Genomic DNA, 1,153,433 nt, shown 5'->3' with positions numbered 1-1,153,433 from the left:
TTGTGTCTTTTTGATGAGAATTTCAAATTCTTGGAAGAAACAGTGTGGCTGTCTAGTTAGGGCAAAATCACATAATAGACACTAGGCTCCCAGAAGCCCCATTATTGGCTGGAGTCAAGTGGGAATTTTCTGCAGAGGAAAATCTACATGGACAACCCCACAGGAGACTGCTACAAATTTCCTCATGACTTTAAATTTTATTTATTTATTTATTAAATCATAGCTGTGTACATTAATGCAATCATGAGGCACCATACACTGGTTTTATATACCATTTGACATATTTTCATCACACTGGTTAACATAGCCTTCCGGGCATTTTCTTAGTTATTGTGTTGAGACATTTATATTCTACATTTAGTAAGTTTCACATGTACCCTTGTAAGTTGCACCATAGGTGTGGTCCCACCAATCACCCTCCCTCCGCCCATACTCCTCCCTCCCCTCTCTTCCCTCTCCCCCTTCCCCATATTCTTAGGTTATAATTGGTTATATTCTTAGGTTAGCTTTCATATGAAAGCCATAAATTAGTTTCATAGTAGGGCTGAGTACATTGGATACTTTTTCTTCCATTCTTGAGATACTTTACTAAGAAGAATATGTTCCAGCTCCATCCATGTAAACATGAAAGAGGTAAAGTCTCCATCTTTCTTTAAGGCTGCAAAATATTCCATGGTGTACATATACCACAATTTATTAATCAATTTGTGGATCAATGGGCACTTGGGCTTTTTCCATGACTTAGCAATTGTGAATTGGACTGCAACAAACATTCTGGTACAAGTATCTTTGTTATGATGTGATTTTTGGTCTTCTGGGTATATACCTAGCGGAGGAATTGTAGGATTGAATGGCAGGTCTATTTTTAGATCTCTAAGTGTTCTCCAGACATCTTTCCAAAAGGAATGTATTAGTGTGCATTCCCACCAGCAGTGCAGAAGTGTTCCCTTTAGTCCACATCCATGCCAACATCTCTGGTCTTGGGATTTTGTGATATGGGTTAATCTTACTGGAGTTAGATGACACCTCAAAGTAGTTTTGGTTTGCATTTCTCTGATGATTAAGGATGATGAGCAGTTTTTCATATGTCTGTAGGCCATGTGCCTGTCTTCTTCAGAGAAGTTTCTCTTCAAGTCCCTTGCCCAGCCTGAGATGGGATCATTTGTTCTTTTTTCGCTAATACATTTGAGTTCTCTGTGGATTCTGGTTATTAAACCTTTGTCAGAGACATAACCTGCAAATAGCTTTTCCTATTCTGAGTGCTGTCTGCTTGCTTTACTTACTGTGCTCTTGGCTGTGCAGAAGCTTTTTAGTTTGATCAGGTCCCAGTAGTGTATTTTCGATGCTGCTTCAATTGCCCAGGGGGTTCTCCTCATAAAATATTTGCCCAGGCCAATTTCTTCAAGAGTTTTCCCTGCACTTCTAATATTTTTATAGTTTCATGTCTTAAGTTTAAATATTTAATCCAGTGAGAGTCTATCTTAGTTGATGGTGAAAGGTGTGGGTCCAGTGTCAGTCTTCTACAGGTCGCCAGTCAGTTCACCCACCACCATTTGTTAAATAGGGAATCTTTTCCGCACTGAATGTTTTTCATTGGCTTGTCAAAGATCAAATAATGGTAAGTAGCTGGGCTCATCTCTTGGTTCTCTATTCTGTTCCATACATCTATCTCTCTATTTTTGTGCCAGTACCATGGGGTTTTGATCACTATTGATTTATGGTGTAGTCTGAGGTCTGGTAGCATGATTCCTCCTGCTTTGTTATTATTTCTGAGTAATGTCTTGGCTATTCAAGGTTTTTTCTGATTCCATATAAAATAAAGTATTATTTTTTCAATATCTTTAAAGCATGACAGTGGAACTTTAATAGGGATTGCATTAAAATTGTATATTGCTTTGGGTAGTATGGACATTTTAACAATGTTGATACTTCCCAGCCATGAGCATGGTATGTTTTTCCATTTGTTAAAACTTTCAGCTATTCTTTTCTTAGAGTTTCATAGTTCTCTTTATAGAGATCTTTCATGTCTTTTGTTAGATAAACTCCCAAATATTTCATCTTCTTCAGCACTACTGTGAATGGAATAGAGTTCATGACTGTTTTTTCAGCTTGACTATTGTTGGTATATATAAAGGCTACCGATTTATGGATGTTGATTTTGTAACCTGAGACGCTGCTGTATACTTGGATCACTTCTAAGAGTTTTGTAGTAGAATCTTTGGTGTTTTCCAGATATACAATCATATCTTCTGCGAAGAGCAAAAGTTTGATCTGTTCTGACCCTGTATGGATACACTTGATCGCCTTTTCTTCCCTAATTGCGATGGCTAAAACTTCCATTACAATGTTAAAGAGCAGTGGAAACAATGGGTAACCTTTCCTGGTTCCTGATCTGAGTGGAAATGATTTCAATTTAAGTCCATTCAGTAGGATATTGGCTGTGGGTTTGCTGTAGATGGCCTCTGTCAGTTTAAGAAATGTCCCTTCTATACTCATTTTCTTAAGTGTTCTGATCATGAAGGGATGCTGGATATGATCCAAAGCTTTTTCTGCATCAATTGAGAGAATCATATGGTTTTTGCTTTTTAATTTGTTTATGTGTTGAACTATATTTATAGATTTATGTATATTGAACCAACCTTGAGACCCTAGGATAAAACCGACTTGGTAATGATGTATAATTTGTTTGATGTGTTGCTGGATTCTGTTTGTTAGGATCTTATTGAATATTTTGCATCAATATTCATTAGTGATATTGTTCTATAATTTTCTTTTCTTGTTGGGTCTTTTACTGGTTTGGGGATCATGGTGATTTTGCATCATACAATGTGTTGGGTAGTATTCCTTCTTTATCTGTATTTTGGAACAGGTTGAATAATATAGGTACTAGTTCCTCTTTAAAGGTTTGGTAGAATTCTGACGTGAAGGCATCCGGTCCTGGGCTTTTCTTTTTAGGGAGGTTTTGTATGGTTGATGCTATTTCAGAACTTGATATGGGCCTGTTCAACATTTCCACTTGGTTCTGGCTAAGTCTTGGAAGGTGATGTGCCTGCAAGTATTGGTCAGTTTCTTTCACATTTTCATATTTCTGAGAATAAAGTTTCTTGTAATATTCATTAAGGATTTTTTTGAATTTCTGAGGAGTCTGTTGTTATTTCATCTTTATCATTTCTGACTGATGAAATTAGAGATTTTACTCTTTTTTTTTTTCCTGGTTAGGTTAGCCAAAGGTTTATCTATGCTATTGACCTTTTCAAAAAAATCAACTTTTAGATTTATTGATCTGTTGTATAATCCTTTTGTTTTCAATTTCATTTAATTCTGCTCTAATTTTGGTTATTTCTTTTCTTCTACTGGGTTTGGGGTTGGAATTCTTTCTTTTCCAGTTGCTTGAGATGTCCCATTAAGTTGTTAACATCCTCTCTTTCCGTTCTCTTAAGAGAGGTTTGCAGTGCTATAAATTTCCCTCTTAGGACTGCCTTTGCAGTATCCCAGAGGTTCTGATAATTCATGTCTTCATTGTCATTTTGTTCCAAAAATTCGGTAATTTCCTTCTTAATCTCTCTTTTTTTTTTTTTTTTTGTAGAGACAGAGTCTCACTTTATGGCCCTTGGTAGAGTGCCATGGCCTCACACAGCTCACAGCAACCTCCAACTCCTGGGCTTACGCGATTCTCTTGCCTCAGCCTCCCGAGTATCTGGGACTACAGGCGCCTGCCACAACACCTGGCTGTTCCTTCTTAATCTCATCTATGACCCAGTTATCATTCAGCATACAGTTATTTAACTTCCATGTTTTTGTATGAATATGCAGATTCCTGTTGTTTCTGACTTCAACTTTTATTCCATGGTGGTCCAAGAAGATGCAAGGAATAACTTTTATTCCTTAATATTATTGAGGTTAGACTTGTGACCTAAGATGTGATCGATTTTGGAGTATGTTCCATGGGCTGATGAGAAGAATGTATATTCAGTTTTGTTGGGATGAAATGTTCTGTACATGTCTGTTAAATCTAAGTGTTGGATGGTTAGGTTTCAAACTAAAATTTCTTTGCTCAGCTTCATATTGGAGAATCTATCCAACACTGCCAAAGGAGTGTTAAAATCTCCATCATAAATGAAACTCACTTTAGCTGGATACAGGATCATGGGTTGAAAGTTATTTTGTTTTAGGAGATTAAAAGCTGATGACCACCATCTTCTGGGTTGAAAGTTTTCAGCAGAGAGATTTGCATTCGTTCTAATATTCTTCCGTTTGTAGGTTATGGTTTTCTTACGTCTGGCTGCTTTCAGAATTTTCTCCTTCATATTAACTTTATTGAAGTTAATTATGATATGCCTGGGGGATGTCTTATTCAGGTTGAGCTGTGCTGGGGTTCTGAAACAGTCTGCTGTATGAATTTCAGAATATCTTGGCATGTCTGGAAAATTCTCTTTCATAATTTTATGGGGAAGAGACTCTGTGCCTTGCAAAGCCACATCATCGCTTTCAGGCATTCCTGTGAGGCAGATATTAGCTTTCTTTGAATTATCCCAGAGCTCCCTCAGAGAATGATCCGTTTTTGCTCTCTATTTCTCTTCCTCTCTGAGAGTTTGGGAACATTCAAAAGCTTTGTCTTCAATGTCAGAAATTTTTTCTTCTGTTTGTTCCACTCTGTTACTGAAGCATTCTACTGTATTTTTCAGATCTTTCAGGGCCATAAATTCATGCCTCAATGTGTCAAAATCTTTAGTGATCTTGTCTTTAAATTCATTGAATTCTTGAGACAACTTTTGAATTGCTCGTAGAATTTCTAATTCCAACTTTTCCTCTATTCTATTAATCTTGTTTGCAATCCAAATTCTGGATTTGATTTCTGACATCTTGGCCATGTGTTTATCAATGGGATCTTCAGTTATGTCTGCCATATCTTACCTTGGGGGGGTTGATCTACTATGGTTATTCATATTACTGGAGTTTTCCAGCAGATTCTGCCCCATGATTATTTACACCCTTTGACTAGATGAGCAGATAAAGAGAAGTTGGGTTGGGGACTCTAGGAGTAGTGATTATCCAGCCCTTTGCCCAAAAGCTGGGACTGGTGTCTGTACTTTGGAGCTTTGCCAAGGACCCATACATTGCTACGGCCTGAGAAACTGGGGACCCGCTCCTGATGTTTCCCTCTCAGCTGACCATCCTCTCCTTACTTCTGTGCCACAGAATCAGCACTGACCAGCAGCAGTCCATGCCCTTTCCACAACTCTTGAGACAATACCCAAGATCCGGACTCCTGGGGGACAGGCCTTCAGACCTCAGAGTGAAAGTGGAGGCAAATGCTGGGAGTTCAGAGTTGCAGGTAGAGAATATATACAGTTTTATACAGTTTTATGCCTGGCAGGAGAGCACCATGGCACCCTAGTAGGGGAAGTAGGTTCAGTTTTTAGAGGGTCTCTCCCATGGGATATAATGGGAGGACTTTTGAACTCTGCTTGCTTGTTTGTATGGAGTACTCCGAGCTGTTCTCATGGGGGAGGGGACTCCTGTCCACTTGGTGATGGATTTCGTATCTTTCGTTTATATCCTTGGGGTTTCAGCTCACCTCAGCAGGGTTGATGTGTGTTATTCAACCTTCTCTCTCAGCACAGCTCTAATCTACCAGGTTACTTGCTATGTTTCTGTCCTTTAACTCTCCTTCTGGATGGGAGCCTCTGTGGAAAGCTGGCTTCAGTCAGCCATCTTGTTTACACCCCTGACTTTGAATTTTAAAAAGAGGTCCCTCATGGAAAAGAGGGAAATGACTCCAAAATGACTCACCATGAGTAACATTAGAATAGTGAGAGGTTTTGCAGCTACACCTCATTTTAGCACCCTCTAATTCATGCTATATTGTTGACTTGAATAACCCTGGGCCTGTCAGAGAATGTGATTGTCCCTTTAAAATGCTTCACAGTAGTCAATCAATAAGCTTTGTTGAGCGTCTGCTGTGTCCTAGTCAGTGCTGGGCTTCTTCACAAATTGTTTCAGATTTATCCTACATCTCATGAAAATTCTTACACAGAATGCTGTTTTGTAAAGAATTAAAATGAAATTAAGTGCCCTACTCATGACAATGATATCTGTTGTTATTCTGTTCCAGAAGGTACCTAAGACCATATTATGACAAAACAAAGACGTAACCTTATATTAGTGTTCAGAACCTTGGCCTAACACATGAATAGTATGTTTGCCAGAATAACCTGCTAGTCCTTTTTAAGGCCTATTGGGAAGCTTATACCAATCAGCAATTTCTCTGGAAGCTTTCTTATTTGTGTGATGGGCATGTGGGAGTGGAGATACTAATTCAGAAAGAGAAATCAGGCAAGATCCCACTGAGAACGTGACCTTTCATCTGAGATTCAAATGGCAGAAAGGTGCAAGTGTGGAAGATTTTGGAGAAGACATTTCTAGGAACAGTCACTGTAAGGGCCTGAGAGTAGGAATCAGATCCTTTGTTAGAAGAAGGGAAGGTGGTCAGAGGGGTTTGTGGTGTAATAAAGGAGCAGAGCACTGAGAGGTAAATTTTGGAGATGGCCAATGGCCAGGTCATGAAATAGGGAATGTTAAACACTCACTGAAGACCCAGGCAAGTGTAATATTAACATAGTAAACACAAGTTACATGACTAAATTTGAAGAATCAGGATAGTTTCTTTATACCTGAGTTGAAAGTGATGGACCAGCCAACAGACATCCATTCAATTGAAACACAAAACAGGTTTATAGAATTATGTCCCTGGCTTCCAGGAAGGTTTCACAAACCAAACAATTGGGGGTAAAAAGCCTTGTGTAGAAGCTCAGCAGGGGCATATGTCTGTCTACAATCTGCTGACCATGGGTGAGTTTGATTTCATTTGGTCTTCTGCAGGAATTAAAAAAAAAAAATACTAAAAATGCTGATAAATTAGAAGGCTCATAGACCAACAAAAACTAACATATTAAATCATGAAAGATGAAGAGCTAAGATATCTGAAATAAAACCAATTTTCTCTGAACAGAAATCAATGAAGATTCGGAAGAACTTGGTATCACAAAAAAAAAAAGCTCAAAATCTGGGGGAGAGATCTTAATTCAGTTGCGTTTGAACATTGGCACAAAGTTGCTGTGATATCACCACCAAATGTAATTTACACAATGGAGTGGTAAAGACTATTAATGTGTTCACTTTACACATGCTTTGCAGGAACATAACAAGTAAAATTACTTAGAGGGCAAACACTTTTAGTTCATTATGGGCATAAAAGTTATTATAAGTAACCCTTAGAAAGCATAGACTTAAAAATTTATTTTATGATGATGATTATTTTATATTTCTACCAATAGCAATGGCTTAACAGTATATAATATAGATAAGTGTTCTAGTACCTAAAGTTTATCAAGCTTTTAAGACTTTCTCATAGTTACTCAAGGCAAGTAATACCAGCAAGTGTATATTTGCCAAGGACTTTGATTGAATCTGGTCTTAAGTTGTTCATGAGGTCTTCAGTAAGCTAGTTTCTATATCTGACTCATTACAACCTTTCAGGTTTAATTTTCACCATAGTAGCACCTTCTTGATGACACAAAGTAGAATATAAAAGTGGTGGGGAGCGGAGCATGATGGCGGACAGGACAGACGTGTAGCCCACCTCTCCCAAGCCACCAGGTGAGAGGAAAGGCGGTCTGGACCTTCCCTGTGTGTGGATTTTTGGAGTGGACAGACAGCTGGAGACGCCCAGTGAACTGGCGGTTTGCTATATATGAGAGGTAATTTAAAATCACAGACTCTGTTGTAGAGATTCTTCCCTGCTCGGCCATGCCGGCCAGCAGGCCCCTCCCCTACGGAGGTCAGCAGCTTGTAAATGCTGACAAAATCCAATTGACAAGTAATTAATCCTGAACTGAGGGAGGCATTCAAAAGGAGAGCCACTCAAAACCACAGGGAGCTGGGCAAACTGTTGGACAATTGAAGGGAAGGGATCCTGCCCGGGAAACAGACATTTTGAACTACCCAAAAGGGCGGGCACCTTCCCCCCAGGTGTTGGAGGGGGCTGGCGGTTCAGGCTGCGCAGCGAACTGGCGAATGCCCATCCAAAACTCTGAACCATAAAACTCAGAATAAATCCCCTGAGCGCTCCAACCACGGCTTGAAGCCTAGGACCCGGCTTTGGCTTCTGGAGCCGTGAAGCTACTGAAGCCGCAGACCAGCTTTGGCTGCTGAAGCCCCGGGAACCAGCTACCAGAGATACCGCGCGAACTCAACACCACTCCCCTTATGGCCGATTGCAGTCTCCAGTTTGCGGGGGAACCTGGGAACAGAGTGGAGGGACTTAGGAAGCGTGGACACCTGCACTGAGTGGGAAGGCCGTTCGCAAGTGCTGTCCGGAAAGGAACAGCTGAGGTTGCACAATTCTTAGGCGACAAACTTTTACAGAAACTCCAAAATGGCGATCGGCCATGGAAGGTGGTTACCATGGTAACGGTAAAAACTGTAAACCAGGTATAAGTCTCGAAACCACTCACAGCGCCACCTGGTGTCCAGAAAGTATATTGCAGTATGAATATATTCCTACGAAAGTTGATCCCTACAGCAGACATATAGATATTTATAGGTATATTTCTACCACAAGAATATTTTTGCAGTTGGTGCCTTTTTTTTTGTTTTTTGTTTTCATGGGTTTTTGTTTCATTTTGTTTTGTTTTGCTGTTGTTTTCTTTTTGTCTGATTTTTCCTCACCATTTTCTTAGAGGAGATTTCGATAATTTTTTATTATTACATTTTATATAGATATATATTTTTATTTCTATGTCTTCTAATTTTAATTTCTTCTTTCTTTTCACTTAACATTCCTTCTAACACCACTTTTCTCTCTCTTTTTTTTCCTTTCTTTCAATTATTTTACGATTATCACTATTTTTATTGCAGTTGTTCTTATATTGCTCTTGTCGTGGCTATTGCTTATATGTTTATGTGTTTCCATCTGTCTCTGTATCTATGGGCCCATGTGCCCGGTAACCTTTGTATCTGTTTATTTGTTCATTTGGTCTCAATGAGCTTGGTGTTACGACCTGCAACCCTGAGCTCCTAACACCCCCCTCCACTCTCACTCCGTGATTTGGAGACCTGCCCCCTCAGGAGTCCAGATTCTTGGGTGAACTCTCAAGAGGCGTAGACAGGACCAGGACTGCAGCTGGCCAGTGCTGACTCTGAAGCAAAGGAGCGAGAATACAACGGTCAGCTGAGAGGGAATTACACTAGAGCGGTGGTGCCCCAAGGTGCAGAGCAACAGCCGTCTTCAGCAATAACAAGGCCCACCCCCAGATAGCCCATAGCCTCTCCTCTTGTCTTCCTGGGCAACCAGATGAGGCCAAGCATCTCCTCAGATGGCAACCACCATGGAACAGACCTGGGACTGAAACACAGGCCCCGTGAGTAAAGGGTTTTCCTGAGACGGTATTGACCTGGGTGGAACACGGGGACTAGAAAACACACCCACAGAGCCGGGAAACCATTGGAGTTGGGCTGATCCAGAGAACTGCTCTACTGAGCCTAAGACACACCTGGCCCTTAGGGGATCACCAGCCTATAGACAAAGGAGGCCAAGAGGCTACAGCCAACAACTGATCGTGCTGCGAATACAAACCCGCAGGACTAAAGACAGGGCCTGAGACACAGGTTCTGGGAACTCAAATCAGCCTCTCCTCTGCAGAGGAATCTGGCAAGGTCAGAAACAAACTCCCACAGGGTTTTCCCCTTCACCCAGTAACATAAAATAAGGGTGGGGCTAGAACTGAGTGAACACCTCCAGCCTCCATCAAGTGCCCGAGGTTGACAGTCCACACCACTCCCTGCTGGATAAAGACAGAGAATAGCAGCCTAGTTGAGCAGACATAGACTACCCTGTGACTTAGGCAGGTGCAAACCCCTGGAGTATCTGCTTACTGCAGACAACTGACTGGGTCACAGCCCTGTGGGGCTAGCAGCGACTGGGTATGACAGAGCTGCAAGGTAGGGAAGGAGGCATCAATCTTCCTAGACTGATCTATTTACTGGTGGCTCTTCCTGACTCCATGCAGAACTGGAGAAAGCCATTTTACAGCAGTCACCAGACCCCTGTTATCCAGTTCCCAGGGACCTCTTGAACTCTCCCACCCGAAGCAGCTGCTGACTGAGACAATTGACTTGGACCTTTTGAACTGAGTCACTCACCTGGGGACTATCCAGATGGTGCCCTGGGTGTGTGGTTGTAGGAAGGTTTGATTTTCCTTTTCCATTTGTTGCCTGTGGTGGGTGGGGTGACTTAATTGCTGGCATTTCTCCACAGCTGAGACTTCAACTCAGAGTAACTGTTTCACTAGGGTCACATAGAAACCAGCTGAAAACAAGTCAGAACCACTTAGCCCCTCTACACCAAACAGGGCCCCAGTTTCTCAGGCCACAGCACTGTACGGGTCCTCGACAAAACACCAGAGGAAAATCAAAGGGAGTAAAACAATCATGGGGCGGAATCAGTGGAAAAACTCTGGTAACATGAATAACCAGAATAGATCAACCCCCCCAAGGAAAGATATGGCAGATGTAATTGAAGATCCCATTCACAAACAACTGGCTGAGATGTCAGAAATCGAATTCAGAATTTGGATGGCAAACAAGATTAACAAAATGGAATTAGGAATTCGTGGAGAAATTCAAAAGCTGTCTCAAGAATTTAATGAATTTAAAGACAAAACCACAAAAGACTTAGACACACTGAAACAAGAATTTGCAGCCCTCAAAGATAAGAAAAATACAGTAGAATCCCTTAGCAACAGAATGGACCAAGCAGAAGAAAGGATCTCCGACATCGAAGATAAAGCCTTTGAATGCTCCCAAACTCTCAAAGAGGAAGAGAAATGGAGAGCAAAAATGGATCACTCACTCAGAGAGCTCTGGGATAACTCGAAGAAGGCAAATATCCATCTCATAGGAATTCCTGAAACAGATGAAGTGGCCTCACTGGGCGCAGAGGCCCTTCTGCATGAAATTATGAAAGAGAATTTTCCAGACATGCCTAGAGAACCTGAAATTCAGATAGCAGATAGCTTCAGAACCCCAGAACGACTCAACCCCAATAAGACATCCCCCAGGCATATCATAATTAACTTCACTAAAGTTAATATGAAAGAGAAAATTCTCAAAGCGGCCAGGTGAAAGAAATCTATTACCTTCAAAGGGAAGAACATTGGAATGACTGCAGATCTCTCTGCTGAAACTTTTCAAGCCACAAGAGGGTGGTCATCAACGTTTAATCTCCTCAAGCAAAATAACTTTCAACCCTGGATCTTGTACCCAGCTAAACTAAGTTTCATTTATGACGGGGAAATTAAATACTTTAATGACGTACATATACTAAAGAAATTTGCCATAACCAAACCAGCTCTTCAGGATATTCTCAGACCTATCCTCCATAATAACCAACCCAATCTTCTACTACAAAAGTAAACTCACTCAGAAACTTCTGATCAAACTCCAACTTCCACAATGGCAAAAGGATTAAAAATGCCCACTGGACTTTCAAAAAACTCAATACCCCAAATTTCACAAAACTTATCAATACTCTCCATTAATGTGAATGGCTTAAACTGCCCTCTAAAGAGACATAGGTTAGCTGACTGGATACAAAAACTCAGGCCAGACATTTGTTGCATACAAGAGTCACATCTTAACTTAAAAGACAAATACAGACTCAGGGTGAAAGGATGGTCATCCATATTTCAGGCAAATGGTAACCAGAAAAAAGCAGGAGTTGCAGTTTTATTTGCGGACACAATAGGCTTTCAACCAACAAAATTAAGGAAGGACAAAAATGGTCACTTCATATTTGTTAAGGGTAAGACTCAATATGATGAGATTTCAATTATTAATATCTATGCACCCAACCAGAATGCACTTCAATTTATAAGAGAAACTCTAACAGACATGAGCAACTTGATTTCCTCCAACTTTATAATAGTGGGAGATTTTAACACTTCTTTGGCAGTGATGGATCGATCCTCCAACAAAAAGTTGAGTAAAGAAATTCTAGATTTAAATCTAACCATCCAGCATTTAGATTTAGCAGACATCTACAGAACATTTCATCCCAACAAAACTGAATACACATACTTCTCATCAGCCCATGGAACTTACTCCAGAATCGATCTCATCTTAGGTCACAAGTCTAACGTCAGCAAATTTAAAGGAATAGAAATTATTCCATGTATCTTCTCAGACCATCATGGAATAAAACTTGAGATGAGTAACAACAGGAATCTGCATACACATACAAAAACATGGAAGTTAAATAACCTTATGCTGAATGATAGCTAGGTCAGAGATGAGATCAAGAAGGAAATTGCCAAATTTCTGGAACAAAACCACAATGAAGACACAAACTATCAGAACCTCTGGGACACCGCAAAGGCAGTTCTAAGAGGGAAATTTATAGCACTGCACGCCTTCCTCAGGAGAACGGGAAGAGAGGAAGTAAGCAACTTAATGGGACATCTCAAGAGACTGGAAATGGAAGAACACTCCAACCCCAAATCCAGTAAAAGAAGAGAAATAACCAAAATCAGAGCAGAACTAAATGAAATTGAAAACAAAAGAATAATACAACAGATCAATAAATAAAAAAGCTGGTTTTTTGAAAAGGTCAACAAAATAGATAAACCTTTGGCCAACCTAATCAGGAAAAAAAGAGTAAAATCTCTAATCTCATCAATCAGAAATAACAAAGATGAAATAACAACAGACTCCTCAGAAATCCAAAAAATCCTTAATGAATATTACAAGAAACTTTACTCTCAGAAATACGAAAACCTGAAGGAAATCGACCGTTACTTGGAAGCATGTCACCTTCCAAGACTTAATCAAAAACAAGTGGAAATGTTGAACAGGCCCATATCAAGTTCAGAAATATCATCAACCATACAAAATCTCCCCAAAAAGAAAAGCCCGGGACCAGATGGTTTCACATCAGAATTCTACCAAACCTTCAAAGAGGAATTAGTTCCTATACTACTCAACCTGTTCCAAAAGGTAGAAAAAGAAGGAAGACTACCCAACATGTTCTATGAAGCAAACATCACCCTGATTCCCGAACCAGGAAAAAACCCAACAAGAAAAGAAAATTATAGACCAATATCACTAATGAATATAGATGCAAAAATATTCAACAAGATTCTAACAAACAGAATCCAGCAACATATCAAACAAATCATACATCATGACCAAGTTGGTTTTATCCCAGGGTCTCAAGGCTAGTTCAATATACGTAAATCTACAAATGTAATCCAGCACATAAACAAATTGAAAAACAAAGACCATATGATTCTCTCAATCAATGCAGAAAAAGCTTTTGATAACATCCAACATCCCTTCATGATCAGAACACTTAAGAAAATTGGTAAAGAAGGGACATTTCTTAAACTGATAGAGGCCATCTACAGCAAACCCACAGCCAATATCATATTTAATGGAGTTAAATTGGAATCATTTCCACTTAGATCTGGAACCAGACAAGGCTGCCCATTGTCTCCATTGCTCTTTAACATTGTAGTGGAAGTTTTAGCCACCGCAATTAGGGAAGAAAAGGCGATCAAGGGTAGCCACATAGGGTCAGAAGAGATCAAACTTTCGCTCTTCGCAGATGATATGATTGTATATCTGGAAAATACTAGGGACTCTACTACAAAACTCTTAGAAGTGATTAAGGAATACAGCAGTGTCTCGGGTTACATAATCAACATTCATAAATCGGTAGCCTTTATATATACCAACAATAGTCAAGTTGAAAAAACAATTAAGGACTCTATCCTATTCACAGTAGTGCCAAAGAAGATGAAATACTTGGGAATTTATCTAACAAAGGACATGAAAGATCTATATAAAGAGAACTATGAAACTCTAAGAAAAGAGATAGCTGAGAATGTTAACAAATGGAAAAATATACCATGCTCATGGTTGGGAAGAATCAACATTGTTAAAATGTCCATACTACCCAAAGCAATATAGAATTTCAACGCAATCCCCATTAAAGCTCCACTGTCATACTTTAAAGATCTTGAAAAAATAATACTTCATTTTATATGGAATCAGAAAAAACCTCGAATAGCCAAGACATTACTCAAAAATAAAAACAAAGCAGGAGAAATCACGCTACCAGACCTCAGACTATACTACAAATCGATAGTGATCAAAACAGCATGGTACTGGCACAAAAACAGAGAAGTAGATGTCTGGAACAGAATAGAGAACAAAGAGATGAATCCAGCTACTTACCGTTATTTAATCTTTGACAAGCCAATTAAAAACATTCAGTGGGGAAAAGATTCCCTATTTAACAAATGGTGCAGGGTGAACTGGCTGGCAACCTGTAGAAGACTGAAACTGGACCCACACCTCTCACCATTAACCAAGATAGACTCTCACTGGATTAAAGATTTAAACCTAAGACATGAAACTATAAAAATACTAGAAGAGAGTGTAGGGAAAACCCTTGAAGAAACTGGATTCGGCGAGTTTTTTATGAGAAGGACCCCCCCCCCCCCGGGCAATTGAAGCTGCTTCAAAAATACACTATTGGGACTTGATCAAACTGAAAAGCTTCTGCACAGCCAAGATCACAGTAAGTAAAGCAAGCAAACAGCCCTCAGAATGGGAGAAGATATTTGCAGGTTATGTCTCCGACAAAGGTTTAATAATCAGAATCCACAGAGAACTCAAACGCATTAGCAAGAAAAGAACAAGGGATCCCATTGCATGCTGGGCAAGGGACTTGAAGAGAAACTTCTCTGAAGAAGACAGGTGCATGGCCTTCAGACATATGAAAAAATGCTCATCATCTTTAATCATCAGAGAAATGCAAATCAAAACTACTTTGAGATATCATCTAACTCCAGTGAGACTAGCCTATATCACAAAATCCCAAGACCAGAGATGTTGGCGTGGATGTGGAGAAAAGGGAACACTTTTGCACTGCTGGTGGGAATGCAAATTAATACATTCCTTTTGGAAAGAGATATGGAGAACACTTAGAGATCTAAAAATAGATCTGCCATTCAATCCTGTAATCCCTCTACTGGGCATATACCCAGAAGACCAAAAATCACACCATAACAAAGATATTTGTATCAGAATATTTATTGCAGCCCAATTCATAATTGCTAAGTCATGGAAAAAGCCCAAGTGCCCATCGATCCTTGAATGGATTAATAAATGGTGGTATATGTACACCATGGAATATTATGCAGCCTTAAAGAAAGATGGAGACTTTACCTCTTTCACGTTTACATGGATGGAGCTAGAACATATTCTTCTTAGTAAAGTGTCTCAAGAATGGAAGAAAAATTACCCAATGTACTCACCCTTATTATGAAACTAATGTAGGACCTTCACATGAAAGCTATAACCCAGTTACAACCTAAGAATAGGGAGAAAGGGGAAAGGGAGGGGAGGGAGGGGGGAGGGAAGGGGAAGGAGGGGGATTAATGGGATTACACCTGCTGTGCATCTTACAAGGGTATATATGAATCCTAATAAATGTGGAATGTAAAAGTCTTAGCAAAATAACTAAGAAAATGCTACAAAAGCTATGTTAACTAATGTGATGAAAATGTGTCAAATGATCTATGAACCAAGTGTATGGTGCCCCATGATCATACTAATGTACACAGCTATGGTTTAATAAAAATAAAAAAAAAAAAGAATATAAAAGTGGTGAAGGCCGTGACTGCAGATTTGAGGTAAGGGTACAGGAAGAAGTGTGGCCTTCATTTTGCACACTACATTAGCTCTTTTATTTTAGAGAAATAAACAGAGATAAAAAACATATACCACTATACCTAACTTAAACCTGGCTAAGGGTATATAATATGTGATTTAATTGATTAGTAGCAATTATCATTCTGTTTCTAGTGAGAATATTTTCACTATATCTGCTTTGCTTTAAAATATCTTGAAAGTTTCAAAATAAAATAGACAAAAAACTCCTGTCTGTTGACAGGCAAGTGGTAAGTATGACTTACTTCAGTTCTGCTTTTCTAATTAAATTTCTTTACAGCTTACTGGTCTCCAGCCAGGCTCCTCTTCCCTAGCTGGTGTAGCATAAGGGGCCCACTTTTTATGTTACAATATAAGACAGCCTTGCTGATCTTACAGCAGGTTAACTTGATCTTTTCAACTTGAAGGGATAAGCCCAGTCTCATGATTTCTGGGTCCCAAAGGCAAGGTAAGGATGAAAGATTCTTTTTTGCAGTATGGTCCTAAATATAAATATCTGGTTTAATGTTTTTAAAAAAATGGCTTATAGCTGTGTGCAGCGGCTAATACCTGTAATCCTAGCATTCGGGGAGGATGAGTCTGGAGGATCTCTTGATCTCAGGAGTTCAAGACCAGCCTGAGCAAGAGAGAAGACCCATTGCTACTAAAAATAGAAAAATTAGCTGGGCCTTGTTTTGTGTACCTATAGTTCCACTACTCAGTAGACTGGGACAGGAGGATAGGTTGAGCCCAAGACCTTGAGGTTGTTCTGAGCTAGCTGAGGCCACAGCGCTCTATCCTAGGCAACAGAATAAGATGTTGTCTCAAAACAAAAAATTGGTTTATTGACCATACCTTGATTTTTGAAAATACATGGATTTTAGTGTTTTTATTTTGACACCATGGCCATTAAAGTAGAAGTATTCAGGTTGAGGATCCCACCTGAGAGATGAATTATGGTTAAAATAATTGTTCAAGTAGAGCAAAATTTGAAGCCCATATGTTTTGAATTTTCTACTTTCTGCTAAAGGAAGATTCTGCCAGGAATACCATATAAGATAGCTGGGGAAAGGAAGGCTGAACAATTACTTTCTGGTAACTAATTCACGTCCTATCTAAGTGCTGTCATCTTCTTTGACAAATAAAAGCAAGTTTTCTTTACTTTCTTTGGACACCAGAGAAATTTGATGCCCCAAATATTGAATTTTAAATATAATCTCAATTTTATTTGATAAAACTTCAAACAAATGAAAGTAATACCTATATATGTCAATTCAAATGTATACCTATTAAAAAAACAAGTGATTTATGCACACTTATACCCATATAAGTACTATTGGGGGATGAAATGAAGTGATTCCAATGGTTTTAGTTTTCTTCTTTGGAAAGAGCATCAATTATTTAAGTATAGAGTACAGCCCTTCAGGGAACAATGTAATCTGTAAGTGGTGGCTATTATTTTCAATTATATCTAGTAATTCGTCAAATATTTACTTCACTTAGGACTTACTGATAATTTTTATAATCTCTAGGGATTTATGTCTGATTTTTGATCACTTTTTCTTTTAATATTTGTTTTATTCAAATATAATTCAAATTTAAAGAGCTATTTAATAATCTTTAAATATGCATTTTAAAGTGCTCTTTGCTAGTTTGAATGTCTTTGTGTGTATGTTTGTGAAATTGTACCTAAATAGCCACAACACAAGAATAAAAACTCTAAAACTGGCTAAAATATATGAAGTATTCAATTCAAACCTATGTAAATTACCTTAGGTTCAATTATGATTATTCCCGCTGTTTTTATCATCTGCTGCTACAATAGTTTATCATTTCTACATAGTATTAAAATGTAAATGAACCAAAAGAGGAAACACATCTGTGGACTCTCAGTTAATAAATCTACATTCAAGAAATAAGCTAAGTCATAATAATTAATTAAATTTCACTGCCCATATATGCTTGTAATTGTATATTTAGTGTGCATTTGCATAATCACATAATGCTATATATATGATTCATGCTTTGCTGAGCATAATTTGAATGCACAATTACCAATTCAGAACCAGAGTTGCTTATAAAGATATCATGGAGACATTTTGCTTTTTTCAGGAAATGACGTATAGGAAGTAAATAAGTAAAAATATTTTTAGAAGTCTGATGCACTGTCCATTGTACACAGAACCAGGTAGAAAAAATATTTTTAAAATGTAAGTTACATATTTTTAAAGGTTAGCAGAGTATTCAATTGAAAATACAATTCAAATTATAGAGAAGTCCTGGCTTTGCTCTTTGAAATTCTGTGTTTAAAAGTCCACTGGTCTTTCCCTCTTGACAGTAGTATATGTTATAGCTTTTGACCAGGGAAAAGTTTACTCTTTTGAAGAGGAGTTATGAACAGAAGTGTTCGGAGCCATGTTGTATGTATAGGGTCCCTCATTCATAATAATTTTTTATTGAAACACATTCTAGTTATTTTAATATAGCAATCTTTTTTTTTTAAATAGAGCGTATACAAATGTTTTAGGACTATATCTTAAGGCAAAATTTTGCATTCTGGCCTTAGATACCATATATATGCAATAGTTAGATACCATATATATGCAACTTAACAGTGTTTTACTGATAGTGACAAGGTACAATTTTCCAGACAGCAGGGCTCTAGACAAAATATATTTTGGGCTCTGTCCACCTCTACCTCCTCAGAACCTAGTCCTCTCCAGCTATCCTCTGATTAGCTGACCAAAACAAGTCACAGCAATTTGTGAATGCCAAAGACCTCACTCTCTCAGATATATTGAAAAAGAAACTTGTAATCCAAGTAACTTTGGAACCAATCTGTTGAAACCAGTCCCTTACATTGTGACCTGTTCTGGATCACCAGACCCTCAAGTTCAAGTTTAAACTCCTCAGTGCCTTTAGCATAGCTTGCCAGATCCTTCAACCTTTGATCACTTTTGCTTTCCTTATCTTTAACCATTTATCCTTCTATTACTTAAGAGTTTAATAACCAAGAAACTCCAAGTGAACACAAGTTGAGCACTGCATTTTTTTTTTAAATGAGAAGAATGGCATCAGGACTAGACTATTTTAGTCTCACAATTATATTACTAATTTAATATTTAGATATTACCTTTAAGAATGAATATATTTGCATCAACATTTAAATATTAACCCCTGTATGGAAAATACATCTTCCCCTGAAAAAGAAAAACTTTTCAAGAATTTAAGGAAAATCTGAAAATAGAACAAAATCTACAAAAAGATGAAAATACTTTGTTGTCATGGAAACAAAAGAAAGACATCAAAAAGCATTTTAAACATATTTTGAACAGGCCTGATGGAGAAAAACTAAAAAACCTCTGTAACTCAAGACAATTTCAAATAAGTTAAAATGCTATGCTGTAACAGTGAATTTAGTAATTACTTATTTTGAACATAAAAAGTCTACCGTTTTGACTAATATGACATGTTTTTCCCTGTCTTTGTTAAATGTTGAATCCTCACTTTCTTCCTAAGTTTCCTTGTCAGCAGAGGCAACACTATTTTTTTCCTGTCTAGCCTTCTTTCTTTTTTAAACTTTTATTTTGAAATAATTTCAGACTTACAAAAAAATCTGCAAAAAGAATACAGAATTCTGCATTCCCTTTGCCCAGCTTCCTAGTCAAAAATGCTTCTGATCATACCACATGAGTGGACTCAGGGAATGACTTAGTTCAGCATAAAGTTATCTTGCACAATAGTATATCAGACAAAGGAAATCATTCCCCAGCAGAAATGAGCCAATAGGCTACAGAATCTGCTAGGCATACATGTACCTTCTCATCTAGAAAAAATTGGCCTCACAGAACTATGGAATGACCTGCTGAAAATCCAATAAGGTTCCAGCTGCAGGTAACACGCTGTGAGCTGGTGATGCTGTATTACGGAATGCTGTACATGCTTTGAATGGGCAGCTGACTTGTAATGTGAGGCCCTTCCTCCCATAGCTAAGTCTGTGGGATAGGGTGGAAGGAGGAGTGGCTTCTCTTACTGTTATATCTAAAGACTCCACAACTTCAGTCTCTGACTACTTTTGCTTTCATTCCCACAAACTTGGGTTTAGCTGTCTCAGAGGACTTTGTTACTACTAAGGAAAAATGCTTCTTCTGAGGGTGTGTGGGGTGGAATAAATACGGATTATTGAACTGAATTATAGTAATGATTATCACCTGGATATCTGGTGTCACCGAATCAAAATACAGAGAAAGAGGGTACTAACCTGGCTGGGATAACTGGTTCCAACTGACAAGGAGCCCCTCTTGCACATGGAGATGGAAACTGGAGGATTCACCGGGGCACTTAGTACATCCATGAGAAATAGAAAAAGTCACAAGAGATTAGAACAATACAGTAAAGGTGGGGCCACTATAGGCTTAGCCTCTTCAAAGTACGTCACTTTGTGGTAGGTTATTCTAACCAGGTAAAGAATCTCTACTGCCAAGGTCCTGGCTAAGGGTGAGGGGGACATAAAATGGATGGTGGGAAAAGGATGCGTTAAATAGTAACTGTTACTCATGATCAGTTACTAGAAGGCAGACCAGAAAGGATATGCCATTTTATATACACATGAATAGAAGGCCTGTATATATTGAGAAAGGTAAAAAGCAGCCTCTGATATCTGGTAACTGGTCTGATGCTCAGAGCTAGGCTGTGCTATCGTGCTGTTGGACATGAACAATCTCATGGAACATAAACATCAGACAAGGTCACTCTGAGACCATAATAAAGTGAGATCAAAGCAAGGTCACTGAGCAAGTGACAAATTACCAAACATTGCTTTCTCCTAGGTAGTATGAGTGACTGCTGCTTTGGTTTCATATCTGTCCTCATTCTAGTAGACTGCCCTCTATGTAGACAAGCTTTACTGAGATACATAGTCAAAGATTTGCCCCTGCCTGCTAACGCATCCCATCACTGGTGACCCCCTGTTTCCTCACAGCCTCCTCATATCACCCAACTTGAGCCCAGGTCTTATCCTATAACAAGTTTTTTCTAATACCTTGTTATGCTAATGGTGTGTTCTCTATGGTGTGTGTTATCCCTCTCTGCCATAGCACAAACCTGACTTGTCCACCTTTTTCCATTGGAGGATATTGACAGTATTAATCACTCATTATTCTTTTCTCCATTTCCCTTCTTCTATTTCACATATGGAATGGTATGTTTAATTTTACAATTTAGTTTTAAGGTTATGAAATACTCTGGTAGGATTTTGACTGAGCTAAGTGAGAAATCAGCCATAGCACATTCTGTCCATATTTGAAGGTGAGAGTTGAGGATAACTTAGTTTGTATGGAGGATGGTTTCATCCTAATAGGCAGATACAAGCAGTTTTTTCTGTGTGAGACTTAAATACATTAGCAGGTGTGTCCAACCTGTGGCTCATGGACCGCATGTGGATTATTCAAGGCCTCTTTGCTTATCTGTGGTGTTAGGTATTGTGAAAATTATGCATAAAACTTTTTCTTTGCTAATGAGCTTTCATTAGTGTTTATTATTAATATTAAATCATAGCTATGTACATTAATGGGATCATGGGGTACTATACACATGTTTTATAGACCATTTGACGTATTTTCATCACACTGGTTAACATAGCCTTCCTGGCATTTTCTTATTGTGTTAATCCATTTATATTCTACATTTACTAAGTTTCACATGTACCCTTGTAAGATGCACCATAGGTGTAATCCCACCAATCACCCTCCCCCCGCCCATCCTGCTCCCTCCCTGCCCTCCCTCTCCCTCTTCCCCATATTCTTAGGTTATAGCTTTCACATGAGAGCCATAAATTAGTTTCATAGTAGGGCTGAGTACATTGAATAATTTTTCCTCCGTTCTTGAGATACTTTACTAAGAAAAATATGTTCCAGCTCCATTCATGTAAACATGAAAGAGGTAAAGTCTCCATTTTCTTTAAGACTGCATAATATTCCATGATGTACATATATCACAATTTATTAATCCATTCGTGGACTGATGGGCACTTGGGTTTTTCCCATGGACTTAGCAATTATGAATTGGGCTGTAATAAACATTCTGGTACAAATATCTTTGTTATAATGTGATTTTTGGTCTTCTGGGTTTATATCTAGTAGAGGAATTATAGTATGGAATGGCAGATCTATTTTTAGAATCTAAGTGTTCTCCAAACATCTTTCCAAAATGAATGTATTATTTTGCATTCCCACCAGCAGTATACAAGTGTTCCCTTTAGTCTACATCCATGCCAACATCTCTAGTCTTGGGATTTTGTGATATGGGCTAATCATACTGGAGTTAGATGATATCTCAAAGTAGTTTTGATTTGCATTTCTCTGATGATTAAGGATGATGAGCAGTTTTTCATATGTCTATAGGCCATGCGCCTGTCTTCTTCAGAGAAGTTTCTCTTCAAATCCCTTGCCCAGACTCTGATGGTATCACTTGTTCTTCTCTTGCTAATATGTTTGAGTTCTCTGTGGATTCTGGTTATTAAAGCTTTGTTGGAGACATAACCTTCAAATATCTTCTCCCATTCTGAGGGCTGTCTGCTTGCTTTACTTACTGTGTTCTTGGCTGTGCAGAAGCTTTTTAGTTTGATCAGGTCCCAGTAGTGTATTTTTGAAGCTGCTTCAATTGCCCGAGGGGTCCTCCTCATAAAATACTCGCCTAGACCGATTTCTTCAAGAGTTTTCCCCGCACTCTCCTAGTATTTTTATAGTTTCATGTCTTAAGTTTAAATCTTTAATCCAGTGACAATCTATCTTAGTTAATGGTGAAAGGTGTGGGTCTAGTTTCAGTCTTCTACAGGTTGCCAGCCAGTTCACCCAGCAGCATTTGTTAAATAGGGAATCTTTTCCCCGCTGAATGTTTTTAATTGGCTTGTCAAAGATTAAATAATGGTAAGTAGCTGAATTCATCTCTTGGTTCTCTATTCTGTTCCGTACATGTACCTCTCTGTTTTTGTGCCAGTGCCATGCTGTTTTGATCACTATTGATTTATAGTATAGTCTGAGGTCTGGTAGCATGATTCCTGCTGTTTTTATTTCTGAGTAATGTTTTGGCTATTTGAGGTTTTTCCTGATTGCATATAAAAAAAGTATTATTTTTTCAAGATCTTTAAAGTATTAACCTTTTCAAAACAAGTTTTTGATTTATTGATCTGTTGTATAATTCTTTTGTTTTCAATTTCATTTAATTCTGCTCTAATTTTGGTTATTTCTTTTCATCTACTGGGTTTCGGGTTGGAATATTCTTCCTTTTCCAGTTCCTTCCAGTCCCCTTAAGTTGTTGACTTCCTCTCTTTCTGTTCTCTTGAGGAAGGCTTTCAGTGCTATAAATTTTCCTCTTAGGACTGCATTTGCGGTATTCCAGAGGTTCTGATAATTCGTGTCTTCATTGTTGTTTTTTTCCAAGAATTTGGCAATTTCTTTCTTAATCTCATCTATGACTCAGCTATCATTCAGCATAAGGTTATTTAACTTCCATGTTTTTGTATGAGTATGCAGATTCCTGTTGTTACTCAGTTCAACTTTTATTCCATGGTGGTCCGAGAAGATGCAAGGAATAATTTTTATTCCTTTAAATTTACTGAGGTTAGACTTGTGACCTAGGATGTGATCGATTTTGAAGTATGTTCTGTGAGCTGATGAGATGTATGTGTATTCAGTTTTGTTGCGATGAAATGTTCTGTAGATGTCTGCTAAATCCAAATGTTGGATGGTTAGGTTTAAATCTAAAATTTCTTTGCTCAGCTTCTTATTGGAGGATCTATCCAACACTGCCAAAGGAGTGTTGAAATCTCCAACTATTATGGAGCTGGAGGAAATCAAGTTGCTCATGTCTGTTAGAGTTTCTCTTATAAATTGAGGCACATTCTGGTTGGGTGCATAAATATTAATAATTGAAATCTCATCATATTGAGTATTACCCTTAACAAAATATGAAGTGACCATTCTTGTCCTTCCTTACTTTTGTTGGTTTAAAGCCTATTGTATCTACAAATAAAATTGCAACACCTGCTTTTTCCTGTTTACCATTTGTGTGAAATATGGATGACCATCCTTTCACCCTGAGTCTATATTTATCTTTTAAGGTAAGATGAGATTCTTGTATGCAGCAAATATCTGGCCTGAGTTTTTGTACCCAGTCAGCCAACCTGTGCCTTTTTAGTGGACAGTTTAAGCCGTTCACATTAATGGAGAATAAAGATAAGTCTGGTAAAATTTTGGGTATCGAGTTTTTCAAAAGTCCAGTGGACATTTTTAATCCTTTCGCCACTGTGGAAGTTGGAGTTCGATCAAAAGTTTCTGAATAAGTTTACTTTTGTGGTAGAGGATTGTGCTGGTCATTATGGAGGAAAGGTCTGAGAATATCCTGAAGAGCTGGTTTGGTTATGGCAAATTTCTTCAATATGAATGTCATTAAAGTATTTAACTTCTCCATCATAAATGAAACTCATTTTAGCTGGATACCAGATCCAGGGTTGAAAGTTACTTTGTTTCAGGAGATTAAAGTCGATGACCCCCTTCTTCTGGCTTGAAAAGTTTCAGCAGAGAGATCTGCAGTCATTCTAATATTCTTCCCTTTGTAGGTAATGGTTTTTTTTTTTTTTTTTTACGTCTGGCTGCTTTCGGAATTTTCTCCTTCACATTAAATTTAGCGAAGTTATTTATGATGTGCCTGGCGGATGCTTATTCAGGTTGAGTCATGCTTGAGTTCTGTAACTGTCTGCTATATGAATTTCAGAATCTCTTGGCATGTCTGGAAAATTCTCTTTAATAATTTCATGGAGAAGGGCCTCTGTGCCTTGCGAAATCACTTCATCACTTTCAGGGATTCCTATGAGGTGGATATTAGCCTTCTTTCCATTATCCCAGAGCTCTCTGAGAGAATGATCAGTTTTTGCTCTCCATTTCTCTTCCTCTTTGAGTTTGGGAGCATTCAAAAGCTTTGTCTTCAATGTCGGAAATCCTTCTACTTGCTCTAGTCTGTTGCTGAGGGATTCTACTGTATTTTTCATATCTTTGAGGACTGCAAATCCCTGCTTCAATTTGTGAAAATCTTTCATGCTTTTGTCTTTAAATTCGTTGAATTCGTGAGACAACTTTTGAATTTCTCCTCAAATTTCTATTTCCAACTTTTGAATTGCTTCTTGAATTTCTATTTTTAACTTTTCCTCCATTCTAATAATCTTGTTTTCAATCCAAATTCTTTTCTTTTTTTTTTTTTGAATCATAGCTGTGTACATTGATATGATCATGGGGCATCATTCACTAGCTTCACAGACTGTTTACCAAGTTTCACGTATAACCTTGTAAGATGCACCACTGGTGTAATCCCACCAATCCCCTTCCCTCTACCCACCTCCCCCCTCCATCCCTTCCCTTTCCCCCTTCCCCCTATTCTTAGCTTGTAACTGGGTTATAGCTTTCATGTGAAAACCCTAAATTAGTCTCATAGTAGGGCTGAGTACATTGGGTACTTTCTCTACCATTCTTGAGATACTTTACTAAGAAGAATATGTTCCAGCTCCATCCATGTAAACATGAAAGAGGTAAAGTCTCCATCTTTCTTTAAGGCTGCATAATATTCCATGGTGTACATATACCACAATTTATTAATCCATTCGTGGATCGATGGGCACCTGGGCTTCTTCCATGACTTAGCAATTATGAATTGGGCTGCAATAAACATTCTGGTACAGATATCTTTGTTATGATGTGATTTTTGGTCTTCTGGGTATATGCCGTATAGAGGAATTACAGGATTGAATGGCAGATCTATTTTTAGATCTCTAAGTGTTCTCCATATATCTTTCCAAAAGGAATGTATTAATTTGCATTCCCACCAGCAGTGCAAAAGTGTTCCCTTTTCTCCACATCCATGCCAACATCCCTGGTCTTGGGATTTTGTGATATAGGCCAGTCTCACTGGAGTTAGATGATATCTCAAAGTAGTTTTGATTTGCATTTCTCTGATGATTAAAGATGATGAGCATTTTTTCATATGTCCGAAGTCCGCACGCCTGTCTTCTTCAGAGAAGTTTCTCTTCAAATCCCTTGCCCAGCCTGTGATAGGATCCCTTGTTCTATTCTTGCTAATGCGTTTGAGTTCTCTGTGGATTCTGGTTATTAAACCTTTGTCAGAGACATAACCTGCAAATATCTTCTCCCATTCTGAGGGCTGTTTGCTTGCTTTACTTACCGTGTTCTTGGCTGTGCAGAAGCTTTTTAGCTTGATCAAGTCCCAGTAGTGTATTTTTGGAGCTGCTTCAATTGCCCAGGGGGTCCTCCTCATAAAATACTCGCCCATCCCGATTTCTTCAAGGGTTTTCCCTGCACTCTCCTCTAATATTTTTATAGTTTCATGTCTTAAGTTTAAATCTTTGATCCAGTGAGAGTCTATCTTAGTTAATGGTGAAAGGTGTGGGTCCAGTTTCAGTCTTCTACAGGTTGCCAGCCAGTTCACCCAGCACCATTTGTTAAATAGGGAATCTTTTCCCCACTGAATGTTTTTAATTGGCTTGTCAAAGATTAAATAATGGTAAGTAGCTGGATTCATCTCTTGATTCTCTATTCTATCCAGACATCTACCTCTCTGTTTTTGTGCCAATACCATGCTGTTTTGATCACTATTGATTTGTAGTATAGTCTGAGGTCTGGTAGAGTGATTCCTCCTGCTTTGTTTTTATTTCTGAGTAATGTCTTGGCTATTCGAGGTTTTTTCTGATTCCATATAAAATGAAGTATTGTTTTTTCAAGATCTTTAAAGTATGACATGGAGTTTTAATAGGGATTGCATTGAAATTATATATTGCTTTGGGTAGTATAGACATTTTAACTATGTTGATTCTTCCCAGCCATGAGCATGGTCTGTTTTTCCATTTGTTAATATTTTCAGCTATTTCTTTTCTTAGAGTTTCATAGTTCTCTTTATAGAGATCTTTCACGTCCTTTGTTAGATAAATTCCCAAATATTTCATCTTCTTTGGCACTACTGTGAATGGGATAGAGTCCTTAACTGTTTTTTCAACTTGACTGTTGTTGGTATATATAAAGGCTACCGATTTATGAATGTTGATTTTGTAACCTGAGATGCTGCTGTATTCCTTGATCACTTCTAAGAGTTTTGTAGTAGAGTCCCTAGTGTTTTCTAGATACACTATCATATCATCCGCGAAGAGTGAAAGTTTGATCTCTTCTGACCCCATATGGATACCTTGATCGCCTTTTCTTCCCTAATTGCGGTGGCTAAAACTTCCATTACAATGTTAAAAAGCAATGGAGACAATGGGCAGCCTTGTCTGGTTCCTGATCTGAGTGGAAGTTATTCCAATTTAACTCCATTCAATGTAATATTGGCTGTGGGTTTGCTGTAGATGGCCTTGATCAGTTTAAGAAATGTCCCTTCTATACCGATATTCTTAAGTGTTCTGATCATGAAGGAAAGCTGGATATTATCAAAAGCTTTTTCTGCATTGATTGAGAGAATCATATGGTCTTGGTTTTTTAATTTGTTTATGTGCTGGATTACATTTATAGATTTACATATATTGAACCAGCCTTGAGATCCTGGGATAAAACCGACTTGGTCATGATGTACAATTTGTTTGATGTGTTGCTGGATTCTGTTTGTTAGGATCTTGTTGAATATTTTTGCATCTATATTCATTAGTGATATCGGTCTATAATTTTCTTTTCTTGTTGGGTCTTTCCCTGGTTTGGGGATCAGGATGATGTTTGCTTCATAGAACGTGTTGGGTAGTCTTCCTTCTTTTTCTACCTTTTGGAACAGGTTAAGTAATATAGGTACTAATTCCTCTTTAAAGGTTTGGTAGAATTCAGATGTGAAACCATCTGGTCCTGGGCTTTTCTTTTTAGGGAGGTTTTGTATGGTTGATTCTATTTCCAAACTTGATATGGGCCTGTTCAACATTTCCACTTGATTCTGGCGAAGTTTTGGAAGGTGACGTGCTTCCATGTATTGGTCAATTTCCTTCAGATTTTCATATTTCTGAGAATAAAGTTTCTTGTAATATTCATTAAGGATTTTTTGGATTTCTGATGAGTCTGTTGGTATTTCGTCTTTGTTGTTTCTGATTGATGAGATTAGAGATTTTACTCTTTTTCCTGATTAGGTTGGCCAAAGGTTTATCTATTTTATTGACCTTTTCGAAAAACCAGCTTTTTGATTTATTGATCTGTTGTATTATTCTTTTGTTTTCAATTTCATTTAGTTCTCTAATTTTGGTTATTTCTTTTCTTCTACTGGGTTTGGGGTTGGAATATTCTTCCTTTTCCAGTTGCTTGAGATGTCCCATTAAGTTGTTAACTTCCTCTCTTTCTGTTCTCTTGAGGAAGGCTTGCAGTGCTATAAATTTCCCTCTTAGAACTGCCTTTCGGTGTCCCAGAGATTCTGATAGTTCGTGTCTTCATTGTTGTTTTGTTCCAAAAAATTGGCGATTTCTTTCTTAATCTCATCTCTGACCCAGCTATCATTTAGCATAAGGTTATTTAACTTCCATGTTTTTGTATGAGTATGCAGATTCCTGTTGTTATTCAGCTCAAGTTTTATTCCATGGTGGTCCGAGAAGATGCATGGAATAATTTCTATTCTTTTAAATTTACTGAGGTTAGACTTGTGACCTATGATGTGATCGATTTTGGAGTAAGTTCCATGGGCTGATGAGAAGTATGTGTATTCAGTTTTGTTGCGATGAAATGTTCTGTAGATGTCTGCTAAATCCAAATGTTGGATGGTTAGGTTTTAATCTAAGATTTCTTTGCTCAGCTTCTTGTTGGAGTCAATCCAAGTTCTGAATTTGGTTTCTGACATCTCAGCCAGCTGTTTATGAATGGGATCTTCAGTTACATCTACCATATCTTTCCTTGGGGCGGGGTGGGGCGTTGATCTACTCTGGTTATTCATGTTACCTGAGTTTTTTTTCACTGATTCTGCCTCATGATTATTTTATACCATTTGAATTTTCCCCTAGAGCTTTGCCGAGGACCCATACACTGCTATGACCTGAGAAACTGGGGATCTGTTTGGTGTGGTGGGGCTTAGTGGCTCTGTATTGTTTTTACCTGCTCTCTGTCTGACCCTAGTGAATCAGTTACTCTCGGTTGAATTCTCAGCTGTGAAGAAATACCAGCAATTAAGTCACCCCGCCCCCACAGGCAACTATTGGAAAAGGAAAATCAAACCTTCCTACAACCACACACCTAGGGCACCACTTGGATAGTCCTCAGGCGATCGGCTCAGTTCAAAAGGTCCAAATCAATTCTCGTAGTCAACACCTATCTCAGGTGGGAGTGTGTAAAAAAATCTCTGGCAAGTAGATGGCATGGGTCTGCTGACAACTCAAATATGACTTGCTCCAGTGCTCTGTGAGGTCAGGTGGACCCACCCAGCAAATGATTAGTCTGGGAATGTTGATGCCTCCTTCCCTTCTTGTACCTCTGTCACACCCATTCACTGATAACCCCGCAGGGCTGTGACCCAGTTGCCTCCAATGAGCAGATACTCCAGGGGTTTGCACCTGCCTGAATCACAAGAAAATCTGTGTCTCCTCAGCCAGGCAGCTGCTCTCTGCCTCTATTGGCAGGGGGAGGTGAGGCCTGACAACCTTGGTTGCTTGATGGAGGCTGGGGCTGTTCACTCCGCTCCAGCCCCACTCCTGATTGATGTTACTGACAGCACAGAACAACTTTGCAGGAATTTCTTTCTGTCCCTGCGAAATTCCCCTGCAGAAGAGAAGCTGTTTTGAGTTCACAGAACCTGTACCTTAGGCCCTGCCTTTGCTGTTGCTGGTTTGTGTTCGCAGCACAGTTAGTTGTCAGTTCTAGCCTCCTGTCCTCCTTTGTCTGGGTTGATGATCCCCTGAGGGCTGGGTGCATCTTAGACTCAGTAAAGCCATCCTTGGGTCAGCCCGGCTCTTGGAGTCAGCCGGCACTACCTGTGCGTTTTCTTGTCTCCACACCCTACCCAGGCTGGTACCACCTCAGGCAAACCCTTTACTCACAGGGCCTACATTTCCATCCCAGATCTGTTCTGCTGGTGTTTGCCAACTGAGAAGATGCCACCCTCCTCTGGTTGCCCAGGGAGAGAGGGGGTGTGACTCCACAATATCTAGGGGTGAGCCCTATTGTTGCCAAAAACAGTGCTCTGTGCCTCAGGGCATTGCTGCTCTAGTGTGGTTCCCTCTCAGCCAACTGTCCTCTCCTCACTCCTGTGCTGCAGAATCAGCACTGACCAGCTGCAGTGCAGGCCCTGTCCACACCCCTCGAGAAATCACCCAAGAATCTGGACTCCTGCGGGACAGGCCTCCAGACCTCAGAGTGAGAGTGGAGGGAAGTGCTGGGATCTCAGAATTGCAGGTTGAGAATATATACAGTTTTACACAGTTTTTTGCCTTGCAGGAGAGTGCCATGGTACCCTAGTAGGGGAAGTAGGTCCAGTTTTTAGAGGTTCTCTCCCGTGGAGTATAATGGGAGGACTTTTGAACTCTTCTTGTTTGTTTATGGGGCACTGTGAGCTGTTCTCATGGGGGAGGGGACTCCTGTCTGCTTGGGATGGATTTTGTACCTTTTGTTTTTATCCTTGGGGTTGCAGCTCACCTTAGCAGGGTTGATGTGCGTTCTTCAACCTTCTCTCTTGGCTCAGCTCTAATCTACCAGATTACTTGCTAAATTTCTGTTCTTTAACTCTCCTTCTGGATGGGAGCCTCTGTCAGCCATCTTGTCTCCACCCCCGTATTTGTGTTTTTAATGCAGGGCCTAAGATCACTCTTTTTCTTCTCATGTGTGACAGGAAAAAAAAAAAAGGCTGGACACCCCTAATAGAAGGTAAAGATCAATCTGAAGATCCAACAGGATAAACTGTGCTAACATTGCCTAGTTGCTCTTAGATCTAATCCCCTTATTCCCCCTACTTAGCTCCACTTCTCAGGGGGCTTCATATGCCCAACCACATTTCCCAGGTTTCCTTTCTCAGTGGCTTTCAATTATGTTTGGCCAAGGAGGCCATACCAAGGTAGGGCCTGGCAAGCAGAAATTGGGGAGTGGTGCTTCTGTGGTGTTTAAGACAGTGGCTACATCTCAGGTGTGGTTTCTGTATCCAGTCAGAAAGCCCCTGCTACCATAGTCCCTTCCTTTTGCAAAGCACATGTGGATACCTTTGCTAAGTGTGTGTGGAAGTCTTTGCTCTTTGCCTTTGGTGACATCATCTGCTCCATTTGTTCACCTGCCTTAAAAATGTTAGCAAATTCCTGCTGTTTTTATTTTCCATTTGTTTTAACTTCCCTTGTTTTCTGATGTTTCAACATTTCTTTAAATAGTTATACCTATTAAATTTCCTCTATTGAGATACCTGGATTGAGTAATTTTTAAAAAATTATTTCATATTAATATGAGGATACAAACATTTCAATGCTTGCATTTGTTAGGTAGAGTCCCTCTTGTAGTTGTGTCCCACACTCAAAAGGTGTGCCATATACACATATTTTGTACATTAAGTGAGAGCACACCCATCCTTCTCTTTCCTACCCTTTCCCCCCTCTCTCATTTCCCCTCCCCTCTCCCATTCTCCCCTCATTTCCCCTCTCTCCCATTTGAATTGAATTGAGTTTTTCTCTTATTTGGTGTTTATTAGATTGTCTACTGGTTTTATATTAGTATTCAGTACATTGGATATTTGATTTTCCATTCTTGTGATACTTTACTAAGAAGAATGTATTTTAATTCCATCAAGGTTAATACAAAAGATGTAAAGTCTCCATCTTTTTTATGGCTGAATAGTAGTCCATGGCATACGTATACCACAGTTTGTTAATACATTCCTGGGTTGAGGGTCATTTAGGTTGTTTAACACATCTTGGCAATTATAAATTGAACTGCAATAAACAATACAGTGCAAATGTCTTTATGATAAAGTATTTTTTTTTTTTTGTCTTCTGGATAGAAACCTAATAATGCGTGATTAGGGATTGCATTATCAAATGGGAGGTCAAAGTAGAGTTTTTTTGAGAATTTTACATACTTCTTTCCAAAGAGGCTGTATTAGTTTGCAGTTTCACCAACAGTATTAAAGTGTTCTCCTCTCTCCACATTCACGCCAACCTCTGTAGCTTTGGGACTTTGTGATGTAGGCTACTCTCACTGGGGTTAGGTAATATCTCAGGGTAGTTTTGATTTGCAGTTCTCTGATGATTATAGACGGTGAGTATTTTTTAATGCTTGTTAGCTATTCATCTGTCTTCCTTAGAGAAAATTCTGTTCATGTTTCTTGTCTAGTGATAGATAGAATTGTTTGGTCTTTTGTTGTTGATTAATTTGAGTTCTCTATACATCCTAGTTAGATGTATTTGTCAGATTCATAACATGGAAATATTGTTTCCCATTCTGAAGGTTGTCTATTTGCTTTAACTGTTGTATCCTAAGCTGTGCAGAAGCTTTTCAGTTTATGTCCCATTTGTTTACTTTTGTTGTTGTAATTGCCACCGAAGTCTTCTTCATAAAATCTTCCCTTGGACTGACATCCTCAACAGTTTTTCCCATGCTCATTTTAAGGATTTTTATTAAATTAAATTTTTTATCCATCTTGAGTCAATTTTTATAAGTGGTAAAAATTTCAGTCTTTTACATGTGGTTATCTAGTACTCCCTACATCATTTATTGAATAGGAATTCTTTTTCCCAATGTATGCATTTGTTGGGTTTATCAAAGGTCAACTGGCTAAAAGGGACTTGTTTCATCTCTTTATTTTCTATTCTGTTCCACATGACTATGTCTCTATTTTTGTGCTAATACCATGCTGTTTTCATCACTGTAGTCATATACAACAAAGAACTATTTTTTCCAAGTTATTCAGAGTATGATGTTAGTATTTTAATGGAGATTGCAATGAATATGTAGATTGCTTTGCGTAGTATAGACATTTTCACAATGTTGATTCTTCTCAGGCAAGAGCATAGTGTCTTCTTCCACTTGTTAATGTCTTCTATTTCTTTTTCTCAGGGTTTTATAATTCTCTTCCTAGAGGTCCTTCACCTCTTTTGTAAGGTATATTCTTAGGTATTTCTTTTTCTTTCTTTCTTTTTTTTTTTTTTTGGAGCTACTGTGAAGGGAATTGTGTCTTTGACTAGCTTCTCAACTTGGCTGTTATTAGCATATACAAAGGCTACTGATTTCTGAACCTTGATTTTATACCCTGAGATGTTACCATATTTCTTAGATCATTTCTAGGAATATTGAGGTTGAGTCTTTGGGGTTTTGTAAGTATAAATCATATCATTGGCAAAGAGCAAGAGTTTGACCTCCTCTGCCCCTATTTGGATGCCCTTTATGTCCTTCTTTTGCCTGATTGCATTGGCTAGAATGTCCAGAATTATGTTGAATAGTAGTGGCAATAGAGCACATTCTTGTCTGGTTTCAGTTCTAAATGGAAAAACTTTCAATTTCACTCCATTCAGTATGTTATTAGCTGTCAATTTGTCATAGATGGCTTCAATCAGTTTATGAAATGTGCCACCTATGCCTATTTTCTTAAGTATTCTTGTTAGAAAAGGATGTGATGAATTTTAAAAAATGCTTTTTCTGCATCTGTTGAGAGGATCATAAGATTTTTTTTTTGCTTCTATTAATTTAGTAAATTACATTTATAGATTTGTGTATGTTAAACCAGACTTGTATCCCTGGGATGAAGCCTACTTGATTGTGATGTATAATTTTTTTAATATGTAGCTGTAATCTATTGGCTAAGTTTTTATTGAGTATTTTTACATCAATATTCATTAGCGAAAATGGTCTGTAGTTTTCCTCTTTTGTTGGGTTCTTTCCTGGTTTTGTTATCAGGGTAATTTTACTTCATAGAATGAGTTGGGGAAGTTTCCTTCCTTCTCAATGTTTTAGAATAGGTTCAACAGTATAGGTATAACCTCTTCTTTGAAGGTTTGATAGAATTCTGGTGTGAAGCTAGGTTCAGGTTTTTTTGGGGGTGCGGGGGAAGATTTTTTATTGTTTTTTTCAATTTTAGTGCTTGATATTAATCAGGTGGTCTATTGACATTAGTTCAGGTGGTCTATTTCTTCCTGTTTAAGTGTAAGTAGAGGGTGTGATTCCAGGTATTGGTCCATTTCTTCCTCCACATTGTCATTTTTCTAGGCATAGTTTCTTGTAGTAGTCAAAGATAATCTCTTGTGTCTCTGTGGTGTCAGTTGTTATTTCCCCTTTTTAGTTTATGATTGAGGTTATCAGAGATTTTAATCTTTTTTTTCTAGTTAGTCTGGCCAAAGGTTTATCAATTTTATTTATATTTTGAAGAACCAACATTTTGATTCATTAATTTTCTGAATGAATTATTTTTTGTTTTCAATTTTATTTATTTCTGATTCAATTTTGGTTATTTCTCGTCTTTTGCTAGGTTTGAGATTATTTTTCTTCCTTTTCAATTTCCTTAAGATGATTCATTAGGTTGTTGATGTGCTCTCTTTCTGTTTTTTCAATGTAGGCATCAAATGCGATAAATTTCCCTCTTAAGACTGCTTTTGCAGTATCCAATAAGTTTTGGTAACTTGTAGCTTGATTGTTTTTTATTTGAAGAATTTGACAATTTCCTCCTTTATTTCTTCCTCAACCTGTTATTCAGCATAAGGTTGTTTAATTTCCATGCCTTTGCGTGGGGATGAAAATTTTTGTTGAAGTTGACTTCCACCCTTATTGCCTTATGGTCTGAGAAGATAAAAGGTATAATTTCAATTCTTTGAATTTTTTGAGGTTTGATTTGTATCCTAAGATATGCTATATTTTGGAGACTGTTCCTTAGGCTGACAAGAGGAATGTATATTCCTTACCTTTGGATGGTGTATTCTGTATATATCTATTTGTCCCATTTGTTCTAGGGTTGCATTTAAGTGCCTTGTATCTTTGTTTAGTTTCTGTTCACAGGATATAACCAGTTCTGTCAGAGGATTGTTAAATTCCCCAGCTATTTTGGTGTTGTAGGGTATCATATTGGCCAGACCAATCAAGGACTGTTTCCTAAATCTGGGAGCATTTAAGTTGGGTGCATACATGTTTAGAATCGAAATGTCCCTTTGTTCTATTGTTCCCTTGACTAGTATCAAGTGACCATCTTTGTCTTTCTTAATTTTAGTTGTTTTCAATCCACTGTATTTGAAAATAAGATTTCAAATCTGTATTCCAATTTCTTTTTTTTTTCTTTTTAGAACTTTTTTTTTTATTGTTGGTGATTCATTGAGGGTACAATAAGCCAGGTTACACTGATTGCATTTGTTAGGTAAAGTCCCTCTTGCAATCATGTTTTGCCCCCAGAAGGTGTTACACACATCAAGGCCCCACCCCTCTCCCTTCTTCTATTTGCCTGAGATACTGTTTCCCAGTCCTTCACCCTGAGTCTTTTTTTATACTTCAAGGTATGTGTGTTTCTTGGAGACAGCATATATATGGCTTGTGCTTTTCTATTCAATCACCAAGCCTGTGCCTATTGAGTGGGGGAATTCAACATTAACATTTATTGAGAGAATTGATAAGTGTGGAAGAGTTGTATTCATCTTATTTTGTGAAATTCTATTGTTTAGTTTTATCCTTTGCACCATTGTGGAAACTAGGTTTTATCCTCCTCAGCTCCAGACCTCCTCAATTCTAGACCTCCTCATTGGTCCCTAAGTCTCCTGCTTCACTGTCACCCCAGAGTGATGTTTCTGGGTAGTTTCCACCAGCAAGAGGTGGCTGGAGTGCTCTCTCCCCTGTCTCACTATGAGTGACTGGCAAGGAGATATCTCTACTCTATCATCTTACTCTACCTTTTCTGCTCTGAGTATTTTTTTTTCTCATTTTCCTGGACTGATTCACTCATTATGCCCAATTTATAGATACTTTTAAAACATATTTATAGAAAATAAGGTATTAAATTTATCACTATGTATTTTGGCAAAATCACATTTTCCAAAATGTGACAGTTTAATTCTAAGACATTTAAAATGAGTTTTGATAAGCAGATTCTATGGAATCACTAACTATAAAAATTAAATGCAAAATCATCTTTTCTGCCACATTCTTGCTTATTTTTTCATAGTTATATGCAAGTTCATCAAAGTTAGTCAATATGTGGACCAAGTAGGTGAAGAAAAATCTTAACAGTCATTTCCTATTTGTTTGGGGTTGTAAAATAGACATGGCAAGACTGAAATAGAAGGCTAAAGTGAAACATAAATCTCAATACTTCTGAGAACAACAGAAACTGGTTGAAGGACAAGATCTTTTCCTCCTTATGATGCAAATCTGTCTCAGCTTTAGCAGGAGTTATGCACAAATCCAGCAGGAGGAGAGGATCTTAATATTTTATTCTATCATTGCATACCTGTGTGGATATATCTTATCAAGGTTAAATCATGGCCTCAAGGTTCTTTTAAGATCAGAATTAAATACATTCCAAACTGCAGAAATGTCTGTAGGAGATCTCTGGAATCTTTGCAAATTGTCTCTTATCTAAGATGAAATAAAATCTAAGTGTAGGAACAAACAATTAACAGACAACTTGTTATTTCTAAACTTTGGGTATAATTTATTGATGAAGTTGTGTTGATTTAGCTATTTGTGAATATTTTTGAATGGAGACTTAAGGTATAGCCATTGTTTCTTTAATCAATGCCTAAATACTGAAGAAATAACTCACTTCAGTCTAAGAGTGTCATTGCAAGACATTCTGCTTTGGTTCAGTAGAAGTAAAATGCAAAATTCTACTTATTCTGTTCTAAGTAAGAGCTTGATGTTCTCAAAAAGCTCAGGGAAGAGTTCTCACTCAAACTTTGGAGCTCAGGGGAATTTTTTTTTCTCTCTTGGTTTTCACTATATATTCAGCAAATGGGTCACTTGTGTCCAGAAAGAATTAATGTATCTCTTTACCCAAATTAACTCTAGTAGTGACTTAGAACTCTGAAAAATTCATCTCAGTGTCTTTAAAGAGCCATTAGTAAGTCAAATGAAAGCAGTTGCCAAGAAGAAAATAGAAATATATGCAATTTATTTAAGTGTTAAATATGTTTATTAGATGAGTCTCTTTGCCATGGTGGATTTAAAAATTTTTCAGCAAATAAACATTTAAACCAGGTTCTTTGTGTGTCCTCTTTGCACACTCTGAGTATAAGTCCTTTTATAAACTATGTTTTCTCTTCTTTAGGAGAGTTTCTTCTATTCTTTTTATGTTACTTACGAGGCAGGAAACTAGATTGAATCACAGAGAGAACACTGCTATCTCAAGGAACCAGTCCTAAGCATGAAGTACAGAAGGGTACCATTGTGTATACATGCGCAAATCTAGGGCTTGAAGCATATCAAACCACATGTAATTTTGGAATTTTAATAAAAATGAAAAATGTAACCTGGTAATGTGTTTTGATGCACACCAGTTTTCCCACCTCTGCACCATTTCCTCTCTTCTCTGTAAATCTATATGTTATAAACATTGGAATACATAGTTGAAATCTTTCCTTAGAGTTTTCTGACAACAGTTTAACCTACAGATTCCCCTTGCTTTGAATTCTTATTATTTTTATTATCCGTATCACTCTGAAGTAAAGTATGCATGTTAGGTATTTGATCAAATTCAGTCAGTATTAGCTGAATGAATAAATCAGAAATTTAATCTTTTTTGCCTTGCATTTGCTTGAAACTCACATCATTTGTGTTATTTATGCTTTTTTCTGCTTAAAGCTTATTTCCCTTTTCAGACTATAAACTCACTGAAGGCAGAGATTAGGTTTTATATCACATGGATATTAAGGCTTCTTGCCACTTTCAGAGTATGTGTAGAGCTACTTATTGATTATTGATGACCCCTATCATTACTTTTTTAATCATGATACATCAAGTCTTAGTTTCCCTGGGGTCCTCTAGGATTACTCAGTGCTGCTCTCTGGGGTTAGTGCTCCATCAGGTAGCAAGTGATTCAGTGCCCAGGAGCCTGGCTGATTACCTTGTTAATTTTCCATGAAAAAGCCTCACTATTTAGCATTGATTTGCTCTATATTTACTAAGACATAATGTTGCTCCTTGGAGATTGGTGGGTTATCATTTACCATTATATTATCATTTTGAAGGATATAGTATGTTAGAACTTCCATTTTTGGTAAAAATGTTTTGTTTCAATATGATTTTTTACCCCATACAACAGAGTTTATGAGTGATTTAAAGCAGACTCACAACCTTTATCTGAAGAAGCATTTTTTTTTCTCTTTTTGCATCTGCCCTTAGAAATTATGAAAGTTCAGAAATGGAAATAGGTTGTGCAATTTGCTTAAACACTGCTGCCAGGCTTGCTGCTGCAGATTTATAGAAGTATAAAGAAATAAAGGTGATTTAATGTTTCAGAAAGAGCTTCTTTGTTAAAGGGCTCAGTATTGATAAAGGCCTTTTCATATGGAACAACAGGGCCTGCTGAGTTTCTATTTTAACTTTGAAGGGAACAAAAGCAAGAAAACATTCTTTAAAGGTCCACTTGAATCTAGTCAATCAAGCGGATATTTATGGAGTGCCTCCTGTATGCTCCTGTGCTAGGTCCTGGGATAAAACTAAATCCCACACAAGCTTTGCTTGTAAGAAGTATGGGTAGTTTGAGGCAGAAGCATAAGAAGGTGGGCATCTAGTAGAGGCATCATCATGCACAAATAGCAGGAGATGCCCAGTGGCATTAATATGTAAATGGTGTGGTGTGCTTGGAGATGCTGTAAGCTGTTCAGAACTGCTGGAGCACAAAATGTGAGAAAGGCATTGCAGGGGATAAGATTGGAAAGCAAGTCTGTCCACCTACCTTAGGATAGATTTTGCATGTGATGCTGGAGGATTTGGAATTTCTTTGCTAGAGGATTTGAATCCAGTGAAGTGTTAGAAGCAGTAAAGAAACACAATCAGATTATCATTTTAGAAATTTCACCTGTTGCCATGAAATTTGTAAAGGGACATAAATAAAGGTAAAGAACTCTTTAAGAAACTCTACAGAATTTTGTGTAGGAAAGGGTATACCCACTGCACCTCCATTTTTAGAAAATTAGGAATTGCATATTGTGTTTTGGTGACATTCTTCTCCTTGAGGAGAATTTATACTTTCTCAGGAGGAAGATAAATTTAATTTTATGTTAATGGGAACCTTTCTTTATTCCACATATATCAACTATTATTTTGGTATTCATTTACTATGATATGAAATTAACTTGTAAGAACAACTTAAATTCATATAGAATATAAGCTATGATAAAATTAAAATGTTGTAATTAAATTGGCTACTGAACATTTCTTCTTGTGTATATAACTATAGAAATCTATCCCAGGACTATTTCTTCTTCTTCTTAGACTCAAAAAAATTTTTAAAATAAGTAGACTATGCCTCATTTAGAATTATAGATTATCAAGCATTCAGAAAATGTTACAAAATAATTGTCTTTTGTGAATGGTAGATCTGTGCATGACATTTTAGTACTTATACAAACTATGAAATCTGTTGTATATAATAACACCAAAGATACTATACCCATTAGGATGCTCACAGGTGGTTCATAATGTATTGTAGTCCAGAGATGATTTTAGCTTTCTAATGCAAGTTAATTAAAATTAGGAAGAAAATAGTTTCATTTTTATTTATTTTTTTAATTTTTTAAAAATTTTACACATACATGTGTTTATAGGTTTACATTTTTTTGCCTTCACAAAATTAAAAAGGTTTAAATTTTAATAACATTAACAATGTTTAAAATAAGAAAATAGTTTCTCACCTGTCATATACATTTTTAGTACATTTTAAAAATGTAAGTAGCCTAGGTAATCATTTAGAAATTTTTATGCTTATTTCAGTGCCTCTTATAAAATAATTAATGGAATGAAATTTTATTAAATGGTATCAACTTACCAGAATATAAATGCCACTCAGTTCCACCCATTTTGATGAAAAAATATTTGTCAGTAAAGCAGGGCACAACTGATGGGTTTCCATGACTTTCTATTTTGTTTCATGTCTTTCTATTTTTTTTTTCTTTTTGAGACAGAATCCCATCCTCTGTCCTGAGCAGAGTGTAATGGTGTCATAGCTCACTGCCAGCTCCACCTCGGGCTGTGGGTATCCTGGTGCCTCAGCCTCCAGAAGCTGCTGGGATTACAGGTGCTTGCCAAAGCGAGAGGCTGCGTTTTTCATTTTCTTATGAGTCGGGGTCTCACTCTCACTCAGGTAAGTCTCAAACTCCTGAGCTCAAGCAATTCTCCCTCCTCAGCCTCTCACAGTGCTGGGATTACAGGGGTGAGCCACTGTGCCGGCTGATGTCTTTCTATTTTTTTTTTTCCTTTTATTAAGTCATATACACATAGATCATGAATACATTTATGCATTAGTGGGGTATAATGTGTTACTTTTTATACAATTTGGAGTGCTTACATTAAACTAATGAATATAGCTTTTGTCTCATTTACTTGATTATTGTGTTAATACATTTATGTTCTATACTTGATAGATTTGACTTGTACCCTTGCAATATGCTCTATAGGTGTGGTCCCACCATTTACCCTCTCTCTATCAAATCTCTCACCTCCCTTCCCTTCCCACTCCATTTCTCTCCTTCATTGGACTATAGTGTGATCTATCTTTCATAAGAAAGTGTGAGTAAATATAAATTGGTTTCATAAAAGTACTGAGTGCATTGGATACTTTTTCTTCCATTCTTAAGATACTTTATTAAAAAGAATATGTTCCAGGTCCATCCATGTAAACACAAAAAAGGTAAAGTCTCCATCTTTTTTAAAGGCTGCATAATATTCCATAGCATACATGTACTACAATTTATTAATCCATTCATTGGTTGATGGGCACTTGGACTTCTATGACTTGGCAATTATGAATTGAGCTGCAATGAATAATCTGGTGCAAATATCTTTGTTGCTAAGTGATTTTTGGTCTTTTGGATATATTCCTAGTAGAGGAATTGCAGGAACAAATGGCAGGTCTATTTTTAGATCCCAAGTGTTCTCCAAACTTCTTTCCAAAAGGAGAGTATTAGCTTGCATTCCCACCAGCAGTGCAGAAGTGTTCTCTTTTCTCCACATCAACACCAACATCTGTAACTTTGGGATTTTGTTATGTGGGAAACTCTTACTGGAGTTAGATGATATCTAAAAGTGGGTTTGACTTGCATTTCTCTGATGATTAAAGATTATGAGCAGGGCAGTGCCTGTGGCTCAAAGGAGTAGAGTGCTGGCTCCATATACTGGAGGTGGCGGGTTCAAACCTAGCCCTGGCCAAAAAAAAAATTATGAGCATTTTTTCATGTGGCTGTAGACCAGTGGTTCTCAACCTTCCCAATGCTGTGGCCCTTTAATACAGTTCCTGTGGGTCATGACCTACAGGTTGAGAACCACTGCTGTAGACCATGTGCCTGTCTTTCTTCAGAGAAGCTTCTGTTCAAGTCTCTTGCTCACAATGAAATGGGATCACTTGTTCTTTTCTTATTGGTAAGTTTGAGTTCTCTGTGGATTCTGGTTATCAGACCTTTGTCAGAAACATAACCTGCAAATATCCTCTCCCATTCTGAGAGCTGTCTACTTGCTTTACTTACTGTGTTCTTGGCAGTGCAGAAGCTTTTTAGTTTGATCAGATCTTAGTAATGTATTTTTGGTATTGCTTCAATTGCCTGGGGGGTCCTCCTCATAAAGTTTTCTCCCAGGCCAATTTCTTCAAGTGTTTCCCATGCACTCTCTCCAAAAATCTTTATAGTTTTATGTCTTAAGTTTCATGTCTTTTATCCAGTGAGAGTAAATTTTTGTTAGAGGTGAAAGATGTGGGTCCAATTTCCAGTCTTCTACAAGTCTCCAGATAATTCACCCAGCACCATTTGTTAAATAGGGAGTATTTCCCTCCAATTATATTTTTGATAGCCTTATCAAAGATCAAATAACGATAAGTGTCTGGATCCATCTCTTGGTTCTCAGTTCTGTTCCATACATCTACCTCTCTATTTCTGTACCAGTACCATGCTGTTTTGATCACTATAGATTTATAGTATAGTCTGCAGTCTGGTAGCATGATTCCACCTGATTTGTTTTTATATCTGAGTAATGTCTTGGCTGTTTGAGGTTTTTTTCTGTTTCCATATAAAATGAAGTACTAGTTTTTCCAGATCTTTAAAGTATGACAGAGGTACTTTAATAGGGATTGCATTAAATCTGTAGATTGCTTGCATAGTATGGACATTTTAACAATGTTGATTCTTCCCATCCATGAGCATGTATATTTTTCCATTTGTTAACATCTTCAGCTATTTCTTTTCTCAGAGTTTCATAGTTCTGTTTATGGAGATCTTTCACATCCTTTGTCAGGTACACTCCCAGATATTTCATTTCCTTTGGCACTACTATAAAAGGAATAGAGTCCTTGACTGTTTTTTCAGCTTGACTATTGTTGGTATATATGAATGCTACTGATTTGTGAGTATTGATTTTGTCGCCTGAGATGCTGCTGTATTCCTTGATCACCTCTAAGAGTTTTGTAGTTGAGTCCCTTGAGTTTTCCAGGTATACAATCTTATCATCTGCAAAAAGTGAAAGTTTGATCTCCTCTGACCCTACATATATACCTTTGAACGCCTTCTCTTCCCTGATTGCAATAGCTAAGACTTCCATTACAATATTAAAAAGCAGTGGAGACAGTGGGCAAACTTGCCTGTTTCCTGATCTGAGTGGAAATGTCAATTTTACTCCATTTAATTTAATATTGGCTGTGGGTTTGCTATAGATGGCCTCTATCAGTTTAATAAATGTCCTTCTATACTTATTTTCTTAAGTGTTCTGATCATGAAAGGATGCTGGATATTATCAAAAGCTTTTTTCTAGATTGATTAAGAGAATCATATGTCTTTGTTTTTTATTTTGTTTATGTGCTGAATTATATTTATAGATTTATGTATAATGAACCAGCCTTGAGACACTAGGATAAAACCCATTTGATCATGGTGTATCATTTGTTCGATGTGTTGATGGATTCTGTTTGCTAGGATCTTATTGAATATTTTTGCATCAATATTCATTAGAGATATTGGTCTATAATTTTCTTTTCTCATTGAGTCTTTTCCTGATTTGGGGATCTGGGTAATATTTGCTTCATAGATTGTGTTGGGAAGTATTCCTTCTTTTTCTGTGTTTTGAAAAAGGTTAAGTAATATAGTACTACTTCCTCTTTAAAAGTTTGATAGAATTCTGATGTGAAGCCATTTGGTTCTGGACTTTTCTTTTTGGGGGAGATTTTGTATAGTTGATGTTATTTCATAACTTGATATAGGCCTGTTCAACATTTCCACTTATTCTTGGCTAAGTCTAGGAAGGTGGTGTGCTCCCAAGTATTAGTCTGTTTCCTTCAGATTTTTATCTTTATGAGAATAGAGATTTTTATAGTATTCATTAAGGATTTTTTGAATTTCTGAGGAGTCTGTGGTTATCTCATCTCTGAAATTTCTAATTGATGAAATTAGAGATTTTACTCTTTTATTTCTGGTTAGGTTAGCCAAAGGTTTATCTATTTTATTGACCTTTTCAAAAAACCAACTTTTTGATTCATTTATCTGTTGTATAATTCTTTTGTTTTCAATTTCATTTAATTCTCCTCTAACTTTGGTTCTTTTCTTCTGCTGATTTTGTGATTGGAATGTTCTTTTTCCAGTTGCTTGAGATGTCCCATTAAGTGGTTGACTTCCTCTCTTTCCATTGTCTTGAGAAAGGCTTGCAATGCTATAACTCTCTTAGGACTGCCTTTGACGTATGCTACAGGTTCTGATTGTTTGTGTCTTCGTTATCATTTTTTCCCCAAAATTTGGTAATTTCTTTCTTAATCTCATCTATGACCCAGCTATCATTCAGCATAGAATCATTTAGTTTCCATGTCTTTGTGTGAGTTTGCAGATTCCTATTGTTACTGAGTTCAACTTTTATTCCATGATGGTCCAAGAAGATACAAGGAATAATTCCTATTCTTTTAAATTTGCTGAGGTTACATTTGTGACCTAAGATGTGATCAATTTTGGAGGATGTTCCATGGGCTGATGAGAAGAAAGTGTATTCAGTTTTGTTAGGATGAAATGTTCTATAGATGTCTGTTAAATCCATTGTTGAATGGTTAAGTTTAAGTCTAAAATTTCTTTCCTTAGTTTGTTATTGGAGGATCTATCCAACACTTCCAAAAGGGGCGTTAAAATCTCCAACTATTATGGTGCTGGAGGAAGTCAAGTTGCTCATGTCATTTATAGTCTCTCTTATTAATTGAGGAGCATTCTGGTTGGGTGCATTAATGTTAATAATTGAAATCTCATCATATTGAGTGTTACCCTTAACAAATATGAAGTGACCATCCTTATCTTTCCTTACTTTTGTTGGTTTAAAGCCTATTGTATCTGCAAATAGAATCGCAACAACCCGCTGTTTTCTGATTTCCATTTCCCTGAATTATAGATGACCCTTCCTTCTTCCTGAGTCTATATTTATCTTTTAAGGTAAGATGAGATTCTTATATGCAGCAGATATCTGGCCTGAGTTTTTTATCCAGTCAGCCAACCTGTGACTATTTAGAGGACAATTTAAGCCGTTCATGGTAATTGAGAGTATTGATAAGCCTGGTAGAATTTTGGGTGTCGAGTTTTTTGACAGTCCAGTGCACATTTTTTTTTTTTTTTTTTTTTATTGTTGGGGATTCATTGAGGGTACAATAAGCCAGTTACACTGATTGCAATTGTTAGGTAAAGTCCCTCTTGCAATCATGTTTTGCCCCCATAAAGTGTGACACACACTAAGGCCCCACCCCCCCTCCCTCCATCCCTCTTTCTGCTCCCCCCCCATAACCTTAATTGTCCTCATATCAAGATTGAGTACATAGGATTCATGCTTCTCCATTCTTGTGATGCTTTACTAAGAATAATGTCTTCCACTTCCATCCAGGTTAATACGAAGGATGTAAAGTCTCCATTTTTTTTAATGGCTGAATAGTATTCCATGGTATACATATACCACAGCTTGTTAATCCATTCCTGGGTTGGTGGGCATTTAGGCTCTTTCCACATTTTGGCGATTGTAAATTGAGCTGCAATAAACAGTCTAGTACAAGTGTCCTTATGATAAAAGGATTTTTTTCCAGTGCACATTTTTAATCCTTTTACCACTGTGGAAGTTGGGATTTGATCAAAATTTCTGAGTGAGTTTACTTTGGTGGCAAAGCATTGTTCTGGCTATTGTGGAGGATGGGTCTGAGAATATCCTGAAGTGCTGGTTTAGTTATGGCAAATTTCTCCAACATGTGAATGTCATTAAAGTATTTAATTTCTCTATCATAAGTGGAACTCAGTTTAGCTGGATACAGAATCCTGGGTTGAAAATTGTTTTATGTTAGGAGGTTGAAGGTAGATGACTATCCTCTTTTGGCTTGGAAAGTTTCAGCAGTCATTCTAATATTCTTCCTCTTGCAGGTTATGATTATCTTACATCTGGCTGCTTGCAGTATTTTCTCCTTCATATTAACTTTGGTGAAGTTAATTATAATGTGTCTGGGAGATGCTTTATTTGGATTGGGTCATGTTGGGGTTCTGAAACTGTCTGTTATCTAAATTTCAGAATCTCTTGCCAGGTTTGGGAAGTTCTCCTTGATCATCTATTGTAGCAGAGCATCTGGGCCTTTGGGAGCAACCTCATCACCTTCAGGGATTCCTATAACACGAATGTTTGCTTTTTTGAATTATCCCATAGCTCTCTGAGAGAATGATCCAGTTTTACTCTCCACTTCTCTTCCTCTTTGAGCATTTTGGAGCATTCAGAAGCTTTGTCTTCAATATCAGAATCCTTTCTTCTGCCTGCTCCATTCTGTTACTGAGGGATTCTACCATATTTCTCATATCTTGGAGGGCTGCAAATTCTTTTCTCAACATGTCAAAATCTTTGGTGAGTTTGTCTTTAAATTCATTGAATTCTTGAGGCAATTTTTGAATTATTCCTAGAATTTCTAATTCCAACTTTACTTCCATTCTGTTAATCTTATTTGCCATCCAGATTCTAAACTCGATTTCTGACATCTCAGACATTTGTTTATGAATGGGATCCTCTGGTGTGTCCGATTTTTTTGTTTCTTGGGGGAGTTGATCTGCTCTGATTATTCATGTTGCCAGATTTTTCCGACTGATTCTACCCCATGATTGTATTTCCCCTTTTGGCTAGATGAGCAGGTAAGGTGAAATTGGATTTGGGGCTCCTGGTGTTGTTATTACCCAGCCCTTTGCCAAAGAGCTGAGACTGGTAACTGCAGTTTTTCCCCTACAGCTTTGCAAAGGACTCATGCAGTACTACAGCCTGAAACTCTGGGGATCTGCTTGGTGTGGTGGGGCTAGGTGGCTCTGTCTTGTATTCAGCTGATCTCTGCCCAATCCTAGTGAATCAGTGACTCTGGTTTTAAGTCTCAGCTGTGGAGAAATACAAGCAACTAACACATCCTGCCCACCATGGGCAACAGCTGGAAGAGGAAAATCAAACCTTCCCACTACAACAGAACCAGGGTGCCACCTGGAGGGTTCTTGAGTGATTTGCCCAGGTCAAGAGTTCTAAATCAATTGTCCCAGTCAGCACCAACTCTCTAGTAGGAGAATTCAAAAGATCTCCAGCAAGTAGACAGCAGGGGTCTATTGGCAGCTCAAGTGTGGCTCACCCCAGTATTCTGTGGAGTCAGAAAGGCCCACCCAGTAGAAGAGTTGGACCGGGGAGCTGATGCCCCTTTCCCCACCTTGCACCTCCGTCACTGCCAGTATCTGGTAACACCAGTCTCTGGTAACCCCACTACCAGTCTCTGTGGCCCAGTTCTGTCCAATAAGCAAATGTGCCAGGGCTTTGCACCTGGAACAGTCAAAGGGAAGTCAATGCCTCCTTGGCTGGACCACCACCTTCTGGCAACCAGCCAGCAGGGGAAGCTGAAGCCTTCCTGCCTCAGGTACTCAATGGCAACAGGGGAATGTTCCACCTGAGCTGTCCAAACATGAGGATAACAAAACAGCAAATGTTTTTGTCCCTTAACCACCACATCTTTTCCTCAGCCAATCTGCAGCTCTGGTATGTCTATAGGGCAAGTCTGACAGTCCTCAGAATTGGAGAGGTGTCTCTCCAAAATTAGAGCTTGGAGGGATTGCTCTACTATCACTGAAGCTTCATGGGAGGTGTCTCTGCATGGCTTGAGGTGGCTCCCATGGCTCCAGCATGGTGACAGCAGCCGTCAGGACACACGAGTTGTGTGCAGTGGTTGCGGTGGGGCAGTGCAGGTCATGCATGGCTTGTAAGCCTCTGCCTGCTACTGATTTGCACATTTGCAGAGCAAAGCCCGACAGCCTCCTTTCTTTGTCTGTCTGTACTACTATTGGGCTCACTGTTACAGCACAATTTCACTATCACAGCCCTTGCAATGCACGGTTCTAGCAATAAAATGCAGACACTCTGGTCTCTGGTCTCTGTTAGGCTTCTGGGCCACCAGGTGAGGGGGGAAAGGTGGACTGGGAATTTAAGATGGTGGGGAAAATATTTGTTCCCCTTTTATGCCTGACAAGAGAATGCCCAGGCTTACAGTAGGATCTCCCTGGAGAAGTAGTCCCTGCTTCCAGCAACTCTATCCCTTGGGGTTAGACAAGATGTCCTCAGTTCACCACTTATAGAGATCCCACAGTGAGTCAAAAAACAAAAAAACCAAACTACTCTCTTGGGAGAGGGGACAGACACTGTTTTTCTTTGGGATGAGTTTTGTATCTGTAATTTGCTTCCTTAGAGTCACACCTTGCCTCAGCTGAGGTGACGTTTAGTTATCCCTCTTCTCTTTCAGCTCAGCTCCCCATCTTCAGCTTTACTGGGTACTTCCTGGTCATTATCCTTCCTTCTGGATGGGAGCTTCTGTGAAAAGCTGGCTCCAGTCGTCCATCTTCCTGAAATGACATGTCTTTCTATTTTAAAACTCATCAAGGACTTATCTGAGTATTGTGGGCAGTTTTTAAACCCGTGATGACATGAGAAAATAAATGTAGTAATTAATAGCAAATACTTCCACAAGACTTAAACTCTGTGACTGGCACATGTCAAGTCTTTACCAGTATTAACTCATTTGAATCCACTGGTATGTCATCCCAGAAGTTATGTTCTTGTGCATAGGGTTCACGTCCTAGTAGTTTTCAATGCCCATAATAGAGTCAAGGAAAGGCTCGGTAATAATACCAAGGAATAATTCCAAAGACTCTTCAACTCTGCAGGTATTTGTGGTTCTTCCAGGGAGGAAAATTGAATCCCACCCATTCACCCCACTCTACCACTACTACCAACTGCTAAGTGATGCAGAAGGGTTTATATACTAGGCCTCCCAGGACTCCAGCTCTCTAGGTTACCCTTTTTGCCCAGTGATTGATCTTCATTGTTCCCAAACACTCTACTAGGCATGCTGGGCCCTGAGGGTCTTTCAGCATGAAATATGCCCTTCAGAAATCAATTCTACCCTTAGCTCAGACTTAAACCAGCAACATCAGTCTATGGTCTGATTATTTTAGGTCTCTCATAACCATATCTTGCTATCAGACTGTAGTAAGGATTATCTAATAAACTCTAAAAAATTTGCATGGTTTCAATTTTTAGAGAGTAGGAAATTGGGCCTTAATACTTTCTATTCTAAAAGATCGTTGGGTCCCACCAGTTGATCTTATTTTGCCTATTAATAATTTCTAAGTATAAGAATGACAGTTGGTAGCATCCCTCAAAGACACCCTAATTCAGAACAGTAGGTATGTTTTCACTATATTTGTATAAATATATGAACTCCTTAAGTTAACATTCCCAGGATAAAGAACAAAACTTTTGTTATTGAAAACAATCAAAACAAACAAACAAACAACAACAAAAAAAATCAAAACAAACTATGTTGCACAATGTTACTTCAACTCAAATGAAACCACAGGCAAAAATAAACCAAACCAAACATTTTATATTACATCAAGTTATATACTTATATATGAATTTCTTGGGTTATCCATCTTTTTGCCTTAAAGATATTCTATGTCCTCCTGAGCTGGATTTGAACTTCAAAGTCCAAAGTTCCAATTAGAACAAATGATTTCCCTTGTAAATGATACTTTGCCCCATACTACTTAGGAATTAGGAGCAAGCCTTCTTTAAAACCTCCTTAAGCCCTGATATACCCCCATTCTCATTTCTCTTTTTATAGAGAAAGATAGCAGTAATAGAGAGGGAGAAAGAAGGCAAGATGTATGAGTGTGTGTATGTGTTTTTCTTAATCCTTGACTCAGAATGCAGAAGCCACAAAGATTATAGAGCAATTCTGAGAGGTAAGGAGGCAATTTTCAAGGTAAAAGTGTTGCACGAAGTGATTTCATTTACATTAGTTTGTTAAAGTAAAGGTTTCTATATCCCTAAAAAGGCATCATTTGACACATGAAATGAAAGCTAGGGGTCTAGATTTTTAGATTCAGCTGTTCAAGCAGCCTCAGATCAAGATTCCTATTTTTCCCTCTCTCTGACTTAAGGACCCATCTGATTAGGTTCTCAGAATTCTGGGCACTTCTCTCTCTCCCTCTCTCCTAAGCTCATTTTCCCCTTAACTTATTATTAAATATAATTTATCTCACATTTATCAACTTTGAATATTTTATCTAATGCCTTTTTCTCAAATTGTGAGCAGTTTAGAAAGGGAAATTTATACTACAGAGAAAGTATAAATGTGTAGTATGTGTGTTTTGACTTATTATAAATACTTTCCTACTATAAATTTTCTCTATCTCTCTCTCATACACACCCTCAAACACACGCACATACACAACTATCTATCAACCCTCAAATAACGTCTCTAAAACATATCTGAACTGGATATGGAGTCATTAAAATAATTGTGGTGAGAATCTCCTGCTAGCTGAGAGTTTCCTTTGAAGAGAAGGGAGAGCCGAAGGGAACAGATGTACACACAGGCGTCACTCCATGAGGATGCTGTAAGAGTGTGAGTCTGTAACACTTCTCTCGGCAGCATTGACATGGAGGGAGAAAGATGACAACAGCAGGTTTTATTTTTCCCAGGTGCTATTTACCTCTTAATACCATTGTCCTGAATCTTTTCCTAATAAACTTTCCTTTAAATGCCTTCATAGTTATTCTCACCATAAAAATCACCTATTTTACCCACAAAGAAATTCACTTTGCAGAAAAATAAACAAGGATAAAAGGTGCTTTTTGGCTATTTATTGACCACTTCAGGAACTTTCCTAATCCCTGGGGATATGGAATTTAACAAGTTCAGGAATTTACATTTGTGGAGTAGAAGAAGGGATCAACCTTAACAAAGTACTTAAACAATTAAGTACAGTTATCAAAACCACTTATGAAAGAGAAATTTGGATCCATGAGAACAACCAAAAGCAAGGAGTGGGAAAGGCTATCACTGAAGAAGTGATAGTTAATCTTAAATCTGAAGTATAAAATAGGCAGATGAAGAATACTGTGGAGTGGGGTTTCTAGCCTAGGAAATGGGGCTTAGAATTTGGGAAAAGCTAAAACTGTCAGACGAAACACAATGCAAAAGAGAGAGTGGTAAGAAATCAAGCTGGCATCAAGTAGGCGTTCAGAGGCCAGGTGGAGGGGGCGTCATAGGTCATGTATAGGGCTTTATCCTAAATGTAATGGGATACTAATGAAGTTTTAAGGAGAGTGACATGATCAGACTTGCTTTTTGTCTTTACTCTGCAGAATGGATTGGCCAAGAATAAATGCCAGATGCCACTATAGTTAGGAGACTGTTTCTGTCGTGTGGGTGAACGATAATGCTGTCCTTACAGGATGGTAATGAAGTCTAATGGAGAGTCTTTCTCTTACTATTTCCTAATTTCATCCATTCAAGAGACTATTTCATGGCATCAAATTTGAAATATCATGTAGGATTTTTAGCTCAGAAAGAAAGAGCAGATAGATTTCATTGCTATTCTTTAAGGAATTGAGAGGAGACAAGTGGAAAAGAGACTTATTTGGGGGTAGGTTACATAGCTATTTCAACGTTGCTGGAAGATCTTCAGATGAATATAATCATTCCTAAGATATGTTTAAAGTTATAATTTTCTGTGAAGGAAAGTTGATTAGGAATATATTTCTATCAGACCTCATGTTTATTACTTTCACATCACATTTTAATCATTAGTTATTTAGCTGCTTGATAACTGGTAACTTTTAACTTAAAGCAAATTATTATAATTCTGACATCTCAGGTATAAGTGAATAGACATTGTGATTCTGTAGCTCAGTCCATTACTATGGAAAGCTGTTTGCCCCGTGAAGTAATACAAGTCTTATGAGCAGGCAATTTTGAAGCTCATTGCATGGAGTAAAGGATTTTTAAAGGTATTTAGACTTACACCTGAGACTTTAGAAAATTCTATCTCAAGAAGATCAGACAAACCTAGGTATTTTGTAATGATGAGGATTTTTTTTAATACAGTTGTTCACTACATAATGATGTTTTAAATTATAACAGACCAAAGATACAACTCTGGTTCATACCCTCTTTTCCCGAAAATAAGACATCCTCTGAAAATAAAACCTACTTACAGGAAAGATAAGATGTCCCCTGAAAATAAGACCTAGCGCATCTTTGGGAGCACACCTTAAAATAAGACACTGTCTTATTTTTGGGGAAACGGGGTAGATTATAATACCGTATTTTGGTTACATCTTTTTTATGTTTGGCTATTAGATACCCAAATACTTAGCATTGTGTTGCAGTTGTCTACAGTATTCAGTATTAATATATGACATATTATATAGGTTTATAGCCTACCCCGTTTTCCCGAAAATAAGACATCCTCCAAAAATAACACCTACTTACAGGAAAGATAAGACATCCCCTGAAAATAAGACCTAGCGTATCTTTGGGAGCACACCTTAAAATAAGACACTGTCTTATTTTCGGGGAAACAGAGTAGGAGCAATATGCTCTCCCATGTAGCCTAGGTGTACAGAAGGCTATGCCATCTAGGTTCGTGTAAGTACACTACTGATGTTTGCTCAAAGAGGAAATCACCTACTGATATGATTCAAAGTTAGCTCTTAAGGACCTTTCCCCCTCCTTAAGAGGATAGCACATCCATATGCATGTATATGGCTGTATCTTCACCCACCCAAATGAGAAGGAAAAAAAAGAAGAGGATATATTTTTAAAAGTATTTTCTGATGACAAATGTTCCACATTACTAACTGATTCTTCAAAATTTGTTTTATTTCTTCCTTTAATTTCTTTTACAGTTATATCTAGAGACTTTCTTGGAATCAGGTTCCTTTTCTTTTTGTCAAGCATATGTCATAGTTTTTCTTGTTTACTTCTCATTGTTTTGAGTAAAAGGCCCATATCATCTGGTTACCCATGTTTAGTGATGTCAAGATAGAGCAGATGGTGTGACCGCCATCCAGTGCCTCTCATCCTTTCTTTGAATCATTTTAACATCTACTGATGACTAGTGACTAGATCCAGGACTTCAATTGCAAATTGTTAATTTTCTAATTCTCGCTTCCTTTCTTCATTTATATCCACAAAGAAATTACCCTCAATAATAATTTGTTTACTATAAAAGATAGTTTATGCAGGGCAAGTCTGATTCTTTCCTTTTATCTGTCACTTTTTATGATGATGGATGGTACCTGAACAATCTCTAATGGTGGCCAAAGAGTTTTTCTACTTTTCTAATTTCATCACGAATGAATGTATTTTCATGCTTGAGGTTGTTGATAATCTAATTGCTAATCTTTGGCGTCAGTAGGAGTTGGTTTCTGTGTCCCTTTCATATAACCTCATTTATAGTGGATGTCTTCCTTCCTTTCTGGCACAAAGAAAAATGATCCTATTTGCATGCATTTCTTATCCTAGAAGTAGAAGTTGCTATTTTTCCTTATAGCCCTGGTACCATATAGAGGAAATTTGTATCAAATTTTAAACATTTTGTTAGACATTAATAGGACTTAAAAAGTTTTAGTTCTATAAATATTTCAGAATTAGCACCTTTGCCTATAAAACTTTCTTAATTTTTGAAAATTTTGTAAAGATATAGTTTAAGAATATTTCTAAAGTTCTTTCATATTGTCATGTTGTTTTCAAAAGGTTACACCAATTTATTCTTCTACACAGAATATTTATAAGCAAAGTTATCTTACATTTTCTACTTGCTATTATCCTTAACAAATTAAAAGGCAAAAGAAGGAAAGGAAATCTTATTTTACTTTGCCTTTCTTTAATCATTAATGGGAATGAACTTTTTTCTTTTGTAATTTCGGAGCTAGTTGAGCTAATTGTTCTCCTTGGCTCACGAAATAGTCATATTATGCATACATACAAGACTCTGCTATTTCTCTGTTTATCTATCCATCATCCATTTATCTCTTATCTATATTTATCCATCAATCATATATGTACTTATGTATCTATTTTCATGCATTTCCATACTTTACTTTCATTGTCCTAGTGTCGTATGTAATAATTTTATTTGTATATGTATTTTATGTTAATAACACTGCTAGGTATCATATTCTATTTCTTATTTTATAGGAAAACATTATGTATAAGATCTATCCATGTTATTTGTAGAGCAAATCTTTCACTCTAACTACTGCAAAATCCTCAATGGCATGCTACGTTTGGGAGGGTGCCTTCTCTTTTCCACCAATCATACTAAAGGATGACCTTGAACATATTCCCAGATAGACTTTTGTGAAAATTTCTTTGCAGTTCTGAATGTGTGGCTACAACTAAATAGGTATCATATTTCTTTCTATAAGCAATACAACAGTGTTTCTATATGCCCACATTCGCATCAACACTTGGTGTTCTGATTTGCTAATGTAAAACATATTGTCTCTTTGCTTTAATTTATACTCTTTGAAATATCAATGATTTTTAGCATCTTATAATACATTTGATAGTTTCATGTGTTCATGTGTGCATTTTTAATTGCCTGTTCATCTCTGTTGTGTATTTTATCTATTGGTCTTTTTTTTTTTTTTTTTTTTTTTTTCTATTGGTCTTTTTTAATATCATTATTATGTTTTCTAATTCTCTGGCTCTATCACAATCAATTTAGGGGTTATTGTTTATATATTCTCTTTTATTGTTCTTTGATCTTAGATTTAAAAACATAGCAATCACCCTTTGACCCTTTTTAATTCAAAGTCTTTTATTTAAAGTTCGGTTACTCTTTGGACTTTAATACATTTAAATGCTTATTTTAGGTTTTAATTTTTCAAATAAATTCAGTCAGTGTATGTTATGGTCAGATTCATATGTGGAAGTCCTCATCCCTCAAAGTGATGGTACTGGAAGATGGAGCCTTCTGGAGGCGGTGAGGTCATGGAGATGAGGCTCTCATGAATGGGATTATTACATGTATAAGACAGGCAGGAGAGACCTCTCACCTCTTTTACTACATGGGGCTGGTTGAAGAAGGTTGCCTGTTGCCTGACCGGAGATGGGAGAGAACAGTTGCTGTGCGCGGGTGCAAGCTCGCTCCTGTAATTATTAAACGTAAACAAGAAACAGACAACTACACAGCGTAACATGGCGTGTAGCAAAGGATCTTTATTCTTGACCACCTTACGCACACTTAATCTATGATCTCTAACTCTTTCTATCTAAAATTAACTTGTGGGGAGACATCAAGTCTACAAATCAGCACAATCTTTTCTGCTTTTACATTCTTTTCAGACATGCATCAACTCTTGAGCAAGGTATCTAAATACAAATTACAGAGAACTCTTGGGGAAGAAGGGGAAATAAAATCCCTCAAGCACACACTTAGTTTGCCTCATAATGGAGTAATGACTTTGTTTCTCCATAGGGCAGAGACCTTTAGGCTCCAAAGACAATATGTTTTAACACCTGTCAACCTCGGACCATATCTCCAGGGGAGAGATTGTTAACGGAAGTATGAAAACAGAGAAACTGTTCCTGACTTTTACCTCGGAACAAACAGGCTCTGTGTATGCCTCAGGGGAAGCCCAGCTCTCGTTTTGCCTCTGTGTTAGCAAAAGCCATTTTTAACCCATTACAGACTTGCCTTGTGTGGCTTATGTGGGACAGTTTAACCCACAGTTGCCTATGAAGAAGTCAACTCTCATCAGATGCTGAATCTGCTGGTGACTGGAGACTGCCTTTCCTACACCCCAGAACTGTGAGAAATATATTTCTGCTCTTCATAAGCCACCCCATCTGTAATGCTTTGTCACAGCAGCCGGAATAGACTCAGCCAACATATTTTATTCAGTTTTTATAAAATTCACTGAGCTATTTCTACTTCTAATTTTGACCTGTGAATTCATTGTCTCTTGGTGAATGAACCCCATCATCTGGTACTGTGAGATGCACAAGGGTTGAAGCTGGCTTCCTGTGTTTGCTAGTCTGGTAAATTAAGGAAAGTGGAAAGGATAAACCCAGTCATGATTACCCCTGTTTTCCTCCAAGGCACTGAATATATCATCTCTGTTTTGCATCCTGTAAAGCTTTAGGGAGAAGTAGCTTTAGGAGGATGTCTCCCTAGTTTGTAACCCACTAGTCCTGGGTGATTAGATTCGGGGGAAGCTGCTTAATGTGCACCTGCTTATGTAGAACACACATCCCAGCAGGGCTGTATCAATCTTCTGATAATTCTTTGGAACATCTGCACTGGCAATATGAATGGTTACGACTGGTTTTTACGGTGAAGGCATGGAGAAATGCTTGTCCCAAACACACAGAGGAGAGGCCAGAGCAATATTTACAGAATTTTACTCTATCATATCTTCTCTCTGCTCTCCCAGATGTTCTCTGTCCCAGGCTTCAGAGAAAGGCCTCCTTCAACATAGCACTTCACTTGGCTTTAGAATCCCAATGGAAAGGTTTGTTTCTGTAATACATTTCCCCCTCCCATTTGTATGGTTATTCCAGGGTTAATTTCACATAGGAAGCCAGAAGCCCCATGTTAAGTTGCCATATGGGCAGGAACCAGAAGTTCCTTCTATGTGGAGTAAATATTTTTTTCTCAAGCTGATGTCCTGTTTCATAAGGCATATGTTCACTCTTTTGCCCACTTATTCTCTAGGGTCTTTGTTTTTAAAATTGATTTATATAAATCATTACCTATTATAGATATTGTCACATTTTCCTGTCATTTTAATGCAAACATTTTAATGCAAATAATAAAAGTAGAATATTTTTCTCTGTTTTGCTTATCTTTTGTATATTGCTAATGAATAAAAGAACATACTTTCAATGTAGGTAATTATATCTATGAGTTCCTTTGTAATGTCTTCTATTAATGTTAATCTCCACAGGTAAGAGGAGATCATGGGTAGGAAACATTTAAATAACTCACATATATAGCGTATATAGATATGTTTTTCACTTTATGTTAATATGTCTTTATATACAGTCCTGATATATATATATATATATATATGTAGAGAGAGAGAGAGAGAGAGAGAGAGAGAGAAAGTATATCAATCAATGACTAGTAATAGATAATTTCTAAGAATGAATTGAGGTTTATAAAATTTTTTCAAAAAGCTAAAAATAAATCTTTTAAGGCATACGTTGGAATATGGAAAATTCAATATTCAGGGACTGGGAGCCAAGAGTCTATGTCTTTAATGCATTTGAAACTTTCTAATAGATGAATTTACATACTATTTTTTTTTTTTTGCTGCTTGGTTTAGTTTATTTCTTTTTATTATTATTATTATTATTCTTATTATTATTTTTTTTTTATTGTTGGGGATTCATTGAGGGTACAATAAGCCAGTTACACTGATTACAATTATTAGGTAAAGTCCCTCTTGCAATCATGTCTTGCCCCCATAAAGTGTGACACACACTAAGGCCCCACCCCCTCCCTCCATCCCTCTTTCTGCTTCCCCCCCCATAACCTTAATTGTCATTAATTGTCCTCATATCAAGATTGAGTACATAGGATTCATGCTTCTCCATTCTTGTGATGCTTTACTAAGAGTAATGTCTTCCACTTCCATCCAGGTTAATACGAAGGATGTAAAGTCTCCATTTTTTTTAATGGCTGAATAGTATTCCATGGTATACATATACCACAGCTTGTTAATCCATTCCTGGGTTGGTGGGCATTTAGGCTCTTTCCACATTTTGGCGATTGTAAATTGAGCTGCAATAAACAGTCTAGTACAAGTGTCCTCATGATAAAAGGATTTTTTTCCTTCTGGGTAGATGCCCAGTAATGGGATTGCAGGATCGAATGGGAGGTCTAGGTTGAGTGCTTTGAGGTTTCTCCATACTTCCTTCCAGAAGGGTTGTAGTAGTTTGCAGTCCCACCAGCAGTGTAAAAGTGTTCCCTTCTCTCCACATCCACGCCAGCATCTGCAGTTTTGAGATTTTGTGATGTGGGCCATTCTCACTGGGGTTAGATGATATCTCAGGGATGTTTTGATTTGCATTTCTCTAATATATAGAGATGATGAACATTTTTTGATGTGTTTGTTAGCCATTTGTCTGTCGTCTTTAGAGAAAGTTCTATTCATGTCTCTTGCCCATTGATATAAGGGATTGTTGGCTTTTTTCATGTGGATTAATTTGAGTTCTCTATAGATCCTGGTTATCAAGCTTTTGTCTTATTGAAAATATGCAAATATCCTTTCCCATTGTGTGGGTTGTCTCTTTGCTTTGGTTATTGTCTCTTTAGCTGTACAGAAGCTTTTCAGTTTAATGAAGTCCCATTTGTTTATTTTTGTTGTTGTTGCAATTGCCATGGCAGTCTTCTTCATGAAGTCTTCCCCCAGGCCAATATCTTCCAGGGTTTTTCCTATGCTTTCTTGGAGGATTTTTATTGTTTCATGCCTTAAATTTAAGTCCTTTATCCATCTTAAGTCAATTTTTGTGAGTGGGGAAAGGTGTGGGTCCAGTTTCAGTCTTTTACATGTAGACATCCAGTTCTCCCAACACCATTTATTGAATAGGGAGTCTTTCCCCCAAGGTAAGTTCTTGTTTGGTTTATCGAAGATTAGGTGGTTGTAAGATGTTAGTTTCATTTCTTGGTGTTCAATTCGATTCCAAGTGTCTATGTCTCTGTTTTTGTGCCAGTACCATGCTGTCTTGAGCACTATGGCTTTGTAGTACAGACTAAAATCTGGTATGCTGATGCCCCCAGCTTTATTTTTGTTACTAAGAACTGCCTTAGCTATACGGGGTTTTTTCCGGTTCCATACAAAACGCAGAATCATTTTTTCCAAATCTTGAAAGTACGATGTAGGTACTTTGATAGGAATGGCATTGAATAGGTAGATTACTTTGGGAAGTATAGACATTTTAACAATGTTGATTCTTCCCATCCATGAGCATGGTATGTTCTTCCATTTGTTAATATCCTCTGCTATTTCCTTTCTGAGCAGTTCATAGTTTTCTTTATAGAGGTCCTTCACCTCCTTCGTTAGGTATATTCCTAGGTATTTCATTTTCTTTGAAACTATGGTGAAGGGAGTTGTGTCCTTAATTAGCTTCTCATCTTGACTGTTATTGGTGTATTCAAAGGCCACTGTATTTTTTGATGACTTCTAGGAGTCTTGTGGTTGAGTCCTTGGGGTTCTCTAAGTATAAGATCATGTCGTCAGCAAAGAGGGAGAGTTTGACCTCCTCTGCTCCCATTTGGATTCCCTTTATTTCCTTGTCTTGCCTAATTGTATTGGCTAGAACTTCCAGCACTATGTTGAATAGTAAAGGTGACAGAGGACAACCTTGTCTGGTTCCCGTTCTAAGAGGAAAAGCTTTCAGTTTTACTCCATTCAGTAAAATATTGGCTGTGGGTTTGTCATAAACAGCTTCAATCAGTTTAAGAAATGTGCCACCTACGCCTATACTCTTCAGTGTTCTAATTAGAAAAGGATGCTGGATTTTATCAAATGCTTTTTCTGCATCTATTGAGAGGATCATGTGATCTTTATTTTTGCCTCTGTTAATATGGTGGATAATGTTTATGGACTTGTGTATGTTAAACCAGCCTTGCATCCCTGGGATGAAGCCTACTTGATCATGATGAATGACTTTTTTGATGATAAGCTGTAATCTATTGGCTAGGATTTTGTTGAGAATTTTTCCATCTATATTCATGAGTGAGATTGGTCTGAAATTCTCCTTTTTGTTTGGGTCTTTTCCTGGTTTTGGTATCAGGGTGATGTTTGCTTCATAGAATGTGTTGGGGAAGATTCCTTCTTCCTCATTTTTTTGGAATAATTTCTGCAGTACAGGAATAAGCTCTTCCTTGAAGGTTTGATAGAATTCTGGAGTGAAGCCATCTGGACCAGGGCATTTTTTAGTTGGAAGCTTTTTTATTGTTTCTTTGATCTCAGTGCTTGAAATTGGTCTGTTCAGGAGCTCTATTTCTTCCTGGCTAAGTCTAGGGAGAGGGTGTGATTCCAAATATTGATCCATTTCTTTCACATTGTCAAATTTCTGGGCATAGAGTTTCTGGTAGTATTCAGAGATGATCTTTTGTATCTCTGTGGGATCAGTTGTTATTTCCCCTTTATCGTTTCTGATTGAGGTTACTAGAGATTTTACTTTTCTATTTCTAGTTAGTCTGGCCAATGGTTTATCTATTTTATTTATTTTTTCAAAAAACCAACTCCTTGTTTCATTAATTTTCTGAATGATTCTTTTGTTTTCAATTTCATTGATCTCTGCTTTGATTTTGGATATTTCTTTTCTTCTACTGAGTTTAGGCTTAGATTGTTCTTCTTTTTCCAATTCCATAAGATCTCTTGTGAGATTGTTGATGTGCTCTCTTTCTGTTTTTCGAATGTAGGCATCTAATGCGATGAATTTTCCTCTCAAAACTGCTTTTGCAGTATCCCACAGGTTTTGGTAGCTTGTGTCTTCATTGTTGTTATGCTCAAGGAAGTTAATGATTTCCTGTTTTATTTCTTCCTTCACCCATCTGTTATTCAACAGAAGATTGTTTAATTTCCATGCCTTTGGGTGGGGTCGAGCATTTTTGTTAGAGTTGAGTTCCACCTTTAGTGCCTTATGGTCTGAAAAGATACAAGGTAAAATTTCAATTCTTTTGATTCTGTTGATATTTGTTTTGTGTCCCAGGATATGATCAATTTTGGAGAATGTTCCGTGGGGTGATGAGAAGAATGTATATTCTTTGTCTTTGGGGTGGAGTGTTCTATATGCGTCTATCAAGCATAGTTATTCTAGGGTCTCATTTAAATCTCTTATATCTTTGTTTAATTTCTGTTTAGAGGATCTGTCCAGCTCTGTAAGAGGTGTGTTAAAGTCCCATGTTATGATGGTATTATCAGATATCAGATTGCTCAGACTGAGTAAGGTCTGCTTCAAGAATCTGGGAGCATTTAAATTGGGTGCATAAATATTTAGAATCGAAATGTCTTCTTGTTGTAGTTTTTCCTTGACCAATATAAAGTGACCATCTTTGTCTTTTTTGACTTTAGTTGCTTTAAATCCACATGTATCTGAAAATAAGATTGCAACTCCTCTTTTCTTCTGAATTCCATTTGCCTGAAAAATTGTCTTCCAAACCTTGACTCGGAGCTTTAATTTGTCTTTTGAAGGCAGGTGTGTTTCTTGCAGACAGCAAATGGATGGCTTGTGTTTTTTAATCCAGTCAGCCAATCTATGTCTCTTCAGTGGAGAATTCAAGCCATTAACATTTATGGAGATAATTGATAAGTGTGGTAGTATTCTATTCGTCTTATTTTGTGAGAGTCCATTGCTTAGTTTTATCTTTTGCATCAGTGTGGAGGTTAGGTTCTGTCCTTTGATTTCTGAGTTCTTACTTTGCTGCTGATCCATTGTGGTGGTCAGTGTGCAGAACAGGTTGAAGTATTTCCTGTAGAGCCGGTCTTGTTGTGGCGAATTTCCTCAATGTTTGTATATCCGTAAATGATTTGATTTCTCTATCAATTTTGAAGCTTAGCTTAGCAGGGTACAGAATTCTGGGCTGAAAATTGTTTTGTTTAAGTAGGTTAAAGATAGATGACCATTGTCTTCTTGCTTGGAAAGTTTCATTAGAGAAGTCTGCGGTCACTCTGATGGATTTGCCCCTGTAGGTCAACTGGCGCTTACTCCTGGCAGCTTGCAGAATCTTTTCTTTTGTCTTGACTTTGGACAGGTTCATCACAATGTGTCTTGGAGAAGCTCGGTTAGAGTTGAGGCGACCTGGGGTCCGATATCCCTCTGAAAGCAGTGTGTCAGAATCTTTGGTGATATTTGGGAAATTTTCTTTTATAACATTCTCTAGTATGGCTTCCATTCCTCTGGGGCATTCTTCTTCCCCTTCTGGAATTCCTATAACTCGTATGTTGGAATGCTTCATAAAGTCCCATAATTCTGACAGTGAACGTTCTGCTTTCTCTTTCTTCTTTTCTGCCTCTTTTACTATCTGAGTTACCTCAGAAACTTTGTCTTCTACCTCTGAAATTCTTTCTTCTGCATGGTCTAACCTGTTGCTGATACTTTCCATTGCATCTTTAAGTTCCCTGATTGACTGTTTCATTTCCTTCAGCTCTGCTATATCCTTTTTATATTCTTCATATCGTTCATCTCTGATTTGATTCTGTTTTTGGATTTCCTTTTGGTTATTTTCCACTTTATTAGCAGTTTCCTTCATTGTTTCCATCATTTCTTTCATTGTTTTCAACACGTGTATTCTAAATTCCCTTTCTGTCATTCCTAACATTTCTGTATAGGTGGAATCCTCTGCAGTAGCTACCTCATGGTCCCTTGGCGGGGTTGTTCTGGACTGGTTCTTCATGTTGCCCGGAGTTTTCTGCTGATTCTTCCTCATGAGTGATTTCTTTTATCTGTTTCCTTGCCCTAATTTTCCTTTCACTTCCTCTTGCTCTTTAAGTTCTTGTGCCTGTGGAAGTTGTGGGCGGGTTTAGATGGATTGAACACACGTGACCACTTGCCGGTTTTCCACTGTTTTAGTCCTCCTCTTGGGGTCCAGAAGTCTCTCGCTGACTCCCTGTATCCTCATAGGAGTGATGCTAGGCAGTTCCCACCAGCCCGAGATGCCTGGAGTCCTATCTCCCCAGACTCACGGTGCCTAGATGCAAGGAAGATGTTACTCGGCTGCCATCTTGCTCCGCCTCCCGAATTTACATACTATTTAGTCTCTTTTAGCCTCAGTAAAAATAATTGTTACATGATTATGATAATATAGTTGAAAGTACATGGTTTTAACATTTCAAACATTTTGAATTTAACAAAAACTTTATATGTCAATAGGAATAATAATAATAGTAACAATAAAGGAAATGACTACTTGCACACGATTATGTGTTCATTTGCTAAAGAAATAGAAAAAACCTCCAAAATGATCTGACTTCCCTAATGTGAGAAAATGATGGAATAATATCTAAATGGCTTCAATAAGTCCATAGTTAGTTATTGTATTAAAATCTCTCCACTTTCTTTTTCATTGCAATATCCAGGATTGATGAATTTTATACACAGATTACTCCCATGAATACCCATTAACATCGATTAAACTCCTTGATTGTTAAAAACGTATGTCAAAGGTCAAAATTATTGTGTTGATTGAAATATAAGTTCAGCTGCAGGTAACTGACACTCAAAAATCAGTGGTCAAATTGAAAAAGCTCTTTTTTGTAGATATGTAGCAGTTTGGCAGAGATGTCCCATATGGTGGTTTTGCTTCATGCTAACTTTCAGAGACTCATACTGCTTCCATCTTGACCCTTGGGTGAGGTGCTGCCAGCATCTGAGTCCCATATGGCTCACAACCATGATTATATTCTAAGCAGTAAGATGAGAGAAGGCAAAGAAGAAGAGTAATACCTTTCCCTTCAAGGATATAAATGAGAAATTATACAAACTACTTCCTCTTATGTTTCTGTTAAGCCTAAGGCAGACCATAGCTGAAGGTCAATTGTTGCTACAAGTAAAAGGAGGAATTTAGTATTTATTCTGCCAAGTCAAAAGCTGAACTTTATGTTTTACTACTGAGAATGAGGCAGAGGATGACACTGAGGAGACTATTAGCAGCTCCTGCACATTTGTTCTTTGTGTATTAGATTGCCTTCTTACTCAAACCCAAGTTCTCATCTTTTTCTTTTATTTGTAATTGGGCTGTGTTGTTTAAACCTTAACAAATTATATATTTGTAAACTGGACATAAATCATGGAAAATTAAAAATATTCATTAAGATTTAGAAAATTCAAGGTGGTCACAAATGGCATTTGGTCAAATGCTGTTCCAAGTATGTCTCTGAGGATATTTCTGGGTGAAACTAACAGAATTGATAAAGACTGATTAAAGAATATTGCCTTCTCTAATGTGAGTGGGATTGATTTAATAGTCCATTGAAGGTCTAAATAGAGAAAAAAACTGACCCTCCTGAAAGTCAGAGGAAATTTCCTCCTGCCTGACTGGCTTGAGCTGGCACATTGGTTTTCTTCGAAGTGTAGTTCTAAGCTACCTTTGAATTAGGACTAGACCACAGGCTCTCTGGATTCTCAGGCCTTTCGACCTGGATGAGACTGCACGACTGGCTCTTCTGTGTCTCCAGCTTAATGACCGCAGATCGTAGAACTCATCAGCTTCCACACTCATGGGACCTAATTCCTTATAGTAAATTACTTTTTGCATGTATATCTCATTGGTTCTATTTCTGGGGAGAATTCTGGCTAATACATGTATGGATGATCTCTAATACCTGTTTTGAAAAATGAAGATAACCTCATTGTTGGCATCACTGGTCTATTCCTGTAAACTGGTTTAGCTTCTCAGAATGAATATTACTTCATTTCTCCATGTTTCTGTTGGAGAAATATACTGCTCATTGAGTTTTACTGTGTAACACACCCATATCTCACTCCTTTGAGCTGTTTCTCAAAGCTCAGATTTTCATAATGAACAAGTCATTAGTATAAAATTAGATATCAAATATAATGTCCCTTAATCTCCTGTCATTTTATGACATTTTACTTAACTGCCTTTCACTTTTACTGCCTTTAGGCTGTTTTTATCTGATTTAATCTCATCTCAGAAGAAACCCTTCACCTGGAATCTGGCCAGGTGCACAGCTTGGGCTGCAAGTCTTTTTTATCTTTCCAGGAAGCTGCCAGCTAGCATGTCTTAGTTTGCATTTCTGGAGACCATTAGTAGAAATGTGGGCCTCTGTGCTCATGAAGAAGTTGAGGAGGCATAGAATATAAGTCAGTGCTGTAATTATAAGAAAAAAATATACCAGCATCTTATTTAGCTTCAGTATTTTTTATGGAAATGCTCCCAGATTTTAAATTGTATACTAGTTGCTTAATGTTTAGTTGATAATTAAACATTTTTCTGTAAAAAAACAGGTGTTCCTCTTATTGAAATATAACAAGGTAAAACAAATCTTTTGTTTAATTACAGGACTTGGTTAACTTTTTCCCCCCAAATCCTAAAATTGAGGCTTTACATTTCTACCTTTTATGCCTTGGGTATCTGAAAAATAAGTATAAATAAATATTTAATAAAAAATCATGTAAAATGTTCAGAGATATAGGCAAGTGTACATCAGCAAAGAAAACGAAGATTTGAAGGAGTAATTCAGATATTTAAAGCAAAATGCCCCTTTTTATTCAAGTATTACTTTTAGATTGTTCCTGCTCTTAAGGGCTATTCCAGCCCCCTTTTGAATTTTGGTAATAGATTCATATCTACACCTGCTTTGCTAGTATGACATGAATACAGAGGCAATTTCATTATGAATTGTCCTTATAATACATAGGCGTTTTTACAAGTACATGTTTGTATGTTTATTTAGAAAAGTTCTTTTTTGGGGAGGGGGGGAACTAGGGCCAAGTATAGAACAATACTTGAACAGAATAATAGGATAGTGTTTATCACCAAAAAGAAATTTAAAATTAGAATTAAGAGCACAGTAATTGAACACTTAAATCCAAAGTTGAAAAGCTTCACAGTTAATCTATGTTTAGCTGTAAAGGTATGTGAATTACAGGTTTGTTTTTATAAAAAGCTAAAAGACATTTGAGACTATACAATACCAAAAATTAAAATTCTGTTTTCAATTCTAAAGATTAAATTATGATACACTTAATGGAAATTTAAAGAATATTATTGTCAATGGGATATGAATTTTCTATCTTTCCAGAATGCTGTTTGCCATTTTCTTAATGAATTACTTATATTTATTCTTTTTAATATCATCTTTTTAACTCATTAAAAAGGACAAATTCTCTCTATATTCTTTTCATAAACTTAGTGCTCTGAAAGGCAATGAGAGTGGTGGCCAGTTTTTTCCTGACTTTTTTTTTCCTTTTGAAAAATGTGACTTTGGCAAGTTATTAAACTGCTCTGTGGCTCAGGTCCTCAGTTCTAGAATGAGGATAGAAATAGTATCTACTTAACAGGGTTGTTGTGTGGATTCAAATAACTAATACAAGTCCTGGAAAAAGGTAGTGCTCCCCAAATGTTAGGTATTATTTGAGGTCAGACAATTAAGTTTGCAAACTCATCCTAGAAAAAGTCCTACATATCTCATTGCTGAATATCACTGTCGTCACCACCATTGCCAATACCTACCCCACCCTTCAAAGCACTTTTTCTAGGACAAGTTTGTGAACTTAATGTCAGATCTTGTATGACAACAACTCTGATGGCCATTCCAGAAAAATAATTGCAAAATTGCTTTGAAGGGTACTTAGCTTCCCAAGGGGAGTACTTCAAGGGTAAGCATAGTGATATTTAGCAATGAGGTAGACAGCACTTTTTCTAGGATGGCTTTTCTAGGATGAACTTAATTGTCCAACCTTGTACTTTTATCTCTGAATTTTTTTTGTTGTTGTTGGGGATTCATTGAGGGTACAATAAGCCAGGTTACATTGATTGCATTTGTTAGGTAAAGTCCCTCTTGCAATCATGTCTTGCCCCCAGAAGGTGTGGCACACACCAAGGCCCCACCCCTCTCCCTCCTTCCCTCTCTCTGCTTTTCTTCCCCCTCCCACCCCCCATTAACCTGGATGGAAGTGGAAGACATTATTCTTAGTAAAGCATCACAAGAATGGAGAAGCATGAATCCTATGTACTCAATTTTGATATGAGGACAATTAATGACAATTTATCTCTGAATTTTTAAAAGGAGACTGAGTACTTCTAAAAATATGTATACTGTACACTGAAGAGGACCTTTTAGTTGGAAAGTGAATGCTGATATCTCAGATTGAAAAAACTAGAAAATGAAGAAATCAATGACATTGTCAGCACAGATCCAGGCTTGAGATAGTACAACACTGGACACTTTACTCGTTGCACTGATTCAGTGAATCTGATGAAGCAGAGACACATGTGTTTGCGGTGAAAGAAAGAGAGGAGGATCTGTAGAATCTGGATAAATGTCCTCTTGGGGTAAGCAGTTCTGGAAAAGTTCTTCAAATAGACATACCTTTTAGGTCAGAATAAAGTTACCATTCTGGTTGTCAAAGTAGTTATGATTATTTCTCCTCTTTGATGCCAATCAACCAAATTTCCCTTCATTTGCGGATTATATCAAGAGATCAACATTGTTATTAAGCAGAATCCAATGGGGTCTTAGGTTCAGAATGATCTTTCTTCCAATGAGCGGATCACTATCAAATTTCTCCTGGCTGGAGCATATGAAAGACATGGAATTACACTACATAACTTATTTGTATGTCACTTGGCTGGTCTCTTGCATTTAATCAGATATTCTATTCATTAGATAATTAACAGCTTACCAAAGTGTTGCCAAGATTTTAAAGATGTTTTCCAATAATACAAAATACATCAACAAGTTAGAATTTTGTTTTTTAGTTCTTCTTTTCTCTCCATATTAATAACCACTGATTGACAGACCAGGGTCTTCTTTGGGAAGCTCCCTTTGGCACCCTCCACTGTCTCTCATGCCTCTTTGCACTTTTTAAAATTATAGCATATATTGTATTATAACCATAATTTTAGTTTTCTACGTCCCCAACTAGATTTTAAGTAGGTAAAGATTTATTGGTTTTTGTCTCTAAATATTTAGTATGTGGTAAATAAGTAGCGACTCATAAATATTTGATGAATCACTGGGCAAATGTCTATAACTTCCCATGTCTCTGTGTCCATTAGATTTAAACCCAGGAATTCACCAGGGACAAAAAGAGGACATAATGTTTCTGCAAAGCACACAGCATGGACAAAGAGAAAAGAGAGTGAAGAGTGTGCTGTATTTTAGAAATTGTAAAGGGTTAAATAGGGGCACAGCACTGTGTGGCCCAGTACTCACTGAAGAACTGCTGTTCTTTCTTAAATAGATTGCTCAAACATTATCTTTTTGGAGAAGACTTCTCAGACCTTTTCTTCTTTCTTGTACCCAAAGAGTAGAATTTGTACTTCTAAACCTTTCTGTCGTTACTTCACATTGTACACATTTTCATTTTATCACTTGAAATATTTTGTTACAAGTGTTTATTTGACTACCTTCTCTGCTTCAAATAACAGCAATATAGAGAAGAGAGATTGGAATTTGCTGCCAGGTAGATCTTAGTTTAAATAGTGACTTTGTTACTTGTAACTGGGTAATTAATTGACAATAAAAATTCACTTGGTTTTCTTGAACCTTAGTCTCTTTATCAGCAAAATGGGAAAAATAGCACCAACTTCAACAGAGTTGTTGTGAGCACATATAATAGGTGCATAATAGATGCACAATAAATTATATTTCCCTTTCTCTTTTGCCTTCTCTAAAGATAGGAATCATGCTTTGTTAATTTATTCCTAGCTATTAGTACATTCCACCCAAACTAGGAAATGTTTAATAGGAGCTTGTTGAACGAACAGTCTGAGTTTATTTAAAAGTTTGATGTAAGTGTATGAAAATGTGTGTGTGCATAGAAATAGATATTCAGGAAACATCTATTTGCCACCAAGAGCTACCTATAATCATTCTAAATTTAGTATATCAGGCTCACTGCTACCGTAATTTTCATATAGTCTAATCTGCTTTGCTATCCTTAGTAAAGCGTCAAGCTAGCCTGAATTCAGTTGTGGACAATTCCGCACATTCCACTTGCTGAAATTACTCTTAATGGAATATCTGGGGGAATAATCAGGCATAACATAGCCCATCCTTCCAAACAGGCACAAATCATTTATCAGTCTACCAAAGTTTATAATCTCATTTCTCTGAAGAGGTGCACAGACAGTTAAATAAATTGAATTAGTGTTGCTTGTTACTGGCCTATTATAAATCATTGAGTGAGTACGTGTTATTAGCAGGGTTGCTTTAATATGTCTTCTTTGCATTCTTGAGCATAGCTGCTGATTAAACATTGCTTCCGGGAGGCTCAGTTTTGCCTTTTTGTAACACATATACATGAGTACCTTATGCCATTTCTGTGCATATTAATCATTCAGTAAGGCGGGAGAATGTACAAGACAAGGTCCATGGATGACTCAGTCCCTTTCTATGTTTCATTTTGAGCTGAGATTTGGAGTTCACTGGATTTGCTTTTGCTCCCTTTCTCTTCTTCTCCTACTCTTCTTTGCATACCTTCACTTTTTTTATTGGTTCAGTAGCTGGGGCAATAAGATAATCCACAAAACTGCATGCCTACATCAAGAATGTGACCGAGGGGCCGGGCGCAGTGGCTCACACCTCTACTTCCAGTACTCTGGGAAGCCAAGGTGGGTGGATTGTCCGAACTCAGGAGTCCAAGACCAGCCTGAGCAAGAGTAAGACCCTATCTCTACTGAAAATAGAAAAACCTACTGGGCATGGTAGCACATGGCTGTAGTCCCAGCTACCTGGGCAGCTGAGGGAAGAGGATCACTTGAACTCAGGAGTTTGAAGTTGCTATGAGTTCTGATGATGCCACTGCACTTTACCAGGGTGACAGAGTAAGACCCTGTCTCAAAAACAAACAAAAAACCCCACTAGATTGTTTTCATACCTAAGAAAACCTGCAATGTTTCCCAAAATCATCTAATTTATTTATTTCCTTCCTTCCTTCCTCTTTCTTTTTCCCTTCCCTTACATTTCCCTTCCCTTCCCCTTCCCTTCCCCTTCCTTTTTTCTCTCTCTCTCTTTCCCTCTCCCTCCCTCCCTTCCTTCCTTTCTTTTTTTAGACAGTCTCACTTTTATCACCCTCCATAGAGTGCTGTGACATTATAGCTCACAACAACCTCGAACTTGTGGGTTCAAGCAATTCTGTTGCCTCAGTCTCCCAAGTAGCCGAGATTACTGGCACCAGCCTAAATGCTCAGCTATTTTTTTTTTTTTTTAGAGACGGAGTCTCACACTTGTGCAGGCTCGCCTTAAATTTGTGAGCTCAGGCAATCCACCTGCCTTGGCCTCCCAGACTGTGAAGATTACAGGTGTGAGCCACTGCATCCGGCCCCAAATCATCTGCTTTCTAGTAAAAAAAAAAAAAAAAAAAAAAACAAAAAAACAAAACCAGAGTGTGATTGAGACAGATAAACTTTTTATCTTGGAAATCCCATTTGGGTTGATTACTACATGGTAGCAGATTTGGTTCCTCCTAATACTCATTTGGAGAGTTTAATTACTTACTTGTAAAGGTTCATGTGCATTAGTGAAAGAAAGTAGGGATATAAGGTAATATAGTTATGAGAGAGTTAGTCTTATACTAGACAATTTATCTGATTTGCTGACTGAGCTGTCAATATTAGATTATTATTTGGGGGATGTATAACTTGATTGAATTTTCTAGCTCTGTCTGTGCAGTTAAATTAATAGTAGTAGGTTTTAGTGCATAAAACTGTTGAGTTAATTCCTAGCTGAACTTTGTTTTATGCCATTTGATGTTATTCATAACTTTTTAAATATATGTAGAATGATTTTATGTACATAGATAACTGATCAAATTAAGACATTTATACTTTAAAAAAGATTCTTGGTGACTATTCAATATTTTAAAATTTATTATCCACAAATATAATCTTTGCATTTGGTTTCTTATATTTATCTTATACCAAATTCTCTTCTGCCACTAAAATGCAGCCATTAAGGGTTACATGTTCTATGATTTCTCCTTATCATCTAGGATAGCTCAGTATATTTTTGATGTTCTTCTGTATGCAATAATTAATAAATTCACAGAAGCAAATTTATGTGTTAAAATAATTTCTCTTGGTTTTCAGTAAAGCTATCGTGTATTAAGAAACAGTTAAGTGCTTAAATATGTTCATGTATTTCAAGGATGAGGTATTTTTCTGGGCACCTTGCCCTTCCCAGTTTGGAAGAAAGGCTTCACTTCAGTTGAGCTTCTCAAAGTTGATAGCCTGGCATTCTGCCTCTGGCACTGAACTTGGTGCAGCATTTTAAAAGAAAGATGAAAAACATCAACATTCTGTGTTTATACTTCGCCAATTGTTGTACATGAGAAAAAAATCCCTTTTTGATGTTCCACAGTTAAGCAGTGCATACAGTGGCATTTACTTTTCACTTATCAACAAAATGTAATTGAAATGCCACCATCATGTACATAGGAATTCGTCTCAATATCTTTGATAAAGTTCTAAATGTGCTAATGCCATTATACTTTTTAAAAGTAAATACCAAATTAAATTAAAATACATTACATAAAATGGATACTTCCTTATGATATAGAGAAATTATATTAGATCTCTTTATATATTTTATGTTATAAACAATGACTTTGACCAAAGGGAACCACATGATCTATTTAACATTATTCAATGTTTTTATTTTTATTGTTTTTGAGACAGAGTCTCACTTTGTCACCCTCAGTAGAATGCCATGGCATCACGGCTTATAACAACCCCAAACTCCTGGGTTCCAGTGATCCTCTTGCCTCAGCCTCCCAAGTAGCTGAGACTACAGGTGCCCGCCACAACACCCAGCTAATTTTTAGAGATGGGGTCTTGCTTTGGCTCAGGCTGGTCTCAAACCTCTGAGCTCAGGCAATCCACCTACCTTGGCCTCCCAATTACTGGGATTACAGGTGTGAGCCACCTTCCTGGCCTTCAAACTTATTTTAAAGAAGTAGCATTCTTCTTGCCAGAGTTAAAGTAATGTATAAGTGCAAAGAATAGAAAAGATGACTTTTCTCCCTGTCATAGACTGAGCTACATTGCCCTCACATTTCTTGTATTCAATTTCTACTTCTCAGTATTTCTGAATGTGGCTGTTTTTAGAAATAGGGCCTTTAAAGAGATAATTAAGGTTCAATGAGGTGATATGGGCAGGCCTCAATTTAATATGCATGGTATTCTTTTTTTTTTTTTTTTTGCCGTTGCAGTTTCTGGCTGGGGCTGGGTTTGAACCCACCACCTCTGGCATTTGGGGCCGGTGTCCTGTTCCTTTGAGCCACAGGCACTGCCCATGCATGGTGTTCTTATAGGAAGAAGAAGTATTGGGGATATGTGCACAGAGGAAAGGCCACATCTCTGTGAGGACAGCAAGAAAGCTGCTATCTGACAGCCAAGTGGAGAAACCCCTTTTATTACTATACGTATCATTTGTTCTTCTCCAGTTAGATTCTCCTTCAAGCAAAACCTGATGACATCTTGATTTTGTACTTTTAGCCTTTAGAATTGTGAAAAAATAAGTTTCTATTGTTTAAGCCACCGACTTGTGGTAGTCTGTCACAGCGGCCCTAGCACAAAGTCATCCCTTTTATTTCTTTAATCATTCCTCTTGGAAGATGAGACAATGGGGAAGAAAGGAAAGAGGAGAAAAAGAGAGGAGAGAAAAGAAGAGAGAAGGTGGAAAAAGAGCAGGAAAGGAGGAAACAGGAGAGAGGAGGAGAAGGCCAAAGAGGAGAAGAAAGAGAAATAAAGAGGAAAACAGAAGAAGAAAACATGATGGGATGAGGCCCGGCGTGGTGGCTCACACCTGTTATCCTTGCACTCTGGGAGGCTGAGGCGGGTGGATTGCTTGAACTTTCAAGTTCAAGACCAGCCTGAGCAAGAGTGAGATCCTGTCTCTACTAAAAATAGAAAAAAAAAACTAGCTGGGTGTTGTGGTGCACCTCTGTAGTCTCAGTTACATGGGAGGCTGATGCAAGAGGATCCCTTGAGTCCAAGAGTTTGAGGTTGTTGTGAGCTATGACACCTTGGCACTCAACCAAGGGTGATTGAGACTCCATCTCAAAAAAAAAAAAAAAAGAAAAGAAAGAAAGAAAGAGAAAACATGATGGGATGATGCCTAGAAGGAATGAGGAAAAATACTCTGTGTCATAGGAAAAGATTGAAAATATCTAGAAAAAAAGAGCAGGAAAGGAGGAAATAGGAAAGAGGAGGAGAAGGCCAGGTGAAAGAGATAAACATCGGAAGTGAACCTCCAGGAAAAAAAGGAAAAAAATCACAATAGCAATAGAATATTTAATATGCTCAGAACCTATGCTAAACCTTGTACATACATTAACTCATACAATCCTAACAAAAGTCTTATAAAAGCTATTATCATTGGCCCTATTAGTATTATTTTATAGATGAGGAAACTGGGACTTATTGAAATTAATACTTTTTCTAAGGTTGCATATACTATATAGGCAAAAGAGAGATGAGGTTTGAGCTCAATCTGTTGGAGACATATGCTTCTAAACTCTTCTGTTAATGGAGTCAAACTCTCAGAAAAGAATTGTGGTTCTCACATTTTCAATCTCAAGCCCTGAGCTGGCCTTTAAAGTCTACATAATTGGCAGAATTCAATCTAGTAAATATTCCTTCAATACCTGAATGGAAATAGAGATAACACTTTTGCTCGATAGAGAATCTAATTAGAGTAGAACTAATGAGAAATAGACTAATACAAGAATATTGAAGATAGACAAAAAAAGAATGTCATAATTTCCCTGCATGGTGGTGATTGAAGCTTGCTGGTGAGAACAGTAGAATGAGTTGCCATTTTAGCTTAGCTCCATAAATATTTTTATTTTTAAAAACATTACTTTATATCTTGGATGTCATATTTAGGTGTAGAAACAAATACTGATTAAGCCAGCCTTGAAGCTGTTATAGAGACCTTACACTTAAGCAATACATTAACATCACTATTACTTTACTTTTAAAATTTTTTTACATTTCGTTTTGGAATTTCAGTCAATACAAAGAGCACAGGTGTTTTTTTGTTATATTGATGAATTCCATGGTGGTGAAGTCAGGGCTTTTCGTGACTGTCGCTCACTTTCTCAACCTCCTCTCTTCTGAGTCTCCCAAGTCTCTCATACCACCCTTTATGACTCTATACCCACCATTTAGCTCCCACTTGTGAGTATATGCAGTATTTGTTTTTCTATTCTTGGATACTTAGGATAATGGCTTCCAGTTTCATTCAAGGTGCTGAAAAATACATTATTTTATTCTTTTTATGGCTAAGGAGTATTGCATGGTATGTATATATCTATAGATAGACACACACATGCGTATATGCCACATTTTCTTTATCTACTCATCAGTTGATGGACACTTTAAGTTGATTCTGTATCTTTGCAATTGTGAATTGTGCTGTGATAAACATACAAGTGCATGTGTCTTTTTAATATAGTGACTTCTTTTCTTTTGGGTAGATACCCAGTATTGGGATTGCTGAATTGAAGAGTAGGTCTACTTTTAGTTCTTTGCAGAATCTTCATACTGTTTTCCATAGAGGTTGTACTAATTTACAGTCTCACCAACAGTGTGTAAGCATACTCGTTTCACAACATCCACCTGACAAAAGCATTTGGACTTTTTAATAATCGTTATTCTGACAGGGATAAGGTGATATCTCATTGTGATTTTAATTTGCATTTCCCTGATGACTTGTGGTTTTGAGGATTTTTTCATATGTGTAGCAGCCATTTGTCTATCTCCTTTTGAAAAATGTCTGTTTATATGTTTTACCTACTTTTTGATGGGAATATTTGTTTTTTTATCTTGCCCATTTGCTTGAGTTCCTATGGATTCTATATATTAGTTGTTTGTTAGATACATAGTTTGTGAATATGTTAAGTGATTCTGTAGGTTGTCTATTTACTCTGTTCCCTATATCTTTGGCTGTGCAATTTTTAGTTTAATTAAGTTTATTTTTTTTAATCTTTATTGTATTTGCATTTGGGATCTTAGTCATAAACTCTTTGCTTAAGCCAATGTCCAGGAGAGTTTTTCCCTTTTTCTTCTGGAATTTTTGTGGTTTTAAGTCTTACATTTAAGTCTCTAATCCATTTTGAGTTTATTTCTGTGTATGGTGAGAGACAGGACTCCAGTTTCATTCTCCTGCAAGTGGTTAGTTATCCAATTATCCCAGCAACATTTATTGAATAGGGCATCTTTTTCCCAGTGCATATTTTTGTCTGTTTTGTCAAAGATCTGTTGATAAGGATTTGCTTTTATTCATAGGTTCTCTATCCTGTTCCATGCTGTCTTGATTGCTATTGCTTTGAAGTATAATTTGAAGCCAGGTAATATGATGCCTCCAGATTTGTCCTTTTTGTGTAGAATTGCTTTGGTTATTGGGGCAGGCTCTTTTATGATTCCCCACTCAATATGATGATATTGGCTATGGCTTGCATGGCTTTCAATATTTTAAGGTATGTTCTTTCTATTCCTAGTTTGTTAAGAGTTTGTATCATGGTTTTTTGTTTTTTCTTCATCTCCCTCAGGGATACCTATGATTCTTATGTTTGGGTATTTTACCTAATTCCATATTTCTTTGAGACTTTCTTCATTTCTCTTGATTATTTATTTCTTTATTCTTGACTACCTGAACTAACTCAAAAAGCTTGTCTTTAAGCTCTGAAATTATTTCTTCTGCTTTGTCTAGTGTAGTATTAAAACTTTCCACTGCATTTCAAAACTTTTAATTGCCCTTACATTTCTAGAACTTCTTTTTTTTCCCTTGAAGTTTTTTTTATTAAATCTTTTGTACATAAATCATAAATACATTTATGCCATTTTCAATGTGTTTATTATTTGTACAAATTGGAGTGCTTACATCATACTAATCAACATAGCTTTCACCTCATTTACCCAATTATAACATTAGGACATTTGTGTTCTACATATGATAGATCCAACTTGTACTTGCAATGTGCTCCATAGGTGTGGTCCCCCTACTATCCCCTACTATCCCTCCCATCCCCTCCCTCCCCTTTCCTCCTTCATCTTAGGCTAAAATTGTGTTTCATTTTTCATATGCAAGTGTGAGTTATTATGAATTGGTTTCACAGTAGTACTGAGTACATTGAATACTTTCTTTCCATTCCTGAGATACTTTACTAAGAAGAATATTTTCCAGCTCCATCCATGTAAACATAAAAGAGGTAAAGTCTCCATTTTTTTATTGCTGCATAATATTCCATGCTATATATATACCACAATTTATTAATCCATTCATGGGTTGATGGGCACTTGGGTTTCTTCCATGACTTGGCTATTATGAATTGAGCTGCAGTGAACAATCTGGTGCAAATATCTTTATTGCCAAATGATTTTTGGTCCTTTGGATATACACCTAGAAGAGGAATTACAGGATCAAATGGCAGGTCTACATTTAGATCCCTGAGTGTAGAACTTCTATTTTTTGAAAATATCTATCTCTTTCATGAAAACTTCACTCATATCTTGAATTTTTTTGTTTGTTTTCTTCATGTTCATTTTCAACTGTTTCATAAATCCCACTGAAATTGCTTATGGTCTCTATTTTGAATTCCATATTTGACACTTCAAAAATTTCCTTTTGGTTAGAGTCCACTGCTGGAGAGCTAGTGTGAACCTTGGGGAGGATATTGAAATAGCTCCTTTTCATACTGCCTGAGTTCTTATGCTGGTTCTCTCTCATCTGGAACCTCTTCTCTTAGCTCAAAATAGATAGATTTGCGGTTCATCTGTTCTATGATAGAATTATGCTACTTTGTGTAGAGAGGAAGAGGTATCCTGTCTTTTAGCTTGTGCAGGTAGGTAGTCACTGCTGTGTTGCTGGCAATTTGATGCTGTTGGACCTCAGACCCTGGGAGAGCATTCCGGTTCCAGCTATTATGGACTGGGTAATGTAATCCCCAGTTACCTGGCTCCTGGAAGGTGTTCTTGAGTTCTTCCCTTTGAGGGGAAGACCAACACTGACCTGGAAAACTTGCCCTCAAGCCTGCCTTGGTTCAGGGACAGGCTTTGAGAGTTAGAGGTGGGATGATCTGCTTGAGAAGAATGCTCATGTAGAAGAAGGGTAGATGCACAACCCACACAACTGGAGGAGTGAGCCTCTTGTTATGAGACAGGCAAAGGCAGGTGATTGTGGGAGGCAGAAGCTGCTCACACCTGCCTAGGTTTCCATCTCCCATCCTGGCCCAGCTGTAGCAGAGGTGTGGAGGCAGCCCAGTCCACTGTGTACAGGACTACCAGACTGGCTGTGGGCGTGGCTGAAATTCTCCAGTGGGGAAGGTATAGTTTACCAGGGATTTACTGTGGATGCAGCCACTGGCAGTAGACTCTTCCCCAAAGAGATAGGCAGCTCTGGGAGAGAGGACTGCTAGTCTCACCCTTTCTCAGGGGAGGCAGCAGCTTTTGTCCTGGGGGCACATGAAATCACTTGCCGTTGTTTTTTAGAGGGAGTGAGCCCCAAGTTCAGTAGAAGCCTAGGTGTGGTAGTCATCCTGTAAGAGGTGGGACAGCCACCCCTGAGTGTCCTGGTTTGATGATTCCCTGTGGAACAACTGCTAGTCCTGGGCAGAAATAGCCTTTCAGCTACAACTGCCTTGGCAGCAATGGGTGGAGAGGGGGAGATGAAGAGAGGGCCCTGAATGGTGGGGAGCTTGTAACCCGATCTCCTTTGCCCTAAGGAGCCCTGTGACGTGCTACACTCTCCTTTCAGCTGAAAGTACCTGCTTTGAATGCCCAACCTCCAGGAGACCTGAGCTCCCTCAGAACCTGCCAGTTCCCCAAGGCTGCTATGGTATGAGTGGGCGCTGGGGGCATTGGCTATAGACCTAGTAATATAGACATAGGGATTGACATTCATGGGTTGGGACCACTCCTATCTGTGAAGTGAGGGAAGTGAGCCAGATCCTCTTTGCAAAACCCAGGCACAATGAATAGAGTACAATTGGGGTGTACCCCTCATAAGGCTAGATTTGGTTGCCCCACAATTTACCCAGGCCACAAATTTGTGCTTGGGAGCAGAGGTGACTATGTCTATACCATCAGGTGGTCTGAGAAGAGGTGGTTCCAATCTTCATGTCCCTTCCTGGTCTCTGCTCTTGTTTCTGCACTGAGGTGGGGACACAGTCCTACCCGAGGGACTCCTCTCTGTGCTCACTCATGTCTCCACTGGGAGGAGTGCAGACAACTGTGGATGATGAACTGGAGGCTCTCTGGTACAGCAGAGGGCACGTTTCACCTTTTTCTGTCCTAAAAGGCCTTTGTGGCACGTCCCAAGCTCCTAGAGGCAACCCACCCTGTAGGCCAGAACTCCAGGAACACTTCTACCATCTTGTTTCTTCCTGTTCCTTTGTGTGTGTCACAGTCTAAGCAGGTGGTGGGGGATGTTCATGTGGGACCCAATGAGAGGGAGACTGCAAGGCTGTGACTTCCCCTGCAGGATAGAGGCACCTAGCATGTGTTTAGGCAATATGGCATGTGTCATCTCATCTTGGGCCTGTGGTGGGGGAAGCAGCCCTGTGAGGCCTGCACTTGGTGCTGTGCTCCCAAGAAGCCCTTGGTTCGTCTGTAGTCGAACTGTATTCATCAGGGTAAAGGGTTCTCTGACAGATGACACTGCCACACATGGGAGGGGAGGAAAAGGAGACACACTCCCCTACCTTTTCCATTCAGTTCTGAGTCCTGTGGGGGTCAGTCTCTGCCAAAATCATTATCCTTCTTGTTCTCCTCTGCAACTTCCTCCTGTGGGCTTTCCAGTAAGCACAGGTTCTGGCACCTTTCCCTTAGTATTGCGCCTGGGCTATGCTTTTTCACCTGCAACTTTTTCTTTCTTTTGGGATGTTCTAGCAACTGATGTCTTTAGTTGGCCATCTTGCCCCAGAGAAACGGTTATTTTGTAGAACAGTTATTTTATTTCCAATAAATATTAGGCCTTCTCTGAACTTACTCAGCATAACCTTTTTTAGAAATGATATTAATGCCGATATAAAAAAAAAATCACGTAACAAGGACCTCTTTTGCCTGCAGATATGATTACCTTTCAGCAGTTTCCAAAAGCCTCACATGATTTTTCATTACTCTCTCCTCCTCCTCTTCCTTTTATCACCAGGGTGAAAAGGACCTCCTCATCCCTTCTTAATGATTTCTAGTCTGACTTATTCCCCTATGGCTATCTGGAGTAACATTACCTTTTCTCATTCTTTCTTTGATTGGTTTCTGCTCAACACAAGACCTTTTTTTGAAATATTGTGCTCCTAGATTCTATATTGCTGAACTTTCTTCTTTTCCCCCATTTTTCTCTGGAAAGTTTGGCTCTTAAACTCTTCCATGAGCTCCCTATCCATTTGCTCTTTATTGATGAGACCTTTCCAGCTCTTTTTCCTCAAGGCTTTCAGGGGAGTTGGATTTTCACCTCTTTAAGGTTCACTTGCAATGTTTATCTGTCACCTACTCTCTTAAGTTTAAAATCTTTCTTAAACTTCACTCTTTTATTTCTAAATTTCCCCCCTGCTCCTTAAAAACACACTAACATCTAAAAGAAAACATGTCTCAAATAATATTTTGAGGACATCCCATTTCCATTTTTTTTACGTCACTTCTTTCCCAGTTTGAACCTTTGACACTGCTTTGAGTCCCCCTCCTCCACTTCCACCTGGTGATATCAAGTGGCTAGTTCTGCTTGTAGATTCCACTCTGAGGTCTCTTATCCCATTAGGAAATCAGACTTTAGAGCCAGAATTCTGGGGTTTGAATCCTGGCTTCTCCAAAGAAATTCTGTGGTCTTAGTTACCTCTTTATCTCTTTCCAATTATATTCTCTATTCTGTAAAGTAGGATAATAACCATGTATACCTGCTGGGTCATTATGCTGACTAAATGCACTGACATCTGAAAGTATTCCAAACGATGCCTAGTCCAGTAATCACTATGTGTATTAGTTTGCACATTCTCATCATCACCATCTATAATCTTTCCATTTTCGTGGCCATCTTGCTTCAGTTTCTTCTATTAATTCTATAATGTATTTCTAAATTAACATTCCACATGTGGAACTTTTATCATTATAGTCCCCCACAGAAAAATATTCACTGATTCAGCTATTACTAATTTGCATTGTCAGCCAAATTGCTAAACCTCTCTGATTTTTCTTTCCTAATTTCTACCACAGGGGTAAGCCTGAATACTCCCAGGAAAAAGATTGATTCTGTACTTTTGATTCCTCCTTGCCTATATAGAGCAATACATATCTCTAAGCATTCAATTCAGCTATCTCCCTGCTTCGACATTATCTCCTCCTCCCCCTCCCCCTTCTCCGCCTCCTCCTGGTTTGTTGTAATTAACCAGTAAGAATGAGATCCAGAATTTGGTATTCTCTGAAAATATCCAGTGCTGTCCTACCCCCATGAATGTAATTATGACATTCTTTCTGCCTGAAATGTCCCTCTTTTTTGTTTACTTAGCAAAATTCTGTCCTTTTTTTCCTATGTTCAGTTCTGTACCAATGTTTTCTTTAATTCTCCCTCACAAATAAATCTCCACAAACAAATAAGATTACGTTCTCCTCTGTAATCCCACAATGAATAGTTTGTATTATATAATTGTTTACCTGTCTCTCCTCCTTTAAATGTAATTCTTTGTGAGTAGAGACCACTTGTATTAACTATTGCATTTCCTGTCCTCAAACCCAGCATACACACTACGCTTTGCCCATAGTCTCTGCTCCATGGATATTTATCAAATGAATATGTGGGGCATCTCATGTCTATAGCACTTTACATGGCTTGGCAGAAACTTGTTAAAAATATACAGGTCATACAAGTAGGAGTGATGTATAAGGACCTTATAGTATAATAGGGATCTGCCCTAAAGGTAGCCACAGGGAGCTCCACATTGTTGCATAACCCCATTGAAGGTCCTAGGCCGTACATGGTGACCCCTCTTTCAATGGCAGTGATTTGTGATCCCATTTTGATTTAGCCGTATCAGATGATTCTATATCCTCCCGCACTCAGCTGTTGGGCTAGAGTCTTTCCACCTCCATGAGAATAAGTACTATCTAAAATAATATTATATAGGAAAGTATTAAAATGTGAGCTTTTTATTCATTTTGGTATTCCTAAAGCCTGACAATAGTGGGCTCTCAATATGTGTTTGGTGAAGGAGCTATAACAGCATGCATTTTGGGATAAGTCTCGTGATAGGCCTGCGTGAAGCTTGTGTCCCATGGCTGAACATGTCCATGCTGAGGCAGGGCACATGGAGGCGGTGGAGTCAGGGTCAGTTAGAGGACAAACTGCACAGTCTCTCTGAATAAATAATGCCAAGCTCATTAACTCTAAACTCTTTTTGATTATTTAAAGGCTTTCTAAAATATGTACATTTACACAAGTGTACAGGATTTTTTTTCTGATCACCTGATTCCAGGGACATTTTAAGATATTGGGGTTAAAATAGTGCTGTCCTTTGATTTAACCTCCATGCATTATTTAGAGGATTCTGGTGTTATTTGTAATCTAATGCCATCTGTTCTGTGACAGTTAATTCTTCCCTATTCTAAAGCAAAATCTCCATGCACGGATACAGTCACTGGATTATCCAGGATTAGCATTCCACATATTATTCCAACTTCTCTAGTTTATGGACCACAATGTACTAGCTCACAGGGTAATTGCCATTCCTCTACTTGGTGGAGAAAGAACCCTAGTAAAATAATTTAAATAATTTGGACAAGTTTGTACAGCAAACTAAGAGCAAAGTAAGAGCAAAGACAGAAATAGATGTTGAACAATGATACAGCTTCTACACATTCATATTTGCTTTAGCGTACTTGAACATCTCTTTAGGCAACGAGTAACTTTATTCCTGCTACTGAATTTGACAAAAATAAAACAAGGCTGAAGTTTTGGCCTATGAAGTTATGTCTCAGTCACATGAGAGATCCTATGTCTTAGTCTCATGCCGGGTTGTATTATTACATTTAAATTGTTTAAAAATAATGAAATGAACCCCTCTGTTAAATTTGTTAGGGCATGTGATTGGAGACGTGGGTTTCCCAATGAAATTTAGTAAGTATAGTTGGCATATAAACCTGTGCTGTCCTCAAGGCCAAAAGCATTAACATGAGAGGAAGTTCAAAATTCATCAGGCTTCTAAAGATCTTTGGTCAATTCATTATGTAAGCAATGCTTCTCACTACTTTGCATGTGTTATTTTTGGTTATCCAACCAGTAGTGGGAAGAAAGCACTTAATAAACAATCTTTTTTTCTTGGATACTTCAAATACTATTCATCCAAGTATAGAGAACCTCTTTACCAAACATTTCTGAATCCTATATGTTTTAAATATTTATCAAATGTGTCTTTGCATATAACTTCTCTAAAGAAATCATAGCTATTTTAGATTTTATTGATAGGAAGTTCTCTGGTTATGTACATATTCTATATGAAAAGCTGGTCTCCAACCTGGAGTTCCCAGAGTTTTATGCTACAACCTTAATCTTTTAATAAGTGCCTTGAGACCTGGAACTCTTCCAAAGAATCTGGTTTACATTTTTGCATCTAAAAGGCCCCATGTACAAAACTAGTAACTTAAATATAGAGACCAACAATGTTGTCTTAAAGTTTTTACTATAAGTAGCTCCCAAACTAGTACATTTGTGAGTTCAGCAGAGAAACACACCTATCAATAAAAATATACAACACAAGAATGTGGTAAAGTCCACATGGCAGCCCACAAATCTTACGATATTGTCAAAGCCGTGGTACTCAAATAAAATAGCTGGATGTTTATTCCAACTAGCCCAACACTCATTTAGTGTATTGATGCTACTGCTGAAAGATCATAGGGCATGCTAACTATTAAGTACTGTGGATGTCTGGTAAGTTTGTCTGATCATGTCTCATTATCTTCCAGAGCCCCTTATACTCTTTCTTAAATGCTGGTCCCTGTTTTATCACTTTTGGCTGATCTCATTCCAATATAAATTTTTCTCCATGGCTGTATTATCATTCTCATTACTTTAGTTAGATGGTTTCCTCCCCCTTTTTCCATATATCCTTTCCCTATATTCAAAATACCACTGAAAGATTACTCCCTTTCGACAACCAACTCTCAAAGTAACTTTGTAAACTCAGAGCTCAGATCGCATGAAATTCTCCCAGATTCAGCTGTGTGGAACCTTTTTAGAGGTGAATTCCTTCACCAGTTATGCATTGAATACATAAAATATGTGGCAACTTTGCTCAATTCTATGGGGTAAGTAAATATTCAAAGATCTTTACTTTCTAAACATTGCCTTGAGGAGTTGTGGTAAATATTAGAAAAGAAGGTAAGAAATGTGTGTTTAGCTGGAAAGGTGAAGAAAGGAACCATCAGTATAGTGTTTTCATTAGTAGCTTACACGCAAAGACCTACTATAGCTGAAGACAACCAGAATTACAAGAATCAAGGCATAAAATGAAGTCCTTTTCCATTAAATAAATACTGAATTTAGTGTTCACAAAGGATTGGGGAGTTTCTAAAAATTTTTGTTCTGAATCTCATAATTTAAATTTACAATGTACTTTATCCTATACCAACAAATGAATAACATGGGGGAAAGGAATTTATGGAAATTAAAAAAAAACTGAATAGAAAAATATTGCAACTAGAAAAATGTGGTGAACATTATCTTTTCTCACACTTTCAAAGGTGCAAATGATCCCTGGAGTTATAAGATTGTTGTTTCCAGCCTCTAAAATGCAAAAGAAATAAGAAATTTAAACAACTGGAAGATGGAACTGGGTATTAGTAAATTAAAAAAAATAATTAAACATTATTTTTAGAAAAGGGCAATAAAGATAAGGTTTTTTTGTTTTGTTTTGTTTTTGAAACACAGTCTCACTCTGTCACCCTGGATAGAGTGCCATGGCATCATACTTCACAGCGCCTTAAACTCCTGGGCTCAGGTGATCCTCTTGCCTCAGCCTCCCAAGTAACTGGGACTACAGGTATCTGTTACAATGCCTAACAATTTTTCTATTTCTTTCTTTTTTTTTTTTTTTTTAAGTAGTGAGAGGGTCTCATTCTTGCTCAGGCTGGTCTTGAACTCCTGAGTTCAAGGGATCCTCCCTCCCAGGGATCCCAGAGTGCTGGGATTATAGGCATGAGCCACCATTCCCAGAGAAGGTGAGGTGATATTTAAGTTCATCCCTGGCATTTTAAGAGTGTTTTTATTTCTTCTACCTCATTTCTATAAATTCTATAAAGATAAGGAAAATAAAATAATAATTTATATTTGATTTTCCTTCCCAAACTCAGGAGCATTAAAATCTTTCTAATAACAAAAGTTTGCTTATTTGTTAATGTGTTACTAATACATTATTGGCATTTATACTACGATATGGGCAGTAGCTTCAAGGCAAGTTCAGTCATCTTTCTTTCTGGCACATTAAAGTGAAAAGGAACTAGAGAGGTTACTCAGAGTTGTTAAACATTTCAAAAAGATAATTTACTATATTTACTTAATTTTTAAGCCTGCCCATTTTATCTGTAGGAAGAATAGATCATAAAACTGACTAGTAAGAATAGTATTATCATCTAGTGAGTTTTTTTTTTAACAGAATTATATTAATATCAGAGAAACTTCCTTCATGCTTGAACCCTGGATTTGTCAGTTTTTTAGAGAAATGAAGCGTTTTCATTGTTAAAACAATCAGGGTAAGTTACTATTTAACCCTAAAAGGATAGTTACACACGATTCTTTCAGATTAGTGGATCTAACCATAAGAAATTGCTATGTTTGCCTATTTTGACTTAAAAATAGCAATATGTATGGTGCAACCTATTAGCCAGCATTTATTGTGTATTTACACTGCCAGATTCTTTTTTAAGCATGCTACATGTATTAGTCCTCTTATTTACAATTTTTCTTTAAGGTGGGTGTCATTACTGTTTCCCATTTCACAGAGGAGAAAACTGAGGCATGGAAAGGTTAAGCAACTTGCCCAATGTTAGTAGTGATTAGAAAGAAGGAAAGGGCATGGTGTGTATTTTTATTGTATCTATAAAGAAAATGTTTGAACAAATAAATGAATGGAGAGACTTTTGGGATGATTTTAGAAAGGTTAGTCTTATTTTACATTCTAAGTCTATAGGGAATGAAAAAATAATTTTCTTTCCACACTTCTGAGTTCTCAGCTATGACACCTATAACAACAGAAAAAATAATAAGAAAAAAACAGAAGTTTATGAACATGTATATTTCATGTGTTCATGGGAGATACCCATGAAATGAGTAATTCTCAAAGGGGTGGCCTAGAATTACAGTTTATATAGCATCATTAAAAGTGGACGATAAATTTTTAGAGAAATGACATGACAAAGGAAAAGGAGGACATTGAGTCTCTAATGGTGGCAATTTGTGGGAAGGCAAATATTGGGCCACTATGGAAAATAAAGTCTGGTTCACAAAGTAGAATCCTTTGGTGCCTTCTCCAGACTTATAAGTGTCTAAACTTGCATTTGTTGATTAGCTCGCCCTTCTTGATGGAGAATGAAGGAAGGACATTTTTGTAAATTTATGTCCTACTTTTAGGCAAATGGGGCAAAGGCGGAGAGTTTTTCTTGTATTTCTTCTCAATTATCTCCAGCTCAAAATAATCCTTATGCCAGTGGGGCATATTTTGGGGTGGCACATTCTGCTACCCTCCCCACCTGAAAGGTGGATCTCTCTACATCACAATTTTCCTCCTTATAACAGGAGTAATAGTATTCCTACCTCATATGTGTTAAGTAGGAGAGTCATCTCCCACCCTTTGATTTCTTTCTGTATTAGTCTTGTTTTATGTAGGCAAGCCATATTCTCGTATATCAGCACCATTAGCAATCAAGGTAGTATCTGGATCTTTCATCCGTCTTATCATTTGTTTTGTTTCTCAATTGATTTGTAACTTAGGCATGAAAAAGGGTTTTGTTTCCCCCTTCAAATTCCTGACAGGGTTGCTAAGAAGGTTATGTAAGAAAAATGCTTATAGAAAGTTTATATCATAGATCTTGGTAAATATTAAAAATTTACATATTTACTGCTATTATTTTAATCTAATCCCTCTAGCAAACTAATACTTTGAATGTCCTTAAGATCTTTAAATTGCATATTGCTATTAGAGTAAGTAAAAGTCATAAAACTGCATATAAAAAACTCTACAATTCAGATCTTTTGCTTTTTCTGAATTGGAGTGATAGTTATTAGACTAAGAGATAGTGAGATTTGACTATACCATATTTTATCTAATCTAGAATGCCATTGATAATAGCATACACATTTATTTTATATGCCATTAAAAAAGAAAAATACTTCTAATTAATTCTAAGATGCTATGCATTAAAGATACATCATAATTTTAGGAGGGTTAAATATGCAAAAATGTCTTAGAATTGATGAAATATAGTAATAAAATCAGTGAGTCTGATTTTCCCCTTCACCCATGAGTTGGGATAGCTTGAGATTAAACCAGAGAGGCAGAAAGTAAGACCATCCATATTTCTGAGCTATATTAATGACTTCCCAGACTCTCTTGGCAGTATGAATAGGGTTCTGCTTCAAATGGGCCAAATCTGGGAAATTACTATGGAATGCATTCCACAAATGTGTTCCTGGAGCAGAGACATGAACTATGTCCTGAAAACAAAATCAGTATTAAGTTACAGAATTTAAATCCACATGCAAATTCTGATGTCTTTCTGAGGCAGTAGCAAATCCTTTTTGTTTTCAGCCTTTGAAACATGTACTCATAGGTGTGTATGAGCAATAGTTTACTGAACTGTCACAGAATATATAGTTTATAAAAACTACTTATTAAGGCAAAGCTAAAAGATGAAAAGAGATTCTGCATAGCACCTTAATTATATCAATATTTCTTTTGATTTGGGTAATGCTCATAAGAATGAAAGATTTGGAGAAACCAAAGTGAATATACACACTTTATGAGAAACATCACACAATAATGTTTACTCTTTTAGTAATGTACTTCCACTTTTACTTTTCAAACCCATTAAAAACAGAAAGAGTGAATATAAATTCTCTAAGCCAGTGGTTCTCAACCTATGGGTAACTGTATTAAAAGGCCCACGGCATTAGGAAGTTTGAGAACCACTGCTCTAAGTGGAGTTACTTTTTTTCTTCAAGTACTGTTTCTTTTTCTTTTAATGGTACTCTACTGCCATGTGGCCACGTTTATTCAGGTGTCTCATTGATTCATGTGCTCACTGTCCTTGTTACACAGGTGCTATTGTAAAATATGAGTTTTTGGAGTGAGGCTCTTGATTTGAAATAGCCGACTATAAAACTTAACTATTGGATTAACAAGTCAGTGCTCCATAGTGAGAAATCAACACAAGGTTGGGTTTTAGTCTGTTTATCACTTGAGAGGGGGAAGTGATTTAGCATTTGCATAGTTCTTTGGTTTGTCTGGAAGGATTTATGCACTTTACTAACATTGCGCTGGCAGCAGCTAGATCTTACAGTCTTGTGCCAGATCCATTTTATGTCCTTTAAATATTTCTTGTGCTACTGTCTGATGAGGCTCACCCAAGTGGGCAGTAAATAAATACGTACTTGCAGCAATCCACTAGTACTTTAATTTTTCCCAAATTTACATGCTTTAAGGTCAAGACCAAGTTGTAGGATATTTTCTGCTTCTTTATGCAACATACTACATCAGGATGTTTATGACAGTACAATATCAAGAAATCATTTTCAAGGAGTGGGACAGATTTCAAAAGGATTCCTTCTTGTGGATACATTTACGTTTGGGGTTATAAAAAAATTGTTCTTTCTTGTGAGCGCTAATGTGGAGAGTGTAAACTTGGCCAATATTATGCCATCTCTTGAGCAGTAATATGAATCAAGTACAGATTGGAAACCTAACTCATTTGTTCTCTCTTTTGATCTTTCAGAAACCCTAATCTTCAGCGTATCTTCCCCATGAGAAGAATATAACAATAATAGTGATTTTTGTTTCATTTTGTTTTTGTTGCCTCTCCTCTACAAACTTATTTCATTAATTATGAGTCGCCAACAAACCATTTGGCATGGGTCAAGACTTGAATTATAAATGAGAATTGTAGGCTTAAACTCAGATACTCATGGCTTAAATTTGTGAGAGAAAGGATTTATCAGCTGTACTGCTATTTCTAAAGCATATCTCTCACCTACTTATTCTGAGCTAAGGATTGCAGAGAGAGTGTTCAGGGGGTTTAGGGGTGTTAAAGTTGATGGTAATCTTATTGGATATCTGCTAAAGGTCAAATTACACAAGGGTTCACCCACTAATTCCTCCTAATTCAGAGATCTAAGCTTTCACTTTATCACCCATAACTTACTAATGTGCTGTGGGGAGTCATGGAGCTAAAGCAAGACCTCCCAAGTTTGCTGCTAATTTATTTCTTTGACTAAACACTTCTTTTACATGAAAGGAAAACTGATTTGAAACAAATGTGTTTTTCTGGTTGCTTTATTAGAAAAATAAATATCTGGACCCCATGCATAAATTCTTTGTAACTACTCTCCCATCCCCTGGAAAAAAAATACACACATAGAAGGTAATTAAGTCATGAACAGGCTCAGTTTAAATCCAAACAAATTATCATTTGGAGTAATAAGAAAATACTCTCAGCCATGAGTCCAGCATACTTGAATCATTTCATGTCCTTTAAAAAGATAGGACCTCTCAGAAACATGTAAATTTCTCCCAGAAGGAATCATTTTAGATCCTTTTAAAGAACATTTGTTTTGAAGTCATTCAAATGTGAATTTGAATCTTTGTCACTTGCTGTGTGAATTTAGGCATATTCCTTCCTATCTCTGAGCTTCCATTTCTTCTTTTATAAAATAGGCATAATTGTGTCACCTTGGAGAGTTGCCATGAGGAAGAAGTCAGAGTATACTAATCACTTACTGTAGTTCCTGGAACATAATGAGTCTCCTGGCAATTTTCTTATGCCTGGATGCCCTCAGGAGGCATTCAAGGTCCTGAGGGTTTCCTGGCTGAAGAAATGTTCACGTGAGGTAGATAGCTGTATTATACCCTGGAGTCCAAAACTTTCTCCCCATTCTCCACTTACCTTTTGGTTTCATTGGAATCTCTTTTTGATCAGTCCTATTTAGCTTTGTGGACTTGATGATCCCATCTGTACAGGAGAACCTTGGTTATCTTCAGCCCCTGCCTTTCTCTGGAGTTCTAGGCTGCTATTTTTAGTCGTCTGTGGTTTTCTCACTTTTGATGTCCTGTCAGCTAAAAGCACTGTGATGAAATGATAACTTTTCCTCCCAAATCTATGCCACTTTCTCCTTGTTTTCTCAATCAGTTTAACAAACTATCCCTGAAAACTGAGGGTTGTATTTGATTCTTCTCTCTACCCCTGTCTTTCACAGGCCATCGGCCACAAAGTCTCATGGAAATTGCCATCAAAATTCTCTCACCTCTACTCCATCCTCAATCCCCTCTGCCCTCCTTTGCAGATTTAGTCACCTTCTACCAGGCATCCTCAAACTTTTTAAACAGGGGGCCAATTCACTGTCCCTCAGACCATTGGAGGGCCGGACTATAGTTTAAAAAAAAACAAACTATGAACAAATTCCTATGTACACTGCACATACCTTATTCTGAAGTAAAAAAACAAAACGGGAACAAATACAGTCACACCGCCTCATGTGGCCCGCGGGCCGCAGTTTGAAGACCCTGCCTTCTACTATAACTATGGAGTTAGCCTTTTCCCTTATTCCCCTGACCCTCATCTCTTCCTCTTTCAATTCATTTTTCATTCATCTATGAGAATTATTACATTCTCAAGACGGTTGGGTCCCTTCTGAGAAGTTTCAATAGCTGATTACTACTCTTATACCAAATTCTGAAGCATTAATATGGTCTTAGTATTTATGTTCCAGTTTTTCCCAGATCTACCTTTCTATTTTAAATAGGATTTCTTGAACTAAAATACAAAAATTTTCAAACATACGGGCTAGTACAAAGATTATATAACAGAAGCCAATAAGCTGGCTACTTAGAATTATCATGGGTTGGTGTTTTCCATATTTGATTCATATTTTTGTTATAGTTGCATATTTAAAATAAAACCTAAATTCCTACCTTCTCATCTCCTTCTGTTCTGTCCATATTATCTGTCAACCTTAATTTCTCCTTCCTTTCTCATATCTTACACTCTTGGGATGGTGAGGGAAAAAGGAATAATATTCAGAGGTGAGCAAAGATCCTGAAAAGGTATCTCAGGAGGTGATCTGAGAAGACCTGGCTTCTCTCAGGGGAGAAAAACAAAACAAAACACCCCCTATGCTATTTAGTTATTCCATTACAAGATAGAATTACTATCTTGTGAAGAGTAGGAAAGATAAATTGATTTCTAATCATGGCACGACACAAGAAAAGAACTTAACCTCTACAAAATTTAGTTTATTTATAGAATGAGTATTTCAGGGACTACCTCAAGAATTGTTGTGAGGTTGACGTTGAGATAATATACTTGAAGTGTCTGGGTCAGAGCCCAGCATCTAGAATGTGCTCAATAAATTGTACCAGTGAATGCTATGAACATGTCAATTGAGGAAGTGCAGTGGGGGAATCATAAATTTTTGACAGATGATACGGTACTGTTCTTTCTTTGCAGGAGCACTGCATTATGGATGTGTGGGTATCATAATTGTGGTCTGGGGATTTTTAGGTGAATGTTACAGAATATGGGATGTTTGGATATTGTTTGAACTTGAAAGCTGGCAAATACTAAGACTACCCTCTCCTTAAGCCTGGTCCCCTCTGCCAGCCTCTGTGTCACCACAGGGGTTAAAGTACATTACCCTATCTTAAAGTATTCATTGGTAATTGCCCCCAGAGACACTATAATGCAGCTGCTTCATTATAAGTTTTGATTTGCCACTTGCTTGGAAAGTAATCTATGTCTCCCATTTCATACAGTTTAATTTTTTCACTTGGGCTAGGAAATGGTTAAATGGATTTCTCACTCATATCTTTGACTAGAATTATGTTTAAGTGATTTCCTGAAATAAGATATCAATGTTACATCTGCTACAGGAGAAAAAAAGAGCCCGTATGTGTATGAATGATTATAATCCTTGCCCAGGGCAGAACTTCTCCAGCTTTCCAGAAAAGGCCATAAATCCATGTGAAATCCCTGACTGCTGCATTTTACATCTAGGACTCAGAGTTATCGAAAGGTATGTAAAATTGTGAGCAGGCAGAAAGTGGGCTGACTGTACAGCTGGAAAGCTCTTATGCATTGCTTATTCCAGGCTGTTCATCTTGTGCTCATGATGTCTGGCACTGTAACACGCGCAGATGATGACAGGCACTAAATAACTTGTGTGTGGCTGAAACATTTGTCCTCTTAAGAAATCTCTCATCTTTTAACTACTGGGTTAAAACTTTTCATGGCTGACATAATGCCTTATTTAGAATGGGAATTAGGGACAATTCTTTTCTTGTTCTGATATTGAAGCTAACTCCTGTACGAAGGATGATAGAACTTTCAGGGTAAAACATTTTTTTATTTTTACATGAAAACCCGGCCTTTAGCTTTTAAAAGATAAACTAATATAAATGTTTCTCTGGACTGAGGAAGTTTTCAAAAATGTTTTGACAAGGCTAATTCCCAAATAATATTATACTAACTCTGAAAAGTTAGATGGAAGATAGCTAGGGAAAGGACAGAAAATAGTAGCTTGAGTCTTCACATTTACCTATAATTCAGAGCAATTTAGATAGAAGAAATATATTTTAATCATTAAAATATGTTAATGAATGAAAAAATTCAGTTTTTTTTGGAACAACTGTAACTGAGGGTCTATGCCCATAATATATAGAGGATTAAACATACTTACTACAACAGCCACCAATATCATAACTCATCTGAGGAATTACTGAGAACAAGACATTCTCCTGGCAAGCCTGGAAATCTCTTGTGACTTGGAAGGCCAGCCACCAAGTAACTCAGTAATACTGGAGGACCAAAGTTCAATACTGCAGTAGTAAGGCTGATGTTAAACATTAAACATTTTATGGCAGTTCCTTGAAGGATTAGTGAAGAAAAATTGCATGTAGTATTTTTGGAGATCATTTCCCTTGCCACCCTTGAAGATCATTTCCTTAAGCATTTATTCTCTTACCACCCTTGAAGATCATTTCCTTGAGTACAGCTCCTGTGTGTCTTTGCTTAGTAATCTTTCCATCCATTATATATCTTCTCAATAAAAGGACTCTGTGAGAAGTGCTCAGTGCAATCCTACACCTATGGTAAGCCTCACCTTTTGCAGTGTGTACTGTCAATCTGTGTCTTGTGTGATCATTTATGTGGTCGCAACAATAATAATTGGGTTAGAACACATGGATTGAATTAACCACTGCTTGCTCTAAAGGGAGAAAAAGTAGAATGCAGTGAGAAATGCAAAAAGTTCAAAATTTCCAACTAGAAATAGTGAATTGGCTAATAATGTATTGAGTTGACTCTTTTGGTATTAATATCTATATTTCTTCCTTTTTTAAAAATTAAATCATAGCTGTGTACATTAATGCAATCATGGGGTACAATGTGCTGGTTTTATGTACAATTTGAAATATTTTCATCAAACTGGTTAACATAGCCTTCACGGCATTTTCTTAGTTATTGTGTTCAGACATTAATATTCTGCATTTAGTAAGTTTCATCTGTACCCTTCTAAGATGCACCGTAGGTGTAGTTCCACCAATTACTCTCCCTCCACCCATCCTCCCTGCTCCCCTCCCCTCCCTTTCCCCCTTCCCCATATTCTTGTGCTACAATTGGGTTATAGCTTTTATATGAAAGCTATAAATTAGTTTCATAGTAGGGCTGACTACATTGGATACTTTTTCTTCCATTCTTGAGATACTTTGCTAAGACGAATATGTTCCAGCTCCATTCATGTAAACATGAAAGAGGTAAAGTCTAACATCTATATTTCTAACTGACATGCTTTCATTGCTATTTTATTGTTGTCAAAAATTTAGACATTATGTAATGACTTTCTGACACACTTTCCAATTCCTCTAGTTTCCCAATATATTTCTATTGTCATTTTGATTACATTAATATTCATATTAACTTTATTCACACTATGCAAATCATTTAGAATGGAGTCATATGATAAACTATGATTACTATTTCTTTCTTGCTCAATTGGAGTTAATACAGTCTTTCTGCTTGGTTTTATTCTTTTATTTCAAAAATGTTAAAGGCTTTGAATGAATATTTTTTGTTACTTGAATGAGTTGTATCATGCTGAAGTCAACACTTTTAGTGTCCTCATCTCCAGAATAAGTGCACTATACCTGATAGGAAGATTTTTATTCCTCACACCCCTAACATCCTTACCCCTCCTAAGTTTTCAATGTCCCTACCATTTTATAGGAGTTTATATCCTTGTTTAGCTCTAATTATTGAGTTGAGAACAAGTGTGATTTGTTTTCCATTTCTGAGATACCTCACTTAGAATAATGATCTCCACTTCTACCCATGTTGCTGCGAAAGACATTATTTCATTCCTTATTATGGCTGAATAGTACTGTACAGGGTGGTTTTCATTTTCATTTCCCAGATGATTAACTTTTTGATATGCTATTGGATTTGGTTTGCCAGTATTTTTTTTTTTTTGAGGATCTTTCCATCTATATTCATGAGAGGTATTGGTCTGTAGTTTTGTTTTTTTGTTTGTTTTGTTTTTTTTTAATGTCCTTTCCTGGCTTTGGTATCAGGGTGATACCGACTTCATAGCATGAGTTAGGGAAGAAGATTCCCTTCTCATTGTTATGAAACAGTGTCAGTAGGACACTGTAGTGCTCTTTAGCATGTCTGCTAGCATTTTCTTTTAATCCATCTGTTTTGCAACATTTTGGGGGGAGATTTTTTAGGTTGGTACAAAAGTAATTTCAGTTTTGGACCGTGAATTTTAAATTATTATAACTAGGCTGAAACACATCTATATTAATCAAAATTACATTAACAAATTTGTTAGTATTTTTTTTTTTTCTGTAGCTTAACAAATCCATGCTTTGAAAGTTGGCAAACTCTTGGAAAGCATTTTCTGTATCCTGCTGGTTGAGGAAGTGTTTTTCCTGCAAAAGTTGTCAAGATACTTGAAGAAACTGCAGTTGGTTGGTGAGAGGTGAGAAGTTCAAAGCCCAATTCATTCATATGATGGATGAGTCAGAAGTTCATAGCCCAATTCATTCAACTTTTGAAGCATTGATTGCATGATATGTGGTCGACTATTGTGGAGAAGAATTGGGCCCTTTCTTCTGACCAATGCTGGTTGTAGGCATGGGAATTTTTTGGTGTATCTAATGGATTTGCTGAGCGAACTTCTCAGATGTCATGAGATGTCAAGATTTAGAAAGCTGTAGTGGGTCAGACCATCAGCAGACCACCAAACATTGACCATGACCAAATTTTCTTGGTGCAAGTTTGGCTTTGGGAAGTGCTTTAGAGGTTCCTGTTGGTCCAATAACTGGGCTGATCCTTGCCAATTATCATATGAAATCCACTTTTCATTGTATGTCACAATCTGATTAAGAAGTGGTTCCTAGTTGTTGCATAGAATAAGAAGATGGCACTTGGAAAGGACCATTACTGTAATTTTTTGTCAGTTCATGAGACACCTACTTATTGAGCTTTTTTACCTTTCCAATTTGCTTCAAGTGCCATATGTCTATAGTATGGTCAATGTTGAGTTCTTTAGCAAATTCTTTTTTGTCAGAAGATCAGCTTTGGCAGTTGCTATCAATTGGTCATTGTCAACTTCTACTAGCCAGCCACTCTGCTCATCTTCAATGCTCTTCTCTCCTTTGCTAAACTTCTTGAACCCCACTGCACTGTACTTTCATTAGCAGTTTCTGGGCCAAATGTGTTGTTGATGTTGTGAATTGTCTCCATTGCTTTACAACTCATTTTGAACTCTAGTAAGAAAATAGCTTGAATTTGCTTTTTGTATAACTTCATTTCCATAGTCCAAAATAAAGTAAACAGCAAGTAGTAAGCCATTAGCAAATAGAACATAAAGTGAGTAATGGCATTAAAATGATGTATAATATAACCATATTTATTTAATAATGTATTCCAGTATCAAACAGCAAATTTTAACAATGCAAAAACCATAATTACTTTTGCACCAACCTGACACTATTTTCAATCTTGCTACTCAGCATTGATCTGTTCAGAATTTCTATTTCTTCGTGTTTCAAGTTTGGGAGGTCTTTTGTTACCCAAAGTGTATCCATTTCCTCTAGATTTTCTAGTTTGTGTGCATAGAGCTTTTCATGGTAGTCATGGGTGGTCTTTTGTATTTCTGTAATATAAGTTGTAATGTCTTCTTCTTCATTTATGATCAATCGTATTTGAGTCCTTTTTCTTCTATTTCTAGTTAATCTACATAATGATCTACCAATTTTATTTACCTTTTCAAAGAGCCACAGTTTTGTTTCATTGATATTTTGGGGGATATTTTGGTTTCCATTTTGTTTGGTTATGTTCTGAGCTTTGTTGTATCTTTTCTTCTGCTAGCTTTGAGTTTGGTTTGTGTTTCTTTTTCTAATTCCTGAGGTGTGACATCAGGCTATTAATTTATGATTTTTCTACCTTTTTTATACAAACATTTATGGCTATGAACTTCCCTCTTAGCATTGCTTTTCTGTGTCTCATAGATTTAGGAGTCCTGTGTTATCTTTGTTGTTCAGTTTGAAAAATGTTTTGATTTCCATCTTAATTTTGGCATAGAACCAAGCCTTGTTCAGTAGCAGGTTGTTTAATTTACATGAATTTGTGTAGATTTGAGAGTTCCTATTGGAAATTATTTTTGGTTTTATTCCACTGTGATCTAAGAAGTTACATTGTATGATTTTGATTTTTCTGAATTTGCTGAGTCTTGTTTTGTGCCCTAATGTTGATTTCTTTTGGAAGATGTCTCACATGCTGATAAGTAAAATGTATATTCTGTAGTTTGGTTTCTAAGTGTCTTTTAGGCCCATTTGTCTTATAGCCTCAGTTAAATCCAGTGTTTCTTTGTTGATTTTCTGTCTCAGTGTTCTGTACAGATCTATCAGTGGCGTGTAGAAGTCCTTGGGTATAATTATGTGTTCGTCTATTTCTTTGCTTAGATGTAGTAGAATTTGTTTTATGAGTCTGAGTGCTTCTATGTTAGATACATGTATATTTAGGATATTTATATCTTTTTCTGAATTGCTCCGCTTACCATTATATAATGAACACCTTTGTCTTTTTTTAAACCATTGTTAATTTAAAGTCTATTTTATCTGATATGAGAAAGCTATTCCTTGATTTTTGTTTCCATTTAAATGGAGTATTTTTTCCATTCCTTTACCTTGGGTCTAAAGAATCTTTGCAAATTTAGATGGGTTTCTTGGAGACAGCATATATGTGAGTTATGTTTTTTCATCCATTCAGCCAATCTATATGTGTTAAGTGGTACATTAAAACCATTTATATTGTATATTATTCTGTTCATCATGTTGAATGATACCTAGTTGCTTTGCTTTTTTCCCCTTGTGTTATCACTTTATAAGAGCTGTGTGCTTTAACTCCCCACTGAAACGGAGAGGCAGTAGCAATGTAGCTGATTCCCAGGTAGATTCAGTACTCTGTCTGTGATCTCAAAATGGTACCCAGCACCTTGTTGCAGTGGACAGTCTTTCCCACAGCTCAGAGAATAATTTCTGGGGGAAGTGGGTTCTCTCCTTTGTCCCTTTATCACATGTGGGAGCCTTCTCTGTGTAACTCCAGAGTGAGTCACCTTTCTTCCCTTTCCTTCACTTTGGGTGCATCTGCAACTTCTCTGTTGATTTCTAGTGTTCTCTCTCAGATGATTGATCCCAAAGTGAATATCCACTTGCCACTTTCAATCTTGTCTGTAAGAGTGGTAGGTAAGGGTTGCTTCTACTCTGCCATGTGCCAATTTCTGTCTGTTTTTGCTTGTTTTAAAAGATATCTATCACTGATACAACCTCAATTATTCTGTGGTATTAATGACTATATTGTATTCCTCGATTTTTGAAAGAATATATTTAACAATTCAATCTCAGATTCTCTGTCAGATATCTAAATCTCTTTTCAAGATGTTCATTCAATATTTTATCAATATTGACTGATGATGTCTTTTTCAAAGGCTCCTGACCTGCCTCTACCTAAACTGCCTGCCTTCTGTACAGTTTAATTTTTGAGACCTATCATATGTGAAAATAATAGGGATTCATACTGACATGTGGTTACTAATTTGATTGGAAGAAGAATACTGGGTTGGACAGCATTTTCTCTTATGGTATTGAAAGCTTTGGTGTTTTATATTCAAGTATCTAGAGATTTGTGGAGAAGTCTTATGACATATAATTTTTGAGACATTTTAAGCCCCCCTTTTCTCATCTGCAGGCTTGAGGTTTTTTACCTTTGTTCCAAGTGTAATAATATGTTTTTGTCTTATTTGATCAAATAATCCTTTTACTCAGTTCATTCCTTCTAGTAGGAAAACTGATCTTTTCAATTTCTTAAATTATTTCTTTAATAATTTTCTCTTCTGTATGTTTTCTATTTTTGTAACTATTTTTTGTTAAGATATTATACTTCCTATGTTGTTTTTTATTCCAGTTTTTCCTCTTCTAGCTTAGATTAGTCTTTTTCTATATTTTCAACTTCATCTTCTAGCCCTCTCTAATGGAGCTTAAAATTTCTGCTGTTATATATATTTTAAATGCCCCAGCACTCATATTTTTGTTCACTGAATGTTTCTTCTTTATAATATTTTGTTCTTGCTCATGAATGCAGCATCCCCCCCCATATGAAGATATTCATGATAGGTTTTTTGAAGATTCCCTCTTCTCACAGTCTTTATTAACTCATACTGCTTATTTCAGCAGGTGGTTTTTGTTATTAGTATTAAATCATAGCTGTGTACATTAATGCAATCATGGGGCACCATACACTGGTTTTATATAATATTTGACATATTTTCATCACACTGGTTAACACAGCATTCCTGGCATTTTCTTAGTTATTATGTTAAGACATTTATATTCTACATTTACTAAGTTTCACATGTACCCTTGTTTGATGCACCATAGGTGTAATCCCACCAATCACGCTCCCTCCGCCTATCCTCTCTCCCTCACTCTTCCATCCCCTCCCTCTCACCTTCCCCATATTCTTAGGAAATAACTGGGTTATAGCTTTCATATGAAAACCATAACATAGTTTCATAGTGGGGCTGGGTACATTGGGTACTTTTTCTTCCATTCCTGAGATACTTTACTAAGAAGAATATGTTCCAACTCCATCCACGTAAACATGAAAGAGGTAAAGTCTCCATCTTTTTTAAGGCTGCATAATATTCCATGGTGTACATATACCACAATTTATTAATTCATTCGTGGGTCGATGGGCACTTGGGATTTTTCCATGACTTAGCAATTATGAATTGGGCTGCAATAAACTTTCTGGTACAAAGATCTTTGTTATAATGTGATTTTTGTTCTTCTGGGTATATACCTAGTAGAGGAATTATAGGATTGAATGGCAGATCTATTTTTAGATCTCTAAGTGTTCTCCATACATATTTCCAAAAGGAATGTATTAATTTGCATTCCTACTAGCAGTGTAGAAGTGTTCCCTTTTCTCCACATCCGTGCCAACATCTCTGGTCTTGGGATATTGTGATATGGGCTAATCTTACGGAGTTAGATGATATCTCAAAGTAGTTTTGATTTGCATTTCTCTAATGATTAAGGATGATGAGCATTTTTTCATATGTCTGTAGGCCATGCACCTGTCTTCTTCAGAGAAGTTTCTCTTCAAGTCCCTTGCCCATCCTGCGATGGGATCACTTGTTCTTTTCTTGCTTATACATTTGAGTTCTCTGTGGATTCTGGTTATTAAACCTTTGTCGGAGACATAACCTGCAAATATCTTCTCCTATTTTGAGGGTTGTCTGCTTGCTTTACTTACTGTGTTCTTGGTTGTGCAGAAGATTTTTAGTTTGATCAGGTCCCAGTAGTGTATTTTTGAAGCTGCTTCAATTGCCTGGGGGGTCCTTCTTATAAAATATTTGCCTAGACCGATTTCTTTAAGAGTTTTCCCTGCACTCTCTTCTAGTATTCTGATAGTTTCGGTCTTAAATTTAAATCTTTGATCCAGTGAGAGTCTATCTTAGTTAATGGTGAAAGGTGTGGGTCTAGTTTCAGTCTTCTACAGGTTGCCAGCCAGTTCACCCAGCACCATTTGTTAAATAGGAAATCTTTTCCTCACTGAATGTTTTTAATTGACTTCTCGAAGATCAAATAATGGTAAGTAGCTGGGTTCATTTCTTAGTTCTCTATTCTGTTCCACACATCTACTTCTCTCTTTTCATGCCAGTTCCATGCTGTTTGATCACTATTGATTTATAGTATAGTCTGAGTTCTGGTAGCGTGATTCCTCCTGCTTTGTTTTTATTTCTGAGTAATGTCTTAGCTATTCGAGGTTTTTCCTGAGTCCATATAAAACAAAGTATTATTTTTTCAATATCGTTAAAGTATGACAGTGGAGCTTTAATCGGGATTTCATTAAAATTGTATATTCCTTGGGTAATATGGACATTTTAAAAATGTTGATACTTCCCAGCCATGAGCATGGTATGTTTTTCTATTTATTAACATTTTCAGCTATTTCTTTTCTTAGAGTTTCATAGTTCTCTTTATAGAGATCTTATATGTCCTTTGTAACCTTAGACGCTGCTGTATTTCTTGATCACTTCTAAGGGTTTTGTAGTAGAATCCCTGGTGTTTTCCAGATATACAATCATATCATCTGAAAAGAGTGAAAGTTTGATCTCTTCTGACCCTATATGGATACCCTTGATTGCCTTTTCCTCCCTAATTGCGATGGCTAAAACTTCCATTACAATGTTAAAGAGCAATGGAGACAATGGGCAACCTTGTCTGGTCCCTGATGTGAGTGGAAATGATTTCAATTTAACTCCATTCATTAGGATATTGGCTGTGTGTCTGCTGTAGGTGGCCTCTATCAGTTTAAGAAATGTCCCTTCTATACTCATTTTCTTAAGTGTTCCTATCATGATGAGATGCTGGATATTGTCGAAAGCTTTTTCTGCATCACGTGAGAGAATCATATGTTCTTTGTTTTTTAATTTGTTTATGTGCTGAATTATATTTATAAATTTACGTATATTGAACCAGTCTTGAGACCCTGGGATAAAACCCACTTGGTCATGATGTATAATTTGTTTGATGTGTTGCTGGATTCTGTTTGTTAGGATCTTGCTGAATATTTTTGCATCTATATTCATTAGTGATATTGGTCTATAATTTTCTTTTCTTGTTGGGTCTTTTCCTGATTTGGGGATCAGGGTGATGTTTGCTTTATAGAACGTGTTGGGTAATCTTCCTTCTGTTTCTATATTTTGGAACAGGTTGAGTAATATAGGTACTAGTTCCTCTTTTTTTTTTTTTTTTTGTGGCTTTTGGCCGGGGCTAGGTTTGAACCTGCCACCTCCAGCATATGGGACCGGCGCCCTACTCCTTGAGCCACAGGCGCCGCGCAGTACTAGTTCCTCTTTAAAGGTTTGGTAGAATTCTGACGTGAAGCCATCTGGTCCCAGGTTTTTTTTTTTAGGGAGATTTCGTATGGTTGATGCTATTTCAGGACTTGATATAGGCCTGTTCAACATTTCCACTTGATTCTGGCTAAGTCTTGGAAGGTGACATGCTTTGAAGTGTTCGTCAATTTCGTTCAGATTTTCATATTTCTGAGAGTAAGGTTTCTTGTAATATTCATTAAGGATTTTTTGAATTTCTTAGGAGTCTGTTGTTATTTCGGCCTTGGCATTTGTGATTGATGAGATTAGAGATTTTACTCTTTTGTTCCTGGTTAGTTAGCCAAAGGTTTATCTATGTTATTGACCTTTTCAAAGAACCAACTTTTTGATTTATTGATCTGTTGTATAATCCTTTTGTTTTGAATTTCATATAATTCTGCTCTAATTTTGGTTATTTCTTTTCTTCTACTGGGTTTGGGGTTGGAATGTTCTTCCTTTTCCAGTTGCTTGAGATGTCCCATTAAGTTGTTAATTTCCTCTCTTTCCATTCTTTTAAGAGAGGCTTGCAGTGCTATAAATTTCCCTCTTAGGACTGCCTTTGCAGTATCCCAGAGTCTCTGATAATTTGTGTCTTCATTGTCATTTTGTTCCAAAAATTTGGCAATTTCCTTCTTAATCTCATCTATGACCCAGCTATCATTCAGTAAAGTTATTTAACTTCCATGTTTTTGTATGAGTATGCAGATTTCTGTTGTTACTGAGTACAACTTTTATTCCACGGTTGTCTGAGAAGATCCAAGGAATAATTTCTATTCCTTCAAATTACTGAGGTTAGACTTGTGACCTAAGATGTGATCAATTTTGGAGTAAGTTCCGTGGGTTGATGAGAAGTATGTGTATTCAGTTTTGTTGGGATGAAATGTTCTGTAGATGTCTGCTAAAGCCAAATGTTGGATGGTTAAGTTTAAAACTAAAATTTCTTTGCTCAGCTTCTTATTGAAGGATCGATCCAACACTGCCAAAGGAGTATTAAAATCTCCAACTACTATGGAGCTGGAGGAAATCAAGTTGCTCATGTCTGTTAGAGTTTCTCTTATAAATTGAGGCACATTCTGGTTGGGTGCATAAATATTAATAATTGAACTGTCATCATATTGATTATTACACTTAAGAAATATGAAATGACCATTCTTATCCTTCCTTACTTTTATTGGTTTACAGCCTATTGTATCTGCAAATAGAATTGCAACACCTGCTTTTTTCTGATTACCATTTGCCTGAAATACAGACAACCATCCTTTCACCCTGAGTGTACATTTATCTTTTAAGGTAAGATGTGATTTTTCTATGCAGCAAATATCTGGCTTGAGTTTTTTTATCCAGTCAGCCAAACTGTGCCTCTTTAGTGGACAGTTTATGCCATTCACATTAATGGAGAATATAGATATGTCCGGTAAAATTTTGGGTATCAAGTTTTTCGAAAGTCCAGTGGAAATTTTTAATCCTTTTGCCACTGTGGAAGTTGGAGTTTGATCAAAAGTTTCTGAGTGTGTTTACTTTTGTGGGTGAGGATTGGGCTGGTCATTATGGAGGATAGGTCTGAGAATATCCTGAAGAGCTGGTTTGGTTATGGCAAATTTTTTCAACATGTGGATGTCATTAAAGTATTTAATTTCTCCATCATAAATGAAACTCAGTTTAGCTGGTTATAGGATCTGGGGTTCAAAGTTATTTTGTTTTAGGCGATTAAAAGTCGATGACCACCCGCTTCTGGCTTGAAAAAATTTCAGCAGAGAGATCTGCAGTCATTCTAATATTCTTCCCTTTGTAGGTAATGGTTTTCTTATGTCTGGCTGCTTTCAGAATTTTCTCCATATTAACTTTAGTGAAGTTAATTATGATGTGCCTGGGGGATGTCTTATTCGGGTTGAGTCATGCTGGGGTTCTGAAATTGCTATATGAATTTCAGAATCTCTTGGCACGTCTGCAAAATTCTCTTTCATAATTTTATGGAGAAGGGCCTCTGTGCCTTGCAAAGACACCTCATTGCTGTAAGGGATTCCAATGGGGTGGATATTAGCCTTCTTCGAATAATCCCAGAGTGCTCTGAGAAAATGATCCATTTTTGCTCTCCATTTCTCTTCCTCTTTGAGAGTTTTGGAACATTCAAAAGCTTTGTTTTCAATGTTAGAAATTCTTTCTTCTGCTTGGTTCACTCTGTTACTGAGGGATTCTACTGTAATTTTCAGATCTTTGAGAACTGCAAATTCTTGCTTCAATGTGTCAAAATATTTGGTGATTTTGTCTTTCAATTCATTGATTCTTGAGACAACTTTTGAATTTCTCCTTGAATTTCTAATTCTAACTTTTCAATTGCTCCTCAAATTTCTAATTCCAAATTTTCCTCCATTAATCTTGTTTGCAATCTAAATTCTGAATTTGATTTCTGACACCTCGGCCATCTGTTTATAAATGGGATCTTCAGTTACATCTGCCATATCTTTCCTTGGGGGGTTGATCTACTCTGGTTATTCATGTTACCAGAGTTTTCTCGCTGATTCTGCTCCGTGTTTATTTTACACTGTTTGACTTTTCCCCTGGAGCTTTGCCAAGGACTCGTACAGTGCTATGGCCTGAGAAACTGGGGACCTGTTTGATGTTGTGGGGCTAAGTGGCTCTGTCTTGTTTTCAGCTGGTCTCTGTCTGACCCTAGTGAATTAGTTACTCTGGTTTGAAGTCTCAGCTGTGGAGAAATACCAGCAATAAAGTCACACACACACCCCTGCCCCAGCAACAATTGGAAAAGGAAAATCAAACCTTCCTCCAACCACACACCCAGGGCACCACTTGGATAGTCTTCGGGCGATTGGCTCAGTTCAAAAGATCCAAATCAATTGTCTCAGTCAGCACCTGTCTCAGGTGAGAGAGTTTAAAAAGTCTCTGGCAACTAGATGGCAGGGGTCTGATGACAACTCAAATATGACTTGCTCCAGTGTTCCGTAAGGTCAGGAGGACCCACCCAGCAAATAGATTAGTGTGGGAAGGTTGATGCCTCCTTCCCCACCTTGCACTTCTGTCACACCCAGTCACTGATAACCCCGCAGGGCTGTGACCCAGTTGCCTCCAATGAGCTGAAACTCCAGATGTTTGTAGCTGCCTGAATCTGAAATCTATTTCTCCTCAGCCAGGCCACTGCTCTCTGCCTCTATCCAGCAGGGGGAGGTGAGGTCTGATAACCTCGGGTGCTTGTTGGAGTCTGGGGCTGTTCACTCAGTTCCAGCCCCGCTCCTGATTGATGTTACTGACAGAACAGAACAACTTTGCGGAATTTGTTTCTGTGCCGGCTGAATTCCCCTGCAGAAGAGAAGCTGTTTTGAGTTCACAGAACCTGCACCTCAGGCCCTGTCTTTGCTGCTTCGGGTTTATATTCTCAGCACAGTTAGCTGTCAGTTCTAGCCTCCTGCCCTCCTTTGTCTAGGCTGATGATACCCTGAGGGCTGGGTGTGTCTTAGGCTCAGTAAAGCGGTCCTCTGGGTCAGCCCCGTCCTGGGAGTTAGTTAGCACTGTGCGTGCGTTTTCTAGTCCCCGTGCTCCACCCAGGCTGGTACCGCCTCAGGCAAACCCTTTACTCACGGGGCCTGCGTTTCTGTTTCTGCGTTTCTGTTCTGCGGTGGTTGCCACCTGAGAAGATGCCTAGCCTCCTCTGGTTGCCCAGAGAGACAGGGGGTGTGACTCCAGAATATCCATGGGTGAGCCCTATTGTTGCCAAAAACAGGTGCTGCTCTGCACCTTGGAGCACTGCCACTCTGGTGTGGTTCCCTCTCAGCCCACCATCCTTTCCTCACTCCCCTGCCTCAGAATCAGCACTGACCAGCTGCAGTCTAGGCCCTGTTCACACTCTTCGAGAAATCACCCAAGAATCTGGACTCTTGGGGGACAGGCCTCCAGACCTCAGAGTGGAGTGGAAGAGAGTGCTGGGAGCTCAGACTTGCAGGTCGAGAATATATATAGTTTTACACAGTTTTATGCCTGGCAGGAGAGTACCATGGCACCCTAGTCGGGGAAGAAGGTCCAGTTTTTAGAGGGTCTCTGCCGTGGAGTTTTATGGGAGGACTTTTGAACTCTGCTCGTTTGTTTATGGGGTAGTGCAAGCTGTTCTTTTGGGGGAGGAGACTCCTGTCCACTTGGTGATGGATTTTGTACCTTTTGTTTGTATCCTTGGGGTCACAGCTCGCCTCAGCAGAGTTGATGTGCGTTCTTCAACTTTCTCTCTTGGCTAAGCTCTAATCCGCCAGGTTACTTGCTAAATTTCTGTCCTTTAACTCTCATTCTGGAAGGGAGCTTCCTGTTGGAGGAGTCCTAGGTTGAAAGAAGCAAGTTGCTACAGCAGCTGTATTCCCTCCTAGAGAAACTTCCCAAGAAAGGGAAGTTTGATCCTTGTTTTTCACATTAGAAACTTTCATCAGTATTAGATAATGGTTGGCTACCTTTTCATGTTTTAAAATGGAGCATTAAAAATGTATTGGTAGCTATGTTCTTATAGATGGGGCTTGGGAATCATGGAGTTCCCTATAGGGTTATTTGGGATTTGATATTTACTCAACAAGTTTTTGATAGTGGTATATTTGGATCTCTTATCTAGAATTTGTTGGATTCTCCAATGATCTTCTAAACCTTTCATGAAAGTTTCTTTAAAATATGAGAAGATAGTTGGGATTCTAAATAATAATTCCTGTTTTTACTCTAAAGTGATAAAATCTTTTAAGTGAGACTGTAGTTTACACAAATCCCTGGTCTTTTGTAAGGATTGAGGCAGGGTAGTCACCTAGATTCATGGATTGGGGGTATGGGGTCTGGATGTCCAAATCATTCTTTAACAAATTTTCTAGCCATTCCTCCAATTTTTGGTCATGTTTGCCTGCACTATCAGAGCCATTTCAAAATTCTGCTGTGTAAACACGTTTTTCCCCCTGATTTTTCAACTGTCTGTTTTAAGATTCAGTTTTCTCAGTTTTACTAAATCAGTAATTACTTCTCTATAAAATTTGTTTTTGGCTTCCAAATATGACTATTGTGGTGTTCTGCTTTTTTTTTTTTTTTTTTGTACTCATGGGTTTACATGAATTAGGAAATCAATTTGGTGGAGTTTCATGAGCTCATACACATTTTTAATCAACTGTCTTTGGTAGTATGACACTTTTAAAATAAACAATTTTAGGCAACAATTATAGTTCTAATTTGTAGAATCTCCCTCTATATGCTTGATAGAGACAATTTATTTTCTCTCCATTTTGTCCATGTTGTCTTTTACAAATGAAAAGATAAAAAACAACCAAATCTGATATAATACTTCCTGAACAGTGTGCAGATCCATGAGCCAAGCATCTTCTTTATTTTTAAAATAAATTACCCAGTCTCAGATATTTCCTTTACAGGAGTGCAAAATGAATTAATACATGTTGTAAGAAATGGAAGGAACTAAATTTTAAATGAAAAGTTTTTATTAACTTGAAATCTTTACCCTAACTTTATCATTTGAAATATCATGTATATAAATTCTTTTGAAAAACATTTACTGAAAAAACTGGAACTTACTAGGCAAGCCATGGCAACCTTGTAAGAAGAAGTGGGCATAGGTGCTGCAGCGATATTCTGCAGTTGTATTTCCTGGTGGTGCTCATGTTGTTTGAATCTACTAGAAAAACTTAATGCAGTTGATAATGCTTAATGCTGTTAACACAGGGGACTTCTCTCCCACACCCCCACCTGCACAAACTAAAATGAGAAAGCGCAGAGAGTGTGTCTGGGGGGAAGAGTGAAAGTTAATGTAACCTACTCTGTGATTATGTTACTAAACTTATTTATCATAAGAAAGGCAAAAGTTGAAGTGATTTAAACTTTACACAGTTGAATGTTAAGGAATAACTGAGGAAAATTATTCAAGATAACTTGAAAAACATGAAATAAAGTACTAGATTTCATTATGCATCTTACCTCTTTTTGACCTCACAAAATGATGAATTTGATTAACCAAGTCATATACATATATTTATATGATTTAATTTTTAATGTTTTTGAACCAAACATCTCCCAACTTTATTTCACTCTTATTTTTCATGTTTATGTATGACAAAGATGACTTGTAATTACTTCCCTGTGAATGGAACTATAGAATATATGCTATTTCACATACTTTTGCATTTCAAAAATGATTCGGCAGAACTTTTCCACTTGAAAACTCCATTGAATGTTGCAATTAATCCTAAAGTTTTATGTTAAAAATAATCAGAGGCAGTCTTCCTGATTTCAAATTCAAGTGCAAGCTAAAGTAAGGATCTTTTCAAGTAAGCTGAGTTTTAGTAAAAGTGTTTCACAGGAGTTTAATTATAGGTAGATTATTTCTTCCATTTTATTTTTCCTTTTCCTTCTAGTCTAGAAGAGGCCACACAGATTTTGAACACAATATTAATTATACACAAAGGAGTTCAAGAGAGGTCAAATAGGATGAAGTTTACAAAATTGGAGGGAGAAAATTCTCCTAGAAAATATTCAACACATTTCAAAATCCTTTCTATATAGCTGAAGTAAATTAAACTGTGTAATTAGAGATACTATCCTAATAAGAGTATAAAAATGAAATGTTACAGAGTCAGAGATTATATGAAGAATCAGGTAAAAAGGAATCAAATAGCAGGGTATGGACTTCTGATAAAGTTTGCCTACAATGAGGCAGTGCCTGTGGCTCAAAGGAGTAGAACGCTGGCCCCATATGCTGGAGGTGGTGGGTTCAAACACAGCCCCGGCCAAAAACTGCAAAAAAAAAAAAAAAAGTTTGTTTACAATGAAGTTAATTATCAATAAAGTAGTAGCATCATGTTCATGTGTTTATATCCATGTTCACAAATTTCTTAAGTATTAGCCTGCTCTTTTCTCAAGTATCAGCTCTTAGATTTTGCAGATGTAGCATGAAGGCTATCACTCTGACCATCTCTGTGGCAGAAACCGACTCTGCTGAGGAAAATTGGGCATTTCTCAGTGGTGGCAGAGATGGTCTGCAGTTTTCATCCTTGAATAGAACAATGAGCAACTAAAGCTTGTGTAGTAATGTGACTTTGAGAAGTTAGACATTTTTCCTATGGATGAATTCAGATCTTTTCAGCCTCACTTAACCACTTGACCACTTTTTCCCGAGTCTCTTCCTCAACCTTTTCTTTGCTTTTAACGGTTGCAGTTAAGGTATATCAGCACATGCGCACTATTAAAGTGCTGTGTGAAGGTAGCTAAGGAGTAAAATGGGCATGCTAGAAAGAGTGAAATGCCATTTAGTTTTTTTCAAGCTTATCAAAAATAGAGGACATGGAAAGCTACAGATCATTTGCTGTCTGAAGTAGGAGACAAGGGGTTAGCTGCTGGAAATTGGAAAATAAACCCACTTTAAGCATTGGTACATCATGAAGCCATTCATATATTTAAGTCCTAGCTCCTAATACCTGAGAATGTGACCTTATTTGGAAATAAGAACAATGCAGATATAATTAGTTTGGATGAGGTCATACTAAAGTATGGTGGGCCTCCTAATCCAATCTGCCTTGAGTCCTTATAAAAAGGGGAAATTTGGACACACACACACACATACACACACACACAGGGAGAATACCATGTGAATATTGGGGTTATGCTGCCATAAGCGAAGGAACCCTCAGAAGCTAGGAGAGAGGCCTGGGCTAGATCCTTCCCTAGTATCTCTAGAGGAAGCATGGCCCTGTCAACATCTTGAGAATTTCTGGATTCCAGAAGTATGAGACAATACATTTTTATTAGGTATACAATACAGTTTGTATTACTTTGTTATGGCAACCTTAGCAACATTCACCTTGCTGGAGTTGGTGTGGGGTTGAGGAGAAGTCTGGCATGCATTATATGTAACAGTTACCTACATTAGGTCCACAGAAGATTAGATGCCATATAGCTACATAATTTGTTGATGTCACTTTCCTTGCCAGTTTGTTAAAGTGTTTCTTCCACTAAGATCCAAGCATTTACCAAAAAAAAAAAACTGATCCAACAAAAAAGTGAACTCAATACTCATATTTTCCCTTTTTTTAAATTTTCATGAAATACTACAGGTGTTTTAGAGGGTGGGGTTTGTGTAAAAAGAAATCTTCTCTGTATTTGAATCCTGCCTGTTATCCTGTCTTATTTTTAAATACTCTCTTGATATCTCAAAAGGATTAAGATGGGAGCTTATTGTACAGATGTAGACCCTAAAACATCCAGCCACCTGATTTTTGAATGCTCAGCATCTTCTCTTCTTTATTTTGCTAATGGCATGCCAGTTGTCCCAAGGAAGTGATTTCTTCCAATTCCTACTTGGTATTGGTGGGAAAGTCAGTGGAGGAGCCACATCTTCTTTTCTGGCCAGAGTTTGTTCACATCACTGGAACTAAACAAATCTACTTATTTCTTGTGAAAATTCCACCTTGTCTTAAGGACAGAAAACATTTGCAATCAATTCATCCTGGTGCCATGGCCTTAAGAAACTGTCCTTTTGAGGCCAGAAGAGCCTCAAAACTACCTGTTTCTGTCTCAAGATGTTAACTTCTTAGGTTACTTCTGTGAGATATTCACTGTCTTTCCAATGGATTTAATTATCTTACACTAATAAGGGTTGTTTTCTATTGCTTTCAATCAAAGATCCTTAACTGATTCACCCTACCATTACTTTGAAATTTTTTAGTGTTCTGACACTGGTATTTCTGGGGATGTTACTAGTAGGAAGGCATTTAAATTCTTACTTGATAATTATGTTGTTTTAATTTTTGAAAAAAATTTTTTCAAAGCATCTAAGTAAAGTACATTAGCAGTTGAGCCTGGATCAATAGTGGCAACATTTTTTTACTGGAACACAATAATCACGGAAACTATTCAGGTTTTAACTTTTGTGTATGAGGATCTTTTTTAAAAAAATGTAAGTGGCGTCTCAATAATTTACATTGTTTTTCAGTTCCTTTGTACACTGTCATGGAAGAATAAGATTAAAACTAGAGAAAATATTTTTAGTTCCTTGAAAATAGAAATTTCTGGTAGAAAAGGTCATTATTGGTAACCTACATAGCACAATATATATGATATTTAATTAATGTTTCTGAAAATACTTTCTATTGTTCAAGAAAAAGTTTGTTTAGGTATTATTTGTCACAGTTAATGAGAGAAAGAAAAAGCAGAACATAGCAAATAATGTCTGTCTCTGTTGCTAGAAAAGAAAGAAAGCCTTGAAGGATTTTGCACCTTCAACTGAATGCTCTAGTCTAGAGATGATAAATTATCTAGGAACAGAATCCTACCTAAGTGTTCAGGAAGTGCAATTCAACTATAAGAACAAATGAGAGACAGAAATATTTTGCCAATGACAGTAATGGCTATTGTATTATTTCATAGATGAAAGTCCTTTATAAAATATAAAGTAATATTATACTATTTTTTTCTATAAAACCCCTCTTCCTTCCATTATACTAGATTCAGCAACAAAAATGTAAATTTTGAGGTTATAGAAAAAAACCAGAGAAGTCTATATTAGTTCCTAATTCACATAATACTGACCTTAATAATTGTAAATATTTAATGTATTTCTCGTTATCTAGTAATGTGCATGCTACTAAAAATGCATGCTACTTTGATAGAAATATATAATTCTAAGATGTCTAATGACTCTAAATTCACTACAGATAGATTAGTTAGTAACCAAATTAATTTCCAAATGAACAAAATCTATGTACTTTTTCTAAACAAGGAGACAATTTAAAAATCCTAAGGTAACTGATATGTATAAACAATTACAAAAAAATTTTAGACTTTTTTTGCTAATTAAAATTAAAATTAAAGATAAACTTAAAAATTGTCACCAAGGAAAACTAAAACTAAACAGTACTTTAATATTATTATAGACTATATTATTTTGATATATATGTCTTACATTTTCTATCTGTTCTAAAATTACATACAGAGGCATGTATGCAAATACACATACCCATATGTATGTATCCAAATGTATGTGGATAAATAGATACACTTTAATTATTTTGTCCTTTAAAGTTGATGGAAAAAATGCTCTACATTTATAGTCAGAAATTCTGATAATGAATTCCAGTTCTGTTACTTACTACTTTTCTAGTAGTGGACTAATGAATGCAATCTTGAAAATGTCCCTTAATTTCTCTGAGATAAAGTTTTCTTATCTATTAAATATGGAAACCAATGACTGTTTGCCTTCTTGTATCAGATGAATTGGGTAGGTTATGCCTTGCTAACACATGACTTACAAATCTCAGGGGCTTTAAGAGGCCCTCTCTCTCTTTTTAATCAATTACCTAAGCAATGTATCAATCAAGATTGCTAGAGAGGGTGGGAGTGGTGCTTGTCTTAGTTTGCAAGGGATACATGTCTACAGAGCATATTGAATAATACCTGTCTCTGTTGCTAGAAAAGATTTTACATCATCAACTGAGTGCTATAGTCTGGAGATGATAAATATGAAAAAAAATGTTTTTCCATGTGGTCAGAATTATTAGGTATCTTTTAAATACATTTTTAAGTTGCTTAAAAATAAAAACAGGGCTCTGCTTCAAATAAAGAAGTAAATCTCTGTTCTTAGAAATTCATGTATTACCTTAGCAGTACTTAGTTTAAAAAGAGGTACGTTTTAAAATTCTGCATCCCCTCTGTATGTTTTTAAGAATTGGTCTTGAGTTCTTACAAAAGAAATGTATTGCTCTTTCTAAATCATTTCAGCTGAAAGAGAAAGCAGTAGATAATAAAACCTGAGAATGGTATATTCTAGAAAAATTAAGAGATAGGGAAATGGCTTTGGTCAGTAGCATTTATTTCACTTCAGTGAATATCTATTATAAGTAAGCTATCAAAGTGTTTACTAACTAGTGGAGGAGACTGACACAAAAATGATCCACAAGTTGGAATGGAAATAAGTGTAATTAAAAAAAATCATGGAGGTACAGAGGAAGAAATGATATTCTGACTGGGGACCAGAAAATGCTTCACAGGGCTCTAATATAAGCTGGGCCTAGAATAATGAATCGGGTTTCCAAAGCAGGAGGAAGGGAAGTGTATGTAAGGCAAGGCTGGGGAAAGAGCGTTTCAGATTGAAGTCAAAATAGTAGGAAAAATACAGTGACAAGATTACATAGGGCCTATTTGAACAAAATGTCAACTAGTCTAGCATGACAGGAATATTGAGTTTGTGTGTGGATGTGTGTGCATGCACTCATGTGAGCTGGAATAGGTGATGCGTACAGTGGTGTGAACTACTGCTAGACATTGGAGAACCCTGAATACCACGCAAAGATGTGCAGATTTTACCCTCTAAAAGAGGTGCCCCAAAAGTTTGTCAAGCTGAGAATGACATGTGTAAACTGGTGCTTGAAGAATATATTTAGCTCTTGAAGTTGAGTAAAGAATGATTGTTATTAGATCCTGTGGAAGAAAGCCCTGCTAGGAGGTCCAGGAGTAAGAACTTGAGAAATGAAACCAGGGCAGTGAGGATGGAGAGAGACTGATGTGGAATATTGTTGAAGTAGACTTGAGTGGAGTTGACAACTGCCTACCTATGGTATGGAAGCAAGAATCTACAAAAGTGTCTTCCATAAAAAAATGGTCTCTACTTTTGCTCTCATGACTACTTTTAATCTTCAAAGTGGCTTTGGCATTTAAGAGAATCATGGAATCTATTATAACCAAATCAATTACAAATTTTTTATGGTTAGTAGGTGGAGTAAGATGACTTCTAGTAATTGTCTCTCTGCACAAGTATCAAATTCAACAATATTCATGTAAGAAAGTACCAAGAGAAGAACCAAAAATCAAGTGACCATAGTACCTGGTTTTGACATTTTATCAAGGAGAGAGGCACGGAAGAAGGCAATCTTGCACTGCCTATGCCTTCCCTCCCCCACCCTTAGGAGTGACATGCCAGCTTGCCAAATGGGGAGAGAATCTGTGTGCCTATGGAAGAGAGAATAAAGTGATTGCGAGACTTTTCATTGGAACTCAGGGTTATCCTGTCACAGAGAAACGTGGCACAGGGAAGAAAGCTGCCAGCCTCCATGGAGGGAACATTTAGAAAACTCCAGCCAGAGGGAAATCCTCCTGCCTGAAACTTGTGGTCTGGCTAGATCCACCACCAGTTAATAAAAAGTGGCCTGGGGCCTGGAATAAATGCATAAGTCAGGCAGAGCCCAAAGGCTGCAGTTCTTGGGCAGTTCCTGTGGTTGGCTCACTAAGAGCCTGTGGACTTTGAGTGCATGAGACCCAGTGAAACACCAGTAGAGGTGGCCAAGCCAATTTCTCTGTCACCATACCTCCTACTCTATACATTTCATCTCAGGGAGAGTCTTCTTCTCTTTGGGGAAAGGAAAGGGAAGAGTTCAGAGGACTTTGTTTTGTAACTGGGTACCAGCTCAGTCACACTAAAATAAAGTACCAAGAAGATTCTGATTCTAGGCTTTAGTCTTGGGAGGGTACTTCTAGACCCACCATGAGTCAGAAAGAAACCCATTGTCCTAAAGTGAAGGAACCAGTCTTGGCAGCATTCACCACATGCTGGTGGTGACTAAAGAACACTTAGACTTTGAATAAACATTAGGCAGCCCTTCTCAACCTGTGGGTTGTGACCCCTTTGGGGGTTGAATGATCCTTTCACAGGGGTCACCTAAGACCATCCTGTATATCAGATATTTACATTATGATTCATAACAGTAGCAAAACTACAGTTATGAAGTAGCAACAAAAATAATTTTATGGTTGGGAGTCACCACAACATGAGGAACTGTCTTAAAGGGTTGCAGCATTAGGAAGGTTGAGGACCACTGTGAGGTATCCAGGCAGTAGTCACCATGAGCTTTGGGCAAGACTTCAGGTGTTGCCTGGCACAATCCCAGTGGATGTGGCCATAAGAAAGTACACACATTACTCCTCCTCCAACTACAGCTGCACAGCAAGAAGTAAGGGAAGAGAGTGAGAAAATTTTCATAGTAATTCAGGGAATTCCCCTTGTAGCTTACCCATGTCCACTGCAGCAGCGCCACTAGGAGTCTGTAAGAGTCACAACGTTACTGGACTTTAGGCATCTCCAGTGCTGATATGGCTGAAGAGACCAAAGACAAGATCACAACTCTCAATTCTCTTTGAATAATAAGGAAAGCTTTTCAAGGAGGAGGGGTTCAACAAGCCCAGACTGCAAATATTAGAATAAATATCTAAATCTTCAATATGCAGATATCAATAAACATCCACAAACATGAAGAATATCCAGGAAATTGTGACCTCACCAAACAAACGAAATAAGGTACGAGTGATCAATTCCAGAGGGTGGAGATATGCAAACTTTCAGACAAAGAATTCAAAATATCTCTTTTAAAGAAGGTCAGTGATCCTCAAGACAGTGTGGAGAAGAAACTCGGAAACCTGTCACATAAAAGTAACAGAGAAATTGGAATAATAATAAAAATTAAGACAAAATTCTTGAGCTGAAAAATTCAATCCATAATCTGAGAAAAGTATCAGAGTTTCTCAACAGCAAAATTGATCAGAGGAAAGAATTAGTAAATTTGAAGACAGTCTATTTGAAAATATATAGTTAGAAGAGAAAAAAGAATGAAGCATGTCTACAAGATTTAGAAAAATAGCTCCAAAAGGGCAAATCTAAGAGTTATTGGCCTTAAAGAGGAGGTAAAGAAAGAGATTAAGATATAAAGTTTATTCAAAGTAATAATAACAGAGAACTTTGCAACTTTAGAGAAATATTAATATTCAGGTTCAAGAAAGTCATGGAATAGCAATTAGGTACATCCCAGAAAGACTACCTCAAGGCATTTAATAATCAAGCTCCCAAGGTAATGGATAAAGAGAAGGTCCAAAGGTAAGTAAGAAAAAAGCAAAGCAAAATAAAACAAAACAAAACCCCAAACAAACAAAAACCATATATAGGAGCTCCGATACATCTAGCGGCAGATTTCTCAATATAAACCTTTTAGGCCAGGACAGAGTGGCACGACATATTCGAAACTGAAAGAAAATAACCCTGACCCTAGAATATTATATCCTGAAAAACTGTAAGAAGAAGAAATGAAGGTAAATATCTATTAGGTCCATTTTTGTAAATATGGACAGGTCTGTCCATTGAAGAACTCCTTTAGCATGTCTTATAGGCCAGGTCTGGTGAAATCAAATATACGCTGAGGGATTTCATCACCACCAGACCAGTCCTATAAGAAATGCTAAATGGAGTTCTTCAATTTGAAAGAAAAGGATATTAATAAACAAGAAGATATCATCTGAAGGTATACAACTCCACTGGTAACAGTAAGCATACAAATAGAGAATACTCTGTTGCTGTAATTATGGTGTATAAGCCACTTAAATCTTGAGCAGGAAGACTGAGAGATAAACTTATCAAAAATAATAACTATAACAATTTTTTTGAGAGATCAATAATATAAAAACAGAAACAACAACAAGTTTAAAAGTGTGGAGGGATAGAGCCAAGGAGTAGGATTTCTGTTATATTCCTCTGTGATTGTTTATTTGTAAGTGGAGTTATATTTTCATATGTTTAAGATATTTTGTTATAATTTTTTTCAAACCTCATGATAACTTCAAATCAAAAAATGTAAAATAGCTTTAAAAAACAGGAAATTAAAACACACTACCAGAGAAAGTCACTTTTACCAAAGAAGACAGGGAGGGAAGAGGATCACAAAACAACCAGAAATAAAAAACAACATGGCAGTAAGTTCTTAACTGTCAATAATGACATTGACAGTGAACAGACTAAATTTTCTTTTTTTTTTGTGGTTTTTGGCCGGGGCTGGGTTTGAAGCCACCACCTCCGGCATATGGGGCCGGTGCCCTACTCCTTGAGCCACAGGTGCCGCCCCAGACTAAATTTTCTAATCAAAAGTCATAAGTGTCTGATTAAAAAAAAAAAGACCTAGCTACATATTGTCTGTAAAAAACTCACTTCTCCTATAAAGACACAAATAGACTGAAGATAAAAGGATGGAAAAAGATATTCTATGCAAATGGAAATCAAAAGAAAGCAGGAATAGCTAACCTTCACTCAGATAACATAGATTTCAAGACAAAAACTGTGCAAAAATATAAAGAGAGTCATTATATAATGATATGTGGTTCAATTCTGAAAGAGGCTATAACAATTCTAAATAAACATGCAGCCCAATCTTGGAGCACCCAGATATAAAAAGCAAGTATTATCAGAGCTAAGTAGAAAGATAGAATCTAATACCATAATCACTGGAGACTTCAAAACTCCACTGACAGCACTGAACAGATAATCCAAACAGAAAATCAACAAACATTGAACTTACTCTGCACTATAGACAAAAATGGACCTAATAGATATTTACAGACTATTTCATTCAACAGCTGCAGAACACACATTTTCAGCTTAGTTCATGGATCATTGTCAAGGATAGAACATGAGTCAGGCCATAAAACAAGTCTTAAGAAATTAAAAAAAATTGAAGTCGTATCAAGTATTTTTTCTTACCTCAATTTTCTTACCTCAATGAAATAAAACTAGAAGTCAATGATAAGAGGAACATTGTAAACTATACAAACACGTGGAAATTAAACAATATGCTTCTGAATAATGAGTGGGTCAATAGAGACTAAGAAGGAAAAGTAAAAATTTGTCAAAACAAATGAAAATGAAAACACAATGTATCAAAACATATGGGATACAATAAAAACGTATTAAGAGGAAAGTTTATAGCAATAAGTGCCTACATCAAAAAAAGAAAAGCTTCAAATAAACAACCTAATACATCTTTAAAAATGAGAAAAACAAGAGAAAACAAAACCTCAAATTAGTAGAAGAAATAATAAAGATAAGAGCAAATAAATAAATTTGAAACAAAAATACAAATGACCAATGAAATGAAAATTGATTTTTTTGAAAAGACAGACAAAATTAACAAAGCTTTAGTCAGACTAACTAATTAGACAAGAAAGAAGAACCAAATTAAAAAAAAAAGATAGATGAAAAAGGAGACAATACAAATAATACTAGAGAAAGCCAAAAAATTAGAGACTACTATGAGCTACTACATGCCAATGATGTTGGAAATCTTTGAAGAAATGGACAAATTCCAAGGCACATATAACCTACCAAAAGTCAAGATAGAAGTTCAAAATCTGAATAAGCCAATAGAAATAATGAGATAGAAGCAGTAAAAAAAAATTCTTCCATGCAAGAAAAGCCCAGAACCTGAAGGCTTCACTGCTGAATTCTACCAAGCATGCACAGAAGAACTTATACCAATCCCACTTAAAACTATTCTGAATAATCATGGAGAAGGGAACACTCTCAAACACTTTCTACCGTGCCTAAATCACTCTAATACAAAAACCAAAGATATAAAAAAAAACAAAACAAAACTATAGGCCAATATCTCTGATGAACATAGATGCAGAAATCCCCAGCAAAATACTAGCAAACTGAATTCAACAACACATTAAAAAGTTTATTCATCATGATTAACTGGGATTCCTCCAAGAGATGCAAGAATAGTTCAGCATATTCAAATTAATCCATGAGATACAGGATGTCCCCAAGTTACAAACATCTGACTTACAAAAACTCATATTTAGGAATGGAGGCTATTATAGGTATTAGGTTAAATGTACCAACTTAAATGCCAAATTCAACTTAAGAGCAAACCTATAGAACCTACCTCATTCATAACCCATGAACTCCCTCTACAGGGAATGGACAAAAACCATATGATCATTTCAATTGATGCTGAAAAAGCATTTGATAAAATTCAATATCCCTTCATGATAAAAAACTTTGAAAAAACTGAATATAGTAGGACCATACCTGAAGACAGGCTATACTTGTGATCCTCTTCCCTCCATGTCTTCTTTGGTAAAAGTGACTTTCTCTGGTAGTGTGTTTTAATTTTCTGTTTTTTAAAGCTATTTTATATTTTTTGATTTGACGTTATCACGAGGTTTGCAAAAAAAATTATAACAAAATATCTTAAACATATGAAAATATAACTCCACTTACAAATAAACAGTCACAGAGAAATATAACAGAAATCCTACTCTTTGGCTCTATCCCTCCCACTTTTAAACTTTTTGTTGTTTCTGTTTATGTTTTTATATTAGTGATCTCTCAAAAAAATTGTTGTAGTTATTATTTTTGAAAAGTTTATCTTTCAGTCTTCTACTCAAGATTTAAGTGGCTTATACGCCATAATTGCAGCAACAGAGTATTCTCTATTTGTATACTTACTGTTACCAGTTAATAAAAAGTTCATAACCCAGGACTTGTCGGTTATGAAATATATTTGTCAAATTAACAAACATCTGACTTACAAAACATTTAAGTTTTTAATCCATTTTAATTTGTTTCACTGGGTCTCATGCACTCAAAGTCCACAGGCTCTTAGTGACATAATGTTGTTAATATTAATGCTCAATATCATTAATCATCAGAGAAATGCTAATCAAAACTACAATGAAATATCATCTCACCCCAATTAAAATGGCTTTTGTCCAAAGACAGGCTATACTTAATGCTGGCAAGAATATAGTGAAAGGGGAACCCTTGTACACTGTTGGTGGGTATGTAAATTAGTGCAACCACTATGGAGAACACCATAGCGATTCCTCAGAAAACTGAAAATAGAATTATAGTATGACTTAGAAATCCCACTGCTACATATATATTCCAAAGAAGGGAAATCAATATATTGAAAAGATATCTGCACTCTCATGCTTATTGCAACATTATTCGTAATAGCTAAGATTTGGAATCAATCTAAATGATTATAAATGAATAAATAGATAAATTATGGTACATTTACACTATGGAATATTATATAGTCATTTCAATGAATGAAATCCTGCTGTTTGAAACAACATGGATGGAAATGGAGAATATTATGTTCAGTGAAATAAGTCAAATACAAAGAGATACATATTGCATGTTCTCACTCATACATGGCAACTATACATTAGAATAATTGGTCTTATGGAGACAGAGGGTACAATGATGGTTACCAAAGATTGGGCAGGGTAGTGGGAAAGAAAATGACGTGAGTGCTAGTGAGTGCAAAAACATAGTTAGATACAAGATATAATAATTTAGTTTGTGAACTAACCCAGAAAGGTACTACTTCACAAGTTGAAATTTCCAATTTAACACTGCTTTTAACCACCATCCATTCAATTCCTGATGCCACCTTCAGTTTAGAGGTCATCCTATTATATTCAGGTACCCCTTACTACCCCTCCAGCCACTTCACTTTTTAATTCAGCTCTTGCAGGTTCCTGGTGTCTACATTTATGTTAGAGACATGGGTCACTTACTTGGCTCTGGGAGAGATGGACATGTGATCAGAATAGAGAAACATCTCTCAACTTCAGCACTACTAATATTTTAGACCAGATAGTTCTTTGTTGTGAGGAGCTATCCTTTACATTGTACAATATTTAGTATTATCAGCATTCTATACCCATTAGATTTGAGAAGAAACCCAATTCTCTGATTGTTACAACAAAAAACATATCCAGATATTGCCAAGTGTTACCTAGGGAGTGAAATCACCTATAGTTGAAAGCCAGTGGAACAGAGCAAGCCAAATGAATTTAGGTTTTATTTGTGAAGAAAAGCTTTGTTTTGTATGTTATGTAAGCAGGTAGAAATTTGGTTATTGGGAGTGATTTCACTGTTGAGGTTTTGCATTCATGAGCTAAGCCCTGACTTAATTTGTGATTTGGGAGTCATTTGTATATAGTTGCACCCTGGAAGTGTTCATCCTAAAAGTGAGTAGTGAGAAGGGCTGAGGAGAAATCATTGTGAAAAACCTTGGTTTCAGGAGTGGACAGTTGAAATTAGTGACTTTAATGGACCCAGAAGGATTTGGTGGGATGATCATCAAAGGATAGAGTGGTTCTTTTTTTTTAAACAGAGCCTCAAGCTGTCGCCCTGGGTAGAGTGTCATGGTATCACAGCTCACAGCAATCTCCAACTCCTGGGCTTAAGCGATTCTCTTGCCTCAGCTTCCCAAGTAGCTGGGAGTACAGGCGCCTGCTACAACACCCGACTATTTTTTGATTGTATTTGTCATTGTCGTTTGGCAGGCCCAGGCTGGATTTGAACCTGCCAGCTCTGGTGTATGTGGCTGGCACCTTAGCCACTTGGGCTATAGGTGCTGAGCTGGGATAGAGTGTTTCAAAAAGGAGAGGCTGGCAAAGAGTGTTAAGAGCTGTGAAGAATAATGGCATGAAGCCTATGTTGAACAGTTTGATGAGAATATTTCAGATTGTGTATAAAACCCGCACATTGTACCCCTTGATTGCACTAATGTACACAGCTATGATTTAACAATAAAAATAAATACAATAAAAAAAAAAGCTGTGGAAAATGAAGGAATATCTCTGTTCTGGGCCACTGGGGTGCTCCAAGGGCACACAGATGATCTTAACCTGTCCTTGGTCCCTATTGGACTTGCAGAGGGCCCAGTATTGGGTCTGGCACATATGCCAAAGCTATAAATAATTTTAAGGTAATTGATCATCCTTTACATTTACAAGAAAATTATCAGACATCAAGAAGTTATTTCTTTAACAATAAAGCTTCTCAACTTTTGTGATTTTTTTAGAACAGATTGTGAAGTCTGTTGTGTAATAGTGCTATCTGATATGTAATTTCCTGGGGTGGAATTGTTGACTGAAACTAATTTGTCTGTTCACAAGTTAGGATCAGAAGATTTGTAACATCTTAGACTTTGAAAGGTAACAGATAAACTAAAGTGGAACAACATACTAAGGATGATAATGGTTAATGAGCTAAACAAAAAGACTTGAAGGAGCAGGAACGATAACAATATGGGTTATGGATGGATTAGATCAATAGTTCTCAAATATTTTGGTCTCAAGTCCCTTTTACACTCTTAAAAGTTAGGAGGACTCCAAAGACCTTTAGATCATGTACACAATATCAGTCTATATTTATTATTTGTTAGCTGAAGCTGAGGAAATTAAATATATATTTATGTGTTCATTAATTTAAAGATAATAAACCCATTGCTTGTTGACATAAATAACATGATTTTATTAAAAATAACTGTAGTTTTCAAAACAAAAATTAGAGTGGCGGCATTGTTTTACATTTTAAAATTTCTCTTTAATTGCCTGGCTAATAGAAGGGAGCTAAATTCTCACATTACTTTCTACACTCAGTTTGTTATAATATGACACATTATGTAGTCTCTGGAAACTTCCATTGAATATCTGAGAGAGAGTAAAAATTGCACATAATATCTTAGTATTACTTCAAAAATAGTTTTCACTTTTCAGACCCTTATACAGGGTCATGATGATCCCAAGACTCACTGTGAGAACTGCTGTTTTCAATGATAGTTCTAAGGTTTAGAAGGGCTAATATTAATTTTAGCAGAGGCGACAAGTTTTGGAAACATAACTTTAAGAAATAGGATAGGAAATAGAGATAGGAAAAAAATTCTCCACAAATTGGACTTTAAATATGTTTAGGGCATGGCAAGAGCCAGTTAAAACTCATATTTCTTACTAAATTCTGGTAAATTTCAGTTGACTTCTAAAATGCCTAACATTTAATATAGAAGGAATAAGTTTATTTCCCTTTCAATAAAGTTCAGCCTTGAATGTGACAAAAGTAGTTTTTCTGGAATGAATATTTGGGGTGTAAAATTTTATGTTTCTTAAATAATAAACATAAAGGGGATTAAACATAGTCATTAACATTTGCATTTGCAGCATTAATTTTGCTAGGTAAACAATATACAGAACAGGAAATGTTTGGTTGGAAAAAAGCCAATGCTCAATTGTTACTTTAGTATATCATGAATTATACAGCATGGACCTAGTATTTTCAAGAAGGTCATGACAATTCAGTCGAACTCATGTGCGATAAAAATTTCTAAATAGATGTAAAGACCTATTAGGCGTCTATCTATATTATATCATGTATTTTTATATATCTCCATCACTCTGCATATTCCTTATTCAGCTCTTAGGAGAAAATAATATATTGATTAAAAACAAGAGTTGTGAAAACAAATTGCTGGGGTTCAAATTTTAAATTGCCATCATCCCTGTGACCTTTGACTCAGTTTCTTTATCTGTAAAATTAAAGTTGTTTTGATATCAATTTCAAGTGGTTCTTACAGGGATTTGAAAAGGATATAATTAGAGGTAATGCTTGTAACATAGTTCCTAGAACAGAATAAGTACCCTTTATCCATTATCTTCTAAAGCTATGGTTAAGAATTGCTGTACAGAAGTAGCTGGTAGATATAGGTTTTAAAAAAAAAACATATTTAGGCATGTAAAACACTCTTAAAGATGCATCTCTGAAAAGCAGAATTTATTTGTATCATGCACTAAGAAATTATCTTCAAAATTCTTAATCTATAAACGAGTCACTTGCTTGGAAAGGCTAAATGAAAGTCATGAAATAGACTACTACAAAAGGTCAGTTCAGAATATTGTTCTAGATTTGAAAATTATTTTATTTCAAAATTCATCTTATTATAGCTTAAAATTTCTCAAATTGCAGCTGGTTAATGAGTCTAGAGTACCTGAGTAACATACAGGGTTAATTTTGCTTTGTGTGATAACCCACAGCAATAAGACCTTACCTGTTCTGTGCCAGCAACACTGTAATCTCTGGGATGGCAAAATTTATAACATACAGTGAGCTTAGCATCTTGTACAGTGTTTCACCAAAGCAGGATATTTTGACCTTGATGTTTTAACCCTAGGGCATTTGACTATGCAACTTCTATTGTGATGATGTAGTCAATATCAAATAAAATTAGCACTGAACAGAAAGTAATTGGTAGTACACTGTTGGTGTAGAAATTCCAGACATATAGTAGGCATTCAATAAATAGTTATTGTTGTGTATGTAATTTATTGGGTAACAAGTCATGACATTTTTAATGATCCCTTTAAATCGACAAAGAAAAATAATGATATTTATTGCCTCTTTAGAATAAAATGGCCACTTGGAGTTAAAGAGGTAAAGTTGCATATGAACAAACATTGTTTTGTACACCTTGACTAGAATCACTGTCCCTGATGCAGCATCTTCCCTCTTTATACTGCAGTTTCCTTTATTGCCTTAAACTTTTTATTCACACATGACATATCTAGTGTCCCTCTTGTGAATAAAAGAAGTTTCTTATTTCCTTTTAATTTCACATTTTAAAGATAATTACTTCATTATTTATGAACTTATATTATAAAATAGGTTATTTTAGTGCTCAGCCAATAGAATATAAGTATTTCATGCCTAGTTCACAATTGGTGTTCTCTTGGCACATTGTTATCATTGTCCATGGCTGGAAATAAACAATGCTATGTGCAATTCCAATTTGCAAATATAAATACCTACTTAATCTTTCCCTTAGCTCCACAAAGATAAATGCATTCAATTTTTACACTATCGTATTCTGATTCAGGGCAGAAGTTTAGAGATATAGATAATGTTATAAATGATTTAACTAGATTAGAAGGTCTCATGAGTTAGTGTCAAATTTTAGAGAAGTTATATTTAGTAAACATTAATTGACCATGAAGAAAACTATAAAGATAGGTTTCTGTGGCTTTAGTCACTCTTTATTCAAACCTCAAAGTGTTCAAAATTATGGCATGAACTGAGCACAAATATTCCATTTATCAGCAACTTAGCTATTTTTCTGATAAAAATAGCTAACAAATTAAGACTAAGCTAAGACATATAATATAAGAACATTATAATTATTTTATGACAGGATAAATTATTTCACATTGATATCACATTTCACTAGCACAGCCAGGGAAGCATACAACTTAAGAAGTTTATATGGTCCTGGTAGGTAGAAGGAGGGAAGTACACAGTTAGTAGGCCAGCATGAAGGCCCATTTCCTTCACATCTACAAAAACACTCTGAAGCAAAGTAGCAAAGCAGGATGCAGTTAGAGAAGCTCATTTGTAGGTGAATTTAGAACTTACTAGATTCATATTTTTGTATAAAAGTGAATAAAATAAGCTAAAAGAGTGAGTTTGTGAGAAGGTATCATTTCTTTTGATTTTCATGTAGCCAGATGGATTAACAACAGCAACAACTTACGGATGTAATATTTTCTATTCTCTCAAGTTGAAATGAGAAAGAGGAATCCATTACCTCTTATTAGTGATCAGGTATGGATTAGGTATAAATCACACAGGTAAAATAAATAACAATATAAATGGTAAGTCAGAGCTACTTGTTTTGTGCTTTTTTATTTTATTTTATTTTATTTTTTTGGTATGTTTAAAGCATTCAAGTTATGTCTCCAGTTACTATCTTTTGGTAAAACTTGTGTGTTCCAGACCTAAAATTAGCTTGAAAATACAGAAATTTACTTATTGTATTCTCATTACATTTCAGTTTGTCAGAGGTTTTATAAGTGGATCATAACAAAACTTAATTTTTAGTGTTGGGGACACTGCTCACTGAGACATCTGCTCCACCCACATGGCGTTTGCTTTCAGAATAGAAAAACAGGTTCTAATCTTCTTGACAACCTGCTACAAGATGTTATGAAATTCAATTTCCAGCCTTGGTGGTTCACATTCAAAAGTGGCTATGTTTTTATAAAACCTGGGGAAGCCCCTAGTATTCTAGGAATTTTTTTTAAGCCTCCATAAGAAGAACATACCCAGAGTCAAAGAAGAAGAAGGAATCACACAAGAGGATGAGTCAGCAAAAAATCACTGCCATCAAGAAGTATCAGATCAGATTATTTCCAACAAGGGATGACAGTGTAGCCACCTCAGAAGATACTGACTACAAAGAAATTAAGGAAATGACTGAAAGGGAATTCAGATTATAAATGGTAAAAACAATGAAGAATTGATGAAAAAGTGGAAAATCTGGGGTGGTGTCTGTGGCTCAAAGGGGTAGGGTGCCGGTCCCATATGCTGGAGGTGGTGGGTTCAAACCCAGACCTGACCAAAAACTGCAAAAATAAATAAATAAAAGAAAATAAATAAATAAAAGAAAATAATAAATAAATAAATAAAAGTGGAAAACCTGTAGAAGGAAATCCAAAAATTGTCCTGAGAATTTAATGCTCCTTGGACAAAGTCTCCAAGGATCTAGACACAATTATAAATGACATAAAGAAGCTAAAATAACTCTCATTCAGAGAGTTTCAAAATGTAATATAAAGTTTCAGTAACAGAATAAAGCACTGAGAAGAAAAAAAAATCTCAGAGTTCAAAGACAAGGCTCTTGAATTAACCCAGTTGTTTAAAGAGGTGCAAAAGAAGAGAGTGAAAGCAAAGCAATCTCTCTCAGAATTACAGAACTACAGAAAGTGTACTAACATGAATCACAGGTATCCCTGAAGGGAAAAGAGCATCTCAATAGCATGGAAACCTTAGTCAAAGATGTTACAGCTGAAAAATTCTCTAACATTGCTATAGATTCAGATTTTCTCCTAGTTGGTGGATGTTAAACCTTGAGCCAACTCAATTAAAACAGAGCATCTTCTAGATACATTGTATTTAACTTTGCCCAAGTCAAAATGAAAGAGAAAATTCTGCAAGCAGCCCAGCATAAGCAGCAGCTCACCTAAAAGGGCAAAAATTCTATGAGCCAGAAGAAAGTGGACTCCCATCTTCAATCTTCTCAAACAAAACAGTTGCAAACCTAGGATTCCGTACCCTGAAAATCTAAGTTTCATCTTTGATGGAGAAGTCAAATCTTTTACCAAAAAGCAAACACTGAGCAAATTTGCCACTATAAGACCAGCCCTGCAGGAAGTACTCAGACCTGAACAATAGAACAATACGCAGACCAACACAATGGACCACCAGCAAAGTAAAGACACCTGGCAGCTAGCTTCCATAATGGCTCAAGTGACAAAACAAGGCAACAGATCTCCACATTACAAGAATAACAGAACTTCAACTCTACTTATCAATCTCTCAATAAATATAAATGCTTGATTTCCCCATTGAAGTGGCATAGGCTGGCTGTTTGGATAAAATAGTACAAACCAAGTATTACCAAACACATTTAACTCCCAAAGATATATCAAAACTCAGAATGAAGAGTTGGAGAACATTTCAGGCAAATGGAAACCAAAAGAAAGTGGGCATCACAGTTCTTTTTGGAGATACAATTGGCTTTAAAACAATAAAAAGAAGGAAAGGTAAAGATGGACACTATATATTAGTCAAGGGAACAATACAACCAGAGAAAACAAACTTTTCTTGATCTGAACAGCATGATAAGCAACAACACCAGACACCTGGGAACTTCAACACACCACTGAAAGAACTGAACAGATCCTCCAAGCAGAAACTAAGTAATGAAATGGCAGACTTAAATATGATTCTAGAACAACTGGGCTTAAAAGATATCTACAGAACATTTTGCCACAATACTACTGAATATACATTCATCTCATCAGCTCATGGATCATTCTTCAAGATAGATAATATCCTAAGACACAAATAAAACCTCAACAAATTAAAGAATTAGAAGTTATATCATGTACCTTTATGGACTACAATGGAAGACATGTTAATGCCACAGAAACGCTCATCCTCACACAGAGTCTTGGACTTTGAATAGCCTTTGCTAAACAATAGCTAGGTAAAAGGGGAGATAAAGAAGGAAATTGTTCAATTCCTTGGAAAGAATAACAGTGAAACCACAAGCTATCAAAAGCTCTGGGGCACTTCAAAAGAAGTCCTCAGAGGAAAATTTATTACATTAAATGTCCTCATCCAGAAATCAGAAAGAATGCAAATGAACAATCTAATGGCTCTTCTGAAAATGCTGGAAAAGGAAGTGTTATCCAATCCCAGATTCAGCAGAAGAAAAGAAATTACCAAGATCAGATCAGAACTAAACAAAATCGAGAACGAAAGAGTCATTCAGAAGATTAATGAAACAAGAAGTTAGTTCTTTGAAAAGATAAACAAAGTTGATATACCATTAGCCAGATTAATTAGCAACAGAAAAGAAAAATCTCTAATAATTTTAATGAGAAATGAAAAAGAGGAAGTAACAACCAATACCACAATGATATAAAATATCCTTACTGAATACTACAAAAGTGTCTATACTCAGAAACTTGAAAATGTGGAGGAAATGGACAAACTAAACCTTTGAGGAGTTGACAATATGAGGGCCTTATGTTTACAATTTTATATTAATGTATCAATAAAATTACATATTTAATCTAAAGTATACAGGCTATTTGGAATATTTTCCCAAGATATTTCTGTGCCATGGTGGGCCAAGGAAGGCCCATGACAGTGAATGAGAGCTGGAGATGTGGAAAAGGACAGGGTCTGATGTTCTGAGGGACTTGATGTGAAGACTGAGAGAGAAGAAGGTGGCAGGTTGTTGGAAGATGAAACCAGCTTGGAGAGGTTTGGAATTTGTGTGTGTGTTTAATTAAGAGACAGAGTCTTACTTTGTTGCTTAGTCTACCAGGCTATGGTGCAATCATAGCTTTCTTTAACCTCAACCTCCTGGGCTCAAGCAGTTATACTGCGTAAGCCTCTGCAGTAGCTGGGACTACAGGAATGTACCACCACACATGACTAAATTTAAATATATATGTATATTTTATAGATAAGGGGTTTTCTTATATTGCTGATGCTGGTCTCAAGTGATTCTTGCTTCTGCCTCCCAAGTGCAGGATTACAGGCATGAGCCACCCACCCAGAAACTGTATTTATTTAAACTGGAAAGAGCCAAGTGTGTTTGTAGGCTGTAAAGAAGAAGCTGGGAAAAATGGATATGTGAAAATACAGAAGAGAGAGGGTCTAAAAGATGAACAAGGTCCTTGCTTCATTTGAAGTCAGGGAAGGCAGTTGGCATGAACGTCACAGGAGGTAAAGCTGGCTTGAAGAAAGACAAAGGAATTTTTCAGCTTCTGGGACTTGAGAGGAGGGAAATAAGACCCTGATGTTTGTCACTCAAAGGGCAGGAAGTTGAAGACTATTCCTCCTGACAGCTTCAATTTCTCTGTGAAATAAAAACAAGGTCATCAGCAGAGAGGAATGCTGGAGAGAGGGAGGGGGTTGGGGTAGCACTTGAGAAGGGTGAAGAGCTCTTTGTGTGGCTTTTGAGGACATGGAGAAGGAGCTGCCCATCAAGGGATAAAAGGTTTTGTGTTAGTCCCACCTGCCCAATTGTGTGGTTTTATTCTTGTACCACTCAGCAGTCTGGGTGCAGGAATTCTTTTGAAAAGGGAAAAAAGAAATATGGTTTGACAGAAATGGTGGTTCCTTATAGATAAAAACATAGAACATTGAAATCTGTATTCCTTCTTATGTACATCTTAACAGTTTTTGGTACATTTTAACTATTAAGCATAAAGACTTTAATCGGCTCATTTAAAGAGTGTCATTTAAATGCAAATCTTAGCTGAAGGAGATGTAATTAGTCCTTAGGTGACTGATGTTATCTTTCTGACCTATCTGTTTCTGAACATGTCCTGTGCTTAAAATAAGTGTCTTCTTGTCTCCCTCATTATCTTATAAATGACATACTTCTTGCTAGTTAAACTGGATAATAATTCTTCCTCCTGTTTTTACTATTTCACTATTATTTATCTTGCTTCTCTGTCACAACTCTTAGATGGCTCTGCTTTCTATGTGTGTTTTCACGACAACAAATAACAATAACAACACAGCACATTTGGGTGAATTTCATTCAGTTTAGAATCACATCTCCTTTCTCTTGCAAAATCTCACTATTTGTAAAAAGACTGGTTTAGAAGAGGAGCCAGCAAACCTGTCTTTGTACCAGTTCTAGACTGTTAGCTAGTTTTTGAATATTTGGGCCACGAGTTTAATGATACATTTTATATTTTGAAATGTCTGAAAAAAGATCAAAAGTAGAATAATATTTTATGACCTGTGAAAATTATATAAAATTCAAATTTTAGCGTCTATAAGTAAAGTTTTATTGTGACACCATACTCATTCACTTATGTACTGTCTACATCTGACTTTTTTTTCACTATGTCAGCATTGAGTGGTTGCAGTAGAGACTGGGTGGTCTGCAAAGTCTAAAATATACTATCTGGCTTATACAGAAAATTTTTGCAGGTGCTGGTTTAGAGATGGTTCCTGCATGTATCGTTCCCATATGTTTAGCCTTTATTCTCTTTCTCTTTAGTGGACTTAAGTTATATAAAGAAGCAAAGTTTTGACATTTTACATTTAATTTTTTTGACAGATTACCATGTTTGATAAATCATTTTATGGTCCAGACACTACCCATAATTTATATATTCAGTTGGTTTTTATTGTATTCCTACGAGGCTCTTTGCCAGACACTGACTATAATGTTGAGTCAGATAAAAAAGTCTACTACACTATATAGCATACTATGTTGCTTGACTCTGGAGTCAGATAGCCACAGTTCAAATTATGACCCTACTATTTCCTTGCTATGCAGCTTTAGACAAGACCCTTTGATTTTCTTATCCATAAATGCAATATTATCCATACTCAGAGTTCTCTTGTGACCCTCTGATGAGATAGTTTGTGTAGTAAAGTATCTGGCATGTAGTAAATACTCAATGTTTTTATTCTTATTAATCAATTGTGATATTTTCTATAATGGGAGAAGAGCCTGACTTAATGAAAACCATGAGAAAAGGACAGCTAGCACTCTAATTAGTACTCATAATCCTGGTAGGATATAGGAAATATGTCTCACTTTTTTGAACACTATCAGTACACTGGATTCCTAGCTCCTGCTAGGAGGGCCAGCCCTTTGGCCATATCATTTCTTTGTGCTTTGAGCCTGGCTTCATGTATGAGGTCTCAGCAGTCTTCATGGTAAAGCTTCCTAGAGCTCGATGACAATTATATGCCTGTCTCTGTGGTTGGTAGAAATCTGTTAGAAGGAGCATATCTTTGCAGGTTTAAATTCCTACCTAGTAAGAACTGTACTTTAAATTTATGGCCCACTTGCAAATGAAATCCGTAATGCCAAACAAAATGCACACTAGCCTTATTCTATTTCTCTTAACTGATAAAACACACTATAGGAAACAATTAGTATCACTTCACATGTGCTTTGAAAACTCTAATTCTTTGTTGCTACTGTGACTATCTCTGGATTTATAAGTGGTGAAATTAGACAAAAATGGAAGAGAGGAGTACAGAGGAAATTACTACTAAGGAGTAGTATCAGTGGGAAATCCACATAGGTTTCTGTCTGTTAAAAATCATGTCCAATATGTGAAAGCGTCATGGTGAGGACACTATCACTATAAATCGAGAGCCGCTGCCTTTTGCAAAATATCAAAGTAGCTGATTTAAAGGGCTGCCTAAATGCAAGGCTGATTTTGCTAGGATTATGGCAGCGTCAATTATGTGAAGACTCCGAAGATATTTTAATTAGTGGTTCTAAATCTTTCTAATAACATCATAGTCATACAGTTTACATTGAGGGAGTCTGTCTTAGCTGTTTTTGAAATTTGTTGGATTTTGACAATGGAATTGACATAGTGAAGTGCCTTCTTTTTAGAAAGAAAACTTGACTTGGAATTTTGGTATTTTATCAGCTGTGTGAACTTGGCAAGCCCTGGTTTTCCGTGATTATAAGGTAGGATAATTAGACCCATCTCACAGAGTAGTGTGTGGGGTATATGAGGAAATATAGTGAAGTTCCTGGCATGTTAAACACTACATAAATTGTAGCCATTATCATAATAGACATGATTATTATTTACCTCACAATGAAGACAAAGATATAATGATTCTGTCAGTCTGTTTTATTCAGATCATTTATCATGGAATGCTTTTTTTGTAAGCTATCAATGCAAGCCACCACTTAATTATGTATTAAAATGGTTTTTCAGTAACAATATTCCATAAGAAACTTTGCTTTTCTGACAAAAAAGGGGTTTAGCTTACAGAATAAGAAATTCCATTTAAATGAAGAAAAACAAATCCTTTTGTGCTTACATGCTATCTTGGTAGACATTTAACAGATAAATTTTTGAAGATTACAACCTGAAAAAGTAAAAGTTTGGGTTGTTAGGAGATTGGTACATTGGGTAATACCACACAAGTTAAAAAATAAACCCAAGAGAATCAGTAGTGATTTATAATAAAGTGCGTGGTTGTTGTCATTTTCTTTACTGTATAAATCATGTATTTCACAGGATAGGAATGGGAAGCTAGCTATAATAATCAAACATTTACAAAGACTCCATGGGTGATTTTAGCAATGTAATCTGTGGCAGAGGAATTTAGTACATCCATGGGAAAGAGAAGTCCACAGAATCTAAAGTCACATACTTTTCATTCAGTTTCTTTTATTCAAAACAATAGAATACAACCCTTACTAAATTAAGGAAATTAAATACATTTTAATGACAAAGACAGACAATAATACTAATAAATGTGTATTCTAAATATGTATGTGTGTTTACTTGTATATATAGTGATGAGAGCTATTCAATAAATATTACAGAAGGAGAGTATGAAGTGTATCCAGCAGGCTGACAATTTTAAATAGGGCCTGAGAAGGCTCGACTGAGCAGGTGACATTTCAGCAAAGAGTAGGAGCTAATCAGGAAACACACACAAGGAATTCTGAAGAATGGACATTTAAGGCAGTACAAATGCTGGGTCTAAAGGCCCTGTGGTTGGAGTAAACCTGGTATGTCTGATGAATGTCACGTTGGCCAGTATGTCCGGGGAATATAATTTAAGATGAAGTCAGGGAGATCATCGTAAGGGAAAATTAGATCATATAGGGCCTTGTGGGTTACCATAATGGCTCTTTTATTTTTACCAAGAGTGAAAACCATTGATCTCATAAGTGAAATAGGCTGAAATATTTTGAAAAATTACTCTGGGTGCTGTGTGGATCATAGATAGTAAGAAGCAAAAAGAGGAAACTGATTGGGTGGAGAGCATGGTGGGTGAAGAGTTAGGAGTTTTTCTATATTCCAGGTGAGATATGGGGCAGCTTGGGCTTGGGTGAGAGTAGTGGAGGTGACAGGCACAGGTTGAATTCTGGATATATTTAAAAGATAGTATAGAATTTATAGGTAGATCCCATGTGAGGTATATATTTTTCTGTTCTGAATATTTGAAAAATGGAGTTACCATTTACAGTGGGGAAGAAAAAGTAAGAACGAATTTGGGGATATGGTCAGAAGTTTAGTATTAAAATACTAATACGATGGGGCGGAGCCTGTGTCTCAAGGACTAGGGCGCTGGCCCCATATACTGGAGGTGGTGGGTGCAAACCCAGCCCCGGCCAGAAAACTAAAAAAAAAAAAAAAAACTAATATGAGATAATATGCAGTTGAGTTGGTAGTTGAATAGACGAGTCTGTATCTTCGGGAACAGGTGTGTGCTGGAGGTACCTTATTAGTGTTTTAGGCACATCAATAGTATTGAAGCAGGAAACCATCTCAGTAAGATCACTAAAGGGGGCATTGCGGATGAAGAGAAGATCTGAGAAGTGTGCCCTGGTGCACCCCAAAATTTCAGGTAGGGCACATTGGAATTAACCTGGAGACATTTAAAAAATACTGATGCTGGGTTCCCACACTGCAGATTTAATTGTGTAGGTCAGTATGTAGGCTAAGTATCAGGGTTTTACAAAAGCCCCCTGCATAGTGCGAGTGGATAGCCAAGTTGCAGAAACACCAGAGGTTGCAGAGATGAAAAGAAATTAGCAAAAATACTGCGAAAGAGCAGCCACTGAGATGGAGGAAAACCAGGAGGATGGAATGTCCTGGGATCCAAGTGAAAGAAGCCTAAAGGAAGCCAATAGTCAACTGGAAAGGAGTGATCAGCTGTGTCCAGAGTAGCTTAGTGATCAACTAAGAAGAAAACTGAGAACTGACCATTGGATTTAGAAACATAGAAGTAATCATTGACCTTAATCAAATAAATGTTGGTGTAGATTGGAGATAAAAGTCAGATGGTTTTACATTATAAAGAGAAAGGGAGATCATGAATCACAGAGAGCAAGTATAGGTAAGTCTTCAGGAGTGTTGTTACAAAGGCAAACAGAGCAGAGGGTGGTAAATGGAGGGAGGAATAGGGTCAAGGGAGTTTTTAAGAAGGAATAAATATCAGCATGTTTATATACTGATGGGAATGTTCCAATAGAAAGAGAAAAATGAATGATATGTAAGAGAGAGAAGATTCCACTGAAGCAAATTCTGTCAGTGAGTGGGATAAGATAAATATGATGCCCAAGTGGAGGGTTTGGGCTTAGATAGAACTATAGAAGTTGATTCATAGTAACAGGGAAGAAAGTAGAGATATTAACTGTGAGGTGAGTTTAATGGCCAAACTTCTTACATCTGTCTTCTGATTGCCTTTATTTTCTGAGAGAAGTAGGCAGCAAGAAATAAGAGTAGAGAGAGTATAGGAAAAGGGTTATTAAACTTTTGAGAAGAGAGCAAAAGTATAAAATGTTTGGGTAGAAGAGTGAAAGAGTGAGTGGAGTAAGTAGGTATGGTGAGATCAGTGGAGTGTGAACAGGGCCTTGTTATTTTTAATAGTTTTTCATGGCTTTATGTTTATTACTAGCTATGTTCAGTACCATCCATAGAAGCAGACTTGATAAGGTAAGTTTGAAAAAGAGATATGGGACAACAGAATTTAGAGTGTAATAAAGAAATAATTATAATGATGGATAGTTACATTTAAATTTGTCCAGGAAGGATGTGGGAACACAAGAGTATATGATACCGAAATGGTGGTAAGGTCAATATATTGAAAATCTCAAGGTGTTGATGAATTGTTAGAGTTGGGCTGGGGAGGGAGTGGCCCAGAAAGCCAGGGGACAGTTGGAGAGTGAGAGGGTTGAAATAAAGATTAGGAGGCTTAGGAAATGATCATTGTTATGAATATATTATTTAAAAAAATGACCTTTCACCATATGCTGACACAGCTAGAGGGTTCCATCTATGAACCAGGAATCAGGCCCTCATAAGACACCAAATATGACTTGACATAAGACTTCTCAGCCTTCTGAACAGTGAGAAACAAATTTTTATTGTTTATAAGCTACCCAGTTTACATATTTTGTTAATAGCAGTTCTTAACTGGGGACTTAGATAATGGAGAAATGTCATTCCAAGATGTGGGAACAATATATATAAAAAACATCCAGAAACCAACTTTAGAAGAGTGATAGATTTTAAGTTTCTGGTAAATCTAAAGAATGGTATTTAAAAGGATCCATATAGGTTCACAGTATTCACAGAAGAATTCATCAAAAAGTTAAATTATATTTCAAATGAGATTGCATTGAAATATAGAGTGATTGATGAAAGCCAAAAAACATTGCTGAGGGGAAGTAAGATGGCTGACTAGAAGCAGCTTTTGCCTGAGGCTGCCATCCAGAGGGAGAGATATTGGACATAAGTGGAGGTGCAGATGAGGATCAGATCATAGAAAAAGATAGACAAGTGCACATTATCTCTGCTTAGACAAGCCAAAGACATCAAAGTCCAGGTATGTACCCCATTGCCAAGCGGACGGGAGACCCCTCCCCCAAGCTGGAGGCCTGTTGTGGGCTCTCTGCAAGCAAACAGGGGACAAGGTACCTCACATACTACACAGAAGAGAGCTGCTAAAACCTGGGCCTTCTCCCCCAGGGAGGTCCCACCTGGGAACATAGGTATCATCCCACCCAGCATAAAAGTGAGAAAATATTTTCCTCACCATTCTGAACACACTGTGCACCCTTACTCCCTTGCTGCCTGAAGGTCTACGTCCTGCAGAGTCCAGAGTGTTTGGCAAATTCACTGAGAGGTCTGGGCACTGTGTGGGCCACTGAACAGCCATGTGGAAACAGTGACTTATGGGGAAGAAAGGGGGTGTGGGGAGAGAACAACAGGTAGAGACAGCATGGCAGGCTTGGAGGCATTGTTACCCCAGTTCTGGCTTTGGCAGGTGAACTTTCCTGACTCTCTTACCCAGCAGAGATGACCAAGTTACATCCCCATGGGTTTACCAGATGGAATGCCTATGTATTTCTACTTTCTGGATGCTTGAAACCCTTTGAATGCTTTCTCATGTGTAGTGACTATAGTACCTTGGACAATCTGATTAGAAATATTGACCTGGGCTGTCTACCCGGAATGCTCCCAGCAGTACTTGTTTTGTACAGGAAAGGAACATATTATCCTCTGCCTGTTGCCACTGGGAGTTGGAGTGCTCCCAACAACATACAGTTGTTTGTATGTCTCCCCAGTTGAGATTCCAGCCTAATACCACAGTTTACTAGGATTGGGTAGGGACAAGCTGACATCAAGACAGAGCCAGCTTGCATTTTCTCACAAAACAGTTCCTCAGAATATCTGGCTGCAGCTTTGAAAGGGACCTTGTTAAGGCTGTAGGGAAAAAGTCACAATCACAAGCCATAACACATTGGGAGATGGCTGGTTAGCTTCAGTTCCTGGGGCCTCCAATACAGTCTCAACCCACCAGTTTTAATTTTCCCATATTGTGGAAAATACATATGGGGAGGCACCAGTGAAAGAACTCTGGCAACATGAATAATCAGAGTAGACCAACCCCCCTTCCCCTATGGATGATAAATGAGATACAGCAGAAGATGCCAATCATAGAGAAATGGCTGAAATGTCAGAAATAGAATTCAGAATATGGATAGCAAATAAGATGAATAGAATGGAGGAAAATATGGAAATAGAAATCCAAAAACTAGTTCAAAAGTTGGCTCAAGAAATTAATGAATTCAAAGACAAAGTCACCAAAGATATGGATACAATGAGAAAAGATACAGCAGATTTTAAGGAAATGAAAAAGGTATTCAATGAGCTTTGAAATATAGTAGAGTCCCTCAGTAGGAGAGTTGAGCAGGCAGTCAAAAGGACCTTTCAAATTAAGGCTTTTGAATGATCTCAAGCATTCAAAAAGGCAGAAAAATGGAGAACAAGAACAGAACATTCTTTGAGAGAATTGTGGGATCATTCCAAAAGATGAAATATCTGAATTATAGGAATTCCTGAAAGAGAAGAAGATGGTCCTAAAGGCATTGATGCTCTACTCCAAGATACTATGGAGGAGAATTTCCCAAGCATGGCAAGAGAAATCCAGATAGTAGATAGTTTCAGAACTGTAGCACAACTCAATCCAAATATAGCATCTCCTAGACACATTGTAATTAACTTTGCCAAAGTTAGTATGAAGGGAAAAATCTTGCAAGCATTCAAGTATAAGAAAAGTCTTGCCTATAAAGGGAAAACTATTAGGCTGACTGCAGATCTTTCATCTGAAACTTTTTAAGTCAGAAGAGGATGGTCATTGAACTTTAATCTTCTAAAACAAAATAACTTTTAGCCCAGGATCCTATAACCAGCTAAAGTAAATTTCATTTGTGATACAGAAATCAAACACTTTTCTGATATCCATATGTTAAGGAAATTTTCCATAACTAGACCAGCTCTCCAGGAAATACTCAGACCCATTTTCAATAATGTCCAACACAGTGGTCTACCTCCAAAATAAACTCACCCAGAATTTAAACAACAAATTCTAGATTCCACAATGGTGAAATAGTTAAAATATGCACTGGAACTTTGGAAGAAAAGACAGCCAAAATACTACCATAACTATCAATCTCTCAATTAATGTGAATGACTTAAATTCTCTTCTAAAGAGGCATACAGGTTGGCTGACTGGATACAAAAACTCACATCAGGTATCTGATGTCTACAAGAGACTGATCTTAGTTCAAAGGGTAAAGCAAGACTCAGGGTGAAGGGATGATTATCTATAATACAGGCAAATGGAAATCAGGAAAAAGCAGGGGTTACAAATTTATTTGCTGATACACTTGGATTTAAATCAACAGAAATAAGGAAAGAACAAGGATAGACATTACATATTTGTCAAGGGAAACACTTGACGTGAAGAGATTTCAATAATTAACATTTATGCATCCTGTCTGAATGTTCCTCAATTTATAAAACAAATCCTAATGGACCTGAAAAATATGATAGGTTCCCGCACTATAATAATTGTAGATTTTAACCCCTTTTGGCAGTTCAAGATAGATCCTCCAAGAAGAAACTGAGCAAAGAAATAATGGATTTAAACCCAACCCTAGAACAAAAGGACTTAACAGACATTTACAGAACATTTTATCCTAGTAAAACTGAATACACCTTCTTCTCATCAGCTCATGGATCATCCTCCAAAACTGATCATATTTTATGATATGAGTCTAATCTCAACAAATTTAAAAGAATAGAAATTATTTCTTGTATCTTCTTGGAACATCATGGAATAAAAGTTGATCTTAACAGCAACAGAATTCTTCATACTCAAACAAAATAATGGAAATTAACCTTATGCTGAATGTTAGCTTGGTCAATGATTAGATTAAGAAGGAAACCATCAGATTGTTGGAACAAAATGATGATGATGACACAAACTATCAGAATCTGTGGGATACTGCAAAGGCAGTCCTAACAGTGACATTTATAGCATTAGAAGCCTTCACCAAGAAAACAAAAAGAGAGCAAGTTAACAACCTAATGGGATATCTGAAACAACTGGAAAAGGAAGAACAATCTAGACCCAAACACAGCAAAAGAAAAGAAATAACCAAAATTAGAGAAGAACAAAATGAAATTGAAAACAAAAGAATCATTTAGAAGATCAATGAAAAAAAAAAGTTGGTTCTTTGAAAAGATCAATAAAATTGAGGAACCACTGGCTAGACAAAACAGAAACAGAAAGGTAAAATCTCTAAGAATTTCAATGAAAAAACGATAAAGGGGAAATAACAACAGATACCACAGAAATTCAAAAAATACTCTATGATTACTACAAAAAACTCTATTCTCAGAAATATGAAAATCTGAGGATATAGACCAATACCTGGAAGCACACCACCTTTCTAGACTAAACCAAAAAGAATTAGAAATTTTGAATAGATCTATAACAAGCATTGGAATAGCAACAACTATACATAATCTCCCCAAAATGAAAAGTCTAGGACCAGATGGTTTCACATCAGAATTCTACCAAATTTTCAAAGAGGAACTAGTACCTATATTACCTAAACTTTTCCAAAATATAGAAAAGGGAGGAATCCTCTCCAACACATTCTATGAAGTAGATATCACCTTGATCCCCAAACCAGGAAAGGACCCAACAAAGAAAGAAAATTGATAGACCAATATAATTAATGAATATCAATGCAAAAATATCCAATAAGATCCTAGCAAATAGAATTAAAGAACACATCAAAACAATTTTACACCACAATCGGTTGGTTTTATCCCAGGGTTACAAGATTGGTCAACATACATAAATCTATAAATATAATCCACCACATAAATAAAATAAAAAACATATGATTTTGTCAATTGATGCAAAAAAGCTTTTGATAATATCCAGCATCTTTCATGATTAGAACTATTAAGAAAACAGGTTTAGATGGGACATATCTTAAACTGATAGAGGCCATATACAGCAAACTCACAGCTAATATCATATTGAATGGCATAAATTTGAAAATAGTTCCACTCTGATCTGGAATAGACAAGGTTGCCCATTGTCATTTCTGCTATTCAACATAGTACTAGAATTTTTAGTCATCACTATTAGTCAAGAGAAAGGGGATCAAGGGTTATCTTCATATGGGGTCAGGGGAGGCCAAACTCTCACTCTTCACAGATGACATGATCTTACACCTGGAAAACCCCAGCGACTCAACTACAAAGCTCTTAGAAGTGATCAAGGAATATAGCGGTGTGTTGAGATACAAAATCAATACTTACAAATCAGTAGCTTTTATATATACCAACAAAGGTCAAGCCAAAAAGATAGTTAAGAACTCTATTCCTTTTACAGTAGTTCCAAAGAAGATGAAGTACCTGGGAATTTATCTAACAAAGGACCACACCTTCTGGGGGCAAGACATGATTACAAGAGGGACTTTACCTAACAAATGCAATCAGTGTAACCTGGCTTATTGTACCCTCAATGAATCTCCAACAATAAAAAAAAAATCTATATAAAGAAAACAAAGAAATCCTGAGAAAAGAAATAGCAAAAGATGTTAAATGAAAAGGCATACCATGCTCATGGCTGGGAAGAATCAATATTATTAAAATGTCCATCTATCCGCAGCAATCTACAAATTTAATGCAATCCTATCAAAGCACCAATGTCTTACTTTAAAGAATTTGAAAAAATAGTACTTCATTTTATATGGAATCGGAAAAAACCCTGAATAGCCAATATATTACTTAGAAATAAAAACAAACCAGGAGGCATCATACTACCAGACCTGAGGTTATACTACAAATGTAAAGTGACCAAAACAGCATGGTACTGGCATAAAAATAGAGATGTAGATATATGGAATAGACTAGAGAATCTAGAGATGAACACAGCCATATATGGTCATTTGATTTTTGACAAATCTAACAAAAACATGCATTGGGGAAAAGAATCCTTATTTAACAAATGGTGTTGGAAGAACTGGCTAGCGACCTGTAGAAGACTGAAACTGTACCCACACCTCTCACCACTAACAAAAATTGATTATAACTTGATAAAAGATTTAAATTGAAGACCTGAAACATAAAAATATTAGAAGAGAGTGCAGAGAAAATGCTTGAAGATATTGGCCTGGGAAAATATTGTATGAGGACGATTCTCCAGGCAATTGAAGTAGCACCTAAAATATATTACTGGGACATGCTCAAGCTATGAAGCTGCACAGCTAAGGGCACTACCAATAAAAGCAAACAGACAGACTTCTGAATGGGAGAAGATTTTTGCTTATTATGATTCTGACAAAGGTCTGATAACTACATAGAACTGTAGAATCTACAAAGAACTCAAATTAATCAATAAGAAGAGATCACGCAACCCAAGTTCTTTGTGGGCAAGAGACTTGAATAGAAACTTCTCTGAAGATGACAATGAATGCCCAACAAACACATGAAAAAATGCTCACCATCTTTAATCATCAGAGAAATGCAAATCAAAACAACTTTGAGAATTCACCTAACTCCAATAAGATTTGCACACATCACGAAGTTGCAAAACTGTAGATGTTGGCATGGATGTAGAGAGAAGGGAACACTTCTACACTGCTGGTGAGATTGCAAACTGATACAGCCTTTTTGGTAAGAGGTATGGAGAATTCTTAAGGGACTACAAGTTGACCTAGTTAGATCCTGCAATATCCTACTATGTATCTACCCAGATGAACAAAAATCATTTTACAACAAAGATATTTGCACCAGAATGTTTATTGTAGTCCAATTCATAATTACCAAGTCATGGAAGCAATCCAAATGCTCATTAGCCAATGAATGGATTAACTAACTGTGGTATATGTATACCATGGAATACTATTCAGCCATAAAAGAAGATGGAGACTCTACATCATTTATGTTTACTTGGATGGAATTGAAAGGCATCCTTCTTAGTAAAGTATCTCAAGAATGGAAAAAAGAAGTATTCAATGTACTCATTATTATTATGAAACCAATATGAAAACACACTCTCCTACAAATTATAAAACACAAATATAGACTACCAAGGGGGAAGGGTGGGGGGAGGGGAAAGGGGAGAGGGAAAGGTAGAAGGTGTTTGGTAAGGGAACAGAGGGCATTTCATGGGATCTCAAGTAATGCACGCAATGCAAGGATATATTTCTAAACAGCTAAGAGTAAACTGTAAATGTTTTACCACAAAAAAATAAGTAAGTGAGGTGATGGCTATATTAATCAGTTCGATTTAAGCATTCTATATTGTATATCGAATCATTACATTTTACTGCATAAATGTATACACTTATGATTTAATAAAAAATTAAAACAAGCAAAAACAAAACCAAAAAAAGACAAATCACAACTACCACAAAATAATGGAGGACAAATTTATTGAAGGAATGGAAATTAAAGAAATGAAAGAATATTGAAGAAAAAACATCATGAATACTGAAATTACCAATCATTATGACATAAATAGTATTGGAGAGAGTGACAGTGGGTCAGAAGCTAAATTCTTCAATGAGGGCATGTGTTCTGGGAGTTCTGTAGAAGACTGCAGCAAGATGGGAGGGTGGGTGGTAGTTGTTAATGACATGAGATTTAAGTCAGAATGTTCTAGAAGCAGAAATGAGCAGGAAGGAAAGACACTCTTTTTCCAGACCCAGAAGTAGGAAGGTCATGGAGGAGAGACCTCATTGTAGGGAAAGCAGCAAGTTTGTAGAAGAGCAAGAGGTGAAGGGAATGCTCAGAGAAGAGTCTGGGATTTTTTGTTTCCCCATCCATGAGCATTGCTGGAATTCTTCCTGTACTTTCTGTCCTGTGTGGGATGTCTGGCTCGTCCTGTCTTTGGATTCTTGTCTGAACATCATTTCCTAGTACCTTCAGGGACTAGTATTTCAGTCATACTGTTTGCTAAATTAGGGCACTTGATATTTATATATTCTTGACTCTAAGTGTAGAGACATTTATTCCTTTTCTATACAAAGAAGAGGGACTAGATGTTCTAAGAGATAAGAGGAAAATTCTTTTTGCATCATTTATCATAGGAAAGATTACTTACTTTACTTGGGTTCTGGGACTAAATAAGATCCTTAATTTATTTCTGAAAGACTTGGGAGTTCTATTACTATGCCTATTTTATTCACTGCTGTTTCTCCGATGACAGTTGTAAATATTTATATGATGAAATCAATGTACAAACAAACAGTGGAATAAAAATATACAAATATTTATGCCTACATGCAAAAAAGACTTACTGTTATTCTCACTGGAGAGAACAGTAGTAAGGACTGCATTCAACACTGTCAATTACGCTTTCTTCCGAAACTCACCATTCCCTTGATGTCTGGGACATCCTGCACTTTGGATTATCCTACCTCTCCTCTTCTACTTCACTAATTTTTCCTCCTATGCTCATCCATTATGGGTCGAAGAAACTCAAACCTTTCTGTCTTTTCACTTTATACTTTTTTTACCAGGTGATTTTGTTTCCATGCATACTACAAATTATGTAAGTGTGATGATTCTTAAATTACAGTTCCTTTATAGACTTCTTTTCTGGGTGTAGACCCATATTTCAGACTTTAATCCTAACTCAGATGTTCTATAAAGCCTTCAAATTTACAAGTGATGTAGCTTTGTCCTCCTTTCCAGTTTTCTATGTTGAATAATCTACCAAGAGTTGTGGGGATCATTTGCAATACCTCCATTCCTGTGACTCCTTACTATTTAATCAATTATATCTGCAAAATACCTCTTGAATTGAATCTGTCCAGCTCTTTGGAAATGGTCTCCTAACAGTTTACTCAGGGTCCTTCCAATCAATCCTCAACACTGTAGCACACTCATCTTTATAAAGCACAAATCTGACAATATCTGTTCCCTGCTGAAACCCTCTCTTGATGCTATTGGAAAAAACTCTTAAATCCTTAACCTGCTTGCAAGATCTTGCATGCTCTGTTCCTACTTTCTTCACAGGCCCTTTTCATTCCACTTTCCTTCTTATTCTCAGTGATCTAGGCTCCCCGTTCCCATTGACATGTCCTTGACCAAGGTATTATCTTTTCTCCTGAGTGCCTACATCCTATACCCACACTCTTTCCTCTACCCCAATTTTTTTCCTATCCATACCTTGTCAGCTTTTATAGCTGAGCTCAAATATTTATATATTTATTAATCAAATATTTACACATTTATTTATATTTATTAATCAAATATTTACATATTTATTATATTTATTAATCAAATATTTATATATTTATTCACTGACCATCCCCTTCAACCTCTGTGCTAGCTCTGTAATGTTATAATTTGCTTTCATAGCACCTGCTACAGTCTGTACTGTGTGCCTACAAAATGTGTAAGTGTTGAAACTTGAACTCCCAAAGTGACTGTTTATGGAGAGGAATTTTAAGAGGTGATTAAAACTAAGTGATTTCATAAGGGTAGGTTTTAATCTTATAGGGATGGTAGCCTCAGACAAAGGAGAAGAGAAAGCCATCTTGAGTAGCCTCTTTCTCTGTCATGTGAGGACACAACTAGAAAATTGCCATTTACAGACAGGAGATCTCTGACCAGAACTTGACCATGCTGGAGCCCCCTGATCTTGGACTTCTCCTTAACTGTGAGAAAATAATTATTTTTGTTTAAGCCATCCAGTCTGATATTTCATTAAGGGAGCCTGAGCTGACTAATGCACACTTGTACATTTTCTTCATTAGTTACTACTATTTTTTGTAATTAATTGTTTGATATCTTTCTCCCCCATTAGTATACAAGTTCTCAAAGGGAAGGAAATATGTTTATCTTGTTATCTGCTACATGGTCACTGTCTAATAAGCCTTTTACTTCAGTGTCACAAATTAAATATTTGTTGAATTAGTGAATTTTTCAGAAATGATAAATATTTGTATATAGATTGTATACTACAGTATGGAAGTAGTTCATTAAAAAAGGGCAATATGTAGTTCACTACTTTGTGACAAATAATAAATAGCTGAGGAAAGTGAGAATTATATTAGGATTTGAGTTCATTCCTAAATCTCCTTTCCTATAAAGCTTTGACTTAGACTTTTTCATTTACTTTTTCAAAACCCACGCACAGTGTGAAGCAACATTGGAACAATGCTTGAATACCTGATTGTGATCCATTAACAGAGCATTTTTACAATTTGCTTGTAGAGTATAGATTGAGATGTTAGCTATTAACCCAACAAAAATTGTGATAATAAATATTCTTAGACTAAAGTTCATAGCATATTTTCATTTAAAAATCCAGTCAAACCACTGTTATTTTCATGTACATCACCTCAATTCATATTTTCAATATTTTTTTGTATGATGTTCTATGTTATAGATTTTCCTCCAGTGAATCCAGGTGAGATAATGGGTGATGTGGTGCCATTAAATAGTGTTTAATTCTGTCTTATATATTATACTGAATTTTGTTGAGCACATAAGTGTTTGTCATATACAAAATGATACTGAAGAAATACTGTGTTCCTGACTGCACTTGTATTAGGCATGTAAATTCACATCAAGCATCATCACGATAAGCAGCCTCTGAAAAGGCTCTCAGTGATCCCTCCCTCCTGGTATTCATTCCTGTGGGTGTGGATTGGACCTAATATCTTGTTTCTTTTTTTTTTTCCTTATAAATGAAGCACTTTTATTATCCCCATTTTATAGATGAGAAAAGAGAGGTTTAGAGACAAAATTAATCACCCAAGCTCACACATCTAGTAAATTCCATCAGAAGGATTTGAATCCAGCATTCTGACTCCAGTGATATCCTTAATCACTTCACTATTTTTGTTTGTTTGTTTTTGTCATTGTTGTTTGGCAGGCCCAGGCTGGGTTTGAACCCACCAGCCCTGGTGTATGTGGCTGGTGCCCTAGTTGCTGAGCTACAGGCACCAAGCCTTCACTATGTTTTTTTTTTTTATTTTTCTTTCTTTCTTTCCTCCCTCCCTCCTCCCTTCTTTCTTTCTTTCTTTTTTTTTATAATGAAATTATAGCTGTGTACATTAATGCAATCATGGGGCACCATACACTGGTTTTATAGACTGTTTGACACATTTTCATCACACTGGTTAACATAGCCTTCCTGGCATTTTCTTAGTTATTGTGATAAGACATTTATATTCTACATTTACTAAGTTTCACATGTACCCTTGTAAGATGCACCACAGGTGTAATCCCACCAATCACCTCCCCTCCGCCCATCCTCCTCACTACCTTCCCTCCCTCTCCCCCTTCCCCATAGTATCTTGTTTCTTTTTTTTTTTTTTTTATTGTTGGGGATTCATTGAGGGTACAATAAGCCAGGTTACACTGATTGCAATTGTTAGGTAAAGTCCCTCTTGCAATCATGTCTTGCCCCCATAAAGAGTATCTTGTTTCTTATGAGTAGAGCTCAGCAAATATATCACCTTGAGATTTGATTACGAAGCAGCACTGACTTCTACTTTGATCATGTTCCTTGCTCTCTCTTACTTTCTCTGATAGAAACCAGTGACTGTTGTGAGCTACTTTCTAGGTAGGACTTTGGGACAAGGGACTGAGAAAAGCCTCAAGTGGTTGAGGAAATGAGGCACTCTTCAATAGTCTATGAAAAAAATGAATCCTGCCAGCAACCACCAGATTGATCTTGGAAGTAGATCCTCCCTCCCCAAGTCAAGCCTTCAGATAGGACTGGAGCCAAAAGTAACACCTTGAGGGCAGATTGTGAGAGAACTTGATGTAGAAGTATCCATATTCCTGACCGACAGAAACTGTGAAATAATTGTTATTTAGTGCCACTAAGTTTTTATGCAGCAGTGGATAACCAATGTATTTATTATAACTAACCATTGTAATAACCTAGTTGACATTAACCTAGTAATTTATAGTGCATGAATCACATTCAGTTGGTATCATTTAGTAATATAACAAATATTATGAAGGCCTTTTGTGTACCAGAAACTAAAAACATAGAGATGATTAAATAAACATATCTCTTCATGGAGTTAATAGTTAGGATTTGAAGATAAAAATAAAAAATATGTTCTGGTTATTTTTTACCAAAACTCTGTAAAATAGATATTATTTCTCATCCTACTCAAATACATGCCCTACATTTTTGAATTCAAAACAAGTTCTCTTTCCTTATGTTATGGTCTTTTCTCATTATGGTATAATGAGAAAAAGTTTTCTCCCAATGAGCAAAATGTAATAATACAGAAAACTATGATTATGTTTATTTTTATGCTATTCCTTTATATTTTAAATATAATTTATGCTTTTACAATTTTCCTAGAATTTCTTATCTCTGGTCCGGTCTCTTTTAGTTATTCATTTCTTATCTTCTTTTTTTTTTTCAAAAACAAAGTGTGTTACTAATGATACATTAAATAAAAATAAGAACTAATGTTTATTAAGAAATAACTACATATAAATAATTGTTTTAGGTGCTTTACTTGAATTAACTTTGTTCCTGAACGCAATGCTCAGATATATTTCTCATGTTATTCTCATATGCAGCTGGAAATATTGAGATACAGAGTAGGTAAATAACTTGCTCATGCTCATGCAGCTGAAAACTGTCAGAGGTGTGTTTTGAACCTAAAAAGTGTGGCTCCAAAGACTGCACTCTTAGCAATTATGTTTTAACCACTCTCGAGATGAATTTAGATGGTGCATGTTTGGAGAATTTTTCAATTTAGTAGTTTGCTAATTATATATTTTTACATAACATTAAAATAAGAGGTTTAAAGCAGTAACATTTATTACATCACAATTTGGATCAGGATCTGAGTGTGGCTTTGCTGGGTTTCCAGCTTCCAGGTCCTTCCAGGCAAGAGAATTGGTAGATCTCAGTGCTGGACTAGGGAAGACCCTGCTTCTGTGTTCACTCATGTGGTTGTTATGAGTATTCAGTTCTTCCTTGGGTGTGGGATGGAGACTGTCCCTAGTTCTTTGTCATACAGGCCTCTTCAAAATGTCAGCGTATTTGTTTAAACAGTGCAAGCTGAGAAGGCAATAGAGCCCAAGACAGTAATCATGGTCTTTTGTAGCCTCGTCATTAAAGTGATATCCTATCACCTTTTGTTTTATTATTTCAAAATATTTTTGGGGAACTTTAGTTACATGGATCACTTTTGTTATGTTTGAGTAAGGGTTGTATGTATGCCCCCCTTAGGTAGGTTTTCACCTATCTTGAGCTCCCTCCTTCCCCCTGCTTGACTTCAAATGAAATTTATTTCCCTCTGTGCATGTGGCTGTTCATCTGTTACCCTGTTTCCCCGAAAATAAGACAGTGTCTTATTTTAAGGTGTGCTCCCAAAGATGCTCTAGGTTTTATTTTCAGGGGATGTCTTATCTTTCCTGTAAGTAGGTCTTATTTTTGGAGGATGTCTTATTTTCGGGGAAACAGGGTAGTTACAATTTAATGGCAAGTACATGTGTGTTTTCTGTTTTTCCATTATTTACATACTTCACTTAGGAGAATAGTCTTCAGTTTTATCAAAATTGTTGAAAAAGCCTTAATTCATCCTTCTTTACGACTGGATAGTATATATACAACATGTTTTGCTAATCCACTATGAATTGTTGGGCACTTGGGTTGATTCCACATCTTTGCAATTGTGAATTTTGCTACAATAAGCATTTGAGTCTGTTGGATAAAATGACTTATTTTCTTTGGGTAAATATCTAGCAGTGAGATTGCTAGATCAAATGATAGGTCTACATTTAGTTCTCTGAGGAACCTCCATACTGTTTTCCATAGAGGTTGTTCTAATTTTCTCTCTTACCAACAATGTATAAGCATTCCTTTCTCTTTGCAACCACTCCAGTATTAATTGTTTTGGGGCCTTTTAATAAAGTCATTTTAGCTGGGGTAAAGTGATATCTCACTGTAGTTTTAATTTGCATTTCCCCTATACTTCATGATATTAAGCATTTTTTTCATATATTTATTGGCCACCATTTGTCTTCATTTGGAAAACTTCTGTTCATACATTTTGTCCACTTTTAAATGGGCTTGATTTGTTTTTCTTGCTGATTTGCTTGAGTTCTTTGTAAATTCTGATTATTAGTCCATTATTGGATGTATAGCATGGAAATATTTTCTTCCATTCTGTGGGTTGTTGTTTTTCTCTGTTGAGTATTTCTTTAACTGTGTAGAAGCTTTTTAATTTAACCAAGTCCCATTTATTTAGCAGTTGCTTTGATTGCTGTTGGGATCTTTATAAACTCTTTGTCTAGACTTATACCTATGCGAGTTTATTCTACATTTTCTTCTAGCATCCTTATTTTTTTCATGCTTTACATTTAAATCTTTTATCCATCTTGAGTTAATTTTTGTGAGTGTGAGAGATATGGATCCAGTTTCATTCTTCTACATGTGGCTATCCAATTCTCCTAGCACCATTTATTAAAAAGGACTTCTTTTCTCCAGTGTTGTCTAGGAAAAAGACAATATTTCCCCAATATTGTTTTCTTTGTCAAAGATTAGTTGGCACTATGTGGATGGTTTTTATATGTGGGGTCTTTGTTCTATTCCATTGGTCAACACTCAATCAGGAAGAGCTGGGATTCTTAAACAGACTAATAATGAAGAAAATTGAAACAGTAATAAAAAAGCTTCCATAGGAAAAAAAAGCCCCTGATAAGATGGATTCACAACAGCATTTTACCAGACCTACAAAGAAAAGTTGGTATCCATGCTGCAGAGATTATTCCATAACATTGAGGAGAGAATCTTCCTTAATTCATTCTATGAAGTCAGTATCACCTTGATACGAAAGCCAGGAAAGGACACAACAAAAATGAATATTACCCCCAATATCCCTTATAGATGCAAAAATCTTTCTTTTTTTTTTTTTTTTTATTAAATCATAGCTCTGTACATTGATATAATCATGGGCATCATTCACTAGCTTCACAGACCGTTTACCAAGTTTCACATATACCCTTGCAAGATGCACCGCTGTTGTAATCCCACCAAACCCCTTCCCTCTACCCACCCCCCCTTCCCCCTTCTCCCTATTCTTAGGTTGTAACTGGGTTATAGCTTTCATGTGAAAACCCTAAATTAGTTTCATAGCAGGACTGAGTACATTGGGTACTTTTTCTTCCATTCTTGAGATACTTTACTAAGAAGAATATGTTCCAGCTCCATCCATGTAAACATTAAAGAGGTAAAGTCTCCATCTTTATTTAAGGCTGCATAATATTCCATGGTGTACATATACCACAATTTATTAATCCATTCGTGGATCGATGGGCACTTGGGCTTTTTCCATGACTTAGCAATTATGAATTGGGCTGCAATAAACATTCCGGTACAGATATCTTTGTTATGATGTGATTTTTGGTCTTCTGGGTATATGCCCAGTAGAGGGATTACAGGATTGAATGGCAGATCTATTTTTAGATCTCTAAGTGTTCTCCATATCTCTTTCCAAAAGGAATGTATTAATTTGTATTCCCACCAGCAGTGCAGAAGTGTTCCCTTTTCTCCACATCCACGCCAACATCTCTGGTCTTGGGATTTTGTGATATAGGCTAGTCTCACTGGAGTTAGATGGTATCTCAAAGTAGTTTTGATTTGCATTTCTCTGATGATTAAAGATGATGAACATTTTTTCATATGTCTGAAGGCTGTGCGCCTGTCTTCTGCAGAGAAGTTTCTCTTCAAGTCCCTTGCCCAGCCTGCGATGGGATCTCTTGTTATATTCTTGCTAATGCGTTTGATTTCTCTGTGGATTCTGGTTATTAAACCTTTGTCGGAGACATAACCTGCAAATATCTTCTCCCATTCTGAGGGCTGTTTGCTTGCTTTACTTACTGTGTTCTTGGCTGTGCAGAAGATTTTTAGTTTGATCAAGTCCCAGTAGTGTATTTTTGAAGCTTCAATTGCCCGGGGGGGGGGTCCTCCTCATAAAATACTCGCCCAGCCCGATTTCCTCAACGGTTTTCCCTGCACTGTCCTCTAGTATTTTTATAGTTTCATGTCTTAAGTTTAAATCTTTAATCCAGTGAGAGTCTATCTTATTTAATGGTGAAAGGTGTGGGTCCAGTTTCAGTCTTCTATAGGTCGCCAGCCAGTTCACCCAGCATCATTTGTTAAATAGGGAATCTTTTCCACACTGAATGTTTTTAATTGGCTTGTCAAAGATTAAATAATGGTAAGTAGCTGGATTCATCTCTTGGTTCTCAATTCTGTTCCAGACATCTACTTCTCTGTTTTGTGCCAATACCATGCTGTTTTGATCACTATCGATTTGTAGTGTAGTCTGAGGTCTGGTAGCATAATTCCTCCTGCTTTGTTTTTATTTCTGAGTAATGTCTTGGCTATTTGAGGTTTTTTTCTGATTCCATACAAAATGAAGTATTGTTTTTTCAAGATCTTTAAAGTATGACAGTGGAGCTTTAATAGGGATTGCATTGAAATTATATATTGCTTTGGGTAGTGTGGACATTTTAACAATGTTGATTCTTCCCAGCCATGAGCATGGTATGTTTTTCTATTTGTTGATATTTTCAGCTATTTCTTTTCTCAGAGTTTCATAGTTCTCTTTATAGAGATCTTTCACGTCCTTTGTTAGATAAATTCCCAAATATTTCATCTTCTTTGGCACAACTGTGAAAGGGATAGAGTCCTTAACTGTTTTTTCAACTTGACTATTGTTGGTATATATAAAGGCTACTTATTTTTGAATGTTGATTTTGTAACCTGAGATGCTGCTGTATTCCTTGATCACTGTAAGAGTTTTGTAGTAGAGTCCCTAGTGTTTTCCAGGTATACTGTCATATTATCGGCAAAGAGCGAAAGTTTTATCTCTTCTGACCCTATATGGATACCATTGATCACCTTTTCTTCTCTAATTGCAGTGGCTAAAACTTCCATTACAATGTTAAAAAGCAATGGAGACAATGGGCAGCCTTGTCTGGTTCCTGATCTGAGTGGAAATGATTCCAATTTAACTCCATTCAATATGATATTGGCTGTGGGTTTGCTGTAGATGGTCTCTATCAGTTTAAGAAATGTCCCTTCTATACCAATTTTCTTAAGTGTTCTGATCATGAAGGGATGCTGGATATTATCAAAAGCTTTTTCTGCATCGATTGAGAGAATCATATGGTATTTGTTTTTTAATTTGTTTATGTGCTGGATTACATTTATAAATTTACGTATATTGAACCAGCCTTGAGACCCTGGGATAAAACCGACTTGGTCATGGTGTATAATTTGTTTAATGTGTTGCTGGATTCTGTTTGTTAGGATCTTGTTGAATATTTTTGTATCTATATACATTAGTGATATCGGTCTATAATTTTCTATTCTTGTTGTGTCTTTTCCTGGTTTGGGGATCAGGATGATGTTTGCTTCACAAAACATGTTAGGTAGTCTTCCTTCTTTTTCTACCTTTTGGAACAGGTTGAGTAATATAGGTGCTAATTCCTCTTTAAAAGTTTGGTAGAATTCTGATGTGAAACCATCTTGTCCCGGGCTTTTCTTTTTAGGGAGGTTTTGTATGGTTGATGCTATTTCTGAACTTGATATGGGTCTGTTCAACATTTCTACTTGATTCTGGCTAAGTCTTGGAAGGTGATGTGCTTCCAAGTATCGGTCAATTTCCTTCAGATTTTCATATTTCTGAGAATACCGTTTCTGGTAATATTCATTAAGGATTTTTTTGATTTCTGAGGAGTCTGTTTTTATTTTGTCTTTGTCGTTTCTGATTGATGAGATTAGAGATTTTACTCTTATTTTTTTTCCTGATTAGGTTGGCCAAAGGCTTATCTATTTTATTGACCTTTTAAAAAAACCAGCTTTTTGACTTATTGATCTGTTGTATTATTCTTTCGTTTTCAATTTCATTTCATTCTGCTCTAATTTTGGCTATCTCTTTTCTTCTACTGGGTTTCGGGTTGGAATGTTCTTCCTTTTCCAGTTGCTTGAGATGTCCCATTAAGTTAAATTCCTCTCTTTCCGTTCTCTTAAGGAAGGCTTGCAGTGCTATAATTTCCCTCTTAGCACTGCCTTTGCGGTGTCTCAGAGGTTCTGATAGTTCGTGTCTTCATTGTTGTTTTGTTCCAAAAAATGGGTGATTTGTTTCTTAATCTCATCTCTCACCCAGCTATCATTCAGCATAAGGTTATTTAACTTCCATGTTTTTGTATGAGTATGCAGATTCCTACATTGTTATTAAGTTGTTGTTACTCAGCTCAAATTTTATTCCATGGTGGTCAGAGAAGATGCATGGAATAATTTCTATCCCTTTAAATTTACTATGGTTAGACTTGTGACCTAAGATGTGGTCAATTTTGGAGTAAGTTCCATGAGCTGATGGGAAGTATGTGTATTCAGTTTTGTTGGGATGAAATGTTCTGTAGATGTCTGCTAAATTCAAATGTTGGATGTTTAGATTTAAATCTAAGATTTCCTTGCTCAGGTTCTTGTTGGAGGATCGATCTAACACTGTCAAAGGAGTGTTGAAATCCCGACTACTATGGAGCTGGAGGAAATCAAGTTGCTCATGTCTGTTAGAGTTTCTCTTATAAATTGAGGTGCATTCTGGTTGGGTGCATAGATATTAATAATTGAGATCTCATCATATTGAGTATTACCCTTAACAAATATGAAGTGACCATTCTTGTCCTTCCTTCCTTTTGTTGGTTTAAAGCCTATTGTATCTGCAAATAAAATTGCAACACCTGCTTTTTTCTGATTACCATTTGCCTGAAATATGGATGACCATCCTTTCACCCTGAGTCTGCATTTGTCTTTTAATTTAAGATGTGACTCTTGTATGCAACAAATATCTAGCCTGAGTTTTTGTATCCAGTCAGCTAACCTATGCCTCTTTAGAGGACAGTTTAAGCCATTCACATTAATGGAGAATATTGATAAGTCTGGTGAAGTTTTGGGTATCGAGTTTTTCAAAAGTCCAGTGGGCATTTTTAATTGTTTTGCCAGTGTGGATATTGGAGTTTGATCCGAAGTTTCTGAGTGAGTTTACTTTTGTGGTATGGGATTGGGTTGGTCATTATGGAGGATAGGTCTGAGAATATCCTGAAGAACTGGTTTGGTTATTGCAAATTTCTTCAACATATGAATGTCATTAAAGTATTTAATTTCTCCATTGTAAATGAAACTCAGTTTAGATGGACACAAGATCTGGGGTTGAAAGTTATTTTGCTTTAGGAGATTAATAGTCGGTGACCGCCCTCTTCTTGCTTGAAAAATTTCAGCAGAGAAATCTGCAGTCATTCTAATATTCTTCCCTTTGAAGGTAATGGTTTTCTTTCTTCTGGCAGCTTTGAGGATTTTCTCGTTCATATTAACTTTAGTGAAGTTAATTATGATATGCCTGGGGGATGTCTTATTGGGGTTGAGTCATGCTGGGTTTCTGAAGCTGTCTGCTATCTGAATTTCAGAATCTCTAGGCATGTCTGGAAAATTCTCTTTCATAATTTCATGTAGAAGGGCCTCTGTACCCAGCGAGGCCACTTCATCTGTTTCTGGAACTCCAGTGATTTGGATATTCACCTTCTTCAAATTATCGCAGAGCTCTCAGAGAGAATGATCCATTTTTGCTCTCCATTTCTCTTCCTCTTGGAGAGTTTGCGAGCGTTCAAAGGCTTTATCTTCAATGTCAGAAATCCTTTCTTCTACTTGCTCCATTCTGTTGCTGAGGGATTCTACTGTATTTTTCATATCTTTGAGGTCTGTAAATTCTTGCTTCAGTGTGTCTAAGTCTTCGGTGGTTTTGTGTTTAAATTCGTTAAATTCTTGAGGCAACTTTTGAATTTCTCCTCAAATTCCTAATTCCACTGTGTTAATCTTGTCTGCAATCCAAATTCTGAATTTGATTTCTGACATCTCAGCCAGTTGTTTATGAACGGGATCTTCAATTCCATCTGCCATATCTTTCCTTGGGGGGTTGATCTATTCTGGTTATTCATGTAACAGAATTTTTTTTCTGTTTTTCCGCTGATTCTGCCCCATGGTTGTTTTACTCCCTCTGATTTTTTTCCCCTGGGGCTTTGTCGAGGGCCTGTACAGTGTTGTGGCCTGAGAAACTGGGGCCCTGTCTGGTGTGGTGGGGCTAAGTGGTTCTGTCTTGTTTTCAGCTGGTTTCTGTTCCACCCTAGTGAAACAAATACTCTGGATTGAAGTCTCAGCTGTGGAGAAATATTAGCAATTAAGTCACCCCACCCCCCACTGGCAAACAATTGGAAAAGAAAAATCAAACCTTCCTACCACCGTGCACCCAGGGCACCACCTGATTTGTCCTTAGGCGATTGGTTCAGTTCAAAAAGTCCAAATCAATTGTCTCAGTCTGCACCTGTCTCGGGTGAGAAGGTTTAAGAGGTCTCTGGGAACTGGATCACAGGGGACTGGTGACTACTCTGGTGTGGCTTGCTCCAGTGCTGCGTGGAGTCAGGAGGAGCCACCCAGCCAATAAATCAGTCTGGGAAGGTTGCTGCCTCCTTCCCCACCTTGCACCACTTCACAGCCAGTCACTGATAGCCCTGCAGTTGGCTGACCCACTTGCCTGTAGTGAATCGGTACTCCAGGAGTTTGCACCTGCCTGAATCACAAGGAAGTCTGCCAGGCTGCTGCTCTCTGACTCTCTCTAGCAGGAGGAGGTTAGGCCTGACAACCTTGGGCACTTGATGAAGGTTGGGGGGTTTTCAGTCAGGTCCAGTCTCGTCCCTGATTAATGTTACTTATAGAACAGAACAATTCTGCAGTTTCCCTGCAGAAGAGAAGCTGAATTGAGTTCCAAATCAGCTTGTCTTTGCTCTTGTATTGTCAATAGACTGACAATCCCCTGAGGGCCAGGTGCGTCTTAGGTTTAGTAAAGAGGACCTCTGGGTCAGCCCCGCCCTGGGAGTTTCCCCGGTTTGCAAGTTGGAGTTGCCTCAGGCAAATCCTATACTCAGAGTCTCTGGTTGCCCAGGGAGACAGGGGGTGTGGCTTCAGAATATTCGGTAGTGAGCTGTATTGCTAGCAAAAGAGGGCTGCTGTTTTATGGCTTAGGCAACCGCTGTTCCAGTGTAGCTCCCTTCCAGCCAACCGTCCTCTCTCTGCTCTCGTACCCCAGAGTCTGCACTGACCGGCTGCAGCCCAGCACTGTCTACACCCCTCAAGCAATCACCCAAGAGTCTGGACCCCTGGGGGACAGGCCTCCAGACTTTGGAGCGAGAGCAGAGGGCAGCGCGGGGAGCTCTGGGAGCCTGGGGTTGTGGGCAGAGAACACACACAGCTTTACACAGTTTTATGCCTGGCCGTATTGTCACCAAAAGACGGCTGTCGCACTGTACCTCAGGGAAGTGCCACTCCGGTGTGGTCCCCTCTCTGCTGACCGGGACTGGCCTCCAGACCTCAGTGTGAGTGAAGGGAACACTGGGAACTTAGAATTCCGGGTAGAGACTATATACAGTTTATATGGTTTTATGCCTGGCAGGAGGATGCCGTGGCACCCTAGTAGGGGAGGTAGGTCCAGTTTTTAGAGGGTCTCTCCTGTGGAGTGTAGTGGGAGGACCTTTGAACTCTGCCCGGTTTTTTGTGGGGCACTCTGAGCCTTTCTCATGGGGGAGGGGACTCCCGTCCGCTTGGCGATGGATTTTGTACCTTTTGTTTGTATCCTTGTGGACGCAGCTCGCCTCAGCGGGGTTGACGTGCGTTCTTCAACCTTCTCTCTTAGTGCAGCTCAAATCCACCAGGTCACTTGCTGAATTTTTGTCCTTTAACTCTCCTACTGGACGGGAGCCTCTGTGGAAAGCTGGCTTCAATCAGCCATCTTGTCTACTCCCCTCCAAAAATCTTCAATAAACTACTAGCAAACTAAATTCATCAGCACATCGAAAAATAATTTATCACGACCAAGTAGGCTTCATCCCAAGCATGCAAAGTTGTTTCAGCATAAGTATATCCATAAATTTGATTCACTACATAAACAGAAGTAAAAACAAAGACCATATGATCATCTCAATAGATACAGAAAAAGCATTTGACAAAATTCAGCACTCTTTCATGATAAAAATGCTCAACAAACTAAACAGAGAAAGAACATATCTCAAAATAATAAAAAGTCATGTATTACAAACCCATAGCCAACATCGTACTGAATGGGGAAAAGTTGAAAAAATTCCCACTAAGAACTGGACAAGAAGGCCCACTGTATCATTTTTATTCAACACAGTGCTGTAAGTCCTAACCAGAGGAATCAGGAAAAAAAAAAAAAAAAGTAAGAGTATGAGAAATCAGGCAAAAGGACGAAATTAAGCATACAAAATAGGGAAGGAAAAGGTCAAATTATTGCTTTTTGCTTATGAGATAATCTTATATGTAGAGAACCTCAAAGAGTTAAGTAAGAGACACCTAGAATTGATAAATAAACTCATCAGTCTTAGGTTACAAAATCAATATACACAAATCAGTAGCATTCTTAAATATCAATAATAGTCAAGCCAAAAGTTAAATCGTAAACTCAATGCCACTCACAATAGCCACAAAGAAAATAAAATACGTAGAAATATACTTAACGAAGGTGATGAAAGATCTCTACAAAGAGAACTATGAAACACTGGGGAAAGACATTGCAGAGGACACAAATAATTGGAAAAACATACATGTATCATGATCAGGGATTGGGAGAATGAACATTTTGAACACATCCATACTACCCAAAGTGATTTAGAGATTCAAGGCAATCCCCATCAAAAGACTAATGTCATATTTCACAGATCTAGAAAAAACAATTCCATACTTCATTTGGAACCATAAAAGAGCCTGAATAGCCAAAGAAATCTTAATCCAGAAGAACAAGTCTGGAGGCACCACATTATCAGACTTCAAACTCTACTACCAGGATACAGTGACCAAAACAGCATGGCATTGGCACAAAAATGGAGACATCCCATCACTTTTGCTGTGTTCACTCATTAGAATCAAGTCACTAGGTCCAGTCCACACTCAAGGGGAGAGAATTACAGAACAGCAGCAATAACAGGATGTAGAGATCATTGAAGGCTGTCTTTATTTATTTATTTTTTTTGTGGTACATCTCACAGACACATTTATTCATGCCATGAGTATATGCTACTTATACAAGTACACAGGGACAGTCCATGTGACACAGCTTTGCTTAGCTCTACAGGCCCATCTCTTGTGTGCTCCAAGTGAGGCTGGTTAGTGATGACCATGAGCAGGTGCAGGAGCTTTCAAAGCTTTACTTCTTTTATCAGCACTCCTGATTTTATAAACAATGACGCTCATCAACCCCATTCCGATCCAGATCTCCTGGTAAACTTCAGTATAGTAAGGTTTCATGGGGACCCACACATTTTTAATAATGCTTTGAAGCATGTCAGCGCCAAAGCAATGGCTGGGCCCAGCAGAGGTCCACAGCCAGATATTGTTAAAGGTCACCGCGTGTGCTGAAGGCTGTCTTTAAAATATGTCTACTACAAGTAGTTATATGTGACTATAGTGATATAATTTTAAGTGAAAATGTTGAATTAAAATTAAAATTTACTGTGTTGATGTAAAGAAAAGTTAATAATAGAGGCAGATATGAATATTTCAAAAAATAAGTAATATGAATTAAATACATTTGGAAAATAATGATGTATCTAAATAGATAACATTATGTGTGTTAACTATGTGTTCTTTTCTACTTTTCAATGTTGATGCTCCATTGGATGTTATGAAAAAGAGGCATAAGCTGCTAGACTGCCTGTAAGCAACTTCTAAAAAGCTTAAATCAAAAATGTTCTTTAGGTACCATCAAAAGTGACACTTGGAAACTAAGAGATGATGATCTATGTATCAAGTCTTTGTTTTTGATGAAACTCAGGAATAGGGAACTGCTATAAGAGCAATTATAGCAGTGGCAGAGTGATACAGAATGAGATTATCCTTCCTTTCTAGGCAGCTGCAAAGTTTGAACATTAATTCTCATATTATGTCTGGCCCACCCAAGGGATGTAATAATAGAATGGAATTGAAGAAAAATGTTCATGGGGAATTTTATGGAGAAATTTTGAAATAGACACTTACTGCTTTTGCCAACATTGTCACTATTATGAAAATTTCTCTGCTTTTGAGTATCATAAGGGCCAACTATCTAATTCCTCTTGCACATTCCTCAATAGCACATCATTCCATGAGAACAAATTTAAGATTATGAACTGAAATGTGAAACACTTAGTCTGAGCTGCGTAGAAAAATAATGAAAGCATCAATAAATGCTTATCATTAGTAAAATTGTAATCCATTTTCTTTCACTACAGCCTGGGACTGGTGGAGGCTCTCATAAACCCATAGACTATACTGTGGGTGTGAGGATGGCTGACTCATGGGGAATCTAGATTGAGAGCCAAGAGCCAGGAGAGCAAGATTCTGGACCTAGACCTTTTGCGCCTATATATACCATGTTTATAAATTTAGGTGAAAGGACCAAGTCATCTTTATTTTCTTATTTCATAGGTTACTCCTAACTTTCTACTTCCTCCATGAACCCACAGATTATTTGCACCAATGTGGTTTCACATAAAAACTTATTATTTTCTTACTGTGAAAGACCAGAAACAAATATCACTTTGGATAAAAGTTTTAAACAAGAGAAATTAAAAATTATTTATGTATTAAATACTCTTATTCCTTTACCAAATATTCTTGGCCAACCATATATTGCATCACTGTCATCCTGCTACGAAAACCAGAAACTGAAGGCTCCTCCTCTCATCTCAATCATGATTTATATCAATCTGTAATGGAGCTCTGCAGAGGTTGCTTCCTAAATATATTTCAAATCTCTCCCTCCTCTCCATTTTATTATAAATAAAGCAACTTTGAGCCATCATCAAATGGTTGAATTATTGCAATAGGAAATAGTTATATAACGTCTTAAGTCATATGATTTTGGGGTATCAGAAAAGAACTTGAGATTAGACATGACAAATACTCAAATGATTGTTACAGAACAAGAAGAAATGGTTAGGCCTTGGAAGCTGTCTAATTAAGCCTGTTTCTTAAAAAGGGGGGTCATGGTGTATGGCACACCTCTTGGGGGCAGCACATAATTATAAGAGGGGTATTATCTAACAAATACAATCAGTGTAACTTAATTCAGTGTACCCCCCATGAATCCCAAACAATAAAAAAAAGAAAAAGAAATGGGGATCCTAGTGGAAAAGTTTGCCAAACATTATATAGTTGCTTAGTTTTAAAACAACAGATGACTGTTCTTCTGGGTTCCAGCCCCACATGCCTGGAGGGTTTCAAGTGAGGATGAACAGGGTGACATATTAATTATTAAGCATAGGCTTTGAAATTGGGAAGCTGGGCTTGACCCTTGGTGCTGCCATTTACTAACTACATGGTCTTGGGCAATTTTCTGGCCTACTTCCTTTCCATTGTCTTATCCTCAGGTAAATTATTCCTTCTCAGCTTCTTCACAAGATTGTTTATCAAATGCCAATGGGAGGAAAGTTCCTGGCACAGTGTGTGATGCACACAAAGCATTCAGTATGTCTTAAAAGTCCACTCATTTCTCTTGTTCAATGTTCAAAACACCTAAGATAGTAGAATAATTTTTTTTTTTCAAACTCAAATGCTCAAAACATTACACTGCTTTCTAGCGTTCTACAACTGGAAAAAAAACTTAAATGATAAATCTTAATCCTACAAATGAGAAAGTGAGGTCTAAAGAAATAAGATGACATTTCCAAGGTAGTATCATTAACTGGTGTTGTGATGTGAAGAGAAGCTCTAATTTGTTCAGAGATCCCTTAGGGAGATATGCACCTATCCTCCCTAGTTCCCTCAATCAGGTTTATCAATGACTTGGCATGCACAATCACAATTTACTTTGAACTCTGCCAAAAAACTCCTTGTGCATGATGCAGATAACACACATTTTTGTAGCAGTTTGACAAAGTATAAATGACTTACAATAAACTGTAACTAGGTAATATCTCAACAAACTTGCAAATGTTATCTAGCTTTTACAGGCAGTTAAATGAGATTTCCTTCAGCCCATTTCATTTCGAAAACATTTTGATCATTTATTTTACCACATCTATACATTGAGACATAGATACAATGTAAATTGGGGACTAAACTTTAAATAATTAGCATTGATAGTTTTCCATTCTCTAAACAGATTTCATCTCAGATATTAAAACATAAATGGAAACTCATACTAAACATGGGATAAACCTTTATATAACGATATCAGCATGATAAATGGAGAACAATTACCTGTGAATCTTGGCACTATGCCTAGACCAGAGAGGACACTTTGAAAGTAGAATAATAAAATTTCTGTGAGCTCAATGCTTCTTCATAAAACAGCCATCCTAATTGGATTGATTTTTCTGAAAAGTAATAAGCCAATGAGTAAACAGCAGGGCTACTAAAATAATAACCGTACAACATACTTTTGGTTACTATTTGACTACAATTGTATCTTACTTTAAAAGGATTATCTTTCATAGCATAAATTTATTTCCCTAAGGAATTATCTAATATACACCCTTACTGTCTCAATGGGTGATTGTCTAATTTATAATCTAATCAAAAACTTATTCATTAATAATTATTCAGGAATGATAGATGTAAACCAGAACTGTTCTGGGTAAACCATGCTATATAATAATCCTATCTCTGCCATGGAAATAACTGGCATAATGCATAGGATTGACCAAATGGGAAATAGTGAAATTTACTTTTGGTGTCTTCTCATTTTCCTTTCTTTGGACTTTTCTTCTGAATCTTTCTCTTTTACTGTGCCCCAGGCTATCTTGGCTCCGCAGACTATCTACGTAGTATTTTGCATACAAATATTATTCTCTTTTTAGGTGAAAGCTGCTGGCTATTCTCCTTAATGTTCAGTTTTCAGCTATACATATATCTGGAAACTGATCCAATCTACTAATTCACATTAAATATAAATCATAAAGTAGTGCAAAGAAAAAGAACAAAAAAATCGAACAATTCCATGTTAGAGCTTCATTCCCCCACTCCCTAGCTGTGTAGCTTGGACAAGTAACATAACCACTTTGAACTGTGTTTATTTCTGTATAAATTTATGGATAATGGTATCGATTGATGTGCTTAAAGGACCACGTTCAGTTAGAATGAGGTAAATTGTGTAAAATACCCAATCTGGGGAGCTATTGACTTCAGAATCTATTCACTGTCCTAATTATGATTTAAAACCAAGGATATGACATTCTATTTCCCAAGCCAAATTATCATTTTTTTCATGTGATAATGTTCCCCCTATTCTTTTTGCCCCTTTACTTGGAGTCACTTGCAGTTGTCTATGATCTGGGGTGTAGGGAAAAGACTGTATGCTTATAATTCTTTCATTTTAAGGATTAATATTTGGCTTGACTATGATCACTATGTAGCAATGTACTTGTTTTAGGATGCTGAGGCTCACAGAAGCAGAAAAAGGTCTTCAGTACTTCCTAGCTAGATAAGCAATTGAATTATGGTGGAAAGAGGAAGAAAGTGTTATTTCCTTTCTTAAATAACTCTTTAGAATGTTTATTTGGGAACTTTCTTTTTATTTCTTCGCTCCCATTGCCCCAAAGGCAGCAAGACATTAATAAAATCATTGGTACTGTGATTTTTATTAAGTTATAGATCTCAAGGGACCATGTTATTAGAAATATGATCTTGACACCACAAACAATGACTAATTTAAAAAGTCATCTCAAGAATTAAATGAGATAATACTGATGTCAGCTATACAAGTTGTCATAGTTTTTCTTCTTCTGGCAACTCAATATTTTTTTTCATATTGTCTAAGTTTGCCTTTTAAAAGAATGATACTGGGGTATAATCTAACAAGACTTGTATAACTTAACAGAAACATTTCAGAGAGCCTGACAGAATTTGGGGAAGATACTTTTGGACACAAGTAGGGAAAATTACCTTTTTACCACCAAATCATTTATTTTCATTTTATTTTTTTTCCTGTTTAAAACTTCTTTGATTTTTAAAAGCAAAAGCAATTACAGGAAAACTAAACAATTCAGAGAGATGATGCGTGCTTACAAGTGTCTTCATGTGGGCTTTCTCCAAGTTCCCAAGGACTCTTGAGAGCTGGCAGGTCTGAGTAACCCTGGTGACTGTTCACCTTATCAAAACCTGAGCTAAAAAAAATGCATCAGCTGATGATGATAGCAGAGGTGGCAGGGCTGAGGACCCAATTCTTTTCCCAGGCTGGTAGAGTGAATAAATGCTATTCCAAAACTAAACAAGGGAGGTCAGAGACTCTTTCCAACCTTACCTGTGGCTTTTGGCCAAAGCAAGGAAGTGTCATGGAAAGTGTTGGGTGGTGACAGTGCAAAGAGGGAGTTGAGGAGGAGGGAGGAGAAAGCAGCACCCCTCGATAAAGGTGGGGGAGAGAAGATATGGGGAAAGCCCTGAATTCCTCACCGAAGGCCAATCTCAGAGGGGAGCAGAGGGGTTACAATCTATGCTTTGCCCAAGGGTGGGAGTGGAGGAGAATGGGAAGGGGATGATGGCTTGGAAGGGGCATCATTTAAGACTTAAAGAAATCAGGGTGCAGACAAAGCACCCCACACACCCAGCAGTAGTCCCACAGGCTGTGACCTGAAACCTTCATGTTTACTCTAACAAGCCCCCAAGCTAGAGGGCTGTTGTAGGGAGGGGAGGAGACAGGAGCAAGGGAAAAAGAGAAGGCAGAGACCCCAGGCCATGTAATCAGCAGCAAGGTGATTGTGTGATGTGTCTTTTCACAGTTGAGTTAGATGTGCCCCACCAGTTATGATGGGAACCAATTTAAATATACTTTCTTGATCCCAGAAGTTCAGCTACGTGGACAGTGGTTACACTTGATGGGATGATTTGTTATAGCACAACTTAATATATTTCAAATGGATTAAAAATTAGTATCATTTACAGTATCTTAAGATAAATTGCCTTTGAATGGGAGCTTCCTTTCCAGTACTTTGAGGTCTATAAGACGTATCCAGAAAATTTACTACTGTGGAAAATGAAGACTGCTTAAATCGAATGGGGGGAAGGGGGAGGGCCTGTGGTTTTCCTTTTGATTAATTGCTGTAACACTGTCCTTCAGGTGGCTGACGGAGTTTCATATTTTCTTTAGATATCATTAGGCGCTGAAGCTCTTGCAGGACAACTTTGATGCTATATGAATTCTGCCATTTTGCTAGCACTGATATGGCTCTTGGGTCCACCACTCCATTAGAACTATTAACTCCATTCATATTAATTTTTGTTACAAATCTTACAAAGGGGGGTGCTTCTGGGTATTTAGGTCCACATTCTATTTTAAGGCTGTATATTCGGTTTTCATAAATTGTTCTTGGAGGCCCAATTATCATCCCTGTCCATCTTGTAAGTGTCCTGTCTTCGTCATCTTCTAGACCCCAGCTAACTGTGCCATCTCCTACTCCTTTCTGGCCTTCTTCGAGTTCTTCCAACAGTTGGAAATTGCAAGGTACTTTTACTCCCGAGCCCGTGGTGGCTGCCATCTTGCGTAGCTGTCAAATCATTTATTATGAAAAATTTCAAACATGAAGAAAAGTTGAAAGAATTATACAGTGAGCACCCACACTATCACCATCTAGAATCTACAATTGATATATGCTGATTTGCTTAATTACACATCTATCCATCTATTTTTACCTCTGTCTATCCATCAGTCTATCTTGGTTTTTAAAAGCATTTCAAAGTGAATTGCAAACTTTAGTGTAATTCACCCTAGACACTTAAGTATGCATATAATTAACTAGAATTCTGTATTTGTTTGCTTCTACTTTTAAGGTAAATTTTACATACAACAAAATGCATACATCTTATGTGAAGCATTTTATGAGATTTAACAAATTCAAACAACTATATAGTCCAAACTCCTATCAAGATTTGAATATTACCATGACTGTTCTACCCCTCACACTCAGGAAATAATTATTATGATGATTTTCACAATTGATTAATTTGGGTTTTTCTGTAGAAATTTATATAAACAAAACATATTGTATGTTCTCTTCTGTGTCTGTTTTTTTTTTTTTTTCACTCAGGATACCGTTTCTGAGATTTATTCATGTAATTGTAAATATTAGTAGTTTAGTCTTCTTTATTCCCAATAGTACACTAATTGTCTTTTTGGAGCCCCTTAAATTATATTTCAATGACAGTTTCTTGCTCTGCTCAAGGATAAAGCTAATCTACAACATTCTTAAACAAATGGAAAGAAAATAGAGCTATAGGCAGATTTTTAACTGAGTTTCCTCATGTTAGGACCAGCTATTTGTAAGTAGTTTTCTTATTTATAGTTAGAATGAATAAGAAAGCATGTACTTATAGTTACTACAACCAGAATTTGTTTTAAGATCATGGAAATTATATATTATTTATTTGACCCCATCAAATCAATGCTAAAGCAAATACCTACATTCAAGAGCAGAAAGGAAAGAAGACACAAAAGGAAGGAAAGATCCTCTAAAAAGTTGTCTTAACCTGTGTGGCAGAATTTTCCTCTAAGCTTTCTCTTTATAAATAAAAGAAAACAAAACTAATCCTCGATTTCCCCATACCTATTGTCTTTTATTTTGTCTCCTCTCTTTAGTGAAAAAACATTTTTTTCCTTTTTTTGATTAAATCATAACTGTATATATTGAAGCATTTATGGGGTACAATATGCTGATTTTGTATACATTTTGGAATGCTTACATAAAACTTATGTACATGGTTGATGTAGTCTTTACCTCACTTACTTAATTATTGTGTTAAGACATTCATACTCTACACTTAATAGATTTGACCTGTACACTTGCAATATGCATCATAGGTGTGCTTCGATCATTTACTCTCCCTCCATCCACCCTGCCTCTCCCTTCCCCCCTCTTCTCTCCTTCATCCTGAGCTATAGTTGTGTTTTATCTTACATATGAAAGTGTGGGTGATTATATATTGGTTTCATAATAGTACTGAGTACATTGGATACTTTTTCTTCCATTCATGAGATACTTTACTAAGAAGAATATGTTTCAGGTCCATCCATGTAAACATAAAAGGTAAAGTCTCCATCTTTTTTTAAGGTTGCATAGTATTCCATGGTATACATATACCACAATTTATTAATCCATTCATGGGTCAATGGGCACTTGGGCTTCTTCTATGACTTGGCAATTATGAATTGAGCTACAATAAACAATCTGGTGCAAATATCTTTGTTGTAAAGTGATTTTTGGTCTTTTGGATATATATCTAGTGGAGGAATTGCAGGATTGAACAGCAGGTCTACTTTTAGATCTTTAAGTGTTCTCCAAATTCTTTTCCAAAAGGAGCGTATTAGCTTGCATTCCCACAAGTAGTGCAGAAGTGTTCCCTTTTCTCCACATCCACACCAATATCTGTAGTTTTGAGATTTTTGTTATGTGGGCTATTCCTACAGGAGTTAGATGATATCTAAAAGTGGGTTTGTTTGAATTTCTCTGATGGTTAAAGATGATCAGCATTTTTTCATGTGTCTCTAGACCATGTGCCTGTTTGCTGTAGAGAAGCTGCTGTTCAAGGCTCTTGTCCACAATGAAATGGAATCACATATTCTTTTCTTATTAATAAGTTTGAGTTCTCTGTGGATTCTGGTTATCAAATCTTTATCAGAAACATAACCTACAAATATCTTCTCCTATTCTGAGGGCTGTCTTTACTTACCATGTTCTTGGCTGTGCAGAAGATTTTTAGTTTGATCAGATTGCAGTAATGTATTTGTGATATTAATTCAATTGCCTAGGGGTCTTCCTCATAAATTATTCTCCCAGGCCAATTTCTTCAAGGGTTTCCCCTGTACTCTCTCCAAGTATATTTATAGTTCCATGTCTTAAGTTTAAATCTTTTAACCAGTGAGAGTCAGTTTTTGTTAGTGGTGAAAAGTGTGGGTCCAGTTTCAGTTTTCCACAAGTCGCCAGCCAATTTACCCAGCATTATTTGTTACCTAGGGACTCTTTCCCCCAATTTATGTTTTTGATAAACCTATCAAAGATCAAATGATAATAAGTGTCTAGGTTCATCTCTTGGTTCTCTATTCTGTTCCATACATCTGCTTCTTTATATTTGTGCCAGTACCATGCTGTTTTGATCACTATAGATTTATAGTGTGGTCTGAAGTCTGATAGCATGATTCCTCATGATTTGTTTTTATTTCTGAGTAATGTCTTGGATATTTGAGGTTTTTTATGAATCCATATAAAACCAAATACTATTTTTTCCAGATCTGTAAAGTATGACAGTGATGGGCCGTACCTGTGGCTCAAAGGAGTAGGCACCAGCCTCATATTCTGAAGGTGGTGGGTTCAAACCCAGCCCAGCCAAAAAACTGCAAAAAAAAAAAAAAAAAAAAGTATGACAGGGGTGCTTTAATAGGGATTGCATTAAATTTGTATATTACTTTGGGTAGTGTGAACATTTTAACAATGTTGATTCTTCCCAGCCATGAGCATGGTATGTTTTTCCATTTGTTAACATCATTAGCTATTTCTTTTCTCAGAGTTTCATAGTTCTCTTTAAAGAGATCTTTCACATCTGTTGTTAGGTAAACTGCCAAATATTTAATCTGTTTTGGCACTACTGTAAAAGGAATAGAGTCCTTGACTGTTTATTCAGATTGACTATTGTTGACATATATAAAAGCTACTGATTTATGAGTATTGATTTTGTATCCTGAGATGTTGCTGTATTCCTTGATCACTTCTAAGAGTTTTGTAGTTAAGTCCCTGGGGTTTTCTAGCTATAAAATCATATCATCTGTGAAGAGCGAAAGTTTGATCTCTTCTGACCCGATCTGGATACCCTTAATTGCCTTCTCTTGCCTGATTGTGATGGCTAAGACTTCCATTACTATGTTGAACAGCAGTGGAGACAATGGGCAACCAAGCCTGGCTCCTGATCTGAGTGGAAATGTTTTCAATTTTACTCCATTCAATATGATATTGGCTATGGGTTTGCAGTAGATAGCCTCTGTCAGTTTAAGAAATGTCCCTTCTGTACCTATTTTCATAGTGTTCTGATCATGAAAGAATGCTGGACATTATCAAAAGCTTTTTGTACATGAATTGAGAGAATTGTATGGTCTTTGTTTTTTGTTTTTGTGATGTATTATATTTATATATTTATACATATTGAACCAACCTTGAGACCCTGGGATAAAACCAACTTGGTCATGCTGTATAATTTGTTTGATGTTTTGCTGGATTCTGTTTGCTAGGATCTTAGTGAATAGTTTTGCATCTGTATTCATTAAACATATTTGTCTATAATTTTCTTTGCTTGTCGGGTCTCTTTCTGGTTTGGAGATCAGGGTGATATTTGCTTCATAGAATGTGTTGGGAAGTATTCTTTCTTTTTCAATGTTTTGGAGAAGGTTATATAATATAGATACTAGTTCCTCTTTAATGGTTTGGTAGAATTCTGATGTGAAGCCATGTGGTCACAGACTTTTCTTTTTGGGGAAATTTTGTATAGCTGATGCTATTTCTGTACTTGATATAGGTCTACTCAACATTTCCAATTCTTTCTGGTTGAGTCTAGGAAGGTGGTGTGCTTCCAAGTATTGGTCTATTTCCTTCAGATTTTCCTATTTCACAGAATGGAGTTTTTTGTAGCATACATTAAGGATTTTTTTAATTTCTGAGGTGTCTGTTGTCATTTTGCCTTTGTCATTCCTGATTGATGATATTAGAAATTTTACTTTTCTGATTCTGGTTAAGTTAGCCAAAGGTTTATCAATTTTGTTAATCTTTTCAAAAAGCCAACTTTTTAATTCATTTATTTTTTTTGAATGATTCTTTTATTTTCAATTTCATTTAATTCTCTAATTTTGGTTATTTCTTTTCTTCTGCTGGGTTTGGGGTTGGAATGTTCTTCCTTTCCAGTTGCTTGAGATGTCCCAAGCTTGACCAACTGTCCCAAGTCAAGATGTCCCAAGCTTGACTTCCACTCTTTCTGTTGTCTTAAGGAAGGCTTGCAATTGCTATAAATTTCCCTGTTCAGACTGCCTTTGCAGTATCCCACAGGTTCTGATAATTCATGTCTTCATTATCATATTGTTCCAAAAATTCGGTAATTTCCTTCTTAATCTCATTTATGACCATGCTATCATTAAGAATAAGATTATTTAGTTTCCATGTCTTTGTATGAGTCTGAAGATTCCTGTTGTTTTTGAATTCAACTTTTATTCCATGTTGGTCCGAGAAAATACAAGGAATAATTTCTATTTTTTTTAAATTTGCTGAGATTAGACTTGTGACCTAAGATGTGGTCAATTTTGGAGGATTTACCATGGGTTGATGAGAAGAATGTGTATTCAGTTTTGTTGGTATGAAATGTTCTGTAGGTGTTTGTTAAGTCCATTTGTTGTAGGGTCACGTTAATGTCTAAAATTTCTTTGCTTATTGTTGGAGAATCTATCCTACCCTGTCAAAGGAGTGTTAAAATCTCTGACTATTATGGTACAGGAAGATATCAAATTATTCATGTCTGTTAGGGTCTCCTTTATAAATTGAGGAGCATACTGGTTGGGTGCATACATGTTAATAATTGAAATCTCTTCATGTTCAGTATTTCCCTTGACAAAAATGAAATGAGCATCCTTGTCTTTTCTTACCTTTGTTGGTTTAAAACCTATTGTATCTGTAAATAACATTGTGACCCCTTATTTTTTCTGATTTTCATTTGCCTGAATTATAGATTCCCATCCCTACACTCTGAGTCTATTTTTATCCTTCAAAGTAAGATGAGATACTTCTATGCAACAGTTATCTGATCTAAGTTTATGTATTCAGTCAGCCAACCTGTTCCTCTTTAGAGGACAATTTAAACTGTTCACATTAATTGAGAGAATTGATAAGCCTGATAGTGTTTTGGGTGTCAAGTTTTTCAAAAGTCCAGTGGATGTTTTTAATCCTCTTGCCCCTGTGGAAGTTGGGTTTTGATCACAATTTTCTGAATGGGTTTACATTGGTGGCAGAGCATTATGCTGGTCATTGTGGAGGATGGGTCTAAGAATATCCTGGAGAGCTGTTTAGTTATGGCAAATATCATCAACATGTGTATGTCACTAAAGTAATTGATTTCTCCATCACAAATAAAACTCAGGCTAGCTGGATACAGGATCCTGGGCTGAAAGTTCTTTTGTTTTAGGAGATTAAAGGTCAATGACAATCCTCTTCTGGCTTGAAAAGTTTCATCTGAGAGATCTACAGTCATTCTAATATTCTTCCCCTTGTAGGTTATGATTTTCTTACATCTGGCTGCTTGCAGAATTTTCTCCTTCATATTATCTTTGGCAAAGTTAATTACAATGTGTCTGGGAGATGCTTTGTTTGGATTGAGTCATGCTGGGGTTCTGAAACTGTCTGCTATCTGAATTTCAGTATGTCTTGCCATGTTTGGGAAGTTCTCCTTGATTATATCTTGGAGTAGAGCATTTGTGCCTTTTGGAATATCTTCACTTTCAGGAATTTCTATGAGATGAATGTTTGCTCTTTTGGAGTAGTCCCATAACTCTTTCAGGGAGTGATTCATTTTTACTCTCCACTTCTCTGCCTCTTTGAGCTTTTGGGAGCATTCAAAAGCTTTGTCTTCAATGTCAGAGAGCCTTTCTCCTGCCTGCTCCATTCTGTTACTGGGGATTCTACTGTATTTTTCAGATCTTTGAGTGTTGCAAATTCTTGTCTTAATGTGCCAAAATCTTTGGAAATTTTGTCTTTAAACTCATTGAATTCTTGAGACAACTTTTGAATTACTTCTTGAATTTCTAATTCCAAATTTACTTCTGTTCTATTATTCTTATTTGCCATCCAAATTCTGAACTCAATTTCTGACATCTCAGCCATTTGTTTATGAATGGGATCTTCTGTTGTACTTTCTGTGATTCTCTGTTCTGTCATTTCTTGGGGGAGTTCATCTGCTTTAATTATTCATGTTGCCAGGGTTTTTCTGCTGATTCTGCTCCATGATTATTTTTCACCATTAGACTAGAGAAACTGGTAAGGTAAAATTGGATTGAGGGTTCCTAGAGTTGTAGTTAGCCATCCCTTTACCAAAAAGCTGGGACTGGTGACTGTGGCTTTTCTCCACAGCCTTGCAAAGATTCTGTTCAGTACTGTAGCCTGAGTCTCTGGGGACCTGCTTGGTGTGATGGGGCTAGGTGGCTCTGTCTTATATTCAGCTAGTCTCTATATATACCTAGTGTATCAGTGGCTTTGACTGAAATCTCAGCTGTGGAGAAATACAAGCAACTAAGACACCCTGCCCCCCACAAGCAACAACTGGAAGAGGAGAATCATACCCTCCCACTTCAGTGCAACCAGGGTACAACTTTGGAGGGTCCCTAGGTTATCAACTCAGTTCAAGAGTTCCAAACCAATTGTCCTGGTCAGCACAAACACAGATAAAGTGGGAAAGTTTAAAAGGTCTCCAGCAACTAGACAGCAGGGGTCCACTAGCAGCTCAAGTGTGACTCTGCTGCTCCTTGAAGTCAGAAAAGTCCACCCAGCAAGAGTCCTGGTGCCTCCTTCCCCACCTTGCACCTCCCTGGTGCCCAGTCTCTGGTAACCCTGTGGGTCTGTGTCCCAGTTTCCTCCAATGAACAAATGCTCCAGGGATTTGGACCTGCCAGAGTTAAAGGGGAGTCAATGCCTCCTTAGCCAAGCCAATACACTCAGCCACCAGCCAGCAGGGGAGCTAGAGCCTGAATAATTCAGGTGCTCAATGGAAACTGGAGAGTGTTCCACCTGAGTTTGTTGCAAGACAGAGGTTAAGAAAGCAGCAAATGTTTTTATCCCTCTGAGGCCACACCTCTGCCCTAGCTGCACTGCTCCTCTGATATGCCTGCCGGGTGAAGTGTAGCTCCCTCTGGCAATCCACAGAATTGGGGAGGTGTCTCTCCAAAATTTGACCCCAGTGGGATCACTGTACTATCACTGATGCTGCATAGCAGGTACCTCCATGTGGGTTCCGGAGCCTCTGTCTGCCACTGATTTGTACTTTCTCAGAGCCAGGCCAGACACCCTTTCCCTTGTGTCTTTCTGCACTACTACTTGTTTTACTATTTCAGTGCAGCTGCACTGCTGTGACCCATGCAATGCCCAGTCCTAGCAAAGAACTGCAGACATTCCAGTCTCTGCAGGGTTGGGCTTCTAGACTGCCAGGCAAGGTGGGTAAAGGTGGACTGGGAGTTCAAAATAGCAGGGAAAATACTCATTAAACTTTCATGTTGGGCAAGAGAATGACCAGGCTCACAACAGGGTCTCTCTGGAGAAGGAGTCCCAGCCTCCAGCGACTCTCTCCCACGGGGTGAGACAAGTGGTCTTCAGTTCACTGCTTGCTTGTGAAGATCCCATAGCAAGTCACTCTCTGGGGGAGAGGACGGACACTCATCCTCTTTGGGATGGGTTTTGTACCTGAAATTTGCTTCCTTGGAGTCATAGCTTGCCTTAGCAGGGATGATGTGAAATCTTATCTCTCAGCTCAGCTCCTGACCATCAGCTTTATTGGGTTCTTTCTGGGCATTATCTCTCTCTCTGGATGGGAGCTTCTGTTGAAAGCTGGCTCCAGTCAGCTATCTTCCTTCTCCACCATTCTTTTTCTTTCTTTCTTTTTTTTTTTTTAAATTTCCCTTATGCTGTAGATAGTTACATATGTAAACTGAAAGGAAAATAAATTACTAGAAAAATGAAATACAAAAAATAAAAAGTCTGGATTTTAATTAAACAGATATAAAATTTATCTTCCAAATAGCTATGAAAGTTTAGAAATATTTCCTGCCAGTTTCTCTGCTTATCTTATTGTGGACCAATAGTGCCAATTTACATAAAGGCAAGAGTTTTTCTAGTTTGAAGGTTAATACTTGAGTAACAAAGAGACAAATAGGAACAAATTTATTCTTTTGAATGACAAAAGAATAAATTTTCTATTTTCAACTCCTTCTATTTTCAACTCCTAAATAGTCTACTGGTCATTACTAGCTTCTTTAGTATAAGTCTATAAAGTGTTTGAGTGTAAGGGTAAATTTACATTTAACATTTTATGCCAAGCCAACATTTTTGGTAAAGGAAACCATATGTGCAATAGAACATCTGTTAACAAACTCACTGATCATGATAGAGGATCATAATCTAAAAAAATGTTTGCCCTTCACAGTAAAACTATAAAAAGTACCACAATCAATTAATTTATTCATAAACATTCACTTCTCTTACAGATCTGATTTGCTTAATTTTCCTAAATATTTGTCCATTGGTAAAAAACAAATGAACGGCTTGTCATGTTTCTTCTGCTCCCTCCCTGTCTGACTCTCCTTGTTACTGGATAAACTTTATGTGTTCCTCCTTCAGACATCAACTGCCAGTATAAACCATGCCTCTGATAAAATACCAAAGCAGTTGAGAACATTCAACCGTTTTCACTACTACATGGCAGAAATAAACCCTTTTATTGTTCTTAAAAGGCACTTATCAAAAAGATAAAGTGCAAACACTTCCAAAGCAATGCTAACTTATCTCTAATTCTGCAAAGACTTATCTTAACACCAGAAGTGTTAAAACAGACAGAAATTCCATCACTTCAAAAAGAGCCAAATTAAAAATTTAACTTTTGAGCTTAGAGTTTGGAGTATTCACACTCTCTAGTTTCACAGTGCCCAATAAAGTTTCATAACTTTTATTTCTGATAAATTCATTTTAGTAATGTTAATTATCTTTTTTTACATCTTGAATGTATGATTTATTGTATTTAACTAGCTATGTAGTAAGATTTTTCATGAAGACTGATTAGTGTATCATTAGGCCAATTGGAATAATAAGAAAGTAAAGAGTGAAAATATTAAAACTTAGCCGGGCGTTGTGGCGGGCGCCTGTAGTCCCAGCTGCTTGGGAGGCTGAGGCAAGAGAATCGCGTATGCCCAAGAGTTAGAGGTTGCTGTGAGCCGTGTGATGCCACGGCACTCTACCGGAGGGGGGTACAGTGAGACTCTGTCTCTACAAAAAAATATATATATATATTAAAACTTAAATTCTAGTTAAAAAAGTTGAGCAGTGAAATGGTGAAAGACACAGCTACTGTACTTATTATAGTTTTGTCATCCCATGTTTATGATAGTTTTGAATTATATCATAAGCATTTTATAAATAATATGCATTCTTACTTCTTCTTGAAATACAATACACAATAATTCTTTTCCAATCATTATGCCTCTCTGTTTTTTAGTGGACCAGAAAGTCATTAAATTGTGGACATTTCTGAAATTGAATGTGGTAAGAAAGAGAAGAACTGGAGCAGATATACCCAGTAAAAAGGAAAAGTAGCAGAGGAAATTACTAGAATAGGAATCCTGAGAGTGGGCGGAAACAAGATGGCTGACTGAAGCCAGCTTTCCACAGAGCCTCCCATCCACAAGGAGAGTTAAAGGAGAGAAATTTAGCAAGTAACTTGGCAGATTAGAGCTGTGCCGAGAAAAGATTGAAGAATGCACATAAACCCTGCTAAAGCGAGCTGTGACTCCAAAGATACAAACAAAAGGTACAAAGTTCATCACTAATTGGACAGGAGTTTCCTCCCCCATGAGAACAGCTCAGGGTACCCCATAAACAAATGATCAGAGTTCAAAAATCCTCCCATTATATCTCACGGGACAGACCCTCTAAAAACTGGACCTACTTCCCCTAATAGGGTGCCATGGCACTCTCCTGCCAGGCATAAAACTATATAAAACTGTATATATTCTCTACCTGCAATTATGAGCTCCCAGCACTCCCCTCAATTCTCATTCTGAGGCCTGGAAGTCTGTCCCACAGGAGTCCAGATTCTTGGGTATTATCTCGAGAGGTACGAACAGGGCACAGACTGCTGCTCGCCAGTGTTGTTACTGCGGCTCGGGAGTGAGGAGGGGATGGTTGGGTGAGAGAGAACCACACAGGAGCGGCAGTGCCCTGAGGCACAGAGCAACAGCCGTTTTTGGCAAAAATAGGGCTCACCCCTGGATATTCTGGAGTCACCCCCCCCGTCTCTCTGGGCAACCAGAGGAGGCCGAGCATCTTCTCTGGTGGCAGCCACTGGCAGAAAAGATCTGGGATGGAAATGCAGGCCCCGTGGGTTTGCCTGAGATGGTACCTGCCTGGATGAGCATGGGGACTAGAAAATGCCCAAGCAGTGCGGGCAGATTCCCAGAGCAGGGCTGACCCAGAGGACTGCTTTACTGAGCCTAAGATGCACCCAGTCCCTCAGGCGATCATCAGCCTAGACAAAGGAGGGTAGGAGGCTAGAACTGACAGCTAACCATGCTGCGAATAAAAACTACTGGGCAACAACAAAGACAGGGCCTGAGGTGCAGGTTCTGGGAACTCAAAACAGCTTCTCTTCTGCAGGGATATTTAGCCGGATAGAAACAAATTCCACAAAGTTGTTCTGTTCATTCAGTAACATCAATCAGGGGTGGGGCTGGAACTGAGTGAACAGCCCCAGCTTCCATCAAGCACCCTGAGGTTGTCAGGCCTCACCTTCCCCTGCTGGATAGTGGCAGAGAGCAGCGGTCTGGCTGAGGAGACAGAGATCTCCCTGTGATTCAGGCAGGTGCAAACCCCTGGAGTATCTGCTCATTGGAGGCAACTGGGTCACAACCCTGCAGGGTTATCAGTGACTGGGTGTGACAGAGGTGCAGGTGAGGAAGGAGGCATCAATCTTCCCAGACTAATCTATTTGCTGAGTGGGTCCTCCTGAACTCACAGAGCACTCAAGCAAGTCATATTTGAGTTGAGTTGTCAGCAGACCACTGCGATCTAGTTGCCACAGACCTTTTAAACTCTCCCACCTGAGACAGGTGCTGACTGAGACAATAGATGTGGACCTCTTGAACTGGGCCAATTGCCCAAGGATTATCCAAGTGTGGTTGGATAGTCCACACACCACCTGGGTGTGTGGTTGTAGGAAGGTTTGATTTTCCTTTTCCGATTGTTTCCTGTGGGTGAAGAGATGGGGTGACTTAATTGCTAGTTTTTCTCCATAGCTGAGACTTCAACCCAGAGTACCTGATTCATTAGGGTCAGACAGAGACCAGCTGAAAACAAGACAGAGCACTAAGCTCCACCACACAAAGCAGGTCCCCAGTTTCTCAGGCCATAGCACCGTACGGATCCTTGGAAAACCTCCAGGGGAAAAGGTACAGACACCAGTCCCAGCTTTTGGGCAAAGGGCTGGTTAATCACTACTCTTGGAGCCCTGAACCCAACTTTTTTTTATCCACTCATCTAGTCAAATGGTGTAAAATAATCATGGGACGAAATCAGCAGAAAACTCTGGTAACATGAATAACCAGAGTAGATCAACCCCCACAAGGAAAGATATGGCAGACATAACAGAAGGTCCCATTCATAAACAAATAGCCGAGATGTCAGAAATTGAGTTAAGAGTTTGGATTGCAAACAAGATTAATAGAATGGAGGAAAAGTAGGAATTGGAAATTTGAGGAGAAATTCAAAAGCTGTCTCAAGAATTCAATGAATTTAAAGACAAGATCACCAAAGATTTTGACACATTGAAGCAAGAATTTGCAACCCTTGAAGATCTGAAAAATATAGTAGAAACCCTCAGTAACAGAGTGGAACAAGCAGAAAAAAGGATTTCTGACATTGAAGACAAAGCTTTTGAACACTCCAAAATTCTCAAAGAGGAACAGAAATGGAGAGCAAAAACAGATCATTCTCTCAGAGAGCTATGGGATAATTTAAAGAAGTCTAATATCCACCTCATTGGAATCGCTGAAAGTGATGAAGTTGCCTCGCAAGGCATACAGGCACTTCTCCATGAAATTATGAAAGAGAATTTTCCAGACATGCCAAGAGATTCTGAAATTCAGATAGCAGACAGTTTCAGAACCCCAGCACGACTCAATCCCAATAAAACATCCCCCAAACATATCATAATTAACTTCACTAAATTTAATATGAAGGAGAAAATTCTCAAAGCAGCCAGATGTACGAAATCCATTACCTACAAAGGGAAGAATATTTGAATGACTGCAGATCTCTCTGCTGAAACTTTTCAAGCCAGAAGAGGGTGGTCAACGACTTTTAATCTCCTAAAACAAAATAACTTTCAACCCCAAATCCTGAGTCCAGCTAAACTGAGTTTCATTTAGGACAGAGAAATTAAATACTTTAATGACATTCATATGTTGAAGAAATTTGCCATAACCAAACCAGCTCTTCAAGATATTCTCAGATCTATCCTACATAATTACCAGCCCAATCCTCTACCACAAAAGTAAACTCACTCAGAAACTTTTGACCAAACTCCAACTTCCACACTGGTGAAAGGATTAAAAATGTCCACTGGACTTCCAAAAAACTCGATACCCAAAATTTTACCAGACTTATCAATATTCTCCATTAATGTGAATGGCTTAAACTGTCTTCTAAAGAGGCACAGGTTAGCTGACTGCATACAAAAACTCAGGCCAGATATTTGCTACATGCAAGAGTCACACCTTACCTTAAAGATAAATATAGAATTGGGGTGAAAGGATGGTCGTCCATATTTCAAGCATATGGTAATCAGAAAAAAGCAGGTGTTGCAGTTCTATTTGCAGATACAATAGGCTTTAAACCAACAAAAGTAAGAAAGGGTAAGAATGGTCACTTCATATTTGTTAAGGGTAATACTCAATATGATGACATTTCAATTATTAATATTTATGCACCCAACCAGAATGTGCCTCAATTTATAAGAGAAACTCTAACAGATATGAGCAACTGGATACCCTCCAGCTTCATAAGAGTCGGAGATTTCAACACTCCTTTGGCAGTGTTGGATTGATCATCCAATAAGAAGCTGAGCAAAGAAATTTTAGTTTTAGACCTAACCATCCAACATTTGGCTTTAGCAGACATCTACAGAACATTTCATCCCAACAAAACTGAATACACATACTATCATCAGCCCACGGAATTTACTCCAAAATTGATCACATCTTAGGTCACAAGTTTAACATCAGTAAATTTAAAGGAATAGAAATTAGTCCATGCATCTTCTCGGAACACCATGGAATAAAAGTTGAGCTGAGTAACAACAGGAATCTGCATACTCATAGAAAAACATGGAAGTTAAATAACCTTATGCTGAATGATAGCTGAGTCATAGATGAGATTAAGAAGGAAATTGCCAAATTATTGGAACAAAATGACAATGAAGACACAAATTATCAGAACCTCTGGGGTACTGCAAAGGCAGTCCTAAGAGGGAAATTTATAACACTGCAAGCCTTCCTCAAGAGAACAGAAAAATAGGAAATTAACAACTTAATGGGCATCTCTAGCAACTGGAACAGGAAGAATATTCCAACCCCAAACCCAGTAGAAGAAAAGAAATAACCAAAATTAGAGCAGAATTAAATGAAATTGAAAACAAAAGTATTATACAACAGATCAATAAATCAAAAAGTTGGTTTTTTGAAAAGATCAATAACATAGATAAAACTTTGGCTAACCTAACCAGGAAAAAAAGAGTAAAATCTCTAATTTCGCGGGCATCAACCCACGAATGGACTAGCAAATTGTGGTACATGTATACCATGGAACACTATGCAGCCTTAAAGAAAGATGGAGACTTTACCTCTTTCATGTTTACATGGATGGAGCTGGAACATATTCTTCTTAGCAAAGTATCTCAGGAATGGAAGAAAAAGTATCCAATGTACTCAGCCCTACTATGAAGCTAAATTATAGCTTTCACATGAAGACTATAACCCAACTATAGTACAAGAGTATAGGGAAAGGGCCAAGGAAGGGGAAGGGATGGGGGGAAGTTTTGGTGGAGGGAGGGAAATGGGTGGGGCCACATCTATGGTGCATCTTAGAATGGGTACAGGCGATTGCTCTAATGTACACAGCTATGATTTAACAATAAAAAAAATAATGACAAAGACAAAATAACAACAGACTCCTCAGAAATCCAAAAAATCCTTAATGAATATTACAAGAAACTGTATTCCCAGAAATATGAAAATCTGAAGAAAATTGACCAATACTTGGAAGCACGTCACCTTGCAAGACTTAGCCAGAATCAAGTGGAAATGTTGAACAAGCCTATATCAAGTTCTGAAATAGCATCAACCATATGAAATCCCCCTAAAAAGAAAAGCCTGGGACCAGATGGCTTCACATCAGAATTCTACCAAACCTGTAAAGAGGAACTAGTACCTATATTACTCAACATGTTCCAAAATGTAGAAAAAGAAGGAAGACTACTCAACACATTCTATGAAGCAAACATCACCCTGATCCTCAAACCAGGAAAAGACCCAACAAGAAAAGAAAATTATAGACCAATATCACTAATGAATATAGATGCAAAAATATTCAACAAGATTCTAACAAACAGAATCCAGCAACACATCAAACACATTATACATACATCATGACCAAGTCGGTTTTATCCCAGGGTCAAGGCTGGTTCAATATACGTAAATCTATAAATATAATTCAGCACATAAACAAATTAAAAAACAAATATAATATGATTCTCTGAATTGATGCAGAAACAGCTTTTGATAATATCCAGCATCCCTTCATGATCAGAGCACTTAAGAAAATTGGTATAGTGGAGACGTTTCTTAAACTGATAGAGGCCATCTACAGCAAACCTACAGCCATTATCCTATTGAATGGAGTTAAATTGAAATCATCTCCACTCAGATCAGGAACCAGGCAAGGTTGCCCAGTGTCATTACAGCCTTTTAACTTTATAATGGAAGTTTTAGCCATAGCAATTAGGAAAGAAAAGGCGATCAAGGGTATCCATATAGGGTCAGAAGAGATCAAACATTCACTCTTCACAGATGATATGATTGTATATCTTGAAAACACTAGGGATTTGACTACAAAACTCTTAGAAGAGATCAAGGAATACAGCAGCATCTCAGGTTACAAAATCAACATCCATAAATCTGTAGCCTTTATATATACCAACAATAGTCATGCTGAAAAAAGTCAAGGACTCTATTCCATTCACAGTAGTGCAAAAGAAGATGAAGTATTTGGGAGTTTATCTAACAAAGGACATGAAATATCTCTTTAAAGAGAACTATGTAACTCTAAGAAAAGAAATAACTGAAAATGTTAACAAATGGAAAAACATACCATGCTCATGGCTGGGAAGAATCAACATTGTTAAAATGTGCATACTACCCAAAGCAATATACAATTTTAATGCAATCCCTATTAAAGCTTCACTGTCATACTTTAAAGATCTTGAAAAAATAATATTTCATTTTATATGGAATCAGAAAAAACCTCAAATAGCCAAGACATTACTCAGAAATAAAAACAAAGCAGGAGGAATCACGCTACCAGACCTCAGAGTATACTTTAAATCGATACTGATCAATACAGCATGGTACTGGCACAAAAACAGCGAGGTAGATGTATGGAACAGAATAGAGAACCAAGAGATGAACCCAGCTACTTACCGTTATTTATCTTTGACAAGCCAATGAAAAACATTCAGTGGGGAAAATGTTCCCTATTTAACAAATGGTGCTCTGCGAACTGGCTGGTGACCTGTAGAAGACTGAAACTGGACCCACACCTTTCACCATTATCTTATTAACTAAGATAGACTCTCACTGGATTAAAGATTTAAACTGAAGACATGAAAGTATAAAAATACTAGAAAAGAGTGCAGGGAAAACTCTTGAAGAAATCAGTGTGGGCAAATATTTTATGAGGACGCCGCCCCCGGGCAATTGAAGCAGCTTCAAAAATACACTACTGGGATCTGATCAAACTAAAAAGCTTCTGCACAGCCAAGAACACAGTAAGTAAAGCAAGCAGACAGCCCTCAGAATGGGAGAAGATATTTGCACCTTATATCTCCAACAAAAGTTTAATAACTGGAATCCACAGAGAACTCAAACGTATTAGCAAGAAAAGAACAAGTGATCCCATCTCAGGGTGCTCAAGTGACATGAAGAGAAACTTCTCTGAAGAAGACAGGCCTACAGACATATGAAAAAATGCTCATCATCCTTAAGCATCAGAGAAAGGCAAATCAAAACTACTTTGAGATACCATCTAACTCCAGTGAGAGTAGCCTGTATCACAGAATTCCAAGACCAGAGATGTTGGCGTGGATGTGTAGAAAAGGGAACACTTCTATACTGCTGCTAGGAATGCAAATTAATACATTCCTTTTGGAAGGATGTTTGGAGAACTGTTAGAGATCTAAATATAGATCTGCTATTCAATCCTACAATTCCTCTACTAGGTATATACCCAGAAGATCAAAAATCACATTATAACAAAGATATTTGTACCAGAATGTTTATAGCAGCCCAATTCGTAATTGCTAAGTCATGGAAAAAGCCTAAGTGCCCATTGATCCATGAATGGATTAATAAATTGTGGTATATGTATACCATGGAATATTATGCAGCCTTAAAGAAAGATGGAGACTTTACCTCTTTCATGTTTACGTGGATGGAGCTGGAACTTATTCTTCTTAGTAAAGTATCTCAAGAATGGAAGAAAAAGTATCCAATGTACTCAGCCCTACTATGAAACTAATTTATGGCTTTCATATGAAAGCTATAACCCAGTTATAACCTAAGAATATGGGGAAGAGGGAGAGGGAGGGGAGGGGAGGGGGGGCGGAGGAAGGGTGATTTGTGGGATCACACCTTCTGTGCATCTTACAAGGGTACATGTGAAACTTACTAAATGTAGAATATACACGTCTTAACACAATAACTAAGAAAATGCCAGGAAGGCTATGTTAACCAGTGTGATGAAAATCTGTCAAACCGTATGTAAAACCAGCGTATGTTGCCCCATGATTGCATTAATGTACACAGCTATGATTTAATAATAATAAAAAAAAATAAAAAGAAGAACAGCAGGGGAGGAGAAGGGATGAAGACTAGGTAGGGCTTGGAGAGAAGGTGAACCCCCTTCCTTGAGATCAATGATGTCAGAAGTGGGACACAGTATTAAAAGCTTGTGTTTATTAAGCTTTAAAAAAAAATTAGGTTCCTGACCAGTCAGAAGTCAGCAGACACTGCAATCTTTATGGCCTCAAGTAATGATGTGTTTGTCATCATTACCTTGCATGGAGCCAAAGAATATATATATCATCATTTTATTTATTGCCTGTGTCTCCCCACCAAAATATGTCCATGAAAAGACATATTTTTATCTTTTTTATTCATAAAAAAGTACTCAATGTCTGGCACATAATAGTGTTCAATAAATATTTGTAGAACACATGAATGAATGCCTTTACTTATGAATGAGTAAGTGGGAGGTGCAAATCCCTTCCACACCAGGGACTACTTACTAGGCTACCAGCAACACTGGCAGTGAAGGGAACTAGTATGGTAGAGTTCATTATGAGAGTACGAGAGAGTACATTATGTACTCTCAAACAATGGCAGCTTACCCATTTTCAGTTAATGAGAAATATCTTTTTACTCAGTAGAGATTGTCAACAAGGACTAAAATAACCAATGGATCCACTTGACTCTATCTGCGTCTGAAGGGGAAGCTTCTAGGTAAAAATAACACTCCAGATTTTTTTATTTCTTTATTTATTTATTTTTTTTAAATAAACTCACCTTTCACTTTACCAAGATAAACTGAGTTATAAAAGAACACTGACATGTTCTTGAGAGAACACAAGGACCAGGGCACAATGCAGTTCAACATGAGTTGTTTAGCTTCATGAAATGGCTCTAAGTCTAGGACAAGCAGACAGATAGTGTACAAGGATTTGGAGTTGTAGCAAGAGCACTTGAGGAAAGAAGTGGTGATGTCAGGCAGGACCTCAGGGTTTCATATAGTTACAGAGGGCTTTTGACATTCTGTAGTAATATTCTCTGTGACAACTATTGCTGCATTCGAATTAGCAGTGAGTAATTCTGTAAGTAAAAAGGAAGTTAAAAATAAGCCTTATTTTTGGTATCCCCTGTATACCCTGTATTTGTTGGCAGTTTGGCAAAAGTTCCTTGTTTTTTCTCAGTTTCATTAATTTTTGCCTTAATTCTCCACCCTTATCAAATCTCCATTAGTTATGGCATTGTGTTAGGGATACAAGCTGGTTATTAGAAATAAGATTCTTAAAGCTGAGACTTAACCATCTGAAATCCTATCTTTTTACCTGCCCAAACCTCTAATAGCAGAACAAGATAGCATGGTACACAAAGCATAATCTAACTTGCTAGTTTCTGAATTGGGTGAAAAATACAATGGAGTCCATCCATAAATAAGATACCATATTTAGTAAGAACAAGTTAGAAAATAGGCTAAAATTAACACAATTTTTTAAGTGAGATTTCATGTTTAAAATATGAAAACCTCTGTAGGAAGAAATATGAATATCACAACTCTACCATAAGCTTATATTTTTCCTTCTGATTATTTTATGTTTAATATCAAGTACACTAGTTTAAGTCTCTGTAATAGCATATATCTCTATGTAGAATCTCTATAAACTCATCTATATTTCTTTTTTTTTTTTTTTTTTGTAGAGACAGAGTCTCACTTTATGGCCCTCAGTAGAGTGCCGTGGCCTCACACAGCTCACAGCAACCTCCAACTCCTGGGCTTAAGTGATTCTCTTGCCTCAGCCTCCCGAGCAGCTGGGACTACAGGCGCCCGCCACAATTCATCTATATTTCTAAAACTAATTTAAACCATTTTCAGAGAACACATATACACATACAGTACCAATAAGCACTACTCCTCTCTTCTGAAAAATGATAAATAGGCTCTATAAAACTAACAATTTAATTCACACACTAAATTCTCACTGTTTAGTCAGGCATATGCTGAACTAAACATTTCATCCTGGATTGTAGGTAAAATCAAAAAGAGCTACTTTAAAATTGTCTTTCCATCCAAAAACCATGTATATATTAATTTATTCAATTCTTCTGTTGCATATCTGAATGAGTTTTTGTAGTTTTCTTCATTAAGTTTCTATGTTTAACTAGATATTTTAGTATGTTTGTTTTGTTGTTTAGATGATAAACATTTTTTTCATTATATTTCCTCTTTGCTTTTATATATGGAAGGTAATTATTTTTACATAAAAGTCTTGCATCCAGTCCCTTTCCATATATGTCCCATGAAGTCTAATCCTTTTCAATGTATTCTCTTGGGATTTTTATGTAAACAATCACAATATGTGCATATGTGCAAAGTATAATAAATTTGACTTATTTCTGATGCTAAGTCACTTTTCCTTGCCTCATGATTTTTGAGTTATGAGCATGTGATTGAGCCATGGCTAATTGTGTGCTCCTATCTTGGACTTTACATCTTGTAGCAGTAAAGCAAAGAGAAAGGCCGGGGAGAGATATTATTTGCTGTGACACAGAGGAGTTGAGAGCCTAGTGGTGGTAATGATGAGTGTTTGATAGAGTTGGCAGCTTCTTAAACACATTATTCATATGAAAGGCTCTGGGCTTTCTTCCTTTCTTAATTTCATCACAAATTTAGTTCACCAATTTCCAGTTGATTCTGTGAACTCTCCAATATCCCTCTAATTAACTCCTTTTCTGTGTGAAATACTAACTGAATTTAGTTTTAGTTGTCTGTAACAAAGAATGCTGACTTGGGGTGGGGAGTAGGATAGAGGATGGACATGCAATAAGGCAAAACATTAGAAAACAATAATCAAATTTGAGGAAGCAAGAGATGTTTGGATTAGTGAAGTAGTAAGACATGGATTAGAATAACTGGTCGGGGATGATTAGACAGGACTTGATTAATGATTTTAGACTAAAGAAATACCTGGTGGGTTTTATGAGCATTTGATGATTTTTTTTTTTTATTAAAGTGTGAACTGGAAAACTAGTTTTAATAGACTGTAAAAATGTAACTTTTCTTACCTTAATTTCAGTGGAAACTGAGAATAATTTAATAGGGGTCAGAATTTATAAGGTGTCAAATACCAGTTGTGGATCCTGCAGGACTGCCTATGTCAAGCCTGGAAACATATCTCTGCCATGTTTGTAGGTTCTCGCTCCCTTGTTTTGTTTTGTTTTTGAGACGGAGTCTTACTCTGTCACCCTAGGTAGAGTGCCATGGCATTATAGCTCACAACAACTTCAAACTCTTGGGTTCAAGCAATTCTCTTTGCTCAGCCTCCTAAGTAGCTGGGATAACAGGTGCCTGCCACAATGCCTGGCTAGTTCTTTTCTGTTTTTAGTACAGATTGGGGTCTCATTTTTGCTCGGGCTGGACTCAAACTCCTGATATGAAGCATTCCACCCACCTCGGGCTCCTAGAGTGTTAGGATTACAGGCGTGGACCACCACGTCCGGTCCCCGACATCCATCTTTGAAATGTGTAGAGTTGAAGAGACTAGGAGAAGGCTTCTCTAGACACAGGTGCTAATATGTTATCTCTCTCCTTCCATGAAGGAAAGATATAGACTATGGCCTGAGAATTGTAGTCAGAGACCCTAGTAGAGGAACTTAAAAAAAATCTATTAAAGTTCTTTTTTATTTTATAATGTTAAAGGGGTACAAATATTTCTGTTACATTGATACTTTTTATAATGTTTCAGTTGGGGCTTAAGTGTGCCCATCACCAAATGTTCTTCATTGTGCCTGATAGGTAAGTCTATACCCCTCTTCCTGCGTCTTTATCCCTATGTATGTCTAGTAATTAGCTCCCAGTTAGTATATAGTACATGTGGTGTTTGTTTTTTTCATTCCTGAGATATTTCACATAGAATAATGATCTCTACTTCCATCCAAGTTGCTGTAAAAGACATTAGTTCATTCCTTTTTATGGCTAAGTAGTAGTCCATGGTATGTATGTATATTCTACATTTTGTTAATCTGCTTATGAACTGATAGGCACTTTGGTTGATTCCACATCTTTGCGATTGTGAATTGTATTGCTGTGAACATTTGAGTGCAGGTGTCTTTTTGATAAAATGGCCTCTTTTCTTTAGGTAGGTACTCAGTAGGATTGCTAGGTCAATGGCAAATCTACATTTACTTTTTAAAGGAATCTCCATTCTGTTCTTTTAATTTAATTTATTTATTCATTTATTTATTTATAGACAGAGTCTCACTCTGTCACCCTATGATTATTACAGTACCATAATCATAGTTCACAGCAACCTCATACTCTTGGGCTCAAGCAATCTTTCTGCCTCAGCCTCCCAAGTACCTGGAACTACAGGCACCTGCCATGATGCCTTGGTACTTTTTCTATTTTTAGTAGAGACGGGGTTTTGCTCTTGCTCTTGCTCAGGCTGGTCTCAAACTTCTGAGCCTAAGCAATCCACCCTCGTTTGCCTCCCATTATAGGCATGAGCCACAGTGCCCAGCCTTTATTTTTATTTTACTTTTTAAATTTCAGATTAATTTATGGGTACAAATGATTAGGTTACATTGTTTGCATTTGTTAAGTCCAAGTTGTAATTAAGCCCTTCAACAATGTTAAAATGTCCATACTACCCAAAGTAATCTACAAATATAATGCAATCCCCATGAAAGCACCAATGTCATACTTTGAAGAACTTGAAAAATAGTTCTGTGTTTCCTATGGAGCCAGATAAAACCCAAAATATCTAAAGCAATTCTAAGAAATAAAAACAAATTTGGAGTCATCACATTCCCAGGTTTTAGGTTATGCTACAAGTCTATAGTGATCAAAACAGCATTGTACTGACACAAAAATAGTTATATGTGGTGGAACAGAATCAAGAACCTAGAGATGAAATCAGCCTCATATCACCCTCTGATCTTTGATAAGCCAAAAAAGAAATCATACACTGGGTAAAAATATCCCTATTTAATAAATGGTGCTGGGAGTACTGGTTAACCACATGCAAAAGACTGAAACGGGACCTACACCTCTCACTACTTACAAAAATCGACTCACATTTAATAAAAGATTTAAATTAATAAATGCAACAATAAAAATTCTAGAAAAAGTGTGGCATACTGTTGTTTTTAAATGAGAAATGAGTTGGAATAAGGCAGTACTTGTGATTCAAAGTGGGACCCTTTATCAGTCATGTGCTACTTATCTGTGTATCTCTAATTACCTTTGCTCTCCCGTTGGCTGGTCTTCAAGGTGTCAGTCAGAATAGCCAGAACTGGTGAGGAAAGAGAAGAAGCACAGATGCCCCCACCCCTTACTGTGGGCACAATCCTGATGTATACCCTCTCTTGGGAAGCAGAGAAGGGAAAGTTTGTGTATTATATCAGACAAAATTGATACTGTCCATGATCAATAGAGCCTGGAGAATTTTGGAGACCTGCCTGAGATTTATGGCAGGTATAGTGAAGAATGTGTAGTTCATGAGCTTGTTCGAAGGGAGAACAGTAAAAAGAGTCAAGCTGTTTTTTATTTCTACCCTATTGAGTCCAGCTGTTTCAATAAAATATTTACATATTGTTGTATGAAGGAGAAAGAGTTCTATGTGAAAATACACGGAAAATAAGAAAATCAGGATATAATTACACTGAGCTGGGAATGAGTTTATAGAACCCTGAAACTGGTGATGAAAACAGAAAGAAAAGGACAGATATTGAAGAGATTTAGAAGACACACTTGTTTTTTGGAGGGAAGGAGATGATGGCTAATTGAATTGAATAAGGAGAAAGAAGATTAAAATATTATTTTGAGGTTTCAAGATGTAAGTTATAGTAGTACCATTTACAAAAACAGAGTAATCAAAAAGTTCCCATTATTAGGAAAATAAAGGAATAAAGGAGGAAAAAAGAATGGGCTTTGGGAAATGACACTAAATAATGAAAAGAGAAAAATTCAGGGCAGGAACAGATAGCATTTCAGAGAACATAGAGAAGAAGGGAAAAAGGTTACCACAGAACATGTATTATCTCCACTACTAATAAGTCATGAATTATAATACAATTCATATCTTGATGCTTGGGCAAATACTAATAGAATTATTGAGGGCTTATTATTTGCTGTGCACTATGGAAGTACACTAAATGTACCACCTCAATTCATATGGTAGCATTCTTGAGTTTGTAATACTATTATACTTATTTTATAGAAAAGGTATAGGAGACATAGTGAGTTTAAGAAACTTACTGGAGTCATTTATTTATTATTGTTTACAGCTGCTGGTACTGATGATATTCCAAAGGAGTCATCATATAGCAAAATGATCAATTTCCCAAATAAATCAACAGATAAGGAAGTAATCTCCCACATATAGAACTTCAGTGACACAATGATGACTAGCATTTTCTACCCTTATGCTCTCTGCTTGCTTATGTCAAAGGTTTCTCAATTTTTCTAATATCAGATTATCAGAATTTATTAAGTTGTTTACTTTTTATTTATTTTTATGAAATCATAACTGCATACATTGATGCCTTTATGGGGTTCAATGTACTGATTTGATATACTATGTGAAATGTTTACATTGAACTAAGTAACACATCCATCACAATTATACTCTTTTCTTAATAGTTTTGAAATGTACCATTGCATCATGCACATTAGGTGAGGTTCCCCCCAAATACCTTCCCACCTCCCACTTTCCCCTCCCTTCCCCCCTCTCTCCTCTTCCCTTCTACTTTCTGGACTATAGTTATGTTTTACCATTCATATGAATGTATAGGTGATTATTTATTTCATAGTAGTATTGAGTACATTGGATACTTTTTTTCCCATTCTTGAGATGTTTTACTAAGAAGAATATGTTCCAGCTCCATCCAAGTAAACATAAAAGATGTGAAGTCTCTATCTTTTTTAATGGCTGCATAATATTCCACGGTGTACATATACCACAATTTGTTAATCCATCATGGGCCGATGGACACTTGAAATCACTCATTTCTTCTTTTTAATAATAGTATATAGTTTGGGGATCTCAAATTCTAATTTATTGTTTTCATGCAAGTATTCTTTTCTCTTAACTTTGTTTTCCAATCTCCTTTCTATTTGCTTTGTTGAGTGTGTCCTTAGCTGTGCATAAGCTTTGTATTTTGTAACTTGTTCAGGTCCTATTTATTTATTTCTGTTTTTGCTACAAATGCCAATGGGGTCTTCATAAATTCTTTTCCAAGGCTGTTATCTCACACTTTCTTCTAGAGTTTTTATTATTTAATTTCTTAGATTTCAAACTTTTATCCAGTGTGAGTCAATTTTTGTAAGTGGTGAAAGGTGAGGGTCCAGTTTCAGTTTTTACATGTGGCTAATCAGTTCTGTAACCACTATTTATTAAATAGGGCTTCTTTCCCCTAGTGTATACAACCTTGAGAATGGGAGAAGATATTCACATATTGTGAATTTTACAAAGGGCTAATAACCAGAATCTACAAATAACTCAAGCAAATCAACAAGAAAAGAGCAAACAATCCCATTAATCATTGGGTAAAAGACAAATCTTTTGCCAAGAGGACAAATGGCCAAAAACACATGAAAAAAAATGCTCATTGTCCCTAATCATCAGAGAAATCCAAAACAAAACCACTTTGAGGCACCTAACCCCAGTGAGAACAGAACATATCACAAGGTCCCAAAGCTGCAGATGCTGGTGTAGGTATGGAGAGAGGGGAACACTTATATACTGTTGGTGGGATTGTAAACTAATATAGCCTTTTGGGAAAGAAGTATAGAGAATCCTCAAAGAATCAAAAGTAGAGTTTCCATTTGATCCCATAATCCCATTACTAGGAATTTACCCAGAAGAAAAAAAAATTCATTTTATCAAAAAGTACATTTTGCTAAGGTGTTTACAGCAGCTCAAGTCACAGTTGCAAAGGTTTGGAAACAATCCAGTACCTATCAACCCATGAATAGATTACTAAACTGTGGTATATGTCTACCATGGAATATGATTTAGCCATAAAAGATGGGGACTTTGTATTTTTTTTTAATTTATCTGGAAGGATTTGGTAAACATTCTCTAAGTATCTCAAGAATGGAAAAGCAAGCATCTTGTGTACTCAGTACTAAATTGAAACTAGAAGATAAACAACTATAAGCCCATATGACAGAAAAACACAATTAAATTCAAGAAGTAGAGAGGGGGGAAGTGGGTTTGGTAACTTCCCACCTAACAGATATAATATAATATACAGGTATATGACACATTTCCTGGGTGAAGGACTCAACTCCAATTTGGACTTTACCTTACAAATGCAAATAATGTAACCTAATTATATGTACCCTCATATTAATCCGAAATGAAAAAATAAAAGGTTTTAATTTTAGAAGTTTTAAATTTACAGAATTATTGTGAAGATAGTACAAAGAACTATAGACCTCTTGCCCACTATTTTTATCATTAACATCATACATTTATATGGTTTATTTGTCAAAATTAAGGACCAATATTGATACATTATTAGTAACTGAAATCCATTTTCAATATCTTTAGTTTTTCTCTAATATCCTTTTTTTGTTTAGGTTCCCATATAGTCAGATTTCTCATGGTTAGAGAAACAGATAAGGAAGGACGGAGGCTGGAATGATTAATGTGGTGCTGGATTAGAGTTGGAGCATTAGCATGTTCATACTATAGATATAATATATTCTAATATAGTTGCATATGTCACACAGAAAAATTTATAAGCTTCAGATATATTCCTGGCTTAGTATACACACGTGTCTTCATGCTTTATTCATTAAGAATGATTAGAAGCAGCGATACTTAAGGAGCAAAGAACACATCTAGTGTCCAAATATTGTTTTTTTATACCTTAATCCAATAAAAGAAACAAGAGATCCTTTGAGAAATGGTTGAATCTAAGACTGTGACGAAAAATAAATGCAAGATAAACCTGTAGCCAGAAAAATAAGTAATTACTCTAAAAAAATTTAGTAGTGGTAAGTCAAAGAGATACTATGCTACATTTAGTGGTCATATCTTCTTGGGTCCTCTATATTATGACAATATCTTACTGTTTTTATTATCTGACAGTTTTGAGGAGTGCTGAACAGTTGTGTTTTATAATATTTCTCAATTTTGGGTTGTCAGATATTTATCTCATTAAACTGGTGTTATGTGTTCTTGGGGGTGAGGTGGGGAAGACCACAGAGTTAAGGGGCCATTCTCATCATATCATATTATGGGTACATTTTACTGATATAAATTGTCTTCACCGATACTGACTTTGATCACCTGGCTGAGGCTATGTTCGTCAGGCCTCTCCACTGTAAAGTTACTGCTTTTTTTACCTCTTTCCATATTATATGCTCTAGAACCGTCGTTCTCAACTTTCCTAATGCTACGGCCCTTTAATACAGTTCCTGTGGGTCATGACTCACAGGTTGAGAACCGCTGCTCTGGAAGAAAGTCACTGTGTGCAGCACATGGAAACACAGTGGAGAGTTTGCCCTCCCTCCTCGAGGGTAGGGTATTTACAAACATTATTTGGAATGCTTCTGCATGCAAAATTAGCCTATTCTCTTCCATTTATTTATTCAACCAGTTGATTTTATCAGTATAGACTCATGAGTATTCATTTTATATTTTGGATTCAATAGTATTTTGTTAAAATTATTTCAGGTTTGCCATTGGGAGTTCTTTCAGTTGACTCTTGTACCTCTTTGGCTTACCACTATCATGTTTTGGAGGGAGTACTTTCTTGTTTTTCTGGCTCTGGATTTATCTCATATATTGTATATACATGCACCAGTGTAGGAGTAGTCAACATGAGGAACCAGGTCTACTGTACTGATACGTGCATGTGGTGCATGTCCAGTCCATGAAAATTAGGTGAACTTAAGGAGGTGGTCAGCTATGGAGATTTTGCCATACATATTTTTGCCATAGTCTTAGAATCAACCATTTCTTCAAGCAGTCCTGTTTTCTTTTATAGGATTAAACTACACATATTAGAAGCTAATATCTGGACCCTAGATGTGTTCCTTGCTCCTGGAGTGTCACTGCTTCTATACCCTGTTAATGAATAGCACAAGGAGGCATGTGTGTATACTAAGTTATATATATACCCATATCTGTACATTTTTCTATGTGCAACATTTATATGCATATTAGCAAAGCATGTTGATACCAATGTTTCCCACCCTAATCAAGTGACATATTAATCATTCTAGCTTCCTTCCTTGCTTACTTCCTACTCCAAAAGTAAGAAAATTCTTTACTATCCATAAACTTAATTGTTCACATTCAGGATACATGTGTAGTGATTTCAAAAATTGCTAACCTATGCCTTTAGGTGAAATACCTTTATTCACTAGAGGCAGGTTTGTCCAACCTTTTGGCTTCTTTGTGGCACATTGGAAGAAGAAGATTTGTCTTGGGCTGCCCTTTAAATATACAAACACCAATGAAAGCTGATGAGCCAAAACTAGATACATGGGGTGGCGCCTGTGGCTCAAAGGAGTAGGGCGCCGGCCTCATATGCTGGAGGTGGTGGGTTCCAACCCAGCCCCGGCCAAAAACTGCACCCCCCCACCAAAAAAAAAAAGAAAAGAAAAGATACATGAAAATTTTCATGAAATACACCATCACAGATAAGTAAAACAGTTCTCATATAATCTGCATCCAGCCTGTGGCCATGGTTGGACACCCCCCATTAGTGCTTATAAACAGTTCCTTTGCCTTCCAAGGATGCCCTACAGAATGCACGATGTTCAAAATTACTTAGGTCAGCACCTTATTCTTCCACTCCCTTCAGTGATGTTTCATACATTTGTAATAAATTTAGATTCTTTTGTCAGATTCTGAATTCCATTCTAAGATCTGCCAACCTTCTTAATAATATTTTTTAAATATTACATGCACTACAGTTTACTTTTTGTGCCATAAATTAATTAATTTATGGTATTAAAATGAACGGCTTCATTCCCTAAACATCCTCTCTCCCTCACCTATTCAACCATCCCCTGTAATCAAGAACCTCAGTTTTTGAAAAAAATCAGGACTTACAATTTGTCTTTATGTGAGTGTCTGTGTATATCACATGCACACGTATGCATGCTACTGCATGCCAGATATTTTGATAGGTCCTGGACATGCAGAAAGGACCAGGAAAGGTAGGTTTCTCTCTTCTCAAAGTTTATATCCTAGTGAAGAAAACAGACATTGTACAATTAGTTGCCTTTGTTACAAATGTCATATGTGTATATAACAGAAGTATCACATACTAAGAGTCTGTTGTGCAAAATACATGGTTTAACATATATAAAGTACATAGTATAATCTCTGACATGTAGTTTGTAGTCAAAGGATGTAAATGTCATCCACCTTCACCACTCAGGTGTTTATTTATTTATCTTAGATTTATCGAACACCTCTATATGGAAGTGGGATGTGTCTGAGAAGCCATCATGGGTTATGTTTTCCCATTTTCCTTAATACTGAGTATAGTACATTCACGTCACACAGATGCGTCCAGTATGACAGTTGTTCCAGGTTCTGTATCAGTGTTAATCTAGTATTAGGTGAAAAAGTGTGAAAAGGATATGGCAAGAAGTGGCTGGAAAGTTAGGTTGGGGGCAAATTGTGATAGCTTTCACTGCTTTATGAAGTTGTGAATTGCACGCTCTATTAGGCAGGAGGCTATTGGAATGCAAAGATGATCAAGATCCAGTTCTTGACCTTAAAATCATGAAATCATTCATGCACATAAATTATCACTCCTTGAAGCAAGTTGTGAAGGATATGGAGGGATGTGTAATGGGGGTAGTGCGGAACGTAGGATAAGTATGGAACTAGGCAGACTTACGTTTCCATACCAGAACATTGGTGTTATAGTGTGAAGTGCTTTTTAAAAGCCCAGTCCCTATGGTGTTTTTGATTGCAGAAAGTCTTGCCAAGTCTGCGGGTAGGAAAACATGTTGCACACAAGGGCAGCTTTAAACTCTTACTGGAATTTAAAAATTGGAACATTTTAACAATTGTATTCATTTTCTTGAAATATATATAAAATATATAATTTTATAGTTTTATATTAAAAATTATGAAATAATTACATCCAATTAAAACTATAGATTTTAAAAAGCATTTGCATATGTTATCTAAATTTAATAATTTCTATTATTTACTATATTTGCCCATTTAAAAAAATAACATTGAATCCTCTGGCATACTCATATCTATTCCCATTCACTCCCCTCATTCCCAGATAAAATTATATAATCATCATCTTAAATTTGATGCTCTTTATTCTTTATGTGGTTTTATACTTTTCTGTCCTTGGTATTCATCTGTATGAATATATAGAATTATACTGAAAATTATTGAAGATCTACAAATAGTACATTGTAGGTACCTTTCTACCTTATTATTGAGGTCTGTTCAAGCTGTTAGTTGTTAAATAGATGTTGATTTTATCATAATACAGCGGTTCTCAACCTGTGGGTTGCTACCCCTTTGTAACAATGAAAATACATCGCAGCATTAGGAAGGTTGAAAACCATCCATTCCACTATTGCTACGTGCGTAGGTGGTTGATACATATAGGTGGTTTCTTTTATTCCCCATTACTTTTTTTGAGACAATACTGCAATAAATCATTTTGCACACATTTTTATGTGTTGATGTCCAAGAATTTTTCTAGACATCAGCACACAGAAGTGGAATAAATAGGCTATATACAAAGAAGTGGTATTTTCTATGTTTTAGGGTATACACGTCTTCAAGTTTCCTATGTATTATCAAATTACTTTTCAAACGGGTTTACCATTCTACTGGCAGTCTATAAAATCCCTTTTGTTGGACAGCCTTGCCAAGATTTTAAGATTTTGCTAACAAAGAAGTGTGAAATGTTACTGTTAATTTGCATTTTCCCAATTATATGAATACCATTTCATGATTTTATTGACCATTTGAGTTTTATTCTGTGAGTTGCCTCTATAGGTCCTTTACCCACTGTTCTGTTGGATTATTCATCTTTTTAAAATAGTCATAAGATGTCTTCACAGATTCTGGATGGGTTTGAATCCTTTGAAATTTATACTTATTGTAAATATTGTTCTACGTTTTAAATAAAACATTGCTTGTAGTATCTTTTTGTGCAAATAATATTTTTATGTTACTATTGTATTAAAATATATTCATCTTTTACTCTGTTTCCTCTACTTTCTGTACCTCGATAAATAAATCTTTCATTCTCAGCGTCAAAAACAATTCATCAATTTACCTTAATTTTCTTTTTATTGTTTTTGGCCTACTTTTCCATTAACCACTGATTTATTTATTTTTTTTTTGTATAGCATGAGATTGAGATCTAATATTTTTTCATGTGAATAAATAATTTCTCTAAGTGCGTTTCTTGAATATTTCAGTTTCCCCCACAGATTTATAATGTCAACTCTATCATATTTTCCCATTTATATGGTCTACACTACAGTCTCTTTTTATTGCTTTTTTTTCTTTTTTTTTTTTATTAAATCATAACTGTATACATTGATATGATCATGGGGCATCATACACTCGCTTCATAAACCATTTGATACATTTTTATCACAGGGGTTAACATAGCCTTTCTGGCGTTATCTCAGTTACTGTGCCAAAACATTTACATTCTACATTTACCAAGTTTCGCAAATACCCCTGTAAGATGCACCACAGGTGTGATCCCACCGATCCCCCTCCCTCTACCCACCCCCCCTTCCCACTTCCCCCTATTGTTAAGTTGTAGCTGGGTTATAGCTTTCATGTGAGAGTCCCGAATTAGTTTCATAGTAGGGCTGTGTACATTGGGTACTTTTTCTTCCATTCTTGGGATACTTTACTAAGAAGAATATGTTCCAGCTCCATCCATGTAAACATGAAAGAGGTAAAGTCTCCATCTTTCTTTAAGGCTGCATAGTATTGCTTTTTTTTCAATCCAGGGCCAAAACCATATTGTTTTAATTGCTCTTACACTATAGCAAATCTTCATATCTAGTAGAAAAGTAACCATATTTTGTTCTATATTTTTCTTCAAAATTGTCTTCACTAGTCTTGGCATCTTTATCTTTCATTTAAATTTCAGAATCAGACCGTCAAATTTCATGCAAATTTTTGTTAGGATTTCCTGGATATATTTTCCCAAACTTATTTTATATTTTTTTCAACTTCTTGATATACTTTTTTATAATATCTATTCTTATTTCTGCAATATATCATTTTTAAATTAAATCATAGCTGTGTACATTAATGCGACCATGGGGCACCATACACTGGTTTTATAGACCATTTGACACATTTTCATCACACTGGTTAACATAGCCTTCCTGGCATTTTCTTAGTTATTGTGTTAAGACATTTATATTCTACATTTACAAGTTTCACATGTACCCTTGTAAGATGCACTGCAGGTGTAATCCACCAATCACGTGGATTGACGGGCACTTGGACTTTTTCCATGACTTAGCAATTATGAATTGGGCTGCAATAAACATTCTGGTACAAATATCTTTGTTATAATGTGATTTTTGGTCTTCTGGGTATATGCCTAGTAGAGGAATTATAGGATTGAATAGCAGATCTATGTTTTGGTCTCTAACTGTTCTCCAAACGTCTTTCCAAAAGGAATGTATTAATTTGCATTCCCACCATCAGTATAGAAGTGTTCCCTTTTCTCCATATCCACACCAACATCTCTGGTCTTAGGATTTTGTGATATGGGCTAATCTTACTGGAGTTAGATGATATCTCAAAGTAGTTTTGATTTGCATTTCCCTGATGATTAAGGATGATGAGCATTTATTGTTTTTTGTGCCTTTATTCTTGATCAATACAAAAAACTTGCCATTTCTTACATTTTCCCCCAAGAAATCACCTTCTTAATATTTTTTATTTCTATATCATGAATACAATTTTTTATTTTTTCATTTTTTCTAAAAATTGTCTTTATATATGTAGATTTCTTTTTTAGTTTCTTGAAATGAATACAAATTTCTAGTTTCTGATAGTAGCTCCTTTAATAGCTTCACTAAATACTGGAAACAATGAAGTTGTTTAAATGCTGAAGGAATACAACTGTCTGTTAACAGTTTTTAGTAAGCTAGATTAGATTTTAGAGGAGGACAAAATATATATATTATCAGATATAGAAAGGGTAATTGAATTTATAGCCACAAACTTTCAACAGGATACAATTTAGCAATACTGTGATTCAGAAACTGAATGTAATTAAATATTGGCCTTAGAACAAACTATTTTTATACTTGGCACTAATTGGGGGGGAGAATCAATGATTACTTTGAAAAATATTTAAAATTTCTCTTTCCATGTTTATAATTTTTGCTTTTTTCCCATTGATTTTGATTGCATTTTTAAAAAAGAGATGGGCTCACAGAGATGCTTACCTTATTTTGGAGCCAGCTATGTGCTTTTGGTTTGCCCTTTTTGCCTTTTATCTATTATCATTATGTATTTCGGGCACAGGGGTTTGAAAATCATGACTTTACTGTGTGCCTTGTTGATGGCACATTTTTGTATATCTTCGGTAGAATATGCCAAGCACAATTAATTTCAGCTTTTCTTCACAAGTGCTTGTGTTTGAAAACAATTATTGCATCACGTGACAATACAGTGCACAGAGGTATTCCCAAGAGATTTTTTGTTTGTTAGATAACTTCTCTCTGCACTAAATGGCCTTGGGTCAAATCGCTAAGTGGTACTTATTTACTTATTTTACTTCCTACTTATTTTTCAAATGTGTACTCTCTTCTGCATAGCTACTGTTTCTGCATAATTCAGACTATTACAAGAGATACCTATTTTGGCTTCTGTCTTCAGCTCTGCCTCCAAAACTACATCCCTGATGCTACTACAGATCTGGTCATTTTATTCCTTCCCTCTGTCAGGTAGAGGGCCAGCTCTTTACTGAGGCGCAAAGCCATCTATGGCCTGATCTCCACCCATCTCTAGTCGTCCACACCGTCTTAGTTCCCCATATATTTAATGCCCTTTATTCTGCCCGTAATTCTGGTTTGGTTTTCTTTTCCCAGCCAATCCTGTTTATCCTTCAGGAATAATCTAGGCGTCCTTCATAACCCCCCCAGACTGGGTTCAGGGCCCTGTTGTCAGTCTTGTGCACTGTAGTTGAAATAGTTATACCTGATCTAACTACTTCAAGATAAGGGTCCTGACTTACTCATCTTTAAATAAACTTTTTTATTTTGGAATAATATTTTTTCAGACAAGCTGCAAAGATAGTACAGAGAATTCCTATAAAATCACCACCTAATTTTAATTTTCTTCATGTCACTTTGCATTACAGTGGTATATTTGTCAAAATTAAACAACATTGATATGTTACTATTAACTACAAAATTTATTCAGATTTCACCAGTTTCTCCATTAATGTCTTCCTGTTTCAGAATCCAATCCAGGATCACATTGACAATTTAGTTTCCTCTATCTGTAACAATTTATCAGCTTTCCCTTCTTTTTTCTCGTTCAATCTTGTAACACAGCAACTGAGAGAACTATTGTTAAGTTAGAAAATAGACATTGAATTATGCTGGTTTGGATAGTTCTGCATTCTTGTTTTACTACTTGCTCAATTTTATTTTCCAACTGCTGCTAAAAACTTGCTGCTTTGCACTGCACACACATTAACAGGCGATTTGTCCTGGCTAGCTTTACTTCTTGACTTTATGTTAGCTACTTCTAGCTCATAGGCCTTTTCCACTTCTTCTGGGTCCACAGTAATTTCTTGCATAGCTAAGATTAAGAGGTGGCAGACATATGGTTAAAGGTTATAGAGCAGAGAAACAAAAACATTTCATATGCCGCATTCAACATAACATTGAGTGGTAAGGTGAGATTCCAGAATTCTGTGGGGCTCTAGCAATGAATGCAGTAGATTTCATGTGCACAAGATGAGAGGATCTCAGACTCCCCTCATGATTTTGTACCATCAGCTCCTTGCTGGCCAGAGAATGGAGTAGCCGTGCTAAGGAGCATCCCACCACACAGGACGGACCTCTGTCAGGAAGTACGGACTGCAACCTTGGTTAGTTACAGCAGCAGAGAAAATGTGCCCCTTGGGGTGCGTGTGGCACTTGGACCAGTGATTCACTACTGACTCTGTGGGAGCAGCATAAAGTCAGCAAGAGGAAGAACTTTGGAAACAACAGTGGGAATAGGTTTAGGCATAGATTTCTCACTCATGTAAAAGTAATCCCTGAGCCCTGTAAAGGATAATTTTGTCCATATAAACATGCTTTTAGACAAAGAATCTTTAGTTTGTCTGCTTAACTTTTATTCTCTTGATGTTTTCAACGGTGCTTAAGCCTGCCCTAAAAGCAACGAGAGAAATAATTACATGACCTAACTGGATGCAGAAAGTAATTTTATAAATTTACTAACAATATCCCAATAGACTTTTCAAATTATCCCCTTAATAACTCTTTGACAAAAATACAATTTAGATAAATCACAGTTTTGGAGGTACCTGCAGCTGAGAATTACAATAATGAAGATTATAGGGTTTTTCATGAATGTCATCCCCAAAGAGTTACAGCCAAATAATTTAGAACCTGTGGGGAGAAATAAAACTCTCGGGCTTGCATTTATATGTAATTTTATTTGTTCTGAGGCCAGCCTGACTACAGGGAAACAAAGGCTGATGCAGGGCACAGAGCTTTCACTCAAGATAAATGGTGGACTTTTGGACTATACCTGTTAGCACATTGATAGTTAAGTACACAATATACTAACAATTACATAATTACATAGCACACAAATTAAAAGTAAAATCTAAAAACCTTGGGTACCAATACCAGACACATAATTCACCACAGGCTCTGAAAGGCAATTGTTCCATCCTTTAGTCCCTGTAAATGGGAGTGGCAGCACCAGCTCATGCACTTCCTTGTGTCTTAGTGACTAATGTACAACCTTGCACAGAGGAAGCTGGTGATCAAAAGATACTTGTTGGTTAAACACATGATAGTGAATCTAACCAATGTGATTTTTATGAAACCTTCCTATGCCTTCCCAGACTCTAAGAGTTATCTAACTCTGAGATTGAATTTACCAAATCTGAGGGGGGGGGGGAAATGAGTATTCTTCATGAAACGAAGTGAAATCTTAGGGGCCAAATGAGTTTTCATTTTGGGGGGATGGAGGAATATCCTCTCAGTTGAACTAATGGTACCAAATAAGATGGTTTGTTATTTTCTATTCCCACAAAAATGATCCCAATCCAGTCTCCTATTAGCTCTCACAGGACCACTGCAAATTGCCTCTTCATTGAGGTCCTTGCCTCACGTGTGTTCTTAACCTTTAGTCTTGATTCATTAGCCCACTTTCAGCACAGCTTGGATCATTCCAGAGCCATATGAGGAAACTTTTTAACAGCTTTATTGAGGTGTAATTGATATACAACACGTACTGCATGTATTTCAAGGGTGCAATTTGGTGAATATTGACATGTATATAACTGCAAATACTTCGCTACAGTATGAGTGTGCAAATCATCCTAGAAAAAGTGCTACATACCTCACTGCAGAATATCACTATGGCCACCTTTGACTACTCCCCTTGGGAAGCTATGCACCCATGCCAGTGCCTAGTCCGCCCTTCAATTTTGGAATTCTTTTTCTGGAGGGATCATCAGAACTGTCCTCCAACAAGTTCTCACAATGAAGTTCATGAGCTCGTCCTAGAGAAAGTGGTATATAGCTCATTGCTTGAATATCACTATGGTTACCAGATGGCCACAGGAAGGTCTTTGAAGGTGACTATACTGATATTTAGCAATGAGGTGGTATGTAGCACTTTTTCTAGGATAAGTTCATGAACTTAATTGCTGGACTTCATATATGTGTAGGGAACATTACCACCATGTACAGAAGATCCCTTGTGCCCCAGTATAATCCACTCTTTTAACCCTCATCAACCCACCTCATCTTGTACATATTCCAAGGCAATCACTAATCTGCTTAGTCTGTATTTTATAGAGTTTTATGCCAATGGAATCATGCATATGAGTATGTATTTTTACTAGCCTCTTTAATCAACATAGTATTTTCAGTATTCATCCAATAGCCTATTCCTTTTTTATTGCTAAGTAGCATCCTATTCTATGACTATACCTCTGTTTATCTATTTTATCTATTGATATAAAAGTTATGGACACTTGGTATCTCTTGAGTTTTGGCTTATATTAATAAAGCTTCTCTAGATGAGACACAAGTCTTGGTATAGACATATTCTTTCTTTCCTCTTACATATATACTAGCATTGGTATAGCTAGTTCAGATGGTGTGTTTATATCAAACTATTTGTAGAAAGAAACAGTTTCCTATCTGATTTCAAAAATGGTTTTGCTAATTTTTTACTGCAATATATTTAGGGGATACAAGTGGTTATATGTTACATGGATGAATTGTTTAGTGGTAAAGCCAGGCTTTTTAGTGTACCCAACAGCCGAATAGTGTGCATTGTACCCAATAGATAATTTTTCCTCCTTTTTTTCTTCACGTTCTTCCCAGCCTCCCTTCTTCTGAGTCTCCAATGTCCATTATACCACTGGGTATGACCATGTATACCTATCATTTACATTCCCACCAGTAGTGTAAAATTCTAATAACTATGTAGTATGTCATTGTTCTAATAACTAATTGTATGGAATATACATTTATATGCTTATTTACCATCTCTATATCTTATTTTGTGGACTATTCAAATGTTTCCTCTATTTTCATGTTTTTATTTTATTTTTATTTATTTATTTATTTGCAGTTTTTGGCTGGGGCTGGGTTTGAACCTGCCACCTCTGGCACATGGGGTCAGTGCCCCACTCCTTTGAGCCACAGGTACTGCCCCTTCATGTTTTTATTTTTATTATCCTTTATCTATTCAGGATACAAGTCTTCTATTAGATATATTATTTGTAATAGCTACCTTCTGGGAGCTATTTCAATCTCCTTAACAGTGTCTTCCCAAAGGCACAATACGCAAAGTTCTGGGAATATTTTTCTAACTCCAGATCAAAAAACTTCTCCTATGTTTTTCTCTAGAAGTTTCGTGGTTTAAAGTTTCTTAAAAATAGTGGTAAAAAGCACAAAACATGAAATCTACCCTATTAACACATTTTAGAAGTGTATGTACAGTATTATTAACCACATGCCCATTGTTGTGAAGCAGATCTCTAGAACTGCTTTGTCTTGAGTGGCTGAAACTCTGTACTAATTGAGCATCAACTCTCCATCCCACCTCAGGCCTTGGAAACCCCAATTCTACTTCTATGAGTTTGATCACTTTAGACACTTCAATAAGTGGAATCATACAGTATTATTTATCTTCTGTAACTGGCTTATTTCACTGAGCATTTTATCTTCAAGTGTATTCATGTTGTCGCATTTGACAGGTTTGCCTTGTTTTTAAAGGCTAAACAGTATTTCATTGTATCTGTAATACATGCCACATTTCCTTTATTTTTTGGAGGGCATTTGTGTTATTTCCACCTCTTGGTTACATTTCAGCTGACATGTAAGGGTTCTAGTTTTTCCACATCCAAACCGACCCTTGCTTTATTCATTCATTTATTTATTTATTTCATAATGGCCAGCCTAAAAAGTTTGAGGTGATATCTCATCATAGTTTTTATTGCATTTTCCTGTTGATTAGAGGTGAGAATCTTTTATATGCCTTAACGGTCATTTTGATGTCTTCTTTCGGAAAATGCCTATTCAAATTACTTTGTCCATTTTTTGATCAGATAATTTGGTTCTTTTGCTATCAAGTTGTAGAAGTTCCTAATATGTTTGGATATTAACTGATAGAATCAAGTTACCAACCCATCTAGGAAGGATCCCTTTCCTGGGAAGCATGTCCCTCCCAGGAAATAGTGAACAGAAAAATCCAGGGCCCCCTAACGTTGTCTCACCTACCTGCCCAGATAAAGTTATGGACAGACCAATCCTGGCTGCCCTAACCTTTAAATCCCTGTCTGCCATAGCCCAGGTGTTTATTTCTCCTAGTCAGGAATCTCACCTCAGTTGTACTCTGGGTGGAATAAAAGTCACTTTGATTGCACGAATTGGATCTCTGACTTCCTTTCATCTCAGACCTTGGAATGATTTTTATCTTTGGGTCCTGAACCTTTTATTAACCACTTGCCGGATATATGATTTGCAAACATTTTCTCCCATTTCATAATTTATCTTCTTTTACTCTGTTGTTTCCTTTGATATGCTGAAGCTTTTTAATTTGATGTAGTTCCCCTGGGCTATAATTGCCTTTTTGGTCTATGTTTTTTATTTAATATTTAAGAAATCATTGCCAAGATCAATATTATGAAGCTGCTTCTTATGGTTTATTCTAGGAGTTTTGTGGTTTTAGCCTTAAATCCACTTTGAGTTGATTTTTGTGTTTGGTGTACTATAAGTGTCCAATTTAGTCATTTTGCATGTGGATATCTAATGTTCTCAGCATCATTTATTGAAGAGATTGTCTTTTCTCCAATGTATACTATTGGCACCCTTGGAAAAAATTAGTAGACCCTACATGCACAGATTTATTTTGGAATTCTATTCTGTTCTATTGGTCTATGTGTCTGTCTTTATGCCTGTCTCATACTATTTTGATTAACATAGTTTTGTAATATGTTTTGAAGTCAGAAAGTATAAGGCCTCCATCTTTATTCTTACTCAAAATTGTTATGGTTACTTGGAGTCCTTTGTAGTTGCATCTGAATTGAAAATTTTTTTTCTATTTCTGAAAAGAAATGCCATTAGGATTTTGATAGGGATTGCATTGAATGTGTAGATCACTTGGGATAGTATGGGCATCTAAACAATATTAAACCTTCTAATCCATGAAAATTATTATTATTAGTTGAGGAACAAAGTCTCACTCTGTTGCCTGGGCTGTAGCATAGCCTCAGCCTAGTTCACAGCCACCTCAAACTGGTGGGCTAAAGCAATCCTCCTCCCTCAGCCTCCCAAGTAACTGGGACTACAGGTGCCTGCTACCAAGCTCTGCTGATTTTTCTGTTTTAGGACAGATGGGGCTTTTGCTTTACTCAGGCTGGTCTTGAATTCCTGACTTTAAGCAATCCTCCTGCCTCCTCCTTCCAGAGCACTACCATTAACAGACATGAGCCACTATACCTGGAAAAATCTATTAACATTAAATATCTTTCTACTTATATGTGTATACTTTAACTTTTTTCATCAGCGATTTCTGGTTTTCAGTGTATAAGCCTTTTATCTTCTTATTTAAGTTTATTCCTAGGTGTTTTATTCTTCTTGATGCTATTGTAAATGGCTTTTTCTTTCACATTGTTTGTCGTTAGTGTATAGAAACACAATGAATTTTTGTATGTTGATTTTATATTCTTCAACCTTATTATATCATTTCCTAGTTTCGAGAGTTTCTTAGAGGAGTCTTTAGGATTTCCTGCACACAAGAGGATGCCATCTGTTAACAGAGATACTTTTACTTATTCCTTTCCATTTTGATGCCTTTTATTTCTTTTTCTTGCCTAACTGTGTGCTAGAGACTCGATTGTGTTGAATATAAATGGTGAGGTTGGGCATCCTTGCATTCATTCTGATATTATTGAAAAGTAGTAAGGTTTTCACCATTGAGTATGATGTGATCTGTAGCTTTATCATAGATGGCCTTTATTATATAGAAATAACATTCTTCTATTCCTAGTTGGCTGAATGATATACGATGAAAGGGTGTTACAGTCTGTTAAGTGCTTTTTCTGCATCTATTGAAATTCACACATGGTGTATTACTTGGTTGGTTTTCACAAGCTAAACTACCCTTCCATCCCTAGGATAAATCTTTCAATGTGGTATATGATCCTTTCAATGTGTCATTAAATTTGTTTTGCTAGTATGCTGCAGAAGATTTTTGCATGTATATTAATCAGGGTATTAGCATGTAATTTCTTTTCTTGTACTGTTTTTGCCTGACTTTGGTATCAGGGCAATGCTATCTTCATAAAATGGGCTTGAAAGTACTGTGTCTTCTTTAATTTTTTGGAAAAGCTTAAGAATGATTCTTCTTTAAATGGTTGGTATAATTTTCCAGTGAAGCCATTTGGTCTTGAAATTTTTGTTGTTGGAAGGCTTTTGATTACTGATTCAATCTCTTTAATTATTATTGGTCTATTTATATGTTTTATTTCTTCATGATTCTGCCTTGAAAGGTTGAATGTTTCTATGAACTTATCGATTTTTTTTCTAGGTTATCTTATTTGTTGGTACATAATTGTTCAAAGTAGTATCTTATAATCTGCTTCATTTCTGTGACAACAGTTGAAATGTCATCTCTTTCATTTTGGATTTTGTTAATTTGTCTTTTATTCTTAGTTAATATAGCTGTGGGTTTTTTGGTTTTATTGTTCTTTTAAAAGAAATAGCTCTTAGTTTTATTGTTCCCCCCCCCCCATAGCTTTTCTATTCCCTGTATTATTTATTTCTACTCTAATCTTTATTATTTCTCCACTTCTGCTAACTTTGGGCTGAGTTTGTTCTTCTTTTTCTAGATTCTTGAAGCATGAAGTTAGGTTTTTATTTGAAATCTTTTTTAAACATATGTATTAACTGCAATAAGCATCTTTCTTAGTACTCTGTTTGTTGCATCTCATAAATTTTGGTATGTTGTGTTTCTTTTTTTTTTTATTGTTGGGGATTTATTGAGGGTACAATAAGCCAGGTTACACTGATTGCGTTTGAGGTAAAGGTCCCTCTTGCAATCATGTCTTGCCCCCAGGAGGTGTGGCACACACCAAGGCCCCACCCCCTCCCTTCTTCCCTCTCTATGTTGTGTTTCAATTTTCATTTTTTCTCAAAATATTTATTAATTCCTCTTTGCTTCTTCTCTGCCCATTGGTTAAAGAGGCTTATTTTCATATATGAGGTTTAATTTTCATATATTTGTGAATTTTCCAGTTTTCCTTCTGTGATTAACTTCTAGTTTCATTCCATTATATTTGCAAAAAATACTTCGTGTCTTTTCAATGTTCTTAAATTTGTTAGAACTTGTTTGTAGCCTAATGTGATCTGGAGAATACGTTGTGTGTATTTGAGAAGAATGAATATTCTACTTCCATTGGATTGAATGTTCTATTTACGTCTATTAGTTCAATTTGGCTTATAATGTTCAAGTCCTTTGTTTGCTCATTGATCTTCTATCTAAATGTTCAATCCATTCTTGAAAGTGTGGTTTTGAAAACTCCCACTATTGTAGTATTACTCTCTATTTCTACCTTTGGTCTGACAACTTGATTATAAATGTTTCAGTGTGGATTTTTTGGGGGTCTCCAAAAGTCACTTTAGATTTAAGGACAAATATGATAGGATGTAAGATAGTATCTTATGCTACTGGTAGCCAAAAGAGAACAGGGTGGCCATACTTACACCAGACAATATAGACTGTTAGTCAAAAAGTGTCATAAGTAGCAAAGAAGTATATTTTATAATAAATAAAAGGGTAAACTGATCAGGAAGGCATAACAATTGTAAGAAAGAAATCAAGGGATGCCCCTACCAAAAGAAAAAAAAAAATCAATGAAACATAAAAAAAGAAGGCGGCGCCTGTGGCTCAGTCGGTAGGGCGCCGGCCCCATATGCCGAGGGTGGCGGGTTCAGGCCTGGCCCCGGCCAAACTGCAACCAAAAAATAGCCGGGCATCGTGGCGGGCGCCTGTAGTCCCAGCTGCTCGGGAGGCTGAGGCAGGAGAATCGCTTAAGCCCAGGAGTTGGAGGTTGCTGTGAGCTGCGTGAGGCCACGGCACTCTGCCGAGGGCCATAAAGTGAGACTCTGTCTCTACAAAAAAAAAAAAAAAAAACATAAAAAAAGAAAGAGAGGAAAAATAGGGAACAAAAAAGCACTACAAGATAGATAAGGAATAATTACCAAAATGGAAATAGGAAGTAATCAGTACTTCCCTATCAGTAATTATTTTATATTAAATGAATTAAACTCCATTAAAACACAGAGTGACTGAAACAAACAAAAAAGAAAAATTGAAAGAAAACAAGATCTAACTAGATGCTGTCTACATTTTAACATTTAATTTTATCGTGTTTCTTTTTTAAAATCCATTTGTTACTTGTTTTTTGTCTTGAAGTTTTGTTTTGTTGCTTTCTTCCTTCTCTTTCTGTCTGTCTTTATGTTCCATTGATTTTTTTGTGGTAAATGCTTTAATTCCTTTTTAATTATCTATTTCTATATCGACTATAAGTATTTTCTTCCTGGTTACATGGAATTTTCACAAAACATATGAGAGTTGTAACAATCTAAAGTTGATAAAACTGAACTTTAATTGAACTCTTTTACTCTCCCACCACATTTGATGTTATTGATGTTACAAATTACATACATGTATATTTTGTGTCTATTAATATATTGTTAAAATATATTGTTATATTTTTATACTGGTCTTTTAATTTATATGCCAGGTTTAAAATCGATTTATGTACTACTCCTCAGTGTTATGGTATTCTGTATCTTTTTTTCAGAGACAGGGTCTCATTCTGTTAACTAGGCTGGAGTGCAAAGCCACAATCAGAGCTCACTGCAAACTCCATCTCCTGGGCTCATGAGGTTTTCTCATTTCAGCATACCAAGAAGCTCTGACTAGAAACATGGGCCCTCATACCCAGCTAAATTTCTTTCTTTCTTTCTTTCTTTTTTCTTTTTAGGGGCAGGATCTTGCTATTTTGCCCAGACTAGTCTCAAAGTCCTGGCCTCCAGTGATCTTCCGTCTCAGACTGCTAAAGTACTGTGATTATAGGCATGATCCACCACACTCTGCCTGTATTGGTTCATATATATATATTTATATATGTATATACATATATGATACACATGTATATCTTTATAAGTAAATTTTATCCTTTTATATGTTTGTATGTTGCTATGTTATGTCCTTTCACTTCAACTTTAAAAAATCTCTTTAGCAAAAAAAAAAAAAAAATCTCTTTAGTATTTCTTGTTAGGCAAGTTCAGTAGTAATAAACTTTCTCAGGTTTTATTCATCTGGGAAAGTTATGTTTATCTCTCTTTCATTTTAGGAGGACAGTTTTACTAGATGTAATATTCTTCATTGACAGTATTAATTTTTGTTTGTTTACTTTGAGCGCTTTGAATATATCATTTCATTGTCTTCTGGTTTGCAAAATTTCCACTGAGAAATCAGCTGATAGTCTTAGTGTGGTTCCATTATATGGATAAGTCACATTTTTCTTGCTGCTTTCAAAATTCTTTTTGTGCTGTGTATAATAGCTTATGCCTATAATTTCAGAACTTTGAAAGACTGAGGTGGGAGGATTGCTGAGATCAGGAGTTTGAGACCAGCATAGGCAACATAACAAGCTTACATATTAAGAAATGAAAAAAAAAAATAAATAGCTGAGTGTGGACTACATACCTGCAGACTCAGCTACATGGTAGCCCAGAAGTATGAGGCTACAGTGAGCTATAATTGTGCCACTGCACTGCATCCTAAATGACAGTGTGAGACTCCATCTCTGAAAGCAAAATAAAAACATTCTCTTTTTGTTTTTGACATCTAACAATTTGATTATGACATGTCTCAGTGTGGACTACTTGAGTTTAATCCCAGTTAGAGTTTGTTGGATTTTTGAATCTGGCTGTTAATTTCCTTCTCCAGAATTGGTAAGGTTTTAAGCATTATTTCTTCAAATAAGCCTTCCACCCATTTTTTTCTCTCTTCTTTCTTCTTTCTGGAATTCTAATATACTTCCAACGTATGCTGGTCTATTTGATGGCCTAAAGAAAGTTCATTAGCCTTTCTTCAAACTTTTTCATTGTTTATTCTTTACTCCTCTGAGCGGCTCATTCAAGTGATCTGCCTTCAAGTTCTCTGATTCTTTTGCTTGATCAAATCAGCTTTTGACCTCCTTCAGTAAAGTTTTCAATATAGATATTATAATATTTAGCTCAACAAATTTCTTTATAGATCTTTAAAAAAATTTCTGTCTTTTTCTCTTAGTCAATATAGCCAAGGATTTGTCAGTTTTGGTGATTTTGTTTTTTTAAAATAGCTCTTGGTTTCGATTCCCCCCCATGGCTTTTCTATTCCCCATATGGTTTATTTCTGCTCTAATCTTTGTTATTTCTCTCCTTCTGATCAATTTAGGCTTAGTTCGTCTTTATCTAGTTCCTTAAAGTGCAGAGTTAGTTATATCCTGTCTCACATTCCTGACATTCGTAATTTACAGCATCTCTAATTTTTTCTTAATCAGAGTGGCCAGATAATTATCAATTTAATAATCTTTTAGAAGCACCAGATTTTGGGTTCATTGATTTATTTATTGTTTTTCACTGTACTCTTTTTCTGATTTTTTACTTTAATCTTTATTATTACCTTTCTTTTCATCACCTTGGGTTTTATTTTCTCTTCTTTTCCTGATTTTCTTTTCCAAAGCAAATATTTAGTGCTATACATGTGTTTACCTGCATCTAATAACTTGAAATTTTTTGCATTCTACACTTTTTGTGTGTTGTGTTTTAATATTATTTAGCTAAAAATTCTTTAAAATTTAACTTTAAATTTTTTGACCTATGACTTATTTAGAAATGTGTTATTTAGTTTAATGATATTTGGTGTTTCAGGTAACTTATTTTTCTGTTACTGACTCCTGACTTAATTTCTTTATAGTCCAAAACAAATTTTTATGATTTCAATCTTTTAAAATTTGGGGGAGTTGTTTTATGGCCCAGAAAACTGCTTTATTTTTGTAAATGTTCTATGTGCATATGAAATGAATGTCTATTCTATTGTGTGGGATGGAGTATCTTATAAATGTTAATTAATTCAAGTTACCTGCTAGTGATGCTACAATGTTTTGTATCTTTATTGGTTTATTCTGACAATTGTGGATTAGTCTATACATTCTATGAATTTTTACTTCATGAATTTTAATGCTCTGCTTTTGTTTAGCATTGCTATGTTTTCTTAGCAAGTTGAGCCCCTTGTAATTAGGAAACAATCATCTTTATCACTGGTAAAACCTTTTGCTCTGAAGTCTATCTCATTTGATATTAATGTAGCTATTCTAGCTTTCCATTGATTTGTGTTAGCATAACATCTTTTTCTATCTTTTTGCTCTTAACTTGTATCAGTCTTTAAAGACAGAGTGGGTTTCTTATATGTAGCATACAACTAGGTCTTACTGTTTTTATCCAACTTGACAATTTCTGAATTTTAATTGAACTGTTTAGACTACACTTGATGAGATACTTACACAGTTTAATTTTGTATTTTTTTTCTATTTTTCTTTTTCTTTTTCATCCCTCCTTTTGAAATAATTACATTTTTAATGATTTCATTAATTCTTTTTGACTTATTGCTATAACTTATTGTTTAGTTATTTTAGTGATTGCTTTACAGTTTATAATATAATATACATCTTAAATGATCATACTTTATCTTTTCAGATAGTATAAGAACTTTAAAATAGTACACTTTTGTTTTTCCCTTCTTGGGTTTTGTGGTATTGTTGCTATATATTTTACTTCTACATACATTATGAACTCCACAATGCATTGTCATTATTTTTGTTTTAAACAATTATTTTTTGATGTACTTAAATAGTAAGAAAGAATATATTTTATAGTTAGCTTGAAGTTACTTTTTCTAGTGTTGCTCCTTACTTTCTATGAATCTAGATTTCTAGCTGGTAACATTTTACTTCCACCAGTTAAGTTCCTTTAGCACTTCTTGTCATGGTGGTTTTTTTAATAAACTTTTTTAACTTTTGAATTTTGCAAAAAATATTCATATTCAAAAAATTAAAGATATTATTCTTGTTATTTTGCTTATCTTATTTTAAACAGTAAGTCTATTTTTATCCTTAATTTAGTCCTCTGTTTGTAATGTGTCATATTCCTTCCAGACTCTTCCTATCCCCTGACCCATTCCAGCTACTTTCAATTTTTCTTTATCACTGTCTTCAGTAATTCATTAATGCCATGCCTTTGCACTGTTTTTATTATTATTAGATTTTTTGTCTTTAGCATTCATTGATCTTCTTGACACTCTGAGTTTTTATATTTTTCAATACATTTGGAAAATTATCAGGTATTATTTAATCATAAAATGTTTTAAATTTCTCTACTCTTCTTCATGTATTACAAACACATGAATATTAAGCTGCTGAAGTTATCTGACAACTCATTGATATCTATTATTATATTTTTAGTGTTTTCCATCTGTCTTCTATTTTGGATTTTTTTAATGTTATATTTTCAAATTCATTAATCTTTTCTTCTTCAATATCTTCTTTTAATCTTATCCATTATATATTTCATATCAAGCATTTTAATTTTTAACTCTAGATATTTAATTTTGTTTTTTTAAAACGATTTAAATGTCATTTTAAAAAGTGTTAACTATACTTGCTTAATAGTCTCAGTATTTTATTGAATATATGGAATGCTTCAGTATTCCTATTCATTCTTGCATCTGTAGAATGCTGGGCTACAGACACAAAAGTCATATTTTCCCACTTCTTTGCATACCTTATATATATATATATATATATATATATTTTTTTTTTTTTTTTTGTAGAGACAGAGTCTCACTTTATGGCCCTCGGTAGAGTGCCCTGGCCTCACACAGCTCACAGCAACCTCCAACTCCTGGGCTTAAGCGATTCTCTTGCCTCAGCCTCCCGAGTAGCTGGGACTACAGGCGCCCACCACAACGCCCGGCTATCTTTTGGTTGCAGTTTGGCAGGGGCCAGATTTGAACCCACCACCCTCGGTATATGGGGCCGGTGCCTTACCTAATGAGCCACAGGCGTCGCCCCAGAATTTTTTTTTTTTTTTTTTTTGTAGAGACAGAGTTTCACTTTATTGCCCTTGGTAGAGGGCCGTGGCGTCACACAGCTCACAGCAACCTCCAACTCCTGGGCTTAGGCGATTCTCCTGCCTCAGCCTCCCGAGTAGCTGGGACTACAGGTGCCCACCACAACACCTGGCTATTTTTTTGTTGCAGTTTGGCCGGGGCTGGGTTTGAACCCGCCACCCTCGGTATATGGGGATGGGGCCCTGCTCACTGAGCCACAGGCGCCGCCCAGCATACCTTATATTTTTGATTGGATCTCAGACATTGCTTATTTTACCTTGTAGGTAAAATACAGAGTGATGAATATTTTGTATTCCTATAAACATTCTTGAGATTTTTCTTGGGATTCAGTTAGTTTACCTGGAGTTTGAGCCTTTGAGGTCTGAATTTTAAGTTACTTTTATGGGGTCGCTACATTATTTAGTACTAATTTTGCTCTAGTTCTGAGTTTAATTCCTTCCACTGTTTTCGCTAATGTTCTGGGAATTATTGACATTTCCACTCTGGCTAGTATAAGCAGGAACTCTTCCTGACCCTTCTTGAGATACGACTATTTTTGTATCTAATCCTCTCAAGTGACTCTTTTCTAGTCCTAAACAATTTCTTTTCTTTTCTTTTTTTTTTATTATTAAATCATAGCTGTGTACATTAATGAGATCATACAATTGTGTTTATCACTAGTTAGCTGAAGATATAATAGAGTCTTCCTGCAAATCTCTGAAGCATGCATACGTTCTTTCTCTCCCTTCTTTCTGTGATTCTCTTTTCTCCAGTACTCAATTCTGAGAATTTGAGCCACCTTGGCCTTCCTGGAATTACAGCTATCTCTGCAACTCAGAGAGACTGTCAGACTCTGCTAGAGTTTTCGCCTTGCACTGTTGCTTAGAATCTCTCTCTAGAGAGTAAAGTGACAGCCTTTATTAATCTTACTTGTTTTCTATCTCTTTGCAGCTACTCTTTTATGTTGCTGATATACCAAATCTGTAAAACTGCAGTGTCATATGTTTTGTCCATTTATTTGAGGTGAGAGGTTAAATCTAAACCTTGTTACTTTATCTTATACATAAGCAGAAATCTGCACAAGAGCTTTTAATAATCACTTTTCTCTTATAACTTCTTATATACTTTTTTATAAGAAAACATTCATACAAAAGCCCAGACAAATACAATTGCTTTAATTGGAGTGGCCATTGGGTTCCATATGCTCTATCCCTTGACACAAAATCTTTTGATAAACCCTGAGGATTTTTTATGTGATTTTTTTTAGCTCATTATTAGATCTGATTCAATAATTTGGCATGATAAAGCTAAATTCTCCATGATGTAGGTCTAGCATAGTTTCTAAATTTATTGTTCATTATTTTCCTTTCTAAATCTTGCATTTCCGCTAATAAAACTGCTCTATGTTCATCATATTTTTAGGTTTTCCCCTTTCCTGTTTCTCTATCTTTTTCATGTCATTCCTTGCACTAGAAATATACTTTTCTATTATTTTCCCATAGCAAATTTTGCAAGGCCAAATGCCAAGAGCCCTTCCTAACCAAATCTGTCCTAAAAATACTTGTTAAAAATAACTTTTGGTGTTTGAATTTCATAGTATCAATATATATATATTTTCTTATTGTACTTTATATTTTACATGATATCTTATACCCCCCTCTGAGTGAAATGATAAATCATCAGTATTTGTGTCTAACCTCTGTAATATTTGTCATGTAGATAGTAAATACTAAATATAGTTGTTGAGTGAATAAATAAAAGTAGTTACATAATTTTCTGTACTTTTTTCTGCACAATTTTATCTAACACTTACATAACACTCAATGGGTAACAGTATTTTAAGTATTTTATCTGTTTTTACTTTAACAGTTATGTGAAAGAAACTATTATTATACTGATTTTGTAAATGAGAAAGTAACTTCACCACATTTTTCTATCTTCAGGAAGTCTTACTGGGATTGGAAACAAAGCAATATGATTCCAGAGACTATGCTATTAATTATTGTACTAAGTACCTATTAGATAACAAATTTAGTACTTCATTGCTCCTAGGATTAATCATTGGTTATTTTATATATGCTTATTTTTTTTTTCTAAATATAGAATTTAAGTTCCTTGTGGACAAAATCATACCATATACTTTTAGATCCCTTTCAGTCCACTGGGGATTGGAGCATAATTAATTGAACATAGAGACATTCAATTTAAAAAGCTTATGATTGGGCAGTCATGGTGGATAATACCTATAATCCTAGCACTCTAGAAGGCCAAGGCAGGTGGATTGCTTGAGCTTAGTAGGTTGAGACTAGCCTGAGCAAGAGTGAGACCTCATCTCTACTAAAAAAAAAAAAAAAGCAAAACTAGCCAGGAGTGGTGCTGGGCACTTGTAATCCTAGCTACTTGGGAGGCTGAGACATGAAGATTTCTCAAGACCAAGAATTTGGAGTTGCTGACGCCACAGCACTCTACCTAGGGTGACAGAGTGAGACTCTGCCTCAAAAATAAATTAATTAATTAAATAAAAACTTTTGATTAATTTTTAAATCTTCCCTCAATCATATATTGGAATTTCATGCCCATTTATAAAAGCAATGAAGAGTGACTTGTAATAAAATACACAAATACAACTGCTTTTTCCAACAAAACTATAAAAGCAACGTATAGAAATAGTGTTGAAATGGCCCAGACTTCATTTCTTCTTGTTAAGAGCATGCTATTTAATTTCCTAGAAATATCTCCTGTGTATTCTATCCACACCGGAGAGATTACATCAGGTTCTAGTAGCCCTGGATCAGGTGTGAGGCCCAAACTACAGCAGTTCCATTCCACTCTGTCCTTGCTTCTGGATTACTGGTGTGGTTAGTGTTTTCAAAATCATGGAGCTATCCTTGTGTTCCTGCTTCTTACTGAGCTTTATCATCTGTGTCCCATAAATTTCTGATAATTTTTGTTTTTGCTTAAGTTAGTCAAAGTTGACCTCTAGTAAACAATCATAACTGAACCACAAGGATACAAGGATAGAAATTAGAGGGGATAATAGGGACACTGTCTTAATCTCAGAAAACCTTGCCCAGGATGTATGATATAAAAATAAATAAAAAGCCCCCTTACTTTTGAGTTTTCTAAACGTGATTGTAAAAAAGAAAACAGTGAGTTGAATAACTTTTTAAATTCTAAGTAAAGGGACCATATAAAATCATTGGGAGAGAAAATGTATTTTTTTTTCTTTTTGCTTAGAATGAGAAAAATGTAAAATGCAAGAATTTGTGTAGAGACATTGAGCACTATAATGGTAATGTCTTCAGTTGCAGTTTTATCAAACTACTGCAGAGAGTTTCTTCATAGAGCCCTTTAGTACATCAGCCCTCGTAAAAGCTGAGGACACAATGCTAAATCATAGCACTGTGAAGACATTTCTACAATTGATTGATTTTTCAATTATGGCATAAACTTGAGGAAAACATGGCATTGAGACTTCCATGTGTCAGAACTGATAGGTTTATTTCTGATGTGCACACTGCTGGGAGAGAAAAATTAGAAAAAAATAGATTTGTTGCAGGAAGACAAGGCCCAACGGAGAGAAAGAGCACCCAAACACTATGTTTATAAGAGGAAGGGCTTTATTCACCAGCTGGGAGCTTATGGTATAGAAGAATTCCAAGTGGCCGTGGTCCCTGACTGCCTTGATCTTTCCCTTTTTATTGACAGTCAAAAAAGTTCCACCCCACAGGTACCCTTCTCATTGGCCAGTTTGAATCAAGCGGGAGATGCTATTCCTGCCCCCACAGAACTACAGGATTTCACAGAACTTGGAAATTTCCAAGTTTCAAAGTTTACAAATTCTCAAGAGCTGATTCACCGTGGAGAGGACCCTGCATATGTATCCTTGTGGTCTCCTTGAGAAGACCTGTTCTCCTAGACCTCACCCTTCTCAGCTATCCTCTCTCAGATTGAGTTCTAAAATTATAGTCAAATATTAAAATTAGCTGCCTTTCCCATTTACCATAACATGGCATTTAACTTCTGTATTACTTTAAGATAACAAAGAAAAGTTTGGCACATATGGATTTATGAGAATGTTTAGAAAGAACACATCTCGGTTAAAGGGGAAAGAGTTCTTAATCTTTAAAGCCTAATTATTATCAGAAGGGAGTAAAAATCTTTACTTACCATTCTTATAACTTAATTTGTGAAATTCTCTATTTCTACTTTATATTGTTTTCAAAGGAGGTGTGATTGGGTATCTTTATATACAGTACTTTAGACAAAGCTTCTGAAATGAGATGTAAACAGAAAAGAAACTCTCATCGTAATAAGGAAGCAAAATGAGAAGTGTGCAAAAGTGATGGCAAAAATACGACAGGCTTCTACAACTGCACTCAGGAGGGAGATCAGGGCGTATATATAATTTCCTTTTTAAAAGAAATGAGGAAGGGAATAAAATGTAGGATAATCAAAATGGTTGAGACACGGCTCTTTAAAAATAGGTTTTCAATTTGTGCAGCTGTGAAGGAATAACATTATTTTCTCTAAAGGCTCATGAGGAGGCACAAGTAATGAAGCAATAGGCAAAATAAAATAGAAAATGTGAGTGAAACAAAATGGCTTGTGTTCAGGGTGCTGAAATCAACTAGCGCAATTTAATAATTATTTTGGGGAAGACAAATAGAACTAAAAAGCAAGAAATTCTTTCAAAAAATAACCCACTTTTTAACTAGAGTTATGTTGCAAATTCCACCCAAATATTTATTATTCACTGAATCTGAATAATAAAATGTCAGAGAGAAGTGATGCTGTTGCTAATAAAAAATTAAAAATGATAATGATTAGATAATTTCGATTATTTACTCCAGTTTTAAACATGTCCCATAACCATGACCATGTGTGATGGTATAGCCTGCAAAGCCTAAAATATTTACTACTTGGCCCTTACAAAACATTGTGCTCACCCTTGATCTGGCAGGTAACATTTGAATGATTGTCTTAGTTGTTCCATCTGTAAAAGAGATGGAGTAAAAGCCATTAGAAGAAATCATTGCCAAGTACTTGACAATATTGGAGTCTAATACACATTTGTCATGACAATGAGGAGCTTAGTAGTAGAAAATGCCTTTTCAAGTGGTTTTCCTGAAAGAATGTAGGTTTCTCTTATTTTATAGTTTGAGTTCCAAAGTTCAGTGTAGAGTAATAGTATTTTATTATTCTCCTTCCCAATGATCTCTAAAGGATTTATAAGCATTTACTAAGCCTCATGGCAAATATCATGCCTCTTCTAAAATACAAAAATTAGAGCAGTGAGAACTGAAACTGCTTCTTTAGGATGATGTGACAAAATGATAGAGAAATTGGGAATATAACTATTCTCCAAAGTCAATGCATTACCCTTTCGATTATTCTCCAAGACTAGTGTAAAAGACTACTAGTAAAAGCTAAAATACTTTTAGAGGTTTTTCCATTTATTTTCCTTCCCTTGTGATAGGGTTTGAAGAATACTTAACTTGGGAAGTCATCGCTATTTCAATGGCTACTATCAATAGAACCAATCTGCAAAATAAAACTTGATCAATAACTCATTCACATTCCTGGTCATCCCTGGAATGTGTGAGTACACTTAAGACCAAATAAAACAAAATATTTGTTTTAGAGAAAGTTGAAAGTATTTGAACCATAACAAAGAAGGATTTTAATAAAGCTTAGAATGTGGTAAAATTTCTCTCTTTCCATTCTGAATTATTAGGGCCCTGGGCAAAGCCAAGAAATCACCAGTGTATATTGGGTTGCTGGGCAAGGACACATGGTTTCATGATTTCCATTTCATCCTGTAGGAGTAAAGTGAGGCCACCAAATTGCTAGAATGAAAGAAGAAAAAGCATGAAGGGTTATGCCTCTCCTTGAGCCTGAAGCACACTCTCTCTCAATATCTGTAATTCTGCTCCTTTGCCAAAGAGCAGTTCAGAGGCTGAGCTCTCTATGAAGTCTTATGCTTTGAAAAGCTTTGGGAGGCTTATTATACCTTCTTCTATGCTTCCTTATAATTCTATTGAACTGCCATATTGCTAGTTCTCAAAATCTGGTTCTTGGACGGGCAGCATTACCATTACCTGGAAACTTGTTAGAAATGCCTATCCTTTCCCTTCCCCGACACTGGACCCCTGAATCAGAAACTCAGGGATGGAGTCCAGTAATCTGTTAACAAGCCCTCCAGGTGATTCTAATTTACACTAAGGCTTGAGAACTATGATAATCACAACTTGTATTTTAATTTTATTGTAGTTAGCACTGTGCAGGGATCTCTTCAAGGGCTGCAGGTGTCTTATTCATATTTTATTCTACATTCCTCATATTACTAAAAACACAGAGTCCACGGCATTTTCCACTTGATGAATATTTGCTGTTAAATAGATATCACAGTTGAATATTGTTCTCTCTTAGTATAAAATATGAGTAGGGCGCCGGCCCCATATGCCGAGGGTGGCAGGTTCAAACCCAGCCCCGGCCAAACTGCAACCAAAAAATAGCTGGCCATTGTGGCGGGCGCCTGTAGTCCCAGCTGCTCTGGAGGCTGAGGCAGGAGAATAGCGTAAGCCCAAGAGTTAGAGGTTGCTGTGAGCTGTGTGACGTCATGGCACTCTACCCAAGGGCGGTACAGACTCTGTCTCTGTAAAGACTCTGTCTCAAAAAAAAAAAAAAAATTAATTATATTTGTACAACATATACCATTTGATATTTATTATTTTTAAGGTTAGGCGACAAATATTTAAAGGCACAAATTATTTGGAAAAACTGAACTTCAGTTTTCTACCTTTGTAAAATAAAAGCAATAATATGTTATGAATTAGTCAATTTCATAAGATTCTTGTAAGAAACAAAAATAATTACCATGAAAGAGTTTTGTAAAATGTAAAGTGCTATATAAATACATATACAAAGATTTTTGTTGCTGTTACCATTATTATAAAGTTGAATTACACTGGTGCCTATTATTTGCCGATTTGTTCTCCTATGTTTATTGTTGGTGGTGCCTAGTGAGAGTAAGTTGAATAGTATTCTTGATGATATAGTCACTTTCCTTAAGAAGTAGGTTCAGAACTTTGAAACAATTTGTATGGGCTAATAAAATGCTCTTGGGACAAATGACTTCTGCTCTGACAAATGACCCTGCTTGGATTTAAATTGGTATCCATGATGTGTATGGATGAAAAAAATCATCTCAGACACTGAGAAACCAACCAGTTTAGGGTTGAAGTAAACTCCAAAATACTACAAGGGTGAAGTGTTCTGACCTGGATACAAAGGAATGAAGAGGATATAAGCTATGCCCTCTAGGATGGTATAGTAAGTGAAATATAGAAAAGCATGAGAGAAAAATGAAAATAATACTAATACTGCTGTGTAGTATATTAGTTTCCTTCTATATTATTTTCTGTATTTTACCAAGTTTATATGTTGAACATTTATTATTTTTGTCAAGAGAAAAATAATAAATGGCTATGTGCTGTGAGGCATCCAAGCTATAGAATAGCTTCTTACGGGATTGTCACTTCTTCAACCTTATATTTTCAGAGGCTAGAATAATGCCTGGAACATTGTAGGCACTCTATGATTATTTTCAGAGAGGATTAACTGGTTATTGCACACAGTAATATATGTCATATAAACATGAATATATTAAAAAGAAAATATGACTAAATGGATATTATTACTTATGATGTCATTGATGGTTTTGGTCATCTGAGTGATATGATCTCAATTACATTTTCAGGAAGATTACTTAGGATGCTGTGAAGTAACCTTTGGGGACAAAAGTAGAAAAACCTGACCACTAAGAAAGCTATGTAAGATGAAAAAATTATGGTTGGTTTAACTTAAGTAGTAGGTAAGAAGGTAATGGAGGTAAGAAGTGGCCATGGTTAGACTATATTTTGAATAATTATACAATTCTTGCTAACAGATGGGACTCATGCTATGAGGAAAAGAGAATAGTAAAAAATGACTCCTAGTTTTTTGGTGTGAGAGTACCATTTCTTGAGAAGGCACATAATCCTAGGGAGGATGTCTAAGAGAGAGAATAAATAATTTATTTTGGTTATAATAATGTAATTTGCCTGTTATATATAAAAGATGCTTGTTTAATGCAATTTTTATTTATTTATGCAAATCTATAATTCAGGAGAGAAGTCTTTGCGGTGGGTGTAGATTGTGAGTTGTCATTGAATAGATATACTTAAACCATGGAACTGAGTCATATAGCGATGGAGACAAAGATAAGAAGAGAGAGTAAAAGAAAAAGCGAATAGCTATGTTGCAGCTATAGCTATTGCAGATAGAGAGGGGTTAAATGCAGGAGCAAAGTCTTTAATGAACAAGAAAAAAGAGAGGAGGAGCCAGGGAACACGGAGAATAATTGAATTTATAGGATTAGGGACAGTATATTTTATTAGAATGGGAGAGAAAGGAGAACATTTACATACACACACAGAAAGGCCAACAGGCAGATTCGGTGATGGGAAGATTAACTGAGAGGGATGAGTGAGGAAGGGATATGGGCAGTTTGTCTAGAAAGAGCTGGAACATGCTGAGAGTCTACTTGAGATTTGTGCTTAAAAATATTAGATCAACTTAGTCAGAAGGATTGAATGCTTTTCTTCTGCCATTCTCTGATGCTCAGGCATAGATGTGGATTAAGAAGACAGCTGAATTTAATTAGAATTTACACTCCCTCAAGTGTCTATGATAAAGAAAGAACAAGAACATGGAGTAGATATGAAAAGAGTGCTTTGCAATCACAGGGAACATTCTACTTTATTGTACAATGTGAAAGTTTCTGCCATCGGCCATTAATTGTATACAGCACAATTTATAGCATATCCAAAATATCCTATCAATACATAATCATGCTTTGATATGTATTAAAACCAAAATCATCTTATTGTCCTAGGAGAACTCTTCCCACCATAAAACATGTAGAATATGCCGTGATAACTGGGCTTGCTTTTTCTGTGGCTATTTCAATAAACGTTTATGGACTGTCTTACTAGGCACTAGGGGATTTTCCTCTACAGTCAATCTAGTGATTTTTAAAGCTGCTTTATTCTTGATCTGGACAAACTATTCCTCTTCGGTGTAGAATTTGGCCATGTGCAAACACAGAAAGCATGAGAGGGAGCACTCTGAGAGGGAGCACACTGAGGAAAATGCTGCTCCTGTCTTGGGAAGGAAGACTGCCCACAGGACCCAAGAGTTTGGTAGATGGCCCTGGCTCTCAGGCTTCCCTTCTTAGCTGTGATGAGTACAGCTTCTGGGCAAGAAAGTACATCTTACTAAAGGAAATCAAGTCCTTATCAATAGCGAAGAAGACCCACATTTCCAGCAATTGACTGCATAACGTGGCTGCCACCAGACAAAATGTGCCAACTGTTATGTAATGAAATGTAATGAGCCAGCTACAAAAAATAGGTTTGAATACCACAAGGTAAGGAAAAACAGGAAGCTGAGAAGAGAAAGGGGCAAGACCATTAGAAAGTGGCACATCCAAACCTTCATTAGACTTGACTGAGGATGGAGAGGTGCTTGGTATTAATAGTATGAATTGGAATCATTTAAAGACTATTGAAATTGACTCAGCATTTATTTAGGTTCTTTTTTCCCTTCTTACATTAGCATCCCAGGATGAATAAGGGTTCTAAAGTTTTAGAAGTATCTTTCCTTTTATAACCAAAATGTAAGTCCTTTTGGTGTTTGCCTGGAGCTTTGGGAGGTATACTAACTCTTAATAGGTCACAAAGTAAGCATTTAACTAATTAGCATTACTGAGAAGGAGCAAAACAGCCATAAATACCTGTTGACTAAAAAATGGTAGGGCTGTGGGTTTTACTTCCCTCTAAAGTGACTTGGGATGTGGATAATCACAGTTGTTTGACATTTGTCCTGGACACCTATGATGGCTCTGCTGGGACAAGTCAGTCTTCTGCTTGTCAGGACAAGCTATTTCATGGCCTCAAGGTAGGAGGAAAACTCTCCACATAAAGAATGCAATAAACAGCCACGGAACTAGGGAGCTGTCCTTAAGCTCCCTCTGGCAGACCGAGTAAAGTGAATTGTAAAACCTGACTGGAAGCCACACTGTTTTGAATGTGAAGACAAGGCCCAAATGCTTTTAATTCACTCCCAGGGAGCACTCAATCCAGCTGACTGTAGCGTAAGAAATTTAATAAAGTAAAAAGCAAGTTATCTAGTCAAACCTCCTGCTGCTTTTTTTATAATATCAAAATGAAAACAGGCTTAATTTGTTGTTGTAGTTGAATTCATTACAATATCCAAACATGTTTTACCCTTTTCCCTCCTTGGGTATTATATTGCTGCTGGAAGGATGGATCAGAAGGGGTATAACTGCTAACTTGTTGAATGCAGACTCACTCTTGGCACTGAGATATCATTCTCTAAACATCATAAGTGGCAGTTTACAAAATGGTTGTTTCAAAATGGAAATACAAATGGCTAAACTGAGTTTTTTTTATTTTGTTTGTTTAATAAATAGATTTTACTAGAGAATTTTATGTGAGATCTCCTTATGAGCCCAACATAAGTAGCTGTTTATCCATGCTGTCATCATGTATGCAAAAGCTTGTATTTCTATCAGATAAATACTATATGGACAGCTTAGCTGGGGCTGTGTGGGCTTACCTAAATGGTAAGTGCCTGTCCTCTGCCCATGAGGTTGGCAAATGAGACAGGGATGCACACCAACAGCCGAGTCCTAAAGAATACAGTAGACAACAGAAGAGTGACAGATAAAGAGTTACAAGACTCCAGACTAGCAGCTTCAAGTGGTAGCTTTGCTCTATTCATGTTGTTGTATTACCTCTTTTAGAGAACTTAATTTTTCTTATATCTTACATGGTACAGATTTCTTATCTCTCATGTGCTTTATTGAAGACTGTGATGAGCTAGATTTCATTAAAAAAAAATAAGTGAAAAAGAAGAATTGGTATAGGCAGTTAGGCTGGATCATTGGGACTACACTGAAGATAATAAGCTGATAGTTGTAGAAAACATGGTTGCAATATATGTACAGAACAGGAAGTGATTTGCATATACTGTCTCTAAACTGCCCAAAAGATGAGAGGTTAGCTAAAAATGTTAAGCATAAACAGGGTGCTGATATGTTTAATGCAAATAGAAAATTGTTTGCAGTACCTAAGAACAACCATCTGTCAAGACAGGGAAGACTTTAGGTTACTGAGAAAAGGAGTAGGGTATCCTTATAGTAACCAATCACACCGTTTATTGATAGGGTGGTATCAATGGTCTTGATTTGTAATTGTTGAGGTCCAATTGAGGGAAGGCCAACCTCAAAATAGAACAGACACTGGGTACAGAAGTGTGGCATTCTGTGAGGAAAGTTCTTAACTTCTCTGCTTACTTTTCTAGGGTCCTTGGGGAGACAATTATTTGGTTTTGCTATATTGTGTGTTTGTGTTGTGAGAGGACATGTGGGTGTCTCTCCTTCAAGTCAGTAAGAATAAAAAGATTGTCTGCGACCTTCCTCTCCCTCCTTATAGCTCTCCATGTTCTGTTCTGCTGTAATTCTTCCAGTAAACAGAATTATGGCCTTTCCTTAAGTAGTCTTGAGATATAATTACCATTCATTTACCCTAAGCAGTGCTTTTGAAAGTCAAATCCAACACAGAATTTTAGGATTTGGATTCATAAAGAAAACGGTAAGCCCAGAGTTGCTTTGGTGAAGAGAATAGAATAGTGTATCTTAGCGAAGGTAAGGCACAGCCAATTTTTGGCAACCCACAGAGTACGAATGGTCCTCAACTTACCATGGTTTGACCTACAGTTTTTGGACTTTATTATGGGTTTTATCATCACCTCAACATAAGTCCTGGAGCTCCTTAGGACTTACGACAGAGTTATGGTTTCTACTGAATGAATATTGCTTTTGCACCATTATCACGTTGAAAAATCACATCAAATCATCCCCATTTGGGGACCATCTGCTGTGTTGCCAATATAAAATGCATTTTCAACTTACAATATTTTTGACTTGCAATGGGTTTATTAGAATGTAACCCCATTGTAAATCAAGGAGCATCTGTATTTTGAGTATGAAATAAAAGTAATAGCTCTAACTCATTCTCATAGCAGTGCTATCCAAGTGTAAACCATTTGCCCACTGATGGAAGGGATTGCTAGCAGATTAGCCTTAGCAGCTATAGAAAAATATTTACTCAGCAGACTAACCTCATGATAATAATACTTTATCTCTATGGAACTTTGACATTTAAATTAACCTCTCACATACATTATTTTATTATTTTGAACCATGTGGTAAATTTACATGGTAGGAAAAGTACACCTACTCTACCTCCAATGCCTAGGACAGTTCATAATCTGGATGGAATAATATTAGTCCATATGACCACAGACATCAACAACTCATTCATTATTTTTATAAATAGATATTCGTATCTATGGCACTGTACTTTGTAGGGTTAGAAAGGCCACACCCTTTTCTGGAAACCAGGGACTGACAATAGCAATTAAATCATACAGGAAGGCAGAGCAATTAGAAAGAGCTGAAATCAGAATTCAGTATTCTCACTCTTATTATGATGCTGATAAAGAAGATAGTCTCGGCTAATTATATAATATAGAGGAAGCAGGAACTTCTATGTCTATGTGGTACACACTGATCACATTCTTTTCAATTCAATATTTAACTACACATTAGCATATGATTCTTAATTTAAAATTATTATTAACTTCTCAGTCAGCATGTAGAAGTTCTTGTTTCTAACTTTAAACTATTTCATTCTAAAAGATTTTAAAAAGACCAGAGGCAGCAACAAGATTCGACTGGGCATATTTTCAGGTCAATGAAGCATTCTGTTTCAACATTTTTGGCTTGTAATCAAAAGTCTGTACCAGCATTTAAAATGTGAGAGTATTAAATGAATGGCATAGAACAGATAAGTTGTCCTCAGGTACCCTTTTTGGCATTACAATGAGTCATTTTAGAAAGAAATTTTTATATCAAAGCTTTTACAAAAGCTAGTTCAGGGAAACATTTGGTATTTACAATAACTAGTATTTCTAAAACAGAAAAGCCCACATTATATTAAAAAAAATTCTCACTTCTCAGAAATTTAAAGAGCCCCTCAGATGCTAAATGCAAAGCTATTTTAAATAAATGAAACACACTAGCAGTAAGAAAAAGCTTAGCATGGTTCTCAGTGGATAGCATTGATCTCATGCTCTGACTCTGTCATGAACTTGAATAGGAAATGATGTCGCTAAACCTCAGTTTTCTCTCTTGAAACAAAAAGAGGCTGGGTTAAAAAACATGTAAACATATTTTCAGCTTTAAAAACCTATGGTCAGGGGGCGGAGGCAAGATGGCCAACTGGAGCCAGCTTTCCACAGAGGCTCCCATCCAGGAGGAGAGTTAAGAGGACAGAGGTTTAGCAAGTAAGCCCATGGTTTGGAGCTGAGCCAAGAAAGAAGGTTGAAGAATGCACATCAACCCTGCTAAGGTGAGATGCGACCCCAAGGAAACAAACAATAGGTACAAAATCCATCCCAAGTGGAGGGGAGTCCCCTCCCTCATGAGAACGGCGCACAGTATACTCTATACAAACAAGCGAGCAGAGTTCAGATCCCCTCCTATTTTATCCCATGGGAGAGACCCTCTAAAAACCAGAACTCCTTCCCCCAAGAGGACTTACGAATGTACCATGGTACTCTCCCAACAGGCATAACTGTATAAAACTGTATATATTCTCTACCTGCAATTCTGAACTCCCAGCACTCCCCTCCATTCTCACCCCGAGGTCTGGAAGCCTATTGCCCATGGAGTCCAGATTCTTGGGCATTTTCTTGAGAGGTGTGGATAGGGCATGGTCTGTTGCTGGTCTGTGTTGATTCTGTGGCACAGGAGTAAGGAGAAGATGGTGAACTGAGGGAACCATACAGGAGAGGGAGAGGCTGTGCCCCAAGGCACAGAGCAGCAGCAGCAGCGGCAGGAACAATAGGGCTCACACCCTCTGGGGATATTTCGAAGAGACACTCCCTGCCTCTCTGGGAAACCAGAGGAAGCTGGGCATCTTCTCTGGTGGCAGCCACTAGCAGAACAGATCTGGGACAGAAACACAGGCCCCATGAGTAAAGGGTATGCCTGAGGTTGTACCTGCCTGGGCAGAGTACAGCAGGGACCTGGGTGGAGCATGGTATACTCCTAGGGTGGAGCTGAGCCATAGGAACTGCTTTAGTGAGCCTAAGAAGCACCTGGCCCTCAAGGGATCATAGCTGAGACAAAGGCAGGTGGGCAGAGGCTGAAACTGATGGCTGAGTGTAAGCTCTAACTGCACCCACCCCAACACACAGACTGCAGCTGAGATAGACACGCCAGCTCTGGGCAGTGGCAGAGACCGGGGCTGAGTCATGGTTTCTGTGAACTCAAACAGCGTCTCATCTGCAGTGGAATAGGTGGGATAGAAACAAATTCTATGAAATTGTTCTGTTCTGTCAGCAACATCAATTGGGGGAAGGGCTGGAACTGAGTGAACTGCCCCAGCCTCCATTAAGCACCCAAGGTTGTCAGACCTCAACTCCCCCAGCCAGATAGTGGCAGGAGAGTGGTGGCCTAGCCAAAGAGACGTAGATCTCCCTGTGACACAGACAGGCCCAAAATCCTAGAGCATCTGCTCACTGGGTCACAGCCCTGTGGGGTTACCAGTGACTGGGTGTGACAGTGGTGCAAGGTGGGGAAAGAGGTATCAACATTCCCAGACTAATTCATTTGCTGGGTGTGTCCTTCTGACCTCATGGAGCACCAGAGCGAGTCATACTCAAGTTGCCAGTAGACCCTTGCTATCTAGTTGCCAGAGATCTTTTGAACTCTCCCACCTGAGACCAGTGTTGACTGGGACAATTCATTTGGACCTCTTGAACTGGGCCAATCACCCGAGGACTATCCAAAGTGATACCCTGGGTGTGTGGTTGTGGGGAGGTTTGATTTTCCTTTTCCAGATGTTGCCCATGGGGGGTGGGGTGACTTAATTGTTGGTATTTCTCCACAGCTGAGACTTCAACCCCCAGGAACTGATTCACTAGGGTATGACAGAGACCAGCTGAAAACAAGACAGAGCCACTTAGCCCCACCACACCAAGTAAGTCCCCAGTGTCTCAGGCCATAGCACTATATGGGTCATTTGCAAAGCTCCAGGGGAAAAGTTCTGGACGTAAATCCCAGCTCTTGGGAAAAGGGCTGGTTAATCACTACTCTAGGAGCCCCCAACTCAACTTCAACTTATCTGCTCATCTAGCCAAATGGGGTAAAATAATCATGGGGCAGAAAAACTCTGGTAACATGAATAACCAGAGTAGATCAACTCCCCCAAGGGACGATATGGTGGACACAACTGAAGATCCCATTCATAAACAGATGGCTGAGATGTCAGAAATCGAATTCAGAATTTGTATTGCAAATAAGATTAATAGAATGGAGGCAAAGTTGGAATTAGAAATTCAAGGAGCATTTCAAAAGTTCTGTCAAAAATTCAATGAATTCAAAGACAGTCACCAAAGATTTTGACACATGGAGACAAGAATTTGCAGCCCTCAAAGATCTGAGAAATACAGTAGAATCCCTCAGTAACAGAATGGCAGAGGTGGAAGAAAGGATTTCTGACTCAGAAGATAAAGCTTTTGAATGCTCCCAAACACTCAAAGAGGAAGAGAAGTAGGGAGCAAAAACAGATCATTCACTCAGAGAGCTCTGGGATGATTCGAAGAAAACTAATATTCTCCTCAGAGGAACCCCTGAAGGCGATAAAGTGGCTTTGCAAGGACAGCGGCTCTTCTTCATGAAATTATGAAAGAGAATTTTCCAGACATGCCAAAAGATTCTGAAATTCAGATAGCAGACACTTTCAGAAACCCAGCACGACTCACCCAAATAAGACATCCCCCAGGCACATCATACTTAACTTCACTAAAGTTAATATGAAGGAGAAAATTCTGAAAGCAGCCAGATGTAAGAAAACCATAACCTACAAGAAGAAGAATATTGGAATGACTGCAGATCTCTCTGCTGAAACCTTTCCAGCTAGAAGAGGGTGGTCATCGACTTTTAATATCCTAAAACAAAATAACTTTCAACCCAGGATCCTGTATCCACCTAAACTGAGTTTCATTTATGAAGGAGTAATAAAATAGTTTAATGACATTCACATGTTGAAGTTTGCCATAACTAAGCCAGCTCTCCAGGATATTCTTAGACCTAGCCTCCATAATGACCAGCATAATCCTCTAATACAAAAGCAAACTCACTCAGAAACTTATGATCAAATTCTACCTTCCACAGTGGCAAAAGGATTAAAAATGTCCACTGGACCTTCGAAAAACTCAATACCCAAAATTCTACCAGGCTTATCAATATTTACAATTAATGTGAATGGCTTAAATTGCCCTCTAAAGAGACAAAGGTTTGCTGACTGGATACAAAAACTCAGGGCAGATATCTGCTGCATACAAGAATCTCATCTGACCTTAAAAGATAAATATAGTCTCAGGGTGAAGGTATGGTCATCTATATTTCAGGGAAATGGAAATCAGAAAAAAGCAGGTGTTGCAATTTTATTCACAGATACAATAGGCTTTAAACCAACAAAAGTAAGGAAAGAAAAGGATAGTCACTTCATATTTGTTATGGGTAATACTCAATATGATGAGATTTCAATTATTAATATTTATGTACCCAAGCAGAATGTGCATCAATTTATGAGAGACACTCTAACAGACATGAGCAACTTGATTTCCTCCCAGCACCATAATAGTCAGAGATTTTAACACTCCTTTGGCAGTGTTGAATAGATCCTCAAAAAAAGGGTGAGCAAAGGAATTTTAGACTTAATCTTAACCATTCAACATTTGGATTTAACAGACAGCTACAGAACATTTCATCCTAACAAAACTGAATACACATTCTTCTCATAAGCCAATGGAACATACTCCAAAATTGATCACATCTTAGGTCACAAGTCTAACCTCAGCAAATTTAAAAGAAGAGAAATTATTCCTTGCATCTTCTTGGACCACCATGGAATAAAATTTGAACTCAGTAACAACAGGAATCTGCATACTCATACAAAAACACAGAAACTAAATAACATTATGCTGAATAATAGGTGGGTCATAGATGAGATTAAGAAGGAAATTACCAAATTTTTGGAATAAAATGACAATGTAGGTATGAATTATCAGAACCTCTGGGATATTGCAAAGGCAGTTATAAGAGGGAAATTTATCGCACTGTAAGCCTTGCTCAAAAGAATGGAAAGAGAGGAAGTTAACAACTTCGTGGGACATCTCAAGCAACTGGAAAAGGATGAACATTCTAATCCCAAACCCAGCACAAGAAAAGAAATAACCAAAATTAGAACAGAATTAAATGAAATTGAAAACAAAAGGATTATACAACAGATCAATAAATCAAAAAGTTGGTTTTTTGAAAAGGTCAATAAAATAGATAAACCTTTGGCTAACCTAACCAGGAAAAAAAAGAGTAAAATCTCTTATTTCATCAATTAGAAATGGTTAAGATGAAATAACAACAGATTCCTCAGAAATTCAAAAAATCCTTTATGAATATTATAAGAAACTTTATTCTCAGAAATATGAAAATCTGAAGGAAATTGACTAATACTTGGAAGGACACTACCTTCCAAGTCTTAGCCAGAATGAAGTGAAAATATTGAACAGGGCTATATCAAGTTCTGAAATAGCATCAACTATACAAAATCTCCCTTAGAAGAAAAGCCCATGACCAGATGTCTTCACATCAGAATTCTACCAAACCTTTAGAGAGGAACTAGTACCTATATTAATCAATGATTTCCAAAGTTCTTAGAAGTTAAGGGATAGTACCCAATACATTCTATGAAGCAAACATCACCTTGATCCCCAAACCAGGAAAAGACCCAACAAGAAAAGAAAATTGTAGACCAATATCACTAATGAATATTGATGCAAAAATAGTCAACAAGATCCTAGCAAACTGGGGCAGGGCCTGTGGCTCAAAGGGGTAGGGCGCCAGCCCCATATGCTGGAAGTAGCAGGTTCAAACCCAGCCCTGGCCAAAAACTTCACAAAAAAAATAAAAAATCCTAGCAAACAGAATCCAGCAACACATCAAACAAATTATACACCATGACCAAGTGGGTTTTATCCCAGGACCTCAAGGTTGGTTCAATATACGTAAATCTATAAATATAATATAGCACATAAACAAATTAAAAAACAAAGACCATATGATTCTCTAAATTGACGCAGAAAAAGCTTTTGACAATATCCAGGATCCTTTCATTATCAGAACACTTACGAAAATGGGTAAAGAAGGGATATTTCTTAAACTGGTAGAGGCTATCTACAGCAAACCCACAGCCAATATCATATTGAATGGAGTTAAATTGGAATCATTTCCACTTAGATCTGGAACCAGACAAGGCTGCCCATTGTCTCCATTGCTCTTTAACATTGTAATGGAAGTTTTAGCCACTGCAATTAGGGAAGAAAAGGCGATCAAGGGTATCCACACAGGGTCAGAAGAGTCAAACTTTTAGTCTTCGCAGGTGATATAATTGTGTATCTGGAAAACGGCAGGGATTATACTACAAAACTCTTAGAAATGATCAAGAAATACAGCAGCATCTTGGGTTACAAAATAAACACAAATCGGTAGCCTTTATATATACCAACAATAGTCATGCTAAAAACAAAACAAACAAACAAACAAACAGAAAAACAGCCAAGGACTCTGTTCCATTCACAGTAGTGCCGAAGAACATGAAATATTCGAGAGTTTACCTAACGAAGGATGTGAAAGATCTCTATTAAGAGAACTATGAAACTCTAAGAAAAGAAATAGCTGAAGATGTTAATAAATGGAAAAACATACCATGCTCATGGCTGGGAAGAATTAACATTGTTAAAATGTTCATACTACCTAAAGCAATATACAATTTTAATGCAATCCCTATTAAAGCTCCACTCTCATACTTTAGAGATCTTAAAAAAATAATACTTTGTTTTATATGGAATCAGAAAAAACCTCGAATAGCCAAGACATTACTCAGAAATAAAAACAAAGCAGGAGGAATCATGCTACCAGACCTCAGACTATACTATAAATTGATAGTGATCAAACAGGATGGTACTGGCACAAAAACAGAGAGGTAGATGTATGGAACAGAATAGAGAACCAAGAGATGAACCCAGCTACTTACTCTTATTTGATCTTTGATAAGCCAATTAAAAACATTCAGTGAGGAAAAGATTCCCTATTTAACAAATGGTGCTCTGTGAACTGGCTGGCACGCTGTAGACAACTGAAACTGGACCCACACCTTTTGCAATTAACTAAGATAGACTCTCACTGGATTAAAGATTTAAACTTAAGACATGAAACTATAAAAATACTAGAAGAAAGTGTAGGGAAAACTCTTGAAGAAATCGGCCTGGGCAAATAGTTTATGAGAAAGACCCCTGGGCAATTAAAGCAACACCAAAAACACGCTACTGGGACCTGATCAAACTAAAAAGCTTTTGCACAGCCAGGAACACAGTAAGTAAATCAAGCGGACAGCCCTCAGAATGGGAGAAGATATTTGCAGGTTTTGTCTCCGACAAAGGTTTAATAACCAGAATCCACAGAGAACTAAAACATATTAGCATAAAAAGAACAAGTGATCCCTTCTCAGGGTAGTCGAGGGACTTGAAGAGAAACTTCTCTGAAGAAGATAGGTGCACGGCCTATAGACATATGAAAAAATGTTCATAATCCTTAATCATCAGAGAAATGCAAATCAAAGCTACTTTGAGATATCATGTAATTCCAGTAAGATTAGCCCACTCCACAAAATCCCAAAACCAGAGATGTTGGCATGGATATGGAGAAAAAGGAACACTTTTGCACTGCTGGTGGGAATGCAAACTAATGAATTCCTTTTGGAAAGATGTTTGGAGAACACTTTGTGATCTAAAAATAGACCTCCCATTCGATCCTTCAATTCTTCTACTAGATATATATCCATAAGAGCAGAAATTATATCAAAGATATTTGTATCAAAATTATTTATTTATTTATTTATTAAATCATAGCTGTGTACATTAGTATGATCATGGGGCACCAAACACTTGGTTCATAGACCATTTGACACATTTTCATCACACTAGTTAACATAGCTTTCGTGGCATTTTCTTAGTTATTTTGCTAAGACCTTTACATTCCACATTTACTAGGATTCACATATACCCTTGTAAGATGCACTGCAGGTGTAATCCCATTAATCCCCCTCCCTCCACTTACCTCCCCCCTCCCTCCCCTCCCTTTCCCCCTTCTCCCTATTCTTAGGTTGTAACTGGGTTATAGCTTTCATGTGAAGGTCCTACATTAGTTTCATAATAAGGGTGAGTACATTGGGTACTTTTTCTTCCATTCTTGAGATACTTTACTAAGAAGAATATGTTCTAGCTCCATCCATGTAAACATGAAAGAGGTAAATTCTCCATCTTTTTTTAAGGCTGCATAATATTCCATGGTGTACATATACCACAATTTATTAATCCATTCATGGATTGATGGGCTTTTTCCATTACTTAGCAATTATGAATAGGGCTGCAATAAATATTCTGATACAAATATCTTTGTTATGATGTGATTTTTGGTCTTCTGGGTATATGCCCAGTAGAGGGATTACAGGATTGAATGGCAGATCTATTTTTAGATCTCTAAGTGTTCTCCATATCTCTTTCCAAAAGGAATGTATTAATTTGCATTCCCACCAGCAGTGCAAAAGTGTTCCCTTTTCTCCACATCCACGCCAAGATCTCTGGTCTTGGGATTTTGTGATGTAGGCAAAATTTTTATTGCAGCTCAATTCATAATTTCTAAGTCATGGAAGAAGACTAAGTGCCCTTCGACCCATGAATGGATTAATACATTGTGGTATATGTACACCATGGAATATTATGCAACCTTAAGGAAAGATGGAGACTTTGCCTCATTCATATCTACATGGATGGAACTGGAAAATATTCTTCTTAGCAAAATATCTCAAGATTGGAAGAAAAAGTATACAATGTATTCAGCTCTACTATGAAACCAATTTATAGCTTTCATCAAAGCTATAACCGAATTATAGCCTAAGAATACAGGAAAGGGAAGAGGAGGGAAGGGGAGGGGGGAGGATAAGTAGAAGGACAGTAATTGGTGGGACCACACCTATAATACATCTTACAAGGGTACATATAAAATTTACTGAATGTAGAATATAAATGTCTTAACACAATAACTGAGAAAATGCCATGAAGGTTATATTAACCAGTTTGATCAAAACATTTCAAATTGTATATAAAACCAGCACATTGTACTCCATGATTGCATTAATGTACACAGCTATGATTTAATAAAACAACAAACAAAAAAACCCACCCTATGGTCACATAACCTCCTATATTTTAGACTATTATTTGGTGGGTCAAAACGTTAGAATTTGGTTTCCTCACCAGCTTTGGATATAGATAAGTTTGTTTTAGCATTTCTACTCAGATTTCATTGAATATTATTTCTTCTACCTTTTTACAACAGACTTCAGTCCCTTGAAAAGTTTAGCTTTATATTTCTGGGCTATCTTATGTGTGCTTGTGAAAAAATCTCAGCTTGGTGAGTGCCAGAGCCCTTTTTGATAAGTCTCTGTCATGGGCTCTCAGCACTGCCACAAGTACTGAAACTTCACTATGCTCAGCTGGTCATTTGCCATGCTGTCTAGGAAATGTTTCCTGGTGTTCCCAGCCTGTGTAGTCCCATAGGGACAAAAACTGTGCTGTTTCCTGCAGGGTCACTGCATTGAAATGAGTTTAGAAACTCCTTTCCTACTAAGGTTTTGGTCTTGGCCCACAGAGGAGAGTCAAGTCTCTCTCATTGGTGGGATTAATGTTTTAAAATAGTGCATCGACCCCCTACAACAATTCTCTTTAGTTATCCTAATAAAAAGACAAATATCTTATATGAAGAAGCCTGTTCTCAGATAAAAAGTATCTTGTTTTGGGGGGGTCATATAAACTCTCTAATTGTGCTGTCTGTTTGTTTGTTTTCAAGTCACAGTTTTCCTATATTTCCCAGGCTCATCATAAACTCCTGAGCTTAAATGATTCTCTTGCCTCAGCTTCCTGAATAGCTGGGACTACAGGCATGTACCATCATGTCTAGCTAATTAAAAACAAATTAGTAGAGATGGAGTCGCACTATGTTGCTCAGAATGAACATTGTACATTTTTTAATCATTATCTGTGTAGTATGGAATTGTCACAACAAAGTAGATACTCATGAATGCTACTTTAATTTAAAAAGAAAATGGAAGGTCCTGTAACAGTCAGGAAGGGATAGTGGAGATTTTGAGATTTACATAAGATAAGGGGTCAAATCTTGGTTCCACCACTTACTACAGTAAAGAGCAAGTTGTTTATAGTCTGAGTCTCCGTTTTCTCATCCACTTAATGGAGACAATAATGCATAATTGGTGGCTCTTCTGTGAAGCTTAGGTGAGCCGATGAGTATAAAGTGCCTAGCACAGGAAGCCTCAACAAACGTGATGTATCTTCTTCAGGGTCTCCTTTTTCACTACTTGATTTCCATTTGACTGCCACTCTCTTGGTAGACAACATCTAGAAGCTTAAAATGTCCAGTGTAATGTGACCTAAACAAAGTAAATCCACCTCTCTGTTCTTTAGTTTTATTATTGGGAAAATAAGAAAAATCTAAAATGATTCTATAATTTTTAAATGTTTTATTCACTAATTAGATGATACTACCTTTCTCTTTGTTACTTGTCAAACTCTCTTTAAAACTATTATCACACTTCATTTATTTTTGAATACATTTCTGACAGCATGAATGGAACCTACAGGGATACCACTGAAGTTTGTTAATTCAAGTAAGTGGGGTCTGAAGAAATAAATTATTTGATTGTGATTTACCACACATGTTATTTAACGAGGAAACATAAGAAGTTTCTAGGTGCTATCATTTATAATGGGAGGTGATAATTAGCTTTATTATACATCCCTGGCAACACACGATGTGTTCTTTCCTCACTTATTTCATTGTCTATATCAGGCATCCTCAAACTGTGGCCTGTGGGCCACATTAAGCGGTGTGAATTGTATTTGTTCCCATCTTGTTTTTCACTTCAAAATAAGATATGTGCAGTGTGCGTAGGAATTTGTTCATAGGTTTTTTTTTTTAAAACTATAGTCCAGCCCTCCAATGGTCTGAGGGACAATGAATTGGCCCCCTGTTTGAAAAGTTTGAGGATGCCTGGTCTATATATTCAGAAATCAACTGAGGCTAAAATAACTCATTTTCTAAATATATTGGCTGGGTTTGGTTGTGTCTGAAGAGTTTAGTTTTAGATAGTAAAAGGAGACAATAGCTTTGACCATACTAGTTAGACAGTTGTTAGTGTGAAAGGGAACCACAACTCAGTCCCCTTAGATCTGTATTTGCAGCAACACTAGTCAATGCTAAGATCCTCCACTCCATTTGAAAAATGTTGAGCAAAATTAATTCCAAAATTTTATTTCCTTATTACATGAGTAAACAATTTTGAGATACCTTATTCTTTCTCTTTTCCAAACAAAAATGTTAAATTTTTGCCTTGAATAGCTTTTTAAAAAAATTTTACTCTTCTCTTTTGAAATATACCACTCATGCCCTTATGTATTCTTCATGTTCTTCGTAGATTTGGTCTTTTAAAATAAAAATTCTCTTTAGTGTTTTCTTCTAAACTCACTGCTTTTGAATTTTTCCATTCAAAAATCAAGACCCAAGATTTCATTTAAAATCGATACTTTTCATTCTTAGTAATATCTTTTTAAATCTTTAATTATGTACACTTAGGTAAAACTATGAAACCCTAAAAGTGAGGAATTGGTAGTTTAAAACATTATCATGATTAGTGCATTAAAAGTTCAGAGTGCATACTAGTAAAAATGAATGGGATAGCAGGAGGAAACCCAACAAATCTCTCATTGCTGAGATCTCGTATGTAGGCCATACAATTGTCATTTTGTGCAGAGCAAAGGATACTGACTTCTACTTGAATATTCTTTTTTATTGTTTCTATTTTTCTACCATTAGATGGTTTCTAAGGAAAAGTGTCTGCCAGGTGGTTTCTGGTGTTATAGGTATACAGTGACAATAGAAATTATGATGGGGGCAGAGACAAGATGGATGACTGAAGCCAGCTATCCACAGAGGCTCCTGTCCAGAAGGAGAGTTAAAGGACAGAAATATAGCAAGTAACCTGGTGGTTTAGAGCTGCACCAAGAGAGAAGGTTGAGGAATGCACATCAACCAAGCTGAGGTGAGCTGTGACCCCATGGATACAAACAAAAGGTACAAAATCCATCACCAAGCAGAAGGGAGTCCCTCCCTCATAAGACCAGCTTGGAGTGCCACACAAACGAGCAGATTTCAAAGGTCCTCCCACTACACTCCACGGGAGAGACCCTCTAAAAACTGGACCTACCTCCCCTGCTAGGGTGCCATGGCATTCTCCTGCCAGGCATAAAACTGTATAAATCTGTATATATTCTCTACCTGCAATTCTGAGCTCCCAGCACTCCCCTCCACTCTCACTCTGAGGTCTGGAGGCCTGTCCCCCAGGAGTCCGAATTCGTGGGTGATTTCTTGAGGGGTGTGGAAAGGGCCTGGACTGTAGCTGGTCGGTGTTGATTCTGCAGCACAGGAGTGAGGAGAGGATGGTCGGCTGAGAGGGAACCACTCTAGAGCAGTGGTGCCCTGAGGCGCAGAGCAGCAGCTATTTTTGGCAACAATTGGGCTCAACCCCGGATATTCCGAAGTCACAACCCCTGTCTCTTTGGGCAACTGGAGGCTGGGCATCTTCTCAGGTGGCAACCACTGTGGAACAGATCTAGGATGGAAATGCAGGCCCTGTGAGTAAATGATTTGCCTGATGCGGTACCGGTTTGGGTGGAGCGCAGGGACTAGAAAATGCACGTGCAGAGCTGGGAGATTCCCAGGGCAGGGCTGAACCAGAGGACCACTTTACTGAGCCTAAGATGCACCCAGCCCTCAAGGGGTTGTCAGCCTATAGACAAAGGAAGGCAGGAGGCTAGAACTAACAACTAACTGTGCTGCAAGTAAAAACCTGCAGGAGCAAAGACAGGGCCTGAGGTACAGGCTCTGGGAACTCAAAACAGCTTCTCTTCTTCAGGGGAATTTAGTAGGGACAGAAACAAATTCCTGCAAAGTTGTTCTGTTCTGTCAGTAACATCAATCAGGGGCAGGGCTGGAACTGAGTTAACAACCCCATCCTCCATCAAGCACCCAAGGTTGTCAGGCCTCACCTCCCCCTGCTAGATAGAGGCAGAGAGCAGTGGCCTGGCTGAGCAGATATAGATTTCCTTGTGATTCAGGCAAGTGCAAACCCCCAGAGTATTTGCTCATTGGAGTCAACTGGGTCACAGCCCTGCAGGGTTATCAGTGATTGGGTGTGACAAAGGTGCAGGGTGGGAAAGGAGGCATCAACTTTCCCAGACTAATGTATTTGCTGGGTGGGTCCTCCTGACTTCACGGAGCACTGGAGCAAGTCATATTTGAGTTGTCAGCAGACTCCTGAGATGTAGTTGCCAGAGACCTTTCAAACTCTCTCACCTGAGACAGGTGCTGACTGAGATAATTGATTTGGACCTTTTGAACTGAGCCAATTGCCCCAGGACCACCAAGTGGTGCCCTGGTGTCTGGTTGTAGGAAGGTTTGATTTTCCTTTTCCAATTGTTGCCTGTGGGGGGCGGAGTGACTTAATTGCTGATATTTCTCCACAGCTGAGACTTTAACCCAGAGTAAATGTTTCACTAGGGTCGGACAGAGACCAGCTGAAAACAAGACAGAGCCACTTAGCGCCATCACACCAAACAGGCCCCCAGGTTCTCAGGCCATAGCACTGTATGGGTCCTCAACAAAACTCCAAGGGAAAAGTCAAATGGTGGAAAATAATCATGGGGCAGAATCAGTGGAAAAACTCTGGTAACACGAATAACCAGAAGATATCAACCCCCCACACCCCAAGGAAAGATATGGCAGATGTAACTAAAGATCCCATTCAGAAACAGCTGGCCAAGATGTCAGAAATTGAATTCAGAATTTGGATTGCAAGCAAGATTAATAGAATGGAGGAAAATTTGAAATTAGAAATTCAAAAGTTGTCTCAAGAATTTATTGAATTTAAAGACAAAACCACCAAATATTTTGACACACTGAAGCAAGAATTTGCAGCCCTCAAAGATCTGAAAAATACAGTAGAATCCCTCAGTAAAAGAGTGGAGCAAACAGAAGAAAGGATTTCTGACATTGAAGACAAAGCATTTGAATGCTCTCAAACTCTCAAAGAGGAAGAGAAATGGATAGCAAAAATGGATCATTCACTCAGAGAACTCAGGGATAATTTGAAGAAGGCAAATATCCACCTCATTGGAATCCCGGAAAGTGATGAAGTGACTTCGCAAGGCACAGAGGCCCTTCTCCATGAAATTATGAAAGAGAATATTCCAGACATGCCGATAGATTCTGAAATTCAGATAAACAGTTTCAGAACCCCAGCAAGACTCGACCCGCATAACACATCCCCCAGGCACATCACAATTAACTTCACTAAAGTTAATATGAAGGAGAAAATTCTGAAAGCAGCCAGACATAAGAAATCCATTACCTACAAAGGGGAGAATATAGAATGACTGCAGATCTCTGGTGAAACTTTTCAAGCCAGAAGAGGGTGGTCATTGACTTTTAATCTCCTGAAAGAAAATAACTTTCAATCAGGGATCCTGTATCCAGCTAAACTGAGTTTTATTTATGATGGAGAAATTAAATACTTTTATGACGTTCATAACTTGAAATTTGCCATAACCAAACCAGCTCTTCAGGATATTCTCAGACCTATCTTCCATAATGACAAACCCAATCCTCTACCACAAAAGTAAACTCACTCAGAAACTTTTGATCAAACTCAACTTCCACAGTGGTGAAAGGAATAAAAATGTCCTCTGGACTTTCAAAAAACTTGATACCCAAAATTTTCCAGAGTATCAATATTCTCCATTAATGTGAATGGCTTAAACTGTCCTCTAAAGAGGCACAGGTTGGCTGACTGGATACAAAAACTCAGGCCAGATAGTTGCTGCATACAAGAGTCACATCTCAACTTAAAAGATAAATATAGACTCAGGGTGAAAGGATGGTTGTCCATATTCAGGCAAATGGTAATCAGAAAAAAGCAGGTGTTCCCATTTGATTTGTAGACACATAGGCTTTAAACCAACAAAAATAAGGAAGGATAAGAATGGTCACTTCATATTTGTTAAGGGTAATACTCAATATGATGAGATTTCAATTATTAATATTTATGCACCCAACAAGAATGCACCTCAATTTATAAGAGAAACTCTAAAAGACATGAGCAACTTGATTTCCTCCAGCTCCATAATAGTTGGAGATTTCAACACTTCATTGGCAGTGTTGGATAGATCTTCCAATAAGAAGCTGAGCAAAGAAATTTTAGATTTAAACCTAAACATCCAACATTTGGACTTAGCAGACATCTACATAACATTTCATCCCAATAAAACTGAATACACATTCTTCTCATCAGCCCACAGAACATACTCCAAAATCAATCATAACTTAGGTCATAAGTCTATCCTTAGTAAATTTAAAGGAATGAAAATTATTACATTCATCTTCTCGGACAAGCATGGAATAAAAGTTGAACTCCATAACAACAGGAATCTGCATACTCATACAAAAACATGGGAGTTAAATAACCTTATGCTGAATGATAGCTGGGTCATCGATGAGATTATGAAGGAAATCGCCAAATTTCTGGAACAAAATGACAATGAAGACACAAAATATCAAAACCTCTGGGATACTTCAAAGGCACTCCTAAGAGGGAAATTTATAGCATTGCAAGCCTTCCTCAAGAGAATTGAAAGAGAAGAAGTTAAAACTTAATGGGACATCTCAAGCAACTAGAAAAGGATGAACATTCCAATCTCAAACCCAGTACAAGAAAAGAAATAACCAAAATTTGAGCAGAATTAAATGAAATTGAAAACAAAAGGATTATACAACAGATCAATAAATCAAAAGTTGGTTTTTTTAAAAGATCAATAACATAGATAAACCTTTGGCTAACCTAACCAGGAAGAAAAGAGTAAAATCTCTATTTTCATCAATCAGAAATGACAAAGATGAAATAACAGTAGATTCCTCAGAAATTCAAAAAAATTCTTAATGAATATTACAAGAAACTTTATTCTCATAAATATGAAAGTCTGAAGGAAATTGACCAATACTTGGAAGCACATCACCTTCCAAGACTTAGCCAGAGTCAAGTGGAAATACTGAACAGGCCAATATCAAGTTCTGAAATAGCATCAAACATACAAAATCTCCCTAAAAAGAAAAGCCTGGGACTAGATGACTTCACATCAGAATTGTACCAAACCTTTAAAGAGGAACTAGTACCTATGTTACTCAACCTGTTCCAAAATATAGAAAAAGAATGAATACTGCCCAACACGTTCTATGAAGCAAACATCACCCTGATCCCCAAACCAGGAAAAGACCCAACAAGAAAAGAAAGTTATAGACCGATATCACTAATGAATATAGATGCAAAAATATTCAACATGATCCTAACAAACAGAATCTAGCAACACATCAAACAAATTATACATCATGACCAAGTTGGTTTTATCCCAGGGTCTCAAGGCTGGTTCAATATACGTAAATCTATAAGTATAATTCAGCACATAAATAAAAACAAAGACCATATGATTCTCTGAATTGATGCAGAAAAAGCTTTTGATAATATCCAGCATCCCTTCATGATCAGAACACTTAAGAACATTGGTATAGAAGGGACATTTCTTAAACAGATAGAGGCCATCTACAGCAAACACACAGCCAATATCGTATTGAATGGAGTTAAATTGAAATCATTTTCACTCAGATCAGGAACCAGACAAGGCTGCCCATTGTCTCCACTGCTCTTTAACATTGTAATGGAAGTTTTAGCCATCACAATTAGGGAAGAAAAGGTGATGAAAGGTATCGATATATGGTCAGAACAGATCAAACTTTCGTTCTTCATAGATTCTATGATTGTATATCTGGAAAACACCAGGGATTCTACTACAAAGCTCTTAGAAGTGATCAAGGAATACAGCAGCATCTCAGGTTACAAAATCAACATTCAGAGAACAATCCAAGATGGCGGATGAGTAACAGCTTCCCTGCAACAGGGCACGGGTAGTCTGGGGTGATAAGACTCCAGGCATTTCTGTCTGGTGGGATCTGCCTATAACCATCCCTTTGAGGATACAGTGAGTCAGCAAGGGATTTCTGGACCCCAAGAGGTGGACAAAAACAGTGGAAAACAGGCAAGTGGTTGCATGTGTTCAATCAACCTAATCCCACTGGCAGCCGGAGTACAAGCAGCAGTGAGATTGCAAACTGGAAAGGCCTTACCTGTGAACTGTTTCGGTGTTTTTGGACTTGGCACTCAGTTGAACTGCCTTGAGCAGGAGTGTGAAGAATTTTGGGCATTGTATAGGGTCCCAGACTGAGCCACTGAGCCGGACGGAGCTAATAGTGTTCAGCTGTGGGCCGCAGGGAGCCATTGTGAGAGAATTGCCCAGGCAAGTTCTGCCCTCATGGTCGCAGAGCAAGGATTGGGCGGGAGCTAGTAACCTAGTGACTGAGCAGCCTAAAGGGAGGGACTGAGCTGCCTTACAGCCCTAACCCCCAGGGGCAGAGTGAGATGGGTTTTGGCACACTGGAGCCTTTGGTTGCTGCCCTGGGTAGAGTGCCGTGGCTTCACAGCTCACAGCAACCTCAAACTCCTGGGTATGGCACTGTCCACACCTCCATAAGAGCTGTGCCGTGACACCTGACCTGCGACCTACGCCCACCAATCCTCCGCATGCCCTGACCAGAAGCTGTGGGAGCCGCGCAACCCTGCATCCTCTTCCTATACCCTCCCTGTCCCCACACAGGCCTGCTCGTCTGGCCTGGGACTCAGGTAGCCGCGTGCCCTCCAGAGCTAGAGCCCTTCTCCTGGCCAGAGACTTCTGGAACCTTGGGATCTCTGTGCCAAAGTAACTGGGCACGAGGCACTCCCAGAACCGTGCACACCACCTCCCATCATGTTGCTGGATCCGGGTGTGTCATACTCCGGAGCCGCTTCCACAACCAGAACTCCCTGGCTGGGGCAGCCCCAGAAGAACTACACAGGGTCACTCCCTACAAAGATCAAGCAACAATATAGTGATCCCGCTGGGGTCTAATCTTGGAGAGACACCTCCCCAACTTTGTGGATGGCCAGCGGCAATGGTGAAAAAAAAATCATGAGGCAAAATCAACAGAAAAACTCTGGCAATATGAATAATTAGAGTAGATCAACTCCCCCAAGAATCAATGGGGCAGACACAGCCCAAGAACACATGCACAAACAAATAGCCGAGATGTCAGAAATTGAATTCAGAATCTGCACTTGATCTTGTCTCAAGGCTGGTTCAATATATGTAAATCTATAAATGTAATTCATCACATAAACAAACTACAAAATGAGGACCATATGATTCTTTCAATTGATGCAGAAAAAGCTTTTGATAATATCCAGCATCCCTTCATGATCAGAACACTTAAGAAAATTGGTATAGAAGGGACATTTCTTAAACTAATACAGGCCATCTACAGCAAACCCACGGTCAATATCGTATTGAATGGAGTTAAATTGAAATAATTTCCACTTAGATCAGGAACCAGGCAAAATTGTCCATTGTCTCCTCTGCTCTTTAACATTGTAATGGAAGTTTTAGCCATTGCAATTAGGGGATAAAAGGCCATCAAGGGTATCCACATATGGTCAGAAGAGATAAAACTTTAACTCTTCGCAGATGATATGATCGTATATCTGGAAAACACTAGGGATTCTACTACAAAACTTTTAGAAGTGATCAAGGAATACAGCAATGTTGCAGGCTACAAAATCAACACTCATAAATCTGTAGTCTTTATATATACCAAAAAAAAATAACCGAGCCGAAAAAATAGTCAAGGACTCTATTCCTTTCACAGTAGTGCCAAAGAAGATGAAATATTTGGGAGTACACCTAACAAAGGACGTGAAAGATCTCTACAAAGAGAACTATGAAACTTTAGGAAAAGAAATAGCTGAAGATGTTAACAAATGAAAATAGTCAAGGACTCTATTCCTTGACTATTAACTTTAAGAAAAGAAATAGCTGAAGATGTTAACAAATGAAAAAACATACCATGCTCATGGCTGAGAAGAAGCAACATTGTTAAAAAGTCTATACTACTCAAGCAATATATAATTTTAATGCAATTCCTATTAAAGCTCCATTGTCATATTTTATAGATCTCGAAAAAATAATACTTCGTTTTATATGGGATCAGAAAAAACCTCGAATAGCCAAAACATTACTCAGCAATAAAAACAAAGCTGGAGGAATCACACTACCAGACCTGAGACTGTACTATAAATCGATAGTGATCAAAACAGCATGGTACTGGCACAAAAACAGAGAAGCAGATGTCTGGAACAGAATAGAGAACCAAGAGATGAATCCAGCTACTTAGTGTTATATGATCTTTGACAAGCTAATTAAAAACATTCAGTGGAGAAAAGATTCCCTATTTAACAAATGGTGCTGGGTAAACTGGCTGGCAACCTGTAGAAGATTGAAACTGGACCCACACCTTTCACCATTAACTAAGATAGACTCTCACTGGATAAAAGATTTAAACTTAAGACATGAAACTATAAAAATACTTGAAGAAAGTGCAGGGAAATCTCTTGAAGGAATTGGCCAGGCTGAATATTTTATGAGGAGGACTCCCCAGGCAATTGAAGCAGTATCAAAAATCCACTACTGTGTCCTGATCAAACCACAAAGGTTCTGCACAGCCAAGAACATAGTGAGTAAAGCAAGCAGACAGCCCTCAGAATGGGAGAAAATATTTGCAGGTTATACCTCCAATAAAGGTTTAATAACCAGAATCCACATAGAACTCAAACATATTAGCAAGAAAAGAACAAGTGATCCTATCTCAGGGTTGGCAAGGCACTTGAAGAGAAACTTCTCTAAAGAAGACAGATGCACAATCTACAAACGTATGAAAAAAGGCTCATCATCCTTAATCATCCGAGAAATGCAAATCAAAACTACTTTGAGATATCACCTTACCCCAGTAAGAGTAGCCCACATCACAAAATCCCCAAACCAGAGATGTTGGCATGGATGTGGAGAAAAGGGCACACTTCTACACTGCTGGTGGGAATGCACACTAATACATTCCTTCTGGAAAGATGTTTGGAGAATACTTAGAGACCTAAAAATAGACCTGCCATTCGATCCTATAATTCCTTTACTTGGTTTATACCCAGAAGACCAAAAATCACAATGTAGCAAAGACATCTGTACCAGAATGTTTATTGCAGCCCAATTCATAATTGCTAAGTCATGGAAGAAGCTCAAGTGCCCATCGATCCACGAATGGACTAGCAAATTGTGATACATGTATACCATGGAATATTATGCAGCCTTAAAGAAAGATGGAGACTTTACCTCTTTCATGTTTACATGGATGGAGCTGGAACATATCCTTCTTAGCAAAGTATCTCAGGAATGGAAGAAAAAGTATCCAATGTACTCAGCCCTACTATGAAGGTAATTTATAGCTTTCACATGAAGGCTATAACCCAACTATAGCACAAGACTATGGGGAAAGGGCCAAGGAAGGGGAAGGGAGGGGGGAGTTCAGGATAAAGGGAGGGTAATGAGTGGGGCCACACCTATGGTGCATCTTAGAATGGGTACAGGTGAAACTTTTAAAGGCAGAATAGAAATGTCTACATACAATAACTAAGAAAATGCCATGAAGGCTATGTTGAACAGTTCGATGAGAATATTTCAGATTGTATATGAAACCAGCACATTGTACCCCTTGATTGCACTAATGTACACAGCTATGATTTAACAATAAAAAAAAAATCAACATTCATAAAATGGTAGCTTTTATATATACCAACAATACTCAAGCTGAAAAAAGTTAAGGACTATATTCCATTCACAGTAGTGCCAAAGAAGATGAAATATTTGGGAGTTTATCTAACAAAGGAGGCAAAAGATCTGTATAAAGAGAACTATGAAACTCTAAGAAAAGAAATAGCTGATAATGTTAACAAATGGGAAAACATACCATGCTCATGGCTGGGAAGAATCAACATTGTTAAAATGTCCATACTACCCAAAGTAATATACAGTTTTAATGCAATCCCTATTAAAGCTCCACTGTCATAATTTAAAGATCTGAAAAAATAATACTTTGTTTTATATGGAATCAGAAAAAAACTCAAATAGCCAAGACATTACTCAGAAATAAAAACAAAGCAGGAGGAATCACACTACCAGACCTCACTATACTATACTATAAATAGATAGTGATCAAAACAGCATGGTACTGGCATAAAAATGAAGAGGAAGATGTATGGAACAGAATAGAGAACCAAGAGATAAACCACTACTTACTGTTATTTTTTGATGTTTGACAAGCCACTTAAAAAAATTCAGTGGGGAAAAGATTCCCTATTTAACAAATGGTGCTGGGTGAACTGGCTGGCAACCTGTAGAAGACTGAAACTGGACCCACACCTTTTACCATTAACTAAGATAGACTCTCACTGGATAAAAGATTTAAACTTAAGACATGAAACTATAAAAATACTAGAAGAGAGAGCAGGGAAAACTCTTGAAGAAATTGGTCTGGGCGAGTATTTTATGAGGAGGACCCCTGGGGCAGTTGAAACAGTTTCAGAAATACACTACTGGGACCTGATCAAACTAAAAAGCTTCTAGATGACCAAGTACACAGTAAGTAAAGCCAGAAAACAGCCCTCAGAATGGGAGAAGATATTTGCAGGTTATGTCTTTGACAAAGGGGTGGCTCCTGTGGCTCAGTGAATAGGGCGCCGGCTGCATATGCCAAGGGTGGCAGGTTCAAACCCAGCCCTGGCCAAACTGCAACAAAAAAATAGCCAGGCAATGTGATGGGCACCTGTAGTCCCAGCTGCTTTGGAGGCTGTGGCGAGAGAATCACGTAAGCCCAAGAGTTAGAGGTTGCTGTGAGCTGTGTGATGTCATGGCACTCTGCCTGAGGGTGGTACAGTGAGACTCTGTCTCTAGAAAAAAAAAAAAAAAAAAGTGATGTCTCTGACAAAGGCTTAGTAACCAGTATCCACAGAGAACTCAAATGTATAAGCAAGAAAAGAACAAGTAATTCCATCTCAGGCTGGGTAAGGGACTTGAAGAGAAACTTCTCTGAAGAACACAGGTGTACCGCCTACAGACATATGAAAAAATGCTCATAATCCTTGATCATCAGAGAAATGCAAATCAAAACTACTTTGAGATATCATCTAACTCCAGTAAAATTAGCCCATAGCACAATATCCCAAGACCAGAGATGTTGGCACGGATGTGGAGAAAAGGGAACACTTCTACACTGCTGGTGGGAATGCAAATTAATATATTCCTTTTGGAAAGATGTTTGGAGACCCTTAGAGATCTAAAAATAAATCTGCCATTTAATCATATAATTCCTCTCCTAGGTATATACCCAGAAGACCAAAAATCACATTATAACTAAGATATTTGTACCAGAATGTTTATTGCAGCCCTATTCATAGTTGCTAAGACATAGAAAAAGCCCAAGTGACCAATGATCCACGAATGGATTAATAAATTGTGGTATATGTACAGCATGGTATATGTACAGCAGCCTTAAAGAAAGATGGAGACTTTGCCTCTTTCATGTTTACATGGATGGAGCTGGAACATATTCTTCTTAATAAAGTATCTCAAGAATGGAAGAAAAAGTATCCAATGTATTCAGCCCTACTGTGAAACTAATTTATGGCTTTCGTATGAAAGCTATAACCCAGTTATAACCTAAGAATATGGGGAAGGGGGAGAGGGAGGGGAGGGAGGGGTGAGGATGGGCAGAGGGCTGGTGATTGGTGGGATTACACTTGAGGTGCATCTTATAAGGGTGCATGTGAAAATTATTCAATGTAGAATATAAATGTCTTAACATAATAAGTAAGAAAATGCCAGGAAGGCTATTTTAACAAGTGTGATGAAAATGTGTCAAACGTTCTATGAAACCAGTGTATGGTGCTCCATGATCGCGTAAATGTACACAGCTATGATTTAATAAAGAAAAAGAAAGAAAGAAAGAAAAAAAAATTATGATAAAAATCTGTGCCAATATTCCTACAGCTGACTCCAAATATCTCTCTCACTTTGCTTATGATAGTTACTATACCCTGATTCTATATTTTCTTTTTACCATCTACATCAAAGAGATCATTGTTTAAAACGCATGTATTTCTAATTCTTTGATGAAAGTGGGAAGAATAAAAGCCATCTATAGCTTTATGTCTCTAATATAGCTACTATTAGTATTCACACTTGGGCAATGTGATTTGTGAACTTTTGTATAATTACTATTGTGATTCTTTCTCTCTTATTTTGAAAGTAAACTGCTTAACGCCCTTTGGAATATGCCCGTTGGACTTTTTAAAATTTCAGATAAGTAAGAATTAAGCTAAGTCTAAATTTCATGTGAGAATGTGAAACTGATTAATAATCATCAGAATATATAATAACAACAGTATAACAGAATTTTTTTCTCATAGAAATTATGTAAAAGAAAAAGTATATAATACATGGAATTTTAAACAAATAAAAATGTCCTGGCATTTGAGAGTCATTCAAATCCCAGAAGTTTTTAACTCTTTCAAGGAAGTATGTCGACCTATTCAAAAGGAAAGATATCCTGATCTCCAATCCAAATATCATAAATTTCCTTTCTGTGTCTTGAAACTCTAAAGAATAGTAAAATGTTAACGTTAATATAAATTTTCTTTGCTATCTTCCAAAACTTTATGACCTTTTCCATCCTTGATCTAATTATACAAAACAAACAGAAATTATATTTTGCCTCTAAGTTTACTTATTTTCTAGTATTGAGTAGAGATGGTGGGAAATCATAAATGTAAGAATTGAGAATAGAAAGTGTGTAAAAGAAACATTATATTTGCTTGACAAAAACGTCATTAAAAACCTTCTCGTTTTCTTTTAAAAGCTATGACTGGAATTTAATCACAAAAAATTTAAAAAGCAAATACCTAAAATGAGGTATATTAGATTTAGAATTACAGTGCAATTAATTTGTATTTTGGTAAGTTGATCTAGATTTTATTCCAGAATTATTTCTTGAGTGTATCACTCATGCTTTTAAGTAAATATACTTGCTCTATGTGGGGGGGTTATTATTGAATAACAATGATAAAAGCATTACTAACTGGAGCTGGGGTGAATGTTGTTCTAACAGTTATTTTCTGGTGGTGTTGGCTTCAGCACAAGCCAAGGGTGCTAAGTTCATATTGTTTATCAGAAGATCTCCCTCAGCTGAAGAAATCATCTAGGATGGTAACAGTGTCTGGTAACTGCAGAAAAAATTGTATTATTTTGTATTCTGTTTGTGATTTTCTTAGTTTGACAGAGAGAAAAGTTGATAATGGACTGTGTAAGGAATCTGTTTCTGAAATTTCCTCTTCTTTGGAAAAGAAAAAATAAATCATATTAACATTTAAATAGCAAGCATATTTTGATTCAAAATGTGCTCAGGAACTAAAGGTGATTTTATGCTGGTTCAAAAGGTGGAACAATGTTCTCATTTATTAAATATAACTCCTGAAATTATGGGAAAAGTTGTTGAATCCTTAAGTCTTAGGAGGAAATACATCAAAGAGCAATAACCATTCCGGCTGCTACTTCAGAGGTAACAATACTGGACTGAGAGACTGGCTGAGAGGCTAACTGTACTTTCACGTACAATCATGCATTTCTTAATGATTGGTGTGCATTCTGCAAAATGCATCAGTTGGAGATTATGTCTTTGGGCGAACATCTAAAGTGCATCTACACAAACCTACACACCCAGGTTAGACACAGCCTATTGCTTGTAGGCTACAAACCTGTATAGCGTGTTACTGTCTTGAATACTATAGACAATGGTAGCACAATGATAAGTATTTGCACATCTAGGCATGTTTACACATAGAAAAGGTACAATAAAAATACTATTAATGGAAGATAAAAAATTCTGCTGCAACAGAGGGTACTTACTATGGATGGAGAGTGCAGGATTGGAAGTTACTGTGTGTGAGTCACTGAATAAGTGATGAGGGAACGCGAAGGCCTAGAATGTTACTGTACACTACCGAACACTTTTTGTGCATGGTACTTATAGGCTAACTAAATTTGTAAATGTCTTTCACTCTCTTTCTTTCTTTTAGTATAGTTCCTTTAATGATTTATTTATTTATTATATTTTTACATATATGTGTGTTAATTAGGTTTCCATTTTTTTTTTTTGCCTTCACGAAATTATAAAGACTTCAAGTTTAATAACAATAACAATGTTTAAGATAAGGACTAGAAACAAAAACCTCATAAAGAACGAACGAACATAAATACATTCAGAAAAGGAATCAGACATTGCTACTTTGAAATATTAAGCAATAATAATGATAATAACAATTCAAAGAAAGTAACATTCACATTGTCAAAAAAGAGTATGTCTATTATAGAATGCTTTGACTCTGAGATTCAGTATGGAGTCATCAGTTAACTTCTTTTTTTTTTAAGCATCAAAAAATAGACAACTAATATTTATAAATAGAAGTAAAAGATAAGTTCACAAAACAGATCATGCTAAATCTTATAACAATAGAGAAAGAAGAAATACATCAAAATCATTCTGCTTGATCTGGGTACACCTGATATTAAAGTTGGAGAAAATATGTTATTACAAAGAGAAATTACAAACATATGTCACTTAAAAATGAGGATACAATATCCTAAACAACATATTAACATGTTGAGTTAAAAATTAATGTTTAAGTAATATACTTTGGTAAAAATTAAAACCAATTTATGTGAAAATTAGTCACTATTTTCTTTTTTTATTTTATCTTTTTTTCTTCTTTTCCTTTCCCTCACCTACTCCCTCCTCTGTGTGATCTCCCCTTCCCCCATGCCCCACTGTGTCATTGATTGTTCATTAATATTCCTCATATCAAAATTGAGTACATAGGATTCATACTTCTCCATTCCTGTGATGTTTCACTAAAAATAATGTGTTCCACCTCCATCCAAGTTAGTACAAATGCTGCAAAATCTCCATTTTTTTTTTAATGGCTGAATAATATTCTATGGTATACATATACCACAGCTTACCTGTCCATTCCATGGACATTTGAGGGACATTTAAGTTGTTTCCACACTTTGGCAATTGTAAATTGGGCTGCAATAAATAGCCTAGTACGAGTGTCTTTATAATAAAAGGGTTTTTTTTCCTTCTGGATAGATGCCTAATAATGGGATTGCAGGATCAAATGGGAGGTCTAGCTTGAGTGCTTTGAGGTTTCTCCATACTTCCTTCCAAAAAGGTTGTATTAGTTTGCAGTCCCACCAGCAGTGTAAAAGTGTTTCTTTCACTTCACAACCGCACCAGCATCTGCAATTTTCAGATTTTGTGATATAGGCCATTCTCACTGGGGTTAGGTGATATCTCAGGGTGGTTTTAATCTGCATTTCTCTAATAATTAGGGATGATGAGCATTTTTTCATATGATTGCTGGCCATTCATCTGTCGTCTTTGGAGAAGATTCTATCCATCTATCTTCCCCATTGATGTATGGGATTGTTGGTTTTTTTCTTGTGAATTAATTGAAGTTCTGTATTTATCCTGGTTATTAAGTGTTTGTCTGATTCAAAATATGCAAATATCCTTTCCAATGGGTTGTTGTCTATTGCTTTGGTTGTTGTCTATTTGCTTTGGTTGTTGTCTCCTTGGGTGTACAGAAGCTTTTCAGTTTAATTTAATCCCATTTGTTTATTATTGCTGTTGTTGCTATTGCCATGGCAGTCTTCCTCATAAAGTGTTTTCCCAGGCTGACATCTTCCAGTGTTTTTCCTATTCTTTCTTTGAGGATTTTTATTGTTTCATGTCTTAAATTTCAGTCCTTTATTCATCTTGAATCAATTTTTGTGAGTGAGGAAAGGTGTGGGTCCAGTTTTAGTCTTTTACATGTGGATATACAGTTTTCCCAGCACCATTTATTGAATAGGGAATCTTTCCCCCAGTGGACGCTCTTGTCTGGTTCATCTAAGATTAGGTGGCTGTAAGTTATTGATTTCATTTCCTGGTTTTCTATTTGATTCCAAATGTCTATGTCTCTACTTTTTTTGCCAGTACCATGCTGTCTTGACCACTATGGCCTTGTAATGCAGCCTGAAATCTGATATGGTGATATACCCAGCTTTGTTTTTATTACTAAGAACTGCCTTAGCTATACAGGTTTTTTTCTGGTTCCATACAAAATGCAGAATCATTTTTTGCAAGTATTGAAAATAGGATGTTTAATGGGGATGGCGTTGAATCGGTAAATTGCTCTGGGAAGTATAGACATTGTAGCAATGTTGATTATTCCCAGCCATGAGCATGGCATGTTCTTCCATTTGTTAAAGTCCTCTGCTATTTCCTTTCTTAAGGTTACATAATTTTCTTTATAGAGGTCCTTCACCTCAACAGTAGGCTATTAAGTTTGGTGGGGGCATTAAAAGTATACCTAGATTTTCCACTGCTCAGGAGTCAGGCACATAATCCAGCATGTTGTCCAAGGGTCAACTCTATTCTTTCTCCTTAGAATTCAAAAGATTCTTACACCAAATGTGAGCCATTGGCATCACACCCACTGTAAGTCACATTGTTCCCACAGAGAGCATTCTCAGATTTATTAGCATCTTCTAACCTGGGACCAGGCTTGAAGGAAGATGAAAGGGAGTTATGTTGAAGGAGCAAGGACTTTAAAATTAGTCTCTCTCCTTTTTCATGCATATACCAAGTAAATGAGCATCTTAGGATCCATGCTAAATAACTTGAATCTTATTGATTGGCTATGAAAACCTAAACCAATCAGTGAATTATTGAAAACTGGCCGTAAGTCATTCTGTAAGCCAAGTGCCTAGTGAGGCAAAGTTAAATAAGACATAATATATGCCTGTAGATAGATTAGCTCTGCAAAGAACAAGAAAATATCATCTGGTATGATACAGTAGTGTATAAGTGGTAATATATATAGGACTCTTAGAACCATAGACAGTATTATACTGGTTCAATAGGGAGAGTCTTCTGGAAGAGGGTAACACTGGCAAGGTAATGAACATGATTTAGGTAGATTAAAGGGGAGAATGATGGACTTTCAAAAATGACATAAGAGCATGTGCTAGGATGCCAGTTCTTGAACTTATGACACTTAGAACTATAAATCTGCCATCAAATCATGAACTCTGATGCATGGTGGGAATGTGTCAGAGCTGTAACTGAGAGGTAGTCTGAGGACCACATCATGGAGGGGTTTGGTTACCGAGAAAAAATACAAGCTACAGGGAGACATTGAAATCCTTTTTAGACCTGAGCAATTAAAGAAATAACCCATTTTCTCTCTTAAAATAATTGACGTTTCTAGAAAACTACACTTTGCCTTAAAAAAAAAGGTGTCTTAACCTGAAAGGCAAATTTTATTTTTGTGAGAAGTTAAAAGAGCAGCTGACTACTTTTGAATTCATTGTTTAGAAGTGACTTAGATAACATTGTTTCATGGATGTTTTCTACATACTTTTATTTGAGTTGTTGTACTGAGTTGCCTTTTATTGGTCTGTTGAGTTCATTTTGATAAAAATAACAAAAGTAGCACTTCAGATGCAAACACACAAACACAATGTTATATTAACTTAAGTATCAACATTTTCAGGCACTCCATAATGTGCATACAGACTGTTGTGAATTTACACACATACAAGCATCATCACAAATATATGTACATAATATTGAATATTTTCATTCTTAAGCATTTGTTAATTTTTCATAACGTGCTGTGTATAATTTATTTGAATTTTTTAATTTATTCAGCTGAATTTGATAAATGACTCATGAAGTTACATGTTTTAATCATTTCAATACAGAAGCACAATATTGTCCTAAGTTAATTTACTGTATCTAGTGATTTTAAGGAGAACAATGACTCTTGGCTAACAAATATTTTAGGCTGCTTTCCATTTCTGTGTACCTGTTCTGCCTTTAGATAGTCATTATATATAAAGGATATACGCTAATTTCAACCAAGAAAATGGGAAAAACCTGTAATAAAAATGTGATGTATTTGTGAAGTTTGCTTGATTTGGAAAATTATGTCATCTAGTGTTTATAGAGCTTTTTAGTTTGCTTTAAAAAATATTTTAAATAGACAACCTTAGAAAGGAAAAAGATATTTCCATGTTACAAATCTGACGAAAGATTGATAACTAGAATTTATAGGGAACTTAAATTAGTGAACAAAGAAAGAACCAACAATTTCATATATCACTGGGCAAGAGACATGAATAGAATCTTCTCTAAGGAAGACAGACAAATGTCTAACAAACATATGAAAAAATGCTCATTGCCTTGCCCACAAAGAAATGGGTTTGTTTGTTCTTTTCTAATCGATTAGTTTGAGTTCTCTGTGGGTTCTAGTTATCAGACCTTTTTTGGAAACATAAACTGCAAAAATCTCCCATTCTCAAGGCTTTCTGTTTTACTTACAGTGCTCTTAGCTGAGAAGAGGCTTTTAATTTGATCAGGTCCTAGTAATATATTTTTGGTGTTGCTTCAATTGCTTGGGGGCGGGGCGGTCCTCCTCATAAAATATTTTCCCAGGCCAGTATCTTAAAGTGTTTTCCCTGCACTCTGTTCTAGTATTTTTCTAGTTTCATGACTTAAGCTTAAATCTTTTATCCAATGAGAATCAATTTTTGTTAGATAGAAAATTCCCTGAAGATGACAGGTGCATGGCCTACAAACACATGAAAAAATGCTCATCATCTTTAATCATGAAAGACATGCAAATCAAAACCACTTTGAGATATCACCTAACTCCAGTAAGATTAACCCACATCGCAAAATCCCCATACTGCAGATGTTGATGTGGATGTGGAGAGAAAGGAGCACTTCTACATTGCTGGAGGGACTGTAAACTAATACAGCCTTTTGGAAAGAAGGGAGAATTCTCAAGGAACTAAAAGTTGACCTACCATTTGATCCTGTAATACCATTGCTAGATATCTACCCAGATGAAGAAAAATTATTTGACAGCAAAGACATTTACACCAACATGTTTATTGCAGCTCAATTTGCAATAGCCAAGATGTGGAAGCAGCATGAATGTCCATCAACCCATGAATGGATAAACAAATTGTGGTATATGTACACCACAGAATCCTGTGCAGCCATAAAAAGAGGGAGACTTTACATCTTTTATGTTTACCTGGATGTAGCTGGAACATATCCTTCTTAGCAAAGTGTTTCAAGAATAGAAAAAAAATATCCAATGTACTCAATACTATTATGAAACCAATATATAAACACTTACACATTTTGATGAATGATAAAACACAAAGCTAGTTCAGAAAGAAAGAGAGGAGAGGAAGGATAGGGGAGGGGCTGGTGGAGGTTGAGTGAAGTGAGGTGGGATCTCACCTGTTGTACACAATGCAAGGGTACATTTCAAAACAAGTAAGAGTATATTATAAATGTGTTACCACAAAAATCAGTTAAGTGAGGGGATGATTATGTTAATTAGTTTGATTTAAGCGTTCCACAATGTATATGAAATCATCATATTGTACTCCCAAAATGTATACAGTTATGATTTAGTAAAAATTAAGAGAAAAAGCTCATTATCCTTAATCATCAGAAAAATGCAAGTCAAAACCACCCTGAGATATCACCTAACCTCACTGAGAATAGCCCACACCACAAAATCTCAAATTTTCAGGTGTTGGCATGGATGTGGAGAGAAGGGAACAATTTTACACTGTTGGTGGGACTGCAAATTAGTACAGCCTCTTTGGAAAGAAGTGTGCAGAATCCTCAAATAATTCAAATTAGACCCTCCCCTTTGATCCTGCAATCCCATTACTAGGTATCCACCTAGAAGAAAAAAAATCATTTTATCATAAGAACATTAGTACCATATTATTTATCTCAGCTTAATTTATACTTGCCAAGATGTGGAAACAATCTAAATGCCCATCAACTCAGGAATGGATTAACAAACTGTGGTATATGTATATCATGGAATAGTATGCAGCCATAAAAGGTGGAGACTTTACATCTTTTGTGTTAACCTGGATGGAGTTGAAACACATTCTTCTTAGTAAAGTATCACCGGAATGAAAAAGCAAGTATCCAGTGTACTCAATACTAATACGAAGCCAGTAGATGATCTAATACAGTAGTTCTCTACCTTCTTAATGCTGCAACCCTTTAATACAGTTCCTGTGGGTAGCGACCCACAGGTTGAGAACCGCTGATCTAATACATACCTTTAGAAAAGAAAATTCAATTCAAGTGGGGGGAAAAAGGGAGGGAGGAGAGGGGAGGAGGGGAAGGGATTGGTGTACTCCCACTTAATGTGCACAATGTAAGGGAATATGGCACCCCTTTGGGGTACAGACACAACTATAAGAGGAACTCTACATAACCTATGAAAATATTGTAACCCAGTTGTTTGGACCCTCATGTTAACTTGAAATAAAAAAAATATTTTAAGTATAAGTAATAGCTTCTATTAATGAGTACCTGTGTTTGAATCACAGTCACATCACTTACTAACTTTATAAATGGGCAATTTTTTTTGACGTCTCTGTCTTAATTCTAGGAACTGTAAAAACTATAATCACACTAATGTTTTCGCTGGTTTTGTGAGGGTTATATGAATTCATGTGTGCAAAAACATTTAAAATAATCACTTGGCAGATAATGAGCCCTTAACATTCATTAGCTATTATGATTATTTTATACTGAGGTTATTTAACTAGGTTCCTACATTTTGTAGGCCTTAGGGGACAATTAGTTGAATCTGACTCCAAATCCATTTATTTGTGATATATATTGTCCCTTTTATTTTTCTCCAAGCTGTAATAATAGTATCACCTTTTCTCCTTGATCCACTGGTTTTATCCAACTGAACCTTCAAGGATTAGCTCATTCCTAAATTTTTACTAAGATTTGGATAAACATGCTAGCCTATGAAGCTTCTTCTTTGTTAAAATCATATCTTTTTGACTTATCTTCTGTATTAGATTATATTAATAGTAGAGAGATTTGTAAGATATGTGCTTAGTTAATATTCTCTCTCTCTTCATCATCATTCCATGAATGATAAACTAGATTACTTGAATCACAGAAAGATTGAATGAATTATTATTCACATAATCTAAATCTTCCTAAAGTGCCAACTTTGTCAGCCATAACTCACCGATCCTTTTTTGGGCTTATTCAACCACCATTTTTAATCAGAATTTTTTGTTTAGAATCTTTATGTATATATGCATCTAAGGTCATATTGGAAGAATTACTAAAATAACACAATTGCTTAAAGTGGTACAAGTGATAAGCATTGATCTTTTCCTAAATCACCTACTTGTTCTAGAAAAATTCAAATTTGATTGACAAATCAAATTTGATTGGCACAATTTTCTTCTCTAAGAAAAAAGCAGCTTTCAACCAGGCAAAGCGAAAGCTTCATCTACTAGGTATCATTACAGAGCTACGATCAAGAACAGAAGCCTCCTAAAATTCTAAGTGTAATTGGATGTTCTACCTTGCAATGATGATATAATTCATTTCATGATCAGATGAAATGAGAGAATTGAGTCTTTTCTGATATTCAATCAAAGTGGCTTACTTTTTGTTTTTCTTTAATTTAGCCTTTTGATAAAGCAAGATTTATGTATTCAGAGATCAAAATGTTGGAATAGAATCCAATTTAATATATTAGTGAACTTTTAGTACATTTTAGTGTTTCAAAGAACAACCTTGATGAATAGAATCAAATGATTCTTTTACTTTTTCATTTGTACAGTATAACAAGTTGTATTATTTAGAAGAATAAAAGAGGTGAAAAGAATTTTCTCTTTTAGACAAACATGTAGAAACTTCTTCCTTCTATGAATGATTCCTGACCCCCCAGACAGTGAAATACCAAAACAACATGGACAATTTGGAATACTCTTTCCCCACGAAGTGCTGGTGGCCATGTAGAGAGAGGTCATTTGTGTTTTTGGTAAAAGAAGCTCCATTGTCAAATTCATAACCTTTACAATTCATTCAGAAGTCCAGGAATCATAAGGGAAAAAGCAAGAACTTGAGAATTTTGGTACATTTTACCTACTCCAATTCCAAGGAATGATGTTTTTACACAACTGTGTGGCATAAGAAAAAGAAAATCCCTTGACATCCTGAGTTACCTGTATAATAAAATTTATACTCTTTATCCCAATGTTATAACTTTTCCTAAAAGCAGAATGCCTTTTTTAAAAACATTATTTATGTGCTCATTTTGTATTTTCCTAACGAGTTTATAAGTTCCAATGCTTGTCACACTTCATATATATACAGCTTTGTCCCAGATAATTGCACATAGGTTATCAATTTATGTTTGCTGAATTGAAAACAAAATGAAACTGGGATTTTTTTCCTATAGAGAAACAGCTAAATAATTTTATTTTTGACAATAGTTTAAAAGTTCTTCTTATCACTTCTTCTTTAATCATTTTTCTAGATTTGTCTTCATAGAAGGTCAGTAGAAAGAGGTGTGGTAGTTCCTGGTTCAACAGAACTGTTTTGAATTTTATTCTCTCCACATTAAGTACATTTGAACTATTGCCCTGGGGATCGGGATTCCTCTGTTCTTTCTATGACATATGTTCTGACTCAGGAATTATATATAAATTATCCAGGAACAACTGTTAATATTTCTTGTCCATGGATAGTCCATTTATTTTTTTTTTTTCTTTGAGACAGAGTCTCAAGCTGTCACCCTGGGTAGAGTGCTGTGGCATCCCAGCTCACAGCAATCTCAAACTCTTGGGCTTAAGCAATTCTCTTGCCTCAGCTTCCCAAGTAGCTGGGACTACTGTTGTGCCTGCCACAACACCCAGCTATGTTTGGGTGTCATTGGTTGTCATTGTTGCTTAGCAGACCCGGCCAGTGCCATTGCTGACTGAGCTGCCATTGCTGACAGGTGCCGCCCAGATAGTCTATTTCTACAGCGTTCAATTTCCTACACTTGATCTTAGCCAAAAGGCCGAGAAGCGATAGCGTTCAATTTCCTAATCCTTAAATTTGGTTGCTGGATGAGATAACATAGGGTACTTTCAAGCTCCAAAATTCTATCATATTTGAACAATCTTAACATTTTCACACCTCCACCCTTATCTCCCTTCTTTTCTTCCTTTTGGTGCTAGAAACTGTTCTTGGAATAAAACATATAACATCTCTGTCTCTGTGGGGCTGATGTTGTGTTGATCATAATTGAAAGTAAGATAAGCATGAGGTCACTTCATGGGGGAAGTGAGGTCAGCACAGTACTAATAGGGTAGGGCAGAGTCTGCTATGGCCAATTAATCATGTGTCCTAAGGGAATACAACTATTACTAAGCTCCTACTTGATTTGCATAAACCTTGTTAAAATTTTTCAATATGAATAAGAGATCTGAAATACAGCCAGAGATTCATGGTTTATTACTGAATTTTCTGAATGGAGCGCCTTTGAACAAGGGGAAACTTAAGAAAATGTCATTATAATACTAAAAGTATGTGCAGTACTGTGACAATTTTATAGGGAAACAGATATATAAAAACTTGGGGGAGACTATTCCATCAACCTTCTTCCTGGTTGAATTTGTATCACCTAAGGATTATAAATTGAAGGATTATCACTGAATTCAACCAGGAAGGATGGATTTTGTGGATGGGGATGAAAATGAACTAAATATGCGTAAGGATAGAAATAGAACATAGAACTTCAGTATTTCCCCAATGCCTGAATATACAATTTCATAGGTGTAATAGAGCCACTTATATCTACTCAAGAAGCTAACTGTGCAAATTTCTTTGAACCATGGGAGTTGGTCATAGATGGTTTGTAAAGGCTACAAATTAAGACCTCACTGACCCCCGAAAGTACCATTAATAACAATTTGCCAGCACAACACTGTGAATGGCGATTTTAATGATACAAAATTTTAAATCCATAAAACTTCTTCTGGGTATAACTCTTCAATTTTATTTACTCTAACTTTGCATTTCACCAGTCAGGGAAATTGAAGGATTATAAATGTTCACAATGGGCAAAGTGTTAGATCTGTACAGTAAGGTAGGCATTGTGGGAACATTTTAGAGCAGTGTGGTCAGTTGGAATCTCCAAATCCTTTGAATGCTCCTGGACACTACCATTATTTCAATGGTTAGAATACCCCTAACTTCCTATCAGTATCATATATTTCATATAAAAGAATTAGTGAGTTGTGAATTTAATTAATATTGTAGTTAAGCAATTCCATCAGAATCTCTGTATTTGACTTTTAACAGCATCAGTTCTATCATTATAAGAGAACATTTTTTGTCATCATGGTTTGCATACTGAACCCACAAGCAAGCTAAGCCTTGAGGTAAGATTTTTCAAGATTTTCTTTTACTGTGATCTCACTTTAAATTACTCAATGCCATTGGATGTAGCAAAGATACTACTGTGGTCCAGGAATTTTTCAACCCTTGTTATTTCTCCAGCAACCAGGACAATAAACTAATTGGCTAACTCACTGCCTTACACTCTGGGGTGCTACTTTTCTATCCTGGAAAATGAGAGAGTATCTTAGTGCTTTTTGTTCTACATCAACCAAATAACAAACTTCAAAAAGTTAAATTTCTCTGAAAATCTGTGGCCCTTGACATACTCCTAGTATCCACGTCTCTGCTTGTTGAGGTGTTGGTTGTTGCAAACTGTAGACACAATTGTGGCAGTGGCTGGCTGGGTTTTCTGATGCTACATTTCCATAGATTGGCCATGATTACATGGTTATGGCTGCATGTGAGATTATTTTCATCACAATGTGGCAGTGTAGAAAATGTAGCAAAATGACTAGAGGCATAATACCCAATTTCTCCTAGAGCTTGGACTTTAGATTCAGGCTATGTGGCTTGCTAAGTGATTTGGTCATCATAAAAGGTCATATTCTAGGGTGGCATCTATGGCTCAACGAGTAGGGTGCCAGCCCCATATGCCAGAGGTGGCAGGTTCAAACCTAGCCCTGGCTAAAACTGCAAAAAAAAAAAAAAAAGTCATTATTCTATAATTTCAGGGCCATAAGTTGACAGTGAAAGAGACCTGTTAAGTTCTGCTAAGTTCTCTCTTGTGGTTTCCCGTGACCTATTAAGATCTGGGGCCTAAGTATAATACATCTGTTTTCTTTCTTTCCTTTTTCAGTGTTATGCAGTGGTTTTAAACTCGACTTTTAAATATTTAACATATTTAAATCAGAATATTATTCATTTCATTTGTATAATATTCTGCTTTTAAGCAGAAAATATGAAGCTATCCCTGACCCTGTCATACAACTGAGAATTCAGCATCACCGGTAACTTTCATCTCCTTACGTGGTCCTCACATCTCATTGTTGTCATTTCCCTGAGGAACCACAATACTGAATTTTCTCTTTATCCTCCCTTGAATTTCTCTGGCATAGTAAGTCCTCACTTAATGTTTTCCATAAGTTCTTTGAAACAATGACTTCAAGCAAAGCAATATATAATGCAACTAATTTTACCATAGGCTAGTTGATATAAATAAGGTTAAGTGCCTAAGACATATTGCTGGTCACAAAAACATCCCCAAACTTCTAAATAATGACCCCAAATGTCTAATATTAAATATTAAAATGAATGTGATTTATACATTATAGTTAAGAAAGATTAATGAAAATGAGTGAGATAAGTATTTACCCAGTTTTAGAATGAGTGACGCCTGTCATAGTGGGGGTGGGTTAAATCAAAGCCTAAATGGTTATAGAGAAAAATTTTAAGGAGTACTCCTACCACCACATAGTTCAAACACAAATAATAATGAACATGGGAGGCTCACTGAGCACTTTTGAACCACATCCTTTATTGTTATGCATTTGTATCATTGTGGCATATTTTATAGTTTTTTGTTTTGCAATCATTTGTACTTATTTATTCATCTTCCAACCTGGTTATTCCAGTTCAGGGTTGAAGGTGGGTGGAACATATTCTAGCAGCTAAGGATTTAAGCCAAGAGTCAACCCTGAACAAGATGCTCCTCTATCCTAAGGCAGGCTCATGCACACCCACATATGCTCACGCTGGGACAATTTAGACATGCTGATTCCCCTAACATGTCCATTTTGGGATGTGGGAGGAAATGAGTATCTGGAGTAAACTCACACAAACACAGGGAGAATTAGCAAAATACAGATTGTAGCCTTGCTGTGAATCCACAACTTTTTCCTCAACAACATTAAAAATAAAATGACATTGAACAAAACAATGTTATTTGAGGAACTGCTGTAGTTTAATTACAGATAGAGGTATACCTAAACAATATATTTAATTTTCTTATTTTTAGTTTTATTAAATGTAAAATATTTGCACTGAATGTACTGTTTATAATTCTGATTTTTAGAGAAAACAAAGGGTTCCCCTAGTAATAGGCTAGCACATTTGTATCATGGAAAATATATCTAAGGGCTATAGTCAAAACAAAAACAAAACTTTTGAGCTGAAATACTGTAGAAATTCATTTTTTAAAAGTTGTTAAAAGATACCTGGTGATGTTATATATAAATATTTACACATAAGCTATCAATGATGTAAAGTAGCTTTAGTAATTTTAACCCATAATTTATATCAATCATTTTTAAATAGATGAAGCATGTAGACATTGTCTTTTTCACTGCCATTTATTTTCTATGTAGTTTAACAAATTGAAGCCGTATTTTGGTATAATATTCTCTTATAATTTTATAAACAAAATGGACATTATTGAACAGAAAATGTATTTGAATACACTGGGGAAAATCCACAGGTGAAAGGAGTGGCATGTAATAATAGTATATATTAGGTGAAAAGGAAATCTGTATTTGAGAGTAGATAGAAGTTCATTCATTAGTTTGCTCATCATATTGTTATTGTGAATTAATAATGTACCAGATGGTCTAATCTGTGTGTGCAGGGTAACCAAACACACACATAAATTTCTAGAATTTTAATAATAGACTCTAAATAGATTAGCCAACAAAGAAATATTTGCTAATAAGTTATAATTAGTACTGGGAATAAAACAAACAGATAATTGTATAAGGTGGGAAATGATAAGTAACATGGAAGGCAGAGGGAAAGATTTTTAGAGAGATTTTGGACAGGCTGATAAAATTTACAAAGATTCAGGCTGCAGATGAAATTAGAAAGGGAATTTAAGTATAGGGGAAACATAAAAAAAAATCACAGACTTTCCAAAAATGCAATTTGCTGAGAGTATCATATGATTCTGGCCGTTGACATTAAGAGTGAGTGAAAAGGGGTAGAGTAAACTAACACCTGAACAGCATTTTCTCTGTACCCAGTGCTGTCGTAAATAGTTTACTTATTTACTTTCCACAGCTAAGCCACCATTTCAGAGAGGTTCTATAATTTTTTCCCATTTTCACATGAAGAAATTGAGGCACTGAGAAGATTAGTAATTTGTCTAAATTCACAGATCTCTGATGGGAGTTTGGCTCTGCAATCAAAGACCTTGATGATGGACTCAATCACAGGGATTTCATTCTGTGGGCAATAGTGAGCCATGGGGGTTTTGGGGTCCATATGTATAAATACATGTATAAGCTTTGTATTTGTGGGCACATTATATTATTTATTGGATTTTTAATAATGGGCAGAGAAGATAAAAAAGGTTGGGGATAAGATATCTTTTGGGAGATGGTAGAAATGACACAAAGAGAATCATCTCCTTATCTACACTGGGCATCTACCCAGAAGGAAAAAAAATCCTTTTATCATAAGGACACTTGTACGAGACTGTTTATTGCAGCTCAATTTACAATCGCCAAAATGTGGAAACAGCCTAAATGCCCACCAACCCAGGAATGGATTAACAAGCTGTGGTATATGTACACCATGGAATACTATTCAGCCATTAAAAAAAATGGAGACTTTACATCCTTCGTATTAACCTGGATGGACGTGGAAGACATTATTCTTAGTAAAGCATCACAAGAATGGAGAAGCATGAATCCTATGTACTCAATTTTGATATGAGGACAATTAATGACAATTAAGGTTATGGGGGGGGAAGCAGAGGGAAGGAGGGAGGGGGGTGGGGCCTTGGTGTGTGTCACACTTTATGGGGGCAAGACATAATTGCAAGAGGGACTTTACCTAACAATTGCAATCAGTGTAACCTGGCTTATTGTACCTTCAATGAATCCCCAACAATAAAAAAAAAAAAAAAAGAAAAAAAAAGGAGAATAAAAAAAAAGGCAATGTTGGCAATTCTTTAGGTTTAAGGTGTGAGTATCAAGTATTGATCCTCTGCAATGGGGGAGTGGGCTGAGAAAGGGCTAATAAACAGTACTGTTTGGTAATTCATGTTTTTAAGCATATGTTTTAGGCCTGGCACTGACTTTGGTCATACTGTTTTTAATCCTTATGACATAACTATATGAAACAGCATTTGTCACTGAAGTCTATTCATTCCACAGGAGAGGACAGCATGACTGATACTTGAAGTTTCCACAATAAAAAAAAGACAACCGAAATTTTGAATCCAGTCTTCTCTTTCCTTTACAATTTACAGCACTGGCAGCAGTGCCCAGGTCAGAAGGTAAGTTCACAGCCTCAAAAGGCTTGACTACATGTTTATCTCAAGAAATGTTTTGAATAAATATTTCTTCAAAATATAATCTCTGACCTTAACTCCAAGGGCAACAGATTGAAGCATGGTTAGAATTAATGAATTTTGCTTTTCTTCTTCTTTCTTCTATGAAGAGAGATTTTCTCATGAAATCTTTCATATCCTTCTTTCAAATAACGCATACATAAAATTACAAATCTTTCTGTACAGGCCCTGAAAAGTAATGATTCTTAAATTATCACAAAGGAGGCTAATATAGGTGAGATGAGATCTTTATATCTGGAAGATTTATGCCCCCAGAACTATGAAGAGTTCTGTCCCTAGAAACAATTGTGTCCGCAAAAGCAGTGAGTGGCAGGGAAACCAGGAAAAGTCGAGCAAAAGACGATGGGTTTAGAAAGTTTGAGCTAAGAGGCACCCTATAACAAAATGTGTTCCATATGTCTCCCCCACCCTGCACACACAGTTCTAGGGGATAGGGATTCCTATTGCTCACGATTGTCATTAAGATCAGTAATTCCTAATATATATATTTTTGTCTGCATGTATGTCATGTATAACTGTATGGCTGAGAGAAATTATTAAACCACAGGGCTTCATGATAACACTCACTCATCTTTCTCCTGGATCTACCATATGCAGTTGGAAAAATTGTTTCTGCTTGAGAAGAATCTCTTACTCATTCACCATTCCTCAGGCCAGATCAGATCATTACTAAGAATTTTCTCAATTAACTACTAAGTCAGCAGTTAGGATATAAGACATATCTATTGCAAATAAAAGGATTATTGATTTTAATTCAGTCATGTTATATAATGACAGATATTCATCACACAGCCTTTAACTGAATATTATGCCTCTCCCCACCAATGAAACATGAGAAAAAGTGGAAATGTTAAATGGTTTTCAAGTGTTCAAACTGTTGAGATAGTGATGAGATTGTACAGGATGGTCAGACACCTAAAAAAAAAGCATATGTGCTTTAAAACAATTTTAAAATGACTTGAAATGTATATTTAAACTAAGTTAAAATCCATCGGGCATGCCATACATGAGCACATGCATTTTCAGAACCATATGAAATTATAGTAATGGAATGGCAGTACCATATATGAACAGTTATATCCTATGCTTACACAGAGCAGCACATTTGCCAGGTCACTTTTTCATCAATTAATTACATAGGAAGGTAATTTGTTAAATATAGTAATGGAAGAATGGTAAGCTAATGAATTTCTTCCTTTTTAAATTTATTAAAATAAACTCATAGTTTTTATATTTATATGGATATGTGCATTTTAGTCTAACAGGAAATATAAAGACTCACTAAAAAATAGGAAAAGCCTATAGCCCATTTCCTTTCCCTCTTTTACCAGATGGTAACATTTTCTTTATTATTCTTTCATGTTGGCCAAAGCTACAGCTATTAGGCATGTGATGAGTGAGCTTTAGCGGACTGTAAAAGATAGTACTAGTTCTATATGACGATGTTACAATTTTCTGTAAAAAATTTCCTTGCTCATGACCAATTACATGTAGGCTTTGTTTCAATTAAGTTTCAAGCTGCATGCTAATTTGTTATGACAGACAGCAGCCTTTTCTCAAAGGGTAGTTTCTGTTTATATCTTTATCAAATGCTGCCGCATCAAACTATCTTTTTATGATTACAAATCTGAAAAAGTTTTTTTTCCATCCTAAGTAATATAACTGCAAATATGAAGCAACATTTTGGATGGGTGTGTCAAAGAAAACATTGCATTGGACAAAGATGAACAGGTAATGAAGCAAAAGGTTTTTGCTCGATGGACTGAGCTCAACTCTGGATATAAGGAGTATGAAATTTTTAAGTGCTGGAGTGAGAGGGAAAATACAGGCCATCTGGTTTCACCTAAAGGAAAAGTAAACTTTCTTGAATCTTTGTGACAGAAGATAGTTTTACAATTTGGGAAAAGTACCCACTGAAGTTAGGCACTTGTATTCCCACAGAAACTAAGGGAGAAGAATTTGATTTTCCTTGATAACTGCTTATCAAAGGGACAACTCTCAGGTCCTTGAGAAAGACAATCCTGAGTTCTAAAACTGATAGTAGATTTTTAGAAAAAATTAGAAAAAATTTAGGAAAAGTCTTAGAGGGGGGCAGAGAAAGGATTTAAAGTGTAAAGAAGGATTTTAGAAAAAATTAGAAAAAATCTCAGAGGGGGCAGAGAAAGGATTTAAAGTGAAAAGTTTTCTAGAGTAAATGCTCTAAATAAGGAAGCATAGCCAGAGTCAGGAAGAAGTGTGTCTGAAGTTTGATCGAGCTGAAATGAACTTTAAGGCCATCTTCATCACAAGTAGTAGGACTGGGATTCAATGGTGAAAAGTGATGAGAACCTTATAATGATGGCAAATGGTTGGGATGCTTTTTAAAATTTAGTAGCCAGTGTCCTTCAGTGTTTAATTGTCCCAGAGTTTATTATGGTTTCATGATGTACTCATTAGATGTGCTTAGGAAATCACTGCAACTTCTTGTGATTACTGTGTGTTTTTGAATAGATGAATGGATAAATTGACAGATAAATGAAAAAAAAAAAAAGAAATCACTGCAAAATCCATTCAGAAGATAAAAGTGTATCGTGTACACATATGTGTAAGTTCTCATTGACCCCAACCCCTCTCATAAAAATGTATAAGAAAAAAGGAGGAATGGTTTCAGAATATTTTATTATCATTTTTATTCAGTCAAATTGTCTAAAAAATGTACAAAAGAGTATGTTAAAAACCCAATACAAAACCTTCTGAAAAGTAAAAAAAAAAAACATACTAACTAAAGAAGTGAATCTTGGGCGGCGCCTGTGGCTCAGTCGGTAAGGCACCGGCCCCATATACCGAGGGTGGCAGGTTCAAACCCGGCCCCGGCTGAACTGCAACCAAAAAATAGCCAGGCGTTGTGGCGGGCGCCTGTGGTCCCAGCTACTCGGGAGGCTGAGGCAAGAGAATCGCTTAAGCCCAGGAGTTGGAGGTTGCTGTGAGCCGTGTGACGCCATGGCACTCTACTGAGGGCCATATAGTGAGACTTTGTCTCTACAAAAAAAAAAAAAAAAAAGAAGTGAATCTTTTATTTTTCAAGAGTGGGATTTTTAGTTTTCCATTGATAGCCATTTTTGGCAGATAAAAATCATTTGGCATACTTTTATGAGGCTTTGTATCAATTACTGTAGATGAAATCTACAGTAAATTTTCCCCTTTTCCCTTTGAGAAGCTTTCTAAAGAGTGTTTGACAGCTACTTAAAAAATGATTGAATGATGTTCTCAACATTTATCTATTACCCATTTTATATTTTTGCCTAACAAAGAAATGAATTGAAGATAGACTTACATTTCAACAGAAACTCCAGGAGAAACAAATTGGCACAAAAACTAATTGTCACTTCCTGAATTAATTTATTTGGGAATCAGCAAACTGGAACTGTAATTCTAAGTGCTAAAAAAGAATGCACACGCATTACACAGAGCATCTTGTCCTGAAGCTTGTGGTTAATAAAATAAAATATTGAAAAGAATGTAGCTTTATAAAATTTTTTAAATCTGGTATTGTGTTTCAATTTTATTTTACAATGAACTTTTTTATCCAGCAGGTTGAGGAGAAAGTGATTGATTTTGAAAATGTTACTCTGATAGAATAAAGCCACCTCAAAAAAGAAGAGATTGTCAAGGGCAAACAAGTTACCAAAGCATTAGCTCATTCTACATGCACAGAATATTTGTCTCATATATTAAGTTCTGGAAAAATTCCCATATACCCCAAGTAAATATTTTCTGTGATTTATAGTACTATACAAATATATATTTTGTTTCTACTACTTGTTTTTATCAGATATTGTAAGCTTGTGGCCCATAGGCTATATTTAATAAGTTTTGTTTAGTCTTCATATGCTTATTTTTCTTTGTTCTTTCTGCATTTCTATATGAGCAATTATTTTAAAATTATATTTATTTAAAAATCTAGATGTCTGGTAGTTCCTGAAAAACTCAAAATTCAGTATTCATCAGGCCTATTCCTGAAATGGCATCCTTATATCCATGGATGTATGCACCCAGCCTTCCAGTCAATGTCCAAATGTTTATTTGAAACTTATTCTATGCCAGGCACTGATGTAGGAATTGAGGATGTAGAAGATCCCTCATGTAATGAAACTCCCATGTTGGTGGAGAAAACATGCATGATTCAAGTTCACCACAGATAACATCTCTCTGTCTTCTTTTAATCTGATTCTTGGCTTGGATTTTTAACTCCTAGTCTATATTCTTGAAATGAAAAGATGACATGAAGTAAACTATGTTTTTCAAGCAAACGGTTTTCATTAAATTAGTGCTTTGACTTTACCCTGAGGAATTTTTAAGATTAAAATCTGGATACATTAAATTATATGACTAAAATTATATTCAAAAACTGGCAAAGATCATAAATACAGATCCTATTTAACTAAAATAATGTCATTGCTAACTATAGTAAGCTATGCCTTTGCTTCTCATTTATCCATTTATTCATTAAACACTTATAGAGTATTAATAATATACTATAAATGCATTATGTGTTGGAGTACATATATGATAAGACATGAATCTTCCCATTAATGCAAAATAGATAAATTTAACACAAAATGATAACTATCATAGAGTTTACATACAAAGTGTAATTCAGAACATAAAGCAAAGAAGACGAAACTCAAGGGAACTCAAGGAAGGCCCCACAGAAAAGAGAAAAGTTGGTTGTCTGTATTTACAAGCCATGGAAACATAAAGTATCATAATGTAGATGACTTTGATGGTCCCGAAACTTAATTTTAGTCAATGATTCTAATTTACTTCCCAGCAAACCTTTTTCTGGATCTGTTAATACAGTATTTCTAAATGGGTGGGCTGACATCCTTCTCTGTCAGATTAGGTGCTTTCTAAAGAGAGAGTACTTTTAGTTTCAGCTAAGACCTACGGAATCAGAGGGCATTTCCATTTTTTGACAGAACCCTTATTATTTTTGCAATACTGTATTAATATAATATATGTTCCTTCAGAATTAACAAGAAAATAAAAAGCATTCATCTACAGAAATTGTACAAAGGTCAACTTATAATTTTATTGGTAAACTATACAGTTTATTCCTAATTTCTCAAAAGTTTGTAGCAAGTTTTTAAGTCAGGTATTTGGAACACAGAATTTCCCACAGAAGTTGTTTTATATATAGTGATCCATTCACAATGTATCAGAGAGATATCTGTGTTCTTCAATCAAGTACAAACAACAACAACAACAAAAAACCCTCTATCTCCAACATTCTTTTAAGAACAATTATTTAGAGTTCTAATTTGCAGAAACCCCCTTCTGTAGGATCCTAGATTATTCTGACATTCTACTTTTCCACTTAAGACATGAGATGAATTGAATAGCAATGTGGCTGAAGGTACATTTGAAAAATGTGGGTGAGGTACAATTATAGGGGATAAAAAAAATGGAAGAAAAGAAAAATGTTTTGGAGGAGTTAGATTAACTGAAGAGCTAATGATGGGTCAGGTAATACCAGTCTTCATCATATCTACTGGTTTGGTATTTGATGATTCAGGACTACTATTAGGATAGAAGAAATCATGCTTTAGAAATGCGCTGTCCAATTTATTAGCCACCAGACACAGGCCACTATTTAAGTTTGAATTGATTAAAATTAAATGCAATTAAAATTCATTTCCTCAGTTACACTAGCCATATTTCAACTACTCACTAGCTATACTAATTTTTTGACTAGCACATTAGACAACAAAAATACAGAACATTTTCATAATGAAGAAAACTTATTAGAATAAGGATTGGCAAACCTTTTCCATGAGGGTCTATTAGTAAATATTTTAGGCTTAGAGGAACATGCATGGTCTATGTGTCATATATTTTTTTTAACAACCTTTAAAAAAACCTTAAAAAAGTCTTAGCTCATGAATTGTAAAAGAATAGGTTTCAGGCTGATCAGTTAATCCCTGCTCTAGAACATCTCATCTTTTCTTCTAATGAATAGCAGGATAGGAAGTCAAAAGTAAGTTTGTGGGTATAAAAGTTGTTTTTAATTCTAAGATAGGTCCTTATGACTCATGTTGAAACTTCAGCAAGAATAGCAGCATGATCTCTTTTGCTTTTCTAAGAAATATGGACAGGTCTGTAGATTTCCATGACCATGTTTTTATTTCATACATGGTAGTACCTAACAAATGTCTTACAATATTATCAATCTGGGGGCATCGGTATTTTCATCCATGGCAACTTTACATGAATGAAACGTTTCTATGCTATGTTACAATATCACTTTAATAATCTAATAAGCTGTCCTCTGTTTCCTACAGTAAAGTGAAACTTCTTATGGGGCATTTATGTTCATTAAAACTAGATATTTTATTTTATATTTTTTAGGGATGATGGAAATTCATATTCATTCAGTATTTTGCATCATGAAAATGTGATCATCTGTTACTATTTTTCTATTAGTAAAATGTAAGATATTTGATTTTATAGTTCTCCTTTAGCCATTACCACCTGTAATATTAATAGTAACTTTGAAGTTTTAAATTATCCAATCATAATTTTGCTTCAAAAAAAGGAAAGCACAATTTATAACTATTGTTTAAATTTTTATGTATTCAATTTAATGAAATTTAAAGCTAATAATAGTATAGTGTTATAGTTATTAGTTTGGAGCACAAATACATTTGTTTGTTTTTTGACTGTTAACTCAACACATTATGTGATTGTGAAGTACTTAAGCACTATGCTAGGAGTTTGTCCTTCACTGTATAGGTTTTTCTTCACAAAAATCTCCTGAGGGAGATACTATTATTATACCTATTTGAGAAATGAGACAAATTTTCTTATTTCTGCCAGGATTATATTTTCTCTTGCTATGTGATTTCAGGAAAATACAACAATATGTATGGAAACATGTAACAATGCCTTCTTCATGGTAGAAACTTAAGTGATGAAATTCAAAACATTCAGATAATAGAATATAATAGTTATAGGGTCTGGGATAAAACTGGTTTCAAAATTCACAAAAATGCCAAAACCAGCATAAAAGTATTATGAGAGGAAAACTATAGGTTAATATAGATGCAAATATCCCCACCAACATATTAGCAAATAAACTACTACAGTATGTAATAGAATGGTATACAATGACCAAGTAGGAATTTTCTAAGCATGCAAGACTGGTATAAAACTTGAAAATCAATTAATCAATTAATCTAATCTATCACACTAACAAGCTAACTTTTAAAAGTCATATCATATAAATAGATGTATAAAAAGTATTTGAAAAATACCTAATGCTCACTTATGATGGAAACTATCTACGAAGTAGTAATATAGATGAACTCCCTCAATTTGATAAAGAAGCTATAAGTCTTTGAAGGTAATCATTTAAAAAAAGGAACTGGAACAACTGTATGTTCACATGAAGAAAAAAGCCTAGAGTCGGGTGGTGCCTGTGGCTCAAGGAGTAGGGCGCTGGCCCCATATACTGGGGGTGGTGGGTTCAAGCCCAGCCCCAGCCAAAAACAGCAAATAAAGAAATTTTCAAAAAAGCCTAGAGTCAAATTTTATATTTTTGACAAATATTAACTAAAATGAATCATAGACCTAAATATAAAACTCAAAATTCCAAAATTTCTAGAAGACAACATAGAAGAAAAACTAGGTGAATTTGGGTTTGGTGATGACTTTTTTAGATACAAATCAAAAACTTTATCAAAGAAAGAAAAAATGATAAATGAGGCTTCATCAAAGTTAAAAGTTTGCTCTGCAAAAGACACTATTAAGGAAGTGAAAATGCAAGTTACAGAATTAGAGAAAAATTTTTGCAAAACAAATATTCAATAAGATTCATGTGTAAAATATGCAAGAAACTCTTAAAACTCAACAATAAAAACAACTGTTTCAACATATATAAATCCATAAATGAAATTCACACATAAATAGAAGCAAAAACAAAGGCCGTATGATCCTCTCAATAGACACAGAAAAAGCATTTGACAAAATTTAGGATCCTTTCCTGAGAAGAACACTTAAGATAATAGGCATAGATGGTACATTTTTTAAACTGATAGAGGCCATAAACAACCAACCCACAGCCAATATCATACTGAGTGGAATAAAACTGAAAGCATTTCCAGTTATAACTGGAATCCGGCAAGGATGTCCAGTATCACCAATAGTACTCAACATAGTGATGAAAGTCTATGCCAATGCAATCAAGCAAGAGAAGGATATTGAGGGTCTTCAAATAGGGACAGAAGAGGTCAAACTCTCACTCTTTGATGATGATATGATTTTACATGTGGAAAACCTCAGGGATCCAACCACAAGCCTCTTGGAAGTGATCGAGAAATACAGTAACATCTCAGGATATAAAATCAATGTCCACAAATCAATAGCCTTTAGCTTGACACCAATAACAGTCAAGCTGAAAATCAAATCAAAGACACAATACCATTCATGGTGACTTCAAAGAAAATGAGCTATCTGGGAATATACCTAATAAAGGAAATGAAAGATCTCTACAGAGAGAAATAGGAGACCCTGAGAAAACAAATAGTAGAGGATGTTAACAAAAGGAAGAACATACTATGCTCATGGCTGGAAGAATCAACCTTGTTAAAATATCCATGCTACCCAAAACAATCTATGGACTTAATGCAATCTCCATCAAAGCACCAACATCATACTTTGAAGAACTTGAAAAAATAGTTCTTCATTTCCTATGGAACAAGAAAAAAACCCTGAACAGCCAATATAATTTTAAAAAATTAATAAATCTGGAGGCATCACGTTACCAGATTTCAGGTTACACTATAAGTCTATAATGATCAAAACAGCATGGTACTGGCATAAAAATAGAGATATAGATCTGTTGAATAGAAAAGAGAACTGAGAGATGAAAACAGCCACATATCACCATCTGATCTTTAATAAACCAAACAAAAACATGCACTGGGGAAAAGAATCCCTATTTAATAAAAGGTACGGGGAGAACTGGTTAGCCACAGGAGAAGACTGAATCTGGACCCACCCCTCTCACCACTTACAAATATTGACTGTCACTGGATAAAAGATTTAAATTTAAGCCACAAAATGATCAAAAAACTCTAGAAGAAAGTGTGGGAAAAACTCTTAACAATATCAGCCTGGGAAAAGATTTTGTGAAGATTTCATTGGCAATTGCAACAATACCAAAAATAAATGAATGGGACATGATCAAGGTAAAAAGCTTCTGCTCAACTAAGGGTACAAGTAAGGAAACAGCCTTCAGAATGGGAAAAGATATTTACATGCTACGAATCTGGCAAAGAAATCTATAGAGGACTTGAACTAATCAACAAGAAAAGAGCAAACAATCTCATTTATAAGTGGGCAAGAGACATGAATAGAAATGTCTCTGAAGAAGACAGATTAATGGTCAAGAAACACATGAAAAATGCTCATCATCCTAATCATCAGAGAAATGCAAATCAAAACCACCTTGAGATATCATCTAACTCCAGCGAGAGTGGCCCACATCACAAAGTCCCAAAGCTGCAGATGCTGGCCTGAATGATGGTGTGATTGTAAAGTAATAAAGCCTCTTTGGAAAGAAGTATGGAGAATCTTCAAAGAGCTAAAAGTAGACCTCCCATTTAATCCCATAATCCAATTTCTAGGTATCTACCCAGTAGAAAAAAATTCAGTTTACCATAGGGACATTTGCACTAGAATGTTTATCACAGCTCAATTTATTGCTAAGATGTGGAATCAACTTAAGTACCCATAAACACATGAAAGGATTAACAAACTGTGGCCATAAAGTTTGTGTGCAATTTAAGATAGTGTGCAATTTAAAATTGCACAGGAACTTTATGGACATCCTGTGTGTATGTGTATATCATGGAATACTGTTGACATATACATACCCTGTTTGTATGGGGGGTGTGTGTGTGTGTATATATAAATATAAATATATATTTATATATGTACATATTTATTTTACATATTTATTTTACATATTACATATATATGTATATATGTACAAATATATTTTATATATGTGTATATAAATATATTTTATGTGTGTATATATATAAATATATACATATATCTAATATCATGGAATACTATTCAGCCATAAAAAGAGGGTGGCTTTACATCTTTTGTATTAACCTAGATGGAGTTGAAGAACATTATCCTTAGTAAAGTATCACAAGAATGAAAAGCAAGTATCCAGTGTACTCAATACTATTATGAAACCAAGAGAAAAAGAACAACATGCCCACAGGAAAGGAAAACACAATTATATTCAAGTGGGGAGTGGGGGAAAGGAGAGGAGAGGGAGCAGAGGGGTGGAGGCAGGGGAATTGGTAAACTCTCACCTAATGTGCACAGTGTAAGAGTATACAGCACATTCCCTGGTGAAAGGCTCAACTACAACTTGGACTTGCCTGACGAACACAAACAATGTAACCTAATCATTTGTACCCTTATATGAATCTGAAATTTAAAAACACTGCAAACAAGGAAAACTCCAAATGTTCTGAATGGCAAGCCTTTCACAGAAGCCTGAATAAAATGTGCCATCAATTTAACAACAATATTGTTCTTGCAAAATTAAGTGCGGCCACTTTAAATAAATTGCTGATTAAAAAAGAAACGAAAACAATCAAACCCAATTGAAAAATGGGCAAACTATGTGAACAGACAATGTAGCAAATAAGATATACAGAGGCAAGTAGGGTGACATGATGCTCAGTACCCTATGTCATCAGGGAATTGCAAATGAAAACAGCAATAAAATGTTACTGTACACCTGTTTGAACCATCAGTCCAATACTCTGGCAGCATCAAATGCAGAGGAGCATGTAGGGCAGCAGAACTCTCATTCATTGCTGTTGGGAATGTAAATTGCTAGGCCACTTTGAAAGACAGTTTGGCATTTTTTAAAAACCAAGCATAGCCTAACCCTGTGATCCAGCAATTGCCCTTGTTGTGGGTTGATTTGTGTCTCCCCAGAAGGACATGTTGAAGTCCTAAATACCTTAAAATATGATCCTGTGATCCAGCAATTACCCTTGTTGGGGGTTGATTTGTGTCTCCCCAGAAGGACATGTTGAAGTCCTAAGTACCTTAAAATATGATCCTGTTTGGAAATAAGGTCTTTACAGAGGTTATCCAGTTAAAATGAGGCCATTAGGCTTGGATATAATCCAACATGATTAATGTCCTTATAAAAATGGGAAATTTGTACACGGAGTCTGACATGCACAGAGAAAAGGCAATGTGATGACAGAGGGGAGAACTCCTTGTGTGCAGAGAAAAGGCAACGTGATGACACACGGGAGAACTCCTTGAGAAGGTAAAGACAGAGATTAGAGTGATGAATCTACAGTCCAAGGAACAGCAAGGATTGCTAGGAGAGAAGCATGAAGCAGGTTCTCCCTCACAGTCCTAAGAAGAAACCCATACTTTTGACAGCTTGTTTACAGACTCCTACTCTCTGTAACTGTGTGACAATAAATTTCTATTATTTTAAGCTACCAAGTTTGTGGTACTTTGTTATGACAGGCCTGGAAAGTAATATAGAGCTTCTGGATGTTTACTGTGGAAAACTTATGTCCACACAATATCCTGCATACAAATGTTTATGGCAGCTTTATTCATAATTGCCAAAACTTGGAAGCAAGCAACATGCTCTCCAATTGGTGTGTGGATAAACAAATGGTGATGTGATAGAGCCGTGCAATGGAATATTATCAAGTTACGAAGTAAAAGAGCCACCAAGTCACAAAAAGACATGGAGTCATCTTAAATGCATGTTGCTTTTAAAAATAAGCCAGTCTCAAAAGGCTACATCCTGTATTATTCCAACTATACTATATTCTGGACAAAGGCAAAACTATGTAGGCAGTAAACTGATCAGCAGTTGTTAGGGGTTTGGCAGGAGAATGCACAGGTGAGGCACAGGTGATTTGCAGGGCACTGAAACCATTCTGTGTAGTAAGTCTATAATGGCAGACACATGACATTATGTATTTGTCAAAACCCATTGGTTTCTGCAACACAAAAAGTAAACTCCAGTGCAAACTATGGATTTTAGGAAATAATAATGTATCACCAACTTTAACAAATGTACTACACTAACACAAGATGTTAATAATGGGAAACTACATACAGAGCACTGTGGTGGGGGATAAAGAGGTTATATGGACATTCTCTCCACTTGCTGCTCAATTTTTCTGTAAACTTTAAACTTTGTTCTATTTTTATTTTAAAACTTTTGTTTTTAATTGACACAGTTATACATATTTATGGCATACAGTGTGATGTATATATTATGTAATCAGGATAAATTAAAAAATGAAATCTATTAATAATGTAAAATGCATCCCAACTTTTACTAGCTGTGTGTCCTTTGATGATTTAACTTTCCTTTGCCTTGGTTTTCTCTTCTGTAAAAGAAACTAATAACAGAATGGCCATATCGGGTTGTTATGAGAATTAAATGTGATAAATATGTAAACCACTTAGCACAGTGCCTCATACTTATTAGGTATAAAAGTGTATTTTTAATTATTTAAAGAGAAAGACTACTATTCTTAAAATGGAAATTATTGAAATAGTTGAAAACTGACCCATTAGGGATTTAATAGTACTATAATAAAGAGTTTAATTTTGTTACATTTCAGAATGGGCTTGTGACGGGGACATAGTAGTGAAACAATAACCCTAAATTAGAGTATCTACTGGAAAGATGCCTTTTTACAAACAAGGGTTTGAATTTATGAATTTATGTTGCAATTGTAAACAATGTGTAAAACTTGCCAAATGGAATTAATGAGAGAATATTTCAGACACAACTTAAACGGGTCTTCTTCAAGTACTTTTTAAAAACAATCCTGTTCAACTACATGCCCACATGAGAGTAAAACACAATTAAAATCAAGTGGAAGGGAGTAGGAAGAGGGAAAGGAATGAAGGTAAGAGGAAGGATGATTGGTCTCACCTAATGTGTACAAAGTAAGGTAAGGGTATACAGCGCAGCCCCCAGGCAAAGGGCTCAACTACAATTTGGATATTACCTAACAAATGCAAACAATGTAACCTAATCATTAATCTGAAATTAAAAATAAATAAACAAATAAAAGAACCCTATTCAGACAAACAGAAGTTCAGAACTGTACTAGTGCATATATGAGATCTTTAGAGATAATTAATGATCTCTCATCTGTTCTTATTTTATTGGAAATCTTACCTTTACAAGTAGGTGATACTGAAAATCAGCTTTATGTTGTCTAACCCAATTTTCAGCCCCTGGCAACATAAAGCTTATAGGCTGGTACAGTATTTGTAAATTAAATATTGCTTTAATCTTCAGTGACAGAGATTTATGAAACATTGTTTTAAATTTATGCTTCATGTGGTAAAGCAAATTGAGTTTATTTTATAGACAAAAGCAATTTGAGGAAACACATAGATTACTTTGACCACTGAAGGGTATAAATTATCTCTGACTCAATTTTGTCAGTACTGTATGTTAAGCTATTTAGATAAAACATGTTTTTGACATTTATTGAAAAATGATACCTTCTTATAGACTCCTACATTCTGTACAGTTGAGTATAGAATAAATCATTATGGGAATTAGTAATCCTTCTCTTGACGTGAATTGCATTATCCGAGGATGTAAAAATTTGTATGTATTTTTCTAAGTAAATTATTGTGAAAAGGTATTCAAACCTATTATGATGAATTTAAGGTATGCCAAAACATTACATGACCCACATGCATAATTTCTAGGCAAATTCACTGCCATTGTTTTATATTTTTTATGTATATCCATTCCCATCGAGTGTAATCCCATGTAGAGTCAAGGCAAATAAATCATTCTGGTGGTTGGCACTTGCTCATGTGACATAGCGCAGGTCTTACAGAGTACGTGGCTTTTTAGTGGACACCCTGCATTGATGTTGGTGTTGCCGTTACTATCCTCCTGTACAAACAGTAAAAAGTCATCCATTATGAACAAAGCTCTGTAAAGGAAGAAAAATAGGGAGATACACACAGAACATGCAGAGTGTATGTATATTTTAAGGCGTCAACGAACATAACCTTTAATGGGCAAAAGAGGTGAATATGTATGTGTGTATAAACATAAAAACTCAAGTAGCCACGAGGCTCCATAACTGGGAAGGTATGAAAGATGAAAGAAAGTATTGGTCCTGGCACAATTGCTTATGCCTGCAATCCTAGCACTCTGGGAGGCTGAGGAAGGTGGATTGCATGAGCTCAGGAGTTTGAGACCAGCCTGAGCAAGAGTGAGACCCCATAATTACAGAAAAACTAGCCCAGGCTTTGTGGCATATGCCTGTAGTTGCAGCTACTCAGCAGGCTGAGGCAAGAGGATCACTTGAGACCAAGAGTTCGAATTTCCTGTGAGCTATGACGCCACTGGCACTCTACCCAGGGAGAAAGACTGTAGGATAATATTTAGAAATAAACATATCCTACATTAAGCACACAAAGTGAACTCCGTGTGAGTTAAAAATGGCTTGCTATTCTTGCAGAGGCTTAAGGAAACTGGGCCCCCCTGAGGCATGCACAGAGCTGGCTTGCCTGGAGTATTCACACCAACAAAAGACTGAGACTCTGTCTCAAAAAAAAAAAAAAAAAAAGAGAAAGAGAGAGAAAAGAAAAGAAAGAAAAAGAAAGAAAGGAAGAAAGAAGGAAGGAAAACAAGAAAGAAAGAAAAGAAAAAAGATGAAGAATTGGTAGATTTTTATAGCACTCTAAGTGGATTCAGGAAAATTATTGTTTGGTAATATTTGCAATTAAATTAGAGCAACACTCAAGTTTATAGATAAATGCTATTTAACAGCATTGCAATTTAATAATTTAAATATGAATTATATTGGCTACTACTAATTGGGAAGGAGATAATGGGGCTTTGATTAACAGTTTTTTTCTTTCCTCCCCCATAATGCTTCTCTAAGCAAAACTAACCTAAGATACTGCAAGCTATTTTTATGTTATTTATGCTGAACTATAGTGGCCAGAAATGCATGGCACATAGCTTTTCCTCCCAGATGACATAATTTAAGCAACCTGTTATGTCCGTGTGTAAAAATACTCCTAGTAGAGATGTCAGAAAAAAATAGATGCCAATAGTTCAATGACTTTTTACTCTGATTACCTATATCCTTTCATAGCTAGTACTATACAAGTTAATTTACTTTTTTAATTATTCATATATGTGGACTTATTTCCTCCATTGTTTCTCTTATTTATCATGCTCTTTCTTAACTTGCTCTTCTCTTCTTTCCTACCTTTTCTTAGATTAGTGAACTTTTTCTAATCTAACATTTCCTCTGCTGGTTTAGATGCAATAGATTGTATCTTCTTGTAGTTACCTTAACATTCCTAGGTCCTCAGGTTTAAAAATAATATTTTTCTCTTAAAGTTCACATATGATTCATCTATAATGTCTCTATTCATCTCTCTAGGAAGGTGAGAACTTGGGTACACTTAAACGTTTTACCAAGCCTTTACATTTTTCTTACTATCTGTTGTAAACTATTAGTCTTATCTGTCTTTAACTTAACATAATCAAGTGGTAATTTAATGTGCCAATAAATTATATATTTGTCACAATTTTTTGCACATGATTCTTGGCTTCTGGGATCTCTTTTTGTCTACTAAAGTTTATCCTTTTGTAGCTCTATGAGCAAAACTCTGTGATTTTTGAACTCTTTTAACCTTTGACGGTCTAGAAATGTCTTTATTTCACCCATCTTAAAAGTAGCTTAGTTAGATACAGAACTCTAGGCTGACATCCTTTCCCCTCAACACTTTGAAAATATTATCCTATTGTGTTCTAACATTTATTTTAGCTCATGTCATTCTAATAATTGTTCCGTTGTAGGTAATCTGTCCTATCTTTTAGGTTGTTTTAAAGGTGTTATTTTGGGCGGCACCTGTGGCTCAGTGAGTAGGGCGCCAGCCCCATATGCCGAGGGTGGTGGGTTCAAACCCAGCCCTGGCCAAACTGCAACCAAAAAATAGCCGGGCGTTGTGGCGGGCGCCTGTAGTCCCAGCTGCTTGGGAGGCCGAGGCAAGAGAATCGCGTAAGCCCAAGAGTTAGAGGTTGCTGTGAGCGGTGTGATGTTATGGCACTATACTCGAGGGTGGTACAGTGAAACTCTGTCTTTACAAAAAAAAAAAGGTGTTATTTTTATCTCTTATATACTGAAAATTTTAGCATGGCATATTTCAATGTGTGTTTATTATTGTTCATCATTCTTAACTCTGTGTTCACATTCAGTCTGAGCAATCATTACTTTTATTAGTTACAGAAATTGTCAGTCACCAATTTTTCAAAGTTGCTGCTCAATTGTTTTCCTTATTCTGTGCTTCTAAAATTTTCATTAGATGAACTTTCTGTCCTACAATTTTTTAAACTACTAGTCCATATTTTTAATCATTTTATATCTCTGACCTGAATTTAGGTTTTATTTATCAGTGTCATAACAATCATAGCTGTTGTTTAAAATCCAACGTCTTTAACCGGGTCTGGGCACAACCCCTACCTTCTGAATACTTTACTGCTGATTACTCTCTCTAGTTGTTTTCAGAGAATAGTCCTTAAGCTCTGAATCAGGCTGAGTGTAGAATTTCATATGAAATCTTTCTTTTGTTTGGTTTCCTTCCTCTAAGAATTTCAATAGACCCAAATCTTGGTTTATGGTTAGTTGCTGGGAGAACCAAAATAAGATAAGTATCATTTTATGGTTAATTGTTTTCACGACTGTACCCAACCACTATTGAGTTCTTTCATGACCACACACACACAAATGAACACATATATAGATTTCAGAATTTCCAATTGCTTCTTCTTTTTAGCTATTAGCAGAATAGAAAAAACAAGAGATCTCAAATCTAAGTGGCTCTGGGATATGCTAATTCATTCACTTATAAACCCAGAAGCATCACTGATGTAAAGCAGAACTGTGAGCCTATTTCTAGGAAAGCATCAGTAGAGGAAGGGTATATTGCAGGTTTAACTGTCCAGGTGATTACACAAGGCAACATTATGGATTCTCATCTGAGTTCATATTTAAATATATTTTATACATTTTTTTGTTCCTTTTAATTTATTTTTATTATTTATTTATTTATTTATTTTGCAGTTTTTGGCTGGGGCTGGGCTTGAACCCGCCACCTCTGGCATATGGGGTGGATGCCCTACTCCTCTGAGCCACAGGCGCTGCCCTATTTTTTTAATTTCAAAATATTAAAGGAGTACAGATGTTTTTGTTACATGCTTATTATTTTGTTTTGTTATTATGCTTAAGTGAGAGCACATCAATGGCCCTCACTTGAATAGTGTTCGTAGTACCTGTTAGGTAGAGTTTTACCTTTCCCTTCCTCTGCCTCTCCCCTTTTCTTGAATTTCAATGACTTCTACTTATCTTTGTGCTCATATGTGCCCATTGATTAGTTCCAACTTGTCAGGGAGCACATGTGGTGCTTGTTTTCTCATTCCTGAGATACTTCACTTAGGATAATGATCTCCAGTTCCATCCATATTGCTGCAAAGAACGTTAATTCATTTCTTCTTTATGGCTGAGTGTGTGTGTGTGATTTTGTCAATCCATTCATGAATTGAAGGGCACTGCATAGGTTGATTCCACATCTTTGTGATTATGAATTGTGCTGCACTAAACATTTGAGTGCTGGTGTCTTTTTGATAAAATAACTTCTTTTCCTTTGGATAGAAACCCAGTAGTGAGATTCCTGGGTTGAATGGTAAATTTTTTTTTATATCTTTGAGGAATCCCCATTCTGTTTTCTAGAGAGATTGAACTAATTTGCAGTCCTACCAACAATGTATAAGCATTACTTTCTCTCCACATCCACACCAGCATCTATTATTTTTAGACTTTTTAATTATAGCCATTCTGATAGGTGTAAGATGGTTTTCATTTGCATTTCCCTAATTATTAGTAATGTTGAACATTTTTAATATTTTTTTTCCATTTGTCTATCTTCTTTTGAAAATCTTCTTTTGTGTATTTTGTCTACTTTTTAATCGGGTTGTTTTCTCTTTTACTTGCGGATTTGTTTTAGTTCTTTATAGATTCTGGGAATTAGATTACATACTTTATTGGATGTATAGTTTACAAATATTTTCTTCCATTCTGTGGGTTGTCTTTTACTCTGTTGATTATTTCCATTGCTATACAGGAACTTATAATTAAATTAAGTCCTACTAATTTATTTTTGTTGTTGCTGTGAGGTCATAAAGTCATAATGTCTTTCCCTAAGCTTATTTCTAGAAGAGTTTTTTATACATTTTCTTCTAGAATTTTTATGGCTTCACACCCCACTTTTAAGCATTTTATCTATCTTGAATTAATTTTTTTAAGTAGTGAGCGATAAGGGGTCCTGCTTCATTCTTCTGCATGGGGCTATCCAATTTTTCCATCACTATTTATTGAATAAGACTTCTTTTCCCCAGTGTATGTTGTCTGGTTTATTGAATCAGTTGGTTGTATTGTAGGTGGATGGTTTTATATGTGGGTTCTCTGTTCTGTTCCATTGGTCTATGCCTCTATTTTTGTACTAGTACCATGCTATTTTGATTATTATAGCCTTGTGGTATGGTTTGAAGCCTAGTAATATGATGCCTCTGGATTTATTCTTTTTGCTCAAGATTGCCATGGCAATTTGGACTTTTTTTTGGCTGCAGATAAAACATAGAATTATTTTTTTCAGCTCTGTGAAATATGATGTTGGTATTTTGATAGGGATGGTATTTTTTATTAATTTTATTTTTTAAATTTTCATATGGTAACATTTATTTTTTTCATACAAAGTTCTCTCAGTTTTTTTCACACATATAAACTGTGTACCCAACAACACAATCAGGATTTAAAACCTACTACCGTATGTCTCATTACCCTCCTTGTTCATTGCAGTTGTCATATATTACATATGCATATGTTGAAAAGCCCATTTAACAATGTTATAATTTTTTTACCCAGTTATTAAATATACTATAAAAAACCCACTAAGAGAAGGAATGTCCATTTATTTACCCAGATGGAAACCCTCCTGCGAAAATGCTGAGGTAGTGGTAGATATGAGCTGGAAGAAAGGGATTTGCTGTGTCATGAAGCTATAACAACAATACCTTAGAGCCCAGCACTGATCACATTGGGAGGGGTGGCTTTGTTTCCCCACCTATGAATGTTGAGATAGAAGAGCAGAATTGGAAACTCAGTTTGCTATATACTATATTTGCAATTGTGCTGCTGATATGTTGCAGGTGAGTTTAGGGCTTCAACTTATCTTACAGTTTGTAAGTTATAGAAGTCAAGAATTGGTTCCCTCTCTCAGAGGGCCCTGCTAGAAGGCAGTGGGCAATACTAGTCCTTCATAACTCTTACTGTTCTTCTCTGTGTAATATGTTTCAGGTCATGTGTATACATGAATAATATTCTTAAATCACCTTTCACTTCATAGTAGTTTGCATCAAACTGTTGTAAAAATCTTTTTTAATTGAATAATGTTTCCTGCATGTCTCCTTTCATGTCATCAAAGTTTGTATTAATTATAGTCTAGAAAAAGCCTCATTTGATATTTTAATCTATTTCCTTTGAAAATACAGTTAATATAGTTGACCATTACCATGTAAGCTGGTGAGATATATGCAAGAAATACTCACATGTGAGAAATTATCACTTTATTTATTGTACCTTTTAATGTTTATGTCTTCCACTCATTGGAAGATATTGATCTTTTCTGTGTTCTGGAAACCCAACCACTAGAGACTCTTTGCCTTATGCTGATTTCAACCAGTCACATGCACAGACAGAAAACTAGGCTGGGGTTAGGGAGTTCTTGGTGGGGAGAGAGAGATTAATTGTGGCATTCATTGCCTTTGCTCCTTTCTGCCATATGCAATTCTGGAAGCAACTACACTACAGCTATTGCTATTGGGAAGTTCCTTTTAGTCCTTGGTTCTCAATAGGCTCTGGTATTTAATAATAATTACCTTTATACCTTCCTTTTCTTCCCATTGATATGAAGAGTGTGCTGAGGAAAGAGATGCAGAAATGATATGCCTTTGTTTAATGAAGGCAACTGGGTACTTCTTCATCTTGGGAGATGGGAGACAGGTAATCTGTGGCATGAGATGGCATTGAAGTTTGCATTGATTGTAGTGTGAGATGATGGTGTACTGATAGACTGAAAACTCTTTGGAAAATAAAATCTGTGTCATGAAAAGGCTACTTCCTAAACATCATACACAAAGAAAAACATAAGGTAATTTCCTTCAACTTCCAAGTCAAGGAATTGTGGATAGTCATAAGATCTTTTGCAAGCCCTTAAAGGAATTCACTAGGCTCACATTGCAATAGGGACGTAGTTAAGACTCAAGTTCAAAACTGATTGGATTGATGAGTTGCACTGACCATTGAATATGCAACTTTCCCAAGTCTTTTATGGTGATATAAGGGTGATAGTGGGGTAGAGGAGGGATGAAAATATGAAGCTGAGTATTCTGAACCCCAAATCCCTCCAAACTTTTGTTGCTGATGGAAGCATGCTCTTTTTGTCCCATGTCACCTCTCTAAACTATTTTTATATCAAAACATTTTAATGTCTTTATTTAGGGTAGGGTAGTTGCTTTACTTTAGGATACTGATTTTCTCTGGTCCCTACCCAATAACTCCTCACTGGCTCTAGGAAAACAGCAATTATTTGATGTCATTATATTTCATAGAGAGAATTACAAAGACTGCTGCTGGAACAGATAGTTTGTATACCGAAGGAGTTGTGGATGCCCGCTGACTCTATTGTATTAGAAAACTTAAACTTTGGAACACGTGCAAATAGATTATAATGGTTTTATACCAAAGAGAAAATAATGTGAAATATAAGTTTTTATTAAGCAGAATTTATCATTGTGAGTACACACTAGAACTCAGGATTTGTTGGCATTAGTAACTCAGAGTAGAATTAGGTGCACTGGTTGATTAACTGAAGCTTGGACACAGTTGGCTCCCACAGTAGAGTGAAATTGAGATACCTCTACTACTTCTTCTTCTTCTTCTTTTTTTTTTTTTTTTTTGAGATAGAGTATCACTATGTATCTCTGGGTAGAGTGCCATGGCATCACAGCTTACAGCAAGCTCAAGCTCTTGGACTTGAGCGATTCTGTTGCCTCCGTCTCCAAATTAGCTGGACTACAGGTGCCCACCACAAAGCCCAGCTATTTTTGGTTGCAGTTGTCATTGTGGTTTAGTTGGCCTGGGCCAGGCTTGAATGTGCCTCAGTGTATGTGGCTGGCACCCTACTTACCGAGCTACAGTGCTGAGCCATGCCTGTACTTCTTTTATATAATATCTTTTAAAGAAAGAAGACCTAAGCATTGGTGAGATAGGAGTACTGGAGTGGACACACTTACATAAAACTTGCACAGTTGCAGAGGTCCTCAAACTTTTTAAACAGGGGGTCATTTCACGGTCCCTCAGACCGCTGGGAGGCCGGACTATAGTTTAAAAAAAAACAAAAAAAACTATGAACAAATTCCTATGCACACTGCACATATCTTATTTTGAATTAAAAAAGACCAAATGGGAACAAATACAATCACACCACCTCATGAGGCCTGCAGGCTGTACTTTGAGGACCCCTGGTAGGATATGCCCTTACATTGTCTCTGTAGACTAATGACAATAGTGGAAGATGCTACTGTGGATAGACTCCCCTGATTTCAGGGTATAATAGGCTTAATATTTATATGATGAGAGATGGTGATTTCTAATACATCCATATTTAGCTCTCCTATTTGATTAGTAAGAAGGCAGTTAGATACTATAGAATGAATCTCTATATATTATTAATGCAGTGATGACTCCAATAGCAGCTCTAGTCTGTCATAGTATTATTTTCCCTTTTTATTTCAAAATTTAACAGGGCACAAATGTTTTTGGTTACATGTGTCACTTTTGTAATGCTTGAGTCATGGCTATACATATATCCATCACTCAAATAACGTTCATTGTACCTGTTAGGTAGGTTGTGCCCCTTCCAGTATCCCCTTCTGCCTGGTTGATTTCCGCTGAGTTTTACATTCCTCTGTGTACACTGTATTCATCAGTTAGTTCCAGTATAATAGTGAGTACAGGTGAAAGATCTCTATAAGAAGAACTATGAAACACTAAGGAAAGAAATTTCAGAGGATACAAACAAATGGGAAAACTTACCTTGCTCATGGATCAGTAGAATCAACATTGTTAAAATGTCCATCCAATCCAAAGTGATTTACAGAGTCAATGCAATCTCCATCATAATGCCAATGTCAACGGGGACATTACTTATCAAATGCAACAATTATACCCTCATATTAATGTGAAATAAAAAATAATAAGAATAAAATCAATGTCATTTTTAACATATCTAGAAAAATCAATTCTATACTTCATTTGGAACCAGAAAAGATCCTGAATAGCCACAGCAATCTTAAACAAAAGGAAGAAATCTGGAGGCATCATGTTACTAGACTTCAAACTATACTGTAAGGGTATAGTAATCAAAACAGCATGACATTGGTACAAAAATGGAGACAAAGACCAATGGACAGAATGGAGAATCCAGATATAAAACCATCTACCTATAGCCAAGAAATCTTTGACAAAGCAGACAGCAATTCACACTGGAGAAAAGCAGCCCTGTTCAATGAATGCTGCTGGGAAAACTGGATAGTCACATGCAGAATAATAAAACAGGACCTCTATCTCTCACCACTCACAAAAATTAATTCAAGATGGATAGAAGACTTAAATATCAGGCATGAGACCGTAAGAATACTAGAGTAAAATGTAGGAAAAATTCTTTGAGATACTGGCGTAGGCAAAGACTTTATGACTAAGACCCAATGGCAATCACAGGAACAACAAAAATAAATGAATGAGATTTTATTAAACTAAAAAGCTTCTGCACAGCTGAAGAAATAATCAACAGAGCAAACAGAAAACCTAGAGAATGTTATGATATTTTTGTTGTATCAAATCAACACAACTTCTGGCTGTTTTATACAACTATGTTCTTAGTAAAAACTTTTTTTTTTTTTTTTTTTTTTGCAGTTTGTGGCTGGGGCTGGGTTTGAACCTGCCACCTCCGGCCTATGCGGCCGGCACCCTACGCCGTTGAGCCACAGGCACTGCCCCTTAGTAAAAACTTTTTATTTTATACCAATCATTGAAGACAGTCTGAAGCACTTTGCCTTTGCCTGGTAAGATCTACTTTATGCTTTCACTATCTTGCCTTCAGGGCAATCAATACTCCTGATCTTGGCCATACTATACTCATAATATTTTATAGGGACTTTGGCCATCCTACCCATCTTCATTATAGTTCATGAAATGTATGAAATTGTGCTGATTGCATCTAGTGAGCAGTAATGAGCAAGTCCCTAAATGCCCCAGCAAGAAACACAAATGAAATTTCAGGAGGAAACTATATTTGAAGTTTCTAAGTACAGAATGGTCTCAGAAATATTAGGACGACCCCTTTAATAGGTTGCTTTATCTTGTGCTGTTCCACATAAAATTACAATAATTCATGGGCTTAGGTGAATACTAAGTCAATATTTTCAAATTTAAAAATGCTATTTGAACACATTTACTCAATAAGCTATAGATTTTGAAAGGAGACTAGAACAAAATAAGGATCTGCATTAGGTAAAATTTCAAGGCAAATTTCCTTGACCCAGTAGATCCAGGTGTACTTAAAGGATAGAAGGAGATGTTGCATGGAACCTCTGCTTCATTCCAAAAGGAGAAGAAGAGTTACAGACTCAGGATTTTGGAGGACAGTTTTCTTGTACACTGCATTCTGTGGTTAGTGAAGAACACTGTAATCAGTGTTACATCAGAACTAGAATACTGTGTTTCTGGTCAATAAAGAATCTCTTGTTTTTTTGTTAGGATGACATATGGATATTCCACTATTAAACATCACAATATTTCCAGTGCTTGACCTGTGTTGGGCATGGCCACAGTTGGATAGGTACTGCTTCTATGAATCAGAGGCCCCTGGTGGGACCTGTCAAGGGCTATGCTGTTGGATAAATCAAGTTGTGGACTTCATCTTTTAGGGAGAAACTACTGTTTTGAAGGGCTTTTTATCTCCTTTACTAGGGAGTTCTTAGCCCGCTGTTTATTTTCTCTGTATCATATGTATTAAGCAGAACTTTGTCAATTATAGGAACCCCCTATTTTCATATTCTAGTATTTGATTTTTTACATAAAATTAAATGATGGGAACATCATAACTCTCATCATATTTGGCTTTTTGTTTTAAAAGTCATATTTGTATACCTTTTTTATATTTATGTCTATTTTAGTTCCTTTGGGTTTACTAAATTCTTTTTTTTTATTTTGGATTTCAGTTTTAATTAATTAATTATTATTAAATCATAGCTATGTACATTAATGTGATCATGGGGCACCATACATTGGTTTTATAGACCATTTGACACATTTTCATCACACTGGTTAACATAGCCTTCCTGGCAATTTCTTAGTTATTGTGTTAAGACATTTACATTTTACATTTACTAAGTTTCACATATACTCTTGTAGGATGCACCGCACGTGTAATCCCACCAATCACCCTCCCTCCGCCCACCTCCCCCATCCTTCCCCTCTTTTTCCCCCTTCCCCCATTCTTAGGTTATAACTGGGTTATAGCTTTCATGTGAAAGCCATAAATTAGTTTCATAGTAAGGCTGAGTACATTGGACACTTTTTCTTCCATTCTTAAAATACTTCACTAAGAAGAACATGTTCCAGCTCCATCAATGTAAACATGAAAGAGGTAAAGTCTCCATCTTTCTTTAAGGCTGCATAATATTCCATGGTGTGCATATACCACAATTTATTAATCCATTCGTGGATTGATGGGCACTTGGACTTTTTCCATGACTTAGCAATTATGAATTGGGCTGCAATAAACATTCTGGTACAAATATCTTTGTTATCACCTATATAACCCATATCAGCTATGTTTTCTTGGTATTATATTGTAAAACATAGCTTTAAAAAAATGTTTATAACAGAGTATATGTGACATTAATATGCCTAATGATTAAAATTTTAATGATAAAATATTAAAAATAAAACAAACAAAAAAACACCAAATATCCTTGTTATAAAATGATTTTTGGTCTTCTGGGTATATACCTAGTAGAGGAATTATAGGATTGAATGGCAGGTCTATTTTTAGATCTCTAAGTATTCTCTAAACATCTTTCCAAAAGGAATGTATTAATTTGCACTCCCACCAGCAGTGTAAAAGTGTTCCCTTTACTCTACATCCACGCCAACATCTCTGGTCTTGGGATTTTGTGATATGGGCTAATCTTACTAGAGTTAGATGATATCTCAAAGTAGTTTTGATTTGCATTTCTCTGATGATTAAAGATGATGAGCATTTTTCATACGTCTGTAGGCCGTGTGCCTGTCTTCTTCAGAGAAGTTTCTCTTTGAGTCCCTTGCCCAGCCTGCAATGGGATCACTCGTTCTTTTCTTGCTTATACGTTTGAGTTCTCTCTCTGTGGATTCTGGCTATTAAACCTTTATTGAAGACATAACCTGCAAATATCTTCTCCCATTTTGAGGGCTGTTTTCTTGCTTTAATCACTGTGTTCTTGGCTGTGCGGAAGCTTTTTAGTTTGATCAGGTTCCAGTAGTGTACTTTTGAAGCTGCTTCAATTGCCTGGGTTGTCCTCCTCATAAAATACTAGCCCAGATCGATTTCTTCAAGGGTTTTCCCTGCACTCTCTTCTAGTATTTTTATAGTTTCATGTCTTAAGTTTAAATCTTTAATCCAGTGAGAGTCTATCTTAGTTAATGGTGAAAGGTGTGGGTCCAGTTTCAGTCTTCTACAGGTTGCCAGCCAGTTCACCAGCACCATTGGCTAAATAGGGAATCTTTTCCCCTCTTTTAATTGGCTTGTCAAAGATCAAATAACAGTAAGTAGCTGGGTTCATCTCTTGGTTCTCTATTCTGTTCCAGACATCTACTTCTCTGATTTTGTGCCAGTACCATGCTGTTTTGATCACTATCGATTTATAGTATAGTCTGAGGTCTGGTAGCATGATTGCTCCTGCTTTGTTTTTATTTCTGAGTAATGTCTTGGCTATTCGAGGTTTTTTCTGATTTCATTTAAAACGAAGTATTATTTTTTTCAATATCTTTAAAGTATGACAGTGGAGCTTTAATAGGGATTGCATTAAAATTGTATATTGTTTTGGGTAGTATGGACATTTTAACAACGTTGATTTTTCCCAGCCATGAGCATGGTATGTTTTTCTATTTGTTAACATTTTCATCTATTTCTTTTCTTACAGTTTCATAGTTCTCTTTATAGAGATCTTTCACGTTCTTTGTTAGATAAACTCCCAAATATTTCATCTTCTTTGGCACTACTGTGAATGGAATAGAGTCCTTAACTGTTTTTTCAACTTGACTATTGTTGGTATATATAAAGGCTACCGATTTATGAATGTTGATTTTATAACCTGAGACCCTGCTGTGTTCCTTGATCACTTCTAAGAGTTTTGTCATAGAATCCCTGGTGTTTTCCAGATATACAATCATATCATCTGCGAAGAGCAAAAGTTTGATATATTTGTATACCTTAAAAGTCCAGGTAGTGACTTTGTCAGGTTGCTTGGTACCCTTGGGGGTTAGCTGTTTTTCTGGCAGAAGTGGTAGTTCCACAGCCATGAAACTTAAGCCTTTACTCTTCTGTTCCATTTACATAAGACATGTAGCATCGTAGCAACACTATCCTGCCTTTGACTAACTTATATAGTTTCAGAAGAAAGTCAAGAGTGAAATCAGAAAAGAATCATTCCCCTGTTAGGATTAGCACATTGTAACTCTAACCCACTCCCTTCCAATAGAGTCTACTCACTTCCAATAAACTCTCTTTCAGACCATTAATAATAATAAAAGAAAGGTGGTTTTGGGTCTCAGGTTCATGATAGAGTCACCACAAGAGATATGTGTCAAATTAGTAACCTGCAATTCAAGTCCTTAACATTGATTGGCTAACCTACTCCCTTAAGATTACTTTTTATATTTCATCTGGATATACTATTTATCTCTAGTACCTTGATTTAATTCCTGAAGGTTGTAGTGGGTTTTGGGACCAGATGTCTACCTTTCTGTACCAAATTGCAAAATGAATGGGGACAAATGGCCTGGCAGCACACACATCATACCTGGAATAATATTTATAAAGAGATTCTTACTGAAATAGGAATACTAAGTGAATGTTTAGTCTTCTTTTAGCACTTTGGAAAAGCACAAAGGAATTTAACAATGCTAGATATTAGAATTTGAAAGAGGGTCCATGGCTGAAAAAGCACAATTGCATGACTTGAAATGCAGACTAAATTTTGTAGTCACAGCTCTGTAATGTAATAGAACTTAGGCCATCAGCACTAATCTGCTATATTAGTATTTTTTTGTTACAAACAAGCCCCTCTTTTATAACTCAGTACTGGGTTCTATGAGTTGCAGTAATAATAACATGATAGAAAAAACCACTGGTCTTCAACTCTGATCTATCATTGCCTTAGCATTCTCAGAGAATTGAATATCTTTACTACTTGGTTGTATCTGTTTTGCATGGATTAGTTTGAGTTTCCAATTGGTTCTGCCCTATTATAGGTTGATTATCAACCAGCACTCTCTTAGGAAGACCACCCACAGAGGATGAGCCTCAGAAAAAATTAACTCTTCTTTACCTCTCATTTAGAAATGCTAAAAAGAAATGCTGAGAAACTAGGAGATTTGAAAAAAAAATTAAACAAATTTTGGAGATGACATAGTCATGTAGTAGATATACCCTTTGTAAAAAATAAGACAGCATTGAAAATTCATGTGTTTGTATGCTGAGGGTGCAATGATAGGCATGAAACTTTACACTTTAAGTTCAGTTTGAAAACTCTGAAATTGAAGCAATACATTTTTCTATTCACAGAGAGTCTCTTATATGTAAAAGTTTTCCTGGAGTTCTGGAATCATATTAAAAAATGTTGTCAAAATGATAAATCTATTAAAATTCAGGTCTATATCTCAATTCTATTTTCAGCTTTATTTAAAGAAATGGGATTAGGATACCACACCCTACTGTTTCATACTGAAATATACTCATTGTAAAAAAGAATTTTGTGAATTAAAAGAACTGTGTTATATAAAGAAGTCACTATGTGCAGTCCACACTTAAGAAGTGGGGAGTTATCTATATAAACTATTCTCTTTCATGTATTTCTCTATTTGATCATTTATTTTTCCCTCTATCTTCCTTTCTTCTGCTCTTTCTTACTTTCTAGCAATATAATATCCTCTAGACTTACCTTGTATATTTTCTGCCCCAATCTTAGAATCGGCCACTACTTTAAATAACTGTTGTTCATTTTAATGGAGAATCTCATTAGAAACCAAAATCTGGGCACTAGGTATGCTCATGGGTACTGGAAGTTTCTTTCTTTAAGGACCTTCTAATTGACAGAGCAAGGAAATAAATGTATGCATACTAATCGGTATATTTACATGTGTGCATTTCTATCTATATCTAAGGCAAAATATGAGTTTATCCTGATGTCTCTAATTTTAATATATTAACGCATGGATCATTCTAGTCTTCTCCCCTTGCTTCTGTCTGATATTTAGGAATATTTCTCCCACCATGTGCCATCCACATAGTTAACCATTCAAGTGCAGTATAGCTATATAGAGAATTTCAAAATTGTCAACCTGGATCCCTGTGGAGGTAAAAAAAACACAAAAACCTTTATTATATATAGTATAGTGCATATGCCTTGTCCTTTTTGACTTTAGTATACAGCTTCTACTAATTTCTGGTTATTTTGGTGAGCATTGTTTTCCCCAACCCACTTCAGTGAGGTGGCTTCGTACACTTATGATACAGTTAGGTTATTTTGGCCCCATCTGTATTTTCTCCTGAGATCCTTCACCCTCCTAAATGACATTTTAAAAATTTGCCTCCATTAGGATTCACTCTTCACATTGTGAAGTTCTATGACTTTGACAAATGTGTAATGTTCTGTGTCTACCATTGCAGCTCCACACAGGAGAGTTTCACCACCCTACAAAATCCCATGTGTTCCATCCTTACTCTCCTTCCAAACTCTTGCAATGACTGATCTGTTTGTTGCCTCAATTGTTTTGCCTTTTCCAGATATAATGTAAATGGAATTATATAGTATATAGCCTCTTTTCATTGGCTTATTTCAATAGAGATATATATTTGAGATTCATTATTTTTATGTTCCCTCCTGCCCTCCCTCCTTGCTCCTTTCCTTCCTTTCATTCTTTCTTCCTCCTCCTTCTTCTTTTTCTTTTCTTTTGATACAGAGACTCACCATTGTTCTGGGTAGAGTGCTGTGGTGTTATAGCTCTCAGCAACCTCAAAATCTTGGGCTCAACCAATCCTCTTGCCTCAGCTGAGTGGCTGGGATTAAAAGAGTCCACTAAAACATCTGGCTAGTTTTTCTATTTTTAGTAGGGAAGGGGTCTTGGTCTTGCTCAGGCTGGTCTTGAACCTCTGAACTCAGGTGATCCACCCTCCTAGGCCTCCCAGAGTGCTAGAATTATAGGCATGACACACTGCACCTGGCTTCATTCTTTTGCTTTATGTGTCTTGAAGATATTTTCTTTTAGCCAATTGAATCATATTCCATTACATACAGGCATTACACTTTATTTATAAATTCACCTACAGAAGAATATTTTGACTGCTCATTGTTTTTGGTAACTATGAATGAAGGCTGATGTATATATTGAGTGCAAGTTTTTAATGGAAATCAGTTTTCCAGTCAGTTGAGTAAACAATGAGGAATGTGATTGTTGGATTATCTGGTAATTGTCTAATTCTGATGGCTGTCTGCTTGATTTACTTACTGTGTTCTTGACTGTGCAGAAGCTTTTTAGTTTGATCAGGTCCCAGTAGTATATTTTTGAACCTGCTTCAATTGCCGGGCGGTCCTCCTTATAAAATACTTACCCAGACAAATTTCTTCAAGGGTTTTCCCTGCACTCTCTTTTAGTATTTTTGTAGTTTCATGTCTTAAATTGAAGATATTTGCAGATTATGTCTCCAACAAAGGTTTAATGACTAGAATCCAGGAAGAACTCAAATGTATTAACAAGAAAAGAATAAGTGATCCCATCTCAGGCTGGCAAGGGACTCAAAGAGAAACTTCTCTGAAGAAGATAGGTGCACAGCATACAGACATATGAAAAAATGCTCATCATCCTTAATTATCAGAGAAATGCAAATTAAAACTACTTTGAGATATCATCTAACTCCAGTAAGATTAGCCCATATCACATAATCCCAAGACCAGAGATGTTGGCGTGGATGTGGAGAAAAGGGAACACTTCTATACTGCTAGTGGGAGTGCAAATGAATACATTCCTTTTGGAAAGATGTTTGGAGAACACTTAGAGATCTAAAAATAGATCTGTCATTCAATCCTATAATTCCTCTACTAGGTATATACCCAGAAGACCAAAAATCACATTGTAACAAAGATATTTGCACCAGAATGATTATTGCAGCCCAATTCATAATTGGTAAGTCATGGAAAAAGTCCAAGTGCCCATCGATCCATGAATGCATTAATAAATTGTGGTATATGTACAGCATGAAATATTATGCAGCCTTAAAGAAGGATGGAGACTTTATCTCTTTCATGCTTACATGTATGGAGCTGGAACATATTCTTCTTAGTAAAGTATCTCAAGAATATAAGAAAAAGTATCCAATATACTCAGCCCTACTATGAAACTAATTTATGGCTTTGATATTAATGCTATAACCCAATTATAACCTAAGAATATTGGGAAGGGGGAGAGAGAGGGGAGGGGATGGGGGAAGATGGGTTGGGGGAGGGTGATTGGGTGGATCACACCTACGGTGCATCTTACAAGGATACATGTGAAACTTACTAAATGTAGAATATAAATGTCTTAACATAATAACTAAGAAAATGCTAGGAAGGTTACGTTAACAAGTGTGATGAAAATATGTCAAATGGCATATAAAAACAGTGTATGGTGCCCTATGATTGCATTAATGTACACAGCTATGATTTAATAATAAAAAAAAAGCATGTGTCTAATTTTGTAAGAAATTGTAAAATGGTCTTTGAGTGTGGCTATACCATTTTCATCCTCATCAACAATGAATGAGCATCTCCTCCATGAATTGCCATTAGACTTTAGCTATTCTCATGATTGTGGGGTAGTATCAAATATTTTAGTTTACATTTCTCTAATGACAAGTAATATTGATAATCATTCAATACATATATTTGCCATTTATATATCTACTCTGTCACTATGAACCTTCAGATCTACTATCTAATTTTTAATTGAGTTGTTTTCTTATTGTTCAGTTTTAAGTGTTCTTTTAGTTTGGTATACAAGAGTTTTATCAGACATGTTTTGCAAGTATTTTTTTTTTTTTGCTAGTCTTCTGTTTTATTTTATTTTTTTATTTTTATTTTTATTTTGTTATTGTTAAATCATAGCTGTGTACATTAGTGCAATCAAGGGGTACAATGTGCTGGTTTCATATACAATCTGAAATATTCTCATCAAACTGTTCAATGTAGCTTTCATGGCATTTTCTTAGTTATTGTATGTAGACATTTCTATTCTGCCTTTAGTAAGTTTCACCTGTACCCATTCTAAGATGTACCATAGGTGTGGCCCCACCCATTACCCTCATTCCAGCCTAACCTCCCCCCTCCCGTCCCCTTCCTTGGCCCTTTCCCCATATTCTTGTGCTATAGTTGGGTTAGAGCTTTCATGTGAAATCTATAAATTAGCTTCATAGTAGGGCTGAATACATTGGATACTTTTTCTTTCATTCCTGAGATACTTTGCTAAGAAGAATATGCTCCAGCTCCATCCATGTAAACATGAAAGAGGTAAAATCTCCATCTTTCTTTAAGGCTTCATAATATTCCATGTATACATGTACCTCAATTTGCTAGTCCATTCATGGGTCGATGGGCGCTAAGGGCTTCTTCCATGACTTAGCAATTATGAATTGGGCTGCAAGAAACATTCTGGTACAGATGTCTTTGTTATATTGTGACTTTTGGTCTTCTGGGTATAAACCTAGTAAAGGGTTATAGAATCGAATGGCAGGTCTATTTTTAGGTCCGTAAGTTTTCTCCAAACATCCTTCCAGAAGGAACGTATTAGTGTGCATTCCCACCAGCGGTGTAGAAGTGTGCCCTTTTCTTCACATCCACGCCAACATCTCTGGTTTTGGGATTTTGTTATATGGGCTACTCTTACTAGGGTTAGGTGATATCTCAAAGTAGTTTTCATTTGCATTTCTCTGATGATTAAGGATGATGAGCTTTTTTTCATGTGTCTGTAGATCGTGCATCTGTCTTCTTTAGAGAAGTTTCTCTTCAAGTCCCTTGCTCACCCTGAGATGGGATCACTTGTTCTTTACTTTGCTAATACGTTCTCTATGGATTCTGGTTATTAAACCTTTATCAGAGGTGTAACCTGCAAATATTTTCTCCCATTCTGAGGGCTGTCTGCTTGCTTTACTTACTATGTTCTTGGCTGTGCAGAAGCTTTTTAGTTTGATCAGGTCCCAGTAGTGTATTTTTGATACTGCTTCAATTGCCTGGGGAGTCCTCCTCATAAAATATTCACCCCAGGCTGATTCCTTCAAGAGTTTTCCCTGCACTTTCTTCAAGTATTTTTATAGTTTCATGTCTTAAGTTTAAATCTTTTATCCAGTGAGAGTCTATCTTAGTTAATGATGAAAGGTGTGGATCCAGTTTCAGTCTTCTACAGATTGCCAGCCAGTTCACCAAGCACCATTTGTTAAATAGGGAATCTTTTCCCCACTGAATGTTTTTAATTGGCTTGTTGAAGATCAACTAACAGTAAGTAGCTGGATTCATCTCTTGGTTCTCTATTCTGTTCCAGACATCTGCTTTTCTGTTTTTGTACCAGTACCATGCTGTTTTGATCACTGTCGATTTATACAGTCTCAGGTCTGGTAGCATGATTCCTCCTGCTTTGTTTTTATTGCTGAGTAATGCTTTGGCTATTCGAGGGTTTTTTTCTGATTCCATATAAAACAAAGTATTATTTTTTCAAGATCTTTAAAATATGACAGTGAAGCTTTAACAGGAATTGCCTTCAAATTATATATTGCTTTGGGTAGTATAGACATTTTAAAAATGTTGATTGTTCCCAGCCATGAGCATGGTATGTTTTTCCATTTGTTAACATCTTTAGCTATTTCTTTTCTTAAAATTTCATAGTTCTCTTTGTAGAGATCTTTCACGTCCTTTGTTAGGTATACTCCCAAATATTTCTTCTTGTTTGGCACTACTGGGAAAGGAATAGAGTCCTTGACTGTTTTTTCAGCTTGGCTATTGTTGGTATATATAAAAGCTATAGATTTATGGGTGTTGATTTTGTCACTTGAGACTTTGCTGTATTCCTTGATCACTTCTAAAAGTTTTGTAGTAGAATTTCTAGTGTTTTCCAGATATACAATCATATCATCTGTGAAGAGTGAAAGTTTGATCTCTTCTGACCCTATGTGGATACCCTTGATCGCCTTTTCTTCTCTAATTGCAATGGCTAAAACTTTCATTACAATGTTAAATAGCAATGGAGCCAATGGGCAACTTTGCCTGGTTCCTGATCTAAGTGGACATGATTTCCATTTAACTCAATTCAATATGATATTGGCTGTGGGTTTGCTGTAGATGGCCTCTATTAATTTAAGAAATGTCCCTTCTACACCAATTTTCTTAAGTGTTCTGATCATGAAGGGATGCTGGATGTTATCAAAAGCTTTTTCTGCATCAATTGAGAGAATCATATGGTCTTTATTTTTTAGGTTGTTTATGTGCTGAATTACATTTATAGATTTATGTATATTGAACCAGCCTTGAGACCCTGGGATAAATCCCACTTGGTCATGGTGTATAATTTTTTTGATGTGTTGTTGGATTCTGTTTGTTGGGATCTTATTGAGTATTTTTGCATCTATATTCATTAGTGATATTGTTCTATAATTTTCTTTTCTTGTTGGGTCTTTCCCTGGTTTGGGGATCAAGGTGACATTTGCTTTGTAGAATGTTTTGGGTAATATTCCTTTTTTTCCTATATTTTGGAAGAAGTTTAGTAATATAGGTACTAGTTCTTCTTTAAAGGTTTGGTAGAATTCTGATGTAAAGTTATCTGGTCCTAGGCTTTTCTTTTTAGGGAGATTTTGTATAATTGATGCTATTTCAGAACTTGGTATAGGCCTGTTAAACATTTCCACTTCATTCTGGCTAAGTCTTGGTAGGTGGCATACTTCCAGGTATTGGTCGATTTCTTTCAGATTTTCATATTTCTGAGAGTAGAGTTTCTTGTAGTATTCATTAAGGATTTTTCGAAATTTTGAGGGGTCTGTTGTTATTTCATCATTACCATTTCTGATTGATGAAATTAGAGATTTTACTCTTTTTTTCCTGGTTAGGTTGGCCAAAGGTTTATCTATTTTATTGATCTTTTCAAAAAACCAACTTTAGGATTTATTGATCTGTTGTTTAATTCTTTTTTTTTTTTCAATTTAATTCTGCTCTGATTTTGCAAGTATTTTTGTATACAGTGTAAAGGCTGTGTTCAGGTTTTTTCCTTTTCTTTTTGTATATGAGTATATAAATGTTTCAGCATCATTTTTTGAAAAGACTATTCTTCCTCCAATGAATTGCCTTTGTGCCTTTGTCAAAATCAGATTGCATATGTATATGGTTCCATTTCTGGGCTTTCAATTCTATTCCATTGACTTATGTATCTGTTATTTCTCCAATAACGTTTTACGTCGATTACTGCAGCTTTGTAGTAACTATTAAAACCAGGTAGTATAGGTTGTTCACCTTTATTCTTCTTTAGTTTTGTATATGACATTTTAAATCAGCTTATCAATATCTACACAAAGGCCTACCAGGTTTTTTGTTGAAACTGAGTTGAAGCTACAAATCAAATTGGGAAAAGGGATGACTTAACAATACTGAGTCTTCTAATCCATGAGCTCAGAATTATTCTCCATTTATTTAGATCTTTCATGGTTTCTTTCTTTTTTTTTTATTAAATCATAGCTGTGTACATTAATGCAATCATGGGGCACCATACACTGGTTTTATAGACCATTTGAAACATTTTTATCACACTGGTTAACATAGACTTCCTGGCATTTTATTAGTTATTGTGTTAAGACATTTACACTCTACATTTACTAGATTTCTTTCATGGTTTCTTTGTTGGTTTTTTTTTTTTTTTCTTTTAGTTGTCTGTAAAAATCTAGTGTATATTTTGTTATGTTTATACCAAAGTACTTCAGTTTTTAGATTCTGGACCACAGCAGCATTAATAAGGCTGTCTAAGAAGGTTCTCTTGGAAGGTCTGATTTTTTACTTTTCTCTTCTCACTTATATTCCTAATGTAGTAAAGTGAAGAACTCTGTGAGTGAGTCTCTCCCACATTTAAAAATTCTTTTTACTCTGATGATTCGCAGCACATTGAAATAAATAACTGTATTTAGAATTCTAGAAAGCCTTGATGATACATTGGGGAATATAAGAGATGACAAATATTTTAACATGAGACATTTAAATTTGGACTATTCCTGGGTATGAGATAATTTACTATCTGTGGAAGCAGCCTTGATGATCAGTTCCTCATAGGTTGAGCCTCACTAATAATTTAGGTACAATCCTACTGGGGAAATAGAAAACTTGATTGATAGCCTGAGGAAATGGCTCTCTCATAAGTACCTTATTTGAAGCTCACACCTAGCCTTCACTATATCCTAACCTTGTATCTATGTGTGATTGCATTTATAAAGGACCTAGATTTAGGAGCCTCTATGAGTATAGCTTTGAGTAACTGATCTCTCTCTCCTCACCATTGATGAACCCATCTACAAATGTTCCAGTTTTTTGCTATTCCTTACTCTGGAATATTTAAATATGATGTAGCAGAATCTCTGCATTTTGTTAGGAGTGTTGAATGACATATGTCTCTCCAGTTTGACATTTGAGACTCTATATTCCTGATTAGTAAGTTGGGTATTAATGTCAATTTATTTTATTTTATTTTTATATATACATGTGTTTATTAGGTTTCCATTTTTTTGCCTTCACAAAATTAAAAAGGCTTAAGATTTAATAACAGTAACAATGTTTAAGATAAGAACTAGAAACGAAAACCTTGTAAAGAATGAACGAACATAAATATATTCATTATATATTTATAACAATATTTTGTAACAATTGCTACATTGAGATATTAAGCAATAATAATAATAATGCAAAGAAAGTAACATTCACATTGTCAAATAAGAGTATGTCTATTAGGAGGAGACAATATGGCTGACTGAAGCCAGCTTTCCACAGAGGCTCCCGTTCAGAAGGAGAGTTAAAGGACAAAAATTCAGCAAGTAACCTGGTGGATTTGAGCTGCACTAAGAGAGAAGGTTGTAGAACGCATGTCAACCCCGCTGAGGTGAGCTGCGACCACAAGTATACAAACAAAAGGTACAAAATCCATCACCAAGTGGATGGGAGTCCCCTCCCCCATGAGAACGGCTCAGAGTGCCACACAAACAACCGGGCAGAGTTCAAAGGTCCTCCCACTACACTCCACGGGAGAGACCCTCTAAAAACTAGACCTACCTCCCCTACTGGGGTGCCACGGCGTCCTCCTGCCAGGCATAAAACTGTATAAACTGTATATGGTCTCTACCTGGAATTCTGAGCTCCCAGCACTCTCCTTCACTCACACTGGGGTCTGGAGGCCAGTCCCGGTCCGTCGCCGGAGAGGGGACTGCCCCAGAGTGGCAGTTCCCTGAGGCACAGTGCGACAGCCGTCTTTTGGTGATAATACGGCCAGGCATAAAACTGTGTAAAGCTGTGTGTGCTCTCTGCCTGCAGCCCCAGGCTTCCAGTGCTCCCCGTGCTCCCCTCTCCTCTCACTCCAAGGTCTGGAGGCCTGTTCCCCAGGGGTCAAGACTCTTGGGCGATTGCTTGAGGGGTGTAGACAGTGCTGGGCTGCAGCCTGTCGGTGCAGACTCTGGGGTACGGAGCGGAGAGAGGATGATTGGCCAGAGGGGAGCTACACCGGAGCAACGGTTGCCTGAGCCATAAGGCAGCAGCCCTCTTTTGCTAGCAATACGGCTCACTACAGAATATTCTGAAGCCACAGCCCCTGTCTCCCTGGGCATTCAGAGACTCTGAGTTTGCCTGAGGCAACATAAACTTGCAAACCAGGGAAACTCCCAGGGCGGGGCTGACCCCTGAGGTCCGCTTTACTAAACCTAAGATGCACCTGGCCCTCAGGGGATCGTCAGCCTATAGACAATACAAGAGCAAAGACAAGCTGATTTGGAACTCAATTCAGCTTCTCTTCTGCAGGGGAAACGCAGAGTTGTTCGGTTCTGTTCTGTCAGTAACATTAATCAGGGGTTAGACTGGACCTGAGTGAAAACCCCTCAACCTTCATCTACCACCCGAGGTTGTCAGGCCTAGCCTCCTCCTGCTGGAGAGTGGCAGAGTGCAGCAGCCTGGCAGACTTCCTTGTGATTCAGGCACGTACAAACTCCTGGAGTACCGATTCACTACAGGCAAGTGGGTCAGCCAACTGCAGGGCTATCAGTGACTGGCTGTGAAGTGGTGCAAGGTGGGGAAGAAGGCAGCAACCTTCCCAGACTGATTTATAGGCTGGGTCACTTCTCCTGACTCCACGCAGCACTGGAGCAAGCCACACCAGAGTAGTCACCAGACCCCTGTGATCCAGTTCCCAGAGACCTCTTAAACTCTCTCACCTGAGACAGGTGCAGACTGAGACAATTGATTTGGACATTTTTGAACTGAACCAATCACCTGAGGACAAATCAGGTGGTGCCCTGGGTGCACGGTGGTAGAAAGGTTTGATTTTTCTTTTCCAATTGTTTGCGGGTGGGGGGAAGGGTGACATAATTGTTGATATTTCTCCACAGCTGAGACTTCAATCCAAAGTATCTGTTTTACTAGGGTAGAACAGAAACCAGCTGAAAACAAGGCAGAACCATTTAGCCCCACCACACCAGACAGGGCCCCAGTTTCTCAGGCCACAACACTGTATGGGCCCTCAACAAAGCCCCAGGGGAAAAAATCAGAGGGAGTAAAACAACCATGGGGCGGAATCAGCAGAAAAACTCTGGTAACATGAATAACCAGAATAGATAAACCCCCCCAAGGAAAGATATGGCAGATACAATTGAAGATCCCATTCATAAACAACTGGCTGAGATGTCAGAAATCGAATTCAGAATTTGGATTGCAGACAAAATTAACAAAGTGGAATTAGGAATTCGAGGAGAAATTCAAAAGTTGTCTCAAGAATTTAACGAATTTAAAGACAAAACCACCAAATACTTAGACACACTGAAGCAAGAATTTGCAGCCCTCAAAGATATGAAACATACAGTAGAATCCCTCAGTAACAGAATGGAGCAAGCAGAAGAAAGGATTTCTGACATCGAAGATAAAGCCTTTGAACGCTCCCAAACTCTCAAAGAGGAAGAGAAATGGAGAGCAAAAATGGATCACTCACTCAGAGAGCTCTGGGATAATTCAAAGAAGGCAAATATCTGAATCATAGGAGTTCCAGAAACAGATGAAGTGGCCTCGCTGGGCACAGAGGCCCTTCTGCATGAAATTATGAAAGAGAATTTTCCAGACATGCCTAGAGATTCTGCAATTCAGATAGCAGACAGCTTCAGAACCCCAGCACGACTCAACCCCAATAAGACATCCCCAAGGCATATCATAATTAACTTCACTAAAGTTAATATGAAGGAGAAAATTCTCAAAGCTGCCAGGAGAAAGAAATCCATTACCTTCAAAGGCAAGAATATTAGAATGACTGCAGATCTCTCTGCTGAAACTTTTCAAGCCAGAAGAGGGTGGTCACCGACTTTTAATCTCCTAAAGCAAAATAACATTCAACCCCGGATCTTGTATCCAGCTAAACTGAGTTTCATTTATGATGGAGAAATTAAATACTTTAAGTACATTCATATGTTGAAGAAATTTGCCATAACCAAACCAGCTCTTCAGGATATTCTCAGACCTATCCTCCATAATGACCAACCCAATGCTATACCACAAAAGTAAACTCACTCAGAAACATCGGATCAAACTCCAATTTCCACACTGGCGAAAAGATTAAAAATGGCCCCTGGACTTTTGAAGAACTCGATACCCAAAACCTCACCAGACTTATCAATATTCTCCATTAATGTGAAGGGTTTAAACTGTCCTCTAGGGAGGCATAGGTTAGTTGACTGGATACAAAAACTCAGGCCAGATATCTGTTGCATACAAGAGTCACATCTTAACCTAAAAGACAAATACAGACTCAGGGTGAAAGGATGGTCATCCATATTTCAGGCAAATGGTAATCAGAAAAAAGCAGGTGTTGCCATTTTATTTGCAGATACAATAGGCTTTAAACCAGCAAAAGTAAGGAAGGACAAGAACGGTCACTTCATATTTGTTAAGGGTAATACTCACTATGATGAGATCTCAATTATTAATATCTATGCACCCAACCAGAATGCACCTCAATTTATAAGAGAAACTCTAACAGACATGAGCAACTTTATTTCCTCCAGCTCCATAATCGTCGGAGATTTCAACACTCTTTTGGCAGTGTTGGATCGATCCTCCAATAAGAAGCTGAGCAAAGAAATCTTAGATTTAAACCTAACCATCCAACATTTGGATTTAGCAGACATCTACAGAACATTTCATCCCAACAAAACTGAATACACATACTTCTCATCAGCCCATGGAACTTACTCCATAATCGATCACATCTTAGGCTACAAGTCTACCTTCAGTAAATTTAAAGGAATAGAAATTATTTCATGCATCTTCTTAGACCACCATGGAATAAAACTTGAGCTGAGTAACAACAGGAATCTGCATACTCATACAAAAACATGGAAGTTAAATAACCTTATGCTGAATGATAGCTGGGTCAGAGATGAGATTAAGAAAGAAATTGCCAATTTTTTGGAACAAAACAACAATGAAGACATGAACTATCAGAACCTCTGGGACACCGCAAAGGCAGTTCTAAGAGGGAAATTTATAGCACTGCAAGCCTTCCTCAAGAGAACGGAAGGAGAGGAAGTTAACAACTTAATGGGACATCTCAAGCAACTGGAAAAGGAAGAATATTCCAACCCTAAACCCAGTAGAAGAAAAGAAATAACCAAAATTAGAGCAGAATTAAATGAAATTGAAAACAAAAGAATAATACAACAGATCAAAAAGCTGGTTTTTCGAAAAGGTCAATAAAATAGATAAACCTTTGGCCAACCTAATCAGGAAAAAAAGAGTAAAATCTCTAATCTCATCAATCAGAAACACAAAGACAAAATAACAACAGACTCCTCAGAAATCCAAAAAATCCATAATGAATACTACAAGAAACTTTATTCTCAGAAATATGAAAATCTGAAGGAAATTGACCAATACTAGGAAGCACGTCACCTTCCAAGACTTAGCAAGAATCAAGTGGAAATGTTGAACAGGCCCATATCAAGTTCGGAAATAGAATCAACCATACAAAACCTCCCTAAAAAGAAAAGCCCATGACCAGATGGTTTCACATCTGAATTCTACCAAACCTTTAAAGAGGAATTAGTACCTATATTACTTAACCTGTTCCAAAAGGTAGAAAAAGAAGGAAGACTACCCAACACGTTCTATGAAGCAAACATCACCCTGATCCCCAAACCAGGGAAAGACCGAACAAGAAAAGAAAATTATAGACCAATATCACTAATGAATATAGATGCAAAAATATTCAACAAGATCCTAGCAAACAGAATCCAGCAACACATCAAACAAATTATACATCATGACCAAGTCGATTTTATCCCAGGATCTCAAGGCTGGTTCAATATACGTAAATCTATAAATGTAATCCAGCACATAAACAAATTAAAAAACAAGGACCATATGATTCTCTCAATCGATGCAGAAAAAGCTTTTGATAATATCCAGCATCCCTTCATGATCAAAACACTTAAGAAAATCAGTATAGAAGGGACATTTCTTAAACTGATAGAGACCATCTACAGCAAACCCACAGCCAATATCATATTGAATGGAGTTAAATTGGAATCATTTCCACTCAGATCAGGAACCAGACAGGACTGCCCATTGTCTCCATTGCTTTTTAACATTGTAATGGAAGTTTTAGCCCCTGCAATTAGGGAAGAAAAGGCGATCAAGTGTATCCATATAGGGTCAGAAGAGATCAAACTTTCACTCTTCGCAGATATGATAGTATATCTGGAAAACACTAGGGACTCTACTACAAAACTCTTAGAAGTGATCAAGGAATACAGCAGCGTGTCAGGTTACAAAATCAACATTCATAAATCGGTAGCCTTTATATATACCGACAATAGTCAAGTTGAAAAAACAGTTAAGGACTCTATCCCATTCACAGTAGTGCCAAAGAAGATGAAATATTTGGGAATTTATCTAACAAAGGGCATGAAAGATCTCTATAAAGAGAACTATGAAACGCTAAGAAAAGAAATAGCTGAAAATATTAACAAATGGAAAAACATACCATGCTCATGGCTGGGAAGAATCAACATAGTTAAAATGTCTATACTACCCAAAGCAATATATAATTTCAATGCAATCCCTATTAAAGCTCCATTGTCATACTTTAAAGATCTGGGAAAAACAATACTTCGTTTTATATGGAATCAGAAAAAACCTCGAATAGCCAAGACATTACTCAGAAATAAAAACAAAGCAGGAGGAATTACGCTACCAGACCTCAGACTATACTACAAATCAATAGTGATCAAAACAGCATGGTATTGGCACAAAAACAGAGAGGTAGATGTCTGGAATAGAATAGAGAATCAAGAGATGAATCCAGCTATTTATCATTATTTAATCTTTGACAAGGCAATTAAAAACATTCAGTGGGGAAAAGATTCCCTATTTAACAAATGGTGCTGGGTGAACTGGCTGGCAACCTGTAGAAGAGTGAAAGTGGACCCACACCTTTCACCATTTACTAAGATAGACTCTGACTGGATCAAAGATTTAAACTTAAGACATGAAACTATAAAAATACTAGAGGAGAGTGCAGGGAAAACCCTTGAAGAAATCGGGATGAGCGAGTATTTTATGAGGAGGACCCCCCGGGCAATTGAAGCAGCTTCAAAAATACACTACTGGGACTTGATCAAACTAAAAAGCTTCTGCACAGCCAAGAACACAGTAAGTAAAGCAAGCAAACAGCCCTCAGAATGGGAGAAGATATTTGCAGGTTATGTCTCTGAGAAAGGTTTAATAACCAGAATTCACAGAGAACTCAAACGCATTAGCAAGAATGGAACAAGGGATCCCATCACAGGCTGGGCAAGGGATTTGAAGAGAAAATTCTGTGAAGAAGACAGGCACGCGGCCTTTAGACATATGAAAAAATGTTCATCATCTTTAATCATCAGAGAAATGCAAATCAAAACTACTTTGAGATACCATCTAACTCCAGTGAGACTAGCCTATATCACAAAATCCCAAGACCAGAGATGTTGACGCGGATGTGGAGAAAAGGGAACACTTTTGCACTGCTGGTGGGAATGCAAATTAATACATTCCTTTTGGAAAGAGATATGGAGAACACTTAGAGATCTAAAAATAGATCTGCCATTCAATCCTGTAATTCCTCTACTGAGCATATACCCAGAAGACCAAAAATCACGTCATAACAAAGATATTTGTACCAGAGTGTTCATTGCAGCCCAATTCATAATTGCTAAGTCATAGAAGAAGCCCAGGTGCCCATCGATCCACGAATGGATTAATAAATTGTGGTATATGTATACCATGGAATATTATGCAGCCTTAAAGAAAGATGGAGACTTTACCTCTTTCATGTTTACATGGATGGAGCTGGAACATATTCTTCTTAGTAAAGTATCTCAAGAATGGAAGAGAAAGTACTCAATGTACTGAGCCCTACTATGAAACTAATTTAGGGTTTTCACATAAAAGCTATAACCCAGTTACAACCTAAGAATAGGGGGAAGGGGGAAAGGGAGGGGAGGGAGAGAGGAGGTGGGTAGAGGGAAGGGGATTGGTGGGATTACACCAGGGGTGCATCTTACAAGGGTATATGTGAAACTTGGTAAACGGTCTGTGAAGCTAGTGAATGATGCCCCATGATCATATCAATGTACACAGCTATGGTTTAATAAAAAAGAAAAAAAAAGGTTATGTCTATTAGAGAATGCTTTGACTCTGATATTCAGTATGGAGTCATCATAAAAAGCTTCTTTTTATTATTTTTTTAAACATCAAAAAATAGACAACTAATATTTATAATTAAAAGTAAAAGATAATTTTGAAAAACAGATCTTGCCAAATCATATAGACAATAGAAAAAGAAGAAATACTTCAAAATCATACTGGTTGACCTGGGTACACCTGATATTAAAATTGGAGAAAATATTATAAAGGGGAAATTACAAACATATTTTGTTTATGATATTGCATCCTCATTTATAATGAAATATGTTTGTAATTTCCCCATTAATGTCAATTTATATGGTCTATATTTAGCTTCTAAAGCAAGTTTTTAATTTTTTTTACTAAATGTAGTCTATTCTTGTTATCAAATGATGTTATGTTGAATTACATAAAAGAACATAGTCCACACAGATTTTAACAGAATAAAGCCTTTATTGCTAGAAAATTTCTTTGGAAAATCTACCACAAAATTTTGCAATAATACCAAGTAAAACCAGAAAAAAGAAATGATCAATAATACCTACTGATGTGCATAAATCTTCTGAAAATACTGAGAACATTTCACCACAAGATGAAAACCAGAATTTTATGGTTTGGGCTTGGCTTTTATATGTCAGAAAAGTCAGGTGGGTACTGGGTTCTTCTTTTCTTCTTACTATTGTAGCTCTCACTGGAAAGAAGTGGCTAAATGTGAATCAGAGAGGAGAATAGAGTGTAGATCAAAGAGCCCTTAACATTTTGCCTGTCCCACTGAGACCACTATCATGTTCCAAAAGAATGTTTGGCTTCATCCCTTGATATCCATCCTCTTTGTGCCCAGAAGGAGGCTGTGCTTCCACCCCAGTGGAGGAAGCTTAACAGTTTACCTATAGATCATCTAGTACGAAGCGGGCAGTGGACCGCCTTTCCACCATTCCACGTATATGTGTATATATCTGTCTTTAACAACTAAAGGATTTGAAACAAGATTTACATACTCATTTGAAAGGAGCTCAAGACATGGTACTTAAAATTTAAAAAATTCAAGTTCATTAAATATGAGGGCAAATGGTCAGCAGTAGGTTTTCTATGTAACTCTTTTGAAAACCTCTGTTCTTTTTCGTGTTGAGAGAATGAGCTTTAAAAATAACATCAAGGAAACAAGCTAAATGGTTAGAAACAAAGATTAGAATTTCAAAAATTCTTTGGCTGACAATTGTCATATTTCTAATTCTTCTACTTATCACGCTATACATTCACCAATTTATTTGAGTGGGCTTATTTGTTAGTAACTGGCTCGTGCACAGTCACGTTGAGTGTGTGAAGCTGGTGGAGAGGCACGGATCATCCACATGCAGGAAACACTGCAGGAGGTTCTCACACATTGCTTGCTAGCTTTAACTGGAATTTCGTAGAAAGAGTCCTTATGAAGAAATATTAGTCTCAGTTGGACAGACAAAACCACACCAATGCAGCTTTTATCCTTAGGGTCAACTCAATTCAAAATTTAAAATTTATTTATTTATTCCACAAATATTATATGGAAATTATATAGAATGTGATTTTGATGTGATATATATGTGTGTGCACATACATACATATTATATATAAACAATATAAAGGAAGTAATGTAAAAGTAGATGATATTAAGAATATTCTCAATGATATTAAGAATATTGATTCCAGGGAAAGTCAGAGTAAATTCTCACATCAGACCACACATTCAAATAACTTCCAGATCAATTAAAAAAATAAATGTAAAATCGTAACTCATAAAATGATGCAGAAAATACAGAAGCAGAAATATTTTTAGGCATTAATTGATAGGTTTGGCAATATAAATTCAGAAATTTCTGTGTAATACAAAAATCATAAACAATATTTAAAAAATTGTGTAATAAAAATATTTTCAATAAATATACAGTTAATATCAGTATATTCAATAAATAAATATACAGTTAATATATATTCATTATAAATAAATAAAAAATAACCAAAGGATTTAAATTGACTAATTATAAAACAAATAATGAAAATGGTCAAAAAAATTAAAATTATTCAATCTCTTTTATAACCGAAAAAATAATGGAATATTATCACTTTTTACTTATATTGGTAAACATTGAAAATTTTAATATAAAATATTGAATTTTACTTTATAGTGACAGCAAAGATTTATATTTGCTGGAAACTATTCTAAGCATTTTCCATATATTTACCCTTTTAATTCTTTTTTATTTTATTTTATTTTTTTTGCAGTTTTTGGCTGGGGCAAGGTTTGAACCTGCCACCTCTGTCACATGGGCTGGCGCCCTACTCCTTTGAGCCACAGGCACCACCAATCCTTTTAATTAGCCTGTGAGCTTCGTATCATTATTATCTCTTTCTTACAGATAGAAAAACTAAGGCAGCAGGAGATTATTATGTTTCTCAGGATCATAAAGCTAGCAGGTGATGAAGCTGCTAGCACAATTTGGACATCTGTTTTTGTCCTTTTAGTTCACAACCATCTCTCCACCTTGTTTCTCAGCTCTTAGCAAGGATGAGGGAAGAGAGATACATGTGCTCACCAAAGTATATTTTGATATGCTATGTCTGAAAAACAATTTGTATAACAATGCAGACCCATACACACATCAGTGATTCAAAGAACTTTACTTATATAACATAATGAAAACCCTAAACATTAAGTACTAAAAATCAGAGCACAAAATTTTACATACAATCTGATGTCTGCATGAATTTTTTAGCCATGGGTAACACAAGCAAGCAAGTTTCTAGGTGATTTTTTTAAATCTTTTTTACGATTTAAAGCTACTTTTTCGATGTTTAAAATATTTCTAACCTGAGTCATATGAACTTCTTTTTTAAATTTAATTTAAATTTTTTTTTTTTGAGGCACAGTCTCACTTTGTCACCCCCAGTAGAGTACCGTGATGTCATTGTTCACAGCAACCTCTGGCTCTTGGGCTCAAGTGATTCTCCTGCCTCAGGATCCCGAGTAGCTGAGACTATAGGCACCTACCACAAGGCCTGGCTGTTTTTAGAGACAGGGTTTCGCTCGCGCTCAGGCTGGTCTTGAACTCATGAGCTCAGGCAATCCACCCGGTACCAAATCTCTATAAAACCCTATTTAAATGTTAAAATAAAGAAAATAATAACATAAGGGCTGCTTCTTAAATTTTTAGAGGGGTTATAGGCAAAAGACTTGCTGACCATAAAGAAGGGGGCTAATCTCTTTCAGAGTTATCTTTGATTGTTTGGTTATTATGGTAGGCTGAAAATAACAGAGAGCCTTATGCCCATATCTGTCACATTTGACTCAATAATACAACAAATACCAATCATGGATATTCTATATATACCCAGCATTCTTTTAGGAATATTGGGGAGAACAACAGCATCCTGTTTTTGTTCTTGTGGCATTTTCATTTTAGCAGGGAGAAAAACAAAGAAATATGTGATAAAGGAAAATGAAACAGATAACCAGAGATTGACAGGTGATAACCAGAGATGACAGTTAGGAAAAGATTTCTAAATTATGTTATATCTATGCAAAGACAAGAATAATTAAGAGAAGAAATCTAAGGAAGAAAAATCCACACAGAGGGAAGAATGAGCATGGATCCCTGAGGTGAAAGTATGCTTGACTTGCTGGGAACAGCGAAGGGGCCACATGGCACAGCAAAGTTGGAAGGGGAACCGGGAGGAGGTTGGAGACAAGTGCAATCTATGGAGGGCTTTCTGGGTCATTGTTAGAACTTTGCATTACTCTCAAAATAAGTGTAGACTTTAACCAGGGAAATGATGTGATTTGACTTAATTTCAAAATCCCATTCTGGATGTTGGATGGAAAAGAGATTCTAGAAGGCAAGGAAGAAAACAAGGCAACTAGGTAGATTACTGTAGTAGTTTCACATGTGACCTAATTGGAATTTGAACTAGGTTCATATTGGTGGAGAGTGTAAGAAACAATCAGACTTGAGACAGATTGTGAAGGTAGTCCCGAAAGGACTTGCTGATTGAATGTTAGACATATAAAAAAAAAAAAAAAAAAGATGTCAAAACTGACTCTACAGTAGAGGAAAAGGGCAAGGCTAATTTCATTTACATGATACACCTCTTTTTACTCTTCCATATAGGAGTTCTACTGAAGATTGATGGGTGATGCTATTTTCTATAGGACAGTTGGAAAAAACACCTATATTATGTGATATTATACAAAGACAAAAACAAACTTTATGATTTCTCTAGCATTCTGAGTTATCCATTTCACAAATTGTATGCCTCTTGTATGAATGAGACTGTCCTACTATCAATTCTCTTGCCTCCATGAGCTGGTACAATGCTTGTCATGTAGTAGGTAAGCAACATAATATTCCTTGAATGAATATGTTACTTGTTTACACAAGTGATTAATTAAATGAATGAATAATTATTAGGTTTGTTCATAATTCATTATGACAGCTCACTCTCTTCTCTATGGTAGACTAAAATTGATATATTAAATGTATTTCTGTGATTGATAAGATTTTTTTAATTCTCAGCAGTCTTGTGTAGATTTTCAAGTTATTTTCTTAAATTACATATACAAATCACCATATAATTATTAAGTTGGTTTCTAGATTCTTTTCCAAAGAATACATAAGGTGGATCAACATAAAAATAATAATTTAATTGCGGCAGGCATGGGGCCTGTCCAATTGTAATGACTAAGATGTTACATATTATTAGTGTTGAGAACTTTATGCATATTTCTAGAGACGTGATTTTGAAACCTGAGGTCTCTTTTTAACTTTTTCTTTCTCTACCAGATATGAAACCTGCTGATTCTTCCTTCATAGATAAGTAGGTCCTCATTTTCCATTTCTCTATTCTTGTGTATCCAGGCCATTACAACTTCAAATCCAGATTTCTGTGACTTTCTTCTAACTGATCTCATCAGCCACCAGGGTCCCTTGCCCTTCTTGCTAACACCCTTTCTATACTTCACTTTGTGATTATTCTTCTCAAACCTCAGGATTCATTATGTCATTCCTCCTACAAAGAACTTATGAAAAAAAAAACAAACAAAAAACAACTTATGATAGCTCCCTTTAGCCAAAAGTTACTGCCCAGTTTCCTCAGCCTGTTTATTAGGTGCCTTCAAATCTGACAGGTATTTATGTAATATGTTCCTGTGCAGGATATTTCAATGTATCACTTTGCCTCTCTTCAATGACTATATTGCTCAGATTCCTTTCCTCCAGCAAGAGAACCCTCTTTACCATTTCCCTTATTCTATGCACTGCAAACAACGCATGATTCTCACTTCTCTCTTTTTATTTACTGTTATCTTCACCTGATAAGCAAAATTTCAAATCCCTTCTTGCAAATCTAAAAGCTATTTAACCTTTCAGATCATGTTTTAGAACTGCCTACAAACTGTCATCTCAGGCTACTGTTGACTGAGCTCAGTCCTCTGAAATAACGCTACGTCCATTTAAAAACTTTCAAAAATGTATTATATTGTGAAGTTCTTAGAATTTTCATATGGATTTTATATTTTAAACTAGACTATAAGTCCTAAAGGGGGAAGAAGATATATATCTTCTTTTCTTTTTTTTTAAACTTAATTTTTATTGAATCATAACTGTGTACATTTATGGGGCACAATGTGATGATTTGATATACAATGTGGAATGCTTAAACCAAACTAATTAACATAACCATCACCTCACTTACTGATTTTTGTGATAAGACATTTATAATATACTCTTAGTTGGTTTTTAAATGTACCCTTGCATTGTGTACAACAGGTGAGAGCCCACCAAATACCCTCACTCCAATCCTCTTCCCCTGTCCCCTCTCTCTCCTCTTCCCTTTTTCTTTCTGAACTATCTTTATGTTTTATCATTTGTAAGAATGTGTAAGTGTTTATATATTGGTTTCATAATAGTATTGAGTAAATTGGATACTTTTTTTTCTATTCTTGAGGTACGTTACTAAGAAGAATATGTTTCAACTCCATCCAGATGTAAAGTATGTTCAACTTTACATCGTAAACATGTAAGATGTAAAGTCTCCCTTTTATGGCTGCATAGTATTCCATGGTATACATATACCACAATTTGTTTATACATTCATAGACTGATGGACATTTAGGCTGCTTCAATTTATAGTGAATTGGGTTGCAATAAACATGTTGGTGCAAATATCTTTTTTTTTTATTAAATCACAGCTGTGTACATTGATATGATCATGGGGCATCATTCACTAGCTTCACAGACCGTTTGACACACTTTCATCATACTGGTTAACATAGTCTTCCTGGCATTCTCTCACTTACTGTGCCAAGACACTTACATTCCACATTTACCAAGTTTCACATATACCCTTGTAAGATGCACCGCTGGTGTAATCCCACCAATCCCCTTCCTCTACCCACCTCCTCCTTCCCTCCCCTCCCTTTCCCCCTTCCCCCATTCTTAGGTTGTAACTGGGTTATAGCTTTCATGTGAAAACCCTAAATTAGTTTCATAGTAGGGCTGAGTACATTGGGTACTTTTTCTTCCATTCTTGAGATACTTTACTAAGAAGAATGTGTTCCAGCTCCATCCATGTAAACATGAAAGAGGTAAAGTCTCCATCTTTCTTTAAGGCTGAAAAATATTCCATGGCGTACATATACCACAGTTTATTAATCCATAAGTGGATCAATGGGCACTTGGACTTTTTCCATGACTTAGCAATTCCTCCATGAATAGGGCTGCAATAAACATTCTGGTACAAATATTTTTGTTATAATGTGATTTTTGGTCTTCTGGGTATATACCTAGTAGAGGAATTATAGGATTGAATGGCAGATCTATTTTTAGATCTCTAAGTGTTCTCCAAACATCTTTCCAAAAGGAATGTATTAATTTGCATTCCCACCAGCAGTGTAGAAGTGTTCCCTTTACTCCACATCCACGCCAACATCTCTGGTCTTGGTATTTTGTGATATGGGCTAATCTTACTAGAGTTAGATGATATCTCAAAGTAGTTTTGATTTGCATTTCTCTGATGATAAAAGACGATGAGCATTTTTTCATATGTATGTAGGCCGTGCACCTGTCTTCTTCAGAGAAGTTTCTCTTCAAGTCCCTTGCCCAGCCTGCGATGGGATCACTTGTTCTTTTCTTGCTTATACTTTTGAGTTCTCTGTGGATTCTGGCTATTAAACCTATGTCGGAGACATAACCTGCAAACATCTTCTTCCATTCTGAGGGCTGTCTGCTTGCTTTACTTACTGTGTTCTTGGCTGTGCGGAAGCCTTTTAGTTTGATCGGGTTCCAGCAGTGTATTTTTGAAGCTGCTTCAATTGCCTGGGAGGTCCTCCTCATAAAATATTAGGCCCTACCAATTTCTTCAAGAGTTTTTACCTGCATTTTCTTCTTGTATTTTTATACTTTCATGTCTTAAGTTTAAATCTTTGATCCAGTGAGAGTCTATCTTAGTTAATGGTAAAAGGTGTGGGTCCAGTTTCAATCTTCTATAGGTTGCCAGCCAGTTCACCCAGCACTATTTGTTAAATAGGGAATCTTTTCCCCACTGAATGTTTTTAATTGGCTTGTCAAAGATCAAATAACGGTAAATAGCTGGGTTCATCTATTGGTTCTCTATTCTGTTCCACACATCTACCTCTCTGTTTTTGTGCCAGTACCATACTGTTTTGATCACTATCGACTTATAGTATAGTGTGAGATCCGGTAGCGTAATTCCTCCTGCTTTGTTTTTATCTCTGAGTAATGTCTTGGGTATTCGAGGTTTTTTCTGATTCCATATAAAATGAAGTATTGTTTTTTCAAGATCTTTAAAGTATGACAGTGGAGCTTTAATAGGGATTGCGTTGAAATTGTATATTACTTTGGGTAGTATGGACATTTTAACAATGTTGATTCTTCCCAGCCATGAGCATGGTATGTTTTTCCATTTGTTAACATTTTCATCTATTTCTTTTCTTAGAGTTTCATAGTTCTCTTTGTAGAGATCTTTCACGTCCTTTGTTAGGTATACTACCAAATATTTCATCTTCTTTGGCACTACTGTGAATGGGATAGAGTCCTAACTGTTTTTTCAACTTGACTATTGTTGGTATATATAAAGGCTTCTGATTTATGAATGTTGATTTTGTAACCTGAGACATTGCTTTATTCCTTGATCACTTCTAAGAGTTTTGTAGTAGAGTCCCTAGTGTTTTCCAGATATACAATCATATCATCAGCGAAGAGCGAAAGTTTGATCTCTTCTGACCCTATCACCCTTGATCACCTTTTCTTCCCTAATTGTGGTGGCTAAAACTTCCATTACAATGTTAAAGAGCAATGGAGACAACAGGCAGCCTTGTCTGGTTCCTGATTTGAGTGGAAATGATTCCAATTTAACTCCATTCAATATGATATTGGCTGTGGGTTTGCTATAGATGGTCTCTATCAGTTTAAGAAATGTCCCTTCTATACCAATTTTCTTAAGTGTTCTGATCATGAAGGGATGCTGGATATTATCAAAAGCTTTTTCTGCATCGATTGAGAAAATCATATGGTTTTTGTTTTTTAATTTGTTTATGTGCTGGATTACATTTATAGATTTATGTATATTGAACCAGCCTTGAGACCCTGGGATAAAACCGACTTGGTCATAAGGTATAATTTGTTTGATGTGGTGCTGGATTCTGTTTGTTAAGATCTTGTTGAATATTTTTGCATCTATATTCGTTAGTAATGTTGGTCTATAATTTTCTTTACTTGTTGGGTCTTTTCCTGGTTTGGGGATCAGGGTGATGTTTGCTTCATAGAACGTGTTGGGTAGTCTTCCTTTTTCTACCTTTTGGAACAGGTTGAGTAATATAGGTACTAATTCCTCTTTAAAGGTTTGGTAGAATTTTGACGTGAAACCATCTGGGCCCGGTCTTTTCTTTTTAGGGAGGTTTTGTATGGTTGATGCTATTTCAGAACTTGATATGGGCCTGTTCAACATTTCCACTTAATTCTGGCTAAGTCTTGGAAGGTGACATGCTTCCAAGTATCGGTCAATTTCCTTCAGATTTTCATATTTCTGAGAATAAAGTTTCTTGTAATATTCATTAAGGATTTTTTGGATCTGACGAGTCTGTTGTTATTTTGTCTTTGTTGTTTCTGATTGATGAGATTAGAGATTTTACTCTTTTTTTCCTGATTAGGTTGGCCAAAGGTTTATCTATTTTATTGACCTTTTCGAAAAACCAGCTTTTTGATCTGTTGTATTATTCTTTTGTTTTCAATTTCATTTAATTCTGCTCTAATTTTGGTTCTTTCTTTTCTTCTACTGGGTTCGGGGTTGGAATGTTCTTCCTTTTCCAGTTGCTTGAGATGCCCCATTAAGTTAAATTCCTCTCTTTCCGTTCTCTTAAGGAAGGCTTGCAGTGCTATAAATTTCCCTCTTAGAACAGCCTTTGCGGTGTCCCAGAGGTTCTGATAGTTCATGTCTTCATTGTTGTTTTGTTCCAAAAAATTGGCAATTTCTTTCTTAATCTCATCTCTGACCCAGCTATCATTCAGCATAAGGTTATTTAACTTCCATGGTTTTGTATGAGTATGCAGATTTCTGTTGTTACTCAGCTCAAGTTTTATTCCATGGTGGTCTGAGATGATGCATGGAATAATTTCTATTCCTTTAAATTTACTGAGGTTAGACTTGTGACCTAAGATGTGATCAATTTTGGAGTAAGTTCCATGGGCTGATGAGAAGTATGTGTATTCAGTTTTGTTGGGATGAAATGTTCTGTAGATGTCTGCTAAATCCAAATGTTGGATGGTTAGGTTTAAATCTAAGATTTCTTTGCTCAGCTTCTTATTGGAGGATCGATCCAACACTGCCAAAGGAGTGTTGAAATCTCTGACTGTTATGGAGCTGGAGGAAATCAAGTGGCTCATGTCTGTTAGATTTTCTCTTATAAATTGAGGTGCATTCTGGTTGGGTGCATAGATATTAATAATGGAGATCTCATCATATTGAGTATTACCCTTAACAAATATGAAGTGACCATTCTTGTCCTTCCTTTCTTTTTGTGGTTTAAAACCTATTGTATCTTCAAATAAACTTCCAGCACCTGCTTTTTTCTGATTACCATTTGCCTGAAATATGGATGACCATCCTTTCACCCTGAGTCTGTATTTGTCTTTTAAGTTAAGATGTGACTCTAGTATGCAACAAATATCTGGCCTGAGTTTTTATATCCAGTCAGCTAGCCTATGCCTCTTTAGAGGACAGTTTAAGCCATTCACATTAATGGAGAATATTGATAAGTCTGGTGAAGTTTTGGGTATTGAGTTTTTCAAAAGTCTAGTGGACATTTTTAATCCTTTCGCCAGTGTGGAAATTGGAGTTTGATCCGAAGTTTCTGAGTGAGTTTACTTTTGTGGTATAGGATTGGGTTGGTCATTATGGAGGATAGGTCTGAGAATATCCTGAAGAGCTCGTTTGGTTATGACAAATTTCTTCAGCATACGAATGTCATTAAAGTATTTAATTTCTCCATCATAAATGAAACTCAGTTTAACTGGATACAAGATCTGGGGTTGAAAGTTATTTTGCTTTAGGAGATTAAAAGTCGATGACCACCCTCTTCTGGCTTGAAAAGTTTCAGCAGAGAGATCTGCAGTCATTCTAATATTCTTGCCTTTGAAGGTAATGGATTTCTTTCTCCTGGCAGCTTTGAGAATTTTCTCCTTCATATTAACTTTAGTGAAGTTAATTATGATATGCCTGGGGGATGACTTATTGGGGTTGAGTCATGCTGGATTTCTGAAGCTGTCCGCTATCTGAATTTCAGAATCTCTAGGCATGTCTGGAAAATTCTCTTTCATAATTTCATGCAGAAGGGCCTGTGTGCCCAGCGAGGCCACTTCATCTGTTTCAGGAACTCAGATGATTCGGATATTGCCCTTTTTCGAATTATCTCAGAGCTCTCTGAGAGAATGATCTGTTTTTGCTGTCCATTTCTCTTCCTCTTTGAGAGTTTGGGAGCATACAAAGGCTTTATCTTCAGTGTCACAAATCCTTTCTTCTGCTTGCTCCATTCTGTTGCTGAGGGAGTGTACTGTATTTTGCATATCTTTGAGAGCTGCTTATTCTTGCTTCAGTGTGTCTAAGTCTTTGGTGGTTTTGTCTTTAAATTCGTTAAATTCTTGAGACAACTTTTGAATTTCTCCTGGAATTCCTAATTCCACTTTATTAATGTTGTCTGCAATCCAAACTCTGAATGCGATTTCTGTCATCTCAGCCAGTTGTTTATGAATGGGATCTTCAATTACATCTGCCATGTCTTTCCTTGGGGAGGTTGATCTATTCTGGTTATTCATGTTACCAGAACTTTTCCACTGATTCTGCCCCATGGTTGTTTTTCTCCCTTTGATTTTTTTCCCCTGGGGCTTTGTTGAGGGCCTGTACAGTGTTGTGGCCTGGTGAACTGGGGCCCTGTCTGGTGTGGTGGGGCTAAGTGGTTCTGCCTTGTTTTCAGCTGGTTTCTGTTCCACCCTAGTGAAACAGATACTCTGGATTGAATCTCAGTTGTGGAGAAATATCAGCAATTAAGTCACCCTCCCCCCACCCCCAGGCAAAGAATTGGAAAAGGAAGATCAAACCTTCCTACCACTGTGCACCCAGGGTACCACCTGATTTGTCCTCAGGCATTTGGTTCAGTTGAAAAGGTCCAAATCAATTGTCTCAGTCTGTACTTGTCTTGGGTGAGAGAGTTTAAGAGGTCTCTAGGAACTGGATCACAGGGGTCTGGTGACTACTCTGGTGTAGCTACCTCCAGTGCTGCGTGGTGTCAGGTGGAGCCACCCAGCCAATAGATCAGTGTGGGCAGGTTGATGCCTCCTTCCCCACCTTGCACCACTGTCACACCCAGTCACTGATAGCCCTGCAGTTGGCTGACCCAGTTGCCTATAGTGAACCAGTACCCTAGGAGTTTGCACCTGCCCGAATCACAAGGAAGTCTGCCAGGCCGCTGTGCTCTGCCTATCTCTAGCAGGAGGAGGTGAGGCCTGACAACCTCAGGTGCTTGATGAAGGTTGGGGGATTTTTACTCAGGTCCAGTCTCGCCCCTGATTAATGTTACTGACAGAACAACTTTGTGGTTCCCCTGCAGGAGAGAAGCTGAATTGAGTTCCAAATCAGCTTGTCTTTGCTTTTGTATTGTCTATAGGCTGACAATCCCCTGAAGGCCAGGTGCATCTTAGGTTCAGTACAGCGGACCATGGGAGTTTCCCTGGTTTGCAAGTTGGTGTAGGAAATCCTACACTCACAGTCTCTGGTTGCCCCAGGAGACAGGGGGTGTGGCTTCAGAATATTCGGTAGTGAGCCATATTGCTAGCAAAAAAGGGCTGCTGTTTCATGCCTCAGGGAACCGCTGCTCCAGTGCAGCTCCCTTCTGGCCAACCATCCATCCTGTCTCCGCTCTGGTGCCCCAGATTCTGCACCGACCAGCTGCAGCCCCAGCACTGTCTACGCCCCTCAAGCTCTCACCAAGGAGTCTGGACTCCTGGGGAACAGGCCTCCAGACCTTGGAGCGAGAGCAGAGGGGAGCGTTGGGAGCCTAGGGTTACGGGCAGAGAACACGCACAGTTTTACACAGTTTTATGCCTGGCCGTATTGTCGCCAAAAGATGGCTGTTGCACTGTGCCTCAGGGAACCCCCACTCCAGTGCGGTCCCCTCTCCGCCGACCGTCCTCTCCTCACTCCCATGCCCTGGAGCCAGTGCCAACTAGCTGCAGTCCAGGCACCATCCACATCCCTCAAAAAGTTACCCAAGACTCTGAGCTCCTGGGAGACTGGCCTCCAGACCTCAGTGTGAGTGGAGGGGAGCACTGGGAGCTCAGAATTCCAGGTAGAGACTATATACAGTTTTATACAGTTTTATGCCTGGCAGGAGGATGCCATGGCACTCTAGTAGGGGAGGTAGGTCCAGTTTTTAGAGGGTCTCTCCCATGGAGTGTAGTGGGAGGAACTTTGAACTCTGCCCGATTGTTTGTGGGGCATTCCGAGCTGTTCTCATGGGGGACAGGTACTCCCATATGCTTGGTGATGGATTTTCTACCTTTTGTTTGTATCCTTGTGGTCGCAGCTCACCTCAGTGGGGTTGACGTGCGTTCTTCAACCTTCTCTCTTAGTGCAGCTCAAATCCACCAGGTTACTTGCTGAATTTTTGTCCTTTAACTCTCCTTCTGGACGGGAGGCTCTTTGGAAAGCTGGCTTCAGTCAGCCATCTTGTCTCCTCCCTCCAAATGTCTTTGTTTTAAAATGATTTTTGTTTATCTGGGTAGATACTTAGTAATGGTATTGCATGATCAAATGGTAGGTCAACTTTTAGTTTCTTGAGAATTCTCCATACTTCTTTCCAAAAAGGTTATATTAGTTTGCAGTCCCTCCAGCACTGTAGAAGTATTCCTTTCTGACCACATCCTTGCCAACATCTGCAGTTTTGGGATTTTGGGATATGGGTTAATCTTACTGGATTTAGGTGATAACTCAAAGTGGTTTTGATATGCATGTCTCTGATGATTAAAGATGATGAGCATTTTTTCATATGTTTGTGGGCCATGTACCTGTTATCTTTAGAGAAGTTTCTGTTAAAGTTCTTGCCCACAAAGAAATGAGGTTGTTTGTTGTTTTATTATTGACTAGTTTGAGTTCTCTGTGGATTGTAGTTATTAGACCTTTGTCAGAAACATAACCTACAAAAATCTTCTCCCATTATGAAGTCTGTCTGTTTGCTTTAATTATAGTGCCCTTAGCTGTGCAGAAGTTTTTTTGCTTGATCAGATCCCAGTAATGTATTTTTGGTGTTTCTTCAATTGCCAGGGGGGGTTCCTCCTCATAAAATATTTTCCCAGGCCAATATATTCAAGCATTTTCCCTGTACTATTTTCTAGTATTTTTATAGTTTCATGTCTTAAGTTTAAATATTTTATCCAGTGAGAATCAATTTTTGTTAGTAGTGAAAGGTGAGGGTCTACTTTCATTCTTCTATAGGTCACTAGACAGTTCTCCCAGCACCATTAGTTAAGTAGAGAATCTTTACCCCAGTGTAGGTTTTAGTTAGGCTTATCAAAGATAAAATGATGATATGCTCTTGGGTTCATCTCTAGGTTCTCTATTCTATTCCATATATCTACATCTCTATTTTTGTGCTAGTACTGTTTTATTTTGATCACTATAATTATAGTATAATCTGAAGTCTGGTGATGTGATGGCTTCTAATTTGTTTTTATTTTTAAGTAATTTTTTATTTCTAAGTGTTTTATTTATTCTAATTGGCTATTTGAGGTTTATTCTGATTCCATATAAAATGAAGTACTATTTTTTCAAGGTCTTTTAAAATATGACATTGGTGCTTTGATCGGATTGTATTAAATTTGTAGATTGCTTTGGGTAGTATGGACATTTAAATAATGTTGAGTCTTCCCGGCCACAAGCATGGTATGTTTTTCCATTTTAACCCCTCTGCAGCTATTTCTTTCAGGGTTTCATAGTTCTTGTTATAGAGATCTTTCATTTCCTTTGTTAGATAAATTCCCAGGTATTTCTTCTTCTTTGGCACTACTGTAAAAGGGACAGAGTACTTTACTACCTTTTTGGCTTGACTATTGTTGGCATATATAAAAGCTACTAAATGTAAGTAATGATTTTGTATCCTGAGATACTTCTATATTCCTTGATCACTTCTAAGAGCTTTGTAGTTGAGCCCCTGGGATTTCCCAGGTATAAGATCATGTCATTGATGAAGATTGAGAGTTTGACCTTCTCTGACATGATTTGAATACCCTTGATCCCCTTCTCTTGCCTGATTGCAATGGCTAGGACTTCCATTACTATGTTGAATAGCAGTGGTGACAATGGGCAACTTTGTCTAGTTCCAGATCTGAGTGGAAGTGTTTTAAATTTTACTCCATTCAATATGATATTGGTGTGGCTTTGCTGTAGATGGCCTCTATAAGTTTAAGAAATGTCCCACCTAAGCCTATTTTTTTTTATCAATTCTAATCAGGGAAGGATGCTGGATATTATCAAAAGCCTTTTCTGCATCAATTGATTGAATCATACAGTCTTTGTTTTTTATTTTATTTATGTGGTATATTATATTTATAGATTTATGTATGTTGAAACATACTTGTAACCCCGGGATAAAACCAACTTGATCATGGTGTATAATTTCTTTGATGTATTGTTGAATTCTGTTTGCTAGGATCTTGTTGAATATTTTTATATCAATATTCATAATGATATTGGTCTATAGTTTTCTTTCTTTATTGGCTCCTTTCTTAGTATTGGGAGTAAGGTGATATTTGCTTTATAGAATGTATTGAGGAGGATTCCTTCTTTTTTATGTTTTAGAAAAGATTATGTAACATAGGTACTACTTCTTTGCAGGTTTAGTAGAATTTTGAAGTGAAGCCATCTGGTCCCAGACTTTTCTTTTTGGGGAGATTTTATATAGTTGATGCTATTTCAGTGCTTGATATAGGTCTATTCTAAATTTCTAATTATTTCTGGTTTAGTCTAGAAAGGTGGGTGGTGTGCTCCCAGGTATTGGTCCATATCCTCCAGATCTTCAAATTTCTGAGACTAGAATTTTTTGTAGTAATCATTGAATTTTTTTGAATTTCTGTGGTATCTGTTGTTATTTCCCCTTCATCATTTTTGACTGAAGTTCTTAGAGATTTTACTTTTCTGTTTCTGGTTTGTCTACCCAAAGGTTCCTCAATTTTGTTAATATTTCTAAGGAACCAGCTTTTTGTTTTGTTGATCTTCTGAATGATTCTTTTGTTTTCAATTTTATGTAGCTCTGCTCTAATTTTGGTTATCTCTTTTCTTCTGCTGGGCTTGGGGTTGGATTTTTCTTCCTTATCCAGTTGTTTGAGATGTCCCATTAGGTTGTTGACTTGCTCTCTTTCTGTTTTCATGATGAAGGCTTCTAATGCTATCAATTTCCCTCTTAGGACTGCCTTTACAGTATCACGCAGATTCTGACAGTTCATGTCTTCATTATCATTTTGTTCCAAAAATTTGATGATTTCCTTCTGAATCTCATCTTTGATCCAGCTATCATTCAGCCTAGGGTTATTTAGTTTCCATGAATTTATTTAAGTATTAAGATTTCTGTTGCTGTTGAATTCAACTTTTATTCCTTGATGGTCCTAGAAGATACAAGGAATAATTTCTATTCTTTTAAATTTGTTGATGTCAGACTTGTGTCCTAAGGTATGATCAATTTTGAGGATGACCCATGGGCTAATGAGAAGAATGTTCATTCATTTTTTTTGTTGTTGTTGTTTGTTTGTTTGTTTGCAGTTTTTGGCTAGGGCCAGGTTTGAACCTGCCACCTTCAATATATGAGGCTGGCGCCTTACTCCTTTGAGCCATAGGCACCACCCCAGAATGTTTATTCAGTTTTATTAGAATGAAATATTTTGTAGATGTCTGTTAAGTCCATTTGTTCTAGGGTCAAATTTAAGTCTGTTATTTCTTTGTTTAGTTTCTTCTTGGAGGATCTATCCAGAACTGACAGGGAGTATTAAAATCTCCAAAAATTATAGTGCAAGAAGATATCACATTTTTCATATCTGTTTGGGTTTTGTTTATAAATTAAGCATAAATGTTAATTATTGAAATCTCTTCATATTGAGTATTTCCCTTGACAATTACGTGTCGTCCATCATTGTCTTTCAAGCCATTCACATTAATTGGGAGAATTGGTAGGTATGGTAGTGGATATTTTAAATTTTGTTATCATTGTGGAGGTTAGTTTTTGTTTGATAAATTCTGGGTGAGTTTACTTTGTTGTAGACCACTGTACTATTCAGTGCGCTGCATGGAAAATGGGTTTGCATAATTCCTAGAGAGCTGGTTTAATAATGGCAAATTTCTTCAACATGTGCATGTCAATAAAATATTCGATTTCTCCATCACAAGTGAAGCTCATTTTACTTGGATATAGGATCCTGGGCTGAAAATTGTTTTGTTTGAGGAGTCTGAAGGTCCATGACTGTTCTCTTTTGGCTTGAAAAGTTTCAACTAAAGGATCTGTGGTCAACCTAATATCATTCCCTTTGTAGGTAATGGTTGCCTTACACGTGACTGCTTGCAGAATTTTTTCCTTCTTATTAACTTTGGCAAAGTTAATTACAATGTTTCTAGGAGATGCTTTATTTGGATTAAATGTTTCTGGGATTCTGAAACTGCCTACCATCTGAATTTCTGTATCTCTTGCAATGCTTGGGAAGTTCTTCATAATATCTTGGAGTAGAGCATCTTTGCCTTTAGGACCATCCTCTTCTCCTTCAGGAATTCCTATAAGTTGGATGTTTGATCTTTTGGAATGATCCCACAACTCTCTCAGGGAATAATCTGTGTTTGCTTTCCAATTCTCTGTCTCTTTGAGCACTTGAGATTGTTCAAAAGCCTTCAGTTTCAGAGATCCTTTCTTCTGCCTGCTCAATTCTATTACTGAGGAGTTCTACTGTACTTTGAAGCTTCTCTAATAACTATTTCATTTACTTTAGCTCTGCTATCTCTTTTATCATTATTTCCATAACCTTGATGATTTTGTCTTTGAATTCATTAATTTCATGAGACAATTTTTTAACAACTCTTTGGATTTCTATGTCCATCTTTTCATCCATTCTATTTGCCATCCATATTATGAATTCTATTTCAGAAAATTCAGGTATTTGTCTATGAGTGGCATTTTCTGTTGTACCTCCTTTGTCATTCCTTAGGGAGTTGATTAACTCTGGTTACTCATGTTGCCAGAGTTCTTCTGATGGTTTTGTCCCATGATTATTTTCTGCAGTTTGGCTAATAGAACCAGTAGGGTGAGATTGCATTCAGGGCTGGAATTGGGGTTAACTACCACTTTACCAATGACCTGGGGCAGGTGATTGTGTTTATTTCCCCTACAGCTTTACAAAGGTCCCTTTCAGAGCTGCACTTAGAGACTCTGAGGACCCACTTAGTGTGATAGTGCTAGCTGGCTCTGTCTTGTAGTCAGCTAGCCTCTATCTAATCTTAATGAGTTGAGGTGCACAGCTGAAATCTCAGCTGGGGAGAGATACAAGCAACTGTGGTGCCCTGCCACCAACAAGAAACAGCTGTAGATTGAGAATCAATCCCTCTTGTCACAAAACAAGCACTGCTCATCCTTGGAGGGTCCCTAGTGGATAGCCCAGGTCAAGATTTCCAATCTGATTGTCCTCAGCAGTACAATCACTGCTCTACAGGGATGGTCCCAAGGGTCTCCGGCAACCTGACAATACGGATCCACAGGAATTTCTGTCTGGAATACCTGAGAAGCAGGGGTATGGTTTCCTAGTGAGCAATGGGGTAAGAAAGGTGCACCATGCCAGTGTCAGTCAAGAGGCATTAGCATCCATGCTTTCTGCCATGCACCTGCTGGCAACCCCCCTGGGCTGGAGCCTGGTTCCCTCAGTAAGCAACAGAGTCATGTGGCTCACCAGAGTCAGAGAGGAGTCAGCACCTCACCCTCACTACACACTGCCACTGGCAAGCCTGAGGGGATGAAGCCTGGTTTCCTCCCATGAGCAATAGGGTCAGGGAAGTGCACTGTCAACGTCTGACCCAAGGCATGAGCACTTCTGTGGACCATGATAGAACATGGTGAGTACTTCTGTCTCTCCAGCATGTTCCTTTCTCCCTATTCTCCTTAAGTCACTGTTTCCATGCTGCTGTCCAGAGGACCACTCAATGCCCATGCCTCTCAAGGAATTGACAAACACTATGGGCTCTGCAGGAGGCAGGCCTTCAGTCTGCCAAGTAAGGGGGAAAGAGTGGACTGGGAGTTCAGAATTGTGGGGAAAATATTTGTTCCATTTTATGTCAGGCAGGATGATGCCTAGGCTCACAACTGTGACCTTCCTGGAGAAGGAGGCCCAGTGTTTAGCGGCTCTCTTCTGTGGGATAAAAATAAGAGGTCTTTTGTTCTCTGCTCACTTGCAGGAGAGCACACAACCCACCTCTCTCGGGGGAGGTGTCTGTCATCCTCTTGGCAGTGGTCTTTGTACCTAGAATTTGTTTTCTTGGAGTTGCAACTTGCCTCAGCATTGATAATGTGCACTTATCTATTTTCTTTCTTAGCTCAGCTCCACACCTTCAGCTTCATTGAATCCATTCTGTCCATTATGTCCAGGCATCCTCTGGACAGGAGCCTCTGTTGAAAGCTGCCCCTGGTCAGCCATCTTACTTCTCTCTCCCCATCTTCTTTTCTTTTTTTATCCCCAATTTTTCAGTTACTTCACACAGTATAAAATACTGAGAATTGTGATAAGCACAATGCCTTGATTAGATTCAAGAAGTATCATAGAGCATGTTAAACATATTTTATATCAAATTTCACATAACATTCAAGAGCAGGGTAGTGACTTACAAGATTGGTTATTGGCAATCACTATATATGCATTCACCCTTGTGACCTCAATCTCTATGTTTATTGAGCTTCTTGGTACTCATTTAATCTTAGTTTGCAACCTAAAGAATTAAGAACCAAATTTTACAAATTACATAAAAATTAATTCATGATATCCACTGTTTATTAATGATATATGTAACAGTGCTTTGTGGAGTCAGTATAGCATGGGAATAAGAAAACAGAGGCATTGGAGTCAAAATGAAAGTAAAATCACAGATTCACCTTCCAGAAATAAGTAACAATTTTTAAAACTGATATGAAAAATAGAGAAACTATAAAGAAATTATAAGGCTATTAGAGAAAGTCCAACATATAATAAATCAGAGTTCTTGAAAGGGTGGAAATAGATGGAAGAAAGGAAATCATTGAAAAATTGATCCAACTAAATTTTCTCGAATAAGAATATGAGATTCCAGATTTTTAAAATCAATTTCCTAAATGAATGGATGAAAATAACCTAGACCAAGTACATCACTATGGTATTTCAGAACAATGAGTGGGGAGATGAAGATCCCGCAACCGTCCAGAGAGAAAAATCAGTATGATAAAAAGAAACATGTATTATTAATAAAATGGCATTGAATGTCTCAGAAGCATTGGAAACCAGAGAACAGTGGAGAATAGCATCAAAATTCTAAGGAAGGTAGTTGCTCAGAACACTACTGAGCAGGATGTGCTCTACAAAAAAGGAAGAATAAAATTAAGAAAGAGAAAGACAAGGGATCTATAACATGGTGAGTTTCATCCAAGGGAAAGGAGGAGAAAATCTCCTGGATTATGGTGAAAGGATATCTTGTTTAAAAATAGATTTCCTCAAAACAGAGCCTGCAACAAGCACTTCAGTATGATTCATGTGGGTGATAATCCCAAAGCAGGAATGAAAGAGGGGAATGAGTGAGATACCAAGAAATGAAAAACCAATAGGAGGAAAACACTAGTGGGGTCACATCATATGAAAACATGGTTCAATTTTCCGTACGACTTCTGTGACAAGCATCTGTTTCCTTGCAGAAGGGAAGGCTGAAATAGTAATCCGGAGGCCACCACCCCAATAGAAACCATGAACTATAAACTCTTCCTCACTTCTGGGTTGGATTTTGGGGTAGGGTTAAGAATAAGACCCTGAAGCAGAGGGTCTTATTAGAGCATACAAGGAGAGCTTGAGGGGGAGTGAGGCCAGAGCAAGTAAGTCTGCCATCACAGGGCACAGCCTCCCATAGCTTAGCTGAAACGAGAGAATGCAGAGAACTTGATGTGAGATACAGCATAGCTGCTATAGATCCGCAGGTGTCAGTCCTACAGAGCTGCTACTTGAGATTGAAAAAATCATGACTCTTCAAAAGAGTTTTGTAAGAAGGAGAAATGGATGGACTACTCAACATTTTAACATAAGCAAACTTGCACACGACTGAGGGAAGAGAGTGGGCTTGAATTAGTGAAAAGTCAATAGATTACTAAGTCTTAAGGAAAAAGCATATATTTAATTCTGAAAAAGATAATTGTTGGGCAATGACAAGAAACTACCATGGTTTGTTATACGCTTCAGAGAAAATACCATTTACACAGTAGTAATAATGATATAAATTTTGTATAGTGAACTAACTAGAATTATGATGTAACTACATTTAGAGTAACAGTATACTGAATGTGTATTTGGGGGACGGGGTGAAAGATTGAGATGCCAATAGGCTATGATTTTGGAGTTAAGAAGTAGCAACATAAGTACATACGTATGCCAATAGGCTAAGACTTCAGAGTTAAAACTTTGGAATTAAGAAGTAGCAACATAAGTATATGATTTAGAAATGTTGAATACACCAAGAAGCAATGTGAATATTTTCGTGTTTCTGCATGGTCAAGGCTTTCTGAACACTGGAAATTGGCATGCTACAAAGACAGAGAATGTCTCACCCCACCCCCATTTGCTTTTTATATTTTAAGGGTGTTAGACCTATAAGAACTTGTCCCTTTAATTGTGAAGCCATTTTGCTCCCATTCAAAAGATAACGGGGTAATAAAACCATTTTTTCTCCAAACCCAAATGCATACTGTTGTAAGTAGAGACCTTTCCCTCACTTGCCAAAAAGGCAAGCACTGGACCACTCTCTTTTTCTCTCTTTCTCTGGGGAAGAGGAGGGTTGTATGAGACAGATCCTATATAATCTCCCATTTTCATAATTTCAGAGGTCCTCTATTAAAGTAAAGAACCCCTGTATGGGCAAATGCCAACCTCTGGCTTATCTGCCCAGTGGTGAAAATGGAGTATGAAGAAAAGAATCGAGATTTTAGGTAAGTAAATAATAATTTTCTGTGTGATACAAAACCTGATTGTTTACTGTTAAAAGTAAATACATATAAATACAAAATCTTATCAGAATTATATACCAAAGTCTGATCTAAAATAATTGAATTTGGTTGTTTTAAGACTGAAAAACATGGATAGAGTCAGGCAAGAAATATTTCTTGTATGTATTGTATATCTATTTGACTCTTGGAACTATATGTGTAACTTTGATAAAAGTAAACACTAAATTAAAAATTTAAATAACTGCTTATAAAGTCTATTATCACTAAAGGATGGTAGATATTTAGCATTATCTAACCAATTATACTTTCCTTACAGTTTGTATTAGTTCAACATTCTTATATTGCAGTTTAATTTTACTTTTATGGAATGGTTTTCTATACCTTCACTAAAGAAGTATTAACCTACATTATAGACTTGTTGGGCAACAAATGAATTCAAGGGCTATAAGGTTAAAGGAGCTGGACTTCTGCTGTAATTATATAAGAATGGTCACAAATGGCCTTCAAATTTTGCCATGGGATTTTTTCATTTTCTCTGGGTCAATACCTTTCCTCTCCAGAACCTTTTGCTGCAAATGTAATTGCAGTTTATCAAGGCAGTTAGTCATACACAAAGGATTTCTGAGATGCCAGTTTGAGAAGGTCTGCACAGTATTTTTTAAGCTACTATCAGCTATATAACTTGGTGACACAAAGGTTTTATCCTTATCCCACAATTTTTCTCCTTAACCTTGAACAGTACTTTGTGTATTAATGTTATCCCAATAGATTTTGTGGAAAAACGGTTAAAAACAACCAATTGAGCTGTTAATACATTTTGATATTAATATGAAATTTGCCATTTTAAAGACACAGAACGCCAAATAATGAGTAATGTAAATTTTTGAAGTTTATTGCAGTAGAGCTGAAGCTATTTCCTGTACAAAATCTGTTCCTTCTTGCATAAATGCCATTTTCTTATGAAATAAAGGTATTTGATAGGCTGTTCATTTTGGAGACTTTAAAGACTAAAGTTTTGGACAATTCTCATCAATGATATGATTGCATAATTTAATAATATTTTAAGCATTCACAATTTATATTCTATTTAACAGCTTAGCTGCCATTCAAATTCTTCTGACAAAAGTTCATTTTAAAAAATAATATTGGCCGAGTGGAGTGGCTCACGCCTGTAATCCTAGCACTCTGGGAGGCTGAGGTAGGCAGATTACTTGAGCTCAGAAGTTCACAGCTAACCTGAGCAAGATCAAGATCCTAGCTCTACTAAAAATAAAAAAAACTAGCTAGGCATTGTGGTGGGTGTTTATAGTCCCAGCTACTGAGAGGCTGAGGCAAAAGGATTGGTTGAGCCCAAGAGTTGGAGACAGCACTCTATCCAGGGCAGCAGAATGTGATTCTGCCTAAAAAAAGACAAAAAAAAAAAATCATTGTTATGACTTGTTAGATGGAGAGATGAAATAATAGAAAGGAGGGAGGAGAGAAAGATAAAGTAATTTTCTAAAATAAATATTTTATTTTAGAATAATTTTAAGATTTACAGAAGAATTGTCATGGAAAATTCAGTGGTTATCCATTTTTAACCCTTATCCAGTTTTGGTTTTCTCTAGTATTATCAGCTTACATAACTATGCATTTTTGTCAAAACAAAGAAACCAGCATTGGTATATTATTATTAACTGAATTCTTTATTTGGATTTTACCATTTTTTCTACTAATGTTATTTCTGTCTTTCACAATCTAATCTAGGCTATCACATCACATTTAGTCATCATGTCTCCTTAGTCCTTAGAAATACTTTGTAGAATGAAAGAAAAGGAATGAAAAGGTGAAAATGAAAAGAATGAAAAGGTCACTTGTCCAAATAATGATGTGATTTTGGCAATAATAGCCAGTATGTATTTAAAAACAAAATTAAATGTTTTCTGATATGAATTTTTACAAAATGGAGAATGGTATGACAGTAGATCTAAGCAGCAGTAGGAAGCAGCCTGAGCGTGACAGCAGCAATGTGAGGTATCTTCAACTGCAGCTTCTCATGCAGGCTTCCCTAAGTGACAGGAGCACTTCCCTGGCAGGAGGGGTGGAATTACCCTCACACGGCCTCCTTGAGGGTATATGATGAGGATGAAGGTTACAGCCATCTTGGGAGTAGAGGTGACTTCATGGACATGTCACTTAAGTAGCTGCACAGGGCTCCGTATTCAGAAAGGCCCCATGCTTGGCTTAGTGCTTTACTATTACCAGCTTAAAATTCTTTATAATTTTACCTTTGAACTTGTGATTTGTCATAGAAGAATGAAGGGACAACAAAAGGAATATAAGGCAAGGGTGTCATATCTGCAACTGAGTAAGCAGGGCTGCTTCTGCTCCTGAGAGGCCTCCCATTCTCTTTGTACTGGAACATGTTTCAAACACAGATAGGAGGTAATGGCATTTTAATACAAATGACAAAATGAGGAGAGGACCCCATCATATCCTTTCTTTAATTCTTCCATGTGTTAACCAACCACTTCAAAATGGCAGGGGCCTCATTACCAATACTTGCACACATGTATTTGAGACAGGAGACTGTTAGATGATTAATTTGTACTCTGATTTTTCTAAGAACAGTGGCCTGGAGAAATATGTATTAAAGAATATGCCAAGACAGAACATAAGTTTACATGATACAAGTTTACTTTTTTTTTAATATGGAAATGCAACTTGGACATTTCTACACATTCGGAGAAAATATTGGCAATTCCACGGATCTTCAAGCCCCCTATACAGATACTTATTACAAAATTGCATATGCTTTTAAAAATAATATTATTTATAATATGTATTATTTGTGTTTATTTAAATAATGATTTTTCAAATTTTTAAATTGATTCAATTTAATTTTATGTACTATAGTTTATTTAATGTTTATAGTAGAATATTTATAACTATGATTATTTAAATGTCTTTATTTTTATCTCTGGATGTGTGGTCGAGTATTATGTACACATATATCTTTGATTAGAACATATTTTAGGTAAAGCTTCCTTAAACTATATTTTCATATCTCTAAAGTCATGAGGACAAATCACTGTAGCATTCTGAAGTTTATCCACTTCATCCCTTAATTTTAGACTTTAAATACTTTTGAACAAGAAGGGTATTAACCAAAATCTAAATTTTGGTTAATAAAGAACTATAAAACAACGGCTTGATTTTACGTCCCTCAGTTAGCAATCCTCATATGAATAATATATTCAATAAAACTTTAACAAAAGTATTCTAAATTTGAAACTGAAATAGCTTTGTTATTATGTCCCTGAAAATTCATGTTTAAGCTCTAATTCCAGAACCTCAGAATGGGAACTTAATTGGAAATAGAGATTTTGCAGATGTAATTAGTTATGTTTGGATAAGGCATACCGAAGTAAGTCAGAGTCCTAATCTAACATGTCCACCTTCATACAAAAAAAAAAAAAAAAAAATTTGGACACAGACAGCAGGCAGGCAGCATGCCATGTGAAGAAGACAGACTGGGAACACTGAAGACAGCCAGTCTACCACCTGAAGCCCACAGAAAGAACCAACCCTGTGACACCCTATCTCAGGCTTCTTGTCCTCAGAACTGTGAGACAATACATTTCTGTTTGTAAGCCATGCAGATTGTAGGATTTTCTGATGGCACACCTCATAAACAAATATAGGCTTTTACAAAGTTGCATTTTAGAAGGCTTGTTGGTTTACTCAGCTAAATGCAGAAAAGTTTTCTTTGGGATATCAATTTAAGTTTGAGGCTTAGTAAAGTAAATCATATGTCTCCAATTCCTAAAATTTTTTCTAGTCATGCCTAGAGCCAAAAGCTGATGCCAAGCAAAATTCTCTGTAGTTCAGCTTTTACCAACCCTGATCTGCATTTTCCTATCTTGGTTTCAGGTGCTTGGTGTTATATGGTATTGCTAATTAAAAATCAAAACAGGGCAGCGCCTGTGGCTCAAAGGAGTAGGGCGCCAGCCCATATGCTGGAGGTGGCGGGTTCAAACCCAAGCCTGGCCAAAAACTGCAAAAAAAAAAACATCTAAGCCATGTAACCTCTACCTTTGGGCAGCGCCTGTGGCTCAAAGGAGTGGGGCGCTGGCCACATATGCCGGAGGTGGTGGGATCAAACCTGGCCCCAGCCAAAACTGCAAAAAAAAAAAAAAAAATCAAATCAAAACAAAAAGAAACCTCCATTTGCTAACAAACTTTGGAAGAGCACATATTAGAATGGAGAATTGATTGTATTTCTTCTTTTAAAAGTCAGGATTTTAGAAAAAAATGTTTTTAGTCTCTGTGGAAAGAGAAACTTTGTTCTCATGTAAAGCAATATAGATTGATTCAGTTGTATTGGAGAAATAATAAAAGAAGGAAACTGGACATCAAGATATTCTGAGACCTTAAAATAACACCTATGGCATTTGTGACTCCAGAATGTGAGTTCAAAGATAGATAAAGATATAAGTACTGTGGTCTCAGCATGTTATAAACCATTCTGTAAAGACTGGTCATATGTGATAACAAAAGAAATATTTTCTAATGGTAAATGTATATTTTTCTTCTTGTTCTCAATGTAGTTCCATTCTTTATCAATCTCTTTTGCGTATATGCCTTTTAAAAATAGCCCAAACCATTCTGTATTATTAAAGCATTTTAGTATAGTGTACAATCTGTTATCAGGTTGTATCTTTGTTTTTCTATGTATTACTTGGAAATTCATTTCATGTGAAAAATCATTTTTATTTTTCCAATTTACACCATCTCATTCCCTACTTTCTCATGTTTCTTTTTTTCCTTTTGTTAAGTCATACACACATAGATCATGAATACATTTTTGCATTTGTAGGGTACAATGTGTTGATTTTTTAATACAATTTGGAATGGTGATCTCAAACTAATTAATATAGATTTTACCTCATTTACTTAATTATTGTGTTAAAACATTTATGTTCTATCTTGGTAGATTTGACTTCTACCCTTACAATAGGCTCCTTAGGTGTGGTCCCACCTCTTACCCTCCCTCCAGGTTGTATCTTTGAACAGACAAATTAATAAATATCCTAAACTCTGAGGGATATTTAATTTTGCCTAGAGGTAGTGAATGAAAATGATAACATAGCTATGAAAGTCTTCATATTATTTCTAGATTAACTGATTTCATTCTCAGAGAAGTACTCATTGTAATTACTTAGACAATATTTATAATAGTGCCATATAATTTTGGGTAAATATCATATAAAACTTATCTGCAAAGATTATTTTCTAATTTTTCACAAACCCTGATTCGTAACAGCTGAGACAGCCAAAAAGAAAAGATAAAGTAGAAACACTAAAGGCACCTAGAGAAAAAGACAAACTATGTTGAGAAGATTAAAGATAAGAAATACAGCAGATTAAAGATGATGAGCATTTTTTCATATGTCTGTAGGCCGCGCCTGTCTTCTTCAGAGAAGTTTCTCTTCAAGTCCCTTGCCCAGCCTGCGATGGGATCACTTGTTCTTTTCTTGCTTATACGTTTGAGTTCTCTGTGGATTCTGGTTATTAAACCTTTGTCAGAGACATAACCTAAAAATATCTTCTCCCATTCTGAGGGCTGTCTGCTTGCTTTATTTACTGTGTTCTTGGCTGTGCAGGAGCTTTTTTGGTTTGATCAGGTCCCAGTAGTGTATTTTGAAGCTGCTTCAATTGCCTGGGGGGTCCTCCTCATAAAATACTTGCCCAGACCAATTTCTTCAAGGGTTTTCCCTGCACTCTCTTCTAGTATTTTTATAGTTTCATATCTTAAGTTTCAATCTTCAATCCAGTGAGAGTCTATCTTAGTTAATGGTGAAAGGTGTGGGTCCAGTTTCAGTCTTCTACAGGTTGCCAGCCAGTTCACCCAGCACCATTTGTTAAATAGGGAATCTTTTCCTCACTGAATGTGTTTAATTGACTTGTCAAAGATCAAATAACAGTAAGTAGCTGGGTTCATCTCTTGGTTCTCTATTCTGTTCCAGAAATCTACTTCTCTGTTTTTGTGCCAGTACCATGCTGTTTTGATCACTATCGATTTATAGTATACTCTGAGGTCTGGTAGCATGATTCCTCCTGCTTTGTTTTTTTTTCTGAGTAATGTCTTGGCTATTCAAGGCTTTTTCTGATTCTATATAAAATGAAGTATTGTTTTTTCAAGATCTTTAAAGAATGACAGTAGAGCTTTAATAGGGATTGCATTAAAATTGTATATTGTTTTGGGTAGTATGGACATTTTAACAATGTTGATTCTTCCCAGCCATGAGCATGGTATGTTTTTCCATTTGCTAACATTTTTAGCTATTTCTTTTCTTACAGTTTCATAGTTCTCTTTATACAGATATTTCACCTTCTTTGTTAGATAAACTCCCAAATATTTCATCTTCTTTGGCACTACTGTGCACAGAATAGTGTCCTTAACTTTTTTTCAGTTTGACTATTGTTGGTATATATAAAGGCTACTGATTTATGAATGTTGATTTTGTAACCTGAGGTGCTGCTATATTTCTTGATCACTTAAGAGTTTTGTAGTAGAATCCCTGGTGTTTTCCAGGTATACTATCATATTATCTGCAAAGAGTGAAAGTTTGATCTTTACTGACCCTGTATGGATACACTTGATTGCCTTTTCTTCCCTAATTGCGATGGCCAAAACTTCCATTACAATGTTAAAGGGCAGTGGAGACAATGGGCAGCCTTGTCTGGGTCCTGATCTGAGTGGAAATGATTTCAGTTTAACTCCATTCAATACAATATTGGCTGTGGGTTTGCTATAGATGGCCTCTATCAGTTTAAGAAATGTCCCTTCTATACCAATTTTCTTAAGTGTTTTGATCATGAAGGGATGCTGGATATTTCTGCATCAATTGAGAGAATCATATGGTCTTAGTTTTTTAATTTGTTTATGTGCTGAATTATACTTATAGATTTACATATAATGAACCAGATTTGAGACCCTGGGATAAAACCGACTTGGTCATGATGTATAATTTATTTGATGTGTTGCTGGATTCTGTTTGTTAGGATCTTGTTGAATATTTTTGCATCTATATTCATTAGTGACATTGGTCTATAATTTTCTTTTCTTGGTGGGTCTTTTCCTGGTTTGGGGATCAGGGTGATGTTTGCTTCGTAGAACGTGTTGGGTAGTCTTCCTTCCTTTTCTAAATTTTGGAACAGGTTGAGTAAAAAAATGCTCATCATCTTTAATCATTAGAGAAATGCAAATCAAAACTACCTTGAGGTACCATCTATCTCCAGAAAGATTAGCCCAAATCACAAAGTTCCAAGACCAGAGATGTTGGCGTGGATATGGAGAAAGGGGAACACTTCTACACTGCTGGTGAGAATGCAAATTAATATATTCCTTTTGAAAAGATGTTTGGAGAACACTTAGTGATCTAAAAATAGATCTGCCATTCAATCCTGTAATTCCTTTACTAGGTATATACCCAGAAGACCAAAAATCACATTATAACAAAGATATTTGTACCATAATGTTTATTGCAGCCCAACTTATAATTGCTAAGTCATGGAAAAAGCCCAAGTGCCCATAGATCCATGAATGGATTAATAAATTGTGGTATGTGTACACCATGGAATATTATGCAGCCATAAAGAAAGATGGAAACTTTACCTCGTTCATGTTTACATGGATGGAGCTAGAACATATTCTTCTTAGGAAAGTATCTCAAGGATGGAAGAAAAAGTACCCCATGTACTCAGCCCTACTATGAAACTAATTTATGGCTTTCATATGAAAGCTATAACCCAGTTTTAACCTAAGAATTTGGGGAAGGGGGAGAGGGAGGGGAGGGAGGTGGGAAGAAGGGTGGAGGGAGGGTGACTGGTGGGATTACACCTGTGGTGCATCTTACAAGGGTACATGTGAAACTTAGTAAATGTAGAATATAAATGTCTTAACGCAATAACTAAGAAAATGCCAGGAACGCTATTTTAACCAGTGTGATGAAAATGTGTCAAACTGTTTATAAAACTAGTGTATGGTGCCCCATGATCACATTAATGTACACAGCTATGATTTAACAACAATAATAATAATAAAAGAATTACAGCAGAATTCTTGTCAAAAACCATGCAATTCAGAAAGGCAATGGAGTGACTTCTTTAAAGTACAGGAAGAAAAAAAAAATCAGTCTAGAATTACATCCACAGTGAAAATGTCTTTCAAAAATAAAGATTTTTTTCCAAAAAAAAAAAAAAAACAACAAAAACCATCAGGAGTTACGTGGATTTATTTTCAACAGACTAATACTACAAGATATGACAAAAGAGCTTCTACAGGCAAAAGGACTATGAAACCAGACAGAAGTTTGCATTTACCAACAAAAATGAAGAGCTTTAGAAATCACAAAATGAATATAAATATTTTTCTAATTTTCAATATTTCTAACCTAGAATTGATGATATAAAAAAGCAATGTTTTGTGATGCCATAGAATATGTAAGTGAAATATATAATAATAATTGTTTAATGATAAATTGGAGGTAAGAATTGAAAGAATACAGTTGTAAAATTCCAACACTATTTCTATTTAAAGGTAGATAATGATAAAACCAAGATATATAAACTTTAATGCAACTAATTTTTTCTATAAAGTGTAAAAATTAAAAGTGACACCATGTAAACATTCACTTAATTCAAAAGCAGACAGTAAAGATAAAAAAATGGACAAAGAATATATGGAACAAACACAAAATAACAATGTGCTAGATTTTTAGTTCAACCATATTAATAATTGTATTAAATGTAAATGGTCTAAAAATCAAGGAAAACATGGAGATTGTCATAGTGTGTTTTAGAAGAAATTATCTCTTAAGTATAAAGATATTGATAGGTTAAAAATAATAAGAATGCATAAAGACAATGGTAGCTTTTGCCTTGTTCTTATATCCCAATGTTTTCTTCCAATATAGTATAGGAAAACATAAGCAAATCTAATGACTTTAATTTTTTTCAGTTATTTTTATTGCTTTATATCTTAGGTCAGCAGGTGTGATGATAGAACAACAATAAACACTGTGTATGTACCTTCCAGAAGAGATCTTTTGTGGCTTGCTACTTTATCAAATAGATTGAATTATATTGTTATTTGGTATTATATTCAGAGTAGAGAAGTTTAGAAGTGTTCCAGTGTGTTTAGAGATCAAGATACTTGTATGAACAATCTTAGATAAAGCTTTTCTACACTGGGACTCATAAATGCTTGAGTATCCTATCTTTTACTTTCGAAATACTCTTGTGGACAATGTGATTCTTCATTGTCTAATGAATATTTCCTTTAGATTATGACTAAATTCTCTCCTTTTGTGCTTATTTTAAAAAGCAAACAATGGCAAAAACTTTACCTTCTCCTCCTCTTCTATTGGTTCTATTCTATAATGGAATGAAACATGAGGGAAATTTGATGTTTCCAAGTATAAATATTCAGATTTGTTGTAATAACAAACATAGGGGATTTACTTCTCTCATAGGGTTGATAAAAGAAGCAGATAAATCAGTGTGGATCTGCTTTGAATCACTTACTTCCTGGACCTAGAACAATGTAGGTTCACTGCATTTTATTCACTTCCTTAAAAATTTTGCTATTCTTCCCAGTCCTTGCACAACTTTGTAGTAATTGCTGGATTAGATGGCAGACTATACTGATTGCCAACTCTCCATCATATTGTATATACTAGACAATATCTTATTTTTTTATTATAGTAAGAACACTTAACATGAGATAAACACTCTTAAAAATTTTAAATGTACAATATATTTTCTATAAGTACAGTGTTTATAGCCGCTTACTTTGCTTGACTGAAACTGTGTCTATTGATGAATAACTCCCTATTCCCCTCTGTCCTCAACCCCTAGTAACTACCATTCTACTCTTTTATCCTAGGAATTTAAGTATTTTAGCTACCTCATATAAGTAGAATCATTTAGTATTTGTTATTCTGTGACTAGCTTATTTCACTTAGCATAATGTCCTCAAGGAAACAACCTTAATATTCATTCACAGATTAATGTGTAAAGAAAATGTGTTTATATATATATATATAACATTCCATTGTATGATGGAATATATATATGTGTGTTTATATATATATAACATTCCATTGTATGTATATCATGTATGTATATCATACAATGGAATGTTATTTATCTGTGCTCTCAGAAATGGCTTTATGTTGGAGGAATAGAGGATTGCCAGAAAATCAAAACGATAAAGCATCCTAGACAGAAGAAAGAGGGTGAACAAATAATGTAATTCATTTCAAGCATTCATCCTTTCAGCCCATATGCATTATTGTATCCTCACTGTCTGGCATGCTGCCTGGTATTTAATAAATATTTATGAAATTAGTGAATAAAATGCAGAAACTTAGAAGACTCAGTAACTACAAAGACATTGATATACACAGAACTTAGAACATGATTGTGAAAGTGCAAGAGTAGGAATTTAATAAATATTTATGGAATTATTGAATAAAATGCAGAGACTTGGAGTACTCAGTAATTGCAAGGAAACTGACATACACAGAACTTAGAACACAGGTGGCAAAGTAGCAAGAGGCAAGTATATGGCATTAAGTGGATAAAGATTTCTGGATGAAATACTGTTAAGTTCATCCATCCATTCATTTATGTATTCATACATTCTTTAAAATCTATTGACCTCATATAAAATATTTAGAGTTCAGAGGTATATACATAATGGAGCTGGAATCTCTGTGTTGGAGGAATATCATTTAAATATTTTTCAAGTCTAGCCGGGCATTGTGGCGGGCGCCTGTAGTCCCAGCTACTCGGGAGGCTGAGGCAAGAGAATCGCTTAAGCCCAGGAGTTGGAGGTTGCTGTGAGCTGTGTGAGGCCACGGCACTCTACCCAGGGCCATAAAGTGAGACTCTGTCTCTACAAAAAAATATATATATATATTTTTCAAGTGCTTTGGAGATGATAGTCACAGAAATTATGGCTTTTATTGACACAATTTCTAAAAATAAAAGTTACTAAATTGTTACCTTGACAATAAAATCAAGGACTTATCTCTGTTGACATACCGTCAGCATTAAAAGTAAGGATATTTCACTGTCTTTTATTCAAATAAAATGACCATTATTTATTGTGATATTTGCATGCCAGTAATCATTATCTTTTTAATAAGATAGGTAAATAGAATTCACCAAACATTTGGAGGGAAAGTTACATATATAAACATCAATAGAAAGATGAATTCTTGGCCAGTGAATAATACTGTCTTGTCAGGATGAAAGGCTGAGTTATATTAAAGTGAATATACATTAGAAAAGAAACACAGCAATAAACAACTAGCAAGCATTATTTTTTGTATATGCAAAGCAACAAGAACTTTCATAATCAGGGCTAGACAGTAAGTAGAAATCCATTGGCACAGTAAGTGCCAATCCATTCTTGGCAAAATATAAAAATAAAAGAAGAACATAGTGGAATAAAACAAAGAATTTATGTTAATGAAAAGTGAAAGTGAACTCTGTTGCCATATGGCTTCTCTGTTTCACTGGATAAGATAATTATTCAGGTATTCTGCATTACACCGAGTAAGCCATCACTGGCATTTTTTTTTAGCATTAAAGGTTATATTTATCTGTGTAACACCTGAAATGTTGGTCATAGGATGGGTTTTCTGGATAGCAGCAGATAAAAAGACAGAGCCAAGTGTATAGATTATTACCAAACAACCTTGGGATTAACTCTTGTGGAAATATATAAAAGAAAGCAGAAAAAGGCAAGCTATGATGCACGTCCAATGTCTGCTGAACCTGAGGGGGTGCTCAGGAGCTAGAATGGCTTTTTAAAGTCATCTGTCCCAAGTTGGATCCAAATGGCCAAGCTCAGATTCAGAATCAGTCAGTCATTAAACGTGAGCCGCTGGAAAAATTGCATGACTTTGCAAGAAATAGCTTCCTACATTTAAGACAATTGCTGGAGAGGCTGATAGCCAAAGGCAATTCATCAACAGCGCTGCCCGCAACCCGTCCGTCACTGAAGGTGGCACACCTCAGTTCCCACCATGGTAGCCTATCAGACGGCATAAAGAACATTTCAGGAACAGGAACAGTCTCCTTCTCTACTCCTCTTTATCTCTAAGACCATTACTTCCTTGTTTGGTTTCTTTTTTGGCATTTTCTAGTGGTTATCCCTAAATCTATAGATTATATATGTATCTTTACCTCTATTTCTTGTATAGATGGATATGTGTTGGAGGGATAGAATTTTGTCAGAAAATCAAAATGACAAAACACTTTAAGAAGAAGAAAGAAGGTGAACAACGAGATACATTTCAATCCTCACTTTCCCCCTCTGCTTCTGTGTGCATTTTTGTTATACTGTGCATTATTTTTGTTATTATTCTCAGCATCTGAATACTCCCTGGCAAGGAGGAGAGGCATTTCATAAACATTTATTGACTCTTTCTCTGAAAGATGTGGATTTGGATTACTTTTTCTCCTCCTGCCCTCAAATATGCTTAATTGTTATTTTGAGTTTATCTATTGATCTTGTCTGCAATTCTAATGCTATATTTACATTTCTTTTTTTATTGTATATATTCTCAACTACCAACAGCCTCACTTTATTCCCCACCCATCAGATAGAGACCGCCACGTCCCTCCCCTCCCCTTCACCTTTTCCTACCTTCTACTTCTCCATGTCTATTTTATACAGCTTTACTTTTATATTGTTAAATGCGTTGACATTTATATTCTTTTTCTGAAATAACAAACATACTTTCTATGCTTTTTCTTCTCTTGCCTGACTCTCAGAATCAAAAGTGATTAATGGCTGTAAACTACGCGAAGAAGTAAAACTCTTGAAAGCCCACAGTTTAAGGCCACCGGCTTAGAGGTCTGTCAGCTGCACGGCTTCTACTGAGTCACCAGCTGGGCCTTTGGCCTGGACTCACCTGTAGTATGTTTCATCTGGACTTGGTAACATTTTACATATTTGAGCCAACATTTGAAAACTAGAGGCTGACTCTAAAAGTAAAGAAGAATAAATAGTATTCTTTTTTTTAATGTTTCTTTTTTTTTTTTTTTTTTGGCTGGGGCTGGGTTTGAACCCGCCACCTCTGGCGTATGGGACTGGCGCCCTACTCCATGAGCCGCAGGCGCCGCCCGAATAAATAGTATTCTTACCGTTATTTTCATTGCCAAAAAGTGTGCTAGGCTTAAATTTCTGTATGAGGAATGTCACAATTGGTTTGCTCCTAAGAGACATACTTCTAGCAACTTTATACCCCTCCTATCATTCTGCTAGTGTGTAAATTTCCCTTTTCCCCAGAAGTTCCTCTTCCTGAATGTTCTTTGTCCTGCTCCAGTCTGGATTAGATGCTCTCTGGGTCAGCTGCATTTGAGTATGTTCTCTTTTTCAGGAACACTTGCTGTCTGGAAGCTCTAGAATGATCTCTTATCTGCCTCCTTTCATTCATATTTTCTATCTACATTTTCTTTTCCACACCAAAAAAGAAAAAATGTTTTTTTTTGTTTGTTTTTGCTTTTTCATTTTAACACTATTAATACAAATCTTTTAAAATGCTTTCATGTTCTCTGATTAACTCTTTTCTCAAGAATTCTAGCCTTATTTATTCTCTCTGATCATATTGGGGCTTAACTTCTGCTTCCAGGGAGGTCTTTTTTTCTGATGTTAAATTTTCTATTTCTTTATTTTTGCCACTATTGTCTTTCATGATGTTGGTTCTCCTCTTCTGCCTAATGATCTTTGGTTGTTCTTAAAGACAGTTAGGTGGAAGGATGAATAGGTGGATTGGGAGTTTCTTTGATATTCTGTAAGAAGGTGTGTTTCCTTTCAGGTCTTTGCCTTAGTTTGCATTCCGACTGGGAGCTCTTTGTGAGATAAGGCATGAAGTGCCAAGGCATAGTATTTTTTCTTGGGAGTAGAGTCTAGTTCAGGCATCCTCAAATTTTTTTTTTTTTTTTTTTTGGTTTTTGGCCGGGGCTAGGTTTGAACCCGCCACCTCCAGCATATGGGACCGGCGCCCTACTCCTTGAGCCACAGGCGCCGCCCGCATCCTCAAACTTTTTAGACAGGGGCCAATTCACTGTCCCTCAGACCGTTGGAGGGTTGGACTATAGTTTAAAAAAAAAAACAGAAAACTATGAACAAATTCCTATGCACACTGCACATATCTTATTTTGAAGTAAAAAACAAAATGGGAACAAATACAATTCACACCGCTTCATGTGGCCCGTGGGCTGCAGTTTGAGGATGCCTGGTCTAGTTGCTTTTAGCATCACAATTTGTCCTTCTACTGAGCCTTACTTGCTTTTGCTCTTGCTAGAAATCTAGACTTGCTGGAAATCTAGAAGGCTGCCTCACAGACAAGATGCTGAGAGTTAAGTATGTTCTGTGCATTAGATACAGTTTTATGAGATTTGTAAAGTAGAAGACAGAAAAATACCATCTTTCTGCTATCTTTTGGGCACTTTCTGCAGTAATAAAGAATGTTTAGTTTTCTGGTTGTCAGGTTGTGTGAAACCACTCTACTGATCTCTGATTTCTGATCTGTGAGTTCAGGAGCTCCGGAGTTTTCCCAGCTCTGCTTGTGGAAGTAGCAGCTGTTCTTATGGATCAGTCCTGTACTATTCTGTAAGTCATTTCTGAAAGCCAGTTGTAGATAATGCTGCTCCATTACTTCCTTTTATTTGTAATCACCTGATTCCCTTTATTTAATCTTGTGTTGCTTAAAAAACCCAGAGAAGTTTCTCTTTTTGCACCTACATCTGATAGATAGAATGAGAAAATGGGGAACTGGGAATCAGACTACAGACCTTTAAAGGTCAGAATAGGGAGACTATTATTGTGAGGAGCTAACATCTACACTAGCTTTCTTTACAATTTCTTTAGAGAGGTGCCTAAGGATTGGTATAAGGCTAGGGTAAATGCCTGATGCCTAAGTCCAGGTGGGAGTGCAGGCATTCATTTGCTGTCATGGTTTTATACACGGATCTTCAGTTAATTTCAGTGTTTTCCACATTTCATTCTTACCTTCCAGTACACCTGCTGCCTCTGAAGCTGCAGGGGACAGGTTGGGCAACTTTGGCCTTATGGCTCCTATATAGTACATTCTTTCTCTCCTGTGTCTATAGAGAAATATTACAATTTGCTTTCCATTTATCAGAAATTTGTTGAACTTTTAGATGTACTGGTGATACCTTATACCTATAATTCAGATAATTACATCTACAGTTTTATTTAATCAGAATCTGTGGAGTCAAATGATCAAATGAGTTTTCTTGGTTTAGATCTTTAACCAGGGTCTTATCTGAATTAATTGGTCACCCAATTTCAAACCCAGAAGCTGAAACAGAAATTCTTTCTATCATAATTTTGATATACGCAGTCATTTAATATTGTTAAAGATTTTTCTACATTTTTATTATTGTAAAGTTTTGTTTTTTTTTTTGGCTGGGGCTGGGTTTGAACCAGCTACCTCTGGTATATGGGGTCGGCGCCCTATTCCTTTGAGCCACAGGCGCCGCCCTATTGTAAAGTTTTTAAGGCAATCTTTTTATAGCATGTACTTTTGTTCCCTGTAGAGGGAAGATGTTTTAAATTCTTGAATATTTTTATTTCTGGCAGACAAGTAAACATCATCATATTCTAATAAACCTCATCAAAATTAGAAAAAAAACATAAGAATCTGTGTTAGAATAAAACATGTATGTAAATTTTGATACTGACATTTATAACTTTGGAAGGTGGAGAAATTTACTTAGTTCCTAGCTTTAGTTCTTAAATAAGTTTTTAAATTTGGGTGAGAATATTTACCCTATAGAAGTCAAGAAAGAAATATAATGAGGTAGACAAATGAAGATGACTACTATAATGCCTACTACATAGTACTCATTCACTTTTTTTTTTTTTAAACAGAGTCTCACTTTGATGCCCCCGGTAAAGTGCTGTGGTATCATAGCTCACAGCAACCTCGAACTCTTGGGCTCTAATTACCCTCTTGCCTCAGCCTCCACAGTAGCTGGGACTCCAGGCCTACCACAATGCCTGGCTATTTTTAGAGATGAAATCTCGCTGTTGCTCAGGCTGGTCTTGAACTTTTGAGTTTAAGCAATCCACCTGTCTTGGCGTCCCAGAGTGCTAGGATTACAGTCATGAGCCACTGCACCCAGCCTTGTTCACTTTTTAAAAAGGGTTCCTCTTTGGATAACTAGAAAATTTCTTAAAGAATAACCTACTTAATGTTACCTCATGAACACAAAAATAGGAAAATCAAGTGCATCGAAAAATCTACCAAAAACGATGGAGAAAGCAGAGTTCACATTTTTGCTCCAAGAAGTCATCATGATAATATATACAGAAGGTAATATGGTTTAATATCTTTAAGTTATGCTGTATAACAGAGACGACAAAGGATTAAAGGTCCTGTGTACATTTCAAATCTTTAGTGTAAATTTTCTTAAAAGATCATTGTAAATAAAATAAACTAATAAAGAATATTGAATCTCAAAGAGATACATAGCGTATCCAATGTGTTGATTTTTTATACAATGTGATATGCTTACATCAAACTAATTAATATAGCTTTCGCCTCATTTATTTGATTGTTGTTTAAGACATTTATGTTCTACACTTGACAGATTTGACTTGTATCCTTGGAATGTGCTCCATAGGTGTGGTCCCACCTTTTACCCTCCCTCTATTACACCTTCCCCCTCCCCTCCCTTTCCACTCAATTTCTATAGTTGTGCTCTATCTTTCATAAGAAAGTGTAAGTAAATATAAGTTGGTTTCTTAGAAGTACTGAGTACATAGGATACTTTTTCCTCCATTCTTGAGATACTTTACTCAGGAGAATATGTTCCAGGTCCCTCCATGTAAACATAAAAGAGGTGAAGGTCTCCATCTTTTTTAAGGCTGCATAGTATTCCATGGTATACATATACCACAATTTATTAATCCATCCATGGATCAATGGGCACTTGGGCTTCTTCCATGACTTGGCTATTATGAATTGAGCTGCAATGAATAATCTGGTGCAAATATCTTTTTTGCAAAGTGATTTTTGGTCTTTTGGATATACACCTAGTAGAGGAATTGCAGGATTCAATGGCAGGTCAATTTTTAGATCCACGAGTGTTCTCCAAACTTCTTTCCAAAAGGAACATATTAGTTTGCATTCCCACCAGCAGTGCAGAAGTGTTCCCTTTTCTCCACATTCACGTCAACATCTGTAGTTTTAGGATTTTGTGATGTGGGCTACTCTTACTGAAATTAGATGGTATCTCAAAGTGGTTTTGATTTGCATTTCTCTGATGATGAAAGATGACGAGCATTTTTTCATGTGTCTGTAGACCATGCATCTGTCTTCTTTGGAGAAGGTTCTGTTCAGGTCTCTTACCCATAGTGAAATAGGATCATTTGTTCTTTTCTTATTAATAAGTTTGAGTTCTCTGTGGACTCTGGTTATCAGACCTTTGTCGGAAACGTAATCTGCAAATATCCTCTCCCATTCTGAGGACTATCTACTTGCTTTACTTACTGTGTTCTTGGCAGTGCAGAAGCTTTTTAGTTTGATCAGATCCCAGTAATGTATTTTTGGTATTGCTTCAACTGCCCTGGTGGTCCTCCTCATAAAATTTTCTCCCAGGCCAATTTCTTCAAGTGTTTCCCCTGCAGTCTTACCAAGAATCTTTATGGTTTCATGTCTTAGGTTTAAGTCTTTTTTCCAGTGAGAGTCAATTTTTGTTAGAGGTGAAAGATGTGGGTCCAGTTTCAGTCTTCTATAAATTGTCAGCCAATTCACTCAGCACTATATGTTAAATAGGGAGTCTTTCTCCCAATTTAAGTTTTTGATAGGCTTACCGAAGATCAAATGACAGTAAGTGTCTGGATTCATCTCTTGGTTCTCAATTCTGTGCCATACATCTACCTCTCTATTTTTGTGTCAATACCATCCTGTTTTGATCACTATAGATTTATAGTATAGTCTGAAGTCTGGTAGTGTGATTCCACCTGATTTGCTTTTATTTCTGAGTAATGTCTTGGCTTTTGAGGTTTTTTTCCTGTTTCCATATAAAATGAAGAACTAGTTTTTCCAGATATTTAAAATATAACAGAGGTGCTTTAATGGGGATTGCATTAAATCTGTACATTGCTTTGGGTAGATAGAAATTAAGCTCAATATTATTGGAAACTAACATGTTATTTAGATTACCACGTCATGATGACAAAAACAAGTTACATGATCATGACAACTTTCAGTGCCACTTTTCAAAAAAAAAAAAAATTTAAAAGGACTTTTAAAAAAAGAAGAATTTCTTTTTGAACGGTAAAATCCATTCTCTCTCTCTCTTTTTTTTTTTTTGCAGTTTCTGGCCGGGGCTGGGTTTGAACCTGCCACCTCTGGCATATGGGGCTGGCGCCCTACTTCTTTGAGCCATAGGTGCCGCCCTGAAATCCATTCTTTTTTAAAAAGTCTTTTTGAATGGTGAAATCCATTGTTTTTTTTAAAAGTCTTTTTGAATTTTTTTTGAAAAGTGGCACTGAAAGTTGTCATGATCATGTAATTTATTTTCTTCACCATGACCTGGTAATCTAAGTAACATGTTAGTTTCCATTATTATTAAGCTTAATTTCTTTAAGTAAAATGATATATTCAGCCCCAAACAAGTAGCGCATTACCCTCTAATTAGATTTTATTTGAATGGGCCAATAAAAATGAAGTCCTCACTCCCAAGGTAGCAATCTAATGAGGTGAACTAAGGTAGTTCAAAGAATTGATGCAAATACTATTTAAAGCTCTAACCAGGAAGTGTTGTTTCTGAAATTACTGATTTCTTTTCTTCTATATGAATGAAAACCTTTGACCTCTCCTTGTAATTCTGAAAATATTTTGAGAGGGCCAAAACAGATAAATTATGGGCCAGAGACCACTGATAGCACATAAGTTAGTAGCTTCATTTATCTAAGTGAGAAAGACCCGAACTGTGGGATCATACAAGTTGTCAGAGAGAATTAAAATATGTTTCCTTCAAAAGAAAAGGATCAGGTCGATATTGAAATTCTTAGCAGTACTGAAAACTAAGAATGCTATCCTAAAAATTTCCAGTGAAAATTATTTCCAATCTATAATTCTATACTATTTTTTTTTTTTTGCTTCTCAGAATTTTATTGAACAGTATGAACAAATCATAGCTCTCTTTGTATAGAAATGGAATAATAGTGTCCAGCAGTAAGGTCTCCCTTGAAAGAAAATGTCTCAGACATTCTGAAAAACTATTTCTGAGAGGTCATTTTCTAAAGCTAGCTGATTTAGTTTGTTTTGGCCTAAAAACATGGAATTACTATAGGAATTAAGATATTGGACACACTGTTTTGAAGAACCCAGTTTTGTTGCTGTCTAATGCATGTCTACCAAACAATTCCAAAGTCTTATCCATATAAATAGTCTCCTTGTCAAAACTGTGGCCAGATAGAACGGCTCATCATTGAGTTTTTTTCTTGTCCTTCATACAATATTTCTTCTTTTTACCATTACCACCAGTTATTCTTCTTAAAAAGATTTTTTTTTGGTAGCTGGAAATTTTCAAGATAAGTCTTTTTATTATTATTATTATTATTATTTTTTATTGTTGGGGATTCATTGAGGGTACAATAAGCCAGGTGACACTGATTGCAATTGTTAGGTAAAGTCCCTCTTGCAATCATGTCTTGCCCCCATAAACTGTGACACACACCAAGGCCCCACCCACCTCCCTCCTTCCCTCTTTCTGTTCCCCCCCATAACCTTAATTGTCATTAATTGTCCTCATATCAAAATTGAGTACATAGGATTCATGCTTCTCCATTCTTGTGATGCTTTACCAAGAATAATGTCTTCCACGTCCATCCAGGTTAATACGAAGGATGTAAAGTCTCCATTTTTTTTAATGGCTGAATAGTATTCCATGGTATACATATACCACAGCTTGTTAATCCATTCCTGGGTTGGTGGGCATTTAGGCTGTTTCCACATTTTGGCGATTGTAAATTGAGCTGCAATAAACAGTCTAGTACAAGTGTACTTATGATAAAAGGAATTCTTTCCTTCTGGGTAGATGCCCAGTAATGGGATTGCAGGATCAAATGGGAGGTCAAGCTTGAGTACTTTGAGGTTTCTCCATACTTCCTTCCAGAAAGGTTGTACTAGTTTGCAGTCCCACCAGCAGTGTAAAAGTGTTCCCTTCTCTCCACATCCATGCCAGCATCTGCAGTTTTGAGATTTTGTGATGTGGGCCATTCTCACTGGGGTTAGATGATATCTCAGGGTTGTTTTGATTTGCATTTCTCTAATATATAGAGATGATGAACATTTTTTCATGTGTTTCTTAGCCGTTCATCTGTCGTCTTTAGAGAAAGTTCTATTCATGTCTCTTGCCCATTGATATAAGGGATTGTTGGCTTTTTTCATGTGGATTAATTTGAGTTCTCTATAGATCCTAGTTATCAAGCTTTTGTCTGATTGAAAATATGCAAATATCCTTTCCCATTGTGTAGGTTGTCTCTTTGCTTTGGTTAATGTCTCCTTAGCTGTACAGAAGCTTTTCAGTTTAATGAAGTCCCATTTCTTTATTTTTGTTGTAGTTGCAATTGCCATGGCAGTCTTCTTCATGAAGTCTTTCCCCAGGCCAATATCTTCCAGTGTTTTTCCTATGCTTTCTTTGAGGATTTTAATTGTTTCATGCCTTAAATTTAAGTCCTTTATCCATCTTGAATCAATTTTTGTGAGTGGGGAAAGGTGTGGGTCCAGTTTCAGTCTTTTACATGTAGACATCCAGTTCTCCCAACACCATTTATTGAATAGGGAGTCTTTCCCCCAAGGTATGTTCTTGTTTGGTTTATCAAAGATTAGGTGGTTGTAAAATGTTAGTTTCATTTCTTGGTTTTCAATTCGATTCCAAGTGTCTATGTCTCTGTTTTTGTGCCAGTACCATGCTGTCTTGACCACTATGGCTTTGTAGTACAGACTAAAATCTGGTATGCTGATGCCCCCAGCTTTATTTTTGTTACAGAGAACTGCCTTAGCTATACGGGTTTTTTTCCGGTTCCATACAAAATGCAGAATCATTTTTTCCAAATCTTGAAAGTACGATGTTGGTATTTTGATAGGAATGGCATTGAATAGGTAGATTGCTTTGGGAAGTATAGACATTTTAGCAATGTTGATTCTTCCCATCCATGAGCATGGTATGTTCTTCCATTTGTTAATATCCTCTGCTATTTCCTTTCTGAGGATTTTATAGTTTTCTTTATAGAGGTCCTTCACCTCCTTCGTTAGATATACTCCTAGGTATTTCATTTTCTTTGAAACTATGGTGAAGGGAGTTGTGTCCTTAATTCGCTTCTCATCTTGACTATTATTGGTGTACACAAAGGCTACTGACTTGTGGACATTGATTTTGTATCCTGAAACATTACTGTATTTTTTGATGACTTGTAGGAGTCTTGTGGTTGAGTCTTTGGGGTTCTCTAAGTATAAGATCATGTCGTCAGCAAAGAGGGAGAGTTTGACCTCCTCTGCTCCCATTTGGATTCCCTTTATTTCCTTGTCTTGCCTAATTGTATTGGCTAGAACTTCCAGCACAACATTGAATAGTAAAGGTGACAGAGGACAACCTTGTCTGGTTCCAGTTCTAAGGCTGGAACTGACTTGTGGACATTGATTTTATATCCTGAAACATTACTGTACTTTTTGATGACTTCTAGGAGTCTTGTGGTTGAGTCTTTGGGGTTCTCCAAGTATAAGATCATGTCGTCAGCAAAGAGGGAGACTTTGACCTCCTCTGCTCCCATTTGCATTCCCTTTATTTCCTTGTCTTGCCTAATTATATTGGCTAGAACTTCCAGCACTACGTTGAATAGTAAAGGTGACAGAGGACAACCTTGTCTGGTTCCAGTTCTAAGAGGAAAAGCTTTGAGTTTTACTCCATTCAGTAAAATATTGGCTGTGGGTTTGTCATAGATAGCTTCAATCAGTTTTAGAAATGTGCCACCTATGCCTATACTCTTCAGTGTTCTAATTAGAAAAGGATGCTGGATTTTATCAAATGCTTTTTCTGCATCTATTGAGAGGATCATGTGATCTTTATTTTTGCCTCTGTTAATATGGCGGATAACGTTTATAGACTTGTGTATGTTAAACCAGCCTTGCATCCCTGGGATGAAGCTTACTTGATCATGATGAATGACTTTTTTGATGATAAGCTGTAATCTATTGGGTAGGATTTTGTTGAGAATTTTTGCGTCTATGTTCATGAGTGAGATTGGTCTGAAATTCTCCTTTTTGTTTGGGTCTTTTCCTGGTTTTGGTACAGGGTGATGTTTGCTTCATAGAATGTGTTGTGGAAGATTCCTTCTTCCTCAATTTTTTGGAATAATTTCTGCAGTACAGGAATAAGCTCTTCCTTGAAGGTTTCATAGAATTCTGCAGTGAAGCCATCTGGACCAGGGCATTTTTTGGTTGGAAGATTTTTTATTGTTTCTTTGATCTCAGTGCTTGAAATTGGTCTGTTCAGGAGCTCTATTTCTTCCTGGCTGAGTCTAGGGAGAGGGTGTGATTCCAAATATTGATCCATTTCTTTCACATTGTCAAATTTCTGGGCATAGAGTTTCTGGTAGTATTCAGAGATGATCTCTTGTATCTCTGTGGGATCAGTTGTTATTTCCCCTTTATCATTTCTGATTGAGGTTACTAGAGATTTTACTCTTCTATTCCTCATTAGTCTGGCCAATGGTTTATCTATTTTATTTATTTTTTCAAAAAACCAACTCCTTGTTTCATTAATTTTCTGAATGATTCTTTTGTTTTCAATTTCATTGATCTCTGATTTGATTTTGGATATTTCTTTTCTTCTACTGAGTTTAGGCTTAGATTGTTCTTCTTTTTCCAATTCCATAAGATCTCTTGTGAGATTGTTGATGTGCTCTCTTTCTGTTTTTCGAAGGTAGGCATCTAAAGCGATGAATTTTCCTCTCAAAACTGCTTTTGCAGTATCCCACAGGTTTTGGTAGCTTGTGTCTTCATTGTTGTTATGCTCAAGGAAGTTAATGATTTCCTGTTTTATTTCTTCCTGCACCCATCCATTATTCAACAGAAGATTGTTTAATTTCCATGCCTTTGGGTGGGGTCGAGCATTTTTGTTAGAGTTGAGTTCCACCTTTAGTGCCTTATGGTCTGAGAAGATACAAGGTAAAATTTCAATTCTTTTGATTCTGTTGATATTTGTTTTGTGTCCCAGGATATGATCAATTTTGGAGAATGTTCCATGGGGTTATGAGAAGAATGTACATTCTTTATCTTTGGGATGGAGTGTTCTATATGCGTCTATCAAGCACAGTTGTTCTAGGGTCTCATTTAAATCTCTTATATCCTTGTTTAATTTCTGTTTAGAGGATCTGTCCAGCTCTGTAAGAGGAGTGTTAAGGTCCCCTGTTATTATGGTATTATCAGATATCATATTGCTCAGACTGAGTGAGGTCTGTTTCAAGAATCTGGGAGCATTTAAATTGCGTGCATAGATATTTAGAATTGAAATGTCTTCTTGTTGTATTTTCCCCTTGACCAATACAAAGTGACCATCTTTGTCTTTTTTGACTTTAGTTGCTTTAAATCCACATGTATCTGAAAATAAGATTGCAACTCCTCTTTTCTTCTGAATTCCATTTGCCTGAAAAATTGTCTTCCAACCCTTGACTCGGAGCTTTAATTTGTCTTTTGAAGCCAGGTGTGTTTCTTGCAGACAGCAAATGGGTGGCTTGTGTTTTTTAATCCATTCAACCAATCTATGTCTCTTCAGTGGGGAATTCAAGCCATTAACATATATGGAGATAATTGATAAGTGTGGTAGTATTTTATTCGTCTTATTTTATGAGAGTCCATTGCTTAGTTTTATCTTTTGCATCAGTGTGGAGGTTAGGTTCTGTCCTTTAATTTCTGAGTTCTTACTTTGCTGCTGATCCATTGTGGTGGTCAGTGTGCAGAACAGGTTGAAGTATTTCTTGTAGAGCTGGTCTTGTTGTGGCGAATTTCCTCAATGTTTGTATATCCATAAATGATTTGATTTCTCCCTCAATTTTGAAGCTTAGCTTAGCAGGGTACAGAATTCTGGGCTGGAAATTGTTCTGTTTAAGTAGATTAAAGGTAGCTGACCATTGTCTCCTTGCTTGGAAAGTTTCATTAGAGAAGTCTGCAGTCACTCTGATGGATTTGCCCCTGTAGGTCAACTGGCGCTTACTCCTGGCAGCTTGCAGAATCTTTTCTTTTGTCCTGACTTTGGACAGGTTCATCACAATGTGTCTTGTAGAAGCTCGGTTAGGGTTCAGGCGACCTGGGTTCCGATAACCCTCTGAAAGCAGTGTGTCAGAATCTTTGGTGATATTTGGGAAATTTTCTTTTATAATATTCTCTAGTATGGCTTCCATTCCTCTGGGGCATTCTTCTTCCCCTTCTGGAATTCCTATAACTCGTATGTTGGAACGCTTCATAAAGTCCCATAATTCTGACAGTGAACGTTCTGCTTTCTCTCTCTTCTTTTCTGCCTCTTTTACTATCTGAGTTATCTGAAGAACTTTGTCTTCTGCCTGTGAAATTCTTTCTTCTGCATGGTCTAACCTGTTGCTGATACTTTCCATTGCGTCTTTAAGTTCCCTGATTGACTGTTTCATTTCCTTCAGCTCTGCTATGTCCTTTTTATATTCTTCATATCGTTCATCTCTTATTTGATTCTGTTTTTGAATTTCCTTTTGGTTATTTTCCACTTTATTATCAGTTTCCTTCATTGTTTCCATCATTTCTTTCATTGTTTTCAACATGTGTATTCTAAATTCCCTTTCTGTCATTCCTAACATTTCTGTATAGGTGGAATCCTCTGCAGTAGCTACCTCATGGTCCCTTGGCGGGGTTGTTCTGGACTGGTTCTTCATGTTGCCTGGAGTTTTCTGCTGATTCTTCCTCATGAGTGATTTCTTTTATCTGTTTCCTTGCCCTAATTTTCCTTTCACTTCCTCTTGCTCTTTAAGTTCTCGTGCCTGTGGAAGTCGTGGGCGGGTTTAGACGGATTGAACACACGTGACCAGTTGCCGGTTTTCCACTGTTTTAGTCCTCCTCTTGGGGTCCAGAAGTCTCTTGCTGACTCCCTGTATCCTCTTAGGGGTGATGATAGACAGATCCCACCAGCCAGAGATGCCTGGAGTCCTATCTCCCCAGACTCACGGTGCCCAGATGCAAGGAAGCTGTTACTCGGCTGCCATCTAGCTCCGCCTCCCAGACAGAATATGCGAAATGGCCGTGTCTGGTCAAGGTAAGGGTGGGCGCGCAGGCGGCTGGCGCAGCTAGGACTCAAGATAAGTCTTTAAATACTTTTTTGAAAAATTTCAGATTCGTAAGAAGATACAAGCTATTAGGTTACATTATTTGCGTTTGTTAGGTAAAGTCCCTGTTGTAGTTGTGCCCCTCACCCAGTGTGTGCCACATGCCCCTATACTGTGCCCATTGGGCCAGAGCACACCAATCCCCTGCACTTTTCCACTCTCCCCCATTCCTCCTTCCCCTCCCTTCACTGGAATTTGTGTTTTTCTCTTGTGTGGTCATGTAGTTGTTCATTTACTGATTTCATATTAGTATCAAGTACATTGGATACTTGCTTTTCCATTCTTATGATACTTTACTAAGGAGAATGTTCTTCAGCTCCATCCAAGTTAATATAAAAGATGTAAAGTTTCCATCTTTTTTTTTTTTTATTGTTGGGGATTCATTGAGGGTACAATAAGCCAGTTACACTGATTGCAATTGTTAGGTAAAGTCCCTCTTGCAATCATGTCTTGCCCCCATAAAGTGTGACACACACTAAGGCCCCACCCCCCTCCCTCCATCTTTTTTTTTACGGCTGCATAGGATTCCATGGTATACATATACCACAATCTGTTAATCCATTTATGGGTTGATGGGCACTTGAGTTGATACCACATCTTGGTGATTGTGAGCTGAGTGGCAATAAACATTCAAATGTCATGGTAACAATGATTTTTTTCTTCTGAGTAGATACGTAGTAGTGGGATTGCAAGATCAAATGGAAAGTCTATTTTTAGCTCTTTGAAGATTCTCCATACTTCTTTCCATACATGTTGTATTAGTTTGCAATCCCACCAACAGTGTAAAAGTGTTCTCTCCACCACTATACCAGGATCTGCATCACTTTGTGATGTGGGCTATTCTCACTGGGGTTAGGTGATATCTCAGGGTGGTTTTGATTTGTATTTTTCTGATAATTAGGGATGACAAGCACTTTTTCATGTGTTTGTTGGCCTTTCCTCTGTCTTCAGAGAAGGTTCCATTCAAATCCCTTACCCTATGATAAATGAGATTGTTTGCTCTTTTTTGTTGATTAATTTGAGGTCTCTGTAGTTTCTGATTATCAGTTCTTTGTCATATTCGCAACATGAAAATATCTTTTCTCATTCTGAAGGTTGTCTGTTTTAATCCTTGTGTCCTGAGCTATGCAGAAGCTTTTTAGCTTAATTAAGTTCCATTTATTTTTGTTGTTGAAATTATCTACAGAGTCTTCTTCATAAAATATTTTCCCAGGCCAGTATCATAAAGGGTTATTTCCATGCCTTTTTTCTAAGATTTTTATCATTTTGTGTCTTAGATTTAAATCTTTCATCCATCATGAGTCAATCTTCGTGGGTGGTAAGAAGTGTGGGTCCAGTTTTAGTCTTTTACATATGGTTATCCAGTTCTTCCAGCACCATTTATTGAATGGAGATTTGCAGGCAGAATGGGGACTAAAGACTCCATTCTTGGCAAGGGAAAACAGCCTCAGAAAAAGGGAAAAATTAAAAAGTAAGCTGAGTGAGTTGGAACAAAGAAAAGTCACCCTTTAAACCGTTCACTGCTAAATTTATCTGAGCAAGTTTCTTGCTTTTCCTAGAACACTTATCTATTGGGAATACAGCTTGCAAACACCCCTGCTGGGTCAGTGAACACTCTGAGGAATAATGGCCATAGAAGAAACTGTGGCAAGGCCTGGAAAGATGCATTAACTAGGCAATTTTCTGCTCAGTAAGCAGACAAAGAAGATACCCATTGTAGATATTTGCATTTGGCTGGGGCAGAGATCAAGGGAACAGCTTGAGCCCTGAAATATGGGCAGGAGGGCTTATATCCCTTATTGCAGAGGAAGACCCTCTGTGGTGGTTATGAGAGGAAAATTCCTCTCACCCACTCATTCTTCAGAGGAGATTGATGCTAATGGCATTTTACTCCACAGGGAACTACCAGAGTTTAACCCCTCCCTAGGATATGTGTGTGTGACCTTAGACAGAAGGCTGCCCCCACACAACACTCAGGTTCCGGATTTCTCATGGCTGCTCTGACCCTTCAAGTTAATGATTATAAAAACAATAGGAGCTGATATGCTCACTCAGAGAAACTGCTGGTATCTTTGTTCCCTCCCTCAGCTTATCCTCTGGGCAAATAGCCTTTGATAAAAGCTGAGTGGAACAGACACTCAGGGCCATCACCAAAACCCCACAAATGGGAGGTGGTCCCATGAGTTCCTACCTTTGAAAATTCTATTCTGTGTCTGTTGTCTCTTTCTTTCTTGTTGTTTCTAACTTCACATTTCTTCAGTTAGTCATGGCCAGTTCTATAGGTCTTCACAGACCCTGCCCCTGGGGTGGGGCCCCAACAGAGATTCTTTTCCTCGGGATATGCTTTTGTTTGGTTTATTGAAAATAAGATGGTGATTTGAGGCTGGTTTTGTCCCTTAAATTTCTATTCTGTAACACAGATCAATGTTTCTATTTTTGTGCCAGTACCATGCTGTTTTGATCACTGTGGACTTATAGTGTAACCTGAAGTCTGGCAAAGTGATGCCTCTGGATTTTTTTTTTTTTTTTATTAAATCATAGCTGTGTACATTAATGCGATCACGGGGCACCATACACTGGTTTTATAGACCGTTTGACACATTTTCATCACACTGGTTAACATAGCCTTCCTGGCATTTTCTTAGTTATTGTGTTAAGACATTTATATTCTACATTTACTAAGTTTCACATATACCCTTGTAAGATGCACTGCAGGTGTAACCCCACCAATCTCCCTCCCTTTGCACACCCCCCCCCGCTCCCTTTCCCTCTTCCCCCTATTCTTGGGTTATAACTGGGTTATAGCTTTCATGTGAAAGCCATAAATTAGTTTCATAGTAGGGCTGAGTACATTGGATACTTTTTCTTCCACTCGAGATACTTTCCTAAGAAGAATATGTTCCAGCTCCATCCATGTAAACATAAAAGAGGTAAAGTCTCCATCTTTCTTTAAGGCTGCATAATATTCCATGTGTACATATACCACAATTTATTAATCCATTCGTGGATCAATGGGCACTTGGGTTTTTTCCATGACTTAGCAATGAATTGGGCTGCAGTAAATATTCTGGTACAAATATCTTTGTTACGATGTGATTTTTGGTCTTCTGGGTATATGCCTAGTAGAGGAATTATAGGATTGAATGGCAGGTCTATTTTTAGATCTCTAAGTTTTCTCCAAACATCATTCCAAAAGGAATATATTAATTTGCATTCCCACCAGCAGTGTAGAAGTGTTCCCTTTTCTCCACATCCATGCCAACATCTCTGGTCTTGGGATTTTGTGGTATAGGCTAATCTTACTGGAGTTAGATGATATCTCAAAGTAGTTTTGATTTGCATTTCTCTGATGATTAAAGATGAGCATTTTTTCATATGTCTGTAGGCCGTGCGCCTGTCTTCTTCAGAGAAGTTTCTCTTCAAGTACCTTGTCCAACCTGCGATGGGATCACTTGCTCTTTTCTTCCTTATACGTTTGAGTTCTCTGTGGATTCTGATTATTAAACCTTTGTCGGAGACATAACCTGAAAATATCTTCTCCCATTCTGAGGGCTGTTTGCTTGCTTTACTCACTGTGTTCTTGGCTGTGCAGAAGCTTTTTAGTTTGATCAGTTCCCAGTAGTGTATTTTTGAAGCTGCTTCAATTGCCCTGGGAGTCCTCCTCATAAAATACTCGCCCAGACCGATTTCTTCAAGGGTTTTCCCTGCACTCTCTTCTAGTATTTTTATAGTTTCATGTCTTAAGTTTAAATCTTTAATCCAATGAGAGTCTATCTTAGTTAATGGTGAAAGGTGTGGGTCCAGTTTCAGTCTTCTACAGGTTGCCAGCCAGTTCACCCAGCACCATTTGTTAAATAGGGAATCTTTTCCTCACTGAATGTTTTTTTTTTTTTTGTAGAGACAGAGTCTCACTTTATGGCCCTTGGTAGAGTGCCATGGCATCACACAGCTCACAGCAACCTCCAACTCCTGGGCTTAAGCGATTCTCTTGCCTCAGCCTCCCAAGTAGCTGGGACTACAGGTGCCCACCACAACGCCCAGCTATTTTTTGGTTGCAGTTCAGCCGGGGCTGGGTTTGAACCCACCACCCTCAGTATTATGGGGCCGGCGCCCTACCAATTGAGCCACAGGCGCCGCCCCTCACTGAGTGTTTTTAATTGGCTTGTCAAAGATCAAATAACGGTAAGTAGCTGGATTCATCTCTTGGTTTTCTATTCTGTTCCAGACATCTACTTCTCTGTTTTGTGCCAGTACCATGCTGTTTTGATCACTATCGACTTGTAGTATAGTCTGAAGTCTGGTAGCATGATTCCTACTTTGTTTTTATTTCTGAGTAATGTCTTGGCTATTTGAGGTTTTTTCTGATTCCATATAAAACGAAGTATTGTTTTTTCAAGATCTTTAAAGTATGACAGTGGAACTTTAATAGGAATTGCATTAAAATTATATATTGCTTTGGATAGTATGGACATTTTAACAATGTTGATTCTTCCCAGCCATGAGCATGGTATGTTTTTCCATTTGCTAACATTTTTAGCTATTTCTTTTCTTAGAGTTTCATAGTTCTCTTTATAGAGATCTTTCACATCCTTTATTAGATAAACTCCCAAATATTTCATCTTCTTTGGCACTACTGTGAATAGAATAGAGTCCTGAACTGTTTTTTCAGCTTGACTATCGTTGGTATATATAATGGCTACCGATTTATGAATGTTGATTTTGTAACCTGGGACATTGCTGAATTCCTTGATCACTTCTAAAAGTTTTGTAGTAGAATCCCTGGTGTTTTCCAGATATACAATCATATCATCTGCGAAGAGTGAAAGTTTGATCTCTCCTGACCCTATATGGATCACCTTGATTGCTTTTTCTGCCCTAATTGTGGTAGCTAAAACTTCCATTACAATGTTAAAGAGCAGTGGAGATAATGGGCAGCCTTGTGTGGTTCCTGATCTGAGTGGAAATGATTTCAATTTAACTCCATTCACTATGATATTGGCTGTGGGTTTGCTACAGATGACCTCTATCAGTTTAAGAAATGTCCCTTCTATACCAATTTTCTTAAGTGTTCTGATCATGAAGGGATGCTGGATATTATCAAAAGCTTTTTCTGTCTCACTTGAGAGAATCATATGGTCTTTGTTTTTTAATTTGTTTTTGTGCTAAATTATACTTATAGATTTACAGATATTGAACCAGCCTTGAGACCCTGGGATAAAACTGACTTGGTCATGATGTATAATTTGTTTGATGTGTTGCTGGATTCTGTTTGTTAAGATCTTGTTGAATATTTTTGCATCTATATTCATTAGTGATATTGGTCTATAATTTTCTTTTCTTGTTGGGTCTTTTCCTGGTTTGGGGATCAGGGTGATGGTAACTTCATAGAACGTGTTGGGTAGTCTTTCTTCTTTTTCTACATTTTGGAACAGGTTGAGTAATACAGGTACTAATTACTCTTTAAAGTTTTGGTAGAATTCTGACGTGAAGCCATCTGGTCCAGGGCTTTTCTTTTTAGGGAGGTTTTGTATGGTTGATGCTATTTCAGAACTTGATATGGGCCTGTTCAACATTTCCACTTGATTCTGGCTAAGTCTTGGAAGGTGACGTGTTTCCAAGTATCGGTCAATTTCCTTCAGATTTTTATATTTCTGAGAATAAGGTTTTTTGTAATATTGATTAAGGATTTTTTGAATTTCTGCAGAGTCTATTGTTATTTCATCTTTGTCATTTCTGATTGATGAGATTAGAGATTTTACTCTTTTTTTCCTGGTTAGGTTAGCCAAAGGTTTATCTATTTTGTTGACCTTTTCAAAAAACCAACTTTTTGATTTATCGATCTGTTGAATAATTCTTTTGTTTTCAATTTCATTTAATTCTGCTCTAATTTTGGTTATTTCTTTTCTTCTACTGGGTTTGGGGTTGGATTGTTCTTCCTTTTACAGTTGCTTGAGATGTACCATTAATATAATTCTATACTATTAATCAATCAAGTGTAAGGGTAAAAAGTAAGAGAGTTTCAGAGATCTTAGATGTGAATTAAAAAAAACACCACACATTCATCCTTTCCTAGGAGTCTACTGAAATGTAGGTTCCTCCCAAAGCAGGGAGTAAACAAAACAAAACAAAAAAAAGAGAGAGAGAGAGAGAAAGAGAGGGAGAGAGAATCTATTGAATCCAGGAAGACGGAAGATTTAGTAAAAGGGAGAGGTGTAGGGAGAATGCCATGGATGATTATCTAGGACAATAATTAGCAAATTGACCCGATTCAGCAAGGCAGAGGTAACTAGGAGAAATTTTTCTGTGAAGATGGAATTATTAGGATTCCTGATGTGTTTGGATCCATTAAGTGAAGTTTTACATAACTCAGGTACTGTTTAGGGATGAAGAATCATAAATACATAGAAAATGAGGCCAATAAAAATAATATTTTGTGCTGATATAGCTGACATAGAGTGCTATTTATATGGACCAGTTGCAAGTAGCATTCACATAATCATAATAAAATAAACATCTGCCAAAAGACCTATGAAATAGTGACACACATCAACCTATTGTATTTTTATTTCTTAGTAGGTCCATCTACCACTAATGATTTGTAAAATGAGGGGCATATTTCTATCAACTGTGTGTGCATGTGTAATTAAAATACAATATTTGTGTCAGTAATTACTGAACAATCATTTCTTAAGATCTAAACATGATTTTAGAAATAGCAAGTCAATGGAAATAATTTTAAGAATCTATATTACAAATCTACCTGGAAATTATAATTATGATTATATACAATAAATAATTGCTAATAGTTGAAATATGATATTTAAGTGAATACTAAAAATGCAAAAATAGGGGTGGTGCCTGTGACTCAGTGAATAGGGTGCTGGCCCCATATACCGAGGGTGGCGGGTTTGAACCTGGCCTCGGCCAAACTGAAAGAAAAAAATAGCTGGGCATTGTATAGCTGGGCATTGTGTTGGGTGCCTATAGTCCCAGCTACTCAGGAGGCTGAGGCAAGAGAATTGCCTAAGCCCTAGAGCTGGAAGTTGCTGTGAGCTGTGATGTCATAGCACTCTACTGAGGGTGACCAAGTGAGACTCTTGTCTCTAAAAAAAAAAAAAAGCAAAAATAATGCATACGTTAATTATGCACATTTACCAAAATGATTTTTCTGGGCTGTGTGTGGTGGCTCATGCCTATAATCCTAGCACTCTAGGAGCCAAGGCAGATGGATTGCCTGAGCTCACAGGTTCAAGACTAGCCTGATCCAGAGCAAGCCCCACTTCTGAAAAAATAGCTGGGAGTTGTGGTGGGCATCTATGGTCCCAGCTACTCAGGAGGCTGAGACAAGAGGATCTCTTGAGCCCAAGAGTTTGAGGTTGCTGTGAGTTATGATGCCATGGGACTCTACTGAGGGCAACAAAGTGAGACTCTGTCTCAAAAAAACAAAAAGATTTTTCTTTGAAAAGAGCCAAGGAATTTCCATTTTGCCTATACATAAGATATTACAATTTGTCACCTCATTTAAGATAAAAAAATTACAAATAATTTTCATCAAGTTAATAATTAAGGAAGAAGTACTATAATGCAATGTTTAAAAAATAGTGACCAATATTTATCTTTGGTGGATGGAAGATAAAGGAGATATTATTTTGATTTTATGCCTAAAGTAATTTGGTGATTAAACATAATGCTGCTGCTTTAATAAAAAATATTATTTTTTTGTTTTCAAACCAGATTTCTTTTAAGTACTCTACCTATTTTTAAAATATAGTGAATTAGAGCAATTTAGAGTTTTAGAACTTAAGAGTTTATGATAATTTATTTTTCTTTTTTTTTGAGAGAGGTCTTGCTCTGGCTCAGCCTGGTCTTGAATCTGTGAGCTCAGGCAATCCACTGTCCTCGGCCTCCCAGAGTGCTAGAATTACAAGCTTGAGCCACCGCTCCTGGCCATTAGATTATCATAATATATTTTTAAATCTACATGGTTTGACCATTTTCATTACAGGCAAAATGCTGTATTGGTTGACTTTATGAAAAAAAAAAGAACTTTTACTTTTGAAATATAAAATGCCATATATAGGTTTTTTTCAGACAAATATTAAGAGAGCACTTACGAGAGAATGTGCAAACACTGTATTTTTGAGTAATTATATACCTAAAGCCACTTGAACCAACATATGAAATGTGTTTATTTTTCTTCATTTAAGAGCTCATCTATGGTTAAATGTATGACTTTTCAAAACAAAAGCAGTGGGAATATGGAAGAAAAATGCCATATTTATTGCTGAAATACATATTTCCAGCTTTTAAGAAAATTCAAAGGCTATTATGCATTTGGTGTTAGATTTTTATTTTATTTTTTCCTGTCCCACAATAAGAATAAAATGGCAGCTCGGCAGGAAGCAACTATTATATACCACATCAGATATATTTCAGGTACTTGAAAGCTGTAAATTTGCCCTTCCACTGGTTATAGTTTCAGCTTTATAACTGCCTTGCTGTGTGAAATTGGACAAGTTATTGAACCCTTCTTCACATCCTTCCACTAAACCATAATTGGCAATTATAAAGCTCCATAGCATTTTATCTATGCAGATACCATGCTATTCCATACAGAAATGCACCTATTAATGTTATTTCCCACAGGTCCACCTAAAATGCTCATTGAGCGACTTATAATCTAGTCCTTTTCTTAGTGACTATTGTTCATACCTGTGGAGTCCCTTGGGTAACCTGATATTTACATTCAAACAGAGCTACTCAATCTGTTCTTACCTCTTAAGTTGTAGCAGCTTGTTAATTAGATCAAGCGATTCTTTTGTGGACATTTAAACTCAAGCAAAAATATAAATTCCCTCACATCAATCACATTTAGGACAATCTTCGATTTACCACTTAGCAAGTGAGTGGCATCCACAGTCTATAGTCCTTTTTACCTTCTATCAATATATCTAATGAAATTTTGTAATTTTGGATCTGTATCTGATGGAGAATATCATGATGGCTCGTATGTATATTAGATGGAAATCCACTATTTTCAATGATAATTTTAAACTGCTGACATAGAAGAGGCATTAATGAACACAGGCATTAATGGCAAAAATGAGTCTGCTTGTGCTTTTGACTATTGAATTAAACATGCATTTTTTAACAACCCCATATTAAATCACTAATAATGATGTGTACATGTGTAGCAAAATTATATATGGTAGAATTGTAATTATCCATTGAATAAGTAACTCAGACTCATGAAAAAGTTGTCATGGGCTTGATTTTCTGCAAAGCCATAGCTAGAGCCTGAGTTATTACTGAAGCTAATATTTTTTTACACTTATATAGCAGGTGGTAATGTGCTCAGCACTTTGCAAACCATTGGGAATTAAGTTTGACCTATCAAGAAATGAAAGGATGACAGGTTGATGTATGTGTTTCTTTCTTGAGGTCTTTCAGATGTTGCATGTATATCAGATAATTATCTTTCACAGAGAAAAGTAGAGATTGCCTTATAAAAACTTGTAAGTTTTTAGAAACATCAGGAAAATTTGGTCCACATGTAAGCCTTACTGTCTTGTCATTAATACTAAATTTTTGAAATTTTACTCAAATGGAAAATATCAAACATGACTCTGGGATAGGAATATACTACTTTGTGTTAGCAACATACTTTTTGATAAATGAAGTTGCCATGTGTCACATCCCCAGAAAGAACAAAAATCATTGTTAAGATACTCTGTTCTGTTCTTGATCCCCACTCTGAGCTTCAGATTTCCATCTGCTGTTTTCAAGTTTAGGTTTTTCACTCAACCCAGATTTTATATATATATAATTATATATATATTATATATATATTAAGCTCAATTCTCTATCTTGGAATTTATTAGCAGAGCAAAAGTATTTATTGAGAAATAACATAAAACCACATGTTATTTAATGTTCATTGATACCTTTGTAACCTTTGCATAATCTATGAATATTATGGAATAATTTCTAATACTGATACCCAGTTATTCTCTTAACTTTCAAATATGATACTTCTTGGGCAGTAAGCCCAATTTTTTTAGATGGAATTTCCTATAATTATCTTTTTATTCCACTTACACATGGTCCCATGCCATTTATGTACTATATTTCATCCTATGATAGTCATTATTTGCATTATTAGTTGCTCCCAATTCTCATTATTTAAATCAACAAGAACATAGTCTAATATCATCACTTAGGTAAATTCTACAGTGATTTCTTTTTCTGTCAATGTCTTTACAAAGTCCTGGCTGCCTGGTTTGTTTATTAACCCATGGCCTGGCTTCTATCAGTTTGTCAGGTCCTATAGCTATAGGTCATTTTATTTTGAATATGTGTTCTTCTGTTTGCTTCTAAAACACACATGTGACCAGAAAGATCCTTTTCTTGGGAAGAATCCCCTTTAATTGGGATCTTAGCTGAGGAATAAATGTAAAGGGACATCTTGCTTCCTGAATAATACTATTAAAGACTACCTATCTTTATTGTTAACATACTACTTATTAAGTGTTTCTCTCCTAAATTTAGGCAGTGGCAAGAATAGAAAATATTTTGGCTTAAGAAAGTCTGTAAACATATCTTAAGTTTCAATTGAGTCCTAGAAACTACCCTAGGTCTTTCACTTTCATTATCTTCCAGTCCTCAGAATAAACCTGCATAATAGGTAGTATTGTTACTTCTAAGATGAATAAACTTCTCATTAGAAAGATAATATGAACTGCTTAGGGCCAATCAGTTGGTAGATGGCTGTATTCTGGTGTCCTGACTCACACTTCAATGATGCATCATTTTGCAAAATTTGAGACTTGTTTTATAGCAGGATATGGCCCATCTCAATAAATATTCCATGTGCAATTGAAAATAATGTTTACTTTGCAGGGTAAGTATTATAATTTATATATGACAATTATGTTAAAATAGTTGATTGTGCTTTTTCAGACTACCTATGAATTTAGTTTTATTATGCTATCAGTTGCTGAGAGAGAGGAGATAAAATTTCCGTCTATGATTTTGGAATTATATATTTCTACCTTGAGTTTTGTCTTCTTTTTTTTAACTTCATGTCTTTCGGAGTTCTGTTATTAGCCACATACATATTTATGATCCTTTATGTCTTCCTGATGAATCGACCTGCCTAGAGTTATGAAATGTGCCTTTTTCTCTTTAGCTTTTAGTCTAATTGTCTGATATTAACATAACCACAACAACTTTCTTATGCTTCTCTTTTGCATGGTCTTTTTTCATGTATTTGTTTCTGGTCTATGTTTTTATATTAAAATGTGTCTCCTAAGATAAGATATTCCTTTTTTTGTTAACCTATTCCGATAATATTTGCCCTTTAATTGGCATGGCATGTTCAGTTTATTAACAACCAATTATTGCTAATAGGATTGACTTTGGGCTTACCTACTATTTCATTATTTGTTTCTCTCTGTGCCTTCTGTCTTTTGTTCCTCTATTCTTTTCCTGCTTTCTCTTGGATTATTTTAATAAGGTGATACTGTCATATTTGCTTTAAATAGTGCTATGGGTTTTAATGAAATTATGAGGAAATACAGCTTTTTTATATTTGGGTTCCCAATTCCTTTTAATTATCATTTTCCAGGCTTTTTATTCCTGAGTTTTTATATGGCATCATTTCTCTCAGTCTGTAGGATTCTCTTCAGCATTTCCTAAGTATTCAACTTCTGTTGACAATGAATTCTCTTAGTTTTACTTTATTTTAGAATAAAATGGTTATTTTTATTCTTAAAGGATTTTTCACTTTACATAGAATATTGGGTTGATAATTGTTTCTTTTGGTACTTCAATAACATTCTTCTACTGTATTTTGTCCTTACCATTTTCTGATGAAAAGTTATTGGCCATTCAAATTGTTTTCTTATCAGTTGTTTCTCTTGCCACTTTTATGACTTTCTTATTCAGAAGTTTAACTGTGACATGGTTGGGTATGGTTGTTTTTGTATTTATTTTGCTTGGGATTCACTGAGCTTCTTAAATATATAAATTTATCTTTTGCCAAATTTGGGAAAGTTCTGGTCATTATTTCTTCAAATACTTTTCTGCTTCATTTTGTATTAGTTAATCTGGTACTGCAATTATATGTATGTCAGACTTTTTACTTTTGTTTAAAAGTTTGCTAAATTACTGTTCAACTTTTTCTTATCATTTTTTCCTATCTATTCATTACATTAGATGATTTATATTGATCTATCTTTAAATTCATTGACTTCCCTGTCATCTCCATAAACAAATTCAAGAAATCTCAGATATTATTGTTTTCAGTTCTATAATTTGTATTTGGTTTAATTATACTTTTTTATTTCTTCTCTAAGATTTGTTTTCCTCATTTTGATCCTATTTGCATTGAATATAGTTAAAATAATTGTTTCGTAACAATTTCAATACTTGGTTCTTCTGGGAATGGGTCTCAATTGAATGTCTTTTCTCTTGATCTTGGTTAAACATTCCTGATTCTCTATGTGTCAAATAATTTTAAATGGGTTCCAGGGAACTGTGAATATTTTGTTTTATTGTGGAGACTGGGTCTGGTTATATTTCTCTGAAGTGTGTTCATGGCTTGTTTTACTAGGTAATTCATTTGGTTGGAGTTAAATCGCAAACTTTGCCCCTTGGTTGGCAGCTCAATCTCAGGTCATTTTGTTCATCTTTAGTTGCACTGCTTTGAGTTTGCCCAGTGTATATACAGTTTCAGTAGTCAGCCAAATATATGAACATGGTTTCTAAGGAGAATTCTAAGGTTACATCTCTGGATTTTTTATTTCCCTGATTCTCTCTTCATTTACAAATATCTGATTTACCTGAACTTTTCTCTGATTTTCTAGCCCAGAAAATTTTAAAATTTTAGCAACTTTTATGGTGTCAACTTCAGTCTGCCCTTAGGACAAAAAAAACCAAACACAAATACACCCCATTCTAGTTCCTCTGGCCCTAAGGAAACTTAGCTATACTAGAAACTATATTTTTCAGAATTTCTTAAAATTGTGTGGGCTTTAAAACATTTTAATATCATAAATTAGACTTTCACGATATCATAATTTCCTTTTATATTCAAATGCTGAATATTTCATGATGATTAAATCTTTCCAAAGACTCTTTTCAAATTTTAATTTTTCCAAATTATACTCAAATACCGATAGAATGATTTTACAAGTATAAAAATAGAATATTTGGGGCATTTAAATTAACTAACTTATTAAACTTTATTAAGATGCTAGACATTATAAAGAAAACTAAAAGTTTATGAAGTAGCTTTTTCAGTATTCTGAAAGCTTCAATGGGAATTTTTCTCTGTAAAGACCAAAGATTTGTGATCTATGTTGGTGGTGACCATAGAAGAAAAATCAAGAGAATAAATTATTGTGTCAAAATTACCTTCATAAGGCAATGTTTTTGATGTCATAGGAAAATCTCTGCTTCCCTTCCTTCTTATAATTTTATCAGTTTCTCATTGTTAAAGAATTCCTCACCCTGAGCTACTCTATTATTTCTAGAATTTTTAGAAAGGTCAGTGAGTCTCAGGAGTTGTGATTACTTTTTCTAGCTGACATTTATTGATCTCATTACCTTCATACTCATATTTCAAAAACTTTTTTTCATTCTGTTACCATTTCAAAGATGACAGAAATGCTGCAGTGTTCACTGTATTAGAACTGTGTGTAATTAAAATTTGTACTCTGTGTTTCATCACAATTTCACTGTCAGAGCCACAGCATGTATTGTTTATAAATTAGATTTTTATAATTAGAACAAACAATATGCATAAAATTAAAGCTGAATTTATATTCCAGGATATAGTTTATATCCTTTCATAAAAATGAATGTTGTAGAATCTTTAGGCATAAAACATTTTGCTATTACTGAATGGTTCACTTGACTCTCACCATTGCCGGTGCTTAGATTTGAATGACTGCTTTTGAAAAGTTTTCAGTTTTGCAAAATCAGTTATTTCTTGTAAGAAGTCTAAAGACAAGGAATAATACAAAGATGTGAATAAAGAGGATTAAATAAAATTATATGATACATGATATGATAAAATTATATGATACAACATCTTCTCAATCTCCTTAGTGAGATGAATCATAATTAGGTTTGATATATATTAAAATATTTACAGAATAAATATTTGAAAAAAATGTATGGATTAAATATTTGAAAGTAGGTATATATACTATTTGGTTAAATATATATATTTAAAGTATCTATGTGAAAGTATATATATATATACGTATACACACACACATGTACACATATATACTTTCAAATATTTGACTTCATGGTTCTAGCCCAATTTCACTTGTCTACATTTAAAAGCAACTTTAAAAGAATAATGAAAGAAAACTTTAGAAGATATATCTATATTAGGGTAGACATAGGAGAAGTCTTGCCTTTTGTCTGTTTAAGTCATAATAGTACATAAGTACATAATGAATCCATTTTTCCTATTTGACAAGAGACTATGCAACAAGAAAGATTTAAGTTTCTTTTCTATGAGATTCAATAATAGACACAGGACATTCAGCTGCCACGATGAATCAGAAAACTAATTTATAAAACATTTCCTGGAGATTATACTTTACATGGATTAGTTTCCAGAGGCTAATAAATTGGAGTTGACAGCTATGACCCAAACACACAGATTTGACCCTTATTAATCCAGTCCTGAGGATTATTAATTTCTTTATTCTCACTTTTAATCTGAAAGATAAAATCCAGAGAAGCATGGTCTACCTCTCACTAGCAGTTTATGAATTTTAGGGACCTGCTAAAATCCCTAATGTAAAATGTGGTCATACATCTATTAAGTTTGCAATTTCTTGATTTACTCATATTTAGTTAAAGACTACTGGTACGTGGCAGTAGTCTTAGGCAAACTCCAAACTTGCTGCCAAACACAAAAGACCTGTTAATCATTTTGACTTCTGCATTAGGCTTAAAGAAAATGTTCTGGCTTAAAATATCCACTAACCATAATAGAATATGCTAACTCCAGGAAATAAGTGTATTCATGAACAGTTTTACCGGATCAGCCTTGTATTTCCAGCAGAAAACATCCCTATGCCCTTTCATATAAAATATGACTTTTCATTCCTTCAATGACAAGCATGTTTTATAATATGCAGATAATATATGTGAAGTTCAGAGATTTTCTTTATAATAATTTAATTCATCTAGGTGGGAAATAAACTAGTTAAAAAGAAAACCAGTCTATTTTAATGGAATCTCTGTTTCGGATGTTGGTCAGACACCAGAGCTCCCTTTCTCATCACAGATTTTTCTATGAATATTATTATAGCTAAAGCTGATTATTTGAAATCAAATCAATAAATTTAGTGAGTTATACCATTGGTTAGGCACCATGCTAGTTACAGTAGAAGATATGAAAAAGATACTGGTACCAAGTACTAGGCTGGTCAGTTATAGATATTTTATTAATTTCCGACATTGTTGACAGGGGTATTGGTTCTATTTTATAGCTGATAACAGTATTAGTTCCATTTTATAGTTGATGATTTAGGCTCTTGGTTAAGAAGTAAAGAAATTATTAGATCCTGGAGAGCCAAAATCCAAAGTCTCTTGCTTTATAGTAATGACCTCAAATTTCTTTGATCACGCATATACTCTTTGAATGAATTGTGAAAACTATGCTGCTTCTCATGCCTGTTTAAGTTCATAGCCCAAAATTTTTTATTAAAACTTTAAATAGTAACAATAAAGGAGTTTTGACATATTGAAAAGATTAGCATTTAAAAATTTATCTCCAGAAAATTTATTTTCTTTTACAAGTGTTTAGTTGAATCAAAATACCATAATTATTTGATGTTAACCATCATCTACCTTTTCAAAATTTCAAAATATTAAGTAGGCGCAAATGTTTTGGTTATGGATCGCCTTTGTAATGTATAGGTGTTCCCAACACCTAAATAGTGTTCATTGTACCCATTCAGTAGGCTTCTGCCCCTCCCCTGCTTCCTCCTCTCTCCTGCTTGATTTTTACTGAGTTTTACTTCTCTCTATGCGCATGTTGTGCTCATCAACTAGCTCCCATTTAATAGTGAGTACATGTGGTGTTTGTTTTTCCATTCTTGAGATACTTCACTTAGAAGAATGGTCTCCAGTTCCACCCAAATTGTTGCAAAAAGCATTAAGTCATCTTATTTTTTGGTATGCATATACTACATTTTATTAATCCACTTATGCATTGATGGGCCCTGGGTTAATTCCACATCTTTGCAAGTATGTATTGTGTCGTAATAAACATTCAAGTGCACGTGCCTTTCGATAAGGACCTTTTACTTTTTAGAAAGTACATAGAATTTATGTCATAAAAGTGAATGGTTTTTACAGTTTGTGTTACTTGTGGTTCTTCAGAGAAATAGAACCAATAGGGTATATGTAAACAAAGATATGTTAGAGGAGATTTATTGTAGAAATTGGCTCACATGGTTATAAAAGTTCCACAATTTGCCATCTGCAAGCTACAGAACCAGAAATAGAAGTGGTGGTATAATTCAGTCTGAGAAGAATGGTGGAGCGTGGCGATGGTGTCAGTCTTGGTCTGAGACCAAAAGCCTGAGAACCAAGAGCACAAACATCTATAGAGAGCAGGATAAAGTAGAGTCTCAGATCAAATAGAGAGATCAAATTTGCCCTCCCCTGGCTTTTTTGTTCTATTCAAACCTTGGATAATTGGATGATGCCTGCCCACATTGGTGAGGGCAATCTTCTTTACTCAGTCTGCCAATTCAAATGCTAATCTCTTCTGAAACCATCCCCAGACACACTCAGAAATAATGTTTTATCAGAGCTGTATTGGTATTCCTTAACTCAGTCAAGTGGACACATAAAACTTAACCATCACATTGTTATACAGTAAACTATAACCTTTGCTCAATAGAAACAATCTTTGTTGCCTTTGCAATTTTATTTTCCTCAGTCTACTCTGTTAAGACTAATATGTTTATTTTTATTTGGTGAAATTTATTTTTACATTTTAACCTTTGTGCAGCATTTATTTTAGATATATCTCTTTCAGGCAGAATATATTTCTTTAATCCTTTTTTTTTTTCTTTTTGAATAGGGCCATGCTCTGTCACCTGGTATAGAGTGTGGTGGTATTATGATAGCTTACTGCAGCCTCAAACTCTGGAACTCAAAAGACCCTCTTGCCTCAGCCTCCTGAGTAGCTGGGACTATAGGAGCACATCACCATGTCATGCTAGTTTTTATTGTTCGTAGAGAATGGAGTGCTTAGATTGCTCAGGATTGTTTCAAACTCATGACCTCAAGCAATCCTCTTGCCTTGGCCTAACAAAGTGCTAGGATTATAGATGTGAGCCACCTTTCTCAGCCTCTTTCCTTGTTAAACCAGATTGGACAAATTAACTTTTTCTCTGAATGAATTTAAATTTAGTATATTTACTGATATAACTGAGATGCCTGCTACATTTTTTTCTATCACCAAGTAACAAATTACTACATACATAATGGCTTAAAACAATACTCACTCATCTCACCATTACATAGGTCAGAAGGCCAGATGCAGAGTAACTGAATTCTCTGTTCACATGCTTGGCTGTCTGTGTTTTCATTTGATGCTCCATCAGACTGGTTCCAGCTGTTGGCAGAATTCGGTTCTCTAATAGGTATCTGCCAGGGGATCGCTCTCATCTTTTTTTTATTTTTTTGCAGATTTTGGCCGGGGCTGGGTTTGAACCTGCCACCTCCGGCATATGGGGCTGGCGCCCTACTCCTTTGAGCTACAGGCACCGCCTCACTCTGATCTTTTAAAGGGTGCTGTCAGGCTCTTGCTACCTGCCTCCCTTTGTTGTCAAAGCCAGCAATAGGGAACTTCTTGCATATCAACTACCCATTCTCAAATTTGGATCTCTTCTCCAGGAAGAAGACCCACAGGTTAGGTTAGACACACTGAGGCAGCATAACCCAATCTCTGGAGTGACAATTTCATCACATCCACCAATGTGGGGGTTTATACAGAGGTGCAGGCCAAGGGGATGGAATCCTGGGACCATTTTAGAAACCTGTCTACTGCACTTGTCTTTACTTATGTAATCTTATTTTACAATTTATTTGGGCCTCCATTTTTTTTTGAAAGGAATTTTTACTTTGTAAAAACCTTTAAATTGAAGAGTTTGTGTAATGGTTTAAGAGTATAATGGTTAAGGGCATAGCTCTGGAGCTGTCAGTTAGATTTAGATCACAGCTTTTGTTACTTAAGTGATTTGGGGCAAGTTATTTAACCTTTCTTTGCCTCAAGGCCTCATCTGTAAAATGGGATTAATGTTACCCACTGTCTGGGTGATTATCTGAATTAATATGCACATAACATAGAACCAAAGAATAGCCCTTAGTGTTAGCTATTAGTATTTAATTTTGTGGTTACTTGTATTTAATCTTTTTGGGATCTACTAGGTTTCAGTTATGTATTGAAGCTATGTTACTCTAATTACTCATACATACTAATGATGAATATAGCATGTGTTTATTCTTATGTATCTCCTAATCTTTATTAATATCTATTAATATTGACATTAATGTTGACATAATTAATATTAATATTCTATTTTATATCAAGCTGCTATGATTATAGAAAATTGAAGAAAGTGAAAGAGTCTGCAAAGTTGATCTACGCAGAAAGGAGAGGCAAGGGGACAAAGGTTCCTGAGGTGAGAGGACATGTGTTCTTGACAGCAGCGAGTATGTCCTTGTGACAACTGGTGAACTTGGAGTAAGAAACAAGATTAGGTTTCATTCAGAGGAAGCTAGAGAGCCACTGGAGGTTTTAAAGCATATATGATATAATCTGAATTAAAAAACAAAACAAAACAAAACAAAAAACTATGGTTATTGTGTCAGCCAGCATTGAGATAAAAGTGGAAGGAACAAGCCTAGATAATTAAAGTGGGGTCATGATAGTGGCTTAAACCAAGGCAGTAGACATGGAGATAATGAGAATTGGTTATCTGGAACTATTAAATTTGGGAAATATTTGAAGAGAAAGTCAAAAATATTTGTAATCATTTATATATATAGTTATGAGGAAAAGAGAGAATTCAATTATGCCTTCAAATGTTTTGATCTGAGCAACTAGAAAAAATAAAATTGTCATTTACTGAGCTATGGAACTAGGAGAGGGAAATACGCAGGGGAGATTGGGTTTGTTTTGAATGTATTAAGTTAAAGCTGCCTCTTGGTTACGTAGCTGGGAATATACAAAGGAAATATGAATGTGTTAATTTAGAGTTCAGGAGAAAGGCCTGGCTTGGAGAGGAAGTTAGGAGTTTTTCAGGAGATTGACAGTATTTGACATCATGAGTCTACCTGAGATCACTTTGGGAGTGGCTGTGGACAGAGAAGCATACACAGATAGAGTCCCGGGCCTGCCAGTATTGCATACAATTAAGTGAGAGGGAAGAAAGGAGAGAACTGGAGAAGGCATGTCTTGGAGGTAACCCTGATGGATGGTATCTAGTGATCAGGTGAGCAAAATACCTGAGTTTGGATGAGAGACTGGATAGTTCAATGATTCCAACAGGGGAAGAGAGAGAATATAGAATTTGGGTATAGTAATTTTGCCTGGACTGGTATGTTATGGCCAGAGAAAATTTTTTCTAGTATAAAATATTGTCTTTTTAGGTATAGTAATTAGGACAATAATTACCATAAGGCCCCTATTCCTCTAAATGGAATGGAAGGAAATACAGGGAGAAATAAACTTTCCACACTTTGAGTAGAGTTTGCTCTGTGGTTGTTAAAAGATAAGGAGGATGGCCCCAGAGAAGGAAGGCAGAGCAAGGGCTGTACTGCTGTCATAAAGTAGAAAGGCTGCTTATACATGTCTTATTTAGGTAATACTTAAAAACTTAAAATTTTTAAGATATCCCCCATAAAAATTAACATCCAAAACTGTTTCATGATTGTATCTTATAGTGCATTTGCTTAAAGTTGTTATCTCATACCAAACCCATCTTTCTGATGAAAAATAACTTACGTATTTCAAGAACTTTGTATAGAAATCAGTTATTCTCTGCAAGGTTCTGTGATCAGCAATACTATGCAGAGTTCAAAATATACATTGCTGGGTTGGATGAAGGTATATGAGGGAAACAGGAGTAAAATATATATGTGGGCTAAATGGTGCACATATGAAGTTAGATTAGAAATTGTTAATTTTATCTTTACATACCGTGGGTAATTGTGGATAAATCCCCCTGACCTTCAGTCCCAGGTAAAAAGATAAATATGGTTTCCTGCAAGGAGGTATATCTTAAATAAACATAATATGAGAGGGGAGTGATAGACATTATCCAACAGAAATATTTATCACTGTTTCTTACTGACAAAAATAAAAATAATTTACTGGTAAGCCTATGAGAGATTTCAGTATAACGGGGAAGAAATATCTAAACACATTCAACTAAAGAGGCTAAATAATCCATCTTAAAAAGACTCAACTAAGTTAGCCAGCTATACAATTTTAACAGACTTTACCTACAATGGTCAACTTTGTGTGTTTGTAAACTTGCTTTTGTGGATATGCTCTCCATCTGAACCTGAATTACACACCATTATATACTGAAGAAAATTTTTAGAGTTAAAAAAAAAAATGGTTGATAACTTCTGAAAGCAAATGTAATTTGAAATGAAATGAGATATTATTTTGAGGTTAACAGTTCGGCAAAACTTAAGAATACCACTGTAATCATTATTGAAACAGTAGGGAAAGACTATCATTTATTCTTGAATGGAGTCGAAATGACACAGAAACTTTGAAGAGCAATGTGACAATATTTGTTAAAATTTTGAATGTTATTAATTCACTGTCTAGGAATTTATCCAAACAAAACACTCACACAAGTGTCCAAAGATGAGAGTCAAGTATATTTAGTGAAGCACCATTTGTACCAGGGAACTTTGGAAACAGCCCACTAATGCATGGTATAACAGCATAACGGACACATTAAATAAATGATAATGTGACTAACCAGCTCTAGATAGTTAATTTTTATTAATAAAGTAGTACAACCCGTGAAGTTACATTTTCTCTTTAAGATACCAAAGAGCGGTTTAAAGCACAGAGCATGGGTGGTGGGATGGATATAGGCAATATATGCAATAAAAGTGACAGAGAACTTCAGTGTCATAATAAAACCAACTAAGTAATTCTGCTTTTTATTGTTAAGTGAGATAGTAATTTAAACAATGTCAGTCATAAAATACTTTTCTCCATTGGGTTAGGAAAACAGCTTGACCCCTAGCTGCTTTGATTGGCTATGGTTACTGAAGAAGATGGTGGAGGTAGGGGGACAGAGAAGAAGAATGAGGGAGAGGGAGAGAGAAAGAGAAATTTCAGACTGGAACAAAGGGAAGGAGGAAGAGATTGGGAGAAGAAGGAGGGAGGAAGGGAAAGAGGAAGAGAGAATTATGAATAAGTTATAAATTAGGGGGGCCACATATTTCAAATGTGAAATATTAATATAATTTTTTTGTTACATTTTGAAGTCTTCTTATTGGCCATGATATGGACCTTGGCAAAAAACAACATATGGCCTGGTTTTGGGCAGCTGCTGGTTTTGTAAATAGTTTTATTATTGGAATACGACTACACTTGTTCTTTCGTGTGTTGTCTATGGCTGCTTTTGCCCTGCAACAGAATTGAGTAGTTGTGATAGAAACCATTAAGATCTCCAAAACCTGAAATATAGACAACATGGACTCTTGGTATAAGTAATGGAAAATTTTAATTATATTCAAAAACCATAATGTTTGGATTATTTTACTCAATTGTTGAATTATATATTAATGGACATTTATATTTATTTAATAAATGTTGGTGTTAATATATTTTAATATTTAATAAATGTTGGTTTTAAATAAATTTAATATTTATTTATATTTAATAAATGTTGGTATTAGTTTATAGTTTATATAGTTTAGCATTTTTGTGTAGCCTACCAGCAATCCACAGGAAAGCCTTCATCCTTTGAACCAAATAATTGAGACTTTTCTGTTGAACAAATTATTGATAGAGACTTGTTTTATTTTTTTTTTTTTGGCCAGGGCTGGGTTTGAACCTGCCACCTTTGGCATATGGGACCGGCGCTCTACCCCTTTGAGCCACAGGTGCCGCCCAATAGAGACTTGTTTAAATCCTTGGAGTTTCCATGTGTTTGCTGTAGAAGTAAAACAAAATGTGAAAATAAATAAAAATACTTTTTTATGCCCCTTTTTACAATTATATACAGAACAATGCTAATGGCATTGCTTACTTAGTTTTGGTGAATATATCTTACCTATCCTGCCATATTGTGTTATTAAGTTCCAGAAACAGAATGACTGTGTTCATTCAAAAATATGTAATGCAATTTAGATTTCAGAATAGTCCATGAAAGAAGTCCAAGTGACATTTATACACATGATTTAGGTTGTCTTCTCCTTTGAAAGTCCATTTTTCTTTTTTTTTTTTGAGATCTAACCTAAAACAATGATCTCCTTGTATATAAATACTGTATATTCTTTATCCATTAATTTTTGATAGATATTGGATTGTTCCTATGTCTTAGCTATTGTGAATAATGGTGCAATAAATGCAAGAGTGTGGGCAACTGTCAAGATTCTGATTTCAATTCTTTTAGATGTATACTCAAAAGTAGGATAACTGGATTATTTCTAATTTTTGGAGGAACTCCAGTAATTTATGGGTTCTTCTGATTTTACATTGGATGATTGTGACCACAATGATAAGAAACCAAACTGACAAAATATAATGGAATAGGAGATTGCTATTCGATAGCAGGTTCTCAGTGAAGACCAAGTCCCCAGGTTTGGCCAAATGTACTGTGGAGGTAAGCTTGTCCAGTCCTGCTCTCCTTCACCCACTGAGAGATTTACTTTATTCAATCTTGTAAATAGCATATTTAAGAAACTCATCACTTTTGTCCCTTAAAATTATTGTCCTCCTCTGATTCATTTCTAATGTAATGAACCATTGAACATTTAGCATGCAGAAGGCCTGTTTTCTAAACCCAGAGGAGTTTGTGTTCTAAATTTTAACTGTGTCTTCAGGTTTTACACCTACTAAGTTAAAACTCCAACTCTGAGTCATTTCTCTGTCGAAGGGGACGTTAAGTATATTCTGCCACTCTCTGAGAGGCTTAGCGCTCTTTTATCTATGATTCCCCTGATGGGGGGGAGTCATGCTCACCTGTTTGTGCAGAGTCTTGGGACTGTCAACTTTGTCTTGCTAATCTTGGGGGCTTGTGGGAGAGAGTTGAAAGCTGAGAAAGTATGGCCTGCACAGGTCTTCAATAGTTGATCCCTGAGCTATAGTTTTATTTTATGAAAATTTTGAATTCAGTTCTGAGATTACATACCCCAATAGAGGATATGTGGATAAAAATGAAAAAAGAATAGCAACATTGGAGGTAAGTTAGATGGTCTTATAAGGCAGCAAGAACATATATGTAAAATAGCACTTAAAAGAGCACATGTTAACAAATAAACTATTTATCCAAGGTGTCAGTGAAAGGAACTATGTATAGAATAATCGGGGATGTATATATATATGACTTGAGGAGGCTTATTAGAAAAGTAATTAAATTTGAAAATGACAATAATTTGAAATGGAGCCAAACTAACTTTCATGATAAAAGATCATAAAATGCAAGTTCTTTAAACCTGAACAATGTTATGATATCAAAATTAACCAAAATCATTTCTCTTTAGACTGAAATTTTTAAAATTTTCAATATATTTGCTACATTCTTAGTATGTTACTCTGTGATTTCATATATTTTGTAATACCAGATCAAATAAAGCAGATATAAAGTAATGTAAATATATATTGATAATGTTTCATAGAGTATAAATAAAAATTACACTTGCTTATGCACTCACAAAAGAAAGGAGGTTTGAGCACTGTCTTGGAAATGTCCACCGAACAATAAAATGTTCTCTCAGTACGTCAGAAATAGGCCAATCTAATGAAAAAGAGAAGACATTGAAATGCAGAACATGTTCTTCTTGAAAAGATTGATGTATTAAATATTTATGCAAACACATTAAATTGGCAAGTGTATGAAAACATTATTACATATTCATCACCTTCACATTTCAACTTTTTGAAAAGAACTTCTTTCCTATGAAACTAAAATGGATGACTATAAGTTTTCCAAAGCTACATTTTTCAAATTTCATAACATTAGATAGTTTTTCTTCAGAATTTATGTCAATTCACATAAATAACAAAACTAATGTTGAAGCCTGAAAGGCTAATAATTTCTCCAAAAGATAAGTACTGAAACAGCTATTTTATCATTGGCCTTTCTCCACAAAACCTGAGCTGGGCCTCCCAATATGAAAGATGCTCCCATGGTGTGAATATTCCCTTTAGGAAGTAAATGAGCTGTTTTAGGTCAAGGAGTTATTTAGCAAACAACTGGTTTTGTAGCAAAAGCCAAATATCATAAGAGAATTAATGAACTTTCATATTTCTCACATCTCCTACAAGTTATAATAAATCCTGATTGATTTCAGAATTTTATGATCTTTGGAAAGTGTTACTTACAACCAAAATTTGACTACACTGCTCATTAAAAGCCAGAAAGTTGAAATGATTTTATAGGTGCTTTAAAAATATTCATGTTTTATATGAAATGCCTTACAATGGTGATATGGTGTTCTTTTTTTTTTTTTTATTGTTGGGGATTCATTGAGGGTACAAGAAACCGGGTTACACTGATTGCATTTGTTAGGTAAAGTCCCTCTTATAATTGTGTGCCCCCAAAAGGTGTGCCACACACCGAGATCCCCACCCACTCCCTTCTTCCCTCTCTCTACTCTTCCTTTCCTACACCTCCCTTCCCTTCTTCTCTCTCTCTCCACTCTCCCCTTCCCCCACCTCCCACTGTGTACTAGGTCATTAATTGTCCTCATAACAAAATTGAGTACATAGGATTCATGCTCCTCCATTCTTGTGATGCTTTACTAAGAATAATGTGTTCCACTTCTGTCCAGGTTAATACAAAGAATGTAAAGCCTCCATCTTTTTTAATGGCTGAGAAGTCTTCTATGATATACATATATCACAGCTTGTTAATCCATTCCTGGGTTGGTGGGCATTTAGGCTCTTTCCACATTTTGGCGATTATAAATTGAGCAGCTATGAACAGTTTAGTGTAAGTGCCCTTATGATAAAAGGATTTTTTTCCTTCTGGGTAGATGCCCAGAAATGGGATTGCAGGATCAAATGGGAGGTCTAGCTTGAGTGCTTTGAGGTTTCTCCATACTTCCTTCCAGAAAGGTTGTACTAGTTTGCAGTCCCACCAGCAGTGTAAAAGTGTTCCCTTCTCTCCACATCCACATCGGCATCTGCAGTTTTGAGATTTTGTGATGTGGACATTCTTGCTGGGGTTAGGTGATATCTCAGGGTGGTTTTGATTTGCATTTCTCTAATAATTAGGGATGAAGGGCATTTTTTCATGTTTGCTCGCCAATTGTCAGTGATATGGTGTTCTGCATTCAAAGATTTCCTTTCTCTTTCTCTGTTTCTACTCCTTTTTTCCTGTTAAACTCTTTCCCCATTTCCTCCAGCTTTTTCTTACCTTGTTATATACTTGACTTTTATCATATTCATCACTATTTTCTTCCTTTATACTTTTTCACAAGCTTATCTTAACTTTGTGCTTGCATTTCCCTCTTCCCCTCCCCCCTTTGGTATTTTAAAGACTTGTTGCCTTAATTGATCATTTTTTCTCACTCTGAGTCCTCATGATCTTTGTTCTGATAGTTTATTCATGGTAACAGTCCCGGAGTAGAGGAGAAAATTCACAATGTTGCCTCTATTTAATTTAACATGGCTATCCTTATCTCCCAGTGCAGTAAGAAAAAAATCCTTACCATAAAATGGAATGAATGGAAGAGAAAGAAAATGGTCAGAGATGTAGCTCTACATAGCTGATTTTGAAAGAAACTTGGAATTTTACTTTGGCTAAAATTGATCTCCTTTAATCCAAGTCAATTTTCCTAAAAAATCATTTTCTTCACTCATATTTTGTCATTTACTCATATTGATACATTAGCTCTAGTGAATTGCTGTACAGTGTTTAAAACCTGGTGGTAGGCATTTTGAATTGTTTTCCCTTTTTTATATTTTCACAAGTTTTACTGAAAAGATTTGATGTTATGTCTCCTGCAAATATGTAGGAATTTCTCAGTCTTTGCCTAGAGACAGAAATTGAGCTACTTAATAGGTGTGGCCTCAAGACTACTAGATATTGCCCAATTTCTGTCCAAAATGGGCCTATCAATTTCACTTCTTCCAGGAGGAAGAGGGGTGTATAAGTTTTCATCACCTCATGTCCCCACTGGCACTGATGCTCAATCTTAATATAACAGGAAGAAAAATATGTCAAGATGGTCGGCTATATGCCTACATAATTTTTTTTTCTTTAAGGAGACCAATAGGTAATAATTCATCCCATAACCTCCTCTCACCTTCCCCATTCTGATTCTCTAGTGTCCTTAAAGTCATTCTGTCTGTATGACCATGCATACTAATTGCTCAGCCCCAATTTATAAATAAGAACATGCGGCATTAGTTCTTTGTTCCTGAGTTTCTTCACTTAGAATAATGGCTTCCAGTGGTAACCAAGTTGCTGCAAAAGACATTAATTCATTGTCTTTAATGTCTGAATAGTATTTCATGAAGGGGTGTGTATATATTCCACATTTTAAAAATCTGATCTACAAGGGGCCCATACTTATGTCCATTTCATGTCTTTGCAATTGTAAATTGTGCTCTGATAATCATACAGGTGCAGGTGTCTTTTTTTTTTTTATAAAAGAACTTTTTTTTCCCCTTCTGGGTAGATACCCAGTAGTGGAATTGCTGAATAGAATAGTAGACCTGCTTTTAGTACTTTGAAAAAATCTCCACATTGTTTTTCAGAGAGGTTGTACTAATTTACATTGCACCAACAGTGTGTAAACATTCCCTTTTTACCCTATTGCCAACAGAATCTATTGGTTTTTTTTTTGACTTTTAATAAGGGTCATACTGACTGAGGTGGTATCTTATTGTGGTTTTAATTTGCATTTTCCAAATGATTTCAGTGATGTTGACCAGTTTTTCATATGTTTGCTGGCTACTTGTTTCTCTTCTTTTGAAATCTATCTGTTCATGTCTTTTGCTACCATTTTAATGTTTTTTGTTTTTTTTTTCCGTGCTGATTTATTTGAGTTACTTATACAAAGGTCTAACAATTAGTCTGCCACCACGTGCAGCACTGTAACAAACAACTCCGTAAGGGTTCACAGCCTTGGTGTATCAGTACCCCATGGGTGTGCTCCTGTTGTTATGTGCAGTGTCTTGCTGAGTGGTGTTCATCATTACTGTTCTATGTTTTGTGTGCCATAGTGACAATGTTGGATCTTAAATTAGATCAAAGAATATTAAATTTTTTGTTAAACTTAGCAAGAGTAGAAGTAAAATCAGAGGAATGTAAGTACAAATTTATGGAGATAATGCCATGAAGAAAATGGCAGTGTACAAATGGATTAAACATTTTTCTAAGGGGAGAGAAAGGGAGGTTTGAGTGGTCAGTAACAAGCATAATTGATGAAAATATCACAGAAATGTATCAGATAATGCCTCAAAATTGTCAGTTATGAGAAGCATAAGAGACCAAGTAAACAATGGTGGGGAAACAGAAAAATTTTAACTGAAAATCTTGATGAACAACTCATGATTCTTGCCTTACCACAATGCACCAGCTCTCATGACACTGTGAGGGAATTTTTGGCTAGTAAATAAATAACTGTTTTGAGGAAACCCTCCCTATGTACCTGATCTGTAGAAGAAATTTAAAAGGCCTCCAAGGACTTTTTTCTTTACCTGAAAATAAAGGAAGTATTGAAAGGAAGGCATCTTAATGACATTCAGGACATCAAAGACGACAGCTTTGGTGGCCATTACAGAAAAAGAGTTCCAAAATTACTTCAAGGGGTTGACTAAGTGTTGGCATTGACACATAGCTTCCTAAAGGGAATACTTCAAAGGTGATTGTAGAGATACGTAACACTTTTTCTAAAATGAGTTTATGATCTTAATTGTCAGCTCTCATAGATCCTAGATATTAGGGCTTTATCACATACATGGCTTGAAGATATTTTCTGTAGGTTGTTTCTTTACTCTGCTGATTATATCTCTTGTTGTGCAGAAGTTTTTAAGTTTCATTAAGTGTCATTTATTTATTTTTGTTATTGTTGTATTTGCTTTTGGAGTCTCAGTCTTAAATTCTTTGCCTAGGCCAGTATCAAATATAGTTTTTCCTTAATTTCTTCTGAAATTTTTAGGTTTTCAGGTCTCACGTTTAAGCCGTTAATACATCTTGAGCTAAGTTTTTAATATGGTGAGAGGTAGGGATCCTGTTTCATTATTTGGCACATGGCTCTCCGATTATCACAGCAGTGTTTATTGAATAGGGGAGTCTTTTCCCCAGTGTATGCTCTTCTCTGCTTTGTTGAAGATTGATTGATTGGATGTATTTGTCTTTATTTCTGGGTTCTTTATTCTTTTCCGTTGGTCTATCTATTTTTATACCCGTACCAGGCTGTTTTGGTTGCTGTAAGCTTATAGTATAATTCAAAGTCTGTTAATGTGATACTTCCAGCTTTGTTACTTTTGCTTAGGATTACTTTGGCTATTCTGCTCTTTTTCAGTTCCATATGAATTTTTGGGTTGTTTATTCTATTTATATGAAAAATAACATTGCTATTTGCATAGGAATTGAATTGAATCTATGGATTACTTTAGACAGTATGGACATATTGTCAATTTTGATTCTTTTTTTTTTGCAGTTTTTGGCCAGGGCTGGGTTTGAACCCATGACCTCCAGCATATGGGGCCAGTGCCCTACTCCTTTGAGCCACAGGTGCCGCCCCAATTTTGATTCTTTCAATCCATGAGCATGAGATATTTTTTCATTTGTTTGTGTCAATGATTTCTTTCACCAGAGTTTTAAGACTCTTTTTGTAGAGTTCTTTCACCTCCTTGGTTAAGTATTTTCCACAGTATTTTACTTTTCTTCCATATGTTGTAAATGGGATTTAGTTTTTTATTTGATTCCCAATTTGGTTGTTATTAGTGATTTGAAATGTTAGTGATTTGTGTGTGTTGATTTTGTAAACTGAAATTTTACTGAATTTTTTTTTTTTTATTCTAGGAGTCTTTTGGAGGAGTCTTTAGAGTTTTCAGGTATGAGATTATGTTGCCGGCAAGCAAAATTAGTGTGACTTCCTCTTTTCCAGTTTATTTCTTTCTTTTGCCTGATTGCTCTGGTTAGGACTTCCAGAACTACGTTAAATAGGAGTGTTGAAAGTGGACATCCTTGTTTTGTTCCAGTTCTTAAGGGGTATTCTTTTGATTTTTCCCCATTCATTATGGCATTAGCTGTGGGTTAGGCATATATGACCTTTATTATTTTGAGGTATGTTCATTCTATTCCTAGTTTGTTGAGTTTTTTTCCATGAAGCGTGTTGGATTTTATCGAATGCTTTTGCTGCATCTATTTAGATGACATATGATATTTATTTTTGCTTCTATTTACTTGGTGAATCACATTTCTTGATTTATGTATATTGAACCATGCTTGCATTCCTGGGATGAAACCCACTTGATCATGGTGAATTATCTTTTGTGATATGGTATTGGATTCAATTTGACAATATTTGCTTGAAGAGCTTTGTGTCTATATTCATGAAGGATATTGTTCTGTAGTTTTCTTTTTTGTTGTGCCCTTTCCCAGCTTTGGTATTCAGGTGATACTGGCTTTGTTGAATGAGTTAGGGAGGATTTCTTCTTTCTTGATGTTATCAAACAGTTTTGGCATAATAGGTACAAGTTATACTTTGTAGATCTGGTAAAATATAAACTGTGAATTTCTCTGGTCCTAAGCTTTTTTTGTTGGGAAATGTTTTATCACTGATTTAAGGTTGCTACTCATTATTGGTCTGTTCAGGACTTCTGTTTATGATTCAAGCATGGGAAGTCTTGTGTTTCCACAAATGTAACCATCCCCTCTAAATATTCTCATTTCTGTATACAAAGCTATTCATAGATCATCTTTTATACTTCTGTAAAATTAGTTGCAATGTCTCCCTTTTCATTTCTGATTGAACTTATTTGAATACTCTCTCTTGAATATTTTTGGTTATTCCAGTTAGTGGTCTGTCATTTTTTTTTGTCTTTTCAAAGAATCGATATTTTGTTTCATTGATCATTTGTATTGTTTTTATTTGTTTCAATTTCACTTAGCTCTGCTACAATATTTGCTATTTCTCATCATCTGCTGGTTATTATGAGAATAGTTATTTCTGCTCATTTTTGATTTCCATTTATAAGGATTTTTCCCCCTACATTTCTTCTAGAGACTGTTAGAGTCTTTATGATTTATTGGAGACAGTATATATTTGGGTTGCATTTTCAAAATCCATTTTGTCAGCCTATATTTATTAAATGGGCAGTTAGTCCATTTTCATTCAATGTTAATTTTGATAAGGGAGATACGGTTTCAGTCATAATATTGATTGTTACATAATTTATTGTTTTCTTCCTTGTGTTACTGTTTTATAAAAGCTATGAGTTTTTACTTTCAATTGATTTTACACTGCTGGATATTGACCATTCTTTTCAGTGGTTAGAGCACTTTTGGGCATTTCTTGTAGGGCAGGTCTTATAGTGGGTGACATTTTCCCTTAGTGTTTGATTGTTTGGGAGACATTATATTTCTCCTTTATGTATGAAACTTAGCTTTGTGGGACTCAAAATTCTTGGCTGATGGTTATTATGTTTACGTAGACTGAACTTGGGACCCCAATCCTTTCTGGCTTTCTAGGTATTTGTTGAAAAGTCTGCTCTTAGCATAACAGGTTTTCCTTTACAGGTTACTTGATGCTTTTATCATGAAGCTTGTAGGATTTTCTCCTTTGCTTTGACTTTGGCCAGACTGATGATTTTTTGCATTGGTGATATTCTATTTGCATTGAACCTTCCAGGAGTTTGTTGACTATCTTGTATCTGGATGTGTGTCTCTCTATTGTCGTACCCAGCAAAAGGACCGCTAAAGGCCCCTAACTGTCTCAGCCTGAGTCTCTGCACGTCTCAAACCACCCCCACCCCGCTTGGTTTAATTCTTCAAACAGGTTTCAGAATAGAACAAGGAGGTTCCCTGAGTTCCCAAGAACTCCTAGCAACAGGTAACAATGGGAAAACTTACCCCAACTCCCTAGCAATCGGTAAACAATGGTGGAAAAATTACCTACACAAAGTTCCCAGGCTACTGTATCTCCCAAGCTGTCTCCGTGCCAACCGTCATGATGTAGGCCACGCAGTCACCACGCTGTAGCTAACCCACCTTTAGCTAACTGGCTACATTCTACTTTTGTTTTTGCTTGCTTGCTTGCATGGCAACAAAAAAGGTATAAAAAGCAACCTGCTTTTCTCTTGGAGGCCATTGGCCCTTTGGGTGGTGACCCGCCTGTATAGGTGTGATACATCGCTGTGATCCCCTGCGCAAGTGTAATAAATCACCACTGATTTATACCTGAAGTGGAGAGTCCGAGTTGTTCTTCAGGTGGCATGAGTACAACTCTATCAAGAGCAGGGAATTTTTCCTTCATTATTACCTGAAATAATTTTTCTGTGTGTTTTGGGTTTTTTTCTCCTTCAGGTATACCTGTGATTTTTAAGTTTGGGAATTTTACATAATACATTTTTTTCTCAAATATTTTGTTATTGTCCATCAATTTTTTATTCTTTACTTTTAACTGACCGAGTTAATTCAAAAGCCTTTACGTTCTGAAATTTTTTCCTCTTTTTGGTTTAGTCTGATGTTAAGACCTTCTACTTTATTTTAAAATTCCTCAGATAACTCTTGTTTCTAGGAAATGTATTATTTTTTAAACTGTCTATATCTTTAATGAATTTTTTACTCATGTTCTGAATTACATTTTGGTTTCTTTTCTATCCATTAAGCTTACTTGCAATCATATTTTAATTTCTATATCTGATATTTAAAAAATGTCTTTTTGGCTGGAGTTCTTTGGTGGAGAGTTATTGTGAAACTTTGGTGGCACTAAGAGAGCCTCGTTCTCTTATTGGCAGTGGTCTTATGCTTATTTCTTCTCATCTGCCATAGCTTGCCTCAGCTCAAAATGGACAGCTTTCACCTGTGCTCCTTTGCAGTAAACTCTGCTGCTTAATGTAGAGAGGGAGAAGTATATTGCCTCTTGGCTACTGCAGAGAGGTACCCCCTGGGCTGTAGTTGGCAATTTAGTTGGACCTTAGAAGCCTGGGAGAATACTCAGGTCTCAACACTGGTGGCCTGTATTAAGTTATTCCCAGGTTTTCAGGTTGGTTTGCTTGAGTCCTGGGGGGAAATAGGCTGTGATGGTGAGGGTGGAGTAATCTGCTTTGGAGGAATAATCAACCAAGAGAAGGATAGATATACTGTGAACCTATGACAGGACAGTGGGCCTTTCTTGAAAAGATTAGCACTGGATGGCAGCTGTGTGACACATGTGCTGCTCACACTTCCCTCTCTTGGCAGAGTCAGTCTCTATTCATCAAATGTAACTAGATTCCCAGCTTTCACCCTAACCTAGCTTCAGCGTGTGGTGGGGCCAACTCAACCCCCGGATGCAGGATTTCCAGATTGGCTATGACCTGTGGTTGAAATGCTGTAACAGAGAAGGTGGGTTGTGCCACAGACTTGCCTCCAGGGAGAATAAGCTCCTCTCAGAAGAGATAGGCTGTTTGGGGAGAGAATTACTAACACTACTGTCTCTTAGGTGATATTGTAGCTTTAGTCCTTGGGTAACAATGAAAGCAGTTGCGGTGGCTTTTTAGAGAAAAGGGAGTGTACCCAAAAGCTCCATGGAATCTTGTGTGATAAGTGTTCTGTTAGCCCCACCTAAGCACCCTGGCTTAATCTTCCCCTTGGCCCCTCACTAATCAAGAAGGAAACAGCAATAGCTGCCTTGGCAGTAGTACATTGGGGAAGAGAGAAGAAGACTGTTGGACGAGTAGATTACTACTAACCTAGAATTGGGTGCTGTGCAGTTCACCCATGCCAAAAGCTCATGCCTGGGAACAGAAGTGGCTATGTCTGTAGCATTGAGTGGTTGGAGGAGGGGAGGTCCTTGTCTCCACATCCTTTCCCAGGATGCCCAGCTTTATACTCCCAAAATGGCCCTTTGGCCCTGTGACTGGAGAGAGTGGAGCTTCTTCCAGGGTGGACAAGACACTGGGTGGACACACTGTAGCTTGTAGAAGGGCAGTAGGAAGTGTCCCAGGAGTAGGTAGGAAAGCATGGACTCCCCATCACTCCTCCTCAGGTGGGTGAGTCTGCAAGCTGTGTCAGCCCAAAGTTAGCCCAAGGGTGGGGTGATTCCTGTCTTCAAACTCCCCAAATGGCACCTTGGACCTATAATTAGAGAGGCAAACAGTGTGGGCAAGATGCTGGGGGAGAGCCATTCACTTGCATTGTGGTCTATGCAGCCTATGGCAGGACAGTGGAAATTGTCCTAGGAGTGTATAGGAGAACTTGGGCTCCTTTGTCCCTCCTCAGCTGCCCAGTGTCTAATTCACAAGATGGCAGTTTGGACCTGAGAATGGAAAGGCTTGGTGGGACCCCCACCCAGGCAAGAAGCATGGATGAGAAACTAGAAAATGCTGTCTGCTGCTATCTCATTCTCACGCACAGCCCACAGACCTTTCCAGAGGTTTTGGAGAGTGTCTGGGCTCCTATATTCTTCCTCAGAGTTTGCAGTGGCTGCAGGTGCACCAACAGATTTTGAGTATCTATGCTCTCAGGATGGCTCCTGGCTCAACTGCTCTAGGCTCAGATGCCTGTGCGACTGGGCAAGTTGCCTTTCTGGAATAAAGTCTCTTTTTTATCTCTAAGCAGCAACCTATGTTAGGTCCCAGACCTGCATAGGTCAAGTGGTTCTCTCATAGCCAAGGTGATAAAAGCTTGTCTGAAGAATGGAGCCCTGGGGGCTTCTCTCCTGCTCCTTCCCCATGTCCAGGAGCTTCTATCAGCTGTTAGCCAGCCCCCTGGCTGGGCAAGTTGCCATGAACCTTTTCTTTATCCACTTTTGACGCTCCCAGTAGCTTCCCCGGTGAATTCCAGCATTCTTTCCTGGATAATCTATTTAAGATATGAGACTCTGCTTACTGTTCTGGTTCCTCTCCATGGAGGAGGCACATACTACCTGTGTCTCTTCAGCCATCTTAATACTCTCCCTTTCAGTTTTCCTAAAAAGTCATAAGAGAGATTAAGGCCTCACAAATGCAAAATTATTAATTTTATCATTCTTCCATCATTAAACCTTATATATACTTTTCATTATTTATTATGTTACTTTGAGGTTTTGTAAGGTATATTTTTATAATGTATAAGTTTTATAATGTATATTTCTGAAGCTAAATTATTTTCTAATGAATTTCTCAGAAATATCGGTATTCAGAGAAATGGTGGGAATAAATCTACAATTTCATATATAGACTGCAGTTTGCCTTTTATAAATTATGCCAAGACAGTTTATCAGAGGATAAGATTAAGCCAGTTTGACTCCACATTTATATCATTGGATTTTTAAATGAACATTTTTTTAAGATAAAGAGAATAAAATTCTACCTGAAAATTAAGATAATTTAATTTTCAGTTTTCTGTATCAAAATTGAAGTTTATATAACTTTCTTTTTTTTTTTTTTCCTTTTTTTTATTGTTGGGGATTCATTGAGGGTATAATAAGCCAGGTTACACTGATTGCATTTGTTAGATAAAGTCCCTCTTGCAATTGTGTCTTGCCCCCAGAAGGTGTGGCACACACCAAGGCCCCACCCCTTTCCCTCCTTCCCTCTCTCTGCTTTTCCTTCTCCTCCCTCCCATGACCTTAACTGTCATAATTGTCCTCATATCAAAAGTGAGTACATAGGATTCATGCTTCTCCATTCTTGTGATGCTTTACTAAGAATAATGTCTTCCACTTCCATCCAGGTTAATATGAAGGATGTAAAGTCTCCATTTTTTAAAATAGCTGAATAGTATTCCATGGTATACATATACCACAGCTTGTTAATCCATTCCTGGGTTGGTGGGCATTTAGGCTGTTTCCACATTTTGGCGATTGTAAATTGAGCTGAAATAAACAGTCTAGTTCAAGTGTCCTTCTGATAAAAGGATTTTTTTTTCCTTCTGAGTAGATGCCTAGTAATGGGATTGCAGGATCAAATGGGAGGTCTAGCTTGAGTGCTTTGAGGTTTCTCCATACTTCCTTCCAGAAATGTACTGGTTTGCAGTCCCACCAGCAGTGTAAAAGTGTTCCCTTCTCTCCACATCCACGCCAGCATCTGCAGTTTTGAGATCTTGTGATGTGGGCCATTCTCACTGGGGTTAGATGGTATCTCAGGGTGGTTTTGATCTGCATTTCTCTAATATATAGGGATGATGAACATTTTTTCATATGTTTGTTAGCCATTCGTCTGTCTTCTTTAGAGAAGGTTCTATTCATGTCTCTTGCCCATTGACATATGGGATTGTTGGCTTTTTTCATGTGGATTAATTTGAGTTCTCTATAGATCCTAGTTATCAAGCTTTTGTCTGATTGAAAATACGCAAATATCCTTTCCCATTGTGTAGGTTGTCTCTTTGTTTTGGTTGTTGTCTCCTTGGCTGTACAGAAGCTTTTCTTTTTTCTTTTTTTGTAGAGACAGAATCTCACTGTACCGCCCTCTGGTAGAGTGCTGTGGCGTCACACGGCTCACAGCAACCTCTAACTCTTGGGCTTACGCAATTCTCTTGCCTCAGCCTCCCGAGCAGCTGGGACTACAGGTGCCCACCACAATGCCCGGCTATTTTTTTTGTTGTTGCAGTTTGGCTGGGGCTGGGTTTGAACCCGCCACCCTCGACATACGGGGCCAGCGCCCTACTTACTGAGCCACAGGCGCCCCCCTGTACAGAAGCTTTTCAGTTTAATAAAGTCCCATTTGTTTATTTTTGTTGTTGTTGCAATTGCCATGGCAGTCTTCTTCATGAAGTCTTTCCCCAGGCCAATATCTTCCAGTGTTTTTCCTATGCTTTCTTTGAGGATTTTTATTGTTTCATGCCTTAAATTTAAGTCCTTTATCCATCTTGAATCGATTTTTGTGAGTGGGGAAAGGTGTGGGTCCAGTTTCAGTCTTTTACATGTGGATATCCAGTTCTCCCAACACCATTTATTGAGTTTAAATTCCTTTAACATAAATTATTTATGTTTGCCCCTTTATTTTGGAAAAACATAATTTTAAAAAAACCTAATTATTAGAGATAGATTATCTTTCTAGCTACTTACAGTGCTTTAAATTTTTCTCTGACTTGTTTTGACTTGATTCAGAAGTTTATCAGTAATTTAGATTGAATCAGGTTTGTGAACTATGTATCTAAATTTATTGTTCTGAATATTGCTAATTAATTACCTTTGTTTATTAATATTCATTCTCCATTACTTTCTGATGTTGCCTATGTCAATAAAAATTTTTGTTATAAAGTTTTGATCAGGAATTTTCAGTATATTCTAATCATCTTCATACTTATTTTTCTAATAACATGCTGTTTTAATCATCACTATTTTAAAATGTGACTTTATATCTATCAGAGTTGGCAGCTCTGCCTGACAGTTATTCTATTAATTTTTAAAATAATATCGTCTATATTTTTTTTCAGTATACACGGTTTTGTTAAATGTAAGAAAACATTTAAGGACTATTTTAATGAGTATTGTGCCAACCCTACCCAGCGACTTTTAGGTAGTAAAACTACCTTTTAAAAAATATTAGTCAATGTCAATATTTCCATTACAGAAAAGTCATAAAATATTCAAGAAGCATTTTACATATTAAAATGGGCAATTAAAAATTAAAACTAAGATATGTGATTATATTAAAAATAAAGTTAAAATAAATAGTACTATAGGATATGAGGGGCTATCCTTGTTTTTAAATTTAAATATACATGTATTTTGTAGGAATTTTGCCTTACTTGAAGTATCACCATGAGCTCATCATCCCTGATAATTGCATTGGGTTTAAATACTGACTTCCCTTTAAGAGGGACTAGGTACAAAATCTAGTATCTGGTCCCTCTAGCCATCTAGAGGACTAGATACGAAATCTTACAAAGCTCAGGGGTTAAAAGGAAATGTTCTAATTTGCAAGAAGTCAAGAGATAAAGCTTTGTGATGCAGGAAAGGAATTATATTTATATTTGAAAGTTAATTAGGTCTTTTGCCTTATAATCAATATGATTTAATTCATAATGAAAGTATTTTATAAAAAAATAAAGATTTAAATTTTCATTAGAATCTTTTTGTGTTGGCAATTTGCTGGCACGGTTGATTTGCATGAAGCATGATTAATGATAAGCAAGGATATAGTCTTACCAGGTAGGAGATGAAATATTATCCTCATAAAAAACACTTCATAGGATAAGCATTTCAATATTTTAAAAAATGATTCATTGAAATTTTGTGACATAAAACAACTATGTAAAATGGTAATAAGATAAACTTATTATCCAGTGTTTATTCATTAAATTTGTTTACTCCAGGTATGAGTTTTCTAGGACAAAAGCTTCAACTTCTTTTTAGAAACTGCACAAGGTCATGAAGCAAATGAACAGTTAGGTATAATTTGACAAGACAAATGCAAACTTTATAAGCCAGTTCATCTATAGTAATTGAAAATGTGTAAATACACATAGTAAAAACTCATGCATTATTGTCATCAAATTCCAAGATTACATTCTCAGTTTCTTTACTTTGAAAGATGAATGCCTTTGAGGAAACCAGATCCATATTATAATTCATGCACAACTTTTGTTCTTCATTTCAGAATATTTCAGGAGTGGAAATGATTTAATTGCATGGATTTTTTTTGTACTGTTTGAGTTTATAAGTGTGCCCATACACCAAATTTTTCATTGTACCTGTTAGGTATGATTTCACCCAATCTCTTCCCCCACGACTCTGCCTGATTTCCATTGAGTTTTAGTTTACATTTTTTTTAAGTTTTTATACTGTTCTATAGTATATTGCACATTTTTATTTTTATTTTACACTATTCTATAGTATATTGTAGTACACTATAGTAATTTTATACTATAGTATTTTATAGTATACATGATGTTTTGTATTTCTGTGGTGTCAGTTATAATATCTTCTTTTTCATTTGGATCCTTTCTTTTCTGTTTCTGGTTAATCTAGTGAGTGGTCTATTCATTTTGTTTATCTTTTCAAAGAACCGACTTTTTATTTCATTAATCTCCTTATTATTTTCTTGTTTTGGAGTTCATTTGGTTTTGCACTGATCTTGGTTATTTCTTTTATTCTGCTGCGTTTGTGTTTGGTTTGATCTTGCTGTTTTAGCTCCTTTATTTCCGTGAGACAATTCATTAGATTATTGACTTATAATCTTTCTCTCTTTTTGATTAGGTACAACATGTCTCAACAAAAGGCTATAAAATTTTCCCTTACAACTGCTTTTGCTGAATCCCAGAGATTTTGATAACTTTTGTCCCCTTTGTCATTTAGTTTGAGGAATCTTTTTATTTCAATCTTAATTTCATCCTTGAGCCAATAATTGTTCAGCAATACGTTAATTTCCATGACTTTCTATAGAATCGAGTGTTTCTATTGATTTCTAATTTTATTCTACATTGATCTGAAAAGATACATGGCATATTTTCTTTCTTTCTTTTTCTTTCATTTAGACATATTTTATGGCTTGTATTGATTAGAAGAATGTTTATTCAGTAGTTTTGGGGGAGTATATTCTACAAATCTCTGTTAGGTCCATTTTCTGTAGAGTCTCATTGAAGTCCAGTGTTTCTTTATTTATTTTATGCTTGGACAATTTTTCCAATTCTGTCAGTGGGATGTTATAGTCACTGGGAATTACTATGCTGTTATTTATCACTTTTCTTAGGTCTAGAAAGATTTTTCTTATGAATCTGTCACAGCTGTTTTAGGTGCATAAATATTTAGGATTGTTATATTTTCTTGTTGAATTGCTCCCTTTATCATTATATAATGGCCATCTTTGTCTTTTTTTACTAGTATCAATTTAAAGTCTATTTTATCTGATTTGAGAATGGCTAACCTGCTTTCTTTTGGTCTCCATTTGAATGGAATATTTTTTCCACCCCTTAACCCTGAGTCTGAAGAAGTCTTTGTGGGTTAGCTGTGTTTCCTAGTATATCTTTGGCTTGCGTTATTTTGTCCATTCAGCCTGCCTGTGCCTCTTGAGTAGGGAATTCAAGCCGTTCACATTTAGTGAAATAATTAATAGGTGGCATGCAGTTCCTTTCCTCCTGTTGAGTAGAACCTTATTCCTCTCTTTTAGCTTTCAAGCCATTATTTTGTATGGGCTGTGAGTTTTGGATACCTTTCCACTAGTAGGTACTTATTGTGAAGATCAATGTATAATGCAGATCTCAGTACTTCCTGCAGGGCAGGTCTGGTTCTGACAAATCCCCTCAGCTTTTGCTTGTCTGAAAAAGTCTTTGGATAAGAAACTTAATTTTGCAGGATACAATTCTAAACTAGTCATTGTTCTAAACAGAAGACTGAAGATGGGGCCCCAATCTCTTCTTGCTTGTAAGGTCTTCATTGCAAAGTGTGCAGCCAGCCTTATAAATTACCTTATGTTTTCACCTTATAGTTTATAGGAGCACCTCCTTCATGTTAACTTTGGCCAGTCTGATGACAATGTGTCATTTTGTTCCATCTTTAATAAATTTCTCAGATGTTTGTTGTTTCTGTACCTGGATGTCTAAATTTCTAGCAAGACCAGGGAAGTTTTTCTCAATTATTCTCTCAAACAGGTTTTCCAACACTTTTGTGTTTTCTTCTTCACTCTCAGGGATTCTTATGATTCTTATATGTGGCCTCTGTACATGATCCCATATTTCTTGTAGGCTTTGTTCATTCCTTTTATTTCTCTGCGTTTTGTCTTTGACTGGCTGGCTTAATTTGAAAGTGTTGTCTTCAAAGCTCTGAGATTCTTTCTTCTGCCTGGTTGAGTCTATTCTTAAAACTTTCCACTGTGTTTTGCATTTCCTTAAATGAATTTTTCATTTCCAAAAGTTCTATTTGATTGTTTCAAATACTTCCATTTCTGTAGTGAATTTTTCATTCATTTTCTGATTTGTTTTTGTGGTTTCTTTGTGTTGTTTTTTTTTTTTATTTTGTCTTGGATTTCTTTGAGCTTCCTTATAATCCATATTTGGAATTCATTATCAGTCATTTCCATATTTTGATTTTGGTTGGTATCCATTGGTAAAGAGCTATTGTTTCCTTTTGGGACTGTCCGTTTGCTCTGATATTTCATACTTCCAAAGTTCTTTCACTGATTTGTTATCATTTGGCCACTTGATTAAGTCCTGTGTGTACTAGAACTGGCTTGAGGCTTTCCCCTGAAGATCAACTCCTGACCATTCCAGGGAGAAGTTTGCTGGCTCTGAGTTGCCTATGGGGTATTCAAGCTGGGTTATTGACTCTTGGTTTGCCTTTGTACTGCTGTCTTCATCTCTTCGGGGCAGTGTGAATTGTGTTGGGTCCCCCCACCTTAGTCTCCAAGATGGTAGGTAGTAATTGTGAGTATGATTTAGCCATGCCCTTTTTCATTGAGTAGGTAGATGCTATGATGAATTATAGGAGTTGTTCTCTCTGTAATGGTTGATGTTTCAAGATGTTCTTTTATACCCGTGTTAGGCTCTGGCTCCCAGGTGGAGTACGTAAGTGCCACAAGCTTAAGGAGAGGCCGTAGGTCCCAGGGGGTTGCTTGACTGCCACCTCCACTGAGGTGGGGGAGGAACAAGGCATATCATGGTTAGGTTGTAGAGCCTGAAAGGCTCTGCCAATCCTTAGCAGGGCTCAGAAATTGCTTTTCAGACCACTGTGGGAAACCATAGGAGGGTCATAACAGGTCCTTCAAACTGGTAGGGTTGTTCCTAGGGGAGAGGCATAAATGTTTGATTGTTAAGGCCTCATGCTGGGATCTTTCCACCCTTACTCAGTAGCACAGTTTTCCTATGGGGAGGAGTAGGTGCTCTCCACACCACTCCTTGGATCCCCAAGTAAACTCCTATCAGTTCAGTCCATATGGGCTCCCTGCCACCTGAGTCCAGCTCTCACCTTCCCACTAGAAGTGCATCTCCTCAAAACACCAGCAAGCAGGGCATTTCCAGGTAGTGTACTCCTGTTTCACTACAAATACTCAAAAGAAGAGGGGCGGGCCTTGTGCTCTGTGAGAACCTCAGCCTGGATTACACGCCCACTGAAGAGAAGCAGCTACTTGCAAAATTCTCAGCTCAACTGCTCTCCCAGTTGTAATGAGTGGGGGAGGAGCACCTGGTCAGCAAATTCACCTGATTGTGAGGCGTTTGCTTGCCACAGAAGCAGAAGCTAGGCTGTTTCTCTCAGAATGTCACACCCTTATCCAATATGGCAGTTCTCCTTTGGTGGAAATGGGTGTGCTCTCATGTCCCTCTTTCTCAGCACCCTACCACACTCCCCTATAAGATATGTCTATGTGGGCTTCTTTGCCACCCAAGTTCAGCTCCCAGACTTCTTCCCTGTGTATTCCTGCACCCCTCTTTTGTCAGGGGGTAGGGGAACACTGGGACACACTCACATATCTCAGCTGCCAGCATATGACCCTGTGAAATGCTGGTGGGTAGGAAGTTCTCTAATTGTGCATCCCTGTTCCATTACAAGTCCTAAAGGGAAGAGGTATGGTTCCCACTTTCTGTGGAGGACTCATCCAGGAGTGCACATACACCAGAGAGAAGTACCTGCTCATGAATTTTAAGGCTTAAACTGCTCTCAGGGTTGCAATGGGTGGAGGAGGGACAGCAGCTCCTGGTCAGTCTGAGCTCAAACTTGGTATCTTGGTTGCAGTGGATAGGGGATGAGCAGGGGAGGAAGCTTCTGGATGGAAGAAAGCCAGCAATCTGGCCTCCCCTGGTTTGCCCACACCATGGGGACACAATGGTTTATTCCACTATTCTTTATTTGCCACTGTGCTGGGCTCAATGAGGGTGAAAAATCCTTCAGGAAACTTGGTGACCTGCTGTTCACTGCAGGCACTTAGGAGGGAGAGGAAAATCCCCCCTTATCCTTTCACTGGGCTCTGAGACTCTGTGTTAGATGTTGGTTAATCTCTACTTTATCCTCTTCCTTCTCAGCTTCACAATTTTTTTTTATGAGGTCCCCAGCTGTCTCTGTCAACTCTGTCTGTGACCTACACCTAAGCTGCTACTCTTCTCCCCTTTCCTCTATCCAACATCCTACCTTCCTGCCCAGATGGTCTGAAAAGTGATGTCTCTAGTCAGCCATCATTTTGTTGAGCTCACACACAACTGTTTATATATCTTGACAGCATAAATTTTTTATATGTCTCTCATATAACATAAAATATGAGATCCTTGTGTTATGTGTTATAAATAATTGATATATGAATTCATATTTAGAATATAAAAATAATATAAATAGTATTAACACAAAACATTAATTATATGGCTAAAATTATGGAACTTCTTTATGGAACAAATGCATTGTAGAGCTCATTTCAACTATGGTTTTTTTTTTTTTTTTCTTTTTTTGAAGTTTTTGGCTGGGGCTGGGTTTGAACCTGCCACCTCTGACATATGGGGCCGGCGCCCTACCCCTTTGAGCCACAGGTGCCATCCTCAACTATGGTTCTTGACATAGGTACAGTGGTTCAATACAGTCTTTATTTTGGTTGAGTGACTATGGATTTTTTGTAATTATGGGAAGAGAGCTATGGTCTATTCAGCATTTTTACTTGTAATAAGGGCAAGCTTTATGGGAATGTGGCTAATGTGATTATAGGGATCTGCATGGTGAAGGACTCACACTTGGGTCAATGTTCTATTGTTCTCTTGAAATTCCCAATGAAATTTGAACAAAGGATCCCTCATTTTCATTTTGTCCTGTCTGTAACCAAATACTTTATCCAAGACTCATGTGTTAAGATTATTAGATTCCTTTAACACAAATACTACAGTCCTCTGCAAAAATATATTTGGGTTATTCTTTTTTCTCATATACCTTAAAGATCAAAAAGAGAAATTATCAAATGTGAGACCAGCATACATGTAATTAGTTTTTCTACTGGTCACTTGTCTTTTGGTTTTAGCCTAGAACTCCTGCCATTTCCTTCCTTTTAGAAAATGTATTAACAATATGATAATGCTGTGAATGCTATTGCAAGTGCAAGCTACATTATGTGGCCTCAAATTTCACCCTACTAATAGAAAAAAAGTAATAATACAATAAGTACATTTATACCCTTAACCTATATTTAGTGACTATTAACATTTAAATCATCTGTAGATTACTTATAATAACTAATATTACATAAATTCTAAGTCAGTAATTATGTTGCTTTGGTTTTTATTTGTATTATTTTTATTGTCAGATTGATATTTTGAATTTTTATTTTTATTTTTTCAATATTTTTGATCTTTGGTGGGTTGAACGTGACAATGTAGAACCTATGGATCCTGAGGGCCAACTGTGGTCTTCAAATTTTCTGAGCTTCAGTATCATTTTCTTTAAAATTGTGTGTGGGGCATATTATCTATGTTACTATAATAATATTGTGGAGATAAAATGACATAATAAATGTGAAATACAATACATGAAGATGGCACATCTATGAACATTTCTCTATCATTTTTGTACACCTCAATCATGCAGACGATATGTTTTTGGCATACATATTTTTTCTTTTTTTTTTTATTGTTGGGGATTCATGGAGGGTACAATAAGCCGGTTACACTGATTACAATTGTTAGGTAAAGTCCCTCTTGCAATCATGTCTTGCCCCCATAAAGTGTGACACACACTAAGGCCCCACCCCCCTTCCCTCCATCCCTTTTTCTGCTTCCCCCCGCCATAACCTTAATTGTCATTAATTGTCCTCATATCAAGATTGAGTACATAGGATTCATGCTTCTCCATTCTTGTGATGCTTTACTAAGAATAATGTCTTCCACTTCCATCCAGGTTAATACGAAGGATGTAAAGTCTCCATTTTTTTTAATGGCTGAATAGTATTCCATGGTATACATATACCACAGCTTGTTAATCCATTCCTGGGTTGGTGGGCATTTAGGCTGTTTCCACATTTTGGCGATTGTAAATTGAGCCGCATTAAACAGTCTAGTACAAGTGTCCTTATGAAAAAATGATTTCTTTCCTTCTGGGTAGATGCCCAGTAATGGGATTGCAGGATCGAATGGGAGGTCTAGGTTGAGTGCTTTGAAGTTTCTCCATACTTCCTTCCAGAAAGGTTGTACTAGTTTGCAGTCCCACCAGCAGTGTAAAAGTGTTCCCTTCTCTCCACATCCACGCCAGCATCTGCAGTTTTGAGATTTTGTGATGTGGGCCATTCTCACTGGGGTTAGATGATATCTCAGGGATGTTTTGATTTGCATTTCTCTAATATATAGAGATGATGAACACTTTTTCATGTGTTTGTTAGCCATTCGTCTGTCGTCTTTAGAGAAAGTTCTATTCATGTCTCTTGCCCATTGGTATAAGGGATTGTTGGCTTTTTTCGTGTGGATTAATTTGAGTTCTCTATAGATCCTGGTTATCAAGCTTTTGTCTGATTGAAAATATGCAAATATCCTTTCCCATTGTGTGGGTTGTCTCTTTGCTTTGGTTATTGTCTCCTTAGCTGTACAGAAGCTTTTCAGTTCAATGAAGTCCCATTTGTTTATTTTTGTTGTTGTTGCAATTGCGATGGCAGTCTTCTTCATGAAGTCTTCCCCCAGGCCAATATCTTCCAGTGTTTTTCCTATGCTTGCTTTGAGGATTTTTATTGTTTCATGCCTTAAATTTAAGTCCTTTATCCATCTTGAATCAATTTTTGTGAGTGGGGAAAGGTGTGGGTCCAGTTTCAGTCTTTTACATGTAGACATCCAGTTCTCCCAACACCATTTATTGAATAGGGAGTCTTTCCCCCAAGGTAAGTTCTTGTTTGGTTTATCGAAGATTAGGTGGTTGTAAGATGTTAGTTTCATTTCTTGGTGTTCAATTCTATTCCAAGTGTCTATGGCTCTGTTTTTGTGCCAGTACCATGCTGTCTTGAGCACTATGGCTTTGTAGTACAGACTAAAATTTGGTATGCTGATGCCCCCAGCTTTATTTTTGTTACTAAGAACTGCCTTAGCTATACAGGGTTTTTTCCAGTTCCATACAAAACGCAGAATCATTTTTTCCAAATCTTGAAAGTACGATGTAGGTACTTTGATAGGAATGGTATTGAATAGGTAGATTGCTTTGGGAAGTATAGACATTTTAACAATGTTGATTCTTCCCATCCATGAGCATGGTATGTTATTCCATTTGTTAATATCCTCTGCTATTTCCTTTCTGAGGAGTTCATAGTTTTCTTTATAGAGGTCCTTCACCTCCTTTGTTAGGTATATTCCTAGGTATTTCATTTTCTTTGAAACTATGGTGAAGGGAGTTGTGTCCTTAATTAGCTTCTCATCTTGACTGTTATTGGTGTATACAAAGGCTACTGACTTGTGGACATTGATTTTATATCCTGAAACATTACTGTATTTTTTGATGACTTCTAGGAGTCTTGTGGTTGAGTCTTTGGGGTTCTCTAAGTATAAGATCATGTCGTCAGCAAAGAGGGAGAGTTTGACCTCCTCTGCTCCCATTTGGATTCCCTTTATTTCCCTGTCTTGCCTAATTGTATTGGCTAGAACTTCCAGCACTATGTTGAATAGTAAAGGTGACAGAGGACAACCTTGTCTGGTTCCAGTTCTAAGAGGAAAAGCTTTCAGTTTTACTCCATTCAGTAAAATATTGGCTATGGGTTTGTCATAGATAGCTTCAATCAGTTTTAGAAATGTGCCACCTATGCCTATACTCTTCAGTGTTCTAATTAGAAAAGGATGCTGGATTTTATCAAATACTTTTTCTGCATCTATTGAGAGGATCATGTGATCTTTATTTTTGCCTCTGTTAATATGGTGGATAACGTTTATGGACTTGTGTATGTTAAACCAGCCTTGCATCCCTGGGATGAAGCCTACTTGATCATGATGAATGACTTTTTTGATGATAAGCTGTAATCTATTGGCTAGGATTTTGTTGAGAATTTTTGCATCTATATTCATGAGTGAGATTGGTCTGAAATTCTCCTTTTTGTTTGGGTCTTTTGCTGGTTTTGGTATCAGGGTGATGTTTGCTTCATAGAATGTGTTGGGGAAGATTCCTTCTTCCTCAGTTTTTTGGAATAATTTCTGCAGTACAGGAATAAGCACTTCCTTGAAGGTTTGATAGAATTCTGGAGTGAAGCCATCTGGACCAGGGCATTTTTTAGTTGGAAGCTTTTTTATTGTTTCTTTGATCTCAGTGCTTGAAATTGGTCTGTTCAGGAGGTCTATTTCTTCCTGGCCAAGTCTAGGGAGAGGGTGTGATTCCAAATATTGATCCATTTCCTTCACATTGTCAAATTTCTGGGCATAGAGTTTCTGGTAGTATTCAGAGATGATCTCTTGTATCTCTGTGGGATCAGTTGTTATTTCCCCTTTATCGTTTCTGATTGAGGTTACTAGAGATATTACTGTTCTATTTCTAGTTAGTCTGGCCAATGGTTTATCTATTTTATTTATTTTTTCAAAAAACCAACTCCTTGTTTCATTAATTTTCTGAATGATTCTTTTGTTTTAAATTTCATTGATCTCTAATTTGATTTTGGATATTTCTTATCTTCTACTGAGTTTAGGCTTAGATTGTTCTTCTTTTTCCAATTCCATAAGATCTCTTGTGAGATTGTTGATGTGCTCTCTTTCTGTTTTTCGAATGTATGCATCTAAAGCGATGAATTTTCCTCTCAACACTGCTTTTGCAGTATCCCACAGGTTTTGGTAGCTTGTGTCTTCATTGTTGTTATGCTCAAGGAAGTTAATGATTTCCTGTTTTATTTCTTCCTGCACCCATCTGTTATTCAACAGAAGATTGTTTAATTTCCATGCATTTGGGTGGGGTCGAGCATTTTTCTTAGAGTTGAGTTCCAACTTTAGTGCCTTATGGTCTGAAAAGATACAAGGTAAAATTTCAATTCTTTTGATTCTGTTGATATTTGTTTTGTGTCCCAGGATATGATCAATTTTGGAGAATGTTCCATGGGGTGATGAGAAGAATGTATATTCTTTATCTTTGGGTGGAGTGTTCTATATGCGTCTATCAAGCATAGTTGTTCTAGGGTCTCATTTAAATCTCTTATATCTTTGTTTAATTTCTGTTTAGAGGATCTGTCCAGCTCTGTAAGAGGTGTGTTAAAGTCCCCTGTTATGATGGTATTATCAGATATCATATTGCTCAGACTGAGTAAGGTCTGCTTCAAGAATCTGGGAGCATTTAAATTGGGTGCATAAATATTTAGAATTGAAATGTCTTCTTGTTGTAGTTTTCCCTTGACCAATATAAAGTGACCATCTTTGTCTTTTTTGACTTTAGTTGCTTTAAATCCACATGTATCTGAAAATAAGATTGCAACTCCTCTTTTCTTCTGAATTCCATTTGCCTGAAAAATTGTCTTCCAACCCTTGACTCGGAGCTTTAATTTGTCTTTTGAGGCCAGGTGTGTTTCTTGCAGACAGCAAATGGATGGCTTGTGTTTTTTAATCCAGTCAGCTAATCTATGTCTCTTCAGTGGGGAATTCAAGCCATTAACATTTATGGAGATAATTGATAAGTGTGGTAGTATTCTATTCGTCTTATTTGGTGAGAGTCCATTGCTTAGTTTTATCTTTTGCATCAGTGTGGAGGTTAGGTTCTGTCCTTTGATTTCTGAGTTCTTACTTTGCTGCTGATCTATTGTGGTGGTCAGTGTGCAGAACAGGTTGAAGTATTTCCTGTAGAGCTGGTCTTGTTGTGGCAAATTTCCTCAATGTTTGTATATCTGTAAATGATTTCATTTCTCTGTCAATTTTGAAGCTTAGCTTAGCAGGGTACAGAATTCTGGGCTGAAAATTGTTCTGTTTAAGTAGATTAAAGGTAGATGACCATTTTCTTCTTGCTTGGAAAGTTTCATTAGAGAAGTCTGCGGTCACTCTGATGGATTTGCCCCTGTAGGTCAACTGGCGTTTACTCCTGGCAGCTTGCAGAATCTTTTCTTTGGTCTTGTCTTTGGACAGGTTCATCACAATGTGTCTTGGAGAAGCTCGGTTAGAGTTGAGGCGACCTGGGGTCCGATATCCCTCTGAAAGCAGTGTGTCAGAATCTTCGGTGATGTTTGGGAAATTTTCATTTATAATATTCTCTAGTATGGCTCCATTCCTCTGGGGCATTCTTCTTCCCCTTCTGGAATTCCTATAACTCGTATGTTGGAACGCTTCATAAAGTCCCATAATTCTGACAGTGAACGTTCTGCTTTCTCTCTCTTCTTTTCTGCCTCTTTTACTATCTGAGTTATCTCAAAAACTTTGTCTTCTACCTCTGAAATTCTTTCTTCTGCATGGTCTAACCTGTTGCTGGTACTTTCCATTGCATCGTTAAGTTCCCTGATTGTTTCATTTCCTTCAGCTCTGCTATATCCTTTTTATATTCTTCATATCGTTCATCTCTGATTTGATTCTGTTTTTGGATTTCCTTTTGGTTATTTTCCACTTTATTAGCAGTTTCCTTTATTGTTTCCATCATTTCTTTCATTGTTTTCAACATGTGTATTCTAAATTCCCTTTCTGTCATTCCTAACATTTCTGTATAGGTGGAATCCTCTGCAGTAGGTACCTCATGGTCCCTTGGCGGGGTTGTTCTGGACCGGTTCTTCATGTTGCCTGGAGTTTTCTGCTGATTCTTCCTCATGAGTGATTTCTTTTATCTGTTTCCTTGCCCTAATTTTTCTTTCACTTCCTCTTGCTCTTTAAGTTCTTGTGCCTGTGGACTAAGGGTTACAGGACCAGAAGGGTGAGAAGGTTGAAGAGCAAAAAAGGGATGAAAGAAAGGAGGACCGAGTGATAAGAAAAAAAAGAAAGATAGAGAAAGGAGAGGGGGTGGGGATAAGGAATATTGACAAAAAGAAGAGAGGCACAGAAAGAGGGAGACAGGGCAATATAGGTGTACAGTAGGGTACTTTGACACAACCTTAAAAAACCCCACCTTCTGGGCGTGCCCAATTGGGTGGTTCCCTTGAGGTCAGCAGCTCTTTGCTAACCTGATCAAACACAGTACCCCACCTCCACCAAGTAGAGAGGAAAGACAAAAATGCTATAAATCAAACCAAAACAAGCAAACAGAAAACTTTATGGGGATACAATTGGGTGAAAAACCAAATGATAGCGGTAGAAACACTAGCAAAAATGAAGTTGTAGTTATTAAAAAAGGGAGCAATGGGAAATTATAATTAAACTTGAAAAATTGGGAAAGAAAAAGGGATCTGTATGGAAAAGATTGAAATTAAAAAACAAAAGAACATCAACAACGTCAAAATAAACAAACAAACAAAAGAAAAAAAAAAGAAAAAAATACACAACCAAAAACAAAGCAGTTTGTATATGTTATTGAATATTGTCTGGGCAACACGTGGTCTTCTGGGGTATGAGATGTTAGTCACAGTTGTGATACGACTGGAGGCTGCTGATTTCTCAAACCCCAGCAGGTAGACATCCTAAATCTCTCTTCAGCCCACTTAAAAGGCACTTTGAACTTGTAAACTTGCTGAGCAGAAGGTTTCCCAGCTTTCTCGCTGGAATCGCTGCTGAAGTGGCTATCCACTTACCCAGTGTGCCAAAACCGATCTCACTCTGCCCCTGAGGGTTAGGGCTGCAAGGCGGCTCAGACCCCACCCTTAGGCTACTTGGTTGCTGGGTTACCAGCTCCCACCCGTTCTAGCTCTGCGACCCTGAGGGCGGAGCTTGCTGGGGAAGATCACTGACAATGGTTCCATGTGACCCACCGCCAAACACTATTAGCTCCGTCTGGCTCAGCGGCTCAGACTGGGGCCCTAGAAAATGGCCAAAGTTCTCTGCACTCCCGCTCAGGCCTTCCCCAAGGCAGTTCAACTCAGTGCCAAGTCCAAGGACATCAAAACAGTTCACAGGTAAGGCCTTTCTGGTTTGCAGTCTCGCTGCTACTGAACTTACAGTTGTGGGCGGGTTTAGACGGATTGAACACACGCGACCACTTGCCAGTTTTCCACTGTTTTAGTCCTCCTCTTGGGGTCCAGAAGTCTCTCGCTGACTCCCTGTATCCTCATAGGAGTGATGATAGGCAGTTCCCACCAGCCAGAGATGCCTGGAGTCCTATCTCCCCACACTCACGGTGCCCAGATGCAAGGAAGCTGTTACTCAGCTGCCGGCATACATATTTTTTCAATATGCAGCATAGAATAGAAAGACAAAAGAGGAAAATTTTCTGTTTGTAAGAAATTATTATGTCTTATATTTAAGGTGATGAGAACAGAGTTTATAATAGTTCAAATATATTTAGGTTTATTTTAAATTTAAAGAGTATATTCAATTAGGTTGTATTTTAAAAATGTGACTCCTTGAATACAACACAGGAAAGGCCAGGAAAAGTGGAAGAGGGTCCAAGCCATAATGAATTACACTGCCATTCTTCCAGATTCTACCAGGATTCTGTGAGCCAACATGTAGAGAAATGGACACCATGCTTGCAAAGGACAGTTACTGATTCTTATTACATTAAAAGGAAGCGCTGAGAACAGGACAGTCTCCTGGCGAGCCTAGACATGGCAATCCCCCAAGTAACTCAGTTCTTCCCAAATGAGATAAGATCGGTCACTCACTAGTAAGCATGTGTTTAAACATTGATGCTTAGTAGTTCTTCATGAGGGTTGTGGGGAAAGAACATGTGGCAATCCTTAAGCATGAAGCCCTCATGTAATTACCTTAACTCTCCACATCTGTTGTGTATGTCATTACCTTAACTGTCCACTCCTGTTGTGTATAACCTTAATAAATAGCCATTGCAGAGGGGGCTCTAGGCTACCCTGCACTTAAGGTTTGCCTGCCTCCTGCAAGCTTGTACTTCTAATCTCTGTCACACCTGGTTCCTTCCTGTGGCAACTGAGACCAGGACCTTAGGGGTCGCGACACCAAGAGACATGATGGTGACAAAATTTTTTGGCATTTCTTGGCAGCAAGATACTCCTCTCCCCACTGTTTTGCCAAACTGGCACCATAACTTTGCAAACAGTGAAATAACACAAAAATGCTGTGTGTACCGCAGGGACTTCTGTTTTTCTTTCTTTGTGATCCAGTCATCTGAAGTCTTTTTCCACCTTTTATGCTCCTGAGACTCTTCTTTGAGAGCAGGAGGAGTGTGGAATGAGATCGGATGTTCTTACTATTGGAAATGTATGGACAGGTCTTATTTAATTAGTTGTGGATCCATGAATTGTTATGGGGAGGCAGTGTCTTTCTCTTGATGATAGAGCAGTGTCAGTCACTATCAGTAGTTTCTGTATAGTGTAGTTTTAATGAGCACAAGTCATTGAACTGAAACTTTTCTTTATTTTACTTTAAGACATATCTTATAAAAAATTTTTAAGTAAATCCATAAAGTCAGTTTGATTTCTTATTATTTGCCTTTTCTGTGTTCTCAGAAACCACAACTTATCAGACTTGCTGGTGTCTTTTTCAAAATTAGTTATTGAATCTAAGTCTGAGGGAACATTATCCTAAAATGGTTTCTTGACTTTGACTAAATTATTATCTTTGTGTTGATTGCTAGGAGGGAGTACTTGAAACCTTGAACCTTTTGCTTAGGTGTAACAGGAACTTTTAGTCACTTTCACCACAGTTTTTAAACATTTTTATTTAAATTTCAGATTAATTTGAGGATACAAATGTTTAGGTTACATGGGCGGCGCCTGTGGCTCAATGAGCAGGGCGCTGGCCCCATATGCCGAGGGTGGCGGGTTCAAACCCAGCCCCGGCCAAACTGCAACAAAAAAATAGCCGCGCGTTGTGGCGGGCGCCTGTAGTCCCAGCTGCTCAGGAGGCTGAGGCAAGAGAATCGCGTAAGCCCAAGAGTTAGAGGTTGCTGTGAGCCGTGTGACGCTATGGCACTCTACCAAGGGCGGTACAGTGAGACTCTGTCTCTACAAAAAATGATAAAAAAATAAAAAAATAACAAATGTTTAGGTTACATTGTTTTCATTTCTAAGGTAAAGTTCAAGCTGCCATTGAGCCCTTCACTGAGGGAGCATGCTAAATACTCTCACATTGTGCACACTGGGTGAAATCCCACCAATCGCTTTCTCTTCTTCCCATCTCTACTCCCTTCTCCACCCTCCCCGGCTAGACTACAATTGTGTTTTTCTTTCTTGGGGGTGTGTAGTTGTTTATATATTGGTTTTATATCAGTATGAATATACTGCATACTTTTTTCCTATTCTTGTGATACTTTACTAAGAAGAATGTGTTTCAACTCCATCCAGGTAAACTCAAAAGTTTCCATCTTTTCTTATGGCTGAACAGTACTCCATGATATACATATACACAGCTTGTTAATCCATTCACGGGTTGATGGGCTTATTGGATTGCTTCCAATCTTGACAATTGTAAATTGAGCTGCAGTAAACTTTCTAGTGCAAACATCCTTGTGCTAAAATGATTTTTGTTCTTCTGGGTAGATACCTACCAATGGGATCGTGGGATCAAATTGAAGGTCCATGTTTTGTTCTTTGTGACTTCTACATACTTCTTTCCACAGAGGTTGTATTTGTTTGCAATCCCACCAGCAGTGCAAAAGTACCCTTCTCTCCACATCCTTACCACCATCTGCAGAGTCATAATTTTGTAATATTGGCTAATCTCATTGGAGTTAGGTAGTATCTCAGAGCAATTTTTGATTTTCACTTCTCTGATGATTGGGGTGATGAGCATTTTTTCATTTTTGATGACCATATTTTTTGTCATCTTCAGAGAATTTTCTGTTCAAGTCTCTTGCCTGCTTATAAATGGGGTTGTGTGTTCTTTTCTTGTTGATTAATTTAAGTTCTATGTAATGTGTGGTGTTTACATCATCACACTTTTTAACTCTGATGGGTTCACTTCAGGAGTAAATGTTATTATCTTAAGATTTTAAGATGCTGATAAGGATTAATGCCTTCTCTAGTTTCTTCCTCCCTTCATTCTTTCTCTTTCTTCTTTTCTTTCTGCCTTCTTTTCCCCCTTCTTTTCAAATAAGCAGAAATAAGACTTCACATCTGGAAGTTCATGTTTATTTTCAGATTTACCACTGTATAACTACTAAAGATCTTCATCTGTTTGACATGAATACCTGTGCCTGTGTAAGTAAAATATGTTTGTAACAAACTGATTGGAAATAGCAGCTAACCACAGTAGAAAAATTTGACTGACAGTGAAGGCCTATAAAAAAGAAGGATTGATAAACAAATCCATGTAGCTGGCTGCTGGGGCAACTTGAAGTCTGTCACATGGTAACTCACACAGTTTTCATTTGAGCTCAGTACCTCTTCTTCAGTAAGCAAGGGCTGGCCATAGGCTGAGCAGTTCCCTGTAGTTGCCATTTGAATTAGAATCAGCTGCTAGTTAGAGACAAATACAAAGAATGAATACCTCGATATTTTCGAGGGAGGCGGAGCAAGATGGCAGCCGAGTAACAGCTTCCTTGCATCTGGGCACCGTGAGTCGGGGGAGATAGGACTCCAGGCATCTCTGGCTGGTGGGAACTGCCTATCATCACTCCTATGAGGCTACAGGGAGTCAGCGAGAGACTTCTGGACCCCAAGAGGAGGACTAAAACAGTGGAAAACCGGCAAGTGGTTGCGTGTGTTCAATCCGTCTAAACCCGCCCACAACTGTAAGTTCAGTAGCAGCGAGACTGCAATCCAGAAAGGCCTTACCTGTGAACTGTTTTGATGTCCTTGGACTTGGCACTGAGTTGAACTGCCTTGGGGAAGGCCTGAGCGGGAGTGCGGAGAACTTTGGCTGTTGTCTAGGGCCCCAGTCTGAGCCGCTGAGCCAGACGGAGCTAACAGTGTTTGGCGGTGGGTCACACGGATCCATTGTCAGTGATCTGCCCCGGCAAGCTCCGCCCTCAGGGTCACAGAGCTAGAAACGGGTGGGAACTTGTAACCCAGCAACCAAGTAGCTGAAGGGTGGGGTCTGAGCCGCCTTGCAGCCCTAACCCTCAGGGGCAGAGTGAGACTGGTTTTGGCACCCTGGGTAAGTGGATAGCCACTTCAGCAGTGATTCCAGCAAGAAAGCTGGGAAAGATTCTGCTCAGCAAGTTTACAAGTTCAAAGTGCCTTTTAAGTGGGCTGAAGAGAGATTTAGGGTGTCTACCTGCCGGGGTTTGAGAAATCAGCTGCCTCCAGTCGTATCAGAACTGTGACTAACATCTCATACCCCATAAGACCACGTGTTGCCCAGACAATATTCAATAACATATACAAACTGCTTTGTTTTTGGTTGTGTATTTTTTTCTTTTGTTTGTTTGTTTATTTTGACGTTGTTGATGTTCTTTTGTTTTTTAATTTCAATCTTTTCCATACAGATCCCTTTTTCTTTCTCAATTTTTCAAGTTTAATTATAATTTCCCATTGCTGCCTTTTTTAATAACTACAACTTCATTTTTGCTAGTGTTTCTACCGCTATCATTTGGTTTTTCACCCCATTGTATCCCCGTAAAGTTTTCTGTTTGCTTGTTTTGGTTTGATTTGTAGCATTTTTGTCTTTCCTCTCTACTTGGTGGAGGTGGGGTACTGTGTTTGATCAGGTTAGCAAAGAGCTGCTGACCTCAAGGGAACCACCCAACTGGGGCACCCCCAGAAGGTGGGGTTTTTTAAGGTTGTGTCAAAGTACCTTACTGTACACCTATATTGCCCTGTCTCCCTCTTTCTGTGCCTCTCTTCTTTTTGTCAATATTCCTTATCCCCACCCCCTCTCCTTTCTCTATCTTTCTTTTTTTTTTTTTTCTTATCACTCGGTCCTCCTTTCTTTCATCCCTTTTTTGCTCTTCAATCTTCTCACCCTTCTGGTCCTGTAACCCTTAGTCCATAGGCACGAGAACTTAAAGAGCAAGAGGAAGTGAAAGGAAAATTAGGGCAAGGAAACAGATAAAAGAAATCACTCATGAGGAAGAATCAGCAGAAAACTCCAGGCAACATGAAGAACCAGTCCAGAACAACCCCGCCAAGGGACCATGAGGTACCTACTGCAGAGGATTCCACCTATACAGAAATGTTAGGAATGACAGAAAGGGAATTTAGAATACACATGTTGAAAACAATGAAAGAAATGATGGAAACAATGAAGGAAACTGCTAATAGAGTGGAAAATAACCAAAAGGAAATCCAAAAACAGAATCAAATCAGAGATGAACGATATGAAGAATATAAAAAGGATATAGCAGAGCTGAAGGAAATGAAACAGTCAATCAGGGAACTTAACGATGCAATGGAAAGTATCAGCAACAGGTTAGACCATGCAGAAGAAAGAATTTCAGAGGTAGAAGACAAAGTTTTTGAGATAACTCAGATAGTAAAAGAGGCAGAAAAGAAGAGAGAGAAAGCAGAATGTTCACTGTCAGAATTATGGGACTTTATGAAGCGTTCCAACATACGAGTTATAGGAATTCCAGAAGGGGAAGAAGAATGCCCCAGAGGAATGGAAGCCATACTAGAGAATATTATAAATGAAAATTTCCCAAACATCACCAAAGATTCTGACACACTGCTTTCAGAGGGATATCGGACCCCAGGTCGCCTCAACTCTAACTGAGCTTCTCCAAGACACATTGTGATGAACATGTCCAAAGTCAAGACAAAAGAAAAGATTCTGCAAGCTGCCAGGAGTAAGCGCCAGTTGACCTACAGGGGCAAATCCATCAGAGTGACCGCAGACTTCTCTAATGAAACTTTCCAAGCAAGAACACAATGGTCATCTACCTTTAATCTACTTAAACAGAACAATTTTCAGCCCAGAATTCTGTACCCTGCTAAGCTAAGCTTCAAAATTGATGGAGAAATCAAATCATTTATGGATATACAAACATTGAGGAAATTCGCCACAACAAGACCAGCTCTACAGGGAATACTTGAACCTGTTCTGCACACTGACCACCACAATGGATCAGCAGCAAAGTAAGAACTCAGAAATCAAAGGATAGAGCCTAACCTCCACACTGATGCAAAAGATAAAACTAAGCAATGGACTCTCACCAAATAAGACGAATAGAATACTACCACACTTATCAATTATCTCCATAAATGTTAATGGCTTGAATTCTCCACTGAAGAGACATAGATTGGCTGACTGGATTAAAAAACATAAGCCATCCATTTGCTGTCTGCAAGAAACACACCTGGCTTCAAAAGACAAATTAAAGCTCCAAGTCAAGGGATGGAAGACAATTTTTCAGGCAAATGGAATTCAGAAGAAAAGAGGAGTTGCAATCTTATTTTCAGATACATGTGGATTTAAAGCAACTAAAGTCAAAAAAGACAAAGATGGTCACTTTATATTGGTCAAGGGAAACTACAACAAGAAGACATTTCAATTCTAAATATTTATGCACCCAATTTAAATGCTCCCAGATTCTTGAAGCAGACCTTATTCAGTCTGAGCAATATGATATCTGATAATACCATCATAACAGGGGACTTTAACACACCTCTTACAGAGTTGGACAGATCCTCTAAACAGAAATTAAACAAAGATATAAGAGATTTAAATGAGACCCTAGAACAACTATGCTTGATAGACGCATATAGAACACTCCACCCAAAGATAAAGAATATACATTCTTCTCATCACCCCATGGAACATTCTCCAAAATTGATCATATCCTGGGACACAAAGCAAATATCAACAGAATCAAAAGAATTGAAATTTTACCTTGTAGCTTCTCAGACCATAAGGCACTAAAGGTGGAACTCAACTCTAAGAAAAATGCTCGACCCCACCCAAAGGCATGGAAATTAAACAATCTTCTGTTGAATAACAGATGGGTGCAGGAAGAAATAAAACAGGAAATCATTAACTTCCTTGAGCATAACAACAATGAAGACACAAGCTACCAAAACCTGTGGGATACTGCAAAAGCAGTGTTGAGAGGAAAATTCATCGCTTTAGATGCCTACATTCGAAAAACAGAAAGAGAGCACATCAACAGTCTCACAAGAGATCTTATGGAATTGGAAAAAGAAGAACAATCTAAGCCTAAACTCAGTAGAAGAAAAGAAATATCCAAAATCAAATCAGAGATCAATGAAATTGAAAACAAAAGAATCATTCAGAAAATTAATGAAACAAGGAGTTGGTTTTATGAAAAAATAAATAAAATAGATAAACCATTGGCCAGACTAACTAGAAATAGAAAAGTAAAATCTCTAGTAACCTCAATCAGAAACGATAAAGGGGAAATAACAACTGATCCCACAGAGATACAAGAGATCATCTCTGAATACTACCAGAAACTCTATGCCCAGAAATTTGACAATGTGAAGGAAATGGATCAATATTTGGTATCACACCCTCTCCCTAGACTTAGCCAGGAAGAAATAGACCTCCTGAACAGACCAATTTCAAGCACTGAGATCAAAGAAACAATAAAAAAGCTTCCAACTAAAAAATGCCCTGGTCCAGATGGCTTCACTCCAGAATTCTATCAAACCTTCAAGGAAGAGCTTATTCCTGTACTGCAGAAATTATTCCAAAAAATTGAGGAAGAAGGAATCTTCCCCAACACATTCTATGAAGCAAACATCACCCTGATACCAAAACCAGGAAAAGACCCAAACAAAAAGGAGAATTTCAGACCAATCTCACTCATGAATATAGATGCAAAAATTCTCAACAAAATCCTAGCCAATAGATTACAGCTTATCATCAAAAAAGTCATTCATCATGATCAAGTAGGCTTCATCCCAGGGATGCAAGGCTGGTTTAACATACACAAGTCCATAAACGTTATCCACCATATTAACAGAGGCAAAAATAAAGATCACATGATCCTCTCAATAGATGCAGAAAAAGCATTTGATAAAATCCAGCATCCTTTTCTAATTAGAACACTGAAGAGTATAGGCATAGGTGGCACATTTCTAAAACTGATTGAAGCTATCTATGACAAACCCACAGCCAATATTTTACTGAATGGAGAAAGGTTTTCCTCTTAGAACTGGAACCAGACAAGGTTGTCCTCTGTCACCTTTACTATTCAACATAGTGCTGGAAGTTCTAGCCAATACAATTAGGCAAGACAAGGAAATAAAGGGAATCCAAATGGGAGCAGAGGAGGTCAAACTCTCCCTCTTTGCTGACATGATCTTATACATAGAGAACCCCAAAGACTCAACCACAAGACTCCTAGAAGTCATCAAAAAATACAGTAATGTTTCAGGATATAAAATCAATGTCCACAAGTCAGTAGCCTTTGTATACACCAATAACAGTCAAGATGAGAAGCTAATTAAGGACACAACTCCCTTCACCATAGTTTCAAAGAAAATGAAATACCTAGGAATATACCTAACAAAGGAGGTGAAGGACCTCTATAAAGAAAACTATGAACTCCTCAGAAAGGAAATAGCAGAGGATATTAACAAATGGAAGAACATACCATGCTCATGGATGGGAAAAATCAACATTGTTAAAATGTCTATACTTCCCAAAGCAATCTACCTATTCAATGCCATTCCTATCAAAGTACCTACATCGTACTTTCAAGATTTGGAAAAAATGATTCTGCGTTTTGTATGGAACCGGAAAAAACCCCGTATAGCTAAGGCAGTTCTTAGTAACAAAAATAAAGCTGGGGGCATCAGCATACCAGATTTTAGTCTGTACTACAAAGCCATAGTGCTCAAGACAGCATGGTACTGGCACAAAAACAGAGACATAGACACTTGGAATCGAATTGAACACCAAGAAATGAAACTAACATCTTACAACCACCTAATCTTCGATAAACCAAACAAGAACTTACCTTGGGGGAAAAACTCCCTATTCAATAAATGGTGTTGGGAGAACTGGATGTCTACATGTAAAAGACTGAAACTGGACCCACACCTTTCCCCACTCACAAAAATTGATTCAAGATGGATAAAGGACTTAAATTTAAGGCATGAAACAATAAAAATCCTCAAAGAAAGCATAGGCAAAACACTGGAAGATATTGGCCTGGGGGAAGACTTCATGAAGAGGACTGCCATGGCAATTGCAACAACAACAAAAATAAACAAATGGGACTTCATTAAACTGAAAAGCTTCTGTACAGCTAAGGAGACAATAACCAAAGCAAAGAGACAACCCACACAATGGGAAAGGATATTTGCATATTTTCAATCAGACAAAAGCTTGATAACCAGGATCTATAGAGAACTCAAATTAATCCACATGAAAAAAGCCAACAATCCCATAGATCAATGGGCAAGAGACATGAATAGAATTTTCTCTAAAGACGACAGACGAATGGCTAACAAACACATGAAAAAATGTTCATCATCTCTATATATTAGATAAATGCAAATCAAAACATCCCTGAGATATCATCTAACCCCAGTGAGAATGGCCCACATCACAAGATCTCAAAACTGCAGATGCTGGCGTGGATGTGGAGAGAAGGGAACACTTTTACATTGGTAGTGGGACTGCAAACTAGTACAACCTTTCTGGAAGGAAGTATGGAGAAACCTCAAAGCACTCAACCTAGACCTCCCATTCGATCCTGCAATCCCATTACTGGGCATCTACCCAGAAGGAAAGAAATCCTTTTATCATAAGGACACTTGTACTAGACTGTTTATTGCAGCTCAATTTACAATCACCAAAATGTGGAAACAGCCTAAATGCCCACCAACCCAAGAATGGATTAACAAGCTGTGGTATATGTATACCATGGAATACTATTCAGCCATTAAAAAAAATGGAGACTTTACATCCTTCGTATTAACCTGGATGGAAGTGGAAGACATTATTCTTAGTAAAGCATCACAAGAATGGAGAAGCATGAATCCTATGTACTCAATGTTGATATGAGGACAATTAATGACAATTAAGGTCATGGGGGGGAAGCAGAAAGAGGGAGGGAGGGAGGGGGGTGGGGCCTTTGTGTGTGTCACACTTTATGGGGGCAAGACATGATTGCAAGAGGGACTTTACCTAACAATTGTAATCAGTGTAACTGGCTTATTGTACCCTCAATGAATCCCCAACAATAAAAAAAAAAAAAAGAATGAATACCTCTATTTGCAGAAATAAAACAGAATTAGATATTAGGCAATTGCAAAACATTGCTTTTTCTTATTTCAAAACTTTGAACTTTTGTTCAGCTAAACATTACAGTAAAATAGAACAGATCTATAAATAGAAAAAAGGTCAATATGAAGAAATTGTAATTGTTCAATCATTGAGGCTATTTAGAATGAAAGAATAAAAGTACTAGGAAGTGTATGAGAAACAAAATCTATATTAAAATAGGTAGTTTTGGAAGACTTTTTTGTTTAGTGAATTCATTTTATTTTACTTATTTTTGTTTTTTTTATTAAATCATAACTGTATACATTGATATGATCATGGGGCATCATACACTCGCTTCATAAACCATTTGACACATTTTTATCACAGTGGTTAACATAGCCTTTCCGGCGTTATCTCAGTTACTGTGCCAAAACATTTACATTCTACATTTACCAACTTTCACAAATACCCCTGTAAGATGAACCACAGGTGTGATCCCACCGATCCCCCTCCCTCTACCTACCCCCCCCTCCCTTTCCCACTTCCCCCTATTGTTAAGTTGTAACTGGGTTATAGCTTTCATATGAGAGTCCCAAATTAGTTTCATAGTAGGGCTGTGTACATTGGGTACTTTTTCTTCCATTCTTGAGATACTTTACTAAGAAGAATATGTTCCAGCTCCATCCATGTAAACACAAAAGAGGTAAAGTCTCCATCTTTCTTTAAGGCTGCATAGTATTCCATGGTATACATATACAACAATTTATTAATCCATTCGTGGATCGATGGGCACTTGGGCTTTTTCCATGACTTAGCTATTATGAATTGGGCTGCAATAAACATTCTGGTACAAATATCTTTGTTATAATGTGATTTTTGGTCTTCTGGGTATATGCCCAGCAGAGGAATTACAGGATTGAATGGCAGATCTATTTTTAGATCTCTGAGTGTTCTCCATATATCTTTCCAAAAGGAATGTATTAATTTGCATTCCCACCAGCAGTGCAGAAGTGTTCCCTTTTCTCCACATCCACACCAACATCACTGGTCTTGAGATTTTGTGATATAGGCTAGTCTCATTGGAGTTAGATTATATCTGAAGGTAGTTTTGATTTGCATTTCTCTGATGATTAAAGATGATGAGCATTTTTTCATATGTCTGAAGGCCTTGCGCCTGTCTTCTTCAGAGAAGTTTCTCTTCAAATCCCTTGCCCAGCCTGCGATGGGATCCCTTGTTTTTTTCTTGCTGATGCGTTTGAGTTCTCTGTGGATTCTGGTTATTAAACCTTTGTCAGAGATATACCCTGCAAATATCTTCTCCCATTCTGAGGGCTGTCTGCTTGCTTTGCTTACTGTGTTCTTAGCTGTGCAGAAGCTTTTTAGTTTGATCAAGTCCCAGTAGTGTATTTTTGAAGCTGCTTCAATTGCCCGGGGGGTTCTCCTCATGAAATACTCACCCAGACCAATTTCTTCAAGGGTTTTCCCTGCATTCTCCTCTAGTATTTTTATAGTTTCATGTCTTAAGTTTAAATCTTTAATCCAATGAGAGTCTATCTTAGTTAATGGTGAAAGGTGTGGGTCCAATTTCAGTCTTCTGCAAGTTGCCAGCCAGTTCACCCAGCACCATTTGTTAAATAGGGAATCTTTTCCCCACTGAATGTTTTTAATTGGCTTGTCAAAAATCAAATAGCGGTAAGTAGCTGGATTCATCTCTTGGTTCTCTATTCTGTTCCAGATATCTACTTCTCTGTTTTTGTGCCAATACCATGCTGTTTTGATCACTATGGATTTGTAGTAAAGTCTGAGGTCTGGTAGTGTGATTCCTCCTGTTTTGTTTTTATTTCTGAGTAATGTCTTGGCTATTCGAGGTTTTTTCTGATTCCATATAAAACGAAGTAATGTTTTTTCAAGATCTTTAAAATATGACAGTGGAGCTTTAATAGGGGGTGCGTCGAAATTATATATTGCTTTGGGTAGTATGGACATTTTGATAATGTTGATTCTTCCCAGCCATGAGCATGGTATGTTTTTCCATTTGTTAACATTTTCAGCTATTTCTTTTCTTAGAGTTTCATAGTTCTCTTTATAGAGATCTTTCTCGTCTTTTGTTAGGTAAATTCCCAAATATTTCATCTTCTTTGGCACTACTGTGAATGGGATAGAGTCCTTGACTGTTTTTTCAACTTAACTGTTGTTGTTGTATATAAAGGCTACCGATTTATGGATGTTGATTTTGTAAACTGAGACGCTGCTATATTCCTTGATCACTTCTAGGAGTTTTGTAGTAGAGTCCCTAGTGTTTTCCAGATACACAATCATATCATCTGCGAAGAGCGAAAGTTTGATCTCTTCTGACCCTATATGGATACCCTTGATCGCCTTTTCTTCCCTAATTGCGGTGGCTAAAACTTCCATTACAATGTTGAAAAGCAATGGAGACAATGGGCAGCCTTGTCTGGTTCCTGATCTGAGTGGAAATGATTCCAATTTAACTCCATTCAATATGATATTGGCTGTGGGTTTGCTGTAGATGGCCTCTATCAGTTTAAGAAAAGTCCCTTCTAGACCAATTTTCTTGAGTGTTCTGATCATGAAGGGATGCTGGATATTATCAAAAGCTTTTTCTGCATCAATTGAGAGAATCATATGGTCTTTGTTTTTTAATTTGTTTATGTGGTGAATTACATTTATAGATTTACGTATATTGAGCCAGCCTTGAGACCCTGGGATAAAACCAACTTGGTCATGATGTATAATTTGTTTGATGTGTTGCTGGATTCTGTTTGTTAGGATCTTGTTGAATATTTTTGCATCTATATTCATTAGTGATATTGGTCTATAATTTTCTTTTCTTATTGGGTCTTTTCCTGGTTTGGGGATCAGGGTGATGTTTGCTTCATAGAACGTGTTGGGTAGTCTTCCTTCTTTTTCTACATTTTGGAACAGGTTGAGTAATATAGGTACTAATTCCTCTTTAAAGGTTTGGTAGAATTCTGACATGAAACCATCTTGTCCCGGGCTTTTCTTTTTAGTGAGGTTTTGTATAGTTGATGCTATTTCTGAACTTGATATGGGTCTGTTCAACATTTCCACTTGATTCTTGGAAGGTGGCGTGCTTCCAAGTGTCGGTCAGTTTCCTTCAGATTTTCTTATTTCTGAGAATAAAGTTTCTTGTAATATTCATTAAGGATTTTTTGAATTTCTGAGGAGTCTGTTGTTATTTCGTCTTTGTTGTTTCTGACTGATGATATTAGAGATTTTACTCTTTTTTTCCTGATTAGGTTGGCCAGAGGTTTATCTATTTTATTGACCTTTTCAAAAAACCAGCTTTTTGATTTATTGATCTGTTGTATTATTCTTTTGTTTTCAATTTCATTTAATTCTGCTCTAATTTTGGTTATTTCTTTTATTCTACTGGGTTTGGGGTTGGAATGTTCTTCCTTTTCCAGTTGCGTGAGATGTCCCATTAAGTTGTTAACTTCCTCTCTTTCCATTCTCTTGAGGAAGGCTTGCAGTGCTATAAATTTCCCTCTTAGAACTGCCTTTGCGGTGTCCCAGAGGTTCTGATAGTTTGTGTCTTCATTGTCGTTTTGTTCCAAAAAATTGGCGATTTCTGTCTTAATCTCATCTCTGACCCAGCTATCATTCAGCATAAGGTTATTTAACTTCCATGTTTTTGTATGGGTATGGAGATTCCTGTTGTTACTCAATTTAAGTTTTATTCCATGATGGTCTGAGAAGATGCATGGAATAATTTCTATTCCTTTAAATTTACTGAGGTTAGACTTGTGACCTAAAATGTGGTCAATTTTGGAGTAAGTTCTGTGGGCTGATGAGAAGTATATGTATTCAGTTTTGTTGGGATGAAATGTTCTGTAGATGTCTGCTAAATCTAAATATTGGATGGTTAGGTTTAAATCTATGATTTCTTTGCTCAGCTTCTTGCTAGAGGATCGATCCAACATTGCTAAGGGAGTGTTGAAATCTCCGATGATTATCGAGCTGGAGGAAATCAAGTTACTCATGTCTGTTAGAGTTTCTCTTATAAATTGAGGTGCATTCTGGTTGGGTGCATAGATATTGATAATTGAGATCTCATCATATTGAGTATTACCCTTAACAAATATGAAGTGACCATTCTTGTCCTTCCTTACTTTTGATGGTTTAAAGCCTACTGTATCTGCAAATAAAATTGCAACACCTGCTTTTTTCTGATTACCATTTGCCTGAAATGTGGATGACCATCCTTTCACCCTGAGTCTGTATTTGTCTTTTAAGTTGAGATGTGACTCTTGTATGCAACAAATATCTGGTTTGAGTTTTTGTATCCAGTCAGCTAACCTATGCCTCTTTAGAGGACAGTTTAAGCCATTCACATTGATGGAGAGTATTGATAAGTCTGGTGGAATTTTGGGTATCGAGTTTTTCAAAGGTCAAGTGGACATTTTTAATCCTTTCGCCAGTGTGGAAGTTGGAGTTTGATCCGAAGTTTCTGAGTGAGTTTACTTTTGTGGTATAGGATTGGGTTGGTCACTGTGGAGGATAGGTCTGAGAATATCCTGAAGAGCTGGTTTACTTATGGCAAATTTTTTCAACATATGAATGTCATTGAAGTATTTAATTTCTCCATCATAGATGAAACTCAGTTTAGCTGGATACAAGATCCGGGGTTGAAAGTTTTTTTGCTTTAGGAGATTAAAAGTTGATGACCAGCCTCTTCTGGCTTGAAAAGTTTCAGCAGAGAGATCTGCAGTTATTCTAATATTCTTACCTTTGTACGTTATAGTTTTCTTTCGCCGGGCTGCTTTGAGAATCTTCTCTTTCATGTTAACTTTAGTGAAGCTAATTATGGTATGTCTGGGGGATGACTTATTGGGGTTGAATCGTGCTGGGGTTCTGAAGGTGTCTGCTATCTGAATTTCAGATTCTCTAGGCATGTCTGGAAAATTTTCTTTCATAATTTCATGCAGAAGGGCCTCTGTGCCCTCGGAGTCCACTTCATCGTTCTCAGAAATCCCTATAATTCTTATATTGCTTTTTTTTCAAATTATCTGAGAGTTCTCTGAGTGAGTGATCCATTTTTGCTCTCCATTTCTCTTCCTCTTTGAGAGATTGGGAGCGTTCGAAGACTTTATCTTCAATGTCAGAAATCCTTTCTTCTGCTTGCTCCATTCTGTTACTGAGGGATTCTACTGTATTTTTCATATCTTTGAGGGCTGTAAGTTCTTGCTTCAGTGTGTCTAAGTCTTTGGTGGTTTTGTCTTTAAATTCGTTAAATTCTTGAGACAACTTTTGAATTTCTCCTCGAATTCCTAGTTCCATTTTATTAATCTTGTCTGCGATCCAAATTCTGAATTCGATGTCTGACATCTCAGCCAGTTGTTTATGAATGGGATCTTCAATCACATCTGCCGTATCTTTTCTTGGGGGGGTTGATCTATTCTGGTTATTCATGTTACCAGAGTTTTTCCGCTGATTCCGCCCCATGGTTATTTTACTCCCTTTGGTTTTTCCCCTGGGGTTTTATCGAGGGCCCGTACAGTGTTGTGGCCTGAGAAACTGGGGCCCTGTCTGGTGTGGTGGAGCAAAGTGGTTCTGTTTTGTTTTCAGCTGGTTTCTGTTCGATCCTATTGCAACTTCTACTCTGGCTTGAAGTCTCAGCTCAGTGGAAAAATCAGCAATTAAGTCACCCCCCTGCCCACCTCTGGCCCCAGTTGGAAAAGGAGAATCAACTCTTCCTACAACCGCACACCCAGGGCACCGCCTGAAAAGTCCTCAATTAGCCCAGTTCAAAAGGTCCAAATCAACTGTCTCAATCGGCACTTGTCTCGGGTGGGAGAGTTCAAGAGGTCTCTGGGAACTGGATCACAGGGGCCTGGTGACTCCTCTGACATGGCTCACCCCAGTGCAATGTGGAGTCAGGAGGAGCCACCCAGCAAACAGAGCAGTCTAGGAAGGTTGACGTCTCCTTCCCCACTTTGCCCCTCCGTCGGACCCAGTCACTGGTATCTCTGCAGATTGCTAACCCAGTTGCCTACACTGAACAGACACTCCAAGGGTTTGCACCTGCCTGAATCGCAAGGAAGTCTGCCAGGCCCCCGCAGACTGCCGCTATCTAGCAGGAGGAGACGGGGCCTGACATCTTTGAGTGTTTGATGCAGGTGATGGGAAGGAGGTGTTCACTCAGGCTTAGCCCCGTCCCTGATGGATTCTGCTAACAGAACAGAACAGAACAGACAACTTTGCGGGGTTCTGTCTCTGTTCCTGCTGAAATCGCCTACAGAAGATGGGCTGTTCTGAGTTCAAATGTCTTTGCTGCTGGTGGTTTGCGTCCGATCACCTCTCTGGGTCGGCCCCGCCCTGGAAGCTTCCCGGGTTTGTGAGCAGTGTCAGGAAATCCCCCGCTGACGGTGGCCTCCTCTGGTTGCCCAGGGAGACAGGGGGTGTGGCCTCAGAATATCCAGAAGTGAGCGTTCTGCCGTTAAAGAGAAAATGGCTGTTGATCTACCTCCAGGGAACTGCTGCTCTGGTGTGGGCACTCAGCTGACCCTTTTCTCCTCTGTCTCGTGCCCCAGAGTCAGCACCGAGCGGCCGCAGTTTATGCTGGGTCCACACCCCTCAAGAGATCCCCCAAGAATCAGAACTCTTGGGGGATAGGCCCCCAGACCCCGATTGGGAGTGGGGGGGGAAGCTAGAGTTTCATTCAGTTTTACGCAACAATACGGCCCGGGGAGGGCTCCTGCGCTGCACCGCAGGGAAGTGCCGCCCAGGCTTGATTTCCCCTCAGCAGAGTGCCCTCTCCTCGCTCACATGTCCCAGAGTCAGCGCTGACCTGATGCAGCTGGGGCACTGTGCACTCCCCTGGAGAAATCACCCAAGGATCCGGACTCCTGGGGGATAGGCCCTCAGACCCCGAGTGAAAGTAGGGGCTCTCAGCTCTCAGCGGGGAAGCTAGAGTCTTATTCAGTCTTGTGCCCTGTAATGTTGCCTGGGGAGGGTTGCTGCACTGCACCGCAGGGAAGTGCCGCCGAGGTGTGACTCCCCTTCAGCCCGGTGCCCTCTCCTCACTCGCGCGCCTCAGAGTCAATGCTGACCAGTCGCAACTCGGGGACTGTCCACTCCCCTTGAGAAATCACCCAAGGATCCGAACTCCTGGGGGACAGGCCTCCAGACCTCAGTGGGCGGGAGGGAAGCGCCGGGGATTCAGGGTTGCCGGCAAAGGATTCCCAAAGTTTTATTCAGTTTTATGCCCGGCAGGAGAACGCCACGGCACCCCAGTAGGGGAGGTAGGTCCAGTTTTTAGAAGGTCTCTCCCTGGAGTATAGTGGGAGGGCCTTTAATTTCTGCCCGCTTGTTCAATTGTGGGGCTCTTGAGCCGGTCTCATGGGGGAGGGGGACTCCCGTCCGCTTGGTGGTGGATTTTGTACCTTTTGTTTGCGTCCTTGTGATCACAGCTTGCCTCAGCGGTGTTGATGTGTGTTCTTCAACCTTCTCTCTTGGTGAGGCTCAAGTGCACCAGGATACTTACTAAATTCCTGTCCCTTAACTCTCCTTCTGGACGGGAGCCTCTGTTGAAAGCTGGCTTCAGTCCGCCATCTTGTCTCCCTCCCTCTTTTTTGTTTAGTGAATTCATTTTAAAATTTTATAGTTTTTCATATTCATCCTGTCATGTAATTTATCTTAATGAGAGACAGAAACACATTGTATGTAGTACTATAGTCTTTTTTACATATGCATCTGATGAAATTTTAAAAATAATGACCTGCTTCCATTTCCAATGCTGTGCAGTCCAGAGCAAAAATGACAGTGGCTGGGTCATGGGTTTCAGTGTTGCTAGCATGGCCCCTGCTATAGCTAGGGAGGGCTGTGGTCCAGTGGCGTCAGGTAAAGAAGGCTCAGCTTACATGTGGTAGGCTCTTGCTTGTTTCGGCATTTTCCAAGGTGAGAGTGAACACAGTGAATGTTTTCCTGAACCTGGACCACAAAGAGCATGAGAGATCTGAGTTCACTGCCTACCCTATTTATGCATCTGGTCCTTGCCCTTTCCTTGGGAAGAGAATAACAAAATTCTCCATAACCCTTTCATGAATCTGCTTTTCAGTCGCTATGAAAGTCATAGCACTGATTTGGACCCAGTATTCTCTCTCTCTCTCTTTTTTATTATTATTAAATCATAGCTGTGTATGTTAATGCCATCATGGGGCACCATACACTGGTTTTATAGACCATTTGACATATTTTCTTCACACTGGTTAACATAGCCTTCCTGGCATTTTCTTAGTTATTAAGACATTTATATTCTACATTTACTAAGTTTTACATGTACCCATGTAAGATGCAGGGGAGGGAGGGGGAAGGATGGGCAGAGGGAGGGTGATTGGTGGGATTACACCTATGGTGGACCCAGTATTCTTTTAATGGACTAGAAAAATATATGGGATCTTGTGCTCAATTTCTATGCTTATATCTAATAGTGACCAGTAAACAGATGGTCCTGGACTTAGGATGGTTTGACTAAGGATCTTTTGACTTCCATGTCTATAATGATGTAAAATTTAATTACATTCAGTTGAAACTGTACTTTGAGTATCTTCCATTTTTCACTTTTAGGTGAAAATTTAATAAATTGCATGAGATATTCAACTCTTTATTATAAAACAGGCTTTATGTTTGATGACTTTTGCCCAACCATAGGCTATCAGTGTTCTGAGCATGTTTAAGGTAATCTATGATATTTGTAAGGTTAGATGTGTTAAATGCATTTTTAACTTATAATATTTTCAACTTATGATGAGTTTATCAAGATGTAACTCCATGCAAGTCAAGAAGCATCTGTATTGATCTTTCTTTTTGCTGTGGCAGATGGTATAATTAAATAAATAACCTTAGATGGGTCATGAGGAAACAAAATAAAACAAACAAAATACTAGGTAGTGGGAGACCAACTCCATTCACATCTCCATGTAGAGGATCACAAAAATACTCACAAGAATGTTTATTGAAGATATTTATAATAATCCTCAAATGGAAACAACCAAGATGTTCCTTGAAGAATATTAAGCTTCCTTGAGCCCAGTTTCTTCCTCTGTAAAATTAGGGGATTAATTTTTAAAATATATTTTAAAAATTGACTTTAGATATGCTAAAGAAATGAGTAAATCATGTCATGAATGTTATTTGTCCCGCAGAATTCACTTTTGTTTTTCTTCCTTTACTATCCCCTAAAGCTAACCACTAACCTGAATTCTAACACCTTAAGTTAGTTAGTACTATTTTAGAATTTTATGTAAATAGAATCAAACAATATATACCTCTTTACATCTGGCTTCTCTTATTCAAACAGATTACTTTGAGATTCATCCATTTTCTTTTCTGTATCAGTTGCTTGGGTTTTTTATTATGTAATATTTTACTATATGAATATATCACAATTTTTATCCATTCTATAGTTGGTGAACGTTTGGGTTGTTTCCATTTGTGGATTATTATAAATATCTTCAGTAAACATTCTTGTGAGTATTTCTGTGATCATGTACATGTATATGCGAGGTGGAATTTCTGGGTCATAGGGTTTGTGAATACTCATCTCTAGGAGATGTTACTAATAGTTTTCTAGAATTCTTGTACTAGTTTTAATCCATTTCATATGAAAGTTTCAATTATTTCTTATCCTTGTCAACACCTGGTACTATCTTTTTAATTTTAGCCTGTTGACTGTATATTGGCATTTCATTGATTCTTTATACATACACACACATACGCACACAAACAAAACCACCACACGGATCAATATAAAGAGTATTTACAACATTATAGAAGGCTCTTATATTCATTCCTATTCATTACACTCCACCTAAAACGTAACCGCTGTTCTAACTTTCAACACCATAAACTAGTTTTGTCTGTTCTTGAATTTTATATAAATGGAACCACAGTTTATAGTAACTTGTGTCTTGATTCTTTTTGCTTATTTTTATGTATTCAATATTAATCTATGTTAATAGGGCACACTAATCTATTAATGTGTATTAACACAGAATATAGCTGGTACTTTTCCCTTTTATATTGCTGTGTAATATTCCATTGCTGAATATATTGCATCTTATTTATCCTCTCTTGGTGATGCACAATTATGTCGTTCCAGTTTTTGGCTGTTAGGAATAAAGCATCAGTAAATACTCTGGTATGTGTTCCTGATGGATGTAAATAGTCATTTCTGTTTGGTGTGTGCTTAGGAATAAGATTTCTAGGTCATAAAATAAATGTAAGTTCGGCTTAGTAGCTATTGCCAGTTTCTCAAATGTGCCTTTCTAATTTATTTATTTTTCTATAAAAGAAATTGATTTATTGGGAAATACAACTGGAAAGATTTATTTTTTAACAATGTTTTTCATATTAATTGAAAAATATATATACATTTATTGTGTAAAACACGATGTTTTACAATAAATAGACATTGTGGAATGCAAAGATGAGCTAATTAAAATGTGCATTACTTCACATAGGTATCATTTTTGTGGTGAGAATACTTAAAATATTAGCTTTTTTTTTTTTTTTAAGTTGAGATTTAAAAATAGAGAAGGTAGGCAAGGTATGATGGCTTATATCTAGTACTCTGGGAGGACAAAGTAGGAGGATTGCTTGAGTCCAGGAGTTTGAGACCAGCCTTAGCATCATGACGAGACCCTTAAAAATACAAAACTTAGCCAGGCATGGTGAAATGCACCTATAGTTCCAGCTACTCGGGAAAGTGAGGCAGGAGGATACCTTGAGCCCAAGAGTTTTAGGTTTTAGTGAGCTATGATCATGCCACTGAACTCTAGCCTGGGAGACAAAGTGAAACACTGCTTAAAAAAAAAGAGAGAAGGTAAGAATTTAATAATGATAGAATTGTTTTAATTTAAATAATGGAAGCTACCAAATTTTTCTTAGGGTGCAGATATAAAAAAACAAAAATTTACAACCTAACATTTAAATTTCAGAATCTAATTTTCAGAATTTCTTATATACACGTATTTCTTAATATACACACTCATATGTACTCACACACATCGTAATAATTTAACTGTGTTATTAAATTAAAATAGAAAACAGTTATTCATTCACCCCCCCCCAAATTTCAATTAAGAAGTTTTTCTTTTTTTTTTTTTTTTTTTTTTGTAGAGACAGAGTCTCACTTTACGGCCCTCAGTAGAGTGCCGTGGCCTCACACAGCTCACAGCAACCTCCAACTCCTGGGCTTAAGCGATTCTCTTGCCTCAGCCTCCCGAGTAGCTGGGACTATAGGCGCCCACCACAACGCCCGGCTATTTTTTGGTTGCAGTTTGGCCGGGGCCGGGTTTGAACCCGCCACCCTCGGTATATGGGGCCGGCGCCCCACTGACTGAGCCACAGGCGCCGCCCCAATTAAGAAGTTTTTCATTGACAAGGTATTATTGTATTGCTTTAGATGTTAGGACCACAGTAGATAAAATTGGGAAGTTCTCTGTTTTTAATAGATTTGACATTCAAGACTAATAAGTAGCCAATGCATAAATATGCAAGAAAAGTATTAAAATATATAATAGTTTAAAGAGCTAAAAAACTTTTTATAGGAACTAAGAGTGTGGAATTGATAAAAGAATAAACAAATGATTTGAACAGAATAGAGAGCCCTGAAATAGCTCAAACAATTACAGTCAACTGATATTTGACAAAGGAGCAAAGGAAGTTCAATGGAGAAAGAACAGTCTTTTCAACAAATGGTTCTGGATCAATATGCAACAAAATGAATCTAGACCAGACTTTATACCTTTCACTAAAATTCACTCAAAAAGGATCACTGACTTAAATGTAAAGCCCCTTCCCTGTAATGAAAACACATCAGATCGAACATTGCATTAAATAAATGGGCCTTGTAAAATTGCATATGATACTTACTTTTCATAATATTTGTTGTAATAGAATTTAACTTGTGTCTACAACTCCACTTAGCCTAGGCATATTTTAAAGTGTTTCAATTTCATTTTACGTTCTCTGAAAATTTTTAATTACAGAATTGGAAAGAAACTATCTCTTAGTAGACAGAAAAGTTAATACAACTGAGCATCTTGGTAACTATAGTAAATAAATACACACATATTTCTATTTTTTAGATTTGGAGAACTTCATCTAAAATATAGGCTAGCAATGATGGGGAGTTCAATAGTATGATACCACATGATAGAAATCAATCACAATCTGGCAACAAAAAAAGGGTAGTTTGTTTCTGTTTGTTTTTAAAACTCTTCTTAAAGCTGGCAAAATGTAACAAATGTGCCAACTTTTGCCTCAACATTTTAAGATGAATGGCTAAAAGTTAGAAAGCAAAAAAACAGCCATAACTTATTTAAATATGGCAAATTAAGTATATATCACCCATTTCTAAAGAAGATCTCAAAAATTAACAATTTTTAAGTAACTTAGCAAAATTACTAGTCTTTGAAACTACTACAAAAGAGATTACTTTGTTTTTTTTTTTTTTAGGAAAAACTCAAATTACATAGAATAGTGGCCTAATAAAGAATGTCAGGATAGCTAAACAATCCTTTGAATAAAATATAATTCAATGGCATGAAATTTATACCTTGATCACTCATGTTAAAACTTTTCATTGCAGAAAAATATGGCTGCTTCTTCAAAATAAGCAGTATTAGAAAGTATATATTTGCTTAATGAAGAAGGCATAGTATTGCTGGAATGTTACACACAGAATGTGACAGCATTCACTTGTCTAAACCATTCTAGGATGCTTACGCCTTGGTGTAAGCTACTTGCTGCCAACATTTATCAAGAGTAAAATTGTAGTTATAGGCTGAGCCGCACTCTCCTTTTAAAATTTGACATATTCATTTTGTGGTAAACATTTCACCTATTTCTGAAGTTTCACTATTTGCAAATTCATTTTCTTTGTATAGAATATATTTAATGTTTGTACGTAATATTACTTGTTCTCAGCTTCATGAACATTTTACAGCTCTAACCTGAACAAACACCATGTTGTCAAACACATCTATAGAAAGAAGACGGATCTGTTGCATCTTCTGGCAGAGCTCTATAACTTTATTTTTATTTCAAAGGTTCTTACCAACAAAATAGTTACAACATAAACAATTCCTACAAGATTTACATTGTGCCATCTGATTTTCCATAGTTTTTACTTTGTGTGTTTTCTGGGAATTGGCACTTTTACCTTATATATGGGGAAGTTTTCTAAATGCTTTTAAAAAGACTAAAACCATTAAAATGAGAAATACATCTAAGTGTTCCCTCACTAAATAGTAAGGCTATTAAGTCACTGTAAAGGCAAACAAAGTCAGGCTTTGTTGGATAGTTACAAAAGTTAGAATTGGAATTGTTTTTCTTTAGGACTTTTATGAGTTGCCTGCGTAGGAAAAGTTAAATTACTAGTTTTCTTTCACCTGCTTCTGTCATTGGTGAGAGGTCCTCAGCGTCAGGATGCAAACGGGGCATGGTGGGAGACAGGCGAGGAGGGCAGCACTGGGGAGAGCTTTGGGAGCCTTGGCAATAACCTTTCAGTTTATTCCAGCGCTGAAACCAGAGAGGGGAGAAAACTGAACCTTGACCTGTCGCCAGCAGAGACTGGGCGAGGGGGGCGGAGGGAGTGACGGAGCCCGGCAGGCGGCGCGGTTGGAGGCGAGTGCGCGCTGCCTCCACACCCGGACGGCTGGCCTCTGCTTTCAGAGCACTTTTTTGCACAGATCTTCCATTCTCAGAGCAGCTCGCTCCCTAGTGGCTTAATTTACAATAAAGGAAATAAGGACCCCTAAAAAGCACTTCTGAGGAGTTACTTGGGGGGGGGGGGGTTGTGAAAACGCAAAGGTTCTCTGGCACCAAGAATCTCTGCCTCTTTAAGGACGCGGAAAGGCTCCTAGGTGAGCCTGTCCCTCGCACCTGCAGGTACGCACGCGCACAAGCGCAGCCACGGCGGCCTTTCCCCTTTCTTTGGCTCACCCAAGTTCTCTGTTTAAAACTTACTTCTTCCTTCCAGCGTCACCTACCGTAGCGCATGTAATCTGTGTGCCCTGTTTGTGACTGCACAGCTCATTCTCGCGGCAGGCGGGGAGCTGTTGCTTCTGCCGAGGCGCCCTAAGCGGGAGGGCAGACAACACGCCCAGGGCGACCGTCGGCGAAAGGGCGACGGACGCGCCCCCTCCAGCCCTGTCCTGCGCCGCACTCCCTGGCGGCCCAGGTGCCCACTCACAAACATAGTGCAAAGTTGGCTCAGGGACGGGGGCTGGGCGAAGGGTGCCCGGAGGCTGGAACGGCAGGTCCCCCAGCCCCGAGAGCCCCTCTGAGCCGCCGCCGCCGCTGTCACCTCCTCGCCCGGCCGCCCGGCGCACCCCGAGCCTCCGGGGCTGCTCTGAGCCGCAGCTCCGAGGGGCGGCGCCGTCCCCGACCCCAGCCCGCCTGTCGCCTCGTCCTCCGTCTCCTCGCCACTGCAGCGGAGGCAGCGATCTGGCGCTCCCGAGGACTCCGCGCCACTCTCCCTCCCAGGCTGCTGCCGCCGCTGCTGAATCTCCGGGGGCCGCGCCGGAGCCGCCGCCCGCGCGCACTGGGCGCGAAGGCGGGGGCGGGGGAATTCCTGATTCTCTGGCGGACCCTGGAAGTTGTCCTTAAATAAATATATTGCCCGCCTGTGGCTGAGCAGCCTCCTCGTCAGAGCAGCATGTGGACTGGCTCACGGGGTCCCCTCCGTGCTCTGTGGCTGCCGCCGCCGCCGCCTCTGTCAGCACAGCAGCTGCCGGCAGGAGCCCGGCGCCGGGTGAGGAGCGGGGACGCGCGACCGCCGCGTCCTCTGCCGACCGCTTCTTCTCTGGAGGTGGCAGTCACTGTCGCTGCTGACAAACCAGCCTGCGTTTCCAAGGCTGGGCCAGCTGCTCACCTGTGAGGAGTTGAGACTCTGCGCCTCCCGCCCGGACCCACATGGCTTGTTACCTGGTCATCAGTTCGAGACATCTCAGCAATGGGCACTACAGGGGCATTAAAGGAGTCTTTAGAGGACCCCTCTGCAAAAACGGATCTCCCTCTCTGGTAATGTGAGCGCGCGCGCACGCACACACATTGACACACACACACGGAGACACAAACGTTCAGAATAAAGAATAAACAGAGGGATTGAGAGATGTCCTGATACAGCGAGTTAGGGGGTAGATAAACCTCACCAATAGGCATGTTGTGTCTGTTGATACAACTTATTGACAGAGGGGTGTGTTTACAGGTGTATTTTCAACACAGTCTTTAGGATCTACAGTTCTGTGGATGTAAATATTTACTGTATGCAGTTAACTGCAGGGCTGTGAAAGGTGGCTCCTTTGGGCTGTGTTAACTTATGAATCTGCTGATTTGGGTAGTGTAGAAAGTTTGCGTGGCACTTTATAATGTGCTTTTGTGAAGTCAGCAGTTGAGATTAGTTAAAAATGCTATTGTTGCTTTATAAGAAAATAACTCTTTAAAGATTTTGCCTCAGATCATTGGCAAAAGGAAAGATGCTGGTCAAAACGTGGTTGCACCTAAAGCTTAACTATGTGCATTCTCTAAGGGAAGCAAAAAGAGTTTTGTGGATAGGATGGTTATTTTGTATTATTTATGTATTTATTAACATACAATTTGAGCGGTTGCTATTTAACAGACTATTTGATTTCGTCACTATTTGATTTATTCTAATAATTTTTAGAGAATAATTTCGTTTGGGATCTATGACTTAAATATCTCCATTCATTCTGTGGTACATACTATAAACTAATGTTTAAGGATTCAAATGTGTTTCAAAACTATGTATGTGCGTGTGTAAGTTTTGGGCTATTACTAAGTGATTAAGTATCTGAATTTAAAGAGCAACTTTTCTAGTTTAATATGAAAAGCAGTATTTCAAGTCTGTATGATATAAAGAAGAAACGTTTAAATTGCCTCATTTTTATTTTTTACATTTGGTGCTTTTCCATCATGGTTTAATGCTTCATTAGCATGAATTATTCAAAACTACAATATATTATAATAACCTTTGATTAAACTCCATATGTGATTTGCATGAGAAACCTAAAATTAGAAAGTACAAGTACCCAGAGATTTTACTGGGATTCCTTATGACAAAGTATTTCTTCACACGCTTTTGTGTTCTGTAAAAAGTCCTGTGGGTTGTTTTATTCTCCTAACTACTATATGTAGTGCTGAATCAGAAGTGATACACAGAAAATTTTGTTTATATTGTTACTGACAATTGAACTCCCAGGGGTTGAAGGGACTTGGAGAGTTCTATCTGAATCAAGTCCACATTTAAACCTTTTGATCAGCAGATCTGAATATTTTCTGTTTTTAAATATTCCCAGAATGGAGTTTCCATAGTCTCAGCACACCACTTTAATGTTTAGCAGCCCATGGTGTCAGGAGAATCTTCCTTACTGCAAACTTAAATCCTTCCATTTTCTCTTTAAGTTTAATCTGTTTTGAAAACCTAGAATGTTCCACCTGTCTTATGGACATAATTTTCCAGGGCTTTGATAATCTGTTTTTGCCTCCCTTATCCACCCTTTGGTTCTGGAAATCTGAATTGGATGGTGTGATGTAGTCTATCTGCCTTATTTATTCTTAGGATAAAGGGATCTTTACTTCACAATACTCTCACTATTTAGCTCTACTTAAATTACTTAGATTACATTGTTAATCTTCCAAAATCTCTAAGGTTTGCAGAGGAAATTTCTGTCACATGGTCAAAAGGTGCCCTTCCTTCCCCACCCTGGTCATTCATCTCCCAGGAGCTTGATTGGCCCCTTAGGGATGTGAATGTGAAAAGACAGCCTTTCTGTGTGCTTGGCCAAGGGGGCTGATGGGCTCCCCAGGTGTTTTACATACACAGAACTCTATTTCTATTCACTGTGGGCTTGTTTTTACTAAAGTACTAATTTATTTACTTTGTTACCTAGGCTCTACACTTTGACTCACTGTGTGGTTCTCTCTGACGTGTACACATTCGGGGGTACTTAAATTATGTATGCATCATTTAAAAACATCAAATCAGCCTGTATATGTACTTCTTCAATGTGATTTGATTTATTTTGTCTCCTTTTAGATTTTACTATGGAATTTGCATGGCTTTTTTAAGGTTTCCATGGCTTCTCACATAAACTGGGCAGTACGTGAAAAATTGATGTCTGTCCACTCTCTGTCATTGGCCTGTTGTTGAGACGAGTCTTCCATCAAGTTGGGATTCTCTTCTCATTTATTGCTTGACACTTTAGTCTTTTTCCCTAAGTTAAAATGGGTCCCTACATTTTGGACCCTAGACCCTTGTATAATTTCCTGGTCTGGAAGACTATATGTTTGCCTTTATTATTTAACTGTGAAGCGTGAAACTAAAAATTGTGATTGTGTATTTTTTTTTTTTATTCAGTAACACACATTTATTTTCAGGTTGACATACATTCATCAATTTTCTCTTCAGTATAAATATTAAACTCAAGGATCCATAAAATACATTTATTTATTTATTTATTTTAAAAAAAACATAGCTACTCTGACACTACCTTTTTAAACTTAGTATCCAGAGTGACCTAAAATTGACCTCTACATCAATAACTTTAATTACTTCCACTCACTGTCAGTTTATCTAGCGCCACAGATTGGGATACTCTTGGTTGATTTAACTAACGTTCATTAAATTTTCCAATACTTCAACTTTGATTCTCAATTTTTTAATCCAAATGTACCTCCTCTTTCTTTCATTCTACATTTTTCTGTTTAAATAAAGCTGTTTAAAAGTGGTATGTGGTATTGATAGTCAAAAAAACCCAATTATCGAATAAGACTAATTTGTAGCTCTTTTGTAGAAAGGAAAAATGCTATGCTTCCTTTTTGAAATAATAAGTTTCTCATTTTTAGTTCTGATACATAGCATAAGTACACATGTAGTATAGTATAAATGTACTTGGATGATAATGTGGATATAACATTTCACTGCCTTATCTATAATAAAATTATATAGATATAATTTTTTAGTTACATAAAGTAGTTGTATGGATTTGTTATGTCCAAATCACATGTGATATTAAACGAAATGTAAAAAAATAGAATGAGTGGGGCGGTGCCTGTGGCTCAAGGAGTAGGGCACCTGCCTCATATGCCGGAGGTAGTGAGTTCAAACCCAGCCCCAGCCAAAAACCACACACACACACACACACACACACACACAAAAAAAAAATAGAATGAGTGTATTTATATTTTTCTTTCAAAGAATTTCACTTAAAAATATATTGAATCATTATGTGGGATTCTTATAATAAATACTTAATGAAGTTCTTGAGAAATAAATAAAGCATTTTACCCCCAAACAATTTTTATAGATCAGTAAACTAAAAATCTTGGAGTGAAATTCAGCTTGTATCTTCGAAGTAAGAACATGGAAACATCTTATATATTGCATCTCTCATTTCTATTCTTTTTTAGTATACTGTTTTTTCATCATAATTGGAATGTGAATGATTGATTGGAGATAGTTTGTGTTACTTTAAACCCAGAGAAAGATTAAAGAAAATAAAAGAAAGGAAAAGGAAAATAAGAGTATTGCACAATGTTTAATGGCAAAAGTCTCTATTGTTAGAAAATCAACGTGCATTCTATAACCCTTGATTCCCCACCCTTTCTTAGCTCTAAAATACTATGGCTAAAAATGGAAATGTAAAAGTATAGTATGCGATACACACACAGTCACAATATTCAATAGAGATACACATTGTTATCTGTGATCAGCATAAAAAGTTACCTGTATACAGGGTGGGCATAAAGTTCGTGTGCAATTTAAAATAGTTTACTTACAAACAAACTTCATGTCCACCCTGGATTATACAGTCTTGTTAATAATAATACTTTTTAATAATGATTGTAATAACTTTTTCACAGTCATGAAGAACAGTCTGTAGGTAAATTCTTCTTTTCATTAACTCCTTGGTTTGTCTATCACCATGTTTGAATTCAGTAAAAGAAAATTGTCTTCTATGTAATATAAAAAATATATTTGAATTCTTAATTATTTCGTGTAATATAAAATATCATCTCAAAATTAGATTTGTTTGAGTATAGTTTGTCATAGTTACTTAATCTGTGTGTGATTAGTAGTAAGACTATCACTGTGGGTACCTATTGATACGTATTGATGAAATATTAATAATCATAGCTGTATACTTTATATGTGACAGATGCTTAGCTTATTATCATTCTTTTGATATTTCTTAAGAAGTGCTTATTCCTGAAAGCACCAAAGTTAGACATCCAGGAATAGCCGTTTTTAGGGTGCTGATAGTTTTCCCCTAAGGCACTGGATGTGAAGAAAATTCTTGAGATTGTCATCTAAGCAATAGATCGGGGTCCTTGGATTCCATTTTTATGTTTAGTCACCTTATCCTAAGTTATATATATAATTAAATTGCCTAATAGGAGATGAAATATAAATAAACAGGCATTTTAAATGAAATGAAAATCCACTTATTTTCCCTTTTAAAAATTTAAAATGTATATAAATTGTAGGAAAGCTGAATTACTTTGAAAGTGCATCCAGATATCTAGAAAACTTCTTAAATGAGGAAATGATGGCAGTTACATACTTGTCCTTTTTCCCCAGATGCCTATAATGTCTGATTGTGTGTATTTTCATTATGCTTAATAAGTACATGTTAGACACATTAAAAAATGTTCTCAAACTGATGCAGTTTTCATGTGCTAAATATAATTATGAAGACATGCCCTCCCATAGAGAAGTCACCTGCCTCCTCTTCTTGAATTCATGAATATATAATATCGCCTTTCATGTTGAAACTCAGATGTTTTCAATAAAGAAGACTCACAATTCTTATAATACATTTTTTTCTTTCTTATGTCAAACATAATGTTAAGCAACCTCCTTTCTTCTCATTACCTTTTCAAACCTTTCTTCCTCCTGCAAATAATTGATTTCAGAAACTTTGGAGTTAGCATCTATGCTATCTAAAAAGTGTTAACTTTCCAGGACTTAAAACACTTGTGTTCATTTAACTTCAACACGTTTCACAGTAGGAAGCATCAATTCAGTATTTGATTGCTATAATTTATGGCTTTTTATTAGATTATAGATTGTTTATTTTATAATTATAATTTGATAGTTCAGATACCTTGATTTTCCTTCTTTCAGATATGCAATTTAGGTATACTTTCTATTTGGGTTTCTGCTCCATAATGTGAAAGTAAGATTAAAATACATTGACATTATTTGCAGGCTATATGGTGTATGGTATTTAACACAGAACTTAACAATCTGTAGTTTTTGTTAAAAAAAAAAAAAAACTTAGCTGTAACTGTGAAATCTTTGTTGTTTAAAATGTATACATTAAAATACACATTATGTGTTAGGTATTAACAGATCTCAAAGTATCAGTAGGTTTAAGGCTGTATTGGCAGCAAGGAGCAAGCAGAGTAAAAAATATGTATCAAATAACTTTGTCAAGTCCATTTCAGTGTGAAGTTGGTTTGTTCAAGATATACATTATCATAATAATTCTTGAGTGTATATGTATATATTTCATTGAAAATATTTGAATACAAATTGAACTTAGATTCTGCTTTGCTTGAAAATGTGTTTTGGTTGCAATAAATAAAGTTTTCCATAAAAATTCAGGTAATCCATATAAAATGACAGGTGACAACCTTTTGTGGATAGATTTTCAATCAGGTTTAGAGAGTGGATAAGGTCTAGAGAGAGAAATGAAATATTTGTTATGTTTTCAAAAAAATATAATAACTATGGCGATAATAAGGATATACAAATTCCCAAGTTACACAGTCTGTCTTGCATTGGAAGTACTTACTGAATTTGAAAAGAAATTCTGGAAAGATGAATTACTTTTTGTCTTGCACAGCATTTTCAGTTGTAACTAAGACATTCTGAACTTCTTGAAGAGAAAAATGTAAAAGAATGCTATAGAGCTTAAAATGGAGATGGGATTTACCTTTTAAAATATTCACTAATGATGTTAATTTTCCTGAGATGGACCCCTGATAACATTTATTAAATTAAACTTTTCTTTAAATTCAAGTTGGTATCTAAAATCTAATCATATACTCCTGAAGAACTGAAAATATGTAGTTTTCTTCATAGAAAAGGAGCAGTATGTAGTTAATTCTCTCTTTGCTTCTTTGGCTGGCGGGAAGTCCAGAGACAAATCTGTTCTTTAGCAAAGTGATTGAGATTGATGTTGGCCTTAAAAGCAACATGATACACCCATCTCTGTTTGTTTCCTATGTCCAGTCCAGCTCTTAGTTTATTTCCCATGGCTCCCATTCTTTTAAAATTTATGTTTTATTGTTTTAATGTATGTAGTTCCTTTCAGATGGCTTAGGTCTATTGTGAAAACAAGTTGGGTTACAAATATATAACAAAATACAGAATTTCCAAATATAGGAATGCCACTCAGCACTGGACAGCTTTGAGAATGATTCATGGAGAATATTCAGTTTGTTCATTTCTAGCAAGTATAATTAGGGCTGCCAATTTTTTTGCTTTGACAATCGACAATTTCCTTTTGGCAAATTTTATTTTACTTCTGTGTGGGCATAAGAGGCAAAATATAGCTTATTTTGAAACTGATAACTGCCAGTGTATTTTTTCTTAAACCATCTTCTCCCTGTCTATTATTCTTCTAGCCATCAATTCATATTCTCTTCATTCACATAATTATTGATTTTTCAATATCGTTTTTGGTTTACACATAAATATTGGCATATACTTCGAACTCTAGGGGTAATAGCCTGTGCAAATGTGAAAAACACCCTGTTCCGTTTGCCTCTCACCCAACCATCCAAGTTCTTCTCTGTTCACCATTCACATGTAATGTTCCTCTCCAGCTCAGAATTTAGAGCTTCCCCCACATCTCCATTGAGAACCCACCTACTGGTGTTCTTCCCTGCCCTTCTTCCCACAGCGATTAGTCAGCACTTCACTTGTCCTGTGTACCTCTTCAGCACCAGACAAATACGATTTCCCCTCCCTCCACTCACATATGTCCTTTCATTTTGCTATGAATAATTATATTCTCTAGCGTCTTTCTTGGCAAGCAAAGGCTCTTTGCATTTTCTTTTTGTGAATGAAATAAATGTTACATTCTAAGCAGAAAATGACCATAAGGGATCTTTTTTGAATGACAGAGGATGATGGCTTCAGTTCAGGAAGACCGTTCCTGCTGCTTCCTCTGAATATGCAGTGAAGAGACACAGAGGTGGCCATATTGATTACATTCACATTACCTAACATTGTTTAAAATCCATGGGTGGCATTTCAGAGTCTTCATGATCCATCTCACACCTACATTTTCAGCTTTCATTCTATTATGCTACCTGATCATGTACTCCAGTTATACTGACTCTACTCAGAGTTCTTGATGACGATGTGTCAAGAGCATTACAGATACTGTTCCCTCTGCTAAAAGTCCTCTTTCTCCCTTTATTGGTTGGACCATGTCTTATGTATTCTTAACTGAGGCGATCAGTCCTCATGTGACTCTATGCTGAGTTCCCTATTACAGGTCAAGTGCACTTCTTACAGGCTGTCATTACATCCTTTACTTGCTTGATTATGACTGAACTGTATTTGTTTATTGGTTTCCATTTTGCAATGGTATATGAAATTCTTGGAGTATATCTTCTGCTATCCTTATATCTTCAGATCTGAGGATAGTTTCTGCTTTATTATATCTGAGTCATTAACAAAGTTTTGAGATTCACAAAAATCAAGAAACATAAAATTTGCATGGATGGAAACTAATGAAACCCTCCCAGCAACACTGATTAAGCCGAGCAAGTTAAAACTTGCATGGGTGAATCAGAAAGGACGCTGTCAGCTATGTTTCTTGGAAGTAAAATAATGGACCATAACGTAGCCTGTCTCAGAACTTTCCTACTGACCTATATATTCAATCAATATTTGTCAAATGAATAAATGGATGTATGAATCAATGAATTATGGCCAATATAATATTAGATTCTTCATCATTTAGGACACTGTCACTGATGTGTTTGACACAACAGTGTAGCTGGGATGAGAAATGTTGGAAATTTCCATTTAGTCATTGACCTTAACATTTATGTTATGATTTAAAAGCTGGTTAACCTTACTGAATTGCTGTGAGTACCTCTTATCCAACTTTACTGCAATAATTCTCTAGAGAAGTAGAGGTAGCTTTTTAGTTTTGCTATATATTTATTTTGAAATTAATGAAATTTAAGGAAATCTTAAGTATATCTTTAGAGATGATATACAACATCCCTAAACAGTAACTTATACAAATATTGATTTTTATCTTTTTCTATAATGAAATTTATATAGATATATTTAGCCTCACTATTGGCACTCTTAATTTATTACTTTTGACCAGTGATAAGGGCATGGTACATGGGGATCAGGAAGAAAGGCCCTAGGAAGTTAAACTGCCCCTTTACAAAGGGCAGTTTGAGTAGCCAACAGCAGTAGCCTGCTGTTGCCATTGAGTAGCAGTTTTATGACCTGTCATATCTTTGGTTTTCTCTTCTTCCCAGTAGCACAGGATGGCCCCTAGTATGGTGACCTGAGCCTAGGGCTTGACACCCATTGAGTAAATATCAGCAATTATTATTGCCAAGATTGTGTGTGTTAATGGGTATGCATATATATCTGATGTTGCAGTGAGGAAAAATTTTCAAGTCTTACAAAACTACAATTGGGTTAATTTTCTTTTTTCAATAGAAATTTAACTGTAAATATGTTCCCTTTGGTCCTGGTGGTAGTTTCATGAAGATTATTTTTCCATAGAGAAGTTTTTCTCCCATTAGTCAGAATCTTTCAGAATAGTGACTGTTCTATTGATGGATAAAGTGGTAATTGTTTTCATGGCAATGTTTCTTTCTCTAATATGTACCAAGATCATTTGATCAATCACTACAAGTATAATTTAATACCTACTATTAACCGAAATTGCACTGTGCTTTCTTCCATACAACGATTTCAGAACACCTTTTGCAAAAGACCACAGGAAACAGGACTGGTATATGTAAATAGATGAAATTTGTACTCAAGTTGGTTAAGCTGCATTTTTTCATTGGCATATATTTAATAGTTTCTGAAAAAATGGATTACAAGTTAGGAACTTGATAATTCCCTTTCTATTTAGAAGTGTATAGGGAGTGTGTAGCAACTTTTTCTTTTTCCTTTGTTGAGAGAGAAGATAATTTCCTAACCAGGAGCCACTATACTCTTTGATATATCCACATCCTGGAGCAGTCAATTCATTCCAATAAGGCTTTATTTGCACTTGTCTTTTCGTGGGTAGTCAGAATGTGTCCACTGTCCATAAAAGGAGCTTAACATCCTTCTAAACAATGAATTTTCTCTAGACTATCCAGTTATTTAGGGTGGACAATACAGAGAAAGAGCAATACTCTGAGGGCTGTAGAAAGTCAGGCTCAGTTTATAGTCAATCTCTAATAAAAATTAATGTTTTTACATTTGTTCACAGATATTTGATTCTTAGCCTTATTTATAGAATCTAAACATTAGAAATATTCTTAGAAATCTGGTGTATACTCCTGGTATATATGTTAAACATATTATAATGGTAGGCAGAATGATAGCTTCCCCTAAGATGTCTGTGTTCTAATGCCCCTACCTATGAATCTGATATGGCAAAAGGAACTTTGCAGATATGATTGAATTAAGGAGGTTGTGAAGATTATCTTGGATCATGCAGATGAACCCATTGTAATCACAGGGGCCCCTGTAAGAGGGAGCCAAGAATGATTAGAATCAGAGACTTTTGAAGATGCTGTGCTGCTGGATTTTAAGTTGAAAAAAAGGTCCAGAAGCCAAGGAATCCGAGTAACCTCTTAAAACTGAAGAGGCAAATAAATAGATTCTCCCATAGAGCCCCCAGGAAGAAAAAAAATTACAGCCTTACTAAGATTCTGATCTTAACACAGTGAGGCTTCTAACCGAAAGGACTGTAAGATAATAAATTTGTGGTGTTTTAAGCCAATAAATTTTTGGAAATTTGTTAGAGCCACTAAAGAGGAAACTAATACAACTACCCTTAACATGGGTGAACATTTCTACAGTGGGAGAATCCCTGCTCATCCAGGTGATTTACCTGGGACACTAATGACTTAGTGTCCTTCTGCTTCTACCCAAGTGTCTCTGCCTCCTGCAACATTTCACTCACTGGTTCTCAGTGTGCCCTTTTGAAACAAGAAAGTAGAGAAGCAAGAACTCCCTCTTTAATATTGCATCCCTTTCAAAATTTAGAGACAGTGGCAATTCTTTATTATTAAGTCATATGAAGGATGAAATGTTTGTGAGAGCAAAGAACATCATCTGCCATGTATATCACTTGCATTATTTTTTGTATATTATTGAAATTTCTCCAATTCAAAATGCTTTATTATACATTTTAATGTAATAGGAGGTATGATGGTTCTTATATTCCTTGTAAGATGATAGAATCAGTAAAACATTATCATATATTTAGAAAAATACTGTTCCTACTTTTAAATACTTCTACTTTTTTCCAGATATTTCCTTTTTATATGATATACATTCTATGTCCTTAGGGCAAACTTAAAAATATAAAAATCAAATCATTTTAAAGGCATGTCTTAATCATATCTTCTTAGTTTATTTAGTCTTTCATTTATAGATTTATAGATTCCTAGGGGGGGAAAGCATTAGTTGGACCGATTGAAGTAATAATTTTAATTTCATAAAATTCCAACAATTTTCAGTGCTAGACATAGTGATATGTAAATGAAAAGTTGCCTTTTAACTTTTATATTAAAGATAACATAAAATTATTTCAATTATATACAGCTTTTTTTAATGTTCTAGATGTATTTATACATAATTATGAGTCTTGGAAACCTCATTTGTGCCCCTTACCTGGCACTACTCCACACCAAAGGCAACCACTATCCTAATGCTAAGTATTATATGATGTCTAATTTTTTTTTTTTTTATTGTTGGGGATTCATTGAGGGTACAATAAGCCAGGTTACACTGATTGCAATTGTTAGGTAAAGTCCCTCTTACAGTCATGTCTTGCCCCTATAAAGTGTGACACACACCAAGGCCCCACCCACATCCCTCCATCCCTCTTTCTGCTCCCCCCCCATAACCTTAATTGTCATTAATAGTCCTCATATCAAAATTGAGTACATAGGATTCATGCTTCTCCATTCTTGTGATGCTTTACTAAGAATAATGTCTTCCACTTCCATCCAGGTTAATACGAAGGATGTAAAGTCTCCATTTTTTTTAATAGCTGAATAGTATTCCATGGTGTACATATACCACAGCTTGTTAATCCATTCCTGGGTTGGTGGGCAGTTAGGCTGTTTCCACATTTTGGCGATTGTAAATTGAGCTGCAATAAACAGTCTAGTACAAGTGTCCTTATGATAAAAGGATTTTTTTCCTTCTGGGTAGATGCCCAGTAATGGGATTACAGGATCAAATGGGAGGTCTAGCTTGAGTGCTTTGAGGTTTCTCCATACTTCCTTCCAGAAAGGTTGTACTAGTTTGCAGTCCCACCAGCAGTGTAAAAGTGTTCCCTTCTCTCCACATCCACGCCAGCATCTGCAGTTTTGAGATTTTGTGATGTGGGCCATTCTCACTGGGGTTAGATGATATCTCAGGGTTGTTTTGATTTGCATTTCTCTAATATATAGAGATGATGAACATTTTTTCATGTGTTTGTTAGCCATTCATCTGTCATCTTTAGAGAAAGTTCTATTCATGTCTCTTGCCCATTGATATATGGGATTGTTGGCTTTTTTCATGTGGATTAATTTGAGTTCTCTATAGATCCTAGTTATCAAGCTTTTGTCTGATTGAAAATATGCAAATATCCTTTCCCATTGTGTAGGTTGTCTCTTTGCTTTGGTTATTGTCTCCTTAGCTGTACAGAAGCTTTTCAGTTTAATGAAGTCCCATTTGTTTATTTTTGTTGTTGTTGCAATTGCGATGGCAGTCTTCTTCATGAAGTCTTTCCCCAGGCCAATATCTTCCAGTGTTTTTCCTATGCTTTCTTGGAGGATTTTAATTGTTTCATGCCTTAAATTTAAGTCCTTTATCCATCTTGAATCAATTTTTGTGAGTGGGGAAAGATGTGGGTCCAGTTTCAGTCTTTTACATGTAGACATCCAGTTCTCCCAACACCATTTATTGAATAGGGAGTCTTTCCCTCAAGGTATGTTCTTGTTTGGTTTATCGAAGATTAGGTGGTTGTAAGATGTTAGTTTCATTTCTTGGTTTTCAATTCGATTCCAAGTGTCTATGTCTCTGTTTTTGTGCCAGTACCATGCTGTCTTGACCACTATGGCTTTGTAGTACAGACTAAAATCTGGTAAGCTGATGCCTCCAGTTTTATTTATTTATTTATTTATTTATTTATTTTTGTGACTTTTGGCCAGGGCTGGGTTTGAACCCACCACCTCCGGCATATGGGACCGGCCCCCTACTCCTTGAGCCACAGGTGCCGCCCCCCCAGCTTTATTTTTATTACTAAGAACTGCCTTAGCTATACGGGTTTTTTTCTGGTTCCATACAAAACACAGAATCATTTTTTCCAAATCTTGAAAGTACGATGTTGGTATTTTGATAGGAATGGCATTGAAAAGGTAGCTTGCTTTGGGAAGTATAGACATTTTAACAATGTTGATTCTTCCCGTCCATGAGCATGGTATGTTCTTCCATTTGTTAATATCCTCTGCTATTTCCTTTCTGAGGATTTCATAGTTTTCTTTATAGAGGTCCTTCACCTCCTTTGTTAGGTATATTCCTAGGTATTTCATTTTCTTTGAAACTATGGTGAAGGGAGTTGTGTCCTTAATTAGCTTCTCATCTTGACTGTTATTGGTGTATACAAAGGCTACTGACTTGTGGACATTGATTTTATATCCTGAAACATTACTGTATTTTTTGATGACTTCTAGGAGTCTTGTGGTTGAGTCTTTGGGGTTCTCTAAGTATAAGATCATGTCGTCAGCAAAGAGGGAGAGTTTGACCTCCTCTGCTCCCATTTGGATTCCCTTTATTTCCTTGTCTTGCCTAATTATATTGGCTAGAACTTCCAGCACTATGTTGAATAGTAATGGTGACAGAGGACAACTTTGTCTGGTTCCAGTTCTAAGAGGAAAAGCTTTGAGTTTTACTCCATTCAGTAAAATATTGGCTGTGGGTTTGTCATAGATAGCTTCAATCAGTTTTAGAAATGTGCCACCTATGCCTATACTCTTCAGTGTTCTAATTAGAAAAGGATGCTGGATTTTATCAAATACTTTTTCTGCATCTATTGAGAGGATCATGTGATCTTTATTTTTGCCTCTGTTAATATGGTGGATAATGTTTATGGACTTGCGTATGTTAAACCAGCCTTGCATCCCTGGGATGAAGCCTACTTGATCATGATGAATGACTTTTTTGATGATAAGCTGTAATCTATTGGCTAGGATTTTGTTGAGAATTTTTGCATCTATATTCATGAGTGAGATTGGTCTGAAATTCTCCTTTAACATTAAAAAGAGTTTTTGTAAAGAACATGGGGCTGGGTAAAGTCTCTCACGCTTGTAATTGTAACACTTTAGGAGGCCAAAGTGGCAGGATTGCTTGAAGCCAAGAGTTTGAGACCAACCTTAGCAACATAGTGAAATCCTGTCTTTACAAAAAATGCAAAAATCAGCCAAGGTGTGTGCCTGTAGTCCCAGCTACTCAGGAGAATCGCCTGAAGCCAAGAGTGTGAGACCAGCATGAGCAACATAGTGAGACCTTGTCTCTACAAAAAATGCAAAAATTAGCCTTCATAGGGTACATGCCTGTAGTTTCTGCTACTCAGGAGGTAGAAGTAAGAGGATCACTTGGGCACAAGTATTTGAGGCTGCAGTGAGTTATAATGGCATCACTGTTCTCCAGCATGGGTGACAGAGCAAGACCTTGTCTCAAAAATAATACAGTAAAATAAAAAACGATAAAGTAAAATAATTGAAAAAATACAAATTGAGTAGCAGCTCAACTGACAGAAAACTACTGAATTAAAAATCCCTGTTTAGGGGAGTGGGTGTGTACATGTCATTGGACAATGCTTCTGTAGTTCCACTTTTCTGCTGCATTTTGACCGAAGCAAACTTGCTCACCATTTGAAACAAATGAACAAGAGCATACTGATTAGGTGAGAATGAATGCATTTATGCTTAATAAAACACATGGTTTATATCCAGGGTGACATCTGTGAAGTATTTCATTATCTTTCCTTAATTTTACAAAGATCCAACCATCATATAGATTTAGAAATGTCTTGCAAGTGGATAGAAATGACTCTGTTGAGTTTTCATTATTCAAGAGGACATGTGAATTATATATTTAATGGTAACATAACATTAAATGATTAAAAGAAAGAAACCTCCAGCTTGGACTTCTCATAAAAATGAAATGTATGAGCAAATGATATGTAAACTTTATTACAAAAGTTGTTATAATTTCAGAGTATGTGTGAAGATAAAATATAAGTTTGTGTTGCTATGGCAACAAGATTATTGCCAAAAATATAAAGCCCAAACAATGCTTATATTAATAAATCCTAATTTGAATGAATTTAAATACATTTAAATAATTGATCATGTATTTTAAATAAAATCTAATAACGTTCTTCTTCCAACATTCATATACTACATTCTGAGAGTCTAAGAGTTCTGCATGATGTTGCTAGAAGAATCCTGGGTGATAATCACTGATGATTTTCTTTCTTATCATCATAGAAAGAAGATTTGTGGAATAGTTTTATAAAAGAAAAGTAATAAAAAGTAATAAATCCTTCTTGGTGTTTCTTCCAATGGTAGGTCACTTTGCTATGAATTTTTTTTTTTTTTAAATCACACTCTGTTTCAATCTTTTCCATTATCAGGTTGCTCTTTTCCCCTAGAGGAGATTGAAAAAACCCAGTCTTCCACAGGGAATAGAGCAGGGAAGGAGGCATAGCTGGAGAGAGTGATAAATAGCATAAAAATACTCATACGGAGTGGCCTTGTGTGGATTGATATAGTGTATAAGCATCACTTAATCAGAAGGTTTTAGAATTAGGCCAAATATATAGTAACCGGGATGAGACATTTGATCTAATTGGATGACAAAAATTGGGGTACATGAAATTTTAAATTATTTATTAAGTCATGCATATAAGGCTGGCCCTAGGATTAAATTTCCGAACTTGATGAGTGCTATGTTTGAATGGGATGTGGAAGGTATTGAAATTTCAGAATTTCTTACTATTCTATTTGGAAATAACTCACTCATGTTTGACTAGTTTTTTTTTCAGGCTTTTAAAGCTATGATATCCTTTGCTCAAAGGGAAACTTAGGAGCCAGGCAAAATAAACATAAGCAGAACTGCTTTATCTGAACATTGGGGGAAGGTCGTGAATGGTGACGGGCCCCGTTTCCCTCTGTATTTGGGCTGGGAAGGTTCATTTGGCCAAACCTGGAGCCACTTAGATGGAATGAAAGATAAGCACCTGCTGCTTGTGAAATATAGTTAAAATGCATGCATCTTACCCAGAGACACAATTAGCTGTCTGACACATTGCCAATTAATTCCATCTGTAGGCATTGATTATATATTAGTTTCACTCCGTTTGCAGTTTTTATAAAAAATGCTAAAAGGACTGTGGGAATCACCTGAGTGGATAAGTGGAGGTAAAAGCCGTTTCCCTTTGAGCTAAGTGCTGAAGGAGGCGGGGAGGCCCACTTTAAACAGAATCAAGTGGGGATTAGCCAGTACCTGGCGTGGAAACCTGGATATAGAAGACTAAGTATTCAGGAGGCTAAAGTTTTCTAGAATTAAAAACAGAAAGATTTCAATTGGAGAGTTAAAGTCATCCATTTGTTCATTCAGTAAATCAATCATATTTCAAGTATGTGTTTATTAAGGGTCTACTATGTGCTAGGAGCTTGCTGGCCATGTAGCAAAACTGAAAAATAAAGTACACTATGGGAAGGGAAGACATATTACCCAAAAGCCAAATAATCCTGGGAAGTAATACTACCTACAAGCTTTTTAAAGTGACCAAACTCCTTTGTATAAAACAGAAAAAAGAAAAAAAAGAAGACAATGATAAAAACAAGAGAGGGAAGACAACTGCAGTGGATGAACTGAGACGAGGTCCTGTTTTCATGGTCCAGGTGGCCCGTACACTGAGTCTTAGGTCAGATTTTAAAATTAATTTAGGATTTAGACAATTCTAAATTTTGATCTGTACTTTTCAGTTTTGGTCTTTTGGTTTTGTGTATGGTGAAATTACAAATATTTTTTAGGAATTTTTTTATTACAAAAGTTTCCTAGGATTTTTTTTTTTTTTAATTTCAGCTGCCTGGAAGAGACCAAGGAGATGAAAACAATTGAAAGCAAAGCCCTGTAGTGCTGTCGATCTGGTTGTGGGGTGCAGCCTACAGGCCAGCCCCCAAAGTATCGTCAGCTGAAGGCCAAAGGGTGGTTTTTTCCTCTTCCTTTCCTGAGAAGAGGAAAAAATATGAGAGCCCTGGCCTGGACTCCATATATTGTGAGGGCATGAATGGCCCCTTTTCCTTGGGATAATCCCCTCTTCCCAGTAGTGATTGCTACAATTCAATTTATATGCTGCTAAATACAATTATGCTTAAGAAATATCTTCACTCTGCTAGTTATTTTCTCTTCAGTGTTAATTAAGGATCTGGAAAAGGTTTTTCTCTTAACCTAGTATCTCACATGTTAGGTCCCTGAAAGAAAAGGAGGGAGACTTTGAAGAGGATAATGAAGGTATAGGATGGGAGCACTGAAGATGAGTTTTAATTTAAGGTTCTATTTTGGAGGGGTTTTAGGGCTCCCTAGAGTATGGCAATCCAAAAAGGAAGCCCCTAATAGAAAGATGAGGCCATAAATGTAAGGGCAGTTGGCAGAAAATCTCTCTGCTGCTCTGCGTGGAATATCTGCACCTCTCTCCCCAGGTTTCCAGTGGACATTCTTAAGGACATTATGACTCTGCCTTGAAGCTGGTGGAGTGCGGACCTTTAAGTTTTCACAAACCATATTGAGGTCCTTAGTACATAATGGGCACCTCAGAGGTGCTGGTGGTGCCAGTGCAGTCAGCACACCCCAACAGACATGGCATCTGTCTCAGCAGAGTCTACAGAGAATGAAAATCGGTAATCAACAGATTTGTATTTCATAATACTCTATAAAAAGTTTGTGTGAAGAAAAAGTAGCTGATGCTAAAAAAGGATGTCCCAGGGTAATCCATCTTAGTCATTAGGGAGGACTCCCAGAGAGAAATGATAAATATTCTGAGACAGAGGGGTTGAGGAGGAGTTCTCTTGGTACAAAGCCCTGAGTCAGGACCCAAGGAACAACTGTGTGTGTGTGTGTGTGTGTGTGTGGACTGAGAGGCTGAGAACCAAGGCAGGACTGGAGGGTAAAGGCCAACCATGCAGGACTCTGTGGACCACGTAACAAGGAAATCATTTCAGACATTAGGCTTTTAATTTCACTACAGAACTAGACACTATCATCCTGCTGTACTGACATGAGATCTTCTAGTCACTTCCCATTGCTTATGCCACATGACATAGGTAACCACGATTGTTTTGTCATTGTTATCATTACAAAAAAAAATCAGAAATAACTTACAACCAAGAAAATAAGAATTCCATAGCGTAATTATCATTAATCTAGTTACATGTGCAGTAAGTTCATGATAAATAGGCTTTTTCTATTTAAGGACAGAAGAACTGAGAATTACTTTTATAGAGCTATACACAGCAGTGCTTTGTGACTATAGGTTGACCTAAAATACTTGTCTTTGCTCTACTAGGATAATCCAAGGTGTTCTGATCAAATGGAAGCTTTTTATTTTTTTCTTTAAGAGGAAATTACATTATATTTCTGTGAAGAAAATTAAGTGGAGTTTTTCAGAATGTTTTAAATCAATTATGGAAACTCATTCGTCTTTTTTTTTTTTTTGTAGAGACAGAGTCTCACTTTATGGCCCTCGGTAGAGTGCCGTGGCATCACACAGCTCACAGCAACCTCCAACTCCTGGGCTTAAGTGATTCTCTTGCCTCAGCCTCCCAAGTAGCTGGGACTACAGGCGCCTGCCACAAAGCCCAGCTATTTTTTGGTTGCAGTTCAGCCGGGGCCGGGTTTGAACCTGCCACCCTCGGTATATGGGTCCGGCGCCTTATCGACTGAGCCACAGGAGCCGCCCTCATTTGTCTTTGTTAAGAAAATTAGAGACCATTAATATAATAACATTGAAGACCCAAGGTATTTACTACCTTGAGGATGATGTAAGGCAGATGAGGCACTCCTGGATCTTGGAAAAGTATATGTGGCAACTAAAGTATGAGTCTTTTTCAGTATTACCTGGCAATGTTTAATATTTCTATATTTATTTAAAAATTAAAATAAAAACTGATGTATAGGGCTTTGTAGTATATTTTATGTATATATTTGGTCTTATTTTTGCATTTCCCTCTTCCCTCTCAAATTTTAAAGTGGGAGCATTGACGTTTTCCCTTCTTGTATTAAGCACAGAGAAAGATGAAGAGTATAAGGGCATTGTTTTAGAGCTGGACAGAATTGGATCAACCTTCTTTCTAGCTCTGACTGGCGGTGTGACTACTCCACCAGTATGAGCCTTAGGTTGTTCACTGGTGTTACTTAGCACAGGGTCCGGCACAGAGAAAGTACACAATAAAAGACAGCCAGGGGTTATGTTCTGCTTGTTCTGTCAAAAACCGGTTTTCATGTCCCTTAGAATATTCTCAGCACTGACTAGGCATTTAATACTTCTATACCATATTGTTTAAACTGCTGCTCTTTTTTCCTTTTTCTTTTCTTTTCTTATTTATTTATTTATTTATTTATTTTGAGACAGTGTCTTACCATGTTGCCCTTGGTAGAGTGCTGTAGCGTTACAGCTCACAGCAAGCTCAAACTCTTGGGCTTAAGTGATTCTCTTGCCTCAGCCTCCTGAGTAGCTGGAACCTCCAGTGCCCGCCACAATGTCTGGCTGTTTTTTGGTTGCAGTTGTCATTGTTATTTAGCAGGCCCTGGCTGGTCTAGAAGCCGCCAACTTGAGTATATGAGGCTGGCACCCTACTTATTAAGCTATGGGTGTGGAGCCTAAATTGCTGCTCTTTTGAATGGGCCGTATCAGATTGTTCTTTCCTGTAGCTGGGTTTTCTTGGGAAGAGAAGCATGGGCTTGGGGGCCAGTTAGCATTCTGTTGAGTACAACTGTTGCAAATAGCAGTGAGTGTTTTCACAACTTTCATAATGAAAATGTTCAGTGTGCCCTACTTTCCTGATACAGCTTTAATTCAAGACAATAATACGTTTGAAGTGGCTTTTCTGTTTTTCTTGGTGTTTTTGTCAGAGAAGATTGAATTAAGTAGACCAGTTGTTTTTATGATCTTGCTGATATGTGGAAGCAATTTTTTTTCTCTTTACTATAGGGATAGTAATTTAATCTAATGCTACTGTCTCTATGCTGGGAACCATCCAACCTCTTTACTCGCTTTAAATGTCTTTCACTGCTTTGGAAATTCTAATGAACCAATGGGCAACCCCACTTCCATTCACTTTCTTTCCCGAACATAAACCTATTTTAAAGGTAATTATTTGAAATGAGGAAAGATTATATCACTAAGGTTGTATATGTTATCCATATGTTCATATGAGCAAATGTTAAGGTTCATATATAGATAGCTTTTATATACATACTTTCTGTTTTTAGCACGTAAGAAAGGAGTCAATATATCATTGTTATTTCATGGTGCAAAAAGCATTTGTGTCAATGAATTATCAGGGCGATAATGGAAACCATTCTCAGCTTTTCAAATAAAGGGAATATAATGCAAGGAATTGTTTGCCAGTGTGTAGTAAAGCCTGATGGAGAGAAAGCCTGATGGAGAGAAATTAGTAGCTTTGGGTTGTCAGTACTGCCCCTCGGGCTGCAAGGGCAAAGGGGAAAGCCGCGTGTCCCATACAGCACTGTGGTAGTGGTGCTGCCACCACTGCTTCTCAAACCACCTCATCCCTGCTCTGCAGGCACGCACAGGTTCATCGCACAGGTTCATCGTCCTGCTGGTGCTACTGGACTCCCTGTCTGAGTAGCTAGTGCCTACAACCCTTGGCTGTTGCCACAATTGTGCTGTTACTGCATAGCCTAGAACTGGCCTGCTGTTGCTGCCACAACTGCTGAAACTTATGAGTGCTAAGATGCTAAGGCAGAGGAGCCAGAAGCAGAAAAAAGTAAGTCACTTCCTTCTACTCAAACTCTGCCACCAGTGCTTTCCATTAACTGACACAACCAGAGACCAGCTGGCGAGGGCTGGTGTAGCCCAGGACATACTTGGCAGGCTTCCAGCCAGTAGTTTACAGGCCTCCAGACCCAGAGGAGAGCAGGAAGAGTGAGAACAGAACTGGTTTCCAACTGGCAAATACCCCAGAGCTTATACCTTTATACTGTTTATTACAAGACTGCAGGAACTAAGAGGGAGGGGCCTTAACTAATGAAGGAAATTACTTTCTAATTATATATGTTATATAAAATTCTGAAGGATGGGTATCAATATTTATGTTCAACACAGACCTAATGTATTAGTTTCTGATTGTTCCTGTAACAAATTGCCATGTATTTAGTGACAAAAATCACACAAATTTATTATTTTTCATTTCTGTAGGTCAGAACTCCTACAAAGGTCTCATTGGGCTAATTAAATTATAGGTAGAACTCCCTTACTTTCTAGGGGCTTTCAGGGAGAATCCATTTTGTTGCTTTAGAAGTTGCCTTCATTCCTTGGCCCACAGCTACCAGTCTCCACTTTCCATTTAGCAAGTTCTCACACTGCCCACTCTGTGAGTCTCTGCTGGGAGAAAGCTTCTTTCTTTAAAAGACGCCTATGATTATATTGGGCACACCTGGATAATCCAGGAACCTCTTCCCCATTTCAGGATTTGATTAATTTTAATCACATTTGCAAACGTTCCTTCGATGTGTAAGGTAGCATTTACAGGTTCCAGGAATTAGATCACGTACATCTAAGGGGGCCATTATTCTTCTTACACTATCTCAGAATTTTAGATTCACATGCATCTGTAGTTATTCACTGGTTATTGTTTCTTACAGACATCTCAAACACATGATCTACAAAACTAAATCTTCTACCAAATGTGCTTTTTGCTTGGTTGAGGACTTTGTCTACACCCAACAACCTAGGCTTAAAGCTTGATAATATTTTCCTATGATCTCTCACCAGCTTACTAAAATCTGCTAATTTTCATTCCTAAATATATCTCCAATCTATCCCGGCTTTTCACATCCCTTCCCATCTCTTCCTTCTTTCTGCCCAAGACATGCAGTATTTTCCATTTTCCTGAAAAGACAGTATTTCTTGATTCACGGTGTTTGGCATTGGGCATGCTGGTAGGACAGCTGGTGTGTGTAAGGTATTTCTGTTTCCCGCTGCAATGGAATTTACAGACTAGCATGGCAAGCACACATTAAACAGATAAGTCAGTGTAATAAATGTCCATTTTTAATCGTTCTGCACATGCAGCCCTGGTTCAGTTTTCAAAACATGGGTTTTAAAATTTCTGAATATCCCAGGCAGAAGTGTCCAACCTTTTTTTTTCTGTCGCATATTGGAAGAAGAGTTGTGGGCTGGATGTTAAACACATAAACACTAATGAAAGTTGATGAGCAAAACAAACAAACAAACAAACAAACAACAAGAAAACAAGATCCGTGCATAGTTTTTGTGATATCCATCACCACAGAAACAAAAGAGTCCTCAAATAATTTGCATGGTTCCCATGGCTGCAGGTTGCAGGTTGGACACCCCTATGAGAGAGAAAAGCTGGCTGATTTATATGCAGTCAAAACATACTTTGTGTGTTTGTATGTTTGTGTGTGTTATTTTTACTGGAAGAAAAATACTGGAATACTATGTATAAAGGTAGAAAATAAGACTACTAAATTACGTGTCAAATGTGGCAACTTAATTTTAATAGAATCAAGGTAGAGTGGACTTATGAGCATATCTTGAGCAGTTGTTTAAATAGGGTTAACTTGCAAATTTTAGGCCTCCACACTAGACTAAATGAATCAGAATGGGAAACACTTTAGACAAACAGCCGTGAGTTCGTTGTACACGTTAACGTTATGAAATTATTGTACCAATGTCAACTCACCAGTGATCTCCCAGTTTATAACACTAAGGCCAGAGATAGAGGAAGGTTTCAAGAACTTGCTCGCTCTCCTATGTCTCCTTTTTCCATTAGTAACTCTTGTGGGAATCTTGCAAGGGCCTTCCACTGTTGATTAAATATCTCCCTATTGTCAAGTTCATGATCATAGTAACAGGTAGGAAGCACTCACTCTACCAGATGTACTGTGCCAAAATTAGCCTTTTGCATGTTGTCTTATTTAACCCTTAGTACAACTGTAATCTGTAGGTACTGTTACCTTCCATTTTGCAGTCGGGATAAAACACTGTCACATTTTAACTCACATTTTACAACTGTGGAATGGCAGAGAGCTGGAGTTTGGATCCAGACCTCCAGATTACAAAGCTCAAGTCTGAAACCACTTTCCTGAGAATTGATTAGTCCCTATCTGTGCCACCCTGACAGTTTTCGCATTTCTTTATTACAGAATGATTTCATTTAACTTTTTGCTTCATGCTGCTGTTTCTCTTTCTTTGATTATCCTGGAAGTAAAAAAGAAAATCTATGTGTTATTTATCCAGATAACTAACAGTACCAAAGTGCTACAGGGTCTATGGCTTAGTGGACATCCAGTAAAAAGTCAGTCCATTTGGTTATCCATCCATTCACTCTTAGTTGGTTAGAGTTGATTAAAATGTAAATACTAAGTTAAAGTAAAATTGGGTTATCTACACTTATGACAAAATCAAAAGACGAAACTTTTTAGAAATATTCATATCAATAGCAGTAGGCATAATTAACTGATGTTCAGACTTTTTCTTTACTAAGAGATTAGTGGTGAAGACAAATATACTTTCTGAGAATCCAAAGACATTAAAAGTGCATAACAATTCAAAAGTGAAGCACTTCTCAATAATTTTATCTTTCATAAACTGCAAATAATGTTATTATTTGAAAACTCTGTTATCTCTAGTCATAGAAAGAAATAAAATGTATATTTTGGTTCCCATCATTATGTCCTTTTTTCTTATTTTGTAATATACTACTTTATGTTCAGAGGTTTAATATTAAAAATTATTTGTGTCAGACAAGGCACAATAGTATTACTACTTCCTTAGGTACATATAACTAAGCAATCAATTTCTTGTTAGAAATGTAATGGAAAGAAAAATTCATAAAACTGGCATAAGTCTATTTTCATTTTCTTAGAGCTCGAATTCTTTGAAATAATAGCAAAAATTCCTTCACATGTATATTAAACCTTTTAATTATTATGGTGTGGTAATCATCTAATATTCACTTTATTATTGATGCGTATAAATAAGTAGGGTTTCCATAAGGCATTCAAATAACAAGTAATTGATTAGGGTCCAGTTGTCTGGATTGATATTAAGCATTTATCAAAGGGCAGCTCAGATTCTTCCAAAAGATACTAACAGCAGCAGCAAAAGTCTGCTTAAGAACTACACTGTTCTTTATCCTGCTAGAAGATAGTCAAAATATCTTCAGCCTATCGGACCCTGGTTATAGAAATGTTATGTATCAGCAGCTTGACTAATTGGCCTGACATGCCTGACGTTTCCCTAGGCTGCTGGTCAGAATTCAAACCATTTATGTCCTTGTCACAATGCTGATTTTCATAACTGCATTGTGGAAAGTACAAGCCCATACACCATTCTCCAAACTCTGCTTGATTCAGCAAATGTTCATGGGGTTGCTAGTTACTTTCATGTATTATTTATCTCATTTAATATTTGGGTGCTCATTTAATTTACAGGTGACAAAACTGAGACACAGAAGTAAAACAGCTTAAGGCCCAGTTAGCTAGCAGAAAATCAGAGATTTGAACACAAATCTTCCAATGTGAAACCTAGAATTCTTTGTGCTATATATGTGGATGGGTTGCTTTGAAAAATGTCGGACTGCTTAGGAATTGTTTATTCAAGACAATTGAACAAACAAAACCCCCAATATTTTACCTGATTTAAGCAAAACAAAACAAAAAAATTGATTGATTGGAAGGATTCAGGGATAGAAAATGCTATCAGGCCTCAGCCAGGGATGGGGAAGGGAATCAGGAACTGAGGTGAGTTTGTTTCTCTGCTTTTCTCTTTGCTTCTTTATCATGTGCTGCCTTACGAATGGGCTTTCTCTGCCCCAGATAAATCACAACTCTCCCAGCCTCTGTGTGTTTGTGTGTGTAATTGAGGTGTGGGGCGGTAGAAATTGGATGGTGGGGAGAAGAGTGACAGGGTCACACAATCTGTGGCCCATACAGGGAGCTTTGAGAATAGACACGAAGAAAGGTTCCTGAGCAGCTGTCAGAAAAGGGTCCAGAAGAGGTGGGGAGGACATAATTAGTCAAAACGATCTGCATTATTACACAAAGCCTTTCTTGTACTGAGCTATTAAACATTGATAGTTAAATCTCTGGTTTTTCCATTTGACTGGGAGCAGTTCTATGAATCTTAATTAGTTTTTTTACTTTAAATTAAGATAGTTATGTATATACCACTATGTATAAGATAGTCGTGCACACATATATCTCTATATATTCATATCTCATATTCTGTCTTTAATGATATTTCAAATATGCACATATATTTATACAAGAATTTTATTTCTATTAATTAACTGGTAGTCATCGTCCCTAAGGAGATATTTTGGTGCCTCTTCTATATACAAAGGGGGCAAACATTGTCTCACTGTCATTTGTAAGCTAATTACTTTTATTTATCCAACTATCATTTATAACAGGATAAACCTATGCAGTGCCAGAGGTAAGAAATATTGTCTTGGTGTATAGAATGTGCCTACCTGAAAGTGGATGTCTCTGACGTGGTGGAGTATCCTGAGGAAACATTTTTAGCAACAGGCCTGGGTTAGTGGCTCTCTTCAGAATTATCCCCACACTTTTACACTGTTGGCGGGATTCCAAACGAATATAGCCTCTTTGGAAAAAAGTATGGAGAACCCTCAAAGAACTTAAATTAGACCTTCCATTTGATCCCACAATCCCATTACCAGGCATCTACCCAGAAGAAAAAAAAAATCATTCTATCATAAAGATATTTGTACTAAATTGTTTATCACGGTTCAGTTTACAATCACCAAGATGTGGAAACAGCCTAAATGCCCATCAGCCTAGGAATGGAGTAACAATCTGTGGTATATGCATGCCAGGGAATTCTATTCAACTGTAAAAAATATGGAGACGTTATATCTTGTGTATTAACCTGGATGGAGGTGGAACACATTCTTAGTAAAGTATCACAAGCCTGGAGGAGCAAGAATTCAGTGTACTCAATTTTAATATGAAGCCAGTAGATAATCTAACACACGTCCACATAAGAGAAAAACTCAATTCAATTCAAGTTGGGGGCCAGGGAGAGTGAGGGAGGGGGGAGAGAAGGGAAGGGGAGAGGATTGGTGTGCTTCCATTTAATGGGCACAATGTAAGGGGTGTATGGCACACCTTTTGGGTGCAGGACACAACTACAGAAGGGATTCTACCTAACAAATGCAAATACTGTAACATAGCTGTTTGTACTCTCACATTAACCTGAAATTAAAAAAAAAAAAAAAAAGGAATTATCCCCAAGGAGCAAAATTTATGTACAAGAGAACTCTAGGGGAAACTTAATTCAACTTAATATTATATGAAAGCTCTAAATGTTTCTTCAGTTACAGAAACATTTCCACTTTTGCAAAAAGGCCCAAAGTGCAAATGCCAAACTGATAATTACTTTCCCTTTCTGTGGTAAAAGAAACATAGAAATTGCAGAAATAATTCCATAAAAAAGATGATATTTAATATGCTTGTGGGTGACAGCTGGCAAAAAATATTCAAAAACTTTTTTTTTTGTCTCTTACAGTCCATCATTCAACATTCCAACCCCTAAAAATTCAACCCAATAATCAGGTGGCTAATGAGCCAAAGTTTTAAAAAGTTCAAAATTTTGCATGTTGTTTGTGCTTTGTAAGACTATGGAAAGTAACATTGGGTAATATATAGATTTTTGGAAAAATTCGAGGTGGCGTCTGTGGCTCAAGGCCTAGGGTGCTGGCCCCATATACCTGAGGTGGCTGTTTTTTTGCCCCTGGCCAAAAAAAAATGCAAAAAAAAGGGAAAAGTTTGATAACAAGAATAAGGCAGTAGAATTGTAGCTCTGATTATATCAGCAAGAATAAGGAAGATATGGCCTATTTTCTATCTCTCTCTTCCTATCAATTAGTACTGTGATTTTAATTTTCCTCACGGAGGCCCTTGGCTGGAATAGACAATATCAAAAACATTCATAGTTCTAATATTTGTATAATTTCTTAATATTGTTGAAGATGGGTGATGGGTAATAGGGTTCATTAGACTATTCACTTTTGTGAATGAAAATTTCAGAGAAACAAAGAGAAATTTAACTGTAGAAAATGGTTGCAATTAAAAGGGGGTGGGGTCAAGATTGAACTTCACGTCCTCCTCTGTCACCATATGATGGAGTAGGAAATAGAAATAGGGAAGTTGAAAGACTTTCCATGGCCCTTGAGTCATTTCAGTTGAAATGCTTTATTATTTTTGTTATGAGTGTCGTATAAGAAGACACACTTATATAGCCAAGTTTAATGAATATTATTACAGAGATAAATGGTTCATGAAGTCCGTCATTTTTGGACTATGCATTATTGCTCTTTAAAGCCATTAGCTTGGAAAATTGAGATTTGATTATAATTTGCAAATTGCTAGGATGCCCTGACTGGGCAAAGAAAGGAGTGACCTGGATAAGTGCCAGATTTCAGAGCAAAATTTACAAATATGATGTTGCTGATCCATAAAGTATATAAAGCATGTAAGATAATGTGCAATCAAGCATAGCAGTTTGACCATGGAAATACCAATGGAATAAGCCAAGACTTAAGCTGTAACTTTAGAGTTCACACATATTCTAAACTCACTTTCTGCACAGCTAGGTTTCTTCTAGAGATTAGTGAAATTATTTATTTAAAAATGTTTGTTAAGAATCCCCTTTTCTTAAGAACTGTTCACATAGTCACTTGGGAGCCTGTAACAGACAGGATCATTGTACACTGACACTCAAAACAAGGTAGAGGTTTTTTCCCCTTGTGCCACAACTGGACATTTATTCTCACATGAAAGGACAGATATGTTACGTCAAACCAGAACAAACTTGTGGTTTTCCTTTTAGTAAAAATTTTAGAATCTTAAAGGAGACCTTTACATTCCCAAATCTACTCTGCAAATTCGCTGTCAAGACCAAGCTTTCAGAAATATTGTCTATATTTGTTCTCTTTCCTCCCGAGACCTTTACTCTTCAACCCACTGCGTCCTGCTTCTGCCTCTACCACATTGCATAGGTGGCTCTCTCCAAGTGACCAATGGCTTTCTTGTCATTAAACTTAGTTTTTATTCTCTTTCTGATTTGACTTTGAGGCAGCAAGTGATTTTGTTGAACATTGTCTTCTTTAGGAAATGTCGTTTCCTTTGGCTTCCATGGTACCACCTTCACCCGCTTTTCTTTCTCTGCCCCTAGGCAATTCAAATTAAATAGCGTCCTCTTAGATTTTTTTGTAGGTCCCTTTGCTGCCATAGACAGTTCCAAGGGTTTTGAATGAGACAGTCTTCTCTGCTTATTGCATGTATTTGTGCTGAGTGATAGCACCAATCCTGAATCCTCAGTCATCATATGTGAACCGATCATTACTTATTTATCTTTTGTCAGATCTGTCTCCCGAGCTTCAGGACAATATACCAAACTCTCTACAGGATAGTTTAACCTTGATGATTCTCAGACATCTCAAATTTAGCAGGTTCAAATTGGAAAACTTTGTCTCACTCCCCACACACCCCAAAGGGTGACTCCTCCCATATTCCCTATCTCAGGGAACCACATGGACACCTGCTAGGAGTTTCATCCTTGCCTCCTCACTCCTCTTCTTCCTCACACCTTCTGCTTTCAGCCCGATACCAAGATGTCTCTCTTGGTTCTATTCAGAATAGACATTATAGGGTTCTGTCCGCATACACTCTAAAGTAGACACTGTGGTTATTTTGTTTCTGATTGTACTGTACTCCCCCTCTCCCATATTTGGCAAAGTTCCTAACACACGTTTCCTAAACAAGGCTGTGGTGCAGAAAGCAAATACAATTCAACGTTTGTATATTCTTCCAGTATCAGTTGAGAAAGCCAGTGGGCAAGCCACAGAAAAAAGTACCGAAAGATGGCTGTGCCTGTGGCTCAGTGAGTAGGGCGCCAGCCCCATATGCTGAGGGTGGCGGGTTCAAACCCAGCCCCAGCCAAACTGCAACCAAAAAATAGCTGGGCGTTGTGGAGAGTGCCTGTAGTCCCAGCTGCTCGGGAGGCTGAGGCAGGAGAATCGCGTAAGCCCAAGAGTTAGAGGTTGCTGTGAGCCGTGTGACGCCACGGCACTCTACCGAGGGCCGTAAAGTGAGACTCTGTCTCTACAAAAAAAAAAAAAAAAAAAAAAGTACCGAAAGACACCTTTTCATCTAAATTTTTATTGCAAATGGAATAGATGCTATATGAATACATTTGGGAGGGGCTTTATAAAAGTTTTTTGCATGCTGTAAAAGTTTTTTGCATGCTGTGTCTTCTGTGGCCCCTAACACATGCCTGTACATATAATGGACAATCAATAAATAATTCTTGGATTAATACTGGAATGACTTTTATTTGACTAAGGGAAGAAATTAAGCTCAATAACCACTGCTTATTTTATTGTAGGTGCTACTGAATGCAGATATAAGGTTAAGGGGAGATGTGGTGGGACATTTCAGGTACAGAATAATCTTTGGGATAATTTCTCCTTTAGCTGAATTTATTTTAAATTATCAAACTGTTTTCCTTACTAGCAGTTGCTTGCTTATATCAGAAAACATTTGTCAGTACCTAGCTATTTCAACAAAGAATGAGATGTAAGGTAATGTATGTCATCCGTACCTTATCTAAATGTATCAATAATAGAAATATTGAACAAAACAACTTTCATATTTCCATTTTGTTTGATAATTCCTTTATTGATACCTATATATATCACATATCTATGTGTGTATATATATGAGAAACATGTTACATAATGGAAAACATGCTTTTCCTCTACCAATTCAGTGCTCCTTGTATGTTCCTTCCCTCAGTTTCCTACCTCAAGAATGGTACCATTTTGTTGGAAAAACTAGAAACCTAACATATTTGACACCTTTTTCTCCCTCAGACCCTGTGTTTATTTACCTTTTGATTATCCTTCAAATTGGCATCCTTATTTCTATTTCCAGAGTCATTACACTAGCTCAAGCTATTATCATCCTCTGCCAGTTCAGTTGTAAAAGCTTATTGTACTGTAACATAATCTTTATTGTAGGATGGTCTGTAATTATTTTTGCTTTCAAATGTCCAAGTATAGTATAAACTGGGGAGGGGGAAGGGGAGACTTGATTGAAACAGATCCCTGAGGAGGTCATTATACTAGAGTTCACTTTAGTAATATGTAGATATGTTTCAACACTCAGAAATACCTTCTTCCATAAATCAAGACTTTATATATAATTCAACTGTTTTGAAAAAAGTATTTTAGAAATAGATAAATATCTTAAAAACAGATCAGAAATGTGAACTATATAACATAAATGGCATAAAATTTAGACTTTTATAATAATCTGAGCATATAACTCAAGAAAAGGATAAGCATGAGTAATAAAATATGTTGAGAAACATAAAGAAAATATCTTTCATATGGAATAAAGGTTGTATACCTTGTTAGTAGCTTGCTGAGATGTTCCATCAGAAAACAGTATGTTAACCCAAGGAAACAGGTATGTGCTCTTGAACTTTACCTGGGAAGTGAGAATAGTATAACCTAAAAATTTGTTCCCTCATATTAATTTGAAATATAAAAAATAGATACAAAAGTTTGACTGAATCACTTTCAGAATGCATTCTGAATATCCTTCCAAATTAGATTGGAAGAAATTATATGGCTAAAACTGGTGATTTTACATAAGGTACAACAATTATATTTTGATTTTGCTATTTTAAACAGCTTCCAGGACAATGGCTAGAACTTAAACATATAAGAACATTTTAATATATTGAGATTGCACAACAGTTTTAATAAAAGTAAAATTAACCTTATGGAAAAATTTTTATAGATTTTAAAACAGTTTCTTCCTTCCCTTCCTTCTCTTCTCTCTCCATCTGTCTCCCTCCCTCCTTTCCTCCTGTCCTCTTTTTCTTTCTTCTTTTCCTCCCTTCCTTTCCTCTTCCCCTCCCTCCCTCTTCTCTCTCTCTCTCTCTCTCTTTTATCTTGATGAGGCACTAAAGATACAAATGCCAAAAAAAAGAAGAAAAAGAAAAAAGAAAGATGAGTGTTCACATACAACAGCAGTAAGGCAGGAGAATTGCTAGAATGTGGTTGACCACCATGTACATTGAGGACAGGAAAGGGTTTCTTTTTTCTTTTCTTTTTTTTTTTTTTTAGAGACAGAGTCTCACTCTGTCACTCTCAGTAGAGTGCTGTGATGTCACAGCTCACAGTAACCTCCAGCTCTTGGGCTTAGGTGATTCTCTCGCCTTTGCTTCCTGAGTAGCTGGGACTACAGGCGCCCGCCACAACACCCGGCTATTTTTTGTTGCAGTTTGGCCGGGCCTGGGTTTGAACCCGCCACCCTCGGTATATGGCGCTGGTGCCCTACTCACTGAGCCACAGGCGCTGCCCCAGAAAGAGGTTTCTTGAATTTACCAGTCTTAACAGAGAACAGAGAATTTGATTGAGAAGCAGAAGTTTGCTAAGAGTAGGGAGGAAGGATGTTAAAGACAAACATATGGAAATATTGGGGGCCCGTTAGAGAAAGAACTGTGGAAATGAGAATGAGAAAACGGAAGAGGGTAAAGAGAACCACAAAGTGAGGCTGGAGAGGTAAGGAAGGATCTGGGTGGGAAGCATGCTTTGCAGATCAGAATACAATTTTACATTTTTTTTTCCTGGAAGCAAAATGAAAGCCACTGAAGAATTTTGACCATGAAAGTAACATTTATTGAGTGCTTAGTATACTCAAATTACTGAATATAACTGTTAACCAAACTGTGAACTCTGTAAAGAAGTGTTTAATTATGCTTCTTTAAAGATGTGCCTTCCCACTGAGTTTAAAGGCTTTATTCTGAGGAGTTTACATATATACCTGGAAAGATGAATCTGAGAATGTAACTTAAAAGATGAGGTTTATACTCTTGTATTGCAATGAAATTAACATTTATAAAACTGTAAGTACTGTAATAAAGTAAGCCTTTTTTAAAAAAGATGTCACTGTATGATAGGCTCTTTATATCATTATTTTATATAATACCCATTGTTTTACATAGTAATCTTTTTAATATGTAGATAGTATTATCACACTTATTTTGCAGATGAGGAAACTGAGGTACAGAAAAGTATAGAAACAATTTACGGTTCTACAAAGTTGCAGATCTTCATGTAGATTTAGCAATTAGATACCAGAGGTGGCTCTCTTAAATCTTATTCTATTTCACCTTTATGTTCGGTAGAAATATGATACAGACTGAGAAGAGAGAGAAGAAGAGAGGTCTGCCAACAAAGGCACAGAAGGGCTTATTTGTTTTATTGTTACTTCTAATGTTAGAAATAAATAAATGTCTTGAACTTGTTCTTTCAAAAAAAAATGAAGGAATACAGAGACTGGCAATATGGATTACATCTTTATATGTGTACAGCAACTCAACATAAGGTCTGCTAGTAAAGATTTCTCCTTAGATTTTAAAAAAAACTGTTAGAATTTAACAATAAAACAAATAATCAATATAAAATGTGTTGAACTTGATCTTTCAAGAAAATGAAATGCACAGAGACTGCCAATATGGATTACGTCTTTATATGTGTACGGCAACTTAACATCAGGTCAGCTAGTAAAGATTTTTTCTTAGATTTAAAAAACTGCCCATAACAAGATTAAAATTTCTAAAACAATGAGAAAAAGTGAGTGGGAAAGAATAATTTGCTTAAAATTATTTGCTTATAGAAAAATCAATATTGGTATAACTAAAGTGGTGAAGTGAAATAGGAAACTGCTGTTATTTTGCTTTTACTTTACTACTGGTATACTAGTATTTTGATATGTTGTTATACTTGCCTGTGATCACTATTGGCAAAACACCTTAATTATGTCTGAGAATCTATACTGAAAGAACAAGGAGTGTAAAACAGTTATTTGAAAGGTAATTTTGAGATTCTCTCTCTCTATTCTCTTCAGATCCATGCATTGTATTTATTTTATAAATCCTATCTGGAGGTTATCTGGAGATTTAAATAATTGACCACAAGGGGGAGAACTCTAATTCTACATTAAATCATTTATTACAATAGAAAATAATCTGAAAGTACTTTGCTATAAGAAGCTGGTGATAGTTTGCCTCATTTCTACTTCTCATGATAGTTGAGGGGATTCTGCTGTTAGAGATAGATTTAATTTAATTGAAATTTGGGCTTTTGTTGCTAACATTTGATAAAGTCACTGGATGTCAAGATCTATTTCTATTAAGCAATAACACTCCACAAAGGAATCCAAATGTCTCTTTTACTAAAATATTCAAATAATGTTTTAGTTTTTCTTCAATAAATCTATAACCTTCCTGAATGTCCTTGGTTAACACTGAAATAAGCATAAGATCATCAACAGAGCAATCTATTTTTTTTTTTTTTTGAGAGTGGTTCACCAAATTTATTTTTTTTTATTAATGTACATTAATGCATTTATGGGGTTCAGTGTACTAATTTGATATACAATGCGAAATGCTTACATTGAACTGATTAACACATCCCTCACAATTACATTCTTTTCTTAATAGTTTTGAAATGTACCTCACCTAATGTGTATAATGCAATGGTACATTTCAAAACAGTGCAATCTATTGTAAAGTATCCATATTAAAAAACAAAAGGATTAAAATGGTGCTAGCTACACCATTTGAATGTTATGTGTTCATTGAATAAATATGGGGGTATATAAATATTATATATTCATAGTGTTAAATTTTATTTACCTGTTCAGGTTAAAATCTGAACTCTGGTTTTATCTAAAATTTTATTATAAGGCAACTAAGTTTTATTGAGTGGAGAATTACCTTATGAATCTTACTAAGGTTTAATGATTTGCAATTTTGGATTCCATCAAACTAAATTATATATTTAAGGTATGAATATAAGATTTATGGATTTTTATCAAAGGTACTCAAACATACACAGGTAAAGTGAGTCTGCTAGAAAGACATTGTGTTAGTCACCTATGTAAGTATTTCAATAAAGCATCTATTAGTGAAAACAATTTTTGTTTTCCTGTCGAGGTAGTGAGCATCATGTTCTTTTTAATGTATTCATAGACATATATTCCTTTGAAAGTTCATGTCATATTTAAAAACAAACATTTCTATGAATGAAGATACAATAGTAAAGTAACTAATCAGGTTGGAGTATAATAATAATTTAGATATAAAAAACTAGATGTAACTAAAATATTTAAGTTCTCTTTCATTTATAAAACTCTTTCACTCAACTGCCATAAAAAACTTGCAAAATGTTGTCAGCAATGATGTTGTCACTGGGATAAGTATACCCCCTCTATGAAAAGTCATTTTCTTTGAATAAATCCCTATCTGATACTGATATGGAATGATGATGCCAAGCTTTCTGCATATGAAAAATTTGAGATGCACACTGAGGTGGAGTTTTGCCCCAAAGAAACTAGAAATCAAATAAATAATTTAAAAACAAAACTGAAATTATATCAGTGTTTCCTCCATTAAAGCTAATGGCTGTTTCCCAAGATATTAAGGTGATTTGGAACAATATTGTGGCAGTATTCAAAATATAGATGTTATTAAATGTTTAAATATTTTCAACAATGAAGAAAAGCATTAGTTCTGGATAAAGGAGTAGAGGGACAAACTTCTTGGACATACGGAGATTATATATAATTAATTGCTTTGTAGAAAGTGAATTGAAAAAATAACCAGTGAGTTTATCTTACATAAAATCATTGATAAACAAGCTTTAAAAGTGGGCAGATAATGTCTTCTGTGTAGCCTGCTATGTGACTTTGTGCTAGGCAAAAGTCTGTCACATAGAAGGATGCCCCATGTACAGTGTTGCCTGAAGGAGTATGATGCCATCTGATAGTGTATTTTCTTATTGTTTCAAATAGCTATTGTGTTCTTTAGCTTTGTAAGGGTTTCAATATTCTTGATTATATAGACCAGAGTACGGGAGCTTTGGAATTATTTTGAAAGTTTGGATTTTGTTTTCTGATTGCAGGAATTATATAGCAATCTATTCCCTCACCTGTGCTCTTAAAGCCCTTCCTACATATTGCTATCATAATAATTATCCTATGATATCACATATCATATATGATAAAAGAATTACTTTTACACATATTCATTTCTAACCTTAAGTTAGAATTTAGTATTAGAATAAATACATTTTTAAGTTAGCTCCATATATTCTGTAAACACTAACATATTACCTTTGTGCTTATGGCAGTGTTCTTTTCCTTTTTTTTCAAAGAGAAGAGTAACTTTAGAAATATTTTCCTTTTATTTAAGTAGCACACATTCCTTAAGAGAGATGAGCCTACTGTCTGTATTAATTTTAGAAACGGGAAGGAGCAGGCCATACCACCTCCGAATCAAAGGTGATATATACAGGTTTATTGTACATATTTATGAATGTTGCTGGGTCCATGAATTCTTCACATTTGCACAAGTACTGTATGATTTGTTCTGGAAGGAGTAGGTCAGGTGCAATTTGGTGCAAGTTATCGCCTGGTCCTTTACTGCCCACTTTAATAGTCTTAAAAAGGAAGAATGACAGTTTATGGATGTGGGTGATAAAATCTGTGATGACCTCTTTTAGGGACTGGGATTGTGTCACGTCATCAAGATACAGAACTGGCACTTTTATCACTGAAACATGCCATTGCATGAAGAGCCTGTTTGGGATGTTATGGGAAACGACTATAATTTTCATTTCTTGTGTAAAATATTCTGGATCGTTTTCATGGGCCAGGTAATCTATAAGGATTTGGAAAAGGGTTCCATTAGAGGACTCAAGGATATGCAGAAGGGAAGTGGGGTATATGAGCAGAACTCCTGTCACTGATTCTTCTAGGTGATGTTTCAGAATTGATTGAAACACTTGCTCATAGTATTCAGCAATATCTTTCTTTTCAACATTTGCTTTTATCCTGGCCACTAGAAACATCCTGTGAAGGAGGAATTTCTTTAAGTGTAGTCTTTGCTTGTCCTCCTGAACGTGCAAGTAATTGCCACGTGGAACTTGTGGCACTAGCAGGGATTCCAGCGGAAAAGGCTTTTTTTTGGCCTTTGGCTCAAAGGACATGATGAGTCTTATTCTAGATGATTCCAACTTTTAGTATATCACAATATTTACACTATTATGGTACCTCCTTGTGATGGATTCCTATTTCTATTTATTCTGTCAAGAAAAGAAACGAATAAATCAGTTAGTTAAATGTTACTGAATAGCAAAATCCCTTTCTAATGTTACTGATGAACAATGCCTTTGAGATAAAAAACAAGACTCAAATTATAGAGTTTTAAAAATTTTTACAGTAAAATAACTAGCAAGCAGAGCCTAGGAAAAATCTCTTCAAATGTAACATAATGGTGATTTATAGATTGTTCTTTATTTGTTAAATATTTTACAAATGTTATTTTAATGGTGATTCAATTTCCTTTGTGAATTTTATCGGTCTATAAAATTTTTGAAAAAAGATCTGAGGCTTTCTAAGTCCTAATTAGCTTATTTAACTTTTACTCAAGACACTAAAAGTTAATGGTGTTGCTTGGATAATAACAATAAACATTTCAAGTAACAAGTTTTGATTGTTTGTTTTTTCTCCTATCAATAAATCTTAGAAATACCTGTTTCTTTCCCTCTCTATTTTTTTTTCTTCTTGTTGCCATAAGGGCTCAATAAAAATATTCTGCTACTTTAACTTACTCTTCTTAGAAATATCTCTTTTATTTTTTCCAGGTCAGCTTTACATTTCTCTTTTCAAGTACTTCCTTCATTTACCTGTCCTTCAGGCCCCACTTGTTATCCATCATGCTTCCAACTGCCAGTCCTCTGGTGTTCTCAGCTGCTCTGAGTTCTGACATCCATAGAGCCCCAGGAAGCCAGAACGTCAGTGGCTTTAAAGGACTAGTGCACTCTCTCCACTCCTATTTCTTAATTTAATGAGCATGGTCTGCAGGTTTTTTCAAGTCCTTGTTGATCACCAGGAAAAGAATTTTAGGATTCACCATGTAAGCCAAACAAGCAATAGCTTTTTTTTTTTTTTTTTTTTTTAATTGAAAGCGAAAGTACACTCTCAAAGGGAAGAGTAGGCAGGCTCAAAAAAAGAGCAGCTGCACTGGGAGGAAAAGATTTTTGGTGTTTTGAAGTCTTATGAGTTGAAGGAAGGACTATTCAATTCTAAGGGATTGGCTTTTAGTAAGAATTTGGGTAGTAATGTGTAGAATTTGGTTGCCTCCCATTTTTATGCTTTATATGGTTGTTTTAGGAATGTCATACCGATTTCTGGGTTTGAAAAAATATAAAATTGCAATGCAAATGATACTCTAATTAGCCAAAGTCCATGTAAGGCAGTGGTTCTCAACCTTTTAACAATGAAAACACATTGCAGCCTTAGGAAGGTTGACAACCACTGATAAGGTGACAGAGATACCTGACAGGTGATTCAAGCTGGATGTTTCCTCAAGTTCTCAGGCCTCTAGTTAGCTTCTGCCTGAGGGTTGTTTACTTGCCACCTGCACTCAGTCTTCAAGCCCCTGCATCCAATATCAGCCTTTTTTTTCTCTCAAAGGAGGGCATATCTCAACAAATTTCTCAGAAACACTGTAGGATAAATAAATGCTTCTTGTCTGGAATGGTTTATTTTTAATTAATATCAGACATTTTCTTTTTCTTTTTTGTTCCTTTTGGTAAATAAAAAGTACAGTTGTAGAATTCCTCTGTTTTACTTATACTCGTACTCTTACACAAAAAGACTCTAAGAACCTACCTGAGTTTGCATAATGGCGATAGAAATTTCTACGATAGGATTAAGTTAATTTTTGGATAAAAATTAATACTTTCTGAAAGTTACATTCACATGAACTCTAAACACTAATTGTAAACAAGATGAGAAAATACTTTTCATCAACTTTTAAAATTTAAATCTGAGAGTGTATGTCTCTCCCTGAGGTTTGTGTTATGTACAGTAATGATCTAGTTTTAATTATATATAATGATGAATTATCCAAAAAAATGCTGGCAGAGAGGTCACTTAATATCTCCTTCATTGTGTGATACTTAAAAGCTGCCTGTACTTCCACACTGCAATTCACTTCATTACTCCCTGAAACAATGCAATCCTTCCCAAGGCGTTAACCTGGGTGCCAAATATAGCTATTGCACAGTTTAGGGATTTTTTGACCTTATTCTTATTGCAGAATGTAATCATGTTAATTACAACCTCCACTGTGGTCTTTTCCCATGCCTGGTTTCCATGATAACTGTACTTCTCTGTATTTCCTTCCAAACCTCCATATGTGGCCTAGTTTCATTCCTTCTCACACCAAACTCTGGACAATGCTGCGGCTCTGTGCTTACCATGCAGACCTCTCACTGGCTTCCTTGCCCTGTTACCTCAGCGCCATCTATATATTTCTCTTCTGTGAGGCGAGGTGGGTGGTCCTTGATGCCACTGGATTGCTGGGCTCAGCTATGGAGTAGGAGAATGCTTCTCAATCTAAGGCTCAAGGGAGACACAACTGGTTGATTGGTATTGTTAAAGAAGAAAATACTGAGTTCTCATTCCAGAATTTTTCCTACCTATGAGATGTGGAGATTACTATCTCCAGTCTTCATTTACAACTCATTTCTCCTTGGATGTACCTCTGTCCTTCCAATTTAAACTCTTAGTCCCATTAAACATATTTCCCTTAACAAATGCCCCACTTGTGGTTTACATTTTTTTTTTCTCTCTGCTCCCAGGTCAAAATGCTTCATTTTATCTTTTCATGTTTCCTAAAAGTTATATGCCCCAAATCTATTCTTTTAATTCTTTTTAAAAGAATTCAGTATGCCTCCTGGGTTCTTGATTTCTACTTTCTCCCACACAGCCCTACCTCTGTACTTGTACTTTAGTAAGAGTCCTCTAGGGTCTGTACTTCTCTCCGCTCCACAAATTCAACTAAGAGTATGAAACTGTAAGTTCTTATAATATGTCTGCTTTATAAGGTTACAAAGATAGTGATTTTATAAGGCTCTGTTTACTTAACCACCATAGAATGCTAGGAGAGGAATCTTCACCAGGTTTCTGGCATTTATTTCCAATGATGGAACATTGAACAATGTTCAATATGGGGACAGACATTGATGTGGTTTCTTACCTAACACTGATGCTGATCAGAGTCAGTGGAAGAATTTACAAGTACAAACATAAAAAAATTAAAATGATTAAATTGCAACCCAGAATTTTCATTTTTCTTTTTTTGAGACAAGAATCTCACTTTGTCACCCTCAGTAGATGCTGTGGCATCACAACTCACAGCAATCTCAAGTGATTCTCTTGCCTCAGCCTCCCAAGTAGCTGGGACTACAGGCACTGGCTACAACGCCTGGCTATTTTTAGAGATCGGTTATCAGCTTAGGCTGGTCAACTTCTGAGCTCAAGCAATCCACTTGACTTGGCCTCCCAGAGCGCTAGGACTACAGGCATGAGCCACTTCTCCTAGCCTCAGGGTCTCCTTTTCAGTACATAAAGTTATAAATTAACCCTTTATAGATAGGTGAGATTCTTCTTCATGAAACTGTTCTTTACCTATAGCACAATTTCCTCCCAAAGTCAAAGATTATCCCTCAAGTTAAGGCTAACTACAGGATGTATTTTCCTGCCTCAGATCTACGTTGATTCCATTTACATATTTTTTTATTGTAATTATGTTCTTAAAAGTAAATAATCAATTCCCAATAAAATGAGAGTGATGTACAGTAAGATTTGGAACATGGTTTTTAACTCAGCTGGTCAGAGTCCTATTTTCTTGTGTGCCCTAACTTTTGGGATAAATAATAAGAACTATTTCATGGTTCTGTTTGTTTTATCTTTGGCTTCAGTTTCTTCCAGGTCTGAGGAACCCACACTACTTCTACCAAATCACCTTTTTAAGATTGCTATTTTTGCTGGCATTGCAACTGTGATACCATTGTACTCGTCAAATTATCACTTCCCCTGTGATCAATATTTTTTTCTCATTCAGCATCTCCCTAGTGATTATGTATCTTTTTCCTTTTTTCTTCCTATAACAAAGAGCTCAATGGTGATCTTTCCTGCACATGTTCTTTCTTCTCCTTTTCTTTTATACAGTTTTGGTTCCTCTAGTATAAACCTACTAGAAGGATAATGATGTTTCTGACCAGATAAGAGTAGAAACAACATGCAATTCAGACAGGTTTTGATTGATTCATATATGTAATTAAAATTATACACTTTCCTTTCAATGCACATTCAGCATTTGAGCATCCCAGTGTCACAGTCCTTGTGTTACATCTATTAAGGGCCATTTACCTTCAGATGATGACTCAAACAGGCAAATTTTTCTGTCTATCGATCTGGATAAAGAGGCATTTGTGTTATTCCACTCAGAGTGATCTGTTTAGACTAGCTATTCAATTATAAATTTAAACAACTGCTAAGTCACAGAACCTGAATAGAAACTATGATTCCCACTCTTCCTTCAATTATTCTATTTTTCCACTCTTCTTTTTCAAGTGAATCTCCTAATACATGGCATATACTTGTAACTTATCAAACAGTGCACTTACTGTTCCCTATGCACTTTATTCTGCATGACCAAATGTTTCTGAATAATAAAAACTCCCAATGTTGTTTTGTCTTTGTAAGCTAGACATAAAAATGATTAAATGCCATTTATTGAGTATGTACCATGTGCCATGAACTAGATAGCTTTATATGCATAATGTTCATAGCTCTCTAGGTACATAGAAATTTTCTCATAATTTATGGAGGAGGGAACTAAAATATAGAGTTGTTAAGTACTTTTCACACAATTAAAATCTGTTCTTGGCTCAGCGCCTGTAGCTCAGCAGCTAAGGCGCCAGCCACATATACCAGAGCTGGTAGATTTGAACCCAGCCCGGGCCTGCCAAACAATAATGACAACTACAACCAAAAAATAGTCAGGTGTTGTGGCAGGTGCTTGTAGTCCCAGTTACTTGGGAGGCTGAGGCAAGAGAATTGCTTAAGCCCAAGAGTTTGAGGTTGCTGTGAGCTGTGACATCATGGCGCTCTACCGAGGGTGACATAGTGAGACTCTTTCTCAAAAAAAAAAAAAAAAGAAAAATGTATTCTCAACACCCGTCCCATTTAGTCTACTGAGGGTTAAAAATAAGGTAAATTATCTTCTCTTTCTATCTGTGACTACAATGTTTTTCTTTCCTTGTCTATGACATGAAAATTCCTCTGGTAATGGAGAATATCTAATGGTTTGGATAAAGTAACTTAAAAAATAAAAACTTCTATATCATATCTGTGAGTCAACAAAATTTATCTACTTTTATTATTTATGAGTACATCTTAGATTTATGGATACTTTGATATGCCAGGTAATATCACAGGCAATGGGAGAAATGTAAACATGGAAAATACCTGGTCCTGACTTTCAGGAGTTTAGAGTCCTATAGCGGTGATGAAATATTCATGAATCTGGGATGTCTTTGAAACAGAGCAGGGAAAAACAATGACTAGCATGCAGATGACATTCAGTGTTTTAGAAACACCATAGGTAACTGTGTTTTCTTGGAAAGCCTCATGCAAGAGTTTGTATTAATATTTGTACATGGCCTTCAGAGAAACCGGATTGGGGAGTGGCTTTATGAATTTCTTGCATTCATTCCTTCAGAATGTGAAGTTATGCGTTAATTGAACTTGATTTCCTTCTGGAATACCAGGTCCACTCTAATCTTTCACCTGTGCTCATGTATTAGAGAAACAGAACACTTTTAAACCACTAACTTGATCTGTGTTTTAACATATCTAAATGATGATACTTAGAGAATTTATAGTATAAGTAAATGACTAACAACTTGAGTAGAACCTTTTATTAAGAGCACAAACAGTAAACTAGTAATTAGAAAAATATGCTTAATTTAGACAAGCCAACCAGAGTGAGCTTAGTTACCAAGTAATAGATAATAAAATTTATCAATAAAGAAAACTATGTTGTCTTTTTTTTTTTTTTGGCCGGGGCAGTGTTTGAACCCGCGACCTCTGGCATATGGGACCGGTGCCCTACTCCTTGAGCCACAGGCGCCGCCCACTATGTTGTCATTAATTGTCTTCAAATAAAAATTAATGACACATTCATTAGCCTAGAATGGACATGGGGGAAGGGGAGAGCAGACAAAGAAGGAGGGAAGGGGTGAGGGAAAGGAAAAGAAGAAAAAAACCCAATAAAATAAAATAAAATAGTGACTAATTTTCACATAAATTGGTTTTAATTTTGACAAAAGTATATTATTTTAACATTAATTTTTAACTCAACTTGTTACTATATTGTTTAGGATATTGTATCCTCATTTATAAGTGACAAATGTTTGTAATTTCTCCCTTATAATAATATATTTTCTCTAATTTTAATATCAGGTGTACCCAGATCAAGTAGAATGATTTTGGTGTATTTCATCTTTTTCTATTATCTATAAGATTTGGCATGATCTGTTTTTTGAAAGTATATTTTACTTTTATTTATTAATATTACTTGTCTATTTTTTGTTACTTAAAAAAATAAGTTAACTGATGACTCTATACTGAATCTCAGTCAAAGCATTCTATAATAGACATACTCTTATTTGACAATGTGAATGTTACTTTATTTGCATTATTATTAATATTACTATTTTTGCTTAATATTTCGATGTAGCAATTGTCTGATTCCTTTTCTGAATGTATTTATGTTCATTCGTTCTTTACGAGGTTTTTGTTTCTAGTCCTTATCTTAAACATTGTTATTGTTACTAAATTTCAAGTCTGTTTAATTTTGTGAAGACAAAAGCAAAATGGAAACCTAATTAAAACATGTATATGTTAAAAAGAAAGAAAGTTGAAAAGAAAACTATATTACTTTCTGTAGAATTTCCCTTTTTCACCAAAAACATTATGGAACAGTTTTGATTATTACTTGTCAAGGAGAGAACAGGCTAGAAATAGTTATTCATTTCCAACATTTAACATGTATCTATTCTTTGCAGAACAATGTGCCAGATGCTGTGGAGATATTCTTGTGAATTAGATACTGCATCTTCACACAAAAAATTTAATGCTGTTAGTGGATGGTAAGAGCCCCATGGCTGTTATGTACAGGGCTGGAGAAGAGTACTATGATAAAGGTACAAACATTAAGGGCAGCGCCTGTGGCTCAAAGGAGTAGGGCACTGGCTCCATAAACCGGAGTTGGTGGGTTCAAACCTGGCTCCAGCCAAAAACTGCAAAAAAAAAAAAAAAAAAAAAAAAAAACAAAGAAAAAAATTATATATAAACATTAAACAGTGAATGCACAAAATGCTGGAGCATTTAAACCTGTGTGGGAGAATGAACATGTAATCTGAGCATTAAAAAGTAGGGATGATTTGTGTTTTTGTGTACATGGGTGCACAAAGATGGGGCTCAGGGAAGGGAAGGAACAATCTTTGTAAGCTTAAATCAGAGAGAGCAGATGACATATGTTAGAGATGAGAAATGTGGCACTTCAGTAAAAAAATGACTGTCGTCTGTTTTGTCTGCAGCAGTAGTTCTCAAACAATAGCATCTTCAAGTCTGTTAAATTGTAGAGTCCTAGCCATAAAATGTCTGAGTGAATAGTAGCTTTAAAGTGAGACCAAAGAGTTTGCATTTTTGACAAGTATTCTCCCAGTCTCTACAAATCTCACTTTAAGGAAGAAGAGGCTAACTTATGGTGCTTTAATTCTAATCGGTTATCTATTAGAATAAGCTGGTGTAGAATTTTTTAAAAGCTAGTTCCTGTTTTTATTCATTAGCCTAGAATGGAATTCTGGTGTCCAGATTATTACACCCTCTCCAGGTGATTTTGAAGCATAGCCAGTAAGTGAATTCCTGGCCTAGGCTGGAAGGTGAATGGAGGGGAGGAGAGGAAAAGGAGAAAAAAATTGGAACCAGTTTGTGGGGGACTTGGAAACCATGTGAGGAGATTGAAGTTTACTCTGTGGGTAGCAGAGAATCACTAGAATTTTTCAAGTGTCTGTAATCATAACTGTGTTTTAAGTTGCCTGTGAAGTGCAGAAGAAATGGAGATTGGAAATACTGGAGGTGCCCAGAGCTCTTTTAAGAATTCTGCAGTGGACAAATGAGTCCTTTTATCTTCTGCCAATTGAAGAATAAATTGGTTCAACTTTTCTGAAAACTAACTTGAAAATATGAATTACAAGATTAAAAATTTTCTACTCCTTGACTAAGTAATACCTTTTATAGGTCCTATGATAAAGAATTAAAATTACTGATAATCCTTACATGTTAAGATGGTCCCTATAGGAATTCAGAGAGAACTTTGAGAAAAATCAAAGATATATTCATTATTGACTAATATACTGCTCCTGAAATTAGTTTTAAAGGTCATTTTTTTTATAAAGTTTTTTTTTTATTATTGTTGGGGATTCATTGAGGGTACAATAAGCCAGGTTACACTGATTGCAATTGTTAGGCAAAGTCCCTCTTGCAATCATGTCTTGCCCCCATAAAGTGTGACACACACCAAGGCCCCACCCCCGTCCCTCCGTCCCTCTTTCTGCTTTTCCTCCCCCCCACCATAACCTTAATTGTTTTAAAGGTCATTTTAAAGGCATGAAAAACAAGTTATTCTCTAAAGCAAATAATATACAGAACTGTTTGTAGCATGTGATCCTAATTTTGTTTTTAAAAAGGCATAGAAACTAGAGTAGAGAGAAATCTAGCCAAAGGATAAAATTGATGGAATTTGGAGCTGATATTTGTTGTGTATTTTTCAAATTTTCTAAGTATATCTATATTATTGTTCTGGTCAGAAAAAAATTACATTAAAAAATAAGGATATTGCAATGGCCTGGTGACAGGTGATGCATGTTTTGTATCATTCATAAGTCTGGGATGATCTAGTCCAGTGGTTCTCAACCTTCCTAATGCCGTGACCTTTTAATACAGTTCCTGTGGGTCATGACCCACAGGTTGAGAACTGCTGGTCTAGCCTAAGATCATGCTGATAGGCAGAACTTGTAAAATATCATTGTAAAATAATGGATTATGAACCAGGTTGAGAAAGAAGGAACATCACTCAAGGAAGTCTGGGCCTACTGACTAAGAGTCAAGATAGGAAGATACAGAGATGAAAGATGGAACAATTATCAGGACACAGTCTGGGAATCTCAGGTCAGAAAACCTTGTATTTTACTGAGAGAAAGGTGGCTTTTTACAGATTTCAGCCTTGTTGGCAGAGTCTAAGCTAAAGAAATTGTTAGGACTGAAGATGTGTGAACCATCACCAACATGGACAAGACTTAATCAGCTGAATGTAGGAAGTGAGGTATGTAAGGATTTAGAGATGATTCTGTGGATTTGAATATCAGCCACTGGAGGACTAGGGTTTAAAAAAATACAGATGGAAAATATAAGAGGATGCCTAGATTTAGGAAGAAAAGTCATTTGTATAGATTATCTTGAAGTGGAGTTGCCATGTAAACACCCAGGTATAAATATAACCATGAATCAGAAGATCTTGCAGGGGTGTTCCACCTTTTGGCTTCTCTGGGCCACATTGGAAGGAGAGTTGTCTTGACCACGAATTAAAAACTCAGACACTAATGAAAGCTGATGAGCATTAAACTCTGTGGCTAATTTTTGTGATATCCATCACCACAGATAAGCAAAATGGGTCTTCACGGGTTGGGCACCCCTTATAGAGAAACCTAGACTTGTGATACAATTCTGACAGTTGGCTGCATTGACGGTAGAGTTGAAATCATGGGAAATAATGTAGTTATGAGATAGTGAAAGGAAAGAAGAAGGTGGAGAAGCATATCTTATAAAACACCTAAACTTTTAGGAAGCAGGTAAATAAAAAGTAGTGAAGGATTATTGGAAATTAAGAAAATACAGGGTTATGAAGGCCAAATCATGAGAGAGGTTTTAAAGTGAGTGGTTGAGGTGAAATTCTAAAGGAAGGTAAAAAATCTTATGGGTAGAGTGAAGTGGCCTTTTGATATTGGCAATTACACATTTTCAGAGGACCCTGAGGGAAATAGATTCACTACAATGGTTGAAGAAAGCCAGGTTGCGGTTGTTGAGTGAGTCAGGTGGAGTAAGTTGTCAGAGCAGAGCACTCCCACAGAACATGTGGCGGTGAGATAACAAAAGCACTCTGATAATAAATTGCAGAAGAGGAAGAGTGGAGAGTGTTTATGTTACTGGGAACCTATGTTTAACTCAAGTACAAACTGGCATGATGTTGTTTTTGTTTTCCTAAACTGCCATTGTGTCCAGCCAGGAAGGTGGTGTCTGACAATGAAATGCTATATTGTATGCTTTGAAAATATTTTAAGACAGTAACTTCTATACAAATATTTTAGGGACAAAAAATACACTGAACTCCGAATTTTTTAAAACTTTTTATCTTTAATTTTTATTGATACAGAATAATTGCACACATTTATGGGGTACATGTGATATTTTGATATAAACAAAAAATTTGTAATGGTCAAATCTTAGTAATTAGTATATCCATCACCTTAATCACTTATCATTTCTTTGACTTAGGAACATTCTAATTCCATTTTTCTAGTTACTTTGAAATTTGTAATAAATTATTGTTAATTATAGTTTACCCTTCTATGCTACTAAGCACCAGATCTTATTCCTTTCATCTACCCATTATTTTTTTTCTTTTTTGTAAGTTTGTTTTCTGTTTCTTTGGCAGAAAGAAGAGCTCTAAAGATTCATAACGTACATATTAGAAATACAACAAATTTTAAGTTAGTTTTTCATGACTTAAAATCTTTGTCTAATAACTAAGTTGCTTCACGCATCAAAAGGTAATTATGTTTGAAGTAATTATCTTTACAATTTCAGTATAGTATGAACCTGCTCTGGTTCATATAATGTATCATGCTGAAACACATTATTACCAAGCCAATATCTATTTTAGTGCTTACTTTGGCTTAACTTTGAACAATTGTTTCATGAAATGGAGAAAATTGGACCAACTGAAGTATAGAGTTGGAAGAGGACTTAGCTCCACCTACATAACATATTCTTTTTGCAGTTAAGGAAAGCAGGGTACAAAGAGGTTCATTCAAGTTGCTTACTTTATAGCAAAGTTGACAAAAGCATATGCACATGGAATACTGAAACAGATAATATTTCTCATGGTTGTACTTTTCAGGATGTATGATAGATTTCAGTGAATAAATTGATGTTAGAGTTATTTAAAAAGCAGTTATAGGAATTTTAATTTTGTGATACTCAATAGAGAGCCATTGAATGATTTAAACAAGAAGAAATACGATGGGTTCTGCATTTAATGTTGAATAGTTTAGGGAAAACAAAAATCTTATACTACTACAAAATCTACTACAAAAATCTTATAATCAGAAATGCCCATTAAAATAATATTATATCTAAAATGTGCAAAGAATATTTAGGCTAGAATTTAGAACTATTTATTTTTAAAGTAAAAGTAATATTAATCCAAGTAATTAGGCACACCACTTCTATTTCATTTAACTAGAGCAGCAATATAGGAAAAACAGCTTAGTGAACTATTCTTATGTCCTAAATGCCTAAACAGATTTTCTTTAATTTATCTAATAAGACTTTGTTATCCTGGATTCTTTCCAGCTTACATTAAATTTAAATCCCTTTGCCCGTTCTAATTGAGGGTAACTCCATATTTCTTTAGAAACTAACATCTTCTAAAATTAACAGTTGTGGACAATTCGGAGCCTCATGGGATACTAAATTTCACTATTTTAATATGTGCAACCAGAGGTACAATCATTTTTATATGAAGTATACTTTATAAGGTATATTTTGTGGAGTATTATTTGTGAGACGCTGATAGGGTGATGGAGCAGAGTGTGTTGGGATGGTGCCCGCTTTGTTTAGGATGGCACATTCCCAGGGGGTTGCAATTACATGATGGTGGGGTGGGGGTGTAGGTGTCTGGCTGCCATCACCATCTTTCAGTGTTGGCATCTGCCAGAGATGCAAGAAGGCCTCTTTGGTCCAAGCCTCACCTGTCCCTATAGTCATTTGTCATGATGATAGGTACCTCTTAGCTATATAGGTGCCACTGTCGGCCTCAAGGAAACCATTTCAATATGGGTACCTGTTCTAGGTGAGTTTCTAGGCAAAGCTACATTGGGCTCTGAATGCCTTTGTGTGTGGATAAATAATCACTTTGTGCCTCTTTTAACCTTGAAAAGTTTTAAGTGCCATATTTTACTAAATAGCGTCTGAACTAAGTATAAGGTGTTAACTCCTAACCCAGTGATTTAGTTAGAAATAATTATGATTTATTTGTATTTTATACTCTTGTTGAATATTTCTCTTTTCAATTTGCTTTATTTCTTTCCCTGTTCAGTTGTGGAACACCCAGACAAATCCAACTAGTAATCATATGAGATGAATGAAACTGTTAATTACAAAGGCAAAATTCTTATAATCATATAATAAATTTTAGAGTCAAATATTAAGATAGTCTGGATCATCCTTTCCTTATAATTGACTCTTTTATCCATACAACTTGAGTATAAATTTCAGGTGCTGTGGTTATATTTGTTTTATAATATTTTTAAGGATCGTTTGGATTTGAGAGAGAGGACAAGGTTAAGGTTTGATGGGAAGAATAACTTTGTTTTTATCATAAATAAAACTGGAGATATAAGATAGTTTTAATATTTGGCAGTTTTATGAAACACTGAATATCAATATAAGGAAGAGAAATAGTTTGATCTAGTCATTGCTTGATGGGTTTCTTTAACTTCTCAGAATGTTGCACCTATCTACTATAGACGCACCTTTCAGGTTTATCTCATTGGAGTCTGTGTGTGTGTGCACATGACTGAAACATTTAATAATAAGCAAGTACCATAGTATGAAGACAGCGTAGTTTTAAACTTTGACTCTTGACCAGACCGAAGGCCTGTTTTGGAGCCCAGGCTCCAAGGGTTATTGGAGGTGATATTTAATGAGTTTCTAGTGGTTAAAGCCAATGGGATGACTTGCATTCAGTGACTCTTCCTTTACTGTTGGAAATTTGCCTCTGGTAATTTGTTTGAAGCTAGTCATATATTTTTCATAAGGTCATTCTCTGAGATCTATGCCTCATAAAAAGAGGGAAAGTCGTCCTGGTCATGTGATTATATTGGAACCCAAGTGTAGGTATCTGCCTCATGCATAGCTTCTCTGCCTTTCAAAAGCTGTTTTCTTTGTGACTTAAAAAATAAAGAATCAATATATTTTTTGACTGAAGACAACTTTTTACTTCTATACTTTAAAAAAGCTATTCTTTAGGAAAAAATCAAATATTTTCAAGGAAAACTAAAATATAGTCATGTTCTGCAAACTTTTAAAAATTATTATCAGTCCGTGATTGCTGTTTTCTATTTTGAATTACGAATTTGTTTTAAGTGGTATGATTTTACTATTATACTTTATAATGAAGCCATTTTTCTATAATAAAATATACAGCTGAGCAATAAAAGGGACAAAAAGTTTATATTATGAAGAATAAAGTTAAAGAATTTTGTATTGGTAGGGGAATAATAAAGCAAACTAAAATTCAACCATACTAAACAGAAGAGCTAGATTAAATCTCGAAAGCTTGGCGTTCTGTGAGTAGAAAAGAATGATCTCTCTGAATACTTTATAACCTCTGAGAAGAGAGAGTGTTGCTGCAGCAGTACTGGGAAATATAATAAGCATGTCTGCAGCCAGCATCTATTTATCTTAAATTAATCATTATTTTTTTGAGTAGGCAGATGATAATCCTAGTGCTGGATGCCAATGTCTTTTTATTCACAGCACAGATAAAAATGGAGCTCTCCTATATTGGCAAGAACTATGCAATATGAAGGCTCTCAAGCTATAACTCTTCTGTGAGATTTCAGACAGCTTTTTGATTTTTTGACATTTTTTCAGGACTGAGAATCATTAAATAATTGTATTAATATAAACTCTCGTGCATAATTAAGTCTATTTTTCCTTTCTGCCCTCAGGAAGGTATTGTATAAGCAAAACATTCTAAATATAAGGCAGCATTTTTTCTTCTTCACTATTAAATTCTCCAGTCAAAGAAGTTCCTTCAACTGAAGTGAAAGAGGCTCCACTAAGCTGCTGAACTCCCTGGGTGCTGTCCATGTGGGGCGACAGCAAAGAACATCAATGGAAGTTCTGATGCAGCTGACCTCAAATGGTTCCACATCAAAGGCCAAGCAATGCATCTTATACTTAAAGGTATACTTTTCCCTCATCTTCTGAAAAGTGGACTGGAGAACTGGTATGGTTTCTAAAAAAAATACTGCTTATTGGATGGTGCCTGTGGCTCAAAGGAGTAGTGCACCGGCCCCATATACCAGAGGTAATGGGTTCAAACCTGGCCCCGGCCAAAAACTGCTAAAACAACAAAAAAACAAAACAAAACAAAAAAAAATAGTGCTTGTTTTCTAGGTTCTGTCAGTAACTAGTGTTCTATTATCATGTGGGTTGGTGCAGAGGGTGGATTAGCAAGAAGAAGGCAGTAAAGTCTACTCACCCCCATAAGGCGAGGTTTAACCATATTACTCCTGCATTATATCTGTAACTGTCATACTGTGTATACATGGACACGTAAATATGTGTCAGTAGAAAGACTTTGGACATTGTGACTGCAAGGTGTGAATTCAACAAAATTATTTATCACATTTATATAGGAATTATGGTCCTACTGAACAGAAAGAAACTAAGAACTCAGACCTGAATGAAGCAGTGACTCAATATGTTCAATTTAATTAGATGGTACTGTTAGCAGAATGAAAGTTAACGTAAGTTAAAAATTAGGAAAGGCTATGAATAAGAGCTATGTGGCTTATAAAGGTTAAGGACTCAACACTTGGTAACTTATGAAGTCCTTTTTATGGGCAATAAATAGGGTTTGAGGTGACCTTTAGTGATATTAACAAAATTCCAGCCAGCCACTTGGTTAAAATCCCAGGTCAACACGCTTCAGTTGTCTGGGAAGGTAACCTCAAAGTTGTTTGTAGTGATATAATTTCTTTTATGGATAAAGATCTTTTAGTCTTTGAATATTTATAATTTAAAGTAGAAATATTTAAGAAGAGTAAATTTAGCAGCAAGATTTTTATGTGAAAAAGAGATCTGTGCATAGTTGGTATTTTAAAGATGTCAGAATCTGCCTCACAAAATAATATGTTAGCCTTTTAATTTCACCTTAAAATGTATAACTGAGTAGTTGATTGAGATGTTATTTTAAATTTAAATCTTATCAAGTTTTATATAGCACTGGAACATTTAAGATTTTTATATATTTGTATATATAATCTATTATTATCTATCTACCTAACTACTTATGAATTTACCTTCAAATCTACTTGATTATCAGGCCACTATAAGGGAATTGGCTTTGAAGGAAGGAATTTTTTAAAATTGGGCCAAAGAGCAATTGAAATCCATTTATAAGGTACTATTAAAATATGCTTGACCATTAATTGGTAAATTGATGGTAAAAATCTTAGGGCAAATTAGATTTTTAACTTAGTTAAAAAATTTGAATACACTTAGTATTAAGTTTTAAAACCAAAGTAAACCTATGAGTGGACTTACCTATTCATAAAAGCTTCTCTGAAGGACATACAACTTTTTACTGACAGTATTAATTTGTCTTCTCCCTCCTCAGAATGTGAGGAGATAGCAGTCAACACTTGTAGTTAGCTAACAGTGAGGCCCTTCTGGGGTCTCAGTTTTTCATCAGGGTTTTTTCCTCTAGCAGGGGAGGTGGCCATCTTCAATAGTACTAATCAGCCTGGCCTCTCTGAGGCCAAAGATAAGCAGCTATGAACCAACCTGAGACATGGCTCCCATTTCAGGCCAGGTTTCCAATCCTTGGTTATTTTGTTAACACAGGTGATAGACATTTCTTACAGAAAATTTAGTAAACAAACATAAGCAAGAAGAAGATGATGAGCATTGAGCTTCTCAGAAATGCCAGTTTGAGATATTCTTAGTATATAGTATCACAATATCTTTTGTTACATTCTCATATACACTGAAAATCTCTCCCTCTTTCTTTGCTGCTGATGTTACTGTAGCCTTTACCTGAGTAATTAAAACTGGGTAGGAGTGGTACAGCCTTCCTTAACTCTACTAAGATAGATTTCATGGTGTAATGGTTGAGTACTTAGGAACCAATCAGTAATCCAACCCTGTGAATCTAAGGAAGATGGTGCTTCATTTTTCAAAGAGCAATTGATCTTTGTTCATTCCATTAGGCATTTTTTGTTTTTTGAAAAAAATTTTCGAGTAATATAGTGTCCATTACCTACATTACTACCTAAGATAGTGTCCATTAGGAAGACTATTATCAAAAACCAGAAAATAACAAGTGTTGACGTGGATGTGGAAGAGACTGAATCTTTGTGCACTATTGGTGAGATTATGAAACAATGCAACTGCCATGGAGAACAATATGAAAAAGATAAAAATAGAATGACCATGTGTTCCAGCAATCCCAATTTGGAGCACTTTTATGCCAAAGCATCAAAAACAGGATCTCTAGGAGATATTTTCCTACCTGTATTAATAGCACTACTTACGAAGCTAAGAAGTAGCAATGGAAATGCCCACTGATGGACAAATGGATCAACAAAATATATATACGATAAATTATTACTCAACCTAACAGTAAGGAACTCTTGTCACCCTCTACAACATGAATGAACAAACTTGAGGACATTATGCTAAGTGAAATAAGCCAGTCACAAAAGAGAAAATACTGTTTGTTTCCACTTCTGTGAGTTTTCTAAAGTAGTCCAGTTCACAGAAACAGAAAGTGGAATGATGGTTCCTAGGGGCAGAGGGAAGGTGGAAATGAAAAGTTTTTTAAGGGGCAAAAATTTCGATTTTGTGAGGTAAAGTTCTGGATATCTGTTTCACAACAATGTGGCTATATATCACATTATTGAATTTTAATCTTAAAAATGATTAAGATGGTAAGTTTTATGTAATGTGAACTGTATTTCAATTTAAAGTCCTGAAAAATTTTTTCCATGAATATTATGTAGATTTAAAAAGATATTTAATTCTCCATGTGCAGAGTTTGTCAAATATTTTTAAAATATTATTTTGTCATTTTATTGTATTCTTATATCAAGACCAAAGTCTGCCAATGTAGTTGCCTTTATATGGGTTCAGTATCTTCAAGTTTTTGATATAAACTCTTTCTCCCTACCAATTTATGTTGTCCATATTATTCTGTTGAAATTCAGCATAACAAAACATATCTTGGACAAAAGTTAGGCATAGAATAAAAGGTTACTGTGTTAAATATCAGAAACCCAGTGTAATTTTTCAAGTCATACTCTTTCGTTTTTACACTTTAACTTGGAAATATTCTCAAGATCCACACAAATATTCTTATATAGAACACTTTATCTATTAAATATACTAAGTGAGTTATATAATTGTTTTAAATATGTTTATTCCAAGACCCTTAGCAGTAGTTTTACATATATGATTAACTTGAATTCGTATATGCTGAAGAGAAATCGTGAGTTTGGAGGTTCAGTACTGAATACTTGACATGCACTGAATACTTGACATGCATAGCTAATGTGCCATTAGAGTAAATAACATTCAGGAAGAAACAAAAGGGAGACATTTCTGTAAATGTAAAGTTTCTGATTTTAGAGGAAGGTCTGTAAAATAATACTTACACTGCTTATTTCCTGGCTGTAATATTTTACATGCCCTTCTCTTGATATCAGCTAATTATCATGTCACTAAGTGTGTTTGTGACTTTTCCAAAAAGTTGTAAAACATTTTGTCAAATAAGTTGGACTTTTCATATATCTGATAAAGAGTGTACATACTTTTATAAATGTTTTCTAAGATCAGACAGCTTTAAAAAGGTATACATATGGCTATTAACTACCCAGATTGAATAATGCATAAAAGAATGTAGAGTCTTTGGAACAATGCATTTTAATTCTTATAAAACTCTGTTATAGGCAAAATTTATTTTTATTCTGAGGTTCGATTTGTAACCTTTCTAGTCCTAAAATCGTGTAAAACAGCCATTGGCTCTTCCCTTACACACACACTCATACACATTAATAATGATAGCACTTTTTCCACCCAAAGAGATTATGGTGAGATTCAATGGAGGCGACTTAGTTCATTGAAAAAGACCATGGATTCCATGTAAACACTAATTTGAGTTTAAATTTATCCTCTACATGTTATTACAATTAGGTCCTCAGTCTATGAATAAAATATTTCAACCAATTTTCTAATATTTAAAATAGGAATAGATGTAAATACATACTTAAAATGATTATAGAGAGTAAGATAGGATAATGAATATTAAGTGCCTATTATAATGTCTGACATTTGAAAGTTAGTACTTTCTCCTTTATTCTACAGAGAGTTGTAGTTTTTACTTTTGTTTCACCTTTTCATTCATGTTTCAAAAAAGGAAAAAAAGTCAGTTTCTTAAATGAAGAAAGGTGAAAGGTGTGAACATACAGTAACCTGTTTTTCACCCTGAGCATTTTGTGGGATGGTTTCTGATTATCCGGTTGGGAATTAAACTTATACAACATATTTCTAGGTTTAAAATAATGTGTGTATATGTATGTATATATATACACATACACTAATAATATATATAATAGATTATATAAAATATAGTAACATTTTTAAATGCAATGTACATGTATGTGTGTATATATACACATATATATTATACGCATGCACACATATATATTGATTTTTTTAATTGTTGGGGAATCATTGAGGGTACAAAAAACCAGGTTACACTGCTTGAATTTGTTAGGTAAAGTCCATCTTATAATTGTGTCTCGTCCCCAAGGGGTGTGTCACACACCGTGACCCCTCACCCATCTCTCTATTTCCCTCTCTCTTCTCCCCTGTTCCCCCACCCTCCCCATGTACTAGCATCAATTATCCTCATATCATAATTGAGTGCATTGGGTTGTTTCTCCATTCTTGTGATGTTTTACTAAGAAGAATGTGTTCCACCTCCATCCAGGTTAATACCAAAGATGTCAAGCACTATCTTTTTTAGTGGCTGAGTAGTATTCCATGGTATGCATATATCACAGCCTATTTTTCCTCGATTGGTGGGCATTTAGATTGTTTCCACCATTTGGCAATTGTAAATTAAGCTGTGATAAACAGTCTAGTGCAAATGTCCTTATGATAAAAACATTTTTTTTTCCTTCTGGGTAGATGCCCAGTAATGAGATTGCAGGATCAAATGGAAGGTCTAGTTTGAGTTCTTTGAGGTTTCTCCATACTTCCTTCCAAAAAGGTTGTATTAGTTTTCAGTCCCACCAGCAGTGTAAAAGTGTTCCCTTCTCTCCACATCCATGCCAGCATCTGTAGCTTTGACTCTTTGTAATGTGGGCCATTCTCAGTGGGGTTAGGTAATATCTCAGGGTGGTTTTGATTTGCATTTCTCTGATAATTAGAGATGATGAACATTTTTTCATATACTTGTTAACCATTCATCTGTCTTCTTTAGAGAAGAATCTATTCATCTCACTTGCCCATAGATACAAGGGATTGTTAGCTCATTTTTTTGCTTAATTTGAGTTCCTTGTAGATTCTAGTTATCAAGCTTTTGTCCAATTGATAATATGCAAATATCTTTTCCCATTCTGATGATTGTCTCTTTGCTTTGGTTGTTGTCTCCTTAGCTGTACAGAAGCTATTCAGTTTAATTAAGTCACATTTGTTCATTTTTTTTTGTTGTTGTTGTTGCAATTGCCACTGGTGTCTTCTTCATAAAGTGTTTCTCCAGGCCGATACCTTCAAGTGTTTTCCCCACATTTTCTTTGAGGATTTTTATTTTTCATGTTTTAGATTTAGATCTTTTATCCATCTTGATTCAATTTTAGTGAGTGGAGAAAGGTGCAGGTCCAGTTTTAGTCTTTTATATGTGGTTATTCAGGTCTCCCAGCACCATTTATCAAATAGGGATTTTTTCCTACAGCGTACTGGAAATTCTAACCAATACAATCAGGAAAGGGAAAGTAATAAAGGGCATCCAAATGGGGGCAAAGGAAGTCAAACTCTCTCTCTTTGCTGACGATATGATCTTATGCTTTCAGAATCCCAAAGACCCCAGGAAGTGATCAAAAAATAATGTCTCTGAATATAAAATCAGTGTACAAATAAGTAGCTTTTGTATATATCAATAACAAGATATGCCAAGATAAGAAGCTAATCAAAGATAAGAAGCTAATGCAATTCCCTTCACAATAGCTTCAATGAAAAGGAAATACCTAGGAATATACCTAACAAAAGAGGTGAAGGACCTCTGTAAAGAAAATTAGGAAACCCTAAGAAAAGAAATAGCAGAAGATATTAACAAATGGAAGAACACACCATGCTCATGGCTGGGAAGAATCAGCATTGTTAAAATGTCTATATATCTCATAACAATCTTCAGATTGAACGCAATCCCCATTAAAATACCAACATCATACTTTTAAGATTTGGAAAAAAAAAATTCTTCATCTTGTATGGAACCAGAAAAAAACCCTGGTATAACCCATCTTGTATAGCTAAGGCAATTCTTAGTAATAAAAATAAGGCTGGGGACATCAGCCTACCAGTCTTTTGGCTGTACTGCAAGGCTACAGTGATCTAAGCAGCATGATATTGGCACAAAAATAGAGATGTAGACATCTGAAACTGAATAGAAAACCATGAGATGAAACTAATATCTTACAGGCCCTTGATCTTTCATAAACTAAACAAGAACGTATATTGTTTTTTCTGTATCTGTGTATATTGAAAATGATCATTTCTTGCTAGTACCTCCAATTCTACCCCTTCAACAGAGGGTACATTCTGCATTTCTCTTTTTCCATATTTTTAATTTCTTTCTTTAGCAATATCACTAAAAAACCTGGAAGCCATCATCCTTCACATTTGTTTGTTCTAACAGTCCCTTGTACATAATCAGTCTCATAGTGTGGCTGTCACATCCTCCTTGTGGGTACCTCCTTCCACCTGGCCACACTCTGGCCTTTCTCACCAGGTGGCCTCTCTGCTGATACCTCCTGCACCTTCTCAGCCTCTGACACCTACACTGGCCAGTTCTACCCATTGGATGACCCCTTCTCACCCTGCTTAGCTTCCCGGGCACGGTGCTTGCTCAGCTCTCCTCTTTTGTATACATGTACTCCCTTGCCCCACTTCAGGCTCTGTTTTTCCCTCTTCTCCTGCACATCACTGTCTTCAGCCTGCTTGTACTCTGTCACCTTCCCTCAGACATTCTTTATCCTTCTCAAGCTCTTACATCCCATGCTAGTCACTCCTTCATAAAGTACAAACATACTTTCCATCCCTCCCAATTTCTGTCACCTCTTACCTTGTGAATGCCTTTGTTATCCTGCTCAGACTCTGGCAATTTTTCCCATTTTGCTTGGATGTGCTCCTCTCATGCTTCAACTTCACAATGCCACACCAAGTCTTCCTCTTGCATTAGTGCCCTCACCCCCTCCTAAGACTCTGGCTCCCATGCCCAGCTGTTCCTGCACACAGATGCTCTCCTCAAATCACTGGGTTCCCACCCGTTTGATATGCCTTCTCTCTCTCTGTAGGAGCCTCGTTCACCTTGCTTGAACTCCACTGTACAGGTGATTGGGCTCACCTACCTAATGAATGAATTGTCCATGATGGGAAAGATGGGAAAGGGTAAAGGGAAGTTTAGAGTGACTTGGGTGTTGTTGTAAATATTTTTATTTTAATTATTAAAAAATCAAACATTTTACTTTAGAATAGTTTTAGGCTTTTAGAAATGTTATAACAGAATTACAGAGAGTTCTGATATACCCTCACCTGGTTTACCTATCATTAAGCTCTGACATTAGTACAATGTGTTTGTCACAACGAATGAACTGACGCTGGTACATTTTTACCCAATGAAGTCTGTCCTTGATTAAGTTTCAGGTAACATTTTTAAAGAGGAAAAAAGGATTTTTATCTATGTGTATGTGTGTGTGTGTGTGTGTGTGTGTTTTCAATTTATCCTGAATCTTCACCATAATTTCTCCCCCTGGACTCAACTGTTATTCAGATAGAGGAACACTGACACTACTTGGGTGTTATAGGAATTCCCTGGGAGATCATCCTGTTATTTACAGACTTCCTGGGGGTTTTCTATGGTAACCTATGGGATGTAGTCCAGTATTCCTTTTTATGCTGGACAGACAATCTTGTGAGATAAGGTCTTGAAGTGCCTGGCATGGTGCTCAGGCCACTTTATTTACCAGGCACCTTGTTAGGGTGGCTATCAGTTTTTCAGTGACTTTCAAAAAAAGAAAAGGTTTGATATAAGAAAAAGAAATCATTTCTTGGAAACTATGAAAAGAAAATGACAAGATCTAAATGATGTTTTATCATGAATCTATGAAGCATAGCATATTAAGTTCATAAATTGTTATATTTTGTATTCATAAAAATGTCATGATATTTGAAAACAGTAGATTTTTTTCCACTAAATTCTCAAGTTGGCATAAAATGTTTCCTGAGCAATCAGAGATTACTCTAATTAAATAAATAACTTACAGCCAACATTTCAAAAGCAAAAAAGATATAGTAATTATCTTTTTTTCTTCAGAAAAATTATATCAATATAAGATGGGAGCAAATTTAATACATTGTTAGAATGCATAAGAAAGTGTTAAAAGGTTCCCACCTGGCATGTAGAGAGTGATCAGCAAATGTTACTTCTCTTTCCTTTCATGAACAGCTATTTTGTATAATGGGCAATGATGAATTAATAATGTAGAAAATTCATGTCTTGGTCCAACAGGAGGTCTGATGGTTTATTTTGAGAGGCTTCTTCAGTAGAGGAAATAAACCTAGACTTGTACTCAGAAGCCTTAGTAGACTCTCTACTCTGCCACTCAGTTGCTCAATGAATTAATAATGTAGAAAATTCATGCCTTGGTCCAACAGGAGGTCTGATGGTTTATTTTGAGAGGCTTCTTCAGTAGAGGAAATAAACCTAGACTTATACTCAGAAGCCTTAGTAGACTCTCTACTCTGCCACTCAGTTGCTCATTAGTATTATAGGGCTGCCTGGCATCTCAGAGCTTCCATCTCATCATCTGTAAGATGGAGCTTCAAAGTGTACCTGCACACCTATAGTGAAGCAGTGCTGGTAAAATCACTCAGTGAACTGTCAGGTTTATCAAAATGTTAGGTGAAGTTGCTGATCATAGTTCTTGTTGTTGAACTATGACTAACACTATGTCTTCTTTTAGGTAAAAATGAAAAAAAATGATAGGGTGACTTTACTAGAACATTTTAGGCTCTTCACATGCTTTTAAGGTCAATACTTTGAAAAAAATTACAGATTACTTAAATAAACAGCAGCAGGAGTCAGTAGAGTGCTTGACGATCTTCTCTACTGTCCTCTGTGATATCCTATGAAAGTGCATTCCTACTGACCATACTTCCTTGATTTGCTGTTGGTGCCCATGAAGAGTTGTGTACTAGAGAAATTTTAGGGCAGATACCTCATGATTGATCCCTCTAATAGCTGTCTGTTCCCTTAGAAGATATATACTTATCTTGAATTTTCTTTTCCTGTTTGTTTTACTGATTTGTCCTAAGGACACAAAAGTGCTTTGGATTTATACCTTTCTCATAAGTTTCAAAAACCTATAAAGAAGGGGAAAAATCTATTTAAAAATTCTCCCTGAATAATTTTAGAAAGAACACATGAGTTTCTTGGTAGTGAATATATGAATAAAAGTGTTCCTGGGCTGGGCATTGTGGCTAATGCCTGTAATCCTAGCACTCTGGGAGGCCAAGATGGGTGGATCACCTGAACTCAGGAGTTTGAGACCAGCCTGAGCAAGAGTAATACCCTGTCTCTAAAAACTAGCCGGGTGCTGTGGTGGGTTCCTATAGTCTCAGGTACTTGGGAGGCTGAAGCAAGAGGATTACTTGTGCCCAGGAGTTTGAGGTTGTTGTGAGCTATGAAATCATAGCACTCTAACGAGGGTGACAAAGTGAGACTCTGTCTCAAAAAAAAAAAAAGAAAGAAAGAGAAAAAAGTTCCATTATTTTCCAATAAGTTTAGAAAAATTGTCCTGAAGACTAAAAGAAATTATGATCCTACTGCTTAATTGGTAGGCTGGCATTTATAGAAGATTCCTCAAAGTGATTGACCCATATGTTTTGACAAGATCAGGAAACTGGTCAAGGTTTTGCTCAGGAAGTATAATTTGTTCTGTGTATCTTTTTAAAGGTAAACTTTTGAACACATATATACATATTCTGTAGATATTTTAAATCAATTTGCTGAATATAGTAAAGCTTTCATTGCATCTTAAATGACACTAAAACACTGTTGCTAAAAGAACAAGATGATAAAGTGTATATATATATATATCATATAAGTGATATATATGAATATGCGATATACATATAGGATATACATATATGATATATACATATCATATATACATATATATCATATAGGATATACATATATGTATATAAAATAGAGATAGGTAGGTATAAATGGAAGAAGTTTTTTAATTACACAATAACTTAAGAACTCTAAGGAAGACATATAGATTCATAAGTGGTGACATATTTTGCAGGATAGAGACAGCCCATACTTCATTATATAATATATTCCTAAAATATGTTTGAACAATCAAATGTCTGAAACAATAGAATTTATGTACATTTTTTAATGGAGTGGGTGTGATGTTTCATTTTTGGAAAGCTAACAATTAGTACTATATCATTAAATACCACCTCTGCCTGCACTGCCTCTGCCTCCCAGAGTTCGTGTGTTCTCGTGGTGGTTGTGAACCTTCATAGGCACCAAGAGAGGCAACTGCAGCATAGAATCCTGCCAGTTCTCTCCTGGGAAACAAGAAATCAAATCATGAGTCTTTCTCTCTCACAGGAATGTTCTTTCCATCTGATCCTTTCCAAGGGGACTTTATCTGAATGTTGGGCAGTTTGTAGCCATTAAATAACCTGAACTAGATGAATATAATGTTATAAGCATGGTGAAGGAAGAAAATGGAGTTGGTGGCATGGGATGGATATCCCACATGTAAGGGACCACTTAGCCACCAAGGTGAGGTGACTCTTGCTGCCTTCCGCAGCAGCAATATAAGTTGCCTTCTTGTGTTGTTCTCATAGCCTTGGATTGAGTGAGGACTGAGGAGCGAGAAGGGATTTGAAGAGAAAAAGGAGACAGAGTTGGATAAGGAGAGTTGGCTGTGGATAGTGATAATGTATGAATTTGTAGTTTGAGCTCTGCTATGGTCCTAGCAATCTGTATAGCACCCCTCAGTGTGGAAGAGAGAAAGGAAGGTAGAAAAGATTGTGGGTATACTGTGGTGAGAATGGTCAGAAAGCATTTTGCCTTTTAGCTTGGCTGGTGCTCCTACTGAAAATAATCTACAAATGTCATAGCCACATCATGAAGCTGATCTTCCTTCCTTTGCTCAGACTCCCATGGGTATCTCCAAACCACTCTCAATCTATTTTGATGTAAATTTCTGAGTTTGGCCTATGAAACGTGGTTTAGAGTATGTCTGACAAGACACAAAAGTATTTATTGTATAAATGTCAAGAATCACCCTTATTATGGAATTGGGGAGACTATAATAATGAACATAGGTATCTCTTATAATATCCTTTGGCTACATGCAAGGTTACCATAAACTTGCAGAAATTATAGCATTACAGCCTTATAACAGTCTTGTCACAAGCACTTCTGAAGGAGAAATACCAAAGTTAAACATTACTATGGGAAAATGTAATGTTGGTTTCTTTTCTTTTTTTTTTTTATAGTTAAATGATAGCTGTGTACATTAGTGCAATCACCTGTACCCATTCTAAGATGCACCATAGATGTGGCCCCACCCATTACCCTCCCTCCACCAAAACCTCCCCCGTCCCTTCCCCTTCCTTGGCCCTTTCCCCATAGTCTTGTGCTATAGTTGGGTTATAGTCTTCATGTGAAAGCTATAATTTAGCTTCATAGTAGGGCTGAGTACATTGGATACTTTTTCTTCCATTCCTGAGATACTTTGCTAAGAAGAATATGTTCCAGCTCCATCCATGTAAACATAAAAGAGGTAAAGTCTCCATCTTTCTTTAAGGCTGCATAGTATTCCATGTTATACATGTACCACAATTTGCTAGTCCATTTGTGGGTCGATGGGCACTTGGGCTTCTTCCATGACTTAGCAATTATGAATTGGGCTGCAATAAACATTCTGGTACAGATGTCTTTGTTATATTGTGACTTTTGGTCTTCTGGGTATAAACCTAGTAAAGGAATTATAGGATCGAATGGCAGGTCTATTTTTAGGTCTCTAAGTATTCTCCAAACATCCTTCCAGAAGGAATGTATTAGTGTGCATTCCCACCAGCAGTGTAGAAGTGTGCCCTTTCCTCCACATCCACGCCAACATTTCTGGTTTTGGGATTTTGTTATGTGGGCCACTCTTACTGGGTTAGGTGATATCTCAGAGTAGGTTTCTTTTCTTTCAAAATTTTATTTTTAACAAATAGTACTATTTTTATTAAAAAATATCAAGGAAAAACTACAATTCCTAATGGGAGTATCTTTTCTGGCCAACTGGGGAAAGTGAGTTGTTATTCTTAATTCATGTAACATAATTAATTTTATTATACATGTGGCACTTAGATTACAATTTTGCTACTGATTTTAGTCCTCCAAAATTTACACCATTTGTGCTTTAAGTTTTTTTACTATAAGAAAAAAATATTAGGGCATTTATGGCTTTTGGAAACGTTCTGTTATTGTAAAGCAAGAATTTGCTTAAGGTAAAAGTCCAAAATGTTCTTTATATTATGGTACTAGTACAGACTGTCACTGATTCACATCCAAATTAAGCTGCTGCACTATTTAGAAAGATTATGGGAATACGGGAATATGCACAATTTGAATGATTTTCCATTTTACTTTAGTCATAAGTAATGGTATTAAATTTATTCATTTTCTTTTTACCATCGTGATGTTCTAGTCAGTTATTAAGGCAATGCAACTTTGCAGAAATGGTCTTTTATTAGTGCTAGTTCAATTAGTATTAGTTGAAACTTTTGAAATAGTCTAGGTTTTATGAAGACTTTTTAAAAGTCTAAGAACAAAAGTTAACTTAATCTTTATGGGAACCAAAGGAAAGGACTCTAAACCTTGATTAGCTTCATGATGGTTTATACACATCTAATTCAGATTTCTTGTTTATCTAGTCATTTTCTCTGCTTAAAGTTTGTTAACATTATTGCCACCCTATTTATAGTTGGCCAGCTGCTGCTGAATGAGAAGACCTTTTATCCTAAAATGTTTAATTATCTCTTTTAACCTGGGAAAGTACAGACAGATAGTAAGCTTTAGCATAAGAACAATTGAACCAAGTCCTATTAAGTTTGATGCTTTTCCTCAATGGTAAAATTGATTCTCCTGGTCAATACCATAGAGAGAAAAAAGAGGTAATCCTATAGATAAGTGGGGTAGAAAATGATAGAATTCAACAGGACTTGATAGTAGAATTATTACTTGTAGTGGCATAAATTCTGAGAATAGTTCTGTTCCTGGCCACTTGTAAATGCAGATAAAATAATTAAGCACAATTCAAATGGTTTTCAATTTTACTTTAGTCACAACATTGGTTCTGTTCTTTTTCTTGAGCAATCAAGAGTCATCTAATGAAGCATTTAATTGGTAGAAAGAATCATGTGAATGATAAGATATATTGTTAGAATTAGCTATGTGACTCTAGTTATAAAAATTCCTATAAACATATAAATACATTCCATAAGGCCATGGTGCATATATACACTGGAATGCAAAATAGTCATAACACAAAATGCTCAAAAGCCATCTCCATGATGGTTGTTTGCACAGTTTCAGCCCAACCCGGACAGTTATCTTTCCAGGGGGTGCAAGAATGTGAAGTCTGCCCACACTTGGGATTCAGGTTTATACTGAGGCAACAGGTTTTTAGAAAATTATCCCCTGACTGATGCCACAAATTCGAGATGGGATAAGGGATTTTTAAAGAAATAAAGGTCACCAGGAGAGTGTCTAGCAGTGAGCAACCAGACTCAGGATTGAGACATAAATGATTAATGGGAAGGAAGCAGGCAGAAGATTTTCTGGGGAACGGCAGTGGTTCCAGTGCCGTAATTTGGGTATACTTGGGTATCACCCTTCTTCCTTCCCAGTCACTATGAGCATGTGACAAAGGGAAAAGCACTAGTGATACAAGGATAGCTTCTGCTGTCGGGCCTAGGGACACACACACTGACTGTAAGAATGGAGTATTTGCTTACTAGCTTGAGAGAAATGTGAGAAGGGAAGGTCTGTAAACAAAATAACCACTGATGGAAGTGTAAGATCCCCAGGGATGACTGAAGTCAAGGGGCATCAACCCCGGAAAGAATGAGCAGCAGCCTGGGGCCCCTGAAGGGAAAGGAGGCGAGGCAGCTGCAGCAGAGCATTTCTCTGACTGACTCTGGGGTTTGGTTTAATCTTCTGTACAAACCGCATTTTGTGAGAGCATTTGAAAGGACCAAAGAAGTAGAAATGCTGAGAAATTCCACAGATGTAGGAACTTAACATTATCTAAAACCTTCAAATTAATGTTGTTGAAACATTACTTCTGGACCTGTTTCTAGACCTTTTGACAATTCTTTGCAATAATAAATTTGATGGTGAACATGGTGAATACATGTCATTTTTATTATCATTGGCTTCCTGGCTCTGTCCCTGGTGTTTAGATTTCATCTGATGCATCCTAGGGCTTCCAGCGTTATCCCAGAACCAAAGTTAAGTTTGTCTCAGCCTTTCAAAGAGTGGAGTAGGCAGACAAAGTAGTATGAGCTAGAGATTTACAATCAGCTAGAGATTTACAATCACCTGTAATCAAATAAGTCTATGAAGAAAGGCTTGAACAAAGGGCTACTGGATTATAGTAGTTCCTAGTGGAGAAGCCAAGATTAATCACGTATAGCCATATCACTGAGGGAAATTCAAATCGTCCTGGCTTTGACAAGGGCCTTAGAAACCTCCAAGCATAAAAGGCAATGGCAAATTAGAGGTGCTATGGTATCTTTGGCTCCATCTGGTTCTGTGCTCAAAGGCACCACAATTTCAAAGATTATATGGAAGGCTGGGATGTGGAATGTGGGATGAGCAGAGTGGGACCCCATAAGAGACATCATAGTGTGTAAGTGGATATATTTATCTCACTTTGCAGAACAACATTTCTCAGAATATCAGCTACTTGTTGGACAAAGGTATAGATTAAATTTTTCAATTTATACTTCCGTTTTTTTTTTTTTTAATTTTCTGTGACTGATTTTATGCATTTGATAAAGCCTTTTGTGGTAATGATAATTACACAGCTTGTGCACTATAGAATCTCTTTCAATCTCCAAAAATCAACTAAGGAAGAGAATATTGCAAGAAAAAAAATATTTTAATTTATATATTCCAAAGACTGCAGGTGACTAGTCTCTGAGCATCTGATGTATGGAAAAAGCAAAAGTACCCACAAATACTCTGGGACTCGAGGACACTCTCAGATTGTAGCTAGATGGTGTCTGGCTTGTTGCTCCACCTCTGACTTCTCTACATGCACAAAACTTGCGTTCTCTGGTCTCAACAGTGTTTTGAGGTCAAAAAAGATGCTCCATTAGAGCACAGAAGACCTGGCCTCTAGCATCTACTTATCTCTGGACTAATGTAAAGGTCAAGTGAGTTCCTCGTTGTTCCTTAGTTTCCTCAGCTTTTTAAAAAGATACTGAGTCTAGAAGATTTCTTATGTTTTTTCCAGTACTATGAATCTTTGAATTTATGAATATTTAGAGAAAACTTTGCTTGGTTACATTCTGTACCTATCTGACTATGCCCATTACTCAAACTCTTCCTGTGGCTCATCCAATATCCACCAAATTCTGTGTGACTCAGTTTCCTCTTTGAATCAACATTGACATGGCTAATTCCTGTTTCATTTAAGGGAGACCAATATATGATAAAGAACTCTTTTTTTTTTTCTTTATTTGTACATTTCCTTTTTGAGAAATCAGTTTTGACTTGTAAAGCCAACAAATCTTTTGTGGGGAGCAAGTCATTTTTCTTTGTAATAAAACAGGCAGATTTCTCATAACAGATGATTCAAGATTCCTAAAAGGTTTAATAATCTATGAGTTTAAAGTAATAAATTAATTAAGCAGAAAAAAACACTTAGACATGAATGATATGGTATTATGAAAAAAACATTGTAATCTCAGCCTTTATGCTTAAATCCAGTGATTTTAGTACTTCTGTTTTTTTTTTTTTTATTTTCTGTGACTGATTTTATGCATTTGACTAGAGGAAATATTTTGTAATATTTCAAAGCCTTTTTAATTTGTGTAGCATATTCTATATACTGATAAATTTCAAAATTTAGGTTTGAAAATTGCTTCTAAATGAGTCACTTAGATAACCTCCTTGGAATCCCCTTTTCTCATCTATAAATTGAGGAAGTTGAAATACCTAATCTGTAAAGGTGCCTTCCAGCCGGAAAATGTTATGATTTGATGTTGCTTCTCATTTATCACACACAGTGAGAACAACTATTTTTGTGGCCAGGCACAATAGAAAACTTAATGATAATGCCTTCCACAGGGATCTAATTATGGGCCTTTGAGATACAAACTTGATTTATCCTAAGGTCTCTCTCATGGACCTGAGTTGGATGGTGGCTTTAGGAACATTACTAGGTTTGAGTGAATTCCAAAGCATCTTTATTTTATAGCTCCAGTAAATACTTGATTTCTAATAGAGTCATACTGATTTATAGGTTCATAGTATAGAAGAACTTTGGCAATGATAATTTTTTTTAAAAAGGAAATGTGACGAATATATTTTTCATGGGGCTACACAATTTTATAGCCAGAAGGGATCCCAGGAAATTTGTGCAGATTTTTCAGTAAAGGAACACTGCTAAAAATAAGATCATAGATGGACCTGATTCGTTAATTGGAGATTTGTATGAAGATTTTCTAGTAGAAAGAAATATTTTTGGATTAAATAATAAAAGCTAATCTGTTTCCAAGATCAAACAAACAGTTGCCACCGGTATTTCTGCCAGCTGTGCAGAACTAAGCAGCAAAACACAGAACCTTTTTGAAATTTGTATACATTAAAATTTTCATTAACATAATGGTGTTAATTTTTTCCTTTTCTTTCCTTCCTTTCCTTCCTTCCTTCCTTCCTTCCTTCCTTCCTTCCTCCCTCCCTCCCTCCCTCCCTTCCTTCCTTCCTTCCTTCCTTTTATTAAACCATAGCTGTGTACATTAGTATGATCGTGGGGCACCATACACTTGGTTCATAGATCGTTTGACACATTTTCATCACATTAGTTAACATAGCTTTTGTAGCATTTTCTTAGTTAATTTGCTAAGACCTTTACATTCCACATTTACTAGGATTCACATATACCCTTGTAAGATGCACCGCAGGTGTAATCCCATTAATCCCCTTCCTTCCCCCTCCTTCCCCCCTCCCTCCCCTCCCTTTCCCTTTACTCCCTATTCTTAGGTTGTAACTGGGTTATAGCTTTCATGTGAAGGTCCTACATTAGTTTCATAATAAGGGTGAGTACACTGGGTACTTATTCTTCCATTCTTGAGACACTTTACTAAGAAGAATATGTTCCAGCTCCATCCATGTAAACATGAAAGAGGTAAAGTCTCCATCTTTCTTTAAGGCTGTATAATATTCCATGGTGTACATATACCACAATATATTAATCCATTCATGGATCGATGGGCACTTGGGCTTTTTCCATGACTTAGCAATTATGAATAGGGCTGCAATAAATATTCTGATACAAATATCTTTGTTGTGGTGTGATTTTTGGTCTTCTGGGTATATGCCCAGTAGGGGGATTACAGGATTAAATGGCAGATCTATTTTTAGATCTCTAAGTGTTCTCCATATCTCTTTCCAAAAGGAATGTATTAATTTGCATTCCCACCAGCAGTGCAAAAGTGTTCCCTTTTCTCCACATCCACGCCAACATCTCTGGTCTTGGGATTTTGTGATATAGGCTAGTCTCACTGGAGTTAGATGATATCTCAAAGTAGTTTTGATTTGCATTTCTCTGATGATTAAAGATGATGAGCATTTTTTCAGATGTCTGAAGGCCGTGCACCTGTCTTCTTCACAGAAGTTTCTCTTCAAGTCCCTTGCCCAGCCTGCAATGGGATCCCTTGTTCTTTTCTTGCTAATGCGTTTGAGTTCTCTGTGGATTCTGATTATTAAACCTTTGTCGGAGACATAACCTGCAAATATCTTCTCCCATTCTGAGGGCTGTTTGCTTGCTTTACTTACTGTGTTCTTGGCTGTGCAGAAGCTTTTTAGTTTGATCAAGTCCCAATAGTGTATTTTTGAAGCAGCTTCAATTGCCCAGGGGGTCCTTCTCATAAAAAACTCGCCCCAACCCAATTTCTTCAAGGGTTTTCCCCACACTCTCTTCTAGTATTTTTATAGTTTCATGTCTTAGGTTTAAATCTTTGATCCAGTGAGAGTCTATCTTTAATGGTGAGAGGTGTGGGTCCAGTTTCAGTCTTCTACAGGTTGCCAGCCAGTTCACCCAGCACCATTTGTTAAATAGGGAATCTTTTCCCCACTGAATGTTTTTAATTGGCTTGTCAAAGATTAAATAACGGTAAGTAGCTGGATTCATCTCTTGGTTCTCTATTCTGTTCCAGACATCTACTTCTCTGTTTTTGTGCCAGTACCATGCTGTTTTGATCACTATCGATTTGTAGTATAGTCTGAGGTCTGGTAGCATGATTCCTCCTGCTTTGTTTTTATTTTTGAATAATGTCTTGGCTATTCGAGGTTTTTTCTGATTCCATTTAAAACGAAGTATTATTTTTTCAAGATCTTTAAAGTATGACAGTGGAGCTTGTGGGGATTGTGTTGAAATTATATATTGCTTTGGGTAGTATGGACATTTTAACAATGTTGATTCTTCCCAACCATGAGCATGGTATATTTTTCCATTTGTTAACATTCTCAGCTATCTCTTTTCTTAGAGTTTCATAGTTCTCTTTATATAGGTCTTTCACGTCCTTTGTTAGATAAACTCCGAAGTATTTCATCTTCTTTGGCACTACTGTGAATGGGATAGAGTCCTTAATTGTTTTTTCAACTTGACTATTGTTGGTATATGTAAAGGCTACCGATTTATGAATGTTGATTTTGTAACCTGAGACACTGCTGTATTCCTTAATCACTTCTAAGAGTTTTGTAGTAGAGTCCCTAGTATTTTCCAGATATACAATCATATCATCTGCGAAGAGCGAAAGTTTGATCTCTTCTGACCCTATGTGGATACCCTTGATCGCCTTTTCTTCCCTAATTGCAGTGGCTAAAACTTCCATTACAATGTTAAAGAGCAATGGAGACAATGGGCAGCCTTGTCTGCTTCCAGATCTAAGTGGAAATGATTCCAATTTAACTCCATTCAATATGATATTGGCTGTGGGTTTGCTGTAGATGGCCTCTATCAGTTTAAGAAATGTCCCTTCTAGACCAATTTTCTTAAGTGTTCTAATCATGAATAGATGTTGGATGTTATCAAAAGCTTTTTCTGCATCGATTGAGAGAATCATATGGTCTTTGTTTTTTAATTTGTTTATGTGATGAATTACATTTATAGATTTACGTATATTGAACCAGCCTTGAGACCCTGGGATAAAACCGACTTGGTCATGATGTATGATTTGTTTGATATGTTGCTGGATTCTGTTTGTTAGAATCTTGTTGAATATTTTTGCATCTATATTCATTAGTGATATTGGTCTATAATTTTCTTTTCTTGGTGGGTCTTTTCCTGGTTTGGGGATCAGGGTGATGTTTGCTTCATAGAATGTGTTGGGTAGTCTTCCTTCTTTTTCTACCTTTTGGAACAGGTTGAGTAGTATAGGTACTAATTCCTCTTTAAAGGTTTGGTAGAATTCTGACGTGAAACCATCTGGTCCCGGGCTTTTCTTTTTGGGGAGATTTTGTACGGTTGATGCTATTTCTAAACTTGATATGGGCCTGTTCAACATTTCCACTTGTTTCTGATTTATCTTGGAAGGTGACGTGCTTCCAGTAATGGTCGATTTCCTTCAGATTTTCGTATTTCTGAGTGTAAAGTTTCTTGTAATATTCATTAAGGATTTTTTGGATTTCTGAGGAGTCTGTTGTTATTTTGTCTTTGTTATTTCTGATTGATGAGATTAGAGATTTTACTCTTTTTCTCCTGATTAGGTTGGCGAAAGGTTTATCTATTTTGTTGACCTTTTCAAAAAACCAGCTTTTTGATTTATTGATCTGTTGTATTATTCTTTTGTTTTCAATTTCATTTAGTTCTGGTCTGATTTTGGTTATTTCTTTTCTTTTACTGGATTTGGGGTTGGAATGTTCTTCCATTTCCAGTCTCTTGAGATGTCTCATTAAGTTGCTTACTTCCTCTCTTTCCGTTCTCCTGAGGAAGGCTTTCAGTGCTATAAATTTCCCTCTTAGAACTGCCTTTGCAGTGTCCCAGAGGTTTTGATAGTTCGTGTCTTCATTGTCGTTTTGTTCCAGAAATTTGGCAATTTCCTTCTTGATCTCATCTATGACCCAGCTATCATTCAGCATAAGGTTATTTAACTTCCATGTTTTTGTATGTGTATGCAGATTCCTGTTTTACTCATCTCAAGTTTTATTCCATGATGGTCCGAGAAGATGCATGGAATAATTTCTATTCCTTTAAATTTGCTGAGGTTAGACTTGTGACCTAAGATGTGATCAATTCTGGAGTAAGTTCCGTGGGCTGATGAGAAGTATGTGTATTCAGTTTTGTTGGGATGAAATGTTCTATAGATGTCTGCTAAATCTAAATGCTGGATGGTTAGATTTAAATCTAGAATTTCTTTACTCAGCTTTTTGTTGGAGGATCGATCCATCACTGCCAAAGGAGTGTTAAAATCTCCGACTATTATAGAGTTGGATGAAATCAAGTTACTCATGTCTGTTAGAGTTTCTCTTATAAATTGAGGTGCATTCTGGTTGGGTGCATAGATATTAATAATTGAAATCTCATCATATTGAGTCTTACCCTTAACAAATATGAAGTGACCATTTTTGTCCTTCCTTACTTTTGTTGGTTTAAAGCCTATTGTATCCGCAAATAAAATTGCAACTCCTGCTTTTTTCTGGTTACCATTTGCCTGAAATATGGACGACTATCCTTTCACCCTGAGTCTGTATTTGTCTTTTAAGTTAAGATGTGACTCTTGTATGCAACAAATATCTGGCCTGAGCTTTTGTATCCAGTCAGCTAACCTATGTCTCTTTAGTGTGCAGTTTAAGCCATTCACATTAATGGAGAGTATTGATAAGTTTGGTGACATTTGGGGTATTGAGTTTTTTGAAAGTCCAGTGGGCATTTTTAATCCTTTTGCTATTGTGGAAGTTGGGGTTTGATCAGCAGTTTCTGTGAGTTTACTTTTGTTGTAGAGGATTGGGTTGGTTATTATGGAGGATAGGTCTGAGAATATCCTAAAGAGCTGGTTTGGTTATGGCAAATTTCTTTAGCATATGTATGTCATTAAAGTATTTAATTTCTCCGTCGTAAATGAAACTCAGTTTAGCTGGGTACAAGATCCGGGGTTGAAAGTTATTTTGCTTGAGGAGATTAAACGTTGATGACCACCCTTTTGTGGCTTGAAAAGTTTCAGCAGAGAAATCTGCAGTCATTCTAATGTTCTTCCCTTTGAAGGTAATAGATTTCTTTCTCCTGGCTGCTTTGAGAATTTTCTCTTTCATATTAACTTTAGTGAAGTTAATTATGGTATGCCTGGGGGATGTCTTATTGGGGTTGAGTCATGCTGGGGTTCTGAAGCTATCTGCTATCTGAATTTCAGGTTCTCTAGGCATGTCTGGAAAATTCTCTTTCATAATTTCATGCAGCTGGGCCTCTGCGCCCAGTGAGGCCACTTCATCTGTTTCAGGAATTCGTATGAGACGGATATTTGCCTTCTTCGAGTTATCCCAGAGCTCTCTGAGTGAGTGATCCATTTTTGCTCTCCATTTCTCTTCCTCTTTGATAGTTTGGGAGCGTTCAAAGGCTTTATCTTCGATGTCGGAGATTCTTTCTTCTGCTTGGTCCATTCTGTTGCTAAGGGATTCTGTTGTATTTTTCATATCTTTGAGGGCTGCAAATTCTTGTTTCAGTGTGTCTAAGTCTTTCGTGGTTTTGTCTTTAAATTCGTTAAATTCTTGAGACAGCTTTTGAATTTCTCCACGAATTCCTAATTCCATTTTGTTAATCTTGTTTGCTATCCAAATTCTGAATTCGATTTCTAACATCTCAGCCAGTTGTTTGTGAATTGGATCTTCAATTATATCTGCCATATCTTTCCTTGGGGGGGTTTATCTATTCTGGTTATTCATGTTACCAGAGTTTTTCCACTGATTCCGCCCCATGATTGTTTTACTGCTTTTGATTTTCCTCTGGTGTTTTGTCGAGGACCCGTACAGTGCTGTGGCCTGAGAAACTGGGGCCCTGTTTGGTGTAGAGGGGCTAAGTGGTTCTGATTTATTTTCAGCTGGTTTCTATGTGACCCTAGTGAAACGGTTACTCTGGGTTGAAGTCTCAGCTGTGGAGAAATACCAGCAATTAAGTCACCCCACCCACCACAGGCAACAAATGGAAAAGGAAAATCAAACCTTCCTACAACCACACACCCAGGGCACCACATGGATAGTCCCCAGGTGAGTGACTCAGTTCAAAAGGTCCAAGTCAATTGTCTCAGTCAGCAGTTGCCTCGGGTGGGAGAGTTCAAGAGGTCCCTGGGAACTGGATAACAGGGGTCTGGTGACTGCTCTAAAATGGCTTGCTCCAGTGCTGCATAGAGTCAGGAAGAGCCACCAGTAAATAAATCAGTCTGGGAATATTGATGCCTCCTTCCCCACCTTGCAGCTCTGTCACACCCAGTCGCTGCTAGCTCACAGGGCTGTGACCCAGTCAGTTGTCTGCAGTAAGCAGATACTCCAGGGGTTTGCACCTGCCTAAGTCACAGGGTAGTCTGTGTCTGCTCGACTAGGCCACTATTTTGTCTTTATCCAGCAGGGAGTGGTGTGGCCTGTCAACCTCAGGCACTTGATGGAGGCTGGAGGTGTTCACTCAGTTCCAGCCCCACCCTTAGTTTATGTTACTGGGTGAAGGGAAAAACCCTGTGGGAGTTTGTTTCTGACCTTGCCAGATTCCTCTGCAGGGGAGAGGCTGATTTGAGTTCCCAGAACCTGTGTCTCAGGCCCTGTCTTTAGTCCTGCGGGTTTGTATTCGCAGCATGATCAGTTGTTGGCTGTAGCCTCTTGGCCTCCTTTGTCTATAGGCTGGTGATCTCCTAAGGGCCAGGTGTGTCTTAGGCTCAGTAGAGCGGTTCTCTGGATCAGCTCCACCCTAGGAGTTTCCCGGCTCTGCGGGTGTGTTTTCTAGTCCCCGTGTTCCACCCAGGTCAGTACCATCTCAGGAAAACCCTTTACTCACGGGGCCTGTGTTTCAGTCCCAGATCTGTTCCATGGTGGTTGACATCTGAGAAGATGCTCGGCCTCATCTGGTTGCCCAGGAAGACAAGAGGAGAGGCTATGGGATATCTGGGGGTGGGCCTTGTTATTGCTGAAGACGGCTGTTGCTCTGCACATCGGGGCACCACCGCTCCAGTGTAATTCCCTCTCAGCCGACCGTTGTCTTCTTGCTCCTTTGCTACAGAGTCAGCACTGGCCAGCTGCAGTCCAGGTCCTGTCTACACCTCTTGAGAGTTCACCCAAGAATCTGGACTCCTGAGGGGGCAGGTCTCCAGATCACGGAGTGAGAGTGGAGGGGGGTGTTAAGAGCTCAGGGTTGCAGGTTGTAACACTAAGCTCATTGAGACCAAACGAACAAATAAACAGATACAAAGGTTACCAGGCACATGGGCCCATAGATACAGAGACAGATGGAAACACATAAAGATACAAGCAATAGCCACAACAACAGCAATATAAGAACAACTGCAATAAGAATAGTGATAATCGTAAAATAATTGAAAGAAGGGAAAAAAAGAGAGAAAAAAGTGGTGTTAGAAGGAATGTTAAGTGAGAAGAAAGAAGAAATTAAAATTAGAAGACATAGAAATAAAAAAAATATCTATATAAAATGTAATAATAAAAAATTATCGAAATCTCCTCTAAGAAAATGGTGAGGAAAAATCAGACAAAAAGAAAACAACAGCAAAAAACCCCCCAAAAAACCCATGGAAACCAAAACCAAAACAAAACAAAACAAAACAAAAAAAAGGCACCAACTGTAAAAATAGTCTTGTGGTTGAAATATACCTATAAATATCTATATGTCTGCTGTAGGGATCAACTTTCGTAGGAATATATTCATACTGCAATATACTTTCTGGACACCAGGTGGTGCTGTGAGTGGTTTGGAGACTTATACCTGGTTTACAGTTTATACCGTTACCATGGTAACCACCTTCCATGGCCGATTGCCATTTTGGAGTTTCCGTAAAAGTTTGTCACCTAAGAATTTTGCAACCTCGGCTGTTCTTTTCCAGACAGTACTTGCCACCGACCTTCCCACTCAGTGCAGGTGTCCATGCTTCCTAAGTCCCTCCACTCTGTTCCCAGGTTCCCCCGCAAACTGGCGACTGCAATTGGCCATAAGGGGAGTGGTGTTGAATTCGCATGGTATCTCTTGTAGCTGGTTCCCGGGGCTTCAGCAGCCAAAGCCGGTCCGCGGCTCCAGAAGCCAAAGCCGGGTCCTAGGCTTTAAGCCAGTTCCTGTGGTTGGAGCGCTCGGGGGATTTATTCTGAGTTTTATGGTTCAGAGTTTTGTATGTGTGTCCGCCAGTTCGCTGCGCAGCCTGAACCGCCAGCCCCCTCCAACACCTGGGGGAAAGGTGCCTGCCCTTTTGGGTAGCTCAAAATGTCTGTTTCCTGGGCAGGATCCCTTCCCTTCAATTGTCCAACAGTTTGCCCAGCTCCCTGTGGTTTTGAGTGGCTCTCCTTTCGGATGCCTCCCTCAGTTCAGGATTAATTACTTGTCAATTGGATTTTGTCAGCATTTACAAGCTGCTGACCTGCGTGGGGGAGGGGCCTGCTGGCCGGCACGCCGGGCAGGGAAGAATCTCTACAACAGAGTCTGTGATTTTAAATTACCCCTCATATATAGCAAACCGCCAGTTCGCTGGGCGTCTCCAGCTGTCTGTCCACTCCAATAATCCACACACAGGGAAGGTCCAGACCACCTTTCCTCTCACCTGGTGGCTTGGGAGAGGTGGGCTACACGTCTGTCCTGTCCGCCATCATGCTCCGCCCTCTGCTGTCTTCTTTTCTTTTTTTTTTATTATTAAATCATAGCTGTGTACATTAGTGCAATCAAAGGGTACAATGTGCTGATTTCATATACAATCTGAAATATTCTCATCAAACTGTTGAACGTAGCCTTCATGGCATTTTCTTAGTTATTGTATGTAGACATTTGTATTCTGCCTTTAGTAAGTTTCGCCTGTACCCATTCTAAGATGCACCATAGGTGTGGCCCCACCCATTACCCTCCCTCCACCCTAACCTCCCCCCCCTTCCCCTTCCTTGGCCCTTTCCTCATAGTCTTGTGCTATAGTTGGGTAGGGCTTCAAAAACTTATGGCTCAAAATTGGGATCTGTATTTAAATAAATTTGAGAAACACTGGTTTCAACAAAGTTAGGTCTTATTTTAACTATGCAATTTTTAAAAGCCTTAATATTCTAGGGTTTGATGTTTAATGCTCAACCTCAAATGAGGGACACAGTGCAGAGTTTTTGAAATAAATTTATCAACTAGGGAACTTGTAAGAATTTTGATTCACACTAAAATATAATTTAATAATGATAAAGAAAAAGCATTATAAATTTTAAAATTCTGGTCTATGCTATCTTAGAAAACACTCTGCTAAAAATGTTTATGGTTTCAGTTACTTGTGTCACTAAATCTGTATCTTTGTGTATGCGTGTGTGTGTGTATTTATTTAGGTGTGTATTTCAATTAAATAGCAATTTGGACAAATATTTAGAGAAACTTTTGTGATAATGCTGTTTGCCTTTCTGGTTTTCCAAACTCTCTCCCAGGGTTATGATTTCAGTTTTTGACTTTCATCTGGACTCTAATCCACTTTTTAACTTTGTACTTTATATCTAGAAGTCACTATCTCACCTTACTCTCCTTATATAAAACTGAATGTGACTTTAGCCTACATTCTTCATCCGTTCCCCTCTCTCCTTTTCCCTTCCTCAAAACCTCCAAGTCATTGCTCCCTCTACGGCATGCCCTAGCTCAGGAAGCAGTGCTGCAGCACACCCCATGTCATGTCCGGAGTCTGGGGCCATTCTGAACTCCCTCCTGTCCCTGCTGATGACTAACAGATAATTACTGAGACTTACTGATTTTTTCCTCCTCCTCATCTCTTAAATCCACAAATGGTGTTGGGAAAACTGAATATCCACATGCAGAAGGATGAAATTGGAGCCTCCATGTACAAAAAGCATCCTCTTTCCTTCTATCTCTGCTGCTAGGAAGTTTGGGTTAACTGACTGCACTATTGTAGTAATCTAATTATCTCTCACATATACTTTTCCAAACTGTTTTTCTTATTGTCATGTTAATAAACATTTAAAACACAATGTGATCATTTCTGTCCTTCACTTAATTATCTTCTTGTAGCTACTTCCTTAGAAGACAATACCAAAATGTTTAATGCTGCCTACAATGCCCTCAATGATCTTAGCATTCTAATGTTTTTTGGTGCCAAACCATCTTTCAATTATCTAAATCATCTTTGTTAAAGTATAATTTAATTTGCAGTAAATTGCACCTGTTTCATATGTACATTTTGCTAAGTTTTAACAAATTGATACAGGATATAGGACATTTCTGTCTCTCCAGAAAGTTCCTATGTACTCATCCCCGTGAAACCCAAACTGCACTCCAGGCCATTTTCACTGATTTTTTTTCAGTTTAAATGGAAGATTCCCTGAGGATACAATATTGTTTTCTCTCTCCAGGATCCTCTTTTATAACTCCAACCCCAAACACATACTCAACTGCCCACCAACTCTCATTCATTCATTTTTAGTTTAAACACCATTTCTTCAATAATTTAGAAGAAATACAGGCTACATATGAAGCACTTCATAAATATTGGTTATTATTATAATGAATTATAAGTTGTTAGCTTAAAGAATAGGATGGATAACAGTACTGGGCAATTTTTAAAAAATCACTTGCTTTTGTATGTTGTTCATTCTAACATTTTCCTGAAACCAGAAGAACTCTTTATTTTTTCTTATTATTCATCATTCATTCATTATTATTTAGTCATAGACAAATTGAGAAAATAGTACATTTTTTGATATATTCTGTACACAAATTCGTTAATAAATTTCTTAAGATGCCATCAAAAGTAGGATTTAGGAAAAAAAAGAACACATCATTTTATAGGTAATATATTCTGTAGTTGTAGATTGCCCTAACTCTATTGCTATTAACTGTTGCTATTAACTGTGTCGCTATTAACTGTTCCCCTCAAAAGGCTATCTTTTCTGCAGCTACTGAACTGTACATAGATAAAGAAAAGAGAGACCAGAGGAAATAATTGGTTTGTTCTATTATGCTTTCCCTATCACATATTTCGCATTGAGATACTTAAAAACTATGCTATTTCATCCCCTGATTTATGATTTTATAATCGCTTGTCTTTCCACTCATATTTTTACCACACTGCTGCCATGGTAGGATTTGTTTAATGAGTGTGCTCAAATGAGGCTATGAGGGAAAAAATACAGATACTCCTGGATAACTTCTGATAGCACCAAATCGTTCTTGATTACTGAAATGAGTTAGGCTGGGGCTTGTGTTGCCAAAGGGTATTAAGGAACTAAAATTACATAATTAAAGTGTTTCTGCTGATCGAATTGACCACAGGACAAAGTGATCCATAATAGGGATGAAAAGTTAGTCAGGTTCATTCTAATGTGATTTTTATGTTCAATTTAGAAATTTAGAAAAACACAGAAATACCCCCTACCACACTATGCACAAAAGTACAAATCATTTTTAAACCTTCCACTTTTCATTCTTTCTCCTTATTTCATTTAAAGCCCATGTTTTTCAACATACTGGGCTCTATATGCGTGCATTTTTGTAACTTTCCTTTTAAACTCAATATGTTAACACTCCCTTACATCTTTTTTTAAACTTTTACTTTGAAATAATTTTACTGATAGAAAAGTTGTGAAAATAATACATTTTCGATATATCCTGTACCCATATTCTTCCGGTGATAACAATTTACATAACCAGAGTACAGAATACAGTTACCAAATCCAGGAAATTAACATTTGTGCAATACTATTGACTAGAATACAGAACTTATTTGTATTTTATCAGTTTTTACATACGCTCATTTGTTGTGTATGTGTATTTTTATATGAAATTTATTATCTTCAATATAGGTTTAATTTGCATTTCTCTTATGATGAATGAGTTAAATATCTTTTTATATGTTTAAACACAGTTCTTTCATCTTTTTATGTAAATTATCTGTTCATGTCTTTTGCCCATTTTCATATCTGGTTCTTGTATTTTTTCCTCAAATTTTAACTGCTATTTTAATATTAGGAACATTAGCTCTTGATTTGTGATATTGTAGAAAATAACTTCTTTTCACTTATCAGTTATCTTTTGACTTTTCCCATGATTTAAAAAAAAAGCTTAGCATGTTAACAGAATTGTCCAACCATTTCCACAATTAATTTTAGAATATTTTTATTACTTCTTCCCTGCAAACAAACAGTATCTATAGCCATTAGAAGTTATTCTCTTTTTCCCCCCAAATTGGTCATCTTTGGGCATAGAGCAATATAACTTCTGTCACTAAAGATTTGCCTATTCTGGAAATTTCTCTTTATATTTTAATTAAGATAATTAGTTTTATGCAACATGATACTTTTAACAGTTGCATTTTATTCTATGGTAATAATGTTTCATTATTTAAGAAATCAGTGATTATTAAATATTTAGGTTGTTTTCAAATTTTCACATTATAAATTCTACACTAGTTTGACATCCTAATGAATTATGACTACTTTTCTGTTCAATTCTTAAAAATAAATTTTAAGAAACCAAATTTTTTGATAAAATGTCTGGATACATTTTAAAAGCCTTTGTTAAATTTTACCAAAAAAAAAAAAAAATTTAGCAGATCCTTCCTATTTAAACTCCCTGCCAAAGTGGATGATAGTTCTAGTTCTTGGACCTTTGCCTAAAACTATAATTAGAGATTTAAAAAAATATTATCTTATCTCTAAAAATATTATCTTATCTCTAATTTTTTTAAAATATTATCTTATCTCTAATTCTTTGATTAATTGGGCTTTTAAACTATTCTTTTTTTTTGATAGTCATAATTTACCTGTGATGGACTGCCCATTCATTCATGCTTTGCACCTATTTATAATTGAAATGGTTGTTATTTTATTTATTTTAAGAACTCTTTATATGTAAAATATAAACAAAATTCTGTTGCCAATTTTTTTCCTCTATTTGTTGTCTTTTAATTTTTTTTTTCTCCTTATGTTGTAAGGATCTAAAAAACACATATTTAACTACTTTTATTGATCTTTTGTTACTTTAATCTTAAGAAGTATATATATTTTGTGTACATCTGAAGAAAATGTCTTTTTTTTAAGTTATTTCACTTTAGCCATTAATATATGTGGAACTTATGACATGTATAAATATTAGGTGAAACTCCGTGGTTCTCCACTTAGCTAATTCTGACATATGCATCCTGTAACAGCAACAGCAATAATGCATTTTGGCAGGAACACGTACTATTTCTCTTCAAAAAAAAAAAAAAAAATCAGTGAAAATTGCCCGTTACATAATATGTCCTACCATTTCATAAATACAAAAAATTATCATATTTATTTGTTTTTACTTAAAGTCATTGAAATCAGTACATCACTAATTCTTTAGTAATTTAAGGCCTCACATATTAATCATTAATTATTTTTAACCTTAGAACATTTAGCTAATTTTTTTTAAGGTTCAGACAACCAGCACACTTTCCGACACAAAGTGATTTCAATTACAATTTCATGTGTTTCGTGTCTGGCAATGATCTCAGCTCTTTTCTAGCCAATGACTAGTGTTTTAAAAAACTGTAAGTAATAGATTTTGTCTCTTTTATGATTATTTCAGGTAGGAGGGTAAATCCAGTTCTTGCTAGTCCTTGGGCAGAAGCAAGAAAACACATGTATGTTTCATATTTTTGAGCTAAAGTAGGAAATACACATAAAGCTTTTCTGCTGCTTTTCGAAATGAAATGATTTGCCAATTAAAAAAAAAAAACTTGCCTTCTTATTCTAATTGAGCATTAAACAACACTCTTGTCTCAACTGTTTTATTTTTTGGAGCAGTGCGATAGGGCAAATACTACTGTAAACTCTTCTGGGGTCAAGCAATTCTGCCTCAGATTATTTTGGAGCCGGGACTATAGATGTGCACCACTACATCTGGCTAATTTCTTTCTTTCTTTTTTTTTTTAATCTTTTTGTTTAAACTTTATTTATTTATTAAATCATAGCTGTGTACATTAATGTGATCATGGGGCACCATACCCTGGTTTCATAGACCATTTGACACATTTTCATCACACTGGTTAACATAGCCTTCCTGGCATTTTCTTAGTTATTGTGTTAAGACATTTACATTCCACATTTACTAAGTTTCACATATACCCTTGTAAGATGCACTGCAGGAGTAATCCCACCAATCTCCCTCCCTCTGCCCACCTCCCACCTCCCTCCCCTCCCTTTCCCCTTTCCCCCTATTCTTAGGTTATAACTGGGTTATAGCTTTCATGTGAAAGCCATAAATTAGTTTCATAGTAGGGCTGAATACATTGGATAATTTTTCTTCCATTCTTGAGATACTTTACTAAGAAGAATATGTTCCAGCTCCATCCATGTAAACATGAAAGAGGTAAAGTCTCCATCTTTCTTTAAGGCTGCATAATATTCCATGGTGTACATATACCACAATTTATTAATCCATTTGTGGATCGATGGGCACTTGGGCTTTTTCCATGACTTAGTAATTTTTTTATTTCTTGTAGAGACAGGGTCTTGCTCTTGCTCAGGATGGTCTAGAATTACTAGTCTCAAGCAATTCTCCCATTCCACTTCCCAGAGTGCTAGGTTTATAGGTGTGAGCCACCTCACCTGGCCTGGTTTGTACTCTTACGCACCTTTCTGTATTTCTCTGCTACATGTTTTGTTACATCTTACGGTAGTTTCAGTATTTTAGAGAATTTTTACCTGAAATGTTTAAATCAAATATTTAATAGAGTTTTATGAAATTTGTAATCAATTTTTAAATATTGGGGATAATTTGATTTGTCAAATTCCTAAGATTTAGTTTATTTTTGTGTAAGTAGTAAGTAAACATCAAGGAATATTTACTGTTTTAATGTTTAAAGGAATTTGGGGGGCTTAATGGAATTTCACACTTATTATGTTGACTATTAGACAAAGTAAAGGAAATAGTGTGTTTCTCTCTGTACACAAAAGCTGAAGTGCTAAGGATGATGATGATACAGGTACCAGAGAAAAATGGTAAAAATGATGGTGATCACCTAAAAGCTTTGATCTGTAGTTTAATTTGTCTTATAGAAAACTCTCTGATTTGTATATCTTTTTTTTTTTTTTAATCTAAGGATATTGACAGGAGAACACCATGTACTTTCTCTAGTAATTACTAAAAGGGTCGCTCTATTCATATTTTAATTCTCTGTATGAGTTCCAATTTATAAGCCTTTGATATCTTTTGATTTACTCACATAAAACTAACATTTAGAAAAATCAAATCAAAATATTTTCCATAAAGCATCAAATGAATTATTTATCCTTATGCAATTCATGAGGAAGCCTATAGAAGTGAAATACTATGATGTCTGCAACTTAGTTTCAAATGGTAGACCAAACCAAACAAAAAAATAAACCAAACCAACCACTACCCTATCTCATGTATGATATATGTATTTTGAAAGAAAAAAACCATATTTGGATAAATGCTACCCTAGTTGAATCTAGGTACAGAGTATATGGATGCTTATTGTACTATCATTTCAACTTTCCTGTGAGTCTAAAATTTTTCATAATGAAGCTAGGGGATGGGAAGATGACCCTATGTGAAAAATAGGATTAGAAAAAAAAGCAACTATAAATTTTTGAATTTCACTTATATTGTTAACATTTCTGAGAATTTACTGTGTGTTCTGCGCTGGATTTAGACACATGGTACCTCCTTGTCAAAGTATTTTTAAATTTATTTTTTATTCTTATTTGGAAAACTTGCAAGTAATTTTCTAGAAATTAAAGCTATTTGCTAATATTTAAAGCTTGAAATTAGGGCTTTGTTAACTATAAGTAGGTTTTATCAGACTTAAAGCCTTTTATTCAGCCTTTTTTTAGTATCTCGTAATTTATTTGTTTTATATAAAATAGTGTTTTTTTAAATTTTAGATAAATGTAAAGGTATAAAGGATTATGTTACGTTGTTTGCATTTGTCAGGTAAAGTCCAAGTTGTAGTCGAGTCCTTCACCCAAGAGTTGTGCCATATACCCCTACATTGTGCCCATTATGTGCAAAATCTCACCTAGTACTTCCTAATTTAGAGAGTCAATGCATTATACTGGTAAGAACAGGTGGGTGTATTTCCTTAATTTTGGCATTGTAGGTTTTTGGTCAAGCCATTTGAATTACTTATGCCTTTGTTTCCTAACCTGTAAAACTCAGAGAAATAGAGTACACCTTATAAAGAAGTTGTGTGAATTTCTTGGATTAATAAATATGATTCTTAGAAACCTGCTCTTCACATGGTAAACCTTCCATAAACACTAACTATTCTGGTTAAAATAAGCAGATAATATTGAAGGAGTCATTAATGTAACTTACGTAAGTAGTTTAAAGTCTCATAAATAGGGCTATACCTTGCACTCTTGGGTTCAGAATTTCACATTGAACTAGACCTTGTACAATTTTGGTTTGAATTTACAAAATGGAACTGTATCTTCCATTTTCAGCAGCTGTCGGAATTGGTTTTAAAGTCGATGTAATTGCAACTTTGTTTATTAGCCTGATAAAAATAGTTGAGCAGATAGAGTAACCTAGGCTTGGTTTATCCCCACTCTTTTTGGGGGCAGGACTGGGTCCAGTTTGAGTTTGCCTGTTATTTAAAGAGTTTTATAGAAAAACCTAAGTTCCTAGCATCCTATCTCACATCAATTCTACTCATGAAGTTCCTTATTTTGGTACTCTGAAAAGCTGCTAAACTTCCACACCTTAATATTAGGTACTGTGCTAAGTGCTTTATATATATATTTTCTTATTTAATCCATACAGGAAACCTATAAAATTGGTTGTCTCATACCTAGTTCTCTTAGGAGGAAAATTGTTGTCTGCAGAGTAATATGCTCAGTGTTACATAGCTACTAGTGGGAAATCTGTGGTTTGAAGCAGGGCTGGTCATATCATCGCCTGAAGGCTGTTAGCATCTTTACCCTTCTTAGCATCAAGGAAAAATATTGACATAATTACATCTACTTATATAAGCTTATTTGTAATGTTTGATTTTGTGATTCTGCAATAGTTGATACAGAAGTATGGCTTATCCCATACACAGTCTTTGGAATAATGTACACCAAGGATTGAATTTTTTATATGCCATGTAAGTAGTTTAACCTGGGACAGGTTCTTCAACCCTTGTTTATCTCATTCCTTCATCTAAACACAAGAATAAACATAATAGTCTTCACCCTATAGGATATTCAGGGGTACTAAATCAAATAATCTAAACATAAGGCATGACATATAATAAAGATTCAAGATATAGTGTCTCACTTCTCATTAACTTGGAGTATTTTCAGTTTGGATACATAGATGCTGGCCATTTTCTTTAGAAGAGAGTTCACAGAAGAGCCATTTGTTCTCAAGGTTCTGAGAGCTCTGGCCCCCATGTTGGCCCCTTCATGGTGTATGCCAAAGCATTTTAGACAATCCTATAAAGAAGTATGGTAAAATTTATGTCAACTTATAAGGTGTGTGTTAGAGAAAAACATTCCTACAAAAGAATGGCAGAGTCCGTACAGTCTTCTCAGACACAAACATACATACAGGTGGGGGACCTGTGTCCTGGGAGCCACATGTGGCCTTCTGGATCCCTGTGAAGCCTTTTGACTAAATCATATTTTTACAGAATGAATCTTTTATTAAAAGGATATTTTTTTTCTATGACATTTGGATTTGGTAGCAGGCTGGGCCCCATAATCCTTCAATTAGTTGTTCCACGCAGCGGTTCTCAACCTGTGGATTGCAACACCTTTCAAAATCCTTTTGAACGACCCTTTCACAGGGGTCGCCTAAATAAATCCTGCATATCAGATATTTACATTACGATTCAAAACAGTAGCGAAATTATGGAAATGATGTACCAACTAAAATAATTTTATGGTTGGGGGTCACCACAACATGAGGAACTGTATTAAAGGGTCGCAGCATTAGGAAGGCTGAGTACCACTGCTTTACAGTATTTCAAATGATCATCATCATTAAGGTAATTTGCTGATTTGGCACTTATTATTTCCCATTGCTGAGAAATAGGAAAATTACTAGTAAACTTTTCTAGGTAAAGTCCACGTAAAGTACCAGTTTTTCTAGGTAAAAACTACTCTGGTAAAGATTATTTCCCATTTGTCTAAGTGGAACATTTCTTGGAAGATTAATATTATCCAGTTTTGTTTATACAACAATTTATTCTTTAGTAAGAATGCCTTGTATTTTATTTCAGAGTGGCAACAATCATTAGTTTTAAAATATTAATCCTTTTGAGTAATTCTCCTTAAAAATGCAGATATTAATAATCATGGGTTAGAACTGATTAGATTCAATAACTAAATTCTCAAAATATTTAACTCAGCTCCATTTGATGGATGGACATTAATTTCCTGTTATATTAAATTTACTTCTTATGGAGTTTTAAACTGAAATGAGAATGGATTGAATAAATTAAGAAGTCACTGAATTGGACAGAGAGAGAATAAAAAATTCATATTGTTATATTTGTGTTTGGGGAGGTAGGAAAAAGTGTTATGGAGTGTGATGAAAAGCTTTCTTAATGAGTGGGAAAACAGCTCAGACTACACATGGATCTATAAACAAAATTGACTGACTATAAAATGAAATGGCTTGAGATTAAAATGTTTTTCGAAGTACCAAGCATGGAAGGGGTATATACCAAAATTACTCATTGACTGGTAGGGAATAGAATGTTTAATAGTTGATGATTATACTGTCCTAGTTTAAAGAAATCATATAGATAAAACTAGAGATAGCATAGTACACTTAACTTTTATGGCTCTTCTTTAACTCCACATTTAGATATAAAATTATTGTTTAATATTTATTGTATTGGAAAGGATCTGGCCTTTGCCCTAGGCTTCTGAGACATTGTCTATGTCACACTAGATAGGAATGTCTATTTGTTTAGAGTGAATCTGGATTTGGATTTACACTAGATCATAGCATGGAGCCAGACATACCAAGTATTCTTGGAGTGGGGACTATCCATGCCAGAAAGACCCAACAGTGTGACTTAGGGTGAGGACTTTTGTTCATGTGGTGACAGTTGATCTGGGGACTGAGTTCAACCACATGGATAATTGGTTGAGTATGCCTACATACGTGACATAGAAGGTTGGGTGAGCTTCCCTGATTAGTAATACTCTCTGAACTTGTAAAACAGCAGGGCTGGAAAGTTAATGTGCCCTGATTTCATGGAGAGAGGACAATGGAAGCTTCATGCATAGAACACTCCTAGACTCTGCCATATGTGAAGAGAGATCTAGTAGCAAATCCTTTGGCTCATTTCATTTTGTATCCTTTCTCTGTTATAACAGAAACCATGAGTACAAAAGATTTCAGAGAGTTCTGTGAATCCTTCTAGTAAATTGTTCACCTGAGGGAGGTTTAGAGCTATACCCCCCTAAACTTTCTGTTGGTGTCAGAAGTAAGGGCCATCTTGGGGACTATGGTTTCAAAATCCACAGTTTGGCTAACTCCAGGCTTTCATAATAAACATTATAACATCATTAACTCTGAATTGCTTTCTGAATTTTCTCAGCCTAAATTATATTCAATAGAATTTTATCATTATTTGGGCATATTCTAAGTCTTATGAAGAGATAATCAAACACTCAAGTAATACAATATTTATTGGTTGCCTACTAATTGTGTCTAGCTGACAGATATAATTTTCCATTTAATTGATAGGAATATGTCATAGTATCACCCACAATCTGCATTCTGATTATACTGTGCTATGTAAATAATGTATTTTTCATTACATAATGTATTTTTATGTACATAATGTACATCATTACATAATGTAAATAATGTATTTTTCATTATATAATGTACATTATTTTTACATTACATACAAATATATTTGTATTTTTATAAAAATATATATGTATATTTTTACATTACATACAAATATATTTGTATTTTTCAATACAAATATTTGAGTAAAGTAGTCATATCTTTTTTCCAAATCCATCTCACTTTTTATATTTTTAGCAAAGGCCAAAGCAAATAGAAGTTTGAAACTTTTTTTCTGTTTGGATTTTCCCTAACATTGTCTTTATGACCTGTAAATAGTTAAGAGTAATTATTTTGTTATGTCCTTATCAATTGTAGTAAACTGAATCCGACAAGTAAGTTGGTTCCATTTGGTTAGCCTCCACTCATTTTGTTTCAGCCATCGTTATTTGTTGGGAAGTAAGATTATAGAAACCAGCTCTCCCATGAAGTGGAACATTGCCAACTCTGTTGAAGGAAAATAAATCATATCATAGTTGTACTTCAAATCCATTATTAATAGCACCTTATACTGTCGGCTTCAGACTGCAATAGGCAATTAAAAACAGGTCAGAAAATGAAGAGTGTAAATTAAAACACTGGGTCTTTAATTACAGCTGCACAAATGGCAGCACTAGAATTATAGAATTGTTAAAAATCAATTAAGGAACGTTGCCACCTGATCTCCCTGCACATAATCTGTTTAATCAGGTAGTCTGTTTCTGAAATCAAGTAGTCCTAGAAATGTCATTAGCAGCATGCCATTTTCTTTAGAAGGGGTAGTCCAGAGATTTTTTTTGGCCCTGCTGTTTCAAAAGAACTAAGGAATTAATAAATAAACATGTACTGCTTTGCCAGAATGGTAACTCAATCTTGCTGAAGGAACTCACCTGTACCCTTTCAAAATGTAATATAATTTTTTTTCAGATTAGTACTGTAAACTCTTAAGCATGTTATAACTTTTATTTTACACGTTCACTAATAGAAATAATATTTGTGATTCAACAATACAGAAAATTGTCTCTTTGAAATATGCCCATAGTCATGATTTCTAAAATCTTTATATTATAGAAAAGATTTAGGACTTTTATTCCACTTTTTAAGAAATAAGAAATTTAAAATAGGCATTAAAATTGATATTCTTTTAAAAAATTTTTTTTGACACAGAGTATCACTTGTCACCCTCACTAGAGTGCTGTAGCATCACAGTTCACAGCAACCACAACTACTTGGGCTTATGCAATTCTCTTGCCTCAGCTTGCCAAGTAGCTGGAACTACTAGTGCCTGTCACAACACCTGCCTATTTTGTTAGAGGCAAGGTCTCACACTGGCTCAGGCTGGTCTCGAATTCATGAGCTCAGACAGTCTACCCACCTCAGCCTGCCATAGTGCTAGGATTACAGGTGTGAGCCACCACATCTGGCCAATTCATATGATTTTTAACAGGAAGACTATTATCAGAAGAAGCTAGAGAATGCTCTAACACACAAAGCATCTTTTGGAAAATGTTTAATTGTAACAGACCTTTTATAATTGTATTATTGGTGTTGGTGGGACCACTATTTCTAATAATAAATTGTTTCATCATCCACTTAGTTGCACAGAATTCTAGCACTTTTTACTTACTAACTCATTTATTCCTCATATTATGAGAAAGTTCTTAATGTTCTCATTTTATAGGTGATAAAATTGAAACTCAAATAGTTTGATAAGTTAAGTAAATAGATCTATAGGGCATCAAAATAAGAAAACCCAGTAATTTAATGAAAATTTTTTCATGATGCCACTACAAATCATTTTTAAATAAGCAGAATACATAAATGTATAATAAAGGAAGACAATGTCAAATTCATTATAGCTTACATCTAAACCATAGTGGCAATATTTATAGGTAATAATTATATATTATCTATAAATTTTAGAATTTTAGGATCATTTTTATTTGAAAAGAAGATTCCTATTAATGCAGTCATTTATGTAGCAAAGAAAAAAAAGGAAATAATCTCTGTTTAACAGTACCCATAAAATTCATCCAAGTGAATACCAGATATCTAACTGTATCTAGATTTTTAATAGAAAGTTTCAAACATATGGAAAAAAATATGACTAACATGACTCCCATATACCTATCATGAAGATTCCTCAAATTTTATGTTTGGACACATTTGCTTCTATCACCTTTTCACTGAATTATTTTAAAACAAATTGCAGATGTCACATCTCAAACCCAAATATGTTGTATCAACCTTAGAATGAGTCACTTTTTACCATTATAATATAAAACATTATAATTACTGTACCCAACAAAGTTAACAATATTTTCTTTTCTTTTTTTTTTTTTTTTTTTGAGACAGAGTCTTACTATGTTGCCCTCGGTAGAGTGCCATGGCGTCACAGCTCACAGCAACCTCCAACTCTTGGGTTTAATGATTCTCTTGCCTCAGCCTCCCAAGTAGCTGGGACTACGTGTGCCTGCCACAACACCTGGCTATTTTTTAGTTGTAGTTGCCATTGTTTGGCAGGCCCGGCCTGGGTTCGAACCCGCCAGTTCTGGTGTATGTGGCTGGTACCCTAGCTGCTGAGCTATGGGCTCCGAGCCAACATTTTCTTAATATTATCTAATATCCTGGCGTTCTTAAATTTAATCAGTTAACCTTGAATGTTTATCCAATTAAGATTATTATTGCTTTTCGGTGGCATGTTTATTTTGTCTCCTTCCTCCCTGCAGTGCTCCCCTCTCTTTTTATGACATTAACTTGTTGATAAGAAGGCCCCACCTGCCTGTCTGATTGTTTCCACTGCCTCATATTATCATCCAATTTGTTTCTCTATTCCATTTATTATTGATAAACAAGAAGTTAGATTTAACAGCTTCATTAAATTCATGTTAATAATTCATTTTCATTGAAAATTTTTGCCAAAATCCCTCATAAATGTATTCCATCTAATGCATACAACATTCAATAGTCCCATTATTCATGCTGCTAAAGAGTGATCGGTGCATTCAGATGGCTACAGCCTGATTCCTTCTTTGATGGTAGATTTGTGATTTGTCCTTCCCTACCTGGATCTTGCTGTGGGAAATGCAACTGGAAACTGTACATTTTTAATTTTTATTTTTGTGTTAATCTTTTTAAGTAGCACTGTATTCATTCTATGTTATATTTTTTTTCCCTAGCTTACTACATAATTTTGAGATTTATAATAGAAGATATGGGGAGTTAAATAATCTTTGTTGTTGTGGGCTATATGACCATTTGAATAGAACTCTTAAAAATATAAAACTGCTCTTAATGGTTATGATTTTACAAGCTAGAAGTCTTCTTAGTAAAGCAAAAGTATCATTGAAATCCTTTTCTGTAGGTTTATTTTTGAAAGAAGCTAGTTTCCCCATTATTTCTAATTCTACAGAGTGGGTAGAAAAGGGTTTGTTTCTGGAAAACTTACAAGAAGAGATTTTGATACTTTAGTGAGACAAGTGGTGGTTCAGGGGAAAAGCATCTCAGTCGGAAAGTTCTATCTTCATTTATTACTCTTAATAGATTTATTAGGTATCACACTTCTGATTCTATGAAAAAAATTATTTATTAATTCATTTATTATTATTTTATAGATTCGTGGGGGCACAAGGATACGTGGCATAGTGGTGGGTCCAGGCTTTTTTTGCAACCCTCCCCCAATTATTATACATACTACCCATTAGGTAATTTCTCATTCCACAATCCCTTCCCAGCCTTCTGAGTCTCTAACATCTATTATCCCACTGTCTATGTCCATATGTACTCATTATTTATCCCCCAGTTAAAAGTGAGAACATGTGGTATTTGATTTTATGTTTCTGAGCTATTTTAGTTAAGATAAATGCATGTTACTGAAAAAGGCATAATGTTGTTATTTTTTATGGCTAAGTAGTTTTTCTTTTTTTTTTTTTAATTTTTTTATTAAATCATAACTGTATACAATGATATGATTATGGGGCATCATACACTCACTTCATAAACCATTTGACACATTTTTATCACAGTGGTTAACATAGCCTTTCCGGCGTTATCTCAGTTACTGTGCCAAAACATTTATATTCTACATTTACCAAGTTTCGCAAATACCCCTGTAATATGCACCACAGGTGTGATCCCACCGATTCCCCTCCCTCTACCCACCCCCCCCTTTCCCACTTCCCCCTATTGTTAAGTTGTAGCTGGGTTATAGCTTTCATGTGAGAGTCCCAAATTAGTTTCATAGTAGGGCTGTGTACATTGGGTATTTTTTCTTCCATTCTTGGGATACTTTACTAAGAAGAATATGTTCCAGCTCCATCCATGTAAACATGAAAGAGGTAAAGTCTCCATCTTTCTTTAAGGCTGCATAGTATTCCATGGTATACATATACCACAATTTATTAATCCATTCGTGGATCGATGGGCACTTGGGCTTTTTCCATGACTTAGCAATTATGAATTGGGCTGCAATAAACATTCTGGTACAAATATCTTTGTTATGTTGTGATTTTTGGTCTTCTGGGTATATGCCCAGCAGAGGAATTACAGGATTGAATGGCAGATCTATTTTTAGATCTCTAAGTGTTCTCCATATATCTTTCCAAAAGGAATGTATTAATTTGCATTCCCACCAGCAGTGCAGAAGTGTTCCCTTTTCTCCGCATCCACGCCAACATCTCTGGTCTTGAGATTTTGTGATATAGGCTAGTCTCATTGGAGTTAGATGATATCTCAAAGTAGTTTTGATTTGCATTTCTCTGATGATTAAAGATGATGAGCATTTTTTCATATGTCTGAAGGCCGTGCGCCTGTCTTCTTCAGAGAAGTTTCTCTTCAAATCCCTTGCCCAGCCTGCGATGGGATCCCTTGTTTTTTTCTTGCTGATGCGTTTGAGTTCTCTGTGGATTCTGGTTATTAAACCTTTGTCAGAGTTATACCCTGCAAATATCTTCTCCCATTCTGAGGGCTGTCTGCTTGCTCTGCTTACTGTGTTCTTAGCTGTGCAGAAGCTTTTTAGTTTGATCAAGTCCCAGTAGTGTATTTTTGAAGCTGCTTCAATTGCCCGGGGGGTTCTCCTCATGAAATACTCACCCAGACCAATTTCTTCAAGGGTTTTCCCTGCATTCTCCTCTAGTATTTTTATAGTTTCATGTCTTAAGTTTAAATGTTTAATCCAATGAGAGTCTATCTTAGTTAATGGTGAAAGGTGTGGGTCCAATTTCAGTCTTCTGCAGGTTGCCAGCCAGTTCACCCAGCACCATTTGTTAAATAGGGAATCTTTTCCCCACTGAATGTTTTTAATTGGCTTGTCAAAAATCAAATAGCGGTAAGTAGCTGGATTCATCTCTTGGTTCTCTATTCTATTCCAGATATCTACTTCTCTGTTTTTGTGCCAATACCATGCTGTTTTGATCACTATCGATTTGTAGTAAAGTCTGAGGTCTGGTAGTGTGATTCCTCCTGTTTTGTTTTTATTTCTGAGTAATGTCTTGGCTATTCGAGGTTTTTTCTGATTCCATATAAAACGAAGTAATGTTTTTTCAAGATCTTTAAAATATGACAGTGGAGCTTTAATAGGGAGTGCGTTGAAATTATATATTGCTTTGGGTAGTATGGACATTTTGATAATGTTGATTCTTCCTAGCCATGAGCATGGTATGTTTTTCCATTTGTTAACATTTTCAGCTATTTCTTTTCTTAGAGTTTTATAGTTCTCTTTATAGAGATCTTTCACGTCTTTTGTTAGGTAAATTCCCAAATATTTCATCTTCTTTGGCACTACTGTGAATGGGATAGAGTCCTTAACTGCTTTTTCAATTTGACTGTTGTTGGTGTATATAAAGGCTACCGATTTATGAATGTTGATTTTGTAACCTGAGACGCTGCTGTATTCCTTGATCACTTCTAGGAGTTTTGTAGTAGAGTCCCTAGTGTTTTCCAGATACACAATCATATCATCTGCGAAGAGTGAGAGTTTGATCTCTTCTGACCCTATATGGATACCCTTGATCGCCTTTTCTTCCCTAATTGCGGTGGCTAAAACTTCCATTACAATGTTGAAAAGCAATGGAGACAATGGGCAGCCTTGTCTGGTTCCTGATCTGAGTGGAAATGATTCCAATTTAACTCCATTCAATATGATATTGGCTGTGGGTTTGCTGTAGATAGCCTCTATCAGTTTAAGAAAAGTCCCTTCTAGACCAATTTTCTTGAGTGTTCTGATCATGAAGGGATGCTGGATATTATCAAAAGCTTTTTCTGCATCAATTGAGAGAATCATATGGTCTTTGTTTTTTAATTTGTTTATGTGCTGAATTACATTTATAGATTTACGTATATTGAACCAGCCTTGAGATCCTGGGATAAAACCAACTTGGTCATGATGTATAATTTGTTTGATGTGTTGCTGGATTCTGTTTGTTAGGATCTTGTTGAATATTTTTGCATCTATATTCATTAGTGATATTGGTCTATAATTTTCTTTTCTTGTTGGGTCTTTTCCTGGTTTGGGGATCAGGGTGATATTTGCTTCATAGAACGTGTTGGGTAGTCTTCCTTCTTTTTCTACCTTTTGGAACAGGTTGAGTAATATAGGTACTAATTCCTCTTTAAAGGTTTGGTAGAATTCTGACGTGAAACCATCTGGTCCCGGGCTTTTCTTTTTAGGGAGGTTTTGTATAGTTGATGCTATTTCTGAACTTGATATGGGTCTGTTCAACATTTCCACTTGATTCTGGTTAAGTCTTGGAAGGTGGCGTGCTTCCAAGTATCGGTCTATTTCCTTCAGATTTTCATATTTCTGAGAATAAAGTTTCTTGTAATATTCATTAAGGCTTTTTTGGATTTCTGATGAGTCTGTGGTTATTTTGTCTTTGTTGTTTCTGATTGATGATATTAGAGATTTTACTCTTTTTTTCCTGATTAGGTTGGCCAGAGGTTTATCTATTTTATTGACCTTTTCAAAAAACCAGCTTTTTGATTTATTGATCTGTTGTATTATTCTTTTGTTTTCAATTTCATTTAATTCTGCTCTAATTTTGGTTATTTCTTTTCTTCTACTGGGTTTGGGGTTGGAATGTTCTTCCTTTTCCAGTTGCGTGAGATGTCCCATTAAGTTGTTAACTTCCTCTCTTTCCGTTCTCTTGAGGAAGGCTTGCAGTGCTATAAATTTCCCTCTTAGAACTGCCTTTGCAGTGTCCCAGAGGTTCTGATAGCTTGTGTCTTCATTGTCATTTTGTTCCAAAAAATTGGTGATTTCTTTCTTAATCTCATCTCTGACCCAGCTATCATTCAGCATAAGGTTATTTAACTTCCATGTTTTTGTATGGGTATGCAGATTCCTGTTGTTACTCAATTCAAGTTTTATTCCATGATGGTCCGAGAAGATGCATGGAATAATTTCTATTCCTTTAAATTTACTGAGGTTAGACTTGTGACCTAAAATGTGATCAATTTTGGAGTAAGTTCCGTGGGCTGATGAGAAGTATGTGTATTCAGTTTTGTTGGGATGAAATGTTCTGTAGATGTCTGCTAAATCTAAATATTGGATGGTTAGGTTTAAATCTAAGATTTCTTTGCTCAGCTTCTTTCTGGAGGATCGATCCAACACTGCCAAGGGAGTGTTGAAATCTCCAACGATTATGGAGCTGGAGGAAATCAAGTTAGTCATGTCTGTTAGAGTTTCTCTTATAAATTGAGGTGCATTCTGGTTGGGTGCATAGATATTAATAATTGAGATCTCGTCATATTGAGTATTACCCTTAACAAATATGAAGTGACCATTCTTGTCCTTCCTTACTTTTGATGGTTTAAAGCCTACTGTATCTGCAAATAAAATTGCAACACCTGCTTTTTTCTGATTACCATTTGCCTGAAATATGGATGACCATCCTTTCACCCTGAGTCTGTATTTGTCTTTTTTTTTTTTTTTTTTTTTTTTTTTGTAGAGACAGAGTCTCACTTTATGGCCCTCGGTAGAGTGCCGTGGCCTCACACAGCTCACAGCAACCTCCAACTCCTGGGCTTAAGCGATTCTCTTGCCTCAGCCTCCAGAGTAGCTGGGACTACAGGCGCCCGCCACAACGCCCGGCTATTTTTTGGTTGCAGTTTGGCCGGGGCTGGGTTTGAACCCGCCACCCTTGGTATATGGGGCTGGTGCCTTACCAACTGAGCCACAGGCGCCACCCCTGTATTTGTCTTTTAAGTTGAGATGTGACTCTTGTATGCAACAAATATCTGGCTTAAGTTTTTGTATCCAGTCAGCTAACCTATGCCTCTTTAGAGGACAGTTTAAGCCATTCACATTGATGGAGAGTAAGGATAAGTCTGGTGGAATTTTGGGTATCGAGTTTTTCAAAGGTCCAGTGGACATTTTTAATCCTTTCGCCAGTGTGGAAGTTGGAGTTTGATCCGAAGTTTCTGAGTGAGTTTACTTTTGTGGTATAGGATTGGGTTGGTCATTGTGGAGGATAGGTCTGAGAACATCCTGAAGAGCTGGTTTACTTATGGCAAATTTTTTCAACATATGAATGTCATTGAAGTATTTAATTTCTCCATCATAGATGAAACTCAGTTTAGCTGGATACAAGATCCTGGGTTGAAAGTTTTTTTGCTTTAGGAGATTAAAAGTTGATGACCAGCCTCTTCTTGCTTGAAAAGTTTCAGCAGAGAGATCTGCAGTTATTCTAATATTCTTACCTTTGTACGTTATAGTTTTCTTTCGCCGGGCTGCTTTGAGAATCTTCTCTTTCATGTTAACTTTAGTGAAGCTAATTATGATATGTCTGGGAGATGGCTTATTGGGGTTGAATCGTGCTGGGGTTCTGAAGCTGTCTGCTATCTGAATTTCAGATTCTCTAGGCATGTCTGGAAAATTTTCTTTCATAATTTCATGTAGAAGGGCCTCTGTGCCCTTGGCTGCAACTTCATCAGTCTCCGAAATTCCTATAACCCTTATGTTATTTTTTTTCGAATTATCTGAGAGCTCTCTGAGTGAGTGATCCGTTTTTGCTCTCCATTTCTCTTCCTCTTTGAGAGATTGGGAGCGTTCGAAGACTTTATCTTCAATGTCAGAAATCCTTTCTTCTGCTTGCTCCATTCTGTTACTGAGGGATTCTACTGTATTTTTCATATCTTTGAGGGCTGTAAGTTCTTGTTTCAGTGTGTCTAAGTCTTTGGTGGTTTTGTCTTTAAATTCGTTAAATTCTTGAGACAGTTTTTGAATTTCTCCTCGAATTCCTAATTCCATTTTATTAATCTTGTCTGCAAACCAAATTCTGAATTCGACTTCTGACATCTCAGCCAGTTGTTTATGAATGGGATCTTCAATCACATCTGCCGTATCTTTTCTTGGGGGGGTTGATCTATTCTGGTTATTCATGTTACCAGAGTTTTTCCGCTGATTCCGCCCCATGGTTTACTCCCTTTGGTTTTTCCCCTGGGGTTTTATCGAGGGCCCGTACAGTGTTGTGGCCTGAGAAACTGGGGCCCTGTCTGGTGTGGTGGAGCAAAGTGGTTCTGTCTTGTTTTCAGCTGGTTTCTGTTCGATCCTATTGCAACTTCTACTCTGGCTTGAAGTCTCAGCTGTGTGGAAAAATCAGCAATTAAGTCACCCCGCCTGCCCACCTCTGGCCCCAATTGGAAAAGGAGAATCAAACCTTCCTACAATCGCACACCCAGGGCACCACCTGAAAAGTCCTCAGTCTATTAGCCCAGTTCAAAAGGTCTGAATCAACTGTCTCAATCGGCACTTGTCTCAGGTGGAAGGGTTCAAGAGGTCTCTGGGAACTGGATCACAGGGGCCTGGTGACTCCTCTGAGACAGCTCACCCCAGTGCAGCGTAGAGTCAGGAGGAGCCACCCCGCAAACAGAGCAGTCTGGGAAGGTCGACGTCTCCTTCCCCACTTTGCCCCTCCGTCGGACCCAGTCACTGGTATCTCTGCAGATGGCTAACCCAGTTGCCTGCAGTGAACAGACGCTCCAGGGGTTTACACCTGCCTGAATCGCGAGGAAGTCTGCCAGGCCCCCGCAGACTGCCGCTATCTAGCAGGAGGAGATGGGGCCTGACATCTTTGAGTGTTTGATGCAGGTGATGGGAAGGAGGTGTTCACTCAGGCTTAGCCCCGTCCCTGATGGATGCTGCTAACAGAACAGAACAGAACAGACAACTTTGTGAGGTTCTGTCTCTGTTCCTGTCGTCGCCTACAGGAGACGGGCTGTTTTGAGTTCAAACGTCTTTGCTGCTGGAGAATTGCGTCTGAACACCTCTCTGGGTCGGCCCCGCCCTGGAGGCTTCCTGGTTTGTGAGCCGTGTCACCGGTGGCCTCCTCTGGTTGCCCAGGGAGACAGGGGGTGTGGCCTCAGAATATCCAGAAGTGAGCGTTCTTCCGTTAAAGAAAAAACGGCTGTTGATCTACCTCCAGGGAACTGCTGCTCTGGTGTGGGCACTCAGGCGACCCTTTTCTCCTCTGTCCCGCGCCCCAGAGTCAGCACTGAGCGGCCGCAGTTTGTGCTGGGTCCACACCCCTTAAGAGATCCCCCAAGAATCAGAACTCTTGGGGGATGGGCCCCCAGACCCGGATTGGGAGTGGGGCGGGGGGAAGCTAGAGTTTCATTCAGTTTCACGCAATACTACGGTCCGGGGAGGGCTCCTGCACTGCACCGCAGGGAAGTGCCGCCAAGGCTTGATTTCCCCTCAGCGGAGTGCCCTCTCCTCGCTCACGTGTCCCAGAGTCAGCGCTGACCTGACGCAGCTCAGGCACTGTGCACTCCCCTCGAGAAATCACCCAAGGAGCCGAACTCCTGGGGGATAGGCCCTCAGACCCCGAGTGAGAGTAGGGGTTCTCAGCTCTCAGCGGGGAGGCCAGAGTCTGATTCAGTCTTGGGTCCCCTATGCCCGGGGAGGGTTGGTGCACTGCACCGCAGGGAAGTGCCGCGAGGCGTGACTCCCCCTCAGCCCGGTGCCCTCTCCTCACTCGGCGCGCCTCAGAGTCAATGCTGACCAGTCGCAACTCGGGGACTGTTCACTCCCCTTGAGAAATCACCCAAGGATCTGAAGTCCTGGGGACAGGCCTCCAGACCTGTCCATGTCCATCGAATCTTCCATGAGGTGGTGGCACGCACTTAGGTGGGGGAGAAGGCGGACGGAGATAAACGAGTACTGCTCCAAGGACCAGCCGCGCAGGACGGAATCACTCCAGGGACGCTAAGTAGTTTTTCATGGTGTCTCTCTTTCTCTCCCCATATATGTATATGGGTATATGTGAATGATAGGATGAAGAAAATATTATCATTGATTGATGGATACTACTGAGGTTGATTGCTTATCTTTGCTGTTGTGACTAGTGCTGCAGTAAGCATATGAGTGCAGGTATTTTCTTGATAAAATAATTTCTTTTCTTGTGTGTTGAGACCCTAGGTTAGAGCATGAAAGCTGAGGTGATGAGAGAGGGAGAAGTAAAAGTAGATGAAGTTGGACTGCCCGTCAGTGTCTGCATTATGGCAGTAAGGGGAGGAATGGGATGGCTTTGAACAGCAACTTAAAGATCAAATGTGTAGCATGAATATTATCAGTGATGAAGAAATAAAATGCAAGATACAGGCTCAAACATACAACAGCACAGGCATGCGTGGACAGCTAAGGAGTACATCCACCTAGGTTACAGTGTCCGACCTGCACAATCAGGTACAGTGAGGAAACTTACTTGCAGATGTAAAAGACAAAGAAACAGAAAGCTCAAATGATTGTAAAGTACATTTAAATTTAGATGATTTCCACATAAAAGTGTATTGTTAAAGAAACATTTTATGTCTAATTTTAGCAATTATAGATTTAATTAGTAGAAAGTGCTACCAAGGGAACATATAGATAGGTTAAAAAAAATGAAAAAAAGCCCTAGAGACTAGTCCTAGAAGTCAAGAATTATGTCATAGAAAAGGCGGGTACAAGTGGAGAGGTAGAAAAGTGTAACTTTTCTTGATGAAGAGTTTTGGATACGAGTTGTTTGAAGTTTAGATTTGATGGCAGTGGGTTAGAAAGAGTCCTTGTAAGTTCCCGAACGGGAGAGAGATGAATGAAAATGGCCTTTGAGTAATATTGTTTTTCCAGCCCTGTGTTAGACAGATCATAGCATGAAGAAAATGAGGCATGTGACAGGGCGATCGGCTAGGAGACTATTGAAGTTCTGCCCTCAATTTACAAACAAAATAGCTGCTCAGTGCCACCCATAAAATGTTCTTCATATACATGAAACATGCTATTAAGTTTCTTTTCAATTTTCCTGGGTATGGACACTTAGTCCGTTAGCCTTTTCTCACTGGGTACATTTCCCAACACTTCAGTGATTTATTTTGCTCTTGCCTTTGCCCTCTTTCCAATTTTGTTTTCCTATATTTCACTTCATTTACCATGATTCAAGTTGAGCAGAGTATTCTAATAAGTCCAGATCAAAACTGAGCAGCAGGAAGGGATCTTAGCTATTCAAAATAAAACATTCATTATTTTTAATTTTTTTTTAAATAAAGAATAATTAACATAGAGAAGTGTCAGCTTAATTCAGAATTTTATATTTTTATAATAAATACTGAATGTAGTAAAAGTTATTTCTAAACATTCAAGCTTGTCTTTGGTGTTTTTTAAAAGTATTTAAATTCAAACCTTACTTTCATATATAAAAATAATCTTAAAATAATAATTGCAGTGAGGCAAGGTTATTTCAAACTTGTAGAGTTAAATTCCCCTTGTATTCATGCCAAGAGAAAATAATTTGACCTCCTCCTGTCTTCCATTGTAAATATAATAAAAATGCACCAGAAAAATACCTGAGTATAAATCAATGCAGAGATTTTTTATCCTTCACAAACTGAAAACAGATGAAATAATTACAACAAAAGGAAGATATTCCACATCAGATAATAGACTGGATTTACTTTCTAATCCAAAACAAGTTTTTTAAGGAAAATCACAATATATGAAACAACGATTTACTAGGCATTTTACATCAGGCAATGGGTTCCAGGATCCCTATTAGATAGGAAAAAGAATGGAGAGCCAGCCACATGCCAAATGAGTGCTCCAGTTTACTTCCTGGAGAAAGTTTCTAGGTACAGCATAGGGAAAAGGAAACCAAGTAAAGTCTGACAATTTTCCTGAATTAAGGAGATAGAGCTAGGTACCAGGGAGTCCAAGGTGGCTAAAGTTTACAGGATGGAGTACCAGGGAGGAGAAAGATACACAGACAAAAATGCTGCAGATCTATGTAGAATCCCCTGTGATCATTTAGTAGATTTCTAATCAGTATATGTATATGTGGAAACCACCTGAGACTTATGGTAAAAACACCCGAAAGGAATTAGAGGAAACATGGGACATAGTCCTTATGTGTTATAACCATTCCATGTTTTCAAGAAGCTAGAGGAGAGGTTGAACATGTTAAATATAGTCATGACAGATACAAAAATGACCCACATTAGACTTTCAGAGACAAAAAATTTCAACGAGGTGAAAAACACACTGGTTGAGATGAGAGTAAATTAGACATTGCAGAAGAAAAGTTCAGTGCATTTAAAAAAAAAACAGCAACAGAAAATAGTCAGTATAAAACAGAGAGTAAGACTGAAGAAGAAAAATAAATAGAGCGTTAATGAACTGTAGGACTACTTCTATGACTTAATATATGTATAAATGAAGTGCACATTTCATTTATACATGTGCATAGGGCATAAAAATATTTCAAGAAATAATGGATGACTGTTTTCTAAATTTAATAAAAACTATAAATTTTTAGATCTAAGAACCAAACTATAAATTTACACATCCAAGAACCTCAACAAACACACACACACAAATAAAGAAAACAACATAAAGTGTATTACAGTCAAATTGCATGAAACAAGTAATAAAATCTTAAAAGCAGTCAAAAGAAAAAATTGCACATTTTAGAAGAGAGGAACAAAGATATTAATGATAGCAGATTTATTTGAAAACAATGCTAGCTGAAAGACTGAAGTGACATCTTTAAAATACTGAAACAAACCTAACCTAGAATTCTTCACTCAGCAAAAATGTCTTTTAAAAACAAAAGTGAAATAAAGACTTTCTTAGCCATATGAAGGCAAAATAAATTCATCCCTAGCAGATTCATATTATAAGAAATATTAAAGTAATTCTTAAGCAGAAGCAAAATATTATCAGAAATATTTGGAAATCTGATTCTACATAAAGGAATGAAGAACTCAGAACAGTAACTATATGAGTAAATATAAAGATTTGTTTTTTATTATTTAAATCTCTCTATAGGCAATCAACTGTTTAAGAAACAACAATAATTCATTGTGGAGTTTATGTAGCCTTGAAATTGTGTAAAAACAGTAGTACAAAGTTTGGGAAGGGAGAAATAGATGCATATTCTGTTCTTGTATGTGAAATGGTATAACAACACTTGACTGTAAACTGTATTAAATTAAGGATCTATACTATAAACTTCAAAGCAACCGCTAAAATAGCACAACAAAGAATTGTGCCTAAGAAGATAACATGGAATCATAAAAAAAGATACTCAATCCGAAAATAAGAAAGAGGGAACGAAGAGCAAATGGAATGAACAGAAAATATTTAAAACCTATCACAGCCATAATCACATTAAATATATTTTTAATAAATGCAAGAAGCCAGATATTTTTAGGTTAGATTAAGCGAAAGGAAGACTCAACTATATACTGACTAAAGGAAACACATTTTGAAAGTAAAGGCACACATAGGTTAAAAGTAACAGGATGAAAAAGTGAAAAGATGGTAATGGATGTATTAATATCATGCTAATGCTAATCCTTGTGGCACCTTATTGGGTGTGTGGACTGTGAGAAGCCACAGAGCTCCTACAGGATGACCTCATCTGAGTCCCATAACTGGCTTCCTATCTTACTGTCACATTGCATTTTTCAACACTTGGCTAAGTACCTTCAAGAAACATGTAGCAAAATGTGCTGGATTATAGGTACAGAGGCTACAAGGTAACTTCTGCATAACTTTATGTGCCATCTGTCTAAGAACTTGTTAGCACTGATAAAAACAGTGACTAAAAGTCTTCAAAAAGGATCCTTTTTCATAGTTTTCAGAGCAGTGAAATTAATAGAAAAAAATATACTGGGATATTTTCCTTCTCACCTTCAAATATAAAGAGATGGAAAAAGCTCCTTTGCAACCATTTAAATTCTTAGTATACAAGTCTCTCAGATATATGCTAGGAATGGGGATATAGGAAAACATAGAAGAAAGGAAAATATAACTATTCAATTCCTTGGATTGAGTACATGTGATATGAGAGTCCTCAGAGATGCAAATTTCTAATCTAAATAAAGAAACATCTCTCGTTTTCCACTGATAGCTTATAGTGTGAGTTCTTCAAGATTAATGGTCTTATGGTGATGGTGAGGGGAGGGCGGGGAGTTTCCTCATGGTGGACATCACGGAAGAAATGAGACACAGGGTAAAAAGATAAGTTTGAAAAACTGTCTAAAGAGGAAATGCAAAAATCAGAAGATCAATTCAGTATCAGCTTCTGCATAGAGGGCAAAGTTAAGGTATGTCATGATGTAAAATTTGACAACCAATGTAGTGATATTTAATCTCTAGTTTTCTAACTAGAATGTATGTCCTACCTGTTGCAATGAAAAATATATTTCTTACTATGAGTCATGGTAAAAATAGAGGATTTGAAGTCTTTGACCTGCTCTGAGAGGATTTGAAGTCTTTGACCTAAGCTATGAACATCAACTCATGCAGGTTAATTGCAGTATAACAATTTGCATTTAGGAAACCAAGCTATGTGAAGATAAGTATAGGATTAATATTTACTATGTTTTAAAATTTTAATTAATTTAATTTCTGAACAAACAGAAAATGATTATTTTTTCTTTTTTTAACAATAAATTCTTAAGGTATAAAATTTGAAGTTTCAAAATTCTTTCACCTCTCTCCCGTAGACATTAGATTTCCCTTACAAGAATCAACCAATAAAGAGTTTCTTATGTATTCTTTTGAAGATATTTCACTCTTTAGGTATGCGTTTCAAGATAACTTACGGGAATTTTTTTTTTTTTTTTGCCTAAAGACTCTAGAAGGCTGAATACCTATCTTTTGTTCCAACGATGGGATGAGTACCTAATACTCACGCTATAATTATTCTGTCCAACTTTTGTTAAATAACTTTTGCTCAGTAAGTTTCAGATCAAAAAATGGCTGACCCTGTGAGAAAAGAGGCCTGTTGGCTGGCTCTGCAGACATGCACCAGACTTAGCCTGTGTTCCTAATGGGATACACAGAAGACTTCTGCTAACAGTGGCTAACCCTTACTGAGCATTTACTCTGTTCCATCAAGGTTTACAGAGTATATATGTAAAACATCACATAATCCTCACACACACACCAAATAATCCCTATCAGGATAATATTCACTTGCTTTATTTTGACAGATGAGAAAACTGAAGCTCTTAAATCACTGTGAAAATCTGCACAGCGAGATGATGGAGTTTGGATTCAAACCAGACAGTCTGGCTCCAAGGTTAAGCTGTTACCTGCTCTGGTAACACTGTTCTCTTTTCTTGCTGAAGTACAAGAGATGAGCTTTTAGAGGACCCAGGGCTGTCATCAAACAATGTTTTTTCTCTTCTCCAACCCCTTTCTGTATCACAGGAATGACCATACCCTGCTTGGAGTGACTCAGAGACGTGTAGATGTAGGATTTTAGCCACATCCTGTCCGTTTGTGTCTGTTAAAGACCCAATCATTTAAAGGAAAGTTGACCTCCTTTACTTTCTGCTGGAATTAAAAAAAAATTGTCATTCATCAGCCAGATAAACATATTCTGATACAAGTCCTCAGACTATTTTAGATTCCCAAGGCAACGGAAGGGTGAACAAGGAGGAACACAACTGGAAATAGAACAAATGGAGTTGGCAGATGAGGCGTATAAAAGATTTATTTAGTGTGGTACTGAGGTTTGTGTGATGTCTAGTTTCCATAAAATCTTAAGTAAAATTGGCATTGTTCTCCAAGGGATCTTGATATAGTTAATTTATTCTGGGAAATAGTAGAGATGCCAATTTCAAAGAATTGGTCACTGAGAGATAGCTGGATTATGCTAATATTGATTTTTCACATTCTATTCAAATGCTTACTGCACTCAACAGAGTCCATATCTACTTCTAAACTACTTAATTTTAAATACAGAATAGATTGCATCATATTAAAGTAACCCAAAAGATAATGGAAAGTTATTCCCTTCAAATATTTCATAAATGTGTATATAGATTTTTCACTGAACTACCAATATATCAAGTTTCTCTAAACTTTAAAATAAATTTTTAGTTAAAAATTGGCTAATGTATAGTCACTCTCATTATATGAATATTTAATCATAGCTATTAAGATGGTATGATCGTCTTAAAAATAGATTGTCATTTAATTCTTTCAGAGTTCTAAACACACACAGAAATTTGATAAACGTGTGTTTCCTGATAATGATGAGTAGATTAAAATGTTTTTAAGGCTTTTAGATGTAGCATATTCTTAAAAATACAATGTCAAAGAAAATATTAAGTACATAGTTAATAATAGTTTTTTTATTCAACTCTTTTTTTTTTTTGGTGGTTTTTGGCCAGGGTGGGGTTTGAACCCACCACCTCTGGCATATGGGACTGGTGCCCTACTCTTTGAGCCACAGGCACCACCCTCAACTCTTTTTTTTTTTTTATATATATTTTTAAATGTGGGAGTTGAATTTTGGGTTTCTTAGTAAACGGTGCAAATCCTTAACCTGATCAGCATATACCTACAGCTCTTATTTGATCCCTTACATGGGCAGCTAAAATTGCAAAAGAAAAATCCTAAAATTATGCAGAGTGATAGTATAACAAATTTATGTTTTTCATAATTCATGGATCTTCCAACATCATTATAATAACAGCTAACATTTATTTATACCATAACCGATGATGCGCTACACTATTAAGAGTTATCTTATTTAGACCTCAAGTAACTCTGTGATGAATTAACTATGTTTTATTTATTTTGTATGTGCAAAATTGAGTCCTAAGTGATGTCTTCATTTGTCTAATTTCATACACTTAGAAAATAATGCTAACCAGATTCAAAAGAAATTTGATTCCAGAGGCTGTGCTCTTAAATACTACATTTCTTTACCTACAATTATCTATTCCTCCTGACCCATAATTTTCCTAATTCCTAATTAGTGAGGAGAGCTAAATACACCCTTCTTCCACATTAGGCTAACCTCTGACTTTTTCTAGATGAGCATTCCCTACTTAATTTCTTTTCTTCAAGGTTCTTTCTTAAATACAAAGCCTCTTATGTCAGCAGGAGTTAACTTTAATAATTTTCTATTACTTCTTGAAAGGATAGAAGGTAACTTTAGCAAAAGAAAAAGTGTAAATAAGCTTTTATAAGTGTTGAATCAAAGAGTAGAGATGAAGTTATAATCCCTTGTGTGGGATTATAACTTTTTATACAGGAGGTGTTAGTCAAGATGACGGGAGGGAGAATTGGCCATGCAATAGAATTTGATGAATATTTTATATTAAATTATAACACAGAAAATAGTTAATAAATACTATCAGCTTATGAACTAATCCCAGTGCATAAGGAACACAATGAGGTATTATTGTTTTAGAGGAGGGACAGGGATCTCTCTATGACTCTCAGACTGGAGTGCAGTAGCTATTCACAGGTGTGAGTACAGCACACTACAGGCTTGAATTCCTGGGTTCATTCTCCCGAGTAGCTGGAGCTACAGGTACTCTACACTGCACCCAGTGACAATAAGGTACTTTGAGGCAAGCAGAGACAGGATTAAAAAAAAGAATCATTGACAGGAAGGCCATAATGAACTATATTTGTACTAATATTGAGATTAATAATGTGTCCTTTGAAAGACTTTTAGAAACATTATGGCATGGAGAAACAATTATGTTCCAAGGAATAAGGATTTTGAAAATAACTATTAGCATTATGCAATTGAAAAAACTAATAGCAAGAACTGTGGACTTAATGATGCCAATATTTCTCAGCTCTTTTGGGTTTTCTGGCTTTATAGCTATAAAGTAGACATATTTCAATAGTGATTTCAGGAAATGGAACAGCTTAAGATGGAGGAATATTAATGGAAGGGCTTATAACTATCTAGGAATGAATATATATATATAAATGAACAGCATTATGAAAGCATTAAATATTAATATAGTAATTTAAGTTACTTAAATTGCTTAACATTGAGCCTCTTTGTCTAATGAACAGATAGGTTTTATTGGGTTTATTTTGAGGTAGCACTCCTCATCAATAAAATGAAGGAGAATGTGGCAATGCCTGTTTACTTTAGGGGCCATTCATGGATGTGTATGTATGCACGTGTGCGTATATGTGTGTATGTGTGTGTATGTGTAGTTTTTCTAGATAGGTCATATTTGTGGTGTGTTTGTACTACTATTGAGATTAATAATACACATAAGCCACAGTTTAATAAAAGGGCATAAGATTTCCTCTAAATTATAATTTTATCAGGCATTCTAAAATAATAGTTAATTCAATTTATTTTATGTGAATAGACATGACTTATCAAAATTTTAGTTAGGGAATAAGAATAAATGTACTTTTAGTTCTCTTTCATTAGTTTGAATAATACTTCAGCAGTATCATTTAGAGACATTGTGGATTTTGGTTTAGATGGGACAATTTAGATTTAACAGTTTGTAAAATAATTTGCAAATCGTCAGGCCCACTGGGATAAAAATTCTTTCCACAGGAATTATGTGCGGCAGAGATCCCAAGAAAACACTGTGTATGTGTGCAGACATATACATAGGCAGATGTAGTTTTATGTAGATATAAACTACACCTAGTATGTAAGTCTGTGTTATATCATAGCTACCTGAGAAGTCTGAAAAAAGAAAAAAAGATATCTTATAGTTAAAAGAATATCTCATGAAATTTTATTGCATTCATTTTAAAATAACAAACTAACTCAAATGCCCATCAACCCATGAATGAATTAATAACCTGTGGTATATGTATACTATGAAATACTATTCAGCCATAAAGAGAGATAGAAATTTACATCTTTTGTATTAACCTAGATGGAGCTGAAACACCTTATTCTTAGTAAAGTATCAAAAGAATGGAGAAATAAGTATCCAAAGTACTTGATACTATGATGAAGCCAGTAGATGAACTCATACACATCCACACAAGAAAAAAACGAAATTGGATTCAAATAGAGGGGAGCAGGGAGGAGGGAAGAGAAAGGGGAAGAAGTAGGGAGATCAGTGTTCCCCCATCTACTGGGCACAGTGTAAGGGGTATACGGCACTTCTCTTCGGGGCTGGACACAACTACCACTAGGAGTCTACCTAACAAATGCAAACATTGTAACCTATTTGTATCCTCATACTAATCTGAAATTAAAAATTAAATTAACAAACTAATATAAATTTTCTAATCCACCTAAAAAAGAATAAAGTTATCACAGAACTGAGTGTATAAAGTTATCTGTTGATAAATGCTTTTAAATTATAGGAAAGATTAGTGTTTTTTTTAAACCCAAACCCTCTAAATTATAATGTCCTTATTTCCTTTAAAGTTTGGTTACAATGACTTCTTCAGATAAAAATTAGTAACTCTACTTTGTTATATTTGGAAAATCAAAATTTACCAGATTTAAGCTGCCAGAAAATTATCTTGTTCAGTGACATCTGGCTTTAGAATATTACAATATAAAATATTCCAGAGAATAATGGTAGATTGATACTTTTTACTTGAAGAAGTTAAAAAAAGAGTACAGAATATGCTTACAGTTTATACATGTGTCAATGAAATTGATTTTCTTTTCGTTGTATGCTTCACAGAATATACTTTTAAAAAAAGTGTTACAGGTGCTATGTTTACTGTTCACATAAAGATGAATTAAAATGAGATTTATTTGAATATTTTTATGTGTACCCTGGTGGGAATCAAAATCATATTTGAAGATTACTGACTTCAATATTATTTTTATTCTTCTCGCTTATAAATAAATGATCCCCTTAATTGGATCAAAGCTAGTCACCCAGGGTTCATGTGAACTCTTTATCAGTAGGAATATTGTATTATGAGAATATAAGTTTCATATTTATAGGCCTGTGTCTGAGATAATTGGATTCTTTAGTGAAGAATTCTGCTAACAAAAGGAAAATTAGGAAGGAGGGAGAAAAGAAGAAACTTAAGGCAAATACATAGGAAGACACATATAAAAGAAATGAATTAGGCACCGCATTAACCAATGTTAGATAAAAAGAATAGAAATATTTAATTTGTTTAAAACAATGTGAATGAAAATTTTAAAAACAGCATTAGAATATTGGTTAAATAAAGCTTTGGATGGTGTATCTTTATGCTTTTTATCAATATTTGAAGTAAATCATTTATTCCTGGCAGAAATAAAAGTTGAGCAAACTTCATTACAGAATTATACTAATCAATCCTGCTAAATTTTGAGCAGGGTGCTGAGTGGCGTGATGCAAGGATACCCAACCTTTTTTTCTGTCACATATGGAAAGAAGTGTTGTTTGGGCCACACATAGAATGGAACAAACACTAACAAAAGATGATGAGCAAAAAAAAAAAAAAAAAAAAAAGGTTTGTGCATAATTTTCACAATATCGAACATCATAGATAAATCAAACTGGCCGCAGGCCGGATGCCTCTAGTAAAGTGTGGGTCTCATTTACAGTGTCCTTTTTATTCAATAAATGCATATTGATGTGCCAAGTGTGTTCCAGATGTTGTTTTAGGTGATAGAGATCATAAAGACGGCTGATATGTGGTCCTTGCCCTCATGAGGGTTTCAATCTACTCGTGTGTCTGTCAAGTTTTCTACTATGATTCCTAACATCTTCGATATTCACAGTCTGTAGTACATTTTCACTGTAATAATTCTTCTACATTAAGACTTCACTCATTCTTTACGTTTTCAGAGTACTTCAGATGAAATATCTCACTTATTCTCAGCAGAGTAGGAAATACAGTATGTAGTATACTCTTTACATAACCAGAAGGGAGAATAGAATTACGGAGTGTCCCAGCAGTCAACATAATATCCTTTGGGTGTTAGTAGCAAAGACTGTAATTATGGAACAAGAAGGAGGTGCAGCAAAGGGAGATGAGAGAGAGGCAGGAGAAGTCAGCAGTGTGTAAGGAGCGGAGAGCCAATGGTCAGTGATGTGTAAGGAGAGCAGAGCCAATGGTCAGTGGTGTGTAAGGAGAGCAGAGCCAATGGTAAGGGCAACTTAACTCACTTGGCATCTCCCTTCTCCCAACCTTGCCAATAAATCACTTCTATAGCAAACTACTATTTGCCATGGCTGAGAAATGAAATGTTTTACTGAATCAAAAAGAGTTTAATAGAACATTTTAGTTGAATTACATGCTTTTAAATTAGTAGATGAAAAGATATGTAATATAAAAGTAGTCAGCCCATGTTTTAAACTTTCTTTGATCATCCAAAATGTACTTCAGGTTTACTCAATCTCTCTGGATCTTCATAAATTTTGAGGAAAAGAAATCTTTGTAGTTTCAATGTACCAGGAATGCAAAAATGCATGGGATAGCCCATGCCCATAAGCAGCTCACCATTCAGCCAGTGTTGCAATCATTCCACTGATTAGATAATTATTATTCGTGACAAGGTAAATGACTGACCTAGGAATAATAATGGAGTACCCAAGAGGACAGCAGAGAAAATTATTAATTCCAAGGTATGTGGAAAACAATGTCATGAATTGTAACTACCACTGTAGATGCAGAAAAATTGAAAATAATAGAATGTTCTTGTTGATAATTTGCCCCATGGGTTTTAAAATCACTCCTTCAGAGATTACTTGTCATATTACTTGTGTTATTTTTATGAAATACTTGATAACTATGTAATTGTTACATGGCATTGACTAGGACAGATAGTAATTTCCTAGTCCGAGGATGTTGTTGCTAACTGGGCCGATCCACTCCCTTATATTCAGTAGGGACCCACTATGAAACTAGATTTTGTTGTTTTGATTCTGGATATTTACAGTGTCATTTTTTCCAGCTTTTTCTCTTCCATGCTGTTAATTATATCATTCACAACACCCCCCACTTTACTTTTCACACTGTTCCCCCTCCCGTCTCGTTCAGAGAACCCACCATAAGCCAGTGCTGGTCTCACTCACACCTAAGCCAGTGCTGGTCTCACTCACACCTAAGCCAGTGCTGGTCTCACTCATCACCCATGTCTTCTCACTGCAGTCAAAGTAATCTTTCTGAATGATGAGTCTGATCATGTCCCTGGCCTTCATAATATCCATCAATAGTTTTATAAGATAAAAACCTAGAACATGGCTTACAGGGCCCTGCAGTGGCCTGACCCATATTTCTCCCTCTACCTTCATCTCACATTATCTTCCCCTCATTTACTAGGGCAAGATGCACCTATTTTCAGATCCTGGAATGCATTGTGCTGTTTCCTGTCTCATGGTGTTTCACGTGCTGTTCCCTCCCCCTGGAATGCTCTGATTCCCCTCTGTTCCCTACCTCTTGGCTTCCTTAATGCTTGCTTATCCTGATGTCTGGCCAAATGACCCTTCTTCAAGGAACCCTTTCCATGTCTCCCAGAAAAATACGGTTTTCTTTATACCACACCTTTCATAGCTTGAATCTCAGTTTGTAATTTTTCTATCATTTTAAAGTCATTTTATTCATTCAGACATTCATTGAACACTTACTATTGATCACTAATGCCAGACACTGGAGTTACATTGAAGAATGAGACAAAGAATTTCTCGTTTTTACAGTTTATAGTGTAATGGTTGAGAATAAGAAATAAATTATACTTTTCAAAAAACAATATCAGGTAGTCGTACTTTCTGTATGTGACATAAAATAAAAGTGGCATGAGGTAGATTAGGGACAGGTGGGTTATTTAGATTGGCTATTAAGGAAGGCTTCTTGAAGAAGTGACATTTGAGCTGTGATTTTATTACTAAACAGATCCAATCAGATAAGAATCAGGCTTTAGAACTTCTAAGGAAGGGAAAGGACAGTGCAAATGTCTGGAAACAGGAACAAGCTTAGCAGTGGAAGTAGAAGACCTATGTGGCAGCTTTAATTAAAATTAACCATCACATCTCCTCCACCAGACTGCAAGTGTCAGAAGGATGAGGCTCCATCTTCATCCTTGAGGCTGATTGCACAGAATCACATTTTAAAACTCAATTCAGCAGTTATCTCTAAAGGGAAATCTTTGACATCGTCCCCTCCTGCTTCTTGCCTGTCCCCACTGGAAAGTCACACACCTGCATATTCATCTTGGATAGGAATGATAGACCTCTCTTTCTAATTCAATGCTACTGCGTTCATATATTTTTTTCTTAATATATAGAACATTTTCTTGTACTTATTTGTTTTGCAGCTCTCTCCCTTCTAATTATGCCTTTAGAGTAGGGACTGTTTCTGATTCATTTACATGTTTCCAATGCCTGGCATAAAAGACTAGTATAATAAGCTGTTAAGCATTCAATGAAAATTTGTTGTTATGAATGAGACATAATGATCATATACATGCCTTACCTTTTTATTGCTTATGTTTTTATCTTGGTCCAAGTTTCTTGGAAAACAGAACATGAAGTATGAGACTTAAAATAGTAATGTGGTTATTGGGATGTGTGATCTCAAGGCCAGAGAAGCAGGAAGTGACACCAGGCAGGATGAGAAACCAGTATGAGATGATGTTACCCAGCTGGCTCCCAGAGGGACACGCTGATGGCGTGGCCACAGAAGATACCTCCAGACGGGCTGTGCAGAGAATCCACCTCAGGAGGAGCATTCATGAGAGGACCAGTGGAGCAGGGATTCATCTGTTGTCTTCATCTTGCCTCCCATTTCCTTTTATTATGCAATGACTAATGTAACTCTCCACATCACCCATCACCTGCCCTATAGTAGCCTCTGGAGAAGCCAGATCTTATGACCGAGATGAAAAGCAAGGGGAAAATCCAGAGATCCAGTAAAAGTCTCAGGCACAGTGTGTCACAGGGGCCCACCCGGGCTCATTCACAGCAGTGGCAGCTGTAGAACAAATGACCAAGGACTGGAGACAGAGGGAAAAACTAAAAAATATGTAATTTTTGTTTGTACAAGCACCTATCCTATCTATCTATCTATCTATCTATCTATCTATCTATCTATCTATCTATCTATCATCTATCTCTATATATATGATATATAATGTAACAAAATATAATGTCACATACAATGTGTATAATATATTCATAAATCTATTACCTATGTATACGTATGTATGTATGTGTCATTCATTTTTATGCAACATATCCTGCCAATACAAGATGTTTTGGAATATTAAGGTTCTATATATTTAAATTTTGAAGATAGTAATTAGCCTTGGCAGATGACATTTTTTTTTTTTTTTCTGATAGCATGACCACACCTACCATCTCATCCCATCCCTCATTTGGATGTTGTAACTAGAATTACCTTCTCTAACTTGGCTATCTATATGCATTACTAAAGAGCAAGAACCTGATATTAGGGCAGAATAAAGATATCTTTGAGTATAGTGCAATATATTATTTACACATTACTTTTATCCCAATTGTTATTATCTCTTAATTTAAAAAAAAAACAACAACTAATTTTTACCTCTTTTCAAATCACCTTTAGATGGTTTTTTTAATCACCTTACGGGGACAAGAATAGAAAAGTTATAGAAATAGATTGTAAACATTTGGGCACACACTGCCATACCCACATAACAAACACTATTTCACCCATCAGCTTAATGTGGTTGGCAGTTTATTTGACTCACACCAGGGGCAACTACTCCTAGCTTCAACTGGCTTGCTGCCTTCATTGATGTTTTCAGGACCCAAGACCTTTTTATTCATGTTTCCCATTAATCTCAGATGCTTTTCAGCATTTCTAAAGATGGGAAAACATACTGGGTCAAATTTACAGCTATCTTTGAACTCAGCGTGTTGAATCTGCTAAGCCAAATGTAGATTTCAGCCAACAGAGTTGCTTTGAAATGCTAGTTTGTAAAAAGACTCAAAAGCTTTCTTAGTTGTCAGTTCCTCGTGAGAAGAAAAAAAAGAAGGGGATAGTGTTTTAATGATTCACGTCTAGATATATCATGAGTACGGCCTGTTTATTTTATTTTTTTAGTAGAGTGAGAAGAATCACATATTGAAGATGCTTCTCTATATCCACATTTTAGTCTGATTCTTTTCTTAAGTTAAAACCCATCATGTACTAGAGAAGTGAGATATTTTATGTCAAGTAATTCTTTAATACTAGACTTATAAATATTTTAAAAACTTTTCGCCCTAATTCCTTGAAGAATAGGGTAGCGTCAGCCATGACTCTAAATCATGACATTATTATAGATGCCTTTTCATCTTTCTTTTGGTCTCTTTTATTCCCCCCAGGTATACCTATCCTGGGACCCATCCCTCAGTCCTTCACCTTTCATCAATGACCTGTCTCTTTTAAAGTAAACAGTGTTTGCTCTGGGAAAAATTAGGAAATTAATAATCAGACTTCCTTTGATCTTTGACATTTGGCAACATTTCCCACCTTTGCTTACTTTCTTTCTTCAGCTGTTAAAAATCCTTCTCTTCCCATGTAATAGTGAGTACATATTCAGCACTCAAGTGCACATATGAAGGCAAAACTCAGTGGCAATCAAGCAGGCGGGAGGATGGAGGAGGGAGTGGGTGAAATCATACTGAATGGGTACAGTGAACACTATCTGCGTGATGGGCACCCTTATAACCCAGACTCAAGTAGTACAAAAGCAATCCGTATAACTAAAACATTTGTATCCTTGTAATATTCAGAACAGTTTTAAAAGCTTCTTTTTTTATACCCCCCTCGCTTTATTTATTTTTTTTATTGTTGGGGGATCGTTGAGGGTACAATGAACCAGGTTACACTTCTTGCATTTGCTGAGGTGGGTCACACACCATGGCCTCACACCCTCCTCCCTCCTTCCCTCTCTCCCCTGCCCCATCCCCCCCACCATGTACTAGTGTCAGTTGTTCTAATATCAGAATTGAGTACATTGGATTCTTTCTTCTCTATTCTTTTTTTTTATTATTAAATCATAGCTGTGTACATTAATGCGATCATGGGGCACTATACACTGATTTTACAGACCATTTCACACATTTTCATCACACTGGTTAACATAGACTTCCTGGCATTTTCTTAGTTATTGTGTTAAGACATTTACCTTCTACATTTACTAAGTTTCACATTACCCTTGTAAGATGCACCACAGGTGTAATCCCAACAATCACCCTCCCTCCGCTCACCTGCCCCCTCCCTCCCCTCCCTTTCCCCTATTCCTGGGTTATAACTGGGTTATAGCTTTCATGTGAAAGCCATAAATTAGTTTCATAGTAGGGCTGAGTACATTGGATAATTTTTCTTCCATTCTTGAGATAAACATGAAAGAGGTAAAGTCTCCATCTTTAATAATTTTTCTTCCATCCATGTAAACATGAAAGAGGTAAAGTCTCCATCTTTCTTTAAGGTTGCATAATATTCCATGGTGTACATATACACAATTTATTAATCCATTCATGGATCGATGGGCACTTGGGCTTTTTCCATGAATTAGCAATTATGAATTGAGCTACAATAAACATTCTGGTACAAATATCTTCGTTATAATGTGATTTTTGGTCTTCTGGGTATATACCTAGTAGAGGAATTATAGGATTGAATGGCAGATCTATTTTTAGATCTCTAAGTGTTCTCCAAATGTCATTCCAAAAGGAATGTATTAATTTGCATTCCCACCAGCAGTATAGAAGTGTCCCTTTTCTCCACATCCACCCTAATATCTCTGGTCTTGGAATTTTGTGATACAGGCTAATCTTACTGGAGTTAGATGATATCTCAAAGTAGTTTTGATTTGCATTCTCTGATGATTAAGGATGATGAGCATTATTTCATATGTCTGTAGGTCGTGCATCTGTCTTCTTCAGAGAAGTTTCTCTTCAAGTCCCTTGCCCAGCTTGCAATGGGATCACTTGTTCTTTTCTTGCTTATACGTTTGAGTTCTATGTGGATTCTGGTTATTAAACCTTTGTCGGAGACATTACCTGCAAATATCTTCTCCCATTCTGAGGGCTGTTTGCGTGCTTTACTTACTGTGTTCTTGGCTATGCAGAAGATTTTTAGTTTGATCAGGTCCCAGTAGTGTATTTTTGAAGCTGCTTCAATTGCCTGGGGTTCCTCCTCATAAAATACTCACCCAGACCAATTTCTTCAAGGGTATTCCCTGCACTCTCCTCTAGTATTTTTATAGTTTCATGTCTTAATTTAAATCTTTAATCCAGTGAGAGTCTATCTTAGTTAATGGTGAAAGGTGTGGGTACAGTTTCAGTCTTCTACAGGTTGCCAGCCAGTTCACCCAACACCATTTGTTAAATAGGGAATCTTTTCCCCATTGAATGTTTTTTTATAATTAAATCATAGCTGTGTACACTGATATGATCATGGGGCATCATTCACTAGCTTCACAGACCGTTTGACACACTTTTATCACACTGGTTAACATAGCCTTCCTGGCATTCTCTCAGTTACTGTGCCAGGACACTTACATTCCACATTTACCAAGTTTCACATATACCCTTGTAAGATGCACCGCTGGTGTAATCCCACCAATCCCCTTCCCTCTACCCTTCTCCCTCCCCCCTTTTCTCCCTTGCCCCTATTCTTAGGTTGTAACTGGGTTATAACTTTCATGTGAAAACCCTAAATTAGTTTCATAGTAGGGCTGAGTACATTGGGTACTTTTTCTTCCATTCTTGAGATACTTTACTAAGAAGAATATGCTCCAGCTCCATCCATGTAAACATGAAAGAGGTAAAGTCTCCATCTTTCTTTAAGGCTGCATAATATTCCATGGTGTACATATACCACAATTTATTAATCCATTCATGGATCGATGGGCACTTGGGCTTTTTCCCTGACTTAGCAATTATGAATTGGGCTGCAATAAACATTCTGGTACAAATATGTTGTTATAATGTGATTTTTGGTCTTCTGGATATATCCCCAGTAGAGGGATTACAGGATTGAATGGCAGATCTATATTTAGATCTCTAAGTGTTCTCCATATCTCTTTCCAAAAGGAATGTATTAATTTGCATTCCCACCAGCAGTGCAGAAGTGTTCCCTTTTCTCCACATCCACGCCAACATCTCTGGTCTTTGGATTTTGTGATATAGGCTAGTCTCACTGGAGTTAGATGATATCTCAAAGTAGTTTTGATTTGCATTTCTCTGATGATTAAAGATGATGAGCATTTTTTCATATGTCTGAAGGCCGCGCGACTGTCTTCTTTAGAGAAGTTTCTCTTCAAATCCCTTGCCCAGCCTGTGATGGGATCCCGTGTTCTATTCTTGCTAATGCATTTGAGTTCTCTGTGGATTCTGGTTATTAAACCTTTGTTGGAGACATTACCTGAAAATATCTTCTCCCATTCTGAGGGCTGTTTGCTTGCTTTACTTACTGTGTTCTTGGATGTGCAGAAACTTTTTAGTTTGATCAAGTCCCAGTAGTGTATTTTTGAAGCTGCTTCAATTGCCCGGGGGATCTTCCTCATAAAATACTTGCCCATCCCGATTTCTTCAAGGGTTTTCCCTGCACTCTTCTCTAGTATTTTTATAGTTTCATGTCTTAAGTTTAAATCTTTAATCCAGTGAGAGTCTATCTTAGTTAATGGTGAAAGGTGTGGGTCCAGTTTCAGTCTTTTACAGGTTGCCAGCCAGTTCACCCAGCACCATTTGTTAAATAGGGAATCTTTTCCCCACTGAATGTTTTTAATTGGCTTGTCAAAGATTAAATAACGGTAAGTAGCTGGATTCATCTCTTGGTTCTCTATTCTGTTCCAGACATCTACTTCTCTGTTTTTTGTGCCAATACCATGGGGTTTTGATCACTATCGATTTGTAGTACAGTCTGAGGTCTGGTAGCGTAATTCCTCCTGCTTTGTTTTTATGTCTGAGTAATGTCTTGGCTATTTGAGGCTTTTTCTGATTCTATATAAAACGAAGCTATTTGCAGGTAATTGTTTTTTCAAGATCTTTAAAGTATGACAGTGGAGCTTTAATAGGGATTGCATTGAAATTATATATTGCTTTGGGTAGTATGGACATTTTAACAATGTTGATTCTTCCGAGCCATGAGCATGGTATGTTTTTCCATTTGTTAATATTTTCAGCTATTTCTTTTCTTAGAGTTTCATAGTTCTCTTTATAGAGATCTTTCATGTCCTTTGTTAGATAAATTCCCAAATATTTCATCTTCTTTGGCACAACTGTGAATGGTATAGAGTCCTTAACTGTTTTTTCAACTTGACTATTATTGGTATATATAAAGGGTACCAATTTGTGAATGTGGATTTTGTAACCAGAGACGCTGTTGTATTCCTTGATCAGTTTTAAGAGTTTTGTAGTAGAGTCCGTAGTGTTTTCCAGATAGACTATCATATCATCTGCGAAGAGCGAAAATTTGATCTCTTCTGACCCTATATGGATACCCTTGATCACCTTTTCTTCCCTAATTGCGGTGGCTAAAACTTCCATTACAATGTTAAAAAGCAATGGAGACAATGGGCAGCCTTGTCTAGTTCCTGATCTGAGTGGAAATGATTCCAATTTAACTCCATTCAATATGATATTGGCTGTGGGTTTGCTGTAGATGGTCTCTATCAGTTTAACAAATGTCCCTTCTATACCGATTTTCTTAAGTGTTCTGATCATGAAGGGATGCTGGATATTATCAAAAGCTTTTTCTGCATCGATTGAAAGAATCATATGGTATTTGTTTTTTAATTTGTTTAAGTGCTGGATTACATTTATAAATTTACATATATTGAACCAGCCTTGAGACCTTGGGATAAAACCCACTTGGTCATGTTGTATAATTTGTTTGACGTGTTGCTGGATTCTGTTTGTTAGGATCTTGTTGAATATTTTTGCATCTATATTCATTAGTGATATTGGTCTATAATTTTCTTTTCTTGTTGGGTCTTTTCCTGGTTTGGGGATCAGGGTGATGTTTGCTTCATAGAACATGTTGGGTAGTCTTCCTTCTTTTTCTACCTTTTGGAACAGGTTGAGTAATATAGGTGCTAATTCCTCTTTAAAGGTTTGGTAGACTTTTGACGTGAAACCATCTGGTCCCCGGCTTTTTTTTTAGGGAGGTTTTGTATGGTTGATGCTATTTCCGAACTTGATATGGGCCTGTTCAACATTTCCACTTGATTCTGGCTAAGTCTTGGAAGGTGACGTGCTTCCAAGTATCGGTCTATTTCCTTCAGATTTTCATATTTCTGAGAATAAAGTTTCTTGTAATATTCATTAAAGATTTTTTGTATTTCTGAGGAGTCTGTTGTTATTTCTTCTTTGTTGTTTCTGATTGATGAGATTAGAGATTTTACTCTTTTTTTCCTGATTAGGTTGGCCAAAGGTTTATCTATTTTGTTGACCTTTTCAAAAAACCAGCTTTTTGATTTATTGATCTGTTGTATTATGCTTTTGTTTTCAATTTCATTTAATTCTGCTCTAATTTTGGTTATTTCTTTTCTTCTACTGGGTTTGGGGTTGGAATGTTCTTCCTTTTCCAGTTGCTTGAGATGTCCCATTAAGTTAACTTCCTCTCTTTCCGTTCTCTTGAGGAAGGCTTGCAGTGCTATAAATTTCCCTCTTAGAACTGCATTTGCGGTGTCCCAGAGGTTCTGATAGTTTGTGTCTTCATTGTCGTTTTGTTCCAAAAAATTGGCGATTTCTTTTTTAATCTCATCTCTGACCCAGCTATCATTCAGCATAAGGTTATTTAACTTCCATGTTTTTGTATGAATATGCAGATTCCTGTTGTTACTCAGCTCAAGTTTTATTCCATGGTGGTCCAAGAAGATGCATGGAATAATTTCTATTCCTTTAAATTTACTGAGGTTAGACTCGTGACCTAGGATGTGATTGATTTTGGAGTAAGTTCCATGGGCTGATGAGAAGTATGTGTATTCAGTTTTGTTGGAAAGAAATGTTCTGTAAATGTCTGCTAAATCCAAACGTTGGATGGTTAGGTTTAAATCTAAGATTTCTTTGCTCAGCTTCTTGTTGGAGGATCGATCCAACACTGCCAAAGGAGTGTTGAAATCTCCGACGATTATACAGCTGGAGGAAATCAAGTTGCTCATGTCTTTTAGAGTTTCTCTTAAAAATTGAGGCGCATTCTGGTTGGGTGCATAGATATTAATAATTGACATCTCATCATATTGAGTATTACCCTGAACTAATATGAAGTGACCATTCTTGTCCTTCCTTTCTTTTGTTGGTTTAAAGCCTATATATCTGCAAGTAAACTTCCAGCACCTGCTTTTTTCTGATTACCATTTGCCTGAAATATGGATGACCATCCTTTCAGCCTGAGTCTATATTTGTCTTTTAATTTAAGATGTAACTCTTGTATGCAACAAATATCTGGCCTGAGTTTTTGTATCCAGTCAGCTAACCTGTGATTCTTTAGAGGACAGTTTCAGCCATTCACATTAATGGAGAATATTGATAAGTCTGGTAAAATTTTGGGTATCAAGTTTTTCGAAAGTCCAGTGGACATGTTTAATTTTTTCACCATTGCGGAAGTTGGAAGTTGGAGTTTGATCAAAAGTTTCTGAATGAGTTTACTTTTGTAGTAGAAGATTGGGCTGGTCATTATGGAGGATGGGTCTGAGAATATCCTGAAGAGGTGGTTTGGTTATGGCAAATTTGTTCAGCATATGAATGTCATTAAAGTATTTAATTTCTCCATCATAAATGAAACTCAGTTTAGCTGAATACAGGATCTGGGATTGAAAGTTATTTTGCTTTAGGAGATTAAAAGTCAATGACCACCCTTTTCTGGCTTGAAAATTTTCAGCAGAGAGATCTGCAGTCATTTTAGTATTCTTCCCTTTGTAGGTAGTGGATTTCTTACATCTGGCTGCTTTCAGAATTTTCTCCTTCATATTAACTTTAGTGAAGGTAATTATGATATGCCTGAGGGATGTCTTATTCGGATTGAGTCTTGCTGGGGTTCTGAAACTTTCTGCTATCTGAATTTCAGAATTTCTTATCAAGTTTGGAAATTTTTCTTTCATACTTTCATGGAGAAGGGCCTCTGTGCCTTGTGAGGCCACTTCATCAGTTTCATGGATTCCAATGAGGTGAATATTAGCCTTGTTTGAATTATCCGAGAGCTTTCTGAGAAAATAGTCTGTTTTTGCTCTCCATTTCTCTTCCTCTTTGAGAGTTTGGGAGCGTTCAACGGCTTTGTCTTCAATGTCAGAAATCCTTTCTTCTGCTTGCCACACTCTATTCCTGCGGATTCTACTGTATTTTACAGTTCTTTGAGGGCTGCAAATTCTTGCTTCAGTGCATCAAAATCTTTGGTGGTTTTGTGTTTAAATTCATTAAATTCTTGAGACAACTTTTGAATTTCTCCTCGGATTTCTAATTCCGACCTTTGAATTGGTCCTTGAATTTCTAATTCCAATTTTTCCTCCATTCCATTAATCTTCTTTGCAATCCAAATTCTGAATTCGATTTCTGACATCTCGGCCAACTGTTTATGAATGAGATCTTCAGTTACATCTGCCATATCGTTCCTTGGGGGGTTTGATCTATTCTGGTTATTCATGTTACCAGAATTTTTCTGCTGATTCCACTCCAGGATTGTTTTACACCATTTGATTTTTCCCCTGGAGCTTTGTCGAGGACCCGTACAGTGCTATGGCCTGAGAAACTGGGACTTGTTTGGTGTTTTGGGGCTAGTGGTTCTGTCTTGTTTTCAGCTGGTATCTGTTTGACCCTACTGTAACAGTTACTCTGGGTTGAAGTCTCAGCTCTGGAGAAATACCAGCAATTAAGTCACCCCGCCCCCCCACAGGCAACAATTGGAAAAGGAAAATCAAACCTTCCTACAACCACACAACCAGGGCCCCACCTGAATAGTCCTCGGGTGATTGGCTCAGTTCAAAAGGTCCAAATCCGGAGGACCCACCCAGAAAATAGATCAGTCTGGGAAGGTTGATGCCTCCTTCTCCACCTTGCACCTTTGTCACACTCAGTCACTGATAGCCCCGTAGGGCTGTGACCCTGTTGTGTCTAGTGAAAAGATACTCTGGGGGGTTGCACCTCCCTGAATCACAAGGAAATCTATTTCTGCTCAGCCAGGCCACTGCGTTCTGCCTCTATCCAGCAGGGGGAGGTGAGGCCTGACAACCTCGGGCGCCTGATGTAGGCTGGGGGTTGTTCATTCAGTTCCAGCCCCACCCTGATTGATGTTACTGACAGAACAGAACAACTTTGCGGGAATTTGTTTCTGTCCCTGTTAAATTCCCTTGCAAAAGAGAAGCTGTTTTGAGTTCCCAGAGCCTGCACCTCAGGCCCTGTCTTTGCTCCTGCAGGTTTGTATTCGGTTAGCTGTCAGTTCTAGCCACCTGTCTTCCTTTGTCTATAGGTTGAAGATCCCCTGATGGCCGGGTGTGTCTTATTCTTAGTAAAGTGGTCCTCTTGGTCCGCCCCGCCCTGGGAACTTCCTGGCTCCATGCATGCGTTTCTAGTCCCTGAGCTTCACCCAGTCTGGTACCGCCTCAGGCAAACCCTTTACTCACGGGCCCTTTGTGTCCGTCCCAGATCTGTTCCATGGTGGTTGCCACCTGGGAAGATGCCCAGTCACCTCTGGTTGCCCAGGTATACAGGCGGTGTGGCTTTGGAATATCTGGGAGTGAGCCCTATTTTTGCCAAAAGATGGTTGCTGCTCTCTCCTCGGGACACCACCGCTCCAGTGTGGCTCCCTCTTAGCTGACTGTCCTCTCCTCACTCCCTTGCCACAGAGTAAGCACTGACCAGCTGTAGTCTAGGTCCTGTCCACTCCCCTCGAGAAATCACTCAAGAATCTGGACTCCTGGGGGACAGGCCCCAGACCTCAGAGTGAGAGTGGAGGGGAGTGCTGTGAGCTCATATTTACAGATAGAAAGTATATGCAGTTTTGTACAGTTTTATGCCTGGCAGGAGAACGCCGTGGCACCCTAGTAGGGGAGGTAGGTCCAGTTTTTAGAGGGTCTCTCCCATGGAGTGTAGTGAGAGGACCTTTGAACTCTGCTCATTTGTTTGTGGGGCACTTCAAGCTGTTCTCGTGGGGGGAGGGGACTTCGTCCGCTTGGTGATGGATTTTGTACCTTTTGTTTGTTTCCTTGGGGTCGCAGGTCACCTCAGCGGGGTTTATGTGCATTCTTCAACCTTCTCTCTTGGTGCAGCTCTAATCCACCAGGTTACTTGCTAAATTTCTGTCCTTTAACTCTCCTTCTGGATGGGAGCCTCTGTGGCAAGCTGGCTTCAATCAGCCATCTTGTCTCTGCCCCTTTCTTCTCTCTTCTTATGATGCTTTACTAAGAAGAATGTATGCCAACTCCATCCAAATTAGTACAAAAGCTGTAAGTCACCATCCTTTTTAGTAACTGTATAGTATTCCATGGTATACATATACCACATTTTCTCAATACATTCCTGGATTGGTGGGCATTTAGGTAGTTTCCACAATTTGGCAGTTGTAAATTGAGCTTCAATAAATAGTTCAGTGCAAATGTCCTTATGATAAAATGATGTTTTTTTTTCTGGGTAGATGCCCAGTAATGGGATTGCAGGATGAAATGGGAGGTCAACTTTGAGTTCTTTGATGGTTCTCCATACTTCCTTCCAGAAGGACTATATTAGTTTTTAGTCCTACCAGCAGTGTAAAATTGTTCCCTTCTATCCATAACCATGCCAACATTTGTAGGTTTGAGTCTTTGTGATGTGGGCCATTCTTACCAGGGTTAGATGATATCTCAGTGTTGTTGTAAGATAATATATATAAAGAGTGCTTTTAAAAATGTTCTTCATTATCTGAGAGGTGAAACAACATATTATGACAGAAAATGTTGAAAATTATAGTGGCAAAAGAGAAGAGATTAAATGAAACTGTCATTAGCCATTGCACATAAAATTTGGGGATTAAGGCAATTGTTAAATTAGCCAAAAAAGATGTATAATTAGTTTAGGTAATACTTCTGAAATAAGGTAACTCATTGATTTTATTTAAACTAGAATTCTCATAGTGGTGGTACAAGATTCAGTTTCAGAGGAACATTGGGACTCGTGTGAATATAATTTCTTGGGGTCACATTTTTTTCTGACAAAATATATTGTCTGTATTATAATGAAAACTGAAAAATAATGCAAAATATACAATATGTAATCACTACAGAACCAAGAAGTTGAGGTGTGTTGTGAGTATAGGGTACTGGTTTCCCCTAATATAGCTGACTTGGTTTGATTGATTACTTGGGGTTAGGAGGAAGTTCAGTACTCTATCCAGTACAAAAAATAATTTTGAAAAACTAAATATCTTATAGGTAAATACTATTAGGCAAACTAATTTTATATGAACCTATCCAATCCCCCACATTCATCCCCCCAAAAAGAATTGATAAATATAATAGACTTTCACTTACTTAGTTTGTGGTACAGTCATCTGTGATCAATTTTGTTTTGCACTCACACATTCTTTTTTTTTTTTATTAAATCATAACTGTATACATTGATATGATCATGGGGCATCATACACTTGCTTCATAGACCATTTGACACATTTTCATCACAATGGTTAACATAGCCTTCCTGGCATTATCTCAGTTACTGTGCCAAAACATTTACATTCAACATTTACCAAGTTTCGCAAATACCCCTGTAAGATGCACCATAGGTATGATCCCACCGATCCCCCTCCCTCTACCCACCACCCTCCCTCCCCTCCCTTTCCCACTTCCCTCTATTGTTAGGTTATAACTGGGTTATAGCTTTCATGTAAGAGCCCCAAATTAGTTTCATAGTAGGGCCGAGTACATTGGGTACTTTTTCTTCCATTCTTGAGGTACTTTACTAAGAAGAATATGTTCCAGCTCCATCCATGTAAACATGAAAGAGGTAAAGTCTCCATCTTTCTTTAAGGCTGCATAATATTCCATGGTGTACATATACCACAATTTATTAATCCATTCGTGGATCGATGGGCACTTGGGCTTCTTCCATGACTTAGCAATTATGAATTGGGCTGCAATAAACATTCTGGTACAAATATCTTTGTTATGTTGTGATTTTTGGTCTTCTGGGTATATGCCCAGCAGAGGAATTACAGGATTGAATGGCAGATCTATTTTTAGATCTCTGAGTTTTCTCCACATATCTTTCCAAAAGGAATGTATTAATTTGCATTCCCACCAGCAGTGCAGAAGTGTTCCCTTTTCTCCACATCCACGCCAACATCTCTGGTCTTGGGATTTTGTGATATAGGCTAGTCTCACTGGAGTTAGATGATATCTCAAAGTAGTTTTGATTTGCATTTCTCTGATGATTAAAGATGATGAGCATTTTTTCATATGTCTGGAGGCCGCACGCCTGTCTTCTTCAGAGAAGTTTCTCTTCAAATCCCTTGCCCAGCCTGCGATGGGATCCCTTGTTTTTTTCTTGTTGATGCGTTTGAGTTCTCTGTGGATTCTGGTTATTAAACCTATGTCAGAGATATACCCTGCAAATATCTTCTCCCATTCTGAGGGCTTTTGTTTGCTTTACTTACTGTGTTCTTGGCTGTGCAGAAGCTTTTTAGTTTGATCAAGTCCCAGTAGTGTATTTTTGAAGCTGCTTCAATTGCCCGGGGGGTTCTCCTCATAAAATACTTGCCCAGACCAATTTCTTCAAGGGTTTTCCCTGCACTCTCCTCTAGTATGTTTATAGTTTCATGTCTTAAGTTTAAATCTTTAATCCAATGAGTCTATCTTAGTTAATGGTGAAAGGTGTGGGTCAAATTTCAGTCTTCTGCAGGTTGCCAGCCAGTTCACCCAGCACCATGTGTTAAATAGGGAATCTTTTCTCCACTGAATGTTTTTAATTGGCTTGTCAAAGATCAAATAGCGGTAAGTAGCTGGATTCATCTCTTGGTTCTCTATTCTGTTCCAGACATCTACTTCTCTGTTTTGTGCCAATACCATGCTGTTTTGATCACTATCGATTTGTAGTAAAGTCTGAGGTCTGGTAGTGTGATTCCTCCTGTTTTGTTTTTATTTCTGAGTAATGTCTTGGCTATTCGAGGTTTTTTCTGATTCTATATAAACCGAAGTATTGTTTTTTCAAGATCTTTAAAATATGATGGTGGAGCTGTAATAGGAAGTGCGTTGAAATTATATATTGCTTTGGGTAATATGGACATTTTGATAATGTTGATTCTTCCCAGCCATGAGCATGGTATGTTTTTCCATTTATTAACATTTTCAGCTATTTCTTTTCTTAGAGTTTCATAGTTCTCTTTATAGAGATCTTTCACATCTTTTGTTAGGTAAATTCCCAAATATTTCATCTTCTTTGGCACTACTGTGAATGGGATAGAGTCCTTCACTGGTTTTTCAACTTGACCGTTGTTGTTGTATATAAAGGCTACCGATTTATGGATGTTGATTTTGTAACCTGAGACGCTGCTGTATTCCTTGATCACTTCTAGGAGTTTTGTAGTAGAGTCCCTAGTGTTTTCCAGATACACAGTCATATCATCTGTGAAGAGCAAAAGTTTGATCTCCTCTTACCCTATATGGATACCCTTGATCTCCTTTTCTTCCCTAATTGCGGTGGCTAAAACTTCCATTACAATGTTGAAAAGCAATGGAGACAATGGGCAGCCTTGTCTGGTTCCTGATCTGAATGGAAATGATTCCAGTTTAACTCCATTCAATATGATATTGGGTGTGGGTTTGCTGTAGATGTCCTCTATCAGTTTAGGAAAAGTCCCTTCTAGACCAATTTTCTTAGGTGTTCTGATCATGAAGAGATTCTGGATATTATCAAAAGCTTTTTCTGCATCGATTGAGAGAATCATATGGTCTTTGTTTTTTAATTTGTTTATGTGCTGAATTACATTTATAAATTTACGTATATTGAACCAGCCTTGAGATCCTGGGATAAAACCCACTTGGTCATGTTGTAAAATTTGTTTGATGTGTTGCTGGATTCTGTTTGTTAGGATCTTGTTGAATATTTTTGCATCTATATTCATTAGTGATATTGGTCTATAATTTTCTTTTCTTGTTGGGTCTTTTCCTGGTTTGGGGATCAGGGTGATGCTTGCTTCATAGAACGTGTTGGGTAGTCTTCCTTCTTTTTCTACCTTTTGGAACAGGTTGTGTAATATAGGTACTAATTCCTCTTTAAAGGTTTGGTAGAATTCTGACATGAAACCATCTGGTCCCGGGCTTTTCTTTTTAGGGAGGTTTTGTATAGTTGATGCTATTTTTGAACTTGATATAGGTCTGTTGAACATTTCCTCTGGATTCTGGCTAAGTCTTGGAAGGTGGCGTGCTTCCACGTATTGGTCAATTTTCTTCAGATTTTCATATTTCTGAGAATAAAGTTTCTTGTAATATTCATTAAGAATTTTTTGGATTCCTGAGGAGTCTGTTGTTATTTCTTCTTTGTTGTTTCTGATCAATGATATTAGAGATTTTACGCTTTTTTTTTCTGATTAGGTTGGCCAGAGGTTTATCTATTTTGTTGACCTTTTGAAAAAACCAGCTTTTTGATTTATTGATCTGTTGTATTATTCTTTTGTTTTCAGTTTCACTTAATTCTGCTCTAATTTTGGTTATTTCTTTTCTTCTACTGGGTTTGGGGTTGGAATGTTTTTCCTTTTCCAGTTGCTTGAATTGTCCCATTAAGTTGTTAACTTCCTCTCTTTCCATTCTCTTGAGGAAGGCTTGCAGTGCTATAAATTTCCCTCTTAGAACTGCCTTTGCGGTGTCCCAGAGGTTCTGATAGTTTGTGTCTTCATTGTCATTTTGTTCCAAAAAATTGGCGATTTCTTTTTTAATCTCATCTCTGACCCAGCTATCATTCAGCATAAGGTTATTTAACTTCCATGTTTTTGTATGAGTATGCAGATTACTGTTGTTATGCAGCTCAAGTTTTATTCCATGGTGGTCCAAGAAGATGCATAGAATAATTTCTATTCCTTTAAATTTACTGAGGTTAGACTTGTGACCTAAAATGTGGTCAATTTTGGAGTAAGTTCCATGGGCTGATGAGAAGTATGTGTATTCAGTTTTGTTGGGATGAAATGTTCTGTAGATGTCTGCTAAGTCTATATATTGGATGGTTAAGTTTAAATCTAAGATTTCTTTGCTCAGCTTCTTGTTGGAGGATTGATCCAACACTGCCAAAGGAGTGTTGAAATCTCCGACTATTATGGAGCTGGAGGACATCAAGTTATTCATGTCTGTTAGAGTTTCTCTTATAAATTGAGGCGCATTCTGGTTGGGTGCTTAGATATTAATAATTGAGATCTCATCATATTGAGTATTACTCTTAACAAATATGATGTGACCATTCTTGTCCTTCCTTACTTTTGTTGGTTTAAAGACTAATGTGTCTGCAAATAAAATTGCAACACCTGCTTTTTTCTGATTACCATTTGCCTGAAATATGGATGACCATCCTTTCACCCTGAGTCTGTATTTGTCTTTTAAGTTAAGATGTGACTCTTGTATGCAACAAATATCTGGCTTGAGTTTCTGTATCCAGTCAGCTAACCTATGCCTCTTTAGAGGACAGTTTCAGCCATTCACACTAATGGAGAGTATTGATAAGTCTGGTGGAATTTTGGGTATTGAGTTTTTCCAAGGTCCAGTGGACATTTTTAATCCTTTCGCCAGTGTGGAAGTTGGAGTTTGATCCGAAGTTTCTGAGTGAGTTTACTTTTGTGGTATAGGATTGGGTTGGTCATTGTGGAGGATAGGTCTGAGAATATCCTGAAGAGCTGGTTTACTTATGGCGAATTTTTTCAACATATTAATGTTCTTGAAGTATTTAATTTCTCCATCATAAATGAAACTCAGTTTAGCTGGATACAAGATCTGGGGTTGAAAGTTATTTTGTTTTAGGAGATTAAAAGTTGATGAACACCCTCTTCTGGCTTGAAAAGTTTCAGCAGAGTGATCTGCAGTTATTCTAATGTTTTTTCCTTTGTATGTAATAGTTTTCTTTCACAGGGCTGCTTTGAGAATCTTCTCTTTCATGTTAACTTTAGTGAAGCTAATTATGATATGCCTGGGTGATGACTTATTGGGGTTGAATTATGCTGGGTTTCTGAAGCTTTCTGGTATCTGAATTTCAGATTCTCTAGGCATGTCTTGAAAATTTTGTTTCATAATTTCATGCAGAAGGGCCTCTGTGCCCTTCGAGGCCACTTTATCATTCTCCGAAATCCCAATTATTCGTACATTGCTTTTCTTCGAATTATCTGAGAGTTCTCTGAGTGAGTGATCTGTTTTTGCTCTCCATTTCTCTTCCTATTTGAGAGATTGGGAGCATTCGAAGACTTTATCTTCAGTGTCAGAAATCCTTTCTTCTGCTTGCTGCATTCTGTTGCTGAGGGATTCTACTGTATTTTTCATATCTTTGAGGGCTTTAAATTCTTGCTTCGGTGTGTCTAAGTCTTTGGTGGTTTTGTCTTTAAATTCTTTAAATTCTTGAGACATCTTTTGAATTTCTCCTCAAATTCCTAATTCCATTTTATTAATCTTGTCTGCAATCCAAATTCTGAATTCGATTTCTGACATCTCAGCCAGTTGTTTATGAATGGGATCTTCAATCACATATGCCATATCTTTTCTTGGGGGGGGGGTTTATCTATTCTGGTTATTTATGTTACCAGAGTTTTTACACTGATTCCGCCCCATGGTTATTTTACTCCCTTTGATTTTTCCCCTGGGGCTTTATCAAGAGACTGTACACTGTTGTGGCCTGAGAAACTGGGGCCCTGTCTTGTGTGGTGGGGCCAAGTGGTTGTGTCTTGTTTTCAGCTGGTTTCTGTTCGATCCTATTGTAACATTTACTCTGGCTTGAAGTCTCAGCTGTGTGGAAAAACCAGCAATTAAGTCACCCACCCGCCTACCTCTGGCACCAGTTGGAAAAGGAAAATCAAACCTTCCTACAACTGCATACCCAGGGCACTGCCTGAAAAGTCCTCAGTCTATTAGTTCAGTTCAAAAGGTCCAAATCAATTGTCTCAATCGGCACCTGTCTCGGGTGGGAGAGTTCAAGAGTTCTCTGGGAACTGGATCACAGGGGTCTGGTGACTCCTCTGATATGGCTTACTCCAGTGCTGCGTAGAGTGAGGAGGAGCCACCTAGCAAATAGATCAGTCTGGGAAGGTTGGTGTCTCCTTCCCCACTTTGCCCTTCCGTTGGACCCAGTCACTGGTAACTCCGCAGATGGCTAACCCAGTTGCCTATTGTTAACAGATACTCCAGGGGTTTGCACCTGCGTGAATTGTAGGAAGTCTGCCAGGCCCTTGCAGTCTGCCTCTATCTAGCAGGAGGAGATGGGGCCTGACATCTTTGAGTGCTTGATGCAGGTGGTGGGAGGGAGGTGTTCACTCAGGCTTAGCCCCGTCCCTGATTGATGTTGCTAACAGAATAGAACAGAACTGACAACTTTGTGGGGTTCTGTCTCTGTTTCTGCTAAAATCGCCTACAGAAGATGGGCTGTTCTGAGTTCAAACGTCTTTGCTGCTGGAGGTTTGTGTCCGATTACCTCTCTGAGTCGGCCCTGCCCTGGAAGCTTCCCGGGTTTGTGAGCAGCATCAGGCAAATCCTTTGCTCACTGGTAGCCTCCTCTGGTTGCCCAGGGAGACAGGGGGTGCTGCTTCAGAATATCCAGAAGTGAGCCGTTTTGCTGTTAAGGAAAAAACGGCTGTTGATTTGCCTCCAGGAACTGCCGCTCTGGTGTGGGCACCCAGCCGACCCTTTTCCCCTCTGTCTCGTGCCCCAGAGTCAGCACTGAATGGCCACAGTTTATGCTCTGTCCACACCCCTCAAGAGGTCTCCCAAGAATCCGGACTCCTGGGGGGCAGGCCCCCAGACCCCCGAGTGGGAGTGGGGGTAAGCTAGAGTTTTATTCAGTTTTATGCCTGTCTGTATTGTTGCCTGGGGAGGGCTGCTGCACCGCACCACAGGGAAGTGCCGCCAAGGCATGACTCTCCCTCAGTTGAGTGCCCTCTCCTCACTCGCATGTCTCAGAGTCAGCACTGACCAGTCGTGGCTTGGGCACTGTGCACTCCCCTCGAGAAATCACCCAAGGATCTGAACTCCTGAGGGACAGGCCCCCAGACCCCGAGTGAGAGTGTGGGGAAGCTAGAGTTTCATTCAGTTTTATGCCTGGCCGTATTGATGCACGGGGAGGGCTGCTGTACTGCACTGCAGGGAAGTGCCGCCGAGGCGTGACTCCCCCTTAGCCAGGTGCCCTCTCCACACTCGCGTGCCTCCGAGTCAGCACTGACCATTTGCAGCTCGGGGACTGTCCACTCCCCTTGAGAAATCACCCAAGAATCCAAACTCCTGGGGGACAGGCCTCCAGACCTCAGTGAGCGGGAGGGGAGTGTTGGGGGTTCAGGGTTGCCAGCAAAGGATTTTTAAAGTTTTATACAGTTTTATGCCTGGCAGGAGAACGCCATGGTACCCTAGTAGGGGAGGTAGGTCCAGTTTTTAGAAGGTCTCTCCCGTGGAGTGTAGTGGGAGGGCCTTTAATTTCTGCCCATTTGTTTAATTAATGAGACCTCTTGAGCCGGTCTCATGGGGGAAGGGGACTCCCGTCCGCTTGGTGGTGGATTTTGTACCTTTTGTTTGCGTCCTTGTGATCACAGCTTGCCTCAGCAGTGTTGATGTGTGTTCTTCAACCTTCTCTCTTGGTGCGCTCAAATCCACTAGGATACTTACTAAATTCCTGTTCCTTAACTGTCCATCTGGACGGGAGCCTCTGTTGAAAGCTGGCTTCAGTCCGCTATCTTGTCTCTCCCCACTCACACATTCTTCTCATCACTGTTACTTTTCAATTTTTTCTTTATATTATGTACATTTTTTTACATATACATGTGTTTATTAGGTTTCCATTTTTTGCCTTCACAAAATTAAAGAGGTTTAAAATTTAATAACATAACAATGTTTAAGATAGGGACTAGAAACAGAAGCCTCATAAAGAATAAACAAACATAAATACATCCAGAAAAGAAATCAGAGAACTGCTGCATCGAAATATTAAGCAATAATAATACTAGTGCAAAGAAAGTAACATTCACATTGTCAAATAAGAGTATGTCTATTATAGAATGCTTTGACTATACTATCACCCATGGCTTTTTGCATGACTCAAGGGTTCCCATTCCTCACATTTAATACAAAAAATTGATATTATGAGTCCTCGCCTTATAACTTACCACATCATGAATACTTGGTTTATCTTTATAACTAAATTTTAAGTTTATAGAAGATAGATTTTCAGACTTCTTATCTGTAAAATGGCCAAAATAAAGATATCTATCTCACAAGAATGTTACAGAAATCTAAAGAATCAATCTATGTAAAATGCTTAGAATCGTTCCTGGCATGTATTCAAACTTACTTGTTAAGTAAAATTAGATTTATTTTCCATTTCTAAATTGCTTATACCATGTTTAACTACTAACATTTTGATAAAAGCATATGTTGGACAATAAAAGCAAAATAATTTAAATAATAATGAATATATTAGCTATTTTGGATAGTATAATACTTTTATGGGGAAAGCTGCATCCAATATAGGTAAATTAGTAAATTCTTAATGAGATAACTAAATCTTTTTGCCTTGAGAAAACTTAAATGTGTAAGTTGAGTGAACTTTCTCAATCTCTTGTCTATACCATCTCCTAAATATACTACTTAAATTCTTGTTTCCACATCTTAACATTTATATTTATGTTCAAATACCTTTCCTGTTCTTTCCTCTAATCCTCATCATACTTCTGCTTCAGTCTATTAAGGCCGAGGCCACTCTGTGAGGCAATGTTAAATTCAGTGGTGAGAAAGGAGAAGTGTTGACAGGTTCCTGAGATAATTAGAACGTATAATAGAAAGGACTGAGTGGGTTGAAATGAGTTTAGGAAGCAGGAAATGGCAAAGAAACTTTCCTACTAGATTGGATGTTAGTGTCAAGTACTGATACAAAAATTCTTGGTGGGGATATGATTTCAGTAGAGATAATGACATCTGTTATAAATTTGTACCACTTAAGGTGCTCATGATACATTTTACCCAGGTGTTCTCAATGGGGTGATATTGCTACTAAAGGGTGTTAAAATTATCAGGAGGTGAAAAACTCTTGTCTTTTTATGCACAAAGCACAGACAGGCATATAATACATAAACATACATCTAGTATTTTTATGGTATCAATATTAACATTTTTTGGAGAATAACTAGGAAAAAAATTGTTTATAATGTTCACTGGAGCAGATGGGTAGTATAGAGAAAGATCGAAAGTATTGGAGAAGTACGTATGGATCCTTGAGAATGTGTCTGGGAGATGATTGTGTGTGTGTACATATCTATACATATGTGTGTACGTGTACATACATAGTATATCTGAGGGGAGTCAGTGTACCAACAGGAATTGAAGCCATGTGTGTAGATGAATTCAACAGGGCTGGTGAATTCCAACTCAGACTTCATATAAGAACATTAGGGAATTAAAAAAAGTCCCTGGCCTACTCTATGGAAATTCAGTTTTTAAAGAATTCTGAGTTAAGTCTAAAGTGTAGCCAGGGATGAAAGGCACTGACTTAGGGGGAAGAGTATACAGTGAATACAAGTTCTGTGACTGTCTTATGTGATTTGTTCCCAAAGCAACTGGTATAGAGAATAATTTGTAACTGTGGAGAATATGGCATTTTGTACTTGAGCCAAGGAAAATATTGCAATAAAGAGGCTGAATTGTACAGGTTCTAATTATGCTAAGAATTTGAAGATTGCCATAAAAATATTCATTGGCTTTAACAAAATGGAGATCATTGGTATTCTTAAAGCTGTTTTGGCAAAGCAGATTGTATTTGAAAACAGATTAGAGTGGGTTCAGAAGGCAGCTGAAACTGGTGACAATGAATGTTGGCAACTCTTGTGAGGTAAGATACTTTTTGTAATATAATAAATTATACAGAATTTCCTAATAGAGATGTTTGCTTAGCTTGAAGCAGTGCAATTAGGAGGGCTCTGCCATCTTCTCTCATATGCTTATATGAGATCCATCTTAGCCCATATCTAAGCTGGGGAATGAAATGGTCAGAGAGAATAACTAATGAATATGCCCTATAATATCCTAAAGATAGAACATCAGAAGAAGGAGAAGAGGATTGTGTTGGGGAGCAGAGTGGTTAACATGTCTTAGGAGCCGGAGATGAAAAGACAGGATAAATAAAGATGAGTATTTTAGAGACATGGTCTCTGCCTGTGAGCACATGACTGTCTTTCTGCAGTTGGTAATTGTCTTTGGCATTTTATTAAGTTTAGTGATAAATCTTAGGAATGTTCTATATGCTTAAGGACATCTTTCTTATTTTTTTAATAGACTTTCTTCAAAATATTTCCATGTATTATAAGAATCTACAAAATCCCATGAGGAGGTAAAACCATGTTAGAGTTGTTGAAATTCCCACTGAATAAGCTGCATCTACTTAAGAGCATGATGTCACTCATAGGTGTATCTTAGTGGCATAATTTTTCCCTTATAAGGACAAAATAAAGATGTTTTCAGACATGCTAGGAACAAGAAAACTTTCTCACATCCATTTTGTGAAAAATTCTTGGAAATGCAGTGTGACAGAATAAGGAAAGAGAAAGAAAAGGGAAAAAAGCAAACTGAGAAATTAGAAGACAAAAATTAGTGAAAACTTCGTTACTTTTGTAAATGCAAAAATATATCCTAGAACTGGATTATAAATGTAAAGGTAAGTAACATTTTGATAGTTGCCTGTTAATATTACTATACAATTGTGACTCCCACAAAATTTTAAGAGAAGATATCACATTCTCTTGTCCTGGAAAAACCTAAATGTTAGGGGTACTTTGATGTTCGTAAGTATGTCATGTAATGAATAAAGTTGAGTAGTTTACTTTATGTAGGCTGTCTACTTTGTATTTTTTCCCCAGAAGTGCTATGGTATAATCCTTTGTCTAGCTTATATTGGATTGTCATTTTCTTACTCATATATAACATTATTTTGTATAAAAAAACTATCACTGATTTATTATATATAATATTTGTCATTTATTTGGAAGATGTTCTAGCAATTTGCTTTGTTCTTTTCTTACTTTCAAGTTTAATGTTAATTTTGTTTTTGACATTTTAAAGTTTAAAATATTATGCAAATCTACCAAAGTAATAGAGTAAACTAAGGGAAGGCACTATGTGGGAACAATTTATAAATAATAGGCCCTAACAAGGAGGGCCTATGATGTAATTTTTAAAGTGAGATTTGGAACTTAGATCAAACCTTGGTGATTAGAAATTTTGCTGCTTTTATTTTCTTTATTGGTACTAATAAATAGTATTCTAATATTTACTACCTTAATTTAATAACCAGGAAGCATTATTTTAATTGGAAATTCCTTGAATATTAAGACATCTAGTAAGGCAGATTAATAGAAGCAAATGAACAGTATTTAGTTAAAAATGTCTATTATTACTACCTAACCATTGAACAAAGAATATCTCATAAGTCCTTTCTCTCAGAGTAGAATAATTACATTGATCTCTCTATTTTTCAAATAGTTTTGAAAGATAAAACTAAAAATATCTTTGTCATTTTAAGGTATTGTAGAGCCGTTTTAAATTATAATAGAGGCGTTATGGTTATTAACAGACAATAGGTTATTTATAGAAAGAAATGAATAAATTTGGTTTAGAGATAGAATTCACAAAGCCATTTTTTGTACAATTTCCTTCTGTCATTCAAATGATATTTTTTGAATAAATCATCAATTTTTGTGTTCTAACTATCTTATTGATTCATAAAGCAAATTCTTGGGTACAAGGCATATTAACATGTGTCAGAATATTCACTGATTGTTGTGAAAATATTTTAAAATTGCTTACCCTATTGTTTACAGAATGTAGTTGTAGGGTGCTACACATTAGGACAAAAAAAAGGAAATTAATAAACTTGAAGATTTATTTTTCTTAAAATATAATAATAGATTTTATAGATTTTCAATTTTCCATTGTATATTTGTTCAGGCTATTTTTAGATATTGGTCTTGGTAAGGATCATTGAAAATACTGGATTACTATGCACATCTTTTTTTTTTTTTTTTTTTTTTTTTTTTATTGTTGGGGATTCATTGAGGGTACAATAAGCCAGTTACACTGATTGCAATTGTGTGGGGAGAGTCTTAAGTAACTGTTGCTGCTTACTCCAAGTGGCCAAGTAAATGAATGACCATAAAGTGTCTATCTTAGAAAGAAAAATTCACATAACCACTTTTCAGGGAAGAACATTAACCTTTGCGAAGAATTCTTTAGTAGGAAAAAATAGCTAATCGGGCGGTGCCCATCGGCCCCATATACCAAGGGTAGCGGGTTCAAACCCGGCCCCGGCCAAACTGCAAACAAAAAATAGCCAGGCGTTGTGGTGGGTGCCTGTAGTCCCAGCTGCTCGGGAGGCTGAGGCAAGAGAATTGCTTAAGCCCAGGAGTTGAAGGTTGCTGTGAGCTGTGTGAGGCCACGGCATTCTATGGAGGGCCATAAAGTAAGACTCTGTCTCTACAAAAAAAAAAAAAAAGAAAAAAATAGCTAATGGAGAAATTAATTTTTTTTGTAGCAATTAAACAGAAACAAAACTGTAACTCTGAATCTATTCTCTCCTTTACCCAAAGCATGGCCTCTGTGGTAAGAAGCACAAGGAAAGCTCTAGTCCTCACCATCAGCTCATGAACACTTTCTTCTTCATTCAGTGTTTGGAATTGACTGTACTCAGAGGATCTTCATTCTGAGAATTAACACTGGTATAATTCTTCATCAAAACATGTTTCCCAAATCATTTAAAAAATACCTATTCTTTAAGATAGGGACCAGAAACAAAAACATTGGTCCCTGTCTTAAACATTATTATTGTTGTTAAATTTTAAGTCTTTTTAATTTTGTGAAGGCAAAAAGTGGAAGCCTAAGGAACACATGTATATGTGAAAATTAAAAGTAAAAAAATAAATAAAAAAATAAGGGGTGGTGCCTGTGGCTCAAAGGAGTAGGGCACCAGCCCCATATGCCGGAGGTGGAGGATTCAAACCCAGCCCCGGCCATAAACTGCAAAGAAAAAAAGAAATAATAATAATAATAATACTAAAAATAAAATGAAATAAAATAACAAAAAAAATTATCTATTCTTTTTAGAAAACTAGAAGGAAAATACTTAAAAAATACCCTCCAGAAGGCCAGTGCGATGGCTCACACCTGTAATTCTAGCACTCTGAGAGAATGAGGCAGGTGGATTGCCTGAGCTCAAAGGTTTGAGACCAGCCTGAGCCAGAGCGAGACCTCCTCTCTAAAAATAGGTGGGCATTGTGGTGGGTGCCCATAGTCTCAGCTATTTGGGAGGCTGAGGCAAGAGAATAGCTTGAGCCCAGGAGGTTGAGGTTGCTATGAGCTATGACACCAAGGCACTCTACCAAGGGTGACAAAGTGAGACTCTGTCTCAAAAAAAAAAAAAAAAATACACACTTTATGGGGGCAAGACATGATTGCAAGAGGGACTTTACCTAACAATTGCAATCAGTGTAACCTGGCCTATTGTACCCTCAATGAATCCCCTACAATAATAATAAAAAAAAAATGTCCTCTGGGGAAAATGTGATAGAGGATGTCATACCAAAGAAGTGTCAAATAGTAATCATTCTTAAATTTCAGGATGCCTAAGAGTCTCATAAGGGAATTGTTTAAAATGATTATTTCTAGGGCATATTGCCAGAGTTTTTGATTTCATCAGGGTAAGAACTAAGGGATTTCCAGGATGGCATGGACTACACGAGATAAAACAGTGGAAATGAATCTTACATTCTTTGTCTTTCGTGTTCTCAGAATTAGACAGAGAGTAGCCAGTGTTCTCTTTGCGCAAATAAAGGCAGGTGCATATAACTTAGTTTCAGAAAGTCAGAGGAAGGTAAGTATGACTTCTAAGTCATAAAACCCTGTTCCACATTTTTCTAAGCTCTTTGCCTTTTTTAAGTTAGCTTACAAGGAAATGATAACCACAGTAACCTTGAAAGTCAACAAAAATGTGCAGGTGTGCCCCCACTTAATGGGTGTAATGTAAGGGTATGTGGCACACCTCTTAGGTGTGGGGCACAACTACAAGAGGGACTCTACCTAACAAATGCAAGCATTGTAACCTAGTTGTTTGTACCCTCACATTAATCTGAAATAAAAAAAAAAAGAGCAGAGGAGCAAACACTCTCCTCTAAGTCAGCGGTTCTCTTCAACTTTATTACACATACAAAGCATCTTGTGTGCTTATTAAAACCACAGATTCTCAAATCCTACCACCAAAGATTCTGATTTGGTAGGTCTAGAAGTGCTAAAAAATCTGTATTTCAAAAGTAATTCTGATTTATATGATTCTGGTTCTGTACTTTGAAAAACATTGCGTGCGTGTACGTGTGTACAAAGAATTATTCAGTGTTCTTAATGCTAATGTTTGTCGTCACTTGCGTTATCACTTATCATATCCACATCAGTATCTTTCTTTACCTATATATTTACTTTAGAAAAAAATAGCATTATTGGTTAAAGAAAAGAAAATTGGATCTCAAAAAATAAAAAACTAGTTCAATTCAAATCCTAATGAAGGCAGATATCTACTTTCACTTTTTCTAAAACTAAATAATACTAACTTTAACCATCCTCTCAGGGCCTTATTTTATATCTCTATAATGATTTTTTTGATTTGATTTTTTTCCTTTGCCTCTCATTATTTACTTTCTTTAAAAAATAAGAGTGACATAAAACACTCTTACAAAGATTAATGGAAAGTATTATAAAAAAGTAATTCCTGGCTTTTACATAAATATACTTCATATTACATATATTTAGTAAGGTAGATTAACACAGAGGGTACTATTTAGTTTCCTTAATGTATTAGAGACTTTAAAATGAGAAGTGCATATACTTTGTTCATTTTTGTATGTCTGATTTGGCAAGTTATTTTTGCTACTTTCATTTATATATGTGTGTTTGTGTGTGGGGGGGGTTATGTGTGTTTGTGTGTCTTATCTGCTTCTTTCAGAAATTAGATTTTTAATTTTCATAAATACCTAAATTATTTTTTCATAGTTAAATCTGTCACACACATACACACACACCGTAGAACCTTTGTAAGTTGACCACTCCAAGGGACTGTAACAAACTAGTCAACATATGGAGGTGGTCAACATGAAGATCTAGGTACTAATCCATACGTGTGGTACATGTCTGGATATGAAAATGAGGTCAGTTTAAGGAGATGCTCAATGTAGAAAGGTGGTCAACTCTGGAAGTTCTACTGTGTATGTGTGTGTGTACCACCTCCTTGCATAAGTACGTGTGTGTGTGTGTGTGTATATATATATATATATACACGTACAGATTCATATGTATATCTCACTTTTGGCTTTTTTCTTTAAAGTTAAAAAAATCCACAACATTATAGACATCTACACAGCTTGATTCTTCTCCAGTGGTTTCCTATTTGCATGTTGAAGAACTATTATATTTTAGACAAACAGCAGGTCAGCAGGCATTTTATATAAATTTCATATTTGCAATTGCCATTAATATTACATATCATATGACAGATGGAGAAACAGGGTTTAGCTATATTAACTGATGTGCCCAATATCATTTACCTAGTAAATTGCCTCACAATTTAACATTTTTTAATATTCTTTTGTCTATAAAATATTAAAGTGTGTGAGAAAATCATTTATAATGAACATGTTTATAGAAAGATATTTCTTATTTTATTATGAAATGAAGTTTCATCAGAATACTGTTTCCTTTGAGTGGAAGTCACTGTAGTGGCAGCCTACAGTAATGTTTATTAGTTTTATCCATTGAATCAGGGTGCATATATTTCCTTCCTAGAAGGATACTAATAATAATTTTCTCTTAATGCTTTCCACTTTGAGCTCAAAGTACTCCAGAATAAATTATGACACTAAATCCTGCCATCAACCCATGCAAAAGAGAAAGCATTTTAATGCATATATAATTTGTATTGCTACTTGAAATGCCGCACTAGGTTTCTAGTCACCCCAGACTGAGTGATTCTTATTTTTGAGTAAAATTCAGTTTATGTTTCTGTACTAAAGGGCCCTATCATCAAGTGAAAATTGTTGGAGATCACGTTACATTATCTGCTATATTTTTCAGAGCAGGAATTTTTATTTAGGATAAAATGTCTTTTGTTTTCCTTTAATAGAGTATAGAAATGTTCATGAGTTAAAGTCCAAATCTTTAAATGAGATCACTAGCCTGCATTTACCATGCTAATTATCTTTTCTCATAAAACAATACAGGTTTTTCTCTATGGCTGCTGCCTGTTTAATGAGGTATTGATGTGATTCTGGTTGAACAATACAATAGTGCTAAAATCTGGTTAATTTGAGGTTCATATCAGATAGTTCAGTGCAACTGTACGCCATTTTCTATTAGAGAATTTATGCTTTCCCCTTGAATAGTCTATCTTTCCTAAGTCGGACTGTATTAAAAATGCAGATACAAAAAGGATAACTGTGGATAATTTTATAACATACTAGACATAGGCCAGGCATTGAAAAAAATAAGTCAATTAGGAATTATGTTTCTTGTCTGCCCCTTTCAGAAATTAGGTTTTTAATTTTCATAAACTTTCTTAAAATTATTTACCAGAATATCTAAATTATTTTTCATAGTTAAATCTATAACATATAAAAGCTATAGTATGTGCATTTGTTTATATTTGATGAAACATTATAATGAAATCTAAAATTAATCTTTATATATTGTATGCAATACAATGATGCATTATTAATTAGCACTCGGGTCACTATGAAATGTTCTTTATTGCATTTTAAAGTTAACATTTTGTTCTTAAAATTTATTACTGGAGAAAATATTTAAATAATAAGTCTGAACTGAATGATTTTGTATTTACCTTTTCTTTTCAGGAATTTGAGGCACCGTGTTAATTTACCTTCAGCCATAAGTATAGTCTTAAATTTGACCATAAAGTATGAAAAGAATTTAGGGGACGGGTTAGTCCAAAACAATGAAATTTATATTGCTAATACAAATAAGGGAGCAGTTGTAACATACATGTATTCCAAATTTGAGATAAAATTTGGGAGGCTTTTTGGTGAAGGTAGATAGATCAGAGGTGATATTTTTACCTATAAAAATGAAATTAGTAAATGTGGGTAAATGCTGATGTTGCTCCTGGGCCCTAATTTGCTAACAGATACTTTGTACTCTAGGCCATTTGATAAATTACCGTGGACTTTAGCCACTGTATTTCCTGTGAAAATCAAATCTTAATGGAAATTGTTCTCTTTGATAGTTGAACAAATTTTGGCTTGAGCTATGTTCAGTGGGGATCTCCCCACTATCCTTGTAATGTTTCGGAGTGGTCTCAGGAATCTTAAATCCCTCTATAGGGATTTCTCTGACAAGAACTCTCTCCTTATACTTATCTAAGTTATTGTGACAGTGAATCTTATGTGTCAACTTGACTGGGATAAAGGATGCCTAGACAGGTGGTAAAACATGGTTTCTGTGTGTGTCTGTGAGAATGTTTTTGGGAAAAAATTAGATTTGAATCAGTACACTAAGTAAAAAGGATATACCATCACCAAAGTGGGCAGGCATCATCTAATCCATCTATTGAGGGTCTGAATAGAACAAAAAGCAGAGGAAGGGCTGATTCTCTCTCTTCTTGAGTTGGACCATCCTTCTTCTCCTGCACATTGGCACTATAGCTCCCGTTTCTCTGGTTTCCTATTAAGAGACACAGAGAGAGCAAAAGGTTCTCGGCCGTTGGTGTTGGAATTGAATTACATCATCACTTTTCTGATTATCCAGCTGGTTGATGGCATATCATGGCAAGATCCATCATTAACGTCCTCTTATACATATTATATACATAATTGTCTTCTTGCTTCTATTATTATTATTTATTTTTAAATTGACATAGTAACTATATATATTTATGGGATACATACTGATAATTCAATACATATAATGTATAGTGATCAGATCCGTGTAATTAACATATCATCATATCACATATTTACCATTTATTTGTGTTGGGAACATTCAGTATTCTCCTACTAGCTATTTAAAGTTATATAATTTATTACCTTAAACTGTAGTTATCTTACACTACCATAGAATACTGGAACTTTTCTCTCCTGTCTAGCTATAATTTTGTATCCCTGTTGTTGGAAAGTCATTGTCATTTAAGGGTCTATGTATAGAACATCCATTTTTCTATGCTTTTTAAATAAGTTCCACAGTTTCACTACCAGTTATCGCATTGTAATCTTTTAAAAAAGTAACCTTCCTAGTGTTTATTTGAGTTTCTATAAAGGCCAATTAACATGATTCATCAATTTTGGAGAAGTCCCAGACATTATTTCTATCAATATTAACTGTTCTCTTTTATCTCTCTCTGAGAAGTTTTCTCTCTAACCTATATTTCTGTTAAACTTCTACACGTTTCATCTCTTTGATAAAGCGCTTTGTTGCTTTGTTCCTGGAAACACACAATGTGAACACTAATTTGGAATCAATTAAAACAGAATTTCAAATTGAGTTATTTTGAACTATATAACTATATATATTGTTACAGCTTCAAACTTGTTTACCGATAGGATTCTGGCCAGAAGGTCTTAGAGGGAACTTTTTTTCCTCTTCCTTTTTTCCCATTATCTTCCTTATGAGAATAATTCCTTCTAACCTCGTTCATTTGCAAAAGGTATTAACCTTTGTGGAACTTATATGAAGTTTGATAGTGGTTTCAAAGGTAATTTATTTGCTGAGGTTCTAGGTTTTGCTTCATATCTCTCAATCACCTATTATAAAGTCTAGGTCAATAGCCTTCAGAAGATACCTACAGGGAAAATGCTTGCTCCAGAATTTTATACAGTAAGCACATGCAGATTATAATTTTATTATAGTTTCTTACCTCTGAAGAATTTACTTGTTTCTCACCAGCTAAGCTAAGAATTAAAAAGGAGATTTCAAAAATATGCCATCTATCATTTTGGGATGTATTTATCTAGGTATTTGCCATTCATATTGCCTTATTATATACATTTTAAATTTATTTTGAGATACGGACCTATTGTTCTTTATGAACCCATTTAAAATTATTTTTAAAATATTGAGTAATTGTGTTTACTGAAAACATAAACTCTCTTCCTCCTATTTTCAGAAACCATAAAATATAAACTGTACAATCATTAAAGTATGGGTAAAAATCATCAAAGTAGAAAGAAGATTATCTTACTAAAAATAGATACAGATAATACTTAATAGAGTATTGAACTTAATAGAGTCCGACTCAGGTATGGCTGGCAGAGGGTAATAAGCATACAGAAATATCACAGGGAACATTCAGACACAAACTCTTCTTGGCATTTAGCATGAAAAGCTGCATGTCACGTGGGTCTTTATAGGATGATACACTTTGGAAAAAATTACAGACAATTGCTTCCAATAACCTAATAAAATGGCAGAAACAGTGATCGCATGTCTACTTCTAATTTTTATTCTCAATTTATATCATATAATTTGAAATTAACATTATTGCGTGTATTAATATAAGAAATTAATGCAACTTTGAAAAGGGCTGAAGCATTCTGATAATTTTCTTTAAAATTAGGAAAGAGCCTAGTATGGATATTATGCAAAAGATTTCCCATGTTATTTTGATTATTCCCCACCCGCCACCCCCACTCCCAGAAGATTTAAGTGAAAGAAGTGTTCATTTATTTTTTGACAATAAAATCGAGAAGTTTGAGTAGTTATACGTAGTTTAATGTGCACTTTGGTGATGACTTTTAAACATGTTACTATAAAGACTACGTATTGTAAACCTTCTGTAGTTTTTACATATGAATGACAGAAGAAAGTTAAGCCTAAAGTGAAGCAATTTTGGAATAAGCAAGGAAAGTGGCACTGGGAAAATTTATTATGGCTCACAAAGTATGCCATTGTAAAACTGAATCAAATTTAACAAATTTATGTAGTTCTACATGTTAAATTGTGTATATTTAATAGAAAATAACTATCTGACACCTCACCAGTTTTCTTTAAATTTTCCTTATACTTCTATTTCATTCTTTTTTATGGCTGAGCAGTACCACACCCCCTACACACATTTTCTTTAACCATTCATCAATTGAAGGATACCTAGGTTGATTTAACATCTTTGCAATTGTGAATTGTGCTGTGATAAACATTCAAGTGCAGGAGTCTTCTTCATAAAATTATTTAATTTACTTTGTGTAGATACCCAGCACTGGGATTGCTGGATTGAATGGTAGGTCCACATTTATTTCTTTGAGGAATCTTCATACTATTTTCCAAAAAGGTTGTACTAATTGCAGTCCCATTACCAATGTATACCTTTCTTCCTGCTTGTGTGCTGGCCTCTATTGTTTTTTAACTTTTTAATGATGGACTTTCTGACAGGGATAAGGTAGTATATTGTTGTAGTTTTAATATTCATTTCACTGATGACTAGTGATGTTGAGCAGTTTTTCATGTTTGTTTTGACCATTTTTCTATCTTCTTTCTTTTTTTTTTTTTTTTAGAGTTTTTTTTGTAGAGACAGAGTCTCACTTTATGGCCCTCGGTAGAGTGCCATGGCCTCACACAGCTCACAGCAACCTCCAACTCCTGGGCTTAAGCGATTCTCTTGCCTCAGCCTCCCAAGTAGCTGGGACTACAGACACCTGCCACAACGCCCAGCTATTTTTTGGTTGCTGTTTGGCCGGGGCCGAGTTTGAACCCGCCACCCTCGGTATATGGGGCCGGCGCCTTACTGACTAAGCCACAGGCGCCTCTCTCTATCTTCTTTCAAAAAACATCTGTTTATCTAATTTGCCCATGTTTTGATGGAATTATTTCTTGACGATTTGTTTGAGTTTTTTGTAGATTCAGTCTTACATTGGATGTATAGTTTGTGACTATTTTCTCCCATTCTGTAGGTTTTCTGTTTACTCTGTTAATTATTCCATATGTTATGCAGAATTTTACAAATATGATGACGTTCCATTTATTATTTATTTATTTTTGAGACAGAGTCTCATTATGTCGCCTTCAGTAGGTTGCTGTGATGTCACAGCTCGCAGCAACCTCAAACTCCGGGGCTCAAGCGATTCTCTTGCCTCAGCCTTCCAAGTAGCTGGGACTACAGGAGTCTGCCACAATGCACAGCTATTTTTTTGTTACAGTTATCATTGTTGTTTAGCTGGCCTGGGCCAGGTTTGAACCCGCCAACCTGGGCGCATGTGGCTGGTGCCATAACCACTGTGCTATTGGTGCTGAGCCAATATTTATTTATTTATTTACTTATTTATTTATTTTTGAGACAGAGTCTCACTATGTCTCCCTAGGTAGCATGCCATGGCATCACAGCTTACAGAAACCTCAGACTCTTGGGCTTAAGTGATTCTCTTGCCTCAGCCTCCTGAGTGGCTGGCACTACTGGCACTCGCCACAACGCCCGGCTATTTTTTTGTTGCAGTTGTCATAGTGTTTGGCGGGCCCAGGCCGGGTTCAAAAATGCCAGTCCTGGCATATATGGCCAGCTCCCTAGCCACTGAGCTACAGGTGTCAAGCCCCATTTATTTATTTTTGTTGTTGCTATATCTTAGCCATAAATTCTTTGCATAGGCCAATCTATGAAAGAGGATTTTCTATGTTTTCTTTTATATATTTTTTATTTCATGTCTTAAATTTATGTATTTAATCCATCTTGAATTAATTTTCATAAATGGTGAGAGAAAAGGTCCTATTTCATTTTTCTATATGTGGCTACCTAATTTTCCCAGAACCATTTATTGAATAGAGCTTCCTTTTCCCAGTGTATGTTGTTACCTCCTTTGTTGCAGATCAGTTTGTTGTAGGTAGATGCTTTTCTTTCTGGGTTCTCTATGTGTTGCCTTAGTCTATGTCTGTACTTTTATACCAGTACCATACTGTTTTTGTTACTATAGATTTGTAGTACAATTTGAAGTCAGGTAATGTTATGCTTCTCTAGATTTATTCTTTTTATTTAAGATTGTTTTAGCTATTCAGGCTCTTTTTTCCTTCCAAATGACGATTAGGATTATTTTTTCTAGATCCGTGAAATATGAATCTAGTATTTTGATGGTGATTGTGTTCAATCTGTAAGTCACTTTGAATAGTATGGATATTTTAATGATGTTGATTCTACTACTCCATGAGCAGGGGATATTTTTCTGTTTGTGTCATATGTGATTTATTTTATTATTATTTGTAGTTCTTATAGAGATCTTTCACCTCCTTGGTTAAGTACATTGCTAGGTATTTTATTTTCCTTGTAGCTATTTAGAATGATATTGAGTTCTTCAGTCTACCCTCCCCTTTACTGTTATATGGCAATGTTACTGATTTGTGTGCACTGATTTTGTAACCTGAGACTTTGCTAAATTTATTTATTAATTCCAGACATCTTTTGGTGAAGGCTTTAGGGTTTTCTAGATATAAAATCATATCCTCAACAAGCAGGGAGAGTTTGACCTATTCTTTCTTGACTTGGATGCCCTTTATTTCTTTCTTGCCTAATTCTTCTGGCTAGGACTTCTAGTACTACATTGAACAGAAGTGGTAACAGTGGGGCCCTTGTCTTGTTCCAGATCTTAGGAGGAATACTTTCAACTTTTCCCAGTTCAGTATGATGTTGGCTGTGGATTTGTCATAGGTACTTTTTCTAATTTTGAGGTATGTTTTTTCTTTCCCAGCTTTAAAAATATTAGTTGTATTTACTAAGTGGGTGATATATATATACATTTTTAATTTTTACATTTATGTATACTCCATGTATCCTTTTGTATGTGTATTTCATGAATTTTTATAAAGTAATAATTGTATGACTAATAAATGGCACATAAATAGAAGAAATTTTAAAGGGTAGGTTTACAAGAGAGGGTTTTCTGGGAGGTAATATTTATTCAGCTAGCCAAAGAAATAATTGGAATGCTGTAGCTATAATTAATTTGGAATTGAAGATGGAGTATGAAACTGCAATTATGTGTTGTTCCCAGAGCCTTTATAAAAGGAAAGTTGGAAAGGTCATCTTTCAGATGTGAGAAATTTATTTGGCAGGGCAAAAACTCTGAGAATTATGTATGTTAATTATACTCATAAAAACAAATAATAATGTTCGTAGTGATAATAATAGCTACAATTTATTTACACCTATTATCAGTTAATTAAAGTTGACTACTCTTCAACTCTTCTCAAAGGCTGTGCATAGAAAATTGATAATCAAGAGAGATGTTCAATAAACCTTTATTGATGTTGCTGGAATTGATATTATTATTATTATTATTACTGTACTATATTGTAGTAGGCTGATTCATGTTCTGACTAAAGATGCCCAGCAATGACACCAGAACCTCTGAATGTATTCCCCTTTACAGCATAAAGAACTTTGCAGAGAGGATCAAACTAAGGACCTTAAAATGGCAAGATCATTCTGTATTATCTAGATGGCCCCAAGTAATCAAATGGTTCTTATAAAAGGGATTCAGAATAAGCGAAAGACATGGCAACTGAACTAGAAGCTGAAGTGAGATGCTTTGTAGATCCATGAACACAGGTGATGCAGGCAAGCTGGAAAAAACAAAGGAATGAAATCTCCCTAAAAGCCTCCAGAAGGAAGACAGCTTTGCTGAAACCTTGATTTCAGTCTTCTGACCTCTAGAATTGTACAAAAGAAATATGTGCTGTTTTGTACCACTAAATTTGTGATAATTTGTTACAGTGATAAGTGGAAACTAATACATCAAGTCGTGGCACTCTACTTGATCTCTCTAAATTGAAATTCAGATTCCCCATATTATGTAAGATGAAGAAACAGAGATTAGGCTGCATTAAGGAACATGTTCAGCTTCTGTTATGTAGTGAGTGGCAAACCTGAGATTTGGGTCAACGCTCTTCTTCTTCTGTAGCCTGTACACTGTCAGCTCTAAAGCCCCAAGTTCAGTGCAGTGGCCCTGGCACTACACCATGAAGTTTTTTAACAGCTTGGAAAAGAACCAGACTCCTTTTTGACCTTGGATTCCTATTCAACAAAATGAGTAAATAACAGTACTTAACCCGTATTGTTGTCATGGGAAGAAAATGAAATAATCTAAGTATTTAGCAATGTATCTTCATAGCCATGGAAATAGCCTGAAGGCTATTTGAACCAAAAATGTCCAAAAGTTAATTTATTATCCAAACTCTCCAATCTACCCTACCTCTTCTATTATCTCTGCATTCTTATGGCTCCATCATCCACCTTATATTTTCTGCATATCATCTTCCCTCATAACCTCCCATTAGACACCTCATCATCTGTGACTTCCCCTTCTGTTACAGACATACACCTGGGGTTCTAATTGTTCACATATAAATTCTTCATTTGGCTTCCAAATAAGGTCAGCCATCTCATTCATATGGTTACCTGTCTTCCTCTCCTCCTATTACAACCAGTATTTGGTATTTCTTCAGGTCTTACCTTCCCCTAGTTATTGTTTGAAGAATTCTAAAAACTATTGATTCAAGGAGAAATAATTTGCTTTTAAATGTTAGCTGTAGCTTCTCATTGCTTTGATGTTGTTGCTGAAGAGAGGCATGGGTGCCTACTTACTCTGCAGTGAGGCTGTTGCTGGTTCAGTTTCCAGCACTGGTCACAGGTACCTGTGGGCTTCCTCTGCAAGGTTGTAGCTTCCCTGCCTCCCACCATAATGCTTAGACTTTGTTGCTTAGCACTGTACACACAGAATATAGGTGTAGGTTCTGAATGCTTACAATCTTAACCATTGTCTTTTTCTAGAATTAATTAACCCCAACTCTTCTATTTAAGTTCTGAGCCCAAATCAACAGCTCAGTTATCCATCCCCCAATTAGTGATGAGTTTCATTTGGGGCCACCCCATCCTGGTCCTGAGTGACAAAGCTTCTGAAATATGATCAGTGTGAGAAGACATCAGTACTTTATTCTTAAGATATTGAAAGTTTTATTCTTAGAAAGACTGGGTTCTTTGCATATTATATCTTTGACAGTTTTTTTTTCCTCAACACCCCCCAAAAGGAAGAAATATGCAAAAGAGTAGTTGGATAAGCCACATGGTCCTATGAAAACTTCCTGAGGACAATAGTTACCTTGTTACTTTTAACAACTTCCCATAATAAGAAAAGTCTTTTTCAAGGATACATATATATCTATGGACAAGAAATAGTTGACATGGTTTCAAAAACTGTTTCACTTTGTCACTGCATCAGACAGCTGACTTCAAAGCTGACTCTTCTGTGCCATATCCTTCATTCACACCTCTACACCCTTTCACCTGAGATGTCACCTCAGCTCCCAGCCAATCTTCCTGCCTCCAGACTCTCTCTTTTTTAGTCTGTCCACAACTTCAAAAAATTCTTTTCAAAACAAATATAATGGATTTTTTAATCTTGGTCAAAAACCCTTTACTCCTGGGGACTAATTTCAACCGATTTCAGTCAATTCAGTCTGAAGTCTTCTAGAAATGGTTTGCAACCTAACTTTCCAGTCTTAGTTCCCAGTTCTGCCACCCTCAGATTCCCAAATCTACTTCACCGTACATAAAATTCATTTGTTCAAAGTATGGACATTCTCACAAAAATCTATTTTTAAGAAGAAAAAAATGCCAGTGCTAATTCTTGCTTTCTACATTGCTAGCTTAGATATTTTATGAGATATAATTTTGCATGTGGCTTTCATATGTAGATGTTAAATACATTCAGGATGAAAAAATTGTTTTATGCGACAAAAGGTATTGTGAACTAGTGTTTCTTAAAATTCAGAGTTAACGAATAGTACAATGAAACAATAAACTTGTTTTCTAAGGCTATATTTAACTTGTCAAGTTGAAAGTTTCAGTTTCTTTTGAGATCATAACAAGATATACATTAAAAAATTAAATTCTGGGCAGCGCCTGTGGCTCAAGGGGTAGGGCGCCGGTCCCATATGCCGGAGGTGGCGGGTTCAAACCCAGCCCCGGCCAAAAACCAAAAAAAAAAAATTAAATTTTGGAGCAGCAAGACTGACCAGCACATTTGCTATAGAGGATTGAATTTTTTTATTTATATGATATAGCTACAAGATAATCTGTGAATGAATAAAGGTATATTCTAAATAGATTTACTATGCCATGGAAGGTAATTTAGGAAACAACCCAAAATGCCTTCCTTGTTGAGTTTTTTATTCACCTAAGTTAACAATATGCAAATTTAAATATAAATGGTTCATATACTCTTCAATAGAAAAGGAATTAATCAAATTAATTCACTAAAAAGAAGTTAAAATAAAAACCACATATCTTCAGCTCTTATAAATCACTGATATCTTATAGAAGGTCTAATAATTAATATCTCAGAAAAATTTATTTTCCTATAAAATTTAAGTTATTTCAGTATTAGTATATTTAATATTTAAGAAAGATTGATAAAGTAATTCATACTAATATTAGTAAATGTGTAGGAAAAAAAAAAGTAATACATTGTTTCAAGCTGACCAGGCTTACTTGGAATAGTAAGTAGTGAAATATAGGTTAATGATATTTTCATTGCCCATAGGAATCAGACAAAAAATTATCATTAAAAATGGCAAATTTAGATGTGTCCCACTCTATTTTAACTTTAAGCTTCTCTAGTTATTACCTTCTACTAGATATTTTAATGGAAGAACAATTATGTAGCAAGTTCTATAATTACAAGTAATGAATGATATAGTTTTTATCTAGACCTCCTTACACCATGGACAGAAAAATAGCTAATGGCTCGCAGCAGTGGGGAAAAAACTGGAAGCAAAGAAGCTGGTTGGAGGAGACACATGATGGACAATCAGTCTCGAACTCAAGTCATGATATACTAGAATGCAAGGTACAAATGCAAATAACAGTATGAAGAATGTTTGGCTTTTGTATTTCAGTCTTATTTGAGTAAAATAGCTAGGAAAACTAGCATACTTGTGAAAAATATTATGATATTTGGTCAGTCCAGATAGCATACCTGGAAACTAGAACCAATAGCATGGGCACTGTAATTCCCAATTTTGTCAGGCCATTTTCACATTTTCTGTGCCACCACTTCATACTTTCTCAATTCCTCTGATCTACTTCTGCTCATATATCGAAGGGTAAACTACTGGCTGTTCCTTGAATAGTCCAAGTATAGTTGTTTGCTCACTGTCATATATCTTAACATTTCACGTTGGTGTTACAAGCTCATCTTTCTAGCCTAGAGCTTTTTACATTGTTTGGACAATTTTTGGCTTTTAATAAATGTATAAGTATTTGTTGAATCAGGGAATGAAAGAACAAATTAATATTTACCTCCAGATAAACAAGTAGAGAAAAATCTGTGCTCTTAGTGGTGCTATAAGAGGGATATGGAGAAGTTTATCACATGTGGGAAGAAATGTTTACCTTCCTATATTACACCTTCTAGGCAGGCTGGATAGTCTCAGGTATCACCAAGAAGCACAGACAGTGACAGATTGCAGCCACCATTGCTAGCAGCACCCACCAGCAGAAGAAACCATCTGGAGAAGGTGCTACCTCTTAGGCCAGGGATTTATGACACAGGGGTCTGGATGAGCAGAACGGAATACTTGAGGTGGGTCTATGAGCACTTAGTTTGTTTACAGTGGTAACCAGATCACCACCACAACCACCACAACCACCACATTGAGAAAAATTGACAGACTATGCGGTGTGGAAACTCAAGCCCCAGCGCGCATCTTCCCCACAAGATCCTAATTATTGTCCCTCACAGAAGTTCTTCCCAAACTCCAGTCTCTGTCTCTGTGGCCTTCCGTATATTTCTGGTTCTTCGGGAGTATTGCTGTCATTATTTGAGCCAGACAACACAATTGAAAGATAATTGGATGTTTTGCATGCTTAAATCTGAGCTGTCTTAGACAAGGTCTCTCTTCTCTGTTGAAAAGATAGAAGAAAGTGATTGAAGAGAAAATGAAAGGTAAAAGAGAACTTTTGGATAAAGAGGAAAAAGAGTCATGAGAAATGTGGAGTGGAATAGGGGAAAACAAAAAGAAGGCAGAAAACAAAGAACACTTAATTTACAAATTCAAAGCAATTCAAACTATTTGGGCGAAGTATGAATAGTTTTATATGGGTTTCTAGAACTTTTGTCCAAACTGACCTCCCTTGGGGTGCAGAGGAAAGTGAAGCGAAGTGTCCAGGCCTTTAGTGCCAGCTAGAGCTGGAACTGGATCTAGCTGTGCAACCTTCAGAAAGCAAACCAAATCCAAATCACAGTCATCTCATAATTAAAGCGTGATTAAAATACTCACCTCGTTGCTTTGATGCAGAAATCCTGTGCAAATGTGAATCACTTGGCATATCAAGCCCTTAGAAATGTGACTCTCTTCTTTTCAAGGAGTTTTATTAAAACTTTGTTGGCATGTTGGACTGGATTTTTAAATTACTACTTTTATAGTCAGATAAAGGAACTCAATCAGGTATGCATGGATGATAGAGTATTCTAATTAAATGTTACTTAGATGACATGGGCCCTCAACAGTGGTCTCAATCATGTGCTGAACTTTAACTAGTTATTTTTATCCCCAATAAAGCATTTTCTGCAAGTTGATTAGATCCTATTAAAATTTACAGCTAGATAAGAGCAAGCAGAGACATTTTTCTCTTTATTATTACTGGTTAACAATTTAACCCTTCCCCTGCTAAGCTGTAACATTTTTTTTGCTGCTTTGAAGCGTCAGTTGAAGTTTGCTAAAAGACCATCAACTATTTGGCAATCATATAATTTTCTAATATCTTGAAAATATAAAAGAGTGTCTTGCACTGGAGGATCTGTTCTCCTGAGTGTAGGACCCAATAGAACTATGCTACTTCTGTTCAACTCAATATTATGTAACGATGATGATAAGTATATAGAGAAGCAATGATGTCTGGGGTTGGCAGGAAAACGATTTTTAAAAAAAGATTTAGAAAAAGATACATTCCTTCATAAAATTATATCTTCATGTTTCCCCCATTCAATCAACACAGCCTTTCCAGCCTGCTTGCTGAAACTACATATGCTTTTTCTTATGTTACACATGGAGTTTGTCCATGTTTCAAATAAAATGTAACAAAAATTTTCCTTTAGGGAAGTATGTTAAGTCACATCAGTCCCTCCTCAGGAAATACATTTAGTGCCTTCGTGAGAGCCACATTCAAAGGCAAAGTAGCAAGAAAATAGGAAGGTAGAGTCCTCATAGGAGAAGACATGATTGATAGAAGAAGGTGTGTGGAGTAGAGAAAATTGGTGGGAGTTGCAGGTAGCATCCTTTGAGACAAATTTAAATGAGTACAGCAAGTCTATAAAAACAAATACACTAGACTAGGTAGTGTTTTTCTACCTCTTTTAATTCATGGCACACTTGAACCTACAGTTAAACTTCTGAGGCACACTTAAATTGTATTGATAAAAAAATAAAGAGTAAATAAGAAGAATATATTTACTGTGCTTTCAATGTCTTTTGAAAATAATTTGATTAATGATCTTTAAAAATTTTCGTAGCACACATAAGATCCTCTCATGGCACACCAGTTGTAAATCACTGCATTGGACTGATAATTAAATGTACATGTAATGTAAACTCTAAAAATGGAGGGATACAATTGTTATATTGAACTTAAAGAGATTTTACATAAGAAAATTGGTTGATAAGGAACATTGTATATGACTAAAAAATTGCATATGATAAAAAAAATACCCATTCAAGGTGTGAACTTTCTTTCTCTACTGTTTGTCCTACTATAAGGCTGCAGAGTAATCCTTTAAAAATGAGTAACAAATTATTTCACTTCCCACTATTGCATTGCTGTGTGCCAAGAACTCATTTAATCCTAAAATAATTCTGTGAGGGAGACACCATTACTATGATGTTTTATTGATGATGAAACTGAAGCGTTGACAGAAATTAAGTAGCACCAGGTTTTAATGCCTTTAACCTTAAAATGTAAGTGCTTGAGGCAGCCTGGCTTCACCATATCCTGAACCACTTCCTAGACCACTTTCTTACAAAGCATAAAAGCAAATCCTGTGTGTTTGATTCTTAACTTCCAGTTTTCTCTTGCCAAACTCATGTGTTCACTAAGAAGGTGAAATTTAATCACTTATTAAATAAATCCGTGTTAACTGATTTAATCCATTCAGTCAGAAACATCAGTCTGTTTAGTAAAAGAGCTGATGTAACTTTAATTTTTTCAACTGTATTGACCCTTTTAACTAAATTGGCTGGGACTGCATGCAAAAATAGCCTTGTTCTGAATTAGAAGCTTGGGAACAAACATTCTTGCTGAGATTCGTTAGTCAGTCATTTAATCAATAACATTTACTGAATACTCTCTGAGGGGTTGGAAAGGTAAAAAAGATATAAAAGACATTTGGTCCCAAAGTAATTACAATCTAGTGGTGAACTTATATCCTTGATTTCCAAACATTGGATATTGATACTTGATTGGTAATGTTTTTCTGAGAATTTTAAGCTATAATGCACAGGCTGTATTTTTAAAAGACCTTTACTGCAGTTGAAATACAATGAATGTATGTATTACACTCTGGTTGTTTTTCTGTTTATTTGGTCCTGTTTTAATTATGAATTATAGTTATTTCTTTTCTTTTTTTATTGTTAAGTCATAGCTGTGTGCATTAGTGCAATCAAGGGGTACAATGTGCTGGTTTCATATACTATCTGAAATATTCTCATCAAACAGTTCAACATAGCCTTCATGGCATTTTCTTAGGAATTATAGTTATTTCACGAAAAATACTTGATGTCTGAATGTTATAAATTGAAAAAAATAGCTTTTATTTCACTGATGACTAATAACAAAAATATTAAGCTTTGACAAGCTTATCTTTTAAATGTTGTTGAGAATGTGTTTCAAACTGACCTGAAACACTTCTACCTTTGTGTATGTATTAATCTACAGTATTCAAAGGATATCTGCAATCTGTTGAATTTTCAGATGTTAATGAACAATTTTTTTTTAATATCAATTTACTTATGCTTTACCCCCTTCCCTATGTGACTATGAAGCAGACTTATGAGAAGAAGGGGAACATGTTGAGTCTACAAATGTCACCTGATTGTTTATAAAGATTTAGTCAAGTCACCATTCATTAAGGTCGCATGATACGAGGAAAATAATGACCACTTGGAAATAGAGAATTTACCAGATCTTCTATTTGCCATTCTCCTGCAGTTGATTTGATGCAATTTTGCTTCTGTTCGAACTTTTCAATTTATTTATCTAGAACACGACAGTATTTGCAAAGATAAAGTGTAAAATTGTATTATTATCTGAAATATTTATTCAGATATATAATATATATATATATATATATATATATATATATATACCACTGCAGATGTGAGAAATTGAAAAGAATTTATGGCAATAATCCTGACCTCAAAAAGTTTATTCCTCTGAGAAAATATTTAGTATTTATTTTTAAAAATTTACTATTCAAAATGAATTGAAAACTGAGCCCCTACAAGATATTGGCAGTGTAGCAAAAACAGGCATTCCCAGAAAAGGTAAAAAAGCCCAAACCAAATTATCCCCTTCCTGTCTGTCCTTCGGTTGCAGCTGTAGCTCTTAGTTAGGAAGATGACCATGATTTAAAATATGCTCACCTGGGTGGTACCTGTGGCTCAAAGGGGTAGGGCGCTAGTCCCATATGCCAGAGGTGGTGGGTTCAAGCCCATCCCCAGCCAAAAACTGCAAAAAAAAAAAAGTTATAAGACACGCTCATCTGTTGATAAAGTACCTTTTTTAAATCTACATTAGAAGATTAAAAGAGCGAATACTGTTTTTAGACTCTCATGGGTGACTATATTCTAATTGCTAATTATTTTTCAAGTCGATAGAAAATCATAATGATGGAAGAGCCGAGTTACTACAGTGTGCTTCCCTTTGCTTCCATAAGTACTGAAAGGGCAGAAGATGGCACGTAGGCCTTTAAATTGATGATTTTCTTTGTCTTCCTGTCTCTGTACTTCTACAATTACAGAGCAGACTACATTTTATTTCCTAGAGAATATTCCAATACCAGAGTTAGCTCATGTTTTGTTATTAACTCAAGTTGTTCACCAATTTGCTTGTTCAACTTTCTCCAATTCAAGAGATGTTATGTTGCACAGGCTTAGAGTTTTCTTGATTGCCTTGTTAGTGCTCTTATTCCCTAGCAATCAATTTCGTTTGATTGATATTTGTGATGTAGCCTAGTCAGTTCCTTTCACTTGAATTTCATTTACAGATTTTATTTCTTTACATCCTTAGCAATCAATTTGACTTGATTGCTATTTACTTCCTGACCTGTTGATATTGCAAAAATGCATAAGTGTGCTAATTGCCTTCATGTCAACCAAAAATTTGATTCTATCCACATGTAAAATATGTCTTTATGTAAATAATTTATATTTAATGAGGTTTTATGCATTTACTATCAATGTAGGCAATACTTTGAATTTATATTTGCTTAGTTTCAACTTGGAATATAGAAATTTAACATATTATCATAATATATTATAATCCTTATAAAAACCACTAAGTATAAAAAACAACCAGGAGAAACAGTGAGTTGGTAGGTTCAGGTAGACTGTGGAGACAGTGTTAGGCTCTTTTCAAACCCAGTAAGCTTAACCTGCATATTAGGTTTATGTATCACCATTGTGAATTTCTTTAAAAAAATAAATTAGGCCACTATATAATGTACTCTATTTCTGAGATTAATTTCAGACAGTACAGATAAACCAAGGAATCTCTTACTATTTCAGAGTCTAAAGCAAAGATATCTCCATTTAATTTGCTTTGAGGTGAAGAAGAAGCTTCTTTGGAATGCCATTTATTATTATTTTTTTTTTGCAGTTTTTTTTTTTTTTTTGGCCAAGGCTGGGTTTGAACCTGCCATCTCCGGCATATGGGGCCGGCGCCCTACCCGTTTGAGCCACAGGCACCACCCTGGAATGTCATATTTTTTAATAGTTCTTTGAGAAATGTGATTGAATGACTTTTAGATTAGAAAAAATGCTGTACCTTATTTTATGAATTGTCAGACTCACTTTAATAAATATGTCAACACTCAAATAACCCTACAATATCTTAAAAATATGAAAAATTAATTCTCCAGAGTGCCTTATTCAGTTGCTTGTAAATAGTCGATGTTCATTCATTGTTGATAGACTATTCTTGGATCTATTTTACAGTTTAAGAGACTCAAGCTGTGAATCTTTGTGCTTTCCTTCTGCATATTTAGGTGAGAGTGTGTTTTTCATCTGCTTTCTACCTTAAGCAGACTGTTGTGTAATCCTCCCTTCTGCTCAATGTTTATGGAGACTAGAGCCAACACAAGTGTGATTGAAGAATCATAAGGGAAGATGTTCTGCAAAATGAGAGCAGTGTCTCTCTACACCTGCTAATCCTAGCAGTAGTTGTAAAACTCACAATATTCCTCAGCAAGTGTTTCTGCAAATCTGAGTGTGTAAGTGTCATAAGAGTTTAAGAGATTCAAATCTAGAAGAGAAATAAATAAGTATACCATTAAATAACTTTGGAATAGAAGCAATAGATTATATGACATGTGTATCACAAAGTAAGAGGGTGTGTGGTCAGACAATGAGGGAAAATTTAGAGGATGTGATTTGTTATTTTAACTCTTGTTGTAAAGAAATTTAAGAATGCTATGATATAAGAATAAAAAACAGTGAACAATATTAGGGTAACAATTTATCTGAAGGCAGAAAGATTAAAATTGGCGTAAGAACCTAAAATAGGGGAATTACTTAAACATGAAAGTACATTTACAGAAAGGTTCAGAATCATAGTCTAAGTAGAGTAGTAGAGTTTTATCTTAATAAGCAATGAAAGAATGTTTTTGTTTTTTATGCCATGAAAAACTTTGTTGTATCTGAATATTTCGTATCTGTTTTATCCATTAGAAGCAATCTTTCTGCCTACATTCTATCATTTAAATTCTATTTCTTTAGGATCCACCAAAAATGTATATCTCATTATCTATCTATCTATCTATCTTTATATTTATAATGTATATCATCATATATAATTTGTATATGAATATTATATGCTTATGTTTATATACTTACATAAATTTAATTTTTTTTAACTTTTTTTTTCGCTTAATGTATTATAAGGCTACAGAACACAGTGATGTCTTTTTCTGGATTATCGTTAATTTAGCAATTTATCCTCCGAGGTTGAAGACAGCTGGAGGAGGGGAATCTGTCCCTCTCCACTACAAAATCTGGAAGGACAGAGTCTCCTCCTTCAACTGTCACTGGCAGGGGTGGGAGTGGGGCGCAGGTGTTTGTATCTTTCCCCAGCTGAGATTCCAGCCTAATGGGCAGCTCATTAGGATTGGGTAGAGGTAGGCTGACATTGATACAGCCAGCTTGCATTATGTCACCAAGCTGACCCTCAGTCTCTGGCTGCAGCTATGAAAGGGACCTTTGCAAGGGTGTAGGGGAAATGTCACAATCACAAGCCCCTGCTCATTGGTGAAGGGTTGGTTAGTTCCAGTTCCCGAGGCCCTGATGCAGTCTCACCCCTCCAGTTCTAATTGGAAATAGTAGAAAATACACATTAGGATTAAGCAGCAGAAGAACTCTGGCAACATGAATAATCAGAGCAGATCAGCTCCCCTAAGGGATGACAAAGGAGATACAATAGAAAATATCGTCCATACAGAAATGGCTGAATTGTCAGAAATAGAATTCAGCTGGCTCGGTGCTGGTGGTTCAGTGGTTAGGGTGCTGACCACATGAACCGGTGCTGGTGGGTTTGAACCCACCCAGGCCTGATAAACAACAATGACAACAACAACAGCAACAACAACAACAACAACAACATAGCTGGGTGTTGTGGCAGGTGCCTGTAGTCCCAGCTACTTGGGAGGCTGAGGCAAGAGAATCTCTTAAGCCCAAGAGTTTGAGGCTGCTGTCAACTGTGACACCACAGCACTCTACTAAAGACAACATATAGTGAGACTATCTCAAAAAAAAAAAAAAATAGGAAAGAAAAGAAAAAAATAGAATTCAGAATATGGATGGCACATAATGGCACATAAGATGACTAGAATGGAGGAAAAGATAGAAATAGAAATCCAAAAAGTAGTTCAAAAGTTGTCTCAAGAAAAAAAGTTTAATTGTGATAAAATAGAATTAATCGATGTTTTTACTTCTACAGTGAGTACCCTATTTAAGTGATCTTTTCTGATACTTAGGCCATAAATACATTCTCCTATGATTCTTCTGAAAGTTATATGGTTTGAATTTTACATTTTGTCTGTGTCTATCTCAGATTATTTTGAGGGGTATAAAAGGAGATAAAGGTCGAATTTTATGTATTCAATTAAGTTGTATGGCTATACTTTTAAACAAATAAATTAATTCAGCTCTTTTTTGTGTGTGTTAGTCAACTTTTCACATAAAGCCTCATCTTCTCAATATAGCTGTAAGTATGTCATAAGTGTGTTGAGAGCCAAGACTATTTTTTCATATTTCTTTATATCTCCACAGTGTAGATTTTTATAGGCATTTTAATTTGTTTTTTAAATGAAAACTCTATTTTAAATGATGTGCTCATTAATATTATTATTATTACTAGTAAGCTTAAAGTGGTTACTTTTACTTACTTAGATATTTATTTAATGAATCATAAATTCTAATTGGAATTATAGATGAAACAATTAGAGAAAATTACAAAAGAAGAAAGAATGATATTTACTAGATACTTTCAGAAGCAACCTTTTGGATTTAGATTGGTGTTGATATTTTCAAATTATTTGGGAATGTTGTTTGGAATATCAAAACATAGGTAACTTTGTGGGTTTTGAAAACAGTATTACTCTCTTACTTACCCAAGTGAAGTGGGCTCACACCCTGGCAAACAGTGATATCTGGGTGGGTTGCATCAATGTCTTGATAGCATATATTCTTATTATTTAATTTTTATTTGGCTGTATGATTCCTAAGAGCTGAGATTGGAATGTAGTGAACTAATGAGATCATTGAAATAGGTAAGAATATTAAACTTCTCTTTATGGAAAAAAAAGTAAAAATGCCTCTATAATGTATTGAGAACACTTTTAAACTTACATTCATTACTGCTGCCAGTTTCTGGAGAGGGCACCAAGAAGAGGATCTTTTTTCTTCTTCAGGCACTTAGAATCTGTTGCATTTTTTTTTAGCATCATCTGCATTTTTATACCGCATATTGTCCTTTTGTCTACATGACTCAAATGGATTTGCTAATGAAATCATTTAGCTAACGGTCAAATGATAATCATTTCTAGCAAAAATAGTAAAAGATAAGCTGCTTTCCAAGAAACCCAACTTTACTTTTGTGAATGCCTGAGGATTGCTAAGAGGCAATACATGACATTAGTATTGCTAAAGAGACAGGTTGTAAATGGAGCTGACTGAGCAAATTTGTAGACTTTTTCCCAAAAGGGAAACTGGGCCAAAAGCCCTGACTGTGGTTGAGGTTCTGGGAAAAATTATTTCCTAATTCCCACTGAATGTGCCTATGAAGATACTAGATAGCAGGAGGAACATCTGCTCACTCTTTACAACTTTTTATGTTAGTTCTACTTTAAATTCAGGACTTTAGGTAACTAAGATTGACAAATTAAACAGAAGTTTGAAAATTGAAAGGAATCTCCTCTCATGAAAAATTTGTCTTGGATTTAGTTCAGTCAAGGATAATATAAAATTGCTTAGAGAAAGGATTTCATATAATTTTTTTAATTATTAGAAGGGCCCATGGTTGGAACACCCTCCCTATTATCCGTAATTATTTTTCCTTTATTATTGCCCCTGTTAATACACTCTCTCTAGTTACAAATGAGAAACATGTGACCTAAAGAAGGTTTATTTTCTAGAGACAAATGACCAGGGGCAGAAGTGGAACAGTGATTTTTGACCCTAATTAGTATTAGTGCCTGCTTATTTTCTCCAATATTTAAGCAACCCCTCTGCTTGAAGAACCCTCAATATAGCAAATAGTATATGCTTACATACCAATAACAGCCAAAATGTTCTTACTTTTATAGACAAAATGTTCAATTTTGGTTTCATTGTACAATTCAATAATGTATATGCACTCTTTATATATATACATACATGCACACACACACACATATATACTTACACAAATATCCCACTATTCGGTACTTACCCAAAGAAAAAAAGACATTTTATCACAAAGACACTTGTACTAAAATGTTTATAATACCACAATTCACAATCGCAAAGATACAGAAACACCCTAAGTGCCCTCCAATACTTGAATAGATTATAAAATTGTTATATATGGGGTGGTGCCTGTGGCTCAGGGAGTAGGACGCCGGCCCCATATGCCAAGGGCGGAAGGTTCAAGTCCGGCTCCAGCCAAAATGCAACAACAACAACAAATTATTGTGTATACTATGAAATATTTTTCAGCCATAATAAATGTGGAGATCTAGTATCTTTTGTAAAACTTTGGAGGCTATTTTCCTAAGTGAAGTATCACAGGAGAGGAAAAGCAAACACTATATGTACTTAGTACTAATAACTGGAGCTAATTGATCAATACGCACATGCTCATAAGGAAGCAAAATTCAATGAAATTCAAATTGGGAAGAGGGGGCGAAGGTGATGGGTAAATTCTCACCCAATGTGTACATGGGTATATAGCATATTTTTGAGGTGAATTCAACAGTTACAACTCCAACTTTAACCATACAAAAGCAACCTATGTAACAAAAATATATACATCATTAAAAATGTAAACTCTTTTTATTTATTTATTTTTATTGTTAAATCATAGCTGTGTACATTAGTGCAATCAAGGGGTACAATGTGCTGGTTTCATATACAATCTGAAATATTCTCATCAAACTGTTCAATGTAGCTTTCATGGCATTTTCTTAGTTATTGTATGTAGACATTTGTACTCTGCATTTAGTAAGTTTCTCCTGTACCCATTCAAAGATGCACCTTAGGTGTGGCCCCATGCATAAACCTCCCTCCACCCTAACCTCCCCCCTCCCTTCCCCTTCCTTGGCCCTTTCCCCATAGTCTTGTGCTATCATTGGGTTATAGCCTTCATGTGAAAGCTATAATTTAGCTTCATAGTAGGGCTGAGCACATTGGATACTTTTTCTTCCATTCCTGAGATACTTTGCTAAGAAGACTATGTTCCAGCTCCATCCATGTAAACATGAAAGAGGTAAAGTCTCCATCTTTCTTTAAGGCTGCATAATATTCCATGGTATACATGTACCACAATTTGCTAGTCCATTTGTGGGTCGATGGGCACTTGGGCATCTTCCATGACTTAGAAATTATGAATTGGGCTGCAATAAACATTCTGGTACAGATGTCTTTGTTATATTGTGATTTTTGGTCTTCTGGGTATAACCCTAGTAAAGGAATTATAGGATCGAATGGCAGGTCTATTTTTAGGTCTCTAAGTATTCTCCAAACATCCTTTCAGAAGGAACATATTAGTGGGCATTCCCACCAGCAGTGTAGAAGTGTGCCCTTCTCTCCACATCAATGCCAACATCTCTGGTTTTGGGATTTTGTTATGTGGGCTACTCTTACTGGGGTTAGGTGATATCTTAAAGTAGTTTTGATATGCATTTCTCTGATAATTAAGGATGATGACCTTTTTTCATGTGTTTGTAGATCGTGTGTCTGTCTTCTTTTGAGAAGTTTCTCTTCAAGTCCCTTGCCCACCCTGAAATGGGATCACTTATTCTTTTCTTGCTAATATGTTTGAGTTCTCTGTGGATTCTGGTTCTTAGACCTTTTTCAGAGGTATAACCTGCAAATATTTTTTTCCCATTCTGAGGGCTGTCTGCTTGTTTTACTTACTATGTTCTTGGCTGTGCAGAAGCTTTTTAGCTTGATCAGATCCCAGTAGTGTATTTTTGATACTGCTTCAATTTCCTAGGGGGTCCTCCTCATAAAATACCCAGGCCAATTCCTTCAAGAGTTTTCCCTGCACTTTTTTCAAGTATTTTTATAGTTTCATGTCTTAAGTTTAACTCTTTATCCAGTGAGAGTCTATCTTAGTTAATGGTGAAAGGTGTGGGTCCAGTTTCAATCTTTTATAGGTTGCCAGCCAGTTCACCCAGTACCATTTGTTAAATAGGGAATCTTTTCCCCACTGAATGTTTTTAATTGGCTTGTCAAAGATCAAATAACGGTAAGTAGCTGGATTCATCTCTTGGTTCTCTATTCTGTTCCAGACATCTACTTCTCTGTTTTTATGCCAGTACCATGCAGTTTTGATCACTATCGATTTATAATACAGTCTCAGGTCTGGTAGCGAGATTCCTCCTGCTTTGTTTTTATTGCTGAGTAATGTTTTGGCTATCCAAGTTTTTTCTGATTCCATATAAAAGGAAGTATTATTTTTTCAAGATCTTTAAAATATGACAGTGGAGCTTTAATAGGAATTGCATTAAAATTATATATTGCTTTGGGTAGTATAGACATTGTAACAATGTTGATTGTTCCCAGCCATGAGCATGGTATGTTTTTCCATTTGTTTTTCCATTTGTTTTCCATCTTCAGCTATTTCTTTTCTTAAAGTTTCATCATTCTCTTTGTAGAGATCTTTCACGTCCTTTGTTAGGTATACTCCGAAATATTTCATCTTCTTTGGCACTACAGTGAAAGGAATAGAGTCCTTGACTGTTTTTTCAGCTTGCTTATTGTTGGTATATATAAAGGCTACAGATTTATGGGTGTTGATTTTGTAGCTTGAGACATTGCTGTATTCCTTCTATATCACTTCTAGAAGTTTTGTAGTAGAATCCCTGGTGTTTTCCATATATACAATCATATCATCTGCGAAGAGTGAAAGTTTGATCTCTTCTGACCCTATGTGGATACTTTTGATTGCCTTTTCTTCCATAATTGCAATGGCTAAAACTTTCATTACAATGTTAAAGAGCAATGGAGCCAATGGGCAGCCTTGCCTGGTTCCTGATCAAAGTGGAAATGATTTCAATTTAACTCCATTCAGTACAATATTGGCTGTGGGTTTGCTGTAGATGGCCTCTATTAGTTTAAGAAATGTCCCTTCTATACCAATTTTCTTAAGTGTTCTGATCATGAAGGGATGCTGGATATTATCAAAAGCTTTTTCTGCATCAACTGAAAGAATCATATGGTCCTTATTTTTTAGTTTGTTTATGTGCTGAATTACATTTTTAGATTTACATATCTTGAACCAGCCTTGAGACCCTGGGATAAATCCCACTTGGTCATGGTGTATAATTTTTTTGATGTGTTGTTGGATTCTGTTTGTAAGGATCTTATTGAGTATTTTAGCATCAAAATTCATTAGTGATATTGGCCTGTAATTTTATTTTCTTGTTGGGTATTTCCCTGGTTTGGGGATAAAGGTGATGTTTGCTTCATACCATGTGTTGGGTAATATTCCTACTTTTTCTATATTTTGGAAGAGGTTTAGTAATATAGGTACTAGTTCTTCTTTAAAGGTTTGGTAGAATTCTGACATAAAGACATCTGGTCCTGGGCTTTTCTTTTTAGGGAGATTTTGTATAGTTGATGCTATTTCAGAACTTGATATAGGCCTATTCAACATTTCCCCTTAATTCTGGCTAAGTCTTGGTAGGTGGCGTACTTCCAGGTATTGGTCGATTTCTTTCAGATTTCATATTTCTGAGAGTAGAGTTTCTTGTAGTATTCGTTAAGGATTTTTTGAATTTCTGAGAGGTCTGTTGTTATTTCATCATTACCATTTCTGATTGATGAAATTAGAGATTTTACTCTTTTTTTCCTGGTTAGGTTGGAAAAAGGTTTAACTATTTTATTGATCTTTTCAAAAAACCAACTTTTGGATTTATTGATCTGTTGTAAAATTCTTTTGTTTTCAATTTCATTTAATTCTGCTCTGATTTTGGTTATTTCTTTTCTTCTGCTGGATGTGGGGTTGGAGTGTTCTTCCTTCTCCAATTGCTTGAGATGTCCCATTAAGTTATTAACTTCCTCTCTTTCCATTTTCTTGAGGAATGCTTGCAGTGCTATAAATTTCCCTCTTAGTATTGCCTTTGCTGTGTCCCAGAGGTTCTGGTAATTTGTGTCTTGATTGTTGTTTTGTTCCAAAAATTGGTGATTTCTTTCTTAATCTTGTCTGTAACCCATCTATCCTTCACTGTGTCCCAGAGGTTCTGGTAATTTGTGTCTTGATTGTTGTTTTGTTCCAAAAATTGGTGATTTCTTTCTTAATCTTGTCTGTAACCCATCTATCCTTCAGCATAAGGTTGTTTAGCTTCCATGTTTTTGTATGGGTATGCAGGTTCCTGTTGTTATTGAGTTCAACTTTTATTCCATGGTGGTCTGAGAAGATGCAAGGAATAATTTCTATTGTTTTAAACTTGTTGAGGTTGGATTTGTGGCCTAGGATGTGGTCGATTTGGAGTATGTTCCATGGGCTGATGAGAAGAATGTGTATTCAGTTTTGTTGGGATGAAATGTTCTGTAGATGTCTGTTAAGTCCAGATGTTGAATGGTTAAGTTTAAATCTAAAATTTCTTTGCTTAGCTTCTTTTTGGAGGATCTATCCAGCACTGCTAAAGGGATGGTAAAATCTCCAACTACTATGGAACTGGAGGAAATCAGGTTGCTCATGTCCTTTAAAGTTTCTCTTATAAATTGAGGTGCATTCTGGTTGGGTGTGTAAATATTAATAATTGAGATCTCATCATATTATTACCTTTAACAAATATGAAGTGTCCATCCTTATCTTTCCTTATTTTGCTTGGTTTAAAGCCTATTACATCTGCAAATAGCATTGCAACACCTGCTTTTTTCTGCTTTCCATTTTCCTGGAATATAGATGACCGTCCCTTCACCTTGAGTCTATATTTGTCTTTTAATGTAAGATGCGATTCTTGTATGCAGCAGATATCTGGCTTGAGTTTTTGTATCCAGTCGGCCAACCTGTGCCTCTTTAGAGGATAATTTAAACCAGTAACATTAATTGAGAATATTGATAAGCCTTTCGAGAGTCTGGAGGACATTTTTAATCCTTTTGCGACTGTGGAAGTTGGAATTTGATCAAAATTTTCTGGGTGGGTTTACTTTTGTGGTGGAGGATTATGCTGATCTTTATGGAGGATAGGTCTGAGAATATCCTGGAGAGCTGGTTTAGTTATAGCGAATTTCTTCAACATGTGAATGTCATTGAAGTATTTAATTTCTCCTTCATAAATGAAACTCAGTTTAGCTGGGTACAGGATCCTGGGTTGAAAGTTATTTTGTTTTAGGAGATTAAAAGTCAATGACCATCCTCATCTAGCTTGAAAGTTTTCAGCAGAGAGATCTGCAGTTGTTCTAATATTCTTTCCCTTGTAGGTCATGGTTTTCTTTTGTCTGGCTGCTTTCAGAATTTTCTCCTTCATATTAACTTTAGTGAAATTGATTATGATGTGTCTGGGGAATGTCTTATTTGGGTTGAATCATGCTGGAGTTCTGGAACTGTCTGCTTTCTTAATTTCAGAATCTCTTGGCATGTCTGGAAAGTTCTCCTTCATAATCTCATGGAGAAGAGACTCTGTGCCTTGTGAAGCCACTTCATCGCTTTTGGGGATCCCTATAAGATGAATATTGGTTTTCTTCGAATTATCCCAGAGCTCTCTGAGAGAGTGATCTGTTTCTGCCCTCCATTTCTCATCCTCTTTGTGAGTTTGGGAGCATTCGAAAGCTTTGTCTTCAATGTCAGAAATTCTTGCTTCTGCTTGCTCCGTTCTGTTACTGAGGGATTCTACTACGTTTCTCAGATCATTGAGGACTGCAGCTTCTTGTCTCAATTTGTCAAAATCTTTGGTCATTTGGTCTTTGAATTCATTGAATTCTTGAGATATCTTTTGGGTAACTGCTTGGAATTCTGATTCGATCTTATTTGCTATCCAGATTTTGAATTCGATTTCTGACATCTGAGGTATTTGTTTGTGCGTGGGATCTTGTGCTGTGTCTGCCCCATTGTTCTTTGGGGGAGTTGATCTACTCTGATTATTCATATTGCCAGAGTTATTTGTTGATTTCGCCTCATGATTGTTTTTCACCTTTGCCTCTGGCCATCCTCAGAGTTGGGGAGGTGTTTCTCCAAGATTAGACCCCAGCGGGATCACTCTATTGTTGCTGGGTCATTGTAGGGAGTTACCCGATGTAGTTCCTCTGGGGCTGCCCCAGCTAGGGAGTTCTGCTTGTGGAAGCAGCTCCAGCGTGTGACACACCCATATCCAGCAACAGGGTGGGAGGTGGTTCGCATGGTTCTGGGAGTGCCTGGTGCCCAGTGACTTTGGCACAGAGAGCCCAAGGCTCCAGCAGTCTCTGGCCAGGAGAAGGGCTCTGCACAGAGGCAGGGAGGGCTCCGGCGGGCACGTGGCTCTCAGTGGCCCTGGCCAGATCGGGCTGGTGTGGAGGCAGGGAGGGTACAGGAGGGTAGACTCAGGCTTGCATGGCTCCCGCAGTTCCTGGTCAGGGCATGTGGAGACCCGGTGGGTGCAGCTCTTATGCAGGTCTGGGTGGCACCAAGCCCAGGAGTTTGAGGTTGGTGTGAGCTGTGACCCATGGCACTCTACCCAGGGCAACAGCCCGAGGCTCCAGTGTGCCAAAACTTGTCTCACTCTTCCCCTAAGGGTCAAGGCTGTAAGGCAGCTCAGTCCCCACCTTTAGGCTGCTCAGTCACTAGGTTACTAGCTCCCCCCAATCCTTGCTCTGCAACTCTGAGGGTTAGCTTGCCAGGGCAGTTCTCTGGCAATGACTCCCTGCGGCCCACAGCCAAATACTATTAGCTCTGTCTGGCTTAGCAGCTCAGTCTTGGGCTTCAGACAATGCCCAAAGTTCTCCGCACTCCTGCTCCAGCTCTCCCCAAGGCAGTTGAACTGAGTGCCAAGTCTGAAAACACCAAAACAGTTCACAGGTAAGGCCTTTCTGGTTTGCAGTCTCACTGCTGCTTGTACTTAGTTGCTGGCGGGATTAGTTCGATCCATCACACGCAACCACTTGCCAGTTTTCCACTGTTTTTGTCCTCCTCTTGGGGTCCATAAGTCCCTTGCTGACTCCCTGTATCCTCAAAGGGATGATTATAGGCGTATCCCACCAGCCAGAGATGCCTGGAGTCTTATCTCCCCAGACTCACCGTGCCCAGTTGCAGGGAAGCTGTTACTCAGCAGCCATCTTGCTCCACCCTCTAAAATGTAAACTCTTACAGGAAGTTCATGAGTTACATTGGTTTCAAATACCTTTTTGACTTTGGGAGAAAGAATATAGAAGGCTATTGAATATATGTGTTCCATTGTTTATTTCCAAAATTAGTATAAAAAACTAGATCAGAAGTTCTTTATGTATAGTTTGTATCATATATTTGGTCAGGATACAGAGGGCTCAAATTTGCAGTTGTCATTGTTTTAGCTGGCCTGGGCCAGGTTTGAACCTGCCAGCCCAGATATATGTGGCCAGTGCCCTACCTACTGAGCTACAGGCAGTGAGAGAGCTCATATTTGAATAGACTTACTTGGTAAGAATGCATGAATTATGAGCACTAACTCTCTTGTATATAAAATTATTTACTAAGTAAAATAATGATTATTAGGCATTTTCTAAGATTCTTATATGTTATGATCTTTCATAGTGATATTGGTGATGAAAGCAATGCCTGAGGTTCCAACTGACCATAATTATCCACTGAAGTAGTGGATTGAACATAACTGAAGCATTGGATTGAACTGCTTCAGAGACCACACATCTTAGAAATCTTGACAAGGAAGAATTAGTGATTGGTGGAAGTTATGTCTCTGACTCCATGAAATAAGATGTAAACATCATAAGCGGCTGTTATTTTTTTTTTACTGGTTAGAAATCTAGAGGAAGGGTTACTTAATGCATATAAGTAAGATTATATCATATTTTTCAGTGGCTTTTTTTTCTGTCATAATGGCATTGAAATGTTACAGTGTCCTTTAGTAATACATCATGATGTTACATTATAAAATGGTATATTCTATATTTTAAAGGGATATTATAAATCACTAATATCTATTTAGATTAAGGTAATCTGAAAAAGCTAAAATTAAGACAATTGTGCAGCATAGTTTTGAAAAGAATATAATATCTCTTATGTTAAGGTTATATGTGGGCCAACCATGGAAGCTTGTGCCTCTAATCCTAGCACTATGAAATACAAAGGTGGGAGGATCACTTGAGACCAGGAGTTTGAAAACAGCCTAAATAATATTATGAGACCCCACCTCTAGAAAAATAAAAGGTCATTTGTATACATATGAATTTCAAAAGGTTATTCATGTACTTATGAATTTCAATAATACGTTGTTTGTTGTTTTTAGGAAAAGATAAATTGTTGGCCTAGATCTCACTTGATCTGTTAAAACTAGCTAAAATATAAAGGGGTTTTAAAAATTAATATTTAAGTGATCTGTACATGTTGAATGTAATAGCGTCATTGCTATTGTTAGAACATTAGGGGTTGAGATGTGCATATACAAAGGGTTTACTTTGAAATTTTGAAACCAGTGAAGAACATAATTTATAGAAAATACAGTTGAAATTGTTGTTATGGACATTCTATAGTCATGCATTTTTTTTTCTTATATATTATTTGACTCAAGTGGAAATAAGTGTGATTCAACAGCTTACTCGTTTTTAAGTATATCTTTGGAATCAGGGGACCAAGATGCTATTCTGAGGAAAAAGAGAGTCACCCATTATACATCTCTCTTTTTTTTTTCTGTCTCAAAACTTTTGTATTGAACCCTCATACGTTTTTCATGTATTTAACTTCTTTTTTTCTTTTTTTATTTAATCATAGCTGTGTACATTTATATAATCATGGGGCATCATTCACTAGCTTCACAGACCGTTTACCAAGTTTCACATATACCCTTGTAAGATGCACCACTGGTGTAATCCCACCAATCCCCTTCCATCTACCCCCCTCCTCCCTCCCTCCCCTCCATTTCCCCCTTCCCTCTATTCTTAGGTTGTAACTGGGTTATAGCTTTCATGTGAAAACCCTAAATTATTTTCATAGTACATAGTTTCATAAGTACGTTGGGTACTTTTTCTTCCATTCTTGAGATACTTTACTAAGAAGAATACGTTCCAGCTCCATCCATGTAAACATTAAAGAGGTAAAGTCTCCATCTTTTTTAAGGCTGCATAATATTCCATGGTGTACATATACCACAATTTATTAATCCATTTGTGGATCGATGGGCACTTGGGCTTGATACTTGCAGGTTATGTCTCTGACAAAGGTTTAATAACCAGAATCCACAGAGATCTCAAACGCATTAGCAAGAATAGAACAAGGGATCCCATCGCAGGCTGGGCAAGGGATTTGAAGAGAAACTTCTCTGGAGAAGACAGGCGTGCGGCCTTCAGACATATGAAAAAATGCTCATCATCTTTAATCATCAGAGAAATGCAAATCAAAATTACTTTGAGATGCCATCTAACTCCAGAGAGAGTAGAGTAGCCTATATCACAAAATCCCAAGACCAGAGATGTTGGTGCGGATGTGGAGAAAAGGGAACACTTTTGCACTGCTGGTGGGAATGCAAATTAATACATTCCTTTTGGAAAGAGATATGGAGAACACTTAGAGATCTAAAAATAGATCTGCCATTCAATCCTGTAATCCCTCTACTGGGCATATACCCAGAAGACCAAAAATCACATCATAACAAAGATATTTGTACCAGAATGTTTATTGCAGCCCAATTCATAATTGCTAAGTCATGGAAGAAGCCCATTATACATCTCTTATACCCACTTAAATACTTGAATAAAATGAGGACAATAAGATATTTTCTGAGAATGTTATAAATGTTATAAATATTATAAATTAAATTAAGATTGCCAGGCCAAATCTAATGGCTGAGTACCAAATGTTGATTTTAATTTACAAAACAGGGGTGCTGGTGGATAGTTTATTGCCTAATGACTCTGTGAGATTTCTCCCAATACTTGATGCCTCTTTTTCCATCTTATTTTATTTTTTTTTAATTGGAAGAAAAATGTGAGCAAATTGAAGGAAATCCTGAGAATATTTAAAGATAGGAATTATTCAGAATACATAGATCAGAAAATGAAAAAGAGAATTCAAGATTATTCATTATCTGAAAGATAAGAAAGCACTGTTTAAGGAAAAAAATTATTAATTTGTACTTTTTTCAGAAATAATAAAAATAAGATAAGAAACGTGGGTTTTATTATAAGCAAAAACTAGCTTTGTAATGAAGCTTGAGCAATAAAAGAGAGTAATCTCTCATGGAAAGATAATAGAATTTCTCTTCATTTACAGGCATTTTAAAACTCACAGGATAAACTATCAGCAGCAATTCAAATGTGGTACAGAAAGGACAAGATAAGCAGTTAGTGAAACTTAGCTCTACTTTTCATAGTTCAATAAATCCTTGTAATGAAACATGATATTCCATTGGCATGCGCTTTTAAAGAAGCATACCGTATAGAATTATTGGCACTATTTGAATTATGTAAGCTATATTATTTGTGATTTTTTGGTTCAGTTAAGTTATGATTAGGGGATTTTGCTCTCTCACTGTCAAGTCAAAATTCACAAGCATTGCTGGCTGATTTATCAAGGGGCATGTGTTACATTAAATTTAATGTTTCTTTGCATGAGTTATTGCTCTATCTGTTGAGCAGAGCTGAGACATGAGATTGTCTTGTTTCACTTGAATTTTACTTTAAACATTTGCAGAAAATCTTTACATTACAATAAAATTGTGCAGTAAGGTTTAAAATTTCATAATGGAAAGTGAATTATATGTAACCACTCATATGTCTACATATTCAAAAGTTAATGTAAAGAATGGCACTATTTTCATCCATAGGGTTTCCAGATTTGTTGTACACATACTGGTACATCAAGATGAATTTTTTTTTTTTCCAGCAAAGTGCTCTCTGACATCAGTGTATAAGGGCTGGGGAAAATATAGATTCATTTTGATTCTGTAACAAAATGAGTTGGTATTTCCCAAGAAGCTTGGATATACACATATCTGTGTTTATCTGGCTATATTTCTCATACATAAAGTGGAGAACAATTGAACTCCACAAAGGACTACGTGGACCTCAGCAAAAATGAGGACAGACAATTTTTACTTGGGTTAGTCCAGGAAAAATAACTAATGATTTATATTGGGGGTGAGGGCTTATATTTCTCAGTTTCAAACATCAATTGTGTTCTTTATAAGTTCTGGATAGTGTACATTTCACTTTAGAGTTTTATGTTTAAATATAACTAAGGAGGCATCATCATAGCCATATTTTTAGATGCTTATTTTTGGGGCTGGTGTCCCATGGATAGAAATGAAGCTTATTATAAACTGATGATACTTTGAACCATATTGTTCACCAAAAAATCTCGTGAAAAACCTACTTAAAAATTTTTAAATTATTGGCATTTAAATATTGAGTAATGTGACCCAGATCCATTTATTAGAATAGATAGGAAACATAATTTTAATGATTCACGAGGAAATAGAAGATTCTGTTTATATTACAATAAAATAGCACAATGTTATTTAAAATCCCTATTGAATTGGTGTTAATTCCAATAAGTGGATAGATTTTTTTTCATATTGTGTTTATTAGAAGAATAACTTTAAGGCTGGTCATTGACTCATTTCATCAAGAAGTTGTTTTATGAATATGCTGATGTTATGGTTATAAAGTTTACTAGGAGAATCTAGTTGTTTATGAGATTTACTACCTGCTTGTTAACAATCATTTAATCTCCTCTCAAATGTCTATAAATAAAGAAAAACATCTCAGCCTAATCTAAGATCTTCTATAAGCTGAACACAAATTCTTCTCAATTCATTTTTTATAACTTTAGTTTATAAAACTGAGTAGAATAAAAGGAGCGGAGGGGCAGAAGAAATAAAAAGAAGAAGAAAGGAAACAACAAAAACAACAAGAACTCTACTTATGCATCGTGTCCAAACCTTCTCTGTGAATTTCACGTTTGTATTTTAGTTGATTTCATTTTTCTTTCTCACCCTACTTTCTTCTTTCTTCTCCATTTAAAATCTTCCCTTTCCATTAGAGTCCAGATTAGAACTATGTTTTTCATGAAAATTTCTCAAACACACCAAACTTATTTAATCTTTCACCTAACATGAAACAATCCCTTTATGTCCTGTACTCTATACTACCTAATTCAGTAAGTGTATGACAAGTGAAAGCTAAAGCTGGGAACAGACTGTTTGGAAGGAGGGTAACTTCTACTCTGGTTGAAGTTAGAGTTTTTCTTTCTTTAAATTTGTCCTATTATAGATGGCAAATTGTCTGAAAGACAGAATTATCTCTAACAATATCCTTACTAAGCACAGAAGATAGTTGTCCAATACATAGACACAAAACACAAAAGTAAATTCCTAAATAGGTTGTTCTAGAACATAGATGAGCAAACATTTTCTGCCAAAAGTCAAAGAGTAAGTAATTTCATCTTTGTAGACCACCTGGTCTTGGAAACAACTAGCATGAAAGCATCCACAAATAATTTATAACTGAATGGACACAGCTGTTGCAATCTAATAAAACTTTATTTAGTAAAATAGGCAGCTAACCTAATTTGGCTCTTGGGCTGTTGTTTACAAACTGCTATGATGGAAGATGCTCTTGTCCTAAGGTGGATTTCCTGGAAGCAGAGCCTGAGATGTAGACTTGGGTACAATAGTTAGACCTGTAAGGGAAAGAGGACAACAGGATGGGAAAAAGAAAGTTTCAGAATAGGAGATGGTCTCAGGCAAAGTGGAGCACTACCTGACTTTCTCTGGGAGAAGAGTGTATCTGAAGCAGAGAAACCCTCCAGGGTAAATTTTTTTCATCAGCAAAACAGACTTTTGTACTCACACACCTCTTGCTATGGGCTAGAGGGTGTACTGTGGGGAGTTTTAAGCTTCCTAGTCAGACAACTCTTGTCTATCAAGAGTAATTCTTCAGAAAAGAGTGCAGTTCACACGTTGCTGGTAAGCATAACTTACTGTAAATGCATTGGACAAAAATTTGATTATAGAAAAGTTAAAATTTATTAACCCAAGCATGCCTGTGATAGTATTCGGTCTCAGGGCCTCTCTCTCTCTGAGGTCCCTCCAATAGGGCAGCTGGACTCCTTATATGAGATTTAGGGTTCCCAAGGCCCACTAACAGAAATTTCCAGACCTGTGAGTTCCACAACACTTTTTCTGCCTTCTATCTAGTGAAATGTGTCTAGTGAAAGCCAACCCAAATTCTGTCTAGTGAAATGAGTCATCATCCTTCCCAACTGGAGCTATCTTTGTAGACCAGATAGTACAAGTGGCCTGGCAGTCTGTGTGTGATCTTTCCTCAGACTCAGCTTTCACCTCCACCTAACTCAGTCCATTCCCACCTGTGCAGTGAGGAACCAAGGTGCTTTGGGGCGCAACTCAAACTTACTGGTCTCTGTGCCAGCGAGGATTTTCACCAGACACAAATGGTTCAGCCTTACTTCTTTGAGGCCACTTGTTAAAACTTACCTAAACAATACCTTCCCTCATCATGCTCCCTTTCCACAGCCTGCTCTATGTCTCTTTATAGCATGTTTTCTCACTTGGCTTAACATCTGTTGTCTCCACTTATTGGAATGCCACGAGAGCAAAGAGTTTGACTGTATTCTTTTTTATTGCTATCTTCTCAATGTAGAGAATGCCTAACATGTTCTACTTGCTCAATAAAAACTTCTCAAAAACTAAAAAAAAAAAAAAAATCATAATGGAAAATAATTTGTATGTTATTACTCATATCTCTACATATTCAAAAGTTAATGTAAATAAGAGTAACATTTTCATTTATAGTAGTTTCCAGAACTTAGATTTGTTGTACACATTTTGAAAGATCAAAATATATATATATATATTTTTTCCAGTAAAGTGATCTCTGACATCAGTGCGCAGGCTTTGGGGGGTGGGGAGGAGGTAGGAAAGGACCTGGTACTCTGGAATAAAGGAGTACTGGCAGTCTGTACAATTGGAGGCATAGTCAGTTATCTTAAAGCAAAATACTTTAACATCTATTTGATCCCTTTTAAAGGAAACACTACTCATTAAAACACAATTCAGAATTATTCTGAGACTATGCATGGCTAGAGAATGGGATACTTCTTAAGACTTGTTATGTTGGTTCACAGAGAGCTATATTTTCATTTCTGTTATTCCAAATTTGAAAACTGAATTACAAGGGTTTTAGTATAGTATGTTTCCTGTGATCACATAAAACTTATCCTAAACTCAGAATCTTTGATCCAGACACATTACTATTGTAGCATTACTTAAACTGCAAAAGTAACAGATTTCTGTAGTGTAATAATTCTTATTAACAGCCTAAGTTCTGAGACAGGCCTGATTCTAAATGTCAGTCATGACCTTCTATATCCTAATCATTACACAGTTCAGTAGAGAAGAAAAGTAGTTGAATTTGTACTCAGACACGTGTTAAGTACAGAAGGCACCAGAGGTGAAGGTCTATCCTTCAAAGCAGTTCACAAGGGAAAAAAAAAAATCAAAATCAAAGAACTCTGGGTCTGCATAATATGAGGGAGGCTTGACAGATATTGAAAGAGGAAATTTGTTTAAATAAAATTCAAGCAAAGTAAAGAATAGCATTACTTCTTAACTCTAAAATACTAATACCCCTAAATGCTGGAATTTAGTACGAAATATTTTTTAAAATCTTTAATATATAGAACTATTTTAAAAATATCATAGATCAGAATCCTCCTTAAAAATTCCCTGATAATTAAAAAATATGGACTATAAAATTGTATTATTATTAAAAGGAGATTAGCTCTTGGTTTTGTAATACAGTATTAATTTTGCATAACTAAAATCACATTCGAGACCATGTTACTATTAATGTAACATTACTACTAACATTCACCTGGTAGTTTTCCAGATAAGTGTAATATATTATTGCCTATAAGCTTTTGATTTGAGGGAGGGCAGTTGTCTCTGGGGTTGAGTGACAAAATGAGCTAGATTTAAGTTCTTAGTGTCAACTGGACCAAAAGTTTTCAGGTATAGTGTTCAGGAGATTCTTGCAACAAATGCATTTATTTATTTCTAAATAAAATTATTCAAGACAATTTAGAGCAGTTTTTCAAATAAATGAGAAAAAGTTAGTACCTGAAGAAATATAGAGAGGACAGGAATGTTGTTGTAGTAAGTAAAATGAAGTAAGAAATAAAGTTAAGAAATGGCTCTTACTTTTGCTGGTGATGAGCTTTAAATTTGACTCTCGGCATATTTGTCCTCTAGGAAACAATGTAAATAAGAAACTAGATCACTCTTTTACTCTGTTAGATTTTTTAAAAAGTTTTCTTAAAATTCGGAAACATGGGAAATATATTTTCTGGCTAATATAAGAAGCCATAATTTTAATAAATTTTCAGAATATTCTTATGAGAAATGCACTCCATATATTCATATAGACATATAAGAGATCAAAAACTCCCAACCTTAAAGGAAATTAAAAGAGGAAAAAGTACAACCCCATACTGTAGAAAAATTTAATCTGCCTTACTATTACATAATTAAGATTTATATTACATTTCTCAGTACAAATTCTACAAATTTTAATCAAATATATTAAATAAAGATGGTGTTTTAAATTTGCTTTCTATGGGGCATGTACATCCAAGGTTTTATTTATAATAAAAATGTACACTATTCAGGTGATAAGTATACTAAAAACCTGGACTTCTCTGTGCAATTCACTTACATAACAAAAATCCATTTGTACTCCCTAAATCCACATAAATTAAAAAATGTATAGCTTACACCAATTCTCTTGAAGATCCTCATGAGTAAAATACACTTTATAAATACATATAAAGTAGAATAAACTTATTAGCGAATGATTTCTTCTATAAATATATTAAATTTTAAATTTTGATTAAGAAAGCAGTTTATTGAACATCCTAATTATTTGCTCTTAAGCCTGGTTCATCATCATAATATCCTGAGATGTTATTCAAAAAATAAAGTCCCTGAATGGGAAAAGATGTTTGCATATTCTGAATCTGACAAATGGTTGACAGCTAGAATCTACAGAGGATTCAAATTAATAAAACAAACTAACAAATAAACAAACCCATCTACCACTGTGTAAGAGACATAAACACACCTTTTCTGAGAAGACAGACAAATGACCAAGAAACACATGAAAAAATGTTCATCATGCCTAATCAGCAGAGAAATGCAAATCAAAACAATCCTGGTGTATCACCTAACCCCAGTGAAAATAGTGCACATCACAAAGTTTCAAAGTTGCAGATGCTGGTGTGGATGTGGAGAGAAGGGAACACTTTTACACTATTGGCAGGACTGCATACTAATATAACCTTTTTGGAAGAAGTATGGAGAATACTCAAAGAACTCCAACTACTCCTCCCATTTGATCCTGTAGTCCTATTACTGTGGAGGACAGGCTGTGAGGTGGCAGGGCCCCCACAGCCTGGGCAGATGTTGTGGGAAGACCTCCCTCTCCTTCTCCTCCTTTAACAACAAACATTCTTTTCTACTGTGCCAGAAGTAAGCCCCTGTATACTTTCCTTTTTATGATACCTGCAAGCACACAGCTTTTTCCCTTCAAAGTTAATCATTACCTGATGTGCCAAGATTTACATCATTTAGTAGGCTTGCTTTAAGATACTATATAAATAAAGGTAGAATTACAGTTCACTGCAGTCTTAGCTGTCCCAGTCCTCCCGATCCCATCTTTCTCTTGTGTATGTCTTATTTCCTCATCCCCCACCATTCCCATTCTGGTTTATTCTCTTTCTTTGTACTGGTTTGCAAAACATTACTAGGCATCTACCCAGAAGTTATGACTTCACTTTTGAGGATAAAATAAATGTATAGCCTTTTAATAAATTACACATATGCAAGTTATCCATCTTAGGTCTCTAAAATTGGAAAAAAATATTATGAGTCAATAAAGGAAATAAAACTGTATAATTTTTAAACCACATCCAATCCTACTGATAGAATAAATAATTACTGAGGACCATGTTACTCATAGGAAATCACTCTATATTCCATATGTCTCCCTATCTGTTTTCATTTCATATTCTCATTTAATTATAATGTGAAGTACATTAGGATTTCATCACTGGCATCTGGAAACGGAATAAGATGGTTGCAGGATTTCTACTATGATACTGTTGGTGACATGAGTTGACTCACAGCATGAAGGGCTCTGAAATGGAGTGAATGTGCAGTACTGTGCTTGTCTACACATAAGAGCACTTTTACAGTGCTATTTCTGGGGTCTGTGCCAGAGAAGTGCTTGATAGTCATTTTCTGTTGGTGGACCAAGACACCACTAAGTCCAAAATCTGCTTATTGGCAAGTTTCATTTTTTAAAAAAGTAGTTTCAAGTAAGCTATTTCTGAGCAATTATAATATTTCTGTTCTCTGAATAAGTGGAAAAGTCTTTAGTGCTTGCTATTCACTTTTTCAATTTATAATACTAAGGCTGCATTTGTCAAAGACAAAGTCACTGACTCAGGTTTTCCAGAAGGGCCAGTTCATTGAAATGTTCAACCTAGTGTACATTGGTGCTGTGGAGACAAAAATATCATTGATGCTGTTTCCCTTCTCAAGTCTCTGAAAGGATGCAGTTTAGTACAAATGTCTCTTGAATGCATGGTTTTCTTTTATTTAAAAGTAATGATTAATTATATCATCTTTTTAATTTTTTTGAGGTAATAAATATTATTAACATTGTATATATCTTTTCATACTTTATTTTATATTAATAATCGTATAAAATAAGTTTAGACATATATAAAATGGAGGTGTCTTAAAGTTTTATAAGAATAATGTTATAGCAGATATGTTTGCTTTCTGTGTGTAAGTTGTCTCTCTAGGTCAATAGAAGTAATGAAAATATTACTTTAAGCAGTCACTTAGTAGATAGTATCTCATGAGTTGAATATATCATAATTGTGCAACCTTTCTAGTGATACAAATTTATGTTGTTTCTAGCTTTGTTTTGTTTTGTTTTTGCTACTTGAAATAATGTTTAAATAGCACATTTCTAACTGGTATACACATTTTCTCTCCCTTAGAGTTGCAAGGATAAAGTTGCCAGATTAGAGAATGTGTGTTGTTAAAAGATATGGCTGGATCAGCATCAAAAATGACTATAGTAATTTATATTTTCATCAGTCATATGTGATATTGACAATTTATGTGCATTCTTGTCATTTGAAATGCTGTTGCTTCTTTTATTTTCTTTCCTTTTCCTTTCCAGCTAATCTGATAGGTGAAAACTATCATCATAATCATTCTTTAATTTGTACTTCTTGTCTGCATGGTACCTTGAGCTGAGCATCTCTTCTTCCTCTCTTTGACCTATTAGATTTCATGTCTCTGACTTGCCTATTTGTATACCTTAGTTTGTGCTGTCTGTCAATTTGTATGTCCTCTTTATGTGTTAGAGACATTAATAATTTATATGTCAAATGTTTGGCATATATTTTTCCCTATAATCCTTTGTGATAAGAAGCCAGCTACATCTTCCACATCATATCTCACCTCTATAACCACTGCATACACTTCCAGCCACTCTGATTTCCTGGGTAGCTGTCAAACAAGAAATGCTTTGTACCCACTAGGACTTCTACCTGGAAGACTCTTCCACAATAAGGTTACATGGGTCACTCATTCATTCAATATGAAAATAACACTGCAGTAACTCTATCTCCTCATTCACTGTTATTTTTTATTCATAGAAATAGGAGTTCTCATTATTGTATATTACCTATCTGCCATTAGTAGTTCTCAGTTTTGTATATTATCTATCTCCAATTAGTAGTTCTCTTTATTGTATATTACCTACCTCCCATTTGCTATCACCTCAATTATACAAATAATCTCCAGACGGCAGTTCAATCCTGTGCACCCATGTTTAAAACTCTGCCTAGTACATAGTAAACACTTACTAAGATTTGATGAGTGATTTTTTTTGCCTTTATTGATGATGTCAATTTTTAAAATTATTATTTTTTTTGAGACAGAGTCTCACTCTTTTGTCCTAGGTAGAGTTCCATGGGATCATCATAGCTCAAATCAACCTGTCTCTTGGGGTCAAGTGATCCTCCTGGCTCAGCCTCCCAAGTAGCTGAGACTATAGGTACCTACCACAATGCCCAGCTGTTTTTTTTTTTTTTTTTCTATTTTTAGTAGAGATATAGTCATACTCTTACTCAGGCTGGTCTTGAACTCCTAAACTCAAGCATTCTACCTATGTTGGCCTCACAGAATGCTAGGATTATAGGCATGAGCCATTGTACTGGCATGTAATATTTCTCACTGAAATCTTTTAAGTAACTTACACTAAACTTCTGACCTAGGACAACATTATGTGTACATACTTGGTTACAACATATTCTTTAACAAATCATTGTGAGTAAAGATTTAGATGCTATTCAATATTAAATCTCAATTATTGTTCACTAATCACGATTTACTGATCCTAAGTTTCACAACAGTGATGTTTTTAGAGTATTTAGATCTTAGAGTTAAGCATAAGTGCACCAGTCACCACAGTCCTCTGAGACTGTCATCACACATCACTCACACTTACTTCTACATGAGCCATTCTAGAGCACTGTGCTCCTGGTGAGGAGACTGGTGTTTCCTGCCTGTTGTAAGCTGAATGATATTCCTTCAAAATTTGTATGTTGAAGTCCTAATACCCAGTACAGCTAAAGCTAACTATTTGGAAGATGGGTCTATTCTAAGGAGGTGATTAGGTTAATGAAACCACTAAGGTGGACCCTGATTCAATCTGATTAGTGTCAGCTTCTGAAAGGAAATTTGGACTTGCAAAAGGACACGCAGGATGCATGCACACAGTGGAAAGACAAAATGGCCCTCCATGAGGCATGTGAGAGGCCTTGGGAGAGAATAAGCCTGCTGACACCTTGATCTTGCACATCTAGCCCCCAGAACTATTAGAGAATAAATTTCTGTTTGTTCTGTCCCCTAAACTAAAATTTAGTTCCCTTAGGGGTTAAATGTTTTGATAAGTACATAACAAATTGGGGATATTATATAATTTCTATTTAAAGTCTTTCTTCTGAGGGAAAGACACATTTCAAAATGACTATGCTGGAAACAACCTATATTTGAGTCTAGGGTTGCTTCTACTTAATTGTAATTTGGAATGGCTCATATATGAATACTAGAATCTTAAAAACCAAGGGTAATAGGAAAGAGAAAAAAATAATTGCTGGATTTCCTTTTCAAAGAAGCTGAAGAACCAAATCTGGTTGCAGCAGCTGGTCCTTTAGGAGCAGCTGTGCCACTGAATGTGTGAAGAGGATGGGAAGGTTGGCTAAGAGAATTAGGTATCAAAGGCACAGATTCTTAATCAGCTAGCAAAGCAGGGCATGGAAGAGGAGGAGGCCCTGAAAGTGGTAAAGTCTAAAGGGCAAGGCTGTGATGCTAGGGCATCTTCACAACTATAACAGGATTCCTGTGTAGTACAGTAAAACAAGAGGCAGGGAGAGGAAAGTCTAGGCGGGATGTTACAGAAGCTGCCTTATAGACTGGAGTCAGGTCCAGGAGGAATTGGACTTTCTCGGCCAAAAATGTGAAACAGAAGCCTTGTGCTATAAAACATGTGATCGAGGAAGGCAGCAGATAGGAAATATTGCAATTATGGCAATTATATGACAATTTAGAATTCATTACAGTGTTCCAGACATCAAGCCGAGGCACCCGGTAAATCTTCTAAAGCGGGAACTGCTTGAGGAAGGAGGTGAAAGTCATCTTCATCATTTTAGTCATGAAGATCTGGGATACCTGAGACAAACACGTTTAACTCTGCTCTTATTCTTTTATTTAAATCCAAGCAAACTATCCATACCATATGATTTATTTACAAAGCCCCAATGGAGGTGAAGGGGAGCAGAATCATTTGCTACTTCTTTGGGATTTCCTAATTCGTATTTCCCCCTATGCAACATTAAATATAATATCAGTTGCTAGGTGATTTTCTTAATTTGTGTTTCATAAGTATCTATAAAACTGACCTAAGGAAACAAAAACTTACATTTGTGTAGAATTTGTATTTTTCCTAAATGCTTCTGTGTCTGTCTTTTCATTTTTCTTAAAACCTGCTGCTTTATTCTTATGTCTTAGGTTCTACTAAATTACAGACCACAGTTAGATGTCTGCCAAGAAAAAAAGAGAAAGCAACAGCTGCTCTGCAGTTTGCTGCACAAGTACAGAGCTATTCAAAAGAATGAAAAAAATGAGTGGCAGTTCATCCATTTTGGAGGCTTATTGAAGAGAAACTAAGTTCTTTATGAACTTATTGAAAATATTCCTGCATTCCCAGGTGTTCCTTGATTGTGAAAGCAGTCTCTAAATCGACAGATACGATTTTAAGATTTTTTTTTTTTTCTTCAAAACAGAGCCTTGCTCTGTCACTGTGGCTGGAGGACAGTGGCATCATCATAGCTCACTGCAAACTCAAACTCCTGGGCTTAAGTGATCCTCCTGCCTCAGCCTCCCAAGTAACTGAGACTATAGTTGGTAGAGATGAGGGTCTCAATCTTGCAGGTCTCATCTTTTAACTCCTGAGCTCAAGGGCTTTGGCTTCCTAGAGTACCAGAATGATAGGTGTGAGCCATTGTGCTCGACCAAGGATTAAAGGATTTTTAGAAATTATAATTTAGATATGACAACTCACATAGAACTATTTAAAACTGCTCCATTAAAAACAATTCCTTCATTTCTCTGATGATTAAGGATGATGAGCATTTTTTCATATGTCTGTAGGCCGTGAGCCTGTCTTCTTCAGAGAAGTTTCTCTTCAAGTCCCTTTCCCAGCCTGCGATGGGATCACTTGTTCTTTTCTTACTTATACGTTTGAGTTCTCTGTGGATTCTGGTTATTAAACCTTTGTCAGAGACATAACCTGAAAATACCTTCTCCCATTCTGAGGGCTGTTTGCTTGCTTTACTTACTGTGTTCTTGGCTATGCAGAAGCTTTTTGTTTGATCAGGTCCCAGTAGTGTATTTTTGAAGCTGCTTCAATTGCCCGGAGGGTCCTCCTCATAAAGTACTCGCCCAGACTGATTTCTTCAAGAGTTTTCCCTGCACTCTTGTCTAGTATTTTTATAGTTTCATGTCTTAAGTTTAAATCTTTAATCCAGTGAGAGTCTATCTTAGTTAATGGTGAAAGGTGGGGTCTAGTTTCAGTCTTCTACAGGTCACCAGCCAGTTCACCCAGCACCATTTGTTAAATAGGGAATCTTTTCCCCACTGAATGTTTTTAATTGGCTTGTCAAAGATCAAATAACTGTAAGTAGCTGGATTCATCTCTTGGTTCTTTATTCTGTTCCAGACATCTACTTCTCTGTTTTTGTGCCAATACCATGCTGTTTTGATCACTATCAATTTATAGTATAGTCTGAGGTCCGGTAGCATGATTCTTCCTGCTTTGTTTTTATTTCTGAGTAATGTCTTGGCTATTTGAGGTTTTTTCTGATTCCATATAAAACGAGGTATTACTTTTTCAAGATCTTTAAAGTATGACAGTGGAGCTTTAATAGGGATTGCATTAAAACTGTATATTGCTTTGGGTACTATGGACATTTTAACAATATTGATTCTTCCCAGCCATGAGCATGGTATGTTTTTCCATTTGTGAAGATTTTCAGCTATTTCTTTTCTTAGCGTTTCATAGTTCATGACCTTTGTTAGGTAAACTCCCAAATATTTCATCTTCTTTGGCACTACTGTGAATGGATATCATCTAACTCCAGTAAGATTAGCCCATATCACAAAGTCCCAAAACCAGAGATGTTGGCATGGATGTGGAGAAAGGGAACATTTCTACACGCTGGTGGGAATGCAAATTAATACATTCCTTTTGGAAAGATGTTGGAGATCACTTATTGATCTAAAAATAGATCTGCCATTCAATCCTATATTCCTCTACTAGGTATATACCCAGAAGACCAAAAATCACATTATAACAAAGATATTTGTACCAGAATGTTTATTGCAGCCCAATTCATAATTGCTAAGTCATGGAAAAAGCCCAAGTGCCCATCGATCCACGAATGGATTAATAAATTGTGGTATATGTACACCATGGAATATTATGCAGTCTTAAAGAAAGATGGAGACTTTACCTCTTTCATGTTTACATGGATGGAGCTGGAACATATTCTTTTTAGTAAAGTATCTCAAGAATTGAAGAAAAAATATCCAGTGTACTCAGCCCTACTATAAAACTAATTTATGGCTTTCATATGAAAGCTGTAACCCAGTTATAACCTAAGAATCTGGGGAAGGGGGAGAGGGGTAGATGGGTGGAGGGAGGGTGATTGGTGGGATTACACCTGCAGTGCATCTTAAAAGGGTACGTATGGAACTTATTAAATGTAGAATGTAAATGTCTTCACACAATAACTAAGAAAATGCCAGGAAAGCTATGTTAACCAGTGTGATGAAAATGTGTCAAACGGTCTATAAACCAGTGTATGCTGCCCCATAATCGCATTAATGTACACAGCTATGATTTAATAATAAAAACATGAAAATAAAAAAAAATAAAAACTCATTCTAGGAAAAAAAAATTCCTGAAGAATAGCATTTTTGCTTTAAACAAATTTAATTAAATTAGATATAGCAATAAAGATTTTTTTCCCAAAGAACCTCAGAAAACTAGATGCATTTCTGAGAAAGGTGGTCTCAACCTAGTAGAAGCATGAATGTTTAAAAAGAAAAACAATACATTAAACTGAGAGGCATTTTTATTTATACTTTGGACACATGAAGAGGGGCATCGCTTATTGAAAGCCCAAGACACCTGCGCTTGCTCTGAGATGTAATTTATATGGACATAAGGAGCTGTTTGAATCCTCAACTCTGTTTTTCACCTGATAGGCATCCTGAAAAAAAATAAAATAAATAAAGATTGCCTTATTCCTGTCCCTGAGACAAGTTTTATGCTAGCACTCAAGTTCATTGACTGTTGACTCTGCAGAATTTCTCTTCCTCACCTCTCTCTGATGCAGGTGTCACAGCTTCCAGTAATTGTCCCCTTAATGGTCTCATAGTCATATCTTCCTTACTTCCTTATCTACTGTAATAGAAACTGTACTTTTACCTTGTCTTCAAATTAGCATGCATTTAATTTTTTGGCACACATGCATAATGCTTCTCTTAACTGAATTAGTTTGTGAATCTGATTGCCAGGAGCCTGCATTTTCTACCCCTGAACCCTACATCATACCTGACTGTATCCTCAATTTCTCCCATCAAACCTCTTCAATGTTGGTCCCTACCCATTTGTGTATTTCCAGGCTGTTTGGGCCACTCTGGATGCTACAGACAACTTAATCAGTAGGATTATTTTGTGAACCAGTCTTTCAGGGGCTGGCAGTGAAGGGAGGCCTCTTTTTTCTTGTAGACTAGTATTAACTTTTATAACCTGCTTTAGATTTATATACAGAGTGAGCCTCTGATTTTACTTCTGTAGAGCATGGACTTCTTACCCAGACTTCTTCCATTCTGAGCCATCTTATTTCCACCTGAGTTCTAATGATGAAAGTATACTCTGAATAAGCAGTAATTGGAAGAACAATCTCTGACTTATAAAGCAGTATTATACAGTTTAAGGAGTTTTAGCTACCAGCTGTGCAAGCAATAAGTAAGAGACTTTGAAGTGCTAAAAATATTTAGGATGTGTCAAGTGGGAGTTGACAAATACCCTGGGGTGAAAAGAGCCCTAGATATGATACATCTGGTAGACATTTTTAGAGTGTTCTATTTTTAGTCTATATTTTGATTTCTGAAGAGATCCAGGGGTGTTTCCCTAAAAAAGAAGCAAAAAAGACAGAAATACCCTTAGAGAACAAGGTAATCGCTCAAGTATTCTCTCTCCCTTCCCTTTTCCCTTCAAATTAAAATTGGAGTGGTACCTGGATTTATTCTTAAATCATAAATAAGTCTGAAATCTTCAGAAGAAAAATGCTTTTTAATGTCCAATTATGAATAAGAAAACAGATTGTAACACTGAAGAATTTTGTTTTTTCATTATAGCTGTGAATGTTTTTACTGCCATTATTGTTTTCCTACCTATTTTTATGGACTAATCATTACACAGTCTTCTAGCTAATACTTTTTAGATAGCTTATATAGGGCATGTGTATTTTAGACAGTACACTGAATGGGATCCTTGTCATAATAGGTCAATGAACAAAGAATAGAACAAGAAAAAATAAAATTTATCAATGCAAGTTTATCTTTTAGTTCAAGTTCTAATACTATCAATCCTCAGAATATTTCCTGACTTTAGTCAGTATACAGTAGTGAGCTCCTAGATATGATTTCTTTATCATATGCAAATCTCAGGCTGGAAGTTTTCCTAGGGACTTCAATAGCAATAGTATAAAAAATGGGGGAGAGACTGGGGATCGAAGTGAATGTACCCAGTCCTCAGACTAGGGATGGAAGTGAATGTACTCATGTACAAAAATGAAAATCGTAGTGGATTCCATTTTTCTACTATATCACTAAGGTTCTGAAAAATGAAAATGATTATCTCATGAGTTAAGAAATCCTAAAACTTACATACTTAACAAAACAATTTGTTAACAGAGTTTCTGAAATAAAAGGTGAAAATTATCAACAGTCTATATGGTTATCACTTCTGACTGCTGAAAGTGTTGTGAATTATTAAAGCATTATTTTTTGGTCAGCTTTTTGTCACAAATTTACAGTTTTATAAGAACATTTGATGTCTAAGACTTCCTCAGGCAATCTGCCACTTTCTTTTCATGTACTTGAAATTCTCATTGTCCCCTTCTGACAGTATTGGGTTGCTATAAACATTTCCTGATTCTATCTGATAAGAGTGAGACTTTTTGACCAAACAAAAAAACAAAAACAAACCTCTGTTTTAAACAAATCTGATTGAGATTATAATTCTATTATTACTATAATGATAATTTTAAAAATATTCTTTAAATATTATGATTCTATGACTTTTCTTAGAGATTTAAGTTAATAACAAATACAACTTATTCACAAGCATCATAAATCCATCCTTAATATATTAATGACTTACACACCAAAATCTGTCCCAAGATTTTTCTCAACTTTCAAAAAAATGCATCTTGAAAACTTAGATACTGTTTGAAGGAAGATGGTTAAAATATGTATGTTTTGTCACATTCAGTATAGTTGTGAAGTATCCATGTAACCTTAAATTTATGTATTAAACTTTTGCTTATAGCAGCAGTTCGCAACCTATGGGTCGTGACCCACAGGAACTGTATTAAAGGACCCCAGCATTAGGAAGGTCGAGAACCACTGGCTTATAGAATTTATTGAAAAGTTGATAAAACCAGTGTTAGGTTTAATAATTCTCTAGGAGGTAAACTATATTTATAGCAACATATAATATTACATATATCTATTTTTAGATTTTATATTGATATTATATCCCAAATATTAAGTTTTAAATTGCCTTTAAAATCTCAGTTGAAAAGAAATTTACTTGATTATCCACTAGGATACAGTTGCATCACTTAAAAATCTTGCAATGTTGACATTTGGTTAGTAATGTGACAACTTTGATGAGAAATGGAAAGTGTTTCTGTATCATCATAAATAGCCAACTAAACCATCGACAGTTTAAAAGGCAACCTGCTTCATCATCTTTAAGGCAAAGAGAATGTTGGCAAGAAATATGCAAGTTAAAAAAAACAGCAATATTTATTTTCTAGTTGAACAAGTTCCTAAATATAATTTTAGGCTTATGTTTCAAAAAAAGTGCCTGAGACTAAATTTCAAAAGTGCTTCAAATTTCATATCTTGAATTGCTTTCTGATTCAGGTATTTAAATTTCATTATCATTACAAAGACTTTTTGGATGGGTATGGATGAATTAAGATGCATGTTTTGTGATAGTTAATAATAGAGAGGTAAGATCAGCGCCCATAGCACAGTGGTTATGGTGCTGGCCACGTGCACTGAGGGTGGTGGTTCAAACCCAGCCTGGGCCTGCTAAACAACAATGACAACTACATCAACAATAACAAAAAATAGCCGGGCATTGTTGCAGGAGCCTATAGTCCCAGCTACTTGGGAGGCTGAGACAAGAGATTGAGGTTTCTGTGAGCTGTGACTTCACAGCACTCTATTGAGGGTGACATAGTAAGACTCTGTCTCAAAAATAAATGAATAAATAAATAAATAAATAAAATAATAGAGAGGGAGAGTTAATGGCCTAGAATGCTAACTTTCATAGATTATTCAAGGGAGCTTTCGCCAGGTAAAGGAAAACTTTTGATGATGCTTATGGCATTAAGGATTCATCAAATAAATAAAGATTATACAATCTTTCTCATATCACCATGCAGTATAACAGTATTGCTTTACTTTATAGATACACCTATAAGATAATGTTGCAAATGCTAAGATAATATAAAAACCTATCAAATGAGTTTTTTCACTATAATAAGAAGATGCCTTTCCTGTCATCAATAGATTATACAGTCCAGCCATCACTAGCCATTACATTTGCTTTCTCTTTTTAGTTGGTAGCTTAGGAATTGAATCACAATATGTATATTTCAGTGGTTTCTGCATACCTGTCTACTTTGTCACAGGTTCAGGAAAATTTGATATTCATGTTTTGCTTCAGTGAGTTGGTTTCATTGATACTTTTGTAGAAGTTGCCTATATTGTATAAACTTTTTTGGGAAGGATGTTTGATTGTCATGAGGCTTAAAACTATCCATAAAATAATTCAAATTTTAGCCTAAAAGATCTGAATTTAAGTATGAAGCTCATAAAATCAAACCTTTGGTTAATTCATGCATTGATAACTCAGAGAAGTAAATAATTGGCATTTATATTTGAAGCAAGTTCAATGTTTCAATCCAAACATTTATGCATTTGTCTGTAAAAATAGGTTTGCTGTTATTGTTGCCTGAATTCCTAGAAATCTGAAGTTGAACTGAAATGCAAAATATGCTGCTTATATTGTATTATTTAAATAATGATACAGGTAGAATGCAAAGGTAGGCCATGCACTATCATAGAAACAAATTATATGGATTTTTAAATCCTATGTTAGTTGTTGATATATTACATATTTATTTTCTTCATTGAAAAGAAAACCGATAAGTGCTAAGGAACAGAGATCTTCCCAGTGTGATCTTTCATACACTTCTTAATAGGTCCGATTGTGATTATTTATTTATTTATGTCATTATATGATTATTTCCTCTTCTATTTGACTGTATGCTTCATATAATCAGGAGTCCATTTGGATTTTCTCATCATTGTATTCCCCAAACATCTTGCCTAGAATCTAGTAAAAAGGATCCACAAATGTCTATTAAACAAATTAGTGAGTAGATAAAAGGAAAAGTGAACCAAGAGTAAAAAAATAACTTCAAAATGCCTGGCCACAGTTGATTCATTCAAATTTGTTAATAAAAACACCAGACTGTAATAAGCTGAAATTTCTGAAATGCTAGCACTATTGATGATTCTCAGAAGCAAAACGATATAGGAGAGGATGAAATGGCTTTTCTTCCCACTTTTTCAAAGTTCTCAACTGGGCCCTCTGTAACAAAAGACAGATTAACAAGGGAAAAGCATATACATTTATTGAATATAGGATAATATGATGCAAGAGCCTTCCTAAGAAGAGGAAGAACTGAAGAAATGGTTAAACTTGAGTATTTTCATACTAGGTCTGATAAAAAGTTGTGTGTGATGGAAAATGTGGCAGGATGGACGGGAGTATGAGCTAAGACTAGTAAACTGAGGAAACTTGGCAAGGCCAGGCACTCAGATTCCTCTCGGTGTTCCCTGTCACTGAGACTAGAATGTTCTTTTGTTCCTTTCCCCCAAGTAGAGGGAGGAACCTGCCACCTGAGGGTCTTATGACATCACCACCCCAGGGGTTTGGAATGAACTGAAAGACAGACAATTTCTTGTGAAAACATTCCCGTGATTACACTCATTGGTCTGCTTGCTTGTGATAGGTAATGAAATTTTAAGAAGGGCATGGAAAGCAATCAGTGTTCCTTTTGGAGGGCACTGGTGTAAAACACTTTAGAAAGAGAGATTCACCCTGTGCTTGAGGGAAGAAACAAGAGAAGGTGCGAAAGTACTTGGTTCTGAGCCTGTTTCGAAGGCCTGTAAGTCTCCTTTAATTCCGAAATGCTCAGAATGCCAAAGCATCATACTTTTTGCATATCATTCCCAGCAGTTACATTTAAGCTAGGCTAGGAAATACAGCCAAAAAAAAAAAAAATTAATAAATGAGATAATAGTTAGGAATAGATGCATTTGAAGACACAGATACAAAGATATATTAGAGAGATTAGGATAATTCTAACAGAAAAGAAGATTAGGCTGATGCAGATAAGGTGTGCTTCCTGCCAAAAATACATAGACATCCTGGAAAATTGAGAATAGAAGCAACAAAGTAATATTTTTCTCTACATAACTGAGTTTGACATAAAGATTTCCCAGGGGCCAAAACCAAATTATTAAAAGAGGATGACATTTGTGATGATTCAGTAGGATTCTGACACTATATTTAGAAAATAATCACTATAGACTGGAGTTTTCAAGCTCATTTCTAGAAAAACTTGAGCTTATTCTCTGCTCTGAGCTGGAAAGATCTACCCATTGACGCTCAAAATATCAAGGAAACTGTTTAATTCAGGAATTTGGGTCAGTGTGGGGAGAACCACTAATCAATCACAACTCCAACTACTTTATGCATGGATGGAAGGTTTGAACTTATCCTAACCACAGAATGCAGTAATCTACAAGTTGAGATATGATATAAAAAGAGGATCATTGGAAAGTAAATAAATAAATCCTGTTTTTGAAAAAAGATTTAAAAAATTCTAAATAAGGTGGCACCTGTGGCTCAAAGGAGTAGGGCGCCGGCCCCATAGGTGATGGGTTCAAACCCAGCCCCAGCCAAAAACTGCAAAAAAAAAAAATTATAATAAAATTAAATATAGTAATGTGTGGGAACATACATACAACTACATTAATAAGAAAAAAGGTCATTATGACCAAGGCAATTTTTTTCACAAAAAATGTGAGTATGGAACACCACTTTCAGGCATTCTCTTTCTTTCTTCTATGAACCTCTTAGAACTGACTCTTATTCTACTAGATTTAGGTCAGTGAATTTTCCTTATTTCTCAAGGAGCTTTGCTCCATCCCCTTCATTCCCTCTAGTTGTGCACTTTTATGATTTCTTAGAGATTTTAATATCCTGATTGCCCTGATCCCTAATCTGTCTGTAAGTGACCTTATTTTCTCCTTGACTTTATCTTCTCTTTTCTATGGCCAAACCTTGCAGTTTTTCATTATCAGTCATTTCTTCATGATATTAATTTCATATGTGATTCATTCTCGGACCATTTACATTTTTTTTCAGATTGCTTCCTCTATTACCCACTATAGGCCTAGTGGAAACAAATTCTCTTAGTTTTCTTTCATCCGAGAATGTTTTTTTAACCACTGATTCCTAAAGTACCGTCATATGAGGTAAAGAATTCTGAGTGACAATATTCTTCCTCTAGCATTTGAAAGTTTGAATGACACTTCCATGCATGTCTGATAAGAAATCTGCTGTCATTTGAATTGTTTTTGTCCTGTAATGTGCTATTTTTCTCTTACTGTTTCAATGATTTTTTTCTTTGTTTTTGGTTTTCAAATTTTGACTATGCTATGTTTTGGCGTTTGACTTGTTTGGATTCACTCAGCTTCTAAAATCTTCTTTATGTCTGTTACAATAGGAAAACCTTTATAGATTATTTTGAATAACTTTCTCACCTGCATCCAGGAGTGTGATATCATGAATGTTAGATCTATTGTTAGAGTCCCTGGGGATTCTGAGCACCTGAGATTATTTTGAATAACTTTCTCACCTGCATCCAGGAGTGTGATGTCATGAATGTTAGATCTGTTGTTAGAGTCCCTGGGGATTCTGAGCACCTGAGATTGGTTAGTTTCCCTCAGTCTATTTCCTGTCTGTTGTTCACATTTGATAATTTCAGTTCACAGATTATTTCCTTTCTCCCCTTGTTCTGCTGCTGAAACCATACACTGAGTTTTCTATTTTAGTTGTATTTTTTATCTTCGAGTTTCTGCTTGATTGCTCTTTATATCTTCTATTTCTTTGCCGAAAGTTCCATGTTTTTTCATTTATTCAAGCATACTCATAATTGCTTGTTGAACCATGCTTTTATAAAAACGTTAAAATTTTGAAAGCTAATTGTAACATATTTATCATCTTGGATTGTCCCCTACTGATTGGTCATTTTCATTTAGTTTGAGATTTCTTGCTATGATAATTGATTTTTCAAATGAAAACTGGACATTTTGAGTACTATCTAATGAGATTGTGGCTCTTATTTAAACCTTTTATTTTGACTGACATCACTTCACTCTGGCAGGGGAAGGGAGAGGGGCCACCTTGTCACTGCCAGGTGAGGGTAGATTTCCAGGTTCCATCCATGGCCTTCTGGGACTCCTGAGGTGGGGGTTCCTCATTACTGCTGCACAGTGATGAGAGCTCTGACTCCCAAGTAGGTTGCTGTACACTGCTCCAGCATGGCAGGGGAGGAATGGTGTCTCTTTACTACTTTCTGGAGGCTGAAGTCCAGACCTCCCTCTACACTGACACTGGGGAAGGGAGTTGATTGGGGGGCAGATAAAAGTCCCACACTTCCTACTTGGCCTTTAAAAAAAACTTAAAAAAAAAGTCTCTTTTGTTTTTCTGTTATTTAGAAAAGTAGAATTGATCTTTTTGAGACTACAATGATGATTACTTGTTCTTTTTTGATACCCCCCTCAAATGAGCGGTTGGGGTACCTTGGTATAGTCCACAGAGAGCTGCCCCTCACATGATCTATGCTAGTATGAGAGACAATTCTCTCTCTTTTTAGCTAAACTGGAGTGGTTATCACTGCAAGGTAGCCAGCCTCTTGCTTGGTCCTTTAGGTAAAGAGAGCGGTGGTAGGCATGCGCATGTGTGTGTCTTTTTGTTGTGACTATTGACATGTTTGGAGTGCCAGCTTCTTTAGCTCTAACTCAGCCATGTATAGAGGAAAAGGAAAGCCCAGGAAAATCACCTTCATGTCGTTCCTTGGGTCCTGACGTTCCTTAGAGCATTATTTTTCAACCCTTCATAGCACACTTGAACCTATAGTTAAACTTTCACGGCACACTTAAATTGTGTGATCAAAAAGAAAAAAAATGATTAAAAAATATACTTTGCTTTGAACTTCCTTTGAAAATAATTTAATTAATGGTCTTTAAATGTTTTCCCAGCACATCAGTGTGCTGTGGCACATGGGTTGAGAGTCGCTGCCTTAGAGTCTCCTTGTGTTTATTTTATATAGAATGTCCAAGGTTTGTAGTTGTGCTCAGATGAAGGAAGCCCTTCCATTCTGACACAGTAGAAGTCCTGCTGCCTACTTATAGAGAAAACTGAAGTAATCTGAAGAGAATCTATAAATCCTTATGAAATATTTATCTATTCATAATTATCTGTCTTCATCTGCTCTTATCCCATATCCTAGACTTCCTGTGCTCTTATGTAAAGCAAATCTGTAATAGATCCCTTCCCAATTTGCCTAGTCATGGATATTTATTCCTTCTATTTCTTTCATCATGAATTTTTCTTTTTTTCTAGATTTTCTTCTACTTCTGAAATAGATTTCAGAGTTTGACAAACATTTGAAAGTTCTTATAATTAAACAGTAAAACATGTTTAGTCATGTCCATATGTATGCTTTCAAGTCCATTGTGTAGTAGTAATTGTTAATGTAGCATTAATTTAGAAATTAACAGCTTTTTATACTTTTATTTCTAATCATTTACATCTGCAATTATGGATTCAGATATCTTGTTTAAGACATTATTTTCATATATTACACCCTAGACTTCTTTTGTACTCTGTGCAATTCTCTATTTTCTCATAAACATTTTGAAATTTTCTGTGTGTCTGTCTCTGTATTAGATTATATTTATCTTATTCTTCATTGCACCATCACAGACAGCGGTCTGTCTATTGCACATTTGATTCTCAGTAAATCATGACATAAATTCAACAGTAGGGCTTTGACCATTATTATAATACATATAAAACCATTTAAGAGTGTCCTTTGAATTTTATAACTTTATTTTAAGGTGGAATGTATGTCAGTGAAGAACATAAGTAAAGTAGAATTCAGAGCAGAGTGAAGAGAAGGGGAATAGAGTGAAGGGAGATTGTGTTTTGGCATAAGGGATGGAATTTTATTTTATTTTCTTTTTTTGCTTCTTTTGTATTGAATTATTGTATGGTCTTTAGCCTATTCACTGATATACGTTTTCAGCTTGGAAGAAAAGCCTGGCATCTTCTAGGTGCTCCATTAATAATTTTGAATGGATGCATGAATAAATAAATATTTGCATTAGACTTAAAAGAACAATGGTATGTAGGTAAGACCAGGTGTTAATCATCAAGTGGAAATATACATACTAGTCTTTTCTACTCTGGGGATCTTATATGTTATGTGTGTTGGTTCTTCTTGGCATTTATTTCTCCTTTCTCATTTAAGGATGTTTATCATATCTGTTTTATATTCACTGCTGAGTATCTTCTGGCCCTGACTATAGCAGACTTCATTTATGGGGGCAATATTAATCTACATTGATTTGCAGTCATGTAACATTTAAATGCAATAGGATTCATTAATCGCATTTTTTCCCAAAGACCAAAAAACAGTTGCATCCTTAAACATATGGTTGTGACTTGCTATGCATGCTGATGCATTCTACCATTGTTATGCTTGCCCGGTGCAAACAACAATCACAGAAAACCCCTAGTAATTCTAATAGAGCAAGTTAAAAAGAGGAAAATGTTTTTCTTTCTATCTGCTTTAATTTAGCTTTTGTAAATACTGAATATCAAAAATGATTTATCAGGGTTTAATAACATTTTTGCTGTTTCAGATAAGATACTTCTCTATATTACGTAATTGAAGTTGGAAGCAATCTCCATTGCAGCTCATTGCACAAGAGCAGCTCCCTCTAGCACTCTCTAGGCCTCGAAAGTAGCTGTATATAAACTGCAGGAGTGAAATTATGAACTAGGTATTTGGGGATCAAGAAATAATATTTTCTCTCAAGTACCTATCCCTTCATACTAAGTCAAGTAGATTAATTTCCATGTTTTCAAAGTCAGACAGTGGGCTCTGAACATCCACAGACAGTTTATACAGCAGCAAATATGTGTTAGGAAAGATGGCCAGAATAGTGTCTTCGATGCCACATAATCTTTCCATAAAGCTTTGTTCTAGTGCTTATGTATTTTCCATATCAGTGGAGTTTTTATTTATACTCAAACCAGTCAATGCTTATTGAGGTTTGCTGCGCCAATAGAGACAAAGAGAAATAGAACATATTGTTCCTGCCACTATGAAGGCTGTTAAGTCCTTGCTATTAAGAATTTATATGACTTGAAGAGAAACTTCTCTGAAGAAGACAGGCGCATGGCCTTCAGACATATGAAAAAATGCTCATCATCTTTAATCATCAGAGAAATGCAAATCAAAACTACTTTGAGATATCATCTAACTCCAGTGAGACTAGCCTATATCACAAAATCCCAAGACCAGAGATGTTGGCGTGGATGTGGAGAAAAGGGAACACTTTTGCACTGCTGGTGGGAATGCAAATTAATACATTCCTTTTGGAAAGAGATATGGAGAACACTTAGAGATCTAAAAATAGATCTGCCATTCAATCCTGTAATCCCCCTACTGGGCATATACCCAGAAGACCAAAAATCACACCATAACAAAGATATTTGTATCAGAATATTTATCACAGCCCTATTCATAATTGCAAAGTCATGGAAAAAGCCCAAGTGCCCATCGATCCACAGATGGATTAATAAATTGTGGTATATGTACACCATGGAATATTATGCAGCCTTAAAGAAAGATGGAGACTTTACCTCTTTCATGTTTACATGGATGGAGCTGGAACATATTCTTCTGAGTAAAGTGTCTCAAGAATGGAAGAAAAAGTACCCAATGTACTCACCCTTATTATGAAACTAATGTAGGACCTTCACATGAAAGCTATAACCCAGTTACAACCTAAAAATAGGGAGAAAAGGGAAAGGGAGGGGAGGGGGGGAGGGAGGGGGAAGGAGGGGGATTAATGGGATTACACCTGCGGTGCATTTTACAAGGGTATATGTGAATCCTAGTAAATGTGGAATGTAAAGGTCTTAGCAAAATAACTAAGAAAATGCTACAAAAGCTATGTTAACTAATGTGATGAAAATGTGTCAAACGATCTATGAACCAAGTGTATGGTGCCCCATGATCATGCTAATGTACACAGCTATGGTTTAATAAAAATAAATAAATAAATAAATAAATAAAAAGAATTTATACTTCTGATGATACTTCCTAAGATACAACCTAACATCTTGAATACACTTTTTAAGGTAGAAAACTTAAAGAATCTTAGCATAAGAAGGGAATCTTAAAGTACATTTAACCTAACCGTCATCTATAATACCACCTTTATATAATGGCATTTCAGTCACGTTTTGGGACTAAATGAATTCAATGTACACATTAAAAGTTCTAATAGAATCCGGAAGAAAAATATTCTGTCTGTTTACTATTGTTTAAACCAAGATAAAAAGTCAAGGTATTTCAATATTTTCTTGACCACAGGACTTTTGTTACAGCTATTAAAATATAGTTTGAGAAATACACCATGACTATTTCTCCACATAATGTACTCAATTTGGACTGCTCCGGTAACAGGCGCTTTTTTTTTTTTTTTTTCTGTTTTGGCTGGGGCCGGGCTTCAACCTGCCACCCCCAGTTTGTGGGGCCAGCGCCCTACCCCTTGAGCCACAGGTGCTGCCGGGAGCTTTCTTTTAATGTAATATTTTTCTTTGAAATTTCCAAATATGTAAAATCTCAAGCCATACTACAGTGAATTGAATTTGTCTTTAAAAAGGTTTAATTTCTCCAAACCTAGAAACTTTACCTTTATAGGGAAACAAAAGAGCAGCTGTTTGCTTGCTCGCTTTGTCTGGATTATTAAATTGATATAAAGTAAAATTCATCCTTTTTAAGGTACATTACAATGATGACAAATATAAACAACATAACCACTACCACGATCAGGTACTGAATATTCCTATCACCCCAAAGAACTGCCTTGGGCCTCTGTGTTGGCAGTCTCCCTACACCTTGCTCCTGGGAAACACAGATCTGATTTCTACATCTATAACTTCGAATTTTCTAGAACAGTGGTTCTCAACCTTCCTATTGCCGTGACCTTTTAATACAGTTCCTCATATTGTGGTGACCCCCAACCATAAAATTATTTCCGTAGCTACTTCATAACTGTAATTTTGCTAATGTTATGAATTGGAATGTAAATATCTGATATGCAGGATCTATTTAGGTGACCCCTGTGAAAGGGTCGTTCGACCCCCAAAGTGGTCAGGACCCACAGGTTGAGAACCGCTGTTCTAGAATGTCATGTAAGTGAAATCAGAGGGTTATGTCCTCTTATGTATCTGGCTTCTTTCACTTAGTGTATGTTTTTGAGATGTGTCCATGTCATTGTATGCATCAGTTCCTTCCTATGACTTGTAACGTGTGGATATATCAAAATGTATCAATTCACAACCTGTTAGAAATTGAGGTTGTTTCTACCTTGTGATTATTATGCATAAAACTGTGATAAACATTTACAAATAAGTTTGTGTCTGGAAATATATTTTCCTTTATTCTGAATAAAAACCCTGGAGAAATATTTCAGGAATTCGGGTGAGTAAACGTTTGACTTTATACCCAATGTCCCGGTATTTTCCTAAGTAGGTATATCATCCTGCATTTTTACCAGCAGTGGCAGGAGTTCAAGTTGCTGTGCATCCTGGCTTAGACTTGGAATTGTCATTAAGAAACAATTTTAACCATTATAGTAAGTATATAGTATCACATTGAATAATTTTTTTTTTAGATGGAGTCTTATGTCGCCGTTGGTAGAGTGCTGTAGAATCACAGCTCACAGCAACCTCAAACTCTTGGGCTTAAGCGATTCTCTTGCCTTAGCCTCCCAAGTAGCTGGGACGACAGGTGCCTGCCACAATGCCCAGCTGTTTTTGTTGTTGTTGTTGTAGTTGTCATTGTTTTTAGCAGGCCTGGCCAGGTTCGAACCTATCAGCACCAGTGGTATGTGGCTGGCATCCTAACCACTGAGCAACATGTTTGCATTTTCCAAAGATTAATGATATTGAGAATCTTTTAATATATCTGACATTTGTATAACTATTTGCCTATTTTATTGTTCTTTTAATCTGGTTAATTATGGAGTTGCAAGATTAATTTATATATTCTATATGTAAGTCTTTATCATGTAAAGTCAACACTCTATATCTTCAGGTTCCACATATGTGAATTCTACCAAATATAGATATGAAATATTTCGGGAAAAAACCAAACAATAAAAAATAACAAGATATAAGTGCATCTACATTTGCAGCTAGTTCAGAGGCTGTGGAGAGAGGGAGGATCACTTAAGCCTAGGAGTTCAAGACCAGCCTGGGCAACATAGTGAGACTTTGTCTGTAGAGGAAAAAAAAAGAATAATACATATGAAAATATATAGTATAACAACTATTTACATGGCATTTTGTATTCTATATTATAAGTAATCTAGAGTTGATAAAAAATATACAAAAGGATGTGCATTGGTTATATGAAAGTACAGGTTGAGTATCCCTAATTAAAAAATTGGAAATCAAAAATACTTCAAAATCTGAATTTTGACATGACACCACAAATAGAAAATCCCATACATGAATATTTAACACAAACTTTATTGCATCACAAAATTATTAAAAAGTATTAGATAAAATTACTTTCAGGCTATGTATGTAACATAATATAAATGAATTTTGTGTTAAAATTCATCCCATCCTAGTGCAGTCCATTACTGATGGAGTGCAGTAATACCATCATAGCTCACTGCAGCCTTAAACTCCTGGGATCAAGTGATCCTCCTTGATCCTATTTGGGCATGAGTCCCATCCCCAAAATAACTCATTGTGCATATGCAAATATTCCAAATCCTAGGAAAAAATCAAAACAGCTTTGGTCCCAAGCATTTCAGATAAAGGATACTCAACCTATACTATGCCGTTTTGTATAAGAACTAAAGCATCCATGGATTTTTGGTATCTGCAACTGATCCAAGAATTCCAAAATATGACTTCATTTGTTTCCATAAATTTCATGTGTTTGTAGATTATCTTAATTTTCTTAAGAATGTCTGTGGTGTATGTGATTTTTTTTGTTGTTGTTTATTTAAAAAATTCATGATAGACAAAATGCCTATTTAAGTGTCTTGAAAGGCCTATCCTACATGTCATTTATTTGTAGATGGTAACAAGGCCCAGGGGACTTTCCAGATCTCCATGACAACCAGAACTAGTGAATTTTCAGAGACCTCACTAAAATGGGACTTTCCAGATCCTATAGCAACCAGGGTTCGGAATTACTGGGTCTCTATGACAACAAGACCTAAGAACTCTAGTTGCCCTAGAGATAAGACCACCTGGGCACAGATGCAACTTTCATGAACTTTTAAAAAATCTCACACTTATAAAAACAGCTTAACCTCCCTTAATGAAAGAAGGACCCACTAACTGATTTGAAATGAAAACAGGTATAAGAAAGGGAGTGGAATTGTCCAATTTTCAGAATGGTTTCCAGAGAGAGACTTTCTCTGATTGACCCTCTGACTACTTGGCTCATGCCAACAGTTTGCTTCTGCTATGCATCTTGTAAGAGGTCAGCCAGATCACTCATCACCTGTTGCAGAATGGATCACGAGGGGAGAAATTGTCTCTAGAGAAGCTGGTCTACCAACATCTGAGGCCTCCAAAAGTGACAGTGATTTGCAAAGAACATAGGTGTTTTTTGTTGTTATTTCTGTTTTGTTTTTTATTAAAGATAAGGTCTCACCCTGTCTCCTCAGATGGAGTACAGTAATACCATTATAGCTCACTGCAGCCTTAAACTCCTGGGATCAAGTGATCCTCCTGCCTGAGCCTCCTGAGTAGCTGGGACTACAGGTACAAGACAAAATGCCTGTTTTTTTTTTTGTTTGTTTGTTTGTTTGTTTGTTTTTTGCTTTTTATGGAGGTGGATCTCTCTATGTTGCCCAGGTTGGGTTATTGCTATTTTTATTTTAAAGAAGTCCTATTTACCAATTTTTATTTTAGGTTTATGCTCTTTGAGTCCTGTTTAAGAATATGTGCCTAAACCACCATCACAGAAGTTTTCCCTCATCTTTTCTCCTGAGTTTTAGATTTTAAGTTGTGATCTATAGTCCATTTTGAGTGAATTTTCTCAAATTTTAATTTTGTGTATCATGCAAACTATGAGTAGAGAATGCCTTGGTATGTTTTCTTTTGGTAATTAATTAGTAATCCATAGTTGGCTTTATTTTTGTTTTCTGTTTCTGTATGGGTTTTCTGTTCTGTTCTACTGATCTTTGCATCTAGTTTTCCACTAATACCAGAGATCAAGTAATGTGATCCAAACTTGTTCTTCATTTTCAAAATTATTTTAGCTATTCTAGTCCAGGGTTCCTCAGTTTTGAGACAATTGACATTTTGCAACCAATAATTTTTTGTTGTAGGGGGCTGCTATGAGTATCATAGGGTATCTAGTAGTATCCCTGGCTCTCCTCACTATATGCTAAGAGCCTCTTCCCCAATGTGACCACCAAAAATGCTTCCAGACAATGCCAAAAGTCCCCTGGGAGACAAAATTGTCCCCTGGTTGAGAACCACCATTCTTGCCCTTAGCTTTTTCATTTAAATTTTAGAGTTGGCTTGTACTTCTAAAGTCTCCTGCTGGGCCTTCTTATTGTAATAGCTTTAAATTTTTTAATGAATTTGGCAAAGAACTGATATTATAACATTAGTTATTTTTGTAATCCATGAACATGGCTTATCTTCCATTTACTTAGATCTTTAATGTCTTCAGGCAGGGTTTGTTAGTTTCAGTATACAGATGTTGCAGTCATTTTGACCAATTTGTCTCTAAATACCATATAGATTTGATGCCATTTAAAATTTTTGTGTGTGTATTGACCATGTTTCCTGCAGAAATTATTTTATATTATTTCAATTGTTTCAATTATTTTATACTTATTTTACATCTGAGTTTTCTCATGTGCTCCAAAAATATGCTCTTCCAAATTATCCAGCTTATTGTTAAGATGGGAGCAATAATTTCTTGGAGCTTTCTAACTCGTAAGCAGAATCAGAATTCTCCATGCAGAAATTTTTGAAAAATTAACTAAGCTGGGCATGGTTGAAGCCACGGTACTTTAAAATTTATGTTATTATTATTTCTAATATAGTAATACATGCATAAAGACATTTCTGTTAAAAAAAAACTATATGTAACAATGGTCTTATAAGAGTATAATATTTTAATGTAGCTTTTCTATATGTAGATATATTTAGATACATAAATAATATTGTGTTACAGTTGTCTACAGTATTCAGTACAGTAACATGCTCTACAGGTTTGTAGACTAGGAGCCATAGGCTGTACCATATACGCTAGGTGTGTAATAGGTTATACCATCTAAGTTTGTGAAAATATCCCTATATGAATGCTCAACAACAAATTTTCCTAATGATGCAGTTCTTAGAACATATCCCTTTCATTAAGTGATACTTAGACCTGTGGAAACTGTTGGCAATCAACTGAAGAAATATAAAGTTAGGAGCGATGGTAAAGAAAGACAAGAGACATAGAGTAGAATTAGAAGTGGGAGCTCAGGGGTCCATTGCCCATCGGTGGGATTATGGCAATGGCCCAGAGTGTTTGCTCCACTCTGATTTTATTGAAGTCTATTTGCCCAGAGGGTAAGATGACAGAGGGAACAAAGACTTCAGCAGTTTCTCAGATTGATCATATCAGCTCCTATTGTTATTATTAACCTTAAGGACAGCCTTCAGAAATCTGAAATCTGAGCCTTCTATTAGGAGAGCCTCCTGCTTACGCTCACACACACAGATTTCTAGGGAGGCGTTAAACTCTGCTGGTGCTCTGTGGAGTAAAATGCCATCCGCTTTAATCTCCTCTGAGGGATCGGTGAGAGGGAGGCATTTTCTACCATTCACCACCTCAGAGGATTTTCCTCTGCAATAAGGGATATAAGCTCTTCTGCCCATATCTCAGGGCTAGAGCTACCCCCTTGGTCTCTTCCCCTGGCAAATGCAAATCTCCACGATGGGTATCTGCTTTGCCTGTTTAATGGGCAGGAAACACCCTAGAAGATGTATCTTTTCCTAGGACATTGTCATAGCCTCTTCTATGACCATTATTCTCCTCAGAGTGCACAGTCCCAGTAGGGTGTTGGTAAGCTGTATTCCCAACAGGCTAGATTTCAGAAAAAGCAATAAGTTTGCTAGCAATGGGTAGCTTAAATATAAACTAGCTGACTTTTCTTTGTTCTTACTCACTCAGCTTACTTTTTAGTTTTCCTGTTCTTCTGGGCGTGATTTCCTTTGCCAAGAATGGGGTCTTCGGTCCTCATTCTCCCAGCAAAGTGATGCATGAACGATGGTATATAGAAATATAATTTTTGTGTGTGTCTTGATGATGTGTCCTGCAAATTTGCTACACTCATCAAGTAATTCTTTTAAATCTCTGATAGATTCCTTAGGATTTTCTACACTGACAATCATCTTCAGTGAATAAAGTCACCCTTTCTTTTTCCTTACCAATCTTTATGCCCTTCATTTCTTGATCTTATCTAGTGTATTGTCTAGGCCTTCCGATACAAGGTTGAAGAGAAGTAGACAAGTCATCTACCATTGCGTTGTTTCTGATCTTCAGTCTCTGATCATTATATGATGTTTATTTATTTATTTTAGAATATTCATGACATTCAGCAACTTGAGGAGGTTTCCTTTAATTTCTAGTTTGCTGAAAGTTTAAAATCAGAGAAGTGTGTTGAGTTTCGTCAAATGATTTTTCTGCATCTATTTTGTTTTGCATCTATTAAGACAATGGTTTGCATTTTTTAGTGTCTTCATATGGTAACATACTTTGATATTTGAATGTTGAATGAATGCTATTGATATAATCCTTGTATACGATTTATTTGGTCATGATGTATTATCCTTTTACTATTGATTTATTTGGTAATATTTTAAGGGTGTTTTTAATCTATGTTCATTGAGCCTACAGCTTTAATCTATGTTCTATGAGCCTGCAGCCCGTTCATAAGGGCTGTAGGCTTATAGTAATGACTTTGTGACTTTTGTGTTTTAGTAATCCTGGTATCATAGATTCCATCAGGTATGTTTCTCTTCTTCACATTTCTTTAAGAGTTTCTGTGGAATTGGTATCATATCTTATATAAATTTTTCTTTAGAAACCACCACTGCCTGGATCATTCTTTGTGAATAGATTTTCAACTTTGGTCTATCTATATAAATCTTCAGGTTATTTATTTGTTCCTGAGTGAATTTTGCCATTTTGTCTTTCAAATAATTTGTCCATCTCATCTAAGTTATTAGCATAATTTTACTCATTTGTTTATTACAGTTTTATTTATTGTTATTATTATTGGTTCAACCTTCTTCTAATCTTGGTATTGGTAATTTTTTGTTCAGTATAACTAGAAGTTCATAAATTTTATTGATTTTTAAAAAAACTTAGTAGTATTTTATTGTTTCTTTATTATAGTTTCATTAATTTCTATCCTTATTTTTATTATTTTTTTACTTTTGCTTTTTATCTTTTTCTAATTTCTTAAGGTTGAATTATTTGATTATGAATTTCATACTTATCTTTCCAAGACAAAAATCCAAGGCTGTAAACTTCCCATAAGAATTGCTTTGTAATGAATTCCATAATTTTTAATAAATTGTTTTAATTTCTATTCAATTAAATACATTCTAATTTGTTTTTTAATTTCCATTTTGACCTGTAAATATGAGAAGTGTTTTATTGTTTGATAATTTACTTCATTTCCAAAATGAGAGAATACATTTTGTGTTATTTCATTATCTTACATTTATTTTATATCTCAGTTTTCTTATGTGCTCAAATAGTATGATCTTCCAAATTATCCACCTTTTTTCTTATTGTTAATATGGGAGCAATAATCTCTTGGATCTTTCTAAATCATAAGCAGAATCGGAATTCTCTTTGTAGAGATATAAGCTAGGTATATAGTGGAAGCCTGGAGTGCCAGCTACTCGGGAGGGTGAGGCAGCAGGATTGCTTGAGCCCAGGAGTTTGAAGCTGCAGTGTGCTATGATCACACCACTGTACCTGAGCCTGGGCAACAGAATCTCTTAAAACAAAATTAACAATGCACATTTTAAATAGTACAAATAAATCTGTATGTTATTAGTGGGGGTATACATATTTTTTCTCCAATGAGAAGACTTTCATTGTGTCCATGGTAGTAGAAATAATTCCATGTTTTTTGTTTAATCTTTATCTCTAAATTTTCTTCTCTATTAAGTAATTTTCAATAAGCCATTTTCTTTTTTGGCCGGGGCTGGGTTTGAACCCACCACCTCCGGCATATGGGACCGGCGCCCTACCCCTTGAGCCACAGGCGCCGCCCCAATAAGCCATTTTCAAAAAATAGACCATACCATAAGCTATCTAACAGTTTCTCTTAAGAGGTTTCAAATGTTTTCTAACTATTTACTATCCCATTTTGTGTTGGGAGTTCAAATAATAGTCACATAACTTTGAATTAATGGGAACAGGCAGAATTCTTTCTCTCTTCCCCATGGCTGCATTAGACTAGCTCTGTAGAACATTTAGGATTCAGTGGATTCAGTGCCTGCTTTCTTCTATTTTTAAATCTCTGCTATTTGTGAGTCTTCACACACAAACAGTAATTAAGTCAAAAAAGGAAGAGAATCTTGTTATATATACATATATGTGAAAAAATGAGTTTTTTCTCATAATGTCTTTGCAGGTTTTAAGAAATTGCTAGCCATATTTGAAACCTTACATCTGTTATAAGGATCAAATTAGATTGTGCATAGGAAATAAATTTTAGGTTGACAAATGTAAGTAAGATGGCTTATACATGTAGTAAATATCTCATACATACTTTTTGAATTGATAGTGCATCTGAGAAAGGCAGAAAATTTTCATAGAACCTTTAAAGCTTCAAGAAGAAAGGGAAATAAGCTATGTTTTTGCTGCTGGGTTTCTACTCTTGTTACTTTTACATACTATACCTTTGAAAATATTACTAAGCAATTAAGACAGAGTTGCTTAATGAGATAAGAATGCCATTTTTTAAATGCCATCCATCTAATGAACGTAATACTTAGGGAATTTTTCTGTTCTGCAGGATTTTCTGCCATTTCCCCAAATAAACATTTGGAAAACTCTGAGATGGCAGAAAGTCTCGGTGGGTTTGAAGTGTCTGGCACCACATTTAGGAAGGATGATTCTTTCTTTGTATGTTGGTGCTCAATCTCTGCTACGGCAGCTTTAATTCTTCTTCTGCCTCTTCACAAACATTTTTGAATAAAATAATTAAAGAACACCACACCTTCTGGAGGCAAGACATGATTGCAAGAGGGACTTTACCTACCAAATGCAATCAGTGTAACCTGGCTTATTGTACTCTCAATGAATCCCCAACAATAAAAAAAAAAAAAGAAAGAAAGAAAAATAATAATTAAAGAACAAAAAAGAAATATGCTTATGGTCATATGTTTCAACATTTAGTATTAAGATAGAATACCTTTGGTCAATAATCATATTAATTTTGGTTTGGAATAGAAAATGTATTTTAGTCTTACCTGTTACTATTACATTACTGCTCCAAAAGAAAAAGATTTTGTGTACACACATACGTACACAGCATACAGTCAGTTATCTTTTGTTACTGATTTTGTCTTAATTTGATCATCTCTTTAATTTAAATGATTTCAGATGCGCTCGCTTTCCATGATCAAAATTATGTTTATATTCAAGAAGTTCAGCATGCTTCTTTATTATAAAATATTTCCAGGGAAATATAAAATTACATAAATATCTATTATAGACACAGGAGATTGGCCTATGGAGATAAGCAAAATGACCATCAGATACTCTCTACCTGCATGAAATTGAAAGTTTAAAAAATGCTAATTAATGCAAAAGTCCTGCATTCTTAAACTATTTCTGAATAAATTCTTTAAGACAGATGATGAAATTTCCAGTTTAAAATATATAAACACACACAAAAAATGCTTTTTTATCCAAGGGTAAATTTCTCTTTATTTATATCTGTACCCAGCTGGTAGTGGGTGGTATCTCATTCCTGGAAATTCGTATATTGAAAAGGAAATGCTTAGCAGAATATTCATTTAGCTACAGAGCAATGGCATTTGCAGCTCTGAAATGTCATTTGGAGGAGTCCCGGGTGCAGGGGAGAGAAATGTGGCTGTGATTTGGCAGATTTGGTAAAGCTCACTTCTCAGATTGATGGGTCATATAAAGTGCTACTGGCTTTGTGAGCAGCATGATTTGACTGGGCTTAGGCCATATTCACACTGAGAGAATTATTGTCATTAGTGTCACTAATACGCAGGCAATCTTCTTATTGTTCTCAGCTCTATCTAGAGTTTTTAGAGGAACAGATGGGTGAGGCCTCAAATTGATGACAGTGTCCATTTTTATTTTTAAAACAAAAGCAATTTATTAATAACCATTCTAGGGACCAAGATGGACAAATAGGAATTACATATTAAAGTGATGTGGTTCATGACAAAATCGATTTGGTGTTTCCTATGTGCAATTTTTATTTCTGATATTTATCTCATTGGTTAAAATCTTTCTTATGTTTTACCATTTTGATATAAATGCTTTATAATGATATGTTCATATTTTGATGAATCTAATATTAACTCATGTTAAAGAAGGGGAAAAGTCTTCCTTTTGTTGATTTATTTTTTAAAAGCTTTTACTCATAATTACTAAAATAAATTATTATCATGCCAGAAAACCTGGAAAACACTGGAGTAAGGAATTCCAAACAAGAGATAACTCTAAACAATAATTCCTGCAGATACTTTTAATATTTTGACCTTTGTTTTTCCCAGTTAGGGAATACTATTGCAACAAAGTTGGATTTCTGTACATCGGACCATGAAGTTCATGAAGTCATCCTAGAAAAAGAGCTACTTACCTCTTTGTTGAATATTACTACGGTCACATTTGAAATACTCCCCTGGGGCATCTGATGACCGTAGTGATATTTAGGAATGAGGTGTATCACTTTTTTTTTTTTGCAGTTTTTGGCTAGGGCTGGGTTTGAACCCACCACCTCCAGCATATGGGGCCAGTGCCCTACCCTGTGGCACCCAGCCACAGGTGCCGCCCCACTTTCTTTTTTTTTTTTTTTTAATGAACTCTCAAACTTAATTGTCTGACTTGTATGAGAACTTTAACAACTTTCCTAGGTTTTTGTTGGGCTGAGACCTCAAACATTGAACGAATAAATAAGAGTGGCAGATAAAATAAGAATATCATTTCTAGACCACAGAATCTCTAAAGTCCTTCTATACCCCTCATAAGAAAGAGGGCCTAATCGTCCCGCAAAAATGTTGTCCACTTTCCCCATCAAACATTAGGGATGATATTTACTCCTTAAAATAAATATGCCTTAATACTAAGACTGTATTCTCAATGCCTTTATCATATTCTATTATATGGACATAGATGCTAATATTTTTATCACTAACTCTTTATTCATGATCATTTGGTTTTCTTCCAATTGTTGGATTTTTTGGTACACATATTTTAGAAAAACTCTGATTATTTCTTTATTCTTGAAATTACAGGAAATTATAATGTATGCCCCTTTTTGAATATTTTCCATGCTATACTATTTGGAAATCTAGTTGCTAAGATATTTGTGGTTTAAAAACTTATAAGAGAAAGACATGGCTCTTTTCAGAAAAGTTTAGATCCACTTGTTTAACTTTCCAGTTTTAATTTCAATTTAACTCTATTATTAAAGTGAATAAAGATTGATTTTTTCCCAGTAGAGTCAGAGAAAAGTAATTTGTCTTTCTCATTCTATAGCCATTTAAGCCCAAATAGGAATGTGAATTGTTTCATGTTGTCACTCTTTTTTACTCTTGCTTACTGTTACTTTAAAAACAATCGAAGTTCACCAAAAATGAGGCTTGAAACACACCAGCAAGAGATTACATTGCTTATTGTTTTATTGAGTAGACTCCTTTACATTTACCTAGAGTGATATGTATTTCTTTTTTTAAGAGTTATATTTTATGTTTTGTCTCAAAAAGATGACACCGCACTATAAGAGGAATTCTTCATAAAAGAAGTGTTTTGTTTTTTTTTTTCCCCAACTCTTGGCATGAGCAAAGATACTTAATGTACCTTCTGCCCTGAAAAATATCAATCGCATTGTACTCCAAAAATGTCTAGTTAACAAAGAAGAAAGGCTTACATTACAAGATCTTTGAGATCGTGTGGAGGTGTCTTTAACATTGTCTTTGCCAAGAAAATTATTCTCTTCAATTGTAAAATTTTGGTTTCACTCTTAGGAAAATTTAATGAGCAAAATATGGAGTTTAAATTGTTACCTTGGTAATGGATTTATTTTGACTCTTCAGTTTTGTAATTTGAAAACTTAGTGTATTCGAGAAAATTATTTTCAGTGTTTGATAAGGTACTTCCCTAATGTAAGCACTGTGTGGTTTTTAACAAGAATTATTAGATATAGTGAAAAAGGATCCAGGAACAAAGTCATTGTGAATATATCTTAGAAAAGGATATTTTTCTTTAAATAACTGTGGAGTAAATACATTTTAAATGAGTTCTGGTTCTTACTGTTTGAAGTGTATAAGCATTCCAGTTTGGGGAGTCAGTGCTTGTGCTATGTTGCTCAGTAACTTCCTGATGTAATATTGTTTCTGAAATACTTCATAGTTCTGAGTCCTCAATAAAAAGACACATTTCTAAACCATATTCTATATAAATCAACTATTGTCTTTTACTATAGAGAGAGTAGCTAAAAGTTTCTCTTGGGAAAAGTGTGATGTCATGTACATGAAAGGCTTTTCAGAGCCAAGTCCTTTTCTTTTCAGAACCAAGTCTTATGCAGAAGTCCCCCAATTTCATAGAAAAAAAATGTGAAGGACATTAACAATTAAACCTTGAACAGTAAGCCATTGACACAGGAACACGGCATATACAGTAGAACCTCTGTAAATTGACCAGCTGAGGGACTGTAAGAAACTTGTCTACATACCTAAGTGGCCAACATAAGGAACGAGGCCTACTGTCCTGATACTTACGTGTTCTTTACTCCCTTGTATAGCTTTTATTAGAGAATGTCATATGAAATCATGCTTAATGAAAACACAGTAAAATCACATATACAGTAGCATACAAAATCAAAACATTTGTTGTTCTCTCATGATTTAAACATTCTTTCTAAAAAAAGGTAAATCTTGGTCTCTGTATTATTACAAACATAAGTGGAGAAAGCACTCTCAATGATGGCTCACCACTCAGCCCAACTGGGCATTTTCTACAGCAAATGATTTTTTTTTTTTTTTTTTGTAGAGACAGAGTCTCACTGTACCGCCCTTGGGTAGAGTGCCGTGGCGTCACACGGCTCACAGCAACCTCTAACTCTTGGGCTTACGCTATTCTCCTGCCTCAGCCTCCCGAGCAGCTGGGACTACAGGCGCCCGCCACAACGTCCTGCTATTTTTTTGTTGCAGTTTGGCCGGGGCTGGGTTTGAACCTGCCACCCTCGGCATATGGGGCCGGCGCCCTACTCACTGAGCCACAGGCGCCGCCCTACAGCAAATGATTTTAACTGCAATGTCAGGTGCCTGACATCCTCTTTTTTTGGAGTCTCTGAGATTTCTGTGTCCTCCTTAGTTGCTTCTTCCACTTCAGCAGCCTCCTCATGCACATTTATGCTAGTCTGTACTTTGGTCAATATCACTTGGAAAATTGCTTCTACATCAGGTTCGTAACAGGTTGCCTCCTCATTATCTACTGCAATGAAACCTTCAAAATCTGCTTTTTTGAATTCTTCCGTGAGAAATGGACTGTCTGATGGGGCAAAACATCATGCTCTTGGGTTGTGAAAAATTCACCTTTTTGGAACACTTTTATATTGTTTGTGGCTGAACTTTATTTTAAGCAGAACTGAGCCAGAGGAAAGCCTCGAGAGCATAACTGACGCCACAGCTGAAGTTGCTTCCACAGGGGGACCCAGATTTGGGTTTTTGTAACGTCCCACCATAGGCGCTGAGCTTGGTAGGGATTTTAAATATTTTTATGATACCTTGGTGAAGAGGTTGGATTTCTCAGATCATATTTTGAGGCAGAAATTTCAGTGTCACGTTTGTGAGACCATTCACTTGCAGTTGGCCAGGACAGTTTTTTACTCTCAGTAGAATAGACCATTTCTTCTTCATTTCTCAGTTTATATTCCTACCAACTCCTTAAATAGAGCATCAGTCATCCATGAACATTTGTTTGACCTCGAAGTGATGGGGAGGTCTTTGGGCTTCAGGATCTTGAATGCACATGGCATTGCTGTTTTACTGGTCACGAGGGGGTTTAGTTACTTTCCGCTTTGTGAGATGCGCTGAAGTAGTGCAAAAGAGAACTGAAATGTTTATTGGATAGTTTTCTGCATTTACATTTGTCACCCTTAATGAAAAGACTAATGTCAGGTATCACCTTGAAAAAGAGTCTGCACTTGTCAGTGTTAAAGATGTCATCTTTGAAGCCTGTGGTGAAGTCCAGAAGTTTTTGATGAGCTCTTCTACAACTTCTGGCACTTCATTGGACTCACCACTCAAGACTTTCTGGGAGATCTTGCATCACAGTTTAAATTTCTCAAGCAAATTTTTTAACAACTTCTTAGATCATATGTTCAGAGATTTGGATATTAACTGCCTTTAGCTTTATTGACTTGAGGGAAGTTTTCCTGCTAATTTTTTATAGTTCCAGTCTTTGCTTTCCTTATTGTATCTTTCAAAGTACTCATGTTTACATTTTTGGATGTTGCTAATTGTGGTCTTGTTAATACCAAAATGTTCTGCCTACCAAAATGTTCTGCCATCTTTTTTTCCCTATTGCTTTCCAGAAAATTTAGAAAATCAACCTTTCCTTCAATCTCAGCTCTTTGAATTCTTTCCTTTGGGCCATGTTATCTCAATTAACTGTAAATTTTTTTCAGTAATTATGGGATGTGCCTAAAATTCAGAACAGTCCATCCCATTGGACAAATCTTCCACAACATGTAATAAACAATAGGATGTTAGATTAATTGAACATGTGGTAATAATAAAACATGAAAAAAGAACTTATTCTAAAGAGAAAAAAATACAACTAAGAGGCTAAGACCATACTTTCTACCCCTGGGTGTAAAGTGGACTCAACTGATTACATTATAGAGGGTAAATTAATATTGTATTTCACATCCAATATACAGACGTCGGTCTTCCATTGAGTACCTGTGGTTCATATCTGATCTATGAAAATTAGGTCAACTTAAAGAGGCAATCAATGTAGGGAAGTGTTCAACCATGGACGTTGTACTGTATTTCATTTCCATATCAATAACTTTTCTGTAATCCTAGTTCCAACTCATCAATATTTATAAACTAGCTTTTAAATTTTGTTTTTCCTTTTCATCATTTTATATTCTATATAAATATAAATAAAGTGTCTATTTTTTGAATACTAAGCTATTAAAACATAATTGAATTCAAACTCGTTGTTTTAACTTTGAGGGAAATGCTTTAGAATGGCAAATATTTTATGGCTAACTTCAAAAGCACAGGCAACAAAAGCAAAAATAGACAAATGGGACTATAATAAACTAAAAAGCTTCTGCGCATCAAAGAAAACAATCAATAGAGTGAAGAGGCAACCTTTGAATGGGAGAAAATATTTGAAAACTATTCCTCCAACATTGGACCAATATCCAGAATGTACCAGGAACCCAAGGAACTCAATAGCAAAAGGCAAAAACAAACAAAAAACAGGCAAAGAATCTGAATACACATTTCTCCAAAGAAGACATTAAAAAATGAATATACATCACAGGCATTGTAACAGTAGCCTGTTGTCCCAGCTACTCAAGAGGGTGAGTGAGGCAAGAGGATCTCTTTAGCCCAAGAGTTTGAGGTTGCTGTGAGTTGTGATATCACAGCGCTCAACCCAAGGGGACAGAGTAAGACTCCATCTCAAAACAACAATAACAAAAGCAACAACTAAAAACCAATACTCACATGAAAGAATGTCATTAATTATCAAGGAAACACCTATTAAAACCACAGATAACATCATTTTACCCCAGTTAGAATGGCTATTGCTAAAAAAAAAAAAAAAGCAAATCCTAGGGAGAAGTCAGAGAGAAGAAAACTCTTATGGATTGTGGGTTGGAATGTAAATTAGTATCACTATCACAGAGAACAGTACTGAGGTCCTGAAATAACTTAAAATAAAACCATCCAAAGATTTGCTGTTCTATTAGTTGGTACTTATTCAAAGGAATGGAAATATATATCAAAATGATACCTGTCTGCCCATGTTTATTGCAGCACTATTCACACTTACTATTATTCCATGTAAGTGTTAATCAGTGGATGAATGGATGAAACAAATTTGTTGCATGTATTTACATAATGGAATGCTATTCAATTGTAAAAAAATGAATTTTTGTTATTTGCAGCAATATGGATGTAACTGGAGGCCATTATGTTAGGTGAAATAAGCTAGGAAATAAAAATATCATGTTTTTTACTCTCAACATTTGACAAAATCCATCACCTATATAAACTCTCAGATAACCATAGATGAGAACTTCTTCATTCTGAACTTGATAAAGAACATCTATAAAAAAACCTACGGTTAATATCATATGTAAAAATTAGAAACTAGATGTGTTCCATCTAAGATCAAGTCTTAGCTAATGCAATAGACAATAAAATAAAACAGCATGTATTCAGATTGGGAATGAAGAAATATAACTTTCTTGGTGCACAGATAATTTGTTGTTTATGTGGAACATTCTAAAGAATTGACAAAAAACCCCTCCTGGAATGAAGAAGTAATTATAGCATCATTGCAGGATCCACGGTTAATATATAAAAGTGAATTGATGAAAAAGTCAACTTATTTTCTAAATATCAAGAATGAACAATTGCAATTTGGATTAAAACACTGCCATTTACATTAGCACCATTAAATAAAAGACTTATGTATTAAATATTAATGTAACAAAATATATATAAGTTATATGTAAGGAAAACTATAAACTGAAAAGATAAATCAAAGAAAATCTAATAAATGGAGAGATATTCTCTATTTATGGATGAAGACATATGTCAAAATGTTAATTCTTCCCCCCAACATTATTTATAGTTTTAATACAATTTAAGTCAAAATCCTGGCAAGTTATTTTGTAGATGTCAACTAATTGCTTTTTAGGTTATATGGAGAGGCAAAAACCAGGACAGTGAAAAAAAATTAAAGAACAAAATTAGAGAACTGACACTATCTGACTTTAAAAAATTACTATGAATCCACACGAATCAAAATTGATTTCATTGGTGAAAAAAGAAATACAACAGAATAGAAAACTCAGAAATAGATTCATACAATTATAGTCAAATAATCTCAACCGAACGAAGAAAGTTCATTAAATAGAGAAAGTATAGTCTTTCCAACAAATGATGCTGAAAAATTGGCACATTAATATTCAAATAAAAATGAAGGAAAGAAATAAATAATGAAGGGAGGGAGGGAGTGAGGAAAGAAGGAAAGATTATAGACATAGACTTTACAGCATTTAAAACATTTAACTCAGAATGAATCATAAGATCTAAAGTATAAAATCATAAAACTTCTAGAAGATAATTTAAGAAAACATTTAGGTGACCTTGCTTTTCAAAATGAGGTTTTAGACAAAACTTCTGCTTTGACGAAGAAATTTAAGTACTGTTAAGAGGATAAAAAGATAAGTCGAGGTTTGGAAGAAGATATTTAAAACATGTATCTGATAAAGGATTATCCCAAACATATATAACATGTAAAACTTAATAAGAAAACAACCTAATTAAATATATGCAAATACCTCAATAGATACCTCACCAAAGAATATATATAGATGACAAAAAAGCACATGAAAGATATTCACCATCATATGTAACCAGGGAATTTCAAATTAAAACAAGATATCACTTGATTATGTATTAGGATGGTTAAAATTAAAAAGAAATCTCTGACAATACCACTTGCTGGCGAGGATGAGGAGCAGCCAGAACTCAATTTCTCATTGATGGTGAGAATAGAAAGTACATTTACTGTTTTAGATGATTTAGCAGTTGTTTACGAGGCTAACTATAGTCTTTCTATTCAAGCTAGCAATCATACTCTTAGGTATTTACCCAATTGAGTTGAAAACATGTCCACATAGAAACCCACAGAGGATTGTTTACATGAGTTTCAGCCATAGTCATCAGAACTTGGAAGCAACTAAGATGTCCTTCCAGAGTTGAATAAACAAATTGTGTTATTGCAATGCAATAAAATACCGAACAGTAATAACGAGACCCAGCGTTAACTCAGTAGGGTGACTATAATTTGTAGTAATCTATTGTATATTTCCAGATAGCTAAAAGGGAAGAATTTGAATGGCCCTAGCATAAAGAAAAGACAAATATTTAAGGTAAAGGATATCCCAAGTACATTGATTTGAACTTTATAAATTTTACAAGTGTACTAAATTATCATGGATACCCTGAAACTATGCACATCTATCATATATCAATAAAAAATTTTAAATGACCTTTCAAGCAACCCAAAGGTATGGAGGAACTGTAAATTCGTATTGCTATGTGAAAGAAGCAAGATTATAGAGACAAAAAAAAAGCTCAGCAATTGACAGAAGTTTCAAGTGAGGGAGGGAAGGTTAAATAGGTAGAACAAAAGAGATTTTTAGTTCAGAGGAAGTATTCTGTATGAAATTAAAATGTTAGGTACATATATGGCTTTATGCATCTGTCAAAACTCATAGAAATGTGTAATAAAAGAGTGGGCTTAATGTAAACTATATCCTTTATAATAAGTGATTAATATGGGTTTGTTAATTGTAACAAATGTACTACACTTAAGCGATATGTTTATAATAAGGAAATTGTATGTAGGGTAGAGTTGATATGTAGAACTTTTGGTACTTTCTGTAAATATCAAACCATTCTTAAAATATAATTTGTTAATTAAAACAACTCAAGAAATCCAATGTGGCTTTTTTCTGCTTTCCTTCAATAATGTCCTGTGACAAGTTATTTCTAATCTATTTTTTCTCCACATAAAACAATTTCATCAACCTGATATTAAAAACCCTTTGACTTTGACTTTTTCAATTAGATGATTATATCAATCAATCACTCTCTCACTGTATTTCTATCCTTTTGTCTTCTGCAGCCCTGGATCAAAGCTTCAAAGTGATTTTTCTGAGTCAATATTTTTGTTTGTTTGGTCTTATATTTTTGTGGCACTGCTCTGTTACACGTACTTTTGTCTAAAAAACAACAGAGAACATCCTGAGTTTCTCTAGACCTTTTTTTGATTTTAGAACTCTGCATAGTTTTGATGTTAAAGGGGGAAAAAAGGAACATTTATAAGTCTATGTGTTAAATGTCCTTCACATCAACGAAATTATGTCAATGACCTGGTTGCTAGCATCTTGTTCATAGTGCTAAAATTAATAACACAGCCATCACAATTTTCATGGAACATCTTATTTCCATATTATAAAAATCTTACATTTAAAAGTAAAGAATGTCATAATATCTTAATATCTTGGAGAAATTTCTGTCTTCCTACTTTTTAATTTCCTATGCTAAATTAGTCTGACAGCCAACAAAATTACTCCAAATATAACTTGAAGATAGTTTTTTAACGTGATGGACAGAGGAAGACAAAAAGTATTGAATGCAGTTTTTTTACTTCCCTCTGGAATTAATTATGAACGTGTTCCTATACAATTAATACTATGCTACAAATGCTTTTTTACGCTATAAAAATTATATTGGTAAGATTCTATGCCATTCTGTGCTGCTACGATTTTGTGAGTGCTAATTACGCTGTGTTCCCATTGTAGCACACACTTTTCTCCTGGCATGACGGTGCAATTTCAGATGGAGCAAACTGTCCACATTGTCCTCATCCATGCTACTTAATTAGAGCCACTTATTTTCTTCCTAAGTAGATGAAACATACCTAAAAACCCAAAAAGTTCTGACACTCTCTCTCTCATATTGATGACAAAATTCTTTTCATATGTTTTGAACTGCAAATGAATGAAGGCTAAATAATTGGACTTTGAACACGTCACCTTACCTTTTCTTGGCTTGTGATTCAGCAGTAATGTTTCCTGTTTACCTTACCTTTTCTTGGCTTGTGATTCAGCAGTAATATTTCCTGTTTACGGAAGGAAGTCCATTTAAAGCCGAAAGGTTCTGGTAGCTTTGGTGCTTTATATTTCCGGTGTCTCTGGCAAGATTAGTGTTTGTCCGGAACACCAATTTTGTGATTTAATAAGAGAAGATATTCAACGTTTTGTGTTTTTTGAACTATCTTAAACCTTGCTTTCTTTTCAACTTAATATTTAAGAAATCTTGATTAATAGCAACTGCATTTTGATTTTCTATGAGAACAATATTTTAGGCATCCACATGCTCTTAGCTCCTGGCAGAACAAAGAGGACAAAGTTAATTCATGTAAATAACCTCAAGAACAATTATACACTGAAGGTAGCGTGTGTGTATGTGTTCCTTTCCATCAAAAATTTCCAAATACATGAGTTAAGTAAATAAATATTCAATGTCTGTAATAAATAAATAAAATATATATATTTTTTCTGGGTCAGGTGCAGAGACTCATGCCTGAAGTCCCAGGACTTTGGGAAGCTGAGGTGGTAGCCTTACTTGAACCCAGAGGTTCCAGACCAGCCACGATAACATGGCAAGACACTGTCTCTGCAAAAACTTTTAAAATGTAGCTGAGTACAGTGGCATATGTCTGTAATCTCAGCTACTTGGGAAGCTGAGGCAAGATGATCCCTTGTGTCTAGGATTCAATGATGCAGTGAACTGTGATGGTACAATAACCAGGGCAACAGAGTCAAACCCCATTTCTCGTTCTTGCATTATTTATAAAAGAGAATTGTGACTGAATTTTGCAAAAATGTTAGACCATTCCTGCTATCAAAGGAATTTAGCTTTTAGGCAGTTGGGATTTTGAGAAGAAAAGTCTATCATTTTTAACTAAAATTGTTCATAATATAGATGATTAAATTCAATTCTAAACTGTGATTTTATTGAGATATTTAATTATTCTTCCTTCACTGAAGGAATTCACTGAATCCCTAGACTTTATCCTTTGGCTTAACTCTTAAAAAAACTTCTTTAAAAAAATAAATATATGTAAAAGGAAATAATCGATAATTACTTCTAAAATATCAAGTCTCTGCATTTATATAAATACCTATATAAATGTGCATATGTATATAAATGTGTATGTACACAAAGAGGGCTACTTATATTCTGTAGTTACAGATTTACTCAATATGAAATAGAAAAACAGGTAAAAACATTTTGTTTAAAGCAGATTTTATTCCATAGTAGTGAGTCAGATATCAGGTATTGCATTTCTAGATTTCTAAGCAGCAAAAGCAAGTCTCCAATTCAAAGGCAGAAACTATGAATATTTATGATGGAAAACATTAGCTAAACATTTGAAATCCTTTTGTATTAAGCATTTTCCTTAGAAATACCATTGATAATGACAGTTGATAATTTATTTTCATGAGCTCTTATTTCTTTCTTATAAATACTTTATTTTGTAAATTCAATGGATGTAAACACATAAAAGAAAATATAACAAAAATATTATTATCCTTATAATTACTCATAAAATGGACTTTTTCTTACATGTAATGATATAAGCATAATTCAATATTTGCAGTGCTCATATTATATCTTTTCTTTATTATTTCAGTGGATTTTTCAAATATTTTTGTAATGTGGATGAATGGTATAATGGTAAAGTCACAGCTCTTAGTATACTCATCACCAGAATAATATTCCTAGTACTAAAGTAGTAACTTTTGGTCCCTCACCTAGCTCCTGCCCTCCCCTTTGCTTAGTTTCAAATGTCCATTATACTACTTTATGACCAAATGTTTCCATCGTTTAACTTCTACTTATAAATAAGTTGGGAAATATATTATTTGTTTTTTCTTTCTTGAGGTACTTCACTTAGGATAATGGTCTCCAGTTCTGTCAAAGTTGCTGCAAAGATATTGTTTCATTTCTTTTTATGTCTGAGTATTTCATAGATTTTCTTTTAGGTAGATTCTCAGTAGTGGCATTGCTGGACCACGCGGTAGGTCTATTTTTACTTCTTTGAGGAATCTCCACATTGCTTCCCATAGCGTTTGTAGTAGGTTACACTCCTATCAATAGCATTTCCTTCCCACAGCACCCACATCAACATCTATTGTTTTGTCACTTTTTAATAATTGTCTTTCCAACAGGGGTAAGATGATACCTTAAGGTGAGTTTTATTTGCATTTCCTTGATGATTAGTGATGTTGAGCATCTTTCACATATGTTTGCCCGTGTTTTGAGAGAGTTACTTTTTTCTTATTGATTTATTAAAATTCTTTGTAGATTCCAGATTTTAGTTCTTTCTTGGATATAAATTGTGTGAATATTTTCTTCAATTCTATAGGTCGTCTATTTACTGACTATATCCTTTACTGTGCAGAAACATTTTAGTTTAATTAATTCCCATTTATTTATTTTTGTTATTGCTATATTTGCTTTTGGGGTCGCAAGCAAAAATTCCTTGCTTCACCCAATGTCTAGAAGAGTTTTTCCCAGAGTTTCTTCTAGAATTTTTATGGTTTCAGGTCTTACATTTAAATCTTTAACTCGTCTTGAATTAATCTTTGTATACGATAGGGATCAAGTTTTATTCTTCTGCATGTGGCTAATTTTCATAGTACCATTGATTAAATAGGGTTCCCTTTCCCCAGTTTGCTTTTTCCTCTTTGTTGATTGTAGCTAAATGGTTTTATTTCTGGGTTCTCTAATTCTGTTCTATTAATCTGTGTGACTGCTTTTATACCAGGATGGGGCTGTTTTGGTTGCTATGGCCTTGTATGAAGTAATGTGATACCTACTGATTTGTTCTTTTTGCTTGGGATTGCTTTCTTTATCCAAGCTTTTTTAAATTTTATATGAAATTTAGAATTTTTTCCCCTAATTTTGTGAAAAATGACATTGGCATTTTAATGAGAATTCCATTAAATCTGTAAATCATTTTGGGCAGTATGGGTAATTTAACAATATTAGTTCTTCCAATCCATGAGCTGGAGATGATTCTCCATGATTTTGTCCTCTATGATTTCTTCATCATCAGTGTTTTATTGTTCCCTTTGTGGAGATCGTTCACCTCTTAGGTATTTTATTTTCTTTGAAACTACCAATGGTACTGAGTTGGTTTTTATTTTTTTTGTTTGTTTGTTTTTTTACCTTTAGCTTAACTATTACTAGTATATAAAAATACTATATAATTTGGGTACCTTAATTTTGTAACCTGAGACTTTATTGAATTTATCAATTCTAGGAGTCTTTTGGAGGAATCTTTAGGATTTTCTAGATACAAGTTCATATTGTTTGCAAGCAGAGGTATATGAATGTGGTCTTGCCTGATTGCTTTGGCTAGGACTTACAGTACTTTGTTGAATGTAAGTGATAACAGTGAACATCCTTATCTTTTTCTGGTTCTCAGGGGAATAATTTCAACTTTTCCCCATTCAGTTTGGTATTTACTGTGGGATTCTTATATGTGGCTTTTATTACTTGGAGGTAGTTTTTTTATCTCTAGTTTGTTAAGCGTTTTTAACATGAAGGATGCTGTATTTTGTAGAAGCTTTTTCTGCATCTATCGAGCTAACTATATAGTTTTATTTTTTATTTGTTGTGTAGTGAATCACATTTATTGATTTGCATATATTGAACCATTCTTGCATTCCTGGGATGAAACTCACTTGATCATGGTGAATTGTCTTTTTGAAATGCTGTCAGATTCAATTTGCTGCTATTTTGTTCCAGATTTTTAATCTATATTCATCAGAGGTGTTGATTTGTAGTTTTCTTTTTTGTCGTATGCTTTTCTGGCCTTGATATCAGAGTAATATTAGCTTTGTACAATGAGGTAGGGAGAATTTGCTCATTCTCTATGTGATGAAGCAGTTTCAGTAGGATAAGTGCCAATAATTCTTTGTATGTCTGGGAGAATTTGGTTGTGAATCCATCTGGTCCTGCAATTCTTTTGTTACTGTTTCAATCTCCCTACTCATTATTGGTCTGTTCAGTATTCCTATTTCTTTCTAATTCAAGTTTAAGAAGTTGCACATATCTGCTAATTTATCCATTTCTTCTAGACTTTCTCATTTATGTACATAGAGGTTTTTGTAGTAATCTCGGATATTTTGTGTTTCTGTGGCATCAGTTATTTGTCATAGTTTTCATTTCTGAGTGAGGTTATTTGAATCCTTTCTCTTCTGTTTCTCATTAATCAGGCTATTGATTTTGTTTGTCCTTTCAAAGAACAACTTTTTTTGCTGGTCCTTTGTATTTTTGGGGATTTCTTTGGATTTTTCATTTACTTGTGCTCTTATCTTCGTTATTTATTTTCTTCTGCTAGATTTGAGTTTGATTTTTTTGTTTCTAGTTGCTTGGTATAACATGAGGTTGTTAATTTGTGAACTTTCTGTCATTTTGACATACACATTTAGTGCTAAGAATTTCCCTCTTGGCACTGCTTTTTCTGTATCTCGGAGGTTTTGAATAATTGTATTGCCTCTTCATCTATTTCAAAAAACTTATTTTCATTTTGATTGCTCTCATTGACTCAAGGATCATGCAGCAGTAGCTTGTTTAATTTCTACGGATTTGTGCAGTTTTGAGAGTTTCTCTCAGAATTGATTTTTAGTTTTATATTATTGTGGTCTGAGAAGGTGCAAAGTATGATTGCAATTTTTCTAAAATTGTAAGACTTACTTTGTGGCCTAACATATGATCTTGGAAAATGTCCCATGTGCTGAATGAATGGAATGTATATTTTGCCCTTTGGGAGTACAGTGTTCTGTAAATATCTGTTAAGTCCATCTGTTCTGGTGTACCTTTTAAGTTGAGTGTTTGTTTGTTTTTTCCTCATTACTCTCTCTCTTTTTACTCATTACTCTTCTTCAGTAGAGTGTTGAATTCTCTACCTAATATGATGTTGCTCTTTATTTGTTTGCTTAGATCTAGTAGAATTTGGTTAATTGTCGTGTCGCTCGGCCGCCGGCCAGCAGGGACGAACACACCAACGCAGTCAGCTTTCAGCAGGTTTATTATCGGGGGCAAGCAGCTTGTCCGGGGAGAGCAGGATGGAAAAGCTCTCTAACCTTGTTTACAGCACTCTGTATATATACTCTAGGACACATCCTGTTATTGCGGTTTCTTGACCTAGATATCTCTCCAATGAGCGCAAAGGGCACGGGCGGCAAGGTTGTTGCCAGGGCGCAGCCTGCAAGCAGGTTTCCTAAAGTACGCCTCCGCCATCCTGTTTTTGTGCCTGATCGATACATTGTATAAGGGCCCTCCACAGTTAATGTATCTGAGAGATCCTGTGTGAGGTGCATATATATTTAGGATTGTTATATCTTCTCTTTGAATCTTTCCCTTTATCATTATATAATGACCATCTTTGTCATTTATTACCCTTGTTGATTTATGATCTATTTTATCTGATATAAGAATGGCTACCCCTGCTTGCTTTTGGTTTCCATTGGAATGGATTATTTTTTCCCATCTCTGTACTTTGTGTCTGTGAGAATCTTTATGAAGTGAATAAATTTATTGGAGACAGCTTATATTTTGATTGTTTGGGTTTTTAAAAAATTCATTTTGCCAATCTATATCTTTCCTGTGGGGGCATTGAAGCTGTTTACATTCAAAGTTAATGTTTATGTGTGAACTTCTCTAGTCATAATGTTGACTGTTACCCACTTCTTTATTTTCTCCCTTTTGTTACTGTTTTATGAGTTGTGAGTTTTAACATTCAGTTATTTTTACACTGATGGTATCAATTTTTCTGTTCCATGTTTAGTGTACTTTTATGCATTTCTTATAAGGCAGATCTAGTAGTGACAAATTCCCTTAGTATTTGGGAAAGGTTTTATTGTTTTTTTCACTTTAGATTTAGTTTTGCAGCATACAGAATTCTTGTATGGCCATTATTATGTCTAAGAGGGCTAAAAAGAGAACCCCAGACTCCTGTGGCTTGCAAGATTTTTGCTGAAAAATCTACCATTAGTCTGATGGGTTTTCTTTTGTAATTTACTTGAGGCCTTTGCTCAAAGACCAAAATCTATCTAGTTATCTGTGTATCTATATATAATTTACATAACCAGTGTTTGGCTTCTTGCATGAGTTGATAGCTAGGTATTAGACACACAGAACCCTCCAAAGATAGTACCATGTAACATCACTGGCTTCATAGCATTTGCTGTATGCCATTCTCTCTAGTCACTGTATAACATTTTTAAAATGGCTGGCCATCTTTTAGATTACCATACATCAGATTATAATATTTTTGAATTTGAATTAAGGTGGGAGATACACAGTATGGCCTTCAATCCATCCCTGGGGATTCTCAGATTTAATGTCACATCCAACAGTAACTTTTTGCATCTCAGATGTAGATTCTCATGATGTATTCATTACATTTCACTTGCTCAAGGCAAATATAGACTAATGATAATGTTGGGAGGAATTCTATTGTACCCATTCCAATCTGGGTTAATCTAAAAAATGAAGAGGTGGACATATTTTTTTCCTATTTTCTGCTTACAACAGAATTATGATTCAAGATGAATCCATGAAAGTGGAATCTTGGTTCCTAGATAGAAATGTAATATTCTCTCTGAGCTTACTCCATGTATGATTGAAAAGAGTCCATTCTGTTTTGTAGGGATTTGTATCATTCACCCACCTGATGTATTCAGCTTCGTTGACTGTTTTGTGAGCTCCAAAACTCTAGAGTTCCTCTGACTCCTGACTTCTCATTTGCATACCAAGATCATCTTCTCTGAAGTGTTTTCTCTGAATTCAAATAAGATTTATGGCTTCCTTTTGTTACATACACACAGGATTTTGTGTATTGTCATTGTCAGTGTTTATGGCAGTATATTCTGACAAGTGATCTTTGGGAAGAATACCAGTCAAGTTTGTTATTCTTATTACTACATTTTATAGACTTCACTATTAGTTTAATAAATATTTGTGTTCAGATTTTTTGAGGGAATAGTTTGCTGATTATTAAGTAGCCTTCAGGATATTCAAACTTTCTTGGACTAGAAGCTTTTATGTAGTTATAAGACATATATTTGTAGCCTTGCCGTAATTAAATCTTCTAGCCTCCTGGAAACTGGTTTTATATTATTAAAAAATATTGTCTGGAAGTTTAATTCCACTTACTTAACGATAGTCTCAGAAATACCTTTAAGAGTTCTCTTAGAGCTTGTCATTTCTCTTTTTTAACATTCTCTGATACCCAGTTTTTACCATTTTCTTATTCCCACACTTAGTCTCATCTGCAAGTGCTTCCCTCATAGACTTACCACACTTTTGCACACTTATGGATCCCTTAATGTCTGCCCAGCTCTAGTGACACAAATTCATAATATTTGTATGAGGCCAACGTTTTGCTAAATATCTGGAGTAATGGGGGTTGCTTACAACATTGCACAGCATGAGCAGTGGCTTAAAATTTAATGTTAGCTATCACTCAAAAATTCAAGCATTCTATTCCCGGGTAAACCTTTTACACATGTTATTTTCTCTCTGGGCCAGTTTATTATTGTTATTATTATTATTTTTTTTTTGTAGAGACAGAGTCTCACTCTATGGCCCTTGGTAGGGTGCCGTGGCCTCACACAGCTCACAGCAACCTCCAACTCCTGGGCTTAAGCGATTCTTTTGCCTCAGCCTCCCGAGTAGCTGGGACTACAGGCGCCCACCACAATGCCCGGCTATTTTTTGGTTGCAGTTCAGCCAGGGCCGGGTTTGAACCCGCCACCCTCAGTATATGGGGCCGGCGCCTTACCGACTGAGCCACAGGCGCCGCCCAGGGCCAGTTTATTATTATCTTCTGGGCCTCTCCAGAATTTTCTTTCTCCTCTAATTCCAAGTTCTGGCATTAAAATTCTTGCACTCAAAAATTTGCTCACTCTTTCCCCTGCCACGGAAAATTTTGCCTTTCACAGATATGCTCAAAATAAACCCAAAAAGTCATTAAAGTATGTTCTTAAATAAAGGGATATCTGTCTGTCCCCATTTTTGTAAAAGGTGTTTTTTATACAAATTATTGCATGTTGTCTTTTAGTTTTCATTTACTTATCATTCATTTTTATAGTTGCTCACTGATTCATTCTTTAAAAATGTATTTGTTGAATACCACTAGGTAAAGATTATGAATTATGATATGTGCTAGACTCTCATAGATAGCACCATAAATAAACCACATCTCTCCCCTTAATATGCCCACAGTGTACTGGTTGGGGAGCAAAAATACAATCTGTGATGTAGTTTGACAAGACAATAATGTGGGGACACCAGTGGTGTTATCTAATCCCGAAGAAGGCTTGCTTCTTAGGGGAGATATCTGAGATACTGGGACACGAGAGGAAGAAATAAAAGATGACTACAAGGAAGAAATGAAGAATAGGAATGCTGAGCAAGGAGGCAATACACTCTATTAGGTGACTCGGGGAGGACTAGCTTAAAAATACATGTAGAGTATTTTTAAGTTGCTGAGAGATTTTTTTTTAATTTAGTAGACATTATTTTTTTTTAAGTTAGTAGTTTTTTCTATGTATTTACATGTCATGATATCCTGTTCCTTTCTAAGATGCAGTCCTAAATTTCAAGAGCTTTGTATAAAAAGTATTTGGTTGTAAAAATTATTTACTTAATGTAATGTGTAAAATTACTTACAAAATATAAGTTGTATGCCTGAGCAGAATTTTATCTTTAGGCAAGGCATACTTGTTTTTAATGACAAATATCTATTGAAATAAAGAAAATGTTCAATTGGCTGTCAGTTTTCTCTTAAGACAAAAATAAACAAAAAGTTTGATACATTTTTCACCTTCTGAATATGCCAATGATTTAGCCATATACAAATTAGCTTTAAATGATTAAAATTTATTCATGATAAATACCTCTGAGTAGATAGTAACTACTGAGAATTTTAGTATGTGAAATATATTTTAGACATTATTGAATCGAATGTGAATCAAAATCTCCATTTATATCACATGTGCTCTAAGGAACAAATCAAATAATTAACAAAAGCCCAGTTCTATTCCAAAGAGCTTCCAGCATGAAATTCAACATGTCTATTGCATTTTAAATGTAAATTTTCTAAAGAACATGTTTAAGTATTTTATTCATATATTAAAAAATTACTGTTAGGATGTTTCATGTATTATGATTTTAAAAGGACATAGTAACATAATCCTCTTTTGTTCTCAGGGATCATCCTTCATTGATTTTTAATGTGGTTGTTTGCTCGTATTCTCCAATTGAGTTTTATAGATTCTGTGATTTATAAATGTTTAGATGCTAGATGAAAATTGATTGCTGTACTGACCTTGACTTTGAGGTACCCACAAAGGAAGCATCTTTGATGTTTTTTCTACATGACTCTTTTACTTTTGAGGTTTTCAACAATATGTAGTCATGAGTGGAACAGTCACCTCTTTATAGCTTTTAAAATGAAAAAAAAAAAAAATCAAGCACTGGTTTGTAAAGTACCTAAATGAAATGACATTCTTTAAGAAGAGCTTATGAGATTCAGTTTATCCCGTATTTCCTCACAGAATTTTCCCTCATGGACATGAGGTAAAAAAGTAGCACTCAATGGTTCATAATTAATGTCAGGGAGCTACGATCCTGTCATGACACAAACTATATCATCAAAAGCAAAAGACAAAAAAAAAATGATGATTGCTCAGCAATTTACACCAGAGGATGAAAGGGAAAGGCATTCTAAATTGATGGTCCCAAGGCCTGGATGCTTCCCTGACATATTTTATCAATGTTTCCTGAGTCATATCTCCTATGAAAAGGGGACTTGATAGTCACATATGGCACACTAAACAGTAAATTTTTTAGATAGAGTCCTTTTAACATTTTACTTTAGCATTTTTCCTATAGTACATAAGGTTTTAGTGTGGAATTTGGTTAAAATATACTTTGATGCCCGTAAAATCTTTTCCTTGTAAATGCTGTCTAGTTTTACTATCAAAATGGTATCTGACTGCAGTATCTTTAATTGCATTGAAGAAGCGTATAGCTATAATTCATTGTCCCGAGGTTTTTACAGACATGAAATGGATTATATCTGCACTTGCTTCCTTAAGGAGCAGGAAGTTGCCTTTTGTAGAATTTGTATAGGGCAGTGTTTCTATTGATTAATTATGCCCTCTCTTCTTCACGCAGCACCTGTAGTGCCCTCCTCTCCACTCAATAGACCATCTAAGGCTTCACTTTATGTAGCAAGCAGATAGGCCAGATGACTGTATGTGGTTTTATCAAAGTAACAGTCATGTACTGATTCAGGTTCCTGGAAAGAAGTAGTGATATAGCTGTGGTCTGATTTAAACTTTCTCTTCATTTAAATCAATAGTGCTCAATGTTAGGTCATTTTTCAAAAGGCACAGAAGGAAGAATGCCTCACATTGTGGCCATTAATTGAAAATCAGAAGAAAGCATTCTTCATGAATGTCCTGCTTTAGAAAGTATGTCTAAGAGTTTGGATCTGATTAAGAATATTAAACCATGATTTTTTTTAGAATAATATGAGGATGCAAATGTACATTGTTTGAGGTGTTCTTAGGTAAAATTCAAGTTGTAGTTGGGCTCTTCACCCAGGGGCATTGGATTTGAAAATTTTTCTCAATTTCACACAAAAGTTTTGACTTCTTTTAAAATTATATATATGTAACTTATAATTATTTAATTTTGTGAATATCCATAAAATCTTATAATTTGTGCATATATATGTATATATAATTACATGCATATAAATTTATGTGTGTTATTACATACATATATGTAGATAGGTACAAAGAGACCTTAGCTTGTGTAGATTCTATTTATAGACAATTGTGTCATTTGTTATTTATATCAACGTGCCAACACCTTTAAATAGAAAGTATTTCATATCAACAATAACTTTGTAGTTTTCTTTGTAACAGAAAATTTTCACAGTGGTAATAAAAAGGTATGAACCTACTTTTATGCTAAGCTTTATGTCATATGGAAAAATAAACAAAAACCTAGACAATTATCATGTTGACCTTCATAAATTCCACAAAATGCAGCTCAACTAGAAAGCTGTCACCTGGGCTGGGCTCAGTAACAAGGACAAATTAAAAGATATCCTATGTTCATGAATTATATGAGACTCAATACAGTTAAAATGTTAATACTTGTCAAAGGTAATCTCCAGTTTCAATGTCATCCTTATCAAAACCCCAGTGATTTATTTTCAGAAATATGAAAAAAAATCATAAAATTCATATCTAAAATGAACCTTAAATTAAGTTAAAGCGATCTTGTTAAAGGAACAAAATTGGAAAACTCAAACTTCCTAATTTCAAATCATATTTCAAAGGTATTATAATCCAAACAGTGTGATACTAATGTTAGATACATCCGTATATACCAATGGAATAGAATAGAGAGTCTGAAAATAACCCTTGACATATATGGCCAAATGATATTTGATAAGAGTGCCAGGACTGTTCAAAGAGGAAAGGACAATGTTTTCAATAAATGATGCTCAGAAAAATGGCTATCCACATGCAAAAAAGTAAAGTTAGACTCTTACATTATACCATATACAAAATTAACTCAACATGAATAGATAAAAGACACAACTATAAGAGTAAAAAATATAAAGTCTTAGAAGAAAAAATAATTTAAACTTTATAACATTGGATTTGCCAGTGGTTTCTTGGATATGACACCAAAAGCAAAGCCAACAAAAGAAAAAAAGGGAAGTTGGACTAATCAAAATTTAAAACATTTCTTACATTATAGAAGTCCATCAAGAGTGAAAAATGCATCCTAGAGAATGAGAAAAGGTGTTTCAAATAATTTGATAATAATAAAGAACTCCTATAACTTAAAATCAACAAACAAAAAACAAGGTTAATTTAAGAAATGGCAAAGAACTTAAATAGACTTTTCTCCAAAGGGGAAAATATGGCCAAAAAATACATGAGAAATAATCAACGTCACTAATCACTAGGGAAATACAAATGAAATCCATAATGAGACTTTTTAAGTAATCTTTGAAAAGGAGTCAAGCTGGGAACTCACACTTCCTTATTTAGAAACATATTACAAAGGTAATCCAAAAAGTGTGGTTCCCACCCATTAATAAGGCTACTGAAAGGAAATAAGTAAAACACACAGAAAATAAGTGTTCGAGAGGATGTGGAGAAATTAGAACACTTGTGCATGGTTCCTGGGAATGTAAAATAAATAGTTCAACTGCTATGGGATAAACTGTGAGTTCTTCAGAAAATTCAAAGAGAATTACAGTCTGATCAGGAAGTTTGACTTTTCTAGATATACACGCAAAAGGATTGAAAGCTGGAAAGCAGGATGTTGGGTGCCTATAGCTCAGTGGGTAGGGTGCCAGCCCCATATGCAGAGGCTAGCAGGTTCAAACCCAGCCCAGGCCTGCCAAACAACGAGAACTCAAAAAAAAAAAAAAAAAAGTCAGGCCTTGTGGCGAGCGCCTGTAATCCCAGCTACTGAGGAGGCTGAGGCAAGAGAATCACTTAAGCCCAAGAGTTTGAGGTTGCTGTGAGCTGTGATGCCACAGCACTCTACCTAGGGCAAAAGCTTGAGACTCTGTCTCAGAAAAAAAAAGAAAAAGAAAAACAAAGCAGGAACTTGAAAAGGTATTTGCACACCAATGTTCACAAAGGTAAACATTATAAAATAATTAAAAACTACCTCCATCAACAAATGAATGAATAAACAAATTATGGTATGTCCAGGCAATGCACTATTATCCAGTCTTTTTTTTTTTTTTGAGACAGAGTCTCACTTATTAACCCTCGGTAGAATGCCGTAGTGTCATAGGTCACAGAACCTCCAAATCCTTGGGCTTAGGCGATTCTCTTGCCTCAGCCTCCCGAGTAGCTGGCACTGCAGGTGCCTGCTACAATGCCCGGCTATTTTTTGTTGCAGTTAGGCCAGGGCTGGGTTTGAACCCATCACCCTCAGTATATGGGGCTGCGCCCTACCCACTGAGCCACAGGCACCGCCCTTATTATCCAATCTTTACAAGAAATCCTGATCCACATTGTAATGTGAATGAACCTTGAAAACATTATGCTAAGTAAAATAAGCCAGATACATGATAAGAATATTGTAAGACTCTATTAAGTAGAATATCTAGAATAGTCAAATTGATAGCTATAGAGAGAAGAACTATGGTTCCCAGGAGCTGGGGTGAGGGAGAATAGGGAGCTATTATTTTATGGGTACAGAGTTTCAGTTTGGAATGTTAAAAAGTTCTGGAGATAGGTAGTGGTGATGGTTGCACAACTATGTGTATGTCCTTAATGCTGCTGAAACATACACTTAAAATGATTAAATGGTAAATGTTGTGTTAGTAATATTTTGACACAAAACAGAAATAAAAACGAGGAGGCTCATGTAAGAAAACACTGGCATTAATAACCTGTTTCCCCGAAAATAAGACAGTGTCTTATTTTAAGGTGTGCTCCCAAAGATGCACTAGGTCTTATTTTCAGGGGACATCTTATCTTTCCTGTAAGTAGGTCTTATTTTTGGAGGATGTCTTATTTTCAGGGAAGCAGGGTAGAATCAATGTGTGTCAGTCATCTGTTCCTTCTTTACCACTGTTGGGGCAGCACAGGCTCTCAGAAGATTGTTTGAGATTTGAGAGCAGAACTCCATAGATAAAAGAAATCCTTTATATAGAAGAGTAAATTGCATAAAGCTTCTTAAAAAAATTTACCTAAGTATTCACAGCAGTTCAGAAACAAATATTAGGGAAATTCTGCTGCTTGAGAAATTGATTATATAGGAGACGAAGATTTGTAACATGAAGGGATTTAATAGTGAATAAAACCTTGTTTTAATAACCCAGGAAGGACCTTAAACATTTCAACTCTCAAATATTAAAGGGCAGAAACAATAGAACTTATAGAGGTGATTTTCCTGGTAAGATTTTATGGTATCATCAGAAATTTCCCCTTCACTTAGTACCTTGTTTCCTCATAGCATAACATTTTCCCCCCCCATATTGTGATAGACTGAAATCATATGTTTTGAGGACTTAGAGACATAATAGAAGAGATTTTTTCATTTTTTCTCTATCTGCTTTGGAAGCTGGAATCAATGGACTTTCTCCATCCTATTATGTAAAAGCAGTCCTGCATGAATCTATGTAAATCCAAAGTTAAAGTGGATGTAGGGACAGAAGCTATTGTCTGCTCTTAGAAGGTTGAGTCTTCATCCACAAGAAAGTATAACCTTGAAAGAAACAATCATGGATGACAAGCCATATTTGGCAATTGCCATTTTCCCCTTTACATTTGGCTATCACAAATACATCTCAAGTGTGAGAAACTTGAAAACAGATGGCCCATCTGTTTCTGTCTATATGAATTGTGGAGCATTTGAAAGAAATGTCAATCATGTAAATTGAAATCTAAGAACACTCTACAGTTTCATAAGTTTTGTCCTTATAAGCAATTTTATATCACAGTCATATCTTTTTCTTATTACAGTGAAGTGAGAATATTTGCTACTTGTTAAGATTATTTTGTTATTCGATAGCATATCGTTTATCTTTAAGTAATACTAAGCAATATGGGATTGAGATGGCAATCAATCAGAATCTCTTTACTTTTCTCAAATGTCCTTAAAATGCAGACTCCTGAGTGAAGAACAGCTATAAAGTAGTTGAGCTGGATGGTTGAGATCAAAAACTTTGGAAGCAAAAAGTCCTGAGTTTGAATTACCTCACTTAAGTTAAACTCTTTTGTTATCTGTGTTAGTTTCTCTTAAATGAGAAATATGGAATTCTAATGCATATTTAATTCATAAATCTGTTCCCAAAAAAAGTAAATAAAAGTTTTCATAATCAATTTGCATCAACTAAACCTTGACAACAGCCATTGCAAAAGCCTACATCTCTCCAGCATGTATTTTAGGGCTTCTTGTTAATACTATCATATAATAACAGGACTGTGTGTGAATTACTGATATTTTATATAGACCTCATATACACACACCCACATAGTGTTATGTATAATTTAATTGGATATATTTTGTAAACAATATTGATGAATATGCAATAAAACTTCCAGTTTTTTGGTAGGGTGGTGGCAGAGAAAAAGGTATAATAATACACTAAAATGATTATAATATTTGTTTATAATTATTGTAACTAATCAGAACCACAACTACATCAAAACCACAAGCGTAGTCCAGTCCTCACTTATTAAACTAGTTTGATTGACTTTGAATGAGGCCAAGAATCATCTGTATTTTTTAAAGAATTCTTCTTGGCAATTTGTATGTGCTTTCTTCAGTTAATATAGAAGAGAGATAGCATAGCATTTCTGTTTTAGATAATTATACCCTAACATATGTATTATTATTGTGACCCATAGGTAGACTAAATTAAACACAATGGGTTTGTTAATTTCTTTTCTTGGCCTTCTAAACTCACACTGTGGGGCTAGTCTTTTCCTAACTGTGTGAAATTTAGAAGAGTCCCCATGATTTCTAGAGTCATTTTCACATAATAAAAGTCATTTAGATGTGCACACACACATACATACACACACAATGAGAGAGAACCTCCTTGGTTCAGTATTAATATTTTCAGACAAGTGTCCTATTTCAAATGTCTCTGAACTTCCCTTTATTCCAGTGTGGGGATCACAGGGAAACTTTCCCTTTTCCCTTAGGCTGGTTTACTGAAAAGATCAACTCACAGTTATAGTAGATTAATAAGAGAAAAGTTTATTTCCAAATACCACATGCATGGGGGGAACCACAAGAATGTTTTTGCAAGGTTTCAGTGATGGTCAGATAGTTTTATAGATGGCTTTTGGAAGGGACGGGGAAAGAATGTGGAAAGTATAGGTACAGTAAGTGGTTGCTAGGGGGGATGGGTAGATGGAGGGAAACAGATGGATTTGTAAATTAACCTGAGAGACAGGTATTGCACTTCAGATGACCTTGGAGCCAGGTCTATTAACATGTGATGAGGATGCCAGCAGCCTTTTCTGATTCTAAATCAGGTTAGTCAGGTTTTATAGAGAGGCTAGTGTTTCTAATATAAAATGGCCTTTAATTTAAAATATTCTTTATACCAAAGAATCATATTTTGGGCTGCAATTTCCTTAGCTCCTTAACCAACATAGGTTTACTAGTTCTACTGTTGCTTGATGTACATCAGAGAAACTTTCCACTTTCTATAATTTTAGATTTTTATTAGAATTTATCAGAATCAGTTAAAAATCAGACACAAATCTGTGACTTTCAAATGCTGGGAGGTCAAGAGAGAGAGACACCAGCCTCTAAATGGTCACCTTAGAGACCTTTTAATTTGACTTACATAACCATTTATAGAATAACATGGAAAATTTTCAGCTTTTGATAGGCTACAAGTAAAGGTGGAACAAATAGACTTTGGGTGGAGAATTAAACAGAGGATGAGCAAGAACCAAGCCACTTCATGTTAATGTCTAAGGATGATGAAATCAGAAGCAGAAACTTAATGATAAGGTTTAAATTGCAAGAGTAACCAATAGTATTACTAGTAAAGAGTAAGAAAATGCTGTGCGGAGCCATGAGGAGCAGTTGGTGAGTGCTGTAAATGTCCACAATCTTATCTTTCAGGGTAGAGAGTCATAAATCATGACTAAAATTGATAAACCAAGAAAATCATGTATGAAGATGAGATTACAGTTAGGAAAGTTAACACTGAAGTTTTTCCTATTTTTCAACCACATTCATTCATAAGTGTTTCTGAAACCAGACAAGAGTATGGCAGAATATTATAGCCCTCCTGTACTATTAACTTCAGTAGTGTTAATAAAAACATCTAGTCTGTAACCATACCACCCTGAATGCAGCCTCATCTGATCTCAGAAACTTAAGCAGTGTTGGGTCTGATTTGCAACTTGGATGGGAAACTGCTTGGGCATAAGGGATACTATAGGCTTAAATACTTTGTAAATAATATTGTGACCACCTTTTTATGCTTAACTTTCTTTAAAAAGTTCTTAGAAGAATCTTTTCTTCTAGAACTTAATCTAAAAATTAAGTCAACATTAATCAAGTTTTATAATAGTAAAAATTATCAAGAAAGGATTTTAGAAATTTATTATGTTAATGATATTTAATAAGGAAGTATTAAGTGAGGGATTTTACATTATGTTGAAATTTGCTAATTCCATTATTCCTTTTAAAGTAATATGCTCTGTTAAATAGCAAGGAAGCTTTGAATGATCAGACTGTAGGGCACAATTTATACCATCCATGGTGCAAAAACTCTAATTTATCATCTTGTATCATTTTTCTTCTGGTCACTTATTTGTACCCTTCATTTCTTCCCGTAAATGTGAATGCTTTCCAGATACTATTCTCAACACCTTTCTCCCTCGTTTATCTGATAGGATTATCCACTCTCCCAGCTCTATATGCTACAATTTGTTGTCATTTCCCTTATCTACAAGATTGTGTTGAGGTTGATATGCTGAGTGCTTTGAATGTAGTATGTCCAGTGTCGGGACCAGGTCGCCTAGAAAGAAAGAATGAATGCATTTATAGAGGAATAAGATGCATATATTGGTTTAACAATGTAAGAAGATTTTTTTCAAATTATGAAATGTTTCTGCAAATAATTTAATTACAGCCGTAGGTCTAGATCAATGAAGGCTAAACTGTTTCCTCACGAGCGTCGTAACAGCAGTACTGCAATGCTATTTCAGGCACTTGACTGAATACTATGTACATCCTCAATCCATAATACATAGGTTAGATTTTATCTATAAATATACACAATGCAATTTTTCTTGTATATTTACCTTTTTTTACCCATATATTACTAAATATACATTTTCTGTTTTTTCAGTTGAGAATTGAGTTTTTGTTAAAGTAGCTAATCTTTCTTGAGTATTCTTTAGCCAGGTTAAAAAGTGTCTATCTCTTCATTCTACAGATCAAAAACCTATAACCTCATCAAAATAAAACATATTTGCTATTACTTACATTTTGTATACAGTAACATGAAATTCATTTTCCATGAGGACTCTATTACTGAGGCTTCATTTAGCTAATAGTAATAATGATTCTGGTAGTCTTAGTCACCCTCTTGTCATAGCAATGGGTAGCTTTTAAAAGTGAATGACTTGATGTTCACTTCAATTTTATAAAACATCAAGGTGCATTTACTTTGCCCTGTATAAGAAACTGATGAGTATTCAAGATGAGGTTAATGCAATGGGTAAAATAAATCAATTCCATGTTTCAACTAATAGCTTTAATAGTTTAGCAAACCACATAAAAGTTTGCTTTTAAATGGACACTTAAGCTAATTTGACAGCATGCTTGCCATTAGGCAACAATTACTGTCATTAGAGTGACATTTTTTCTTCTTTCCCCACTCAAATCTAGTAGAAACAAGAGGAAGGAAGAAAAGAGGACAAACTGTTTACTTTCAACACTGAATTGTTGTGCCTGTGAGTCAAACTCATTATGCTTTTGTAGCCAAAGCAACCAATACATTTTCACAGCCAGTACTTTGCACCTGAAACACTTTACATTTATTAGTTAAAGTTATTTTTTGCATCCTTGAATGCTTAGAGAGAGGAAATTTTTTTTCTAAAGCTGTATTTTATATCATAGCAGTAGTCTTTTTCTTCTAATTTTTGAAACAAGATAGAAACTGTGTATAGATTGCATAAATATCAGGATTGTAAAAATTGTTTGGCTTTAGTATTGTAATAGAACATAAAATAGAATTGTTTCCAAGATGTGAATCTTGACAGGAAAATATATTTGAGTGTAGATGTAAAATCTCAAGAGGTAACTACACTCACTGGGTCTCTTCCTCCCCTTGCTCTTTCCTCTGTCCCTCTCTTCCCCCCCTTCTTTCCTTCCTCCCCTTTTCTCCATCCACCTTTCATCCACAAAGCAGTAATCATTCAAAATCTATTCTGTGGCTAGCTAAACAATAATGACAACTGCCACAAAAAACAGCAGGGCATTGTGGCGGGCGCCTGTAGTCCCAACTACTTGGGAGGCTGAGGCAGGAGAATTGCATGAGCCCAGGAGTTTGAAATTGCTGTGAGCTGTGATGCCACATCAGTCTACCGAGGGCAACATAGTGAGACTCAATTTCTAAATAAATAAATAAATATGGGTTAATGAGCCCCTTGGTTCTTTCCACATGTTTGCAGTTGTGGAATTAAGCTGTGTAACCCTCTAGTGCAAATATCATTATGGTAAAACGATCTTCAGTGTAGATGCCTAGTAAAATGGAATTGCATGATCAAATTAGACATTTTATTTTTTGAGAAAATTTTGGGCAAAACCCCTTGTTTTCAATTTCATTTATTTCTGTTCTTATTTATATTACTATCTAACTTATGTTAGACTCACTTGCCTGTGTATTTTGGAATAAATTTCTTCTTATTTTTCTGATTACTTGAAAAAAATATTTATTCTGTGTTCAATGAAAACAGTCACCTAAATAACATGATATAGAGGCATGTTGATTTTATCTGTGCCTCCATAATAAATGATGCAAGGAAACAAAAACTATTTTCCAAACACTTTATATTAAGCAAACTGGTCATTATAAAAGTTCCTTTTCTGATTTTGTAAGTCTATTATTAATTTTTTTTACAAAATCAGAACATATTTTACCATCATTAAAATACTTTAAAGTTTATTTTTGTATCCATATCTTTAAAACTTTTTTTTTTTTTTTAATTTGGCTGGGGCTGGGTTTGAACCCACTACCTCCGGCATATGGGACCGGCGCCCTACCCGCTGAGCCACAGGCGCCGCCCTGTATCCATATCTTTAAGAAAATTGTACAAAATGAGCAGGGGTTTGGAAAGTATAGCCCATGGGCCTAATTCTCCCCACTGCCCATGTAATTGAATTTTCATTGGAATACAGCTGCCCTCAGTTTTTTACTATAGTGGGAAAGTTGAGTAGTTGCAATAGCTACTATCTGACCCTCAAAGCCTAAAATATTTACTATCTAGCTTTGTGCAACACAATTTTGCCAAATGTTGCCCTAGTGTTAGGTCTGGAGTGGGGAAAACCGGTGACAAAGCAGGCAAGGAAGTGGCTAAGTGTAGAGACAAGAACCAAATTATAACTAGGAACCAAATTTCAGCTAGGAACTCTTCCCTAGTGCAAACATACACAGTAAAAAGCTCCTACTGACCTTTAAGTGTCCTAGGGCTCATTATTATGTAATTAATATATCATTGGTGGCGTTTCATGAAGGATTCTGGGGAAGAAACGTGTGAAAAGGAAAAAATGTTATATAACCTGCTATGTAATCTTTATATAGTGCAATCTGTCAATCACCCGAAAAGCAGGAAATGGCAACCAATACGGCTAGGAAAAAGGTGGGACAAACTAGTGAGCATATAAAAGGCAGTGCGTGATCAGCCTCTGGGGTCTTTCTCGGCTTACAGAGACAGATCTGTTCTTCTCTGTGTGGACAACTCCCTACATAGTCATTCTTGAACTATTGGGAACCAGGGACCAGAGAATGCCCACAAGTTCTGTAAAATGATAATTCTCTGGAGAATAAAGCCATAGTTAAGACTTCTGAAATTACTATTTTGCAGTAAGTTTTGAGATATGAAGAGAAACTTCATAGTTAATGGGCCACATTACTATATGTAACATAAAGTTTGTTATTATTTTTACTGGAATTATTATTCTCATCGTTGCTTGCCTCCTTCAGTTCCATTTACACATATTTTTGGAATGCAACTCGCCATGACTTTTTAATAATATTCTTCAAACAGATATGTATTGCACCATATTTTTCTTCTAGCAGGATGTGTTTTGACTCTATGAGGACACACTCAGTGTTTGTTAAGCTGAAGGGATATTACAGAGACCTGTAATGGAAGAGGTTAAGTAGGATTCTTTTTTTCCCTCATTTGGTTTATATTTTACCTTTTTTCTAGTTCACCAGAGCTATAGTTTCAGAGCTACATGTTTTTCTAAAGGAGGTCAAACTTGATATGTTGAGATATAAGAACAGGGTGAGGAATCAGTATTTCCTTATCCTAATTCTTCTGGGATCATTCAATTATCAAGCATTTATTGAGAAGCTATTAAATGTCCAGCACTGAGTTAAGTGATGACATCAAGCCTAAGGGGTCAGTATAAATGGAATTTGAATTGTGTATTTTATGTCCATCTTTCAATGATTTATACACAACAAATGTGCTCCAGTCTACCTGTACTGTCTCATTTTTCACCAGCTACAAATGTCTTCTTTATAAAACTGTTTCCAGTCTTCCTAGGTACTTTTCATTATTTCAACTTCTGTTGATAAAATAGCCTATTATTATTTAACTCTTGGTAGCAGTACCCAATTTATTTTATTATAAATCATGAGTTTACACGTCAGACTTTCTTCCTAAATTGTCAGATTCCCAATGTCAGAGAGCTGGCTTTCATTCGCTGTTTCCCCCGCAGGCCCTGTCGTGGTCTCCCTGGCATAGCATAGATACATAATGAAAATTAGTGGAAGAGCATGATTGAAAAAGTGTCCCCTATTCATTATCAGTTTTTTTTTTTTTCGTAGAGACAGAGTCTCACTGTACCGCCCTCGGGTAGAGTGCCATGACATCACATGGCTCACAGCAACCTCCAGCTCTTGGCTTTACACGATTCTCTTGCCTCAGCCTCCCGAGCAGCTGGGACTACAGGCGCCCGCCACAACGCCTGGCTATTTTTTTTGTTGTTGTGGTTTGAACCTGCCACCCTCGGCATATGGGGCCGGCACCCTACTCACTGAGCCACAGGCACCGCCCCTCATTATCAGTTTTTTATAAAAACACATTTAATCAGAAAATATGACATGCTTCTGAGACATGGAAGAAGTTATTGACCTAAAAGGGCATCTTCAGACCCAAATTTTGATCATCTTTAAAACTTATATCATTTTTTAAAATATGTGGTTAGGATCAATAATCTCAACACTATTTAATGATTGCTGAGTCTTGACAAAAATTTACATCTCCAAGGCTTCTATAATTTTCCTTACTAGTAGTGTATCTGACTTTGAGTTGAAAATAGAAAAAGGAAAGGAGAAATACTGAAATAAATATAGGGTTATGAGTGACGACAGACGCACAGATTAAATATCTATAGTCTTCTATATTAACCAGGCCTTTGTTTTTAATCTTTTGAATTCTAATATTATTTTTATTTCATAATTTAAGATATAAATATCCATATCTCCCAAAAGCAATGACTAACACATAGATATGCCACAGTAATGTATTAGTAATGCAAATTAATGAGTGAATATTGAAATTACTCTTGGTATTTTAATGCTTTTTTTCCTCCAGAAAATTTTGTCACTCTATACTCCCACAAGATAGCAATTTTAAATATTCATTAAAATAAAATAGTATGGATCTAAACTCATCTTATCCTCCAAGTCATGTAAACATATAAAGCTGTCTTCAACCTTGTGAATAAGGTTTAGTTAGTGCATAATAGAAAACACCAGTTCAATTTACTCCAGAGCTTGCAAGACATAATAGGATTCAACACCATAAGAAAAATGTTCAGGGAAAACAGGCCAGTGCTGTCATATTTGCCTTTATCTCTTTTCTTTTAAACCTGGAGGATGATAGGCTTTGATCAAAGGCCAACATGTATCAATAAAACCTAGAAACATATTTAACTGTTCTTTTTAATTTCCAAGCAGACAATGTTCTCTTCTAGAACACTTTCAAATGAACACTTTAAAAAATTTTATTGACTCAGAGCTATAAAACACAGATATTCTATTAACAGCAGACTGCAAAGTAAACTATTTGCACAGTATTTCGTGCTATAATGACCTACTCCCTTGATTTTGGCAGAAGATGTGCATTTAATTGACTAGGTGTGATACCAGGATGAAATTCAGTGTTATTTCTAGGGTCCAACTTTTATCTTTTATCTGTAATTGACTTAATAGTCAGTATTTTCAGTTTTATTTTATTTTTTTAACCTAGCAGGTTGATTATTGGAGAAAAAGAAATAGGAATATAATATGTAGAGTACTTTAAAAATATAAATTTGTGTTGAACGGGAAAGATTCATAGATGCCATCATAATATTGACATAACTTTTCTTTTTCTTGCCTCTGGACCCCTTCTCCTGCTCCTATGAGAAAACAGTGGAAGTTTATGTCTTTCCTAGACTTTATCAGAAAGAAAAAATCTCTGGATTGACTTGAAGTCACAAATGTACCGTAATTCTGAAGTCTGAACGTTTAATATCTGGCAATAATCTAAAGTCAAATGGTAAAGGTCAGATATTCTTCCCTCTCCATGGAAGGCTTCCTAGAGAAGGAAAAAGCACACTGACCTCTGTCTCTCACGTTCTCCCTGCCTGCAAACCTGCAGGCTGCAGAGAGTGAAGAAGAGTTCATGGTTGCTTCTGAGTTTTAACTCTGTACTTAGCCCTTGGTACAGTGCTGTGGCGTCATACCTCACAGAAACCTCAAATTCCTGGACTTAAGCAATCCTTCTTGATTCACCCTCCCCAGTAGCAAGGACTAGACACCTGCCATGAGCCAGCTAGTTTTTATGTTTTAGTAGAGACAGAGTCTTGCTCCTGTTCAGGCTAGTTTTGAACTACTGACCTCAAGCAATCCATCCACCTTGTCCTCCTACAGTGCTAGGACTTGAGCCATCACACTAGGCCTACTTTTACTATACTTAATGTTACTACTAGGAAACGTAAAATTATATCTATGGTCCACATTACGCTTCTATTGGCCAGCACTGTTCGTCTCAATCTACTTCTGGCTTAGAGGTTCCTGAAGAGGCTTTGAGATGATTCTTGGTCATCTGTCTTGCCAATTTATTATTTGCTCTTGCATGTTCCTTTGGTAATCCACATCTAACAAATCTTGGCAGCTCTGCAAAAATTGCAATTTTAATGTTCTAGGCTACATATGTAATATCTTCTTTAATTCTTATAAAGATCCTATGAAGAGGATTTCTAAAGACATGTAACTCAGCTAAGGTCCTCCAACCCTGCAGTGCCCAACTCCAGAGTTGTGAACTAGTACCAGTCCATGGCCTGTTAGGAACCAGGCTACACAGCAGGAGGTGAGCAGTGGGCAAGCAAGCAAAGTTTCCCCTGTGTTCACAGCCCCCCTTTGCTTGCATTGTTGCCTGAGCCAACTCTCACATCAGCAGTGGCATTAGATTCTCATAGGAGCATGAACCCCACTATACACTGTGCATGCTAGGTTGCATGTTTCTTTGGAGAATTTAATCCCACCTCACCACCCCCACCATTTAATCCCACCTCACCACCCCCACCTGCAACCCTGGTCCCAGTCCCTGATGCCAAGAAAGTTGGGGACTGCAGTTCTAACTGGAGAGTGAGATGAAAGATAGTCTTAACGGATAACCAACTCCATGCTTTTCCACTTCACTTTGCAGCCTCTGTTCTAGCCCAGAGATTTGAAGATGTTTGTTTTTGAATTATATAAAAACTGTCTGCTCAAGTTTGTATAAAAGTATAAGTTTGTAGGGGTTTCATGTAAGGGGTTTCATCCAAGGGTGTCATAGATTCACAAATCCAGCAGCTACTTATTTTTGAACAGGTAATAATTTCTTCTTAATGGAGGACTTAACTCTTAATATTGCAAATGCCATACTTTTAAAGGGAGTGTAACTTTGGAAGCCCTATAGTCTATAATGGGGAATTATCATTACATGGATTGATGAACTAAAAATTTTCCAAAAAATATTGGAAATTTTATTTTTAAATTGCCATGCAAAACCATTGACAGTTATAATTATTGATCAAAAATACATTATCTCTGTTATTTTATGAAGGACATTTTAAAAAGTAAAGTGTAGAATATAATCTCAAAATAAAAGCAAATTTTGAAAATATAAATTTTTTATTTAAAAATTCAAGACACTACCCTTATCCTTTTTTTTTTTTTTCTATTGACTGTACTTGTTAGAGTTTGTGACTAGTAGCAGTGAACTCTTTACAAGATGCAAGGCCATAGTGCTAAGGGTTTAAAGGGTGATGAGGGTAGTCTCATTCTTCTTGTTTGCAGGGTCTCCGTTCACAACACACAGAAAAAGCTCTTGTATATAAGGTAATTACCCTTACATCTTTGTCTTGGTTAGACTTCTATTATAGTGAAAGGGGAAAAGCCACAAAATTCAAGTTCTAAAGATTAGCTCCTCTTAATGGAAAGAATGTGAATCAACATGACTTCTATACAGAGCAAGGATCAGAAATACTAAAAGACTTTAACAGGCACAGGAGCTTTGGATCCTTTGGAACGAAAATAGTGTCCTTTGACCACCATGAGTGATTCATTAATACTTCCTCATTGATAAATTTGGTGCATACTTACCAAGATTAATGAAATCAGGAGTACATTCAGATATAGATAATACTATTATGGGAGGATACGCTTTGTTCTAATAGTAACCAATAAACCTAAGTGTTCCTTCAAAATGATGTATCCTGTGCCTCCAATACTTCCATATAACTGGAAATATAATTTCCTATAATTTATTTCTCTAGATGGACCTTCCATTTATAAAATGCTAGCAGGAGATATGCAAGTTCTGGCAGCATAAAGGCTTTGGTGGTAATAAAATACATTAATATAATATTCAAAGCAACAAAGCCAAGACAGATTGCTTAATTGTCTAAGTTCCTTCTGCTTTTCTCTAGTTCTATTCCAACAATGATTATTTTCCAACATAATTTATTTCTTCTCCTCCTTCAATTTATTTCTTCTCATGCTTTCCAACTTCTTCAAAGCAAGATGGAACTAGGGACTACTGATGATTTGTGACTCACCTTATTTTTAATAATTGTAAAACTTACTTCCTTTGCCACAGCATGAAAAATACCTATTTTTCTGGCTTTTGCTATGGTTAGTGTTTTATCCTGAGAAGAAAAGTGAATGCTCTTCTAAAAGTACTTTATACTTAGTGCCAATGCAAGGACTGAACATTTCATTCTCCCTAAAATACTTATGAACCATGGATCCAGTAAAAATAAACTGCAGGGATCCCAGCACTGTTTCACCTGGTTGTCTGTGGAGTAGGCTGTCTTCCCTAAGGCTGATGTTATACAGTGCTTTCTTCGGTCTGACCTTACCGTTAATTTTAAGGAGCTTTTGGTATACAAGTGCCCTTTAATTTTTTTTAAATTTTTAATTATTATGGGTACCTAATAGTTGTACATATTAATAGGTTTCATGTAATGCCTAAGTTCATGCCTAGATATTTTGATTCAATTAGAAGTTCCCCAGGTTATAATATATCTCCAGGGTTAGCAGTTATTGCAATAGGTAATTTCAAAGGAGACTTTACTTTGGTTATATAAAGGATGTATAAAACTCAAGTCTTCATTCCTATAAGATAACAAGACACTGGACTCACCTTGGGCCTCTGCATTATAGTGCTATTCCATCAGAGACATAAAACAATGTAAAAATTTTTCCAAAACTGAGCTCCTGTTCCTCTCAAAGAATAGTCAGGTTGCACTAACTAAGAGACACAATAGCCAGGCTTAGTGTGGACATGAGAATAAGTAACTCTGTTCTCTCCTTGATGTTTTTAGAATGTGGCTATAGCCATAGTCAGATGCCTCCCATGGCCATTTTCTAGTGATACTTTGTGACATCCAGAGATTAACTGTAAGTTTGCTCTTCTGTGGGAAAAATACCAAGTAACATGTGAATCATTGGGAAAAACCACTGATTAATAACCGAGCATCATGAATATTTTCAAATTGAAACCCAATTGAGGAAATCATTAAAAATCTAAAATTTTACTCTTTCATTCTTTCTCATTCTTCCCTCTCCACTAATGTTCCCTCTGAGAGATAATATGAGGAAGTTTGGCATTATCCTTGTCTTATCAACCTATCTATGCATCTGTCTGTCTACCTACCTACTTATCATTTATATCTTCCAGCTACAATTTTTTATTATCAAGAAAACATAAGTTCATACTAGCAAACTTGGAAAATTTAGAGAAACGGTATAAATCATCTATAATGGTTAAATCATCTATCACGATTTCAGCCAGTGATAACCAATATTATTTAGTTGTCCACTTTTCTAGTATTTAAAAAGTACTAAGGTAGCCTCATATATATACATGTATGTATAATTTTGTAAAATGTACTTTTCATATAACAAATGTATAAAAAGTATTTTTTCAATGCAATGAAACAAGATTTTATTTTTATGTATCAAGATAGTTATAAGGTTATCTATTATAGAAATAAATACTCGAGCAAATCATGAAATTATGAGAATTAATTAAATAATTATTGTGAATTATTTTAGGGTCCTTGAGTATTTTTTTAAAGAAGTAGTGATATCATTTTCCAAATTTAGTTTTAAACATATATATGTATATGTACAGTATATACATTTTAAGAAAGGAAAAAACTGTATCACAATTTTAATACTCAAGTCACATTTTATTTCTGCAATTACAAGAAGTGCTCTAACGTGACTTGTTTTCATCTTTTGTTATTGGTATATATGCAGTATTACAATTTTAATACTGTTTTTTCCTTTTTGAAAACGTGTATGCATTTTTTTGGCACCCTTTGGGGCTGTGTGTGTATTGCCATCACTGTGTTAAACTCTTTACACAATTGTCTCAGTGAATCCTCACAGCACTTCTTTCAGATAAGCATCACTCTTTTAACTTGACAGAGAAAAAAATGGAGGCTCATATTAGATATATTTCTGAAGATCAGGTTCCTCTAACTTTAAAACTCATGTTTCACCACGGCTCCACATTGTCTCCTAGATATTACTACTAAGGCTATTTAATCTTAATTTCTCCATCAGTTTTACATGAATATTTTTAGCATAGAGTAAAACTGACCAATTTTCTAGTGATCACCCAATGGGCGATCTATCACCCAATTCTATTAACATTTTTACTATATTAGTTTTGTTACTTATCTATGGTTCTCTTTATCTTGATATCCATCCATTTGTCCATTAATATTTTTTTCCATTAATATTTTTGATGTGTATCTGTTATTAGTTTTTAAGTCCTGTTATACCACTGCCTAAACTAAATGGAGATAAGTATTGTTTGAAATTGTTTTAATTTTGTTTTATGTTTTAGCGTATTCTTTGATCAGAATAGGAATGATCAAGCTTGAATAATATATGAATATACAAAAATAGTACAGGAGAGAAAATAATAAATAAAGAACTTAAAAAATAAAACATTGCATTACTTATTGACTTCTTGTCTTGCACAATTCAGTAAACAAAAAAAAGTCTATCCAAACAAGTTGGCTCTCCTTGAACTAAAAATATGGCTGCATTGTTCTCTCCCATTATTCCTACAAAGCTTACCATCCAACTTTGCTAGAAGTGCTTAGAAAGCAAGCAGAAATAAACATGTACTCATTTCAAACATTTGAAAATTCATCTGTACACCAAGACATCTATATAAGACATAAATCTAAATATATGGTATTACTAGAGGATTTGGGTAAATATCATAATATTATTATATCTAGACTCTGCTTTATTCATTCAAATAAATTATTTGATTTTATTCTTATTATAAAACTGATAGTGTTCATTCTGAATGATGAAGAAAAAAGAGAAAATTTGAAAGGAAGCAACTGATTCTACAGGTCCTCTCTCCCAAAAGCTCTCACTGTTGATATAATATTAGATGTATTTATTGTAGATTTTCTAAGAAATTTTTTCGTAGTTCTCATTATGTAAGATACATATAGGCTGATATAGTCACTTAATATTTTAATAAGTATTTTTCTATGTTATTAAAATCTCTTCACAAAATCATTTTGCCTTACTGCATCTTTAATTTACATAAATTTCATAATAAATAATATCATCTTATACTTAATTTTGTGTGAGCCTAAGTAATGTCCTCAGAGCTGAGTGATTTAGCTCTTTGATCATGTGCTAGTTCTTCCCATGTTAGTTTCTTTTAGTCAGCTGCCTTCTGCCTCATGTTATCTGTTCCAGAATTGTTCTTATTCCAGATTAATGTGAGGGTATACATGATTAGGTTATGATGTTTACATTTCTCAGGTGAAGTTCAAGTTGTAGTTGTGTCCTTCACCGGGGGATGTGCTGTATACCCTTACATTGTGCCCATTGGGTGACACCAGTCACCCTCCTTCCTCCCATTTCTCCTTTCCCTCCTCCTCACTCCCCCTAACTTGAATATACTTGTGTTTTTCTCTCATGTGGGCATGTAGTTGTTTTTCTGTTGGTTTCATATTAATATCAAATACATTGGCTACTTGCATTTCCATTTTTGTGACGCTTGACTAAGAAGAATGTGTTTCAACTTCATCCACATAAATACAAAAGATGTAAAGTCTCAATCTTTTTATGGCTGAATAGTATTCCATGGTATACATATATCACAGATTATTAATCCATTCATGTGTTCATGGGCACATGGCTTGCTTCCATGTATTGGTTGTTCCAGAAGATTTTAAAATGTGATGTAGTAGAGAGTGTTTGTGTAAAGTTTAGTGGTCATGTTATTATGAGAAAGTTTTCCCTTATTCCTATAAAAGCTCTTTTGCACTCATTAAATGTACAGAAATGATGGCTCGGCATATATTGTATATACTTTTGACACATTAAAACATGTGAGTGTAATTATTCTGAAATACTTCATGACAATACAGTCAATTTAATTCTATAATAGACAACTAAAAAATTGACCAATTCTTAGAAAAAATTTAGGTTATGATTTTATTAAAGTTCTGAAAAACAGAAAATTTAAATATGCCTAAAAGCTCACATAGACCTTGTTTCCCCCCATTTCCCTTTCAAAAGCTACTATTATTTCATTGAGGTTACAGAACAGTTTGAAGTAGAATTCCAATGTAAATTGATTATATGCAACAGGAACAAAAAATAAATAGCAGTAATCATCTGTTATGTGATGGCCTGCTTTGCAAAGACTTGTCACAGGAGACCATGTGCCAATAGGAATTCAAAAATTAAAAAAACAAAAACATATAATCTTTTATGAAAGTCTCCTGAAGGGATGGGAAAAAGTGCCCTTCCACTAAATTGCAAACAAACCTCCCTTTCTAAAATCCCTTCCAATTTTGGTTCCAGATTTTCCTTCATCTGGTGACTGCATAGACTTGTCTGCCTCTATAGTATGCCTCCCTGCTTTCCTAGATTTTGTGGTTTATATTCTATTTCCAGAGGTATCATTATCTTCTTTCTCATATGAATCAATCTCTCCCTTCTCTGTGGGACTTCATTCACTAAGCTTGGTTCTAAACAGCTCAAAAAAGTCTGACGGGATTAAAAGGACAAGAACACACACACGTACATCTATCCCTACTCCTGCTGCTGTTACCTCTCAGTAGTCATATAGAATGAACACCTTCTTCTCCTGGCGCACACGTAGACATGTCAGATTTTTTTACGGATAAGGATAGTAGCCATAGAAGGTAGAGCACATATTCAAATTTATCCTGGGATCTGCACACAGTAGGGAGGGCACTAATTTTCAGCCCAGATAGTAAATTGAGGTAGTAAATTGGAAAACTTTTATCAGCCCCCAAATTTCTATTTGGAGTCTGAAACTGTATCTTCCATGAGCCTGAGAAAATAAATTGGTTTTATATCTCCCTTGCTTCCAGTTGGTATTTTTGAAGTTGCTTTATATACCGTTAAATATCAAAGCATTGACACTTTGTCTCCTGTAATGCAGGGGACACTTGGGTTAGCTCTGGTTCAATGAAATAAGAATCCATCCATTCCTTTTTTTCAACAAAAAAAAGGTTTATTGGTTCTTATTTTTAATTTTCTACACATTCTTTTAAATGCTGGAGATACCTCAATAAACAAAACAGACAAAATTCCCTACTCACAGGAGGTAAAGAAAAACAGCTATAAAAAAAAAAAAAAACTTACCAGATAGAATAATAATCTGCACAGATGCTAATAAAAAAGTTCAAAATATGGCTCAAATTTTCACTAGACTTGAGGCTTACCATAATAGCAATGATAACAGCTAATAGAAATACCAACTTCTGCTTTAGAAAGACACTGTTTCAAATATTTCATACATATAAATGTGTCCAATACTTATGGCCATCCTAGATAGTTTTATCTAGGATGTTTATATTATTACCTGAATTTATAATAGGACTAATTAATTTTCCTAATTATTAATGGATAAAAGGCAGAGCCAGTATTTAGACCTGAGGACTCTGTTTCCTGAAACCATTCCTGAACATTTTGAATATACATTGTATATTCTATACAATATATTATGAAGATAATATATTCTAAACATCTGGTCTTCACTGTTGAGACATAATCTAAATATCACTTTGGGAGATGGGGGTCTCTATACTTTTGCTTATCTCAAAGCTCTCATTTCTAAAGGTTGTCTATAGACTTAAAAAACTCTGTTTCATGGAAAAGTCTTGAGGGCAAAACAAGAAAATTAAAGACAATGCAGAAGTGTTTCATAAAATTAATTAGATCATAATCCTTGGAATCAAGAATCATTTGGGAATGATATATAAAAGAAACTATTAAAACTGTCTTTGAAAATATGAGCTTGGAGTCCAATTGGTTTTCAATTATATTTTTTAATCATGGAAATATTTCTTTAATCAAGATCTGTTTTTTTGAGACAGGATCTTACTACATCGTCCTCGGTAGAGTGTTTTGGCATCATAGCTCACAGCAACCTCAAACTTTTGTGTTCAAGCACATCTCTTGACTCAGCCTCCCAAGTAGCTGGGACTACAGGTGCCCGCTACAATGTCTGGCTATTTTTAGAGATGGGGTCTCACTCTGGCTCAGGCTGGTCTGGAACCTGTGAGCTCAGGTGATCCACGTACCTTGGCCTCCCAGAGTGCTAGGATTATAGGTGTTAGCCACCCCACTAGCCCTTTAATCAAGACCTTAAGTGGAAAGTCTGCATTTAAAATTAAATAAAAAGCAACAGTAGAAGAGTTGCATTGACTGACGCAGCCAGTGCTCAGCTGTGGGTCTCAGAATCCTCCCATCAGCTCCTTCCCTTTGTTCCTTTGGCAACCTCTGAGATGCCTCCATGGTTCGCCTAAGTCTTCATATACCACAATTTGTCAATAGGGCATTACTGGTTTTCAAAATAGGTCACTTTTGCTTTACACTTAAGTTCATTGCTCTAATACAAGCATCAACAGCTAAGTGTGAGTAAGGTGTAAACCTGAGAACCTGGGGCATTTCTAGCTCTAGCACTAAAGAAAACGCCTGACCCACTGCCCCAGCCTCAGGGCAAAAGATCGTTGGATGATTTCTAAGTTTTCAAAATCTTTTCTTAGCTATACTTTCCTTCATATTTTGTGCATTTACACTGTTCACATAGTTGTTATACCAAAAAAATGACCATCCTATGAAATAAGTTACATTTAAAATCATTTCCCAAATGCTTAGAACTTGGTTCCCTTAAGACAAGAACTAAATTCTGAATTTGATGTTTAAGATCTTGCCTAACCCATTCCCAACAAATATTTCTAGGTTCTTTCACTTTCTGCACCTTATCATGTCCATTTCCTATGCATGAGCTTTATTCCTTTTCTCAGGATTTCCATTCATTCCAAACTCTCTAAGGCCTCTAAACATTCATGCTTTCAATTCTATCTAGAATCCACTGTCCATCTTTATTTACTTGCAAACTGTTATTCATCCTTCAAGCTTTATATTCAAGACAGCAATTCTAATTTTTTCAAGACAGACAGCGAATGTATTCATAATCTTTCCCTGACATTAATGACATCAAACCACACTATACTGTATAGCCATGCCATCACTGAACTATGGGGATACATTTTGAGAAATGCATGGGTAGGCGCTTTTGTTGTGAGAACAGCAAACAGAATTTACACAAACCCATCGCACATTTCTCCTCCTATGCTTTCCTCTCCCCAAATCCTAGACATGCCTAATTCCATTGGACTCCTGACTAGAGTCTGTTTTTCTGGCTCCTTGGGTCATTGTCCCACCTCCTTTATTCCCTCTCAGGAAAATCCAGTGCACAGTCACTTCACCGCATTTCTCCCCCTTTGGCACTGCTCGTAATGATGAAAGTACATCGTTGATAAATGTTTCCTATAAACATATGTAAATTTTCTGTAACAGCCTTTTACTTTCTCTCCTTTCCAGCTTCTGCCAGGTTCCTAGGAATGTTTAATAAGTTATTGTAAAAATACCTGAATTATGATCAAAAGATAAGACTGCTTCTGATGGAATTACCTGTTCCTCCAAACTTATCTTCCTGCCATATTTTCTTTCTTTATTAATGGCACCAATGAATGTTCATTTTAACTTCATCATCTCTGAAACCAGTAATAGAAAGGCATAGAGATCCATTCTTTCTTCACCTCTGTGATGGAAGCTAGTTGCTGAGAACAAAAGTGTCTATTTCTTGAACATCTCTCATGTCAGACCTTTCTTGACCTTTTTTCAAGACTGTTGACTTTGGACTTAGTTCCGGATCTCATCTTTTGTTTACAGTGTTTCCCAGTGTTTCCATGTTTCCTTGATTGTTGTTTTTGCCTCCAGTCTCATCCCTTTCCTAGCTGTCCTCCACATTGTCGTGAGAGCAATGCTTTTCAAGTACAAGTAGATCATGCCATGCCTCTGCATTCAATTCCTCATTAGTTTTTATTGCCCTAAATTTAAATCCGATCTTCTTAGCATGGTATATAAAGCCACCACAATTAACTCCCTGCTTTTCTGTCCAGGCTCATTGAAATCCACTTTCCATTACACACTGTAATGTTCCAGCAATCTCAGAAGTCACCATGACAGTTCAACCTTTCATAGATATTTTTGCTGCATTAAATGTGCCTCTTACTCTCTACTCCTCACAGCTTGCTAAGCATCTACATCTAAGACTAATACAACACTACATCTCATTTAATTCTTTTAATGTTTTCTCTTTTTACTTACTAATATTACTTTCCATTATTTTTAATTGCAAATATATACTATTACAACTTCATTCTGGGTTAAACAGGCCTTTGTGGGCTAGCCTAGAAAACTTACCATTATTTATATAGTTGCTTTAATTAAAATGAAAGTCACAAGTTTCAAATTACTGAGTAGGAAGCAAACATTTGGAACATAACTTCTTTATAATTTGGTTTCATTGGTTATAAAACTAAACAAAAACAAGAACAGATCTAAGAGCATGACTTGCTTGGTTTGTAAAACATGTTTCTGGTGCTAAGAATATGAGAGAATAAAGGTGAGCTGTGCATAATGACTGAAGAAAGAAGGAGTGAGTTTGCAGTAGAGAAACCTAAAAAAAACCATCTCATCTAAATTAAAATGTTTAATAGTAGCAGTAATAAATTATGCTGATAATATATCCCTTTGTTATGTTGTGATGAGAAGGGCTTTTCACCTCTATTGTTTTCATCCCCAAAACTCTATAGCCCTGGCCTAATTGTGAGAAAAACATCAGACAATTCTCAAGTAAGGGACATCTGTAAAATATTTGACCAACACTCAGAACATGGAAAGCCGGAGAAATTGTCTCAGTTCAGAGGACCTAAGAAGGCACGACAACTAAATATAGGATATCAGACAATTAAGTTCACAAACTTATCCTAGAAAAAAAGTGCTATATACCTCATTGCTGAAAATCTCTATATTCCCCAGATAGCCAAGGGGAGTACTTTAAAGGTAACTGTAGTGATATTCAGCAATGAGGTATGTAGTACTTTTTCTAGGATGAGTTCTCCAACTTAATTGCCTGTCCTTTCTAGTATAATATCCTAGATGGGATCCTGGAACAAAAAAGGGCATTAAATAAAAAATGCACATAAAGTATAAACTTTAGTAGATTATCTATATATCAATATTTGTCAATTGTGTTTACAAATGTACCACAACAATATGATGTTAAGATTAGGAGAAATAGGTAAAGTTTCTCCAATGGCAAACTGTGTGTATTTTTAGAGAAAATGTCTTGCTTTTTCTTCCTCTATTTTCTGCATAAAATAGTGACCCTACATTTTGTGGTCCTGCCTAAAGGAACTTGTATCAGACAGAGTTAAACATTTCAGAACACTGCATTAATTTCTACCTGATGGCTCCATTGCTCTCCTTTCCTGGTCTTGCTTCCTGGCTCTGGATCGTAATTCCTCCTCATATTCAGTGATGGCGGAGTATTCCTCTTATACATTTTAAGGAATAGTTTTATAGTAATGCATCTTTCTTAATTAGTATTTTATCAGCTGTTAACTTTACCTTTATCATACCTACCTGAATTAATGTTGGGCTTTGGGATTATAACTCCAAAAGTGAGGTCCTGAAATAATACTGTTTAAACATAACAATTTAAATTGGACAATATTTAAACACTACACTAAATATAAAGAGTGGTACCGCATGCTATTATTTTAAAGCTGCAATAAAACCTTTTCTTTTAAATTAATTAAAACATTTATGAAGTAGAATAACAAAAATGAATCAAAAATTACTCTACTAATCTGCAAAATAGCCACAAGGGGAATTTGAACAAACTTGATCTAAGATAAAAAGTACGAGGATGATTGAGATTGAGCCAGGAGTGAAGGCCTAACTACCATGACATTTAAGGTTGGACTATGTCCCCATCTGGTTAATCCTTTTATTTGACTCAGCAGATGGGCATGATAAAAGGTGTGTACATGGTGTGTGTGTGTGTGTGTGTGTGTGCATGTATGTGTAAACTGGACGTGCCAGAATTATTTCTTAGAGATGTTCTGTGTAATGTTTGTAAGGCAATATGTTTTACTGGCATTGATTTGCAAACCTTGAAGTGTGAATTAGGGACTACTGTTCCAAACTATTAATAGAATGTTTGTTTCATCCAGTACTAGATTCGGATTTGTTAAGAATCATCTAATCATCCATGAAATTAACGTGTTTTTAGTAATCTATTGCCATCTATTTATTTCAAGTGTTCACCTTCTTTTGCAGTTATCATTACATTCAGACAATGAGGGATGTGGTTGAATTACAAGCATATTCTAATTTAACAAGTCTTATTTTCTTCACTCAGCATCATTTAGGGCTTCAAATAAAGCTGTCATTATTTCTTCTGAAGGCCTGGAATTTTATTTAAACTACTGAATAATCTTTACGTTTTACAATTAGCATGACTGAATTCTTATTAAAGAGGTTGTTGAAAATTGTTCCTCATTTTTAGATGTTAACTAAAGTTGCATTTCTAATCATAATGATATGTTTAAATGCTTACAGGAGAGATATATTTATATAATTCTAGCTACTTTTATACTCACTGCCTGTCCACAAACCTCGTCATTTTGGGGGAAGATATTTTAAACCTAGAGGAGTGGAATAAAGTGGGGTAATGGGATTCATCCTGTAAGATGAAAGCAGACAGGTGTCAGCAGCTGGTATGCAAAAATTGGAATAAAGACATTGAATAGAAATGTGCACTTTCATAGACTGGGAGTACAGCAAGGTGAGAAATTCCCTTCAAGAGACAAGTATAGAGGAGTGGATATTATTTGTAAATTTGTTATTTGTAAATTTGCCTGATAATAAGAAGTACCTGACCAATTTCTTCTCCTTCTTTTGTTTTTTTTTTTTTTAATTGAAACAGAGTCTCACTCTGGTGCCCTGTGTGTAGAGTGTTGTGGCATCATAGCTCTCAGCAACCTCAAACTCCTAGGCTCAAACCATCCTCTTGCCTCAGTCTCCAAGTAGCTAGGACTATAGGCATGTGCTCCAAAATCTGGCTAGTTTCTGTATTTTTAGTCTTGAGAGGGTCTCACTCTTGCTCAAGCCTGAGCTCCAGCAATGTACCCTCCTTTGCCTCCCTCAGTGCTAAGATTACAGGCATAAGCCACAGTGCCTGGCCCAGCTTCTTAACATGTGGATTTCCATGACCTACCACAAATCCAGCAGTTTATAATCCTTTGAAGAAAGGGTCTGCAAATCAGATTTTAAGAAGCTTCCTGGTGAACTTTATGATGGTAATTTTGAGAAACCCTGGGTAAATTGATGGAAATGTCACAGAAACATAAAATATCCAGAGGACTGGGGATGAAGTAGGACTGGGGAGGAGGGACAAGGCCTTTCCTCCTCTTAGGAAATGAGATAATTGGGCTAAAAGCAAGGGCGCAGTGCAGAACCCTAATGCACAGAGTGCTTCGGCCTCTTTAATGAACCTGCATTAACTCTGCCTGCTGCAATTATTTCTCAGTAAAATAGGGCAAAAGGCTTTTACACTAAGTTTCCCAAGATTTTGTTAAATGTATTTGACCATAAAAGTTGGGAAATTGTGAGGTATTTTCTTTCCAAAGCAATCATTTCCCATTAGTCTTTACCCATAAGTTTACTTCATTAGCTAATAAGTTCAGTTTCTTCAACCCACCACAGCAGACTTGAAAACATTTTTTGGATAACATGATGTGGAGAAATCACAGGATTTGGGTCAGTTTTACAAAAAAGCCTGTAAATTATGCTTTAGGGACTGTCAAGTTATTCTCAGAGAATCAGTCTAGACTGTTTCTTATGGAAGACACTTAAATACAACACAATTAAGTCAAAGTGTTAAAAAAAATACCTTTCATAATATTAGTATTAAAATTTCTTGAAGTAGTAGCTGTAGTATATCCTTGTTTTAGCCCAAAGGCTTGTATGTTTAATGAGGATGTTAACTCTGAAGAGGAATAACACAGTTCTTCCATTCATAAATTTTGAAATTCATTTTCTTCTATTAGACTTATAAAGTGGACAATTGAAAGAGAAAACTATGGACAAGGGCAAATTTGTGTTTAAAGGGAGCATTTTATAAACCGTTTTATAGTCTACCCATAGATTATTATTCCTCAATGAAATATTCTTTCATGTAGTGCATATGAAAATTGTTGCCAGCTTTTTATTGCCTTACGCCTCATATAGCTTATATTTTCTTAATAAATAAATAACTATTTTAAATTATAAATAGAATTGTATGGAGAATAGGGAAATGAATGAACTAGTATATAAAAACATTTTTCCTTTACATAAAAAATTTATTTAATTTTTAATATTCAATGAAAAGAATTACAAATGGAAAGCAGAAGGGAAGTCTGGCTGCACATATTTTGACACTTACTAGATAAAACATTTATTTCCAGATATAGTAGTTTTTTTTGGCACATATTAATATTTGCATATTATTAGCCTGGTCACTTTGAAAAGTTGTTAAGAATTCAGTTCTTTGTTTCAAGTATCAGTGATGCGTAACAGCAAAATATCTTTGTATTCCATGTACACACACAGATCCCTTGTATATTCAACATTCTTGAGTAATGATGAGAAATAAGCTATTTACTAAAAGGTTTCTAGAACATTCTTGGTATGGTATTAGCTGTTTAATGCAATCCAGTTGTCTCATGGAGAATCCAAAGGGTCATGAGGTTTTGCAATAATTTTTCCTTTCACTGATTCTTCCCTAATTAAATGTATTTTCATATATACATAACACAAACTAACAAGATATGTGAGCTTCCTGGGTGGTGGTTAAAATTATCTGCACTCAAAATATACTTTACTTGGGCGGCGCCTGTGGCTCAGCGGGTAGGGCGCCGGTCCCACATGCCGGAGGTGGCGGGTTCAAACCCAGCCCTGGCCAAATTAAAAAAAAAAAAAAAAAAAAAAAATATACTTTACTTATCTTCAGAAATAAAGATTAATATATTCTGATACATACATAATACATAATTCAAGCTTCCTGACTGAGGAAAAATGCAGTATTTGCATGTATTTTATCTTTAAGCAAGATAAGGTATAACTATGATTGATTCATATTTCATCTCAGCACTACTAAATCACTAAGCAGTGGATTGTGAAAGGTAACATAATTTGATTATTTCAGTAGCTAACTTTGTATTTATTCATCTATTTTAAATTTTTCCAGCTTTATTTAGGTGTAATTGTCAAAGGAATATGCGGTCTTAAGTGTAGAACATGATGATGTGATATACATACATTTTGTGAAATGATTTCCACAATTCAGTTTATATGTCTCACCTCACCATGCTGTATATTATATCTCCTGAACTTATTCATCTTATAATGAAAAAATTGCACCATTTGATAAACATCTCCCCTTTCTTCAACCCCCAACCCCTGATAACCACCAGTTTCTTCCCTGTTTCTATGGTTTTCACTTTTTTGGACTCCACATTGTTTAGGGTACTACCTTTTGAGATTATGTGGTACCTATAGTAAAATTCCCTCAAAGATTCATTCTTATTGTTGTAAATTACAGGATTTCCTTGCTTTTAATGGCTAAATCATATTCCAGAGTGTGTGTGTGTATGTGTGTTTGTATATGTTGATTCAAAGCATACATCCTTATTTTCTTGATGAAATTCTAAATAAAGCTTTTAAGTCTTGGATAAAAACAAAAACAAACAAACAAAAAAAATAACAAAAAGTGGTCCAGCCCTAAAAGTTACTCACTGGAATGATGTTGCTGGTAGGCCCTTTATTTGTGGGAAGACTTACCAAAAAAAAAAAAAAAAAATTATACTTTCTGTTTTTTCTTGCCCAATTTTCATTCCTATCTCATCCCAATACTGTACTAATGCACATCTCAAAGGCAACAAAGATTAATTCCTAATTTTTAAAGTCTGGTGGATCCTCTGTGGTCTCGTCCTCTTCCTCCTCTGTAGTATTAGTACCATTGACCTAAACCACTTCATGAAACATTCTCTTTTTCGTGTGTATACAACATTGTTATTTCTTTTGTTCTTATTTTGTCTTCTTAGTATTCTTCAGCTTTCTAGTCTAGGTTCTCCTTTCTCTTCATTTTATATTCTCTTCCTACACAATCACACCCATGCTCATAGTCTGTAAGCAATGACTCCTAAAATCCTACCACTAGATTCCAAATCTAGGCATGTTATTTACATTAGTCTTTGGATATTCCTCAGGTATCACAAGTACATGACAGTAAAAAACAAAACAAAACATTATTATATTCCACTTAACATCCTACATAGACCACTCCTGAGAATCCCTGTTGCTTTAATAACATGACCGTGCACTACAGTCTCCAACAACTTCCATATGTTGTTCCATGGATTCCCTCCTCCTTACCACTACATTAGATTTTTATCAAGTTCTGTCAATTCTCACTCCAAAATATCTCAAGTTTTAAACTCAAGTAAAGGAGTTCAGGTATTCCTGAGCCATTGAAGTAGACGCAAAAAAGGAAGAGAAGACAGATTAGATACAGTCCTCTCTAATCCCACCATCTCTTCTTGTTTAAAACTAACCATGTCTTCATATTTCTTATAGGATTAAATTAAACATTACTAACAAGGTACTTTTTTATCATCCAGATCTTTTCCTAAATACCCTACGATTTTCTTCCCTCTTAGATGACTTGTTATTTTGATTATGTCACCCACTTCCATGCCATTTCCATTCCATGCAATGCCCTTCTCTTTTATTTTCTTCTGAAAACTTCCTTTTATTTCTGCTAATTCCCTTGGGCCTCCTGTGACAGCCACAGTTATAATTCCTTATTTTGTGCTTTCTGGACAAAACTTTGCATTTGTATGTCTCCTGTAGTCCCTTACTTACTAGACAGTGCTTGCTTCTCTGTCTGCTAGTTTGTGAACTCCTCAAGCCTAGAGACTATCAGACAGTGAGCATATTTACTAGCAAAAAGAAAAAAAGAAAAAAACAAATTGACATTGAAAAATGTTTGGTAAGGTAAAGAATTATGTATTTAAAAATATTCATGTTGGAGACAACAACCAAAGCAAATAGACAACCTCCATAATGGAAAAAGATATTTGCATATTTTTAATCAGACAAAAGCTTGATAACTAGGATTTATAGAGATCTCAAATTAATCCACGTGAAAATAGCCAACAATCCCATATATCAATGGGCAAGACAGATGAATAAAACCTTCTCTGATGAAGACAGACAAATGGCTAGCAAACATATTAAAAAAAATGCTCATTGTCCCTAATTATTAGAGAAATGCTAATCAAAACCACCCTGAGATATCATCTAACCCCAGCGAGAATGGCCCACATCACAAAATCTCAAAACTGCTGGTGTGGATGCTGGCGTGGATGTGTAGAGAAAAGAACACTTTTACACTGCTGGTGGGACTGCAAACTAATATAATCTTTTTGGAAGGAAGTACGGAGAACCCTCAAAGAACTCAAGCTACACCTCCCATTTGATCTTGCAATCCCATTATTGGGCATCTACCCAGAAGGAAAAAATCCTTTTATCATAAAGACACTTGCACTAGGCTGTTTATTGTAGCTCAATTTATAATCACCAAAATGTAGAAACAGCCTAAATGCCTCCAACCCGGGAATGGATTAACAAGCTGTGGTATATGTATACCAGGGAATACTATTCAGTCATTAAAAAAATTACATCCTTTGTATTAACCTGAATGGAAGTGGAACACATTATTCTTAGTAAAGCATCACAAGAATGGAGAAGCATGAATCCTATGTGCTCAATTTTGATGTGAGAACAATTAATGACCTAGTACACAGTGGGGTGTGGAGGAAGGAAGAGCAGAGAGAGGGAAGGACTGGGGACTGGGGGTCTCAGTATGTGACACATCTTTTGGGGGCAAGACACAATTGTAAGAGGAACTTTACCTAACAACTGTAATCAGTGTAACCTGGTTTCTTGTACCTTCAGTGAATCCCCAACATTAAAAAAAAAAAGAAAGAAAAAATATATTCATGTTGGATACTTGTAGAATTGATTTTTTTCTTCAAATTATTTCATATTAATAATGGCCACATCAAATTTTCTCATGTTTAACATTCCAGTTATTTAATATTCCCCTTCTTGTAATATAAACTGAATAAATTTTGATGTTCTATTAGTATCATTGATCAAACAAATAGTAAAGCCTTGGTAAAGAAAACTTCAGGGGAAAGGTGGTTATTGACATAGAAAGATTACAGGTGTCTCTTCAGTGTAGGCTATTAGTTCTGCAATGCTCTCTATAAAGGGCATTTGTGCATTCATTTGACAAATATTTATTTGGAACCTAAATCAGCTATGATATGGACAATATAGGTTGCAGATAGATGAACAATCATTTTTTCAAAGATCTTTCCTTATCTTTAGTTATTAAGGTATATAGAGAGTGCGATCTTCTGTTGGTAAACTCAGTACTTCATAGTAATTTACTCTTGTAATAATTTAAGAAATCCTAAGGCCAGTTCTGTCTTTTTTTTCTTCTGAAGATCCTCTCTGTGAATTGAGTTAACTGCTTGAATCTAACTTTGTTCCACTGTTTTTTGGGGTCCCACCCTGGGGGCAGGGTCCACTAAGACCTGTCACTATCTTGCATAGACTTAAAATTCTTGTATGTAGGTCAGGGACCCAAATCTGCTGTAGCCTTCTCATCTCATGTTGAAGAATACCTTCAGACTGGCTGTAAATAATTGTGTACACACACACACACACACACACACACACCCCGGAAAATTAGCCAAATATGTTACTGAGAACAATATTAATAAAAACAGTAGGGGCTAATGAACTATTAAAAACCAACTGATAGAACTACTTTCTGAATAGACACAAACTGAGCCTATGCTATATTGAAGTCATTTTAGTTATGTATGTAAATTCATTATAATTCTGAAAGAATCTTCGATTGTGATTTAAGGCATAATTATTGCACAAGGGTACCAATTACATTCGTTTTAATAATTTGCAGAGGCAAGGGTTATGGTAAGCTAATCTACCACTAAGCACATTACAATTTCATTTGCAGTAAATAGTAACTATTTTATATCTGAGAAAAATTTCAGAGACTGTAATAGCACATACGTGATATTGTGTGATACATTCAGAGGTTCATTTATGTTCATCAAAGCTCATTTATGATGCAGCAATGTAACATAGTTCTCTAGGGGAGAAAGAGACTTAGTGGAGTATAAGAATACGGCACTACAGATTGAGCCCAATTATTGTGAAAAGTCAAAATAATATCTTTATTATTTATTCTGCTGGAGATTGAGTAGAGATTTTGGAAAAGTATTCTTCATTTTGCTAGGTTTAAAATACTCAGTGCGACTATGTGATCTGGAGCTTGCCCAATGTGTATAAGAGCTGAGGCAAATCGCCAGACAGGAGATATTGAAAAACCTGTTACATGCAATTCCGGGAAACTGAAGAGCTATGTAACCAGTATGCAGAATTACTTTCAATCATAACTTTATTAATAACAAAATTAGTCATTTAGCATTGACTCTCTCAATTTATTTATGAAGAAGCTAAGGCTCAAAGAACCTAAGTGACTTGCCGGAAATTAAATGAATGCCAGAGTCAGAATAGAATCTAGATGTTGAGATCCAAGGCCAAGTGCTCTTTGGAGTGCCTCAAGCTGCCTCTTATACTAGAAGATGTCTGACCCACAGATTTAAGTCAATTATTTAACTTTTAAATAAGGCCCTTTTCCATAACCAAAATAACAATCATGTGGATGAAAACCCATCCCTTTAGATTACCAATTCATTTATGTCAATTATGCTTAAACATATGGTATAGTCTCTCCAACTATCTCTGAGTACCACAAACTCAGGAAGAGGATTTTGTGTGGCCATTCTTAAAAGAATCTTTCATGCATAATTTATATGTTCAGTTTAAGAAGTAACTAACAAGATGAGAAAAGGTTTGCAGTATAACCTGAAAACATAATATTGACTAACAAAACAAAAAAGGACATTTATGATAGGTAAACTCAGCATTTATAATATCTTTTTTTTTCTATCTTGATACATTAATACATTATTTTAGCTCTACTGTTTAACAAAATATAATTTTTTCCTGGATTAATATGAGTGTACATATGATTAGTTTATGTTGTTTGCATTTGTAAGGTAAAGTCCAAGTTGAGTCCTTCCCTAGGAAATGTGCCATATACCCCTACATTGTACCCCCTTTTTTTTTCTATCTGTGTTGCAAGATTCTGTTGTATTCTGTTGGACTATAATTGTGTTATTCATAGGAATGAATTGTATAATCATAGTGTGGTGATGGCACACAGGTAACCATGACTACTACTATTGTTCCATCAATTTTTGCCTCTTTATGCAGTAGTGAATATTTTTAGTGGTTCTATTATTTGCTCTTTTAAAGCTTGGGTACTTAACAAACCCCTCTCCCCTTCACTTCTTGAATTTAATTGTATTTTTCTCTCATGTGGGCCTGTAGTTGCTGATCTACTAGTTTCAACATAGTATTGAGTACATGGAATGCTTGATTTTCAATTATTAAAAATACTTTACTTAGGAGAATATTCTCCAAATCCATCCAGTTAAAAAAAAAAGACACAAAGTCTCCATCTTTTATGGCTGAATAGTATTCCATTGTATACATATACCACAGTTTATTAATCCTTTCATGGGTGATGGGCACTGGGGTTATTTCTACACCTTTCCAATTGTGAATTAAGCTACTATAAAAGTTTGAGTGCAAATGTCTTTATTTATTTATTTATTTTTTGCAGTTTTTGGCTGGGGCCAGGTTTGAACCCGCCACCTCCAGTATATAAGGCCAGTGCCCTACTCCTTTGAGCCACAGGCACTGCCTGCAAATGTCCTTATGATAATTTTTTTTTTCTTCTGGGGAGATACCTTGCAATGGTATTGTGGGATCAAATGGAAGGTGAAGGACTCCTTTCAGCTTTTGGAGGACTCATAATATCTTTCCAAAAGGATTTGGACGGCAAATAAGATGAATGGAATTGAAGAGAAAGTGAAGAAATAAATCTAAAAATGTTCTCAAGTAATCAATGAAATTAAAGACAAAGTCACCAAGGATCTAGACATAATTAAGAAGGATATATTGGAGCTTGAAGTATTAAAAGAGGCGTTCAGGGCATTTCAGAACACAGCAGAGACTAGACCATGGAAAAGAAAGAATCTCAGAACCCAAAGACAAGTCTTGAAAGACTTGCAAGCCTCTTTAAAAGACTGTCATTTAAAGAGGCGGGAAAGAAGAGAGCAAAAGCAGTAAGACTACAGGAAGCATACACATGAATCACACTTACCCTGAAGACGACGACGACAGTCCCCAAATCATGGAAGCTCTAGTGCAATGGTTCTCAACCTGTGGGTCACGACGCCCAGGAACTGTATTAAAGGGCCGTGACGGGCGACGCCTATGGCTCAGTCGGTAAAGCGCCGGCCCCATATACCAAGGGTGGCGGGTTCAAACCCGGCCCCGGCCAAACTGCAACCAAAAAATAGCCGGGCATTGTGGCGGGCGCCTGTAGTCCCAGCTACTCGGGAGGCTGAGGCAAGAGAATGGCTTAAGGGAGTTGGAGGTTGCTGAGAGCTGTGTGAGGCCACGGCACTTGACCCAGGGCCATAAAGTGAGACTCTGTCTCTACAAAAAAAAAAAAAAAGGGCCGTGACATTAGGAAGGTTGAGAACCACTGCTCTAGGGGAAGACATTATAATGGCGTTAGTAATATCTGATTAAGGATTTAAAAATACACTTGGATAAGTAAATCCAAGAAAATTAAATGGTCTATAAATAAGTCTTAGTAAAATAGTTTCATAATACTGAGTCATTTAGGAAAGGGTAAACATATTGTTTCCCTTCTGAAATGGCTGTATCTACCTCTACATAAAAATGCTTTATAATCTTTGTGATCCAATGAATAATTTAGTTATTATTTTTGAGAGGTATCATCATAAAATTAAGAGGATGCAGTTGGACTGCTTACACATGGGATGCAAGTTTATATTATGAAGTTGTAAGCCTTGTTGATTTAAATAGTATCTTTTTTTTTCTGTCTGTGTTGCAAGATTGTGTTGTATTCTGTTGGACTATAATTGTGTTATTCATAGGAATGAATTGTATAATCATAGTGTGGCGATGGCATGCAGGTAACCATGACTACTACTATTGTTCCATCAATTTTTGCCTCTTTATGCAGTAGTGAATATTTTTAGTGGTTCTATTAGTTGCTCTTTTAAAGCTTGGAAACTAAATTATAAGTTATTTCTATTAAAAACAAGTGTGGCATAATTTTACAAGGTTTTCTCCTTTTAGATACTTTAGTATAGGATATCAAAAGGAAGCTTGAGATAAGGTCTTCTAATTTAAATAAAAATATCAGCAAGGCCATCACATTCTTCATTTTCTAGGCTATAATATTTTGCATTTGGGGAAATTTTTTTTCTAGCCTTCCTCTCTGTGTAATCATTAGTTCCTGGATTTTCTTTATTTAACAGATTTCTAAAAAATCTTCCCCTTTTGTTTTATCACATTCACAGAAACACCATTATTTTTCAGGCCTTCCCTACTCATATGTAGGTTATTAAATACCTTTCCTGTTGGCCGTCCCTATATCCTGGACCTTCTCTTCTTCTGTTGGTTTGACTGCATTCCAGCATAGTATTCTTGCTATCACAAAAACTCTTCCAAAACTAAGCATTTCTTCTATCAGAAGTTGTAGAGCTCAAAGTGAATATAAAAGGGTTTATTTATTGAGTAGGAAGCATTATTTGCTTTGCAGGAACTCCCAGTAATTGGGTATAAAGCACCGAGTGGCAGAAACCTTGGAGGCTTTATAATGTACGTAGATGTGTTATCACAGTGAATGTAACATATTTTATTTTGTTCCTTTGATATTTAGGAAGTCTACTGTAAGCAAAATTATAAGGTCAAGGTCTAATGTGATAGTATATTATAAATACTTCTGAGTGTGTATATGGGAGTACAAATAATTTACTGTTGCTAAACCAGCCAAATTTTTATTCTCAAGTAATGTTAACAAACTACTCAAAATAATAATAAAACTCTTCATTAATGAGACTATCTTTTTTAGGTAAAATTGTTTAGTTGTTGCAGACTTAAAATATTGTAGTCTTTATATGAAAACTGCTCTTAGGTATCATAGATCCATTGGTTCAGTCCAAAAGCAATCTTATGATAAAGTCTAATAATAAAAAAATACATATCAGAGAAACAGAGTCCAACATTCAAGTTACAACTAATACCTTAAAGTTTTTACTCTTCCAAACACAATACATATTAATAAAATTCTTCTTCCTTCTCACTCCGTACATTGTAAAACTGCAGCACTTCTCAGAAACATATTCCTTCACCAACTTTGAGTGCTTTTTTCTTATTTTTCTGCCCCAGCTATTTTGTTATGTAAATATAACTGGCACTTCTCCACAAAGCATAATGATTCTTTAATTTAGAAAAGGAAGAAGAAAATGTGGCTAGATATTCTCTTTGGCAGAATGGGGGAGATAGACAACTATGAACAATTCCCAGTTAATTTTCATTCACAAAAATAACTGTTTTTATAATTAGATTTTTGAACATAGACTATTATGTAAGAACATATATCTCAAACCTCATTATAATATGCTGTGCTGGAATTTGGTAACAAAGGTGGCTCAGGCAAGGGAATTTTGTTGTAGGTAAAATTACCACACAGTCTTTTCCTGATCTCTCACATTATAGTCCAGAGATGTCTTAAATTTTTCTTTTCTTCCTTTTTATAAAATTCATTGGGCCAATATTTACTCTTTGTGTACTTCTGTGTATTTGAGAGGTAATGGCAATCTTATGCTTTTATTTATCGATTGGAGAATATATCAGTCCATTTTTACAATACCTTATATTTTATCTGTTCCCACCTATAAAGGTATCCAGAAAAATATGTAGCACTTTTATAAAAATCAGCTTTGAAACTTCATTCACTTCATTCATTGTCAAGGACAATTTTTTTGGTTTGATTTTCAATGTTGTTCAGAGTGATACTTTGAAAAATATAATACATTGATTAAATTAAATAATAATGAATATTTATTTTATTTGTTATGTTATTTTTAGGAATTTAAAACATAGCAACAATCGATGTGGTTAGATGTCATGGCTGTATTAAAGTAGTTTTAAAAAGTTAGGTTTAATGTCTGTACATCTGTCACATGACTTAGGAGTGAGATAAGAGGTGACAGGTGTGAAGAGTGCGAGGGTAACTCTGACAAGCAAATGCTACTAACAGAGGCTCCACGAGGAGGCGTATTTTCAGGAGTGGCTTCTCCTACCTATGTACTCACCTGAGCTCCTCCACAAATGTAGAATTTGAGTTTTACTTCTCTGGCCAAATTTATCATTTTCCTGGAATGCTAATCACGCCACCACAGGCCATTTAGCTCTTCTTTGTGGACTGGTCAAAGGTAGCTCTTCTTCATGACAGGGCCAGCCCTGCCCGGAGGCAGGTAACTCAGTCAGCTGACAGAGTGGAGTGTTGGCTTCTGTCATCTTCTGACTGAGACTTCCTGCTGGGCAAAACCTTTGGCGCCAAGTGTAGCAGCTATCTCATCTGCCCCTTCCTTCTGATTTCATTGCAACACTAAAGGACCCTTTAAATCAGCATTTTTCAACATTTTTTATGTCACGGCACATGAACCTTTAATTAAACTTCCACAGCACACTTAAATGATGTGGATCAAAAAAAGAGCAAAAAAGAAAGAATATACCTCCTGTACTTTGAACTTTGATCAACAATAATTTAATTAATAATCTTTTAAAAAATTTCTTAGCACAGCTAAGATCCTCTCCGGGCACTCAGTGGAAAAAAGTCACTGCTTTAAGTCATTCTAAACCTCCACTAGAGAGAAAGGGCAATCTGTGTGGGAAGAAGTTGCTTACAGTGGAAGGAGAATAATTTTTAAGAACAGGATTTTATACGTGATCTAGAGTAGCCATCTCTTCACCTACTGCTTATGTTAAAGGAGCCTCTGTCTCTTATATTTTATAACATACAGAAGGCATTTTACAAAATGTCTCTTGTTCTTAACCTAATTTATGTTTATATATACTCAAGCTCATGAGATTATGGTGGGTATAGGATTGATTTTTCAAGGTTCAGGAAACAAAGGAAGTCACATGTTTAAGATATAGTCTAAAGCTATACATGGTATGTGCATGTATATACACACAAACACATATACATTTTTAAATATCTTAAAAACTTTTGCAAAAGCAGCTTACAGAAGCAAATATTATTCACTATCTTATGTTGACAATGTGGAACAAAAGGCAAAATCATGAGTCGTGAACCCAGAAGAGAGTATAATCAACTATTTAACTTGTTAATTAATAAGTGGTTCAGTAAAATGTTAGGATCAGCTCAAAGGAGAAATTTAAAGAATAAAGGCTGTGTCAGTAATGTTGAAATAAGTTTAGTAATACTTGCAAAACTAGTTAATGACCTACAGAGCAATAAAATGTGATCTTTTCTGGAGAAGAAAAGTCAATTGTATCTCAATTGTATCAGATGGAAATAATTTGCCTTGCTATAAACAATAATCATCTATGTAATCATCAGTTTTTCATAAGTTAACTTCAACTTTTACTTAGTCTAGTTAATAGAAAAATCAATTAAAGTTATCCATCCTTACTGAATCAGATAAATCTCAGGAAATCTGTTGGACAATTTCTTGCACTGCATTGAAATGACACCTAATAGTTTCTTTTGCTGATTTCCAAGTCTTGTATAGTCTTGACCATACCTGAATATATTGCTTCAACCAGTCACAACATCAACAACAATAACAACAAAATACAAAGAATAAATCACGGTGTATCTATGTACAATTTTAATTCTGAAAAATAAAAACAGATTCTTGAAAGCTCAACCTTAAATCAATATAAAGTTAGTCTGTGACAGTCAATAGGAAAATCAACTTCTGGTACACAGGGAAATAGCTGGGCACTTCATAGCCAAGCCCTGTTCCCTCCACAGATACTACACCTGCCCTCGCTGCTGAATCTCAGGTCAATTCTGAGGAATACAAAGAGCTGTGTTGATCTGACTAGCATGATTACTGCCTTGTTTTTCTTATCAAGTCTTTCTTGATGTCCATAAAAAAGTTTTCTCCCAATAGCTCACTGTTTCCAGTAGTGTGTACAACCGGTGAGAAGACTGGATTCTTTTGCACTAACTTCTAACATCTCTTGTTCTCTCATTCTCACCTTATTCTCTACTTAAGAAAAAATATTGAAACCACCTGACATGATATCTTTCCTATATTTCCATCTTCCACTCATAACACTGCTCGCAGAATCCTGTCTAAACAAAGGGGAGAAGCTTTTCCTTCACTTTCAACTCTTATTCTCTTATCTATTACCTTCTTGAGTATATCCCATGTTTAACCTCTCAATCTTAAGTATTTTCAATTTTCCTTAACAATGACACTTTTTTACTTCTAAACATATTCAGGTTTCCCCCAGGTTGCACATTTTCACGTAGTTCAGCTGCCTTCCTCACTGTGACACAGGGCCGTGCACATGCCCCACTCCTTGGTGATGAGCCACCTTGTTTGCTGCTTCCACAAGGTGCTTGCTCATTCCATTATTCAATGTCTGGATTGCAGGTTCCCCTTTGCTTGCCATGTTACTAATTTTCTTTTTCCTCAAAGGTGATCTTTCAGTCTCAGAATTCTTCTGGAACTTGTGCAGTACTGACATTTTGATTTTTACTTTTCTTTCTTGCATCTGCGACACAGACCTTCACTTTCACCTTTACCAGCTACTAACGCATGTGTCTTTAATCCTTTACTCTTGATTCTGAATCATTGTATATGTGTAAGTCATACTCAATGTTTCTACTCTTGGATGAAATACAGGTCTTCAGACTGAACTTCTGAAATTCCAGTCACATAATTCTGATTACTTATAAGATTAATATCTTCTGTTGGCAAACTTAATAGATGCCAAATTGAAAACATTCTATCTCTTCACAAAGGGGCTTCCATTTAGACTAATTTATTTTCAGTCAGTATGCAATGGACTAAATGTTTACAACTCCCTCAAATTTATATATTGAGATCTTAAACCCCAAAGAGATGGCATTAAAAAGTGAGACCTTTGGGAGGTGATTAACTCATGAGGGTGGAACCTTCATGAATGAGATTAGCATCCTTATAAAAGAGACCTTATAAATCCCTCACCCTTTCCACTATATGAGAACACAAGGAGAAGACATCTTCTATGAACTGCAAAATGGGCCCTCTCCAAACACTTAGTGTGCTGGCACCTTCATCGTGGACTTCCCAGCCTACAGAACTGTGAGAAATAAATTTCTTTTGTTCATAATCCACAATTCTATGGTGTTTTGTTATAGCATCTCAAACAGACTAAGGCACAATATTAATGCATATTTCCAAATCTCATGGGAAAGAAGACATTCTTTAAATTTCCAAGACACATGTTACTCATTTTGTAAATTTGTCCTCAGCTTCAAATCAATTGTTAGCGTGGTGCAGTGGCCCAAGGTAGTCATTGAAATAATTGAAGAGAGCAAGTAAAGTTTTGGCAAGAAAAAGATAAGTTTATTAAAAACTTGTACAGCAAGCCAGACTCTACTCTAGTGACAGTAGGCCTCACGGAGAGCACAGTTTTAGGTTTTATACATGATTTTTATACATGAGCTGCTTCTTGGAAGTCTCCCCTGGTCTTAATCAACTCTGTTGTCAGAACAACCCAATGGTAAGGTCTTAATCAGCCTAATTCCCATAATAGCCCAGGTCAGCCTGACCCAAACCAATCCAAGATCGCCGAACTGCATCCGTAATCAGCCGTGTTCATATCTAGTTAACTGCCCAACACCATCATCAAATTCTTAGATTAAGTTCATATTTATAATTTATTTTATCTTACATGTATACATATTTTAATTCCCATCTAAAGTATAAGCTACTAAACTAAAGGACAAGGTCTTTTATTTTATCTTGGACCTTTGGAGCAACTAATGAATAATAAAAACTAATATTGTTAATAATACATTGCACAGCCTTATAATTTTCAAAGGATATTAATATTTAGTTTTTAATTTAATCTCGTGACGATAGCTCAGAGATCAAGCACCATTGTCCTGGGATTCACAGCCTGTGAAGTATAGAGACAGAACTAGAAATTGTGTTGCCAGAATTTACATTCAAATCTTCTTCATTACAACATTAATCAAGTGATTAGTCAACCAGAATAATATAAACTGGGGGTGGGGGTGGGGAAGTAAACACATATTTACTTGTTAAACTGAGATTTATGGATTCTTAGTATGGAGATATTCCCTCTCTCTCAATATTTGGGCAATATGAAAATTCCTGGGGTATCAGGAAGGGTTCCTAAAGCATGTAAAGATTTGGAAACTTGAGAAACTTCTAAATTAACTGGGTAAGATTTGCTCACTAAAAATATAGTCTTCACAAAAGCATTTAATTTTTTTTTCCATTCTGCTCGGGAAAAGCAAATTATGGTTATTTGCTTTATTTTTCTATCCCAAACAATAAAAGTAGATTGTTTTTTTCTGCAAAGGGTTACATATTATACAGTGATTTTGAATGACCGAGTTTCTGTTTCCCCATTAGAGAGTGAACATTCTTGTGTGTTTCAAAATAGGCCATTGAAAGCTCATAAAAAATTTATTACTTTTTATATTCTATTGTGGAATATGTTTTTTTTTCTAAAAAAAGACTTTGATTGTTATTCTTCTTCACAGGAAAAGTCCATGATATTCTGTCACACAGAGATAACTTATTATTGGTCAAAAGTTTATGATAGAGTTAAAATATAGTCATTTCAGTATTTTTATCCTGAGAGTAATAATATTTTATCAGAGACAGATAATTGTAAATTAGTCATGCTCCTGATAGCAATTAAGAAAGAAGAAATGTGGGAATTAGAAGGCTGGTATTCACTATTAAAAAAACCCTAGTTGGTGAACAGTTGACTTAAAAGTGCAGCATTGACTCTCTCAGCATGATTTCTGATTCTGCATCATTCTAGACATCTAGCATCTAGATACAATGAAAGAGAATTATCTATGTAGAACATATCTTCCCTTTTTCACTTAAATTGGAATATATGGGATTCTTTTCAACTTTTTATTTATTTTTTTTAATTTACACATAATAAATGTCCATATGTTTGGGATGCAGAGTGATGTTTCAATATATACGCATGTACAACATATAGTGATCAGATCAGAATAAGTAGAATATCCATCGTTGCAAACATTTATTGTTTCTTTGTGTTGAAAACATTCAATATCGTCTCTTCTAGCTATTTAAATATGTATATTATTATCAACACTAGTCATTCCAGACTGCTATAGAACACTGGAACTTATTTTTCCTATCTAGCTATAATTTTGAGTTCTTTAAGAAATCTCTTCCTACACCCCTGCTTCTCTTTACCCTGCTCAACTTCCAGTAATCTCTGTTCTACTCTTTACTTCTGTGGGTACTTTTTAGCTTCTGCATATGAGAGCATGAGGTGTTTAACTTCTGTTGGTGTTTTCTTTGTTTTATTTTGCTTTAAATTATTGTATATTTCCTAAAATTTCAAGTTGTTTATGAAAATCTCATTCAAGTACCTCAGCTTGCTTTTGCTTTGAAAGATAACTAAAGATCACACAAAACTGTGTGACTGTGTTTTTCATAATTTATTAAAGAGAGTATTTCTTCATCAGGAATGTTTCCTTTGCAGGTGTTTTTTTTTTTTTTTTGGCCTGGGCTGGTTTTGAACTCACCACCTCCAGCATATGGGGCTGGTGCCCTACTCCTTTGAGACACAGGCACCGCCCCAGGAATGTTTCCTTTGGAAGGAAACTTGTGGGCTGATTTCCTGCTTTTTAGATAATGCACAATATCACATACATACTTAACTATTATTAACATTCACGTTTGCTCACTAATAAAAGATAAGGTGAGTGACTATGTGTGAGAGAAGCAAGGCAAGAGAGATAATTTGGAGAAAATAGTGGTTAGGTAGTGAATGAAACTAGACGGGGAAACTGGAAGAAGGATCTAATATTTTAAATAATAACCCAATCCCTGTCTATCCATAAGAGAAATCTCACATGCTGTAAGAGAAAACATTAACTAGGCAGGTAAATGCACATATATATCAAAAGAATTAACTTCCACAGGAGTTTGCTATTAAAGTCCTTTAGGGGACTTAGTCTAATCCACACATTAGCTTTCAAATCTACAAAGACTAAAAGCATATCACAAAAACAAGTAATTTCAGAAATCGATAGGAATATTTATTCCTTATTTTGCTGTACTCCTTTGCCAGTTTGACCACCTTATTTTAAATATTTGTATAGGTGGCTGGTGGCCACCTTAAATATTCTTTTTTTTTTTTGAGACAGATTCTCACTATGTCACCCTCAGTAGAGTTCTGTGGTGTTACAGCTCACAGCAACCTCAAACTCTTGGGCTTAAGCGATTCTCTTGCCTCAGCCTCCCAAGTAGCTGGGACTATAGGCCGCCCACCACAACGCCTGGCTACACCTTAAATGTTCTTTTCCCAAGTGCAGTTTCCAACAATGAGCAGTTTAATATGAATTTTTCTCTGTAGGTCTGCCTTTCTCACCAGTGAACTCTGTTCGAATATCCCACGGAGGAAACTAAAAACATATATTTAAGTCCCTTGTGGGAAACTATGTTAAGACAACAGATGTATTCTTTCCCTGAGTTTGATGGCCAGTAGGACTTGACACAGATTATCATTCCCTTCTGTAGAAATTACCACTGAAACACTGCTCTATTGGTGGTATAAAAGTAAGATTACACATGAAGGTCATCTAAACTAAAGGTAACATTTTGTACCTACATTGATTAATTCATCTCTCCTAACCATTTCAATATATTTAAACATTTTACTAAAGTGTAATAATTTTCTACTAGGTATATAGAGTTGTGCAAGTCTTAAAGTCTCCTTAAATCTCTAGGTAAAGAAAATCCATTTGTTCACCCCTGTAAGGTCCAACATTTATATACATTCGCATGAGAAATGCAGGCAGTCCATAGAGAAGTAACATCCTCTGTGATTTTTTTGGTATATCTCTTGCCTCTCCATTCTTGATTTCCATTTTTGCTTTTTCATTTCAGACCTGAGCTCATGTGCCTAGGCTTTTCTTGGCAAGGGAACAACATGTCTCCTGCCTCATTTTTCATGTTACGTTTTCCCCAAAGAGTAGGAAGTTTTAAACTGATGATAAATTATAATGAAACCCAACTGACATAGGATTTCTAACTTTGCCAAATTGTGGGCATCATCCTGCCAAGTGGAAGGTGTCTAGGGCTGCACTTTGTCCACTGCCGTATGTTCTCTCACACCCCATGACTGTCCCTTTCATTGCTTACATTTTACATTAAAATAGTGAGGACTTCTCTGCCAAGCAGCTGTGATTTTGCAGAACTCTCATGTCTAATAATATCCCATTGACTAGAAGAGATGTAACATAGGCCCCATGAAACTAGACTATGAATAACCACTTATTTGTGGTTGAAAAACAGCATGCATGGTTTCTTCTCCTGATGGCATCTGCCCTGTACTTTCCTTTACAAAGTTAGATTTTTGATAAGCATTTATTTTGCAGGCTAATACTTAGGGTGTAGTGATATATGTTTGTTTCCTTGCTTAAATCATCTCAATTTATTATAGAGCTTTAGCTTCCCCCTTCTTTTTATGTGCCATGATACATGCAGAGCATACTATTCGTTTGTCACATTGGAATAAAAATGTGACTGTCTCTAAATATCCATCTGCTCCAAAGTCTGAACAATCATTACCTCAGTACACACTTAACTGTTCATCAGTGGTGTATCCTTCAGGAGGCTCTGTTACCACTGTTCTTCTGAGACCTACTGAGAAAACTATTAGTTTCCTTACAAAAGGTTTCCAGAGTTCACTCAGGAAGAGTATAACTTTCTATTTTTTGTTGGAAACTAGATAAGTGTCCAATTCTTGAGGTTTTCTGGAAGTCCTGACTGATGTGACTTGCCCTGGACCTTCATAGGCTATACTACCATCGACTCAACCACCATTCCAGTTACATCTCATGGTATTGAGACTGTTACGTGTTGATATTTATGGGGGATATTCTCTGGCAGTATTATTCTGCCTCCATCCTAATTATACCAGAATAGCAGAGATGAAATAAACTAACCAATAACAACAACAACAATGGGCCCCATTTGGGGCCAGTAGGCAATGGGAAAAACAAAAAACTTTTGAATGGCTAGTTGCTCCCATGGCTATAGATGTATCACACAGCCCACATGATCAGTGAGTGATTTGCCTTCATACTACTCGTCTCAACCCTTTTCAACATTCTTTTTAGAGTTTACTATATAATTACAAAGTGGTGATCTATTGATTATACTTATACATTTTCTTAACTCTTAAGTACTTATTGAGTTTGAACTAAGAACTAAGTTTAAGAACTTAAGATATGTTTTCAACCTGTAAAGTCAACTCATTCATACCAATAGAAATAGACTTTTGCTCATAAGTGGAATTTAAGTGGGTGAATACAGTACTTGCTGAGTGACATAAGCCTTGTTATTTCTAAGTAGTTGAAATTTAATTATAAAATTAAGCATGTTACAGTTTGAGTCCTTAGCTTATCTTTTGATATGAAACTATTGTCTAACTTGGGAACTGACAAGCTTCAAAAGAAATCATTATTTCCCTTAATGAAGTTATGCTACCAAGTCTATGTGCTATTCTTTATGTTTTTCAGTCTGCCTATATATGGGAGATCATTACAAAATTAAATATAAATTGTTTTAATGAATTGTATGTAAATCAAACTACATTAACATTATTCACAAGTTTCTTAAGATACCTTGTTAAAGGAAAAAAAAGTGTTCTGTCTTGGAACAGTTTCAAGCAACTTTTATAAAGGTGAACTTCATATTGATTGTTGTTTGTTTCTTCAGAGTTTGTCAAAATGAAACTCCTTTATTTTTTATTCTTCAAAAGCAATTATGTGTATTTGCCCAATGTATTTTCAACAAAAAAACTTCCTGCCTGATTTTATAAGCTTCTCAAATAAAGCTGTTGTTAAAAAAAAAAAAAGACATTGTATTTGATCCAACCTTACCCATTCACTTATATAATCACTCTTACATTGATAATACATGTTCCTAAGAATTTGTGAATAATTTGACTTCTCTTTCTCTCTTACCTTCAGATTCATATATTCCTCAAGTTCTATTGATTCTGTCTCATTAGGTATCATTTGATTCCTTCCCATTGTCTGAATCCTTCTGTTTTCCTCATTGATTCAGCTCCTCACCCTCTTTCCCTTAGATCATTGTGGTAATTAACCAGTGTCCAAAGTAATTTTTGCTCTGCTGAAGGTATTATCTTCCCAAAAGGCAAAGCTAATTATATTATTCAATGGCTTGGAGTCTGCCAAAATTTCCTCTATTCTACAAGATAGATTTCAACCTCCTTAAATGGGAATGCAAAGTCATGATCCAGTCATTCAACAAATGTGAATTAAATCCCCATTATTCAGCAGGTACTGTGTTAACCATTGGTAACTTAATAGAAGTCAAGTAAAATATATCTTCAAGAAGCTAGGATACACAGCATAATGTATTTGTATTTTTAAAAATTTTTTTTTGATTTATTTGTAAAGAAGGGATTTAAGAAAGGCAACAATAAATGTAGGAAGACAAGATTGGGGTTTTCTAACATTTGATTCATATACAATGGTGGTCTGACTTGAGTGTGGTACTGGAGATAGTGAGAAGATACATTTGGGAAATATTTCAGAGGCACAAATGATAAAATGTAAAAAGGAGAATAACCTTGGGGAAAAGGAAAGTAAGAAAAAGGATACTACCTCAGTCTGTGGCTTAGCAAGTGAGTTGCTGAGGGTGTTTGAGACCAAACACAGAAAAGCGGAAGTCTGAAGTGAAAGTCAGAAGTCAGATTTAGGTGTGATGATTTTAAGATTTGGTTGGACATGCACATGGAGCTTTTTGGTGAAGAGAGAAATATGGCAACCTGGCTCTTAAGTAAAGGGTCCAAATTATTGATTCATATTAGAAACTGTTAGCTTAAAGATAGTCTACAAAAGTGGATAGGATTAGCCAAGGGGAATTTAGAGAGTGAAAAGAAAAGTATGTGGTGGGATAAAATTGTTAAGGAATATTAATATTTGGAACATTAATGTGGAATAAGGAGTTCACAAATGAAATAAAGAAAAAAGGAAGCAGGAAGAAAGTGATAAAAAAAAAAAAATCCCAAATGCAGGGCAGCTCCTGTGGCTCAAAGGAGTAGGGCGCCATCCCCATATGCCAGAGGTGGTGGGCCAAAATCTGCTAAAAACTGCCAAAAAAAATCCCAAATCCACTGAGACAGATAAAAAGTGTCCATTGGATTGTATAAAAAGCAAACCATTCTTTGCTTGTAAGATAATGATAATCAAGTTGAACATGTTTATGTGCTGCAGAAAAAGAGCCAGGATAGTAGAAATATTGGAAGATAAGGGAGTAACAAGAAGAATCTTTAATGGTAGGTAGCCCTCTGAGGATACTAAATAGAGCAAAAATTCTGCAGAAAGCTAGAGGAAGAGGCCTGAAAATAGGAGACAAATTTCCTCCATTATAATGGAACAAAAAATAAATAAAGATGCAGTTTGAGTTTGCAAGTTTATCAGTGATAAGGGAAAAGCAATAAACTCGGATTTCTTAGCCCTTCTTCCTGCCCTATATGAGGCTAATTAAATTTTATACTTTTGACATCCAATCACCAAACTATGGACCCTTTTTATGAGAATGCAATGGCAAAAATAGGGATTATTATAAATGACTGTTGTCTTTCCTTTTTTATTTTTGGTTAGCTATAGGAAGAGAAGACCATCCCACATGGGTCAGCACTTATGATTGTGGGCCTTTAATGAAGAACAGAGAATGCCATGGAAGAAACTCTTTTTAGACAGTAAGATGCCTTTTTGTGTGTGGCAAGGCCCTAAAATTTTTCCTGTAGGGGTTAGATCATATACCAATTTTCTTCTCATCTCTAGGACCCACCAGCCCACTGGCTCTTGTACTACTTGGCACAAGTGCCTCTGCCCTCGGTGTTCTGCCCCTTGTAGTGGGTAAAATTCAGAAGTAGGCCAGCTCCTTGGTGGGCTTTTCTACAGGCAAAGAACACTGCACCAGACTTGTCAACTTGTAAATCCTTCAACTATTACCTCTGGAATTTGTTTATTCTTGTTTATCTAACAAAATAATTTCTTTACATCTTTACACACTTATGCAAGCCATGATTCCTGACCTCATCGTGTTCATCCAGCATGTGACCTTGAACATCTTGGGTGGCATATAATTACATGATGGTTGGTTGTGACAGTGATTCATTTAAAAATGCCAATATATGACATAAATAATACAGAAAATAAGCAATTCCTTGATGTGAGCATTTTATACAATAATTTTAATCCTAGTATTGGGAGGGACTTGGGGCAGTTATATTGTAACTTAAGTAGCTCCTGTGAAAAAGAAAGCAAAACGAAGTAATGCAATGAGAGAGAGAGCAAGAAAATGATATATATAGTATTTGAAGGTTTCAGGATAATGGGAAAGCATGAAAATGACATTGGGAAGGAAGCCTTGGCAAGGTAAATGGAACTCTGAGGAAGCTTCAAAACTGAGTTTAAGTTGGAAAGCATTAAGAAACAGTTGTCTGCCTGTGCACAGTTTTCAAATGTGTTTGTAGTGTCATTTTCATGGTCCTAAATACCCTTTCCTACTTCATCTATTCTTAAAGGATCAAGTATCAACTTCAGTGCCTCATCCTCTATGAGATATTTCCTGATTATTAAGCAGGGCATGCCGAAATATTTGTTGAAAAGATTTAAATGATACTTCCTTTGTGTTGACTCCTTCCTAGGATTTTATGTGATTTGGGGTTGATGATTTTTTTTTTTGTGCTTCAACTTCCTTACTTGGCAAATACAGATGATATCAATGAATATTTCTTAGGACTGTTTTGTGGATTAGATAAGTTAACCCATATAAAGATCCAAAAGCACTGTCTAACACAATAGAAGTTAAGATTAGTCAGTTAAAATTAGTCAGAATTATTATGATTATCAATGCTACTGTTATCATTATATTTAATTATATTTATACCTCTTATTTATAGGAAATCAGACTGAATTTCTAGCTGGGTAATCTTGATTGATCTACTTAGTTTCGTTAGGCCTTAAGTTGTTCATCTGCAAAAACATGAGTATTCAACTCATGGAGTTATGGTGGTGATTTCAGATACTTCACACTGCAGAGGTGGGTGGTTATTACTCTCTCTACCAACACTAGCTTCCTCAGAGGGGTCATTGCTGTCATTCTCATGGTCACCATTTACCTTGACATTACTAGACTTAACAAGACAAAGCACCTCAGTAACAGTGAATTTTCTTCTTTTCAATATGCAAATTTCATTTTAATTAGATTCTTCATCCAGGAACATAATTTTTTGAGTGGTAGAATCTGGGTGGAGTTGGTGCTTAGGAATAAGATGGTCCTATGTTAGTAATATTCTGATTTTTGCCGATGTAATGGGAGCAGCAATTCTGTACTAAAAGAGAAAGGCTCTATTTTGATGTAAAAATCTGATATATAAAGAGACTTATTCTGGGAACAAAACAACTAAAAATATCAGGGTTGTACTTATGTTACCAGCTGCAAGCATTAGTCATGACTGTGTCATAAAAGAGTTAATTAAGTTCTTTGGGTGAAGGAGGAGCAGGAGGAAGTCAAATACAATCTTCTGACGAGATGAGTCACTGTGATCATATCAGGAAAAAGCATAGGGGCTGAAGAAAGTTTCAGCTCCTACATTGATGTTATATCACAAGGTCACAAGTGGCTCTCTAAAAAGCCGCTGACCACTAGGAAGCCTGGAGAAGACAGTTCAGTGTCATCTGAGCCTCATTAATATGTAAGCAATTTGAACTTGCCTATTTGAGTTTTTTGAGCATATTTTGAGGAACCAGAGGAGAATGACCATGCACTTGGGTTCATGGCGTTGTTAGTGGTAGAGAGAGGGAATTGAGTATAAAGAGTCATTTTTTTTTTCATCTAGACTCATGTTAGATCAGAAAGCATATTGACTTATTAAGTAACATGTATGGTTGATTATGACAAGGAATACAAGATTATAAATATATGGATGTATTAATACTTCTGTTAGCCTCTTGACTTCCCACTGTGCTCTCACATGTCTCCTACTTCTACATCACTCATCAATCTGTTAAATACGTTACCCCATTTGATCCAGTCCCATCTCGCAAGTAAATCTGGGAGAAAAGTGTTTTCCATTTCCCTTGTCTTTTCCTAAGTTATTTCTCACAATATATGAAAATATCTTTCTCAAACCCAAATCAGTCATCTCACTCCTATTCAATTGTCCCCTGTTGTCACCTAGGTTCAATTAACACATGGTAAAGGGTGATCTGTGGTCTGACTTTGACTTGCTCTCCAGTCTTTTTGCAATATGATTTGTCCCTCTGATTTTAAGCGCCAGCTGTAGTTGTAGCTGCTAAATGTATCAGTCAGCTTCTTGCTGATGTTGTTTGTATATCCTGTGAGCTTTTCCTGGAATGCCCTTCCTTTGGCCTTCATCACTTGTCAAGTGCTGCTTTTTCTTTCAAAACACTACTCAGACATTTCCTCCACTGTAAAACTTTCCCTGACTGTGCCTTACCTAGACGCAGTTACTCACCCCTCCCCCTGTGTTACCACACACAATATTGTTAGGGCAACCTCCACCCTCTCGTATAATTGTGTACTTGTACAATTACTTCCACCAATAAACCCTGGGCTACTTAAGGGCAGGGAACATTTCTTTCTCTTTCTCTCTCTCTCTCTCACACATCTCATATCTCCAAAAGACTTGTCACAGGTTAGGAGGCAAGTAAAATTTTTGAACTTTATTTATAAATGATACAATATGGATAATGAAAGCTGTTATCAGTAGAGTAGTTTAATGGGAGTAAAAACATGCATCCTATTCCTTTCCTTTGCTTTGCCATTAAAATTTACAGAATGGGGAAGAGAGTCTGTTTTTCACAGATTTACATCAGAAGAGTTGAATAAATAACATCTGAGTCCCTTTTTAGTAAAAATATAAGCCTATACTGAGACCACTAGAATAAACTGAATAAATTCTATGTCTTTAAAAATGACATGACCTATTTTTTAATTAGTTGATACTATATCATGCAAATTTCCAAATCTAGAGACTAATAAATTACTCCTTAAGAAGGGCTGGTGAGGGTGAATTAACATATTTATGTAATAGGCAACCTTTTCAAAAATCAATGTGGTTCCTGGGTTGAGATACATGAAGAGAATAGGTTGTCCGGCATAGCTGGATTTTATTTTATATTGACAAATGTTTGCAATATTTCTACATTAGGGTTTGGGGTTCTTTTTTTTTTCCTGATACAACCTGTTCTTTGGGTTGGAGGCAAATACTGTATGGTCTCATTTATTTCCAAGCTTTCTTTTTTGTTTGGAATATAAATAATATATTAGCGAAGTTTTAGACCAGGATCACAGATTTTATTATGAGTTGGAATAAACCAAGTTACTGAATATGATTGGACTAGCTAATCTCTTGCAACATTTTCAGAAGGTTGACTTTTTCTGTCAAGTCTTATGTCATAGTAATATAAGTATTTCAAAGAAATTAGTTCAAATTTTTGTGGCTTTAATTGTGAGAAGTTTATGTCCCCCAAATTCTTTATAATGCATTCAAGGGGCCCGAAGAGTGTGTGTGTGGGGTGAGGGGAGGAAGAGGAATAAGTTAGAGGTTAACACTCAGATCCAATACATATTTAAATATTTCTAGAAAAAAATGACCACATTTTAAAGTAGATGTCATATGTCAGGAATTAATAAATGGGATATAAGAATAATGGGTCTTCTATTTTATATGAGGTGGACAGCGTAAATTTATTTGCTTTCCTTTCTTTATCTTAGCTTCAGAATATTTTTGAAATTATGAGATCACTTTTACTTCAATAAAGGTGTTTATATTTAAAAGTCTCTCATTTTGAGAAGTATAACAATATACATAAAGCTTGGGTTGGAAAGGAATGTAAATACATATATTTCTGGAGGGAGGCTAGGAGACTTCACAAGTTAAGCAGTCTCATGGATGAAATTCAGTTTGGAAACAGGAAGGATGTCATTGACTATAAGGCACGTTAAAACAGAATTTCTGAGCATGATCCCCTGGGAAAACAGAATCCTTTTTGTTTTAAAATTTTCATTTCTTACTATGATCACCTTAGCCAAAAGCCTGAGAAGTGTTTAATTTTTATTTTTAACTATAAACTGACAGCTTTAGTTGTATACATTTATGGGGTACAAAGTGATGTTATGATTTATGATTATAATGCGCAATAATTAAATCAAGCTAGTTCATATATTCATCACCTCAAATGCTTATCAGTCTTTTATGGTAAACACATTTGAAATTTACTTTCTTGGTGAATTTTAAGTGTACACATTATTATTTACTATGGTCACCACCTGTGCAATACATTTCAAAGAAAAAAAATATACTATTCCTCCTGTCAAATTCAGGCTTGATTCCCTGTGATCATCATCTTTCCCTTCTCCCACCTACAATCTCTTGTAACTCCCATTCTAGTCTCTGCTTCTCTGAATTCAATTTTTTTAGATCCATGTGTGAGAATATGTAATATTTGTCTTTTTGGCTTATTTCACTTAGGGAAATGTTCTCCAATTCTATCTATGTTGTCACAATTGTAAATATTTATTTATTTTTTTAAGGCTGAATAGTATGCAATTGTGTACATACATATGCCACATTTTGCTTATCCATTCATCTGCTGATGGACACTTAAGTAGACCTCATAACGTGACTATTGTACATCATGCTGCAGTGAACATGAGAATGCAGATGTCTTTTGGACAAACTGATTTCAAACATTTTAGATAAATATCAAGAAGTGGGATTGATGTATTATAGGATAAGTCTTTATAGTGTTTTTGAGAAATCTACATAAAGTTTCCCATAATGACCATACTAATTTATATTCCCACCAACAATATACAAACAAAACCCATGATGTTAATAAAAAAATTACTTTCACATTTGATGTGTAATTTTAAACATGAATTTGTGAAAAATCTATTTGAATGTATTTTCAATGAAGAAAGAAAATCCCTTTGTATTATATACTGGATGAATGATATAATTAAGAATGCTAGAAAGGAAATATTGTTCCAAAAATTAGTAGGCTTAGGTTTAAGAATCTAAGAGGGAAAATATTGAAAATGTGTTAATGAACAGTTGAGAGGTCCTTTTGTGTCGAACTTTCATTTTTATAGCAAATTTCTAATGATACCATTTTTGAGTTGAATCATTATCTACCTAAGAAAACAATTATAATTGATTAGATTATATAAATACCAGTTATCATTAGTGAAGCATCAATATTTACTAGTGTAATTTTTTCTGAACATATATGAAACAAATAGATTTTAAGATATAATTAATCTTTTCCTACATATTCATTTGTTCCAGTTATATCTAGATATTGATTTGTTATTGAATCCCAGGCAAAGAATTTTGGAATTGTTTTTTTGTTGAATCCACTCAATAAACATTTGTTCTGTATACATTTGGTCTTGTGTTGGTGAGTACAGATCACAGATTAATAAAATAAAGTCTCTGCCAAATAATTAGATGGAAAAAGTTTTTTAAAAAATATTATCTATATCAAAACAAATTCTCTGACCTTGTATAATGTTTTTGCATACATTTTTTTCTCTTTTGTTCTTTTATTTATTGGAAAAATAAAATGGCATATTTCCTGCATAATTTATTAATTATTCAACTATTTTCTCTCAACTATAAAACTCTGAGTTGATAGTTTATCACTCTCTAAATTGTTCTATTGGGGCAACTGCAGAAAATTATTTTTATAACCAGGCATTGCACATTCACATATCACCATAGAAAATTACATTTTAGGTGATGAAATTATATGTGCATAAGCATTTTTGAGAAATATGATGGTGAAAGCAGTATTTTATTATAGAAAACAAGATTTTACTCAAATTTTTAATAAGTGTTCTAAACTAGGTATCATTTTCTTTGTTACACAGACTATTTCAAAGTAATCCACCTACTGAAGAGAAAGAAAAAATATGATTACTCTTGTAATTATTCATTCAGAGGGAATGTTATGTGTGCAGGAATATCATAGGCAATTCAATAAAAGACTCTTTGGTAGGTTCTGTCACTAACAATGAAAAGAGTTTAATTTCATTTCATTATAGTTCAAAAGCCTCCCTAGGGTATAATTCTGATTTCTTGTCATGGGAACCAATTTTGTTATTAGAATAAGAAAATGGTGTATTTATTTTTAAATCACTTACGTTGTTTTTTTATTCTGATGATTGTGGAGAAGTTGTGTGTGTGTTTTTCATGCATGATGGAAGAGATGAGTTGGGTGAGGCATAAATCTTTAGAATTAAAGCCTGGATGCAAAGGTTGGCAAGGTTTTAAGTTACAAGCTCTTGATAAGTTTTCTCATCCTGGAGTAATTTCTTGATCAATTAATAATTAATTAGATTTCTAGATTGCTTAGCTGGCATGGCTCTATTTCAAAAACGTAATGAACCAAAAAGAAAGTTTGGCAGATTCAAAATCTATGAATATAATGATGTAAGGACATAAACATATCCAAATGCTGTTTTTTTGTTAGTATATCGGAACTCCAACATTTTGGAAAAATAATACACAGGGATCTTTGCAGTCCTTCCAAATATGTATGTGTCTCATTTATTATTTATGACTTGGAACTCCTTTTCCCTCTATATTTGTTTTGTTTTCTGTGGATTATAAAACTGAACACATGATCCAGTTAAAATCAACAGAACAAAACACGGTATGGGGCGCCTGTAATGCTTACTACAATTGACCATTTAATGTTAACTCTTAGTTTCCTGGGAACAAAAGCAAAATGTGTCATAGTCCTTAGATACCTGGGATAACACAGTTCTTGGATACCTGGGATGAAATTCTGATTCATTCACTTAAATAGCTGTGGGAAAAATATCATTTTCTCTAAACCAATGGTTCTCAACCTGCAGGTTGCGACCCCTTTGGGTGTCGAATGACCCTTTCACAGAGGTCACCTAAATACATCCTGCATATCAGATATTTACATTATGATTCATAACAGTAGCAAAATTACAGTTATGAAGTAGCAACGAAAATAATTTTATGGTTGGGGGTCACCACAACATGAGGAACTGTATTAAAGGGTCGCGGCCTTAGGAAGGTTGAGAACCACTGCTCTAAACCTTCCTAAACCTTACTCATAAGAAAGGAAAAGGACAGTACTTACCTCATCAGACTATTGTGAGACGTGCAAGTCTTACTACATATAAGACACTGAAAACTGTTGCACATGTACAAAATGGTCAATATAAGCTTAATGAAGGTTACCAATGAATAATAATACTAATAGTAGTAATATGCTAATGAAAGCTCAGTAATTAATATGGGAAAATTCCTCTTCCCTGCCCCTCTTCCCCAGCAATTGTATTTTATTTTTTTAATTTAATTTTTTATTAAATCGTAACTGTATACATTTATAGGGTACAATGTGATGATTTGATATTCAATGTGGAATCATACTAATTAACTTAAATCAAACTAATTAACATAACTATCACCTCACTCACTAATTTTTTGTGGTAAGACATTTATAATTTACTCTTAGTTGCTTTGAAATGTACCCTTGCACTGTGCACATTAGGCAAGTTCCCACCAAATTCCTTCCCTCCTCCCTCCACTCACGCTACCCACTTCCCTCTACCTCCTCTCCCCTCTTCCTCCTCTCCCTTCCTTTTTGCTGGACTATATTTGTGTTTTATCATTCGTATTAATGTGCAAATGATTATATATTGGTTTCAAATAGTATTGAGTACATTGGATACTTTTTTTTCCATTTTTGAGATACTTTACTAAGAAGGATATGTTCCAACTCCATCCAGGTAAACATAAAAGATGTAAAGTCTCCATCTTTTTATGGCTGAATAGTATTCCATGGTATACATATGCCACAATTTGTTAATCCATTCATGGGTTGATGGGCCTTTGGGCTGCTTCCACAACTTGGCAATTATGAATTGGGCTGCAATAAACATTCTGGTGCAAATGTCTGTGTTGTGAAATGATTTTTGTTCATCTGGGTATATACCTAGCAATGAAATTGTGGGATCAAATGTTGGGTCTACTTTTAGTTCTTTGAGAATTCTTCATACTTCTTTCTCAAAAGGCTATATTAGTTCACAATCCCACCAACAGTTTTGAAGTGTTCCCTTCTCTCTGTATCCACACCAACATCTGCTATTTGGGGTGGGGTTTTGTGATGTGGGTTAATCTTACTAAAATTAGGTGATAATCTCAAAGTGGTTTTGATTTGCATTTCTCTGAGTAATGATGATGAGCATTTCTTCATGTGTTTCTTGGCCATTTGTCCATCATCTTTAGAGAAGGTTCTGTTTTGCCCACAAAGAAATGGGGGTTTTTGTTATTTTCTTATTGATTAATTTGAGTTCTGTGTAGATTCTAGTTATCAGACCTTTGTCAGAATCATAACCTGCAAAAACCTTCTCCCATTCCTAAGGCTGTCTATCTGCTCTACTTGCAGTGCCCTTAGCTGTGCAGAAGCTTTTTAGCTTCATCAAATCCTAGTAATGTATTTTTGGTGTTGCTTCAATTGCCAGGGGAGTCTTCCTCATAAAATATTTTCCCATGCCAATATCTTCAAGTGTTTTCCTTGCACTCTTTTCTAGTAATTTTATAGTTTCTTGTCTTAAATTTAAATCTTTTATCAAGTGAGAATCAATTTCTGTTAGTGGTGAGAGGTGTGGGTCCAGTTTTAGTTTTTTAGAGGTTGCTAGCCTGTTCTCCCAGCACCATTTGTTAAATAGGGAATCTTTTCCCCAATGCATGTTTTTGTTAGGCTTATCAAAGACCAAATGACGATATGTAGCTGGCTTCATCTCCAGATTCTCTATACTATTCTATAGATCTACATCTCTATTTTTCTGCCAGTACCATGCTGTTTCGATCATGAAAGCATATATGGCAAGGGTAAAACTGAAGAGAAATTGGTGAATATAACATGATTCTTACTAAAGTGTCATTTTTAAAAAAAGGCACAGGATTACGTTTTACAATAATATGGCTTTTATCAAGACTCCATTGAAACTGAAAACTTAGCATTCATGTGTGACTCAAAAAAAAAGACTTTTCCTTGGGCGGTGCCTGTGGCTCAGTGAGTAGGGCACCGGTCCCATATGCCAGAGGTGGCAGGTTCAAACCCAGCCCCGGCAAAAAACCACAAAAAAAAAAAAAGACTTTTCCATGGCAAGTGTTGAAACAACATAGCATAGAAACCTGATTTCTTGGTAATCTGATACAATATAGGAGTAAAACATGGAGAACTTGGGTGCTGAACACTTTTATTTTGTTTCTTCCTATCACTAGAGTGTTTTGTTAGAGTCACTTCCAAGGTGAATTCTGTTAAGTAAAGGGCTAGTGTTCTGTTAGGTGACTATAATGAGATTTATCTGCTTTAGCTATGGGACAATAAGGAGTCAGAGTTAGCATCTTGTTATAAAGATGTAGGATCTAAAATAGTTTTCCTACTACTTTCTCACCCTGGTGAGTGTCTAAAATGGGTCTGGGTATAACTGAAATTTTCCTAAAAAATGAGCTTTTAATTTCTTTAATTACTTGACATATTACATGGATAAGAAAATTTTAACTTAAAGAAAATTTCAGGATAGATGTTATCAATAAATCATTCTAACCAAAAAAATAAAAAATAGAAAAAATCCTGTAATTCCTATGGGCAATGTTTGAATTTCAGTGGAAATTTGTCCAGGTTGACCTTGAAGAATGAGTTGATGCCTTAAAATACCAATATGAAGTCAAATAAACAAACCACTTGGGAATATTAGTATAGCCCACTATAGTAGTAAAGAACGTTCTCTAAATATCATCATCATTGCTTTTAGTTGTATTTTGCCAGTGCATAACACTCCACAAGAAGCTGTTGATTGTGGTATTTGTTGTAATTAAATCAAATCAATGTAACATAGGTACCAAATTATTTAAATATCAGTTTAAAAGATGGGGATGTGAGTCTAGAATCTAGATCATAATATTACCCATTTATTTATTTGTACCCAGTTTAATTGAGTTATAATTGACAAATAAAAATTGTACATGTTTATGGTGAAAAACATGATATTTGATATGTGCATACATGTTGAAATGATTACTACAGTAAAGGTAGTCAATGTATTCATCACCTCATATTGTTACTATTTTTGTGTATGAGGTTAAGATATTTACGTGCTTTCTTAGAAAATTTCAACTACACAGTGCAGCATTAAGTCCAGTCACTCTGTTGTACATTAGATCTCCAGAACCTGTTCTCTTGCTAAGTTGAAACTTTCTACCCTTTGATCAACATCTCAAACTTCCCCCCATCCCAGCACCTGGCAAATACCTTCAACTCCCTGATGCTGTGAGTTCCGCTTCTTTAGAACCCATCTCTGAGTAAGATTACGCAGTATTTGTCTTATTTGGCTTATTTCACTTAGCACTTTGCCTTCTAGATTCATTGTTGTTGCAAATTTTCTTCTTATTTAAGTCTCAATAGAGCAACAAGGAGAAAGTGAGAAAGAAGTTTACCAGGAGTCCCAGGAAGAGCATGTGGAAAACAACACCAAAACATTTGGTTAAAGCCCCAAATGAAGAAGATTGCTAGAAATCAAAAGTTTTTAGGTAAAGCCAAAGCTAAAAGAAAGTTTTCAGCAGTCAGAATATCCAAGGGGCTTAGTGAAAAGGTATTTGCAAACTCTGAAGAACAAAGAAAAACATCCAAAAAAAAAAAAAAAGATAGATGACACAGCAACTACCAAAAAGGGAAAGGAGCAGAAGGCACGGAGGGAAGATAAACATTCGAGTGAAACTCACAGGGTGTTCATATCTAAGGAACGAGGCGAGCAGTATGGAAGCAGCAATCCGAAAATGTTGGTGTGCACCACTATGAGACGCCCAGCATAAAAAACAGGAACAGGAATAAAAAGAAGACCCATGGCTCAGAGGAACAGAAACACAAACACAAAAATTCAGACATAAATAAGTAATGTTTAAAAAATTTTTTATTAAATTATACAGAAATATGCAAAAGAAATCTATTGGTTATCTCTTCACTCTGCTGATTATTCCCTTTATTCTATTTGTTATGCAAAATGTTTTTAGTTTGATGCAAAAACCTTTGCCTGTTTTCATTTTTATTTCCTGTGATTTGGGGGTGATTTCTAAAAAATCATTGCCTAGTAACCAAACAGCATGGTAATGGCATAAAAACAAACACATAGACAAATGTGACTGTGTAGAGAACCCAGAAATAAATCCACACTTTGACCCTGTGGTTGTGCCGTGGTGTGTGTGATTTTGAAGAAGTAGGTTCCACTTCCAATCTTTCTAGGCAGAGTTCACTGGGATAATCCTTTATCAGTTAGCCTTTCTAGTGATTGTCTGGTGAGGTCTGTGTGGGCCATCCTGCTGCTGCTACTGGGTAGGGCCTTGAACCTGAGTCACTGGGAGTAGGCCTAGTGCTAGGATCATAGTGTTGTCTAGATCCACCAGGATTAGTCTTGTCCTGGGTTTGTGGGATCCAGCCTAATGACAAAGCCCACTGGCAGGCTAGGTTGTTAGGACCAGGAAGGCAGGCCTAGAGTCTGAGTCCATAGGAGTGATCCTAGATCCTAGGTATGTGGGGCCAGCCTCGTACGTATACAAGGTCTCCTAAGATAGTCCTGGACCCTGCATCCATTGATTCTTGGTCTTTTGTGGACAGCATGTAACCTAGGTCTGCAAGAGCTATTCTGAAGATTGAATCCACCTGTCACTGGGGAAGGCTTTAAGCCTGAGTCTAAGGGGCCTCGCCCAATTCTAGGATAGATCTGGCACCAGGATTCATAGAAATAGGCCTTATCGTGAGTCTGTGGGAGATGCCTGATACTGTAGTTCATGAGAGTGGGCCCTGACGCCTGGATCTATGGGGGAAGGCCTGATGCCTAGGTCCCCAAGACCAGGCGGAGAGCCTAGATGTACAAGAGTAGTCCTAGAGCGTGAGTTTACTGGGGGTAGCCTGAATTCTGGGCCCTCTAAAACCTGGAGTTGATCCTGTATTGTGCTAAAAACACAGTGGCCAGTCTGAAGCCTTGGTCCATAGGAATAGTATGACATTGGGGAAGGTCTTAAGCTTGAGTCCATGGGAGCTGGTCTGGAGGCTGGGGCCATGGAGGCTGGCCTGTGCTGGAGTGTTCCTGGAGCCTGGGTAAGTACGGGGCCTTGTGCAATAGGGCCTGATCTGGTACTGGGGTGGGCCTGGATTCTTGGGCCATGGAAGCTGGACTGACCGTGGGGTTCACTGGAGTAAGGCTTGGTGTCGAAGTTCATGGTAACATCAGGTACTCACTTCCCTCTCATCCCCTAAGCAGAGGGTGTGTTTTTTCCTGCTGCACTGCCTGAGCTTTGGGGAAGGGTGTCATGGGTGATGTGAACTGCACTCTCTACTCTCAGTAATCTGTCTTTATTTATTTCTGTACTCCTCCATGTGTTGTAATATGTCACCTGGACTCCTTAGTGTGGTGAGCATGGACGCTGTTCAAATTGATGTATTATTATTTACGACTTAAAGTAAAAAAGTTATTTTTTAAATAAACTACTGCTGTCAGAGGAATCATACAGTGATAAAAGAGCAGTGAAGGCTGAGAAATATGTCACACGTTTTCTAGTTCAGCTCAACTATAAATAGTAGGAAGTACTGGTAGAGCATAGAGTCAAGCTGTAAAACCATGCAGAGAGGGAGCTGGACTTTAGTCTCAGCTTTAAAGTCTACTTGCTGTGCACTTTGGACAAGTCATTTGATTTCTCTAAACGTCAGTTTCATCTATAATAATATAGTGAATAATAATAACGTAACCATGTATCAAAATGTTATAACATTTCTGGATGTTCTGTTTGAAGTCTTCTAACAGGCTTTTTTATAAAGCATATGAAAAGCTGTCTCACCTTAGATAAAATATAGAACATCTAGTTGGTGTTGGTTCAGATAGTAAGAATGATTTACTTTGAAATGTTTACCAAATTTGATATTATTTTTTTACTAATGACAAGAGCCATGATTGAAAGTTTGAATTTCTAGTATTTCTAAACTTTGTTTTTGTATATGATTAAGTTATAACCTCTCTGAACAGGTCTTAGGGAAAAAAAGTTTCCAATGTAAATTAAGCCTAATATAAGCTATAATAACTTATGATCACTGCAGGACAAGATTGGAACACATTCAATACATTGATTTCTTTGTTTTCCAAGCCCTCTAGTGAATCAGAGACAATATTGAAATGAAGAGTTTTTTAATGAGTTTTATCTTTTCCTGCTTCCTAGACAAAAATAGCTCAATGTATTTGTTTTCACAGGTCTGAATATACTATATTTGTATTGTTGGTTTGAGACAGAAGCAGGATTTTGAAATCTGTACTATAAGTAACAAAATAATGCATATATTATATAGAACCCAATTTTAATAGGAATTTCAATTGTTTAGAAAATGCAATAGCATATTCCTTTCTATTTATCATTTCATGAAATATGCTCTTTTATTGACTCCTTTGCACAGGAATTGTATTCTATAAAACAAATATGGAAATCAATGACAGCTGTAAAATAAATCAAAGTCAGAATGCTAAAAGTAGAAATTTGAGATGCTTGCTCCTTTAGAAAAATAATATGACTTCTAAGTCAGCACATGGTGGTCTGACATTTCTACTGATTAATGCTAGGGTTCTCTAGGGCATACTAATAGGATAAACAAGGAAAAATTGAATTTCTTTACATAATATGAGGGTCAATTTAAAGATATGCATGCCCAAGCCATATCACTTTATGATAAATATTTGTAGCCCAAAGAAGAAGATAATTTAATATGAATTTTTTACATTTAAACACAATTGTATTTATATCACTGTATATAATTGACCATCATTGCCTCAAATTTTATAAAAAAGCTAATTTCTACTTTTAATTATGAATATCTAATGATTGCTAGCTTTAATAAAATGGAATATTTTTGAGTGGGTTTATGGAACATTTAGTTATGAAAGTGTCTGGAACTATATCATTGAGAAGCATAATATAGTATCAGCTATAAAGTGTCATGGTTGATAAAAAAACTCACTGAAAGTTATTCAAGGGAATTCTATGTGAACATTTGGAAATGTATACTCTGAATCCATAAATCTGTATGGGAATACATTTTAACAAATGTACTGTAGCTTATATTTGAAAGCACTGTGTGATTTGTAGTTAAAAGCAATTATGATTCACTCTATCTGCTGAAATAACTAAGGGGAGGGGTTTAATGAACAAAGAAATTATAACATTTAGGGACAGTAAGGATGGTTTAAATTCAGAGATCAGCCACCTTTCAAATTAGGTTAGGGACTTCCCTACAATAAGACCAGCTTAAATAAATATATATAAAGGGATATTGGGAGCTAAAATAAATTAATAGAAAATAAAATATTAAAAGAAAATTTCTAAGGAATATGTGGAATATATACATAATAGAATGCTATATATCTGTAAAAAATGAAACCCTCCCATTTGCAACAACATGGATGAACCAGGAAGACATTATGTAAGTGAAAGAAGCCAGGCACAGAAAACAAATAACACATGTTTGCACTCATATGTGGATTTTTAAGGAGTCTATCTCATAGAAATATAGAGTAGAACGGCAGTTACCAGGAGCTGGAGTGGTTGGTAGGGAAGAGGGAGATGGAGAGTTGTTGGTCAAAGGATATATAATTATAATTAGGAGGATTATGCTTTTATATGTATCCAGAATAGGTAAATAAAGAGAGACAGAAAGCAAGTTAGTGATTGCCTAAAGTTGGAAGGATGGGGGTCTGGCTAGATGTGTTTCGTAGAGCAACAGGGAATGGCTTGTAATAGTTATGGGGATTATTTTTTATGTAATGAAGATGTTCAAAAAAATATTGTGGTGATAGTTGTACAACTCTGTAAGAGCAATTGGATTGTTTACTTTAAGTGAGTGAATTTTATGACATGCGAATTCTATCTCTATAAAGCTGTTTAAAAATAGTGTATTCTGTATCCACCAGGATGGTCGCAAAGGTGTCTCGGATTTAGAAAAAAAAGTCTCATTATCTCACCCTTTTCCCAATTTCCACATGTTCTTTCCTCTTTCTTTATTCTAGGTCAGTTAGTGATATCATTATCCTGTCACCAGTTGTTCCATTAGAGCATCCTGAAGTCCTTTACTATCTTCATTTACTCTCATATGCCACCAAGTCCAGACCTTGAATTTTTCTTGTCCTTTCTGCTTTCTTTGCCTTTCTTCTCTTCTGATCCTCATCCTTTGTCTGAGGAAGTCATTATTGAAAGAGGTATTAATTAACAAAAGATTATACAAGATTTATATAAATCTATGAAATTTCCAGAATATTCTGTAAAATTAGGCTGAGCGTATTTGAGACATGACTGCTCACTTGAGAAGGTGCTATCATGTCAGCAGTCATTACATTAATCTGTCAGACTAAACAGTCGGATACTAAGAAAGTCTCCAATGACTAGAATGGATGACTCAATATTCAAGGACTGGCGTTCACCTTTGGACATGAAGTTGATTCTATCAGTCATTTCAGAGCTATTTCTAACTGATTCAGGTTTACAATCATTAATAAGAGCTATAGAAAAGAGAATGCCACTGTGTTCATTTATAGGAGAAACAGAAGGGCCAAAGTCATGGGGTCATATGTGTCTCCTGATAAATTTATTTTTTTCTATATTTCAAAATGTTAAAAGTAAAACAGATGATAGCCAAAAAATGTTTCACAAGTTAACATCTCTACAAAATAGGCTTTTGGTGGTGGGCTGAATACAGGCCATTTTCCTGTGATTGTTTGAAATGCTCACTAATACTTGGATGTTAATGTGGATAGTTATCTAGCTAAATGTATCTCCCTAAAAAAATCAGGCTTGTTAGAATCATAAAGCTATTATTATTGTGAATAATTTAGAAAGTGTGTTTCTGATCTTGAAAATTTTAAATGTATATTTTCTCTTTCAATTAAAAATAAAATAAAGTAGAAAATTTGGAATAGTGTCCCATAATAGTGTCCATGGTCCTCCCAACATTATTGGAGATACCTTGATATGCTGAAATTTTCTTTCTTTTTTATTTATTTATTTATTGATTGATTGACACAGAATCTTATTTTGTAGCCCTCAGTAGAGTGCTATGGCATCACAGCTCACAAGCAACCTCAAACTCTTGGGCTGAGGCGATTCTCTTGCCTCAGTCTCCCAAGTAGCTGGGACTGTAGGTGCCTGCCACAATGCCCAGCTGTTTTTAGAGATGAGGTCTTGCTCTTGCTCAGGCTGGTCTTGAACCTGTGAGCTCAGGCAATCCACCCACCGTGGCCTCCCAAGTGCTGGGATTATAGGCGTGAGCCACTGCGCCTGGCCTATGCTGTAATTTTCTTTACACCCCACAGAGAGTGATTCTGATGCAGGTGTACCCATAAAATAGACCATAATTAATTAGTTCACTGCTGTAGTCTGGTTGTTTTGATCAAGTATAATTTATTTCTTATAACCATTATTTCTCATTTGATGTAGTATTGGGCATATATAAGACTATATTTTGCATAACTTAATGGACTCAAATTTTGATATTTGCTTGTATCTATTTTCTGGATAATCCTTATGACTGATTTTTATTAGAGGTTTAAAAATGATGTTAAATTTACATGGTTAACTCCAGGTTTTGGGTTGTATCTCATATTATTCGTGTCAATCCTTTGTATAGACAAACATTAATATCTGTGGATGATTCCATAATTGTAAACTTCCTCATTGTAGGATTTCATGCCTTAGACCAGTGGTTCTCAACCTTCCTAATGCCTCAAAGTATTTCATTGTTAAAAAGGGGTCGTGACCCATAGGAGAGAACCTCTGCCTTAGATTTTATAATGTTAAGGAAGTGGCGAAGACTGTGGGGCATGGGACAATTAAATGCCATTATCAAAGATGGAGCTCAGTAACACAGAAAAAAGTTCTTTTATTAAGAAAAAGAGAAAGAAAACCCAGCAGATTATCAAAGTAGAACTAAACTCAGATGTTAACAATGATCTTTTACTAGTTGCATGATTTTGAATATTATTACTTAATTTCTCTAAACTCAAATTTCTTCCACCAGATCATAGGAAAAATTGTCTGGCTGGATTACCATACCCATTAGCAATAAGTATTTTAAAAGACCAAAATAGTGGTTGGCACTTGTCACGTATTATTGTTAAAATTGATATAAAGGCAGGGTATGGAGGCTCATACCTATAATCCTAGTACTTTGGGAAGGCTGGCTTAGAGGAGGGCTCCAGCCCAGAAGTTCAAGAACAGCATGGGAAATAGAAAGACCCCATCTTTATTAAAACAACAGCAAAACAAAACAAAACAACAAGAAAATGAAAATCGTAGCCTTGATAGTATGCCCTGTAGTCCCAGCTACTCAGATGGCTGAGGCAGGAGGAGCACTTGAGCCCAGGAGTTTGATGTTGCAGTGAGGTGTGATAGTGCCACTACATTCTAGTCCTGGCTACAGAGCCATACATATCCTGTCTCAGTAAAAACAAAACAAAACAAAAATCCTCCTTAATTAAGCAACCTTAATAAGGTAATTGAAATGGTGAAGAAATTATGTAAAGATGATAGACACTTAATATAAATGTTGTATTAAAAATATTCTTAACTGGTGGTAGTACCTGTCTTGCCATTCCCTAAGTTCTTCTCTTAATTATTTGATTAATGGTTTTGCTGTTACAGATTTTATGATCAAGGCCAAGTTGAAGGTAGAATAGAATGGCTTCTAGAGAAGGCAAAATAGGGTCTTAAATACGTAATTTGTATGAAAAATCATCTTGCCCTTTGCCAGGAGCAAGCTTCTATATAACATACTTGCTGACAAGGTAGAAACATAACTTTAGTTTATCATTAAATAACCAAATGTATTTGTAGTCAGGTTTTCCAAGTGCCTTTTTTTTGAATTTCACCAACTAACTATTGTCTGTCATGAACATATCATTAATAATAATGTGTGTGAGCACTTAATCATCTGGCGGTATGGTGGGACTCCTGGATATATAGATATATGGAACCACCTTTGCTAGTACAAGGTCATTGACAGGGTGTGTGGAAGACACTGATGAGAATGCAATTTTCTTACCCCACCCAGTCCTACCCCAAATGAAGATTGCCTTTTGCTTCTAATTCACAATTAGAATGGAGCATGATCTGTAGTTTTCTTTAGTGATGTGTTGGAGTTGGCCTATTTGGGTTTATAAGAGCTCGTTGTTAAGTTTTTAAGAAATTTGCCAGCCGTTTTTTAAATATCTGGTAGCTCAAAATTGACTATAGTGTATTTATACCACACAACTGGAAAATGCCCCTGCCTTTGTATCTCCAGAAGATTTTGTGGTTATTTATCAGCACAACTTTAATATTTAGCAAAGGTGAATGCTACTTAACCCCAAATTTGATCACTATGGGTAGGGATGGGAACGTCAGGAATGGATTAAGAAAATCTGGCTTTTGCATAATTTATCACAGCTATTAAGAAACAACTAAGTTCCTTATGAATATATTAGTTCTTTATTATCAAGTTTAAAGTGATAGAATTTTTTTAAACTACTACAGAAATTGTACTTCTCTGGATACAACTCATTTTGAACAGTGAAAAAATTTCTGCTAAGTTCAGAAATAAGTAGATGTAAAAACAATTTTTTCCAGTAATGAGTGGGTTAACACAACATGGCTATTCTAAAGAGCTGATGCTTTTCGTTTAAAAGTGTACTTTAAAAGATAGTCTAAATTAAAAAAAAAAAAAAAAAAAACTTGGCCATGACGAAAAAAAATTTTAACATTATTACCAAGCAACTTGCATATTGAATTCTATCCATTAATGCAACATCATGAACTTCCTATAAGTTCCTTTCCATACCAGATGAGGGGATTATAGTTTATTGCCATGTGAGAAAGAATGGTATCAGTTTTTAAATGAATCAGTATTCATATGTGATCTAAATGATTGCTCCTGTAAAATAAAGTCAAACCATTTTCAATCTACAATAAAATTCAAATGGGAAGTTGGCAAAATTCCATTACTTGCTCTATGGTTAATGGTTTTATAATAAAACTAATTCCTCATATTGTAAGTGCGTGATCCCTGGATTCACATCCCTGAGGATCAGTGTCACTTGATGAATTCATCAGTACTCATTTGTCATATCTTATCCTTCCATGAGATGATTTAAAGTTTAATAGAAAATACAGTGCTAATTTTTAAACGTGTATTAAACATCTCAATCTACTTATTAAAAGACCCTTTGTTAAAATAGCTAGAAAATTTTCTTCTTTTCCCTTCTTTATCAAAACTGTTCATTTTTCATTTAACAAAAACTTGCTCATTCTAAGAAGTGAAATGAACAGAGAAAGAGCTAATAATTCTCACCCCAGTCCCTCTTAATTCTCATCTTTCTTTAGTAACAACTTTTGACATGTATATCATTTGATATTATTCTCCAAGCTCATAAATATATATTTATAAGCATATATATACAAATGCATATATCATTATTGTTTTTTATTGCTACTAAGATAGAAGTATAACATAAACTTTGTTTTCTGACTTTGGTCTTTTAATTAAAATTATATTATGAATGTCACTCCTGTTCAGTAGATACAGAGCCTACCCATCCTTCTCAATGACTACTTAATGATAAGAGATGTACCGATTTCCTCAAACATTTACTCATTCATAAACTTTAAGACTGTTTATGTTTTGTCTCCTCTATGAGCAATGCTGTTAAATATCCTGGTATGTGTGTATGTATGCACTTTTATTTCAGTAAAAAAAAAATCCAAGAAGAGTTATTGCTATAAATTTTTAGTTGATATTGCTAAATTACTTTTCGAATAGTTTTAACAACTGATACTCTCATAATTAAACTTTCAGAAACCATTTATTGTTAATTACTAAGACAAATTGATACTATTCCCAAGTGATTTCAATATAAAATTTTAACCAATAATACAGCATTATTAAAAAGATAAGAGAATACATTGTTCTGTGTATTGCCAAGTGCTGGATTTTATTGTGTCTGTTAATTATTTTATTTCAATAGATTTAGGGGATACAGGTTGACTTCCATTATGTGTATATATTGAATAGTGGTGAAGTCTGGGCTTTTAGTGTGCCCATCTCCTGAATAGTGTATATTGTAGTTAAGTAATTTTTCTTCTCTCACCTCTCCTACACTCCTCGTTTTAAGTTTCCAATGTCCATTATACCACTCTGTGGGTCCTTGCACAGCCATAGCTTAGCCCCCACTTATAATAAGAATATGTGGCATTTAGTTTTCTGTTCCCAAGTTATTTCACTTAGGACAATGGCTTTCAGTTCCATTCATGTTGCTGAAAAAAGACATTATTTTATCTTTCAGATGGCTGAGCAGAACTCCATGGTGTGTACTCATTCATTGGTTGATGGGTGCTTAGGTTAACTTCAGATCTTTGTGGTTGTGAACAGTGCTGTGTGTACCTGTTACTTTTTGACAGAATCAGAAGTCCTGAATTTTACTGTGCATTTTAATATATACACATCTGATAAGAAGAAAAATGGTAATTATATCTACTAGAGAGATGTAACATATCTTTACATACTAACAGCCCATTTTGAATTTGATTCTGTAAATTACATTTCAGTTCCTTGGTCAATTTTCCATTTTCTTTTCTGTTTTTTTCTTTGTCTCGCACATTTATAAGTTTCCTTTGTTCATTAAAGGTGCTATTTGTAGTATAGTATGATGATTATGGGCACAGACTGATGTCAGACTGTCTATGTTCAATTCCTGGCTCCCACTTCTGTTAGCTGTGTGATTTTAGGGAGGAATCTTATCTTCTCTGTGATGTGACTCAGTTTCCTCATTTATAAAATGGAGAGCATACCAAAGCCTACGCTGAATAAAATGTTAGCTATATGTACTTGAACACTTTTTCTTATGATTTTGTTTGTATTTGGACTGTGCTTTGGATATCTTTTATCTTACTAACTTAACGTATTTTAGGTTTATTAATTATGCCTGTCTTCTTGTATGGATTATGAATTTCTTTTCAACTAAAGATCTCTCCTATTCCTAATTTTTTCAGGTACTTAAATTTTTATACAACCAGTTTTATAATTTTTCTATATTCTTTCTAATTTTTTAAATAACTAACAAATTATAGGATGACCAAAATATGTACACCCATTGCTGGCACAAGTATTAGAATGCTTTTATTCAATGGTGTAAATGAAATAACTATAAAATCAGAAGTAATTAAACTATTAAATAACTTTTAATAATTACAGATTTTGAAAGGAACTTAAAAATCACTACATTGTGGGGTGGGAAGGTGGCTCATGCCAGTAATCCTAGCACTCTGGGAGGCTGAAATGGAAGATGGCTTAAGGTCAGGATATCCAAGACCAGCCTGAGAAAGAGTGAGACCCAGCTCTATGAAAATTAGAAAAATTAGCTGGGCATGTGATGGCAGTTACCTGTAGTCCCCAGCTACTCAGGAGGCTAAGGCAGGGGCATTGCTTGAACCCAAGAGTTTTAGTTTATTGTGAGCAAGGCTGATGCCAGGGCACAGTACTGAGCAATGGAGTGAGACTGTCTAAAACCAGAAAAAAAATCACCACATTGAACATCATAATTTAAAAATCCAAATCAAAGAGAGATTTTTTATTTTATTTATTTTGCAGCATCTTCGCTCTCACCCAACTAGAAGCCTCCATGGGTATAAAATCATGGAGTGACTTATAGTTTCTGATCTGTGTCTTGGTTACAGCAGGAAGCACCAGAGCTCTCAGATCTCGAGAGAGAGATGTCTTGCTACGGCTTTCCTATCCAGGCATTGCCTCCACAAACAGTGTTCACATTTAGCCTAATTCACGCTTGTTCATGCAACTGAAATAGTGATTTTTCAGATTCTCTGAGCGGGCTCACATTTCCCGAACTCATTTCTTTGCACTCCAGTTGAAGAGTGTAGGAAAGCAACTTACCTTTCGGTCATCCATGTTTAAAGGACAAAGTTGGGGTTCACATTAATTCCTGGCCATATTACTCAGGCTTAGTGAAAATCAGTTGCTTGTAACAAAATCATTGTTTTCTTGTTTAGTATTCAATCATACTCAAGAAATATTTACAAAATTCTATTGATACAAATCTTCAAATTTCGATATAAATACAAAAGCTTTGCAGTGTATTACTTTTAGGAAATTGAATAGAATCTGTTTCTTACAAAATTTTGTAAAGAACATTCCGGTTGTGATGTCTGTAATCAAGTTGTCAGGAGGCTATTCTGTCAAATGAATGAATCAGTGACATTTCTTTAGTCGAAACTGTTACTCTTATTGCATTTATCTCCTCATTGTCTTACAGAATCTAGTCATAATTTCTAATTTGACAGACACTTGGAGTCTTGTTGCTGAACTCAGTGGTGGTTCTTGTCATTTTGTCTTTACCTCAGGTGCTCTCGCTTCTGTGTTTAGCTACTGCATGAAGAGAGTCATATGAAGTGGCAATTTACACTGAATAATACAGTTGATTTGTGCAAATTCTTTTCTTGAGCTATTTATTTTGAACTTCTGTTCAAGTCGCCTGTGGCTCAGTCAGTAGGGCACCGGCCCCATATACCAAGGGTGACGGGTTCAAACCCGGCCCCGGCCAAACTGCAACCAAAAAATAGCCGGGCGTTGTGGCGGGGGCCTGTAGTCCCAGCTACTCGGGAGGCTGAGGCCAGAGAATCGCTTAAGCCCAGGAGTTGGAGGTTGCTGTGAGCTGTGTGAGGCCACGGCACTCTACCCGAGGGTCATAAAGTGAGACTCTGTCTCTACAAAAAAAAAAAAAAAAAGAATAATATTAACAATAAAAGTAAACTAATTTGCATGTGAACTTTGCAACATGGATCAAAGAAGAGTTTTGCATAAATGTTATTATTTTTGACTGGGCTTAGAACTTGTGATTTTTTTCCCCCAACAGTCAGCCTGTTACAGAAATCACTATCATTTATTTGTCCTTCCTCCTTCCCTCCTTGTCTCCCTCCTTCCCTTGCTTCCTTCTGTTTTTTTTTTTTTCCCCTTGTATTTCTCTTTCTCTCTCTCTGGTTCAATATAACAGAGTGGACACTTTTAGTGGCTCAGAAAAGAAAAAAAATCCTAAACCCTGTGAACTGAAGTGAATTTGTTGTATTGAAGATAGTAATGTGAAAATTGAAGGTAAAAATCGAAGCTCCAAAATAATTGGATGTTGGCCGATTGCTGGTTCTCTCATGTCAAAGATAAGGAGAGGATGGGTAATGGGTTCTGTCTATGTTGCAGCATTATTTGCCGCTTAGAGTCCAATTCTGGTACTTATATATGGCTTTAACCTGTTTTTAACTTGTACAATAACATTTTCACAAGTATAGCTATGCTGCCACTTAAAATATAGTTATTTGTCTTAAAACTATTCTTCAGCAGTTGTCTATTCTTAGTTCTTAGCTTTGGCTTGGCTGGAGAAGGACCAGACACACTCAAGGCGAGGCAAGCATGGAAGGAAGTTCATGGAGGGAGAGCAAGGTACATGCTCCACGTGACGAACAGGCACCCTGTCCTAACAGGAGGTCCTGGTCACGGTCAGGGGTCCTCCTCATGCTTCAAATGTCATCATGGAACTACTTTGATGGAGAGTTAATTATGATAATTAGCCTTGGGTCACTCTCCAGATCCTGCTGTGCCTGGGCTTCCTGACCCGAAGGCTGAGGGATGCCCTGCACTCCTGGGTATATTAGCAGGGCTTCCTCCCTCACCCAGGCCTGGTAGTTGCTTAGGGCAGGATCAATAAGCTTTTGTGGTGAGATAAGGAAATTCTGAGGAAACCCCTCCCTATACTGAGGGTCGGGGGGATAGGCAAAGTTAGAGAGACCGGGCGGCACCTGTGGCTCAAAGTTAGAGAGACCCTGATTCTGAGGCATCTTCAAGGGCCTCTCAATACACCAAAATCCCAGTCTTTGAAGAATCACTTCCTGAGCCCCCCTAAAGGGATTAGAATTGGGCTTAGATGTATTAATGAAACATGGTATCAGTCACTTTTGTGCAATGTGATTACTTGGCCCTGAAAGATTCCTTTCCCTGTGGGGCATGATAAACTTACAGGTGAGCAAGTAGACTGCTCAGCTATAAGGAAAGTACTGTTAACATTACACATGGAGAAAAATAGAGAGGCAAGTGAGATTTTTTTTCAAATGGATGAGTTACTGATTTTGTGATTTGATCCTCTGCTGTTAAATCTATCATCTAAACCTTCTGGGTTTTCTCTCCAGATTGAAAAGTTTATTTCTTGCATTTGAGAGAAAGCTCTACTTGGAGCTTGTTCAAGAAATCCTAATTTCAAACATAAAGAAGTACAGAGGTGGTTTAAAAAGTACATCATTACAAAAACTAATCTAGATAATGACATAGACTAAGTGTGCAAGTGATAGGTAGAAGTGAGACATTTATCAGTACTCTATCCCAAAAGAACAGAACCATTGCAGACTGTCTGGGAGCGGATGATGGGTCAATTTTTAGTACAGCAGTTTAATAATACAAAAACAACATTAACGCAGCATTCCTTTTCGTCCACTTTGATTGCACTCTTCTGAGTGCTTACTTGGCCTTATTGACTGACAGTCAGATGTTTTACCTATTAAAGGTAGCCTATTTATTAGAAAGACCACCTTTATATTAAAGATCTGCAAATAAAAGATATTTGGAAACTGCTTAGGTATGGAAGAAGTTAATGATTTCAGTTATATCTTCATAATTACTGTCATCAGGTTTCCACCTTTATGGCTTTTTAATTGTTTAAAGATCATAAAACAGAAAATGTAGCACAAGCTTGAGAAAGATCCTTTATGGTATAACATAATTTTATATTGATATTATCACTATAAAAAGATTAACAGAATCTTAATGGATTTTACTTTCCACACCTTTGATTATTATTTTAGCTATAGTATACCAGGCACTCTGTAGCACGTAACAACATTCTTGCTAAATAAACACTGCTTTTATTTAATACAAGCATTTGAAAGTCTTAATTTTTTTACCAGGCTTACCGTAATGGTGCAGAAGGAGGAATGGGCGTCTTGGCAGTAGATCAGGAACAAAGGAAGGTTGAAGTCAAGTTCACTGCTCAGAACTCTCTCGGTGAATGATTATTTTCAGGCTACAGAATTCTCTTTTGGCCAAATTAATTTGCCTCATTCAAGTATATTAAGATGTATTAATGAAACATGGTATCAATCATACTTCTGAAAGATACAATTCTGAACATCATAAATCTGAATGCTTCAATCCTGACAGATCAAAATCCCTAGAGTATAAAATCCCTAACATTTAAATTCCCCCAAATCACAATCCTAAAGCTTTATAATCCTGAATGTTGAAATTCTCAAAGCCAAATTCTGGGGGAAGAATCAGTGCATTTTTTTTATTGTTTCATGTTAATTGTATAATTCTGGACAAAACTATTACTTTGTTGTTATTTTTATTTGGATGTAAAGTATGGTTTAATGAGATGTATGCTGTATGGGTGACACTTTGACAAAGGACGGACTTAGTGCATTTAATTTTAGGGGTCATTTTCACTTGATAAGGAATACTTAGAAATCTAGTAAAACATTATTTTGGGTGACTATGAGGATGTTTCTTGAGGAGATTTGTATGTGGGCCTGAGAAGATTGGGTGGGGAAAGTCTCCCCCCAGTATTGGAGGCACCATCTAATTGGCCAGGATCATTGACAGAGCAAACACAGAAGAGCTGGTCCAGAGGGCTGCAGACTTGGACTGAGACACTCCCAGCATCCCACACTCCCCATCTTGTGGGCGGCTTGTCAGTGGACTTTTCAGCCACCATTCTTATGTGAGCTATTTTCCCTAATAAGTTCCCTCTCATTACCTGCATATGTATCCTATTGTTTCTGTCTCTGTGGAGAACACTAATATGGATTTGTTGGATTTGGTACTGAGGGAAGTTGAATATCATTCCTTCTTATTGTATTCCTTACAACACAAAGGAAGATCTGTGAAATTGGCACATCAGACAAATAAATAAAAAAAAGACTACGATAAGTTAAGTGTACTTGTGGTGACAGATAAAAGCTTAAAAGCTAATTATTATCCATGCTATGAAAGTAGAAAATCACTTAATTGCAATCACCAAGCAATAATGTAATACCCAGACTTTCAAATAGATAGCATATACTTACAGTATTTGTAGACCACAGCCACTTTCTCCAAATCCAAGTGCAGTGTTTAGAACATCATAGAAGGAATGAAAACGTAGGTGAAAAAAATATAAGAAATCTCCCCCGCCCAATTCATCAACTGCATTTGAATTTTGCTACTTCACACATAGTTCTAGTTCAGTATGCTGTATATATTCATCTTTGTATAATTTCCAACACTGAAGGTATAAATTGTGTAAAGACTTAAAGAATTCTTCTTCTCAAATTTGACTCTGTGAAAGTACATTGTGTGTGTATGTACAAATATGGGAACCTCTTCAATAAATGAATAAGGTGTTTTTTTTGTTCATTTTCGTACTTCTGCACTTGTGAACAATACTATTTCTTGAGATCTTGGCTCTCTGGGCAACTGTATATGCCATGGTGACCCCTTGCAGTTTCTGATCAAGCTTCCCAAGCCTTAGGTTGCCTGTCACAATATTTCTTACAAAGTTAGATGCACACAATTTCAACTATAATGATGTACATTTATACATTTCACTCTTCAACTTTTTTCTTATGCATTTCACTCTTTGACTTTTTTCTTTGTGAATACAACTTTGGTCATAGCTGTTATACCAGTGTGACTATCAGTAACAGACCTGAGTGTTTATGCTTGAAAAAATATGTATGTTATTATTGTCTATTTTATTTTGTAAAGTAGCCTATGAAATGTTCTGTTGTGTTTTTATACATTTAGCAAAATTATACATTTTATACATTTTGCCTCTTTAAAATGTAAATAAATGTCAATAAAATATTTTAAATTAATTTTTCCAAAAATATATATTTGAGATACCGATTTTTTTGAGATTCTAAAATTCAGCATTATGGCCCAAACCCCATGAAAATATATCTGTGTGTATGTGTGTGTGTGGGTAGAGAAGTGTTTTGGTATCAGGGAAATGACACATCAGAGAGTATAAGTTCAAGTGTTTTTATGTTTAAACATTTAACTACCACTTAATGCATTATGTAACTCTAAAGTGTACATATCCAAAATAGGCCATGCCCGCTCCTGAGGCCTACACATATTTCGGAGAGGCAGCGCAGAAGCGAATAAGAGCAGGGACTTTGGAATAAGATAGCTGCCGCCACGCCTCACCCAGCTGTGCAACCTTGTGTGAGTTATTAGTCTCTTTGTGCTTCATTCTGTTCCTTTTCATAAGGTTGTGTAAGAATTGAGAGAGTTAATATACATAAATGATGAGAACAGGGCCCAATAATGGTACCATATCTGATCACTATTTATCACTATTAATATTGTATCTTACTTTCTGTGTATATCTCCATCATAATGTCTCACAAACACCTAAACTCAGTATGTTCTAGAATTAATTTCATATTCTCCCTCCCACTCTGTCAGATTCTTGCTTTTCTGTTTAGTATATGCCAGTTCTTACTCAAACTGGTTATCTTGCTTTTTTCCCCAAACATCCGCTACATCCAGTTCCTTGAGGGCCCAGCAGGGAGGTCTATTATACTTATCGAAACCACCACTCTTGTATTCCCAGCTCCCAGAGCTCTCGCCTAGATCACTCCATGTGCAGGTTAGACCACCAAAATGTTCCACGATGACCCCTGCTTCCAGCAAGAGCGCTCTTCTGCTTCATTCTTAACACTCAACAGAATAGTCTTTCTGACAGCCTAGACAGAAGGGTACAGTCCCGGCCCCCACCCCCGACTTAGAATCATTCTGTGGGTTTCTGTTCTTTACAGAGAGCAGTTGAACTTGTTGATCTGAAGTAAAAGGCACTCGTGGGCAGCCCTTCCCTGCCCCAGCAGCCCCTTGTTTCTGTTCCTTCTTCTCATGCTGGACCTTGTTACTTCCCCTGACTCCTCTTTCTTACCACTCCTAAAACTTTTGCCTTAAGCTCTATTGAACTGCATCGTCTATAATTAAATATACTGTGCTGGGTCAATTTATGTGCTTTTCACTATGTTTACGTCTTACCAGAATGCATTTCCTAGTTTCTGCCCTCATTTACTTGTTTTCTATTTATCCCTCAGACGCAAGTGGAGCTTTATCTGTGGAGCCTTCTCTGACTTCAATCCAGATAGAGTGAGGTGTTCCTTTCTGGATTTCCTTGGCATTCCTCCCTCCAATCTGGCTTTTGTCATATTGTTTTGTTATTTCTTGTTCATATATTGACATGTGTCTTCCATTTCACTGTTAATTCCTTGAGGTCAAGTATACTTTACTTTTGTTGCCAGATACCAAGAATATAAAAGTCATTATGAACATTTGAGACAGACTGTGCTATGGCTCATTATTTCACTTCCGAGAAATACATAGTTGACAGTGCTGTCCTTTCTGATTCACCTGTATAGGTTTCACCTCGTTCGGCTTATCAGTGTTGTAGGGAGGACTTCATTTACGATGATTTTCTATGATTTTAAAAATGGGTTAAATGAATCTCAAAGCCTTGAGCATTTGCAACGGGCTTTCAGAAACCTTGCTTCTTCCCGCATGACAATTCACCAGTGGTTTCAAGAATTTAGAAGAGGCCAAACTTCACTGAAAGACAAGGAGAGGACTGGGCATCTGGCAGCCACAGTGACAGAGGAAAACATTGCTGATGTGGAAAAAATGGTTTGTGAAAACAATGACAGTGATGTTTAAGGACATCGAAGCAGCTCTTGGATTAGATTGCAGGCAGTGTCCCAAATCCTGCACAGTTATCACCGAGTCAGGAAAATTTCATCCGAATGGGTGCCTCCCACTTGGGAAGATGAGCAAAAGCACATTTGTGTTGAATGGTGTGAAGAAATACTGCTCAGATTTACTGATGCAAGTCTAGATGCCTTTCTAACATTGTTACTCATGATGCAACCTGAATTTACCAGTTTGATCCAGAAAATAAACATCAGTCAACAGTGTGGCTGTTTTTCCTGATGAAAATCAGAAGTGAAGGAGCCCTGAAATGTCTGAAAGGAAGTGGTTGGCAACTTCCTTGTCCAAAAGCAGGTATGTCACAACTCTTCCTCTGGAAGAACTAAGGCCTGTTACTACTCAGTGGTACATAACAAAAGTCTTTGGCCAGCTTCACGAACAGCAACAAGAACAGGACCATCAGGGACCATCTTACACCATGACAGTGTATCTGCCCACATGGCCAACATCACCATTCAGTTCCTGGAGTCCATAGAGGCTCAGTCTATGACTCATCCACCCTATAGTCCACACTTGGCCCCATCTGATTATTTCTTGTTTTCTACAGTAAAAAATCGCATGCATGGAAGAAGATTCTCCAACCCTGAAGGCACTGATCAGGCCTACAAAAGTGAGTATATAGCACTTGAAGAAAATGAGTGGGAAGAGTATTTTCAAAAATGGCTTACAAGCATCCAAAAGTACATAGAATGTTTTGGTGATTATTTTGAGAAAATATACTAATCAAAGTGATTTTACATTTCTTAATTTTTATATGTCTCAAAACTATTGCAGTGTCCCTTTTTATAGCTGGGTACAGAGTTGCTATTCTATTAAAATCTATTGAGTGAATAAAGTAGCTAGAGGTACTTCAAGGGAATAGACTGCTGATAACTAAGACAGTACAAAGTCATCCTCTGCTCATTATTTCTTGCTGAGTGGACACAACCAACTTCCTTGATGAGGAAGCTGCCCAGTACAACCCTATGTCTATAGAATCAGGTAAGAAGATTTCAGAAGCAAGAACTTAAAAACAACTCAATTGGCTTAAGTAGTAATTAGTTTATATAAATGAAAAGTTGAGAACTAAATAAACTTTTAGTGTGCTATAGATTAGGCCTCACATCTTGCTGTTTATTGATTGATTGATTATTCCTTTAGAGAAGTCTGGTTATATAAAAACAAAAAATTTGAACTTTGCCTAGGCTTACAGTTTTTAAACCTTAGCATTCCTTTCTTGTGAGGGATGTTCTGTGCATGGTAGGATTTTTGCAGAATCCTGTCCTCTACCAATTACCCTGTTTCCCCCAAAATAAGACATCCTCTGAAAATAAGACCTACTTACAGGAAAGATAAGATGTCCCCTGAAAATAAGACCTAGCGCATCTTCGGAAGCACACCTTAAAATAAGACACTATCTTATTTTCGGGGAAACAGGGTAGATGCCTTCCCCTGAAGGGGGACTTTCTTGTAATTATTTCTCATCCTCACTAAATGTTGGTGGTACATGCTACTAGCTTCAGTTGAAGATGGTCAAGCTGTAAGTGTCAGGAGCAGGATAAGATTGCCTGGTTGATTCCCAGGCTGTTTCTCTGTTCTCTGCACCATGCTTGGTTCATCTTGGAGTCCTCAGAAAGGCAAATATGGGCTGAGCACAAGTTTTCATGATTATCTCCAGAACAGATTTAAGGAAAACACTAGCTGGGCAATTACCTGGGGCACCAGACCTCAAAAGCCACTAAGTATTACTGCAATCATGAGCTTTGGGGAAAAAAAATACTAGACTTTATTCCAAGGAATAGTACTATATGTCCTTAGAAGAAATACTTTCATGGGCCACCTGTCAAGAGAGAACACTTTTATAGGAGCTCACCAAGCAGCTGCTTACTAGGGCATGCGAGTGAGCTACTGCAAAACATGTATTTAAATACAAAAAGGGGGCACAGGGGCTAGATCAAAATTGTTCAAGGTGGTATTGCCACTGGCTGATTTTCTTTTAAGCCATGAGTCAGCCTGCTGGTGCCAGCAGTGAACTTTCTGCCTAAATGCATGTTGACAAAATGTATTGCTTGAAGGGGTCCCATGTCACTAGCTGGGCTGGAACATTCCTTCACTCTGTCTCTCAAGGCATAGATCTTCTTTATGGAAGGGTAATGTGAATTTTTTTCACATAGTACTCAGAAGTTGTACTCACATTGTACTCAAATGTTGGTAGAGCTGTGTTCCTTCTAGAGGCTTGTGTGAGGGTGTATTAGGGGAATCTACTTACTTGCTTTTTCCAACTTCAAGAAGTTGCCTGTTTCTTCAGCTGTGACCCCCTTTACACATCATTCCAGCCTTTTTAGCATCCATCCTCACATCCCCTTCTGTTCCTCTGGCCTCCTTCCTGCCTCTGCTTTATAAGGACATTTATGGACTTATTATGCCCATCTCCTCATAAACCGGGATAATCTGTCTACTTCAAAGTACTTCATTTAATCACATCCACAAAGTCTTCTTCTGTTGTGCATGGTACTAGGGATCAGGGAGGTTATAGGGATTAGGCAGTGGGCATTACGGGAAGCCATTACTCAGCCTACTACCACGCTATTATGGGTTTATGTACAATTTCCAGAAGTATGATATTTCATACACAATCAGTGAAATTGTTCATCGCTTTAACTCCTGCTGTCATACTTTACCTGAAGTCTTGTAGTGTTAGAGTAGCTTTAGGCATTTTCGATTGTAAGAAAATAGAATTGGAGTTGAGGATACATTTGATTTGGCTTTAATGGTATGTATTTATGTTGTTCACCATCACGATCAGGCCTTTTTAATGTGTTGCTGGATGCCTGGAGTAGTAATAGCTTCCAGGAGTAATCCTGTTTTCTGTTGTGCTAACTCACTCAACACTGTGCCTTGAAGGTACTGTTCCAAAGATTACATTGCACTAAGAACATATCCTGTGGTGCCTGAAACTCTATGTAAACGGACGGTATGGAGAATCAGGGATCAAAATACCTGGAACCTGAAGCCCCTCTGTAGAAAATTATTGCAACCATTAAACCATTGTAATTTTAATTTTCACTTAAAATTATAAGCAAAAAAATTTATTTTTCATTAACACCTGGGTAAAATTATCCCTAAGTAAAAATCAAATTTCAATCCACCATACTAGAAGACAGAATGGATTATCTTTATTTAAAAAATAATTCTCTTTATAGAAAATGGTATTACCAAATATTTTTCGTATGGGGACAGAATTAAGAAGTACTCAGCCGAAATTGTAAAGAAAAAATGTATTGTAAGGCTATTCCAGAAAGTTTATAATAAAATCATTGCATTCTTATTCTGCTGTGGGTGATGCTTATGCTGTTTGTCAGCTTCTAAAAATGTATTTCTTGTGATTCTTTTTTCATCCTATGTATTTAATTTCATACCTAAATATCTAATTTTTTTTCTTGAGTATCTAACACACACACCCAAGTGTATAAGATTTATGTCCCTCAGAATTGGCATCTGACACAGACAACATTGTGTAATTCGGGGTCCAGATTATCTGTAGGTTTGCCCTTCTGTTTATCTATATACTCAAGTTCATTGTATTTTTATAATTAAGGTTAGAAAGTTATTAAGACAGAATTAGGTGAATGAGAAAAATACTGAGAACTTTTTTCTTTTAAAGTTGCAACAACATATCCCCATTTTGTGACTTTCCATACATGAGTATGGACATTAATTAATAAAATGATATGTAATATATTACTGAAGCCTGGTTTTATTTTTAGCATAGTCCAGCTTATAAATAATATGTTTATATTTAATACATAAATAATTATGTTTATAAATAATATGAATCCTCTGTACTGTGTTGATAGAAGTATTCTTTATATCACAGAGAAAACATTTTGCCCATGAGGCCCTTTTCCCAGATGGTGCGTGTGGACACCGGTGAGACTCCCTAATAAAGGGCAGCTCCCCGCCAGCTCCCCGCCAGCTCCCCACCAGCCTTGGCCACACTGGCTTGAGTTCCACTAGTAATGTCTGGCTGCAACAAAGAAGGGAGGACAAAGAGGTTGCCACAGGTCCTTTGTGGAGAACTGTTAATCTCCCCCAAATTGCTGCCCTTTGAGTCTCTGCTGCAGCCAGCTTTCTTTTTGTATATTGGCTCCATTTAAAGTGATTAAAGTGGAGATCCGATTGGAGAAGTTCATCCAAATTATGTAAACGCCACTTCCGTACAAACGAACACTTGCGATCGATTTAATTTTTCAAATAAGATGATGAAATTTCAAAAAAAAAATACATAAATATTCCATGACATAGAAATACTATTACTAAAAACCAAATATTTGCCTGGTGTTATTTCCTGTTGTAAATACTGTATTTTTATTCGTGGATTTTTCTGTAAGAGGATGTGAATGTAATCACCATTATTAATACATTACTAAGGCACTTTTTAGAAAAGTTATCCTGACATTTGTCTAAATGGTTTTTTACGCAAGGCATTTGTCGCACTCTAAATTGGGAATAGAGAGCAAAGCTCCGGAAGAGTGAAGACTAATGTCATGGACCAGAGATAGGCTATAGTGCTGGGGTGTAATAGGTCCTGCCGGAATCTTTTAAAATTTATTATTTGCCATTTATAAATCTGCATGGGGAATGAGAATATCACTGTTGAATGTTGTATGAATAGATTAAGTCAAAAGTCATCCAGAAAAGTCATTGAGAAAAGAGCCAAAGTTGTGATAGACTAGTCTAGAAAATTTGAACCGCGACAAACAAGACATTAGGGACGCTTAGAGGACTGCAGATGGGTCTCCCTAAACTGATTTTTATTTTATTTATTTATTTTGTTGTTGTTGTTGCAGTTTTTGGCCAGGGCCGGGTTTGAACCTGCCACCTCTGGCATATGGGGCTGGCGCCCTACTCCTTGAGCCACAGGTGCCACCCTAAACCAAGTTTTAAAAAGAACTTCCAGGCTGGGACCTGAACTGAGTTCGTGCCCCAGAGGAAGAGGCCAGTCAGTGCCTCTGAAATAATTGCCTTGAGTCTGTGCTGAAGGATGGGGAGTGAGCTTCATTGAGAATGGCTTGTGATAGGACCAAAATAAAGGATGAGCAGGTACTTTTTTTGTGTCAATAAAACTAGCTGAGACCTTACTAGTATTTTGTGGTCAGAAGACAAAAGAGTGTGAGTCTCCAACATTGGCTTATTTATTCATAATGTGAATAAGGCTTATGAAAAGAAAACACAAGACCTCCTGCCTGCCATAATGACTGTAGCCAAGGTGACCAGATGAATTCTTTATTCCTCTTTATCTAGAAGCATTCAGTTAAATAGAGTTTAATGGGGCACAAGGGGTTAAAAGGCAAAGTCCTTCCCTCAGGAGGAAAACTCGTGTACCATTAAAACATAAATGTCTCAAATGAGACTGCGTGTGAAATTTTAAAAAGCCATCGTTAAGAATTATTATGAGCTCATTAAGGATAATTAGGGAATTTTAAAAAGCTGAAAAAAATATCATGCATAGTTGAGTCATCCAAACACAATCACTGTTTGATTCATTCCCATCAATTGTTTTTAATGCAGAATTTATTTTATTCAATTTTGGAAGTACATCATATTTAAAATTTTGTACTTTTTAAACCTGATATATGTGAAGTATTTCAAAACTTATTCTATGGTATTTTATAAACATTATTTTAATGGTTGCACAAGATTCAACTTTGTGATTGCTTTATATTTGAATCCATATATATTATATCTTTACACAATTGGAAATAATCTACTATAAACTTTTTTAATATTATTAATCCCCAGTATTTAGCATTATGCTTAAAAACCCAGAAGATAGAATTAGAGAAATTCAATTTTGAGCTACTTAATATTTGAATGACCTCAAAAATTTTTCCTTCACACACATTTTGGTATCATCATCTGAAAATTAAGATGACAATAATACCTGCTAGCAGAATTATAATGACAGTAAAATGAGATATGCATGAAGCAGTAAGCGAGATGCCCGCCACAAACTTAACTGCTTCTTAACTAACCAGCTAGTTAATAAATGTTAACTAGGTTTATTGTTAAGCTCATTATTTTAATTATTGTTAACCTAATAATGTTAGTTATGTTTATTTTGCTACAATTAAAGCAAAATTATTGTGTCCAAAGGGTATGAATATTTTGTTTGGTACCTACTGTCTAAGTGTGCATCCAAACACACAATTAGCAGCCAACAAGTGAGTAGACAAGATTTTTATATTGTGTTATGAAGTAAGGTGGTAAGGTTCATTAGGGAGTAACCTTACTTGCTGGGGTGGGGAGCAAATAAAAGTTATTTTAGGTACTAAAGTTTCAAATATCCAGGTACTAAAACTCCAAATATCAGATCTGGCCCCTGGTGCAATGGGACAGCACCAGATGTTTTGTGTGGACGGATGAGTTAAATATTAGCTTTAGGCTGCTGTCTGCTGCCTCCATCTCAATTACTTCTTTTATTTTGTGTATGTGAATATACATAGAAAATAATTCATTACGATTGGCTCATACAATTATGAAGGCTGACGTATCTAAAATCTGCAGTGTGGGTCGGCAGGCTGGAAACCCAGGAAAGAGCTGATGCTTCAGTTTGTCTGATGGCTTTTGTCCTAGAGAACTTCTCTTGCTTAGGAGAGGGCAGACTTTTGTCTTATTTACTCCTTCAGCTGATTACATATGACCCACCCACATTATGGAGAACAATCTGCTTTACCCAAAGTCCACGGATTTAAATGTAAAATCTCACCCAGAAATACCCTCACGGAAAAATCCTAAATAATGTCTGACTGGCCACGAGTGCAACATGGCCCTCCTCCATTAACACAGCATTAATTATCATAGGACCAAAAAGATGGGGAAAGAGAAAAAGTAAAAGTAATCGAATCAGCAGTGAGCATTCTTTTCCTCTAACTGTATCCAGATCACCTTTTCTTTCTTTCTTTTTCTTGCCCCCCCTAAATATGTCTGGTCAGTTTAGGAAATAGAAGCACAAAGACCACCGCCAGCTTTGAGTAAGGTGTGGCATGTAGCCAGCGCAGCTTTTCCTAGTCCTCCTTGCTGCCCCACTACTTGATGTACAAGAGTTGGGGAATAGAGAAGGTGATTTTATACTATTTTTAAACATCTCAATTACTTCTTAGCTGTGGAGCTGGGAGCCAGCTAAGTTTTTTCTACGACCTGGTTATTTTTGTCTGTAAATTGATAATAATATCTACTTCCTTAGTTTGTTAATAAAGGCTGAGACATGGCATGCAATAGTTCTGAGCACTGTACCTGGCCTCAGTGGTTAATTGTAGTTGTGACTTTTGTGAAGTAAAATAGACCGTATTGTCTTATACTAAAGTTATTAGCTGAGCCCTAAATGGACATTCAAGTTCCTGTTTTCAGAGGAAGAGAAAAACTGCTTATTATCTTATAATGGCATTTGCCCATTCTTAGTTACCAAGATTTCAAAATGTAGCCATTCTTTGGTACCCATGGGGATCGTTCCAGGAATCCTGTGGATACCAAATTTCAAGTGCTTAGGTCCCTTATATAAAATGGTGCAGTATTTGCATATAACCTACACTTGTCCTCTATATACTTTAAATCATCTGTAGATAACTTACAGTAGCTACTACATGTAAATAGTTGTTATCCTGTGCTTTTTAATGAAATAATTACAAGACAAAAAAGTTGGTATAAATTTAATACATCTATAACTCATTTTTTCATTTGATTGTTCAAGATTGTTAAATCCACAGATGTAGAACCTACAGATACACTGGATTGTGAAATGTGGTTCAATTAGGAAATTTCAATATTAAAATAATGCTTTGGTGAAAGTATTAAGTTTTAAGTTTATGTGTCTGACTGAAATATGTTTTTAAATTAAGAAAGTCTGTAAAGGTCATTTCATGTGGTTGAGGGGTAAGGGAAATCAGGCAAAGGCATGATTATCCAAGAAAAATTATCAGTCAAACTGTGATATTAGAAAGCAGTACTTCCCCCAGAACAATTAATCATAGCAATAAACAGTAAGTGGCCAATTCAGTCACTAGCTTGTAGCCTGGTTTCTGATTCATTAGATCACAATGTTCTCATTCTCAAATCTCAGATCCACATTGCTATACTTCCAATTTATGTTTGATATTGACACATTTTAACAAAAGAAAATATGCTTCTCTATGAGCGGAAATATCTATAATTATTTCTTTAAGTAGATATTTTCAAGTCTGCAGTAGATATTTGTGCATACACACACACTTGATCATACATATATTTGTCTTTCAAGAACATAATTTAGCATCCTACTAAGAAATACTTCTTCCTCATTCCTTAATAGGGAGATCTTTGTTGTTACTCCTGCAGTTTCCTTACAAACCCTACTTGCTCTGCCAAATTTATCAGTTAGGACCTAACTATCCTAAACAGGGTCAAAGAAGAAAACCATCTTTGCTGCAGGTAGTTAATTGAAATGGGCAAGAGAACTAACCTGAGAACTAACTCTACTAACCTGAGCTGGGTTGGTAGAGTACTTTCTTCATAGTTTTGACCTGAGAAGAGAGGGGTCTGAGTTTTAGCTCCTCTCTTTAGGTGGAGATGTGAGGTTTTAGATGCAGAGGTGTCCAACCTGTGGCCGGCACACGCTGATCTTGGGAGGAGTTTTTTACTTATCTGTGGCATCAAATATCATGAAAAGTATGCATGGATTTTTTTTTTTGCTAATCAGCTTTTGTTAGTATTTGTGTATTTACTGTGTGGCCCAAGACAACTCTTACTTTTCCAATATGCAGCAAAAAAGAAAAGGGGTTGGACTCCCCTGTTTTAGAGAAATGATTTCTATGGTCTTAACTTTGGAAGAATTAAATCTGAAACAGGAAGGAATGTGATCACTTGGCCAAAAAGATTTAGACCACATAAATGATAGAAGAACAACATTGATGTCTTTTATATTATTGATTCTAATTTTCTCTGAGGGCTTGGTAATATCTCCTTTCCCACCATTAAAATGTGACTTGAGTCACTGCCATTTGGAATTTTAGAAATCAAGACTAGGAGAAATTACTACTATGCTATGTTTTCTTTTTTCATTTCCCATTTGTCAGCAGATTGTATAAATACTTTTTCAATCAAAGGATGAGTTGTATAAATGTATAAATGTCTTTCAATCAAAGGATGAGTTCTGGCCTACACTTGAAATATTCCTTCAATAACTCTTAAACATTTGGGTATCTGATACCATATGGACTTGCACTAATTTATCCAATCTGAGCTTCTTTTTGAGGCTGTTACATGAAATCTAGGGCCACTGCTTCAGAGCAACCAGTTCGTACACTCTGCATAGGTATCTGGGCAAGTGATTTTGAAATATCTGAATGAATAAATATTGTACACAATGAATAAGAGACTCTCAAATAAGGATGAGTTTCAAAAGAGTGGCATAAACCTGTATACGCAGATATAAGCAGGAAGACAACACAGAATAGCCTGTAGTTTAAGAAGTATTCTAGAAGTTAGTTTTATTTTATTTTTTTCTTGTTTTAACTATATTCAGAGAATAAAAATGCACAAGGAAGAAAAAAGGCTACTATTTTATTTGGAAGTGCAAATATGAGCACTTTTATTTGCATCTTCTGATTTAAACGGGAAACTGAGACCTGAAAAATGGACTTGAGTGACAAACTATTAAATTTTTGAAATGAGTTCAGGTCAGAGTATCAAAGAGCTTATAGAAGAAATTAGAAAACAGTTGTTAGCCTTCTATCGGAGATCATGGAGAAGCAAGTTTGAAATGATGACTATTAACCCATTATTCAAAATTGATAAATTACATTCCAGAAACTTTTCTGGTGTAATTTATGTCAAAGCATGTTGTAGTAATTTTTAAAAGATTGGTTGTTATTACCTCATATAAATTAGGGAACACTGGAAGCCAGCATGAGTAACCCCAAAACCCTTTTGACTGAGTTTTTATTAATTTGCAAAAGTTGTTTTCTATTTTCTATAATAGCCCTTAGTAAGGACAGATTAGAAAATAAGTTTTCAGCTTGTAGCTGGGGGAGGCTTGCATACCCTTCCTCTGGAAGGAAAGGGTATTCAAATGCCCAGAATAAACAAACAGATGGCCACTACCATGGATTGCTAATAGAAAAAAATAATTTATTCTGTTTCTATTCTACATAAGGTTTTTATTAGAAGGTCTATTTATTTTATCTTATATATCTATGAAGATACTATACATACCATACTGTACATACCCTTTATTTTGTTAGATTTCCTGTATCAGACTATACTTAAAATTTTACACTTGGTATGTTGTTAGAGTCTTATTTTTTTAGACCTTTTGCTATATTTGTAAGTAAATTTGTCTATTGTCACACCACCTTCAGTTTTATTTGATTTTGCTGGATTCATAATAAAATTTGATACGTGATATTAGAAGTACCCTTCCTTATAAGTTAGATAGAACTCATGTATAACATAATCTTGGTAGATATATAAATACTTTGGATGTATTAATTTGCATTTACTGATCATTTAATTACTATTAGAAAATTCTTCTTTTCTTCTAAACTTATAATTTTTGGGGGAGAATTTCACATAATAATCAAGATGATTCCAATCTCAAAATTCCCTCCTTTAAGTTACAGAGATTGAATCTGAGATGATCACATAATACAAGTTGGGAATTTAGCATCAACCCACATCTTTTCCTGGTGTTGAAAGGATTTTTTAATTTATGGGAGTGCCAAGTCCATCACAAGGGAAATACCATTTTGTAGGTAAAAAAACAAACCTCTGAGGAAAGTAGACATGATTTTTGATGTTATCAGTTAGGCATTCGGATGTAGCCATATCCGAAACAAATCTATTAGGTTATTAAGTAAGAAATGTCTGATTTCTTTAAGAACAGAATTTGACAGTTGATGTCTCTGGCATTTCATATTGAAACTGTTCATAATTTTTTTTAATTATGAAAGTAAATCCTCATTCTCTCAAATGCACATTTGGGCTTGTGATTATCTTTTTATTAGAACAAGTTCTGTGAAATCATAGGTAAGTAAAAAGTTCATGTTATTTTTGAATGTGAGTTCCATTGTGGAACCAGTGCAGTATAGATAGCTTGAAATATCAACCAAGTTGTTAGGAAGGTTGTAGCTAACGAGTGCAAGTATGTCGATGATGTGAAAAGTTCCATTCTGGTGATTTTAATCTTGAAAATGAGCCAGTTGAGTGACATGAGACCAAGGTGGATAATGATGAGCTGAAGGCTGTGGTGGATGCGAATCCCTCTCAATCTATGCATGAATTAGCAGCAAAGTTTGACATTACTATTCCACCAATGTCAGACCATTTCAAACAAATCAGCAAGACAAGCTAAAGAGATGGGTTCTGCATAAATTAAATGAGCACCAGAGGAGAGAAATTGTCTCAAAACTTGCCTTTTTTCTTGACAAGACATAAAGGCAAACCATTGTAACACCATATTACATGTTGATGAAAAATGGATTCTTTTGAAAATCACAAGTATTTGTTACAACGGTTGGGTAAAGATGAAGTGTTGTGTGCAACACAGTGCCAAGTCAAATATTCATCAGTAAAAGTTAATGGTGTCTTTTTGGTGGCCCAGCACTGGTAATATCCACTCTAGCTTCATGAAACTTGGTCAATCAACTACAGCAGATGTCTACTACAACCAACTGGATATATCATGAGGATGCCTAGTATTAAGCAGCCAAGATTTGTCAATAGAGACAGGCTAATCATTTTGTAAGACAATGCTGTCACACAAACAACACGGTTCAAATTATGGAAGCTGGACTTGGAAACTGTCATCCAGCATGTTCACCATAGCTTTCAAGAACTGACTACCACTTCTTCCAGGCCTTGGACCACTTCTTACAAGGAAAAAATATTCCATTATCAGCAAGCTATGGAAAACACCTTTGGCAATTTCATAGCCATTTGCTCTCCAGGCTTCTTCACTGCTGCCAGCAGAAACTACTGTTAAGATGGCAACATTGTACCAATAATTTAGACACATAACTTTGATTAATTGTATATGTGCTGCTGCTTTTTTGAGATATAATAAAGTGAACATGTCATATTTAATGACCTAATATTTCCTGGTGTGTTCATTTATGTTAGCCAACATATTCCAATTATTTTATACAATTTGAATTGGATATCTTATATAGTAAAAAGAGTTGATTAATATAACCTGCCCTCCCCTTCTAGAATTAAAAAAAAAAAACATAGTATAGGCAAATTGAAAAATTGGTTATAAAGAACCTCTCTTATGCATGTAAGAGGAATATTGGTGAGTAATGCAACAAATTAGATCCAAATAACTGTGGATAATATGAGTGTTATGGTTTTCTTTTTATCATTGTTGTTGTTGCAGTTTGGCTGGAGCTGGGTTTGAACCCGCCACCCTCAGTATGTGGGGCCGGCACACTACCTGCTGAGCCACAGGCGCCACTCAAGTTTTATGTTTAATAACATTGTAATTTAAAGAATTTTAGGATCAACTTTTGGATAAAATAAAATATAGTAACTAGAAGAATGATTGTTAAAAAGAATAGAGGCTTATGCATGCATGCAAATTGACAGGATATATAAAATTAAGTATTCATGGTTAGGTGTACAAGAGATTAAAGGGTGCTTGGAGAGTTCTGGAAAATAGGAGGGATGAAAAACTGAAGTGTCACTAGAAGAATCAGTAGGCCAGTGGAGAGACGAGCATGACTGGCCCACATGGGCACGTTGTCCAGTGTCCTATACCTGCCTTGTCTAATGGCTTTAATTTCTCCATTAAAGACTAGGTGAAAAAAATCTGCTGAGTCCAATTGTATGTGTGGAGACCAAAGCTGGGTGAGAATGAAGGATATTTGAAATAGTGGTAGTGAAGAGCCATCCGCACAGTGTGGGATGTTTCTGTGATGTCATCGCAGTCACTAATCAATCATACGGTATGATATTTTTCAACAAAATTATCTCTTACAGGACAGGTACAGGAAAAGCAAGTACTTAGGATCATCTAGAGTTGGAGAAGTTCAGAGGAAGAGCAAAAGAGTGCAAACGTAGAGATTATAGATTTTGGGCCAAAGAGTTATTGGTTGAAATAATGGATCACAGAATCTTAGAAAATGAGAAGAGTGAAGAAAGGATGATGACATCTTTTTTAAATGCAGAACATCGTAAGATGGTTTTCCAAAATTGGACACTTTTATCAGCTTTATTTGCAATTTTCAATTAGAACAACTTGTGTTTTCATTGGCTATTGTTTTGAGAGAGATGATTTAATGAAATGGATTATTCTTGAGTAAGATGTTTGAAATAACCGAAAGAAAGGGAGAGAGAGAAAACCTTAGGGTGTGTGGTGCTTGTGTTCTCAAGTTCAAAAGATAATTTTTTAAAAAATTCTAAATTTGAAAATATGATTGCATGGTACTCAATATCTTTATGGTTAATTAAAAATGCCAGTTCTTCCTACTAATCACATATTTTGAATGATAAATTTTATATTAGCTTCTTCAAGATTCTCTCTTATACTAGTCAAGGGGATTCTAATAAAATTAGGTAAATAAACAATGAAAACTAATTAACTATATCAATAAATAAAAGTGCCTAAAGTGCTATCTACTCTAAGAATATTTCTAGAAGAGCCACAGGGAAATTTTATTATAGGATAACTAATCGAATTATTGTTGAACATTCTGTTAGAGCTATTTTTGTATTAAAATAGTTTCTGTTCTAAATATTTAGACCTAAAAAGAGCAATACTCAGAAGGTATTACTCTAAAACCTAAAACTTGCTATGGTACTGAGAGTCGAGAGGGCATGATTTTATCAGTTCACACTAAATGTTCACAATCCTAGTAATGGGAGAATGAGTTAGAATGCCTTTAGTGTCTAAAGAATTTTCTATTAGTAAGGTGACTCTTACCATGAAGGGAAACTAAATTTTTCAGGCTTCCTGAGTTCTATACAGTATATTATTGCTTCAATAACTTGAGCATTGAGGGGAATAAAGTTCAATCAGTACATTCTGTGCCAGGAAAAACAAATTCTAAGTTTTATCTCCCCTTAGTGTAGCACATGCTCACTGCGAATACTCATTAAAAATTTTGGAAATCGTTGGTCATGCCTCTAATTTGCTGAATTCTCTAAAGACCAGTATGAAATACTCTTTGGAATTAATATATGTTTGAGAACATAAAATATTTCTTATTTTAGCTACAAAATTTGTTGCATTTATTTTCTTACCATTCTCTACCAAATACACAGGTTTTTGTGACATGTATGTTAATGAGGGATATTTGGTATAACAGACGAACCTAAAGTCTTTTTTCTTACTACAATATTATTTAAATGTTTTGCAATCTGATGAATGAAATGAGATGGTAGGGCAAAATTAAAAAAAAAAAAGTATCACAATTTGAGTAAAGCTGTATCTTTCTTTTAACAGCTTGTTACTACAGTTACATATTTTCTTTCTAACTAAAACTTTTTCAAATGCTTCCCAAAGCATTTCTGTCTTATTGTTTTATTTGCTCCTCTGTAAGAGAGTGAAATGACAACTTAAGAAGAAATTAGGGAGTCTGAGAAATAGAACTAGTCTCTCTCAACTCCCTTCCTTTCCTTTTATCACCATACTCCTTAAAAAATTTAATTATCATTATACTCTTTAAAAACTTCCCCAAAATTTCCACTGAATTTAAACTATGATTTTTATGAGATAGATCAATGGCAAATTCGTTCTGGGAATGCAAGGTGCTGAAGCATGGGATCACCTGCTTACTATGGCACTCCTGAAGGAGCAGCCATGACTCCCGTTGTTCTTTTTCCTTGCTTTTTTATTTTTTTAATTCCATAACTCTTTTCAGCAATCAAAGGCTCTAGGTATAACTGTCACTTTCAAGTCTATAAAATCCTGTGATTTGTCAAAATGTGCATACGTGCTTAACAAAAAAACACATTTTCGTGGATATAGAGGCACCATTTGTGAGTAAACAATGAAAGTCTAGAAATGAAGTTCTGGCAGTGGTTCTAGAACATGGCTTGTAGTTCGTCTAACTGCAGCTGGAGGATTAAATATTACCTGGTCATTTTCCTGCACAGAGGCAGGCTGTAGGGTAAATGTTATATTTGAACATTCCTTTTGCAGTTCTGTGTTTAAAAGGTGAAAATGCAGCATAGGAAAGGTAGGAAGGTGTCACAAATTAATAAGTAAAACATCGTGAAGTTACGATGATTTGATTGGAATACCTGGTCCTTCACTCTTAGTTATATAGCCTTCGATAAACTACTCAATTCATGAGAACTTCACTTATTTCTTCAAAAAATTTTAAGGGCTATGCCTGTGGCTCAAAGGGGTAGGGCGCCAGCCCCATATGTAACGTGGTTCTTTGTACCCTCGATGAATCCCCAACAATAAAAAAGAAAGAAATTAATGAACTGGTAACTTTTTCCACACTGAAAAGAGAAAACATTGAGATGTATCCTGAATATTTTTGTTTGACATATAAAATTTTATGAAGGGATCTACAGGTGCTATAACAAAACTAGGTTTTCAGAGATAGGGAACCCAGGAATGTCAAAGCAACAAAGATGAGCTGGGTTTGGTGTTGTACAGCCTAATAGATCTAAGTTTGGGGTTCATAGTTGGGAGAAAAATCAATATTCTTCAGCAATGCTAGTCAATTCAGGAATGGAAAATTAAATTTGTTCAGTGTCATGAAAGTAAGAAATAATAATCAGAAGTGAAGGTAAGATTAAGTCCAATTAGCAGCTGGGCAGGGAAGGAACGGAGTAGGTTCATATGTTCTTCAGAAATATCTTATGGACTTCTCCAGTTAGGCATGACCTCCTTCATTGGATGTACTCATAACTTAGCGTATTTTTCCTTATCAGGGCAATAAATTTACATTTATTTAGCATTCTAAACAAATTCTAACTCTATAAGTTCCTCTTGGGATGATTTTATTTATCATTATAAACTACCTAGCACAGTACAAGGCATATATGTGAACTCAATCCTTAATTGAAGAAAGTGAGGGACAGATAAAAGAAAATAGATCCTCAAAATTTAAGCACATGAAATGAAGACAACTCTGAGGTATAGCGGGGGATTTGCATAATCTCTACCACAGACATCTTTGGAAAATGGGTTTTCTTATATCTCTTCATTATTTTAAAATCTAAAATTCTAACTGCTCTCACTCTTCACACTTTCCCATCTCCACTGAGCACATTATTCATCATGTTGTATCTGAGTGTTACAGATCATTTTGTCAATGACCTATGAAAAGAAAATGACTCTATTTCAACTTTCTATACTTTAGTTTCTTCTCTGAAACATCCCTTATGTCTAAACTTATTTATCCCTTTCTTTAAATCTAAGAGAACATCTTTACATCCTTCAAATACCATGGAATTTAACTGAATTATTCCCAAGTTTCCTGGAAGCTATAACATTATCCCATTATAAGAATTATTTTTTGATGGAGTATAAAGTAAATGTCTATTTCTCTTTCTGCTTCTAAGTTTTTTCAACCTATGTCATACCAGTGGTTAAGCTTTATATAGCACTCATCATCAAAATATTACCCCAGCTTCAAATGAAGGACATTGGTAAATTCCTCCTGAACTTCATTAAAAATGTCAACTAATAATAAGATGCCAAATATTGAGCTGGTAAAACAGAACAAGTGCAAATGACAACTGAACTGACATCCTAAAACATTGAAAGACTTGATTAAAATGTATAAAATGTATATTCAAATGAAAAATAGGTTTTTATTCAAATATATTTATCATTTTTTTCCACATACATTTCTTGATTAGGATTTTTTGAAGTTAAATTTGTAACATAGGCAAACTTGGTCTTCAGCTTTCCTTTTTTCATACAGTTTCTATCAAACAAAATACTTTCAATCTTATTTATACTGAGGAGTATATTATGTTACACAGTTTGTTACATGGCCTGCATGAAGTAAAAAGGAATAATACAAAGAAAGTAACATTCACATTGTCAAATGAGAGTATGTCTTTTGTAGAAAATAAAAGAAAATAAATCACCAGCTCATATGTAGCCCTCATTTCAATAAACCTGGTACCCAGAGATTTCATGCTACTCAAAGGAAAATATTCACAGTGATATAAAGAACTAAAAATAATAATACTGGATTACAAAAGAAAATAGTCTAAAGATAATTTCAGTTTTTCCTAAATTAGCTGACAGTTTCCCTAGTATTCAATTTGTAGATGATCACATCTTCCGGCATTCTGAGGACTGATATTGACTGTTAACAGAAAATATATTTTGTTAATAACCTTGTGTTCAATGTGATGTTACGTAAAGTCAAGAGTTTCTAATGGTATTTTGATTTTGTAAATTCCTGAAACAAAGATCGTCTTTGCAATAAAGAAGATTTTAAAGAGAAAACATTTTAGCCTACTACATAATTTGATTTCTTCCAAAGAGCCTAGAAATGATAAATATAGTAGTTTAGCATAAAGGCTATTTGTACACGCACACACACACAAAGCTTAGTGTTACAAAGTTTTCTGGATAACTATGTGCAATTATATGGACTTTCTGAAAGGTAATGAGCTCTGTAAGGAATGCTAAATGTTTACAATCAAATTTATAAATAATTCAGTTCCTTGACTGTCTCTTCCTTTCCAAATGCCTGGTTCTAAATTTCTAATCATTTGGAGCAAGTCAATGTCCGTGTGTCAGCAGGATTATAAAAATATAAAGGCCCAAGGCAAGAATGAAGGGCATTTCTTGATATTGTATACTTTAGACAATCTTATTCCAAATGGGTTATTTATGTATATTTAGAAGCCCATATATTTGAGGATATCTCTAACTTAAGTGGCAAAGAAATACTTGTTTATATTCAAGGAATATTTCAAACTTAGCAAAACCAATACACTTTGGAAATAATTGAAACTAATATAAACATGAATTTTCCTGCATAATCTAAGCATAATGACAAAAATGAAACACGATAAGGCATTAAACTTTGAAGATATTTTTGTCTTCAGAAATTAAGAGCCACATCTCTGGATTAAGTGCATACTTGAAGAGAAATTTATTTCTTCTATCTTTGTGTTGAATCCCAGAGGACTAGAAGATATGGTGATTGAATGGCTCTGAATGTACTTCAGAAATGAATAGGGCCTGTGTGATGATGCCTGAGGCCCAGGATTAGTAAAGGACTAATTTCAGCCACATTATTGTGTCTTCACTGGGTTCAATTACTAAGTCTTGTCAGGATAGTTGGAAAAACGTCTAAGAATATATGGAATAGGACAAGGATAGCTAGGCAAGATGTAGGTCTGGCTGGTTTTGGCAAGCTGTCTAGCTGTCCAAATAACCAGGATCAATTATCTGGGTAAACACCAATAGAAAGGTTGATATTTAGTGTACATTAGATGGGGTAGGCCCAGTGCACATTATTCTTGGTTATGGGAGAAGCATGATTCTAGGAGATTTGCATGTCCAGTGAGAACCTGTTGCCAGTCTCAGGGAGTGGGAGAGGGAGGCAGAATGATAGAACCCTAGCAGGCTGATTGAATTTCAAGAGAATGATCAAATCCAAAGACGACTAACTTTAGCAAACAAAGCTATTAAAGGAGGTTGAATGACATAGCATAAACCACGTTACAGGTTTAAACAGAAGTCTACGGATCACAGCGCTTACTCCAGGAACATTGGAAACCAGGCTATGACAAGTCTCCTAGATGGTGGTTGCTGCTAACATGTCATGCATAACAAAAGTTTAAAAGGGCTAGGCATGAGAAATCAGTCTCAATGACACTAGCATTGGAGCTCTAACCAGTTATTTTAGTATCCTGTACTTAGATTTTTGTGCCAAAAAGGTCATATATGCAGGATACATGACTGAGACTGATTTCATAATGTATAAAAATGCCCTCAAATGTTTAGATAATAGTAAATACAGTAGTTGCCAAAACAAAATACACATATATTAAGAAAGGAAAAAACTCTACTGAAATTGTAATGTTAGATATATACTGATAACAGTTATTATCATGTCTTATAATTGCAGAAGTCAAGACTTGAGTATTAGAACTTTAATGCAGTTTTTCACTCTTAAAATGTGCATACGCTTTTTGGCATCCTCTGTAGTTACATATAACAAAGTAGTTCTCTAAATGAGTTCTCTAGAATAACTACTAATTATCAGATTTTTATTTGACATATTCTTATTCTTTTTCAGCCTAGATTTCTATAACTTCTTCAAGAAAATATTATTGACTACGGGTTTCTTACAAATGAAAATGTTGGTCAAAACCAACATGGAAATTTCTGTAAATAATCATTTGTGTTATAATTTTATTATGAAAAAGAAAAACATGGGCAGCACCTGAGGCTCAGTGGGTAGGGCCCTGGCCCCATATACCAAGGGTAATGGGTTCAAACCCGGCCTGGGCCAAATTGCAACAAAAAATAGCTGGGTGTTGTGGCGGGTGCCTGTAGTCCCAGCTACTTGTGAGGCTGAGGCAAGAGAATCTCCTAAGCCCAATAGCTGGAGGTTGCTGTGAGCTGTGACTCCATATTACTCTACAGAGGTTGACAAAGTAAGACTCTGTCTCTTAAAAAACAAAAAAAGGAAAAGAAAAACATGAATTTTGGAAAGCATATACTATGGCTTGCTTCATTTTGAGGGGATGAATTGATTCTGTACATGATTTCATTTTCCTTGAACTCTCCTTAGGTTAATCTTTCCAAATCAAGTAACCCTGTTCAGCATTCCTTCTGTAAATTTAGAATATGCTTGTCAAAATCAAAGCGATCTTGAAAAATCAATGCTGCCTTTATTGATGAACATTTATGAATGGAGATATTTTCTATGTTTGAGAGATTCTAGTTTCTTTCCTTTTTATCTGCATGCTTCAAGATTTATAATAGATTGCTATAATAAATAATTGCATTTATATGATAGTTTTACAGAATTCCAAATGGGCTAATGTGTGGTTTTCTTGTTTACCTGATTAATGTTTCTGAGTAGTTTTGGGGCAGGAACCTTTTCTTTCCCTAAGTAGGACTTTTCTTGTTGAGAAGTGTTCTTGAAGTTGATGAATCAAAGTATAATTATTTTCCAGTTTTTAATTACTCCCCAAATGTACTATGTTCACCTTGCAAGAGTGTGTATTAACCCATTGAAGCATAGTTAATTATGGGCTTAATAAATTCAAGGATGTTTGGATGTTTTCACTTGGAAATCTGAATACTCTATGTGTCACTCAAATGACCGCCTTCCATATGCCTTCTAAGTGTCTCTGTGACACTTTGCAGGATATTTTGTCTGTGTGCCAAGGAGGCACACAGCTGTTAATTGGCAAGGTAAGTAATCATCTTCTGATTACAGTAGTTACAGGCTGTTTTCTCATGGATTTTACTTGTCACTTTTAATTCTTTTTAATCTTTGTCTGCATTTCATTAAAATGGCTTTATCATTTGGATTGTTCTCCTGTTGATTATTTTGATAGACTTAATGGCTTATCCTCAAACTATGGTAATTCCTCAAAAATGTAACAGTGATATTTAGACTCTTCAGGGATTTTTAAAATATGATTGCTTTTTCAAGACATTTTTCCTTGTCTACACTTTACATTTTGAAAATAAAAATTTTATATTTTCTACATGCCTTGAGCAAGTTTCTGCTTTAATCTTCCATGACTTAATCTATTGACTAAATATGAGATAGTTGCTGAGGCAGTTAGGAAGGAATCTGTTATCATTTCCTGTTCTGCTTGCCTGCTGTGATTTGATTATTTTTTTTTAATTTATAAGCAATAGGCTTTCACTGTTCAGTTTCCTAAGAGATGATTCAGGTACTGACAAAAATATTTGTAAGCCTTTATAGGATCCAGTGGTAGCACAAGAGTAAATCTATAAAAATGGTTTATTATGCATTTCATGTTGCAGAAATGTAATGTTCAGCCATCATTTATTCTATAATAGAGCATTTTCAGATCTTGCATATGCTCCCCTACATATGAAAATGACAATTTACATATAAATGCATATCTTGAATTATATCTCACTCCTTTGTAGCTAGTGCATTTACCAAAAGGCTCTTTGATAAGGTGTACTATAATTACTGAATTATGCTAATCAAGATGCCTGATTAGTGGAAATGATTTATTGTTGTAAGAACAACTCTTAAAATCTTAAAATGAAAACAATTGTGTGGAAAAAAATAACAAAGAATATTTGGCCTTTTTAATGTTTAATAAATTGGATAAAATTGTCTGACCTTAGTTGCAAATACAATTGAGTCATTTAACAACCATATCTGGCAAAGGTTATATGATGTCAAAACATGCAGCAGATGGTGGAATTACAGGATGCAAAGTTTTATGGGATGCTTTCTTCAAAGTTTATTAAAGTGAGATCTACTCCATGGTTTTTATGACAAATTAATTCTGTCTGGAAACTTGCATGTAATTAATTTGGCAATATAGTTATAATGGGAATTTGTCTTTATATAAAATTGAATCCATGTCAAATTATTATTTTTAATGTTCACAGCATAGATTTTCAAAAACGAAGGGAAGCACAATTACCAAGGAACTCAGTGTGTTTATTGATTTTTAGGATGCACCCATAAGTGACAAGATAAAATTGATGTATATGTGGACATCTAAGTTATTTCATTTTTGGTAATGTTACTAAGAGTTTAAAGTGGGCAATTATAAAAATGAGTAAGACAAACAGTGATCATTTGCAATTCTTAATTTGCCCTTATTTAAATTGAAGTTGCATCAAAATTGTGCTATGACATTAACCTCAATTATTGTATTTTTCTGATTATAAAAATAGGCACAAATTTTAAATAAGTAAATGTACTTATATAATGTTATAAATATGGCACTTCAAAATCCCCAAGAGACCTTAAGTTATTTCAGTAATTAGAGAGAAAAGAAACAAATATTGACATTAATACCAAATTTAAAAATATAAGTACATACAATATCAATGCTCAATAAATAAATATTTCAAATTATTCAATATAAAAGCATGTTGCTCACTTAATTAGTTCTGGTATACATTAAACATTTATTTACAGATTCACAAGAAAATCACATATTTGAGTCCATATTCTAGTATCTGCTGACCTTTAAATATTAAACTAGACTTAACTAAATTGTTGTCCAAATGTGAAGCTCAGTGGGAAAAGACATTCATTTAAGTATTCTGATTGTTTTCTATGTGACACATACAACTATGTCATCAGTTTCACTGTTTATTTTTTTCCATTTCCCAAATTCTTTGTTTCTTTCTTCTTTTTAACCTACCACAAAAAATACATATATTGTATGCTGAGCAGAGTCCTCTCTCCATAGCCAAATCAAATTACAACAGTTTTGAAGGAAATGACTATGTTCAATTAAAAAATATTTGGGAATAAAAGTGTCTCAGCAAAGATATAATGATTTATATGATACTTACCAATGTGTCAGGTTCTTTTCAAAGCGTTTTCTTTATATATATAAAATAGTTATATCTCTAAATTGCGCACGAACTTTATATCCACCCTGTGTGTAAACTTAACTCCCACCACAACTCTTCAAGATAGGAAAATAATTTTTCCAGGACCACATAGCTTCCAAGAGATAGACCCAGAATTCCAAACCAGACAGGCTAACTCAAGAATTTTTGTTCCTCCCAGTGTTCTGTGCTGATTCTCTGATATTAGTTTTATAGTTTTGTGATTATTTCTGTCAAAGCATGAGAAATAAGGCCAGACAGGTGACAACACCTGGAGACAAGGTCATACCATGAGATGAAGGGCAACAAAAACTCGGAAAACAAAGACTGAGTAGAAATAAGCAGCTAATGGGATCTGAAACCATTAAAAAGTCTAGAATATGCCTTAAAGTGTATTGCTTATTTACAATAGGTTTTTGCTTACGTTTGCAAATGATTTGCAGTTAATTTTCCAAAAGAGTAAAGCAAAAGCCATGTATTCTGAGTTCCCTCTGTGAGTAAAGGCCACCTGGACTAGGTTCATTTATTACCTTGTTGCACTTGCCTTGCTCTGGCCAGAGTGGCTCTGTAACAGCATGCACCACTGCTGCATCCTGAGACAAGTCACAGCTGCTGCTTGGAAAGCCGCTCTTGTTTGGGAACAAGCCCTCCACTGCCCCTGGCCACGCACCTCTGGGCTGCCTTGTTGGGTTGGATCAGTTACGCACACCTGGAATGTGCTAAGAGTTAGCAACTTGTGGAGGCAGACTCCGAACAATGAAGGTTATAACCAGCTGTTATTTCTTTTTTTTTTTTTTTGTAGAGACAGAGTCTCACTGTACCGCCCTTGGGTAGAGTGCCGTGGCGTCACAGGGCTCACAGCAACCTCTAACTCTTGGGCTTACGTGATTCTCTTGCCTCAGCCTCCCAAGCACCAGCTGTTATTTCTTTCTCTTCTGCCTAGCTCAACTTTTCAAAGGTATGGCAGCCACATGACACCTCTCTGAAGGGACACTGGGCAGTCAGCTTGTTATAGAGCTGTGGCCAGCTCAGCAGCTCTCTCCTTTCTATTTTCTATCTCTCCTCCCCTCCCCGCTCCCCTTTATTCTCTCTTCTTATTCTGTGTGCTCCTCCATAAAGTATTATCTTATAAGCTTTTTCCTCTTTCTAGGGAATCTAAGAAAGACTAGTTTAAATACACTTTGATTCCTATGAAGATCACATGCAATTGCCTTCAAAAAATTTTCTGAATCACCATTTTCATTGGTATTTTACGTAGTCCCATTTTTCAGCACAGTGCTAATCTTGTTCAAGGAATTTAACCATGTTAAAGTTACCATCCTCTTGATTTAACGAGACATAATATTTCATTGTATTGTTATTTATTGTCTATAAATGTGTTGTGCTTAGAGATAGATAATCATATCTGGGATTCTGTAAGATTTTATGTACCTATTCATTTCTCTGATGATGTATAAATACAGTGTATTTATCTGTATTATTTTATTATGACAGCAAGTAAGGTTTTCAAAATTTTCTAATGTCCTCCTGTATAAATTATAAATCTAAATCGCATATTTTCATTTTTAAAATTTTCATAAAAGGTAGGGAAATTTTCTTTTGTATACACACATGTGAATACACTCATATACAGCTTCAGATATCCATTAAAGAAACGAGAAACACCATAAAAAGCCTATCTGAATATTCTGAAATTTAAATATTTGAATAGAATTAAAATTAAATTTAATTCATATTCAAGTCTATATTATTTTATTATTATTATATTACTTTTATTTATTTTTATTTTATAGTACTTGAAAATATGCAGGCAGCAAGTGCATATTCAAGGTGCAGATGTATTTTCTGCTAACTTTATAAAGACATTTAATGTGCTCATTTCTTATGAAAAATTATATGAAATAATCCTTAGTTAGACATCATTGACTTAGAATCTATTTTGGATTCTGGTGTCTGAAATAAAAGGGAAAATCATCCATAAATCTATGTGTTTAGACTGTTTAAAACAAAAAAGATTTGGCCATGTGCAGTGGCTCATACCTGTAATCCCAGCATTTTGGGAGGCCAAGGAGGTGGAAGAATCATTTGAGGCCAAGAGTTCCAGCCTGGGGAACACAGGGAGTCCTCCTGCTAGGATTACAGGCATGAGCCACTGAGCCTGGCCCTCAACATTTTTTTTTTTAGTAAAAACAGTCAAATGAAAAGTATGTACAAAAGAGGATGGAAACGTAGTACGATCTTGGTCAGAACCAAGAGAGTAGACAACAATTTGATTCCTGGGGATTTTGAATTTTGCAAAGATAAACAACACACAGCACAAACAGCACAAAGTGTGGTTCATCCTCTCTCTCACACATCGTCTACCAGGATTCAATGCTTTTCTATGCTGCTCCATACTCAGGGCTCTGCCTCTAGGATGTCAGTAAATACAAGAAGCTATGAGTTTCAGGAATTTTCTTCTTTCCTCTTCCCCATCAACATGTGGCTATTCAGAGCTTTATGCTCCAGCTCATAGAGATTTTATCTACATAAATTCTGTAGAATTTTTATGCATAGAAATTTTTCTATTCTCACGATTTATTTATACATTAAGTTATCTATTTACAACTGTAAATAAATGTACCTCATGTGCCTTAGTTTGTGTAGCCTGCTATAATAAAATACTATAGACCGGGTGCCTTATAAACAACAAATACCTGTTTCCTACAGTTTGGGAGGCTGAGAAGAGCAAGGAGCCGGTAGATCTGGAGTCTGGTGAGGGTAAGAGGTCTCTTCCCAGGTGATAGATGGTGCCTGCTAGCTGTGTCTTTACATGGTGGAACAAGGGAAGGATTTCTCTGGGTCTCTTTTAGAAAGGCACTAATCTGAATAGTGAGGGTGCCATCCTCGTGACCTAATCACCTCCCAAAGTTCTCACCCCCTAATAATTATCATCACCTTAGGTTTGGAATTTCAAGGCCAGTGAATTTGGGGGAGGGCACAAACATTTTGATCATAGCATCATAAATACTTATTTTACACTTTGGCTTATGCTCCAACATTTATTTTCTTGCTCCTATTGTTGTAGCTTTGGCTATTGGAAGCTCTTTCAGTTGGTTCCTGAGTTCTTTAACATACTCTCGTCACTGTCATTGATACTTTGAGCACTTCCTTACTTGCTCTTCACTACAATATAGTGTATCTCATCTTGTGTATTTCCAAAAAGTCCTGGTTCCTTTTTGTGAAAAAGCATACTAAAAATCAAGATCTAGATGCTAGGTGTATTTATTGTTACTGGGGTGTCATTGTTTCAGACCCTTTTGCCTGAAAGAATAAGGGGATACATATATATGTGTGTGTGTGTGTGCGCGCTAACTCATATATATACATGTATCTATAAATCTTTCTATAGTTTTATAAAAAGCTAAAAGTGAGCTCATACTTGTACTTCCAGGTCTAACCCACATGGATCATTTGAGCTATCTCCCTTCACTAATCTGTATTCTCCCACTCCAACACTGAGAAAACTGGCTCTAACCATCTTCCACCTGTTTACTCAAGTTTTAAATTCTAGCATACATGAGTAGTGTTTTAAAAACTGTTGTCTGTACCTCTGTAGGAAACAACATTATCAACTAGAGTGCCCTGCTATGTGTAGTACCTTGTGCCTTTCATCTTGAGCACCTCTCCCATTACCAGAGACACTCAGGATATCATCACCCTTTCCCTTCCCCTTCACAGTGAGGCTGTTTCCTAATCTGTAAACATGAGATTCTTTTGGCACATTTAGTATTTAATCCTGAGAGTCCCCTAAACTTCTAAATGTTTTTAAAATGATATTCATTAAAGTTTATTCTTTGTGCTTTAAAAGTATTTACATATTGATGAAAACAAGGTTTTATGTATCAACCACTCACTACCCTGAAATTTTCCTGTACGTATCTATGTACATACACACATACACTTCCCTGTTTGTTAGGTTGTCTTAAGAACTGACATTTGTTAACTTGACTCTATCTTTGGCCACAAAAATTTTCCTGCATGAGGGTTAAGAGAAGGAATTGAATCTGCAAACTTTATGTACAAAAGTAGGTGTGTCTGAAGGAGCCTCTGGGTGGTTTTTGGTTTCCTGGGGAGGATGCTTTTCAGAATGTCTAGAGAGGCCTTTGTTCTCCACAGTTGTATATATATATTTTTAAGTTTCTTTTTTTTTTGGAACAGGGCTGCGTTTGAACCCACCACCTGCGGCGTATGGGGCTGGTGCCTTACTCCTTTGAGCCACAGGAGTCACCCAACACAGTTGCATATTTAGTAGCTCACACACTGAAACATCTTTAGCTCAGGACCTTGACATTCATTCAAAATGACCTCAAGTTGTCTGGCACTAGTGAGAGCTTCGAGAAACCACTGCAATCCTTGTGGGACATCTCCCTTCACTGCAGGTTGGCAGCTTACTCTGAGTTCACTGGGCTCAGAAGCCCACCAGGATAAGCTACCTACTTTTCACTACTTACAGAAAAATCTTTAGAAAAATAATTATTTTTATATATATTTATTTAGTCATATTTTAATCAAGGAACTTATCAGGCACTTGGTGGTACTGTTGAACATATTTGAGAAGACAGAAAAAGGGGGAAAAAGGGTTAATATTTATTGACAGGTATTGAATTGCAAATATCCTTCTAGGCTCTTCAGATTATATATTCTAAAAATTCCCCAAAATCTCCAGTAACAAAGGTTTTACTTTGTTGAACCAATATCATGATGTCTGTATAAATTATCTACTCTCATGCTCTCTGCTTTTTTTTTCTAGACTTCTTTTGTTTTCTAATGTTTGTTTAACCTATTTCAAATATATATCTGACCTTTAAAATATGTCTTATCAGTAGCTCTTTCTGATTTTTGTAAATGCTGATAAGGTCACCTTTATCTTTCTCTCTTCTTAAGACATTGAGGTGTCTTCTCTTTCCTATGTTAATGTCAGACCAGACTGTCTCCACTGCTATCCACAAAACAAATATTAAAGGAGATATTAGGTACACTCAGGGATTTTTTTTAAAGCCTTGAATTTTAATGATTAGTAACTGAGATGCAGTATTTCCAGATGCCGATTGCTGAGCACACTCCTTCTTTGCCAAAATATAGTTCTGACTAAGAGCAAAGACTTGTTTATGTATTTTTAAGTTTGTGAACTTTTCCACAACAAAATGATGATGAAGTATTAGTTGGATCCTTTTTTTAATTTCCTACACATTCTACTCATAACATACATGTATTCCAGAAATTCTTCTTTTCAAAATTTCTTTTATTTTATAATATTAGGGGGTACACATGTTTCATTTACATACTTTGCTTTTGTACAGACTGAGCAAAAGTTCTAAGTGTGTCCTTCACCCAGATAGTGTGCAGCGTACTCAGTGGTGTGAATTTACCCATCCCGTCCGTCCTCTTCCCTCCCCCCAGCTTGATTTTCATTGAGATTTCCTTCCATATGTGAATTTAATTTAATTGTTGATCAATTCGTTTGAGTATGTGTGTTTGTTTCACCATTCTTGTGATGTTTCACTTAGATGAATGGTTTCCACTTCCATCCAGCTTGTTTTAAAAGATACTACATTGCCTTTTTTAACAGCTGAGTAAGTACTCCATGGTATACATATACCACGTTTTATTCATCTATTCATATATTAGTGGAAAGTTGGGTCGTTTCCATCTCTTTTCAGTTGTGAACTGTGCTGCTATAAACATTCAAGAACAGATGTCCTTTTAAAAATATGACCTTTTTGCCTTTGGATTTATATACCCAGCAGTGGGATTGCTGCATCAACTGGTAGGTTTACTTTAAGTTTTTAGAAGTATCTCCATACGATTTTGCATAAAGGTTGTCCTACTTTACAATTCCACCAACAGTGTATAGGAGTTCCTTTCTCTCTGCAACCATGTTAGTGTCTGTTGTTTTGGGACTTTTTAATATGAGCCATTCTCTTTGGAGTTAGGTGATATCTCACTGTGGCTTGATTTATATTTCCCTGATGATTATGCATGTTGAGCTTTTTTTCATGAGTTTGTTGACTATTAATATATCTTCATTTGAAAAGTTTCTACTCATGCTTTTAATGGGGTTGTTTCGTTGTTTCTTGCTGATATGCTGAAGTTCTTTGCAGAATCTGGTTGTCAGTCCTTTATCAGATGTATAGCATGTGACTATTTTTCCCAATTCTGTGCATTGCCTTTTTGCTGTTTTGATTTCTTGGCGTTGCAGAAGCTTTTTAATTTTATCAGGTCCCATTTATTTACTTTTGTTATTGCTGTGATTGCTTTCAAGGTCTTCTTCATGAATTCTTTGCCAAGCCTGATATGTATAAGAATTTTTTCAGCATTTTCTTTTAGAATTCTTATTTTTTGATGCCTTAGGTTTAAGTCTTTTATCCATACGTGTTAATCTTTTTGAGTGGTGATAGATAGGTATGGATCCTGTTTAAGTCTTTTACATGTGGCTATCCAGTTTTCCCAGCACTGTTTATTGAACAGGGATACTTTTCTGCAGTGTATGTTTTTATATTTTGTCAAAAATCAGATGGGAATATAAGGATGGTTTCAGCCCTGAGTTCTCTGTTCTGATCCATAGGTCTATGTCTCTGTCTCTGTTACTGTGCAGCATCATGCTATTTTGGTTATTATAACCTTGCAGTATAACTTGAAATATGGTAAAGTGATGCCTCCTTTGTTCTTATTATGTAAGGTTGCATCAGCTATTTGAGGTCTTTTCTGATTCCATGAAAGCATAGAACTATTTTTTTATATTTGCATCACAATTTTAATGAAAATTGCGGACATGTAAACTATCAGCACCTTTTAGACTTCCCAGCCTTTGGAATTTTGAGAAATAAATTTCTATTGTTTGTAAATGACGCAATATGTGGTAATCTCATATAGTATAGCACCACAAACTGACCAAGGCAGTGTTCTAGTTTATGTAATTGTAAAGGAAACAGTCATAACAAAATGAGAGCATGCTTTTAAAAGACATGTCTGAACCTTGCCTGGCATTTAGACTAACGATTATATAGACATGCACAAGTTGAAAATAAAATAAAATAAAATAAAATAAAGATATAAGTAAGACATTGGTCTTCTTAATGACAAATTTGCAAAGGTATAAATATATATTATTGTGTAATAGGAACATGGAGAAAACTCTGTTACAAATTAGTGTAAAACTGAATTATCAAATAACTATAATATCAATATTTAACAAATAAGAATCTAATATGACATATTTTTATACAAAACATTTACATTTTTCCTGTTTTCAAACTCTTCAAAGTAGATATATGAAAATATTTTTAGTCAATCCTTTGCAGCTCCCCTAGAACTTCTGTGTAGTACTCATCAACAGTCCATCTCTACCAAACCCAGTTTGAAAATCCATATTCCAGAAAATGAGAAATGGATTTTTCTAAAGTTTGAGATGACAAGTAAGTGTCAAAACTGAACACTGGGAAGAAGTATGGCAGTTCTGGTGATACAGGCAAGAAAAGACTGTGCATGGGAAAATTCACAGTGTCATTCAGAAGAGTGGGTTGAGAAAAAGTTTGATAGAGCATAATCATAAAAAAACCAGTTGTCCAGGGATTGGAAGGGTACCAAGTAGGGAGCTGATCCTGAGGCTGGAGTGACTGATGATTCTTATCAGATGCTCCTTCTTGCTGGGCTTTGCTTAGAGCCTTCTGTGGTTGTCTTTTGTGATTGCTTTTGACTCAAAAGTAACCTGTTCATTAAGGGATGAGTGGTCATATATTTGCAGTCATTACTATCCAAACTGTTCTTTGGATAGGTGTTTTTTCTAGTTCCTGGTTATATGATAATCCAGTTCAATGTGATTTGTATGGAATTTAAAAAACAGATGTCTTATTTATTTCTATAGCCTTAAAAAATGAGCTTATCATGGGCAGTGCCTGTGGCTCAAGGAGTAGAGCACCAGCCCCATATATTGGAGGTGGTGGGTTCAAACCCAGCCCCAGCCAAAAACTGCCAAAAAAAAAAGAAAGAGAGAGAGATTATCAGCTAGGTGAGGTGGCTCACACCTGTAACTTTAGCATTTTGGGAAGCCAAGGTGGGAGATCCATTGAGGACAGTAGTTCAAAACCAGCCTGAACAACATAACACAATCCCTTGATTTTAAAATATAGAAAAATTAGCTATGCATGGTAGCACACACCTGTAATTCCAGCTACATGGAAGGGTGAGGCAGGAGGAATGATTAAGCCCAGGATTTAACTGTGGCAGTGAACTTTGGTGATTCCATTGCACTCTTGCCTAGGCAACAGAGTGAGACCCTATCTCAAAAAAAAAAAAAAAAAAGCTATGGTATTAATATAGGCCAGGTTAAAAAGAATGAGATTATACATCTCACTGACGGTTTTGAACATAGGCTTTCTTTCTTTTTTTTCAACTTCCAAATTCCCTTTACTTTTATTATTATTATTTTTTATTAAATCATAGCTGTGTACGTTAATGCAACCGTGGGGCACCATACACTGGTTTTATATACAATTTGACACATTTTCATCACACTGGTTAACATAGCCTTCTTGGCATTTTCTTAGTTATTGTGTTAAGACATTTATATTCTACATTTAGTAAGTTTCACATGTACCCTTGTAAGATGCACCTTAGGTGTGGTCCCATCAATTAACCTCCCTCCACCCATCCTTCCCCATCCCCTCCTTTTTCCCTTTCCCCATATTCTTAGGTTATAATTGGGTTATAGCTTTCATGTGAAAGCTATAAATTAGTTTCAGAGTAGGGCTGAGTACATTGGATACTTTTTCTTCCATTCTTGAGATACTTTACTAAAAAGAATATGTTCCAGCTCCATCCATGTAAACATGAAAGAGGTAAAGTCTCCATCTTTCTTTAAGGCTGCATAATATTCCATGGTGTACATATCGCACAATTTATTAATCAGTCCATGAGTTGATGGGCACTTGGGCTTCTTCCATGACTTAGCAATTATGAATTGGGCTATAATAAACATTCTGGTACAAAATGTACTAGTAAGAAAAGAACAAGTGATCCCATCTCAGGCTGGGCAAAGGACTTGAAGAGAAACTTCTCTGAATAAGACAGGCACATGGCCTACAGACATATGACAAAATGCTCATCATCCTTAATCATCAGAGAAATGCAAATCAAAACTACTTTGAGATATCATCTAACTCTAGTAAGATTAGCCCATATCACAAAATCCCAAGACCAGAGATGTTGGCGTGGATGTGGAGAAAAGGGAACACTTCTACACTGCTGGTGGGAATGCAAACTAGTATGTTCCTTTTGGACAGATGTTTGGAGAACACTTAAGAGATCTAAAAAGAGACCTACCATTCGATTCTACAATTCCTCTACTAGGTATATACCCAAAAGACCAAAAATCACATTATAAGATATGATTCTGGTATATAAAGATATTTGTACCAGAATGTTTATTGAACATAGGCTTTCTGTTATACTACTTTTCAATGTTATGTTCATATGTGTTTTCTTTTCCTAAATTGATTTATTTGTTTTCATTGTAAGTGGCTGACTAACCTGCCCTTTGTACAGAACTTCTAAATAAAATGAATGAAGTTGAAATTATGCAACGAAACAGGTACTGAACTCAGCTGTGGACATCTCCAGCAGACACTATCCTTAGATTATCCTCCCATTTATAATGTTGATGTATTCCTCCTTAGATTTCATCCCTATTGTTGCTGATCCTTAATATCTGCTTGTCATGAAGGTCATTTCAGATGCAGGACTAATTTTATGAAATCCTAACAGATTGCTTCAGGCTAACTCCTGTATTCAGGTTCATACTGAAATCCCAAATGAAATTAATGGGAAACGTGCAGCTGCATTTCCAGGTGGACCTCCCCTCCCGTTGCTCTCTGCAGTCCTCCCACCTGCCCTTTAAGCACTTTGAGGACTGGAGTGACACCCTCAGAACAGAGTACACTCTCTGTTTCTGTGACTCTTTCTTATTGGCTCATTTCATGTGAAGGCTGCATTTTCTTGGGCTGGGGTCACAGATCAATTTCAGCAGTGTGGATTTTTGTAAATAAACATTCTGGTACAAAATGTACTTCCAAATGAGTTGGAAGAAGGCATTGAAATAAAATTTCTGTATCTGAAAATTAAACAGAAATTGAAAGTGGAGAAAATGATATGAAGGGCATTGAAACCTGATTCAAGGAGAGGAGCTGAGCAAGAGTGTCAAAAGGCACCAAATCATTTTAAATGAAGACAAATATTAAATAATTTAAAAGCAGAGAACCAAGCTGGAGACTGTCTGTTAAATAGAATAATGAATCAGCAGTTCAATCAGTATAAGGTTTGAAAGTTATTATGGAAAAATCACAAAAGCTATCAACTCAAATTAAACCTAACAAGAAATTAATAGAACAAAATAATGGCCCATATTTTGGAAATGATAGAACATCTGTCAAAACATTGAAAAATTATAACATAGAACTCTAGTTATATTGCTCTAGTAATATTCTCATTTGCTTAAATCACAAGAATTTCTCAAGGTGGAAAGCCCACAAAGATGAAAACTCTGATTTATTTTATAATGAATCTTCTTTTAGGAAATTTATTTTTACTACAAATGCATATGGTACTTTTTCCTGTAAGCTTCTTGTGTTAGTACAATTACCTCCTTTGATAAGGTTGTGCTTGTTTCATTATCACTTAGCTGCCATTTAATTAGCATTTAAAAGACATTCAGAAACTATGTAATAATGTAATAATGACAGCTAATGTTTAGTGCAATTGCTTGGGCAAGGACCCAGGCACTTTCTCAACTATATATTATCTAGTTCAATCATTTATAAAAATCCTTTGTGGTAGGAACAATTGATATTTTGCTTTTTCAAATGGGGATATAGAGAAATTAAGTAAGTTGTTTAAGGTTATACATAGTAAGGAACAGAGTCTGGATTCAAACTCTGGCCATCTGCTTCAGAATCCATATTATTCATCACTCTTATTCTTACAAATTTAATACAAGGTAAGAAGCATTATAATAACTTCCTTGCTATTTTTATTTATTTTTTCATCTTTTTAACAATTTCAGAATATTAGGGGTACCTGTGTTTTGTTTACATACTTGTTTTTTGGTACAAAATGAGTACAATTTATAAGTGTGCCCTTCACCCAAATAGTGTGTACTGTACCCAGTAGATGTGAATGATAATTTTTATTAATGAGGAAATTGAGATGAACAGCGTTTAAAAATCTTTGCTCTGCTTACGTATTAAATGGTTTTGGATTCATATTTCAGTCTAGCTTTAAACTCTTTCTTACATGATGTATGCCTAATATTATGCAAAACCTCTTGCCTTTCCATTTTTCTGTATAAATAGGGATGCAGGCGATGAACCGATGACTCTAGACTTTAAACAGAATAAATAATTTAATGTGTGTTTATTTGTTTACTAGCTTTTCCCCACACACTTGCCCAGACTCTACTGAAGTTTTTATTTTTATATCTAGATTTTTTAAATTGATGAATCAATCCTCCTAAAAGCTTTTATCTCTTATCTTATTATGAATTATAGAAATAGGTAATATATATTAACATTAATATAAAATCTTTCTCATAGTAAAACAGTGAATTTAGCTGATAAGCTCTTTCAAGTGAGATGGCTTAATTAGGCCAAGCATACTCAGGAATATGTGAGAGACAATGGTGTCTGAGATATTTATTAAGAAACAGCTTGTATTTTCATTAAAATCTTTTTCAAACTGAGTATTTTGTTGAGCAATACACTAATAACAAAGCAACACATGTGGCTGTGACTCTGTGATTAAAATTCATTACTGAAAATTAAGTTCTGATGTTTTAACAAGCAAACAGAAGTCTTGACTAAAAAGCGTAACTCAAATGTTCAGTACAATCACATATATTTGAATATTTATATTCTATATACACCATTAAAGGTGGCATGGGGGATGCTACGTTTAAGAACATTGAAGAGGCTCATGAAAAGACTCATCTGGGATGTGATGATTCATCTTTGAGGACCCCACAGAAGATTAGCTTATAGAGCTAAAGCCTGTGGGGTTCCTAATATACTCTAATATCAAAACTTGAAATCTAAAGCCCTTTCTTTGAAAGGAAGATCTAAGGACTGCTATGCAGAAAAAAACAAAACAAAACAAAATAACAACAAAAATATGTGTGTGTGTGTGTGTGTGTATCATGAAGAGTGAAGAAAGATATGCAAAGCAAACATTGTTTTCCTCACAATACTAAAGTAGAAGTCTACTTGTATTACATGTTTAGTGGCATGGTGTGAAATCCACCTACTCACTGGCAAGCAACAACCACTAGAAAATGGACCCAGCTCTACAGGAGATGGGAAAAGGTTCAGTGCAGTGACAGGACAGTGATATTCAAATGTGACAATCAAGAGAAGTTGCCACTTCAAGCAGGCAGTGTATTTAATGGGTATCAAATCGCCATAATGAAATGTTGTATTTTATATGTGAGCATGGAGATCAGGAGTTAAAAAGTCATATCCATGCTTTAGGGGTAGAAAGATCTCTACTCACTAGGAGGTAAGTAGGGGTTTAAAGGTAAGAAATCATCTCATTTGTTCCAGTGAACATTCAAGATTAAGGCAACCTTGAGTTTTAGTCATATTAGGCAAGTTATAAAGATGAGGGTCAGGGTCAGAGATGCAATGCAGAAGTGCTCAGGTACAATACCCAGCAGTCAGTCAGGGCTGAACCAGACTAACTACAGGGGGGATCTCATGCTGATTCCCAGGCTGTTGCGTGAAAGCATCTTTACCCTCCTAGGTTTGGGAGATGCTTCAATTTTCAGGTATTTGATTACATGGCTCAACTGAAAGCAAAAGGTAAATCACAAACTCTAGATAGAGACTGACAATATACATTTAAATAAACTCAGACTAATTAAACCAGTGTCTCAAATATGTGTATTTTTATGAACAGACTATCCCTTGGGAAAATGACAAGAAGAAATCAAATTACCATGGCAGTTTCAAAGTTATATTATGTACAAATGTATCTATCCATCTAGCCTCTGTTCAGAAAACCTCAAATGTGATTCATACCAAGCCACTCACAGAAAGAAATGAATACATTCTATATGTAATTATTTTTCCCAAATTAAAATTTATTAATGAAATACAATGCAATTTTAGGATTAAATTCTTTAATGTAGCATTTTTAGTGCACACAGACTGATTCAAAAGCCTTTCATTTCCTACTGGTCACTATGGCAAAACTCAGTAATCTGTATTCATTAGATCCAAATGCCCCCAATAGCTCCTCCGGCAGGCAAGCTTAGCTCTGAGCTGTTCACATGCTGTGCCTATCGCCAGCCGGCAAGGTTGGCATTCAAACACATGTATCTGAGGTGAATATTCTGCATATTTATCAGATAAATTCATTTATCACAATATTGCTATTTTATAAAACTCTCAAAGTACTATTCTCAGTTTGATAAACTTAGTATATTTTAATAGTGAACATAAACAGCCACTGTCCTTTAAAATATAAAATCAGACCCTTTTACAATAATCATATATATTTCTCACTTTTAAGACTAATAGGAATTCTAATCTACGTTTATAAAAGAAGTGAAAATTTTAATTTCCCACAATAGTAGATGGCATACAAAATTTACTAATTTGTACCTTTCTAATGTACACTCAGAAGTCATTGATTTAAATAACTGATGTAAAGGCAATGTAGAAATTACCTTTCTTTTCACATTTAATTTATATAGAACATTACCATTTTATTTAAAAGCATTTCTAAATAAAATGTAAATTCCACAAGGTCAGCAATAATGTTAATTTTATTCCTTGTTTCCACTTGGTGCCTAGCAGGGAGCCCAGCCTTGATAGACACTGAAGGTAAACCTGTTACGTGTATGAACTCAAAGTAAATTTAACACAAATAATTTAAATTAATATATTTTGGAATTTTTTCAGTCGACAGATACTAAAAGCATAGCCATTATCCTGAGGTGGTCTGAGAAACTTTGTATATTTAAAGGAGTTCTTTATGCCTGAAAAGACTGAGAACCATTATTTACACTATAGGGTAAGTACAAGTACGTGCTAGGTTCTCAGTGCTTTAAGTTGAATGATAAGGTAAGGGTGCTTTTAGAGGCCAGCTACAGATGGACGGTTCAGATAGAAATTAGAGACTTAGATGAGAAAAGCGGATCCTCACTGATTTATCAGACTTCCGAATAAAGAATTGATGATACAATTAAAAGCTGGGTTGAACTCCAGTGAAGAGAAGTGACATTGGTACGAGCCATACTCTAAGAAAGTCCATTGCTTTTAACAAGCAGGACTAGATGGTAGCAAGACAAGGCAGAAGGTCACTGAAGTAATTCAGTCCTGTTGTTTAAAAAGACTTAACTGGGGGGATGGTGGTTTGAGAAACCTGCAAGTGAAGAGATGGGTAAGTGATATGTTCCAGAAGATAAATACAAGGCCACGTGAAAATGAGAGAAGGACTGGAGTGGGGGGACAAAGACTATCCCAGGCTTTCAAGTAGCAGACAGGTGCTGTTAGTGTACTGAGGACGCCAGTATCTGGGAGGTAGTATGATTATTAATTCAGGATTTGACAATGTGTGATTCAGAGAAACATTCAACAGGAATTGTAAAGACAGTATTGGAACTCAGATAAAGAACGTATGTGGAAATGGAGGTATAAGTGATGAAGGCACAGTTATTAAAAGGAAATTAAAATGAAGAAAATGGGTGAATTCTTTAAGAACACATTTCACGTGGAAATTAACTTAATAGTTTTAAATATTAGTTAATGAGTAAACCACTGTTCTTTATATTTAATGTCATTAAGATTTTGGATTTTACTTGTAAAGTAGTTTACAGTCATTTTTACAGTGAAAATCACTTTTGTTAATATCAAGAATATTTATGGTTATTTCCTTAATGTATGTTGATTTGAGAATATAGTGGTGAACTATAAATTCAGTGATCCTTTTCAATGAGTTTGTATCAATCATTGCCACTAGATATATTTGTAAGAGTGGGTATGTGTGTGAAGCATCTATGATGGAGCTTTATGTGAAATACAAGTTGATGCTGTTCTTGCAACCTTCCTATTTCTGCCACTTTATTCTTAGCAACTCTTTGCAAGGACTCCTAGTGTCTTTGAATTATTCATTCAAAGACAGCAATAAATTTACAGTTTTAAGATTCTAAGTTTAAAAGGCAAAAGTTACAAATTGATAAGGGGACACATGTGAATAGACAAAACCAGCATTTCTCTTACTAACAGACAAAAGAGTAGTGTCCCGTGTTTCAGATGTGATCTGTATAAATGGATGAGCTGAGAGGGCCTGAGGCAGCTTTCAGAAGTCCCCACTGTTTCTAGGTGGCATGGAAAATAATGTGTACTTCTTTCTATAAAGGCTGTACTAGTTTGTAGTCCCACTAACAGTCATGAGTGTTCCCTTCTCTCCACAACCACACCAGTGTCTATTGCTTTGGGACTTCGCAATGTGGGCCATTCTCACTGGGGTTATGTGATATCTCAAAGTAGTTTTTATTTGCATTTCTCTAATAATTAGAGATAAAGCCCTCCACCATTCAATGCTATAATCTCATTACTAGGTATCTACCTAAAAGAAAAACAGTTGTTTTATCATTTGTGCTCTGATGTTTATAGCAGTCCAAGTTATAATCACAAAGATATGGAAACAACCCAAGTACCCTTCAACATGTGAACAGACTAGTAAACTATGGTATATGTATAGCATGCAATACTCTTCAGCCATCAAAAGTGGATATTTTTTATCTTTTGCTACAACTTGGATAGATTTGAAGAACATTCTCCTAAGTAAAGAGCACAAGAATGGAAAAACAAGCATCACACATACTTAATATTTATTTCAAACTTGTAGATTAACAACAACATGCTCATATGAGAGAAAAACTCAAAGTCAAGAAGGGGGAAAGGGTAAGGAGATTCAGTAAATTCCCACTCAACAGGTACATTGTATTGGTACATGACACACTTTCTGGGTGAAGGTCACAGCTACAACTTGGACCTCACATTATAAATATAAACAATGTAACCTAACCATATTAATCCATAATTTTAAAAAAGAAGATAATCTTCAAATTTCCTGTGGGCTAGGTGTGGAGTAGGGAATTGAGAAGAAAGAATGGATCTTCCTCAGAAGGCCTCCTGACTGTCAGGAAGAGATAAGCATCAAAAAATTGTAGTGTGGCCCACGAGCCTGAATCTAGAAAAGGAAACGTTTCTCAATGTCCAAAAATTTCACAGACAGAAGCCAAAGAGGGGCTGAACCAACAGGGGGAAGGGAAGGCAGTCATAAAACATCTGAGCTGATAGAAATAGTTGATGACAGTTTACTGTCGTGGCCATTTTGCTGCATGAAACCCAGGGAACCCAGGCATAAAGTATTTGAGATTAGAAGAATTTGGTAATTTTCTTCATTTCATCTATTTGTAGCCATTAGCTATGATGCTGGAAAATTAGTTATTTGTTTTCCTTTCTTTTAACCTCTGCAGAGCTTTGATGGGTGGCTTGTATCTCAGAAAGTACACAGACAGGAGAACACAGGCTTGAATGCTGATCCTTGAGGGAATTCTCAGAGAAAGAGAGAGAAAAGAATAAAAATAGTGGGGTAGTCAGTGACTTCTGAAGAAGGATGAGTGATGGCAGGCCATCTTCATGCATGAAGAGGGGAAATAATTTTAGTAAATATGTATATTGGATACTTTTAATGTTGTATAATAGTTTCTAGACCTTAGCTCAAAAGGGCCTTGCTTTTAAAATCTTTTTCCTTCTCTAAAATGATTTCACTCTCTTTAAGCCATCCCACAGGCCATCTTGGGAAAGATGATCTTATTTGGAAATGTAGTAGCAAGGCAGTAGATACTTTTAATGGTCTACCTGATACCACAGAAGGTAAAGGAGACTGATTCCATTGGACGTGGCAAGATGTAGGCCAATGTGATCTTTTAGAGAAACATTTGTCTAGAAGGGCTGGCAGAGGACAAATTGCAAGGGATTAAATAAGAAATAAATGAGGAAAAGAGAGAAGAAACGGCAGTAGATCAAGAAATGCGCCCACAAAAATGTGAGTAATAAAAGGGCAAGATTTAGGAAGGTTAAACTGTATGTAATGCAGGCTAAAAAGGAGAAATGTATTTCTTGAAAATACTGGAGGGAGAGGAGAAAATTAGTTCATGAATTTCTGTTAAGTTTAAAATGCAGATATATTTAAGAAATGAAGGCTCTCGTGGTGAGTTGTGTCATCTGCACTGGAGAAAAATGTGTCCATTAGTGATAATCTATTCATAAACATGAAGTTAATAATGTCTGTATATAATTAGTAAGAGAACATCAAAAGAGGAAAAACTATTTTAACCTAATAATAGACCTGGAATAAATCATACATTAGGTGTAATTGATGGGAAAATACTTGGATCATACCTAATAATTTGACAATATGGTTCTATTTAACTTCCCTACCTATTTTAAGTGCAAACATGATGCTTGTGATTTTTTTTTTTTTATCTATTTCTTATCACATCACTTCAAGATAAGAATGAGAATAGCATGAGTTAGTAAAAGGAACTACCTGTTCTCTTGAAGGGTGTGAGAATGGCCAATGATGTCCTAACTTTACATTAAATTTCATTTTATGATTTTAATTAATTTTAAATTATATCTGTCTCTCTCTGCCAAGTACTTCTGCAAACTGTCAATTGTCTCAATGCTGTCTGTTGCTGTCCCAGGCAAACACATTCCCTTGGACACAGTCATCAGGAACCATTGAATTTTGTTAGTCTTTTACCTTTTGATTTCATTTTCATGGTCACTTCCCTTCCACAGACTCCTGTTGCCAGATTTTTGCATTACTGCAAAAGTCTGGAAATGAGTCTTGTGTCATGTCTTTCTTTCATCCTCTCTTTTACTTGAATGCCTAATTAATCTTTTGTTAATCACACCTTTAATCATTTTACTGTCTTTTTCAAAAACCATTAGCATCCCTGAGCTTCTCCTTTGTGAGCCTTTAGTTTTGTTTTTATTCTCTTTTTTTTTTTTTCCCAAGCTATTCAGGAGGCTGAGGCAAAAGGGTTGCCTGAGCCCGGGAGTTTGAGGCTGCAGTGAACTATGTGATCAGACTACTCTACTCTAATCTGGGTGACGGAGTGAGAACTTTTCTCAAAAAAGAAAAAATATACATTAAAACTAGAGAATCATTTTCTATTATTACTGTGATCTGCTTAAGATTATAGACCAAAAGTTCTAAAAGCTCTGTGAGATGTCATTAATAGTTAACTTCTGTATAATATATGTCATATTTCACATTTTAACATTTCTGATATTGGGATTAGCTTAACAATTACTACATTTATTCTCTTCTAGCCAGTGAACATTTTTATTTTGTCATTCTTCCTCTAAAAAGAATTGATGGGTTTACCATTGCGTAAGTTATTTGTCTCCTTTTATGTGTTGAAATTAAAAGTATCATATGACTGTTTGGACCAAACTCTGTCGTAGGTCCTAGACATATGCCTCTGGGGAAGAATAATAAAAACATACAACATGTGCCCTTGAGGAGCCCACTAGTTTGTATGGTAAACAGATGAGAAAACCAGTGAGACCAAAGTAGAATTTTAAAAAAAGCAAATTAAGATAGTGTAGAAAGGGAGGACAAATTAAGTATTTCAGGAAATTTTACTTTATTTCAAAAAATCTAGGGGGTACAAGTCTTTTTTGTTACAGGGATGAATTGTACCATGCTGAAGTCAGGGATTTCAGCATATCTGTCAGCAGAATTGTGTATATTGTTACTCTGTGGTTAGGTTTTCATCCCTCACTTCCCTCTCACCCTCCCCTCTACTTAGATTCCAATCTCCTTTACAGCTCCCAATGACCATAGATATCCTTTGTGTAATGGCATGTGGGGTACTAGGTAGAGAGGAGTGTTTGAGTAGGGGTTTTCCCAGGAAAATACAATAGCACAGCAAAATGGTCACATAATGTAGTACACTCAAAAGTAATTATAGCAGTTCAGTGCTAGTTGATGGAACACCATTAGTGTTATATAGTGAGCTTATGGGAAGTCCGGAAAGATTTTAAGCAGGAAAATCGCAGGATAAAATTTACAATTTAGAAATATCATTTTGGCAGCAGTATAGGTGAATCTGAGTTGAATGAAGTAAAGGCAAGTTGATAGGAAGAGGGCGATCACAGCGATATGGATGAGGAACAACGTGTGCCCAAAAAAAGAGAATGCTAGAACAGACAGATAAAGGGGACCTATTTAAGTGACAGCTCAGTGCTTTGTTAAAAAATAAATAGACCATATTTTATTTATAGTAGTTTTAGGTTTACAGAACAATTGAAGAGAAATGTACAGAGAGCTCCACACACTTCCTCAACTCCCACCCCAGTTTTCCCAGTTAATAGCACTTTGAATTAATGGGGTAGATTTGTTGCAACTAATGAACCAAAATTGATTCATTATTAACCACAGTCGATAGTTTATCTTAGGGTTTATTCTTTATGTTTTACTCTTTTTTTTATGGGATGAATAGGAATGCATGTCATGAGCCCACCATTATAGTTATGATATTATTTCCCTGCCCTAAATATCTACTATGCTTCAGTCACTCATCTGTCCCCTCTTCCCTACCATCAGTACACCAACTCTTAGGCAACCACTGATCTTTTTACTAATTCTATAGTTTTTCCTTTTCCAGAGTGCCGTATAGAGTTACATAGTATATAGCCTTTTCAGATTGCTTCCTTTCATTTAGAAATACGATTTTCAAGTTCTTCTATGACTTTCTGTGGCTTGAGAGCTTCTTTCTTTCTGTTTTTTTTTTTTTAAGTCATTTATCTAATAGTAGAAGGTGGTTCTGCTCAGGTGAAATTCCAAATTCAGCCACTTTTCCTCCCCTTTCTGAAATTTTCTTACTTCCCTCCCTGGCATTGGACCTCTTTGTTTCCTGGTCCCCAGGACCTGGTTTCCCCTCCGGAGAGCTCATTTCTTCTGATTGTCGAGTGATATTTCACTTTTTTTTCTAGTTTATCTATTCAATTATTGAAATTTGGACAATTATGAATAAAGCAACTAGAAACATTCATTTGGACACAAAAGTTTTTGGAAAAAAACTCAACTGGATAAATACAGAAGAACATGATTGCTGGATGATTTAGTAAGGGAATATTTAGATTTGTAGAAATTGTGAAAATGTGTTCCAATGTGATTGTGCCATTTTGCATTCTCACCATGAGAACCCAGAATCCTGTTGCTCCGCAGCCTCGCCAGCACCCATTGTCGCCATTCTAATGAGTGTGGTAGGGCTCGTTAGTTTAATTTTCAATTCTCTAATAATGTGATGTTGAGTATCTTTTCATATACTTATTTGCCATTTGAATATCTTATGTGGTGAGTTGTCTGTTCAGAGTTTTGCTCACTTTTGAATTGAGTTGGTTTGTTTACTGAGTTTTAAGTGTTATTTTCATAATTTAGGTAAAAGTCTCTTATCAAATATGCTCTGCAAATATTTTCTGTCAGTCTATAGCTTGTCTTTATTTTAACAGTGTCTTTCTCAGAGTTGAGGTTCTTTATTTTTTATGAAGTTCAATTCGTTATTTTATTCCTTCATGAATCATGCTTTTGGTGCTGTATATAAAAACTGCCAACAGAAAATGTGAATACAATAACTCCCCACGTTGGGAACATCTGACTGCCGTTCAATTTGCTCTATGAACAGAGGCTATTACAAGGAATAGGTAAATGTACCTGTTCCAACTTACATAAAAATTCAACTTAAGATCAAACCTATAGAACCTATCTTGTTCCCAGACTGTCTTTATACTTAATAACAATAAATTGTACACTCCAAATGGTAAATTTTATGTTACGTACATTTTGTTATGCATAGTAAAAAATGCTCATCTCTGGATCACCTAGAGTTTCTCCTGCATTGTCTTATAGAAGTTTCACGTCCTGCATTTTACATCTGGGTTTATGACCCATTTTGAGTTAACTTTATGAAAGGTGTAATGCTAGTGGCTAGGTTCATTTTCTTGCGTGTGGATGTCCTTTTGTTTCTACACCTTTTGTAGAAAAGACTGATTTCTCTATGGAACTGCCTTTGCTCCTTTGTCAATGATCAGTTGACTTTATTTTTATAGGTCTATTTATGGGCTCTCGGTTTTGTTCAATTGATCCATTTCTCTGCTCTTTTGACAATACCACACTGTCTTGATTAGTATAGCTTTATAGTAAGTCTTGAAGTTGGTTAATGACAGTCTTCCTTTTATTTATTTTTTCTTTAAGTTTGTGTCTGCATTCTGGGTCTCTTGTCTTTTCACACAATCTTTAGAATCAGTCTGTCAAGAAACACAAAGTAATTTGTTGGGATTTTTACTGGGGTTGCACTAAATCTACAGATCAAGTTGGGAAAAAGTGACAACTTAACAACATCAAGTCTGCTTAGTGCTTATTTTAGTGATGAGTAAAGATAGAGGAAGTAGGGATTACTTCTGCATCTTGGATTAGGAAAACTAGACAGGTCTTGTCTCTGAATTGGGCATAATGGGAGGTACAGGTGTTGAAATGTTAATAAATTAGATCTTATATCCATTTAGAATTCACATTGATTGACCTGAGGAAACCAGATAGATACAATCACCAGGCAATTGAATAAAAGGATCTGGAACACAGAATCCTGGTATAGATACAAAGATTTGGAAATCTTTAGTATGTGCATATGTGTGTGTGCATGCGTGTGCATACACACATACATATATATTGGATTCCAGGGGTATGCATAATATTTCCCTGGGAGCAAATTATATGTGAGTAGAGAAGATGTGATAAGATGTTAGAATACATACAAATTGAAGGATGAATATAGAAAAAGTTGCATTGGCAGGAACTGCAGTGAAATGTCAGAGGTGAAATAAAATTTAAAAATATGCAACAGAAAGGGTTGTTTAGGAAAGCATAATTAAAGATAATTCTAAAAAGGAAACTTGTCAATATACCAACTTAAAATAGCATAAAAAGCAAGGGAAAACTGGATTTCATGGGTGTGAAATAATGGTGACAAAAATGTGGACAACTCTTGTAAAAAAAAATTTAACTTGAAAGAGGGAGCAATGTAATTAAAAGGAGATGATGAAAGGGAATAAGGAAGTGTTATTTTAATTGTTGTCATTATCACCATTGTCATTATCATAATCATTATTTAACTAGGATAAATTTGTATATATCTATACGTTAAGGCCAAAGAACGAATTCAAAAGTGGAAGGTGAGACACAGAGGCACACATTTTCCCTCAGTAAAGAACAGGAATTTGCTTCCAAGGGTAGGTGTAGGCATTACCTTTAAACTGGACAAAATACATTTTTCTTTCAAGCAGTTAATAAATAAACAGAGAAGTGATTGAAGAACGACATCACACTTCATATTTGGACACTAGTACAAAATGAATATAAATTATTAGTATCTAATAATCATTTGACTAAAGTTGAAAGTATTTCTCCTCTCAAACTGAATAAACATTCAAAAATATTTAACTTATCTCTAATATGTTTTACTGCTAATTTTAGCATTGATTTATTGGAGATGAAATATGGAAATTTTCAACTCCTTCTCCCTAGAATCATGCAAATTATGCAGATGAAATTGAGACATGGTTCAATGAAGCAACTCACCAGGCTCTTTCCTCTTACTAAGAGTAATGGCAATGCAGAGATGTCAGACGTTGTAGCAAATTTGTATTTCCCAGCATAATTTTTACAAATCTCAGATAGATGGATAAGGCATAGAGTTTAGACATGAGGGGAACACGTGCGCCAACAACATTAATATATCTTCCCGATGCTCCTTTGCTTTGCTCTCCGTCAGTCATGATTCAGTCACAGAGAATTTAATGCAGCTAACTGCATGGAAATAAAAAGGCCCGAAGATCAAAATATAACAAAGAGAAACATCCAAGATTTAAATTGCATGGAGAAACAATCGTTCCTAAGGTTAGGGGGTCACAAGTGCTCAGAACTGTGGAGATTTCACTGGAGTCAGTGCTGGAACAAGAGAAGGTCAATCCAGGAAGGTGTTGGGAACTAGGAGAGGGTCTGAGAATTGCTGGTTGGTCCAAAAGGGGATTCTGTGCTGAAAGTGAAAGCACTGCAGAACAGGGTTGACCGTTCAGTTTTACCACGTCTATAGAGACCACAGCTAAGGTTTTCTACCCCCTTGTCTTCCTGCCTTCCTTTTTCTTTGTGTGTTCCTCCAATGGAAAAAATCTAACTAAAATCCAGTTAGCTGAGGAAACTGGAAAATATTGTTTACTGGGCTTAAACAGAGAGGAAAAGGGAATCAGGGACGAATTTATGACTGACAGTATGAACTCTCCACTAGGAGCATTTTTTGATAGGCCATGTTAAGAGAATACACAGGTGAGATTATGCCTGCATTGTGTATAGTCGGAGACAAGGTAACATAGCAGAGGAGGAGGGGGAGAGGATAAGGTCTCCAGATGTATTGTCAAACTGATACCTTTAGGAATAATAACATATGAAAGCTAAGGATCTATAAAAATATCAGAATCCTTTATCTCTTGGAAAGTTTTTATGAACTTCTACAAGTATGCTTCATTTCAAAAGCTGCTGCTATAGATGTCTTTTTTCAAAAGATGTGTAAGGGAGTCAAAATTTACACTAAATAAAACCATACAAAGCATTTTAGAAAGTATTGTCATTTTCTATAATGTTTTCACATTGTTCTATATCCTCTATTACTTAAATTCCATACTTTCACCCAGGCTTAGTTCCAGAAATGAAAAGTGGCTTAAACTCAGTTCTAATTTCTATCCTTCATGATCTCACTTAATAGTAATTTATTAATAATGACAGAAACAAAACTAATTTGAGTCTCAAAATAAGCATTAATCCCTTGTTCTAGAGGTTTATTTGTTCTATTTCTGAAATTTAAATGCAATATATTGTATGGCTGAAAGATCCAATCAATCAGTAACCAATCTCAAAAAACATTATTTTACAGACAAGTAGAAATAAATATTTTTTAATATAATTAGGCTTTCCAAATACCATCATTCTGCCTTACATAAGGTCAAATGCCCATAAAATACGCTCTTATTGGGAAAAATAAATTGCATTTCAGATATAAAATTGCTTTAAACTATTATGATAATTTTTAAGCACTCACTAATTTTTATGTCCTCAAAAGTAAGGACATAAATAACTTAAATGATCTGAAATGTATTATTAGTTTATAATTGGGTAGAGTATTTTGAAATACGTGTATTTATTGAAGTATAATGTGGACAAATTATAAGTGCATAGAAATCTTTACTATCAATATAGACTCATTTTTCAAATTTGTCTAACTCTAGAGAAAAAAATCTTAGGAAAAAACAATAATAAACTATTTCTATGAAACATGATTGACTTTCTTCCCACTTCACCTCTGACCATGCTATGTAGAACTCCTGTATGGTCATTATGAAATGAAAGAATAAATCCCCATTTTTGAGCATAGAAAAATTCCCCTCTTTATTTTGGCTTTAATGACAGTGATGCTTTCTCATCATAGAAAACTTTTCTGTTTCTAGTTATAGTTATTTAACTGTTTTGACATTTATCTTAGAAAATAATAGCTAAAGAATTTTTGAAACTTTTGTCTGTTTTTCTAAGCTGCTAGTGTTCTGATTGTCTTCACTCTTATTTATGTTGTTTTAAGCCACCAAATTTTGGTTATCTATTACAGCAGCTGTAGGAATCTAATGTAGGCTCCATGCATCATTTATAGAGAAAAATATACTATGATACCAAGTGGGTTATGTAGGTCTATGTAATCCTCATGTATTTTTTTTTTCAAGTTGAATATGCCCAAATGAGAATATTTTCTTAGTTTTTTGAACTGCTTTTTGTGTTGTTATGCTTATTTACTATAATTGATTAACTCCCTGGTTGCACTTTTGAAAGACTTTATCCAATCACAAATCAAAAGACAGCTGTTACTAAGTATGATACCCAGTTGGATAAATTGCTCCATGGAGTGAAATTTGAAAAGGTTTAAATTGTGATGGCTTTTAGCCATAATGTTGATGCTGTATTGAGTGAATAGTAATTATATTAAACTTATGCTGTTTTGAGCAGTAAGAAAATTTCTTATTCAAATTCCCATACTTATAACCTATGTAACTGTTGAAAAATAAGCTTTGAAAGCTTGTAATCATGATGCTTTCTTTCATAGTTGGCACATAAATGTAAAATCATACCTTAAAATTTTAAAACTATTCCAGAGAAGTTTTTATAGTTTGAGTTTTGTGACATTTTCTTAAGACTAATCAGGAATACTTTGTATTCTTTGCTACTATTGTTAAAAATATGATGGAAAAATGTACCATTTGTCAGCAGACTTTTGCATGTCCTATGGGCTTGAGGGACAATCGGGCAACTCTTTTGTACCTGGCAAAAGGTTTCTATATTTGAGAACAGCAAAGTGTAATCAGGAAACAACTTATCTTAGACCAAAAAGAAACCTGCTTTCGCATGAAGACTGACAACTCTTTCTGACTTTTTTTAAAGACTGATAAACTTTTTTGAACACCACAACATGCTAAACTCTTAATCTTATAATTATTTTGAGATTAATTATTTATATTCCCATTTTATAGCTAAAATAACTGAGTCTCAGAGCAGTTAAATATTTTCTCCTTGGAGCACTAAGTGAGAATTGGGAACCACATCTGCCTAGGTTTCTTCTGTCTCCATTCATTTTATTAATTAGTGTCATAATCTTCACAGTTCCTAGGCCATTTAATATTATTTGCATATAGGAAATAAAACTTTGAATACTCATAACTTTTGCAAAATCCATCTTCTTTCAGAAATTTCAATGAAACATTTGGCAGACAGTAGTGACTGTTGTTCATTAAATTCTTTTTTTCTTTTTGTGGGTAAAAACCATTTTTTTTTTGTTTGTTTGTTTGTTTGTTTTACAATGTGGTGTAATGAGGTTTTTCACAAGGAAAGGAAAAATAGCCATAACATGCAGTGACCCTGGCTCTCATACTTTTAATGTTATTATATTAAGTTCCTTTGGCCCTTACCCTGGAAATTCCATTCCAAATCAACACCCCCAAGCTGTATGTTAGTCTTTGGTTATTTCCATTGTTAACTGAAATGTGAGCAAGGTGTAAATTTGCCTTGGGAAAGTTATAAACTTCAAGATTTCATTAAGAACTACAAAATGTGTCCATATATGCTTCTGACTAGCATTCCCAATTCATTGCTTTTGAGTTCCCTGCAGAAAGAGGTCTACAGATATAAAATGAAGTCAGTGATAATGGAGTTGACAATGATGATGATGGTTATGATGGAAAATCTGACATTAAAGAAAATTTAACTGTGGGAAATTCTATCATCCATTCCCAGCTACTCCCAGGTCTAAGTAAGATTTTTTTTCAACATATGTCCTTTTTTGGTTTTATATGCCAATTGCATCATTTAATTCATTATCTTAAGGCTGAGTTCAATGGAAGAGTAAAGGGATATAACATTGTGAGTGCTTATTTTGTTCCAGGCACAGGACTAGAACCTTGGCATACCTGATCTCACAGGGCCTCTGTCATATTTAATGTCATTAATAATGCTTTTCTATCCTTGAATGTCTAGATTATCTACAAACACTGAAAATTATTAATGACTGACCTAGGTCCCAGCTTAGAAAAATGACATTAGACTCTTTCAAGTGGTCTGCAACAGCCCCTAAGTATTTTTGGTGAAATTAAAATATGAATCCAGGAAAAGGGAGTATCATCAGCTTCAAGGTAAAAAATGTTATATCACTTTATCTCTATTTGGTCAATTTATAAAATTTAGGAGACCTTCCTCCAATAAACATTTCTGGCAAAATATACCACTATGAGTATGAGGTATTGAAATATTAATTCACTTTGCTCTCCCCTATTCTTCCTCATGATCAAAATAAATCAATAATCATAAAATACTCACCAAAAGGACTCTCACGTCTGGCTCTGATACTCTTCAGTTTGTCTTTTCTGTACTCAATTTATTTTTTCCTTCTACAAGTCAAAGGCATGTGTCTGACCTGGGGAATTCAAGTGAAAAGAATTAGAAATCAGAATAGGGAACGTGCAACACAGCACCCTGCTGTGCCCAGTTACTTCAATCAAGCAAGCTGCTTACTCAGGCAGGACCCACTCACCTTGTTTGATAATCCTTTCATGGGAAATTGCTAAAACATAAAAATCAATTAAAGTTACATAATTAAAAACTACAGATTTCATTGATTTTCCTTCTATGTATGTTTTGTTTACCCAACATGCTCATATTGCTAACAAAATTTATTACCAAGTGGGCTGAATTCTTTAACCTGTTCAGTATCTTTTTCCACTTAATCAGGACTTGTGCCAGATACAATTATTGTCATTTAGATGCCATCTCCATCAAGCATTCTCCCTGTTTTCTCTGCTGGTATGAACCCAAGCAAGCTGTGTCTTACCCTTGTAATAATTCAGTCTTCTTTCTCGGCCTGTCTCATCTCTTCAGTCTACTTCGAACCATTTTCATAGCCTAGTTTTCTGAAATAGTATTCCGTGGTTGTGTTTTTCACCCAGTCATTCTTTGTCCCATTGATATACTTTGCCTTCTGCCACACCTGCTCGATTACAGTACCCTAATGTCCACAGGAAATCATCCCAGATCCCTTCCCATACTCACACAGCATGCTGTATACCTGCTTCCACACCATTTCTCACTGTGTACTTCTAAGGTGGATTTATTTATTTCTTATACTCAGGAGAATGTGAACTCCTAGAAGCCACAAATAATCTCTTACTCAATTCTGAGCCCCAGGACCAAGTTCAGTTTCTGGGGGGAGTGGCCACTGAATAAAATATTTGAGGAAGGAAGGAAGGAAAGGAGAGAGGAAGTTTTCATGTTACTTTGAATAACTTATTTGTGAGTCAGGATGGGACAAGAGGACAAGCAAATAAAATAAAACACAAGCATGGCAGCTATGTGCTCAAGATTATCAAGTACTCAAGAAGATACATTATTACAGCAAGCAAATTACTCTACATGTGTTGAGATTCGTCTAAAATTCACATGCATTACACTTGTACTGACCAAGTGTTATCTAGCAAAGTACTGAAATTCTCCAGAGCACTATTCAATTCAACAGAAAATTTATAATACAAAGCTTTCTCTGTTCTAGAAACTGAGGATACTAAGATGGCTAAGACATTTTATCAGCCCTTTAGAAGCAAATTTATTTGTTTGGAACAAGACACAAAAATTAAAAATAATTGTAATGATAATGATAACTAATCTCTTAGATTAGTGATATAAGCACTGATATAAGCTCTCAGTGCGTATTTCCTTATCAAATTGCCGTAATAGCCTATGAGGTGAGTATTACTATTATTACCATTTTACAAGTGAGGAAACCAAGACAAAGAGGATGAGTAAGATGCCAAAGGTGATACAGATAGTAATTTGTGAAACTGGAACTGTATTCAGATTGTGAGGCAATTTGAGATACTGGTAAAGTTCGTAAGACTCCAGGGAATACATTCCTACAAGGCTTTCAATTTTAACACAAAAGGTAAGATGGGTCAAAGGAAGAGCATATAGGTAAGCTTTGGGGATCTGAGATATGAATGAGGGCCAACTCCCCGCAGGTCCTTATTCACACGTGGGTGGGCTATGCCTCTAGAGTGAACCACCCTGAACTATGAAATAAATCATGGCTTTGGGTAAATTCAAGGTAGAAGTTATCAGCAGGATGTGACGTGCCCCTCTGGCCACTAGTCAAGCTGGGCTGTCTAACAGGTTATGCTGGGTGCAAAGCATCAGTAAACTGGTCTTGAGGGTAGCTTTAAACTGCACCTTGTAAATTCCACTACATTTTTTTTTTTTTTTTGTCTGTGAAGGCTTATTCAAAATGGTACAGCAACTTCGACATAAGTAAACAATTTAAATATAGAATCCTCTTGAATTCCTTTTCCCAGTGTTTCTACAGTCATTTCATATTTAATTCAATAATAATTTTTTAAAAGAAGCTGGCTTTATTAAATCTTTACCATATTCAGCTCAATTTTAATAAAAACTATCTCCCATTCATTTTGTTCTCATTGCTGGTTTACGAAATATTTAAATCAATGCATATTTTCTATGAAAAGTAAAACTAGCATAAATAGGTTTGGGGATCATGTGCTATTGTGCACAGACATCTTACAGAGGAGCATTCATTGGTTATGAATCTCGAAAAAGAATCGCCTAGAAATAAGGCTAAGGATTCCCAGTCTAGCTATAAATTAACTCTATCTACCCAGAAGGGTTAGTCATGGTGATGGAGATCCAAGGGAGAAAAGGTAGGGGGAAGTATACCAGTGATAGTTGGGTGGAAGAACATATACCCCAGATAACAGGGGTGGAGGATATTTTCCCAGAGCTTTAACAGGGCAAGGAATGGACTTGAACACCAATAATGGAGTAACAGTAGTTACTATGAAGTGTTCACTGTAATCTATATGTAATCTTTATCCACATAGAACCCTGTGAAATCATAATTATTCTTCATTGGTAGAACAGAAAAATGAACCCTATTGAAAATAAACCATTTTTCAAAATTTGGATTAAGAGAAAACAGTGAGTGAAACTCTATCACCCTGTCTCAAAAGTATGTGATTATGATTCTACAATGTGGTCTGCTCATGAAGATGGAGATAATCAAAGGGTTGTCAGTAAAGCCAATAATGATTTGTGGTTTTCTTTAGGACTAAGTGAATTAAAGGATCTTGTTGGTGACTCTAAAAGACTGCTTTTTCCAGTCCTGGATAATTTCAAGGTCCCTAAAGAGAATGTTGGGAATAGTCTCAAATCAGAAAGACTTGTTCTTATTCATGAGTCCACCCCCAAATTTTATCAGCTTGTGCAAGCAATCCCCAGACTGGCTGAATAGTATTAGGATTTTTTACTTTTTTTGCTCTAATGACCAATGTTTGGCATCACCTTGACCTTCACACTCCTCAAGGAGAGAACTTTATGGACAATAATTTTTAGTTATTTTCCTGTTGTACTTTTGTACTTAATTTTGATGTGTCAATATGACAGATGTCAAGGAAACCTCTTAAGTTTTTTCTTAATCTCATAGGCTTTAAGGGGGTGTATGACAGCCAGATTCTGATGATGAGCTAGCTGTCACCTCTGGGATTAGCACCAAGGAGAAGAGCTAAGAAGATGTTTGGAACTAAAGGGTATACTAGCAAAATTATTATAAACAGAAGCAGTCCACTTCCTGAAGTAGTTTTATAAATATACTCTGCTCTGTCATATATATATATATATATGTATATATACATGAACTAATGTCCACCCTGTAGGTATGTGTGTGTCTATGTATGTATGCATTATATGTGTAGTAAATTTACTTGTCAAAGACATCAAAATAAGTTATGCCTAAACTTTTAAAGATCTTGGTTTTGTTATTCTCCTTAATCTTGTAGTTTAAATAAACTAATTTCTACCAAGATGAATTTCTACTTTTACTCTTTCATTAAAAAAAAATCCTAACAGTCTTATTTAACTGACATTGGCTACTACTATACCCTTATGAGCATTCCATTAAGGAGAGAAGAAATCCAGCCATGGTTTTAGTTTAGTTTTTTATTAAAAATAAAATTTATAATTATGTAAACTTTTTGGACACTTAAAAACTAAGTTCTTATTATTTCCAATGTAATTGGTGATCCTTCTCTTTCCCTCAGTATATAGGTCTTAACAGGTTTGTTACAGAGACAGCGAGTGAATTACAACAGCCAGTAGTCCGTGCACCTCCTTTGATTCCGAGTGTCTATATCTCAGTGCTGATTGTAGAGCACTATGTAAAAATTCCAATAATCTAAAATAATGTAAAATTAATAGTACAATGTTTATGATAGAACAAAATGTTTTTATGGCACATGTTTTTCTTTAATAATTGCAAAGAGTGGTTTGAATTTCTGGGAAAACCTGACTTGGCTAACATGTTAATATTCTGGTTTCATAACATGTTAATATATATTTTATGAAAATAGATTCTGCAGGAAAGAATTGAGTAACTCCATGTTGCACAGATTTTTAATATATGAGTCTACAACATACCGACTTTTTAATGCCATATACTGTGGTTTTTGTTTTTTTTTTTCAAATATATTTTTGGGAAGAAAGAGATTTCCCAAATCTCTTTTTAAGAGGAGCTTTTTGATGGCTCAGTAAACCATAGCTGTGGAAGTAAGTTGGGCAATACTGAATGAGATAGTCTTGAGGCTACTAGAAAGTGGAATGAAAGCCAGTTTTGGATTAAAACCAATCTCCAGTTAATACACAAATAATCTTCATACAGATTGAGTTTCTGCTTTATTAATAATATCTACTTTCTTACTTTCTAATATGTTTTAAAACTTACTTCTATCAAAAATACAGAATATCCATGATATTCTGGATATTCTGGATATTATCCATGAGGATAATAACATTCATTATTATAGACTGTGATGTCTGAAGATAGTCCTGCATTTCAAGTTTTCTTGTCTTGATTTTAAAATAAATCATGACTATCCCTAGAAAAAAGAAGTATCAGAATTTTGTGGCTCATTATTAGAATTCTTTTGCCTTTTGCAGACTTTTGAATTAATTTTGGTTTTCTTTTCATGGCCTTGTGGTTTTTGGAACACACAAAGAAGAGTCCATAGATTTTTTTACTTACGAAGTTTTTCTAAAATGAAGATATTTCTGTCAGTAAACTATACACTGTGTGATACAGATGAAGTCCTGTGGGCCAGGAAAGCTTCATTAGTGTACTGAGATGGCAACATGATAAACAGATCTCGTACGAACGGCTTTAACTTTATAACTCAGATTTTTCGTGGGAAAATGATACCTGCTCTGTCTATCTCACAGGGGTGTCAGAAAATAAAAATGAAAATAATGTAGGATGTGTGAAAGTGTTTTGTAAATTGCAAAGGCTATACAGACAAAGAACTTCAATAATGATAATGATCATGATTCCCAACTGGACCTGATTGTTTCTGGAAAAGAGAATAGCTTATACATTAGCTAAAGACAAAACATTCTCTGACTCAAATAAAGATTGGGTCAATGTATATGTTTATTTTTAAAACGTAAGTTATTTTGTGAAGACACCAGAGGAGATAAGTAAATATGGATATTGATTTTCAGGAGATTTCTTTTTTGTGTGTGTGTGTGGTTTTTTTGGCCGGGGCTGGGTTTGAACCCGCCACCTCCGTCATATGGGACTGGCACCCTACTCCTTGAGCCACAGGCACTGCCCCACAGGAGATTTCTTAATATTTTAAAATCAGCTCTTCAGGAAACTATGATTATAAAAACACTTGAGAGTGGTGAGTTTTTTGTTTGTTTGTTTGTCTTTGCTTTATTTTTCAACTGTTTTTCTTCTTATAACAAATCCCAAACAGTATTTTTTTAAGTTACTGTGTTGTTCAAGGTAGAGTTATTTTAAGTGAAAATCTCTAAGGCACTGAAGAAAATATACTGAAAGTACCTCAATGATCAGAATGTTTCCTTCATGGGAAAGTTATATAGTACTTTAAAGGTTCAGGTCAGAATAAGCTTTTGCACTCTATTTTGATATTTATATAAATCCCAGATGTTTCGATCACAGTTGGATATCTAGGAAAGTAGTTAAGAAGAGAAAAATATAAACCAAAATAACGTACAGTTATTTTGGGTCCCATAGAAAGACCATAGTGTCATGCCACAGAATAAAATATTTTGAGGTTCACACGAACCACAAAAATTAAATATAATTAAGACAATTTTAATTGCTCAAAGTAAACATATAATTGTGCTTTCTAATGATAAATTCAGGTAATAAAAGGGTATAAAGATAAAGGAAAAAATCATTTAAAATCTATTTTTATTTTACTTAAAAGTATTTGTAATTAAGGTTTTAATGTAAAAACCTCAGGATTTTTCCTACCACCTGTGATCAGTGTTACTTGACAAAAATAGGATCATGCTATAAAAATCTTTTATAACTTACTTGGCACATATTTTTGTGGGGATTTTTTGTGAATATAGTAGTTATGCAGCATAATAGTTTTTTACCATCTCTTTCATCCTAATAAAAATAGTAAAAATTTTAACTAATTCTTCTTTTGGGTCATTTAAGTTGCTTTGATTTTTTTTTCTAATATAAACACTAATTTGAAAAACATCGTTCAACTAGTATCTTTGCACTTTAGACAATTATTTCTTTGATTTCAAGTCATGGACATGTAGTTGTTAAGCTACATCAAACTTTATCATGCAAAATTACTAGATGTTCTTTAAGAAAGATGTAGCAATTTTCTGTCCAATGAAAGCTAGATTTAACCATTTCACAATGTATGTGTACTTCAAAATATCATACATAGTATTGTACATAATAAATGCATGAATTTTTTCTGTCAATTGATAATAAACATACAATTTTTTAAAAAGTATGCAAGAATGTATTTTTGCCCATCTTATCATTATTCAAGTGTTAACATGTTTTTTCCCCTTTCCCAATCTAATATATAAGAGGTGTTATTGCATTAACTCATTCTCATTTATTTTACTGTAATGATATTGAACTAACATATTTTCACATGTTTATTAGCTATTCATTTTGTTTTATATGCAACATGTTAGTTTCTTTTCCCCTTTTTCATATAATTTGTTCATATGTTTCTAATGCAGATATTAACACGTAATAATTAACTTAATTTATTTTCTTATCTCTGTATTTTTTTACTCCTCTACATAACTAAATCACTGTCTGCATTTGATACACCATTAAAAAGTAAATGCTATTATTCTGAAAGTGACAGGAGACAGGGAGTGAGAACAAGGCCTTCAAAGGAGCCTCTGACTCACTAAAAGGAGATTATAATTGTAGCTAAATGGCTTATGACAAGGTGAGAACATTGGTGTCCACATTTGGCTGAGGATCTATGGAAGTGTCGGCTAAGCCCTCCTTACAGCAAAATTCATTGTGTCTGTTGCTGCACAGCTGATTCTTGGGCCCTCTGCAGTCCTGTTACTTCCAGGGACAGGCCCCAGATCCTGGATTTAATCCCTAGCTGTTTCTTATGCCTACTAGTTTGAGGACCTCTGATTTGATTAATACTTAAATATTGATACTTGGATATATTCGAGACATCATTTGAAGACATTTTTACCTTTAGTCCTCCCTCCACTATTACATTGATTACTGTAAGAAAAGATTCTCCTTACATATTCAATACTTTAAAATGTTTAAGTTATTCAATAAATGTTATTATGTTTTTGTTAGATGAGAACTATATATCATTTTCCTCTGTGAGTAGGTTTTTATTAAGTCCAAAATAAATTCTCAATTTTATGAAATTCCATTGATTTACGTTTCTGTAAACCCCAAAGTACAACAAAACATTTGGGAAGCAGGGAAGAAATGTCACTACTCAAGTAATCTAACATAAAAGGATGTTAAAATGGGACTCTCTCTAGTTGAACTGAGGGCTGCAAAGCTGAGAATAATATAGTAGATGTTGGAGTCTTATGTGAATAAAAGTTATATTTTTTGATTGCTTAATATATACCAGGAACTTTACTAAGAACTTTATATTTATTAGCCCCTTTTTTATTTGATGTAGTAGAAGGCTAGTACTTACTACTGCTCTCACTCACAGATTAGAATATGAGACCTGGAGAGTTTTAGTAATTTCCTCGTGATTATTTAGCCATTTGGTGGCAAAGTTAGGGTTTAAACCAAGTCCACTGGGCTCCAGGGTACGTGCTCTTCTTAGCTACCCAGACATACTAGGTACTTTATATCCTGATAGATTATTAAATTTGTTCCAATAGTATTAGACTTAAAGACAAAAGTAAATGTATTTGAGTAGGTAGAGAGTTCACAGGGATGATAGGATTTAGTTGATGAAAAATATTTTGGTCAGTCCCTCATGGGAAAATGGTGTGTGTATTTCTCTCTTACCTTAAATAAGAAAGAAGTTTAAAGGAAATTTCTTAGAGACTTTCATATATATTCCCACCAGTTGGTGAGTTACAGAGATTTGTATCTTATTTCACCAAAAGAAGTTAAAAGTCAAAAGACTGTAGTGGCCAAGGGGCCCTTTATACTGGAGGCCATAAAAGGAATTTATTTAGGAAGTTATCTGTGACCCATTTGCCATCCTGAAGGGACTTGCCCCTGGAGAGTGGCCTGAAAAGAAGTGACCCAGGCAAAGTGTAAGCAGCTCAGGTGGAACAAAGTAGCCTCTGGAAGAGCCATCAACTGTGGAAAAGGAAATGCAATAAGGGAGATGACCTGGAGGAAGTGTCCCTTAGGGAACCTATACCCTCTAAGAAGGAACTAAAGACTGGACATTTGCTACACCTCTTCCAGCCATGGAAGACTCCATTTATCTTGTCTTGCCCCTGGTTCTGACCCTTGATGGTTAGAAATAACGTGAAGAAGAAGAAGAAAGGAAGTGAAATGAGAGAAACATCATCTCCAAATACAGTGTTATCATACTGGGACTGGCCCAAGCTGAGGGGAGGGGTTTTAAAAGAGTATGGTGAACATTTTAATAACAAAGAACCTGATTCCTTCTTTGTGATTTAACTCAAAAAACAAAATAGTTTTATTTATTTTTCCAAAGTGATGGGAGAAACTAAGAAACGAGAGGTGATTTTTCATCCCAAAGTGGCGAGATCACGTACAGAACAGGGGAATGGGACTGCAAGACAACAGTCAGATTCCCTCTCTGTTTCTCCAACCTAATATAACAATTACGATTCCTCTGTAGCACTGATGTTTTGTCCCAGTTAAAATGTATGTGTCTTTTGAAGTCCCTTTTACTGGTGCTAGCAATGGTGATTCTGGTGATACCACTGTAAGAGCTAGTCACCTATTGCATCAATGCATGGAGTAGGCTTAGACCCCCTCCTAAAGATCTGAGATTAGATTAAAGTACATAATGCATAAGAATAATGTGTAGCCACTTGTTGGCATAGAGCAGCATTCATAAATGTTCATCTTTAGGAAATAAGGTGTTTTATTTCTGAAGAAAGAAAACAATCTTCTTATGCCAAGTTTCCTATATTTTAGGTACTAAAGGACTTAGGTATATGAAATTCTTTTATGAGCTCTTGTGTAAAACTAGTAGACTATAGTTGTTACATCAACTACTTTTGATCTGTCTCATTTCTATTTTCTATATAGAAGCACTGGAGCACATTCATAAGTTACTCCTTTAGAATCTTGTCTAACTTCCTTGTAAAGACTAAAGGAAATCTCTGAGAAGATCTTTGATTTGAAGTAACACAAAACTGAAATTGACTTTAGGCAGCATTTTTATAGAGAATTAGATGTAAAAAATGTTTGATATCTAAGTCTGCTTTGTTCTAATTTAAAAGATAACCAAAATATTAAAATATCTTCAACACTATGGGAAGTCTCGCGGTAAACATGGATTTATATTTAGCACAATTTATTTTAAAACCAGAAAAGCTACCCAAATGACATTAAATTATTTTTATTTAAAAGACAGATATTATTGAGAAATAATAAAATATTAGCAACCACCATAGGCAGCTCATCATCACTGTTAAGAACTAAAGATGAAGAAAAGACCCAATTATGCCTAATGTGTACAAATGCCGGTTGAAAGACAGATGGACCTCGTCACTGCCTCGCCATGTTTGCAGGCTGTAATCAGAAGTGAGGGCTGAAGGAAACACTTAGCACAAAGCCAAATGCTCCAAGGAGGAGTCATCTGATGTAGGGGAAATGATGGGAAAATTTTAAAGGAAATGTCAGAGGAAATTGCTTGACACTCAGAGCTCCACTTAAGTATGATTCTTAAAGAAATTGTCTCTTTAGGAAATTGTGTTCTCAAAATGTCTTAAATAAAAAATGGACATTAATAAGTATTCTATGGATCAGGCTTAGTATTCTCAGACACTGGAGGAATTGCTTTATCTGTCAAAGCTCCTTATTCTCCTGAAGAAGACTCAGAATTTTTCTGACTTTAGGTGAATTAAAGGGGTTCTGGAGAGATTCCCAATCAGTTTACTATTTAAGCCTGACAACACAAAGGCTAAGGTAAGATTTCATCAACACTTAATCAGGTAATTAAAAGTAAATTCAAATGAAATAATACATATAAAATGTATAATACAGCACTCTATAGGTAAGGTGGTATTAGGTAGATGACTGTTACATGTAACAATGCCCATTAATTCATTGAGAACTTACTGAAATTAACTCAATACTGTGTTATGCATGGAGGAATAAATAAGTCCTATCTTTCAAGGAGATAGAAGGCCACTAGTAGAGAAAGAAAATAACATGCATAAGAACACATATACACATGCACAAAATATGATGCAATGGGCAATTAAGTAACAAGCTTATAGGAGTTCAGAAAAGAAAAGTCAGTAAGAATTGGAATACTGTAGAAAAAAAATTCTGGGAAAAGGGTAACTTAAACTGGAACTTGAAAAATGTGTAAGATATTCAAAGCTGGTGATTGAAAAGAAGGAAATTTTAAGAAACAGCAATAGTGGCCTCAAGGGAGAGAAGGACAAGCAGATTGGAGTAGAGAACCAGTGTAGCGTAGTGATCACAAACACAGGGTCGGCAGCCAGATTTACCTAGATTTGAGTCCCAGCTACATCATTTACTGATGTGGCCTTAGGCATCATGTCATTGTTCTGTACCACACATACATTGTCAGTAAAATGGGGATAAATTGTCGTCTCCATTTCACGGGATTGTTTTTTTTTTTTTTTTTTGTAGAGACAGAGTCTCACTTTATGGCCCTCGGTAGAGTGCCGTGGCCTCACACAGCTCACAGCAATCTCCAACTCCTGGGCTTAAGGGATTCTCTTGCCTCAGCCTCCCGAGTAGCTGGGACTACAGGCGCCCGCCACAACGCCCGGCTATTTTTTGGTTGCAGTTTGGCAGGGGCCGGGTTTGAACCCGCCACCCTCGGTATATGGGGCCGGCGCCCTACCGACTGAGCCACAGGCGCCGCCCTTCACGGGATTGTTTTAAGAATTAGTAGGTTAACATGTATAAAGGACTTCTGTTAGACCACAGTACCTATAAGCATTCAAGAAATGTTAGCTATTATTACTATTATTTTTGTTGTTATTCAAGGACAGATGTAATTTTCATAGCTAGAATGATGCCAAGTTACAAACTAGTTAAGGGGTACAAGGCCAGAACTTTGGTAAGGGCCTAGCTAAAAATGAAGCACAGGCTCAGCTAATAATAATAATAATTAGCCACTGTCTCCCTGTCTGCTACTCAGGAGTTGCTGAGCTGGTGTCATAAAGATTCTTGGCTTTCTCCATAGATAACATCACCTTCTTGAAACCAAAGGATAGTTTCTGAGACACTGGAAGTCATTTTCTCTTTTTTTTTTAGAGACAGAGTCTCTCTTTATCACCCTCAGTAGGATGCTGTGGCATCACACATCTCACAGCAACCTCCAACTCCTGGGCTTGGGCGATTGTCTTGCCTCAGACCTCCCCAGTACCTGGGACTACAGGTGCCCACCACAACGCCCAGCTATTTTTTGTTGCAGTTTGGCAGGGACCAGGTTCGAACCTGCCACCTTCAGTATATGGGGCCGGTGCCCCACCCACTGAGCCACAGGCACCACCCAGAAGTCATTTTCTTAAGAATTCTATAGCTGGTAAAGTACAGACAGGGATTTGCAGTCAGAGCTGGCTTTACCCTCAGGTTTTTTCACTTCTGTATTAGAATACTTTAACTTAAACCTTAGAGGGCCCTGAAATTTAGACAAGGGTAATCTAAGACACAAGTTTACTGGATGGTTTGAAGCAAAAAAGTGTTGATTCAGGAAAACCTGAAAGCTGTTGGAATATTCTAGGAAAGGTGGGTAAACAAACTTTCTGTCTATGTTGGCAGCATTGAAACCTAAGAGGGCAGTACCCAGGCACTAGATTTGATCAGCAAAAAAGATGGACAAGACTTTCATTTGTGCCCTGAAAGTGAAAGATGAGTAAGTATGCCTCTTGGTTGTGCAGCCCACCTGATTGAGAGTATGGTAGCTTCTGGAGGGCTGACATTGAGAAATGGTAACAAACGGATGGTCACTCTCTTTACTTAAGGCCCGGGCTAAAAGAGTATGCCATTTACCTGTGTATTTTTTACAAGGCTGCCGGGATTCATCTCCCATTGCTGCCGGGATTCATCTCCCATTGCTTTCATGCAACTGGTGGTTAACTTTCCTGTTATGTTGTGTTGCATTTCCTTTGCCTCTTGAGAGCTTTTGCTCACATTTTCTGAGCTGCTTGCAGTACAGAAGTCACTTAAGAAAGAACAAAGTAGTCTCAGAAGGCAATGATTGATCCTAATGCAGTTGAGAATTCTATGCTTTGTCTTCTTAGACCCTTTACAAACAAGTAGTAGAAATAAACGTCATGCCTAATGCACTTTGGTAATATAAAAGGTTTTTACAAGGAAAACGCTACTAAGAGTAAGCTGTTTATATAAAGCAAAGATAAATCATAACGGAGTGGTAATTTCACAATTTATATTGTGTCTCTCCCTGGGGAACTCCAAGTGCTCTAAAGGCACTATCTCATTACTATTTTAAGTCCTTTGAGAACTATGCAGAAAGCATCATTTTCTCCAATTTTTAAGTCGTAGGGAATTTATGCAACTTGTGAGTACATACAAGTAGATATTCATTTTCACAAAAAGGATTGGATTATTTTAGGGAATTGGCTGATTGTCTCATAACATTAGTCACTAAATTCAAGAGAGAACAAAACTGATGTCCCCAACTAAAAAAATAAACAACAAAAATACTCTATTTCAATACATATTTTGGCAACACTTTATAGGTTTGTTTGAACTTAATAAATGTAGCTGGGGAAAAAATGTATTCTTCTGACTTTATTTGCTACAGTAAACCAACACTTTATTATTTGAAAGTTATTGACAAGAAAGATGATACTTTTATTTTATTTCAGGTTACAACCAGGACAAAATATTTAAATCTGTTGGGTAGAATCCCTCTTATAGTTATGACTCACAATCAAAAGGTGTGCCGAACACCCCCACACCATGCTCGTTCACTGGGAGAACTCCACTCCCTCCTCTCTTTCCCTCCTTTGTTCCTGTTCCCTCCAACTTGAATTGAAATGAGTTTTTTCTCCTATGTGGGCATGCATTGGATCATCTACTGGCTTCATACTAGAATTGAGTACATTGGATAATTGCTTTTCTAATTTTGTGACACTTTACTAAGAAGAATGTGTTTCAACTCCATCCACATTAATACCAAACTTGTGAAGTCACCATCTCTTTTGTGGGTGAATAGTATTCCATGGTGTGTATATACCACAGTTTGTTAATCCATTCCTGAGTTGATGGGCTTTAGATTGTTTCCATGTTTTTGCAATTGTAAATTAAGCTGCAATAAATAATCTAGAGCATATGTTCTTATGATAAAATGATTTTTTTTCTTCTGTGAAGATGCCTAGTAGTGGGATTGTGGGGTCAAATGGGAGATCTAATTTGAGTTCTTTGAGGACTCTTCATACTTCTTTCCAAAGGGGCTGAATTAGTTTGCAGTCCCACCAACAGTGTAAAAATGTTCCCCTCTCCGCATTCACTCCAGCATCTGTGGCTTTGGGACTTTGTGATGTGGGCTAATCTTACTCGGGTTAGGTGATGTCTCAGGGTGGTTTTGATTTGCATTTCTCTGATTATTAGAGATGATGAACATTTTTTCATACACTTGTAGCTATTTGTCTATCTTTCTCACAGAAGATTTTGTTCATGTCTCTTGCCCAGTGATAAATGGGTTTGTTATCTCTTTTTTGGTTGATTAATTTGATTTCTCTGTAGATCCTAGTAATCAAGCCTTTGTCACATTTGTAATATGCAAATATCCTTTCCCATTCTGAAGGTTGTCTATTTGCTTTGGTTGTTGTATCCTTATGCTGTGCAGAAGCTTTTCAGTTTAAGTCCCATTTGTTTATTTTTGTTGTTCCAATTGCCATGGAAGTCTTCTTCATAAAATATTTTCCCAGGCTAAAATCCTGAAGAGTTTTTCCCACATTTTCTTGTAGGATTTTTATCATTTCCTGCCTTAGATTCAAATCTTTTATCCACCATGAATTAATTTTTATAAATGATGAAAGGTGTGGGTCCAATTTCAGTCTCTTATATGTGATTATCCAGTTCTGCCAGCATTTATTGAACACACATTCTTTCCCCCACTGTGTGCTCTTATTTGATTTATCAAAGATTATGTGGCTATAGGATGTTTGTTTCATCTCATGGTTTTCTATTTGGTTCCAAATGTCTATGTCTTTTTATTTTTGCCAGTACCATGTAGTTTTGATCACTATGGCCTTGTAGGATAGCCTAAAGTCTGGTAAATGATATCCTCAGCTTTGTTTTTATTATGAAGAATTTCCTTGGCTATAGGATTTTTTTTTTTTTGTGGTTCCATACAAAACAAAAAATTATTTTTTTCAGATCTTCAAAGTATGATGTTGGTATTTTAATGGGGATTGCATTGAATCTGTAGATTGCTTTGGGAAGTACAGATATTTTAATAATATTGATTCTCCCCAGCTATGAGCATAGTATGCTCTTCCATTTGATATTATCTTCTGCTATTTCTTTTCTTAGAGTTTCATAACTCTCTTCATAGAGGTCCTTCACCTGTTTTTTTAGGTATATTCCTAGGTAATTTATTTTCTTTGAAGCTACTGTGAAGGGAATTGTGTCTTTGATTAGTTATCGGCATATATAAAGGCTACTGATTTGTGGACATTCATTTCATACCCTGAAACATTACTGTATTTCTTGATCACTTCCAGAAGTCTTGTGGTTGAGTCTTTGGGGTTCTCTAAGTATGAGATCATATAATCAGCAAAGAGTGAGAGTCTGACCTCTTCTGCCCCTGTTTAGATGCCCTTTAAATCCTTCTCTTGCCTGATTGCAGTGGCTAGAAATTCCAGCACTGTGTTGAATAATAGCAGAGATAGAGAACATCTTTGTCTGGTTCTGGTTCTAAGTAGAAAAGTTTTTAGTTTTACCCCATTCAGTATGGTATTATCTATGGGTTTGTCATAGATGGCTCCAATAAGTTTTAGAAAAGTTCCCACCAATGCTTATATTCTTCAGTGTTCTTGTTAGAATAGGATGCTGAATTTTATCTGATGCTTTTTCTGCATCTATTGAGAGGGTCACATGGTCTTTGTTTTTGCTTCTATTGATATGGTGAATTACATTTATGGATTTGCATATGTTAAACCAGTCTTGCATCACTTGGAAGAAGCCTACTTAAGGATGATGTATAATTTTTTTAATATGTAGCTGTAATCTATTGGCTAAGATTGTATTGAGGATTTTTGCATCTATATTCAAAGTTGAAATTTATAGAAGAAACATTAGTCAACCTGAGGTGTCTAGGTCAATGTATGAAACCGTGGAAGTAGAGCTGTCCTTGTCTGGCTTCCACTGTCTCAGTTAGGCCTACTCTACTTAATGACTTGTTAACAACCTCATCTGTGCATGATCTCTGCACCCAGAAATGATGAATGAAGAATTACAGATCACTTCTTTAGAGTTTCCAAGGAAATCACAGTGGAGGCCACTGACATTTGTAGGCATGCTTCTCACTAAAGCACCTACTTCTTAGTACACAGAGAGTTTCATGTGGCAATTTCTCTACAACTGTTTCTGTAACCTGCCCACTTACCCCATCCCCTGCCTTGCCTCATTGCCTAGATTCAGAAATTGCTCAGGTTGCCCTTTTAGTTCTAGAAGATTCTAATGCCTGTCTTCTTAGAGGATACTTTTGGGCAAATTCTGTGTAGAACGACTTAGCTGAATGCATTCAATGTTTACACCTAGATATAACATACCATATTTATTGCTCTTAATTTTATATATAGCCAAACATCTTATTTTCTTATTAACTTGCTTTCATAGAGAAAATCTGCTTTCATAGAGAAAATCTTTTTGAATTTCTGAAAGTAGTTCTCTTACTAGTCATTAGAAAAGATTAGAAAAACCCTGTTTTTTTAAAGCAGTTTTATTATTTTGACCTTATTTCTTTAAAAAAAATTTAGTGGTGATGAAAACTTAGTGGAAAGGATATTTGGATTATAAATCCTACATTAATGATCTGTTAAATCATTTGACATGAACGCTTGTTCCAGTTATAAAATTGTTAGAAAATACTGGTTGTATTGGTAATTAACAGATTGTCCATAAGCTAATCGATATCAAATTTAAGAATCCATCACCATTTTTTTCATGCCCAACTTTCAATAGAAATCTACAAGTATTAATCACCAATGTACATTTCTGACTGGAACTTGAGAAAGTTGGACATTCTCTGCTGTGCCTGGTCTCACTTGCACATTTATGTAAGGTCTGGAGCCATTTAGAGAGATACTGAAAATGTAACTTAAGTATTTGCTGATCTTGGATATGGCCCAAGTACTGCTTAAAGGTGCCCATGTAACTGCCTTTGTCTAGGTGGACACCCACTTAGTCTTCACCTTTCCTCCTCCTCAACATCTATCAGTAGTCAGATTGCCTTCTGTCTTTATCAGGGTTTAATTTAATTTACCACACTTTAACTTTCAAGTCATTAGCATTTGCTTTAGCTCACATAGTTATTTTCTATCACATTGCAAATATCTTTGTTAGGTTGTAAATTCTCTAACTATACAAGCCATTAGACATGTAGATACTCTTACATCTTTCTTATCCTTTTCATAGAACATGTGCCCTATCAATGCACAGAGAAGGGGTTAAGATACAGACTTTTTATTAGCTTATTATCATTTTAATTCAACTATTGAACTCAGTTTTTAATATATTTTAGTTGTGAAAAAAGTGTTACATATCACTTATCTACTTTTGACATCATTACACATATTCTTGTATAACACGAACCATGAATGGGCCTCTCACTAGCTTAAACGTAGTTGCCACAAGAGAGAAGACAAGATCGGTGATTTTGATATGTTCTGAACACGTTTGGAACTGGTACAAATTAACAAAATAGGAAGATGGTTTTTGTCTCAGTGTTCTTTATTGAAAGATCAGATTAAAGAGAAAACTGAGGAATATCAAACAATTATGTTTTTAGAATTATTTTTAACATTGAAAAATATTAATAGTTCAAAATTTATAAGCTTTGAACTTGTTGGTAGCATGCTGATATGTCCTAAAAGAATAATAATAAAGACAATAGGTTTTATGTTGAGCATTAGAATTTATATGATATTTGTAACATAATCTCAAAGATTCTAAATATTGTTTTTCTTCTTCCCTCTATTGAAGAGGAAATGAGCTCAGACATTTCAGGAACTCTTTCAAGTGATGATATCTTGTCCTTTATGCATATTTTGTGACCTATTTACTATTCCATTAAAAGATACCACATTCATTTTATCAAGTAAAAATGCCATTTTTCTTTACCCTTTCTTTGGTATTATTTTTAAAATTCTGATGAAATACACGTAACATAAAATTTACCATTTAATAATTGTACAGTGTACAGTTCAGTGGCATTAAGTTCATCCGCTTTGTTGGGCAATCATCACCACTATCCATCACCAAAACTTTTTCAAAACTGAGGCTAAAGCTTTATACCTATGATACAGTAACTCCCTGGCCCTCTTCCCTCTCAGCTCTGGTAACCACCATTACTTTGTGTGTATTTAAATTTGACTATTGAACAACGTCCACAGCATTTTCACCAGGAGGCAATTCCATCTCAGCAAGATACTTTTCAGCTCATCCCTTCCGCAGCACATGGATAAAGGAGTAAATGTTAATTTCAAGTCTTAGTATTTAAGAAGTACTTTTCTTAAATGTATAAAAAACATAAAAGCACCATTAGTATCCTTGCACATCTCCATCAGAGCTCTTGGGTGCATTGTCAATAGTAGTAGTATTTGGAAATAATATTAAGAAAAAAATGGGTTTAAAATATTTGGTAAACTATGTTGTAAACAGTTGCTCGGTCATCCCGTCTTTGTTGTTAACATTTATAGAGCACAGGTGGAATAGATTTAGTATAATTCTTAATAGCCCTAGGATTTTCAGAATAGTAAATGTGCATTGCCTTCAACTTAAACTTTAAACCCAGGAATTGATTTCTCCACTCTAGGAATAAAGTCCTAGATGGCATCATTTTCCAGTAGAAGGCTGTTTGTCTTCATGAAAAATCTGTTCTTTAGGATAGCCACCTTCAATGTCCTTAGCTTTATTTTCTGGATAAGTTGCTGCAGCTTCTATATCATTACTTGACACTTCTTTAAACCTTATGAACTGATTTCAGTTAGCTTCCAACTTTTCCTCTGTGGCTTCCTCACCTCTTCAGCATCCATAAAATTGAAGAGTTTGGGCCTTCCTCTGGATTAGGCTTTGGCTTAACGGATGTTGTATCTACTTTGATCTTCTGTACAGACAGGTAAAAATTTCTCCATATTAATGATACCAGTATTTCACTTTCTTATTTTTCATATGTTCACTGGAGTACCACTTTTAATTTCCTTCAAGGACTTTTCATTTGCCTTCACCACTTGGCTAACTGTTTGCCGTAAGAGGCCTGGCTTTCATCTTATCTTGGCTTTCAACTGTCTTCTTCATGGAGCTTAATCATGTCTAGCTTTTAATTTAAAATGAGAGATGTTGATTCTTTCTTTCACTTGAACACTTAGAGGCCATTGCAGAGTTACTAATTTCAAAAAAATATTGAAATGCCAACTTTTTCAATAACTTGGCCTTATTTCAAGATTGCTGTGCTTCCAGGGTTAGGAAGGCCTGAAGAGAGAGGGAGGAGCTAGGTTAAGAGCCTGTTGGGACAGTCAGAACACTCAGACTATTTAATGAGTAAGTTCATTATCTAATATAGGCAAAGCTCATGAGACCCCAATACAATTACAATAATAACATCAAAGAGCACACTGATCATGTCACCACAACAGGTATAATAATAATGAAAAAGTTTTACTTGGGAGGCTTAGGCAAGAGAATCACTTAAGCCCATGAGTTTGAGGTTGCTGTGAGCTGTGACACCACGGCAGTCCACGAGGGTAACATAATGAGACTCTGTCTAGAAAGAAAGAAAGAAAGAAAGAAAACAGAAAAAGTTTGAAATATTGTAAGAATTAACAAACTGTGGCACAAAAACATGATGTGAGCTCATGTTGTTGGAAAAATGTGGCCAATAAACTTGCTCAGCGCAGGGTTGCCACAGACCTTGAAGTTGTGGAAAACACATCTGCAAGGTACAATGAAATGAAACATGATAAAATGCAGTATGGTTGTGTGTGTGTATATATATATAAACATCTCACTTTTCTTACCTGTTTGTTCATCAATGGATAAAATGGATTCATCTTTTTTGTTGTTCATACCTTTTGGCTATTGTGAATAATTCTGTTATGCACATTAGTGTACAAATATCTGTTCAAGTCAAGTCCCTACATTCAGTTCTTTGGATAATATACTTAGGAGGGGAATTGATGGATTATATGTTTAATTTTTTGAGGAATCACCATACTATCTTCCACAATGGCCTCACCACTTTATATACCCATTAGCAATGCACAAAGGTTCCAATTTTTCCAATACTTTTTAAAAATTTTTTGATAATGGGTGTGAATTTTTCATTTTCTTTTTAAAGTAAGGATTTTAAGTACTAAAATAATTTATGGGAGATATGTAAGAACATTGTCCCCCCTAAACATTTTGACGCAGTAAATGTACATGTGTATATAATTTTCTTTCCATTATTCTAACATGAGTTGGTAGCATTTGTCTTAAATTCATTCTGGTATAAAAGTCACACTATGTTGATGGTTGTCTCCAATAAGGTTAGGTACATTGTACTCCACCTACCCTCATTTCAAGTATTTAATCATAATTACTTCTGCTAAATAAAAAAAGGTAGATGTGTATTTCTATAAACTCTTAATAATGCAGTATTTCTGAAACCTCCACAGTTCTCCAACAACAGGGAAAATATTAGCTTAGAAAAACACAGAAAATTTGATGTGATTCAATGTACATAAACTTAGTCTACTCTTCTTTTTATTTTCTATTGAATCCTACAGTCAATTCATATCATTGTTATTTTGAGAAAAACATTAAATATATCCAACAATTGGTAGTAACCTATGAGGTCTGAACTAATATTTATTCTTTCTTTTTAAGTAATAAGTAGATTAAAGTCAGTATCTACTGGGGAATTCGGTCCTATTCTACTCTTTCAAAAAAGAAATTACAACCTTTGAGCTAGCTACAAAAAGATAAATATTGAATGATCTCACTACATGTGGAATCAGAAAAGGTTGAACTCACAGAAGTAGACAGTAGATGGTTGTTATCAAAGGCTGGGGAAGGTGGTTGATGGGGCAAGAAAAGATGTTATACAAAGTTTCAGTTAGATGAGAGAAATAAGCAGTAGTGATCTGCTGTATAGAAAGGTGACTTTAATACAGAATAATGCATTGCATATTTGAAAACTACTAAAAATAGATTTTAAATGTTTCTAATCACAAAAACATAACTATGTGAGGTGATGGATTTGTTAATTTGCCTGATTTAATTATTCAACATTGTAAACATATAAGAAAATTTAATTATTCAACATTGTAAACATATAAGAAAACATCACCTATACCACTATGTACACCTATACCACCATCACACTATACCCTATGGATTTTAATAAATACATACAATTACTTGTCAATTAAAATAAAATTAAAAAATAAAATAACTTAAGCCATAAAAAGAGGATTCTGAAGTTTACAATTACAATGCAGTTTTTAAAGAATCAAATTAAATAACACATAATAAATATTTCACAAATATCAGCGATCAATAACTGATAGGCAAAAAGGACACTATTATGTCTATAAAACAAGTGAACATATTTCATGATTCAGGAGGAAAGCCCTAAGTATTCTTGATAAGAAAGTTATTTGCACAGTAAGCGGCTTGGTCACAAATGAACACAATAAAATTAACATATTTTAAACACTGAGGTTACAATTGCCTTAATGACTTAATGCATTCATGAGTTAAATTTTACTTTGCGTCCGCTGTGTGTTTGATACTGTGTTAGGTAGAGCAGACTCAATCAATTCTTTGGTGTTCTAATTATAATATTATTTAGTTCTTCTAAACAATCATATTTTTATTTAAGAGGTGGCTTATACTTAATAAGATAATTGTAATCTTAAAGTCAAAATTACAATCAATTTTATATATTTATTGATTTATTCCACAAACACATACTTATATCCCTCTGTACACCAGACCCTGGGCTGCATGTTAGTGAGCAGGGATGATGAATGTGACATGTTTCCATCCCTAAGGTGCTCAGAGACATTCATTATAATTGCTTCTGGATCAGTGCACTAATCCAGGGGATAAATCCCCTTTTTTTCATTTTTGGTTCTTTCTGTCAAGCTTAAGTTAGGGAATTTAAAAAATAAAATCTGTTCCTTAACCTTAAAATTTAAAGACAGAAGTGTTGGGCATATTTTCCATTTACTTACTGAATTCTTTGCTGTTTAATCCACTCTCAAAAACTTTCTGGCATGATACCAAAATGAACTGAGATCTTCAGCATGCTCCGAATCAGTCTCCAAATAAGGAGATCATTGAGCTTCCAAATGATGTTTAAACTCATTATCCTCCAACGGGGAAGCATTAAGCCATCATCCCCTAAAAACATTATTACCAGGGAACATCTGTAAACATCAGTACGTGGTCAGAGATATTGATGAGATTCACATTTTTTAAATTTAAACATACTCTAAAGATGACGAATAAAATCAATGAAAATTTATCAGTAATGAGACAGAAAGAAAGATCTTATAGCATAAGCCCATTGTGTAGGATATATTATAATAATGTGCCCATAAAACTACAGAATTACTTATAATCATATCAGGATGTGACACTCATCAAAATGTGGAGATAATGAGCCTAGCTATAGAAATTGCCAGTCAGCAATGCGTAAGAGTTGTTGCATTGAAATTATGAGCCATCTAAATGCAATAAATTTAAAATCCAGCAATGGGTATAATTGACAAGCTGGCGATAGTTTCCCTGTAGAGATTCCACAGCCTTACATGAAATTAAAAATAAAGACATTCAGATATTCACAATTTTTCTTCCTGATGTCTTTAATATAAACCGGTTATTCTCAGAATAATCAACCTTGAAATATTTCAGAATTTCCTGCACTAAGAAAATCAAAATAGTTGGAGTAATTACAAATAGGATGAACGTATTCTGTGGCTCAGTTGAACCAGGATTAGAAAGGAGCTCTGTGCAAATTAAATTGAAAGTGTTAAAGACAATTAGGATAATTAAAGTGTTTGGTTTTTTTTTCTTCTTTCTTTTTTTTCTAAATTTCAGATTGATATCATTGCATATAATTAGGTAACATTGCTTGTGTTTGTAAGGTAAAATTTCAGATGTAGTTGTGTCTTTCACCCAGAAAGAGTGCCACATACCCGCACATTGCACTTGTTAGGTGGGAATTTAGTGAGTACCTGAGCCCCCTACTCCCTTCTTGTATTTAATTGAGATTTTCTCTCATGTGGGTTTATAGTTATTAATCTACTAATTTTGACTTAGTATTGAGTATATGTGATGCCTTACTTTACATGATTGTGACACTTTACTTAGGAGAAAGTTTTAAAGATTCTTCCAGGTAAATATGAATGATGTAAAGAATCCATATTGTTATGGCTGAATAGTATTTCATGGTATGCATATGCCACAGTTTATTAATCCATCCATGGGTTAATGAGCACGTGGGTTGTTTCCCCATCTTTTCAATTGTGAATTGAGTTGCTATAAACATTTGAGTGCAAATATCCTTATGGTAAAATAATGTTTTTTCTTTTAGGTAGATATACTTATACCTAGTAATGTGATTGCAGGACCAAATGGAAGGTCTACTTTCTGTTCTTTGGGGAGTTTTCATACTTCTTTCCATAAAGGCTGTATTAATTTGCAGTCCCACCAACAGCACTTTAGTGTTCCCCTCTCTCCTCACCCATGCCAGCAATTGGGACCCTGTGATGTGGGGCTATTTTCACTGACATTAGGTGATATCTCAAAATGGTTTTTATTTGCATTTCTCTGATGATTAGAGACACTGAGCATTTTTTCATGTGTTTGGGAGCCATTCATCTGTCTTCATGAGAAAAGATTCTGTTCATGTCTCTTGCCCAATTATTAAAAGGATTGCTTGGTCTTTTGCTGTTGATGTGCTTGAGTTCTGTATAGATTCTGGTCATTGGCCCTTTTCGTTTGGGTAATATGTGAATGTCTTCTCCCATTCTGAGATTTTTCTCATTGCTTTGTTGAGTATGTTCTTAGCTGTGAAGAAACTATTTACCTTAATCGGGTCCCATTTATTTTGTTGCTACTGAGATCATCAATGGGGTTTACTTCATAAATTCTTTTTTGGAGGCTTATAAGAGCCAGAATTTTTCCCACACTTTCTTCTAGAGTTTTCATCATTTCATGTTTTTGATTTTAATATTTTACCCTGTGAGAGTCAGTTTTTCTAAGTGGTAAGAGATGCAGGTCTAGTTTTAGTCTTTATTTATAGCCAACCAGTTCTCCTAGCACTGTTTATTGAACAGGGACTCTTTTCCCCAGTGTACACTTTTGTTTGGCTTATCAAATATCAGATGGCAATATGAGGCTATTTTCATTTCTAGGTTCTCTATTCTGTTTCATAGATCTATATCCCTATTTTTGTGCCAGGGCCATACTCTTTTAATCACTGTCGACTTGTATAACCTGAACTCTGGTAGCATAATGCCTGCAGATTGTTCTTATTTTGTAGAATTGTGTTGGCTATTTGGGCTTTTTTTATGGTTCTATATGAAACAAAGAACATTTTTTTAAGATCTTCAAAGTATAACATTAGTATTTTAATGGTGATTATGTTAAATCTGTAGCCTTTTTGGATAATATAATGATTTTAACAATATAGATTCTTGTCACCCATGAGCATGGTATGTTCTTCAATCTTTTAACTTCCTCTACTATTTCTTTCCTTGGTGTTTCAGCTTTCTCTGTAGAGATCCTTCACATCCTTCGTTAAGTATATTCCAGGGTATTTCATTTTTTTTGTTGCTTCTGCGAAGGGTTAGGTTAAGAAGACTGGGTCCTTCTATGTTGCCCTGGCTGATCTTGAACTGCTGAGATCAGCAGATACTTGATCCTCCCACCTCCGCTGGTGAGCCACCATGCCTGGCCCAAAATTTTTAAATATGAACATGTAAAGTATTAAAAAAAACATGATCACAAAGTAGTTATTAATTTTGATGGCAATAAAAAAAAATGAAAGGATCTCTTTCCTCCTCTTGAACTTGTGTTTACTTTCTTATTAGCAAGTATTAGAAGATAATATAAAAAGTGATCTGATTATGGAAAGAAGTTCAAAATTATTTTCATATTGAATTACATAGTTTTGTTAAAGTTTTTGAATATAGCATCAATTGATTATCATGTTATTCTACATACATACAATAAGAGGAAATGTAGAGTAGAAAGGATATACTAAGGTATCAAGTTGATGTAGATTTGTACTCCACCTTTGCTACTTTTTATACCTTTATCTTGGGCAAATCACTTACCCTCTCTAAATTTAAATTTTCCCATCTGCTATTATCTGATTTCTATAATTTAAGATTGTTAGATACATGATTAAGTTATCTCTGATCAAATATTTAGCAGAGAACCCCATACAAAATACTTTTCTGAAGTATTACCTATGCTTATTGATTATTATTAAATCATATTAGTTGCTAGTAAAAGTATTCTCAGGGTATATAGTATAACTAAGCATGCTATGGTATTCAGATACTTCTAGAATACAAGTAGCAAATAAAAGTATGTGAGCCTGGAAGGGAAAAAATTAAGCAAGAGATTTTTCACTCCTAGAGAATTCAGTATCTTCTATTTGTATTTTAGTTTTAACTCTCTTTGTTATAAATACAGAAAAATGTGGCTTATACTACTTGAAGTCATTCTGAACTAATGTTATCTATTTAAAATATTAATATCAGTAGTCAGTTGAGTAAAATAAAACTAAACTGAAAGTTAAATCAATATTTTCTCAAAAGAAATAAAAAAAAAAACCTGATTTACCCAAGAAAACCTCTGCTGTTGAAAGGCCGTCACTTAAGATGTTTGTGAATAGATTTCTTTTCTTTTCTTTTTTTTTCATTGTTGGCTATCCTGCCCTCACCATGTGCTCATTAAACACTAGTGCAATCCCAAGTAAACAATGGCTTGTGAATAGGTTCTTTAATCATCACACACCACAGACTATTATACCAGACAGACAATACCTCAAAAAATCCAATGAATTATGTCATATTGACTACATCTGTTGAATAGCTCCTTATGTGAATTCACTTCATTCTTTTTCATTCTCTGATGGATATCCTTGTTCTAAAAAAAATCTGAACTTTTACTCCCTTTCTCTTTGCTACTGTCTAAAAGAAGCTAGCCATAAACAATCAGGGCGACAGATGCCGATGAGAATTATGTTGTTTTTCTGAGTCACTCCCCAGGCTCCTTTGGCAAACTCTTAGACTTTCTGCTGTGGAGACTTAACGCTGATTTTTTGCTTCTGGCTCCTTATCTTGTCACTCAATGGAAGAAAGCATCAGAAGGTCACCACCAAGCTGAAATTGAAGTCAGATCCATTGAACCTACGGCATGAACCTTTCATTTTGTTCTCTGGCATGGGTCACATCTTATTTGTCCATTGTAAATTTTTTGTATCTATTGACTGAATCCTCATTCAATATTTTGAATCAATTTCTCAAGGGCTTCCTAGAAAAACAAGCCCCAAAGAACAAAATTTGAGCTGTCAATAATGAATTTATTTGTCTTGTCTTTGCGGGTAGAATCCATTCAAAATGAAGGTATAAAATCTTGGTCAAGAATTTCAATTGTTTAGATCCTATTAAAGAAAATTACAAATTCATCATTCCATTGAGATTAATTATAGTTACCCTATTTAACTAAAATTATAATGTCTATACAAATGGTAATAAATTGACATTACATTTGAAGTTATTTTGCTTCTTTGTACATGATTGATACATAGTGAATGAATGTACACAGACAGAGATCTCTCCTTAACTATTCTATTGCAAATATACAAGGTACTTTTCAAATCTTAATGGCAAAATTTGATTATCCAAAATTTGAAATGAGAAATTTGTTACTTTTAACAGATAGTGGAAAAAAATTCTCATTGTAAGTACTTAATCTCTGATATTTTACCCTTTCAAAACTTCATTAAGTCCTGGCACAAGAAAGTAACTAGGACATCCAAATCCTTATTTTGACCGGCCAAATTGTTGTGAGCTTGTGTGGGGATTCTCATGATTATATTAAGTCATCACTGATATTTTCTGAGGAAACACCACTTCTACACATCTTCTGTTCACAAATGGACTCACAACTAGTCTCCTTTAGGACTAACCTGGTTTCCATTCTGGAGGTCCATATCTGTGACACACTGATTGTTAAATATTTTGAATACAGTAGATCCCCTTTATCCATGGTTTGGCCCTCCATGTTTTCAGTTGCTTATCGTCAATTACAGTAGGAAAAAATTAAATGGAAAATTCCAGAAATAAACAATTCACAAGTTTTAAATTCTGCACTGTTCTTAATAGTGTGATGAAAGCTCACTTGACCTACCCGTGACATGAATCATCCCTTTTCCAGCATATCCATGCCATTTGCCGTGAGTTATTTAAGAGCTGTTTTGATTATCAGATCAAATAAACATAGTATATATAGGATTTGGTAGCATCCAAAGTTTCAGGCATTCATGGGTAATCTTAGAACGTATCCCCATGGGTAAGGGGGAACAACTATAATTGGGATTGTTGCCCTCCTGCAAAACCTGATTCTGTGGTTGCATGTTGAGACCCAAGAGGCTGCAAACTTAAAAGCATGCATACATTGTTTTTTGTTTTTTTTGCAGTTTCTGGCCGGGGCTGGGTTTGAACCCACCACTTCCAGCACATGGGGCTGGTGCCCTACTCCTTTGAGCCACAGGCACCGCTCCACACTTTGATTCTTTTCCAGATGATCTAGTGAATGCACTTGGAGAGAAAAGCAGGGTCTTGTTAGGAAAAGTATAGGTCTGGGAATCTGTAGGCTTGGTCTCCAGACATATTTTTGCTTTAATAAAATCTCTACATTTAGATCACTTGACCCTCTCTGCATCCCACTTTATCTGGAAAGTGTGAAGGGTTTAAGAGTGCTTAAAGAGTTTTAGAGGTCATAGATCCCTCTAATATTCCTTCCACTTTAAAATTATATTTCTATATTGGGTCATTGCTAAGTTACAGAGATACTGTTGGGAAATGAAGTGCTTCTCCCAGGGGGACAAAATGAGAAAGCTTAAAAAGAATCAGAATGAACTGTGAGAAGCCCTGAAGGAGGAGGGAGGGCAGAGAGCTTGGCTGAGGCTTTCTGAGGGGCCAGCTCTTCCCAGAGGGCTTTGTAAGCTCCTTGGCTTATGAAGCTTTTAATTATTATTTGGTGAGTTTCTACTTCAGTAATTAGTGTCCACCTTAAGCACTTGAAGAACTGGACTCTTAACTTATGGTGTAATTAGTCTAAAGAGGAAAGGACAGATTATCAAAAATACATTGAATGTAGTACCTCAGAGCTGGTATCAACGCTGTAGTATATATTGGATTGTATATTTTAAAGAGGAAAAAACAGATGTAAGAGATTGGGAAATCAGATGATTAGATTGAAAAAATGCTTTCTTTGATCTCTAGTCAAAGTAATTGAAAGGTAGAATATTCAATTAAATCTATCACTTTTTATCCACCAACGAGTCTGAAATTTAGAATACTACAATCGATATCTGGTGACAAATTGGGAGAAAGGTAAGTGTGCTATTTCTTGAACCTTGAAACTTTTTCCTTTATCAGTAAAGTCTGAACAAGAATTCTGTTGCTTTTATTTTATTAGAAACTCCTTGATGCACTTTGTTATTTTATTAATTTATTTAATAATCTGATCTATCATTAACATCATCATCCATCTATTCCCATATGATTATGAGGCACATAGTGCAATGTGGTAATAACAGTGGCAAACACTAAAAGCACCTGTGGTCACTTCATGATTTAATCAATGCAGAACTTTTAGGAAGGAGAGAGACCTTCCTTTCACGATTACTACTGTTAAGTGTCATCATTCATAATGTGTTCCCAGCAACAATATGATATATGAATTTACTATGAAATATAAAATGCTAAGTATTCAGAACTGTAGAACAAAATGTGATAGAGACTGAGCACCTACGTAAACTTCTTCAGAAGCCCTGCAAATTGCAATTTCCCTGAAAGTAAGTGGGACAGTCCCAAAAGCCCTGTTTTATTAAGAGCCTTTGGTGAGAGCTATCAATCTATGGCACTGGTATGACTTGAGGGGGGATAGAAAGGCATGAGAATCCACACTCGTAAGTGAAGATTTGCCTTCTAGGAAGAGCACTGAGGGTCACACGGAAAGTTGCCTCTTAGCAACCCTGTGTGGGTTTTTCTGTTTGTTTCCTGTTTGCATAGAATATCAGTGTTGTATATTATTGAACGGATTTTGGGGGTGGGGCATCATTTTTTCTAATCTCACACAAGTAGAATTACCAGTGGTAACTACCCAGGTGTTTATGGCATTAACCCAAGTTGGACAATACGTGTTACTATTTATGTGGATTTGGCTTAGTATACAGAGTGTCCATAAAGTTCGTGTGCAACTGAAGATAGCAAACTAGAATTTAGAATTTTCCAATCTATTTTTAGTGAGATAAGGGGGCTAATTCATTTATCTTTCATAGCTAAGATTCATTTAGTACTGTTTCAAATTACAGCACAGTTTTCTTTAAACACCATTTTGCTCTAAAAAGTTTTTGTTCTTCTTTTGGAGAGATATTTTAGGAATTCATAGGTGTTACTAAGAAAACAAAGAAAATACTTACCTGAAGTTCAGCAGTTTCTTCAGCTTCAGTGTTCTTTCTTTTCTTATGGTAGTTTCAAATAAAATTTAAATGATTTTACTAAAATAAATGTATGGATATAATCCCATTTTACATGTACAAATGCAAAAGGATATACCTCAAATAATGTTCACACTTTTTTTTTTGTAGAGACAGAGTCTCACTTTTTTTTTGCCCTCAGTAAAGTGCCATGGCAGCACAACTCACAGCAACCTCCAGCTCTTGGGCCTAGGCAATTCTCTTGCCTCAGCCTCCTGAGTAGCTGAGTAGCCAGGACTACAGGTGCCTGCTACAACGCCCGGCCGTTTTTTTGTTACAGTTTGGCCAATGCTGGGTTTGAAACCGCCACCCTTGGTATATGGGGCTGATGCCCTACCCACTGAGCCACAGGCACCACCCATGTTCACACAGTTTTAATAATCTTCTTACTGTAGGTGATTTAAAACCATTCTGTTCATTCCTTTCTATTGCTTGAATTTTTGTCATAAACATGCATAATTATTTAATAAAAAGCTGTTATTTTTTTTTAAATGCAGGATAGAGTTACTTTTGTTTTGCTTTCAATATCAACACAAGTAAATGTACCTCAGTATTTTCTTATTTCACAATTAAGTCTCCATTGCTATTACTGCTGATTGACATCTTCAGGTATTTCTTACATGTATGCTGGCTGTTGTTAAGATGATAAACACGCTGAGGTTTTAACATCTGTTTTATAGGCTATTTCCCCTACCCCTTAGTCTTTAACATTTTGGATATGTGGCATCACAGCTCACAGCAACCTCAAACTCTTGGGCTTAAGTGATTCTCTTGGCTCAGACCCCCAGGAAGCTGGGATTACAGGCACCCTCCACAACGTCTATGAACTATTTTAAAATTATTGTCAATGAAGCCTCAAAAGCATACTATTTTTCAAATATTCTATCTTCTTATTTTTCACCATCAGCATAAAAGTAACATGTGATCTATTATTTATCACAATGTTGTTTGAAACCTGGGTAGGACTCAAGTCAGATGACCTGAGTCAGCAGCTCTAGAATGAAGAATTGGAAAGAAGGGAGGAAATAATAGTGAGGAAAAGAGGCTTGAGTTTTAGACGATCTAAAACCAGAAGTCACAAGCAAGAAGGAGGGAGGAGCTGTCGGTCAGTAGGACAAGGTGTGTATTCTGATGTGGCTGCTGGATCTCCCTGCCTCCCTGTTCCTTTTTTCTGCTGAATCTGCTTGTTTACAAGCAGTATTTTAATGATAATAATTATTTATTTTGTTATATTTTCTGTTTATGAATAGAATTTTACTTTTGTACTTTACCTATGAGCAGAAAAGAATTTCTGGAACTTGCCTATTAGTCTTGAGAGATATAAGAAGGTCAGTTTTTAACTACTATAAATAATGGCAGTGGAAAGCACACGTCAGGCCTCAAAATGCAAGAGGACATGATCAACTGGAAGTAGACCCCGGCCCAAGTTCATGGAAGAATAAAATCATTTGCTCACATCTGAGTTTACTTTTCAGTTTTTATTCCTTTGCTTTTAATACAACACTCCTCTAAGGTTCTATTACAGAAAAGGTCTTCAGTGATGTCAATGCACGAATCACGTACATACACTTTTCTGCTTTTGACCAAAATTACTTCTTTGGGGACTTGAGGCAGTTGGAAAATTCCTCCATAGATGCTGAGGCATCTTAACTCATCTACTTCCATTTTCACCATTTATTTTTAATCTTCTTATCTTGTATTTTCTAGCCTTCACCATCACTTGTCTAAATTCATTCTTTTTTACAATACATACATCTTAACGTTTTATATGTTTTCTCTGGAATCGTGTCTTCTACCCACGCAGCTTCAAACATCCCCCATTTATTTACTGATGAATTGTTTCTTTTTTCTCTCTTTGGGTTTATAACTAGTTATTCAACTTTTGATTTGGTATCTGTGCAGTCCATGTTACTTCATACTGGATAAATCCAACCCAAGCATTTATCACCCTACTAGCAGGCAAGGAGTAAGCCTAGATATCTCCCTTTGCTAAATGTTCCACATTCCAACAGCCATTAATACTGTGAATGCTCTGACTTACCGTCCCTAATATCTCATATCTCACCTAAAAACAATGCCACACTCTTAGTTTGCTATCTCACCATCTCTCACCACGATAACGCAGTGGACTCCTGCCTGGTCTCTCAGCTTCCAGGCTTCTGTCCCAGGCTCCACTCAGGCTTCTAAAATGCAAACCTGATCCATTTTGTTCTCTATTGTTCTCTTTCCTTGCTCCTGAATTAAGTATGTGTCATGACATGTGGAGCTCCTTATTATTTGGCTCTATCTTATCTCACCAGCCTTTCTCCACTGTGCCTCACCTTTCAGTTCATACTTCCATCACCCTGAATCCCTCCGTTTTCTAAACATAACACTCTCTTGTGTCTTTATTCTATGATCTTTACCTAGAACATCTTCCTCTGAATATGAACATCTACTTTTTTTCTTCCTAGCACTATGTTAAAATATTGCCTTTTCTAAAGAGTTCCCTGACCTCCTCTTTCTGAGGAGGAAATATTGCCAGCATGTGCTCCCATGCTGTACTTTAACATTACTTCCATCAAAGCATTTACATTGTGTTTTATCTGTTTGTTCACTTGTCTGATCTCTTCCCTAAATTATAGTTACCTTGCACTCAGAAATTATGTTTCTGTGGCATATTTCTACATACTCATATATAGGAAATAGTTAAAATATATTTCTAGAATGAATGAATAAATGTAAAGAGAGTAAGTGAGAAAAAGAATTTTTTTTTATTAGATACTGTATGGTAATGTGCAGAAGAACCAGGCTTACAAATCTTGCCAGACATTTAATAGTTGTGAAAACTAATATTACAATCTCTTCTAATAATTCATTCCATAACTATACAATGAGAATAATGACACAGACTTCTGAACATTTCTAGGAGTATAAAATGCGATAGATATGTGAAAATGCCTGGAGCACAGTAGGTGCTCAAAAAGCATTGAGTCTTTTTTCTCAGGGTTACACAGTTCTCTCTGTAGAGATCCTTCATGTGCTTTGTTAGATAAGTTCCCAGGTATTTTATTTTCTTTGAAACTATTGTGAAGGGTATTATGTCTTTGATCTGATTCTCAGCTTGGCTGTTATTGGGGGATATGAAGGCTACTGACTTGTGAACACTGATTTTGTATCCTGAGCCTTTACTATATTCCTTACTCACTTCCAGGAGCCTTGTGGGTGAGTCCCTGGGGGTTTCTAAGTATAAGATCATATCATCAGCAAAGAGCAAGAATTAGACCTTTTCTGCCCCTATTGGAATATCCTTCGTATCCTTCTTTTGCCTGATTGCCTTGGCTAAAACTTCCAACACCAGTTCTAAGTAGAAATGCTTTCAGTTTTACTCCATTCAGTATGATATTAGTCTGGAAAAAGAAATAGCAGAATATGTTAACAAATGAAAGAACATAACCATGCTCATGGCTGAGAAGAATGAACAACATGGTTAAAACGTCCATACTACCGAAATCAATGTAGAGATTTAATGCAATCCCCATCAAAGCACCAACATCATACTTGAACAACTTCAAAAAATAATACTGCATTTCATATGGAACCAGAAAAACTCTGAATAGCAATTCTAAGAAATAAAAACAAATCTTGAGGCACATGTTACTACACTTCAGGTTATACTACTACAAGTCTAGAGCAATCAAAACAGCATGGTACTGGCATAAAAATAGAGACATGGATCCAGAACATGGTGGAGTAGCCTCTCTGTTAGTGATGCTGTTTATATTTAGGCTAAGGGTAAGACATAAATAAAATATGACTTACTGAAAACAATTGCCTGGGGTAGCTCCCTGTAAGTGTGGGATCTGTTTAGAGTGGACATATTTAAGTTCAAAATTTCTCTTATTCTTTCAGGCCACATTAAAACAAAATCATGTTATCTGAAATACAAATTAATTAACACATCCTTTTTAATAAAAAGGAAATGTCAGGATTGGCTCAGTTAATTAGTAATTCATTTTTCTCAACTATCACTTTTCATCTACAATTAGTGGGAAAGCTTTTGATTGTGGTAGTTGTCATTTTTCTTTTTATAAGCTGTAAAACACTCACTAGAATGCATCTTTGATGAGAGGATTGTCACCTACTAATGTAATGGTACATTCAATTTTTTTTTCAACAAAATGGTAAAGAATAAAGTCTTTGATAAAAATTATTCTTTGATATTATAAAAGTGATCAGATTTCTAGTATTGTGACTGCAATGTTGAAAAGAATTCATTAATCACAGTGGAGTAATTATCTTTGGTAGTCATCTTTCTCTGAGTTTTGAAGAGCCAGTCCAAAAGGTGAATCTTTTTATAGAATTAAGAGAAATAGAATACCTGTTATGTTTAGTAGAGAAAAACAAAATTAAGCACAGAAAGCAATATTTGAAAGGCAGTATGTAGTGAAATAAACATAGTCCTATAATTATGTAAGGACTACAAACGTTTAATCCCAAATACTCTACTCTACACAATTGACACTGACCTTTTCACATGAACAAGTTACAGGGTAATGCACAATAGATTATGTTTAGAGGAACATCAAGATCTCCTAGACTTATCTATACTTTGCTTCACTCAACTCCCTGGGTGTGCCTCCTAAACTAAGTCAATGGGAGGCTCCCTGGTCCAAACCTTTGTCTGGAGTCAGGTTCAAATATTTTTCTATATTTTCTTTGATTTGTGCACACTTACATAGAGAAGGTAAAAGACTGGTCAGGTGTGTGATGGTAACCTATGCCAAACTCTGTACCTGGAAAGCAAATTAGATTTGAAAAGTTCTGTTCAAGAAATGGAACCTAATTGAAAGTAAGATGGAAAATATACTGAAAGCTGATACTGTGAATTGTGTGAATATATTCTTGCTCAAATATACTCAGCTTAATAACTGACAGCATAAACTATGATTGATGAAAATTAATAGCCTGTTCTTGTAATGCTTTGAATATATGTGTTAATTTCTGAAATCCTCATAAGAGTTCTTCCTGTTAAGACAAGGAACCTAACTTAACCCTGATCCTAAATCAATGCCTAACAAAGGGATGTTTCTCAATGTGATTCTGGTGTGAATCACTTTATTGGTTCTAGCCTCAAACGCTTTTCTCAGCTCCAGACTCTGGTTCAAACATCTACTAATTGTTCTAACGTTTTTCAATTAAAAATGTTTGTCACTCACCTTCTCGTCTCCCTAAAGCAAATTATCAGACTGCATTCTCTTTAAATTAATGGCACAGTTCTCTATATCATCTTCCCAGCTAAAAATCTCATAGTTGTCCTTATTCCTCCTTCCCCCTAGCTCTCCACACCCATTCTGTTGACAACTCGTGTCAGCATCTCTGAAATGCCTCCAGGATCATTTTCACTTTTTCATTTTCAGGGCCAGTGTGGCAGGTCTTGTTCTCACCTTCTCTGACCTTGGTTATTGCTATGGCCTTCTAACTGGTGTCTTTGCTCCATTCTCACTCATTCTAATTCTTCCTGTAACTGTCACCAACATAATAGTGGCTTCTTCTTCTTGCTTAAAATAGCTACTTATTTCTCAATGAATTATAGTGTATTCTCACAAAAGCATATACATTATCTTATAATATAATTGCACCAATGTTTTCGCCTAGGATCATATTCTGTGCTTTTTACTTCTCTTGTCCAGCTCAACCTTATCCTCTTTATCTCTGCCCAAGATTTCTTTCTATCAATACTTTTTTATACTTTTACATATACCTTTATCCACCTGACAGTCATTTTCCAAGACTCAGTTCTAATATCCCAACCCTACCACACATTTACTACAATTCCTAACAAAAATGTAAACACTCACCACTGTGAACTTTATGAACACTTTGAGAAAATATTTGCCACATCATTTAGTACTGAGATTGTTTTCCAAGTGGCTGATTTCCAGAATCACATTAGGAAGTTTTGAACAATAGAGTTTCACATCCTGGATTCAACTATAAATTTAAGTTATTATTCTGGAAATGAAGTCTCAGAAGCACTCTAGCTCCTTGAGAGGAATGGATATACTTAGCCATCTTTCTTTTCTTAATCTCTAGCATGGTGCCTTGGACAAAAAGGACATTGGGTGTTTCCAAATGAAAGATAAACCACAGTAATCATTTAGTCTTTAATTAATTCAAACCTACAATTCACTCTGCCCTAATCTCCAACCCAAATCTGAAGCTAGCTTGGACTCTTATGTACTGAAACTGAAAAAGGGTAAACGTAATTATTTTGGCTCAAAGACCTCTGTTGCAGAGCGATTTGAGCAAGGGCTTTAAAGATGGATAGAGGGCGGTGCCCGTGGCTCAAAGGAGTAGGGTGCCAGCCCCATATACCAGAGGTGGTGGGTTCAAACCCGGCCCCGACCAAAAACTGCAAAAGCAAAAATAAAATAAAGGGAATTTTAACTCAATATATTAAAAAAAAAAAAAGATGGATAGAGATGGATTTAAACCTGACTTTATGATTTTCTAGCTATGCGATCTTGGGTACAATACCTAATCAGACTGAGCCTCAGTTTCTTCACATGTAATATAGTAATGAAATTAAATGGCACAGAAAGTGGGAAGAATTGTAAGGAGATGGTGAGGGCAAAGCACAGAACAGAGTGGACTTATGTGTATTAAATGGTCATTCCTCCATAATAAATCCTTGGTGATCTTCACTACTTCATGAGTCAATGTCTCATAATATTCCAAATGCATGCCTTCTTCTAATATATAACACCCCAAACTGATAATATTCCAAATGTGCACCTTCTTCTAGTACATAACACATAAAATCTTCAACTATAGTCATAGAATTTTGCTCAGCAACTTGAATTACTTACATAACTTCCATTCCATATATCGCTTAAAAGAGAAATGTTAAATGCAGAATAAAAACTCTTTATCTATGGTTTACAATCCTGTGTTAGCTTAGGAATGTTTGAAGACAGATTTAGGAAATATTACATAAAATTCTGGAGCAATTCTTCAGACACCCATCCTTTCTACTTGGCCATTGGAACATTCACTGAGCACCCAAAGGAAAGAAAAGCACACTTATATTAATATGTGGTGTAAAGATAATCTCTAGCTGAGTGATGAAGTAAGAACTATTGTGTGTGGTAGAATGACGCTGTGGTGTTTATATCTACCGATCACTTTCTCTTAATATTGATGCATATGAAAAATAATAATTCCAGGGAAGGTCCTGCCTCTTAGGATATTCCATTGTTAAACATATTTAGAAGTTATTAATTGATAATAATTCCACTTTAATTTGGCATAGAAAACCTATAATTTTGGCTACAATAGTTGGAGACAGTGTTTCACATGATATCTTTGTTTAGACTTTACATGTATGCCTGTGGGCAATAAATCAGGCTCAAAAGTGTCTATCCTGTCACATTTCATCATGTCACACTAATAAAATTTGACATGCTCAGGGATGTGGTGATGAATAACTATATGTGATGACATCTTGGGGATGCTTAAAAATGATGCTCTGTGGTAGGTTCTATGCCTTATGTGTACTTCCAACTTCTTGAAGTAACCTGACAAAATAAAATTTTTCAGCCATGAAAATATCAATTTAGTCCTTTAGCACCAAGATCTCTAAAAGAAATTTGATACTTAAAGCCTATCAGTAACCACTGAACAACAAATGATTCTAAAATAGAATATAATCAATACTTCAGAAAAGGTATATGGTATTTTATGTGAATGAACAGACAAGACTATGAGATGCTGATCAAGACAGGAAGAACAAAGACATTTTTCAGAGTTATTTATACTTTAAAATAACTGAAAAATTGGGACCAGAATGTTCCCAACACAAATGATAAATACTTGAGGTGATGGATACCCCAGTCACCCTGATTTTATTTTTACACATTGTATGCCTATACCAAAACATCACATAAATGGCATACATATATACAACTATTATGCAAATTAGAAATAAAATAATGTATTTGGGTTAAGTTGTTGTTGGCTTCTAGATTATTCTGTCTCCTTAAATAGTAATTATTTAGTTGTAACTACTAAACTAGGTTCCTAACTAAATTCCTCTTCCTGCTAAGTATGAATATATTATCTAGTCTTCGCCATCATTCTGGTCATTATCTCCACTTATTAGTTAAATAAACTGAGTCTGAGAAAGTGGATTTCATAAGGCAAAAGTCACATAGCTAGTACGTAGCGATATAAAACTAAATTCGGATGTATTGTGTTATGTTCAAAGACTGATTTTGCCACTGTTTTGTCCCCCTTAGAGCTGAGCATTTTGTCAGGACATTGTACCTTTGTAGCACTCTAACCACCTTGCCTGGAGAGACTGCCTCCTGATTAGGATTTATTTACCAGGAGGTGAAGGGCCAGTGACTTGTGACTGAGAGCCAGCACTGATACCCGCAAGTATGCAGAAAAACCCCTGTAGCCTGTGAAGGCACATTGGGCGATTCTACTCTGATAAGTAGGTAGCACATTAAGAATTGCTGAAATCAATCAATCAGAAAACCCAGCCGGATACATCTAGAGAAAGTCTTGTTGGCACTCTTCTTGAACCTATATATACTAAATTACTTGCAAAGCTTTGAAACGGAAGCCCACAAAATATTTCCAACATGATGTGATGTCAATAGTCTAAATTTCATATTAAAAATGATTTCCCCATTGGAGTAAACTAATGAGCATAATGACTAATATAAAGTGTTCATAATTTTACCAGTGTTTAACTTGGAAGTTATATAAGTAGAATTAAAATTACTGAAGAAAATAAATTATAAAAAATTGTTTTTGTTTGGGCGGCGCCTGTGGCTCAGGGAGTAGGGCGCCGGCACCATATGCCGAGGGTGGCAGGTTCGGACCCAGCCCCTGTCAAACTACAACAAAAAAATAGCCGGGCGGTGTGGCGTACACCTGTAGTCCCAGCTACTCGGGAGGCTGAGGCAAGAGAATCGCGTTAAGCCCAAGAGTTAGAGGTTGCTGTGAGCCGTGTGACGCCACGGCACTCTACCCGAGGGCGGTACAGTGAGACTCTGTCTCTACAAAAAAAAAATTGTTTTTGTTTAAAAATGTTATTTTCTAAATAACTTTTTTTTTGGAAAGAATTACTGCCTTTTGAAGAATTGGTAAAATATATGCATTTTTGGATAAAAAATTAGCATACAGATTTCTATTTGAAGGGATATTATCAATACATTCATTAATATGTCTGTGTTTTTAGTGTCTTCTTCTGATGTAGTAGATGCAATACTGCAATGATTTATAAATAGGTAACTTTTGTACCAATAGGAGAGAGTGAATTTTATGCATATTAATTACATGCAATATAATTTCCCATAAATAGAATATTGATGATGATCTATGGATAAAATGATGTATAAGACAAACATATTTAGGATTTGTCACATGAGGCATTATTTTTGAAATGTCCATTTTTCTGGAATCTGCTTAGTATCTATGTACTTTAGTCTGTAGCCTATGGAAAACATCACTATTTGGGGGAAAAGAGAAGTTTTACTGAATGTGAATAGAATTTACTATAACTGGTCACCATTTTGTTACAAGAAATATACATTTCTCTAGCTCACTTTCTTCTACTTCCTTCAAAAATTCAATGAGTCAATGAATTCACAAGATGTAGCATAATTTCATATTATGAACATACAAGACTTTAAACCATTGGAATTGGTATTACAATAAAGATACCATCTAACCCTATAATTTTTCAAATGCATTTTAGCTGTGAGACCAAAGACAAACTCCTAAATAGCTTTGGGGCCAAAAAATAAATTCCAGGAAAAATACGGTAGAATTGTTCATTCATTGACCTATAAGGTATACAAATAAAATTTTCCACTAGTTTGGAAAAAAATTCTAATTCTTTCCTTTTTTTTCTTCTATTAAATCATAACTGTGTACATTGATGTATTTATGAGATACAATGTATTGATTTCTTTTTTTTTATTAAATCATAGCTGTGTACATTGATACAACCATGGGGCATCATTCACTAGCTTCACAGACCGTTTACCAAGTTTCATATATACCCTTGTAAGATGCACCACTGGTATAATCCCACCAATCCCCTTCCCTCTACCCACCTCCCCTCTCCCTCCCCTCTCTTTCCCCCTTTCCCCTATTCTTAGGTTGTAACTGGGTTATAGCTTTCATGTGAAAACCCTAAATTAGTTTCATAGTAGGGCTGAGTACATTTGATATACAATGTGAAATGCTTCCATGATTAACACAGCCATCATCTCTCTTACTTTTTTGTTGTGGTAAGACATTTATACCCTATTCTTAATAGTTTTGAAATGTACTATTGCATTATGTACATTATGTGAGGTCCCACCAAATACCTCCCTCCTGGCATCCTCTCTCCCCTCCCGTCTCTCTCCTCTTCCCTTCTACTTTCTGGACTATAGTTATGTTTTGCCATTCATATGAATGTGTAGGTGATTATATAATGATTTCATAATAGTATTGAGTACATTGGATACTTTTTTCCCCCCATTCTTGAGATACTTTACTGAGAAGAAAATGTTCCAGCTCCCTCCAGGTAAACATAAAAAATGTGAAGTCTCCAACTTTTTATGGCTGCATAGTATACTGTGGTGTACATATACCACAATTTATTAATCCATTCATGGGTCGATGGGCACTTGGGCTATTTCCATGACTTGGCAATTATCAACTAATATGAAATATCCCAACAAAAAAAAAGTCCAGGACCAGATGGCTTCACATCAGAATTCTACCAAACCTTAAAGTGAAACTAGTATGTATATTACATAAGCTTTTCCAAAACATAGAATAAGAAGGAAAACTTTCCAACACATTCTGTGAAACAAATATCACCCTGATCCCCAAACCAGCAAAGGACCCAACAAGGAAAGAAAACTGTAGACCAGTATCATTAATGAATATTGATGCAAAAATATTCAATAAGATCCCAGCAAACAGAATTCAGTAACACATCATAAAATTATAGACCATGATCAAGTTGGTTTTATTCCAGGGTCTCAAGGTTGGTTCAACATACGTAAATCTTTAAATATAATACAGCACATAAATAAAATAAAACACAAAGACCATATGATTCTCTCAATTGATGCAGAAAAAGCTTTGGTAATATCTAATATCCTTTCATGATCAGAACACTTAAGAAAATAGGCTTAGAAGGGTCATTTCCTAAACTGAGAGAGACATCTACAGCAAACCCACCTCCAGTATCATATTGAATGGAGTAAAATTGAAAACATTTCCACTCAGATCTGGAGCTAGGCAAGGATGCCCACGGTCTCCACTGCTATTCAACATAGTGATGGAAGTCCTAGCCATAACAGTCAGGCAAGAGAAGGTAACCAAAGGTATCCAGATGGGTTCAGGGGAGATCAAACTCTCACTCTTCATGGATGATATGATCCTATACTTGGAAAACCCCAGGGACAAAACTCTTAGAAGTTATCAAGGAATGCAGAAGTGTCTCAGGATACAAAATCAATACTTTGAAATCAGTATCTTTTATGTATATCAACAATAGTCAAGCTGAAAATATAGTCAAGGACTCTATTCCTCTTACAGTAGTGCCAAAGAAGATGAAATATCTGGGAATTTACCTAACAAAGGATGTAAAAGATCTCTACAAAGAGAATTATGGAACTCTGATAAAAGAAATAGCTGAAGATTATAACAAATGGAAAAATATGCCATGCTCATGGCTGGGAAAAATCAACATTGTTAAAATGGCCATTCTACCATCTTTAAAGTGAAAGCACAGCTGCCCTCAGACGCCACTGGTGGTTTGAAGAACTTCTACAGTTGGAGCCAGAGACAAGAGGAGATAAGTGGTCTTCAACTTGATAGCTTTTTTTTTTTTAGTGAATGTAACATCTACATCAGAAAACTGTGCATTTTTCTTTTAGTTTCTACCTTTTTGGAGGGGCGGGGAGACATGGGAAGGGAAAGGGCTTAATGCATCAATTTGCTTTTGCCAAGACAGAAGGTGTCAACCAATTAGGCAAATGCAGTGACTTATATGTTTATGTGAAAGATGAGAAAAGATTTAACTCTAGTGCTTCCATTTCTGGAAGATATTAGTCTTCTCCTTCTTCCCTTTGCTTATGTGTTTTATTTCCATCATTTCTGGGCTATTTGGTATAAATCCAGTCAAAAAGAAGTCACAACAGAAACAGTAGTAACAATAATGATATTTTATGAATAATTCATGCATTATCTATGATTACCTAGAGTTTTGGTAGAAAGGAGAGCAGTGGGTTGAAACTATGACCAACTGTTTCAGAAACCTTGTCCACCCAGATCTTTAACTAAAAAGAAAGAAGTTAATTCTATACTCATGTTTTTAGTCAAATAGAACTATTTTTTTTCTTCGATTTCTTCCTTTCTTCTTTACATAATTTCCTTCTTGTTTCCCACTTTCTGTTCTTGTTTCTTTTCTTTCTTCTGCTTTTTCTTTCTCCACTTCTACCTAGAAGGGTTGGCAAATGTTAGCTGACAAATAACCATTTTTGCATTTCCTTAGTTGGAGAGGACTTTTTTTTTTTTTTTTTACAAGTAGTCTAGTATCTGCCAAATAATGCTTCCTTACTGACAATACTCATTTGGTGATCAAGTGTGTATTGGTTCCATTGCACATTATGCTATAGAAGAGTCTCATAAGCATACAAGTGACTCTTAGAATGATTATAATAAAGAAACCTAAGCTAAAATAACACTTTTTGCCTATTATATCATGTGAAACTGTGTTCCCAGGATAGCAATTTGAGAAACATTGAACTGAGTCAGTTAGAGATGTTCATAAGTACTTATATGATCTCACAAGCACAGTATTTCTTTTTATTTTAGAGAAAGCTATGAGAAAAAATTGGGAAAAATATGAACTAATAAATTTGCATGAATCAGGTATTTTTTAAAGCAAGCAACATGCTAGACAATTCAGTTTCTGTTGCCATAGACTGAGAGGCATCAAGAAAAATGTATGATTTAATCACCAAGTTGTAAAGTTGATCTTTGAACAATGCAGGCATTAGGAGAACCCACCCCCTGCAGAGTTGAAAAATCTGGGTATAATTTTGACTCTCCAAAAACTTAACTAATAAGAGCCTACTATTATCAGAAAGTCTGACTGATAATGTAGTCAATTAAAACATATTTTGAATATCAATATGTATTAAATACTGTATTCTTATAAATATAAGATACAGAAAAGAAAATGTTATTAAGAAAATTATAAGGAATAAAAAATATATTTCTAGTGCTGTACTGCATTTGTTAATACTGTAAGTTTATGCCATCTTTTTACAAGATGAATCTTTTGCCTAAAATGGCCAGCAATGGCAACTACAGACTTTTGTCAAACAATTCAGTGTTTTCTTGTAATGCCACGTTCTATCTGCTTCTTGAGAGCACTTCCAGCACCATTAGTGGCACTTTGTATGGGTCCCATGGCGTTACTCAAGATTCATGGTATTGCACAAAACACAATAAAAAAATTGCAAGAACTGGAGAGATCGCTTTTTACTATAATATGCAATTTACTGGGGAGACCAACTGCTCACGTGGAGATGCTTTGTGTCATATGGCATTTTAAGATAATATTTATAATACTTGTGCACTCACCACAATAGCAAGAGAATATGGGCATAAAATTATTACATCTACTATGGTTAATTTTATGCAGTCATGATTTAATATGTGTTTTTACATTTGTTTACATTTCTCTCATCTGTGAATGGTGCCACTAGGGTCTACAGTGCTTTTGTGTATGTGTTTTGACAAATAACTTTTTATAACAGATTTGTATATATTTTAAGGTAGTAAATTATAAAATAGTCTAATATTTATATATGTTTTATAAATTCATGACCTAGCTATCTTTTTCTTAATTTTTTTGATATCTCTAGGCTATGTGGCTCATCTGCTTGCTATGTTTTACAAATTGTTACAAATCTCCCAAAATGTTTCCGTAGATTTATTGAGGGAAGAGAACATACATTCATGGACACTTCCAGTTTAAAACAGTGTTGTTCAAGAGTCAACTGTATTTTGAACAAATAAATTCACTCCTGAAAAAGGAAGAACATACCTCTTATGTGGGGTGGACTTCCCTCAACAATGTTTTTAAAAGATTGTGAATAGTGGGGGTAAGAGTTGCCAGAATTAAAGAATGACTTTGATGAGGAGGATAAAAAAAAAAAAAAAATCCTGCTATAAAAATACTTTAGAGTCTGTACTCTGAATCTTCCAGTTCAGGCAGAACTGCAAATTATGACATTCATTATTAAACTAAGCTCGAGTCTCAAACAGAAAAATGAGAGGCCCAAATGTTGATTGTTAAATTATACAACTTATAAACTCCCTTATTATTTTAGGTATCATCATCTTTTATTACATCTTAAATACAAACTAAAAAAATCATAACATAAGACCTTTTCTAGCAATAACAGTAAAGTAAAATAATCATTAAAGTATAAATACAAAGATTTAGTAAAAACATATAGTACATATTTAAACAGAAATAGTGCCTTGTGCTTAAAAATGCCAATAATATGTATTTAAACTTACTATTAAATGAAATGATTAGGGAAACTGTCTTATCCACAGAGAAAATAACTATCCCATTACCCTTTTTCAGAATGAGCATTTTTTCCTTCTGTTTTTCCCTTTGTAGCCTTGATAATATTTATATACTGATTACCATAAGCTTTTTCAGTAGTAGCTCCTGCTAAGAAAACATAAACCAATGGCACTAAAATAATCTCACGCTAAATGAAATCCCTGCAGTGTTTATTTTTGGATACGTGTATATGCTGTTTCACTACATTATTGTAGCATAACTCAGCTAAACGGAGAAGGAAAAGAGTTAGTAAAAAATTCGGCTGGAGTTGCACTAATATACCTTCACTTTTCTTATATTAGGTGTTTAAGAAAAAAATTTTATATTCCTTGATCTGTACCCCAAAAGTCTTTATGGTCAGCTGAAGCCTTTTTAGCTTATGCTACTGGGATTCCCTGTTAGTTGGTTAATAAAAAGTAGTCCATTTCAGCCAGAAGTTATGAGATGGTGTACGCAGAGGCGACAATTTCAACTTAGACTGTCCACGTATCTCTTGTAGTAGAACGGAATACTTTCCTTTGAACATGGACCTGCTCATTGGAGTAGAGGTGCACATTGCCTTTTCTTACATAAAATGTCTTTATTCATCATGTATAATTTCTTGTTTGGGTTCTTCAAAGTAAAATGAAAAGTTAATTGATACCTGTGAAGCAATTTATCAAATCATTCTAGATTACTACTTTTTCCCCAATATTTTAATGTGACTGTCTTCATATCTAATTCAATACCTATCTGGGGGCTTTCCCAAATCAACTCAGTTTCCATAGAAATAGCTCTTTCATTTCCAACTTATATTTTATCAGTAAATAAAATGTATAATTAAACTATGCAATTAGAAGTAACAAGTGTAACTGCCATAGACAGACTAAGAGAAGAAATATGAGTTCTTATAAGCATGCAGATTGGGGGATGGAAGGTCAAGTGTTTAAGCACACATGGATGTTATACCAGAATTAGCTTTCACCTCATCTGGGTTTCCAATGGTTTCCTTTGGAAAGGAGGAAAGAAGCTGCTAATAAGCCTTCAAGTCAGTTCTTTAGAGGTCAGTTACAAGAGCTTTTACCAAAAAAATTTCAAAGGCTTCTGGATAAAATAAGAAACTAACTCTTAGTACACTTCAAATATACTTCAACATTCTGTTTGTACACTTAAAACCAAGACTGAACAGATCTGTGAAATAGTTATTTGGAAGACATCACACTTACTGGCTTTAAAATAAAGTCACTAAATATTTTATTTTTTTTGATAAATTTTATATGAAAACACATATCAAGGCAAATTTGGGTATGACCAGACACAGAATTTCATTCTTCATTTCAAACTGAAGGGAAATGGGTATTATCTTTTTTTAGGCTATAGTGATACCTTAAGTTTGATGCAATGCTGGAATTGATTAACCTAACCAGTGAATGTGTCAATTCATTGCCTTCAGTCAGGAACATCTGGAAGTAGAAACCATGGCCACACCAACGCCTTTGTTCTTATTCTTTGCAATAGCAAACAAAAATGATGCACTACTTTATCCCTATATCCCCCTGAGCATAGGTTGATAATTCATATTAAACCTCTGAAAGGTGAAAAGTGAACATTTATTTCTTTCAGTTTATACCTGGAGTGAGCTGGGAATGGAGAGGCTGAGGGAATTGAGCGGGAAACTGTTAACAACTTCAGGAAGACTCTGGATCCTTAAAGGAATCAAATCTTAACTGTTTGTGGAAAATCCCAGAATGGTGTAGAAAAAATGCCCTCCAGACTGAGATGGTGCTAAGAGACCAAAGAAATGACCCAGACTAATCAGCTTTTAGATGAGTTTATTAGAGGCTCCTTACCTGGGACTCTCATTGCTAGTCAAGATTCCCCAGGCACTCACTCCTGGGAGGCGTGAGTTCTTCAGAGAGTTAGATCTGCACTGCCCGCCTGTGTGTGAAGGCTTAAATTCCTTTCTGGCAAGAGAGGCTGAGATCTCTCTCTGCATGGTTGTGTATTTACACACAGCACAGGTTAAGCCCGCACCACGCTTTCCATTAGGCAGGGACATTAGTAGTACATTAACTGAAAGGTAATAAGGCAACTACAGAAGCTTAAAACAGTTCAGAGGGATCTGAGACTTATGATCATCTATGCAAAAGGAGCTATTGAAGAGTATCATTTGTGCCTGGTATTTCTTTCACCTGTTTTTGTTTGTATCTGTATCTTTAAATTCAAAAGAAACTTGCATAAGTTCTGTGAAACATTAAAAGCCAGTGATGGGGAGCTTGGAATTTTCCCTCAGTAACTCAATCTCTTTATGAGGTTGAAAGGGTTTCGTTTGGTTTTCCCTGAGGTCCTTCCTTTCAAAGGGAAGAGACACAAGAGCCCATCCACCTGTTTAAAGGAAACCCCAGGCTGCTCTCCCATCAGCGCTTACTCCCTTCCAGCTGCCACCTACAGTGGAGCCTGCTTGCTGGACTTCTCCCAGTCAGCTCTGTCGTCTGCCTTTCCACCTCTGCATATGGCTGTCCTCTCCTCTGCTTCAAGAGGAGAGGAACCTGCAGGATTAAGGAATGTTGTGCCCTCCTCATCCCTTAATGCAGCCTTTTGACTGAATCCAAATTTTACAGAACAATTTTTTTTTCTTTTTTTTCCATAAAAGAGGTGCAGCAGAGAGAAGCCTTTCTGACCTCCTTTGGTGCTTCAAAAAGAATGATCTTGAAATCAGAAGGCCACAGGTTCCCTACCCCTTCTATCTAAAACTGCAGTAACCTTGGCAAATTATTTGGGGTTTAAAATATACAACTCAATTAGGGCATTTTTATCCATTATCTTATTTGTTCCTTATAATAACACCACAAAGTATGCACTATTAATACACCATACGGTAATAGACAAAGAGAGAAGACTTTGGGAGATTAATTGGCTCTAACTCCAATAGCAAGTGACGGCAAACTGGGATTTGAACCTGAACCAACTTATTTTAAAATCTAAGATCTTAATCCTGAAATACTCTGCTTTCTCTAATTAAGAATTGAGTTGTTTTAGATTTGTAGGAGCTCTAAGATCCCAAATAGGAGAATTTTGAAATCACATGAGGATTTACTTGGAGGATAGTACCTGGCATTTTCAGAAATGGACTTGTTATATAGTTAACCTAAAGTAGGGGCTGGCTGGCAAAAGATATTAGGGTGTCATCAAACCCTGCAACTGAAGTTTTGCCGCTATATTTAATTAAAACCAGACAAAGAAAAGAAGCATGATGTTTTATGAGCTGGTAACTGTGACACTCAGAGACCAAATAAAGAAACAGAGGACACTCTGGAATATCTGAATAAGGATTTAGAATATGTCATACATCATTTGATTTATAAAATATGACTTTGGTGACCTTTGAGAGAAGGGTTTTAGCAGAAAATTAAAGAGGACACCAATTTGCAGTAATAAAATGATAAATAGTGACAAAGTAACAGCAGTTAGTATAGTCGAGCTTTCAAAGTATTTAGCAAAATATCCCAAACTCTTCAATTAAGCAAAAAATCACGTCTAGAGTGACTGTGTCTATGTCAGTCAATTCAATTTACAAATGGAAGGTCACCTAGCATACTTCTTGTTGACTTACTTTTCTCCTACATAATTCTTTTCTTTTGCTTTGTCATTTATTTTACTAAATATAGAGTCAAAATCTGCCATTCCTAAATATAGTAAGCTAAAAATTTCTTACCTGTATGATTTATAGCAGTGTAAAAAATGTAATGTGTTTAACTTTAAATATGCTTGTATAACTTAGTATTTGAATTATAGGCTATTCATAAATAACAAGGCTTTATTATGGTTAAACAAAACTCAGGGAATTGTATCTCACTCATGATTTAAAATTTAAAGCAGACTTCTTCTTTTTCCTCACTTCATTTTGAAGTAATAAAGCATCTTAGGTTTGGAATTGACTTTTGACTAAAATAAAAGTTTAAGATGTTCTGATGCATCAGTAGTGTACATTTCATCCTCATCTGCCCTCAAAATGAATAAACCTTGAAAAGTAGAGCTACTTTTACCACAGAACTTGGCGAGAATGCATTAAACAGAAGGTAAGGAGAGATACTAGTGGTGCATAGAGATCCAGGACTTCTGGAAATAATAATTCAAGGCACTGATTACAATTAGAGGCTGCTGCATGGGTCCCCCTGGGGCATCAATTATCTTTTGAATTCTTTCTGTTCCACATTATTCAACAAAGGACCTCAAATTAGTGGTAATTCTTCTTCGACTCAAAAAGTTAATCCCTGACTATGTGAAACTTGTGTATGTCTGTCTTTATAAAGTTTGTAACAGTATGAGATTTTACTTTGTAATGTACCCCTCCCAGTAATCTCTCTTCTTTTTATTGACTATGCATTGTTATAGAGGTAGCTGTATTCTTTCCATTTACCTAAATTTTAACATTTGACTAATTTAACATACAGTATTGTATATGATAAAATATCACATAAGTTTAAAAAATAATTAAATCTACACATCAAGTATGTAATGAAGCTGAATATATGTGTATCCCATTACTCAGCAATCCCGCTTCAAAAGACATGTTAAAGATACTTATAGAGCTCTGTTCTATGTGGTTCCAAACTGACATCAACCCAAATGTGCTTTAAAAATGGAATGAGTAAATAAGTGGGTGGTATATTCGTATATGTAAGTAGGTGGTATAGTCCCATACATGGTTACCATCCAGCAATGAAAATGAGGAAGATACCAGCACAGACTATAATACGACTGGATTTTGCAATCTTCATATTGAGCAAAAAAAGCCAGACACAGTAGCACAGTAGGCTGGTGAGTCTGTGTCCGTACTCTTCTCCCTCTTCTGTTTCTCTCCTCGTGTTCTTCCTCCACTCTCCTGCTTCTCCTCCCCTCTTCCTCCTCTTTTCCCCTCTCTCATTTTCTCTCTCACTCACCTATCTTTCTAGTCAATCACAAGAAAAACTGGACTGTAGTAGAAAGAGAAGTGAGGATAGTGATCACTAATTATGATGAGAAGGGTCTGTGAGAGGGCTTGATGGATGTTACGGGACACTAACAATGTTCCATGTATTGATCAGTTTACTTGCTGTAATGATGTGTTCATGTCATAAGAAGTCACTGAGCTTGTCACTTGTTCCCTTACTATAGGTAACTTATGTTTTAATAAAAGGTGCACTTTAAAAAAAATGTATGTGCTAAAAGCAACTTCCTAAGGGACCTTTTTTATGTACTGGCTTATTCTCTGTTATCAAGTGAATCAATAGAATGCTTTCATAATATTTCAACTTCTAAGCTTCTGAATTGGCTATTAATCGAAATGGAAACTGCAACAAATTAACTCTGAAAAGATGACATTTAACTCAAATAGGATCAAATAGGAAATTTCCCTTTCTTAAAGATGCTATTACAAGTGGTGCTCTACCTAATCATAGGTACTAAATCACCAGCTTTTATTCATTCCATTTTTAAGAAGCATAATAAGTGGATAGCATTTATGAATCAAAAATTGACGTTAACAAGTGAAAAACACAGAGATGTGTTAAAGCACATTTTCCAAAATAAGACTAAGCTAATTTGAATTTGACCTTGTCAGCAATACAAATTCTGCAAATACAGCATTTTATGATATACATGAGAATTATATGTGGCAGCATAAGAATCAATGTCAAGACATGGTAAGAGAGAACTGGCATAGCTGTAGCTTCTGTCCATGATAAGTACATGTTAGGTAAAAGGCCAAGTAATATTTTCTTCTTATTGTTGACCAATACCCTTGAGAGAATACACTTTGTAATTAATTATCAGAAGCATAATTTTGAAATGAAGGAAAGTTAAATTTAGCTTTTCTTGGTTATTTTGTACAATATAAAATTGTCCATTCACTCCTGTAGAGTGCCAAGAAAGAGAGCTAGACCCTATCTATGCTCCCATTTCTTTTTTTTTTTTTTTGTAGAGACATAGTCTCACTTTATGGCCCTCTGTAGAGTGCCGTGGCCTCACACAGCTCACAGCAACCTCCAACTCCTGGGCTTAAGCGATTCTCTTGCCTCAGCCTCCCAAGTAGCTATGCTCCCATTTCTTTAAAAGTAGTAGAAAATTGTACAATGATTATGGAATGTCATTCTTCATTGGAAATTTGGAGTTGAACTGCATATGTTTTTTGGTTGATTCATATTTTCCCATTTTATCAACAATTACCTTCTTCTACTCAGGATTGTACTTTAGCTACATCTAGTGTTTTTCTGCTCATCTGTTAGGGGAAGACATTTGTTCAAAAACATATTTAGAGACATTGAATGTCACCCCCCACCAGGGAATTTGTTAAATCCTAGCAAGATACTGAAATGAATGCAAGGCCTATGTTTTTGAAAAATTTACAATAAAGACCAAAGCATATATGCAAGGAAGAAATTGATACAAGTCATATGAAAAGAATAAAGAACAATGGAAGGTCAGGCCTGGCAAAAATTGCTTTTGACAAGAGTAACAAAAGACAGCCCCATGAATAGACATAGTAAATGAATTCGGCCTTTTAATGTGAGCTGAAATATAAAAATATGGGAAAGAGTTCCAGGAGGAAGAGTTCCAGCAAGGTAAAGAGGAGAAAAATAATGGGTAATGATAGTCATACTCCTTGCTGGGAATGTAAGCTAAATCTAGGAGCACTCTGGGGAAAGAGACTGGAAAATATACCAGGACCAGATCATGGAGCAATTAATCATTTTTTTTTTTTTTTGTTGTTGTTGTTCATTAAACAAGCGACCCAAATTATATCACTTAGGTGGTTAATACATGTAAGATAAACTAGAAGGTAGATAAAGACTCGTGAAACCCTGCAAGGAATAGTCTAATTTGGTCTGCTCATCTGTGCAGGAGAAAAATTAGGTTAAATGCTGGTAAGAAAAAAGTCTACAAAATTCTTCTTTGAAATATTTATTTTCTTCTCTAATGGAAAAATGCTGTAGCAGATTTCTCTCCAATGTGCTTAACCATTTCCCCCCATTAGCTTCAAATACTACATTTCTAAGTACTTTCACGAGCTTAGGTAGAGCAGATCTGAAAGGTGAATGAGAAGTGAAATGCTTTTAATTTTCAAATAATGCCTTCCTTGGTGGCAAAATGGCTGTGACAAGATTAGCCAGAATCATAACACTCATTTTATGAAGAAAAATAAGTCAGTGACAGTCATTTTATTTATGCAGCCGTCTGCACATCCATGTCGAAATCCTTCTGGCATTTAAATGTACAGCTTCCAAATTCAGGATCTTGTTGGGAGGCCTGAGTCATTCAGAAGCCAGCAGGAATGACAGGCACAGACAAATCTTTTTGTGGGGCCTTAGTTTCGATCTTCTATAGAGTTAGCCTTTTTATGAGCTGCTTGCACTGTGGAACCAAGTAAACTCCAGTAAATACGCAAATGGCTTCTTGGCTTTCCATGGTACACAGGCTGGTCTGGTCTGGTCTGGTCTAAAATGAGATGTATGGAGGCAGGCTCTGAAAAAGATCACGATAGGATAATGGGATCACTGTGTGAGGTGAGGGCCCTTAGGGATGGTTCATGCCACACAGAGATGCTTTGGAGTATTGCATATTGTGGACAGATTTCATGGGTCACAGGACTCCAATCCTCCCCCCGCCATACACAGACACATTTAATCAAAACAGTGCTCTTTGGTGCTGATCTAATTTAAACACAGTAAGATTTTCTTATGATAAATAACTTTGGAACCTGAAGACTAATCCAAACAGCTTATGAAATCCAGTTTACAGATTCACTTTATGGATGATGCAGCAGTTTAAAAGTAAGGATAAATGACTTGCCCCAGATCACAGCTCTTCTATCCTCAGCCTTCACTTAAAGGGAAATAAATGGTCAATAACTTATTGTTTATAAAGTATTTAATGCAGAGTTTATTAACTTTAAATGTAAATTCTTTCTCTTGTTCAGTTCTTTCTGAGTTCAGTGTTCATGTTGTTTCATGCTTTCAATATTTATAAATAATACTGCTTTTCCCCCAAGTATTTCAGGAATACTCATAATTTTCTCCCTTTACTACACAAATGTATTTGAGGCTGGCACTCTGGGAGGCCGAGGCAGGAAAATCATATGAAGTCAGGAGGTGTCGATGCCCCTATGGCCCCTATGGTCCTGGTCTCCATCGCTGCAGGAAGGAACCAGGTGTGATGCAGATTAGAAGTACAAGCTTGCAGGAGGCGGGCTAACCTTGATTGCAGGATAGCCCCAAGCAACCTCCGCAGTAGCCTTTTATTGAGACAGTACAGGACAGGTGAGGGGAATATTAGACAATGACTACCTACCTAAGGATCGCCATGGGCTCGGGCTCTTTCTCCGCAAGGAGCACCTGCAAAGGAATTACCCAAGGGTCCGCCTCCCAGCTGCAAATCACCTTGCTCAGAGGTCATCTGGTTTTTGGCGTCCTCTACAGTCAGGAGTTCAATACCAGGCTAAGAAAGAGTGAAACACCGTCTCAATAAAAATAGAAAAATTAGTTGGCTGTGGTGGTGCACACCTGTAGTCCCAGCTGACTCAGGAGCCTGAGGCAAGAGGATTGCTTGAACCTAGGACTTTGAGGTTGCTGTAAGCTAAACTGAGGCGATAGCACTCTAGCATGTGAGACAGAGGGAGACTCTGTCTAAAAAAAAAAAAAAAGATATAAAGGAATTTAGGTTCCTTCTAACCAAACATGGGCTGATGAATGTATGTGATCATTGAATTCTATAGTTTCTATGACTCTGTTATTTTCCTCTCTGCAAACTTAGTGGCTAAGACTCAAGGTGCTATAGAGAACCATGTCTGAGACAACCTATACATTAACTATTAACTTAGATGTCAACTTAATAACAATATTATAATTAACTTATTTACCAAACCTAAAATAGAAATACACATTATAAGGGCAACCAGACAGGATGTTCTGAGTATTCCAGAAGAGAACATTTTAATACACTTATGTGGCTTCAACTGTGATTAGGCTTAGGCAGAACTCAGCTCTGTTATTGCATTAAGTACTCCTATTGATAAAAAATAAGTACCAGAGATAGTCTTCTAAAATTTAAAACATAATTAGAAAAATAAGGCATAACTAAAGAAGGCAATTGGAGAATAATACATAACAGATATAAACAAGTGTTAATTATCTCATACAATGCATGTGAACAGATCAATCTCAGAAAGGGAAAGATAGTTATGAGCTGAGAGTTTAAAGAACATTTGATTGACCCTGTAAATGTGATCTGCACTTCAAAGGAGAGGTGTAGTTTATATATGGTGTCCAACACAGAAGCTTACACATAAAAGATATAAAATATTTGTTGAAGTAACAAGTATCTGGAGAGAACCACAAAAACACAGGGTTACTCTGACAAATGTCACTGTTCCTCTGCTATGAGAGCTCTGAACCATTTATGTCTACTTGAGACTTACTTCATTTATAAAAGTGAGACCAATAAATAGTAAAGATGATAGAAAGTTGGTGTTCTAGTCTCAAAATACGTTATTAAAAGAACTTATTTAAAGTACAAAAATTTGAGAAGCAAACATTAGTACTTTGCAAGACTTTCTGTATGTAAAACCATGCAAGTCAGGTAAAATGATAATACTATCTTAGATTAAAACTTATTATGGCTACACACACATTAACATGTTAAACTGGCCATTTGAAGTTTGTACTCATATAGTGAAAAGCTAACGCATACAAAGAAAAATGTGAAAAATTAACAATCAAAAAGAATATGCATATTATCGATTTCAATAATGATGAAATAATTTTATAAATAAAAATGATGATTTACATCTAAGTAAAAGTCTTTATGAAACATTATTCCTACTAAAAATAGAAATATCTTTGAAATAGTATCTGTACAGTATTGCTAAAAGACTAATTCCTGTTCCATTAAAAAATAAAATAAAATGGATGTATTTTTTAAAAGTAAGTTTCATTGTACTACCTAAAAATTAATGTTTGGGTGAATAAGAATATATTTCACATTTACATATAATACCTTTTTTATTTTTATGTAAAAAGTCTTTGTTTGCTACGGTAAGATTCATGATACTATTTTATAAGAACTACACCCAGTATTAGGAGAAAAAAAGTGAAAACAGAAGGAAATAATGGAATTTCTGTCATGTAGGCAAATACATGTAGCCATAACTAAACACTTAAATGTGAACATGTTCAGATTTTATTTTATCCTGTATTCGCATTCCATTTTCCACCAACTCTTCTTTTGTGAATAAAAGAGTAAACAACTCTGTCTATATCTGAGGAGTCCTTGAAATCCTATTCCAGCCACCTTGTTTTGAAACAAATAACTTTCTCCCACTATCCAATAGTAATCTTCTCTTGATTAAAAAAGATGTTTAGAAAAAGAAAACAATATACTTGCTCACCTACATAAGCCTGGAGTGATATGGCTTAGTAGTTGTGTTGCATTTATAAGTACATCTTTTGGGAACTGAGAAAATCACTTTTCTTCTTCCTTTGAAAATAATAAGAACCCTTTACAATATCATCTCTGAGGAAACAATTATCTCAGGTATCTCCATGGACAAACCCCTCCTCTATCCCTGGCCTTTTTAATCTAAAGCTTTCCATCAACCTCTGATACATTCTGTCAACCTTGATGACTGTCTTAGAATGTAATTCCAAAGTTATCTCAGAATTTTATTTGCAAAAGCATGATTATTAGGGTCCAATGTTTTTGGTTGTTTTCTTTTCTTTCTTTCCTTTTTTTTTTCTGAGGATTGTCTTACTCCTTAATGCTGGACTTAGAATATTGCCTAGTGGAGCTCCATATTTGAAATATAAAAGCTTTCACCAGTTTGCTCTCAGTGATTGGAATGGAGTGGCTCAATTTCCAAATCTTTTTCTTTTGTGTCTGACCTAGAAGCATATTTAACTGAAATAAAATATGTTTTATATCTTATAAATATCAATGGATCATATTCTTTCTTGCCTGTCAATTGCAAATGAGAAGTATATCAGTTAAAACATTGCTAATTTATTTCTGTTATTTATTTTGACTAAGTAACAACCAAGGGAGCTCCAAATAAAAGAAAAAAAAACAGAATAAAATAGTCTAAGTAAGTGATTTCTCACACATTAAAACTATAATTGTGTAATCAAATGTCTTATTTTGGCACAAATAATTAGATTCAAGATATTTGGAATATTTTGATGGGTGACAGATGACATTTAGTGCAATTTCTTCTCATGCCTTGGGCTTTGTTCTATATTGGCAAAGACTTGGGGAAACAAGTGAGTTTTCTCTGTTCTGTTGATGAATAAATCATTGTGAAAACTAGCAAGTCTGAATAATTCAAACTCCTCTGCCTAAACTTCTTTCCTCACTTTTGTATTTTATTGTCTGAAATATTCTATTAACTGACTTCTTTTTCTCCTCAAACTTAAGTTTGACATGTAGGAAGCTTGTTTCAAAATGACAAAAATATATTACAGTCTTTAAAGCTTGAAAGAAACTTCTCAATTACCCAAACAGCAGGAAAATTGGGAGTGAAGGAAGTCATGAACATCCAGCCTGTAGTAGAGCCAGAGGTAAACCTGAGGACTGCCTACCTGAGGTCTCCTACCTCCAAACAGGACTCACATGCCAGTAACAGGATTACCTCATTTCATTGTGCATTCTTTTATTTTGTTTTGAAAACATTGTATTTTTTACACACTAAAGGTTTGTGTTTGCAACTTTGCATCAAGCAAATCTATAAGCACCATTTTTCCAACAGTATGTGTTCACTTCCAGTCTCTATGTCACATTTTGGTAATTCTCACAAAGTTTCCAGTGTAGTATTATTATTTTTTTTAGTATGGTGACCTTTGGTCATTGACTTTGATGTCGTCATTGTAATTGTTTGGGGTGTGCCATGAACCAGGACCACATAAAACTGTGAACTTAGTCAGTAAATGTTGTATATGTTCTGACTGCTCTGCTGATGGGCTGTTTTCTTATTTCTCTTCCTTTCCTTAGACTTTTTTATTCCCTGAAACACAACAATATTGAAATTGGGTGAAATAATAACCCTACAATAACCTCTCAGTATTAAAGTAAAATGAATAGCTATATGTCTTTCACTTTAAATTAAAAGCTAGAAATACTTTTCTGGGGGCAGGTCCTTTAAAACCTTTGGAACTAGCATCAATTGAAGAAAAATAAAGTTAAAAGCCATGAGTGATAAAGAGACAGGACACAGAATACAGTTTTCAAAGGTGGGAAACACAGTGGACCACAGCTAGGTTGTGGAGTTCCAGCGAGTGGCCCCGAGTGTTTGTTCCATTCAGCTTTTATTGAAGGCTCTTATCTCATTTAGCCCAGAGGGTAAGCTGAGGAGGGGAACAAAAATGTCAGCAGTTTCTTTTAATAAGAATGCTAGTTCTTGTTCTATCTATAATCATTAACTTTAAAGGTCTGATAAGCCTTGAAAAATCCAAAACCTGAGCCTTGTGGGGGGGCAGCCTCCCGTCTGTGGTCACACACACAGATTCCTTGGGGGAGGTTGGTCCCCTTTAATTCACAATTTCAAAGACATGGAATAAACTGAAGTGTGCATCAATTCATGAATGAATTAATAAAGTGTATGTGTATAGTATGGAGTACTACTCAGCCATAAAAGAATGAATTAGTGCCTTTTACAACAATTTGGATGGAACTAGAGCCCATTATCCTAAGTGAGGTATTATAAGAATGGAAAAACAAACACCACATGTACTTGAGATTAAGCTGGATTAAACTGGAACTAACCAGCGAGCGTATGTGTGCACAGAGGAATGTAAAACTCAGTGGAAATAAAGCAGGGAGGAGGGAGAAGGAGGAGAGAGGCAAAATCCTACCTAATGAATGAACACTGTTTGAGGAATCAGCATGTTTATAGCCATGATTCAAGCTTTACATATGGTGTTTCATATACCAAAACATTTGTACCCCAATTAATACTTTGAAATAAAAAAATAAGATACAATAAAACTATGCTGTTGTATAAAAAAAATACATCTTGTATAGCTATAGCTGCCACAGATAGTCATTCCTCTGATGAATCTGGGCAAAGTAAATTTGGAAAGAATTCATTATTCTAAAGTCAGCAATAACATTAGTGATTCATGGGAAAATGTCAAAATACCAACATTAACAGGAGTTTAGAAGAAGCTGATTCCAACCTTCTCAGATGACTCGGGGGGATTTGAGACTTCAGTGGATGAAGTCACAGCAGATGTGACAGGAAGAGCAAGAGAACTAGAATTAGAAGTAGGCCCAGAAGAAGGGACGGAATTGCTTCAATCTCATGATAGAGCCTTAACAGATGGAGAGTTGCTTCTTATGAATAACCAGAGAGTTGTCTGCTTTTTGAGATGGAATCGACTCTTGGTGAAGATGCTGTGAACACTGTTGAAATACCAACAATGGATTTAGAATTTTACATCAACTTAGTTAATAAAAATCAGTAAGATTTAAGATATTGATTGTAATTTTGAAAGAAGTGTACTGTGGGTAAAATGTTATCAAACAGCAATGCCTGCTCCAGAGAAATATTTCCAGAAAGGAAAAGTCAGTCACAAATCATAACAAAGGAAGAGTCAATCATAAATGTGCTGAGCTTCATTATTGTTTTATTTTAAGAAATTGTCTGAGCTGTACCATCCTCTGGCAATCATTACTCTGATCAATTAGCAGCCATAAACATTGAGGAAGGACCCTCGACTGGCAAAAACTATGTGACTTGCTAAATGCTCAGATAATTGTTACCAATTTTTTTACAGTAAATATTTTTAAATTAAGGCATTTTCATTGGGTTTTGGACCTAATACTATTTCACATTTAAAAGACTATCATATAATGTAAACATAACTTTTATATGTACTAGGAAATAAAAAAATTCATTTGATTAATTTTTGCAATATTTGTTTTGTTGCAGTGGTCTGGAATTAAACCCACAATATCTCCAAGGTATGCTTGTATGGTCTTTTCTTTATATAAATGACACTGCACATTTATGTGTACAATTTAGGAAATATGTTTGCTAAACACAGAATTTAAAGAAACAAACAAAGATCCAGCCTAAATAAAATCCAGTCTTCAAGAATAATAAATTAAAATTTACGTGTAATATATAAAATGCTCACATTCAAGATACAGTCATCATAGTATTTTATAATAGAAAGTTTTCAAAATTGTAAAATGTTTGTCAATATGTTTAATTTTATATACTCATTATGAATATGTAAAATATGCAAGCAAGTGATTAATTTCAATATGATTGTTTATTAGTTCAGCAGCTACTGTCGAGTGGCTATAAGGTACACAAAATTATCTTTTATGACACAAAATTGTCATCTAAATGCTACTAATGCCTCATAAACACTGATGGAATATAAGAAATAGCCCACAAATTATTGAGTTTGCTTTCAACTAAATTCTGAATAACCCATCAGCTCTTAGGGTGATATCTACAAGGTATAAATTAACTACCTCATCTACTGGGCCATTTGTTATAACTGTAGTCATTTTTAATCTCTCTCTAATGGATTGTGAAATTTGTCTCTTAAAATAGTGTTTGAAAAATGTTCATTATTATTTGAATCATGAACTTCGACATTCTTCATCACCTCCATAAAGGAAAGATAACGTATACCACCAGGACAAACAGCCTACATGGAAAGGGAGAAAAATAATTGCCTGAGGATATTATGTAGAGAACAGAATATGAAAGAGTGGTATACAGGTGGCAGGCTGAGAAATCTCAACTGGATGTTTTAGAAACTCATCTACTGAATATTTTACATATTAAATTACACTTTACTAACAGAAGGTAAAATGTGTAAATGAAACTTTACCTGGCCATAAAACTTTCCTTGCAATTTAACAAAATTAGAAAAATAATTTTCATTTTTGGAATAGGATAAAAAAGAAATAACTATATACTGTGAGAAAATATTGCTGCTGTTATGTTTGGTTAATACCTGCCAAGATCTTTTCCAAAAAGTGGGAGATTAAAAACTTTTATCAGGAGTCTGGAAAATAAATTAGAAAGACTCATCTTCAACTTACAGCATTTTGGTGAGGCATAATAAAATACACACATTGCATCTTACAAAGCTACATGTCAAATTTACTAAATGTCGAATATAAATGTCTTAACACAATAACTAAGAAAATGCCATGAAGGCTATGTAAATTAGTTTGATGAAAATATTTCAAATTGTATATAAAACCAGCACATTGTACCCCATGATTGCATTAATTCTATGATTTAATAAAAAAATAAAGTGTACTGTTTGGCCAGTTATGATTTATGTACATACCGATACCATCACTATAATCAGATAGGTTCACATATGGGCCACACTCATTAGTGCCCTGTTAAAATCCCTGTGTTTCTACACCTACTACTCTTTGTATCCCTTTTGCCTCTCCCACCCTCTCGGTTCGGAGTACCCGTAGGAACAATCCAAGTGCCCAGCAATAGGGGAATGGACAAACGACTGTGGTATTTCCATACATTAGAATGCCATCCAAAAATGAAAGTGATTGAAGAATTTATATACACAATGTGGATTAAACTCTAATATGCTGTGTGAAATCAGACAAAAAAGAGTACACATTCTATGATTATGTTTAAAAAAAAATTTATGATTGCAAAGTAATCTACAGTGACAAAAAGTTTGGTAAAGTGTATAGTTAAGAACTTACTATCTCGGGCGGCGCCTGTGGCTCAGTGAGTAGGGCGCCGGCCCCATATGCCGAGGGTGGCGGGTTCAAACCCAGCCCCGGCCAAACTGCAACAAAAAAATAGCCGGGCGTTGTGGCGGGCGCCTGTAGTCCCAGCTGCTCGGGAGGCTGAGGCAAGAGAATCGCGTAAGCCCAGGAGTTAGAGGTTGCTGTGAGCCGTGTGACGCCATGGCACTCTACCCGAGGGTGGTACAGTGACACTCTGTCTCTACAAAAAAAAAAAAAAAGAACTTACTATCTCTTACAAGAGAACTTTGTATCCCTTGGTTCCTAAAGCCTAAAACAAAATGAAACACAACACGGAACAGAACTCTCTCAGTGCCTGCCTGCAGCAGGTGTAAGAATTCCTTTAGAGAGAGTATGAGTTCCTGCAGAATCTGACAGGATAAAGGTGAAAAGCAGATGCTAAGCATCTGAGAGGAACAGTCATGTTACCAACTCTCCATTTGTCCAAGGCTTCCTGTTGAAAATGTGTCTTTTACCAAAGAATGTATTCTGCACAAAATTTCTTCTATTTCTTTTCCTCCCTTCTTTGGCTCTCTGATTACAATACTGTTTCACTTATAAGTGTTTTATGTTGTCTCCTTTTTTTGTAACTGCTACATTAAAATAAAAAAGAGAAGAAATGCATTTGAAATTTTCTTTAAGAGAAAACAGGAAGCATAATAAGTCTTAATTTTATATATGTCACTTGTTCATTCATTAGAATTCATATTTATTTATTTATTTAGTAGAGACAGTCTCACTGTACCGCCCTCGGGTAGAGTGCCGTGGCGTCACACGGCTCACAGCAACCTCTAACTCTTGGGCTTACGCGATTCTCTTGCCTCAGCCTCCCGAGCAGCTGGGACTACACGCGCCTGCCACAACGCCCGGCTATTTTTTGGTTGCAGTTTGGCGGGGGCTGGGCTTGAACCCGTCACCCTCGGCATATGGGGCCGGCGCCCTACTCACTGAGCCACAGGCGCCACCCAGCTCCTAAGAACACATTTTGGTTCTTAAATTTTTTCTCCTTATAATAGTTTATGTACAGATTGGTGCAGTTTCACATAATTCAAAATAGATAAAAAGTAAAAATTTTTGTACATTTTACTGTTGAATATTAAAGAAATATGACTATTTTATGTTAATAAATTATTCTTCAATTGATTAGCCAATTGGATGCTTAGATGTTACTGAAAGTTATTAAAATCATGACATCTTATTTGTGTGTTTCCACATAGTGATATGGTCATTAAAGACTGATGAATAGAACATTGACCTTGTCATGTCCAAGTTTTCATGAAAATGAAATTAAATGAACAACATAATTTACTAAATGCAGAATATTCTGAACATAATAACTATAAAAATGCCATGAAGGCTATGCTAACCGGTTCAAAGAAAATATTTCAAGTTGTATATAAAACCAGCACATTGTACACCATGATTGCATTAATGTACACAGCTATGATTTAATAATAAAAAAAAAAAAAACGGATACTCAAACTTTTGCAAATATGTAGTACATGCTTGTTTACAATACTGGCTTGATCAACTAATGAGTTTATTTAGGGGGATATAGGCTGAAATGGGAATATATTATAGGAATATACTCACACACACACGTGTGTTTTTTAAGTGTTTAATTATGAAGCAGACAAAATAGTGTGAGTCCAGACAGTTGTTGGATGGAGTTAGAACTGTTAAAAACTGAATCTTGCCATTTTGCTATTTATAGTAAAATGCATAAAGTCCAAAGTCATTTTTAATCACTTCACATGCTTTTGCTCTGCCTGGGTGAATATTTATATATATACAATAATATTAATAGCATTGGTAAGACTGCGTTGTTTCTTCTTTTAATGAAAACATTATAGAATTAATTAGGTCATATTATAATTAGGGAGATATCCTGTAAAGTAGTATGTATTTTATACCAAATAGAAATAAAGTAACCTTGAAATTATTTGTCAGAACACCTAAGAGGTATTTTCACTGTAAATTTAATGAAAGTGAATACATGCCATTGCAGAGTTGTAAACATTTATAGTAAATCTGTAGGGTAGGTCTCTCTATGTTGTGAACTGGTAAAACTTCAAATAACTACTTTTGTATAGAGTGGTAAAAATATAACAGAAAATATCTAAAGCTTTTTGTCACTAGCAGAAACAAGTACTTAAAAATATTAGTCCATCTGCACTTGAGCCGAAAGCGGTAATCTAAAGACACGGGAGCAAAAAGGCCAAGTCAGGAAGCCAGCCCACTGTCTACAGGAGAAACCAGGGCCTATTTACAGCAAAGAAAGTGCATGTTTAATGCAAAGAACTTTACTTCTAACAAGTAACTTACCTGGCATATAGCACCATAGAGAGTCTGGGTATAAAAGAGTCAGCAATAAAGGGCCCCATTGTCCTCTGAGGGCCATGACAGAGTGTCTGACTAAGGCTTCTGCTTGTTTTTGCATTGGATTTTTTTTCTTTTTGGTTTGCAACACAAAGACTGGTCCCATAGGACGAAAATCTTGCCATCCACATAGTTCATCACTCAGTTGGGTACAGATAACTACATCTCTTCCCTGTGGGAAGAAATCCTTTCTATTGGACTTGGTGGGCCGATTCTTTTTTTTTTTTTAAGTTTTTGGCCAGGACCAGGTTTGAACCCACCACCTCTGGTATATGGGGCTGACACCCTACTCCTTTGAGCCACAGGCACTACCAGGCCCATTCTTTATTTACTTGTATTATTTGGGAGGCGGATGTGGGACTAAGCTTCCCTCTTCCCTGGTGGAGCCAGCATTCTTTGGTGGAGTCCTCAGACTTCCCCTCAAGTTTCCATTTCCAAACCAGACCCTTCTATGCTAACCTGTCAAGGGTTCTTTTATTGTTGTTGTTTTAACTGTCACAATATATCATTCTTAAATCGATGTCATGTTTTTATATTTGCTTTTAAAATCTATAAAAACAACACAAACCTTAGAAAATATAAACGAATTAACAGCATATAGTATTATGAGAATTGTACTAAGTATTTTATTTGATTTGTTTTTATAATGAGTGCATTGGCCTAATGATAAGTGACTCTTATCACACATCACCATTTTATAGATGGCAAAACAGATGAAGATGAAATTGCTTAATGCCCGACACCCATGAGAAATACAGCTTTGATTTAAACTCAGGTTGTCTGACTTCAGAACTGTACTCCACACCAAAAGGACATACTGACTTCCCCATTTTTAATAACTAATTTCAAAACTCAGATCCTCTTAGACACCATTCCTGCTACTACCTTTCTGCTTTGGCCATTTTCTCTGCATTTATGACTCTTTTATATGCATATGCACGTGTGTATTTATATATATCCCCAGGCATGTGTATGTGTGTACTTTTTGCGTTTGGGTGATCCCTGGAACTGTGGTAGGTGCTTTCATGTTTAAACTTATCTGTCATTTCAGCAGTCCTGTGAGTGACATTGTTATCCTCATTTTATAGAAGTGAAGAGATGTACTAGACATCATTAACCTTGTAAGTAGTTGAACGGGGGTTAAAAGGCTCTTGCCCCAATCTCTGTACCTCCACATATTGTTATTCTTAATTCCAGGTGAAGTGCACCCTTAATTTCTCTAGTTTTGTCTCCATCAGCTAACTTTTCATTCTTTTAGTAAAGGAACAAGACTTTCCAAGTCTTGTACGGTTCCTGAGCCCCTAATACACTAAGAGCTTAATAAATATTCAGTGAATTTATTTCCAAGCTTTGAATTCCTGTGCTGGCTTATAAAATCTCCAACTGAGACCATAAATCTCCTCTTAAATTTTCCACAAAATACTTAAGACTCCTGAAAAATATCTCATGACAAAGAGCTTCTCACTGAAGAGCACTTGTGATTTTTGGTCAAACCTAGGGAATGTGAAGGACAACACTGACTCAAGGAAATATTTATTCCCACAGGTGTAGATACTGTTGATCTTCTTATACTTTCAAGTTTCTACAACTAAATTTCAAACCATGGCCAATCTCTGACAAGATATGCCCTCTCTAATAACCTTTGGCTAAAAAATTACCTAGGGCTGAAGGAAATACTTATTTCTCCCTTTTGTCTCCTCCAACATATTTTTTGGTAAGGGAAAAGTATAATTTTATTGAAAGAAAATTTTCCATGATACTAGAAAAATAAATAAGACCTTAAGAAAGGAATGTCGAATAAGCACCATGAATCTTTAAATTCCCATTTGCAACACTGGAAGCCTGATTCTTTTCTCTTCCTTAGCCTTCCCTCTACCTTTTCACAAGGAATATATGGAATGTTCTACTGACACCAGACATAAGTTTTCTGTCTCTGTGTATTCATTATGCTCCTTGTCTAGGTTTTACTCTCCCCTTTCCTGTCCATTGGATTTCCTCCAGACATGGATATTCAATGCGAAGCCATTGTGAACTTCAGGCAGGCAATGAAAAAGAGGGATGTTCTTACTGAACTTTGACTGATACTCCTATGGAAGGTTTAATGGTATTTCTTTAGATATTTAAGTTTATCATTTTTTATCAATGGAGTTTCTCCTTTTTCTCTTTTCTTTTTATGCTACAGAAGAGACTTTTTCCAGTAAAAGCAGTATAAATTGTTCTCTGTTATCACTGCAGCTAGAAGGGATAGTGATTTGCAGGTAAATGCAGCCACTAATAAGGATACAAACTCCAACCCAGAGTTGTAACAAAGCATTCAAGCTGTCAGCAACCAGAATCAGGATTTCCTATAGCACAAATGGACCAAAGCAAAAATATTCTATATAAATCAACTTTAAATGTCACTTACATATGCTTTGACCAATTCAAAGTGAATTGAAACTTTGTGCAAAGGTTCTGAAAAAAGAAGCAGAAAGTCTCAGAGAGAAGTACTAGGGAAGTAATCACAAGAGTATGCAGAGGATCAGAGTGGAGAGGATCGTAAGGACTGCCTTAGCTGCTGGTCGGAAATAATAACCAGCTGTGACAGAAAAGGAAATGGGACATAGGATCATACCCTCTCTTAAGTTTCTATGGCTTCTTGTTTGTTAGTACACAAGGTAAAATCTGTATTAGTCTCATCACCAAATGTAGGTTCATTCACTCAGGAATACTTTTATGTCACCTTCATGAACTCCAGAAATAAAGAGGTCTTCAAGTATCATTCGTTCTTTTATATCTACGCGTCAAATGTAGGCCAAGTGTGCAGGCTTATGCTTGTAATCCTAGAATTCTGGGAGACCAAAGTGAGAGGATTCTTTGAGTTCAGGAGTTCAAAACCAGCCTGAGCAATTTCTATACTAAAAATAGAAAAATTAGCCAGTTGTGGTGAGCAGCTCTAGTGTCAGCTACTCAGGAGGCTGAAGCAGGAGGTTGAACCCGGGAGTTTGAGGTTGCTGTGAGCCAGGCTGATGCTTAGCATTCAAGTCTGGGTAACCACATGAGATTGTCTCAAAGGAAAAAAAAAAGAAAGAAAGAAAAGAAAAAAGACTCAATTCTAATCTATTGCTAATTTAGACCCATTACAAAATTGCTTCTTAATGAACTTTATTCTGCTTAGGTATGTAGGCATGTTACAGAACAGCATGACTATTTCCTTACTCTGAATGTGCACAGAATTTTGTGTTTTTACTGTATGATTATATACCCATTTGTATCATTCTGCAAATCCATAGAATCTTATAAATTAATCCTATCCTTGCAGGTGGTCTCTTGAAAACAGGGATTGTGTATTATCTTGCACAGTAAACTATTAGCACCATAATTCATCCAAACCTTCCTAACATAACTACATCCCCTCCATACACCAAATTTTTTCAAGGGAAGCATATAAATGCCAAAAAAAAAAATTTTTTTGAGAACATTGTAGGTGTGGATCCTTTTATCTTTTGATTTGTTTTTCATCTCAGATGTTTTTCCTACATCAAAGAGGTAGCTTCCTCCTCTCTAAAACCAGTTTTAGCACTAAGTTCAGTGCTGAATTCATTGCAACTATCTATTTCTAGAGATCTATGGACTAGAAAAACTTTAAATGCAATTTTTAAAGCCTAGAGGGATAAAGGGAGGGTAGGTCTCTGCTGAGAATGATTCTGTTTCCTTCTGTAGGAAATGGTTTGAAACAGAAAATGTTCTATTCCTTATATCCCAAGAGTATGAATATAATTTCTAAATGTGTTGTTAAATAGATGTTGAGTTCAATTATGTGGTTTGAGAAAAAAAAAATCTCTATTGATATATCTATGTTTATTTCTACATCTGTATCTTAAAGACTCCAGGTATTTATTTATATATCTTGAGTTTACACAAAACTTCCGTTCCTTAGACCAAGCACCTTTTCCAAATGAGGAAACAGACCCCACAGAATTAATTGCTTACTATTCATCTCAGAGACAGGATTCAAGGACTTGAATTCTCATGCCAGATCCACTGCGTATCATCCTTCACAAATATGGGCAAGTTAAAGAAGGAACTCCTCTTGGATTAAATTTCCTATGGATTTCTGAGGTTCCTTCTATTTAATGTGTGTGGGGGGATCCTATCTTTTCTATTTCACTTCTTTTTACAGTGTACCCATAGCTTCTCTTCTCTTGCAGCTAGTTCTCTTTTTTGACAGGCTCTTCACATAGCGCGCGCACACACACACACAATATGGCTTATTGAGTTGACTCAAGTGTCAACAATAAGTATGGATCCTCCAACTGCTCAGGCAACTTTTTACAACTACTGCCATAATGACACACATGAATTTTGGCCCTCGTTTCTAGCTAATCAGGCTTGCTTACTGCAACTGACAAAGCATTTTGAGTATCCAAAAATGCAAGGAGGTGTGTATACATAAACTGATAGACAGACTTTCTTTTTATGGTGCTTTGAAGTCACTGATCTAAGTTTTGCAGGGTTATATGAGAAGAATATATAATAGATAAGTATTTCTGCTAAATTACATGAAAATGAACAGAGCTCATAGCAGTTCTTTTGCTCCTTATGGAAGTCTTTCTCTCAAAGTAAACTAACATTTTTAATAGGTTTTTCTTACTTTGACACATTTTCTCAGCTTGAAATTAATATTTCAATGTTTGAGACAGAGCTTCTCCAAAGCATAATTCTTTCACAATTGCTGGTTTTCTCTAAGTTTAAAAGTAAATTACCTACTAGAATTTCAATAGATAGGAGCCTGGAGCAGCCAGTTTGAAATAACAAAGTGCCTTTATGAGCACAATCACTTTTTAAATGTCTCTGGTTATAGAACAAGCGCACCAAATATAGCAGCCTTATTATCAGACGTGAGAGCAGAAAGAATGCTCTTGTAGTTTGGCATTTATCTGACTTGCCTGTCCTTAAAAGCAAAGCCATTGGCTTTATACTATTTTAATACATCACCTCAGAACTTTCCAGGCCTGTGTTCAGCACATGTGGAACATCAGCACTGTCCTGTACAGAGTAATACCAGAACAGCTGAAGAAAGGCAAGGAATTTTGGAACCTTTGCAATTACTGAACCTTTTGGAAGAAATCACATTTACAATTAATCACACAAGCAAAAGTGAAACAATGAGTCGGTCAACATCTCTTAGTAATCATTTCTCCCCTAGATAGCTGTTACAAATTTTGAATTAAAAGAAAAACAGTTTGTAACTGAAACGGTGTCACTAGCAACTCTCCAGAAAAGTTAGTTAGCTGACGTTTTTCATTGATTTTTCTTATCTTAGAAAACGAAATGTCAGACACTATTAATTGCAATTTTTTCAATAAATAGTTACAGCAGGAGTAATGGTTAAATGAAAGTACTCCTGTCTAATGCACAATGGATACATTCATTTAACTGTATTCAGTTTAGATTAATACAGTATGTCTATATTCATTACAGTTATACATAGCTGTGGGCTAAATTGATGGGGGCGGTAATTACTACTTTTATAAATGGGACAGTACTGTCAGTCTAAACGATGAAGAACCATTTTCTTATGTTTTACACACCCACACAATAGGCATATTCCAAAAAACTTTCATTCAAACAAATTTTACCCTTGAATTTCCGGTGAAACTAATGGTAGTAAATACAGTCTGTCAGTAGGTCCTGCTTTTAGGAGGGTTTACTGGAGGGTTGCTCTCTGTCTCGTGGGAAATGACTGGAGAACTGAGAGTTGCAAAATCACTTCATGGAAACACAAAATCGCTTCATGGAAACTAACTCTCATGCTTGTGAATCTGCATGTTGGTGGCTCAGCTGCAGTCTTTACATGGCATGGATGGGATTATTCTTAAACCATACCTGTTTTTCTTTGCGTAGAATGAAGGCAGGACTGTTGAAATGTGATTTAACTATATACTGTTTTTTTCCTAATTAGGAGACTGTATTTTTAGAGCAGTTTTAGGCTTATAGAAAAATTGAGTAGGAAGTGTATACAGTTGACATATGCTGTCCCCAACCCGTATATATTAACATTTCCCTATATTAACATTTTGCACTGTGTGGTAGGTTAGTGTAATATAATTAATGAACCTGTATTCATACATGTTATTAGGAAAATCTTTACATCAGAATCTGCTTTGTGTTGCAAAATTATATAGGTTTTGATATCATTATACATATTTCGGGATTTCCAGTTCTCTCCCCTTTAGCATGGTAAATAACCAGACCTAAAGGTAAAAAGAAAGGTGGAAATTATACATATCCGTTCCTTCACTCTCTTATATTTATCCCTTCATCCATTCTTTAATGGACATTTTGTGAACATAAACTCTAGGCCAATGACTGATATTTAATGGATTCGACCATTTTCTTTACCCAGAGTTAATCTATATAAACTTTTGTGCACCCTTTTTCATATCTTCCCAAGGATGTTGCCTGATGTTGCTAGTAAGAGCTAGAACGTTCACTATTAGAGTACTAGTATACTGCTATTCTATTTGCAACTTATTGGGCTAATAATATGTTGTGTTCACTAAGACTCATTGTTTATGTGTGTTCTACTATTATATTGGTTGTTAAACAGCTCTGCAAAACAATCTACATCCTGTATAAACTTTCAATACAACATTTTTATCCTAGCAACAAGAAATCTGGAAATTATACCCACCCATTTTCTCCTTCAATTAGGTAAACAAGCATGACTGAGCAATAAGGCAATAGTTACTGCTGTGATTATTTTAGGATGCACTTGAACTTCTTCTTTTTCTTTCTTTTCTTTTTTTTTTTGTGTGGAAGAACTGTATATTAATTTATGCTGAGGAAGATGAAGTTGCTGATAAAAATGCTGATGAGCAATGATTCTACTGGAAATACATATGTTCCTCAAAAATAATCTTTGTTCAAATGCACTTAGGAAGTTTCTCTAAGATAAACAGTTATCTAAGCAAACTTTAAATTTAATGTTTGTTTCATGAAAAGAAGTGCTATCAACACTTTGGCACCTCACCAATAAGTCAGAAATTTGTCATTCTATCCAAATTAAAAACAATGCTAAGCTGTCCCCAAAGAATGCTACCCAGAGACAGGGCCTCATGTTTAATGTGGCTATATTCATCATTTAATGTGGGCATCTCGCATGAATCATTACTAAGAGGAGCAAAGCTCCCCTTGCTTAACAAACAGGGAAGTGGCAGACATCACACTTTACTTGGACATTGATGGAAAAATATAATTTTGACCATGTCTTGGAAACCAATTATTGGTTCACAATGAATTATGAGGAAAAAATTGATTATGATAAAATGGGAAGATCATTGGAAGTCCAGAATCTATATTCAGTTTCTACCCTCCATTACTTTAGGGAAATTCTTCAGTAAGCTCCTTAGATCTCAGAACCTATAAGAAGGAAAGAAGAAAGAAAGGAAAGAAGGAAGGAAGGGGGGAAGGAAGGAAGGATTATTTCAAGGAAAGAAGGAAGGAAGGATTATTTCAAAAGACTAAAAATTTCATTAGTTTGGAATCATACTCATATACTCATTTTATCATTGTTCCAACAGCTTAATTCTCCATGATATGACTTAAGTTGCCGGGATAGGCTATACTATCTATATGTCTGGTGGGAAAAATATTCTCTGCCTTTATGTTTTATTAATTTCATGTATTCAACAAATAGTTATAGAGTTTTTCTAATTAACAGCACCATGTTAGAAGCTGTGGATTGCAAAGACCAGTTTTTTACAAAAGAAGTCAGTCACAACTTTGGGAAAATCAGTATTAGTAATATTAGTATTATTTATGCTCATATAACATTGTGTTGACTATGTGCGGAATTCCTAAATTAAAAACAAAACATACTGTGAGAGGTTATAACCTCTGAAGGCTCTAATTATGTAAACAAAGTTTAAATTTGCTAGCTTTTATATAAGAATGAGAGATAATATAATCTTCTCTCACTCAAATTTCCATCAGAAATTTGCTTTGTAGACTAAGAGGTGAAAGGCATTTTGTTAAAAATAATTTTATAATGTCACATGTATTCAATCATACACACACACACACACACACACACACACACACACACACACACACACCTCACATACATGCCCAGCAAACAAAATATTCAAACATCAGATACACATGTAGGGAAGAAACGTAATTTTCTCTTTCTTGAGTTCTTAGCTAGGACTTCCTGTAAAAAAAAACAGATCAACGATAGAAAAAAAATAGAGAGAAATTTAGTAACATTTACCTCCTATATACATTGGTGATAACTTAGAGAAATGAGTAAATTTCTAGACTAGATCATAAGAGTTGTCGTAGACTTCAGGCTTAAAAATACCATCATTCTCTGAAACAAAGAAAGAAGTGTTTCAGATTAAGGGGAAAGTTCAGATTAAGACCCCACAAAAGCACCATCATAACAACAAAAAAAAAGCTTTTTATGCAATATGACAGTGTCTTTTCCATTGATGAAGAATCTCTAGTGATCTAGAGTTAGCCTTCTCTTTTGGATGAAGAGGAGACACCTTACAAAAGGAAGTTTCTTTTGTGTGTATTTCTATTATGAAAAGGTAAGTTTTCAAAGCTTCTTTTATATCTGCAGTTTCTCAAAATAGCCTGTCCAAATTATCCTGATACCAAGCAGGTTATTTGAGGTGACACGTTTAGGTTTCCTACTATCACATTTTGGGGTAGTGTATCCTGAACCCCATCACCTATATTTGTTATGCAGTATACTAAGTGCTTCCACGAAAATTAACTCACCTCTTATTCACAACAATCCTGCAAGCTGCTTATTATTACCCCCCTTTATTTATACTGAGCTAACTGAAATCTTTAGAGCTTGAGCCAAAGCCAGTCAGTCTTCAAAGACTAAATTCTTTTCTCTCTATTACTAAAATAAAATAAATAAATGAATAAAACTCTTAGAGTTTTTAGAGACAGTAACAGCCACTCTATAGGAAGAGGGGAAAATGTGCTCCCTTTGAAGCAGGATTTTATTTGGGGCCAATATAAAATAGAACAGGTTAGAGAATATTAAAATTCTTGAAGCAATCTCTTACACATAACACTGAAAGGTCAACTGTGGGCTTCCTGCAAAGAATATGAATTCAATCCTCAAAGCTCTGAGCTGGTATTACTATTAAGGAGCTGTGGAGAACAGCAATCGATTTTTTTCCTTCCTTTTTTCATAATCAGGGCACATATTCACACCCAATGGAATGAGACTACTACCTTGTATTTTCCTAGAGCCCATCTCTCAATTTCATGAACATTATAGATTTTTTTAAATTGTAATTAGTCTTCTTCCTGTCCTTGTGAGTTAAAGGCTCAGTATCATCCCCAATTCACAAATGAGTTAGCGGGGATAGCCTGGACTTACGTGGTATCTGAATAAAGGCCAAGAAATTGCAGCATCGGTGATCAGGGTGAACAATGACTCTGAAGTCAGGCAGATCTGAACTTGAATCCAAGCTCTTCAACATTGAGTAAGTTTCTAAACATGTTTGTGCCTTGCCTTCCATTTCTTTAAATAGGATAATTAATAAAATATACTTCACAGGGTTATTGTGAAGATTGACTTGGCAACTGTGAAGTGCTAGGCACATTTCTGGTTTATGATGCAAACTTAATGGGGGTGTGTAATAACCCTTACAATCATAGAAAGAATTTTGCAACACACATCCATATTTCTAATTAAAGGTGTTATTCTAGTCAAAATAGTTGCTACATTACAGACTTGACTATTATATATAAATGTTATATATGAATATAAAATTCTTGTTATGAAAATATACATATTCTCTCCTCACACCAAAAATATTAGTTATAAAAAATAATTGATTACTATAGAATTCTTAATGAACTATAACAGACAATGCCCATTAGCATTACCTAATGTTTTAAAAATCTTCTTAAGATAACAATCATATTCAGTTAGCAATTCATTTTCAGCCTTTTAATGAATAACTGAGATTGGTTAACAAGAAGCTTTCTTATATTTCATAATTTGTTTTTTCTCTTATATAAGTTTCTAAAACCTCCTCTAGACAAACTATTGAAAGGGAAATTTGAATAACCGGCCAATCAACGAAATAATTATTTGTGGCTATTTTATTCATGTTTTTAATTTTTAAGATTTACTGATTCTAAGAATATGCAGGTATTTTATTCCTTTCATATTTACTCTGTACTCTAAATGTATTTAAAGATTGTTTATTTCAGAGGGTAAATGTCATCTTAATTTACCTCTAGGGCTATTTGATTAGTAAAAGCATCATTTAACAAAAAGTCAAGATGTAATGTGTGCTTATGGTGTGTCTAATGCTTTGAGATAGAAAAAAAGCACCAGAGAGAGAATTTGTTCTTTAATTGTTCTTAACTAGTCTGAATTGGGAAACCCTCTATAGAAACTTGTGATTATCACTTAATCACAATTTGTGGTTTTTACCTTTTTATGTGCAAATCTCACTCACTAGACTGCAAACTTCTGAAGGTAAGAACCAGTAAGAAATTGATATTTAGAAGTTTCTCAACAAGGGATTCTTGAATGTCTGACTACTTAATGGTTAGTTGGATGAATGTAGATTCAATGGGTAGAGGTTGGACAGAGGAGACAGCATGATACAACGAAAAGCATACCCCCATTTAGCCATTACCTAGCCTTGGATTTTATACAATCACGAAATTACTAGCCATTAGTTGCCTATTCTGCAAAATGGCAAGTTTGGATCATATGATACTTTTCCTACCAATCTAAGACCTTTTCTTCCAGCTTTCTTATGCATATAGCTAGACTCTAAAGCTCTATCTTACCAGATAATTCAATTATGCACTTTAGAATAGGCCTCTCTCATGCTGGGTTGTGTCATGGACCACTAGGTTAGGGTTATTTACTAAAAGTTAGTCCTCATTACTTACCTAGCCCTAACCTTGGTTTTCAAGTTCTACCAAACATTCTTAAAGAAACATTTCTTCTCTTTAAGTCTCCAGGCTTTACCCACATTTTGGCTTTATCTCTACCTGCCTGAGATTTCTACCCCTACACTTCAGTTTATGTTTGTGTGTTTTGCTATGGCATTTATACCCCATTTCCCATTCTTCCTCTCTTAAAAAAGAGATTGTTGCTAGAATCTTACAGGGAAGGGAGATGGGGATATTTGCATCACTTCTTGGAAGGAAAATTGAAGTGAGGAATGTGATATGTAATTTAGTCTAATGACCTTGTAAAATGTGAATATTCAGGGAAAAAATGGTATATGACTTAAATTTTAGTAAAGCCCTCTTAAAATTACAAAATTTTGAATCAGGTAATATGATAATTTAAAATGTTTTAGAAAGATGTGTATTTAGATAAGGGAACCAAGCATATACAGATTGGCCTTTCTCCTAGCCATTGAGACATGGTCATAAAATCTCCTACATAATCTAAGATTATACAAAAATACATTTTTAGTCGCAAATCTACCCTGAATTTCCTGTTGTCATTCTCTCCCAGTTCATGAGGTATTTTTGAGCACCAATCTCCTACATAATCTAAGATAATACAAAAATACATTTTTAGTCACAAATCTACTCTGAATTTCCTGTTGTCATCCTCTCCTAGTTCATGAGGTATTTTGAGGTGTCGACAAATGTCCAAAACACATGGTCAATTTTCTAAGGCCTTTGTGCCAGTTTCATAATAAAGTAAGAACTATATATGATTGAATTAAAATAATATCTACTTTCAATCCAGCTCCTAAAATTTTACTAAGAAATAAAATAGGAGGAAAAGAACTAGTGACAAAGACTGGATAACAAAAAATGATTTTTCCCAATTATAAGCCTATTAAATCAAAAAATTTAGCATTATTTCATCATTGTGTTCCTCAATTCTCTAAAGCGACTACATCAGCAAGTCTGGGATTTTATTCTTCAATCGGAGTTTACATCCTCATTACTGGATACATCCCATCCAGTAACTTTTACAAAAAACTCTAGAAAAAAACTCTTTATTTTTTATTTTTTTATTTCAGAAGATTATAGGGATATATATATCTTACATAATTGCTTTTGGACAGTTTGAATCAAAATTTTAAGTGTGCCTTTCACCCAAATAGTGTGCATTGTACCAAGTGTGAATTTCCTCACCCACCGCCCACCTGCTTACTTCAGTTCTCGTAGGTAGGCAGTTCAGATATTGGGTTTAGTGATGCTGTTTGTTAATTGTGTGCATGACCTGCTTGTTTTTTACCATGCATTTTTCCCTTATTTTATTTGGACTTAACTCACTATGTTCTTATATCTGAATTAATTGTCTTATCCCTTTGCTCTAGCCCGTCCCAAATTCTTTGTGCTACCTTTCTCTTCTGGTGTATTACATACCTATAATATGGGCTTATGGCCTGATTTCTTTCTATTGAGGGGAGTCATTTCATAGAAACAAAGATAAAGTTACTTTTCAGCTTGTTCATCCATTCTTTATGCATATTTTATTGGTATCCTTTAAGTGTCACTCACTGTTTTGTTTGGTATTGGAATAATAAAGAAAAACTTGTGGAATGGTACAAGGCAAGAATACATAAATCAAAATCACCCGTACATTTAGGTAATGCATATTAAATAGGTGACTATTCTGGACTAGACAACATTGTTTAGCATTGTGGACACAAAAATGAATAAAATGTTTTCTCCCCTCAAAGGAGTTGTGGGAGCAAAAGATATGAAAATAGATATTTTAATAACATCTGGCATGGCAACCCATTCGGGGCCCCATCCATTGTATTGGAAACTTCCCTGTCCTCTAATAAACTATCACTCTATTGCTTCAAAAAATAATAATAATACTAATAACATGGCATATCTGGTAATAGAATTAAAGAGAATAATGTAGAAGCAGGCTTTGATAAGAGATGATGCTAAGGTAAGAAGTTTGTATAGCATATTGAGAAGGCTGGCTTTAAAACAAGATGGTAAGCCAAGGCTATTTACTATCAAGGGAAGTAGGCATAGATTTGACTTCAAATCACCCCTCCATTTACTAATTCTGTCACCATGATAGTGTGACTTCTTTAAGCTTTGGTTGATGAATCTATAAAATACAGATTAAAAATAGAACCTTACTCATAGGATTGTTGTGAGGAATAAATGAGGCAATTCATATACCTGGGGCATGGTTTATACTAAATAAGTATTTGATCACTATTATTCTATAGGCAGTGAAAAATTCAAGAGGATTTTAGGTGTATAAATGATATAGCCAAATCTATTTGAGATCAAGGATCCTAAAAACTGTAAAGAGAACAGTTTTGAAAAATACAAGGTAAACCCATTGGCAATTCCTAGCAGAAACTGATTCTTATGGAAGAGACTTACGCTCATGTTGGAGATTATGGATACCTTGGGTTCTAGCTGTTGTGCGGATGGGAGCACCCCTGGGATAGTGTGTGGGGTGGATAGACTGGTTGTCAGGAGATGGAATTGCATAGAATACAAAAATTTAAGGGCTAATATCAGACAAAGAAAAGCCTATGAAGGAGATAAAGTAGAAATGGCCAGTGATTGATATGCTTGGTGAAAGGCAAAAACCCCAGCCTGGAAATGGGTGGCAAGAGGAAACACGAGTAAGGAGGGGGGCTACTTTGGGGGAACTCATGATACAAGGATTGACAAATTACGAATGATGCCAAATTCAAAGCTCCTGTCACAGTGATTCCATGAATTTCTGGAAAATAACAATCTTTACTATCTCCTTTTAGTCACAGTAAAGTTAAATACCAGCTTGAGATCCGGTCATGCTATTAAAAAGAAATATAACAATTTTTTTTTTTTTACTCTTTCTAAAGGATTTTTCAAAAAAGAAGTCCACAGCAAAGGCCCTGGAAGATGTAAAGGCGAACTTTTACTGTGAATTATGTGACAAGCAGTATCACAAACACCAGGAGTTTGACAATCATATTAACTCTTACGATCATGCTCACAAGCAGGTAAGCCGATGTGGAAGAAGTCCTTCATATTCCGGTATGTAGACCTTCAGAACAGTACTGTACACCTTTGGCCTATTTAGTGCCATCGGACACTCTAAGATGAAGTTGCTTTGTGTTTTATTTATTTCCTTGAAAGGTTGTGTTTTCTGTTTAAATGTTAGTCAAAGTCATTTTTCTCCCTGAAGTACCTTAAAACTGGAGTTGGACTTAAAGATAATCTAAGAGTAGACTGACTTATTTATTTCAGAATTACATGCTATTGACTCTTGAACAACACAGAGTTTAGGGGCGCTACCCCACACCCTGCACAGTAAAAAAGTGATAAATACTCAAAAATCTGGGTATAACTTTTGACTCCTCCTAAATTACTAAAGTCCTACTGACAAGAAGCCTTACTGATAACATGAACAGTCAGAGAACACATATTGTGTAAATGTTATTAAGAAAATCATAAGGAAGAAAAAAATATATTTACTATTCATTATGTGAAAGTGGATCATCACAAAGGTCTTCACTGTCGTTATCTTCACATTGAGTAGGTAAGAAAGTAGTAAGAAGAGAGTTTGGTCTGACTATCTCAGGCTGGACAAAGGAAGGAGAAAATTTGTTTACAAGTCGACTTATGCAGTTCAAATCTGTGTGGTTCAAGGGTCTACAATATGTGGGGGAAACCAGGACCCAGTAAAAATAGCGTCACATTCAAAATCAACTAACTAGTTAGTGGCAGAACTAGAACCCTGAACTGGACCCTGACAAAATGTATTATAGAATCAATTACAACCTAGTTTTTTCAAGGATTCCATGATATAGGAATGCTAGGTCTATGGGAAAGTAATTATATTTCCTAACAGTACTCTCTTAAAACCGTCAAGAGCTGATACTTAGGGCGGTGCCTGTGACTCAAAGGAGTAGAGCGCTGGCCCCATATGCTGGAGGTGGTGGGTTCAAACCCAGCCCTAGCCAAAAACTGCAAAAAATAATTTTGTTTATTTTCTTAAAATGCCATGTGTGTATCTGGATAAACTACATGTGGTTTTGTTAATATTCTCTACTTTCATCTGTCTGTCTTATTCTGTTGGATTTTATCCTTGCTGCTTGAGGTATGGAGATACTGGCAATTTAGGAATTAAGAGAGTTAAATACAACTGGCTGAGAAAGAATTCCAAATGGTCAAACGATTATTGCTAATAGCTGTGATAAGTTACACATTTCCAATGCCGAATGAACCTGACATGTTGGTGTCTGTGGGAAAGTCATATATACTCTGATTCTAAAATATGTATTCAGAATGAATGAAAATAAATGTTTTCTTCATTCATCAGTAATATTTATTGACTGCATATTAAATATGTATCCTTGAGAAATGCAAGGCTGAGGAAGGCACAGCTTCTATCCTTAAACATAAGATGTACGTACATAGTTGGCTGCATTTCTCTGACAAGGGAAGATAATGAGATAAATTGTTTTAGGACAGTGACTTCCAAATGCTGCTGTGCATAATAATCACCTCCCAACCTGTTCATAATTCAGACTCCCAGAATAACCTCAGAATTCTAATTAAATAATTCTGAAATACAGACCAGAAACCTGTATCCTAACGTGACTGTAAGAAGGGAAAATTTCAAACATGTATAAAAACGATCTATGTGGCTATCGCCCACCTTCAACGATAATCTGGTTTTATTTTACCACCACCACTCACCACCACATCCGTCACTGCTACATTATTTTGAAGCAAACTCCAGACGTATCATTTCATCTAAAAGTATTTCAACATGTATAATGATGCTTGAAAATTGGTGTTTTAACCATTACCATTGCTAAAAATTAAAAGTCATGCCTTAGTATCTGTTAATGGTCTTGTTTCCTGAGTTGTCCCATGAGTGACTTGTAAATTTGGGTTCTTTAAAATCGAGATCCCAAAATATCCACACTTTTGAATGGCATGGCTTTAAATTTCTTTTTGATGCATTGCAATGTATAGGTTTTCAGTTCCTTTTTAAATATTACTCCTTACAATCTGTTTCCCACATTTGGAATTTGCAGATTTCTCCCCAGAGCTGTCTTTTCGCACTTTCCTTAGTCCTTAGTCGTCTATATTTCCTTTGAATTGTTTGCTATAGAAAGAGATCCTGTCAAGTTCAGAGTTATATTTTTTTCCCTCGTGAGAATATAATTAGAGGATATAGTTGCCCTTTAACAAGGCAGCATCTGATGTCTGTTGGTCTCTGCTTTCATAACCTTCAATTTGATCAGTGGGGTTTAGTTACTATCATCTTATCTGTCCATCATTAAGTAACCCACTAGCTTTTTTCCACTAATGATTTTTGCAGTGATCAGTGCTCATTGGCTAAAATGATGACTCTAATTATATATTTATTAGGTAGAAAATGTCTATAAAGAGAAGATTCTCATAGGTATTGCCCTTAGGGGATTTTATGCAGGTGGTCTGCAGGCTGTATATTAAGTAAAATAGTAGTCTAAGGATTTGTGGAAATAAAAGAACAGGCAAAGTCTCAGGGAATAGTGGCTTTTAATCTGTGCTTTGCACATGCATAAGTAGATATGATAATAGAGGTTCTGGATGGAATAGCATTCTTGACAACAGAAACACAGAAGTGAGGAAATGGAAGAACACAACTGTTCTTTGAGACCTATAGGAAGTACTGACCTGGCAGGGAGTGAATCCTCTACTGATTTGTGTGCTATAGCTTCCCTCATACTCTGGAATTCTGTCTAATTTTGTTTTGTCCATTACTTTCTTCAATCTTATTTCCAAGGCTTCCCAACATGTTGATAAAATAATGTTTCTCAATCTTCTGTTCCATCTATATTACACCTCTGGTTTTGGCTGTGTGTGTGTGTGTGTGTGTGTTAGACTTATGGCCTTGCTAACTTTCCTGTGCATGCTCCTTCACCAAACTATGATTGAGTTTCTACTGTGTGTTGCCATGCTAGTTGTGGAAAATGGGCAAATATGACCCCTATATTCAGGGAACTAATCATCTAATTGAGGAGACAGACAAGTCAATAGACCTTATATACTGATTTAAATTGCAGAATTTATAACCTTAAAAGAGAGCATACAAAAATTATTTCAGAAAGGAAACAAGTGAGCTAGATCAAAGAGTATAGTTTAATCAAGTAGTCAGGAATAGTAGGTCCTATGTGATATAGAAAACCTATGTCAAGGCATGGGAGTACTTACAAAGTGTGATCCATCTGGAACCTGCAGGTAGTCCCTATGGCTGTTAAAGCCACTGTCACTTTCTTGGGGCTCCTTTCATAAATCTTTGAAACTGTATCTCATTTCCCTCATTCTCTTTTGTAGCATATCTTGATCTCATTCTTTATTTTACATTCTCATTTCCACCATTCATAATTAATCTCACTCCTGAATCATTGCAAAGGTCTTCTAACTGGATTCCTTATGCATTCTGGTATTTTCCCTCCTCCACACCAACTTCCCCACTTACGGTCAAATAAATCTATCCAGACTACCACATTTACACTATCACTCCCCTCCTAAGAAATCTGCAATGCTTGATGGCTGACTACTAAATGGGTCTAAACTCCTTACCCTGTCATTCAAAACCTCCGCAATCTGGCTTTTGCTGCCATTTCCAGATTTATCTCATGCAACTCCAGAATTTCCCTACTTTTTCTCAAAAGATGTCTTATGCTTTTCCACATGCTCATCTTGGCATGTAATCTTCTCTGTGCCTGGGATGCCCTCCTGTCTTGTGGCTGTATTTCAACATGTACTTCTGCATATTTAATGTGCAGAGATTGACAACTTGTATGTAGATATTAAGGAAACTGACATTTTTAACATTTAATTTTTCAAATTGTGTTTCCTTTGCTGAAAATCTGTTAATATTTTGGAGAATGTTTGTATATGCTATCCGCTTTGGGAAACCCTGGAATAATTAAATTTGCTGTAGACCTTGCTAGACTGTTTTCATGGATAGTGTTAAAATACTTCCACTTAAAGATTTATTTTAGCCCCAAATATTTTCAAAAATACCTCAATTCTAGATGAGGCTGAATTTAAAATTTCCCTTTTAAAGGAGACTGAATTTTGTATATAGAAATAGGAAACATGCAAAATGTATGTAAATATTCAAATTTAAAAGATAAATGTCCATTTGGTGCTTGCTTCATTAAGGGATCTTCTTGATTGGGATGATGATTATAATGATGGTGGGAAGGATTTGGCTGAGAGTATTTATTGGCCTGAGTAATATGAACAGTTGCCATAATTTATTTTCCATGTAAATTTAGATGAAATATTTGGCCTCTTCTGCAAACTTCCAATAATATATGGTCTTTTTGGTACACTTAGAAATGAATCCAAATTCACATGGACTTTATTCCATTACTCATCCATAAAAAGGCTTAGAACTAGAAACAGAGTAATCTTTGAATTCTCCTCAATTTCCTTCATTCATTGTAGTTAGTCAGGATTATTCACTTTAATAAGTAATTTCTAAAGCTTTTATATTATCCTGTATCCAAATAACAGCAACACATGTTTTATTTATTATATTGCAAAGATTATATTATTCATAGTAATATTATAATTCTAAACAGATAACCCATTATAAAACTTTAAAGAATAAGGTAAAACAGTATGTGATTCCTCTTTTTAAATGAACTCCATAAGGCATTTAATAATATTTTTCTATAATTTGATCAAAAATTCAGACATTTTTCTTAGGTACTATTCTATTTATAGAGAAAGCTAGCTCATAAGTAACAAAACTATTTTTTAATTTCTTCAATGAGGAAAAATAACACATTCTAGCTATGACAACCACCTTCTATTTATAGCCCACATTTTTGGGAACAACTCAATTATCTTAGCTATTGCCTGGAACTTCTTATAATTCTGTCTGAATGTTGAGCATTATTCCTAAAGCAATTTGAATGTGTACGCAAATTGCAATCAGTTGGATAAAGAGAACACTGTAACTACGAATATAGGTAACGTGTCAATAACAATTAAATCCTTGTGAGATTACATATGAGTCTTATTCTTTCTCTCAAGACTATTAGCTACAAATGTATTACTGAAATGAATAATACACACTCTCAGATGCAGCAGAATTCTCTCCTGCCCCAGAGACATTCTGACTCATCTCAATTTAGAACAAACAAATGAGCTGGATCTCTGTACAATTAACCCATAAAAATATCTTCAATAATAAAAAGCAAATCCACTTTAAAATCCCCCATATGTAACATTTAATCCTTCTTATCTCCCTTTGCTTCACAACAGGATTTATTTTCACTCAGAAAGAGCTGTTCACTTGTGAAGCCTAGATTTGAACTCCAACTGATCTATTCTTTTTTTGGGGGGGGAGGGGAGGATTGTCAACTGATCCTTTCTTGAAATATTTTTCAGCTTGGCACCCGTGGCACAGTGGTTATGGCATCAGCCACGTACACCAAGGCTGGTGGATTCAAACCTGGCCTGGGTCATCTAAACTCAATGACAACAAAAAATAGCCTAGTGTTATGGTGGCCGCCTATAGTCCCATCTACTTGGGAGGCTGAGGCTAGAGAATTGCTTAACCCCAAGAGTTTGAGGTTGCTGTGAGCTGTGATGCCATAGCACCTTACCAAGGGTGACATAATGAGACTCTGTCTCAAAAAAAAAAAAAAAGAAATAAAAAAGAAGAAATATTTTCCTTTGTGCTTTTTAACTAGCTGGACATTCTACTGCACCACTGTTGATGTCATCTATGATGTCGTCAACATTGTAGCCCAGAGATTGGGCAGTCCCAGGACCACACTAATGGTTCCAGAGAGTTCTCTGGCTAAAGGTCAGTGTTGCATCTGTCTGTCAGTGTTGACAATCTAATAAAAAGTGATTTTCCATTGAGTTTAATGTTTTTGTTTTTGTTTTTCTGTCTTTTGGTGGTTCCATGAGAACTTTACTGACCAGGGCAGAGGAAGAAAGTATCACTTCAAGCTGAGCCTATCTGTTCTGAACATTACAGATTCACTGTAATCCTCAGACTCTTCTAGTCACCAGTTGTCTGGCCAACATCATCACCAACCTTTTCTAGAGACAAACCTGGGGTGGCTGATCTTGGGGCCCAGTGTAAATGTGTCACCAACTTTGCAACCAGTGCACCTCAGATACATGACTTCAGTCTCCTTGGGATCAAATTTCGGTGGCATGGTGCTGGTGTCGGATGAACAGAGATTCAAGATAACTAAGTTGCACCTTGGCCTCCTCCACACTTAAAGCCAAAAGCATCCAAATGATTCATTCTTAAACTATTATGTTGGTTCCATGTGAAACACAGACCCAGATTTCCGGTAGTGTGAGTGTGCATGTGTATGTTTTCCTAGAATCACTCAGCAGTGATTGCTACAGCTATTAGCAGAGAAGAACAAAATGAAGGAACCAGTGCTAACCTTACCTTCCTGCTCATATTAAATTCTACCCCCAAACAGCCTTCACTTCAGCTAAGAGGCTTTTTGATCTCAAGATTATCTCCAAACTGAAAAATAAATTAAAAATATAAATTCTGGCTCTCTGTGTTTCTCAAATTTGTCAGATGCTTTATTACTTTAGGATACATGTGCTCATGTTCCTGTACATGTATTCGTGTCTGGAATATTTTTTCCATCTGACATTCAACTTTCTGGATTTTCATTTATGCCTTGGCTCAAATGTCACTTTTTCCTTAGGCCCTTTTTTTTTACCTTAAGTAGTCAGTTGCCATTTTTCAAAATCCTAATACCCTGTAGGGGTTATAGTCAGCTTGCAATGGCTCTCTAGATTCAGTCGTTCAAATTGAAGAATTTTGTGAGCCAGTTATTTACTTGTCAGTAGATTGAAGTCAGCCATGGTGGCAGATCCACAGACAGTACAGATCAGGGCTTCATATGTCTTGTTTGATTTTTCCAGGGAGTTAATATACCAGCATATAATTTGAAAATCAGTTTAAAGATTGCTGCCCATAAAGGATAGCTTGGATCTATGATTTTACGTGCACTTGATAGCTCAAGAGAGATGATAGAAGACTTCTTAGTAGTGACAATGGAGGAAAGATGAAAGGGGTAGATTCTAAAAATTGTGAATGGTTTACAAAACATGAACATAGTAATCAACTAAATAAATATTTAAAAAATAGGTTACCCAATTTGAAAAAAGAATAATACTAGCCACTGTCAAATAGATGTGGGAAAATATCATAAGCGTATATATCATTTTATTTTTTTTATGTTCCACTTGTATTATTTATCAAAAGGATTAAAATGAGAATTTTTCCTATAAAAATCTGGTATATCCTAGGAAAATAATCAGATAAATTCCAAATATGTAGGTATAAGGGTATTTAAGGTAAAAATATCTAATGGAAACAATATAAACTATAATGAAAAGAGAGGTTAAATTATGGTGTGCATAATCTAGAGTAATATATAAGAATTAAAAGTATATTATAATTACATTATAAGAAATAAATATAATAAACTATATGATTATACTATAAAAATTATGTTATTCTTTATTTCAAAATATTTAGGAAGTATAAATGTTTTTATAGCTATGACAGCGCTAAATGCTAAAGTTGTGGCTTTTCATATATCCATCACCAGAATAGTTTAAGTTTTTTATACCTCACCCTTCCTTCTTTCCCCCTTCTTGAATTCCAAGGGCCTTCATATCTCGCTGTGCTTGTGTGTGCCCATCACTTAGCTCTAAATTATTGGAGAGTATATTTGGTGTTTGCTTTATCATTTCTGAGATACTTTGTGTAGGATAATGGTCTCCAGTTCTATCTACATTTTTGCAAAAGACATTATTTTATTCTTTTTTACGTCTGAGTATTACTCCATGGTAATATCACATTTTCTTTACCCACTCACAAATTGATGGGCGCTTAGGTAGGTTCCATATCTTGCAATTGTGAATTCAGCTGAAATTAACATTCGACGCAAGTGTCTTTTTGATAAAATGACTTCTTTTCCTTTGGGTAGATACCTAACAGGAGGATTGCTAAATTTAACAGTAAGCCTGCATTCCTTCCTTTGAGGAAACTTCATACTGATTCCCACAGTGGTTGTACAAATATGGAGTCCCATCAATAGCGTATTAGCTTGAGTTCTTTGGAGTTTCTGGATATTAGCCCTTTATTAAATGTATAGTTTGCAAATATTTTCTCCCATTCTGTAGTTTCTCAGTTTATTCTGTTGATTATTTCCGTTGATATGCAAAAACTTTTTAATTTAATTAAGTTCTGTTTATTTATTTTTCTTGTTACTGTACTTGACTTCGTGTCTTAGTCATAAATTCTTTTCCTATGCTGATGTCTAGAAGAGTTTTTAATATGTTTTCAATTAGGCTTTTAATCGTTTTCAAGCCTTACATTTAAGGCTTTCAGTCATCTTGAAATTAGTTTTTGTCCATGGTGAGAGATGGGGTCCTGTGTCACTCTTTGACATGTGGCCATTCAGTTTTCCCAGCACCATTTATTGATAAGGCCTTCTTTCCCCACTATATATTTTTGTCTGCTTTGTTAAAGATCAATTGCTTGTAGTTACATGATTTTTATTTTTGGATTTTCTACTCTGTTCCATTGGTTTATGTCTCTGCTCTTATATCAGTGCCATGATGTTTTGGATCATATAGCCTTGAAGTATAATTTTGAAGTCAGGTAATGTGATAACTTCTATTTTGTATATTTTGCTTAGCATTGCCTTGGCTATTTAAATTCTTCTTTAGTACCATATGACATTTATGATTATATTTTCTATCTATGTGGAAAAAACATTTGTATTTTTAGAGTAATTGCATTTAATGTGTAAAATGTGTGGACATATTAACAATGTTGATTCTTCCAATTCATGAATATGGGATGTTTTCCATTGTGTGTGTTATCTTTGCTTTCTTTTTTTTTTATTAAATCATAACTGTATACATTGATATGATCATGGGGCATCATACACTCGCTTCATAGACCATTTGACACATTTTTATCACAATGGTTAACATAGCCTTTCCGGCGTTATCTCAGTTACTGTGCCAAAACATTTACATTCTACATTTACCAAGTTTCACAAATACCCCTGTAAGATGCACCACAGGTGTGATCCCACCAATCCCCCTCCCTCTACCCACCCCCCCTCCCTTTCCCACTTCCCACTATTGTTAGGTTGTAACTGGGTTATAGCTTTCATGTGGGAGCCCCAAATTAGTTTCATAGTAGGGCTGAGTACATTGGATACTTTTACTTCCATTCTTGAGATACTTTACTAAGAAGAATATGTTCCAGCTCCATCCATGTAAACATGAAAGAGGTAAAGTCTCCATCTTTCTTTAAGGCTGCATAGTATTCCATGCTGTACATATACCACAATTTATTAATCCATTCGTGGATCGATGGGCACTTGGGCTTTTTCCATGACTTAGCAATTATGAATTGGGCTGCAATAAACATTCTGGTACAAATATCTTTGTTATGTTGTGATTTTTGGTCTTCTGGGTATATGCCCAGCTAAGGAATTACAGGATTGAATGGCAGATCTATTTTTAGACCTCTGAGTGTTCTCCATATATCTTTCCAAAAGGAATGTATTAATTTGCATTCCCACCAGCAGTGCAGAAGTGTTCCCTTTTCTCCGCATCCACGCCAACATCTCTGGTCTTGAGATTTTGTGATATAGGCTAGTCTCAGTGGAGTTAGATGATATATCAAAGTAGTTTTGATTTGCATTTCTCTGATGATTAAAGATGATGAGCATTTTTTCATATGTTTGAAGGCCGTGTGCCTGTCTTCTTCAGAGAAGTTTCTCTTCAAATCCCTTGCCCAGCCTGCGATGGGATCCCTTGTTTTTTTCTTGCTGATGCGTTTGAGTTCTCTGTGGATTCTGGTTACTAAACTTTTGTCAGAGATATACCCTGCAAATATCTTCTCCCATTCTGAGGGCTGTTTGCTTGCTTTACTTACAGTGTTCTTAGCTGTGCAGAAGCTTTTTAGTTTGATCAAGTCCCAGTAGTGTATTTTTGAAGCTGCTTCAATTGCCCGGGGAGTTCTCCTCATGAAATACTCACCCAGACCAATTTCTTCAAGGGTTTTCCCTGCACTCTCCTCTAGTATTTTTATAGTTTCATGTCTTAAGTTTAAATCTTTAATCCAGTGAGAGTCTATCTTAGTTAATGGTGAAAGGTGTGGGTCCAATTTCAGTCTTCTGCAGGTTGCCAGCCAGTTCACCCAGCACCATTTGTTAAATAGGGAATCTTTTCCCCACTGAATGTTTTTAATTGGCTTGTCAAAAATCAAATAGCGGTAAGTAGCTGGATTCATCTCTTGGTTCTCTATTCTGTTCCAGATATCTACTTCTCTGTTTTTGTGCCAATACCATGCTGTTTTGATCACTATGGATTTGTAGTAAAGTCTGAGGTCTGGTAGTGTGATTCCTCCTGTTTTGTTTTTATTTCTGAGTAATGTCTTGGCTATTTGAGTTTTTTTCTGATTCCATATAAAACGAAGTATTGTTTTTTCAAGATCTTTAAAATATGACAGTGGAACTTTAATACGGAGTGCGTTGAAATTATATATTGCTTTGGGTAGTATGGACATTTTGACAATGTTGATTCTTCTCAGCCATGAGCATGATATGTTTTTCCATTTGTTAACATTTTCAGCTATTTCTTTTCTTAGAGTTTCATAGTTCTCTTTATAGAGATCTTTCACATCTTTTGTTAGGTAAATTCCCAAATATTTCATCTTCTTTGGCACTACTATGAATGGGATAGAGTCCTTAACTGCTTTTTCAACTTGACAGTTTTTGGTGTATATAAAGGCTACCGATTTATGGATGTTGATTTTGTAACCTGAGATGCTGCTGTATTCCTTGATCACTTCTAGGAGTTTTGTAGTAGAGTCCCTAGTGTTTTCCAGATACGCAATCATATCATCTGCGAAGAGCGAAAGTTTGATCTCTTCTGACCCTATATGGATACCCTTGATCGCCTTTACTTCCCTAATTGTGGTGGCTAAAACTTCCATTACAATGTTGAAAAGCAATGGAGACAATGGGCAGCCTTGTCTGGTTCCTGATCTGAGTGGAAATGATTCCAATTTAACTCCATTCAATATGATATTGGCTGTGGGTTTGCTGTAGATGGCCTCTATCAGTTTAAGAAAAGTCCCTTCTAGACCAATTTTCTTGAGTGTTCTGATCATGAAGGGATACTGGATATTATCAAAAGCTTTTTCTGCATCAATTGAGAGAATCATATAGTCTTTGTTTTTTAATTTGTTTATGTGCTGAATTACATTTATAGATTTACGTATATTGAACCAGCCTTGACACCCTGGGATAAAACCAACTTGGTCATGATGTATAATTTGTTTGATGTGTTGCTGGATTCTGTTTGTTAGGATCTTGTTGAATATTTTTGCATCTATATTCATTAGTAATATTGGTCTATAATTTTCTTTTCTTGTTGGGTCTTTTCCTGGTTTGGGGATCAGGGTGATGTTTGCTTCATAGAACGTGTTGGGTAGTCTTCCTTCTTTTTCTACATTTTGGAACAGGTTGAGTAATATAGGTACTAATTCCTCTTTAAAGGTTTGGTAGAATTCTGACGTGAAACCATCTGGCCCCGGGCTTTTCTTTTTAGGGAGGTTTTGTATAGTTGATGCTATTTCTGAACTTGATATGGGTCTGTTCAACATTTCCACTTGATTCTGGTTAAGTCTTGGAAGGTGGCGTGCTTCCAAGTATCGGTCAATTTCCTTCAGATTTTCGTATTTCTGAGAATAAAGTTTCTTGTAATATTCATTAAGGATTATTTGGATTTCTGATGAGTCCGTTGTTATTTCGTCTTTGTTGTTTCTGATTGATGATATTAGAGATTTTACTCTTTTTTTTCTGATTAGGTTGGCCAGAGGTCTATCTATTTTATTGACCTTTTCAAAAAACCAGCTTTTTGATTTATTGATCTGTTGTATTATTCTTTTGTTTTCAATTTCATTTAATTCTGCTCTAATTTTGGTTATTTCTTTTCTTCTACTGGGTTTGGGGTTGGAATGTTCTTCCTTTTCCAGTTGCTTGAGATGTCCCATTAAGTTGTTAACTTCCTCTCTTTCCGTTCTCTTGAGGAAGGCTTGCAGTGCTATAAATTTCCCTCTTAGAACTGCCTTTGTGGTGTCCCAGAAGTTCTGAGAGTTTGTATCTTCATTGTCGTTTTGTTCCAAAAAATTGGCAATTTCTTTCTTAATCTCATCTCTGACCCAGCTATCATTCAGCATAAGGTTATTTAACTTCCATGTTTTTGTATGAGTATGCAGATTCCTGTTGTTACTCAATTCAAGTTTTATTCCATGATGGTCCGAGAAGATGCATGGAATAATTTCTATTCCTTTAAATTTACTGAGGTTAGACTTGTGACCTAAAATGTGGTCAATTTTGGAGTAACTTCCGTGGGCTGATGAGAAGTATGTGTATTCAGTTTTGTTGGGATGAAATGTTCTGTAGATGTCTGCTAAATCTAAATATTGGATGATTAGGTTTAAATCTAATATTTCTTTGCTCAGCTTCTTGCTGGAGGATCGATCCAACACTGCCAAAGGAGTGTTGAAATCTCCGACAATTATGGAGCTGGAGGAAATCAAGTTACTCATGTCTGTTAGGGTTTCTCTTATAAATTGAGGTGCATTCTGGTTGGTGCATAGATATTAATAATTGAGATCTCATCATGTTGAGTATTAACTTTAACAAATATGAAGTGACCATTCTTGTCCTTCCTTACTTTTGATGGTTTAAAGCCTACTGTATCTGCAAATAAAATTGCAACACCTGCTTTTTTCTGTTTACCATTTGCCTGAAATATGGATAACCATCCTTTCACCCTGAGTCTGTATTTGTCTTTTAAGTTGAGATGTGACTCTTGTATGCAACAAATATCTGGCTTGAGTTTTTGTATCCAGTCAGCTAACCTATGCCTCTTTAGAGGACAGTTTAAGCCATTCACATTAATGGAGAGTATTGATAAGTCTGGTGGAATTTTGGGTATCGAGTTTTTCAAAGGTCCAGTGGACATTTTTAATCCTTTCGCCAGTGTGGAAGTTGGAGTTTGATCCGAAGTTTCTGAGTGAGTTTACTTTTGTGGTATAGGATTGGGTTGGTCATTGTGGAGCATAGGTCTGAGAATATCCTGAAGAGCTGGTTTATTTATGGCAAATTTTTTCAACATATGAATGTCATTGAAGTATTTAATTTCTCCATCATAGATGAAACTCAGTTTAGCTGGATACAAGATCCTTGGTTGAAAGTTATTTTGCTGTAGGAGATTAAAAGTTGATGACCACTCTCTTCTGGCTTGAAAAGTTTCAGCGAGAGATCTGCAGTTATTCTAATATTCTTACCTTTGTACATATTAGTTTTCTTTCGCCGGGCTGCTTTGAGAATCTTCTCTTTCATGTTAACTTTAGTGAAGCTAATTATGATATGTCTGGGGGATGACTTATTGGGGTTGAATCGTGCTGGGGTTCTGAAGCTGTCTGCTGTCTGAATTTCATATTCTCTAGGCATGTCTGGAAAATTTTCTTTCATAATTTCATGCAGAAGGGCCTCTGTGCCCTTCAAGGCCACTTCATCATTCTCAGAAATCCCAATTATTCGTATATTGCTTTTTTTCAAATTATCTGAGAGCTCTCTGAGTGAGTGATCCGTTTTTGCTCTCCATTTCTCTTCCTCTTTGAGAGATTGGGAGCGTTCAAAGACTATCTTCAATGTCAGAAATCCTTTCTTCTGCTTGCTCCATTCTGTTGCTGAGGGATTCTACTGTATTTTTCATATCTTTGAGGGCTGTAAATTCTTGCTTCAGTGTGTCTAAGTCTTTGGTGGTTTTGTCTTTAAATTCATTAAATTCTTGAGACAACTTTTGAATTTCTCCTCGAATTCCTAATTCCATTTTATTAATCTTGTCTGCAATCCAAATTCTGAATTCGATTTCTGACATCTCAGCCAGTTGTTTATGAATGGGATCTTCAATCACATCTGCCGTATCTTTTCTTGGGGGGGGGGTTATCTATTCTGGTTATTCATGTTACCAGAGTTTTTCCGCTGATTCCGCCCCATGGTTATTTTACTCCCTTTGATTTTTCACCTGGGGGTTTATCAAGGGTCGGTACAGTGTTGTGGCCTGAGAAACTGGGGCCCTGTCTTATGAGGTGGAGCTAAGTGGTTCTGTCTTGTTTTCAGCTGGTTTCTGTTCGATCCTATTGCAACTTCTACTCTGGCTTGAAGTCTCAGCTGTGTGGAAAAATCAGCAATTAAGTCACCCCGTCTGCCCCCCTCTGGCCCCAGTTGGAAAAGGAGAATCAAACCTTCCTACAACCGCACACCCAGGGCACCGCCTGAAAAGTCCTCAGTCTATTAGCCCAGTTCAAAAGGTCCAAATCAACTGTCTCAGTCGGCACCTGTCTCGGGTGGGAGAGTTCAAGAGGTCTCCTGGAACTGGATCACAGGGGCCTGGTGACTCCTCTGACACAGCTCATCCCAGTGCAACGTGGAGTCAGAAGGAGCCACCCAGCAAACAGAGCAGTCTGGGAAGGTTGACGTCTCCTTCCCCACTTTGCCCCTCCATCAGACCCAGTCACTGGTATCTCTGCAGATGGCTAACCCAGTTGCCCGCAGTGAACAGACACTCCAGGGGTTTGCATCTGCCTGAATCACAAGGAAGTCTGCCAGGCCCCCATAGACTCCCGCTATTTAGCAGGAGGAGATGGGGCCTGACATCTTTGAGTGCTTGATGCAGGTGATGGGAAGGAGGTGTTCACTCAGGCTTAGCCCCATCCCTGATGGGTGCTGTTAACAGAACAGAACAGACAACTTTGCGGGGTTCTGTCTCTGTTCCTGCCGAAATCGCCTACAGAAGACGGGCTGTTCTGAGTTCAAACGTCTTTGCTGCTGGAGGTTTATGTCCTCTTTGCTGCTGAAGGCTTGCGTCCGATCACCTCTCTGGGTCCGCCCCGCCCTGGAAGCTTCCCGGGTTTTTGAGCAGTGTCAGGAAATCCCCCGCTCACCGGTGGCCTCCTCTGGTTGCCCAGGGAGACAGGGGGTGTGGCCTCAGAATATCTGGAAGTGAGCCGTTCTGCCGTTAAAGAAAAAATGGCTGTTGCTCTGCCTCCAGGGAACTGCCGCTCTGGTGTGGGCATTCAGCCGACCCTTTTCTCCTCTGTCTCGTGCCCCAGAGTCAGCACTGAGCAGCCGCAGTTTATGCTTGGTCCACACCCCTCGAGAGATCCCCCAAGAATCTGAACTCTTGGGGGACAGGCCCCCAGACCCTGAGTGGGAGTGGGGGGGAAGCTAGAGTTTCATTCAGTTTTATGCCTGGCCGTACTGTTGCCCACCGGGGAGGGCTGCTGCACCGCACAGCAGGGAAGTGCCACCGAGGCGTGACTCTCCCTCAGCCCGGTGCCCTCTCCTCGCTCGCGTTTCTCAGAGTCAGCGCTGACCAGTCGCGGCTTGTGCACTGTGCGCTCCCCTCGAGAAATCACCCAAGGACCCGAACTCCTGGGGGACAGGCCCCCAGACCCCGAGTGAGAGTTGGGGGGAAGCTAGAGTTTCATTCAGTTTTATGCCTGGCCGTATTGATGCACGGGGAGTGCTGCTGCACCGCACCACAGGGAAGTGCCGCCGAGGTGTGTCTCCCCCTCAGCCCGGTGCCCTCTCCTCACTCGTGTGCCTCAGAGTCAATGCTGACCAGTCGCAACTCGGGGACTGTCCACTCCCCTTGAGAAATCACTCAAGAATCCGAACTCCTGGCGGACAGGCCTCCAGACCTCAGTGGGCGGGAGGGGAGTGTTGGGGATTCAGGGTTGCTGGCAAAGGATTTTTAAAGTTTTATTCAGTTTTATGCCCGGCAGGAGAATGCCACGGCACCCCAGTAGGGGAGGTAGATCCAGTTTTTAGAAGGTCTCTCCCGTGGAGTGTGGTGGGAGGGCCTTTAATTTCTGCCCATTTGTTTAATTGTGGGGCTCTTGAGCCGGTCTCATGGGGGAGGGGGACTCCCGTCTGCTTGGTGGTGGATTTTGTACCTTTTGTTTGCGTCCTTGTGATCACAGCTTGCCTCAGCGGTGTTGATGTGCGTTCTTCAACCTTCTCTCTTGGTGAGGCTCAAGTCCACCAGGATACTTACTAAATTCCTGTCCCTTAACTCTCCTTCTGGACGGGAGCCTCTGTTGAAAGCTGGCTTCAGTCCGCCATCTTGTCTCCCTCCTATCTTTGCTTTCTTAAATCAGTGTTTTCTAGTTCTGCTTGTGGAGATCTTTCACCTTTTTGTTTAATGATATCCCAAGGTATGCTGTTATAATCTTTTTTTTTTTTTTTGTAGATACTATAAATGGCATTGAATTTTCAATTTGACTCTAACCTTGACTTTTATTAGAATATAGAAAGGCTACTGATTTGTGTATATTGACTTTGTAACCTAAGACTTTGCTGTATTTATTTTTTAATCCAAGAGCCTTTTGGTGAAGTCTTTAAGGTTTGATGATAGATGATATGATCTAGACAAAAGATAATATCATCAGTGAACAAGAAAAATTGGACCTCCTCTTCTTTCCTAATTTGTATACCCTTTATTCATTCTTCTTTCCTGATAACTCTGGCTAGGACTTCTGGCACTATGTTCAATAGAATTCTTGACTGTGGGTTCTCTTCTTGTGTTCCATTTCTTAGGGGAAACTCTTTCAAATTTTTGTGGATTGGTAATACATGGCTTTTATAACTTTGGAATATTAATATGTTTCTTCTATGCCTAACTGGTTGAAGACTTCTTTTTGCAGTTTTTGGCCGGGGCTGGGTTTGAACCTGCCACATCCAAAAATGGGGCTGGTGCCCTACTCCTTTGAGCCACAAGCACCACCCCTAATTGAAGATTTTTATCAAAAAAAGGTGCTAGATTTTATCACATGCTTTTATTGTATCAATTGAGATGATCCTGTGGTCTTTGTTTTTGTTAACCATTTTGTTACATTTTGTTAACAAAGGCTGGCATCCCGGGGATGAAACATACTTGATGATGGTGAATTACCTTTTTGATGTGCTATTGAATTTGGTTTGCTATTATTAATATTTTGTTGAGGATTTTTGCATCTGTGTTCAGAGGGCATATAAATCTATAGTTTTCTTTTTTTTGTTTTCGTCTGAGGTTGATATTAGCATCAAAGAATGAGATACAGAGGATTCCTGCCTTCTTGACACTATGGAATAATTTCTGTAAGATAGGTGTCATTCTTTTTTTTTTTTTTTTTGCTGTTATTTTACATTTTTATTTTTTTAAATATTTTGCTCCTTTTTTTTTATTGTTGGGGATTCATTGAGGGTACAATAAGCCAGGTTACACTGATTGCAATTGTTAGGTAAAGTCCCTCTTGCAATTATGTCTTACCCCCACAAAGTGTGACACATACCAAGGCCCCCCCGTCCCTCTTTCTGCTTCACCCCCATAACCTTAATTGTCATTAATTGTCCTCATATCAAAATTGAGTATATAGGATTCATGCTTCTCCATTCTTCTGATGCTTTACTAAGAATAATGTCTTCCACGTCCATCCACGTTAATACGAAGGATGTAAAGTCTCCATTTTTTTTAATGCCTGAATAGTATTCCATGGTATACATATACCAAAGCTTGTTAATCCATTCCTGGGTTGGTGGGCATTTAGGCTGTTTCCACATTTTGGCGATTGTAAATTGAGCTGCAGTAAACAGTCTAGTACAAGTGTCCTTATGATAAAAGGATTTTTTTCCTTCTGGGTAGATGCCCAGTAATGGGATTGCAGGATCGAATGGGAGGTCTAGCTTGAGTGCTTTGAGGTTTCTCCATACTTCCTTCCAGAAAGGTTGTACTAGTTTGCAGTCCCACCAGCAGTGTAAAAGTGTTCCCTTCTCTCCACATCCACGCCAGCATCTGCAGTTTTGAGATCTTGTGATGTGGGCCATTCTCACTGGGGTTAGATGGTATCTCAGGGTGGTTTTGATTTGCATTTCTCTAATATATAGAGATGATGAACATTTTTTCATGTGTTTGTTAGCCATTTGTCTGTCGTCTTTAGAGAAAGTTCTATTCATGTCTCTTGCCCATTGATATATGGGATTGTTGGCTTTTTTCATGTGGATTAATTTGAGTTCTCTATAGATCCTAGTTATCAAGCTTTAGTCTCATTGAAAATATGCAAATATTTTTCCCATTGTGTAGGTTGTCTCTTTGCTTTGGTTATTGTCTCCTTAGCTGTACAGAAGCTTTTCAGTTTAATGAAGTCCCATTTGTTTATTTTTGTTGTTGTTGCAATTGCCATGGCAGTCTTCTTCATGAAGTCTTTCCCCAGGCCAATATCTTCCAATGTTTTTCCTATGCTTTCTTGGAGGATTTTTATTGTTTCATGCCTTAAATTTAAGTCCTTTATCCATCTTGAATCAATTTTTGTGAGTGGGGAAAGGTGTGGGTCCAGTTTTAGTCTTTTACATGTAGATATCCAGTTCTCCCAACACCATTTATTGAATAGGGAGTCTTTCCCCCAAGGTAAGTTCTTGTTTGGTTTATCAAAAATTAGGTGGTTGTAAGATGTTAGTTTCATTTCTTGGTGTTCAATTCGATTCCAAGTGTCTATGTCTCTGTTTTTGTGCCAGTACCATGCTGTCTTGACCACTATGGCTTGTAGTACAGACTAAAATCTGGTATGCTGATGCCCCCAGCTTTATTTTTATTACTAAGAACTGCCTTAGCTATACGGGGTTTTTTCCGGTTCCATACAAAACGCAGAATCATTTTTTCCAAATCTTGAAAGTACGATGTTGGTATTTTGATAGGAATGGCATTGAATAGGTAGATTGCTTTGGGAAGTATAGACATTTTAACAGTGTTGATTCTTCCCATCCATGAGCATTGTATGTTCTTCCATTTGTTAATATCCTCTGCTATTTCCTTTCTGAGGTATTCATAGTTTTCTTTATAGAGGTCCTTCACCTCCTTCGTTAGGTATATTCCTAGGTATTTCATTTTCTTTGAAACTATGGTGAAGGGAGTTGTGTCCTTAATTAGCTTCTCATCTTGACTGTTATTGTTGTATACAAAGGCTACTGACTTGTGGACATTGATTTTATATCCTGAAATATTACTGTATTTTTTGATGACTTGTAGGAGTCTTGTGGTTGAGTCTTTGGGGTTCTCTAAGTATAAGATCATGTCGTCAGCAAAGAGGGAGAGTTTGACCTCCTCTGCTCCCATTTGGATTCCCTTTATTTCCTTGTCTTGCCTAATTGTATTGGCTAGAATTTCCAGCACTATGTTGAATAGTAAAGGTGAGAGAGGACAACTTTGTCTGGTTCCAGTTCTAAGAGGAAAAGCTTTGAGTTTTACTCCATTCAGTAAAATATTGGCTGTGGGTTTGTCATAGAAAGCTTCAGTCAGTTTTAGAAATGTGCCACCGATGCCTATACTCTTCAGTGTTCTAATTAGAAAAGGATGCTGGATTTTATCAAATGCTTTTTCTGCATCTATTGAGAGGATCATGTGATCTTTATTTTTGCCTCTGTTAATATGGTGGATAACGTTTATGGACTTGCGTATGTTAAACCAGCCTTGCATCCCTGGTATGAAGCCTACTTGATCATGATGAATGACTTTTTTGATGATAAGCTGTAATCTATTGGCTAGGATTTTGTTGAGAATTTTTCCATCTATATTCATGAGTGAGATTGGTCTGAAATTTTCCTTTATGTTTGGGTCTTTTCCTGGTTTTGGTATCAGGTTGATGTTTGCTTCATAGAATGTGTTGGGGAAGATTCCTTCTTCCTCAATTTTTTGGAATAATTTCTGCAGTACAGGAATAAGCTCTTCCATGAAGGTTTGATAGAATTCTGGTGTGAAGCCATCTAGACCAGGGCATTTTTTGGTTGGAAGCTTTTTTATTATTTCTTTGATCTCAGTGCTTGAAATTGGTCTGTTCAGGAGCTCTATTTCTTCCTGGCTGAGTCTAAGGAGAGGGTGTGATTCCAAATATTTATCCATTTCCTTCACATTGTCAAATTTCTGGGCGTAGAGTTTCTGGTAATATTCAGAGATGATCTCTTGTATCTCTGTGGGATCTGTTGTTATTTCCCCTTTATCATTTCTGATGGAGGTTACTAGAGAGTTTACTTTTCTATTTCTAGTTAGTCTGGCCAATGGTTTATCTATTTTATTTATTTTTTCAAAAAACCAACTCCTGTTTCATTAATTTTCTGAATGATTCTTTTGTTTTCAATTTCATTGATCTCTGATTTGATTTTGGGTATTTCTTTTCTTCTACTGAATTTAGGCTTAGATTGTTCTTCTTTTTCCAATTCCATAAGATCTCTTGTGAGATTGTTGATGCGCTCTCTTTCTGTTTTTCGAATGTAGGCATCTAAAGTGATGAATTTTCCTCTCAAAACTGCTTTTGCAGTATCCCACAGGTTTTGGTAGCTTGTGTCTTCATTGTTGTTATGCTCAAGGAAGTTAATGATTTCCTGTTTTATTTCTTCCTGCACCCATCTGTAATTCAACAGAAGATAGTTTAATTTCCATGCCTTTGTTTGGGGTCGAGCATTTTTGTTAGAGTTGAGTTCCACCTTTAGTGCCTTATGATCTGAGAAGATACAAGGTAAAATGTCAATTCTTTTGATTCTGTTGATATTTGTTTTGTGTCCCAGTATATGATCAATTTTGGAGAATGTTCCATGGGATGATGAGAAGAATGTATATTCTTTCTCTTTGGGGTGGAGTGTTCTATATGCACAATTGTGCATATTGTTCTATATGTGCTCTATCAAGCACAATTGTTCCAGGGTCTCATTTAAATCTCTTATATCTTTGTTTAATTTCTGTTTAGAGGATCTGTCCAGCTCTGTATGAGGAGTGTTAAAGTCCCCTGTTATGATGGTATTATCAGATATTCATATTGCTCAGACTGAGTAAGGTCTGTTTCAAGAGTCTGGGAGCATTTAAATTGGGTGCCTAAATATTTAGAATTGAAATGTCTTCTTGTTGTATTTTTCCCTTGACCAATATAAATTGACCATCTTTGTCTTTTTTGACTTTAGTTGCTTTAAATCCACATGAATCTGAAAATAAGATTGCAAGTCCTCTTTTCTTCTGAATGCCATTTGCCTGAAAAATTGTCTTCCAACCCTTTACTCGGAGCTTTAATTTGTCTTTTGAAGCCATGTGAGTTTCTTGCAGACAGCAAATGGATGGCTTATGTTTTTTAATCCAGTCAGCCAATCTATGTCTCTTCAGTGGGGAATTCAAGCCATTAACATTTATTGAGATAATTGATAAGTGTGGTAGTATTCTATTCGTCTTATTTTGTGAGAGTCCATTGCTTAGTTTTATCTTTTGCATCAGTGTGGAGGTTAGGTTCTGTCCTTTAATTTCTGAGTTCTTACTTTGCTGCTGATCCATTGTGGTGGTCAGTGTGCAGAAAAGGTTGAAGTATTTCTTGTAGAGCTGGTCTTGTTTTGGCGAATTTCCTCAATGTTTGTATATCCGTAAATGATTTGATTTCTCTTTCAATTTTGAAGCTTTGCTTAGCAGGGTACAGAATTCTGGGCTGGAAATTGTTCTGTTTAAGTAGACTAAAGGTAGATGACCATTTTCTTCTTGCTTGGAAAGTTTCATTATAGAAGTCTGCGGTCACTCTGACGGATTTTCCCCTGTAGGTCAACTGGCGCTTACTCCTGGCAGCTTGCAGAATCTTTTCCTTTGTCTTGACTTTGGACAAGTTCATCACAATGTGTCTTGGAGAAACTCGGTTAGAGTTGAGGTGACCTGGGGTCTGATATCCCTCTGAAAGCAGTGTGTCAGAATCTTTGGTGATATTTGGGAAATTTTCTTTTATAATATTCTCTAGTATGGCTTCCATTCCTCTGGGACATTCTTCTTCCCCTTCTGGAATTCCTATAACTCGTATGTTGTAACACTTCATAAAGTCCCATAATTCTGACAGTGAATGTTCTGCTTTCTCTCTCTTCTTTTCTGCCTCTTACTATCTGAGTTATCTCAAGAACTTTGTCTTCTACCTCTGAAATTCTTTCTTGTGCATGGTCTAACCTGTTGCTGATGCTTTCCATTGCATCGTTAAGTTCCCTAATTGACTGTTTCAGTTCCTTCAGCTCTGCTATATCCTTTTTATATTCTTCATATCGTTCATCTCTTATTTGATTCTGTTTTTGGATTTCCTTTTGGTTATTTTCCACTTTATTAGCAGTCTCCTTCATTGTTTCCATCATTTCTTTCATTGTTTTCAACATGTGTATTCTAAATTCCCTTTCTGTCATTCCTAACATTTCTTATGGGTGGAATCCTCTGCAGTAGCTACCTCATGGTCCCTTGGCAGGGTTGTTCTGGACTGGTTCTTTATGTTGCCTGGAGTTTTCTGCTGATTCTTCCTCATGAGTGATTTCTTTTATCTGTTTCCTTTCCCTAATTTTCCTTTCACTTCCTCTTGCTCTTTAAGTTCTCATGCCTGTGGACTAAGGGTTACAGGACCAGAAGGGTGAGAAGGTTGAAAAGCAAAAAAGGGATGAAAGAAAGGGGGACTGAGTGATAAGAAGAACAAAGAAAAATAGAGAAAGGAGATAAAAGGAATATTGACAAAAAGAAGAGAGGCACAAAGAAGGGAGACAGAGCAATAGAGGTGCACAGTAGGGTACTTTGACACAACCTTAAAAAAACTCCACCTTCTGGGAGTGCCCAGTTGGGTGGTTCCCTTGAGGTAACCTGATCAGACACAGTACCCCACCTCCACCAAGTAGAGAGGAAAAACAAAAATGCTATAAATCAAACCAAAACAAGCAAACAGAAAACTTTACGGGATAAAATTTGGGTGAAAAACCAAATAATAGTGGTAGAAACACTAGCAAAAATGAAGTTCTAGTTATTGAAAAAGGCAGCAATGAGAAATTATAATTAAACTAGAAAAACTGAGAAAGAAAAAGGATCTGTATGGAAAATGTTGAAATTGAAAAACAAAACAACATCAACATCAAAATAAAAAAAAAAAAACCAAATCAAAAAAAAAAAAAACAACCAAAAACAAAGCAGTATATATATGTTATTGAATATTGTCTGGGCAACACGTGGTCTTCTGGGGTATGAGATGTTAATCACAGTTCTGATACGACTGGAGGCTGCTGATTTCTCAAACCCCAGCAGGTAGGCACCCTAAATCTCTCTTCAGCCCACTTAAAAGGCACTTTGAACTTGTAAACTTGCTGAGCAGAAGCTTTCCCAGGAAAGTGCTTGTCACTGGAATCTTTGCTGAAGTGGCTATCCACTTACCCAGTGTGCCAAAACCGGTCTCACTCTGCCCCTGATGGTTAGGGCTGCAAGGCAGCTCCGACCCCACCCTTAGGCTACTTGGTCGCTGGGTTACCAGCTCCCACCAGATTCTAGCTCTGCGATCCTGAGGGTGGAGCTTGCCAGGGCAGATTGCTCACAATGGCTCCCTGTGACCCACAGCCGAACACTATTATCTCCGTCTGGCTCAGTGGCTCAGACTGGGGCCCCAGACAACTGCCAAAGTTCTCCGCACTCCCGCTCAGGCTCTCCCCAAGGCAGTTCAACTAAGTGCCAAGTCCAAAGACACCAAAACAGTTCACAGGTAAGGCCCCTCCGGTTTTAGTCTCGCTGCTACTGAACTTACAGTTGCAGGCAGGTTTAGATGGATTGAACACACGCAACCATTTGTCATTTTTCCACTGTTTTAGTCCTCCTCTTGGGGTCCAGAAGTCTCTTGCTGACTCCCTGTATCCTCACAGGGGTGATGATAGGCAGATCCCACCAGCCAGAGATACCTGGAGTCCTATCTCCCCAGACTCACGGTGCCCAGATGCAAGGAAGCTGTTACTCGGCTGCCATCTTTTGGTGTCATTCTTTTTTTTTTTTGCAGGTGTGGTAGAATCTGGCTATAAATCCTGGTGGTCCAGGGTTATTCTTTGTTGGGAGGTATTTTATTACTGCTTTAATCTTGTTGCTCATTATTTGTCTATTCAGGATTTCTGTTTCTTCCTGAGTTAAGCCTGGGAGGATATATGTTTCCAGGAATTTATCCACTTCCTCTAGGTTTCCTAGTATGTGTAGGTAGAGGTTTTCATAGTATTCCCGAATGATATTATATATTTCCACAGTATCAGTTGTAATATATCCATTTTCATTATTAACTGAGCTGATGTGTCTTTTCTCCTGACTTTTGGTTAATTTGGCTAATGGTTTATTGATTTGTTTCTCTTTTAAAGAATGAACTTTCTCTTTCATTGTTTGTATTATGTTTTGCTTTTCATTTTATTCTGCTCTGAGCTTTGTTGTTTATTTTCTTTCACTTGCTATAGATTTTATTTGCTCTTATTTTTCTAGTCCTTTGAGATGCAACATTAGGTTGTTAATTTGTGGTCTTTCTGTCTTTCTTTCTTTACTTTTTATTTTTTGACAGTCTCACTTTGTTGCCCTCAGTAGAGTACCCTGGCAACATACCTTGTAGCAACCTCAAACTACTCTTGGACTCAAGTTATTCCCTGGCCTCAGCCTCCCAAGTAGCTGGGACTACAGGCATCCGCCACAATGCCTGGATATGGGTGTGTATATGGGGTGATGGGGTCTCACTCTTACTTAGGCTTGTCTTGAACCTGTGAGCTCAGGCAATCCACCTGCCTCAGCCTCCCAGAGAGCTAGGATTAGAGGCATGAGCCACAGCAGCCAGCTCTGTCTTTCTGATGTAGGCATTTAAGGCTATGAAATTTCTCTTAGGACTACATCAAATGTATATTATAGATTTTTTTTTTTATATTTTGTATTAATATGAGGATACATATGATAGGGTTGCATAGGTATAATACGAGTTGTAGTTGAATCCTTCACCCAAGAAGTGTGAAACTTGTACCTATTAGGTGGAAATTCACTGGAAACTTACCCTCACCCCTCTTCCCTTCTGGAATTTAATTGTGTTTTTCTCTCATGTGTGCCTACATTTGTTATCCTACTAGCCTCGAGTTAGTATTGAGTACATGGGATGTTTGATTTTCCAGTCTTGAGACACTTCACTAAGGAAAAGGTTCTCCAAATCCCTCTGGGTAAATACAAAAGATACACAGTCTCCATTATTTTTATGACTGAATAGTATACCATGGTATACATATACCACAATTTATTAATCTATTCTTAGGTTTATGGACATTTAAGTTTACATATCTTTATGATTGTTAATTGAGCTGCTATAAACATTCAAGTGCAATTATCCTTATGATGAATTTCTTTTTCCTCTTGGGTAGATATCTAGTAATGGGATTGTAGGATCAAAAGGAAGGTCTACTTTTAGCTCTTTAGGGATTCTCCATACTTCTTTACAAAAAGGCTATATTAATTTGCAATCCCACCAACAGAGTCCAAGTGTTCCCCTCTCTCTGCACCCATAGCAGTATTTGTACCTTTGGGTCCCTGTGATGCGAGCTATTCTCCTTAGGTTTAGGTGATACCTAATGTGGTTTTGATTTACATTTCTCTGATAACTAGGGAAAATGAGCATTGCTTTAATGTGTTTATTGGCCTTTCAGTTGTCCTCTTAGGAAAGTTTCTGTTCATGTTTCTTGCCAGTGCTTAATAGGGTTGTTTGCTCTTTTCTTGTTGATTTGCTTGAGTTCTTTGGATACTCTAGTTATTAGCCCTTTGTTTATAACATGTGACCATCTTCTCCCATTCTGAAGGTTGTTAGTTTCCTTTATTGATTGTGTCCTTAGCTATGCAGACCTATTAAGTCAATCCAGTCCTACTTATTTATTTTTATTGCAATTGCCAATGGGGTCTTCTTCATAAATTCTTTCCCAAGGCTGATATCATTAAGAATTTTCCCAACACTTTCTACAGTTTTTATTGTTTTGTGTCTTAGATTTATATCCAGCATGAGTAATTTTTGTAAGGGGTGAGAGGTACAGGTCCAGTTTTAGTCTTTTACATATGGTTAACCAGTTCTCCCAGCATCATTTCTTAAATAGGGATTCTCTTCCCCAGTGTATGCTTTTGTTTGGTTTATCAAAGACTTGATGGCAATATGAAGCTGATTCATCTCTAGGTTCTCTATTCTGTTCTATAGATCTATGTCTCTATTTTTATGCCAATACTATCCTGGTTTGATCACTATAGATTTGTAGTATAACCTGAAGTCTGATAACATGATGCCTCCAAATTATTCTTATTTCATGGAATTGTGTTGACTATTTGGGTGTTTTTCCTATTTACATACAAATCTAGGTATTATTTTTTTCAAGTTCTTCAAAATATGACATTGGCATTTTAATGAAGATTATGGTAAATACATAGATCACTTTGGGTTGTATATATTTTAACAATGTTCATTCTTCCCAGCTATAAGCATACCATGTTCTTCCATTTATTAACATCTTCTGCCATTTCATTTCTAAGGATTTCATAGTTCTCTCTGAAAGATCCTTCACATCTTTCAGCTTATTCTTATTTTATAGAATTGTGTTGACTATTTGGGTTTCTTTCCTATTTACATACAAATCTAAGTATTATTTTTTTCAAGTTCTTCAAAATATGACATTGGTGTTTTAATGAAAATTACAGTAAATACATAGATCACTTTGGGTTGTATAGACATTTTAACAATGTTGATTCTGTTGTAATTATTTTCCACCTCTAAGAAAGACTTGGACCCCACTTCAGGTATAAATCAGATGGTGATTTATTACACTTGCACAAGTGGGCTGCCGCCCCATAGGACAAACGGCCCCTAAGACGAAAGCAGATTGCTTTTTATACCTTTTTAGTGCTACGTGGCAAGCCAAGCAAAAACAGAAGCAGAATGTGGCTGGTTGGCTCAGGGGTGGGGTTACAGTGAGTTGGCTACATCGTGGCAGTTGGCACCAGGACAAACTTTCACCATTGTTTAGTCATTGCTAGGGGTTTGGGGTAAGTTCAGGGGGGTTACAGAACCTGGGAAATTCTGCTTGAGTGAGTTTTCACTATTGTCTGGCAAGGGAGTCAGGGAACTCAGAGAGAACTTCCTTGTTCTGAAAACTGTTCTCAGAATTAACCTAAGGGGGATTTGAGACATGTGGGGACTCAGGCTGAGTTAGGGGCCTTTAGAGGTCTTTTTGCTAGGTAAGTTATAACAGTTCTTCTCAACCATAAGCATACCATGTTCTTCCATTTGTTAATATCTTTAACTATTTCTTTTCTTAGGGTTTCACAGTTCTCTTTATAGAGATCTTTTACACCCTTTGTTAGATATATTTCCAAGTATTTCATTTTCTTTGGCACTACTATAAAAGGAATATAGAATCTTTGATTATATTCTTGGCTTGACTAGTTTTAGTATATATAAAGGCTACTGATTTGTAGGTATTGATTTTGTATCCCAAGACACTGTTATATTCCTTGATCACTTCTAAGAGCTTTGTAGTTGAGTCCCTGGGGTTTTCCAGTATAAGATCATGTCATCTGTGAAGAATGAGAGTTTGATATTCTCTGTCCCCATTTGAATCACAATGATCTCCTTCTCTTGCCTTATTATAATGGCTAGCACTTCCAGCACTATGTTGAATAGCAGTGGTGATAATGGGCATCCTTGTCTATCTTAGTGGAAATGCTTTCAATTTTACTTTATTCAATATGACACTGGCTATGGGTTTGCTGTAGATGACCTCTATCAGTTTAAGAATTGTCTCTTCTAAGTCTATTCTCTTAAGTGTTCTGATAGTGAAATGATATTGAATATTATCTAAAGACGTTTTGGCTTCAATTGAGATAAACATATGGTCTTTGTTTTTTATTTTATTTGTGTGGTGTATTATATTTATAGATTTATGTATCTCGAATCAACCTTGTAACCCTGCAGTAAAACCAACTTGATATCATCGTGTATAATTTTTTTGATGTGTCGTTGAATTCTGTTTGCTAGGATCTTATTGAATATTTTTTCATCAATACTCATTAATGACATTGGTTTATAGCTTTTTTCTTTGTTGGGTCCTTTCCTGCTTTGGGGATCAGGGTGATATTTGCTTTGTAGAATGTATTGAGGAGGATTCATTCCTTTTCTGTTTTGGAATAGGTTATGTTTAGGTACTAGTTCCTCTTTGAAGGATTGGTACAATTCTGATGTGATGGAATAGACTAGAGAATCTAGAGATGAACCTAGCCACGTGTCATCATTTGATCTTTGATAAGCCTGACAAAAAAATATTTTGGGGAAAAGAATTCTTATTTAACAAATGGTGCTGAGAGAACTGATTAGCCACCTGTAGAAGACTGAAACTGGACCCACATTTCTCACTACTAACAAAAATTGATTCTCACTAGATAAAATATTTAAATTTAAGATATGAAACTGTAAAAATACTTGAAGAGAGTGTAGGGAAAATGCTTGAAGATATTGGCTAGGAAAAATATTTGAAGACACCCTCCTGGCAATTTCAGCAACACCAAACATGAATAACTGGGATTTGATCAAGCTATAAAACCAGTGTATGGTGCCCCATGATCGCATTAATGTACACAGCTGTGATTTAATATTAATAAAAAAATTTCTTTGTTCTTCAAAGAACAAAGCTTCTTCTTCACTTTTGATTTTCCACTGGTATAGTATCCATTTGTACTACATATAATAAATCCATTTTTATAGTATCCTAGCTCTAGGAAGGAGATGCAGGGATAAGAGCAGTTCAGAGAAGCTGCAGTAAGGTTTCTAAGTCTGAGTCAGACCTGCGAGTCTCAGGTACACAATTAGATGAGCTGCAGAGAAGCTAGACCATAGGAATAGCCTACTGTGAAGTTTTCTATTCAGTCCATGCTGATTGGTGCCAGCACTATACTATGTGCTATAGGAAAATTACATACCAAAGACCTGCACTGTGCAATTGCTGGTCTCAAGACACTTGCAGTCTAACCCACTCCCCAGTCCAGGGAGATAACACACACACACACACCCTCATGTAATAAGAATAAAGGGGCCAGAACCATTTTTCAAGGTTAACAAAGAATAAACTCTTAGTTAACAAATGAGCTGAAAAATCAGTTGGCTCTTCTCATTACTAGATATTAAAGACCTGGGCATATCTATACCCAGAGGGGAAGAATAAATTGGGAGAAAAGAGAGATTCAAGACTCAAGGACAATTGTCGGTGAGAAAGAATAATGGGGATAATTGGGTAAGAACAGCACATGTTTTCAGTAGGACAAGTAAAGACAAAGTAATTTTCAAAGGACAAGTAATCAAAGCACAAGTAATGCAGATTTGTAAAGGAGGAAGGGAAAGAACTCAGAGAACCTGGCATCAATGAAAGAATACTTACAAAGATGAATATTTTGAAATGGAGAAGAGGAAAAATATGAAGTAATGTATGTATGTCTTATCTTGAATTTATGAGTCATTTAATGAATATTCATGTCTAAATCATGAAACTAGTAGTTATCCAAACGAAAGATAGGATCCATGAGCAGGTCATGACTTATTGTTGGGTCATAAAATCATTTCATTGGGTTGTAACAAGTATGTTCAAAAATAATAAAATAAAATACTTAGAGCCCACGGCATTTTTTAAGAGCAAATTTTGTTTCTTGAAATTTTGCTACAGTTAAATATATATGTATGAGTATCTTGGGTCATGAAATAAAATAGATTTTTTACTGTTGGGAGTAGTAAAAAAATTTCTACTAAACTAAAAATGTCTATAAACCAAACAAAAATGTTGCCAAGAGGCAAATAGAGTTTGTACATAGCCATGCTTGTCTATATGTTATTTGTGTGGGTAGTCAACACAATGCCCTGCTTTTCGGCAGTGGTTCTTGGGAGATTAGAAGCACACATAGAGAAAGGAGTTAATGATGTTATCAAAGGTCAGAAATTGGACCCAATGGAGTCATGTTAGAAAAGTGAAGATATCCTAGTTGTTGTTGAGGTTAGGTGTGAAGTGGTAGACCTCACTTTCCAGACTAGCACAGGGTGATCTCAATTATTAAAGTGTCAGTTGTTGGAAAATATATTCCATTGAGATTCAAGTCTACATTTGTTAATGTCTACTTGTAATATCTATGGTTCTGTATTCTGGTGCCACATCATACATCTAATCATTTCTCTATTATAAGGAGTTTTGCATATTTAAAATTAACTATTATAATTCAGGTTCATTTGGATCAGGTCCAATCTAAATATAAGACCTAAATCAGAAAGTCTCAGAAGCACAGAAACTGGCCAGGGTGGGTACCAAAAAAAATCAGTTTCAGCTGTAAGCCTAATAACGGACTGGTTTGTATAATGAATCCAGGGATGCCCAGGGTGGATATGTGTAGATCCAGCACAGGTCAGAAGGTAATCATGATTCCAAATCATGAAATGAGGTTGAAACCACACCACCACTGTGTGAACCCTTCCCCTCTCTTTGAATTGGCAATGTGCCTTGGGAGAGACTTGTATCCCTGAGGTTAGGAGCACGAACTTCTTATATCTTTATCACTACTTTGTCTTCAGCTTTCAAAGTAGCAATAAAGCAGCAGACCAACCAATTCCCAGTATGCTGGACCAGCGTGCTGTATGAACAGCAATAAACAGCAATGTTTAGCCTTCAGTATGCTTGTAGATGTGAATTAGCGTTCTGTGGGGGAATTACTTGTGTCTGTCAGTATGATTTCAGCTTCACGTCAAAGTTTTCAACCCTTCTCATATCTTGAGAACAGCACAGCCCTTCGATTTTTCTTTTCTAAATCCTGCTCCATACCATAATGCATCAAATATATACTTGAGGCACTGTTTACTGTGCTTATGGACATGCACAGTACTTAGTTGAATTTCTAATTAAGCTCTTTCAAAGTATTTTGATACGTAAAGTGTTTTGGAATGTCTAATTCTGTGGTTGGTACTTTGTGATGGTGATAGACATATTTATATATAAGGGGTCCTGTTCACCGACCAGTTTATTTATACTTGTACATACACTGACTTGTGGAAAAAAAGTTTTGTTAATGCTTTTACTTAATTTTAAACAATTAAGGATCTATATCTATCTATTTTATGTTATATATATATGGAACTCATGTTGACATTTTTATTCTAGTAGTTTTGAAAATTATATTGAAACAGTGTTTCATTAAAATAATTTTTATTACATGTGATTTCTTATTCACTTCAGTGTCTAATATGGAGAAAAACATTCTTATATTTGTAAATGGCATCAATTTCTCAGTTGATTCTTGTGAATTAGTTATTAAATTATGATGATAGAATAATTTATTAATAATAAATATTTTGAATAAAATTTCTTGCTCTCTACTCTTGTTACTAATATTTTTAAAGGGAAAGTCTGATCTTTTTCAGACAATTTCTTTCAAACCACCATGTTGTAAATTGTCAAATTTTATTTGCAATTATTATATAAGGTGTCCATGAAGTTTGTTTGCAAATTGAATACAAACCTTATGGATACCTTGTATTGCGAACTGTTATTTTATAATTAGGAAATAGAAGTCTACATATGTTAATAATTTTGTGAAATTATTTTGATAGGTAGTAGTGAGGGAACTGAGCCTAGCTTGAATGTGTAGTTTAATTGTGAGTTAGCTTTAAAGTTTAGGAAGGGATATCTTTATCATACCCTCTTAATTATATGAGCTTTGGCCTGTGATTGTTCATACAAACCCACTGGTGAAGTGGAAAGACTTTCCCCGTCTATATTTTTTCCTTAAGAAGTATGCTTTATACTGCCAACATAATTCTTATACATTTTTCAGTAAAGACTCATTGTATATTTGGCAATGTATTTCACCTTTCTCTAAAAACCTCTGTGATTCTATGATTTAGTACTGACTCTTTTCTCATTTCCCTCTTATTTGATTTATAATTAGCATATTTCTAATATTTTTTGCTTGTATTCTTCATTTTATGTTTGGTGCATCTCAATTGATTTCACTTTGGGCTTTGTTCTACTTTCATATTCATCTTCTTTGTCGCTCTAGTCTCAACCCTTGGGGGAAGAGCATAATTTTTTGCTGAACACTTACAATTTTCCTAATTCATTCTGTTTTATAATTGCTCTTATCCACTAGTTTTTTGGAATATTGGCCTTCATTATTTCAAAGTATACTTGGTTTATCATTTTAAGGGCTAGATAAGTATACCTGCTTTTAGTCCATTCCTAGTCATTCTTTATTCTGTGTTTGGCTTTTAATTGCTATTCCAAAAGGTACAGTTTCTGTGGAGATGCTGACAGTGCCTCCTCTTTATCACTTAGATCTTTCAGTATTCTCTGACTTTCTTTACTGTGGGTACCTGCATCTCTGTATCTGAGTCATTTACTTTTGCTTTTGCTGCTGTTTTCTTCCCTCTGAAACCTTGCAAGGTCAATCTGCCCTTATCTATAAGAGGCTGGACTTAACACCACCCCTGCTCTCAAAAATCACTAACTAATGCCTCCATTGAGGTAAACACCTTAGGAGAAATCTGGGGCATGGGTTTTATCCCATTTTCCAGTGCTTTTTTTGGGGGGTGGGGGGGACATACTCTCACTTTGTTGCCCTCAGTAGAGTGGCATTATAGCTCACAGCAACCTCAAAGTGTTGGGCTCACATGATCCTCTTGCCTCAGCCTCCTGTGTAGCTGAAACTACAGGTGCCTGACACAACACCTGGCTATTTTTAGAGACGTAGTCTCACTCAGGCTCAAGCTGGTCTGGAACTCGTGAGCTCAAAGCAATCCACCTACCTCGTCCTCCAAGAGTGCTTGGATTATAGGTGAGATGTATCTTTTTATGAGATGTATCTACCTTTTAATGAGATGTATCTTCAGTTGCTCACTCAGGGTAGCTGGTTGAGTAACCCACCCTTTGTTGAGTTTCTTCCATTCTCTGCACCAGTACCCCCACTCCCCACTTCCTGGTCCTCTCAAATGTGCACTCCCTCTCCTCAAATCCTTGTCTCCAAGTCTGCCTCACTAATAGTCTTGGAATTACTGTTCTCTAATTTATAAAGTAGTAAAACCCCTCAAGTTTTGGAATAATTAAATAAGTGTATAGATCCTGAGTTATAATAGGTTTTCTAATAACTATTACATCCAGTTAAAGGAAATGTTGTCTTTAACTGCTGAGTACTCTTTCACATACATAATTTTGTTCCCTCTGTATTGCAATAGAATGAGCTATTTTATGATGCATGAACAGGCCCTTGCCAGTGGTCACCAATATGACAAAATTTGAGGGATATATATGAAGCTTTCACACACTTCTCTGTCTCATATGTCTGCAATTTCATCACTAGTCATGTATTTTTATTAAATGAAAGTATCTTTTTCCTGCAGTCATATCTTAATAACTACAATCACTTCAGTGAATGGTTACTGGAAATGTTATTTCCAGTACCTGGTATCTTATACTTTTTCTTTTTTTCCTAGAGGAACAATATGCTATAATCTTCCACACTTTCCAAAACTTCTTTCACCAGGCTGTTTTATATTCATCCTGTAAGACTACATTTTCGTCTGTAAACCTTGCCCCCCAAACTTTTTGGTTACCTTTACTGTAAATTGCTAGAACTTCTATTATCTAACTTATCAGAGGGCATAATCTACTGCACTGTTAAATTCTTGTTTATTCTATTGGCAAGATCCTTAATTGATGGGATTGGGTTATTTATTATTGCAACTTCAGGACCCAGAACAGTGCTTAGAACATACCGACACTCCACTATTAGATGAATAAATTACATTTATAAATATTATTGGAAAGAAACAGATTATTTCTAGTCTTAAACTGGTTTTATTTGGGTCTAAATAGTTATGAAATATTTACTAGCTCACTGACTCAAATCCACAGCTGATTGCCTGTCTTCTCATTTATCATCCCTACTTTTATGACATTGTGAAATCAGCCATATTCTCCTATTTCCAATGTATGGCCAACGTTGAACTTGTTGATGATTAATCTTCAAATATTCTTGACTCTGGATACAAATACAGTAAACTTTTAGGTTATCTTTTGCACCATAAAAACTCAAGAAAACTTAAAATTATACAATATTTAAATTTGATTTAATTGCCGCTTATGTAAAATAAAAAATTTGGTTTCAAAATGCATAGTATTTCCAAAGCATGCATGACATAAAATTGCATTCATTTTATTTTGTTATGTTTTTAATAACTTATCACTTAATTTATAAAATGTATTGATCCTCTGAATGTCAGGATACAGAATGTAATAGTTTAACAAATGGCTAAACAATGTTCTTTACTTACCCACTAAATAATATATCTATTATAACAGTGCTGCAGGAGAAAAGCTCGAATTATCAAATGCCACCAACATAAGCCAGTGATTGCTTTTGTCTTAACGGCAACAGAATCTTGTTTTAAATGTCAACTTATAAAATTCTTTATTTTAAACACACACATTTATGAACTGCTGGGGTTTATTAAGAAATACTATACCTGCCACACTGAAAAGAATTATTTTTTATGGCAAAGAAAAGCAAATAAATCAGTAGTAATATTTGGACAGTACGTTTATAAAAAGTGACTTTATTTTGGGCATTAATATGTAAGAAAAAACTAACAGACAAAGCAATGATCCCTTTAGACTTAAAGATTAAATACACTAAGTTTGTCATTAAATGTTGGATATAGAAAAATAACATTTGCCACTTTTTAAAGTGAATACTAGTCAACATGTAAATGAGCAATTTAACCGTCATTGAATTGGGAAAAATACTTTGGGACAGTTAATTTCCTAGTTGTTAGTGATGACTAAATTACTGCTGGATGCTTCTTTGTATTTCATGATATAAGAGAATATAGAAACACGTCATCAGACTTTGGTATTTGGAAGAGAATGAATAATGATACTGCCTGGCAGATAATATTTTTACATTTTCTTTGTGTATAGATGTTTTAATTCTCTCAGAAGAGTGGAAACAAAAATGAGACCTGAAAACTGTGAATATGTTAGATGAGTGTGGTCCTTGAGGAAACATTGTTACAATACTGTTTGCATCACACAGAGACTCACTAAGACTGGGATAAATTCAGGTACGGAGTTTACCCTGACCACTGAAGTTTCACTCAAATGCTGTTGTAGTCCAGACCCAAGTAGCAGGCCTGCCCTACTCCTTGGGCTTTTGGGTTCCTGCAGAAACAGCTATCACAGAAAGCCTCTTAAGATTCGATGTTTGCTAGCATCCTATCTTTTAGAACAGAAGGAGCTAGAAAATCTGAGATGCCAGTGAAATCCACAACACCAGCCGGTCTCTTAAGATTTAATCTACATAATGCTGGTTTGAGAACTTTGACCTGGTCAGTTGTTCCTTTGATAAATATTTCTCTCAAAATCTTTCTTTCAAAACAATACTCATTATGCACTATAATGTTCCAGATACTTTTAGTGGACCTTGTAGGTTCCAGATAAGCATAGCTAACTTAAATCAATAATTAAGGAAACTCACATTCTGAGTGACCACAGTATGTGAGACCAGAGGACTCCTCCTTGAATAACTGTATATTCACATGGCTATAAGTCACCAAGGATTAGCACCTACTCCCTTAGTGAAGAGGCAGGGGGTGGGAGTTATGTAAGGAGCTTTCTGTGGTAAATTCTAACCAAGTCATGACTTTCACCCTAAGAAATAATCCAAAGACCCAGGAACTAATCGCATTTCACACGGACTGCTAAATTTGCAGTTAAGACAGGTAGGTAGATCCAGATCTTAACAAAGGGCGTATGTGTGCCAGTGGGCAAGTCATTCATTACAAAACCAAAAGCAGCACGACTCAGTCTGTACAGTTCAATATCAAGATGCTAGGAAGTCACCAGCTTTTAAATACGATTTAAGCCAAAAGGCTGGATAAGATCACCTGGGAGAAGCTGTTGAGCAAAATGAATGGTTAGCACCCAACCGTAAGAGTTAACAAACTCTTAACATTTCAGGTTTAGGTAAGGAGGGAGGCGTCTACAAGGATCTTTAGATGAAGCAGCCAGAGTGGTTGAGGGTCAACCACTGGTTGAGGGTCGATGTGTTAAGGCATCAAGTTCTATGCACAGGGCAGGATCGACAGTGCCAAATACAGAAGAGAGAGATTCAACCGCGGAATGTGAACTGATATTAAAATCCAGTTGTTCACACAAAACTCTACATGCTCTTTGGAAAACCTCACTACGCCTCACTAAATGCATATAAAAATATTCTCTGTCTTTGAATCAGGCCCTCGGGGATGTCATATGGTTGGCTACCACATCCCTAAAGCTTTCTAGACAGTCTCTGAAATGTTATGATAACTTTTAATAGCCAGATAAAATTTATTTTGTTCTGAAGTGACAGTAATGAACAAAACTGGAAGCCAAAAAGCACAATCTTTTTATAAGAATGGAATAATATGAAAGATAAGTTATTGTCTTCTTTCAAAGCCTATGTTTAAATCAACTGTTAGGATGATGTTGAAAAGAAAACTTTACAAGAGAAGAAAAATCTTTAGATGCCCATCAGCAGTCCAGGCTCTTCTGTGGAATATCTCTGAGCCTTCAGAGACATTGTGAACATCCTAGGACTTCAGAAGTTCATCAGGAGAATGAGGTTATTTCACTAGATTTCTAAATCCCCTACACATTTGCACACACATCCATAAATTTCAACAGTTCTACTCCTTTGATTTTGACATTTAGGTATGATGTGAATGTTGAGAAAAAATAGAGATTATGAATTTCAAGGTACCCGTGTTTGTAAAGGTATTTCTGCTGTAGTACCTTGTATTTCACAGATGATATGGAAAGTTTTAATTGTCCTTGTCCTTTATTGAACTTATTGATGTAGCTATAGTGAAGATCATAGTTGAAATACACCAGATAGGTAGACACAGATACACGTTTAGTACGAAGAATGTGAAACTAATCTTACAAAAAATAAAAATTTTCACACATACCAGGAGATTTGGCTACCAGGGTATTATATGGTAGAAGATTCTTATTTCCTCTTTAATGATTCTGAGAATGCTAAAGAATCATATGTTGTGATATGATAGGATTATACAAAATACTTGTCAATTAATTAAAAGAAGTCCTCTCATTACTCTTGATATTGTAAAAGTTGACCCCTATGAATAAACATAAATATGTGACTAAAACACAAATGAGATCAGGCAGCTGTAAATGAGAAAATTAATCATTTGGAGCAAGCTAAACATTTAGGAAATCATATGGGGATATGATTTATTGGTACTTTAGAGAAAGTGGATATAAATAATAGGGCTGCTCTCCAGGTGTGCATATTATAAAAGTATAGAGTTCTGGCATATTAGTAGGGTTGCTATTTTTTGTAACTCTGAAAACAGGATACTCAGCTATATTTTTATTGCAGAGAAAAATCCAAAACCTTTTTCGTAGATAATGTTTAAAATATTGCATGGAAGAAACTTACATTCAAAATATAATCATTGTTTATCTGAAATTGATATGTAACTTGGCATCCTTTATTTGGCAAACCTACATATTAGGAAAGGATTTTGTATGAGTTTTAAAAAGCTGAGTATTATGATAATCCTAGTTATTGTCCAATTACAGAAACATCAAAAAGTGAATATTTCTGAGATATTTTCTAGGGAAGTTTGGAATACAATTTCATCCATTGTGTTACAATAAAGAGGAACAAAGTCATAAGTTTGCTTTTTTAACTTTTTCTTATTGCTATTGAACATGAAATAAATATTTCTTTAGATGTCAAAAGTTCACATGGTAAACAAACAAATGTAAATGTAAACCAAGGATCAATGCTTCAGAAACAAATTTATTCAGTATAAAATGTCAGAGCAGCTTTTATACTTCCAAATACATCACATGTAAATTGGAAAATGTTTGCATTTTAAGTAGATTTAACACCTCCATTGTGTAATAACTTCAGAAGAAAACAGATTACAGGTCCTATTTTACTACGATTTCAAATGTTCTTTCAGCAATTTCATTTTTCTATAATGTGATTAGAAGGAAGAAAATAAGAATTGAAAATAGTATCTAATCAAACTGTTTCAGTATGTAGATGATGTAGATGTAACAAGTCTGCCATTTATAACACTCTTTTCAACATTGTAGAGCTTAGTATTCAACAGTTATGAAACCTGGAGTAATGTGTGCACTCCCTCAGAATTTGTCATATAGGTTGTAAATAGAGAATTCAATACATACCATATCTCATTTATAATGATTTTATTAAAAATGCTTCAGAATTTACTACACGTGAAACACTTTAAGTGCTTTGCAAATATTATCTACTTTAATATTATACTATACATGAGATTTAAACAATTGCATAGGTTATTCCTTTCATAAATGTTAACCCTTAAGATGATAATGCCAGATAAAGTAAAAGTCCATTCCTGAAATTGCACAAAAATAAGAGATTTGCAAAAGTTAAAATAAGAACATATCTATAACTGAGTGAAAAAGTGAAAATCAAAGATTTTCTTCACATGAAGAATTTTGTATTAAAATTCTTGGAAAACTTGACCTTTTAAAATGAACTTCATGGGGCCTTGGGACAAAAGACAAATACTCGGCAATGCTCGTGGTAAGTGTAAGCATATAAATGTGTGACATGAGGTTTACATCCTCAGCACTAGATGGAGTGGAAGTGGTGGGGTAGGCAAAATTAAGGTATGACAAAATATGACTCAAAGCATTACAAAGAAAATTGCTCAATACACCTTGGTGCTACTCATAGGTTAAAAAAAATCAATTGAAGCATTAAGTCCTTTTTAACAGAGTTTGTCAGGCAACTTACTCAGGCAACAGACAAATATTCTCTAGTAAACTTTGATCTTACATGGTACCCAAGTTAAAGATCTAAATAAAAACTGATGGAAAAATTCACAAAGCGTAGCAGGAATGAGATGTCATTAATAAAAGAGAATTAGGCCAGGTGAGGTGGTTCACTCCCGTAAGTCTCAGCACACTGGGAGGCCCAGGTGAGTGGATCACCTGAGCTCAGGAGTTTGAGACCAGAGTGAACAAGGACAAGACTCGTCTCTACCAAAATAGAAAAACTAGCTGGTCTTCTGCTGGGTATCTGTAGTCCTAGCTGTTTGAAAGGCTGCAACAAGAATGTCACTCAAGCCCAAGAGTTTGAGGTTGCTGTGAGCTATTACACCGCAGCACTCTACCCAGGGCAACAGCATGAGACTCTATCTCAAAAAAAATAAATAAAAGAGAGAGAATTAAATAAACATTAGAATGATACTCCCAAAGATGTTAAGATACTGGTACTGGAAATATTTAGAAAAAACAAACTTGTGGAAATTAAAACTATAATTATAATTAAAAAGAAACCTGAATGAGTGATTTGCCATGAACTAAAAGAAAATTAGAAAAGCTAGAATTTAAGAAATTACACAGATATCATCATAGAGACTTACTGTAAAACATGGTAAAGGAATAAGATAGATAGCTTTCTTTTTTTTTTTTTTGTAGAGACAGAGTCTCACTGTACCGCCCTCGGGTAGAGTGCCGTGGCGTCACACGGCTCACAGCAACCTCTAACTCTTGGGCTTACGCAATTCTCTTGCCTCAGCCTCCCAAGCAGCTGGGACTACAGGCACCTGCCACAATGCCCGGCTATTTTTTTGTTGCAGTTTGGCCAGGGCTGGGTTTGAACCCGCCACCCTCGGCATATGGGGCCGGCGCCTTACTCGATAGATAGCTTTCTTAAATTGCCAAGATAACAACTAAAAGAATAAAATGTAAAGATTCTAATTTTGTATTTTTTACTTCAGATTAATATGAGGCTACAAATGATTAGGATATATTGTTTGCATTTGTTAGGTAAAGTCATATTACTAAAGTCCACAATGATCAAAATAGCATAGGATTGACACGAAAATAGAAACATAGATCTTAGGAGCAAAATAGAGAACATAGAGATGAAACCAGCCTCTTATTGCCATCTGATCTTTGATACAGCAAAGGGAAAAAAAAAAAACTGGGGAAAAGAATCCCTATTCAGTGCATGGTTCTGGAAGAACTGGGTAACCACATGTAAAAGATTGAAACTGGACTCATACCCCTCACCACTTACAAAGATTGACTATAACTATTTTAAAAGTGATTAGTCTGGCAAATATTTGATCACAATGAAATTGAATTAGAAATCAATAACTATACACTTTTAAGTAGAAAATTTCACAGATTTGGAAACTTTAGACATCATACTTAAATTTTGATCAATCAAAAATTAAAAATTATTATAATAATGGAAAGTAAGAAAAATTTATAATTCAATAAATTTGAAAATACTGCTTCTCAAAAGTGGGATGTAGTTAAGTTAGTACTTAAAGGGAAATTTCTAGTTTTAGAGCCCAAAGAAGGCTTAAATTTAATAAGCTAAATATCCAACTTATGAAATTGAATTTTAAGAATAAACAAGAGGATAATTCAAAGATACTAGAAAAAAAGGAAATATAAAATGTAAAAATTCATAAGAAGTGAAACAGATCAATAGAGCCAAAAGAGTGCTATTTGAATAAACTAATATATAATCACTTGTGAATTAATAAAAAGTCATCAACCAAAATACACTAATTTATAAGAAAAATTGATATGACCAGAGATGCTATTGATATGTGCCTAATAAAAGAATATTATGAAAAATTTATATCAGTAAAAACTTTCTTTTAATTGTTTGGGATTCATCGAGGGTACAAAGAATTAGATTATACTGATTGCATTTGTTAGGTAAAGTCCCTCTTATAATTGTGCCTACTCCCAAGAGGTGTGCCATATGCCATAGCTGCCATCCCTCTCCCTCCTCTTCTCTCCCCACGTAAAAACTTCTATAAAACGAGTAATTCATAACACTCACACATTCTAGAAGAAATAGCAAACCTTCATTATTTTATCACCATCAAAATAATAGAAACAACTTCTAAAATCCAATCATTGTATGAACACTAAATTTATATGGTTTCGATGTAAGTTTTTTAGGTAAGTCCAATATTATATGAACATCTTAGAGCATATAAAAAAGACAACAAAAATGAAAGATTTTAACTAATTTAAAAAGGTAAATTATAGTCTGAACTAAGTAATGAACAGATACAAAAGTAGTAAATATATTAATGAATGTAAATCCAACAATTTATAAAATAAAAATATATAATATAATCCAGATTTCTCCTAAGAATGAAAATCCCTTTTGTAATCAGAAAATGCATTAGTGTAATTCACCTCATTATTCTTATAGTAGATGATGGGAAAAAATTAACATTCAGTATCCATTCAGAGTAAAAAGCCTTAGGAAACTTAAAAAGAAGGGAACTTCCCTAACATGGTAAATGATTTTTTAATAAAATACAAGGAACATATTATTAATAGTATATTTTGAAAACTCTTCCTTAAAATTAGGAGTCAGTCGTTTCTGCTAAGACAATTTCTATTAACATTGCACTGAAGACCCTAGACGATATAGTGAAATAAGGAAAAAAAATTATAATAATTCCAAAACAGGAAACAATGCTATTATCATATCTAGAAAACATAAATGAACTTACCTTATTATAACTAGTAAAATAATTTACTTATATCACTAGATGAATATCAATATTCAAAAGAAAACTACAGTTTTATATAACAGTAAATTCAGTGGGCAAATATAATTATATCAAAAGATAATTACAATACCATCAAAAGTATGAAATATAATAATTAAACCAACCTAAAAAAGCATATTCCTTTGGGAAGAAGAATATATATAATTTTATCAAATGGTATTAAAGAATATCCAAATGTAGGATTAGTGCCCACAGCTCAGTGGTAAGGGTGCAGGCCACATAACACTGGGGCTGGCGGGTTGAACCTGATCTGGGCCTGCTAAACAACAGTGATAACTACAACAAAAAATTAGCTGGGCTTTGTGGCCGGCGCCTGTAGTCCCAGCTAATTGGGAGGCTGAGGCAAGAGAATCACTTAAGCCCAAGAGCTGAAGGTTGCTGTGAGTTGTGACGCCAAGGCACTCTTCCGAGGGTGACATAGTGAGACTCTGTCTCAAAAAAAAAAGGAATATCTAAATTAAAGAAGAGAATATTAATAATAGCATAAATGTGCCAATATTCTTTTAACTTAAATTACTCTTAGGCGGTGCCTGTAGCTCAGTGGGTAGGGCACCGGCCCCATATACCGAGGGTTGTGGGTTCAAACCCAGCCCCGGGTCAAACTGCAAAAAAGTATCCGGGCATTGTGGCAGGCACCTGTAGTCCCAGCTACTCGGGAGGCTGAGACAAGAGAATTGCCTAAGCCCAAGACTGGAGGTTGCTGAGCTGTGACGCCACACTTTACTGTCTTATCGCAAACAATAAAGTGAGACTCTGACTCTAAAAAAAAAAAAAAAAAAAAAATTATTTAAATAAAAATACCCCAACAAGATTTTCTGTGGAATGTGAAAAATTTATTCTACATAAAATTGAATGAAGGACTAAAACCAGCCAGAATGCTATTAAAGAAGAAAAATATGGTGAGACTCTTTCCTTTGAAGGATCGAGTTTTATTAAAACTTACAATGATTACAACAGTGATGTTGATGAAGAGATAGGCAAGTGAACAAATGGGACGTGATAGCTAGCCTTGACACTATTCCTTCATGGATACAAATTTGATTTATAACAGGGTGGGCAATGCAGGTCAGGGAAAAGCAAACCCATTCAATAATAAATAAGTTGGTCATCTAATTGAGCAATAAAGCAAAATTGGTTTCTTGCATCACCCTATACACAAATATCAGGTGCTTTAAAGACTTATTACACATAACTATAAGAAAATATAATTGTGGTAGAGGAAATATTTTTCTAAATTAAATCATTAAAAACAGCACACAGCCTGAGGAAGAAAAAAATTGGTAATTGCAAAGATAGGAAAAAATTAAGAATTTGTGTTTATCAAAAGACGCCTTATAGAGAGGGAAAATACATATAATATTTTGAAAAGTTTCTAGAATTTACAACTATCAGAGAATTAACATTCAGAATATAAATAGGTTTAAAAAAGGGAATTCATAAAAAATGCTTAAAAGACATGAATAGGCATTATGGAGAGAAGATACTATAAATGGCTTATAAAATTGTTTAAGTTGCTTAAAAAATAGCAACTTAAGGTAGCTGCACATTAAAACTGCAACCCAATTCTAAACCATAACCACCTTATGGCAAAAATTAAAAATGGTTTAATACTAATGCTGGGATGGGTGTAAATGATAAAAACCACTTGTTTGCTGAAAATAATTCAGCATTGGGTGTGCTTTGTAACCAAGCAAATTCATTCCCAGGCACAGAGACTATAGTAGTTCTTGTATATTTCCTCTAAGAGACATATAAGAAGATACATTCTTATCAAAAGTGTTTGTAATGGTAAGACGTTGGAATCAATCCAACTGAGCCATCAAAAATGGTTGTCAAAATGTACTCAGGCATAGTTATGTGTTGAAATACAAGAAGTTTTGAAAATGCACATTATATCACTACCACGTCCAGATGGACAAACTTCAAAGACATAATATTTGCCAAACAGATCTAAAGGGAAATGGACAGGATATGATTCCATTTGCATAATTCTCCCAAACGTATCAAACAGCAGCATGTCTAGGCATACATGTAGATGGCAAAATTATAACAAAAGTCAAATGAGTGATTTAAACACTCTTCAGGAAAATAGTTTTCTATGGTAGAGTAGGAGGGTGCAGTTTGGGAGAACAAAGGCCTTTGTGGTGCTGGCAGCTCATGACAGTCACTTTCTTAACTCTGATAGCGATTACATAGGTGCTTTTAAAAATTGTATTCCTATGTACACATCTATGATTTAATAAAAAAAAGAAGTATACAAAGTCAAAAAAAAATAAAAATAAATAAAAATTGTATTTCTTAAATGTCATAGTTTACTTTTAATTTAAGGTAAATATCAGAATTAAAACTTAAAAAATAGCAGTTCTCTAAATGAAACTGAAAATGCCATTGTGAGCCAGGTAATTGAATTAGACAAGTTGCTGCTGCTCCTAGTGAGTTACTGCCCTATAAAATGGATCCTCGAAGAATGAATTTGGGGATGATTTCTTCTCATCCACTGTGCTGAGTTTAATTAAAAACACACAAAATATACTGAACTAGAGGCTTGAGTATCTCCTATAGCAGGAGAAATTTCCCTCAATTATGCAATGGCTTTAAATACTGAAATCAACTCCTGGAGGGAATTATTAAATATCCTTTCATGAATTCTTTTAAAATTTGCTTTGAATTTAGCATGTTATGTTTAAAGTTCTTCATGGTTATTCCTAAGTAAAGTTCTGTATTATGTCATATAGTGGAAGAAATACTGGGATGGAAATCACAAAATTTCATTATTTGTTTTGGTTTTATTTCTTATCAATCTAATCTCTGAATCCTAATTTCCAGAACTTGTTTTGGAAATAAAACTTGTTTTATTATATGAAACTCATATGAAATCAGACTAATGGTAATGCCCTTGACATATGAAATGAAGTACTATTTATTCTCTTTGATCACTATTTTTTCTCAGTGAAAAGTTGTACACATTTTCAGGTGCATTATACATTGATATCTCATAAAATAATTTATCCAAATTTGCCAATCTTGTACAATAGGTCAAAATACAGTCACCCCTCCCTATCCACAGGTTCCACTTCCTCAGATTCAACCAATAGAAGATAGAAAATATTTAAAAATGAAAAATAAAAAGCAATACAACAATCAAAGATAATACAAATAAGCATTACAAATATTTACACAGCATTCACATTGTGTAAGGTATTATAAGTAATCAAGAAGTGATTAAAAATATATTAAAGGATGTACAGAAGTTATATAAAAATACGGAACCGGGGCGGTGCCTGTGGCTCAGTCGGTAAGGCGCCAGCCCCATATACTGAGAGTGGCGGGTTCAAACCCGGCCCCGGCTGAACTGCAACCAAAAAATAGCTGGGCGTTGTGGCGGGCACCTGTAGTCCCAGCTACTCGAGAGGCTGAGGCAAGAGAATGGCTTAAGCTCAGGAGTTGGAGGTTGCTGTGAGCTGTGTGATGCCACGGCACTCTACTGGAGGGCCATAAAGTGACACTCTGTCTCTACAAAAAAAAAATATATATATATATGGAACCATTTCATATGTACGATTGTGAGAGGTAAGGAAGATGAGCTTCCATAAATTTTAATATCCAAAGGAGTCACAGAACCACATCCTAGTTTGATAAATAATGAAAATTTAGCTGTAACAGTGATATGTATGATAATAGCAAGTTAGCTTAACTTTGGCTATAAAGTTGAATTGTAACAAAATAATATAGGAGAAACTGAGTAGGCTGAATAAAGTGTTTTTCTATAGATGAGGAAATACTCTGTAACTGCAGAATCAAATACAAGTGAAGATAGTAGGACTGCATGTGAAGATACAGTCACATGTCAATGACAGGGTTATGTTCTGAGACATGTGTTGCTAAGTGAGTTTCTCTTTATGTGAACATTATAGAGTGTACTTACATAGGCCTACCTGATAGAGCCTACTACACACCTAGGCTATATCATACAGCCTATTGCTCCTAGGCTAAAAACCTATTCAGCAAATTAATGTACTGAATATTTCATGAAATGTTAAAATTACTGGCTAAGTATTGGTGTATCTAGGCATATCTAAATATGGAAAAGGTACAATAAAAAAGAAGTATTATCTTCTCATGGGATCATTATTATATATGCTGTCCATCATTGATCGCAAAGTCCTTCAGTGGTACCTGACTGTATTTACAGTGAAGTATGGTGTCATTTAGAGCTTAGTCCTTTGAATCTCCCTTTCATCTAAATCCTCACATCTTCTGTTTATTATAATGTTTGTGTTAATGTTTCCAGGTTGATTAATTAGATATATTTTTGGAAAATACCATTTCTCATTAATCTTAAAGGAAGGGGCATTAGAAAATCTTTTTTTTTTTTTTTTTTTTTTTTGTAGAGACAGAGTCTCACTTTATCACCCTTGGTAGAGTGTCATGGCATCACAGCTCACAGCAACCTCAGCTCTTGGGCTTAGGTGATTCTCTTGCCTCAGCCTCCCCAGTAGCTGGGAATACAGGCGCCCCCCACAATGTCCAGCTATTTTTTGTTGCAGTTTGGCCAGGGCTGGGTTTGAACCCACCACCCTCTGTATATGGGGTCGGTGCCCTACTCACTGAGCCACTGGTGCCGCCCTAGAAAATCTTTTTAAAAGATGAAAACACTGTAATTTACCAAAACACATACACTGTTACCACCTCATCAACATACTTGATTAGCCTGGAGCCCTGAAAAAAGAAAAAAAAAAAAAAACTATTGAATGGAGCTAGGTTACTTGTCATTTTGGCTTGTTTTATTTTTTAATAGTTTTTATTCTCAGAGAAGTTCCATATCCTTCTTCAGTTATGGGAGTTTCTTTACTATTATTTATTCAATTGTACCTCCTGTCTGTGCTCATTATTTTTATGCTCTAGCAGTTTAAGCATAATGGTTAGTTAAGAGTATGCCCTCTTCAGCCTGATTACTCAAGTCCAAATCCTGGCTTCTCTGTTTATTAGTTATGTGACCGTGGATGAGTTAATTACCGTCTCTTCCTCAAAGGCTTGTGGTGAGGATGTTAAGTTAATGTAAAATGCTCAGGGCAGCACTTGGTATATTTTAAATATTATGTAAGTGCTTGCTGTTATTACAATGACAATGATTTTATATAAATATATATTTTTTTCATTCATTTTCCACGTCTCTTTCATGCCTCCCATCCGCATCACTTTGGAAATTGCATTATGAACTACCTTGGCCTCATGGTCCAGGGTGCTTATGTGCTCATTTACTGTGTCCGTTTTAGTTTTTAATCCACATAGTAAGGGGTTCTTTTTGTTTGTTTTGTTCGTTTTAATTTTAATAATTATTTTTACATTTCAAAAATCTCTAATAATTTCTTTTTATTTTTTATTTTTTATTTTTATTAAATCATAACTGTATACATTGATATGATCATGGGTATCATACACTCGCTTCATAAACCATTTGACACATTTTTATCACAGTGGTTAACATAGCCTTTCCGGTGTTATCTCAGTTACTGTGCCAAAACATTTACATTCTACCTTTACCAAGTTTCGCAAATACCCCTGTAATATGCACCACAGGTGTGATCCCACCGATCCCCCTCCCTCTACCCACCCCCCTCCCTTTCCCACTTCCCCCTATTGTTAAGTTGTAGCTGGGTTATAGCTTTCATGTGAGAGTCCCAAATTAGTTTCATAGTAGGGCTGAGTACATTGGGTACTTTTTCTTCCATTCTTGAGATACTTTACTAAGAAGAATATGTTCCAGCTCCATCCATGTAAACATGAAAGAGGTAAAGTCTCCATCTTTCTTTAAGGCTGCATAGTATTCCATGGTATACATATACCACAATTTATTAATCCATTCGTGGATCGATGGGCACTTGGGCTTTTTCCATGACTTAGCTATTATGAATTGGGCTGCAATAAACATTCTGGTACATATATCTTTGTTATGTTGTGATTTTTGGTCTTCAGGGTATATGCCCAGCAGAGGAATTACAGGATTGAATGGCAGATCTATTTTTAGATCTCTGAGTGTTCTCCATATATCTTTCCAAAAGGAATGTATTAATTTGCATTCCCACCAGCAGTGCAGAAGTGTTCCCTTGTCTCCGCATCCACGCCAACATCTCTGGTCTTGAGATTTTGTGATATAGGCTAGTCTCAGTGGAGTTAGATGATATCTCAAAGTAGTTTTGATTTGCATTTCTCTAATGATTAAAGATGATGAGCATTTTTTGATATGTCTGAAGGCCGTGTGCCTGTCTTCTTCAGAGAAGTTTCTCTTCAAATCCCTTGCCCAGCCTGCGATGGGATCCCTTGTTTTTTTCTTGCTGATGCGTTTGAGTTCTCTGTGGATTCTGGTTATTAAACCTTTGTCAGAGATATACCCTGCAAATATCTTCTCCCATTCTGAGGGCTGTCTGCTTGCTTTGCTTACTGTGTTCTTAGCTGTGCAGAAGCTTTTTAGTTTGATCAAGTCCCAGTAGTGTATTTTTGAAGCTGCTTCAATTCCCCGGGGGGTTCTTCTCATGAAATACTCACCCAGACCAATTTCTTCAAGGGTTTTCCCTGCATTCTCCTCTAGTATTTTTATAGTTTCATGTCTTAAGTTTAAATCTTTAATCCAGTGAGAGTCTATCTTAGTTAATGGTGAAAGGTGTGGGTCCAATTTCAGTCTTCTGCAGGTTGCCAGCCAGTTCAGCCAGCACCATTTGTTAAATAGGGAATCTTTTCCCCACTGAATGTTTTTAATTGGCTTGTCAAAAATCAAATAGCGGTAAGTAGCTGGATTCATCTCTTGGTTCTCTATTCTGTTCCAGATATCTACTTCTCTGTTTTTGTGCCAATACCATGCTGTTTTGATCACTATCGATTTGTAGTAAAGTCTGAGGTCTGGTAGTGTGATTCCTCCTGTTTTGTTTTTATTTCTGAGTAATGTCTTGGCTATTTGAGGTTTTTTCTGATTCCATATAAAACGAAGTAATGTTTTTTCAAGATCTTTAAAATATGACAGTGAAGCTTTAATAGGGAGTGCGTTGAAATTATATATTGCTTTGGGTAGTATGGACATTTTGATAATGTTGATTCTTCCCAGGTATGAGCATGGTATGTTTTTCCATTTGTTAACATTTTCAGCTATTCTTTTCTTAGAGTTTCATAGTTCTCTTTATAGAGATCTTTCACGTCTTTTGTTAGGTAAAATCCCAAATATTTCATCTTCTTTGGTACTACTGTGAATGGGATAAAGTCCTTAACTGCTTTTTCAATTTGACTGTTGTTGGTGTATATAAAGGCTACCGATTTATGAATGTTGATTTTGTAACCTGAGACGCTGCTGTATTCCTTGATCACTTCTAGGAGTTTTGTAGTAGAGTCCCTAGTGTTTTCCAGATACACAATCATATCATCTGCGAAGAGCGAAAGTTTGATCTCTTCTGACCCTATATGGATACCCTTGATCGCCTTTTCTTCCCTAATTGCAGTGGCTAAAACTTCTATTACAATGTTGAAAAGCAATGGAGACAATGGGCAGCCTTGTCTGGTTCCTGATCTGAGTGGAAATGATTCCAATTTAACTCCATTCAATATGATATTGGCTGTGGGTTTGCTGTAGATAGCCTCTATCAGTTTAAGAAAAGTCCCTTCTAGACCAATTTTCTTGAGTGTTCTGATCATGAAGGGATGCTGGATATTATCAAAAGCTTTTTCTGCATCAATTGAGAGAATCATATGGTCTTTGTTTTTTAATTTGTTTATGTGCTGATTTACATTTATAGATTTACGTATATTGAACCAGCCTTGAGACCCTGGGATAAAACCAACTTGGTCATGATGTATAATTTGTTTGATGTGTTGTTGGATTCTGTTTGTTAGGATCTTGTTGAATATTTTTGCATCTATATTCATTAGTGATATTGGTCTATAATTTTCTTTTCTTGTTGGGTCTTTTCCTGGTTTGGGGATCAGGGTGATGTTTGCTTCATAGAACGTGTTGGGTAGTCTTCCTTCTTTTTCTACATTTTGGAACAGGTTGAGTAATATAGGTACTAATTCCTCTTTAAAGGTTTGGTAGAATTCTGACATGAAACCATCTGGTCCCGGGCTTTTCTTTTTAGGGAGGTTTTGTATAGTTGATGCTATTTCTGAACTTGATATGGGTCTGTTCAACATTTCCACTTGATTCTGGTTAAGTCTTGGAAGGTGGCGTGCTTCCAAGTATCGGTCTATTTCCTTCAGATTTTCATATTTCTGAGAATAAAGTTTCTTGTAATATTCATTAAGGATTTTTTGGATTTCTGATGAGTCTGTGGTTATTTCGTCTTTGTTGTTTCTGATTGATGATATTAGAGATTTTACTCTTTTTTTCCTGATTAGGTTGGCCAGAGGTTTATCTATTTTATTGACCTTTTCAAAAAACCAGCTTTTTGATTTATTGATCTGTTGTATTATTCTTTTGTTTTCAATTTCATTTAATTCTGCTCTAATTTTGGTTATTTCTTTTCTTCTACTGGGTTTGGGGTTGGAATGTTCTTCCTTTTCCAGTTGCGTGAGATGTCCCATTAAGTTGTTAACTTCCTCTCTTTCCGTTCTCTTGAGGAAGGCTTGCAGTGCTATAAATTTCCCTCTAAGAACTGCCTTTGCAGTGTCCCAGAGGTTCTGATAGCTTGTGTCTTCATTGTCGTTTTGTTCCAAAAAATTGGTGATTTCTTTCTTAATCTCATCTCTGACCCAGCTATCATTCAGCATAAGGTTATTTAACTTCCATGTTTTTGTATGGGTATGCAGATTCCTGTTGTTACTCAATTCAAGTTTTATTCCATGATGGTCCGAGAAGATGCATGGAATAATTTCTATTCCTTTAAATTTACTGAGGTTAGACTTGTGACCTAAAATGTGGTCAATTTTGGAGTAAGTTCCGTGGGCTGATGAGAAGTATGTGTATTCAGTTTTGTTGGGATGAAATGTTCTGTAGATGTCTGCTAAATCTAAATATTGGATGGTTAGGTTTAAATCTAAGATTTCTTTGCTCAGCTTCTTGCTGGAGGATTGATCCAACACTGCCAAGGGAGTGTTGAAATCTCCGACAATGATGGAGCTGGAGGAAATCAAGTTACTCATGTCTGTTAGAGTTTCTCTTATAAATTGAGGTGCATTCTGGTTGGGTGCATAGATATTAATAATTGAGATCTCATCATATTGAGTATTACCCTTAACAAATATGAAGTGACCATTCTTGTCCTTCCTTACTTTTGATGGTTTAAAGCCTACTGTATCTGCAAATAAAATTGCAACACCTGCTTTTTTCTGATTACCATTTGCCTGAAATATGGATGACCATCCTTTCACCCTGAGTCTGTATTTGTCTTTTAAGTTGAGATGTGACTCTTGTATGCAACAAATATCTGGCTTGAGTTTTTGTATCCAGTCAGCTAACCTATGCCTCTTTAGAGGACAGTTTAAGCCATTCACATTGATGGAGAGTATTGATAAGTCTGGTGGAATTTTGGGTATCGAGTTTTTCAAAGGTCCAGTGGACATTTTTAATCCTTTCGCCAGTGCGGAAGTTGGAGTTTGATCCGAAGTTTCTGAGTGAGTTTACTTTTGTGGTATAGGATTTGGTTGGTCATTGTGGAGGATAGGTCTGAGAATATCCTGAAATGCTTGTTTACTTATGGCAAATTTTTTCAACATATGAATGTCATTGAAGTATTTAATTTCTCCATCATAGATGAAACTCAGTTTAGCTGGATACAAGATCCTGGGTTGAAAGTTTTTTTGCTTTAGGAGATTAAAAGTTGATGACCAGTCTCTTCTGGCTTGAAAAGTTTCAGCAGAGAGATCTGCAGTTATTCTAATATTCTTACCTTTGTACGTTATAGTTTTCTTTCGCAGGGCTGCTTTGAGAATCTTCTCTTTCATGTTAACTTTAGTGAAACTAATTATGATATGTCTGGGGGATGACTTATTGGGGTTGAATCGTGCTGGGGTTCTGAAGCTGTCTGCTATCTGAATTTCAGATTCTCTAGGCATGTCTGGAAAATTTTCTTTCATAATTTCATGCAGAAGGGCCTCTGTGCCCTCGGAGGCCACATCATCGTTCTCAGAAATTCCTATAATCCTTATGTTGCTTTTTTTCGAATTATCTGAGAGTTCTCTGAGTGAGTGATCCGTTTTTGCTCTCCATTTCTCTTCCTCTTTGAGAGATTGGGAGCGTTCGAAGACTTTATCTTCAATGTCAGAAATCCTTTCTTCTGCTTGCTCCATTCTGTTACTGAGGGATTCTACTGTATTTTTCATATCTTTGAGGGCTGTAAGTTCTTGCTTCAGTGTGTCTAAGTCTTTGGTGGTTTTGTCTTTAAATTCGTTAAATTCTTGAGACTATTTTTGAATTTCTCCTCGGATTCCTAATTCCATTTTATTAATCTTGTCTGCCATCCAAATTCTGAATTCGATTTCTGACATCTCAGCCAGTTGTTTATGAATGGGATCTTCAATCACATCTGCCGTATCTTTTCTTGGGGGCTTGATCTATTCTGGTTATTCATGTTACCAGAGTTTTTCCGCTGATTCCGCCCCATGGTTATTTTACTCCCTTTGGTTTTTCCCCTTGGGTTTTATTGAGGGCCCGTACAGTGTTGTGGCCTGAGAAACTGGGGCCCTGTCTGGTGTGGTGTAGCAAAGTGGTTCTGTCTTATTTTCAGCTGGTTTCTGTTCGATCCTATTGCAACTTCTACTCTGGCTTGAAGTCTCAGCTGTGTGGAAAAATCAGCAATTAAGTCACCCCGCCTGCCCACCTCTGGCCCCAGTTGGAAAAGGAGAATCACCCTTCCTACAACCATACACCCAGGGCACCACCTGAAAAGTCCTCAGTCTATTAGCCCAGTTCAAAAGGTCCGAATCTACTGTCTCAATCGGCACTTGTCTCGGGTGAGAGAGTTCAAGAGGTCTCTGGGAACTGGATCACAGGGGCCTGGTGACTCCTCTGACATGGCTCACCCCAGTGCAGCGTGGAGTCAGGAGAAGCCACCCAGCAAACAGAGCAGTCTAGGAAGGTTGACGTCTCCTTCCCCACTTTGCCCCTCCGTCAGACCCAGTCACTGGTATCTCTGCAGATGGCTAACCCAGTTGCCTGCAGTGAACAGACACTCCAGGGGTTTGCACCTGCCTGAATCGCAAGGAAGTCTGCCAGCCCCCCGCAGACTGCCGCTATCTAGCAGGAGGAGATGGGGCCTGACATCTATGAGTGTTTGATGCAGGTGATGGGAGGGAGGTGTTCACTCAGGCTTAGCCCCATCCCTGATGGATGCTGCTAACAGAACAGAGCAGAACATTACAGACAACTTTGCGGGGTTCTGTCTCTGTTCCTGTCGAAATCGCCTACAGAAGACGAGCTGTTTTGAGTTCAAACGTCTTTGGTGTTGGAGGTTTGAGTCCGATCACCTCTCTGGGTCGGCCCCGCCCTGGAAGCTTCCCGGCTTTGTGAGCAGTGTCAGGAAATCCCCCGCTCACCCGTGGCCTCCTCTGGTTGCCCAGGGAGACAGGGGGTGTGGCCTCAGAATATCCAGAAGTGAGCGTTCTGCCGTTAAAGCAAAAATGGCTGTTGATCTACCTCCAGGGAACTGCTGCTCTGGTGTGGGCACTCAGGCGACCCTTTTCTCTTCTGTCTCGGGCCCCAGAGTCAGCACTGAGCGGCCGCAGTTTGTGCTGGGTCCACACCCCTCAAGAGATCCCCCAAGAATCAGAACTCTTGGGGGATAGGCCCCCAGACCCCGAATGGGAGTGGGGGGGCGGAAGCTAGAGTTTCATTCAGTTTTAGGCAACAATACGGCCCGGGGAGGGCTCCTGCACTGCACCGCAGGGAAGTGCCGCCAAGGCTTGATTTCCCCTCAGCAGAGTGCCCTCTCCTCGCTCACGTGTCCCAGAGTCGGTGCTGACCTGACGCAGCTCAGGCACTGTGCACTCCCCTCGAGAGATCACCCAAGGATCCGAACTCCTGGGGGATAGGCCCTCAGACCCCGAGTGAGAGTAGGGGCTCTCAGCTCTCAGCGGGGAAGCTAGAGTCTTATTCAGTCTTGTGCCCAGGGAGGGTTGCTGCACTGCACCACAGGGAAGTGCCGCGAGGCGTGACTCCCCCTCAGCCCGGTGCCCTCTCCTCACTCGCGTGCCTCAGAGTCAATGCTGACCAGTCGCAACTTGGGGACTGTCCACTCCCCTTGAGAAATCACCCAAGGATCCGAACTCCTGGGGGACAGGCCTCCAGACCTCAGTGGGCGGGAGGGGAGCGCCGGGAGGGTTGCCGGCGAATGATTCCCAAAGTTTTATTCCGTTTTATGCCTGGCAGGAGAATGCCACGGCACCCCAGTAGGAGGGGTAGGTCCAGTTTTTAGAAGGTCTCTCCCGTGGAGTGTAGTGGGAGGGCCTTTAATTTCTGCCCGCTTGTTTAATTGTGGGGCTCTTGAGCCGGTTCCATGGGGGAGGGGGACTCCCGTCTGCTTGGTGGTGGATTTTGTACCTTTTGTTTGCGTCCTTGTGATCGCAGCTTGCCTCAGCGGTGTTGATGTGCGTTCTTCAACCTTCTCTCTTGGTGAGGCTCAAGTCCACCAGGATACTTACTAAATTCCTGTCCCTTAACTCTCCTTCTGGACGGGAGCCTCTGTTGAAAGCTGGCTTCAGTCCGCCATCTTGTCTATCTCCTAATTTCTTATTTTTTAATTGTCTAGTCTCATGTGACTAAGATAGTCTCCTCTGCAGATAATATTGGTTAAAACAAATGGCACATTTTTCTAAAAGTCTATTCTGCTTGCTAACTCTTTTGGCACATGTATAAGTTTTCCATTTATTGAATTTCAGCCTCATTGCTCATTGTGCACGTACGCTGGTAGCTGAGATGTCCTGTGTGACGATCTCCTCTTTTTGTACCTGCAGGTGCCTGTGAGCTGATCTGTGTCTTGTGCTCATTTTTAGTGACTGTGAAATAGTCAGTTGTTTTTCTCAGGAGGGGCGCTTATAACCAAATGTTGTTAGCCTTTCAGGATACATGTATGCCTCCTTTTGCCTCAATTTCCTCACTTACTATTTCTACCTGGAGTCTTCTTTTACTCTGTATTTCTGTCCAACTACGTGACTGCTCTAACTGGGGTACCAAACGGCTAACTCTGCTGGTCATTTCTTGGCCAACTTTCTTGTCCACTGGTTCCACACTGGCCCAGCACAGACCAGGTAACCTTGCTCCTATATTTTGAAGCTGTAATTTGCTCTGTGGATTTTTGTTTTTTGCTTTTTGTTTCTCACACATTCTCTGGAGTTTCTAGTTTCATTTAGAGTATCGCCAGGGTACAGATAGGTTTGGTTACATGTATTGAGTTTGTTATGGGAGTCAAGGTTGTAAGTGTGCTCATCATGTGGATTGTACCCATTAGGTATGTTCATACCCACCCCTCCTAGTCCTCCGTGGGGCTTGATTTCCATTGAGTTTTACTTCCTTCTGTGCACTCATGTGCTCATCTGTTAGTTACAATACAGTAGCGTGTACACGGTGCTTGTTTTTCTATTCTTTAGATATTTTACTTAGGATTATGTTCTGGAGTCCCATCTATATTATTTTGAGAGGCCTTAATTCATCCATCTCCATGGCTGCATAGTATTCCATAGTATACATATACCACATTTTGTTAATTCACTAATGAATTGATGGGCACTTGGGTTGATTCCATGTCTCAGCAATTGTTAATTGTGCTGTAATAAATATTTGTATGCAGGTGTCTTTTGTATAAAATGACTTCTTTTCTTTTGGATAAATGTCCAGTAGTGGGATTGCTGGATACAATGATAGGTCTACTTTTGATTCTTTGACGAATCTCCATACTGTTTTCCATAAAGTTGTATTTACTTGCAGTCCCACGAACAATGTATCTCTGTTCCTTTCTCTCAGACCAGCATCTATTGTTCTTGGACATTGGAATAAAAGCTATTCTTAACTGGGGTAGGGTGGTATCTAATTGTGGTTTTAATTTGAATTTCCATTATGATTAGTGATGTTTCATATGTTTCTTGGCTATTTATCTATCTTATTTTGAAAAACTTCTGTTCATGTCTTTTCCCAGTTTTTAATGGGATTGTTTTTATTTCTTGCCAATTTATTTGAATTCTTTGTAGATTTTGGTTATTACCCTTTTATCGGATGTGTAGATTATTAATCTTTTCTGCCTTTATGTAGGTTACCTATTTGCTCTCTTGAGTATTTCCTTAGCTGTGCAAAAGATTTTTAACTTAATCAAACCCCATTTATTTGTTTTTGTTACTCCTTTATTGGAGTCTTAATCATAAATTCTTACCCTAGATCAGTATTTACAAGAATTTGTCCTATGTTTTCTTCTAGGATTCTTATGTTTTCATGTCTTACATTTAATTCTTTTTTCCATCTTGAGTTAATTTTTTGAGTGATGAAGAACCTTTTCAATCTTCTGCATGTGGCTTTTGAGTTTTCTCAGCACCATTTATAGAATAGTTTCCTTTTTCCACTGTGCATTGCTGTCTGCTTTGTTAAAGATCAATTGGCTATAGGTTGATGGTTTTCTGTCTGTGTTCTTTATTCTGTTCTTTTTTTTTTAATTTTTTTTAATTAATTTTTTTTTTTTTTTATTGTTGGGGATTCATTGAGGGTACAATAAGCCAGGTTACACTGATTGCAATTGTTAGGTAAAGTCCCTCTTGCAATCATGTCTTGCCCCCATAAAGTGTGACACACACCAAGGCATCTCTACTTTTGTACCAGTACAATGATGATTTATTTGCCATAGCCTTATAGTTTGAAGTCTGATAATGTGATGTCTCCAGCATTTTTTTTCCTTAAAATTAATTTGGTTATTTAGTCTCTTTCCTGATTCTAAATGAGGCAGAACATAATTTTTTCTAGATATGTGAAATAGTTCATTGATATTTTAGTTAGGATTTAATTAAATCAATTGTAAATCACTTTGGGGAATACAGACTTTTGTTTGTTTGTTTGTTTGTTTGTTTGTTTGTAGTTTTTGGCTGGGGCTGGGTTTGAACCCGCCACCTCTGGTATATGGGGCCGGCACCCTACTCCTTTGAGCCACAGGCACCGCCCGGGGATTATGGACTTTTTTAAAATCATAACTGTATACATTTATGAAATACAATGTGATGATTCAATATACAATGTGGAATGCTTAAATCAAAATGATTAACATAGCCATTACCTCACTTATTTTTTTGTGGGAATATGGACATTTTAACAGTGTTCATTCTCCCTATCCATGAGCAGGATATGTTTATTTGTTTATGTCATCTGCAATTTTTGTCCTTAGTGTTTCATAGTTCTCCTTGTAGAGAACCAACCTTCACCTGGTTGGTTAAGTATATTCCTAGGTATTTTATTTCCTTTTTTTATCTATTGTAAATGGCATTGAGTCTAATTTTACTCTCAGATTGACTATTATTGGTATTTTGATATGCTACTGATTTGTATACATTGATTTTATATGCTGAGACTTTGCTGAATTCATCAATTCCATGTCTTAGGGGAATCTTTGTGGTTTTCTAGATACGAGATCAATACCATCAATGAAAAGTGAATAGTTTGACCTCCCTTTTCCCAATTTAGATAACTTTGTTTCTTACTCTTGCCTGATTGCTCTGGCTAGGATTTCCAGCACTATGTTGAATACAAGTGGTGACAATGGGCATCCTAGTCTTGTTCCAGCTCTTAGTGGGAAGGCTTTCACCTTTTCTCCATTCATTATGATGTTGGCTGTGGTGTATCATATATATTACTTTAATAATTTTGAGATATGTTCTTTCTATACCTAGTTTCTTGGGAGTTTTTATTGTGACAGTGTGCTAGATTTTGCCAAATGTTGCTTCTGCATCTATTGAGAAGATCATATGGTCTTTGTTTTTGCTTCTATTTATGTGATGAATTATGTAGGTTCAGCTAGCCTTGTATCCCTATGATGAAGTTCACTTGGTCATGGTGGATTACTCATTAAACATGTTGCTGAATTTAGTCTGCTAGTTATTGAGGATTTTTGTATCTGTATTCATAAGGGATATTGGTCTGTAGTTCTCTTTTTTTGTTGTTTCCTTTCCTGATTTTTGTTTCAAAGTAATACTGGGTTTATAAATGAATTAACGAGTATTACCTTCTTCTGAGTGATAAGGAATGATTTCTGAAGTATGGCTACAAGTTCTTCTTTGTTGGTCTGGTAAAATTCAGCTGTAAATCCATTTGTTCCAGGAATTTTTGTTGTTGTTGGAAGGAATTTCATTACTGCTTCAATCTAACTGCTCATTATTGGTCTGTTCTGGAGTTCTGTTTCTTCCTAACTGAATCTTAGGTGCTTGCGAATTTCCAGGAATTTGTCCACGTCCTCTGTGTTTTCAACTTTATGTACATAGATACTTTTGTAGTATTCATGTTTTTTTTTCTATGCTATCAGTTATAATTTCTCATTTCTTCATTTCTCATTGAGATTATTTGGGTCTTTTCTGTTCTAGTCCTAGTTAATCTCACAAGAGGTCTATCAATTTTGTTTACCTTTTCAAAGAAACAATTCTTTTATTTCATTGACTTTTTGTCCTTTTTGTTCGCTCATTTTCCATTTAATTTAGTTCTAATCTGACCTTTGTTATTTGTTAACTTCTGCTACTTTGGGGTTTGTTTTTTTCTTCTTTTCCTCATTCTTGGAGATGTAATGTTCATTTATTAATTTGTGATCTTTACAACTTTTTGATATGAGTATTTAAGGCTATATGTTTTCCCTTTAGGTATGCTTTTGCTGAGTTCCATAGATTTTCATAGCTTGTGTCCCTCTTTCATTCAGTTAAAGGAATCTTTGGGGATTTAAAGTTTAACTTCGTTATTGACCCAATAATCATTCAATAACAAAGTTGTTTAATTTCCATGACTTTGTGTTGAATTGAATGTTGCTCTTGGAATTGATTATCTACTATGGTCTGATAATATACATATACATGTATATTAAGATTTCAATTTCTTTAACTTCATTGGAGACATGTTTTTTAACCTAATAAATGACTAATCTTGGAGAAGGGACCATGTGCTGATGACAAGAAAGTATATTCAGTCTTTCAAGGGTAGAAACTTCTAAATGTAAATATCTGTTAGGTCCATTTTAAATCCAATGTTTTCTTATTTATTTTCTACTTTAATGATTTGGCCAGCTCTGATAGTGTGATTTTGAATGCCTTAGCAATTATGATGCTATTACTTATTTGCTTTCTTAGCTCTAATATAATTTTCTTTATGTATCAGGGAGCTCCTGTGTTAGGTGCATATATATTTAGGGTTGTTATATCTTCTTGTCAAATTTCTTCCCTTTATTGTTATATAATGACTATCTTTGTCTTCCTTTATCATTGTTGATTTAAAGTCAAATTTGTCTGACATGAATCTGGATATATCTATTCTCATGATTTCCATTTGTGTGAATTATTTTTTTCATCATTTCACATTAAACCTATGTACATATTTTAGGTTTCACTGTGTCTCCTGGAGGCAGCAGATACTTAGATTGTATTTTCTCAACCATTCAGCTGGCCTATGTTTTTTGAGTATCACATTCAAACTGTTAACATTAAGATAGAGTTAATGTGTCGAATACTTTTCTGTTCATCATATTGGGGTAGTACCTTATTGCTTTGTTTTTCTACTTGTGTTACTGTTTTGTTGTTGTTGTTTTAGAACTACTCACTCCATCATTCTATGTAGAGTGCTGTAGTGTCACACCTCACAGCAACCTCCAGCACTTGGGCTTAGGCAATTCTCTTGCCTCAGCTTCCCAAGTATCTGGGACTACAGGTGCCTGCCACAACACCCAGCTATTTTTTGTTGCAGTTTGGCTGGGGCCAGGTTTGAACCCACCATCCTCAGTATATGGGTCCAGCACCCTACTCACTGAACCACAAGTGCTGCCCTTGTGTTACTGTTTTATAGGAGTTGTGAGCTTTACCTTTTTTGTATGGCTTTATCAATTATGCTGATTTGTGTATAATGCAGTTCTGAGTATTTCCTGCTGGGCAGGTCTGGTCATGACAAATTGGTGTTTTTTTGTTTAGAAAATACTAAATTTCTCCATTAATTGTGAAACTTAGTTTTTCATGACACAAAATTCTAGGTTAGCAGCTGTTCTGTTTAGTAGGGTTGAAAGCAGACCTCTACTCCCTTCTAGCTTCTAAGGTTTCCACCAAAATGTCTGTTGTTAGCCTGACGGGTTTCCATTTGTAAGTCAGTTATTACTTTTTGTTGTTGTTGTGGATTCATTGAGGGTACAAAGAACTGGGTTACACTAATTGCATTTGTCAGACAAAAGTCCTCTTATAAATGTGTTCCTCTCCCAAGAGGTGTGGCAAACACCATGACCAACCCCCCTGTTCCTTCTCTCCACTCCCCTACTCCTCCATCCCCACCATGTACTGGGTCATCAATTATATCTAACTGCTTGTAGAATTTTTCCCTTCATTTTAGCTTTGGCCAGGTTGATTACTGTGTGTCATGGAGATGTCCTATTTGTTATGTATCTTCCCAATGTTTGATGACCATCTTGTATATGGGATGTCAAGATCTTTGGCAATGCCAAGGAAGTTTTCCTTAATAATTCCCTTGAACAGGCTTTCCATGAATTTAGTTCTTTCTGCTTCATCCTCAGGGATACCATTCATCTTATTTGCCATCCATATTTTGAATTCCATTTCTGTCATTTCAACAATATCTTTATAGTTAGTGTTTATTACTGTAGCTCCATTGTCATCTCTTGTTGATCTGTTATGATTTTTATGTGGCCAAGGTTCTTTTGCTGATTTCTTCTCATGTGAAACCTCTTTTCCTAACTCAAACCTAGTAAGTTTTCTGGGCACCAATTCTTTGCTGGGAATTCTCCTGTTCACTTAGAAAAAGAGGAGGTCCCTAGATGGCACTTTTTTTCCTTCTCTGTAAAGTTGATGTGGCACAGGAGGGCTGTGTGCAATTAGAACTATAATGCAGCTGTTCTGATGTGTTCTATTAGCCCATAATTGCCTCTGTTCAAGTCTGTGCTGGATTCTTTTTATGTTGGGTGTTGGGTTGTTCACCAGATGTTTGTACGATGTTCAAGTCGTAAGCTAGGTGAGATACTCTTCATTGAGGCTGGTGTTGTGGGGATAACTCTGCCTGGGAGTTTTCCCCACAGAGGTAATGGTAGCAGCTGGGTGAGTCTATCTAGTGATTGTTTATGGGTTCCTATGCTGTGGGTGTTTGCGCAAACCAGGTCCCTGTGTACTGGTGGCTCAAGCCTTGAGGTACCTGGTTGGGTGTGGATTTTATAGCAGTTCTGTCATCTATGCAGCAGTGGTAGAAGCTTTAGGGTGAGATCATGGTGCCCACCTGTAGCGATGAAATGTCTGGCAGTGTCCAGGGCTTGGTAGGAGGTCTGAAGCCACAGAGGTGGCATGAAAGCCTCAGACCCAATACCAGAGAGAAACTAGAAATAGAGCTTCTGAGCAGGCCATGTAGCCAGAGGGGCTGATCCAACCTGAGGGCTAGTCTTTCCCACATATATTTTGATCTTATCAAACATGTTGTCTAATTAACTACCCTTCTTTCTCTGCTAAATATCCCTCGTTGATTTTCTGTGATTTCACAATGTTCCTTCCATCAAGGAATATTGAACCTGCTTGCAGTTTGCTCTTCTTTCCCTGAAAGCTGTGGGCTTCTTCTAATTTGCCATCTTTTTTCCCTCCTGAGGTCTCCTTCTGATACTAGCTTAGAATAAACTCTTCCAGCAGCAGCAGCTGGACCCCAGGCCTACTCCTGCTGGTAGGAAGCTTTCCCTAGGTAAAGAGGCACACCCACAACTTGCTGAGTACAGGCTTCCTTACCTGTAGAGGCAGCTTGTCTGGGAATGGCAGGAGAAGCAGCAGTAGGGGTGCTAACTGGGAATTCAGGGTCCTGGTCCCCTTTAGATGTAAGGAATATTATCTAAGATTTGGCCTTTGTCCTTCCTTTCTTCCTACAAGGCACAATCTGTATACTCTCTGGATGATGACATCTCTGCCTAGGGTTTTCTCTTTATGTGATATATAGGGACTCCAAAATACTTCTTCCTGACTTTATCTCATTTTTGGGTTTCAGTACTGAGCATCCAACTGACTGAACAGCTCTGTTAGGATCTTCCAAGGACACTTCAAACTTCAATATTTATCTTTGACATTCTCCCATCTCTACTCCAAATCTGTTACTCTGCATTACTTTTGTAGAAAATATACTTCCATTCAAATAACCAAAAAGCAGAATTTTCTCAGCATCTGGAATCACTTTCTGTGTTCTCCTATATCATATCTTTATATTTCATTTAATAAATTACTTTATCCTGGTGTATGTGATATAAAATGGGATCCAGAATGATGATTTTTATCTCAAGCATTGTGCCCTATTGACTCATAGGAGCTGCCTAGACTACAGAGTTGAGAAAGATAGGAAGGTCAACTGCAGAGTCAGGAAACTCCCAGAGTTCATGATAGATAGATTAAATGCTTGCAGGGAAGAGTAGCAGCATCTAACCCCTACATTTATTATACTAGATGATAGTATCATAAATAACAATGATAATTCTTACTGAGATACATTTATTTATAGTGGATAACTATTTTAGCCAATAAATAGATAAGCACAAAAAGGATGCTTTAGGTAGGGACACCAAAGTCAAAGAAGAATTGAGTAGAACACATGAGATTCTAAAACTAAGTTCATAACTTAATTTGCATTGAAAGAAATTTGTGTTCATGTAGCTGATGGGGAGAAATTTAAATTGGACCTTAATTGGTTAAGGAGGTCATTCATGCCAACTTGAGGAATTTACATTTTAAGAAATACAAAAATATAGTGGAATCTCATTCTTTCTAGTATTGCTGGAATTTATTTTATTACATTTAAATTTATTTTTAAAAGCTTTTCTTATAAGAGAATTTGAAAAAATAAAATTTTATAGCATTCAATAATAATAATTATGCTAAGAAACTAGAAATATTTTCTGAAATACAGATTATTTTTCTACTTTAATTAAGAACTAGGAGTAACAGTAGTAATACATCTGTGTCTGCAGATGTCACCCACCATCTGTTTGTTTCTTGACCCCTGGCAATAGTTCCAGGGAGGGATGGAAACCAGCCCTAGGGTGGGTGCAGCCACATTAATTTACTCTATGGCTTCATAGTAAGTTCCCATATTGCAATCCTTTTAGGGACAGACCTCTGGCCACTGCATTTCATGGCAGACTTCTCAGCTAATAGGAGAAGTAATGGTATTGTGAATTCTCTGCAGCCATGGAATATAAGTAATTGATGCAAGTATTCTACTATTGTCTATAGTAGGATTTTTCTTCTCCCTGTTTGTCAGAGGATTTGAGGTTTGCAAATAGATCCTCGACGATGTCATTCAGCATTTTCACTGACCTCTATGACAGGAGCATTTCTATTCTTCTTCTGAGCAACTTGCTGTTTGTCTTTAACAGCCACCAGAATAGCTACCCCTAACATCCCTGCTGGTGCTCTTTCTGATATTACCAGTCTAGCACCAAGATTGACATATTTTTTATCTCTTTCACATCTTCAGACAGCTACGAAAAAAGAACTGTTCTTTGTGATAAAGGTCATATTTACATTTTGGAGTTTTGAGTAACTGCACTGCCTGATGTTAATGTCTATTATAAATAAATGGACTCTCAAGATTCCAAGTAGCATCATCCACTGTAAATAAACATATTTCAGTAAGAACTATAGGAAAGCTATATACAATGATTCTTTTTGGCTATGAAGATGCAGATGTAATAAAGTATAACATTATTTTCTCTAAGATACAGTTCTACATAGAAAACCAAAGTGACCAGTACAGTCCAAGTAATTCCCAAGTTCCTCTTGCATGAATCACCTTCCTGCATATGTTACTATTACACTACTTTTTCATTGACCTTCAAGGTAAGCTCCATTTCACTCTGCTGAGTCAGACTTTGTACTTTGTCATTTCATCCATACATTCTTTCTCATTGTGTTTCCTCATTTGGTTCCAAAAATACTGACTTTGTAAGAAGTAGAGCTTTTATCAGGTGCATTATTTAAAAATATTCATTTTTCCTGCTTCAGGAAATAAAAAAGGTGAGAAAAATGGCTCCAAAAACTTAATAACACTATCGTGTATTTGTGTGTCTTTAGAGCATGTTGGCAGTTTGAAGGATTTTGCTAAAGTTGCACGTACTTATTAAATTAAGTTCTATCAATAGCTTGTGAATCAATTAAAATAGTTCTATGCTACTAAATTGAGAAGATTATTTATTTGAAAGGTTACTTTCTCCCAGAATTAAGGAGTTGACTTCTGGAGTGATTGGCCAAGTGGTGACTTTATTATTCTGCAGATCTTGCTTTAATCCCCATTTTGTATCCATTTGTCGATATAAAAAACTGTTTTTCAAACCTTTTTATCCCCTCAGACTATGAAAAGTATCTACTTCTTTCAAAGACTATATTTTCCACCTGCTAGTTATCAGATCTCCTCTTTCCTCCTCTATGAACTTGCTCTATTTATTGTAATTTCTCTGGTTTGTATATTCCACCTTTTTTTCATAGTAGCCATTTAACATTAGCCTAGAATATCAGGATGCTGGTGGTTGCAAGTAACAAATCAGCCCAATGTTAAGTAAGATTGGTAATTTATTGCTTCACAAATGTGGAAAGACCAAAGAAACTAGTTTTAGACATGCTTATATCCATGGTTCACCTGATAATATCTTTTTATTTTATCTTTTCATTCTACTTCTCCATGTGTATTACTCAAACTTGTTTCCACTAAATACAGTCTTGTTCCTCCATATGAGACATGTTGAGGCCATATATGTGCTTAGACCTTATCCTCAAAGCCTATCATTGCAAAAGGACTACTTGGGAGCCCAGAGTCAGTGTTCCTTGTGTTAGAACTACTGCCGGAATCACACAGAGCAGCTAGTGGGGAAGAAGTCATCTTCAAAAGAAAAATGTTTCTTTCTTTCTTTCTTTTTATTAAATCATAGCTGTGTACATTAATGCAATCATGGGGTACAATGTGCTGGTTTTATATACAATTTGAAATATTTTCATCAAACTGGTTAGAAGAATGTTTCTTATTCGAAGAAGAGAAAAAGAAATGCTGAATCTGCAAGCAACAGGAGTCCTTTATGTATGTTTGTTTCATAACATAGAAAGTAACTTCTGATGTTGGACAGGATATGGACATAGAGGAAAATATTTGGGAGTGATTATTAAAAATATGATTTGTGACATACTGTAGGTTTTTATGTGTCTGTTGGTTGGAAATACACATTAGGGTAAAGAAGTAGATTGCCTTCACTCCTTATGTAATAATTCCTTTTCTGGAGATAATCTTTGTATAGGAATCTAAATACTGCCCACATTTTAAGTTCCTCTTTCTACACATATTGCTGCAATGGAATATTGACTCAAAAGTCTATTGAAAATCTTTCTCCTGTATTTATTAAGGAGACCATTTTCCTAAAAATAATGACTGCTTTTCTTTCTTCATGGTACCTTATTGCATTATCTATGGAAGTGTCCAAGCCTGTATTTCCAACTACCTATCAACAGACACACAAAATGACAATGTATTACAAGTCTGATTTTTAACAATCACCTCCAAATATCATCTCTTTCTCTTGCATTCAACAGTTGACAAAATTCTTAATTAAAGCACATGGGAGGTCAGAGTCAAAGCTGGCTTCTCTCTCATCTGCACATGCAGTACCTCAGCAAATCTCACCTATGTCAGAATTATCTGAGAGCCCATTCTCTACTTTTCACTAATATGATAAAGATTTCTTCCTGACGTCTTCCTTAAACTATTCAAATACCTTTTGAATGTTTCTGCAATCTCTGTTCTCCACAATTCCAGGCATCGGGCACAATGCTACCTTATTTGTTTGTCTATAAGATAAATTTGTCTTTTAGGGAACTGAAGATTCTTAAAAACTTTTATTGTGTCTCTTTAGATTATAAGATAAAGTTCAAATTTCTTAACACCAACTTCTTCAATCACTGTTTTTCCCAGTGGTCCTATGATTGCCCACTCTATACTTCCCCTGTGTTGAGGTGCTTGCTGTTCTCTGACATGCTTCGCTCCCTCATGTCTTGACCTTTGTTCATGTTTTTTTTTTCAACACTCTTCTACACTGAACTCATATTCAATATTGTAAGGCATGGGAATTTCCTAGAGTGTAGGACTCAATAAATATGAGTCAAATGTAGGAATGAATTAGATAGTACTTAATTTATTTTTAATTGCAAATTTTCTATGTTGGGATAATAATGTATACCTTGAGTACTTCATGGGCAAAAATCACAAAGGTTTTGCTAAAATTGATTTAAAAGTTTATTAATTAAAATTTATGTTTTAATTAGCCTAATATGGTACACTTCTTTCATAAACACAAGACAGTACCCAAAAGTAATCTATGGTATAATTATTAGAGATGTGCCCCTAAAAATTCTAAAAAAGGTAACTGAGGTTGAATGCAGGGTTCTAAACAATAAATACATTCTTAAAGTCTGTTTTTTTAGTGCTTTCTATAATATAACTATTAAGTATGTGACTATCCCTTTATGATCTTGTCACTATTAAACAATTCTTTGAACTTTATTTGTAGCATAGCAACTAACTCTCTGAGAGTTAGAGAAGGAAAAAAATTGCCTTTATCTTCATCTTTCTCCTTTTCATAGATTTATAGGTGAGAAGTTTTCTTAAAAGGAAAAAGATACACACCATTCACCATTAGATCAAGAAAACAAAACAAGCATTTAATTAACTCTGTCAGACAGAACATTGGAAAGGGCAGCACTAAATCTGTTTATCTTTTTTCCAGCTTTAGGTCAATGTTGCCTTTGTGTTTTCCAAAAGTGTGTGTAAAGCAAAGAAAAACAAATACTGTGAAATTGATTTTCAAATGCTGTGTACTTTGGAAAATGAAACAGTTCTTTCTTATGATGCTAGAAAATGGTTTAACTGATTAAAAGACTACTTCTTACATGTAAATAATTTTGCAGCTAATTTTTATAACAAACTTAAGCACCGTGTCATCATAAGAATGCACAACCCTAAAAGTAGTTTTGAGAATATTTTAAAAAACTAGAGTCTAAAGGAAACTTCAAAGGACAGACTAAAACAGTGGCCACATGCTACTCACTATAAAGGGATAACATAGTAGACAATAGGGACCATCAAAATGGAAACCATGCCAAGCTTAATGAAAAGCGAGTGCTAATTTTTTTTTTTATCAAAGAATGCTTTCATCAGGCTTTCTAATGAAATCTCCAAGGTTATAGATGAAAGCTATGTCCAAATGACTAAGTGGAGTTGTGGGTCAAATACTTCATTTTATTACAATTAATTTCCAAATTAAAATTATTTAATGTGGTTGAGTTCTAATTAAATATTAGGATTTTATATACTTTTAGCCAACTTTATATTTACTTCCAGAATCTCACAAACAATAAGCTTCATTTAATATTTTCTTTTTTTTTTTTGGACCGGACTGGGTTTGAACCCGCCACCTCTGGCACATGGGACGGGCGCCCTACTCCTTGAGCCACAGGCGCCGCCCCATTTAATATTTTCATTTACAAAGTATAACATGATTAGGGAACAGTTGAAAAAATGAGACTCAATCTATTATTTCCAAAATATTAAATATTTTTTCTGCTCAGGAAGCTCCCTTTGTATACCTGGATACCTAGTACATAGCAGAGGCTCAAATACTTGTTTTAGTGATGTACAGTTGCATGATGGGTGCCTTGAGTGGTCCTCAGAAATCCAATTTAATTCTCATTTCCTAGGTTATCAGCATTTCCAATAAATAAACCATCAAAGAAGAAACAAAATACAATTTGGACATCTCTCTAAAGAATGATAAACATGACTTTATATTTTTAGGATCATTATTTTGTGTACCAATAAAGTCACATATTCATCTCAGTAAGAGATTGTCCCTTTTTTAAATCAGTAACTGTACTCTTAATTTTCTAGAGCCCTTTCAAATCTTCATCTTGGTCATAAAGAGTGTTCATACTAAAAGTTCATCCTTTATGCACTTTCCCACTATGTCAGATGACTATTTCACAATCTTTCCCCTCTACTAAAATTTCAAATGCTACCACCCCATCTTTATTTTCAGCTGGTAATATTTTTTCCTATTTAAGTGAGAAAATACACATAAAGTACTTAGAAGAGAAATTCAACTTCAACTGCCACATAACCTACCTGCTTGCTTCTGCACACGTCTCTTTTGCCTACACTCCACTTACTATGGAAAAGTCTATATAGCCATCCCAAGTTTTCTATCTACTCCCCGATTAGCAGTTCTTTCCTGTTCACCTACTTGCCTATTCAAGTTTCCTTTCCAGGATGCCACTTATCCTTGATTTACCCCCATTTTCAATAGCCACTCTTTTTCACTCTCAATCGTGGATTTCTTCTCATTTTCCGACCTCCAAATACACATATTGGAGTCCTAAAGAGCCCAAGCCATTGTTTCCTCTCCGCTATATCTTTAATTATCCTTGGTGATTTCCTCAGGTCTCCCTAAGACAGAACATAGAAAATTTCAAATGTATAGCTCTGGAACGAACTTCTGTCCCAATTCCATGCTTTTACATAAGTAAATAGACTGGGATATAATACATTTGGATGTCTCATAGGCAACTGAAAATTAAAATCTTCAGACTTCACTCTTCACGTTTCTCCTCAAAAACCTGTTTATTCTTGAGTCTCAATCCATTCCCAGAAAAGGAAACATCCGGTCTTACAGTTTCTCAAGCCAAAAACTATAATAAATTATTAAGAAAAATGTCAAGGGAACTACATAAATAAGAATATATTTCAGTGGGAGGAAGACAAGATGGCGGACTGACCAGCTTTCTGCAGAAGCTCCCATCCAGAAGGAGAGTTAATTAGCAAGTAACCTGGTGGATTAGAGCTACACCAAGACAGAAGGTTGAAGAATGCACATCAACCCTGCTGAGGCGAGATGTGACCCCAAGAATACAAGCAAAAGGTACAAAATCCATCACCAAGCAGACAGGGGTCCCCTCCCCCATGAAAATGGCTCAGAGTGCCCCACAAACAAATGGGCAGAGTTCAAAGGTCCTCCCACTACACTCCACAGGAGAGGCCCTCTAAAAACTGGACCTATCTCCCCTACTAGGATGCCACGACATTCTCCTGCCATGCATAAAACTGTATAAAACTGTATATATTCTCTACCTGCAACTCTGAGCTCCTAGAACTCCCCTCCACTCTCACTCTGAGGTCTGGAGGCCTATCCCCAGGGGTCCAGATTCTTGGGTGATTTCTCAAGGGGTGTGGACAAGGCCTAAACTGCAGCTAGTCAGTGCTGACTCTGCAGCATGGGAGTGAGGAGAGGACAGTTGGCTGAGAGGGAACCACACCAGAGCAGCCATCTTTTGGCAACAGTACACCAGTGCCCCGAGGCGCAGAACAGCAGCCATCTTTTGACAACAATAGGGCTCACTCCCGGATATTCTGAAGCCACAACCCCTGTCTCCCTGGTCAACCAGAGGAGGCCGGGCATCTACTAAGGTGGCAACCACCATGGAACAGATCTGGGACAGAAACACAGGCCCTGTGAGTAAAGGCTTTGCCTGAGGTGGTACCAGCCTGGGTGGAGCACAGGGACTAGAAATACACGCACAGAGCCAGGAAGGTCACAGGGCAGGGATGACCCAGAGGACCGCTTTACTGACCCTAAGACGCACCCGGCCCTCAGGGGATCATAAGCTTATACACAAAGGAAGACAGGAGGCTAGAACTGACAGGTAACCGAATACAAACCTGCAGGAGCAAAGACAGGGGCTGAGGCGCAGGCTCTGGGAATGCAAAACAGCTTCTCTTCTGCAGGGGAATTTACAGAGACAGAAACAAATTCCCGGAAAGTTGTTCTGTTCTGTTCTGTCAGTAATATCAATCAGAAGCGGGGTTGGACTGAGTGAACAACACCCCAGCCTCCACCAAGAGCCCAAGGTTGTCAGGCCTCACCTTCCCCTGCTAGAATAGAGGCAGAGCATAGTGGCTGGATGAGCACAAAGATTTCCTTGTGATTCAGGCATGTGCAAAACCCCTGGAGTATCTGTTAACTACAGGCAACTGGGTGTAACAGAGGTGCAAGGTGGGGAAGGAGGCATCAACCTTCCCAGACTGATCTATGTGCTAGGTGGGTCCTAGTGACTCCACGGAACACAGGAGCAAGCCATATCTGAGTAGTCACCAGACCCCTGCAATCCAGTTGCCAGAGACCTTTTAAACACTCCCACCTGAGACAGGTGCTGACTGAGACAATTGATTTGGACCCTTTGAACTGAGCCAATCACCCAAGGACTATTCAGGTGGTGCCCTGGGTGTGTGGTTGTAGGAAAGATTGATTTTCCTTTTCCAATTGTTGCCTGTGGGGGATGTGGTGACTTAATTGCTGGTATTTCTCCACAGCTGAGACTTCAACCCAGAGTAACTATTTCACTAGGGTCGAACAGAAACCAGCTGCAAACAAGAAAGAACCACTTAGCCCAACCACACCAAACAGGTCCCCAGTTTTTCAGGTCATAGCACTGTACAGGTCCTCGACAAAGCTCCAGGGGAAAAATCAAATGGTGTAAAACAATCATGGGGCAGAATCAGTGGAAAAACTTTGGTAACATGAATAACCAGAAAAGATCAACCCCCCCCCGTGCCCCGCCAAGTGAAGATATGACTGATGTAACTGAAGATCCCATTCAGAAACAGCTGGTCGAGATGTCAGAAATCAAATTCAGAATTTGGATTACAAACAAGATTAATAGAATGGAGGAAAATTTGGAATTTGAAATTCGAGGAGCAATTCAAAATTCGGAATTAGAAATTTGACAGGAAATTCAAAAATTGTCTCAAGAATTTAACGAATTTAAAGACAAAACCACCAAAGATTTTGATGCGTTGAAGCAAGACTTTGCAGGCCTCAAAGATCTGAAAAATACAGTAGACTCCCTCAGTAACAGAGTGGAGCAAGCAGAAGAAAAGATTTCTGACATTGAAGACAAAGCCTTTGAATGCTCGCAAACTCTAAAAGAGGAAGAGAAATGGAGAGCAAAAACAGATCATTCTCTCAGAGAGCTCTGGGATAATTTGAAGAAGGGTAATATACGCCTCACTGGAATCCCTGAAAGTGATGATGTGGCCTCGCAAGACACAGACATCCTTTTCCATGAAATTAAGAAAGAGAATTTTCCGGACATGCCAAGAGATTCGGAAATTAAGATAGCAGATAGTTTTAGAACCCCAACATTACTCAATCTGAATAAGAGATCCCCCCAGGCATATCATAATTAACTTCACTAAAGTTAATATGAAGGAGAAAATTCTGAAAGCAACCAGACGTAAGAAATCCATTACCTACAAAGGGAAGAATATTAGAATGCCTGCAGATCTCTCCGCTCAAACTTTTAAAGCCAGAAGAGGGTGGTCATCGACCTTTAATCTCCTAAAGCAAAATAACGTTCAACCCCAGATCCTGTATCTAGCTAAACTGAATTTCATTTATGATGGAGAAATTAAATACTTTAATGACATTCATATGTTGAAGAAATTTGCTCCAGCTCTTCAGGATATTCTCAGACCTATCCTCCATAATGACCAGCCCAATCCTCTACCACAAAAGTAAATTCACTCAAAAACTTTTGATCAAACTCCAACTTCCACACTGGCAAAAGGATTAAAAATGTCCACTGGACTTTCGAAAAACTCAATACCCAAAATTTTACCAGACTTATCAATATTCTTCATTAACATCAATGGCTTAAACTGTCCTCCATAGGGGCACAGGTTAGCTGACTGGATACAAAAACTCAGGCCAGATATTTGCTGTATACGAGAGTCACATCTTACCTTAGAAGATAAATATAGACTCACAGTGAAAGGATGGTCATCCATATTTCAGGCAAATGGTAATCAGAAAAAAGCAGGTGTTGCAATTTTATTTGCTGATACAATAGGCTTTAAACCAACAAAAGTAAGGAAGGATAAGAATGGTCACTTCATGAAGGTAATACTCAACATGATGAGATTTTAATTATTAATATCTATACACCCAACCAGAATGCTCCTCAATTTATAAGAGAAGCTCTAACAGAAACATGAGCAACTTGATTTCCTCCAACTCCATAATAGTTGGAGATTTCAACACTCATTTGGCAGTGTTGGATCAATGCTCCAATAAGAAGCTGAGCAAAGAAATTTTAAATTTAAAACTAACCATCCAACATTTGGATTTAGCAGACATCTACAGAACATTTCATCCCAACAAAACTGAATACACATACTTCTCATCAGCCCATAGAACATACTCAAAAATCCAACACATCTTAGGTCACAAGACTAACCTCAGTAAATTTAAAGGAATAGAAATTATTCCTTGCATCTTCTCAGACCACCATGCAATAAAAGTTGAACTCAGTAACAACAGGAATCTGCATACTCATACAAAAACATGGAAGTTAAATACACTTATGCTGAATGATAGCTGGGTCAGAGATGAGATTAAGAAGGAAATTACCAAATTTTTGGAACAAAACGAGAATGAAGACACGAATTATCAGAACCTCTGGGATACCGCAAAGGCAGTCCTAAGAGGGAAATTTATAGCACTGCAAGCCTTCCTCAAGAGAACAAAAAGAGAGGAAGTTAACAACTTAATGAGACATCTCAAGCAACTGGAAAAGGAAGAACATTCCACCCCAAACCCACTAGAAGGAAAGAAATAACCAAAATTAGAGCAGAATTAAATGAAATTGAAAACAAAAGAATTATACAACAGATCAATAAATCAAAAAGTTGGTTTTTTGAAAAGGTCAATAAAATAGATAAAGCTTTGGCTAACCTAACCAGGAAAAACAGAGTAAAATCTCTAATCTCATCGATCAGAAAGGACAAAGACGAAATAACAACAGACTCCTTAGAAATTCAAAAAATTATTACTGAATATTACAAGAAACTTTATCAGAAATGTGAAAATCTGAAGGAAATTGACCGATACGTGGAAGCACATCACCTTCCAAGACTTTGCCAGAATCAAGTGGAAATGTTGAACAGGCCCATATCATGTTCTGAAATAGCATCAACCATACAAAATCTTTCTAAAAAGAAAAGCCCGGGACCAGATGGCTTCATGTCAGAATTCTACCAAACCTTTAAAGAGGAATTAGTACCTATATAACTCAACCTGTTCCAAAATGTAGAAAAGGAAGGAAGACTACCCAACACGTTCTATGAAGCAAACATCATTCTGATCCCCAAACCAGGAAAAGACCCAAGAAGAAAAGAAAATTATAGACCAATATCACTAATGAATATAGATGCAAAAATATTCATCAAGATTCTAACAAACAGAATCGAGCAACACATCAAACAAATTATACATCATGACCAAGTCAGTTTTATCCCAGGGTCCCAATGCTGGTTCAATATACGTAAATCTATAAGTATAATTCAGCACATAAATTAAAAACCAAAGACATATGATTCTCTCAATTGATGCAGAAAAAGCTTTTTTTTTTTTTGTAGAGACACTTTATGGCCCTCAGTAGAGTGCTGTGGCCTCACACAGCTCACAGCAACCTCCAACTCCTGGGCTTAAGCGATTCTCTTGCCTCAGCCTCCCAAGTAGCTGGGACTACAGGTGCCCGCCACAACACCCGGCTATTTTTTGGTTGCAGTTTGGCCGGGGCCGGGCTTGAACCCGCCACCCTTGGTATATGGGGCCGGTGCCTTACCGACTGAGCCACAGGCACCACCCCAGAAAAAGCTTTTGATAATATCCAGCATCTCTTCATGATAAGAACACTTAAGAAAATTGGTATAGAAGGGACATTTCTTAAACTGATAGAGGCTATCTACAGCAAACCCACAGCCAATATCGTACTGAATGGAGCTAAATTGAAATCATTTCCATTCAGATCAGGAACCAGACAAGGCTACCCATTGTCTCCACTGCTCTTTAACATTGTAATGGAAATTTTAGCCACCACAATTAGGGAAGAAAAGGCGATCCAGGGTATCCATATAGGGTCAAAAGAGATCAAACTTTCGCTCTTCACAGATGATATGATTGTATATCTGGAAAACACCAAGGATTCTACTACAAAACTCTTAGAAGTGATCAAGGAATACAGCAGCATCTCAGGTTACAAAATAAACATTCATAAATCGGTAGCCTTTATGTATACCAACAATACTCAAGCAGAAAAAACAGTTAAGGACTCTATATCATTCACAGTAGTGCCAAAGAAGATGAAATATTTGGGAGTTTATCTAACAAAGGATGTGAAAGATCTCTGTAAAGAGAACTATGAAACTCTAAGTAAAGAAATAGCTGAAAATCTTAAGAAATTTAAAAACATACCATGCTCATAGCTGGGAAGAATCAACATTGTTAAAATGTCCATTCTACCCAAAGCAATATACAATTTTAATGCAATCCCTATTAAAGCTCCCCTGTCATACTTTAAACATCTATAAAAAAAAATACTTCATTTTACATGGAATCAGAAAAAACTTCAAATAGCCAAGACATTAATCAGAAATAAAAACAAAGGAGGAGGAATCACAGTACCAGACCTCAGACTATACTATAAATCGATAGTGATCAAAACAGCATGATACTGGCACAAAAACAGAGAAGTAGATATCTGGAACAGAATAGAGAACCAAGAGATGAATCCAGCTAATTACCATTATTTGATCTTTGACAAGCCAATTAAAAACATTCAGTGGGGAAAAGATTCCCTATTTAACAAATGGTGCTGGGTGAACTGGCTGGCAACCTGCAGAAGACTGAAACTGCACCCACAACTTTCACCATTAATTAAGATAGACTCTCATTGGATTGAAGATTTAAACTTAAGACATGAAACTATAAAAATACTAGAAGAGAGTGCAGGGAAAACCTTTGAAGAAATCAGTCTGGGCGAGTATTTTATTAGGAGGACAATTGAAGCAGCTTCAAAAATACACTACTGGGACATGATCAAACTAAAAAGCTTCTGCACAGCCAATAACACAGTAAGTAAAACAAGCATACAACCCTCAGAATGGGAGAAGATATTTGCACGTTATGTCTCCGACAAAGGCTTAGTAACAAGGATCCACAGAGAACTCAAACGTATAAGCAAGAAAAGAACAAGTGTTCCAATCACAGGTTGAGCAAGGGACTTGAAGAGAAACTTCTCTGAAGAAGACAGGCACATGGCCTACAGACATATGAAAAAATGCTCATCACCTTTAATCATTAGAGAAATGCAAATCAAAACTACTTTGAGATATCATCTAACTCCAGTAAGATTAGCCTATATCACAAAATCCCAAGACAAGAGATGTTGGTGTGGATGTGGAGAAAAGGGAACACTTCAACTTCTGGTGGGAATGCAAATTAATGCATTCCTTTTGGAAAGATGTTTGGAGAACACTTAGAGACCTAAAAATAGATCTGCCATTCAATCCTATACTTCCTCTACTAGACATATACCCAGAAGACCAAAAATCACATTATAACAAAGATATTTGTACCAGAATGTTTATTGCAGCCCAATTCATAATTGCTAATTCATGGAAAAAGCCCAAGTGCCCATCGATCCACGAATGGATTAATAAATTGTGGTATATGTACACCATGGAATATTATGCAGCCTTAAAGAAAGATGGAGACTTTACCTCTTTCATGTTTACATGGATGGAGCTGGAACATATTCTTCTTAGTAAAATGTCTCAAGAATAGAAGAAAAAGTATCCAATGTACTCAGCCCTATTATGAAACTAATTTATGGCTTTCACATGAAAGCTGTAACCCAGTTACAACCTAATAATAGGGGGAAGGGGGAAAGGGAGGGGAGGGAGGGGCTAGGGGAGCGTAGAGAGGGGGATTGGTGGGATTACACCTGTGGCACATATTATAATGGTACATGTGAAACTTAGTAAATGTAGAATGTAAATGTCTTAACACAATAACTAAGAAAATACCAGGAAGGCTATGTTAACCAATGTGATGAAAATGTGTCAAACGGTCTATAAAAACTGTATTGTGCCCCATGATCACATCAATGTACACAGCTATGATTTAATAATAATAATAAAAAAGAATATATTTCATGGTAATAATCATCCTCAATATTGTTAAGATATCAACTCTATCCAAAATGGCCTACAGATTCACTATCTTAATAAAAACTTCAGAAAATTTCTTGGCATACAAATTATAAACTAATCCTAATTTTTTTTTTTTTGGCAGTTTTTGGATGGGGCTGCTTTTGAACCCGCCACCTCCAGCATATGGGGCCGGCGCCCTACCACTTTGAGTCACAGGTGCTGCCCCCTAAAATTTATATGTTATTGAAAAAGATATAAAGCAGACAAGAAGAGAAGCAAAGTTGGAAAACCTATAATGATGGATTTTACATGATAATTTCATCTAGTATTCTCACAAGGAAGGATAATTAGACGAATGTATCAGAATGAAATGACCAGGATATATTTACCTGATTTACAACAAATCCCCACTATAATTTAGTTAGGGTATAATGGTCTTTTAAATTATTTGTCAAAACATTAGTAAATGGATCAAAAATTGGTACAAAAATGTTTTTAACAAAATTCAGAAAGAACTAAGTGTGTATAATTGATAAATTTGGATCTTTGACAGTATATCTACTATTTTCTCTAGTGTTCTTCTGATAGAGAAAATTCATATCAGATAAGGTTCTCAATAAGCAGTTGGATAACCAGCAACTTGCTTCCTTAGTTACCCCTAGTGCTTGCAGGATGGGTCCAAGACAGAATGTCCATACTTGCTGGGACAGAGGCAAAGAAGATTTTTCTGGCACCAAAGTTGGTATAGCCCTTGAGTGTCCAATTTGCCATCAGTAGAGATTGGCAAAGAACCCTCAATATAGCACTTTACCTTGGAGAATACCAGCATACCAGCCACCAATTGGTGCCAGATGACTTACAACAGAATTATTCCATCTTAAAGAAACTATGACCCAGTCATGTTGGAATCAATAGATTCTACAAATACAGCTTTTCTTTTCTGCTCACAATGCCTCTCCCAGAATCCCTGTCAGAGGGCTTTGCAGAATGTTTAATCAATTAACACACACTATCGTACATAATGTTGCCTTCTGCCAAGAGACCTATTCAGCCTAAAAAGGTCCATTGGGATTTCCTGGAATTTGTGTTGCTCATTGGTTTTACCAGGTAGCACATCTTGCATAGTTAGCTGCCTAGAGGGAGCCATTACTGCTTGTAGTTAAGTGGCTCAGTGATGTGATAGCTTTGGCTGGCTTCTCTCCATCTTTTTGGCCTTTCTGACATGGTGGCTTAATGGCCACAGTTGCTACAAACATCTTATCCCTACCACATTCACAGGCAGTTCTTCCCATGCCACTGTCTCATCTGGAAAAAAGACAGTCTTCCCTGGAAGCTTATTTGCAGAACTGGATTCCTTAATAATTTTATTTGCAAGAGGCTAAGAGCAAGTTGTTTGTTGGTCACAAATGTGCCATCTCTCTTCGATATTTAGTTCTGTATATTTTTATACCATAAATTCTAACATAAGTCATTCACGTATTATATACTATAACCCGGGGTATTTCCTCTGTGTCTGTTATAGTCAGCAACGGGAAAAAAAATTAGTTTTATACCATCATCTTCATCTGGTCTGTGCTATTTCAAAATATTAACATAAACTGTTTTGGTATGGTTACAATTTACATTAAATATAACTACCTTAAAAATATTATTGACAAAATATATTTCTTAATAGGACAACAACTCATATCACATTAACTGAAAAGGTGCTTTCTGATAAAATACAATTTAATGGTAGAAGCATACCAAAGTATTGTGACTTAATTACATTTTAATCCTATGATTATAAAAAGTATACTCTTTTCAAGTAGAAGTAATGAGATTAGATAATTTTTTTGTATCATTTAATTGAAAAAAATGTCAATTCAGAACAAATATGTTTATGTAATAGCTTTAATCTGTTACAAAGTATAGGAAATATGAACCTATAAGAAAAATACTTCAATTAAATGTTATTTAAAGAATAATTTTAATGGTTTTTAAAAGAAACTTAGAAATAAAATTTTAAACTAAAAATTAACCTTTATGTAAGCTGCTTTTTAATATTTCAATAGAATGATTTAAGTTAATAGTAGATTATTAATAAAAGCAGTAAGTGGTAAAGAATATGATTCTTAAATCTGCTATCTCATTCTTACAAACTTCTAATAACACATAATACTACATGATAATCTTTTGTGTATTTTACTGGTAAAATGTGTACTTTTAAATTATCACATCTGTCCAATGACTTTAAATTTTTCTATAATAATAAAACATAATAAATATATTTATTTGAGTGAGGAAAAACTTAATATTTTATAAAATTACTTTTTCTCTGTTTTTATTGCATTTAGGGCAGACTGAAAAGTGCAGATTGTGTATACAGTCTGCAAATTTCAATCCATCTCAACATCTTAGAAATATATTTTATTTATTTAGATTAAGAATGGGATTTTTAGGACACTAAACTTCCCTGTTAACTAAATCACTTAATATTTTAAAACTGAATTATTCAGGAAAAAATAAAACAAAGCAAACTCTTGTCCTAATGGTATGAGCTGCATTTATCTATATGTATACCTATATTTTTTTTTTTCCTGACCTCTTACTTTTTATCAAATCAGTGTTATGAAGCTTTCTGCTTGGCTATCAGGGCTAAAAGTTAAGTGTATTTTCAGGTATACTTACTTAAATTATATCTTTCATTAGGGAGTTTTTGAGAGCACAGAACTCTTTTTACTTTTGAGTGCCACATTTCCCCCGGCTCTATAAAGTAAGATGATTGTCTTTTTCTCATAAATTACAGGTCTTTCTAGATGGATCACTAAAGATTCTCTTCAGTGCTCATTTTCCTAAAATGGGAAAATGTTTAGGAGATATCAGGATCCTTCAACTGTTCTGAGCAGTAGTGGACCCCAATCCTTGTTAAACTACTTGCTCCAATTAACTGTTAATTTAAGATCCTTTGTGGCCAAAGCCAGAGATACTCAATTGTAAAGCAAAGCTACCTTTCCATTCTCAAAAGTGTAAAACAGTAAACCTATCAGGTAGTTCAGTAAAACTCTGTGCCAGCTCTCCTAATGAACTGCTGGCCTGAGTCTCCAAGTCTAATAACTTTAAATGAAGAGCACATGGGTTTCTGCCTCAGCTATTTAATACTGACTTGTTATATATTCACTTTGTTAAGAAATCAATTGAGTCAAATATGACTACTTGTAGCTTTTATTGCTTTGTATTAACGAATAATATGTGCCCAGAATTGGGCTAAGAGCCAAGCAATATAAGCTTAATATAGCTCTTCAGCTGTTAATGTTTTTGTGAAATTTAAATTGTATAATACCTTCTTAACTGGTATAGGTAGAAGTGTTCTGCCTGGCAAGGTCACAATTTAAAACAGCATGTACTAGCACTGTGCTTTCATTCTCCTCCTGGAAGTCATTCTTAGTAGCCTCCTACTAAGTTCCATGAATTGGACACATGCCATCCTGGAACAGCAAACTTACAAATAAGTTTTACATAAAACTTACATCTTTATGTTGATGAAACATTTTCTCTTTAGGGAATAAAAGTTATTTCCAGATGTAACTGATCTTGATGTCTAAATAGACAAGAATTGCTTACTGTTAATGGTGCTAAGTAATAATCATCATTCTTAAAAGCTATTGTCCAAAATATGAAATACTATGTATACATCAGTTCTGAAGACTCAACCATAGGACTATGTTGCCTCAATAACATACAGTCCACAGAAGCCTATTTGAAATTCTGCTTATATCTATAATAGGTAAATTATAATACCTATATTTTTGAAAGAGATTAAGCCCAACAACTCTGGAGTATTTTATAAAGACTGCAGAACTTTGACATCATTCATCACTTTATTTTGGGGGTGAAGATACTTTTTATATTGGATTAAATTTAATTTACAAGAATAATACAAAGAACTCTTATATACTCTTCCTTTTCACCTATTGTTTATATTTTCTCTATATTCTTTATGATTCTCTCTTTATAGAGATTCTCTCTCTATAGATTCTCTTTCTAACTATAGAGTAAATTGGAGACCTCATTTCCCTATAAGCCTAAATAACTTAAGGTTCTTTTTCTAAGAGTAAGAACATTATTTTATACAAATATATAGAAGAATCATAAAGAAAATTTAAGGGTGAGATGGCACTACTTTTTGATACTCATAATCAAATTTCATAAATGTACCAATAATGTCCTCCAGAGCTATAATTTCTTAGGATTAGGATTCAATCCAGGATCAGACATTACATTTACTTATATCTTTTTTAGTCTCCTTTAATCTGGAATACTGCTAACCAATGTCCTATTCGTTTAAATTTCTTCTTTTTTTTTTTTTTTTCAGTGAAGCACTCTTTATTTAATTTTCATTCACAGATGTGTTTTTATTGTTTTGCTTTGTTTTCTCGGGTTAATGTGAGGGTATATAGGATTAAGTTACATTATATGCATTTGTAATCTAAAGTCCACAGTCAAGTTGCAGTGGAGTCCTTTACCCAAGTGCCATACACCCCTATATTGCGCCCAGTAGATGGGAACTTACCACCTCCCTTCATGAATGTAATTGTGTTTTCCTCTAGTTTGAGCCTGTAGTTGCTGATCTACTATTTTCAGATTAGTAATAACCACATGGGGTCCTTGCTTTTCTATTCTTAGGAGAATATTCTCCAAATCCATTCTGGTAAATACAAAATTTACCTGGCAAAATTTCCATAAAGTGAACTACTCATATTTAGTAAGTTTTGACAGAGGCCAATGCTTCTGCAACAGTCCTATCAAAATATAAAGCATCTCAGCTCCCCTTATAAGTGAAAGTATCATATATAGTATGTCTTATTTTATGTTTAGCTTATTTTTCTCAGCATGATAACTTTGTAATCCATCTATGTTCTTTCACCTGTCAGTTGTTCTGTTTAATATTTCATTATCTATATATCGTAAAATGTGTTTATTCCTTTACTGTCGACATTTAGAATGTTATCATAAATCTGCTTTAAACCTTTCTATACAAGATTTATTATTCTCAGCATATATGTATCTTCTATCTTTAAAATACTAAGGCATGAAATTGCTATGTCACAGTGATTTTATTAAATTAACATTTATTAATTTATATTACATAAATTTTATAAAATGTATTTTTATAAAAACCTACCAAAACTATTTTTAAGGTAACCGTTCCATATTCCTATCAGGTAAGTAAGAGAGTTGCCAGTTGTAGAACAGGCAAAATGAATTGATGTGGAAAAAAGGAATTAGAGCTTGGGTTTTTCTCTGGGTAATTCCAGAGTGCCTCATTACAAAAACTACTAAATTTGACTTGGTTACCCTAATGGCCTATTTTCACACCTACATTGCCTTAAGAGGTAGTCAAACTTCTCAGAATTCCTTGTAAATATTCAGCCCTTTTTTGCACCTCTTTGTTTTTCAACGCTTATGGTATAACATTTATATAGATTACCAGTATTTTAAATTTTTGTCCAAGATCTTATGAGTAAATTGTTTGCTTTGCACTTTGTATTGCAAGCTTACCTAAAAGAATTGATATTTAGGCAAGATAGTCTATTTGGCCAGTTATTCATGTATTACTATAGAAATTCTATCATAGAGTGCCATGTTATTAACCACTAAAAATCAGCTTGATTATGTGCCAATTTAAAATAAAGTCCTCATTTTTTTATTTGTTCATTGCATAGTTGAAACTTTATTGGTCTTTTTGATAGGAAGACTTGCTTCTCTCTCCTTTCTAAGATTCTGATTTATAATTCTCCTTTATGTTTTGCCAACTAGAGAAATTTTTAGAAGAAGTGAGATATCACATTATTAAACCTTCAAAAACAAGTGTGAGGAAAAATCTCCCAAACAACAATAACATAGCTCAGCTGCTCACTCAAAGTGCCTTTCAGCAATCTGCTCACTTTGGGAATATTGGTTTTCATTGCGGATTAAATAACTCTGACCTAACTCACTGCTCTGAAATCCCTGTCTCTAAAACGATGCTTTGTGTTATTTTCCCTAAGAGATAGAAGGTGAACTGCTTTCTCCCATTTAGCTCTTAAAAATAAAATGTATCAGTCTATTTGCAATCTCTAACATATGTTAGGACCTTCTCATTATAAGAATAGAGCTACTTGTTTAATTAAACCACTAATTGCTTTAGACAAAGGAAAACATCTTACTGAAATAAATGATTTGTCTTGGTAATAGAAGTGTCAAGAGTGCAAATAGATCCCTAATTGATGAATAATTTCCCAATGATTAATTCTGCTGCCTACGTAATCCCCTGCTAGCTCCACGCTGCCTTTCATTTTGGCTGAGCACACCCCAGTCCCTTACTTGTCACTTCCTCGCCTCCAGCCTTGCTTGCTTTACCTACATGACTGCCCTTCATCTTTCTAGAGTGCAATTATGGCTGTGTCACTCCTCTGCTATAAACATTCCGTTGCCTTCCTTTTCACACCACTGCCTTGTTCAAAATCAGCCTAACATCCTATTTTGCCTCATAAAGTCCTGCAGAACCTGACTTAACTTCTATCTCATCTCTTACCTTCCCCCTACTTCACAGTCCTACCCTTGCAATTATATCCCAGCCCTATATGTGCCCTCTTATGTAGGGATCTTCGGGCATGCTCTTCCCTTGATCTAGAATGCTCTGCAGAAGCTTTTACTCTTTATCCCTCAATGACTACTCTTTATGATGTGCTAATAACTTGAAGAAGGGCCTATTTTTAATCAGTAATGATGGTCAGTCTCTGACAGAATGATACTAGATTCTGAAGATGTAAAAACATCAGCCATCTAAGGAGAAATGAAGAGATAAATTCTGAGTTGGTAAAGATGACGGGGTATGTAAGTAAGAAGTCAGCATAGCTGGGAAGCATTGGAATGGGGGAAGCAGAGTAGAAAGAATGACAGATACCATGCCGGAAAGGTAGGCGGTGTTTGAATCTTGTGTACTACCACAGACTATTCCAAACATTTGGGATGTTAGTGTAAGATCACTTTGAAGCCACTTAATCAGGTAAAAACTTAATCTGATAGATGTGTTTAACACATTACTCTGGCTCTTTTGTAAAACAATGGATAAAAGTAGAGGAGGGTGAAACTGGCAGGTGAGAAATTAGCTTAGCAAGGTAATATAACAGTTGATCATGGCTTGGGTCATAATGGAAGCCCTAGACAAGGGAAAAAATATATAAAAAACTATTGGTATGGGCTATAATTTAGGGGAATAGTGAAACAGGATTTTCTGATGGATAAGAAGTTGAGTAGAGTATTTCAGAGATGTGTTTTTCTACAAGTGTTTTTTTATCGTTACTCTTCTAGGTTTTTTTCAGAAACAGTAACAATAGATCAACAGAAACAGTAATAGATACCTTATGCTTACCACTTATTTCTTTTGCCAGCTTTTAACGTTATTTTTTAGAATTTAGTTGATCTATTATATACACAAGTTCATTCATGGATGTTTGAAAGATGCTTATGATTTTTAGCAACTAAATGAAGTGGACTGCACAGATGATCTTTCCAGGACAATGCAATGGTTTTCCCTTCCAACCCACCCTGTAAACCTTATGCATCACCATGACAGGTTCCTCAAGAGCTATTTCAGTTCATTTTCTCTCCTGCCCAATATGGGTTTTATGGCCCACCATGCAAGGGAGTAGATTTACCTTTCAGTTTGATTTCTCTCTCCTTTCCTCATGTGTGCTGTGCTTCAGCTAAACGTAATAACTTGTGTCCCTTGAATACTCCAGAATTTTATCATCCTTTTGCCTTTTCTATTGCAGGCTTCCACTGGAAATATTAACATCCAGTCTTTCAAACAATATTCTACCACCATTAGGCTCTGAAAGACAGTAGTTCACTATATGTTTAAGACAATTAACTTTGTGGTTAAAAAGAAATATAGGTGAGAGTTTTGCTTCTTTCCCTCACTTGATGTGTGACTCTAGCAAGTTCTTAGTCTCTGTAAAAACCAGTTTCCCTTTCTCTGACATGAGAAAAATAAAAGCATCTACCTTATGCTGGTGTTCTACAAATTAAATGAGACGATGCATGCAACCACACTTCATAACAATGGTTGGCATAAATTAACAAGGAACATAAATTAAGTACTGAACATAAAATGATAGATTTTAATCTCTTCATTGATGTTAATTTTAAATGCTCTAACTTTATATAAAAAACTCACAACCTCAATTTTAATTAGCAACTTGAATGTCATATTAAATATGTTCGTTGCTGTTATATGTAAATATATGTGACACATACAAAGTATCTTACCTGTTCACTATCCTAACAAGTGGCTATTTGTCTTGCATAGTTATTACCACATTCTGCTGTGCAATCAGATTGCACAAACATAACAATTTTCTGTCTGAACGTTTTGTCCTTTGTTAATACCCGGCTCTTAGAGAACTTGCCTATGTCCTCTTTTCACATTGCTTGTCCCAGGCTCTATTGCTAAATGAAAGTTAAGCCTCAGCTCTCACCTACCCTGTCACAGCCAACTGGGACATGGATGAACCCTGTACCCCAGTTATGCGAGGTACATTCCTTCCAGCCCTAAGTTAGAAATCAGAGTCAGGGAAACTGTCACTCTTAGGCAAGGTCAAGTCAGAGTTTAGAGTGGCATGTCCAGGTATACTGCACTTTTTAATAGGTGACCATGTGGTCCACTGTTGACAGATAAAATAATTTCAGTTCATAGGTGCCTCGTTTCTGGTGTCAGATTCATTTTGCAGCCTATCTACACTGCCTGCAGGTCTTTTGGTGAGGTTGTCTATGCCCTTCATGAAATTGTCCGAGTTTTAATAGATTTGTTAGTAATGTGTAAACCTCCCTGTCAGGGGCCGTGTGCCTGTCTCCATAATCTTTAAATAATCTTAGCTGCGTGAGCCTCTTTTTCATCTTCTCTCGTCCACAGCATCTAGCTCAGTTCCTAAAACTGAGCAGCAGGAACAACCGGAATAGCTCTAAGTTGTTTTGACTACTGCTCTTAATGTTGAATTTAACACAATACCATTCAGGTAACACATCAGACTGATTTAAACTGAATTTAAATTAATTTTAATTGAAAACTTGGGTAGCATTTTGTAGAGATCCTTGATATTTCTCTAAGATCCTCGATTGGAAATTACTAAATTGGATTGAAGTATAATATGTGTCATAATTAGCTTTTCTTATAGTGAATTACATGCGCAGGGAAAAAAAAAAAACTAGGATGCTTTTGGATTGGGATCTTACCCTAGTAAACAGTATCTCTTAGCAGCTGAATTGTATCTTAGAGATTTCACTTGTAAACCAAGGAGAAGGCAGATAGTTTTATGTTGCTAGAAGGTAGACATTTTAAATTTCTCATGCTAAATCTCAAATGAACATTTCAAAGCTTTCATAGACGTATGTTTTTAAACCTTCAATTTATGTGGAAGAGAAAATATAACTATTTGAAATGTAATTTAAGGGGTTTGAGTCTGTGAGGGTGGCAACATCATGATTCCAAAGCAAAATAATGGTGTTGTGAAGTACACAAAGAATTGATCAGAGGCAATGGAGTTACAGCTCAGACTTTGGAGTCAGACAGCTTGGACTTCAGTTAAATCCTGAAAATGAACTGCTAGCTGTATAATTCCAAGTAAGTTACTCAATGTCTTTTAGCCTCAATTTTCTCATTTAAAAAAGTAGGGTGTGGATGAAAATAGCACTTACAGAGTTTGGGGATAACTAATTCAGCCTATGTAAATAAGGAGTTTAGCATAATACCTGACATATAAAAATCTTATAATTTTTATGTATGGTTTTTACTGTTACTAATTATAGACATATTTTCTTCTGATTTTACTTGTTTTCTGAACTGCTAAGAGTTGTATGGAAATGACTGTAAAATTGGATCTATGACAAAAATTGTAATTTATAAGTAAATAATGCATAACCATCGAAGGGGCAAATACTAGTATTTTAACAAGCACATTTTCTTTTGAAAGCAGAATAAATAAGGGTAAGAAATATTTTTATTTTTACTGATGCATTTTCCAAAGTTTCTACTAACCAAGGCAGTCTTAGCATTGCCTTCAACTTGATTCAACTTTAGGCAGTTGTCTTCCAGAGCATAGGACCTTGACTTGACCTCCTTTTTATAGAGCATTTATTTTAGAAAACTTGCACTTATAAATTCTTTCTCTGTCCCTTGGAGGTGTATGTCTTCCACAATTCAAAAATGTCTTTCTGGAAGACCTGGCAGACATGTCTTTTAAATGTAATCATGGAAGGGGATAGGGTCCCTATCTCCAAGTCTCTCTGGGATCATAAAGGCCTAAGTTTAATAAGTGACACTTAGAAAACACAAATGGCCTAATTGCATTAACGGATCTCCCTCAAACATCCTCCAATATATTTCCACTAGCCCTCACTTCGCCTTTTAAAAATCCTCCTGTCTTTTGTTTCAGTGTAGTTGAGTTTAATTTTTCGGCCTCATTGCAAGTCTCTCTTTTTTTTTTTTTTTTTTTTTGTAGAGACAGAGTCTCACTTTATGGCCTTCAGTAGAGTGCCGTGGCCTCACACAGCTCACAGCAACCTCCAACTTCTGGGCTTAAGCGATTCTCTTGCCTCAGCCTCCCGAGTAGCTGGGACTACAGGCGCCTGCCACAACGCCCGGCTATTTTTTGGTTGCAGTTTGGCCGGGGCCGGGTTTGAACCCGCCACCCTCGGTATATGGGGCCAGCGCCCTACCGACTGAGCCACAGGCGCCGCCCGCAAGTCTCTCTTTTTTAATTGCAATAGTCTTGAATGATGTCTTTCTTGCTTGTTCAACTTTCTGCTGAAATTTTTTCTTTTACATTACAAACATCACACTTACACTTATGGTGTAAATAAAAACACAAAATGTAAGTATGTGTGTACCTAAGAGAATTTTTGTTAGCTAATAAAGATATAAAGAGAGGCAGAAATGTGGTGCCTTTAAAGCATTGCCTTCAAACTTATTTCTTTTTTTTTAATTTTTACATATACATGTATTTATTAGCATTCCATTTTTTTGCTTTCACAAAATTAAAAAGGCTTAAAATTTCATAGCAATAACAATGTTTCAGATAAGGACTAGAAACAAAAACCTCGTAAAGAACAAGGTAACATAAATACAAGCAGAAAAGGAATCAGACAATTGCTACATCAAAATATAAAGCAATAATAATAATGAGATGCAAAGAAAGTAACATTCACGTTGTCAAATAAGAGTATGTCTATTATGGAAAGCTTTGACTCTGAGGTTCAGTATGGAGTCATCAGTTAACTTCTTATTATTTTTTTTAAGTCTCAAAAAATAGACAATTAATATTTATAAATAAAAGTAAAAAATAATTTCAAAAAACAGATCATGCCAAATCTTATAGACAATAGAAAAAGAAGAAATACTTCAAAATCATTCTACTTGATCTGGGTACACCTGATAGTAAAATTGGAGAAAATATATTATTATAATGGGAAAATTACAAATATATGTCACTTATAAATGAGGATGCAATATCCTAAACAACATATTAACAAGTTGAATTAAAAATTAATGTTTAAGTAATTTACTTTGGTCAAAAGTAAATCTAATTTATGTGAGAATTAGTCACTATTTTCTTATCTTTTCTTGTTTTTTTTTTTTTTTTTTCTTTTCCTTTTCTTCATCCCTTTCCTCCTTCTCCATCTGGTCTCCCTTTCCCCCATGCCCCACTGTGTCATTAATTGTCATTAATTGTCTTCATATCAAAATTGAATACATAGGATTCATACTTCTCCATTCCTGTGATGCTTCACTAAGGATAGTGTGTTCCACCTTCATCCAGGTTAGTACAAATGCTGCAAATCTCCATTTGTTTTTATGACTGAATAGTATTCCATGGCATGCATATACCACAGCTTACCAATCCATTCCTGGGTTGAAGGACCTTTAGGCCATTTCCACATTTTTGCAATTGTAAATTGGGCTTCGATAAACAGCCTAGTACAAGTGTATTTATAATAAAAGGTTTGGTTTTTTTTTTTTTTCCTTCTGGATAGATGCTCAGTAATGGGATTGCAGGATCAAACAGGATGTCTAGGTTGAGTTTTCTCCATACTTCCTTCCAAAACGGTTGTATAAGTTTGCAGTTCCACCAATAGTGTAAAAGTGTTCCTTTCTCTCCACATCCATGCCAGCATCTGCAGTTTTAAGATTTGTGATGTGGGCTGTTCTCGCTGGGGTTAGGTGATATCTGAGGGTGGTTTTAATTTGCATTTCTCTAATAATTAGGGATGATGAGCATTTTTTCATGTTTTCTAGCCATTCATCTGTCATCTTTAGAGAAGATTCTATTCATTTCTCTTCCCCATAGATGTGATTATTGATTTTTTCTTGTGGATTAATTGAAGTTCTGTATAGATCCTGGTTATTAAGTGTTTGTCTGATTCAAATATGCAAATATCCTTTCCCATTATGTAGGTTGTTGTCTCCTTGGCCCCACAGAAGCTTTTCAGTTTCATTAAATCCCATTTGTTTATTATTGCTGTTGTTGCTATTGCCACAGCAGTCTTCCTCATAGTCTTTCCGTAGGCCGATATCTTCCAGTGTTTTTACTAGTCTTTCATTGAATATTTTTATTGTTTCATGCCTTAAATTTAAGTCCTTTATCCATGCTGAATCAACTTTTGTGAGTGGAGAAAGGTGAGGGTCCAGTTTCAGTCTTTTACATGTGGATAGCCAATTCTCCCAGCACCATTTATTGAATAGGGAGTCTTTCCCCCAGTGGATGCTCTTGTTTGGTTTATCAAAGATTAGGTGGCTGTAAGTTGTTGTTTTTATTTCCTGGTTTTCTATTTGATTCCAAATGTCTATGTCTCTATTTTATTTTTGTGCCAGTACCATGCTGTCTTGACCACTATGACCTTGTAATACAGCCTAAAATCTGGTATGGTGATACCCCCGGCTTTGTTTTTATTACTAAGAACTGCCTTAGCAATACAGAATTTTTTATAGTTCCATACAAAATGCAGAATCATTTTTTCCAAGAATTGAAAGTAGGATGTTGGTATTTTAATAGGGATGGTATTGAATTGGTAAATTGCTCTGGGAAGTATAGGCATTTTAACAATGTTGATTCTTCCCAGCCATGAGCATGGTATGTTCTTCCATTTGTTAATCTCCTCTGCTATTTCCTTTCTTAGGTTTTCATAATTTTCTTTATAGAGGTCTTTCACCTCTTTTGTTAGGTATATTCCTAAGTATTTCATTTTCTTTGGGGCTATGGTGAAGGGAGTTGAGTTCTTAATTAACCTCTCATCTTGGCTGTTGTTGGCATATACAAAGGCAACTGACTTATGGACATTGATTTTATATCCTGAGACATTACTGTATTTTTTGATGACTTCCAAGAGTCTTGTGGTTGTGTCTTTAGGTTCTCTAAGTATAGGATCATATCATCAGCAAAAAGGGAGAGTTTGACCTCCTCTGCTCTGATTTGGATGCCCTTTATTTTCTTGTCTTGTCTAATTGTATTGGCTAGAACTTCCAGGACTATGTTGAATAGTAATGGTGACAGAGGACAACCTAGTCTGGTTCCAGTTCTAAGAGGAAAACCTTTCAGTTTTACTCCATTCAGTAAAATATTAGCTGTGGGTTTGACATAGATAGCTTTGATCAGTTTAAGAAATATGCCACCTATGCCTGTACTCTTCAATGTTCTAATTAGAAAAGGATGCTGGATTTTATCAAATGCTTTTTCTGCTTCTACTGAGAGGATCATATATATTTTGGTTTTGCTTCTGTTAATATGGTGAATAACATTTATAGAGTTGTGTATATTAAACCAGCCTTGCATCCCTGGGATGAAACCTACTTGATCGTGATGTATGAGTTTTTTGATGATAAGCTATAATCTATTGGCTAGGATTTTGTTGAGAATTTTTGCATCTATATTCATGAGTGAGATTGGTCTGAAATTCTCCTTCTTGTTTGGGTCTTTTCCTGGTTTTGGTATCGGGGTGATATTTGCTTCATAAAATGTGTTGGGGAAGATTCCTTCCTCCTCAATTTTTTGGAATAATTACTGTAGCATAAGAATAAGCTCTTCTTGGAAGGTTTGATAAAATTCTGGTGTGAAGCCATCCGGACCAGGGCATTTCTTTCTTGGAAGATTTTTTTATTGTTTCTTTGATCTCAGTGCTTGAAATTGGTTTGTTCAGAAGATCTATTTCATCTGTGGTAAGTCTAGGGAGAGGGTGTGATTCCAAATACTGATCCATTTCTTTCACATTGTCAAATTTCTAGGTATAAAGTTTCTGATAGTATTCCGAGACAACTTCTTATATCTCTGTGGCATCAGTTGTTATTTCCCCTTTGTCTTTTCTGATTGAGGTTACTAGAGATTTTACTATTTTATTACTAGTTAGACTGGCCAAAGGTTTCTCTATTTTATTTATTTTTTCAAAAAAACAATTCCTTGTTTCATTAATTTTCTGAATGATTCTTTTGTTTTCAATTTCATTAATCTCTGATTTAATTTTGGATATTTCTTTTCTTCTGCTGGGTTTAGGCGTAGATTGTTCTTTTTACAATTCCATCAGATAGCTTGTGAGTTTGTTGATGTGCTTTCTTTCTGTTTTTTGAATGTAGGCTTCTAAAGAGATAAATTTTCCTCTCAGGACTGCTTTTGCTGTATCCCATAGGTTTTGGTAACTTGTGTCTTCATTGTTGTTCTACTGAAGGAAGTTAATGATTTCCTTTTGTATTTCTTCCCACACCCAACTGTCATTCAGCATAAGGTTGTTTAACTTCCATGCCTTTGTGTGAGGTTGAGCATTTTTGTTGGAGTTGAGTTCCACTTTTAGTACCTTGTGGTCTGAGAAGATGCAAGGTAGAATTTCAATTCTTTTGATTCTGTTAAGGTTTGTTTTGTGTCCCAGGATATGATCAATTTTGGAGAATGTTCCATGTAACAATGAGAAGAGTGTATATTCTTTATCTTTGGGATGGAGTGTTCTATATTGTCTATCAAGCACAGTTGTTCTAGGATCTCATTTAAATCTCTAATATCTTTGTTTAATTTCTGTTTAGAGGATCTGCCCAGCTCTGAGAGAGGGGTGTTATTATGGTTATTATGGTGTTATTATGGTGTTAAAGGATATCATATTGCTCAAACTAAGGAAGGTCTATTTCAAGAATCTGGGAGCATATAAATTGAGTGCATAAATATTTAGAATTGAAATATCTTCTTGTTGTATTTTTCCCTTGACCAATATGAAGTGACCATCATTGTCTTTTTTGACTTTAGTTACTTTAAATCCACATGTATCTGAAAATAAGATTGCAACCTCTCTTTTCTTCTGAATTCCATTTGCCTGAAAAATTGACACCCAACCTTTAACTCAGAGTTTTAATTTGTCTTTTGAAGCCATGTGTGTTTCCTGCAGACAGTGAATAGATGGCTTGTGTTTTTTAATCAATCAGCCAATCTATGCCTCTTAGGTGGGGAATTCAAGCCATTGACATTTATTGAGATAATTGATATGTGTAGTAGTGGTTGATTCATCTTATTTTGTGAAAGTCCATTGCTTACTTTTGTATTTTGCGTCATTGTGCAAACTAGGTTCTGTCCTTTAATTCCTGGGTGTTTACTTTGCTGAAGGTTCATTGTGGTGGTCAGTGTGTAGAACAGGTTGAAATATTTCCTGTAAAGCTGGTCTTTTTGTGGCAAATTTCCTCAATGTTTGCATATAATAAAAGATTTTATTTCTCCATCGATTTTAAAGCTTAGCTTAGCGGGATATAGAATTCTGGGCTGGAAGTTGTTCTGTTTAAGTAGATTAAAGACAGATGACCATTGTCTTCTGGCTTCAAGTTTCATTAGAGAAGTCCGTGGTCACCCTGATGGATTTGCCCCTGTAGGTCAGTTTGCGCTTACCCCTGGCAGCTTGCAAAATCTTTACTTTTGTCTTGACTTTAGATAGATTCATCACAATGTGCCTTGGAGAAGCTCTATTTGAATTGAGGTGACTAGGGGACTGATATCCCTCTGAAAGGAGTATGTCAGAATCTTTGGTGATATTTGGGAAATTTTCATTTATAATATTCTCTAGAATGGCTTCCATTCCTCTGGGGAATTCTTCTTCCCCTTCTGCAATACCTATAACTCGTATGTTTGAATGCTTCATAGTCCTATAATTCTGTCAGTGAACATTCTGCTTTCTCTCTCTTCTTTTCTGCCTCTTTAACTATCTCAGTTATCTCAAGAGCTTTATCCTCTACCTCTGAGATTCTTTCTTCTGCATGATCTAACCTGTTGTCGATACTTTCTATTGCATCCTTAAGTTCCCTAACTGACTGCTTCAGTTCCTTCAGTTCTGCTATATTCTTTCTGTATTCTTCGTATTGTTCATCTTTTATTTGATTCTGTTTTTGGATTTCCTTTTGGTTATTTTCCACTTTCTCAACAATTTACTTCATTTCTTTTTATTGTTTTCCACTTTCTAAGCAATTTTCTTCATTGTTTTCTGATTGTTTTCCACTTTCTCAGCAATTTCCTTCATTGTTTTCGTCATTTGTAATTTAAATTCCCCTTCTGTCAATTCTAACATTTTTTTATAGGAGAAGTCCTCTGCTGTAGCTACCTCACGATCCCTAGACGCGGTTACTCTGGACTGCTATTTCATGTTACCAGGATTTTTCTGCTGATTCTTCTTCATGAGTGCTTTCTTGTATCTGTTTCCTTCCCCTAATTATCCTTTCACTTCTTCTTGCTCTTTAAAGTTTTAATGAGTTCTTTTGGTATGGGACCAGAGGATGAGAAAGTTGAAGAGCAAGAAGGGAAAAAAGTTTTTAAAAGGAAAGAAAAAAGAGAAAGAAGAGGGGGTGAGTAAAATGAAATATTGACAAAAAGATGAAAGGCACTGAAAGAAAGAAACAGGAGTAATATAGGTGTATAGTTGGGTACTATGACCCAAGCTTGAAGACCCCCAACCTCTGGGGGTGCTGGGCTGGGTGATTCCCTTGAGGTCAACAGCTCTTTGCCAGCCAGATCAGACACGTACCCCACCTCCCCTAGGTAGAGAGGAAAGCCAAAAATACTATAAGTCAAAGCAAAACAAACAAGCAAGAACCCTAATGGGATAACATTGGAGGAAAAAAAAATAATAATAGGGGAGAAACACTGGCAAAAATGAAATTCTAATTGTTAAAGAGGGCAAAAATGGAAGATTGTATTTAAACTAGAATAGTGAAAAAAAAGAAAGAAAGAAAAAAGAAAAAACAAGAAAAATGCCAAGGAAAAATGTTGAAATTAAGAAAACAAACAAACAACAACAAAAACCAAAAAACCAAGATATATATCTATGTATAGATAGATATATAGATATCTTGCTGAATACTTTCTGGGCAACAGGTGATCTTCTGAGGTATAAGATGTTAATCACAATGTTGATACAGCTACACAAGATGGAGACTGGAGGCCTCTGCTGTTCTCAGACCCAGCAGGCTTGGGAGCCCAAAAGTCTCCTCATCCCCCTTAAAAGACACTCCAAACTATGAACCTTGGCTGAGCAGAAGCTTTCCAAGGAAAGCACTTATCCCCAGGATCTCTCCCGGTGTGGATGCCCACTTGTCCAGTGCACCAAGTCCAGACTCCCACTATGCCACTGAGGACCAAGCAATCTGAACATGGAAACAGAGTCTGTTATGATTTATTTTTGGCCAAATTGTAGAATTTTATTTATAAGTAAGACAAGATCAGGGTCACATGCACTTCTAAGATCAAGGCATTAATGCATGATATCGGAAAAAATTATGTTAACAAATAAGAAGGGAGGAGGCTGAGTGTAGCTATGAGTAAACAGCATGTCTGTCATAATGCCCATCTGGAAGGTAATTAAGTCTTTCTCAGCATAGATTTTATGTGATGGCATGTGTTTTATCAGATGTCTGTCTCGTAACTTGTTTAACCAATTTCTTATAGTTGAGCTCCTGAACAGTTTCTAGCTTTTCATCATTATAATAGACATAATAAACATAAATATTATACATCCCCAAGGGAAATAAAGGCTGCTATTAAGACTTCAATGTTTAATATATTATTTTTCTTAAACTTCTAGTGTTAAGTTTTGAAGGAATACTTTTGATGCACTTATATTTATTTAAAGATCCATGTGATATTTAATCATCCATGATTTTATACCTATAATGCTATTTATTGTTATTCTAATACTTTATAAAGCAACAAACAGTTATATTGCTTTATTTAAAAATTAAAATGTGTAGCTTTCTGAAATTATCATTTCTAATAGATTTAATAATAGTCATAATTTTGAATTGATATGGTTAATAAAATTTACAAATTTTGTTTTAAAGTAGGCTGAGCTGAGCATATAAGGGCCAAGATGTCAGACTAGAAGCAACCTGCACTTGCCACTCTCAAGGAGAAGATCAAAGGTTGTGGGTAGAGGTGTCCAGAGGGGGTATTGGGAATCATTAAAGAAGTGATCAGAGATGCCCAAAGTGGGGAGAGAAACGTGGGATGATCTCTGTAAAGTTCGTAAGACCAGAAGGTACCTGGGGGAAGCATGGGGGCTCTGCACTCCCACAGTGGAACTGGAACCTGAGCCCATGAAGGGCTCCCTGACCACAGCAGACCTCTGTGTTGATTAGAAAGCTACTCAGAAACTGTGCAGCAGCATTGCACCCAAGAGCAGGCAAAGTGGGTCCAGCCAGATTCCAGGTCCAGGTCACTGCAACAGGTACATTCTGATATCTCAGCCCTAGAGCACCGAGTCTACAGAGGAGTGAGTTCTACAGAAGCCACTTCCCCACAATCCCTGCCAGGCCAGGGAGGGAGGGAGGAGATGAGGTGCTCTCACATGCACTGTGACTGGATGCCATGCAGCCCCAAGTCCCCTACTACCAACCTCCCTAGGATCTAAGCAGAGCAGGTGCCCTCCAGCCCACAACATCTCTACCACCAGCTTGCTATCTTGATAGTATTTTTTTTTTTTTTTGAGACTGAGTCTCAAGCTCTTGCCCTGGGTAAAGTGCTGTGGTGTTGTAGCTCACAGCAACCTCCAGCTTGGGCTCAAGTGATCCTCTTGCCTCAGTTTTACTATTTTTAGTAGAGATGGGGTCTTGCTTTTGCTCAGGCTGGTCTTGAACTCGTGAGCTCAAGCGATCCACCCACCTTCGCCTCCCAGAGTGCTAGGATTACAGAGTCACTGTGCCTGCTATTGCCACTCCCATTTGATTAGCAGCTGCCACAGTCGGACTGCTGGTGGGAGAGCCCCATTCACCTGCAACTTCTTGGCAGTGCGTTGAACATCTCCCACCCCACTAGCCACAGGCAGCCCGTATACTGTGGCCTGATTAGCCACCCTGCCACTGGCCATAGTCCCACACCCCACCCAGCACTGGCAAAGGTCTCCCTGACTTATGTAGGCACCCATCAAGGCCTTATTGCTCCTAGGCAACCGCCAAGATCTCCTGACCAACCAGCCGCTGACCAAGGTCCTGTAGTGCACACGGGCACATACCAACCACCTTGCTACTGGTTGCAAATCATAACTGCAGCCATCATTGCAGAGAGGCAGAAGCAGAGTAAACTCCCATGCCAACAATCTACATGGAAAGAGACTCAGCCAGCCCACCACCAAAGATTCAACAGAAGCCGGGAAACAAACCCACTACTCTGTAGAAATATCTCCCAGTATTGATTTGTACTTGATAACCACAGGGGAATGAGATGATGTAGGAAAACAGTTGCATTACAGGCTTTCCGTGCATCTGCCCCTCTCCCACCAGGCCAATCCCTCCAGCATAGACACAAAAATGCTACCTAGAGACTTCTCCTTCTTTTCCTTAAATAGAAGACTTCCTAGAAAAATTGAGCAGGTACATAGCAAACCTATCTGCTCTGAACTCAGACAAAAGGTTTCAGATGAGGAGAAACCAGCAAAAGAAATCTGACAACATAAAAAGCACACTAGATTGCAGTGGAACCACAGGAATTAACCCCAACCAAAAGAAAATTATTGAAATACCAGGAATGGGGTTCAGAATATGGGTAGCAAATAGGACGAATGGGATTGAAGAGAAAGTTGAAAATTATCATAACAACACTAAAATACTACTTCAGGACATAAAAGAAAAAATGAAAAAAATCACTAAAGAAATAGACAACATAGAAAAAGATGTAGCAGAACTTAACAAAATGGAGGAGCTATTCAAGGAATTTTAAAATACAGTAGAAAGCTTCAAAATAGGTTAGACTGAGCACAAGAAAGAATTTCACAAGCTTGAAGACAAAGCTTGTTCACTAACCCAGTCAAAGTTGTACAAAAAAGAATAAAGAAGAAATGTGCGAAGTAGGCTGATATAAGGATTATAGGTGTCCCTGGATAGAAAGAAGAAGAATGCAAAGCATTGAAAGTCTATTCAAGGGAACTATTGAGGAAAATGTACCTAGTATCACCAGAGATTCAGATATCCAGATATGAGGATCATCAAAAACTGGAGATTCATAGCAAATACTCTAAAAACACAAACCTATTTATTTAAAAAGACAGAGAAATCAAGAATTAAATTAAACAAGATGCTTATAAAGCTTTGTCTCCTATCCTCTTTTGTCAAGTACGTGCTCAGATAACGCCTTAGTTCCTCACGCTGTCACGATTAGCAATGAGACACACGACAGGAATTTGCCATGATGAGCTTAATTCATGGAGGTGTACTTTTGAAAAAGAAAAACAAAGTACACATATTTCAAAAGACGTTTGCTCAGTTTCACTTTCAAGAAAAATAGTACATGAACATTATCCAAATATGATGCTTCTTACTTTTGGAATATTTGGACACTCCTGACTTAACTATATGCTCCTTCTTTCTTTGCTAAGCAAAACCTTCATGCAAAGATAGGCGAGGCATTAAGAAAAGCTCCTGAATCTCGCATCCGCCTAAAGCTGTTTTCTGTGAGTAATGCTAGCGAAATGCTTGAAATAAGAGATGATTTGTTCTGTTGAATTCTGTTCTGTGAGAGCCTGTAGAGGGAGAATATTCAGGGTTTGTTTTGATAAAAAAAAAAAAAAAAATTTGAGCTTGATTCAGTCAGATGCTTACAGGGAGTTGGGGAAATTAAAGTTAAGTCAACATTCTAATAGGAATTCTAAGCTATTCCCCACATACACTGGTTCAATACAACTGATATTTTCCTTCAAATATCATTATGTCTTTCTTTTATCACCCTCTGCTTTTCTATTTTTCATTCACCTATTTCTCTCAGGAAAAATACCCCACGAGGTGTGTACATACGGAACTAAACATCTCCCTCGTCCTGAACTAACAAGAATGGAGCTGGGGTTGGCAAACTTTCTGGAAAGAGAGAGTAAATATTTTTGGCTTTTCTCTCTTGCTAGGGCTCAACTTTGCCAATGTATTTTGAAAGTAGCCTTCTGTCAATAGATGGGAATGATTGTATTCCAATAACCCTTTATTTACAAAAACAGGCTCAGGGTACATTGACCCAGGATTCTTAGCTCGGATTTATTTCTATAGGTAGCCATGTACCTAGCTAAAACTTGGATTTCACATACCATTTGCTTACATGTCAATGGTATGTGACATCCCTCTAGTAAATGTTATGAGAGTGGAAGTCTACTTAGTTCAGCTTTCAAAAAGCTTTTATTCTGAGCCCTTCTTCCTGCTGCCTGCCTGAAGTTCCATTTTAATGCTTGGCTTTTTAATTTTTAATTATTAAAAATTATTTCTTTTAATGTTAATATTTAATTATTTTGAGCACATAATTGTATAAGGGTGTCTATAAAATTTGTGTGAAATTTAAAATTATAGGTATCCAGATGTTGTTTTAATATAGACATACAATGTATATTACTCAAATCCATGTAATTTGGGTATCCATCCCCAAAAGCATTTATCATTTGTTTATTTGTGTTGGAAGCACACCATTTCCACTCTTATAGTTAGTTTAAAGTATGTCATAACTTATTGTTGACTATAGTCGGACATACTGTGACCTTAAGGATAAAGGCACGTTTGTGTTGGAGGAAACTGAAAGCTGGGAGCTGAATGAACTTTTTTAAGAAGTCGTAGTGCCAGAGTATGCTTGAATATAGATTAAGAGTAATAGAAAATGTAAGTTGGTTAAGCCACTGAAGCCAAGTCTCAGATACATATAACTCAAGTCAAAACCGTCTTTAGTTTTAAAATAGCATCTCTAATACAAAATTCAGTTTTCTACACCAGAGCCTCATTTCATTTCTATTTTCTTCTCTTGCCTCTCATTCAATAGTTTCTTCTCAATGACAGTTCTACATTATAATAACATTTAGGGAGGAAACTGAGAAAATTTCAAAAATCCTTTCCTTGTCCTAAAGAAGTCTTAGTTTGCAGACATGTTCAGACTAAATACTTCTGCCTGCAGTATTCTCAGCAGGCCTCACTGACCCTAAACTAGGATATAAAAGAGTGGGAGGATGAAGTCAAAATTGAAAATGCTCTTCAAAATCAATATAATGTTAGGTTGTACAAGATACTGAAATACAAGAAATTGCTCTTAAGGAAATAGCTAGATAGCTGGGTCAGAGTGCAGCAGGTCAAGTTCTCTTTATGAACTGAGCAGGGAGGACGTGACCACGAAGGTGTCACACAACTGGGAAAAAATGCTGCAGAGTAGATAATAACCTGCCAAGTAAAGATGGCCTGATGACAGGAGCCACACAATCTTCTGGGAGGCAGAGGATTGTCATAGGACTTTCTTAAGATTTCTTTTTTAAATTATGGGGGTCTAGTGCAAAAGCCTTTCTTTCCTAAAACTTTCTCATGAAAAAAATGTGATTCATTCTCCTAATCTTTAGGTATAAATAAATGAAATATTCCCTTACAGACTTGGTCTTATCTATGTGTACCTGGGAGCCTTGGCGATAGAAATAGACAGAAAAACGTCCTTAATGCTTCTCTTAACTACGCATTACACTATCTGGAGTTATTTTTAATATAATTTACGTTTCAGAACAAGTTTAGTTAAGTGAAAAAATAAAGATAGAGCAATGTTCCCATGTATTCCATATCTTTTTCCTGTTCTTAAAATCTTTTATTAGTATGGTTCATTTAAATGAATAAACACTATTAATACATTCTTATTAACTAAAGTCTGTTGTTTACTCAGATATCCTTAGTTCAGAAGTGTTTTTAAAAGTCTTGAGTATTTTGTCTTAGAGTGACTAACACTTTTCAAAGATAAGCTATACAGAATTTATAATACAGATTATACGCACTAGACTATGCAGAATGTATATAATATTCGAACCCTCTCCACTTCTTTTCTAAGGAAATGGTGATAATTTTGACGTCCTGCTGATGGGGCAAAGTGTCTGAGTTTTTCTAGTCTAGAATCTTTCCTTGGTTTCTCACATTCAATTTATTGTCCATGGTATAGAGTCTATACTACAGGCTAGGTTAGAATGTAAAATTATTTTTTCTGAGGCCTTATTACTAAATATTTGTCTAATCAAATATATGGTCAAAATATAACCTTTTATTCCTGAATTTTCATTTGCTTGTTCCAGAAACGCTGATTTTCCAATGCTATCTGTAGATAACACTATGGAAATTAATGTTCTGACATGACAGGTATATGCTTATCATACGAATACCGGCAATTAAAAGCCATTTACTACCACTAATCCAGTTTGAAAAGCTACTCCCCATTTACTTACTCATCACCAAAGTACTTCCTTGGCAATGCTATTAATAATTTCAAAACAATTGCTAGAGATACTAATATTGATGAAGTGATATAATATAGGTGAGAAGGGCATTAACAATTTCATATTTGGATATGCTATGCTACAGAAAATATGTAAACCTTAGAATTAAACCTAAAGCCCATGCTTTATTCTAGCGTTGACTTGAATCCTGTCCATCCTAGCTAGAGAGGATGGGAAGACCTGGGTAATGTCTCCGAAGTAGAAGGACACTAGAGCAATTCACCTGCCATTGAGAACTTCTCAGAGAGTGGGAAGAAAGGGATGATGTGGCTCATCTGGGACACATACCTTAAGTATCTTAGAATATGCCACTCCCTATGCTGGAGGGGTGATTCCAGCCCATTTTGGGTTATAAAAAATTTTTTCTATTACATAAAGCACATTTTGAGTTGTTCTAAAATCTACAAATATCTCCAAACTAGCACTTAAATAAACAGAAGTCTCTTCAGGATGGCTAGATCTCTCCTGATTGTTAGGCTCAGCCGATTACAGGGTCCAGAAATGAGTCCAACAAGGAATCTCTGGGTCCTACATATCCAAACACAACTTGCTGACCATCAGCACTTAGATTTAGAGCCAAGCAATTCACGTTCCAGCACATATAGGAAGAACACTCCAGGACTAGTATAATGTATTTATCAATAATTTAGCACTTCTGAGGAAGAGATTGAGGCAGAGCATACAGCTCTAGAGCCATTTCTTCTCACTATTCAAAGCTTGCTTGTGGCTCGATGGGTCCTCAGAGCAGAAAGTCACCTTAGAGGGAATATGCTGAGATGTATTCATTCTAAGCAAGGCCGGAAGTTCATCCTAATTAGTCATCCATACTGTAGTTTCTAATATGGGAGACTTTAAAGAAAGATATTTTAGTTCATTTTACTGTGTTTGTACTGCTCCTAGAATACACAGAAGATAATGACATGAAAAAAAAAAAGCAGAGAATAAGAAAAGTTCCATTTCATTGTGGAAAATTCTTCTGAGAAACAATGAAAACTTTTGTATAATTTAATCCTCATATTTTGTTTGTACTTGTTCAAATTACAACTGATCGTGTTTTAGATTATTCTTGATGCTCAATTTATAAAAATCTTCCAAATTATTTTTATAAAAAGCCTTCCAAACAACAAGCAATATTTCAGAACTGGACAGACTTTTCATTCACAAAGCCAAACTATTAGAAATGTCTAGGATTCTGCATCAACTCTGCTGACTTTTTCTTACATTTATGAAGATTAGATAATCTGTTTTCAAGTCACAGTTCCTTTTCTGGTCTCTCATTTGATGTGGAGCAAGTCATTTAGCCTTTTATGTGTTTGTTTCTTCATCTCTAAAATGAAGTTAATAGCTTTGGCCTTTTGCCTTGGGTTTTTACTCTAAAGTGAAGAAAAAATGTCAGGGTGTAGAAAGTGCCCTGAGATCTGTAGATTAAAAAATGCAGAGATGGAAAGAGTTATTCTATTTTAGAGAGGAAAAAGTAGATACACTTGAGTAGATTCATTTCACCTGTGCTTTCTGCTTCAGTGAAGTTGAATGGAGAGTGGTTACTAGAGTAGGCAAATGTTCACATCCATGTTCAGGCTGGTAAGCAATAATATTAGGAGCATTGCTATTCCAAACACATAGAGACTGACTGACCTGATCAATTTGCTTCTTCATTTATTTATTCACAGCTGAATTCCACTTCCAATGCATGCGCCAAGCGTTCTTGCTGGCAGGTAGAGAAATAAAGATTGCTTAGTTTGTGCTTTTAAAATGAACTCAAGAAGAAAATTAAACTCCACATATTTCATAAATGTGTTTTCGCAAATATATATCTGTATGCTTTATTTTACTTGTTGAGAGAGAATCAAATGTGTTGCAAAAGCTGTAAAAAGATGCGTGAGAACTACCTTTTCCTCCTTTAACTTGACCTCTGCGTGGGTCCTTTATTGCATTGCTTTTGGTCTGGGCAGAGACCATGGCAGCAGGAATTTTCTCTCTAAACCATGAAGAGCATCTGCTCTGCAATTTCATTATGAAGTTCCTTTAAAAAATACAACGACATGAACTAGATGACAGGTCTTCTACTTCACAACCCTACATTTTCCTGTTTTCCTCTAGGAAATACCAGTTATCCAGTCTTTTACCTTCTTTCCTAAGATTCACTTTGGATACTCAATAGCAAATTTAAAATAAAATTTATCAGAGAAAATCCTGACAACAAATCATGTTTTATTTTAAAATTTATAATTTTATACAGTAGTGACATATAATCTCAAATTTTTGGAAATTACAAATGCTGTGATGAAATATATAAGTGATTCAAGAAAAGAGAGACCCTTTCTATTTAAAATTGACCATCGATAACCTTCAATTACTAGTCTTAACTCTAACATGAGGCAAGATAGGAGTATCCCCTGCATGCTCTCTTCCTATGTATTATCTTTCACAAAAATCTACACCTACTGGTCTTAGATGAAAACTGTTCAGGTGGAAATCACTGTAAAACTGTTCAGATGAAAACCACTCAGTCTGCTCTCTAAGGACATGAGTCAAGTGCTCTCAATGGAACCCCATTGCCAGTTGAATGAAGTGATCTTGGCTCATTCTGGCTCCCAAAATTCAACAAAACCTGACCATTCCTTACATTTGAGAGTGATTATAGTTTATATTTACTGAGAATTTCCTCTAAATCAGGTGCCGTGATAAGTGATTTACCTTCCCTAATTCAAGTAACAATCGCAAGAATTCTACAAGGTAGATACTAACAGTTTCCAAGTTACAAATGAGCAAACTAGACCTAGGGATCTTTGAGTAACTTTCTTAGCATCCCATGGGCAGAAACAAGGTACATACTCCAGTCAGCCTCATTTTGGATTGCTTTTCTTAACCCCTACGTAGTGGGGTCTCCTGTCCAAGGACTTCTGGGAACCAGACCCTTTGTTGTATTCCTCCCATTGTTAGTTGCTACTCTCTGTCTCCCTCACTCCCCCTTCCAGGGAGGTTCAAGCATAATTTGCTCTAATCTGTTCACCAGGAGAGCCTACTGGTGAATAAGTGATTATGGTGCTCGCAATTTTTGAAACTCATTTCATACATGATTGTAAATTGTACCTCTGCATTTAATTTATGAATGCTGAACTGGTTTAGGAGTCTGAAGTTAGCAAGATTTTCTTTGTAACACAGTGAGACATTAAAGAAGGAAATAATTAAACATAGCATTGTTTAGCTTTGAGATTATCATGTACTACTGATTTTTATACCACATACATTCAATTTATTTACTTTTAGTCATAAATTCTAGCTCTGATGTTGTTTTTGCATATTGATAAAGACAACAATGTCATCATCCTATTAAATGAGTCACTGACACATAATTCTTTTGTATCGTGCATATTTAAGCAAACACTAAAATTTCTGGGACAATTTTCTTAATTGTATTTATTATCTGCACCTTAAGAATTATTTATTATCTGTACCTTAAGAATTATTTAGAGGGTGGTGCCTGTGGCTCAATGAGTAGGGCGCTGGCCTCATATACTGAGGGTGGCGGGTTCAAACCCAGCCCCTGCTGAACTGCAACCAAAAAATAGCCGGGTGTTGTAGCAGACGCCTGTAGTCCCAGCTGCTCGGGAGGCTGAGGCAGGAGAATCACAGAAGCCCGAGAGCTAGAGGTTGCTGTGAGTCCTGTGACATCATGGCACTCTACCGAAGGTGGTAAAGTGAGACTCTGTCTCTATAAAAAAAAAAAAAAGAATTATTTACAAACAGAGAATAAGAAACACCTCTGTACAATTCTGTGTGTATACATACGTATGTATACTAACAAATATTAAAATGATTTAAAACAAAGTTAAGCATATGACTTCATATTAATTTTTATTGGTATGCACACCACCTGAGATGTCCGTAATCAATGTGTCTGTTATCTATGTCACAAATATGGTTATGGATAGGAGCTAGCTAGAGTAATATTTGAAGTAGGATATAAAAATAAAAATATGTTCTTCCTAACAATATAAGGGGGAAAACCAACCCCAGTAGAATTCTAATAAAATTCTTCCTGTTTCCAATTTTTCTAAGTCTACTACCATCTCTGAACCTCATCACCCTGACATTTAATTCACAATGTCAACAGAATCTGATTAGGAAATGGCAACCTATAAGTTCTGTGGACAAATGTATAAGTGTTATGTATTATGATTTATCATAATATAAATCAAGACTTGAATCTTATCACATAAAAGGTTTCAAAACTTACAAATGCTCAAATGCCTTCAACTACATAGGACGTTTGGCTTCTTTTCAGGTTTTAGTTCTCTAAATACACTTATGTTTTTTATATATGTATTTATTTCTGATCCACTCTAATGATAAATGATAAATCGATAAAATTAACATTAATGAAAAGTTTAAAACCTTGCATTTTGTATAAGGGACTTTCTGCATTATATTTTATTTAGATTTCTTTCCTATCACTACCTGGTTTAGGGAACATACAGACTAATATAACACAGAAACTAAGCTACCCTGAATAATAATACTAGGTAAATCTTTTCAAATTATATTAACTCAATGAATCCCCAACAATAAAAAAAAAAAAAAACAAATTATATTAACATTTTTGGGGATGGTAAGAACAAACAGGGAAGTCACAGATGCATAAAACAGGAAGGGAACTGAAAATGTATAAGCAAAGTCTTCCACTTTGGATATGGAAAGTCACAACAAATTATTATCTCCTCTCACGAGAAGAAAATGTTAGGTGTTCCACAAAATCTAAATTTTGTCAAGCCCATCAGAAAGCTATGGTTGCAATGTAACCGAATGAAATGAAAAGCCAATTGCAGACTACTCTGGAAGAAACCCTACCATGAGGTGAGTCTGTACCCTTATGTGAGGTTCACTAAGGGCTTCTGACAAGGATTCTGAGCAGAGAAGACACGGGTGAAGACTCCTCTGTGGGGAAATTTGCCTGAGCTTAGTGGTGAAAGAGAAACAAGGTAAACCTTCCCACATTCGCGACTCTGAGTAAGTTTAAGGCAAAGGTTATTTTCCACCGAAAGAGGGGCCACAGCACACTCGCTTCACTTTTGACCCAGCAGCAAGTAAAGGGAGATGTCATCTACAACTGAGACAAGCTCGGGAAGGTTGAGAAAGCCCCCCTCCAGAGGCACAGGTGCACAGGAGTGCCAGATTAACATGTGCATGACTTTCAATGTGGAAAAAACTTTCACACACAAGGAACTAACCGCACAGTCTCACGAGGCAGCTGTCTACCACCGGAGACAGAGGCACTGCCTCTTGGCCTTTGGCTAAGATCATGTGTGGAAAAAAGACACCCCTGTCCTCTTCTGTCCAGGTGGCAGGTACACAAAGCCCGTACAAATCTCAAAACAAACACAATGAGACAAAACCCCTCACAGGCACATACTCAGGGACTTTTAACGTGAAACAACACAAGAGCAATATACTTATGGGCTAGAAGAATACGGAGAGATAGCCCTTGATAATGCAGGCATGAACCAATTATAATGACAGTCTGCATTCTCCGCTTCCCCTCATCCCCTCCTCCTCCCTCTCCCTCTTCCTATGCCCCTATCCTAGAGCCTCTCCCACAATTAGCCTTCCCCTTCCCTCCAGGTCTCAGAGGACCCCTTTCTAGTCCAATTTATCTTGGCCAGCAACCATCATGGAACCGTTGGTACCATTCCTGCCAGTGGACCCCCCCAGGCTGCTCACATCTGCCCCCCAGCTCCTCATTCCTCTGGGCTTTTCCCTCTCTGGGGGTGGCTTTCTGGGCCCCCCGCTGCTTGCCCCTTCTGCAGCCTCTCCTGGCTCTAGGGGCCCTGTTCTCCCCCCTGGTGGCTGGGGCTGCTCCTGGGGTGCTGGTGGAGCTGGGGCGTGGGGGCTCTGGGGCTGCCAGTGCAGGGTCATTGGATGATGGGGGCACAGTGTCTGCTGGGGCTGCACACGTTTGTGCCCTTCACCACCAAACTGTCGACCTTCTGCGTTTACCTTTTGCTGAAGAGGCAGATCCTAAGGCCTGGATTCGGCTAGCCCAGGTAAAGAGGAAGATCCTGGTGCTGGATCTGGGTGAGACACTTATTCATTCCCACCATGATGGTCCTGATACCCACAGTCCAGCCTGGAATGCCTCCTGATTTCATCCTCAAGAAGACCAACATCCTGTCCGTTTTGTTTTTTGTTGTTGTTGTTTGTTTATTTGTTTGTTTTTCAGTTTTTGGCCCAGGCTGGGTTTGAACCCGCCACCTCCTGTATATGGGGCCTTCACCCTACTCCTTTGAGCCACAGGCACCGCCCCCTGTCCGGTTTTTTATAGGTAAGAGGCCCCATGTAGATTTCTTAGAAAAGCTGAGCCAGTGGTATGAGCTGGTGGTGTTTACACTATGGAGATCTATGGCTCTGCTGTGGCAGATAATCTGGACAGTAGCAGAAGCAGTCTCAAAAGGAGATAATGCAGACAGCACTGCAGCTTGGAGCTGGGCAGCTACATCAAGGACCTCTCTGTGGTCCATAGTGACCTCTCCAGCTCTGTGACCCTGGATGACTCCCCGAGGGCTTACAAGAGGCATCCAGACAATGCCATCCCCATCAAATCCTGGTTCAATGATCCCAGTGGCACAGCCCTTCTCAACCTGCTCCCTATGAGGGATGTCCTCAGGTTCACAGCTGGTGTTCTCTCCTGTGCTGAGCCGAAACCTCCACCAACATAGGCTCTGGTGACAGCTGCTCCCCCTCCTCCTGAGTTGGGGTGGGGAGATATGGAGGGTAAGCCCTTGGGATACTGTCTGATGCCCTGTCCAATGTGAAGACTGGCTGAGCAGGGGCTGCTCCTCCCATCCTCCCTGTCCTGGGAGCCCTGTACTCCTCTTGGAGTCTGGACCTACAGGTGGGCCAGACTCTGAAGCAGCCTCACTCTGACTTGCTGTTCTCACTCCTTGGAAACCTGAGATTGGGACATAGGTGGAGGCTTAGGAGAGGCTACACGGTGTCTGTGGTGGAAAGGCAAGACTGGCCAGAGTGAGAGATGGGCCATGATCCAGGAGGCCCAGAGAGAAGACAAGTCAGCATTGCTGTGATTTGATTTTTTAAAAAAAATCTTGTATAAAACTGATCTAATTATTCACTCCTACTCCAAGGACTTGGTTGGAGGTGGGAGACTGGGATTTTCAGCCACTGGACTTTCCCCAAATTTGTCCCTCCTTATTTTCTCTTTTTCTCTCCCTAGATTTCCTCGGACATGAAACAAGATTTCTCTCTTTTGTTCCTTTCCTCTCTTTTAAACCATGCATTATAACTTTGAAACCAAAATAATAATACTATAATACTAAATATCTAGTATTTAGGGAATAAATAATGACAAAGTAATGCATAGTCTTTTAGAAAATAGAGAGTAAAATACTTCCCAAATTATTTTTTGAAGCAATTATTACCATGGTCCTTGCAATTAATTGAATATTTATGTCTCCCCCAAAATCCATAAGTTGAAACATAACTCTCAATGCGATGGTATTATGAGGTGGCAACTTTGGGAGGTATTTGAGTTGTGTAGTTGGAGCCCACATAAAAAAATTTAGTGCCCTTATAATAAAAGACAAGAACGCTTGCTTCCTTTTTCTACTCTATGCATGTGAGGATACAGTAAGAAGATGGCCATCTGCAAACCAGGAGGTTTCCTCACCAGACACTGAATCTGCAGGTGCCTTGACCTTGGACTTCCCAGCCTCTAGAATTGTTAAAAATAAATGTCTGTTGGTTAAGTCACCCAATCTATGGTGTTCTGTTATAGCAGCTTGCACTGACAGTACTGAGATGATGCAAAAACTTTAAAAGATAACACAGACTATTATCACTCGTGAACACAGATGCAAGGTCCATTACAAATGATAGTAAATCAAATCCATCAACATTTGGAAATAACTAATATATAATTATCCACCAGCATTTATCCTATGAATGCAAAATTTAACACAATAAAATTAATAAAATTTATTTACCACACAAATAGATAATGGGAAAAGAATAAGAATTCAACAGATGCAAAAATGCATCCAAAATTTAACTCTTACATATCATAATTATGTTGTTTAGCTCTTTTTTTTGTTTCTTTTTCTCTCTCCTGCCCTCTACCATTTATCCTTAAAGGGTAAGAATGCGAAGTATTACTCCAGTCTTACCTAACATATATATTTTTTAGTATGTATACTGTAAAAAGATAAAACAGATTCACTTTTACCACTTGCTTTGAAAATACTATGTTTTTCTCTTTATTATTTGTAAGTGTGTGAAATAGCATCTATATATACCATGAGCTACTCTGCATAAGAGCTGATTTACCACATGCCCTTGAAAGACATTTTTTCCCAAAAGCTTTATTTTTTTCTTTCAACTGAGGAAGGCTACAGACTATTAGGGTATGCTTCCTCCATAAATAAATGAGTTATTATCAGAACAAGAGAAGAAAAGCACAAATGTGGGCACACCTGAAAGCCAGGAGGCTGACAAAATTGGACTTTGGATTCTTGGAAGTCCTCTCCCTCTGTCCATTAACAAACAATTCTCTGTTTATTAGACAAACCCATTCTTAGAAGATACATTTATTTATTCACTTTGTGTAACCTCCTCCAGAAACATGGTAATTTCAGTTACTACTTTGTTACCGTTTAGTGGAGGAACATTGGAAACTCCTATTATAATTGTTGATTTTAGGCCAGGCGCGGTGGCTCACTCCTGTAATCCCAGCACTGTGGGAAGCCGAGGTGGGTGAATTGCTAGAGCTCACGAGTTCGGGACCAGCCTGAACAAAAGCGAGATCCTGTCTCTCCTAAAAATGAAAAACTGAGGCAAGAGGATCACTTGAGCCCCAGTTGGAGGTTGCTGTGAGCTATGACACCACAGCATTTTACCCAGGGTGAGAGTTTGAGACTCTGTCTCAAAAATAATAATAATTGTTGATTTTCTTTTTGCAGTTTTGTCCATTTTTGAAACTTTGTGTAAATTTGTCATTATGGCGTTATCTCCGTTAATTTACCCCATTGTTATTATGAAGTAACCTTCTTTATTCCTTTATTCCTATATCTTTGGTCTAAAATCTACTCTACCTTACAGTAACAAAGCCTCTCCAGATTTTTTTGTTGTTGTTGACTAGTGTTAGCATGATACATCTTTTTTACATTCTTTTCTTCTAATTCATTGCGTTTTTATTTTTAAAGTTTGTTTTCATAGTCAACATACAGTTGCATCTTACTCTTTTATCCAAACTGATACTGTCTCTACCATTTAATTCTAGTGTTTAAACTATATATTTAATTTATTATTGGTATGTTTAGATTTGCATTATCTTGCTATTTGTTTTATAATTGTTCATCTAGTTTAGCTTTTTCTGCCTTCTTTTAGATTGAGTAAATTTAATGATTTATCTTTATCTCTTGTTGTCCTATTGACTAAAACACTTTGTTTTATCATCTATTGGCTGATGTGCAGTTTAGAGTATATGTTCCTAACTAATCACAGCCCTCTTTCACTTGTTTTTATACTACTTTATAAACAGTATAAGAATCTTTCAGCAGTATACTGTTGTTTCTTTTTTCCTGGGCTTTATGCTATGTTGTTGTATATTTTATTTATAAGGTTGACATAAACCTCAAAAAATATCCAGAGACATTGTAATAGTATGAATTACTCCTTATAGATTTACCCTTGTAGTTACCATTTCTTCTGTTCATTCTTTTGTGTAGACACACTTTTCTATTTGATGTCAGTTTCCTTTTTTCTACTGATACCCTTTAAGACTTAACATGTGTGTCTGCTAGTGATTCTAGCAGCCTTTGCATGTCTGAAAACATCTATATTTCACCTTCTTTTTAAAAAGATATTTCACTTGGTATAAAATTTTATTTTGACAAGATTTTATTCTTCCAGGAATTTAAAAACATTTCTCCACTGTACTCTCACTTGCAGTTTCCAGTGAGAATTCTTCTGCCACCCTGTTATTTTTTTTCTTCTGTTCATAAATGTATCTTTTTTCTTCTGGATGCTTTAACAGTTTGACTTTGTTCCTGGTTTTGAAAAATTTTATTATAAGGAGGCTTAGTGTAATTTTCTGTTCTTGAGGTTTATTGGTAGATTTCTGTTCTTGAGGTTTATTGGTAGATCTGTATGTTTATAGTGTTTAGAAAGTGAGAAAATTTTTCTGCCACTGTATTTTCAAATAGTCCCTCGTTCTTCAGAGACTCCAATTACATATTGCTCAATGGTCACTATCTCTTCTTTACTTTGTGAGCATGCAGAATACAGTTATGTCTCCTTAATGCTCGTCTCTGCTAATTCCAGCATCTGTGTCAGTTCTGTATAGATTCCAGTAGTTGATTATTTTCTTCACTGTTGGCTGTGCTTTCCTGCTTCTTTGCATGCCTGGTAATCTTTGAGTGGATGCTATGTATCAGTAATTTTTCCTTGTTTCTGCTGGCTATTTTTTGTATTGCATGTCCTAGAGTTTGGTCTTGTGATTCAGCTAAATTACTTGCAATCAGTTTTATACATTTACTTCTTGCCTTTATGATCTGGTAGGCTAGTCTGAAATTGTGCTCAATCCATGACCAATTATTCTGAACTGAAACAAGACTTCCCTAAATTCGTTACTCTATGTCTTATGACTTTTTCCAGTTTTGTTGGTGAGAATAGGAACTGTTCCTTGTCTTACATGAATGCTGGGCACTATTCCTTCTTGTTTGTGTTGTTTTCTGGATTTTAAAATTTATTTCACCTGACTCTTTTCCTGGCCTGGAGTAGTTTCCACACACAGATGCATTGATCAATACACCGAGAATGTGAGCCAGATTTCTGGTATTTTTTTCTCTATGAAGACTTGAACATACCTAGCCCTGGATAAGTAGAATGCATGGCAAGATGTCTTTAAATAAATTATCTTCTTCCAGTTTTCTGTGTTTGTTAAAATGTTTTGACTTTGCTAATTCCCTCAAAACAAGAAATCTCTTAACTATCCCTGCATGGTTCCAAAGTATGTTGTGTGCGCCCTTGTTAAGTAAGTCAGCACTATTTTGTAGAAGGGTTTGCTTACTTTCTATCTCTCTTGATAGGAAAATAATTGATTTGTACATTGCTGACCCCACAATAGGAATAGTAGAAATTAGGATAGTAAGAATTAATAGTATTGGTTGTTAGATGAACAAGATAGAATTCTCAATCATTTCTATAACCCAGAAATAAAAATATAGTCTTAGAATCTAGGAGGCTGGTAAAAGAAAGAGGTGTACCCTAAATTTTCAAAGAAGATTCCAAAAATGAGTTAAGTATCAATTGTTTTGAGGAAATGAATCAATTTCCTCACTTAGCTTATACAAGTTTAATGTTCTGGTAATACCAACTATCAAATAAATATAATATATAGTAGTTCATGTTCAGTACTAACTGAGAGAGGAAAAGAAAAAACCTCTTCCAAAACACTCATCTTCTCTCTGACATGGTGAAACTGCATTTTATGTGTACTCTTAAATTGTGTAGGATAACTTCCAAAAGATCTGTTGTAAGACAAACCCTCATTTTAAGAACTAGGTTATCGAGCATATGGGGTCTGAAGAAGTGTGAGTAGAAAGAACAAATAAATGGGAATTTTATAACCCTTTCTTTTTCTGTCTTCTAAACAAGGCTATCTACCCTTTAATGCTCAGATCTCTGCTGTTTATAAGCTCTAGGGAACTATTGAGATTTTTTTTCCTGATCACACAGGAGTATAATTTTATTTCTTGAAAATTTTTTTATTTTTTGGTGGCATCTGAGATATATGTCAAGAATTGGATTCTGGTTGACTCCACTGTTCTCCCTGTAGTTGTTCCTAGTTCTGTGGCGTTATTGTTCTTTGTACTCAGAATATTCTCCCTTTGAAATGCTGTTCTGCCTCCATCTTGAGATACTTTGCTCAGATTCACTTATCTGGTCATCATCTCCCATGAATATGTTCTCTTTCAGGAATGAAACTGATGATTTAAAGTTCGTTCTTTGCTCTATGGGTGGGAAATAGTCTGCTATGGTATTAATAACTCACTTGATAGCTGCACAGTTTTCCCATACCTGGGAAATATCTTTTACATTTGATTTGGAAAATGAAAACAAATCAAACAGGTATAGGTGTTAGAGTGGATAAAAATCCCTTAGTATGAGCTAAGAGAGGCTAATCTTCAAACACCTTCCCAGTTCAGGATTAAGCCCCACACCTCAAGTTGTTCATTTGATTGTGGCTGTTTCTCAATTTATTCAATATCATTAGGTGTTGTTAGTGGCAGATTCTAAAGCAGAAATCCAAATAGCTAATGACCAGCATCCAATGTGCATCTAAGTCAATTGTTTTAGAGAAAAGATTAATTAAAAGAAGTAGTAAAAAAATAAAATAAAATAAAACAGCAAAAAAAAAAAGAAGTAGTAGCTTAACTTAAATTAAACAAGGCCAAACCTCTATCCTGAATTTAAATTTCTGAGCCATTTCTGGATCAGATACAGATAGAAATATGCAGTTGATAAATATCCCTAACCAAAAAGAAAAATGAATTAAGAATCACATTTAGAACTTGGATCTAAATCTTTCACCATTAAAGATGCTCTCTACGAAAACGAGCTCATTCCATTCAGTGTGTTTAAAAAAGTATCAATTTTATAGGTGAGGAGCAAGGACAAGTGGGCAGAAAAAGGTACACCCATCACCTCCTCTCCCTTGATGCCTATTCATATAGTGCATACTTTTCCCTGTTTATTTCTCTACAGGTACAAAGATGATGGCAGTTATATAGCCAGCATCATCCCAGCAAGGACTGGGGTACAGCTTTACGGCACATTTCTGCAGTGACTGTAATAGGCTTGGAAAAATAACCTAGTTGACAACTACATTTATCTACTAAATTTATCTTGGAGCAGAAAAGAGCATGGTTAGAGAAGATACTTTTACTCTCCCTCTCCAGAAAGTCATTTCTGCTCCCTCTCTGGAAAGTCATTTCTGCACTCAGGATTAAGTTTCATAAGGAGTCTTGGAGATAGAAAAGGATGCATGACTTATTTATAGTATCCTCTATGTTTTTCTTGTTTTTCCACAGAGATTGAAAGAATTAAAGCAACGGGAATTTGCTCGAAATGTAGCTTCCAAGTCATGGAAAGATGAGAAGAAACAAGAAAAAGCACTTAAACGACTTCATCAGCTGGCTGAGTTAAGGCAGCAATCAGAATGGTAGGAATTAGAGGTGTCTGGGATCATTCCGAACTCTTTCCAACCTGTGGGAAAATTTCAAAGATAAATCTACTTGGTTCACTGTAACAATGTAAACAATAATTAACCAACAGATATGTTGGAAGGCAAATGTTTCTAATAGTTAAAAGCTCCTATGGTAATTACATTTGGCACCAAATTTCTTCCTTCTCAGTATTGTTAATTTTAATGTACTCTATAATGAAATGATTCAAGAATGATTCTGACACACTACTATTTATTCTATCTAATTAACTTGAATTGAATGATAGTTTCTTAATTTTTTTGAGGGTATAATAAAAATCTTATAAAACATAAATAGCAAAGCATCTAATGGTGGGGAAATAAACCTTCTGTACATTCTCCTATAAACACTTTAACCTAGAATAAAGCCATTATCACTGTCTGGCTGGCAAACAAGATGTAATTAATGAAGTTAATTTACCACATAGTGCCATTTAATTTGATAATTATGATATAACAAGCTTTACACTAATACATTCTTGTAGCTGAAAAATAGCAGTTTTACAAAAGCTTGGAACCACTGAATGTTTCAAAGTTGTTACCTGAAATGCAATTAAATTTTCAGATTGTGACTTGTGCTCATATGAGTCATAAGGCAAATCAGGAATGTAGCTAATTAGTGTACTTGACAGAAACCTGATAAATTGTGAAATTTATAGCTCTGTGCCAAGAATTATGGAAAATAATATACTATAAATATTATAGCAGTGAGTGGCTCAATTATATCACCACAGAATATTAGACTTTAAATGTGATTCCAAGGAAATATTTATTTTTTAGGATTAATTATGAGTAAAAATACAATTATTAAGCTTGCATACATTTATGTTTTTGTAACTCCTAGAATAATTAACGTATGAAAATAATAAAAGATAATCTTATTAAAAATAAATAAGAAATTTAAAACAAAGAAAAATAAAGATATAACATATATCCCCATTTTGCATGCAAAATATTTAGCCTCTGGAGTCCCGTATAATCACAAAAGCAACAAATGCATTTGATCCTCAGGTCAAATGGGGTAAGTTCCACCATAGAGATATGTCCTTTAGACAGGTCCTTTGAGGCCACAGCTGTAAATCTGAATAATCTTCACAAACATAATTTTTGGCTTGGTACCTGTAGCTTGGTGGCTAGGGCACTGGCCACATACACCAGGCCTGGCAGTTTCGATCCCAATCCATGCCTGCTAAAGACAACAGTGACAACTACAACAAAAAAGTAGCCGGGCATTGTGACAGGCACCTGTAGTCCCAGCTACTTGGGTGGCTGAGGCAAGAGAATTGCTTAAGCCCAAGAGTTTGAGGTTGCTGTGAGCTGTGACACCACGGCACTCTACCAAGGGTGATACAGTGAAACTGTCTTGAAAAAAAAAACAAAAACAAAAAACATAACTTTGGTTGTTTTGATTTTATGAAAGTTGTTGTCACACTTATGCATTTCTACTCACCCAATCTGTATTTTCTTCTGGGAGAAATTAAAAAAAGATTAGAGAACTTTCATAAGGATGATAGTGATGATGATGATGATGATGATTTTGTATAGAAGTCTAAGATTGCCAGAGCTACCCAGTACGGGCCTTCAAAATTAAAAGGTTTACTGTGGCTCAGTTGGTAAGGCGCCGGCCCCATATACCGAGGGCTGCGGGTTCAAACCCGGCCCCGGCTGAACTGCAACAAAAAAATAGCCGGGCATTGTGGCGGGCGCCTGTAGTCCCACCTGCTCGGGAGGCTGAGGCAAGAGAATCGCTTAAGCCTAGGAGTTGGAGGTTGCTGTGAGCTGTGTGATGCCATGGCACTCTACTGAGGGCCATAAAGTGAGACTCTGTCTCTACAAAAAAAAAAAAAAAAAGGTTTACTCTTAAGTTTCAGCTATCCCTCTTGAAACCTTATCTACTAAACAAGCACGAACCTAACCATATCTAGGTTGCTGTCCTATATAAAAGTAGGTAAGTTCTCTAGGTCACAATGCATCTATATTGCAGGAAAAAAGAAAAGTGTTATCTATCTGGATATGGAAATTGGAACTAGGACAATTATTTCATTTTCTTTCCCTATTCACCACCTTCTCTCCAGCCAATTGCTATCTCTGCTTAAACAGCTTCATGATTGAAGGGAATTCACGTAAGAGGATTATGAAATATTTTTATTTTGGCAGCTTAATTGATAAATGGAATTTAAAAATTAAAGACAAAAATATTGTAGGCATTACCTCCCTCCTGGACAACCTTTTTGTGTCCTTTATCTTCAGAATGAAGGCTTCTGAGTAGGATGATCCAGAGAACAAGATCTTTCTATGACACTGTGGATAAGAAAGGTTAACTTCTGGTAGTAAGAATATTTGAAAAAATGATGGCAGAAAACTGGTAATGGACCTTATAAGGAATAGTCAACTTTGGCCACCTGTTAGGTAGTTTCTACTTTTTGCAAAAGTGGTTCCTCAGGAAGACCAGTTATTGTATGAGTAGATATCCACTCTGTGTATGTGAACTGCTCATATGAATTAGTCTAAACACAGTATGTCTTGATATGGAGAATTTTCCAAAAATTAAAAATTTGGTGGTGGGACCACACCTATGGTGCATCTTATAAGGGTACATGTGAAACTTACTAAATGTAGAATATAAATGTTTTAATACAATTACTAAGAAAAATCCAGAAAGGCTATGTTAACCAGTGTGATGAAAATATTTCTAATTGTATATAAAACCAGCACATTGTAAAAAAAAAAAAAAATTAAAAATTTGAGATTGTCAATTCTGAGAATACGATTTCTTATTTAAGAACAAGATAATGTGAGACATTACGAAATGATACCATTTAAAGAAATCGTATCATTTTGTGTGGGAAATTAAGATACTTGAGATTCACTCTCTTAGAAAATTTCAAATAAACAATACAGTATTATTTACTATAGTATATGTTATTTCCTATTTTGAAGTACACTATTTTGTACAGGAGAGAGTGAATTAAACTGTGTAATTGTTAAGTTGCAGAGTGTTACAATTTTGGGAGAACTATTTGAATGGACAATCCATTAATAAGAATGAAAGGGATAACTATAAAGTCCCTTTCTTACTAGCCATTATTAAGCTTTCTTTACAGAGATTGGAATGGTGGATGCCAATACCTGATATATGGGGAAAATGGGAAGATCTTAATCAAAGCGTATAAACTCTCAGATATAAATAAGTTCTGAGAATCTAATATAGAGCAGAATGACTATAGTAAATAATACTGTATTGTTTATTTGAAATTTTCTAAGAGAGCGAATCTCAAGTATCTTAATTTCCCACACACAAAATGGTAAGTGGTAACTGTGTGTATGATGGATGTGCCAATTAACTTACTGGGGCCATCATTTCACAATGTGTACATATATAAAATTATCACATTACAGGCATTGAATGTGCACGTTTTTATTTTTTAATTATGCCTCAATAAAGCTATAAAAATTAAAGCTTTAATAATAATATACAAACTTGTATGAAAATAATAGAATTTAAAAGACCATAGAGAGAAAATTAGGATTTTCCAAAATATTAAAGTAAACTAGATTTAAGAAAAAGGGAATTAAAGGTCATAAAACAATAATATTAAAAAAATTAAAGCAGGAAAATAAAAGATATTAAAGATTAGCAATTAGGTTAAAAAGTTAAAGCTTATGAAAAATCTATAACCATAAATGCAGATTAGATTGTAAAATGAGAATAAGAATTAAGAACAAGAAGTTGATAAAAATATAATACAAAAACAATCAGACCAAAGAGGTTTAAAAATATTTAAAAGAATGCAAAAGAAGGAAGAAGTTTCATATTAGAGAAATAAATGGCAAAATAAAATAGCAATAGAAAATAACATTTAAATTAACACAAATCAAAGCAAGAAAATGCACAAAATAGTATCAGGACAATAAACAAGAATATCATTAAGAAAAGTGTGCGTAGAAAATATAATAAAGAAATACTAAAATATCTTTGTAATAATAGACTCGGGAAGAGAAGAATAGTTATGTCCATCTAGCAGACTTTTGAAGTAATTTCTGCTGAGTTTAACACAGGTAATAATAGCAGATTGATTGACGTTCTTGGAGAAGGTAACTTAATTCAGGAGTATAGTTTCTACTTAATCCAGAGTGTGGCTGCAAAGATGAAAAAGAATCACTTTGGCACCAAGTCAAAGTTCAGTACCGCAGCTGTCCGAGCCTTCTATTCTCAGGCTCCTTCTATCCTCAGGCTGCAGACACTTTAAAAGACCAATAATATTGTAGTAAGCCTGTATGTTCCTTATTTTTCTTTATGCTTAAAATAAATATTTGATAACCCACACACTATCTTAGTGTTCCTCCCCCATTTATCATGTTAAATATGCCTAAAGCCTTCTGTCAACATGAAAAGATGATTCACAAAAGGGAGATTAATGTAAGAAATATTGAGAGAGTTTTCATTGGGAAACAGTTATTGTACGGAAGAGAATATAGATTTAGAAAATGTCTAAATTTCTTTACTTTTCTGTAAGATTTGAGGAACACTGCAAATCTAAAGCTACAGCCATTAATTCATGATGAGGAGATAAACTGAAATCCTAAATGGGGGCTGAAGTTATTGTTTGTAAATTAAAATCCATATGGACATGGATTTTAACCAGCAAACTGAATATTGTAAAAACTAGAGTCAATAAAACAGAAATTTAATACTAGAACATATCCCATTGAGAACAGCAAAAGACTAACGATGAATAGAGAACTGAGTACGTACTAAGGTAAATTCTCAAGAAAGCCAATAATTTCAACATATAAATTCTAGGACAAGAAACTAGGTTAGGGATGGAGCAATAATCAGAGAAACCAGAGACAAAAATATCACTAAGCAATCAGAGGCAAAAACAAACTAAGCTGATGAAATTTAAATTGAAAGGGCCCTAGAAATACTAGTAAAAATTAAGCCAAATAAACCAATCTGTACCTATGTTCTGATAAAATACTATAGATAAATAAAATATCTAATAAATATAATAATATTTATGTAACAAATATAATAAATACGTCATAATACATAAAAAGGAAAAATTTTTAAATCCTTAAAGACACACAAGCAGTTGCATTCCAAAAATGAATAAAAGGAAGCTAATTAATTGTGTGTGCAATATTACACATGTAGAGGCAATGAAGCAAAGTGCAGGAAATCTGGTAGACAAAGGAGTGTGACTCTGGTGTTCTAGGCTGATTGGCCAAATAATCTTAAGTGAAGCTTCTCCATTAGAATTTGACCTACATGTACAGATGATATAAGTTGTTTTAGTATCTTATATTAAAGCAACAAATGAATGGATAAAAGTAAAATAAAAATCTAAAATTTAAGAAAGCACACACAGACCAGCACCTGTGGCTCAAGGAGTAGGGTGCCGGCCTCATATACCAGAGGTGGTGGGTTCAAACCTGGCCCCAGCCAAAAACTGCAAACAAAATAAAAAATAATAATGACAAAAAAAAACAAAAAAAAAAAACACGTTGAGCATGTGGGACAAGCAAAGAAACCAACAATGAGATAAATGATGTGATGTATGTGGACTTCCTCCCAGTGGTGCCTTATTTTCTTTATATATATTGGCATTTCTGTTTTTGGTAGGACTTATTTATGCAGCTCAGTAAGTGAATAATCTTTTTATACTTTAAAAGATAAAACACAGACATTCACAAATGGTGAAAAAATATATTGGTTAGAAAGGAACAAAGAAAAATATTTTAAAATCATCACTGAAGACATTGAAATGGCTTATAAATGTGTGTACTCCATTAGACATGGAACTACTCAAATTAGTGACAAATCATGGGGAAAAACTAATTGTTCTGTTTCAAAGCAGCAAACAAGAAGAAATTTTAAAACTGAGAAACCCAGAAACTATACCATGCCAGAACCTGTGCCAAAAATCAAACTTAATTTTTTTTTAAAAAAAATGACTTTTAATTTATTTAATTAGTTATTTAATGTTTATGCACTGTTTGGAAAAACACTTAGTAATGCTAAATCTCTATTCCAAAGCATTGATAGCTTCTGGGTGACCTAATTCTCTATTCCAAAGCATTGATAGCTTCTGGGTGACATATTGATGCAAATGACTTGTTTCCTTTTGCAGCTATAGCATGAACATATTCACTTGCTGTTGCTTTTTAGTAATTTTGAAATACTACACTCAAACAATCATTTTAGAAATAGCAACTATAAAAGTTAAACTGAGCTGTGTAAGCACATATAAAATGGTTATAATACAGAAGATGTAGTTTATAAACTGTAAAATAATATATCATTAGAAACACCATGAACCTACAAATACAAGTCCAAATATAATATGTTAATCATGTAAATATTTATTATATTTCAGTGTTTCTGGAAATGGACCAGCATACAAAGCCCCCAGGGTAACCACAGAAAAACAACTCCAGCAAGGAATTTTCACAGTTAAGAACTGCAGAAAGGTATCCTGCACGAAAAGCACGCTTCTCCTTAAAGGCAAAAGTCTCCCCAGAAGCACTTCAGACAAACAGCGATCCACCATGCCAAATCGACTCCAGTTACAAACAGACAGACGTTATCTGTTTGGAAATCGGTTATCACAAACATCTTCAGATCTGAGCAATGTAAATCACAGGACAGGAGTATCATTTTCTTTTTCCAAAAAAGTGCATCTAAAATTAGAATCTTCAGCGTCAGTTTTCAGTGAGAACACAGAAGAAACTCATGATTGCAACAAGTCATCCCTTTTTAAAACAAAAAAATCTGTGGAGAAATGCAAGTGCCGCACGTTTGCAAATGACAATACACACCTTACTAAGGAAAAAGATGCAAATATCTCAGTGAGCCATCTGGAAAGGGTTTTACATAATACCTTCTCTATAAACTCTAAAATTTGGCAAGACAAAAATGACTCTGTTGATGGAACATTGAAAGACTCCATTGGCATTCATGCTTCATTGTCTAAATCTAACATTCACCTTTCAGATGTGGATTTTACTCCTTCCAGTAGAGAAAAAGAAAGCAGAAACTCAATGAAGAACACTTCAGGAAATCACATATATCATCCATGCCAAGCAAATGCTTCCTTCAGCCCACCAGCCACTTACAAGCACAGTGATGCCAGAAGATTTGAATGCCCGGATGAGTTTTCATCACCAGAGCCAACTGAAAAAAACAGTACCATGTATCAGAATCCAAATTCCGGAATGGAGAACAGAGAAACATCTTCAGATAAAACAGAAAGAGTTAGCAAAAATGTTCAAAGACTTGTAAGAGAAGTGGCATCCAAACCATTACCTTTTCTCCACGTACAAAGCAAGGATGGCCACACCACCCTTCAATGGCCTACAGAACTCCTGCTCTTTACAAAAACAAAACCGTGTATCTCTTACGGCTGCAACCCATTATATTTTGATTTTAAGCTGTCTCGGAACACAAAGGATGACCCTAATCTCCAGGACTTAAAAACAGAATTGGGTAAGGAACCCCTGGAAATGAAGAATAACATAGAGAGCCAGGTCTCAGGTTTAATAAACGACCAACAAAAATTGATCCAAGAAGATAACCAGTCTCTGAAACCAAAGATGATGATAGCTAACCAGGATTGGGAAGATTTCCAGAGAAAACCTAATTTGGGCTGCAGTGATGCTGAGCCAAATAAGAGTGAACATAATTTTAGTGCAAATCAGTTGCAAGTGAAAAATCCTGAAGTGCCTGCTTACCTTGATAAGTCTCTAAAGGATTGTGTCGGAGAAAATAATGATAATAGCGATAATGAACTCAAGGAACCTTCAGGGACCCATTGGCAAAGCTGCCAGAGGGTAGTTTTAAATGATGCAAATGAGGGCCTGGCTTTTCCTCCCTACATCTCTAGAACTAAAAAGCATAAACTGATCCCCTGTGATGCTCATTCAGAGTTTGAAGACGAAAGCCAATTCAACTGTAATTCTAGTCCTTATACAGTGGGTGATCACAGCAACCCCAGGAAGGACCTCAGTGCAGTTTTGACTAGTAACCACATCAGCATGGCCAGGCACATTTCTAGATGTGGAAACCAAAGTCACAAGACGTGGTCCCTAAAATCTTCTCTGAATGGACATTCTAGCCCTGCGGACACATCCCCTAGCAAAATGTCCAGCTTGAGAAGTACTTATTCAAGTCATAGGTTCAATGATAATGGCAACAGTAATCTGCTCTGCTTTTGTAAAAGAGAACACAACTCAGTTGAAAAACACAAATGGAAACGCAGAAAGCACAATTGCCTCTACTTGTCCGACGAGATGAAGAGCAACCGGCCGCAGCTGGAAACACAGAAGGAAAGGATCTGCAAATTGTGGGAATCATTTAAAAATGAGAAATACTGCAAACATAGACATTGCCAATGCAGAGAGAGACATAAACTGGGGAAAAATCAACAACAAATTTCAGGGACAAAATCTACTAGAATCATCCATTGTGATTCTGATTCTAGCTCACAGGTTTCCTCTGCTGATGGCAGTGAAAAGTCACCTAATTGCCGTGGACCTCAGCACAGCAGATTAGGCTCTGACTCAAGAGAGAGAATTTATTACTTAAATAAAAGCAAGGGAAATCTTGAGTCTTTGGACAGCCCTCACATTTGTGATATGGGATCAGTCAAGCCCGTGCAGTGTAACTCTGGGAATAGCAGCTGCCTTCCAAGAAACTGTTCCAGTGGCCCTTCAGAAACCCCACAGTTGAACATTACAAAAAGCGAGAAGACTCTCCTGACAGCCAAAAGCCTTTTAGAACGAGTACAAGCCAAGAAGTGTCAGGAACAAACAATTAATTTTGAGGTCTCTTCAAACAATTGTAAAAATGAATTAGAGGCTCATCCACAAAGCCAGTGCACAATTCAACGTCTACCACTGGGCTGTAACACACCAGAATTGCCTTTGTCTGAAAAAAGACAGTATACAAGTAAAAGAAGAAATGATAAAGGCAGTGTCATTTCAAGGACTACTGAGAAAGATGAAATCAAAAGTTCACAGACAAGAAATATTACCATTTTAGCAGACACTGATACTGATAACCATCTTTCTAAAGGCGTAATTCACATGGTAACAGAGTCTCAGCCACTAAACGTGAAAAGGAACCCAACAACAAAAGAACAAACAAAACCTTTAATTAGTGAAGTCCAGCCTTTTATTCAAAGCTGTGACCCCGCCCCAAATGATTTCCCTGGTGCTTTTCCATCTCAGAGATATACTGGTTTTACCAATTCAAGAGAGACCAAAGAGGACCAAATAAATGTAGACTTACAGGATGTAAGCACGCATATGAATCACGTAGAAGGAAATATCAACTCTTACTATGACAGAACTATGCAGAAGTCTGACAAAGTGGAAGACGAATTAGAGATGTGTCATAAATCTCTCTCTCCCCCTTTAATTCAACAGCCCCTAACGTTTTCTCCTGATGAAATAGATAAGTACAAGTTCCTACAGCTCCAAGCCCAGCAGCATATGCAGAAACAGCTCCTATCAAAGCACCTGCGAGTTGTGCCTGCCGCCGGACTGACTGCCTTCTCCCCGGCCTCCGCAGTGCAGACAGTGCCAGTTCACCAGCACGCGTCTATCACCACCATCCACCACACCTTCCTGCAGCATTTTGCTGTTTCTGCTTCCATAAGTTCTCACAGCAGTCACCTCCCTATTGCTCATCTGCATACCCTGTCACAGCCACATTTCGCTCCCATCTCCTTCTCAACTCTGACTCCAACCTTTATCCCTGCACACCCGACTTTCCTAGCAGGTCCTCCCCTGCATTTTGTTGCTGCCCCCTTCCACTCATCACACATAACACTCCAGCCCCTGCCCTCGACAGCATTTATCCCCACATTATTTGGCCCTCACTTAAATCCAGCCACAACTTCTATCATCCACTTGAATCCTTTAATCCAACCAGCGTTCCAAGGTCAAGATCTTTGCCGTCATTCTTGCTCCACTCAGATGCAACATGGAATGAAAGAGGCCTTAAATGTCTCAGCGCAACTGAAGTAACAGGTGTTAGAGTCCCACTTGTGGATAAACAAAACAAATTATCCCCACCTACCAAATGATACATTTAAAGTGGTCTGATTATAAGATTTACAATATTACTGCCAAATCAAAATGCGACCAATATGTATATATGAAATGAATTTACCAATATCCGAATAAGAATGTTTTAAGAATTTCTTTTAGCTTGCAAAAATAACAGGCAAATACAAGTTTATGGAATGGTAGAGGCAAAAATGTAAAAGATTTATTTTGGTTAAGTTCTCACATAATGTTATAAAATAATAATAGAAAACATTCAAAGAGACCATGAAATCAAATGGAATATAATACCCTATGTTCTAGGTGTTTATTGAGTCGATGAATGAATGTGAGTTTGGTTTATTTGTCAGATAATAATGAAAGGTCACTGAATGAACCAATTATTAAGAATAATTCCAGTGTTTAACTATTGACTAAACTTTTAATTGTTGTAGTCTGTTACTCTATTTTAATAGGAAATAAAAGATAGCAAGAGATTTTCTGATTAAGTCAAGTTGAAAACTACACTTCAATGAAAAATAATCTTCATAAATTGTATAATTGAGTTTCTGTGAAAGATGAGTCAGCTTCATTTCACACAAATCTATGTCATGATCATTTTGTAATTTTAAGAATCAGCAACATCTAAAATTAAGAACGTTTAATTTTTGTTTTTTTTTTTTTCCTAGTTTTTCTTTTTTTTTTAATTTTTTTATTAAATCATAACTGTATATAATGATATGATTATGGGGCATCATACAAACGTTTAATTTTTGTATAAGAAAACATATACAAACTATCAGTATTTAATAATGCAGAAAAGAAAAGAAAATATACTCCGAATAACACTTTAAACATATTGATCAATCTTTCAAATATAGGGACTAAAATGTTAAGTGTTTGCCTTTATTCCCTTCAGAAATCTTATGTGTTCAGCCAATACATGTTAGCCACAAAAGTAAAGATTTAGAAATGGCAGTGCTTTTACATGTTTATTGAGAAAACTTTATGAAATATCTGGATATCTTATGAAATAACTGTACTAGATATTTATAAAACAATGAATGTTGGTGAGTAAAATCACCATCCACATAATTTGGCAAATGATTTCAAATATTTATTCAAAATATTTTCTGGCCCAAATAACTTGCATTTCTTGCCTCTGTATTTTTGAATGGCTCTCCAGGTAAGTATTATTTTATATTATATATATATATATAATATATATATATTGGTATAAATCTCTTGATTTAGTTGAATCTTTTTTAAATTTTTTTATTGTTAAATCATAGCTGTGTACATTTGTGCAATCAAGGGGTACAATGTGCTGGTTTCTTATATAATCTGAAATATTCTCATCAAACTATTCATGGAAGAGAAAGTACCAATGTACTCAGCCCTACTATGAAGCTAATTTATAGCCTTCATATGAAAGGCTAATTATAGCTCAAGAATATGGGGAAAGGGCCAAGGGAGGGGAAGGGAGGGGGGAGGATAGGGCGGAGGGAGGGTAATGGGTGGGGCCACACCTACGGTGCATCTTAGAATGGGTACAGGCGGAACCTACTAAATGCAGAATACAAATGTCTACATACAATATTTTATATTTTTTAAATGAAAAAATAAACTTAAATCATAGAGCATTCCCCACAAACATGAGTTTCAGAGAAAATCAAACTAAACAGAAATGGAGGTGGTTATTCATCCACTGCTGTATATATGAGGATGCAAACTCCCCTACCACTAGAAGATGAGAAGTCATGATCTGCAGCCTTGGCCTCACGAGGAAGATGCCTACATTTACAGAAGGCATGTTGTGTTTCAGATAGAGTCAGGCTAAGCATTGGCCCACATTATTTTCTTGAATTTTCATAACAATATTCTGAGGTCAATATTATCTATATTCTTTATCACTCATGAGGAACATGAAAGTGAAAGGTTAAATTACTTAATACTTGGTAAACAATAGAAAAGGATGTCTTTGATGCAGGAGAGAGAGAGAAAAGGAAAGAAAGAGATTGAGAGAGGAAAGTGCAGAAAAAAATAAAAAGAGGTAAAGTGAATTTGCAATTTTAACATAAAGAAAAAAATGTAGTTTCCAAGGCATCACCAGAAACTGTGGGATGACAGTTTTGGCTGGGACATAGTAGTGACAAAGTCTACCTTATTTTAAATGAATAGAAAAGTTCAAATATGAAGAAACTCTATACTTGCATGAAATTCCATCAAAGACATCAAAGACTGGTGAACTCCCCAAAAAGTGATATAAATAAAATATTTATTACACGAATAGATTACAAGTGCCCTACAGGTTAATTTTTAAAAGTAACAGGGGTTAACTATTTCCTAAAGCAGACATCAAAGCTGACACAGAACCAAGATAATCATAGGAACACAACAGAAATCATATTTTGGAAAAAATAAAACATCTAATTAATTTTTATGATTGTCTTGATGACAATTTAATCTCTCAGAAGGTTAGACCAGAGACCTTCCACTGAGAACTTAATTTTGACTAACAAAGACAGATTTATATGAATTGATGACATGGGAATGATTTCTCTGTCTTATACTAAAGGAAAGTGTTCACTAATATACTAATTTGGAATATGGGAAAGCAGATCTCACTGTCTAAATACAAAATAATTTGTACTCCAGGTTGAGAAACTATAAAAATTGTGGCATCACCTGAGGAAAGATGTAATTTTAAAACTTACTTCCCCCAAATCTGTGACTATAAGCTTGAACACTGTATTTGATTTTCCATTTTACCTTAAGAGAAATAACTCTGGGAGAACAATAAAATAAAACAAATAATTTTTAATATTTAATTCTAAAATAGTTTCATTTGAAAATATTGCCACTATAATGGATATTTTCAACATTGTTGTCATCTATTTGACCATTGATTTTTTTTTTTTTTAGCATTAAATTTCTCTTATGCCTGAAGCCTGTCATCATTCTTTCATGAACTCATACTTTCACATGTGCCTCATGGAGGCAAGATTTTGTATCAACCTTAACATGTGAAGGCTTAAGAAAATCTGCGAAATATTTACACACCTATACACACATGTGCATGTAACACATAATTAACTATCTATATATGTATTTCTTAGAAATTAAGAACTTCTCTACCATCAGACAGCCTCAACAGATTCAGATATGGCTAAACCACATTTACATGAAGAACCGAAAATTTGGGGAAGTTCATCTTCCTAATAATTCCCTGCCAAATTCAGCAAGAATCAAAACAATGGGGCTATAAAAATGAAATGAAATGTTGAAATGAATTTCTACATTCTCTTTTAAGTTCACCTTTACAAACATCATAAATATAATAAAATGTTAGAATATGAATAATAATTTTAGAAGTCCCCAATTCTCAGAGTTTCTTTCTTAGGCAGACATTTCATGAAATGATCTCCTGAAATTTCTGTTTCACTTACAGAAAAGGGATTTGATAATGATTCCTTTTCTTCAGTTTGTGCCAGGACTTAATGGAATCTCTCTGTTAGCTCTGAACAGAAGTACATTAAAAGAAACCTATCCTATATAACTTCCCCGTTAAATGGAATATTTAATCAGCAAAATTACTCAGGCTCACATTGCTACATCTGACTACCTCCCAGAGCTGAAGTTCTCACTTTCACATTTGCAAATGATGGCAGCCACACAGCCTTTGGAATTTACAATATTTTAAACTGATCCAAGAACGTTGTACACTTCAAGCTTTTGAAACAATGGTAGGGGATGTGGAGATGCTGTACCCCTTACCATGCCACTTGGCATTCAAGTGTTCTGGATGTATATGATGGAAACGTCCGGATGTTCTCCCTGGTATGTGTGGATAGTTGACTCCTTAGTGAATAATATTGCCAGTCATTGCAAACCAGCAGCACATTTCTCAATCTCTCCTAAAAAATTGCCCATGAGTTTTCCAAAAGATGATTAAACATTCTGAAGAAAAATGTATAAATATCAGCTCCAATTTTCTGGAAAGACCCAAATCTCATACATCAGTGTATGTAGTTAACATACTTAAGGACAAAATTGACCTTGTACTTATCTCTGGCCTAACAGCACTCATGAAGTGGTTTAATTTTGTTTCTTTAAATTAGATGAACTTGTGAAGAGAATGTGTTCTCACTGGTAAATAGAAACATTATTAAAAAATGTGGATGAATAGTTCACCCAGTAGTCAGGAAAATAGATGACTGCCCTTTGTGTCTCAGTCTGACACCATTTCAATAAGTTGAGAGTTTCCTTCTAAAATGTGAATTCTCTTGTGAATAAGCCTGAGTCTAGAGATTTTCAAAGATTATCATTTCATTCCAGCAAAAACATAGTATCCACTTCTCATATTAGGTAGACACTGGAGGTGACTGTTGTATCTTTGGATTAAGCTATATTAAAATGGAAGCAATGGCTGAATGGCTTTGGTTTAGAATAAGCCAATAGTGGAGAGATAAGCCAAAGGGTCTTCTTCATTCTATGCATCTTTATGTAGGGGAGAGAGCTCCCCATCTACTTTCTAATTCCTTTCTCAAAGTCACTTTCCTTTTTGTAACTCACCGTGTTTCTCAAATAGCAAGAGAAAGAGTATCTTGTCAGAATCACAAAAGTAAAGAAAGCAAATTAGAAAAATGAAAAGATGTGTGAGTACACATGTGAGCGTGAATGTGTGTGTGTTCTTAATGGACATGCTTTTTAGTCTTTAGTTATAGCTCTTGATCTTTGTTCAAAATAGTTTTTCTCAAAACATATTCACATATTAAAACAACTTCAAGAAATTTCTTAATCTGCCGTGCAAAATCGTCAGTTCCTTCAATATGTGAGATAAAATAGTTGGCAATGTAAATTGGTTGTGTAGCTGTTTAAAGCAAATTCCCACCTTACTCAATTCTATTTAAAGTATTTAATTTGTAATTGATGATACTCTGGCAATATGGTACATAAACCATTAATTTTATTTGTATTTTCTGTACAAAGTGTTTTTTAAAATTATACTGTGGCTTAGTAAATTGCACTATTGTACATGCAGAGCAGCTTTTTTAGGTTATTCAATAAATTACTTGGACTGTAGTTCAATGCAATAATATTTTTTTCAATAAAAAGCTTCACGGTATAGGAGTCTTGGTAGTAGTGTATTTCTAATGAAAAGCATACCAAAATATAAGAACAAAATCAAATGCAAAATGGTGTGGAAATATTCTGTATTTTACACTGCTGAATTAAAATGCATTTAACATTTTATTTATTACTGTATATACTTATATATTTAAAGGCTGGGATTTCTTAGACTATTTCTTAAAATTCTGGTGTTATACAGTAAAGCTGTTTCTTCAACTGAAAATAAAAATAACTAAAAATTCTATAGATGTATTCTTTGCTGAAACCTATTATACATATTCTATGTGAAATCCTTCTATTTATTTTTACTTGTTTGTTTTCAAAAATGTGATCTAATACTTTGCAATGCTCTAACGAAGCTCTATATAGATAGTTCCTGGAACATGTTCTCTAACTGATAATATAATGTAAACATGGTGGCATTACACACATTTATAATAACTTTATTGTAAATTAAAAATTCCTTAATTAAAAACCCCAATAAGCTGTTATTCTCAGAATGAATTAACCCACGAGGAAGTCCCTTTAATCAAGTATGACCAATGGTGTGGAAAAATGACTTAAGATTCACTTGACTGTTTCTCCCCACTGTATTTTTTTTATTTTCAGTGCCCTCCCCATCCCCCCAAGACATAATAAGAGGCTTTATCTGCTGGATTTTAAAACAGTATTTGTGCAAAATATCAGACCACATCTATTCTTACCTTCCCTTTATCCTCCAACAAGGTTTAACCAAATCCAAAAGCTCCTTTTTCCTTGTAAAAATTGTTGCACCAATATAAAATGGGTACCACATGCTCTTGAGGTTGTTTTTCTTTTATTACATCTGGTAGAGTCTATTTCCAAATGGCATTCTTGTAATGCTGCGTTAAGTTCTAGAAAGGAAACTTAGCAGAACTTTGTGAAGTTGTTCAACAATAAATGAATGAAAGCCCCTCAGCCAACCAGCATACAGAAAATGCTGTGCTCTTTAAAGAATCATTAGGTGAACGACTCACAAGTTAAACATTTTCTTTATGTCCTATTTTATCAGACAGGTTGTTCAAAGACATGGGATTTCAATTATATGGTCTGGATATACCACAGCATCTTCAGAGGACAAAGCAAACTCTGATGTCTTTTCGTGGGATTGCTTCATTCATTACCAAGACATGTTAAGAGACACTTTTTGTTATATATTATTCATAGTTTGTGGGAAAATAGACTCCTTCTATTTCCATGTCCTTAAGAGAGTAAAAAAAAAAAATGTGTTGTAGAAATAGCTTATTAGGAAATGAATGAGATGTAATTTTTCCTTCTTTAAATCCTTTACTCCTTAAATAATTGAATTAAATAACAAAATTGATTAAAACAAAGGTAAACTTGAATGATGAGGGGGAAAGTAAGTGATGAGTCCTTGGATAATTTTATCATCTGTGCGCAATAATATTGATTACCAAACTCTCAATTTAGGACAATGAACTTATATTACCAAGGCAAAGATCAAATTTCCTTTAATTCACCTAATATAATCTTAATATAAATATATAAAGAAGTATAGGATTATAAAAATTCCATAAAGTCTCCCACTTTCCATCACTCTAATTTCAAGTAAGAATATTTACAGAATTTAAGCCTCAGGATGATAAACAGATGAAGTAAAGTAATAATTGAAAGTTTGGCATAGTAGAGTTTTGGGAAATGGATTCAAATGCATTACATTTGAAGTTCTTAGGACATCAGATGAATGAGTATACCACACAATAATCAACCAGGACACTAAGAAAGATCCATTTGAGGCCTCTGCTTATTGAGGCCTATTTTCAGCAACATTTATCATTCTTCCTATTTGAAGCAATGTCTTCATTTGCCTCTAGTACGCTATGTACTTTGGTTTTCCTAAAATCTACCTGTTTTTTTCTTTGCATTGTTTTTGTCCAAAGTTTTTTGTACTAGAAACATCTAAAAGTTGCAGTGATCCAGGATTACGCTCTTAGATATCTTCTTATCTCTATTATACACACCTTGTGATCTTATTCAGTATCAGACCCTTTAGAGCCATTATACACTGATGATTCTCAACTTTATATCTTTATATCTTCAGGTATGACTTTCCCTTGACCTCCACCCTTGTTTATTCAACAGCTCACTCAAATTTCCATGGAATTAACCATCAGAAACTTAATGTCCAAAAGATACAGCTCTAGGTTTGCTTCCACAGACCCATTTCTTCAAGCCTAGTACTCCACATCTCAGCAAAGAGCTAACCAGTCCCACCTCCCACCCCCACTCTGTCTCTCAAATTAAATTCTTGGGCATTGTCTCAGGTGTCTTTCTCACTCTCACATCTGTGTCACCACCAATGTACAGGCATATTCTGCAGGCTCTCCCTCCACAATATATCCCCAAACTGACTCCTTTTCACTGCTTTTGCTACCACATAGAACATTCCATCATCTTTTCTCATCTGAAATAGACCAATGACCTCCTAACTGGTCTCCTGCAACTCATGTACCTAGCGCCTAATCCACAAAGAGGCAACCAGGTGCTGTCCTAAAAAGAAAAATCTATAAAAGAGTCTATTATTTTTAGAATTAATTCCAATGTTCTTACAACAGTCTTTAACAGACAGTTTTATCTGATCTCTGACAATCTCTGTAAATTCTTCTCCATTCTTTCTTGCCCACTTTAATCTTGCAGTTTCTCAAAAAAGCGAAGCATTTGCCATACAGAACTTTTGCATTTTCTTTAATCTCTGATTAGAATGATCCTTCCTAAGTACTCTCTTCATCCCTTCCCTTTTCACTCAAATGTTTTTTCAAATGTCTCCTTCTCAGAGAGATGAATTTTTATTTTTTTGGAGACAGTCTCACTCTGCTGCCCAGGCTGGAGTGCCATGGCCTCAGCCTCACTCACAACAACCTCAAATTCCTGGAAAAGATTCCCTATTTAACAAATGGTGCTGGGTGAACTGGCTGGCAACTGGACTCACACCTTTCACCATTAACTAAGATAGACTCTCGCTGGATAAAAGATTTAAACTTAGGACATGAAACTATAAAAATACTTGAAGAAAGTGCAGGGAAAACTCTTGAAGGAATCGGCCTAGGTGCATATTTTATGAGGAGGACTCTGCAGGCAATTGAAGCAGTATCAAAAATACACTACTGGGACCTGATCAAACTAAAAAGCTTCTGCACAGCCAAGAACATAGTGAGTAAAGCAAGCAGACAGCCCTCAGAATGGGAGAAAATATTTGCAGGTTATACCTCTGATAAAGGTCTAAGAACCAGAATCCACAGAGAACTCAAACGTATTAGCAAGAAAAGAACACATGATCCCATCTCAGGGTGTGCAAGGGACTTGAAGAGAAACTTCTCTAAAGAAGACAGAAACACTATCTACAAACACATGAAAAAAAGCTCATCATCCTTAATCATCAGAGAAATGCAAATCAAAACTACTTTGAGATATCACCTAACCCCAGTAAGGGTAGCCCACATAACAAAATCCCAAAACCAGAGATGTTGGCGTGGATGTGGAGGAAAGGGTACACTTCTACACTGCTGGTGGGAATGCCCACTAATACATTCCTTCTGGAAGGATATTTGGAGAATAGAGACCTAAAAATAGACCTGCCATTCGATCCTATAATTCCTTTACTAGGTTTATACCCAGAAGACCAAAAGTCACAATATAACAAAGACATCTGTACCAGAATGTTTATTGCAGCCCAATTCATAATTGCTAAGTCATGGAAGAAGCCCAAGTGCCCATCGACCCATGAATGGACTAGCAAATTGTGGTACATGTATACCATGGAATATTATGCAGCCTTAAAGAAAGATGGAGACTTTACCTCTTTCATGTTTACATGGATGGAGCTGGAACATATTCTTCTTAGCAAAGTATCTCAGGAATGGAAGAAAAAGTATCCGATGTACTTAGCTCTACTATGAAGCTAAATTATAGCTTTTATATGAAGGCTATAACCCAACTATAGCACAAGACTATGAGGAAAGGGCCAAGGAAGGGGAAGGGAAGGGGGAGGTTAGCGTGGAGGGAGGTTTATGTGTGGGGCCACACCTAAGGTGCATCTTAGAATGGGTACAGGCGAAACTTACTAAAGGCAGAATAGAAATGTCTACATACAATAACTAAGAAAACGCCATGAAGGCTACGTTGAATAGTTTGATGAGAATATTTCAGATTCTATACGAAACCAGCACATTGTACCCCTTGATTGCACTAATGTACACAGCTATAATTTAACAATAAAAAAAAAAAAGAATCCTGAGCTCAAGGGATTCTTTGCCTCAGCCCCAAGTAGCTGGGACTACAGGCTCCCAGCACAAACACCCAGCAAATTTTTCTATTTGTCTTACCATCCTTCTTCAAGAAAAGCAACCAAACAAACAAGCATCATTACCCAGAGAGCAATTTCTATCTCATATCATTTCATGTAGTAGAACAAACATAGATTTTTGTAACAAAACAAACCACAAAATCTCTGTATGGCAAATGCTTGGCTTCTTTGAGAAACTGCAAGATATGTCTTGCTCTTGCTCAGGCTGGTCTTCAACTTCTGAGCTCAAATGATCCTCCTGCCTTGGCCTCCCTGAGTGTTAGGATTACAGGCATGAGCCACCATACCTGGCCCTTCAATTATTTCTTAAATTAATAATCTACTATTCTTTTATGCACACTTATTATTATATTTGCATTTATATTTATATCTTTAAACTCCATATTCTTAGAAATAAACTTTTTGAGAAAAGAAACTTAATGAGAACAGGATTTTTTTCCCTCTCCTATTCAATTCTATATTTTAATTTCCTAGAATTATGCTGGGAACGTAGCAGGAACTCTCTATATATTATTGAATAAGATAATAAATGAATTAGTTAAAGAAGATTCTCAGCTTTTTGGTTGACTTGTGGCAATGTCATTTTACCAAGCACCAGGGTGCAAAGTTCGATGTAATTTATTAAGCAGGTTATAATCCGGAAATCAAAGCCATAATTTTCAACTAAAGAGTAGGTATTAAAAAAAAACTTGATGGATAGAAAATTCGTTGAAATTCAGCTGTTGTTTAGCTGTTATTCTCACTTTTAAAATATTAATTGGTCACGATGTATTTCCTTGAAGATGTAAAATTTTTGTATATACAAATTGTTAATATGCATTTCAAATTTTATATTGATGAGTAAAAGTATGTATCATCTAACTTCTTTCAATTCAGGGATTGTGACTGATCCTGATAGAGGCAGTAAAGCCAATATTTGGAGGATACATATCTCTGCTTCTCTATATGCAGTATCCCCACTGCTGTTTACAGTTGTAGGACAAGCTGGAAAACCTCTAGAGAGAAGGTCCCTCCTCTACTCAAATAATGTATATTAAGTAGCTACTATATGCAAGACACAAATATAGCAGTATATAAACTATCAAACTCTACTCTTCTGAATCTTACATTTTAGTAGGGGAGGAAGATACATGAACATTTATCCTAGCAAAATAACACTTAATAGTAAGTGTTAAAGAAGTTAATGGCAATCTCGTAATGGAAGAGATTGTATTTGTACCCAAGTCTTTGTTTTGTTACAAAATCTATGTTCTACTACATGAAATGATATAAGATAGAAATTGATCTCTGGGTAATGATGCTTGTTTGGTTGGTTGCTTTTCTCGAAGAAGGATGGTAAATTGGAAAAAAAATCCATCTCTTTTGTATAGGCTGCAGAGAATATTTACAAAATTTACCCCAGTGCCACCCACGTTAAGCATATCTTGACTCTGAGACTGCAGTACTGTGATTGTACTTGTTTAAACTCTGTTGCTGCTGACTAATTTGAAGTATGATAGGTATCTATTGAAGAGATGTAACATATTTACATAGATATGAATGTACTATAGTTAGATTACCACTGCTGTCATCAGCAATTAATGCATATTCAGAAAGGAAAAAAAATCTGATATCAGAAAAAGACAGACTTGGGTTCTGAGTTCTGTTTTATGAATCCAGTTAGGTATGAGGCAAATTTCTAGCTTTTGGAAAAATCTTGAAGAAAATTTTATTTCATTAGGAGGGTAGATTCTCCAGGATTGACTGCCATTCAGTTTAACTACTTGCTGTCGTTATTAAAGTCTGTTTCATTTGTTTTTAATGTGCAGCTATAGTATACATATAATATGTAATTATAAAATACACATATATGTCATAGTCAATAATCCTTATGTTAATATGTAGAAATCTGAACTTGGGAAATGTTGCTCCTTGATTTCTACTTCATTAATTTTCTTTGGAAATGATAAAATATTATTATCAAAAAGTCTGGCTAATAAATTAGTCTTTTTGGCAATGTTATTACACAGGTGAATGAGTCTTGGGGGTTGATAGCCATTGTTTCCCCTTGGAAAGCCAGACCTTGAATTGTAGCACTGGCCTTGGTGTCTTTATTTCACATTGAGCTGTCCGGTTCTTGAGGGCAGCATGGGGCCGGTTCTGTCAGTACTCAGGGAGATGTTTCAGTGCTTCCGGCTGATTTCTGGCACGTCTCTGAAGCATTACACTGCCCATCTTGGGCATGCTTTCTCTCCTTCTGTTCCTTAGATAATCTGCCCTCACCAATTTTTCTCACATGTCGATCCTGTCAGAGTTGAGTTTTCACAATCATTGTGTCATGCAAAGAAGCAAATGCATCCTGAACCCTGACCAGTGGGAGTTTTTTCCTGCCTGCTGAGGTTGTGTAGGTGGTAGCTGCATTAGAATTTAATAACCAGCTCTAACATGACCAAAAATTCACACAAATAGAAAATGTTTGGGACCACAGAATTTGTCTACTTGAGGTTTGCTGTATGATAGCATTGTATTAAGAGGAAATGATTTCAGGAGCCAGTTTGAAGATACATGTCATGGATGAAGACTTCAGAGAAAAAAAGAACTTAACTCTTTTCAAAGAGGAGTTACTTTAACCAAAATTTATCAGTGTTACTCATGTTTCCTCAGTCAAGATGTGCAGAAACATAGAAGGAAAAAGCATAAGCAAAGCAACCACATTAGACCACCAGGTGAAAAAGGAGTAGTCACAATCTATTTGTCTCATCTAATGCCACAGGAATAATTAAAACTTATATATTACTTCACTATGCCAGTATCGTCAAGCTCTGGAACAATGATATACTTATGATTTCGCACCTGATATTTTCTTGACTTAACTATTGTTAACTTTTTCCTTCTTAGTATATGTGCATAGTTTCTTAATAAGCATTTTAAATTGCATACAAAATTGCATGGAGTATAGATACACCATAATTTACATAACAATTCCCTCAGCTTTTTCAAATATAAATGATGCTCCAATGAACACTTTTATAAATGTTGTATTTTCCCTTCTTGTCATTACTAATATAAGATCAGTTTTACAAATAAGAATCAAAGTGCACATGTATTCATGTTTATTATATATTACCTGATTGCTTTTCAATGAGCTTTATCAAAATTCAATACAATAAGAATTTTAACAGTAATGTGCTATAATTCATTCAACTTTTACTGCCTGTTACCATGATCGTGATCATCTTCATCATTATTATCATTCCAACTGTATTATTATGATGAAAGAATGGAAGACAAAAAAGATTTTGGCATGTTCTTGTTTCTCTGATACATTTTATGAATTTTCCTAGTTATATAGACCCTACTTTTTGAATAAGTTGCTAATGCCTTTGGAAATTTACAGAAAGTGAGAATGTATGTGAGAGCTTGTAGACCTTTTTTCTTTTATGGACTATAAATAGTGTCATGCCTCAATCATCACATTTTATGATTTTATTTCAAGATTTGCATGCCTATACTTTATACTCCATCTGTATGTCTGATCGTCTATGAACTAAATATCTTCCTCCAAAATCTTATCTCTTGTCAAGTCATTGCCCATATTTCTTTTAAGGGACAATGATACTAAAAATAAATGTTTATTGTTTCAAAGGTATCCATGATGATAAACATGTGGTTCCCATGTAGGAGGAATCATAGTATCTTACAGATAGGAGAGCCTTCAAAGGTCATTTCCGTACCAGAGCAGTGGTTACCACCTTGTACATGAATGATCAGTAAAAATTTTTGAATGACTCTAATATCATGCTTTCATTTTATAAACAATGAGTTTTTCTAAAGTATGTCCCAGAAATACAAATGACTTTGTGAAGGTAACCTGGTATTGAACAAAGAAATTTAGCTTTTCACTACAATACTACATCATCCAGACTTAGATCAATGGCCAAAGTAAAGAGCATTATTAATAACCTAGATGATAGATTTTAGAACTGAACTACCTAGTTTTAAAAGCCAGGACTTCCACTTGCCAGCTGTGTGACCTGGAATAAATCACTTTACTTCTATGTATCTCAGTTTCTTTATTTTAAAAAAAGTAGATATAAATGTCTTAACACAATAACTAAGAAAGTGCCATGAAAGCTATGTTAACCAGTTTGATGAAAACATTTCAAATTGTATATAATACCAGCACATTGTACCCCATGATTGCATTAATGTACATGCTATGCTTTAATATAAAAAAAATAAAAAAGTAGATATTGATAGTATAATCTGTATAATAAGGAATTTGACTGGGAGGTAGCCTTTAAAAATTGGAATATTTAACTGCTGTGTTGCAGTTTCTTAAACACTGCATCCATTACTGAATCCCCATGGCCACACCTTCCAGTTTATTGAGCGATAACTACTATACAGCATAATTCTTAATCTTACAGATTTACTTCAAATGCTTACACAACAGACAACCACACACCTCACTGAAGTCTTACTTATAGGTGCTTGGTGATGTCCAACTGACCCATAAAATGACACATTTATGATTGACAAACATTGCTTGTCATTATAACACCTCCTTTTACTTTATGTCCTCAACAAAGAAAGATATATGGGCAGGCTGAATGCCTGTTCAACTGCAATTTAATCTCTCTTGTAGTGAGGAAGAGAAAAAAATCAGCGAAAAGAGCTCTTAGGAGGTAACAGCTACATTGGATCCTTTGCAGCATGTGACCTACCCTGGGGGAAGGCATGTTCTAGGCAGGATTCTGCTCTGGACACCACTTCAGACATCTTATGAGTGGGAACCAAGCCTGCAGGTGTGGAGTGAAAGTGAAAACCAAGGGAGGAGGGAGACAGGTGGAGAAATACATCCCATTAGTGTTTTCCCATGGCTTTATCAGAAGACACTTTAAGAAGCAACTTAAAATTACCAATACAATAAAAATCGATATAATAAAAGAGTATGAGGTATATCAAAACCAAATTATAGAAATGTAAGGCAATGAACTGTTATATCAGTATTTTCCCTCAAAGTATACATTTTAAGTGTCCTGATTTAGCTAATCTCAAAATGTTTCTGCTATATCTTACGTATTTATTTTGCTTCTTTATTTAGGATTCCATATATGCACATGCACTCACGCAATCATATACACACATGCACACACAAACATACTTGCACACACAGTATAAAATATTCTTTGTTTCATACGGTCTTAGTTTAAACCAGGGATAAATATGGGAGAAAAGCTAAGATTCTTTTATTAAAAATATAATTTCAATCCAAGTTTCAGATCTTTTAAGAAAATATTTTCATGTTGTGTACATTTTTTAATTCAATACCTTTACAAAACACATAGCTTTACTGTGGGAGGTGATAGTTGAAAATTCTAAAACTTTTTGTCCTATAAATTTGTGTCTTAAAAAATATACCTTCTCAGAGGCAGTACTGTCAGGTTCAGAACAAAAACTTTGGACTCATTCTAAGTTCAGATTCCACTTCCATTGTTTTCTAGTCATGGATACTTAGGAAGCAGTTTAACCTCTGCACACCTCAATTTTCTCACCAATTACAGGGTAATAATGATAATTTCTACCTCACAAGGTTATAGAAATGAGAATGGGAAAGAAAAATCATCACTTTGAATTTTACATTAGGGAAAAAGCTATGGTCCTTACTGCCACATTAGATGGACCCACTAGTCACTCACTGATCTCATTGATTTGCTGTCTTCAAGATTAGGACTGAAGGGCAAGATAAGTATAGAACAACTGCTTTTCTCAACTGTCCTAGTTGCCCAGGCCCCAAACACACCTGCTGTTTTCAACTACACTCCACACCAGTGTGAGTATATAAAATAGTATCCTAACTTATCCTGGACCTTCAGCATCTATTATTTTGGAGAAAATTTCTAAGTAGGCAAACTTGCTATCTCCCACTTCCCACCTGTGTTTGGCATTTACAGATGGCCAAGTTGGTAATTTGTTGCATAAGAAATTTCTGAAGGAAAATACCTGTGAGAGAAAATTAGGAAGGAGTTAGAAGAAATTGCAGTAATTGTCAGACCAAGATTCAGGTCTACTTCACACAAAGGAGGGAAAGAAGAAAAGAAGTTTCAGTAGGAAAAATTGTAGACCATAATGCAGGTCTGGGATAGTTTTATCAAAGCCAAAGAGATGCACTTAAGCCAAAGTCACTCATTATACGAGTCTCCTATTTTCCAGGAAATGGCCTGGCTTAGTCTCCCTGTCGTACCCAGTCAACACATCAATGAATTTCAGTGTAATCAGCTGGGACCCATGGGGCACTTATGCTCCCTGCCCTGGAAGGAATGAGAGGATGTTTTATGGCCACCAAGCCACCTGATTCTTGAGTTTCTTCTTCTATAATATTTCCTTTCAGCAGTCCTGGAATTCCACCATCTCTCTGCTTAGGCACCAGTTTAGATTTTTGCTGCCTCCCCACCCCCATGGCTTTTGAGCTATCTCAAATGATGTGTTTGATTGTGAGTATGACAATCAACTCCAAAGACAACAGCAAAGTTTAAATTATTTTTGCTTAGAATTAACTATTAGTCAAACACTAGAGATGTAGAACATAAATAATAATTCCCAGAGCAAATACAATCTTCAGCTGTTATTAATCTTTGCCAAGACTGATAAATTATGGTAGAGGACTAATTACATGAAACTTTATAGACTCAGAAAAGCAGATCAGAATGTGAAAACAGGGTGGAGGCATGGCTGCATTAACATCCTGCTCTGTTCATTCATGCTGCTGTGATGTGGTTGTAAAAACAAATGAACATCATATATCCCAAAGTCTTTCCAAATCGATTTAAAAAAAAAAAACCTTTCATCAGTAAACACTGATGAAAAATGATGATCAATGATAATAATTAAGGTATTTTCAAAATTGCCTTTACAGAAAAGGGCACTAAACATCAGATCAGTGATGGTAGTCAGTTTTCCAAGCTTCCTACCTACTGTACACAATCAAACTTTTCTCATTAACATTGCAAAAATTGGAACTTGGCAGGATTTGGGTGGCAAGTTATAATGATTTATGAAATTAGCAGTTAGGCACTGGAAGCAGTTAGACTGAGAAACAGGGACAGAGGAAAACTCAGAGCTAATTTTAGAGTACTTTGAGGTTAGTTCTATTAGTTCTGTCTGGCTGAATAAGGTGAAGAGCTGCACTTTTCTTTCTTCTTGAGCTCTTTAGTTGGCTGTCAGAGCAAAATAAATGCTACACACTGAGTAGCTTAAACAACAGAAATTTATTTCTCACAGTGCTGGAGACTGAAAAGTTCAAGATCAAAGTGCCATAAAAGTAGGTTCTGTCGTGAGGTGTTCTCTCCTGGCTTGCAGGTGGCCACTGCCATCTCACTGTGTGCTCAGATGACTTCTGTGTGCACACCCAGGTGGACAGAGAAAGAGAGAAAGCTCACTAGTGCCTCTTTCTCTAAGGACGCTAATCTCAGCATGAAGGCCCTACCTTCATGACCTCATTTAACCCTAATTATCCTCTGGAGGCCCAATCTCAAATTATCATGACATTGAGGGCTAGGGCGTCAACACATGAATTTGGGAGTTGGGTGCACATTTATTCTATACATAGAGTAACTGGCATAGTCCTGGATCTTAATCTGTAATGCAATACAAATTCACAACAAGGCCAAATGACAAGTCTTTCCCAGGTGAATGGTAAGCATGAGGTACTCATTTTTACTTCCATAGTCACTCCTTGAAAATTCTCAAATGGATCCCCGCTGTTACTTACAAAGACCAGGGTTTTATTCTTCCTTTGTACAGAAAGGTATCTGCTAAGAAATTAGGGTTTCAAGAATGTTCCTAGGCCCAGTGCTATGGCTCACGCCTATAATCCCAGCACTTCGGGAGGCCAGACGGGTGGATTGCCTGAGCTCACTATTTGGAGACCAGCCTGAGCGATAGCAAGAGCCTGTCTCTGAAAATAGCCGGATGTTGTGCAGGGCCCCTGTAGTCCCAGCTACTCGGGAGGCTGAGGCAAGAGAATCACTTGAGCCCAAGAGTTTGAGGTTGCTATGAGCTATGACACCATGGCATGCTACTGAGGTCACACTAATTGACTCTGTCTCAATTTTAAAAAACAAACAAAAAAAAAAGAATATCCTTGAAAGCCAGCTGTGGCAAGATGAGTGACCTCCTGATTACTTCCAGGGCCTCCATGACCGAATTGGAGTCCTGTGTTACTGGTTAATCTATTACAGCATGAAACAAAGCCCCGTCTGAAGTACAGAGTAGCTGCAGTTCCAGCCATAGTGCTGCCTCCAAAGTGTCAAAGTGAGTCTCTGCTGATTCGGGACTCTGTGAGTGTCCCAAATGCCAAAACTTAGTGACATCACACAGCAAAAAAACCACCTGTGCTGCAACTATCATAGCTCTTTTTCGTGGAAATTGTCACATGCATTTCCAGGAGATTGTCACACATGTGCACACACTGACATGCTCTCTGATGTCATCAGAGGATACTTACAGTGAACAGCCCAGACTAACTTTACCCCAAAGCTCAGGAATACCAACCAGAAGTCCCAGACTCTTCCTTTCCTATAGTGATGTTCAAAGCTGAGGTTTTATTTTGTCTTTGTATGTCTTAAGCTCCTCCTCCTCCTGTTTAATCCCATATATTTTAATACATTGAAACATGGAGAGAAAGAAGTTATTGTCAAGGCTTGTTTCATCTCATGGAATCAACCATAATTTCCTGTTATACTCATCTTTATAATGAAATGAATAGATCCCTGATATCACCATAGATATAAATGAGAAGCAACATAGATAGGTATGTTTTTGCTCAGAAAATGTAATATGGTTTAAAACAAAGACACTGTATCACACGAACCAAAAACTAACAGCAACAGAGGCCCATTAAAGACCTTAATACACTAGGGAAATAGCCTGGGTACCCTATACCTTTTTGCCCCTGACACCCACATTTTTGCGACATTATGAAGTTGAAGAACAGAAGACAAGACATTATGACATTTCTGAGTTAACATGTGCTTTCTACCCACTTGCTTTGAATCCATCCTCCTTAGGGAATCCACCTTCTTAAACTCAGTCTTAAAAGCAATAGGCCTGACTTTTACAAAAAGCTTCCCAACTGAAACACACCCATGAGAAAAACTCTGAATTTCAGAGGAATGTATTTTTCTGGTACAAATCTTGGTTGGCAATGTCTCTGCCCCGGGCCTGAAGTTCTTTCTCTTTCATGGCCCAAAGCCCAGCAAGGAGCTGGGAGGTGTGGAGTTGAGAGCAAATAGAGTTCTGATGGTGAGGTTGTTGCACCTGTGTACTGAGGTTGGCCACTGCATCATTGTCCTTGAAGATGGATACAAAGCATCAGTGACCTATGAAGCACCGTGAAGCACAGTGGTCAGGAAGAAGGTACTCGGTGAAGAATTATCCTTTAGTACTTATTGCTTAAAATAGAACTTGGCAAGTCCCAACAGGCTTTTGTTATAAAGCCTAATATTGATCGCATTTTCATTTTTATTTCTACCTCCTGAACTTTTGGCATTTCTTTAACATCAATCAGGAGGTTGCTGTGAACTTTCTGTGTGTGAACTCAGTAAATGATGAATTTATTTTCTTGGTAGTCTAATTGTATCATTAAGAAAAAATTCAGCTCTGAAATTAAAGCTTTGTTGTACTAGGTTTCGTGAAAATCTGAAATGTATATGATATGGGCTTCTCTGATTGTACTTTTTCATATAAAAAAAAAAAAAACTCTCCCATTTAAATCTTTAGAAACAGAGAGGCTTTGGGAATTCACAGCGCCAATACTTGCAGCAGCAAGTCCATAGATGAAACAGCATAAAAGTTCAGCTGCTGATTATTCTCGTTAATCTTTACTCTGTTACTCTTGCTGTCACTCTGTCTCTAACTGGCTCTCTGTGCTTTATGGAGTCACGCCAAGCTAGAAACCTGTTTGAAAGTTAACATGTAGGTCTCACTTCCTAACTTATAGGCTCCTTCAGGACAAAAGCCACATCCTTTTGGTTTACAGCTTCACAGCACTTACTAGCACAGTGCCCTAGGACATGGTGGATATTTCATAAGTATTTGATTTTGAAAAATGAATTCCAAAGGACTTGACAAACCTGCATTCTAATTGCTTCTCATAGGAACCTCAATGTAGAATTCCTGGTCCAGATTCAATAATTTACCTGGGACTGATCTGATGAGGCTGTGCTGGCCAGAACTTGCTTCCTCCCTAGGGGGCAAACCAATGAACTCCTGAACTCCATATGCTATGCTCCAATCCAGGATGTGTGAGGAGTGTAAGCATAGAAGGCCCCCTTTTACTGTACAAAGGGAGAAATGTAGTGCTCGTTACATTTTAATTATGGATTTGATGGGGTCTGCCATACTTAGGTGAAGGTAGAGCACATGTAAATTGTGAGATTTCAGCCTCAGTTTGAGTCCTTTTCTATTTCTATTTCTATTATTGGTGAACATTTCTTAACCTTATCTTCTTATCTGCAAAATGAGTAAAACAGTATCATCACCATTTGTATCCAAGTATACATTCATTCTGATTCCTTCTCTTTTGTTATTCAAACAATCTTGATGTAGTTAACGGGTTCTTGCCAAATGAATGGGTGAACAGGTAGTATAGAGAATTATAATGAGGTATTCTGAATGATCTTTGTCATCTAAAAGTAAAGATAGCGGGGTCAACCATCTGTTTTGGTCACCACTGTATCTGCACAAAATGTTACAGATTTTGCAGATGGTAAGCCCTCATTACTTATCCAGTTAATGAATGAATAAATAAATTAATGAATGTTCATATAACAAAAAGGCATGTGAAGTAACTCGAGAGAAAAGGAAATCACTCCACTTTTTATGATCCTTGACTACCCTTGTCATGGAACCACAAGGTGACACTTTGGATGAATTCTCTTCAATTAATACGCCCAAGGTATATCTGAGAACATGTACAACCCAACTTCCCCTTATTTTATTTACACCAAGATAAAGTGACAGAAACAGGTTCTCTGTGTTGAAATATACAAGAAGACATAAAAAACAGCATATGAATATTAAGTATCTTGATACACCACATTAACTTAAACTCAGTATCACTCATTGTTTCCGGAAAATCATGGCAATGAGTTTTTTGCCTCTGGTACGCATGCTGGTTAACTCTGTGCATCATCTGCTTCCTGAACACAGGTCTGGGATCCCACATCCATGTGCTCTGCTTGGTGGACTCCCAAAAGTGAGCTGGGCACAAACTTAGCATTGGAAGTATATCTCTGTTACTTCTCCATTGCTATACCATTTTTCGAGAAATGAGGGCTTTTATCCAAGTTCACTCGTCTGAGTATACAGACACAGAATTAAGTCCAAATACTATTAGAAGAACCTTTTTCTTACTGACATCCGGTTACACTGAATTCTATAAACCCCTAGGAAGAGTGTCGCAGTACCAAGATAGGAACAATTGCTCCATATGGAAAGAAAATGCTCATGAGTAAACTCGTAAGGGAAAAAATGCACAACACATTTAGGGAAAGGTGATAAATGTATTTCATTTTGGGGTTTGGGTTTTCTGTGAAAGAAGAATTGATGCCTAGAAGGATAGGTTTAGGCAAGACCAGTCCTCTTTCTCTTCAATTTTAGTAAGGTTGTCCTATATCAGAGTCTGTGCTGTTTCTTCTTTTTGGAATGACTTTTACCTATGCTATCTCATCAAGAGTTATTTCACAACTCAATGCATAATTCAAATTTCCTCTCCTCAGGGCTCCTTCCTTGATTACCTAACTTAAGCACCTATCATGTTATTATAAACCTTATCGGCCTATCTTCTAGTCTTCATAGCAATGAACAGTGTTTTATATTTCTTAGTGTTTTCTATTCCTCTGTGCTAACATACACCTTCACTGCTATATCCACAGCACTTAGGATAGTTCCTGGCCAAGAATAACTGTCTTGACACCCAACAGACAGATAGTAATAGGCTTGGAATGTTAAGGTTTTTCTGGTGGGAAATAGGGGTCATTGGAATTTCTTCAACTATGGGAGGTCACGGGCCCAGAATTGTGCCTCGGTGAAACTACGTTTGTGGCAACCTGCAGTCTGAATTGGAGAAGAGAGGTTAGAAAGGACATTAGATATTTTTGTGGGCTTTTTTTTCTGTATTGTTTGATATTATTCTAATTTATAATTCTGTGTACAATATAGTAGCTATTTAAAATTAAAAACAGATTATAAGATAAAGGAAACTTCTCTTTAAGATATGTTAAACATCATACATTATACATATTTCCCAAAGCAGCTATTAATCCTTTTTTTACATTCTTTATGTGTGTGTGGCTTAAGGCTATCAACACATCTCTATAAAATGTAGTTAATTATTAACCAAAGCACCTAAGCATTTAACCCAGAAAATATAAGGCACAATGGAATTCAGAATTTGCTAAAATTACTACAGTTATGAAAAACTTAAAGTTAAGGCTGTTAAAAAAACTTGTGTCTTGAGATGGTACGTCCTTGTATTCCAGAAACTTATTGAGGGATAATAATAATGATTAGAATAATGATAATCACATCAAAGTCATAAAACTATATTTAAAAAGCCCAAAATGAGCTTCCTACTGAGATGATAAAAAGAGTTTTCTGAGGCCACATTGAGAATTGAATGTCTACACAGTTCAATTAACTTCACACAGAGAAAAGAAACAAAAACAACAACTATGACATGGCTCCATGCCTTCTTCTCAACCCTGTGTAGCAACCACAACAAATCAAAAATATAAGTATTGAGCACCTAATGTATTAGGTGCTGATGGCTATAAAAAATACACAAATAAAGGGTGGGCAGAGACAAGATGGCTGCCTGAAGCCAGCTTTTCGCAGAGGCTCCCGTCCAGAAGGAGAGTTAAAGGATAGAAATTTAGCAAGTAACCTGGTGGATTAGAGCTACACCAAGAGAGAAGGTTGAAGAACGCACATCAACCCCACTGAGGCAAGCTGTGACCCCAAGGATACAAGCAAAAGGTACAAAATCCATCACCAAGTGGATGGGAGTCCCCTCCCACAGGAGAATGGCTTGGAGTACCCCACAAACAAACAAGCAGAGTTCAAAGGTCCTCCCACTACACTCCACAGGAGAGACCTTCTAAAAACAGGACCTACCTCCCCTACTAGGGTCCCATGGCATTCCCTGCCAGGCATAAAACTATATAAAACTGTATATATTCTCTACCTGCAACTCTGAGCTCCCAGCACTCCCCTCCACTCTGACTCTGTGGTTTACAGGCCTGTCCCCCATGAGTCCAGATTCTTGGGTGATTTCTTGAGGGGTGTGAACAGGGCCTAAACTGCAGCTAGTCAGTGGTGACTCTGTGGCATGGGAGTGAGGAGAGGACAGTTAGCTGAGAGGGAACCATGCTGGAGCGGCGGTGCCCGGAGGTGCAGAGCAGCAGCTGTCTTTTGGCAACAATAGGGCGCACTTCCAGATATTCCGAAGCCACACCCCCCGTCTCCCTGGGCAACCAGAGGAGGCCGGGCATCTACTCAAGTGGCAACCACCATGGAACAGATCTGTGACAGAAACACAGACACCATGAGTAAAGGGTTTGCCTGAGGCGGTACCGGCCTGCGTGGAGCACGGGGACTAGAAATACATGCGAAATTCCCAGGGTGGGGCTGACCCAGAGGACCACTTTACTGAGCCTAAGATGCACCCAGCCCTCAGGGGATCATCAGCCTATAGACAAAGGAAGACAGGAGGCTAGAACTGACAGCTAACTGAATACAAACCTGCAGGAGCAAAGATAGGGCCTGAGGCACAGGCTCTGGGAACTCAAAACAGCTTCTCTTCTACAGGGGAATTTAGCAGGGTCAGAAACAAATTCCCACAAAGTTGTTATGTTCTGTACTGTCAGTAACATCAATCAGAGCGGGACTGGAACTGAGTGAACACCCCCCAGCCTCCATCCAGCGCCCAAGGTTGTCAGGCCTCACCTACCCCTGCTAGATAGATGCAGAGTGCAGCAGCCTGACTGAGCAGAAATAGATTTCCTTGTGATTCGGGCAGGTGCAAAACCCTGGAGTATCTTTTCACTACAGGCAACTGGGTCACAGCCCTGCAGGGCTGTCAGTGACTGGGTGTGACAGAGGTGCAAAGTGGTGAAGGAGGCATCAACCTTCCCAGACTGATCTATTTGCTGGGTGGGTCATTCTGACTCCACGGAGCACCAGAGCAAGCCATATCTGAGTAGTTACCAGACCCCTGTGTTGCCAGATACCTTTTAAACTCTCTCATCTGAGACAGGTGCTTACTGAGACAATTGATTTGGACTTTTTGAACTGAACCAATCACCCAAGGACTATTCAGGTGGTGCCTGGGTGTGTGCTTGTAGGAAGGTTTGATTTTCCTTTTACAATTGTTGCCTGTTGGGGGTGGAGTGACTTAATTGATGTTATTTCTCCACAGCTGAGACTTCAACCCAGAGTAACTCTTTCACTGGGGTCGAACAGAGACCAGCTGAAAACAAGACCAAACCACTTAGCCCCTCCACACCAAACAGGTTCCCAGTTTCTCAGGCCATAGCACTGTACCGGGTCCTCAACGAAGCTCCAGGGGAAAAAATCAAGTGGTGTAAAACAATCACGGGGTGGAATCAGTGGAAAAACTCTGGTAACATGAATAACCAGAATAGATCAACCCCCCCAAGGAAAGATATGGCAGATGTAACTGAAGATTCCATTCATAAACAGCTGACTGAGATGTCAGAAATCAAATTCAGAATTTGGATTGCAAATAAGATTAATAGAATGGAGGAAAATATGGAATTAGAAATTCGAGGAGCAATTCAAAAGTCGGAATTAGAAATTCGAGGAGAAATTCAAAAGTTGTCTCAAGAATTTAACGAATTGAAAGACAAAACCACCAAAGATTTTGAAGCACTGAAGCAAGAATTTGCAGCCCTCAAAGATCTGAAAAATACAGTAGAATCCCTCAGTAACAGAGTGGAATAAGCAGAAGAAAGGATTTCTGACATTGAAGACAAAACCTTTGAATGCTCCCAAACGCTCAAAGAGGAAGAGAAATGGAGAGCAAATATGGATCATTCTCACAAAGAGCTCTGGGATAATCAAAGAAGACTAATACTGCCTCATTGGAATCCCTGAAAGTGATGAAGTGGCCTTGCAAGGCACAGAGGCCCTTCTCCATGAAATTATGAAACAGAATTCTCCAGACATACCAAGAGATTCTGAATTTCAGATAGCTGACAGTTTCAGAACCCCAGCATGACTCAATCCAAATAAGATATTCCTCAGGCATATCATAATTAACTTCACTAAAGTTAATATGAAGAAGAAAATTCTGAAAGCAGACAGATGTAAGAAATCCATTACCTACAAAGGGAAGAATATTAGAATGACTGCAGATCTCTCTGCTGAAACTTTTCAAGCCAGAAGAGGGTGATCATTGACTTTTAATCTCCTAAAGCAAAATAACTTTCAACCCCGGATCCTGTATCCAGCTAAACTGAGTTTCATTTATGATGGAGAAATTAAATACTTTAATGACATTCATATGTGAAGAAATTTGCCATAACCAAACCAGCTATTCAGGATATTCTCAGACCTATCCTCCATAATGACCAGCCCAATCCTCTACCACAAAAGTAAATTCACTCAGAAACTTTTGATCAAACTCCAACTTCCACAGTGGCAAAAGGATTAAAAATGTCCACTGGACTTTCGAAAAAATTGATACCCCAAATTTTACCAGACTTATCAATATTCTCCATTAATGTGAATGGCTTAAACTGTTGTCTAAAGAAGCAGAGGTTAGCTGACTGGATACAAAAAGTCAGGCCAGATATTTATTGCATATAAGAGTCACATCTTACCTTAAAAGATAAATATAGACTCAGGGTGAAAGGATGGGCGTCCATATTTCAGGCAAATGGTAATCAGAAAAAAGCAGGTGTTGCAATTCTATTTGCAGATACAATAGGTTTTAAACCAACAAAAGTAGGGAAGAATAAGAATGATCACTTCATATTTGTTAAGGGTAATACTCAATATGATGATTTCAATTATTAACTACTATTAATATCTATACACCCAACCTTAATGCACCTCAATTTATAAGAGAAACTCTAACAGACATGAGCAACATGATTTCCTCCAGCTCCATAATAGTTGGAAATTTCAACGCTCCTTTGGCAGTGTTGGATAGATCCCCCAATAAGAAGCTGAGCAAAGAAATTTTAGATTTAAACCTAACCATCCAAATTTTGGATTTAGCAGACATCTACAGACTATTTCATCCCAACAAAACTTAATACACATACTTCTCATCAGCCCATGGAACATACTCCAAAATTGATCACATCTTAGGTCAAAAGTCTAACCTCAGTAAATTTAAAGGAATAGAAATTTATTTTATTCCATGGTGCATCTTCTCAGACCACCATGGAATAAAAGTTGAACTCAGTAACAACAGGAATCTGCATACTCATACAAAAACATGGAAGTTAAATAACCTTATGCTGAATGATAGCTGGGTTGGAAATGAGATTAAGAAGGAAATTACCAAATTTTTGGAACAAAACGAGAATGAAGACACGAATTTTCAGAACCTCTGGATACTGCGAAGGCAGACTTAAGAGGGAAATTTATAGCACTGCAAGCATTCCACAAGAGAACGGAAAGAGAGAAAGTTAACAACTTAATGGGACATCTCAAGCAGCTGGAAAAGGAAGAACATTCCAACTCTAAACCCAGTAGAAGAAAAGAAATAACCAAAATTAGAGCAGAATTAAATGAAATTAAAAACAAAAGAATTATACAACAGATCAATAAATCAAAAGGTTGGTTTTGTGAAAAGGTCAATAAAATAGATAAACCTTTGCCTAACCTAACCAGGAAAACAAGAGTAAAATCTCTAATCTCATCAATCAGAAATGACAAAGATGAAATAACAACAGTCTCCTCAGAAATTCAAATAATCCTTAATGAATATTACAAAAAACTTAATTCTTAGAAATATGAAAATCTGAGGGAAATTAACCATTACTTGGAAGCACAATCACCTTCCAAGTCTTAGCCAGAATCAAGTGGAAATGTTGAACAGGCCCATATCAAGTTCTGAAATAGCATCAACCATACACAATCTCCCTAAAAAGAAAGAAGTCCGGGACCAGATGGTTTCACGTCAGAATTCTACCAAACCTTTAATGAGGAATTAGTATCTATATTACTCAACCTGTTCCAAAATGTAGAAAAAGAAAGGAAGACTACCCAACACATTCTATGAAGCAAACGTCACCCTGATCCCCAAACCAGGAAAAGACCCAACAAGAAAAGAAAATTATAGACCAACATAACTAATGACTATAGATGCAAAAATATTCAACAAGATCCTAACAAACAGATCCAGCAACACATCAAACAAATTATACATCATGACCAAGTGGGTTTTATCCCAGGGTCTCAAGGCTGGTTCTATATACATAAATCTATAAGTATAATTCAGCACATAAACAAATTAAAAAACAAAGACCATATGATTCTCTCAATTGATGCAGAAAAAGCTTCTGATAATATCTAGCATCGCTTCATGATCAGAACACTTAAGAACATTGGTATAGAAGGGACATTTCTTAAACTGATAGAGGCCATCTACAGCAAACCCACAGCCAATATCGTATTGAATGGAGTTAAATTGAAATCATTTCTACTCAGATCAGGAACCAGACAAGGCTGCCCATTGTCTCCACTGCTCTTTAACATTGTAATGGAAGTTTTAGCCACCACAATTAGGGAAGAAAAGGCGATCAAGGGTATCCATAAAGGGTCAGAAGAGATCAAACTTTCGCTCTTCACAGATGATATAATTGTATATCTGGAAAACACCAGGGATTGTACTACAAAACTCTTAGAAGTGATCAAGGAATACAGCAGTGTCTCAGGTTACAAAATCAACATTCATAAATCGGTAGCCTTTATATATACTAACAATAGTCAAGCTGAAAAAACAGTTAAGGACTCTATTCCATTCACAGTAGGGCCAAAGAAGATGAAATATTTGGGAGTTTATCTAACAAAGGACGTGAAATATCTCTATAAAGAGAACTATGAAACTCTAGGAAAAGAAATAGCTGAAAACGTTAACCAATGGAAAAACATACCAGGCTCATGGCTGGGAAGAATCAACATTGTTAAAATGTCTGTACTACCCAAAGCAATATACAATTTTAATGCAATCCCCATTAAAGCTCCACTGTCATACTTCAAAGATCTTGAAAAAATAACACTCTCATGACTACTCCATATTAACTTGTAATATTCTTCAGGAAAGAGAGATATTAATGTGTCCCCAAATCTTGTTTTTAGCACATGGCCCACAGACATCCCCTGCAATTCTGCATTGTCTATTTCAAAGGCAGGTCTGATAGTGGCTCCTCACTACGTATAACGTTAGTAACTCCCAACAATCAACCCAAAAAGTCCAACAATCTAAACCTTTCATTTACAGCTCTCCATTTCTGGTTCCTTGCCTAATTCTCACCTAATATGGTATTAATCCCAATGGCTTCTTTAACCTGTACCATGTCGCACTTGCTCATCTCTACTCGTGCTTCCTGAAATGCCCACCTTTCTTGTTAGGACTTCTTACTTCTTCTCCTGACTAATTCTTACTTTCCCTTCAAAACATCTTCTCTTTGGAAGCCTGAGTTAGGATAAATCTCCTTAATTTTAAACAGTATTGATCTGTATTGAGTACGGGTTTCAGTTTGTTTAAGCCTGGGTATACTCTTGTTTACTCATTAATGATCCCAACCAACTAAAAAATTGAATTTGTATAGGGCTTTTTTCTTTGTCAGGCCCTCAATACAATTAATATATCTTCAACGTCATGATCTACATTAAAAGAATCATAAGGGAATACTGTTGACCAACAAGTTAGATGATATGGACAAATTCCTAGGAAGACCCAAACTACCAAAACTTATATGAGAAAAAATGAAAACCTGCATAAAACTATAACAAGTAAAGAGAGTCAATTGCTTTCTTATTTATTATTTGTTTATTTTAAAATTTATTCTTAAGTTGACAGATAACGTATGTTTTTATCCTGAACATGACATTATAAATAATGTATACACTGTAGAATAGTTAAATTAACTAATTAGCAAATACATTACATTACATAGTAATAATTTTTTGTGCTAAGAGCATCTAACAACCAATCCTTTTAAATGTTTCAAGAATACAATATATCACCATTAATTATAGTACCTTACTGTACTATAATTCTCTTGGAATTTAACTGTAAATTCTTATGGAATTTAAAAATTTTCCTTACACACATCCAGACATCAACACCATCAACTAACAATTAAAGAATTAATAATTGCCCTTCGCAACAGAGAACTACAAGAGAAAAGTTTTTCCTTTTTATATTTATGAAGCTAGTACTACACTGATTCCAAAATCAGGCAAAGAAACCTAAGACAGGAAAACTATAGAATGATAGTGATAATATACTTACAAACATACAAAGTCTAACAATTAAGTTTGGGAAGTAAAACTTCACAAGACAGGTAGTGGTAGTAAAACCGTTACCTACCTCTGCTGAATATCACTGTGGTAACCTTCAAACTACTCCCCTGGGAAACTGTGCACTAACACCAGCTCCTAGTCCACCTTCAAAGCAATTTTGGAAGTCCTTTTCTAGAATGACCATCAGGGCTGTCACTGTCATACATTGCACAAAAACATGCAACAGCAACGATGAATGCCACTCAGCTAGACACTGCCACATGTTGATAGGAACATAGCCGGGAGACACTGATGTACCAAGGTTATGAAACCTTACTGAATTCTTTATACAGTGCTGCCAGCAGAGTACACAGTGGAAAATTCAGGAACCTAATTATCAAACCTCATACGATGACAGCTCTAGTGACCATTCCAGAAAAAGAGTTCCAAAATTGCTTTGAAGGGTGAATTAGGCTCTGGCATCAGTGCATAGGTTCCCAAGGGGAGTACTTCAAAGGTGACTGCAGTGCTATTCAGCAATGGGGTATGTAGCACTTTTTCTAGAATGAATTCACAAACTTAATTGACCTACCTCATAGATGCAATTATTTTCAATAAAAAGCTAGCAACACGAATCCTATAATATAGAAAAAGGACTATATACCAAGACCTAGCGCCCAGGAATGAAAGATTAGTTTAACATCCGAAAATCAATGAATGTGAATATTTCATAGTAATAAAAAAAGGACAGAAATCAGATGATCATCATAGTGGATGCTTAAAAGCATTCACAAAATCCAATATACTTTCATGATAAAAAATTCATCCACTTAAAGGTAGAAGGGAACTACCTCAAGCCAACAAAGGGTAAATGAAAAATCCACAGCTAACATCATATTTAATGGTGAAAGACTGAATGTATTCTCCTAAAGTCAGGAACAAAACAAGAATGTCCACCCTGGCTGCTTCTATTCAACATTACACTAATGGTACCATCCAGGGAAATTAGACAAGAAAATACATAAAAATGATACACATTGGAAAAGAAGAAGTAAAACTATCTGCCTTAGTCTGTGTTGCTGTAACAGAATAGTTGAGTCTGGGTAATTTATAAAGAAAAGAAATGGGTTTGGCTCACAGCTCTGGAGGGTGGGAAGTTCAAGTAATGAGTGAGCATCTGCTTGGCATATGGTGAGGACCTTCTTGCTGTGTCATCCCATGGTGAAAAGTAAAAAAGGGGCAAGCTAGTGTATGAGATAGAAAAGGGAGGTTGAACTCATCCTTTTTATCAGAAACTCACTTCTTTGATAACTAACCTACTCTCATGATAAAGATATTTAACTCATTCATAAGGGCAGCCCTTATGACTTACTCACCTCTCCAAGGTCCCACCTCTTAATAACATCAAAATGACAATTAAATTTCAACATGAGACTTGAAGGGGACATTCGAACCATCGCACCACTTTTATTGTCTTATGACATCATTTGGTATAAGGAAACTTCTAAGACATTATATACCCACACAAACCGATGCACTCAAGTGAGGTTGTAGGATGCAAGGTTAATACACACAATCATAGTTCTTGTACTAACAGCAACAAATATGAAAATGAAATTAAAGAAATAATGCCATTTATAATATTAAAAATAAAAATTAACATTTCAAAATAAATTAACATAAGCAAAAGAATTGCATGTCAAAACTCATACATCACTGAAAGAAATTTAACAAGATCTAAAAAAGGAAAGACATCCCATGTTTATAGATAATAAGTCTTAATATAAGATACAATACTCATCAAATTAATCTACAGATTGAATGCAATCCCTATCTCAACTTTTTTTCTTTTGCAAAAATTGACAAGATGATCCTAAAATTTAATACTAGGAGTCTGCCAAATCTTATATTCTGCTTTTCAATATCTTTCTGCTTTCATCACATTAGCCACCTGTTCTGCAAAGTTTTAGATTTTTAAAATTTCTTAAAGCAGAAATGCAAATATAGTATTACATTTGTTCTTCTGTTTTTAACCAATATCTTAGCTTCCAAATTTGTACCAAATTAAGAGTTTACAATTTTTATCTTAACAAGTTCACAAGGTTTCCACATGCTCTATTGGCCTTTTTCCCTCTTAGCCTTATCTGTCTGACTGGTTTCTTAGACTCACAACCTTTCCAAAACCCAGCATAATCGCTGAAGAATCAGCAAACTCAGAGAATGCTGGTTTACCTCTACACAGATTTTTCTCCACATCTATTTAGCTTGTAAAATCTAGCATCTCAAGAACATTCTGTGCCTTACATTATTTGTCTTCATTTTTTATTTTGCTTTTATTTTGGTTGTTTGATTTTTCAATGAAAGTGTTGGTTCTTTTCTTTCCTTCATGATTTCTAGGTAACTTTAATCCCATGGATTTAAGTTCTATTTATGAACAGATGTCTCCCAAAATCTTATTTCCTATCATGATCACTCTGCCAAAACTTTTACCACTATATCAATCTTCTTTCTACGTGTTATGTTCAATGGGGTGTCTATTGGACAATTAATCTTACCAATGTGAAAAATAGAATTCTTGATTTCATAACTCTTGAAGCCATTCTACCATCTTACCCATATCAGTAAAAGAAACCAAAATCCATCCAATTGGGTCAGTCAAAATTCCAAGAGTTCTTTTTCACTCACTGTTTTCACTATCTATGTTGATCGCATCAAGTTCAGTAAGCTTTCCCTTTACCCACTCCACACAATTTTTAAAGTTGTTATTCTTTTCAAATCACTAACTTTAATATTCTCCCTAAATTTTTGTTCCTGCCTTTGTAAAACATTTTGTCATTTCTAACTTTTGTTTCTTGTTACCAGAGGAATTTCTTACTTTGATCTTTTGGTTCTACATTCATTTGCTAACTACATACAATCTGTTCTTCACCCTGTTTTGTTTTCATAGTAACAAAGTCTTCTTTTCTTGGATTTCTACCCCATTTCCCTGAAAATAAGACATCCTCTGAAAATAAGACCTACTTACAGGAAAGATAAGACGTCCCCTGAAAATAAGACCTAGTGCATCTTTGGGAGTACACCTTAAAATAAGACACTACAGGGTAATTTGTTCTCTTTTATTGTCCTTGATTTACTTTTACAATATCCTGTTTTGATTTCACTGCTGATTTCTTTCATTGTTTCATATAATCACCTGAAAGCTCTTTTCTGATTTTTATAGTAACTAATTCCTTCCAAGATAAGATCTCTTTATTGTTGTGGCTATATGATAATATTGGCCTTTCTCAGATGTTTTCTCTTGAATTTCTGTGAATCTTTAGCACCCTATCGTTTGGCAGCTACATCTATTTCTTCTGTGGCTACAGTGGAAAACCCCAATAGGTGACCTCTTCATGTTCCCTTGTTGGACTGTGCAGCCTATTGGAATAGTCGCCCATGACTGTTCGTGCATGCAAGTTCCCTTATCCGATGTGCCTTACAGCTTCAATCCCCTGTGAATCCCTCTTACTGTCAGGAGCTTTCCTGTGTATCACTTAGCTTAATTTTTGTCTGTCCTCTTTCAGGATAAGTGTAGGTGAGAGAGATTTAAACAAGATTTCATTATCTAGAAATGCAAGTTTACTATATTTTCTAACCAAAAATATTTTAAGTATAAAACGTCTACACAGTGCCTGGAATATGTTAATTGCCTACAAATGTCTATTGAACTAAATTGAATACTATAGTTTTAGACAATTAAATTTGATAAGCATAGAATTTGATATTTGATCAGATTTATATTTTTAAAATCAAACTGTCCTTTAGTACTATTCATTTCCAGACCATACACACTCTTATAATAAAGAGATGCCATTATTTACGTTTACTGAATGACTTAGCATTCCATGGTACAACGCTCTAAGCACACCGTCTGGATCTACTACTACATGTCCTTTCCCCGAAAATCTTTACATTCATTCATTATCATTTTCACAAGTCACCAATTCTTTATGTTGAAAAGTGTATGATTTTTTTTTTATCTTTTACTGACTTCCACCAAATCATACTTGTTAAAAACTGGTATTTACACCACAAAAGGAAGTGATTTTCTCTGCTAATGCTTTTTGTGATTTGAAATAAAATGTCATAGATGCTTATGCTCAGAAAACTCACTCTTGACAACTTTTTGTAATGATTACACTTTACCTTCCACTTGTCCCATAAATTCTGTAATAACCTTTGTCCAAAAGAAATACAATTTGACTGAAGATATAAACTAAAGAATATTGCTTTTGAGATTAAACTCTGAAGCTACCCCTTTAACAAAAAGTAATTATTTCTTAAAGTATCTGAGCAACTTAGTACATATTTTTTTTTTATTAAATCATAGCTGTGTACATTAATGTGATCGTGGGGCACCATACACTGGTTTTACAGACCATCTGACACATTTTCATCACAGTGGTTAAAAATACCTTCCTGGCATTTTCTTAGTTATTGTGTTAAGACGTTTATATTCTACATTTACTAAGTTTCACATGTACCCTTGTAAGATGCACCACAGGTGTAATCCCACCAATCACCCTCCCTCTGCCCATCCTCCCCCCTCCTCCCCTCCCTGTCCCCCTTCCCCATATTCTTAGGTTATAACTGGGTTATAGCTTTTATATGAAAGTCATAAATTAATTTCATAGTAGGGCTGAGTACATTGGATACTTTTATAAATTGTGGTATATGTACACCATGGAATATTATGCAGCCTTAAAGAAAGATGGAGACTTTACCTCTTTCATGTTTACATGGATGGAGCTGGACAAGTAAAGTATCTCAAGAATGGAAGAAAAAGAAAAAAAAAAAAGAAAAAGCAACTTAGTACATATTGAGCTTTCACAAAGAAAGGCAGAGATTAATATACCTCTTATATACAAAATGCTCTTTCTTCTACTTTGAACTACAAAGAGGTCATAGGTAAGAGAAAATTTTAACCTAGTTAAACTTATAGTAACTTATAGTAACATTTTATATAATTTATTAAGTACTTTCAACTCTCAAGACTTCTTCATATTTCAAGATTTGGGCTTCATTTAAATACTAGCATTTGCTAAAATACTGGCAACAATCTCATGGCCATTATGTCCATAGAATGACTGTCAGTATTATGATATCTTTACAAAAGTACACATTACTTAAATATAACATAGAACACTTCAGACTATTGAGTAATACTGAAGTTAAATGTTAAAATAATTTGCCATTTTGATTTTTTTCTATACCTGACAAACTGCATCAGAGTGATACTGCCAAAACTGTAGTACAAAAAACTGGCATATGATAATAACTTCTGTATATTTTTTCACAACTCCAACAAAAACTAAACTAAAAATATACAAACTTTTAGTAGATAACTTTCTCTGTACAAAAAATTCTATCCTGGTTCCCAAATCAGCCCCACCTTTGCTAACACAACATTGCACAATTTTAAGATCCATTTGAGGAAAAGAGGCCTTATTCTGCCTGAATTTCATGTTTTGGCTCAATTTCTCCTTCATGGGATGAGTTACCAACATGAAGAAAATTATCCATATGACTTTATTCAAACCAGTGTCTGAAAGTCAGTCTGAAAATAAGAGAATTGCCAGGAAGATGGAGTGAGAATCATACTTTATAGTTTTTACTAGGATAGAGTTTAAGATAATAAAATATTTTAATGTATGAAACTAAACTATAAAATTAGTGAAAACCTCATTGATTTTTTAAAAATAATCCTAGAACGTGGAAGATCTTTCTAAGAATATTGCAAAGTGATGAAAATCATGTAAGAAGGTCAGATATTTGGATCCCACCCAGAAAAATTAAAAGCTAAATGGCAACAGAGCAAAAACTCGTTGGCATTAACAGTGTCTAATCACACCTACATATATGTGTATATATGTATATATGTATATATATATGCACACACACACATATCCATATATATGTATAGTCATACATATATACATATGTATAGGCTCCTGGTAGAAAAAGGAACAAAGAATATCCATGGAAAGTACACAAAAAAATGCCTATGAGCTTTCAAAAAGTAAAAAAGAATTTAATTTCATAAGTAGAAGTTCATTCCAAAACTTCTAAAACAAAATTGAAAAGACAGAAATGATATAATTATCCAATGAAATTCTACACACAATATAAAAGAGCGAATTAGCAATATTTTCAGGAACATTGTGTTTTCATAAAAAAATCATAAATAAAAATGTTATAGTGGAACCTTGAACAACACAGGTCTGAATTGCATGAGTCAACCTACACCACCTTCTTCAGTTTTTTCCAACCAATCAAAGGTCAAAAGTATAAAATCCATACGATGTAAAAACCATACTCGTGAGAACCATCTGCAGGACTTGAGAAGGCATGAATTTAGCATCTCTGGGGGTCCTGGAACCCTCCTTTGCATGTATCAATTGATGGCTGCATATTATTTTGTTTATAATTAATAATTTTCATTTATATTTAAGAATAGTCAAAACTACTTTATTGTGATAGAAGTCAGAATGATTCTTATATACAGGAAGATTAGATATTTACTTGAGTGTGAGCAGAAATGAGATTCTGGGATATATTCATTTTACTGAACACTATATGGAAATTAAGCCTCAATAAAAAACTTCAAAAAGATACATTTCACCTCTCAGATCAGCAAAGTTAAAACAATATAACATTGTATTATCTTATAAATGTAAAAGTAATATAACATAAAGTATGTAATATAATGTATATCTTATGTTAGACCGAACATGCTATGATATTAGGAACCGTGGGAAAACAGTGAATCATACACAAGGTTGGATAATAATCTGGTAGATTATCTGTTGGGTGCAATTCAGTAATTTTTCATAGAAAATTACAAATGCATATAGCATACATTAGAACTGACATGTGAAACATTATTTATAAATCCAAAAGAATGAAATAAATTTAAACATCCTTCGGTAGATATGTATTCACAGGAGCATCTATTATTTAAAAAATGTGGTATCTTTACATAAGATAATGGTATAACTTCTAACATATATTATTAGGTAGAAAAAGTAAAGTTGAAAACAATGTATATAACATAGCATCAGGTTATGTAAACAAAAGAGTGAACTAAGAGACTGTTTTTGCAAGCAAAAAATGTATCTAAAAGAATACACACAAAAATCAAAAATATTAATTTTCCACAGGGAGAGGAGCTTAGGTGAGTAAGGGGCAAGGACAAGAGCAGAAAATAGTTTCTGAAGTTATTTTCTACCTGTCTACTTTTGACCCCCATCAGTCATAGACAGGGTATCCCAAAAGTCGCCTATGTGTGATAGAGGGGAAAATGAGAAATTGTAGCTAAATGTACTTTCATTTACAAAATGTTCATTACAAAATTTTATAAAACATTTACAAAATCTCTACGCATTGGCCACCTCTCTCTTCACACACATGAAGTTTCTCTCCCACTTATGGGGAACATCTTCCAAGATATCTGTTGTTATGCAATTTTTCAAATGTATTGAGACTTTTGGAACACACTGCATATTAAAAACATTAAAATCAGAAAACTGAAAGAACAATCAAAATTTTGATAAATAAGAGTGATAATATTAGTTGCCTATGGAGTAAAATATAAGAGTGATGATAGGGTGTAGTTGAAAGAAGACTTTCTACAATACATAAGTTGGTATATTTTGAAATTTGTCTTCTGTGTATTTCATGTCTATTAATATTTCCTATGAATAATCAATGAGAGACATTTTTAAGAACACTAAAGGGAATAACTCTCTTTGGAAACATAAATGATTAAGATTATACTCCTTAAATGAATTTTAATTAAGTTCCTATATAGAAATAGAGAGATAAGTTCCTGGCATAAGAATGTGATATCTCAGGAGAGACAGCAATGTCACAAGAACTAAATATGTACCTTATCAAGAAGAAAATCATGGCACCTTGAACAAGCACTAGTTGAGGGACTTAGACTGTACTTTTCTTGCTGCTTTCAAAATTCTCTTTGTCTTTGCCTTTTGATAATTTGTTATTTGTCTTGGTGTGGATTTCTCTGGGTTCATCTAGTTGGATCCCTTGGGCTTTGTGAATCTGGATGTCCTTTTCCCTCCTCAGCCTTGAAAATTTTTCATCCATTTTTTATTTTAATATGAATCTACAACCTTCCAGTCTTGTAGAGCTGTGTTGACCACAGTGAGGTTCCCACTCGTTTTCTTTGTTCTTAGGTGCTCCTGAGTGTCCAAATTATGCCAGTCCCAAGAGCATTCCAGATGAGACCAGACAAGCCAGTCCCTCAGACAGTATGTAAAATGGCCAGGATGTTAGATCCAGAGTCCATCATCTCTCTTCCCTGACAAAGAAGCTGTGGCCTGAGGCTACCTACCTTAGCACTGTGAGGGGTCAACGCAGTTGAAGTAAAATTGCCCTTCTTACCTATTTAAATGTGACCATTACTCATTTCATGCTCATCCATGAAGACTGAAGCTTCTTTCCTAGAATATGGTTGGCTCCTAAAACTATTTTCATCTATTTTATATCGTTAATTTGCTATTGCCATAGGAAACAATGTCTGGGACTTTTTATTCCACCATTTATCTGATATCACTCCTCCTGATAGGGATTTTTAAAAGACTGTAAGTAAATATAACACATAGTAAAATTACTGCTATAACTGACATTACACAATTAATATTCCATGAAACATCAGTATAAAAATGGTATTAAATATAATTAAATGGTTTATGAAAAAATCCTGATAAAGATAGAAACCCTCAAGACCACTTCTTGGTGGTGACTCATTCTAAACACTTAAAACACTGCTGTATTTTGGATGCATCAAAACTACTTAACACGTTATCCCAAAGTAGAGAGAAGCAAGAGGGAGACTTCCAGGTAGTTATTCATATTGCCTTTTAAAAAAAGAAAAAGAAATGGTATTTTTCTCAAAAAATTATCTTTTAGCATTGTCACAATACACTGATGTAGCTAACAGCCATCACTAAGTGCTATAATTAGCTTTCATATTGAAAGTTTAGTTTAATAATGTGTTAGGCAAGAATCACAAGTTAAGTGTCAAATAAACTGTGGTAATAAAAAGACTGTAAATTATATGACAAAATTTTTCATAGCTAAAATATTGCATCATATTTCTGCAAACTATTCATAATGATAATAATAAAAATATCTTACATTTTTTCTGCATTTGACCAGTTCTAGGCTATATGTTGATATCATTTTACTAACCCTTAGGGCAATTCTATAAAGTAAGTAATATTGTAATCTCATTTTACTGATAAGAAAACTGTGGCTTAGCGAAGATATCAGTCAGGAGCCTCTCAGGAAACAACATTGTGAGAGGTGCCTGAGGGACTATTAACAGAGGTGTGGGAAGGATTAATGCAACCAAAAAGGTATGACACTAGCAACAGTGAAAAGTTATTATGCCTCTAAGATTTGAGTGGCAAAGAGAAATAATGTTGTTTGAAACCAGTAAGAGGAAAATGATATGTAAAAAAGATCATGCTACTGGAAGTGAACAGTTACTGTCAAACCAGAACTCTGGATTTCAGATTCCCAGGCTATTAATCATTTCATTGTAGCATACCGTTAAGTACACGGCAGTCTTAAGATGAGCTCAGGGGCATAGTGTCAACAAGGAAGAGACATATCTAGATTAATTATGGCTAGCTGTTGTCTCTTGGTTTGGCACCTTGTTCTTTCTGTAGACAAGTAAGGTGGAGAAAAAAATGCCATTGGGATACAGTAATTAAACACCATGTTAGAGTAAGTGTCATTTGCTCACAGGAGTCAAATACACCATCCCAGTGGCCATTTATCTGTAGGAGTTCTTGAAAAATCAGAGGAAATGCAAATCAAAGGAAAACATGCTAGTTTGGAACAAAGAACAGAAAAAAGGGCCTGTTAAATATTCTATGATAATTTTCTAATAACCAGCCAATGAATTTCTTTTAACTTAAATTTACTTAAAACATTTCATTACTTTCTGCACAATGCCAATCACTTTCGAAGCATTTCCTAGAGGCTATATTCTTAAGAGTTATTAGCCAACATGAAGAAATGAAGATAATTTATCTGAAAGGAGAAAAACTGTTAGCGGAGTTGAGTAGTAGGAATTTACCCAAATTGCAATGGGCAAAACTGAGAAAGATGAAATTATCAGAGAGCAACTTAGTTTAGATGTAAAAATGTGGTTCTAAATATAATTAAATGGCTTATACAAAAACCTTAAAAAAGCTAGAAACTCTCTTTCCCTTCTTTCCCAATCTCTTAAGTCAAGACCATTTCTTGATGGTGATTCATACCAAACACTTGAAACACTGCTGTGTTTTAGATGCATCAGACCTACTTAACATATAATCCTAAAGTAGCGAGGCCCAACCAGGGGACTGCCATGTATAAAGTGGAGACAGAAGACCAAGAAAGGAATTATGAATATTTATTCAAGTCACTCAGAAACTTTTATACAGCTGTAAGAAACTTAGGTCAAAGTGAGCACAGATGTTTAATTGGGATGCGCAAACGTAACTCCATGTTTTTTGCTACAAACCAAAGCTTTGTGTGAAATCTTGAATTTATGGGGAGGGAGGGTAGGAAGGCCCACACTTGTGTGTTCATTTCCTGATCCCTCCCCCTCATTCTGAACTGTAGTACACTGATCCCCTTGAGCTTTGGTGACCTCATCCTGGGGTGTGTTTATTTGATGATTGATTTTTCTGTACTAGATCTGTCCATTCCCATTTTCTAATCATTCTGTAGCACACATACGGAATTTTTTCCCTCCCTTCTACTTTCCTTAGGAAAGCACAATGAATAAATAAGATTAATTGGTACTGAAAAAAATAAATAAACAAATTTCAACTGCTGAGTGTGTTTAAAAATAGAGTGTACTGCCTTACAGGGTGGTAAGTTCCTCATCACATAAAGTACTCCAGAGGATGTTGTGAAAAAGATTTTTATATTGAGATATTAAGCAAAAAATATTACATTATAGGTAGGTACCTCTGAAGTAAGTTTAAGATTCTGGGCAATGTCATTAAAGTTAAATCTCAACTTTAGTTGCATTTCTGGCCTCCATCTGGTCTCTTATATTACAAGGAGATATTTGCCTAGACAGTACAGCTTGCTGAAAATGAGTTTCCAAAAAGCAATTTAAAAAATATCCTTTCTTTTTCTAAATTACATTTTTATGATTTTAAGTAAATGCAAAAAAAAACTCAATAGAATTTTGCTAAAATTTATATTGCTTTTATTGTTCTATTTTCATTTGATCAGTTCCGCGCAATGTACATTAACTTTTTAGCCATAATTCAAAAACAATGAGAAGCTTAACATTTTCCTCCCATTAGCATTCTACCATTCATAGAGCTTAGCAAGTTAAATTTCTGCTGGTACAATGTGTTCTGCCTAAGATAGCAGAAATCTCCTGCACTGAGGGAGTTCTTCAGGGTACAGAATATTATATCACTAATGTATTATCTGGTGAACGGCATCTTCATTTTAGAACATAATGAGAGAATGAACAATTATCTGGACTTGAAGCAGATGACAGATATGGGATTTTGCTTGAACAAAAGGAATTATAAACACCTAATGGATGGCAGGAGTTCTAAAAGTCTGTAGATCTGATATTTCTTCTAAGTTGAAATTGCTACTTTCAGATAGCCTACTATAGATAAGTAAATTCCAGTGAGTCAGAAGATTCTATCATCTTCCTTGAACAAGTTAGTGGCTTCATTCTTTTGACTGACAGGGCTTACCAAGCAAGGCACTACTTTTTTTACTGGAGACTTTCAAAATGTGAATTTGGGGTCATTGTGGGTCAAGGGCAGCAGCCAGCCCTATAGCCAGAGACATTAGCTAAGTCTTGCTAAGAATTGGCACCTGTGATATCTCCCTGACACATCTGATGGGAAGAAAGTTTTCTTCTGCCTTTTTGATGAGCACTCACCTCTGTGCATTTCCCTGTGTTCAAGTGTCCAGAAACTCTAAGATCTCTTTTCCTTCTTCCTGTTGAAATCTTTCTAAAGAAGAATGCTTATACACCCTAGTGATGTTCTTGGGCACTTTTATATTCTAAAATCTTTCAAAGGTTTAACTCAAAGAATATAAACTCAAATTGCCAAGAATGCAAAAGGCCATTTTAGGCACTTGTCAGGAGGCCTCATGGGACAGTGGCTACATAACTAGAATATTCCTGAGATCTATTCCATTTGTGTCTCTGTGCCAGATGCAGTATTTCCCAGGTAAACAAAGTACAGAAAATTAGAGTTGGAGGCAATCAGAGTAAATTTGTTCAAGTGTCTCAATTTGTATGCTAGAATACAAAACAAGATGAAATATAACAACAACAGTAACAAAGTCCCTGAGACTCAGAGAGATGATGGCACTTGATTGTCATAAAACATAATTGTCCAATATCTAAATAAAATGAAAATGCAGATCTTCCCTACTTGCAATCTTGGTAATATTTCCCTACTTCTTCAAGTATCATTCTTTGATATCTTACTTTTTAATGTCATCTGTTGATGTTATCCAGATATTCTTTTTATGTGAAGAATTTAAAACATATGACTTTGAAAGTAGAATTAAGGTCATGGGACATATAAAAGCATATTATTTTTAGGGAAATATTGTGATGAGAGTGTGTGTGTTCACGCACGTGTGTGTGCGTGTGTATGTGTGTGTGTTGATAGGAGCAGGAAATTAATGTCTGGGTAAAGACATGTTTTTTATGCTGTTAAGTAAAACTCTATGTAAAGTGTCTATTTATCTGAAATAAGTGTCAGGTTTGTTTTATTGAGTTTATCCTATGGTAATAGCTCATATAGTTAAGATAAAGTGAATATAAATTTTAATGTGACTTGCTATAATTTAGCATACCTGCATACATATACAAACACACATATACATTCAAAGAGAGAACCCAGGAAACAACTGTGTAAACACAAACTAATCCAGAGTATAAGAGCATTCCCAAATATTAAAGAAATCTTTCCAATTTAACAACTTTGTTAAATTCTGAAAATATTGTCCATTTTAGTTTAGTAGACAAAGCCTTCTTCCATTAATTCTATATATTTATATTCAACAAAATATGGTATTTTCCTTCTCCAAAATTTTATAGGTCTATAAAACACAGGTCACTGATCATTTTTCTTTAAAAACTATTTTAAATGAACTATAAAAAGCTTAAAATTGAGCTATTAATTGATGTGGAATTAGTTTTCCTCCCAAGATTATAAGGAGAATTATCTTTGATTACTCAACTATAGGCAGGCAGGACATTATATTCTCTGCATCTCCAAATTAAAAGCTGCCAAATGATGCTTTTGTGTTGGTCTCACTTGGGAATTACATTTGAAAATTAGATAAACTCTCAGATATTTGTTCATGACTTATATTCATGTGGAAAATAATAACCAGGCTTGAAAGCTAAAATTAAAAAGTGCCCAGAAAATAATAGTCATAAAGGAAGGCATTAAAGCAGCTACTTATCATTGATTTCTTTCCCATCACTCAGAATATGCTCTCTGGGGAAAAAGAAAAGAGTGGAGGACCCAGTTTAGTCTTCTAAATTTGATGATAATTGTGAAACTGCTTTTTACAAATGAGGGGTGTAGGGATTACATGAGTGAGCCACCGCACCTGGCCCTGTTCCTTATAACTTAAACACTCATTACGCCTTGAGATAACTCATTCTACTTTAGCAGAAACTAAATGTATTACCCTGGCTGAGAAAGTGTAAGTCTCACATGAAAGTGATTTGCTGTTCCAAACCTCTCCGTATTTTGCTTGAGAGTTTTGATCAACTATATCAAATATAATTAGCAACTCATGATTCTGAGTAATATCTTATTCATGTGAGGCTAATTTGATAATTGATCTTTGTGATAGCCTGATCATATATTTATACATGTATTCTCTTTCTTGGAATACTGTCATTACAAAATTTTCTCTTAAATTCAGAGTCTCACCCTCACAATCTTCTTTGACAAATACCATGGCACCACAAGAAGTCCCAAATTCCCGTATCATTCCTCTTCAATCACATTCTCATTCCTATAGAGTTTCAACATTATTTTACCTGCTTTCATTCCATACCTCTCCTGAAATTTCTAATGCTTCCACTGGGCCCCTTAGTACTCAGAGGCTATAATCAGTCTAACCCTAGGTTTCTTCAACATGTTTTTCTGAATGATTTTCAGTGTCTTGTTTGGACTATAACCTGGTTTATTCTAACCTCTTGAGAGTTCTTTTACATGGAAGCTGTTTTTCTTTGTCTCATTGAGCTTGAAGGTAGGTGTCTATCTGGCTCTTCATTTCCTTTCATTTCTCTTCTGTATCATCCCTTAACTCTTATACTACCTGTGTTGTCATAGCCATCTATAAAACTTTGACCATTTATTAGTTGTTTTAGTTCTTGGATTATTATAATCTGACTTACCAAGTTTAGCTGCTACTTGCAAATATAAATTGCTTTGAAAACTTCTATTCATTCGGAAAAAATATGAGTATCATGAGATCCAAAGAATAAAGTCTTCTTTAGAATCAGAACCCTGTAACATCAAAGATACTTCTATCCTTTCACCAAATATTTCCCACATTCATTTAGAAGACATTTCCCAAACCCTGGTCTTCCATGTCCTTAGCCCCCTCCTCTTCAGTGAAGTTAACTTATAGTCCATCTCAGCCACTTATTCCTGTTTATTCACTAACATTTAATTTATGATAATAATTTCCAAACTCTAAAGTCTCTATTCTTATTTATAAAACTTATTTATGTGTACAAAAACACAAATGCAAACACAGAGCCAGACATAGTGGCCTGTGCCTGTAATCCTAGCACTCTGAGAGGCTAAGGCAGGTGGATTACTTCAACTAAGGAATTGGAGACCAGCCTCAGGGAGTGTGAGATCCTATCTCTACTAAAAGTAGAAAAACTAGGCAGCATAAGGTGGCTGCATATATTCTAAGCCATGTGGAGGCTGAGGCCAGAGGATCACTTGAGCCCAGGAGTTTGAGGTTGCTGTGAGTTATGACGCTATGGTACTCTAGTCTGGGCAACAGAGTGAGACTTTGTCAAAATAAATAAATAAATAAATAGAAACACAGACATACATACAATTGGAAGAAACATTTGAGGACTTCATATCTCTTTCACAAAAAAAGAAATTGGCCACTTCTAAAGGAGGAGGGGAGAAGTAATCTACCCTTTCAGGGGGTTACTGTAACCTTTTATAGATACCAAATGATTTTTTTAAACTTTCCTATGTAATTGTTAGAAAGAGATTTTCCTTCTGTTGATTTTTATTTCCATGTAAAATGGAAATCATGTGATATTAGGAAATGAATTTTAAAGATCCAGTATGAAAATTTCTATCTTTTTTTGCAGAAGTTTTATACCTGAAATTACTTTCAAACTATCTACTTATTATTTATTGTATTTGTTACATATTAAGTATGTGTCTGGAGGACGCAGAGACAAGCAATGTGTTTAAAAAGTAGAGACAGGGAAGAAGTGATTGAGTGAGCCATATAGGGGTTGAGAGGCAGAAAGATGAGTGAAAAAACATCTGATACTTATTTTTATCAGAGTAGAATTCACCGACATCAGAGGAAACAGATATGAACTGCTTGTCTCACTGAGTTTTATAATACACAACTATCCCATCTGGCAACCACTCAAAACAAGATATAGAACATTTTCTTGATTTCAGGAAAGACTCTTATTCTCCTTTCCAGTTTATACCCCACAGGTAATTGACTTGCTTATTTGTATCACTATAGCTTCATTTTGACTTTCTTTATATTACATAGGGATTAAATTAATATTATTTTATTGAATAGAAACTGAGAGAAAATCTAATTTTCCAAGACCAATATGGTTCTTTATTATTTTAAAAATAAACAAGAAATAGAAAATCTCAATTGGTAAGAAATTTTATGTGACTATAAACGAAGCACGTACAATGAATGGTAAGCTCCCTGTCTCTCTGTCTCTGTGACTCTCTCTTCTCACATACACACATACACGGTCTTATACACACACACACACACTCTACTTGATAATATAAGGACAATGGAGACGAATAGAGCCTTATCCATAGCAGGAACTGGAAGAAAGCTCAGATAGCAATCAAGGAATTTCATGGAAGCATAATCATCAATGATTTGTAAAGATGAGCACTGAGTGCAGAAAGCCTGAGAAGCAAATTTATTTAATCAGTGTCCTAACATCACTAATCAACAATAGTGACTGGGCAAAACATTGCTGGCAAAACGCCAACCTCATTGTGTAGTTTTAACCTAAATATTGATTTCACATTTACTTAGAAGGTTTTGTCTTTTAAAAACAAAATATTACACCATTATACTTGGATAAGTTTTACTAGTATATGGATTAGGAAACTATTATATGCAGTAATTATTAAATATTGAAACAGTGTAACAGCCCCTCGTTATTAAGCCACATTATCACATTTATTACTCTTTTATATTTTAGGTTAATATGAGGGTACAAATAATTTGGTTACAATGTTTGCATTTGTTAGCTAGAATCCCTGCTGCAGTTGTGTCCCACACCCAGGAGATACACTGTACACACTTACACAGTGCCCACTAGGTGGAACACAGTAACTCCCGAAGGGACAGATTACGTCCCCTTCCCACCTATTTGTATTGAATTGAGTTTTTCTCTTCTGTGGCATGTATTAGTTGGTCTACTGGCTTCATGTAGGTATTGAATACATCGGATACTTGCTTTTCCATTGCTGTGGTACTTTACTAGGAAGAATAGTAAAGTCTCTATATTTTTTATGGCTGAATAGTATTCCCTGGTATACACATACCATAGTTTATTAATCTATTCTTGGGTTGGTGAGCACTTGGGTTGTTTCCACATTTTGGAATTTTCCCCTATGGTAAGGTTTATAATTATTGTTTCAATTTTCTTAATAATTTTGGGACTTCTCAGCTTTTCTGTCTCCCATGATTTAATTTGTGTTAGTGTGTTTCTAGGAATTATCTATAATTTCTAGTTTTCTCTAAAAGATGATATATATTCTCTCTTAATAATCTAGTGGTTCATTTTATTTATATATTTCATTTACTTTCAGCTTTTTATATGTAAAAATACAATTTCCATAAAAGTAAATATTCTTATGAACTCCTGTGTACCCATCTATCAGTTCATGTTCATTACATAAATGAGTAAATAACTTCATAGAAATTAAAATTAACCAGAACTACTTGTATAATTCTCATAAAAGTTGTACGACAGATGCAACTTCTAGGATATGTATGATAGGATATCATTCAAAGATTAGATCTAATAATTTCCAATTATTATTTTCAGAAAATATCTCCAAAAAAAACTTTGCTGGTTTTAAAACTATTGCTCAATTCTGCAATAATTCCACTGTTATCACTTTCATAGCTTTTATTTTTATGAAATATACTTTTAGAAACAATAGTCTGCTCTCAAGAAACCAAGAAAAAACAGCCGAGATCAGGCCTTCTATTGATCATGTTCTTCTGGCTCTCAGCAATCTGTATGGTATTCTAACTTCAGGGTCCTCCTTTTCAAATTGCCGGCAGCAGGCACTGAACTTCTGGTGTTAGTGCTCACATAGGGCATGATCTCACTCAAAGGCTGATGTCTTTCCAGTATTAAATGGGACAAAGAGAAGGGATTTAAACTTTAGAACATGCTGTGCAGTAGAACAATGAGGCATGGCTTTCAGAGAATTTTGGCAGAGCTATAATTCTACTGCACCGTTTATGAATAGACAAAACCATCTTATGTAACTGTGCAATTGTGTTAAAACTACAATATAACTTTCTCTTCCTTGGCAACATTGTGTTAGGTAAGAAATGAGTCCTGTTTATTTGGGGGGGGATCGCCCTTTCTGAGATGTGGTCTTTGTTAGAAGTAACAGAAATGGTATGTTTCAATATTGTTCAGAGGCAATAGATACCACATATTCTACAGTTTGGAATTCATCAATATTTGACACATCTAACATTTCCTTGAAACAAATTGAAACTTTTTCACTCAATTATCATTTTTATATAATGTTTACAATTCAAGTGCACAGACTGAGAAGATGGGATGAAGGAAGAAGAAAGGGATTAGTAGTATCCCAGAAAACTAGTTTTAGTGAAGAATTTAGAAGTTTCCACAATGGGAAATAAAATGAAAACATTAACTTCACTTTAGGACAGTTGTTTTCAATTCTACTGCACATTAGAAGCTAAACAAATACACAAAAACAAATAATATGACCCATCTAATATCAATGAACTCAGAATTTCTGAGGGTGGGGCTCAGTTACTTACATTGTTTTTAATTCTCTCCTAAGTTATTCTAATAAGGGGCAAGTCTTAAAAGTCATTGCTTTAGGAAAGTACATTCCAGGGGAACAACAAAAAAGTATTCAAAAGAACTCAGACCTTCCTCCACAGTCCATGGTTATATAAAAGGTCAAACATTATATTTAAATATTAACTTGCTATAATAAATCTTTAAATGCATACAAACATCATTTTAGGTTTTTATTGTTTGTTTTTTTATTAAGTCAAATACACATAGATTATGAATACATTTATGCATATGTGGGGTACAATGTGTTGGTTTTTTTTTTTATACAACCAGACATGGTTACATTAAACCAATCAATATAGCTTTCGCCTCATTTACTTGATTATTGTGTTAGGACATTTATGTTCTACATTTGACAGATTTGACTTCTACCCTTGCAATATTCTTCATAGGTGGTCCTGCCTTTTACCCTCCCTCTATCAAACCTCCCCCCTGCCCTCCCTTCCCACTCCATTTCTCTCCTTCATCTTGGGCAATAGTTGTGTTTTATCTTTCATAACAAAGTATGAGTAAACATAAATAGGTTTCATAGATGTACTGAGTACATTGGATACTTTCCCCTCCATTCTTGAGATACTTTACTCAGGAGAATATGTCCCAGGTCCCTCCATGTAAACACAAAAGAGGTAAAGGCTCCATTTTTTAAGGCTGCATAGTATTCCATGGCATACATATACCACAATTTATTAATCCATTCATGGATCAATGGGCACTTGGGCTTCTTCCAGGACTTGGCTATTACGAATTGAACTTCAATGAATAATCTGGTGCAAATATCTTTTTTTGCAAAGTGATTTTTGGTCTTTTGGATATACACCTAATAGAGGAATTGCAGGATCAAATGGCAGGTCAATTTTTAAATCCCTGAGTGTTCTCCAAACTTCTTTCTAAAAGAAACGTACTAGCTTGCATTCCCACCAGCACTGGAGAAGTGTTCCCTTTTCTCCACATCCACGCCAACATCTGTAGTTTTGAGATTTTGTTATGTGGGCTACTCTTACTGAAGTTAGATGGTATCTCAAAGTGGTTTTGATTTGCATTTCTCTGATGATTAAAGATGACGAGCATTTTTCATGTGTCTGTAGACCATGCCTGTCTTCTTCAGAGAAGCTTCTGTTCAGGTCTCTTGCCCATAGTGAAATGGGATCACTTCTTCTTTTCTTATTAATAAGTTTGAGTTCTCTATGGATTCTGGTTATCAGACCTTTGTTGGAAACGTAACCTGCAAATATCCTCTCCATTCTGAGGGCAGTCTACTTGCTTTACTTACTGTGTTCTTGGCAGTGCAGAAGCTTTATAGTTTCTGATCTTTATAGATCAGAACCCAGTAATGTATTTTTAGTATTGCTTCAATTGTCCTGGGGGTCCGCCTCATAAAGTTTTTTCCCAGGCCAATTTCTTCAAGTGTTTCTCCTGCACTCTTTCCAAGAATCTTTATGGTTTCATGTCTTCGGTTTAAGTCTTTTATCCAGTGAGAGTCAATTTTTGTTAGAGATGAAAGGTGTGGGTCCAGTTTCAGTCTTCTACAAGTTGCCAGCCAATTCACTGAGCACCATTTGTTAAATGGAGAGTCTTTCCCCAATTTAAGTTTTTGATAGGTTTATCAAATGACAATAAGTGTCTGGATTCATCTCTTGGTTCTCAATTCTGTTCCATAAATCTACCTCTCTATTTTTGTGCCAATACCATGCTGTTTTGATCACTATAGATTTATAGTATAGTCTGAAGTCTGGTAGTCAGAATCCACCTGATTTGCTTTTATTTCTAATGAATGTCTTGGCTATTTGAGGTCTTTTCTGTTTCCATATAAAATGAAGCAGTTGTTTTTCCAGATCTTTAAAGTGTGACAGAGGTGATTTAATGGGGATTGCTTTAAATCTGTAGATTGCTTTGGGTAGTATGGACATTTTAACAATGTTGATTCTTCCCAGCCATGAGCATGGTATGTTTTTCCATTTGTTGACATCTTCAGCTATTTCTTTTCCCAAAGTTTCACAGTTCTCTTTATAGAGTTCTTTCATGTCCTTTGTTAGGTACACTCCCAGATATTTCATTTTCTCTGGCACTACTATAAAGAGAATAGAGTCCATGACTGTTTTTTCAGCTTGACTATTGTTGGTATATATGAATGCTACTGATTTGTGAGTATTAATTTTGTAGCCTGAGATGCTGCTATATTCCTTGATCACTTCTTAGAGTTTTGTTGTTGAGTCCCTGGGGTTTTTCAGATATACAATCATATCATCTGCAAAAAGTAAAAGTTTGATCTCCTTTGACCCTATATTAATACCCTTGATGGCCTTCTCTTGCCTAATTGCAATGGCTAAAACTTCCATTATAATGTTAAATAGCAGTGGAGATAGTGGGCAACCTTGCCTGGTTCCTGATCTGAGTAGAAATGATTTCAATTTTACTCCATTCAATATAATATTGGCTGTAGGTTTGCTGTAGATGGCCTCTATCAGTTTAAAAAATGTCCCTTCTATACCTATTTTTTAAAGTGTTCTGATCATAAAAGGATGCTGGATACTACAAAAGCTTTTCTGCATCAATTGAGAGGCTCATATGGTCTTTGTTTTTTAATTTGTTTATGTGATGTATTATATTTATGGAATTACGTATATTGAACCAGCCTTAAGAGTCTGGGATAAAACCCTCTTGGTCGTTGTGTATAATTTGTTTGATATGTTGCTGGATTCTGTTTACTAGGATTTTATTGACTATTTTTGCATCAATATTCATTACAGATATTGGTCTGTAATTTTCTGTTCTTGTTGGGTCTTTTCCTGGTTTGGGGATCAGAGTGATCTTTGCTTCAGAGAATGTGTTGGAAAGTATTCCTTCTTTTGGAAAATGTTAAGTAATATGGGTACTAGTTCCTCTTTAAAGGGTTGGTAAAATTCTGATGTGAAGCCATCTGGTCCAGGCTTTTCTTTTTTGGAAGATTTTGTATAGTTTATGCTATTTCAAAACTTGATATAGGCCTAATCAATATTTCCACTTCTTCCTGGCTAAGTCTAGGAAGATGGCATGATTCCAAGTATTGGTCAATTTCCTTCAGATTTTCATATTTCTGAGAATACAGTTTTTTGTAATATTCATTAAGTATTTTTTGAATTTTTGCAAAGTCTGTGGTTATCTCATCTCTGTAATTTCTAATTGATGAAATTGGAGATTTTACTCTTTTATTTCCAGTTAGGTTAGCCAAAGGTCTATCTATTTTATTGACCTTTTCAAAAAATCAACTTTTTGATTCATTGATCTGTTGTATAATTCTTTTATTTTCAATTTCATTTAATTCTGTTCTAATTTTGGTTATTTCTTTTCTTCTGCTGGGTTTGGGGTTGTAATGTTCTTCCTTTTCCAGTTGCTTGATCTGTCCCATTAAGTTGTTGATTTCCTCTTTCTATTCTCTTGAGGAAGGCTTGTAATGCTATAAATTTTCCTCTTAGGACTGCCTTTGCAGGATCCCAGAGATTTGAGAGGCTTCATTATATTACATAGTTTGTGTCTTCATTATTGTTCTGCTCCAAAAATTTGGTAATTTCTTTCTTAATCTCGTCTATGACCCAGCTATCATTCAGCATAAGATTATTTAGTTTCCAAGTCTTTGTGTGAGTTTGTAGATTCCTGTTGTTACTGAGTTCAACTTTTATTCCATGATGGTCCAAGAAGACACAAGGAATAATTTTTATTTTTTTAAATTTGCTGAGGTTAGCCTTGTGACCTAAGATGTGATCAATTTTGGAGGATGTTCCATGCGTTGATGAGAAGAATGTGTATTCAGTTTTATTAGGATGAAATGTTTTATATATGTCTGTTAAATCCAATTGTTGAATGGTTAATTTTAAGTCTAAAATTTCATTGCTTAGCTTCTTATTGTGGATCTATCCAACACAGCCAAAGGGGTGCTAAAATCTCCAGCAATTATATTGCTGGAGGTAATCAAGGTGCTCATTTCATTTAGTCTTTCTTACAAATTGAGGAGCATTCTGGTTGGGTGCATAAATATTAATAATTAAAATCTCATCATGTTAAGTGTTTCCCTTAACAAATATGAAGTGACCATCCTTATCTTTCCTTACTTTTATTGGTTTAAAGCCTGTTGTATCTGTGAATAAAATTGCAACAGCTGCTTTTTTTCTGATTGCCATTTACTGAATCATATATGACCATCCCTTCACTCTGAGTCTATATTTATCTTTTAAGGTAAGATGAGATTCTTGTATGCAGCAGATATCTGGCCTGAGGTTTTGTATCCATTTTCATTTATGATGGAGAAATTAAATACTTTAATGATAGTCACATGCTGAAAAAATTTGCAATAACTAAACCAGCTCTCCAGGATTCCAGGATATTCTCATCCTCTACAATGACCACCACAATGTTTTAGCACTCAAGTAAACTCAACCAGAAAATTTTGATCAAAACCAAACTTCCTGGGGTGGCACCTGTGGCTCAAAGGAGTAGGGCACCGGCCCCCACATGCCGGATGTGGCAGGTTCAAACCCAGCCCCGGCCAAAAACAAAACAAACAAACAAACAACAAAAACAAACAAAAAAAAAAAACTCAACTTCCACAGTGGCAAAAGGATTAAAAATGTCTCCTGGAATTTCAAGAAATTCAATACCCAAAATAATACCAGGCTTATCACTACTCTCAATGTGAATGGCTTAAATTGCCCTCTAAAGAGGCACGGGTTGGCTGACTGGATACAAAAACTCAGGCCATTTTAGTTTTCAATCATTTAAAATTGGGAGAAATATTTTTGAGACCAAAGGATGTGTAATCAAACTTACTAGCTAGTGCATCATTCCCATGGAAAACAAAACTATGTGTTCTGGACATCACAGTATCCATCAAAGAGGATGGATGACTTTTGCACGACATACTTACTTAAATCATGGTCAAATTCTTAACACAATTATTAAAATAAGTCACATAATGTGATGTTTATCTTATTCAAAATATAGAAATAAGGGAAGATACTCTGGAAAATAGGATCTGTATTATTTTAGTAAACCAAAAGAAACATGAAGAGCCATGAGAGGGAAAAGGGAGAAAAAATACACAGACAAGTTTTGAACACAAAGTTTGAACAGAGTATGTTTATGTAAGAACTCTTCTTATTATAAGAAGACAACTGTTTTCCTTTAGGAAAATGTGTGAAGGGTCTTTTTGCATGTTAAATAATGTGTCCCTCTCTCCATAACCAAGGTGGAGATGAACAGAAAGCTGAGTTACTGTGATTAAAGTTTAGGAATTTTAAGTTTCTTGGGACAACCTGGTAGAATCAAGAAAAGAAAATAACATCTCTGCAACACAGAAGAATTCCAGAAATAGCCTGAGGAAGGAAGAAGGACACTTGATTTGCTTTGGAACAGAGGTAAAAGAATGACTACAGAGAGTTGAAAACCATGATTAGACCAAGAAGGAACCAGGGTTTTATAAGCCCACAATGTAAGTCTTGATACATTTCACTTTATTTTAAATTTTATAGAGAATTTGGCCTTATGTAACTGGAAGACTCAAGTCTTTCTAGGGAAAAAATAATCTGAATTACACATACATGACAAGCTCTGCTATAGTCCAAAAATAATCATCACCAATACCAAAAGTCTAAATCCAGGATTCTCAAATCAGAGCATTTACAAGTCAGCTTTGTTGAGAGAAAACAAAAGGACAAATTTTAGAAGAAAAGGAGGAAGAAAAAGGATAAATAGCATCCTAGAGCTTGGCCTTCAGATTATATTACATAGACTGTGAGTTACTCTTCAATGACAACACAGGCAGAAATTCAAAACAATCAAATTCCAATTTGCAAATTTTATGCCTCCCTAAAATATAATCTAAGCATCTTATTGGTTTTCTGATCCAATTTTTCCTTTTAAATTTCTCTTCTCTCACTTCATAAAAGAAAGGTGAATTTGTCCAGCCTGTCAGAACTTTTCCATGAGCACAGTGCTGGCATGAAAAAACTCCTGGGAATAATGTAACAATTAATAATGTAACATTATTAATAATGTAATAATGTAACAGTAATTATCATTACTAATAATGTAATTATTAGTATTGACACACCTCTATTAATCAAGACATCAAAAACCTCTGGTATACTTTGTATCTCTCCATATTTTTGACATATCTGTGTTCAGGACAGTGGTCATGTTAGAAGTAGGATAGATGGGTGTGTGGGGGAATATTCTGACTTCAAATATATAGTAGAGCATGGTGGTAGGAGCAATGAAAATTTCTCCTTCACGACTTTCCCTTTACTTTTCAATGACAATTATCAAAAAATGCATTAAACTCTAGGGATTAGGTTTTTGAGATTTTTAGTGAAAAAAAATTTTTTTTTTTTGCACTTTTTGGCTGGGGCTGGGTTTGAACCCACCACCTCTGGTATATGAGGCCAGTGCCCTACTCCTTTGAGCCACAGGTGCCACCTTAGTGAAATACATTTTTAATAAAGCTATGAATTAATCTCTCTTCTGAAAACATCATAAAATATCTGAAATTTATGAATAAAACTAATAATTTATAATTAAAAGAGATGAATCAGTAAAACTATAAACAAGCTAAAAGTATCTCATGTAACTATGAATATTATCTTGGAAACCTTATCTAAATCAGCTTTTTTTTTTCTTTTTTTCTCTTGAGAAAGAGTCACTTTATCACCCTCGGTAGAGTGCCATGGTGTTACAGCTCACAGCAACCTCCAACTCCTGGGTTTAAGTGATTCTCTTGCCTCAGCCTCCCAAGTAGCTGGGACCATAAGCGCCCGCCACAATGCCCAGCTATTTTTTTGTTGCAGTTTGACTGGGGCCAGGTTTGAACCACTAGCCTCAGTACATGGGGCTAGCACCCTACCCACTGAGCCATAGGTGCTGCCCTCCAAATCAGCTTTGTTCAGCGTAAAAGATAGAACTTTCCCACCATGATTGGAAAGATTATACTATTGGTTGCACTATTTATAGTTTAAAAATATTAGATGCCAAGTCTATAGCTACAATTAAATTAATTTTCTATTCAATCAGAACTATACTTTGCAGAGATCAGACAATAGGAGGGAACATTATTCAATATATTTTGTCAAAAACTGTTGTAAATGAAAAATCTAATTTGGGTAATGATGATTGAGGAGTTTTTCCAATCACAGTCAACTAAAATGATATATTTACATATAGTGAAAAATCTGCATTAATAATTAAGATGTGGTATGCTATTGTTGCCAAATAATAATACCCTGGCAAAGAGATTTTCAGAACATTAAACATTGTTGTTGGAGTTGATTCTGGCTGGATGGGCAATAACTGTGTTCAAGAATAGTTTATTGCTCATCCCTCCACATTAACCTTACTTTATTTAAAAATGTTAGTTTTTTAAAATAATCCTTTAAAACTGTCTCAGCTGCAGACTTTAGTCAGTATTAGAAAATCACAAATTCAAGTATCTTAAAAGAACAGAATACAGTTGTAAGCAAATCAGAGTAGCTTTGAAAAGAGTGTTAATGTCTCAGACACGTAAGGAGTGAAGCACATAGGAATGAATGAAGTAAAGCAGAAATAGTCAATCTGGAAAATTTGGAACATAGGAAGAAGGTTTAGTACAATGTGAAATTTGAACTTATGAAGAGAAAAGCAAGTATAGTAAATAAATTCAAATTTATTTATTTTTTTTTTAGGCTGAACACTCTTAATCAAAAGGCAAAAAAGGAAAAAGTGAACATGTTTAATGTACATGTCAAAATCAGAGCACCAAAAAGCAATTGAACTTTGAATAAGGAAAACTGGTTACAAAACAATGAGCAACCATGAGCAAGATAATACCTTCATTCATTGACATTTGATAAATTTACAGGTCTGTAAAATCTTACCCACAATTCCTAAATCCAACAACTTCTGAGAACCAAAACAGTTTTATGACTTATTTGGAAACAAAACCTGATGTGAACAGATTTGAGGCTATTTATAGTCTTTATCTTATATCATTGTACTGAATATAATGTTATTATATGTTTCATTCCCAAAATAGTAGGGTATCAGACTACCCTAATCAAAATAGGATGTGTTAACTGGACAGACGCATGTGGTAACAGAACAGTTCTCAACTCATTAGAACCAAGATGGTGGAGAAATTGACCATATCTTTACCTTATAGCCTCTCTATACCCTCATTACCATAAGATCTTTCTAAGGAAATCTCCTACTTCCATCATGCGACTGACACCATCACAGTTCTGGACTAACCATATTTATTCAGAAGGAGTATCACCCTAATTCTAGGAAAATACTGCCCCTTTCTAAGAAACAATATGACTATTTCTCCCCTTGTTAATAGCCTGCAATTAAGCGATGGCTTAAGTAAAGGGACTAATGGAACCATAAGGGCTGCTCTCCTCTGCAGGGAGAACTAACCTGTACTCTGTCTGTGGAGTAGATTTTCTATACTTCCTAAATAAAATTCATTTTCACTTTACACTGCCAGTTTGCTCCTGAATTCTTTCTTGCACGAAGCCAAGGACCCTCTTGGACTTCAAGTGATTCCCAGCATTGGGACTTATTTTCCTGTGTTAAAAAACAGCACCTAAGAAAAAGTGTTCACCAACACTTTTTGGATCTACAAAATACTAAAAAATATTGCTGCTGTATGTATCCACAAATTTGTGTGAATTCAGCTCTCAAAATATTGTGAAAACAAGAAGAGGAGCATACAGTACATACCTTAAACATGAATGTGATCCAGTCATTCATTTACTTAGCAAGTATTTCAGAATGCTTTAAATGTGTCTGGTGCTTTTTTAGGTGCTAGGAATATAGTGACGATATGGACATTTGCCTTTATTTTTCGACTATGTGGCATGTTCAGAAGAGTTTTTTCTTTAGCATATTTCCTGTGTCAAGAATCATTCTCAAGTTAGAAGTCTGAAATGTGCTTTATAGCTGCTTTTGATCTAGAGCTGAAGTATGAGACCTAGTAGGTGTGCTGACCCAAGACTTTTGTCCGAAAGAAAACTAGAGGAAGCAAGCACCAAAAGGTATACTTTTCTTCTAAATGGCTTAGCTGTTGAGTTACTGCCCAGAGCTGAGAAGCTGGGCCTAAAGGGGCAGCAGGTGACAGCATATGAAATGTGGGATCTGATTCTGGTGGCAGTAGCGGGGGTTTTTTCTTGCAGCATCTTCATCGTGAGGCTTCAGCCTTGCTTAGCCTCCATGAAGAGATGATTTCACCCTGGGAAGAATCAGGAACAACCTTTTAATAAATTGATTACACTTTATGATAAGTATGGGTTCAGCTATTTTGCAGTTAACAATGCTGATTCGTATAAACAGTAACAAAAACTTCCGGACTTCATGGGACTGGCATTATAGGAGGGACACAGATAATTTAACAAAATGATCAATGATAAAATATAGTATCAGGCTATTTTTTTATAGCAAGAAATAAGGGAATACTACCTCAAAAGGTATGGCAAGGGCAGACCTCACAAAGAAGAAGGCCTTTAACATGAAATGAGATCTAACTGGAGAGAAAGTAATACATGAATATCTGGAGAGAACATAGCAAATGCAAAGAAACTGAGGTCGGGACTGGCCTGAAATACACAAAGAACAGCAAGAAAGTTAATGTGGCTGGATTGAGTCTAGAGACATTTAGAGAAAAATAAGGTCTGAAGGATAGCCAGGGACCAGAATTATTCATATTGCTGTTGACTATGATACAAAAAATGATAGACAGATGACGGATAGATAGGAATGCTGTATGAGCCCATTTTATAAAATCCTTAAAATCAGTCTAATAATGTAAAAACTGTAAGCAAAGTTACAAGTTAAAACTAGTTTTGTGGGTTTTTAAAAACTTGTTAAAATTTTTAATTATTATGGGTACATAACAGTTGTGTCTTCATATGGTACATGTAATGTTTTGATACAGACATACAGTATGAATTAATCAAATCAGGTTAATTGAGCATTTACAGAGAACTCAAGCAACATAAAAGAGCCAACAATCCCTTTTATTAATGGGCAAGAGAGATGAAAAGAACCTTCTCTAAAGAAGACAGATGAATGGCTAACCAGCATATGGAAAAAACACTCATCCCTAACTATCAGAGAAATACAAATCAAAACCACCCTGAGATATCACCTAACCCCAGTGAGAATGGCCCACATCACAGAGACTCAAAGCTGAAGATGCTGGCATCATTGTAGAGAGAAGGGAACACTTTTACACTGCTGGTGGGACTGCAGACTAATACAACCCTTTTGGAAGGAAGTATAGAGAATTCTCAAAGAACTCAAACTAGACCTCCCATTTGATCTTGCAATCCCATTACTAGGCATCTACCCAGAAATAAAAAACCCATTTTACCATAAGGACATTTGCACTAGACTATTTATTGCAGCTCAATTTACAATTGTCAAATTGTGGAAGCAGCCTAAATGCCCACCAATCCAGGAATGGATTAATAAGCTTTGATGTCTGTATACCATGGAATACTATTCAGTCATGAAAAAAGATGGTGACTTTATATCTTTCATAGTAATTTGGGTGGAGTTGAAATAGATTCTTCTTAGTAAAGCCTCACAAGAATGGAGAAGCAAAAATTTAATGTACTCAATTCTGATATCAGAACAATTGATGCTATTACATGGTGGGGGGTGGGAATGGGGGAGTGGAGAGAGGGAAGGAGTGTCCCACCACTTGATGATGGGACACTATTATTAGAGGAACTTTACTCAGCAAATGCAGACAGTGTAACCTGGCTCTTTGTACCCTCAATGATTCAACAACAACAACAACAACAACAACAACAACAACAACAACAAAAGGGCATTTACCATTTCTTTATGTTGGGTGCACTCCAGTTCCACTCTTTGTTATTTTAATGTATATCCTAACATATTATTGATTATATTATTTTTAAAATAATCTTTATATTAAAATGAAGATATATATTGTATAACTCCTATTTATAAATTTTAAAATTTAAATTATAACAGGAGTGCCCAAGGGTAGTTAATTTATAACCAAGCTAGAGTAAATTTACAAAGATTCACTCACCTATTCAAACCAGGGTGGTTTAGTGAAAGAGCTTAGGCTTTCAGGTCATTCATGCTTGGATTCAAATTTGGTTCTGCTGTTTGTTACCCTTGTGATCACGGAGCAAGTCACGGAAACGCTTCTCCCTTTAGCTTTGTTATCTCCAAAATTGAACAAAATAAAACTTACCAGACACAGTTGTTATAGATATTAAACCAAATTAGGCAGCATATCTAAGGAACAAACTAAGATGTTTCCCAGAAGTTACACAACTAATATATGCTAATTTTTCTTTTTTATATTTAAATTTAAATTTTTTGTAACCCCTTTTATTTCACAGTATAGCTCAAGGACTGGAAAAGAAGTACAAGGAGAAAAGGGTGCTTAGAATAACATTTTATCCTAAAAACAGCAAAAACAAAAGAGTTGTTTACCAAGAAATACTTCTGAGAGTCTCCACATCATAATATATCTTGAGAGCCTCACGTCTCTTGATAAAATCCATAGGTTTTGAGTGTGTGTTGAATTTAGCGTCTCACCTTCTTTACTATTTCCTATCTCTCCAAAGCACCTGGTGATATAAAAGCTGATAAGAATAAATCAGCTTGCCTCTTTCAACTGATGGTCGTGTGGGAATAAATTCAACATAATTGGCTTTTAAGATAGCTGGTAGGTAAGTTTATGTAGACATTGCAAATTTTTAGAAAATACCAGAGAAGGAAAAGCTCAGAAGCTCACGCCAAGGTCGTACCACCCCAGAGCAAACTAGGAAATACATCTTTGGATATACTGTATTTTGGTTACCCAGAACTGGTACCAAATGGAAACCGATATGTAAAGATACAAAGAGTAGAAATTGGAAGGGATCCACAAAGGCACGTGTAGAAAAGAGGTGACATCAGAAATGTAGAAAGTTTAAAGACAAAACATCTAACATGTCAAATGTTTCAGCACTAAAGGAAATATGTGAGGGACTATAATAGAGGGGATACGAGGTAAAATAGTCTGATCAGATTTTTCACAGTTAATAGGCAGCAGCTGGAGATCACTGCCACACGGAGCACTTATGGAAGGCCATGCACTGCCATGGGACAAAAGGACTAAGATCGCAAAGAACAATTTCGCAGCAAAATACACAACGGAGGCATTGGGGGTAGAATTAGGGGCTCGTGTATATGAGCATCTGCCAGAAATGGCTGACTTGTGTTGCATTCCCCTGACAAAGAATAAGTCAGTGAGCTTAATTTACGATGTACAATTCACAATTTATTTGTATAGTTACACGTGCAGGTTCAAATTCTGTCTTCTCTACTTAACTACTAGCATGGCCTGGAGCCAAAGACTCGGTTTTTTTCCTCTTCATCTGTTAAGTAGAAATAGTAGTTTATATCTATATAGCATATGGTACAACAGTTACATTAGTTACTAGAAGTAATAATGTTACAACTATTATTTTGGCATGGATGGCATTATTAAAAGTTAATATAAACTTCTTTTTTTCACAAACCTATATGTCAATCACCTTTAGATATCGCCGCATCTTTTTAAAAAACTTTAAAATAATATACATTTTCAGCTGACAATGGATTCTCCTACTCATTTTTCAGGAATGAGGGAGATGCTCAAGATGCAGATATCATGTTGCCATATTATTAACTCCCTATGTTTCTAGCTAAAATACAAAGAGTAAGAACATCAAACTATAAAGTCTAAGAAAACGATATAGGCTGTAGTCAAAAGATGTTACTGATGAAAACAATAAGACCTTACTTTTTTTAATCAGTCAAAAATCTAATATTGGTTAAAATAATTTCCATTTAAATTTAAAGTATTATTTATTTCCTTTTTCTTAAGGAATATACAAGCTATTTGGTGCCCCAGTTCCCTACCAGTGCCAGACATTTCAGTAGCTATTCTGGGCATTAAATATCCTGGTAGGTTTAACTGGTCTCAGTTAAAGGAATTATTTCAAAGGTATTGAGTTCAGAGAAGAGGTTTCCTCTGAAGTATTCAAAGGACAGTGGCGCTAAAATATGCGGTGTCTATAAGGTTTCAGGTCTGCGAATTTTTTATCAGCCTTCTCAGAGCACAGTAGGATTTTATCATTTCATGCCTTTAGTTCAAGCTCTCTCAACAGTCAGTACTGGGGGTTCTATTTTTTATCAATCATCTTCCCCATCATTTCCTGGCTAAGCACTAAGGATAGTTGTTAGACCTACAAATGTTTTGGAGATTTAAATTTGGTGAATATATACTCCCTAACTGAGAAAACACAGGTATTAGATTTGGTACCCATTTACTTCCCTTGATCAAGAAATAATTTTTAGCTTCTGAGCTTATTTTAATGAATTAAATATTTTTTCAACCAAGTTGACTGACATTCTGGGAAAAAGAACACGTTATGTTTGATTTTTGTCTTATCCTATGGGTGTGGATTTAAACAGTGAAGTCATCCTCCATGTCAGTTCATTGACTAGGCTGCCATGGCAGTGAACAGTGAACAAGAAGCATGCGCCTGGGTCAGCCTGATACCACCACCCAGGGCCACTTAAGTAAATAGAGGAACAAACTGAGTTTTGCCAAGACTTAGGCAACAATGGACACTGCCTAATGTTCCATGTGAAAGTAGAGGCAGTATTCTGCCATCTGAAAATTTACTAGGATTTAGACATTTATTAAAGGGAATTTAATTTTATCAGAAGAAATTTTTTTTTATGGAGCTACAAATGGCCTAAGATTAGACAGTCTTTTGTCTTAAAGGGTTATTGCACAAAAGTGGACAAATAACTGTCATTGGCAGGGATGGTGCCATATTCGAGTTCTCTTGCTGGGGAAGAAATTGAGAACAGCCTCAGGTATTCAGAACAGTATCATTTGGCTTTGTTGACCCAGCTAGCACAAAGCAGTGGTTGAAAATGTACCCACACCTCTCACCATTAACTAAGATAGACTCTCACTGGATTAAAGATTTAAACCTAAGACATGAAACTATAAAAATACTAGAGGAGAGTGCAGGGAAAACCCTTGAAGAAATTGGGTTGGGCGAGTTTTTTATGAGAAGGACCCCCCGGGCAATTGAAGCTGCTTCAAAAATACACTATTGGGACTTGATCAAACTAAAAAGCCTCTGCACAGCCAAGAACACAGTAAGTAAAGCAAGCAAACAGCCCTCAGAATGGGAGAAGATATTTGCAGGTTATGTCTCCGACAAAGGTTTAATAACCAGAATCCACAGAGAACTCAAACGCATTGGCAAGAAAAGAACAAGGGGATCCCATCACAGGCTGGGCAAGGGACTTGAAGAGAAACTTCTCTGAAGAAGACAGGCGCACGGCCTTCAGACATATGAAAAAATGCTCATCATCTTTAATCATCAGAGAAATGCAAATCAAAACTACTTTGAGATATCATCTAACTCCAGTGAGACTAGCCTATATCACAAAATCCCAAGACCAGAGATGTTGGTGTGGATGTGGAGAAAAGGGAACACTTTTGCACTGCTGGTGGGAATGCAAATTAATACATTCCTTTTGGAAAGAGACATGGAGAACACTTAGAGATCTAAAAATAGATCTGCCATTCCATCCTGTAATCCCTCTACTGGGCATATACCCAGAAGACCAAAAATCACACCATAACAAAGATATTTGTACCAGAATGTTTATTGCAGCCCAATTCATAATTGTTAAGTCATGGAAAAAGCCCAAGTGCCCATCGATCCACGAATGGATTAATATATTGTGGTATATGTATACCATGGAATATTATGCAGCCTTAAAAAAAGATGGAGACTTTACCTCTTTCATGTTTACATGGATGGAGCTGGAACATATTCTTCTTAGTAAAGTGTCTCAAGAATGGAAGAAAAAGTAACCAATGTACTCACCCTTATTATGAAACTAATGTAGGACCTTCACATGAAAGCTATAACCCAGTTACAACCTAAGAATAGGGAGAAGGGGGAAAGGGAGGGGAGGTAGGGGGATTAATGAGATTACACCTGCGGTGCATCTTACAAGGGTATATGTGAATCCTAGTAAATGTGGAATGTAAAGGTCTCAGCAAAATAACTAAGAAAATGCTATGAAAGCTATGTCAACTAGTGTGATGAAAATGTGTCAAACGATCTATTCACCAAGTGTATGGTGCCCCATGATCATATTAATGTACACAGCTATGATTTAATAAAAATTTAAAAAAGGAAAAAAAAATAAAGAAAATGTGCTTTGTAAACATAATCAGGTAATCATCAATCCTTCCATAGTGCATAGTGGATAGATTTCCCAACAAATTGCCATTTGTATAGCATTGCTCATAAGCAGAGCATAGTGTGAAGCTTGAGGAATGGATGAGGAGCCAATTGTTAAAATCATTCCTTTGCGTACATTTCTCAGGATGCATGTTGCTATCTACCCGGCATATTGAAAGTTGTCAAGTTGGGCAATAGTCACAGTGTATACTGCTTAGGTTTTAAATTAGGATAAAATGTTAGAAACTTTCTCAACTGCACGGCCAGGAAAAAATGAATTTACCCATGCCAGGCAGAGAAGGACATTGTTCGACTAAGTAACTTTAAAAAATTAAGAGAAGTATCTAAAATTTGTAAACCACCTAGCTCAAGGGAATTACATGGCAGTGCTTATGAAAATACAGAATCTACTATGAAACATCTCGCAAAGATTTTCACTATGTTTTGACATTATCACTTACTCTATAACTTACTTCTAGAAACAAACTCTGGGGGAAAAATAGGCGAGTAGTTGAAGAAACAGCTCAAAATATATTGTCTGAAACTTCTTTATGTAGTCCAAACACCTTGAAAAAATAACTAAAGATGCTTTAACAGTTGATTCTTTAACAATCTTGTCTTAGAAACAGATACATGCTGATATTGCCTAATGCTTGGAAACTTTGTTACTCAATTATCAAATAATCACTAGGGCAAAGTGGATGTGAGGATTAGTTGCAGTGTCAGCTAAAAGCACTGTTTACTCCTCCAAATATTTCCAAAAAGTGTCCTCATATTTTTAACTTTACCTCTTGAATTTGCCATTTATTTAAATTCATAGAATAAATGATGCCACAGAAAAAAATGCTGATTATTTCAACTTAGACTCTGGCGGTGACTATCTACCAAGACCAAGTCAGAGCAAATTTCTCAGTCTTCGACTTCTGTGAAATAAGCCTCTTGCTCTTTATCTTTCATTTTTAATTTTTGGCAATAAAAATTTCCAAGCATTATGGTAAGAATAATGCTTTCCTTGGTAAGCTGGACCAAGGAAATAAGTGGTAAAAATAAACTAGAGACCCTGAGTCTAGATCTTACTTTTAATCACATTTCTAGCCTTCAATAGCCTTTTATATAAAATAATATAGATTAGAATGTCATCTAATGTCCTTTTCAGGTATGAAATTTCTTAAGTCTTTTCTTACACTTCCATCATCCATATGTACATAAGAAACAATAATGTCTTGTCTTTTGGAAGTTCTACAGTTTTCAACATTTTATTAATAATCCTTGTCTCATCTTTATCTTAAGAAACAACCATATTGACACTAAACTAACATGGATTAATATCTCACTTATAGGCCAATGACATAAAAATACATATTATTTAAAATTTTTTAAAAGAAAAAAGTGAAGAGAGGTATACAAAAGAGTATTTATGAAAATAAATATATAGATACTATATACATCTATGTGTTTATAGCTACATAATAGCTATAATAGAATGAAAATATATTAATATTATAAAACTTTAAATGTACTAACTATGTAAAGTGAAGGAATACTGACTATTGTGAAATAAAATGTTGAAAGAATGAAAGAATTTGCATTGTTCTGACTGTATCATCTGTTTCAAATGAAAACTCACATTGTTTTAATATTGGCTAGGCCAAGACTGGAAGAAGAATGGGTTGGTCTGAGTTCTGTAGGAAACAGAAAATGAGGTAAAACTTACACCCTGATAGTTGAACATGGTAGGCAAGGGACAACCTCTGCAAGTAAAAATCAATGACAAAAGGAGGGGAGACGATACAGGAAGAGAGAAAATGCCATTTCGTTTGTTATCATAGGGGCCACAGCTTCAAGAGGTAGCCTGGTTGATAGCTCTATTATGTGAGTAGCTTTCAGAGAAAATATGAAATGCTGTGTTCTCAGATTGATCTATTGAAAGGTGGAAGCCTACCTCTAGATACGTGGGAAAGACTAATGAATTATCTACTGACTCCTTTTCGTCAATTTTTCCTACTAGCAAAAGCCTAGCTCATTTGTTAACTCTCCTATACTTATAGATTGTGTTACCAGGGAACTCTGAGCAGCCGTGAAAGAAATGAGGGCCTCCAGATGCCTGGCTCAGCCAATGTTTGGTGCAAGGAACCCTCCAAGATTGTATGCATTTGATGGGGGGGGGTGAATTTGGTATATATTGATAGTTTTTGTGATGATGGTAGTGGCAATGGCCTAGGATTTATAGTTGCAGTAATTACATGCAGATTCATTACAGATTCATTCCCAAGGTTATTCTGGCCAGGAAGCAAAGCAATTTGCCAAAGCCTAAGGGTTAGCTTAGGTCTGATAGATTCAGAGGGCAGAAACTTATACTCACTCACACTCTTTAATGATCCTCACATATCATATGAGAACACGTCTTACTCAATACTTTTTTAGAGGAGAAGTGCAAATCTAATCCCTCAAGGGGACAGTATGTTGCAATCCCCTAAAAAAAAATGAACAAGGCTAGAAATCAAGCCATATTCAAACTATTCCAAATTGTTCAGAACTAACGTTTCTCATCATCCTTCCTTCCCCACCTCCCTTGATTTCCTTCCTCCTCTCCTAACACTTCATGGGTCAGCGTTGTTTCTTTCAGTCCATAAAGCAGCTTTCATTCTTAATGAAGGGCCTTACTTGCCTTGAGGCCTTACTTGCCTTGCCTTTTTAAGGTTGTGGTTGCTGGAACCCTTTCCTAAAATTTTTCATTCACAATATCAGTGGGCATAGAAGCAGCAAAGGATACATCCATAAATACCCTAAGATAAAAACAGACTCTTTGCTAAGAAGAATATGTTCCAGTTCCATCCATGTAAACATGAAAGAGGTAAAGTCTCCATCTTTCTTTAAGGCTGCATAATATTCCATGGTATACATGTACCACAATTTGCTAGTCCATTCGTGGGTTGATGGGCACTTGGGCATCTTCCATGACTTAGCAATTATGAATTGGGCTGCAATAAACATTCTGGTACAGATGTCTTTGTTATATTGTGACTTTTGGTCTTCTGGGTATAAACCTAGTAAAGGAATTATAGGATCGAATGGCAGGTCTATTTTTAGGTCTCTAAGTATTCTCCAAACATCCTTCCAGAAGGAATGTATTAGTGGGCATTCCCACCAGCAGTGTAGAAGTGTGCCCTTTCCTCGACATCCACGCCAGCATCTCTGGTTTGGGGATTTTGTTATCTGGGCTACTCTTACTGGGGTTAGGTGATATCTCAGAGTAGTTTTGATTTGCATTTCTCTGATGATTAAGGATGATAAGCTTTTTTTCATGTGTTTGTAGATCTTGCGTCTGTCTTCTTTAGAGAAGTTTCTCTTCAAGTCCCTTGCCCATGATACTTTTTATCAGTCTGTTCAGGTCTTCTATTTCTTTCTGATTTAAGCTGTGATAGTGTGTGTTTCCAAAAATTTATTCATTTTCTTTAGTTTTTCTAGTATGTGTGCATGGGGCATTTGTAATTGTCTTGATGATCTTTTGTATGTCAGTGACATCATGTATAGTCTCTTCTTGAATTTCTGATTGAGGTTATTTGAATTCTTTTTCTACTTTCCTTGACTAACTAGGGTAGTGTTCTATTGATTTTATTTCTTTTCAAAGAACCAGGTTTTGCATCATTCATCCTCTGTATTCTGCTTCCAGGAAGCTCTCAGTTCAGTTTACCAGGGGCTCCAGCACCCAGATGTGTCAGTGTAAAGGCACTCTCCAAGAGATCAAGAGCATGCAGACCTCCATAGGTGTGAAGGAGAAAAAGTAAACACCCCTGCCTACCCCTTCCAGCAGATTCCAACTCTCTCAGGGGTCAGTCTCTGCCAAAATTTTCCTTTTTCTTGTTCTACTCTGCAGCTTCTTCCCCTGGGATCTCCAGCAAGAGTAGCTTCAGAAACCTTTCTCTCAGTGTATCACCTGGGCTATACTTTTTCTTTTTCTTTCTTTTTTTGACCAGGGCTGGGTCTGAACCCACGACCTCTGGTATACGGGGCTGTCACCCTACTCCTTTGAGCCACAGGCACCACCCCTGGGTTATGCTTCTTCACCTTGAAACTGTTTCTTGTTTGTGGTATGCTCTGGTAACATATGTCTCTAGTTGGTCGTCTTTCAGATTTCTCTCCAGATGTCCTTTTTTTTTTTTAGGGGATATTGAATTTCTGATGTATATAATTATCCTGTTCTCTGAAAAACGTCTTTTAACATTTCTTGCAGGACAAGTCTGTTGGTGGTATACGTTCTCAGTTTTTGTTTTTGTCTGAATGTCCATTTCTTCTTTACTTTTGAATATTAATTTTGCTGGATATAGAGTTTCTAGGCTAGCGGGGTGATTTTTTTATAATTTTAGATCTTTTTCTTGCTTTTCTTCTTACTCAAATGGTTTCTGAATAGAGACCTGCTATTATTCTTATTATAATTCATTTTTCCTATAAGTGGTTATTTTCTACCTCTGGCTTCTTTTAAGGTTTTCTTATTATTTTAGTTCTCTGAAGCTAAAATATAAATTGTATCACCAGATGTAAAGTTTTTGACATTTATTGTGTTTGGCGTTACCTGAGTTTCTGGGATCTGTGGTTTGATGTATGTCACAAATTTTAAGTGTTCTTGGCCATTATTACTTCCACTAATTCTTCTACTTCCACCTCTCTTCTTTTCCTGGTATTCCAATTAGATTTACACGTATCTTTTGACATTATCCCTTAGTTCTTGAATGTTCAGTTTTATTCTTCTCTTTGCATTTCAGTTTGGGACGTTTCCATTTATATATCTTCAAGCGCACTGATTTTTTCCTTGGTTATGTCCAGTCTACCGATTATGTCAACAAAGTCTTACAGTTTTTTGGATTTTTAACATCTCTTTTTGACTTTTTGAATTCTTATAATAAGAATTCTGACTCCAATTTTTCTATGTTTGACTTCTGATAGCTTCTCAAGCCTCACTTCTGTCTTAATGTCGTCTGTCCCACATCTAAACAAGCTGATAAGAAAGCTTGGGTCCTATCTTCTTTGGTCTTTGCAGGGGATCCAAACCACACAAGCCTTTGTCCTCATACAAGAATTCTCACTTTGGGAACTTTCACCCCAATCCCACTCCTAAGCATAACCAGCAGTCTTTTTTTTTTTTTTTTTTTCATTCTCTCAAGCCACTATGGATTTACTTGGGAGGCCTACCCAAAGACATGAATTATGTAAGCAGTAAATCTTTGCACACACACTTTTTGGAGTGTGTGTAGAATCATTAGTTTTCCACATCTGAACCAAATGTTGAGTGGGAGTGCCTCCTACATCTTCAGAGTATCTGCACACCCCTCTCGGAGTTTGTGTCTCTCTGCTTACATTAACTATCTGTTATTGCATAGTGACTACGTTTAGTATTAGAGTTCTTAACACATAAATCACTCTTTTAAATCCCCTGTCTGACAATTTTAACATTTATATCATTCCTCTTACCAGTTCTGATTTATTTGGTTTAAAAGTCTATAATTTTTTTGTTCTTTGCCTTTTGATATATATTATAATTTTTTGGATTAAAGTCAAACTTGCTGTTTAAGTTCATAGAACTGAGGCATATAAACTGTCAGCGTGAGAATTTACATTTATCTAACTAAAAGTCAAGCTGTGTTTAATGATTGATTTATTTTTAAATGCCATAGTCCTTAAATTACTCTAGTGTCTTTATTTGTGTTTCTCTTCTTGTCTTTGACATTCCCCAAGTAGTCTTCTTCGGAAAGAGAATGCATGTTAGCTATAATCCACTAAAGCCCTGGCCTAATGGTTAGGTGTGGGTTAGGCATTTTATAATCTTATGATTAAATCTCTTTATTTTAATGGGCCTGTATCTCTGGCCTGTGACCTTCACAAGTATTTTCCCAAAAAATATACCCCCCCACCCCCCCACTCCCCTCCCTTGCAACATTGTGTCATTTAGGTAAAATAAGAATCCTAGAAGTTATTAGCATAAGAAGGATGTCTTTGTTAAGGTTAAATAAAGGTGTGGTAAAGTCTTTTCCCTGAGAGTAGACCTTTGTTATGGAGAATGTTTTGGTATATTTTACAAAGATTAATTTAAATCTCCCTTTGCCAGAGGTAAGAGGAAATCTTTTCAATTCCTCATCATGGTAACAATTTGGGGTCCCTTAAAGTCACACTCCATAAGACAGGAACCCTGACAATTTCTCATGCTCAGGGTACTCCACTGTTAGGATCTAGAAGTTCTTCAAAACTGCCTCTTAGATGTTCCCACCAGGATAGCTCCAGAGGCTTCTGCTCCAGGTAAATAGTTCTCTCCTGTCACTCTCTGAATTTGCCTTTCTCTCTAGATTTGGGAGTAGGGGTAGTGGTTTGCCCAGAAATAAGCAAATATCTATTCTATGGTGGGTCCAAGAAAAGTCACTGGTTGTAAGTATTCAACTGAACTGTTTCTTGTTGTGAGAATGAGAATGGCAAATGCTACGTTCAATACACATATAAACTAACGCTGGAAGTATAGCTTCCCTCTTCTCTTTTTTTTTTATTCTATTTGCTGTAGAGAATATAGATGAACCTCCCTAGTTGACCATCTCCCTATCTCCATAATTTCCTTAAACTGGCTTAATTTTCATAGACCAGACATACACCACAGGTAATATCAGCACAGTGGATCTGGTTCTTTACGTTGACCACTCCATGTTTCCCAGTTTGTCACAGCCTCTTGGGTGGTCAACTTACTGAGGTTCTACTGTATAGATTTTTCATCATACTTATACAAAATAGAACAATCAGAGATCTAGCACGCATTCTTAGCTATTCAGGCCAATTTGAGGCAGGCTTTCATATCCTTTTCTTATTTTTTGTTTGTACAAGAAAGCAAAGAGATGAGCAGCAACAGGCCAAGGGAGTGTTTGGAGTTCAGACTTCAGGTGACTCACAACTTGTCTACTCACACTCCCAAACTTTTCAAGCCCAGATTTCTTCCTTCCCTGACAAATAGTATCAATTCTTAAAAATAAGGAAAACTTAAATATGGTCCAAGAGTCAGCATCTCCTACATGCTCCCCAGACCTAAAACACGGAAAAATACAATTCTGTTAGCTAAGACAGTTGTAGCTGCTGCTTTTTATTTTTCATTGTCCCTGTTTCCCTTTTCCTTTTACTATCCCTCTTCTTCAAGCAAGACTTCTGTATAACTCAAGATAATTATAGAGGAACATGATAGTAATATCTGTTACGGAAGGTGAGATTATTTCTACTTTGAAGTATTTCTACTTTAAAGCAACTCAAACAAAATTGATCATATTCATCTCACTTAAGTTAGTTATTTTAATACAGACAGATAAAAAAGGATTCGTCATTTGACTAAGTTTCACACACCACCTGTTCTAACTGAAAGAGTAGTCTCTTAAGCGAAACATTTTCTCATTCTTTCAAAAATTTAAAGTTCTTGTCTATAATACTTTCCTATCCTCATTTTCCTCAATCTGGATTACACAGCCCATTGACATTCAAGCATAATAAAGGAAAATGCTAAAATTTGATCCTGAATATTAAAACACAAAGACTTTTTTGAAGAAGGGAAGATTTCTGGTATCACTTTTCAACACTAATCCCAACATACGGAGAGAATAAAAATAACAACACCTGACTTCTGGATAAAATGTGTACTTTTCAGTACACAGAAAATACAACCCTGCCTTTTCTTACTGAGAAGATGTACTTAAAATGCAAAAGTAGAAAAAGTATGGCTTTAGAGACAAAGGCCCCTGTATTTGAATCCTGCACTGGGTATGTTGCTTCAGTGCATTTCACAATATCGCTAAGATTCAGTTTCTTCAACTTTAAACAGGATATGCCAGTATTTAACTGGGAAGATTGTCAAGTTATATTAAATCTGGTTAATATAAAAATGTAGAATGGTATATATAAGTGATACCTATAATCATTACTAATGTTCAAAATTTTCTTACGGACATGTAGTTCTCTGAAAACTATTATAACTTGCATTTGAAATAAATAGAGAGAGACCTGCTACTCTATTTCTACCTGCAGATAACATGATCTTTCTGCTTGAGATAAAACATGAGTTAGAAGAGGGGGGGTGAAGAAAATAAGGTTGCTTTACTTCTGAATACATTTTATGGAGGTAGTATTTAAACACTTCATCTTGAAAAATCTGATAATAAAGTTTGTTTTTTCAGGCTCCTTGAAACTCTTGTTTTATGGTTCCTTCCCATTCCGGATTAGACCTGTGCAGATACTCTTAGAATTTTTAGGTCTCCTCTAACCTAATTCTACTCTCTGGAAATGACTGCTAGCAGTTTTTCACATCTCTTTATGTGACTATTCCTAGAAATTCTGATATTTGGGGTCTTATTTCTAACTAGGGAATTGTAGTTAGAGATACCATAAAGAATAGGATAATGGTATTGCAATAGGGATATTGTAAAGGATCACATTCATTAGAAGGAAAAAAAAAATCACACTTGCATGTGCAGGCTGTGTGTGTGTGTGTGTGTGTGAGAGAGAGAGAGAGAGAACTTTATCCAGCTTGTGGCCCTAGTGGTCTCATATGGAATGTGGCAGAATACTAAGCAGGTTGAAAACATAGACACTGTTACATTTGGCCATGCTAGAAATGGTGACTTGTTTTCAGAAAGCCACACAAATCAAATATAAAGAGAGTTCACCTGAAAAAAAAAAAAAAAACCTTCACTTTTCCACTTATTTTATTTTATAAATTGACAATAATTTGTGAATGTTTGGGAAGAGTTTAAAATGTGTTATTTATTCTAGAGAAACATAAAACATTGAGAAAATGAAAAACGGATCTCGTTAAAATATCTTCACAAAAACAAGTAGCAAATACTGAGTAAACAATTCCATTTCATGAGCTTGCAAGCCCTGACGTTTTGGTTATTGTGATGATGCTGGTGATGATGAGGTCCGTGGTCATGGGTAAGTGTATGTATTTTAAATTATAAAGGACTTTGAGATCTTTGTGCCTTGATTACAGAAACTGCTGTCTTTTCATGTTGAATGTCACCAGTCTATATATAAAAGACTAATGAGAGGGTAAAAAGATTTCCAAGATTCCCAACAAAAAGAAATGATGAACTAAAACTACCATTAGATTCTCAAGAGTACTGCAACCTCTAAAGAGTACTATTACCTCATTGATATAACAAGGAAATTATTACCTTTATAAAGAATAAAAAGTTTAAGGCAGCTTAAAAATAGCTCTGAGTGAGCACATGACAATGAAAAAAAAGAGAGAGAAGAAATAGAAGCTCAGTTCTTACATTACTAAAACATCACTCCTGTATACATTTCTTCACTAGTCTCATGGAATCTAAAAATACCCTCCAAAATGCTTTCAATTTTCACATACCATCCAAAAAAATCAATTATTTTCCTTTCTTAGCAAACGTGGTAAGGGCCCCAAAGAGATGTAAGAAATCATTTGATGGGGAGAAGAATGGCTTTCAACTTGCCTCAGACAATTTGAGCCAGAAGTTGCTGGACCCCCAACTGTATTAAGCTGACATCTATAAACTAAGTATGAGGTCAAAAATAAAAACAAAAGAGCAAATAAAACCCCATCCAAAAATAAATATATTTTTAAAAATTAGATTAAACTGTACAGTTCCAATTGAGAGAAATTTCCAAAGAAAATAGTATCTTTTTCTTGGTCCTTTATTTGAAAGGAAAACATTGCAAGATTTTCCAGATTTCTTTCTGTTTTTTTATCTATAGTTGAATTTCATTATATTCATAGAATATACTTTGTATGATTTCAATTTTTAACATTTTTGAAGGCTTGTTTTATAGATCGAAATATGGCCTATTTTTGAAGGATTCATGGGTACTTGGAAAGAATGTGTATTCTGCTGTTTTGGATAGAGTTTTTATAAATGTCAGTTTGAATGATTTGGTTGATTCTGTGGTTCAAGACACCTATAACCTTAGAGATGTTCTGTTTATTTTTTTATCCTGTCATTGACTGCAAAGAAACACAATATATCTGTAGACTTGTCCATTTCCCATTTTAGTTCTATCGTATGTTGTGTACTTTAAAGCTCTGTTATTAGTTTCATACATCTTTGACATTTCTATGTCTTCTTCAGATAGAGCCTTTATCACTATGAAATTCTTCATCCCTTCCAATAGCCTATCTTGAAGTAGCTCTGTTATTAATACAGTCCTCCGGCTCTCTTTTAATCAGTATTTGCATGATATATTATTTTTTATTCTTTTACTTTTAAGTAGTCTATGTTTTTATATTTAAAGATTATTTTCTATACATAGTATCTTTTGGTCTTTTTTTATCAAATATGATAATCTCTGTCATTTAATTAGAAGATTTATACCATATAAATTTAAGATAAAGAGATAATATATATGAGAAGCAGAAACATAGCCCCCTAGAAAAATTATAGCCTAATGTGCAGTCCCTGTGAATATGTTAGGTTATATGCAAGATGGAATTGCAGTTACTAATAAACTCACCTGAAAATAGGGAGATTAACCTAAATTGTCTGATAATTACAAGACCTTTAAGACTGGAAGTAGGAGGCGGAGGCAATGGAGACCATGGTAATATCAAAGGGACTTTCCCCAATTTTGATGGAAAAGCCTAGGAATGTGGACAGCCTCTATAAGATGAAAAAGAAAAGGGTGTGGATTCTCTCACAGAGTATCTAAAAGAAATGCCTCCCCACTTGCAGCTTCGTTTTATTCAATTGAGATCCATGACAGAGTTTTAAGCATGGGAATTATAAATTTGCACTGTTTAACCCCTTAATTATATGCCCCTTACTATAGAGGCAATAAAGAAAATACAATATGTCATAGTGTTCACCAGATAGAACTTGTTGGAAGTCACATCACTTTGACCCTAACAAAGGTATGCAAAAGGAAATGAAAGCCACTTTCAAGTCCAGCTGTCCAAAAGATCCCATGACGTCTTCCAGCTCTCTCTTGCCCAGTTGCAGTGACTTTTGTGGCCCTGCATTCTTAGTAAAAAAGCTACAGAGGAGAGAAACTTGTAGGAGAAACCTTCAGGAGAGATGTTTATTAAGTGAGTGTTCTTACGTGAGTAAGAAATACATGTGCATTTTTGTTTGTTTGTTTTTTGAGACAGAGTCTTTCTTTGTCACCTTTAGTAGAGTGCTGTGGCGTCATAGCACACAGCAACATCAAACTCTTGGGCTCAAGTGATTCTCTTGCCTCAGCCTCCTTAGAAGCTGGGACTACAGGTGCCTGCCACTATGCCTCCAGCTATTTTTGTTTTGTTTAGCAGGCCTGGGGCCAGGATCAAATCCACCAGTCCTAGAGAATGTGGCTGGTGCCCTAACCACTAAGCTACAGGTGTCCCATGTGTATTTGTTAAGCCACTGACATTTTTAGGGTATAATTGTTGCTGTTATCATAGCCTCCCTGTTTACAGAGATTGAAGTAGGTTTTTTATAGCACTCTAATTAGAGTATGGAAATGCTAAAAATGTGTATACTAATAAATCACCCTTAGACTGGGAACCAGGGAAACTGCATTGTTCACTGCTGACACATTACTACTTCTTCTATTGAAGAGCTAACTGAACAAATATAGAAACAACATCACCTCTGGTGAGAGTGACATTCATGAGCAGATGGAAACACCAGTTATGGTCTTAAAGGTATAAATCTCTCTCAAGGTGTTAGGGCTTTCATTGCCTTAATCTGTTGTCAAATAATTAACTAACCAGATATTCAGTCATTAGGTATCTATGTTATTAGGTTCTAGAAGTACATATTCTTATTTTAAAAAATCTAACCTATCAACTACAACTTTCAATTATTTGCATTTGAGTAATGTGCAATATAAAGTAGAAATTTTTAACAGATATTTTTGAAAAATATGCACTATTTACTTTCATATTGCCTAGGGAAGCTGAACTTCAAAAGAATTTGTAATTCAGTATGTACAACCAAGCTAAAATTACACAAAATAATTAGATAACCATGAATGTTTAAAGGAGAGATTTAAAAATCCATAGTAGTAAGTACATAGGTTTTGTAGTTAGAAAAGAAATAGAGTCTGTGGGTGACTTTGAGTACCTATAAAGTTTTTCTGAGCCTCAGTATTCTCATCTGTAAACAGAGATATTTGTATATCCACAAAGCACTAAGAAAGAATTGATATAATGGATATAAATTATTTCATACTCAACAGATAGCATGTAGTGGTGGTAGCCATCATTTTCATCATTGTATAAACTAAGAGAATCAGAAAATACTCCTATAGAAGATGGGTCTTAATCAAGGTCTTTGCTAGTAGAAATGCAATTCCAAGTAGTGACAATATACTGTGAAAGGTAGAGAACTGAACATGAGCACGATGTATGTGCATGTGTCAAAGGAATGAGGAGAGCAGATGGAGCAGAAAATAATAAAACAATAAAACATTATGTGTGCATAATGTAGAAGGCACAGATCAGGAGTGAGTACAATGGAAGTTAACTTCTACCTTGGTAATCTTGGCAAAGTTAATTATACTCTCTTCAGTTTCATTTTTAATGACATGGGGAAAATATGTTATGGATTTGTTGAGATGAATATTATATATTTATATGTAGTAAGTTGTATATTATAAATTAAATATTATAAAGTATGTATGTAGTACATATAAAGATAATATGCTAGTTGATATTATATTATCATTGTTGTGGACATTATTCTGCTTTACATATATAATCTAATACAATGTCTGGTACATGTTGGATGCTCAATGCTTGAAATGGATTGTTAGATATTAAAAAATAGTATGCAGGATCTTAAAATCCTGTAATATTAGTAGATAATTTTTATTCATACAATTCATTACACATCAACTCAGGAATCACTTCACCATAGTTGACACAAAAAAGAGATTTTTAGGTAATTATGTAAAGCTTTATTTTTAGGTAATTACATAAAGCTTTATGCTTTATATAATTTGTGATTGCTAAAGAAATCTAATTTTGAGAAATAATGTAGAATATATATTTTACTTTCTATAAATACATACACAAACACATACATTTACTTATTTAAATTAGTTATAATTCAATCAAATTTTTAGTACCAAACATTTATTTGGAAGTTACAAAGGGACTGTAGGATTTGTAATAACTGAAGTGGCTATAATACAAAGAGTCTTAGGATATTTGACAAAAGTAAACTATAAACTGAATCAAAGTGCTAAATAAAGAATAAACTTTAAAATTGGTGGTAACAAGTGAGGACTGCAGAAATGTTCATGGAAAAGTGGGCATCTGAAGTGAATATTGCAAAAAGTTCTTAAATATCTTTACTAAGAATCTTAGAATTTAGTCAAAAGTTAATGACGAAGATGAAATTTTTTCTTGCCTTTTCCTTCTTTTTTTCTTTGCTTTCTTTTTTTAACAAGAAAATCACTAGACCAAGAATCTTGTTTAGGAAAATTATGTTGATGGTGGTAAAAAGAATAAATGAAAATGGAAAGGCCATATAAGTAAAGGTGTCTAGAAGGATAAAAAGTAAACTCTATAGTTGTAGAGTTTTAAAGGGGAAAAATAAAAACTATAGAGGTAGAATGAATAGAATTTGAACACAGAAAACACGTTGACCTTCCAAATCATTTTGCTGTGGCAAAATACCTAGATCTTTTTACTTTTTTCCCCCAATCCCATTCCTACAATTTATTTTTTTTTAATTTTGGGATATTTGGGGGTACACATGTTTTGTTTACATGCTTTGTATTTTTATAGATTGAGTCAAATTTATAAGTACACCCTTCACCCAGATAGGGTGCACTATACCCTATAGCTGTGAATTTATCCCATTCCCCCCAGCTTGATTTTCAGTGAGATTTATTTTCCTACGTACACTTAAGTGTTGATCAATTAGTTCCTATTCGGTATTGAGTACCTATGTTTGTCCCTTCTTGTGATGTTTCACTTAGAAGAATGGTTTCCAGTTCTATCCAAGTTCTCACAAAAGATACTAGATCACCATTTTTTTTATGGCTGAGTGTTACTCCAAGGTAGGCATATACCACATTTATGTGTGTGTTGGTGGGCACTGGGGTTATTTCCACGTCTTTGTGACTGTGAATTGTGCTGCTATAAACATTCAGAGGCAGGTGTCTTCTTTGTAACCTTTTTCCTTTGGTTATACACCCAGCAGTGGGATTACTGGATCAAATAGGTCTACTTTAATTTCTTTGAGGTATCCATATAGAGGTTGCAGTAGTTTGCAGTCCCACAAACGGTCATTTTGATCTTTTTGTTTAGTTTGGTTTCCATTGGTAAGGAATTATTGTTTTCTTTAGGAGATGACCTTTCACTTTTATTTTTCATATTTCTGGATTTTTTTTTTTTTTTTTTACTGGTTTCATCTCATCTGATCTATCAAGAGCTGAGAGTGACAGAGCTGGCTTACAGACTTGTATGTGAGACTCCAAAGATTGATCTCAGCTGTCAGTAATGGTTGGTGGAACTTGTACATGTGGATCAGCCACACCCGGTTTGTTTGAGTCGGAAGACACTTTGGTGGGTTACATCCTTTGTCTCCCAGTTTTGGTTGGTATTTGTGCGAGTGAGCTTATTGTTCAGATGTTATTTTGAGTCCGTGGTAGGCTCTGGTTCTCTAGGTGGAGTATTTGAGTTCTCCAAGTTTTAGAAGGGACCCTGCACTTCCTAGGGAGTTTCCGGATCTCCAGCACCACTAAGATGAGGGGAGGAGCAAGGCCATTCATGGCACAGATGCTCGGACATGAAAGGCTTTACAGGGGCTCTGGTGTTACTTGTCCAGCCACTAGGGGGAGCTGCTGGTGGGAAGGGTCCGGGCAAGCTCTCCGGACTGGCAGAGCCGTTCACAAAGGTAAGGGCTGAAAGCTTCTATGCTATCGGCTGGAGCTGGGTTCTTTCCACCCTTATCCAGTAGTGCAGTTTTTCTAGGTGGAAATGTAGAATCTTCTGTGAGTGACCACTGCTGTACCGCCACACTTCCAGAGCCAGCCAGGCAGGAAGCAACTGAAGCTGCAAGCACCTGTCCCACAAATAATGGTCCTATGGGCACCTGCTTTCTTGTGACCGTAGGGGCACAGCCTGCTCGGAGCCTGCTGAAGCTGGCCCTCGGGGCTTCACAGGGCAGGTTTACTGGACCCTGGCCAGATTTCCTCTAAACTGTAACTTGGGTGGGGCCGGGGGCCAGGCCACCAGACAGGGCCCCTAAGTGCCAGGCAGTGTTCAGATGGCAGCTAAACTGACCAAGGGAGCAAGATCAGAGGCCAGCCAGGCAGGAGGCATACTAAATTTAAGACTTCGATACTATCAAGCATGTGAATTTAGACAATGATCAGTTACTCACTCCAAGAGATTATAAAAACTGAATTCTTACATATGTAAAAATGTGAAATTATTCATTATAATCTAGTACTTTGAGGAAATTATTCTTTATAAACTATCCCTTTGTGGATCACCTGGAAATTATGCCCCAAATGCAGAAGAATAAATATTCACAGGCATTATATCAATATATCTTTACATGTTATTCTAGATATATTTTACATTCATTATAATAATGTAATTTTATTTTACAAGCCAATAAAGCATTGCCTAGTTAATATATGCTACATAAAGGACCTATAATTTTTATTTTTCCTAATGGATTATTTGTAATAAAAATAATATAATTTTGTTTCAAAACTCCTGTTATTTGTAGGTATAATATATAGAGTAAATCAGTTTGAAGTTAAGCAATAATTTGCTACCAAACTTTTTAGAGCTTACACTACCTAACTTAAAAAATTCTTGGCCTTTTGGGGTACATAGCGAAGAGACCTTTATGAAGAATGATTCCATTAGCTTTCTGGGTTACGACAGTGTTAATAAGGCATGGTACAATGCTGAGTTCATAAGCTGTTCCTTCTTGGATTTTAATCATCGCCTCACAAACCACCACCCATTGAATTAAAGGTGTTTTTTCATTTCAAGAAGTACATATTTGCCCCTGGGGAAAGGAGATAAAAAAAATAATCCAGTGAAAATAAGAAACTCAGCTGAGAATCTAAATGCATTTCTTACAACTCATCGAAAGATACCATTTTTAAGATCTTTTAAAAAGATTTAAAAAATATACATTTTTTGATGGAGAACAAAAGGGATTTTCTGATTAAAAAAGCTTTGCTTGTAATATTTACAAATGTGGATCATTAAGTAATCATTAGATGACAAAATAAGGATGTGTAATTATACAAAAGCTGTCTTTCCCCAAAACAATAAAGTAGACTGGTTGGCAAGATAAGAGAGATCTGGGAGCCAAAGATTAAGAGTGTTAAGATTATGTTTTAAAATGTGAGAAATGACTTCACCACTACTTGTCCCTACTACCTTTATGTACATCAAAAGTGTTTACATTATATTCCAGGAAAGTGTGGAAAGCAGATCTACCTCCATGGCACACTATTATGAAAGATCATAAATTTTGAAAAATTCTAATAACGCATAGAAACTAAGCTAAAAATATAGCTTTGTTCAAGCTTCTATGCTGGTAGGCTTATGTCCCTAAAACTTGCTAAACCATTTACTGGTAAATTTGAAAAATAATAAAATGACATAGTTGATGACTTCATGGACAAATGAAGTGAGTGGGAGAAAACTGAGCATTACTTCTGAATTATTTTGTAATTTATGGCAACAGTAAAATCAAACAGTTTACAAATTATATTTTCTAAAGAGATTTGAAGAAGCACTATATGCTGCCCATTTATTAATAAGAGAACTGATAAGAAAATGTCATAATGCAAAGATGAAGTTTATTCCTGCTGAAACTTATTTTGGGATGCTGTTTCCTTATGTGCATTTTTGGCTGCAGCAAATGATAAACATTTATAGAACAAAATACATAGCTGTAAAATTACAGAATGACACAGAACTTTGAGCAAGGGTGGAAAAATAAACTAATTAATTATTCACCCCACACCCCAATTCCTAATAACACATGCAGTTTTCTGTTTGAAGGGAAAAGGGGGAGGGAATGCAAAGAAATCACAGAAGGGGGGAGAGAGCCAAAGAGGAAAAGGAAGGAAAGGGTGCAACGAAGAAAACAGAAGTGCTGAGTTCATGTTTTATGGCTATCTCTGTTCACTGGTTGCATGTACCCATCTCTTTCCTGGTCTGATGAGTTCTTGGCATATGCTACCAGTAATACTATAATGCTATAGAATAATTTGGATAATATAATAGGTCTGTAACAACTCTCGTTTTCATTGTCATCACATTACCTTTTATATTCACTGTTCCCAATTTGATGTGCAAAATGCAGATGCCAAGTTCCTTGGCGAAAGCACATTGTTTTCTTGTTTAATGTTTCAATATGAAGAGGTATACTGAATTGTGCATAGCACATAATTACAGCTTATTTACTGTTTTTAGCACTGAAAAGTTCAAACCAGATGCAAGCTTCTGAGGAAAACAAGGCAGTCTCTTATTAGACCTGTGCCACAACATGTATAGGACCTAAATTTATAAGCCATGCTTATAAGCACTTTTGAATAGAAATGCTACTAGTTATTTGACTATGTTAACACACACACAAAAATCATTGCTCTAATGAAAATTCTCAAAAGTTCCAGCAGGCTGAAGCTAGACAATAATAAGGGTTACAGAAATTTTCAGCCCCTGCTGTTTTATTTTCTTTTCACTAGAGAATTGAGAAACAGTAATATCCAGCCTTAGGGAACACATTTCTGAAAGCTATTTACAAAAAACACTCCAGCAAAAGGACTAAGACATTCTAGTTATATTGTAAAATAGTAGATATATACTTTATTCAACCATTACACAATATAAAACTCTGTTCACAGTCAAACTAAAAGTTATCCTTAAGGTTTTTATCAAAATTTATCACAATATAATATTTGGACATATTACCAGCATTCCTTGGTTAAGATTACCTTACAAAACACATGGAAAGATCTAGGCTGCCTTTGAAATTATGTTAAAAGTAGTCAGGAAATATATTTATTCTATATTTAGAACTTGAGGCAGGACTTGAGTCTTGCCTATATGTTTGAAAAAAACTGAATGTGACAGTAAGTCCATTACTTTTATCAATCTCACAGTCATAAGTAAAATAATGATAAATATTTCTAATTACTTGATGTTTGCAAGGAGCAAACATTTTGTGGACATGACATTTGAGTGAGTTTGTGCATATGGCCTTTGAGCAAGTTTGGTATGTGTAAAGACATTTTTTAAATGAGGTTCAAAGCATTTGTGTTTCAATGTATAGTATTTACTTTGAAAAAAAAAATTTTTATATCTTCATTAAAAACAGTCTTCCTAAAAACAGTCTCCATTAAAACAAGCCAGCATAGCATAGTGGATATGTAGGCATGCTCTGAACCCAGTAGCCTCGGTTCAAATCCTAGGTAGGTAGGTAGATAGGCAGGCAGCCAGGCAGGCAGGATAGGGGGGAAGTGAGGTGAGCAGGGTGAGGGAGGGATGGAGCAAAGAGTAAGAGAAGGAAGAGTAGGCAAAATATTTAAAAACAGTCTCGGTTCCCCCTCAGTACATACATACACACACGCACACAGAGAGAGAAACATACCTAACTCTTGATAGCATTAGTGATGGAAAAAAAATATGTCATAAAATATCTAATCTTTCACTTCATTTTATGGGAAGAATAACATAGAGATACAAAGCCATTCATGAATACTTGTTGTCAGGTGTCAATCCAACAAGTTGACCTATATTCACTGTGGCCTTTAATCACATTTCTCCTCAGTTTCCACTTTGTGTAACTCCTACTCAGCATACCCACAGGGATGTTTAATGGGCATATCAAACTTTACCATGCCCCAAACAGAATTCCTGATATTTACTTTTTCCCTCTCTAAATTCCCAAACCTGCTTTTCTTCAATTCCTCACCAACTTTTCAGTTCATGAAACCTTTATCCAACACTTTATCAGTCCCCAAAAAATAGCAGATAAAGGACTTTTGATTTTTTTCCCTTTCTTCTCTATACTTTCATGCTGCCAGCATGTCATCTCCCGTTGCCATCAAAACCAGAAGGGTAGTTCCAGTCTAGGCCTAGTTGCTTAATGCAGAAAATCCAATTATTAAGACAATGAGGATGGCTAAGGAAAAAAGGAATCTTCAATATAACAAACACCTTGTGGAAAGAACAGGAGAAGCTGCCTCAAACCAATCTCCACAACTAATGAAGACCCTGGACTACAAAAGGAAGGGTCACATACTTTGGTAAAAGTGGAGAGGGAATACTGAATACTGACATCAGGAAGCCTGCCCTGAATTGAGAATCTCAATGCCTTTGGCTTGTAGAAAATCTATAATTTCAGGCAAGGCATGGTGGTTCATGCCTATAACCCCAACACTTTGGGAGGCCAAAGTGAGAGGACTAAATGAGGCCAGGAGTTTGAGTTCATCATTTATTAGAAACAACTCAAAGAGTCAAGTAGTTAGTTAGGGCAGAGGATTAAAAAACATACAGATGTTTGCACACACCCCTACTGTGGTTCAACCCCCACCCCCCTCCTCCTGACTTGGAGAGTGGTAGGTCTAGCCCTCTGACCCCACTCAGAGAAATTCCCCAGAAGCAAATAGCAAGTGATAGATCTCCTTCCCCAAACTGCAGGTGAAATCTGTGGCCCAGACTTCAGCAAAGACCATGGCTTTTTGAATTTGTTTGCCCATGTGGCTAGAGCTGCAGCTGGAACAGTTTTGGGAAGCCACAGATTTCCCTTATCCTGCCAAGGGTGAAAGCCCTAGTATTTCAAACCTGCTATGGCCTGGACTCTGTTAAAGATGGAGCTCTGTTAATTTATTTCAGGGCAGGGCTGGCACTTGGTCTAGAACAGTTCAGTTCACTATCCAGTTGCTGCCTCTGGTCTGGGAGTATCCACTAGGGTCCTGACTCCAGCCTCACTCCTGCGCAACATGGAGATAAAAAGGTCAGTTTTCAGAGACCCTCACACTCTGTAGTCCTGAGGGGCAGCTTTAGGAAACTGTGTTGGAAAGGCCCTATCAATCAGTGCTAAAGGGGAATGGTGACCCCTATATCCTGTGGCCTCTGGATCTGATCTCAACCTAACAGTTTTAGTTTCTAAACAGATCTCATGAGTGCTGACTGAGGGAAACCAACAAGATTATCTCTCAAAAACAATTTAGGGATTACCTAACATTTCAGTATCATTATAAAGTATAATAAATAAACTGAAAATACACATGACGAGGAATCAGCAGCAGGACCCTGGCAACATGAAAAATCAGAGCAGATTAACTCCCCCAAGAGATTACAAGGAGATACAGGTGAAAATACCATCCATAAAGAAATTGTTGAAATGACAGAATTAGAATTCAGAATATGGATGGCAAATAAGATGAATGGAATTAAGGAGAAGATGGAAAAAGAAATCCAAAAAGAAGTCTAAAAACTATCTCAAGAAATCAGTGAAATCCAAGACAAAGTTATCAAGGATCTGGACATAAGTAGGAAAGATATAACAGAGCTCAAGGAATTAAAAGAGGCATTCAGGGAGTTTCAAAACATAGTAGTTCCAGGTGTCCTCAAACTTTTTAAACAGGGGTCCAATTCACTCTGTCCCTCAGACTGTTGGAGGGCCGGACTATAGTTAAAAACAAACAAACAAACAAAAAAACTATGAACAAATTCCTATGCACACTGCATACATATTATTTTGAGGTAAAAAAAAAACAAAACGGGAACAAATACAATCACACCACCTCATGTGGCCCGCGGGCTGCAGTTTGAGGACCCTTGTAGTAGACAGTCTTGCGGATAGAATAGAACCTGGAGAAGAAAGAATCTCAGAAATTGAAGCTAGGACTTTTGAACTAAACCAACCATTCAAAGAGGCAGAAAAGAAGAGAGGAAAGGCAGAATTATCACTGGAAGAGATATGGACCACACTAAATACAAGAATTTGTAAGTCATAGGGATTCCTAAAGGAGAAAAGAGTTCTAAAAGCATGGAATCTCTACTTCGGCACATCATGATGGAGAATATCCCAAGCATTGTGAGACATCCAGAAATTCAGATACTAGATCATTTCAGAAACCCAGTATAATGCAATTCAAACAAAGCATCTCCTAGATACATTGTAATTAACTTGGCCAAATTCAAAATGAAAGAGAAAATCTAGAAGCAGCCAGGTATAAGCAACTTCTTACCTAAAAAGGAGAGAATATCAGGCTGACATAAACTTCTCAGCTGAAACTTTACAAGCTAGAAGAGGGTGGTCATCTGCCTTAAACTTTCTAAAACAAAATAATTTTCAGCCCAGAATTTTGTACTCTTGTTAAACTAAGTTTTACATTTAACAGAGAAATCAAATCTTGTACTGACATGCAAGCATTGAGAAGTTTTTTGACAACAAAACCAGCTCTATAGGAAGTACTCATACCTGTTCCTCACACTTACCATCATAAAGAACCACCACCAAAGTAAAGATACCCAGAAACGAAAGGACAAATCCTAGCTTCCACAATGCGCAAGTAATAAAACTAAGCAATAGACCTCCACATTAAAAGATGAAGAGAACTCCATCATAATTCCGAATTATCTCAAGAAATGTGAATGGCTTGAATTCTCCACCAAACAGGCACAGTCTTGCTGAATGGATAAAAAATACAAGTCAACTATATTCTGTGGTCAGAGAACACATCTAACCTCTAAGCACAAAACAAGAATCAAGTGAAGGATTGAAAAAAAAAAAATAGACAAATGAAAATCAAAGAAAGCAGAGGTTATAATCTTATTAGAAAACACAATTGGATTTAAACCAACAAAAATAAAGAAAGACAAAGTTGGATCCTATAGACTGGGCATAATACAACAAGAAAGTATTTCAATCTTAAATATCTAAGCACACAACTTAAATGTTCCCATATATATATAACATGAACCCTAATTGATTTGAGCATTATAATATCCTGCAATATCATAATAACTGGGAATATCAACACCCCCTGACAGAATTGGACAGACCTCCAAAAAGAAACAAAACAAAAAAGCAATGAAATTAAACATGACTTTTAAACAAATGGGCTTAACAGATATATAGATAGAACATTCCATCCCAATAAAATTGAATATACAGTCTCCAAAATTATCCATAAATCATCCTCCAAAATTGATCGTATCTTAAGGAACAAATCAAATCTCAACAAATTTACAAGAATAGAAATTATACCTTGTATCTTTTTGGACACCACAGTATAAAAGTAAAACTCAATTTCAACAAAAATCTTCCTCCCCACACAAATTCATGGAAACTAAGCAACCTTATGTTGAATGAAAGATGGGTCAAGGAGAAGATAAAAAAAAAGGAAATCATTAGATTTCTTGAACAAAATGATAATAAATCCATAAGCTATCAAACCCTGTGGTATACTACAAAGGTAATCCTAAGAGGGATATTTATTGCATTAATCTCTTACATTCAAAAAAACAGAAAGTGTGCACATCGATAACCTAATAAATCATCTCAAGAAACTAGAAGAAGAGCAATGCAATCCCAAACCTAGTAGAAGAAAGAAATTACCAAAATTAAATCAGAATTAAATAAAATTGAGAAGGGTGGCGCCTGTGGCTCAGTGAGTAGGGCGCTGGCCCCATATGCCGAGGGTGGCGGGTTCGGACCCAGCCCCGGCCAAACTGCAACAGAAAAATAGCCGGGCGTTGTGGCGGGCGCCTGTAGTCCCAGCTGCTCGGGAGGCTGAGGCAAGAGAATCGCGTAGGCCCAGGAGTTGGAGGTTGCTGTGAGCCGTGTGATGCCACGGCACTCTACCCGGTACCGTGAGACTCTGTCTCTACAAAAAAAAAAAAAAAAAAAAGATAAAAAAATAAATAAATAAATAAAAATAAAAATAAAATAAAATTGAGAACATAAGAACCATGCAGAAGATCAGTAAAACAAAAAGTTGTATCTTTGCAAAGAATAATAAAATTGATAAACATTAGCCAGATTAACTAGAAACATAAAAGATTTCTAATAACCTCAATCAGAAACAAAAATAGAGAAATAGTAACAGATACCAGTGAGATACAAGTGATCACTACTAATCACTACAAAATAATTCTATGCCCAGAAATTTGAAAATGTGGGGGAAATGGATCAATACCTAGAATCATACCACCTCCTTAAACTCAACCAGAAAGAATTAGAAATATTGAACAGACCTATATGAGGAACCAAAAATTGCATCAACCATACAAAATATTCTTAAGATAAAAGTCCTTGACCACATGGTTTTATACTAGAATTCTACCAAACCTTCAATGAGGAGCTCATACCTACATTGCAAAAATTATTCCAAAACATAGAGAAACAAAGAATCTTCCCTAACACATTCTAAGAAAACATCATCCTGATACCAAAACCAGAAAAGGACTCAACAAAAAAGAAAAACTACAGATCAATAGTATTAAGAAATATTGATGAAAAAATATTCAACAAAATCCTAGCAAAGAGAATACAGCTAGCTACACATTTTAAAAAAATTATACATTATGGTCAGGTGGGTTTTATTCCAGGGATGCAAAGTTGTTTCAACATACATAAAGCCATAAATGTAATTCACCACATAAATAGAAACAAAAACAAAGACCATAGATCCTCTTAATAGACACAGAAAAAGCATTCAACGAAATTTAGCATCCTTTCTAGAAAGAAAATAAGGCATAGATGTAACATTTCTTAAACTGTCCATTTACAACAAAACCACAGCCAATATTATACTGAATGGAGTAAAACTGAAAGAGTTTCCATTTAGAACTGGAACCAGACAAGGATGTCCATTATCACCACTGCTATTCAACATAGTGCTAAAATATCTAGCCAATGCAAGCAGACAAGGGAAGGAGATCAAGGGTATTCAAATAGGGACAGAGGAGGTCAAGCTCTCACACTTCACTGATTATGTGATCTCATACATAGAAAACCATAGGGACTCAACCAAAAGCTTCCCAGAAGTGATCAAGAAATACAGGATTGTTTCAGGGTATAAAATCAGCATCCACAAATCAGTAGCTCTCTCATATACTCCAAGACTAGTCAAGCTGAGAATCAAATCAAAGACGCAATACTCTTCACTGTACCTTCAAAGGAAATGAAATTCCTGGGAATATTTCTAACAAAGTAAGTGAAGGTTAAACTGCTCATGTTCAGGTGAGTTTATTAGTAATGCAATTTTATCTTCCATATAACCTAAAATATTCATGGGTACTGTGGATTAGACTGTGAATGTCTTTAGGGGGCTATTTTTTTTTTTTGCTTCCCACATATATATTCACTTTATCTTAAATTTATATGGTCTAAATATTCCAATTAAATGGCAGAAATTATCATTTTAGGTTAAAAAGAAAGCAAGACCAAAATATACATCAGACAAATACAAAAATAGGATAATAGAAGGGATAAAAAGAAATTTTATAGTGATAAAGGATCTATCTGAAGAAGACTTAGATCAAATATGCATGGAACTAGTAACAGAGCTTTGCAGTACATAACAAACTAACAGAACTAAAATGAGAAATGGAGAAACCTACAGATTCATATTATACCTCTTTGCAGTAATTGATAGTGTGTACATATATATATATATTTATAGAACATCCCTAAGGTTATAAACATCTTGAACAGCAGTATCAACTACATAGTTCAAATTGACATTTATAAAAAACTCTACCCAAAACAGCAGAATACACATTCTTTTCAAGTGCACATGCAAAAAGATAAGCCATACTTTGTGACATAAAACAAGCCTTCCAAAATGTTAAAAACTGAAATCACACAAAGTATATTCCATGAATATAATGGAATTCAACTATAAATCAAAAACACAAAGAAATCTGTCTATTGAGATATCATTATCCTATGCTTTATGAAATCTCTAACTCACAATTCCCTAGTTAGAAATAAGACCTCAAAATATCATAATTTCAGGAAATGGTCACAAAGAGAGGTGTCAAATTCTGAAAGCAAAATTTGTTTGGATGAGAACTAAGAGTATTTGCAAAAGTCTAATCGGCAACAGGAAGGAATCATGAAATAAGTTTCAAGGAACACAAAAACAAACTTAATTATGAAATTTGGTCAAGATGAAGTTTACGTTGCGTAAAATGTATTCAGAAGTGAAGCAACCTTCTAATTTTCTTCCTACTCCTCTTCTTTCTCTTCTTCTCCTTCCTAATTTTTTATTTCAGGCAGAAGAATCAAATAGTCCTATCTAGAAGCGTAAGGGTAGAAATAGAGTAGCAGAACTCTCTCAAGCCTTTCTAAAATTTAAATGTATCTTGAGGCATGACCAAGACAAACTTAATATTGTCCTTAGCTGACTAAGATTTAGGCTGCCTTTTCCTATACTGTAGCTAGGCTCCCTGATCTCCATTTTCTTATAGTATTTACATTAGAAAGCTTTTAATGATAAATCCTTTCTATGCCCCTTTGAGATGTAAATCTTTTTTGAAGCCTTTCTTTTTCTCCCAAGACCTTCTTTCTTAAAGAACTGGGGGCCATCTCTTTGAAATGTAATCATTAAGAAAGATAGTTCTATCCCTTACTTTATGTGGATCCTAATGATACACAGTTCCCCCACTCAGGGCTGGACTGAGGAACCCCCATTCTCTAGGCCCAGATGAGCTAGGATCAGACCCCCATCTCTAGGCACAGACAGGCTGCCCTTTCCAGGCCACACTCTGAGCTCCAGTATGGTCATGAACCAAGCAGCCCGAAATGTTTTTGACGTGGTTCCACCTTGAGTAGGGACAATAGGTAGGCACACAGGGGGTAGGCACACATCCTAATCCCTTCTCTGAGAAAAAAACTGCAAAGACCTAATAACTTTTCCCTAGCAGAGGGACTACATTCATTCATTTGTTAATGCACTTATTAACTTTGAAAAATGTTTTTTACCTACCAAGTCCTGGAAAAAATGTAATTTTACATACAATATATACCCCTAGACAAAAGACCCAGAGTGGAGACTTCTGACTTGAGTCTTCCTCTTTACCAGAAGGTCTAGTGCTTTTTATTTCTTTTGTATTCCTTTCTATCTAATAAAATTCTGGGTTACCACTGGTCTGTGGTCTGTGGGTTCATTTTTTGAATCCCCGAGACCAAAGACCTACTGAAGAAAGAAATTCTGGTAACACTAACTTCTAGCAATTTCTGTGGGAGCCTTGCTCCAATTTGTAAAACTACCTCCCTTTATGAAGACACAAGTTAACACAGATGGCTGATGATATTTTTCATGCCTCAGAGCTTAAAAATACCACCTTTGCCTGAGAGTTCAAACTCAGTTCTGGGTTAGCTTCCCTAAGGCAATAGTCTTGAATAAATTCTTCATCTTTCTCTGGAACAAATTTTCCTTTGAAGGGACAATGAACAAATAGTTAAATGCAGAGATGTTAAGTGAATGTTACAAGAAGTTCTGACAAATGTGTTGAGTCCATGCAATCCACATTCATCAAGGCACAGAATACTCCCATCATGCACATCTCCTCTGTGCTTCCTCAATTTCCACCTTCATAGAAACTATTGCTGATTTTATTCCCATTGTTATAGACTAATTCCACCCATTCCAGACATGCATATATGTTAATTTATGCAATGTGTGCTGTTTTGTGTCCAGGTTCCTTTACTGAGCATGATGTTTTTGAGGCTTATCCATGCTGTTATTTATAACAGTTTTCACACATTATTATTAGTGAGTGGTGAGCCATGGTATGACTATATCTATATGTTGATAGACAGCTGAGCTGTTTCTACTTTGGGGTTAATATGCACAAGGTTTATGAGAACATATTTCTATAAGGTTATTATTGTAGACTTTTTAATTTTTTTGGATGAGTCCACAGAAGTAAAATTTCTGGGTCATAGGGGAAGATATATGTTTAAACAATTAATAAATTGTCTAAGAATTTTCCAAATTGTACCATTTTACATTGTTAGTAAAAAAGTATGAGTTATGGCTGTTTCACATCCTCATCAACATCTAATGTTGTCAAGCTTTTAAATTTTAATTGCTCTGGTAGGTGTGCTTTGCATATCATTATAGTCTTAATTTGTCTTTTCTGATGACTAATGATGTTAAGCTTTTTAAAATGTGCTTACTGGTCATTTGGATAATTTCTTTAAAAATATTTATTCAAGCTTTCTTCCCACTTATTTAGTGGCCTCTTCTATATATTAGCATTTTGTTTGTTTGTTTGTTTTTTTGTTTGTTTTTTTTTGGCCGGGGCTAGGTTTGAACCCGCCACCTCCAGCATATGGGACCGGTGCCCTACTCCTTGAGCCACAGGCACCGCCCTATGTATTAGCATTTTTATTTAAGTAAGTTAATTTATTGTTGTCGTTGTCTATTTCAGGTTAATGTGAGGGTACAAACAACTAGATTACAATATTTGTATTTCTTAGATTGAATCCATCTTGTAGTTGTGTTCCTCCCCAAAAGGTGTGCCCTATACACTTATATTATGCCCATGAAGTAGGAGCACACCAACACCCCTCCTGCCTTCCCTCTGCCCTCTTTCTTCTTCCCCCTCCCCCAAACTTGAATTGAATTGAGATTTTCTCTTATGTAGATGGGTATTAGATCATCTACTGGCTTTATATTAGTATTGAGTACATTGGATGTTTGGTTTTCCATTCTTATGATACTTTACTAAGAAGAATGTTTTCAAGTCCACCCAGGTTAATGCATAAGAAGTGAAATCTCCATCTTTTTTTATGACTGAATAGTGTTCCATGGTATACATATACCACAGTTTGTTAATCTATTCCTGGGTTGGTGGGCATTGAGGTTATTTTCACATCTTGGTCATTATAAATTGAACTGTGATAATCTAGTGTAAATGTCCATGAGATACAATGATATTTTTTCTTATGGGTAGATGCCTGGTAATGGTATTGTGGGATCAAATGGGAGATCTAATTTGAGTTCTTTGAGGAGTCTGCATACTTTCCAAAGAGACTGTATGAGTTTGCAGTCTCAACCTTAGTGTATAAAGTGTTTCCTTCTTTCCATATCCACTCCAGCATCTGCAACTTTGAGACTTTGTGATGTAGGCTATTCTCGCTGGGGTTAAGTGATTTCTCAGTGTGGTTTTGATTTTCATTTCTCTGATGATTAGGCATGATGAGCATTTTTTTTCATATGTTTGTTAGCCATTTGCCTGTCCTGCACAGAGAAGGTTTTGTTCCTGCCTCTTGCCCAGTGATAGATGAGATTGTTTGCTCTTATTTCATGGATTAATTTAAATTCTCTATAGATTCTAGTTGTCAAGCCTTTGTCCAATTCATAACATGCAAATATATTTTCCTATTCTAAAGGTTGTCCATTTCCTTTAACTATTGTGTCCTTAGCTGTGTAGAAGCTTTTCAGCTTAATTAAGTTCCATGTGTTTATTTCTGTTGTCATTGTGATTGCTACTGAAGTCTTCTTCATAAAATTTTTACCTAGTCTGACATTATCACTAATTTTACCCACACATTCTTTTGGATTTTTATCATTTCATGTCTTAGATTTAAATCCTTTATCCATCTTGAGTCAATTTTTAAAGTGGTGAAAGATGCAGGTCCAGTTACATGTGGTTATCTGGTTTTTCCAGCCCCATTTATTGACCAGGGATTCTTTCCCCAAACGTATGCTTTTGTTTGGTTTACCAAAAAATCAGTTGGCTATAAGAGACTGGTTTAATCTCTTGTTTTTCAATTTGGTTCTATATGTCTATGTCTCCATTTTGTGCCAGTACCATGATGTTTTGATCACTGTGGACGTGTAACATAACATAAAGTCTCATAGAGTAATGTCTCTGGCTTTGTTTTTATTACTAAAAATTGCCTTGACTATACAGGTTTTTTTTTCAAATTCCATATGAAATGCAGAAGTATTTTTTTTCCAGTTCTTCAAAGTATAATGTTGGTATTTTAATAGAGATTGCACTGAATCTGTAGATTGATTTGGGTAGTATAGGCATATTAAAAATGTTGATTCTTCCCACCCAAGAGCGTTTGTTAATTCTTCTTCCATTTATTGTTATAAGTTCTTCCATTTGTTAATATTGTCTGCTTTTTGACTTAGGGTCCCATAATTCTCTTTCTAGAGATCCTTCACTTCTTTTTTAGGTATATTTCTAAGTATTTCATTTTCTTTGATGCTATTGTGAAGAAATTATTGTTGATTAGCTTGTCAACTTGGCTATTGTTAGCATTTTCAAATGTTACTGATTTGTAGACATTGATTTTATACCATTACATGACATATTTCTTGATCCCTTCCAACAGTCTTGTGATAGAGTTTCTGGGGTTTTCTAAGTATAAGATTATATCATTGGCAAAGAGTAAGAGTGTGACCTCCTCTTTCCCTATTTGGATGCTGTTTATATCCTACTCTTACCTGATGGCATTGACTAGAACATCCAGAACTGTGTTGCATAGTAGTGGTGATAGAGAACATCCTTGTCTGGTTCCAGTTCTAAGTGAAAAAGCTTTCAGTTTTACTCCATTCACTATGATACTAGCTGTGGTTTTGTCACAGATGGGTTCAATCAGTTTAAGAAATGTGCCACCTATGGCTATGTTCTTCAGTGTTCTTATTAGAAAAAGATGCTGAATTTTGTCAAATGCTTTTTCTGCATCTATTGAGAGGACCATATGGCTTTTTTTTTTTTTACTTCTACTGATATGGTGAATTACATTTATGGATTTGCAAATGTTAAACCAGTCTTCCATCCCTTGGATGAAGCCTACTTGATTGTGATGTACAATTTTTTTTTATTTGTACTTGTCATCTATTAGCTTAGATTTTATTGAGTTTTTTTTGTTGTTGCAGTTTTGGCCGGAGTCGAGTTCGAACCCTCCACACTTGATATATGGGACCTGTGCCCTACTCCCTGAGCCACAGGGACTGCCCATTATTGAGTATTTTTGCATCAAAATTCATTAGTGAAATTGGTCTGTAGTTCTCCTTTTTAGTTGGGTAATTTCCTGGTTTTAGTAATAGGTATGTTTGTTATGTTTGCTTCATAGAGTGTTTTTAAAAGGTCCCTTCCTTCTCAATATTTTAGAATAGTTTTTGCAATAGGTACAAGCACTTCTTTGAAGGTTTGATAGAATTCTGGTGTGAAGCCATCTGGTCCTGGGCTTTTTTTTTGCTGGGAACTTTTTTATTGTTTCTTTGATCTCAGTGCTTGATACTGATCTGTTCCAGAGATCTATTTTCTTTCTGGTTACATTTAGGGAGATGGTGCGATTCTATGTATTGCTCCATTTCCTCCACATAGGCAAATTTCTGGGCATAGAGTTTCTTATACTAGTCAAAGATAGTCTCTTGTATCTCTGTGGCATCTGTTAGTATTTCCCCCTTTTCATTTCCAATTGAGGTTATTAGTACTTTCACTTTTTTCTGTTTCTAGTTAATCTGGCCAAAGGTTTATCAATTTTATTTATATTTTCAAAGAACCAACTTTTTGTTTCATTAATTTTCTGAATGATTATTTTGTTTTCAATTTCATTAATTTCTGATTTAATTTTGTTTATTTCTTTTTTTCTGCTATGTTTGGGTTTGGATTGTTTTTCTTTTTCCATTTCCTCAAGATGATTTGTTAGGCTGTTGATGTGCTCTCTGTTTTACAAATATAGGCATCTAATGCAATAAATTTCCCTCTTAGGATTGGTATTGCAGTATCCCACTGGTTTTTGTAACTTTTAGCTTCCTTGTTGTTAGCAAGGAATTTAATAATTTTCTCCTTTATTTCTTCCTTGACCCAACTATCATTCAGCATTAAGTTTATTTCATTTCCATGCTTTTTTTGTGGGGTGGCAGCAGTTTTTGTTGGAGTTGAGCTCCACATTTATTGCCTTGTGGTCTGAGAAGATACAAAGTATAATTTCAATTCTTTTAATTTTGTTAGTTTTATTTTTATTCTAGGATATGGTATATGTTGAAGTGTGTACCATGGGCTGGTGTGAACATGTATTTCTGAAATTTGGGGTGGTGTGTTTTGTATATGTGTATTAAACTCAATTTTTCTAGGGTTGCATTTAATTCCATTGTATCTTTGTTTAGAGGATCTGTCCAGTTCTGTCAGAGTGGTGCCAAAGTCACCAGCTATTATGGTGTTAGAGGATATCATATGGCTCAGAACAAATTAGGTCTATTTTATAAATCTGGGAGCATTTATGTTGGGTGCATACATATTTAGAATTGAAATGTCCTCTTGTACTGTTCTCTTGACCAGTGTGAAGTGACTTTGTATTCCTTTTTTAGTATTTTTTTTTAGTACTCTGAATAAAAATTGCATGTCACATATATGCATGAAAATAACTTTTTCCTAGGCTGTAGTTTACTGGCTTGAATTCTAAATAAGGTGTATATTTATGAGCAAAAGTTTCAATTATAGTGAAGTCAAATTTACTGTTTTTAAGAGAATGTATGATATTATTTTTCTGTTCTGAGCAATATTTGCCTCACCAACATAAATGAGGTATTCTTTTACATTCTTTATTTTGAAGCTTTAAAGGTTTAGCTTTACTTTATAACATAGTAGTCATTTTCAAATTGCTTTTGTATAAGGGGAGAGGTTGAGTCAATGTTCTTTTTTGTGTATTTGTAGAACATAATTTTCTCATCTCATTTAATTCCTTCACATTCATTTCAACAACATTTGAGTTCATATGTGTGAATCTTTTTCAGAACTATATATTGTGATTCATTGATCTAATCTGAAACCATGCTGTCTTTACTCTTGTGGCTTCATAGTAATACTGAAATTCAGATATAGTAAATCCTCCAGCTCAGTTCTTTAGTTTCCAGATTGTTTTGGCTATTTTAGGCCCTTTATATTTCTATATATTTTATAGAACCATTTTATCTGTTTACACACACATGCGCGCACACACACACACAAAAGCAAGCTAAGGTGTTTATTTGGATTGTACTGAATCTATACCCCAATTTGAAGACAGCTGAGAGTTTAGGAATATTATTTCTTCCAATAATGAGTGTAGTATATTACTGTTATTTCTTTTAGTATATTGTAATTTGTCTCCACAATGTTTCCCACTTTTTTGTATAAAAATTCTGAGATCTTTTGGCAAATGTCTCTTTAGGTATATTATGCTTTTTAAAACTATCTTCAATAATAACGATAATAGATAATATTATTTGAAAAAATGTTTTAAGAAATATTAATTACATTTCTAATTATTCACTATTAGTATATCGTATAAAAAGAAGAGATTGTTATCCTATGACATTGTTAAATTTACCTAACACTTTTAGAATTTTTTTTAGCATGTATGTTAGAATATATAATTATGTCATCTACAAATAAATACTACTTCAATCGTTTCTTTCTAATTCTATGCCTTTTATTTTGGAAATTTAAAAGAATTCATTAAAAAAAAAAAAAGACTATCTAGGGCACCATACTTCTGCTAATAATCCAAGCATTACAGCAATCCTATGTCCATTCTTTTATAGGGTAGACATTGTCACTTTTGGTTTTTAGTTCAATATGCTTATTTACAAATTCTGCTCCTTAATGATCTTAGAAAGACAATGATTCTATAGTTCATCTAGCTTGTTTTCATTATTAGGGTCAAAGAATTTTTCGCATGAAAATTTCTCCAACCTAAAAGAAAACAAAAGTTCTCTTTTTATTAGATTTTATAATTATAAGATCAGTTTTATGTTTATAGTAAAATTTTGGAAAAATATAAAGAATAAATAACATACACTCATGGTCCCACTACAAAAATAAACAAAAAATAATATTTTTTGTAATGTTATTAGTTTGTTTTTAAAAGATTAAAGCATTTGAAGACCTACGAAGTTGCTCTCATCAGACTCTTTTTTCATTCTCCTAATCCTAGACACCTCACTGCCATGAATTTACTGTGTATTCAGCTCATGCTGTCATTCATTTTTTTTTCATTTCTTCTCAATTTATTCAAACACACATCATATAAAACTTTTCACAGATCATGCTGTCATTCTTTAACAACAGGCATAAAACAATAAAACTAGTACTGCTTCTAAAATTTGTTAAACCATACTGTAGTGAATATATTACTCTATATGTTTTTAAAGTGCTATTTTTTGAGATCTATGTTGATATATACAGGTAATTAATTTATCTCAACATACGTGTTACACTCCATTTTACCAAATTCATGTATTTTTAATAGATATTTAATTTTCTTTCTTTCTTGTTCTTTGTTTTGTTTTCTTCATTTTGCTAATCACAACCACAGTTGCAATATGAAAGACTGTATGTATCTCCTCATACGTATACAGTAGAATTTCTTCAGAGTCTCTACCAGGGTTGTTCAATAATAATTTTCTGTTATAATGTAACCATTCTCTGATCTGCACTGTTTAATATATTATCCAGTGGCCACATGTGCCTTATGAACACTTGAAATATGGCTAGTGTGAATAACTTTTTAATTTTACTAATTTAATTTTTTTAATTTAATTTCATTTTTTTAAATTCAGATTGATATGAGGGTACAAATGTTTGGATTACATTGTTTTCATTTCTAAGGAAAAGTTCAAGTTGTAGTTGAGCACTTCATCTGGGGGGTGTGATGAACACCCTCACATTGTGTACATTGAGATCTTATCAATCACCCTCACTCCTCCCTCCATTCTCTCTCCTTCCTCTCCCCTCCTCCTTGATAGATCATACTTGTGTTTTTCTTTTATTTAGGGCTGTAGTTATTTATATGTTGGTTTCATATTAGTATTGAGTACATTAGCTACTGCCCCACCCCCCATTCTTAAGATACTTCACTAAGTAGAATGTGTTTTACTTCCATCTAGGTAAACACAAAAGGTGTCAAGTCTCCATCTTTTCTTATGGCTGAATAACATTCCATGGTGTACAGTTTGTTAATCCATTCGTGGGTTGAGAGGCAGTTGGGTTGATTCCACATCTTGGCAATTATGAATTGAGATGCAATAAATATTCTAGTACAAATTCCAGAATCCTGTTTTATTAATTTTAAATAAATATAAATAACGTAAATAGCCACGTTACTAGTGGCTACTGTATTGGATAATGTACTGTATTGGATAATTGGATAAGGTCTGGTCCAAGGAACAGAAGTGTTAGCTATAAATAGATAATCATATCATACACTTAAACATTACTAACTGATAATAACATCATATTGTCCTCCAGAAGAGACTTCAATGTTTGTTTTCAATTGGCAATATATATGCAGTAATCTATCTCCCTCCTTGGCTATACTTACTTTTATTAGTTTTTATATATTCTAGATAATTTTAAAAATATATTTACTTATTTTGAGTACATAATAGTTTAATAAATTTATGGGTTATGGGATACATGCAATCTTTTGAGATAGGCATATGATGTGTAATGACAAGGGTAATTGGAGTATCTATCACCTTAAGCATTCATCAATTCTTTGTGTTAGGAACATTCCCATTTCACTTCTTTAATTATTTTAAAATATGCAATAAATTATTGTTAATCAGAGACACCCTACTGTGCTTACAAATACTAGGTCTTATTCATTCTATCTAAATGTGCCTTTGTACTGATTGCCATCCTTACTTTATCCTTCCTCCCTTCTGCTTCACTTCATCACCTCTGGAAAGCATCAGTCTATTTACTATCTCCATAGACCTTTTTTTTTAAGTTTTAGCTCTGACATATAAGTGAGAACATGTGATATTTGTCTTTCAGTACCTTGTTTATTACACAAAATGTAATAATATCCTTCATTTCCTTCCATATTCTTATAAATAACAGGATTTCATGCTTTTCTATGGCTGAATAATATTTCATTGTATATATGTACCACATTTTCTTTATCTCTTCATCCACTGCTGGACATTTTGATTTTGTATCATGCCTATTATAAATAGTCCTGTGATAAACACAGGGGTGCAGATGTTTCTCCAAGTAATAATTTTATTTCTTTTGGACATGTGCCTACAAGCAGGATTGTTGTATCATACAGTAGTTCTACTTTTAGTTTGTTTGAGTAATTTTCATATTGTCCTCTGTAGTGGTTGTACTAATTTATATTCCCACCAACAATTTATAGGGGTTCTCCTTTCTCTCCACTCTCACCAGAATTCATTGTCCCCTGTCTTTTGGTAAGAAGCCATTTTAACCGAGGTGAGACAATTTTTCATTATAGTTTTGTTTTGCAACTCTCTGATAATTATTGATGTATATTTCTTCATATACCTATTGGACATTTGTATGTCCTCTGAGAAGCATCTAGTTATATCTTTTGCTCATTTTTAGTTGAATTTTTGAAATTTTTCCTATTGAGTTATTTGAGCTTTGTATATTCTGTTACAGCCTTGTCATATAGTTTTTTTTTGTAATTATATTCTCCCATTATGTTCATTGCTTCTTCACTTTGTTGATTGTTTCCTTTGCTGTGTAGAAGCTTTTTAACTTAAGGTGATCTCATTTGTCCATTTTTGCTTTCACTGCCTGGGCTTTTGAGGAATCATCCAAGATCTCTTTGCCCAGATCAATGAAACATTTCTCCATTGTTTTCTTTTATTGCATTCATAGTTTTGGATTTTAGTTTGAAGTTTTAAAAGAACTTTCATTTTATTTTGGCATATAACAAGAGTTTAGTTTCCATTCTTCTTCATATGTATATCCAGGTTTTCTACCACAATTTATTGAGGAGACTATGCTTTCCCTAATGTATGTTCTTGGCACCTTTATCACAAATGACTATACTATTAATTCATGGATTTATTTCTGGGGTCTCTATTCTGATTCTTTGGTCTATGTGTCTATTTTCATGCCAATACGATGTTGTTTTGCTTGCTATAGTTTTGCAGTATAATCTGAAGCCAGGAAAGGTGTTGCCTCTACTTTTGTTTTCTTTGTTCAAAATGGCTTTATATTCTGGGTCTTTTGTAATTCCACATAAATTTTTTTCTATATCTGTGAAGGATGTCATTGGTGTTTTGAAAGGGATTGTATTGAATTTGTAGAATTCTTGGATAGTATGGACATTTTAACTACACTCACTCTTCTAATCCATGAAAATGGAATATCTTTCCATATTTTGGTGGTCTTTTCAATTTCTTTCATCAATATTTTATACTTTTCATTGTGAAAATATTTTACTTCTTGGTTTATTTTATTCCTAGGTATTTTGTGTTGCTTGTGGTTATAGTAAATGGAATTATTTTCTTGGTTTCTTTTTCAGATTGCTTGCTGTTCACATATAAAAATGCTATTGATTTTTTTTTTTTTTTCAGATTAACATGAGGGTCCAAATTTGCAGGTTACATTGTTTTCCACTGGACTTTTGAAAAACTCGACACCCAAAATCTTACCTGACTTATCAATATTCTCCATTAATGTGAACGGCTCAAACTGTCCTCTAAAGAGGCATAGGTTAGCTGACTGGATACAAAAACTCAGGCCAGATATTTGTTGCATATAAGAGTCACATCTTACCTTAAAAGACAAATATAGACTCAGGGTGAAAGGATGTTCATCCATATTTCAGGCAAATGGTAATCAGAAAAAAAGCAGGTGTTGCAATTTTATTTGCAGATACAATAGGCTTTAAACCAACAAAAGTAAGGAAGATGAGAATGGTCTCTTCATATTTGTTAAGGGTAATACTCAAGTTGTAATTGAGCTCTTCACCCAGGGGTATGCTGAACACCTTCATCTTGTGCACATTAAGTGAGATCCCACCAATCACCCTCCCGCCTCCCCACTTTCCTCTCCCTTCTGTCCCCTCCTTCTTGCTAGACTATACTTGTATCTTATCTTTCTTGTGGGTAGGTAGTTATTTATATATCGGTTTCATATTAGTATTGAGTGCATTGGATACTTTTTTCCCCATTGTTGAGATATTTTACTTAGAAGAATATGTGTCAATTCCATCTAGGTAAACACAAAAGATGTAAAGTCTCCATCTTTTCTTATGGCTGAATAGTATTCTGTGGTATATATATACCACAGTTTGTTAATCCATTCATGTGCTGATAGGCACTTAGGTTGCTGCCACATCTTGGCAATTGTTGGGTTTAATATTAATTTTATTTTTTTATTTTTATTTTTTTGTAGAGACAGAGTCTCACTTTACCGCCTTCGGTAGAGTGCCATGATGTCACAGGACTCACAGCAACCTCTAGCTCTTGGGTTTCCGCGATTCTCCTGCCTCAGCCTCCCCAGCAGCTGGGACTACAGGCGCCCACCACAACGCCTGGCTATTTTTTGGTTGCAGTTCATCCGGGGCTGGGTTTGAACCCACCACCCTCAGTATATGGGGCCGGCGCCCTACTCACTGAGCCACAGGCGCCAAATTTGCCAAATTTTTAAAATCAGTTTTAAAAGTTTTTTTTGTACACTCTTTAGTTTTTTCTAAACATAAGGTCACCTTGTCTGCAAACAAGGAAGAGATCAGATTTAATCTGCACTAACAACCAAATGAGCATGATGGACATTTATAGAACATTTCATCCAACAGCTACAGATTATGTGGTCTTCTCCTAAGTACATGAGCACTCTCAAGGATAGGCCATATGTTAGGCCACAAAACAAATATTAAAAAACAAGTCAAAAGAATTGAAATCATATTAAGTATCTTCTTGACCAAAATGGAATACAACTTGAAATGAATAAGAAGAACACCTTTGGAAAGTATATAAACACGTGGAAATTATCAATATGCTCCCAAAGGACTACTGAGCCAGTAGAGAATTACAGAAGAAAACAATTTTTATTAAATCATAGCTGTGTATATTAATGCAATCATGAGGTACAATGTGCTGGTTTTATATACAATTTGAAATATTTTCATCAAACTGGTTAACATAGCCTTCACAGCATTTTCTTAGTTATTGTGTTAAGATATTTATATTCTACACTTGGTAAATTTCACATGTACCCTTGTAAGATGCACCGTAGTTGTGGTCCCACCAATTACTCTCCCTCTACCCATTCTCCCCTCCCCTCCATAGAAGAAAATTTAAACACTTTTTCAAACAAATGAAAAATAAAAACACCACTTAACAAAACCCGTGGTAAAATCTATAGTAAAAGAGCAAAAACAGTTCTAAGAGTGAAGTTACAGCAGTAAACATTTATATCAAAAAGTACAAAAGCTTCAAATAAACAACCTAACCATACATTTTAAAAGGCTAGATAAGTAGGAAGAGAAAACTAGGCTGGGCGCAGTGGCTGACACCTGTAATCCTAGCACTTAGGAAGGGCAAGATGGGCAGATCACTAGAGGTCATGAGTTTGAGACCAGCCTGAGCAGGAACAAGACCCCGTCTCCAAAAATAGCCAGGTATTGTGGTGGGTGCCTGTAGTCCCGGTGACTTGGGAGGCTGAGACAAGAGGATTGGTTGAGCCCCAAAATTTGAGGTTATGGTGAGCAATAATGCCACAGCATTTAACTTCAGGGTGACTGAGTGAGAATTTGTCTCAAAAAATAAATAAATTAATTAAAAGAAGAGCAAACCAAACCCAAAATTAATAGGAGAAAGGTAGTGATAAAAATCACAGGAGCAATAAATAAAATTAATATCTGTCCCCAAATATAAATGATCAACAAAATGAAAAGCTTGCTTTTTTGAAAAGATAGATAAAAGAAATTGATAAAACTTTATGCTGACTAAGAAAGAGAGAAGCCTCAAATGAATAAAATCAGGGATGAAAAGTAGTCCATTATAATTGATATCACAGAAATACAAAGCTTTATTAGAAACTATTATGAGCAACTATATGTCAATATATTGGAAAACATAGAAGAAATGGATACGTTTCTGGACACATACAACCTATGGAGATTAAACTCTGAGGAATCTAAAACCCAAATAGCCCAATAACAAGAAATGAGAAAGAAGCATTAATAAAGTCTCCCATCAAAAAAGAAGGAGGACAGGGCTTTTTGGTTTCACTTTTGAATTCTACCAAACATTTAAAGAAAAATTAATACCAATCTGGCTATTCCTAAAAATTGAGGAGGAGGGAATACTTCCAAACTTATTCTACATGGCCAACACTTTCTGGAAAATTTGATGCATGTAAAATATTGTCTTGTGAATGGTTTAATTTGTATTTGCTTGTGTGGTCTTATAATTCTCATACATTAATTGATGACTCTTCTTTTAATTGTTTATTTTTCATTGGAATATTTATCATAGTATTTGTTGTGGGAATTCTTTATAAACTACGTTATTTTAGGCAATATAAAGGTCATAATCCAGTCTGTACCTTCCCATTCACTCAACACTATAGACCCATACAGCTGTTGAAATTTTTTAAATTTTAAATTTTTAAATTTCTTAAACATATCTAGCTTTCCCTTCACTGTTCAAGTATTAGTACCTTGCTAACCACGATGTCATAAATGTATTCTCTTGTGTTGATTGGGAAGATACTCTTATGGGGGATATTGCTACGCATATAGTGATTAAATGGATTACATGCACAGTTTCTGGAGCCAGTCTGCTGCTTTTTAAGTCATAACCTTGCTTTTGAAAATCAGGTATGCTAGTTAACTCTCTGTGTGTCAGTTCCTTTGTTTGACATAGGCGATGAGGGAAATAATAAAAATACCCAGCTCACAGAATTGTTCTGAGGTATACATGGTTAATACAGTAAAAGATTTAGAATAGCATTTAGAATGCTGTGTTAGGTATTATTATTCTAAACATTTAGCAGTTTTTCTTTTCTCTTTCTTTTTTTTTTTTTTTGGTTAGTCGTAGTACAATATATTGCATTATAATTAGTCTATATATCATTTTTCACATGTTTATCCAAATTACAAAGTACTATTTACATTGTGCTTTGAAAATTTATTTTTACTTATTATGGGTACTTAATAATTACCTATTTATAGAGTACAAGTGATGTCTTCTTACAGGTGTACAATGTGAATTAATCAAATTAGGGTGACTGAGGTATCCATCACCTTGGGCTCCGATCACTTTGTGTTAGGAACATTCCAATTCTACTCTTTTAGTTACTTTAAAGTATATGTTCCCAACTTGAAGTTTATTGACCAGATTCTAGATATTCCTTATATGACATTGATTTATCTATTTTTGTGTCATTACCTTGTTATTTTATTTAGCATGAACTTCATAACAAGTCCTAAATTTTCAGCTCAGCAAAAGTTTCAATGCTTTCATATTTTTACCTTCAAAAGTATTTTGGCTACTTTATCCTTTTAATTCTCCATATTAATTTAGCATCAGTTTGAGTCTTTATAATGACATTAACTTATAAAAATATAATCTTTATGCTAGCAGGAGTCCCCACTATGGGATAATTATTCCCTTTTTGTTCATTTTTATTATCTTCAAATACTATTTAATTTTCCCATAAAAATTTTGTACATAAATTGTTAAAAATTACTCTTTTCTTTGCTAGTAAAAGTAGTATTATATCGATATTAGATTTTTAATTGTCTGTAACATATGTAGAGAGATAATACTAATGGTTGTATATGACCTTTTATACAGGCTTTAAACCTTATCACCAGGAATAGCCCCTCACGGCACCGCAGCAGCATCTGGCTGTGCTTATACTTTATTACTGGCATCTGAAATTTTTCATGTCTTTCTTTCTAGCTCAGCAATATATTTAATTTTTAAAAGGTATATTTTATGCTATGTTCTTTCCAAAAGAGGATAGGGTGTCCATTGGGTTGAGCCCAGTCTTTCATGATGTTTGAACTTAAATTCTCTAATATTAATTTAAAAAAATCAGTTTTCATGTTCCTTGAATAATTGGAGACTTGATTCTAATTTCATACAATATAATTTCTAATTTTTGTCCTTTCAATATTGAGCATTCTCCTTAATAAAAGAATATGTATCCCAAACTGTGCAGATCCTTACATGCTCATAAATAGCATTTTGAACATTTCCCCTTGTTCTATTTCCTAATTAAAATTTTCATTTTTTTTTTTTTTTGAGACAGAGTCTCATTCTGTCATCCTTGGTAGAGTGCTATGGCATCCTAGCTCACAGCAACCTCAAACTCTCAGGCTCAAGTGATCCTCGGGCCTCAGCCTCCCAAGTAGCTGGGACTACAGGTGCCCTCCACAATGCCCACCTATTTTTAGAGACCAGGTCTCACTTTTGCTCAGGTTGGGCTCAAACTTGCAAACTCAGGCAATTCACCAGCCACAGCCTCTTAGAGTGCTAGGACTACCGATGTGAGGCACAGTGCCCAGCCTCCCAGTTCATATATTTTTAATTATTATAAATTGTACTTTTCCAATCTACTATAGCATAAATTGGTTATTGTCTGTGGATAAGAATGGTGTTCTTACTTTTAAAATGAAGATCCAATATACTTGGTGAGTTACAGAACTATGAATTAATAAATATTGTTTTATGCCAGCATGTTTGTGATAATTTGTTATGCAGCAATAGAAAATTAATATACTTGATTTTTTTCTACCTTTAATAGGAATATGTCTACAGCTGTACAATTATGTTGGATATTTTCTTTAGGAATTTCGTAAATATATTTTATCAAATTAAGAAAGTTCCTTTCCCTTTCTCATTTATAATTGTTTAAATTAAAAAATCAATGCAGCTTTATGTTTAATGATTTTATATATTTTTAATATGTTACCCTGAATATTAGTAATGCTATACTTTTTAATATTGAATATGCCTTGCACTTCTGGATCACTACTTTTTATTATTCCATATTAAGCTTATAATATGTAAGTGTCACTAATTGCTAGAGTCTAGATGTGATACATATTTTTGTGTTATTTTTATTTTCTACTGGACATTATTTGCATCATCTTAAGGCCCTGAGAAGAGGTATTTAGACAGGTATGCTCAAGTTAATATTCTACCCAGAAGTTGTAACTATTTGCTATTAAAAGTATGTCCTACCCTGAGAGCTTTGAAGTAAAATAAAAGGGGTGAGATACTGCCACAGTTTAGTATCCTGAAAAAAGCAGCTTTGAAGACAGCTAAGTACACAGTTGAGTATCTACTAGCAGCTGGGGAAGGGAGGGATAAAAGCAGAATTGGCAAAGGGAGAAGCAAAGCTACATGCAGTCCCAATACCAGTGTCATCCTGGGTGGTTCTGGAGTTAGAATGGCCTTCCAGAGTTGTCCTAATTGCCTGTGGGCTACCCCAAGAAGGGATATGATTTGGGGTAAAGTGGTTCTGTGAAGCTGAGCTGATCCTTAAAGAGGTGGCTGGTAGCTGAAAGCTGTCCAGCAGCTGTAGTACCAAGTCCTTCCCTCAAGGGAGGGCTGGGTTGCAAGCACACTATCTACCGCAGGAGTGATGCTGACTTTGGCCGACCTATACAGGGCACCCAGGCACTCCAGAATTTCAAGTACCTTAAAAGGGACTTTGCATATGACTGTAAGTATAAAAATATTACGGCTTTCTTTGTATAACACACCTCTTGCAGAATGAGTATCAGATATTATCAGTGTTTAAAGTATCTCTCTTCTCTGAAACAGAAAGTTTATCATGGCCTAAATAACCTTTCAGCCAGTGAGAAGTAGGAAATTAACAGGTACCTTGAGCCAGAATTACCCAGACTGCAAATTTTGTAGAAGAGTAAATGCTTTGTGATAGCTGAGATATTAGTTGCAATGTCACCCCCTCCATGGCCAGGCTACCTGGATAGTATAGCTTAAGATCTGTGCAGAAGGAGAATTTCAAATTTAGCTTCTCAGTTCTCTCCTAATCTTGACTTTCTCTTTGGCCCAGCCCGAACAGTTAGTGGACAAAAAGCTCATTTCGTTTTTTCTCACATATGAATTTGATTTTAAGAGAGGATCACAGGAGACTTATGCCAGCCCTACATCCAAGGTACCTTTAGAAGAATGAAAATGGCTTATGGCCACAGGCTCATAGTCCACTGACCAAAGCCTTAAGTTCTGCTCATTTGTTAGCAAACTTTAGTCCAACTTATTTCACCTATACTGAATTTATTCTTCCAACCTCCCCAAACCATATTGTTTAGATTTACAAAACAAATTTATACTTTCCCTTCCATTTATTAAATTAAAAGAACTTTCCATATACTGTTTCATTTATCTGTCTCTTTATAAAAGTGACATATCTTTTATTGAAACCATTTATTGATGGGTAAATCTGAAGAATAAGAAGTAAATGAATTCTTTGGGTAAGAGTTTTAGTGGATAATATAGGTACATTTAGCAATAATTTCCAAAATGTACAACAACTTTAGGGTCAACTTTGGGGACACCCTATGTACCTCTTTCTAGTGTCACTCCATCAAACAATAGTGGCTTCAACCATTAGTGGTACTAATATCCTCTCAGGGTTTTCACCTTAAATGAGAGGATGTATATGTAAATACATTCTATCCATAAGGCACCATTTCGATCCAGCGATTATTATTTTTGTTGTCCTTACACATGAGCAACTGAGCAACACTGACAAAGCTCTTCATAAGGGATCATTTATTAATAATACATCATTCTAAAGACTCAAACCTGCCTTAGAGAATTTCTCTGATGGTCAACTGCTCACCTAGATTTATGCTCCAGAAGTTCAAATCCTGACCTTCACAGAGAGGAAAACAACACTATTACTAAAGTAAGGGCAATAACTAAACAAAACAAAATTCCCCCTGGCTAGAATTTTAAGACAATATACCGCCTTCATTTTCTGTCTCTCTACCTTTATTTTCATTACCTGTTTTGCCCCCCTCTTTGTCTTATTCAGCTTTACACATTTTTTCTTACTTTATTATATGATTTACTTGATTTACTACCATTTGTGGAAATTTCTAAGTGATATGGAGAAAAATCTTTTTCTAAGGCTATATCTGAATCCTTCTCTAAGACTATAAAAATGAATTAAAACTGGAACGTGGAATCCCTGCTGGTGGAGATTGGCTATTCATGTTTCACAGTCTAATCCAATATTAACAAAATTAATTGCTAAGCTGAGTGCCCTCCAGCTCATATCAAAAGCCTTCAACCTACTGTTTCAAGCATAAATTTTAGCACCATTTTTTACTCAATATTATCTAGATAGCAACTGAGTCCTATGGCCATTTATTTCTCTAATAATAGCCAGTTTCCAATAGTGAGTATTTTATATTGGTCTGATTATTATTTTTCTCTTCACAGTCCCACCTCTAATTTCAGTTTGTCAATTAGCACAGTTTAACCACTCAGGTATAAATGTTAAGAACACACACATAGACACATACACACACGTATATCCTTACACATTTTTTATTCCAAAAGAAAAGCCTGCACCAAAGAAGCTAAAAACATGGCCCTGCTCCCAGTTTAAACCATCTGACTTAAGGGACATAATCATAGGCGAAAACTGTGACTTAGGTCCAATTACATGCTGGGCTCTAGCTGGGTGCCTCCTGTTTCTTCAAAGATGAGTAGCCAGAATTAGAATTTAAATTGTCAGCTCAAAGAAACACGGGTATATTTAGTTTCTACTAGTTAAAAAGTCATATGGGAACCCAGAAGGGAAGACCTCCACATCATCCACTTATTACTCTGAGCTTGACCCCAGATTTTTAGGTTAGAAAGGGTCCCTTGGTTCCTGAGAAACTGATAACTTAACATTCTTAATTACCCTTCTTTGTACTTTATGAAATATATTATGGCCAGAGCCTCCTGCTCAATAAAAATGAATGTGACTTTCTGCTCCCACGGTATATCATAGGGGCAGGGTGCGTGTGAAGGGGAAATGGAGGGGAAAATGAAAACTTCTTGAAATAATATAGTAATTAGTTTCTCTATTTGGAAGCTGTAAGTTTCATTAAATAGTAATGATAACCAGCAATAAATTGCCACCCCCAGGAGAAGGGTAAAATGTCAAATTTCATTCTAAAAAGACTTTTGTGAAAACACAGGCGCAGTCAATTCAGTTTTATTGTGACGATTTATTTCATACCAGTCAAGATTAATTCAAATCTGTCTCCCAGATGCAATGAATGTAAAGAACTAGAACTTACTGTCATCTAATTTTGCAATGTCTTGTCATCTCTAAATATTGAATACAGAGGGCAGAAACAGACTATTATCCAAAATTCTGTGTCAAGAAAGCTTTAGCTCAAGAAAACACATGCTGGTATAACTCTGCATGTGTGTCTGTGATTTTCCTTTTGGAAGATCTATTTGCGTATATACCCCTTTCTTGTTATTCAAATAATTGCAATAAAATGGGAGGGGGGACACTTATTTTAGCTTTTCTAAAAGAAGATCTCAGTGCCAAATACAAGGTGAAACAATTTCACTCACTACTCATGGATAAGTGACATATCTGAAAAATGATATAGTAGTTCTTTGAAACTCACTAAGGAGTTCCAGAATTAATTCAATGGATAATTAATTAGTTATGAAGCCGAATAACAGTGTGCACATTGCAATTAAAATAGTAAATAATCATTTTGATCACTGTCTGACTTTCCCTTGTGAATTGAAAAAGATGCATTATAGAATATGAAATCAAGGACCCTAGTGTGTGTGTGTGTGTGTGTGTGCGTGTGTGTGTATTTACAGATATTTATAGAACCTCTAATTTTATTCCAGGTGAATTTGAATTAAGATGCTTTACACAAAAGTCAATATTCCTGTTTGGGGAAGGTAGAGACCCCAATTGTGCACCTGAATTTAGCATAACACATATTAGGAGCAATTATCAAAATTATGAAATAATACAATTCACATAATACATGGTGCCCCAAAAGTTGCCCTTAAAGTCTCCATATGTAGGGGAAAATGGTACATTGTAGCTAAATGTATCTTTATTTGCAAAATATTTATTACAAAATTTTACGAAAAGGTGGCCAACACGGAGAGAATATTTGATACATAAAATTTTGTAATGAATATTTTGTAAATAAAGGTACATTTAGCTACCATGTCCCATTTTCCTTATGCATGGTGACTTTAGGGGTGACTGTTAGGTCACCCTGCATTATAATAGGTAACAATGTTAATTATAATTAAAATGTGTGCCTAATAATCTTTTGAACAGATTCCCTTCCCTTGTCCTTCACCCACCCAATACGAGCAAATTCAAAATTAGTGAGCTTTTACTGTTGTCACGCATTGTACTAAATGAGCAACTGGTAAATACACATAAGGATGTGTTTTAAAGTGAGTGGAGTGTAAGGTACCTTTGATTTGTATTCCGAGAAGATCCAAACTAACAAGTGATATACACTTGGCCTTTAAAAATCCATTAAAATCTTGGTAAAATTTCTTCTGACCCATTAGTATGGCAGCCACCCTTCTAACCCAAAGTGAAACATGGCATATATCCTGTTTCTTCTTGGAAAGCCTAGTCTATCTTTAGAATCTTTAAACTTGATTCAGGCGTACTAGCCTTAGCTCTCTGATGGGCTCAACAAAAGTTTTAATTCTACAGATTATCTATATTTTTCTTGTTGCAAGTGAAGAAGAGACAATTTTTATAGCTTTTGTACACTGTATGCAGAACTGGAAGTGACCTCTACATTTGTCCGTATTTGTAATTCTTGTAAATATTGTTTTCCATAGGTAAGTAATAATCCATCATGAATGGGTACCATAATTTACTTGAAAATTGAACTATTCTTGAATATTTTGTGTTTTTCACAGTTTTTTGCCATTAAAAATATTGTAGTAAGTTTATTTATGCATATGGCTTATTTTTTATTTAATATTATTTCCTTAGGACATGCCCATAAATACAAAATCACTTGGTTATAAAAGAATAGGGTCAGACTGCAGGCTGATGGGTTTGAACCAAACTGCCATTGATCACATATTTTGCTTTGAAGTAATTGAGTAAACCCTTCAAGAATTTTTTAATAAAATAATTTTATCTTGTAGAAAATAGTAAAAATAATAGCATCTTTCCTATAAAGTTGCTGTGAAAAATAAATGCAGTAATACACATGCAGTATCTGGGAGTGAGTCATCACAGGTTAAGCATGTAATGATTGTTAGTTATTATGACAACTATGAATCTTTTAGGAGATTTTGCCAAATGACTTTCTAAAATCATTGTAGTAATTCACACCCTAGTAACAATCAATAACAATAAAGTATTGCCTTCTCAAAAGTTTAATATTTAATATTATCCAGAAAACATAAAATCTCCAATGTGCTTTGTTTTATAATTATACATGTTGTATGAAATCATCAAAATGGCAGGGCTGTATATGAGGACAGATTTATCTTGGCTCAAATACTTGTTTTGTATTTACCACCTATGGACTTGGAATTTTTTCTGTACTTCTATGTTTTTCAAGTTTCCCACCTTAAAATAGGATTAATAATGACTCCTAAACATCACAGCAGATAGGAGTCATATAGGTAAATTATTTAGCACATATTCCATTCTTAGAATGTTTTCTCGACCGTTAAGTGCACATTCAAATTACCGAGAGATCTGATGTTCAGCTGAATCTCAAGCTAGCCCCAAGAATTATAAATTGTTATATATAAGACCCTACATAATGCATATAGCCAGGTTATTAAACCATTGGGGGTTTGCACATTTATCAATATTATATGGCTTAATGAGAAATAAAATGTATAAATGCCTCTTCAATATGCAAATCATGTTTGTAAACACAATTTGATTTGTTTACTACAAAAGCGTTAAAATATTATTTTTACTGAAATTCTTATATTCATTTAAAAAAATAAGTGGATTGTGAACTATGATAATTGGCAATGTTGGCATAATTATCCATTGCTGTATCTCAGATTCAGTGTATTGTACATGTTAGCTCATACAACTGTCACTGAATCAGTTCACAAATATCTTGTAACATTTATCTTGTATGTCATAACACGTCAAGCATAAACTCTTCATACCAGAGGCAGTCAGAACCCTCACAAATTCCGTAAAGATAATACTTAGGATTTTATTTTGTTTCCTAGTCAGTGCCATGATCTTATACTTGCAGAATACCAGAAAATAACCCTGTTTTGTCTGTAAAACCTCCCCTTTCCTTGCTTATGAACACCAAGAACCTAGATGTATAGAAATTAAATACATTCTAGTGGGCTAGGCATGAGGGCTCATACCTGTAATCCTACTATTTTTGAAAGATGAAGCAGAAGGATTGCTTGAGGCCAGGAGCTCAGGATCAGCCTGAGCAAGACTGAGACTCCATCTCTACAAAAAAATAGAAAAATTAGGTGGGCAAAGTGGTGTACTAGAGAAGCTGAGGCAGGAGAATCATTTGAGCTCCAGGAATTTAAGTTTGCATTGAGCTATGATGAGACTGTCACACTCCAGCATGGGTGACTGATCAAAACCTTATCATTAAAAAAAAAAAAAGTTGTAAAATCTTGCAAAAAGAATCTATTGATTGGGATTTCAGAAAGATAGACCTTTAAAAAGAATCTAAGAGAAAAGGTTGTAGTGAATGAGTAAAGGAGTAAAGAGAGGTGGATTTCTACATTCATATAAAACAATGATTTTTGTGAAACAGTGTCTGCCATGTGTTACTCCCCTCTGCTACCTAAAAAGCTATAATATGCTTTCCCTGGTCCCTACATGTATAACTATTGATGTAGACTGCTCATATTGTCCTCTAAGTTTGTACAGCTCAGTTCTGAAATAGATTTTGCACCATAACTCATAGTTTAAGAAATTAAAAAGAGTCTTTTCCTAAACTGATAAAAATGTGCATGTTTGGGGCTATTTCAAAGATATATGGGGGAAGTACTCCAAGATTATTGTTAAAATAAAGTATTGGTGACATATAGGACAGTTTGAAAGAAAAGCAACGTACTTTTAAAATAAATAATATACATATAATAGAAAATAATAATACATTAACACTACTTGCCAATTTTTAGCATAATGTAAAACCTCCAGGTACATTTTGCCAATAGGCATGACTATTTTGATTGGTCTTCATAATTTCTATTTCTGCCCCTATATGGCCTTGTATACTATTTTTATATACGACAATTTTATGAAATGTAGCACAGGATACACATGGAGAAAAATTATGATACTAGCTCAGCTTCCATTATTTACTAACCTGATAGTGATATGCTGAGAATTAAGAATCTGCATTCTGTAGTGTTTTAATTATACTTTTATAAATAGGAGTGAAATACTATTAAAATGCATTTATTATAGAGCTACAGTGGTCTATTATCTTCAGAGACATATTTAAAAAATCTAATTTATTTCTTAATAAAACCAGGAAACCTTCTTCAAAACCAAGGAAATTAATTTATATGCTAGGTAGATTCATTAGTGGCAATTCTAATCCTTAGCTAAAAAAGTTGGAACAAGTAAGTATTTTATAAGATGGCATTAAAAATAAGTGTATATTGATTCCACCTGCCTCCAGAATTTATTTCACCAATAATTCACTTAAGGAAAAGCAGGTTAACTTATAGATTTTCATTATTTTGTTGTCATTCAATATGTATTTGCAGAACACCTTATTAGTGTGATCTCTGATGCTGGATGTGGACATGTAGTAGTAATATTGCTGTGGACTAAAGAAAATGGAATACTGACACAATGTAAAGAATGGTGCCTTGTGACGTGTCACTTCCCAAAACATAAATTTCCCATTTGCAAAAGCACAAAATTCTTCATAATACATAGCTAAATTGTCCTCAGTCAAAACAAAAACTTAACCTTCATTTGATACTAGCTGCAATTAGTTATTTAAATGCAATTAAGGCATTAAAAACAAGAACAACAAAAAAACTAATATAAGCAAAAATATCACCTTACATTTATTTTTTGTTGTTTGTTTTTATTGTCATTATAAATTCAGAGTAGGATTAATACTTTTTTTAAGTAATAATTTGTTTTTAATAAATCATAGCTGTGTACATTAATGTGACCATGGGGCACCATATACTGGTTTTATAGACCATTTGACAGGATTAATACTTCTTCAGCAAAAGTTTTCTCTATGGAAAACAGTATAGAGATTCCTTAAGAAACTAAAAGTAGACCTACCATTTGACCCAGCAACTTCACTATTGTTTATTTAGCCAAAGGAAAAAAAGACTTTTCATCAGAAAGACACCTACACTCCAATGTTTATTGCAGCACAATTCACAATAACAAATATGTGGAATCAACCTAAGTGCCCTTCTATTCACCAGTGAATTAATAAAATGTGATATACATCTGTATACCATGGAGTAGCACTGACCCATAAAAAAAGATAAATTAATACTTTTTACAACAATTTGGAAGGAAATAGATACCATTATCCTAAGTAAAGTTGCTCAAGAATAGGAAAACAAATACCACATGTATTCATTATTAAATTGGAATTAACCAATGAACACATATGTGTACAGAGAGAAAAAAAACTCAGTGGCAAAAAACCAGGAGGAAGAAGAGAGTAAGGGAAGGGCAAAATCCTACCTAACATGTAGCATAAATTCTACTTGGGTGACAGGCTCATATTTAGATTAGACTCAAGCATTACAAAAATGAACTATTTAACTTAAAACACTGTACCTCCTTAATAATTTGAAATAAAAATAAATTTTTAAAAAAGATAAATAAAGTGGTACCTGGCATTAAGGTCAAGCCCCAGTAAACTTTGAATTATATTTAAAATAAATAAATAAATAAATAGCAGGTGTGATATTGGGCCATAAAAAATAAAGCTTCTTTTCTGATTATTTAAAAAAGTATCTTGAGGCCCAGGCAAGATGTCAGACTAGAGACATCTCCTTCCCAGACCCTCATGTTGAGACAGTGGAGAGAGGACTCCAGTCACCTGTAGCTGAGGGAACCTATGCAGAATCATCACTCTGGGTCACAGTGAAGCAGAAGCCAGTGAATAGTTCTGAAGCTGAGGAAGACCTTCACAGAAGGCATGTGCCTGGGTATAGGCGGAGACCAGCCAATTGTCTCTGCCATGGAGGACTGAAAACAGGAAGGGGCTGTCTTGCAGGGTTTTTTTTGTTTGTTTGTTTGGACTAGGGTGCTCACTGGAGCTGCCTTGGAAGAGCTTAAGCAAGAGAGTAAACACATAACAGCATCCAGCAGCCCAGATTGAATACTAGGTGGAGTGGAACTCCTATCATTTTGGCTATTAGCAGGGCACTGTAATTGTGCAAAGGCCACTTTGGAGGAACAGTTCACAGGGTCCTGTTGCAGGTGGGCTCTGGCATGCCTACTGAATTAGGAAAAACATGTGTGGGAAGAGTTGAATGGCCCTTGCATTCCTAGGAAGGCCACTTCATTATCAAGGGACACTGTGTGGAAGGTCAAAGATGTGCCTCTTAAGAAATCCACAAAGAACTTTAAGATCCCAATTCTGTGGGTACTGATTGCTAGTGAGGTGACCAAGCCCTGATTGAGGACAGATGGCTATATATATGGGGAAGACATGACTGTGTATCCTTAGCAACTAGATAGTGGCTTCTAGCCCCCATCTTATACAGAAAACCAGTATGATTTCACCACCTCCTCACAACGGTATCCAGGCTACATACACATACACACACACACACACACACACACATGCCCCGTTTCCCCCAAAATAAGACATCCTCCTAAGACCTACTTACAGGAAAGATAAGACATCCCCTGAAAATAAGACCTAGCACATCTTTGGGAGCACACTTTAAAATAAGACACTGTCTTATTTTCAGGGAAACAGGCTGTATATATATATATATATATATATATATATAGAGAGAGAGAGAGAGAGAGAAAATCTATTAATATATCTACACACACACACATATATATATATAGAGAGAGAATATATATATATATATAGCTTCATTTGTCCACCCACCTGGCCCCACCAAAGTCCTGGAGTTGTGGGTGTGAGTCAAAGCCCTTGCCAAACACCACCATTTTCCCTATCTCTCTCTTTCTCTGTTTCTGACCTTATACTCTCCTTTTCTTCAAGGAGAAAACCACCTCCTTTTTTCTTTATTTTTTCTTTCCTTTCTCCCTTGTCACTCTTTACACTTCTATTACTTTTGGCCTTATACCAAAATGCCAATTCAACACCTAAGCTGAGAAACAAAGTCATTTAAAGCAAAAAAGGTAGTAAGAGGAAAAAGTAAAGGAAGGAAATGAAAAAGAAGAAAACACACATGAAGAGGAAACAACAGAAAAATTCAGGCAACATCCCCCCACCCCCAAGAGATCATACGGAAGCAACCACAGAGGATTACATCTATAAAGAAATAATGGGAATGACACAGATGGAATTTACTATATAGATGGCAAAAACAATGAAGGAAATTGATAAAAAAGTATAAAATAAGCAAAAGGAAATAAAAAAACAGAATCAAATAATGAATCCAAGATATGAAGAATTTAAATAGGACATAGCAGAGCTTAAAAATTTGAAGGAGTCAATCAGGGAACTTAAAGATGCAGTAGAAATTTTCAATAATAGATTACACCATGTAGAAGAAAGAATCTCAGAGCTAGAGGATAAACTTCTTGAGATAACCCAGGCAATTAAAGAGACAGAAAAGAAAAGAGAAAAAGTAGAATATTCTCTCAGAAAATTATGGGACTTCACAACTCATTATATGATAGGTATCCCCAAAGGCAAAGAAGAACATCTCAAAGGAATGAAAGCCCTACTGAAGGATATCATAAAAGAAAATTTCCCAAGCATCAGTAAAGATTCTAAACCCTCCTTTTAAGAGATGTCAAACCCTGGGTTATCTCAACATGAATAGAGCATCTCTAAGACACACTGTAATGAACCTGTCCAAAGTCAAAGCAAAAAGAAAAGTTCTGCAAACAGCCATGAGTAAGCACGTATTGACCTAGGGGGAAAACCCATTAGGGTGAGACAGAAGTCTTCAGCTAAAACTTTCCAAGCCAGAAGAGAGTGGTCATCTACCTTTAACCTTCTTAAACAAAACAATTTTCAGCCCAGATTCTATATTCTACTAAGCTAAGCTTTAGAGTTGATGGAGAAATAAAATCTTTTACTGATAGGCAAACATTGAGGAAGTTTGCCACAAAAAGGACAAGCTGTATAGGAAATACATAGACCTGTACTCCACACTAATTTAACACTAGCAAAGTAAACATCCACAAACTAAAGAACAAAAACGTAGTTTCCATTATGGCACCAAGGACAAAACTGGCACCAAGCAACTGGATTTTCACAAAATAAGATGAATAGAACTCCACCATACTCATCAATTCTCTCAATAAATGTAAGTGGCTTTAATTCTCCAGACACAGGCTGGCCCATTGCAAAAAAGCACAAACCATAGATATGCTACCTACAAGAAACACATCTAATCTTGAAGGACAAAACAAGACTCAGTGTGATGGGTTGGAAAACAATACTTCAGGCAAATGGAAATGAGAAGAAAGGAGAGGTCTTAGTATCAGAATCAACTGGATTTAAAGCAAGTGAAGTTAAGAAAGACAAAGATGGTCACTTTACACTTGTAAGAGAACACTGTAACAAAGGATATTTCAATTCTAAATATTTATGCACACAACTTTAATGCTCCCAGATTTATGAAACAGACCTTGATTGGTTTGAGCAACATGATATCCTTAACACCATAATATCTAGGGACTTTAACACCCCTCTGACAGAAGTGGGAAGATCTGTGAAACAGAAACTGAACAAAGATACAAGGGACTTTAATGCAACAAATGGGCTATGTAGACATATATAGAAAACACCACCCCAACATGAAGGATTTATGTTTTTCTCATCAGTCCATGGAACATACTCCTAAATAGATCATTCAGTAGGACACAAATCAAACCTCAACAAAATCAAAAAATTGAAATTATACCTTGTATCTTCTCAGACCACAAGGCAATAAAGGTGAAAATGAACACCAACAAAATTTTTCATCCCCACATAAAGGCATGGAAATTAAACAACTTTATGCTGATGACAGTTGTATCAGGAAGAGATAAACGAGGACATTACTAAATTCCTCAAATGTAACAACAATGAAGTTACAAGGTACCAAATCTGTAGGATACTGCAAAAGAAGAACTAAGAGGAAAACTAATTGCATTAGAAGACTACATCCAAAGAAAAGAAAGAGAGCACATAAATAAACTAATGAATCATCTTAAAGAAATGGAAAAGTAAGAGCAATCCAATCCCAAACTTGTCAGAAAAAAAGAAATAACCAAAATTAAATCAGAAATTAATTAAATTAAAAACAAAAAAATTCAGAAAATAAATGAAACAAAAACTTGGTTCTTCAAAAACATAAATAAAATTGACAAACATTTGGCCACATTAACTAGAAAAAGAAAAGTAAAAATTCTAATAACCTCAAATGGAAATAAAAATGGGGAAATAACAACAGATAACACAGAGATACAAGAGATTATCTCTGACTACTATGAGGAACTCCATGTCCAGTAATTTGACTATGTAAAGGAAATGAACCAAGACCTCGAATTGCACCATCTCTCTAAATTGAACCAGAAAGAAATAGTCTCTTGAACAGACCAATGTCAAGCACTGAAATGGAAGAAACAATAAAGTCTTCCAACAACAACAACAAAAAGCCCTGGACCTGTTGTCTTTACACCAGAAATTCTATCAAACCTTCAAGGAAGTGTTTATATCCATACTGCAAAAACTGTTCCAAAATATTGAGAAGGAAGGAACCCTCTGCAACATATTGTACAAAGAAAATATTACCCTGATACCAAAACTAAAAAGCAGGACTACAGACCAATTTCACTAATAAATATTGATACAAAAATACTATATAAAACCTTAGCCAATAGATTACAGCTACACATTAAAAAAAAATTATACATCATGATCAAGTAGGCTTCATCTCAGCAATGCAAGGCTGGTTTAACATATGCAAATCCACAAATGTAATTCACCATATCAATAGAAACAAAACAAAGACCATATGATCATCTCAATAGATACAGGAAAAGCATTTGACAAAACAAAATTCAGCATCCTTTTCTAACAAGAATACTTAAGAATACAGGTATAAATGGCACATTTCTTAAAATGATTGTGGCCACCAATGACAAACCCCAGCTAATATCATACTGAATGGAGTAAAACTGAAATATTTTCCACTTATAACTGGAAACAGACAAGTGTGTCCTCTATTGCCACTACTATTAAACGTAGTTCTGGAAGTCATAGCCAATGTCATCAGGTAAGAGTAGGATATAGGGATATCCACATGGGGGCAAAGGAGGTCAGACTGTCACTCTTTGCCAATGATATGATCTTATACTTAGAAAACCCCATAGATATTTCGTTTTCTTTGAGACTATGGTGAAGGGAGTTGTGTCCTTAATTAGCTTCTCATCTTGACTGTTATTGGTGTACACAAAGGCCACTGACTTGTGGACATTGATTTTATATCCTGAAACATTACTGTATTTTTTGATGACTTCTAGGAGTCTTGTGGTTGAGTTTTTGGGGTTCTCTAAGTATAAAATCATGTCGTCAGCGAAGAGGGAGAGTTTGACCTCCTCTGCTCCCATTTGGATTCCCTTTATTTCCTTGTCTTGCCTAATTGTATTGGCTAGAACTTTCAGCACTATGTTGAATAGTAAAGGTGAGAGAGGACAACCTTGTCTGGTTCCAGTTCTAAGAGGAAAAGCTTTCAGTTTTACTCCATTCAGTAAAATATTGGCTGTGGGTTTGTCATAGATAGCTTCAATCAGTTTTAGAAATGTGCCACCTATGCCTATACTCTTCAGTGTTCTAATTAGAAAAGGATGCTGGATTTTATCAAATGCTTTTTCTGCATCTATTGAGAGGATCATGTGATCTTTATTTTTGCCTCTGTTAATATGGTGGATAACATTTATAGACTTGCGTATGTTAAACCAGCCTTGCATCCCTGGGATGAAGCCTACTTGATCACGATGAATGACTTTTTTGATGATAAGCTGTAATCTATTGGCTAGGATTTTGTTGAGAATTTTTGCGTCTATGTTCATGAGTGAGATTGGTCTGAAATTCTCCTTTTTGTTTGGGTCTTTTCCTGGTTTTGGTATCAGGTTGATGTTTGCTTCATAGAATGTGTTGGGGAAGATTCCTTCTTCCTCAATTTTTTGGAATAATTTCTGCAGTACAGGAATAAGCTCTTCCTTGAAGGTTTGATAGAATTCTGGAGTGAAGCCATCTGGACCAGGGCATTTTTTGGTTGGAAGATTTTTTTATTGTTTCTTTGATCTCAGTGCTTGAAATTGGTCTGTTCAGGAGCTCTATTTCTTCCTGGCTAAGTCTAGGGAGAGGGTGTGATTCCAAATATTGATCCATTTCTTTCACATTGTCAAATTTCTGGGCATAGAGTTTCTGGTAGTATTCAGAGATGATTTCTTGTATCTCTGTGGGATCAGTTGTTATTTCCCCTTTATCATTTATGATTAAGGTTACTAGAGATTTTACTTTTCTATTCCTCGTTAGTCTGGCCAATGGTTTATCTATTTTATTTATTTGTTCAAAAAACCAACTCCTTGTTTCATTAATTTTCTGAATGATTCTTATGTTTTCAATTTCATTGATCTCTGATTTGATTTTGGATATTTCTTTTCTTCTACTCAGTTTAGGCTTAGATTGTTCTTCTTTTTCCAATTCCATAAGATCTCTTGTGAGATTGTTGATGTGCTCTCTTTCTGTTTTTCGAATGTAGGCATCTAAAGTGATGAATTTTCCTCTCAAAACTGCTTTTGCAGTATCCCACAGGTTTTTGTAGCTTGTGTCTTCATTGTTGTTATGCTCAAGGAAGTTAATGATTTCCTGTTTTATTTCTTCCTGTACCCATCTGTTATTCAACAGAAGATTGTTTAATTTCCATTCCTTTGTGTGTGGTCGAGCGTTTTTGTTAGAGTTGAGTTCCGCCTTTAGTGCCTTGTGGTCTGAGAAGGGGGCATCAGCATACCAGATTTTAGTCTGTACTACAAAGCCATAGTGCTCAAGACAGCATGGTACTGGCACAAAAACAGAGACATAGACACTTGTAATCAAATTGAAAACCAAGAAATGAAAGTAACATTTTACAACCACCTAATCTTTGATAAACCAAACAAGATCATACCTTGGGGGAAAGAATCCCTATTCAATAAATGGTGTTGGGAGAACTGGATGTCTACATGTAAAAGACTGAAACTGGATCCACACCTTTCCCCACTCACAAAAATTGATTCAAGATGGATAAAGGGCTTAAACTTAAGGCATGAAACAATAAAAATCTTCCAAGAAAGCATAGGAAAAACACTGGAAGATATTGGCCTGGGGAAAGACTTCATGAAGAAGACTGCCATGGCAATTGCAACAACAACAAAAATAAACAAATGGGACTTCATTAAACTGAAAAGCTTCTGTACAGCTAAGGAGACAATAACCAAAGCAAAAAGACAACCTACACAATGGGAAAGGATATTTGCATATTTTTAATCAGACAAAAGCTTGATAACTAGGATCTATAGAGAACTCAAATTAATCCACATGAAAAAAGCCAACAATCCCTTATATCAATGGGCAAGAGACATGAATAGAACTTTCTCTAAAGATGACAGACGAATGGCTAACAAACACATGAAAAAATGTTCATCATCTCTATATATTAGAGAAATGCAAATCAAAACAACCCTGAGATATCATCTAACCCCAGTGAGAATGGCCCACATCACAAAATCTCAAAACTGCAGATGCTGGCGTGCATGTGGACAAAGGGAACACTTTTACACTGCTGGTGGGACTGCAAACTAGTACAACCTTTCTGGAAGGAAGTATGGAGAAACCTCAAAGCACTCACGCTAGACCTCCCATTTGATCCTGCAATCCCATTACTGGGCATCTACCCAGAAGGAAAAAAATCCTTTTATCATAAGGACACTTGTACTAGACTGTTTATTGCAGCTCAATTTACAATCGCCAAAATGTGGAAACAGCCTAAATGCCCACCAACCCAGGAATGGATTAACAAGCTGTGGTATATGTATACCATGGAATACTATTCAGCCATTAAATAAAATGGAGACTTTACATCTTTCGTATTAACCTGGATGGACGTGGAAGACATTATTCTTAGTAAAGCATCACAAGAATGGAGAAGGATGAATCCTATGTACTCAATTTTGATATGAGGACAATTAATGACAATTATGGTTATTGGGGGGGCAAGAGAAAGAGGGAAGGTGGGAGGTGGGTGGGGCCTTGGTGTGTGTCACACTTTATGGGGGCAAGACATGATTGCAAGAGGGACTTTACCTAACAATTGCAATCAGTGTAACCTGGCTTATTGTACCCTCAATGAATCCCCAAAAATAAAAAAAAAAGAAAAAAAAAAAAGAAAAAAAAAAAAAGAAAACCCCATAGACTCAACCACAAAACTCCTAGAAAAGAATAGAAAATACAATAACATTTCAGGGTATAAGATCAATGTCCACAAATCAGGAGCCTTTGTGTATGCCAACAAAGTTGAGCAACAAATCAAGGACACAATACCATTCACAGTTGCTCAAAGAAAATGAAATACCTAGGAATATACTTTAACAGAGGAGGTGAAGGACCTCTAGAACAAGAATTATGAAATATTAAGAAAAGAATAGTAAAGATATTACCAAATGGAAGAATATACCGTGCTCTTCACTGGAAAGAATCGACATTGTTAAAATGTCTATCCTTCCCAAAGCAATCTAAAAATTCATCGCAATCCCCATTAAAACACCATTATACTCGGAAGAACTGGAAATAATAGTATTTAGTTTTGTATGGAACCAGAAAAAAAAAACAAAACACATATATCCAAGGCAATTTTTAGTAATAGAAACAAAGTCTGAGTCATCACTCTAACTGTGAAGTAATATGACTTAAGGTTACATTACAAGTCCACAGTGGACAAACAGCATAATATTATCATAAAAATAGAGACAGACATATTGAACATAATAGAAAATGAAGAGATGAAACAAGTCTCTTAATAGCCTTCTGATCTTTGATAAAACAAACGAAAGCATCCAGTGGGGAAAAGGATTCCTATTCAATAAGTGGTTCTGCAAGAACTGGATAACCACATATAAGAGACTGAAACTGGACCCGCACCTTTCATCACTTACAAAAATTGATTCAAAATGGGTAAAAAATTTAAATCTAAGTCATGATGATAAAAATCCTAGAACAAAGTGTGGGGAAATCTCTTGAAAATGTCAGCCCAGGGAAAGATTTCATGAAGAAGAATTCATTTGCAATTACAACAAGAAAAATAAACAAATGGGACTTAATTAAGCTGAAAAGCTTCTGCATGTCTAAGGACACAATTAAAGCAAATAGACAACCTTCAGAACAAGAAAAGATATCTGCATGTCACAAATCTGACAAAGAGTTGATAACCAGAATCCACAGAGAACTCAAATTAATCAACAAAAAAGAGCTAATAATCTCATCTGTCACTGGGCAAGAGGCATGAACAGAACCTTCACTGTGGAAGACAGATGAATGGCTGACACATATATATGAAAAAATGCCCATCTTCTTTGATCATCAGAGAAATGCAAATCAAATCCACACTGAAATATCACCTAACCTCAATCAGAATAGCCCACATAACAAAGTCCCAAAGTTGCAGATGCTGGTGAAAATGAGGAAAGAAGGAAACATGTTTACACTGTTGGTGGGACTGCAAACTCATACAGTCTCTTTGGAAAGAAGAATGGAAACTCCTCAAAGGACTTAAATTAGACCTCCCATTTGATCCCACAATCCCATTACTAGGCATCTATCCAGAAGAAAAAGAATCATTTTATGAGGACATTTCCACTAGATTGTTTATTGCACTTCAATTTACAATCACCAAGATATAAAAACAACCCAAATGCCCATCAACCCAGGAATGGATTAACAGTCTGTGGTATATATGTATACCATGGAATAATATTCAGCCATAAAAAAGATAGAGACTTCATATCTTTTGTATTAATCTGGTTGGAGTTGAAATACATTCTTCTTAGTAAAGTATCACAATAATGGAAAATCAAATACTTAATATAATCAATACCAATATGAAGCCAGTAGACAATTTAATACACACCCACATAAGAGAAAAATCAATTCAATTCACATGGGGGGGGTGGCGAAAGGACAGGAGGAGAGGGAAGGAGGGACGGGGATTGGTGTGCCCTCATCTAATTGGCACAACGTAAGAGTATATGGCACACCTTTGGGTGTGGAATATGACTACAAGAGGGAATCTACCTAACACACACAAATGTATTAACTTAGTTTGTACCTTCACATTAACCTTAAATGAAAAAAAAGAAAAAAGTATTTTTATCAAGTTGGATGCTCTTGCTTAAAATAAAAATTTCAGTGAAATGTTTAATATGGTTCAATAATAGTAATAAAAGCTAAAGTGTATAGAAGGTTGTGGGATTTTCTCTAAAAAAGAAATACAGCATTCAATTGATGTCAAAATAAGATTAACCTTTTTCAACTTGGGAAACTATAATTATTTATACATAATTATATTTTACCTAATTATAACCTCAAAATAGGTTAACTCATGAGATTATGTTGCCCAGGAGAGGCAGTAATTGTTTATTATGTTTTAAAAATTTTAAATTTATAAATATCTCAGTTACATAAGTGTATTAATCCAAGAGAGAGTCTGCTGCGCTTTTTTGACATGAATATGATAATTTACACTTGACACTATCCAGTCAGTGTCAAGCACCATGTTGCTCATCACAAGCTTCTAGGAATAATTGAGTTCAAGCTTTTATTTTCCTTTCTAGTGTCTAACCATTTATGATATGGGCTTGCCCTGGAAACCTCTTTATTGCCTCTGGATTATTTGGCCCAAGCAACATGGAATGGCTAACTCACAATTTTCCTTCAGCAAAGTTTAGTGAATTGATTTTTAGAAAAGCAATGTAATACATGTGTAATTTAGTCAGTGATGATAACAGTATGCTAATTGGTCACTTAGTGGTCCAAATTCCAGTACAGGCTCCAACATTGTTATGGTAATCTCAGTGAATACTTGACCAGTTAGGAGAGTCTGGTCATCTATGAAAGCTTACAGCTGGGAGGAGGGGCAAGATGGCCAACTGGAGCCAGCTTTTAACAGAAGCTCTCATCCAGAGGGAAGGATAATGACCAGAAAGTACTCAATAAAGCTGAAGATTGGTACCCAACTGAGAGAGGCAAGCTTGCTGAGGCAAGCTGAGACTCCAAGAAAGTAAATTTAAGGTACAAAACTCATCCCAAAGGAAAAGTGTCTGTCCCCTCCCCCAAAGAGGTTTTTTTGTTTGTTTGTTTGTTTTTTAGTTAGTTTGTTGTTTGCTTGCTATAGATTTTCTACAGGTGAGTGGTGAACTGAGGACCTCTTGTCTTGCCCCAAGGGAGAGAGTTGCAGGAAGTGGGGACTACTTCTCCAGATAGACCCAGCTGTGACCCTGAGCACTCTCTTGACAGGCATTAAAGTTGAACTCACATTTTCCCTGCCATTTTGAACTTCCAGTCCACTCTTCCCCCCTCGCCTGATGGTCCAGAATCTTAAACCCTGTAGAGACCGGAATGTCTGGGGTACATTGACAAGTCCAGGCACTGTAAGGGCTATGGTAGAAAAGCTGCACTGTAACAGTGAGCCAAACAGTAATGTAGACAAAGAGGGGGTGGCTGTCCGGCTTGGCTTTGCAAAAGTGCAAACCAGCTGTTGGAGGAGGCTTGCGAGCCACACACCCCACCCTGCTGAACTGAGTGCCCCCCCGTGCACACCCTGCCAGAGCCACTCACTGTGCACGCCCATCCAGAGCTGCTCACCATGTGCACCCTGACAGAGCTGCATACCCTGTGCCCTGGCCTGCCAGAGCTGTGTGCTGAGTGCCTGCCCTGCCGGAACCACATGCAGTGAGCCCTGCCCTGCTGCTGGAGCCACCTGCCCCACACTCCTGGAGCCACCACTACAGCCACCTCCCAGCCATGTACCCCAGAGCCACCTGGGAGCTGAGCAGAGACACCTCCCATGAAGATTCAGCAACAGTAGAGTGATCCTGCTGGGGTCTAATCTTGGAGAGATACCTTCCCAACTCTGAGGACTGCCAGAAGAAGCCAGACCTCACCCTATAGGGATACCAGTGCTGAAGAGCAGCTGGGGCAAAGGCCCAGTGTCTGAGGGAGAAAATCATTTGCTGACTTGTTATCCTCAGGTTCAGACTGAACTCAGGTGGAATACTCCCCAGTTGCCATTGAGTACCTGAGGCAGTTAGGCCTCAGCTCCCCCAGCTGGCTGGTGGCAGAGAGTGGTGGCTGGGCTGAGGAGGCATTGACTTCCCTTTGATTCTGGCAGGTGCAAAGCCCTGGCACATCTGTTTATTGGAGGGAGCGGGACTACAGCCCTGTGGCATTACCAATGACTGGGCGTTAAAGAGGTGTAAGGTGGGAAAAGAGACATCAGTCCCCTGGTCCAACCCTGCTACTGAATGGGCCTTTCTGACTCCACAGAGCATCAGAGTGAGCCACATTTGAACAGCCAGTAGACCTCTGCTATCTAGTTGCTGGAGACCTTTCAAACTCTCCCACTTGAGAGTTGGTACTGAATGGGTCAATTGGTTTGGAACTCCTAACATGGGCCAATCATCTAAGGACCCTCTTTGGTGGTATGCTGGTTGTGTGGTAATGGGAAGGGTTCACGTTCCTCTTCCAGTTGTTGCCTGTGGGAGGTGGGGTATTTAGTTGCTTGTTTTTCTTCACAGCTGAGACTTCTACCCAAAGTCACTAATCTACTAGGATCTGACAAAGACCAGCCAAATACAAGACAGATCCACCTAACCTCAAAACACCAAACAGGTCACCAGAGTCTCCAGACTATAATACTGTATGGGTCCTTTGCAAAACCTTTAGGGGAAAAAAGCTACAGTCACCAGTCCCAGATCCTTGACAAAGGGCTAGTTAACCACAACTCCAGGAGCCTTCAATCCAATTTACCTTACCTGCCTATCTAGCCACATGGTGAAAAATAATCATCAGGCAGAATCAGCGGGAAAATTCTGGCAACATGAATAATCAGAGTAGATCAACTACCCCAAGGAATAACAAAACAAAGAGACCAGATGATCCCATTCATAAACAAATGGCTGAAATGTCAGAAATTGAGTTCAGAATTTGGATGGAAAATAAGATCAAAAGAATGGAGGTAAAGATGGAATTAGAATTTCCAGGAATAATTCAAAAGATGTCTCAAGAATTCAGCGAACTCAAAGACAAAATCACTAAAGATTTTGACACATTGTGGCTAGAACTTACAGCCCTCAAAGAAATGAGAAATGCAGTAGTTGCTTTGTAACCCCCAGATGCTCTACTCCAAGAGATATTCAAGGAGAACTTCCAAAACATGGCAAGAGATTCTGAAATCCAGAAAGCAGACAGTTTTACAAGCCCAGCATGACTCAATCCAAATAAAACATCTCCTAGATAACATTATAATTGACTTCTCCAAAGTTAATATGAAGGAGAAAATTCTACAAGCAGCCAGATGTAAATAAAACATAACCTACAAGGGGAAGAATATTAGAATGGCTTCAGATCTCTCTACTGAAACCTTTTAAGCTAGAAGAGGGTGGTCATCGAACTTTAACCTCCTAAAACAAAATAACTTTCAACCCCGGATCCTGTATCCAGCTAAACTGGATGGAGAAACAATGGAGAAATTAAATACTTTAATGACATTCACATGTTGAAGAAATTTGCAATAACTAAACCAGCTCTCCAGGATATTCTCAGACCCATCCTCCACAATGACAAGCACAATGCTATACCACCAAAGTAAACTCACTCAGAAACTTTTGATCAAACTCCAACTTCCACAATGGCAAAAGGATTAAAAATGTCCATTGGACTTTTGAAAAACTCGTACCCAAAATACTACCAGGCTTATCAATACTCTCAATTAATGCAAATGGTTAAATTCTCCTTTAAAGAGGCACAGGTTGGCTGATGGATACAAAAACTCAGGCCAGATATCTGAATCTCATCTTACCTTAACATAAATATATACTCAGGGTGAAGGAATGGTAATCTATAATTCAGGCAAATGGCAATAAGAAAAAAGTAGGTGTTGCAATTTTATTCGCAGATACAAGGCTTTAAACCAACACAAGTAAGGAAAAATAAGGACGGTCACTTCATATTAAGGGCAACACTCAACATGATGAGATTTCAATTATTAACGTTTATGCACCCAACCAGAATGCACCTCTATTTATAAGAGAGACACTAACAGACATCAGCAACTTGATTACCTCTAGCACCATGGAGATTTTAATGCCCCTTTGGCAGTGTTGGGTAGATCTTCCAATAAGAAACTAAGCAAATAAATTTTATTTATTTTTTTTATTTTTTATTAATATTAAATCATAGCTGTGTGCATTAATGAGATCATGGGGCACCGTACCCTGGTTTTATAAACAGTTTGACACATTTTCATCACACTGGTTAACATAGCCTTCCTGGCATTTTCTTAGCTATTGTATTAAGACAATTATATTCTACATTTACTAAGTTTCACATGTACCCTCGAAAGATGCACCACAGGTGTAATCCCACCAATCACCCTCCCTCTGCCCATCCTCCCCCCTCCCTCCCCTTCCTCTCCCCCTTCCCCATATTCTTAGGTTATAACTGGGTTATAGCTTTCATATGAAAGCCATAAATTAGTTTCATAGTAGGGTTGAGTACATTGGATACTTTTTCTTCCATTCTTGAGATACTTTGCTAAGAAGAATATGGTCCAGCTCCATCCATGTAAACATGAAAGAGGTAAAGTCTCCATCTTTCTTTAAGGCTGCATAATATTCCATGGTGTACATATACCACAATTTATTAATCTATTTGTGGATCGATGGGCACTTGGGCTTTTTCCATGACTTAGCAATTGTGAATTGGGCTGCAATAAACATTCTCGTGCAAATATCTTTGTTATAATGTGATTTTTGGTCTTCTGGGTATATACCTAGTAGAGGAATTATAGGATTGAATGGAGCAAAGAAATTTTAGACTCAAAATTAACCATTCAACAATTGTATTTAACAGACATCTACAGAACATTTCATCCTAACAAAACTGAATACATATTCTTCTCATCAGTCCACGGAACATACTCCAAAATTGATCACATCTTAGGTCACAAGTCTAACCTCAGTAAATTTGAAAGAATAGAAATTATTTCTAGTATTCACTCGGACCATCATGGAATAAAAGTAACAACAGGAATCTGCGTACTCATATAAAAACATGGAAACTAAATAACCTCATACTGAATGATAGCTGGGTCATAGATGAGATTAAGAAGTAAATTACCAAATTTTTGGAACAAAACGACAATGAAGACACGAATTATCAGAACCTCTGGGATACTGCAAAGGCAGTCCTAAGAGGGAAATTTATAGCACTGCAAGCCTTCCTCAAGAGAACGGAAAGACAGGAAGTTAACAACTTACTAGGACACCATAAGCAACTGGAAAAGGAAGAACACACCAACCCCAAACCCAGTAGAAGAAAAGAAATAACCAAAATTAGAGCAGATTAAATGAAATTGAAAACAAAAGAATTATACAAGAGATCAATCAACCAAAACGTTGTTTTTTGGAAAAGGTCAATAAAATAGGTAAACCTTTGGCTAACCTAACCAGAAATAAGAGTAAAATCCCTAATTTTATCAATCAGAAATGATAAAGGCCAAATAACAACACTCCTCAGAAATTCAAAAAATCCTTAATGAATGTTATAAAAAAATCTATTCTCAGAAGTATGAAAATCTGAAGGAAATAGACCAATACTTAGAAACATGTCACCTTCCTAGACTTAGCCAGAAAGAAGCAGAAATGTTGAACAAACCTATATCAAGTTCTGAAATAGCATCAACTATAAGAAATCTCTCCAAAAAGAAAAGCCTGAGACCAGAGAGCTTCACATCAGAATTCTACCAAACCTTTAAAGAGGAACTAGTACCTATATTACTTAATCTTTTCCAAAACATAGAAAAAGAAGGAATACTTCCCAACACATTCTATGAAGTAAATATCACACTCATACCCAAATCAGGAAAAGACTCAACAAGAAAATAAAATTATAGACCAATATCTCTAATGATACAAATATATTCAATAAGATCCTAGCAAACAATACCCAGCAACATATCAAATAAATTATATATCATGACCAGGTGGGTTTCATCCCAGGGTCCCAAGGATGGTTCAATATACACAAATCTATACATATAATATATCACATAAACAAAACTAAAAAAAAAAAAAAGACTATATGATTCTCTCAATTGATGCAGAAAAAGCTTTTGATAATATCCAGCATCCTTTCTTGATCAGAATGCTTAAGAAAATACGTATAGAAGGAACATTTCTTAATCAGATAATCTACAGCAAACCCACAGCCAATGTTGTATTGAATGGAGTAACATTGAAATTATTTCCACTCAGCTCAGAAAACAGGCAAGGTTGCCCATTGTCTCCACTGCTTTTTAACATTGTAATGTTTAGCCATCTCAATCAGCCAAGAGAAGTCAATCAAGGGTATTCAAATAGGATCAGAGGACATCAAACTATCACTCTTTGCAGATGATATGATTACATATCTGGGAAGACCCAGGGTCTCAACTACCAAACTCTTAGAAATGATCAAGGAATATAGCAGTGTCTCAGGATACAAAACCAATACTCAAAAAACTGTAGCCTTTCTACATACCAACAATAGTCAAGGGGAAAAACAACCAAGGACTCTATTCCCTTTACAATAGTGCCGAAGAAGATGGAATATCTGGGAGTGTACCTAAAAAAGGACATGAAAGATCTCTATAAAGAGAACTATAAAATTCTGAGAAAAGAAATAGCTGAAGATGTTAACAATTGGAAAAATATACCATGCTCATGGCTGGGAAGAATCAACATTGTTAAAATGTCTATACTACCCAAAGCAATCTACAGATTAAATGTGTTCCCTATTAAAGTACCTCTGTCATATTTTAAGGATCTGGACAAATTAGTACTTCATTTTATATGGAAACAGAAAAAAACCTTGAATAGCCAAGATATTATTCAGAAATAAAAACTAATCAGGAGGAACCATGCTACCAGACTTCAGACTATACTATAAATCTGTAGTGATAAAAACAGCATGGTACTGGCACAAAAATACAGAGGTAGATGTATGGAACACAATTGAAAACCAAGAGATGAATCCAGACACTTACTGTCATCTTATCTTTGATAACCCTATCAAAAATATAAATTTGGGGAAAGATTCCCTTTTAACAATGGTGCTGAGTGAATTGACTGGCAACTTGTATAAGACTGAAACTGGACCCACACCTTTCTCTTCTAACAAAAATTGACTCTCACTGGTTAAAGGACTTAAACTTAAGACATGAAACTCCAAACATTCTTGGAGAGAGTGCAGGGGAAACACTTGAAGAAATTGGCCTGGGAGAATACTTTATGCGAAGGACACCCCAGGCAATTGAAGCAATACCAAAAATACATTACTGGGATCTTATCAAACTAAAAAGCTTCTGTATTGCCAAGAACACAGTAAGTTAATCAGGTAGACAGCCCTTAGAATGGGAGAGGATTTTTGCAGGTAATATTTCCGACAAAGGTCTAATAACCAGAATCCACAGAAAACTCAACCTTATTAATAAGGAAAGAACAAGTGATCCCATTTCATTGTGCAAGAGACATGAAAAGAAGCTTCTCTGAAGAAGACAGAGGCTTGGTCTAAAGACACATGAAAAATGCTCATCATCTTTAATGAACAGAGAAATGCAAACCAAAACCACTTCGAGATATCATCTAACTCCAATAAGAGTAGCCCACATCACAAAATCCCAAAATGACAGATGTTGGCATGGATGTGGAGAAAAGGAAACACTTCTGCACTGCTGGTGGGAATGCAAGCTAATACATTCCTTTTAGAAAGAAGTTTGGAGAACACTCAGGGATCTAAATGTAGACCTGCTGTTTGATCCTGCAATTTCTCTACTATGTGTATATCCAAAAGACCAAAAATCACTTGGCAACAGAGATATTTGCATCATATTTTTCATTTCAACTCAGTTCATAATAGCCAAGTCATGGAAGAAGCCCAAGTGCCCATTGACTCATGAATGGATTAATAAATTATGGTATATGCATACCATGGAATACTATGCAGCATTAAAAAATGGACACTTTACCTCTTTTGTGTTTGTATGGATGGAGCTGGAAAATATTCTTCTTAGTAAAGTATCTCAGGAATTGAAAAAAAAAATCCAATGTACTCAGTACTACTATAAAACCAATTTATAATCACTCGCACTTTCATATGAAATATGAATCACAACTATAGCCCAAAATGAAGGAGGGAAGGGGAGGGAGATAAGACGGGAGGGGTTGATTCAATAGAGGGAGGGTTAATGATGGAACCACACCTATGGTGCATATTGCAAGGATACAAGTCAAATCTATCAAGTATAGAACACAAATGTCTTAACACTGTGTTTAAGTAAATGAGGTGAAAGCTATGTTAATTAGTAGGATGTAAGAAGTCCAGTTTGTACAAATAATCAACACATTGAATCCCACAAAGGCCTAAAGGTATTCATAATCTATGTATATATGACTTAATTAAAAAAAAAAAAAAAAAAGCTAACAGCCAGCAAGGGGCTGGCTAAATTCATATTGGTGAGTTTATAGTTCCCAGGGACTCCATAGGACATTTTCTTTTTCCTTCAGAGACTTCTAGGCAAAGCAGAATGTTATAGCTATCAGTTTGTCCTCAGTCAAGGTCATGAGCATTTCAGAAATAAAATGCACAAAATGGATGCAGTTAACATTATTAACATTTTCCTGTGTTAAAGACACAGACATAATTTACTTGGTGATAACATAGCAAGCTATCGCAGGGAGGGCAGAAGTACTTTCAAGGAAATTGAATCTATGCTCTGCACAATCAAGCAGTTCTACTCACCCAGTGAGGATGCTTTATTGCATGTCATAGTTTCATAGCAATCTGACTGGTACATTAAATGAAAAGTTTAGTGGATAAGACAGTGAGTGACCTGGCTAATAAGATATTAACTCAAATAAATAGTTAAGTAAGAAAAAAAGAAAGCATAGCTTATTTAAACACAATTCCAATAAGATGTAACATAAAAAGAGAAAGAAATCTGTAAAATATCTATCATAATATATCCTATGGCTTTGGGGATATATATAATGTTGCAGTAGCTTTGCTATATCTTCAAACACAAGTTGTACCATTTTACGTTTTTAACTTACTATTCCAATAGAATTTCATCAAGAAACAAGTTGAAAATATCTAGTAGCTATACATCACTGGAATTGCCTTCATGAATTCATATTTGAACATCATGGTATAATACATGTTTTAGCATAGCTTCACATTAGGGTATCATCATTAAAGTATCTTTAATGATGTAGCTTATCTTTTTCACACACACTAAAATGGGCTTTCTATAGTGGACATATTTTTCAAATTAAATAAGGTTAGAAAGGTATTTACTGGGTGTCATGGTTTATTCTATATTTTATCTCCTTTACATACCACAGTGAGTTTGCAAGGTAGAATTTAATATCCCTACTTGATAAAAACTGAGATTCAGACATGTCATCTGATATCTGACATTGCTACTAAGTATGAGAATTGGAATTTGTTCTATAAATTTTTTTTCTCCAAATGTACTGAATTATTGTGAATTAAACATACATCTCTCTGATCACCAAATCAAGAACAGGTATAAATGTATTAATTGATTAGAAGTTCTCAGTGTAACATCTAACACAGAGTGAGCTTTTATAATTTTTTGGTCATATGATCATCATTATGTTAGAATTATGCTTTGCATTCAACTAGTGCTTTACTTTTTTCCATATAATCTGCCTGCCATCTCTCCTAGCAGTTTCTTTCTTCAGCTTTCTATTGCCATGCCTTAATTCAAGTTTCTGCTGTCTCTTGGCTTGTTATTGTAACAAAGTCCTAAGTGATTTCTTAACTCTAGTTTTGCCTCCTCTTTCCAAAATCATTTCCATCCTGAATATTACTGTCACAATGATTTTTCTAAAATGAAAATTATATTTTCAATCAGACAAAAGCTTGATAACTAAGATCTATAGAGAACTCAAATTAATCCACATGAAAAAAGCCAACAATCCCATATATCAATGGGCAAGAGACATGAATAGAACTTTCTCTAAAGATGACAGACGAATGGCTAACAAACACATGAAAAAATGTTCATCATCTCTATATATTAGAGAAATGCAAATCAAAACAACCCTGAGATATCATCTAACCCAGGTGAGAATGGCCCACATCACAAAATCTCAAAACTGCAGATGCTGGTGTGGATGTGGAGAGAAGGGAACACTTTTACACTGCTGGTGGGGCTGCAAACTAGTACAACCTTTCTGGAAGGAAGTATGCAGAAATCTCAAAGCACTCAAGCTAGACCTCCCATTTGATCCTGCAATCCCATTACTGGGCATCTACCCAGAAGGAAAAAAATCCTTTTATCATAAGGACACTTGTACTAGACTGTTTATTGCAGCTCAATTTACAATCGCCAAAATGTGGAAACAGCCTAAATGCCCACCAACCCAGGAATGGATTAACAGGCTGTGGTGTATGTATTCCATGGAATACTATTCAGCTATTAAAAAAAATGGAGACTTTACATCCTTCATATTAATCTGGATGGAAGTGGAAGACATTATTCTTAGTAAAGCATCCCAAGAATGGAGAAGCATGAATCCTATGTACTCAATTTTGATATGAGGACAATTAATGACAATTAAGGTTATTGGGGGGGAAGCAGAAAGAGGGACGGAGGGAGGGGGGTGGGGCCTTGGTGTGTGTCACACTTTATGGGGGCAAGACATGATTGCAAGAGGGACTTTACCTAACAATTGCAATCAGTGTAACCTGGCTTATTGTACCCTCAATGAATCCCCAACAATAAAAAAAAAAAGAAAATTATGTTCTATACCACTACTTAAGATACATCAATGTTTCATCATAGAAAACTACAGACCCCTTTATGATATAAATGGCCTTCTGCAATTTGTTTTCTCCTCACCTGTTAAAACATCGTATCTCACCACTTCTGTGAGATCCCACCAGGACCATTAAAACTCTTTCATGGTATAAGTGATTCTGTGCCATCTGCCAATCTGCACTATGTTTACCTATTAAATCTCATCTCTCACTACTCCTAGTCAGCTCATATTTCAGAACACAAAGGTCCAACTTTTAGTTCCTCAAATATTCCATAATGTTTCATGATTTATGCTTAACACTGAACCATTTTCCAGGAAAAGTATGGGGGGGTGTGAAAGAGAGAGAGAGAGAGACAGAGAAAGAGAGAGAGAATAGGTGTGTGTGTATTTCTGAGGCCAAACAAACTATCTCCTTGATAGTTACACTTCTTTTTCAAGTTTCCATTTATGTTGCATATAATTGTTTTCCTGTTACGCTGATATAGAACTAACTAATTCATTTTCTGTGCCCCTCTTAATCCCCGGTATACTCATATGGGAAACTATGCTATTCTGTCTTATACACACAGACATACATGCACACTCATACATATTGGTTAATAGATTTCATCGACGAACCTATTTTTAACAGTACCTAGAATGTACTACAGCACCTGTCATACCATCTGGAATGTTTTCTAATCTCCATGAAAATAATTTGTAACTTTTTTGGATATTACTTAGTAGTATTAGGGTCGCATGAATTTAAACAAATAGATTAAGATGAGGTATTTTCTGTCATTTAAGAAATACAGAATTGTCCCAAGTGGTGTCACTCTGAGCAGAGCAATTCCACTCCTTATTGGTTTATAGATTTTATCTTATCATTCTGTCTATTACTACATTGTGGATTTGTTAATTACCAATGAATTTTGCTGCTTTCTTTACAATGGCTTCCAGAAAGCACACCTTCAATACTTACATGGAAAATAAATATGTGATTTGTTGGATAAATTCAATATCATTTTATTCTTTTCATGTTTAATTTCTTATCAACTTCATTACCAAATTTTACTTTTTACTCAGAGTTCTCTGGGTAATAGAACATGAAGAGAAACATATCCAAAGACTTTATTTAGAGGAGAAATTTCAGGACAGAAGAGTTAGGAAAAAGAAGTCAAGAGAGAAGCTGGAACAATAAATCTTTGGGGATATGACACTAATCTGGCCATATTAAAACCCAGCTAGTTGTTTGTCATAAGAAATGTCTTCCAGGAAAGCCATGTTGAATCATGCTGCTTCAGCATAGTCCATCAGGAGGAGGAAGGGAAAGACATCCACCTGCCAGATTCATATAGTCTCCTGTCCCTCCTTTTAAAATATTTTCCTCATGGGCATTAAATGTCCTCTCTTCTGCATTGTCCTCCCTTACTTTTCTGGGCAATTGCTAGTGAAGCTAAATGTCCCATCCTGAGACTGAGCACTTTCTCTAAGTCAGAAAGTGGTGGACAGGAAAAGAACATATGGGGGTCCAACTGAGTGACACTTTATTGCTAAGGTTACTGTGCCTCACTCTGTGGTGATAGCAACAGGGACTATGCTAAATTCTGGTTGTCAGCCCAAACAGGCTCTAGGAATAGACAGTGTCAGAAAGGAAAATAAAGGCAGCAGCATCCAACATTCTCCAACAGCAAAGTCTAAGTCCTGAAGAAGCACATAAACTGAGTCTGATACCATCCATCCCTTGTGTTTTTCAGATCTGCTTATAATCTCTCATTGACACCTGGATTTCAGATGAGAACAGATGGCTCAAGTCTTCTATAACAAGGAATGTGCAGGTTCAACCTCTTCAAAAATTTCAAAAAAAGAAACTATGGACTTAAAATAGGACTCTATAACAAGTAGACCTAATATATTTATAGTATATTCGACCACAAAATTACTGAATATACATTCTTCTTAGCATATGGGACATTTCCCAAAATTGATCATTATTTGAGCTACAAAGTCTCAATACATTAAAAAAAATAATAAATCCTGAGATAATGCCATGTATCTTTTCAGACCACTAGAAACCAGAAATCAATTCCAAGAGAAATACTCAAATCTATACAAAGTTATGAAAAATAAACAACCTCCTGCTGAATAATTCTTGGGGCAATGATGAAAATAAGATGTAAATTTAGATTCCTCTAACTGATTGGCAAAGGGGATAAATGGTTTCAAAATCTATGGGATGCATAATCCTATTGGGAAAATTCATAGCTGTAAGTGACTTTATCAAAATTAAAGATCACAAATGGAAAACCTAGGCTCACATTGTAAGGAACTAGAAAAACAAGAGTAAGTCAACACAAAGCCAGCTAAGAGAAGATATAACAAAGATCAGATCAAACTATATGAAACAAAATCCAATAAAACAAACAAGCAAAGAAAGCTTTCATGAAATAAAAAGTTTGATGACTGAAAGAACAAGCTAAACTGATAGACCACTATCCATATTACACAGAAATAGAAGGGAAAGGACACAAATAACCTTAATCAGAATGCAAAAGGAGACATTAAAACATGTACCACATAAATATAAAATGTCATCCGTGAATACTATGAAAATTTCCACATAAAATAGAAAATAGAAACAAAATGGATCAATTCCTGGAAACACACACCACACAAGCCTGAATTTGAAAGAAATAAAAATTCTGAATAGACCAATGATGAACAGTGAGATTAAAGCAATAATATACTATCTCCCCCCAAATAGATTCACAGTTGAATTCTGCCAGATCTACAAAGAACTAGAACCTGTCTTAAGGGAATTATTCTATAGCAATGAGGAGGAGGAAATCCTTCCTCACTCATTCAACAAAGCCAGTGTCACTTTGATACCAAAGCAAGGAAAGATAACTACAAACCAATATTCCCTATTAATAAAAATGCAGAATTCTAACAAACCAAATTTAACAGCACATCAAGAATGTAATTTGCCATGAACAAGTAGATTTCATCTAGGAGATGAAGGATGATTCAACATACACAAATCAGTAAACAAGATTCACTATATAAATGATGCAAAAACAAAGACCTTACAATCATCTCAGTAGATGCTGATAAAGTGTTCAATAAAATCTAGCACCCTTTCATGATAAAAAGAAAACTTCAACAACTAGGCATAGAAGAAACAGACCTCAAAATAAAATTATAAAAGCCTTATATGACAAATTCATAGCCAACATCATACTAAATGGGGGAGAGTTGAAAGCATTACCACTAAAAACTGGAAGACAAGGATGCCCACTACCACTCCTTTCATTAGATGTCGCACTAGGAGTCTTAGCCAGAGTAGTCAGGCAAGAGAAAGGAATAAAGGACATCCAAAACACAGAACTGATTCAATAAATTCAGTAAGTCTCAGGTTACAAAATCAAGATACACAAATGAGTAACATTTCTATATACTAATAATAGTCAATTTGAGAATCAAATCAAGGACTTAATAAACTAACAATTGTTAAAAATAAAATAAAATATCTTAAGGAATATACTTAACCATGGAGGTTAAGTATATTAATATATTAAGTATATTAAGGAATATACTTAACCAAGGTGAAAGCTTTCTTAAGAAGAACTACAAAAAACTAATGAAAGGAATAGATGACACAAACCAATTGAAAAACATCCTGTGGTCATGGGTTGGTAGAATTAACATCATCAATATGTTCATACTGAAGTGATTTAAAGATTCTATACAATCCCCATCAAAATATGCACACCATTTTCCAGAGATATAGGAGGGAAATGCTTCATTTGGAACCAAAAAAGATCCCAAATAACCAAAAGAACAAATCTGGAGCATCATATTACCAGAATCAAATTACACTAAAGATTATAGCAACCAAAACAACATAGTATTGGTATAAAAGTAAAAACAGACCAGTACAACAGAATAGAAAACCTGTAAGCACAACCATCTACAACCAATATTCCACAAAAAAGACAACATGTACTTGGGGAATGAAGTACTTTATCAAACGGAAGCTATAGTCTGCAATGCAGCAGCTAGCTCCAGGGCTGATGTTTGTCAAGGCCAGGGCTAATGTTTGTCAGCTTCCTGTGGTACCATGCTGGATTTCCCTTATCTGTGGCCATTATTTTCTCTGATCTGGTTTGCTTGCTTTCTGTAATGTTTTAGATATTAAATTCAAACCCAGAGGGCCATACAGCCTGAGGGGAGGTTGAGAACTAGATTCAGGTGTTGAGAGAGCTAACATGGACTGAAGTGATGGTAGTGTGGCTTGGGGGTCAAAGGCATGGTGATTTGGAGGAATGTCCACTGCTCCCCACAGATAAACTGCCCTATTGGATAAGAGATGAAAGATCCCATCTCCACACCTTTGTAGGAAAGCATTTAGGCCCCTCCTCCAACAATACCACCAGTTTGGGGAGCCTGACCTGCCCCTCCTTCTAGCAGCTCCTTCTAGTGGTTGAAAAAGCAAACTTCTGAGGCCCTCTGAGGCTTTGAAACACCTTTCAACCTCCCATAAGTGATGTGCCTTACTCCTTCCACCACCTCAGTAGAGGTTGAGAACAAACAATCCTCTGGGACCTATGAGGCTTCTCCTAAAGCTTAGGGCATTCAAGTACTACCCCTGGGGACCAAAGCCTACTATGGGAGCAAAACGACATCTTGGCTTGTGGCTCTGTCACACAAATATCAACCAATGACAGGAAGAACCACTCTGTGGTTCATCATTGCATCTAACAACTCTGATCGGGCATGGCAGATTCATAAGCACAAATAACACCCACCATCTTGGATATTAAGCTAAGGGACCCAACACAATTCACACTGCTGGGAAAAAGTGAAGACAGCAGAACAGAGACAAACCAAGAGGGTCATTGAATTTGCTTAAACACCCCATAGGCAACTTGGTTTGTCTCTGTTCATGGTACCACAGGAAGCTGACAATATGGGACCAGCATATTTCTCCCTGGCCTGGTCAGGGATTGATCTTAACAGACCCAGGGACAGGTACACAAGCCTGGTCTGGTACTCCTAGGACACAATTGATTGGCTAGATAAGAAGGAATCAGCCAAAGAGCTCCAGAATATGAAAAATCAGAGCAGATGGAAATCCCCAAAAGGAAACATCTTTTTACCAATAGATACTGGCCAAAATGAAAATACTGAAAAGACAAAGAATGCCAAATATGAATTATAAGGAAGCTCAATGAAATCCCAGAGAAAATGGGAAACCAACACAAAGAAACCACAAAAACTATTCAAGAAATGAATTTTTAAGAAATCAAAATTGTTTTTTTCTTGAGACTGAGTGTCACTCTGTCACCCTGGGTAGAGTGCTGTGGCATCATCTTATCTCATATCAACCTCAAACTCGGACTCAAACAATCCTCTTGCTTCAGCCCCCCAGAAGCAGGGACTGACTACAGCCACCCACCATAATGCCTGGCTAGTTTTTCTGTTTTTAGTAGAGACAGGGTCTCACTCTTGCTCCAGCTAGTCTTGAACTCCTGAACTCAAGGAATCCACCCACCTTGGCCTCTCAGAGTGCTAGGATTACATGCATGAGCTGCCATGCCCAACCAAAGAAATAAAATTATTAAGTAAATAAATAAATAAATAAAACTTCAATAAATGAAAAATTCATTTAATAAAATACAAGACACAGTGGAAAGTTTTAAGAATAGACCAGAACAGGCAGAAGAATCTCCGAGCTTGAAGAAAGCACCTTCAAATTAAACCAGTCAAAGATAAAGAAGAGAGAAATAAGAAGAATGAATAAAGCCTACAAGAAGCATGAGATTATGTGAAGAGGTCAAGTATAAAAATCATAGGAATCCCTGAGGGTGAAAAGAAAACACACGTGTAGGAAAACATCTTTGAGGGAATAACCTGGTCTTGCTAAAAATTTAGATTTCCAGGTACAAGAAACTCAACAAATGCCTCAGAGATTCTAAATTAAAGTGGCAATCAAATGACACACAGTCATCAGACTCAACAAAGTTAACATGAAAGAGGAGCTCCTGCAAGCTTTAGGGTGAAAACATCAGGTAAATCACAAAGGAAAACCCATCAGGCTGATTGCAGACTTCTCAAGAGAGACCTTACAAACTGGAAAAGATGAGGTCCCCATCCTCAGTCTTCTTAAACACCATCTCCAAATTTCCAGATCTCTACATTTATTCTAGCCATGTCAACAAAAGCAAGAACTCCACTGCACTGTGCCTTTTAAATCTCCTGCCAGTATAAATAATGAATGAAACTTAACCTATATCCAGCTGCCAAGATTAAGGAAATCTTGAAAATCAGTTTTAAGTTTTCAATTTCTTCACCTAGAAGGCAGTTGGAATAGAGATTTTCAGAGGCACTGCATAGTACCTACCACACCAATACTTACCTTTCAGGTCTGTGGTAAGAATTATATAATATGATATTTGCAGAAGTATTTCCCTAGCTACTATTCAAATGTTAGTTTCACTTCTAATAATCTTCAGCCTTATGTAACCTTGAAGGGTCACTATTTGACCTTTACTTCTTAGGTTGCATTAATGGGAAAAGGGATGAAACTTGGATGAGAAGCCCTTTGTCAAGTCCATACACCTAAATACAGTAAAATACAGAGTTACAGAGACTGTCCCACTGTTTGCCATAGCCCTAGATAGCTTTTTTCATAGCCTTTACCTTAATTCCAGTACCTATTGAACTCCATTGTAAGGTTACTATCTCAACAAAGAAGAGTTAAAAGCAGATCTTAAATAGGTCACCAAGGAAATAGCAATTGTGTGAAGTAGAGGAACTGAAAACATATAGGCTCACAAATTGGTTGATCACATATCAATTAATTATATTTCCCTATTTAAAATGAGTTTTACGCTCCATGCTTTTGTGGAGGTAAATTTTACATACAGATTATGAAGCTCTAAAAGTACATAAAATATTAAAAGTACCATATAATTTGGTAAGTGCTACTCATATCATCTTCAGAATAATTCTTTGAGGTGAAAAGGAGCTTTATTATACACAAAATTGATATTTTTATGGCCATTATATACATTAAAAAATTTCTCAAATTGTCTCTTTTGCTAATGGTCTACACTAGGCCTCAATAATTATTCAAAAGTACAAAAGAAATAACTGAATGTGCTTTAAAATAAGTTAAAAACTATGAAATTAATTCAAATCATTTTCATGTGATTTATTTAGAACAGCCACGGTAACATCACTTGTTTTCAGTTATGAGCAAATACAACCCATCTATTTTGTGAATAGCGAACTACATATAATGCAGTGCCAGGCTCATTTACCCTGACACCAAACATTCAGATCATACTTTCTAAGAAAACAGTTCAAATTTCACTCTACAAAGGAAAAGCAAGCCAAACAAGTAAAGTAAATCTACTTTAGGAAATACAATGTTTTTCAAGTAAAATCTATATGACATAGGATTATGCCTGGGGTTTTGGATTATTCCTGCCATCACATCAGTCCACTCCATTAGCAACGGCAAGAGTGAATTGGCTAAAATCATTAAAATCACATTTCACCCTTAGACACTACAGTGTTTTAAATCCTATTTCTCAAGGACAGTTGTGAAGCTATTTTTGGAAATTGGCAATCATGTCTACTTAAACTCAAATTTGAAACTGTATTGAATAATTAAGTATTTAACTACCAATTGCTGGCAAGAACATTGAGTTTGTATGTACACAAATAAGAAATTAGACCAGTGATGAAAAAATAGCCAGCTGCCGCAGAGCTCACTTAATGTGCCTCTACTCTTGTTTTCCTAATTTATATTTATGAAAATGGAAATGTTAACCACTTGGGACTCACATCTCAATAGAAATCTTAACCTCTAATCAAGAATATTAAATGTATTTATTTGTCATTCTGTTTGTCCCTTCTTAGATAGGATTTATGAAAAGTTCATTACTTCAAGATGCTGAAGTTAGTATCCAAAAAGGAAATACAAATCTGCTATTCACTGGAATGCATGAAATCAGCATAAGAAGGTTATACAAAGATAACCCATCAAAATAACACAAAATACTCTGGTCAGAAAGACAGTAGCCAAATGAATGTCAAAAGCAATAGCATCTTATGTGCTTAGTATAAAATGACACTGAAAATCTCTCAATAAGAATTAATATGTCAGTTTTGTAACAAGAAAAAAGAAGGATATTAACTAGCTGTGGCTCTTCTAAATTAAATTTGTAAATTGAAGCAAATCTATCAATTTGGAAAAATTGTTTACTATCAACATGCCATTAGTTAGAGGGGTTACTGTATTATGTAGAAATTCTTGCAACTAATCCATCACTTGCTCAGCTGAAGCCTGAACAGGAATGTAACAAGGAAAGTCATGAGCTTCAAAATCCTTCAAGAGACAGGAACATCCCAAGAAAGAGGTATAAAGTCTCACTGGAAACAAAAAGAAAAGTCAATCTACCCCCCAGAAAGTTTTTCAGGCATTTGACTTTTGTGTCTTCAGGAAGAAAAACTCTTAAACAGCATTTGTATTCTGTAATTGGTTCAACCTTAACGGAAGGTATTTGCTAACTCAGCAGAACACTAAGACAGGCTTTTGGTAAATGGCACATTCTTTCATAAGGAGCTCTGCTCGAGATAATTTACTTGAAATAGAAAGGCTTATTTAAAGCTACCTCCTGGAATTATATAAAATCAAATAAACTTCATAGTTCCTTAAAATTTTATTAATGTTTCTCCAGCTTTCTTTTTTATAATTTATAGATTTGAAATAAGAAATGTATAACAATTTTCTTATTTCAGAATATTATGGGGTAAAAATGCTTTGGTTACATGAATTGCCTTTGTACACTTTGAATCAAAGTGCACACCTCCAGATGGTGTGCACTGTACCTCCTAAGTGTGAAGGTATCCATTTCCTCTCACCCCCTCCCACCTGCCTCCTTTCCTTTCTGCTTTACTACCATTGTGCATGTAGGTATTGATTGATAAGTTCCAATTTAATAGTAAGTACATGTGGTGTTTTTTTTCCCCATTCTTGTGAAACTTCACTTAGAAGAATGATCTCTAATTCCATCCAGGATGTTATAAAAGGTATGAGTTCACCATTTTTTATGGCCGTATAGTACTTCATGGTATACATATACCACATTTTATTAATCCACTTGTGCATCTATGGGCACTTGGGTTGTTTCCACATCTTTGAAATTGTAAATTGTGCTGTAATAAGCATCCAGATGCATGTGTCTTTTATACAAAATGACTTTTTTCCCCTTTGGATAAATGCCCAATAGAGGGATTCCTGGATAAATTGAGATATCTCCATACAACATTCCATAGAGGTTATACTAGTTTGCAGTTCCACCAACAATGTATGTGTTCCCTTCTCTCCAATTCCATTCTAGCATCTGTTGTTTGGGGATTTAGGGGGTAAAATCCATTCTCACTGTAGTTAGATGATCCCTCATTGTGGTTTTTGTTTGCGTTTTACTGGTGAATAGAGATGTTCAGCATCTTTTCATATGTTTATTTTAATTTTATCTTCTTAACTTTAAAATCTTTTTTTTGTTTCTTTTTTAAAATAAAAGGATTGTTTCCATTTTAAACACTCTAAATATATCAAAGGAAACCATTATACCAAAAGTAGTCTGACAGCTTCTGATATTTAAATATAATGTGGGCAAGAAGCCAAAGAAGTTATTCTTCCTCTGTGAACATGAAGATAATTCTATTATTTTATGCTTATGTTTAACATGGGGAACAAAGGAGAAAGGAATTTTCTATACTGTCTGTGGAATAAACTGTGTGTGGGAGAGTGGCTGCAAAATTATTGCAGTGTCTGTCACCAGACCTGGAAGTCACTAGTTGTTGGGACTAGATCAGCTTTTCAGTACAAACATTTCCTTATTTCCATTTGATAACACTGGACTATCATTGTCCTGCAACTAACTAATATTCCACTCATTTTCTTTCAGTGGCAGTTTCAGGATATTTCTTGATAATCATTATATTTCTTATAACCATAAAATCATAACTCTTTGCATTGTCACAGCCTACTTCACCAAATGGTAGCTGATGAGAAATAAGACTGCTTCATTCTTTTCCTGGTAGAATAAAAATTCGGAGTAGTAAAATGCACAGGTCCATTTTCAAAATATGATCATCATTCCTTAAAACAAAGACCCATATTACTTTATAGTGCTGATTATTTAATCTGCTTCAGGTCATGTCTATCTTCTTTATAGCTTCCCATCCTCTTGAATATTAATGTTCACATAATTTCTGAGTTATTTTTCCTTAATTTAAATGCATTTGTTTTCATTTTTGGCTACATGGAATTATACATTTATATAATCGTGATCATGGAAGTTTGTACTCTTACTTTAATATGATTATATTCCTCTGACAAGGAACTAACACCCAGAATGTACAAGCAACACAAACAACCCAACAGCAATAATAATAATAATAATAATCCTATTGAAAACAGGCAAAGGACATGAATAAACATTTGTCAAAAGAAGACATACAGGGTGGCACCTATGGCTCAAAGGAGTAGGGCGCCAGCCCCATATACCGGAGGGGGCATTTCAAACCCAGCCCCAGCCAAAAACTACAAAAAAAAAAAAAAAAAAAAAAAAGACATACAAATGTCCAGTAGATATATGAAAAAAGGGCTCAAGCCCACTGATTATCAGGAAAATGCAAGTGAAAACCACAATGAGATATCATCTTACTCACCTTAGAATGGTTGTCAGAACAATAATAATAGCTGTTAGCAACAATATAGAGAAAACGGAACTTACATAATCTTGATGGGAATGTAAGTTAGTACAACTATTTTGGAAAAAGAGTATGGAGATTTTCGGAAAAAACTGAAAATAGAACTACCATATGATCCAGCAATTCTACCACTGGATATTTATCCAGAGGAAACAAAACCAGTATATCAAAGGGATAGCTGCATCTCTATGTTTGTTAAAGCACTAGTCACAATGGTAAAGATAAGAAATTAAGCTACATACCCATAATGAATGAATGGCTAAAGAAAATGTGGCATATATACACAACAGAATACTATTTGGCTATTAAAAAGAATAAAATCCCATCATTTTCAGCAATGGAAATGGAATTGTAGATTATTATGTTAAGTGAAATAATCTACAAATAAATTTTAGATTATTACCTTATGTAATAAGGTATGGGAAGGGAAATTTTACCTGTTCTCATTCTTGTGGGAGAACCACAAATGTTCTCAGCTTTATCCACATGTTATAAGTTTAGGAACATTGTGTTTTTATTGTTATTTAGTTCTAGATATGTTTAGATTTCTATTATAAGTCCTTGTTTGGTCCATGAGTTATTTGAAGACTATACCAGATTATTTTTTAACTCAAATGTATTGGGAAATGGGTGTTAACATCCTATTTTTGATTTCTTGCTTTTAAATTTTGCTGAATTTTGACTAAGTAGAGAGTAGAATGATGGTTATCAGAGGCTGGGAAGGGTGTATGTCAGGGGCAGGGAGGATGAAGAAAGGTGGGATAATAAATTGAAACATACACTTGGTATAAAGAAATAAGTTCTACTAGTCAAAAGCAGAGTGGGGTGACTACAATTAGAAATAACAGATTGTATATTTCACAACAATTGCTAGAAAAGAGGATTCAAAATATTTCTAAAGTCTTCCAAATAACTCATACACTGACCTGATCATTCACATTCCATGCATGTAATAAAATATTATATGTACCCCATAAATATGTATAGGTATTATGTAAGAATAAAAATTAAAAGAAATTAAAATTCAGTCAGAAAAGATCACATGTTAAATATTTTCTAATGTTTCATATTGCTTTAACAAAGCATAGGGCACAGTAATCCATTGAGTTTGCATACATTTTCTTTAACAGTTTCTTTAACTGCTCCTCTATTTTTGAAAATATAGGTGATTTATAATTTATTCTGTTAAATTTAGACTTTCAAGAAATCTTTTCATATGTTTTGTTCCTTTTCTCTGCTGAATATATTTTAGAATAAATTGCCAGGAATGAGATTATTTGATCAACAGTGTGAATATTCTGAAAATTTCTGATATGTATTTCATTATTAAAAACCAATGTTTTAATTATGAAATGTTTAAAATACAGAAATAGGGAAATGATAAAACTGACTGACACCTTATTACTGTGGAGATTTGATATAATAAATTGTAACATTTTACCATATTTAATTCAGAGCTCTTTTTCCTTTTAAAACAAAAATTTAGAGACAGTAGGGCTATGCTTTCTATTTATATCAATACCTTCAACTTAAGTTCTCCCCTGAAGATTGTCTGTATTATTCCTCGTACATGTTTTTGGGTTTTACTAGATTTGTATGTGTCCATAAATAATATGAATTACTATTTAAATCTGTATAAATGTCACCATCATCATATCATGTTCTTTCTTTTTATTGAATTTTTACACAAAATTATCTTTGAGCTATATCTATGTTGGTGCCAATAGATATAACTGATCTATTTAACTTTTATGCAGTACTCATTATATGTTTATATATCAGTAGTTATACACATGCCATTATTATTTTTATTCTATTGTAAAACAATGTTTATTGTAATGAGCATATTTCTATTTGTCAACCTGAGAACTTGTACAAGAATTTATCCAGGAGCTATACTTAGTAGAATAGCTGGTTTCTTTTACTTGGTACTATTGGATCTATTTGCCAATTGACGACATATAAATTGTTTTCCATTTTAGTTTTTATTTACATTTTCATGATTCTGCTGAGGTTGAGTGTCTCTTAGTATATTAAACAATTTGATTTGCTCTTGTGTGCACTAGAATATTTATCATTTTGCCTAGTTTTCTTTTGAGTTGTTTTCATCTTTCTTACTGATTTCAAAGATTTGTGTACCTCATTGAAACTAACTATATTTTAGTATTGTGTTTTTAGCTTGTCTCTTCACCTTTTAATTCTGTATTTCATCTGTAGAAGTTCTCATTTTAATGTAATCGAACCTATAAATCTTGTTTGTACTTCTTGTTTCATGCTTAAAAATAATTTTCCTCCTCTAATGTCATACAAATATCTTTCAACTATTTTTTCTAAGACTTTTTGGGCTTTCTTTTCACATTTATGACTTTAATCAATAATCAACCTCCCTACTTACTCAATTTTGCCAAAATTTTTAGTTTATTATTTTTTAATAAAATATTTTGGTGTTTTTAATCTCTACTTACTGAATTTTTGCATTTTTAATGTTTTTTATCCTATTTACCATCTTCAGGTTTAGTCTCTGTTCTTTTTCCTAATTTCTAATTTACTGTGTTAGAAGCTTCATTTATTTTCAATATTCCTTTCTGATATGGGCATTTAACAGTGAACAGCTTTATCCACATGTTACAAGTTTAGAAACACTGTGTTTTCATTGTTATTTAGTTCTAGACTCGTTTTGATTTCTGTTATAAGTCCTTGTTTGGTCCATGAGTTATTTGGAAGACTTTGCCAGATTATTTTTTAACTCAAATAATTTTTGATTGCTTGCTTTTAAATTTTCCTGAACTTTGACTAATTTTATGTAACCCAGGAGAGTGATCCCACCAAAACAGTAAAGTAGAAGTAATCTGGCTTCCCTCTCCCACAGAAAACTGAAAACAACTGTCCAGTGCCAAGATTATCACCACTAATATCCCGTAACTCAAAAAGGAGGCTGTGCTCATCCTTAGTGCCACAGAGAATTGAACTGTGAAATGAAGTTACAATAAATGGAATTCTTTATCTGTGACACCCTTCCCCCAAACTGGTAGGCACCACATGCAAGTACCTCCAGACTCAGGGTTTCTAGGCTAGAAAAAGTGAGATCAAGGTGAACAACCAGGTCTCTCATTATCTTAGATTCTCGTGCAGAAAAGCTGCTCCATCCATGGGAAGCATCTCAAGTGCTTGGAAGGAGAGAGACCCCTAAGGGCAGCTGGGGACAGAGAGTAGAAGTGGGGCTAGAAGCACCAGTGAACAAAACTCAGGACTGCTCTCCATTTTAGACAAAGGAGATTCCAAATCAGAGAGGTGGTTCAGCAGCACCAGGCACTAAGCAACAAGCTCCATGGCTACTCAGTACAGATCCCCAGCCAATCTCCCCACACAGCTGTGAAATCCTCTTTGGTATTCCTCCCCCATCCCAAATACACAATTCTGGGACAGGCAGCACACTGAACTTTTGGGAGTGCAGCAACAAACCCAGGCTTAAGGCAACATCTAGTGTCAGAAAGCAGTGGTCTAGGACTAAAGGAATTAACAGGCAAACTGTACAGAAACTCTAAACACATTTACTAGAAAACTAAAACAACCCAGATAGCAAAAACTGGAATAAATAAGAAATCCTTCAATGTGAAGACATAGTCTTACGTTTATAAGAAACAATAGCAAATGGAATCATGACCCTTCCAAATGGACCAAGTAAGCTGCCAGTGATCAACTTCAACAAGATGCTAAGATGCTATGAGCTCAGATCAAGAATTCAAAATAACAAATAATAGTTTTGAGGAAACGTAGCAATCTTCAAACTTTTTCTGTAAAGAATACAGAAAAACAATTCCAAAATTTATGGGAAATTTCACAAAGAGATTGAAATAATTATTTAAAAACCTCAAAAATCCTGTAAATGAGAAAGACATTGACTGTACTGAAAAGGGCATCAGGGTCTCCACAGCTGACTTAATAAAACAGAAGAAAGAATTAGTGAGCTTAAAGGCAGCTATTTAAAATGCAAATAGGAGAAAAAGAAAAAAAAGCCTGGAAAGGAAGGAAGATTGCTTATGAGATCTAGAAAATAATCTCAAAAGAGCAAATCTAGAAGTTATTTGCCTTCAAGAGAACAAAAACTAGAATGCTTATTCAAAGAAATAATAACAGCTTTCTAAACATAGAGGATGATATCAAAGTATTCAGGTGCAGAAAGGTCAAAGATCACAAACAGATTTAACCCAAGCGAAACTAACACAAGGCACATATTAATAATTCTATGTGACCAAGTTCCCTGGAAATTGCTCATAATATGTTGTGTGACCTATTATTTGGTAAATTTTTATGAGTGTTCTATATATGTGGTAGTCAGTAATGCTACTTAACAAATATTGCTAGATCTTTCCAGTTAATATGAAACTTATATTTTCCTATAACCCTATGTGTCTACAACGACTGTAACTCAATGCTTAACTGCATGGTTCTGTAGTACCAACATAAAATATTTTGTGTGCATAACCCACTGAGACTTTGAATGTTTTTATAACTCCATGATTACAGGCCAATCCTGATGATGTGGATGTGGGATGATATTAGTACAGAACTGGCAGTCAAAAGGGCAGCAATCCATGTTGTACATAAGTAAAACACTTAATAAAACTATCATGAGCTGCAACTTGCTATGGTCATTTACCTAATAAGCTTGTAGCATTATGAGAAGTGTATGAAAATTCAAACCATATTGACTTGTATTGATTTGTTTCACCTATGTTTACCCAGATGATATTAAAGAGATCCAAATAATAAATGCTTTAAAAAAATACGTTTTCTTTCATCATTTGGCCTAGAATCTTATATTAATGTAATAGATCAATTTACTAATTATTGTTGAATTTTTTGTATCTTTACTAATTTCAATCTGGTGAATTTAAAATTCATCACTATATGAGTGGGTACATATTTCTTTAATATCAAGTAAAAAGTGTTAAGCTTAACAAACAGGACAAATTGGATGTTATTAAAATTACAAACTTCTGTCTGTCAAAAGAGCCCAATAAAGAGTGAAAAGGCAAGTCGGAGAGTCAGAGAAGGTATTTGTAATATAAAGAACAAGTAACACAAGTAACATTGGTCTAAAATATGCAAAAATTCCTAAAAATCAATTAGAAAACATAAGTCAAACCAAAGGGACAAAAATGTGAAGGACTTAGAGACTCCTTATCCTCCCCCTCAAAGGTACTCAAATAACCAACACATTTGGAAAGCTTCTTAGAGATATTAGACATTGAGGCAATGCAACTCAAAACCATGGTAAGATATTACTATAGCCCTAGAAAGGCTAAAATTCAAATGATGGAAAATACTTTCATGCCATGTTACTTGAAGTTGGAGCATAAATTTTTGCAAACTTTTTTGTCAAACACTTTTGCAGGATCAGCTATAGCTCACATACATATACTCTAGGGCCTATGTCAGTCACTCTGTGAAGATCTTTGAGGATCCCAGCTTTACGTAAAGGAAATTCTCTCAATTCAGTCAGCAAAGGCAATCACAGGGCTCATCTCATTTATCATCCCTCCTCTCAGGAATAACTGTTCTACTCTGCTTATCGTCCACTACCTTAATGTTATTTCTATAAATGTTTCATTGTTTTTTTATAACAGTTGTTAAGGTTTAACAGATGTTAAACCCATCTGTATCACCCTTGAAACTCGGCTGAAAGTGAATGCTGTGTGGAAGCATTTGGTGGCAAGCCATTGTGGCCATTTCCGCCTTCTGCTAGGTCATAGCACATGTGGCTGCACATGTCCTAATGTCATGCCTGTGATATGATATCTGACTCAATTCCAGGAAATTTAGCCTAAAATCAAAGAAATGTTTTACCTATACATCACTGATTTGTCACTTTAGATTTTTGAATTTCCCTTTTCTTTTTCTAGGAGGTATATAGACTTGAAATTTTTCCCTCTATATAGTTGATTTAAGAAATCATTTAATTATAAATGGATATCTACATTTCTCCACCCACAAAAGATGTAAATTCCTAACTGATATTGGGATTTCAGTTTGGGAGTTTGCAATAAGACTACATAACTGAACTGGCTTTTCTTTTCATTTTGTAACATATTGATAATAGCATAAAATGTAATTCTTGTGCATTATTAAATTTTATGATAAAACTAATTACGGTGCTTTGGATTGCTTATTAAGATGCCGTAAAACTAAAGCTGTTCTTAACTTAAAATTTTTATGAATATGAGTAAGTTAATAAAATGTGTAATGGCCCAAGTGTCAAACAATGACAGTTTAATTTCTCTTTACAATTCTTTATTTTGGGGGGAGGGGCATCTTATTTTATACAGCAGAGAACCAAACTGTGTAATCTTTTTAATATTTTCTGGCTGTTTCTTGATGTTGAAGCAGGGTGTGTATAATTAAGGAATCACTAAACAGCCATAGTAATTTAAAGTGACATAGATACTTAGTAAAAATTGTGCTTAAAACACACAAAAAAACCTTTATCCCTTTGTTTTTGTCTTGACTGGCAAAATGATTGAGGAGTTAAAGTTGATTTTTGTTTCACTCTTATTGATTACAAATCTTTTTCTTCACTTTCACCTCTGAGATAGCCTGTACCTCAGAATTCCTAACTATGCCATCCAGTGACACATAAATAAATGCTTTTTTTTTTTTCTTTTTGAGACAGGGTCTCACTTTGTTGCCCTTGGTAGAGTGCCATGGTGTCTCAGCTCACAGCACCCTCAAACTCCTGGGCTTAAGTGATTCTCTTGCCTCAGTCTCCCAAGTAGCTGGGACAACAGGCACCCACCACAACACCCAGCTATTTTTTGGTGGTAGTGTCGTTGTTGTTGGACAGGCTGGACTGGATTCGAACCCACCAGCTTCGGTGTATGTGGCTGGCGCCCTAGCCGCTGAGCTACAGGTGCCAAGCCTTGCTGTGTTTTTTTAATATATATACTTTTGTTTGTCTTGCTCTGTACAAAGTAATATATATATATATTGAATTCTAATAAGCAGAATTAAGTTTGTAGATAGTTTTCAATAATAGCTTAATATGGGTTTGCCAACTTTTTCTAATAGGGGTCACATGGTAAATACTTTCACTTTTTAGACCAGACAGTCTCTGTTGCACCTACTTAACTCTGCCTTGTGACACAAAAGCAGCCATATGCAATGTGTAAATAAATAGATGTGACTGTGCTCCTTTAAAACTCTATGTACAAAAAATAGGCACAAGGCATGTTTGGCCAGTGGGTTGTAATTTCCTGAACACTGGTTTATGAGATTATCCTTTCCACAATAATATGTAGGAATTTTAACACAGAACTCACAGAAATGCTGTAACTCAAATGTTGAAGATGGCCTTTTAATGGTGATAATTTTAGGTCCATTGGTAGAACTGTAAGTAATAGAATTTTTTAAGCCATTTAGCACCTAGCACCTTTTATTACTAAACAGATGCACATGTAGATGAAGAATAATTCATGAAAAAAAGTTTATATTTACTATTAGCAGTATATGCCACAATTAAAATAATTAAAAAAGGAGCAAGATTGACTTACATTAACTTTCCCAAGCATTGCCTTCTGATGATTGTAATAGTTGAAGAACATTTAAAAGTAATAAAAAATGTGTAATGACTAGATAAGGGGTTTATTTAGACTCTCATTTCAAAAGAAGCCTCATTAGGCATCATTCTACCAGACTTTAGGTTATATTACAAGTCCACAGTGATAAAAACAGCACAGTCTTGGCACAAAAATAGAGACATAGTCATATGAAACAGAATAGAAAACCAAGAGAAGAAACCAATCTCTTTTCACCATCTGATCTTTGATAAACGAAACAAAAGCAAACACTGGGGGGAAAAAAAATCCCTAGTCAACAAATGGTGCTGGGAGAACTGGATAATCACATGTAAAAGACTGAAACTGGACCCACACCTTTCCTCACTTACAAAAACTGACTTAAGATGGATAAAAGATTTAAATATAAGACATGAAATGATAAAAATCCTAGAAGACAGTACGAGAAAAACCCTTGATGACATAGGCATGGGGAAAAATTTTATGAAGACTCCATCAGCTATTGGAATGACAATAAAAATAAATAAATGGGTCTAAATTAAGCTGAAAAGCTTCTGCACAGTTAAGCACTCAACAATTAAAGTAAACAGCCTTCAGAATAGGAAAAGATATTTGCTGTCATGAATCTGACAAAGGGTTTATAACTAGAGTCTACAGAGAACTCAAATTAATCAACAAAGAAAGGTCAAACAATTCCATTTATCACTGGGCAAGAGACATGAATAGAATCTTCTCCAAAGAAGACAGACAAATGTTTATCAAACACATGAAAAAATGTTCGTCGTCCCTAATTATTAGAGAAATGCAAATCCAACCACCATGACCTATCACCTAACCCCATTGAGAATAGCCCACATCACAAAGTCCCAAAATTACAGATGCTGGTGAGGGTGTGGAGATAAGGGAAAACTTTTAAACTATTGATGGGATTGCAAACTAACATAGCCTTTTTGGAAAGAAGTATGGAGACTACTCAAAGAACTCAAACTTCACTTTCCATTTGATCTCACAATCCCATTATAATATAATCCCAGAATAATAAAAACCATTTCATCATAAGGACATATGCAATAGAATGTTTATTGCAGCTCAATTCACAACTGCCAAGATCTGGAATCAATTCAAGTGCCTATCTACACATGAACAGATTAATAAACTTTGGTATATGTATAGCATAGAATACTATTCAGTATTAAAAGACAGAATTTACATGTTTTGTGTTAACCTGGATGGAGTTGGAGAACATTCCTACTTAGAAAAATATCACGACAATGGAAAAACAAGAATCCAATGTACTCAACACTGATATGAAACTAGCAGATGAACAAATACACACTCTCACAAGAGAAAAATATAATTAAACTCAAGTTGGGGGGAAAGGCAGAAGAGGAGGAGAATTGGTGTGCTCTCACCTAACAGGCATAATGTAAGGGTATATGGCACACCTCCTGGGGGCGAGGCACAACTACAGCTTGGATTCTACCTAACTAATGAAAACAATGTAACTTAATCATATCTACCCTCATATTAATCTGAAATAAAAACAAATAAATAATAAAAATGTTTTAAAAAGAAGCCTCACTGTTTGTGAACAAAGAATTTCTAGTACTGACATATAGTGCCCCAGTTGTCTAGTGTAGAATGCATTAACATGAGAATCCATTTAGAATCCATAAGTCTCAACTGGATAGAGAGGAACACAAAAATTGCTTTCTATTAACCAACTTTAAAGAATAACTACAATTTTCTCCTTAACAAAGGAACAGCTATTTATTGGTTCCTGTTTTTTGTACCTGTGGCGATATGTAGACTGCAAAATTATATTTATTTTTTCAACTCTAGCTTGAATAGATTTATCTTTTGAAATACCATGGTTTTTCAAATAACACTAAAACTATTTACTAAAGAATTGTATGATGTATTTGAAAACTACTGTTCAAAGGACTGATGCATGGCTTCAGATAATTTTGGAGATATATCAAACCAATATTTTCTGCTATACTGTTACCTGTAGTCCTTAAACTGTCTTTGTGTATGTAGCTTTGCAACTGAGATATATTTAGCCATTATAACAACATTCTTTTCTTCACTAAATCCAAGTAACTTAATAAGTTTCTTGAAACTACATAGAAGAATCAAAAGTATTATGAAAACATTCAGAACGTGTTTAAAAAGTATATTCAAAGATTTTAGTAGTCACTCAGCAGGAAAATTCCATTTCTTATACCAGTGTGATTATATAAGCTTTTATAATAATATCAGGTAGGGCAGGACTGCAAGTAATTTTTCAAATCATTTCACAGTAATTTCAAAGCCATACATTTATTTCTGAAATTGATGGCAAGTCATAAATTCTGACTTTTATTTTTGCTTCATAATTCATGCCTTCGTTTATTCAACAAATGAATTTTGAACCTTCTACATGTTAAGATTTGGGAAATCAGGGCTGAACAAGATAGATGTAATCCCTGCTCTCATAAAATTAGCACTCCTGTTGTCAGAAATAAACATTAAACAAGTATAAAAATATGCTTAAGTTAGGTGTATGGTAAATGCCTTGAAGAAAATGAACATATGACATTATAAAAAGTGACATTTATTGAACTCATTCCTGCCTAACAAATGATTTCTCTGTGAAGGAAAAATACAAAACCTAAAATAGTACTTTTAAGGAATTTTCCTAAAGAATATGATTTTCCTAAGAAATTAGGGCTGTTTTATAACAATAATCTATAGAATAAAAAAATATTTTAAAGTTTTAAACTCATGATAAAATAATTTATGCTTTCCTTCTTTTGTTTTTTTTAAGAGACAGTCTCACTTTATCATCCTTGGTAGAGTGTAGTGGCATCACAGCTCACAGCAACCTCCACCTCCTGGGCTTAGGTGATTCTCTTGCCTCAGCCTCCTGAGTACCTGGGACTACAGGCATCCGCCACAACATCCGGCTATTTTTTGTTGCAGTTCTGGGCAGGGCTGGGTTCGAACCCGCCATCCTCAGTATATGGGGCCAGCGCCCTACCTACTACACTTTCTTTTAACTTAGGTTTCTAGGGTTTCTCAGCCTTTAAACTCAGGAACATTTCCACAATAACCATTTACCCATATTTCAAAATTGAGAAACCCTAAGCTCTCATACTTCTGTATTTCTTTGAATGGATACTGAGAATCAAAGGAAAATAGGCCATATGTTTCCTACCTGAACATCTTGGTTTTATAAAAATTATCTGATTGTAAGTCTTTTTATCAACCTGATATCACTAGTTGAGGCCTGAGCTAGAATGGAATTGTTTCTTTTGGAGTGTCAAATTTGCATGCACCATATTACTTTTCTGAAATGGACTCAAAATTCAGAACTTTCATCCTGAATTCACTACATTTCTTATCCGTCCATGTGTGGAAAATTATGGGCACACTAGAAATCATATTCTTAACCTTCCCTTGAATACCTGCACAACTGAATTACACTTTCAAATCTAATGAACATATTTAATTTAATAGTGCTTAAAAAAGAAACACTGTGATCAAGTCACACTTCTGGAAGGGCCTAGAACACAGAATGTCAAATATATCAACTGGGATTGCATATTTCTACAAGTAACAGATAACTCGGCAGATAATGGCTTTAAATTACTAATCAGTTTGCCTTAAAATGCAGTGCATTTACTGCTAAAATCACATTGAAAATTCAAGTTTGTGGGACCCAGAAACATATTAATCCAGTTTTGTTTATTTTAAAGGGGAAATTTGTCTTAGAATTCAAATGATTTGGAAATTAAATGGGGTTCTGGACTGGATTAAGTTGATTCGAAGGTATCATTGTATTCCCCACATAACTGCAATTGACATGGAGGGCAGTTCAGGGTATCTCAGTTTTGGCTAGCAGGGATGAAAGTCCTGGCTCCCTACTTTACCTTCCTTGGCACCATCTCAGTAGTTATTTGAGGAAACTTAAAATTCCATAAAGATGGAAGTCCAGGCTACTCACTTGACCTTTGCTCGAGTAGGGGGGCTGGTGGCCTCACAGGATTTTTTTTTGCAGTGTTTGATTGGAGTAGAATAGTTATTGTTTAAAATTTTTCTGTTTTGCTAGACCTCCCTAAACCGTTTCTTTGCCTAATGACAACAGGGTTTTCTGGAACTCTTTTAGTGTACATAGGTTAGCAATTCCACACTGTCAGTTTCTTTAGCTCTCACTCTGTGATATATGAAGCAAGAAGAAAATCCCAGGAACACACCCCTACAATATTCTTCTGATTCAAAGTCCCTAGCCAATCTACCTTCTTCTCTCTATTTTTTAGCATTATCTCATGAGTGCTTTATATATAGTTTTCAATGTTTTCCATTGTATGTAATGGGAGAAATATGGAAAACAACCTACTACATCTTTCTAGAAGTTGGCTAGAGTTTCACATTTTTATTTCTGGTAAGTATGCTTACTACTTAAAATGTAATACTTGAAAAGTTGAAAATTTTATTTTTTACTTTATTGGAAGCTCCTTTTACATAACCTAAGATTTTCAGAAAGTCTTCAGAAATTCAAAATGTTGTTAATTATAACATACTTTAACCAATATAATGTGTATTACCACAAAATTCACAATTGCAAAGATGCAGAATCAGTCTAAATGCCCATAAATTCATGTGTATACTATGAAATACAACTCAGACACGAAGAAGGATGATTTAATGACTTTTGCTACAATATGGATGGAACCAGAGACCATTATCCTAAGTGATGTATTTAAAGAATGAAAAAACAAATACCACATGGACCTAATATTAAATTGGAACAAACCAGTGAGCACACATGTACAGAGAGGGAAATAAAACTCAATGGAAATAAAATGGGGGGCAGATGGAGTGTGTAAAAACCTACTTAAGTGGTATAATGAACACTATATTGGTAATTGGCACACTTACAACCCTGATTCAAGCATTACCAATGTGATCCATGTAACCAAATACATGTGTAGCCTTGCAATACTTTGAAATTAAAGAAGAGATTTGGCCTTGTTTAGTGTTTTATTTTCTCACTTGTCTTCTTACAATGTAAGATGAACAATTGATTATTAATACACTGGAATTCTTTAGCTGTTTAAATGAGCCTTTTTAACATTTTTTCCCCCAGGCAGGTAGCTTTTATTTCAGGTTAACATGAGGGTACAAACAACTAGGTTACAATGTTTTCATTTATTAGGTAGAGTCCCTATTGTAGTTGCATCCCCATACAAGAGGTGTGCCATATACCCTTACATTGCGCCTAATTATGTGGGAGCATACCAATCCCCCTTCCCCCAACTTAAATTGAATTGAGTTTTTGTCTTATGTAGGCATGTATTAGACCATCTACTGACTTCATGTTAGTATTGAGTACATTGGACCGTTGTTTTTCCATTCTTGTGATACTTTACTAAGAAAAATATGTTTCAATTCTATCTAGGTTAATACAAAAGATAAAAGTCTCCATATTTTTATGGCTGAATAGTATTCCATGGTATGAATATACCACAGTTTATTAATCCATTCCTGGGTTGGTGGGCATTTATGTTGTTTCCACATCTTGGCTCATAATTGAGATGCACTAATCAATCTAGGGCAAATGTCCTTAAGATAAAATTATTTTTTTCCTTATAGGCAGAGGACTAGTAATGGGATTGTGGGATCAAATAGAAGGTCTAATTTGAGTTCTTTAAGGATTCTCCATACTTCTTTCCAAAGAAGCCATGTTAGTTTGCAGTCCCACCAACAATGTAAAAGTATTTCCTTCTTTCCACATCGTACCAGCATATGTAACTTTGGGACTTTGTGATGTGGGCTATACTCACTGGGGTTAGGTGACATCCCACGGTGGTTGGATTTGCATTTCTCTAATTAATAGGGATGATGAGCATTTTTTCATGTTTGTTAGCCATTCATCTGTCTTCTTTAGAGAAGGTTCTGCTCATGTCTCTTGCTTAATATTAGATGAGATTATTTGCTCTTATTTGTTGTTGATTAATTTGAGTTCTCTGTAGATTCTAGTTATCAACCCTTTGTCAGATGTGTAACATACAAATATATATTCCCATCCTGAAGATTGTTTATTTGCTTTAATTGTTGCATCCTTAGCTGTGCTGAAGCTTTTCAGTTTAAGTACCATTTGTTTATTTTTCTTGTTGCTACAATTGCCACAGAAGTCTTCTTTATAAAAATTTTCCCCAATCTGACATCATCAACATCAGAGGTACTCAAACTTTTTAAACAGGGGGCCAGTTCACTGTCCCTCAGACTGTTGGAGGGCTGGGCTATAGTTTTTAAAGAAAAACAAAAACTATGAGCAAATTCCCATGCACACTGCACATATCTTATTTTGAAGAAAAAAAAACAAAATTGGAACAAATACAATCACACTGCCTCATGTGGCCCACGGACTGTAGTTTGACGACACCTGATTAAGGTTTTCCCCCATACTTTATTCTAGGATTTTTATCATTTCATGTCTGAGATTTAAATCTTTATCCATCTTGAGTCAATTTTTATAATTGATGAAAGGTGTGAGTCTGGTTTTAGTTTTTTACATGTGGTTATTCATCCAGTTCTTCCAGCGCCATTTGTTGAATAGGGATTTTTTCCCCCAAGGTATGTTTTTGTTTGGTTTAGCAAAAATCACATGGTGACAGGAGACTGGTTTCCTCTCTTGGTTTTCTATTCTGTTCCATATGTCTATGTCTCTATTTTTGTGCCAATACCATGCTTTTTTGACCACTGTGGACTTGTAGTATAACCTAAAGTCTTGTAGAGTGATGACTTTGTTTTTATTACTAAAATTTGCCTTGGCTATATGGGAATTTTTTTTTTGGTTCCTTCAAAATATAGAACTATTTATTCCAGTTCTTCAAAGTATAGTGTTGGCATTATAATGGGGATCACATTGAATTTGTACATTGCCTTGTGTACTACAGACATTTTAACAATGTTTATTCTTCCTGGCCAAGAGCATGGTATGTGCTTCCATTTGGTATGCCTTCTATTCGGCATTTCTTTTCTTAGGATTTCATAATTCTCTTTCTAGAGGTCCATAACATCTTTTGTTAGGTATATTTCTAGGTATTTCATTTCCTTTGACACTACTGTGGAAGTTATTGTGTCCTTGATTTCCTGCTCAACTTGGCTGCTATTGGCATATACAAAAGCTACTGATTTGTGAACATTGATTTTATACCCTGAGATGTCACTATACTTCTAGATCACTTACAGGAAACATGTAGTTGAGTCTCTGGTGTTCTCTACATATAAGATCATATAATTGGCCGTAGAGGACGCCATGAGCCAGGTGACCTCTGAGAAAGATGATTTGCAGCTGGGGGGTGGACCCTCGGGCAATTCATCCGCAGGTGCTCCTTGTGGAGAAAGAGCCCAGCCCATGGCAATCCTTAGGCACATAGTCATTGTCTAATACTCCCCTCACTTGTCCTGTACTGTCTCAATAAAAGGCTACCGTGGAGGTTGCTCAGGGCTACCCTGAAATTAAGGTTAGCCCACCTCCTGCAAGCTTGTACTTCTAATCTGTGTCATACCTGGTTCCTTCCTGCAGCAATTGAGACCAGGGCCATAGGGGCCATAGGGGCCACAGGAGCTGCAACAATTGACAAAGAAAGAAAATCTGACCTCCTATACCCCAATTTGGATGCCCTTTATATCCTTCTCTTACCTGACTGCATGGGCTAGAACTTCCAGAACTATTTTCAATAGTAGTGTTGATAGAGGACATCCTTGTCTGGTTCTAGTTCTAAGTGGAAAAGCTTTCAGTTTTACTCCACTCAGTATGGTAGTAGCTATGGGTTTGTCATAGATGGCTTCAATCAGTTTAAGAAACTTACTACTCCTTTTTAGTTGAGTCCTTTCCTGATTATGGTATCAGGGTGATGTTTGCTTCATAGAAAGTGTTGGGGAAGGTTCTTTCCTTCTCAAGGATTTGGAATAGTTTTGGTAGTACAGGTATAACCTTTTCTTTGAAGAAGTGATGGAGTTCTGGTGTGAAGCCATCTGGTCCTGGACTTTTTTGTTGTTGTTCTTGGAAACTTTTTATTGTGTCTTCAATCTAAGTGCTTGATGTTTGTTTGTTTAAGAGATCTATGTCTTCCTGGTTGAGTCTAGGGATATACTGTATTCCAGGTGTTGGTCCATCATCTCCTCATTGTCAAATTTTTGGGGGCAGAGTATCTTGTACTAGTGAGAAATAATCTCTTGTATTTCTGTGGCATCTGTTGTTATTCCCCTTTGTCTCTGATTGAGGTTATTGGAGATTTTTCTGTTTCTAGTTAATCTGGCCAAAGATTTCTCAATTTTATTTAACTTTTCAAAGAACCAACTTTTTGTTTCATTAATTTTCTGAATGAATCTTTTGTTTTCAATTTCATTTACTTTTGATCTCATTTTGACTATTTTTTTTCTTCTCCTGGTTTGGGATTGGATTGCTCTTCTTTACCTATGTTCTTAAGGTTCATTAGGTTGTTGCTGTGCTCTCTTTCTGTTTTTCATATGTAGGCTTCTATTGCAATAAATTTTCCTCTTAGCACTGTGATTACAGTATCTCACAGGTTTTGGTAGCTTATAGCTTCATTGTTGTTATGGTCAAGGAATTTAATAATTTTCTCCTTTATCTTATCCCAACTGTCATTCCACAGTCATTTAGTTTCCATTTCTTTGTGTGGGAATAAAAATTTTGTTAGAGTTGAGCTCCATCTTTATTCCTTGTGGGCTGAAAAGATACTATGTATAATTTCAATTCTTTTAATTTTGTCATGGTTGGTTTTGTGTCCTAGGATATGATCTATTTTAGGGTATGTTCCATTGACTGACAAGAAGAACATATATCCTTGGGATGGTGTGTCCTTTATATGTCTGCTAAGTCCAATTGTTCTAGGGTCAATTTTAATTCCCTTATTTATTTGTTTAGTTTCTGTTTAGAGGACCTATTCAGTTCTGTCAGAGAGGTGTTAAAGTCCCCAAACATTATGGTGTTAGAGGATATAATATTGCTCAGACCAATTGGGGTCTGTTCCTAAATCTGGAAGCATTTAAATTGAGTACATAAATATTTAGAATTGAAATGTCCTGTTATTGTATTATTCCCTTGACCAATATGAAGGAATAGTCTTTGTCTTTCTTTTGTTGCTTTGAATCCACTTGTCTGAAAATAAGACAAGTGAATTATTTCTTTCTGTCTTCTAATTACCATTTGCCTAAAATATTGTTTTTCAACACTTTACCATGAGTCTTGGTTTGTCCTTTGAGGCTAGGTGTGTTTCCTAGAGTCAGCATGTGAATAGCTTATCCTTAGTTATCCAATCATCCAGCCTGTTCCTCTTTAGTGGGGAATTCAATTAATTAACATTTATTGAAAGAATTGGTAAGAGTGGTGGAGCTCTATCCATCTCATTTTGTGAGAGTCCATTACTTAGTTTTATCTTTTGCATCATTGTGGAAGCTAGAATTTAGGTTCATTTCCTTTAGTTTCTGCATGTTTACTTTGCTGTTGGTGCATTGTGATGATTCATGTGGAGAATAGATATAAATGTCTCCTGTAGAGCTGGTCTTCTTGTGGAAAACTTCCTCAATGTTTGCCTATCAGTAAAAGATTTGATTTCTCCATCAACTTAAAAGTTTAGCTTAGTAGGATATAGACTTCTGGGCTAAAAATTGTTTTGTTTAAGAAGTTTAAAGTTATATGACCATTCCCTTCTGCTTTGGAATGTTTCAGCTTAAAGGTCCAGTGTCATCCTGATGAATCTGCCCTTATAGGCCAATTAGTGCTTATTCCAGGCTGCTTGCTGAATTTTCTATTTTGTCTTGATTTTGGACACATTCATGACAATGTGTCTTAGAGATGCTCTTTTCTGTTGAGACAACTCCGGTTTTAATATCCCTCTTCAAGGAGTACTGAATTTTTGGTGATACTTGGGAAATTTTCATTTATGATATCCTCTCATAGGGCTTCCATTCCTTTGGGACATTCTTCTACTCCTTCAGGCATACCTATCATTCATATTTTTGAATGCTTTGTGAAGTTGCATAATTCTCTGAGCAAGTCCTGTTTTCTCTCTATTTTCTGTCTCTTCAACTGCCTGGACTAACTACTTATCGTCCAGTGCTGAGATTCTTTCTTCTCTATGGTCTAATCTGTATTAATACTTTTTACTGCATTTTTAAGTTCTGTGACTGACTCCTTCAATTCTTTAAGCTCTGCTATGTTGTTTCTGTATTCTTCATATATTTAATCCATTATTTAGTTCTATTTTTGGATTTCCATTTTTTCCCCCACTTTCTCATCAATTACTTCCATTGTTTTGCCATTCATATTTTAAATTCCCTTTCTGTAATTTCCATTATTTCTCTATAGTTGGAGTTATCTGTGGTAGCTTCCTCATTATCCCTTGGGGCTTAGGGTTGCTCTGATCTAAGTTTATCATGTTGCCAGATTTTTTCTATTGGTTTCTCCTCATATGCGTTTTCTTCTTATTCACTTCTTTCTCCTATTTTTTTCTCTCATTACTTCTTTCACTTTAAATTAACTTGTCTTTATGCTTAAGTATTTAAGTGGTCTTTTTGTTTAAGTCCAAAATGAAGATAAATATACAGAGTGAGAAGGAAGAAAGGAAAGAGATAATGAAAAAGAGATGGAATGAAAGGAAAAAACTGAAAAAAGGTAGAGAAGAAAGAGAGAAAAAGAGATAGAGAGCAACAGTAGAAATGGGGTTATCAGGGGGCTTTGACCCACACCCAGAATTCCAGGACTCTCGGGGGGAGTAGGTCTCTCAAGGTCAGGAGCTCCTTACCAGTCTGGGCAAAAGCAAGACCCTACCTCTGCTAAATATAGAAAAAAAAAATCAGCATTGTCACAGTGGAGACCTACTAAAACCATCTTCCCAAAGGCTAAGGCTAGAAGGACCAGGAGTTCAAAGCCTCCCTGAACTTAGCCAATGCTATGACCTCCTTGTCCTGGCCTCAGAGTGAGGCTCTGTCACATAAATAGAATACAAAATGAGAGAGAATAAAGCAGATAAAAGAAAACAGAAAAAAATACAAATAGATAAACAAAATTGAAAGCAACATTATGTAAGCTGAAGTAAAAAAAGGGTATCTTAGTTGTTTTATGTGAAGATGAGAAATGTAGAAAAATCTCTACAAAATGAGAATAAAAGTAGAGAAAGAGAAAAGAAAGGAGGAATAAAAGTGGCTGAAAAACTGTATCAAAAATGAAAGAGCACTTGCTATTGTAGAAAGTATACATGAAAAATAAAATGTTGCCAAGGAGACACAGTTCTGTCCTCTTGGTTTATTTGCCTTAATCAGAGCTTGATCGTTTAGCTAGTATTCAGACCCTACGGGATTGGGATCCAGATTCTCACCAGATTTCTTAGAAGGCATACCTTGACCTTCCAAGCAGTGTCTCCTGGCCACAATGTGGGTTCCACAGGGATGGGGGAGAGGGAGCCATTCGACTTATCCCAAGGATGGCTGCACAGGCTCAGCAGGTGTGGCAGAGCCAGCTGTGCACTTAGGCCCTGCAGATTGTTCCTTCTGGGTGGCCCTTCTACAATAGTGGCATCTTGTTAGTAGCCAATCTGCCTGGTGATTCAATCCAAGCCACAGGATGCTATTTAATTTACTTGCTTACTTAAGCCCTTCCAAGGTGGCTCCAGTGAGTAACCCAGTCCAAGAATAAAAAACTACAGGATAGCTCTTTCCTGTCTCTAATCCTCTGGTAGAGGGCTGGCCAGCCTCGTCCTATATGCAGACACTTGCCTTCTATACCTGGTCTTCTCCAGTTCCTGACTTCCTCATTGGCTCCTGGAGTCCCCTACTGCTTCACAGTTCCCCTGAGTGGTGTTTCTGAGAAGGATCCCCTGGCCATAGGTGACTGGAGTCCTGTCTTCCCTGTCTCACTGTGAGGGGCTAGTAAGGAGATGTCTCCAATCCACCATCTTACTCCTTCCTTGTTTTCTTTTTGAATTTAATGACAAGACTTATAAATGAGTATTGAGACTATCTGAAACAACTTACATTTAGATACATGAAATTTTATTTTTTTAGTATTTTATATTTTTTACAAATTATTTATTGCTTTACTGGAGTTGACTCCCACCTAAGAGGAGATCTTTGCTATTAGGTATAAAATAGAAGGGTGGATGTAAAGTTCTCTGAGGTAAATTTGCTGTCATTACTTTGTCCATGTGCTGATTTCAGAAATTTTCATTAAGGGCCAAAATGGAGATTCTAACACCATAATTGACCTTTAAAAGGTCAATTATGTGATTTTTCAGTTCTGAGGCACATCTCCTCCTACTATGTTATTTATTTATTTTATTTTTTTAATTGTTAGGGAATTCATTGAGGGTATAAAGAATTCATTGAGGCTACATTGAGGGTACACTGGTTGCATTTGTTAGGTAAAGTCCCTCTTATAATTGTGTCCTGTCCCCAAGAGGTATATTACTCTTTTAAAATTAAATGCATCTTACAATTGTGCAGGAGTAAGACCAGACTGAGATTTGCAGATTGGGTGTCAGTGACTTAGACAAGAATAACAAAGACAATGATGTCAACATTTTTTGTCAGCATTTACTAGGAACCAAGTGGCTGTAAGATGGAGTAAGGCATTAGGTGAAGTAGAGGGTTGAGCTCTATTAATAAAACAAGAAGAAAGCAGGCTAGCTCTATCCAGCTACAAAGCTATCCTAGAAATAAATTCTAATGACTTTAAGGACATCTGTAGATTATTTTAAGAAATTATATGCTACCGGTGCTGGTGATGGAATAGGGGATAGAGGTTGGTATTTTGTGAAAACCACAGACATTTACAACTCTAGGTAAAAAAGAAGATCTAAAGTTAAAACTGAATATGAAGACTTCTTTAAGGAAAATCAGAACCAATTTATTTTACTTATAGTTTATAGCTTTATAAATGTGTAGTAGTATGTGATAAAATTCCATGAAAACGTATGTTTTAGTAAGCATCAAGTAAAAGTTTTAAGAAAGCATGTGTTATGGTTTTATTGACAGTGGTTTTTTTTCCCATCATTCTTAATAATAGGCATTTCCTTGATGACATTTTGTGTGTGTGTGTGTCTATCTCATGTTCTCTCTATGTAGATATCAAAAGAAAGCAATATGTATCCTATTTCTTGTCTTGTGCTTATGGTGTCTTTTTCTTTTCCTTATCCTTTCCTTATGCTATCTCTTATTTTGTAAGGGAGTCTTTCCATTACTTTTTTTTTTTTTTTTTTTTTACCAATGTACTAACAAGGAGATGGAGTCCTAATTAATATTCAAAGAATCTTCCTAGGAGAAAATTTTTCTCCGTTTTGAGTTCTAGAATTACTTTGCTTAATACACAGTATATAAATATACATATCAAATATTCCATTCTAGCTACTAGTAGTTCAATTTCAAATATAAAAAGATTATCTAGGGCAATTCTCAAAGACTTTACTGTGTAAATACATGCATGGCTTCTCCCAGAAAACATTATTATATTCAGTATTTTCCTTGCATATTTTCTCATGGAACATTTTTTCTTATAGATTCTCTTACTGAGATACCTTGGAACCTGATTTGAATAACTTTGTCCTAACTTCTTTCATGGCAGAGTACCCTGATGTATTTCTTAAATATCCTTCCCACTATAGTATTTAATAGTAAAATAGTTTGTTTTCTTTAATAGTTTTATAAATATGAAATATATATCACTTTCTTTAACAACTGTTACAAATTGGCATTGTTAGAGAATTTGGGGGGATTTTTTGTTTTTGTTTTTGAGACAGAGTCTCACTTTGTTACCATTGATAGAGTGCCATAGTGTCATAGCTCACAGCAACCTCCAACTCATGGGCTCAAGTGATTTTCTTGCGTCAGCCTCCAGAGTAGCTGGGCCTACAGGCACTGGCCACAACATCTGGCTATCTTTAGAGATGGGGTCTTGCTCTTGCTCAGGCTGGTCTCAAACTTGTAAGCTCAGGGCAATCAACCCACCTCAGCCTCCCAAAGTGCTAGGATTACAGACATGAGCCACTGAGCCTGGCCTAGAGAGTTATTTTTAAACATGTTTTTATTAATCTGGAAAACCTAACCCTAGATTACATAGTAGGTGCTCAATAAATATCCACTGACTAGAATTGCATGGTAACTTCATTTCCAAACTGCTGAAGAGAGGTAACCTAGTGATAATGGAGGCAAAGGAGGGGAGAAGATCATTGCTGGGGCTGTTACACACACACCACACTGTGTATTACTCTTCTATATTTCTCACTTCATTAAGTCTATGCAAAATCAGCCTTCCTATCTAACAACCAATGGAACAAGAATTCAAATTGAGGCCCTTTACATGCACATGTAATTCAATTACCTGTTGCATTTGATTCACAAACAGGTAAAAAAATTTTATTTTCTTTCCAAGTTGCATTGGCTGCCATTATTTTAATGTAGCATTTTATTTCATGTTGTTGAAATATTCTGAATTATGTAGGAGGTTTATTTTTTCCTGACATTTCAGTAAGTTATTGTACCTTATATTAGGCAATAGTAAGCAAAGCTAAAGAAACAAGCTGAAGTATCATCATCCCCAGGTGAACTCTTTTAGTCATGTACTTTTTTGCTTTTTGGACCCAAATTCCCAGATCATGGACTCTATAGTTTATTTGGTAGCAGTTGCCATAAAATCTCTGAAATGCTTGCGACATGCATGCTGAACAATGAATTATAAATCTGACATATTTATCAGAGAATCAGGAGGGGAGAAGATAAACACTTAGAAAATCTTAGTTTACAAGATGGATGTTTATCAAGTGTGCCCTAGCATCATAATGAAATTTGACGTAGTCCATGAAAGTTGAAAGGAATTAGATGAGAAATGTTCTGTACAAGGAAAGTTCTTTGAAGCACTATTAAGAGTAAATGCTTTTCACAAATATCTAAAAAAATTACACAGAATGTGCAGAATTATAAGTTATTCACTGTTTGTTATTATTATAAAATGCATTTAAGCCACTAGTAAATATATTTGGTTTCTTTCTCCTCAAATAATAGTTAATTCACTATATAAAATATTTAATTTATTCACAGTGACTCATTATTTTTTTACAATTATCTAACTATTTTTTGAGAAATGGTGAACAGTCATTTGTTTAAAACAGGGAGTGGAGTAGGTTAATCAAGAAGGAAAACATACAAAGTAGCGAGGGTCTCTCTCCCTCTCTCTTTCTTTCCCTTCCAATACCCATGTGTATTACTTATCCCCATTTTTTTTGTTCGGGACTGCTCATTTTTCTTTTTTCAAATGACAAGGGCCATTCCAGCCTTATTAAATGGGAACTTGACTGATAGCAATGAAAAGGTCACCTGTAATTCAGACTATAAGTGATAAAAATTTAGGGGTTAAGATCAACATAGACAAGGAGGAAAATTGAAAAAAATAGAGATAGAGATTTATAGACATGAGGCTATTCAAAGAAGACCAAGGGCTGCCAGTTGCTGAGAAATCAAATTGATGACCAGAAAATAAGATCAGATTAAGAAATATGAGGTTGGTGGGACCTCCTGAGGCACAGTCAGAGGACACTGAAATATATTTTTGGTGGATTATGAAGGGTCTGGGAATGGATAACTCTGAAATCCTTTTACAATACATCACAACGTGTCACATAGTCCTCGAGAAACTCAATTACCGAACAACCCAGACAACATGAGTGGCTCTTGTTGAAGTGAGAGAAATTTTGAAAGTGTCATGAAATGTTATATTTGCTTTCAGCATTTCGGAAAGTATTTTATATAGGCATAAACCCTGATTTTCTTTAGCACAGAAAGTACTTGTCTATAGACAAGTACACTTTACCAGTGAAAGGAAATTAAGTAGGTTTTTTTCTCTTTTTTTTTGCAGTTTCTGGCTAGGGCTGGGCTTGAACCCGCCACATGTGGCCTATGGGCTGGTGCCCTACTCCTTTGAGCTACAAGCGCCATCCTAATTAAGTAGGTTTTTAACAAATGGTTAAAGGTTGCTCTGGGCCATTATAATGAGCTGATATGCACTTTTTTCCTGATATGCATTTTTTTTTTTATTGTTGGGGATTCATTGAGGGCACAATAAGCCAGGTTACACTGATTGCAATTGTTAAGCAAAGTCCCTCTTGCAATCATGTCTTGCCCCCATAAAGTGTGACACACACCAAGGCCCCACCCCCATCCCTCCATCCCTCTTTTTGCTTTCCCCCCCATAACCTTAATTGTCATTAATTGTCCTCATATCAAAATTGAGTACATAGGATTCATGCTTCTCCATGCTTGTGATGCTTTACTAAGAATAATGTCTTCCACTTCCATCCAGGTTAATACGAAGGATGTAAAGTCTCCATTTTTTTAAATGGCTGAATAGTATTCCATGGTGTACATATACCACAGCTTGTTAATCCATTCCTGGGTTGGTGGGCATTTAGGCTGTTTCCACATTTTGGCGATTGTAAATTGAGCTGCAATAAACAGTCTAGTACAAGTGTCCTTATGATAAAAGGATTTTTTTCCTTCTGGGTAGATGCCCAGTAATGGGATTGCAGGATCAAATGGGAGGTCTAGCTTGAGTGCTTTGAGGTTTCTCCATACTTCCTTCCAGAAAGGTTGTACTAGTTTGCAGTCCCACCAGCAGTGTAAAAGTGTTCCCTTTGTCCACATGCACGCCAGCATCTGCAGTTTTGAGATTTTGTGATGTGGGCCATTCTCACCTGGGTTAGATGATATCTCAGGGTTGTTTTGATTTGCATTTCTCTAATATATAGAGATGATGAACATTTTTTCATGTGTTTGTTAGCCATTCGTCTGTCATCTTTAGAGAAAGTTCTACTAATGTCTCTTGCCCATTGATCTATGGGATTGTTGGCTTTTTTCATGTGAATTAATTTGTGTTCTCTATAGATCCTAGTTATCAAGCTTTTGTCTGATTGAAAATATGCAAATATCCTTTCCCATTGTGTAGGTTGTCTCTTTGCTTTGGTTGTTGTCTCCTCAGCTGTACAGAAGCTTTTTAGTTTAATGAAGTCCCATTTGTTTATTTTTGTTGTTGTTCCAATTGCCATGGCAGTGTTCTTCATGAAGTCTTTCCCCAGGCCAATATCTTCCAGTGTTTTACCTATGCTTTCTTGGAGGATTTTTATTGTTTCATGCCTTAAATTTAAGTCCTTTATCCATCTTGAATCAATTTTTGTGAGTGGAGAAAGGTGTGGGTCCAGTTTCAGTCTTTTACATGTAGACATCCAGTTCTTCCAACACCATTTATTGAATAGGGAGTCTTTCCCCCAAGGTATGTTCTTGTTTGGTTTATCAAAGATTAGGTTGTTGTAAGATGTCAGTTTCATTTCTTGGTTTTCAATTCGATTCCAAGTGTCTATGTCTCTGTTTTCGTGCCAGTACCACGCTGTCTTGAGCACTATGGCTTTGTAGTACAGTCTAAAATCTGGTATGCTGATGCCCCCAGCTTTATTTTTGTTACAGAGAACTGGCTTAGCTATACGGGGTTTTTTCCGGTTCCATACAAAATGCAGAATCATTTTTTCCAAATCTTGAAAGTACGATGTTGGTATTTTGATAGGAATGGCATTGAATAGGTAGATTGCTTTGGGAAGTATGGAGATTTTAACAATGTTGATTCTTCCCATCCATGAGCATGGTATGTTCTTCCATTTGTTAATATCCTGTGCTATTTCCTTTCTGAGGATTTCATAGTTTTCTTTATAGAGGTCCTTCACCTCCTTCGTTAGGTATATTCCTAGGTATTTCATTTTCTTTGAAACTATGGTGAAGGGAGTTGTGTCCTTAATTAGCTTCTCATCTTGACTGTTATTGGTGTACACAAAGGCTACTGACTTGTGGACATTGATTTTATATCCTGAAACATTACTGTATTTTTTGATGACTTCTAGGAGTCTTGTGGTTGAGTCTTTGGGGTTCTCTAAGTATAAGATCATGTCGTCAGCAAAGAGGGAGAGTTTGATCTCTTCTGCTCCCATTTGGATTCCCTTAATTGCCTTGTCTTGCCTAATTGTATTGGCTAGAACTTCCAGCACTATGTTGAATAGTAAAGGTGAGAGAGGACAACTTTGGTTCCAGTTCTAAGAGGAAAAGCTTTCAGTTTTACTCCATTCAGTAAAATATTGGCTGTGGGTTTGTCATAGATAGCTTCGATCAGTTTTAGAAATGTACCACCTATGCCTATACTCTTCAGTGTTCTAATTAGAAAAGGATGCTGGATTTTATCAAATGCTTTTTCTGCATCTATTGAGAGGATTATATGATCTTTATTTTTGCCTCTGTTAATATGGTGGATAACGTTTATGGACTTGCTTATGTTAAACCAGCCTTGCATCCCTGGGATGAAGCCTACTTGATCATGATGAATGACTTTTTGATGATAAGCTGTAATCTATTGGCTAGGATTTTGTTGAGAATTTTTGTATCTATATTCATGAATGAGATTGGTCTGAAATTCTCCTTTTTGTTTGGGTCTTTTCCTGGTTTTGGTATCAGGGTGATGTTTGCTTCATAGAATGTGTTGGGGAAGATTCCTTCTTCCTCAATTTTTTGGAATAATTTCTGCAGTACAGGAATAAGCTCTTCCTTGAAGCTTTGATAGAATTCTGGAGTGAAGCAACTCGACCAGGGCATTTTTTGGTTGGAAGATTTTTATATTGTTTCTTTGATCTCAGTGCTTGAAATTGGTCTGTTCAGGAGCTCTATTTCTTCCTGGCTGAGTCTAGGGAGAGGGTGTGATTCCAAATATTTATCCATTTCGATCACATTGTCAAATTTCTGGGCATAGAGTTTCTGGTAGTATTCAGAGATGATCTCTTGTATCTCTGTGGGATCAGTTGTTATTTCCCTTTTATCATTTATGATTGAGGTTATTATAGATTTTACTTTTCTGTTCCTCGTTAGTCTGGCCAATGGTTTATCTATTTTATTTATTTTTTCAAAAAATCAACTCCTTGTTTCATTAATTTTCTGAATGATTCTTTTGTTTTCAATTTAATTTATCTCTGATTTGATTTTGGATGTTTCTTTTCTCCTACTGAGTTTAGGCTTAGATTGTTCTTCTTTTTCCAATTCCATAAGATCTCTTGTGAGATTGTTGATGTGCTCTCTTTCTGTTTTTCAAATGTAGGCATCTAAAGTGATGAATTTTCCTCTCAAAACTGCTTTTGCAGTATCCCACAGATTTTTGTAGCTTGTGTCTTCATTGTTCTTATGCTCAAGGAAGTTAATAATTTCCTGTTTTATTTCTTCCTGCACCCATCTGTTATTCAACAGAAGACTGTGTAATATCCATGCCTTTGGGTGGGGTCGAGCATTTTTTTTAGAGTTGAGTTCCACCTTTAGTGCCTTATGGTCTGATAAGATACAAGGTAAAATTTCAGTTCTTTTGATTCTGTTGATATTTGTTTTGTGTCCCAGGATATGATCAATTTTGGAGAATGTTCCATGTGGTGATGAGAAGAATGTATATTCTTTATCTTTGGGATGGAGTGTTCTATATGTGTCTATCAAGTACAGTTGTTCTAGGGTCTCATTTAAATCTTTTATATCTTTGTTTAATTTCTGTTTAGAGGATTTGTCCTGCTCTGTAAGAGGAGTGTTGAAGTCCCCTGTTATGATGGTATTATCAGATATCATATTGCCGACTGAGTAAGGTCTGTTTCAAGAATCTGGAGCATTTAAATTGGGTGCATAAATATTTAGAATTGAAATATCTTCTTGTTGTGTTTTTCCCTTGACCAATATAAAGTGACCATCTTTGTCTTTTTTGACTTTAGTTGCTTTAAATCCATATGTATCTGAAAATAAGATTGCAACTCCTCTTTTCTTCTGAATTCCATTTGCCTGAAAAATTGTCTTCCAACCCTTGACTCGGAGCTTTAATTTGTCTTTTGAAGCCAGGTGTGTTTCTTGCAGACAGCAAATGGATGGCTTGTGTTTTCTAATCCTGTCAGCCAATCTATGCCTCTTCAATGAGGAATTCAAGCCATTAACATTTATTGAGACAATTGATAAGTGTGGTAGTATTCTATTTGTCTTATTTTGTGAGAGTCCATTGCTTAGTTTTATCTTTTGCATCAGTGTGGAGGTTAGGTTCTGTCCTTTAATTTCTGAGTTCTTACTTTGCTGCTGATCCATTGTGGTGGTCAGTGTGCAGAACAGGTTGAAGTATTTCCTGTAGAGCTGGTCTTGTTGTGGTGAATTTCCTCAATGTTTGTATATCCGTAAATGATTTGATTTCTCCATCAATTTTGAAGCTTAGCTTAGTAGGGTACAGAATTCTGGGCTGGAAATTGTTCTGTTTAAGTAGATTAAAGGTAGATGACCATTGTCTTCTTGCTTGGAAATTTTCATTAGAGGAGTCAGTGGTCACTCTGATGGATTTGCCCCTGTAGGTGAACTGGCGCTTACTCCTGGCAGCTTGCAGAATCTTTTATTTTGTCTTGACTTTGGACAGGTTCATCACAATGTGTCTTGGAGAAGCTCAGTTAGAGTTGAGGCGACCTGGGTTCCGATATCCCTCTGAAAGCAGTGTGTCAGAATCTTTGGCGATATTTGGGAAATTTTCTTTTATAATATTCTCTAGTATGGCTTCCATTCCTCTGGGGCATTCTTCTTCCCCTTCTGGAATTCCTATAACTCGTATGTTGGAATGCTTCATAAAGTCCCATAATTCTGACAGTGAACGTTCTGCTTTCTCGCTCTTCTTTTCTGCCTCTTTTACTATCTGAGTTATCTCAAGAACTTTGTCTTCTACCTCTGAAATTCTTTCTTCTGCATGGTCTAACCTGTTGCTGATACTTTCCATTGCATCTTTAAGTTCCCTAATTGACTGTTTCAGTTCCTTCAGCTCTGCTATATCCTTTTTATATTCTTCATATTGTTCATCTCTTATTTGATTCTGTTTTTGGATTTCCTTTTGGTCATTTTCCACTTTATTAGCAGTTTCCTTCATTGTTTCCAGCATTTCTTTCATTGTTTTCAACATGTGTATTCTAAATTCCCTTTCTGTCATTCCTAACATTTCTGTATAGGTGGAATCCTCTGCAGTAGCTACCTCATGGTCCCTTGGCGGTGTTGTTCTGGACTGGTTCTTCATGTTGCCTGGAGTTTTCTGCTGATTCTTCCTCATGAGTGATTTCTTTTATCTGTTTCCTTGCCCTAATTTTCCTTTCACTTCCTCTTGCTCTTTAAGTTCTCGTGCCTGTGGACTAAGGGTTACAGGACCAGAAGGGTGAGACGGTTGTAGAGCAAAAAAGGGATGAAAGAAAAGAGGACCGAGTGATAAGAAAAAAAAAGAAAAATAGAAAAAGGAGAGGGTGTGGGTAAAAGGAATATTGACAAAAAGAAGAGAGGCACAGAAAGAGGGAGACAGGGCAATATAGGTGTACAGTAGGGTACTTTGACACAACCTTAAAAAAAACCCACCTTCTGAGCGTGCCCAGTTCAGTGGTTCCCTTGAGGTCAGCATCTCTTTGCTAACCTGATCAGACACAGTACCCCACCTCCACCAAGTAGAGAGGAAAGACAAAAATGCTATAAATCAAACCAAAACAAGCAAACAGCAAACTTTATGGGTTAAAATTGGGTGAAAAACCAAATAATAGTGGTAGAAACACTAGCAAAAATGAAGTTCTAGTTATTGAAAAAGGCAGCAATGGGAATTTATAATTAAACTAGAAAAATTGAGAAAGAAAAAGGATCTGTATGGAAAAGGTTGAAATTAGAAAATGAAACAACATCAACAACATCAAAATAAACAAAAAAAAACATCTAAACCAAAAAGAAAAAAAAAAAAAAAAAACACAACCAAAACCAAAGCAGTATGTATATGTTATTGAATATTGTATGGGCAATACGTGGTCTTCTGGGGTATGAGATGTTAATCACAGTTCTGATACAACTGGAGACTGCTGATTTCTCAAACCCCAGCAGGTAGACACCTTAAATCTCTCTTCAGCCCACTTAAAAGGCACTTTGAACTTGTAAACTTGCTGAGCAGAAGCTTTCCCAGGAAAGTGCTTGTCACTGGAATCATTGCTGAAGTGGCTATCCACTTACCCAGTGTGCCAAAACTTGTCTCACTCTGCCCCTGAGGGTTAGGGCTGCAAAGCAGCTCAGACCCCACCCTTAGGCTACTTGGTCACTGGGTTACGAGCTC

General features: G+C 36.0%; 4 protein-coding genes and 1 pseudogene across 4 annotated transcripts; 2 read left to right on the top strand and 3 right to left on the bottom strand.

The window, feature by feature from the left end:
• Window positions 1-155,340: 155,340 nt before the first annotated feature.
• On the bottom strand, window positions 155,341-155,592 carry LOC128560355 (ATP synthase subunit ATP5MPL, mitochondrial). Its single transcript, XM_053553960.1, has one exon. The coding sequence runs from the start codon at window positions 155,590-155,592 to the stop codon at window positions 155,416-155,418; it is 177 nt and encodes a 58-aa protein (XP_053409935.1). The 3' UTR covers window positions 155,341-155,415.
• A 5,720-nt stretch (window positions 155,593-161,312) lies between these two features.
• LOC128598747 (ubiquitin-conjugating enzyme E2 variant 1-like) lies at window positions 161,313-161,762 on the bottom strand. The gene has a single exon (XM_053609492.1). The coding sequence runs from the start codon at window positions 161,760-161,762 to the stop codon at window positions 161,319-161,321; it is 444 nt and encodes a 147-aa protein (XP_053465467.1). The 3' UTR covers window positions 161,313-161,318.
• A 265,038-nt stretch (window positions 161,763-426,800) lies between these two features.
• On the top strand, window positions 426,801-979,110 carry ZNF804B (zinc finger protein 804B). The gene is made up of 4 exons (XM_053608698.1): window positions 426,801-427,309; window positions 855,999-856,139; window positions 968,906-969,036; window positions 975,459-979,110. Exons 1-4 carry the CDS (start codon window positions 427,202-427,204, stop codon window positions 979,108-979,110), a joined length of 4,032 nt encoding a protein of 1,343 aa, XP_053464673.1. The 5' UTR covers window positions 426,801-427,201.
• TEX47 (testis expressed 47) lies at window positions 462,129-462,946 on the bottom strand. The gene has a single exon (XM_053553795.1). The coding sequence runs from the start codon at window positions 462,944-462,946 to the stop codon at window positions 462,197-462,199; it is 750 nt and encodes a 249-aa protein (XP_053409770.1). The 3' UTR covers window positions 462,129-462,196.
• Window positions 961,719-962,525, top strand: LOC128598809 (CTD nuclear envelope phosphatase 1-like; annotated as a pseudogene).
• Window positions 979,111-1,153,433: the final 174,323 nt, after the last annotated feature.

Source organism: Nycticebus coucang, chromosome 11, assembly GCF_027406575.1.
Source record: "Nycticebus coucang isolate mNycCou1 chromosome 11, mNycCou1.pri, whole genome shotgun sequence".
NCBI classification, from domain to species: Eukaryota; Metazoa; Chordata; class Mammalia; order Primates; family Lorisidae; genus Nycticebus; species Nycticebus coucang.
This window is presented reverse-complemented; position numbering and strand designations above follow the sequence as displayed.

What these genes read in the sequence shown, in the direction of transcription:
- TEX47 (XM_053553795.1), bottom strand. Translation starts at nt 462,946, where the DNA reads ATGTCCTTTGAGCCAAAGGCCAAAAAAAAGCCTTTTCCGCTGGAATCC.
- LOC128560355 (XM_053553960.1), bottom strand. Translation starts at nt 155,592, where the DNA reads ATGCTTCAAAGCATTATTAAAAATGTGTGGGTCCCCATGAAACCTTAC.
- ZNF804B (XM_053608698.1), top strand. Translation starts at nt 427,202, where the DNA reads ATGGCTTGTTACCTGGTCATCAGTTCGAGACATCTCAGCAATGGGCAC. An exon ending in AAAACGGATCTCCCTCTCTG is followed by an intron (nt 427,310 to 855,998) that starts GTAATGTGAGCG and finishes CTCTTTCTAAAG; the next exon opens with GATTTTTCAAAAAAGAAGTC. An exon ending in TTAAGGCAGCAATCAGAATG is followed by an intron (nt 969,037 to 975,458) that starts GTAGGAATTAGA and finishes ATTATATTTCAG; the next exon opens with TGTTTCTGGAAATGGACCAG.
- LOC128598747 (XM_053609492.1), bottom strand. Translation starts at nt 161,762, where the DNA reads ATGGCAGCCACCACGGGCTCGGGAGTAAAAGTACCTTGCAATTTCCAA.